General features: G+C 45.2%; 1 protein-coding gene across 1 annotated transcript; it reads left to right on the top strand.

Annotated features, from left to right (window-relative positions):
• The first annotated feature begins 418,707 nt into the window (after nt 1-418,707).
• Nucleotides 418,708-1,135,639, top strand: QRFPR (pyroglutamylated RFamide peptide receptor). Its single transcript, XM_069631167.1, has 6 exons — nt 418,708-420,053; nt 679,020-679,178; nt 841,387-841,448; nt 935,036-935,271; nt 1,059,935-1,060,032; nt 1,123,916-1,135,639. Exons 1-6 carry the CDS (start codon nt 419,714-419,716, stop codon nt 1,124,317-1,124,319), a joined length of 1,299 nt encoding a protein of 432 aa, XP_069487268.1. The 5' UTR covers nt 418,708-419,713; the 3' UTR covers nt 1,124,320-1,135,639.
• Nucleotides 1,135,640-1,153,433: the final 17,794 nt, after the last annotated feature.

Here is a 1,153,433-nt window from a genome sequence, read left to right as displayed (position 1 = left end):
GATGGTTACCAGACTGAGTGCACCTTTTCAAGGCAATGGGAATGAATATGGAGGTCCGAAGTGTTCTCTTAGGTTGCCATCTCTGATCACCTAAGCCTGGGAGAGTGCATTCAGTTAGCAGTTTGTGGGGAACACTTGTAACGTTTTACCTTCTGGTTCTACAGGAACAGTCCTCTTCGTCTACCTTGATTGAATGGGCATTTTTCTGTTCAGCTGGGTCACGTGTGTTGAGACCATGAAATTAAGTTTTCCTGCTTGTAATCATGAGTATTTTAGCCAGATTGTCCACAGGTGGCTCATTGCCTTGGTAACTGGAACTTTCTGTCTCCACTTGTCCTTGGCTGGGTGCCTTGTGTGACAATCATGTCAGCATGTCCATGTACTCAAAGCCTGTCTCTCCTTTGTCATCCATTTCAGAGACATATAGCTTCCATATAATTCCATATGGCTTCTCTACATTAATAGTAGTCAAGCATGTGCAAGCTAAATATATGAATACTTTGCATTTTGCTGTTTCGGCATTGGTGAACGAAGTGAATATAAAGGGATATGTATGTGTGTCCGTCCTCCACCGATGTCATGTGCTTCTTGCCTATATGCAATGAACTAGTGCATGTTCGTGCAATCTTCATGAATTGATGGGTATTTTGTGATGTTGGTGAAAACGTCATTGATTTCTGGCTTTGGAGTCAGTCGACTTGCTCGATCAATGTCATTTCCATATCATCCAAATCATTGATTGGGTATGGTCTAAATGGCTGTCTGAGAGGATAACGCTTCTCACAACTGATGATTGTGGTGATGGGCCTAGGAGTGAGGCACATCTGTCGTTTCTCTGCCTTCATGTTGAGAGTTGTGTGAGGGTATGTGGGTCAGATTTGGCCCCCATCTACACTGTGGTGTATGTAACTCTACATGTTCATTGTTTGATGCCATATTCTGTGTGATTGTTTGCACATTAAATCATATTTTGCACACAATGAACTGGTAGATTTAGATTCATAGATGTAATCATATGTACACAATATGCATTATTTATGATGTGAATCTTTGTATAGGATGTAGTATATATGTGTACATGAATGTATGTATTTTTAATTGGTTTTCAATACATTTCACTGTATCTTACTTCTCCCTTTCAGTTCAGTTTACATACAACTGTAAATGTACCTTAAAGTTGATTTGATTCAATTGCATTATATTGATTTTTCCTATGAGGAGAGTGGGTCTATATTTTTGTTATTTTCCCTTCTTTACATGACTTACCAGGCCCCCTAGATTTTGTTTTTGCGTATAGTGGGTGAGGCAGAATGGCTGAGTGGAGTGAGGAAGAGTTGGTGATGAGTAAAATGAGTCAGATACTGTAGAGTGGGTGAGGAAGTTTGTTTGGGTGGTAGGCCAGAAGAAACAGGATAAGTGGGTGAGTGGTGTGGCAAACAATTGGTGAGTGTGGTGGGATACCCTGAATGGGCAATGGTCTGTTGAGAGGGGTAAGAGTGATTGACTGGGGTGGGTAGAGTAGGTGAGGTAGAGTTAGGTTAGTGAGGTGAGGAAGAATGGGTTGGTGGGGTGATGAAGAGTGTGAGGTAGATTGGAATGAGGTAGATTGGATTGGAATGAGTAGGGAAAGGTTGATTGTTAGAATGGTGAGTATGACTGCATGCATTTGGTATGGTTGAGTGGGGAGATGAGCATTGTGAGGAAGCGTTGGTGGCTGGATTGGGGTAGCATATGTGAAGTCGATTGGGTGAGGTAGAGTGAAAGGTGAAAGGTGTGGAGTGAAGAAGAGTGGTGAGGTATAACGGGCAGAAAACATTTTGTGAGTGCAATAATCATGACTGGGAGGTTGAATTTTTGAATGTTTTGTGGAGCATGGTTGAGGCAGAGAAGGTGAGTTTGGTGAGGAATAGTGGGTTAAGAAGAGTTGGTGAGATGGATGAGGAATAGTGGGAGAGGTAGAGAGAGTGAGTGGTGTAGGCAAGCGTGGCATGGGTGTGAATGTGCAGTATGGTGTTGTGAGTCAGATGCGGGAGGTTTTGTGTGGCTGAATCAAATGGGTAGGTAGAAAGGGGAGTTTGAGGAGGAGGGATTGAGTTGGGTAAGGAGGTGTGGGAGAGTAGAGATAATTGAGTGGCTGAGGGGGAGGAAGATTGGGTATGGTTGTGTGAGTGAGTGAGTCAGTTGAGTAAGGAAGACTGGGGTATGGTAGAATCTGTGAGTTATATTGGGCAAGGTAAAGTAGGAAGACTGGGGTGATTGTGTGTGGGTGAAGTCAAGAAGTGTTAGTGGATTTCAGTAGAGTGATTAAAGTACACTTAATTGGCTGCGATAAGGAGGTACGAGTGGGATGTTTTGGGTAGAGAGGGTGGGCCAGGGAGGGTTACTGAAATGAGGATTAGTGGGTGAGTGGGGTAAGGAGGTGTGTGAGTGGGGTGGGTCAGAGTGGTCGAGTGGTGTGAGAAAGAGTTGGTAAGTTAGATTAGGTAGTGGGTGAGTGGGATGAGGAAGACTGTTGGTGATGTAGAGTTTGTTCAGAGTTGTTAGGAGGCACGCATTAGTTTGCTTTAGGTTAGAGTGGGTGGGATAGAGAGGGCACAATAGAGTAGGGAGAGGCAAGTGATTAAGAGTTTGTTGATGATGAAGAGGGAGCGAATGGGGTGAGCAAGATTAGCTAATGTGGAATAGGTGGGGGTTTTGCAGAAGGTAGGTGGAGTACAGTGGGTGAGTGGGGTGCACAAGACTTCATGACTGGAGCAGAGTAGAGAGGTTGAGCTAGAATATGATCAGTGAGTTTAGGAAGAGTCAGTGAGAAGGTTTGGGTAAAATGAGTGAGGTACAGTGAGTAAGGTAGAGTAGCAAGAGAGGGTAGAGGATGAGTTGGTGACGTTGTGTGCATGTGGAAGAGTGGGTAAGTGGGGTAAGCAAGAATGGGTGAAGGCGAGTGGCTATGAAAGAGTGGGTGAGTCGGGTAAGCAAAAATGGCTGAGGAAGAATGGATGAGTTGGTCGAGGAAGAGTATGTGAGTTAGTGCGGGGTGAGTGGCTTGGAGTAGATTGAGTGTGACACAGTGGGGTGATTCAGATGTGTTGGGGTGGGGATCATGGGCAAGGTAGAGTAGGTAAGTGGAGTGGGGAAGAGTGGGTAGACTTGGTGAGGTGTTTAAGAGTAGGTGAGGTAGAGTGGTTTGTCTACAGTGGGTGGTATAGTATTGTAAGTAGTCGACTTAGGGTGGGTGAGTAGTGTGAGGAGGAGTAGGTGAGGGGTCGAATGGCTGAGATTCTTTACTGTGGGATTTTAGGGGTAAGGAAAGGTTGGTGAGAAGGGTGAGGTAGAGTTGTTAAGATAGAGTGGGTGAGTGGTGGGAAGAAGAGTAGATGAGGCATAGTGAGGTGAGTTAGGTGGAGTTGAGTGAACAAAGTACAGTGGTTTGAATGTGATGAGCAGATGTTGGTAAGTGGGGAGGCGGGGACAGAGTGAGGTAGAGAGGGTATGTGGGTGAGAAAGAGTGGGGGGTAGAGTATGGTGAATGAGTGTTGTAGAATGGGTGAATAGCCTGAGGAGGAGTGAGTGGGTGGGGTACAGTGGGTGAGGGACATCACAATAAAGAAAAGCACAATTCCATTTCAGGACAGAGTAAACATCTTAGGTACTGTCCTGGACTCTTCCTTGAATGCAGATGCATATGTAAGTCAGATCAGCAAGAACTGCAATTATTTTCTCTGGCTGTTGAAAAATATATGGTCTTATCTTTCGGAAAATAATAGCGCCACAATTGTCCATGCAACTTTCTTATCACGTCTGGTCTATTGCAATGCTCTGCTGATTGGGACAAAGGCCACCTGTCTTGGGCGATGTCAAGTCATCCAGGACGACGCTGTACGGATTATCAAAAATATCCAGATGAAAGAACACAACTCCAAGTATAGGAAGTATAGGAGGGTCCCCCATTGGTTTCTGTGCTGGGCCGGATCAATTTCAAAGTAGACACTCTTATTCACTGCTGCCTTTCTGGGACGAACCTTTTATACCTCAAGGCCTTAATCTCTGGTTGCTCTACTGACTACATTGCTGCACTCCCCTAATCTTGCACTGATTTGTTGCCCATGCTTCAAACGTGCCAAGAGTCTTGGGCGATCTTTTCCAGTTCATGCAGCACACTTTTGGAATGTCTTTCAGCTTAATCTCGAAGACTTGAAGAAAATGTGAGAGCTTTTTGTAGGGCACTAAAACACCTCTTGTTTCAGTTAAACGCCCAAACTAGTTATTGGCTCAGCTAAGCTCTCTGGAACTGTCCTGTATTGTATATGTTTGTCCACGAATGTATCTGCGCACCCTGATGCCTGTGAGTTGCCGGCATGTTACAGATACACAAATAAATAAATAACATAAGAGTGTGGTGAGTGTGGTAAAGAAGAGTTGTTGAGTGGGGTAAAGAAGCAGTGGTTCAGTGGCGTATAATGGAAAAGTGGGATGGGTGGGGTAGGATAGAGCGGATGCAGTAGATTGGGAGGTACAGGGAGGGTGAGGAAGAGTGAGCGAGGTAGATTCAGGTGAGTGTGGAGAAGTTGAGCAAGTGAATTATATTTGGTGGGGAAGAGTGAGTGAATGGATTGATGTAGAGAGGTTGAAGGGGGTGGGGTAGAGTGGTGAGGTACAGGGGTTTGAGTCGGGTGAGGAAGAGTGGTTAAACTAGATTGAGATGCTGTACTGTACAGTACAATAGTCCTCTTTTTCTGCCCCCGGACCCCCACTCATAGAGCGTGGTAGGTGACACCTATCCTGTGTTCATGCAACGGGATTGTCTTTGGCTGCCAAGCAGTCGTCTCATCGTTTTATTGCAGTATCTCAGCTATGATCATGCACAGATGCCTAAAGTGAAGGTTAGACAAAGGGAATACTAATGTACAGTACCGTAGCCTAGGGTTCACATACATTTTTGTCAAGCAAATCTGGCACACATTTTATCACTGCTGGGCATGCATATACTGTAGAGTCCTGTAAGGTTAGTCACTATCTCTTTTCCATGTGTACCATAAGTATGGATGCATATGATAAACATTTGTCACAGATGCCTAGTCATCATAGAGTTCCTTTACCCTAGAGCTTGACACAAGGGAAATGAAAAACACATACACTGACATAATAGCACAGCTCCCGTTGACACAGCAGAATTCTCGTTGCTTTTATTGTTATTCCTCTGAACTGGGGTGGATGGTAGGCATTTTGTATGTAGTTTATCAGCAAATGGTTGACCATGTATATACACTGTACTTTCAAGCACAGAGCATACATTAGGTAATGTTTCATCTATTAAGACAAATGCATTGCAAGGTAAACATATAGTTCGACCTCTGACCGTGGCACAATTGTGGTGATACGCCACTTACTTGTCTTGATTCTTAATGTTCTCTTTTGCGGATGTGATTTCCAACTCCTATTGTAAAAAATCACCCCACTGTGTCAGGGGCAGACCAAAAGAAAAACAAACATGCAGACAAAGCGCATGACCAATGCGGTGGATGTGTGGGTGTTTTGCGCCATGTTTCATGTAAAGACTTTGAGAACACTGTAAAATCAGCCAAGAAGGGTGTACTGCCTTACAGAAGACTGCTTTGTCCTCTCTGTAGGCTAAAAGCACATCAAAACTACATTGCCCAGCATGATTTGAGCATGGGCAGCCAATCAGAAGGCAGATACGGGCGTGGCGCGTGTCACCGCGCATGCGCAAGCGCCAAAGCATGGGGCTTGTGCTTGAGGATCCCAAGGAGGAGGATGTGCATGGAGCAGCTCCGGCGAAGACCACGCACGACTGGTGACATCAAGGACCACGTTACCAGACTAGGACAATTAAAAGAGCTAAGTGTTGCATGCATTGCTAATCAGTGTCAGTGAGCTACCAACTGACATATTGTGATTGTATACTTTGTTTGGTTCTATGTGATTTTAACATAGTGGTTATGTTTGCTTGAGGGTACACTTAATAACAGTGCATCCACCTTCAAGCAGTGCAGAAGCTACCTCGTTTGGCACAAGGTACGGGTGTGCAACAGTCAAGCCTTCCCCAATCTCCCAAGTCCTGTCCACAACCTCTACCTAGTCCTTTTTCCTGTTACCCTAACTTCCCTTACCCATCCAACCAACGAGACCCTAACCCTCTTTCCCTGCTCTGGTCGTGAATGCCTGTGTAAGCTTCGACTTACAGGTATCAAGACCAGTGTGGGGTGGTTGGTTGATTCCACTCCTGCGCCAGGAATCAGTGTGCCCTTGACACACTGCATGAGGAACATGATGAGCCGTTGCTGTTTTTTTAGAAATGGGATCCTCAGCGCCTTAAAGGTTCATTAGATAGGTCAAAAACAACACATGTTGCCCCCACAGGGAAATGGTCTATAGGTTATGCAGTACAAAAATATTGCTGCAACCTCACTCACTCCAGAAAAGAAAAGATACAGGAAAAGGATCACTACTGCCTGAATGCTCTAGTCATGTCTTGGGTAGTGTCCTAACTTCAGCTAATTAGTTACTCAACACGGTGTCACATACATGTTAACTACAATCATGCATTTGAGATAGCCATTCTTGTTATTTTATCAAATTCATTAAACATAGAACCTGATAATAGAAAAATAAATTCACAGTTTATTGCAAAAGATATCATTTTTTTTACAAACACAAATGTACATATATTTCATACAAAAACCTCATAATTATACAAAATGCAACAATGATTATTAGTATCAGTAGACAACTAAAGAAAAATATAATGTAGAAAGAACAAGGAGAGGTAGCAACCCACATGAAGGCTTCCTACGAATCATCAAAAAATGCATATATAGGGATTGCTTCTGACTGTCTTCTACAAGTCTCTTTGTGACCAAGCGAAGCCTGAAATTCTATCAAGGTGATAGTTCATTCATTTGAGAACAATGTCTCACTGGTATTGTGGCTCTACTTCAATCTAAGAGCCAATTTGGTCCCACAGCAATGTTAATATACAATTGTTTTTGTGGAACTAATCATTTCATACGTGGACAGTATCCCACAATTCTTACAATTCTACTAAGGGTCATGGGTATCAGTGACAAATAAAGACAAATATAAGGAAGAAAGAACAAGGAAAGGTAGCAACCCACATGACATTCATACATAGGGATTGCTTCCCACTGGCTTCTACAAGTCACTTTGTAGATAGGTCATCATCTATGGGTTGATCCATTTAGGCATTCCTGGAATCATGAGCTCAGGCATTGCTGGAAAAGAAGACGCACGAACTGCAGGTACAGCTGGTGCAGGAACTCACTGGTTTCACTGTAATATAATGCTGTCCTTTAAATCATGTCGAACAGTTGGAGGTAGAGTAATGTACTATATTAGGTCCAACCACCAAGCTATGTCACCTTTTAAATAAAATTCAGCCTGTCGAGACAGAAATTGCCTCAGTTTGCCACCGCCAAAAGGAATGAATATGTTGCAAGTGGTCAGAGACAAAGGTGGTTATGCTGCTGGAGATTGGCTTCTCCATAAGAAAAGGGCACCCTTATCCCATTGTGATGAGAACAAAGCTGCTATCAGATTTACTGGATAAAGTGCACTGCACATTTTAATGAAGACATCAGACTTGACCCTAAGAAGTAAAATTTAAATCCCAGCTGGACCATGGAAACTGATAGTGAGTATCAGCAAAGAAAACAAATCAAGTAGCACCATTGTATTGCAGGGTTCGAAATTGGGATTCGATGAGCAGGAGCTAAAACCAGTTCTTGGGTGTGGGGCATCACCGTGTAGGCAGGAGCTACCACTGGGGAACCAGGAGCTACCACAGATGCTCCTATAATCGTTTGTCCATTTTGTATGAACCATTATGTTTAAATGTGAATAAAATGTGTTCTAATTCTTGTTTATTAAAATTCGCAATACTCAAAATTAATGTCACATTTACATGTTTGGAAGGCACCAGTTGGCATTAGGAGCCAAAAGTAGCTCCTGGTTGCTGTTGGTTTCAAGCTAACCAGGCTCAAATTTCGAACCCTGATATTATATAATAATGACTTTTGTCTGTTTTAGGTTTATTGTAATGGTGAAGCTAGCAACCAAAATGAAAAAATAAGATTATTCCAATTCCAAATAGTTTGACCCAGCTCCCATGACTAAATCAACCAGACATCCAGATCAACTCCACCTTGTCAATGTAATGCAGTGCGAGTGAAGCATACAGAAACATAGCTATCAGGGAGTGCATTGTGATCTAAGGGACTAGGTTGATTTTCTCATATGTTTCTCATGGCAAAATCGTTTCTGCGTTGGCTGTGCAGAAATGAAATCTTTTGTCTCCGACAGACCGCCTTTGTATTGTGTTGACAATGACGCAATAACAATATCAAGAAGTGGAGTGCATAGCTGTTTGGTGTCTACTGTTTGCTGCTTCAGAAGTGACTTTACAAAGGCAAATACAATTTAAGAAACTACAATTAAAACAGCGTTGAATGGCAAGGGGCTTTGAAACATGTCAGACACATTAGAAAACAATGCAAGCTGTGAACAGAATGCATATTTTACATCACACTGCATTCAGCTCAGGCAAACACATGCACAAGGGCATCATGGTTTCTATCTCGTGCTACACCATGCAGAGAATGGAGCGGTGCAGTTATTTTCTCTTCAGGCATAAAAGTGATGGAAAGAAAATCAAGAGGCGGTCACTCGACGAGACATAAGGTATCACATTTAGCATTGTTATGCTGCCAAAATGAAAGTGCACGAGGACGGGCACTGTATATAAATGCAAACGTTATATTTGGTCATATGAAAAGTCGTATCAACGTCTGTCATGAAAAGATTGGCATATTGAGGGAAAATGCTTGTGGTAATTGCAGCTTGCATCTTCTTTATAAGATGCTTTTTTGCAGGAGTTAACATTCTGCAAATCAATATATGGTGCTTCCCTATGCCGTTATCACTCTATGGTCCTATGCAATTACCTAGTGGTATGTCAATGAGCAATTATCTTTTTGAAATTATATTTCAAGCTATCGATGTAAATACTTATTAAATTGGGCATATATAATTTGTAAACATTGATCGTATGATACTGCAAAACCAAAAAAGAAGTTTCAAGTCTCCTTCAATGTTTGTCACTTTCACAACCTTCAATTACTGTAGTTTCATTCTAACTATAAATGTATTGAAATTGCTTTCTTTCAGTGATACTATTCTATGGTACTATCTCATGTACGAATGAATGAGCCCTATTGAAAGGAACCTCCATTACAAATGACATATTCCTTTAAGATTGAAATGCCAATCATGTCCAGAAATGTAGGAATTGTTTTCTCAGCACCTTCATAAATGTACTTGAAACTTGTGGTCTTTTTTTCCTCAAATTAAAATTGTTTGTTTTGCATTTTTCAATACTGATACAAACAATAAAGAAACACGACCATGTTTGAAGTTATAGAAGCCTGTGTATCTTATTGTAAAGCATCCTAATAAATGTGCAACACATCACTTTATAATCAGCGTCAAACAACAAAGGTAAAATGATGCCATTGAGTACTATTTGGTCAATTAGATAGAGGAAAGTATTACACTGTATTTCTTGTTTACTTAAAATTAATACATTCTTCAATTGAGACTATTTTAAAAAAATATCCCTGAATACCTTTTGGCAAAGAAAACCACAAGCCCTCAAGTACCCAATCCAATTTGTGTATTAGTAAAGAGAAAAGATCCCAAGTTGAGACTGCGCCCAGTTTTTTCAACAATTGTTTTATTATATTGATGCCCTTTGTGATGATACATGTTTCGGTCCCTCTTGGACCTTTCTCAAATCAGGGCTAATTTTATATATCAATCAAAAGAGAGGTTCACAAAATTATACAGATATTTACAAAATAATATGAAAGCCAAATTAAAAGATCAAAAATAAAAAATAATAGAAGTGTTCATTCACATGTTTAACCAATTATTACAGTATTTGATGGATTAAAGCAAACCATAATAAATAACAACAATTATTAAATCAAAGTAAACCAAAATGCCAGAAAAAAAATGGAGTGGGGAATAGGGAGGAATGTCGGGGGTCAAGAGGTAGACAAAACCACATTTTTGTTAGTCAATGCTACATGTAGTGTCACATCGAAAATCAAGGAAAGTTGGATTAAAGTTGTCTCTTTTACCTTATTTTCATCTACTGCCCCTTGTGGGTTAAAGCAAATAGTAGTCTCTTTCGAGTCTCGGGTTAGATCCCTTCGAAAAAATACAATTGTGTGTGCTGGCTCACCATAGTTATCACCTAATATTGCAAGATAGTAATTCTGTAACTCCCCAAGATAAATGTGTTTCTTTTAACTCTTAAGCGTTAAAATATTGTGAATCCTGTGTGTTATCCATCAATTTCATACATACATTTTCGAGAAAATAATGCCCTTTCATTGCCTTTCCATATCTTTATTAGATATTAGTTAAGGTTTACAAATCATTCTTAACTGACTATGTATTCTGGCTTTTATAAATGCTGTGATAGTAAAACCTGTGCGCGCGATAGCGCCGCGCACGGCAAGACAATGGTAGTGCTGCCATACGTTTATAACTTAGTCCCGAAGGGACGGCAGGCATTTCTATCAAGCGCGTGTGCTGAACTTGCAGGACGGTCTCTTACCTGACAGACTTATTCTCGCGTCTAATTGCGTGCCGTAGATTCTCCTGAGGGGGCAGCAACCGGCGCCTAATCCCTCATTATTGTGTTCGTGTTGTCATGGAAACGGATCCTAGCCCTGGTCCGTTTTCTAATTGATTGACAATACTTTTCCTATGTTCTCGTGGCGGCCATTTTAAGCTAAATGGCATTATATTCTCGAAAATGTATGTATGAAATTGATGGATAACACACAGGATTCACAATATTTTAACGCTTAAGAGTTAAAAGAAACACATTTACCTTGGGGAGTTATAGAATTACTATTTTGCAATATTAGGTGATAACTATGGTGAGCCAGCACACACAATTGGAGGTGACATCTTTGATTTGTATTTTTTCGAAGGGATCTAACCCTAGACTCGAAGAGAGACTATTATTTGCTTTAACCCATAAGGGGCAGTAGATGAAAATAAGGTAAAAGAGACAACTTGAATCCAACTTTCCTTGATTTTCGATGTGACACTACATGTAGCATTGACTAACAGAAATGTGGTTTTGTCTACCTCTTGACCCCCGACATTCCTCCTTATTCCCCATTCCATTTTTTTTTCTGGCATTTTGGTTTACTTTGATTTAATAATTGTTGTTATTTATTATGGTTTGCTTTAATCCATCAAATACTGTAATAATTGGTTAAACATGTGAATGAACACTTCTATTATTTTTTATTTTTGATCTTTTAATTTGGCTTTCATATTATTTTGTAAATATATGTATAATTTTGTGACCTTCTCTTTTGATTGATATATAAAATTAGCCCTGATTTGAGAAAGGTCCAAGAGGGACCGAAACACGTGTCATCACAAAGGGCATCAATATAATAAAACACTTGTTGAAAAAACTGGGCGCAGTCTCAACTTGGGATCTTTTCTCTTTACTTAACCATTTATATGTGGTTTTCACTTGGCTAAACCACCACCCAAGAGGACGCGACCGCAGGGAATCTGTTGCAGAGAAAAGAGCATTTTTTACTCATTAAAGATGTTGCCATGTTAGACCTGACCAACATAACCAAGCTCTTATAAAACAATTTGTGTATGAAACCTATGTCCACATGAATCCTCTTTCTTAAAAGCACCTTGGACCGACATTTTGATCCAGTCATTCAAGTGCATTCACTTTTTCTTGGACAATCAAAATACATTCTATTCCTACTCATTCTGTGTCTATTTGCCTTTTATGCCGGCAGAAGGATAAGTGCAAGTGAACATTATTAGTGCAGCAGAATCACCATATTCCACCAGACCCTATCATGCTTCCTAAAAATAAGACACTTAACCTCAGATTGTCCAAGAACTATACAACCTCAACAGTATGTGTTATGATGTGGCTTAAGGGACATTGTGATGTCAGGTGGAGTCTTGGGTCATGAGTGTTCTGCCAATTCAATATGATGCGTGTTTACTTTTGGAAAGATTCCATTTGAGTTCTGTTGATGGGCTCTTGAGGGAGATCAGGCTATGTATGGGCAGCTGGGGGTATTTCATGTTATTAGCTTTACAATTAAAGCATAACTACTACTGCCGTGTCACCGTCTTTATTCACCTTAACATTGGTGACGAGGCTCTGCAAAGGACCAAAGAGAAAAGACACCTGCAGTGACAAGCAGATGCCGGGCCGCTCAACGGACAGTCAGCTCCTCTGTCTATGAGCAGCGGCCCATTCCGCTCCACTTACAACATTGCAGCGGCCATCGTGGAATCATGTATTCGTGGTGACACTCCCACGACCAAGTAACTGAGCGCTGGTCCGAAACTCACCTGCAGCGCCGACGCTGTCCTGTAATACGTTCTGCAGTCGAGAGACATAGGGAGAGGTGGTGAGCTCTGCCCCAAAGACGCGTTCCTTCGGCAGTGACGTGTCACGTCCCTCCAGCAAGCAGCTGCGTAAAGAGGAAAGGAAAGGAGGGAGGCTCCCTGTAATACAGCATTACCGTATTGCCCATAAGAGAGCAGCAGCCCAATGTTGCTGTATTGCCCATACGAAAGGAAGGAGCCAAATGAAGAGTGTTACCGTATTACCAATAAGAGAAAAGCCTTCACTGCTTTCCAGGGGCCCCACTGCAATATAAGAGTGGCGCAATGTTATTTGCTGAGAGACAGTTCATTTAACAACGGTGTTATGCATCATTCGTCAAACCCACGGTGCAAAGTGCAGCAATAATAAAGGAGAATAAGGAAGGCTGGCCTAAAAGACGGTCCACTTCAAGACACAAGCAGAATTACCTGCGAGTAATTACCTGTAATCAAGTGGGAAAGGTGGGGTAGAGAGACAGGAGGTGCAAAGACCAGAAAATGGTCCAACACACATCGATCTCGAGATGGCAATGTCAGGAATAAATGGGCCACCAACGTTCATGCCTACTCCAGGAAACCCCAATATTGCGTGGTCACAATGGAAGAAGGGCTACCTACACTACCTGAAAGTAGCTTGCGGAAACTCATACCCCAATGACATGAAAATGGCATTATTCATGCATTTTCTTGGATATGAGGGACAGAGAATTTTTGAAACATTACCCCAGATCCAGGAGGATGGAACGGGTGATGCTCCAAATGAACTAGAAGGGACTCTCTTGAGACTTGATCGACACTTCAATCCCAAAACAAGTACAATACTAGAACGCTTCAATTTTCGTATGCGCATGCAAATGCCAAATTAATCTGTGGAGGACTTTGGGCCTCATTATGAGTTGGGCGCAAAGGGATACCGGGCACCTTTAAGGACATTGGTGCCGGTAATCCCTTTGCGCCCTACTACGAGTTCCCTTAGCGGGTCCCTTCCTCAACGCCTGGATTTACTTTCACTAAAAGTCATTTTTGAGAACAAGGCATTGGACAAGGTATCAAGGAGGGTTGCAGGATGGGTTACCAGGATTCAATGCCATCGGTTTCAGATGGAGGTAATATCCGGCACGGAAAATGTTTTAGCGGATAGTCTGTCTCGACTAAAGGTGGCAACCAGTGCAAGGGATGGTGAAGATGTAGATGGTTTTTGTCAATACTGAAGGCATAGTACCTTGAGAGATGTGGTTAGAAGAAAGAAGGAAAAACAAAGTATTATCACATATTATGACATATGTATTGACGTTGGTGTGGCCCAGCAGGACGGAATTATCAGAGGGAGAGAAGCCATTTGGGAGGTAAGGGATGAACTATGTGTAAGAGATGAGGTGTTGTTCCGATTGGAGCGTGCAGTGGTTCCAATTGGATTACGGACCAAGGTCATTGATTAGGCCCATGTAGGGCATATTGGTATTACTAAAACCAAAGGAGTTCTTAGGTCGGATTATTGGTGGCCAGGTTTTGAAAGGGATATTGAGAAGAGAGTGGGTGACTGTCATGTCAGGAAAAGGACTGGTCGCGACGAGACACCCAGTGGTGGAGTTTAACATTCCTACGGCAGTATGGAGATAATTGGCCATGGACATTTTGGGTCCGGCTGACATGGGATATGGAGAGGTAAATATGTGGTACTTCTCATGGTATGGTTATGTTTTCTCGGTGGTGCGAGTTTGCCGTTTTTACGGATATTTCAAGTGAGAGTATGGTTGATGTTTTGCAAGAGGTGTTCGCGAAAGAAGGTGTCCAGAAAGTATTTTAACAGAGTATTCAGTGAAGTGCGGGGTCAAGCATAAAAAGTTGTCTCTTTACTCCCAGAGACGAATGTAATGGATGAGGATGAATAGATGTGTGATGGAAAGTGTTTGCATGGCCCAGGAAAGTGGATGTAATAAGAGAGTAGCTATTCAGGAAGGGACATGGGCTTTATGAATGATTCCGCAGGCGGAGACAGGTTTAAGTCCTTTTGAGCTGATGCGAGGTCGGAAACCGAACTCAGCAGTGAGTCCACCATGGCTAGGCATTGTAAAGAATCTGATGTGGTGGTTAAGGATGTGAGAAAGTTGTTGGAGAGGAGGAATGGGTCATGAGAGAGAATGTGAGGAGAGGCAAAGAGGAGCTGAGAGTAAAATGTGGTGACATGGTACGAATAAGAAAGGCTGTGATAAAAAGGTAAGGGGATCTGTTGTATTCTGACCCTGTGAGGGTAGTTGCGGTGATGAAGGGGGCCATCCGTGTTGCGGGTGGTCAGGTATTGAACAACAATAGAGTTGCGGTGGTCAGGACAGGTGTTGTGTGAGTGAATGGAGGAGAGATGGAGTTCAGGGATGTTTTATTAATGTGTGATTTATTTATATATGATATATAAAAGGAGGGAGATGTGTTATGATGTGGCTTAAGGGATACTTGTGATGTCAGGCGGAGTCTTGGGTCATGAGTGTTCTGCCAATCCAATATGATGCGTGTTTGCTTTTCGAAAGATTCCATTTGAGTTCAGTTGATGGGCTCTTGAGGGAGATCAGGCTGCATATGAGCAGCTGGGGTTCTTTCATGTTATTAGCTTCAAAATAAAAGCATGACTACTACTATCGTGTCACCCTCTTTATGTACCTTAACAGTAACCAATTACAAATGTTATTTTGTATGAACACCCCCTTTCTTAGAAAACAAACCTCAATGGCTAAAGCTCACTTCTGTGTTGTTAACACAGCAGAACATGTCCAATAGCACTATGTGGAAAATCTTTATTCTATGCCAAAAATGATGTGACAATATATGTTATTTTTGTCATAGAATATTTTTTCAGCTGACTAATCTGCCATCATCAGTATGTCCTCTGCCATAGCAGCAATGCTAAGGGCCGGGATATTATTACATCTGTTTCTAAATGAATCCCAAAAATGGACACTTCAACCCCTGCTTTTTATTTTACCCTACTTAACTTCATAGCCAGGATTTAGACAAGCATGTCACCAAGTGGATACCTTACATCATTAGAAATGTTTTATGATTGCCACACATGCTTTAAGATGTAAACGAAGATGTAAACAATTGTTGATGGAAAACAAGAAACACTAGTGATGCGTTTCTTTGTTTGTCTCATCATTTTAAATGTAATATCTTCTGGAGATACACATCTGCCAGCATTGTATAGTAATTATGCATTTGCGCATCTTCCATGAAGGAAGGAATAAATGCATTGTAATCTTTGATCAGAGGAACTTGCTGTTTGGGAGCATAGTGTATACCTGTGTCTTGATTACATGGCAGAACTGTAGTTGTTTTATGTGCCTTTATACTTTCTCCTGTTTAGTGAAGATTTAGAGACCGGGTCATTACGAGTTTGGAGGTAGCCCTGGTGCTATTAGCACCATAGCTGCCTCCAAACTTGTATCCGGGTTGTCGGAATGGGGACTTACCGGGTCATTCCAACCTTGGAGGACCCGGTAAGTCCCCATTCTGAAAACCATTCCCCATTCCCATTCGAGCCCCCATAGGGCTCAATGGGAATGGGGAAGGAGCTAATAACGGGCCCACAAATAGCAGGAAAGACTCCATCGAATGTTCAACACAGCACAAGACAGATGCTGGAGGGGATGCGATGCAGTGGGCAATTAGAGACACATCTGGTGGGACTGCCCGGAACTACAAAACCTCTGGTCAGAAGTAAAGACCCAAATGCAAGGAATGTTTAAAGGCGCAGAAATACTAGGAGAAGAGGTATGGATGTGTGGCATGTGGAACTCCCGAGACAGGACATTAACAAAGATACAGAAGAGAAACTTCATGGGATTCCTCACAGCTGCATGGCTAGCTATAGCACAAAAATGGAAACAGAAGATACCCCCATCCAACCAGGAATGGTTACAGAGAATTTGGGCATTTGTGGCGATGGAGAGAATTACAAACAACATTCAAGGAGCCCGACAAAAATGTATAACGGACTGGGGAGAGGTGATAGACACCATAGAAAGTGACTATATGATGCAGTGGTGCCCGCACAAAATCCACATCTTGGACATGTTTACAGTATAAGACACAACACAAAGAGTGGTAGCAGAAGAAACTGAAGGACAGTACACCGGTGAGGGAGGAGAAGGGAGGGAGAGGGGGGGGAAGGGATGATGTTGAAATCCTGATGTTCACGTTTAAAGAAAATGGCAATAAAAATATCTTTTAAAAAAAAAAGGACATGCTATGCAGGGGATGAGGAAATCATGGTGACAGGAAGATGAGAGCATCCATATTATATTGTCCAGCACAAGCAGAGGTATGGTATTCAGTTCAAGGGCCACACCTTTCCTTTGTCAAATAGTGGTTATATAATTTTGCTGAAAGCATAAGAATAGCTTTAACTGTTATCACTACAAAATCCAGAGAGTGTATTCATTAATTTCTACTAATCTCAGTTTCCTCAAAGTTAATTATAAAATCCAGATCTTTCAGAAAATCTATTGTTGTTTACCTGCAAGCTTGCGTATCCTGCCTTATTTATATTGTGTTACGTAGCTATTTCATTACTCACTCCCCTTGCCCATCGTGTTTGATGGCTAGGGCCTAAAACTCAATGGTAGCATAGCTCTGCTCCTTAGAAACAACGTCTTATTAGTGTACAAGGTAGGGTGTTCTAGTCCATCATGTTCCTGGGAAAGGACGACTTCCAGCCCTACTTTAAAGGCATCTGTTTGAAGTATAAATGCCTTGTTGAAATTGGGAATTTTCAATATGGGTTTTTGACATAGAATATGTTTGAACTCATCAAAGCTCCTCTAGTTTGGTTCTCCCCAGATACGTTTTTGAGGTTGTGCATTCTTTAACTTATCCATGAGACTGGCGGCTAAGGTGGGAAAACTGGTTATGAACTGTCTATAATATCCAGTTAAGCCCAAGAAAGCTTGTAAATCTCGTTTGGCTTCGGGAACTGATGTTGAGTTTATGGCCTTGAAATTTTCATTTTGGGGCTGGGTATCATAGATACTTCACCACAGACTGTGCTAAATGGCATTTTTTGTGTTTGCACATAGACCTACTTGCCATAAGGCACGAGTGATCTTATATAGATGGTACATGTGCTCGAGCCAGGTCTTACTATGAATAACTATATAATCCAAGTAGGCCCCTATGAATTCAGAGTACTGTCTAAGTACCCTATCCATTAGTTCATGTAAGGTTGCGTGGGGCCCATGTAGACCAAAAGAGAGAACTTAAAATTGGAAGCGTCCCTGGGTGTAGAGAAGTCTGTCTTTTTTCGGTCATCAGGGTTCAAGGAGACTTGCCAGTATCCCTTTGTTAAATTGATGGTAGATATATGGCAAACTGATCTTAACTTCTCAGTAAATTCACTTTTCCTAGGCATGGGATAGTTGTTAAAACTCGAGATTGAGTTGACTTTTTGGAAATCAATACAAAAGCTCCAGCTTTTATCAGGTTTTTCTACCAAAACTAGCAGGAAGGACCAGGGACTCTGGGATGGTTCAACTATATCTACCTCCAACATGAATTTAAGCTCCTCCTCACTAATCTTTCTGCAAGCTTCTGGAATTTGATATGGCTTGAGTTTCACCATTTGTCCTGGTGGGGTATGAATAAAATGAAAAACAACTTGTACCTAACCAGGTTCCTCGGCGAAGACTTCTGGTAATTGCGCTAGTAGATCATGAAGATCTTCCTGTTGTTGAAGGAGTAGGTTCTGGGAAATTAGTTGGACTTCCCTTTCTAGGTCAGTTAAGAGACTAGCCATTGTGACATGAGTACAAGCTAAAGGATCGACTTTACATTGTTTTAAGTGGTTAGCATTATAGATTTTAGTCTTTTGTTTGTGGTCTGATTGGGCAACTACAAAGTTTTGCTGGCCTTTTTTTCTAAGATTTTATAGGGTCCATACCATTTGGAAAACATTTTATTTTCTTGAGTTGGTAACAACACTAAAACTAAGTCCCTATACAAAAATACTGACTGATAGCTTGTTCATCATGTAGCGTCTTTTGGTGTTCCTGGGTCCTACCTTAATGGTGTTTAACGATTTCTCTGACTCCGGCCATGTGGGTCTTAGGTTTCTGGGCAGTATGAGATACAGGTAAGGTAACCACTTCTCTCTCGTCCCAAGTTTCCTTGAGGATGCCTAAAACATCTCTCAGTTCCCTTCCTTATAATAATTCAAAGGGGAAGTATCCCAAGGATCCCTGAGGTAGTGTTCTAATGGCAAAAAGAGACCACAGAATCATAATATCTCAACTATCGGTTTCTACTAGATTGTGGAGGATCCTCTTGAGAGTTTGATTAAATCTCTCCACAAGACTGTCGGTCCAACAGCTGGTATACCTAAGTTTGCAATGTTTTTATTTTACAACATTTCTTTTACCTCCTTAATTATTTTAGACATAAAGGTGGTCTCTTGATCCGTAAGGATCTCTTCAGGGAATCTTACTTAAGAGAAAAGGGGAGTAAATGTTTTAAAATGTGTTGGCTGGAGTTATTCCTTAGGGGGAACACTTTGGGGTACAGAGTAGCATAATCCACTATGACCATGATTGATCTATTTCCTAATGTAGATGTCTCTGATGGCCCCACAATGTCCATAGCTATACATGCAAAATGTACTTCGATAATAGAAGAGTGGTTGTAATGGGGCATGGGGAATTGGAGTAGCTGCCGTCATTGGACATATATCACATGCAGCAGCATATCTTTTTGCACCACACAAATACCCCCCGGCCCATAGAGTCGAGGGACCACTTGGCTCTGGGTTTACCCTATCCCATGGTAAGCAGCTGTTAGATGGGAGTGGCCCAGCTCTAATGCTATTCTCCAATGGCTTCTGAGGATTACCAGTTGGGCCCTGGAAAGGTGTCTTTCTCGGTATCCCCTCAAGATTGTAGACCCTTTTTAATGAAAATTAAAGGCCCTGCCTCACTGCAACCCTGCTGAAACAACTTGCCCAAAGGCTTCTGTATGCTTTCGGTCATTCCTTCGGGTAAAAGCTAGGTCAGGAAAGGGGGAAGATCTTCAGATTTCGGTCTGATGGGACTAATCAAGGGGTTAATAGCCTCATTGAATCCTAAGGACCCTCTTAGGGTCTCAATTAACTTGCCAAACTCTTTGGGAACAGGAATTAAGGCTTGTTCTAAAATACCTTGGGCCACTGCATCCCCAACTTTGACCACATTGGGATCAGCTGCATAGTTATGCAGGATGGATTTGACCTCCTCTCTATAGTCAGGGTCCACCACCCCCACTACTACATCTAGGGAATGTTGCCCTGCAAGTCTGTATTTGATGGCCAGACGGATATATGTTCCAGTGGGCAGAGAAATACTAATGTTATGGGTACTATGAACCATCCTGTTGGGGTATACGTACCTCCTCGGTGCCGTGTAAGTCAAAACCCATAGACTGGGGGGTAGCTAGACTAGGCATTTTAGTGTTCGACCATAAGCATCAAACTAACATAGGTCCAATCCTTGTATTAGGTGGTACCGATCCCACTTATGAAACCACATTTGGCAAGCCAGAAGAAGAACTCATAGCAAAAAACATGTTTTTACAGGATTTATTTCACTTAAAAAGAAAACGTCTTTCTAGCCCTACTGCTAAAAGGGGAGATCTCTTCCTATCAAACTTTGCTACAGTGCTTGTCAGGAGTCAAAATCATGTTAAGCAATGCTTGTCACTTTTCCAAGGCTGGATGTGATAAAGCTACCTGAAGATTAACCTGACAAAACTGTATTAATCCACCTAGCAGTCCCACCCGATATCTACAACGTTGAGGGAGCACGACATTGAGGAAATCTTGAAGGGACCTCAGAAGGAAGTACAGAAAACTGAAGAGGGCTTTATACTAACTTTTGAAAGGTATGTTGGAGTGCCTCGTACAATTTCTGGCTTATCATGGAAGAGGCTCAATGTCTCTAGAGCTCTGGTTCTCTCAAGGTTAGACTACTGCAATATCCTCTTCTTTAATCTACCCCCTTTGTCGCTACAACCCCTCCAGCTAATCCAGAATAGTACTTCAAGACTTATCCTTGGCCTCAAGCCCAGGGAATGCTTCACTCCAGCCCTAAAAACTCTCCACTTGCTGCCGGTTGCTGCAAGGATTACATTCAAATCCCTCTGCATCATCCACAAGGCTGTCTTGGGCTGGAGACCAGGCTATCTACAAATTGCACTCACTAAATACTCTCCCTCCAGATCTTTACATTCCTCCGCACCAACTCTCTGGGGGTTAAGCGATTTGCTAAACAGCGAACTGGTGGCCGATCTCTTTGCTCAGCAGGCTCCCTCCTTCTTGAGTCAGATCTCCTCAAATTACAGAAGTTCCTCAAGACTCTCCTTTTCACCTCCTCCTTCCATTCCTCCCTCCTCTGCTAATCCCACAGTTGCTGAGATTGTTGACCAGGGCCCTTATGTGTCCCCCCGGGTCCTGGCCTCCCACACCCAATCAATCAGCTACAGGCTCCACCCCTCCAAGCACTTTGCCTTGGCACCCACTTGCCTATGTCACCACAGGCCTGCACTTATTTATTGACGGCTGACCACTCCACCTATGCAATTACAGTTGCTCACTCCATAGCACCTCCCTTTTGATACACCTAGTAAGTACCCCCCTCACTCCCTCTTCCCTCTCTCTCTCTGCACTTGCACATTCTGAATGCTCACAAGGCGTAGTATGTCCACCTCTATCTTATATTGTTCTATTTGTTTCATTCCCATATCCCCTACCTGTTGCACTGTGGGCGCTTTCAAACACAATTTACTTGATGTATAAGTACCTTATAAATGTACAATAAAATTAAAAAATAAAAAATAAAAAAGGACTCCTATAAGAATATGAGTATCAGCCAGGGACATGCCTTTATTGGAACCTGGGGACTGGAACCATAGGAGTTGATTTAGGTTCGGGCCAGAATGACCTTGAAGGAGAACCAGACTGTTGTCTTGTGTAGAACAGCGCTGGATTGACCTACCTGTCCCAAACTAGAACAAGCTAGTGAAACATTGGCCTAATGACCAGCAGAAGGTGGGAATACTTGCTGGTAATTGACAAGCGAGCAGTACGCCTGATGCTATATTCATGGAAATGCTGTTAGTAAACTCAAGCAAGAGGCAAAATGGTTACTATTTCCCTGGAATGTCTGTTAGTTTAGTTTATTAAATTTATAAAGCACTTTTGCCAAAGTTCTATACATATTCAAAAGTGGTACAATTCATCATATATTATCTTACAATGAAAAGAAATTACAGTTCTGTATAGATTTAAGAGGAGGAGGCCAAATACGAAGAAGATGCTCCTTGAGAAAAGAGAGAAAGAGGGCAAGGTAGCAGGGAAGACAGACATGAGAGATAGAAAATTAAATTTTTAGGTGCAAGCAAATTGAAGGGACGCACGTGAGATTATGCACAGTGAGGTGTTTAACAGCAAAAATAAATTGAGACACATAATGAAGAAAGCAAGGAGGAGAGTATAGGTGTGACAAATTGGATTCTGCCTCGCAGGAGCACAAAGATGAGTAGGGGTAAATGGCCCACTCAGCCCTCACACTTCTACAGACCAAAACACAGCGTAATCATAAAGGTAAAACAGGGACAATCAAGAGTTATACCTGCTTAACCTTTTGTGGTAATGTGGGCCGAAAGAAGGCTCTATTCTAAAGAGGAGTGTGAAGGTGTACCAATAGTAACCCAAACAACACAGTATCACAATCCAAAATAAAGTGAATATCCAATCAAGGTTCTATAAATATATAAACACTTCAATAAAACACACCATCTGCACATATAATGAAAAGAGATTACTATACAACCTCTCCCCCAAAGGAAAGACAGAGAAGATGCAATAGACTTGAGAATGTAGCAAAAATGGTGTAGTTCCAGTGGTGGTAGGTAAGGTACTACCATAAAAAGGATATTGGGTTGAAAACAGGAGCGATGGTGACCTAGTCAGTCTCTAGGGTCCAAGTGGACCACGGGGGCAGTTCAGCGACACAGTACCTGGTTTCAGTTCTTGGTAGGCTGACGCATCAGACCCTGTTTCGAACATTGATGCAAGCTGACCAGGCCCAGTCTTGCATGTAGGCAGCAAGTGGGTGTAGAGAAGGGTCGAATGTGGGTGCTCTGCATGGTCAAATGGTGGTGGTTCAAGTGATGCAGGTTGGGGCAGTCAAAAGAAAGCTTCAACATTGGCCAGGCTGAGTCAGGCTTTAGCCGCTGGAAGAGATTGGTGATTGACTCTCCAGCAGTGCGAGTTGGCGGGCGATGGTCGTGAAGTGGTGATCACGGGTGCATCTGCCAATGAGGCGCCAGTTCTCAGGCTAGCAGGCCTGAACCATGGTTGTGACTCCCAGTTAGAGTCAATTGGGCCTCATTACGAGTTTGCCGGTCAGGATTCAATGCAGCCGTTAAAACCATACCGGCACCGTTTACAGACAGGCGAATTCCGACCTTCAATCACAGAAACACCACCACACCGAAACCGCCACTGCGGAGACAATGCACCAGATAACTCCGCCACAAAATTGGCAGTAAAACAGTGAACACTGTGGCGGTACCGCCGCCACTGCGGAGATCGCGTTAAACAGTGTCAGGTAAGCTGAAACAGGCCACAGGTGCACCAAATGAGCCCAGCTGGACCCAGCAGGCCACTGGGAGCCTACAAAAGGGCCACACCCACTCCCAGGTCAACTCTAAACACAACTATGCAGGCAGCCGCTGTAGCAGCATTGGGTCTGGGGCTATTGAACCTACAGGCTGCAGCGCAAATGGTGGCAGCAATGGTGCAGAGGAGTAGGAGTCGGAGATGGAGGAGGCACAGGCGGCAAATAGCAAACCCTGCACGCATACCAAACCCAAATGTGCAGCTGGCATGACCCCACAGGCAGCCTGGAATCCTCTGCATCAGGGCCTCACCCTGGAACCTGCCCCAGCGCAGATCCACACATTATGCCGGCTGGACCGTCCAACAATCATGTCCATCGTCACCATGATGGAGGACGACATCAGCACCCGCATTGGCATACGGACGGCAATTCCACCCCTGCTGAAGGTGGTCTCGTTACTGCGTTTCCTTGGGATTGGAACATATCAGCACACTGTCGGTGAGCTACACGAGCTGTCACAACCCTGCTTCTCAAGAATACTGGACGAGGTGCTGGATGCCCTGCTGTGCCATTTGTCAGAACATATCGCCCTCCCCCGTACCTTGCCCAGGTCATTGCCACCAAGTTGGCCTTCCATGCCATTGCCGGCATGCCAAATTGCATTGGTGTCCACATACAGCTGACCGTACCACATGCAATGGAGATGGTGTACCGCAATAGGAAACTATACCATAACTGAATGTACAGATGGTATGTGACGCTGGACAAGTGATAACACATTGCTGCACACGTTTTCCGGGGTCAACACAGGACTAAATGGTCCTGCGAAATTTGACATTGCCACGGTACATGGAATGCTATCCGTGACAAAGCACATGGATATTGGGTGAGTACAACTGTGAAAGAGGGGGGGTGTCCAGGGCAATGACCTGTGTGTTGGGGCTCCTACAACTGGCAATGCATCACCCTCTGGCCAATGTAATGGACAGTCACCACAACCCACACATTTCAAAGCTACACATTAGAGGTGGGCACAGTGTGCCGTACACACCCTGCCAAAGGAGATGCACAACCAAGACATGTACTGGTAGCACAAGCCAATACAACATGAGGCAGTGAATCCACCCACTCACCCAATGCACCAGTGCCCCAATGCACATTATGAATGCACATCCGAAATTGTGCATCGACCACATCATCACAGTGTCCATTGACTGTCTCCTCCATGTATGTACACCACTGCACAATGCCAAACTTACCAACCGCAAATGAGCACAAGGGCAACTACATATGCACAGCAAGTCGTTGGACAATGTCCAAGTGCCAATGTGGACAACAATGAACCAGGAATGGCATTCACACACTGGTCAGACCATTGCTTGCCCCATATGGATGATTGACTAATGACACATGATTGCACTGCATCTGATCAAGACATGGATACCACAAACACTGACATGTCCCCTCCATTTACATCCCACATAGGGGTATGCAGGATTTGCACTCACGCCATGGCTGAGGATGCCCATACGGATGCCAATGAACAGGCATGAGGAGGCCTACAACACGGCACACGTCCGCACACGTGGCATGATCGAGAGGACATTTGGCCTACTGAAGGCCCGGTTCCGCTGCTTGAGCAGATCTGGCAGATCACTGCTGTACAACCCAGTGAAGAGGGGTAAAATAGTGCTTGTGTGTGCCATGCTGCACAATCTGTGCATACGCAGGAACGTCCCTCTGCCCCCAGACACAGAGGATGATGGTGAAGAGGATGCTTGCCGGGCTTGGTAGTTTTCCGGTTCTTTCCCATCATCTTCTTTTTCTGTAGCGCCTACTACCTTTCTTAATGGTTTCACTGGGCAGTCCTTGAGGAAGTGTCCTGATTTACCGCAGTACAGGCACAACTGTAGCTGCCTTCTCTTGTCTCTTTCAACCTTGGTTGAAAGGAGGTCGTACTCCTCCGATCTGCATGGGTTCTGTGGTATTTCCTGGTGGACATTGACCATAGTCTTTTGAACGTACGTACATGGCCCGGTTCTCGAGTCTACCTCGATCTGTTCTTCGATCCTGTAATCTGTGATCCAATTGCACTACAAGGTTTATAAATTCTGCAGAGTCTTTAGGTGGGTCTACCACTTGAGCAAGGACATCTTTTAGGTCTCCTCGTAGGCCCTGATGAAACAACATGGTTCTTTTATCTTCAGGCTATCCTGCTTCCACGACCAGTCTATTGAAGGCGGCAATATAAGTCAGTAAATCTTGGTTTCCTTGGCGGAGAGACAGGAGTTTGTTGTCTAAAGCTTGTCCATGCAAATGTCGAGCAAATAGATTTTCCATCTCAAGTAGGAAACCCCAGAAATCCTGCAATAATGGGTCCTCCTGGCTCACTAAAGGTACCAACCAATCTGAGACACTTCCACTCAAGTATAATAAAACGAAGCTGGCCTTGACTGGTCGTTTGGGAAGGCCCCAGGTCTACAAAGAAAATGGAGACGGCACTGGTTCATGAATGTTGCATCTCCATTAAATCGTTCTGGTGGTGCCAGAGGTACTGCTCCCGGCAACGTTTTCTGTACTGGGTTGACTGAAGATGGTGTAGCAACGGATGGAGTGAATCCGGGCAATGGAGTTTGCCCAGCCTGTGATTGTAGTAGCTGTTTACTTAGTTCATCAGTACAGTCTTTCGTGACTATTAATTCTCGTCTTAAGGCATTGGTTTCTTGTCGGGCTGCATGTACCTCGGCATGTAATTGTCCCAAAAGCTGAGCTAAGTAGTCAGTTTCAGATGTCTCCATGACGCCCAGATGGATAAGGTTTAGAGTCTTCACGTTCTGTAACGCTCACCTGATATCCCCAGGGGCGTCTGGAGGATTTGTGATAACTGTCTCTAATGGGTGAATCTCTCACCTTCCTCTGATCGATCCCTCTCCCACTGAGTCTTTCTCACCCTAATTGTTTGCAGGATGAGCTATCCGTCCGGCGTCTGGTGCAGGGGCGCTTGGCATTTGTTGGTGATCTGCCCGAGTTGCTTCACTGGTGCAGTACGCCTTTCTTGGGGTCCAGGCCTGCTGTGACCCCGACTCTGCTGATAGGCAGGTAGGTTTGTTAATTGTAAGTCTTAGTTCTGTTTAATGGTGGAAACCCCCTTAATGTCTGTTAGGGAAAATTCTCTTAAAAAGCTAATTACCATTACCTATAGAGTCCCTCAGCAGCTTCGCTGGATTTGAAGGGTTAATTCTTTCTCCTGCTAAGAGTGAGACTCTTTTACCCACTCTTAGACAGATTGCTGATGTGTGTTTTAGGCTTTTTTTGTGCTTATGGTCTATGGGGTTTTTCTCACCCTCATAGGTATCATCATTTTACATGTGTGTTACACAGCACCCTCAGTGTCATAGTGACCCCCAAACAGAGACTCCATACCCTGGGACTGACTTATGTCTCCGAGAGCATGTAAAGTTACCATTGACTTTACTAGTCAATAGTTATGAACAAAACCAGTACAAACCATCTTACTATGGAGGTACTGGAAAGGGTTAATAGTTTTTCCCTGGTGTTCATTTTCGAGAGGGTACTGTCCAGTCCCTCTCTCCAAAGTTTCTGGCTGGTGGCAGTGGTTACTACCATTAATATTCGACCGCAAATATTTTCCAATGGGATTTTCCCGTTGTTCTAGGCTACCACTTTTACTGACAGCCTCTAACATACCGAAGGTTTATTTTATTATTAACTTTAATCCAGTGTTTTTATTTTTGCCAGATCTTTGATAATATTTCTTTCTTGTTTCTTTCTCTCAAATCCTAACCCAGGCCGGGGATCCTTTGTTCTATCCTTTTGGAGGGCTTCTGCACAGAAAGCCTCCTTTCGGCGTCACTGAGTCTTGGGTAGACAGGATTTGTGGGAGGGGGAATAGGCACCCTGGACAGGGTTACCTAGACAACCCAAGTCGCACTCTGCCCTGATAGGCTTGGGGGTTATCCTGCCAGGATAGCCATTCCACTGCGTGAGTTACAGCTAGGCTGTATGAATGGGGGTCTTTCTGCATAAAACCAGGGATCTGAGGACTGGTGGACAAGACGTCGCCACTGGACCAAAGAAATCCGAAGGGGAGAGAAGCCGAAGACATCTGCAATGACTGAACCACCCGTGAAGCCATGCTGCAGATCCCCACCACTTTTCTCCAACGACCCGAGAAGATCTTCGCCTGCAAGAGTCTTCTTCCCTTGAGCTGGTGCGGCCAACTAGTTCGCTAATCGCCTTCCAGGACCTGGCTTGGTCGAATCGCCAGTGCCAAGCACTCGGACACCGGATAGCCAGGCACCTGTCCACCACGACCGCGATTTAAAGGAGCGTACCTTTTATTCTGTGTTGGCATCACCGCGGCTGGCTTCATCCCTGGGCAGTGCAGTGACTCGAACCTTCCTCCATCACAAGAGCCTCTCTTCCTCTGCTGGATCTCCCGAAATGCAGGAACTGCCAGGAACTACCACCACCGCAGGAGCCTCTTCCAGTTTTAAGGTACATTGTTCCGCCAGGCCTCCCGTTTCGTTGGGTATTGCTAAAGGTGTTTTAAATCCTTTACTTACCTTCTGGGCTGGCCACCCCTTTCGTCTAACATTGTCTTTTACCTTCTGCATCCACCTTTTCAAACGTTAAACAAAGAATTGACTGCAGCTACTAGAACAGTTTGATCCTGGGCACTTTGCCGTGTTCCGTTACTCTGGCTAAATCTGTTACAACTGCCTTCTCTAGATTGTTTTTCATCAAGAAATGTGTTGGTGCACCTAAACTCTTATAACCACCTTTTCCTTCCCCTTTATAAATTGTTAGAGTGCCATTTTTGCTCAGTTTTCACTCTTGCTTAAACTTCTCTACAATGTAATTGGGGAGTTGTGTATACTTTTCTTGACTGTTTTAACTTGCTTTAATGATAGTGATTTGTTTGTAGAATTGAGAGTGTGTAAAATAAATATATATTATTTTTGATACAAAGCTTTGGTCAGTGTTTCCTTGCTCCATAGTATTGTAGTCCTATTGTGTAAACCCTGATTACTGCTCATCTCCCTCTTCAGATAAGTCTGGCTGCTCAGCCACAGCTACCAACTAAATCTTTGTGGTACAGACTGATACCAAAGGGGATTTATTGCATATACCTGTAGTCCTAATCTTCTGTAGTGCTCCCTAAGGGAACTGCATAGGATTCTGCCTAACAATGTCTTTATCGTCTTCTTTTCAGGTGCGAAGGTATGATGCTGTCGTGCTGGATGAAGAGGCACATTCTAAGGTAAGGGAAAGTGCGAAGCGTGGTGTTCTATATTGTCTTTTTGGAGCTAACCTGTGTTCTCTTCTCCTTCTCCTCACAGGCTGCTGCAGTGCTACGAGTGGAAGTGAGCACAATGAAAACTGACCCCAGGGATCCGTTAAGGTAAGTTAAGCGCTCTGCTGGCATTAAATATTGAAAGCGAACCTGAATATTTCTCCTTTTCTCTTGCAGGGTGTTGCTGTGGAGTTCCGGATGGAAGCGCTGTGTAGCGCGATGGAATTCAGGTAAGAATGATGGAATTCGATGTTTTGGATGCACGCACGTTCTAATATTGTTTTTTCCCTCTCTTGCTTTGCAGGTCGCAATGTTCGGCCGGGAGCTGTGGCCGCAGGATGCTGGAATTCTTCAAGCTAGTACTCACAGGTGATGTTTCTTCTTCTGTTGGTTTCCACAGGTTGCGGCCCTGTTAAAATGCTGAGCGCAGGATGGTGTATTCTCAGGTAAGACAAGTAATCTTGTTCTTGTTCTTGCAGGATTACAGGAAGATGCTGAAAACCGGGAGCTGGACACGATGAGCGTCACTCTGCTAGTTGCAGAATAACGCGAAGCGTGTTCTGCAGTCTGGGTGTGGTTTATATAGCCAGTGTAAAGTAGTTCTAGGCTCAGCCACACCCAAAACACTAGACCGCATGGCTTGGTTCATAAGAACTGAGCTATGCGGTTGCTTCCATGTTGGACTCAAAGACCCATGCACATAAATGAAAGCAAGCCTGATAAGTCTCTCCTTACCGCATATGAGCCTGGTGCAGAAGTTTTAAGGCCCTTAGGCCCTTAGGGTTCTGGTGGGAGCCTGATTGTGGCACAGCTTGTGACCCTGAACAGTGGTCATGACAGCTTGTTGGGGTGGTGCTGGTGGATGGCAGTGGTGGCGCGACTGGTGGCACATGTCCAAGAAACGCCTGCTGGGCCACATACATCCACTCGGCGATGGAGGACATAACATTGTTGCCCTCCCGGACATGGCGTGCCAAGTTGACATTGGTAGTGGCGAAATGCCCGATGGCCCTGGAAAGCCGACGCACCGATGTTGCATTACTTTCTCGCTGCAGCCTCGCCTCCTACCGCTGCTGCATCGCCTCCTCCCATTGCAGCCTCAACTCCTCCCACTGCAGCCTGGCCTCCTCCTGCTGCTGCATTGCCTCCTCCCGCTGCAGCTTCGACTCCTCCAGCTGCCTTTCGACAAGCTGGGATAGGGTGGCCTGCTGTTCCTCTATCCGCTGCATGTGTGCACTTATCTCTGCCATGGAGGGTGTTGGTGACCTCATGGGACTGTGTAGTGAGGGCGGCTGAACTGCAGGGTGTGGAAGGATGACAGGTCATCCATGTTGTCCTCCTCCTCCTGTCCTCGATCTTCAGACTGCATGCCTGGGGCACTGTTGCCACTGGATGCAGCGTCCACCACAGTGCAGACAGCCTGCAGGATGGTTTCTGTGGCCATGGTGGGAGTGTGTGCCACTTGTGTGGCGGCAGCCTGTACAGGGATGGACACGTGGGCTGGTGCATCCATACCATTTGCAGCTGGTGCTGGTGCCTGTGTCCCGGAGGTGCTTGCATCCTCATCCCCGGCAGGATGGCTGGGCCGGACACGTGCAGATGGACGTTGCGTCGCCTGTTGGGCATTGTCGCTGTCACTTGTCGTGCCTGTGGGGAGACAGAGGGCATGCTGTCAGTCGTGTGGTGATATTTGATGGATCCATCACATGCATCAGACTGAACGATTTGTGACCACTTGCATGTACACACTTTTGCCTGTTGATGCACTCAGGTGTGTGTGTCTCAGCTTGTACTCAGTCACGCACTGTGTGCATGTCCAGGGGGCATGTACTGAGTGCGTGTTGCTTGTCATCTGGGTGATTGGCGGGTGCATTGGGTCACTCCTGCTCTGGCTGGGGGGGGTTCATCAGTGGGTGCATTGGGTCACTCCTGCCCTGGCTTGGGGGGATGGGGGTTCCTCAGTGGATTCATTGGGTCACTCCTGCCCTGGCTGGGGGAGGGGTTTCATCAGTGGGTGCATTGGGTTACTCCTGCCCTGGCTGGGGGGGTTCATCAGTGGGTGCATTGGGTCACTCCTGGGGTCCATTCACACTCATGGCTTTGTACATTGTGCACTTACCGGCATCTGCAGGTGGGCTCACCCTGCCTCTGCGTCGCCAATGCCCTGTATGCCCTCAAGGTGCAGGACACTGCTGCACCGTTCCTCCCACGACTGCAGTTTCAATGGGGATGCTGGGCCTCCACCGGTGCCAGTGCTGTACTGGCGGTGTGCAGCAATGAGATTACGCACTATCAGCCGGAGGTCATCCCACCTCTTGTGGCAGTCCTTTACGGTGCGTACGATCACCCCTACTGCAGTGCACTTGCGTGCTGCTTCGGCCCAGACCTCCTTACGGTGTTGCTTGGTGTTGCGCCGCTGGTCTTCACTGAATAGCATTTCAGCATGGTCTACTATGTGCTCCACAAGCACTGTCAGCTCTGCCTCACTAAACCTCTGCTTGCGCTGTCTTCTTGCAGGAACCCGGGATGCCATTGCGGTGGATGTTTTGCACAGCTGAGGGAGGTGATGTGGCCTGTGGTCTGTGAGGATGGCAGTGGATTGTGGTTAAATAATGGCCGCCTCTCTCTTTCCGGTTTTCGCGATGATGGTGTTTCCGCATCTGGTTATTCCGTGTCCATGCTGGTGGGGGTGGTGACGGTTATTCCACTGATTTTTGGGGTGATATGTCCGTGGGTGTTTACGTGCCGGCAGTGACACCGTTTCCACGTTGACCTGGTGCGCACGACCGACAAGCCGTAATCGGCTGTTGATTCCATGACTTTGCGGTCGCGGAAACGGTGTCACTGTTATCACGGAATCAACGGATTCCGGGATGGCAAACTCGAAATGAGGCCCAATGAGTGACCATCCAGAAATCTGGTTCGGGTTGCAGTGCTCAGCAGACGCTTCGGGCCTGGCAAGTGGCGTGCATTGTGAGGACACAATTCCGTGAGAAGCTGATGGAGAGCTGTGCAATAGTTTGGCTGGTTGGAAGAATGCAGACTCCAGCACCAGCACCTTCCCTATCATTCAGGATGCAGGGAACATGGTGCAACCAGTTTGGCCCCGGGGAAAAGAAAGTAGTGTCTGGTCTGACCCTCTGGGTTGCTGTAAGGCCTTCGCAAAGGACTCGAGGACAGGATGCTCCAGTTTGGGGTCTGCTTTTCTGGCACAGAAGATCCGTAGATGAATGTGGGTCCTGGTCCACAGCACTAGTCACTCCCAATGTCCCATGGGAGTGCTTAGGGGACAAAACTTCCTTCTGTCTCGGACTGCTCCTTCTACACTTCCAGCAGAGGACTTTGGATAGTGCAACTGGTCCCAACATAAATGCAGGTTGGAATCTTCAGAACGTCTTTGCGGCCTTAAAATATCCATGAGAAACGGAGGAAATTCTGCTTTAGGGGTGCAAGACTCCTTCTTTAAAAGGCACAAGTCCTCAGTTGATTAGTCTAAAGCTAGCCTGCTTTAGGGGGCCAATCCTTGCTTCTTGCTGCAGTGGACTTTGCCCTGTTGATCTTGCATCCAAAGTGCTTTGCTGCAGAGGAGGTGGAGGAGATAGGAGAGGGAAAGAGAGACAGTGAGAAACAAAATGGTGGAAGGCTTCTTCCAGTGTCCAGAGCACTCCTGCCTGTCCTACACCTCCTTCCCCCCTACTGACAAAAAGGACCTTTGGTTATGCAGCACCTTGGTGTGGGGCTACTCCTCCTGAATGGATGTGCTTCTCTGATAACTAGTTCCAGGACAGCTGTCTGCTGTGCAGTTGTCTATGGCAGAGGAGGTTACCGGCCTTCCCAAATAGAATCGGCCCATCTGACCTGAATACACATTCCCTTCCACAGCAAAGCCAACTCACAAGAGCGGACACATGTGCAATATCAATTGGGATCACCATGCACTATGCCTAAACTCAGGCATAGCTTATCTTTATAGATGACCCTGCCACCAGCATGGAGGTACTCATGATCATCCTAGTTTTAGGTACAGAGGGGTATATATTAAATGCTGCCTCGACCTGGATGTCTTTGCAGCTGTCAAGTGGGCATTTGTGAACTCTATACCTGATTAGTGAAACAGGTAGAGCCGACTCGGGATACTGAAGCAGCAGGTCACAGATACATACTATGCTTTTTGGCATGGAGCTTATAAAAGGGGAATCTAATCAGCAGATTACCCTTCAAAATTACCTGCATCATTTTATTATTTAATAAAAAATCAAAAAATCTTGGGCTTCCACACCCTTGCCAAATGGCAATCCGTCACGTTAGGATGATCAACAAAGAAAGATGAAGAGGAGCCATACCTTTTTCTCATTTAAAAACTCTGCAGAGAAAGTGCAAGAACAGAATGGACTGAAACTTGAGCTAATGATGTGAGGTAAGTGAGGAAGATACAGAGGAGCATGGTGATAGACGAAAACGCAGATAAATGGATGTGTTAAGAATTGAATGAATTTCAGCAAGGGCATAGGAATGAACATGAACAAGGCTGGGTGAAAAGTAGTGAAGTCATGAAAATATATATTTTTTTTGTGGCCTGATAAGAAAGAATGGGTTGTATTTTGGAAATGTTTTAAAGATAAAAGTGGCCAGTACAAGTAGTGAGAGATATTAAGTGAAAAAGCTAGAGAGGGAGTTCAAAGTTGACCCCAATATTATGAGATGACATGGACAAAGGAAGATGAGAGGGAGGAAAGAAACAGAAGGGGTGTACTAGAAGAGGAAGTGAGGGGGTGATAAAATAAAAAAAATTCAGTTTTAGAAGGATTAAGAAAAAGAGAATAAACAGTCATACACAACTGAATGGCAGAGAGGCACGATGAAAAGGTAGAGTGAAGGGAATCCAAAACATGATTTCATGCAGAAAAAGATATCAGAATCATCAGCATAAAAACAGCAGGACAGATTGAAAGAGCAGATAGATCAGACAGAAATATATGTGAAAGGGAGGAAAGTGAAGAACAGGGAACAGAACCTTCAAAAACAACCTAGTGAAGATGAAGAAAAGTCGGAGATCCAGTCGGAAAGAAAAGCAAAACAGAAAAACAGTGCCAAACAGTCTCAAAGAAGAAAGCGTATGGATTGATCCACCATTTAGAAAGCAGGAGACAAATCAAAAATAATGTGTTATGATGAGTGCTTAGAGTGGCCTGGTAGAGAAGAGAGCATTTGTGGCATGAAAGGGAAATTTTAGTTAGAAAAGGTAAAAGACAGAAATTGGACAGGATAGAAGAATCAATCGTTTTTTTTTAAGAATGTGAATGATAGTAGCATGCAGGAGGCAAAATGTCAGAAGAAAGAGAAAGGTTCCAAAGGATAGCTGGGTTGGGAATGAGAAGGGGATATACATTATTTGTATTAGTATTTGAATTTGTAGTTATTCGAAAAACAGGGTTGCCAATTTCAGTCAGAAATTACTTCCAATAACACATTTACAGATGGTGGAAGCATTCCTATGAAGGATGCCTGTAGAATAACATAAAGATTAGAACACGTAGTGAGCCAGTTTATGACAGTGTAAACATTGAAGATATGTCCCAGCGAAAACAACAAAACAAACAGAAACAACATGCATATAAGTAAACATGTGACTTACATAGGTAACATGAACCTTATTAGCATTAAGGGTACAGGTGCTTCAAACTAAAGAGGAGTACTTGTTAAATATACAAAATTACATTATTAAGCATACCTTGACACGGTGCTGGAATTAGGCAGGGAGGGTAAGAGTGCATGGCGCTCTCTTTAGTAAGTAATTGAAGTTTAAATGAGCTTTAAAGGGAGCCACAGTTGGACTGTCTATGATTGCTATGGTCAGCAGTTTCCAGTTGAGCGGGGTGAGTAGGAAGAAAGAGCACAAGTGAGAGGAAGCTCAGGAAGGGTTTGCAACTATAAGGTTGAGTGCAGAGGAGGATCAGAGGGAACGACATAGTGAGTAAAATGAGTTACAATCAGACAGGTACTGAGAGGCATAAATAGTAATAGCTTTGTAGACTAGTTGAAGGACCTTGAAAAGATAGCAGTTGTGCATGGAGAGCGAACACGCATGTTTTTGGTATGTAAAAGTAGGGGACAGACATAGTGGGTTGCAGAGAGTGGGAGTAGCAAAGGTAAGGACTTTTAGATAGAGAAAGGAGTAGGTTTGAGTAGCCCAGATTGCTTAGCACAAGAGTGGAGATTAGAGATTTTGTAGAGTGGTTAGTAAGAAAAGGACACATTGGGCCTCATTACACGGTAGGCGGTAGGGACATACTGTTACCGGTAAGGGATTACCGGTATCGGTAAATCCCCTCCCCAATCACGACCCGGACATACCGCCATTAGCGGCACCGCAAAGTACGGTGGCACTATTAGCGGCAAGTCCGTGAGCGCGCGGCCCCTCAGACCGGAAATAGCGGCATAGCGCTAATATCACGGCATCACGAGCCATGCGTACATGGCAATACCGGCATGTAGTAGACCCAAAGAACCCTTACCGGCAAGGCGCTAATACCGGCATCGCGAACCACACGTTAAAAGAGCACAGCAGAGTTCCCACCTGCCACAGGTGGACAAAATCAGCACAGGTGGAGGTAATGGAGACTGGCAGCACAAAAGAGCACACCACACCCCTCCCCACACCCATTCCCACACCAAGATGGATGCAATACTAGCAGCATTACATGGGCTAGAGGACATGATTGCTGTGCAGCAGCTACAACAACAGGCAGCACAGAGGAGACGCAGGAGGAGGAGGAGGAGGGCAAGACAGGCGCAGCAAGCACCACCAGTGCACCTAGTGATACCACAGAGGCAGCCACCAATTCCCAGGATCAGAGCCAGTCCAGTCAACCTAACCCCTGAGCAGATACACACCCTGTACCGTCTGGACTGGGATACCATCACCACCATAGTAGACATGATATACAACGACATCGTGAGTCTCATTGACATCCGTACTGCCATCCCCCCTCTACTGAAGGTAGTAACAGTGCTCCACTTCTTGGCCACAGGCACCTACCAGCATACGGTAGGTCAGATGCATGGCATATCACAACCAGTATTCTCACGCACACTGAACCAGGTGCTCGATGCCCTCCTGCAGCACACAAGTCAACACATATACATGCCACGGACTGCCCAGGAGATCTCCAACACCAAAGTAGGCTTCCATACACTGGCAGGCATCCCAAGTTGCATTGGGGCCATCGACTGTACCCATGTAGAACTGGTGGTCCCACATGCCAATGAGGTAGTGTACCGTAACAGAAAGCAATACCACTCCATCAACGTCCAAATGGTATGTGACTCCAATAAGATCATCACACATTGCTGTGCCCGATATCCCGGTTCAACCCATGATGCAATGGTCCTGCGGAACTCGACAATACCACGATACATGGAGCGACATGCTGGACAACGTTCGTGGCTACTTGGTGAGTAGCAGGCCGACCACATGTCAGTGTGATGTGGATTGTGAGTGGGGGGGGGAGATGCATACTCCAACTGGCCGTGAATGGGGGGGGGGAGATGCATACTCCAACTGGCCGTGAATGGGGGGGGGGGAGATGCATACTCCAACTGGGCGTGAACTTGTGTCATGAGAAGAATGGACATACATATTTGCATCACTGTACAGTGAGGCAGCCCACAATGGACCAGAGACAAAACCACATGCCGGAAGTGAGTGCCACGGCAAACATATCAATCCATTACGCCAAACAGGCCATTCCAAACAACATGCACACCGCACAACACACCATTCCCCCATTACACAAATCAGCAACATGCATATCAAAATCACAACTGAAATGTACGCTGAACTACATCAGAAATGGTCCGCGCACATGAGTGCATACAAATGGATCCCCTGTAGTCATTGTGGTGAGGCACACCCGTACCCCACCACAGAATTGCCATCAAACAGCATGGGGACATCAACTAAGGAATGGCAGTGTACTAGCAGTGTGGCACTAACGTTGCCAGGGCCAGGAAACACAAATCACTTAAACTCTGGCGGGACATGGCAATCCCTGCTGTATGCATGCATGGTGCATGTCCACTTGCAAGGACCACCTCACCTTCCCACATTGCAGTTACCCTGATTGCCATGCGTGCTTGGATCAGTGGATGTCGTTGAATATGCAATGTTTGTTTGTGTGATATGTGCACGCTCCACATTATGTAGACACTTACACATACCCATTGTTGCACCCATGCAGGTGATGCAGGTTATCCCCTGAAGAGGTGGCTCCTTACCCCTGTGCGGAACCCACAGAACAGGCACGAAGAGGACTACAATCATGCACACACCCGTACCCGCGTGGTGATCGAGCAGACATTCGGCCTATTGAAGGAACGCTTCCGGTGCCTCAGCAGGTCGGGCGGGGCACTCCTGTACGGGCATGAGAAGGTGGCCAAGATCACCATGGCATGTGTCATGCTTCACAATATGTGTATCAGACGGAATGTGCCAATGCCCCCTGACATAGAACTGCGACCACCGTCTGAGGATGATGACGGGGATGAGGATGGAGGAGAGGGGGCTGCAGGTCATGCAGGTGGCGATGCCCATGAGGGACGTGCTGTGCGGCAGCACCTGATAGACCATTGTTTCTGATGCACATGGATTAGGAGGGTGCAATTGGTGTTCAGCTCAGGGCACGGGGTGTATGGAGGACATACTCACAGTGCACCCTTCAACAATAAAACACACATACACAATTATCAATGTCCAGTCATGTGATTATCCATGCCATTACGTCTGTATTGAGCATTATGACATTCAAACGTGCATGTACCCTCCACCCAAAACACCCTCACCCCCCTCCCCCCACAACTCCCCCAAACACCCTCACCCCCCTCCCCCCACAACTCCACCGAACATGGTGTGCACATCAGTGCTGCATTAGTTCCCAAGTGTCAACAGGGACAGGCTGGCCCTACTTCCCTCCTCCACTACCACCATTGGGGGGTTGTGAGTCTGACCGCCGCAAGGACCGGCTGGACCTGCGCAGGATGGTTGTCTGGTCGGAGCTAGTAGACGAGGGCGTGGCTGGTTGATCTGCTCCCTGTGAGTGACGCATGCTCTCCATCGCCTCAGCAATGCGCGTTAGGACCTGCCTCACAGCGGCCATCTCCTCACATAGGCGCGTCGTGTTGCTGTCCATGGCAGCTTTCATGTCCCTTGACAACACCCGGATCTCCTCCCTGGTCGAGGCAGCCTCGCTCACTTGCCAGGCAACCAGGGCATTGAGCTCCTCCTGGCGCTGGCGTATCAGGCTCATGGTGTCGTCTGCGGCCCTGCCCCTGTTACTCCTCGGCGCAGCTTGCTGCATGTGGCCGACATCAGGTGAGCTCGCCACGGGACTGAATGACCCATCCATTGCATCTCCGGCATGCACCTCATGGATGTTGCCATTGGATGTGTTGCATGGGCTGTGGAGTGGGGACAGCTGGGGGCTGGGTGTACGCTGCCCTTCCGGTGTCGGACATGGGTCGTCCACATCACTCATAGGTGCCGTGGCTGCTGCTTCCCCAACGGAGCTATTGGCTGCGGACGGCGTGCCTTCTGGCACTGGCTCCTGAGTGGTGGGGGTGGGTGGTGGGGGTGCTGCCACAGTGTCGGATGGCATTTCGACCCTTGGTGTGGTCGTTGCGTGGGTGGCTTTTGTACGCTGGGCCACTCCAGATATCCCAGTGCCCCTCGATGTACTGGGCCTGGTGCCTGCATCCTTTCCCTTGGCCTGCTTTTTGGGTGGTGGGGCCTGCGTTGCAGCGTCCAGCTCCTCACTGTCAGATTGTGACCCTGTGGGGGAGCAAGACAGGGATAACATCAGTGATGGGTCAACGTGCATCATGCATATGTTGTTGTTGCTGCAGTTCTTTGGATTTGGACATCTACTTTGGGCCTGCAGGTTGTTGGCCAGATGGGTGGGTCATCCGGACATGTGTCAGGGTGACACGTGTGTGAGGTGCTGCATGCATGTGGTTGTGTGGGGATGTGCAGGGCATATATGCAGGGTTGTGTACATGTGTGTGTGATGACCCCATCCATTAGCTGATTCCCAATTCACATTTAGGGGAGGGACTCATGCTTGGCATTGCTGTGTCTTGCGTGGTCACTCACCTCCGTCTGACGTTGTTGCCACACCACACTCCATTCGGCCCACTCCCTCGATGGATTCTATGCCAATGGTGCTGGCACATGTCTCCTCCCACTCCTGCATCTTCATCGGGGATCCACCTCCGCCTCCTGTGCCCATGGCCAGATTCCTGTTGGCCGATAAAATGCTGCGTACACGGAGGCGCAGATCATCCCACCGCTTGCGCACGTCCTTTACGGTGCGGGGGGTGGAGCCCACCGCACTGACTTTCTGCGCCACCTCAGCCCAGATTTCCTTTTTTCTCAGGAGTGCCGGGCGCCGCATGTCGCTAGCGAACACTACCTCTGCATTTGCAGCCATGGTGTCTGCCAGCATTTTCAATTCCTCGTTTGAGAAGCGTTCTTTGCGCTGGCGCGCATCGGCTTTCTTTAGGGCCTTGGGCATTGTTTGTTCTTCTGGGATGTGGTTTTGCCAGTCGTGGTGTTGCTGCAGGTCCTGAGTGCAGGGGATGGCAATGGATTGTGTTTTTAAAGATGGCCGCCGGGCTCTTTCCCGTTCCGGTGCGATGACGCTATTTCCGGTTCCGGTGTTTTACGGTGACCGCTAATAGCAGTGACCGCTAATAGCAGTGACCGCTAACAGCGGTGGCCGCTAATAGCGTGCAGCATGAGGGCGGAGGTGCTATCAGCACTTTGGTCGGAGCCGGTAAGGTGCTTTTCCGCCATGGCGGTGGGGTCATTTACCGTCATGGCCCTATGCGCGTGTCCGCTAACTCGTAATGTGACGCTATTAGCGGTCTCCTACGATGGCGGACACGCTAATGGCGCCATGACGGTAAATCACATTTTTTAGCGCCTACCGTGTAATGAGGCCCATTGTCTAAATTCTGAGGCAGTTAATCTGAGCAGCAGAGGCAGTGGTCGTGATGAATTGTTACAGCTAGAAGTCACTATCAAAGAGAGCCCGAGATTGTGAACTTTGGTGAGGAAGCAAGAAGTTCCAGAAAGAACGAGATAGGAAAGGGAGGGTAGGGATGGCATTGGAAACTCAGAGAGAGATGACCCCAGTTTTTGACGAGTTTAGCAAAAGGCAGCAGAGAGTCATCCAGTGATAAATTGCATTGAGGCCGTTTGTAATCTGTTCCGAAATGGCAGTGGAAAGGAGGGAAAGGAGAAACATATTTGATTGTCCTTAACAAAAGGGTCATACTGAAAGCCAAAGGGTGTGATAAGTGTTCCTAGTGCAGGGGTATACAGGGTGAAGGGTAGAGGTCCACAGACTGATCATTGAGGGATGCAGACAGGGAGAGGGGCGGGGTCCAAGGTTTGTAAGTTCCAAACATTTTTAGTAGATAATCCAGGCAAGAGCAGATTTGGAAAACCCAAGGTCCTGGAAATCAGGGAGCAGAGAGGAGTAGTTGACAGTGTACAAAGCGGCAGAATTATCCAAAAGGCTGAGTATGAAAGAGAGATTGGAGTGGTGAGCGTTAGAGAGAAAGTTGGAGAAATGCATAAATGCAGTCTCGGTGGAGGTTTTTCTACAGTAGCCAGATTGAAGTTGATCTCCGGGGCCTTTATCCTCAAGGTACTTTTTGATCCAGTCCAAGACCACTTGCTCCATGACATTCGAGCAAATGAGGAAAGAGATAAACTAGGCGATAGAATAAAAGTAGAGGCAAAGGGATCACAAGGTACCACAATAGAATGAGGACATTTAAAAAAAAAAACATTGACTTGTCAATATCAGATAGTGACAAAAAGAATGATAAAGAGGAAACAGAAAACAAAGAGCTAGAAATGTCATTAGAAAGGATGGCAAATAGGAAGAAACAAGCAAACTAATCTTAGTTGTGTGGTCGCAGTCAGATGCTGCAGAGAGGAAGAAAAAGGGAGCGGGAGGAGACCATAGTAGGGTGATGATGATAAATCACTGGTGAGAGTGATTGGAAGGAGTTGTGTTAATATTTTAATATAACTGTTTTTAGCTAGGAAAAAAGATTGAGAGTGGGAATTGTGTAGAGTGGAGAGAATTCATCGGAAGGTTGAGATTTCTTCCAAACTTGCTCAGCACAATGGAGGGAATATCGGAGAAATTGGAGAGCAGGCATGAGCAAACGTTGTGGGTGGACTTTTGAGAGGGAAAGAAAGGCATAGGTGAGTGGAAAGAGTGCACTGATTATTGGATAGAAGAACAAAAATGAGTAACAGCTGATTCAGAATCCAGAGGAACAAACACAGGAAAAAATGTGAGTGAGAAGTAGAGTAGAAAACAAATTACAAGAGTTTGACTGTCATGATGAAAATAGGAAGGGGAAGATAGTGAGTGGATCAAGGGGCTATGAGGGGAAGGGGGGAATAAAAAGGAAACTGAAAGTGAATGGCAGAAACAATAGGACAGACAGTGGGCCTCATTCCGGGTTTGGAGCTAACCATGGAGTAATTAGCTCCATGGTTGCCTCCGAAACCGTCCCAAATCCGGCATGGTGAATGGAGTAATTACCGGTCCATTCCAGGGTTGGAGGGACCGGTAATTCCCCATTCACCTTTTGCCCTTCCCCATTCCCATTTCTGCCCCATAGGGCTCAATGGGAATGGGGAAGGAGTTAATTACGGCACCGTAAATTATGGTACCGTAATTACCTCCAAGGTACCTTTGCGGGTCCCGTACTTAACTCCTGCTAAAAGCAGGAGGTAAGTAAGGACCCGCAAAGGGAACTCGGAATACGGAGGTAACGTATTACCGGCATCGGCACCCTTACCGGTGCCGGTAATCCCTTACCTCCAACCTCGTAATGACCCCCAGTAACATTAGGGATAGTAGACATAGTTGTAAAAATAATATCAAGGTATGAGCCAGAACAGTATGGAGGATAGTTATGGAAAAGAAAAATAAGGAAGGAATTACATAATGGAGGACAAGGTGAGGAAGAGTGAGTAGTATGAAGGTGGAGATTAGAATCCACAAGTAGGAAAATAGGAAATCTAATAAAAGTAAGAAGGAAAGAAGGAAAGAAGAAAATCTTGGTCATCACAAAAATTTGAATGAGGACTGGTTGTCCTGTAAATATTAAGAACAGCCAAAGAATACTGTTTTGAGAATGTTGTCTAGTGGAATTCAAAATAAGAAAAAGCAGTAAGAATAATAACCACGAGAACAAACATCTAAGAAGAATGGAAAAAAATGTCAATGACATCACCTTTGACAGAAGAATGAGAAGAATAAGAGGAAGTAATTAAAGTAGAAGAAACAACCACAGGAGTGGCTGTATTTACTGTGGAAATCTATGTTTACATAATGCATACTAATTCAAGATTGAGCCTTGGAAAACGATGCAGAATACAGTGAGATTTATTGTACAAAGGGCTTGCATTTCAAAGAGCAACAGAGACGGAACGGGTCATACAGAGAGAAATAGAAGAATAACAAAAATTAGAAGTGGTGCATGTGTGCAGAAAAGCAAGGACTGCAAAGAGTGCAGTGAACTGGAATCAATCCACTTATAATAGTAGTGGTTAGATAAATGGAAATGACAGAAAAAGAGAAAAGCTAAATACAGTTCTATTTCAGGAAACCACTATGTTCTCTGATCACATCTCTGTAGAGATTGCATATCCACACTAAACTATGGAGTAAATACAGTCTAGAATTTCCAGCACAATTAACTTGCTTGTCCCAAGACAGCTTAAATGACCAAATTGGTTGATAAGGATTCAATCAAAGGGAACAGAGTTGATCTGACCAAGAAAGACTGACAGGACATGTTTAAAGGCCGAAATGAGGTTGTTACAGGTGCTGCACAGAACAAAGAAGCTATGAATGTGTTGAACCAACTCTTCTAAATACTGCATCATGTGACAGACCCAGAAACAGCAATGATTGAAACAAATGAATCTATTCAAATTTGCAAAGGCATTAATATAATTAATGAAATAAAAACCATGAAAATATTCAATTTCATAAGCAATAAAAACCCTTGTGTGCCTATCACACACCCGAAAATCCAACCACTCTTGATCTCATTCTCAGGAGGGAGTACTCCTAAATGTTGAGTAGAAGTGTTTGGGCATGAGGGTTTTGAATCTCCTTGAGCTACTCTAGGGTACTTCCTGATGTCTTTATTTGAAAGCACTGATTTTGTATTTTTGCTGCAAAATCATGGGTTGTTGAGATGTTGCCCACACGTCTGCAAATGGTTAGTTTTTGTTTGTTCCCAGATATCTCGCCCATGGAAATAAGAAAGGAGGAATGCTTATTCCTTATATTATAATTTGTAATTCATTATGATTTTTATAATTGATGCGATGATCTAGGTGGTCCACTGCAATTCCTCATGGTTCTGAGACAAGTATTACCCCAATGAGGATGCGTGTGGCTATGTGGTATCAAGCTCTTTGTGTAAACGTCTGGGTGGTGCTACCAGAATTTGTGGCATCACACCACTCGGTCCATGGGCTTTAGCAAACCAACCTTGATAAAGACCCTGAGAGGTCAAAACATGTGTCGGCTGACCACCTATATCATTGCATCAATAATAAAAATCACAATGAATTACAAATTATATTATAAGGAATAAGCATTCCTCCTTTCTTATTTCCATGCACAAGATATCTGGGAACAAACAAATACTCTTACATGTTATATGCTGCTCAGAAGCATTTAAACTCTTGTCTGAGACTATTTTAGAATAATTCCTTATGCAACATACTGAGCCATTAGCTGTCAATGTGAGCAACCAGAACAATAAATCATATTAAATGGCTTAGTCTGCAGCATCCACAGCGTGCAATAATAAGTTCACCAATTAAAAAGCCCCACCAAATGCAATAGTTTTAGTCAATGTTCATCTATTTTAAACATCCCATTACTCCAGAGCAAGATCATGAAGGGCAAGGTTGCCTGCCAGCACCAATACTTGTCAAAGTAAACAACATCCATTTTGACCAGCAATCAAGTGTGAGACCTCTCAAATGGGACCATGTCCACTTTTAATGACATTACAAAGGATTTACATTCATCACTGCACTTGCTTCCCGGACGCTTTCATCCTTCTTGGTATATTTGACCCGTACGGTACTGTAGATCACAAAATACAACTCAAACAGCTAACACAGTTGTCTGTAACCTCTGCTGTGGCCTTAGTGCTGATTGGTTGTTTTCTGATAGACTGGAGCCAAAAACCACAATTGGTTCCTCATCACTATGAGCAAACTCATAAAATACAGTGGTCCTCCAGAATAATCACTCTAAGCACTTTTTTCATTATAGGCATGTTTCTGTCTGGGCCATTTATCAGTTTGTTCAATTGGAATTCCAAAAGTATGCAGATGATGCACAATTCCACATACCGCTGGAGAACTAGAAGATTGATATATAATTGATTCCTGTTTAAGTCACATCCACTGCTGAATAAAAGATCACTATCTGGGTCTAAATGGCTCAAAAACTGAAACTACATCAAGTTCACATGTTTGCCTCAATCCTTTTAGCATTGACTTAGAAGAGATGGCACATTTAATCTGTTGTGGTTTAAGTGATATTTGGCTCTGTATGCATATTTGCCTTCTATTTATTTTATTAGATTTTCACCGTGCACCACTGACCCGGAGGCTTTAGGGCACCAACAAAACAAACAACATGACAAGACAGACACAGAAAGGATCAGAGCAGACAGAGACCGAAGGAGTCTATTATAGCAGTAAAAGGTCATATTGCAGGGTTGGAGTGAAAGACCTATCTAAACAAAAACGTCTTAAGTCTCTTTTTGAATGAAGCTGTTGAGCTTTCATCTCAGAGGTCAAAGGGGATTGCTTTCCAGGCAGTGGGGGCTGCTACAAAGAACACCCTTTTTTTACTTGTGACATTCTACAAGTTGGAGATCTTAACTGAGTAGTATCATTCGATCTGAGGTTATTTGTATTAGATTTGAATTCTAGCACTTTCCTAAGATACAGTGGCGTCAGACTTTTCAGACACTTCTGAATAATCAAAGGAGGTGACAAGTAATTCTAGCTTGCATAGGTAACCAGTGCAGGCTCCTTCTGGCCTCAGAAATGTCACCTCTTCTATTGAGGTCCATGATGATTCTGATGGCATTATTCTGCACAACTTGAAGCCGGCCCTTATCAGATTTGGATAGGCCAACTAACAGAATGCTACAGTAGTCAAGCCTACAACCCATCATGGTTCAGGCTTATATCTCAGTTAGCTCTTGAGATAAAAGGCAGAGCATGCACCGCCATCAGTTTTATATAGTATGAGGCAGAGGAGACCACACTACTAACCTGTGTCTTCATATTGAGAATATGATCAAAATAGACCCATAGGGTCTTTACTTTGTTTTTTGTTTTATGATGCAGCCATCAATTTGAAACTGGGCATATTCAGTTCACATCTTGTGGGTTTTTGCCTCTGTACCAACCAGCATCACTTGGTTTTGCCGGTATTCAAGCAAGGCCATTATTACACATCCACCTCTGGATCAGTCATTATATCCTATTGATAGTGATCTCATTCTCAGAAAAATTGCCAGGGAGAGGGATGTCACATTGTGTGTCAGCTGCATAATTTGTGAAGTCTACCTTATTTTCTTCTAAGAAATTAAGAAAAGGGACAGTGAAGATATTATCAAATACAGGAGACAGGCAGTCCCCCTGTGGTACTCCTTGTATGATCTCAACCGGTTTTGCATCTGCCGTTGTGCTACTATCTTGACATTGTTGATTGCTGAGAAATGATTCGTCACAGCAGGCCGCTGACCTTGAGAACCCTGCCACCTCTTTTAGCCTGGAGATCAGTAGTACGAGATCTAACAGGTCGAAGGTGGCAGAGAGGTCAAGCAGCATAAGCATGGCCATCTGTTTATTGTCCATAAACCGAAGAAGTCTAGACTTTAGGTCCAAAAAAGCGGCCTCCGTACCATGGTTCTCCCTAAAACCTAACTGCCATGTATTCAAGTTTAAGATGAGCCATAACTTGAGTGTATGCTACACGATCAAGAATTGAGCAGGAATGGGAAGTTAGAGATGGGCTGCTAGTTCTATGGGTTCAATGGGCATAGAACAATATTTTTCAGGAGAGGTGTGATCCATGTAGTCTTAATACCAGTTGGAACACGACTTTCACTGAACGAGGCATTCACAAATTTGCACAGGGTGCTAATCAATACAGGGGAACACGTTTTTACAATCAAGGCAGGGCATGCATCCCCATTGCAATTGTTTGGCTTCAAATTTATTTTATATTATCAACGCCAGCTCAGATTCAGTCACTGATTTGAAGACAAACCGTTCTTCTGGTTTCCACAGCTTTTAGGTAATGTCCATGGTTTTCTCATCCCTGGGTACCATCGCTTTCTTTGCCTGTTCAATGTTATCTTTATTGATGTTTAGTTTACCAAACATGGCATCCTGAATCGAGGTGCACGATTCAGCTACCCTGATAACACCTTCTGTTGTAATCTGACTTGCGTGTTCCAGTTATTTCTGAATTTTAATTAGTTCCCTAGGTAGGGATTGTGCCTTATTAATTTTATCATCAAGACAAGAATTTTTTTCAGGGACAATGGCTACCTTGAATCATTTTGCTGCAGTTCTATATGACTCGTTGTTCCACTCCGTAAGAGAGTTTTTCCATCTATAAAGGCTTTTGATCTTCGCACTCTTGAGTATTTGTAGATCTGGAGGGAACCATAAGTTAGCCTGCCTTTGAAGAACATTTTTTGTTTTCCAAAGACTAAGGCATGTGCAGCCTTCTAGAGGATACACTGGTATTTCTCTGCAATGTCATCCACTGAAAGGGAGTCATTCACTTCCTGAGTCAAGGATGTTAACCATGAACATATGGCATTAGGGGTGAGATTCTTGATGTTTCTACATAACACAGCGGTTTTAAGTTCTTTCCTGAGCGTGATCACCCTATCCCATACAACCACATAGTGAATAAAGAAATGGTCTGACCATGGGCATGGGGCTTTCTCTTGACTTGCTTAGGATATATTTTAACCCGCTATCCATTATAGTATATTACCTTTATCATGGGTAGGCGTTTTTACAAATTGTTCAAACCTGAGGTCCACTAAGGCCTCCTCGAGAAACTTGGCTGCTCGTTTGTCACCCCTATCAGTCAATCAGTAATTAAAGTCTCCTAAAAGAAGAACTTTAGTGTTCAGTTTTACAAAGGAAAGCAGTGAGTTACATAATTGTTTGGTGAAATCATGCATAATAGATGGAGGTCTATACATGAGAGCCACATTAAAATTGGTTTCTGCGTCTGTCTTTATGTTTATGTGTAATATGTTGCATCCATCATCATTTAAGGACTCAGTTCTCCAAATGTCTAAAGTGGTTTTAGAGATAAAAGCGACTCCACCCCCTTTGCCATCTAGTCTATCCTGAAAAAGGATGTCATATCCCTGGGGAATAGCCAGTGTGAGTGAGGGGTTGGCTCCAGCGTGGCTCCAGGTCTCAGTAAGTGCACATACATCAATGTCATGAATGACTATGTATGGTTGCAACATCCATTGCATGCACTTAGCTTCAAAGCAAAGGAGTGCTGTACAAAAATGTGCAGTGTACACAAAGACAAGAGCAGAGAGAGTGCTGGAGAGTAGAAGGCAAAAGTGACACATGGTGTGATCACAAGGTCAATGAGTGATGAGGTGCTCCTTGAAGGGTAGGGTTGGGTAGGGTATTACGTTTATTCCTGAGGTAAGTGAGAAATGGGTTTGTTTTCTTGTGCTTCATTATGTTATTCCAGTGTCATTGTGAGTAACAAGAGAAGCTGTTTTTAGGTTGTTACCTTCCTGCATCCTTTGGATTCTAGGCTAATGATATTGCAGATTCTTGTGCTCCAGAAATCTCGCGGAGGGGTGAGGTTTCACCCATGCAGGATGGAGCTTCTTGTATGTAATTCAGACTTTTCTGAAGGTGATGAGGGTTTGGGGGTTTACCTTTGGTAGCTCTATGAGGGTTGCTTTGATGGGGTTGTTTTTCTTCAGTCTGGTGAAAGGACGGGCTGCATGTTGCTGACCGATGATAGTGTAACCAGTATGGAGGTTGGTACTCTGAGGAGAAGAAAATTGTGACGTCCAAGTGGGAAAGTACTAGGGTCTGGATGATGGTTCTGAAGTCCAAGTCAGGGATGAAAGGCTTCATTTTCCAAATAATAGACAGTTGATTCCCGGCAGTCTGCTTTATAGTTTGGGCAACTATGTGCCGCTTGTAACACCTATAATTCGAAACTATTACATTAGAGAACAGATAGGGAGATATGCTTGTTGTTTGGTTATTTGCCCACCCATTCGCTGTCCATGGCCATGCTAATCCATATGGTCATTCCCACCCAGTTCCTGCCCCTCCCCTCCCAAAACAAATCCTCATAGGAACTCTTTGAGCTCGCTTTATTCAATCCTTACCATCAAATTTTGCACTGGAAGTGCCTGCCAGTATTTTTTTTAAAGCAGTCTCCTGAGAGGTAATGGCTTAATTGGAGTTGTAAACCTGCTAATGCTGTAATACATATGTCCTAACCAGGTTGCCTTCAGTCATTCGATTCTTAACCACTCCTTCACTGAAGTCCTGTTAAAAACAAGCTTTGAAAAAGCCCACAGTTTTGGCTTGTGTATATGCATTAGGCATTTGTCAGGCACTGCTATAAAATGCTCAGGTACACACACCATGTTGCACCTGCTACCATCAATGGGCAGTTAATTTCACTAAGGCTGTGCCGGTAAAGTGACTTTACCATGCCTACACAAAAGCCCAAACTGTTGGCATTGCCAATGCTTGTTCTTCATGACGTGGAGTTGGAGGAAAACTGCGTTGTCATGGCGAAGCGGAGGGATTTAGTGCTGGATGAGAGCCAAAGAGAGAAACCATCAGTAGTTGTTTCCCTTTGCAAGATCATCATTGATTTGGCAAATAGCGCCATGACTACCACCATACTCGGAATGAGGCCCAATGTCCTTTAAACTTTTGACATTAGTGCGCACAGCCCTCTGTTGAGTCTGCTCTTTCTTATTCTGGAAATAAATCCCTTCACGCTACCTTTTTTCCGCAAGTTCGTGCATTCTTTGTATTCCCCATTGTCGATGTGGTTTTCTCCTGGGATGGGCTGATTTCTCCCATGTCATGAAGAAAATCTACTTCCTCAAGACATTAGCAACATTACCACTTTACTGATTTTTTGGAAAGGAATTAAAACCTGTCTGTTCTACTTCCATGTCCATTAGTTGTCTGCGAGTTGTAGCACCACATACTGATCTAAGAAATAAGAAAAATAAAAGCAAAATGTGCTATTCACAATTAACCTTAGTTGGGTTATTATTGAAAGACTAAAAAGTGTACCTACAACGTCTTGTCGTTATATGTGAGCTGCAGCTCCATGCTACCCAGCCTTTTTGCATTCTGTTTGCGTACATTTAAATCAGTAAACCCTATTTATTTGCTATAGCACTGTGTTCCTGTTCTTTACAAGACTACTGAGAACATAACATTTCCCAAGATGAAATGCCTCTTGGTGCTCTAGATGTAATGTTCTGTAAATTGTGTGATATCCGATGACGTAACATCTCGGTTTTTAAGGCATGTAAGGACGCCTGCAGGGTACAAGGACACGGGAGTTTCACTCGCTGCCCTGCCCTGCAGGGCCACCTTCGCTGCTGGAAAAAAAGAACCCCATACCCCAGCCTTTGAAAACTGTCCCCACTCCCACAGGACCAAAGCCCGCAGGGAACAAGGGCGTAGAAGCTTCACTCGCTGCCCTGGAGGGCCTCTGTCGCTGCCAGAAAGAGAGGTCACGCCCCTCGCCTTTAAAAAACTGTATCCCGCTCCTGCAGGGCCAAAGCGACTCAGGAACAAGGGCGTAGAGTTTTAAATCATTGCCCTGCCCTGTAGGGCCAAGGTGGCTTCCAGGAAGAGAGAACGCACCCCGCCTTTAATAACTGTATCCGGCCAAATCCTGCGGGGAACAACGACGCAGGACTTTCACTCGCGTTGGGAGTTCCACGAGTCTTGTCGCACCACCCAATTTTATCAGGGGAAGCGGGCACTGCAATGAGAAGGCAACGAGAAGGTGAGAAGTGACAGGTGCGGGGCCATGAGGAGGGCCCATCTCTGAACCTTTTGATCCATTGAATTATTTGATCTTGACTGATAGCTGCTGAAGAACATTCTATCCTGCCTCCCCCAATTTGTTTACTAAACTGCTTACTCACCTCGCCATTTCATCCTACTATGTCATCCACACCAATGGAGTGCATAGTTATCCCTCCTCTCCAATCCCCTTCTTTTTTTTAATTTGTTTATTGCATTTAAATTGTAAAACAATTGTTTAGCAATTCACTTAAGAAGAATGTAAAAGCAACATTTAAAATAGTGTAGTTTTAACTCGGGCTCAACATGTGTCAGATCAGGCCAAACTCGAATTTTGGTCCACTGGGCCTGTCTCAAGAGGAATTTCATCAAGAAATTGAACCGGTGCGATTATGTTTTTAATTCGCAGTCCTTGTGTCAGCTGGTGCCACCAAGCTAAAGGGTCAGAAATTAAAAATTCAGAAAACAAGTCTCTGAAATATTTAGTACGTAGGTCTCTTAACTCAGGGCACTCCATCACAATATGAACAAGGGTTTCGATCTCATTGATGTTTTTGTAAAAACGGCAGTGATTATTGTTTACAAAACCCCAGACTTCCTGAATCTCATTTGTGGGGTATAAGTTCAGGCGTGCTCTCAAAAATTGATCCCTTACTTTTTTGTCCTGGAATTGTTTCAGATACGGAGAAACAGTGTTAAATTTCCAACCTTCCAAGGGGAAATGCGTTACCAGTCTGTACCCACTAGCCGCATCCATGGTTTGAATCCAGTCGTAGGTTTTTAACTTTACATTAACTCGCGTTGGGTTAGTCACCAGTTGTTCAAAGGGACTGTCAATGTCACTTAAGCAAGTTGTCATACCCAAAAACCAACCCTTGAAGAGTTGATTGTCGTCCTGCGTTGATTCATTATAAATTAAATCCAGGATTTTTGGTCTCGATGTGGTGAAACATTTACTGAAGAAAGCCAACCTATTCCAGGTAATGGTGCATCTCAGCGATGATAGGCCCAGTTCTCAACGAAGAATGGCAATCGGGTTAGATTGCGGAACACCCAACACAAGTTTCCAAAAAAAAAACCTCGAGACAAGACCACAGGGGCTCAGAGATGGTAAGCATAGCGTTGGCTCCATAGGTTATTGATGGAATGACTTTTGCCTTATAAAATCGAATAACAGGAAGAACAGAGAATCTCCCAAATTTTATATTTATTGCACAGGCCCGGCTAATTAATGATTTCATTTTGTCAAAGAGGTGGCTTAAAATGGGAGCTTCAGATCTTAGGTTGCTTTACCAAACCCCCAAGTATTTCAAGGATTCCACATGTTCGATCTTCTCACCACCAATGTGCCATGAGGGGTGGTTCTTGAATTTGACGCCAGGGCCGAAACTCATTTATTTTGTCTTCCCTTTATTAATCTCGAGCCTGTTTTAAATGATGTAGTTTTGGAGGGCATCGAGTTGCCTCTGTAGGCCCACCGGAGTTTGGTCGATGAGCACTACGTCATCAACATAAAGGAGCTGAGGTAAATGAACACCACTCACTTTAGGCGGGAATGCTCTTATAGACTGGAAAGATACAGGCGTATCTTCCAGATAGAAGTTAAAAAGGGCGGGAGCCATTGGGCACCCCTGTCTCACACTTCTCAGTGTCTCGATTTCTTTAAACAATGCTTGGCTTAGTCTAGCCCTCTGAAAGGTATCTGAATGCATAGCTCTAATGGGGTTGAGGATGGCCAGGGGACAATTCTTCGTCTTCATTTTTGACCAGAGCAGACCTATGCCTACCTGGTCAAAGTCGTGGACCAGGTCCACAAACACCATGTAGATTTTGGTGTTGCATCTTTGTGATTTTTCCTTCCAGATTTGCAATAAGGAGATGTTGACAGCTGTGCCCACGCCCTTCATGAACCCAGATTGAAAAGGATCAATGTTTTCAGTGGACCAGCACAAGGCATGGAAATAATCCAGGAGAATCGAACCATACAATTGGCCAATGACGTTGATGAGAGCGATAGGGAAATAGTTCTAAGGATAATTCCGATCACCTTTTTTGTGAATCAGCACCACTATTGCTCTCCTCCATGAACTAGGCACTTGGTGACTTTTGGCAATTTGACCAAATAAGAAGGCAATAAATATAACCCAGTCTTCTGGATATTCCCTGAGCATCATGTTCCTAAGCCCATGTGGGCCGGGGGCACGGGAATCTGGAACTTCTTTATTCGATTAGCAATTTCATCAATGTTGGTAGTCGCAACCCATGGGCCCAAGTTTCTGGAATGATCTTCAACGGCCCCTTTAGCCATTGTCGAAGTATAGAGCTTTTCGAAGTGAACGATCCAGGGGGCCTCACTTACAGTGTTACACTGGTAGGCCTTTAAAGACGACACGTATGCTTTAATTAAAGTCCAAAACGCACAGGGATCTTTACCAGCCAAGATTTTCAACATAGCCTCTGCGTCATTCTGGTTTCTTTGGTATTTAGAGGTACAGAGCCAGTTTTTATAGCTAGAATGGGCCAGCCTAAGTTCGTTGAGATCCTTGGGTAAATTGGATTTCTTTGCGATGTGCCTCAATTTGCGAACTAGTCTTCTCTTTGCCACCAAAACTGGATCAAAAGCATGACTGCAGGCCTTAACTAGAGGGCCGCTTTCTTTGCCATTATAGTTGAACTCTACAGCGGGACAGCCAAGGGAAGCCCGACCGGCCCGTCAATTCGGACTCCATAGTCACAGCATCAGCTGGCTGCAGTGTCAACTCCACTGCTACATCCTACTGGAGTTCCTTACCCATACAGATCATGAAACCTGTTCCTGTTGTAAGAGGCAGCCAAAAGTCCAAACATTTAAGCGTTCCATCTTGGAGCTTTAGAGGTGGCACTTGGTTTGACTTACAGGCCGGGTTTAATGCCTCGAAGTTGAAGGGAATGGTCACAGTTGGCGCCACCACATTGCCTCCGACTAGATACTGAGGTTCTTTCGGAGGCCAGGCCCAAGATTCCACTCCCTCCAGTAGATCAGCTTCAGAAACATCCCCCCAGATGGACCAAGGATAGATTTGTTTGCGAACATAGATAACACAGTAATGGACGTTGGGGTACCCCGTTTGTACAGTCTGTGGTAAGTGTGAGGTTTGTAGGGCTTTTATGCAAGTCCAGGTAAGAGGGTTGCGCCTTACACCAATGAGGGCCTGATACGCTTAGGAGTATTTATTTGAAAGTTCTTAGGTGAATGAAAAGTAGAATCTTTTGTGGGTGTAAGTGCCGCCTACGGCTCAACCCCTACCCACGAAGCCTGAATGTCTTTAGGATCTGTGGGGTCGCCACCATGGAGGCCCACTCTCAAAGGATGTGGAATGTTGAGATTAACCTCTGAAAGTGCCGTGAGCGGCACTGGAACAGGAGGTTCAGCCACGTAGTTGAAGGTCTTTGTTGGTGAGTGAGAAGTCAAAGGGGAATCTTGGTCGACATCTGGAGGCGTGTGGACCTGTGCCTCGATCAGGAGGAGAGCAGCAGGCACCTGCATTAGTTCAGCATGCGATATGCCCACTAAGGTAGACCGTCTTCATGCTTCCACGGTTCATCCACTACTGCTACCTCTTCCGAGATGACGAGCGAGCTTGGAGTATCGTGTTGGCAGACAGATTTGCAGAGGAGTCATGCACTGCCAAAACATTAGTGTGCAAGATTCCTGCAACTGCGTCTTGCTCTAGTTCGTACCGCTTGGTAGCATTGGACACTATAGACGGAGTCGTTGAAGTCCGGGGGAAGGCCTTGTGTCCCACAGAGCATCGCAGGACTTCAGCTTTCGAAGTGAATTCATAGTTCTATTACTGGTCGGGCTAATCAAAACAGCTGCGGGCGGTGAGGAGCTAAAATGGGCATGCAAATTAGTGTCAGGATGTGGAAAGTCAGTGCTTTTACTCACCGCCTGTACTTCAGGTGCCACTTCCGATGGGTTGAGAGAAAATCTGTTGGAGGACGACTGTGTTGAAAGACAAGTTCTTAAGTTAGTTGGGGGTCGGTGCTTTGAGCTCCTGAGGAGCATGGCCTAATCCATCAGACACCTGTCACCAGACACTCAACCTCACTCCGCCACGCTCCGCTCCTCTGTGAGGTTATGAGGGCAAACGCAGGCAGGAGGGGGGAGTGTCTGACAATGAAACTGGAAAGCAGACTCTACAGATCAGCAGGTCAACAGGATCCTTGTACACGCAGTGATTTCAAAACAAAAGCAGCACACAAGTAGTCCAAAGTGCCGGCTGCAAAAGCAACAGTAGCTGGATACGCTGGATTCACTATGGCACAATAAGTTAAGAGGTCGGTCAGGGTCCGCAGCAAACCAGACACTCAACCTCACTCCGCCACGCTCCGCTCCTCTATGAGGTTCTGAGTGCGAGCACAGGCAGGAGGCGGGAGTGTCCGACAATGAAACTTGAAAGCAGACTCTACGGATCAGCAGGTCCACAGAATCCTTGTACACACAGTGATTTCAAAACAAAAGCAGCACACAAGTAGTCCAAAGTGGCGGCAGCAAAAGCAAAAGTAGCTGGATACGCTGGATTCACTATGGCACAATAAGTTAAGAGGTTGGCCAGGGTACGCAGCACACCAGACACTCAAACTCACTCCACCACACTCCGCTCCTCTGTGGGGTTATGAGGGTGAGCACAGGCAGGAGGGGGGGAGTGTCTGACAATGAAACTGGAAAGCAGACTCTACAGATCAGCAGGTCCACAGGATCCTTGCACACGCAGTGATTTAAAAACGAAAGCAGCACACAAGTAGTCCAAAGTGCCGGCTGCCAAAGCAACAGTAGCTCGATACGCTGGATTCACTATGGCACAATAAGTTAAGAGGTCGACCAGGGTCCGCAGCACACCAGACACTAAACCTCACTCCCTTCTCACTCTCCAAAAGAATTTCCCATGTTTAACCCTCCTAATCTCCCTAAGAGAAAAATCTTGACAGTCAAAAAGAAAATTCTGGCTCCATCACAAGGTGCCGATGTAAAAACACAACGCCTCAGCCTGGTCAAACTCACGGGAGATGCCTAACAATTGATAAAGGAAATTAATCATTTTTTGGGGGGCACCCTGGAAGTAATGGGCTGCAAAACAACTGCTACTTGTGAAGAGGAAGCTCCCCGTGCCGCACTTGGGATTTTCCCAAGTGGAGAAGATTTCGATCCACTGAAGGCCAACGCAGGGTCCCATGCTGCTACCATTTGTACCCCCATTGCTCCAGTACCTGGAGTAATCAAGGCTGTCCTGGATCGTCAGTCCTTTATATCCCATAACCCCAGTTCACCCAATGGTGTAATGGGGCCCCTGCAGCACCTGCGTTGTGGGGGGCCCACCACCACATGTCCTGGTAGGGGGCCCCTTTGGATTTTAAAAAAAAAATCTGTAAATGAAATAATTTCTTTATGAAGGCAGTGTGACTACAAAAATAAACTATTTATTGTTTAAGTCTGAGGGCTTCCCCCACCCCATGACATGGAAGCCTCTAGGCTGAAGGCCTCCATGTCATGGGATGGGGGGAGCTCTATGACTTCAAAAAGAAATTCTTTCTTTTCCAAGTCAATCTGCCTTCATAAATACATTATTTCCTTTATGGTTTGGTCCTTAACAGAAATAATTTCTTTATTATTAACATAATGAACTAATGACTTTATGAAGTCGGAGTGACTTAAAAAAGAAACCATTTCTTTTTGAAGTAATAGGACTCCCCTCAACCCCATGATGTGTGTGTGTGTATGGATGTATGGTGAAAGGGTGTACACTTAAATATATAAGTGGCTGCCTGTGTGAGTGTATGGTGAAAGGGTGCACAATTAAATGTATGGGTGGCTGGGTGTGCGTGTCCAGTTTATGGTGAAAGGGTGCACACTTAAATGTATGGGTGGCTGCATGTGTGAGCGTATGGTGAAAGGGTGCACACTTCAATGTATGGGTGGCTGCTTGTGTGAGTGTATGGTAAAAGGGTGCAAACTTAAATTTATTTGTGGCTGCCTGTGTGAGTGTATGGTTAAAGGGGGCACACTTAAATGTATAGGTGGCTGGGTGTGTGTGTGTCAAGTGTATGGTCAAAGGGTTCACAATTAAATGCATATGTGGCTGCCTGTGTGGGTGTATGGTGAAAGGATGCACACTTAAATGTATAGGTGTCTTGTGTGAGTGTATGGTGAAAGGGTGCACACTTAAATGTACAGGTGTGTGCCTGTATGGTGAAAGGGTGCACACTTAAATGTATGGGTGGCTGCCAGGGTGTGGCTGTATGGTGAAAGGGTGCACACTTAAATGTCTGGATGGCTGCCTTGGTGTGCCTGGATGGTGAAAGGGTGCACACTTAAATGTATGGGTGGCTGCCTGGGTGTGCCTGTATGGTGAAAGGGTGCACACTTAAATGTTTAGGTGGCTGCCTGTGTGTGCCTGTATGGTGAAAGGGTGCACACTTAAATGTCTGGATGGCTGCCTGGGTGTGCCTGTATGGTGAAAGGGTACACACTTAAATCTATGGGTGGTTGGGTGTGCATGTGTATGGTGAATGAAATTTGTGCTTGTGTTAAGGGGCACAACAAAACCTACATTTCGGGGAGGGGGTGCTAACTCTTCAAAGGTTGGGAGAGGTGCAAACTTTACGGGCGGTGGGGGAGGGGCATATTTATTTGTGTGAGGGAATCTAACTTCTTTATGCGTTCTAATGAGACTATTCTATTACAGCTGAAATGTTACAAGCAGTCAATTCTCTCCTTTAAGTCTGAAAGCACCCACTTATGTACTGCTGTGATAATGAGCAGTCTCTTCTCCCCACTCTACCCTTGCAATCACTTCCCTGGCATGCAAGTACTAAACCCACATCAAGATTTCAATTGCCTTAAAAATGATGCATTCGAATGCAGGTACTAACAGTGAAATGTATTACGTAAGTAATTGCCAGGCCTTTGTTAACCATGAAACCCAGGTGCTGTTTAACATCTGTGTTCTGTTCTGTACAGCAATGGCTCTCTAGGTCAGCCAGGTCGAGTCAACATAGCCCAAAATCTTAGGGGGAATGAGGGGAGGGCTGAAGCCCGGTAAGCTCAATGGTGTTTCACCACTACTGTTTAATCCCTTGGTTGCTTATTGGTAATCATCGTTACTCATAAACCTATTCTTCCTCGTCCCAGTACTTGTGTATGAGGCCCTTTGCCTCATACACAAGTACTGGGATGAGGTATAGGGACATGGATGTAATGCCTGGCTTAGTTACCTGTCATCTTCATTAATTCATTACTCCTAGTCCCACTGTTCCTTATCCCAGTACTTACCTATGAAGCAAGAAGACTCATACGTGAGCACTGGGACAAGGAAAAGAGACGTGGATGTAATTCTGGGCTTAGAAGCTGGTTATAGGGATTGGGAAAGGGGTGGGAGCGTGAGGAGATGTGTTTGGGGGTGGGGCAGGGATTGTGCAATAAATCGTAACGGTCATCCATGCCCAGGCTAATCAGGCATGATATGTGGTATTAGTGGCTAGGGAGGCATTTTGGTGCAGTCAGTCTAGTCATTTCTTAGTTTGGCTTGATTTTTTTTTAACTGGGCATCCCTGATAAAGCAGTCCTGCTAAGTGTAATTACCTGGCTAGACTGGCATTTGGGTGCTAGCACCCTAGCCATTTCTTACTGCAGCATTGCATGTTTTTCTGGGCATCTGTGACAAAATAATCATGTGTTATTGCTCTCACTAGCATTTTGGTGCAACCAATCTAGGTATGTCTAAATGTGGCCTCGCATGCTTTACTGTAACATGTTATTACGTGTCAAGACTGGTCTACATTGTGCAGCCAGTTGCAAATATTTTTATTGTGGAATGGCATTTTTAATAGCAAAGAATTATATTAAAGCATACAGTTCCTGTACACTGTTGGTGAATTGCATGTATTGCATTTTTGGATTGGTGTTACCCTACAAAACAATTGCAAACACTCTGGCCTTTTAGCAAAGTATTCTCAGAAAATGTGCTGTTTAATGCATTAAAATATATTTAAATCTTTCTCCTAGTTCAGTGTGCGGCGTAGTCCCTGCAGCAGCACATTTGTGTGTATTGTTCGTGGTAATCTAGGCTGGCCCAGAGAGTGGCGCGATCCATGATTTGTTGCTGAGTTGGGGGGCCCGAAATCATGGCTTGCAGGGGGGCCCCCAAATGTTGTGTTACGCCACTGACGTCTGTGGGCTACATTGACCCACTCAACAGAATTCTTCTCCATAACCCAGCTGCGCTTTTGAAGTCAACAGCAAAATGGCTGCGCTGGCTCCTTGGGGCACCATTGCATCAACACTGCACCTTGCAGCAACAAAAGGATGCCTACACCATCTTGCCAAACACAAAATGGGCAAGTTGGAACAGGGGGCACGCAGGGAAAGGTGCCAGGGTGTTATGGGGTGCACCCAAAAGAAGCGAATCAAAGCAGCGCTGCTCTGCTGCTTACAAAAACAAAAAGTTCTGATTGAAAAAGGGAATATTTCAAATTAAAAAGAATGCTGCTCTGATGCTATTTTCATCTATTTTTCATCAAACCACTGTTATTAATAAAGCTTTGCCATGCCCATCCATCCCCCATTCTGCTTCAGCAGAAGAAAGCATGATCCCTGAATGACAGGCTCTTTCAAGCCAAACCTGGGAAAATAAAAGAAACCTAATTTTCAGCCGCACAGGGAATGCTTTACTTTTTGAGTTACAAAGTGTCAACGATCTATAATTCAAAGAAACTCCAGCCCTCTGGGTCTATGTCAATTTCAGTGCATCTGTGTTCAAACAAATTGTTGCCTACAAGAAACTAACCATGGCTGCAAAACAATATTGGGAAGTCAGATGGAAAAACTGAATTTGAAAGAAAAATTCCAGCTTTCACCACATGTGTCAAAATGGGCTTTTGCAAACCAAAGAAGAAAATGCCAGTTTTAAAAGTACAAATGTTGAAAACCTATCCTTGCCTAGAAATGTGAAAGCGGATTGTGCTGTGAAATATATATATATGGGAGGACTTATTCAGCAGGCTTTCTTCTGATTCAGGCCAAAAATAAGTAAGATAAGGAATTATAAAGCAGTGGCAACATGGGTGGAAATCAGCCCAAAACAAGTTTCTGCTTGGGCGATGCTAGCAACAGAAAGCCCTTCACAGTAGATTGTTGGACACATAAGTGCTAAATGCTACCTTGGCAGACTTGAGTCTGGGCTGAGGCTTCTTACAATGGCAATCTGGGACACGAAGATGTGAAAAAAGAAATCATACCTCCCCGCAACTTCTGCTGGGAGTTTCAGAGCCAACTCAAGAGCAGCCTTGGAACCTATACCCATATATGGGGAACAATACTGAACATTTGCTTCCAAAGACTACGTTATTAATAAAACTTGTAAGACTTTTGTCTTTACAGCAGGACTTCACAAAAATGCAAAAAGTTAACAGTTTAAATGTGATTTTATGGGCTTTAATTTAAGATGTTGTGGCAAAGAAGTAGATACTCTGAGGAAAGTGTAAAGGATTCCACTGTAAAATGTAATACTGATATGCCTCATAATAATCTAGACACATGTGTTAAGTTATAGAATTTTAAGTAATATATTCTCACTGAAAAGTGCGAAAAACTGGTAGAACGCCGAAACAAGGTCCTACAACCGTGAGGATTGGACTGCTATGCTCTACATAAAATATGTAATCTGTCCCTGTGGTTTGTTAAAGTGCCACAACTGTACAAATGTGTAAAGTTTGCCATGACAGATTTCTGGCAAAAAGGACTGTGGGAAGGCTTTTCACCACATAAAATGCAACCTCATCAACTGAGGCTCCTCCTCGAGGAGGCGATTAACTTAGGCTGACCAATCCGAGTCTTGGAGGTAGGCCTAGCTCAGTTTTTCCCACCAATAATTCTGTGATGTCACCATGCTTTATATAAAGGGTGGGTGACAGAACTCTGAACACACTCTGTCCTGAATTTCCTGCACCTGCGTTCCTGATCTTCTACATTCATCCTGCCTGATTCCAAATTCCACTGCAAAGCAAAAGCATAGCTGATTCCAGATCCCACTGCAAGGCCAAAGCAGTGCTGATCCTATCCCCAGCAAAGCTTAGATTCAGAAAACCCTCTAAAATCTCAATAACCAAAGGGAAAATCTGTGGTACCCTTTTTGGGAAGTATCCTGTGAGCAGACCGGCTTGCTGCCCACTAACTGTATGCCCGCTGCAACCCTGCCATCAAGCTGTCCTTGTCATCCGGTGACCAGACCTTTGCCCAGCTGTCTTTTGCCAGGAGAGTCCGCTATCTGGTGACCAGAAACTCCCTATCCCAGAGAAATACATAGTCTCCCCATATTGACCCTTTTGTCTTGATTCCACTCTCTAAGCAATCCTATCCATACCATGGAAACTTGTTTAAACTGTTAGAATTCTCTGTGCACCCTGTCCTTGACTTTCTAAGTGCTAGCGCCATCTCTCTATTAATCCTGCCTTGTGTAGATCCTAAACCCGTAGTCATTTTGGTAATCAAACTAATTGCCACATAAAGTTGAACGCTAAGGTGGTGAGGTTGACATTGCAAATCAACCTTGGATCTGACCTTCTCCCTCTTTAACAAAATAGTCTAAATAATTTAGTTTAAGTAAAATTTGCCTATCAGTTTTAAAACCGATTTTCTCTTTTAACTGCTCTGTTTTCCTTAAAACAAACCTCATTCTACCGTTCAAATCCCTCTCAATTCACCAGCTATAGCCCTCCTTTCACTTCCATATTGTCCCTGTGCTGTGCATCTCTCACTCTGCCCAATAACCACATTCCGATTCAGTGTTTTTCACCCATTTTTCAAAGAAACTGTTTTGGCATTTCAAACTGCAAGCTAGAAAAAAATTCAACTTTTCCATGTGTGAATTCGGCTGCACTGGGTTTTCAATTTCAATCTGTTTTGTGAATTGTATGCTTTTGTGATACGTTACATTATGTTTGATAGTGATATAACATCCCTAATACTGTGATAAAACAGATGTATATCCTTATTTAAACACACATATAATTAATTATTTGTAAAAATCGGAATGTCATTTTAGGCCTTGCAAAAAGGTTTTTGCCTCTTATTTGCAAGGGGATTTTGTGTCTGTTTGCTGACTCTTATTCCTGACTACCTGCTACTTCTTCCTATCCACTCAGAATTTGATTATTTGTGGGTGGAGGGAACATTTCATGGGGAAACCTTACCTTTGGTGCTATCTATCTTAATTCAAAAAGTGCTCCTATTCTCTTGTGCTTTGGATATGTTCTACTAGAAGGTTAGCTAAGTACATTGCTTCCATTTCTATTGTAATTATCACCCCATTGGTGATTGCTGCCCAATATGTGTGTGATTTTTGTGAATTTAAAAAATAAATAAATATTGTAATTTCACCAACCGGCCTGGTTCATGATTCATTGTGACCCGGGATATTTGTAAAAGGGAGTTTGAGATGGGTCGGGTACCGGCTCAATTTGAATTCATTGAAATTAAAGAAAAAGCATTCCTATTGAGCACCACATCCCAGGCTAAGATCAAGGGCCTCATTACAAGTCCGGCGGTAACCGTGCCTGAAATTCCGGCAGGTTACCACTGGACTCGTATTACCATTCCGCCTCCATGATTCCCGGAATTAAAGGGCATTACGACCCCGGTGACCCGGGAATTCCGGAGGTGGAATTCGGTAAATCCCCATTCCCATTGAGTCCCATAGGGAATGGCGAAGTGGAAACACCGGCACCATCTTGTGATGGTGCCGGTGTTTCCACATCCACCTACGGGCGGGTGGTGTTAAACCCGCCAGGTCAGACCTGGCGGGAATGACACCTCCGCCTGCAGGACTCGAGATCACCCGGTATGGAAACAACGGTGGCGGCGGGTGTACCGCCACTGTTATTTCCATACCGGGTGACTCGTAATGAGGCCCCAAGTGTCCTGGTCCACTGTGTGACACCTGATTGGAATCCTTAACAGAAGGCAGAGTACACTTCCAAGGAAAAGAATTGGACCCCTTAAACAGTCTTGCTTTAGTCCAATCATCTGTAAATGTTTGACTTTAAAAGAAGGGGTCTCCCACTCCTTCACAGATTGCCTTTGGAAGAAACACCTTAGGAAGAATGAGTTGGACCTCTGTTGGGGGAGTTGACTTTCCATAGCCTTCCACCATTGAGCTGAAGACTGAGTGTCCAAGAAAGAGGTTGCTCTGTTCCCTACCCATCCCCAGAGAACATTGTGGGTGACCTACTAGTGGAACAAACCTGCATTAATGCCAGTCACATTTCTGCCCATGACCTCATCATATTGAAAAACCCTGGGATGTGTGTACCGGCTTTGCTTGCTTTGGAAGTCCGAGAACAATGAGTATACTTGTCCTAAGGACCCCTGAGCTGGACACACAGCACCTGAGAGCCAAAACATCTGGGATTCCCACATTCCCTGCCATAAAACTGCTAGGAACATATGATTCAAGTCCATTCGACCACATCAAACCACAAGGACCTTCCGAAGCTGCCTTTGGCACTCATTCGATCCTCACACAGCTGAACTGCATGTTTGAACCAGTTTTCTGATGCAACCATGCTAGTTGGGCATGGTGTAGCCTCCAATTTCCTTGTTGCATCTGATGCCTTGAAACTACTGTTCACCCTGATGATCTTCATTAGCAGATAAATCGGCCCTTGTGGCTCATCGAACCATGACCATTGGATGCTGCATTGAACAGCTCAACCAAAATTGTGCATCCAGTTACCAACATCTTTGTCACTGAACCGACCATCAAACTGACTATGGAGGCCCTCACAATCCACAATTCCTCAATTGTCTCATTGCACCGACCACATAGAGCAGTGCATCCAGCCACCAGCTTCTTCGCAGTCAAACTGATTATCAAAACCAAACCTGGTGGCCCACACGATCCGCCCTTCTTCAAGCATTGCTTTGAATCACAAAAAACTTCAGTTAGACCACTGCTTGACATCACTCCCCATCTAGAACTGCCTCATTCACGTCACTTTGAACTGCTCAAACAGCACCCAGAAGCATGATTCACTGACATTGAACCTCCAAGAGCAGTAAACGGAGCTATTGACTGGTAACTGCCGTATTCGTTCAATTTGAACCCTAGAGCCTAGCGATGTTACCATTCATCTATTTTTGCTCAAATACATATCCTTTTCACAATCATTCTTGTTATTATTACCATTTCTTCTCTGGCTTCATTACCCAGAGTCCTGCATCTTCTATCTCGGTATATACTATATTCTTTACACAGGGGTGAGCTTTTGTACAGTGTTTTTCTAATTCATTTTTTTTCTAATACAGAGACTAATGCACACAATACAAGGCACATCCAACGCAGAATAACACCAGATACAAGGAATAAAAACAAGACAAACTGGGGAGAGAGGGAGCAGAAAAAAATCACTTAAACAGATGAGAGTAAAACTATAAAACCATGGAATTACTAGACAATAAGAGCAAGGGACAGTATCTTAAACTACATCAAAAAGAAGGTTTTACATTTTTTCTTAAAACCATGTATTGTGGTCTCGAACAGTAAGGAGGTAGGAAGGGTGTATCACAGTTTGGGAGCAAGAAAATCAAAGGAGCATTTTCCTGCTTGCTCAAGATTGACACGAGGTATCAGAAGCAAATTGCTATTGTTCAAACTGAGTACCCGCATATTCTGTTCAGTATTAAATCTTTGTTTCAGATAGACAGGAGACTTGTCGCAAAGGCAATTGTAATCAATTGAGAGCTGCCTTAATTGCTTGTGCTCCTTGATTGGGAGCCAGTGTAGTGCTTGCCTTGCGGCAGTAACATTGTCCCTCCTATTAAGACCTGCTACTATCTGTGATGAATCAGAGGTGATCATCCCAAAGTGCCTGGTCTGAGACCCTTCTTATGTGGCCAGGGAAAGGCAGCCGCTACCTGATCCTAACCCTGTAGGTGGTGTTCTGCATGGAGGATAACATTGGAGGGGACTCAGGTCAGGAGAATTGGGAGAACCCTCTAACCAACGTCCCTAATGATCCCATCCCATGGTCTTAATGGCCTATTGTAAAACTGAAGACTTTTGGCTTAAAATGAATCATAACATTAGGAACTTCAAGTCCCATAATGCTCTAGATATTTAGACAGGGAAGAGGGGCTCAGAAGTGCAGAATTGTAGTGTGCTGTCTAGTGGTTCTAAAGACCCACACGTGAGCTGGACTTTTAAGTATTTAAAGCACCTTCAGGTGCAGGCCATTAGACAGCAGCAGTGGGAGCAGCAGAAACAGAAGATGGCAGAGCTGCCGCTGTGCTTTCAGCGGGTCCCGGTGCAGAGAGAGTTGTAGGACTCGGGAATCCAAAATGCAGAGGTCGCGCAGCAGGAAGTTGGGTTCAAACTAGCTGTCCCGTAGGAGAGTAAAGCTCTTCTAATTCTGTGTCCTACTCCAGTGGTTGGCGTTCACCGGAGTATTCAAGAAGCAAAGGCTGGGGCTGTCAGGAGCCCAGGTCCCTACAAGAGAAGACGTCAAAGCATTAACTGGTCAAAGAGAAGTGCAGGGAAAGACCAATGAGTTGGCTTTTGCTAGGTAACTACAGGGTGCTCTGCGATAGACCACCTACTCAAAGCAACCTTTTTGAATATCGAACTAATTAATTAAAGCATTTCTGGCATAAAGCTTACAATGCGAAAGACTGAGTGGAAATACATTGTAACCACCATTGTCAAAGGAAAAAGGGGACAATATTTGAACAAAACAAATTTAATTCACACTAACAGAGATAACTTAAAAGAGAAGATGATACCCAGCATTCCCTAAGCCAAAGAAAAGCAATTATAAATAAAAGGGGATACAGCTTTCCTAAAGAGGGAAACTTGAAAAAGAAACTTTACCAACAGCTAAGTGGAATTATAGAAGAAACCCAAAGGTGGTAGGGCAGAAGGCCTCCTTGTAGAAATCATCAAGGGGAGAGGAACATAACCTGCATTGCATGTGGCAAAGAAATCAGTGGAAGAAACAGTGTTATTGTGTATTGTAGCACAACGAAAAGAGGATCCGTAAATGGAACCCTCCCATCCCCTACACACCTTACAATCCCGTCAAAAAGCGGTGAAATCATTATTAACTAAAAGTTTTATTAGAGTTTTCTTTATAAGTCTGTACAATTTGAAAAAATGCAACTCTTCATATAACTATGAAAAAAGAAGTGTTTTAATAATCAGATAAACAAAACAAATAGGTCAAAAAGATCTACAGTTCAACTTAAAAATCAACTTAAAAGTGGCTGACGCGTTTCGAGAAAAACATTCTCTTCTTCCAGAGCCAGATGATTGTTCTGAACTGTAAATTAAGAATAGTGGAGAGAGGCAATAAGGTTCAGACCCGTGAATATACATACAGATGACTGTTGGCACGTAATTTTGATAACATGGCTTATTTTACATTTTTCATATAGTGCTCTAATAGATCCTATACAGTCTAAATCATTATCCAAAGTCACTGAATACCACATATGTCAATCATCCGTAATAAGGGTGCTGAGTAAATGTATTGAGGACTAGCCCAAGTCGTAGTTCTCAGAGCAACGGTATTTGTGGATGTTTAGTCTGATATACTCAATCATGTTTGCATTATGTGACATGAAAGAAAAACGGGGGTATATTCTGGTAAAGATGGGGCAGATACTCACCAATGTATAATGCAAAAAGTGAATCCAAGTTTCTTATTGGGTCGAAGGTTCCTATGGGTAGGGGACCATTTGTCTAAGTTAAAGTGTCCACAGAAAGAGCCTGAAACGAATAAGTGAGTATAAATGAAGAATGCACAGAGGATCCGTGAAATAACAAAAGTAAAAGATAAGAGATAAATCAAGAAGCAAAGCAGGCTCCCTTTACAGAATACGCAGGCAATGGTAGTGGGGCGGGGGCTGTCAGGAGCCCACGTCCCTACAAGAGAAGACGTCAAAGCAGCAGCTGGTCAAACACAAGTGCAGGGAAAGACCAATGAGTTGGCTTTTGCTAGGTAACCACAGGGCGCTCTGCAATAGGCCGTCGACTCAAAGCAACCTTTTTGAATGTCGAATATCGAACTAATTAATTAAAGCATTTTTGGCATAAAGATTACAATGCGAAAGACTGAGTGGAGATACATTGTAACCACCATTGTCAAAGGAAAAAGGGGACAATATTTGAACAAAACGAATGTAATCCACACAAACAGAGATTACTTGAAGGGAAGATGATACCCAGCATTGCCTAAGCCAAAGAAAGGCAATTATAAATAAAAGGGGATACAGCTTTCCCAAAGAGGGAAACTTGAAAAATAAACTTTACCAACAGTCAAGTGGTATTGTAGAAGAAACCCAAAGGTTGTAGGGCAGAAGGCCTCCTTGTAGAAATCATCACAGGGAGAGGAATATAACCTGCATTGCATGTGGCAAAGAAATCAGTGGAAGAAACAGTGTCAGTGGGCCTCATTACGAGTCCGGCGGTAACCGAGGCGGTAAAACTGCCTGGTTACCGCCGGACTCGAACTACCATTCCGCCTCCGTGACTCCCAGAATTACCGGGGAATTACAACCCTGGTGCTCCAGGAATTCCGGAGGCGGAATGGTGTTAATCCCCATTCCCATTGAGTCCGATATGGGGATGGGGATCATGGAAACACCATCTCGTGATGGTGCCGGTGTTTCCTTGCCCGCCTGCAGGCGGGCAGTGTTAAAGCCGCCAGGTCAGACCTGGCGGGTTTGACGCCTCCGCCTGCAGGAGTTGTGATCGCCTGGCATGGAAAAAACGGTGGCGGCAGGGTTTACCGCCAATATTGTTTCCATACCGGGCGAGTTATAATGAGGCCCAATGTGTATTGTATCCTTATTGAAGAAGAATGTTGTTGTTGAAAGTCAAACCCGTTTCTAAGAATTCGTTTTCTTTGATTAACTTTTCCACATTGAGGATCTAAGTGTGGAAAGTCTGAAGCAAACCTCACCACAGAGTACTTGTAGTAGTGGTGGGAGTTTTATCCTGACAGGAGAGTATTCCAGGAAAGGGACTATTAGTGGTTGGTTCTGGCAGTCTAGTGGACCAGGAGAAGATAATTGAAGTACTGTCGTGTGGTTGTGGTGGAAAGAATGATGAACTGTGATAACACCATCCTGACAAAAGTATATTGTTTATGAAGAATAAATGTGAATGAAGTTGTTCTTCAAAGAAGAGACATTATATTGGCTATTGAGTGGAAGTGTGAAGACAAAGTATTTTAGGTTCATCAAGCAAGAGTTTGTGGGAACTTTGACAAACAATTTGAAGAGTTATACCTCCCTTTTCACAATAAGAAAATCCAAGTGCCAAGTGGAAGACTTATGGAGTGCAAAGAACTTGTTATATTTGAAGCAGAACTTGGCTATTGAAAGGAACTTTCTTGATTAAAACTTTGGTTTCGAGAATCCTGAATAAATTAAGGGCAAGGGGATCCAACTCTGGCTATGAGGATACATGGTTATGTTTGAATATAACTGTTATTTTGTTGAATTTGAATTTCCATATGATGCCTGTATGATGTTGTATGTACAAGTGTGAGCTACAAATACCTTTTGAAAATAGAGTGCTTTCCTTTAGTCTTAGTTTGATGTGTAGGGAAATCCTCCTTTAGTTAGGGAAAATGAGGCATTCATCTCACCTGTCTCACCCCTGGAGTATCAGACAATTCCTTCTTAGACAAGGAAGCCAATTGTATTTGACCCCTCCCACCTTGGTTGGCACGGGCTCCTGATTTTAGCATATACAGGTAACCTCGAGGCAGCCATTCGGGGGAAGAGGGTTAGGGAGCGTTTGTGGCTAGGCAGGGGGTGTTAGGATTACTGGAAAGAGGGTTAGGGTTCTTGAATTGGATAGGTACGGGGAACATAGGGAAAGAAACCTGCTAAATAATCCATGAACTTGAACAGTGCAAAAACCTCCTAACCCTATTCCTGTTGCTAGGCAAACACCCTTCTTGATTAGGATATTGCTCTCAAACCCCCTGTCACTCACACCTGTTATCACCTAAGCCAGCAACAAACATAAGCACGTAATGAATGAAAAACAAGGCTCTTATCTTTAAGGCTGGTCTGCTTGGCAACACTTCTATAGTTGCTTATTTTTTGTATAGTTGGTGTATTTATGGTTCTATAATTCTCATTCCTGTCGCGTCTCAATAGAGTATAGCGGTGGAAAGCCAAAAAAAAACGCTCAAAATAATCGAAAGGACAAATACTCATAGAAACCTGCGCCAAGTCAATTTACCATCACCAAAGTTTAATGATACATTTTATTGTGCCCTTCCAATGAAACGTGTTTCAGCAGTTCGCCTTTATCAAATTGGGGCAAGTTTCTCATGGGTCATTTTGGGTTCATTGCTTTATTTGCAAGCAATTTATCATGTGGTCAGAGTATGTTGAACATCAACAAGAAGGAAAGACGGGTCGACCTGGTGGGTGAAGAGCAGTTTGCTGGTGCAGAGAGGAAACAGGGCCAGTCACGCAGCCTGTAAAATATCAGTTGGCAATCTACCACCTGTCAGAAGCTTTGATCATTGTTGAGACTTCAGCCCAGGCCCACCTCCAAAGCTGAGTCCACCTGCATAAGTCAACTATCTCTTAAGGCCTATGAACCTGACCTCCTCACCAAGGATAAGATGATGATGCATAAAGACCCCATTCAGGAGAACAAAGACATTTTGCACTGAGGCTGTGAGTGACTCCATGAAAAGATGCATGAACTCATACAGATCATTTCTTTGGGAGACGTTGTTCCAAGAGACTTTCTTTGACAGACATTTTTCAATATGAAGGAGGACTTCATTTCCACCTACTATTTGAATTTGAGGTCCTTTTGCCCCAATAATGACATATAAATATTTATAAAAGTGAAAATGTTTGGGTTTGTTACTTGGTGAAGCGTTGCTCCTTTTACAATTCCACACTGTTTCACCAATCTGCATAAAATTGTGCATAGTTAACTGTTAGGACCCTCCGGACATTATGGTTACATGATATTTGGATACCCCACCCCCGTTTCACGGATTTCAGCAAAAGTCAACATTTGTTTGTAGGTTTGTGGCTTAGTAAAGCCTTGTTCCTTATACAATTCCACACCATTTCATCAACCTGCACCAAAGTGTGCATAGTTACCTGTTAGAACCCTCCCGACATTACTGGCTACATGAAATTTGGGCACACCACCCCTTTCGCTGGATTTCAGCAAAACTCCAAATGTGGTTGTTGGTTTGAAGCTTGGTGGAGCATTGTGCATTAAATAATTCCACACCGTTTCACCAATCTGCACCTAATTCTGCATAGTTACCTGTTAGGACCCTCCGGGCATTACTGGGTACATGACATGTGGACACCCCACACCTTTCCCTGGATTCCAACAACACCGTAAATTTGTGTGTGGGTTTGTGGCTTGATGAAGCAGTGTTCCTTATACAATTCCACACAATTTCAAAAATCTGCACCAAATGTTGCATACGTACCTGTTAGGCCCCTCTGGACATTACTGGCTACATGACATTTGGACACCCTGCCCCTTTCCATGGATTTCAGCAAAACTCTAATTTTATTTGTAGGTTTGTGGCTTGGCAAAGCGTTGTTCCTTGAACAATTATTCACTGTTTCACCAATCTGCACCAGATTTTGCATAGTTATCTACTAGGACTCTCTAGACAATAATGGCCACATAACATTTGGATATCCCATCCTTTTCCCGGATTTCAGCACCTTCAAACATGAGACGGTTGCCTGAACTCAGCGAAATATCAGTGTGGTGGTCTTAGAAGGACTAGTCATCAACCCTAGAATGCACGGTTTTTGGGACATTTGCACCACAATGCACTACAAAGAACTGCAACACACCAGGGTGAGGCAACAGGCGGGGAGAGAGCACAATAAATCCCAGTATGCAGCAGTACACCAACTCTCGCCTTCCCGCAATGTCTTCTATGGGGTATGTCAGCCAACCACAGGCGCCCATTCTCAGTGCAGTTTACTTTAGAGTGCAAAGCACATCAAGCGAAAGGCGAATCGGAACAACAACCTAGAGGATCATTGATTTTCAACAATTGAAGAAAGTGTTGTAATATCTGTCCACAGAACCCATTAGGAGAATGAGTACTTTTGCTATTTCTGAATAAATATTGCTTAATCATATTTCTGGTGTGGCATCTATTATTGAGAATGCTTGACTTTATGACAAGATATCCTTGGTAGATCTTAGATCTGCAAAGATGAGATGCAAGAGGTTATGGCCTGGAATTATTTCATTCATATGCATTGTTCGTTTTGGATTAACAAACTTGTGTGCCTTCATTGTGCCTCTGTTAAAGTACCTCTTTGGACACCATATGCCCATGATTTACAGTGGAATTTCTTTCTCTTATATGGGAGGGTGTGGCTGCTGTTAGGCTGGTCTTGCTTCATTAATTAGGTGTCCTCAATGCAAAGGCGTGTATTGCACTGGAAGCTTCCTATGATCTATTTCAAGGAGAAAATTGCAGTTGGGGTGTGTTGTAGGTCAATGAAATGTATTGAGATTCAGATCAAAATGCCGATAAAGATGACAACATGGTCCCTTGCGTCGTTGACAATGCACAAAGGTGCACCGTTTCCAAAAAAAACGGAGAAAACCTCAAATTAGTAGTGGTTGGTGGTTGCTGAACTTTCTTAAGGGTTCTGAAAAGCAATGAAAGAGAAGTATGTATGAAATGATACATGTATCTATTTTGGTCTAATGCAACTTGTGTTTTTTTTATATTTCACATGCAGTTTCAGCTTTCATAGTGTATACCAACAGATCAATACAGCATCCACTAGTATCGAAAAAGTAAACTCTTAAACAAACAACCTACTCCTTGAAGGCAGGCAGGCGCAGATGGGTGGATGTCAGTATTCATTATTAACTCTCTAAAATGCCGAGAACTATGCTTCAGTAATGGGGTGCTGGAAATGTCAAGGACATGATACATTTAGTACCATGGCAACCTCAGTCAGCATGGGAGCTAGCATATATTGCTCTATGAATGCACGTGCACAAACACTTTCTACATGTAAAAAAGAAATGTTTGTTTCCATTGAACAAATGGTTAGTAATATATCTTATTCTGCTTGACCTAAACGTACAAAAGCCATTTGAGGGGACGTTATATTCTTGTTAATGGGGAACGCATTCTTCATTATGAATACTTGCATGGCCTGCTTTTGAGATTTCAGGATGACATTATAAACTGCATTGGTGAAACAATGTAAGTCTCGATTCACAACATTATTTCCTTAATTGAAGGAGCCAGCAGCTCAATCATGTGGGGAAAAGGAGCAGAGTGTACATGTCTTTCTAATTCATAAACGTGAAACACAACAAGCACAAAAAAGATTTTGCATGCCGGTTAGTTCTGGTGTAAAATGTGTGTTTGTGGTTTGATAATGGAAATGTGAGCTGCACCAGGACTGGCCATGCCCCCACAACTTCCCCAGCATAAAAGAAAATATAAGCTGAGAAGCAGTCTATACACAGTTAGTAAAAAACTAAAGGTCACGAAAATCGCTATGAAGAGTACAATTGGTTTGTACAACACAAGCAGGGCGATAAGTAGGTTGCATTCAAAGTAGAAGACTTCCCAAAAAGGCTTAAACAAATAGTATAGACATGGGTAGGTATGGAGAGGTTGCAACATACATGGGCAGGGAATCATGAGTGGCGGCAGAGAAAAAAAAACAAAGTACTGCCACTGCTCAGAACAAACCCTCCAAGGCCCTGAGGCTCAGAGAGCAGCCCCAAGCACCAAGGTCATTGCAGCGATAGGAGTTCTGCTTAGAAGGTGAAACCACACCAGATAACGTTTCCCAGGGCACACAGCATGCAACTATGAAAGTTGAGTTCAGTTGGTAGCAGTGAGAAATACACATATCCTTGAATTCCATGTGCAAGTAGATACCATGCCAATTGATCCCATAATGAATGAATACACAGCACCCTGAGTGGCCACCGAAGCACTGTCCACACATGTTAAAATAGCAGAAAACCTTCAATAGAAAAAATTGAACTCTGGACAGTGGTTCTCTACCACGTGATTGAAACAGTGATCTTTGCCACTTGCCACTTCCTTAGTACTTCCATACACAGAGACCGCATGCCAAGACCACAAACAGACTGACAGATAAGGCCACATTCCTCAGAATGAGAAGGGACTAACTTCTTTAAACTGGATTATAGCGGCTCACTCACTTCCATTTCCCCACCATGTACCCCTTTCCACTGCATTACAGAGCCAAGGTCGGATGAACACGTAATTGGCCCATCACATCCTTTTTCACCTTATCAACTAATGTAGTAGAGTGCCAACCAATGGCACGATAGATGAAATGTATAATTTGTAGAAGAATGTATTTTAGGGGAGTTGTCAGTTGTGAAAGACCCAATAGTAAAAAGTTCATCTGTAGGTAACTATATTTTCTATATTCCACTAGCCAATCCATTGCAACAGTAAAAGTAAGTTGATTACTATGACATCAGTTATGACGATAATTTGTTTAAAAGCTTGTTGTTAATCCCACTATTTTGAGATTGTCTTTTGTACACTCTCCCAGCAGCCGTTTGTATCCGAATAAAACTGGGTATTCTCATGCACCTGGAGTTACTTAGTTATTGAGTATTTTTCTCTTATTGGTGCATTTGGGCCTATCGTAACATTTGGAATCTCCACTGAGATACCCAGTGTCTGGAAGGAGGGTGGAGGACTTCTCGCCACAGCTCCCTTTGTCAGTGGAGACTGATGTCAGTTTCAGAGAAATCCTCCCCTAGGCTCTCCTCACCTGAGATTTTCGTGGCTCTGTATGGATGACCTGTCTTCTTTCTTCTTCTAATCTTTCTAGGGCCTTCCTCTTCCTCTTCTTCTTTCTTCTTAGTCTTCTTTTCCTTCTTCTTCTCATGCTGGTAGGGACGAGCCCCCCAGAGGTCACCTTGACTGTAACTGGAACACAGCCAAAGAAGGATCCAGAGGAGCCAGTCCCCAAACACTGAAAAAAGCCTTAATTGGCAGAAAAACCCTGTGCCACTGTATGGATGAATGAAGTACACCGTATCCTCCAGGAGACCATATGAATGTGGCAATATCCAGCTCAGTGTAAGTGGGATTAGAATAAGCCAGGGAATGGAATAATGGCAAGAGTATGGGATGCTGTAACTATTATCCGCCAGTATATGGTCAGAGAATGGGAAGAGAGTGACAAAGGGAACAATTAGGAATCAGAAGGACCGAAAGGGTGGAGAGAACAGTAACAATATCTGCTACATTAACCAAAAGGAATCCTAGGTGATAGGAAGGAATGCTGAAAAGAGAATGAGAGAGAAGGAGCGAGTGGGCGAGAGAAAGAGAGAGAGAGAGAGAGAAAAAGAGAGAGGGAGAGAGAGAGAGAGAGAGAGAGAGAGAGAGAGAAAGAGCGAACACTCTGTCTTACAAAATAAAAGAATAGCAATGAAGCTGAAAGGATTCAGAGGCATAGCACAGAGCGCCCTAAAGAGACATGGACAATAACACCGGAGAACACCTGCTGAGAGAGGCAGGGGCAGCGTCTGAGAGCGGGCACTGAAGCTCCCACAGAGGGAAAGGGGAAGGCTAGAAAGCGTCGGCTCTGCGGAACGGAAAACACAGGTACCAGAGTCGGCGTGTATCAAGCAGGGAAACGAACCAAAAGAAGGAAAGAGAAAACCAGGGAGGAAGGTATGCCTAAAAGGAGGGGTACCTGGGGATCACAAGGAGGAAAACATGGAGGACAACAGGGCAGTGGATAAACATCTTGAGCGTCTGTAACTGTGAAGTTGCAACATTAGGAGCAGGGGGCGTGGCAATCTTTTAAACAGCTGATCGCAGGAAGGCTGGCCCATCAACGGGAGGTTGTGAGGAGCTTACTACCGAGCCTCGACTGTTGCCACAGCTTCCAGGGTTGTGGTGTGCATGCAGGGAGCAGTTTGAGCGCGCACGTAAGAGAGGTTGGCAGGAGACCAGTTCCAGCTAAAGTCCTGCCGTTCTCGCAGATAGAGGAGACTCGACTCTGATGGACCTCGGGGATCATAGGATGTGAGTATATATGTGCACGAAAATACCTGCGGGGCACAGTATTGCTGTTGTTGTTTAAGTTGCAAAAAGTTCCAACAGTAGTTGGGGAAGGCTGTGCGGCAGGGCCTAGAGGAGATACCACATATAGAGTGAAGACAGCTGTGTAGGATACATTTTATTGATGTTGATTGTTGTTGATATTGTTCTGGTATATAATAGGACATTAGAGGTGTTATTGTGTGTCGGTAGAGTAGTAGATAGTAATGTTGGAGGTAAGTATGGAGTAGGTTGAAGATTGTGTATTGTTTGGGTGATTTAGAGAGGAACTGTATTGACATTTTAAAGAATTGTGTGTGAGGGGGTGAAAAAAGGGGAAAGCACGGCAAGAGTGTGTTGAAATGGCAATTGTTGAATATTATTGGTAAGTTGAGTTTTGTGTTATTATAATGGTAGACACCTCCATTGCTCATTTGTGTTTGTCACTTCCCCAATATAAGGAAAATATCCTTAGATATCATGTACCATGGGTCAAAGACACAGCTGGCTAAATGGTCCAGCCATGGCCCAAGAAGGGATACATTTGAAGCATCTGCTGCAACATATGCACACTTCTTACATGCCACTCACAAGAGAAACAAATTACAGAGAAGATGGAGCATACTCGACTTATAGATAGAAGGGATGATGAAGGGCATCCCCACTTCGCCTCCTCCCCCAAACCATTCAACCATGTCAAGATGCTATATGTTGCAAGCTGCTGCAGGTTACACTAATCCCCAATATGTGCCCCAAGAAGTGGGAGGTGCCACTAGGGATATAGAAATGAAATACAAGATTGCAGGAAGAGCACAATAGCAACACAAGTAGAAAATGATAACAGGTGCAATTTTTAATCACAGCTAAAGGAAGCGAAGAGTTGAAAAGTGTAAAAAGCATAAAGGGAGGAGGACAAGAAGTAGACATAACACCAGAAAAATGGGTTGGAGGACAGATATTATTCAAAATAGACAGACAAAAAACTGATTATGACAATGTGAAGGCATTGGAAAGAGTGGAGGAGCAGGAGAGAAGAAGAGAAGAGTACAGGAGAGAGATTAATGCAAGCATCCGTAGAAGGGTGAAAGAGGACAGAGAATGAAAGAGAGCATGAGGTAGGTTGCTGACAGCATCAGCAGAAACATAACAGAGGAGATAGAAAGAGGGGTGTATGTGAGGTAAGGTCTTGGAGGTGTCTGCAACGAAATGCTGGAAGAGCAAGAGGAAGAAGAGTGGGAAGATGAAGGGAAGGAATAGGACGAGGTACAGACACAAGCTCCTCAAACAAGTGTGCCCAAAATACTAAAATATCCATGAATAGACGAGATGACAAGTTATTACGGAGCCGGGGCCCATCCCTCCCAGAGCTTCTCGCAATAAATCTAGGAATGAAAACAGCAAATGTGAAAAGATTAAGGATTTTCCTAGGCCATCGAACAAGCAGCGTGATGATAGCCTCCTCATTAGGGATGAAGGGTGTGGTTGGCCTGTACAAAAGGCAATGATGACACAGTTACCTTTACTCCAAAAGGGGACGGGCTGTCTATGTGTGTACTGTGGCCACAAACAGATGAAAACAATTTGATGACCAATTTACCATCGTTCACAGTAGGGGCAGAGAAGTGGATTCATGACCTGGAGAAAAGGACAGCAGGAATGACATCGGCGGTATGGGAAGTGAAGAGTTTACTTGCTTTAATATTGGGAGAACAATCAGATGGTGTTTGGAAAAGGGCAGTTTATCCCGATGTGATGGCACAAAATAATGCACATGATGGTTCGCAGTTTAACAATTGCAGAATGGACGTTTGGAGGGCACTGAGGGTGCAATACGCAGACATGTAAGAAATGAGCTTGATCATGACACACAAAATGAAGATGGAGGATCCAGCTGCATATATACAGAGAAGTGGTGTTTAGAGATAAAGCGGTGTTGGGACAAAATTATACCTGTTTTTTTCACATTTTATGCCAGGGTCCTCCCGATGCAGTGCAGAAACAGCTAACAAAAATGTTAGGGATTGAAATGAAAGAATGGCCAAAATACAGTCAGATTTTGTTCATTATTGTAGAATGAGACAAGAGAATGAGAGGAACAAGGTAGAAGAGAGGCAAAGATAGGTAGCTAAATGTGTGCAAAACAAATTGTCACAGATGACGTAGAATGAGCAATCATCACAAATATTGGGGGAGAAAATTATGAGCAGGAATATGAACAGCAGGGGGCAAGTAGAAATTTGGGAGGAAGAGGGGAAAGTAACTAATACCCCAGAGGGAGGGGGTACGCACCGAGAAGAAGAGAGTACAGGTTAGAAGGTGGTTATCAAGGAGGTTTTGGTGGAGTGGGACCATGATTTGGAGTTTTTTATTTGGAGGTTTCAGATGGTTTGGAGCACAGCATTGGATGTGTGGGAAGGCAGGGCATTATGCACCGACATGTAGGAGCAGAGGGGAAATAAACGAAGGGTGGTAGTAACCCGACCCAAGAGGAGTCCTGCATTTATCCCACAATATCCTACACATACTCAGCAGGAGAAGGCCACATACCAATATACACAACAGCAACAGTTTCCACAAAACAACACGCAGCCACAGATGCAACCACACACAGCTGCAGATGCACAAGACACTACAACATCACATGCCCCAGATACAAGAGCTGTAACAACCACAAGTACAACTGCAGTCATTGAATCCATTACAAAAGCAAACACAACAGTCCGGAGAGTGGGACAGGAACATAGTGCCACAAACTCCAGTACCAACAACCGGGGATGTGACAGCAGTGGGAGGGAACCCCTTTACAGGAACAGGGAGCAGCATTTACCCTCAATAGAACAACCCACAGAGAAACTTGATGTGTCCAGTGCTATCATTAACTCCCAACCTGGAAGAGGAACCTTGGGTGGGGGTGACGATAGGGGATAGATCATTCTCTTTCTTGGCTGACACCGGGGTGACAATATCTTGTGTCAGGGAAGGAGGGCTTTCACTCTCACAAATACCAATGGAGGCACAAATCTTCTCTCGGGCGAAGACAAATATTCCACTCACATTAGAGCTACCTACAACAGTAGGAGAGGATGTGATGACTGTGCCACTGCTGTATCGTCAAAATACACCAGCTAACATATTTGGGAGCAATTTAATGAGTAAGTAAAACATGCTGATTTCATTTACGGAAGAAGGGATAATATGCTTAACACCAGGCATTCATACTGCAAATGCAGGAGAGTTCCTACAAGCATTGCACAGATGGAAAGCATTACGAGGGATGCCCTTAAATTCAGAATCATTCCTTTATGGGGTACAGGTGTTGCTAGGATTGCTTCTGCGAATACGGGATAAATTGCTATGATTAACCACAGAGTTTTTGATCAGAGCAGAGGTTCCCACGGATATGCAGAAGGGGAGATAATAACAATGGATTTAGAAGCAGCAATGGTACGGGAAGACAGAGTAGTGTTACATGGGACAGACAAAGAAGGTGTTAACGACAAATCAGCAGAGCGGTTAAGTGAAATGATAGATGATGAGCTATTCGAAGACACAGAGGATAAAGTGATATTCCAAATTTCTATCCCATACCAATTGCAAATGCAGTACAGGGACATACCTCAGATAATAGTGTTGGCTAGAAAGGTACCATCTTTCTTGCAACAATATCTTGCAAAAGTACCAAGCGTGCAATGGACTAACAGCCCGTACGATGTAGGTCTGTTGAAAGGGATTGGAGCAGTACAACTAAAATTGAAGGGGGGGATCTTAAACAGTATCCCATGTCAAGGGAGGCAGACAAATGCATCTATGAAACAATTGCTGCCTTTTTGCCACAGGGTATTATTGTGTCACCTGAATCCCCATGCAACATGGCAGTGTACCAGTGAAACAAGTGAAGGGAGGATCTTGGAGATTCATACAAGATTTACGCCCTTTACAAAATATTGTGGAGCCAGAGTTTTCTGTTGTGCCCAACCCGGCTACAATAATATGTAACATACCACCTACCACTGCACAATATACAGTGATTGATCCAAAAAAACATGTTCCTTTCCATTCCATTGCACAAAGATTCTCAATATTTTACAGTGTTTACATATCACAGGATTAGACTCCAAAAAAAGAGATTGCCACAGGGGTACTATGAGTCCCCCAGTGCCTTCAAAAGAGTGCCACAGATGGACCTAGGAAATACACAGGCATCCAATGAAATTATACAATATGTTGATGATCTGCTAGTTTGCAGCACCACAGAGGAAGAGTGCAGAACAGATTTAGTGATGTTGTTAACAATATTGGTTGAGAAGGGATACGAAGTAGACAAGGAAACATTGCTGTACTGCCAAAAGGAGGTATTATATTTGGCCATATAATATACAAGGAAGGGAGAAGAGTGACACCTGAGAGAGCAGAGGCAATTGCAAACACACCCCACCCAGAGACAGTGAAAGAATTACAGCAATTCATGGGGCTATGCAACTATTGGAGCGGATGGGTTTTTGACTACAGCATGAACGTTTTGGGCCCTTTTAGAGGATTGAAAGAAACACAGAAAGAGGGGACCCCCGTAATGTGGACATACAAGATGATCAATGTATTTGAGGCACTGAAATGAGCAATAAGTACAGCCCCCATGCTAGGAACACCAGATTACAACGAAGAATTGTATTTATTCTGACATTGATATGGATACGTGATGATGGCTGTCCTCACACAAAAAGCTTTGATGGAACACACACCATTAGCATATTACAGTGGGATCTTAGATCCAGTGATGATAGGACATTTTCTATATGAACAAGCACTGGCTGCAGCAGCCATTGCAATAGAAAATGTGTCCGCAATAATGATGGGCTCTGCAGTAACATTATATGTAGAGCATGTCATGTTTGCCATTTTTGAAAAAACAAAATCCACACTCACTACACAGCGAGCATCTGGATACGAGATTATAATATCTAACCTATCAATAAATATTGTTAGATGCCAAATGGGGAATTCTGCAAGATTCATTGCCAAACCAGTTGAGGGAGGAGATTGGGTTCATGACTGTTCTACATACACTGACATACATGAAGACATACCCTCAGTGAAAGAAACAAAGTTAGAGGGGGGAGATGTGGTCTTCGTTGCCGGTTTATAGGCAATAGATCAGTGCACTGGATTGAGGCATTTAGGAGGAGCTGTGGTAAGGGGTAGGGATGATGATTTTGAGGCTGGGAGTTTCAGATTACGAGCACATTTTTCTGCGCAGGCAGAAGATTGAGTAGCAATTATATTAGCTATCAAAGAGTGACAGGACCAGATAGAGCATGAGGAACAGGTTGTGGTTCATTCTTTTTCTTTTATTAGCATTTGGTTTTACAAAAGAAAACCTTAAGCTTTTATCATAACCAAATAAAAAAAACTGAAAAAGTAAAACAAATTAAAAGATAACATTCTAACCATGGAAGCAAGTAAGAGTCATAAAAGTAACACAGTGAAAATCCTGTACATAGACAAAGTTATTTTCAGTTGATTTTTAACAGGCTATCCCTTCGCCTGTATTTTTAGAAATACAACTTTCAGAAAGGCCAGAAGTGTGAGGGATACCCAATCCCCTTTTACCCAATCCCCTAACCACCAATCCTCTGAGGTTCTTGTGGTATATTTTGCAATCTTGTTGAAGGCTAGAGCAATGCATAGTTAAATGAAGTATGGCCTCTTTCTGGCCTTCACATAGCCTGCAGTTATAGTCTCTTAGATTTGATGCTTCCCTTGCTTCCAACAGTTCTTTTGTTGGCATTAAATTCATACGAAATCTCATAAAATCCATTCTGTGCTTCGGACATGGGAATCATTTTAGATAACGTCTCAGATTGCCTCTAGGGCCGTGGGCAGGATCTTTTTGTGCATTTATTTTGAACGTTCTTACCTATTGTTAAGATCCAACCTAGATCCAAAAGTCTTTTTTTTTCAGGTTAGATAATTAGCATTTCTTCTGTTGTGCCCAGTTCTTCCAAAATGGCCCTACACAAAGTACTCCAGAGCATTAGCACTTTATTGGTCTGCTCTTGTAGGGCCTTCTTCAACACCTTGAAGCCTCCATCCAACTCTTAAAGGAGCATTTGCGAAAGAAGGACAATATTTTCCATTTGACAGAAGCATAGAGCAAAGTTAGTCCCATATCCTCTCGAATTAGTTCAATGGGAGTAGAGTTCGGAAGTGATAGCACCTGCCTCCAGTAAGCACCGTCCAGTTTAGGCCAGTAGTGGTTATATATTCTAACTCCACCTATTTGATGTCTAGAGTTCACTCAAGACTGTGACAGTGGAGATGGGGGCTTTCAGCGTGCAGATGGCAAACCAGTACAGCACCTCCTATTACTAGGAAGATTACTAGAAGCATTAGCAAATCCCACAGGGGCTCAGAAAATAGTGCTCAACCTGAAGGCTACAGGGACACACAGCACAGATGGAACAGGATCTGTGGATAAGACGGGGATCCTCTCACTTCCCCACTGATTTGGTATGGTGGCAGAACAGCACAGGGAAACCTGTAATGCCGCTAGAATCACTTGCAGTAGTATGAGAACAACACACTACCCAGCATACACCACGGGAATATGTGACATCAGATGTCTCAGAAATTCTGATTGAGCCAAACCTGCATGAACACATTGTGAATTTTATGGTTAATTGTGCCACGTGCCAACAACATACTGCTGGGCATACCTTGAGAACGATCAGAGGAGTAATACCCTGTCCTACAGGCCTACCGTCACAACCAGAACAACACTACTTGGCCGAAAATAACTCTATACCCAGAGGCAATCAAGCCACCAGAAGCCACAACATCAGCAGATTGTATACAAAGAACTGCAAGAGAGAATTAACTAGGAAACATTCCCTTTCCTGCTGCGCAACTTCTCTCAGGAACAGGTCATATTATTTTAATAGGATCCATATCACACACCACATTCAGTGGCATGGTCTCCATTTGCTCATGTGAATATGAAAGGAAATATGTAGAAGGTGGTTAGGGGAGACAAGGGAAAAGGCAAGGTGCTGTGCTTCAATGTTGGTGTGTGTAAAACTACAAACAAATAGCATCTGTTAGGGTGTTTTTTGTAGTTGAAAAGTGATTTGTACACCTGAGACATTTTGTTTTCAAAAAGGAGACATTGGGCCTCATTACAAGTATGCCGGTTCGTAAATAGCTGTGGGGGTCTATCCGTACCGGCACCATTTTCCGGACCAGCGTAGTCCGAGTTGCGATGCCGGTAAGACCGGCATCGCCAGTGACCCACCACATCTGACAACACCTTTGCCGATATCTGCGGAGACTTGCAGCAGCTATGCCTGAGATACCACCATGTTGTAAGTAAGTGCACATTCTGACGTGCAGGGACACACAATCACTGGCATGTACATGCTGGTAACAACGTGAAAATTATGCTGGAAACACTGGCATAGCGAACCAGGTGTTAAGAGGATTCTGGTGTGTAGAAACATGCCACAGGTGCACAAAATCAGCACAGGCAGACCCAATGGGCTGTGCCACAGCACAAAAGGACCACTTCCACACCCCACACCACTTCCAACACTACAATGCTAGCAGTAGATGTAGCAGTACTGGAGCCGGAGGCCATGCCTGCAGAGCTATTAATTGAAGATGCAGTGAGGCGGAGGATGCAGTGGAGGCGCTTGAGGAGAAGGAGGGCTATCATGGCCCAGCAAATCTCTGATGCCCAGCAGGTTACAACCCGCAAGAATCCACCCATTCCTCGTTTAAGGGCCACACCATTCAACCTCACCCCCACTCATATCCGCAAACCCTGTACCGGCTAGACAGCAACACCATCACCACAATAGTGGACCTGATCACCTGGTGAGACTCATTAATATCTGCACATCCATCCCCACTTGCTGAAGGTAGTGTCTGTGCAACACTACATTGCTACAGGCACATACCAGCACACAGTTGGGCAGCTGTATGAGATCTCACAACCCTGTTTCTCCTGTGTGCTCTTCGAGGTGCTTGATGTACTCCTCAGCCACCTATGAGACCACATCAGCTTACCCCGGACTGCTGACGAGGTGATGACAAAAATAGCCTTCCATGCCATTGCAGGCATGCCTAATGTCATTGGTGCAGTGGACTGTGTGCAGTTGGTGGCCAGGCATGCCGTGGAGGCAGTGTACCGCAACAGGAAGCTGTTCCATTCACTGAACATACAGATGGTGTGTAATGCCCGCCACCTCATCACCCATTGCTGTGCAAGATTTCCTGGCTCAACACGTGACTCCATGGTGCTGCGGAACTCCACACTGCCTCAGTACATGGCACAACCTGCTGGACAGCCTACATGGCTGCTGGTTGAGTCCAACTACTAGGCCATGTGCAGTGTTGAATTGGGGGGCAGTAACCAGCATAGCATACCTGGCTGCTGGGTGAGTCCAACTACTAGGCCATGCTCAATGTTGAATTGGGGCGGGGGGGCAGTAACCAGCATAGCATACCTGGCTGCTGGGTGAGTCCAACTACTAGGCCATGTGCAATGTTGAATTGGGGGGGTACAGTAACCAGCATAGCATACCTGGCTGCTGGGTGAGTCCAACTACTGGGCCATGTGCAGTGTTGAATCATGGCCCAGTATGACACCCATGACCAGTGGATGTGCACGCTGCATGTATTAATCCATCTTCACTTCTACTGCAATCTTCTGAATCAATTACCAAAATTCTGTGAACGTGCACAGAGGCCACACAGGGCATTAAATGGCAAAGGTATATGAAGAATAATAGTAAGGTACAATCTTACGCACAATTGTCAAATCAGTAGACCGCAAACATTGCAGTGGACATGACCCTACTCAGCGTTGTGAGTGCATGAAATGTGCAAGTGTGTAGTTGTAAGCCAAGGTGCAACCCAGTTGTACCATGCCCGAGTGCAAGGCCTTGATTGCCGTGCATCCATGTATGTTAAATATACAGTGCATTCATAACTACATCTATTCCGTACAGTTACATCCTAAAAACTACATGTACCAGAATGCACCACACCATTGTGACAACAACAAGCAAAAACACAGTCAAGCAAACACACAACTCATGATGCACAGCCACAGAATGCAGAGTCTACCACCCCCAAAACATATTTGTGCTGCACACACATGTGACAGGTTCAGTTTGCCTATTAGTACCTGTTACATGTCTTCATTACGGATACTTTTAAATGAAATGCTTTTATACTGAAACTTGCAAAATGTAAAAATACTGAAAGATTTATCCTCTCTAATTTATGATTTTCAGAGGGGTTCCCCCCAACCACCAGTTCCCACACCTAAAACCCCTCCCCCGCCCTTTTCTAGATAGTAACCCTTCACCACACACATATATTATCAATATGTGTTTTTGTCATATGAGTTACATTTAAGCATGTGTATATAGATGATTTGTCATGTAGACTGCATACCATTTTTACCACAAAATCACACTTGCATATCATTTAAATGCTAAGAGTACCATGGTACATGGACATACAGTTGAATTTCATTTTTGACACATAACTGACATACATCCATTTCATGTGTGTCATTTGTACAAGAAGTGATGAAGCTCATGTTGTGTATGAATGGTCCATGTGAATGCAACTGCATTACATACACCGTACATGCATACTGACAAAGTGCCCTTCTGGTACACGAAACTGAATAAGTGCTAGCTAAACTCAATTTTGCTTGTCCATGTTATTCTTCTCAAATGAACACTAAACCAACTGTGCCAACATTATATGACCAGGAAATTGACATGTACACTTTCTGTTGCTCCCGTGCAGGTGATGCTGGGTATCCCCTGATGCCATGGTTAATGACCCCCGTTAATGCCAAAACATCCATGAGCAGGCATTCAAGTGTGCACATGTACATACTCGCTGCACCATTGAGCAGACATTTAGCCTGTTGAAGGCCAGGTTCTACTGCCTCAGCAGATCGGGGGGCGGGGCGCTGATGTACAGCCCTGAAAAGATTGGTAAGATTGTGCTTGCATGTGCCATGTTGCACAACATGTGCATCAGGTGCAACCTCCACCTGTCCCCCCGACATGGGCATGCTGCCACCAGAGGCTGTGGAGAACACTGATGATGAGGAGGCTATTGCACATCGCCGCAATGGCAGGGATGGACGTGCCACACATGGGGACCTTATAGATCACTACTTTTGACCACCTGTTACACACACGGCACAGGACATACAGCACACTGGGCACTGGGCACTGTACATGAATACATGCACTCAGACTGAAAGATCAATGTCCAGTCATGATTTCTTTTTCAACACCAAATATATTGTGAGAAATACATATTTTCATTGGTGAAAGGCCTTAACTCCCTCTACTATCCAACCCAACTATCCCTCCCCAGAACCCTTTTCAACTATCCTCACACCCCCTCCACAACTATCCCCACACCCTCTCCACAACTATCCCCACACCCCCTCCCCTACTATCCCTCACAACACCGCCTCCATAACTATCCCCACACCCCCTCCCCAACTATCCTTCACCACACCCCCTCCACAACTATCCCCACACCCCCTCCCCAAATATCCCTCCACACACACACCCAATCTGTGTCCTATTTTCATCCCCTTTTAGGCCTAGGGTTGTGCCCTTCTGCTGGGCTAGTCAGCCACTCAGATCAACGCCTTGGGCTGCTTGGAAAGGAACTCCCTGTAGTCGAACTTGTGGAGGGAGCCAGTGGCATGGGCATGTGCATTTGGTCCACGAATGCCTGCACCAACACGGATATTGACCCCAACAGGGATGACATGACACCGTTCCCCTCCCTCACACGCAGTGCCATATGATAAATGCCCCATGTGGCTCTGCCCTGTTCCAGTGCAGACCTCCTGGAGGTGGCCTGAAGTGCCTCCTGCATGAGCTGGGCCTCATGCAGGTATTGTTGCACCATTGATGCAAGGAATTCCCATTGTGCCTTCATTCTGGACAGGTGCCACTCAATATCCCTGACATTGCGTAGGGGTGGTGGTTGTGTGGGTTGGGGGCTCATTGGGCCAACGGGACTGAAGCCCTCGGCCTCTGCATAGCTGTGGTTACTATAAACACTTTCAACTCCACCATTGTCCCCAATGTTGTCAAGTGGACACCCTTGCAGAAGGGGTGCAGGTGCCTCCTGGTTGGTTGGTGGCTGGTGGGCAGGTGCCACCTGGTCGGGTGGTGGCTGGGAGGCAGGTGCCACCTGGTCGGGTGGTGGCTGGGAGGCAGGTGCCACCTGGTTGGGTGGTGGCTGGGCGGCAGGTGCCTCCTGGATTGTGGGTGGCTGGGGTGCAGGAGTTGTTGCCCACTGTTATCTGCTGGGGGATGCAGTAGTGGACATTGTGGTGGTCCGGTGGTGGCATGGCCTGGTGGTCCTGGGTGTGGTAGGCTGTTCAGCCCTTTGGCAGATGATGTGGATGTGGGGGTCAAAGAGGCAGGGCTTCAGTGATGGGTGTGGATTCATCAGACAGACATAAATGCTAGTACTTTCCGATGTAAGTGCGTTGTCATAGACATGGTGGTGGCTATGGCATGGTGCACACATGCATGTGTCAGGGATGTTGTGTGGGTGCATGTGTGGAGTGCGGACATGGTGTGTGCAGTGGCTGTTGCTTCGGGTACTGGTGTTTCCCGGTTTGGGTGTTATGGGTATGACTCACAAGCTGTATAACATGGTGTTGTGGCTCGTTGTGACACAGATGTGTTACATATGTGACTGCTGCCTATGGCAGTTGCTACGTTGGTGAAGATTTAGTGGGATGGGCCATGGTGGATGGAACGAGTGGGTCACAAGTATCATTGATGTGTGCATCTTGTCATTTGCTGGTGGTGTAGGTGCTTGACACTGATGTGACTTTGGGCATGTGGTAGCACGACGGTGACTACATCAGTTGTGCTGTGTCAGGGGGATGTGTGTCTAGTGCCTGTAGGTACATCTAGTGAGGGTTATACAGGGGGCCTGTATGATGTGTGAGTGGTGTATGGATGTGGTTTGCGAGTACATTCTATGTGAATTTGTGCAACCAGGTTGAATGGGGGTGGGCCACCAGCAGGGCTGTACTGGCATTGGTTATGACATACTTGACATGTTGGCCTACTCAATTGCATACAGGGTACACGGTGTGTGATCTAACGTTGGACTTATTGGTACTCACCGGACTCATCAGATGTTACACCTCCAGCCTCCGCAGCTCCTCCCTCGATGGCCTCCAGGTGCATGACGCTGCTGCATGTTTCCTCCCAGGGCTGGAGTTGGATAGGAGATGCAGGTTGACCTCTTGTGGCCGTGTCCTGGGTGCGCTGTACAGACAGGAGGTTCTGCACCCTGAGATGTAGATTGTCCCACCTCTTGTATCGGTCCCAGATTGTTCTGGGGTTGTCCCAATTGCCGTGACCTTCTGGGCCACCTTCTCCCAGATGGCTTTTTGCGCAATTGTGGTTGCCACCGTAGGTCACTGCAGAACACTTCATCAACGGTGTCCACTAGCGTGTCCACCAGCATGTTTGGTTCAGCTTCGCTTAACCACGGCTTGCACCTGCTTGCTGCTGTGAACATTGAGGGCATGTCTGTGGTTGTTTGCCAGTGCTTTGGATGTAGCTGTGACTCGTGTGCACTGAGGATTGAAATGGATTGTTTTTTGTTAATGGCCGCTGGTACATTTCTTGTTCCGGTGATCACTTTATTTCTGGTCACGTTAATAATGGTACCAGTAACAGCGGTGCCGGTAGTTCCGGGAGCTTGGAGCCGGAATTGGAGTCAGCGGCAGCAAGGGGGCAGGTGTGGTTTTTTGGGGGGAGTTTGGTGGTATTACCGGCATGCCAGAATGCACATGCACGCTGACCCGGAATCAACAGTAGATTCTGGCAGCTGTGCCACATGGACACGGTAGCACTGGCATGCCGGTAATTATGATTTTATTCAGGCTAACTTGTAATTATGTGCCTCACTTGACAGGGTCCTTTGGCAGGTAAGCGAGCCTGCAAGTTGATAAGAGAGATGTCGAGATGTGAGTGTTTTGGTATGGGCAGGAGAGGTTTTTTCTGTCTTTTTTTGTTTTGCTGTAGATGGCGAACAAGTAGTAAATAAGGGTAGTTTAGCATGAAGTTGTCAGTGGGTTTCGTTCTTTCTTAGAAATTGCAAAGTTTATTTCGACATACTACAAGCTTCCTCACTACCATTGTTTGTGGAGAAGTTTGAGTGTGTGTTCTTTATTCTTATTCTGGTTGTGGGTGGTGCGAGGAGCCAGGAAAGAGAGACAGAGGAAAATCATGACTGTGGTCACAAACAGGTATTCAGAGTAAAAGGAGGTTGAACAATTCCTCACTATCCCTACCCTAGGAGGTATTTCTCTACCTCAACCAAAACTAAGGGTCTATCCTAAGTCCAAATGCCTTGTGTCCAAAATCCTGTTCTAGCCCTCACATTCTAAAATTAACTCTAAGGTGTTAAGGGTAATGTATTTGGCCTTAGAAGTGCCCTAACATTGTGCACAAATGTTCAAGTTTAAAAGAAAGGTGTAACTCCAACACAAACATACCCAACAGATAGTATTCACAATTCCAGGGAATAGCTCCCTTCCCCAGGTTTCTCTTCTCAAATATTATAGATCAACAAGACAATCAAAGTTCCTCATTACACAAGAGGATATCTCCTTCCACCTAGTGTTGCAATCCGCTGCTGGAAGAATTCCTCCCTTCCAGAGGTTTTTTTAAACATTCACAATCCTTCCTTGGGTCCTTGGGATTCTTTATTCAACAAAACAACTTGAAAGCAAAACAACTTGGATGCGGGCTCCTGCCTCGCAGGACACCTGGAATATTCTCCGGCCAGGATATTGACACACTTAATGCAATTTGACTCACAAAGGTATCTTTTCCTGGTAAACCTTTGCAACCAGGCCTTTTTCATGTGGTTCACTTTTAAAATTTGCAAACTTGACTTTGTCTGGCACACTATCCTGTTAGGGCTTTGTCATGTGATGCCCTTTACACACTTGCAAATTTGACTTTGCCTGGTTTACTCTCCTGCCAGAGCTTTCTCAAACAGATCACTTTCTACAGTTTCAGTCTTGACTTTGCCTGGTATACTCTCCAACCAGTACTTTCTCATGTAAATCACTTTACACACTTGAAAACTTGACTTTGCCTCGTATACTCTCCTGCCAGGGCATTTTCGCATATTTCACTTTATACAGTTGCAAACTTGGCTTTGCCTAGTGTACTCTCCTTTTCAAATATTGGATCTTAAATCCCTTTCATTCAAATTGCTTGCTCTTTATTTTTCCTTAATAGCATTGTTGAAGTGCTCTGGGGTCCCAGCTTATCTGCCTTGGACTCATCAGCTTTTCGTGGTTCTCTTCGGTCCTCTCGTGGTAAACGTGAAGCAGCTGTACGGTGTCCTGTCTCCACTTCACAGGCTCACAGGTTTGACATAGCAGCTTCCACATCCTTCATGGCTCCCGTTTTACTGTCAAGCCCCTCTCCATGTTCAAGCAGCACTGGAACTGCTTTCCGGTTCCCATGGCTGTCAGGAAGACTTCTCTCCAGCACGGCAAACTGTGTTCTGCAGTCCATCTGCCTCTGCCGACTTCCCGAGCAGTCCTTTTGACAGCATCTCTCGGCTTCACGCTGGTTTGGAGTTTTAAATGTCCTGGCACCTATCATAAAACTAAACGTTCCAGTGATCAAGGCTATTTATGTCACACCCAAATCATTCAAATATTCAATGGTATTTAGACTTTTCTGTCTGTTATAAAACACGTTTTTATTTATACCAGACAACATATATTTAAAAAAGAAATCATCTATACACATTCTGTGGCCATTAATAGGGCCTTCATAAGAATCTATATTCCAAACAATAACTAGTCATTTCAATTTCAGACACAAAAGGACAATAGCACCCATAGGGGGTCTTCCCCAAGGTCCCTGTAAAGTTTTTGACCCTCTAATGCAGTCTACTTACTTGTAACAGAAGGAACTTTGCCTTTTCTGCTGCTGTGCCTTATCCGCTTGACCTCCAATGACTTTGAAGAACTCATACATAAATTGGGATGGACTGCTAATGCCTTAAAGCCTCTGAAAAGTAGCACACATCGCTTAAATACTGACCTGCTATTATTGGTGTTGAGTAAACCTTTTTATTCTGACAACAGAGCATTGTCTGAGTGGCTATAATAAAGTGATTTTATGTACCTTGAACTGTGTTCATAACCTGTATAATTCCTAATTATTGATTTACTCACCTGAAATACTACATTGTTTTATTATATTGTGTTTATTTGAAATAGTACTTACTTACCTGAATAACTTTATCCTTGTGTATATAAGTGTGTAAGAGATTCTTTTGACCTATGCAATTATTGAGTTCTTTGTACTTACCTACACCTCACATCCTCCTCCTAAAATAGACCTGGCTGCTTTGCCATTCTACCAAATATTTGAGTAGTACAGACATACTAGAAGTTGGGGTCTGTATACCAAGGTATAGTTTTATAAAGTCTTCCCACAGGTGGACTTTCTGAAAACTCCACTAATGGTAACTCCTTTATCTTTTGTGTTAACATGGACTGAGGGATGGCTATCCTCTCAAGAGGGGTGTCAATGTTGTTCAGTAGCAACCCAAACAGTGAAGTTTAACAATCCCCAAATAATAGAATTTACAATTAAGATGCTATACAACTATACATACTTTAATTAAAAACTCTATGTAAAGTATGAACTGACTATAAAACACTACAAACACCCACCCCTGTAGAAAGAACACAGAATATGAAAAGATAGCAGATGCAAAACTCTGAGTAATGACACTGGGAGAGAAAGAGCAATAAAAGACCACAAGGTTCAAAGGATATGTTCTTGAGGTTTAAAAAAAAATCTATCCAGTCTCTATTGACCAAAGAATGACCATGCGGGCAGATACCAGTCAATAATAGCTCTATAAATTACTTGGTAGTTCGATGAAGTCAAGCCAGGTTTATCTGCATTGTTCAGGCATTCTCTTCCATTCGAGGATATAGCAGTCGCTATGGTCCAGTGGCAAGCTGGCATCGAGTAGGAGTCAAACTGAAGGTCTCTGCAGTCTCAAAGCATCTACACTAGATGTGAGGTTCGGGTGGTCACCAGATTTGGTCTGCACTCGAGGTTAGACAGCAGTTGAGCTGGTACCAGGATGTGGATGCAAGGTCACTCTTCTGGGGAAAAAGGGTCAGATTGATCAATTTAAATGAAGAAGCTCGGGCATCAAACTGTGATTCGAGCAATGTAAGAGGTTGGTACGTCATTTGTTCAAGCTGAGACAGCAATGCGCTTTGGATGCGCAGTGTGATGGCGGACAGAGATGAACGGCAAACAGTGGTTCAGAGGATGAGGAATGGCAAAGGCAGCGTCAAAGGGTCTTGGAGGGTCGCTCGTTGTCTTACATGTTCTAATCACGTCTCATAGGGGTTCAGCATCAAAAACACAGGGATCTTGGCTGTTTGAGTTTTTCAGGAGCTAACCTACTCAAGGGTCCAAGGTTAGTCCTTTTCTCTGGATCTCACACATAGGGTAGGCTGGCACACACCTTCAGGAATCCTGTAACACAGTGAGGTCATAGGAAACAGGGTGGCTCGCTGAGATGCAGGTCTTGGGTCTAGCAGGAGTGTTCACTCCAAATGGTCCCTGGGGATGGTTAGGGGACAGAACTCACCTCTGTCTTTGAACACCTGCCTTCACCTCATAACTGGAGGAGTTTAGAAAGGACTGCTCTCTCAGTATGGTACAGCAACATTGTCTTCCAGGGTTGGATTCCAGAGATGACTCAAAGAAGTGTGGTTGTCCCCTTCTTTTATAGGTGAAAAACCATGTGTAATTGGACTAAAGCTTGCCTGTCTTAGTGGTCCAATCCCTGTTCTTGAAAGAAGTGGATGTTGCACTTCTGGCATTAAACCCAAAGTGTTTTGCTCTAGAGGAAGTGGAGGGACAGGAAAGAGAGAGAGAGAGGCATAGAGAAACAAGATGGCAGAATCTTCCCCTACCTGTACAGATGTGTCCCTTGCTACACCAACCCCTTTCCCCTCTCAACTGAGTGAAGGGCCTTTTTTTTTAGAAATGTAGCACTCTGTTGTGAGGCCTAACCCTTTGTGAATGGCTATTCCCTTTGATTCCAATTCCCAGGCCACCTTCCTGTGGAGTGGCTGTCCCTGGCAAAAAGGTGTTATCTGGCATTACAAAAAGCAACAAAGAGCTACAGTGCAACCAGTGGGCACCTGGGGCCTTGTCTGGAACAAATGGACATAACCCTTCAACATCTGAACTGGGCCTACAGGGTAGACACATGTGTGATATAATTTGAATGTAGCTGGTATAACAATGAGAAGTGTTGCCCATCATACCCTAACTCAGGTTTGGCTTATATTTACAGTTTAATATGCCACAGGACAGAATTCTCAGAGTTATTCAGTTTTTGGAACAGGGGCGAATATCTTAAATGGAAGTCCTGTGCTGCAGAGACATGGAAGTCACTGCACCCGTCAAGGGGACACCAGTGACCTGAACCTGCTCTGTGTGACTGTAGGGCAGGTGCTGCCATCAGATAACTAAGGCAGCAATGCACAGGTGTACCCTATGATTTTGGGATGATGTTTTATGAAAGGGACATCCGATTAGCAGATTTCACTTCGTGAACAGGAATAGCCTGCATCATTTTATTTGCAAATAAAAATAAAAAATGTCAGGGCTCCTACACCGTTGCCAGATAGCAAGGCATCTCAATAGACATTGCCTCTAGTTAATATGTTTATTTTAATTTTATTTGTATTTATTATTTATTAATAAAGTGCAGAACAAAACTAAATTAAATGGTACAAAATAAAGAGCAAGATAAATAATCAAATACAAGGTGGCCTTAAGATGGTGAAGAGAGAAGAAAAGCTTTAAGCCTAGTAGAAAAATAGGAAGAGTAGGGGACAAATGAACAGGTACAGGCGGGGAGTTCCAGAACTTGGTAGCAAGCAAAGCAAATGATTGAAAGCATTAGGGGACACAGGGAAACTTGGGCTCAGCAAGAAAAAGAGAAACTGAGAGCTCCGGCTACCAGATCCAGTTGGCCAAGGTGTCCAGGTACATACATTTGTTTTCCTCAAATCTGGGACTCTGGAGGTAATGCAGACTCAACTTTGGCATCTCCTCAGCGGTCGAAGTTTTTCAAAATGAGATCGCCAGGTGCTGCAAGATCTACCCGGAGCCACGAACATCAGCAATGACATCCTGGTACACAGCCACACGAAGGAGGAATACAACACTGGTTCGGTGCAGTGCTAGCCCGACTAGCAGAATCAGGACTGACCTTGTATGTGTGTTTGGCAAACCAGAACTGTGGTTCTTGGATACGTCTTCACCGCAAAGGGTGTCTCGCCCGACCGGGGCAAAGTGGCAGATGTACAAAATGCCCACAGTAACAGAAGTACGGACGGAGCTTCATGGGCATGGCATCCTACTGCAGCAGGTTTATGCCTGACCTGGTGACAATCACAACCCCCTCCGAGACCTGACCAGGAAAGAAACACTGAACCCGGGGACAAGTACATGCACACACATTTCAGACGATTAAAGACTCTCACAACCAATACAGCGATGGCCTTACTTAACATGACCAGAAAGATGGAGCTGCTGGTATACACCAGCCTTGTGGGGATGGGTGTTGTACTTACCCAAACAGACTAGAGTGTGATAACATACCCCATTACATTTGTCAGTAGAGCAGTGACTAAGAAAACAGAATTATGCCCACATCAAGCAAGAGGCTCTCGCCATCCTTTGGGGATGTCGACAGTTCCAAGTGTACCTTCTAGATCACAATGCAATGGTATACACAGACCACGAGACACTTGTGCAAATATTCAAAGGATCTGCCCCACATCCACCGGCGAGGCTAGTGAGGTGGATGTTCCAACAGCAACCGTTCGACATCGAAGTAGTCTATCACACAGGTGGAGACAATCCTGCCGACTGTCTCTCATTGCACCCACGACCAGCCACCCTAGCAGAACAGGAGGAGGCCAAGGAGACAGATGAGCATGTGTGTCACGTAGTTGCATGCACCTGCCTGAATCGCCTAAAGGTGGAGGAAACCCAGAACAAAACGGAACTAGATCCATATTTACAATGAGTGATAGAGTCCATCATATCGGGGGACTGGAAAAATAGCAGCGGCAGCCCACCAGACACCAGCCGCCCAGGAACTGTTCCAAAACCTCTTTGGAATGCGTAATGAGCTACACATCTCCCCAGAGGAGATCATCTTGAAGGAACATTCGATTGTCCTAACAGCAGCCCTGGAAGAACAGGCACTCCAACTAGCCCATAAAAGCAACCAGGGCATTGTTAAAACACAAGCGTTCCTTAAGTCACGCATGTGGATACCAAACATTCAGCAAAAGTGATGGCTCTGGTGGGATCCTGTGCCGCGTGCCAAGCATCTCAAAGGCAAGGACCGCCAGAGCCCTTGAAAAAAAAACATGCAGCTGACTGAGATGGAATGCAATCAGCGTGTAGACATAACTGCTCGTAGCAGTTGACGTGTTCAGCAGATATCCGGAAGTGGAACCAGTCCCATCTACTGATGCAGTATCAGTAATCACAGAACTCGAGAAAATGTTTACACTACACGTGAACCCTAACAAACTTAAAAGTGACAACGTGTCACCATTCAAAGAGTGAGAGGTGCGCGGCTACCTGGACAATTTGAACATTCAACATCACAAAATCACCCACTACTGGCCCCAGGTGAATGGGGACGCAAAGCGCTTCATGGCCTCATTAAACAAAGTGATCTACATTACCAAAGACCAAAGACCAAAGAACACTGTGGCTTCCAAAGGTATATTGGTCCTGCCAACATATCGGCAGACGGCCCACTCATCAACTCACATATGCCCCGCAGCCCTAATGTTTGGGTCCCCCGTCCAGGAAGGGCTCCGCATACATCCCACCTGGACCATGTCAACCATAGACCATGAGCGTGTTGAGTTAGACAGGCAAGCACGGAACGAGCGAGAGAGCTGAGCCTGTTGAGCCACGCACAGCAACATAACCCCAGGGGATACAGTGTTAGTCAAGAACTAGTCTTACCCGGCAAAGCTGGTACTATTTTATGAACTGACCCTGTGGACAGTGGTTGACAAAGATCATGGGATGGTGATGGCAAGAAGAGCCCAAGAGACTGTGACCCGGAACGCCTCCCACTTCCGAGGAGTACTACCCACTATGTGAAGGGAACTGACCCCAGCGGGGGAAGCGACTACCAGTCAAGATCATCCTCACAAAACGCCAAGACAGCTGAGCAATGGCAATAAAACCGACACCAAAACTGCCTTTCAGCACCCTCACAAATCCAGCCTAGCGAGGCCAGAGATTCTGTGGAATGATGCAGAGAAAACCTGGGGAAGGCGATCCAAGTCCCCCCTGTGTGACAGGCCGCAACCCTCCACGAAGCTAAGGGAGTTTCTTCTGCATGTAGTGTATAAGCGAACTGTGAGATGATTTTACGTTGTTTACTTAACTACCTGTCTGTATGCACCAATGCTGCATGGGCCTGTTTGAAATGTGTTATGTAAGTTGGGGAGCAATGTGGTGTAGAGGAAAGAACGTGGAGGCGTGATGACAGGTAACGTCATCAGGCAAGAGAGTAAATAAATAGTATGGAAGTCCGCCAAAATGGGATTCCCCATTGAGCCTCACAGTTGGTGCCTGTTTTGTTAATTCGCTTGCAAAGCCCACCCACTCTCTCAGCGCCAGGCTCCACCACACATCGCAGAGAGGAGAGAGTGGAAAGATCAAAATCAAACTGCCGTTTTCTCTGCAAAGAGAGGAGTTAAGTAAATTTGAGAAGGTTTTTTAGTGGGGTTAAAGCAGCACAAAGGATGAAGAGAGTATAACGCAGATGTAAAGAGGAGGAGAAAAGAGATATATCTTTGTCAGAAAAGTAGAAAGAAAACTTATCAAAAGGTGGTAGCAAAGAGGTGATAGAAGGTAGAAGATAGAGGAGGTTAAAGTTCCTCAGATTACAGCGAGAAAAAGAAGTTTGATTTTTTGAGGGGGAGGAATAGATGGAAACACATTTAAATGATGGAAAAGATGGAACGGTGGTAACAGAAATAGAAAACATTTAATCAGAGGAATAAAACAAATCAAGTCATGGGTGGAACACAAGTTGTGAGATGGAGGGGAAGAAAGAAAAAACAGATCATAGGAAAAAAGCAAGAGAAGTAAAGGACAGAAGGCATCGGCAGAAGCAAGATGGAATTTAAATCTTCTAGCAGGAAAAAGCGAAAGGGGGAGGCAAGGATAGAAGAGAAAATGGTGTCCAGATCATCACAGAATGACAAAGGGCCTAGTAGGATGATACTGTGAGAGAGAGTTGAGCAGATAGGGCCTAGAGAAGGAGCGGAAATGATATTCAAAGGAATAAAATGATGGAAGAGCAGGAAGGGGTGTTAAGAAAGAATGAAAAAGATGCAATCGAAATTGAGGGGGTTGGAAAGGATGAAGAAAAAGTAAAAAAAGAGGCACAGTCAACAGTGTCCACAGTAGAAAAAATCCAGGTGTCAGTGATACCAAGAAATGGAAGATTAATGTGGAAAAAAATATTAAGAATGGAGTGAGTCGTGTTACACCCAGACCGAGCGTTAAGCAAGCCAATCAAAAGTGATGGAGCAACGTTACAAGAGGAAATACAAATAAGGTTATTAGAATTGTGTGTGTGTAGGTTACTATAGGAACCAGAGAAGCAAGAAGCAACAATTCCCATGAGTGATATGGGAGGCCAGAGATCCATAGAAAGAGAGGAGGAAACCAACATAGTAAAAGACTAGAGGGTAGGACATGTAAGTCCGAACAGGGCCACAGTTTGACAAAAGGGGGCAGCAGAGACCGAGACTTTGTGAATTGCTGTCCTTGGGAAGGTATGCCCAGAGCAGGGACACCCAACAGGGAGAGGAAAATAATAAGAAAGAATGATGAAGGACTCTTTGCAGGAGGGGCAGTAATCCATGTTCAGGCCGGTTGGTCATGGGAGGCAGCAGTGGCAGCTGGAGAACTGGCAAGGCAAGCGCCCAACCCCTGTAATATATGAAGCCCAGAAGGAGCAGTCCTGATAGTGAAGGCGGTTGGTGGGAGGGGTTGGAAGCGGTGTCCAGTCGTTCATTCGAAAACAAAAGGATCGAATGCAATGCATTCGAGTTAAAAGGACCGGAAAGAAAGACCGAATTCCTTTTTTTTAATGTATTTTTTTGGGGGTGTTTGGTATAGGTAAAATTAATGGTTTTTGGCCTAGAAAAGGGGTTGGGGGGAGCCCCCCAAACAAACCCCCCCCCCAAAAAAATGTGGTCTTTTTTTGTGGTCCTTTTGACTCGAATGTATTGCATTTCGATCCTTTGTATTCGATCCTTTCACCCATAACCGCTGGAAGCATGTTTCAGGCTCGTTGGTCCAGGGCATCAGCGGCTGGAAAACCAGGAAAGCAAACCAAACGCCCAAGCTGCGCACTACACAGAGCCCAGGAGTAGCAGTGTTGATGGTGAGAAGGACGGGTGGGACAGGCTGCAGGCCTGGTTCAGGGCCGTTGGTCATGGTTGGTGGCTGGAGCATCTCGGGAACCGGGAAAGCAAGCACCCAGCCTGTGCCGCACACAGAGCCCTGGTGGAAAAGTCTTGATGGTGATGAGGGTGAGTGGTAGGGGCTAAAGGCCTGGTTCAAGTCCATTGGTCCTGGGCAGCAGCAGTTGGTGAACCAACAAAGCAAGCGTCCAGCCTTTGCAGCACACAGAGCCCTGGCGGCGAGGTCGTGATGTTAAGGAGGGTGGGTGGTAGGGGCTGCAAGCCAGTTTCAGGTATGTTGGTTCAGAGTGGTGTCAGCAGCAGAAGCAGCTGGGGAAGCAGGAAAGCAAGCATCCAGTATGCAATAGACATAGAGCTCAGCTGGAGCAATTCTGATGGAGAGGAGGTTTCTCTTGCATTCTATAAAAATAAAGCATACTTGTTTGCTTGTCTTGTATATTTTCAGAGTACATTTGGAATGTGTTTTGGTGCTTTATATATCCGCATTATTATAAAGAAACAACAATGTCTGCTCATGAAATACACAGTGCAAAAATCTTAGTATGGTAGTGTAAAATTAAGGTCGGATTTTGGGAGTGGTTGTCTATTGGGAACATTAAAGACATTCACACAGGCACACGTTCCAGATTCTCCACTTGTCCAACGTGTGTGATCCTAAGCAAATCACTAAACTAAACTAAACTTTTCCTCCCATTGCCTAATTTTCCCTAACTTCCCAAACTGAGATCAATAAAAATAATTCAAGTAAGTCTGCACACTATAAAACAAGCTGACTCATGCTTTTCAGGCCATAACTGGTATAAAATCATAGTACGTGGAGACTGAATCTGCACTTGGCAATTATCACAAGTACTTTAGCTTGTGAGGGTGCAGCTTTTCAATGATGACTACACATTGATTGTGTGCCTTATTCTGGTAGAATATTTAGAAGAGATATATTATATTCAGAATTCTCCATTTTACATACAAAAATAAACAGCATTTAATGTCATCATTGATAAAGATTACTTAAAAAACACAATAAAAATACAGTTCGTTAGAAAGGTACACTCCACTTTAAGGAACGCCAATAAACTATATATAAAATGTAGATCTTCTCAATTTATCATATGCCCCATTGCTGATGGGCATGTCCTCAGGGCAGTAGGAGGCCCATGAAATCTGGGGGGGACAGATGTCCTGGTTTCAACCCTGAAAAAGTGTGTAAGCCAAAATTTGCAAAGAAAGGTGGAAAAATTAACCAAAAATACATCAAATCTTTTTCCTGCCCCATGTAACCTTTAATCTTTTTTCCATCCGAGATTTTTCAGGGGCAAAACATGTAGTCTAACAAGCAACAACCATCTTCTACAAACTGGCGATCTAATCCTTGTAATTTCACCTTGCTTGTATACCCGATATTCTGCATGCTATATAATAGGAGAAAGCTTATTTATTTTTTGCTTTCCCCATTTGTCCACTTTCATTTGAATTCCCTTTCTCAAACTGCTTTGATTATTAAAGCAGTTTATATTGTTTACCTTGTTCGACCAAGCCTTCCACAATCTAATGGCTGCACTACAGCACTTGTAATTTTACCCGACCTGGGCTGCCACCATTTCGGATAACCTGACATTCTCATTCATATTGGCGGAATGTCCCAGGTTGTTCTTTAAAAAATAGCCTAGAAATCTAGAATTTGCCTCTCTGGGTTATATTTGAGATTCCTAGTTCCAATCTTACATTTAAATTTATTTTTCACAATTTCGAGTTCAGGACATTACGTATGGCCCCAAATGTCACTGCTATGCAGGGTCATAGTACAGAGCTTTGCTTTGCATACCTCAAGGCATTTATCGAGCCTTAGGGCTCTGTAAATGTAATAAAATCTGAGGAGTCATTTGGCCATGAAGAAGGTTTTTGCTGCTATGTTTTTTATATGAGCAGACCACTCCCCATTACATGTGAACATTATGCCCATGTATGAATATTCATTCACTATTTTTACATTAGTGTTATAGTTTCTCTACTTAAGCAGCCCTCCAGCCTCTTTTCCTTTGCAGTTGGTGAGCAGGTTCAAGTGGTTCAAGGTCACCTGGCCTAACTACCATCCACCTTCTTAGCCCTACCTCTTCCTTTCTGCTCTTAACTATTAGATCAAGGGCAACTCTCGAACGGGCGTCCAAAGCAAAGATGCTCCATTGGCTGCTTCGGGCTCCGTGGGCGTGCTTTTAATGTTTGCACTGTTGGGTCCTCCACAGCAACCATTGCCGCGAGGAGTACAGCCGCATCCATTCCGCTCCGGTGAGTTTTTGTCCTGCGTTACTTCCGAATAGCCCTATCAGGTAGTTATTACTATTATAGGCACTTCACAGGCTCTCTCCATGCAGTGCTCCACCACTCGCTGGTATTACGTATCCCCGTCTCTGCAGCACGTCCAAAATGCACCGCATTTTAGTAATTTGTCTGCTGTTTCCATTAGATAATAACATGAGCCCGCACCTCGCGTCGCTTCAAAACACTGAGATGTCTCTCCAACACGTCCTCCACCAGTAGGTCTTACTTACACGATTGTCGTGCACTGTCTCCAACACGTCCGCCAGTTGCACCAACTTCCGTATTACTGCACACTGGCGGTATAAGTTTGTGATCTGTTGGCATTTGTACCACACTGGCCGTACACGCACGTTGCTCTGTGGCAATCCTACCGTTTGGCACCCCCACCACCGCAATATTCTTTAAACTTATCCACTGAGACTCGTACAAATCCCACTGTGGCTTTGCTATAGACCATGTTTACTAGCACCGTCTAGGTCTAGGGTTAGAATGACTTTTTTTGACGTTCCTTTCTACAGCTCCTAGATGCCCCAGCCATATCTTCCTGCCTGAAGGACCCGAAAAACTTCTGAGTCAGCCCATGCAACCTAGTGCCATGGGCTTTTCATTGTCCTGCATTTTTAAGGACTCTAAAGCACAGCGCCCCTGCTGGAAATATAGCAGATGGTAAGCTGTTCTTACAAATACACGACACTGTGTATTCAGGCACCAATCAGCCATTATTGAATAATGATTAAAATGACAATTACTCCCCCGAGATCCTTACAGCTATCACTTTCACCCACAGATCACCCACACGGACAGTACCACACTCAGCGTTCATCCTGATGAAGGCCACCACTACTTCGGGCTCTTACCCAGCCCCCCATGGCTGAAACACTCCAGTGTCGATGTTCTGTGACACAACCCCTTTGTATATGTGTTTGTAGATAGTGTTGTGTACACCGTGTTGTTCAGCACCCCCAAACCTACTACAGTCCTGGGCAGCACTTTGTCAAATCTTGTCCTCACTTATCTGTATTTTATACGTGTGCATCATTTTGGAAATTGTACCTCGATACTAGAGAGGTCGATACTCACCTGTATTTCCTGTGTTCAAACAACTTCTGTCCGTACCACTTTCGTGCTTATCGAAAGTCATGTAAACATTTAATTTTATCATCTGTGCAAAAAATTGTTTGGAGGCAAAATAAAATAGTGTCCAAACCAGATAGCTGTTTACGGTTCTCCCACCCTGATTTCTAGCATTTTGTATACAGACAAAGAAAAGGACAATTCCTGTTTTGGCCTGTTCGGACCAGGAGGACCCAGGAGTGAACCCCTGCTCAGACAACAGGTAAGCATGTGCCAACATGTGTTTTCTCCCTCTGTCCTCACGGGCCATGACCACCACCATCAGGCAATGCCAAAGTGAACTTCTCTGGTGTCTCTGGTGCTGGAGTGAGGACAGGTGCTCCGTGGCACAGTAAGTTGTGCATTTGTAAAAGTTATAGGGCCTCATTACACGGATGGCAGTAAGGGTTTACCGGTACCGGTAAGGGTACCAGTGCCGGTAAACCCTTACCGCCTTACTACGAGGGCCCTTTGTGTGACCCTACCTTAATGGCTGGTTTTACCCGCCGTTAAGGACGGAACCCGCAAAGGGACCTAGGAGGTAATTACAGTACCGCAATTTGCCGTACCATAATTACCGCCTTCCCCATTGAGCCCTATGGGGGCAAAAATGGGAAGGGGGAAGGGCTATGGTGAACGGGGAATTACCGCCCCCACACACCTTGGAATAGGGCAGTAATTCCGCCATTCATCATGGCGGACTCGGTAAAATACCGGCGGCAACCATGGCGCTAATAGCGCCATGGTTACCGCCGTCAGTGTAATGAGGCCCATAGTCTCGCACTACAGCATGTGTGTGCCAGCTCCTCCCTCCTTTTGTCCCAGTTGCTTTCTTGTTTGTTGGCGCTCCCCACTCCCTCCCTCATACCACGCTCCCATTGGTTGGTGGGCCCTATAAATTAGCCACCCAAAGCACCCCCTGCCGTGGTAGCCCCCTCGGCCAAGGACCAGAGGCTATGGACAGCTCCAGTGGTGTCTGCCGGTGTCCACCATGGTAGCACAAAGCCTGCAGCCATCGACCTGCTGCGATTTATTAGGTAAGTCGAATCTGGGTGTGTTATATTGTGCTGTGCTCAAAAACGTGCCTTTTTTCTCCCTTCTGGGAAAGTCAAATCTGGGTGTGTTGTATTGTGCTGCGCTAAAAAATGTAGCCTTTTTCCCCTTCTGGGAAAGTCGAATTGACTTTTTTTGCGCATTCCAGTAACTGTGGCTTTGTTGCTGGTTCTCTCTAGGCTCCCAACTAGATCCCCTTCCTCCCCTGCAAGGCGTGCCATTCATTGTTTTGAGTTACTTGTTACCTTCCCGTGTCTTCCTTTGTTGTGACCCCGGCCCCCTCCTCATTCTCCCCCTGCGCATTCTGAGTTGTGTGCCACAGGCTGTTCATCTCTCTCTCTCTCTCTGTCTTCTCTCACCCCCTTCTCCTCCACCTACCTCCTTTGCATCCTCTATGGTGCTCTCAGTCTATCCCATCTTCTCTAACTGCTACTCTATTTCTTACCCTATCCCTCTCACTAAATCTGGAAGGAAGAAGTTCATAAGGGACATCCTGGTCTCCAACCCAGGCCTCTCTATCGATGATACCTACACCAGTGTTTCTTTCAGACAGATTCTCACTGACATCCTCTTTGTTGTCACATTTCCAGGCCTATGGACCCTCCATTTAGTCTCTGTTCTCTCTCCTTTCTCCAGGTCTCCCATTAACAGTGGCACTAGGTGGGAAGACCATCATTAATGACTACCTGAACGCCACTGTCCTGGTTCAGGGCACTCATCCCAATCTCCTCCTTTTTGATAGGCGTTTCCTGCATCTTATCAACTTCCTCCCTTCTCTTGCTACTACTTTTTCCACCTCTCTGGCACCCTCATCTTCCTCCTCTGCTCACCCTCGTCCCCTCGATCACCTCTGCAGGGTGTACCTCATGCCTGTACCCCTCCACAGAAGTCTTTCAAATGTGGCAACCTGTTCCACGTCACTAATCTCAACTCTCGTTATGCTGTCAAAGACACCTCTGACATCTGTCACCTCCTCAAAGAACTCCACCAAGATGACCTTGCTCTCACTGAGACATCATTTACAGCCAGTTTTGTCATGGGTTTTGACACTCTCCTCCCTGTGGGCTACAAGATCCTCTCTGAAACCAGAACCAACCGTCCTGGAGGTGGAGTAGCCCTGATTGATCGTTCCAGAGTGGGTGTCGGCCTCTGTCATGCCTAGGCAGGCCTACTCCTCCTTTGAATGCCTAATCTGCAGGCTCTCTATCTCTCCTGACCTCTCCCTAACTGTGGCCACCATCTACAGGCCACCTGGCAAGGTCGCCCTCCTCCTCTCTGAATGGGCCGACCTCTCCTCTTCTCTCCCTGCCTCTACTTCTCAACTTCTCTGCAGAGATCTCAACATCCACCTGGATGCTTCTAATCCCTCCTCTGGGCTTTTCCTCAACCTCTGGGACACTCGCTCTCTTTCCAATCTGCCCTCTGGCCCGACACACTGCCGGACATATTTTGGATGTTCTTATAACCTCAGACAACCCCCATCTCTAACTATCTCAACACTCCTCTCTCTTGGACTGACCACTTTCTACTCTCCTCTGATCTGAAACTGCCTATCCCTCAGGCAAAGCCACCCCCCACCCCCAGCACTGCCCCCTACCTGCTCGGTTATTTGGCCCATGAAGCATGTGTCAGTGGATGCTTTTGCCTCTTCTTTCTCTGCTCCTCCTACTCCTGCGGCTGACTCACACCTTAATACAGCCCGTTCTAATCTGCATCTCTCTATTTCCAAAATCATGGTCATCTTTGCCCCTGTCATGAGAGTCTGGCTGAAGCCTACCTCCAAGTGCATCCCTTTGTATGATTCCGACCTCGCCATCCTTAAAGGCAAGTGCAGGGTGGCTGAAAGGAAGTGGAGGGCTTCGGGCGCATCCTCTGACAAACTGGCCTGCTGCCTGCTCCAAAGGCAATGCAGACTCTCTGTCTTGTCCAAGAAGAGCGCACACATTCAAGCCTGCGTCTCTGCACCCTCTAACAACAGGGCTGAACTCTTTAAAATCTGCAAGGAACTGGCCAATCCTCTTGCAGTCTCTACCTCTCCTATTACCCCCCAGGCCATCTGAATGGCTCTGGCCTCCCACTTCTCTGTTAAAATTCAGGGCATCCTGTCCTCTATCTCCTCTTCCTCTAAGTCTTCCTCTGTCGGCCCCCCTTTGGCCATCTCTCCTTTTACCTCCTCCTTTCTCCTCTTTCTCTCTGACAACACCTAACGAGGTTTCCAGACAAGTCCAATGTATGAAAGTGCCATCCAACAGGTGTTCCCCTTCTCCTCCAGAACCATCAAGGACCATATTGACACCTTCACTCCAGCCTTCGCCAATTTCTGTAATCACTCTTTCGCCACTGGAACTTTCCCCTCTCCCCTTAAGCACCCCCTTGTGAACCCCCTAAACAAGAAGCCGCCTGCTGATCCGACCTTCCCGGCAGACTATCACCTAGTCTCCATCAACCTTTTCCTCAGAAAACTCTTGGAAAAGCTGGCCATCTCCCAGCTTACTCTCCACACTGAATCTGTTGGTTGCTCCACGATCATCAGTCTGGCTTCAGAGCTACCAGAGGCACGGAAACTGCTCTACTGAACACCCGTGAAGATCTGCTCTCTAACCTTGATTTCAGCATTCCCTCTGTGCTCATCCTCCTTGATCTTCCCTCTGCTTTCAGCACAGTCAACCACGCATTCTAATCAATCGACTCAGTGAGAAACTGGGCATCACGGATCAGGCCGTATAGTGGCTGACCTCTTTCCTCTTGGACCATTCCTCCCAGGTCCAATTTGGTCCCTTTCTCTCTACCACCTCTCTCACTACCTGTGGTATTCCCAAGGGCTCTATGCTCTCACCCTGGTTTTTCAACCTCTACTTGGCACCTTTGGCCCACCTGATCTCTACCCGCTCCTTTAACTTTCAGCGTTATATGGATGACACTCAGCTTTTCTTCAGGCTCCCTCAACCGCCTCTCACTCATTCTTGACTGTCTATCCGTGATTCAGAATTGGTGCACCTCCAACGATCGCTGCCTTAATGCCAGTAAGACGGAGATGTTTCTCATTGGCATCCATGCCTGTGCTTTCCCTCTCTGGCCGCCAGCCTTGGGACCTCTACCTTCGCCTTCCTGCGAGGCAAAAACCCTTGGTATCATCTTCGACTCCGCCCTCTCTTTCTCTCATCACATCTTGGACATCGCCAAGAAGTCCCACAACCAGCTGCACCTCTTCAAAGGGACTCCTCCCTTTCTCACTTTCCCGCAGAAGCTCACTGTCTCCAGAGCCCTGATTCTCTCTAGGCTGGACTTCTGCAACAGCTTCTTTGTCAATCTGCCTTCCTCTCCTCTCCGCCCTCTTCAACTAATCCAGAACAGGACTTTGAGAGGTATCCCTGGCCTCAAGACCAAGGACAATATCTCTCCAGACCTGAAATCTCTCCACTGCCTCCCGGTGGCTGCAAGGCTTAAGCTCTTTGCATTGTCCGCAAAGCTTTCTGGAGCCGGGGCACACATTACATCCAACACTTTCTTCCCAAATACATTCCTTCCCAAATCCTTTGCTCAGATACCTCCAAATCCTGACGGGTTAGATGCTTCTCCAGGCAGAGAGCGGGGGTAGATCTCTCTCCTCTGCAGGTGCCTCCCTCTGGAATGGCCTCCCTGCCCCTCTCAAACATGGGCCGGTCCACCTGAAGTTCTGGAAGCAGCTCAAGACTTTCTCCTTCTCCTCTGCGTTCTCTCTCTCCCGCCACTGCTGACCTACCTGTCTGCTGTACCGACTGGTTGCTTGGATCCCCTCAGAGTCTCACTGGGTACCAGGCTTGTTCTTGATCAGTCACCTTGCACTGCCTCTGGGTCTACCACACACTTAGGGGCTCTAACTGTAACCCTACAGTCCCTTGTTCTCCTTGCACTACCCAGAGCCGTGCTGCCCTGGTTGCACTTACTCAGAGCATTGCTGTTCTGTTCTCCCCTCTCCTGTACTTACCGTCCTCACTTTCCCCTTGCACTTCTCGTTCTCGCACTTGCACAATCCGAATGACACAAGGCCTAGAAAGATTGTTTGTCTTGTCTTCCCTCCGTCTTCTCTCCCTTGTCTTGTCGCGCCTAGAAACACTTGTGTACAGGCGCGTTATAAATGACTTTTCATATCATTAAGTAGCCATTTGTATGGTTTACATTTTTTCATGAATACCATAATTTTGGTTTTCAGTTTTCTTATTTTCAATGCATGTGCACCCAAATATACTTCAGCATACCATAGTCCTAGCTGAAGACTGGCTGGTGTCAAATCCAAAATTACAGTATCAATGGCATAGAAGAGCACACTATATGGAACATATTTCAATTGGGGAGGACACTCTTTTCTCCCAGCTGCATTTGAGTTGAAATTGGTTAGAAACAGGATGAACAATAAGGGAGCCAATGGGCAGGCCTGTTTCAACCCACTGTTGGTAGGGAAGGAATTTGTACAGCTTCGATCTCTAGTTAAGTGGACTGATGGTGTGGTATCTTTGTAACATATTTGTACCATATTTAAGAGCCCATTTGGTATTCCTAAAGAATCTAATTTTCCCACCGAATATTATGGTCAAAAGTATCAAAAGCTTTTTCTAAATCGAGAAAAGCTGCATATACATGTCCTCCCCTCACCTCGTAGTACGTTTGTATTATAGTGTTTAGCATGAAACAGTGATCTATCATACTGTGCCCACTTTTGAAGCCAGCCTGATAGGAAGTCAGCAATGAGTTGTCATGGGCCCATTCTACTATTATGGATAACAAAGCTTTTGCAAAGATTTGATATGATACATTCAGAAGAGCAATGGTTCTATAGCACTGGTGGCCGTCAATTCAATCCTTTATTAATATCAGCATTATCAGTATGTGGTTGCATGATTCAGGGAACACTCCTGTCTTTCAATCTGACTCAAACAAATAGGGGCCTACATTGAGTTAGCCATGGGAGAATCTATGGTACATACCATCTGGTCCCATGGCTTTCCCTCCTATAGTAGAGTCCATTAACCATCATACCCCCTTGCTATACATTTCCAAAAGAATTTGCTGTTATTTGTATTCACGTCATCCTTTAGAAATTCCCACTGCCTTATAATAATCTCTTTTCTTTTTTTAGTTTGTAACAATTTCATGTATACATTTAGAATCATTCCTCTAGCATGTATTATAAATATAACTCTTGATAAGAGTGTTTAGGTTCTTTTTTTCTGCTCTGCAGTTCATGTCAAACCATGGGGCATCTGGGGCAAGTGGATGAATAGTTTGAGATGTGATGCTCCCCCCCACAAGCTAACTCAGAAAGTCCCATGTAACTGCTCAAGGGATCTGACACAGTCGTTAACCGTTGTTAAACTGTATTCGTATAATACCGCCTTGTTATGAATATTGGCCTAAGCCCATTTGCCTTGCACAGAAAACCGCGTTTGAAATGCTCCGATTTCTGATCAACTTCGCCACCATTTTAAGAACTATCCACCATTTTGATTTTAACTTGCTTTGTGTCCTAAAATGGTGGACTATGTTTTCAACTACATCTGAGCCAAACAAACCTTGAGTTGTGTGAACATTTAGCCTGACTGAGAGCAAACAGTTTGTTCTATGCAAAGAAACCTTGTGACTCGTATGAACTGCAATCCAAGTGTTGTCTGCGCTCACAAGCCTCATCCTCATATAAACAGCGGAACAATGTATGGCAAACTCAAACCATGTGCTTTGGTTGTAATATATTGTGTTCTCCCTTGAAACTAGGCTTACTATGAGCCGGGAACCCAATACTGTCATTGTATCTTCATGGACAAGCAAACTTGTTAAATCTGTTGAACAATATTGTAGTATTTGTCATGTGAACTGGGCACGAACCCTAGCATGTAAATTATTAGTTTGGAGAGGGCTGGACAATGATTGGAAAAATGTATAAAAGAACCTGCGTTAAGATGTCCAGCACTCTCACCCTCTCACTCTGCTGGTACACACTGCGAGGTGTTGGGAGCCAGATAGCTATCTGTTTTGCTTTGAATTCTGTACAGAAATAAAGATTTTTGTATCTTTCGACCCGTGATTGGCGTATTTCATTTTGTGGTACTAAGCCTCGATATTTCTTTGGTCTTTCAGATGGCGCCCAAATAGGGACCCTCAAGATTGATGTCTCCTCTCTGAAAAGAATACCCGGCTATTGGACCGGGATCAGAGAGTGAGAAAAAGGGGGCCCCTTTGTATGAGATGTGACACCTCGACAGTACTGCTCGATCCGATCCCTGAACAGTGAGCACGCGGTTTGAGAGGGCATCTTGACGAGGGTACCCATACCGAGGCGGGCTCTTTGCATAAATCGCCAACCATGAGGATCCTTTGTAATCCGATTGGACCTCCTTTGTCTTTGAAATCAGGTGAGTCGTGCCCTGATTCCTAAGAATCCTGATATTGGTTGCAGTTTTGCACTAGCGAGTACAAACAATGCCAGGTAACACCAGTAATCTGACATGCCTGGGAAATTGTCTGCCTTATTCAGGGGTTTATTCCTCAGAGACAGAAAATCTTTGGGACTAAGTCAACCGGTGCCACCTGTTGGCTAACCGGCTAGTTTAATGTACTGTAAGTACGGCCTCAATAGTATTGTATTTAACAATATTTGGCACAGACAAACTAGACATGCATCTGAATTTCAGTTGCCAGTTCATGGTAGTTTTGAAATTGCCCGTATAGAATATCTAGAGTCTATATTGTTGAAAAAAAAGGCTAGGCCTGTAACATTTGATGTGATTAAGGATTGGAGAAAGGAAGCTATGCAGCAATTTAAGAGTAAAGAGAAACACGCACGTTGACATATGTCTAACACAGAAAAAACATTATTGTATGATCAACAGAAACAGTTGGAATCTATTAGAAGTATGGACAGGGCTTTTCAACTTGGAGTACATAAAATATATCAGTCTCAGGATTTTCATACCTCAGATGAGCTAATCTATAAGCTATTGAATGAGCGTAGGACTGTTGCCACTGCACCACCTCCTTATTTGAGTCTCCCTGTTGTTTTACCTCTTCCTGTTGTTGCACCTCCTCCCGTTGTTCCTTTTCCTCCCGTTGTTGCTCCTCGTCCAGTTGTTGCTCCTCTTCCAGTTGTTGTTTCCCCTTCTGCATCCTCACCCTTACCGACAGTTGCTGTTCCCTTAATTCCGTCTTTACCGCCAGCGGTAGTGTCTCCACTACCTATTGTACAAGATCTGTCCGAACCTTCTCTTCCAAGCGGTTCTGCTCCACTTGTAGCGATTGAAGAGGTGAGCGCTGATTCAAGAATAATGACTCGTAGTACAGTATCTAAAGCAAGAAAAAGAGAATTGTATGCATGGGCTAAGAAATATATAGAAGAAGGTGAAACATCAGCTGTCTTAACTGCGATTTCTGACCAAGAAAGTATTCCCAAACAGAATATTTTGGTAGAGGGGATGGGAATGCATTTGGCTGATGCTTGGATTGATTGGATGGACATGAATGTCCCACAGGGGTTGAGAGATTTGAATGTCCTAGCTCGCTCAAGGGATACTGCCGAGAAAGTACATGAGCATGTTGAGAGGGTATTTGAGTTTAAGGGGGAGTTAGATTGGTTACAGAATGATGAAATAGATGGCAATAGAGTGGAAGCCTCATAGGTGCAGAAACAATTTCTTCCTTCTTGTAAACCTATGAGTGAAGAGACGCGTATTTGCCTAGGAGACACGCTTAGATGGATTGCAGAGGTTTCAATTTCTCCCATTGAAGTATATGACACGTTTATGCAGTATGCTCCGACAATGCAAAGGAAAGTGTTACAGGTAATGGTAGAGTACCTACAGGATGAGTTTATGAAGAAAAAGGTTTGTTGTTTGATGGTCATTTATTAGAGAGCATTTTCACACGATACTGCTTTGGCTACTTTGTCACTTGATTTAGCCTAGTTGTTTATTGAACGTTCATAATTGCCTACTTCTCAATTGCCAACGAGGGAGGCTCCTGCGACATTTGTTCCTAAAGTAGGTGCAGCAGCCACTACTATTGAAGCTCATTATGTCTCACAGTTTGTTCATGTCCCATTTTCTAGACAGGAAGTGAATACCATTATACAAATGATTCCAGATATCAGGAAAAATCCAACAGGATTTTATAAAGAAATAGAATCAGTCTTGCATTCGTTAGTTTTCACACTGGGTGATATAGACTTGTTGTTCCCTGTGATCCTACCTGCTGATTTATGGAAACAGATTAGAACTGTAGATGATCAGGCAGGGCTGGGTGACACATGGGCTAACTTGGTAAGATTAAATAGAGAAAGGAATGCTGGTGAGAAACCGCAACAAGTGATATTGACACTGCCAGACAGAATAGTAACTAAATTGAAAACATTGGTTCCAGAGAGAAGAATAGTTTGGGACAAGCTTACTGCTTGCATCCAAGGGAAATCTGAAGGTGCTACCAAATCTTTTAATATGTTCGAACAAGTGTTTTCAGATTTCAGCGGTCAGGACTTAAGTACTGAGTCTTGAAAAAGGCTGTTTGTAGACACATTTGTGCGTGGATTGTTGCCTGATATCCAATCACAAATTATGACTTCCGAAAGTGCCTGGCAAGCTAAATCTCAGTCTGAAGTATTGCATATGGCTCAGTATTATGAGAATAGGGTTAATACTGAAAAAGAGAAGATAGAAAAGAAGAAAGAAGACTTGAAGACAAAAGTATTGTTGCAGCAAATAGTAAGAGGAACCAGAGATGGGAATACACAGTTTAGAGGTCAATTTGCACCACAGAATAATGCACAAATGGGTCCTGTACACATGGACCAATGTGCTTATTGTAGACAAGAAGGTCATTGGCGAGCAGAATGCCCGATCCTTCAACAGCGATCGAATAACACGTATGGTACCATGGGTAGACAATCCAGAGGCCGTCCTGGGTAGGGCGTCCTGGTAGAAGTCAGTTGGCTCAGAATGGACAGTCACTTTCACACGATAGTCAGCAGCATGCTGTTAATAATGGGAACATTTTTGATAATCCTTCGACTGCCTATTTTTCTGAGGATCTTGCATTTGATGATGTACTGTTCCGTTAGGACAGCCCGAAGCAAAGTCTGGAACCAATACCTATTCCCGTCTATCAGAAAAGGCCCTACATTGAGATGAAGGTGGGGAATAGGAAGCATCTATTTTTGATAGATACAGGTTCCAGATATTCCACGGTTAGGGCAGAATAACATTTCTGTAGGGTTCTCTGGTAGGACAGTGGTTAGTCTGGTTTCCCATCCGGTACCGATTTCCTGGGGCCATTTATTGATTCATGTCCATTTCTTTTGATGATGAATTGTGGCGAAAATGTGTTGGGGTTGAATCTGTTGAAAGGATTGAATGCTGTTATTCACTGTTCTCCGGATGGAGTGCATTTGACGATTTCACCTCATCGAACTTATGTTTCACAATTCTTGACTAGGCCTTTGCTGACTGAACTGGATAAGGTTCTGGCATGTTTATGGGCGGTTGATGATAACGACGTTGGTATTTTACACATTGAGCTTGTTCAAATTGTGTTGAAACCAGGTGTTAAACTACGACGTATTTCACAGTGTGCAATTTCAGTTGACGGTGAACAAGCTTTAAAAAGTATAGGCTTTGATTTTGGACATCGAGGAGTGATTGAGGAAATTGCAGGAAGTTTGTGTAGTAGCCCGATTCTACCGGTGTATAAGAAAGGGGATAATGCAATTCCTTTTCGATTTATTATTGATTTACGTGCTATCAATAAGATAGTTGCTCCACAATTTCCGATTGTGCCTGATGTGGCAACTATATTGACCATGATTCCAGCTTCAGCTACTCATTTCAGTGTTGTGGGTCTAATGAATGCCTTCTTTAGTATTCCTTTACATGTTGACAGTGGGTATTTGTTCGCGTTCACCCTAGGGGGACGCTCGTTTACATTTACTTGTGTGCCACAAGGGTATACTGAGAGTCCAAGCATTTATAGTAGAGCTTTGAAGGAACAGTTTGATATACTTGAGTTGCCTTCCACCTGCACGTTGTTGCAGTATGTTGATGATCTCCTTTTAGCTGCAGATTCAGATGTTTCTTGCAAGGAGGGCACCATGTTGCTGCTTATCCATCTAGCGGAACATGGGCATAAGGCTTCATTAAAAAAGTTTCAATATTGTCGACAGGATGTCGCCTATTTAGGCTACCTCCTGTCAAAGGAGGGCAGAAGACTGACACCTGAACGGATACAAAGCATCTGTAGCATGTCTGTCCCAAATACACAGAAAGAGGTCAGAGAATTGATAGGCATGGCTTCATACTGTAGATAGTGGATCCCTAACTTTTCATTAATGATAAAACCAATGTTGGCATTGACAAAGAAGGGCATTTCTTTGCCTTTACTGTGGAACATGGATTGCCAGAAAGCTTTTGATCTGCTCAAGGCTGCTTTGTGTTCAGCACCAGTTTTGAGCACACTAAATTAGGACAAGGCCTTTATTTTGTATGTGCATGAATGTGATGGATGCGCTTTGGCTGTGTTAACGCAGGAACATGGAGGAAAGAATAGACCATGCGGTTAATTTTCCTCCACGCTTGACCCTGTTGCATGCGCTTTGCCGAGATGTATGAGAGCTGTTGCTGCTGCCACTGCATCTGTAAGACAAAGTGAGGGTATGGTTCTGGGTCACTCCTTAACCGTGATGGTACCTCACTCTGTACACTTCTATTAAACAGAAAGCAAACGCAACATCTCACATCAGCACAATTAACAAGATATGAGCTGATTCTATTTGCACCGCATATCCAAATTAAGATATGTTGCTCATTAAATCGGCCGAATTATTGCCTCTTCCGCAAGAAATTGCTTGCAGTGACAAGATGTCACATGACTGCCTCTATACCACAAAGCAAGAAACTAAAGGCAGAATTGATTTAAGTGATACACCGTTAAAAATCCACAAGGGGAGCTGTTTTGCGATGGCTCCTGCTTCAAACTTCCAGATGGTACATCCACTGCTGCTTAAGCAATAACTACATTAAGCACCATTGTGGAAATCAAAAGACTTCCGCATAACTCCGCGCAGACCACAGAGATTATTGCATTGACTCAAGCTTGTGAACTTTCCGAAGGGCTTAGCGTGAATATATTTACGGACAGTCAGTATGCCTTTGGGGTGGTTTACAACTTTGGTAGATTATGGGCAGAGAGAGGTTTCTTGACCTCGCATGGAACTAAGATACAACATGGTACTCTGATAGTCCGGCTACTTTCAGCACTTGCGCTTCCTACTCAGTTAGCAATAATGAAGTGCACAGCACACCAGAAGGTAACGGAAGATGTGGGAAAGGAAACGCTTATGCTGACAGAATAGCCAAACAGACTGTCACTGATTTTCATTCCAAAATGTCTATAACAAAAGAAGTCACCAACACTTGTGTGATAGATGTAGGAATTGGTTGTATAAAAGACATTGGCCCTCATTAGGACCCTGGCGGAGAGGGGTTTACGCCAGTGTAATGCATGGCGTACCTCTCCGCCAGACTACGACATTCCGTAGCGCCATGGAGATTTCTACGCCTGCTTTTTGCAGGCGGAAAAATCCATGGCGCTACGGGACTTGTTGTTAATTACGCCACCGTAATTTACGGTGGCGTGATTAACGCCTTCCCCACTCCCATTATACCCTATGGGGCAAAAATGGGAATGGGGAAGGGTAAATGGGGATTGGGGACTTACCGCCCCGCCAACCTCGGAATGGGGCGGTAAGTCCGCCAACCCCCATGGCGGTATTGGCAGCTCTGCGCCATGGTCCATGGTGCAAATTGCACCATGGACCTCCACCAGGGTCCTAATGAGGGCCATTGAGGCTGATGCCACTCCAGATGAACTTAAACAGTGGGCTGAGGGTTCAGCAAGTTTAGATAATGATGGTTGTTGGGTAGACAATGGAAAACAAAAATGGATGCTGCTTATGTAACCGCTATGGTTGTGATGGCTCATGGTCCAGCTCACATATGTGCTAAAAAGATTTGTAAATTGTTAGAACCTGTCTGGGTTAATGTGAATATTTCAAAAACTGCTGAGCGTTTTGTTCAAAATTACATGGTATGCTTACAACATAATGTTCGCAAAGGTACATTGACACAGAGCGGTAGTTTTGGTCCCCCCTCCATGCCGTTTGATGTTATACACCTTGATTTCATTGAAATGGAGCATTGTCAAAATTACAAATATGGTCTAGTAGTTATTTGCGCTTTCAGTAAATGGGCCAAAGCTTTTCCTCTAAAAGATGCCACAGCAATGACGACAGAGAAAACCATGGTGAAGGAATATTTTCCTAGGTTTGGTTTGCCGAGAGTCATTTGGTCGGACAATGGTCCACATTTTATCGCTGTTGTTATCCTGCAAGTATGCGCGGGATTGCAGATTGATAAATGCTTCCATTCGAACAGACACGCTCAGAGTGCCGAACTTGTAGAACGCCACAACAGTATATTAAAGAATAAAATGGCGAAGATCTGTGCGAATAGCAATTTGAGATGACCAGATGCCTTACCGATAGCTCTATTGTCCATGCGGACGACCGCACAGTCTAGGACAAGGCTCTCTCCCTATGAGACAATCATGGGGAGACCAGCCAATATTTGGAATGTACCCAAACCCAAGCGGCTAAAAGATGTAGAGCATTTGCTCCTTTCTGAGTACTGTGACCAGTTAACTCCGACCTGGCAACTGGGTGCTTGTTAAATCGTTTGAAAGCGCCTCCTGTCTCGCACCTCACTGGAGAAAACCGTACCAAGTCCTCTTGGCCACGGAGACCGCTGTACGAGTGGAAGGGAAACAACACTGGATCCACACAACGCACATCAAGAAGATACCTTTTCCTCTGCCCGATGGCAAAGGGAAAGAGAAGAAAATTGTTCACTTGGATACTCATCACAAGCCTGTTTTGCCTACGGAAATCCTTCCTAAGCCTGTGGGGCCTGGGCAGACTGCTGCTTTGCCTTCAAGTTCTTCTGTGTCTCTTTCTGCACCATTGAGCAATCTTGCTTCCACTTCATCACTTCCTTCAGGAAGCGATGACACTCTGTTCAGAGTTCACATCGTACCTGGAGTCTTGAGGTACGATCTGCATCCGAGACAACGGACATACAGCACGGCATAGGCTGTGCCCACAAGGAATCATCATTGAGCCAGTCCTTTGTCACTCTTTTTGCTGAAAAATAAATAAGAGGCAGGGACCGAGAAAGTTACCTTCAAGCAAGATAGGCCATGTGGTCAGGAGCCACCAATGGATGAACTAAAAGAGCCTAACACTAACAGAGGGGCTTCTAAACGGACAGTGAGAAACAATGTCCCTTCCTAAATCCACTTGTGCGGAGCAAGCTATTGGTCGTGTGACTCTGTTCATCAAAGTGAGGACCCACTGTTTTGCAATCATAGTACTGGTCTGTTTAATAGTTATATTTGCGCTTGGGTTCTGGTTCATAGAAGAAGTGCATCCTCTTGAGACTTTGTTACCCACTGAAATTATCTCCACTGTGTCTCCACCTTTCGCGCATCTGCACATTCTTCCTTCTGGAGACTCCCAACAGGGTTATCATAATAACACCCTCCTAATGATCATGAATGTGACCCATGCTATTTGGAACAGAACACATTTCTGAGTGTGTTCACACTTGCCACAACAGGGGGAAAAGGGACTGGGCTCGTATATTCATCCTCTTCCTTTAACTACTGCATGCTATGCCTCGCTTAGGGCATTATTCTTTGGTCGTTGGAATGATAGTATTTCTGGGAACTCCGATGGGACTAATCATCAGCATATCCTGCCCAATTTATTTTCATTTTTCCTATTTTGGGAGAGACCAAGGTATTCTTGTCCAACTCCTTTCCAACCCCAGAGAAATACAGGTTGTGTAAAGTGGGTCCCAGAATGCATCCTTGTCTAATTCCTTTGTCAATAACGCTCTCTTTTGTTAACATACCTTCTGAATTCAGTCTTATTTGGAACTTAGACTCATTATGTAGAAAGATTATCAGACTCAATAAACCTTTAGGTATTCCATAGTTGTGAAGTTTTTGCCAAAGAAAACTCCTGTTTACAGAATCAAACACTTTGCTAAGGTCCATTGATGCTAGATATATTGGAACATTATTTCTTTTCCAAACCTGGTTTTGTAAACAATTCAACAATAGTCCACCACAATCCGTTCCAATCCCCTTACGAAAACCTATCTGTCGAGAGCCCATTATATTATTTTTGTCACTCCATTCATTTACCTTATCCAGTATCAATGAGGCACAAATCTTAGAATCAGCATCCATTATGCTTATGGTTCTATAATTAGATGGTAGAAGACGTGAGCCTCTCTTAAAAATGGGGACCATGTATGATCTTTTCTATGACTCAGGAATGGTTTGTGTCTCAATTATATCTTTAAACTCCACATATAGGATCTTAGTCCAAATTAGGGGTGAGTGTTTCAATACTTCGTTTGTTAGTTTATTAGGTCCTGGGGCCCTTGATGGATTCACGTTTTTGATTTTTGCCTTGATTAGCTCTACCGATACTTTCAATTCCCATTCCCCCGGTACACTAATATATGTTTCCTTTTCTTTAGCTGTAAAATTCTCTTTGATACATTGCAACCAAGTCTCCTCGTTAATAGGGTTATTCATACTCATCATGTTATTTTCTTCCCTTTTATTTATAAGTTTCCAGAAAGACCTTGAGTTTTTCCCTTGAATACTCTCTAGCATGTTTTCAGCATCTTCCTGAAATATTCTATGATGCTCATTCTTTCACCAGTTTTTAGACATTTGCTTCTGTACCCTTATCACTTCTACTTTCCTAATAGTGGTACCAGAGGACTTCCACATTTTTCTTATCTCTCTTTTCATTTCATTTTTTTTATTTCTTATTTTTATGTTATATACATGTTTATTCCTTTCCAATGACTTGCTCTTACTTTCCACATTCTCAGCCAAACCTTTTACCCTAGAATCCAAATATTCTGGGAGCCCCTTCACTGAGTATCTCACTACTTTGTCCTCAAGCGTACATGGTTCAAATTCACTTAACATAAGCGTGTTAAAATTGTTCACCTTAGTATTAATACTCAAAATTGTTAAGTTACTTTCAGCTCTTGTTGTATCCTCTTGCTGACATTCTATTTCTAGCAGTAGCATTGCATGATCACTTGCTTCAGACTCTTTAACTTGGAAACTCCTTATACTTTTAAACACATTACTAGTGGTAAAAATAAAGTCAATTTCAGATTTCGAACCTCTGGCTGCCCATGTTGGGCTTTCATTCTCTAACCGTTAAAAACGCCAATTCGAGGCCCAGTTCAACCACATACCCCCCTCCACTTTCTTTTTTCTGGCCTTTGATACACACTCATAGTCATACAGAAAGCAATCCTTTCTTTGCAGTTTCTCTAAATTACAACTTGCATTAAGATCCCCGGCTAAAATTATTCTGCCGTTTGCGTTTTTTGAAAACCAATCGTCTAACTTCTGGTTTAACTTCTCAAGTATTTTTTCTAGGTTCATATCCATAGATCTATAAACATTTATCAACAAGATGGAACCCAATTCAGCACATCCTTTAACATTCCATCCTGTACCCAAAATGTTCCCATTTATACTCCAGTTCTCTCTTTTCTCTAGACCCTTTTCCATTGTCACCATTGTAGCTAAACCACCCTTGGGTCTTCACAATTTTCCCTGGGTTGCACTTATACAGGAGGACTCAAACCCATCCCATATCAATCTTTCTTTAGCCCAAGTTTCTTGTAAGAATAATACATCATTTTATTTTATTTCTGCACAAATCTTCCTGTTTTCATATAGATGTTTATTACCCCTCGAGTTCCAGCACAGGATTTTTAGCACCCTCGTTACTCTAAGGAGGTTGACTCAATGCTCTTAATTGCACAATGGATTCCTCCAGGACCTCTGACAATCGCCTCAATTTACAGTGATCCCTTACGTTAACTTTATTATCTCCACGATTTCTGCTGTAATATTCACTCCTTCTTTCTTCTCTTTCCATTACTATACCCTCTTTGCTTTTATTCTCCCAGATTGAAATATCATATCCATATTTATGAAGACTTTCCACTTCCTTCATTATAGTGTTTCTCACTAGAGTTGAGTATATTACTACTCTTACATAATCGTACCTCCAGCCATGGGTAAAATCCACTAATTGCATATTTGCGGAGGAAATTAACCTCAGTTCCGGTATAAGTTCAAACAATTCGAATATTCTCATTCTATTGAGTGAACTTGGGCTCCCTTCTTCAAACAAATACTGCATAAAGATACCTGGTGCATCAGGCAGCTTAGGTTTTCTAAGTTTCCCCACATTTGTCCCTTCTGTACCAACTGCATCTCAAAAAGAATTTATCTTTTCATCTTTACATTTTTCTTTCCACACATACTTCCCTTCCATAATTACCATATCTCTCCTTCTCCCCTGTTTTAACCCCTTTCTCAATTTCTTCCACTCCTTTCGTATATTAGGAATAATACATATTCTTTCCCTTTAGAATTCCCCTTACTATATTCCTTCCACCATGTGTTTATCTTCCACATTCTTACCCATACTGCTGTCATCATTAGTATTTACGTGTTTTTCCCTCATTCTTGTTTCTCTCTCCTTAAATCCCCAAACTTCATCCATTTTTTCTTCTTCCTCCATCTCGCAAACACTCTCACAACTTCCACTTTGAGAGGCCTGCTGTGACCTTTGAGGGTTTTTTGGTGTGTGCACTGGATGCTTAAATATATCAAACAGTTGTTTCCCTTCTCTCATATTCTTTTCAACTTTTTCTGATTTTTTCTGCTCCAGTACATCCTTCAATTATTTTTCTGAATTGGAATACTCCTTTTGAGTTCTATTTTCCATAATCTTTTCCTTGTTTTTTTGTACCTCCTCCTCGTTAATATTGTTATTTTCCGCCTCTGCCTCTTTGTCACTTATTACTTATTCAACCATAAGACCCTTTCCCAAATTGCACAGGAATTTTAATGATGATGCCTTACCCGTCTTTAGTTCAGCTGCTTTTAGAACGCTCATCTTTTTTTTTCTCTTTTTCTAGCGTTTTTGGAGATTACTACCTGTAACACTTCTTCCTCAACGTCAATTTTTCAGTTTTCTTCTAATCCGTCATCCGGAATCTCTATCACTTCCCCTTTCTCTTTCTCGCCTTCTTTAGTCGAATCACCCACCACTTTTTGCTTTTCTACTCCACAACCCTTTTTCCCTTCCACAACATCCCCCTCTTTCTCCTCTTGTAAGCCTTCCTTCTCCTTCACTACTTTTTTTCCATGGGCATCATTTACGACATTTGTTTTCCTTATTTTGAGCTGCGTTAATCTTTCTAGATTACCTTTTAGGCAGCCTGTTTGATTCCTCATTTCATTTTTTACCCATGCTCTTGTTTCAAGTAAGGTCAGTAGGATAAGTTTTCTGTCTGATTTCCCACTAATTTCATCTTCTTGTTCCTCTTCCACTTCTTCTTCCTCCACTCCCTGCCCGAAGTCTATCGGTTTGACCAGCCTTGCCATTTGTGTTATTACTCCCTTAGAGAATATTAATGGGGAAGCAGGCATAGGGCTACCTTGTTCATATTGATAACCCAAACCTCCCCCTTCTTGTTCCTGTGGTCTTAATAACTGTTGTTCCTCTTCCCCCTCATCTTCAAATAATGATTGTGACTGTGCAGGTTCCATCCCTGGACTTACCCCTTTACCTGCCTCCATTTCTTCGATTGCTTTAACCATTTCCTCATCTGTACCCTGCATTTTTTCTTCTTCTTCCATTTTTTCCCCATGAATAGATGTTTTTTGCCTTGGTGACTGTCTAGGTGATTGCGGGAGAGACATTGTTAAGGCCTTTGCAATTGTACTCCTTCTCGTGGAGAAGACCATAGGACCTAATCCTAATTCCTTCCTGGAGCAAATTATTTTTTTCCTCATGCCTTTAGTTCTTTGTATTGTTTACAGCCACTTCTTCATTATTTTCCAATTAATTTGTCAAAAACCTGTGCCTTTTATTACCATTATAGTTAGTATTTTTCCATACCTCCTTGAGTAATTCTAGTGGCTATACACTTATGTCCCTTGTGTTTTTGCAAGGCATCTTCATTCTTTATCATACCCAGAAACACAATTCACATGTAATAAACATCTCTATATGACTTTTTTCCATATTCACTCACTAATAACCATTCTTTCACCATGTGCACACATTACACTACCTTCCACAATACTGTGCCGGTTCTTTCGTATTCAATAATTAGCCATTTCGTGCTACGTCACCTTAATGATTATGTTTGTAAGCTCTTTCCAGAGAAATACACCATATAGAATTATTTTACAAACTTTACATGTACGCACCATAAATTGCCCAATTCAAAGCTAAGTTAAGCATTACTATTCGGTTTCTAACATATTATATGATTGAACATTTTAAAGTCCGCCAATTATGTGGCTACGCGTGTAAAACTTGTGAGATTTTAGTTCATTACGTTTTGTGGCATGCATGGCTTGTGTGTTGCTGTTCAAACGCCATACAAGTCATGTTTATCTCTTGTACAAAATCCCACCGCAGCTGCAGACTTCATATGCTGCAATACATCTGCAAATTTTATTTCCCTCGAACAGTCCGCAATGAAAAGTTTGAAGCCCGCCGCGTATGCAATGCATCTAAGCTATTTTGTTCATTGTGCTCCCAAAGCCATGGCGCGGCTATCCGCACACAATTTCTCACTAACTTTTTATTACTTATTTCCGCTATGACCTTCCCAGAGATGCAGGATCAAGGAATCCTTTCTGGTTCTACCTCGACCTCACATACCGTAATAATGCTTCTCGTCCACCCAGGCTAACAGGCACTTCTGGGCACTTCTTGGTGCGTGCGCCCAGGTGCGCGCAGCCATGCCTTCTTAAGGAATTCTGGAAGGCAGTGGGCGGGGGTTATCTAAGGGACAAAGATTAAAGTATTTAGGTGCTTTAAAATATATATGTAAGCATTTCTAATGCTTTAGTTTGCTTATAGTCCATGGTATTCTGTAGTAATGCTCACCATTGACACAAATAAAATATTTTTAAAGGCTTTTTCTTCCTCGACTCTTCAAAGAAGCAGCAGACATCCATCCAGGCTAACAGGCACTTCTGGGCACTTCTTGGGGCGTGCGCGCAGGTGCGCACGGCCGTGCCTTCTTAAGGAATTCTGGGAGGCAGTGGGCGGGGTTTATCATTGACACAAATAAAATGTCTTTAAAGGCTTTTTCTTCCTTGACTCTTCAAAGGAGCAGCAGACGTCTACCCAGGCTAACAGGCACTTCTGGGCACTTCTTGGTGTATCTTGTTACCAGGGGTATATGTGGCTACCACTACTAAAGTCTCTAGAGATCGTCCAAGGCGAGATAAGAATGGTGACACTCCTTCTCAAGTCATGGGTGATGTAGAAAAATCTTTTTTGCCATTTTGGGGACAGATAATGAACTCTGAGGATATCATAAAACTAGCATAGGTACTGGAAAAAACATCAATAGGACCACTGATATTCTGTACAACATGACATTGGAGCAAAAGGCAATTAGATCAGTGGCCTTCCAAAATAGGATGGTGTTAGACGTCATCCTAGCTGATCGTGGTGGGGTATGTAAATTGATGGGATCCGCATGCTGTGTTTTTGTATCTGACTCCTCCCCTACCATATTCAAGGCAATACAAAATCTGCATACATTGAGTACTGAAGTACATGTCCGAGAGGGAAACTGGAATCTAAGTGCCTGTTTCTGGGACTTGTTACGATTGTGGGGTTGGAAACTCTTTGCAGTCCTAATGATAGTTCTTGTATCATGACCCACAGAATGCGCCCCTTTTGGACTTCATGGTCCTTTTCACAATGGGGCTTGCACTCCTTGATACTTCCAACATGGCCATCTAACGTAGAACGCCTTCCTCTGTCATTACATCAGACGTAGTGTATTTTACAAATAGGCCACGCCCCGCGGCCCCGCGCGTCTCAATGCTATTGCAAGCAGCAACTAGACGTGTGTTCCGTAGTTCGCTACTCTGTTATCCTTGTTCCTGGACCTCCTAATTCCATTCCCATACCCCTCTTCCTTCTTCCTTGTTCCCTGGACTTGTGCGCCGTGTGTGCACCTTCTTTGATCCTGGATTACGGAGTATCTGAATCCCGGAACTCTGAACGCACGCTGGAGTCAGAAGAGGCTCGCGCAGGCTTATACAAGGCCAGGTCCGTGCGTAAGAAGACACTGCCCAAGAAATCCTGCAAGGATCGCTCCAAGGTGAGAAAGGGAGAATTCTGTGACAGTTTCAGGTGCCAAACGACCGAACTCGAGGTCGACATGGAAGCGGCTGTTCAGGATCTCATGCGTGGCATGCAAGAACTAACAACCAAGGTACAAAATTTTAAAGCGGAAAACGCCTCTCTCAAACAATTAGTTCTATCCAGAGATTCTGCCACAAAAGAAATTGTATTGCTGGGCGGTATTGTTGACAAATACGATGGGTTGGCAAAAATCCTTCGTGGATTCCTTGATTCTTGTTTGGTTCACTTTACTTTTAAGCCCTACTACTTTTCAACTCCCAGGGATAAGGTGGGCTTCATAATTTCACACCTTTCCGGAAATGCTCTAACCTGGGCGACGCCCTTAGTCAATTCCGGTGATGCCCTCCTGGATGACTACAACGGTTTCATACAAGCCCTTAAAGCCATGTTTGACCACCCAGAGCAGGTCTATAGTGCCCAGGAGAACCTGCTAGACTTTCATCAGGGATCCCAGGATATGCTTACGTATGTAACCCAATTCAAGCAATTGGCCAAGGAAGCTGACTGGTCTCCTGAAGCAAGTTTTACTCTGTTCAGAAGAGGACTGAATGATGAGATCAAAGATCAGTTGGCCAGAGTGGCTCGCCCAAGCTCATTCCAGGCTCTTATGGACCTTGCCATGCAAATAGATGTTCGTATTCAGGAAAGAAAGGTAGAGAAGAAGAAATCCAAAGTAACACGCCCGAAGGTATCCTTCGAGACTACCTCCAAAACTGACAATAATCCAGGGTCAGCTACTGAACCAGAACCTATGCAGATAGGAGCCTTCCGTGGACCCATATCCCCACAAGAGAGGATGAGAAGGATTTATACGGGGTTATGCATGTACTGTGCCTCGGATAAACACCTGGTTAGAGAATGTCTTCTAGCCCCTCCTCGGCATTCAGGAAATGCCAGCTCCCGATCCTAGATGGAGCAAGGCTTCGGGAGAGAGATGTTTGCTCCACGTCTATTCCATCCTTGAACTCTCCTGGACAAAACAGCCTAGTGATTTTACAGGCCCTCATATCGCCATCCAAGAATAAGACCTACTCAATTTTGGCCTTGGTTGACTGCAGAGGTATGGGAGTATTCATTGATCAAGATTGTGTTTTTAGTCACCACATTCCATTCAAGACTCGAAGTACCATACAACCGGTGGAAGCGATCGATGGAAGACCCCTCACTTCAGGACCCATAAGCTTGCAGACTAAAGAGATCCAGCTTTCAATAAACCATCACCAAGAGCTGATCAGATTTGACATCATTAAGTCTGCTCATTACCCCATGGTCCTGGGTATGCCCTGGTTACTGAAACATAATCCTTATATCAACTGGGCAGCAGGATCCTTATTTCTCGGATCTGAGTTTTGTATGTCTCACTGTCTATTCCTGGAATCCTCCTTGACACCTTCCAAAGAACCATCAATAGATCAGCAAGTACCACTCATGGTTTCTAATATCGTACAGGTTCCAAAGGCCTATCAGAGTTATTCTGATGTGTTTTCAACTGCCATAGTCCAAGCTCTACCCCCTCACAGACCTGAAGACTGCGCCATAGACACAGAACCTTCAGCGGTGATTCCCTTCGGGAGGATGTTCATCTTCTCCGAACCTGAAAACAGAGCCCTACGAGAATACTTGGATACCAACCTTGAAAATGGCACCATAAAACCATTGAAATCCCCAGCTGGAGCCTCGTTGTTCTTTGTTCCCAAAAAGGACACCAAGGAACTTAGACCTTGCCTCGATTATCGTGGATTAAAACAATGCACCCTCCAGGACCGCTACCCCTTACCCTTGATCTCGGATATCCTGGAAGCGGTGAGAGGAGCTATAATCTTCACAAAAGTGGATCTCAGGGGTGCCGATCATCTGATTCGTATCAGGGAAGGAGACGAATGGAAAACAGCTTTTAGAACACCCTTTGGACACTTCGAATATCTGGTCATGCCCTTTGGACTTGCTAATGCCCCTGCCGTCTTTCAACATTTCATGGATAGGGTGTTCTCTGATATGCTGTTCCTTTTCTTCATCATCTACCTGGACCATATCCTGATCTACTCCAAGGACCTTCTAAAGCATGAAGAGCATGTAAAAGCAGTATTACAATGACAGCGTGAACATGGACTCCTAGCCAAACCCGAGAAATGCCTGTTTCACGTCACCTCTGTTCATTACCTAGGATTTGTCCTTCGTCCAGAAGGAATTGGTATGGATCATTCGAAGGTAAAGGCCATACTATCTTGGCCGGCTCCCACTTCCGTGAAACAAGTTCAATCCTTCCTAGGGCTTGCCAATTTCTACCGGATGTTCATACCCACCTTTTCTGAGATTGTTCAAGCCGATCATTGCACTCTTGAAGAAAAACACTCCCTTTCTCGGGTCTACACCTCAAGACAAGGCATTCCAACGTTTAAAGCCAGAGTTTACTCAAGCCCCCATCCTAGCCCAACCCGACATTAATCGGCCATTCCAAGTGGAGACGGATGCCTCTAAATACACCATAGGAGCAGTTTTGAAGCAAGAATTCGAGGACAAGATGGAACACCCCATTGCTTACCTTTCACGAACCCTGACTCCCAGTGAGACACATTATTCCGTCCTGGAAAAGGAACTGTTAGCCATCCGCCAAGCCTTCACCGAATGGCGACACCTACTCCTGGGAGCGAGACATCCAGTCCAGGTCCACACGGACCATCGGAATCTTCAAGTTCTACAATCCTTGGAGTATAGGAACAGTCGTCAGGCCCGCTGGGCCTTCTTCTTTGCCCAGTACCAGTTCCAGATCAGTCATGTCCCTGGATCACAAAACATAATTGCTGATGCCTTATCTCAACGTCCTGACTACGAAACTATTGAAGATCGGACCTATCCCAAGATGTTTCCCCATACGATTTTTGTAGCTCAAGCAGTCAGTCTCCTGGAAGAAATTCGGATGCAAACCCAATCCTCTGAGCTTCTGGAAGGATATTTCAAGGAAGAATCAATGGAATCTGAGAACCAGGGATGGATATTTGTTCAAGGATAATGCTCTAGTCATCCCCACACAGAAATTACAACAAAGGATAATAAACCTCTGCCACGATACCCTTCACTCCGGACATCGTGGCATCACCAACACCCTCCGTCTTATAGAAAGACAATTTTGGTGGCCTAGAATGAAGACTGACATACAACTGTACATCCAAGCCTGTTCTATTTGTAGTCAGAACAAACACGATAACAAGAGACCGGCAGGTCTCCTACTGCAACCTACACTACTAACAAGACCATGGGAATTCATCACTACAGACTTCATTGTGGAATTGCCACCTTCCAGGGGATACACGATTATCATGGTTACCATTGACTTGTTCACTCATATGGCTCATTTTACACCCCTGTATAAACTGCCATCCTCATCAGAACTCACTGGAATCTTCCTGGAACACATTTTCCACCTTCATGGACTCCCTTCCAAGTTCATATCAGACCGAGGACCTCAATACGTCTCACAATTCTGGAAACATCTCTGTCGCATTCTTGGAATCCAACGCGCTCTCTCATCAGGTTATCATCCACAAACCAACGGAGCTTCGGAACGTGTAAACCAGACCCTGGAACAATACCTTTGTTGTTTCGCCACCAAGGTTCAGGATGACTGGTCGCTCCTAATACCTGTGGCTGAGTTTGCATACAACAATTCCGATCACTCAGCAATTAAGACCAGTCCCTTTTATTGCTGTCAAGGATTCCATCCATCAGTGTTACCATCTGTTCTTCCACATCCCACACCAGTTCCTACCGTTGACTCCTGGATGGAAACACTCATCAATGTACACAAGGAAGCCAAAGAACACTTAGAGAAGGCCAGAATACATACTAAGCAATATGTGGATTCTAAAAGAAGACCAGGGCCTTCTTATGCAGTTGGTGATCAAGTCTGGTTGTCTTCGAAGCTACTATCCTGACATTTACAACCAGTACTGTGGTCCATTTTCCATCAAGGAAATCATAAATCCAGTCTCATACCGGCTTAAGCTACCCGACTCCTGGAAGAAAATTCACCCAGTTTTTCACACTTCTTTATTAAAACCCTACATCCGGTACTCCCGGAAATCTTGCAGACCCCCTTCTGTGGTGATGGATGACCAAGTGGAATATGAAGTGTCCCGAATATGCGATTCCAGGTATAAACGGGGTCAGCTTCAATACCTGGTTGAGTGGAAAGGATATCCTCCAAGTGAAAGAACCTGGGAACCAACTTCTAATCTGAACACCCCTCGATTGCTCAGAAGATACCATCTCATACACCCGGGCAAACCCGGTGGAACGGGTCTCCGTAGGAGGCATGCTGTCATGACCCACAGAATGCACCCCTTTTGGACTTCATGGTCCTTATCACAATGGGGCTTGCACTCCTTGATACTTCCAACATGGCCGTCTAACGTGGAACGCCTTCCTCTGTCTTTACATCAGACGTAGCGTATTTTACAAATAGGTTGTGCCCCCGTGGCCCCGCGCGTCTCAATGCTATTGCAAGCAGCGACTAGACGTGTGTTCTGTAGTTCGCTACTCTGTTATCCTTGTTCCTGGACCTCCTAATTCCATTCCCATACCCCTCTTCCTTCTTCCTTGTTTCCTGGACTCGTGCACCGTGTGCGCACCTTCTTCGTTCCTGGATCCCGGAGTATCTGAATCCCGGAACTCTGAACGCACGCTGGAGTCAGAAGAGGCTCGCGCGGGCTTATACAAGACCAGGTCCGTGCGTAAGAAGACACCGCCCAAGAAATCCTGCAAGGATCGCACCCAGGTGAGAAAGGGGGAATTCCGTGACATCTTGGTGTTGTATTGTTTTGTTGTTATTGTGTACAATGTCTCCCTGCCATATGTTCGATGTTAGGAGGATGTTATGCACAAATGATAGGTACAATAGGACCAAAGGTACATATGCCCAAGAAAACTGCTAATGTTTTTGTAATTAAAGATATTACTATCCAGGAATTTATGGCGATTGACATTTCTGAAGGATGTGATTCAGGATGTACGGACATTAAGGCATGGGGTTTTGAATAAAGCAAATTTTTGAGTAATGCTCTTGTCTTAGGCCAAAAGGAGGGTTTGTTAAACTGTATTTGTATAACACCGCCTTGTTATGAATAATGGCCTAAACCCATTCGCGTTGCACAGAAAACTGCGTTTGAAATGCTCTGATTTCTGATAAACTTTGCCGCCATTCTAAGAACTATACGCCATTTTGATTTTAACTCTTACTTTGTGTCCTAAACTGGTGGACTATGTTTTCAACAACAGCCGAGCCGAACAACCTTTGAGTTGTGTCAACATTTAGGCTGACTGAGAGCAGACTGTTTGTTCTATGCAAAGAAACCTGGTGACTCGTATCAACTGCAATCGAAGTGTTGTCTGCACTCACAAGCCTCATCCTCATATAAACAGCGGAACAATGTAGAGCAAACTCAAACCGTGTGCTTTGGTTGTAATATATTGTGTTCTCTCTTGAAACTAGGCTTACTATGAGCCGGGAACCCAATACTGTCATTGTATCGTCATGGACAAGCAAACTTGTTAAATCTGTTGAACAATATTGGAATATTTGTCCTGTGAACTGGGTACGAACCCTAGCATGAAAATTATTACTTTGGAGAGGGGCTGGATAATGATTGGAAAAATGTATAAAAGAACCAGCGTTAATATGTCCAGCACTCTCACCCCTCACTGTGTCTGCTGGTACACACTGCGAGGTGTTGGGAGCCAGATAGCTATCTGTTTTGCTTAGAATTCTGTACAGAAATACAGATATTTGTATCTTTCGACCCGTGATTGGCGTATTTCATTTTGTGGTACTAAGCCTCTATATTTCTTTTGCCTTTCACAGTGTCTGAGGTGTAATAATAATAATTTATAATAATGTATTTCTTATATAGCACTACACCCCCATAGGTCTCAGAGCGCTAAAATAACAGAAGATATTATTATTATTATTATTATTATTATTATTATTATTATTATTATTATTATTATTATTATTATTATTATTATTATTATTATTTAGCACCTTCATACAAGATTGCACCATATGGCCTATGAGCTTGCACTTTGCATTTTATAGCAACACATGCCATACAAGCCTAGTGTGGCTAAACATGACGTGACAATTTAAGAGATATAAGATGCAGGTGGCCTCATGCCATATGAAGGTTTTGCTGGGTGTGCCCTTAGAATATCATGGCTGCACACATTACATGTTGGGACAGCACCATGGCTAATGGTTGAAAACTAAAAGAACCTTTTTCTAACTTACTAGTATTTGTGATGTTATTACTCCTACACTTTGTTTAGCTTTTAAAACATTTGTGAAGTCACTTCATGTGATGTCTTCAGAACAAAAGGCCATGTGATGTCACTTCCGCTACCCTTGGCATTTTGGTAAACTGACGTCCCTGATGCTTGTTCTGAGGGAACTGTTGTGGATATATTCTTTTTAGCTGTGATATTACGGGTGGTGGCATGAACTGTGCATGGTGCTGGCCTGGCGGCTGATGCTTTAGAAACGATAATTAATAATAATAATAATAACTATTATTATTATTATTACTGGCAAATTTCTGGAGTTCTGATGTGTGTACTGCAACAATTGCAACAATTCCGTCAGCTATTTTTTTTCTCCATGAAATTCTCTGTTTTTTGTATCAGTGACAGCTGTACTTGTATATAGGCTAACACCCCCACAGTGTGCCCAGTAGGTACTATGTCTGTGGAATGGACCCGGGAACCACATTGCATCGACAGTGCATAGGCTGCAGCTGTTCCAAGTGAACAATGTGCCAGGTATGGCCTTTGCCATATGCCGTTCTTCTCCAAAACAACTACTTTTCCCACTGGGTGTTGCCGACTTTGACTCAGGATTGTAATGTTAATGTTAATGTTAAAGGATATTTGTACCGCGCACTATCACCATCGAAGTGGTCCCCTAGCACTCTGGCGGCTCTGGAAAAGGGAAGGGGGTGTGAGTCGGTGGAAATAAGCTGGAAAAGTGCAAGATAGCAGTGATGTGCTTTTGGCAGCCTCAGACCGGCAGGTCAGTTTTTTATGGTCGGTAGACGTTGTGTGCTGTTGTGCGAGTCAATGTGTGGTTTGTTTTGTTGTTGCAGTGTAGTGTAGTTTGTGCAGATTTTTGTGTTGTAGGCTTATGGTTGTGTTTGGTTAGAGTTTGAGAGGTGTATGCAGAGGGGTGAAATTTTAGTGGATTGGTTAATTGGCATTGCTGTCCTTGCAGTTATGTCTAGGTGTGATTCTTGCTATCATTCACTATTCCATCTGAGTGTGGCACTTGCTAATCTTCAATATCCTATCTCGATGTGAGGCAGGCTAGTGATCACGATTCCCTCTAAGTGTGGCACTTGGTAACATTCACAGTTTCATTTAAGTGTGGCACATGGTAACATTCACAATCCTTTCTAGATGTGATGCAGGTTAAAGATAAGCATTCCATCTAATTTCCTCTAAGTGTGGCACATGCTAACATTCACAATCCTGTCTAGATGTGATGCAGGCTAAAGTTAAGAATTCCATCTAAGTGTGGCACATGCTAACATTCACAATCCAATCTAGACGCAATGCATGGCAATCTTCGCAGTTATCTCTAGGTGTGGCACTAGTTAAAATTGGCAAGTAAGTTAGTGTGTAATGCAATGCAACATTTACAGTCCAGCCATGAATAGATGTATGCTGGTGGTTACAAATCTCTCTAAGTATGCATGGTGTAAGTCTATGGCAGTCTATGTTATGGAAAGGTAAGGTAGAATGGCATGGGCTGGAGTAGAGTAATTGCTCTACACCCCACCCATGCCACACTTACAATTTGTGTTTGTGTCTGTTGACTGATGGCTTCACTGGCTTCCCCTGTGGACATCTACAGACACGTCTTGGAGCTGCCAAAGTAGGAGCCGCCCTTTGCCTTGGGGTGCTTAGCCGCAGGGGCTGCCGGGCACAGGGCTGCCCTGGGAAGGTCAGTTATGACCAGGTGGACGTACCAATCAGGGGAGGTGGGCGGGTTGGAGGGGGAGGGTGGAAGTAGAGACTGCTTTAAATCATTAGATTATTATGAATATCAATATAGTGTGCAGTTTGAAGGGTTACGATTTTTAAATTTAAATTCCAAACAAAGGTTGTCTAGAGTAGCAGAGCACAGGTCCTCAACCCCATACACAAAAACGAATGTGGTGCACAGCACTTAAATTTTATAGACAGAATGCATAGCACCTATTTCCATGGCAATATTGAACCACATCCGACTCAGAATCAAACCCTGTAAAAGTGTGCAGCGTGTTGTCTGAACACACTCATGGCAGCATCTTATCAACATCATGAATGATCGAAAGCCCTACTCTTTCATTTGAATACATGTCCTCAGAAAGCAAATGCAGCGGGCATTTTACACCCCCCATTCACAATGCAATAGCCAGCCACCTAAATAGAAATACAAAATGAACGCAAGGTTTCAACAGTGCAATTGTCTATATTGTGAAGGGTTACAATATGCTTTTCTCTTGTGCAAATAGCTTTTATGAATATTTGGTGCTATGTGGTTGTAAGGGGTCAGGTAAATAGTATTTGATGAGCTATTTTAAAGTGTTGATCCTAACGTTTGTATGAATAGTGATCAGGAACGTCACGAGGGAGGTGCAGGGGGGGCAAACTGCCCCGGGCCTCACACTTGCGGGGGGCCTCGCGGCCCCCTCTCCTAAGTGGAAGGCAGCACAGTCTCCCATGTCCTTTATTCACACGGGGGACTGTGCTGTCTCCTCTCTGCCCCTGCAATGATTTTGCTGTTTGTTGCGAAGCCGTTTGGCTCCGCAACAAACAGCGAAATAATGGGAGACAGCAGGGCTCAGAAGTGAACTCTGCTGCCTCCCATCATTCAGCTTACAATGTGGACATGCTGAATGACAAGAGAGAACTCCTCTCCTGTCAGTCAGTGTGTTCACGTTGCTCAGCGTGACCACGCTGACTGATGGGAGAGGAGTTCTCTCTTATCAGTCAATGTGTTCACTTTGCTCAGCGTGACCACGCTGACTGATGGGAGAGGATTTCTCTCTTGTCAGTCAGTGTGTTCACGTTGCTCAGCATGACCACGCTGACTGACATGAGAGGACTCCTCTCCTGTCAGTCAGTGTGTTCACGTTCCTCAGCGTGACCACGCTGACTGATGGGAGAGGAGTTCTCTCTTGTCAGTCAGTGTGTTCACGTTGCTCAGCATGACCACACTGACTGACAGGAGAGGAGTTCTCTCTTGTCAATCAGTGTGTTCATGTTGTCAGCGTGACCACGCTGAGTGACGGGAGAGGAGTTCTCTCTTGTCAATCAGTGTGTTCACGTTGCTCAGCATGACCACGCTGACTGATGGAAGAGGAGTTCTCTCTTGTCAGTCAGTTTGTTCACGTTGCTCAGCACGACCACGCTGACTGACAGGAGATGAATCCTCTCCTGTCAGTCAGTGTGTTCACGTTGCTCAGTGTGACCATGCTGACTGATGGGAGAGGAGTTCTCTCTTGTCAGTGTGTTCATGTTGTCAGCGTGATCACACTGACTGATGGGAGAGGAGTTCTCTCTTGTCAGTCAGTGTGTTCACGTTGCTCAGGGTGACCACGCTGACTGATGGGAGAGGAGTTCTCTCTTGTCAGTCAGTGTGTTCACGTTGCTCAGCATGACCACTCTGACTGATAGGAGAGGGCTCCTCTCTTGTCAGCCAGTGTGTACATGTCACCGTGATCACGCTGACTGATGGGAGAGGAGTTCTCTCTTGTCAGGCAGCATGTCTACGTGTCGACTGCATGGATGCTTTTTAAGGGTGCATGGAGGTAAGGTAAGTGCTTTTTATTTTAAATAATGCATGTATGGAGTTGTGTAACTGGTGGATGAATGCATGGGTGAAAGTGTTTTTGTGAGTGTGTGTTCAGCACCACCCTTAAATGTAGCCGCCCCAGGTGCCACTTCATTAAGGGGTGGGTTCATGGCATCAGAGGTGCACCTAGGCTAAAATGTGAGGGGGGAAAGGGGACTAACACTTCACATGCTGGGAGAGGCGCTAACGTCAGAGGCTGTGAGGAAGTGGCAAACTTCCTTGTGTGGTGGCACCTAACATCTTTCCACATTTCAAATGAGACTATTCTGGTGAAGCTTCAATGTTACAAGCAGCTACCTCTTGCCTTCATTTCTGAAACATCACACTTAAGGACTGCTGTGAGAATGAGATGTCTCATGTCACCACTTCCCTTCTAATCACTCCCCTATCATGCTAGTGCTAACCCACATCACGATTTCAATTACCTAAAAATGTATGGATATGAATGCAGGTGCTAACAGTGAAATGACTTCTCATGGCCATGCTAATCCCTATGGCAATTCTCACCCAGTTCCTGTCCTACCCACCCAAAACACCTCCTCACTGGAACTCTTTGAGCTAGCTTTAAACATGCCTTGCCATCAAACGTTGCCCTCAATGTGCCTGCAAGTGTTTCCTCAAAGGAGTCTTGTGAGAATTCATGACTTCACTGGAGTTGTAAACACGTAACTGGTGTAATAAAAATATCTTAATCAGGTCTGCCTTTGGCCACTCAATTTAAAAACACCTTGCGTGTCTTTCGCTAAAGTTCTTTTAAAAATAAGCATTGACAAAGCCAACAGTTTTGGCTTGTGTATAAGTATTATATTTATTCATATGATAGAAAAGTTAGTCTGGCAAGAACCTTTCTTCAGTAGAGAAATCTAACTTTGCTGTAATTGATTTGCAGTTGTAGTACTAAACCATATTTGGGATCCTGCACACAAACTCAAGGGTAGATTTCTCGAATCTCCTGTTTGCGGATGTGCAGCCGCTGGCCAAGTGCAAAAAATTGAGCCTCACCAAATGTTTTGCCCCGGGCCTCGCCACATCTTCTGACAGCCCTGATAGTGATTAGTTGTGCATTTTAGGTGTTAATGTGCAATACTTGGGTGATTAATGGATGACTGTTATTCTTGCAGAGTGTTTTGATGCGTAAGGTTTTGTAAACCGAATCACACAAAACATTTCTCTTATGTAAACACTCCACAAAGGTCTAGTGTTTTTGAGCAGTGTAAACCGTATTATACGTGACAATAGCAATGCGCTAGTCAATACTGTGTGGTTTCAATAATGTCAGATCAGGATCTGCGGGAATCGCAGTCGTGTAAAGTAGCTCAAGTGTTTCATGAACAACACTCTGCTATACTTCCTAACAGTCCAAAGCCCTGTTCATGAATGTCAATGTGATCCTTCAAATCCAATGGCAAACACACATGAGCAGTTCTTAGCAAAACAGGCGCTGGCACCAAATTAATACCTTCTGGCTAAACACGAGGAGATGGAAAGGGGGGCTATCTTGCTAACCTTGGAAATCCGAATCCGGCACGGCCTTTTCTCTCCACGACCTTGTGCTTCCCCCTCACACGACCGGAAGAAAACACATTCAAAAAAGCATTAAGCCCCTAATCCACAAGATGGGAAATAGCAAGATGAACAAACAAGTTGCAGCAATGAAAGCCAAATGATGAATGACCTTCATTTTCTCTCATGGTTCCCTGTCCCCTCTCCGCCACGGAATGGAAAGTCTTAGGGGAGGCTAATGAAGGATGGCCAGAGCGCGCACATCAGTCACGAGACTCAGCCCAACAGCACGAAACAGGGAAATGCTGATTTCGGTAAGTGGCTGGCCCCTTGCGGCGGTGTCTTTTCAAAACGTACTGGTCATGGCCCTGTTTTCTTACACAATGTCTCCTCAATATCCATTCACAATGATAGTATATGTATTAAAATAATTCGAAACGTGTTAGTGTATTTTTAGGATGAAACATTTTGCCATTCTAGGATTGTCTCAGATATCGTCGTTGCTTCGTGAACATTATTTATTTTTGATTTATACGGACGGCCCGCACTGCGATGCACTTCCTTCTGCTTTCCAAAGGGAGAGGGACAGACGCATTGGTGCAGGAAAGTATCTAGCTGGAAGTAGTCGGGGGAGTGAACTACGCAAAATGTCCTGCTTTTTTGGATGTGGGGATCAGGTTCTCCCAATTCATGGTAAAAAAAGGTAGCACATGGAAGACGTACCTAGCCATCTTCATGGGTGACAGAAACAATTGCAGAACAACTCAGTAACAATGGAGAATTTACGCTCACAGGAACATTTTGTAAAGGGCATTGATGTCTGCTGTCGGGAAAGAAAAACCAGGAGGCTGCTCTCAACATTACATGCCAACATTGCCCCAGTAAAACACGATTTCATGCTGGTAGTGCCCACAAAAAGGTCTGCCTTAACAATATTTGCCTACACTGTCCCCATTTGATGTTGGTATTGCTCACATCAAATACAAATACATGCCTACGCTTACTCATAGTTCTGTGCCACATTGCCCTATGTGCCCATAATAGGCTTCCTTGCCCCGGAACACACACTGCATAAACATATGTACACATAAACACATTCACGCAAACATGCAGGCAAATACATGTTTTTTTTTTAATGTACTGTTGTTCTCTGTCATGAGCCTAACAGCCAGGAATGGTTAATTATTTCACACCCAACATTGGAAAACTTGAGATCTCCTTAAAATGTATAACTGGTGTTAGACTTGGACATTCCCGAAGAACCTACAAGACATCTCGCCCCACAACTCCATCCCTGAAACAACATGTTACACAATGAACATACACCACTCGAAGGCACATGTCTAAACTAAACATCCCTATACACCACATAACTCACCATAGAAGAACACAACTCTCCACACTCCTTAAATGCCATGGTGACAGGCACTACGGACAACCACACAACTATTTACATTAGCAACCTGGAACAAATGTTAACCACTGTTTCAGACAACTCGCAAACTATCTACAATGTACACAATATGGAAAGACTCAACATTTCAGGTTTGCCCATGTCAACATTGCAGTTAATCAAACTTTAGCCCCTGTTTCTATGTCAGCCCCCTAGAATACACCCTGCAGAACATGCAACTCCAAGAACCTGTGAAAAAGCAGAACATGTGCAATGGGAGGTTAAATTAAATAACAGGGCATATCAAGAGTTGCACTTAGTTGCCTGTGAGGCAGAAGACTGGATGCAGTGATTGGCATACACAGGGAAGGAAATTAACACTGTCCCTGCATCAGTCAGTTTGCTACACTAGAATCTCTGGTGCACTGAATGCTTATGAGGCTATGTATCTGGCTGTGAAACAGGTGTTATGGGAAGGAGGGACAGCCATTACAAAAATAAAAGAATTCTAGGTGATTGTCTAAGGGGCCAAAAACAGAGGAGCACATGTAATGTTTCCCCAAAATCATTAACTCTGCCCGATTTTAAGGGTGTTATTTCAGACTAGTGTGAACATAATCACTTATGAGGACCCTATTGTTTGCAGTTAAGTCACAGTGATGTTACAAATATTGCGCCAGATCTCACAACCTTTGGTTAAGCATGTTAACCCACTGTGCAATTTAGATGCTTGTTGGTGCAGACCCCTAATTATCTCAACCTAAACCGGGTCCACCACCTGAGCAACGAGTGCACATTTTGTATGTAAAGCAAGTCTATTGTACAAACCTCCGGGGAATGGTTGGATGGTGCAGCAGAACCAAACTAATCCAAGTCTCAACGAACTACATCAGTTGATACATTTCATAGAATTCTGCAACTGTTAAAACACATCCAGATACTTTATACCAACCCACCCATCACACATGATTGGACAAAACATATACAAAGAAGTTCCATCTTTCTTCATTTCTTTCCTTCTCATTAGTCATCAACAATCCTTACTACCATCTTCAGATCAAATTCAGAGTTCACCCTTGCTTGGGATTCATCAATGGTTGGTTGTGACATCATGACATAAAACATTCACATACTAACCTAACTCATTATTAATAACAACTGTACTAAGGCCTTTTAACCTTATGTGTGATTGCACATGGGTCACACTGATATCTCAGCAACATGAGGAAAAGCTGAGCAAATAGGTTCTCTTTCATCTATCAATTGCTATCTTATCCACCCGGTTCACTGGCTCCACTTAAGTCATTCTAATTTATCCAACTACCACTTCAGCACATATGGCCCCTATTTCCACACTGAGAAAACAATTAAACACCGGACACCATGGCCTTGGGTTCCATTTTACCCCATCTTTATTGCAGGTCCAAGAAAATGGTCAAACCCCCCTGCACGACTTAAATGCAGTGAAAAAGATTACATCTTTGCAAAACTCTTAAGCTATAAACCACTGCATCCTGTTCAATGGCTGCCCTTCTACTGGATGACTTGTTCCTCTGTCAACCCCCAATCCCACATAAGCAGAACATCCCACTTACTTGAAATTCATTGTGCAACTAACTGGTAGTTGCAAAGTGAGAATAAATTCATGAAAACATGTTACATGCAGATTTATATGAACTTCTTATGAACTCCTTTTATTTGTTCCTACGTTGAATGTCTTATAAATATTATTCCTTCTTTACTGTGGGATTTCAGGACAGGCCCCACCTTTACATGTGTATTAAAATCCACTCCATCTCCCAGTTTCTACATAGTTCAAAACACCCCATGTGTGAATTGCGTTCATTTTACATTTGGCAGTTTTAACTTTTTGGGCCTAATCACAGGTTGGGCAGAGCGGTAAAAATGCGTGAGTAACACTATTAATGAGGCATTGCTGCCCTGTCCATTCCCAAGTTAGAATGGAAAGTAGCAGATTTACCTCCAGCTTTCTGCTGGAGGTAAATCTTGCCACTTTCCACCCATTTGCGGTGCTATTACTGCGGCACGATTAGCGCTGGTCTTAATATCGCTCAACATGCCCCATAGAGTCCTATGGACTCTTAAGAAAAAAATGGGGATGTACAGCCTTACCACAACTCGGGATCCTGCTCTAATTGCACTGAATGAGTTGTAGTAAAGCTATTTGCAGTGCGCAGTATCCCGGTGGATTTACCACTGGAATACCGCCCTACTTGTGATGAGGGCCTTTATCTTTCTATGCACATGCAAATCTAATATGTATCAGTTCTAAGCAAAAAGTAACACTAAAAGTAACATATCAAATCCATAATTAACTACACTGGATACATATGAAATTGCAACATCACTGCCATTTCGCAGCACCCCCACTCATCAATTTGTCGAGTGCAACATGAACCCCTTGGACTTTTGGAGACCCTTCCTGACCAGCCCAACATTCCCCCCTTTAGTTAATATTTTAACAAATCAGAATCATTCTCTTGGGGAACAACCCTAAAATCATTCCTCATACCAGACCCAATATGGGAATACTCCTCCGCCGAACATTGCCAACTTGTCCCCCACCATGTCCGCAATTTACCCACTGTTCCACACAATCATCACGACTTGGTGGAAGACACAAAACAACTTCAGTTAGTGGACCCATATGAGTTGAAATGTAGTGGCTCTAGCCTTGGACAGGGTCACAGTCATCATGGCAGCTGTTTTCGGTACCTGGGCAGAACAACATCATAAGAGCAATTAACAGGAACAGAATAGAATAAGAGAAAATACAAAAAATAGGCCACAGGATCTTAACAGCGAGGCTCATCCAGGATAGTACCCAAGAGAATAGAGACTCAATCCATGAATCATTGGTAATTTCTGCCTCATTTTCTATGATCACTCTAAGCTTATGCAAGGCAGCAATAGTTTGTGTTAGGTTACCATTCTCTGTGTATTTGGGAGGCACAAATGTGCAGCAAGTACTCCCATTTCTTTGACACACCCCTCCGTCCATTGCTATCAAGAGTTCAAGTATGTAAAATCATTAGCCTCAGTGCCCGTAAATTTTCCTTGATGGCACTAAACACTGACTGGGATGCGTTGACAAATAGTAAAAATGAATATCTGGTCACCTGGAGCCATTTGGCATCTGCCACTGTTTGGCTGCCATGTGCCAGAAGAGAGGAAAAGAAGGTCTCAGTATGACTAAACAGGCCATATTGATCAGGAATATCTATTAAAGCTATTGATGATGCTGCTGAAAGATAATTGGACCTTCTACTATGTTACAAATGTCCCCGATTTTCATCAAACATAGTCATTGGTTTTCCATATAATTTGATGAAGGGGACACAAGGGGCACAAGGGACAAAAGGGGGCACATATGAAACCTTTGGCATTGGATGGGTAAGGACCATGTGGTCCTCAGGGATGATGAGGACTGGCACATGGTGAGTAGAGAAGCTGCACACACCTCACAGGCTGGAGGCAATTGCCTTTATGGATTTGATCCACAGGTCCACAAATTGTCCAGAAGGGCAGCCTTACTTCCAGCCAGATCAGTGAGGTGAAAAGTGCAACTGCAGTTCCCATTTGTGGCAACGGGCACCATGACATCACCATTAAAACACAGAAAAATGGGTAACTGTCCGTATCTTAACATGTTTGTCTGGCTCTTTGAGCCACATCAGATGCTGCAAGTAATTTTGCCACACAGTGCCTCATTCTTTGTTTATGCGTGACACCCCTTATTCTGAGAATTCTCCCATTACTCTAGCTCTGCAACTCTTCACCCCTCGATCCCATCGATTTTTAGAAAACGTAGCCCCTTTTTAGACTTGATTTGTCTCTCTGGATACACTGTATGTTTTTTCTGCTCTTTACGATGAGCAAAGGAAAAGTCTTTGTTGTTAGGAAGGATTGATGCTGTGACTGATTGTCCTTTAAACTGCCCTCAGACCCTGCATAAGGCTAGGTGCACTAGGCAGAGTGCATCTGCTAGCTCTACATCAGTCGGGATAAATACCATAGGGACACCAGAAGCATGGGTGATGAGAGAGCAGGTGTAGCAATCACCTACTTATCTCCATCTCCATACCTTCCTCATCATCTCTGAACCTTCTTCATATGACTATACAATGTATTATCCACTGCAAAATCATGTGCATTTTTTGTGGGATCTAGTTCACCATCCCAATTATTCAAATAATCAATAATAACATTACATTTTTTTCTCAACATTATTTATTTGAATTACACAAAACTAGATACATTTAAATCTTCTGTATTTACATGATTGCCATCTTCAGTCATGATGACAAGAGGATCATAAAAACCATAGAAAATGAGTTTTTACACATTTAAACATATCTTCCTCCCCTATTCAAGTTCTGGGTCTTCATTAACACACCCCTTGTCCACCAGAATGAGCGGCGAGTCCTTATGGCCTACTTAACTTTGTGCCTGATCCTGCTCTTGTGCGGGTGTGCCAGTATCCCTTTGGGTATCACTAAGGTAAATCCAGTTCTTGTTGCCCTGCACCTTCACAACAGTCAGAGTTGTGTAAATCACACAATGGGGCCTCTGGAAATGCTGCTCATTCCAACGGCACACAAAGATACGAATAAAGATGTGGTCTCTCAGGAGCAGCTGTGTCTTGCGTTGATCGTCGGTTTCCTTGCTGTCTTCTCCTACAGTGTCGGTGGGAAGACAAAACCTGTGACAATATAATCTTAACACTTTTACTTATAGCCGTAAGATACTACCTAAACTCCTCTCCTAAAACCTCTGCATCTAATGCCATGCGTGCAGATGACAGAGGTATGTGTAGCCTACGCCGATCACAATTTTGTGGGGGTGCAAATGGTGGTCTTTTCCTGGCTGATTTCTCAAATAAAATAGTGCAAAGGGAAGACAGTGGTACCAGGACTTTCTCAAATCATTACACAACTTTGCTATCCTGGATTAAAGATCCCATTGAGCCTCTCCGTGATTACGTTGGCCTGAGGTGGTAAACCTGCCGGATCGACTGTGACAGTTGGTAGCATGGGAACTCAGACTTCACCCATGCATCAAAACCACTCGACAATGTACGTATGCTTAGATTCTTCTGGCCAGAGAAAATAGTAAAATTGGAAAATGGAATAAAAAACCAGAGATGCCTCAAGTGATAAAGACATAGAGCTCTCGGAGAGCAGAGTAAAAGCCAAGATCACCGAGGCAGTTATAAAGGACCAAGATCTGAAAAGGGGTGAACATGAAGTGAAAACTAGACTGTCCAAAGAAACTAGTCATGTGGCCCAAAATCTAAGGGAGAAAGCAAACGCAGAGTGTGATGCAAGACTAGAGGCGAGATTAAAGAAATATCTAGCCGATATAAGAGAACAGATTTGTGAACAATCTTTAAGCTTGTCGTTTGAAGGAAGACACCGGTTCAACTATGACAACCAGTTTGTATCAACACCAACCATTGAGGTACCACAGTTGAAAAATATAAACTACTGAAACAACATGAGGAGCACTTGGAGCAAATTGCTCTCGATTGTGAGGTGGAAATTGCATGACCTAGGTTGCATAAGGTTAACGCTCCCCAACAGGAGTCTTATACCTTGAATGCGCAGTGCTCTCCCAGTTCCTCATTATCCTCTCACCTACTACATGATTTACCCGCTTTACCATTTGAAAATAGGGAAACTCAACAAAGTGAATGCCTTGCATCGGATATGGGAATGCAGGTTGCCAGACATTTGGTCAAAAAAAATTGGTCGACCAGACAAATGGTCGAACCAATTTGGTCGAAAACCAAATGGTCGAAATTTTTTTTATTTTTATTTTAACCCTTTTTTTTTTTTTTTGGGGGGGGGTCCCCCCCAACCCCCTTTTTTTCTCTAAAAACCCCTTTTTTTACTAAACGAAAACCCGAAAAATAAATATATAAATAAAAAAAAAAATCGACCATTTGGTTTTCGACCAAATTGCGTCGACCAAATTGCAGTCGACCAGTTTTTTTTCGACCAATTGACTGGACACCGGGAATGCAAATACATAATAACATGATGGCCGCCTTAAGGATAGCATTGCAACCCTTCCTCAAAATGTACGAAAACATTCACTCTAGCATGAAAGATCACAAAACCTTATTAGCAATGTTAAAAAGTTTATTCCGATAGAAGCATTGGTGGTAAATTTGCAAAACAAGACTAAATTGTGAGCCATAAACATCAGCCATTTGGCAAGCCCGACTAAGCTATCTAGCCCAGGGAACATGCCCACAGAACAAATATGATGTACGCTTTATTGGAAGGATTGAATTGGATGAGAAAAAATACAAATGGTAAGAACTCCCCAGCGACACCAGAACGAAATGTGTACAACATGGTATGGAAGTAACAGGTGACTATGAGGAATAAAGGGACAAACATGGTCAGTGGTAATAACCTGCCACAAGTGATTATACAACCTACAGAGAAAATAACTCAGCAAAACAAAAAAAATAAAACAAGCAATATCCAAAAGAGTGAAATGGGAACACAATATTATATAAAGAGAATATGCAATTTTTGATCCAAGACAAGGCAGATGAGAGAAGTGTGGAAAACGACATACCACGATCACGTGAAACCATTGATGATGAGAGTGTACTTGACCAAATTGAAATAGAGCGTGCAGAAGGTTGTACACCAGGCAAGGCAAATAGAAACAAAAATGGAACCCTTGACGTAATCATTAGTCGGGTCACAGATGCACCAAACATGCCTGTATAGGAAGAACACCAAACAATGAAAGATTTAAAAAAAGGAAAGCAAAAGACACAGATGGGTAAGATATTTAAGCACAAAGGAAATGAAGCTATTAGACCCACAACAAAGACAAAAAATTCCGGAAAATTACATGACCAAAATCAAATGGGTCAAGAGCATTCTTGCAGAATCTATCCATGCCGCTAGTAGATCATAATTCATGTGAAAACAGAAAGAGTACTGGGCATAAAAACACTGATGAAGCAATACCCCAGATGGTTGACTTAGTAATAAACCAAAACCAGATCACCATGAACCTAAATGACCTTGAAAAAGATGCATTCCCCAAGTCTAAAGGAAAAGCCAATAGCATGATTGATCAGGATCTCTTGGAAGACCTTTCCAAATATTTGGAAGATAACAAAGTGTCAGGTCTAAGTTGTTGTGAAAACTCATATGCTTCACAGAGCAAAGAAGTTGCAGCTGCCACAATAAGTACCCCTGTTAAAAAACAGAATAACATTGAAAGGATGGAGTCAGACACCAAAGACACACAGTACATAATAACACATAATTAGTATATCATTTGTCTCTGGTGGATAGCTCAGGGTTATCGTGCTTGTCTTGGGAGCAAGATGATGTGGAGCAATGCAGGTTTGATCCCTGGGTCCGTGCTTAGAAACCTCTGGGTAGTAAGTGCGTTATGAATAACCCATCACATCACAATAGGAGGAGTTTAACAAATTTCATGATACTCTCTGAAAAAACAACAACGTCTACAAAAGTTATTCAGAAACAATGAACGAGAAAATAGGAAGAACATCAAACAAAGAAGTGCAGAGGCTAGGAATCCAACTAAACCAAAGACGCTTATCCTGCAAAGAAGCCCTGACTCTCATATGAGAGGAATAGAGGAAGAAACAACAAAGAGGATGAGAAGGAAATGGATAAGGTACTACTAGAAAATATTCTAACAGAAAAAAATTAAGTAAACTTGAATCGAAGGAATGTGGTGCAGTTTCTCCAGTGTGTACCAGGATTAAGCTCCATTTCCTCAGATGGCATAGCAATAATTGAATACATGCGAGAATCACGGTTGGATTGGGTCTGCTTACATCTAAAGTCACATTTAGTGAAAAGATTGCTACTGAATGCCAGAGCCACCCTATTGCCTTTTGGCTTTGATGTAAAAGAATATGACACTTATACCAACGAAAATCCTAACAGCAGACAAAAAGAGAAAAAGAGAAAAAGAGCAAAGAGAAGTAAGCAAGACCACAAGAAAGCCGATGGCGAGAGACCAATAACTGTCACTTTTAAGAACTCAACTATTGACCTGCCTAAAGAAAATGGGAAATCTGCCCAGAACACAATGGATATTAAAGGTGACACCTGGAGTTGGTTACCAGGAGCATTGAATGCAGCGAAAAACAACTAGCAAGAGGATAAGGAAAGGGAACACAGAGAATCACTACTGTCATGGAACACCATTGGCTTAAGACATTTGTTTGGTCCAAATGCTTTAGATCTGAAAGATCTCACAGTGATATGCTTACAAGAGACATGGCTCTGTGAAGCACCAGAGAGGGATGGATATGTGACCTTGCTAAATTCCGCAAGAAAGGGGCCAAGAGAAAGACCATTTTCTGGTCTCATAACATTAATAAAAATAATTGCCGGTCTGAAAATTGTCAAAACTAAAAATCCAAATCCGTTCATGCAAATAAACATCTCACAACATGAAGAAAGAAGCACGGAATTCCCAGAGACAACAGTGATTATGAATATCTACTGGAACCCAAAAATGATACCAACTAATGAATGTATTCTAGAAATGAATAACGCTCTAGATAATTGCTACACTGCAGTAAAAAAAACACGTGTTAATTTGTGGTGACATGAACATGAATTGCTTGCATAAGAAGGGACGTCCACTTAACCTAGCTGCATGTCGAACAACAACTAAACAAGAAAGAAGGGAGAGATGGTGTAGTGAACTCACAGAACAAAATTGTTACATGTTAAACTGACAGACACTAGGAGACATCCCTGGTAAGCCAACATGGACCAGTGGACACTCTATCTCAACGATAAATTACATCTGGAGCTCCCGTAATTGTATGCATCTGATTGGACGGTTAGACATAACAGCGACGAAAGAGAGTGATCATAGTGTCTTGATCATGACATGGAAACTGTGGAACCTACCAAAGAAAGTCCAAACATTAGGTACAAGTTTGATAAACCATTGGAAAAATAGGCTGAAAATCAATGAAAAAAACATTGAGGATTTAACTACCAACTACAAGGAGATGACTCAGGATAATGAAGTAGGAGTGAGTTATTTACCAAACAGGGTTTAAAAATCCTAATCAGCAACATAAGTATCCACATAGTAACACTGAGGCTAAAGAAAAAAACACTAAGAGCCAACTTAAAATGAATAAAGAAGGCATATATCCAAACAATAAAGGTGGATATTAAGAGAAGGAAACAACGCTACAGAAATTGGCAAAGAGGCTTTCAAATACTACGTGAGAAAGAACAAAAGAGGAAATGGTCAAATTAATTGTGCAAGGAACATCAAGTGCGATAGGGGCACTCTTGAACAAAACAACTTTCAACCAAGAGGCTTGTCTTAGCAGTGGAGTCTCGGAAGAGAAATGGGATAGAATATTTCAAGTATTTAAAGACAGAAATAAAAAGGAAACAACAAACGACAATGAAATTTCTACCGCTTGGTCAATGCAATTTACTAAGAGTTAGATATGCGTTGCAATTAAAAAATTGAAAGCCTCGAATGGTGCAGCAGGTCCAGATGGCCTAACAAAAAACATTCTCAAGAAAAATCCAGAGATATGGAGTGAATTTATAGTATTATTTTTCCAACAAAGAATAAAATTGAAAAAGGTCCACAGCAATAATTTTCCCGATTTTCAAACAGGGGCAAAAGGATGACCAAAGGAATTATAGGCCCATAGCTTTACGAGACGTGATAGGGAAAGTATTTGCATCTAACTTACAGAAACGCCTAGTAAAGTGGGCTAAAGAAGCTAACATCCAAGACCCAACGCAGACCGGTTTCACCAAGGGTGTGGTGACAGAATAAAATCTATTCATTCTGAATATACTTAAATTGCTTATGATTAAAGTGAAAGGAAAGTTACCCCTTGCCTTTATTGATCTCCAACAAGCTTTCGATACCATCAAGAGAAACATATTATGGAAGAAATTAGCGGACTGGAAATGTCTGTGCGACTTGATCGAAGCAATGAAAACCCTACATTCCAATACGACAATTCAAGTAAGACTTAACAACCAAGGAATGCTGTCCTCCAAGATATGCACAGAGAGTGGAGTTAAACAAGGCAACATTTGCTTTTGCATGTCTTCTTTATTTATATATTATAGGGCAGAATTTTACACACTATAGTTAAGGTGAAACCTACCACCCATAGGAAATGCAATAATCTGATGGCTAATAACTTTTGAGCCATAGGATGGATCAGCACAACATTTGACATTTGTAATCTGGGGCTCACGACCCCCAGAACTGGAAATTTTGTGCAAATCCATGTTATCTTTAAAAAGTTGTACAGGGTCATACAAAGTGAGGAGGAGCAGCTAATTGGCTCTAGAGGAAGTCCTGCCCCCCGTCCAGCCGTATGTTGGAAGCCTGAGATCGTGCCATGTTTAACGCCAGCACGTGCGACTATTCAACGACGAATATTGGAGAAAAGGTATCCGTTGAGAAAACCCTATCAAATGTATCCTCGAAGAGATGATAATTTAATGCAGGAGCTCCCAGAAGGAATATGAAAATGAGAGAAAGAGGAAATGGTGACGTCATGAAAGACTGGATGAAGAAGAGAATGTATGCACCTTATAGAAACTAATGACGAATTTCAGAATTGAGTAAAATTTCATAAGCAGAAAGAAGATTGCACATGTGAAGAGCACAGCAGAAAATGCAAACCGTTCAATAAATGTACAAATGCTTTAACACAAGTAGATCAAGTAATCTTAGAAGCTGGCTAGATTAGTGAACAGACTGCAGGCGGAGCCACCATTATATAGACACTGGACATTGGTGTTACATATTTAGTAAGTTCAAGCCTATTAAGAAGAGCTGGGAGCTTTGTTGCAGCAAAGAATTAACCGAGATCATGGATGAGTCTGGAAGGGCTGTCTGGTCTGGTGTCAAGGCTTAAGCAGCCAACACTGGTTATCTATTCTTGAAGGCATTAACCCTGAGATGCTGACTCATCCCTTGTTAAGGTGCAAAGAAAGAACACCATGCATACCAAGTTTTATTCACTTAAGACAGATACATTAAGAAAAATTGACCAGATCATGGTCTCCTGTCACATGAGCTAAGGATGGAAATAGAGGTGGGCAAGGAGTTCTAGAATAGCGATTGGGCATGCTCACGCTCCCTTATATTCCCAGGAACAAGGATACTTTCCAAAGCCAAGTTCAAAGACAATGTCAGAAGGCATGAGTGATGCGAGATGATGGGCTAATTGGGTAGGGAGGTACAGTCAAGTCCACCTCCTGGCACCTGGGGTATGAGCTTATGTGCTGCTAGTGAGCTGAATGATCCAGAAGGGCACGAGCATGCCAACTAATAGTAGACGGGTATATAACAAAGGGACTTATAGTTTGAAAGCCAATGATACATTGTGTACTTAATAAATGTTGAAGATGAATTGCACTAGGGGTGGGCATGAGTTGTCCAACTGACAGTAGAGATCCAATCACAACCCAATCCCTTATATAAAGTATACTTAGATGTTCCCCTTGAATGAATCACAACCCCTCATAGGTTTCTCTTATTTGCCACGTAGTATGACGTCATGCATGATGAATGTTTACTATATAAATGTATTTTTTTATATGATGCGCCGAGAGTTTGTGCAACATCCATTGATGTCCATTGTAACTCCCTGTTTTAGACAATTGATATTAAAACAGAACTATTTTCTGAGTTGGTTTGATTATTTGGTGTAAGAGTTACTCTGCTTTCCACCCAATGCATGACACGGTACCCGAAAAAGGACCTTATGTTCACATGGTAGCAGTATCAGATGGTTTCAGACCCATCGATCCGTTAACTCCAGAGTTTCAGACAATCGGGTATACTCTGCCATTAAGCTGGAAGATTGAAGGGGTTCCTGGAGAGCAGCCAAAGAGAAATCTTGCAAGAAGAACCAAGATGGTGGGCAGCTCCCCCTTTGATGAAATCCCTGCCTCGTTTCCATGTGTGCTCTGCAGACGGAATGCGATGTGGTAGGTTGCAGGAGGACACCATAACGTAGGCCTCGAGTGGATTAACGATCGAATGGTGAGTAGACTAAGGGCAATGGCAAATTAAGGGGATGGGGTTGTGGTAATTTTAAGTAATGGGAAATATTGTGTAAAGAGAGAGATAGCGCATATAATCCTAACTCAAGAGAGTTCAGAAGTAATAGTCTCACACTCCAATAGGAGTAAAATAGGCAACATGCAAACAGGTTTGCACAAGGAGGCGTGTTAAACCCTGTTACAGCGTATTTAAAAATAGAGGCAAGAGGAAAACAGGTGATCACAGGGTGTTTTTATTAATGTGCAAAGTCGACTAGTCTGTTTATATATTATGTAATGAGTAAAGGTGTCGAAGAGTGACACAAAACTTTGAAGAAATTGATACAAAGTCTAGAGCTAGTGAAGTGGTTGGTACCAATCCAGAGGTAGACATAGTGAAATGAGAAAGTAAAGGATTGAGCGGCGATTGTTGGTGCATGCTCATATTTGTTTTATTAAAAGTGTTGAAAAAGTGGTGAGAGTATTCTATAAAAGCTGGTAAGTATTAACAGTCGAGGCTTGTCATAATAGGAGACACTCCTCTGATGAATTTATGTAAGACATTGTCAAAGCACATCATGCCCAAGCTCAAACAGTATAGTGCCTAATCGGTGAAAGTCACGGCAGATGAAATCTTCACACAAGGGGGATTGTTGTCAACATCGGTATTACAACACATTACCACATACTTGCACATTGCACACATGGGGAAACGACTAGCTATCCTAGAGCTCTGGAAAATGTATCAGGAAGAGAGGGAAGATCTGCCACCTGAGGAGTAGATGCTTAGCCAGTGTAACAAGGAAGGTGTTGAGCTTTCAGCTCCACTTACCTCGCCGGATGTGAAAGGCGTTAGTGCGGAAGAAGTAGGGTTGTATACTTTAAAGGAACTAAAAGCAGCAACGGTGTATAGTAATCCGATATATGAACCGCCCGCTTATAGCAGGGACGATAGTCCAGAGGAGATCAAGAGAAAAGAGAAGATCTTTAAGATCATACAAAATGAAGAAGAGAAGAGTGAGCGATTGAAAGTATTGACAGAAATAGAAAGGAAGATTAAGAGATGGAAAGGGGAGAAGGATCTAGCTGATGAGGCAACGCCTGTGCAGAACGAATGGATGGGTGGAGAGATATTACTCAAGCTAGATGGGAAAAGCATCGAGGAGTTTAGGCAAAGAGAAGATCAGGACAAACAGGATAGAAAATACAGGGAACGAGAGAAGAGATTGAAGGAAGATGAGCAGAAAATAGCAGGGAGAGACAAGAGCAGATGTATCTGGAGGAGCAAGAGAAAAAAGAAGAGCAGGCAGAAGAGAAAAGAAAGTATGATAAAAGGCAGGGAGCAATAGAAGATAGGGATAAGTGAGAAATGAAGTGAGAGGAGGCGGAAGCACAGAAATTAAGGGACAAAAGGATACAAAGACAAAGGGATCAATTGGAAAGAAGGGAAGAAGTGAGGAGAGAAGAAGGAAGACAAGAGAATTAGAATGGAGGCGAGAACGTGTTGAGAACTAGATGAAAAATTAGAACAAAGGAGGAGAGAGCAGGATCTTGATGTTATCCTTATTCGCAAGGAACCAGTGGGGCCAAGCCCAGCAAAACGATGGGATAGAATAGAAGAGTTCCTTCCGATAAAGGAAACAACATCAGGGGCACCTAGAATAATATTAGTAGAATAAAAATGTTATGTGGGAGGCATTGGAGACAGAATTGATAAGGACTATCATAAAATAAAGGAAGGTAGCAAATATGGAACTTGAGGGACGGGGGATCCATCCCTAGCATTTCAGTCATGAAGCGAAAATAAAATCTGTTCAGTCTCAGCATAGAGCTTTGTCCTTAAGCAGACTCAACCTAGACAAGGGTGAGCGGGATGATAGTCACACCAGTTGGGGACTAGACATGTCAAATAAAGAAAGTGAATCAGAAACAGATCTAGAGCAACCTAAGGATAGGATGCTAGATTCTATAGCATATGCGGCACGTCCCCGAGGATGATGATATAATGAGAAAGGAGAATCACCAACATATGTGAGCAGGTTAAGATCACTGCCAGCAAGGAGGTGGACAGGGACGATGGTCCCTGCCATGGATTGGCTAACAATGGGAGCTGACTGCGGGATATGGTTTACGCATTTTCCCTTATTGGAAGAAAGGGGAGCAAGACCACAGTGTATTCCATGGCCGCAGATGGACAAGGATAATTTAAGGTGCAAGCTCCCGAGTTTGACTTCAGGCACTGGAAAATGGACATACGAGTTAGAGAAAATACAGGAGGAATCACATTGGCTATAGGGGACATAAAGAGTCTCTTGCCAGCTATTCTTGGGGAGAGGGCTGATGACATATGGAGGGGAGCAGGATATGCAAGTGTGACAGCGCAGAATAAAGCACACGATGGAGCACCGTTCAATAATTGCAGAGCAGATGGGTGGAGGGAACTCAGGGGACAGTATCCCTATGCATCAGGAATGGGTGCAATTATGACACGTAAGATGAATTAAGATGAAGACCCTATTGCATACATTCAGGATATTCAAGAGAGAGGGCAACTTGAAACGGGGGAGCCATGGGGAAAAACAGTAGGATTACTTTACCATATTTTTTGTCAAGGGTTACCTGACCCAGTGCAGAGACAAATGAAGAAACAAGTGGGAATGAAAGCAAAACCATGGGCTGAGATAAAAGCTAATGATAAAATTGTTAAAATGTGCCATGGAAGGGGTAGTATTGGCAAGTGGAGAAGGACTGGGGATGCAGGAAGCAGTGGGTACATCACAGGTGAGTAATCAGCGCCTGATAGACAAAGGTGGTTATGTGTTTGCACCACGAGGCAGAGGTATGGGCTACAGAGGAAGAGGTGGATTTCAAAATAATCAAGGTGAGTTTCAGAATGCACAGAATCAGAATCAGAACACACAGGGATGATTTAACCAAAGGGGACTGGTTAGGCAGGCTCCCCTGTATGGTGTATTTGTAGGATGACAGGGCACATTGCACACGTATGTGGGAGCCAAGGGAATGTACAAGAGGGGGGCAGCTTATCCTCCACGATATAGTACACAGAGTAGAGAAGGGTTGGCCCAAGATCAGACATTGATTCAGACACAAGCGCTGCAAGTGCAGTAGGTACAGCAACCACAACAAGTGCAAATGAATACACCATAGGGGCAGCCACAACAAGACCTCATGCAGACACAACAGTATACAACCACAGGACAAGCATTGACACGAGAAGAGGAGGTGTCACTGTGGTGGGAGGAAATCCTTTCACAGGGACGAGTATGTACCGACAATAGGACAGCTCACATGGTGACTTCATTTGTTCAGTACTATCTGTGACACCGGACCCTCAAGAGGAACCAATGGTCTATGTGACAATAGGAGGTCAATCTTTTTCTTTTCTAGTAGACAGTAGAGGAGATACTCGCTCATGTATACGAGAGGGAAAATATCCAATGTCAGGAATTGCTATGAATGCTCAAGTGTTCTCTGGAGCTACAAGTTGAGTTCCTTTTACTGATGAATTGCTAGTCTCTGTAGGAGAGTGTGACATGTTTGTTCCTTTGTTATATTCACGAAAGACACCAGATAACATTTTGGGAAGAGATTTTATGACAAAACTTAACGATTTCATTCACTGATCAAGGAATAGCGTGTTCCACTCCAGGGATACACTAATTAAACATGGACGAATGTACACTGGTGTTCACAGGGCAAGTCGCTCTGCGAGGCGTTCCAGTAGATCCAGAGGTTTTTCTATATAGGGTAAGCATTCTGTTGACATGGCTACATGGCCTAGTGGGAAACATTGTAAGAATACCTGATGAGTTTTTGTTTAGATCACAGATACCTATGGCCGAAGAGGGGGGACAGACTATCCATATAGAACTTGATGCCACCATAGTACGAAGGGAAATGGAAATGCACGAAGAAACAGATGATGAGGGTAGACCATGGAGAACAGTAATAGCTCTCGGAGGGGGTGCAGATTGACTGACGTAACTGATGATGATATGTTTAGGGTAGACCAAGAAGACGATGAAGGGGTGTTCTTTATGAGCATCACATACTGGATTAGAATAGTGAAATCCCACAACAAATGGCAATAATGCGGCAGTGTCCAGCATTTTTTCAGGAAGATTTGGAGAAGATGCCCAGTGTCCTTTGGCCTATAGGCCCTTATGATGTGGGTTTATTGAAGGGGATAGAGGAAGTTAAATTAAAGCTGAAGCCAGGGGCGATTTTACCTCATGCAAGATAGTACCCCATGTCTCGAGAGGCTGAGAAGGTATATTTCAGACTATTTCAACACTGATGAAACAAGGGATTTTGGTGCCATCAGAATCATCATTTTATACCGCGGTGTAGCATATCAAAAAAATCAAAGGGAAGGTCGTGGAGATTTATACAAGATATGAGACCGATTAAACAGATTGTAGAAGCAGAGTTTCCTCTAGTTCCTAATCCGGCGACGATACTATGCAGCATCCCAGTGGAAGCTCAATATTTCACAGTGATCAATTTGAAGAATGCGTTTCTCTCAATCCCATTGCACAAAGACTACACAGGACTTGACTTCCTTTACGTTTTGCCAAACTTGACTAAAACATACTTGTTTGCCCCGGGGTTACTGTTAGTTTCCATCGATCTTTAACAGAGTCCTACAGATGGACTTAGGGAATATTAATTTGAAGAGTGCCATGATACTGTACATAGATGACATTTGAATTTGCAGCATGATAGAAGATGAGTGTAGACAAGATTCAATTCAGTTAATGACTATCAAAGCAGATAAAGGATATAAGGTAGACAAGGAGAAATGAAAATACTGTCAAGAAGAGGTGCTATACATACAGCATTTGATTTCACATGAAGGAAAGAAGGTGACACCTGAAAGGGCTGAGGCGATTATGAAAACTACAAAGCCAAACACAGTGAAACAGATGCAACAGTTCTTGGGGCTATGCAATTATGTTAGAGCTTGGGTGTTTGTTTACAGTATGTTCATGAGACTTATTTTGCAGGCTTTGAAGAAAGCTCAGATGAACAAGGTAGTAATAGAATTTACTGAGGAGATGGAGGAAGAGTTTGAGCAATCGAAAAAAGCTATATGTACAGCTCCTGTTTTGCGAATTCCCAATTATGCTGAGGAGTTTTATTTATTTTTGCACACAAATGGGGCAGTCATGACAGCAGTACCTACACAGAGGACTACATTGGAGTATAAACCTCTAGTGTATTACAGTGGGATTAAGACACAGTTATGGGAGGACACTTTCCGTGTGAACAGTCATTGGAAGCTGCCGCATTTGCAATTGATAAGTCTACTAGTATTGTCATGGGCTGCTCTATGATACTTTTTGTGGAGCATGCTCTGTTTGCCATTTTAGAGAAGTCCACAGGAACATTGACATCCCAGAGAGCTTCTGCCTATGAAGTAAGGACTTCAAACCCAGCAATTCAAATTGTCAGATGTAAAATAGTGAATCCTGACACATTTGTAGATGAGCCAATAGCAGAAGGCGATCATGTGAATTAATGTGCTAATTATGTCAGATTTTATGATGATATAGCCCATGTAAAGGAACATGCTTTTTCAGGGGGGTGGGGGGGGGGGGAGATTCTCTTTATTGATGGTTCTTCAAAAATTGACCAGAATAGTGGGGAGAGACATTCAGGTGCAGTGGTAATAAGACACAGACTAAACAATAATTTGAAGTTGTAGCAAGTGTAAGGCTACTGTCTTATTTCTCAGCACAGGCAGCAGAATTAGTGGTGCTTATTGCCGTACTCGAGAACAATGAAGGGCAGGAAGTGACAGTGTACAGTGACTCTGCCTATGTGATATCAACCGTACATGCAGGGCTAGCGCATTGAAAAAGGAGGACTAGCACCGAGTGGACAGCACTCCAGTGCAGCACGCATCCTTATTGGACTGGCTTATTAAGGCACTACAAATCCCAGTATCCATAGCGGTTATTGCACAGCTCACACTAAGGAACCAGGTTTAATCTCTTGTGGAAATGAAGCCACAGATGTAGAAGCCAAAAGGGTTGCATATTCTCCAGATATTTTGAGTTTCGATACTCCTAGTGTAAACGAGAAGGTAGTTATAGCTGTACAAATACAGGAAGGCTTCAATAAATTATAGATAGCTCAGTTAGTGGATATTCAAGGATGTGCACCACATGATGAGCAGAAATTATGCAAGTGAAGGGGCTGTTCTTTATCCCCCACAGAAGCATTATGGCAACAGGATAGCACTGGAAAGCCAGTGATACCAGAGCATTATTGAAGGTTGCACTTGAGCAGCTGCATTACCCAGCACATGTAACTAGGGAAAGTCTTACTGCAACTATTGCAGAAGACTGTTTTATTCTGAATTTGTTAGAATAGGTTGCACTGTGTATAGTGAACTGCATTGTGTGTCAAAGGTTTACTGCTGGGCATACACTGAGAACAATTAGAGGAGTAATACCTCGACCGAATGGTCCATTTCAGAATTTACATATTGACTATGTCGATATGCTGCAAGTGTGTAATGGATATAGGTATCTATTAGTGGTGGTGTGTCCCTTCTCTAGGTGAATTGAGGCATATCCATGCACACACCCTGATGCCACTTGCACAGCAAAGTTTTTAGTACGAGAAGGTTTCCCAAGGTGGGGTGTGAAGCTGAGATCCAACAATGCGCCACATTTTGTTAATGAGGAGTTTCAACAGAGAGGGCTTCTAATGAATATTATCACAAGTTTTCTTCTGCTTATCACCCGCAAGCGAACAGGATACGTGGGAGACTCAATGGCCTCCTTAAGGAAAGGATCGCCAATATTAAATTGACATTGAAGAACAGGATGGCTATTCTGCCTGCCCTTAGCTTTATACCCCCTTTGAAATCACCCTGGTTCAAAGCATAACCTCACCCCCCATAATCTAGTGACAGGGAGGCAGATGAGAACACCTCTCACACCTCCGATTAGGAGTAGAAGTGATGCCCAGAGTGTAGCTAAAGCGTTAGGTGATGAATTGCATGAATATTTGACATATTTGACCTCTAGCATCTCTCTCATTTCAGATCAAGTGAAGCGACAAGGGGGTCGGTCTCAGAACACAGATGAAGACCATTCAGCAACTGAATCACCAAAACTATTATTGGCATCCAAGTTATATATTGGTGATGCTGTCCTTGCAAGAAATTTCACGTGAAAGTGGCATGACCCTGATTTATTGGCCCTTTTAGTATTGAAGACATAGCCCTCTCAGCAGTAAAAATCCAAGAAAGGTGACCTTGGCTTCACTTGAATGACGTTAAAGCCTATAAAGGTGAGACCTACCCTCCCATTGGTGCCAATCCAAAAGCAAGACAAGAATAAGAATTTCAGCATGTGTAGACACGATCGATGACAAAGAAGAAGGATGACAAAACAACCATCTGTTAATGCAGATTTGCATTTGGACTGTGACTCAAACGGACACTCCTTATAGATAGGGAGTCATGGAAATCTTTTAAAAATCAGCTTTATAAATTCTTTGACATATTAAAGTTACGCCCAACGTCAGTTCTTGATAAGAAATTGGAAACAAGAGCGATATCCAGATTCATTTCTCAATGAATATATGTGCATAGGTTTGTGTTTGCTTTTTTGTATTTATCCTTCAAGCTTATCCTGCTCTTGTCAGAAGAGTTGTTGATATTCAAATTTTTGTTACAGGGTCCTAAAAATGGTCCTGTGATTAAAAGGCTTCTCATAGGAATAATAGAGCAAGTATTGCAATTGCAGCAGTAAAGGCTTTTTTCCTTATATTATTATAGTGAAAACGAGAAATGTTGAAACTAGCACAATTTTAGGGAGTCAACAAGACCAGCCAGTCCCAAGATGGTGCAAGAGATGGGTATTGATGTAGTTGTGCATAGTATATGCCTGTAAAATTACTCTGTTTGTCTTTTTGTTTCTCCTGTTTCATACTCTCTATCACATTGACCCTGAAAAAGCATATGTCCCTTTGGTTCTTCCTACTATGAAAACGGCTTTCGATTGACTCCGTAGGCTGTATACAAACTTTGCATATGGGAGATGTAGAAAAAGTGCAGAGGAAGATATTGAGGGGATAAACACATATCTAGACAATCCAGCACATTTGGGTAATATGTAGTGTCAGCACATGAGAAAGGTGGGAGAGAGAACATCTAAGGAGAGTGGCTATGTCTCTGCTCTCATAGCTTACACCATGAATACAGTGCAAACTTTCATTTCAAGAGAGGTTCCAGAACACGATGCCAGATGCTTCATACACCTTGCAGCATTTATGACTAGAGGACAATTTCAGGAAAGCTGGGCCACTTTGCAATCGAGATCGAAATGGTTGTTTCCAAACCTGGATGACTACATTAAGACTTACAAATGGAGAAGCAATCCAGATGGGAAGGCAAAATGCTTGTGTATCCTGCAGACGTGCATGAAGAGGTAGTAATGAAAGACATGAAGGGAATGGAATGGGCTGACATAACAGAAATAGCTGGATCACATGGGTGTTGGAAACAAACTCAAGTCTTAGTCTATGGACGAGAGAAGTCCAAAAAGGGATGGGAAGATGGAGTGATATCCTGTGCGCTCATCTACTAAAGTCAGAATATGTACAAGTGGTACAAAAGGTGAATGGTGGATGTTTGAAGTCATGCGCCAAGCACGCCAAGCTGCTGACATGAGTAGAAGATTAATCAGGTCCAATGGTTGTGGTTCCATTGGCAAATGCAACACTATGCTTTCGAAGAGGAGGAAGAAATCGTGTGGGAGATAACATTGGCTGCAGAACTACAGTTGACGTTTCCATGATGGGAGCAGGGAACATTCATCATGATGGATCGATATTGGGCTTGTGGGCTTAGAGCCTACATGAAACTGCCCAAGGTTTGGGGAGGGACGTATGCCTTGGTGCTCATTCATGTTCCAGCATTATTGATTCCTCAGAGTGACTTGAAAATTGGATAATTTCCAATAGTAGATGCTCCTTTGAGACAGAGAAGATCATTTAAATTTCTTAATTGAGCCATGAGAGAGAATTACTTTTCAGCAAAGCCAATAGAGGCATATGAGGCTATTCTGCATAAGCACAGGTTGTTCACCAAGACTGCATCAATATTTGTGACTATCTTCATGCCTGAGATCCAGACGATGGCTAATGCTAAATGATTGCATATTACCAGATGGGAGTTTTTGCAGACAATGAACACCACCATAAAGGGATTCAATGTTATCAAAGAAGAGTTGAGGTCCATATGGTTGATGACCGAGCAGAACAGATATTTCCTTGACATGATCACTGTGATGGAAGGAGGAGTTTGAGCCAAAATTGGGCCATGATGTTGCACATTCATACCTTCTCACTCTGCTGACAAACCTGCATAACAAGATAGCAGACAAGGCCGAAGACATCACAGATGATAGTTGGTTTGTGCCTATATGCTCATGGGTTCCACAGTGGATGGCGAACATCTTCAAGTTTCTTGGAGCAGTATTAGTGATGCTGATGTTTGTATTCTGTGTGATTAGGATAATAATTACGCAGTGTAAGAAGACAGCAAAGAAGGCAGTAGGGATGAAGATAATGATTGATGACCGTAAGGGTTCAAACCCAAGGAGGTGACAGATGAAGATATCAAGATATACATAGAGGCCGGCATTGCAGCACCTGAGGGGATGAAATGCCTGCATTCAAGAAATCACAAGAAATCACAAGACGTACATAGGACAATGGGTCTATTGTAATCCAAGTGGACAGTGCAGCTGCATGACCTGGAGTGTGGATGAACATGTAAAATCAGCAGGTTCCCTGAAGGGGGTGATGAAAATCTGGAATCTGAAGAAGCACTTCTTCAAGAGGAGATATCAAAATGGGGAGACCGGTGAAGGTGTGGCCGATGACTCGACCACAGGGGAGAGTGTAGAGGAGCAGCTAATTGCTTCTATAAGAATTCCTGCCCCTGTCCAGCCATATATTGGAAGCCTGAGATTGTGCTATGTTTAACACCAGTGGTTGCGACTATTCCATGATGAATATTCGAAAAAAGGTATTCACTGAGAAAACCCTATCAAATGTATTCTCGAAGAGATGATAATCTAATGGAGGAGCTCTCCGAAGAAATATGAAAATGAGATGGTGACATCATAAAAGACAAGTGAGACAAGCGTGATGCACAGAAAAGGCTGGCTGAACAAGAGAATGTATGGACCTTTATAGAAACTAAGACGAAGTTGAGAATTGAGTAAACGTTCATATGTGGAAAGAAGATTGCACGTGTGAAGAGCACTGCAGAAAATGCAAACCATTCAATAAATGTACAGATGCTGTAACGCAAGTAGATCAAGTAATCTTAGAAGCTGGCTATAGTAGTGAATTGACAGCAGGTGGAGGCGCCATTATATATAAATTGAACATTGGTGTCACATATTTTGTAAGCTCAAGCCCATATGGAAGAGCTAGGAGCTTTGTCGGAGCAACAAATCAATAGCCAAGACCATGGATGAGTCTGGAAGGGCTGTCTGGCCTGGTGTCAAAGCTGAATTAGCCAAGACTGGTTATCTATTCTTGAAGGCAGTAACCGTGAGATGCTGAATCATCCCTTGTTAAGGTGCAAAGAAAGAACACCATGATTGCCAAGTTTTATTCATTTAGGACAATTAAATGCTGAAAAATGGACCAGATCATGGTCTCCTGTCACGTGACCCAAGGATGGAAATAAAGGTGGGCAAGGATTTCCAGAATAATGATAGTGTGTGCTCGCACTCCCTTATATTCCCAGAGACAAGGATACTTTGCAAGGCCAAGACAAATTCGCCCCACCCTATGCCAACCTGTATATGGAAGCATTAGAACTTCAACATGCATGTGTGCATAGTGCTTTTTTCTGACAGTCATCAAATAATATATTGGAGCAGGTACATAGACGATATTCTGGTGATCTGGAAAGGGTGCAAAAAATCATTGAAAGAATTTCATAAGCATCTCAACATACGGGTGCAAAAAATCATTGAAAGAATTTCATAAGCATCTCAACATTAACACATTCAACTTTAAGTTGACAATGGAAGAAAGCAAGGAAAGAATTCATTTTTGGGATTTGGAATTGTACATTAAAGACAATAAAATCCATCAACGTTATATGTAAAACCATCTTCAGGAAACAGCATATTACATGCCAAAAGTAATCATCCTTCACACATAATCAATAATATTCCATATGGTGAATATTTGAGAATCAAACGTAACTGCACAGAACAATCAGAATTTGAGAAACAGAAGCAACAATCAAATTCAAACATAGAGGCTATTCGAACAATGTCTGATAACTGATGAAAGACCAAGAACAGATCTACTCAAAAACAAAACCAAGAACATAAACAACAATAAAGATCAGAAATTAAGATTTCTAGAGACCTACAGGTCGGAAGCCAAACATCTCAAACATATATTGCAGAAACATTGGCATCTGTTAAATATGGATCCGGATCTTAAACCCTTTCTGGAGGATCACCCCAAAATCACCTTTTGAAAGGTGAACAACCTGAAACAAATGTTCACATTTCGTACACCGCAATGTATCCAAAGGCATAATACAACTATGGAATACTTCCAAACTAACAGGAAATTTCAGATGTGGCACTTGCACCATGTGTCAATATTCAGAAAATGGACTAACCACAATAAAAATGCCCAACGGCAAAGATTATAAGTTAAAAGACTTCATCAATTGCAAATCAAAATACATTGTGTATGTGTTGAAATGTCAATGTTCAAAAATATATGTAGGAAGTACAATACAGACTTTAAAAACAAGAATGGCAGAACATATCAGTACCATTAAAAATAAGACTTCAGATACCCTCTGGGACAAGATTTCTTAACTGAACACACTGAAACACATTTGTTTACAATTCAATGTTATGGAGTGGAAAAAATAGAGACTCCCTCCAGAGGAGGAAATACTGAAAAAATATTGAGACAGAGAGAAGTCTATTGGATATGCTTGTTGGACTGCTGCCACACAGGACTTAATTCCAACACAGAATTGAGTCACTTTCTTTAAATAACTTGAGGATTACAAGATATTAACTCGCATCAACCATTAGATGCATGATACGGCTGGACACAATCAGGTGGTATAGTCACTTGCATGTTGATTCGTTTCAACACAGAGACAATCAAGATTGACCTTTTCATGATGCCATAGGGGCTTATGTGATGGACAAGGTAACAATTTCATACAGTTTTGTCATTTATGTTATGTATTATAAACCATGTGTTTTCATCATACTACATTGTTTTGCATGAGAGCATCCAGATCAACATAATAGATGGAATATTCACTCTCTAACACCCATTAATAATAAGATCATTATAATAAGATGATTTACTATCATATTCTAAATTGTTAATGGCACACATAAGCACATAATAGGGTATTAGCATACCACATCAAAATCGATCTAAAATGGCGAACCAAACGTGGCGACGTCACATGCACATTAATACGTGCTGACGTCATACCTCTCTATTTAAACGCGCCCATTTAGCCTGAGTTCTCCACAAACAAAAGACAATGCTGCCGAAAGGAATTGCCAATTCAGTCCCAGGTAAGAGATCAGATCCTAGCCACTAGTTAGAATATTCAATCTTATCTACACCAAATCCATTTGTATAACATAAGCTGAAATTCATAATGAAGCTAATGGGTGCAACACATTTAATTCAATTCATAGAAACAGACCCTGCACCTGGTAACTCTAACCTAGAGGGAGAGTCCTAAGAATCATCATAGTGATAGCACTACATGAACCACATGAATACAACATAATCTCATGCAAGAAAAGTAAGTCGATGAATAGCACAAAAATCTGTCTGTTTTCGCATATCTGCCATATCCGCATAGATTGAAAGTATGTTTGATGAATTAATTCTGGACATTAAGAATCAGATACAGGAATAGTATAAATATTAGAAATATTCTTGGTAATGTTCTAAATTGTTGAAATTGGTATTAGCAGATTGAGAGATATGATTTTTGAATCCATAACCTAAGACTAGTAGATGGGACAATAATGAACTAAGAGACTGCCTCTTATTTTCTTTTCTTTTCTTTCATTCTTTTTTTTGTTTTCATCATCCTTTGATGTTCTCAATTGAATAGATTCATACACCTATAAGGAATGCCATTTAACTATTAAACCCTCCCGAGGAACCGCATAAATTGTGGGGGAACACGTGTCGAGGGAATTGCAATCAAAGAAAGTACATTGCAAAGCAATCAAGAAAATATTATTTTTAAAATATTGTTCATAAAAGAACTACAGCTAAAAACAATTTTGGAGCACTAGAATTGAGTGACTGGACCTTTTTTTCATGTTACAATTTTTGACGCATTCAGAAGTCCAAATGCAACCGGCCACTTCTATTGCAGCCCCAACATATCATTAACCAAATCTAATATCTCCACCGCAACAGCCAGTTCACCATCAGCTGTTTAAGACTGCACACATTATTCATTAAGTTCAAAGGCAATCTTCATGACAGAAGGCATGGGTGATGAGAGATGATGGGCTAATTGGCTGGGGAGGTACAGGCAAGTCCACCTCCTGGCACCTGGTGTATGAGCTTACATGCTGCCATTGAGCTGAATGTCCCAGAAGGGCACGAGCGTGCCAAAAAAATAGTAGAGGGCCATATAACAAAGGGCCTTATAGTTTGAAACCCAATAATATATTGGCCCTCATTCCGAGTAGGGTGGTAAGGGATACCGGGCACCGGTAAGGAGACCCATGCCGGTAATCCCTTACCGCCCTACTACGAGGTCTCTTAGTGGGTCCCTTCCTTAACGCCTGGTCTGATCAGGTGTTAAGGACAGGACCCTTTAAGGGACCTGGGCACAAATAACGGGCTTCGCATACGCCGGCCCGTTATTTGCACCCTCCCCATTCCCATTGAGCCCTATGGGGGGCTCAAATGGGAATGGGGAATGGTTTGGTAAATGGGGATTTACCGGTCCCTCCAAGGTCGGAATGGACCGGTAAGCCACATTGAACCAAACTGGATTCAGTACCGGTATGGGAGGCAGTCATGGTGCAAATAGCGCCATGACTACCACCATACTCGGAATGAGGGCCATTGTGTACTTAATAAATGTTGGAGATGACTTGCACTAGGGTTGGGCATGAGTTGTCCACCTGACAGTTGAGATCCAATCACAACCCAACCCTATATAGAAAGTATACTTAGATGTCCACCTTGAAAGAATAACAACCCCTCGTACATTTCTCTTATTTGCCACATAGTATGACATCATGCATGATGATTTTTTACTATATAAATGTAATTTTTTATATGATGTGTTGAGAGCTCGTGCAACGTCCGTTGATGTCCGTTTTAACTCCATGTTTTAGACAATTCAAATTAAAACAAACTCTTTGCCATCTTCATGAGGTGGCTTGATTATTTGGTGTAAGAGTTACTCTGCTTCCCATCCACTGCATGACATGCTACCCGAAAAAGTTTTTGCACCCGCGTACAGCCCTAACCAATGCACGGATTTACATCAAATAAGCAACAAGTAATGCACAAGGATTCAAGGAAATCCTTTGCTGTTTTGGCATAAAGCAGTCACATCATTTTTTAATTTTTTTTAATTTACCATACCACAGGGTGCCCTTGTAACAGCAAAGTTAGTCATACCGCTATTTTTTTTTATTTGCCATACCACAGGGTACCCTTGTAATGACAAAGTTAGTCATACCGCAATGGTGCATTAATAATGCCAAGCTTTTTCATTACGGAAAATCAGCTATTATCCGATTTGAGAATCAAGTTCTAGAATCGATTTTGGAAAGTTCCCTAAAATTATGTAATAGAGTGTAAAGCAGTTTTAATTCCAGGGACCACGAGAACAGTGTAGAAAAGGATTATTTGTGAAGGTTCGAGGCTTTGAGATGGTGTAGATTTGTTTATTGTTTTCTAGCCTTTTCTGAGTTTGAGTATCGGCACGAACTGGAAACATAGTAGTAAATACTTCAAAACTTTTATATATTGAGATGTGGCAATCACTGTGATTGCTAGTAAGGGGAAGAGGAGTATTTTAATTTTATTTTGGAAGCAATTCGTTTTCTTATAAAAATAATGACAGGGATTTTCTAGGGTTTTAAATGTTTTAAAAATGCTTATAATTACCACCAACTCACTCATCACAGTTCTCACTACCACTAGCTCTGCCTCCCTGTCACAGTCCCCAACTACCAAAAAACTTTAGAAGGACTGTTTTTTTTTTGTAAATAGAGGACAGGACCGTGCCCCTCACACAAAACTACAATTTACGAAAAAGTTCCTGTCACCTCTCATAACCTCCCCTTCAAAATGAGACAATTTCTCAAAACACCACCATGAGGACTGCTCCACCTGGTCAGAATTAAAAATACCACAATATGTTCATTATTTAGAAAAAATATATATATTTTATTTTATTACAAAAAATCACATAACACCCTAAAAAAGCGTATTACATATGCAATCTTCTTTTAAAAAGTGAATGCAAAAAGAAAAAGGGAAGAAAAAGAGGAAAAAAGAGGAAAAACAACAAGTAGACCTCAAAATTAAGTCAAATTACCAACTAAAAAACACAATATTGAACAGCTTATTACAACATGGCCAATAGATGTGGGGAGTAGAAACGCCATCATGATGCCATAGGTCTAATCCAAAATGGCGTCGATCGCCGTAACGCGTGACGTCATCACGCTTAAACGCATGATGTCATCACGCTGAAACGCGTGACATCATCATGCTGCTTTACAAAAACGTATAAAAAGCGGGCAACTCTTCACAGACAGAAGCAGCCCGGGATCCAGATCAGAACCACATACAAAGCAAGAGCCAAAAAAAAGGAGGTAAGACCAGGAAGCTTTGAGTCTATGATAGTAGATTCTTATCTTTTTAAAAAATCAGCCACTTTTGTAACTTTGTAATCTAATTGAAAGTTACCTCTATGTAACTTTCTAAACAAAATAATTATGTCCTTATTTGTAGGGACTGCATTTAAAAAAAGGAATATTAGAAGTAAAGACTTCAGCACCCTTTCTGAAACATTAGAACCTCAGCAAATCAGCACAGAAAACCGATTTTCTGACAAAAACGAAGCATTCTAAAAACAAGATTTACGTAAAGTAAGCTCTCTTCTTTTGTATTTAATCTATTTGGATCATAACATTTTTCAAATGAAACTTTTTAAAATAACATTTGAGACCATTTATATCTTGTATAAATGATAGGACTTTTGCAATATATATAAGAGGCTTAAATAACTATATAACAAATGTATGAACATATGAGATGAATCAAAATCTCCAACACATGACTGAAATGTATTTCTTTGTTTCTTTTTCTTTTATTTCTTGTTCGCTCAATTGTACTCAGAATATGAAGCTTACCTCCTGATGAGCCACTGTATAAGCAAGTGGTGAAACACATGTAGAGGTCATTAAACAAAGCACAATGAACAAAATCTACATTGGAGTGCCAGTCACCACATTGTTTTGAAATTTCTTTTAATTCTCTAGGTGAGGCTTGCCACACTGCAATCTTAATTATTGGCAGATGTAGTAGAAGGCGCTTCTTTTTAGTAGAACGCTTATTCCCTAGGGGGTAAAAGAAAATCACACATTTTCAGTGTCCATTTCGAACAAACGACTGACTTTAAAAAGGGTTTGGTTTTTATTATGTATTCTGTCCAATTTCACTGACAGAAAATCAATTTTAAAAAAGGGAGGGGTTGCTCGATGGTATAGCCTAAAAATCAATCCTTTCTAGGTTATCAAACTAAAACAAAAGTGATCACGTCTGATTATCTGCAACAACTGGTAGCCATACTACTGTTGATCTCACACACAATGATCTGGTCTATCACAACTCATCCCGCATGTGACATCAAACACCTGAACTACTGGATGTTGTATTCAGAAAGACAGGATTCTTACCATTCCGTGCGCGGAAATCATCTAACTCATGGGTATGCAGAGCCCACAGAAGTATTAGACTTTTACTTTCTGTGCTATCGCCGGAAAAATGTTCGAGCTCTTTTCAGTTTCTGTGTGACAAAACAACAACACGGACACGAGTCTAAGTTGTTTTTTCTTTTTTTGTGTCTAAAGTAATGCCTCATATGGCCACTTTGACTGGCACAACACCGACTTTAATATCTTAGTACTTAGAAGTCAATCTTTTGGACACTAAGGGCCTCATTACACGGTAGACATTAAGGGTTTACCGGTACCGGTATTTTACCAGTACCGGTAAATCCTTCCCGCCTTACTACGAGGTCCCTTTGCGGGTTGGAGAATTTAACGCCTGCTTTTTGCAGGCGTTAAAAACCAACCCACAAAGGGACCAGGGAGCTAATTACGGTACCGCAATTTGCGGTACCGTAATTAGCACCTTCCCCATTCCAATTATGCCCTATGGGGCAAAAATGGGAATGGGGAAGGGCAATGGGGGAAGGGGGAATTACTGCCCCACCAACCTTGGAATAGGGCGGTAATTCCCCTTTCCACCAAGGCAGTGCCGGTATTTTACCGGCATGGACCAAGGTGCTAATAGCAGGATTTACCGTCCGTGTAATGAGGCCCTAAGTGTCAGAAAATGTTCTCTTCCGAATATTACATTGTCATTTCCTCGTACATATTATGCAGACATTCAGATGAACTCTTCTGAAACCTCACAGGCATTTGAACTTATTTTTGAATTTCACCTCCCGATTACTTACAGATCCGTCAGGAAACAGTTGTTTCAGGCTGCCGTGCTTGCAGCCATTTCTTTCGGTAACCTCACGGGTGTGGATGGAGTCGCGTCTGTCACAGCATTTAGGAAGTTTGAAACTGCCGGCAACCATTTGCACTTTGGTCCACAATGTGGTTACCTTGCTCCGCCATGATAGACATGGTGGACATCTCAGTACTGGAACAATCTTACCTCGATCTCAATTGTCCCGAACTGAAGTACCAAAAGTTGGAAATATTCCTCCGTGGTATGATTTAAGCTTAGATTATATTCTTCTTCCTGGATTATTCAACTTTTACGATGTTAGCGATCTTGCCTAACAATAATGATAGACGGCTCAGCTGTGCTCAGATCTACATGCAATTGGAGTATGGGACCGAAACCTTCGGGTTAAATTTACTTAAGCAGTAACACTTAAAAAATCATTAGTATACCTCTGCTGATGGCATAACTTCGTTTTAGATGTCTCTATATAAACGCCATTTTCTGATGGTTCAATAAGTAGATGTAAAACATATCCATTCCTCCTTAAAGTAATTTCCAATCAATCGATTCATTCTGACATATCTGTACCGAGTTGCAAAGATAAATTAATCATTGTTCTTGGTTGAATAATTTTTTCTTGTTGGCTTCTATGTCTTCCGTTGTATTCAACTGTATGAGTGCACTCCACGTGAGTGACTCTGGTGTGTGGTTCATTGCCAGAAAATGACCTACCATTGGAGTAGTTGTGTTGCAATTCCTTATACAACTCTTGTGCTCTGTAATTCTCTGCTTAACTTTTCTTTCTGTCATGCCAATATATATTTTACGGCAAGGGCACCAGATGACATATATGGCCATTTTTTAATTACAATTAGTAAATTGGCGTTGCTGCCAGGGTTTTTTTAAGTCCCAAGTCTACCTCTCTTGTGTGTTTGGTACTAGAGCAACAGCTACGTTTGCCACAGGGTGTATGGCCCACAGGCTTACTCAAACCCCAAGATTCTTTAAGTGTCTTTTGAGATTGTTTTAAAGAAATGTCATTTCTGGTCACCAAATCTTTATTGTTGGGACCTTTTTTGAATGATGCACATAGCGTCCCCAACTACACCCCTCACTCTTAATCACAGTTTCCAAATGCACAACTTCAGTCGTCTTCATCACAGTTCCCCTTTAACCCTACCTTGCTGTTCCTCGTCAGAGTACACCAATACTAATCCCTTCTAATTTAATAGACACACAAAAGATGAAATACTTGATAACCCACATGTTGCACAGCTCAAGAACAGATATTTATAACAGGGTTTGCAATTGAAGGAAGCTGGGAGATATGTAGCTCCTGCATGTGGCCTAGAAGAGCCTAGTTAGCTTGACACCAACAGCTACCAGGAGCAACTTGGTTCCCCAGACCAATGGATGCTAAACAAACATATTTACGTGAATTTAAGTGTGTGCATTTGGAATATCTAAAATTAAACATTAGGAAACATCAACACAACGTTTAAAGCATAAGGGGCCACAAATTATGGACACAATGGAGGTTACATGTCTTTATAACAAGGTATTATATAATGAATCACTTATATATCGAAACATATACCTTGAAAACCTGAACATTGATTTTGTTTTAATTTTTTTCTCCATTTTGTTTTTAGGGGGTTCACCCTGCAAACCCCCGTTTCTGACTCCTAAAAACCCATCCCAACCATTTCCCCAAAAAATTAAACCCTAACCCACCATACATATATTCTATATAAGGGTTTTTAAGGTATATATTTAGATGTATACGTGATTCGGTATATCATTTTTGATATAAAGACTGTATACCAAAATTATATGTTTGTGCCTTATGCGGGGGTTTGATTTGAAGAATGCATGTACCCAGTGCTAGCTTCTGGTCACTGGTTAATGCTGGATACTCAGGAGCTCCTCTTAGCTTCTGCTTATCCAGTCTTAATTATGAGCCTTGGATAACAAATTATATAACATCTGTTATGTTATCAGAACAAAAGAACGAATTACAGGTGGTGGGAACTATAGCAAAACAGCACCCTTGAAATTCAGTGAACATTTTTTATTTGAAGCACAGTTAAGGTGCCGATTCAATGCATTAAAACCTCAAATATTCGGCAGGTGCCATCTTAAATATGAGGCCCACATTGCACAGCCCGTAAGCACCCTGATGACATCACAAATGGCCTCACTGATGATATCACATATGTGATCACTTATGGCATCAGGAGTGACATCACTGGTTCAGCAGAACATGCATGCAAGAAAGAAAGATGCATGTTTGTGCATATAATGGTAGATTCAGGTTCATTTAAAAACAATGGGCCTCATCACGACTTTGGCGGTAACCCTTAAATCCGGCGGTAGTGCTATTACCGCCGGCTTTAAGGGTCCGCTAAATCAGGACTTCGGCGGATTTCACCCCAGCTCTTAGCTGGGGGGAAATCCGCTGAAAATTTGCGCTGATACCGCCGGCGGGAAATCCGCCGGCGGTATTAGCGCAAAATTTCCCCATTGAGCCCAATGGGGAATGGGGCATTCCTGAATGAGCTCAATAGGGAATGGGGATTAACATTACCGCGGAACTCGTGATCCGGCGCTATTAGCGCCGGGGAGTTCAGCAGTAGGGCTAATACCGCCGGCGGTAATACAGCCGGCGTTACTGCCCAAGTCGTGATGAGGCCCAATCTCTCTTATTTGATGAAGTTTCTGGGAAAGCAGCCCACACATATACATTCCCAAATATTTAGCATGTGTGCATTAACATTGCACTGTGTCTGTCATGTGGCTTTAACTTAATGGCCACATTTCCATGAACACTCATTGTGACATCTACATGTGCAGTGATTCCAACCAAAGACTGAATGAAGGACAAGGTGTGACCACAATTGACAATGGACTACTGTAACTGTCTAAATCTACCTACCTCCACTCTCCGCCGTTTACAACTAATCCAGAACAGGACTGCAAGACTTGTCTTTGGCCTCAAGCCCTGGGATCGTATCTCTCCAGCTCCGAAATCCCTTCATTGGCTCCCATTGGATGCAAGGATTATATTTAAAACCCTCTGCATTGTTCACAAGGCTTTCTGGGGCCTGGGTACAAAATACCTTCAACTATCCCTCCGTAAATACCTCCCCTCTAGAGCCCTTCGCTCCTCTACCTCTAACTCCCTTAGGATCAGTTGTTTTTCAAAGAAACAAGCTGGGGCAAGATCTCTGTCTTCAGCTGGGGGCTCCCTTTGGAACAGCCTCCCAGCCACCTTGAAACTTGAGGACAATCATCTTCCAGAAGCACCTCAACACCTTCCTCTTCGCTTCTACCTTTGCTCCTCTTCTTCCCTGCGTTTCTGTTTTCCCTCATGCCACCGTACACCTGGCCACCCTCTGTCCTTCAGGCCCAGGTACCTGCTCACCTTGCCCCTCCTGCACTGCCTGCAGGCCACTCCTTGCACTGGGATCTGTATTTGTACCCATACAGTCCACCACTTATCAGATATACCCTATCTGACTAATTCATGCACTTGCCACTTGCTGGCTGCACTACCACTTTTTTATTGTCTGTATTTATTTATTTTCCTTATTATTATTTTTTTCTCTCCTCTGCTCCACACTTTCCACTTCTCCCCCTTCCACGCACTTCACCCCTTTTCCCTTTTCCATGCACTTGCACGTTCTTAATGTCACTGGGCTTAGTTATATCGTTGTTTTTGCTCTCCCTTGTTCCCCTCCCTTTGCTTGGTCATGCTCTGAAACACTTGTGTACAAGCGCAATATAAATAAAATATCAATACTTTCAAGATGTACAGCCCTTCTACCTAACCATACTCCATGGCAACATTTCAGAGGCCATCACAGATGACATCATATGACAAATCAGCTAGGATACCACATGCGATCACCTCAAGGATCCTACTGGTAAGTACCATCCATGCAGAAATATTTTGGCTTTATTTGAATATATAGCACAGATGCAATATACCCTGTATTTTATGAAGGTTTGAAAACCTTTGCCAAGCATTGTAAATAATGTTTGGGGAACTACAGAAAGTTGCTCTTGCACATAGCAATTGACAATTTATATGTAATGTAGGAGAAGACTGCAAGCTTTGAATCTCCAGAGGTTTAACATGACAACTTCCATTGGCCCTACCCAACATAAGCAATGGTGAGGATGAAGGAGGGTCGTAAAACATGTAGTGGAATGTCGGCTTCAAACCCCGGCACTAAATCCATTAAAACCTTTGTCCAACCAGTACATTAGCTAGTCTAGTCCTGATTACTATGTGTCCTCACAGCATCGAATTGTTGCAGGCCACCTGCCCTGGCCTTTACTATGTCACATGGTCATGGCATAGCATTTGATTTTTGTTTTGTTATAATGCAAGTACGTTGTCTGCCATATGTAGATACGTTGACTTTGGAAACTGCCCCTTATTATGTATGTTGTATTCTTTTGTGGACATGTGTAAAGTCCTGATTGGAGTAGTCTAATATCTTCTGTGCTTGGGGAAATGTTTTTAAAACAGACCGATAAGGTAGAGGAGTCATAAAAGCGAATGCTCAATCAATACAGAGTATCTCTGATGTATAAGAATACCATGGTTGTAAATGGACAGTATTTCTAACTATGAGGAGAGCGAACAAAGGAGGTGGTAACCCCATCTCTTCCAGCCACACTCAGGTAAGTGATGTGCCAGTTAATAGAAGGCAAAGCCACTGCAACACTTAATAAAAATATGTGAGTGTAATCATGATACTCATTTAATCGAAAACAGGAAGGTACAAATGGGAAAACATTTAACAAAAGCACCTTAGAAAAACCAACCGCTAGATAATAACAAAACTAATTGTATTTATCTTTATAATAAACCGATTTAAAAAATCAACTTAAGCAGATAGAAAAAATATTGTTTGCAATACATGTAAAGCTGAAAGTGTGGTGGGGTTAGTACATGAAGAATAGTACTGTACAGGCACTAAAAGTGCAACAACAAGTATTTAGAGATAGAGCCCTGTTTAATTGAATCGGCTCTATGAAGAGGAAAAAACCTATCAGATGTCTTAGGTTTCTATTTGTGAGAGTCGACATATGTTTCGGCTAGAAGCATCCTACAAAATCAGGCAATGCACAAAACAATTGTCTGTTGATGCAGTATTTCTAACTGCAAACTCCAACCAAGCTTTGCACCTGGATCTACCTATATATACAGAAACATGCTTTTAAATATTGCATCTCTCTTTCTTGCAAGTGTGATTTGCTGTGCCAGTGTTGTTACTCATGATGCCATAAGTGATGTCATATATATCATCAGTGATGTCATATCTATATATAAAAGGGAAATCTGTGACTATGTGTGTGTGTCTGTTCAAAATGTTCAGCATACTTCGCAACATGCTACAAATCTGAATTGTGGCATGTGGATAGGTTCCATGGTGTGGAAAATGTAAAAAGTATCAAATATACATTTTTCTAAAAAGAAATGTAAGCGATTTTTAAGGGGTTTGTAATGCATGGATATGTGTGTGTGTCTTTTCGAAATGTTCTCCATATGTCTACATATGCTACAAACCTGACATTTGGCATGTGAGTAGGTTCCATGGTGTAGACAATGTAACAAGTATAAACAAGATTTTTTTTTATTAAGCATTCTGCAATACTTACCCCTGCCATATAGCTCTTTGCACTGTAGTTCTGCAATAGTTCTACGTTCATTGTTCCTAAAGTTCAGTCGTTCATGTCAACTTCAGCGGTCATTGTTCCTAAACTTTCCACACTATCAAATAATCAATATCTATTCTATCTGACATTAGCAGCCATCACTTTTAAAGTCATGCAGGTGACATGACACAAAACGGTGCATGTCTCTTCAGTAGTGTCTGCAATGATGTTGTCTGTCACATTGTGGTAAATCTCTCATGATAATTACAGAAACTTCATTTCCCATGGAAGTTGATGAATGTATGCCATCTCAACAGCACGAAGCTTACATGCGTCAGCCGTACACATAGGGGTACAGCACTTCAAGCTCATATGCTTCAGCCCTACACATACAGCACTTATGTTGAGGTCGCTGCTACCTTTTCTGTAGATCGGGACACCGATAATGTTGTTGCACAATCTCAATGTTCCAACTCAAAGTAGCTGGAATCCAGGACCGGTCTTACAACAGATTGCACCCCAGGCGGGAAGCATCGTTGGCGCCCCCCGTCCCCCAACCTGTGATTTCATGCATGTCATGGCCTGAGCAGCGAGAGTGGGGACTTTGAGTTAACAAAATTTTCAATGCTGGCATCTGCTGAATTTCATGAACCTCAGAAAACAGCAATAAGAGGGTCAAACCCGAACAGGCCTGGTTATGTTAGTCTGCTTTTGCTCTTCATTTTTAGTAACAATGACCAGTTTGCTGCTGTGACTCAGGTTAGAGAATCGACATTTTCAGATCTACACTAATGTCATTCGTATGACCTCAAACATTTAGCCACTCTTAAAAGGTGATGAACTTGTCTTGAACAGTGTTAGAAAAAACCTCCAAGAACAAGCACCAGCAACATACCCACCGATAGCTGTACAAGCCTGTCTATCTCAGCATAAAAATACATGCATTTATGCAATATGTATTGCATCAAATATTTCACAGGAAGTTAAATATATTTAGGAGGGACACACGTAAACAATAAGACTACTCCATGTGAGTGGCAAAGTCTACTTTAAACATATGCAGAGAGTTACTTACCATGCATGTACAATTCAACATAGCTCCCAATGTTAATGTTGGAGAGGTGTCGTTCTATAATTATGACATTACAGTGTGGACTTTACATTGAAACACACTGCAGTGCATTACTGTGGAAGTGAAATGGCAGTTCGAGTATTGGGGTTTGTTTCGCTAATGCGTGTGAACTCTCCAAATTCTTAAATGTTTCCTTTGTGATCACTCATTTTAGCTCCCGACAGCACCATCAAACTGTAAGATTGCAAAGAAAAACGATGTCTACCATCCCAACATAAAAACAAAAACAATCAAATTCTTAAACGGTGGGAGATGACCTTTTCTTGGGACTCGTTAAGTTTACTTTTTGCAAATTACTAGTCGCGTGCTGCTTGAATAACAGCAGCCCTTGCACATTGTGCAGTGTATAGACGAATTTCATTTCAAGGGACTTGGAGTACTGCGGGTATCAGGGGAATCATCTCCAGTGTACCCCAAGCGTAGTGCGATCTGCCCTCCACCCTCACCCACCAGCCTTGCAGCCCTGTGCTTTTTCACATTCTCCATTATGGTAAAGAATATTGTCTCGAGCTTGGGAGAGAAATGGACTATGCAGAAGGAGCTGCCTCCCCAGGGTGTGTTCAGCTGCTGGTGTATCAAATGCAGAAATTGGTGGCATCAAGAGCCCCACGTGCTCTGAAACATCTTTTGCGTACTGGTTGGTCACACGACAGAAAGTGTGAGCAGGTGATTCCTCAACACTTGATCTATTCTTTAGAGACCTGGCTTTGATTAATGTGGCGTTAGCTAGTCATGGCCATATCCTAGCGTTTGTGTTAAAGGAGATCGGAAGCTGCACCGTGCAGGGTATTTTAAAGGACATGAATTGATGCTACAGCATGTCGCCCCCAATATTACAAAGAAAGTGAAGCATGCATCCTACAAGTCTGGGTATTTGCATTATACGGAAGACGGGCCAACCGTCCACAGAGACGGTTTCTACTGTAGTTGCTGAGTCGCATTCCCAGGCCAGCTGCTGTGCAGACTTCGCTCAGCTTTTGGTCCAGCGCCTGCATCCATCCTTCACACCATCATTCACAAGGCGCGTTCGTGTAGGTGTTTGTTTATCTCGTTAGATTAGCGTGATTGCTATTCCAAACAAAAGAAGCACAACGACAAAGAAGAGTATAAGACAAGTCTGAGCGAACAGTGAAATGTATGAAACTCTTGCACTAAAATAAAGTCAGCAGTGCATGCTCAGGAAAGGGGGAACAACAAACAATATGCTTGGAAGCGGGAACTAGGGGGGCGTAGTAACCCCAAAATGGCCCAAGCGTGGTACCGGCCCCCAGGGCCTCGCCCTCGAAGTGATTTTGGCCCGGCCAACGGACCGACCAATCCAACCCTGCTGGAATGTGCAACTGTCTAAGATCTGCTGACGGTGACACTCTGCCCAGGTCTTCTGAGAACGGCCTTTTGATCTCCTGAGGAGAGTCCACCACCAGTGCTTGCTTCCTTTTTCATGACTACTTGAGCCTTGACAAAAGTGTCTAGCTTTGTGGCCTCCAGAGGCTGTTCTTGGATGGCCCAGTCATCTCATCAATACCATTTTAAAATAAATAAAACGCCTATGCAGCAATAGGACTCACCTGCGAGGACGGGAGCAGGAGGAAAGAAGTGTGCTTTCCTCGGCAGGCTGTAGTTACTGCCGGGTTTCCTGAAACAAGGCCAATCAGTGAGGGCAGGATGCAGAAACTGTTTGTATTTGCTGATTCTGCTGCTGCTTGGCAGTGTGTGCTTGTGATGGGAGCAACTTCAGGATTTAGTGACCCACTCGTTGCTCTTTTCTGTAATGGCTGGGGCCGACAACACCAGCCAGCCCCAATCGATCCACACTTAAGTGTCAGTGCGCGCCCACAGCCTGGAGGAGGGCACACCGCACGTGCGCCCATGGGCCTGGCTGGTGCCAGCAGCGCTGGCGCCACTCGGGGCTGGGGGAAGGTAATAAAGCAACAAATGTTGCTAATTTATTTGCCAATTGCCCTGCGCTGCCTGAGGGCCGAGGCCAGGCCTGTATCTTGGCCCGAATGAGGCGGGCAACTGCCCGGGGCGCAATAGCCCCGGGGGTCGCAATTGCCCCGGTCCTTGGAGCCTCTGGAGGGCATGGAATTCCCCATGGAAGTACAAAAGTACTACGTGACATTACAGAAGTCAGAGGCTCCCTCTGACCACTTTTGTGCCACTTGGAGTGGGGGCATAAGCACACCAATAAAAACACTTTAGGTCCCCCTGCAGCTAAGACCAGCCCCTTCCATCACAATACCGGCAGGAAACTGCTAATGGTGGCCCATTAGTCACTAAATGGTTTTGTGCTGGCATTGAGATGGGAGGGGAGGTGCATTGGGCTGTGGGGAGTGTGCGTGCCTTGCAGGGATGCACCGTGGGCCCCGACCCGTTTGGGCCCATGGTGCGTCCCTGCAAGCCCAGAAAATGGCCAAAATAATAGTTTAAAACAACGCTATTTCTTTCATGCTGCTTCATTTCCAAACTATATATCAATTACACTTTAAACCACTTCCATGGCACTGGTGATGAGTTACTTCACTATGCGGATAATAGTTTTGACCAGTGTTGCTGAGTAAATATTCTTTAAGCTACGAATCGGTTTATTTATTTATTTATTTATGCAATGTTTGTCGGGTACATGGAGATGGATAATTTATTTATGTATGCAATGTTTGTTGGATACCTGTATCCGACACACATTGCATAAATAAATAAATATGCGGGTACCCGACAAACATTGCATGAATAAATAAATAATTCTGGTCCATGTATCCTTCCAACAGTGAAGACTTTACTGTATCAAAGCATAACCCTTGATTCCCATTCAAAGAATGTTAAAGTGATTGTTTATTGGGTTCAGGTGTCTCCTTGTCATTGCCCTTTTGGCTTAGCTTGCCTCCAAACCCCCTTCAGCATCTTGTGTTCTTTGTTGGTTGTATATACTGCATCCTGTGGCATATTCATGGTCTCTTGGTTGGTGTGCCCAGTCCTCATTATCTGTAGCATAAGTGGGACTGGGGCATAAAATTGTCTAGAGCGCCAGTGAAAAGTGGCCCACCATTGTAAATGTCAATTCATTCCTTGTGTGACAGACTGTTTGACTTTCGGTAGGAGTTCCTTAACGGTGTAGTTTGGGAATGGCGCGCAGGGTGCGGTGGGAGTGGTGTGCGGGGTGCGGTGGGAGTGGTGCGCGGGGTGCAGCGGGAGTGGAGCGCGGGGTGCGGCGGGAGTGGCGCATGGGATGAGGTGCGGGGGCGCATTCCTAGTGTTTTGCCCTGGGGACCAAATGGACTAGAAACTGCCATGGCCGAGGCCACAGCCTGCAGCAGTTCCAGTGGTAGAATACATGTGTAACACGTTCGTTTCCCAACATTATAAAAATGAACAGGCACATTCATTTTTATAATGTTAGGAAACAAACGTGTTACACGTGTATTCTAGCACTGGGGACTGCTGGTGCAGCGCCCCCTAGAGGCTGACTGACATCAGGCAGCCGCCTGGGCTGCCTGACGTAAAGACCGGCCCTGCTGGAATCGATTTACGGGATTTATGCTTTTCTCATGTTCAGCTTTATGTGGCTTGCTCCACAGTTAGAAACAAAGACAATTTGTTTACACTATAGGAAAGACTGGCAATATGGTCTACAAAGAAGCATTGATTTAGTTCATTAAATAAAATTCAAACTAGAACTAAAGTAGGGGGTACCATGCGAAGCACGGGTACACCTGTTAGTCTGTTATATAATCTAGGTGCTTACGGGCTGTGCAATGCGGTTCTCATAATTAAGGAGGCATAGCTTCCAGCACCTGCCAAATTTCAGGGGTTTTGTTGCCTTAAATTGGCACCTTAATGTCACTTCGTCTAAAGTTTTTCATTGAATATCAAGAGTTTTGTTACATCAGATATTTTCACCTTAACAATGGTTCAACTAAAGTTTTTTGCACTGAATATGTATATAGTCGCCGGTCTACAGTTAAGGTGAAACCCGTTATCATAGTCGTTTCCCAAAATTCTAATGCTAATAACCTTTGACTAGATGGACGAATGCGGATGACATTTTACCAAAAATATGTTTATTGGGCTCCTCCAAACTGGACATTTTGGTGAAAATGTTTTAAAAAAAGAAAAAGTTTTGTCTGTTTCTGTAAATTAAACTGCCTCTAATTGAGGGAAAGTCAAATCAAACAAGGTCCTACCACGTCTTGATTTGTCTTCCTTGCAAAGGGCACATGCAGTGTCCTCCACCTCTGTTCTATCAAAACAAAACCTACATGAAAATGCATGCCTGCACAAATGCTAGAGTATTTGTATGGCAGAGAGGAAGGGAGGCGACAAAAACATGTCACGTTCTGTCCCTCTTCTATGCCATACAAATGCCGGAAAATGGGCCATGGGGGGAATCTTCAATATAAAGCCTTACGTAAGGCTTTCATATTGAGATTCCCGCCACGCCCTTTTACACAGGGCTCAAAATGAGCCCCAACATGGATAGATGCACTTGAAATCATAGATGCAATATCAGTTTTAAAGGCACGTATGTGTAAGCTTTGGAGCCCAACTTAAAGGTTACGGTCAGATGATATTTGCATTTGAAATAAAATATTTAAGTACATTGTATTGTGACAGAATGATGTGTTTTCAGGAGCTGATCGGTCTCTTCTAAACATATATAAATGCTATAAATTAGCGGACTCACAAGACTTGTTGGTAAGGTTATGAATTTAGTCGTGACTCCTCATTTTAACCTGTCTATTTGCCACAAATTAACAAACTAACAAAGTCTTGGACTCACTCAGTCAACACATTGATAAATTGATAAATGCTGTACCTTTTGTTGATCTCCATCACAAGAATGGGGTAACGGGAGCAAAATTGCACACACAAATAGATTACTGCAACTTCTTAAAAACTGGATTGGCCACACAAGTGATGCATAATTCCCATTGCCCCCCATTCAGCAAAAAATATGAGTCACTGCTAAGCGAACTTTAATCCTGAAAAGCATCTTTCCTTCGATAACTCAAACCCAAAAACAAATTTGGTGAAATAAAATTGGTCATTACGCAGGACTTAGAACTTTGAAATAATTTGGCACTTATCATTTAACAAAAACAACCTCAAATGTCAGAAAGCATTGAAGACATTCCTCTTCCATAAAGCATTACCAATGTAATTGATGCGGCTCGGAGTGCCTAAAGATATTAACTACAACTAAGTAGTCTTTGATTTGAGATAAATGGAAGGTAGCAGTAGTAAATTAGAATGTTACCCCTTCTTCGGTCTCCTTTGCACTTGACTGTTGTAGATGTTCCAATCATCCATTCCCCACCATCTGTCTGACCCTTCCGCACTCCCTTTCCCTTCAGGTGCCCACTGAAATGATGCTATTGCATTGGTAAACCCTTGAACAAATCATTCAAAAATTGCACTACTAAAATCTAATTGAATGTATATCTTGTTATCTATTGAATGTTTAAAAACTTATATGCTGAAAAGAAAATACACTATTCTCAAAACGGCCTCAAACCACAGTTGGGGATTCGCAAACTTCTTACTCCGTGGAGCAATGCCTGTTTTCTACAAAAAGAAGTTCAATACCTAAAAGGTGCCACAACTCACATGGGTATCCTATCTAGCAGGTAAGCAGCACTATGAAGTTCAACAATACAAATTTTATTAGTTATACACAATTCATTGCTAAAAAAATCATCATAAAAAATGGTCATATAAAATAAAACAAAGAACCAATTTTAAAACCACACAAGTAAATCAGCTTTAGTCGATTCAATTTGATCTCTGGTCGAACCCGTGTGACCTAATCACACTGAGTGCCCTAGCCTAAAATGTTGTTTTGGCTATTTCGTATTTTAGTTTTTCAAATTCCCAACTTGTACAAGTTTCTGTCCCATTGTCACAAAAATGTGGAACATTCTTCAGGGGTGTGTAGTGTCTTGTGTAGATCTTATCCAAACTGAAATCATGTATTCTAATTTCTGTCTTCTTGTAAAGACGATGTACCCTTTTAATATAAAGGAGGCACTATATTACTCTCTCTTATGACAGTACTAGTCCATCAATTAAACTGACTGCATGACCCTTATCCCCATAAAGGTGAAAAGTATGTGATTAGTTACATACCTCTCTGACTCTAGAGTTCTCTACCCCGGAGTCTTCTTTAACCTTAAGTGGTTAATTTAAAGGCAGAATTTCCAATTATTCTAGAGTTTACTGCCTGGATTCCTCTGTCTTCTGTCCTAGTATATAACACATATTGTCATTAGATTAATGTAGGCCCTGGATGGTAAATTATCATCTCTTGCTTATATAACAGAGGCATCTTACCATGTTCTTATAAACGTATGGCCCCAACATCACTTCATCCGCTCATAATGTATTTCAAAAGCTTTCTTAAACCCCCAGGACTGTCTGTTCCCTGAAAGATACAATAACAGGAACAAAAGACCTGTAAGGTTTGTCCGCTTCTTATACTCTAAATGCATATACTAATCGAGTAAAAAAACTTTTCCACTTACTCATATACCAATATAGGTGATGAGTATCTCCAAGGTATCCAGCCCAAATGTTCAATTCACGCTTAGGAAAAGGGGGATTAGCCTCTTCTCTGTGGTGGCTATAGGGTAACAAAGACTCATGAAGACCCACAGTTCTTAAGCCATGTGTAAAAGGCTGAGATTCCAAAAGTTACTCACTTGGGTAATCTCAAGAAGAGCCGGTAACGGGGGCCACGGTAGACACTCAGTAGGATCCAGTATATGAATCTACCTCCCGCGATCGCTCTCGCAGGAGGCGTAATGACATCATCACGCCGGACGTCAGCGTGACCGTGACGCCGCGCGATGACGTCATCACACCACGCACGTATGGCCATAGACGACCGCTACTGAAGTGAAATGTAGTCCCTACGCTCCCTATGCCACCCCGCATCAGCCACCAAATGGGCTAGACATGCAAAAGTTTGGAATCAGATCCCTATTGTTTCTCCATCCGCCAGCAATAGAACAACACTAGTTCCACCTGACCAAATGTGTGTGTTAGCGCCAATCAGGATGGTCACATCATTATCTGGTCATAATAACTACAAATTCGAGCTGGCCACATTAGATCGCATTATAACAAAGTCCAGTGTATACAAACAGAGTCACAGACCAGTATTCAGCGAGGGAGCTGCAAAGAGTTAGCAAATAAATTGGTGTTTTTCACGTCCCCCAGACATATGCTTCCATATATTTGTTTATAGAGAAGTTTTTGTCACACTGCTGTGTACAGGTCTTTCCCACCACATATATCTGATCTAGCAATATGTACAATGTAGACAAATCAAGAGCGATTTTGGCAATAACATGATTACATCTATCCAAAATCCATTTCAAACAATAATGATCAAGTCAGAACAAGTTGCCTAGGCATTGTGCCATTCCACACCTTCGTTTAACCCATGGAGATGGCTTTTTGACAGAAAAATCAATTTCTGTTCTAATTGAAGCAACTTTTTATTAATCAATTCCTGTGACTCCCCTTTGATTTGCTTAAGAATAACCCATTCAAATTCATTACTAGTATGTTTCTTTTCCATAAAATGTTTCACCATGGGTGCCTGATCAATACCATTCCTAATGCAGCTTCTATGCTCGATCATCCTTGTTTTACACTTTCTGTTCGTTTTCCCTATATAAATCAATTGACAGGGACATTTAATTAAATAGATGACATTGCTCGTTTCACAATTGGTGTGTTCTGCCATTTTCCACATTTTTCCAAAGCCCAAATCCACAGTCATAGTTTTCTTGGTTTGCATACACATTGTACAATTACCACATGGATGATGCCCCAGTACTGGCGGGAGTCCCCACAGTTTAGTCTGTTGACATACTCTCTTTCTATTCTTTACATCATTCCTTATGACTAAGTCACGTACAGTAGTACCCTTTTTGAAGGCAATAATCGAATTCCCCATTTCCTTTGTCATAATTTTCTTCCAATTTTTATGAATTATACTCTTAATCTTATACAAGAGATTACTAAAGGTGTTTACAAAAACTAGTGGCGTCTCTTTGGTTTCTCCATCTCTACGTATTTGTTGGTCCAAGAGTGCTTCTCGATTGTTATTAAAGGCTCTCACTTATGTGCATTTAATTCTTAGAGTACTATGCCCTTATAAAGGAACTCAGCCTTTGGTCACCTTCCTCTACTGGGTCACAGCGTCTCAATGACTTGCAACATCCTTCTAATGCGCAGTAGGGGGTACCTGTCTCCTTATATTATGTCACCATTCATATATGATGTTGCTAGGAAGCCGAATATTTGAAATAGCATAGCAGTAAGTATAATTCATTTGAAATTTGCGTCCTGGGTAATTGTGCTTCCATGTTTGCACAGTGATGCCCTAAGCAAGTACAATTATGAACTTTCTTCATCTATTTAATGTCCTGTTTCCCCCTCAGGATTTAGGATATTGGATATTGCAGTAAAGCTGTGGAAGGCATTGTATCTATTTTACATTAAGTTATCAAATTCACTTTTGCAATCTGTTTAACAATCATGCCCTTAATGAATACAATAAATAGGTAGTTAAAACTTAAAGTATAGATAAGTATTTTAGATGTGGAACACTAAACACTTTGCTATTACAAAAAAGAAAAAGGTTTGGAGCCTGCCAGTTACCTCATGCTAGAACCTGGCTGCCTCGACCCTCTAGTGTCCACTCACGCGTGTCCCTCTTGCATCATCCTCTACATGCACACATGGAACATTGAACACACAGGTCACTGGGCATCGATTTCACTCGACAAAAGGTCAAGTGGCATAGTGTCCATCTGTCGCTCTGTGTTCGATTATGTGCTTTTCACTTACGCTGGCTACTGTCACTCAAGAGGAGTCAATACATTCGGAACTATTAAACTATTAACATTACACCCTTGCAATACAATGTGGAGCAATTTAAACAGGACAAGGCTCACATAATGCAATGGTAAATGGAGTCAAATTATGAAAGTCAGATGATGCGTGCACCCTGATGAAAATAGCCTCTGAGTGTTGTTGTGCATGTTCCTTTAAATCAAACAGTAGAAGGCATGCTGAGTGAGCAAGTGTAAGAAATTGAATCGGAAGTGATCTGGGAAATTAACAGGAGATGTCAGTGTAACTCCTTCAAGGAGACAACCATGACCTTCATTGACATTTCGATGGACATGTTATGAATCGAAAGGGAATGCAACGAAGGCGCTTCTGTGAAACCTTCCTCTCTTTGCTTATGTGAAATACGACTTGACGAACATATTTCATTAATTTGCAAGACTGATTGCACACAGATGTCCAAATACACAAACGATCCACTAACTTGTGAGGAAATTAATTCAGATCCATTTTTAAAACACTTAATCAGTCAGAGCCTTGACACGCCTTTCACGAACGCCCCCAAAGGCTGATCAATCAACAATCTATGTTTGAATGCATATGGCCTTCATTGGATTTATATGATTTATTTGAATAAACAGCAAGTGGACAAAAGCAGAACAAGCTGGCATGCGCATACCTGCCAACCCTCTCACTAATATATGGTAATGGGAAGTGGGGTATGGGGTGGGGGTACAAGGGTTGCTTGCCATTCACTCCGATTCAGGCTGTCTGCGAGGGGGGTCTGCAGGTCGCGGGACCCACCCTGTCGTTTTGGCCTTTCAGTGCTCACACCTTCTTGTGTAAATTCGAGCTGCAGACAGCAGAGGGCTCTCCCAGGGACATGGCACGTTCTTCTGTATCAACAGAGCGTTACAATGGGAGCCATAGACATTATTGGGAGTGTGGGGGTCTGTTAGCAGGGACTTTTGACCCTTAAGGACTGTGAATTGGGTGATCAGAAGTGAGAAAGGTGCGTGCATAATGCTGCATGCTGTGGCTTCAAAAGGCCACGGGTACGTGTTACGCTCACATTAATGTGCATGATGCTATTGTGACTCTGCATGCAGGATGGGAAGAATACACCTAAAGCCATACTCTAATTGCTCAAGATATTTCTATGGCAATGTATATGGTTTAAGATTGGTTTATTATGAAAGGCCTGTTTATGTAATGTGGTTTGCTTCCAAGGCATTGCTATAAAGTATTATTGAAGCATATTAAATGCAAAGGAAAACCTTAATAAATATCTCTATGAACTAAACCTGGGAAGATGTGTTCAGTTGTTTAAATTGTCCTGGGTGAGCACCCTTTAAATGTACCCATGCAAGCAAGAGCCACACTGGAACCACCTCACCATCCCAGGCATTGAACAACCTTTGATTTAAATATGAAAGTACAGGAGATGGGCCACAAGCCTGGGTTCCTGATATTAAATAAGGCACAATACACTGGAGGGAGACATGTATGATCCTAGCGGGCAATTATATTATAAATACATAACACATGCTTAAACATTCTTCCCATCTCTGTTTGCCCCTTTCATGGTTTCCATTCACTGTTTGTTTTTCTGTATGTAGGATAAATGCTAACCATCTTGAGCAGGTCCCCCAATCCCAAAAATATTGGCTTTCCATTCATTAAATCCCACTAAGTGTGAGACAATAACATTACGAGTCCAAACACTTGGGCTGCCTTCTAAACATCGTAACACTCTCAATTTGCATTCCAATGTTTATGCAAATGTATGAGAACAATATTGGCCATATAGTCGCCTGTTTGGACTATACATAGGGCCTGATTCATGGAAGTGTTTTATAATGGCACAATCCCATAGGAAAAGGTTCCACAAATCCGGCCCTTAATCAGAGAAATAGTCACCAGCCCTGTTCAACTAAAAAGAGATGCACATTTACTGCATGTTATTTATGTGCATAACATCAGAGATGCAGGTGGGAGTATGGACCATCGTTGTCACATCCACTCATGTTATAACATGTCAGTTAACAATGGTGGTTTTGAACACGCGTCATCTGTGACAATTTAGACATGCGCAAATGCAACATGACATACCATTAGAAGTTAAGAACTATGCCCTGTACATTTGACAGACACACAATTACTGGCTATTTGCAATGGACTTGGTGAGCAAAGTATATGAATATATATTACGGCTCTCATACGCATAAAAAAGATTTCGACAGTGTCAGTGAAGGTTCACGTTCAATGTATTTGTATGTGGTAACTAGGGCTGTACCGAATAGCATATTTAGTATTCGGCCGAATACCGAATAGTTTGTCAAATATCCGGCCAAAGCCGAATATGAAGCCGAATAGTTGCTTTATTTAATAAATCATGTTCCAAACTTCAAAAAACATACTTTTTAAAAATACAAATAAAGCACCATTTTAAATGCATTCTATGCTTTTAGTTTTCTTTTAAAAATAAAGCAGATTTAACCAAAATGAAGGACCAAATGTACAGAAGATTGTTGCATATTCAGTGCCAGTTAAAGAAGGAGGCTTCAGAAATGCAAAAGGACTGCCTTTGTGAATCAGATGCATCGCATTCTCTATCCAGTTGCAAAGTCGATGCGGTCGAGTTTTGAAACTTCTTTGCAGCTCGCATAGAAAAGTATAAAATGGTTCATGTCGGCTCATGCAGGACACAAGTCAAGAAGAAATCTGAAATGCATGAACTCCATCTCAAAACTATTCACCCCACCCAAACAAATTTCACTTATCTTAGCCACTCCTTCTCGCCAATACACGAACATATGCAACTTATCATTCTTGATAAAATATCATATAAGGTTAAACTCAGGACTCAAGTACTTAAAAAAAGAAAGGGGGGACTATGACGTACCCAATGGGAAGTGGCATGACAGGAACGGAAAGTTTCTATGCACATTTCTTTCAGTTTGTTTTTTCTAACTGAAAAAAGTGTACATTGCATATAAACATTCGCCAAAAGAAAAGATGTTCCTGTATTGTTGCAGGCTAAGTATAAAAGATGAGCACCTTTTTTGTCTAAGAATCTGTAACAAAACATGCCCTAAAGAGCAGTTTACAATATAAGATATTTGTCAGCTGTGTGATAGCAATTTGTCTGGCCTAATTCTATTCCATTTTGCAAACTGAAGTCTATATTTCTGAGTTCATGTTGCATTGTATTCAAATGAGAATGTAAAAGTATTCGGCAAGTGCCGAAAAGCAAGGAACTATTCGGCCGGAGCCGAATAGCTTTTTTCAGCCAGTATTCAGCCGAATACTTACTCGAAGCCGAAGTTCGGTACACCCCTAGTGGTAACCCCCGTCACACACACTGTTTGTGTTTTGGGCAGACAAACAACTGATGATTGTTAATCACGTATTACAATCCTGCACTATGGTTGCTTTCACAAGATGGCAGATGTCTTCTACTGCCTCCATGATTAGTATTTACTACTGGCAGAACTAAGAAAATGGCTACAATTGCAAGCACTAAATGGCATGCTGACACTGTGTATCTAGTCAGTCGATGCAGCACGATACAGGAGGCATTGGCAGTCTATATTAGGTAAGCAACGTTTTATATGTAGGTACGTTTTCTCTTAAAATGAATATTATTAAATTGCTAAAATACTCACAGGGGGGCCTGCGAGAACCACAAGCTTTCATTTTTCCCTGTCGAAGGGCTTAGGGCAGTTCTTTAAAAAAATGTCCACCACTGTTACAATAATTGTATACTCAATTTCATATGTTCACAGAGACAACTTTGCTACCACTTGTAGACACAGTTATTTATTTTATATCAAAATCAAAGTAAAAAGCAATGAGGCAATGTTGTGCTAATATGGGTTAGTTTGGTGCCTATGCATTTTGGATTGCATCCATCCTGAGGGCCAAACCCTGTATAGGTCATACAGAAACGACACATACAGATAATAATCAATCACAATATCGCATGTGGTAAACATAAATATGGCATGACATCAAAGAAATATGGAGAAAATGACATTTCATCAAACACAATGAAAAGATTATAAAGAAAAATTTACATTTCGCCAAACACATTGGGAAAAACGAGAATAAGCACAAACGTAAGTTAGAGATGTCACAAATATAAACACATCTGAAATGCATTTCATAATTCGAAGTCACTTTTACCTTAGCCACCACTGCTGTGTTAAACTGAAAAGGAAAAAAAAGTAAACCACAATGGTATCACTATCTATTGATGTTTCACAACCCACGATTTCCTATAGATCTATGCCTTCTCACCTGTGTCTTTCATCAATCCCTGCATACAGGGATACATGTCGAGCATTTAACTGAATCTAGAAAAATATATAACACCAAACATGTACGCTCAAGTTAGGCTCACGGCACATACTCAGACTCTGGCTCTTAATGAAATAGTGCTATGCTTAGAAGTTGTATGGCTCACCAAAGATGCTGGTCATTCACTCCACAGAGATGTAAAACGGTGTGCCCGATACATGCTCATTAGTAAATGAGCTTCGGGTCCCCGGTAGTCACACACAGCATAGCACAAAGACGTCACGAGGACTAGAATCGAAATGCTGTGTGCAAGGTAAACAATGTGTATTGAGATCAAGTCATCGTGTGACGGGATGGTTACTTGATGTAACGGATAATGAAAGCAACAGAGAACAAGAACCCGCACCTGATTGAGGGAGGTCCATAGTTAACAAATACACTAGTAGTCATTCAGGACCAGCTCCCTACAGGCATCGTGAAAGTGCAAAGGTCTCTTCACGGTTGCACATGGGCAACCTAAATCTAGCAAATCAGGAGGATGCTCGGTCTAAAAGCCGGGAAACCCCCTTTAAGACACTAGAACAGAAAAGTCGACACCTAAATAAACAAACTTCTTGGGGGAATAAAGGTAGCCCATTAGACAACATAAAAAAGACATCAGGCCCCTGGGCCACGAGAAGAAAACAATACTAAGGCCTCCACAATAAAGGTGGAATTGGAGAGAATATTGCACATGAAGGATGATTTAATCCTCAGTAGAGTGAATATTTTGAGACTTTTCCACAGTGTTCCTACGTTGAGTTTGATCCATTCCAAGGATCTCGACTTGGTTGCCTTTCCAGATGCAGGACTCAAAGACAAGGCTGTTATCCACATTTGCTCAAAAGAAAAAAACAGTTACTGGTTAGAGAAACTTTACAACTGACTAGGATGGGGTTCTAACTAAAAGTAATAAATCCACATACATTTGAAGAAATGTAGTTAATAGAGGGACTTGGGAGGTCCTTCTCGAAAGGCCCGAAGGCATTAAGGAGGAGATCCTGTACTCCTTGGGGCAACAATCATAGGAGATCGACTATGGTGGGCCCAAAACAAAACAACAAACCATCCAACATTGCCAAGGAACCTTAGGATAGTCATGGACAACTCACATCCTAAGAAATACAGGTCTTGGTACCAAGACAAATATGCAGAGACTAAAGAAGGAGGATAGGAGTGGTTATCAGGGGCCCTAGCATCTAACTCCAAATACCAAAAGGAGTGGGGGGAAGATACTCTGAATGGTTTCACTCTGAGTCGCTGGAACGCTAGAGGTTTTAAACACCTTTTTACCAAGGGGGAATTTCCTTATGAGATGGTCATATAGCTTGCTTTCAGGAAACTTGGCTAAGAGGTACTCCTATTCTCAAAGGCTTTGCTTCCTACTTGAATCCGGCCATTAAAGGACAAAAGGAGTGACCTATGGCAGGCTTGCTCTGCTTAGTAAACCTCCACAGCTGCTTTGAGGTACCCTGGGTGAAAAACGTGTCCCCTTTAATCCAGTTGTCTTGCTCGAGATTAAATTTCACATGATAACAATACAGGAAGTTGGCTAATTTGCAATCTCTACTGGAACTCAAATCTGAGCTGGCCAAGAACTTTATCGATCAAGTTCTGAATTAGATTGACAATGTCAGAGTTGCAACAAAAGACTTATAGATAATCATATGTGGAGATCTAAACATTCATTGCTTCAGTCCCGATTTGACCTTGATATAAAATCCATCCCCAAATTCAGATGTAGCAGTCCTTCATGGACTGAAGTGGAGAAAAGCTCTAAGCCTAAGAAATATCAAGATTTTTAACGGCCCTACGGTGGTAGATTCACCACTAAGCGTGACTTGGAAGAGGGCCAATGAAGGTCAGATTGTGGACTACATCTTTGCCTCTAATAACCTTAGGCCGCACTTAAGGGATCTAGTAGTAACAACCACAATAATGAGTGATCACAACATTTTACAAGTACGGATCACAGGACCTTATCATAAAGTCCAACAACCAAACTCCGGAAACCTCGCTGTACACCCAGGCAGAAATATGTTTAGACTATCAAGAGGAAACATAACGACCCTGAGAAAGGCTCTCAATATGTCTCCAATGAAAACGGACATGGACTACCCAAATCAGCTGTGTTTATATACAGAGAAAAGTAATACAGGCAAGAGGAAAATCTTTCACCACCAGCATAAATTTGATATAGCAGTATCTACAAGAAAATGGATGCTGAATAGACTGAAAAGAGCCCATAGAAAAACTCCTTCTTCAAAAACCATAGGCAAACTTAAAAAAGGTAAACAAGACTATAAAACCTGATGAAGCCTTCACATGTTTACTATGACTCAGAAGGATGCTGAATACATGTTACAACTAACCGCTACCAAAAATTCTAGCGAAATTTGGAGTATCTTCAATTCCATGGATGCTCCTCAACAATCTCTGCTAACAAATCCAATTCCTGCAGGAGAATGGAAAATTCACTTCAGCAATCTTTGTTGCAAACCGATAGAGTCTCACACGGACAAACAAGAGCTGCCACTGAGTCCATGGGCCTTTGAAACAACAAGGGGAGATATTCTGGATCTAATCAAACACTCCAGCAATTCGAGAGCCGCAGGACCCGATGGTCTAACCAATGCGATCTTGAAGAGGAATTCGGCTGAATGGGCATTCTTTATGTTTGACTTGTTCACCCAAATAAAACTCAGGAGGAAAATACCAGCTTCATGGACTACCTCTATTGTAGTCCCAATCTTCAAAAAGGGTGATTGGTCTCTACCAGCGAACTACAAACCTATCACCCTTTTGGACGTAATCAGGACAATATTTTCAGCCCTCATTTTGTAGCACCTGACTGCTTGGAGCAAGGAAACAAACCATTGTGATGCCTGGCAATTTGGCTTTGACAAGGGCACTGGTACATCGCTGAATCTGTTCTTGATAAATTTGTTGAAAATAAGATCTTCACTAAAGAACAGTAGGAACATATATTTGGCTTCTGTAGGTTTATCAAAGGCGTTTGACTCTGCTAACCACAAAACTCTGTGATCTAAATTAAGCAAGTAGTGGGTGTCCACGAGACATACTGGAAGCAATAAAAAACCTTCATAGATTCGTATTGAGAATAAGATTAAACAATGCTAGAGAACTGACTGAAGGAATTACCACTACAATTGGTTTAAGACAAGGTTGCCGCTTGGGACCAGCAACCTTTAACCTGTATACCGCAGACATGGAAGAGGCATTCACAGGTGTCGGGTGTTTTCCTCTAAGTATATCCGGAATACCGGTCAAAAGATTGCTATATGCCGATGATGTGATAATTATGGACGAGACTCCAATTGGACTTCAGAGCCAACTTGACGCACTCGCAACATATTTAGCAGCAAATGATTTGAAGAAAATCCACTTAAGTCATGTGTCTTAATTCTCGGGAGGAAACCCGGGGGAAGTTAAAAGGTCGTAGTTGGTCTATCGAAGGAACAAAAATACCCTTGACAACTCAAATGACTTACTTGGGCATTTCAATAAATGAGCTAAAAAGGAAAATGAAATGCCTGGCTGTACAAGCAAAGATAATAAAAAAACTGTATTGTAAACTTTCGCTCATCCCAGTACTCACTTTTTACAGGATGAAAGTATGTCCCATATCAACATACGGGTTACAAGGATTGTTCTCGTTGCCTTGGAAAATGTGGTCATTAATTGAGGGCACCTTTTGGCCATATGTTCTATCCTTACCAAACTCAACGCCTGTGGTGATCATTAGGAAAGAACTTGGTTTAACATCTCTATAGTCTCTAACTCTTTGGAAAGCCCTTTCTCTAAACAGAAAGTGCCTTATAACACCATCTGAAGGAGGGTTCAAGCTATTAAATCAGGCTCTCCAAGCAAAAAGTGAACATGCACTGGAAGAATGGAGTAGCAAAAGCACAGGAATTCTAAACAGTATTGGCTGGAGCGACAAAACATTAAAAGACAATTCTGAAAATGTAAAAAAATCTCTTTACGACCAAGGCTGGATTGAAACTATGGAGTAAGTCACTGACTACAAACTGTGTGGGAAGCACTGCAGGGAAGTCAGAAGCTGAGGAAAAATCCTTCCAATACTTGATGAAATTTCCATCAGATAAAGCGCACACTCCATTTGTCAGGCTATGACTGAACCTTTCACCGAAAAGGGAAGTGCTGGAGGCCAGGACACCTAAGGAACACATATACTATCATTGTAGACTCTGTAAGCACTCATTGGAATACCTTTACCACCTAATTATAAACTGCTGGGCAGTTGGGGATGTAAGAGCCAACTTGTTGGGAACATTTTTCTTGGACTACCTCACTTTAACAGAAAAAAACTATTGGTCCCATTTAATGCTAGGGACTAGGATTCCTGCAACATTTGCTTTATTGGATTTGTTGCGATAATCTTTGACAACATCAACAAAATTGATATTGGGGGTCATTACGACCCTGGCGCTAAGGGGTTAACGGCACCGTAAAAGGCTGCGGTGCCGTTAACCCCTTAGCGCCTAATTACGAGGTCCCTTTGCAGGACCCAACCTTAACGGCTGGTCTGGACCAGCCGTTAAAGTAGGGACCCGCAAAGGGACCTTCGAGGTAATTACGGTACCGCAATTTGCGGTACCATAATTACCGCCTTCCCCAGTCCCTTTGAGCCCTATGGGGCAAAAATAGGAATGAGGAAGGGCCAATGTTCAATGGGGAATTACCGCCCCCCCCAACCTTGGAATGGGGTGGTAATTCCCCATTGAACATTGGCGGACTCGTTACAACACCGCCAGCAACCATGGTGCTAATAGCGCCATGGGTTACCACCAGTGTTGTAATGAGGGCCATAGTCATAGACGTAGTAATTGTTCAACGGATCAGGTGTCTTTATCAGATTTGTGATGGTATCTTTGATGTCATGGGTTTTAGTCCTTGTAGTGCACACTGGTGGCACGAGTTATGGTTGCTTAGTTTAACATAACTTGCAAATTTCTGGATTTTTTCAGTTTTACCTGTAACCATAACATCCATGTAACAACGTATGTCCATTGAATTGCATAGTGGTGGCAATCACCAAGCGCAAAAAATATTTTTTATTTATTTTTTATTTATATGTTGTTTTGGCTAAAATAAATTCCAATCTTGCAACATTAAATTACAAACTAAACATACAAATACTTTGAAAATGTATACATCTTCTGTTACTTCCTTTTACATGAATATAAAACGATGTTTCATAAAAATAAAAAGTGAAAACTAAGGCATAAAACAGAACTAAATAATACTAATTCACATAACCTTGCACCTACATTATCTATTGATTTACATTATATACAATTCATTAATTAATGAAAAAAATAAGAAAGGGAGAAGGAAAAATGATACAACTAAGTTACAGTTTTGCCCACATGATTGTGATAATGGCTGCTAATGTGTGTCTTCCTTTGAATGTAATGTCTGAAGATAATTAATGATTGCATATCTAACACATTTTCGATTTGTGTGAAATAAAGCATGCCACCGCTGATAATGGGTTACACTCACATATTCCACAAAGTGACATTTAAAATGAATACATCTCTGTGTTAAAAATTTCTCTCAATCTATCATCCAAATTCTTAAAGTTTCAGTCTCTTCATGACAAAAGCGACACATTATTTCTGCCTGGGATATAGTTATTTCCTTATATAATATTGCATTTTCACAAAAATATATGAAAACAGCAGAATGGCAAGAGGAAATGGAGTAGGTGTAGAAATTGTGTACGTACAAAACAAACAGAAGAAAGTCATTGGGAGGACACCATAAGGGAATGCATCAACAAAAGAATTACCGTCTGCCTTCACCAATCATACTGCACTGCTACTGTACATGGGAACAAAGAAGTAACGGGTAGAGTAACGGCTGATAAGAGCTTATAGCAAAACGTTGGCACAATCTAGTAAGGAAGCAGAACAGTCTGTAAGGATTACACAGGTGTTGAAGTATGCAGTAGCACATATGTATAACGTCTCTTTTTGTAACGCCACAATGCCAAGCACCTTCGAGTTGCAGGAAAGAAATGTCCCTCATAACAGAATGACTTTCTACAGTAACCTAACTGGTATGCACTGTAGTGTGAAGCATACAATATGTACGCTTTATTCCTGCATGTCCAGCAAACACATTCTGTTTTCTGTAAGAAAACATATTGGAAAGGAAAGCAAGTCAATAGAAGCTGCAATCCTTGCACAACACCATTTGCGCATAGCAAAGGAAATAAACTGTGCAAATAGCAAAAAGGACAGGCTGGAAGGCAAAGTGAAAGCAGTGGGGAACAATTGTGCCCCCTTACAAGTTGCGTACAAACAAATATTGTGGACAAAATGAAATGGCTGTGGCACACCTGCACGTATACTCCTTCCCCATCTCGCAGGCCGTCATCCCCTCAAAAACCGTGCCATGGGAGACGTGACAGTGACACAGCAATGTCTTCCTTCCCTTACAACCAAGTTCTGCAAATCCGCATTTCCACACAGTAAGTATGGACATGTGCTACCCCTCCCTTCCCTAATGGGTTGTAGCAATGTGCAGAAGTGAACATTAATAATAATAGCGTTGCTAAGTGTTTGGATGGTATGTTTTTTTTCTTCCTGAAATGGCATTCAAACTCAGCGGCACACAGTCCGCCTTGAAATACTTGCAATTAAGCAAAAGAGAAGTGTCCTACAGAATACTCACAATCACAATGTATGCATCTGTATGACGGCAGCAGGCTTTGCATGGCCGCATGTTGTCCACCACCTAGCAACGCGTGTGGGAACAGACGTTTGTCCGTACTGCAAGTAAAGGCATATGGTAACATAAGCACTCTGCAGCATATGCGAAGGAACCTTAATGTGATGGGAGCGTGCAACCATGTCCTACAGATATGCAAGCAAATAGGCATCCCACCTGGTGCACCCTAAAAGTAAACAGCATCTCCCCAAATTGGTCGGCGCACTTGTTGCGCACTATTACTCCATAGAAAATTGGCAACAGTGTGCATAGTACACCCACTCACATGCGCTCAAGGCAGTGCGTACAAAACGTGTCCAGCGGACAGTCATTCAAAAGCATAGATGCCAACATTCTGTGCCCAAAAATGTGTAGGCATGTTAACGTGTCACACATCGTACCTACCATACTGATGACGTAACGGGAAATGATGCCACCTCAACTTCACCCAATGAAATGACAGGACATAACATCAGATGATATTATTTCACATTATCTTTGACCTTATGACATCACAGGAAATGAACTCAGCTGACATATTGCCTTCAAGAGATCATAGGAGCGTAGTGCCTGGGGTGCTCCATCCCATATCCTCTGACCCATCATGATAAAGAGAAGTACCAAATGAGTGACGTGTACATAGTGTCACCACTTTCTTCCTCAGCACAATACAATTTCCTCTTGAAACATATCAATAACAACAATGTGATACACCATTCACTTTGGATTTTTAGATTTGGATGAAACCTAGTGAGCAATGTATGAGATCACGACACATGTATTACTTCTGTACGAATGAACCATTTTAATAGGTCTTGGTAAAACAACCGACATGTCAGTGAGTAAAGACGAGCAAGTAAAGAATGTAATAATAGTGCACCCAGTAGGTACGTGCCGTAACTTTTTAAATAGCAAAGAGTACCTTGACATCAAACAGATTTAGTTTTGTAGAGGCCTAACAAAGCCTACACTTTTTAACAATAGAAAAGTGTACTTGGTGTTACCAACCATAATTTTACATTAAAATAAATAAGCATCAGAAAAATAGGCCAAAATATGAGCAAACATACCATACAAGGTTCCAAAATCAGGGTAGCTAGGAGCAATTTAGATGCTACTTGTAGCAGCGAAATGCCTGCCTAGCTTAACACTCAACAGTTAGCGCCAACTACTGCCAAACAAGTAAAACTATGTCAATTTGGGACAATCTGTAATTAAACATCATGACACATCTACAGCAAAATCATTCCAGAAAAGAATCCTTAGTTATTCAAGAAAAGTGCTCTACATGTGTTTCACCACAAAGTGTGGATCTTCAGGAGGCGAAAAGTACTCTTATGTTGATTTATCCTATTTGTAATTTGCCAGTTTGTTTCATAATTTAACCAAACAATTTGTCAATGCTTTTTGTATTACTTGAATGGAAAGGGTTTCATAATCCCATGTTTCTTGAATGGAGATGAAGAAGGAGATACTTCTTTATTGGTGGCAGTGAGCAGGAGTTTCTTTGTTAGGACAGGGTATGCTTTAAATTTGCTTTTCTTTTGTACATTGTTTGTATTCTTGTGTGTTTGGATTTGGTAAAGCATTGGATTATGTATAAGGTCTTTATAACATTATATCACTGTAACAAAGGCCCCAGTATCCCTATGTTACTACGACAAGTTCATGTAAGTAAGACAATGGGCCTCATTACGAGTCCGGCGTTAACCGAGGCGGTAAAACCACCTGGTTAACGCCGGACTCGTATTACCATTCCGCCTCCGTGATTCCCGGAATTACCGGGGCATCACAACCCCGGCTTTCCGGGAATCACGGAGGCGGAATGGTGTAAATCCCCATTCCCATTGAGTCCTATGGGACTCAATGGGAATCGGGATCATGGAAACACCGGCAGCATCTTGTAATGCTGCCGGTGTTTCCTCGTCCGCCTGCAGGCGGGCGGTGTTAAACCCGCCAGGACAGACCTGGCGGGAACATCACCTCCCGCCTGCAGGGGTCGTGATCAGGCGGTCCGGAAACAACGGTGGCGGCGGGTTTACCGCCACCGTTATTTCCGGACCGCAAGGGTCGTCATGAGGCCCAATGTCATGCAAGAGTGCCTTCATGCCCTTGGGCTGCGAGTGCGCTTTACAAATCCAAATAAGTGACAAAAAAAACCCATAATATATCACTCAGTTTCCTATACAGGCAATGTGATATCACAAGGAACAGATACAGTAGTGGGGGTTTGTGAAACGTGGATAGAGACTCAAAGAACACATCACTGACTTTCCTACACAGTCACTCAGACCTCACAAGGTACACATACAATGGTGGGGGTCTGTGCAAAGTGCATTACCGACCATCATAAGATATCACTCAGTTTCCTACACAATCAGTGAGACCACACACAAACACGTTGGTGGGCCTCTGAATGTTCTTGAGCAGTATTTCACAAATGCATATGACAGGCTTGGGTAGGCTGGGGTAAAACAGTCTTTCTTAATGGTGTGTTGCAAAGAACAAACTGGAAATGGAAGAAGGAATGTTTGTGCTTCATTTGGACAAGGCAGTCACGTGCATATACTCCCTTTTTCTGGAAGTTACCAATGAAATTGCGAAAATGGGGACTATCGCTGCTGCGTGTGTGGGTGCCACCAAGGCCCGTTCATAATTTTCATCACTAGGATGCATACCTCGGCAGAGTGACATGGCTGGTACTGGTTGCAGACGCACTGTAGGTGAGCAGATATTTGCTTACACTTTTTTTTGTTTTTTATGTCTTTCAATGCGTTTCTGTTCCCTTCTCCTCCTCACTCTTGCACCTACTGAACGTCAACGCTTCTCTTACAGTTCTACAGATTTGTATGCAATGCTGCATGCAGACTGGCAAATAAAACAGCATTGCCAATGGTGGTCAAAGAAATTCCACTTCCTTGAACCCACTGGAAATCTTGCTCCTTAATGCTGCCATAGTCGGTGCTGAAAATCCCAGCACTGCACATAAAAGCACACATGCTTCGGTTTATAAAACACCTCCCGCCCTTTATCTGTGGGTAAATTACAGCCTAATGAGCAACACGTACAATTACCTATACCATGTGCTTGAAAACGCATAGCACCTCACTTTGGTTGTTCCACCAAGTGTAAAATGCTCTCTGCACCCATTTTTCAAAGGTCACCTTCCTCGCACAGAAACAGAGGCAAATATACATGGCTGACGTATGGTATGTTCGCTGTCGTCAAGGGATAGGCTCTTGGGTGCATAATCAATGGCCTACGGCCCTTGGCCATGTGCCCAATACTGTAGGCCTTTCCTACACCAAGCATAACTTAATGGCCTCATGAAAGAGAACATTTCCCACATACCACAATCCAGAAACGTAACATATGATGGGTGGTGCGAAGGCCAACTCAAGTCAACCACAAGTAGCGCAATGTGGCTCCCTAATAGTCGGTGCTGAACATCCCAGCACTGCACATAAAAGCACACATGCTTCTGTTTATAAAACACCTCCCGACCTCTAGTGGGGGCAAATTACAGCCTAATGTGCAACATGTACAATTACCTACGCCATGTGCTTGCGAACGCATAGCACCTCACTTTGATTGTTCCACCAAGTGTAAAATGCTCTCTGCATCCATTATTCAAAGGTCACCATCCTCGGACAAAAACAGAGGCAAATCTACATGGTTGCAGTATGGTATGTTGGCTGTCATCAAGGGATAGGCTCTTGGGTGCATAACCAACGGCCTACGGCCCTTGGCCATGTGCCCAATACTTTAGGCCTTACCTACACCCAGCACAACATAATGGCCTCATGGAAGAGAACATTTCCCACATACCACAAACCAAAAATGTAACATATGATAGGTTGTGCAAAGGGCACCTCAAGTCAACCAGAAGTAGAGCCATGTGGCTCCCTAATGTCGAAGGTGGTGGCAAGGTCCTGCATAACCATTTCTTCAACGTCACCACCAGCGGAGACCTGCATACTTAAAAGTGCATGTCTGAATTATGGTGACGTGCTATTGAGCAGGCCTAGCCTCTTCAGGGACTGGCCTACAGCCTACATACTTTTTGCCACGCATCCATCAGTGTAGCACCTGGCCACACCCAGCTCAACATAACAAACTTATGCAGGTGAAGAAGTGGCTAGGTACGGTCATCCCTAGCCACTTCTAAGCATCCACTACTTCATCTCTTCTCCCACAGGAGACACTGGAGGAGTCGTCACTCTGTCAGGCCCAAGCAGAATTGCAATCAATCCCCACAACCATACGAACAACATTATATGCAATAATCTCAAACCGCACATCGAAGGCAACATAATAAAACCTACTGCACCCCACAGACCTTTTGTGGCAATGCAAGGTGGGCACCCATTCATGGAAGAGGCTACAGGCTTAGCACACACAACACACTGTACTGCAGTGTACGTTGCAAGTTTCATGTGTTCTCCATTGTTCTCCGCTTCTGCCATTCCTCTACCATCACTGACCGCTGCACCTCACCACACACTTCACACCCTAGTGAAACCTATGTTTTACTTCTCATATCATGTTTAATGCAGGCCCCATCTGCAAATGTGCCTGCCAACTTTCACCCAGGCCACATTACAATGCGTTGTCTGTGCATACCAGTTTGTGAGTGGATGGGTCCATTGTCCATATTTAAAGTTTCTGATTCTAATGACTTCCTTTCATGGTGCAATGTGGTAAAACACTTCCTCAAGCAAGGGTCGTATAAGGGCCTATCCATAGCAAACACAGATGGTGACATGTAGCTCCCTTTTGTGCAGGAGGGGCAATGATGTACACCATATGGTAATGGACGCATAGCAGCTCACTTCTGCTGTTCCAACAAGTGCACATTGTCTTCCGCAACCATTGTGTGCTACTCACCAACTGCAAATGCATGCACAGTAACAACTGCATTGCTGCATTATATGTGGAGGTTGTGATCAAGGCCTAGGCTGTTGGGCGCATGGCCTTTGGCCTATGCCACACTCACCACAACATAACAGAGCCATGCTGGTGACCAGGTACGCATGTGCCAGAAATCACAAAGGCAACATACACACCAGCACTTCTACCCAAGTGCCACACCATAAAGCAGGGACACAAGGACATGTGTTCCACTTACAGTATTGCAGAAACAAACCACTGTGTTTGGGACTGCTAACCACTTCGAATCAGAAAGCATTATAAGCATGCCAACCAAGCAAGACAATCTTTGCAACTTGCAGCCTGCTCCCACCACTTTAGTACGTGCATAGAACCAATGTTGCATACTGCACAGCAACACTTACTAATCTGTGCAATGGACACTGCGCAAGCACATACAAGAAACATTTGCACCGGACCCTCTTCCATATTTACACTATTCCATGAATAGACCCAGTGGACACACTGCACAGCTGGTCACTGCACCATCTCCACTCATACACCGACAACTGTTGGTTGTTGCACCAATCACCAAAACCATGCAACAAACAGTGTGTGCACTGCAGCCAAATCACACACAATAAGTAACAATATGGCAGATACTTTCAACCAGTGCACATACCTTCTCAACCAGTGGGCATATTTTTCTGTGCTAGGGCTGCAGCCATGCATGCAAGGGGCCACAGACTTACCTCACACAGCAAACCATACTACACGCTATGTTGACATCCTCATGTGTCGTGCAATGCACTTCCCTTCTGCAAATGTGCCTACCACCACTCAAGAATGAAATATATTGTCGCTGTAGTCTCATACCATAACTAAGGCTGCCTACAATGACCACACAAGATAGTTGCCTGTTGAGGTGTGCGCGCATTGGCGGAGCATGCACGGATAGCACTATCACACCACTGTCTTCTTTTACAAGGATATATATCACATGAAGCTCTTGTCAGACCCGCACCTTACCGCCAGCATTGAACACTTTTCAAACATCTCGTCACCACACACTTCAGTGCTATGAAAGTCTTGACCGCGCTGTGAATAGGGAAATAGGACGGTGGAGCGGAGCCAGAAATGACTAATTTTAGTACGCACACTGCTACGTCTGTTAGGGAGAATTCTAAAAATGTGCCAATTTCCCTTACCTTTTGAGAACCCCAGAAAGTCCCACTCTTCCATTTATTTTGTTGTGTGTTTTACTTTTGTGTTCTTTGGTTATGGGGTTTTTAAACAAACTCCATAGGCATCATCTTTTTCTTATGTGTAACACAGCACCTTCAGTGCAGTGGCACAGGGGTGTCTTTTAAAACCCCCCAAGGTTTAAATAGCTTCTCTGGGACTGACTACTGTCTCGCAGAGCATGTAAAGTTAAATTGACTTTACTAGTCTTTTTAAATTGACAGACCCAGCACACCCTATCTTACTATAGAGTGCTGGAGTGGTTGCCCAGCATCCCCTGAGTCTGAACACTCATGTAACATTTGGATGTTCCCTTTCTTACTTTAAATGGCTGGTGGCAGTGGTTTTAAACAAACTACCATGATTTTTTCCAACCGCGAACACCGGTAGCTAAAAATTGGGTCAGCCATGTTTTCCAATATGGCACCCAAGACCTATCTGTAAAAATATACTCCAGTCGACTTTTTTTGCCATTTCTTTTAGGAAAGATCCTTCTAGTGTCCAACTCTGCACACCAAGCTTTAGTGCTGAAGCCCTCCTCTGGCGCCTGAGTGTCTGGGGTGGACAGGATGTGAGGGAGGTGCCCGAAACTCCCTGTGCTTAGTCTCCTAGGAGGTGTCATTGGCCGGCTGGCTGTCCTGCAAGGACAGCCACCCTGCTGTGTGAGTGACAGCCAGGCTGGAATAAATTGGGGAAAACTGTTTAAAAGCAGGCTTCTTGGACTTGGAAACCAGAGTCGACCACTGGAACAAAAGAACCGAAGAAGAGCTGAAGGAAGATGACTGCTGCAACTGCTGGTCCACCAGTGAAGCCCTGCTGCAGGTCTGAATTGCCTGAAACTCCATCGACCGAGAAGCCCTTCTAGTTTAACTTCTTCTCTTGAGTTTGGTGGGAACAACCAAATCGTAAGCCGCCTGGACACCGTCCTCATACTGGTCAAATTTTCTGGAGAGTGCTGTGGGAAACCGGATAGCCAGTGGGAAGGATACCAGTTTGTGGTCTTTAAGGCACTCACACCTTAAACCAACGTTTTGCCAAGCTTGTGGCCTCTGCCCTGGGCAATGCAGGAACCTCCCAACGTCCTCCTTCTTGTCCCCACGACTGAAGCTCAGGAACAGCGAGATCTGCAGGAATTGCCAGGAACAACTGCCTCAGCTACAGCTCTTCTTCACTTTAAAGGTACTGTGCAAATGCGGTCAGGAAATCTTTTTTTAAAGGTTTGTCTTTCCCTAAACCAACATCAAACTTTTCATCTGACCACATTCTTCTAAGATCAGTGGCAAAGACTTAACCGTTTTCTACCAGAACAGTGCTATCCTATACAAGACTCTGAACCATTGAGTTTAGACCAGGGGTATTGAATTGAATTTCTGGTTGAAGTGAACTGAAACCCTTTGCCCTGCCTATGAAAGTATTTGTGCCTTGATTTCTTTTAACCTTGTCCTTTTACACCTTTTAAAAGTAATTGAAGTGCCATTTTGCTCCCACTTCAGGGGAGCTGAACTTGTTCAATAACTTGTGGTTGTGTATTTGTAATATATTGGTGTATGATATTGAGCTGCTCTTGCTAGCATAATGTTTTCCAAATTACTGTGTAAATACATGTATATTCTTTTACCAAGAAACCTTGAGTAACTGGTTATTTGAATTACTGTAATTGTTGGTCCCTTGTGTAACCCCTTGTACTGCTCACTTTACTCTTGAGATAAGTCTGGCTGCTCATCCACTGCTACCACAATACTGTGTAGTACAGGCTTGTACCAAAGGTGAAATTGTACTGACACTTGTAGTCTTAATTGCACGTAGTGATCCCAAAGGGTACTGCATGTGATTCTGCCTAACACTGGTGTACAGTGGTGAGGATAAAGTATAGTTGTTACATTCGGAGTGTGACTCTTTCCTTTGCTCAAATAATCTTCACAAGGCTAAACAACACTAGAGAAGCAATTGTTTTATCATGCCTGATATGTAAAGCTACAGACAGTAGATCCTAATCACTTTAACAGTTGATCAATTGAGAGAAATGTGTAAAGCTAGAAATTTCACTGTAAAAGCAAAAACGGTTGAACTGATTGTAAAGTTGTTGGAATACCAAAGTCTGAGGAGTGGGTCTGAAAGCCCTACCCCTGCAGCAAATGTGAAAAATGGTGATGAGGATGATAATATGTCTGAGCCCAACTGTAATGTTATTAATGAATTAGATGAAACAGAAGAGTCTCACAACATAGGCCCTGTTTTATCTCTACCTGCTCATCGGCCTCAACCTTTGACCACAGGGACCCCATCAGGTCCAACACTAAGTCCTGAATTTGTCTCACTGGAAAGAATGAGATTTGAATTGGAATTTAAAAGAATCCAAGCCCAAACTGAAAGCAAACATCAAGAACTTAAGCTCAGAGAAATGGATTTGAATCATGAAATTGAAAAGAAAAAGTTGTCTCTTGAGAATGGTTCTCTCCCATAGTTGTCTAGGTCTTCCAGTCCTAAAAGGCCTTGCATGGCTAAAGAAGCCGTGGGTATGTATGAGGTTAAGCATGATATTTTGGATTGGCTGGCTACTTTTGAGTATAACCATGGGATTCCGAATATTTCAGGGAATCAGCTGATTCCTTGGCTCTTTTCTAGGATCCCCCCTGTTGCATCTGCTGTTGTAATGGAATTGGGTGAAGTGGAAAGAATGGAGTATGAAAGTGTGAAACTAGCTTTGATAGCTAGTATTTTAAGAGGTTTAGAACCATCAAAAAGCATGATCGTACCCCTTGGGCTACCTGGGTGTGTGACTGCTTGAAGAACTTAGATGGTTGGGTTAAGGGTTACAAAGTTGACACTTATGAAGGTATGAGAAATCTGTTTATGTTAGAAACTATCTATGATGCCTGCTCTCCTGAGTTGAGGCAGCATGTGGCTGACTCTACGGAATTAGATCCAAAGAAGTTTTCAGGGGCTGCTGACTTGTGGGTTGCCTTCAGGGCTACTCCCAAGGATTCTGGGGTAACTGAGAAGAAGGATGAGGGAAAGCAGCACAAGAAAGATAACAAGGAGAATTCTAATACCTCCAATCCAAAAGAGGGCCCCAAACATAACCATAAACCACAAGGGAAACCAAATCAGGCTATTGTACCTGCTGGTGCCATACCAGAAGGAGGTCAGAACAAACCCCCATTCTTAAAGACATTTAGAAAATGTTATGTTTGTGGGTCAACTGACCATATGAAAGGGGATCCCAGATGTAAGGGTAAACCTTCAGGGGTCCACGCTGTCTCCTTAGCCTTCTCCCCAGAGGATTAAGGACCAATGGCAAGTGGAAACCTTCACTTACTGGCTGAGGAACCCATGAAGTCTCAGCCACTGTTTCTTTAGTATCCTTGGGTCTGTGGGAACAACAGAACTTAGATGTCTACAATTCTATTCCAGACAATACTAAATAGTATTACAAAGACAGTGTTCTTGTGAATGGTCAGGAGACCCCTGCCATCAGAGACACTGGGGCCAGCATTACTGTAATTGATGCATCTTTTTTCAAGGTAGAGGATGTTGCTAAGACACCCAAATACCTAACTGAGCTTGCTGGAGGCCCTGTCCAAATGCTTCCACAGGTACCCCCTCTCATCCGGTGCAATGACATGACTGTCAATATACCTGTAAGTGTGCAGAGTGAAGTACCTGGGAGAGTCTTGTTGGGGAATGACTTAAACACTCTTGTAGTTGTATCAAGCACCCCTAGGCCTCCCAGCAAAAGTAAACAGGAGCAGACTAGGAAGGCCAGAGAATGTACCTTAAAGGGCTCTCAAGAGGAGATTATAGAGGAAACTATAACTCCCAGTCAACAGGACTTACTGACTGCAATCTCAGAGAAGAAGGAAGAAAGGGTGAAACCTAAAACCTCCAGAAAAAAGCCAGCCAGCACTCCTGTGCTACCAACAAGGACATTACCTAGGGGAATGTCCAAAATCACACCTGTGACTCCTCCACCAGCTGAGGATGAGTGTGTGGAACAACCTAGTGTGGTTGAATCAGCTGCAGAGGAATCAGAGCTGGAAGAGGACATTGCTCCTGTTGGACAGTCTTTACTGGCAGAAGGTGGACCCTGTAGGGCAGACTTCAGCAGCAATCAAAGAGAGTGTCCCACTCTTGAAGGTCTTCGCCAACAGGCAGCTTCCCAGCTGGACGGGCAAGAGCCAGGGAAGCATAGGTTGTACTGGGACTGTGGCCTCTTCTACAGTGAACTGATTGAGTCTATCCCAGGGGACTACAGAAGACTTATAGTGCCTCTAGAAAGCAGACTCCCGTTCCTACAGTTAGCCCATGAGATACCTTTGGCTGGTCACTTGAGTTTCAAGAAGACCAAGAAAAGGCTCTCATTATATTTCTACTGGCCTAAGTTGGGGTCTGATGTAGATAAGTTCTGTAGGAGCTGTCACACTTGCCAAACCTCTGGCAAGAGTGTAGCCAAGAATGTGGCACCCTTGGTGTCTCTCCCAGTGGTGGGAGTCCCTTTTCAGAGGGTAGGAATCGACATTGTTGGTCCCTTAGACCCTCCAACATCTTCAGGAAACAGGTTTATCATGGTTGTAGAAGACCATGCTACTAGGTATCCTGAAGCAATACCTATGAGAACTATTACAGCTCAAGCTGTTGCTAAGGCCCTACTTGGTATTTTTTTACCATGGTAGGTTTTCCTAAGGAAGTTATCTCTGACGGGGGATCTTATTTTGTGTCCCACTACATGCAGGCCATGTGAAAAACTGTAAAATAATGTACAAGTTCTCAACTGCCTATCATCCTCAGAAAAATGGATTGGTACAGAGGTTTAATCATACAATGAAGAGCATGATAGGTGCTTTAGAGGAACCCCTTAGAAGAAAGTGGCACCTTCTACTGCCATGCCAACTCTTTGCTTATAGGGAAGTCCCCCAGGAGGGAGTTGGATTTAGTCCCTTTGAACTTCTTTATGGCCATCCAGTTAGAGGCTTCTTGGCCCTAACAAAGGAGGGGTTGGGGAGTGCGCCTTCCCCCAAGCCAATGAGAGTCACTCACTATGTGATAGGTCTCCGAAGGAGAATGTCACACATGATGGCAGAAGCATCAGATAACTTGAAAGCAGGTCAGGCTCTGGTGAAGTATTGGCATGACCAGAAGGCCAACATGGTTGAGTTTAATCAAGACCAGCTAGTTCTAGTTATGGTACCTACAATGCAGAGGGCCTTTCAGGACAAATGGTTAGGACCCTTCAAGGTTGTGGGTAAACTTGGAGGGGTCAACTATCTGCTGGTTTTAGGAAATCCTAAGGAGGCTCACAGAGTCTTTCACAACAACCGTCTAAAAGCGTATGTCTCGAAATCAGAAATAGGAGCTTTGCTTCTAGCTTCCGCTAAAGAGGAGGAGGAGAGTGAACCTCTGCCTGACCTACTCAGAGGACAGCCTTTAGATGAAAAAATAGAAGGAGTTAAACTCTCTTCTAATTTGACACCCAAACAACAGTGGGAGTGCAAGTTTCTGTTAAATCAGTTTGCCTCCCTGTTTTCACTATCACCAGGCTTAACCCATTGGGGCCATCATGATATTCTCACTGGTGACTGTTTGCCTGTTAAAAGCAGAGGTTACAGGATGTCAGATCATGTCAGATCCCACACAAAGGAGGAGGTCAACAAGATGCTTGATCTCTGGGTAATAGAGCCATCTACCAATCCATGGTCTAGTACAGTTGTACTAGTGCCAAAGGCAGGATCCAAGGAATTGAGATTCTGTGTGGACTATAGAGCTCTTAATGCCGTCGCCAAGACTGATGCCCACCCTTTACCCAGGACAGATGAACTGGTTGACAACTTGTTTCAGCCAAGTACCTCAGTACATTTGGTCTCACTTCAGGCTATTGGCAAATAGCACTGACAGGCCATGCCAAGGAGAAAACTGCATTCTCAACCCCAGCAGGCCTCTAAAGTTTAAGGCTATGCCTTGTGGACTAAAGAATGCACCTGCAACATTCCAAAGGATGATTAACCAGGTTCTAAATGGGATGGAGGACTTCTGCATGGCATACTTGGATGACATTGCAGTGTTCAGCCCTACTTGGAAAGAAGATGTTGACCACTTAGGATATGTTTTGCAGGTTCTTGAGCAGGCATATCTCACCATAAAGGCGAGTAAGTGTCAAATTGCTCAGAGTAAAGTGGTCTACCTTGGACATGAGGTAGGAGGAGGTGAAATCAGGCCATTGCCTAGCAAGGTACAAGCTGTACAAAACTGGGCCACCCCTACTACTCAAACCCAGGTGAGAGCCTTCCTAGGCCTCATTGGTTACTATAGGACCTTCATAGAGAACTATGGGACCATAGCTTCTCCCTTGAATGTAATCTCCTCACCCAAATTTCCTAAGAAGGTCAGGTGGAATGAGGAGTGCACTCAAGCATTTGAAGGCCTAAAGAAAGCCCTTTGTCAAGCTCCAGTCCTAAGAGCTCCTGACTACAACCAAACTTTTATTGTGCAAACAGATGCTTCAAATACAGTTATACATGCAGTTCTGAGTCAGCTGGATGAGAAAGGGTGGGAGCACCCCCTTTGCTTCATCAGCAGGAAGCTGAAGGAACCAGAAACAAGGTGGGCAACCATTAAGCATAAGTGCTTTGCTATTGTGTGGTCACTGAAGAAGTTTAGACCATACTTGTATGGATCTACTTTTGTGATTCAGACTGACCACCAACCCTTGAGATAGTTGATGCAAATGAAAGGGGAAAACCCTAAACTACTAAGATGGTCAATCAGCCCGCAAGGGTTTGATTTTACCAATGAACACAGGTCTGGGTGTCACCACCAAAACGCTGGTGGTCTCTCCAGGATATTTGACCGACTGGAGTAAGGAGATTCATCCAGGAGTGGATAAAATCCTCCTGTCCCTTAGTCTGAGCGGGATCAGTATTAGGGAGAATGCTCAAAATGTGCTAATTTTCCTTACCTTTTGAGACCCCCAGCAACGTTGCTGGATTTCTAGGATTTTATTTCTTACTTCGGAAGAGTGTGAGCCGTTTTTTCCCACTCTTCCATGTATTTTGATGTGTGTTTACTTTTGTGTTCTTTGGTTATGGGGTTTTTAAACAAACTCCATAGGCATCATCTTTCTCTTATGTGTCACACAGCACCTTAAGTGCAGTGGCCCAGGAGTGTCTTTTAAAACTCCCCAAGGTTTAAATACCTTCTCTGGGACTGACTACTGTCTCCCAGAGCATGTAAAGTTAAATTGACTTTACTAGTCTTTTTAAATTGACAGACCCAGCACACACTATCTTACTATAGAGTGCTGGAGGGGTTGTCTAGCAGCCCCTGAGTCTGAACACTCATGCAACAGTCAGATGTTAACCTTTCCTACTTTAAATGGCTGGTGGCAGTGGTTTTAAACAAACTACCATGATTTTTTCTGACCACGAACACCGGTAGCTAAAAATCGGGTCAGTCATGTTTTCTAATATGGCACCCAAGACCTATCTGTAAAAACAGACTCCGTTCGACTTTTTTCGCCATTTCTTTTAGGATCCTTCTACAGTCTAACTCTGCATGCCAAGCCTTGTTTAGTCCCTTTGTTCATTGGCCTTTGGCAGGCTTCAGTGCTGAAGCACTCATCTGGTGCCTGAGTGTCTGGGGTGGACAGGATGTGAGGGAGGTGCCCAAAACTCCCTGTGCTTAGTTTCCTTGGAGACCTGAATGCACTCTGGCATGATTGGCCGGCTGGCTGTCCAGCAAGGACAGCCAACTTGCTGTGTGAGTGACAGCCAGGCAGGAATGAATGGGGAATAACTGTTTAAATGCAGGCTTCTGGGACTTGGAAAACAGAGTCGACCACTGGAACGAAAGAACCAAAGACGAGATGAAGGAAGACAACTGCTGCAACTCGTAGTCCACCGGTGAAGCCCTGCTGCAGGTCCGAATTGCCTGAAACTCTTTCGACAGAGAAGCCCTTCAAGGTTAACTTGTTCCCTTGAGTTTGGTGGGAACAACCCACTCGTAATCCGCCTGGACACCGTCCCCATACTGGTCGAATTTTCTGCAGTGTGCTGTGGAAAATACTGGATAGCCAGTGTGAAGGATACCAGTTTGTGGTCTTTAAGGCACTCACATCTTAAAGCCACATTTTGCCAAGCTTGTCAACTCTTCCCTGCCTCAGCTACAGATCTTCTTCACTTTAAAGGTACTGTGCAAATGCGGTCAGGAAATCTTTTCGACCGCGGTGAAAGTTTGGGAAACTTTCCCGACTTTGAATGCTTGTACATCCCTAAACTAACATCTAACTTTTCGTCTGACCAAATGCTTCTAAGATCCGTGGCAAAGACTTAACCGTTTACTACCAGAACCGTGCTATCCTATATAAGACTCTGAACCATTGACTTTGTCCAAGGCCTATTGAATTGAATTTCTGGTTGTAGTGAACTGAAACCCTTTGCCCTGCCTATGAAAGTATTTGTGTCTTGATTTCTTTTAACCTTGTATTTTTACCCATTTTAAAAGTAATTGATGTGCCATTTTGCTCCCACTTCAGGGAACTGAACTTGTTCAATAACTTATTGGTTGTGTATTTGTAGTATATTGGTATATGATATTGAGCTGCTCTTGCTAGTGTAATGTTTTCCAAATAACTGTGTAAATAACTGTATATTCTTTTAACCAAGAAACCTTAGGTAACTGGTTATTTGAATCAATGTAATTGTTGGTCCCTTGTATAACCCCTTATACTGCTCACCTTACTCTTGAGATAAGTCTGGCTGCTCATCCACTGCTATATATAAACAATAGGTGTATCCTACCCTTTGTTGGACTAAATCTAAGTTTAAATGGGTACTGTGGGAGCAACTACTCGACTATTTCTTTGCGAGACTGCTACAAGTATTATCAAACCACTAGTGCTGGTATTTGTCCACTTTCTAGTGAGGATGATCTGGTTGAAGGGAGAAAAAACAAACAATCATGTATTTGCCACTAATCATTAGCAGGTTGGAGACGGTAAATCAACGATTCCTTTTGGAAAAATAATTTAGTCCAAATCATTTGTGCATTTTCTTACAAAATTGTATTGATATTTGCAATATGTGTAACATACATTCTGTGCATAAAATAAATTCAAAAGCACACACAATCATTCGACTTCATGATTCATTAGCTAGAAGAAGATGAGTGGGGAAATCATAGACATTTTTGAAACATATTAAACAACATGACAAACTGAAACAAAATGTCAGCAAAAGTTCTTCTACATATGATAAAGAAAAACTTTATCAAGTTAATTCCCTTTGAGACAGTTCATTTTGTCTTGATCTAAATTCAGGGCTTCAGTGTTGCCCAATCTACGGGTCTTTGTATAGTAAAAGAATTCTTTGCCAACGTGATGCTTGGCAAACGTCTCAAGCAGTTCACGTTTCGGCGGTCTTTTCAGCATGCGCCTACATCCGCCTTCATCAGGGCATGTTAGTTCGAGACTCTGTGAGTGTGTAAGGAACACAAAAGAAAAAGAAAAGAAAGGCTTTTTAAGAAAAGGGAGGTTGTAATTATCCCTCACTTAGCCAGTCAGAAAACATTTTCTGATGTCGTAATATAACTTATGTATCTCTGCTCCAACGGCTGGGGTGTTGCCTGCCGTGGCGTTGATCCCAAGGTCTGGGTTCGAGTGTGTTTCGGAAGGTAGAGACACCCCTTCTCCTACTGTGGGACTGCTACTGTGTCAGGTACTGGCACTTCACGGCTGGACAAAGTTGTCCGGGTTCTCTTCTTGGGTCCTGGTCTGTGCTAGGAATCCTGCGTAGTACCAGGACGGGAACATGAAATAGAAGAGAAAGAAAGAAAAAGAAGAAAAGAGGGATGTGTATGAGTGCCTCATGGTGCGCTGGTGAGCTAGTGGGTGGAGGCCACCAGTATAGGCAAACATCCTGTCCTACCTGAAACATGGTCAGGAATGGAGCCTGAGTAGAAAGGTAGGCTGGAAGAACTGGAGGGATGAAGCTGTGGCAGAACCCTCTTGGGCTGGGAGTCGAGTTGTCCCAATCTTGTCCTTAAAGGTCTGACTAGGAGCCGTGGTGAAATTTCACATGTACATCGGCCTGTAGGGAAACATAATAAGCCAATGTTTATTGTGGCTCAAAATGAGAATGATGCAGCAGCATGATACGAAGCCTGCGTGCAGAGGGGATCAACGCAGCCAGCTGTTAATTGACTCGCCGTGAGCGTGAGTCTATTGATCCAATCTATGTGCGCGGGCCCCGTAGACATATCCCATATCTTGGGTATGTGGATCGGGGCTCACATCGTATGGGCCGCTTGCAGGCACTTACTTGTGGGCTTCTAATCTGCACAAAGATGACGAGCGGGACCGGCAAACTCGTTGCTTTCTCTGGTTCCCGAGGTCGCACTGTGAAGCGCGGTGTTTTTTGCTATGGCAATGAAAGCCACGCTCCCGATTGGGGCCTGTGGGCGGAAAGGCCCGGATCACAGAAGGACTACTTGCACTGCTGGGAAATGTAGTCCAAATTCCGGACCTATGCCGTAATGATTGGTGTCGTAAGGGCCAAACGTGCCCTATTGCCTGGAAGGGTGCTGGGTGTAAGGAAGGGGATTTTGGTGGTGGTAAGTCATGCATAGACCTACCATGGATGCCGCTTGCTGTAATGGCTGAAACCGGGCCAGAACGTTACAGCAACTGAGAATATTCATCCTATGAGTGAGGACTAGAGAGATGCAAGGGTGCTGGATGTTAGATTGATTGTGATGGTGGTAGGTGATGCTAAAGCCTACCCTTTACACCTATGTGCTGTAATGGCTGAAATACGGCCAAAAGGTTGCAGCAACGGGGTGTGTTCATCCTGTATGTGGGGGCATGGGTGATATAACCTCCATGTTGTCCGAAAACTACAATCTGGTAACTGAAATGAACACCTTTGCTCCTGCCTGTGACACAGATAGTGTTCGCAGAGGTGTATGCGGAGTTAAACTGTATGCAAAGAGTGGTATGATCAGGGGCTCTGGCTCTTCTAGTCACATGCATGGTGCTTAATGTGTGACCGGATGGAAGGCTTCATTGAGTCCCTGATGGTACATATCTAAACGATGTATCCATCGTGATTCCTTGTGCAATAGACTGTTCTGGAGATTAGGACCTCCTTTTACTTTTTCTAAGACCCACCATTTGATATCATTGGGGGTATGTCTTGCCTCCAGGATGTGTGGTATTAGTGGTGCTTGCAAAGTCTTGCACCTAATCTTGGATCTATGCTCAGAAATCCTTAGGTGAACGGATCTCATAGTCTGTCCGACATATTTCAGCCCGCATGGGCACTCAATGCAATAGCCAACTTGAGCGCTCTTGCAGTTCGTGAAGTCCTTCAAAATCCAGTCTCTTTGTCCAATTTTGAAGGATTTTGTTTTCATCATGAAGTGACATGCCACACAATTTCCGCATGGATAGTGTCCTTGTATAGGGCGGAGTGTTCTCTGGCCTGTGCGGGAAGGTTCAGCTTGGAAAAGTGAGTGTATTAGGTGTTCTTTCAAGTTTTTAGGTGCGTCCTCTGGAAGGTTCAGTTTAGCAATGTGCCAATATTTCTGGATAATTCTCTTGACTGTTGCTGTGTGTTTGCCATGTGTGATGGCGCAGGTGAGCCGATCTTCTCGCATGGTGATTTCTTCTTCTCCTGTTTGCAGGAATTGGTCTCTGTTCATATTGAGGGCTCTCTTCATGGATTGATTAAGAAGTCTTTTGGGGTACCCTTTTGCTCATCCACTGCTACCACAATACTCTGTAGTACATGCTTGTACTAAAGGTGAAATTGTACTGACACTTGTAGTCTTAATTGCATGTAGTGGTCCCAAAGGGTACTGCATGTGATTCTGCCTAACAACGTCCAAAAAGGCTCAGTCATGCACACAGTAGCGTAGATCCTTGCCACACACCCCGCAGCACTGTCCTCCGATACACCATGGCAGCATTTCCCAAAGCCTTTCACGCAGTGCACGCTTCCCTCCAGCCAACCAACGGCCGCATCGACTGTTCACCGACAGCCCGGCATACCGCAGGCCAATGGCACTTTGGTCCAAGGAGTGGACCCAGATATCACTAATTTTTTGGGATGTACATTTCAGTATTTTGCAACAAAATGACATGTCTGATTTCCACCAAACACACAAAAGCACGCTCTCTGGCACAAGCCCCCACTCCTGCCACAAATTTGATGAAAATCCATCCAGCCGTTCGGGCTGTAACAGTATGCAAAAATGTTCCCCATTCAGTCTATGGAAAAAGAATGTTTGGGACCCCCTGTAACTCCCCCCCTCACAAAACCTCCTCCAACTTGGCAAAACATTCAGAGCCGGCCATATACTTTTTTTGCAATGTTTGGTGAGTATTCGTCCAGGGGGAGCGAAGTTATAAGTCACAGAAAAAGTGTTCTTCCTATGATATGGCAACTTAACCATATCTACAGGGCCGCTACCACGGGCCATGTAATATAAATTACAGTCCCTGCGGTAGCAGCACTGTAGATATGATTAAGTAGCTCAACCCAGAGGAGGAGCACTTTTTCACCAGTGGACGAATCCTCATGCAAACAAAGTATATGGCCCGCCAGATTAATTATGCAAGGTTTGGTGACGTTTTGCGCAGAAGGGGCCAAGTTACAGGGGGGTCCAAACATTTTTGTTTTTTCATTTTGACGAAATGGAAAAATAGCCCAAACCGCTGGACCGATTTTCACCAAATTTGCAAAAGGAGAGGGACTTGGACCTGGAAGCGTGCTTTTGTAAATTTGATGTAAATCCATCCAGTATTTTATTTTTAAAACAGCCAAAAAGTAGCTAAAATAAATTAGTGATATTTGGGTTTGGTCCACGGACTTACTTACCTCTTCAGTCCGCGGACAGGCCTCCGATTGGTCCAGAGGGTGGCGTGAGGTCCGCAGACATCGGATGTACCCGCTGATTCGATGTTGAAAATGGTGAGGTGCATCATATTTTCTGAAACACCCGCCATGTCGTATCAGCAGTCAGTCATGGCTGACTGCGGAAATCGCGATGGGGAAAAAGTCTGGAAAACACATTTTGGGTTATTTGCTGGTGGAAAGAGGGGCTGGCTGGGAATGGTTGTGGAGTGGAAAAAAGATGATATGGGGCTTATTTTGTAGATGGAAAAAAGTCTGGCAGGTGTCATAACGGTCGTAGCAGATACCGCTGTAGTTCGCGGACAGCATTGTGAATGGACGGCTTGGGAAAGTGGGTTTGGAAAGGGTAGGGGAGTGGAACAAAGGTTATGAGCTGTTTCTATATGTGGAAAAAAGGGTTTAAAGATGCTGCCAAATCCACGGTCAATTTTGGCGTCCGCAAACATCATTTCGATTGCAGATGGTTCAGGGTGAGTTTTATTATTTGACGGTGTATGGTATGTACTTGTTATATGTTTAATTGTATTGTGGTGGTTGCGGCAAGTGGCCAGATTCTGGGAGACATGGCCATAGGCCATGGCCCCAAGAATCTGCCCACTGGCCACAACCACCACAGTAGCAATATGTGTATAGTAATTATAGGTGTAGTAGGAGTATAAAGTGTTTGTAATATGGTGGAATTATATAATTGAACAGTATATGGTATTTATGGTACTTATGATTGTCAAACGATTGAGGATAATGTGTTAAGCAGGATAGTTTAAAAGCTTTATTTGTATACAATGTAACATATACATTTACATTTTTATACCCTCATAAACAGTACATTCTAAGTTCTCTGTTTGGTACAAAATGTGTGCATGACACACTACTGTTCTTTGACATTAAATAATAATGGGGAAACATAATTCATATTGGATTAAACAAAACAATTACAATGATGTCAATGTAAGTGTGATAGTATTTTATTATTAAGGGAATGTTTAAAATAGTTAGATATCTGTTGGAGTATTCTAACTACATTAGAGTTTAGAAGATGTTTTGTCGTATAAGAATTCTGATGGCATTTATGAAGTGTTTTGTAATAGAGGTTATTTATTAAGTAGTTAGATACCTGTTTGCGTATTCTAAATATATTGACTTTTCAATGTACTATTGTAGTATTATGGATGTAGTTAGATTCCTTTTGTCATATTCTAAAGGTTAATTGTGGTACAGTTTAGTGACTACATTTGGTTTGAAGGAATATTAAGTCGGCATTTGTTAGCTTTGCTTGTAACCTATGTCTTGGAGTAACGGCGGTGTTGGTAAATTCAAACCAACGACCAGATACCCCTGGGTGAGGCACGCAATATACATGAATAAACTAAACTAAACTAAACTAAACTAAACCGCTTGTTTTTTTGGCATATGCAGCATAGTGTCCTGAAGTGGTTGTGGCACTGGTATGGTATATTATGCCTACTTTTGTAAAGGATTTCTTTCCAATCGATACTTGGCCGTGTGTGAAGCCTGTAAATTTACAGTTATTTTTGGTGCTATCTGCATTGTACCTTAGAAGTATTAGTATGACATATTGGCTATGTGAGTTCATTTGTATGCTTAAACGATTGTCTGAATTGCAAAGAGGTCATAATATGCCATGATTTGCATTCTGCAAAAGTTGGTGAAATACAATGGATTCAGAATTTGGTATGGATTCATATACAAATTGTTCAGAAAAGATGGTTGCACAGGGTGCATGTATGGTTCCACGTATATAAAATCTGGAAGAATTCATTTATGGGGATGTTTTTTTGTTTCCAGTATTTAGGTAAGTACATTAGGAATTCTTGTGGATCTTCCTGTGTGTTTATGGTCAATTTTACCATTCCTGGAGATTAGTCCAATGTTTTCCACTGCAAGTGTTGTCCGAATTATTTGTGACATTTCTATGAAGGACGAGAATTTGCAAACACAACTGGTCAGAGCCGTTCAAGTAAATGTTTTATACAATTTGTGGCAATTGAAAAAGAAGATTGTTTGTTACATTACCCTAACAATTTACTCCAGTTGTGTTGCTGAATTTAAATGGACTAGAGAGTTCTGTCTTTGGATAGTTTGATGGGCTTGAAGATTTTTCTGGAGAAGAGACATGTGTGTCTGTGTTTTCTGATGGATGTTCAGTTGACTTTGTACTGGACAGTTTTGTGGTTGTATTCTTTGATATAAAAGGAGTTGGTTTAGTTCTCTTTTTAAAGGTTGCCTTTTTAGAGGTACAGGGTACATATCTAGATGGGGTGATTAGTGCACATAGCCTGTTGTATTCCAGGATGCAAGGTATGTCAGAGTTGACTTTGTTTGCATCATAGTTAACTAGTAATAGACCATTGAGTGTATGCAGACGTGAAAGTGCTATATAACTAATACCTTCTTTAAAGACAGTGCTGCCAATGTCAATCAATGCTTGATCTAGGGTTAGGCCTTGTGATTTGTGAATAGTGACAGCATATGCAAGAGATTGAGAAAAAACTTTATGCGTAGGTACATGCCTTTGAAAAGAAGGAAACGTGCTATTGTGCGGGAAATGTTTGTAACTTCTGCAAGCTTGTCCAAATGGATGTTGACAAGCTGAATGTTGTTGTCATGTGGATATGTTTGGAAGCCAACAACTGTACAAATTGCTCCATTGACTAAACCTTGTTCTACGTCGAGTTTTAGAATTACTCTGCAGTTTAGACAAAAAGTTATATTTTCTCTGATCCAGCTGTGTTGGAGATACACTTTTCTAAGATATTTAGTTGTGCTGTGGTTTGTTGACACATAAGAATTGTCATGCTGTGCACTTCTAGTTTGTCTGTGGAGCTGATATGAAGTATGGGTTGCATTTCTTTTTTCAACATTGTCTCGTTGAATTGACTACAAGGTATGGTTTGAGGACATGCATTTTAGATTTTGTTGAGTTCATTGTTCCATGACATCAGGAACAGATGTGCTTTGTCCATATAGCTCCTGGATTTGTCTACTATTTAAGATGCATTTTGCATCTTTAGTTAGCAGGTCAGTTCTAATGCTTTTTAAAATATTAGCATAGGTGAGGTCTACATACTGACACATCTTTTGAGTTAGTTCTTTGTAGTGAAAATGGTGCCAAAGATGTATATTTCCAATGCTGCTGGGCGTATTGCAGCATTGTTTGTGTCCTAATGTTTTGAAAATAGGTTGACCTTTTACCGGTGTTAACTGTAGGAGGTCTCCAAAAAAAAAACAATAACATGTTTTCCTCCAACCAGTTATTCGCAATTGGATTTTAGGACTTCTTGCATTCAGAGATGAATTAAAGCCCACATGAGGTTAGAAACCATGCTTTCTTCATCTGTGTATGAGCGCTTTAATTTATTTCAGAATTCTGTAACTGTAGCAGCTTCTGCTGATAAATTGTAATATTCTAATTTGTTTTGGTGTTCTACCGGGAAGGGCAGTAGTCAGTTTAAAGTTGCACCTTCTATGTTGAAGGCACCTAAACCTGAGAGGGCTGTTACAACAGTTGTTGTTTGTTAAGATTTGTAGAAATGTGCTGATTATTTTAATAATGTTTTACCAGAGCCAGCTTCACCACTTGCATACAGGAGCAGAGACTTATACATTTTACAGCTACATGTTTCAGTTTCATGTTTAAAACTATGTTCAATTTCATGAGTCACTTCTAGATAAATGGTGAGTTGTTGATCATTTAGCTGTGATTCGAGCACTGACAAGTCTTCCTCAGATTGTTTATACTGATACATGTTATTTTCTAGATCAATCATGGCTATTTCTGCTTCATTTAGAATGAGTGATCTCCAAGTGGATCTTGGTTTCATGTAAAGGAAGGTTGACTGCCCTCAGGAGTGTCCTTGTCTATTTGAGCTTCAATGACTTCCTCTTGTTGGTGTTCATTGTACAACATTTCTTTGTATTGTTTGAAATTGCCATTTGTTATACTGATTTCATTTGCTTCGAATGCAGCTTCAAATGAGTCATAGTCACCTAATAATTCTTCTTCTTTTCTCCAAGGTTTAAAACGTTGGAATAGTGCCATGTAATACAGTTCTCTATGTTGTGGAGATTTAAATGATAACTTTATATGATTAATTAGACTAGGTTTCGTGAGTTTCACTAGTCCTCCTTCATAATTTGAGACTTTATATTTGCCAGTTGTGTCATTTGGCGTGACATTGTTTTTGTAGGTATAGTTCTGGGCAATGTCATACAGACATGTGATTTCCAAAGCAGGACTTCAGTTTGGGTAGTATGTGTCAATTAAATTGTTTTTTAAAATGTCCTGGCTGTTGGGATTATTTGTGGCTATGTTTTCTTTCTTTTGGTAGGATTTTAGTACGCACAGGGGACACGCCGTCCCACATCGTGTGGATTTGTAGTCCACAAATGCGGATGGACGTGTTGTAAATCTTTGTCAAGAAACAGAGGTGGAGTTAGTACTGCCATCAGAGGGCTTTGCACCCTTCGGTATTGCACCATTATATCACAGGGAATAGAAATATCTAATATTATTTCCCCATCTTTGTCATTGTTTTCAAACAGCTCATCATCTGTCACTTCCTTTAATTGTACTGTTGGAGGTATACAGAGCACTGTGCGCCAACCACACTCATCCCTGTCAATTCCTAGTAGGAAAACCCTCTTTTCAGAAACCAACCATCCCTGTAAATCCAGTGGCAATATTGTTCCTGCCACCACCTCAGGTGACACAACTGGGCAGAAAATGAATTCTGTGGGTACCCACCAACACTGCTTGGCAATCTGAGGCACGGCCTCCACAAGCACAGTAATACCATAAATGAACAGGTCCATGGTCCATGGGAATCCCGCAAACCTCCACCTCCCTTGTCATTGTGTGTATTATCAGTACTGCCCTTATTGTGCACATGCCAGGTGTGAAGCAAACTATACCGCAATCTGTAAATGATATTGGGCCTCATTACAAGTCCGGCGGTAACCCTGCCGGTACTGCCGGTGGGTTACCGCTGGACTTGAAATATGTACTGGTGCCTGGCTTGCTGGAATCACCAGGGTATTACGACCTCATCGATCTGGGAAGTCAGACACTGGTAAATTGGTAATCCCCATTCCCATTTGAGTCATATAGGACTCAAATGGGAAATTCCCATTAGCAGTACCATAGGACTCAAATGGGAATGTGGATGATGGAAACATTGGCACCGTTAAAAACGGTGCCGGTGCTTCTGTGAAATTCTGCAGCAGGGGGGCGTTCTGGTCAACAGGTCTGACCCTGGCGGGTGGGACAGCACCCGCCAGCAGGCTCGTATTGTGCCAGTCCGGTAACAACAGTGCCAGTAGGCTTACTGGCACCGTTAATACCGGACCGGTACACTTGTAATGAGGCCCATTGTCATGTCAGGTCCCTGCTCAGCAAATTGACAGGGTACCTTTTGGAATATAGCAAGGGAGCCTGCACCACCTTTGCTCCCACTTTTATGTCCAGCTCCTCAGTATATGGAACCTTGGAAATACCCCCAGAGAATTCCTGCGTGTCAAGATATTTGCCTGATAATGGAAAATTCCCCTCCATGATGTATGATTTTGTTGCACTGGAGTTCACCATAAAGATGAACTGCTTGTTTCCTATCACCACCCCCACCAAGGGTTCCTCCTCAGGGTGCATGGTCATTGACCGGACATGCTAGTGCTCTCTATGGGCTGTCCTAATCAGGGTATATGTTTGTTCCAGGGAACGAGAAGGGGTTGCACCCCTAACCACTACTCCACCGAAGGGAGCATTGGTCCCACTTGGTACCCTATTGACCAGTGTAGCACTGCCCTGCTGCTGCTGTGGTGGGTGCCGCACCTGTATATCAGATACTTGAGGCTGCTGATTATATGTCTGGGGCTGCCTCTGTAGATACCCTTGATATTAATACCCTTGACCCTGTTGTGCACACCATAGTCCTTGGAGCCCTTGTAGGGCCCTGGGCCCTGCTGCAGTGGCCTGTAATTGTAGCCGAATGCCCCCATCTTAAACAATTCCAACATTGTGACGGTCCAGACCACCTCCTCTGGATCTAAATCCTCTTCCTCTTGCTCCTCAGAATCCCCCTCTTCCTTGCTGCATTCCTCCCTGCTGCCACTGTGGTCTGGGGTACTGTTGACCCCGCCCCACTGTCCTTGCCCCCCTTCTGCCCATAGCACAGCGATGGTGGTACACACAACTTGTTGGGTACTCTCTGTCCCCTCCACCTCTACAGGCATCGCCGCAGGTACCTGAACAACAACATTTGCCAATTTCTTTTCTACCAATTTTGCTTCCTCTGCCTGACGCTTTTGAGATGTTTCCCTCTCCCGTACCTTAATCGTTTTGCAATGATGCACTATTATACTCTGTATCTCCGGCCACCCCTTTGCCTCAATACCTACAATCTCATCTAACACCTTCTGCACTTACTTTGGCAATCCTCTCTTTACAATAAAATGGAAAGATTATATTCAACGATCCCACGGTCACCCCGTTTGAGCTCTCCACATCTCTTGTAATTTAAGAATGCATTTAGCGGGATCCTCATCTTCACCCATTGTACACTGCATCGGGAATGTAAATCGGGGGCATCCCAGAAGGCTCTCTGTAACGCATCCCATACCTGTGCCCTAATTAAGTTAAACAATGCTGAATCATGTTCATTGTCCCCCAGGGTTATACCCGGATACCCAGCTTTGACCCACACATCCCCAGCCTGGCCCCAATTATAGCAACCATCACGCTCTTAATTTCATCTACCGCCAGGGGCACCCCTGCTGTGTGCTTCTCAAACTCATATATCCACTTGCTCCCCACTGCTGTGAGCTGTGGGAGAGCGTTCATCAAATTATTCTTATCCATATGGGGACAGGGCACATACTGTGTTCTCCCCACCTCCTTACATATCAGGGGCGTCTGCATCTTTGTCCCACTTCCCACACCCTTCTTCACAATTCCCCTTTTTCTTGCTAACACCATCCGGATGGCCCTACTCCTCAACCTACCCCCTCCCAACGTGCCTGCTGCTTGGGGGTATTCTCTGCTGCCTCTACACGCCTCCCTTCTCCTTCAACCCATTCCGCAGCAAACAAGTCAATATTGTCCTCCCTCACGACATTTCCCTCCACCGTATCCTCTTGTCCAAAGAGTGTCCACTTACCCCAGCCTCCTTTCTTTGCAATGCATACATAGCTTATTCCTCCCTTATCCATTCTGAGCAAAAAACCTCCTGATCTCCATTCCCCTGATCCATTTATCAGTGCCCCTGCACCCCCTACCACTCTTTGAGGATGCTTGTATCCTGTTTGGTTCTGCTAACAACGCTGACAACCTGTCTTTGAACTCTCTTGACCTAACACCTGCGGATGCCAATGTTTCAGGCGGGTTTGCATATGGGGTTCAGGGAGCTGTAACCTGCAGTGATACTGGTGTTGAAGGGGTTCCTATCACAGCTGAGGGGGTCCCTATCACAGCGGGTGCATATTTTGGATTTGTGTACCCCTCTGTGGGTCATGCTTTCAAGGGATATAATCCCCTGTGCTCCGCTGGTGCAGCACCCTCTCCTTCTCCCTACCAGCACTTTCCATCTCTGTCTTTGTGCCCCTCTTCCATCCGCTTGATCCTCTGTGTCCTCGAACATGCGCCGGAGGTCCAGGATTTATTTTCTCTTCTGTAGATGTTTCCCCTTATACTTAGCTACTAAAAATGTGTACATATGTTCTTGGATGCTCTTACTGTGGGAGCTCTGCTCTGGCCACGGGCAGGGCATCCCCCTCTTCTCGTCTCAGCGATCCACTGCTTATGGTATTTCTCCACCGTGTCACGATACAGTGGCAGGGCCTTCTACATACACTCTAATGGTGTTCCTTCTCCCATGCTAGATTTGTCTATTGTCTTATTAACACTGCAAAGCCCTATTAATGCACCATGCATGCTGCCATTGCTTGTAACAAGAAAAAGGAAAATCAACCTCCATACTTTTCTGTTCCCCTCCCCCTACACCCACACACTTCTTCACACAACCATTCAATGAAACAATAAACACCACTCCATGACACACACAATTAATGACCCTGCGGGTTCTTCATCCAATGAAACACAAATACAATAAACTGAAATAAACTGAAATAAAAAGCTAAAATAACAACGACTGCTGGCTCCAGGCCTATTACATATATGAGACCACTACTTGTATTTCTGTAGTCCTCCTTCTATATAAATAAAAATGTAAATCTCCTAAAGTTCTTCATCAATTGCTTTGAAATTGTGACACAACGTTGCATTTCAATCGTCGCATGTTTTTATGTACCCACTATACATAGATGTCACACCTGTGACAGGTAAAACCATGCTTTTTCTGAAAAACAGTGCCATCTGTTGGATGTAAAAGCAACACACGCTATACTGAACATTTTACTGCAAAACAGCGCCATCTGTTGCACGCAAAGCAACACACGCTGCTTTACGATTCCATTTCAATGTTTTCGATTTAGAATGGCTCAAATACGTGCTGAGGAAGCAGCAGAGTGACGTGCAGCCAGACTTTAGGATGCACGCTGTGAGCACAGCAATCGTGTTCTGCAACTTCAGATCTTCTTCGTTCTCAACAGAATGAACGCGACAGGCTGAGAGTGGCTGAAAGACGTCAACGAGAAGCAGCAGATCAGTGTCAAAAACGACTCTGTGCTCATCAATCACACGATTACAATCACCTTGCATTCCGGTACAACCCAGCTCATGATTATAGTTTGAGCGGCATGTTCTCATAGGCACCATGACTGAAGTGTGTCCTTATTGCAAGGTTCTGAAATTTAATGTAGAAACGAAAGGAATGTGTTGCGCCAATGGGAAAATTAAACTCCCTCAACTTGGAGAACCGCCAGAGCCATTAAAAACTACCCACAAGCATTGTCAAATTAAACATATTAGAAATGTGCGCTTTCTCTTTTCTTTCCCATTTAACCAGACTGAGACACAGCAACCCGTGGCTAGGGACAGCTAGTTAAATAATATATTTTATCATGGTAACACCTTCCCTCCCCTTCCGAGGAGGGGCACCCTGCCTTACCCGTGCCTTACCTTTGCCTTACCATATAATGCCTTACCGAAATAATCTCTTCACAGTACAAACACCAACAAGAAATAACACAAACCTCACCCATACCACATTAACAACCTTGCTCTCCACATGCTCACACCTCTCACATTTCCTCATGCAGCTGTCCCTACTTGTAATCGCTTACAGGAGTCTACTCACATGTGCATGCTCACCCGAACTCCTCCGCCACGGTGTTCCAAACCGCTCGGAACACACTTTTTTTCGGGACTAATCTCTGTAGGAGGGCGCTACTCCTTCTTGGGAAGTGGCCTGGATGCCTTCAGAAATACAGGGAGGTGCTGGAATCACATCGCAGTCACCAATTGAAGGCAAGTCCCTAAATGCTCACACCAGGGAGAATACACCCGCTAGGGAAGAAAGACCCAAGTCGATCTTGTAAGGATAACAAGCTTTAATCTCATACACATATGAGCGCAACAGCAAAGGACTCTGCTGCCAAGAATGTTCTGCCAAAAAGTAGTACTAGCAGAATCGTGTACGCAACATATGCAGTATAAACCCATGTGGCTGGTTGCAGTGTGCCTATACACGAGTCGACTGTTCCCTAAGAGATGCCAGGTCATTGATTTCAGTACGGTCCATCCATCTTCCATCATGTGGGTGCTGCAGCAGTGAGCCTCTTCTTCTCACGTCAGAGATCAAACAACAAATTAACTACACTCCTATCACAATGCTACTTTGTCATTATACTGTGTACGTGATAGATTTTAGGGCTGGCTGAAAGGAGGCCTTGGGGCATTCTGACCTTCACCTTCCGGCTCCACCCTCCCTTTGAACTATAATTTATCCCTTCCAACACCTCGCAATACAAATCACATGATTGTATTTCAAAGACATACAATGTCTGTACTCTTTGAACATCCAGGACATTTTACTTTTAGGGATGGTGGTCAGCGAGCACCTGGTGCCATGGAATTCTGGGGTCTCAAGGCTCAGTCAGTTATATGGGCTGTAACTCGTGGTTGCCTGCGGATGGCAGGGTCATACCTTGAACAATGTGGGATAACATGCACATGCACAACAGGCGCCAGGCTCTGATCGCGGCCTTGTAGGGCACACTCCTCTTGAGGCTTTGCAACACTGATGGAAAAATTAATAGATGTTGTGGCAGTTGGGGGTGTGGGCATGGCAGGAGATTTCCCATGTCTCACAATTTGGGCCCAATGCATGCAATGCTGCATTTTCCGGGCAGCCCTTGCCTCTTAACTATGATTACTAACAGCTATGCAAAAATAGTAATGTTGCTTGCGCCCTGCTTCCAATGCATCTCGGCTCACTCTAAAGCGCGTAGCAGGTGTGACAGGGCTGCCCCCTTCCCAACACAAGGATGCTCTTTAGTAACTCGGATGGAGGTAATTTGGCTGATTTCGGTTGAAGGCGTATTATAGCTTGAAATTGGTGTAGTTTTTGGATTATTATGCTCTCATACAAGTTAAGTTGTTGAAGAGATTTTGGAAGTGGGAATATTTCAAAGTTATTAATGATAGCACGTGATGGCATTTGGTTATTGTCAAGCTTTGTGTTGCAGTGCCTGCAAACTATTGAGGGATCAGTTATTGTGTATTTAGTTTCTGCTGTTAGATATAAAGCTAAATGGAACCATATATTTATATATGGTACCAGGCTATATGTATTATTTTTGTGCTGTTTTTATAAAAGTTCCTGCGATAACAGACACAAACTTGGTCTGGTATTTCAGCAAATGTGTTTTGAAACTTAGCTATTTCTTTTTTGAATGTCTTTGTTAGCACATCTTGAAATTGTTCTTTGGCTGCTCCATGTAGGAGAATGTTATTTAAATGTTGCAGTTCTAGAGCAGGACATTTTGCACAGTAAAGTCTATGCAGAAGATTCCGAATAGCAGAATGGTGTATTGCTAACATTTTGATGTGGAGGAAGGTGCTTTTGCAAGCCGTTCCTGAAATGCGGGGAATGTCCTTGCAGAGCAGTGTGGCTGCGTACTGGACAGGAGTCCATGGGTTGTAAAGTTCTCATTTTACTTTTGTCTTTTAGTTTGATATAGTGATTGAGGAGTTGTCATAAAGATTTAAAGGATTGTTGGTGTATGTTGGTGTATGTGACACATTGAGCTGCATGTCCATTTGTACACTGGACGGTTTGTTTGGGGGAAAGGAGCATTTGGTTGAGGGTTTGTTGGGGACGTTTTTTCTAGAAGGATTTATTTCGCCATAATGGTGTCTTCTTCAATTCATACCCTCAACCATTATTGTCTACAGCTATTTTTTTTGTTCTCGTTCATAAGCTTCTTCATTTAAATATGGTTCTGTGCTGCTTGTCCATTCACCATCACAGAGAATTTTGAAAAAACCTCTATATTGACACTGCATGTTTAGAAATAGTTTTTGCAATGTATTGATTAATTTAGTTGGTCTTATTCTGTTTAAAGTCAATATAAACAATGTTCTCTTTAGTAGAAAAGCGCTGTCAATCAGACCTCTGAGGATTAGTCTCCTGCGGTAGTTTTTAAGGGTAGATCGTGACTTTTCAGCTGTTTTTATAAGATTGTAAAGAACTGTACGGTGGTAGATACAGTGTTTGGTTTGTTAGTAGGTCTGCTTTACTTTGTACATTCTCTTTTACTTTTGTTTTAATGTTTTCTAGAAATTGTTTTAGAGGTGGATGACTATATGGTTTGGTTTTATTCGTATCTGCTCTATTTTCCTTTCTTTTCTACGCAGTTACTTTTTAGTAGGCATTTTGTTGTGTCTGTTGGGAAAAGAGAAATTGAATGTTGTGCAATGTATATGCATGTATTGGGAATGGGTGTGTGGGTGTGATTGGAGAGCTTAATACAATGCTATTTGATTGTGAGGTGGCATATGAGTTGTGGCTGGGAAGGTTGTGAGAGTAAGAGTCTGTGAAGATGTGATGGCTTTGGGTGATAGAGTGATGGTGTGATTGAATCAGTAGGGACATTGTTGCAATGGTGGTCTTTAGATGGGAATAGGAAGAGTGTGAATTGTGCAGTATATTGAGTTAGAGTGAAATAAATGTTGGTTCGAAAAGAGTAGTCTGGGGTAATATATAGTGGAACTGTACTGTTGTAATTACATACATATACATGGTACATTAATGTACTTATTTTGTAGAATGTGAAGGGTATTCTTTTTTCGGTTCTTGTCTTCGGCAATGTACTTCTTTCCTCTAATTGTAAAAGAATGTTAGTGGGGGTATGTGGTAATGATGAAGTACTTTTAGTAAACAAGGTTGTTATTCATTAAGGTAGGAGGAGTCGTTGGGAAAAGCAGTTAATGAAATTGCTGGACGTTTAAAAAATGTGTTTTTAGGAACATTTTCATGAACGTTAAGAAATGCGTATGTGCATTTATAGACGCTCTGTGTGTAATATTTTGTAAAAGAGAAGAACAGTTGATGGACAAGATTTGCAGTCCAATTTTAAATTACAGTTGGTGTTTGGAAGTTTGCTATGTGAGGAGTACATGCATACTTGCCAATATGTTGCATTCTAATCTGTAGGTGTTTATGTAGTCCTAGATGTTTAGGTTATTATCTGTGATTTTTAGTTCCACTTTTTGACATTATAAAAGTTGTAGTACAAGTCCCATATTGTAGAGAAATAAATCAGGACAGGATAAGCACTTGGAATGGGTGCTGTTGGGATGTATGCATGTACTGCCAACATATTAAAGTGTCATGCACTAGCTTCCACTTAAAAATGGTCTACAAATCTATTCTATTTGCTCTTCCTTTCTTTTATGAAAAAGTGACATAGTGCTGCTATGAATGCACATATGCATTTTGTTTTACTTTTATCAAAATACTTTTAAAAAGAAACATTTTGAAATGCATGGCATTTTATATATTTGTTTTAATATAAATGTCACAGTTCCGAATCTTGAAGTCCAGTCCTGTTTTTTTCTTTGCATTCTGTGACTTGTAGTTTGAGTTTTATAATCAGTGATGTCGAATTGGAGGTCACAGAATGCAAAGGAAAAAATGAAGACTTAATAAGCACCTATAGATTGGAATGGGTGATGTTGCGATGTATGCATGCGCTGCCAACATATTAAACTGGCACTTGCTAAGTGTCACTTAAAAATGGTCTACAAATCTATTCTATATGCTTTTCTTTTATGGAAAAGTGACACAGTGCTGCTGTAAATACACATATGCATTTTTTTACTTTCATGAAATTGCTCTTAAAAAGAAATATTTTTAAACAGAGAGCATTGCATTATTATTTGCTGCTTCATCTGAGCAGGTGCTGAATGCTGAAATGCATGGCATTTGATAGAGTGGTTACAAAACAGAATATGCTTATTGAGAAGGTTATTATAGAGTAAATAGGAAGAACAGTATATATTACAGGGCCTGCTGTAGTGGCCCTGTAGTTATGGTTAAATTGCTCAACTCATAGGGAGAGCACTTTTTGAGCGGCTTATAACTCTGCACCCCCTGGACGAATCCTCACCAAACTTTGCAAAAAAAGTATATGGCCCGCTCTGAATTGTTTGGGCAAGTTTGGTGAGGTTTCATCAAGGGGGGACAAAGTTGTAGGGGGGGTCCCAACATTTTTTTCCATTGTGTGATGGGCAAACATTTTTGCTCACGCCTACAGGCCAAACTGCTGGATGGACTTTCACCAAATTTGCGGCAGGAGCAGTGCCTTGGTCCCGAAAGCGGTCGTCGTAAATTTGGTGTAACTCCGTCCAGTAGTTTTCTTTAAAACCGGAAAATGTAGGTCAAAAAAAGTTAGTGATAACTGGGTCCGCTTCGCAGACTCATTTCCCTGTTCGCTTTGTGGACAGGACTCTGATTGGTCCGGAGGGCTTTGTGATGTCCGCGGAAACTCAGCGCACACATTGATGTGTTGGTGAAAAGCTTGATGTGCGTCATATTTTTCCGAAACGCCCGCCATGTTCTATCTGTGGATATCTGTGGCTGTCCGCAGATAGTGCGGTGGGTAACAGGTGTGGGAAACATGTTTTGATTAATTTGATGTTAGGAAGTGGGCTGAGAAGATTTCGGGAGTGAAAGATGGTTGATATGATGCTATTTGTTTAGCTGGAAGTAGAGCATGTGTGGTGTGGCAGTAGGCGGACACCGCGGTAGTCCGCGGACGGGGTCTTGGGCGGGCAGCTTATCTGGGGAATGCAGACAGGATTTATTAGGGTAGGGGAGTTTAATGTAAATGATATGAGGATGTTTGCATAGGTTAAAAATAGGCCATGCACCCAAGAATCTATGCACTGACACAACTACCACAGTATCATATGGCCATGAAACCAAGAATTTTGCCACAACCATTGCAGTAGTCAGTGTTTGGTGGGCTGTTGGAAACACATGTTTGGGGTTATTTGGTGACTACAAGAGGGCTTGTTAGAGTAGGGGAGTGGAAGTTAGATGATATGGTGATATTGGCATTGATGAAAATAGGGTTGGCGGTCTAATTTGATGTCTGCAGATGGTGTTTGAATTGGGAAGTTAAGGGCAGGTCGTGCTGTTTTCGTTGTGGCAAGTGGCCAGATACTTGGGTGCGTGGCCGTATTATGCTGTGGTGGTTGTGGCAGTCCCTAGATTCTTGGGTGCATGGCCGCAGGAGTTATTAGTAGGAGCATGCTAATGGGAGAAGTGGTTTTAAAAGTGAAAGAATGAGTGGGAGAAGTGGTTTTACAAGTGACAGAATGAAAAAAGAAAATAACAGTTTGCACAGTAGAATGGGTGACATGGGCAAGCATCCATGTTGTGGTTATATATTGAAGTTTCACATAGGATCTGGCACCTAAACATTCTGTGGAAATGTTTCAAATGTGGTATTCTTTTCACCCAACATTGTAAGTAACTGCCACTTGATGTCAGGAGATGGGACACATAAGAGTATGATTATTGAGTAGGTTCTGCAGGGTAAGTGGCAGGAACTCTGTTTACATGCTTTTGTAAAAGAGTTGGAAATTTACTTTACAAAATATATGCATACCTCTACTTTGGTTTGAAGGATACAAATCGAAAGCATGCAGATTTATCTAGTAGTTTCTGATGCAGGTGCTTTGGACTAACAGGAGACCTGTACTCTGATTGTTGAACAGTACATCTGAAGTGTTGAACTGAGATGACAGAGTTAGATGTAGAGTTCTTGGATGTGATTAGTGAATGGGTGTTACTGCTTAACAGTAGCCAATGAGGAGGTACTGCAAAGAGTGAAGTTGAAAGGGAAGAAGGGCTTTTCCTGTGTTTCGGGGTCCGCAAACACCACAGTGGTCCACGGACATGGCATGCCACATCTGGGTCTTTTCGGGATGTCTGTCTTGGAAAGGGGACTCTGGGGATTAGCCAAGGGTAATCAGTTACTTCATTGCTGTGTGTAGTGAAGGTGGCTGTGGTTGCAGAGATGGAGAGAGTCAGTGTGTATATGGTGGGAGATTGCTTTTTCAGTGATCTGCAAAGGTATGCAGAGAGAAGTGGCATTTCTGCCAACCTTGGATTTGAGGGAGCTGAGGCTTTGTGGTGTGGTGTGCCTGGCCACAATTTGCAATGTGTGCTTGCACTTTGTGGATATATGGCCACTTTTAATACTCCAGATGTTCTTGTGGTGCACTGTGGAGGACTGCATTTGGGGTACATCAGTGCATTAAGTTTGCAGAGTTCACTGAAGGACTTGCTGAGCACACTAATGCAGCTTTTTTCATGTGCAAAGGTGCTATTTTCACACATACCACCTAGAGCACTATGGAACTGCACCAATGTCTTCTGTCCTCAGCAAGATGCAGGAAGGTGTCTTTTGAAAAGAGGCATATCTTCTTTTTTGTGTAGTGCTGGGATGTTCTCTTTTGAGAATTATAACATTCATTCTCTGAGTGTGAATTATTTTACTGCAGATGGCATTTATTTGTCAAACATTGTAAATGCCTTTTTCCTTTGTAATGTAAGGAATGATTTGAAGAGGTTCATCCAAGACTGTAAGGAAGAAAACAAGAGAAAAGACACAAACACATTTTAAAAAGGTTTTTGTTTACAAGCCCCTTATGAATAAAATACAAAAAGGCTATTTTCAGAGCCATCACTAAAAAGTATATAACATACATTTATCTCCCCACTCCTGCAAACTGGATGATCTGTCCGCGGACACTGTGGAGATCCACAGACAGCACGTGCCACATGTGGGGCTTTTGCGGATGGCAGGCATGGAAACAGGACTGTGGAGTCCGGGGCATTGGCCAATAAGGTTTCCTAGGTGTGGTATGCAAGGAGACAGTGTGAGAGAAGGTCTCTTTTGCTGAGAGGAGTGCAGATGGCTATGGGTATCAGGAGGCAGAGTGTGTGGATTTTGGGGGACTCTGGGATCCATTGGTTGCAGGTGTATGCAGAATAGCTTGGAGTGGCTGAAAACCTTGGATTTCATGATGTTCATATGCAATGGTATGGAGTGCGCGACATGAAGTGGGTGGACTTCCATTTTGTGTCAATTTGGTCACGCTCCAACAGCCAGACATTATAATTGTTTATTGTGATGGGAACAGTTTAGGCCATGTAACTGGAATTTCACTGCAGTTTACAATGAAGGAGACATTTGGGAAAATATTGGACATGTTCCCGAACGCCCGACAAATTTTTTCTCGCATTGCGGAGAGGCAGATGTGGCTGCCCTCCACTTAATTTGGTCCACAAATGGAAAAAGCGAGGCACAATGTCAACGAGGCTGTTTGTGCATTTTTTTAGATATGTTGGCATGACGTCTTTTGATAATGAAAATATTACATTTCACAGCATCAATATTTTCTGCAGTGATTGAGTACATCTTACTCATGCTGGTAATCAGCTTTTTTTGCAAAATATCCTGAATGCTTTGCAGACCTTTCTGCAAATATAGCAATCATTTTGCAGTAGGTGTTGCCTACTTTACTTTACAACTTGGAAAACAATTTTTAAAACAAAAAATACAAAAAAGGCTTTTTTTCAGAGCCACCACTTTTTCGCACAAAATAGTGCAATGGTTTAGATGATGCCACCACCTATATTTTTTTGATGTCTGCAGAGTACAGCACTATCCGTAGACTTCGCAGGTTGCACAGTGGCCTGCACCTTTTTTTGGTATTTCTATTTTTGAACTGTGAAAGGTGGCTCTGAAAAGAACCATTTATTTTTTGTTTTTTGTGTTTTATGATTTATTTGGCTTTTTTAAACAGGACACACAAGGAAGTGAAGGGAGGGTAGGGAAGGGGCACCAACCACAGGGACGAAGGGGCAGGTGGAGAGAGGAAGATTTTGGGTGGGCCTTACTTAGATAGGGGGCACTGTTTCTTGTGCTCCTGGAGTGCAGCCTCGAAAGCACTTTGGCAACTGCTCCGCCCTGCAGAGTGGTGTGTCACAGTGCATAAAGAGCACAGTGATCTTTGAAAGGTAAGGGTCGACTGCGTCATGTATGGCCTGGAAGGCATCCGCAGAGATCCACTGCCCCACAGGTGTGTCTCTTGTGGTGGCAGGAGCGGATGATGAGGATGTGACAGTGGATGTCAACCTGCTCACCCCTTCGAAAGGGAGGGCACGCCGAACTGTTGCCTTGTGGTTTGACCTTAGTTGTCGCCGCATGGAGGTGGTCCCATCTCTTTACATCCCATGCTTTCCGCGACTGAGTATAACATTGCACTCAGTGCATCAAACCTTGGCAGCACGTGCCTTGGGGACACCCCAACGGTGGTAAATAGCCTCCACACCCAAGACTCACATTTGCAGCTGGTGGCAGGGATTTCCACTACCCCATCCTCTTCAAACTCTAGATCCCCCTCTGCATCACCACACCTGTTCCCCCCTCTAGGCTCTCCAGATGGTGTTGGTGGTGGTGGTGGTGATGAGACAGCTGCAGCAGCCATGGATGCCAATTTATAGCAAAAGCACAAAACCAGAAAGAGCAATGTGCAGGAAGTGTCAGTCCTGGTCAGCCACACAATGAGGAGCAGCAGTGGGGTGTGCCCTTTTATAGGGGTGCTGTCCGCAGACCACACGACTGTCCGTGGACACTTCGAGCCTCAGGTTGGGCTCAAAAAGTTACACAAAGTGGCTAGCTCGACCATGACATGGTCTGGGACATCTGCAATGGTGGAGTTTCACCTTAAAACACCCTGGAGTGGCCACAAATTAACTTGTTATGTGTCTGGGCGTAAGGACAGTACCCGCGGATACTTCCAATGCTCAGCACGGGTCCGGTCAAATGGTGACGTCCCCAGGATGGTCGTCTGCTGGATGAAGTGTGCGCATGCAAAAGTACATCACGACTTTACGGACATCTGGGGACAGATGTGGTGTTTGGAGGGAACAAGGGATTGGATGCGCATGTGCCCAGGTATCCGCAGGACAGGGTCTGGGCCCCCGAACCATATGACGGTGCATCATGGATTTGCAGACATGCCCGGACAGGCGCGCTGTTCGGGGGTACCCCCATTTTGGTTGCAGACACCTCCAGACAGGTGCGCTGTTCGGGGTCACCTCCATTTTGGTTGCGGACAGCCCGGACTGTCATGCTGTCCGCAGACTCCAAACGGGGCTTTTAAAAAAAACACACACACACACCAAGAGTACATACATAGATATGTATTAAGACACAGAAATACACTCAATTAGGAAAGGGAAGGGGTAGCTGAATCTGAAACATATGTGAGGGAATTGGGGTTTTCTACCGATTGTTCATGAGCGGAGGAAGGGATTGAGGTTTCATCATAGCATCGTTGATTGCAGGAATTTGGTGGGGATGATTGGCTAGGGCAGGGGGAAGGGGCACAGGTACAAAAGGGGCATATGTATCTAATATTGTCTGTAATATGCCTTTTGACAAATGTCATTAACTCTTCATAATTAGTGTTCCGTTCATCCATGTTTGCTGACAGACGTAATAGCTAATTTGCAGTATTTTGCGTTTGGGGCTGGCTGTGGTCATCTGTTTCCACATTTAGTGGTAATTCTGGGCCACTTTCTTCATTTGCACTATGTACTGTTAAATAGAAAACCATGTTTTAGTGACATGCGAAATAATGTACATTAATTTTTCAAGTTTAAAAAATGTATTCTGTATGATATAATATAAGATATGATATTGCATTTGTAATGCGCCTATACACAAGTGTTTCAAGGCATGACGAGGTAAGGAAGGGAGGACAGAGACAACGATCTTACTAGGCCAAGTGAAATTTTGATTCCGCAAGTGCAGGGTGGGAGGGGAAAAGTGCCAGGGGAAAGGGGAGGGGGCAGTGCTGTACATGGGATCAAAACAATAACAAGAAGTGCGGCTAGCAGGTGGTAGGTGCAAGGTTAAGTGCAGACAGTAGGTGTCCAAAAGTGCAGGTAGTGGGACTGTAGGGTTACACACACATACCCAAGTGCTAGGGTTGCCGGGAGGCAGTGCAGGTGTGCAACTGGGCAGGTAGGGACCTGGGACCATAATCAGAGGGTACCAAGGTGACCAGTTCAGCATCAGACAGGAAATCAGCAGGGGAGAGGAAGAGAGAAGGCAGAAGCAAAGAGGATGGTCTTGAGGTGCTTCCGGAACCAGGGATGGTTCTCCTCGAGTTTCAGAGAGGCAGAGAAGCTGTTCCAGAGGGAGGACCCAGCCGAAGAAAGAGATCTACCACCAACTCATTGCTTGGAGAAGCATTAGAGCTATGTCCTTCACTCATTTCATCATGGGGAAAGTTTTCTTCTAACCACTCCAGGGTGCTTGCCATTTCTATACGAAGAAAACAATACTGATATTGCTTCCAAGTCATGTAGATACAGCAAACTCTAATGTTACAGGAAGAAATATAATGTACTTACTACTTTTTGAATGGGTTTCTTCTAATTAGGTTGGACTTGCTTCCGAGAGTTGCTTCTGAGTGTGTACGCAAGGCTGCACTGAGGTAATATTGTTTGATGCACAGTTCACCTTTGTGCTCGGTGCATGCCATTATGTTGCACAACCTATGAAATTGTACTTCTGGTTTCATAAGAACAAATTTTGTATACAAATTAAATTTTTGAATGTGTTAAATATATCTGTTGTACTTTAAACATCTTCTCTTTGTTTGCTGCAGGATATAATAATGTGCTTTTGGGCAGCGTGAATGTTGCCTGAAGTCCGCGGACAGTAGCGCTGTCCGCACACTCTGCGGCTACCATCTTGGGGGCAGGGGCATCAGTAGGATGTAAGAGACATGTAGAAAAATTAAGGGTACCCTGGTAAAAACCCATGGAATTCAGTGAAAACACTTTGTTAAAGGGATGTTATGATTAAGTTGCACTAATAAAAACCTATCAAATGCAGTGAACAAACTTTGTTAAAGGGACATTATGGTTATGTGCCCTAATAAAAACCTATTAAATATAGTGGATAAACTTTGTTAAAGGGATATTATGGTTACAAGTAAAATCAAAAAAGCCCAGAAAGTCACCAGTTATGGTAAGCTAAGCAACCATAACACGCGCTAACACCTTGCACTGCTAAGACTAACACCCAGGACATCAAAGATGACATCACAAATGTCATTGATGACATCACTGACAGGCACAGTTTCTTATTTGTTGGATACATTGTGTTTGATGTTCAGGGTGAGAAGAGACAATACACTGGTGGTTGCTTTCTTTAGTCTTCAAATTGGTAAAATATTATTGGGGAATTAACTCAACAGCCCAATAGAATGTATTGTTTATCCCCGTCTTTCCTTGATTATAGCTCTCTCCTTGATAGCCAGATTGAGAATGATGAAAAGTAATGGGTGGGTTCCTTCTGAGAAACCGTCCGTGGACAATCGTGCTGTCCGTGGACTACCATGTCAAAAATAGGACTTGAAAACTTGTAAAAAGTTGCCTGATGAATCAAGACTGGGTCTGGGAGCTGTAAAAAGGTAAAGTTTCAGCTTGATACACCGTAGATTGGTGTAAAATGCAATTTTAAAGTGTCCACGGTCACGAACACCGGTCACACACACCCCAGGCACGCCGCACATATGTGGTCACATGATGACGTCTGCGGCCCTGATGGCCATCCGTGGAAACCCATTTGGCAGGAATTTCAGGATGCATGCCCTGGATGTCTATAGAACAGGCGCGGTGTCCACAGACCAATTAAAAGTGTGTCATATAAAACCAGACATTGTGCCTGTCCGGGGGCAGCTCCATTTTGAGTGATGACACTCCGGACAGTTGTGGTGTCCATGGACTCATTATGGGGCTTTTTAAAAATATATATATATCACACAAAAATATACAACACATTTGTAGTTTAGAAAAATACATGTATTTGTGAAAGGGATGGGAAACATAAATAGGAGAATTAGGAAGTTTATGGGGATGTTTTCTGGGGGGAAGGGGACAGGTGCAAGAAGGGCAGTGATAAGGAAACATTTTAATGACATGATTTTTCACATAATGTAAACGTTCTTTACAATCATTACTTAGTTCATCCATTTTTGTAGACAAGTTCATGATTTTATTATGTAGAGTTGGGGATAGGGCTTCTCTTTGTGATTCTTGGGAGTGTGTATAATTAAACTGGGGGGTGTTTTCTTAATGAAAACTATGTACTGTAAGAAAAACAGAAAATATTATTTTAGTAAGGTATGTACAAATTACATTATTTGTTTACATTAAAAAATGTTTGTGTACCATTAGATATGTTATCATCACTAATTTCTTATTTTGGGAAGTTCTCCTTTAACCACTCTAGTGTGTTTGCTATTTCTGTGAGAAATTAAACTGTGTCTGTCTTATAACACATGTTCATACAATGAAAGCAAATAATAGAGACAGAAATACAATGCACTTACTATTTGGTGAAAATGTATTCTGGTGTTTGTCATCTGTATACGGAGTTCTACTGAGGAGATTAAATGAAGTGTACAGTTATGGTTTTTGATTGGGGCATTCCATTGTAATGCGTACTAATTGAAAAAATAGTTTGTATTTTTTGAAGCGTTTGTACAAAAAGGTATATTTGCGTGTCATAAACATTAGTAATGATTTTATGTACATGTGTTTGTAGGTTGATGGGTACAACTTTTTTAGGTCTTCCCTATGATTCTGGGCTTTGTGAATGCCGTCTGATGTCTGCGGACTACCGCACTGTCCGTGGACTCACATTGGGGGTGAGTATAATGTAAGGAACTTTTAGCAGATTAAGGGTGCACTAGTAAAAACCTATGAAAATCACTGAAAAAACATTCTCATAGGGACGTTATAGATAAGTAGCACTAATAAAAACATAAGAAATTCACTGAAAACAGTTTGTTAAAGGGGCTTTGTGGTTATGTTTGTGACATTTGTGATGTCATCTTTGATCTCCTGGGTGTTAGTCTTAGCAGTGCGCAAGGTGGCGCGAGTTATGGTTGTTTGGCGTACCATAACAGGCACATTTCAAGGGTTTTTTGGTTTTACCTGTAACCATAACGTCCCTTTAACTACGTTTTTTCACTGACTTTCATAGGTTTTTGTTAGTTTTTTCAGTGAATATATATACATCATATACATATATATATATATATATATATATATATATATATATATATATATATATATATATATTCAGTACAATTTGTGATGTCATCTTTGATGTCCTGGGTGTTAGTCTTAGCAATGCACGGTGGTGGCGCAAGTTATGGTTGCTTAGCTTACCATAACTGGCGAATTTCAGGGGTTTTTCAGTTTTACTTGGAACCATAACATCCCTTTAACAAGGATCTTTTACTGAATTTCATAGGTTTTCAGTAATGCAACTTAACCATAACGTCCCTTTATCAAAGCTTTTTTACTAAATATACATATACATACTATAAATTTGATAGATGTTTACTAGGATTCCCTTACTTTATATACATATAACATGCTGAACCCCCTGCTAGTGATTTTGATGTCCGTGGACTGTGCGTATGTCTGCGGATGGACAACATCAACAGTACCGAAAAACTCAGGGGGTATCTTAGATTGTTCTATCATGCCATATGAACACTGAACAAGTTCAAAAAGCAGCACATAAACACATTATATGTAACAATAAATAAGAAGTGCAACCTATATATGTAACACATCAACCGTCCATTTAAATACCATGTGTACTAAAATGGAATATACCAAACCAAAAAAGATATGCTTCCAACATAATTACCTCACAGAAACTGGACAGCTAGGAGAAAGAGCAGACCTACACAACAGTAAGAACACAACTTACCAGAAACTAGTAAGTACATTTCATTTTTCTTATATATTTCTAAACTTTCTATATTTGGTACACTAAAAGTAATATTTTATTTTACACACAAATGCCCTGTACTTTGGAATGGCTTGAAAATGTTCCACGTGAGGAAATGTCTGAAGACAGTGTTACTAATGGTAGGCACTTCTCTATATAAGAACATTAATAATCATTACTTTATGTGTACTTAACATATATATTTTTTTTAACAGACCATACAAACATTGAAAATAATACAGCAAAAGAGGCATTAGAAAATAATCTACAGCGCATGGAACAAAAAATGAATATGCTTATGGAAAATTTCAATCCTTTGAAACATTTTGTAGAGGACCACATAAAAAAAATGAAATATCATTGTCCCACATGCACCTGTTCCCCCTCTCCATGTCCCAAGTCAACTATCCCCAAACCCTCACCACCAAGAAAAACGTTATGAGACTTCCATCCCTTCATCCCCTCACATCGATCCTATCCAAACCCCTAATTCCCCTGGATTTGTGTCAGTTTTTGCTTCCCCCTCTCATTCATAAATGTTATATTTGTATATAATAATAAAACATGATATGTGTTGTTACTTCATTCATTTGTGTCTTATTTTTTTTAAAAAGGCAGTTGGGGTGTCCGCGGACAGCGCGGGTGTCCGGAATGTCCACAATTATCCAGAATGGGGGTGTCCTGAGGACACTATACCTGTCCGTACTGTCGGCAAACAAGATGGAACTGTCCTTAGAACACACTCGGTGTCTGGAATGCCCATAATTAACCAAAATGGAGGTGTTCTAAGGACACTATACCTGTCCGTACTGTCCGTAAACAAGATGTAACCTGTCTTAGAACATACTTGGTGTCCGGGATGTCTGTAATTAACCAAAATGGAAGTGTCCTAAGGACACTATGCCTGTCTGCACTGTTCGCAAGCAAGATAAAACATACCAAATGCGACAAACCAAAGGAGTGAAAAAAGTATAGAAGCATGTGCTTTTCCCCTATTCTTTCGTAATGGGAAAGGAGGAAGGTACGATGATAGACCCATTCAGATAACAGCATCAGAATACCGCTAGTTACGAAATGTATTCTGAAGATCCCAGATTTAGAAAAAATGTGGAAAACATACTCCACCTACTCTTTGAAAGTGAACTAGCAGCTCTATGCTACGGAGTTGCACACACATTGAAATCAGGTGCACACTTTCAAAATATGTCAGCTACACTTGTTTTGTTACATTAAGTTGTACAGAATATGCATGGAAAGCTTTACATGATTTCCTACGCATATCAAACAAAAACAAAACAAACATAGATATACTAATACCTGGAGAACTTTGCTCTCTAGATCCTGTTAATGTTTCAAGATATTTCCATTATAGCTTCATTGCTATGCTACACTTTATTTGTAATAAAACTGTTCCTCCCCTCGGAGAAGTGCAACACTTCTTTTGGAGAAAAGAATACCAAGCCAGAGGAGCACCACATATCCACATGCTTTTATGGATTAAAGATGCTCCTAAATTTGGTCAAGACAGTGATGCCACTGTTTTACAGTTTATTGAAAAATATGTCACTTGTGAAATTCTATCAGAAGCAACAAATAGTGATCTTCATGCACAAATTGTTCAATTTCAAAGACACAAATGTGGGAAATATTGTCATCGCAAATACAAAATCAAAAGGAAATACTACACCAAATGCCACTTTGGTTTCCCTAGACCAGTTACAGAAACAAGTGAAGTGAACAACTTCGTTCTTCAGTTAGACATAGAGTTAAAGGTAAATTACCAAAGAACACATATTACATAAAAGAACAGAAGAAGCAAAATATATCAGTGATTTCAATGCAATCATTGCCCTCTTATGGAATGCAAACATAGAGGTGCAGTACATTGCAGAAAATTCAACTGCAGTTGCATGATATGTTACAGCCTACTTAACAAAAGCAGAAAAAACAGAGCTGCAAGACCTCTGGGATGACCTATAATCAGACAAAACACTGTCTCAGAAATTGTACATCTTAGCATAAAAATGTTCTGTTATAGAGAATGTGGCTGCTATGAAACTGCAGATCATTTAACCGGTACTGCTTTGTATGGAAAATCTGAAAATATAGTATGGCTAAGTCTTGGTCCTGCTAAATCTAGAAAAAGAGTTCTCAAATCATACGACAACATAGAAACAATAGCCACAAATGATCAGCCAGTACATTTTGAAAAATAATTTACTAGACATATACTACCCAAACAGGAGTACCACTTTGGAAACCATGTGTCTATACCACATAGCCCAAAACCTCACATAGAAAAATAATATAAAACCAATGAAAATAAAAGTAGATACAGAGTAACAAATTGTGAAGGCAGCTTAGTAAAACTTACCAAACAAAACTTAATTAATCATATCAAATTGTCATTAAAAGCTCCTCAACATAAATAACTATATACATGTCCCTGCTACAACTTTTTAAACCAGGGAGAAAAGAAGAAGAGTTACTAAATATCTATGACTCCTATGAAGACGCTTTCAAAGCAAATGAAAGCACTATAAACGATGTAAACTTTACACAGTACAAAACAATGTTGCACAATGAACAGCAACACTAAGAAGAACTCAAGGCCCAACTAGATAAGGACACTCCCACAGTAATCAACCTTCTGTAACAGGAAGCCAAGAACCACTGGGACAGCCACTAATAGCAAATGAGGCAGAATTAGCTATGACAGAAGTAGACAACACCATGTCTCACTATGAAGAAGATACAGAAGACTTAACTGTACTGCAATCAAAACTGAACAATGAGCAGCGTAGCATTTTTCAAGAAGTAACAAAAGAAATTGCACATGGTGTACAACATGAAAATAAAGAATGTAACTGCCAGAATTCCAAACCTATACTACTATACGTCTGTGGTCAAGCTGGTTCAGGCAAAACATTCTTAATCAAAATCATCAGCAAGTTCCTTCAACAATTGACAAACAACAAACTGTCAGCTGTTGTAACTGCCCCCACAGGTTTAGCTGCATACAACATAGGCGGTGTCACTTTACACCGATTACTACTCCCTCCAGTAGAACACCAAAACAAATTAGAATATTACAACCTTTCTACAGAAGCTGCAATCGAAATATGCAGAGTGTTAAAATAAATGAAAATGCTACTAATAGATGAAGTGAGCATGGTCTCCAACCTGTTGGCTTTGATTCACCTCAGATTACAATAAATACTCAAAATAAACTACGAAGAGCACTTTGGAGGAAAACAGATTATTGTTTTCGGAGATCTTCAATTAACACCAGTGAAAGGTTAACCTATTTTTAAAACCTTAGGACACAAACACTGCCGTAAAACTGTTGGCAGCATAGGAAATGTTAACCTTTGGCAACATTTCCAATACAGAGAATTAACTGAAAACATGTGCCAGTCTGCAGACCTCACCTACGTCAACATTTTAAAAAGTATTAGAGTTGGTGTACTATCTCAAGAAGCACAAGCAATGTTAAAAACCCGGCACATCCATGCACTTTATGGCGATAACTCATGTGCTACTGATGTCATGGAACAATTAGCACACAAAAATGTCAATTGTATGTCCTTGATGCCAACTCTTGCAAGCTGTTCCAAATTCAATGAAACAATGTTGAAAAAAGAAATGCAACCAATAATTGAAATTTGCTCCACAGACAAACTGGATGTACATGGAATGACACTACCCACGTGTCAACAAGCCACAACAAGACTAAGTACCTTAGAAAACTCTATCTCCAACACAGCTGGTTTGGAGAAAATATTAAAGTTATCTTTGAACTGTTGAGTAATGCTTAAACGTAACCTTGACATGGAGCAAGGACTAGTTAATGGAGCACTTGGTACAGTTGTTGGCTTTCAAACATACCCACGTGACAGCAACATTCAGTTTGTCAATATTCTCTTTGACAAACTATCAGAAGTAAAAAGGATAGGACACTCAACAGCTCGATTCCTTCTTTTCAAAGACATGTATGTACGCAGAGAACAATTTTCTCTAACTCTAGCATACGCAGTCACCATTCACAAATCACAAGGTCTTACCCTAGATAAAGCATTGATAGATATTGGGAACACAGTCTTTAAATAAGGCATGAGCTATGCAGCACTATCACGCTTACGTACACTTGACAGTCTATTTCTAATCAACTTTGATGCAAGTAAAGTAAACACTGATATCCCTTGCATTTTAGAATACAATAGACTACGTTCACTATACACCCCTATCTAAAAACCTATCCTGTTCCACAAAAAGCAAAACGTTGTAAAAGACAACTACTTCAAACAGAAATGCAACAGGATCTCACTGCAAATCCTCCTAAGAGATTAAAAGAAGCTAATACTTCATCAATTACTACAACCAAAGAAGAATCTACTACTCAAAGTAACTCAGGTACTTCCTCAAAGAAGCAACACTCACTCTGAAGAAATGACTTGGATATAGAACTATCTGGTCCATTCAAATTTTCTAATATAACTGGTGTAAATTGCTATGCAAATGTAGCAATAAACATTCTATTTCAATTGCCACCAATTGTTGACAATATTTACTTACACAATACAGACCAATTGTGTTTGCAAATGTTAGTCCTTCATAGAAATACAAGCAACAATCCTGACAACACATATAATGCTCATGGAATAAGACAAGAATTGGACTGCTGTGTTGGAATGGTCAAATTCACTATAAACTCACAAGAAGATCCACAAGAATTTCTAATGTACGTACTACAAGTACTGGAAAACATACATGTGGAAACATACATGCACTCTGTGCAACAATATGGCACAGGAACAAATCCCTAATGAAAGCTTCCTGTATGTATCATTCCTAACTGTGAATCCGTTCCATTTCAGCAACTTGTACAAAAAGCAAACCATGGGAGTTTATGTACTACCTGCAATTCAGATAATCGCTCAACCTTACAAATACAAACACATAGTAAATACATAATATTAATGCTTCTACGTTACAATGCAGATGGTACCAAAAACAACTGCAAGCTGACTGGATTCACACATGGTCAAGTATCACTTGGTAAGAAAACCTTCACAACAATAGGTATAATCTACCACGCAGGAGCCACAACCAATGCAGGTCACTACACTGCATATATAAAAAAGAATTGTTCATGGTTCGAATGTAATGATAGTACCATTACTCTAAAGCAGAGATTACCAGAAAATCTTATGAACGCTTATTTAATCTTCTTAAAACCAAAATTTAATAACTAATCTGAACTTAAACATTAACAAAACTTCAATTAGAAAACTATAAACAATTCTACAACAACCAAACAGATAAATCAATACTACTAAAATATAACAAGAAATAAACAGTTAGAATATGCCAACATGTATCTAACTGCCCCAAGAATCTGCAACAACCCAAAAAATAGATTAGCAACTTGAGAATATAAATAAAAGATATTAACCAGTTACAATTTAGCAACAGGTGTCTAACAATCTGCAACATGCCAACAGATAGAACATTAGCCAGAAACAACAAGTAAACACTGAAAACAAAGAAAGAAATGTACTATACCATAACAACATTTTTTTTTTTAATCCAACATGGATTTTCTTCCCACAGACCCAATGCTTTAAGCAACAAAGACAGAAACTGAGCAAATTGCACAGTACACTGGCTTGTAAACTACTAAATATGAGGTTTGAAATAAAGCAGAAATGTCTATTATGCAATATAGTAAGTCTTTATAAACTGCCTACACTTACATTATCTTTTCTTTTATCACAGAAATTGAAAAAGAATATCTGCTCCAGTTACCCAAGTCATGAAAAAATATATCCAATCACAAAAAATCAAACAGTAAGTATATTATAATAAATACAACTCATAAATACTGCTCCATAACACAACCATTGAAGCAAACATCTAACCATACACCACAATACAAAATGTTTACTTCCATGGATATGTTATACTGCAGTGCTTGTTACCAAACTCTATAATCTTAATGACATCACGTAGCCAAAACTTCTCATACAAATTATACAAATCAAACTGTACACAAACTGTACATTTGCAAATATTTGATAGATGTTTGATTCTATGGGTGTGATCTATGGGTGTGATATGCTGTGGTGGTTGTGGCCAGGGGCTAGAGTCTTGGGTGCATGGCCTACAGCCTACGGCCTTTGGCCATGCACCCAAGACCCTAGGCCCTGGCCACAACCACCGCAACATATCACACCCATAGATCACACCTATAGAATCAAACATTTTAACTGGCTATATGGGCCACTGCATTGCATTATTTTATGTCCGCGGATAGCCACGCTGACCGTGGACATGACGAACACATCAGGGGTGCCTGCCACCTAAACAAATACAGCATTTCACCCATCTCTTACTCCCCCACCTTCCCCAAGCACTCTTACACACCAACACACTTGCCAAATTTTTATTTCTCCCCGTTTGTCGCCACGCTGTCCCCGGATGTCCATGGATCCAAGAGGGCGGGCACATCAAAACAATACGAAGCACTGCACGCTTCAGTCCCGCCAATCAGCGAACACGTTGCATGTCCGCGGACATGATGCAAGCACATTAGCCAATGGGTGTCCTGTCTGTGGAGCAACAGGGAAGTGTGTCCGTGGAGCGGACATAGATATCACTAACTTTTTGTGACCTACTTTTTGGTTGTTTTAAAAGAAACTACTGGACGGATGTTCAGCAAAATTTACAAAAGCACGCTTTTAGGACCAAGATGCTACTCCTACCGCAGATTTGGTGAAAATCCATCCAGCGGTTTGGGCTGTAGGCATGAGCAAAGTTTTTTCCCCATTCAGTCTAGGGGAATAAAAGACATTTTGGGACCCCCCTATTACTTTTCCCCCCTGGATCAAACCTCACCAAACTCTGCAGAAAAATCCAGGGACATATACTTTTTCTACAAAGTTTGGTGAGGATTCATCCAGGAAGAGCGAAGTTATAAGACGCCCAAAAAGTGTTCTTCCTATGGGATTAGCAATTTAACCATAACTACACAGCCACTACTATATATATGCATTAAAGGATAAAACTTTACTTGCAGTGACGTTATGGTGAGAACATAATGCAAAAAGAACCTGAAATTCAGTTAAAGCTACCTTAACTTCGCGCCACCTGTTGCGCAGCCTATGACCACAATGATGCCATCACAGATGCCTGTTAAGATTACATAGTCCAGAATACAGAATATACTTATTTTGTTTTTAAAGTCTTGAAACCTGATCTGCCAGAGTTCTAGGACCAGCATTCAACCACTACGCCACAATTGCTTAGTGTTTCATGGTGCATACATTTCAGACTTAGCCTACAAGTTAATATGTCCAGTTGTAAAAGGCTAAGTATGAAACTTGTGAGAATCCAAACAATAATATCATTGTAGCATATTGGTTAAGTACTGCTTCTTGAACTCCTGCAGGTCAGATTTCTCGAAGGCACAAAAGTGTTTTTATTTTGTTTTTTTCAGTTTTATAATGTTGCTCAGGGATGGTGTAATGCATGTTCCATTCTGTTTTATAATGTTGCAGTAAATAAATGTGTTTCATGATCAATATGTGGTCAATTCTGCAACAACGGTGTAATACATGTCCCATCCTGTTTTGTAATGTTGCAGTAAATAAATGTTTTTCACGTTTAATCCATATTACAATGTGCAAAGTGCCTGTAGGGTCACGCCGTGCCAATTGCGGCCTCTCGCGTCAAAACCTCCTTGCGGCGAGAGGTCCCTGTGCCTAGCTAGCTGCATCTTACTGGGAGTGTCCAAACGGGACCTGCTGTGAAATGTTGTGCCATAAAAGCATGCGCCTAACTGGCCATGCCGAAATGTCCTGTCCCATGCTCCAAGCCCCTTGTTTTCTGGCCGCTCTCTTGTTGGCTGTTGTGATACATCACACAACCCAACTAACCACATTTAAGCAGCACGAAAATGGGAAAAAAATGACCACCTGCAAGAATAACATATGCCCTGGTACTTACTTTACCCATAGCGAAAATCAAAAGCTGGCCCCAATGAAAATACGCACATTACTGCTTAGCTGCAAAGTAAGGGGCTGACCTCCTCAGGCCACGTTTCTCTAAATGGTCTTGTAACTTTCTTTCACTTATTAGGCACCATGGCCTGAGGGGGCTGGACTTTTTCTCATTATGAAGCTAAGGAGGGTCGGTCTTGGTTACTGCATGTATGGGAGACCTAGGTCAACAGTGATTTTCCACCCTTGATGTCACTGTAATTGTAAATAATATATCTCCTTTTTATGATTTGTGAAAGATTGCAGCCTTTGAGAACTCCCAATGTTTTTAGTTAATGATCTGTGCGATTAAATTATTTGCAGAGGATCACACACTTTGGTTAAGCAGCATTCTACAAGCCCCTTGTTTTATGGCCAGTCTCTTGGTGACTGATGTCATACATCGCACAACCCCAACTAACCACATTTAAGCAGCACATAAAGGGGAAAAAATTACCAGCTGCAAAAATAACATATGCCCAGGCACTTTTGCTCCATAGTGAAAATCAAATGTTGGCACCCATGAATATATGAACAGTAGGTGACCATATATCTTAAAGTGAAATATACATATGTATTTCAATAGACCTACTCCGTAGATGAAAGTGCGAAAGACAAAATATCATTGGACTTTCAAAAAAAGTAATGGACACCAGAAAAATAACCTGACAGAGAAAATGTTCCAATATATATGCTGGCAAAGTATCAAAGTTTCTCACCTTCTAAACCCAGCAATCTGTTGTGAAAAACTAAATCCCAATACGTAACAAGTGCTTGTGGTCTTGTAAGTAAGCTACTGCACTGGGAAATTGACAACCTGATTAAAATCGTAGCAGCCAAATAGAAGCTTGCCAACCTAAAAAAAAACCAAGCAGTCGCGCCCACCCTCTAAAAAAATGTTACGCTGTATACCTACATGTGTCCTTTACTGGTTCCATGAAAAGCAGCCAGACTCAGGGAAAAATAACTCCACCAGTGTCCAGGATTGCAAACTCTCTTGCCACATTGTGGGCAAATACTGATGACTTACTTACCCTCTCATCATTTCCCCTCCTAGTCTCGGCTTTATAAAGCTAACTTGAAAAGTACACATAGCATAGTGTCACTCAAATATATAAATCCTTATAGAACTATGTTAGGCAAAAAGTGTACAATTGTGGCCTTATTCCACCCATCTTGACTGTGAGATTTCAACTACCAGAATGCAATTCAGCAAAAGGCAAAAAATGGTCTCTGAGCGCAAAACTTTCAATGTATGACAGAAGCACGGTTTAAAAATAAATAATGTTGATGATGTTTGTTATTAGATATTTACAACTAAGAAAACACATGGCATTCAGGACTGTGGATTGTCTCCCATCCATGCAGTAACCGGGACCGATCCTGCCCACTTTCAAAGCGAGGAAGAATCCAACTCCCTTACGCCATGTTTCTCTAAGTGGTCTTGTAAGGTGGACTCATTTATTAGGCAACATGGCCTAAGGGGTCTGACACCTTCCTCGCTTTGAAGATAGGCACGGTTCATCGTCTGTTCCTGCCGGGATGGGAAACCCACTGTTGCTGTAAAAATATATATATTTTGTATTATTGTCTGGGAGACTAAACCTACTAGAATGCAATTCAGCAAAAGGAAAAAATGGTCTCTGATTTCGAAACTTTCAAGGAATGACTGTGGCACAGTTTAAAAAAATAAAATAATTTGATGCCCATTTGGTCACCCATCCGTGCAGTAAACTGGACTGGCCCTGCTTAGCTTTAAAGCAAGAAAGAATCCAGCCCCCTTATGCCATGTTTCTCTAAGTGGTCTTGTTTGCCTCATTTATTGGGCAACATAGCCTGAGGAGGATGGCCCCTTCCTCACTTTAAAGCTAAGCAGGGTCTGTCCTGATTACTGCATGGATTGAAGAGCTGGATGTTTTTTTAATAAAATATGGGGTTAGGAGCCCTCTTTTTTTGTTCTCGGGGGGCCTGTCTCATGAGGGACAATATTATTAGAGTGCATATATAGGTGAGATACAGGCTACCCCTCCCTTTCACACTGGTTAGGTATGCGTAATGCACCACACTGTAACAGACGTATTAATTAGTCTGTCTTTATATAGCAGATCATTAACTCATATCGGTAAAAAACAACAATTGATTCGTCAACTGATACAGTATGAAGGACAAGGTATCTCATCCTTGGGATTACCTCCCCAGTGCCAAAGACGAGATAGCTTTCATATGAATTGCTTCTCTCATGCTTTCCTCAGGACTGGTAGACAAAAGTTTGCACTGTCTAGTTCGGTGTAGCAATAAATATCTGGACCTCGCTGGCTGTATTTATGATGGGCACCGTTGGTGTGTTGGGCTATTTTGAGTATCAGTTGATGAATAAATTGTTATTTTTTACCGATATGAGTTAATGATCTGCTATATAAAGGCAGACTAATTAATACATCTGTTACAGTGTGATGAATTACACATACCTAACCGGAGTGAAAGGGAGGGGTAGCCTATATCTCACCCATTTATGCGCTCTAATGGGAGAGCTGGATGGCAATCATATCACTGGCCATGGCCCATGGCCAGTGATTTTTCACCCCCAATGTCACATGTTTTTTGACCTGCAATTAGCTTTTTTCCTAGGTTTCATTTTCCCATATCCTCAGCTATAGCCGCGGATATCTCTTGCATCGGAAAAAAAACAATATGGCTGTTGTTTCATTTACATAGAAAATCTGTGCAAATATGCACCTCTGTTGACAGGACAGAGAATGGAGAAAAGTCTGAATTCAGCACTCTGGATGAAGTACATGGGTGAAAGGCAATTTCAATGACCATAAAGTTCTTTTAAAATGATACATCTTGGGGAGAAAGGTGCACAAGTGACCTAACAAGTCTCTAAGGCCAGAAATGAACAAGTGGGCAGTAATATGCCAATAGTAGCTTTGTGGGGTTTTGACTATGGCTAACCAGACTTTTTGGAGCTGTTCATGCATTTTGAGGTTGTACAAGTATGACAGTTGCAGTGTTCTCGATGGGAGCCCTGTGGAGCTGTATCGAACAGGAGCTTGTTGCGTTTTGAAGGCGATGCCTTAATAAGAGTGGATCATGAGGGCCACCAGCATCAGTCAATGGATAGTTCAAAGAGGCTGGAGACTAGATCCGCTGGTCTGTGGGATCAGTTCAATGAAGTGCTTGAGGAGCTGTGGATCATGATGGCCACAAGGGTTGGTTTGAAGATCAAGTAGACAGCGAAGACACTAGTGACTAGATGTGCAGGTTTGGTTCAAGTGGTTTGATGCAGCGTCCAATGGTCTGGGAGTCAAAGACCCACCAGGGCCAGTTTGACTGGTGATGACGATCTACAGGGAAGATTCTGGCGGGGTGAGTGGCGATTCGCAGTGGGCAAATGTAGCAAAGGGCTTGTATTATGAACTGAGGACCATGATACACTCAGCTAGCATGTTGCAGCAGCAAACAGGTTCAAACCTGCAGTTTGAGTTCAAAGAGCTTAGCGAGTGACAAATACAGCTCCGGCGGGTCCTGCTTGGATAAGATAAAGTGAACTTGGTTTGGCGACAGTTTGATTGGTTTGATGCAATGAAACACAGGGATCCCAGCTGTCTTGACTCTCAGGATGCTGTGAGTCTCACTATGTGCTCTCACTGACAGTATCAGTCCTTGTCCCAGCAAGGGAGACTGGTCACTCTGTCAGGGGTCCTTCAACACAATGTGCTCCTGGGCAGCAGTTTGACTGTTAAGAGATCAGGTCTTGTTTCATCAGCAGGTTCACACCCAATGTGGCCTAGTGGTGTTTAGGGAACAGAGCTCACTTCTGCCATGGAAGCTCGGTCATCAGCTAGCTGGAGGAGGGCTCCGGAAATTCAACTCTCCAAAAGGAGGTCCAATAAGATTCTTCTTAGGTGTTTGTTCCAAAGTCAATCTTAGAAAGCATGGCAGACCCCCTGTTTTATCAGCAAATACCCCCAGGTGATTGTTCTACAACCACCCTCCTATAGGGGTCCAATCCCTGTTTTTGGAGCAAGTGAACTTTGCCTTCTGACTTCACACACAAAGTGCTTCGACGTTCTTGGCAGATGGAAATCTTTTACAGTGAGAAACAGTGTGATTCATGCAAGAAGCTCAATGTAATTTCCTGTAGACAAGCTGCCTGTTATATTATAACATTGTATTGACTTCCTCTGCAAAATGTTTGGGGACTAAATAGATTTATTCTATTTAAATACATTTCATTTTTGTGCATACCACCTGTTTCTTGCCCAGAAATGTGGGGTAGGACTGTATATTAGTGAGCATACCTCAACAGGACACACTGGAGGTACTGGAGAATGTATTGCTCGCCAAAAGAATCTCAGGAGTGACACCTAGTAGCTTCATTCTGTGGTGATTATTTCATGTTTAACGATGAATTATACCATCAGATTCATGGTACGGCCATGGGTTCACCAGTGGCACCAACGGCAGCGAACCTTTATGTTGAGAATTTCGAGTTACAGTTTATTTATCAGACTACTAATCCGTACTTTTCGAAAATTGCCTTATGGCATAGATTTATTGACGACATCCTGATAATATGGGATGGCAGAGTGGACTCATTTTTAGAGTTTTTTGAATGGATTAACCAACAGAATCGATATTTAAAGTTTACTTGTAACCACAGCTCAGAAAAGATTGATTTTCTAGATATAACAATTTGGGTTGATAAAGATCAAAGGATATTACAAGTCAAACCTTTCCATAAAAAACAGACAAGAATGCCTTGTTGAGTTTTAATAGTTTCCATCCTAGGCATACTCGCGAAAATGTACCATTCGGACAGTTCCTTAGGTTGAAAAGAAATAGCACTTTGAATTCCACTTTCCACACAGAAGCTGACTAACTGAAAGGGAAGTTGATCAATAGGCATTATCCTAAGAAAATCGTCAAAAGAGCATATTAAAGATCGATTAACAACCACCGTGAAGCACTGCTTGAATACCGTCCAAAAAATCAGAACAGTAATAACATTGTGTTTGTAAGCACTTATAATGAAAGAACTAATGAGGTCATCAAAATCATTAAGAACAACTGGCACATATTGGCAGGGGGTGAAAGCCTGTTAGACAGTCCAATGTGTGCCTACAAAAGAGCATCCAACTTGAAAGAACTACTGACCAAAAATGATATCGCTTTGAAAGGGAAAGAACAAATTAGCATTACACAAGCGTGGGGTTTACCCTCAGCAGTAGGACACACACCTTGCGGTAAGTGTGTTTATTGTAAATATACTAGTAGAACAAGAGAGGTTGACTTGGGACTCACAAGGTTGTGGCAACAAACTGGTCTTACTAATTGCAATTCAACACATGTTGTATATGCAGTGTGGTGTCCTCGCCATAAAATGTATATCGGCATGACAGAGCGAAAAGTAACCATACGCATAGGGGAGCACAGGAGTTGCATCCGCAACCAGAAGGTGCAGGCCCCGATGGTAAGTCATTTTCTGGCGATGGACAATGATGCAGACCAATTGAGATGGACTATCTTGTGGCGATTGGACAGAACGAGTAACGCGGATGCTGACCTAAGAACTGCAGTACAAAGAACAGTGGTTGATTTTCTTAACAGGGTCAACAGTCAAAGGACTCAATGAAGAGGTTAACTGGAGACATTGATTATGTGGTCCCTGAGGTTCTCAAGCGTAGGTGTTCCGATTGAGAATTGACTATGAGTGTCATCTGGTGTTAATAAGATACGTAATTCTTAACCCCCTAGCTGTTTTCACGGCGGTGGGTCGCCTATAGATTAATGTGGATGTCATTGAAACTGCGAGTGACACCATAGTGCTTGAGATGTGCTTACCGAAGTGGAGTGTGGTTGTAACACTGTGTTGTTGCTCAGACAGCTGGAGAGAGTTGTGCGTTTGGAGCACGTTTCGCGTGCGAACAGTCTGTGTTTTTACGTTAAACATGTGATGTGTATAACGTTACACTGGATGAAGTCACGTGACGTGCCCACGTGACAGGAGCTGGGTTCACATGACAGAGACGTACGGTGAAATAGAACACTCCGATAGCAATGAGGTATCTAGCGGTTTCGCAGAGAGAGAGTAATGAAAGACGGAGAGTGAGCGCACCGGCCACAAAAGCGGTAAGTCCATCATTTCGTCTGATTGTGAATGGTCTTGATCGGCCAGTGACAGTGTTGGAAACTGCTGGCACGGGTACATTTGAAAACCGCAAGCGTGATGTTTTGTTTTTTCATTGACACAGGTTTCCTTGGTGGAAGTAATTCGTAGCGGTTGATTTTATAACGCTACCAAGTATACAGAGAACCACTCCATACGAATATAGCGGCAAAAGAATTGGGTCAGTGGTTGCCTAAATTTCTACTTTAAGAAGAATGTGACCCCCCAGTAGCAGGTAATGATTACACCTGTGAGTTGAGACTGGAGAATGACTGGACTAAGAGTAAAGGCACCCGATCTGGAATGGTCGTAACAATACAGTGGCAGAGCCAGTAAACATTTGAGTTGACCTGAATCATAGATAAAGAAACCTAAAGAGATGGTATTATCTATTGGTGACCCATGTTAAAGGAGGTAGAAGTAAAGAGAATATTGATCTAATTTAATTAGATCTTTACATTAGGACTATGTGGTGCGCTAGCAAATTGTGAACGTGTGGTATATTGTCCTATTTGGAGTCTGTACACTGGTTTTAGTCGTTTGGTATGTCTTGTGTTTTTCAGGAATTGAGCGGTCTGACATATATGTTTGGATACTCCCCTACAGAAACCGTTGTTGGAATAATTATTGAAAAGAGTGACACGGTAAACCTTGGTTCAGCAAACTTAGGTGCTGGCTAAGTAGGATGACAGTGAATTTGAAGAGACTGACTGTTGTTTCTTGTTATTTTCCCTCATTGTGTTTCCCCAGGTCTTGAATTGTGTGGCACAGAGTTAATCGTGCACAGTAAAGAGTTTTTTAAAAAAAAGATTGGATCTACCTCAGGCAAAGAGATATTGTTTAAGGATACAGATGGTCCCCCTGATGAAGTTATTTAGCACTTGGTCGAACAAAATGGTGTTGAACGAAACATGTTGGGCAATGAAGGGTATTGTGATTGAGTGACAATATAGGAATTACTCCGATATTTTGGATTGGAATCCACCCCAGGGTAGCACTGAAGGGGGTAGGAATATACTTAATAGATAGATTTGGAGGCCGATTCATGGAATAATTAGCGCGGCGCAAGTGGCCAAAAACGTGCGAATCGCAGTGGAATAGCGAAAATCGCAGTGCAAGTGCGAAAATCGCACGAAAAGCAGCGCACATCGATTCATGGAAGGCCGTGCGCGAGAAAACCATCGGATGTGCGATAATAAAGTGCGCGGCGCACGTTAGCGCACAGGCCATCTAACTGCGTGCGCCAGGTCACAGCGAAAATCGCACAGGCCACAGCGAAAATTGCACATAGCGCGGCGCACGCAACAAAAGTAGGCGGAACACAGGGCGTAACACTCGGAATGGGGAACAACTTGCCAAAATGTGGGCGTCACGGGGGAAGTACAGGGTACAAGTGCGCGGAACGCCCACACGCTCGCCTACAACACGTATTCATGGAATAGAATAGGGCAAAAAAGCGCACGCTCAAACCAGCACACAGGCACAAACACGACCGCCACAAGAAAGCAGGCGGTAGCGTCTCTGCGCCTGTAAGAAATGTGCGCCAAAAGGTGCGGCAAAAAATAGCACCTATATACTGCCATGATGAATGTCCCATACTGTGGCCCTCCAGGACAAATGACGTGCAAAGGGGTACCCACAAACACGGACACCCGCTGACAAAAAATACGTGTGCGTGTATACCGGGGTGCGCAGGAAGTTCCACACGCGATTTGGCTGTGTACGTGGATTTCAGGGGTGCGCGGGAAGTACCAGACGCGATTTGGCCATGTATGTGGATTCCAGGGGTGCGCAGGAAGTTCCACACGCGATTTGGCCGGGTACGTGGATTTCAGGGGTGCACGGGAAGTTCCACACGCGATTTGTCAGGGTACGTGGATTTCAGTGGTGCGCGGGAAGTTCCACACGTGATTTGGCCGTGTACGTGGATTTCAGGGGTGCGCGGGAAGTACCACACGCGATTTGGCCGGGTACGTGGATTTCAGGGGTGCACGGGAAGTTCCACACGCAATTTGTCAGGGTACGTGGATTTCAGGGGTGCGCGGGAAGTTCCACACGCGATTTGGCCGTGTACGTGGATTTCAGGGGTGCGCGGGAAGTCCCACACGCGATTTGGCCGGGTACGTGGATTTCAGGGGTGCGCGGGAAGTTCCACACGCGATATGTCAGGGTACGTGGATTTCAGTTGTGCGCGGGAAATTCTACACACGATTTGGCTGTGTGCTCCCAGGTATTCCCTGTACACCCTCCACGTCCCCTGCAGGCAGCACACACCACAGGGGACTACCCTGCACACCTGCTCATGTCACCCAGCACCCCCACCCCCCAGCATCCAGGGGCACCCTCCACCAGGCCCCCACTCATGTCTCCCACCACCCCCACCCCCCAGCCACCAGGGGCACCCTCCACCTCCACCAGGCCCCCACTCATGTCTACCACCACCCCCACCCCCCAGCAGTGCAGGGGCAGCCTCCACCAGGCCCCCACTCATGTCTACCACTCCCCCACCCCCCAGCCACCAGGGGCACCCTCCACCAGGCCCCCACTCATGTCTCCCACCACCCCCACCCCCCAGCCACCAGGGGCACCCTCCACCAGGCCCCCACTCATGTCTACCACCACCCCCACCCCCCAGCCACCAGGGGCAGCCACCACCAGGCCCCCACTCATGTCTCCCACCCACCCCCATCCCCCAGCCACCATGGGCAGCCCCCACCAGGCCCCCACTCATGTCCCCTATCACCCCCACCCCCCAGCATCCAGGGGCACCCTCCACCAGGCCCCCACTCATGGCCCCTATCACCCCCACCCCCCCGCCACCAGGGGCAGCCTCCACCAGGCCCCCACTCATGTCTCCCACCACCCCCACCCCCCAGCAGTGCAGGGGCACCCTCCACCAGGCCCCCACTCATGTCTCCCACCACCCTCACCCCCCAGCAGTGCAGGGGCAGCCTCCACCAGGCCCCCACACATGTCTACCACCACCCCCACCCCCCAGCCACCAGGGGCACCCTCTACCAGGCCCCCACTCATGTCTCCCACCACCCCCACCCCCCAGCAGTGCAGGGGCAACCTCCACCAGGCCCCCACTCATGTCTACCACCACCCCCACCCCCTAGCCACCAGGGGCACCCTCCACCAGGCCCCCACTCATGTCTCCCACCACCCCCACCCCCCCAGCAGTGCAGGGGCAGCCTCCACCAGACCCCCACTCATGTCTCCCACCACCCCCAACCCCAGCCACCAGGGGCACCCTCCACCAGGCCCCCACTCATGTCTCACACCACCCCCACCCCCCAGCATCCAGGGGCACCCTCCACCAGGCCCCCACTCATGGCCCCTATCACCCCCACCCCCCCGCCACCAGGGGCAGCCTCCACCAGGCCCCCACTCATATCTCCCACCACCCCCACCCCCCAGCAGTGCAGGGGCAGCCTCCACCAGGCCCCCACTCATGTCTCCCACCACCCCCACCCCCCAGCAGTGCAGGGGCACCCTCCACCAGGCCCACACTCATGTCTCCCACCACCCAGCCACCAGGGGCACCCTCCACCAGGCCCCCACTCATGTCTCCCACCACCCCCACCCTCCCGCCACCATGGGCAGCCCCCACCAGGCCCCCACTCATTTCCCCTATCACCCCCACCCCCCAGCCACCAGGGGCACCCTCCACCAGGCCCCCACTCATGTCTCCCACCACCCCCACCCCCCAGCAGTGCAGGGACAGCCTCCACCAGGCCCCCACTCATGTCTACCACCACCCCCACCCCCCAGCCACCAGGGGCATTCCCCACCAGTCCCCCACTCATGTCCCCCTGCACCCAGGTCCTCACAATCACCAACCATGTGCGTAATGGTCAGCCTCCACAGCCAAAAGGCCCTACCAAGTAACCCATTCACCCACATGGAAATGAAAATTACATGTTACACCCCCAACGTACATAAAGCAAATGAACCCATGTCTGTCACACACAATGGTTGCAAATGAATTTGAAAACACCCAACATGACATGCATGAAACCAATGAGATGATACCACACAGTGAAGTATGAAAACAAAAATGTATTAAAAAATATGAATGCAAATGAAATGAAACAAACTACAATGCCAATGAAAAAAAGAAAAGGTGCATGTCCGTCCCAAAAAATGAAAAACAACAAATCCAAAAAAAATGTACTTCAAAGTCACATTAAAAATGAAATCAATCCGACAGAAAAAAAATAAAATCCAAACATCATTGCTCCATGGAGAAGAAAAAATAAAATTAAAAAATAAAACAATCCAATGAAGAACTATGTACAAAATATCCAAGGGTCCATGAGCCCAACTGAACAAAGGAAACCTACTAAAAACCCTAACAAAAAAGCAACTATATACAAAAAGTGGAGCTGTGTCCGTCGACTCCAAATCATAAGAATAAACAAAGGAAACCTAAAACTAAAGAACTATATACAAAGGCGGCGGGCAAGTCCAGCGGCTCACTCCGTAGTGTTCCGGGCGAGGGCATCATCAAACTCCTCGACTATGTCCCGGAGGCGGTCCTGTTCCATGGCCCGGAGGGTCCGCAGGGACGACGCCATCTGCTCCTCCAACCCCCTGCGGATTGCCTCGAGGCACTCGGCCCGCCTCAGGGCCCTCCGCATTGAGTTCTCTGCCCTGACCATTGTGAGCCGCTCCTCTTCTGGCCGCCGCCGCTCCGCACCTATCTGCTGGCCCAACCGCAGCCACACGGAAGACACTTCCTGTCCTGGGTCCTCCTGCCCTCTGGCCGATGCCTGCCCCTCCGATGTTGATGGCCCCGAGCCATGACGCCTCCCACGTTGACTCTGCTGCTGCCTCCGACGCAACTGCCTCTGCCAGCACAACGGCATCCAGGCTGATGGAATCCACCGACGCCGTCGTGCACGTGCCCTGCCTGATGATGCCGGCACATCCTCCATCTGCTGGGGTACAGTTGCTGTGGTGTCCACCCCTGCTTGACCTCCGACTCCCGACTGTGGCAGGGATGGGATCCCCACCGAGCTGGCTGCATAGGTCAGGGCAGGTCCACAGGGGGCCCTGGTGGCATCTGGGCCGGAAGACGGCAAGGAGAACGACTGGCGTATAGCCTCCACAGAGGAGGAGAGGGCCGCCAGATTGGCCGACACATGCAGGAAACCCCCGAACATGGAAGATCCCAATTGGGCCACGTCGGCACGGTGCTCTTCGTGATGATGTGCGTGCTCCTCCCGGGAAGCACGCACGTCATCACGAATTGCACCCGCGCGCATCTCAACCCCAATCAGGTCCTTCTCCATACCGACACGGGTCCCCTCGTCCGCAGGTGGAGGGGAGTCAGGTGACATGGACATCCCCTCTACCTGCGGACGGGCCTGGGACGGGGCAACCCTGCTGGTGCATGGTGGTGCACTCACAGGGTCAGGGACAGCGACATACATAGGTCCCTCCACGGTGACCTGTGCTGCCTCCTGCCCCTGGCCCTGGACTGCACCACTTGCACCAGCAGGGATGCCCCCACCAGGCCCCATGTGTGCCCCTGTGGCGGCCTCCTCCTCCTCTGTGGAAACCACCAACCTGGATGGCTCCTCACCGTCTTCCACCGTAGCAGGCCCCTGTGGGGGCTCACCCACCCCTTCCGCTGCAGCCGTGGGGGCATCCCCGCCGCCTTGCTCCACAGCGCCGTCTCCGCCCTCTTCTTCACTAGCCGCTGCGTAGAGGGAGACAAAGAACACAAGCATCAGGGTACTGTACAATGGTCCCCTAGACAGGAAGCAATAGCAGATGAGTACCACTGTCAAAGTACACTTCCATCATGTCCCTCCACAACACATGGGTCAGTCCAGGCAAAACACACACAGTAACAGGCATGGTGCATGCCATGGACATTTCCATACATGTCCAATGGACTCTTGAAACATACAATGATATGGAACTCACATGCATCATGGGTCATGCCTATCACATGCACACACTTCACCTCAGTCACATCCATCTGGCCCCATACACCCCAAACACAGCGGATACAAGGGTAACTAGGCTGCATCAGTGAATCTGTGCATTGTCACACACATGTGTCATGCATCCATGGCATGCACAAGACACAGACACGCAGGTCAGGCACACAGACATGACTACCATATATGTACCTGCCATCAGCACCCATCCCTCATCCCCACCCATTTCCAGGAACAGGGACTGGCATGCTCTCATGTCTAAAATCTGCATAGGGCTCCCCATGTGGCATTTAAACACATGCAACAAACACATGCAACAACCATGTGGTTCACACATCACTGGCCGCACATGCATTACCATGATGTCCCTGCACACATACATGCATACATGGCCTATGTCACACATACAGGCAAGTATCAGAGAACCAGCACACCGCAACATGCCCTGTCTCACACAGCAATGCTTGGACACTGACCGCTCAACTCCAGACGGGTCTCCCTCTCAAGGATCTGGGCGTGGAGTGCTGGGCGTACGCGTTCCAGGACCCTCATCTGGATGGAACTCATGCGGCCCCGGCCCCCCTCCACGAGGCGCCGGGCCTTCACGAGGGTCCTGGACCTCAAGTCCTCCCAGCGCTTCTTGATCTTCTGGACGTCGCGGGTTGCCACCCCCTCCGCGTTGATGGCAACCACACAGTCGGGCCAGATCCTCTCCCGTCCTTCCTTGCTGGCGTGGGACGATCCAAAGAGGGCATCATACTGCCCCAGGACATGCTCCACCAGGACACCAACTTCGGTGGCAGTGAAGCTGGTGCCCCTCTGCCCCTCTGGCCTGGGGTTGCCACTGGTGCCAGATGTGGAAGTGCCCGACATGGCAACCCCAGAGGCAGGTGTGGGTGGGCAACTGGGTCCTGGGGCTGGGCTGTGGAGCGATGTAATCCCAGTCGGGAGTCTTCAGTTCCAGCAGGGGTGGACACAGCAACTGGACCCCTGCAGATGGCTGATGTGCAGGCACCAAATGGTAGGGCACGGTGGCAGCAGGCAGGCAGGCAGGCAGGCAGCAGCAGATGGCACGTGGGAGGCTGCTCGGGGCACTGGGGGGCAGTAATTCGGCCTTCTGGGCAGGAGCGTGGTCTTCCGTGTGTTTTCGCATGGCCAGCTTGATACGGAGTGATTTGGCACGTGAAAATCCTGCACGTCAGCGTGAAATTCGAGGAAAGGCCCTTAGCGCGTAAGCGCGTCAGCACGCATACGCGATTGTATTGGACCAAAGGCCCTCAGCGCGTAAGCACGTCTGTGACGTGACCCGCACGGGTGTTTCCCACACAAACCGTGATGACAGAGCACACGTGGAAAGACTGCACGTCAGAGTGTCATCGCGTGTAATTGGACAGCACGTCAGAGTGTCATCGCGTGTAATTGGACAAAAGTGTGCGTACACGCGATTGGCCTATGTATGTGTATATCAGGGGTGCGCGGGCACTTACACACGCAAGTACGTCAGCGCACCTGTATCCCGGGGTGCGCGGGAATTTCCACACGCTATTGGACTGGGTACTGGATTTCAGGGGTGCGCGGGTCACACGCTCGCCTACAACACGCGCAACGCATACATTTGCGTGCTAACAAAATAACAAGCTCAGACCCAGGATGAACATACCGTTCCTAGCAGCAGTGGGCGTGGGCTACCAAAGGAGGAGGAGGAGGATAGTCAGGGCCAGAAAATTCACACCCAGAACCAGCCTTTTCGGGATGCCTGATGACCAGGTGTATGGGAGGTACAGGTTTCCACCACACATAATACTGGACCTGGTGAGTGAGTGGGAGGATGACCTCACATCACCCACCCTGTGCTCCCAAGCACTCAGCCCCCTGGAGAAGGTCCTCAATGTACTGCACTTCTTAGCCACTGGATCATTTCAGCGGACAAGTGCCATAGTGGGTGGGGTATCACAGGCCACCCAGTCACGCTGCCTACACCAGGTCTTGAACATCATCACTGCACGCCCATCAGTCTGCAGGCACATATACCTGCCCAGAACACCTGCAGAAAGGCATGCTGGTGTGCCCTGGATTTTTACGGTGTGGCACGATTCCCCAAAGTGCTGGGTGCCATCGACTGCACCCATGTGGCTCTACGTCCCCCCAGGGCATCAGAGCACATCTATAGGAACCGAAAGCACTGGCATTCCATCAACATGCAGGTAGTATGTAATGCCAAGGGAATCATCACCTCAGTATATGCCAACTATCCCGGGTCCACCCACGACAGCTTCATTTACCGAATGTCCACCCTAAGCCGGGACGTAGAAGCTGGGCGGCATGGCGATACATGGCTGCTTGGTGAGTATGAATGCCACTGCACATGCATGCATGTCAGATACTGAGCAAGGTCACAACCCCACCAATGATACCAATCACCACCTCCACAGGGGACAGTGCCTACCCTCTCAGCCCCCACATGATGACGCCAATTCGGAACCCCACCACGCCACCCCAGGTAAGATATAACAGAGCCCACATTACAAACCAGTGCATAGTGGAGCGCACATTCGGAGTGCTAAAGTCACGCTTTCGCTCCCTTGACCGTTCTGGCGGGCAGCTGTTGTACGCTCCCCCAGTAGTATGCAGGATCATAGTGGCAGCATGTGTCCTGCACAACGTTGCAACACGCCGGGGCCTGGCCGTGGACATGGTGGTGGCCCCACATCCCCAACCACATGCACAGCCGCTGCGCATGGGAGGGGAAAGGGCACGGGGGAGGCAGCCCGTACACAGCTAGTGGCTAATTACTTCACATAGAAATCACACCCCTGTGGAGTGCACACTGCCCTGGCACATTCCATCTGACAATCAATGATGACTCAACCTGACACTGATCCTGAATGTCTGGAGAATCAACCGTGAAAACCATATCAGCCTGAGATTGTTCACCTGGAAGTGTTACAATGTGTGCATCCCTACCCTCACAGACACCACCAATGCAGTTTTGTGAAGAAACACATTCAAGCAGCTAAAATGTATACCCACTTGCAAAATGCAACAAGAGGACAGTGCCATGTCAGCCAACCCATCCCCAGCACCGCCACACGACACACCGTGCCATGTCATGCTATTTGCAGGTAAACAAAGTAATCCCCACAACATGACACTAGTGTCACAATGTACAGTGTCCCTAATTGAAACTTGCAACACCTGAAATGCTCACAGTAATGCAGGACCAACAACAAACTTGAGCAGGTACTACCATTAACATGACATCACAAATGTAATAAATTAGTAGTCTCACCACCTGGAAATGCCTGCACTCCCACCACTACCAACTGTGCAGTGTTGGCGCCATGTAGAGTTGTAGGTGCGCTGCTGCCAACATGGACCCCATCTCCAAACTAGAGGGCCTTGTGTAGACATGAGAAAGGGACCTGCAAATCGGGAGGTAGACACAGATGATGAGTTACACATCAATGCAACATGCAGTGTACAACACAACAGCAATATGCACTAGGAATGTATACACAGTATTGACTAGACTACCCACACATGTAGTGGGAGTCCAATGTCACCATGTACGTCAATGTCACTTGGACACACCCTTTGCAAGCCCATGGAAACGGGAAGCAGGAGGGGTGTGTGTGACTCAAACCCAAGCATCTGAACCAAATACATGACAAGCCTGCATGTGCCCAGCCACAATGCAGCGTATGCCCACAGGAACCACAGAAGGCAACAAATTGTCCCAAAAAAATTGAGAAAAAAATAATTAAAAATAAAAATAAAAATAAAAATAAAAATAAAAATAAAAATAAAAATAAAATAAAAATAAAAATAAAAATAAAAAAAAAAAAATGGCCATTGATGGGCCCGGGGGTGTTGGGGAGGCCACCCAGGAGGTCCGAGGACAGGGTGCACACCAAAACCCACCTGTGTGGATCCTGGGAAAAAAAAAACACCTCCATGGGCTCATGGCCCACACGGCTACTATTGTGGGAGTATCATTGCTGTCGCTATTATCACCCTGTGCAGCTGCATCCGGAGGTGGTTGCACTATCGGAGGCAGCCCACGCAAGGCCCTAGTCTGCTCCTCCATGGCTGCAAGCATGCGGGTGTGGTAGGTCTCGTTCTGGAGGATGAGTGTGCGGAGGTCCCCATGCAACAACTCACGGGATGCCCGGACCTCCGCCCTCGTTGCCTGCATCTCAGCTGTACGGGTGAGACGCTCCAGCTGCTGTTCTGTCCTTTGGTGGGTTGAAGCCTCAAGCTCAACAAGAGTCGTCCTGAGGTGAAGGAGCTCCTGCCTCAGGGCTTCCCTGTGGCCCTGGGACTCTATGGAGATGGCCTCCTGCAGAGTCGCCAGTGCCGCCCGCCTGTCCCTGTTGGACGCCAACATGTCCTCCCTGTGTGACTGGCAAATGGAGTCGGTTGCCTGCTGTAGTCGCTCCATCAGCCTTTCAGGGGGGACAATGGAAGTGGCCACCCTATCCATGGCCTGAGCCATCATCTCGGATGATGCTGCCTGTTGGGTTGCCATACCGTAAATGGATTACTCCCATGCGGTATTGCCAGGTGGCGTACGGCTACCACGTCGGCGGGCACCACACCTGTCTGGGGCAAGGCGAACTGCGCCTTGCTGTGCCGGCACTGCCTGAGGCTGCAGGACTGCATTCCCCCTCTGATCTGCTGGCCCAGGAACAGGATCAGATGTCGCGGAGTGTGACCCTGCATCCGTAACCACCAAAGGCGTAGCTGCCAACACTGACATCCCCATTGAGGGTTCTGACCCTGGTGCAGGTGGGTGGGACAGAACAGAATCTCTCCCTGGAACACTCACCTGCGACGGCACGTAGGTCTCATCATCCGAATCAACACCTGAGTACAGCTCGGGGGAGGTGCAGCCAGAGACACCCCTTGAGAGCACGACCTGCAGCACTTGTGGGTTCTCACCCACCACCACACCACGTCCCTCACTGGTGGTTGGTCAGCCCTCGGACCCCTCCTGGGTCTGCACCATCCCCACAACCCCAGCAGTATCAGGTGCGTCTTCCCCTGCAAAGACATAAAAACAAAGAAATGGAAACAGGCATTAGCACCATGGCACACAATGAGGGCTGAGAAGCAAGAGAACCAGTACTTGATTGACACATGTCCCACATGACTAAAACCCTCCCATGCATGCACCCTCACTGCGTATGAAGGGGAGGCAAATGGCACACATTGATGACACCAAGATGGAAGATGAACACATTTTCTGCATGCTGCCTGGCAGTGGCATCACACATTGGCCTGTGATTGCCAGGTGAAACACACATGCCATCACACAGATGGCATGTACCATTGCTATTGAGTGAAGATGGAGAGGAGGGCAGCACCTATTCATTCAGTCCAGTTCCCGCATGTAATAGCGTTTCTAATTCAAACAGGTCAGATTTTTCACCTGGAGCTGCCAGTCCAAAATGGTCCAATTGCACAGGGACATGTGTGAACAAATGATATCCAGGTAACAAAGTCACTCCACTTTACCATAGCCATGTCAGACATGTGACTAGAGGACTGCGAAATGCCTAGTGAAAGTGGTGGAATGCAAACAATCTGACTGAATGAACAGTGAAAAATAAGCAACAATGTTGTGGCAAGGTGACACTTCAAGGGCAACTGGCGTGCAGTTGGGCTAGATGTCTACTGTTGGCAGAAGGGATACTGCTATGGCCAAATGCAGCTGCGCAGGATGTATTGCATGAAGCACATGGCTGACCCATACGACTCAGGCGCACACACTCTCACCTGGCAGACAAACATAAGCCCTCACACACACACCATGCACATGGATGACACACACATGCATGTGCACTCACCGGACAATGCCTCGTAATCAGGCAGATCTCCCACGCCTTGGATCTGTTCCTCCGTGACGTAGGTCCCAGCGACTGACTCATGTGGAGTGAGTTCCATGTCTACTACTGGAGACCCACCTCCAGTCACTAGAGTTGCGGCATGACTTGAGGCCAGCTTACTCTTTGCCCTGCGCTTTAGGTCATTCCAGCACTTATAGCAATCATTGGCTGTGCGCCTCACGATTCCAAGGGCACTTACGATGTCCGCAACGGTCTGCCAGTGTGCCTGGCGTTGTGCAGGTGTGGTCTTGGATCCTGCAACAATGACCATCTCGTTATCATGTGCGGACACATACTCGACAAGTGCATTCAGTTCGTCATCCGTGAAGCTGGGCTTCCTCGACGGGCCGGACTGTGTAGCCATGTCTGGGGCATCAGCCTGTGCCGGACGAGCACTCTTCCTCTTCCGCTTGGAAGGTGGTGGTGATCCTGAGTGCCCTGCGCCGCTCTGGACACTAGGGGCAGGAGCCCTGGTGGACTCTGTATCAGGAGTGTGGGATTGCACACTCAGCATGGGAGTTGGTGCAGGCATTGGCTCAAGTGTAATGGTGTCAGGGGGAATATCAGCAGGATGGACTAGGACCGACACTGTCCTGGCTGGGTGTGTGAGAGCTGGGGTGGATGGAGCCGCAGCTGCCCCTGCAGCCTCTCCGCCCTGCCTACTTGGGGCAGCAGATGACCTTGCTGCCCCAGATGCCCGTGGCATGATGACATCAACGTGCACCAGCGCACGTGTCATAGGCCTGCTGACCTGGAAGTCAGCCATGAAGTCAGCCAGGTCTGGTGCCACAATGGGTTGGTCCAAGAAGGGCTGAGCATGGATGGTGTCAGCCACATCAGCCTCAACGGGAGGGGGGTTGGGGGGGGATTATGGGTGCCCTTGACTGGTCCTCCACACATGGGGGGACAGGCTCACCCTGCAAGTAACGACCATGTCCCCTACTGGATCCACCACGGCCACCACTTGTGGCTCTTCCACCTTTGCCACCCTTACGGAATCCTCGCCTCCCAGCCATGGCACTGATGTTAATGTGCGTATGGGAGTGGCTGTAAACTATTGTCCTGGGCAATTGGGGGTCAAAGGGGTTGGGTACCAGATGGTAATTGTACCTTAGTGCTCTAGCAAGGCTGAATGTAACCCCTGGGGAAAGATGACGGGTCACGCTACGCACAGGAGCCCCAAAAAAGGGAGATGACGTGCACGCAACCCCCCCTAGACCACGTGTGCAGAAAGAAAAACCTGCACTACGCTGTGGCACCCAGTAACACAAGAATGAACGTATGGTGTTACACGCAGCCTAGAATGACCTCTGAAGGGGTAGGCTACACACGGGGCAAGCACAGATGTTAGATACGTGCGTGACTCACCGTCTGCCAGGTAAAAGAGCGTGAAAAAGGAGCGCGTTTGGTTGGCAACACCCCCGCCAAAAGAAGATTTGTACGCTGTCTGAGGAGACAGGACAACAGTAGAAGGGAACACTGTTTGAGGGAACAGGCCCAGGTAAACCAGTAAAAGAGAAAAAAGAGAAAAAGCTGTCAGAGGTAACAGGGAATACGAACTTGAAACGCTGTGAAGTAAATCGCGTGTGAAACGACAAGAAGTACAGAATTCACCCACTCGCTCTCCACGAAAAGCACGTACAAGGAAATGGTGTTCTACACGTACCTTTTATACAGGCCCACACGTCCAGCGTCACTTACGCGGCGTGTACGCGCTAGGGCCATTTCCACCAATTACACGCTTTGTCACTGCCGCGTGTACGCGCTAGGCCCATTCCCACCAATTACACGCTTTGACACTCGGACGTGTCTTTCATTTTTTTAACACGCAACATTTTCAAACGTGTGCCCAATTCAACGTGCACGTGACTACATAGACGCGCATACGCTGGCAACGCCTTTACGCGCTAAGGGCCTTTGGTCCAATGACATCGCATATGCGTGCTGCCGTGCATACGCGCATGGCCCTTTCCTCGTATTACACGCGGACGTGCAGTTTTTCACGTGCGCTGAAATGCGCATGCACGTCTGTACGCGTCACGTCACAGGGGCGCTTGCGCTTGAGGGGCCTTCTGTCCAATGAAAATGCGTATGCGTGCAGACGCGCTTACGCGCTAAGGGCCTTTCCTCGAATTACACGCTGACGTGCAGATTTTTCACGTGCCAAATCACTCCTTATTAAGCTGGCCACGCGTATGCACACGGAAGACCACGCTCCTGTCCAGAAGGCCGAACTACTGCCCCCCAGAGCCCCGAGCACGCTCCCACCTGCCATCTGCTGCTGCCTGACTGCCTGCTGCCCAAATGCACTGCCATTTGCTGCCTGCACATCAGCCAGGGGTGCTGTTGCTGTGACCACCCCTGCTGGAACCGAAGACTCCCAACTGGGATTCCATCGCTCCACAACCCAGCCCCAGGACCAGTTGCCCACCCACTCCTGCCTCTGGGGTTGTCATGTCGGGGCAAACACCATCTGTGACCACTGACAACCCCCGGCCAGAGAGGCAGAGGGGCACCAGCTTCAGTGCCACCGAAGTTGGTGTCCTGGTGGAGGAAGTCCTGGGGCAGTATGATGCCCTCTTCGGAAGTTCCCGCGCCGACAAGGAAGGACGGACTCGGATCTGGACTGACATCGTGACTGCCATCAACGCGGAGGGGGTGGCAGTCCGCGACTTACAACATGTCAGGAAGCGGTGGGAGGACTTCAGGTCCAGGACCCTGAACAAGGCCCGGCACCTCTTGAAGGCAGCGGATGCCAAGGGGCGCCGGGGCCACTTGTCGGAAGAACAGATGAGGGTCCTGGAACGCATATCCCCAGCGCTCCACGTCCAGGTCCTAGAGAAGCAGACCCGTCTGGAGTCGAGCGGTGAGTGTACATGCATCCTGATTGTGAGCAGTGCGTGTGGTGATTATTCGGTAGTGTGCAGGTTGCACATCTGTTTGTATGGGGTCGAGTATGGGTGGGGGTGTACAGGGCCGTGGGGCTGACACATGCGAGGGCTGTAATGTGTGAGACATGGATGGTGCTTGTGTGTGTAGGCTTGCATGCCAAATGCAGTTGTGTGGGCACACATGTTTGGATGAATGTGTATGTAAGTAGACATGTCCGTGATGTCACGCATGTATGTTGTTTTCGGCTGCATGTATCAGCACTGTGTACATGTGCATGTGTGTGTATTTGACAAGGGTGCAACAGTGATGCAACATGGATGCATGTGACAGTGGTATGTGGAAGCCTGATTGGCAGATGTGACATGGATGCCCGTCTGAACAGTGCGACACTTGGCAGAGGTGTACACATGCATGCAAGTGTGGTGGTGTGTGTACATGTGTGGTGCACTTCCTGTGTTGCATGTGATGTCGGGCTCACCTTTAGCTGCTCATGCTGTTGTATGTGTAGGGATGGTGGTGGCAGTTGCGATATGGCTGTGGTATGGCTCATGTGTGCGAGTTGTAATGACATGTGTGTTGGGGATTGTGATGACATGTCTGATGTTTGCCTATGCCACTCATGTGCAACTGTCATGTGTGTATGTGTCCATTGTACAGTGCCCTGATGCCTGTGTTTTGTTTCTCCATGTCTGCAGCGTCAACTGATGAAGAGGGCGGAGAAGGTGCTGTGGAGCACAGCGGCGGGGATCCCACTGCCAGCCGGAGACGCAAGGCCCGGCTCCCCTCCCGTGTTGTCATCTCGTCGGGGAGTGAGGAGTCTGGTGCCGCGTCCCAGGCTGCAGCTGCCGGGGGGAGGTCCAAGAGGCGGAGGTTGGAGTTGGACTCCTCGGCAGCAGACGGGGCAGCTGGGACCCCACAGGGCCCAACAGGGGAAGATGGCACGGAGTCATCCAGGTTGGTGGGGGGTTTGGTGGAGGAGGAGGCCGTGCAAGCACCAGAGACGGGGTCTGGAGGTAGAGATCCCACTGGTGCTAGTGGTGCAGTGCAGGACCAGGGACAGGAGGCAGCACAGACGCCGCGGAGGTGCCTGTGTGCAATCCTGTCCCCGATCCTGTCCCTGCATCATCTTGCACCAGCAGGGATGCCTACGTCCAGACCCGTTTTCAGGCAGGGGATGAGCTGACGTCAACTGGGCTTCCTCTGCCTGCGGACGTGGCTATCCAGGTCCGGGTTGACCCTGTCCTGGCTGGTGTGGCGTTGCGTCAACGGGCCATGCGAGGTGACCTGCAGTCTTTTCATGGAGAGACTGCACGTCATCTCGAATGGCTCGTTGACCACGTCAGCCTGCTGGGACAGGTCACCCAGGCCGGATTCCTCCGTCTGATGGGGCTTGCTCCGACCCCCTCCTCAACTGGAGCCCCTACGCGCCAGTCGTCCTCTGTGCCATCTTCCCACCCATCAGTCACCTGGGTGCCCTGTGGAGCTGCCTCTGACGGTGCGGCCAGGCTGGTGGAGGAGACATCCCTGCCACAGTCGGGAGTCGGACGTCCAGCAGGGGTGGCCACATCTACGACTGCACCCCAGCCGGTGGAGGATGTGCAGGCAGCAGGAGGCAGTGCACGGGCAGAGGCAGAGCAGCAGCATCAACATGGTGGGAGCCACGAAGGCTCGGGGCCTTCGACATCGGAGGGGCAGGCATCGGCCGGAGGGCAGGAGGACCCAGGACAGAGAGTGTCTTCCGTGTGGCACCGGTTGGGCCACGCCATAGATGCGGAGCGGCGGTGGGCGGAAGAGGCGTGGCTCACAATGGTCAGGGCGGAGAACTCCATGCGGAGGGCCCTGAGGCGGGCCGAGTGCCTCGAGGCAATCCGCAGGGGGTTGGAGGAGGACACGGCGTCGTCCCTGCGGACCCTCGGGCCATGGAACAGGACCGCCTCCGGGACATCGAACAGGAGTTCGATGATGCCCTGGCCCGGAACACCACAGAGTGAGCCGCTGGACTTGCCCGCCGCCTTTGTATATAGTTCTTTAGTTTTAGGTTTCCTTTGTTTGTTCTTATGATTTGGAGTCGACGGACACTGCTCCACTTTTTGTATATAGTTGCATTTTAGTTAGGGTTTTTTGTAGGTTTCCTTTGTTCAGTTGGGCTCATGGACCCTTGGAAGTTTTGTACATAGTTCTTCATTGGATTGATTTTATTTTTCATTTGACTTTGGACAACATTTTTTTGGATTAGGATTTGGTGTTTTTATTTTTTTAAACGGACATGCAGCTTATCTTTTTTTCTTTGCCATTGTAGTTTGTTTCACTTCTTTTGCATTCTTATTTTTTTTAATACAATTTTGTTTTCATACTTCACTGTGTGGTATCATCTCATTGGTTTCATGCATGTCATGTTGGGTGTTTTCCCATTCAATTGCAACCATTGTGTGTGACGGACATGGGTTCATTAGCTTTATGAACATTGGGGGTGTAACATGTAATTTCCATTTCCATGTGGGTGAATGGGTTACTTGGTAGGGCTTTTTGGCTGTGGAGGCTGACCATAACGCACATGATTGGGGATTGTGAGGACCTGGTGGAGGCTGCCCATGGTGGCTGGGGGTGCAGTGGGACATGAGTGGGGGCCTGGTGGAGGGTGCCCCTGGTGGCTGGGGGGTGGGGGTGGTGGGAGACATGAGTGGGGGCCTGGTGGAGGGTGCCCCTGCACTGCTGGGGGTGGGGGTGATAGGGGACATGGGTGGGGGCCTGGTGGAGGGTGCCCCTGGTGGCTGGGGGGTGGGGGTGGTGGGAGACATGAGCGGGGGCCTGGTGGAGGGTGCCCCTGGTGGCTGGGGGGTGGGGGTGGTGGGAGACATGGGTGGGGGCCTGGTGGAGGGTGCCCCTGGTGGCTGGGGGGTGGGGGTGATAGGGGCCATGAGTGGGGGCCTGGTGGAGGGTGCCCCTGGATGCTGGGGGGTGGGGTGCAGGGGGACATGAGTGGGGGCCTGGTGGAGGCTGCCCCTGCACTGCTGGGGGGTGGGGGTGGTGGGAGACATGGGTGGGGGCCTGGTGGAGGGTGCCCCTGGTGGCTGGGTGGTGGGGGTGGTGGGAGACATGAGTGGGGCCTGGTGGAGGGTGCCCCTGGTGGCTTGGGGGTGGGGGTGGTGGTCGACATGAGTGGGGGCCTGGTGGAGGGTGCCCCTGGTGGCTGGGTGGTGGGGGTGGTGGGAGAAATGAGTGTGGGCCTGGTGGAGGGTGCCCCTGCACTGCTGGGGGGTGGGGGTGGTGGGAGACATGAGTGGGGGCCTGGTGGAGGGTGCCCCTGCACTGCTGGGGGGTGGGGGTGGTGGGAGACATGAGTGGGGGCCTGGTGGAGGGTGCCCCTGGTGGCTGGGGGGTGGGGGTGATAGGGGCCATGAGTGGGGGCCTGGTGGAGGGTGCCCCTGGATGCTGGGGGGTGGGGGTGCAGGGGGACATGAGTGGGGGCCTGGTGGAGGCTGCCCCTGCACTGCTGGGGGGTGGGGGTGGTGGGAGACATGGGTGGGGGCCTGGTGGAGGGTGCCCCTGGTGGCTGGGTGGTGTGGGTGGTGGGAGACATGAGTGGGGGCCTGGTGGAGGCTGCCCCTGGTGGCTGGGGGGTGGGGGTGGTGGGAGACATGAGTGGGGGCCTGGTGGAGGGTGCCCCTGCACTGCTGGGGGGTGGTGGTGGTGGGAGCCATGAGTGGGGGCCTGGTGGAGGGTGCCCCTGCACTGCTGGGGGGTGGGGGTGGTGGGAGACATGAGTGGGGGCCTGGTGGAGGGTGCCCCTGCACTGCTGGGGGGTGGGGGTGATAGGGGACATGGGTGGGGGCCTGGTGGAGGCTGCCCCTGGTGGCTGGGGCGTGGGGGTGGTGGGAGACATGAGTGGGGGCCTGGTGGAGGGTGCCCCTGCACTGCTGGGGGGTGGGGGTGGTGGGAGACATGAGTGGGGGCCTGGTGGAGGGTGCCCCTGCACTGCTGGGGGGTGGGGGTGGTGGGAGACATGAGTGGGGGCCTGGTGGAGGGTGCCCCTGCACTGCTGGTGGGTGGGGGTGATAGGGGACATGGGTGGGGCCTGGTGGAGGGTGCCCCTGGTGGCTGGGGGTGGGGGTGGTGGGAGACATGAGTGGGGGCCTGGTGGAGGGTGCCCCTGGTGGCTGGGGGGTGGGGGTGATAGGGGACATGGGTGGGGGCCTGGTGGAGGGTGCCCCTGGTGGCTGGGGGGTGGGGGTGGTGGGAGACATGAGTGGGGGCCTGGTGGAGGCTGCCCCTGCACTGCTGGGGGGTGGGGGTGGTGGGAGACATGAGTGGGGGCCTGGTGGAGGGTGCCCCTGCACTGCTGGGGGGTGGGGGTGGTGGGAGACATGAGTGGGGGCCTGGTGGAGGGTGCCCCTGGTGGCTGGGGGGTGGGGGTGGTGGGAGACATGAGTGGGGGCCTGGTGGAGGCTGCCCCTGCACTGCTGGGGGGTATGGGTGGTGGGAGACATGCATTGTTGATCAGTAGTGGAAGGTGACATGTGGGTTGGCTGGGGGGCATGCCCATGGTGGATGGGCTTCCTGCGGGACATGAGCAGGGGTGCAGGGTAGTCCCCCGTGGTGTGGGCTGCCTGCAGGGGCCGTGGAGGTTGTGGAGCATACACCTGGGAGGACCCACACGGCCAATTCACGTGTAGTACTCCCCAGAACCCCTGACATACACATACCCTGCTGAAATCGCGTGTGGAACTTCCAGCGCACCCCTGAAATACACGTACCCTGCTGAAATCGCGTGTGGAACTTCCCGCGCACCCATGGAATACACGTACCCTGCTCGCACTGGGCCAATCACGTGTGGAACTTCCCGCGCACTCCTGAAATACACGTACCCTGCTGAAATCACGTGTGGAACTTCCCGCGCACCCCTGAAATACACGTACCCTGCTGGAATCGCGTGTGGAACTTCCCGCGCACCCCTGGAATACACGTACCCTGCTGAAATCGCGTGTGGTACTTCCCGCGCACCCATGGAATACACGTACCCTGCTCGCACTGGCCCAATCGCGTGTGGAACTTCCCGCGCACCCCTGAAATACACGTACCCTGCTGAAATCGCGTGTGGAACTTCCCGCGCAACCCTGGAATACACGTACCATGCTGAAATCCCGTGTGGAACTTCCCGCGCACCCATGGAATACACGTACCCTGCTCGCACTGGGCCAATCGCGTGTGGAACTTCCCGCGCACCCCTGAAATACACGTACCCTGCTGGAATCGCGTGTGGAACTTCCCGCGCACCCCTGGAATACACGTACCCTGCTGAAATCGCGTGTGGTACTTCCCGCGCACCCATGGAATACACGTACTCTGCTCGCACTGGCCCAATCGCGTGTGGAACTTCCCGCACACCCCTGAAATACACGTACCCTGCTGAAATCGCGTGTGGAACTACCCGCGCACTCCTGGAATACACGTACCCTGCTGAAATCGTGTGTGGAACTTCCCGCGCACCCATGGAATACACGTACCCTGCTCGCACTGGGCCAATCGCGTGTGGAACTTCCCGCGCACCCCTGGAATACACGTACCCTGCTGGAAGCGCGTGTGGAACTTCCCGCGCACCCCTGGAATACACGTACCCTGCTGAAATCGCGTGTGGTACTTCCCGCGCACCCATGGAATACACGTACCCTGCTCGCACTGGCCCAATCGCGTGTGGAACTTCCCGCGCCCCCCTGAAATACACGTACCCTGCTGAAATCGCATGTGGAACTTCCCGCGCACCCCTGGAATATACGTACCCTGCTGAAATCGCGTGTGGAACTTCCCACGCACCCATGGAATACACGTACCCTGCTTGCACGGGGCCAAACGTGTGTGGAACTTCCCGCGCACCCCTGAAATACACGTTCCCCGCTTGGCGTTTGCTGTTTGCCAGCCCGGTGAACTGGTCCAGGGTTAGCGCAGCCCTTTGCGATGATTTAGTGATTTTGATGGCTTTTCCTTGCGCGAGGGCGTTCTTGGGGGCGTTACTGGCGCTGCTGCAGGGTCGCTGCGATTCTCTGCGCCACGGCTGGTTTGGGAGCCTAAAATCCATGAATACGCTGTGCGCGGAAATCGGTTTTAGCGCACGTGCCTGGCGCAGACAATCGCACGCGGACACTCTGCGCCAGCCGCTTGCGACACTTTTCTGCGAAATTCTATGAATTACCCTGTAAGTGTATAGCAGTATCCTTGAGTGATAGAGAACCAATTAGCTACCGACCATTTGGTCTCTTTAGGTAGAGTGGTCACCCTAACACTGCACATTATTGAGTTTTGTATAGGCAGGTGATACATGGGTGAGCACGACACATGTTGTTTTATACATGTGAATTGTTTTATTAGAAATTTTGTAAAAGGTTTTTAGGAATTTTTGCAATTTTAAAACAATGTTTTACAGAGTTGAACTATGTTTTGTGATATATATGAAAAATAAAAATGTGATGTATAAATTGTGATTTTGACTGAGTACCTGTTTGTTAAATGTACTTAGTTGTGTTTTGACTTGGGAGATACAAGAGTGAGTAACAGGTTGACGTGGTGTGACCTTTTAGTGGTAGGATTGTCCCGAACCTGCTTAGGAGCCTGGTCACCACGTCATTAAAATGGCTCCATGTCTCTAGATGGTGGTTGTATTATTAGTGAGCATTGTACTGATTGCCCATTTAACAAGAAACTCAAATATTAACATATTAGTTAAAAAATATCTTACAAATGCCAATTCACCATTTGTAGTTTTTGGATTGTCTCTCTTTCAGATTTTGCTGCTAAGAGTACCGGATCGGGGATAATGGTTTATCATGTATATGTCAGGCTGCTCATGCTGCTCATGTTGTGGTTCTCAAACTCAGAGCAACCCTTCAAATCATCTTTCTTCAGCCTGCATGCCATTACAGAAAAAGGAAATACCATTTACAAACCAGGCTTGGTGCCCCCATGAGGGACATTGCACCCCAACCTGCTTGGTCACATCACTTTTGCTTGAGACCACAAGCAACCTCAGACATGTTTCTGCCTCATTAGACATCATCAGTGAGGTGTAGTTTGGGTCTCTGGGCCCAACAGTCTCAGGACCCACATCTGGGCATACCTGGCCCATTTGGGGTGACTATAGAAAAACAAAAGAGATAATCACTGGAAGGTTTAGAATTCGTGTTATCCTCTGGCATTGTTCTAGGAAACCCCCAGATCATCATTCTTCAGTTATTATAGAAAGGGAAACAACCATGTGAACATCCTGCTTGGACCCACCCCAAAGGTTGATGCCTCAAAACATATGATGTGATAAGATAGATAGTTTGTTTTCTATGCTAATTTGTTGGCCCTTGAGGCTGTCTACATGTGTGAGTATACATCTACCTCCCCAGATGCAAATGTTCCTTGTTACCCATTGTTACTTTTCTCTGTACCTATGGAAATGTCAAATGTCTCACAGCTACTAGTAATGTATAAATGAATGTTGGCACATGGTTCAATGGCTGCAAACTGCTCTCCTGAACACCTGTGAAGACTTGCTCTCTAATCTTGACTCTAAAATTGTCGCATGGACGGCGTCTCCACCTGGTGCACGTGCAATCGGTGCGAGCTAATGCCAACTGAGGAGGAGAACTGCTGCTGCCGTGAAAATTCCGGGTGCTTGGCCTACATTTCGGAAGGTGAGCCAAGTCCGCAATGCATCACCGAGCTGCCAGAGTTCAGGGAAGCCTGCCTCTCACGGACCGTGTTGAGGATGATGATGGTGCTTATGCACGAACTTCGCGGCACTGTTCGTCCGCGTAATCCGAGTAACGAGTAAGTATACTCTGGTTGTGATGTCAGTGATGCCACTACTATTTCATGGTCGTCTCCCACATATAAAATTACATCTACATATCATTCGAATGCATGTAAATTGGTTCCATATTGTGCATTTTCTAGATAGAATTTTTTTCAAAGCAGAATGACATTTTTTACCTGAATCGACAGTGATAGGAAAGTTTTGTCATTTTAATACAGTTTGCATCTTTCATTTTCACAGGTGGTACAGGCTGGTGGCCTATCGTTGCTTCACTTGGTGGCTTCACGGGAGGCTCGGACACCGCGTTCGGAGAGTAATACCTGCCTGTGCGGTACTTGCCATTAGACAACATTTCCCCAGCGACAGTGGACAATACCGCGGATTTTCCCTGGATGTGCTGCAACCGGAACTTTACAATGTGTAATGTTTATTATTTATGTTCAATTGAAATTAAGATCTAAAATAAAACCCAACATATATTTTAACAATGGTTGTTTTGATTTTTTAAATGAATCTAGTGTGTCTCCATTGAATAGTCTTCCTGTGCCTTGTCTTGTCACACCAGATGTCTCCGGCCAGCATCCTCCCTCACGCTGGCCGCCCACCTTCAATCCACATAACCGTTGAACCCATATGCAGCAGACATACATATGTTATTTTGCGGGTTGGCATCAAGCCTCCCGGCCTTGCCTCCTCACCCAAAAATACTTACCACACCACTTTGTTCAAGCGTTGGCAATAAAAGGCCGTTGGATTTTATTGATACAAAACATGGTTATAGGTAAATAATCAATATGGGTGATCATAATAAATCATCCTTTTGGGCACCGGGTACAGAGATGACCCCCTCTGGCCCGTGCCGCCTTGCCACCACAGGCCAGCCTGCTGCTGACTAACTGCCTAGGCATCCAGGGTCTCCAGGGTGAACTGCACCCATATATTCTCCTGGGAGGCTGAGGTATTTATAAACTCACCCCCCTGCCTTCCATGTACTAGATCCTGTAGCATGCCTCTTACATGCAGTTAGATGGCCTCTCCTTGGTGAGGCCCTGCGGCAAACGAGTCTTGTCTGCACGACCACCGCCCCAATCCACCCCCCCGCCCTATCAAAGGCAGTTTGCACCGGGGTACTTGTGCTGGCAAGTGGAGCTGTCAGGGAGCGATAAAGGCCAAGAGGTGCCAAATAGCATGTACACTTCAAAGTGGTCTATAGAGCATGGCTTGTTGTTCCCATGTCTACCTCCAGACCCCGTGTCTCCTGCCAAGCATCCCCCCTCACGCTGAACGCCCCCCTGCAATCCACATAAGTGTGTCTCCATTCACGAGTCTTCCTGTGTCTTGTCTGCACGACCACCGCCCCAATATACCCCCCACCCTATCAAAGGCAGTTCGCACCGGGGTACTTGTGCTGGCAAGTGGAGCTGTCAGGGAGCGATAAAGGCCAAGAGGTGCCAAATACCATGTACACTTCAAAGTGGTCTATAGAGCATGGGTTGTTGTTCCCATGTCTACCTCAAGACCCCGTGTCTCCTGCCAAGCATCCCCCCTCACGCTGGACGCCCCCCTGCGAACCGCATAATGCCACGACATATACACGTCATTCACAAACACACCCCTGTTTCGAATTCTTTATAACCCACTTCATATTTCTAATGAGAACTTCTTTGCGCTTTGCTAGTCAACCCGTGAAGGTGCTGGTTATCTTCTCTTCGTCTCTGTGAACTTCCGTGACCACTTCGAGGAAACTCGTCAGTTTGCAACCTGTGAATTGCTCCCTGTTCTACGACAAGAAACTACTCTGATCCCTGCATCTAACTGTTTGTTCGTCAAGGTAAGGCCATGTACCATAATCATTTTGCGTCCAATTTCTTTTCGTTCAAGACAGTACATGCAAGGAACTAGTCACATGTTCTGAGTTTAGTGAAATTATTTTTCTATGTTTTTAAAGTTATTCAAATACTTATCCGCATGTGAATAACGTGTATAGTTCCAAGAACCAAAACAAACCTTGCATTGAACCTTTTAGGTGTCATTTTATTTTTTAACACATTGGTATTCATAGAGAATTGTTGATCTTTACTTTTCAGAACTTTCTACAATGCCTGCCTGTTCCATTGGCGGTTGCCCTTCGAAGACTCATAGTAAATCTGAAGGTACTATAATGCATGTTTTCCCTAAGACAATAGATCAGATAAGAGAATGGGTCCGATATTGCGGATATCCACCGTCTGAGCTTGAAAGTAGAGTCCTAGAAGTCTTTGCGGACAAGAGGGGTGATCGATACCGCATCTGCAGCAGGCACTTTACCTCTGACATGTACTCCACATCATTGCTAATAAAGAAGAACACACCGCGAGCGAAGCGAAAATTGCTCTCAACCACTATTCCCACTCTATTCGTCCACATCCCTCCACTGGTGAGTCAAGTTTACGTATTTATCTCTCGGCCTTGCGGTAGTGTGTAGCATTAGCTAACAATAATTTCCCCATTTATGTATCCACTCAATATGAAGGCGGAAGATTCTCCATCCGTGTCGTTATTGCAGTCATCAGCCACTTCAAGCGCCTATCAGGTAATCTTACTTAGCTATTCTGCCACTGACTTGTTTTAGGCATGTAAATCAATAGTTTTAATTTATCGTGTGATTATTTTACCTAATGGTACACCCTTGTACTCGTCCTCTAGTCTTTGTTTTCAGTTATTATTATTGTTATCCAAAATAATGCAAGTTCTGTCTTTCAGGGAGATGCTGAGGAGTCCAACGCATTGACGACAACCGTTGATGTCACTCAGATGCTCGAGGTACGTTTCCGGACAGTTCCATCGATGGAGATCATCAGATCTTGCATTCTTGTAGCGTGATTGTTACACACAATGTTTCTTTCGTTTCTAGCCATTGATATGTCCTTCTGTCGTCGCCCTCCTATGTGTCTTCTTTTTTCAATATTGTGTTCATTACTAATGAAAGTCCTATGTTTCAGGGAGTCGATGGAGCATTAGTCCAAGAAGAAGGGGGAGCATGCAGTTACGGGTCGGCGCAACAGCTTGCAGAAGTGTGCACCGCAGTTACATCGTCCCTTGATGTTCTTATGCATTTCGAGGTATGGATACTGACAGTTCGATCAAGCAAAATCATATGACGTGATTACATCCGCTATACTTCCCTCTTTATTAACGCAAGTACTATGTTTCAGGGAGATGACGGAGCTTCTTCTAGAAGAACATCACCCCTAGTAGTTGATGCAGATCTCTGGGTGGTGACACTTCCAACGATCGAGCAAATCGAATCATATTTAGATATCCATTATTTATTTTAGACAACTGATCATTTGTGCAGGTCTATTTAGATGAGCCGTTGACGCCTGCACAAAGTGTATGTTCTTTTTAACAAAATAGAAAACCATACTAATGCAATTACTGTGTTTCAGGGAGTTACTGAAGCATCATCTTCAATAATATCATCAATGAAAGTCTATGACGAGCCCGAGGTATGGATCTTGACAGTTCCATCTAACTAGATCAACAATGCGTGAATAATTGTCGTTTGAATGTTCTACACAAAGCGTTCATTCGTGTTTTGCTATTGAGATGTACGTGGGTATTGGTCCCCAAGTACATTTTGTGTTTTCAATATTATTATACATACTAATGAAAGTTCTATGTTTCAGGGAGTCGATGGAGCGTCTGTGTGTGATGGATGTGCTTATGAAAATATAGTCGTTGCAGCGCAAGAGGAAGTGGAGACTTGCACACACGAGTCGGAGCAACAGCGTCCCGATGTTGAAGTTCGAGGCAAGAAAGTTTCAAAGAAAAGAAAGCAAAAGAAGGTTAGTGTCCTAGTCACTATATTATGTTGTTTTTCACTGTTAATAGTTCAATACTGTAAGTTGTGTTTAAACTGAACATCCCGTTTCCAATCTGTCCTCTAGTTGCGAGTGGGTGTACGAACTAGATCTACACAGACAGTGAAGCGAACGAGAGATGTTGCTTGTCAAACCTTTTGGCAGGGACTTGAGACTGGAGATGCATCGTGCCAATGGGAAGAATATGAAGTGATTGACAACGGAGCTATACCACATCCAGCCATTGATAGTGAATGTCCTCCTGGTAGTTCGGATGCAGTCGGAGATCAATTCACAGAATCCACACCCGCAAAAACTAAGACCGCGAGAAAGTTGAAGAAATTGTTTTATTCACCCATCGCCGGAGAAGGAACAGATGTTGCAATGGAAGAGAATGAAGTGGACGACAATGAAACACCATCAATATCACTGAACATAGCGGAAGACGATATCAGAGATTCTACCTTTCATGTGAGTGACATGTCCTCAACGTTACAGGCCGAACCAGCTGGGATGCAGAGTGACAGTATAAGGAAAGAGGCCAAATTCATTGTATTCGATAGTTGTTTGATTGATATTATTATTCGGATGAAATGTGGGCATTCGGTTGGTGGGGAAGTATGTGGGGAGCCATTGATTAATGTGACTCGTGCAATTCGAGGCACTAACCTTAAAATACATGCCACCTGTACAAAATATCATCCTTTCTCATGGTCTGCACAACCCATGCTGGGGCAACTGTCAGCAGGCAATCTACTTTGTGCAGCGGCTGCACTTTTTAGTGGTTCAAGTTTTAAAAAGTTAGAGTCTTTCTTTCAGTTTGTGGGAATCCATTTCATTGCGAAAACTCAGTTCTACAAATACCAAACCGATTATCTATTTCCAGCCATTAGCGAAGCTTGGAGAATGGAAAAAATGTCTATTGATAGTACATTCGCGGGCAAACGGTTCAGGCTAGCCGGTGATGGACAGTGCGACAGCCCAGGATTTTCAGCCAAGTACTGCACCTACCACTTTCAGGACATGGAAAGTAAGAAAATTGTGAGTTCGGTGGTCGTGCAGGTGTCACAAAGTACATCCTCAGTGGCTATGGAGAAAGTTGGCTTTGTAGCATCATTGCAAGAACTACAATCGCGGGGAATGGTGATCGACCTGATAGCCACGGACAGACACATTTCAATTGCCAAGACAATGAGAGAAGAGTACAAAAATATAAATCACCAATTTGACGTTTGGCATCTTGCAAAAACAATCAATAAAAAAATGTCGGCTGCAGGTAAAAAAAAAGATATGCAAGGTATTTCACAGTGGTCCAAGTCAATCAGCAACCATCTTTGGTGGAGCTCAAAAACATGTGGAGGGTCGTTGGAAATTCTACTGGAAAAATGGCGGTCAGTAATGCTACACTGTAGCAACGTTCACCGCTGGACCACAAACCAACATTTCCACAATTGTGAACATGGCTATTTGTCCACAGAGGAGGCACGGAAGAAGAAGTGGTTGATTCCTTCATCACCCTCTCACAAAGCCATTGAAAAGATTGTATTTGATAAAACTATAACAAGAGATTTGAGGGGACTCACTGAATTCTGCCACACAGGAGATTTGGAGGTGTTCCACAATATGTGCCTAAAGTACAGGCCAAAACGATTGCATTTTGGCATGGAGGGCATGGTAAATCGGACTCTTCTAGCGGTCTTGGCACATAACCATAATGTTGGCCGTCAACAAAGTAGGACGACCGGAACTTTAGGGACGCTTCCCTACAATAAGGCCTTCACTAAAAGAAGTAAACAATGGGTGATCAAACCAGTGTTTCAGGATATGCAATATGAGTTTATTGAGAGACTTATTGTTGATGTCCTAGATAGGCACATACATGGAGTTGTGAATGAACCTGTGCAGGGGACAACTGCATTGCCACCCAACATTGCCTCTGTTCCATGTCCACCTAAAGAAGAGCTCATTGAGAAATACACATCACGGTTTAAATGATTGTAATTTGATTGTCTGTTCTCTCGAGTCTCCTCATGTCGCAGGCCCATTGAATATGTGTATCTATGTAAGGTATAAATAAAAGTGATTGCTCAGTGTACATGCAATGTGTCTCTCCACCATTGCCCCTCCCTTCACCGTGCAGTTGTGCGAACCACCCGGGTGTCACCTGTGACTTTGCTCTGGAGTCTCCTCATGTTGCAGGCCCATTGAATATGTGTAGCTATGTATTGTGTAAATAAAAGTGATTGCTCAATGTACATGCAATGTGTCTATCCAACCTTGTTCATTTGTGCATTAAATTAAACCAAACAGTAATATAAATCATTTTTCAAAAAATATAGAATGTCTCTGTATTTATGGTTCTCTGGGGCTGCAAATGCACGCAGACAAAATGCAAAGATGGAGTGTAAATTTCAAGTCCTGTGAGATGGCCTTACACTGAATGTAGCTAACTAGGAATGTGTGCTCATTCAAAGTGAAGGTCAGCTGCTTTGATTTTTTGCTCGGGTGCCGGAATGGCCCACGACTCAGTATAAGGTTCTATTGTTATTTGACCTTGACAGGCCGGGACCATCCCGAAAGACTTCTTTTTGGGGGTGTGGGGCAATAACGTAAGAAACGATAATGAATATAATTTCAGAAACGAAAGCCATTTAATGTTCGTTCATTAGAAGAAATAACGTCGGCATAGAAGGAGTGGTATTTCGGGGCTGCCCTACGCACAGACACAATGGAAAATGCAAATATAATGTAAGTAACTCTTTAGATGAGTTTATACCGCAATTTAATTACTATACAGTAGCTTTAAAGACGGGTTAAGTTGTACTTGTTCGTTCTATGTGGCATATTGTTTTGTACCGCGCACTATCTTGAGGAGAACCATCTCCTTTTACGGAAGCACCTCAAAACCTTCCTCTTTGCTTCTGCTTTCTCTCTCCCTCTCCCCTGCTACAACTGGTCCACTGTCTGCGACCTCGGTCCTGGGCCCTTCCACTCTCCACCTGCATTGCCTCACTGTCAACCCCTGCACTGAGGGACTGTCTCAGTATCCTACATCCCCCCCTTGACGTATAATACCCAGTTGCACTGTCCTAGCTATGAAATAATTTCCCGACCTAATATATAAAATGAATAATTTTAATAAAGATCTGATGGTGAGACTACTTTCATTTTTTATGTTTTTAAAACAGGTACATCCTTCATTATTGTATGTGTCACGAGTACCAAACACCGGCGGATGGCTTTTATAACCGCCAGTTGCTTCTCCGCATGAGCAACGTTACCACCCTGACCATTTTATGGGACGATCGCCAAGTACAAGTATGCCCTTACGCGGTACTAACTGCTAGATGCAACATACAGACCGTTGTGGTGGCCTAGTGCCTCGTTGTTGGAACAACCATGCGATTATCAGTGCGACCGAAGAGCTTATTTTATCGTAAACCAACACCCTGTGTACTGCACACGAACATCGCTTGCCTCAAGACGAACTATTTTGGATCGAGAGCAAAGAAAAATGCAAATCGCAGAATATTCTCTAAACATTTGATGTCCAATAAATGTACTTTGCCAAATGGACAATCTTGCCGTTTGCTTTTAAACCACAGTTTCATATTCCGAATTGTGGCGCTGTATTGTGAGATGATCTAAGACCCTGTGTACAGCAAAGGAACATCGCGTGCCTCAAAACAAACTTTTTGGAACGTGAGCAAATAAAAATGCAAATCGCTGAATATTCTCTAAACATTTGATGTCAAATAAATGTACTTTACCAAATTTACAATCTTGCGGTTTGATTTAAAAGTACAGTTTCATATTCCGAATTGTGGCGCGCTGTGTTGTGAGCTAATCTGTGTTGGTTTCCGGGTTCTGTGTGTAGTCGCGTAGAAGACGCCTGGGCGCGTTTGCCTACGCAGCACAGTCACGTCACGGATAGAGGCGGGGAATATGAATGTTTTGATAAAGTCTGTTTCAGGGGCGGGGGATTTGATTTAGTGCCGCAAAAGCAGGTGAGCCAGGGCGATGGGGGGAAATGATAGGATTATCAGAAAATGGCGGCTGATTTCGAGTGCGTTAATGGACGAAAAGTCGGGTAAGGTCCATAGGAAAGTTTTCTACGATCTACCGATTTATGCTTAAAAACACATGGCCGAACCGTAGGGACAATAAAAAAAAAGTCCCGGAACTATCCTTTAATTATAAAGGCCACATCACACACTCCTTAGGTTATGCTCACAAATATTGCGTGTGACTCATTAGGCCCCTAGTATGTCACAGGAGGGGGGGGTCCCAAAACTTTTGTTTTTTCCCATAGAATGAATGGGAAAAAACTTTGCGCATGGCTACAACTCGAACCGCTGGACGGATTTACACCAAATTTGCGGCAGGAGTGGCGGCCTGGTCACAAAAAAGTGCTTTTGTAAATTTGGTGTAAATCCGTCCAGTAGTTTTTTAGAAAATGACCAAAATGTAAGGTAAAAAAATTAGTGATATCTGCGTTCGCTTCGCGGACGGACTTCCCTGTTCGCTCCGGGGACAGCACCCCGATTGGCCCATGGCCTTGCGTCATGTCCGCGGACATGCGACGTGTTCGCTGATTGGACGGCAAAGGGCCGTGGAGCGCGTCAGATTTTCTGTGGCACCCGCCATCTTGTATTCGCAGTCTACCGCGTACAGCGCAGTGAAACGTGGATAAAAAATTGTATTTAGTGCCGTGTGTTGGTGTGTAAGAGTGTTTGGGGAGGGTGGGGGAGTACGAGATAGGTTCAATGTTTTGTTTTTTTATGTGCTAGACCTTTTTGTTGTGTTCGATTTGTCCGCAGAGAACACGGCTGTTCTGACATTTTGTAAATAAACTAAATGGTGGGGTGTTTAGAGGACGGAGTATGTGTTATTTTTGTTCGCAAGGAAGGTAAAAATGAGCTATGAACACTCGCGGTTTACTTAATTGTTCGTAAATACACAAACTGGGGGTGTCCTCAGGACGCTGTCCGTATTGTAATCTGTCTAGTTGAATGTGTTCTAAGAACACTCGGAGTGTCCCGAAATGGTTGCAATTACACAAAATGGGGGTGTTCTGAGAACGTTGTTTGTATTGTTCGTTGTCAGGGAGAAAGTGTTTCAAGAGCACTCCTTTTGTCCGCTAATAGTACAATTTCCTAGGGGCGTCAACCGACTTTTTGTCCACTAAAGAAACGATAAATTCGGCTGGTGTGCGCCAACATTATGTGATAATCCTATGACTGGCGCTATTGACCTGGCTGACTTGCTTTTGCGACACTAAATCATATCTCCCGCCCCTAAGCCTGATATTATCAAAGCATTCATATTCCTCGCCTCTCTCCATGACTTTACAGGGTGCGTAATGAAACGCGCCCAGTCGTCTCCAGTACTACGCGACTTTACACAGAACCCGGAAGACAACACACATTATGTCACAACACAGCGCGCCACAATTCGGAATATGAAACTGTGATTTAAAAGCAAAGAGCAAGATTGTAAATGTTGTAAAGTACATTTATTTGACATCAAATGTTTAGAGAATATTCAGCAATTTGCATTTGTCTTTGTTGTCGATCCGCAAAAGTTCATGTTGAGACACGCGATGTTCCTTTGCGGTACAGAGAGTGTTAGATCAGCTTACAACTCAGTGCGCCACAATTCAGATTATGAAACTGTGGTTTAAAAGTAAACAGCAGGATTGTACATTTGGTAAAGTACATTTATTTAACATTAAATGTTTAGTGAATATTCAGCGATTTGCTATTGTCTCTGCTGTCGATCAGCAAAAGTTTATTTGGAGCCACGCGTTGTTCCTTGCGGCAGATAGGATGTTGGTTTATGATAAAAGCAGTAAATGGTCGCTCTGATAATCGGAAGGTTGCTCCAACAACGAGCCATTAGACCACCCTATTGGTTGGTATGTTGTTTGTAGCCGCTAGTACTGCGTAAGGGCATATTGGTCCTTGGCAATTGTCCAATAAAATGTTGAGGGTCATGAAGTTGCATATTTGGACCTGCACCTGGCAGTTGAAGACCCCATCCGCTGGAGTCTGTAAATCGAGACATAGGCAAAATGGGGCCACGTACCTGTTTTAAAAAACATAAATTAGTCTCACCAGCCGATCTTCATTAAAAATCATCATTTTATTTATTAGGGCGTGAAAATATTTGCTATCGAAGATAGTGCAACAGAGTATGTTAATAATAAAATAATAATATTTTCCCATTCATATAGCGCTAAGAACCGTGAGGTATGTAAGCGGTGCTTATTATTACCCACGGTGTGTGGTGCTCATTTATCGACCACGGAAGGATGAAAGGCTGAGTTTGGCCTTGCCGGGATTCAAACTTGTGTTAGCAAGCTGTGCACGGATGTCAAAGTGAGCGCTGTACTCGCTGTACCACTTGACAGGCTACAGTGAAGTGGCACAGCGAGTAGAGCGCTTGACCGCCTATCGACCGGTTAAATTATTTCTATTAACCCACCCTGTGTCGTCTGCCTTTTTCAGAGCCCTCTAAACGCCAGGGGATCAATTCGGCAGTGATAGTGCGCGGTAGAAAACATTATGCCACTTTCAACGAACAAGTTCAACTTGAGCGGTCTTTAATGCTACGCTATTGTAATTATATTTGGTATAAAGTAATTTAAAGGGTTACTTACAGTACAATTGCAATTTCCATTGTCTACGAGTGTGCAGTCCCAAAATACGACTCCGCGTGTGCCAACGATCTTTCGCATAGTGATATAATATATAAAAGTGGTTTCGTTTCAGAAATTTCATCTTTATCTTCTCTTACGTTTTAGCAACACTCCTTCAAGAGAAGTCTTTCATCACAATCTCTGTCTGTCAAGGTCAAAACACAATACAACCTTATAGTCCGCTTCGTGAGCCTCTTCGGGGCCCGAGAAAAAAATGGAAGCAGCTGACCTTCACTGTGAACGAGCATAAATTCTTACTTTGCAACATTCTGTGTAAAGCCATCTGTAGAAGTTGTGGAAGCAGATGACCTTCACTGTGAACGAGCATAAATTCTTACTTTGCAACATTCTGTGTAAAGCCATCTGTAGAAGTTGGTTTTTGCACGCCATGTTTGCATATTGTTTGCGTGATATTAAAAAAAGTTTGTTTAAAGGACGTTATGGTTCTAAGTACAGCCGAAAGACCCCTGAAAATCGCAAGTTATGGTAAGCTTTGAAAAATAACTGGCGCCATCACTGTGCACTGCTAAGACTAACACCCAGGACATCAAAGATGACATCACAAATGTCATTGATGAAATCACTGATGACATCACGTGTGCATGTACTTTTCATGGAATTTGTGTACTAGGGATTTTTATTATAATGTTTCGAAAAAAGTGTCAAGGATATTGCAATAAATATCATACCGATATTAGTGCTTTGAACGATGCATTGCTATAAATAGCATTGTATTATGGGATTCTATCTAGTATACTGAGCTACTAATGGAGAAACATAGCATTGTGTGCAGAGTACAAGATGAAAGTATAATATGTGTAATGTTAATATGTTGAATAATGAAATAATAAGTGTCCTGAAATGTTTGAAAAATCACAAAATGGGGTTGTTCTGAGGACGTTATTCGTATTGTGTGATTGCTTAGCTGTATGCAATGAGGGAATGGCACAGAGAGTAAAGTGGACGCCGTCCGCGGACACCGCGGCTGTTCACGGACAGGGCATGCTATCCAGGAAATCCAACATGGAAAGAAGACTGTACGGATCAGCCAATCAGATGTCGAGGTTGTGGATTTGTGTTGAAAGAGACTGTGTGTGGTGAAGATGGCTGAAGTGGAGAAAGTCAGGGTGTTGGTGCTCGGAGATATGTTTGTGCATGGTTTACAGCAGTACGCTGAATGCAGGCATGTTGTAAAGAACTTTGATGTGAAAGGAGTGGAGGTGGTGTGGAGCAGTGTGCCTGATTGCAATGTACAGGGAATTGTACAAGTTTGTGGGGATATGGCCACGATGAACAGTCCGCATGTGGTAGTTTTGCACTATGGTGATTTCCATTTGGGCAATGTCAGTGCCCCTACTTTGTTGGCTGATTTGGAATGCTTGGTTCAAGCAGTAATGAAGATCCTTCCAAATGCAAAAGTAATTTTTTCTGGATTACTAACTAGGGCAATATGGGACAATAGTTCCGTTTTTTGTCCTCAGCAAAATATTGCTGGGTGTGTCATCAACCGACACATGTGTGCCTTCATGCTTAGAGCTGGTATGTTCTTCTGTAACAATGAGAATATTGATGCCAGTAATGCAGTTAATTTTAAAGAAGATGGCATTTCTTTACCTTTTACGGGAAATGCCTTTCTATTTTGGAATGTAAGGGTTGCTTTGGAGAAGGTTATGTGAAGATTTTAGGAGTAAAGTAAGAAAAAAAACAAGAAAAAAAATACAAAATAACGTGTCTGTCAAGCATCTGTAAAAAAAAAAAAAAAACACGGCTCTTTTCAGAGCCAACTTCAAAGGGGAAATGTGGCACACTATTTACATTTACATTCACCACGCTCAGATTTTCGATGTGTCCTCGGACATGGCGGTAGTCCGCGGACATTAAAATCACTATGAGGGGGTTAGTATGTTCTATGTTACATGTATATGAAGTCAGGGATATTATGGTTAAGTTGTGCTACTAAAAATCTATGAAATTCAGTGAAAAAACTGTGTTAAAGGGACGTTATGGTTAAGTTGCGCTACTAAAAACCTATGAAATTCAGTGAAAAAAACTTTGTTGAAGGGACGTTAAGGTTAAGTTGCGCTACTAAAAACCTATGAAATTCAGTGAAAAAACTTTGTTAAAGGGACGTTATGGTTCCAAGTAAAACCAAAAAACTCTTGAAATTCGCCAGTTATGGTAAGCTAAGCAACCATAACTCGCGCCACCACCGTGCACTGCTAAGACTAACACCCAGGACATCAAAGATGACATCACAAATGTCATTGATGACATCACTGATGACATCACATGTGTATGTACTTCTCATGAAATATGTGTAGAAGGGATTCTTATTATGTTGCGAAAAAAGTTTCAAGAATCATTGCAAGAAATATACCCTAATAAGTGCATTGAACGATGCAATGATATAAATAGCATCCTATTATGGGGTTCTATCTAGTATACTAAGCTACTCATACAGAAACATAACATTGTGTGCAGCGTACAAGATGAAGGTATGATATTCGTAATGTTCATATGTTGAATAATGAAATGATAATTGTTTTCTTAATAGATTTTTGTGTACTGTGAAATATGTAATAAGTAGCTAATACAACCCATGTATTACATAATTGCATTACTATAGACAAAACACAAAGACACAAGAACACATACCAATATGGGTATATACAGGGAAAGTGAAGTTAGCAAAAAAGCACAAGTAGTAGCAGAAACAATTCATAACTTAACTGATTAGTTTCATGCAAATAAATGATTGCTCTGTTTCAAAGCTGCTATTTACCCTATGTATATGTATCACTTGATGTGATTGGACCCTAAGGAAAGTAGTGTGAGTACAATGTATACAAATATGACCATATACAGGGAAAGTACAGCCATAACCATAAAAAAAAACACCAGAACTATCAGAAAGTGCTCATAAGTCTAGTGATTATCTTTATGCACAAAGAGGATTGCTGTCTTTCAAGCTTGTGTTTTCCCATATGTATATGTTTCATATGATGTGACTGTACTCTAAGGGAATTACTGTAAGAACCTACTAGAAGGATATGTCTACAAATAAAATAAAATTCTTAGCTTTTGACTGTTACTGAAGAAAACCATGTGGCCTAGATATGTCAGCAAAAGAAAAAATAGTGAGCCAGACATGTGATGTCATCAGTGATGTCATCAATGACATTTGTGATGTCATCTTTGATGTCCTGGGTGTTAGTCTTAGCAGTGCACGGTGGTGGCGCGAGTTATGGTTGCTTAGCTTACCATAACTGGCGAATTTCAAGGGTTTTTTCGGTTTTACTTGGAACCATAACGTCCCTTTAACAAAGTTTTTTCACTGAATTTCATAGGTTTTTAGTAGCGCAACTTAACCATAACATCCCTTCAACAAAGTTTTTTTCACTGAATATATATATATATATATATTACATGTAGTTATGGTTAAGTTGGTGTTTCCATACGAAGAGCACTTTTTGGGCGGCTTATAACTTCGCTCCCCCTGGACGAATCCTCACCAAACTTTGCAAAAAAAGTATATGGCCAACTCTGAATGTTTTTGCAAAGGTTGGTGAGGATTTGTCCAGGGGTGGAAAAGTTATAGGGGGGGGCCCAAAACGTTTGTTTTTACCCATAGACATAATGGGAAAAAACTTTGCTCACGCCTACAGCCCAAACCGTTGGATGGATTTACACCAAATTTGCGGCAGGAGCGGCGGCTTGGTCCCGAAAGCGTGCTTTGCTTTATTTGGTGTAAATCCGTCCAGTAGTTATTAACAAAATGAGAACAATGTAAGTGAAAAAAATTAGTGATATCTGTGTTCGCTTCGCGGACACACTCCCTGTTCGCTCCGTGGACAGGACAGTGATTGGGCAAGCAGCTTGCGTGATGTCCGTGGACATCTGACATGCTCTCTCATTGGATGCGATGAAACCGTGCAGTGCTTCTGGCTTCAGAGACGCCCGCCATCTTTGTTCCTCGCATGAGAGGCTTTGTCAGCAGGAGTGGGATCTGCCGCCTGCACAGTAAGTCCGCCCGTGTCTGTCTCCTGTTCCTCCCACCCCAGCTCATGCCCCGTGTGTCCTTCTTGTTCCCCCCACCCCCACTCATGCTCACGCCATCGGCACACGGTGGCCAGCGGAGGGCTGAGGAGCTGGATCTGCTGCCTGCACACGAACGCCGTGTGTCTCTCTCCCCCCAGCCCCTGCTCATGCCCCGTGTGTCTCTCTCCCTCCCCCCGCCCCCCGCTCATGTCCCATGTTTCTCTCTCCCTCCCCCCACCCCCGCTCATGCCCCGTGTGACTCTTCCCCTCCCGGCCACCCCTGCTCATGCCCCGTGTGTCTCTCCCCCTCCCGCCCACCCCCGCTCATGCCCCGTGTGTCTCTCCCCCTCCCGCCCACCCCCACTCATGCCCCGTGTGTTTCTCCCCCTCTCGCCCACCCCACGCGCATGCCCCGTGTGTCTCTCCCCCTCCCGCCCACCCCCGCTCATGCCCCGTGTGTCTCTCTCCCTCCCTCCCGCTCATGCCCCGTGTGTCTATCCCTCCCACCCGCCTACCCCCGGCTCATTCCCCGTGTGTCTATCCCTCCTGCCGCCCACCCCACAGGCTCATGTCCCATGTGTCTATCCCTCCCACCGCCAACCCCCCGTTCATGCCCCGTGTGTCTATCCCTCCCGCCGCCCACCCCCGCTCACGCCCCGTGTCTCTATCCCTCCCCCCGCTCATGCCCTGTGTCTCAATCCCTTCCGCCACCCACCCCCCGCTCATGCCCCATGTCTCTATCCCTCCCGCTGCCCACCCCCCGTTCATGCCCCGTGTCTCTATCCTCTATCCCTCCCGCCACCCACCCCACGCTCATGCCCCGTGTCTCTATCCCTCCCGCCGCCTACCCCGCGCTCATGCCCCGTCTCTCTATCCCTCCCGCCGCCCACCCCCGCTCATGCCCCGTGTCTCCATCCCTCCCGCCGCCCACCCCCCGCTCATGCCCCGTGTGTCTCTCTCCCTCCCCTCACCCCCGCTCATGCCCCGTGTGTCTCTTCCCCTCCCGCCCACCCCTGCTCATGCCCCGTGTGTCTCTCCCCCTCCCGCCCACCACCCGCTCATGCCCCGTGTGTCTCTCTCCCTCCCCCCCACCACCGCGCTCATGCCCCATGTGTCTCTCCCCCTCCCGCCCACCCCACCGCTCATGCCCCATGTGTCTCTCCCTCTCCCGCCCACCCCCGCTCATGCCCCGCTCATGCATATAAATAGGATCCTATTATGGGGTTCTATCTAGTATACTAAGCTACTCATACAGAAACATAACATTGTGTGCAGCGTACAAGATGAAGGTATGATATTCGTAATGTTCATATTTTGAATAATGAAAAGATAATTGTTTTCTTAATAGATTTTTGTGTACTGTGAAATATGTAATAAGTAGCTAATAAAACCCATGTATTACATAATTGCATTACTATAGACAAAACACAAAGACACAAGAACACATACCAATATGGGTATATACAGGGAAAGTGAAGTTAGCAAAAAAGCACAAGTAGTAGCAGAAACAATTCATAACTTAACTGATTAGTTTCATGCAAATAAATGATTGCTCTGTTTCAAAGCTCCTATTTACCCTATGTATATGTATCACTTGATGTGATTGGACCCTAAGGAAAGTAGTGTGAGTACAATGTATACAAATATGACCATATACAGGGAAAGTACAGCCATAACCATAAAAAAAAACAACAGAACTATCAGAAAGTGCTCATAAGTCTAGTGATTATCTTTATGCACAAAGAGGATTGCTGTCTTTCAAGCTTGTGTTTTCCCATATGTATATGTTTCATATGATGTGACTGTACTCTAAGGGAATTACTGTAAGAACCTACTAGAAGGATATGTCTACAAATAAAATAAAATTCTTAGTTTCTGACTGTTACTGAAGAAAACCATGTGGCCTAGATATGTCAGCAAAAGAAAAAATAGTGAGCCAGACATGTGATGTCATCAGTGATGTCATCAATGACATTTGTGATGTCATCTTTGATGTCCTGGGTGTTAGTCTTAGCAGTGCACGGTGGTGGCGCGAGTTATGGTTGCTTAGCTTACCATAACTGGCGAATTTCAAGGGTTTTTCGGTTTTACTTGGAACCATAACGTCCCTTTAACAAAGTTTTTTGACTGAATTTCATAGGTTTTTAGTAGTGCAACTTAACCATAACGTCCCTTCAACAAAGTTTTTTTCACTGAATATATATATATATATATATATATATTACATGTAGTTATGGTTAAGTTGGTGTTTCCATAGGAAGAGCACTTTTTGGGCGGCTTATAACTTCGCTCCCCCTGGACGAATCCTCACCAGACTTTACAAAAAAAGTATATGGCCAACTCTGAATTTTTTTGCAAAGGTTGGTGAGGATTCTTCCGGTGTTGGAAAAGTTATAGGGGGGGGCCCAAAATGTTTGTTTTTTCCAATAGACATAATGGGAAAAAACTTCAGCCCAAACCGCTGGATGGATTTTCACCAAATTTGCGGCAGGAACGGCGGCTTGGTCCCGAAAGCGTGCTTTGCTTTATTTGGTGTAAATCCGTCCAGTAGTTTTTAACAAAATGACAAAAATGTAAGTGAAAAAAATTAGTGATATCTGTGTCCGCTTCGCGGACACACTCCCTGTTTCGCTCCGTGGACAGGACAGTGATTGGGCAAGCAGCTTGCGTGATGTCTGCGGACATCTGACATGCTCTCTCATTGGATGCGGTGAAAGCATGCAGTGCGTCTGGCTTCAGAGACGCCCGCCATCTTTGTTCCTCGCATGAGAGGCTTTGTCAGCAGGAGTGGGATCTGCTGCCTGCACAGTACGTCCGCCCGTGTCTGTCTCCTGTTCCTCCCACCCCCGCTCATGCCCCGTGTGTCCGTGAATGTTCTACACAAAGCGTTCATTCGTGTTTTGCTATTGAGATGTACGTGGGTATTGGTCCCCAAGTACATTTTGTGTTTTCAATATTATTATACATACTAATGAAAGTTCTATGTTTCAGGGAGTCGATGGAGCGTCTGTGTGTGATGGATGTGCTTATGAAAATATAGTCGTTGCAGCGCAAGAGGAAGTGGAGACTTGCACACACGAGTCGGAGCAACAGCGTCCCGATGTTGAAGTTCGAGGCAAGAAAGTTTCAAAGAAAAGAAAGCAAAAGAAGGTTAGTGTCCTAGTCACTATATTATGTTGTTTTTCACTGTTAATAGTTCAATACTGTAAGTTGTGTTTAAACTGAACATCCCGTTTCCAATCTGTCCTCTAGTTGCGAGTGGGTGTACGAACTAGATCTACACAGACAGTGAAGCGAACGAGAGATGTTGCTTGTCAAACCTTTTGGCAGGGACTTGAGACTGGAGATGCATCGTGCCAATGGGAAGAATATGAAGTGATTGACAACGGAGCTATACCACATCCAGCCATTGATAGTGAATGTCCTCCTGGTAGTTCGGATGCAGTCGGAGATCAATTCACAGAATCCACACCCGCAAAAACTAAGACCGCGAGAAAGTTGAAGAAATTGTTTTATTCACCCATCGCCGGAGAAGGAACAGATGTTGCAATGGAAGAGAATGAAGTGGACGACAATGAAACACCATCAATATCACTGAACATAGCGGAAGACGATATCAGAGATTCTACCTTTCATGTGAGTGACATGTCCTCAACGTTACAGGCCGAACCAGCTGGGATGCAGAGTGACAGTATAAGGAAAGAGGCCAAATTCATTGTATTCGATAGTTGTTTGATTGATATTATTATTCGGATGAAATGTGGGCATTCGGTTGGTGGGGAAGTATGTGGGGAGCCATTGATTAATGTGACTCGTGCAATTCGAGGCACTAACCTTAAAATACATGCCACCTGTACAAAATATCATCCTTTCTCATGGTCTGCACAACCCATGCTGGGGCAACTGTCAGCAGGCAATCTACTTTGTGCAGCGGCTGCACTTTTTAGTGGTTCAAGTTTTAAAAAGTTAGAGTCTTTCTTTCAGTTTGTGGGAATCCATTTCATTGCGAAAACTCAGTTCTACAAATACCAAACCGATTATCTATTTCCAGCCATTAGCGAAGCTTGGAGAATGGAAAAAATGTCTATTGATAGTACATTCGCGGGCAAACGGTTCAGGCTAGCCGGTGATGGACAGTGCGACAGCCCAGGATTTTCAGCCAAGTACTGCACCTACCACTTTCAGGACATGGAAAGTAAGAAAATTGTGAGTTCGGTGGTCGTGCAGGTGTCACAAAGTACATCCTCAGTGGCTATGGAGAAAGTTGGCTTTGTAGCATCATTGCAAGAACTACAATCGCGGGGAATGGTGATCGACCTGATAGCCACGGACAGACACATTTCAATTGCCAAGACAATGAGAGAAGAGTACAAAAATATAAATCACCAATTTGACGTTTGGCATCTTGCAAAAACAATCAATAAAAAAATGTCGGCTGCAGGTAAAAAAAAAGATATGCAAGGTATTTCACAGTGGTCCAAGTCAATCAGCAACCATCTTTGGTGGAGCTCAAAAACATGTGGAGGGTCGTTGGAAATTCTACTGGAAAAATGGCGGTCAGTAATGCTACACTGTAGCAACGTTCACCGCTGGACCACAAACCAACATTTCCACAATTGTGAACATGGCTATTTGTCCACAGAGGAGGCACGGAAGAAGAAGTGGTTGATTCCTTCATCACCCTCTCACAAAGCCATTGAAAAGATTGTATTTGATAAAACTATAACAAGAGATTTGAGGGGACTCACTGAATTCTGCCACACAGGAGATTTGGAGGTGTTCCACAATATGTGCCTAAAGTACAGGCCAAAACGATTGCATTTTGGCATGGAGGGCATGGTAAATCGGACTCTTCTAGCGGTCTTGGCACATAACCATAATGTTGGCCGTCAACAAAGTAGGACGACCGGAACTTTAGGGACGCTTCCCTACAATAAGGCCTTCACTAAAAGAAGTAAACAATGGGTGATCAAACCAGTGTTTCAGGATATGCAATATGAGTTTATTGAGAGACTTATTGTTGATGTCCTAGATAGGCACATACATGGAGTTGTGAATGAACCTGTGCAGGGGACAACTGCATTGCCACCCAACATTGCCTCTGTTCCATGTCCACCTAAAGAAGAGCTCATTGAGAAATACACATCACGGTTTAAATGATTGTAATTTGATTGTCTGTTCTCTCGAGTCTCCTCATGTCGCAGGCCCATTGAATATGTGTATCTATGTAATGTATAAATAAAAGTGATTGCTCAGTGTACATGCAATGTGTCTCTCCACCATTGCCCCTCCCTTCACCGTGCAGTTGTGCGAACCACCCGGGTGTCACCTGTGACTTTGCTCTGGAGTCTCCTCATGTTGCAGGCCCATTGAATATGTGTAGCTATGTATTGTGTAAATAAAAGTGATTGCTCAATGTACATGCAATGTGTCTATCCAACCTTGTTCATTTGTGCATTAAATTAAACCAAACAGTAATATAAATCATTTTTCAAAAAATATAGAATGTCTCTGTATTTATGGTTCTCTGGGGCTGCAAATGCACGCAGACAAAATGCAAAGATGGAGTGTAAATTTCAAGTCCTGTGAGATGGCCTTACACTGAATGTAGCTAACTAGGAATGTGTGCTCATTCAAAGTGAAGGTCAGCTGCTTTGATTTTTTGCTCGGGTGCCGGAATGGCCCACGACTCAGTATAAGGTTCTATTGTTATTTGACCTTGACAGGCCGGGACCATCCCGAAAGACTTCTTTTTGGGGGTGTGGGGCAATAACGTAAGAAACGATAATGAATATAATTTCAGAAACGAAAGCCATTTAATGTTCGTTCATTAGAAGAAATAACGTCGGCATAGAAGGAGTGGTATTTCGGGGCTGCCCTACGCACAGACACAATGGAAAATGCAAATATAATGTAAGTAACTCTTTAGATGAGTTTATACCGCAATTTAATTACTATACAGTAGCTTTAAAGACGGGTTAAGTTGTACTTGTTCGTTCTATGTGGCATATTGTTTTGTACCGCGCACTATCTTGAGGAGAACCATCTCCTTTTACGGAAGCACCTCAAAACCTTCCTCTTTGCTTCTGCTTTCTCTCTCCCTCTCCCCTGCTACAACTGGTCCACTGTCTGCGACCTCGGTCCTGGGCCCTTCCACTCTCCACCTGCATTGCCTCACTGTCAACCCCTGCACTGAGGGACTGTCTCAGTATCCTACATCCCCCCCTTGACGTATAATACCCAGTTGCACTGTCCTAGCTATGAAATAATTTCCCGACCTAATATATAAAATAAATAATTTTAATAAAGATCTGATGGTGAGACTACTTTCATTTTTTATGTTTTTAAAACAGGTACATCCTTCATTATTGTATGTGTCACGAGTACCAAACACCGGCGGATGGCTTTTATAACCGCCAGTTGCTTCTCCGCATGAGCAACGTTACCACCCTGACCATTTTATGGGACGATCGCCAAGTACAAGTATGCCCTTACGCGGTACTAACGGCTAGATGCAACATACAGACCGTTGTGGTGGCCTAGTGCCTCGTTGTTGGAACAACCATGCGATTATCAGTGCGACCGAAGAGCTTATTTTATCGTAAACCAACACCCTGTGTACTGCACACGAACATCGCTTGCCTCAAGACGAACTATTTTGGATCGAGAGCAAAGAAAAATGCAAATCGCAGAATATTCTCTAAACATTTGATGTCCAATAAATGTACTTTGCCAAATGGACAATCTTGCCGTTTGCTTTTAAACCACAGTTTCATATTCCGAATTGTGGCGCTGTATTGTGAGATGATCTAAGACCCTGTGTACAGCAAAGGAACATCGCGTGCCTCAAAACAAACTTTTTGGAACGTGAGCAAATAAAAATGCAAATCGCTGAATATTCTCTAAACATTTGATGTCAAATAAATGTACTTTACCAAATTTACAATCTTGCGGTTTGATTTAAAAGTACAGTTTCATATTCCGAATTGTGGCGCGCTGTGTTGTGAGCTAATCTGTGTTGGTTTCCGGGTTCTGTGTGTAGTCGCGTAGAAGACGCCTGGGCGCGTTTGCCTACGCAGCACAGTCACGTCACGGATAGAGGCGGGGAATATGAATGTTTTGATAAAGTCTGTTTCAGGGGCGGGGGATTTGATTTAGTGCCGCAAAAGCAGGTGAGCCAGGGCGATGGGGGGAAATGATAGGATTATCAGAAAATGGCGGCTGATTTCGAGTGCGTTAATGGACGAAAAGTCGGGTAAGGTCCATAGGAAAGTTTTCTACGATCTACCGATTTATGCTTAAAAACACATGGCCGAACCGTAGGGACAATAAAAAAAAAGTCCCGGAACTATCCTTTAATTATAAAGGCCACATCACACACTCCTTAGGTTATGCTCACAAATATTGCGTGTGACTCATTAGGCCCCTAGTATGTCACAGGAGGGGGGGGTCCCAAAACTTTTGTTTTTTCCCATAGAATGAATGGGAAAAAACTTTGCGCACGGCTACAACTCGAACCGCTGGACGGATTTACACCAAATTTGCGGCAGGAGTGGCGGCCTGGTCACAAAAAAGTGCTTTTGTAAATTTGGTGTAAATCCGTCCAGTAGTTTTTTAGAAAATGACCAAAATGTAAGGTAAAATAATTAGTGATATCTGCGTTCGCTTCGCGGACGGACTTCCCTGTTCGCTCCGGGGACAGCACCCCGATTGGCCCATGGCCTTGCGTCATGTCCGCGGACATGCGACGTGTTCGCTGATTGGACGGCAAAGGGCCGTGGAGCGCGTCAGATTTTCTGTGGCACCCGCCATCTTGTATTCGCAGTCTACCGCGTACAGCGCAGTGAAACGTGGATAAAAAATTGTATTTAGTGCCGTGTGTTGGTGTGTAAGAGTGTTTGGGGAGGGTGGGGGAGTACGAGATAGGTTCAATGTTTTGTTTTTTTATGTGCTAGACCTTTTTGTTGTGTTCGATTTGTCCGCAGAGAACACGGCTGTTCTGACATTTTGTAAATAAACTAAATGGTGGGGTGTTTAGAGGACGGAGTATGTGTTATTTTTGTTCACAAGGAAGGTAAAAATGAGCTATGAACACTCGCGGTTTACTTAATTGTTCGTAAATACACAAACTGGGGGTGTCCTCAGGACGCTGTCCGTATTGTAATCTGTCTAGTTGAATGTGTTCTAAGAACACTCGGAGTGTCCCGAAATGGTTGCAATTACACAAAATGGGGGTGTTCTGAGAACGTTGTTTGTATTGTTCGTTGTCAGGGAGAAAGTGTTTCAAGAGCACTCCTTTTGTCCGCTAATAGTACAATTTCCTAGGGGCGTCAACCGACTTTTTGTCCACTAAAGAAACGATAAATTCGGCTGGTGTGCGCCAACATTATGTGATAATCCTATGACTGGCGCTATTGACCTGGCTGACTTGCTTTTGCGACACTAAATCATATCTCCCGCCCCTAAGCCTGATATTATCAAAGCATTCATATTCCTCGCCTCTCTCCATGACTTTACAGGGTGCGTAATGAAACGCGCCCAGTCGTCTCCAGTACTACGCGACTTTACACAGAACCCGGAAGACAACACACATTATGTCACAACACAGCGCGCCACAATTCGGAATATGAAACTGTGATTTAAAAGCAAAGAGCAAGATTGTAAATGTTGTAAAGTACATTTATTTGACATCAAATGTTTAGAGAATATTCAGCAATTTGCATTTGTCTTTGTTGTCGATCCGCAAAAGTTCATGTTGAGACACGCGATGTTCCTTTGCGGTACAGAGAGTGTTAGATCAGCTTACAACTCAGTGCGCCACAATTCAGATTATGAAACTGTGGTTTAAAAGTAAACAGCAGGATTGTACATTTGGTAAAGTACATTTATTTAACATTAAATGTTTAGTGAATATTCAGCGATTTGCTATTGTCTCTGCTGTCGATCAGCAAAAGTTTATTTGGAGCCACGCGTTGTTCCTTGCGGCAGATAGGATGTTGGTTTATGATAAAAGCAGTAAATGGTCGCTCTGATAATCGGAAGGTTGCTCCAACAACGAGCCATTAGACCACCCTATTGGTTGGTATGTTGTTTGTAGCCGCTAGTACTGCGTAAGGGCATATTGGTCCTTGGCAATTGTCCAATAAAATGTTGAGGGTCATGAAGTTGCATATTTGGACCTGCACCTGGCAGTTGAAGACCCCATCCGCTGGAGTCTGTAAATCGAGACATAGGCAAAATGGGGCCACGTACCTGTTTTAAAAAACATAAATTAGTCTCACCAGCCGATCTTCATTAAAAATCATCATTTTATTTATTAGGGCGTGAAAATATTTGCTATCGAAGATAGTGCAACAGAGTATGTTAATAATAAAATAATAATATTTTCCCATTCATATAGCGCTAAGAACCGTGAGGTATGTAAGCGGTGCTTATTATTACCCACGGTGTGTGGTGCTCATTTATCGACCACGGAAGGATGAAAGGCTGAGTTTGGCCTTGCCGGGATTCAAACTTGTGTTAGCAAGCTGTGCACGGATGTCAAAGCGAGCGCTGTACTCGCTGTACCACTTGACAGGCTACAGTGAAGTGGCACAGCGAGTAGAGCGCTTGACCGCCTATCGACCGGTTAAATTATTTCTATTAACCCACCCTGTGTCGTCTGCCTTTTTCAGAGCCCTCTAAACGCCAGGGGATCAATTCGGCAGTGATAGTGCGCGGTAGAAAACATTATGCCACTTTCAACGAACAAGTTCAACTTGAGCGGTCTTTAATGCTACGCTATTGTAATTATATTTGGTATAAAGTAATTTAAAGGGTTACTTACAGTACAATTGCAATTTCCATTGTCTACGAGTGTGCAGTCCCAAAATACGACTCCGCGTGTGCCAACGATCTTTCGCATAGTGATATAATATATAAAAGTGGTTTCGTTTCAGAAATTTCATCTTTATCTTCTCTTACGTTTTAGCAACACTCCTTCAAGAGAAGTCTTTCATCACAATCTCTGTCTGTCAAGGTCAAAACACAATACAACCTTATAGTCCGCTTCGTGAGCCTCTTCGGGGCCCGAGAAAAAAATGGAAGCAGCTGACCTTCACTGTGAACGAGCATAAATTCTTACTTTGCAACATTCTGTGTAAAGCCATCTGTAGAAGTTGTGGAAGCAGATGACCTTCACTGTGAACGAGCATAAATTCTTACTTTGCAACATTCTGTGTAAAGCCATCTGTAGAAGTTGGTTTTTGCACGCCATGTTTGCATATTGTTTGCGTGATATTAAAAAAAGTTTGTTTAAAGGACGTTATGGTTCTAAGTACAGCCGAAAGACCCCTGAAAATCGCAAGTTATGGTAAGCTTTGAAAAATAACTGGCGCCACCACTGTGCACTGCTAAGACTAACACCCAGGACATCAAAGATGACATCACAAATGTCATTGATGAAATCACTGATGACATCACGTGTGCATGTACTTTTCATGGAATTTGTGTACTAGGGATTTTTATTATAATGTTTCGAAAAAAGTGTCAAGGATATTGCAATAAATATCATACCGATATTAGTGCTTTGAACGATGCATTGCTATAAATAGCATTGTATTATGGGATTCTATCTAGTATACTGAGCTACTAATGGAGAAACATAGCATTGTGTGCAGAGTACAAGATGAAAGTATAATATGTGTAATGTTAATATGTTGAATAATGAAATAATAAGTGTCCTGAAATGTTTGAAAAATCACAAAATGGGGTTGTTCTGAGGACGTTATTCGTATTGTGTGATTGCTTAGCTGTATGCAATGAGGGAATGGCACAGAGAGTAAAGTGGACGCCGTCCGCGGACACCGCGGCTGTTCACGGACAGGGCATGCTATCCAGGAAATCCAACATGGAAAGAAGACTGTACGGATCAGCCAATCAGATGTCGAGGTTGTGGATTTGTGTTGAAAGAGACTGTGTGTGGTGAAGATGGCTGAAGTGGAGAAAGTCAGGGTGTTGGTGCTCGGAGATATGTTTGTGCATGGTTTACAGCAGTACGCTGAATGCAGGCATGTTGTAAAGAACTTTGATGTGAAAGGAGTGGAGGTGGTGTGGAGCAGTGTGCCTGATTGCAATGTACAGGGAATTGTACAAGTTTGTGAGGATATGGCCACGATGAACAGTCCGCATGTGGTAGTTTTGCACTATGGTGATTTCCATTTGGGCAATGTCAGTGCCCCTACTTTGTTGGCTGATTTGGAATGCTTGGTTCAAGCAGTAATGAAGATCCTTCCAAATGCAAAAGTAATTTTTTCTGGATTACTAACTAGGGCAATATGGGACAATAGTTCCGTTTTTTGTCCTCAGCAAAATATTGCTGGGTGTGTCATCAACCGACACATGTGTGCCTTCATGCTTAGAGCTGGTATGTTCTTCTGTAACAATGAGAATATTGATGCCAGTAATGCAGTTAATTTTAAAGAAGATGGCATTTCTTTACCTTTTACGGGAAATGCCTTTCTATTTTGGAATGTAAGGGTTGCTTTGGAGAAGGTTATGTGAAGATTTTAGGAGTAAAGTAAGAAAAAAAACAAGAAAAAAAATACAAAATAACGTGTCTGTCAAGCATCTGTAAAAAAAAAAAAAAAAACACGGCTCTTTTCAGAGCCAACTTCAAAGGGGAAATGTGGCACACTATTTACATTTACATTCACCACGCTCAGATTTTCGATGTGTCCTCGGACATGGCGGTAGTCCGCGGACATTAAAATCACTATGAGGGGGTTAGTATGTTCTATGTTACATGTATATGAAGTCAGGGATATTATGGTTAAGTTGTGCTACTAAAAATCTATGAAATTCAGTGAAAAAACTGTGTTAAAGGGACGTTATGGTTAAGTTGCGCTACTAAAAACCTATGAAATTCAGTGAAAAAAACTTTGTTGAAGGGACGTTAAGGTTAAGTTGCGCTACTAAAAACCTATGAAATTCAGTGAAAAAACTTTGTTAAAGGGACGTTATGGTTCCAAGTAAAACCAAAAAACTCTTGAAATTCGCCAGTTATGGTAAGCTAAGCAACCATAACTCGCGCCACCACCGTGCACTGCTAAGACTAACACCCAGGACATCAAAGATGACATCACAAATGTCATTGATGACATCACTGATGACATCACATGTGTATGTACTTCTCATGAAATATGTGTAGAAGGGATTCTTATTATGTTGCGAAAAAAGTTTCAAGAATCATTGCAAGAAATATACCCTAATAAGTGCATTGAACGATGCAATGATATAAATAGCATCCTATTATGGGGTTCTATCTAGTATACTAAGCTACTCATACAGAAACATAACATTGTGTGCAGCGTACAAGATGAAGGTATGATATTCGTAATGTTCATATGTTGAATAATGAAATGATAATTGTTTTCTTAATAGATTTTTGTGTACTGTGAAATAGTTAATAAGTAGCTAATACAACCCATGTATTACATAATTGCATTACTATAGACAAAACACAAAGACACAAGAACACATACCAATATGGGTATATACAGGGAAAGTGAAGTTAGCAAAAAAGCACAAGTAGTAGCAGAAACAATTCATAACTTAACTGATTAGTTTCATGCAAATAAATGATTGCTCTGTTTCAAAGCTGCTATTTACCCTATGTATATGTATCACTTGATGTGATTGGACCCTAAGGAAAGTAGTGTGAGTACAATGTATACAAATATGACCATATACAGGGAAAGTACAGCCATAACCATAAAAAAAAACACCAGAACTATCAGAAAGTGCTCATAAGTCTAGTGATTATCTTTATGCACAAAGAGGATTGCTGTCTTTCAAGCTTGTGTTTTCCCATATGTATATGTTTCATATGATGTGACTGTACTCTAAGGGAATTACTGTAAGAACCTACTAGAAGGATATGTCTACAAATAAAATAAAATTCTTAGCTTTTGACTGTTACTGAAGAAAACCATGTGGCCTAGATATGTCAGCAAAAGAAAAAATAGTGAGCCAGACATGTGATGTCATCAGTGATGTCATCAATGACATTTGTGATGTCATCTTTGATGTCCTGGGTGTTAGTCTTAGCAGTGCACGGTGGTGGCGCGAGTTATGGTTGCTTAGCTTACCATAACTGGCGAATTTCAAGGGTTTTTTCGGTTTTACTTGGAACCATAACGTCCCTTTAACAAAGTTTTTTCACTGAATTTCATAGGTTTTTAGTAGCGCAACTTAACCATAACATCCCTTCAACAAAGTTTTTTTCACTGAATATATATATATATATATATTACATGTAGTTATGGTTAAGTTGGTGTTTCCATACGAAGAGCACTTTTTGGGCGGCTTATAACTTCGCTCCCCCTGGACGAATCCTCACCAAACTTTGCAAAAAAAGTATATGGCCAACTCTGAATGTTTTTGCAAAGGTTGGTGAGGATTTGTCCAGGGGTGGAAAAGTTATAGGGGGGGGCCCAAAACGTTTGTTTTTACCCATAGACATAATGGGAAAAAACTTTGCTCACGCCTACAGCCCAAACCGTTGGATGGATTTACACCAAATTTGCGGCAGGAGCGGCGGCTTGGTCCCGAAAGCGTGCTTTGCTTTATTTGGTGTAAATCCGTCCAGTAGTTATTAACAAAATGAGAACAATGTAAGTGAAAAAAATTAGTGATATCTGTGTTCGCTTCGCGGACACACTCCCTGTTCGCTCCGTGGACAGGACAGTGATTGGGCAAGCAGCTTGCGTGATGTCCGTGGACATCTGACATGCTCTCTCATTGGATGCGATGAAACCGTGCAGTGCTTCTGGCTTCAGAGACGCCCGCCATCTTTGTTCCTCGCATGAGAGGCTTTGTCAGCAGGAGTGGGATCTGCCGCCTGCACAGTAAGTCCGCCCGTGTCTGTCTCCTGTTCCTCCCACCCCAGCTCATGCCCCGTGTGTCCTTCTTGTTCCCCCCACCCCCACTCATGCTCACGCCATCGGCACACGGTGGCCAGCGGAGGGCTGAGGAGCTGGATCTGCTGCCTGCACACGAACGCCGTGTGTCTCTCTCCCCCCAGCCCCTGCTCATGCCCCGTGTGTCTCTCTCCCTCCCCCCGCCCCCCGCTCATGTCCCATGTTTCTCTCTCCCTCCCCCCACCCCCGCTCATGCCCCGTGTGACTCTCCCCCTCCCGCCCACCCCCACTCATGCCCCGTGTGTTTCTCCCCCTCTCGCCCACCCCATGCGCATGCCCCGTGTGTCTCTCCCCCTCCCGCCCACCCCCGCTCATGCCCCGTGTGTCTCTCTCCCTCCCTCCCGCTCATGCCCCGTGTGTCTATCCCTCCCACCCGCCTACCCCCGGCTCATTCCCCGTGTGTCTATCCCTCCTGCCGCCCACCCCACAGGCTCATGTCCCATGTGTCTATCCCTCCCACCGCCAACCCCCCGTTCATGCCCCGTGTGTCTATCCCTCCCGCCGCCCACCCCCGCTCACGCCCCGTGTCTCTATCCCTCCCCCCGCTCATGCCCTGTGTCTCAATCCCTTCCGCCACCCACCCCCCGCTCATGCCCCATGTCTCTATCCCTCCCGCTGCCCACCCCCCGTTCATGCCCCGTGTCTCTATCCTCTATCCCTCCCGCCACCCACCCCACGCTCATGCCCCGTGTCTCTATCCCTCCCGCCGCCTACCCCGCGCTCATGTCCCGTCTCTCTATCCCTCCCGCCGCCCACCCCCGCTCATGCCCCGTGTCTCCATCCCTCCCGCCGCCCACCCCCCGCTCATGCCCCGTGTGTCTCTCTCCCTCCCCTCACCCCCGCTCATGCCCCGTGTGTCTCTTCCCCTCCCGCCCACCCCTGCTCATGCCCCGTGTGTCTCTCCCCCTCCCGCCCACCACCCGCTCATGCCCCGTGTGTCTCTCTCCCTCCCCCCCACCACCGCGCTCATGCCCCATGTGTCTCTCCCCCTCCCGCCCACCCCGCCGCTCATGCCCCATGTGTCTCTCCCTCTCCCGCCCACCCCCGCTCATGCCCCGCTCATGCATATAAATAGGATCCTATTATGGGGTTCTATCTAGTATACTAAGCTACTCATACAGAAACATAACATTGTGTGCAGCGTACAAGATGAAGGTATGATATTCGTAATGTTCATATTTTGAATAATGAAAAGATAATTGTTTTCTTAATAGATTTTTGTGTACTGTGAAATATGTAATAAGTAGCTAATAAAACCCATGTATTACATAATTGCATTACTATAGACAAAACACAAAGACACAAGAACACATACCAATATGGGTATATACAGGGAAAGTGAAGTTAGCAAAAAAGCACAAGTAGTAGCAGAAACAATTCATAACTTAACTGATTAGTTTCATGCAAATAAATGATTGCTCTGTTTCAAAGCTCCTATTTACCCTATGTATATGTATCACTTGATGTGATTGGACCCTAAGGAAAGTAGTGTGAGTACAATGTATACAAATATGACCATATACAGGGAAAGTACAGCCATAACCATAAAAAAAAACAACAGAACTATCAGAAAGTGCTCATAAGTCTAGTGATTATCTTTATGCACAAAGAGGATTGCTGTCTTTCAAGCTTGTGTTTTCCCATATGTATATGTTTCATATGATGTGACTGTACTCTAAGGGAATTACTGTAAGAACCTACTAGAAGGATATGTCTACAAATAAAATAAAATTCTTAGTTTCTGACTGTTACTGAAGAAAACCATGTGGCCTAGATATGTCAGCAAAAGAAAAAATAGTGAGCCAGACATGTGATGTCATCAGTGATGTCATCAATGACATTTGTGATGTCATCTTTGATGTCCTGGGTGTTAGTCTTAGCAGTGCACGGTGGTGGCGCGAGTTATGGTTGCTTAGCTTACCATAACTGGCGAATTTCAAGGGTTTTTCGGTTTTACTTGGAACCATAACGTCCCTTTAACAAAGTTTTTTGACTGAATTTCATAGGTTTTTAGTAGTGCAACTTAACCATAACGTCCCTTCAACAAAGTTTTTTTCACTGAATATATATATATATATATATATATATATTACATGTAGTTATAAGTTGGTGTTTCCATAGGAAGAGCACTTTTTGGGCGGCTTATAACTTCGCTCCCCCTGGACGAATCCTCACCAGACTTTGCAAAAAAAGTATATGGCCAACTCTGAATTTTTTTGCAAAGGTTGGTGAGGATTCTTCCGGTGTTGGAAAAGTTATAGGGGGGGGCCCAAAATGTTTGTTTTTTCCAATAGACATAATGGGAAAAAACTTCAGCCCAAACCGCTGGATGGATTTTCACCAAATTTGCGGCAGGAACGGCGGCTTGGTCCCGAAAGCGTGCTTTGCTTTATTTGGTGTAAATCCGTCCAGTAGTTTTTAACAAAATGACAAAAATGTAAGTGAAAAAAATTAGTGATATCTGTGTCCGCTTCGCGGACACACTCCCTGTTTCGCTCCGTGGACAGGACAGTGATTGGGCAAGCAGCTTGCGTGATGTCTGCGGACATCTGACATGCTCTCTCATTGGATGCGGTGAAAGCATGCAGTGCGTCTGGCTTCAGAGACGCCCGCCATCTTTGTTCCTCGCATGAGAGGCTTTGTCAGCAGGAGTGGGATCTGCTGCCTGCACAGTACGTCCGCCCGTGTCTGTCTCCTGTTCCTCCCACCCCCGCTCATGCCCCGTGTGTCCTTCTTGTCCCCCCCACCCCCACTCATGCTCACGCCATCGGCACACGGTGGCCAGCGGAGGGCTGAGGAGCGGGATCTGCCGCCTGCACGCTAATGCCATGTATCTCTCTCCCCCCCACCCCCGCTCATGCCCCGTGTGGCTCTCTCCCTCCCCCCCAACCCCCGCTCATGCCCCGTGTGTCTCTCTCCCTCCCCCCACCCCCGCTCATGCCCCGTGTGTCTCTTCCCCTCCCGCCCACCCCTGCTCATGCCCCGTGTGTCTCTCCCCCTCCCGCCCACCCCCCAATCATGCCCTGTGTGTCTCTCTCCCTCCCCCCCACCCCCGCTCATGCCCCGTGTGTCTCTCCCCCTCCCGCCCACCCCCCGCTCATGCCCCATGTGTCTCTCCCCCTCCCGCCCACCCCCGCTCATGCCCCGTGTGTCTCTCCCCCTCCCGCCCACCCCCCGCTCATGCCCCATGTGCCTCTCCCCCTCCCGCCCACCCCCGCTCATGCCCCGTGTGTCTCTCCCCCTCCCGCCCACCCCCACTCATGCCCCGTGTGTTTCTCCCCCTCCCGCCCACCCCCGCTCATGCCCCATGTGCCTCTCCCCCTCCCGCCCACCCCCGCTCATGCCCCGTGTGTCTCTCTCCCTCCCGCTCATGCCCTGTGTGTCTATCCCTCCAACCCGCCCACCCCCGGCTCATTCCCCGTGTGTCTATCCCTCCCGCCGCCCACCCCCTGCTCATGCCCCGTGTGTCTATCCCTCCCGCCGCCCACCCCCGCTCATGCCCCTTGTCTCTATCCCTCCCCCGCTCATGCCCTATGTCTCAATCCCTCCCGCCGCCCACCCCCCACTCGTGCCCCGTGTCTCTATCCCTTCCCCCGCTCATGCTCCATGTCTCTATCCGCTCGCTGCCCACCCCCCGCTCATGCCCCGTGTCTCTATCCCTCCCGCCGCCCACCCCACGCTCATGCCCCGTGTCTCTATCCCTCCAGCCGCCCACCCCGCGCTCATGCCCCGTGTCTCTATCCCTCCCGCCGCCCACCCCGCTCATGCCACGTGTCTCTATCCCTTCCGCTGCCCACCCCCACTCATGCCCAGTGTGTCTCTCTCCCTCCCCCCACCCCCGCTCATGCCCGGTGTGTCTCTTCACCTCCCGCCCACCCCTGCTCATGCCCCGTGTGTCTCTCCCCCTCCCGCCCACCCCCCGCTCATGCCCCGTGTGTCTCTCTCCCCCCCACCCCCGCTCATGCCCCGTGTGTCTCTCCCCCACCCGCCCGCCCCCCCGCTCATGCCCCGTGTGTCTCTCCCCCTCCCGCCCACCCCCGCTTATGCCCCGTGTGTCTCTCTCCGGCCCGCACATGCCCCGTGTGTCTATCCCTAAAGGCTCATTCCCCGGCTCATTCCCCGTGTGTCTATCCCTCCTGCCGCCCACCACCCCGCTCATGCCCCGTGTGTCTATCCCTCCCGCCGCCCACCCCCTGCTCATGCCCCGTGTGTCTATCCCTCCCGCCGCCCATCCCCCGCTCACGCCCCGTGTCTCTATCCCTCCCCCCGCTCATGCCCTGTGTCTCAATCCCTCCCGGCGCCCACCCCCCGCTCATGCCCCGTGTCTCTATCCCTTTCCCCGCTCATGCCCCATGTCTCTATCCCTCCCGCTGCCCACCCCCCGCTCATGCCCCATGTCTCTATCCCTCCCGCCGCCCACCCCACGCTCATGCCCTGTGTCTCTATCCCTCCTGCCGCCCAGCCCGCGCTCATGCCCCGTGTCTCTATCCCTCCCGCCGCCCAACCCCGCTCATGCCCCGTGTCTCTATCCCTCCAGCCGCCCACCCCCGCTCAGGCCCCGTGCGTCTCTCTCCCTCCCCCCACCCCCGCTCATGCCCCGTGTGTCTCTTCCCCTCCCGCCCACCCCTGCTCATGCCCCGTGTGTCTCTTCCCCTCCTGCCCACCCCCCGCTCATGCCCCGTGTGTCTCTCTCCCTCCCGCCCATCCCCGCTCATGCCCCGTGTGTCTCTCTCCCTCCCGCTCATGCCCCGTGTGTCTATCCCTAACACCCACTCACCCCCGGCTCATTCCCCGTGTGTCTATCCCTCCTGCCGCCCACCCCCCCGCTCATGCCCCGTGTGTCTATCCCTCCCGCCGCCCACCCCCCGCTCATGCCCCGTGTATCTATCCCTCCCGCCGCCCACCCCACGCCCCGTGTCTCTATCCCTCCCCCCGCTCATGCCCTGTGTCTCAATCCCTCCCGCCGCCCATCCCGCGCTCATGCCCCGTGTCTCTATCCCTCCCGCCGCCAACCCCCGCTCATGCCCCGTGTCTCTATCCCTCCCGCTGCCCACCCCCTGCTCATGCCCCGTGTCTCTATCCCTCCCGCCGCCCACACCCCGCTCATACCCGTGTGTCTATCCCTCCCGCCGCCCACCCCCTGCTCATACCCTGTGTCTCTATCCCTCCCACCGCCCACCCCCGCTCATAACCCGTGTGTCTATCCCTCCCGCCGCCCACCCCCCGCTCATGCCCCGTGTGTCTATCCCTCCTGCCACCCACCCCCCGCTCATGCCCTGTGTCTCTATCCAACCCGCCGCCCACCCCTGCTCATGCCCTGTGTGTCTCTCCCTCCCCCTACCCCCGCTCATGACCCGTGTGTCTCTCCCCCTCCCGCCCACCACCCGCTCATGCCGCGTGTGCCTCTCCCCCTCCCGTCCACCCCCCGCTCATGCCCCGTGTGTCTCTCTCCCCCCAACCCCCGCTCATGCCCCTTGTGTCTCTCCCCCTCCCACCCCCGCTCATGCCCCGTGTGTCTCTACCCCTCCCACCCACCTCCCCGCTCATGCCCCGTGTGTCTCTCCCCCTAACGCCCTCCCCCCGCTCATGCCCCGTTTGTCTATCCCTCCCGCCGCCCACCCCCCGCTCATGCCCGGTGTCTCTATCCCTCCCCCGCTCATGCCCTGTGTCTCTATCCCTCCCGCCGCCCACCCCCCGCTCATGCCCCATGTCTCTATCCCTCCCCCCGCTCATGCCCCATGTCTCTATCCCTCCCGCCGCCCACCCCCTGCTCATACCCCGTGTCTCTATCCCTCCCACCGCCCACCCCGCGCTCATGCCCCGTGTGTCTATCCCTCCCGCCGCCCACCCCCCGCTCATGCCCCGTGTCTCTATCCCTCCCCCCGCTCATGCCCTGTGTCTCTATCCCTCCCGCCGCCCACCCCCCGCTCATGCCCCGTGTCTCTATCCCTCCCCAAGCTCATGCCCTGTGTCTCAATCCCTCCCGCCGCCCACCCCCTGCTCATGCCCCGTGTCTCTATCCCTTTCCCCCGCTCATGCCCCATGTCTCTATCCCTCCCGCTGCCCACCCCCCGCTCATGCCCCGTGTCTCTATCCCTCCCGCCGCCCACCCCACGCACATGCACTGTGTCTCTATCCCTACCGCCGCCCACCCCGCGCTCATGCCCCGTGTCTCTATCCCTCCCGCCGCCCACCCCCGCTCATGCCCCGTGTCTCTATCCCTCCCGCCGCCCATCCCCCGCTCATGCCCCGTGTGTCTCTCTCCCTCCCCCCACCCCCGCTCATGCCCCGTGTGTCTCTCCCCCTCCCGCCCACCCCCGCTCATGCCCCGTGTGTCTCTCTCCCTCCCCTCACCCCCGCTCATGCCCCGTGTGTCTCTCTCCCTCCCCCCACCCCCGCTCATGCCCCGTGTGTCTCTCCCCCTCCAGCCCACCCCCCCGCTCATGCCCCATGTGTCTCTCCCCCTCCCGCCCACCCCCGCTCATGCCCCGTGTGTCTCTCCCCCTCCCGCCCACCCCCACTCATGCCTCCTGTGTTTCTCCCCCTCCCGCCCACCCCCCGCTCATGCCCCGTGTGTCTCTCCCCCTCCCGCCCTCCCCCCCTCATGCCCCGTGTGTCTCTCTCCCTCCCGCTCATGCCCCGTGTGTCTATCCCTCCCACCCGTCCACTCCCGGCTCATTCCCCGTGTGTCTATCCCTCCTGACGCCCAACCCCCCGCTCATGCCCCGTGTGTCTATCCCTCCCGCCGCCCACCCCCTGCTCATGCCCCGTGTGTCTATCCCTCCTGCCGCCCACTCCCCGCTCACGCCCCGTGTCTCTATCCCTCCCCCGCTCATGCCCTGTGTCTCAATCCCTCCCGCTGCCCACCCCCCGCTCATGCCCCGTGTCTCTATCCCTTCCCCCGCTCATGCCCCATGTCTATATCCCTCCCGCCACCCACCCCCCGCTCATACCCCGTGTCTCTCTCCCTCCCGCCGCCCATCCCGCGCTCATGCCCCGTGTCTCTATCCCTCCCGCCGCCCATCCCCGCTCATGCCCCATGTCTCTATCCCTCCCGCCGCCCACCCCCCGCTCATGCCCCGTGTCTCTATCCCTCCGTCCACCCACACCCGGCTCATGCCCGTGTGTCTATCCCTCCCGCCGGCCACCCCCTGCTCATACCCTGTGTCTCTATCCCTCCCACCACCCACCCCCGCTCATAAACCGTGTGTCTATCCCTCCCGCCGCCCACCCCCGCTCATGCCCCGTGTGTCTATCCCTCCTGCCACCCACCCCCCGCTCATACCCCGTGTCTCTATCCAACCTGCCGCCCACCCCCGCTCATGCCCTGTGTGTCTCTCCCTCCCCCTACCCCCGCTCATGCCCCGTGTGCCTCTCCCCCTCCCGCCCACCCCCCGCTCATGCCACATGTGCCTCTCCCACTCCCGTCCACCCCCCGCTCATACCCCGTGTGTCTCTCTCTCCCCCACCCCCGCTCATGCCCCTTGTGTCTCTCCCCCTCCCACCCCCGCTCATGCCCAGTCTGTCTCTCACCCTCCCACCCACCTCGCCGCTCATGCCCCGTGTGTCTCTCCCCCTCCCGCCCACCCCCTGTTCATGCCCCGTGTGTCTCTCGCCCTCCCACCCACCCCCCGCTCATGCCCCGTTTGTCTATCCCTCCCGCCGCCCACCCCCCGCTCCTGCCCCGTGTGTCTATCCCGACCGCCGCCCACTCCCAGCTCATGCCCCGTGTCTCTATCCCTCCCCCGCTCATGCCCTGTGTCTCTATCCCTCCCGCCGCCCACCTCCCGCTCATGCCCCGTGTCTCTATCCCACCCCCCGCTCATGCCCCATGTCTCTATCCCTCCTGCCGCCCACCCCCCGCTCATGCCCCGTGTCTCTATCCCTCCCACCGCCCACCCCGTGCTCATGCCCCGTGTCTCTATCCCTCCCGCCGCCCACCCCCCGCTCATGCCCCGTGTCTCTATCCCTCTCGCCGCCCACCCCCGCTCATGCCCGTGTGTCTATCCCTCCCGCCGCTCACCCCCTGCCATTACCCGGTGTCTCTATCCCTCCCGCCGCCCACCCCCGCCCATAACCCGTGTGTCTATCCCTCCCGCTGCCCACCCCCGCTCATGCCCCGTGTGTCTATCCCTCCTGCCGCTCATGCCCTGTGTGTCTATCCCTCTCGCCACCCACCCCCCGCTCATGCCCCGTGTCTCTATCCAACCCGCCGCCCACCCCAGCTCATGCCCGGTGTGTCTCTCCCTCCCTCCACCCCCGCTGTTCATGCCCCGTGTGTCTCTCCCCCTCATGCCCACCCCCCGCTCATGCCCCGTGTGTCTCTCTCCCCCACCCCCGCTCATGCCCCGTGTGTCTCTCCCCCTCCCACCCACCTCCCCGCTCATGCCCCGTGTGTCTCTCCCCCTGTCGACCACCCACCCCCCGCTCATGCCCCGTGTGTCTCTCCCCCTCCCGCCCACCACCCGCTCATGCCCTGTGTGTCTCTCCCCCTCCCGCCCACCCCTCGCTCATGCCTCGTGTGTCTCTCTCCCTCCCGCTCATGCCCCGTGTGTCTATCCCTCCCACCCGCCCACCCCCCGCTCATTCCCCGTGTGTCTATCCCTCCCGCCGCCCACCCCCCCGCTCATGCCCCGTGTGTCTTTCCCTCCCGCCACCCACCCCCCCGCTCATGCCCCGTGTGTCTATCCCTCCCGCCGCCCACCCCCCGCTCATGCCCGTGTCTCTATCCCTCCCCCCGCTCATGCCCCGTGTCTCTATTCCTCCCGCCGCCTACCCCCCGCTCATGCCTGTGTCTCTATCCCTCCCCCCGCTCATGCCCCATGTCTCTATCCCTCCCACTGCCCACCCCCCGCTCATGCCCCGTGTCTCAATCCCTCCTGCCGCCCACCCCCCCACTCATGCCCCGTGTCTCTATCCCTCCCGCCGCCCACCGCGCGCTCATGCCCCATGTCTCTATCCCTCCCACCGCCCACCCCCTGCTCATGCCCCGTGTCTCTATCCCTCCCTCCGCCCACCCCCCGCTCATGCCCCATGTCTCTATCCCTCCCGCCGCCCAACCCCCGCACAAGCCCGTGTGCCTATCCCTCCCGCCGCCCATCCCCCGCTCATGCCCCGTGTTTCTATCCCTCCCCCCGCTCATGCCCCATGTCTCTATCCCTCCCGCCGCCCAGCCCCCCTCATGCCCCGTGTCTCTCTCCCTCCCCCCGCTCATGCCCCATGTCTCTATCCCTCCCACTGACCACCCCCGCTCATGCCCCGTGTCTCAATCCCTCCTGCCGCCCACCCCCCGCTCATGCCCCATGTCTCTATCCCTCCCGCCCCCCACCCTGCGTTCATGCCCCGTGTCTCTATCCCTCCCGCCGCCCACCCCCCACTCATGCCCCGTGTCTCTATCCCTCCCGCCGCCCAGCCCCCGCTCATGCCCGTGTGTCTATCCCTCCCGCCGCCCACCCCTCGCTCATACCCCATGTCTCTATCCCTCCCGCCGCCCACCCCCACTCATGCCCCGTGTGTCTATCCCTCCCGCCACCCACCCCCCGCTCATGCCCCGTGTCTCTATCCCTCCCGCCGCCCACCCCCGCTCATGCCCCGTGTGTCAATCCCTCCCGCCGCCCACCCCCTGCTCATGCCCCATGTGTCTCTCCTCCCACCACCCACCCCCGCTCATGCCCCGTGTGTGTCTCTCCCTCCCGCTCATGCACTGTGTCTCTATCCCTCCCGCCGCCCACCCCCGCTCATGCCCCGTGTGTCTCTCCCGTCCCCCCCACCACCGCTCATGCCCCGTGTGTCTCCCCCTTCCCCCACCCGCCCGACCCCGCGCTCATGCCCCGTGTGTCTATCCCTCAAGCCGCCCCCCCCCCGCTCTTGCCCTGTGGCTCTATCCCTCCCGCAGCCCACCCCCCGCTCATGCCCTGTGTCTCTATCCTTCCTGCCGCCCACCCCCCGCTCATGCCCCGTGTGTCATTCCCCTTCCCCTCACCCCTGCTCATGCCCCGTGTGTCTCTCCCCTCCCCCCACCCGCCGACCCCCCACTCATGCCCCGTGTGTCTATCCCTCCCGCCGCCCACACCCGCTCATGCCCCATGTGTCTTTCCCTCCCGCCGCCCACCCCCCGCTCATGCCCCGTGTGTCTATCCCTCCCGCCGCCCACCCCCCGCTCATGCCCCGTGTGTCTATCCCTCCCACCGCCCACCCCCCCGCTCATGCCCCGTGTCTCTATCCCTCCCCCCGCAAATGCCCTGTGTCTCTATCTCTCCCCTGCTCATGCCCCGTGTCTCTATCCCTCCCGCCGCCCACCCCCCGCTCATGCCCCATGTGTCTATCCCTCCTGCCGCCCACCCCCCGCTCATGCCCCGTGTCTCTATCCCACCTGCCGCCCACCCCCCATGTCTCTATCCCTCCCGCCGCCCACCCCTGTAACTCTATCCCTCCCGCCGCCCACCCCCCACTCATGCCCCGTGTGTCTATCCCTCCCCCGTTCATGCCCCATGTCTCTATCCCTCCCGCCGCCCACCCCCCGCTCATGCCCTGTGTCTCTTCGCTCCCCCAAGCCCCCCACCCCCAGATCCCCCGCTCATGCCCTGTGTGACTATTCCTCCCACCCCCCACTCATGCCCTGTGTGTCTCTCCCCTCCCCCCAACCCCCGCTCATGCCCCGTGTGTCTATCCCTCCCGCCGCCCACCCCCCGCTCATGCCCCGTGTGTCAATCCCTCCCGCCGCCCACCCCCCGCTCATGCCCTGTGTGTCTATCCCTCCCACTGCCCACCCCCCTTTCATGCCCCGTGCATCTACAGCTCCTGCCCACCCCCCGCTCATACTCAGTGTGTCTATCCCTCCCGTCGCCCACCCCCCTCCCGCTCATGCCCCGTGTGTCTATCCCTCCCGCCGCCCACCCACCGCTCATGCCCCGTGTGTCTATCCCTCCTGCCGCCCATCCCGCGCTCATGCCTTGTGTGTCTATCCCTCCCGCCGCCCGCCCCCCGCTCATGCCCTGTGTGTCTATCCCTCCGGCCGCCCACCCGCCGCTCTTGCCCCGTGCGTCTATCCCTCCCGCAGCCCACCCCGGCTCATGCCCTGTGTGTCTATCCCTCCCGCCGCCCACCCCCCGCTCATGCCCTTTGTGTCTATCCCTCCCGCCGCCCACCCCCCGCTCATGCCCCGTGTGTCTATCCCTCCCGCCGCCCACCCCCGCTCATGCCCCGTGTGTCTATCCCTCCCGCCGCCCACCCCCCGCTCATGCCCTGTGTTTCTATCCCTCCCACCGCCCACCCCCCACTCATGCCCCGTGTGTCTATCCCTCCCGCTGCCCACCCCCCGCTCATGCCCCATGTGTCTATCCCTCCCCCCGCTCATGCCCTGTGTCTCTATCCCGCCCCCCGCTCATGCCCTGTGTCTCTATCCCTCCCGCCGCCCACACTCGACCCGTGTCTCTATCCCTCCCTCCCGCCACCCACCCCCCGCTCATGCCCCATGTCTCTATCCATCCCGCCGCCCACCCCCCGCTCATGCCCCGTGTGTCTCTACCCTCCCCCCACCCCCGCTCATGCCCCGTGTGTCTCTCCCCTCCCCTCACCCCATGAGCCCCCACTCATGCCCTGTGTGCCTATCCCTTCTGCTGCCCACCCCCCGCTCATGCCCCGTGTGTCTATCCCTCCCGCCCACCCCCCGCTCATGCCCCGTGTATCTATCTCTCCTGCCCACCCCCCGCTCATGCCCTGCGTGTTTATCCCTCCCGCCGCCCACCCTGCGCTCATGCCCCGTGTCTCTATCCCTCCCGCCGCCCACCCCCCACTCATGCCCCGTGTCTCTATCCCTCCCGCCGCCCAGCCCCCGCTCATGCCTGTGTGTCTATCCCTCCCGCCGCCCACCCCTCGCTCATACCCCATGTCTCTATCCCTCCCGCCGCCCACCCCCACTCATGCCCCGTGTGTCTATCCCTCCCGCCACCCACCCCCCGCTCATGCCCCGTGTCTCTATCCCTCCCGCCGCCCACCCCCGCTCATGCACCGTGTGTCAATCCCTCCCGCCGCCCACCCCCTGCTCATGCCCCATGTGTCTCTCCTCCCACCACCCACCCCCGCTCATGCCCCGTGTGTGTCTCTCCCTCCCGCTCATGCACTGTGTCTCTATCCCTCCCGCCGCCCACCCCCGCTCATGCCCCGTGTGTCTCTCCCGTCCCCCCCACCACCGCTCATGCCCCGTGTGTCTCCCTCCTCCCCCCACCCGCCCGACCCCCCCGCTCATGCCCTGTGTGTCTATCCCTCAAGCCAACCACCCCCCGCTCATGCCCTGTGGCTCTATCCCTCCCGCAGCCCACCCCCCGCTCATGCCCTGTGTCTCTATCCTTCCTGCCGCCCACCCCCCGCTCATGCCCCGTGTGTCATTCCCCTTCCCCTCACCCCCGCTCATGCCCCGTGTGTCTATCCCTCCCACCGCCCACCCCCCGCTCATGCCCCGTGTCTCTATCCCTCCCCCCGCAAATGCCCTGTGTCTCTATCTCTCCCCTGCTCATGCCCCGTGTCTCTATCCCTCCCGCCGCCCACCCCCCGCTCATGCCCCATGTGTCTATCCCTCCTGCCGCCCACCCCCCGCTCATGCCCCGTGTCTCTATCCCACCTGCCGCCCACCCCCCATGTCTCTATCCCTCCCGCCGCCCACCCCTGTAACTCTATCCCTCCCGCCGCCCACCCCCCGCTCATGCCCCGTGTGTCTATCCCTCCCCCGTTCATGCTCCATGTCTCTATCCCTCCCGCCGCCCACCCCCCGCTCATGCCCTGTGTCTCTCCGCTCCCCCAAGCCCCCCACCCCCAGACCCCCCGCTCATGCCCTGTGTGACTATCCCTCCCACCCCCCACTCATGCCCTGTGTGTCTCGCCCCTCCCCCAACCCCCGCTCATGCCCCGTGTGTCTATCCCTCCCGCCGCCCACCCCCCGCTCATGCCCCGTGTGTCAATCCCTCCCGCCGCCCACCCCCCGCTCATGCCCTGTGTGTCTATCCCTCCCACTGCCCACCCCCCTTTCATGCCCCGTGCATCTACAGCTCCTGCCCACCCCCCGCTCATGCTCAGTGTGTCTATCCCTCCCGTCGCCCACCCCCCTCCCGCTCATGCCCCGTGTGTCTATCCCTCCCGCCGCCCACCCCCCGCTCATGCCCCGTGTGTCTATCCCTCCTGCCGCCCATCCCGCGCTCATGCCTTGTGTGTCTATCCCTCCCGCCGCCCGCCCCCCGCTCATGCCCTGTGTGTCTATCCCTCCGGCCGCCCACCCGCCGCTCTTGCCCCGTGCGTCTATCCCTCCCGCAGCCCACCCCGGCTCATGCCCTGTGTGTCTATCCCTCCCGCCGCCCACCCCCCGCTCATGCCCCGTGTGTCTATCCCTCCCGCCGCCCACCCCCGCTCATGCCCCGTGTGTCTATCCCTCCCGCCGCCCACCCCCCGCTCATGCCCTGTGTTTCTATCCCTCCCACCGCCCACCCCCCACTCATGCCCCGTGTGTCTATCCCTCCCGCTGCCCACCCCCCGCTCATGCCCCATGTGTCTATCCCTCCCCCCGCTCATGCCCTGTGTCTCTATCCCGCCCCCCGCTCATGCCCTGTGTCTCTATCCCTCCCGCCGCCCACACTCGACCCGTGTCTCTATCCCTCCCTCCCGCCACCCACCCCCCGCTCATGCCCCATGTCTCTATCCATATCGCCGCCCACCCCCCGCTCATGCCCCGTGTGTCTCTACCCTCCCCCCACCCCCGCTCATGCCCCGTGTGTCTCTCCCCTCCCCTCACCCCATGAGCCCCCGCTCATGCCCTGTGTGCCTATCCCTTCTGCTGCCCACCCCCCGCTCATGCCCCGTGTGTCTATCCCTCCCGCCCACCCCCCGCTCATGCCCCGTGTATCTATCTCTCCTGCCCACCCCCCGCTCATGTCCTGCGTGTCTATCCCTCCCGCCGCCCACCCCCCCGCTCATGCCCCGTGTCTCTATCCCTCCCCCGCTCATGCCCCGTGTGTCTATCCCTCCTGCCGCTCCCACGACCCCGGTCATGCCCCGTGTCTCTATCCCTCCCGCCGGCCACCCCCCACTCATGCCCCGTGTCTCTATCCCTCCCACCGCCCACCCCCCGCTCATGCCCCGTGTGTCTATCCCTTCTGCCACCCACCCCGCTCATGCCCCGTGTGTCTATCCCTCCCGCCGCCCATCCCCGTTCATGCCCCGTGTCTCTATCCCTCCCCCTGCTCATGCCCCGTGTCTCTATCCCTCCCGCGGCCCACCCCCGTGTCTCTATCCCTCCCACCGCCCACCACCTGCTCATGCCCCGTGTCTCTATCCCTCCCGCCGCCCACCCCACGCTCATGCCCCGTATCACTCTCCCTCCCGCCGCCCACCCCCGCTCATGCCCCATGTCTCTATCCCTCCCGCCGCCCACCCCCCGCTCATGACCCGTGTGTCTATCCCTCCCACCGCCCACCCCCCGCTCATGCCCCGTGTCTCTATCCCTCCCCCCGCTCATGCCCTGTGTCTCTATCCCTCCCGCCGCCCACCCCCCGCTCATGCCCCGTGTCTCTATCCCTCCCCAAGCTCATGCCCTGTGTCTCAATCCCTCCCGCCGCCCACCCCCTGCTCATGCCCCGTGTCTCTATCCCTTCCCCCGCTCATGCCCCATGTCTCTATCCCTCCCGCTGCCCACCCCCCGCTCATGCCCCGTGTCTCTATCCCTCCCGCGCCCACCCCACGCACATGCACTGTGTCTCTATCCCTCCCGCCGCCCACCCCGCGCTCATGCCCCGTGTCTCTATCCCTCCCGCCGCCCACCCCCGCTCATGCCCCGTGTCTCTATCCCTCCCGCCGCCCATCCCCCGCTCATGCCCCGTGTGTCTCTCTCCCTCCCCCCACCCCCGCTCATGCCCCGTGTGTCTCTCCCCCTCCCGCCCACCCCCCGCTCATGCCCCGTGTGTCTCTCTCCCTCCCCCCAACCCCGCTCATGCCCCGTGTGTCTCTCTCCCTCCCCCCACCCCCGCTCATGCCCTGTGTGTCTCTCCCCCTCCCGCCCACCCCCCCGCTCATGCCCCATGTGTCTCTCCCCCTCCCGCCCACCCCCGCTCATGCCCCGTGTGTCTCTTCCCCTCCCGCCCACCCCCACTTATGCCTCCTGTGTTTCTCCCCCTCCCGCCCACCCCCCGCTCATGCCCCGTGTGTCTCTCCCCCTCCCGCCCTCCCCCGCTCATGCCCCGTGTGTCTCTCTCCCTCCCGCTCATGCCCCGTGTGTCTATCCCTCCCACCCGTCCACTCCCGGCTCATTCCCCGTGTGTCTATCCCTCCTGACGCCCAACCCCCCGCTCATGCCCCGTGTGTCTATCCCTCCCGCCGCCCACCCCCTGCTCATGCCCCGTGTGTCTATCCCTCCTGCCGCCCACTCCCCACTCACGCCCCGTGTCTCTATCCCTCCCCCGCTCATGCCCTGTGTCTCAATCCCTCCCGCCGCCCACCCCCCGCTCATGCCCCGTGTCTCTATCCCTTCCCCCGCTCATCCCGCGCTCATGCCCCGTGTCTCTATCCCTCCCGCCGCCCACCCCCGCTCATGCCCCATGTCTCTATCCCTCCCGCCGCCCACCCCCCGCTCATGCCCCGTGTCTCTATCCCTCCCGCCACCCACACCCCGCTCATGCCCGTGTGTCTATCCCTCCCGCCGCCCACCCCCTGCTCATACCCTATGTCTCTATCCCTCCCACCGCCCACCCCCGCTCATAAACCGTGTGTCTATCCCTCCCGCCGCCCACCCCCGCTCATGCCCCGTGTGTCTATCCCTCCTGCCACCCACCCCCCGCTCATACCCCGTGTCTCTATCCAACCTGCCGCCCACCCCCGCTGATGCCCTGTGTGTCTCTCCCTCCCCCTACCCCCGCTCATGCCCCGTGTGCCTCTCCCCCTCCCGCCCACCCCCCGCTCATGCCCCGTGTGCCTCTCCCACTCCCGTCCACCCCCTGCTCATGCCCCGTGTGTCTCTCTCTCCCCCACCCCCGCTCATGCCCTGTGTGTCTCTCCCCCTCCCACCCCCGCTCATGCCCCGTCTGTCTCTCACCCTCCCACCCACCTCCCCGCTCATGCCCCGTGTGTCTCTCCCCCTCCCGCCCACCCCATGTTCATGCCCCGTGTGTCTCTCCCCCTCCCACCCACCCCCCGCTCATGCCCCGTTTGTCTATCCCTCTCGCCGCCCACCCCCCGCTCATGCCCCGTGTGTCTATCCCGACCGCCGCCCACCCCCAGCTCATGCCCCGTGTCTCTATCCCTCCCCCCGCTCATGCCCTGTGTCTCTATCCCTCCCGCCGCCCACCCCCCGCTCATGCCCCGTGTCTCTATCCCTCCCCCCGCTCATGCCCCATGTCTCTATCCCTCCCGCCGCCCACCCCCCGCTCATGCCCCGTGTCTCTATCCCTCCCACCGCCCACCCCGTGCTCATGCCCTGTGTCTCTATCCCTCCCGCCGCCCACCCCCCGCTCATGCCCCGTGTCTCTATCCCTCCCGCCGCCCAACCCCGCTCATGCCCGTGTGTCTATCCCTCCCGCCGCTCACCCCCTGCCATTACCCGGTGTCTCTATCCCTCCCGCCGCCCACCCCCGCCCATAACCTGTGTGTCTATCCCTCCCGCTGCCCACCCCCGCTCATGCCCCGTGTGTCTATCCCTCCTGCCGCTCATGCCCTGTGTGTCTATCCCTCTCGCCACCCACCCCCCGCTCATGCCCCGTGTCTCTATCCAACCTGCCGCCCACCCCAGCTCATGCCCCGTGTGTCTCTCCCTCCCTCCACCCCCGCCGCTCATGCCCCGTGTGTCTCTCCCCCTCATGCCCACCCCCCGCTCATGCCCCGTGTGTCTCTCTCCCCCACCCCCGCTCATACATGCCCCGTGTGTCTCTCCCTCCCGCCACCCACCCCCCCGCTCATGCCCCGTGTGTCTATCCCTCCTGCCGCCCACCCCCCGCTCATGCCCGTGTCTCTATCCCTCCCCCCGCTCATGCCCCGTGTCTCTATTCCTCCCGCCGCCTACCCCCCGCTCATGCCTGTGTCTCTATCCCTCCCCCCGCTCATGCCCCATGTGTCTATCCCTCCCACTGCCCACCCCCCGCTCATGCCCCGTGTCTCAATCCCTCCTGCCGCCCACCCCCCCACTCATGCCCCGTGTCTCTATCCCTCCCGCCGCCCTACCGCGCGCTCATGCCCCATGTCTCTATCCCTCCCACCGCCCACCCCCTGCTCATGCCCCGTGTCTCTATCCCTCCCTCCGCCCACCCCCCGCTCATGCCCCATGTCTCTATCCCTCCCGCCGCCCAACCCCCGCACAAGCCGGTGTGCCTATCCCTCCCGCCGCCCACCCCCCGCTCATGCCCCGTGTTTCTATCCCTCCCCCCGCTCATGCCCCATGTCTCTATCCCTCCCGCCGCCCACCCCCCCTCATGCCCCGTGTCTCTCTCCCTCCCCCCGCTCATGCCCCATGTCTCTATCCCTCCCACTGACCACCCCCCGCTCATGCCCCGTGTCTCAACCCCTCCTGCCGCCCACCCCCCGCTCATGCCCCATGTCTCTATCCCTCCCGCCGCCCACCCTGCGCTCATGCCCCGTGTCTCTATCCCTCCCGCCACCCACCCCCCACTCATGCCCCGTGTCTCTATCCCTCCCGCCGCCCAGCCCCCGCTCATGCCCGTGTGTCTATCCCTCCCGCCGCCCACCCCTCGCTCATACCCCATGTCTCTATCCCTCCCGCCGCCCACCCCCACTCATGCCCCGTGTGTCTATCCCTCCCGCCACCCACCCCCCGCTCATGCCCCGTGTCTCTATCCCTCCCGCCGCCCACCCCCGCTCATGCCCCGTGTGTCAATCCCTCCCGCCGCCCACCCCCTGCTCATGCCCCAGGTGTCTCTCCTCCCACCACCCACCCCCGCTCATGCCCCGTGTGTGTCTCTCCCTCCCGCTCATGCACTGTGTCTCTATCCCTCCCGCCGCCCACTCCCGCTCATGCCCCGTGTGTCTCTCCCGTCCCCCCAACCACCGCTCATGCCCCGTGTGTCTCCCCCCTCCCCCCACCCGCCCGACCCCCCGCTCATGCCCCGTGTGTCTATCCCTCAAGCCGCCCACCCCCCGCTCATGCCCTGTGGCTCTATCCCTCCCGCAGCCCACCCCCCGCTCATGCCCCGTGTGTCATTCCCCTTCCCCTCACCCCCGCTCAAGCCCCGTGTGTCTCTCCCCTCCCCCCACCCGCCGACCCCCCACTCATGCCCCGTGTGTCTATCCCTCCCGCCGCCCACCCCCGCTCATGCCCCGTGTGTCTATCCCTCCCGCCGCCCACCCCCCGCTCATGCCCCGTGTGTCTATCCCTCCCGCCGCCCACCCCCCGCTCATGCCCCGTGTGTCTATCCCTCCCACCGCCCACCCCCCGCTCATGCCCCGTGTCTCTATCCCTCCCCCCGCAAATGCCCTGTGTCTCTATCTCTCCCCTGCTCATGCCCCGTGTCTCTATCCCTCCCGCCGCCCACCCCCCGCTCATGCCCCATGTGTCTATCCCTCCTGCCACCCACCCCCCGCTCATGCCCCGTGTCTCTATCCCACCTGCCGCCCACCCCCCATGTCTCTATCCCTCCCGCCGCCCACCCCTGTAACTGTTTTCCCTCCCGCCGCCCACCCCCCGCTCATGCCGCGTGTGTCTATCCCTCCCCCGTTCATGCCCCATGTCTCTATCCCTCCCGCCGCCCACCCCCCGCTCATGCCCTGTGTCTCTCCGCTCCCCCAAGCCCACCACCCCCAGACCCCAAGCTCATGCCCTGTGTGACTATCCCTCCCACCCCCCACTCATGCCCTGTGTGTCTCTCCCCTCCCCCCAACCCCCGCTCATGCCCCATGTGTCTATCCCTCCCGCCGCCCACCCCCCTGCTCATGCCCCGTGTGTCAATCCCTCCCGCCGCCCACCCCCCGCTCATGCCCTGTGTGTCTATCCCTTCCACTGCCCACCCCCCTTTCATGCCCCGTGCATCTACAGCTCCTGCCCACCCCCCGCTCATGCTCAGTGTGTCTATCCCTCCCATCGCCCACCCCCCTCCCGCTCATGCCCCGTGTGTCTATCCCTCCCGCCGCCCATCCCCTGCTCATGCCCCGTGTGTCTATCCCTCCTGCCGCCCATCCCGCGCTCATGCCTTGTGTGTCTATCCCTCCCGCCGCCCGCCCCCCGCTCATGCCCTGTGTGTCTATCCCTCCGGCCGCCCACCCGCCGCTCTTGCCCCGTGCGTCTATCCCTCCCGCAGCCCACCCCGGCTCATGCCCTGTGTGTCTATCCCTCCCGCCGCCCACCCCCCGCTCATGCCCTTTGTGTCTATCCCTCCCGCCGCCCACACCCCGCTCATGCCCCGTGTGTCTATCCCTCCCGCCGCCCACCCCCGCTCATGCCCCGTGTGTCTATCCCTCCCGCCGCCCACCCCCCGCTCATGCCCTGTGTTTCTATCCCTCCCACCGCCCACCCCCCACTCATGCCCCGTGTGTCTATCCCTCCCGCTGCCCACCCCCCCGCTCATGCCCCATGTGTCTATCCCTCCCGCCGCCCACCCCCCACTCATGCCCCGTGTCTCTATCCCGCCCCCCGCTCATGCCCTGTGTCTCTATCCCTCCCGCCGCCCACACTCGACCCGTGTCTCTATCCCTCCCTCCCGCCACCCACCCCCCGCTCATGCCCCATGTCTTTATCCATCCCGCCGCCCACCCCCCGCTCATGCCCCGTGTGTCTCTACCCTCCCCCCACCCCCGCTCATGCCCCGTGTGTCTCTCCCCTCCCCTCACCCCATGAGCCCCCGCTCATGCCCTGTGTGCCTATCCCTTCTGCTGCCCACCCCCCGCTCATGCCCCGTGTGTCTATCCCTCCCGCCCACCCCCCGCTCATGCCCCGTGTATCTATCTCTCCTGCCCACCCCCCGCTCATGCCCTGCGTGTCTATCCCTCCCGCCGCCCACCCCCCGCTCATGCCCCGTGTCTCTATCCCTCCCCCGCTCATGCCCCGTGTGTCTATCCCTCCTGCCGCTCCCACGACCCCGGTCATGCCCCGTGTCTCTATCCCTCCCGCCGGCCACCCCCCACTCATGCCCCGTGTCTCTATCCCTCCCACCGCCCACCCCCCGCTCATGCCCCGTGTGTCTATCCCTTCTGCCACCCACCCCCGCTCATGCCCCATGTGTCTATCCCTCCCGCCGCCCATCCCCGTTCATGCCCCGTGTCTCTATCCCTCCCCCTGCTCATGCCCCGTGTCTCTATCCCTCCCGCGGCCCACCCCCATGTCTCTATCCCTCCCACCGCCCACCACCCGCTCATGCCCCGTGTCTCTATCCCTCCCGCCGCCCACCCCCCGCTCATGCCCCGTATCACTCTCCCTCCCGCCGCCCACCCCCGCTCATGCCCCATGTCTCTATCCCTCCCGCCGCCCACCCCCCGCTCATGCCCCGTGTGTCTCTCCACTCCCCCCACCCCCGCTCATGCCCTGTGTGTCTCTCCACTCCCCCCACCCTCTGCCCCCCCGCTCATGCCCCGTGTGTCTATCCTTGCTCATGCCCCATGTCTCTATCCTTCCCCCGCTCATGCTCCGTGTGTCTGTCCCTCCCACCGCCCACCCCCGCTCATGCCCCGTGTCTCTATCCCTCCCGCTGTCCATCCCCCGCTCATGCCCCGTGTGTCTATCCCTCCCACCGCCCACCCCCCGCTCATGCCCCGTGTGTCTATCACTCCCGCCGCCCACCCCCCGCTCATGCCCCATGTCTCTATCACTCCCGCCGCCCACCCCCCGCTCATGCCCCGTGTCTCTATCCTGCTTCCCCCCACCCACTCATGACCCGTGTCTGTCTCCTGTTTCCCCCCACCCACTCATGCCCCGTGCCTGTCTCCTGTTCCCCCCATTCGTTCATGCCCCATCGGTACACCCCGTTTCGCCGTCGCCGGTTCGGCGACGGGATGTTTTGGCACGCCGCACACCAGTGCACATCGCCTGCTGTTTAGGGAAACGTTCAGTGCCATGCACTGAAAATGCGAGTTTCAACTTCACCCCACACTATTTTAAAATGAAACTGTTCTAGAGCGGTTTCATTTTAAAATAGTGTGGGATGAAGTTGAAACTCGCACTTTCAGTGCACTGCACTGAACGTTTCCCTAAACAGCAGGCAATGTGCACTGGGGTGCGGCGCACAGAGCAGAATTGATCTGCCGGGCTCACAAGGGTGGGGGCTGTGTACTCTGCGTGGCTGTGGTGCCTGCATGAAGAACTCGCAGGACACTTATGTGCGGCCAGTTTGGCGCGAGCTGCCACGCCTTGCCACGCCGAACCGGCTCCTGCGCTGAACCGGCCGCGCGAAATTGTCCCGCGCCGAACCGGCCGCCCCGAAATGTCCTGCTCCGTGCCCCGTGTCTCTCTCCTGTTGCCCCACCCCCCGCTCATGCCCCGTGTCTGTCTCCTGTACCCCCCCACCCCAAGCTCATGCCCCGTGTCTGTCTCCTGTACCCCCCACCCCCTGCTCATGCCCCATGTCTCTCTCCTGTTGCCCCCCGCTCCCCCACTCATGCCCAGTGTCTGTCTCCTGTTCCCCCCACCCCCCAACCATCCCCGTGTCTGTCTCCTGTTCTCCCCACCCATGCCCCGTGTCTCTCTCCTGTTGCTCCCCACCCCCTGGTCATGCCCCGTGTCTGTCTCCTGTACCCCCCACCCCCGCTCATGCCCCGTGTCTCCCTTCTTCCCCCCCACACCCGCTCATGCCCTGTCTTCCTTTCCCCCCCACTACCCGCTCATGCCCCGTGTCTCCCTTCTTTCTCCCCCGCCCCCCGCTCATGCCCCGTGTCTGCACTGTTGGAACAGGGCAGACATGGGGCATGAGCGGGGGTGGGGGCCCCACCTTGCCCTACCCCCGCTCATGCCCCGTGTCTCTCCTGTTCACCCCCGCTCATGCTCCATGTCTGTCTCCCTCCTTTTCCCCCCGCACATGGCCCGTGTCTCTCCTGTTCACCCCCACCCCCAGCTCATGCCCCGTGTCTCCCTTCTTTCCCGCTCATGCTCCGTGTCTCCCTTCTTTCCACCCCCTGCTCATGCCCCATGTCTCCCTCGTGTTACCCCCCACTCATGCCCCTTGTCTCTCTCGTCTTCCCGACCCCCTGCCGATGCCCTGTTGTGTTCTCTTTATACACCCTGCCTTCCCTTTCCCAGGTGTCCATCTTGGTAAAAGATTTTCCTTCCTACACCGGGATGCCTGCCTGCGGTGTCCAGATTTGGGAAGAAAAATCTTTTTTTTACCACCCCGGGTTCCCACTTTGAGAACCTAGGATGCTAGTGGTCTTCCTCCATTGAAAAGGATGTTATGGTTACGTTGCACTAATAAAAAACTATGAAATTCAGTATAAAAAAAATGTGTTAAAGTGACTTTATGGTTAAGTTGCACTAATAAAAACCTATGAAATTCAGTAAAAAAAACTGTGTCAAAGGGACATTATGGTTAAGTTGCGCTACTAAAAACCTATGAAATTCAGTAAAAAAACTTTGTTAAAGGGACGTTATGGTTCAAAGTAAAACCGAAAAACCCCTGAAATTCGGCAGTTATGGTAAGATAAGCAACCATAACTCGCGCCACTGTGCACTGTTAACACTAACACCCAGGACATCAAAGATGACATCACAAATGTCATTGATGACATCACTGATGACATCACATGTGCATTTACTTTTCATGAAAACTATGTACAAGGGATTCTTATAATGCTGACCAAAAACTGTCAAGGATCATTGGGATAAATATCATGAGCTAATTAGTGCATTAAGCAATGCATTGATATAAATAGCATTCTATTATGAAGTTCTATCCAGTATACTAAGCTACTCATGCAGAAACATAGGCAGTGTGTGCAGCATACATGATGAAGGTGCAATATTCATAATCTTGCCATGTTGAATAGTGAAATGATAACTGCTTTCTTATTAGAGTTTTGCGTACTGTGAAACATGTAATAAGTAGATAATAAAACCCATTTAATACATAATTATTACAGACAAAACACAAAGAGACAACAACACATACAAATATGAGTATATACAGGGACAGTGAAGTAAACAAAAAAGCAGAAGTAGTAGCAGATAGAGTTCATAACCTAAATGATTGTCTTTATGCAGAGAAATGATTGCTCTGTTTCAAAGCTGCTTCTTACCATATGTATGTGTATCACATGATGTGACTGCACCCTAAGGAAAGGAGAGTGAGTACAATGTATACAAATATGAGCATATACAGGGAAGGTAGAGTAATAAAAATAAAACTATGAGAAAGTGCTGATAACCCTAATGATTATCTTCATGCACAGAAAGGATTGCTCTCTTTCAAGCCTGTGTCTTCCGCTATGCATATGTTTCATATGATGTGTCTTGACCCTAAGTCTACAAATATAGTACCTTTTCAATTTTTACTTCCTGACTGTTACTGAAGAAAACTATGTGGCCTAGATATGTCAGTAAACAGAAAAAAGGGAGAGCCAGACATGTGATGTCATCGGTGATGTCATCAATGACATTTGCGATGTCATCTTTGATGTCCTGGGTGCTAGTGTTAACAGTGCACGGTGGCGCGAGTTATGGTTGCTTATCTTACCATAACTGCCGAATTTCAGGGGTTTTTCGGTTTTACTTTGAACCATAACATCCCTTTAACAAAGTTTTTTCACTGAATTTCATAGGTTTTTAGTAGCACAACTTAACCATAACGTCCCTTTAACAAAGTTTTTTTACTGAGTATATATATATATGTACATATACTTGTACATGCTGGGGCCTAGGACAGAGCTAACGTTCATCCTCATTATTATTGCCTTTAACAGTTTAGCACAGTTAAATAGCAAGCCGTTGAAAGAAATTGTTGGGAAACATCTACTTCAACATCAAAGTTTGGGACTGTGGAAAATGAACTTAAGATGTGTGACATTGTATAGCTTTTGCTCACAATATCAAGCATCTTTACTGCGCGCAGCATACACATTTTTGGTAAGGAGAAACTTAAGGGATTTCATGACAGCAGCCGCACCCCTGCTGGGAAGTCCACCATTGGCCATTACAGAAGCACAGGGATCCCAGGTGGAGGTTCCCTCGGGCTGTGAAGATGCTCCAGGCAGGAAATTGCACCACTTATACCAGTGCCGTAAATAATATAGGTGGTATCCCTTTAGCATGAGGCAGGGGAAAGTCATGGGGATGAACAGGGCACGTTTCCCACCACAGCAGGGGCTCCACATGACCTCCCTCTCCTGGCAGACTTATTTCCACTGGCTGACCACTAGACCAACCAGCAGAATTGGCCAGGCATGCGGCAAAATCTTTTCTGCAATTATCGCTACAGTACTATACCTGGCTCGATAACACAGGCGAACCAAATCCGGGATTCAGCAAACATTGTTAATAAAGATGCATGCAAAGTGTATTGGGCCACGTTTAATGAACCAAGTATTCATATTCATTTTAGTGCTGTCTATGAAGTCTGTTGCATTAAAATGTCGTCCTTTTTAGGATGAAGTGTTTCTCCTTGTGAGCTTTCGCTGAATCGACCCTTTGGTACAGAGAGAATGGTCAGGTTCCCCTTCATTTTTATTTGTCCCTGGAGAATGTCCAACTGAACGGACAGAAACATGTGGGCAGGGCCATGCTAGGAGAACATTTTTACATGTTGTCGATTTTGTGCAATGTTTAGGAGTTTTCTATGCATAAATGTGTAATTGTAATGTTTGTGCTTTTCGATATATGCTGTGATTGTTAATGGCTTTCTATGTGAAAAAGCACTGTTGACTCAAAGTTTAAATAGAACAATGATTGAAATGTCTCAATTAAACACATGATTTTGCATTTATATCAATTATGTGATTGGTATACTGGGCCCTTATGCATCCTCGGGGGCAGTACCTCCCACACCCAATCGCCCCAGCTTCTCTCTTCTCTCAGCACTTGCCTTGGCACTGCCTACGCCTCGAGGCTCGAACTTACACCCAACACTGTTCCTGGCCGTGTAGCAGTTACCTCTCCATGCACTTCATCTGTTGCTCACCTACGAGCACAGACGCTCCAGCACCTCCACCCTCTGCCCTTTCCTTGCTGCACTTGCACATTCTGAATTACTCACAAGGCATAGTAGGATCGTCCTTCATATTTCCCCTCTTCTGTTGTGTATTCAACATGTATCCCTCCCTTGTTCTCTCCCTTACCATGTGGGTGCTTTGAAACAGTATGTACTTGCTTCATAAGCCCCTAACAAGCAAACAATAAATACAATTACTATATTGTGGTTGTACCCCAGTTTGTGATACTACGAATTGATGCACAGTTCTTCTCCTAATATGCAAAATCCGGGGCCCTCATATTTGTGTTACGTGAGCAAAGCATGCCACTGCCACTTATCAATGTCAATCACCCACTCCCGTGGAGTGAATTAATTAGGTGCTAATTTTAAAACAATCTTAAATGTATGAGGTCACCACCAACATTTGAACTTATGTGCTGTTATGTGACTTGCATGCAATTTTGTACTTTTGAAAAATGGAGTGCAAAAATAAAAAGTAAAGGGAGGTGTGTCCAGTGGCTCATGATAGGTGCCTTCTGGGCGAACTACGACTGCTTTGGTGGTTCTGGCTGTCCCCATCGTGTGGTAACAAACATGTCTTGTTAACATGAATGGGAATCGGATGAGAAAACTTCAAGTGATGCTCAATGCCCGCTCTTACAGTTTAGACGGCAGAAGGGTGGATGATCCATAATTCTCATCCGGCCTCGGTCTAGCCTCGTCAAAGATGGCAGTCATGTTTCGGAGCAGGTAGACCGCGTCTACGCTTCACCAAAATCCACATAAAGACATGCAGTGAGTTGAAGCACAAAATAGAAGTGTGCCTCTGGAGCTCTGGGTGGCAAGGGTTGGTGGGGCTATCTGTGAGGAAGCAGAAGACCGGGCCACTCCCTGCTCTCATATGGGGAGGCATGCAGCTGAAATCCTAATGGCCCTGAGGAAGACTGGTGTGGGGCTCGCTGGATATCCCACAGAAGACCTGCTAAATGTCAATGCAACAGGGTGAGCACTTTTGATGGTAGAAGAGCCGCCGAGGGTTAATACAGTGGAGGAAATACTATTGATGACTTAACTGTGGGAGGCTCTCTCGGATGGCAGTGAGCAACTGCTTATAGAGGAGACCAATTGAACAACCTAATCTGGAGATGGGCTCATGACCAACTGGGACTGACAGCTTATATGACTGAACCATAGTTCTCCTACTCTAAGATGGAACAAGATACTGACTGAGCTCCGATCTGGTTTTATTTCTTGTCTCTCTGAAAGGAGGCTGATGGAAGAAGTAAAGCTTGGAAAGGCTTACCATGGAGATGTTTTCCATATTGCGCTTAACTTCAAATTATTCATGGTTGATTCTCACCCCAAAATCCTGATTTAAGGGGTCTACAATTACCTCTTTGTTGGTATCCAGTTTAGACAGCTTGCGAACCATAGAATGCCTGGGGCAAAAAAGAATCGCTTGCAGCAACATTCACCCTTGGTTACTGAGGAATCATCTTTGCCTCCCTTTCCTAGCAAAACCTTTTAGAGTGGCTAACCAAATGGAAAGAAGAAATCACCCACACTGTTAAAACTGACATACAAGCAGCATTGCTAGACCTTCATTAAGAGTTAACCAAGGTGAAAAAAGAGATCCTATAGTTGAACACACAGCAAATGACTTGGAGCTAAATGTCTGGTAAGAGTGGCACAACAATTCAGTGGTGGGTGTACCATTTTAGAGGGTAGGGATTGGCATTGTTGGTCTCCTTGAACCTCCAACATCCTCTGGGAGCAGGTTTATTCTGGTGCTAGTTGGCCATGCCAGCAGATATCCTGAAGCCATCCCACTTAAGATAGCAACTGCCAATTCCGTTGCTAAAGCATTGCTTTGCATTTTCACTAGAGTTGGCTTCATTTAAGATGTGTCTGACAGAGGCAGCAGCTTCATGTCCAAGTACATGCAAACCATGTGGAAGGAATGTGGGGTCTCCTATAGGTTCTCATCAGCTTATCATCCACAAACAAAGGACTTAGATGAGTGATTTTACAGGACTCTGAAATGCATGATTGGAGCTTTCGAGGAGCCCCATATATTTAATGGGGATCTCCTTTCACCATGCTTGCTCTTGGCCTACAGAGCAGTCCCTCAGTAAAGGGTTGGATATAGTCCTTTTTAACTGCTCTTGTGTCGCCCTATCAGGGTTCCCCTAGACATAGTCCAGGAAGGATGGGAGCTACCCACTCCTCCTGTAACTACACACACATGTAGTGCACTATATGTTAGGACTGAGAAAGGGAAGGCTTTACTGATGGCTCAGGCCAGGGACAAGCTGAAGGCTGGTCAAGCTTTGGTCAAACCTTGGTATGACAAGAAAGCTTGACTTGTACACTTTCCTCCAGGCTAGTAAGTGCTGGTTATGACTGCAATAAGGCCTAGTGACCTACAGGATAAATGGTAAGGCCCTTACAGAGTTGTGGAGCAACTTGGTGAGGTGTACTATTTAGTGGGCCTTGGATGTCCTGCTCAAGCCCCAAAAGTGTTCCATATAAATAGACTGAAGGCATGCATCCCTAGGGTTGAAATGGTTGCTCTGCCCTTGGCATCAGACAGAGAGGAAGAGGAATCTGAACCCCTCCCTGACCTGTTGTTCAAAGGCAATCTTTCAGATGGCTCCATTGAGGGTGTCAAATTGCCCCTTGGCTGTCTTCTCAGCAAGGTGAGGGGACAACTTTGGTGAAGCAATTCTCTCCCTTGTTTTCACTCACTCCAGTTTTGGCACCTTGGTGCAAGCATGATATTAACACTAGAGATAGTGCACTTACCAAAAGTAGGAGCTATAGAATGTCAGACAAAGTTAGGTCCCACATCAAGACTGAGGTCAACAAGATGTTGGCGCTTGGGGTGATTGAACCCTCCAGTAGTCCATGGTCCAGTCCTGTGGTTCTGGTGCCAAAGGCAGGTACCCCTGAGTTGAGGTTCTGTGTGGATTACAAGACTCTGAATGCTGTCACCAAGACAGATGTTCATGCTCTACTAAGAACAGACAAATTGGTAGACAAACTAGGTGCTGCAAAGTATGTCAGCAACTTTGATCTTACTGCAGGGTATTGGAAAATATTCCTGACAGAGAATGCCAATGAAAAGACAGCATTTTCAACTCCAGAAGGGCTTTACCAGTTCAGGGTAATGCCAATTGCTTTGAAGAATGTACCTGCCACATTCCAGAGGTTTGTTAACCATGTTCTGAATGGGTTGGATGCATTCTGCATTGCATATCTGGATGATGTAGTGCTTTTCACTTGCACTTGGGAAGAACAGGTAAAACACCTAGGGATTGTTTTGCAGGCCCTTCAGAAGGCCCACCTGACCATAAAGGCAAGCAAATGTCAAATTGGTCAGGGTTCAGTGGCATGAGGATGGTGAACGTAAAATTCAGCCTCTTCACAGTAAGGTACACACAGTACAAGACTGGTCTACACCCACAACCCACATCCAAGTGAGAGCTTTCCTGGGCCTCACTGGGTACTGCAGGAATTTCATGTTAGACTATGGTACCATAGCTGCCCCTCTGACTGCCCTCACTGCTCCAAAAAGTCTCTTGGTCCAAGGAGTGTGTAAAGGCCTTTCAGTGCTTAAAGCACTCCTTGTGCCAGGCCCCTGTTCTCAGGGCCCCTGAGTATCAGAAATATTTTATCTTGCAGACAGTTGCCTCTGGCACTGGGATGGATGCAGTTCTATCACTACTAGGCGAGAAAGGCAGGGAACACCCTATTGATTCTATCAGTGTCCAGCTTTAGGACAGAGAGTTCAGGTGGTCTACTGTAGTAAAATAAACATATTCTATTGTGTTGGCCCTAAGGAAGCAGAGGCCCGATCTCTATGGGACCCACTTCACTGTGCAGACTGATCATAGGCCCTTAAATTGGCTGATGAACATGTAGGGTGAAAATCCTAAATTGCTCAGGGGTTACATTAGTCTTCAAGGCTTTGACTTCACTATTGAGCATAGGCCAGGTGTCCAACATAGAAATGCGTATGGGTTGTCCAAAATGTTTGACTGACCTGAACATGAGACTCATCCAGGGGTAGATTATGTCCTCCTCTCCTTAGTCTGGGAGGGGCGAGTGTTAGGTAAAATGTCACTTACTGCTATTTCGCCTTTATATTTGTGGACCACCTTAACATTTTGCTTTTGTTTCAGACTTCTGTTCTGACTTTCTGCCATTGGAGAACAGCCTTCAGTTGCACTCCAGTGGCTTTCACTCATCATTATGGGGAAACTGAGATGTCCTTCAGGCAGTCAACACTGATAAACTTTGTTTCTCTTAGTCTTATGATGTTGTTGCCACTTTTGGCAACTGTATTTCAGTACATTACTGTACCGCACACTGGGGCCCTTGCATTTTTGGGTCCTAGTCATTCACTAAGGGTTTTTTGGTAGCTAGACAATGTGGCTTGGAATAGAATGCCAACAGCAGAAGCTTTTTCATGCGTTTTTACATTTCTTTCCCAAGCCATACAGCGCTTACCGCGTTTGTCTCATGACAGTGGCTAGTGTTCATCATGGCCGTGCCATGAGTTCTTTTGTCTTCTCCTTTGACCATTTTGTGTGTTGGCCATCCTCCAGGTGTTTGAGATTCTGGGAGTCTTTATTTGGGCATGCATTCACCCGCGAAAGCCGGCGCTTTTTGCAGGCTAATGCGTGTCATGTGTGTAGGTACCCAGGAAGTGGGCTGGGACTGTCTGGTCCCAATGCACACTACTGGTGCCAGGATGCCTGGTGTACATGAGAGCATGAGAGCTGAAGTGGCTCCTGATTGGACCACTGCTGGTGTGCGTGAGTGGGACAGATCTCCTCATTGGCCAGCTGGATGTGAGCACTCACTGGACTTTGGGATATGAGGAGGGGGCCTGAGTGCCCACCCGCCGATCACCAATAGGTCTGAATCAACCTATAAACTGAGCCAAGTATCCAGAGAAGTGAAGCAGATCTGAAACCACACAGAGAAGGTTTGGCACCCTTAGCCCGCTGCTGTCCCGGTAAGGCCCCGCTTTGTGCTCAATCTCTGGAAACCTGCAAAGGTGCTTCAGCCCCTTGGAGTGGTCAGACCAATCATTCTCGATTCCTCCTTGTTACCCTGCAGATGAGCCTTCTCGGAAGTGTCCCTGGGCTCTCATTGGACTGACCAGCTTGCACCTTGGCACCTGCGTTGGACCGTTGCTGTATGGCGTTTTGTCTCGAGCTTTGGGGAAATCCTACTTGGCACTTCAAAGCATCTTCTTTTTCAATTCTATTGATCCAGCTGCTTTGGGCCGCGAGAGAGAAGCGCAGGTCAGACCACAAGACTTTGGTGACCCTATGTCACTGTGCGACAGTGGCAGTAGCTGCTGGTGACTATTCTGCCTTTCTTCAAGTGTCCTTAGACCAGCTGCATTGGTGATTTCTTTGTCCTGCTTTCGTAACGAGAGATCCAGCTCCAGTTGTAAACCGACACGCATCTGCGCCCGCAGCGCTTGTGCACATTGAATCTTAACCAAGGTGGGAATTTCATACTCCAAGCGACCATCTCTAAGCCTGCCAAGTTTGGACCTGAAGTGAGGTAAGGGCAGTGAGTAATCATACTACTTACCGATGGCCCCTAGATCATCCAACCCGTTTTTACACACAAACAATCGATTGTGGTCCTTGCCTTGGCTTGAGTGGCTCCTGCTTCCTAAAGCCACCCGAAAGTTGGGGACAGCTTTGTTCTCCGCAACAGATCCTTCCTCCTCTGACTCTCAGAACCACATTTCCACCCTCCAGAATCCTCCCTCTAACTTTTAATTCCCTTTGAATGTTGTACTTTGTAGCATTATGCATCACTGAGTGCTTTAATGCACGAACTTGACACTAAGCACAAGGCTCCAATCGGCTGGACTTAGTGAATTAGGGTTATCCAACTCTAGAGTTGGCCAATGTATTCAAGTTTGTCTGCTTTCCCTCCTGACAGGATTTGGTGGGAAACTGCACTTTACTGCATTGACTGAAAAGTGACTGTACATATATTTTACATAGAGGGTGCATAAGTAATGATATCACTGTGTTTGCCATTATTCACCTATGTTTGTTCTGGACCTAACAAATTGTGTATTTATGATATACTACTGTCTAAGTGTCATTTTTGTTTTCCTATGTGTGTGCTCATCCAAGACCTCAAATCACCCCCACTAATCCCACTCCCAAAATATCACAGCACAAGACTTGGAGAAGGTGGAAAAAGAGTATTCAAAAGAAGTAACGGTAGGTAAAGACTGGGAAGTAGTATGAATCATGGAAGATGGCGATAAAGAATGCTGGTTCCTCCTCCACAATCCATAGAACAAGTAGTTGTGTGAAGACAGTATCAGATGTGAACAGAGAAGCAGGTATAGCAGAGTTGTAAGATGAAAGCCAGGTCTCAGTAATGCATAAAAAGTGCAAGTTGAGTTGTAAGAACATATCAATGATAGAAAGAGGTTTTTTAAAGATAGACCGGCATTCCAAAGTGCAACATTAATGCAAGAATCACCAGAATCATAGGGTGGATAAACGGGATTAGAGATATTGCATGAGACTAAAGGATGAGGAGAGGTGCGGTAGGACCAGTGGGTAGGTATAGCACTAGACATAGATAGAGATGTAGACTTGCTGCACATATCGGAAATTAGATGTAATGGTGGTAGCAGCACTAAGATGAAATAAATGACAGTACTAACTAAGGGGCAAGTTTGGCATGCTGCATTCTGGAAAACCAACTGTTCTGGGCTTTAGGAACAGAGGCCAGTAAACAGCATTGTAGAATATAGAGGACAGTAGAGAAGTAGAGTGAGGACCCTCCAACATCAGACAGCTGCACCCATACTTTGCTTTGGGCTAAGGATAGTATCCACTACTCGGGAGTTAGCATCACCTCCAATGCCATGTATCTTTCTCTTGCAAATTATCCTGTGCTGTTCACCTCTATTACAGCTAAATGTGGGTCTTTGTCACTTTAAGGTATTTCTTGTTTGGCAGGGTAGCTTCCATTTTTCCAGGCTATTATACTTATTCCAAATGTTAGAACTATCCAGCGCATACCAAAAATTATACAAATGCAGCAAGATCTAAAGTTATTATGGCAACAGCTATGTCATACAGTCTCTAATTCAACCCTATAAAGAATTAAATTGAAAGCTGGCTTAGTTTGTCCAATCTCTTGAAATAATACCAGGCCACACCTTAGATGTATAGGTACTTGCCATGTCTGCCTAAGAAGTACAGGCGTAAAGCTATGTATGAATTGCCCACATTGAACGTGACGATGATCATTTGCGATGGTGTCTAAAGTAGATTACACCTCACCACGTACTGGCGTCAGGTAACTCCATTATAATCCTGACCTTTCTCCAATTTATGGAGTCAAAACGTTTGTAGCCTGGGAAAGATGGGGTTTGTGATATTTTGATTCACCAGTAAAAGAAGGGGAGAATAAGATGCTTTGTATCTTGTCAAAATACATTTGGAATCAGTGAGCGGAAATGCCAGCCACATGTCCCCACAGGTCTTTTGAATAAATAATTTTTCCTTTATCTCCAATCAAAGGGGTTGTGCCAAATCGATACACATGTCTTCTTTCCTAGATTGAGAGGATTTGCCATTTTACGCTGCACTATGACCTTGACAAATCACTCACAGTAGAAATTTGGGATTAGAGTGAGTCGGGCCAAAGGGATGAATAGAGAGAGTCGCAGAGGTTGCCAAAGGGCCTCAAAGATGGGCTAGCAGCATCCTGGTGGATGTTCAGGTCTCTGAGGAGGAGAAATGGAGAGGTAGAGGCAAGGAGGGAGCAGGAGTGGTCACCCCACTCAGAGAGGACGAGGGTGACGTGGCCAGGTGGCCAGTAGATAGTGACCACAGTGAGAGAGGCCAGGAGATACATAGAGCCTGAAGACCAGGTATTCAAAGGAGGAGTAGTCCTGCGTTGGAATGATAGAAGCAGGGATCTACTTCAGGAAATCAAGGCTACACCCCCACAGGGACGGTTGGTTCTGGGTTCGGAAAGGACCTTGCAGCCATAAGGCAGGAGAGTGTCAAAACATGTGACAGAGCTGGCCGTGAGCCAAGTCTTGGTGAGACCGAGTACATCCAAATCAAGCTCTTCCAGGAGACTGCAGATGTCCGAGGAGTGTTTGACAGTGGAGCGAGAGTTAAGAGTAGCAATGTGGAACATGTTGCCACGTTTGAAGGACTTCCTTGGTTGGGTACAGGCCAGGGGTATGCCCTGCGGAAAGGTTGGAGGTGTCCGAGGATGGGCAGAGGAAGAAAGAAGAGAAGACAGGTTAGTCAAAGATGAAGAGTGCCAGGGAGGTGGCAGCGGAAGGAGGCAGCAGGCTGGCCAAAGAAGCAGCATAGGGTGCTGGAGAGGTGGCAGACGGAGGTGGTGGCAGAGGAGCCAGAGAGAGAGGAAAGTAGGGATTGCAGGAGAAGAAAGGAAGTTGATATGGTGCAGAAAGTGTCTATCAAAAAGGAGGAGGCTGGCCTGAGGGCCCTGCACCAAGATGGTGCCATTTAAGTAGATATTAATGATTGTCTTAGAAGAATGGAAGGGGAACAGGAGGGCTTCCCACCGGGTGCCACCATTAATGGGAGAAGAGGAAAAAAGAGAGAGAAAAGAGACCATATGGGGGGGTCCATAGGCCTCGAGAGGGAACGACAAAAAGTATGTTGGTAAGGGTCTGTCTGGAGGAAGCACTGGTGAAGGTATCAGTGATAGGGAGGCCTGGGTTGGAGACCCAGAAATTCCTTTTGTGCTTCTTCCTACCAGACCTAATGAGAGAGATACGATAGTCGATAGAGTAGCAGTTAGAGAAGATAGGTGAGACAGAGAACACCATAGAGGGTCTGCAGCAAAAAAAGGGAGGGGAGGAACAAGGGGGTTGTCAGGGTGATTTCCCAGAGGGTCGGCAGGGCCGTCCGTGGACCTCTGGGGGTAGGGAGGCCCCAACTCCTCCCGCGGCCCCCAATGAGTATGAGACACATGCAAGAGCAAGGCGTTACTGCTGTTTATTGGACAAAATGGCAGGGATAGGCTCTGGAATCACAAGTCACCTGGGAACACTTCTCCCCAGAATGGGCTCGCAGGCTCTTTTTCATGATGTGTGACGCCTCATCGTGCATCACCTGGGAAACTTCCCCCAAAACCTAACGCCATCTCGGGTTGGTTCCCCGAGTAGTAGGGTTAGTATAGGAACATGTAGGTGGGTTAGTGGTTGGCGGAGAAGGGGTCAGGTGGTACACTTGTGATATCCCTAGAAATGGCTACATTAAAAATGTTACATGAGAGATGTTAGTGATTGGCTGGGTTGTGATGCCGTCAGTAGTTAGCCCCCCATGTCCTCATTGGTTCATCCACGAGCCTCCAAGCCTGGGACCATCGCCGTGCCCAGCACACGGTGTACCTGGTTCTAGAAACAATATATGACTATGCGTCAGTGATGGACAATGGCCAGGTCTGCTATTCGCTGTGGAAGTGCTGCTTTGTCACCGATGTTAGTGTCCAATGTGTCACTTCATTGTTGCAGTCTGTGTCCCAAACGTGAGACCCCAGAGTTTCACTGGTCACGGAACTTGGCATCGCATCAGGTCAGCTTGGTCACATGAGGTAAGACCATAGCTAAAGCAGAATTATGAGCATTTATATTGTGTTTCGGCTCTGAGGTGTGGTTGGCCGCAGCAGGTGTAACCTTGGCTCGGGGCATGCGGCGTGTAAGTTGCAACTTCGTGGCCTTGGCTGTGAGGCTCACGCTGGGATTCGGTTCTGCATGATCAGCACCTTGCAGCCTGGCTCTGAGCAGCCCTTGGCCTGTGGTTTCTGGTTTTTGCGGCCTACTCTGGTCTGGTTCATGGGTGGCGGCATATGGTTCACAACACGGGGGTCGCGTGGCAACATGGGTCCTTATACATAAGCGTCGTATGTGGTCATGGTTATAATGGCGATGAAGTGTTTGCAAGCATGTACATGAGTTCTTCTTGCGTCTTGTGTTTCTGCGGTGCCGTAGCTTGGCCTATGTGAAAAAGAACAATGATGCATCAGTGTATGTGAGCAGTCCGCTACGTTATGGCATTGAGTATGTTCTTCGTGTATAATGAAGGTGGGTCTGACCAGCGTGCATAGTGGCACGTGAGTTACCGTCCGTTGGCTAAGTCGTCATGACATCTCTAACGATGGTTGTTTTCATTGTTGCTGTGTTAATCATCGAGTTGATCCATATGGTCTATGTCAGCTTCACCAGAGGTTCCAGCTGGGGGTTTGATTGACGGGCAGTTTCCCATGCCATGTGGGATGTGGCTGCGATAGATGTGGACGTCTGGAGTATCTGTGAGTGGGTAGAATTCCTCTCATGGTGGGTGCCTAGGCCGTGATGATCTAGGACATGTTCTGGCTGAGAATTGGGGGAAGGGAGCCTCCCATTTCCCCTCTTCAGTCCCCCCTCTGGTTGACTTATCGACCACAAAATTATCCACTCTCTTGTCTCCTCGCACTTGCCATACCTTCGTTATTCCTGCCAAGTGTCCATATCGGTCCACATGATCTTCGAAGGACCAGTACGGGGTTCCTTGGATTTTCAACTTTAATTGATGGAGGGTACAAGTCTGCTTCCACTATTTGTTGGCGCAGTCCTTCACGTTCCTTTATGATAATGTCCGCATTCTTGTTGTCTTCAGCTGGCATGAGGACGTGCATCCCTATCATTTCTTCAGACGTGTGTTTGAATCTTGTCTTCCATGCCTTCAGCCCCATAATAACAGTCAATCCTATAATCACAAATCCTGCTATTACCTTGAGGCCATCTGAAAGCCATGATGCCATCCAGGACCATATGTATGAGAACCAGCTGCCGTCTTTCTTCACTCCTTTCGCATCTTCTTCCATTTTGGTATATATCTGGCCGAGCTGTGATACAGCTTCCAATAGTGTACCGTTTTCTTCATCATTTGCAGGGATAAATGTGCAACACGAACTTCCAATCTTTGCGCAAACACCTCATTCCATCGCCATTAGGAGGTCCAGTACATATCTGTTTTGTAGGGCTACCATACATATTGCTCTTAATTCTTCTTTTATTGCGTTGAATCTGTTCACTGTGAAGTTGATTGTCATCATGAGATCCCACCGGGTGATCTGCAACCACTTGGCATTGCTATAGGCTTGCACTCCTGGGTGTATTATGGAAGAGAAGAACATTGCAGCTCTGCTGAATAGCCTGTGTGCTGGTGGAGTGTCGCTCAAGGCCATCTCTGACCTCCCCAGAGGTAGTTACCTGACAGTGGTTCTCCTTGTCTCTTTACTCTTGACAGATGAGTAGTGTCGTTTCCTTTCTTTCCTCTTGTTGTCTTCAACAATCTTTTCTTCCTCTTATTCCCTTCGTCCATCTTTGGGAAATTTTTCAAGTTGACGTGCTTCTGTGGCACCACTAGCGATGGTACGTTGATATGTACCAGTGTACACGCTCCATCCTACATAGGTGGTAAACTGTGTTATGCCTTTGCACCACAGGCCAAGTAGTGGTCCATCAGTACAGCTGTTCCTGCACCCCCTTCAGGAAGCTTCACTGTTCTTTTGCATCCTTCGTTTGTTCTAACATCTATTTCCCCGACATGTTGATAACATAGTGTAGGTGTTGTTAGTGGTAATATTTTTATGGGTTCTTCATCCTTATCTAACCACGTCACCAGTGCTGCGCTTTTCGTCCATTCTTTGTAGCACCGGTTGTTTTCTTCTTGTACCTTCATTACAGGTGACTTTGCCAATGTCAGCATCTTACTTCTCACAACTCCGTCCACACATCCGTCTTTCGTGAACACCTTCCCATCTATCAGAATCAGTGGTCTCTCCCAACAACCTGATCTTGCGTTTCTACTTTCTCTGGTCCTTCTGCTATTTACTTGAGTCCTTTTGTCTGCTGCCATGAGGCATCGTTCATGGGGAGTGCTTTAATGAAGTTATTTTCATAGGGGTACGTTGATCTTGATTTCCACCGAAGCTCTTTTCCCCTGGAACCTTCTTCTTGTTTGGAATAATGCTAGATAAAGCAAACATTCAGCAGTCGGTGCCGGTACTTCAGTTGCAACAAATGTTCTTGACGCGCTCATGGCGTATGGGATCAGCGAACAGACGTAGCAGTTGTCCTTTATCACATCCTTACCAATTTTCGACATGAGTTTATACCACGTGTTATTAGAGACGTGTGCAAATTCTGTGAGATATGTGTCCACCCCATTTACTTCATTCGGTACACCACATATATCCTCTTATTTATTGCCCCATGCTAATTGTATCACCTGGCGCAGTGCTCCTTGCAGGCATGGCAGAGTATAGGTTAGTAGTGGAAACTGCAGCCACATGGAAAGCATAGAATACCTGCCAGACAGCGGCAGTAATCAGACCGGTGGTAAAAAATATACCTCATAATTGTATTACAGTTGCTAGTACCACCGGCATTGTCACTCTTACCTTTGCTGCAGTCCTGCAGCTACTTTACTTTCAGACGATATAGGTGCTCGCCTGAAAATCTCTAAAAGTATGCGTTATTGGTGTCAGTCATTTTATATTAAGCCCTGCGTATTAGATAGTCATTCAATGCCCAGGCAAAAAGCTCTTCCCACGCTTTCCTTACAGTCCTATCTCGTGAGGCCAGTAGCACTTCGTGGAGGTGTGGAAACGATTGCGTAATTATAATAAGAAACGTCTTATAATATACCTGTATTCTTCTTCTTTTTAAGTATTTTGGCCTTTTTATAACATAAACAAATTGGTGTGACAAGGCCTCTGGGATATTATCATCTGCGGGCAGCATTTACCCCTGGGCAATGACGTCTGTTATAACTGCGTATTTACTTTGTTCTTAACTGCAAATAGTATACCAATTCAACAATCCGCAATACCTGCATGTGCGAGACAAATAGGAAAGAAAGCATGCACGTGTTTACACAGTGTGGTGTATATTTACAGCTAATTTTGCCAATGTCCTTTATTAGCTAGTGTTTGGGGAGGTAAAATCAGTATACTTTTGCTGGGACCTCGTAATCATGGGGTGGCCTATAGGGTGTTTATCAGTTGTCTCGTTTGGGACTTTATTGTCTTGTGCTGTATCTATTTCCTGTGTTGTTGCCGTCGCCTTGGCCCCTTCGTTGAGAAGAGGGTGGGTCTGTGCTTTGTAGGGCTTGATGTCATGTAGCTACGTCCAGGCTTCCCTGCACCTGAGCTTTACCACCCTCGGGGCTACTTTTTCTACTACATATGGTCCTAAGAATCGCGGACTGCTCCAAGTCCGCCGAAAGTTCTTTAGAAGGACTTCATCTCCCTCTTTCACTGTCCGCTTAGTAGTCTGTTCTGGTTCCTCGTTGGTTACTTCTCTTTGTTGGTTGTTCTTCGACCCCCCTTGCGCCCGTTGGATCTTTGGAGAGATAAAAGCGGCACTAGTAACCAAGAAAGAGACATATTCGTGCATTTCATCACCAAAAACAATACTTGTTGGTTCATACTCAGTTGTAGCCCTGGATGGTGGTGTGAGTGGAAGGTGCATTTGGCGACTAGTCACCACTTTGTGGGATGTGAGGTGGTGATCTAACCCTGGCCTGTTTCTTAATTCAAACAACGCCGAGGGAAGGCAGTACAGCCAACTCATTTTTGTTGTTTGTTCGATTTTTCCTATTTCTTCTTTTAGGAGACCATTAAGATGTTCGCAGAGCCATTTGCCTGAGGGTGGTATGCACATGCACATTTGTCCTGGATCCATAAGAGGGTGGTGATGTGTTTGAACAATTCATTAGCGAAGTGGGGGCCATTATCTGACCGCAGTACCTCACATAACCCCCACGTGGGGAAAACCTCCCTCACTAGGAACTTTGCCACCATAAATGCATCTGCATGGGAGCATGGGCCTGCCTCGATCCAGCGTGAGAATGGGCACACTACTACAATAATGTATCTGTACCCTTGACATACATTGATCATGTCAACGTAATCAATGTGGAGGTGTAAGAAGGGTCCTTCAGGCCGAGGTATGGTACCTTTGATCACTTGCAGCCTGTGACCGGCTGTAAATTGTTGACATGTAAGGCAGTTACTAATGAAATTTGTGACATGTGAGTTTAACTCAGGGCAGAACCAGTGTTCCTTTATTTGTGCTGCAATTACCTCTTTTTCTGTGTGCATGGGGTGGTGTAATTAGGTCAAAACTATCTTTAGTAGTGCTAGGGCATCACCACTTTCCCTCCATTGTTCTGGTGCCATGCATCTGTGGGGGACATAGTATACCCTCTTTTTACCCACAGTTCCTTTTCTGACATTGGTGCTGCTGACTATAGTTCCATGATCTGTGTCTCTGGGATGTGTGTATACCCATCCTTCATTAACATTTCTCTTTACCCCCTTTTGTTTTTGTTTTTCTGGGAGTGACCATATTTCACCAAAATATGCCGCAAATTTAGCATGAGCATCAGCTGTGTCGTTACCTTTTGATATTGGGTCGTCATCATTGGTGTGGGCCTGACACTTCATAAGTGCTACTTCTGGGTAATTAATCACTTCAATTAATTTGGCTAGTAGGAGAACATGCTGTACTGGGGTACCGTCAGCCCTCTAAAATCCTCTACTTTCCCATTTTATTAATCCTGAGTGTACTGTAGATGTTACATATGCACTATCCGAATATATTGTAACTCTCTTGTCACTCCCCTCTTCTAGGGACAAGATGAGTGCTTCCAGCTCCGCTGCTTGTGCTGAAAAATGTTGGGGGAGTTTTACACATATAACTGGAATGAAGGTCCAGTCTTCTCTGAGCCTCACCACAGCTGCTCCTGTCTTGCATATTCCATCACTTTGGTCAATAGTTGACGATCCATCTATGTACATAACCTCACCCCCTCTAATACATTTTCCTCTACTTTCCTTGTTCCTGAGTAATTTTCAATAGCCTCTGGGCAGTCATGTGAGTATTGTTCATTCACTGCTTGTTGTGCTATAAATCGGGCTGGATTCGCATTAGCGCATCTCACTACTTTTAGTTCTGGTTTAGATAATATTATTTCATAACCTGTTGCTCTTTGAGTAGTCAGTGTATACTTTGGCTTGTTTAATATTGCAAATAGTGCATGCTCAACGTATAGTGTAGTGGAGCACCCCATGGTAATGGAAGATGCCTTTTCCACTGCGAAAGCGGCAGCTGCAAGGCTTTTTTCGCACGGAAAGTGTCCCATCATTACAGGGGCTAAGTGGTCACTATAAAACGCCACTGGCTTGTGTCCCATACTGGTCTTTTGTGTCAATACTGCTTTCATCACCGCAGTGTCACAGTGTGAAAATATGTAAAACTCCTCTTGATAATTGGGGGTGGCTAGTAGTGGTGCTGTTGAGATGCCATTTTTCAGTTCATTAAATGCATCTGCCATTTCTCGTGTCCATTCCAATTTGCTCTGCCCCCTCTGTGCCTCTCCGAGTGCCTCAAGCAGTGGTCCTATGTATGAGCTGTAATCAAATACCCATGCCCTGCAGTAGTTGCATAAGCCAAGGAACTGCTGTAGTTCTCTCACTGTTTGTGGTTGTGGTGTGCTTTGTATTGCTAATGTTCTTTGTGGTGCAATGTTCCGCCCTTTTTGTGAAATGATCTGTCTAATGTAAAGAACTTGCTCTTGGCAATACTTTAGTCTATCCTTGTCTACCTCTCATCGTTTTTCGCCTAGTACTGTGAGCATTTTAACTGAGTCTCTCCTACACTTTTCCTCAGTGGTGCTGCATATTCTAACATCGTCAACATACTGCAGCACTGTGCTTTCCATTTCTATGTTGCCCAAATCCATTTGGATCGCTCTGTTAAAGATTGTTGGTGGCAAGCAGTACCCCTGGGGCAGCCTAGTGTGTTTCCACGTTGTGTTGCGGTATGTGAAATTGTCAGATCTTGTGAATCAGGGTGTAACAGAATGGAGAAAGAGGCGTTCTTGAGGTCGATCACTGTGAATCATGACGCCTCCGCCGGGATCCCGCACAGTATCGTTGCTGGGTTGGCGACAACAGGGTACTCTTCCACCATATGATTGAGAGGCCTTAAATCTTGGCTAAAACGACACAACCCCCCTTTTGCCTTACGTACTGGGTACACTGCCGTGTTGCATGGTGACTCTGATGGTACTAATATGCCTCTCTCTATCAGGGCGGATATTTTCTCACATATCCCCTCATCAGTTTCTTTTTATAGTGGGTACTGTTTCACCCTGGGCAGCATTGCCCCTTTCTTTAGCTTTATTTGCACCCCTCCAATGCTCTTGATGCAGCCCATGTCGTAGGTACTGGTTGTCCATATTGCTGCGGGTACTGCAGCTAAGTCTTCCTCATAAAACATTGCCTTGGTAGGGCAGGGCACCTCCAATGCCATTGCCATTTTTTGAACTACATCTTTAAGTGTTACCTTCAGCCAGATATAAACACTCCTGTCGAATACCATTTCCCCATCCCTTTGTCATTAGAAAATAGTTCCTCATCTGATACCTGTGTACGCCTGGATCCTTCTGCCAATGCTATTACTGCTCTCCATACCTTTCCTTCGCCATCCTGTGCGTGTACTGCAATGTAGTCTGGTTTTGCAACAATACCCTCCACATCTATTGATATCACTGCCCCTTCCTTTTCTTCAGTGGGTGTCTCTGGCCTGAAGAGGCATGCAGCAGGTCTTCTCCATATTTTGCCCTCTATTCCTGGTAACCACACAATTGCCATGTCTGTCCCATATTGGAAAAGGTCCCTGTCCACTGGCTCTGCCCGTACCACTTTCTTGCAACAGTAAGCCTGTAGTATGTGTCGAGCTGTAAACATGTTTATTCTAGGTGTGCAGCACACTATTCCCTTGTCAGTAAAAGTGATTGTCATGTTCAATCTGCTCATGATATCTCTTTCAAGAATATTTACTGGTGATTGCTTTGAATATAACAATGGTACAGATACGTCGTGCTCCCCAACAGATAAGGAGATGTTATCAGTAAAAGGAACCAATCCTTTAGCCCCAGAGAATCCTTGAGTGTGCATGGCATCGGCTGACAATGTAAACCTTTCTTCCCTGATGCATGATCTAGTTGCACCCGTGTCTACTAAAAAGGAAAATGTTTTGTCACCTATCGCCACCTGTATGCGTGGTTCCTCCGCAGGGTTAGGTGTTACTGACAGGATGGGACACAACAAGGACATCTGTGGGCTGTGCTATTGCCAGTATAGTGACTGTCCGTTCCCTGTGTATGGGTTGTGACCCAGTATTGTCACTTTCCCCAAATGTGTCTGTTGTACTGGTGCCTCTACGGGTGATTGGGTACTATTGTGTACCTGTGTCAGTTGTTGTACTGTTTGGATGTGTTGTTGTTGCGCTGTCATTTGTTGCTGTGCTTGTTGTAGTGCTGGTTGATGTTGTATCTGTTGTATAGGGGACAGTGAATATTCAAGTTGTGGTGTCATCGGTTGTTGTTGTGTTTGTGCCTGTGTCATTTGTTGTTGTGGTAACTGTTGATAATACTGTTGTCCCCCATTGTAGTTTTGCAGTCGGTGCTCCCCCCAGCCTGCTTGTGCTGGTCTTGCCCTGCAAGTGCATGACATGTGCCCTATCAATCCACACGTCCAACACGTTGGTGGTTCCCTTGCTTGCCATGAGTATCCCCCTGTACCATCTAAGTACCCTTGATTTTCATATGTATTGTACCCTCGGAACCCTCAACCTTGCTGTGGTGCTGCTGGTTCATATACCCATCCTCTTCCTACTCCTCCTCTTCCTCTAAAGCTGTTCACTTGTCCATTCCCCATCTGATAGTATCCATCCCCCACCTGATGAGCATAGGAGTGTTGTGCTGTGTACATTGGCGGTGGTGGCATTAATTGCGTTGTTACGTGTGTTAGATGTATTTGTGCTACTGCATGCTGTTGTGTTATCTCTGATTATTGTGTTACTTGCGTGTTATTTGTTGTGGGTCCTGTTATCAGTGCACCTTCCATTGCATATTTTGACAGCTTTTTCTGCACCAATTTTGCTTCCTCTGCCTTCCTATCCTCCTCCTTTTGTTTCATCTTCTCCTGCCATAGCCTACAATGGTGTACTATCGTTAACTGTATTTCTGCCCACCCCTTCGCTTCCATACCCACTAATTTCTTTAGCTGTTTTTGTACCGGTTCTGGGAGGCCCTGAATCAGTATGTGGTAGAAAATTGCTAACTTTTTGTCCCATGGTTCCCATGTTTCCAGACGCCACTTTTCTTGAATCTCCTGGATGTAATTAACAGGATCTTCATTTTCACGCATTTTGCGTGATGTTATTGCTCCTATGTCTGATGTGTCTGGGTATTGTATTCTCAGTGCCTGCCATAATGCATGTCTGAAATTTGTAAATGGCGCTCCGTCATGTGATGTGTCATTAATAGTCAACCCTGGGAATCCCGCCCTTTTCCAAATGTCATCTGCTGCGTCACCCAATATGGAAATTAACAGCCCATTCACATCGCCCACTGCTAGTTTTAATCCAGCAGTTTGTTTTTCCATTTCATATGTCCATTTCCCAGCTCCTCCGCTCAGTGATGGTAGCCTAAATTTTATGTTCTGCTTGTCTGCATGCTTCTAAGGTACATACTGTAGTCTAGCTCCCCGTCTTTCTAAGTGTGGCATCTGTGTGTACTCCTTCACCTCCCCCGGTGTGCATTTGTGTGGTGTCATGTGGGCATATTCAGTATCCTCTTCCTTGTCCGATAGTTCTTCAATAAAGTCAGTGAGGTGTTGTGTAAGTCTGCTCTTTTCTCTGGTCGCCTGTCCCCTTCGCTTACCTACCTGGTCCTTGTTGTGTGGTGTTGTCAGGTCCTCTACTCTACGCCGTGGAAGGTCCCTCAGTCTATTAACATATGGCGTGTGTTGCGCTGGGGGTGGTGTTACTGGTTGCTGTGCCCGTCCTCCCTGTTTGTTTTTATTTTCCCTTCCTACCTCCCCTTCTTCCTGCGCCCTGCATGTCCATGGCAACCCGCAGCCTGTGCGCGTTATGTATAGTTTACTCAGCCCCTCCCCGCTTCTATCGCTTTTCCCTGCACACGATCCTTCCTCTTCCTCACTGCAGAATCCATCCGAAAATTTTAATCTTATGGTTATGTTTTTTCCCTTTATTGTTACTGTATCTAAGTCTATATCATCGTACTCACCTGTCATTCATACGTCTCCCTGTGCTGGTGCTGTCGGTGCTCCTTCTGTGTTTTTTGCAGGTGTTCTACACCCGTGTGCTGTGCTTGATTCTCTTATTTCTGCATTCCCCTAGTTGTTTCCCGCAATCTTTACCTCATCTCTTGCCCTGCAAAGTTTGTTCATTATCGCGTCACTTACCTCTTTAAGCGCCCTGACATCTCTATCCTTTTCGCACCATGTTCCATTCCCCTTTTCCAATAAGCTCTCTAGTATACTCCCTTCCTCATACTTACGTGCACTTTCTGCAATGATTTTCTTTTTCCATAACGTCATCTCCCTATCGTCTTCCTCTCGCTCCTCTTCTTTCCCCCTAAATTCTCGCTGCTCTATGCGTGCTAACCTGTCTGAAATCCCTTTAGGCACTCTTCCTCCTTTTTCCTTCTTTCTATCTCTTGTTGTGTTACCCTCACTTTATCCCCCTTGCTACCCGTCCTTTTCCCCTGCTTCTCATGCTCCTCCTGCTCCAGTTGCCTGATCAACATGCTTCGTGCCTCCCTTAGTTCTGCCAGCTTTCCCTCTAACGCCGCTTCCTTAGCCCTTGTCAACTTCCCTTCTTCAGGTGTACCTACCTCGCTCCTTCCATGTTGTCCTCCCTTTTCTTCTTTCTCTATCTTGCTGACCACCTCTTCCTTTTCTTTTGTGATTTTCCCCCGTAGTTTCAGTAACACTTGCGCAGCAATCCATTCATCTGGTTCAATATTTGCAAAAGTCCCGCGTGCTGCTTGTGTACTCCCCGTATTCACCTGTGTCTGTTGTGCGCTTGCGACACTCCCCGTACCCTACCATCTTTGGTAACTGTCTGGAGGTGCATATGGCGGCGGGCTAAATGTGGGGTTTGAATACCCTTCTGCTGCTGTCAATTGTAACGCGCCGAGCTCGATTACTGGGTACAGTCCTTCTGTTTCCTTCTTTACCTCCTTAGTTATTGGCACCTCACCTTCTCCTTCCTTTTTAACCTCTGCTACTGGGTATGATCCTTCCGACTCTTCTTCGCTCTCCTCTGCGCTGGGGGGTGCCGGAGGTGCGCTACATCTGCCCTCTTCTTTCACCTTCTCCTCCTTCACCCCCTGTACTGTCAGCATCCCTATCACCCCTGGTATGCATCCCTGGAACAATTTCCAGAGATCAAGAACTTATAGGCGGTTCGCTAACTTCCTTCCCTTGTAAGTGTTATGAAGATATGCTAGCAGTGAATGCTGTGTGTACATATCAAAGCTGCCATTGGGCGGCCACAGTATTCTTATTTTGACGTGTGTCCCTTGTGTCCACTCGATACTGTACTTTACTAATTTGTCTCTGTGTTATGGTAGTGTAGCGCATATGTGTTGAAGTGGGGTCGCTAGAGGGTTCCTATACCCTTGCCCCATTCCCTGATACAGAGACATTCTTAAATCCTCTACTTCCTCAGTACCACAGTTACCTGGCCCTGTAAACTGGGGTCCTTCAGTACCACCGTTACCTGGCCCCGTAAACTGGGGTCCTTCAGTACCACCATTACCTGGCCCTGTAAACTGGGGTCTTCTGACTTTCTGCTCCAAAGGAAGTAATTAAGTTACAATACTGATATGCTGTATGCCACTACTCTTTCCTACTCTTATTGTCTCTTCCCTTATGTTTTTCTTCCCACTGCTAGGACCCCCTACGGCACATGGCACGTGAAGCCCCCTACGGCTCCATGTCCTGAACTGCGTTCTGTAGTGCTGCCCCTTTTCATACGCCGCCGTTACTCGGTGCACCTTCAATCATAATTTTCAGCTCCTCCACCCTTCCCTCTTCGTTCCACCGCCAACAACTTCCCTGTCTCTTTTCCCCTCTCCCAACGTTTTCCACCACCTCCCAATCTATCCCTTTATCAAGGCTGCCTATCCCCTTCACTTCTCCCTTCACCACGTGCCCTTGCTCTGCCCGCTATTCAGAGAACACCACGCAGTCCTATGCAACTCTATGGGTGAAATCACCAGATCTAAGACAGTTGATCCAGAGGTACGTACAACACAATATAGGAAATGATATGCGTGCTATTTTTACAATGTTATTCCCCACAATCCCCAGAGCTGTCTTCCCACCACACCTGGAGTGGAGAATATGTTAATCACTTCGTTATTATAACAGACTGCATACACTGTGTCGCCTCGCATGCGATACGCTACCGCACTGGGGAACATAACCAGTCTACTATCTTCCGCACCGAGAAACAATGAAGTCACCTCAGCCAAGGATACATCATCTTTTCACCGAGCTATAACGCTCAACCAATAGGGATTCTCATATACTCATCGATCAAAAATGCCAATTCATAGGAATACCACACCCCCTTTCCCACAGGTGCCCATGATTAAGACCAATCAGGCACGATTCTGCAGTCACATGCTATACAGGGCGGCCCTCGTGTCTTACCCCGCTGTGTTTCACACCTCAACCGCCGCTCAATTGACAAAATCTTTACACACACTGTAAAGCCACCCGCCACACTTGTTACAATTCCTCCCACCACCCACACAACTTTGCATTGCCGGTTGCGTGTGCCATACTCCCATCGGCTTTCGCCTGCCGGTGCCGCTCGGCTGTGGGTGTCCCTCCCAAATCTGCTTGCCACCTCTCCTCATCCGGAAGAAGTCTGGAAACGCGCCAAACGCGGACAGGATACTTCTCAAGTCGGCTCCCGATGGCCACCCTCCAGATTGCGCAGTCCGGTCGTCTCACAGTTCCACGATGGTCCTGTAGTCCTTCAGAGGGGGCAATGGCGGAGGGGGCCGCTGTGCTGGGCCACCTTGGCGCAGGCCACACTTCCCTCTTGCCTCGCCCTCACAATCTCAGCAGTGCCGCCAACTTGTCGGGTGGTTTCCCGGAGGGTCGGCAGGGCCGTCCGCAGACCCCCGGGGGTAGGGAGGCCCCAACTCCTCCCGCGGACCCCAATGAGTATGAGACACACTCAAGAGCAAGTCATTACTGCTGTTTATTGGACAAAACGGCAGGGATAGGCTCTGGGATCACAAGTCACCCGGGAACACTTCTCCCCAGAATGGGCTCACAGGCCCTTTTTATGATGTGTGACACCTCATTGTGCGTCACCTGGGACACTTCCCCCAAAAACGAACGCCATCTCGGGTTGGTTCCCCAAGTAGTACAGTTAGTATAGGAACATATAGGTGGGTTAGTGGTTGGCGGAGAAGGGGTCAGGTGGTATGCTTGGGTCGTCCCTAGAAATGGCTACACTAAAAATGTTACATGAGAGAGGTTAGTGATTGGCTGAGTTGTGATGCCGTCAATAGTTAGCCCCCTGTGCCCTAATTGGTTCATCTGCGAGACCCCAAGCCTGGGACCATTGCCGTTCCCAGCTCACGGTGTACCTGGTACTAGAAACAATATATGACTGTGTGTCAGTGATGGACAATGGACAGGTCTGCTATTCGCCGTGGAAGTGCTGGTTTCTCACCTCTGTTAGTGTCTAATGTGTCACTTCATTGTTGCAGTCTGTGTCCCAAAACTGAGACCCCAGACTTTCACTGGTCGCGAGCCTTGGCATTGCATCAGGTCGGCTTGGTCATGTGTGGTAAGATTGTAACTGAAGCAGAATTATGAGCATTTAATTTGTGTTTCGGCTCTGAGGGGTGATTGGCCGCAGCAGGTGTAACCTTGGCTCGCGGCTCGCGGCGCGCGGCGTGTAAGTTGCAACTGTCTGGCCTTGGCCGTGAGGCTCTCGCTGGGATTCGGTTCTGCATGATCAGCACATGGCAGCCCTGGATCTGAGCAACTCTGGGCCTGTGTTTTCTGGGTTTTGCGGCCTACTCTGATCTGGTTCGTGGGCGGAGGCAAATGGTTCACAACACGGGGGTCGCGTGGCAACATGGGTCCTTATACATAAGCGTTGTATGTCATCGTGGTTATAATGGCGATGAAGCGTTTGCAAGCATGTACATGAGTTCTTCTTGCATCTTGCGTTTCTGCTGTGCGGTAGCTTGGCCTATGTGAAAAATAACAACGATGCATCAGTGTATGTGAGCATTCCGCTACGTTATGACATTGAGTATGTTCTTCGTGTATAATTGATGTGGGTCTGGCCGGCGTGCATGGTGGCACGTGAGTTACCGTCCATTGGCTAAGTCGTCATGGCATCTCTAATGATGGATGCTTTCATTGTTGCTGTGTTAGTCGAGTTGATCCATATGGTCTATGTCAGCTTCGCCAGAGTTTCCAGCGGGAATGTTTGATTGACAGGCAGTTTCCCTGGCCATGTGGGTTGTGGCCGCGATAGATAGTCTGGAGCAACTGTGAGTGGGTCGAATTGCTCTCGTGGTGGGTGCTTAGGCCGTGATGATCTAGGCCATGGTCTGGCTGAGAATCGGGGGAAGGGAGCATCCCATTTTTCCTCTTCAGGGCCGACAATGTAATAAAGATATGGATAAAAAAAGTAGAGTAAAAGCACGTGAAATTGCCTTTACTGCTACACTTTTTTTAAAGTGTAGCATTCCCCCTCCACATTCAATTTAGCAAGTGCTAAATGAAGGTAGATTACATAAGAAGCCATTAGTTTTACTCTTGCTTGAAAATTGATTGGTGTTATTGAAGACCCTCCTCTCACTCCTTCCCTATCCGTTTGCTCTGTGTTAGGCATAGGCAACATGCTGCTCTCCAGATATTTTGGCCTACACCTATCATCAGCCCTAGCCGGTATATAATCAATGGTGTGTAGTTATAGGAGTCGTTTGTTGAAAGATCTGGGTAGCCAGAGGTTGCATACACCTGCAGGGTAAGACCATGCTCCTCCATACACCCTCAGCCCTTATAAACCTTAAATGCATCAGAATTTTCGGATTGCACATTTCTGAATGTTGTAACAACTAGGGGTTGGACTGGATGGAGTGTTAGGCCTTCATTTAGTTTTTTAGATGTTGTAAGCATGTTATTTCATACCGAGGTACAGCGCAGCTAACACCAAAAAGGTAACCTGGCACTACAGGACTGTGAAGGTACCTACAAAGGCCAGACACGGGAAATCAAACAAGCAACATTTTTAATGCACGTCTAAATTGCAGATGAGCCACCGTGAACCACAATGCAATAGGGAGAGCATTCCACAACTTGGCAGCCGTCACAGAAAATGAGCTGCCACCAATTTGGACAAAACTAAATCTAGGCAAAGAAATGAGAAACCTGTCCCCAGAACGCAGAGGGCAGCCTGGAAGATAAAGCCTAAACTTATGCTGCAGGAACTCAGGCCCCACAGCATGGAAGGCCCTGAGTATGAGACACAGAGATTTGAAATGCACACGCTTGGCCACAGGGAGCCAATGAAGACCACGAATAAAAGGGGAGATGTGATCCTTGAAAGGGGTGCCAGTTGTTAGACGGGCAGCAGAATTAAGTGTTAATTTTGCAAGCATTGTACCAGACATGACGGTTGTGCCAGGTGCAGGGAGTTACAGTAGTCAATGCACTAAAGAACTAAGGCTGCAGCCACTGAGGCGCGAAGATGACAGGGAATAAACTGCAACACCTATCTCAGAATCATCAGTTGAAAATTACCCAGTTGGCTGACTGAGCTGATCTGGGAAGTCATGGAGGGGGATGCAGAACATATAACACTAAGATGTTTAACAACCGCAGCAGGGGCAGGAATAGAACCAATAGACGAAGGCAGAAAGGAGGGAGTCCAAATAGACGTGGCGGAACCAGACCCCACCACCAGAACCTCAGATTTGCCCCCATTCCATTTAAGCCAACTGTCGCTCATCCAGCTCCCAACGGCCTGCAGGCATTCCCTCTGCTGAGTGGCATGCAAAGGGCGGAGAAGATCCAGCCATACTATGATCTGAGTATCATCAGCATAAGAGTAGCATCTGAAGCCATGGGAGCAGATGAGAGTGAAGAGGCTTGATGTAAATATTGAACAGGGTGGGCGAAAGGGCAGAACCCTGGGGACCCCACAAACCAAAGAAGATAGAGCAGAGAAAAAAGACTGAAGAGATAGCGACAGAGAATGATTAGTGAGGAAGGAATGAAACCAAGAGGGAACCGATGTGTTAGCGGTTCCAATTGTATATCCTCAAATTATTTCCATTCTCAATATTTTGGTAGAAAACAACTTTTGAAATACATAAGTGAATTCTCAGTCATAAGGATTGTTATATTTGGTATTATTAAACACAGCATTTTTCATAGGCATACATGCTCCCCTTATTGATGAACTGTTGCCAGTATCTGTCATTTATGCATTCAGTCAATATTCATACATATAAATACTTGTATGTTGGTGGGCCTCATCATACTTTTTTGGCTATTGGGTGGCATTTCAGAGTCACCTATACCCCAAATCTATTGTTGTAGTACAGCTAGGAAGGAGATGGCATGTAAAGAGGGACACACAGCGTGTAGGTGGTCTTTGGTTATTTACCCATTCAATGATTGCCCATGGCCATACTAATTCCTATGGCTGTTTCTGCCCAGTACCTGCTCCTTCCTAACGAGAACACTTCCTCCTAGGATCTCATCATCATGACTTTATTTCAGCCACAAGGCCATAAATGTACATCATATCAACTACAAATCATTAACAACTACAAATTAATCATTCAGTCTTTGATATATGCAATTCATATATCGAACCCCTGTGGTCCATCAGTTTCTGCATGGAAACCCACATCCCATTGCCTCTCTTGCACCAGTGGAAGACGAAACAACTAACTGGCCACTTGGCATGCTGGGTTAGCCCATGAGAATTAGGATCTGCTCTAACTTCAATCGTTGTTTTAGCAGGTGAGTGGCATCTCTTAACGAAGCCCAGTACACTTGTTCCCATGCCTGGCTACTTGAAATCAATTTGAACAAGGTCATAGGCACTTTCCCCCAGATGGCACAACCTACTTTACCTTAGTATTTTTTCCTGTGTGACAAATAGACAACCCCTTACATTCCGGATCCAGTGGGTACACTTGTTCACTACGGCCTACCTGGCATCGTGAGGATTTAGGGGCAGCTTGGGAACCCTATGAAGAAAAATTGACCCTTCCCCTAACTAGAACTGTCATCTTGTTATGATTCCTTGGCTCACAGGCTGCTCCATAGTGAGATTTACCAATAAGGGTTTTGAGGCCTAAAGCACTGTCTTCCCTGATTACATGATGCGGCACACTTGGGTTGGGGACAAAATGATGTGTACAAGTAGTGTAATCAGGCCCCCTTAAAGCTCTAGGCTATGAAAGTATAGTAGCACTCAGAGGGCTTTCGGTTGTCAGGCTCTCACAGCTTCCACCAGAGCACCCTGACCCAGCAGAATCTCAAGTTACGTTGTTATGGCGAGAAACCATGTTAGCTGCTGGGACAGGGGACAGAGAATTTGGGACTCTTTTTTGAATTATCATGGATGGCATTTGCCTCCTCCTAGGTATTTCCTTTGATGTGTTGGAACAACAACAATAAAATTAGATCCTTTATGGATGCTAGTTCAGAAAGATCTAAATTACATTTACACACATGAGCCCCCGGTGCATCCACCCCGTCCAAAACAGTAATAGATGATGATGCAAGGCCATAATGAGGGAGTGCGTCACAGGGTGAGATACGATTGGTGGGGTTAAGACCCAAAGGAAATACAGCATTAACCCCCTCAATCCTTCAATCTTTTCAGCTGGTATCAGCACGATTACAGGTCCCATATTAGTCCCTTCACAAAAACACCCCTCCTCCCCCTCCTGCACGCAGCTTCCTGTGCTGCGATATTTCCAGGGAACTTTTAATCCCAGCATCTACCATGCAGGTAAACAGCCCCCCACAATTTCATGGGGTCCAGTGATGTCCGGACTGTTCAGCAGAGATTGGTTGAAGATTTGCCATAAGGTGATAATGCCGTTGTGGGCAGAAAAGTTACTGAGGTATATTCTGAGGTATCAACGACATGCGTCTTTAAACTATCCATGTCCATGGCCATATCCATATCTGTGTCCTTGACCATATCCGGGGTTTAGCAGTGATCCCAGCTGAAAATGAAAGGTTATCCACAGCCTTAACCACATCCTCTATAACTGGGTACTCAAAACTGCCTGGTGCACCCACACCCCATTTAGTAGTGCCTTATGTCCAACTCGTTTGCCCTTATGTCTTGCACAGGTGTCAGGCCTCCCCAGGGATCCAGACTTACAGGGCCGTTGGAAGGACCTAAGAACGGATACATTTCACTAATAAGGGAATGGAACTCCCCCAACGTTGTTGCTCCTGGTTGTGTGGGTAATGAGGTGGGCGGTAAGGGTGGGGGGGGTTTACAAATGTTCTGCTTGAGAGTCAGAAAGTTCCGTTTTGTTGAAAGCAAGGGCAAATAAGGAAGCAGACTGGGTGTATTAGCTGGCAAAGATGCAGTATGTTGGGCGTATGGAATAGACTGAGGTGCACTGCTATACACATTCTGCCAGGCACTGGAAGTCATTTTAAATCAAGTTTTAAGTATGCATCACTACCCCAGTTCATACCGTGGGCACAATAATGCGGCATTAAAAAGCTCTCCAGGGCTAGGAGCACACCTCCTTCTCCTCCTCTCCACACTTTGAAGCAATGAACCTACGCAGGTATTCTTTGTGAGGCAGGAGAGTCAAGGTGTCCTCCTGCCTCCACTCTCCTAGCTGACTGACTGACTGGCAGAGGTCCAGACAAAGTACCACAGGAGCTGCACCTTTGTGTGCCTTCATTTACCAACGGAATTACAGCAAAGCCCCCATGTGCCGAACACCCTTCAGGTGCAAAACACCCGCACCCTTGACCCCCGCGGGCTTCGCCCACACGATAGTCTGTCAAAGTGTTTGTAGTGCTCGGGGGCGGGGCCTGGGCACAGCAGCAGAGATGGCAGCAGCATTCCTCCCTCAGGTGCAAAACACCTGCACCCTTGACCACTGCGTCCTTCCTCCTAGGATCTCTTTCAACTATCTTTAACAAGCAGCCATGTCAAACTTTGCCCTTCCAGTTTTATTCCTAAATTGTCTAGCTCAGAGTTGGTGGCTTAATTGCAGCTGTAAAATGTGCTACTGGTGTAATAAACATATCTTAACCAAGTATGTCCTCCAGTGATTTGTATCTATCCCTTGTACTGTAGTCCTGGTCAAAACAAGCATTGAAAAGCCAACAGTTGTAGCTGACTTTCTCAGACTACTCACTTCCGGTCCGGGAGCTATAAAGTAATGTATATTCCACAGATTAATTGCCTTAAAATCTGCTGTTCAAGAAATGTTTTCACGGTACAAGAGCATGTTTTGATTTATGATTACCTATGAGCAGCTTTAAACCTCTGGTGCCCATTGCTCACTATAATTACATTTTATTGAGGGAATGTATGTTTGACATATAACCATTTAGTAAATGGCCATCACTGTGTTTCTGAATACATACGCTGTATCCCATGAAATATCAGTCTTATTCACACATGATCTTACATGAACATCTTTGGAAATTATTGTTACAAACTTTTCGTGGATGATTTACAAGAAAAGCGACAACATTGATTTCTGAAAAAAATGATTTATTACATTTTAACCAGGGTTTGTTGCAGTGCTAACCGGGACAGTTGTAAAATGGCAACTTGCAGGAAGTTAGTATTTGGTTAGGGAATGTGCACATCCTTGCTTATTTCATAGTTTAATGCCCATGTGTTTCCTTTACTTTATGCTCTCCATTCCCAGACATTTCAGTCCGAGCTCAAATGTCTGACATGGCAGGGAGGAAGGAATGACAGCGGTCGTAAATTTCCTGTGGCCATGCATGAGTCAGTCTTATTTTTGCCTGGAATTCTGGGACTTGTAATTTTTCCCAAATTTCAAATGTGAAAGAAAAATGTAAAAAGTCCAGGATTCAAAAGGAAAAAAGAGTACTGGGTGGCCTTTCCACTCAAGGTCACTTGGAACTTAAGTGTTTCTATATACTGAAGGGAATGCCCTAAAGTCAGGAACTGTGGGCACAGACTAAGTATAACACATGGGGTGTTCCTGACATATATATATTTCATAGCATGTTCACATGCTCAAATAGTATTAAATGCTGCATCTATTTAGGAGGCAGTCAGATTCAAATCAGTCTTATTTATTTTTCTTGCATCTGTATTGTATTGCTATGTCATTTTCATATTTCTTTAATTTGACTGTTCCTTGCACTGGATTCCTATTAATAAAAAGCATTGGCAAAGCCAAACGTTTTGGTTCTTGCATAGGTATTAGATAGACATTTTCCTGGCACTGGAATAATATACAGAGATGCTAATACCAAATAACCAATACCAAATAACAAAGTAGGGGCACTGACGTTGCCCAAATGGAAAGCACCATAGTGCAAAACTACCACATGCGGACTGTTCATCGTGGCCATATCCTCACAAACTTGTACAATTCCCTGTACATTGCAATCAGGCACAGTGTTCCACACCACCTCCACTCCTTTCACATCAAAGTCCTTTGCAACATGCCTGCATTGAGCGTACTGTTGTAAACCATGCACAAACATATCTCCAAGCACCAACACCCTGACTTTCTCTACTTCTGCCATCTTCACCACACACAGTCTCTTTCAACACAAATCCACAACCTCGACATCTGATTGGCTGATCCGTACAGTCTTCTTTCCATGTTGGATTTCCTGGAAAAACCCGGATGTAGCATGCCCTGTCCACGAACATCCGCGGTGTCTGCGGATGGCGTCCACTTTACTCTCTGTGCCATTCCCTCATTGCATACAGCTAAGCAATCACACAATACGAATAACGTCCTCAGAACACCCCCATTTTGTGAATTTTCGAACATTTCAGGACAATTATCATTTCATTATTCAACATATTAACATTACAAATATTATACTTTCATCTTGTACTCTGCACACAATGCTATGTTTCTCGATTAGTAGCTCAGTATACTAGATAGAATCCCATAATACAATGCTATTTATATCAGTGCATGGTTCAAAGCACTAATAACGGTATGATATTTATTGCAATATCCTTGACACTTTTTTCGCAACATTATAATAAAAATCCCTAGTATACAAATTCCATGAAAAGTACATACACATGTGATGTCATCAGTGATTTCATCAATGACATTTGCGATGTCATCTTTGATGTCCTGGGTGTTAGTCTTAGCAGTGCACGGTGGTGGCGCGAGTTATTTTTCATAGCTTACCATGACTTGCGATTTTCAGGGGTCTTTCGGCTGTACTTAGAACCATAACGTCCCTTAAACACACTTTTTTTAATATCACGCAAACAATATACAAACATGGCGTGCAAAAACCAACTTCTCACAGATGGCTTTACACAGAATGTTGCAAAGTAAGAATTTATGCTCGTTCACAGTGAAGGTCAGATGCTTCCATTTTTTTCTCGGGCCCGGAGAGGCTCACAAAGCGGACTGTAAGGTTGTATTGTGTTTTGACCTCTACAGACAGAGATTGTGATGAAAGACTTCTCTTGAAGGAGTGTTGCTAAAACGTAAGAGAAGATAAGGATGAAATTTCTGAAACTAAACCACTTTTATATATTATATCACTATGCGAAAGATCGTTCGCACACGCAGAGTCGTATTTTGGGACTGCACTACTCGTAGACAATGGAAATTGCAATTGTACTGTAAGTAACCCTTTAGATTATTTTATACCAAATATAATTACAATAGCGTAGCATTAAAGACCGCTCAAGTTGAACTTGTTCGTTCAAAGTGGCATAATGTTTTCTACCGCGCACTATCACTGCCGAATTGATCCCCTGTCGTTAAGAGGGCTCTGAAAAAGGCAGACGACACAGGGTGGGTTAATAGAAATAATTTAACCGGTCTATAGGCGGTCAAGCGCTCTACTCACTGTGCCACTTCACTGTAGCCTGTCAAGTGGCACAGCAAGTACAACGCTCGCTTTGACATCCGTGCACTGCTTGCTAACGCAAGTTCGAATCCCGGCAAGGCCAAACTCAGCCTTTTATCCTTCCGTGGTCGACAAATGAGCACCACACACCGTGGGTAATAATAAGCACCGCTTAGATACCTCACGGTTCTTAGCGCTATATGAATGGGAAAATATTATTATTTTATTATTAACATACTCCGTTGCACTATCTTCGATAGCAAATAGTTTCACGCCCTGATAAATAAAATGATGATTTTTAATGAAGATCGGCTGGTGAGACTAATTTATGTTTTTTTAAACAGGTATGTCGCCCCATTTTGCCTATGTCACGATTTACAGACTCCAGCGGATGGGGTCTTCAACTGCCAGGTGCAGGTCCAAATATGCAACTTCATGACCCTCACCATTTTATGGGACAATCGCCAAGGACCAATATGCCCTTACGCAGTACTAGCGGCTACAATACAAACAACATACCAACCAATAGGGTGGTCTAATGGCTCGTTGTTGGAGCAACCTTCCGATTATCAGAGCGACCATTTACTGCTTTTATCATAAACCAACAGCCTATCTACCGCCAGGAACAATGCTCAAAATAAACTTTTGCTGATCAACAGCAGAGACAATAGAAAATCGCTGAATATTCACTAAACATTTCATGTGAAATAAATGTACTTTACCAAATGTACAATCCTGCTGTTTACTTTTAAACCACAGTTTCATATTCCGAATTGTGGCGCGCTGTGTTGTGACATAATATGTGTTGTCTTCCGGGTTCTGTGTAAAGTCACTTAGGACTGGAGAGGACCGGGCGCGTTTGATGACGCACCCTGTAACGTCACAGAGAGAGGCAGGGAATATGAATGCTTTGATAATATCAGGCTTAGGGGCGGGAGATATGATTTAGTGTCGCAAAAGCAAGTCAGCCAGGTCAATAGCGCCAGTCATAGGATTATCACATAATGTCGGCGCACACCAGCCGGATTTATCGTTTCTTTAGTGGACAAAAAGTCGGTTGACGCCCATAGGAAATTGTACTATTAGCGGACAAAAGGAGTGGTCTTAAAACAATTTCACCCTGACAACGAACAATACAAACAACGTTCTCAGAACACCCCCATTTGGTGTAATTGCAACCTTTTCGGGACACCGCGCGTGTTCTTAGAACACATTCAACTAGACAGATTACAATACGGACAGTGTCCTGAGGACACCCCCAGTTTGTGTATTTACGAACAATTAAGTACACCGCGAGTGTTGATAGCTCATTTCTACCTTCCTTGCGAACAAAAATGACACATACTCCGTCCTCTAAACACCCCACCATTTAGTTTATTTACAAAATGTCCGAACAGCCCTGTTCTCCGCGGACAAATGGAACACAACAAAAACGTCTAGCACATAAAAAAAACAAAACATTGAACCTATCTCATACTCCCCCAACCTCCCCAAACACTCTTACACACCAACACACGGCACTAAATACAATTTTTTATCCACGTTTCACCGCGCTATCCGCGGTCGTCCGTGAATGCAAGATGGCGGGTGCCACAGAAAATCTGACGTGCTCCACGCCCCTCGCCGTCCAATCAGCGAACACGTCGCATGTCCGCGGACATGACGCAAGGCCATGGGCCAATTGGGGTGCTGTCCGCGGAGCGAACAGGGAAGTCCGTCCGCGAAGCGAACACAGATATCACAAATTTTTTTGCCTTACGTTTTGGTCATTTTATAAAAAACTACTGGACGGATTTACACCAAATTTGCAAAAGCATGCTTTCGGGACCAAGCCCCCGCTCCTGCCACAAATTTGGTGTATATCCGTCCAGCGGTTTGGCCTGTGGCCGTGCGCAAAGTTTTTTCCCATTAAGTCTATAGGAAAAAACACAAGATTTGGTACCCCCCCTATGACTTTTCCGCCCCTGGACGAATCCTCACCAAACTTTGCAAAATAATTCAGAGTGGGCCATATACATTTTTTTGCAAAGTTTGGTGGGGATTCGTCCAGAGGGAGCGAAGTTATAAGCAACCCAAAAAATGCTCTTCCTATGGAAACACCAACTTAACCATAACTACATGGACGCTAGCGTGTCCATGTAATATATGTGTGTGTGCCATATTACTGCTGGCAACAACAACAAAAAAATGCCAACACATTTAGTAAAGCGCTATATATTCTTATAAAGCGCTATATATATTATTACAACCAATCCTATTTTTGGGTCATATCCCTGCATGACATTAACACTTTTAAAAAACAAACATTCATAAAAAATAATACAAACAGTAACATTTCCTTAGTGTTCTCTCTTTATCTATAAGCATCAATACAGACTTCAGAACATTGCAAAATCGTAAAATGGCAGCTCACTTAAGGTTAGGAAGAACATTTCATTTTGCAACTGTTCCTCCATAGGTTTTATGAAACTCCATTCTTTGTGCTCTGTTTTTAATTCGACCTTACACTTCACTACGTTGGCCTTTTGATCACTTGTTGTGGGGAAACTGATCAGACCTTCAGACTATGACTACTGGGAGCTATGTTTCCCTGTTGAATTCTTGTATTTTTATATTGCACACAACATCTTGCAATGCAGTGCATTTGGGATTGTTTTGTATCACCCAATCTTTTTACACAGAGGATTTCTGGTTACATTCATTTGTGCCTAAAGCCAAACTGGTAGCAGCAGTTAAATTTTTCCCATTTTTGCATAATTTGTGGTGTAAACATTCGCGTTTTCGGTATGTGGCAACTAATTGGCTAGTGCCCTCAAATGATGTGTGCTTTCTCTTTGGTCATTTTGTAATTTGTCCTTCTTCCTGCCCTCTCAAGTCAGGAAATTCTTTAAAGGTCATACGCTTGCCCAGGAAAGCTGCTGCTTTCATAGACTAGTGAGCCTTTATGTGAATATGGTCCAGGAAGGAGGCTGGAAATGTCACTTCCCACCCCATATCCTTGGTGCCAGAAAGTCTACGTGTGGGGCAAATATGAAACCAGTGTTTGTCACTGATTGGACAACTACTGGCTGTTTGAATGATGCAGATCCTTACCATTGGTGGGCTTCGATTTGCTTTCAGCTTGGATTTTGGGTAAGAAGAGTACCTCTGCAGCCATTTCTTCATCTCATCGTTACAAACATCAGCACGCTGGAAGGGGGCAATGGCCAATCAGGATGATCAGAATGCGGGTTGTATTGTTTGATACAAGCCCGCGTTCAGAGCAGCCTGGGTGCTGCTGGACAGTGCCCTCTTCCTTTCTGCGCATCCCCTGCCCTGCCCCTCACTTCTTAGCACCCATGTTGTTACCTACGCTGGTGACTTTTTAAAGAAAAAGAAACTTAGCTTTTTTGTGCGGCATGGTGCCGCACCATGGTTCACAGAGTCCTTTTTCAATGTTGATGACATCACGGTAATCAACACTGAAAATAGACTGTGAACTAGCATGTGACATCCGCGGTGCAATATATACATTTATTCTTTCAATACACACCATTAGTATCTGTGTAGGTAACTACATAGTTATTAATGGCAATATTACCCTCAGCAGCGGGCCAACCAACAGGGTCAGCCCACTGCTGAAGGTAATATTGTCTCATTACAGCACGTACTCCCAGCTTTGCGTCAAAAAAGACACTGATACGTAAGGCATTAGAGGAGAACTGGCCTTATAAAAAAAAACAGGACTGGCTTTATTGGGTGACCAAACGTCTCATGGCTAATTGTTGGCCATTGCAGGACACTTAAATCCATATCAGTAAGCAGCCCTTCAGCTATAGGATACAATACAGTTGACATGTGGTGTTCCACAGGCATGTGACCAAGATCTGCAGTTGAGTTGGGATTAACCTTTTGATCAACATACATCATTGAATATAACTCTGAACCTTTCTCGTCAAAATGTCTGTAGTCTGGCAGGGCAAGTATGTCTCTTGGTTATGACTCTTTTGGCCAAACCATAATAATATTGTGCAAAGAGATGTACTTTAAATTGGTGAGAAACGATATACAACAGATCCAGCAACTTCCACATTAGAAAAATGACTTGTTGTTTGTTAATAGATGATTTATGTTTCTTAATGGCACCTATGCACGCTCATGATTCACCCTGACTTCTTGTGTGAAGTAAAAATACTTGAAATAATGCAATTAAGAATGAGCAGAATGTTGACAATTCGACCATGGTACAGTTCACAGTTGGTTTAATTACGAAATGTAAAACAAAAGTGTGGAGTCTCTTTTGTAATTCTCATGCCAGAATACATATTTAAGGTCTCCAGTTAACCAGTCAAAAGTCTGAGAAAAATATAAAAATATAAGCGCAATTACATATTTATTTCAATCGTTATTGAAACATTTCTTAAGCTAACTTTGTAAAGGTTTAAAAATAAACCAAAACAAATAAACAAAAAAATTACATTTCTTTTTTTTTCATCCCAGAATAGAGCAGCATGCGACGCTCTGAACCTGGATATTTATGACCACACTTCTAATGCCTTACAAAATCTTCACTGCGACCGTGCCAAACAATGTATAGACTTTCACATTTGCCTAATAGCTTTCTGGCAAACTGTTCTAAAGTATCTGATTAACAGGTCATTCCACACCACCCAGAACTATCTGCTCTTCATCGACAAAAGGATTTACCCAACCAAGCCTTCAGAAGAAAAGAATGTATTTGAGGTAAGATGATCTCTATCAGAGACTCACAACTTTGGAGCAAGTGTCCCCAAGCTCTTAGACTTGACCCTGATGACTTCAAATTAAGGAAGTCCTGAAAATGTTTTGATGTGCTTTCGAATAATTGCTGAGGCAAGTACACTGCGGGTTGGTGGTGGATTTTGCTCGTGGAAAACTGCCATGCTTTGAGTAGCTGATTGCCCTGAAGGGAGTGCTGTGCCTGCTGCCCCCGCTCACTTTTGTGAGAAGGTACTAAAGTCGTCATCACGTGCCTCAGCCCGTCCGCCTCAAGCAAGTGTTGAGGCAAGTGTAATGCGGTTTGGCAGTGGATTTTGCTTGTGGAAAACTGCTGTGCTTTGGATAGCTGATTGCCCAGAAGGGAGTTCCATGCCTGCTTGCTGCCCCCGCTCACTTTTGTGAGAAGGTACTAAAGTCGTCATCACGTGCCTCAGCCCGTCCGCCTCAAGCAAGTGTTGAGGCAAGTGTAATGCGGTTTGGCAGTGGATTTTGCTTGTGGAAAACTGCTGTGCTTTGGATAGCTGATTGCCCAGAAGGGAGTTCCATGCCTGCTTGCTGCCCACACCCACTGTTTGTGAGAAGGTGCTAAAGTCATCATCATGTGCCTCAGCGTGCGTGTCTCGAGCAAAGTGCTGAGGCAAGTGTACTATGGTTTTGTAATTCGGCAGTGAGCCCGTCCCAGCTTGGCAGAGAAAACTCCAGTAAATTCCAGTAAGTGTAATCTTGAAAGAAATTGTATGTTAAACTTTACTGTACAAAACTTGTGAGAAAGGCTCTGACTGCCCCTAAACACAAATGCCAGCTTGACAAAAAAGAAAAAACAATACTGCTACCTATCACCTTCGCTCCAGGGTAAAGGGAACGAGACAGTTGAAGATAAAGCGGCGTGACTCGGAAGGAGGCTGTAGTTTAGAGACAGTGCTATTACAGGCCATGGAGGATGGTTCGACAAACAGCCACAGGGGAAAGATTACCAACTACTTTGAAGCAGAAGTCTATCCCAGACCGATACTTCAATCATTGCCTATTGTTATGATGGCAAAAGATGATAATCAACTTAATCTGTTCGAACCAATGTCAATTGATAATAACAGCTCGTTATTACAACAATGTTATTCACTTCAGAGAAGTGCAAGTATCTTCCCTGCTGGGTACAACGATACTGCTGAGGTCAGCAATTTGAATAGGGAAGCACTGGCGATTGTGGAGCCAAGGGTCCAGCCCTCTCCCCTCCTGTCCTCCCCGTTGCCGTTTTTGGATGATCATAACATAGGAAGCAGTGAAACCTCATGTGTGGAGGAAGTCTATCCAGAAGCCATGCAATTTGCAATCAAGATTCTACTGAAATTATGCGGGGAAAATGCATGAAGATATTATGGCACAAAGCGCTGTGCTCATGCAAATGGAATCATGGCAAAAAACAGCGGGATCAGGGTCCCACAACAATATGGAAATCAGAGAAATATTGCAGGGAGAATGGACTGAGGAGGTGAGAGCTGAAATAGTGGTTGCCTCAGCCACAGATTATGACAAACTTATCGAACATGACATATCAAGTAATGACCTAGAAAATATGGACGTAAGTGATGGCAGCATCTACCTAACATAGAAGGAAAGAAGAAGGTTAAAGAGAATGGCAGCTTCTTAAACAACACACTGGAAAATTGAACCACCTGCTAAAGTGGCCAATAGCAAAGCTTATCTAACTGAAGCAAGCAGCCTAACAAAAGTAAAATAAAGCAAGAAAAAGTGCAAACAGGAGACAGAAAACATTGGAAGTCCCAACCACTTTGCTACTTAAATGCTTTAAAGCATTAAAGGCCCAACAAATAATATTGAGAAGAAAGAAGACACCTCAGACTTAGATAATGCAAGCAACGCCTTCTTCTTGGTAGAGGCCGGGTCGCCCCCAAGGGCAAAGAGAAGAGTTCAGATTACCCAGAAGTAAAGCGGGTGATCCAGCCCTACAAATCCCTTTGTGCAAGGAGGACCTACGGGCTGGGAAAGCAAAACTATTAATAAGCAGGTTTTTTCTAAATAATGCTGAGAAATGGTTGAATAGGCAAGCCGCTCTGGCGATACTTAATGTAATCCCTCAGTTAAGGGTATTACTTTCCAAAGATGTGGCGTATGTTGAACTGATGCAAGATAAAATGTTCTGACCTCAGCCGTCCACTGTTATGCACAGGACAATGTCGAATTGATTAAACTCTTTACTGAGCGTATACTTAAAATAGAATATGATGGTCTATTCTGGGGACAAAGGCACAGAGCGTGACCAAATGCAATCTAAGTGACATCCTAAGAGAGAAACAAACTGCCAGAACAGATTTGTGTGCTCATACAGAACCCCAGTTATCTAGTAAAAGAGCAAATGCTGGAGCCAGGGACGGTTGACCAGGTCTGACTATTACCACAACAGGACAAGGCAGGAAGGTTGTGATGGACGAAACAAATGATTCATCTGAATTTCCAGAGCAGGAATGGACCTCATTGACCAGTTTTCTTCCAATAAATTGGCAACATAGACCATGATGTGTCAATATTTTCACTTGCAACACTTGTGGACTTATGGATTTTGACATGTTTCTCTTGCAGGAAACATGCCTCACCCAAGAAATAATGGTTGATGGCTAAACAGTTTCCCAATCACTAATAAATAAGGGAAGAAAAGGCCGACCTAGGGAAGGCCTGATAATTGGGAGGAACAAGAAGTATTCTGTGAGGAAAATTGAAATAATGGGTAGTGAACATAATGTTTTGGCTGTAGATATTTCAATTGGAGAACATGAGGATAAAAGAAAGGTGATACTGTTCAATGTCTATGTGCCCCAGGTGGAACACCTACCTCAGAGGGTCATGGCAAAATGGCTTATTAACCCATTCAACTCACTGGTACCTATTGGAGGGACCATAATGTCCTCTGCCTAATGCCATTGAATGAAGGTAGTAGGAAATCATCGACTCACAGTAAGACCCACAACAAGCGCCCTTAAGCGCCCCTATACTCCCGGGTCTGCAGCGCTATAGAAATAAAACAAACAAACAAACAAACAAACAAACAAACAAACAAGCAGTGTAAACATTGGGTAAAATTTGCCTAAGAGTGGAGGACTGACCATACTGAATGGAAACACCAATGGGGCTATCCCAGGACAGAAAACCTGGAAAGGAAATGGAGGGATAGCAACACTCGATTACTTTTTTTTACAAACGACAGGGAGGTAGAGTATGTCAAGGATTTTAGCCCTAGATTCAATAGTTATATTGATCATGCCATGGTATCCCTCTCACTGGGCCTAAATAGCAGTGTCATTTCAGAAAGGAGTATCAGAGACATGGAGTTAAGTGCTGGTGATAATCGTGTCATTTGGTCTGACGAGAATATCAAGGCCACTAACGGCAATATGGCTATTAACCTTGAGCAGAAATATTTGCCTGGTAGGAGCTGCAAGACAGCAGATTTAATTCAGTGATACAAACAAAATGATAAAAGACGCAATTCCACTGGACATGAGATATATATTCAGAGCAGGTACACCCAAAAGTAAAACCTATAACCCCATTATGAGAGGCTAAATCCAGGTTCAGATAAAACATCAGGCACATCCTGAGTCATGTGATAGTGTACAAGCGAAAGCACAAATAAAAACAGAAAATAATGCTTGTAGGAATTAGGTGAAAAGATGGCCCATGAGCAATAAGAACGCCGCAAAAATGCTAAATCTCATCACTAGAACAGACACGCAAACATTTAGAGAATATTTAATGGCTTTCGGGGCAATAAAACGAGCAAACATAGATTGACCACATTCAAAAGGTGCAGTGTACTGGAAACTCTGATACGGACACTACATAGGTTATAAGACAGAAACCATATAAAATTAAGTTTGACAGACTAGGTATACTATTACAAATCAAGTATCTGAAGGGATCACAGGCCCCTGGACAAGACACTTTGCCAAACTTGGTAATGAAGGATCCTGAGAACTAGGGACAAGTTCTGCTATCCTTATTTGGTAAGGTCTGCAATGAAGGGAAATTGCCTGCCACTTGGAAAAAAGCAATTATTATACCAGTTTATAGAAAATTACAGAGAAACGATACATCCAACTATGGACTTTTATCTATGTTGGACTTAACTGGCAAAGGTAAATTACCGCCTGGGCCGTGACTTTACCACCATGGCGTAAACTACGTTTACGCCATGGTGGTTGGCGGACTTACCGCCCCATTCCGACCTTGGCGGGGCGGTAAGTCCCCAATCCCCATTTACCCTTCCCCATTCCCATTTTTGCCCCATAGGGCATAATGGGAGTGGGGAAGGCGTTAATTACGCCACCGTAAATTACGGTGGCGTAATTAACTCCATGGTCCCTTAGCGCCATGGATTTTAACACCTGCTAAAAGCAGGTGTTAAAAGCGCCATGGCGCTAAGGGACCTCGTACTCAGGCGGTAAGGGTCGGCGCTGTTAACGCTGCCATAAACCCCTTACCGCCTGGGTCGTAATGAGGCCCAAACTATTTGGCTCCCTGATTCTAGACAGACTAAAAACATGGGCAAGCAGGAATAGGGTACTCAGACCTTTTCAGAGAGGTTTCAGAGTTGATCCAGTACTGCACATAGTTTGCTCTTGCTTAATACACTGATGCATACTCCACGGAAAGCGGTAAACCCCCCTCTGCACTCACTCTTTGTTGACTTTAAGTCAACATTTTACACAGTAAATCGCGAAATGTTGTGGAGGAAGTAAGTGGTCTGGGGAATAGCGGTAGATTTACTGCAGATACAACAAGATTTCCCCTCTGATACTTCGGTGCGGATAACGTTGGACAGCATGGGCACATGCACAGGGGTTATCAGTACTACGAAAGGTCTGGAGCATGGTATTAGGACAGTTTCTCTGAAGTCCAACAAAAGGCTTAGTAAAACCATACATCTGAGACAGTACAAAACCCCACTCTTAGTATAAGGCTGTACCACCTGAGTATTTGGTAGTGTAGACAGAGCAGCCAGAATTATTTTAGGAGGGAGAGAGAGCTGTAGCTTAGTATAAAGAAATTGTAGCATACATATGGTCCAAAGAAACACTGAAACACTATGGGCCTCATTACGAGATTGGTGGTAGTCATGGCGCTATTTGCACCATGACTGCCATCAATAACGTGTCCGGCACTGGTCTCATTCAGTGGGGAACTTACCGGTGTAGTCCAACCTTTGCGGGACCGCTAAGTCCCCATTGAAAAAGCCATTCCCCATTCCCATTTGAGCCCCCATAGGGCTCATTGGGAATGGGGAAGGTGCTAATAACGGTACCTCAAATTGCAGTACCGTTATTGGCTCTGAATTACCTTAACGGGTCCCGTCCATAATGCCTGGTCAGACCAGGCGTTAAAGGAGGGACCCGCTAAGGGAACTCATAGTAGGGCGGTGAGGGATTACTGGCACTGGTCTCCTTACCGGTGCCCGGTACCCCTTACCGCCCTACTCGTAATGAGGCCCTATGTATTGTAAAAATGTATGGTTTATTTAAATACAAGTATGGCCAGGCAAATCTTGTGGAAATAAGTACTATCACAATTATAAAAACCAACTCAATACTTAAGGGACACAACCTGAAGTAAAACCCTATTAAGAATACAATAAGTAGTCAAGGTAAGTCAAACCTATTATGCATTCAGAATGCAATCAGCTATTCTTGAGGAGTAAAACCAGGATACATATACTTCAGTCAGTAATTCAAGGGTAATAGACCCTGTCAGTCATGCAGTTACACTCAGTTATGAAAACACATAACAAACCAACCCTGTTACAAGTATTCCTTGCAACCTTACTTTTTAGAACTCAGTTCAGAGTTAGTAAATTAACTCATATACTTTCTGGAGGGGCCTTACGCTACTCAGTGACAAATATTAACACACATCAACTATTTAGAATGCACTCAGAAAATCAGGGAAAGTAAAACCCTATCACATTTTTGAGAAAGTTAGAAGAGTATTTCAAGGTAAGTAATGGACCCTGTAACTATTTTGGAAATGCTCTAAGCAGATTCAGGAGAGACACAACACAGGGTTTAAGTATACTTTTCTGAATAGCGGAACACAAATTCATGGGGCAGTATGAACCTACAACTACATTTAGGATATCCTTCAGTTATACAAGGTGAGTAAGACTTAGGGGCTGATTCATGGAATTATTTGCGCCAAAACAAATGGGGATTTGCGGGCAGAATGGTGCACAAATCTGTGTTTTTCGGCGCAAATAATTCCATGAATCAGCCCCTATATGTTGTAATAAACTACCACAGTTGCTTTTTCAGATCTAAGGTAAGCAATAACGCTCTACCTTATTTTAGGACGGCATAAGGGAGACAGAGTTTAGTAAAAGACACAATACACTTATTAAGAATTGCACACTGCTATTCAAGGTAAGTAAGGCCTAAGGCATTCTTATTCTAGACAGGCTATACTGCAGGTCAGGGGAAGCAAGACCCAGTTGATAAACGTAAACACTTATTCTCTGAAAGAAATAGTTAGGTTAAGCCAACAGTATTACTTTTGGGAAGAGAAGGATCATATTCACAGGCAAATAAAACAAACCTACATATACTTATGAGAATGGCAGAACACATTCAAAGGAATGTAAGAACTCTTATAACTGCTCCTATTTCAGATGGACAATTACCAACCCGCTCCTTTACATGTAACTTTTCAACACTTGTTATACTTTTCAAGACAGAATCATTTTCTTATCCAATCCTTCCCTAGTTTATTACAAGAGTTCTCTCAGAGGTAGAAGATGGACACTAGTGGTCTAGGTATCAGCTGTGGGGAGGTTTAGATAGGGTTAAGTTGCAGGGAAAGTCAGAGATCCTGAGGAAGTCTTTTTAAAACAAGTAGGTGTTCCACTTTAGAGTTAGTTAGGGTCTATAGAAGACACTCTAGAGGGACTCCAGCACTGGGCCTTGGCGAACTGGATGAGAGGATTCCCAATCACATGAACTACCCACAAAGCTCCACAGCAATCACACAAGGCTTAAGGTAAGTAATACCCCAGCCAACACAGTACCTCAGCACAGAAGAAGAGTTTGCAGCAGGACATTTTCAGGATCATCAGCCAAAAACCTGGTCGATTAATTCCTTGTAATGAAGACTGAAGACAGGACACTGAAAGGGAGTTTGCAGCAGGAGTCCATGGGGAAGGCTCCAAGCTAGAGTTTCTTCATGGCTGGATGCAGCTCTGTGGTTTTGGCATCCTCTTCAGGAGCCAGGAGAAGGCTGAATATCGCTGGTCGGATTCTTGTCGCTAATCTGGTCCAGCACTCTGCTGAGAGGACTTCAAGTACTCAAATTGTGTCCATGGAGAGCCAGGAGAATGGCACCAAAGTGTCAGACGTATTTGGACTTCAGAAGATCATGCACCGCACAATGGCTTGGGGTCCCAGGGTATTGGGGTACCACAATGTCACAGCATGAATGGGATGGCTTGACATGCAGGTATTTTTGAGTCTGGTAGATCTCACCAGGCTCTGGGTCATCGTTTTTGAGACCCCCAGATCAATTGGAAGGAAGGGTAAGAGCAGGCTCGCCCTACTACTCTGTTACACAGCAGGCTCTCCGGTCACTGGAAATTGCTACAACTGTCTTTTCTTCATCTTCCTCTTCAGTTTCAGCTCCAGTGGTCGACTTGTCAGCAGCTTCCATGTTCAGAGTATTTAACAGGAACTACAGCACAACTTCTGCAATCCTCCCTACAATGTTGCATTGTACAGAAAGGGGCAGTCTGGCTTTCCAAACATGACATCCAGCCCCCCATTGAGAGTTGGAAGATAGAGGGCTGTTGAGTTCCGAACTCCTCCCTCGCTTCCTGCCTTCTCAGAAACTCTGGAGTTTGGGTGGGGAATCTAAAGAATTCCAGCTGAAGACAAAATGTCCACCGAGGTCATTTCTGGCTAGACTGGCAGTGGAAGACCTTTGAAACAGCAAGCATACATGAAATGTTGAAAATGAAGGAGCCCACCATTTTGGCAAAATGGTGGCGGTTCTGTAAATTACAGAGACTGACTTAACAGCCTGCGAGTAATAAAACTAAAAGTCATAAAGGTAAAAGCACTCTGTGACCAGCCATTAATGTAAACTCACAATTGTAACAAACACTTTACCAGGTAAGGAAGAAGGGGGATACAGTGTATCCCCAAGCACTCCACATAAGGTCAGGTGTGCTGGCTCACTTATACAAAATGTAAAGGGGATGGAATCCCTCTTTACTACTTGGGAACAGTAGTCCACTCAAGTAGAAGAAAGAGAAATTAACAGGGGAGCCCAAAGGGGCAGCCCAGCGTAAGCCCAAAACTTGTAGGAAACTATAACTTTAACCATACAATATGGAGAGCCATAAACAGGTCACCCATAAAAAAGACTAGGTCAGAGGGGAAAAAGATTCCCCTTCACCTCGGGACAAGGTAAAATAGTTACAAAGTCCAAGCAAAACATTCTGGGTTTGACACAGGTCAGGAAGATTTATCACACATGTGAAAATCTTACCAACACAAAACGGTGTGCTCACGCCCATGCTCTTCAATTTGTATATGGTGTTACTGCAACAGTACTTGTGTGCGATAAACAACTTTCCTCCTAAGATTGGGACTAGCCTAGTAAATTGGATTTCCTACACCGACGACGTGGTCCTGCTTGACCACACTATGGTGGGACCAAATTGTTCAGTGCAGGAACTATATGGTTATGATCTAAAGAAACAACCTTTTTCTGTACCAAGAGAAAACTAAATGTAACACAATTGGTGGGCAAAAAAGGTGAGAAAAGCAAAAGAGCTGCATCGAGAGAGTAAACAAGTATACATATCTGAGTCTGACACTTAGTGAATATTATAGTCTAAAGGGATTATAGTCTAAAGATTATGGTCTAAAGGGTATACTTACCAGCTATAGGAAATGTACAGTGCCACCAAAAATAAGTGGTCTTGAAGCTTTGAGTTAGTTGAAGATTGTTTAAAATTCCTGGAGGGTGGGATATGGAGAAGAATATTGGGCCAGGCTCAGTGCGTCTCAGTCCAGGAAATCCACTTGGAACTAGGAAATACAGCACATTGGTGCTTATTCGGCACAGTATATTGTATAGTAGCGCCGGAAAGGAGTCCATCTGCCATCTTTTGGCAATTATGGGCAATAATTATAAATAAAGAGTGTGGATAAAAGAGAATTACAGGTTTTTGTACAACTAGTGGGGGACATGTTTGCACAAGTGGGGTGGACTCCGGACTGGGAACAAGATAAAGCACAAGCTAATTAAAGTATTTACCAAAAAGCCAAAATTATGGGATTGGGGCAGAAGTATGCCCAACTAGCCAAGCTGAAGACTTATGGGGAATTTATAGTAATACATACTAGTTATTTATCCACCCCCAAAAAATATTTGAACAAATCCCCTGGCCCTGCATTGAGGAGATTCCTCATGCTCCTACAAATGAATCAGTTATCGATAATGGAGCTTTGGGGGTCGGGAAAGAGGAAGTCACAATATGAAAGGGGATGTAGGCTGTGCCAACTGACACATATTCCAGAGTCCACGCAACATGTGTTGATGAGCTGTAGCAAGATGGGCAACTTACACATGATGTATTTGGGCGCTTATGTACACATGCCGGTCCATATTAAAGGTAACAACTTCTGGAGGAGATGTTTAATGGTCAATGATCTTAAATGAAACATGTCTCTTTTTTAAACTATGGCAATGAATTAAGGCCCTGCTACAAATGGTGTGAATAGATTTTAACAAATTATATTGAATAATCATTTTAGGAATTTGCGTATGAATTGTTTGTAATTGGTGCAGTTGGGTTATAGTTATTTTTAATGTGTTCATTAAGCAATATTCCCGGAGTGATGGGGGCATTGTCGAGTCAGGTAATGCCCTCGGGCCCAAAGTTATAGGCCCTTCACGAAGGCCCCAGGGCATTAACTGACTTGGTAATGCCCACCTGGGCCAAGGGGCATATTGTTATTAGTACCCCGGCCCGCAAGATCTGCATGACCGGGGTACTAAAAGCAGTTTTTTCAGTCCCGAAACGCTGCAGCGTTTCGGGACTGAAAAAAAGAAGAAAAAAAATTACCAAGAAAATGCCCGCTGGGAAAGGGAAAACGGAGTCCATTTTCCCTTTCCCTGGTGGCCATTGGGAGCGGACGCGCTGGCAACAGAACAGTTACCAGCGCGTTCTCTCCCGAAAGACGACAGAGAAGAAGGTAAATGAGGTTGGGAGGGCGGGGGAGAGGGAAAAGAAAAATCAATGTACCTGAATCCCTGGAGGGGGACGGAGGCAGCCTCCAGCCGTGTGGAGGCTCAGAGCGGGAATGCCTCCGCTCCGAGCCTCACCATGGCTGGAGTCTGCCACTCCTCCCGCCATGGACAAAGGAGGCAGAAGGTAAGTGGGGTGGGGTGGGGAGGGCGGGGAGGTGGGTTGAAAGGGAGAGGGAAAAAAACTACATACCCGAGTCCCCGGAGGGGGGGGAGGACCAAGGCATCTTCTCAGCCGTGTGGAGGCTCGGAGCAGGGATAGCCACGCTTTGATCCTTCTAATTGGCTGAGGGGCAGCTATGCCCCCCGCCGGGAACAATGGACGTGGAATCCCAGCCCAGAGATTCCTAGCCGAGTAATGCCCTGGCGAGGGCCAATCAGAATGCTTGTTTCATTCTGATTGAGCCCTCGCCGGGTACTAATTTATTTTATTAATTACTTGTAAAATGTCCTTTGAACTGAATAGCAAATAAAGAAAAAAAGAAAAAAAGGAAATGCTCCATGTGTTCATAGACAGTTTCGACTTGTTTTTTACCTGTTACACTACTATTTTACTCCCACGCCAAAACGGAGTAATGTTTGAGTTCAGGAACATTGGTTGCTCTGATTGAGCTTTGCCTGTTCACTTATTATATCCCGGGCAAATTCCCTCGGCCACCCAATCTGCTAGCCCTCCTCCTCCTTCTCTCTTGGCACGGAGAGGCAATCTTGTATGCATGAAGTCCAATATAAAACTGCAAGGAAATAAATCCACACATTCTAAACCAGCTCATTATGTGGAATATCAGGCACACAATGCCAGCTTCCAGGTTTCAGATATGGCATCTATCAATAGAATGACCTACATTAAGACAGGTTCCAGCGGAAATGGCAAAGAATCTGCAATCAATTAATGGATGGATTGTTTTTTAAAGTCTCCCTAGGAAGTATTTAGTAACTGACATAGATGAAAAGGTTGACTTTTATTGTTGGCTCACGCACCCTCATGAGTGCAAGAAGTCTGTTTTCTTTCTGCATTTGCAATCTGTTCAGGCGTTCTGTACTCCCTCTGACCAGAAAAATGTGCACACGCAAACTCCAGTTTATATGAAGGCATGGACTGCCTATGATAGCAGAAGCAAGATTCCTTCTGATGATTTATACTGGCAATGGATCTGCTCTTCAATCAAGGAACCCCAGAATGCTGATGTGGTTCTCCCGCACCATAATGCATAATGCAACATGCTGCATTTTCCAAAGGGTGACATGTGGCCCTCTGTGACATGTTAATTCTGCTCTTTGCAGCTTTCCTGAGGGGGTGTTGCTACTTGAGGTTTACAAATGAGCCCATCCCGCATAATATTGTTTGAGTAAAATGTGAGTATCTATATCATCTGTTGGAACGGTGGGTTTGCTCTACATGGCGTTATGGAGATCATTTTAAACATGTGCCTATCAGTGGAAGGATTTGCTAGTCACCATCTATCTCTGTTATTGTGTTGCTCTTCCAGAAAAATGCATAAAATCTGCCACTCTTTAAAACCCAGCAATGGACTTGATTTCCATTAATGACTCTTTTATAACTTGTAACGGGGGCCAGTCTCGATGCGCGGGATTCGAACCTGTGTTACTATGCATTACCTTGCTTCCCTTGTTCCCTCTTCCCACACTATCCTTCTCTATTACCATTATCGCTCTCTTCTCCTTCTCTCCCACTCTCTTTCTCCACCCTTTCTCTCATCTCGCACTCTCTTTCTGTTAACGTAAGTTTTATTTCATGAATTTATAGGTCAGTTGTGACAAAGCCGATTGCCAGAAGTACAGTAATTCAATTGGTCACTCTGCTTAATAGTACATTCCTTTTGTAGTAAATGTATTCTATTTTGCTTGATAAGTGCCCTTATTTACATGAATAGTTTCAGGTATTCACCCTTTTTCAAGTGCTCAGCCACATAAAGCTTCTATTTATCTCAAAGGATTAAGGTTGTGAGAATATTGATCCCCAAACAGGATCGACATGTCATGTGATCTTCACGAAGTGATCTCCATTGTACGCTGCTCGATATGTGTAAAAGACACGTTCAGTAATTGCCACCTGGTGGATATTACAGCAAAATGTTCGACTCAACACGTACAATAAGTTTAAACTTGCAGAAATGCATTAATTAATTACAAGCACTATTCTGTAGGTGAATGTGTTTTGTCCTTCACGTTGTGGGGGTAGTTGCCGCCTAAATCCCGCTAGTGCACTACCATGTTTCCCCACGCCTTCCCCACTCCTCACCATTAAGCCTCCCGCTTCTCCTAGGGTACCCAATCGATGATGATCAGATCTGCACGTAGAATAGTTGGTAATGTCGACCAAAGTGAGGTAATGATAAGAATTTGGCAAACATCTTAAGAGGTTGAGCGGATTGAATTCAATAAGTAGACAATGCAAAGGAATCCAAGTGCCCAGCTGTTGGGTGGAGCATGGATGCTAAATGACTCACCAGATCACCCATGTATACCTTTCAAATAAATGGAATGCACCGTTAATTAGAGTGACAGTTTGCATTACTCTCAGTGACTGCAGCGGGGAAAAAACGTTGTGAGCTCTCATTACAATATTGTGCACAGCCGCGCATGCTTTAATGGGGCACACAGCATCATGCTTATTACAAAAATGTGGGTCACAAAAAACACGGATTTACAAACGGCACCTAGGGCTCTATCAGAACCTTCTAGAACAGAATGTGGGTATGTGTGGTTGTGTGTGTGTGTGTGCATGAATGTTACTGGAGGAATATGTGGAAAGGCATGATTCACTAGCACTCCCTCACAGTCTGTAAATGCGGTGGTCACATGCAGGGGTGTTGCTAGGTCTGGAAAAGATCCAGGGCTACTCTAATTTTGGGACTGTCGGGACCGGGGGCTAGCTACCTTTTTGGTTATAACCCCATAGCTTCTATCCGGGTCTAAAACCAAAAGACCCGGGACGATAGCCCCCTTAGCCCCCCTGGCAATGCCTCTGGTCACATAGACACAGTCACAACGTTCTGTATCTATATTGTGTTGTGTGATCGAAAAGACTGCATGCCACATTTCGAGTTTGTAGATTTTGAAGGTGCTAATATCTCAAAGTAAATCAGTTACCATCAAAGAAACCTTTGTGCCTCTGACTAAGAAATTGTTTCCCTTATTCACTATACTGAAGTCCAGGGGTGTTGCTAGGTCTGGAAAAGATCAGGGGCTAAGCTAATGTCGGGAGTGGTGGAACTCCGGACCAAGCTATAGCCTTTTGGTTGTAGTCCCTGAGCTTCTATCCGGGGCTACAACTAAAAGACCTGGGGTTATAGCCCCTTTAGCCCTCCCCTAGCAACACCTCTGCTGAAGTACCCTTACTGGTTTTGATAATGCCAGCGACATTACCAAGATCATTTGGGTTTAATAACACCAGACACTGGCAGGCAGCTTTAGAACCTACAGACACTCAAACCCTTCATCAAGTGAAGTGAAATTATAGACGGTAATGCCATTACAGACTGCTTTTTCGGTTATCTCCAAACTCGGAAAGACCCATTTTATCTATGAACAGGCGGAGATATGTTTCTCAAGCAGAGGTAACTCAATAGCAAAGACTAGACACAAAGGGCCTCATCACGAGTTGGGCGGTAACGCCGGCGCTAATAGCGCTGGCGCTATCTGCTCTACCGCCAAACCCACCGGCACTATTAGCGCCGGATCACGTGTTTGGCAGATTTGGAAATCCCCATTCCCCATTGAGCCCATTCGGGAATGCCCCATTGTAGGTGAGGCAGTTGTTCCTGGCAGTTCCTGCAGGCTCACGGTTCCTAAAGCGACTGTCGTGGTGACAAGAAGGAGGAAGAATATGAGCGCGAAGTTTCGGCGGCTTTCCACCCAGCTCAGAGCTGGGGAAAAAAAACGCAGAAACCCTGATTTGGTGGACCCTTAAATCCAGTGGTAACAGCGCTACCGCTGGATTTAAGGGTTACCGCCAAACTCGTGATGAGGCCCAAAGACAGCACACGCTCCAGTTCATCTTCTCTGTCCTACATTGTTTAAAAGGCCGAATTATAAAATATTTGGTTTAAGTAGGGACCAGCCCCTTGCCACCAGAGGTGAACGCTCCTGCCATTTCACAACTAGAACCATGACTATGAAGCCTGCAGAAGTGCAAATGAGCTTTAACCCATCCCCCTATACCCAAATGCACTCAGCAACACACTGACAATACTCTCACCTATAAACTGGCAATTCACCCAGCTACAAAGAGACAATCACTTTGCAGCTCTCCATTTTATGGTGCAGTATAGTGTACACTACCCATGTCCCACTGCTACCAACACATTCACCACCTTTCTTGTGCATCACGCCTAATTGCAACATGGCTCAGGAGGTGACACACATAGTTTGCCTCTACCTTCTTGCTATCCTGCCCCACCCACCCAACATCACACTTGAATTCTCTCACTTATCTTCATCTGATTGCTCTCACAGCAGAGCAGCAGATTCATAATTGCTTTAAAGTTGCTCCTCTGTCATCAGTTTTCGTAACAGACCCTTAACAGGAAACTAATTAGTGAGTGACTGTGCACTAGCTGCCAGAGATATTTCCCCTCCCCTCTGGAATTCGCTGATATCATATTTTGATGTTGCATGGAAACGACCAATGGCACCACTGCGTCCCTTCCCTGACAGAGAGTGGATTGGCTGCAACCCTCAAATTGGTGTTTAAACGGAGTGGGTTGGTGAGGGTCTGCCCAAGACATTTCCCAGTACGTGTGACAAATGAAAAATAAAAATTGAAATAAACAGCATATTTTTCTGAATGAATCTTTATAACAGAACAAAGCAACATTAAAGGATAAAAACAATTGGGGTCATTACGACCCAGGCGGTAAGTACACCAACTTTACCACCATGGTGTAAACTATGTTTACACCATGGTGGATGGCGGATTTACCACCCCATTCCAAGGTGAGTGGGGCGGTAAATCCCCATTTCCCATTTGCGCTTCCGCATTCCCATTTTTGCCCCATAGGGCATAATGGGAGTGGGGAAGGCGCTAATTGCGGCACCGTAAATTACGGCGCCGTAATTAGCCCCAAGGCGGTTTAGCGCCATGGATTTTAACGCCTGCTAAAAGCAGCCGTTAAAATTCGAATCAGGCGTTAAGGGTTAACGACGGCGTTAACCCTTAACGCCTGAGTTGTAATGATAACTAATGAGTTGGTGATTAGAGTTCCATTGAAGTATAAGATCAACATGATGGTTCATAATGGCAGACTTATGCCCACCACATAGAGGAATACGCATTGACACATGGCATACTTACAATCATCAAAAACATACTGCAGCGTAAGGGAGGGACTTTCTTGTGACTACAATGTTAGGGAGAGTTCTCCAGAATGGCTAATTTCTCTTACCTACTGAGTCCCTCAGCAGCTTTGCTGGATTTCCAGGATTTATTTTTTTCACCTGGTAAGAGTGTGAGCCTTTATTTCCCACTCTTACATGGGTTTTGCTGTCTGTTGTACATTTTGTGCTCCTGGACTATGGAGTCTCTCCTACTCCATAGGCATCATCTTTTTACTTTGTGTCACACAACACCTTTAGTGCAGTGACACAAGGTTGTCTTTTTAGACTTTCCAATATTAAACTCCATTTTCTGGGACTGACTACTGTCTACCAGAACATGTAAAGTTGCCATTGACTGTACTAGTCTTGTTAAACTTACAGACCCAGTACAAACTATCTTCCCATAGAGTACTGGAAGGGTTAATAGTTATCCCTTAGTGTCTGTTTCTCATGGAACATTATTACGTTCCCCTTACTCTAAGATTTGTCTGGTGGCAGTGGTATCTACCATTTTTATTCTACCGCGAGCTATGAAAATAGCCTCGGTACTGTTAGAAGCTGTGGTGGTAGCCTCAAACTTTAACTCATTGGACCCCATTTAATTTTATTTGGTGCCGGTCAGGTTTATTCACCATTTCTTTTTGTAAAGGTCTTTCTCATGTTTTACTCTGCGCACCAAACCACGTTTGGTTCCTTTGTTCGCCGTCCTTTGGCGGGCTTCTGCACAGAAGCCCTCCTTAGGTGCCTGAGTGTCTGGGTGGACAGGATGTGAGAGAGGGGTTTGAGGCCCCCTGCACAGGGTCTCCTTGGAGACCCAAGTTGCACTCTAGTTTGATTGGCTAGGTGGCTGTCCTTTCAGGACAGCCACCCTGCTGTGTGATTGACAGCCAGGCTGTGTGAATGGGGGAAAACTGCTTAAAAGCAGGTCTCTGGGACTTGGAAGGCAGAGTCGCCACTGGAACAAGAGAACCAATGAGGGAAGGAAGACTACTGCTGCAACTACTGGACATCCCGGTGAAGCCCTGCTACAGGTCCGAATCACCCATAACTCTGATGACAGAGAAGATCTGCAAGGAATCTTCTTCCCTTGATCTTGGTGGGACCAACCAGCTCACCAAACACCAAGCACTGGCCTTCCTCTCCTGGTCAAATTTGCTGTGCCTTGCTGCAGTGAACCGGATAGCCAGGAGGAACGGAACCTGTTTAGGTTTTAAGGAGCGCAACTTTTATTCAACGCTTTGCTCTACCGCTGGCTTCTTCCCTGGGCAGTGTAGGACCTTCCAGTCTTCCTCCTTCTTGTCACCACGACAGTCACTTTAGGAACCGTGAGCCTGCAGGAACTGCCAGGAACAACTGCCTCACCTACAGCATTCTTCTTCATTTAAGGTTCTGTGCAAACTCAATTGTTCGTTCCGTCAGACCGCAGTGAAAGTGTTTGAAATCTTTCACCTCTCTGAAGGCTTGTCCTTCTCTTCTCCTTTGAATAACGTTTCTTCCGACCAATTTCGTTTTGAACTCTTGGCAAAAACTTAACCGTGAACTACTCTGAACTGTGTGATCCTCTGAAAAGACTGTGCACCATTAACATTGGCCCAGTCCTATTGACTTGAATCCTAGTTGTAGTAAGCCTTTTCTAGATTGCCCTGCCTATCACTTTTTGGTGTTGTTGATTTTGGATAACCTTGTCTTTTCCTCCCTTTTAAATTGCTGGAGTGACATTTTGTTCACACTTCATTTTGAGCCTAACTTGTCCAGAATTGATTGGGGGTCATTGTAGTGTGTTTTTGGGATGTTCTGCTGCTTTATATTAGTGAACTGTTTTATAACTGATGGTGTAAATAAATGTATATTCTTTCACTCAGAAACCTTGAATCAGTGTTTGTTTGAACCATAGTAATTGTTGTCCTTTGTGTAACTTCTGATACTGCTCACTTTACTCTTGAGATAAGTCTGGCTGCTCAGCCATCGCTACCACTTTACTGTGTAGTACAGGCTTATACCAAAGGTGAATTTCTACTTACACTTGTAGTCTTAATTGTGTGTGGTGTTCCCAAAGAGTACTGCATATGATTCTGCCTAACATACATGAATGATGGATTTACAAATGTTGCCTCGCCAGATGTTTTAAACTGCAGGTTCCATCTGCCCCAATATAACACAGTCAATCATGAAGGATTATGGGAGTAATGAAAAACATCAGGGAAATTCCAGACATCAACTTTTATCACTAGGGTAATGTATGTGCTTACTGTATAGTCCAGATATCACGTACAGGGTTTGCACCTCTGGTTCAGCGATGCTATGTTCACAGCATGTTTATACTGATCAGTGTGAAGAATGCAGAAACATATCTTGACTCATACACTGTACGTATGTCTAAACTAAAATCTATCACCTATCTGCATGTACAAATTGCACAAATTGCAAACTTGCTTAACTACAAGCACCTATACATCTACTGGCACATGCCTTTTGGCACTGTACACATGATGTGAAAAATAATACACAAATGTGACTGCCAGCCAGAGTGTGTTTCAAATTGCGGACAATATTAAAGTTGATCAACATTGCTCTTGCTATTCGACCACTCCATGACCATGGAAGCAAAGATCTTCTGCAAAGTCTATGCCATGCCACGCAAACTCCATTTTTATCAGCATGAGGTTTGAAGACCACTCCAGCCTCAGAGAGGCAAATGCGCTCCAGCACAAAAGGGCACCGAAAAGCTGCCCGCCAAACCTGCTAAGGTGGCATGGAAGAACAAGGTGCTTGATATTCAACTGAGTACTGTACCATCTTTCTCGCTCTTTTTCTCTGTATTGATGTGGTGCATTTTTTGTCATATTGTGTTTTACTATTGTATGTGTTGAGTCCATAATGGCTCTAATATACATTACCAGAATATTATAATATGATTTTCTTAACCTCTTAAGTGCCATTGAGGTTCCCCCCCAGTGCCAATGGTTTTTTTTTAAAATCGCGGTATTCACCGCCCAAACCCGCCAGCTTTTCCCCCTCATTAACCCCTTAAGTGCCACCGACGAGCCGGCTCGTCGGTGGCAACCTGGAGCGGTTTTTCCCGACGTGCCGGCTCGTCGCTGGCATTTAAAATACAGCATTCACCCATCTGTAGAAACTAGAGATTGGCTGTGCCATTCCTCTTGGAGGCCCTACAAATAGTTCAAACCATCATGTCTTTATTTTCTATTACTGTAGAGTACATTAATGCATGTCTCTCTCTCTCTCGCTCTCTCTCTCTCTCTCTCTCTCTCTCTCTCTCCTCTCTTCATACAGTATGTCTCTGCCTCTCCCTATATCCCCCTCTTTCTATCTATCTTTTTCGTGCTCCCTTTCTTCTCCCACTTACAGCAATGCAATGATTACCTGCATGCATCCTAGGTTTGTTTTGTAATTTGTATGCCAGTTGCCCGTCTCTCGCCCTCTCTTGCTCTCTTTCTTAATATGGCATGATCTATGTCAGAATGTGTTTTGCTAGTGTGTGTGTAGATGTGCTAAAATATTGTTACCGAATATTTTTCTTAACAGGAGCTCCCCAAGTACACTGCAGTTGAAGAAGGAGGCAGAGGAGCAGGTGCTGAACTGTAACATGGAGATGGGGAATGGACTAAAGTCACAACCTCTCTGCCTGCTCTCACAACATGCAGCTCCCAATGTATGGCAGTTGTTCACTGAGCTGGAAGGTCACAGGAGGCTTTTGCAGCCTCATCTCCGTAGATTACACCGAATCAGTGACAATTTGAACATGCCAGATGAAAGCAAAGGGGAACCTGCTCCCAGTATTGAAATAGAAATTGTAGAGAGTCAAAAACATTTTATTGGAACCTTCTCACGCACCACTACCTTTGCACCCGGGCCTTCTCCTCACTGCCCCCACCCTTGTACCCTCAACATCTCTGCATCTGCCCCCACCCTTCCACCCCTAACTTCACAACACCCTCGCAAAACCGGGAACCCCCTACCTTCTTCTCACCTGTCACTACCCCTGGCCCCCTGCCTTCTCCCCTCACCTTTCCCCACCCTTTTTTCTGGCCTTCTTCACACTTATACCCACACCCGCCTGCTGGTTAATTTTTCACAACTAGCTTTCACCCCTTCCCTGTTAGATGCTCACCAAACTTATAAATGCTGTCAAACCTTTTCTCACTAACCAAAACTGCCTGTCCATCGCTCGAGCCACCATTGGTGCTAAGCTATATTATTGTAACGCCCTACTAGCAGGCACCTCTGCAAAAAACCTAAACAGGTTACAGACAGTACAAAATAATGCGCTCAGAGCGGCCCTCAACATCTCCAAGAAAGACCACATCACCCAAGCAAGGAGAGATCCCCACTGGCTTCCGGTTAAGGAAAGAATAACTTTCAAAACTCTTACCTTAACCCACAAATGCCACAGCCTTTCCATCCCCTTCTACCTCTCCGAAACCATTAACTGAGATACCTCCACAGGACCCAGAAGGACACATCACTCCAACCAACTAAGCATAGCCCCCATAAAAAGAGCCAAAGCGGGAGGTATTAACTTCACTTTTCTAGCCCCTAAACTATGAAATGCATTGGCCAACGCCCTGCGAGCTGAAACCTCCCTTACCAGATTCAGCAAGGGCCTCAAAACCACTCTGTTCAACTGACCCACCCATCCTTCTACTGCAGTCCCTTGATTCTCACAAATGTAACTAAGTATGCATGAATAACTATTACTGTACCTGCAATTCCTTAGACGTGAAGCATTGCTCCACCGTAACTAGACATGACTGTCTTCTGTTCTTATCACCTGCAACATACTTTCTCCTGTAACAGTGCACGATGCCTCTGGGCTGCAGTGCGCTTTAAAAATGTTAATAAATAAAAATAAATAAATATGTTATGCACCCCCTATCCATACCGTATCAGAAAAAAACAGGGTACTGTTTCCCTGTTGCCTGATTAAGCACTGAAAACCATTTCAGCAAAGGATGAGAAAGCGATCATTCAACACCTACTGCGCTGCAGTACATCTGCCAGTGTGTGCCAGCCTCCCCTGTGTTGGGAGACAGGGAACATGGACGTATCTTGATCCTGAGTGCCTGGATTGGGAGTCAAAGCATCCTGAGAGCCAAGACTGGCAGGATTCCCGTTTTCACTACCCTGGACTGATCAAACAGCCTTTTAACCAAGTTTGTCACATTTCATTCACTGGACACACCAGTGCTGCCTTTGGCACTCAACCAAGCTTCAAAATTAACAATCTTGCATCTTCGAACCAGATTGAAGCTGCATCGTACCTTGCAATGGCCATCACCTGTTCAGCTTGCACCAACTGGTCATTGCTGGACCACGACTCAATCGGCTGGAGTGTCACTCGGCAAACCAAACCAGCAGTTACAAAACAGCTCGACCAAGGTCGAAATCTAATGACAATTTGGTAAACTGCACACCAGACCGTCAGGATCACCGCTTCGAACCACTGTGACTTTTGACTCGAACAGCTGAAGTATCACTCATGGACCTATCCATCAGTTATCAGGCAGCTTGAACCGGCTCAACTCAGAACCTGGGCTGGTGAGCGTTCTGACCTTCTTTGCATAAATGCCACCTTCAAACTCTTCTGAGCCACCACATTCAAACTCACTGAATGCCAGATTGCTTCAACATGACTTGCCGTAACCAAACTTGTCTTGAACCGCTCTCCCTACATCTCAAACCCTGATTCAGCGCAGTTGAACAACAAAGAACCGCAACATGTTATTGTTGATTGTTAATGGAACACATTTTTGGGCCCTAGAGATTGGTTAGGCCTGTTTTATCTGCTTTGCTCCACAAACACATACGTATTAAACAACATTGACTTATCTCCCCCGTCTTATTACCCAGAGGGGTGCATCTTGCTAGCTTGCATAATATTCTTTGTTCGACAGGCTTGGGGTTTTGTAGTTATGATTCCGTATGCTGTGCTTAATTAAAAATATATATTATTTCAATGAAAAAATGTTGTTAAAGGGACGTTATGGTTAAGTTGCACTAATAAAAAGCTATGAAATTCAATGAAAAAACTCTGTTAAAGGGACATTATGGTTACAAGTAAAACCGAAACCCCACAGAAATTCAAACGTAATAGTAAGCTAAGCAATGATAACTTGGGCCACCACCATGCACTACTAAAATTAACACCCAGGACATCAAAGATGACATGACAAATGTCATTATGACATCACTGATGACATCACATATCTCGGCCAATTGTTTTTGTTCATTGACATATGTAGGCTAGTTATTTTTGTTCACTGACCGTAAGAATTAGAAAAATTGAAAAGGTGCTATATATGTAGATATTAACCTTCTCATTTGTTCTTAAAGTACATTTCTTACACTTTGATCTCAGCTCATGGTGCACATACATGGGGCAATAAGCAGGTCTCAAACACACATTTAATTTGTATACATGAAGATTAACATTAATGTTATTGAAATGTTCTGGTGATGTTGTTTCTTTCTTCCTTACTTTAGTTTCCCTGTATGTGCCACTCATTTGTATGCATTGTGGGTTTACCTGTGTATTGTTGGTACTAACACAAGTGTGTAGTAAGTTTTGAATTGTTAGCTATTTATGCCATGATAAACATTACTCAAAGCTCTGATAAGGTAGCATTCATTCATTTACTATCCCAAATTACCAAATTAAAAATATTGTACTTATATAGTGCATAATGCAACCATTGCCTATGTGTATGTATGAATAGGTTCCTCTATCAACAGCAACACTCAATATAATGTTTTATTTAGGAACTACATTCTTTAATACATTCATTAGTTCATGAGAGATCTCTCGATCACCCCTAATATGTTGCTACCAACATTGTAAACACAATGCCTTATAGGGACTTTTCATCAGAATTAATTTGATATGTGATGTCATGTCATGAATGACATTTGTGATGTTATCTTTGAAGTCCTGGGTGTTAGTCTTAGCATTGTGTGGTGGTGGCATGAGTTATAGTTGCTTAACTTACCATAACTGGTGAATTTCTGGGGGTTTTCGGCTTTACTTGTTAACATGATGTCTCTTTAACAAAGATTTTTTATTACATTTCATGGGTTTTTATTAGTGCAACTTAACAATAACGTCCCTTTTAACAAAGTTTTTTCAGTGAATTTCATGGGATTTTACCAGTGCACCCTAATTTGCTACTACTTACGAACATCATACCCCAATATAGCAACATTTGTGTCCAATTTAGAAAATTTCACCTTAAAACTCTGCCATTCCCTACCCGCTTGCATCATTATTAACACTTCTATAACATTTTAGCAACTTGTTCCACTAATTTTGTGTTCGCCGATGTTTGTGAATGTCTGATATCATCGCAAAGTTTCCGAACAGATTCACACGATCACGGGCACGGCATGATGATGTGTTCTCAAATGTGTCTGCACTTTGCGAACGGGTTTGTGCTTTGCAAACAGTTTGGAACTGCATTTTCAGCTGAACTAGGAATTTTGAAGCTCACAATTTACCCTTGCACAGCTCCAACACCTATTCTTACTCAGTATCCATTCAAAATCTTGAACACACCACATACTTGGAAGGGAAGAATATTAGGAATACTGCTATTTATCTTAAAAATGGCATCAGCTATTGCCATCTCTCCTCCCCAAGAGCCACTACCACCACCAGCCAGAGGACCTAGACAACCAAAGAAGTGCACTACTTCAAAAGACAATGACGAAGACCAGGAAGATGCCATAGAAGTGCCTATCTCTAACACCCAGGGAGAATCATGGGTGTGGCTGTTCTTTAACACTGTTGGGAATGTACAAAAGGCTAAAGCTACTAAAGTAAAATGCAGTGAGTGCAACGTTGTACTCAGTCGTGGACAACCTGGGCAGTACTCCTACGGGATCACCTCCATGCGGCACCACACCAAATCCAACCACTGCAATGCTCTCAGAAAGGCTGTTCCTTTCTTGGGAAGTAGTAGGCTATCTTCCTCTACCTCATCTTCCTCCACCAACGCTGTAACCACACAGCCTACTTCTGTGGGACACAAAATCCCACCAGCTACCTTGCAAGCAATAAAATAGGCTGTTGATCCATATCTTTAGAAAACAACAGTACTCTCAGTAAACTGCAACACACCACTCTGCAGGGGGGAGCAATTTCGAAGATCTTTTGAAGCTGTAATCAAGGAGCATGAGAAACACTGCCATCTACCTTTGATTAAACACATGTTCCCCTGTCCACCTGTCCCTCCATATGTGTGGTTGGTGCTCCTTCCCTCATTTCCTTCCCCACCTTACTTTCTGGCCTCTCCTGCAATCATAAACAATTTTTAAAAAATCAAAAACTTTAAAAAGAGGTTCCTTTAGGAACCATCTTTCACAGTTAAAAAATATAACTAAAAAAATAAGCTACTCCATCTACTTTACATTTTTCAGTGAAGTAGTTAGATTCAATACGATTTTCCAACATTCTCATTAGCAATTACTACTATGCAAATGGAAAAATGGACACTGGTCTACTAGAGAAAAAGAAAAGAGCACAGAAACACATTTTTCTCCAAAATTCTTCTCTCAAGTATACAATAAACACCATAATCTATTGCAGTTTTTACTTTCCACAGTCTCTGTATTCCCGTCTAGCCCATGCACACCATCACACAAAACAGCCCTTTTACTCTTTTTACTGTTAAGTTTGTAAGACTCCTTCATTGACTGCTTTAAACCATTTACACATGTATCGGCTAATCACTTAAAACATCTCTACATATAGCCTATCAACATATTAAACTTCCACCCACCAACTGCCACTTAAAAATGTTCTACAAATTATGTGCAGCTACATTTCCCATTCGTATACCAACAAATTGTACATAGTCCTCCTATAAGTGCACTTTTTGCAGTGACAGAAGTTCATTAATAAAAGTGGCAGTACGGATGGACAAGTGCTCATGGGAGCCCAGGAGGGAAGTGCAAAAGGATCCCAAGATGGGAGTCCACTAGCTAACTGCTGGGGAGGAGGAGTCCGAAGGGTGAGCTACATCTTAACCGTAAAGTCCCTTTAACAAAATATTTTCTGTCGATTGAAGGTTTTTATAAGTGAAAATGTTTCATAATGTTACATCACTTTATATAAGTTATTAATAATTCCTCTTTTAAAATATATGAAAGAACTATAAACCTCATTTAACAAACATACTTTTTGCAATGCATACTTTTGTGAGCCGTTATCAGCAGAGCATAATCCAATAGGCAAATCAGAGAAGACATTTTTCCTTACCGAAGGCCAGGCCCTCTGCCCACGCCAGAAATGTTCTATCACTATTTTGTGTACTTACATTTCAACAATTTCAAAAAAGTAAAACACAGGACAGATTTCCAAAAGCATCCTTTCAAGTCTTGCTGATGCTCCTCGCACAACTTTGCTGCAATCCGTCCACCACCCCGGGCTTCAGCCGCAAGCAGATTTTTTTCTTCCCATCTAAACCTACAGCTCCGCCCATGCCGCATGCCCACAAATTTGCTGCAATCCCATCCAGCACTCTGGGCTGCAGTCACAAGACATGTTTTTTTCCCCATTTAAACCTACAGCTTTGGCCATGCCGCATGCCCCAATAAGTAAATCAAAGTAGGCAATGGTCCTTGTCGAGGGCCTGGCCATTGTCCATGCACCAAACTTATATCACTATTTGTTGTGCCACTGCCCATGGCAGAAAAGTTATATCACTATTTTTGTACTTGTGTTTCCACAATTTCCAAAAAATGAAACACAAGACAGATTTGCAAAAGTATCCTTTTAGGTCCTTGCTGATGCTCCTCATGCAAATTTGCTGCAATCCCGTCCAGCACTCCCATCTGCAGCAGCAATCCAATTTTTTCCCATTTCAACCTAGAGCTTATGATATGCTGCATGCCCCAATAAATAACTCAGAGTAGGCATTTGTCCTTGCCGAGGGATCTGTTAATGCAATCCTGTGCCACAGAATTTTAGCCAGAAGCATAATATCTTTTCCAATTCAAATCTATCCCAATTTTCAAAAACATCACCACATAGCCAGTACCAGGTAGGCATGCACCCTTTAACCCCATTGCCAGTCTCTCATGGTCATGGCTAGTAGTCAGATTATCTGGCTAGTAGTAGTCATGGCCATAGATTGACTCAGACAATCTGGCCGCTGCCCATGGCCAGAGGCCATGACTTGGACAATCTGGCCACTGCCCAATGGAATTGGCTATGCCTCAGTCACCAATGGTATATCACTATTGTTTGTACCTACATTATGACACTTTCCAAAATATAAGAAACAGGTACATTTGCAAAACCATGCTTTGAAGTCCTTGCCAATGCTCCTCGTACAACTTTCCTGCAAATCCTTCTATGTTTTATTTTTTTAAATGTCAAAATGTACATACATAAAATAGTCAACAGCCTCTTTCTAAATCTGCCTGCCTCTACTCTCCGCCCTCTGCAACTCATCCAAAACAGGACTGTTAGATTTGTCCATGGCTTCAAACACAGGGATCGTATCTTTCCAGGACTGACATTTCTTCACTGGCTCCCAGTGGCAGCGAGGGTTACGTTCAAAACCCTCTGCATTGTCCACAAGGCCCTCTGGGGCCTGGGGCCTCAATATCTTCAACTCTCTCTTCCTAAATATCTGCCCTCTCGAACTCTTTGCTCATCGGCCTCCAACTCCCCCACGGTCAGGTGCTGCTCCAAGCAGCGAGTTTATGGTAGATCTCTTTCTTCTGTTGGGGCCTCCCTCTGGAACAGCCTCCCTGCCTCTCTGAAACTTGAGGAGAACCATCTCCGGTTCCGGAAGCATCTCAAGACCTTCCTCTTTGCTTCTGCTTTCTCTCGTTCTTTCCCATGCTGATCTACTGGCTGAATCTGAATCTGCACTGGTTACCTGGCTACCCTCTGATCTTGGGACCAGGTCCCCTCGACGCCAGTTGCACACCTGCACTGCCCCATGGCAACCCTTGCACTTGGGGACTGTTTCTGTATCCCTGCAGCCCTTTCTAGCACTTAACCCCTGATGTTTGCTCTAACTCTTGCATTTGCCACCTGGTGGCCGCACTATTAATTATTGTCTTTATTTATTTTACTGTTATCCTATGTACTGCACTGCCCACTCCCCTTTCCCCCCGCTTTTTCCCCTTCCCCTCGCCCCTGCACTTGTGTGATCTCAATGTCACCTGGCCTAATATGATCGCTGTCTGTCTTCCCTCTGTTTCTCCTTCCTTACCTTGTTGCGCCTTGAAACACTTGTGTATAGGCGCGTTATAAATGCCATATCATATCATATAACTTTGATCCCAGTTGGAAAAATCCATTCAGACTTTACGGAAAAATTCAAGGTTGGGTCTATAATCTTTCTAAAATCTTTTGTGCACATTCGTCAAACGGCAACACACTTATAACCCATCTAAAAATGTTAAACCCCCCCCTCTAATTTTGCCTCCTCTTCACACAACTGCGCCAAACTTTGCAAAAGCATTCAAATCTGGGTCTTAAATCTTTGTGCAAACCTTTGAGCAGAATTGTGAAATGGCACCAAATGTATAAGCCTTACAAATACTTTTGTACCCTCCCCCTCTAATTTTGTTCCCTCTTTGCAAAACAGCACCTCACTTTGTAGAACCATTCAGGGACACCTGTAGAATATTATCACAAAACTTCATACAGTTTCATTGAGTGGTGACAAAGTTATACGGCATCCAAAAACTGCTTTTCGCCAACACTGTATTGCAAAAATATGTATGGATGACCCCGAACATCACAGACCTGCATCCGGACTGTTTGGGGACATCAGAGATGAAAACCCGCCGGTTTTGTGGATTTTCACAGCATATCCCATCCCATTCTCATCACCCCTAACCTCCCTTCACTCCCCCAAAGATTGTTTCATTAGTTTGACAAGTCCAATGTTGTGTTTTTTTTACTATGTTTTTACAGCAATGTTCGCGCACAATGGGTACTGGCTACTTTTTGTCTGTTTAAAAAAAAAAGCGACTGGATGGATTTACACTAAATTTACAAAAGCACGCCTTGGGGACCAAACTGCTGCTCCTGGTGCAAATGTGGTGAAAATCCATCAAGCGGTTTGGGCTGTAGATGTGAGCAACATTTGTTCCCATTGCATCAATGGGAAAAAACACACATTTTGGGTCCCCCATCTATAACTTTGCTCTCCCTGCACGAAACCTCACCAGCCTTTGCAGAATCAATGTGACATGGCCATATGTTTTTTTTGCAAAGTTTCATGAGGATTCATCCTGGGGATGGGGGGAAAAGTTATAAGCTGCCCAAAAAGTGCTCTTCCAATGAGTTGAGCAAATTGACCATGACTACAGGCGCAACAAAACCCCTGAAATTCAGCAATAGCCATCTTAACTTTGCGCCCCCTGTTGCACAGCCTATAACCACAATGATGAAATCACAGATCACATCACTGATGACATCACTAATTTCATTACAACAGTAACTGGCATGAAGCATAGCCTTCAGCTATGGTCAGTGTGCATAGCCAACTATATTTTAACACATGAATGGGTACTAGTGATGGCCTTCAGTTATGGACAGTGGTCAGAACCTTCACACTTGTGCACTGAATATTTTAAAACACTAACGGGCTACCAACCATAAATGTTGGCCTTTGCCAGTGGATACAGCTTTCAACCATGTCCACTGTATATTATATACACTGATCAGGCACTAGTCATTGACTTTAGCACAATACTGTCCAGTGGCCACAATCTTTGGCTATGCCAACTATATATTCTAACATATAAATGAGCCACTAGACATGGCCGTTGACCTTGAACAGTTTGTACATCTTTTAGCCATGTTAGCTGTATATTTTTAAATGATAAAATGTGCCCACTCTGTATTATACAACACTAAACAGCCAGTAGCTGTGGCCTTTGGGCATGCCCACTGTATATTATATATACTAACCAGCCACTAGCCATGATCTTCAACACAATACTAGCCAGTGGCCACAGCATTGTGCTGTGCCGCCTGTGTATCCTAACATATTAATGGGCACTAGCTATGGCCTTTAGCTGTGGCCACTGACTACAGCTTTCAACATTGTCCACTGTATTTTTGAAAACAGTGATGGGCTTACTAGGCATGGCTTTTAATCATGCGCATTGGTATTTTTGTACACTAATCAACCACTAGTTATGGTCTTTGTCATGGCCAGGTCCATGGCCTAAATTGTTATTAAGGTAATCAAAGTTTTCATGAGCTAACTTATAAATGATGTTATGTCTAATTCCATTATTGATGTAATCAGTTACATACAATGAAATTTGTGTTGTCACCAGGGATGGCATCAGTGATGTGATTTGTAATGCCATCAGTGTTCTCATACAACATGTAATTAGTGATGTCATCAGTGATGGGATCTGTGATGTCATCATTGTGGTCACAGGCTGCACATCAGGGAGTGCTAACTTAAGGTGGCTCTAGCTGAATTTCAGTTGCTTTGTTGCATTACGTTCTCACCTTAACACCCCTGCAATTAAAGTTTGTTCCTTGAATTCAAAGTCTTTGTTACAATGTTTTGCTCACCTTAACATCCCTGCATCTAAAGATTTTCCCTTGAAGTTCAAGAGTTTTGTTATTCCATATATTTTTAGAACGCTTCCAGACCACTAGCATGGTCTTTGGCCATGGCGGGTGGGCACGGCCACTCTATATTTTAAAACATTTGCAACCCATCACTCAAAGACGTGCATCAATCACAAACTCATTTTGTCCTGTTTTGACAGTGGTATTGTTGTGTATGAAAGACTGCAGGCTTTGAGAACTCACAATGTTTTAGGCATATTCCATATATTTTTAAAACGCTTCCAGACCACTAGCATGGTCTTTGGCCATGGCGGTGGGCACGGCCACTCTATATTTTAAAACATTTGCAACCCATCACTCAAAGACGTGCATCAATCACAAACTCATTGTGTCCTGTTTTGACAGTGGTATTGTTGTGTATGAAAGACTGCAGGCTTTGAGAACGCACAATGTTTTAGGCAATGCACAGTGAGGTTTGTTTGTTTGTTTGTTTATTTATTTGGTAATGCGCTCCGAGCCCGTGGGCATCTGGGCGCAGCAGTACAAGAGGGCTCGAAACTTAGTTACAAAGCCTGACACAGGCTGTTACAGAAAAACAGTGGTTGGTTACAGTAGGTGATACAATGCATATAGAATATCAAGTTTAAACGCAAAGAGAGCAGCATTATAACAGGTTGTGCCGTTACCACTAGGGTGAGGGACGTTGCATGTCATAGTTGTGCAGCCATTTGAGAGCGTAGGATCTGAATCTTGTGTAGGGTAAAGGGCATCTAAGGTCGGGTGGGAGTGTGTTCCATGATTGTGCAGCTCTAACTGGGAAACTTGCACCGCCCGCTGTGGTAAGTTTGATTCTGGGGTCTTCCAGTAGGAAGGTATTGGCAGATCTCGTCAGTCGGTTAGAGGGTCTCCAGTTGATTCTTTCCGCTAGGTAGGGGGGTGCTTGATTGTTGAGGCATTTAGAAGTGAGGGTGATAGTTTTAAGAAGGATTCTGTCCTTTATCTTTAGCCAATGGGCTTCAATCCGATGTTTGGAGATATGTTCTACGTGGGATGTTCAGAGCTGCTCTAAGAGCGTTATTTTGCAATCTCTGGAGTTAAATTATTTGCCATGGACCACACACTTTGGTTAAGCAGTGTGCTCCAAGCCCCTTGTTTTATGGCCAGTCTCTTGGTGACTGTTGTGATACATTGCACAACCCGAACTAACCACATTTAAGCAGCACTGATACAGAACAAAAATGACCTGCTGCAAGAATAACATATGCCCAGGTACTTTGCCCCCATAGTGAAAATCAAAGGCTGGCACCCTTCATCTATGCACAGTAGGTGAACATATACCTTAAAGTGAAATATACAAGTGTAGTTCAATTGACCTTCCCCTTAGAAGAAAGTGTGCAAGACAAAATATCATTGGACGTTTACAAAAGTAATGAAGAACAGAAAATGTACCTGGGAGAGGAAATGTTCCAATAAATATGCTGGCAAAGTATAAAAGGTGCTCACCTTTGAAACAAACCCAGCAATCTGTCGTGAAATATTTCCTGGAAAACTAAATCCCAATACCAAACAAGTGCTTGTGGTCTTGTGAGTAAGTGCCTGCACTGGGACATGACAACCCAAGTAAAATCCTGATAGCCAAATACTTGAGCAAGCTGGCCAACCTCAAAAAATCCCATGGGGTTGCGTCTGCCCTCTGAAGAAAAGTTACGCTGTCCGTCCACGTGTCCTTCACTTGTGCCCTGAAAATCAGCCACAATTAGGGGAAAATAACTGCACCAGTGCCCAGGATTGAAAACTCTCTTGCCACCTTGTGGGCAAACACTCATGACTTACTTGACCTCTCATTATATCCCCTCCTTACCCCTATGTCCCGCTTTCAACAATACTCTGCTTTATAAAGATAACTTGAAAATTACACATACCATAGTGTCACTCAAATATATGAATCCATATAGAACTATGTTAGGCATAAAGTGTACAATTATGGCATTAATCCCCCCATCTAGAGTGGGAGACTACAAATACCAGAATGCAATTCAGCAAATGGAAAAAAAATCATCTCTGAGTGCAAAACTTTCAAGGACTGACAGCACGGTTAAAAAAAAAAAGAATTTGGATGCCTATTTGCGCAGTAACCAGGACGGACACTGCTTACTTCAAAGCGGGACTGACGCTGATTAGCTTAAAACCAAGGAAAGGGCTGGCCCATTTCTCTAAGTGGTATTGTAGGTTGGGCTCATTTATCAGGCAACATGGCCTGAGGAGAATGGCCCCTTCCTCTTTTTGAAGCTGAGCAGGTTCTGTCCTGGTTACTGAATGAATGGAAGACCTGGATGTCAATTATGTGAAGGCCATGGCCAGTGATTTTTCACCCAGATGTCACTGTAGCTGTAAAAATATCTTTATAAAAAATGTATAACCGTGGGTACTGAACTACACAAACCCTCGGCTATCCGTAGTCCTTTATACCTGTGAATATCGGAAAAAACATCTGAAAAATAAACTGCTTTCCGGCCCCCCAGGCCCTCATCAAGTGCCCTCCTTATCTATGCCAGCTCCCCCCACTACCCAGATGGCCTCCTCTTCTCACAATGCCATCAGGCTTGAGGTGGGGGGTGGCTTTGTAACAAAAAGATTTCTGTAGCTGCGGCTTTACCCTTGAATAGCCGACATCTCAAAGCAAACTGCGTCACAGAAAGTATAAAAGACATCACTCTCCTTGTTTGTGTCCAACCCATTCTTTACCTGTTTTTTACCCTTATCCACCCTATCTAAACCCAATCTTATACATTATCATCATCCACTTTAAATAACTCTATGAGCAGTCATTTATTGTATTGACATCTTTTAAGTACCATTGTATGATTACTGTCTCTTTTGTCATTTATATTCAATACTCAGATTTCTTTTTTTTTAAGGAATTCTTGTAGCTGCGGCTATGCATTAAAAGGCTGGTGATTGGTGTATTGAGGATCGCGCCTAGCAACAGAAATGGCTGGGGGGGGGGTGTTTAACTGTGGCTAACCCACACCTTCCCAGTACGCGGCATTGCTACCCGTGGGTATAAGTTGCACCCTGTGCATCCGCGGCTGTATACTGACAAATGGCATGTTGTGTGTTTGTGGACATGTGGTAGCCACGCATATCTGACATTTTGGGTAGAGTAGCATAGTAGATGCATTGAGCGTTTTGCAGAATTGCAAGAGACCAGGGGAGAGAATGAGGACCATGGGGAGCAGAGGGGGACTGGTAGACATATTAGGGTCACTTATTTGGAGTTTGGGGGAGTGGAAATACTTTTTTCATTCTTAGTTTTTTGTATTGCCCTGGCTCCCAGCAAACGGCCATGAAGGGATTTTCTATAACTGGGTCTATAAAAAAAGCATGGCGTAGGCGCGCCAACGCTTTGCAGCATTTTATTAATTGTCCCTGTAGGCGCAGCTATGCTTCTATCCGCATCTATAAACCATACATTTTCTGTGCAATAATCGTTTTGTTATGTGGATGATACAGCACAGTATTTCATTTCTGTGTGTAATGTTATCTGCATAGGTGTTCCCTTGTTTCATTTGAAGTTTTGAAGGTGACTTAGTTTGATTTTGAGCTTGCAAAAAATTAGGGGTAGTAGTGGTTATAAAGGAATATCTGTAGCCACGGATATGGAAGATGCTGGGTGGGAGAAAAAGATTTTTGTGAGTTTGATTGTTTGTGTTTGGTTGTTGTTACTTTTCTATTTGTGTAGCTCTCTGTGATTGGTTGTGGTGAAAATTTGTAATCCATTTTAGTAATGTTGTTAGTATGTAGTCCTCTTTTTTTGGTATTCATTTTGGAAAGTATTAAAGCTACCATTTTCTGCAGTTTTATCCTTTTAATTCCAGAACTCTCACTGTGCACCTGGCTAGAGTGTGGTTGATGTGAATGTCGGCATTTAGTTTTTGTATTTATGTTAGTGAGGTTGCAGTTTTATTTGATTTTATTAGCTGTTTTGAGTTTTCTGTGAGGTAGTACAATTGATGGTGTTTTGCAAGTTCATTTTTGGCATTTTTCTTATTTATTATTTTCGTATGGCTGCTTTTTTAGTATCTCTTGAAAGAAAGTTGGATTATTTGCATTTATTTTCAGATGGGGTCTTTATTGGTGGGGCAGGTGCTGATAGGATTCAAGTGGAAAGGAGAAGTGGAGAGGAAAAGTGTTTCACCAGTGTCCGTGTCTGGAAACTGCCGATTGACTGACTGGAACGCTGCTCCTTCAAGGTGCCTACCCAGTGTGCAACAGTGTGCAACGAGAGCAACGAGAGACTGCTACTAATTTCTCCTAGCCCACGGAAGTGAAGCGAAAAGGAGAAGTGGAGAAGAAAAGTGTTTCACCGGTGTTCCACGGTGGAACGCGGCCATGTTCTTCCTGTCCTTTTAGCTGGGAGACCGGAGGACAATCTACACCCTGCTTGAGCGGAGGAGCCGGATGAGCCGAGCAGAAAAGAAGACGGCTTTGGCTGCAGCAAAACTGAAAGTAAGGAGTTGGTAGGCTGTGTATGCTCTGGGGTGCGGCCGACGCATCTAAATTCAAGGCACCCAGCTCTGCTCGCTGGGAAATACACACAGTGATTGGCTGTGAAAACACACAGCCTCACCTTATTTGCATGTACACAAGTACCACAGAGACTGCGGGTTTGGCAACCCTTTGATCTGCGTACTGGTGGGATCACCGATTTGGTGTTACTCGGTGAGACCGACACCCTTATCCTCCCACTTCGAGTCCCCAAGTCCCACACCCACATGGAGGGCGATCTGGTTTTAGAGATGGCCACGGAGGGAACGATCTTACTTGAGCGCACATCTCGATCGGAGAACTGAGGAGGGTGCAGCAAATTTCACATAGTTATTGAAGGCTGTTCACCTAATGCTCATCAAGGACAGACCACAGTTTTATCACAACAAGGAGGGCCACTGAACCCTACAGTGGAAATCACAAACAAAACAATGTCACACGAAAATGTCTTCCAGAATGAACTGGGGTCTGTGGTATTAAATTCAACAAGGGAAGTAACTGCAGTACTCTATATTGTCACTGATCACTGCTAAGAAAGACAATGTAAGCGATCCTTTGGGAGAAGGGAATGGGACCAAATTGGGGGAGACTATAAGCCTCGAAACATCCCCTATTCTGACCACTCTTACAACCAAAATATCAGATGCCCCTCCTGAAGGGACGCTGGGTAACAACACACTAGAGACAGCAATATCACAACATGATACATTGGAGGCAAATCAGGGGGACACTCTTCCCTCTACTTATATATTTGGAATGAACACCAAAAGACTACCAAACAACAACCATGCAAGTACCTGGAGGCCCAGGGGCATCACGCCTTTCCTACTGAAAGGGAACCAGCGTTTCCACTACAACAGGAAAGATGGCGCTCAAGGGGGTGAATGGGGATCTACTAAGAGAAACATGAATATCAAGAATAATGCCCCTAGCATCACATACATTGGAGCAAAGGGCAGAGGTGTTGTTGCTCCTTTAGGGGCCAGCAGCAAAGCAGTTGAACTGGGAACTCACTGTAATGTCATCTCACTGGAGGGGCTCACTGACTCAGGAAACTATCGGTGTCTAAATGCGACACAAGTAAATGGATGTAGCGGAGACAAGTCAGTCGATGAAGTAAAGCTGAAGGGTCTTGCTGGTGTTAAACAATTGGCCCCCGGAGGCCCATCAGTGGGAAATAAACAGCAGTCATTTGACCACACTAAACCATCAAAGGCAACTTCTCCAAATAGACGACAAAAGACTGATTCTTCCGAAGTTATGTCTTACTCACTGGATGAGGACCGGCTAATATACTTAATAGCTTTCCTGGTGGAACAATGTATGGAGGAATCGAACAACCACAGTACAATTAACCCCAAATTAATTATGGCTTTCTCCTTAACAATGGTGCCTTTCATGAAGCTGATAGAGTCTCAAAATGAACAGATAAGGGATCAAACAACAGTGATTGAAATGCTGCATAGCAAAATGATCTACGTAGAAGGATTCATTACGGCCATACAAGCTAACATGGACAAAAACAAGAAACAATCCACTAACATCTTGAAGAGTATACTTGAGCCTGTATTTCAAGATAAAGAGAGAAGAAGATCTGAAAGATTTTTCTAGTCTACTTTCCCAGAACACCCACTTGCAGGCGAGAACTTGAACAAAGAAGACTTCAACGAAAAAGAGACTCTTACGGGGGCTAATGTGGACATTACTAAATCACAGAATACTCACATGAGTGTCTCAACAATCACGGAACCCACGACCCCCGCAACAACAGATGTAGCTGGAACAGAGGTGGAGGGAACTGGAGCGTCTTCGAGTTCTCTTACGCTCGAAGCCACCCAAACAACTAACAAACCAGCATTTTTGGCAGACAAGAAAAAAGAACCAAAATGTGACTTTACCTCGTCACCAAAGATCTTTAACATTTTTGATAAATTAAGCAAGGGCGACAAAGGATTAACGAAGAAGACGGACTCTCCAGAGACTAGCTTTCAGGAAAAAACTGTGACAGGGAAAGAGTAAGTGGCTAAGACACAGTCAGTTAAATCTTAACCCGAAGTAGGAAAAACAGGGGTAAGTGCAGCATCCAGCAAGAAGGTGACGAAAACAAATTCCGGGGCTATTATTCGAAACATTAAAAGACCCGACGTTTCAGAGATCTTTGACAGAGCACCAAGTAACTCTGTGGCAAATGCAAGTGCGAAAGATGCTTAAATTGTGACAGTTCAAAAAACTGTGACACATCAACCTGAAGCCCAAGGTATGGCCCGGGAAGATGACATTGACACCGCCCTACTTAATCTATCAACCTACTCCGATGACACAGACTTCATATGCTTAATTGCTTCGGATAACAACTCACAGAGCGGAGAGTCTGAAGGAAAATTTTCTGGCGATGAGGTTGGAGACCAGTCCTTGGAATCAGACGGGGAGCAGGAGCTAGTTAATAAGCAAGAGCCGACTCCCAAAAAACTCTAAAGGTCAGATTCTCCAACAACTGATGGACTGTTGACTCAGTTGACTCTGTAAGAGAAGGGAAATTGAGAACTAGTCGCCAGACAAATGATAACCCAAATGCAATGAAAAAGGATAACATCGATTTGGATCAATTGGCAATAGAAGAATATAAAACATGGAACCAGAAAAGCCAAGGCGACTTGGAAAGGAAGTGGCCCAAAGACCGGGCAGGAGACATGTAACACAAGAAAAAGATAATATCGGAATCATTAGGATGGTTGAAAACACTGGCAATAGGCTGCCGTTCTGTCTCCTCCTACAAAGGGTTTTAAACATCAGATATAACCTGATCCTCAACAGAACCAACATCATGAGGTTCATTGAAACAGTGGAGGAACTCGGGAACATACCTTGTAGGGACCTGGAGCTAATCGAATTCCCTGAGGAAAAGCACCTAGACAGAGTTCTAATCTATGTATCGGATTGCAGAACTAATTACACTCTAAACAAAGAAGGTTACAGACTCCTCACCATGGGATTCTGGTAAAAAGAACGGGAAACAACAGACTCAGCATTGAAAATTTCCCATGGAGAGGACTGCCATCGCTCTGCTCAACAGTTGCAGGCAAAGAAACTTATCACTAGAGGCAAGGACCGCCGCCAAGAGGAATACTCGGGTGAACAGCTGACAGGAGGAGTCAGCCAAGCCTTAAGGTGGGAAGCGAAAAATGATTCGGAAGATGAGCCGCCTCCCCACAAACAATTAGGGGGGACATGACAAGGCAGCCTAAGGGAAGACTGGAGTTGGCTAGCACGCACATTCGCCAGGAAATAATAATGTCCACAGTACACAGAAGCCTCCCTTTTCCAGACCTGGGCCATCTGTTCTTGGAGCACAAGGGGCTTTGCGCATCTCTTTGGCAAGGGGGAATTGGCATTCGAGAAATATGATGTATTGTGTCTCCAGGAGACCTGGCTGAGTGAAGAACCTTCACTGGAGGGCTACGAAGTATACCTGAACCCAGCCACTAAAGGGGACCTGGGAAGACCAATGGCAGGATTAATCATAGGCTGTAAAAGAACTAACGGATGGACAAAGGTTTCTGTACAGAACCCATCGCCACTCATACAGTTTGTGCTGTTGGAAAAAAAGTACAATCTTCACAAATGGCACTTACAGGTATGTAACCTTTACTGGAACTTTGCGTCTCCATCAGCAGTACATTTCTCAGAGATTGTCATGAGCTACATCGATGAAAGTAGAACCACTTATAATAATATCGATGATCTGGTGTGCTCTGGTGTGTGGGGACCTGAACACAGAATGTTTCAACTCCAGGCAGGAACTGATAACTAATCCATCAACTGGTGCTACCTCGAAGATTTCAAGGGGTATCTGTTGGAGAGATGACCTACAAAAAAGAAATATCAATTTGATGAACGGTAATAAAAGGGGAGACATTCCACCAAAAGCATCCTGGAAAAGAGGAAATCACACCAAAATCTTCGACTACATATTTGCTACAGAGACCCTCCAAGTGATTACGTGCACAATAGTGATTATACCTTGTTAGAGATGGTGGGAAGTGACAATAAACGAACTATCAAGCTCGCCCAGAACTTACACAATATAACAAGTATTGAGGTTACGCCAGGACTCAATCAGTTAAGAATCCCCCCGACTGCTATCGAGAAGCTGACTAGGTCATTGACTAATGGCAAAAACAAGGATGCCTCTGGGGAAGCCGTGTCACTGTTTCAATATCCACTGGCTTTGAAGATCTTCCAAGTTAAAGAAGGAAAAGGCATGAAAAAAGTGTTTATAAGGAAACACATCTATAATCAGGACATACATGAAAAGAAAAAGGCTATAAAAAATTACTAAACCAATTCAATAAAGGAAAGTCTCCTGATATAGGAGAAAAAATAAGAAAAGAGAAACAATCACTTAAAAACTGGCTAAAAATTCATCAACACCATCTTCTGCAAACTGACGGGGAGAGAATGCTCGGCTTAATGGCCAACAAAAACACGGTCGAGATCTGGAAATTATTGAATTATTCCACAGTTCCTCAATAAGCGGTCCTTGAGAACTCAGTTCCATCCTCTACATAGGAGAAACACGTTGCAGACTTATTCTCTAACGAGATAAGGGAAGGACACGAGAATGTCATATTCTAGCATGGACTTTTGAATTTGACAGGGAGGAGATACTATCTCTGATAAATAAAGCCAGTTCATTTAGGGCAGCTGGCCCTGACAGCCTTACAAATGCCATGCTAAAGAAACATCCAGAGCACTGGGCAGACTTTATGGTAATTCTGTTCAAGGAAATTAAAATGACAAAGAAAATACCAATTTCATGGACCAAGTCAATTGTTGGCCCGATCTATAAAAGGGGCGATAGCTCTAACCCCTCCAACTATAGACCTATCACTCTTTAAGATGTGGTTGGAAAATTGTTTTCAGCAATACTCCTCATGCACCTCAATGCATGGTCACTGTTAACTAACCATCAAGATCGCTGGCAGTCAGGATTTAAAAAGGGGATAAGCATCTACTCCTGATAAAACTTGTTTAAATGCAGGGCCAAAGTCACTAAGCAAAATAAGATATACATTGCATCAATAGACTTGGCCCATGTATTTTACGCAATAAACAGAAAAACTGTCTGGAAAAAGCTCTCATCGTGGGGCTGCCCGACAGACCTGAGAGAAGCCATGGAACTCTTGCATTCTGGAACTATGATAGGAATACGGCGGGACAGGGCAGGAACCCTGTCAAGAGAAATTAGACCAATGAAAGGGATAAAACAAGGCTGCAGATGAACTCCAGCCATATTAAACCTATACATGTCTGATATTGAGGAGGCCTTTGAGGATGTGAAATGCTTCTGTTCGAGTATCGCTGGTTTACCAGTGGGAAGACTTCTCTACGCAGACGATCTCCTGATTTTTGATCAAACTGAGATAGGGTTGAAGAGACAACGGAACGCTCTGTCCAAATATGTGGAGTCTAATTCACTTTCCATTAACCCTAAGAAATCAAAAATTTTGGTCATCTGCAATGCAAGGGGAAACTGTAAAAATAATAGAAGCTGGAGCCCTTAAGGGGAAAAAGTTCCTGAGGTTCCCTCGATGCAGTATTTAGGGCTAACAGTAAATACTAGTCTGGTAGACTCTTATGGGGAAATGACAGTGAAATCAAAAGCTAGAAACCTGGCAACTCAGGCTAGAATAATTAATCACAAATACGGCAAATTTTACCTATCACCGGTTATTAGTTTTTACAAATTGAAGGTGATGCCCATACTGTTTTATGGCTCCGAAACCCAATTACAACTTGCACGCAGTGTTTGGCATCAGGCAGAGGGGGCCTTCTGGCGACGCGTCCTGAATATGCCTAACTCCCTCCCGGTAGAAGTAATCAGAAGAGAATTGGGCACAGTCTCACTGTATTCCATTATGGTGTGGAAATCACTCTCATTCTCGAGGAAATGCTTAAAGTCGCCGGGGGAAGGTAGCTTTGACGTTCTACAGAAGGCTTTGAACACGGAAAGTGAGAAGTCCCTAAATGAATGGAGGAGCTCATGTGTGGTGATCTTAGAAAGCTTAGCATTGAGTGAAGAGTTGCTACTAGTGAACCCCAACCATGTCAAGAAGAAATTATTTGATCAGGACTCAGTGGCTAAAGGAGAACGGATTCAAACCATGAAAAGTGGTGGAATCATAATCAGAGACAACAAGAAATGAGGAGAAACCCCCAGATACTTGATCACGTTTCCCTCCCCTACCATGAGGCAAGACTTCATGAGATACTCTTTCAACCTATATACAAGAAGAAAGGTTTTGGAGAGATGCAAAACAGCAGCACTAAGAAACTACACATGTCGGCTCTTTCAGGGCACGCCTGAAACTCTTGAACATTTTGCAACAGAGTGTGGAGCGCTCAAAGACTTAAGAACGATGTAGTTGGGGCCCTTTTGTCACACTTCATCGTCATTATCCCCCAATAAGCTTTGGGCCAATTTGTGCCAAGGGAAGAGAACTACTGAAATTTTAGCTTTGTTGGCTTTCGTAAAAAAAAAAAAAGATAAAATATCAGTGGCAGAAGAGGAAACTTAAGATAAACACTGAAACCTTGAACACCTTTTTCTTGTGCTCCACTTCCTGCTCTCTCTTGACTTTCCACCCCTCCCTTTAATTTTTATTGTTTTTTGTTTTTTTTTAAATTAAATTTGCTTTTTAATCTAAGTTTGTAATAACTGTTTTAGCTTGTCATTTGGGGGATTTGTTACCTTATTTTATTTTCTACTTTTTTTTTAACAGCATAAAAAAGGTTTAAATGTAAACTAATAATATATTTATAAAATAAATGTTTAAAAAAAAAGATAGGATACAAGTACTTGAAGTGATCTGTGGCTGTTGAAGAAGTTGTTAGGTTAACTCCAGTGAAAGGTCACCCTATATTCAAAATATAGGAGTTAATGAAGAAAAACTGAAGAAACAATTTATCAAGGGAGAAGAGGGTTAGGTAAAAAGTAGAAATATGTCTGTGCAAATCTTATAATGTTGCATCTTTCATGGAAATCAAATTGTTGCTTATGGAACACTTTAATTTTTTAACATATAAATTGGTTGCCAGTAGATTAGAAAGAGGTTGAATTGAAGCAGTACCTGCAGAAGTTGAGATATGAGTGTGTGTTGAAGATTTTCCACTGGTAGATGGACCTGCTAGATGAGGTACTAATTGTATGTGATGTAATGGATGAGGCACATGCATTTACATTTTTTGGTGCTCTTGGGATTTTTGATATGCGTCGTTCTCATCATTCCAGTCGACTAGCACCAGATGTTGTACAGTTAACTCCGGTGAAAGGCTAACCCATATCAAAAACATAAAAGTGGGTCGGGGTGGCAGAGGAGGAGGTATTGCTTTTCTAAAATGTATTGTGCTAGTGGACCTGCAACAGAGGGTTGATTAGTATTGATGTTCCTAAGCTTTGGGATGGAACATTGATGACTAAAAAGAACTGTTTGCAATGATCGATATAAAGTTATTTTTTTGGGTGGGATAGATGTCTCATCTATGGAATTTTGGGTGTCCTGAGTGGTCATGTGTACTGTTTCAAATAAGACCATGGTAACATAATTTCTATTTTCTGTAGAGGAGCTCTGTGTGTCCAAGAACTTGGTTGGAACTGAACACACACAAGACACCCCTTTAACAATGTATTCCGATCATGGCCCATGTCTGGACAATAAGCAACTTCCTGCATTATCTCTAGAATCTTTGAAATACCATATGGTCAGCAGTAGCCACGTTATGAGCATGGTTTAATATCAGAATTCAGAATGAGGTAGATACCACCCACTATTCGTACCGAAATTGGGGTTTCCTCACCAACAGTCCATCTTGAATCATAACACCTTCTGAAATTTCATCAGAATTCAGAGGTCTTCTTTTGGTTGATGATCCTATTCTGTCAGAGGAAAAATGATTGGGTCTTCTAAATAGCTATCAAATTTCCCAATGATGGAATCTGCTTTTTGAGCAGTGATCACGTCTGCATCAGGAGCATGTTTTCTCCACTGAGTAGCTGAAAGTTCACTGTCAGTATGAGTTTGTGATCTGGCCACAGTCGTGACATGGATTTCTCCCAGTAGGTGTTCCATATCCCTTGTAGTGCTCCTGATTTGGCCAAGTGATCAGTCAAATCATTTCCAGGTTTATCAAGACACTATCTTGGAATGACCTTTGATCTTTTTCCAATAAATGGTCATTTCATTGGATGTCACCAGATCATCAATAGTCTGGACCAATCTTTAATGGTTTAATATTGGCATAAAGCAAGTCTCTGTTTTTCCATTTAATCGGGTGATCCACAAATCCATTTCACACATAATCACAATCATTGATAATAATCAGTTTTGTGAGATGGTGGTTTGTAGCAGTGAGGAGAACTTAATAAATTAATAGTTGCCCACGCCACTAACATTGCAGACCTTATCTCTGAAAACAACCTTGATTTTTTGTCCATCACCGAAACCTGGCTCCACCAGGTGGCAGGCCCCGCCCTCTCCTTAGCCCTACCAGAAGGATACACGATTATCAGATCAGACAGAACCTCTGGCAGAGGAGGAGGCCTCACCATTATAGCTAGAACTTCATTGGGCCTTAGAGATACCACCAGCGTTAGCTTACCTTCAGCTGAACTTCTCTCTGCTAAAATCCCACTAACAGCCACTCAAACAATCCTACTTCATCTAGCCTACCGACCACCAGGCCCCATCTATTCCTTTGAGGAAGATATCACAAGCCTCCTTTCCTCCAACACAAAACCAGGCTCCTGCATCATTTTCCTCAGAGACCTCAACCTGGGGTTCCAAGATCCAAGCGATGCCAATGCACTCACCCTTGAAAAATCCTTATCCCAACTCGACTTCAAGCATCACATTTTTGAGCCTACCCATGCCAAGGGTCTCACCCTAGACTGGCTATCCAACTTGAACTGCTCCATAAACATTCTTCAGAATGAACCCATTGCCTGGACAGACCACCACTACATATCCTTTACTATTCAGGGTTCTGCACCTCCTACACCTGCTATTGCCACCCCTTGACTTTCCAGGAACACTGGTGATATTACAACACCCAATCTAACCCCATTAATCAACAACATTCTGGACAATACCAACTACAAAAATCTAGATCCCACTGAAATGGTTGATCTTTATAATACAACACTGAATTCCGCCTTGGACATTATCGCCCCTGTTAAACTGAAAAAAGCCAAAGCTGCTGCCCACCTCAACAATTGGTTTACCCCAGAACTTAAATCATTGAGAAACCTAAAAAGAACTGCAGAAACTAACTGGTGCAAAGATCCCTCCATTCATAACAAGGCTCTTTTCTCCAATGGAGCTACCATCTACAAATCAGCCATTATCTCTACCAAAAAGGAAATCTATAACACCAGAATACTCAACGCCAAATCCAAGACTAAGGAGCTTTTCAATATTCTAAAGAAACTAGAATCCCCAGCACCACCCTCTTCAGACTGCACTAAAGATGCTGCCTGGTGCTCAAAAATTCAACAAGCCCTAGCAGACAAAATAGCCTCCCTCTGAACTAAAATGGAAGTGAAAAAGAACAGCCTTGCAAACAGCTCATCAGACAATGCCCCTCCTAAACTTCTATTTTACAAAAAAGGGGAAGCCCCCTGCGTGTTCAGTGAGAGTTCGGGGCAACACAAAAAATAAACACGGGGTTGTAACTCTCACTATCATAAGACCAAACAATTTATGGTCTAGGTTAATATATTAATTTTCCCAAACAATGAATGTTCTGCTTCGTGAGAAGTCAGAAAAAAATACGAAACTTCCAGAGTGAACAATTAGGGCAAACTACATGTATATATTTAGTCATACATATTGTTTATTAATGTAAACAAAAAAAGGGAAGTTTAAAATGTTTTCATTATACATTGAATTTAAGTAAAGAGTAATGGTTCTGAACAGTGCCATGAAAGTGTACACATAAAATATTCAGACAAAAACTTAAAGTGAAAACAAAAGAGTGACCACTTGAATGGTTAATGTTTACAAACAGGATAATTCAAGATATAAATGCAGTAAAGGGTAAAGAAACAAAGGAAAAAAATACTTTCATATTAAAGCAAACAAAATGCACAATTAAAATCAATGTTTGAAATACTGAATCAAACTTTCTTGTGGACAAAGGTACCTATCCTTTGTATGTACTCATGATCAGCATTTGATCATGTTTTGAATAAAGCTGCCTAAACTTCAACACCCTCAGTGCCCATCATTGTAATTTGCTATGATCACACCCAGCAAAGTGGAAAACATCATCAAGCCTTAAGCCATCAAGATGACAAGGCAACACTTATCCAGTCCCCGTTATCAAGGACTGCGCCAAGGAATTATATCCTTTCATCACCACTATGATAAACGCCTCATTTAAGACTAATCTTTTTCCAAAAAACCTCAAGGAGGCTTGGGTCATGCCTCTCTTAAAAAATCCAAATCTAGACCCGAACACATCAACAAACTACAGACCAATCACCACAGTCCCCTTCCTCCTAAAGGTTCTGAACTGAATTGCCTACTTACAAATCCAGAAACATCTGGAGGACAACAACATACTTGGTCTACACCAATCAGGCTTTCGGCCCAGGCACGGCACTGAGACCACCCTCCAGGATCTGAAAATACAGATGGACAAGATGAGAGACAAAGGAAAGCTGGCCATGCTCCTCTTGCTAGACCTTTCCACCGCATTTGATCTGGTCGACCACCAGATCCTCACCGACCACTTAACCTCTGCTGCAGCCTTTTCCACCAATGCTTCCTCCTGGATCAAATCTTTCCTTTCCAACCGTACCATTAGAGTCTTCTCTCCCTCTGCTTTGGAAGATCCCATCCCCATCCTCTGTGGGGTTCCCCAGGGATCCTGTACATCCCTAACGCTATATAACATCTTTCCCAAGCTCCTTTTCGACTGCCTTGATGACATGGGTGTCATCGACACAAACTACGCAGATGACACCAAGGTCCTCATCACACTGTCAGGTCACTACGCCAATGACACTAAACTAATTAATAACATCTATTTGGAAAACCAGTCGTGGATGGCATTACAAAGCCTGTGCCTTAATGAAGAGAAAACCGAGCTCATAATCGTAGGCACCCAAGCTCATCTGAACCAACTTGACCCTCAGTACTCGTCCTTCATCATTGATGGTAATATAATCAAAGCTTCAAAAGAAATAAAGACGCTCGGCGTCTAACTCGACTCCACCTTATCTCTAAAAAAACAAGTGAGCCCCTTGCACTGCCATTAGTGCCTGACAAGTGTTTTCATCCTATACTTTGTGTGGAGAACCCAGGTAGGCCTCCATATTATAAGTGTTTATTAGACCCTCATCCTCGAGACAGTGCTTGTTAGCACAGTCGATTAAGTCGGCCAATCCTTGAGCTATCAGGCTCTTCTTATTTTGGCCGTTTCTGACCTCCTTGGGAAAGCCACACCATGACAGAATACAAGGAGTAATTCTTGAATTGTAGACATTCATATTCTGTATTCTATCATTTTGTGTAATCATTACTTTCCCTGTGGCACAGGGACAGCAGACGCTACCTGATCCTGACCCTGGGGAAGGCAATATGAGGGAGGACCACCTGGGGGGAAGTACACCTCAGCAAAATGATGGGACGTGGTTGATAGGAAACCACATACCCCCCAAATAGGGACCACATACAAACTAATGAGACGAGGAAGATACCAGGAGTAATAAAGTTTACTCCTATCGAAGTTCAGCATTTACTCCTGCAATGTCATTCAAAAGACGCCACCATGTCCACTGACATGAGGAAGAACAGATGAGTGATGATCATTTCTAAGACCGAGTATGAAGCGCAACTGTCTAGTTGCTGGGAAAGTGGTAATTGAACCAGGATGTTTAAATACAAGCCAAACCCAGCTGACAGTGTGGTGGGAAAGAGAGTCAAGAGAAGGAAAGTTGAGAATAGGGCAGTCAGGAGAAAGAATGGAGAAATCTGCACATGCCGGTCTGCATGCCAGTCAGGAACGCAGCTAAAAAACACAAGGTAGGAAGATGCACTGCCACAGACAGCAGAGAGACCGACTCGACTTCGGAGAGAAGAGAAGGAGGTACCCGTGGTTCACTGCAAGGAAGGGAAACACTGAGGGAACCACACTCCGAGGTAACAGGAACAGCAGCAAGATGGCGCTTAGCCGGGCACACACCAAGCCAATAGAGCAAAGCAGACAAAGTTGGAGCAATGGTAAAGGCAAAGGTAAACCCAGGAAAAGTAAAAGGGTTTCTGTGTTGCCGGTGCACTGATGCCGTTATTCAGAACAAAGTAGTGATAGCGAGGGGAAGCTTGTAACTAATGAGGAATTCAATAAATATACATGGAAGCCAGTTGGAATAAATTATACTGCTTCATGAAAACACAAAGAAAAAGAAAATGGGAAGCCTTTACACAAATGAAAGTATTTGATAAACAAGCAGTAAATGGAGCAATACAATCCTACCTGAAGGAGCAGGTATAGGTGAAGGCAAGTTAAGTGTTTCATAAAGAAAGTCCTGGCATTTCAGCATACCATGTAAAGATAAGTTAAGTCTTTCATATAGAAAGTCCTGGCAGCAGAGTTTAAGTGTTTCATATAGACGGTCCTAACAGGAGAGTATACAAAGTGAAGGCAAGTTAAGTGTTTCATATACAAAGTCCTAGCAGGAAGGTATACCAGGTGAAAGAAGTGTTTGTGAGATATTGTGTGAACTGTTAAAAGGGAAGCAATACAAAAGAACTGCGGTGTATTAAGGGAGGAGGAAGTTAAAGAAAGACAATGACATTGTGAATTGTGATATGTGAACTGTTAACAAAGTGCTTAAAGGAAAGCAAACATCCTTGGGAAGAAAGGTAGCTTTGGATCTGGGAGTGAAGAGAAACCTTGGCGAAGGGAACCACTTCCGCAAACAACTTGAATGTTCTGAGGGGAGACAGAGATCCTCTTGGAAACTTGGTGATTATTTTTTTAACTGGTTGTTTAAGGCAAAGAGTCTAGATAAGGAGGCTGTACCTAGAACTGTCAACTTTGTCTGCAATGAAACCCTTTTGTTGTACTTTGAACATTTTGAAAACTTTAAGAAGGCAAGAAACATTACCCTTTACACCTTATCGTTATTTTAGAGTGTGGGCGTCAGAATAGGATTACGGACACAGGACATACTTTTATTTGGACATCTTGACATTGACAGACTCCTTACTTTTGGTTGAGGTAGGGGAATTGCCACTAGATTAGGGATAGTGAGGCATTTTCCATCCCACTTTTTCATTTAAATAAAGGTATATAGCCATAAAAATATCTCCTGTGTCCCTGTCTCTTTCCTGGCTCCTTACTGAGGTCTCTCCTCTGAAGTGCTGCCTCTAGATAAATGGGTAACAATTTGTTTATGCTCGCACCATTGCTACAAGTGGTTTCTGGCAATCAGCATTTGTCCTCTCACGTAGAAGATTACTTTGTTGATTTTGTCATGTATTTGGTATAACACTGCCATTAAGCTGGTGTCTGAGAAACCAGTGTGTTAGAAAAACTCCTTATTCTTTATGGGGTAAGCCAAACTACGAGTTTTTGATAGACTTCTCTTTAATTGCATAAAGGTCTGAGAGCCAATCTACCTAAAGCAAAAACGGCCATATAAACTATTCTGTGGAAAGATACCCACTCAGGAGGATCTACAACCATGTTTTAACTCCCTGTACCTTTTACAGAGGAGAAATATCCATTTTCTTATCAGTCTGGTCCCACCTACGTATGCAGTCCAGCACCAAAATGCTAGGCAATTCCTCTCTGAACTACAGTACCAACAGCAACCCGAGACACGTGTTTCAGCCTAGTCGGGACTCTTCAGTGAGCTCAATATGTGCCTCTATAAGCACAGTGAGCAAGGTGCCCACGTCTAGATTACACTGGGTAATTTAGGGTGAAACCAAGTTCCTAAAATTGTACAAAAGGTATGGGAGCCCCTCTATCAAGAACAAACACAGCCAAATAACCTGTTCTGTGGGAAGGTGCCCACTCGGGAGGGTCTACAACCACATTTTTGCTCACTTTACCTTTCACAGAGAAGAAATATCGATTTGCATATCAGTATGGTCCCACCCACGTGGGCAGTCCATCACCAAAATGCTAGGCAAATCTCCTCTGAACAAGAGTACGAACACTAACCACAGACATGTATATTGGCCAAGTTGGGACTTATCAGTGAGATGAATCTGTGCCTTGATAAGCACAGTGAGCAAAGGGCCCATGTCTAGATTACACTGGGTAACTTAATAATAATAAATAATAATAATTTGGCACTTATATAGCGCTACAAACCCTCAGGTATCTGAGCACTGCTTATTATTACCCACAGTGTGTGGTGCTCATTTATTGACCTCGGAAGGATGAAAGGCCGAGTTTGGCCCTGCCGGGATTCGACCCTGTGTTAGCAGGCTCTGCACGGATGTCAAAGCGAGCGCTCTACTCGCTGTGCCACTTGACTGGCTAGGGTGAAACCCCAAGTTCCTAAAAATGCACAAAAAGGTATGAGAGCCCCTCTACCAAGAAAAAACACAGCCACATAACCAGTTTTGTGGGAAGGTGCCCACTCGGAAAGGTCTACAACCACATGGTAGCTCACTGTACCTTTGACAGAAGAGAAATATGTTTTTGGTATAACACTGCCATGAAGCAGGTGTCTGAGAATCCAGGGTGTAAGAAAAACTCATTATCCTTTATGGGGTAAACCAAACAAGGAACATGTGAAAGGCTTCTCTGTAATTGCTTTACTGTGAATAATTGTGCTTAACCCCACTCCCACTTTACCCTTGCCTTTGATAAATGGACCAAAGATCAAAGTACTCTGCATATTTCTCAATGCATTTAATTCCTCTCCCTTTACCCTGTCTCTCCCTTCCTTCTACACTTTTTCAATCCTTCTCCTGGTCCCCTCAACTCTCCAACTCCCACTCCAAATAAATAAATAAATCAAATCCAATCAACTATAATTGGTCATACCAAGGAGGCTTCACAGTTCATGCATAGTTGGGGGGTTCATTAATTTGAGTCATTCTGCAACCTTCTTTTTATGAGGATTGAGACCTTCAGCAGACATTTCATGTTCCAGAAAGTTCACTCTGGTTGTGCACCATTGTGCTTTCTGGAAAGTGTGATGGATTGCCACTTGGCAAAGGTGTAGAAGACCTGGATTTTTTTATTTGTATTCAATAATACAATTATGCTGGTAGTTCCATCTCTGAAGGGTAATCTGCTGATCAGATTCCCCTTTCATAAGCTCTATGCCAAATGAATAGTGGCATCTGTGTCAACCTGCATCAATATCCTGATTAGCAGCACCTGATCGACCATTGGCACAGAGCAGGTTCAGATGCTACAGTTGTCCATTCGACAGCTGCAGTGACATCCACATCTCTGTAGTGCAGCAGCTGCAGTGAATATATGCACCCCTGTACCAAAGCTATGGTGAGCATAAGGAATGCAGGGTAAAATCTAAATATAAGCTGTGCCTGAGTTAAGGCATGGTGCATGACACTACTTATGATCATTGCAGACATGTCTAATTTGACTTCATACATGTTTCAGCTCCTGTGAGTCAGATCAGCTGTGGAAGGAAATATGTATTCTGGCCAGATGGGCTGACCCTGCCAAATGACAGAACAGTAACATGAATGGCAATGCCTCTTCTTTGATCTCATTGTGAGGGCAGGTAACACCCTGTGCCAGAGACAACCACACAACAGGAGGGTGGCATGGGCCCGGCATCAGATCACTTGTGCAATACCCAGAAGTCTGGTTTTGGGCTGCTGAACCACAAAGAACTGCAAAAGGGTACTATTGACTGCCCCCTTGGTCCAGTTCTGGGCTCTAGAGACAGGCTATGTCACCAATTCTCTTTTTTCATCCGAGAAACATATAATTTTTAAAGAACAATGTGGTTTCTACTTACCTTACACCCCTGGTGCATTTCTGTTCTGCATTGTGCTATCTTTGCTTATTCTCTGTTATTTTCTGTTCGTTCCTCAGGGGTGGGTTTTGTGTAGTGCTTTTCTATTTAGTTATTTTTAAGATGGTATATTTTATTAAAGAATACCTATGTGTATAGAAACTTGATTGGACATTCCTTTCATTTTAGACTGTTATGCTTTGCTGTTTGGGTCACTACTGAATCACATTCTCGCCCCTCTTGAGAACATAGCCTTCTCCCTGACTACTTTCCCACAAAAGACAGAGGAGGTATATCTTTTAACTGTGCCAGTTTTACCTTTGTTATTTACTTTACTTTATTTTATTAATTTATCAACGTGCAGCCAAGTGGCCTGGAGGCATACGGGCGGTCAGAACTGGAGTCCCAAAAGCGATGATAAAACAGGACAAACACAAAGTCCACTACCTGCACCATCTAAACTACTTGCATAAACCTTTCTAAACAAGAAGGTTTCAATGCTTTCTTAAAACTCTCCAAAGAATCACATCTTTTAAGGTCAAGTAGAATTGCATTCCACCTTTCAGGTGCCACCACCCAAAATGCACTTTTTTAACCAAGTCCAAATTTGCCCTTGGAACCTCTAGAAACTTGCAATTTTTTGATCTGATGTTCTTGACTTCTTTTTTCTTAGTAAGCGTATCTGACAAGTTAGCTGGAAAAAATCCTTTCAGGCATTTATAGGTGATGGAGAGTAGATAAAACTCAATTCTTGCCTCCATAGGGACCTAATGGCGGCTTCTGCTGACATCGGACACGTGATCAGATTTCTTCAATCCCATTATGGCTCTAATCATACTATTTTGAACCACATGCAATCTCGCCACTTCTCCCTTCCCAATCTGCATCAATAGGCTGCTGCAATAGTCGATCCTTGAACCAATAATAGCTCTTGCCACTGTCTCCCGAATTTTTGGAGATAAATGATTGTGCTGGCTCCTGCTTTGTAGCAGCATGAGGATTATGTGGGCATTTTAGCAAAATGTTGAACTAATTTGAAGAATCTGTTCAGTCTCCCTGTTTAAAAGAGACCTTTAAAATGCCCTTCCTATGCTGAAGATTTCGATTTTCTATTTCAGATAAGTGCGATAGATGATTTCTCTGCAGAATAATTTTCTGCAGTTCTAGGTCTCTCAATCATTCTTGAGGTTTTTTCTCTGGTCCATATGTATTCTTATTTCATTCATGTTCCCTCCTGACTTGCTGAATGTGCCATCTTCAACCCATTTCACTGGTAAGGGCAAGCAATATGCTTGATAAGGATTGCTCTCCTTCCTAATCAGAAAAATGTTTGGGAAAAGGGATGTTAGAAATCTCGCAGCTTCTTGTACTCAAAAGGTTTCAAGAATATTACATTCCTCTGCATGCACATGGGACTTTTTAGATAGGTGGAATGAGGCCTTTGACAGAAGGGACAAATCCCCCCGGTCAAAAGCATCTGTCTCTTGTGGTTGTCTGCTGTATGGCCATTTTATATTCCCTCACTTCTTGGCATATTTTCTTTAGCTTTTTTTCCAGCTCATCATACATTTTCTGCTTACAATGGACTAATTATTTTCTCAAATCATTCCTACTGATTTGATTAGCTTCCAGTGTTTTGCTATGGGAAGTTAACAATTCCTTTTTAGCTTGCAGTTCCCGTTGTAAAAATTCATTCTCACTCTGGCAAATTTGAAATACGCTAGACTGTTCATGATTTTTCTCTTGTCATTGCATAATTTCTTTTTAATAGGACCTTTTAGGACTACCTGTTCCAGGTCAGTCCATATCTTCTCTAAATGGTCTTGCAGGCACGCATTTTAAACTTTCATGTTGACTAGTTCTTGGGAAGAGACTATGCTCACACCCTCATTTGAATGTGCCTAATTTATTCTGTTCCTGTTTATCATAAATGTGTGCATGACATGCTTGTGTGAGCTGATCTCTTTCATTTCATGGCACTAAAAGTATGATTAATTTGATCGAATCAGGTTTGGGACTCAACTTTTTGGAGAATTGGTTTGTTATTTCCTTGTTTCAATCCCACAGTGTTTTGTTTCAGAGTCATAATATTGACTAACAGCCATTATCATTATATTTGCTCTTAAGTTTATTTTGGGCCTGTATACTTTGATTAAATGTGTCCTGGAGACTCGAAAACCATGTATCTAAGTTCTGCAATGCATTACAATATGTTATTATTTCAGCTTGCATTTCATCAATGCCATTTTGCTGTTGCTGTACGGAAACCTGAATTTCGTTCAGTGTTTCTTAAAAACCAAAAATGTCTTCTAGTTTGTCATTACATAATTGTTTGGCGCACTGCAGCTCCTGTGAATTTTCTGGGTTGCTTCTTGGCATTGTTTAACCTGAGCATCGTTGTCGGCTCACCTGCCCCCCATTAATTGAAGGTAGAAATACAGGTCTACAGAGAGGCATTCAATTTACAACATGCATTTGTATTGTTGTAGTCATATACAGCCTCTGTAGGGACTGATTTAAAGAGACCTTTTCTTCCCATATATCTGAACCCACAGATGCCACTCTCCATCATTTCTGTCTTACATATTCAATACCTGATGCTGCCCAACCCTCCTCAAATAAAAGAGCATGGGCTTTAACCGCAGGCATGTCTATGTCAGATATCTCTCTGTTTAAAATGAAGCAATCTACCTCCAAAATTCTCAATCCACAGAAAAATGAAAATATTTTGGGCTCCTATGTTTTCAGTCGCTCAGCCACTTCTAACTCCAAATTTGAACTGCAATACTTTTCTATTGAACTCTATACTTCTGTGCACATCTTCTATCCCCTTGTGAGGCAGTGGAATCAACAGTATGTAATTCCTAGGCAAAACCAAGCTTTCACTTGCACTTGAGTTCGAAAGGTTTCTGTTGCAATGACACTATCAATACCAGAAAACAAACCCTGATGAGCCCCCAAATATGCAGGATATTTAATTGTGCAACATCTCGTAAGGGGAATTTTCCACCCCAAATCGGGCACCCACAATTTGTATTTATTTAACAAGGTTCTTTGTATGAACCTGGGACATGTCTCTTTGACAGTGCTGATTGCCTACGGTGCCCCTTCCCTTTCGGGACAATAAATATTCAGGCTGCACAGAAGGCCCATTTATCTACAAAAAAGAAATATTCAAATGAGTGTCTAATGTAACCACATTATACATCTTTGCCATTCTCTATGAAATCTTGATATGAATGGTTACTACAAAAATAAATGAACAATACACTGTTCAATTCAGTTGCCAATGCTGCATGTAACTTAGATACAGACTTTTGTAAAAGCACATAGTTCACCATATGTACTATTGACTTACCCTGAGCATATGTTCACAATTGGTTAAAAAGTGAATGAGAATTCAGGACAAGCTTTCATTTTATAAAAAATAAATACATAATCAGAAAATCCAGAAATCCTGACCGCTCTAAATCTGTGTGCATTGCATTTGCTGAAATAAGCACCCCCTTTTTACTCAATGGATATCTCAGTATTTGAGACAGCATTTTAGAAAACACAATTTAAGGACAGGTCACTTGATATTCCTGCATGCATTGTATTGTATTGTATTTGGTTATTTGTATAGCACTCTTTCCCCACTTGTGTGGCCTCAATGCGCTTTAAAATAAAGTCACTTGCAAAAAGAAAAATGTCTATTCAGCGTGTGTATTTGTTAGGTGTCCTTTAATGGTATTTCCATTTCAATAAAGTGTATGAAGTGCACATTTGCCATTTTTCAATTAGCATTTTAAGTGGGAGCAGTGGGTGGTGGTTTTTCTTTGAGTGGTTTAGAGCCAATAACAGTACTCTGCTCTGTGATACTCTGTGATGTGACCAGGGAGTAACTTCAATTATATTATTTTTCTAGGCATATAGAGAGTGTGGTGTTATTTGGCTCCCAGTCTGTACTTGGCCATTGAAAATAGAGGGAGTCACGGATCTCCCAACATAAACACTATTTGGGTCTATTTTGTCAAATCCAAAGTTTTCAGAAGCATTTACAATTCTGAAATGTTTACTTATGTCCTATGATGTACAGTCGATGTACAGACCCCCTGAGTACTTTCACCAATGAAAAGAGCTGGGATTTAATTAATTCCTTTTTAGAGTATATCTTCCCTCATCATCCCCTTAATATTATGTTTACACAGAATGTATTTGATCTGTTTTTTTCTCGCAGACAGGAGGGTGCCCTCTTAATGACTGGTTCAATTCTCCCCCTCTTATGAAAGGTGGTCATAAGTTAGGAAGACATGTCAGCTTTCCTCCACAGCTTCAATGCTCCCCTTCTGTATTGGGCCTATCTGCTTCCTTTTTCACTGTGGAAGGACTGGGGCTAGATTTCAGGTGAGCGTCTCTCGCAGTGCTCTGCCAGCAAGCAAAATATCTAAAAGGGAAAGAAAACGATTATATTGTTCTTTCTATTCTTGTCAATTCTTCTTTTCATCTCTACCTTATAGTCATTAATTCATCAAAACTAGGGGTTTGGACTTTTTTGAGGTTTGCATATTTTTTAATTGGATAGTCTGTGCGATTGAGCAGTGCTCCAAAAGTGACATCACGCTAACCCACCCCCTTCATACTCATTGGACATATTAATGAAGAGGGCAAACTAATGGAAGTAACATTCTAAACCCAGTTTCCTTCCCATTGATGTGACTTGGTACATTTTACAATAAACAATTGTGATGCCCTAAAACAATATGTTCCACACATCTGATTGTTACTGATTTGTCAGATTGCTCTGACTATATAAAGTGTTCTTTAAACAGGGTCATCAGGCTTTTCTAGATAATGATGTACATGTTAAGTCTCTGTATGTTTCATTGTATAAGGGTAATTCTAAGTCCTGTGAAGAAGAAATTAGAAACAATGCAGACCCTAATTTGATGTTCACTTTTTTATAAATGCTGATTTACTGTTCTCCATTTAATCAAGATTACTGTATACTTTCAAGTCACTGTAAAAAGTGTCTTTTTGACATGTTTTGTTGTTGATGGTCTGCTGCCATTAGAACATGTCATTGCATGTGTTTCTTTCAATTCCTTTCCACAGAATATAGTTAATATATTTATTTTTAAGTGTGAAATTTTGATTTGCATTTTATTCTTTTGTTTAGTTTTCCCTACACAGCCACCCACTAATTATCTGAAATTCTCCCACAGAGCATTTCTTACATTTCTCCAGCTCTCCCACAGGCTGTTGCCACTCTTGCATTTGAGGAATTCTCCAATGCGGCCAGTTCCCCCTCCTTGACTGCAGTATTAATTATTCCATGCAGAATACCCTACAGCATGGAAGGATGGTAGAGCTCAAAACGCCATATCTAGTTCTCCCAACCACTGCATGGACCACCTCCCCAGTGCTCACATACAGCATGCAATAATTAACTACCACTAGAGAACCTCCATGCAGATTTAATGTCACCAAATACTTAGAGCCTTTTTCCTTTGCATGCAGCAGTAAACTTAAGGGAAACAAATAGTATGAGTTTACAGCTCTTGTAATGCCTACCCAAATCAAATACAAAAGAGGGACATGTTTGTTTCTTTAGATTCGGCAAAGTACCATTGTCAAGTGCATCCAGTATGAATCGGTTGTTCTGACTTTTTTCTGCTGTCTCCGAACATTTGTGCTGACATCAATACATAGAAGTTGTCTTTATTCCTGGGTAGCATATCTCACCTATATCATTATTACTTACGCTGCATGTGGTTTCGTGGATGGGGGAACTTCCTCCTTCATCCTCCTAGGATTGTTACTGTCCTACTATATCTATGTACATTTTCTTTTGCCAGTGAAGCTACTGGAAGATATACATTCTTCCTTAAACAGTATATCACTGCATGTTGTCTATTGTGTTTGTGTTTCTTTATAACATTTGCAGATTCGCAAGGTACAGTGTAGCTACACATGCTCGGTGCATACTGAAATATGTGAGAGGTTATATTGTACATTAGTACCCAGCACGCGCGGCGCAACGGGAATACAGTGTGGTGATTGGCTCATTTGCGAGCCATACTACACGGTATTCCCTTTTACGCCGTGCGTGCCGGCTACTCTGTTCCCGGCGAGGGGCGTGGCAGCCCCTCAGCCAATGAGGAGGCCCAAAACGGGTCAATCCCCGCTCCGAGCCTCCCCATGGCTGGAGGCTTCCCTCGTCCCCCGCCGGTGACTCAGGTAAGACATTTTTTTTTGTTTCCCCTTTCCTCCTCCCTCCTCCCACCCCACCCCACTTACCTTCTATCTCACAGTCTTCGGTGAGGGACGATGGAAACCTCCAGCCACGTGGAGACTCTGAGCGGGGCCATCCCTGCTCCAAGCCTCCACATGGCTGGAGGTTTCCATCGTCCCCCGGCGGAGACCGCGGTCCTTTTTTTTTTTTTTTCTTCCCCAACCCACTTACCTTCTTTTTTCTTCTTTTCTCGGGAGCGGACGCGCTGGGAACAGAGTGTTCCCAGCGCGCCCGCTCCCGATGGCCACCATGGAAAGGGAAACAGACTACGTTCTCCCTTTCCCGGCGGCCATTTTTTTTTACATATTTTTTGTTTTTGTTCCGAAACGTGTTTCGTAACAGAAAAAAAAGCAATTAGTCCCCCGGTCTAACGGGCCGGGGTACTAATGGCAATAAGCCCCTCAACTGCGGGCCAATACCGGCTGCGGTAATGCCCCCGTGGCTTCATTAAGGCCCTCGCTATGCTTCGGCCTGTAACTATGGCCCCGGGGCATTACCTGGGGCGGTATTGGCCCGCAGTCTCGTGGCTTATTGCCACAGTAATTCTTAAATTACAGTGGTTAAAGGAGTTAACTGTTTTTCTTTGCTCAAAACTTGTCTATTAATTGGAAAAACCTGGAGCAGGGTAGACCCCCCAGATGCTCATTTGCCTATATGCACATCAAGACAACTTTCATGGACCGGATACCCATGATTAGAATTTCCTAAAATGTGGTCTTTGTATTGACTTCAAACACGGTTTCCTGGTTTTTGGTTGCAGCCAACCCATATCGCACTGCTGCGGACTTTGCTGGACACCACAAAATGGGATCTTCATGGTAAGGTATGATTAACTCGAAATGTGCCTTGAAGATGTACTCTAAAATCCTAAATGATGTTGTTTGGGAAATAGCCTATTTTTTAAGTGACATGGTCAGAATGTGGCCTAGATTGAGAGGGCATGACCAGGAGTGTGGCTTTAGCCAGAAAGTATGGTGGTGGTAGGATTGAGCCAGGTGGCAAGAGGCATGGCCAGTTTTAACTTTTCAACTCAGTAGGGTGTTCGCTCTACTCAAACACCCCGAAACTTAGCTCCTAGTGTTTCTAAAGCAGTGAGTTTTCCTTGAAAGCACTCTTCATGTTAGCATGGGATCTCACTCTAGCCTTGGAGTTGCTTGGAGAGGTGTTGTAAACATGCCGGCATATTCATCTCTAAAATAGTTTGCATACTCACTGTCCACTTAATAATTTTTACCTCAAGGGAATACCTTTTCCCTTACTTTAATAGTGTACGTCTAATAAAGCGATGATATGATATGATCATTTATTTATATCGAGCTCGTACACAAGTGTTTCAGAGCACGACAAGGCAAGGAAGGGGAACAGGGGAGAACAAAAAGATCTTACTAGGCCCAGTGACATTGAGAACGCGCAAGTGCATGGGAGAGGGGGAGGGGAAAAGTGCATGGAAGATGGAGAGTAGAAAGGGCGGACAGAGAAGAACATATAAATAATAATAAATAAAAATAAATAGATAATAGAGGCAATAAACAGTGGTTGTGCAGCCAGAAAGTGCTGTGTTTAAGGCAGCAGACTGGGTAAGTCTGATGAGTGGAGGAAAAAAAAGAAAATGGGGGTGTGGGGAACTGTATGGGTACAGATACGGTCCTCAGTTCAAGGGGTGGCCGGGAGGCAGTGCAGAAGGGTGGCATGGTGAGCAGGTACCTGGGCCCAGGGGACAGAGGGTGGACAGGTGCACGGTGCCAAGAGAGCAGTTCAGCAGGGGAGAGGGAGAGCAAAGGCAGAAGCGAAGAGGAAGGTCTTGAGGAGCTTTCGGAACCGGAGATGGTTCTCCTCAAGTTTTAGAGTGGCAGGGAAGCTGTTCCAGAGGGAGGTACCAGCCGAAGACAGAGATCTACCCCCAGCTCGTTTCTTTGAAAACGACTGACCCTGAGGGAGTTAGAGGTAGAGGAGCAAAGAGCTCGAGAGGGGAGGTATTTACGGAGGGATAGTTGAAGGTATTTTGGACCCAGACCCAGAAAGCCTTCTGGACAATGAATGGAATCCTAGCGTCCACTGGGAGCCAGTGGAGAGATTTCAGAGCTGTAGAGATACAATCCCAGGACTTGAGACCAAGGACAAGTCTCGCAGTCCTGTTCTGGATTAGTTGCAGAGGGTGGAGAGTAGAGGCAGGTAGATTTAGAAAGAGGCTGTTACAATAGTCCAGCCTAGAGAGAACCAGAGCTTGGGAGACAGTGAGCTTCTGGGGGAAGCAGAGGAAAGGCAGAGTACCTCTAAGGTGGTGCAGTAGGAAATGTGACTTTTTAGAGACCTCAGAGATGTGGGCGGAGAAGGAAAGTGTGGAGTCAAAATTGACCCTGAGGTTCTTAGCCACGCAGGTGGAGGTACGAGGCGAGCCAAGGGAGGCTGGCCAAAGAGTGAGGGGAAAGGATGGTGAAGGTGTGCAGATAAGGACGAGCTGCCATTGATACTGCTGCTTAATAGGTCTTTATAAATCACAGTACGTCATGTTTCGAGTATGAAAAGGACATCACAAAATGCCATAAACAAAAAATTCATGAGTGTTTGAAACAATCGCAGTGATAAAAACAATGTAAAATAGTAAAATTTGACAACTTCGCCAACTTATTCCTTCTGAGATACACTTAAAAATGTGACAAATCACAGAATTTCTTTTTTTATACTTATTATTTAGTTTACATCAAAGCTTCCATATCAAAAAATGTTCACATGGCCATACTTTCCACATTCTTAATTGAAATATGCAATAAAATATCCGTGCACACAAAATATCCAGTCACATACACTGACGAAGAATCACACGGACCTTTGTCAGGCGAACTGCTGAGCTGCGCTGGATAGTGTACGTTTCTGACTTCTCTGAAACAGTTATAACAGCGTTAATTACAGTGAGTTCCCGGAGCCGGATAGAAGATGCACGTACAATATTAGGACTACATTAAACAGAACCTAACTGCAGCCTGCCTATGCAATAATAGAGCCGTGGAGAGAGCTATTGTGCAAATGCCAGTTAGACTCACTCTACGATTAACGGAGGTCATGTGAGATAGGTATGTGATAGGTCTTTGAGAGCTCCAAAATGGTCTCTGCCCATACCTAATAATTGCTGCTGGTGCGATACATATTTAGACAACCTTTATTTTATAATTCAGAGAAAAAGAACACAAAACACGTTAAGGAGTAGAATTGCATTAAAAAACATGCATGCCACATATAAGTCTCACAGTAAACGTATGCAATTTCAAAAGTGTACGTGTATGCACCGAACTTTTCTTGATTCCATTAAATGCGTAAAGGTTAAAGTGCCGCTAATACACAGGTGTCAGCAAATATCAAACTGACGAAACAGCGCCACCTGCTGCTCTTCCGGATGAGCGCTGCAAAGAAAAGCAAGTCCGTCAGGACCGTGACTCCGTTGATTATGACTTCTAGGAAACACGAAGGCGGGCTATTATTAATTACTGTAGAACAGCCGGTGAGTGTTCACTGCTGCAATCGCAAATATCCAACACGACTGATTGCTTTGTCTTTTGTTATCGAAGATGCCCGTTTAAATTTAGAATCAATGCAGAATACGCACTATTAAATAATCGGACCGTTCAGACTTGCCAGCCATTGTGCTGGCCAGTCCACAACCTAACAGGTAACTGTGGTCTGGGCTCTTCTTTCAGGGCGAGTTTTCGGCTTAATGTGAGAGAGCCAGAGTGCGTCACTGCCCGAAGACGCGTTCAGTGCTCAGAAGGTTTCTCGTTCTGGCAGCGGTGCGTGTGGAAGCGAAGCCCTCTCGGGGGCTGACAGGATCAGCTGTTTTACAGCTGCGCCCACCCGGGTGAAGGTGGGGAGGCGGGGCGGGGGGAGCAGGTTAAGCAGCGAGCGCTGACTGGATGCCTCAGGACGCCCCCTGAGCCCTCGTGTGCGGCTGGAGCGCAGTGTTAAACCTGCGGTTCCACTAATAAAGACTGAACAACGGTGACATTGAGCTCCGTGGACAAGCTCGCAAAGTTTTTTGTATTTTTTTTTATACCTTTCAGGTACTTGGATTACATCGCCAATTTCTTGGCAGCACATTTCCGGACTGTATTGGGTCTGCAGAAATGCGTCCTTTGAGGCTTTTAATATAAGGCAGGACACAGCGATGCTTTTTAACTTTAGCTCAGCATGGAATGGTCACTTGGGATGGAAAGTTGCGTGAACTAGCCATTACATTGTATTTTAGCTGAGTAAAAGTTTATTGGGAGAACTTCGGGGAACATACCAGGCAACCCAGGCTCAATCCATCACGTGCGCACCCAGTGGAATAATGGGGCACCATGCCTTGTGCTCTGGGCAGGGCACAGAAGGGGTTCTCGGCCATCAGGGCACTCAAGACCGCCGCTGAGTCCATAGCTGCCCTCACATCCTCACTCCCCGATGCAGTCCCTGAACATCACCCCGGAGCAATTCGCCCGCCTCCTGCGGGACAACAACGTGACACGGCGAGAGTTCATCGAGCGCTTCCAGCTGGAGCCGCTGGTCTACATCACCGAGCTGCCGCCGCGCACCAAGCTGGCCTTCGTGCTGCTCTGCGCGCTCATCTTCGCGCTGGCGCTCTTCGGCAACACGCTGGTGCTCTACGTGGTCACCCGCAGCAAGGCCATGCGCACCGTCACCAACATCTTCATCTGCTCGCTGGCGCTCAGCGACCTGCTCATCGCTTTCTTCTGCGTGCCCTTCACCCTGCTGCAGAACATCTCCTCCAACTGGCTGGGCGGTGAGTAGCAACCCCCACCGTAGAACAAGACTTTGCGACTTCCTCTTTAAACAAAAAGTGCATGGTGTTTTGCGTTATCCCTCCAAATATGTCATTTAGTCCATTACGTTTTACCAGACAGCATCAGCTGCATAATACATTTGCACAAAGTCCTCAGTAGAAATGTACCACAGGTTCAGTCCGTCAGTGCACTGCATACAATCAATTTGAGCCAAATCTCACATTGGAGAATCCACGGGAAAACAGCTTTTTAGTTCCTTGCGTGACCAGCACTCTGCTGTGCCTTCGGCAGGGGAACGTTTGGTTGTTTCCCCTCAAATCACTATGTTGTTCCCCGCACTGATGTCTTTTCTTTAGGTATAGGACCAGCACCGTTGTTATTCAGCGCACAGCCCTGGTGTTTGCTTAATCCTTTTACCCACCCGCTCATGTGTTGCAGAAGCGGGATAATGTTAAGCACAAACTACATGGCATTCATTTCCTCCCTTCATGTTTCTGTCCCCGAAAGGTGAACACTAGTTGCAATTAGATAGAGTGTCAGTTCTCCCAGGCTCGACAGAACTCGGGTTTGCTCACGTTTTTTATTTGCCTGAAGTGTGTGTGTGTGTGTGTGTGATTTTTCATTACCTGTACTTTACTGTTATCTTTTGATGCAGCATTGAAAGAAAAGTGGGAAGGAGTCTGTAATGTCATTAGATAACTATTCAAGGTTGCCTGTAGTGCCTGTTGGTGGACGGGTTTTCTTACCAGGTATTTTATCTATGAACAGTAACTGCTTTAAAAAAGCGTAATTATTAATTTTATCTTATCATGGGGACTATACTAAGCTTATGAGAGGACCATTGGGGGCATTTCAGGACGCATTTGATATATGTGCCCAGCACCTGAACATGTGAGTTTCTGCATTACATATTGAGACTAAAACGGCCACATTGGGATGTTTGAGGCTGCATGCATTTAACCTGTGATGGCATATTCCAGCAATGACTTCTGATGTGGGGTTGTATTTTATCATATAGTGACGATAACAGGCATATGGTGGCATTATTGGGGCATTTGAGGCTGCATGTGTCACAGAACGCCCAAACACATGGCTTTGGCAAAGCTTGTTTACTTGTTGCTGAATTAACGGTGATGATCCCCCCACCATCCCGCCTGCCTCCTGCTATGGACTGTTCAGATTTACACTAGGTTGTTATGCCAACTTTGGCGGGCTGCTGACCATTGCTGGTCTGCTTGTTGCTCTGGATTGTTAGGTATTAAGGAGCCATACGTTTTAGTATGCACAACATCAGTATTTTTTTTTTAAAGCCTTTCTTGGTTAGTGGATCTGTGCACTCTAAGGCATAAGAGTACCCGAGCTGTATGAAGCTGCTCCTTTGGAAGGGGCTACCCCGATTGAGGGAATTTAAAAGCAATATTTACAAAAATAACGCTCAGACAATGAAGAGGGTGCCAGTCCAATACGATAAGTGCCAGCTCCAAGGTCCATGGCCCCATGGACATCAGCAAGATTTACGTAAAACAATCCTTTCGGGATTTGGGCCAATTGGATGTAGTCAGAGTGGAGATGTGGAAACGAGCATGGCACGAGGTTTCATTTAAATAATGATGACTCTCAGGTAGTCCGAATGCAGCTAGTCAGAAACCCACTCAAGTTCCGGCTCCCGGACCCCAGGACCCACTGTCCCCAGCAAACGCTAATCAGATAAACAACTCGGTTCTTGTGCCAGACTTAGATAGTCTGATAAAGTGCTTTTCAAATCTGCACGAGCATTGCCCTATCTGCTCACAGTACTCTGTCAGCGTGGCAGGAGTGTATGTGTGTGTGGGGTGTGTGTGTTGGGGATGGCAAAATATGGAAAGTGTCCTTTTTTTGATCGGGGAAGTCAGGTTTTCCCAATTTCTTTTCATAGGAAGTAGCAACAGCTAATGTGCCATTATAGTGGACTTGCATGCCCCACTCCTGCAAAACCACCATTGTCTAGTGCACTACATTCACTGATCAAAATTGCTTCCTAGATCTTTGTAGGGGTCTAGAGAAAGAAGATGTCACTCTCACAACTGCTCCCAACACAGGGCATCATTTTCTGTAAATCTCAATCTGTTCTCCACCTCTACTAATATGAGCAACGAGAAATTGTTTATACAAGGTGTAGGACATGCGTCTAATGTATTCCCCCCTCCCCCTCAGAGAATTGAGGTTGCAAATCTCCAGAAAAAACGTAATTGGGTACTAACTGAACTCTTGCCTTGACCTGATGCTTTAATCTCTGTCTGTTTATATAATAATGATATAGCACAAGGTCAAATCACATTCCACCTTCCTAAATAAAATTATACACCGTCTTGATCAAATAGCACTGAGAAAGGAAGGTAGTCACTTGGGTAGTCCTCGTGTCATGACCAGATGAAATGTGTTCCCTTGTCATCGGGCAAAGGGACTCAAGGGGAAGACTTTATGAGTCACTCCTCCCTCCTAGACAATTCGGATACGGGTGGAATAAATAGCGTTGGGGATCATGACATCATGGAATTTGGGAATATATAAGTTACTAGAGAATGAGGTCCATGCTCCAATGACCTCTGTTACTCTGACCTTCCTTAACACCAGCAGAGTGGAACACGTGGACCTCACCATTCCACCTTTTGTAAAGTGCCCATATTGGCAAAAAAAGAAAGTAGGAAAAAAATCCACCAACATTTTCCTTTAAGCAACCACTGAATTATCGGCAGGCTAAGCCAAGCAGTGTAGGGACATTTCTGAGAGGTGTAAATATAGAATAACATGACATCATGGTTATTCTCGGGCAAGACTCCACTAGACCATTACAATCATCTGACAAGTCCACACAAAAATAAAAAAGGACACAAAAAAACAAAACAAATGACTATAAAGAATTCCAAGGGAACATTACCTCTTTCTGTTGGTCTTGAAGGCAACCTGGATCACTCCAAAAAACAAAATCCATCTAAGAGGGGCACGTGTTGGAGGATGTTTTGGAAAGGAAGTTTCGTTCATAGGCACAGATTCTTTCTTTGTCACGCTTGCCGTAATCAGAGTGAGCTGATTTTCCTCATCTTGGTCAGACACTAGGGCCGGTGGTATGGGGGGGACTGGATAAGTAGTTTTTGTTTTTGTGTCTTTAGCGGTCTGTCTCGCTTCAGTAGGTTGTGTGGCATCTCTCTGTTGAAGAAGGTGGCAGTCTGCCCCTTCACAAATCAGTACGGATGGTGGCTCCGCCATGACATCAGACAGACCCTTTTTCTTGTTTTGCATCAGAGGCTTTAGGTGTAGTAGATCGAGTACCGAGTAGTGCAAATATTTCTTGTCTGCCCTCTCTAGATCTTGGCCGTCTTGTAGCTGTCTACGTACCACATTGGCACACTTCGATTCTTGCTCTACTCTTGTTTGTAGTGACGCGATAAAGGATTCAATATACACTATTTTGAAATTGATCATCGCTAAACGAGTTGCTGGGTCTTTGGCATTTTCATTCATTGCCTCATACATTTTGAGAAATGGAGCCAGCAAGATGGTCAGAGCTGACATCATATTGCAGTGGGCGTTAAATGTAGTGGAATTCCCATCAAGTCTTCTCTCTGCGGGAGGTAACAGTGTGAATGTTGGCTTGTCAAGTAAGGAGGCCACAGGAGACTTCTGTTGGGCTTTTATGCTGGTAGGAGAAACCCTTCTGGCTCAGGTGAAAGAGAGATCACGTGCTGTTGGTTTTTCTACGAAATCCTTAAGTCTGTCTTCACCAAGTTGCCCGAGGTGTTACAGTACATTTTCTGTGTCCCTTTTATCAATGTGTGTTCATCATGGTCATCCTGAGGTACTGCCCCCTTTTTGAGACTGAGAGTCGCAATGGAGGCCCATGAAGGGAAGTCCGCTTTAGGTTGATCGCTGGGCTCCAGTGAGCCTTTCATGGGCGAAGGAAAGTAATTCGGTTGCCCCGGAGTAGGGGCGTCCACGAGTTGGTTGCTTATCTCTGTACCTGTCAACCTCTCCTCTGCTGTAAGGGGAAGGGCCGAGCCGTTAGGAGGCTTCTAAGGACTGGTGCATGAGACATGAGATAGAGGGGGGAACCTCCTCCCTCATTGGTAAGAGGGCGATCTTGCCACCAAACTTGCCACCGGCATACACGCCGCCTTTCAAAGGTTGTCCTGCTATGGTCGGATCTTGGGGCAACCCTGAGTCGGTCAGGACCCCAAAGTCCTGGTCCAGATCCAAAAAGGCTACCTCAGAGTGTGCCAGCTCCACATCTGTGAGATAACCGGCTGGGTTTCCCCAACGGTTTGCCCATGGGTCACAGGAGCCATAGAAGTCAAGCACGATGGAGAGTTAGTGAATGTAGATTCATATAGATCAGGTCCCATCAGCAGTAGCAGGGCTTTCTTTTTTTAAGTACGTTTGCCAACCCCATACATTCCACTCGCCCCGTCAGAGTCATGTAGCCAAGTCGCAATAGATCTAGGAGCAGCCTCGTTTGCATTTGCATGTTTCTGTGAGGATTTGGGCTGGCTTAGGGAGGCAGGCAGGGATTTTGAAGGTTTGGCAGGTTTTGGCGCTACATTAGCTGAGGAGCTCGCCTGTCATTTAAATTGCTGTCAAGTCCTCGGCATCGGGAAGAAGTGGAGTGAACCGTTCGCTGGATCCATGGAAAAGGAGCCCAACATCAGTGTTCAAGTCCTCATGGCCACCCGGTCTCACAGTCAACACAGAACGCAAACCCAACACTCCTTCCCCTTAGCGAAAGACCCACACAGATTGTGAATAGCCGCTGGGAGGGCTGCTGTGAAGGAGAGGAGAGGGGAGTGGCGGCAAGACTGCCTCGCACCATGGGCTAGGCGGGGTGTAGTCTACACTCACTGGCTAATTACCCGGGTTAACCGGGCTCACCCCTAACTCCTCATGCTTCGTTTTTTGTTTAAAACAAATGTTTTATCTGAATTCCCGAGTTCCGCTGGAGGTGCATGCCAGACCAGCCTCTCACTGCAGCCTCTCACCGGCCGCTCACCTGTGTCCTCTAACCTCACTGGCCTTGCCCAGCTCATGGGGGTTGCAGAGCTCCTTCTCCAGCGACAGGCAGGAGAGCAGGAGAGCTTGAAGAAAGAACCTAGTAACGTGCAACGACCTGTCAAGCCGCACTGCTTCCGAGCACTCAATCGAGCTCAATCTAAGAGGAATGCTTAAACTATTTGAACTACACGACCTAGCAGCGAAAAGGCAGAAAACGATTGCTCATACTCAACTTAATAAGCCACAAGGTAGCGACAGCCTGCAGAATACAGAGTATGTGTCCCTCTTAGAGATACCAGGGCGATCGTACAACACCCTCAGGCCGCTCCATACCCCCTCAAAATCTAAGAAGCTGGACGATCGGAAAACCTCTAAAGACCCCAACAAAGATGCCTACCTGGTTAACTTAGAACGACTGCTGACAATGAACAACAGTCTTATTTTGAACCAGACCAACATCTTCGGGCTACTCCACAATGTTCTGCTGTTAGAATTCTTTGCAGAAAGAGGATATTATGATTGTGGACTTTCCACAGGAGCACATCACAGACAGGGTGGTAGTCCAACTGCGTCACGTCCTCACTCTTGGAAGTGGTGCACCTCCTGTTACCGATGGGATCTGAATGTACAGATTTGCTTTCCAGAAAGTCACGATCATTGGTGCTACACCACGGCAGGCCCGCCCCTTATGAGACTCAGAACAAGATAGCTGACTTAAAATACAACAAACAACAACCAAGCTTGGATAGCCTCTCTGGGAGATGTTAGGCAGAATTACATGCAGTACCCTTTGGGAACACTACACACAATTAAGACTACAGGTGTAAGCACAATCTCACCTTTGGTACACGCCTGTATTACACAGTTGTGTGGTAGCAGTGGCTGAGCAGACAGAAAAGTTCTCGTGTATGGGAACTCCCATCCTCTGCACACTGTCAAAAGGCTCAATAATGAATCCTGTTTATTAAAGAAATATTTAGTGAATCATTTTTACTTTCATTAATGGAAAGAGGTTTTATATATATCCTTGTGTTTTAGGCAAAATTAGACCTGAACATACATATACACATATAAATTGTAATGCGCATCCCAATAATTTAGGGTACGAAAGTAATTTCATAAAACTTGATTCTTTTATTGTAAGCCCAACGCGTTTTGTGAACAATCACTTCTTCAGGGCAGATCACAGTTAATTTTCATAAAAATATCAGTAGTCCTACTATGGATCAGAAAGGAATTTGTCATCATGTGCAACTTAACCGAAGTTATTCAATGGTGGCCCATGAAGCTCAGGTAAGTTAAAAGGATAGAGGATCCCCTGAACCGCTTCCTCAACTGTGAACATACAGATCCGTTCTCAAGTTATCCTTTGGGGAACCTTTGTATTTTTGCAAAACTGCTACTAAAACTACCTGTTCTGATTCATACTTCCGAGGACTGAATGGGTTGCGCAACAGGTTTCCAATATTGACTCAGGGGATCCTCTATCCTTTTAACTTACCTGAGCTTTATGGGCTTCCATTGAATAACTTCGGTTAAACTGCACATGATGACAAATTCCTTTCTGATCCGTAGTCGGACTTCTGATTTTTATATGAAAATTAACTGTGATCTGCCCCTGAAGAAGTGATTGTTCACGAAACGCATTGGGCTTGCAATAAAAGAATCAAGTTTTATGAAATAACTTTCGTACCCTGAATTATTGTGATGTGCATTACAATTTATATGTGTATATATATGTTCAGGTCTAATTTTGCCTAAAACACAAGGATATATATAAAACCTCTTTCCATTGATGAAAGTAAAAATGATTCACTAAATATTTCTTTAATAAACAGGACTCATTATTGAGCCTTTTGACAGTGTGCAGAAGGCGGGAGTTCCCATACACGGGAACTTTTCTGTCTGTCTCATATGTCACAACCCATATGCCAGGGTTGTTTGTTATCTCCTCCGCACCTAGAATCACATTAAATATACTTAACAATATTTCAGATAAAATTACTTAAAGGTATATTTAACATGGTGTGCAAATCAATGATTTCTCGTTTGTTCTCTAGCAGTTGCTGAGCAGCCGGACTTATCTCAAGAGGGATGTGAGCAGTACAAGGTGTTACACAAAGGACCTGCAATCACAGTGGTTCAAACAAACACTTATTCAAGGTTTCTTGGTAAAACAGTAGACATTTATTTTCACATTTATTTAGAAAACATTCCACTAGGAATAAACAGCTCAATATTACACACCAATACACTACAGTACTAAACCAATACGTTTCTGAACAAGTTAGGCTCCCCTGAAGTGGGAGCCAAATGGCCCTTCAGTAACTTTCAAAAGCGTTAGAAAGACAAAGGTTATAAGAATCAAAACACAGTTACTTTCATAGGCAGGGCAAATAGTTCCATTCACTACAAAAGGCAATTCAATTCAATAGGCCTGGGCCAAAGTTAATGGTTCAGTGTCTTGGATAGGATAGCACAGTTCTGCTAGTAAACAGTTAAGTCTTTGCCAATGTTCTTGGAAGTCGTTTGCACGAAAAAGAGTTGTACTCAGTTTATGAGCAAACAAAACTCCAAAGTTGGGAAAGCTTCACAAACTTTCACCGCGGCATAGAGGATTTCTCTACTGCATTTGCACAGTACTTTTTGGATGAAGAAAAGCTGTAGCTGAGGCAGTTGTTCCTGTAGATCCCGCTGTTCCTGAACCTGAGTCGTGGGGACAAGAGGGAGGACGTCAGGAGGTTCCTGCACTGCACAAGCAAGAAGCCACAACATTGGCAAAACATCGGTTTAAGGTGTGAGTGTCTTAAACTCCACAATCTGGTATCCTTCTCACTGACTATCTGGTTTTCAACAGCACTCTGAAGAAAATTCGACCAGGATGGAGATGGTTTCCAGGTGGCTTGCGAAGTTGGTTGTTCCCACCAGCTCAAGGGAAGAAGTTGTCCTGGAAGGGCTTCTCTGTCAAGGGAGTTTCAGGCAATTTGGACCAGCAGCAGGGCTTCACCGGGCAAACCAACAGTCCAGGAGTTGCAGCAGTCGTCTTCCTTCAGCTCGTCTTCGGTTCTTTCGTTCCAGTGGTTGACTCTGCTTCCCAAGTCCCATAGACCTGCTTTTAAACAGTTTTCTCCCGTTCATTCCAGCCTAGCTGTCACTCACCCATCAGGGTGGCTTTCCTTGCCGGAAAGTCAGCCAGCCCATCATGTCAGAGTGCTTTCAGGTCTCTTAGGAGACTAAGGACAGGAGTTTCGGGCAACTCCCTCACATCCTGCCCACAACCGACACTCAGGCGCCAAAGGGGGGCTTCAGCACTGAAGCCCACCAAAGGCCAACGAGCAAAGGGACCAAACCTGGTTTGGCACACAGAGACAAACACTAGAAGGACCTTTCCGAAATGAAATGTCGAAAAAAGTCAATCAGAACCTGATTTTACAGAGGGGGCTCAGATGCCATCTTGAAAAACATGACTCTGGTGGATTTCAGCTACCGGAGCGTTTAAACGGGTCACAGTCGGGGAAATCATGGTAATACCACTGCCACCAGCCATTCTGAGAGGAAAGGGTAGCTTTTGAGGGCTACATGAGTTTTCTAGGTAAAGGGAACACTAGGTATTCTCTCCAGCACTCTGCTGTAAGGCAGAGTGTGCTGGGTCTAGCAATTTAACAAGACTAGTAAAGTCAATGTAACCTTACATTCACTGGGAGGCAGAAGTCAGTCCCAGGGAAGGTGTTTAAACCTTGAGAAGTCTAAAAGACATCCCTGTGCCACTGCACTGAGGGTGCTGTGTGACACACAAGAAAAAGATGATGCCTATGGGGTTGTCTAAAACTCCATATCCAAGGAACACAAAAGTAAAACCCACATCAAAATACATGAAAATAGGCTCACACTGTTTCCAGGTGAAAATTAAAGTCCTAGAAATCCAGCAAAGTTGCTGGGGGTCTCAAAAGGTAAGGGAAATTAGCACATTTATGAGAATTCTCCCTAACAGGGGAGGACCTAAAATGCACCTGAAACAGGATAGACAGACGCTTGTTCACGCAAGCCATACCAACTTGTTTGAGCTTCTCAACATCATATGCAATAATGGCAAGATGTCAACTAGGGTCATCACGGTAGGCCTAGAACCTGATAAAGGCTCTAGGCACGCAAACAATTGAACAATTAACAACAAATGGCCCCACAGACAATGGCCTTCTTGAACACCAGGGGTCATTCACATTTGTCTGGAGATACTTGTCTATCGTCAGGATACTGGGACATAATCTGCCTCCAGGAAACTTGGTTTTTATGTCCTCCAGCTTTAGGCAGATACACCTCGCTCCTTAACCCTGAATACAGAGGTCTAAAGGTTGCCCTGCCTCTCGTTTACTAACAATGACCAAAAATGGAACATTTTTGAGGGTAGAGGAATTTGTCAATCCAAAACCTTTCATACAGGTTATTGACTTAGTTTTCAAGGCATCGAAAAGTGGTGACACTCAGTTCTGCCTCCTTCTGAATGTATATTGGAACTCCACAGCCTTCTCCACTGATGACTTTATAAATTCAGCAAATGCCTCAATTGATAAATGGGTTTTAAAATCTGCACCCCATTTTATCATAATTGGGGGTGATTTGAACTGCCTGTGTATTGCTAAAGGACCGACTGCCCATCATTCAAAAGGATAAGAGAGAGCGTTGGTATGGATGGACATGAAGCAAGATAAAGATCTTCATATTTTAAACAGCCAAACTTTGGGTCACTGTCCTCCAAGACCCACCTGGTCTAATGGCACCTCCTCTAGTATCCTAGATTATGTGTTTGTTTCTAGCTCATTAATACAGGATACAACATCACTGGAAGACTTTAAAAAAACAGCGAGTGATCGTGCTCTACTCAAGTTCACCTGGTCCGCTGAATCCAACATGGAGCAGTACAAATGGCCTCCGGACATTGATCTAACTCAAGGACAAAGCCAAGGTCACTCCGGATTTATCGTATAGTGCGAAAGGGTTCCCTTATAATCCCTGGGAAATGTAGCCCTCACCGGAAGGGAGCTTCTGGAGGAAAATTCTCAGGCTTCCTAATAAAATTTGATCTCCATTATTAGATACGAATGAAGCCTGATCTCGCTAACCGCGAGGTCAATATGGAAATCACTGACATTGTACAGGAAATACATGCTGCCCCCTCTGGCTAAGTCATATCAGGCTTTGGGAGAAAGTCTGAAGAATGATAGCAACCCGATACTTGTGCAATGGAGGAGCTCTTGTCAAAGCCACTTAAAACATCTGAAAGCCCAACTAGAAGAATTGATTAACAACCCTGCAAAGGTAAAATGGAAGCTCTTGCAAGAGGACTGGATTAAGACCCAACACGATATGACCTCCTACAAGCTTCCGACGGCAATGAGGGCCGAAAGCAAATGCTGGGGTGCCCTGCCAAAATACCTGATAAAATTACCTAACAACTGGTGCAGGAATACATTTCTATGCTTCAGGTTAAATCGTTTCCCAATTAACCAGATCAGACAGATCCTCAAGCTAGTAAATTCCTCTGACTACTGTTTCTGCAAGATTCCGGGATAAAGGAAACCTTGAAACATATTTTGTTGTTCTGTACTGGTCTGAGAGATCCAAGAATGTCCTACTTGGGGAAAATGGGTGGAGGCAGCACAGCTAAGAGACTCGGAAGTCCCGTGGACATGCCTCATACAAGGCCAAAACTACACTAAAATCTTTGTCCTAATACAATATTTGAAGGAGGTCTTTGAGGGGAATGAGTGCGACTCAGGTTCTTTGACTGATTCTTAAGAACCTATCCCTGCTAAGACCTTTGAAGGACTATGTGTTTGATGAGCTGTGCAGTACTCTGTGGTGCTGGATGCACCTTTTCCTTGCTCTCTATGCTTTTCTTTCTCCTTGACGCTTGACAAAGTTTTGTAATAAACCATGAGCTATAATAAATAAATACATTTAATCCATCTATTGTCCCCTATTTCAAGAAATTACCTCTACCTGAGATGAATGAACAGTTGTCATCCCCCAACAAGCCAATTTAGGTGATAGCCTCTTTGGTTATCCAACATCTAAAAGAATAGGCAAACTAATCTGAGAGACTATCAGTTTCAAAGAGGTTTCAGATGGGGGTTGAGAAGTTTCCTCAATGGCCTCATAGTGCCGTTACTACAAGTCTAAGCTTGGTCAAAAAGCAACCCTCAGCCCCCTTTGCGGCAGATGGTGATGTGACTTGCTCTTTTGATTGAGGTAATTTAGTCCGTTTGTGGAATAAACTCTGGAAATGAAATATTCCAGAAGGCTTGTTGAAATGTTTATTATCTCACATCAAATTTATGAAAATATGTGTGTACAATAACTTTTCTGGACTATATTTTAATCCAATTTAAACCTGGGTAGGTTAGAGGCAGCGTTGCATGCTCGCTCCCTGCTTCTTCAACCTATACATGTGGACCTATTTGATCATTTAAGCAAGACCAAATGTTATCCCGCTAAGTTAGGTTGTTATCTTTGGGGATCTTGCACTTGTGGATTGCATAATGCTTTTTTGATACTACTACAATAGGATTACAATGAGTGTGGAGAGATCTGGAGGACTATGTGCATGAGGATAACTTCTTAATTGGTGATTATGATATATAAACGTGACAAGAAAGCAGTGTTCTTTAAATGGTTCCTGGATGGGAAGCCTTTAAGCATATTAGCCACTCTCATGACCCAGTCTATCCCTTATTTGGTAAATTAAAAGCTAAACACTCACACGGTAATTCATAGAAATTAGCGCACAAGTGGCGCACGCGGCTGGCGCACACTGTGCGTGTGCGAATCTCTGCGCTAGCCGCGTGCGCTAAAATCCATTTCCGCACACAGCGTATTCATGGATTTTAACTACCAAAACCAGCCGTGGCGCACAGTGGCGCAGCGACCCTACAGCAGCGCCAGTTACGCCCCCAAGAACGCCCCTAGCGCAAGGAAAAGCCATCAAAATCCCCAATCCAGCGCAAAGGGCTGCGCTAACCCTGTACCAGTATACAGGGCTGCCACACAGCACACGGCAAGCGGGGAACGTGTATTACTGGGGTTCGCGGGAAGTCTCACACGCGATTTAAGCAGGGTACGTGTATTTCAGGGGTGCGCAGGAAGTTTCCCACACGATAGGCACTGTGTGAGTGGGGTAATTGTATTTCGGGGGTGCGCGGGACGTCTCACACGCGAAAGGCCTGTGCGGGTGGGGTATGTGTATTTCAGGGGTGCGCGGGAAGTTTCACATGCGATAGGCCCTGTGCGAGCGGGGTATGTGTATTTCAGGGGTGCGCGGGAAGTTTCACACGTGATAGGCCCTGTGCGAGTGGGGTACATGTATTTCAGGGGTGCGCGGGAAGTTTCACACGCGATTGGTCCTGTGCGAGTGGGGTACGTGTATAACTGGGGTTCGCGTGAAGTCTCACACGCGATTTGAGCAGGGTACGTGTATTTCGGGGTGCACGGAAGTCTCACATGCGATAGGCCCTGTGCGAGTGGGGTACGTGTATTTCAGGGGTGCGTGGGAAGTTTCACACGCGATAGGCCCTGTGTGAGTGGGGTATGTGTATTTCAGGGGTGCGCGGGAAGTTTCACAGGCGATTGGCCCAGTGCGAGTGGGGTACGTGTATAACTGGGGTTCGCGTGAAGTCTCACACGCGATTTGAGCAGGGTACGTGTATTTCAGGGGTGCACGGTAAGTCTCACACGCGATTTGAGCAGGGTACGTGTATTTCGGGGGTGCGCCGGAAGTCTCACATGCGATTTGAGCAGGGTATGTGTATTTCGGGGGTGCACGGGAAGTCTCACACATGATAGGCCCTGTGCGAGTGGGGTACATGTATTTCAGGGGTGCACGGGAAGTTTCACATGCGATTGGCCCTGTGCGAGTGGGGTACGTGTATAACTGGGGTTCGCGTGAAGTCTCACACGCGATTTGAGCAGGGTACGTGTATAACTGGGGTTCACTTGAAGTCTCACACGCGATTTGAGCAGGGTATGTGTATAACTGGGGTTTGCGTGAAGTCTCACACGCAATTTGAGCAGGGTAAGTGTATTTCAGGGGTGCGCGGGAAGTTTCACATGCGATTTGAGCAGGGTACGTGTATTTTGGGGGTGCGCGGGAAGTCTCACACGCAATAGGCCCTGTGCGAGTGGGGTACGTGTATTTCAGGGGTGCGCGGGGAGTCCTACACGTGAATTGGCAGTGTGGGTCCTCCCAGGTGTTCCCTCTACACCCTCCACGGCCCCTGCAGGCATCCCACTCCACAAGGGACTACCCCGCACCCCTGGTCATGTCCCGCAGGCAGCCCATCCACCATGGGCATGCCCCCCAGCCAAGTCACATGTCAGCTTGCACCACTGATCACCAACTCATGTCCCCTTGCGCCCCCACCCCCCAGCAGTCATGGGCACCTGCCAGCAGGCCCCCACACATGTCCCACACATGTCCCCCTGCACCCCCGCCCCCCAGCAGTGTGGGGCACCTGCCAGCAGGCCCCCACACATGTGCCCCTGCACCCCCACCCCCCAGCAGTCAGGGGCACCTGCCAGCAGGCTCCCACCCATGTCCCCCTTCACCCCCACCCCCAGCAGTCAGGGGCACCTGCCAGCAGGCCCCCACCCATGTCCCCCTCCAACCCCCCCATGCAGTCAGGGGCACCTGCCAGCAGGCCCCCCACCCATGTCCCCCTACACAAAATAATGATGCACAATCATGGCCTACTTCTACACCAAAAAAACCACTTCAAGCCACCCCATTCTTGAGACGCAATGATTTCCCAATCCACCCCACACTGACATGCCTATCTCAAGACACAAACCAAAAGTCAACTATGTACATCAACACATGTCCGTCAAACACATACACTGGTTGGCATTGATTGTGTAAACCCATATTTTCACATGCATCAACCCAATGAGGGAATACCACACATCGAACTAAAATTTGAAAATGTATTCTGTACATAAATAAATCAATGAAAAGAAAGCATAGCAATATAGCAAAAATGAAATGAAAAGCATATGCAAAAGAGTGAATGAAAATCATAACCAATCCAAAAAAATGTGCAAGAAAAACAGTCCAAACTCTCTCTCCACCAACCCAAATCCAAAGCAAAGGAAAAGAAAATCCATTGCTTCATGTCCATGATGAAAAAAAAAAAAATCAAATGAATCCATAGTCCAACTATTTACAATCCAATGTGGAAAAAAAAAAAAAACATGAATCCATGTGCAAACTCCCAAAAAATATTTCAAATAAATCCATTGTTGGAGTATGAAAAGGGTCCATGAGCCCAACCAAACAAATGAAACCTATCTAACAAACTACCTAAAAATACAACTATATACAAATTTGTGTGGCATTGTCCATTCACCACAAATAAAAGGAAAACGAAAAGGAAACCTAACTCTAAAAACTATTTACAATGGCAGCGGGCTAGTCCGACGGCTCACTTCCCGATTTCCCGGGCCAGGGCATCATCGAACTCCTGCTCGATGTCCCGGAGGCGGTCCGCTTCCATGGCCCCGAGGGTTCGCAGGGGCGACGACATCTGGACCTCGAGGTCCCTGCGAATTGCCTCGAGGCACTCAGACCGCCTCAGAGCCCTACGCATGGAGTTCTCCGCCCTGACCATTGTGAGCCGTGCCTCTTCCACCCGCTGCCGCTCTGCATCTATAGCATGGCCTAACCGCTGCCACACGAAAGACACTTCCAGACCTGGATACTCCTGCCCTCTGGCCGATGCCTGCCCCTCCGATGTTGAAGGCCCCGAGCCATCATGGCTCCCACCTTGTTGCTGCTGCTGTGCCTGTGCCTGTGCCCTGGCTCTTGCTGCCTGCACGTCCTCCTCCGGCTGGGGTGCAGTTGTCGAGGTGGCCACCCCTGCTGGACGTCCGACTCCCGACTGTGGTAGGGATCTTTCCTCCACCAGCCTGGCCGCAGGGTCAGAGGCAGCTCCACAGGGTACCCAGGTGATACATGGGTGGGAAGATGGCATGGAGGATGACTGGCGCATAGGGGGTTCAGGTGAGGAGGGGGTCGGAACAAGGTCCAGCAAATGGAGGAATCCGGCCCTGGTGACCTGTCCCAGTAGGTCAACGCGGCCAACGAGACGTTCGAGATGACGTGCAGTGTCCTCACGAAAACACTGCAGGTCACCTTGCATGCCCCGTTGACGCAACGCCATCCCACTCAGGACAGGCTCAACCCGGTCCCGGATAGCCACGTCCACAGGGAGAGGAAGGCCAGTTGTTGTAAGCAGATCCCCTCCCTGAAAACGGGTCTGGACGTAGGCATCCCTGCTGGTGCAGGATGATTCAGTCACAGGATCGGGGACAGGATTACACACAGGCACCTCCGCTGCGGCCTGTGCTGCCTCCTGTCCCAGCCCCTGCACTGCACCACTAGCACCAGTGGAATCCTCACCTCCAGACCCCATGTCTGTCCCTTCCATGGCCTCCTCCTCCACCAAACCCCCCACCAACCTGGATGACTCCGTGCCATCTTCCTCCGTCGGACCCTGTGGGGTCTCAGCTGCCCCTTCTGCTGCCGAGGAGTCCAACTCCGACCTCCGCCTCTTGGACCTACCCTCGGCAGCTGCGGCCTGGGACGCGGCACCAGACTCCTCACTCCCTGATGAGATGACAACTTGGGAGGGGAGCCGGGCCTTGCGTCTCCGGATGGCGTTGCAATCCCTGCCTCCGCCCTCTTCATCAGTTGATGCTGCAGACAAGGAGAGAAATAACACAGGCATCAGGGCACTGTACAATGGACTGATACACACATGACACGCACAGTGGCAGTGTCAAACTTCAGACATGGCATCACAATCCCCAACACACCAGCCAGCACCATCCATACACATACGACAGCATGAGCATCCGAAGGTGAGCCTGACGTCACATGAAACACGGGGAGTGCACAACACATGCACACATGCCACCACACTTACATGCATGTGTACATGTCCACAAACTGTCACAGTGATGAGATTGCCATCCATGTCACATCTGGCATTCGGCCTTCTACATGTCAGTGTCACATGCATCCAAGTTGCATCACAGTTGCACACTTGTCAAATACACACACATGCACATGTACACAGTGCAGATACATGCAGCAGGAACCACCATCCATGTGTGACACCACAACCATGCCAACGTAAATACACAGAATTTCAAACATGTGTGCTCCCACATCTGCATTTGTCCTGTATGCTTACCCACACATACACCATCCATTTGTCTCACACATGAGAGGACTCGCATGTGTCAGCATCACCCCCCTGTACATACACATCCATACATGGCCATACAAAAACACATGTGCAACCTGCCCACTACAGGCACACCACGACACGCACAGCGTACAATCAGTATGCATGTACACTTACCGCTCGACTCCAGACGGGTCTGCCTCTCAAGGACCTGGACGTGGAGCGCTGGGCATATGCGTTCCAGGACCCTCATTTGGTGTTCCGACAGGTGGCCCCATCCGCTGCCTTCAAGAGGTGCCGGGCCTTGTTGAGGGTCCTGGACCTGAAGTCCTCCCAGCGCTTCTTGACATGTTGTAAGTCACGGACTGCCACCCCCTCCGCGTTGATGGCAGTCACGATGTCCATCCAGATCCTGATCTGTCCTTCCTTGTCGGCGTGCAAACTTCCGAAGAGGGCATCATACTGCCCCAGGACTTGCTCCACCAGGACACCAACTTCGGCGGCAGTGAAGCTGGTGGCCCTCTGCCTCTCTGGCTGGGGGTGCCAGTGGTGCCAGATGATGTTGTGCCCGACATGGCAACCCCAGAGGCAGGAGTGGGTGGGCAACTGGGTCCTGGGGCTGGGCTGTGGAGCAATGGTATACCAGTCGGGAGTCTTTGATTCCAGCAGGGGTGGTCACAGTAGCTGCACCTCTGGCTGATGTGCAGGCATCAAATAGCAGGGCAGGTGGGCAGCAGGCAGTCAGGCTGCAGCAGATGGCAGGTGGGAGCGTGCTCAGGGCTCTGGGGGGCAGTAATTCAGCCTTCTGGGGAGGAGCGTGGTCTTCCGTGTGTTGTTGTGTGGCCAGTTTGATACGGAGTGATTTGGCACGTGAAAATCTTGCACGTCTGCGTGTAATTCGAGGAAAGGCCCTTAGCGCGTAAGCGTGTCAGCACACGTATGCGGTTTTATTGGACCAAAGGCCCTTAGCGCGTAAGTGCGTCTGTGACGTGACGTGCGTGGGTGTTTCCCTCATAGCACGTGATGACAGAGCCCATGTGGAAAAACTGCACGTCCGAGTGTCATCGTGTGTAATTGGAGGAAAGGGCCCACGTACACGTGTATGTGACGTGTACGTGTGGGCCGGTTTAAAAGCTACGTGTAGGACACCATTTCCTTGTACGCGCTTTTCGTGGAGAGCGAGTGGGTGAAATCTGTACTTCTTGTTGGTTCACACGCGATTACTTCACAATGTTTCTAGTTCGTACTACCTGTTACCTCTGACAGCTTTCATTTTTCTTTATTTTATGGGCCTTTTTCCTCAAACAGCGTTCACTTCTCCTTTTGTCCTGTCTCCTCAGACAGCGTACAATTCTTTTTTTGGCGGGGGTGTTGCAACGCGTACACGTGCTTCTTTTTCACTTTCTTTTTCCAGGCAGACGGTGAGTCGCGCACGTATTTACCAACTGTGCTTGCCCCGTGTGTCGTGTTCCCCTTCAGAGGTCATTGTAGGCTGCATGTATTACGCGTATGCTTATTTTTGTGTTTCTGGGTGCCACAGCATAGTGCGGGTTCATTTTTCCACGCACTTGGTCTACGAGGGGTTGCGTGCACGTTAGTTTTTGTTTTTGGGCTTCCTGTGCGTTGTGTGACCCGTCATCTTCCCCCAGGGGTCACAGACAGCCTTGTTAGAGCACTAGGGTACGAATTCCATCTAGTGCCCTACCCCTTTGACCCCCAATTGCCCAGGACAATAGTTTACTGCTCCTCCCATACGCACAACAACATCAGTGCCATGGTTGGGAGGCAACCAAGCGGTAAGGGAGGCAAAGGTGGCCGACCTTCAAAAGGTGGACGTGGTGGGCGCGGTAGGGGACGTGGCCGGGATTTGCAGGGTGCCCCTATACCCCCATGTGTGGAGGACCTATCAGGAAACCCATGCCCCCCTCATGGTTGAGGGAAACGTGGCTGAGACCAGCCCAGCTCAGCCCTTGTTGGACCATCCCATTGTGGCACCTGACCTGGCACAGGATGACTCCCAGGCTGACTTCCAGGTCAGCAAGTCTAGGCCACGTGTGGCGGTGCAAGTTGTCACCAAGCCACGTGGATCTGGGGCAGCTATGTCATCAGCTGCCCCGAGTAGGCAGGGTGGGGAGGCTGCAGGGGCAGCTGCAGCTCCATCCGCCCCAGCTCTGACTCTCCCAGCCAGGACAGTGTCGGTCCAGGTCCATCAAACTGACGTTCCCCCTGCCAACAACACCTTGCAACCAATGCCTGCACCAAGACCTATGGTCATTGTGCATTCCCACACTCCTACTACCCAGTCCACCGGTGGTTCTGCCCCTACGGACCAGAGCGGCGTAAGCCACTCTGGCTCTGCTCCACCTTCAAAAAAGAGGAAGAAGGGTGCTCTGGCACAACAGGCTGAGACCCCAGACACGGCTACACACTCCGGCACGTCAAGGAAGCCTAGCTTTAATGACCCGGAACTTGATGCACTTGTGACCTATGTGTCAGCACATAGACGCGAAATGTTGGTGACTCCAGGGTGCAAGACCACACCTGGTCAACGTAGGGCACACTGGCAGACCATTGCGGACCGCATAAGTGCCTTTGGATTTGTGAGGCGCACAGCTGATGATTGCTACAAGCGGTGGAATGACCTGAAACGCAGAGCAAAGAACAAGCTGGCCTCAAATCATGGCACTACTCTGTTGACTGGCGGTGGGTCTCCACCAGAGGACAACAAACTCAATGAACATGAGTCTGTTGCTGGGGCCTTCATCACAGAGGAACAGATCCAAGGTGTGGGAGAACTACCTGATTACGCCGCATTGTCCGGTGAGTGCCCATGCATGTGTGTGTAATCCATGTGTATGTTGTTTGGGTGACGGGTTCTGATTGAGTGCCAGGCAAGGGTGTGTGTGCCTGAGTGGTATGGGTCACCCATGTGCTTCATCCAAAACATTCAGCGGCCTTGGATTTGGGTGTGACAGTATCCCTTCTGCCCACAGTAGTAATTTAGCGCAACATTACGGCAGTTGCCCTTGAAGTGGCATCTTGCAACAACATTGTTTGTATTTTTCAGTGTTCGTTCAGGCTGATTGTTTTAATTCTCCCACTTTTGCTACGCTTTCCTCAGCCCTATTGTCACATATGTGACATGCTTCTGTCATTGATGAACCCCACATTGGCCAACATGTGTTACCTTGTTAGGTGAATGATTTGACCATTCCGGCTGATTGAGTATTGGCCTGATCACATACATTTCTGGGCCTGTTTGAATGTGGAACATGATAGTTGTTTCCTGTCATGTTGAAGTGCCCAACCATTGATGTGTACATCGGCATGCAATCACTGTATTTTTGTACACTGGATGTGTTGCAGTGTGTGGCACATGCATATTTTGTCACACTATGTAGCATTTTTCATCTCATCATGTCCATCTCACATGGATGGCTGACAGTACTCATTCACTGACATATGGATGTACTTGTGGAATGTACCATGGCTATGGTATATGTCATCTGTGTGATGCCATGTGTCATGTATGTGTATTGGACATGCCACTCACAGGCCAATGTGTGATGGCAGTGCTACCCAGCATGCAGCAAATGTGTTGCTCTTCCATCTTGGTGTCATCAGTGTCTGCCTTTTGCCTCCCCTTCAAATTCAGTGACAGTGCATGCATGGGAAGGTTATAGTCATGTGGGACATGTGTAAATCATGTACTGGTTCTGTAGCTTGTCAGGCCTATTTGTGTGCTATGGTGCTAATGCCTGTTTCCATTTTTTGTCTTTTATGTTTTTGCAGGGGATGACACACTTGATGCTGTTGAGGTTGAGGAGATGGTGCAGACCCAGGAGGATTCTCAGGCACGACCGGGCACCAGTGGGGGACATGGTGTGGTGGTGGGTGAGAACCCAATCTTGCAGCAGACCATTCTGTCCAGGGGTGTCTCTGGGTGCACCTCCCCAGACCTCTATTCAGGTGCTGATTCGGATGATGAGACCTATGTGCCGTCGCAGGTAAGTGTTTCTGGCAGGGATTCTGTTCTGTCCAACCCACCTGCACCAGGGGTAGTACCCTCTATGGGGATGTCAGTGTTGGTAAGTCCGCCTTTGGCGGTTATGGATTCAGGGTCACACTCCACAACATCTGATCCTGTTCCTGGGCCAGCAGATCAGAGGGGGAATGCAGTCCTGCAGCCTCAGGCAGTGCCGGCACAGCAAGGCGCAGATCGCCTTGCCCCAAACAGGTGTGGTGCCCGCCGACGCGGTGGCCGTACGCCACCAGGCAATACCGTATGGGAACAATCCATGTACGGTATGGCAACCCAACAGGCAACATCAGTTGAGATGATGGCTCAAGCAATGGAGAGGGTGGCCACTTCCATTGTCCCCCCCTGAAAGGCAGATGGAGCTACTACAGCAGGCAACAGACTCCATTTGCCAATCACACAGGGAAGACATGTTGGCGTCCAACAGAGACCGACGGGTGGCACTGGAGACTCTGCGCCTATCCATCTCAATAGAGTCCCAGGCCCACAGGGAAGCCCTAAGGGAAGAACTCCATAACCTCAGAGAGACTCTTCTTGACCTTGAGGCTTCCACTAATTTCAGAACAGAACAGCAGCTGGAGCGGCTCACACGTTCGCTCTCAGCTGAGATGCAGGCAACACATGAGGAGATCCGGACATCACGGGAGGCCATGCGTGCAGAAATGCATGCAACCCGTGAGGTGGTGCATGGGGATCTCCGCACTTTAATCCTCCAGAATCAGACCTTCAACACCCGCATGCTTGCTGCCATGGAGGACCATACCAGGGCTTTGCATGGGCTGCCTCCCATAGCACCACCACCTCCTGATGCAGCAGCAGAGGGTGATGAGAGCGACAGCAGCAATTCTCCCACAATAGCGTAGCCGTGCAGCCATGAGCACATGGAGGTGTTTTTTTTCTCACAACATCCACCTCAGACCTCCTGGGTTGTCCCCCCCCCCCGAACCCCACATGGCCATTTTTGATTTTTGATTTTTGATTTTTGATTTTTTAATTTTTTTACAGTGTGTTGCCTTATGTGGCTCCCGTGGGCATCCACTGTATTCCAGCTGGGCACATGCAGGCTTGTCCTGAGTTTGGGTTAGATGCTTGGGTTCGTGAGACACACACCCCTCCTGCTTCCTGTTTCCATGGGCTTGCAAAGGGTGTGCCCAAGTGACAGTGAATTACACAGTGACGTTGGACTCCCATGAGCTGTGTGGGCAGTCTGTAGTCAATACTGTGTATACATTCCTAGTGGATATTGTTGTTGTATTGTACACTGCATGGTGTATTGATATGTGCTTGTGCTTCCATGTCTCCCTCCAAATTTACAGGTTCATTCCTCATGTCTTCACAAGGCCATCTACTTTGGAGTTCATGTTCTATGCAGTACACTGACAAATTTGGAAGGCTGCAACACTACAGTTGGAAGGGGTAGATGTGGTAGCATATTCAGGTTGTAAGACTACGACTACTTTAACTACTGTCATGTTTTTCCTATGTTTGAGGTTGTGTTGCTGCATTGTATTGTGGTAAGTATTTGGTCATGTGTGTTGTTAGTTCAACATTACTAGGAGCATATTGTGTGTGGCCAGATTCCATTAGGGACAGTGTACTTTGTGACACTTGTGTCAGGTTTTGGGGATTGCTTTGTTTGCTTTTACATAGCATAACATGCCGTGGTGTGTTGGGTGGCGGAGCTGGGGAGGGGTTGGGTGACATGGCGCTGTTTTCATGTTGTATTTTGCAAGGGGGTCATGAATTTAGCAGCATAGAAGTGTCTTTTGATGACACAGCATTGGTGGTGTTTGTGTAGGTAGAGATGCACACAATGTAACACTTCCAGGTGACCAATCTCAGGCTGGTATGGTTGTGACAGTTGACTGTCCCTTATGTCATCATCATTGATTGTCAGCTGGTATGTGCCAGGGCTGTGTGCACTCCACAGGGGTGTGATTTTAGGTGAAGTAATTAGCCACCAGCTGCGTACGGGCTGCCTCACCCCGTGCCCTTTCCCCTCCCATGAGCAGCGAGCGTGCATGTGGTTGGGGATGTGGGGGCACCACCATGTCCACCGGCAGGCCTCGGCGTGTTGCAACGTTGTGCAGGACACATGGTGCCACTATGATCCTGCACACTACTGGGGGAGCGTATACCAGCTGCCCGCCAGAACGGTCAAGAGAGCGAAAGCGTGACTTGAGCACTCCGAATGTGCGCTCCACTATGCCCCGGGTGGCAATATGGGCTGTGTTGTATCTTACTTCGGGTGGCGTGGTGGGGTTCCGAATTTGTGTCATCATGTGGGTGCTCAGAGGGTAGGCACTGTCCCCTGGAGAGGAGGTGATGGGTATCATTAGTGGAGTTGTGACATTACTCAGTATCTGACATGCATGCATGTGCTGTGGCATTTATACTCACCAAGCAGCCATGTATCGCCATGCCGCCCAGATTTTAGGTCCCGGTTTAGGGTTGACATTCTGTAAATGAAACTGTCGTGGGTGGACCCTGGATAGTTGGCATATACTGAGGTGATGATTCCCTTGGCATCACATACTACATGGACGTTGATGGAATGCCAGTGCTTGCCGTTTCTATAGATGTGCTCAGATGCCCTGGGAGGACGTAGAGCCACATGGGTGCAGTCAATGGTACCTAGCACTTTGGGGAAGTGTGCCACCCCGTAAAAATCCTGGATGACAGCCTGCCTTTCGGCAGGTGTTCTGGGCAGGTATCTGTGCCTGCGGACTGATGGGCGTACAGTCATAATGCCCAACACCTGGTGCAGGCAGCGTGACTGCATGGCCTGTGACCCCCCCCTACTATGGCACTTGTCCGCTGAAATGATCCAGTGGCCAAGAAGTGCAGTACATTGAGGACCTTCTCCAGGGGGCTGAGTGCTTGGGAGCAGAGGGTGGGTGATGTGAGGTCATCCTCCCAATCACTCACCAGGTCGAGTATTATGTGAGGTGGAAACCTGTACCTCCCATACACCTGGTTATCAGGCATCCCAAAAAGGCTGGTTCTGGGTGTGAAAATTCTGGGCCTGACTATCCTCTTCCTCCTCCTGCGGTATCCCACGACCACTGCTGCTAGGAACGGTATATTCATCCTGGCGTCTGCGCTTGTTTGTTGTTTGCGCGCACTTTTATGCTGCGCGGTTCCACGTACGCCCGCTTCCTGCTGGCGTACGTGTTTCCGGATTAGCGCGTCTTTTTTGGTGCACGCGTTAGCCCCGTTTGATTCCATGAATACGTGTTGTAGGCGAGCGTGTGGGCGTTCCGCGCACTTGCCTCCTGTACTTCCCCCGTGACGCCCACATTTTCACGCATTGTTCCCCATTCCGCGTCTCACGCCCCGTGTTACGCCTACTTTTGTTGTGTGCACCGCTCTATGTGCGCTTTCGCTGTGCGCTTAGCGCACGCTGTTTGAAGGCGTGTGCGCCAGCATGCGCCGAACAGGATTTTGGCACAGATCCATGGATTTCCACGCACACAGACTTCCATGAATCGCTGTGCGCGGGTTTCGCTGCGATTTTCGCACTGGCACTGCGATTCGCATGCTTTCGCACGCCTGCGCTGAAATTTTCGGCGCACATTAATTCCATGAATCGGCCTGTCAATATACAGGCTGAGGGCGAAGTCCTCCACATTTGTAGTCCAGATGAAAAAGGTACTACTTAAATACTCTGCCTTTTCTATGGCTCCTCTAATCAAGTGTTACAAGGTGAAGGTACTTTCATCACAGTTATATGGGTTGGAAGTACTCACCCTAAAATGGAGCTCGATTGCTTAGAGGGGATAAGTTGGGGACACATTTTAAGACTCCTTCAGTCCCTTCCTATAACTATCATTCGTCTCAAACTGGGGCTTCAATCAATGCATTCCATCATCGGCTGCAAGGCATTATTGTTATTTCGTAAGATAATTAGCCCTATTCAAAATGACTTAATTTGAATCATTTATTTGTTGAAGGTTTTCAATCCCCCTTAGCTATATTCACAACTGAATGTTTACAACTTCTTGAAGAAAGTAGAGTCAAACAGGGAAACCATAATGAACAATCCAAATAACATAAAATAAAAGCAAGACCGCAAGATTGGTGTTTTTAACTAAATTCTATATTCAGGTATAAACTACATAAAGACAATGCATGTATGCCCAGGAGATATGATGATTTGCCATCTTACACACCTCAGTTTCCTGATCGTGGACACTGGACCATCTTCATGCCCCTAAGACTCAACATGTTGTACTCATTGAAACATTGGGGCCATGAAGGGATAGTAATTACTGGTAGGTGCTTTCATCTTTGTAAATCATCAGATACTTGGGGCCTGATTTACAAAAATGTTTTCAATGGGACTTTCCCATGTTAAAACATGTTTGTAAATGAGGCCTTTGGTGTCACTTTATACGAGTTTGTAAATCAACTCACAAGCATAGATCTGAGTTATTAACAATATTTTTGCAGAACAGGGATGAAAACTATCCAATAGCCCTTTGGTTACGTTTTTTGGCAGTCCACCAAACCTCCGTAATTATTGCATCTGTTAGCATGATACGAATCACACATGAACTTTTGGTAAAACGTTTTCTTTTTAATGTGTTTTAACAATGTCAGCTTTCACACAATGATTAATGTCAATTCAACTGCTTTGTGTGTATGTTTGATGCATTTAAGGCTTTCTTTTAATTTCTTCCTAGGGTTTTCTATTTCTTTACACGTATATTTCTGAAATTGTTTGTGATCCGTGATGTATTTTAATAAAATGAAAGGTTTTATTCAACTAATGTGCACAAAAAAAGGCAGGAGTCCTCGCTCTACAATATATGCCAGCCTTGCCTAACTTTCAAACAAGTTATTCACAAACCAGGTGTGTCCACTTTCATGCCTTTTATGTTCATGCTGCTAGGGCCCAAACAAAAGGGTCTGTGTCAACAATATGTGTTTGTGCTGTCCCCCTTTCATGCTGATAGTGTGCAAATACAATCATGCAGTCTGTCTTAATCTATGCCCATGATGACCCCAATCCTGCATAATGTTACTCCCAGAACCTTCAAAAGGAACCTTTGGCCCAGACACGCACATGCACACACATATGTTCACAGAAACATTTACACAAACACAAAGATGTAAGCCTACCTTTTTTCTTTGTTATGAGTCTAAACTCCAGGAATCGTTCATTATTTCACACGTGACATTGGAAAAATGTATGTCTCCTCGAACCGTTGAATATGTCTAATTAGGTTCAAGACATAGGTACACCCTGAAGAGCATTTGTGATAAACCAATCTACTACACTGAAGTGGTCCCTTGCATGTTAACACATTATAAAACTCAAATGTGCCCTCTAAGGAATTTGGGAAGACCTATGTCATACTCAGAGTCTCCTACTTTAGCATTGCTAACATTACTCTATAAGTGGAGAGCAACATTGCAATATCATTTACTTGGCCTGCAAAGGATAATGGGCATGGGCTATTCCAGGTATTACTTGTCTATAGTATTAGGTCAATGGATATTCAGACAGTAGAATGCTTTTCACACAATCTGCATCCTTTCTAAGTGTTCAGAGTTTCATTGGGCATACACCTTAACACATTTTACTGTAACTCAATGCTATACAACAATGATTTCACTTATTAGTTGTATAATCCTACCCAACATTATAAGGGTGGAATAAATTGCAAACGATCTTGTGTTCACTGAAAAATAATTGTTTACCTGCGGATTCATGCCATTTTCTTAAAATGCATATAATGTCATGGAGGGGCACACAATGTTTTGCTTGCAAAGTATTATGAGTATGCAAATAGCCCAATGATTGTTTCACTGCTACAATCTCTGACATTTTACAGTGCCCTGTCAACTAGCATTGGAGGAGAACACACAAGCTGGGGAAGGGTACGGGTCAAAGGGCAGAGGAGAACACTTCTTGTGGGTAATGAACAAATCAGTAACATTCAACAACCAAGTCAGTTGTTCTGGCAGTACAGTACAGTGTAGAAAATGTGTTTGTTTGTTGAAGGACAGGAAACTCTAGTAGCAGTCTACAGAACTACACTTTCTGTTTTTTCTATGCTCAGCTGCTGAGGGCATTTCAATATAAACATGTGTTCTGTGTTTACTGACTGTAACATCCCCTGCATCTTGTTTAACTGATAACAATGAATTACAGAGGGAACCCTAGTTACAGAAGAAGTCTCTGAAGCTGTTGTACTACTGAGCATTGATGCTGTTAATCTAAAAGGCATACATTATATGATTCACTTCAAAAGGGCTCTATAAGAAACCCCAGTAAATCTCTGGTTGGATTTTGTCTAGGCTGTGGTGAGGAGAGGTGGGCAAAACTATAGGCTGTATTATGTGCCCCGTCATTTTACTTCCTATATCAAGTTTACAAGCAAGGCTTTGGTAAGAATGTGCTTCCTACTTAGAGTGAAATGATTATTTACAGAGTACAAAAGGTGAACATAGATACATCATGCTTATTAAAAGATGTTCTTTGCCCTTAAAATTCATCTTGAGATCGGTCAGAAATATTATTAGAGCGCCTTCCTATGCCACTACTCTGCTGGTCACTGATTAGAAAAAATATCAATGAAGCTCTTAGGGCAGAAGCCAGGGGTTGGTTCCTATGTATTCATTGTTTCCAATTTGTATTGGGCACGTTTATCTGTTTTTAGGGATTATAAATGGATGGTGTATATGTCTCTTAGCTGTAAGGCTGGTTTTGAGTAACTCACAGGACAACATAATGTGCATAGTAAGCAGAAGCCAGGGAATTTTGATCATCATATTCTGTGGTGCAGTTATTCTGATGCAATTATCATCCTTACACAAATTATGAGAGGCGTGTTCTCATGGCCCTTGAATTACTTCATTAAAGTTGCACATGAACTCCTATTGGCATGTTTTCTGACACATTCCTTTTAGTTGCCTTTATTCCATCTGGAAATATTGTATCCAGTCTGATTTTTGATAGCCACGTCAGTTATGAAAAGCAATATTTGTTTTTTTTGTAATACACATGAGTGTTTTTCCAGTGGCATAAAGCACACTTTTTTCTCTGCACAGGAGTACTTTTGCTAGCTACTGTGGCACATCTTGAGGTCTTCAGCTGGTATAATCACATATAAAATATTTATGTTTTTAACCTATGTGTTTGTAAAATGTGTTTTAAGATTCACCTTTTATGCCGATTAGTAAAGAATTGCAGTGGTTTGGAAGTGGCAATTCCTTTCCAAATTCTCTTTGGAGATGGTAGCTCACTAACTAAGCATGCTCACAAAATGGCTTATCTTGTGAGTCAGTTACGCACATGAAAAATAAAGTGCGCACGAAAGGCAACCAGTTCCACACTTAGAGAAATATAATTCGAGGGAACATTGGCACAGACCAACAACAAGGGCAAGGACACTGCGAGAGCAGTTCCATTAACACTACAGGCATTGATAATCCTTACTTAACCTTTGCCTTTCGTTACAGAAGGAGATTGGAGGTAACATGCAGAGTTTGGCATGTCCTGTGATAGACACAGAGGCATCAACTAGTAGGCCTGTTTGTTTAGAAAAGTCCAGAAAGGAGATCAGTGAGAGGGAAATTAGAAGGCATTTGGCTTCGCCTGCATTATTTGCTGCTAATACCAGTGTGAGTGAGGCTGGGGTCGGCACTGCACGTATAGCAACAGACAGCATTAGTATGGGATCTATGCTTTTCGCGCTCAAGATTTTGTTAAAAATGTGCGGAAAGATGAATGAAGTTGAAAGACCATGGTGATATGTTTTATATGCTTGTCAAACACTGGCTCACAGGAAATTGATACCTGTCCTGCACTGACTATTAATACCAACGAATGGCCTGATGGAGTGAATAATACTGTAAGATCAATTGAGCCTGACGGACAAGGCTGGAGTGTAATCAGAGAACAATGTTACAGCACGGTTATTGAAATTGCTGAGGCCGAAGGAATATGTACGAACCCCAAGGAACAGCAGCTATTAAAAAGTGCGAATATTTTTAAAGCCAAGATGGTAACGAAGATGTCGAAGAGTCGGCTACCAAACTGACATCTGAAGATCTAATGTGTAGTCACACTAAAAAGCAAAGGAAAACAGATAACCGGACACGGGGTACAATTGCAGCAAGCAATGCGAAGCTAACAAGTTAGGTTATTAAAGAGCCAAAACCTGAGTCATTAGAAGAGTCAGCTTTAGAAGCTGGCAAACCCAGATTTAAGGATGCCATTACGCAATTCACTGAAGATGATACAGTGTTGAACAAAGGAACCACCTGTTGACTCTCCCAGATGTTGAAGTTGAGAATACTGGGATTAATGATGGTGGGATGGAGGATCCCCATTTTACTGTAAAAGACTATGGGGCTTCATTACACGGACGGCGGTTGACCAAGGTGCTATTAGCACCTTGGTCCATGCCGGTAAAATATTGGCACCGCCTTGGTGGAAAGGGGAATTACCGCCCTATTCCAAGGTTGGTGGGGCGGTAATTCCCCCTTCCCCCATTGCCCTTCCCCATTCCCATTTTTGCCCCATAGGGCTCTATGGGAATGGGGAAGGGGCTAATTACGGCACCGCAAATTGCGGTACCGTAATTAGCTCCCTGGTCCCTTTGCAGGTTGCTTTTTAACGCCTGCAAAAAGCAGGCGTTAAATTCTCCAACCTGCAAAGGGACCTCGTAGTAAGGCGGTAAGGGTTTACCGGTACCGGTAAAATACTGGTACCGGTAAACCCTTACCGCCTACCGTGTAATGAGGCCTATGGGTCTGTAGGTGGTGTTAGGTCCTTTAGTATAACCAATCTTTTTCCTAAGAAAGATGACCCATGGTTAAATCGTTTGCATATCCTCAACATGTTTGGTTTTTTACCATTTCTTAGCCTCCTACAATCCACGGCATAGATTATGTTGAAATGCTTGAGGCTGAAGGGAAACTTTGATGGGCTGAGGTGTTATTCAAGCGAAAGTGTTGACTTGGTAATGAGTCACACGAGCAGCATGCTGAGAATGGGCTATGACTTGCAAGTGGATGGTTGTAGAAAACATGAGCAAAGGCCAGAGATTTCCCAGACTCCGATGGCAGTGGCATCGCATGTGGGAACGGTTGGCATAGAGATAACTAAAGATACTGATGTGGGTAAATGGGCTTAGCTAGCCTTCTTATTTTCATCCAACTATGAATCTAGAAGATCTGATAATGCTGCGTGATTGTGTAAGATTCTTGTCTGGTACACACGTGGGCAGTCTCACTTTAAATGTGCAGTAAGGGGGGAATACACACTTCAAAGGCTTTGATCTGTTTGTGTTGCGGCAGTGTTGGATAACTATCCATTGCTATATTGATGGATACGTGACATTCCAGAAGCATGCTAGGAAAGGCCTGCTTGGAAGACCAGCTGGTGGCCTAATGATAGGAGTGTGCCATCACATTAAGGCGTATGGGGTGCCCACAAATATTACAACTTTAAATCTTTTGGCAGTAGAAGTTGATTATATGGTTCCCTTACAGTGCAATCTATTGTTAAACTGCGTGTATAACCCCCCAGGTGTGGGTCACACAGAGAATATACGGGAGGCATTATGCAACTTTATGCTGGCATAAAGTATGAATCACCCAGAGGGGATGATGATTGTGGGTGGTGATTTGAATGCAGGGTGTAAGGACAATTATTGGGTCACGGAGAAACCATTTGTTAGTACTAAGAGTTGTCTAGAATAACCTAAGCACAAATCGAAGGGCAGGCGTTTGGTGGAGTTCTTTGAAGACTGGAGCCTAGTAATGCTCAATGGCCACACGAAGGAGGACATTTGGGGAAATGCACTTGGTTCAATGGAGCACAGAGTGCCAATCTTAACTATATACATTACCCACATTAGGCCTGGTTAGGCAAATGGATGTCATTAATACAATGTATAGCAGCCATGCAATGTTGCATCTCAGTTTGGACATAGGTATAACTTGGAAGGTGCAGGATAGGATTGGTGATGTAGAGGTAAAAAATGAAGAGAAATGTCTAATATTGTCGGAAAAACCATAGAGCGTTTTAGTAAGTGCATTATAGATGAGCAAACGAGATTGAATGTAATATTTCGAGAAATGAGTATGGGAGAATGGTGGCATGGATCACCAGCTTGGTGCAGTTGATCCCAGTGATGGGTGGTAATTGTAAAGTCCTTGGTAATAGTAGACATACATATACATATGACATATAAATACGACCAAGAGATAAGGATGGAAAAAGTAACTTACGACAGAAAGTAAGATGTATTAAATTAAGGTACCCTGTGGACAACCTCGCTGCTAGAGCAATTCAAGCTTGTAAAAGCAAATATAACTGGGTAAAGGGAACGATGTGGTCCACTTGTAATGCTAAAGAAGTTTATAGGGTATTATGCACGGGTAGAACAAAAATACGATCTGGAGCATATTACAGCCGGTAAAGGTAATAATGATTGCCTCATGACTAATTCCATAGGTAAAACCAAGTGGGAAGAATTTATAGTAGAGAAATGTGGTGCACACGTGATGGAAGCTGATTCTGTTGTGCATAGACCCTGCATTGTTGCTGGAGAACAGCTGGTCATTAGCCAGGAGATGGTTTTATGTCAGTATAAGCGTCTTAAGAAATCTAAAGTACCGGGGCCTGAAGGGCTTGCTAACATTACACGTTTGCACAACCCAAAAAATTGGTCAGAAATACTTACTGTACTGTATAACAGAGTCATTATAAAAGGGGTTATACCAGACTCATGACAGAAAGCTATCATAATACCAATATATATATATATATATATATATATATATATATATATATATATATATGAAATTGAAAGGTAAACACAGACCGCGAGGTCGAGTTCCTTTGAAAGCTGCACTCCCTTTAATTAACGAAATCCATCAGTGTTCAGCAACAAATCCCCGCCGAAAAATAAACCACTGCACAGCCAAAAATGAGCTTTTAAAAAGTTCCAAGTTTTAATTAAAAAAATTATTTGCAGTAGAAAAACGGCTTGCCAGTAGCAAAGAGAGGCTACCTGACGCATTACGTCACACTCCTGTGGCTTGTTCACAGTAGCTCCACCCTGTTGTGGGAGCTCTTTTAACCCATGGCATGCCACATGAACAGAGAAAAGGTGACTAACAGAGATGACGTTTTTACATTCGGCCATCTTATACAGTGCAAAATGCAATTCTAGCACCATGTCTGCATGTAGACAATATTGTTCAAAAACCTAATAAATTATAGATTCTACCTGATAGTACATATATGAATATACATTCCATTTTAATTTTAAAATAATTTGGAGAATCTTTTCAAGATTTTGTGCACCTAGTCAAATTCGAGCAATCGACATTAAATAAGCATCATAGTGACGCTGTTAGTAAAACACATATAGGTGTAATATAGTGTTTCAAGCTGTTTTACAAAAGCCGCATAACTAAAATATTTGTTATACAAGATGATGGTGTGGCATTATGTAGTTTCATATACATAAAAAACAATTTGTAGTTAAAGTACAAGTGCATGGCAGCTTTTTAGTAGTAAAGTGCTAGTGCATAGTGCAATCTTTTAGAAGCATACTTCGATGACCAGACATTGTCTTGTAACCATCAATTAAAGTGCAAGTGCTTTGCTTAAAATCAATACTCCTACATAGCACAACATTACTCTTGATTCATAAATGCTCGAAAAATTTTATTTCATTAATGTAGAAAAAACATTAATGAAATTAGAATTAAAAAATCTACCCACAAAAAACCTAAGGGGAAGAAAGGCAAAAAAAACAGGAACATCGTCAGGAAACTAAATCATGAACACAATATTCAATAGAGGGACAACAATTTAGCCTTTGCCAAGAGAGATACACAAAATAAAGCGGCCAACAAATGTATGGCCTGTTGGAGTCAGACTATTTGAGCAATATTATATACGTCCAGAAGGGAAGTAGTTTAATGGCTACTAGAACATTTTAAGTTCCCAAAAAAGTGTACAGTTCTTCATCCACATTGTGACCCATCGGGGTTTTGCTCTCAAAGTCTATAATGTGTCTGGTCTCCTCTTGTCGTAACAATTTCTCATTATCACCCCCTCTTGGGCCGCAAATAACTTTATGGACACCAAAAAACCTCAGAGTGCTTGGATCTCCATTATGGCACTCTGTAAAATGTTTGGCCATGGGATATGCGTGATCTTTGTTGACAATAGCTCGGATATGTTGCAAAACACGTATTTTTAATTTGCACTTAGTGCTGCCAACATAACATTTAGAGCATGGACACTTCAGAACATATACTACCAGTTCCGACTCACAGGTAATTCTACTGGCTATTTGTATTTCAGTCTGGAGGATTGGATGAATATAGCTTCTACAATTGAACGCATATTTGCATGCTTTGCATTTGCAACACTTAAAGAAGCCTTTTTGTCCCTCTGTAAGCCAATTAGTTCCTGAGGATACATCTTCGGAGGCCATATAACTTTGAACTACCAAATCTTTGATGGCCAGACTTTTCCGGAAATTAATATCTGGCCGTGCATTTAGCATACTTCCTAGATCTTTATCCACCTTAAAAACTTTCCAATACTTGGTGATTATGTTTCTTATGATAGTAGAGTGGCTCCCGAAGGTCAGTATTAACCTGGTAGTGTCTTTGTCTGTAGAGTTCCGAAGATCAGTTTGTGATGTTGTCAAAAGAGTTTGTCGATTCATATCTCTGACCTTTAGGTAGGATCTTTCAATTACCTGTTTGGGATATCGCTGTTTAAGGAAATTATGAGCTGTGATTTTACTTGCTGAATCATAGTCTTTCACATCACTGCAGTTCCTTCTAATTCGAATGAACTCTCCATATGGAATGCTCCATAAAAGACTTTTAGGGTGTGCGCTATTGGTGTGCAATGGGATGTTAGCTCCAGTTGTCTTCCGATGCAATTCACACCCAATTTTCTGATCATTAATTTTTACCTTCACATCCAAAAAGACGATAGATTGTTCACTATGTTGTTCAGTGAATTGTAAATTCCGTTCATTAACATTGAGGAATTCAACAAACGCTTTCCAAGTTTGAGCTGTACCATTCCATACAATGAATAAGTCGTCTATGTGGCGTAGCCACAAAATGATTTTATTGGTGAAGGGCTCATTTCCTTCGGCCCATACCACGGTTTTCTCCCATTTCCCCATCAAAAGATTTACATAGGATGGTGCAAATGTGGTGCCCATTGCGGTTCCTTGAATTTCACGGAATAATTCATCATTGAAGAGAAAGATATTGTTCTCTAAGCAAAGTCTTATAATTTCTAGGATCATTGTAGAATGGTTGAGGTAGTTGAGAGAGCGAGTTTTCAAAAAAGTTTCACATGCTTTAATGCCATATTAGTGTTGTATGGATGTGTATAGAGATACCACATCCATAGTGGCTACCAGATATGATGGTTCCCACGGCAAGTCATCAATTTTGCAAAGGAAATCAGTAGTGTCCTTTATATACGAGGGCAGAGTTGAAACAAATGGACACAACGTCTCATCCACAAATTTGGACATGTTTTCAAGTAGCAAGCTGCATAATGTAACTATTGGCCTACCGGGTGGTTAAGATGGATTTTTATGAATTTTAGGCAAGAAGTATATCGTAGGGGTAGTGGAGTGTTGAGTGAACAAAAATTTCACCATGTCCTCATCCAAAATACCAGCATTCTCCCATTTTGCTAGGAATTCCCAGACTATTGTTTCCATCTGATTGATGTTTTTTTTTCAAGTTTTTCATAGCATCTGGAATTGTTGAGCTGTCTGTAAGCCTCTTTAATGTAGTCCACCTTATTCATCAGGACGATGTTGCACCCTTTATCCGCAGGTTTAACTATACATCCGTCCATTTTGCATATGTTTGACAGGGCATTCTGTTGTTTCCAGGACAGATTGCTTTTGATATGTTTGTTATTTTTTCTCCTTTCTAGTTTGAGATCATCTATCACTACATTGGAAAAAGCTTCAATGTGTACATTTTGTGCACTCAAAGGATTAAACCTGGATTTACATTTCAGTTTACTCTTTGATGGTCAGTCAGTGCTAATACCTTGTTGTTCCATGACCGATCTATCCAGATTAACAGAGTTTGTGGTTGATATCTGTTCGCTTTCATTTTGAAGAGTAGCCAGTGTAGTGAGAGTATCCATATCTAAAATAGTTATATCTGTTTGTCCTTCCAATGGCGGTTTAGGTCTCTTTATATATGTGCTGGAAGCAAAAAACATTTTTAGTCGCAGCTTGCGAACAAAGCTATCCAGATCTAACCTTGTTTGCACATAGTCAAAACCTGCCAGAGGGCAGAAATTAAGTCCCAGTTTAAATAGTTTATTTTCCTCTATTGTCAAAACATGATTAGACAAGTTTATAATCTGTTGTTGGGGTGGGCTTAGCTCATCATCTTGATTTAGTTTCCAGAGCGCAGTGATCTTGGAGGAAGATTGCTGTTTGTGTTTATTGCCCCTCTGCCCCCTCCTCGTGGCTTTCTGCCTCCTCTGCCTCTTCCTTTTTGGCCAGTCCTGCTTCCACGTGTTTTTTTGTTGTTGCTGGTGTTTGCGCTGCCATCTTGGCATAGTAGCCTCATTTCTTCTAAGAAATTGAGGCGTACTATAGGTTCTTCGTCTTCATTCTCATTCACATCAGACTCGAAATTAGATGCTGCAGATTCTGGATTGAATTAATTTGTTGATCCTGCAGGGGCCGCCACTGCTTTCACCTTTTGCTTCATTTGATCGAAGCGATGTGCAAAAGTGTACATTCTGCCCTGTTCGTAGTCTCCTTTGTCACGTAGGAACTTGCGCTGTTTTCTCATTTTTATATCCTCTTCATATATTTTTAATCCATTCTCAACATTAATTTTGAGTTTCTTCCCTTCCTCACTTTCTTTTGTGCTTTTAAGTTTTTCTTCAAGCTCTTTTATTTGTACCAATGTTTTTATTCGGTCACTCCCAGCATATTTAACTAGGATGCGCAGAAAGGTCTTGGAGCAGTGGTCGGAAGCATCGCCCCATTCTCTAAGCATCACGGGGTCCTGTTCCTCAAAGGAACGTATGGTCAAAATTCTGAGTCCTCGGGGAATTCGACCCACATCCAAATAATTTTGGAGGGAGTGTTCTTCCCACCATTTGCTTATTTCCTTTTTCTTTAGCTTTTCTAAATCTTTCAACAATGTAATTTCCATGTTATCCTTTACTTTTTCCGTTCTTGCCATATCCTTCCCCATGGCTGTGGGAAGAGTTTCATTAAACAGGGTGGTTGCCTGTTGTTTTCTTGTAGCCTCAATGCTGGTCTGGGAAGCCATAAGTGTCTATGGTCGTATCACTGTTGTAAATCCTAAGCACTCTCAGTGCAAGAAATTCAACTGGATTTCGTAGAATGTAAAAGTCTCATACACGTGCATGTCAAGGTCAATTAACTTAGAACCATGTTCGTGCTGTGAGGTGTAAGAAACGATGAAAACAATGCACACCCCACTCCCAATCTTGTATAAGTCTGAAACACTCAGTTAGCCAAGTGAAAGCACTTACCCCCACGGTGTTCACTGGCCGCGCCCTCCGACGCTTTCAGTTTCCACCGTGTCGAGCGGCAGGCTTTCACTGGCAAGGCACGAGTGTTGGGTGAGGTCCAAGGAAATCCTCCAAAGCACGTTTCTCCGCCGCTTCCAGGGAGTCTTTATTAACACACCGAGGTGTCATTGACATCGGCAAGGCTGCCAAGCGCAAAAAGTTCCAATTTATCACCGGTGCAGCTAAACGCTGTGATGTCCCCAGAGTGAGATAAATGAAATTGAAAGGTAAACACAGACCGCGAGGTCGAGTTCCTTTGAAAGCTGCACTCCCTTTAATTAACGAAATCCATCAGTGTTCAGCAACAAGTGCTCACCGAAAAATAAACCACTGCACAACCAAAAATTAGCTTTTGAAAAGTTCCACGTTTTAATTCAGAAAATTATTTGCAGTAGAAAAACGGCTTCCCAGTAGCAAAGAGAGGCTACCTGACGCGTTTCGCCACACTCCTGTGGCTTGTTCACAGTAGCTCCATCCTGTTGTGGGAGCTCTTTTAACCCATGGCATACCACATGAACAGAGAAAAGGTGACTAACAGAGATGACTTTTTACATTTGGCCATCTTATACAGTGCAAAATGCAATTCTAGCACCATGTCTGCATGTAGACAATATTGTTCAAAACCTAATAAATTATAGATTCTACCTGATAGTACATATATGAATATACATTCCATCTTATCTTAATTTTAAAATAATTCGGAGAATCTTTTCAATGTTTTGTGCACCTAGTCAAATTCGAGCATATATTAAAGGGACGTTATGGTTAAGTTGCGCTACTAAAAACCTATGACATTCAGTAAAAAAACGTTGTTAAAGCGACGTTGTGGTTCCAAGTAAAACTGAAAAACCCTTGAAATTCGCCAGTTATGGTATGCTAAGCAACCATAACTCGCGCCACCACCGTGCACTGCTAAGACTAACACCCACGACATTGTACTCACACTACTTTCCTTAGGGTCCAGTCACATCATGTGATACATATACATAGGGTAAATAGCAGCTTTCAAACAGAGCAATCATTTATTTGCATAAAGATAATCAGCTAGGTTATGAATTGTTTCTGCTACTACTTCTGCTTTTTTGCTTACTTCACTTTCCCTGTATATACCCATATTTGTATGTGTTCTTGTCTCTTTGTGTTTTGTTTGTAGTAATGCAATTATGTAATACATGGGTTTTATTAGCTACTTATTACATATTTCACAGTACGCAAAACTCTAATAAGAAAACAGTTATCATTTCATTATTCAGCATATCAACCTTATGAATATTGTACCTTCATAGTATATGCTGCACACAATGCCTATGTTTCTGCATGAGTAGCTTAGTATACTGGATAGAACTTCATAACAGAATGCTATTTATATCAATGCATTGCTTAATGCACTAATTAGCTCATGATATTTATTCCAATGATCCTTGACAATTTTTTCTCAACATTATAATAAGAATCCCTTGTGCACACATTTCATGAAAAGTAAATACACATGTGATGTCATCAGTGATGTCATCAATGACATTTGTGATGTCATCTTTGATGTTGTGGGTGTTAGTCTTAGCAGTGCACGGTGGTGGCGCGAGTTATGGTTGCTTAGCTTACCATAACTGGCGAATTTCAAGGGTTTTTCGGTTTTACTTGGAACCACAACGTCGCTTTAACAACGTTTTTTTACTGAATTTCATAGGTTTTTAGTAGTGCAACTTAACCATAACGTCCCTTTAACTATGTTTTTTTACTGAATTTCATAGGTTTTTAGTAGCGCAACTTAACCATAATGTCCCTTTAACAAAGTTTTTTTACTGAATTTCAAAGGTTTTTAGTAGCGCAACTTAACCATAACGTCCCTTTAACAACGTTTCTTTACTGAATTTCATAGGTTTTTAGTAGCACAACTTAACAATAATATCTCTGACTTTATTTACAAGTAACATAGAATATAATGAACCCCCTCTACTGAATTTGATGTCCGCGAACTCTTCTAATGTCCGCGGACATATGCGGACAACAGCACCACTACCCAAAAAGTCTGGGGGGTACGTTTAATTGTTATATCATAACATATGAACATTTTATAAATTCACAAACCAGCACACATTCACATTATATGTAGTAATAAATAAGAAGTGTAACCCATATATATAACACATTAACCATTCATTTAAATACAATGTGTTCTAAAATGGAATATACCAAAAGAAGAAAGGTAGTCTTCCAACATGATTACCTCACAGAAACTCCACAACTAAGAGCAACAGCCGATCTACAGACCAGTAAGAACACACCTTACCAGAAGCTAGTAAGTGTACTGCATTTTACTTATATATTTGTAAACTTTCTGTATTAGATACAAAAAAAGTGATATTATGTTTTTTTTCTCACAGAAATGTCTATTACTCTGGAGTGGCTAGAGGAGCATTTCCCACGTGAGGAAATGTCTGGAGATAGTGAACTTAATGGTAGACACTTTACTATATAAACCAATTAATAAATATTATTTTATATACATTTAACATATACATTTTTCTTTGTACAGACCATACAAAAATTGAAAATACTAAAGAAAAAGAAGTATTGGATAAGACACTTCAGCACATAGAAGAAAAAATGGACCTACTCATGGCAAATTTTAACAATTTAAAAAACTTTGTGGAGGATCACTTGAAACAAACAACTACATACCATTGTCCCACATGTACCTGTCCCGTCTCACCATATCCCAGTCAATTATCCCCAAACCCTCTCCATGAGCCAAAACGTTTTGATGAGACTTCCATCCCTTCTTCACCTCATATAAATCCTATTGAAACCCCCAATTCCCCTGTTTTTGTTTCAGTTTCCACCTCACCTTCTCTATCATAAATTTAACACCCATATAAAATAAGTAAAATTATTATATTCTGTCCTAATTCATTTCTTGTCTTTTTTTAAAAAGCAGTTCAGGTGTCCGCGGACAGCACGCGTGTCTGGAATGTCCGTAAAGAATTGAAAATGGGAGCGTCCTAAGGACACTATATCTGTCGTAATGTTCGCATGCAAGTTGAAACTGTTCTAAGAACAGAGCTGGTGTTTGGAATGTCCGCAATCAAACTACCACATGCGATGTCCTGAAATGTACGTCAATAAACAAAATGGAGGTGTCCTGAGGACGCAAGACCTGTCCGTATTGATCGCAGGCGAGTTGAAACTGTTCTAAGAACACAAGCGGTGTCCTGAAATGTTTGTAAATCACCAAAATGGGTGTGTCTTGAGGACGCTATGCCTGTCCGTATTGTTCAGAGGCAAACAGAAACTGTCCTAAGAACAAACGCTGTGTCCTGAAATGTTCGTAAATAAACAAAATGGGGTGTCCTGAGGACGCTAGATCTGTCTGTATTCTTCACAGGCGAGTTGAAACTGTTCTAAGAACACAGACAGTATCCTGAAATGTTCGTAAATAAACAAAATGGGGGTGTCCTAAGGACGCTATACCTGTCCGTATTGTTCGGAGGCAAGCTGAAACTGTCCTAAGAACACACACGGTGTCCTAAAATATTCGTTATTAAACAAAATCTGGGTGTCCTGAGGACGCTAGACCAATTTGTGCTGTTCGTAAGCATGTTCAAACTGTTCTAAGAACACATCAAGTGTCCCAGGATGTTCGCAAATAAACAAAATGGGGTGTCCTGAGGATTCTATGCCTGTCCGTATTGTTCACAAGCGAGTTAAAACTGTTCTAAGAACAAACGCCTGTCCGTAATTGTTCATTTCACTTGTGACGCACTTTTAATTAGTTTCAGGACCCAAACAGTGTCCGTAGAACACCAACTTGCATGCGAAAAACAGTTTCAGTGGATTTGATGTCCTGCGGACACCCGCTCCCTTCGCGGGCATGTTCGCAAAGCTATCATATGACCACACCCACGCTGAGCGTGTATTCTGACTGCGAACACTGTTCGTGTCCCCAAGCAATTTAAAACTACCTTTTCAAGCAATCCACAATATTTGTCAATAATAGCTCACCATAGCACAAGTCCCACATAGTAATCCTGAGTTTCTACATACTTTTTGGGACTTTTGAAACCTTTTTTTGGTGTTCGATCTGTCCGCGGACAGCGCGCATGTCCGCGAACCGTGCACAAGCACCCCTATAAAAGGCCACACCCTAGAGCTCATTCTCATTGTGTTTCTGGCTATTTTACAGAACACAGTGCGTTTTCCAGCCAACTTTCCAGATTTTAATCTGAAACCTGATGGCATCCATGGCTGCAGTACTGCCACCTGGTGCTACATCTGCCTCAGCACCACCCCCATCTCCTCCACCACCACCACCTCCCCAAGGGCCTGAAGAGGGGAACAGGAGTGAGGATGCAGAGGAGAATGAAGAGGATGATGAGAATGAGGTAGAGGAACTCCCTACCAGCACTCGGCGTGAGTCTTGGGTGTGGCAGTTATTTACCATTCATGGTAATGTTCCTAAGGCACATGTGAACCAAGTCACCTGCAAAGAGTACAAAATGGTACCCAGTCGCGGGAGGCCTGGTTCATACAGCTTTGAGACAACTACCATGAAGCGACACCTAAAGACCTAAAGTCATTCCACACTGGGGCCATTTGCAAGGTTGTACCTTGCGAGGAGCGTAGTAGGTTGACTTCCTCTACTTCATCCTCTGTTTCCGATCCTGTTACCAAAAGGAACACTCCTGTGGGACAGCATATTCCTCAAACTGCCTCACAGGCCATACACAATACTGATGACCCTTACCTTTCGAGGGTCACAGTTGTGTGTATGTACTGCGACGCAGTACTCTGCGGGGGGGGAGAGACTTCGAAGTGCTTTTGAGGCTCTGGTCTCAGAGCACGAGAAGATCTGCTCACTACCCAAGTAAAACCCACTCTACATCTTCCTCTCTCCACCCGCCCTTTTGTATCCCCATGGTTGGTGTCCCCCCTTACCCTCCTTTTCCCTCCTCTCCTAGTGTGTTGTGTATAAAAAAACAAAAAAAATATAAAACAACAAAAATAAAAAAGGCTCTTTTCAGAGGCGCCTTTTACAGTTCAAAAATAGAAGTGAAAATAAATGAAGCAGGGCCCTGTGTATTTTTTAGAAGTCCGCGAACATCTAAAATTTTGGGGTGCTGGCCTATCATAACCATTGCAGTTTTGTCTGAGAGGAAGTGGTGACTCTGAAAAGAGCCTTTTGGTGGTGTTTGTTTGTGTTTAAAAAATTTGAAATGCTCAACACCTACTACAAAATGGATAATGTAATTCCAAAAAAGGTTGCAATGCATTTTGTACATTTCTCAGAAAAATCTGATTGCCAGCATAAGTAAGATGGACTCCATCTCTGCGAAAAATGTATGTGCTACGAAACATAATATTTTCATTGTGAAAAGAGGACATCCCAAAATCTCCTAGAAAGGCACAAACAGCCTTATTGACATTGCGCCTTGCTTTCTCCATTTGTGGACCAAATGAAGAAGAGCGAAGCCACATTTGTCTCTGCGCCATCCGTGAAAAAATTACTTGAGAATTTGGAAACATGTCCATGACCTTCCCAAGTACTTCTTTCATTGCAAATTGCAAAAAAATTCCAGACATGTCCTAAACTGTTCCCTCCACAATGAATTACAATTATGTCTGGATGTTGCTCTGTCTCCAAAGTAGCACAGAGAGGTAGCAAGTCCAACCACTTCATTCCACGTACTCCATGCCAGTGCACTTCCACATGTGGAAATCCAAGATCTACAGCTACTCCACAGCTTTCTGCATGCACCTTCAACCAATGTATCCACGAGTCTCCCAAAATCCAAACAATCTGTTTACTGAAACACACAGCCATAGCTATCTGTTCGTCTCTCAGTAAAAAGAGTATCTGAGAAACTCTCTCCTGGCACAACACACCCACTAAACTTTACTGACCAATCCCTTGGTCTGCTCATTCTCATTTGCATGCCTACCCACCCCAAAATCCCTGGATGTAACACGCGATGTCCGCAGATTACCGCCATGTCCTCAGACATATCGTAACATGGACAGTCCTTCTACCATTTTCACTTCACTTTCTGTGCTATTCCCTCATTGGATATAGCTAAGAAGTCACACGACCATCCACCATTCACATCCAAGACATCTACATCTAACTGCGTCATCATAGATCAGCACTTCAAATGTACTGTTAATCTCTCTGAGTACAAGTGTCATATCATTGGAAAGCACCTTCTACAAGAAATACTGTACAAGTCTCCAAGATTTCTACTTGCAGCTGCATGCATATCCATATGCATGAACAGAAACTACAGGTATGCATATTTTCTGTATAGTACATATATTGTTATAGATTCATATAAACAGATTAACTGACTTTTAGCGTGTACAATCTATAAAATGAACTTACTGTCATTTTTTTCCATCTCCTATAATCAACTGTCACTTCCAAACCTATCTGCTATTTAATTTCTTTTTACACACACATTTGCAAAGCATGTTGAACTAACATATTTAAAGTACAATATAAAGAGTTAACATACTCTAACAAAATTGCATGCACACAGTATGTTCAAATATCAAACAACAATACTTGTACAAAAACATGAACAATTATTTATTTATTTATTTATTTATATTTATATAGCGCGCAAGCAGCCCATGGGCACTGAAGCGCTGTTACTTGCAAGAGCTTAGTTACAAGCATAGTGGCATTCAGTGGTACATTATGAATTCCACAAGGCATAGAACTGATATTTTGGTTGGTACAGTTAGTCATTACAATACAGCCTATTCATTAAGAACATATGATATGTATTCAACTGGTGCGACGCATCTTATGTGAATAAGATAGTTTTCATGGTTTTGCAGAAGGCGCTGAGGGTCAAAGTCAAAAAATTCAATGTCTAAATTAAAAACAGTGCTATATACAAACAAAATTACTAATTTGTTTCCTTTACAATTGCAGTGAAGACCATTCTCCTGAAAAGAAGCAGCCGAATTTGAAGTACAAAGAACAACTAAGAAGAAAGCTGCTCATTCCAGAAAAAAGTAAGTTGAATATCACCATAATATTTGTACTCAAACACACTGTAATGTTAATTCATGCTATTTCTGCCCCTAAAAATAGAGATTGTGCACCATTCTGTCCACAAGTCCCCATTTCTTAAACAGAGATTTACAAGCAGAATGGCGCTCAAATTCCTATTTTTCGGCACACAAATGACCCAACTCAGCCCCTAGAATTTTGATATTATAGAACAAACAACTGTTTTAATTGTATACCATTAGATTTACTATTTGTACTTCTCCATACCACTACCTTACTTTCTACTGTCATCTGAACCCCATTTTAGTAGCACATAAATTCAAGAATAAACATCCCTACTAGTTGTAGTTGCCCAATGCACAATCACACACCATCACATACATCTTTATCATCTTACTCAGACACTCATGCACACAGCACACATACATTGCAGAACAACCCAACCCATACCTTCTTTATTTTTTTCAACGGACCCTAAAGAATGCCTACTAAAAATCAAGTCCGTAGAAAGCAACGCAGAAGCAGAGCAAATGAAAATAGAAGTGTCCAAAATAAGCATCCATCTCTAGCAGAATTTGTAAAAAAAGTTCAAACAAAACAGCTAATACAGTCATTTAGCGAAACAAAACCAGCTTCAAGTACAGAAACCTTGCCTCCTCTATCAAAATGTAAAACGAACCAGAAAGCAATTAACAAAAATTCAGCTACCACTACGGATGAAACTGCTCCTATAAATCTTGATATAGTCCAAAGTAAGCATACCAAAAAAAGTATTTCATCAAAAATGTTCCGTCACAGAGTCCTTCAAAATCTTATAAAAACAGACGAGAAATCAGGCACAACCCTTAAAACCTATTGTAGGAAATTAATCTTAGAAGCGTTGATAGACAGTGCAATCCTTCTCAAAAGAAAATTATTTATTTTAGTGTTAAACAAAATGAAACCACTAACAAAACTAATGACTAAATTACAAAAAAGACTTCTCAATAAACTAAATGTCAACAGAAATAACTTCTTAAGTATCTGTGGAGGTGAGTGGAGTCACACTACAAGCACAGAACCATATTTTAATGAAGAAGCATACAAACAAAAGCAAACAAACACAATTGCCATACATAGCAGTGGACGAGGTTATGAAAAGGTTAATAATACCATAATGGAACAAGAAATACTGCTTACAAAAATATCCCCAGAAAACTTAGAATTACCTCTCCATTCAACTGAATCAGAACGTTTAGTATACAAATGGCCATGCACGTCAATGTGTAACATTTCCCAAAAATCTTTCAAGTCTTTACGCCAATTCCTCAATCAATATGTGAAAGGCAAAGACAAAATCAAAATTAAACTACTGCAAAATATGGATACCTGTCCAGTGCGCAAGTACACAGGACTACAAGGACATTCATTGGCCTGCATTTCAGGACCTACTTGCAAAACCACCTTCCATCATATCAAAATGATATCAACACATCATTCAACTATAAGAAATCTAATCTATAAACGGTATTATGCTAAAAGTCCTGCTTTAGCACTAGCCAATTTAAATAACATTCTTCTACATGGTACAGCAAAAGACCTACTTGAAGAAATCGACTATATCCAGAAAAATATTTTGGAAGTGAAAGCCACTTACAGAATGAAATAGCTTTAAAGCAAATTAGTAACAATTCTATGCATGGCAACCTTCTACTACACACATACAAAAAAGAAATACTGAAATTTAAAAGTACATCTGCTGAAGTACCAAACCATGTGTGTGTATGTTGCCTTAGAACTTTTTATAAAAGTAACACAAAAACTGTAGACCTAACATACAAAATAGAAGACAATGAAGATTCTAAATGGTTTGAATTAGCTCTCTACCTTATAGCAGAAAACAAATACGAAATAACTGACCCCTTAATACTTTGCAGTTACTGCACTATAAAACTTGACAACAACCAAACTCCTTCACGTGCTATCACACATATTTAGGAATTATTTCCACTACCAAAACCCCAACAACAACTCAATTTATATGAGCGCATCATAATTCAAACAGTGCACCCCTTTCAAGCAATAATATGCCTTCAACCAAAACAGCAAAATTACCTTCTTCTGAATTATTGAAAGGTATTCGTGGAAAAGTAGTGTATTTACCATTAGATCTAAAACAAAATGTGCACACTCTAGGAGTGCAACGTCCCATGGAGCAATCTTTAATTATCTTAGTAAATGGTGTACCTACAAAAGACAAAATAAATTGGCAACTGGTAGATTTACATAAAGTTATACAAGCCTTGCAATATCTAAAGACAATAATGAATACTACAAAGAAATTAATATTGAGGAAAACTTGAAGGATACCACTGAAATAATTCAAGAGACACAACAAGCTGGTCAATTTGAGCTCCTAGATCCTGCTACAATATCCAATACTTTAGACCATTATACAATTCATCCATTGCACTCTAATGACACTGTAGAAGATGCACTAGAAACGTACCAAATGTGTCAAACAAAAGGATCACCAATCAGCATATGTGAAAAAAGTATAAAGCACATGCTTTTCCTCTACTCTTTCCTACTGGCAAAGGAGGAAGGTACGATGATAGACCTATTCAAATACCAGCATCAGAATACCGCTCGTTACGGATGTATTCTGAAGATCCCAGATGTAGACAAAATGTGAAATACATATTCCACCTACTCTTTGAAAGTGAACTAGCAACTTTATGTTACAGAGTTGCACACACATTAAAATCAGGATCCCACTTTCAAAATATGTCAGCTACACAATTATTACAAAAAGTGCAACAAAAAGATGAGGTTTTACAATCAAATATTACAAATCTATTAGCAAACATGCATGGTACAAAAGAGTACTGGTTTCAACGTCATGGAGATGTACGCAGTGCTTAATTTGTAAAATAATAAGTGCCAGGGCCCAAAAATTCTTGGCTCACTAATGCCAGCCCCGGCGGCGCTACGGCACCAGCGGCCCAGCTCAGTGCTAGATCGGCCCACCACGAGCCCATCACACTGCTGCTGCTGCTCCTTGTCACATCTTTGGCGCTGCAGGCTGGCACGGGATAGTGGGAAGGAGCACACAGATCTATCTTTGTTTATTACACAACTTCTTTTATTTCATGACTTAAATCACCGAAAGTACTGTGGGGTTACTAGATTTTTCAGTTTGGAATTATCTTGCATTCTGGGAGTTATAGTTTACCATTAAATCCACAATCATATTCTTTTGGCTTAACATGTTGCTATACATATTTACATGCGGTCATGTGGCTTTATTATGCAATTTGTATTTTTTGTAAGTAAACTCTATCAGACATTATTACTCTACAGTGTAGTCCTTCAAATACAACTATTTGAGCCAATCTTTGTGATCTTGGTCAGACCCCTTCTCCCATCGACATCCCCCCCACCATCCTGGCAATCTCTCCGACTAGCCCATCTCCAGCCCTGCCAGCTCTCCAGTATGCTCACCTCTTTCTATAGACATGACCCCTGAACCTGTTTAATCGTCCAGCAGCCGACACACTTGCAGGCTCTAGAAGTTGAATATTAAGTGTGTTTTTTTTTTATCTAAACACTCAGCGTTGAATATAAATTAGCAACTGGAAGATCGGTCACAATACACATTAAGCGAGAGGCCAGGCATTAAAGGGGCTGGCAGTGCATGGCCAGCTGTTATAAGGAATCAAATAACCCTTGCCTAACATAAAAGGAATATTGAAAGCCACATTTAGAAAATATCAGGTTACATGTATCTGTGACCAAACAAGGTGTATCAACATTATGCCAAGGAACCACTGAGCAGTTCCCGTGTATGCCCTTGTGATGAAGTGTGCAAACAATGACATCTAAAGCTACTAGCGTGTATGTACTCTTGGCTTTAGTACACATTGTTTTGAAAAAAGTTCACAACAGACGAGCACCACCACAGTAAATGATGAACAAAGAAAGTGTTAGTTATTAACAGTAATTAGCGATGGCCAATGATTCCATGTATCTGTATTCATCTAACATTTTTCGAGGTGTCACATTAAATATTCTGAAACATGCTCTACATGTAAGTTGCACAAAAAGTAAAATTTTCAAAACACATACAAGTTAAGATGCACACACAAACCCGTTGCTCGCAAACGTTGTAGGACAGTTAAAGTGCGCCATAAACTGAGAAAGGCTCATCTGTACTTACCATCAAAAGCCGTGGGAAAAATAAAGCTGTCCTTTGGATGGTGGGCTTATTTTACGAACTTGAAAGCGAAGTGTTCCTTCTCCAGGTGGCAGAGGCAGGAAGCTTTTTGGGCGGGCTGGTGAAAGGATTGTAACACGAACCTTCAGGCTGGGTGCAAAACAATTTTTTTTCTCCAGATAAACTGTTCTTTTAAAGAGTAATTATCATTCTGTGAAGCAGACCAGGGCTTGGCTTTCAGCTGATAGGAGCTCTAGGGGGGTTTCCTGTTTAAAAAGCCAGACACCAACGGTGAGGTGCTGTCTGTGCGTTTGTGCCCTCGGCTGCTTCCCTTTTACGAGGCGGGAAATGTAAACAGGCCCATCAGTGCCTTTAACGTTCACTGATGCACGGGTGAAAGTGCACTCTCAAGATGTGAGCACGCTGCTGTGTGGCTATGATAAATATCTCTGAGTCAGAATATCCGTTCTGAAGAGAACTGCCGAGAACAGGGTGCGCATTCCATTCCATTAGTCGTAATGCCTGACGCTGCTGCAGCTCGGCACTCGTCTTTACTGCTGTTTACTGATTACTGTGCAAAGGCCCATTCCCGGGATATCAAGGAACACAAAGAAACACAAGGCATCGCGCTATTTCAAATGACTGTGAGGACCAGAAACAAGGCTTTAGCTATTGGAACATTCAGGGCAGGGCTGCTCACTCACAGTTCATGCGACCCTCCCCGACCCACAACAATTTGTTTCCGAGAGAGAGAGAGAGAGAGAGAGAAAGCGCACCCTGAGCTGGGCTGCCTCCTGACTGGCGCCATGCAGGCCCGGCGGGTGGCTGGAACACTGACAGCAGAGCTCCATTCATCACAGAAAGTTAACACTTAATTGTTAACTTTCTTTGATGAATGCCTCTATCTCCACAGCAAGCAGTGATTAAGGGCAGCTGCAGAGGGGAGTGCCGGTGCTGAAAAAACACTTCCGGTGTTGGGGACCGGCAACCACCAGCACAAATTAAGCACTGGATGTACGTTGTATGATAAGAAACCTTGGCCCACCCACTTGGTTTGTTACATTAAATTGTGCAGAATATACATGGGAAGATTTACATGATTTCCTACGCATATCAAACAAAAACAAAAAAAACATGAATATACTAACACCTGGAGAACTTTGTTCTCTAGATCCTGTTAATGTTTCAAGATATTTTCACCATCGCTTCATTGCTATGCTACACTTTATTTGTAATAAAACTGTTCCTCCCCTCGGAGAAGTGCAACACTTCTTTTGGAGAAAAGAATACCAAGCCAGAGGAGCACCATTATCCACATGCTTTTATGGATTAAAGATGCTTCTAAATTTGGTCAAGACAATGGCGCCACTGTGTTACAGTTTCTTGAAAAATATCTCACTTGTGAAATTCCATCAGAAGCAACAAATAGTGATCTTCATGCACACATTTTACAATTTCAAAGACACAAATGTGGCAAATATTGTCGTCGCAAATACAAAAACAAAGGGAAATACTACACCAAATGCCGCTTTGGTTTTCCTAGACCGGTTACAAAAACAAGTCAAGTGAACAACTTCATGTCTTCAGTTAGACATAGTGTTAAAGGTAAATCACCTAAAAATACATATTACATAAAAAGAACAGAAGAAGAAAAATATATCAATGATTACAATGAAATCATTGCCCACTTATGGAATGCAAACATAGATGTGCAGTACATTGCAGACAATTCCACTGCAGTTGCACGATATGTTACAGCATACTTAACCAAAGCAGGAAAAACAGAGCTCCAAGACCTCTGGAATGACCTGTCATCAGACAAAACACTGTCTCAGAAATTATACAGCTTGGGCATAAAAATGCTCTCCCATAGAGAATGTGGCTCCTATGAAGCAGCAGATCGTTTAACTGGTACTGCTTTGTATTGAAAATCTGAAAATATAGTATGGCTAAGTCTTGGTCCTACTAAATCTAGAAAAAGAGTTCTAAAATCATACGAAGATAGCCAAACATGATCCCAACAGCCAAGACATTTTAAAAAACAATTTACTGGACAGATACAACCCAAACAGAAGTACCACTTTGGAAACCATGTATCTATACCACATAGCCCAAAACTTCACATACAAAAATAATATAAAACCTAATGAAAAAAAGGTAAATACAGAGTGACAAATTGTGAAGGCAGCTTAGTAAAACTCACCAAACCAAATGTAATTAATCATATCAAATTGTCATTATAGACTCCTCAACATAAAGAACTATATTACATGTCCCTGCTCCAACTCTTTAAACCATGGAGAAAAGAAGAAGAAATACTAGATAACTATGACTCCTATGAAGACGCTTTCAAAGCAAATGAAAGCACTATAACTGATGTAAACTTTACACAGTACAAAACAATGTTGCACAATGAACAGCAACACGAAGAAGAACTCCAGGCCCAACTAGATAAGGCCACTCCTGACAGTAGTCAACCTTGTGTAACAGGAAGCCAAGAACCACTGGGAGAGCCACTAATAACAAATGAGGCAGAATTAGCTATGGCAGATGTAGAAAACACCATGTGTCAATTGGAAGATAAAGAAGACTTAACTATACAACAATCAAAACTAAACAATGAGCAACGTAGCATTTTTGAAGAAGTAACAAAAGAAATTGCACATGGTGTACACATGAAAAAGAAAGACTGCACCTGCCAAAATTACAAACCTATACTACTGTAGGTCAGTGGTGAAGCTGGTTCTGGCAAACCATTCTTAATCAAAATCATCAGTAAATTCCTTCAACAATGGACAAACAACAAACTGTCAGCTGTTGTCACTGCCCCCACAGGTTTAACTGCCTACAACATAGGCGGTGTCACATTACACCGATTACTGCTCCTGCCAGTAGAACACCAAAACAAATTAGACTATTACAAACTTTCTACAGAAGCTGCAATGGAACTACGCAGAGTATTAAAACAAATGAAAATGCTACAAATAGATGAAGTGAGCATGGTCTTCAACCTAATGTTGGCTTTGAATCACCTCAGATTACAAGAAGTACTCAAAACAAACTACGAAGAGCTCTTTGGAGGAAAACACATTATTGTTTTCGGAGATCTTCTTCAATTGACACCAGTGATATGTGAGCCTATTTTTAAAACCTTAGGACACAAACTCTGCCGTAAAACTGTTGGCAGCATTGGAAATGTCAACCTTTGGCAACATTTCCAATACAGAGAATTAACAGAAAACATGCAGCAATCTGCAGATCTCACTTATGCCAACATCTTAAAAAGTATTAGAATTGGTATATTATCTCAAGAAGCACAAGCAATATTGCAAACCCAGCACATTCATGCACTTTATGGCGATAATGCATGTGCTACGGATGTTATGGAACAATTAGCCCACAAAAATGTCAATTGTATGGCCTTAATGCCAACTCTTGCAAGCTGTTTCAAATTCAATGAAACAATGTTAAAAAAAGAAATGCAACCAATAATTGAAATTAGCGCCACAGACAAACTAGACATACATGGTATGACACTACCCATGTGTGAACAAGCCACAACGAGACTAAATAGTTTAGACAATTCAATCTCCAACACAGCTGGATTGGAAAAAACATTAAAATTATCCTTAAATTGCAGAGTAATGCTTAAACGTAACCTTGACGTGGATCAAGGACTAGTTAATGGAGCACTGGGTACAATTGTTGGCTTTCAAACATACGCACGTGACAACAACATTCACTTTGTCAATATTCTCTTTGAAAAACTTTCAGAAGTGAAAAGGATAGGACTCTCACAAGCTCGATTCCTTCTCTTCAAAGACATGTATGTACGCAGAGAACAATTTTCTCTAATTCTTGCATACGCAGTCACCATTCATAAATCACAAGGTCTTACCCTAAACAAAGCATTGATAGACATTGTTAACACAGTCTTTAAAGAAGGCATGAGCTACGTAGCACTATCACGCTCACGTACACTTGACAGTCTATTTCTAATCAACTTTGATGCAAGTAAAGTAAACGCTGATATTCCTTGCATTTTAGAATACAATAGACTTCATTCACTATACACCCCCGTCTAAAAACATATCTTGTTCCACAAAAAGTAAAATGTTCTAAAAGAAAACTAAATCAAACGGAAATGCAACAGGATGTCACTGCAAATCCTCCAAAGAGATTAAAAGAAACTAATACTTCATCAAGTACCACAATCAAAAAAGATTCTATTAGGGAAAGTAAACCAGGTACTTCTTCAAAGAAGGAAGACAAACTAAAAAATAATCACTCAGATACAGAACTATCTGGTCCATTTAAACTATCAAATGTAATTGGTGTAAGTTGCTACGCAAATGTAGCAATGAATATTCTATTTCAATTACCACCAATTGTTGACAACATTTACTTACACAGTACAGACCAATTGTGTTTGCAAATGTTAGTACTTCATAGAAACGCAACAAACAATCCTGACAACACGTATAGTGTTTATGGAATAAGACAACAATTGGACTACTGTGCTGGAATGGTGAAATTTACTATAAACTCACAGGAAAATGCACAAGAATTTCTAATGTACTTACTACAAGTACTGGAAAACAAAAACATACTTATAAATGAAATCTTCCAGATTTCATACATGTGGAAACATACATGCACTCTCTGCAACAATGTGACACAAGAACAAATCCCCAATGAGTGTTTTTTGTATGTATCAATACCTAATTGTGAATCCGTTCCATTTCAGCAACTTGTACAAAATGCAAACCATGGTAGATTATGTACTACCTGCAATTTGGATAATTGCTCCACCTTACTAATGCAAACACATAGTAAATATGTTATACTAATGCTTGTACTTTACAATGCAGATGGTACCAAAAACAACTGCAAGCTGACTGGATTCACACATGGTCAAGTATCACTTGGTAAGAAAACCTTCACAACAATAGGTATAATCTACCACACCGGAGCCACAACCAATGCAGGTCACTATACTGCATATATAAAAAAAAATGTGGATGGTTTGAATGTAATGATGGTACCATTACTCTAAAGCAGAGATTACCTGCAAATCTTACAAACGCTTATTTAATGTTCTTAAAACCAAAATGTATTAACTAAACTGTACTTAAACATTAACTAAACTTCTATTCAAAAACTATAAACTGTTACAATATGCCAACAGATATATAACTGCCCCAGGATTCTACAACAACTAAACAGATAAATGAATACTACAAAGTTATATCTAAAAGTAGATAATTAGAATACGCCAACTGGTATCTAACTGCCCCAAGATTTTACAATATCCAAACAGATAAATCAATACCACTTCATTATAACAAAAAATAGACTGTTAGAAAATGCCAGCAGGTATCTAACTGCCCCAAGATTCTACAACTGCTAAACAGATAAATGAATACCACTAAATTATATCAAACAATAAACAGAATACACCAACTGGTATCTAACTACCCCAAGATTTTCAATAACCAAACAGATAAATCAATGCCACTAAATTATATCAAAATATAGACAGTTACAATACGCCAACTGGTATCTAACTACCCTAACATTTTACAATATCCAAACAGATAAATCAATACCACTTCATTATAACAAAAAATAGACTGTTAGAATATGTCAACAGGTATCTAACGGCTCCAAAATCTGCAACAAGACAATATATAGAGCATTAGCCAGAAACAACAAGTGAACACTGAAAACAAAAACACAAATAGACTGTAGCATAACAAAAAAAGTTTTTTTTTAATCCAACATGGATTTTTTTTTCCCACAGACCCAATGATTTTAGCAACAAACACAGAAACTGAGCAAATTGCACAGTACACTGGTTTGTAATTTACTAAATATGAGGCTCAACAAAAAAAAATGTTGATTATTCATTGTTATAAATCGTTACAAAATACCAATACTAACATGATCTTTTCTTTTATCACAGAAATAAACAAGAAATACCTGTACTCCAGTTACTAAACCAAACAGTAAGCGTATTATAATAAGTACAACCATCACAGCAAATCACACCCATAGTGACTTATAAATTTGGTGCTTATAAATTTGGTCTTGTCCATGCACCCAAGACTATAGACCCTGCCCACAACCACCACAGCATATCACACCCATAGTGGCTTATAACTTTGTTGCTTATAAATTTGTTCTTGGATCCCAACGTTATAAGCCACTATGGGTGTGATATGTTGCGGTGGTTGTGACCAGGGCATAGAGTCTTGGGTGCATGGCCATATGGCCATATGGCCATGCTCCCAAGACTCTATGCCCTGGCCACAACCACCGCAGCATATCACACCCATAGAGTCAAACATTTTAACTATGCCATGTTGGCACTTTTAATGTCCGCGGACATGATGAGTGTTCTTAGAACAGTTTCAACTTACCTACGAACAGTACGGACAGGCATAGCGTCCTCAGGACACCCCCATTTTGTTTATTTACGAACATCCCAGGACACATAATGTATTCTAAGAACACTTTCATCTTGCCAGCGAACAATACGGATAGCGTCCTCAGGACACCCCCATTTCGTCCATTGACGAACATTTCAGCTACTGCATGTGTTATTAGAACAGTTTCAACTTGCCTGCGAACAAAACGGACAGTCATACCGTCCTCAGGACACACCCATTTCATTTATTTCCGAACATTTCAGGACACCGCAACAGTTTCAACTTGCTTGCGAACGATACGTACAGGCGTAGTGTCCTCAGAACACCCCCATTTCGTTTATTTACAAACATCCCAGGACACTTCATGTGTTCTTAGAACAATTTGAACTTGCTTGCGATAGTACGGACAGGCATACCGTCCTCAGGACACCCCCATTTTGTTTATTGATGGACATCCCAGGACACATGATGTGTTCTTAGACCAGATTCAACTTGCCTGTGAACAAAATGGACAGGCTTACCGTCCTGAGAACACACCCATTTCGTTTAATTTCGAATATTTCAGGACACTGCAAGTGTTCTTAGAACACTTTCAGCTTGCTTGCGAACAATACCTACAGGCGTAGTGTCCTCAGAACACCCCCATTTCGTTTATTTAGAACATTTCAGAACATCTGCGTTGTCCGCGGACAAAGCGAACACAACAGGGGGGTCTACCACCTAAATAAATACAACATTTAACCCATCTCTTACTCACCCACCCTTCCCAAACACTTTTACACACCAACACACTCTACTAAATAGTATTTTTTCCACCAAGTTTCACCGCGCTGTCCGTGGACGTCCGTGAATCCAAGATGGCGGGCGTTCCCGAAAATCTGACACACTTCACGCTCTTCACCGTCCAATCAGCAAACACGTTGCATGTCCGCGGACATGACACAAGCCGCTTGGCCAATCAGGACACTGTCCGCGGAGCGAACAGGGAAGTGTGTCCGTGGACCGAACATAGATATCACACATTTTTTGTGACCTACTTTTTGGTCATTTAAAAAAAAACTACTGGACGTATTTTCACCAAATTTGCAAAAGCACTCTTTCATTACCAAGCCGCTGCTCCTGGTCCAAATTTGGTGAAAATACGTCCAGTGATTTGGCCTGTAGGCGTGAGCAAAGTTTTTTCCCCATTCAGTCTATGGGAAAAAAAGAAGTTTTGGGACCCCCCTTATAACTTTGCTCCCCCTGGACCAAGCATCACCAATCTTTGCAAAATAATTCAGAGTGACCCATATACTTCTTTTGCAAAGTTTGGCGAGGATTCGTCCAGGGAGAGCGAAGTTATAAGCCGCCCAAAAAGTGCTCTTCCTATGGAAACAGCAACTAAACCAATAACTACACAGCCACTACTGTGGCTGTGTAACATATATATATATATATATATATTCAGTAAAAAAACTTTGTTAAAGGGACATTATGGTTCAAAGTAAAACCGAAAAACCCCTGAAATTAGGCAGTTATGGTAAGATAAGCAACCATAACTCGCGCCACCGTGCACTGCTAACACTAACACCCAGGACATCAAAGATGACATCACAAATGTCATTGATGACATCACTGATGACATCACATGTCTGGCTCTCCTTTTTTTCCCTTTACTGACATATCTAGGCCACATAGTTTTCTTCAGTAACAGTCAGGAAGTAAAAATTGAAAAGGTACTATATTTGTAGATTTAGGGTCAAGTCACATCATATGAAACATATACATAGCGGAAGACACAGGCTTGAAAGAGAGCAATCCTTTCTGTGCATGAAGATAATCATTAGGGTTATCAGCGCTTTCTCATAGTTTTATTTTTATTACTCTACCTTCCCTGTATATGCTCATATTTGTATACATTATACTCACTCTCCTTTCCTTTGGGTGCAGTCACATCATGTGATACACATACATATGGTAAGTAGCAGCTTTGAAACAGAACAATAGTTTCTCTGCATAAAGACAATGAGTTAGGTTATGAACTGTTTCTGCTACTACTTCTTACTTCACTGTCCCTGTATATACTCATATTTGTATGTGTTGTTGTCTCTTTGTGTTTTGCCTGTAATAATTATGTATTAAGTGGGTTTTATTATCACAGTACGCAAAACTCTAATAAGAAAGCAGTTATCATTTCACTATTCAACATGGCAAGATTATGAATATGGCACCTTCATCATGTATGCTGCACACACTGCCTATGTTTCTGCATGAGTAGCTTAGTATACTGGATAGAACTTCATAATAGAATGCTATTTATATCAATGCATTGCTTAATGCACTAATTAGCTCATGATATTTATCCCAATGATCCTTGACAGTTTTTGGTCAGCATTATAAAAATCCCTTGTACAGAGTTTTTATGAAAAGTAAATGCACATGTGATGTCATCAGTGATGTCATCAATGACATTTGTGATGTCATCTTTGATGTCCTGTGTGTTAGTGTTAACAGTGCACGGTGGCGCGAGTTATGGTTGCTTATCTTACCATAACTGCCGAATTTCAGACACTTTTTTCGCAACATTATAATAAGAATCCCTTGTACACATATTTCATGAAAAGTACATACACATGTGATGTCATCAGTGATGTCATCAATGACATTTGTGATGTCATCTTTGATGTCCTGGGTGTTAGTCTTAGCAGTGCACGGTGGTGGCGCGAGTTATGGTTGCTTAGCTTACCATAACTGGCGAATTTCAGGGGGTTTTCGGTTTTACTTGGAACCATAACGTCCCTTTAACAAAGTTTTTTATTAGCACGCAAACAATATACAAAGATGGAGTGTAAAAAGCAATTTCTCAGAGATGGCTGTACACAGAATGTTGAAAACTAAGAATATATGGTCATTTACAGTGAAGGTCAACTGCTTCCATTTTTTGCTCGCGTGCCGGAGAGGCCCACGACTCGTACTATAAGGTTCTATTGTTTTTTGACCTTGACAGACAGGGATCGTGCTAAAAGACTTCTTTTGAAGGAGTGTTGCAAAAAAACGTAAGACACGATAAGGATGAAATTTCTGAAACGAAACCACTTTTATATATTTTTTTTAATTTTTTTTTTTATTTGTTTTGGCTCAACTAGCCTTTACAAAACAGGAAGCGAAATAAAACATATATTACAGTTTATACAGAACATAAAATAAGCAACAAAAGCTGCACTTCTTATTCCCTCTTTTTCATCAACCCTGCCAAATTTTCTATTTCCTGTATGTGCGCTGTTTAGGTGCATTTATCTTTAACCTTTATATATTAGATGATTATTTCACTTTTAGTTAGCACCTGGGTTGCTGCAAATGACAATGCAGCATTGGTACCTAATATAATTCTATCCCACAGGAAATCTGATACTATATCTTCCTCTCTGCGCACAAAATTTCTGAAGAATCTTAAGCGATATGTCCATGTGCCTTCACAGTCCATTAGTAAGTGTCTTAATGTTTGTTTGGCAGGGTTTAAACAAATTGAGCACAATTTCTTTGTTGTGTCCCCTTGGTTGCGTTTTTCCAAGACCGCCCCACAATGAACGAGGTTTAGTCTCATTCTAAGGAAGTTTGAGCGCAACTTCCTATTGGGGAATTTCAATAAGTAACGAGAGAGACACCCGAGTTCCTTTTCTCCCTTCAAGAAAGCACTTTGGTTTGGGTCTGCTCTTGCTTTTTTTATTGTTTCGATCCAGTCCCGAAGTTCTAATTTTCTTTTTACTTTGAGAGGGTTAAGGACCAGAGTCTCTTCATCCAGATCTATTCTCATCAGTGCTTTCATTGTCTTTTCCTCTAGTGATGTGAGAAGAGATGATTTGTTTTGCAGGTTTTGATGTCTTAAGTCTCCATAAAGCGTTGAGTCTTTACTTATAGTTATTTCTTGAAACAGGGAAATAAGCTTCCATTCTGCCATTCATTTCAACGACTTGAGACCTAACTCAAATCTCAAGCTTTTTAGGGAAGCACAGTTTGGAAGCCCCAAGACTCTTTTCCATAAACGGCCCTCGAAGCTTTCCCAGTTTGTAGACAGGAGTTCTGGTTTAGCTTCCAGGCTGTACAGTAATACTGGGACCACTTTTGCTAGGTAGAACTTCACCAACGGAAGGATAGAGAATTTACAAAATTTGTAATTCAGTTTGATCATTTGTGACGTGGCCTGTGTTATTTTAGCCATAACCTCGGATTCTACCTTATATAGTGCCGGGTGAGCATGGATGTTATATCCCAGGTATTTTATGGTTTCTACAGTTCTTATACATTCTCCTCCCAGGTTCCAGTTTTTGTATTTTGTTTTGACAGGGGATGTTTAAAGATCAGGATGTTTGACTTAGCAGGGTTGACTGTTAGCTTGTTTAACCCAACATACTCGTTCAGTTTTTCGAGTAGGTGTTGTAGGCCGATCGGTGTTCTATCAAGAAGTACTATATCGTCTGCATACGCAAGCCAACAGATTTTTCTCCCATTTATGGTTGGGCTTGCCATTGCAGACGGTTCTAGGAAAGGGCCCATATCTGCTAAAAACAGATTAAAGAATAGAGGAGCTCCCAGGCACCCTTGTCTGAAACCCCTGTTTACCCCAATTAGCTTTGAGAGATGTCCCATTACATCAAGCCGAACTCTCAGATTTGTTTCCCTATGCAGTTCCACTAAGATGGATAATAGCGTTTCTGGCATTCCCCACTTTCGGAGTTTCTCCCAGCGAAGAGCTCGTTCTACTTGAACGAACGCTTTTGACAGATCTATCCAGGCTCCATACAGTGGTTGCGTTTTTCCCTCTTCTTTTCGTTCGTTCAATATGTTTAGGATCAGACCGTTTATAGATGTCGAGTGGAATCCTGTTTGAAAGCGTGATAAGATGTTAGAGTCCTCTACCCATTTCGAGATGTGATTTAATAACAATTTCATGAATATTTTGCTTTCAATATCCAGCAGCGCTATTGGTCTATAATTCGCTGCTGATCGGCGATCCCCATTTTTAAAGAAGGGTATGATGAGAGCCGTTTTCCAGGATGTTGGAAATGTCTGCTTTTTGAGAATTTCCTCGAACAGGGCGGATAATAGTTTTGTCCAAAGTGCTGGTTCACTTTTCAGTGCCTGGTAGGTCAATCCGTTCAGTCCCGAGGCTTTAGAAGTAGAGGAGTTGACTATGATTTCATAGATTTCCTCCTCATTAAAATTAAGTTGCCATGCTGGTTTGATCCTAAATTGACAGTTACTATCGCTCTTATAGATCTCTGTCAAATACTTGATCCAACCATCTTCTGGCACTAGATTGCACAGAGAGTATCCTACTTCCCCCTCAAATTGATTCATTGCTTCCCAAAAGTTCTTACTATTATTTTCTCTTAGTGTGTTAAGTATATGCTCGCCATCTGTTTGCATCCGGAGTTCCTTCTGCGAGATTGACCAAGATTTATAGTTACTTTTTTCACTTTTTATTTCAGTTTTAATTTTTTCAATCGAATATTCTGCTTTTTTGATGTTTCACAGAGCTTTTCTGTGCTCTCTATTTCTCCTTTGCGTTGGTTCATCAAAGGCATGTAGATGTTTTTGTTTGACTTTTCCTGTTAAATCTCCGGGCGCTAAAGTTGCCCAGAGAAATTTGGTGAATCGTTGTGGATCGCATTGCACTTTACAAATCTGTTCGGGGATCTCCTTTAGTCTTCTGTTTAGCTTAGCTCCCCCATCTTTGTATTTCACAACTCTGATTTTCCATTTTTTTCCCTCCAGGATCTGTGTTTCTCTTTCCATTTTTGTTACTCAAAGATTTTCAAATGACAGTTCAAGTCTGCTATGATCACTACCTCCTTCCTGTTTTAATGTGAGGATGGAGGGTAAAGCGAGCAGGGCTTTTGAAACAAAAATGAAGTCCAGTGCAGAGGATGATTTCCCTCTACGCCATGTTGTATATGGTCCTTGTTCTCCCTCTTGTATGCCATTGACCATATGAAGGTCCCATTGTTCCATTAACTCCTGCCACAATCTTCCCCTGCTTGCTTTACCATTTTTTGCTTGATATCTCTCTCCTTTCTGTGGATGTAAACAGTTCGAGTTAAAGTCTCCTGCCACCACGATCTTACTGGAGGCCGAAATTACTTTTACTGCTTCAAATAGTAAGGCCAGGTCTTCTAAAAAACTATTCAGTTTAGAGTTGCAGGGTTCTAGTATATATTTACAAAGACCCAGGTTGTGGGAATTTCTTGTAGATTTATTTCTGCTTTACATGCATGAATACCTAAAGGGTTTTTCCATATTTCTACTGCATTTTTAAACGTTTGGTTCTTCAATGCTATCAGCAAACCTCCTGAGGGACGACCTAATGATTTTTGTGCAGCTGGTAAGCAAAAATCTGTATATCCTTCGATGTTTAAAGGGTTTACCAGCCAAGTTTCTTGTAATAGGACCACATCTCCCTGATTGAATAGGTGTGTTTGTGTTTCTTTTGTTCTGATAACGCTGGATCCCCTTGTATTCCAGCTAAACGCATTTAAGTCATTCCTTCTAAAGTTGCTGAGTTCCCAATCCCAGCTTCCGCAGTACTTGTGTCAATATTTCTGGAAGAAGCATGAGGGTGTTATCTTTTATCGTTGAATCGTTCTCTAAGCTTCCCTTTTCCTTATGGTTTGATTCATTTGCAGTTACCCTTTCCTTGTTTTTTGAGCACAAGAGGTTCTGGTGATTATCTATGATACTACTTTCTGTATCATTACATGAGACCTCTAACCCGTAGGGTTCCATTCCAGCTCTATGGATTCTTGTAACATAGCATTTTTTGCATTTGCAGATGTTAGAGTTAGTTCTACCATGAAAGGGTCGTTGGACATTGGGAATTTAACACTTTCTATGTCTTCAGATGCGAAGGATTGAAGATTTTTTATTTTTTTCGTTATGCCCAGTATTACTCCACGACTGAAAGATTTGTGATACCCTAGGTTTGAGCGCAATCTCAACCAGACTCTTTGAGTAGTATTTTTTTTTTTATGTACTTTGATTCGGATGATCACCAATTCTGAGTGAGGTCTGTGTTGCTGAGAGGGCATCATCTCGATATCCAAAAGTGATTAGCTTTACATACTTCCCTTCACCATTTTGAGCTTTGTCTTCATTTGCTTTACTTGGCTTTTTTTCCGTCGTGATCATAGAGATGGTTGGGTTTGAGAGAAGTGTATTTGGATCCTTGACAACCAGTTGTTTCTTGGTTAAAAAGATGGGAGCAATTTTCATGTTGTCACACTGTGCTGTAGCAATGTTTTTTACATTATTTTTCTTCTTTTCCAGGTGAGGATTTTTTTTCAAAAAAATCGGGGCCCATTTTAATGTTTTCATTATGGGAGCCTTTTGAGGTAGACCATCTAGTTCATTCCTTGTTTGTGGTTTCTCAAATTTTGATTGTCCTTTCAGAGCATTTTCTGCCATTTTTGTTTTTGGGCTATTACTTCGCTCTGTCTCCTCCACAGTTTGCAGACCGATACTTGCTTTTGTGACCACAGCGGTTCCTTCCGTTTTATTGCTGTTGCCTATTTTGACCTTTTCAGGCTTTTCCTTATTGAGCTTCTGACTTTCCTTTCCTGCCGCAGTCTTGCTTTTTTCTGTGAGGTTTTGTGGGTCTTTGATGTTACATACTATGCTGTCCTGTTCCTCACTATTGCCCGAGGTTATTTGGTTTGTCTTGTGGTTTGCTTTTCCTTTTGCATTTCCAGTTTTATTATTTTTCGACCCTTTTTTTTGGTTTCTTTTCACTTTGGAGTATGTTGATTTTGACCTCTCTATTTTTGTAAGACGTTTCCTCATTTTCCTTCTGCCCTTGAGGTCTGTTCACCTGGTTTTTGCCAGTCTTGAATGTTCTCCATTTGATTCCCTTTTCCCTTTTTTGGTTCCATTTTTTGTATGTCCTCTACAGGTTCTATGTCTTCTTCTAATACATTGGCAAGCCTTCAGAATTCTTCCAGTATCGAGTCTGATAGTGGTGTGTGATCTAGCGAGTAATCTTGGATTTTTTCTGTAGTTCTCTCTACTTGGTTTGTATTTGGGTTTCCTTTCAGTACTGATAAGACCTCTTGCAATAGTTTGTTGTTTTGGTTTCCAATCTCACTCTTTTTCTTCAATGATTGCTGAATAGAGGATATATCTAGTCCTTGTTTTACCATTTCCAGGTTCAGGGCATGGATTGGGAGGTTCAAGTTTGTATTAGTTGCAGTCAGCAAACCTACTAAAGAAGAGTCACAGAGTGCTATTTCTTTTGCCATCTCTATAAGTGTCCCACTTTGTGCTTGCACCAACATTTTTAACATCTCAAAGACTGAGACCAATGAGTTAAGGACAAAGTTCAAAGCTTTCAATGTGTCTGTGCTTAGATCTGCTTTTGTTTTCTCATTTTCAGAGTGGGTTAAGTCTCTTTGGTCATTTAAAGGTTGTATCGCACTTTTTGGTGATTGTGGATTTTGCGGCATTGTTGATACCACCTTGTCCCCCTCGTTTGGAGTGGAGGCTTCTTCCCCCAACATTGCTGGCGATATATGGATTTCTGTGCTAGAGGATGGGGTTTGGGGTTGCCTCGGGTTTTCCCAGAGGATGAGTGATTCTCCTTCAATATCACTGTGACTTTTGTGTCGTTTTCTCCCAAAATGTTTTTCAATTTTCCGTTGAATTCTTTTCGTTGTTGTAGTATACTCCAAACCCTGCTTCCAATTGTTTACTATTGCGACACTTGGGTTCTTTTTCTTGAGGCTGTCTGCTGGAGTGCTATAAAGTTCTTCTGCATGTACCAGAACTTAAATTTGTTGGGGGTGTTTGGGTTTGCATTCCCCTGGTTGTGTTATTCCATGGGTAAATTTACTTCATGGCTTTCACTTAAGTGTGATCCATCCCCTTCACCCCCCATGTCTTTAGTGCTGCGGAGTTTCATTGGACCCTTTTCTTGAACGTGAGCACTTAGCAGTGGCAGTATCCAGCAGTCACTGAAGCGCTGTCTCATACAACACAGCACCTCAGTTAGATATTCAAGGCGATGAAGCTCTGGTAAATTAGCCCCCCAGCCAACGGGGGACAATATACAAAAAGCACACTCACGTCTGATGATCGTGGCGTTTCCAAGAAAGTTGTAGTTTTTTGCTTGTCTCCTGTGGAGACTATTATAGCCACATATAACCCAGCCGGGTAAGGCAGGGACCGCAGGATCAAAGGAGCAAGCTCCAACTGTCTCTCGCGGTTCCCGATCAAGTTAGAGTCTGTGTAAAGAAATAAATATAAACCTTACCGTGTTTTTTTGGGGAATTAATGGCAAGGTGTTCCGCAATCTCTGCTGTTCCGGAGCTTTCAGTCGAGTGACTTTATATCAGCACCCCCTCCTCGACGCACTCCCAGCACAGCAGCAGAAACAGTGTAGCCAGACGTGTTGCCCTTGTCTCCGCGTTCGGGCTTAACGCCGCAAGGGTGACGAGGCCGTGCTTATAACAGCTGACTTCCTGGTGGGCGTGGCCAGCAGCTCCAGTTCCCTTGAAAGCGAAAGTGGTGAGCTTAAGGGTAACATTATAAACGTTATTTGCAGTCCGTTCTTTCAAGGAGTTCGTTCTATATAAGGCACAGTCCTGCACTCCTGTGCTCCGCTTTCGCACACTTCAGCCGACTCCCCAGCACAGTAGCAGAAACAGTGTAGCCAGACGTGTTGCCCTTGTCTCCGCGTTCGGGCTTAAGTAAGGAATCCTTGGGGGTTTCGACCCGCTGCTCTCTTTTATATATTATATCACTATGAGAAAGATTGTTGGCACAGACAGAGTCGTATTTTAGGACTGCACTACGCTTAGACAATGGAAAATGCCAATATAATGTAAGTTACTCTTTAGATTATTTTATACCGGAATATAATAACAATAGCGTGGCGTTAAAGCCCGGTTAAGTTGTACTTGTTCGTTCAATGTGGCATAGTGTTTTCTACCGCGCACTATCACCGCCGAATTGGTCCCCTGTCGCTTAGAGGGCTCTGAAAAAGGCAGAGGACAGAGGGTGGGTTAATGGGAATAAGTTAACATACTCCGTTGCACTATCCTCACTAGCAAATAGTTTCACGCCCTAATAAATAAAATGAATATTTTTAATGAAGATCGGCTGGTGAGACTAATTTATGTTTTTTAAAACAGGTATGTCCTTCCGTACTGTCAATGCCACAATTTTCAGACCCCGGCCGACGGATTTTTTAACTGCCAGGTGCAGCTACTTCTAAACAACTTCCTGACCCTCACCATTTTATGGGACAATCACCAAGGACCAATATGCCCTTACGCGGTACTAACGGCTAGAAGCAACATACCAACCATTATGGTGGTCTAATGCCTCGTTGTTGGAACAGCCTTCCGATTATCAGTGCGACCATAGTACTTCTTTTATCATAAACCAACACCCTGTGTACTGCAAAGGAACAGCATGTGACTCAAGATGAACTTTTGCGGATCGACAGCAAAGACAAATTCAAATCGCTGAATATTCTCTAAACATTTGATGTCAAATAAAAGTACTTTATGAAATGTGCAATCTTGCTGTTTGCTTTTAAATCACAGTTTCATATTCCGAATTGTGGCACGCTGTGTTGTGAGATGATCTGTGTTGTTTTCCGGGTTCTGTGTAAAGTCGCGTAGGACTGGAGACGACTGGGCCTTACGCGGTACTAGCGGCTAGAAACAACATACCAACCATGATGGTGGTCTAATGCCTCGTTGTTGGAACAGCCTTCCGATTATTAGTGCGACCATAGTGCTTCTTTTATCATAAACCAACACCCTGTGTACCGCAAAGGAACAGCGCGTGACTCAAGATGAACTTCTGCGGATTGACAGCAAAGACAAATGCAAATCGCTGAATATTCTCTAAACATTTGATGTCAAATAAAAGTACTTTACGAAATGTACAATCTTGCTGTTTGCTTTTAAATCACAGTTTCATATTCCGAATTGTTGCGCCCTGTGTTGTGAGATGATCTGTGTTGTTTTCCGGGTTCTGTGTAAAGTTGCGTAGGACTGGAGACGACTGGGCGCGTTTGGCTACGCACCCTGTACCGTCACGCATTGATACGGGGAATATGAATGTTTTGATAATGTCAGGCTTAGGGGCGGGAGAAATTATTTAGTGTCGCAAAAGCAGGTCAGCCAGGTCGATGGGGCAAGTGATAGGATTATCACATAATGTCGACGCACATCAGCCTGATTTATCGTTTGTTTAGTGGACAAAAAGTCGGGTAAGGGCCATAGGAAATTGTAATGTCAACAGACATAAGGAGGGTTCTTAGAACACTTTCAACCTGACAACGAACAATATGAACAGCGTTCTCAGAACACCCCCATTTTGTTTAATTGCAAACATTACCTCCACGTCCACTCTTCCTCGTCCCAGTACTTACTTCATGAGGCCCCTGCCTCCGACACAGGACCTTCTTCTATTTCTTTAAATTCCTATAACTCCTCCCCCACATCCACATCACTCAGTTTCATATTACCAAGCCGGAGCATGGGACCTTCCCCGCAGGGAGGGTGAGGAGGGTCGTCAGTACTGTGATGAGTAAGAGTAGGACTAGGAGTAATGAAGATTACCAGTAAGTAATCAGAGCATTTCAGGACAGCGCGAGTGTTCTTAGAACACATTCAACTTGCCAGAGTACAATATGGACAGCGTCCTCAAGACACCCCCATTTTGTTTATGTACGAACATTTAAGGACACTGCGAGTGTTCTTAGCTCAATTTTAGCTTGCTTGCGAACAAAACGGACACATACTCCGTCCTCAGAACACCCCACCATTTAGTTTATATAGAACATTTCAGAACAGCCGTGTTGTCCGCAGACAAATCAAACACAAGAAAAGTGTCTAGCATATAAAAAAAACAGAACATTGAACCTATCTCATACTCCCCCACCCTCCCCAAACACTCTTACACACCAACACACTCCACTAAATACAATTTTTAATCCAAGTTTCACCGCGCTGTCCGCGGTCGTCTGCGAATGCAAGATGGCGGCCGCCACAAAAAATCTGACATGCTTCACGCACCATGCTGTCCAATCAGCGAACACGTTGCATGTCCGCGGACATCACGCAAGCTGCTTGGCCAATCAGGGCACTGTCCGCGGAGCAAACCGGAAAGTCCGTCCGCGGAGCGAACAGAGATATCACTAATTTTTTTTGCCTTACATTTTGGTCATTTTAAAAAAAACTACTGGACGGATTTACACCAAATTTGAAAAAGCGCGCTTTCGGGACCAAGTCCCCGCTCCTGACACAAATTTGGTGTAAATCCGTCGAGCGGTTTGGGCTGTAGGCGTGCGCAAAGTTTTTTCCCATTATGTCTATGGGAAAAACAAAAGTTTTGGGTCCCCCCCTATAACTTTGCCCCCCCTGGACGAATCCTCGCCAAACAAATTCAGAGTGGGCCATATACTTTTTCTGCATATATATATATATATATATAGCCGGGCGATCCTAAGAATGATTGTCTCCTGTCTATGCTAGATGTTACGAGTAAGGTTGGTTTTCAAACTGGCCTTCTCAAATTTTCTTCCACAACTCACAATTTGCTCACTTTGAACTCCTTTATAGGTGCTGATGCCAAATCTGGCAATCCACTGTTATGTCTACTATTTGTTGACTTTCGGTCTGCATTTGATACTGTGAGGAGACAGGCACTCTGTAATAAATTAATTCATTGTGGACACAGAACTTTTATACCATAGTAGCAAAAGTACTCATTTCCGGAATGGGTTCTGTAGACAGACATTATAACACTCTCATTAATTGTTGAAAATGAATGTTCCTGTGGGTTGCTGTTCAGGCATTACCCTGGCGTGCTGCAGTCTGTTGCGGTTCCTTGGTGTGCAAAAATCTTGGAAATCGTGCATCCTTGGACCTTGAAATGTGGTACCTCGAGCTTTGTTCTGCGTGTCAGGACCGGTTGAGAAACAACCTTTTTTCTTTCCCTTTTGATCATGGTTTACGGTTTTGTCGGCAGGCACGATCTCGCAAAAATACTCTGGAAAAGTAATTTCACCTGATGCAGCAACATTTTTTGTTTCCCTTCCCAGTGAACATTGTTTACGGCATTGTAAAGCTTGTTTCGATACATTCTTTATTTCCCTTACTGGTGAACACGGTTTACGGAATCGTCAGCAGGCCACAAACCCACAAACAAATGTAAAATTTTGCTGAAATATGAGGAAAGGGGTGGGTGTACAAATGTCATGCAGCCAGTAATATCCGGAGGGTCCTAATGGGTAGCTATGCAAAATGGGGTGCAGATAGGTGAAACGTTGTGGAATTGTATAAGGAACAATGCTTTGTGCTACAAACCCACAAACCCGCATAAAACCTTTGACTTTTATATATGTAGATTAGGCGGCTGCATGAGAATGCCAGTGTTAGCGTACAGTTGAGTAGCACGGGTGAAATTGCCCAGTGAGATTGTTATCATATCTAAATGGCATAGTGCTGATAGATCATACTCCAGTCGGTCTTAAGACAGCTGCAAGGGAGTTATTTGCATATGCGGAATAGAATGGTCTGGACATTAACTTTGAGATAACGAAGTATGTGTTTCTTGGCAAGACTAGAGACACAAGCAGGAACATAAGCTTTGATGCTGGTGTTGTCGAGCGAGTGACCTCTTATAAATAGCTTAGTTATGTTATAGAAGAGCTTAACACTAAAAATAACAGATAACAGACAGTTATTTTGACTGTTCAAGCAGCTTGGGTGATTGGCAGCAACAAGGGAAGCAATTAACGTTGATTCTGCCACAGTCCGTTTGCTATACTAGAATATCTGGCACACGGACTGGCTGGTGAAACTACGTACCTGCCTGTCAAATGCAGTGTATGCGACAGAAGGGGAACCAGGGCAATAATGACAACATACCAGGTGACATTCTCAGGACCACAGATAAAGGAGTACAAGGGTTTTTCCACTGCAATCATTAAATCATTAAATCTGCTCCTTTGTAAGGGATCTTTTCCCAGTATTGTGTACTGTATCACTTCTAAGGACTCCAATGTTTGAAGTTAATTCACAATGATTTTGAATAATTTGCACCAGATCACTGGAAAATAATTTGTCAGGTATCTCCGGGTATTGATACACCCGTGGATTTGTTCAAACTGCAGGTCACACGTTTGAATCCATGATAATCTAGACTTGCATGTTATCCTCCTGAGGCTAATACAATAAGTAGCATAGAATAGGCTCCTGCCCCTTACCCCCTGTCTTGATGGGGTGGTAAATCAAAGCTACTAGTGGGGAAAAGTCCTAGATATGCCCTCTTCTCTCCCTAGCAGACATACATTAGAGCAGAAAGTAGCACACTCACGTCTTAGTGGATGGAGGGGGGGCAACCTAAACTAAGGCAATGTGCAGGAGATGGATGGAACCATATTTCAGGTCTAGACACACAAACCTACTGGCCAAGATTAGTGTGAGTCCCATCGCAAAAGGCGCAAATAGGGTAGCAGGTGCAGAGTCCATGCCCAAAGCACCCGGGCCTGTGTGGAGGGGAAAACGCAATTGCATAGATGGACTTCTTATCCATTTAGCTTAATTGTGTAAGGTGGCTATATTTTTCATTTAGCCTAATTGTGTAAAATAGCCATTTTCCTCATTTAGTCCATTTGAGTTATTTAGCCATATTTTGCATTCAGCTTAATTGTGTAAGGTAGCCAGATTGTTCATTCAGCCCAATTGAGTTTGTTAGCCATATTCTGATTTTTGTATAATTTGGTATGATAGTCATTTTTCTTCATTTGGCCCATTTGAGTTAGTTAGCCATACTTCGCATTCAGCCCAAATTGCGTAAGGTAGACATATTTTGTTTTTATCCCAATTGTGTAAGATAGCCCTCTCCTGCCTTTACCCCTCTTAAGATAGTTAGCCATATTTTGCATTTAACCTAATTGTGTAAGTTAGCCATATTTTGCTTTTGCCTATTTGGGTAAGGTAGCCTTCTTCTACATGTAGCCCAACTGAGTTAGTCAGCCTTTTTCTGCTCTGAGCCCTTTTGTGTTAGTCATCTATTTTTCTTGCATTCAGCTTAATGATGGAAGGTAGCAATATCTTGCCTTCAGGCTAATGGTGTAGGGTAACTCTATCTTACCCTTTTGACCCATCCACATCATTCAGCCACATCTTGCATCCATCCTATTGGTGTAAGGTAACCATATTTTGCTTTCAATCTAAGTGTATTATCCATCTATATTTTCACGTAGACCAATCTTGTAGGGTAGCCATTTTTGCCTAATTGTTGTAGTATAGCCTCTTTTCATAAGGTGTTTTCTAAATGGTGCACTCTACAATCTACATCTGTCTACATATTCTAGGCTCTGCTCTCTGTCTGAACCTAGTCGGCCCTTCCGTTCCTAACCCAGTCCTCCACCAGCTCAAACAATTCCATGGCCACAGGAGCCCTCTGAAGCATCAGAAACAAGAAGCACACCCCTCCACCGAGCCTCCTTCTCGCCTTCCAGTGCTCCTCAACCTTCACACCTCAGATTTCCCCTTCTCTTCTCCCACTGAAAGACATCTGCCACTCTCCCCCTCCTCCTTTATCCCCTTTCCACACCTCCTTCTCTCAGCACTATCCCAACCCTGTCCAACCCCTCCTCTGTCCCTTGGCAACCCATCCTGCAAAACCCCCTCACTCCATTATGTTCTCCTGCACCTCCCTCCCTCCTTTCTCGCCCTGCCCAAACCACTGCTGACCAACACTCAACCTGCACTTGACTAGGCAGAGCCTGCACAGCCTTGGCCAATTCTCCCCCATCAGCTGACCCTCCCTCACCCACACACTCCTTGCACCCGCCCGCCATCCCAGGATCATAAGACCTTCCTTCTAGAGCCCCCACAACCCCCATCTGAGATATACTAACACCCTTACCCCTCGACTCTACCCCCCAACCTCCTTCCTCCTCTACCCAACCCTGTCCACACTCTTTCCCTCTCCCTTGATAACTCCCTTTCCCCTTTTTCACTCTCCACTGTCCGCCCCTGCTCCCTCCACCCCCACCGCTTCTCCCAGCCCAATCCCCTCCTCCTAGGCACTCAACCTTTGCTTCATTAAGCACAGTCTGCACCGCCTTGGCCAAAATTTCAGACTCTCTGCAGACCATCCCACCCTCACTCATGACTCTACCATTGGCTCAGGCACAGAAGACCTTCTCATAGCTGCCACCTGCCGCACTCCTCTCCCCCCTCTGCCACTGTGACCCTTTTCCTTAACACTCTGCTACATTCCAACCCCTTCCCCACATGCCCAACTTTGTCCATCCTCTCATCATCTCCCCTCTTTCACCCTCTTTCTTCTCACCCCACCCATGCCCCTCATCCCTACCTGCAACATCTCCCTCCATAAACCCCCACCCAATTTCAGGACATTGCCCCCCAAACACTGCTCTTGCATCATCATCAATGCCAGATCACTCACCAGACACAAACACATGATTTTTGACCTTATCTCCAATGAAAACCCAGACCTTTCATCACTGAAACCTAGTTCTCTAACAACTTCCTCCCCTCTGCACATGAGGCTTTCCCCCAGGCTACTCTCTGATCACACACAACAAAGTCAGCAGAGCAGGTGGAATAGCCATCCTCCACTAACCAAACCTCACCTCACACCCTTAGTTGTCGAGAAACAACCCTGCAACGATGACTATGAATCCCGGCAAATCAAGTTTGAATTCTCTCCCTCAGCTTCCTCCTCCTTTACAGACCCCTGGACTATAACATAACCTTCCCAGACTCTCTGAGTTATTCTGTATCGGCCATCTTGATCTCTCATCTGACACTCTGGTTCGACACCCACTCCAGCCCCATGACCCATCATCCCCTTGACAGTATAGAAACCCTCAATTTGATCCACTCATATCAGGCCCCACAAACATTTCAGGTCACACCCTAGATGTAGTGTTCAGCTGGTCCCACTTGATCTCTTCCCCCCCTCACACACCCCCTCGTCTAGACAGATCACTCTGCTATCCTTTTCTCATCCCTGACTCCCACCCCCATACACCCCATGTCCCGCCCCCTGCTTCCTCCCCCAGGATCCCACTATTGAATAAGGTAAACATCTGTCTGGATCTATCCTCGTCCATACTCTCCTCCCTTTCCAATTGCCCTCTCCAAGGAGGAACCCCTTCCCCAGACATTTTCGACCAATGGCCCTCTGCCGCTCTGTCCCCCTTAACCCCTACAAAACCCCCTTCCCACTGAACAGGTAAAATTCCTCAAAACCTTCAACCATTGCCTGGAATGAAACTGGCAGCCCAATCGTCTGCTCAAACCAAAGCCACTCTGACTGGACAGACGAGAGCCTACACCACCTGCATCGCCAATGCAAACAACCCATGCAAAGAACACAACAAGATTATAGCTGCGTTCAAGACCTCTTCCTCTCTGTCCCATCTCCTGAGCCCTACTTTCTGACCCCTACTTCAACATAGCCAATGAAAGGAACATCGCTATCCACACTAAACTATCTCACTTGTGCAGACACTGTCTCCAGATCTATAATCAACCACTCACTAACAACTGGAATCCTCCCATCAGCATTCAAAACCTCTTATGTCAAACCACTACTAAAAAAGTCCTCTCTTGACCTCCTCTTCCCCTCCAATTACTGCCCCATTTCCAACAATCGCTTCATAGCCAAAGTACTAGCTCACACGGCATACTCCCAGCTCAGTATTTTCATCAAAACCCACAGCCTTTTTGTCCCTGTCCAGTCTGGCTTCAGACCCCTCCATGGAACTGAATCCTCCCTGGTCTCTATCTGGGATGACCTAAAAAGAACAGCAGACTCTGAGGGCTGTGCTGCTTTAATCCTCCCTGACCTCTCAGCAGCCTTCAACATGGTCAACCACTCCATCCTCACGAATAGACTCTGACCTAGGCATAAGGGACTCTTCCCTCAGATGGATCTCCTCTTTTTCTCTCCAACTGCTCCCAAATTGCCTTTCTTCATCCTTTCTTCTCTTCCCCTGACTCAGTCCTCTACCAAGTCCCCCAGGGTCCCTCTCTCTCTCCCCTACTCTTCAACCCCTACCTTTCACCCATCACCACACTCATCGGTTCCCACAATCTCACCTGTTACGACTATGCTGATGACACTCAGATCATCCTTAAGATTCCCAACTCCTCTTCTCACCCTCATCCCACCCAGTCCTGGCATCCTGCCTCTCGGACATTGGCCTCTGGATGATGAACAACCACCTGCTCCTCAACCCGGGAAAAAACAAAATCCTAATCTGCAGCAACACAAATCTCCTACTGCAAGCTCTCCCTTGGCTGAATACATCAGGACCCACCTAGGATGCACTTTTAGCTCGGAACTGACCTTCTCCCATCACATCAATCCAGTCTCCAGGTCATGCATCTTCCGTCTCTGCATCTGTCATGATGCCTACCTCCAAGGAGCCAGGCCCGACCCAGCGACCCCAGAGGCAGGCATCATTTCCCCCAGGGGAGTGCCAGCGGGCCCAAGCTGGGGCCCTTTGGACGCAATCCTGGTGCCTTAGGCGCCAGGCTCATGTTGGACCTCTGTCCTGGCGCCTTAGGCGCCAGGCTCATAAAGCTAGACATGTGTTCAAATGTTTTAATGTGCACTTACCTGATGCAGACCATGCTGCCACATCCAGGCCCTCTTGAGGCCTGAATGGAACTACTTTACCTGTGGGACTACTTTCCACCCGGGTGTGGTCGGGGAAGGATACATACCTGATTGGAGGAAGGATACATACTTGGGACTTCTTCCAAAGCTATTTAAACCACACCCGATCAGCAACTCACGCTTCGCGTTGTTCTGCTCCTCGCAGCTGGACGCTCACCATGTCAGCTCCTGCATCTGGACTTCAGCCACGCCTGTCAGCATCCTGGGTCACCTGCAAAGGGAGACAAGAGACCTACCAGCTAATCTGCACCACGGAGACATCACCGACGATCCTGAAAGGGAAGACATCATTTTTAAAAGCATTTTGTTACGATCGCTGCAGCGCTGCATTTCACTCACCTTTCCTGGGTTCCTCCATCTTCAGCAGCGATCATCCGGATACACAGCCACTTCCCAGAGCCTAGAGAAAAAGACAAGAGTAAGAGGTGAGAGAAGGAAGGGAATAGGAAAAGCTCCGTTTCCTTCTAAGACTTACCTGTTGGGTCATTCCCATTTCATTTCGGGTCTTGCTGCTTCCAAGCAGGACCCCGGCCCCTATGGGGAAAAAAGACAAAGAAATTAGATGAGCGAATGCAAAAACATTACCAGAGCGCTCATCTATGACTTACCAGATCTTTACTGGAACTGCACGTTTCACTTCGGGTCGGCGCCATATCTCCAGCATTCCGAACCCCGGCCCCTAGGGGGAAAAGATATCAACATCAGCGCTTTATTGCAAGGAGTTTCCAAAGGAATCTTCATTCATCACCTGAAAAAAGACAATGAACATTATTATTTAAAGCTTGAACTTTTGAACTTGCAACAGAACTTTTACAGCGCCTTACCAGTATAATCAAGCTTACCTGAACTCCCATCCAACCTCAATCCAGTGAAGTAACTGGGTTCAACGCGCCCCTGCGTCAGAAGCAGGATGGAGAGCTCGTCCTTTCAGACCCTAAGGTGAGACTTCACGGGGAATCGTGGAAGGGTATCGTGGAGGGTTGGAAGAGAGTGGGAGGCTTGAGCATAACTCAGTCAGTAGGTAATACTCCCTTTTCACGCACAGGGGAATATTCATGCGAGCCGGAGAAGCCATAGTAGAGGGCCCTTCCTGTCCATCTTCAGAGTCCCGAAGCCAGACCTGCGCCTCCGTGGGAATCAGGTGAGCATTACAGAACGCGAAGCCTACCCACAATTTCCCACCCGGGCGCTATGGAGACTTCCGAGACTGAGCAGCTGGCCCAGCTTTTGGGGGAATTACAGGCAGAGGTGCACTCAGCCCGCCAGGAGACTAACGCTCTCAAAAGAGAACTGATCTTATCTAAGGAAAGAACTGATGACCTAGCCAAAAGGTTATTACAGACCCAGGCAGGGCACACTCCTTTACCTAATTCCGGAGACATTTCCACATCAATGGGTTTGAGTAACCCGGTACAAATTAATCTACCTGGACACATGCCTTTGGCCCCGCCTGAACGTTTTGCGGGGGATCCCAAGAAATATGCCGTCTTTTACACTTTCTATGCAGACCCGGAGCCTTCCCTAACGACCAGACCAAGGTAGCCTTTATACTATCTTACCTCAGTGGCAGTGCTGTCGATTGGTCTATTCCATTGGTAAATCAGGATGATCCCATTCTCCAGAATTTTCAGGGCTTCCAGGCCAGCATGGAAAGATTGTTCGCTCGACACTCTCAAGGACAGGCCCTTGATAACGAACTGCTATCCTTACGACAAGGTAATCAGGATCTTCTGTCCTACATAGCCACCTTTAACAGACTGGTTGTGGAAACTGGATGGCCAGAAAGCAAAAGTATCACATTGTTTCATCGAGGCCTGCGCGGAGAGCTTAAGGATGTTCTAGCTCAGATAGTAAACCCACCCCAGGTCTGCGCAGACTACATTGACTTGGTGGTTCAACTTGATCACAGACTTCAAAATAGAAAAGCAGATTGGTTCAAGTATGAAAACCGAGCACCGATCCAAACCCACGCTACCTCCAAGAGTACCGACGTATCTGAACCTATGCAAATCGGTGGTGTTAAAGGACCATTAACGCAGAAAGAACGAGAGAGAAGGCGGCAAATGCAACTTTGTCTGTATTGCGGGACTTCCGGTCACTTTCTTCGAAAATGTCCAGTTAAACCACTTAAGAAGGTGGTTGGAGCTACTGATAACGAATTAGTGACACCTGATTCGGGAAACGACCTAGCCCGGCAAGCGTAGGGGTCAGCTTGTCGAGCTTGAAAACTAACTCTTTGACCTCGCATTTCGTCATGCCAGTGGTTCTCGTGGACCCAAAACAGCCTCAGCAGTTGCATGCTATAAAAGCATACATCGACAGTGGAGCTATTGGAAATTACATAGACCGTGACTTGGCTTCCAGGATTAAGCTTCCTCTCCGCCCGAAAGTAACCCAAGATGTCATTACTACAGTAGATGGAACCGAAATAGCCTCAGGGCCTGTAACGCATTCCACTGTTGAAGTGACACTGGTGGGTCAGGATGGACATCGGGAAGCAATCGTGTTTAATGTGATCAAGGCCCCACAATTTCAAGTAATTCTTGGAATTCCTTGGTTAGAAACACATAATCCCAGAATTTACTGGCGAGCAAAGAAGATAAGTTTTCCTGATTGTGAACCAACTTGTTATCCAAGAAATCCAGCTATGGGTCTAGCCACAGCAACTTCCACCCCTGTACAGCTACCGTCAGAATACCAAGAATTCCAAGATGTTTTTCAGAAAGAACAGGCTAACACGTTACCTCCCCATCGGTCTTATGATTGCCAGATCGATCTGGTACCCAATTCTCAACTACCTTGTAGTAGGATTTATGCTCTTACGGAACCTGAGAACCTGCATTTGCGTCAGTATTTAGATCAGTACCTAGCCAATGGTTTTATTCGCCCGTCCAAGTCTCCTGTCTCTTCAGCTCTGTTCTTCGTGCCAAAAAAAGAAGGCGACCTTAGAACGTGTATAGACTATCGCGCCCTAAATCAAATAACGATTAAGAATCGTTATCCTCTGCCCTTGATCCCTGAGCTTATCGACCAGGTGAAAGACGCTTGTGTGTACACCAAGTTAGATATCCGAGGAGCTTATCACCTGGTGCGCATAAAAGAAGGCGACGAATGGAAGACTGCATTCCGCACCAAATTTGGGCTCTTCGAATATCAGGTGATGCCCTTCGGTTTGTGCAATGCACCTGCCGCCTTTCAGTACTTTATGAATGATGTTCTTCGGGAACGTATTGATGTCTGCGTCATTGTTTACATTGACGACATCCTGGTGTACTCTTCTTCAGAATCTGATCACAGAAAACATGTTAGGGCAGTTCTTGAGAAACTGTGCCAGCACAGACTATTTGCAAAACTCGAAAAATGCGTTTTTCATACCACAGAAGTTGAGTTTCTCGGATTCATCCTGACACCTCAAAGAGTCCGAATGGACTCGCGAAAGGTGGACGCCATCCTCAAATGGCCATCTCCAAGCTCGGTGAAGGGAGTTTAGAGCATGCTTGGCTTTGCCAATTTCTATCGAAGATTCATCCCGGAATTTTCCCGAACAGTCCAACCCATCACCGCTCTCCTAAAGAAAAACAAACGCTTCGAATGGACTCTTGAGGCCGAACAAGCCTTCCAGGACCTGAAAACCACATTCACCTCTGCACCTGTATTGATGCACCCGCACCCAGATCTCCCGTACATAGTGGAAACCGATGCTTCCAGTTCGGCCATGGGAGCTGTCCTGTCGCAAAGAGACCCAAAAACTAACCAACTACACCCAGTGGCCTTTTGGTCCAGAAAATGTTCTCCTCCTGAAATCAACTACGCAATTACCGATAAAGAGTTACTGGCCATCAAATCTGCTTTCAAGGCTTGGCGTCACTACCTTCTCGGGGCAAGACACACCATCACCGTAATTACGGACCACAGAAACTTACAGTATTTAAAGACGACCAAAGCTCAATCTTCACGACAACTCCGATGGGCTCTATTCTTTGCGGAATTTGATTTTGTAATTACCTATTGCCCTGGCTGAAAGAATGGAAAAGCAGACGCCATATCCCGGATTGGCATGGAAGAACCTAATTCGAGCTTAGAACTTGTGCCCATCATACCTGAGCAAAGAATCTTAGGCTTAACTTCATTGCAATCTATTGAGGATATTCAAACGCAAGTAAAACAACTTCTAGACTCTTCAACCTTACTGGAATGGAGTCAAAAGGGTCCTCATTACACCGTTAAGGATGACTTACCCTACTTCCAGGAGCGGTTGTTTCTGCCAAGTAAAGAATTGCAAGAACTTGTTATTGCCATCATCATGAATCTTTAATGGAAGGACACCCTGGTATCGCTAAAACGGAGGAAAAAATCAAACGCCACTTCTGGTGGCCTTCTTGGAGAAAAGACATAAAGTCTTTTGTACTGTCTTGTGGAATTTGCGCCCAAAACAAGGCTCAAAAGAAAAGGCCAGCCGGCCTACTTCAACCCTTGGATATTCCTCCGGCGCCATGGCACACCCTGTCAATGGACTTTATAACAGATCTGCCTCCTTGTGCTGGTTACAACACAATCCTTGTAATTGTGGACCTATTCTCCAAAATGGCCCACTTTATCCCTTTAAAGGGTTTGCCTTCAGCTTCCACCTTGGCCAAGGAATTCCTGGAGAATATAGTTCGCATACATGGTTTCCCTTCCATATTAGTCTCGGATCGTGGAAGTCAATTTATCTCACATTTTTGGAAAAAGTGTTGCCAACTAGCACAAATAGATGTGCGGTTATCCACCAGCCACCACCCCCAGACCGACGGACAAACCGAGAGAACCAATCAGACTCTCGAGCAATATCTTCGGTGCATGTTACACCAATCCGAGTTAAATTGGAAAGACATCCTTTGGATCGCAGAATATGCATACAACAATTCAGTGCATTCAGGAACCGGACAAACCCCCTTTTATACTTTGTATGGTCACCATCCTCGGACCTCTGACCTAGATCCACCTCTGACCCTGGAAATGCCCGCAGTAAATCATCTGCATTCCACAATAACCCGAGCCTTCAAAGAAGCTGCAACTCATTTACAGCAAGCCAAGAAAAAGTACAAAGAAAACGCTGATTTGCACCGAAGTAAAACTCCTCTTTACCAAGTAGGAGACCAGGTATGGCTAGCAACTAAACATTTACCCCTCAAGGGCCCGCGAACCTTCAATCCCAGATTCATAGGACCTTATCCCATCAAAGCTATAATCAACCCAGTGGCCTTTAAACTGGATCTACCGTCCAACATGCGTATTCATCCAGTTTTTCATGCATCACTTTTGAAGCCAGTACAACCAGGAACCCGATTGTCCAAGCCTCCAGATCCAGTTCAAATTGAAGGGGAATTAGAATTCGAAGTTAAAGACATTTTAGACTCCAAGGTGGTTAAGTCGAAACTCTTCTATCTTGTTGACTGGAAGGGATATGGACCTCAAGAGAGATCGTGGGAGCCTAGTGACCATGTCCACGCACCTCGATTAATACAAAGGTTTCACCAGAGATTTCCGAACAAGCCCAAACCCCCAGAGGGAAGAACCTTGGGAGGGGCTTTGAGGGGGGGTACTGTCATGATGCCTACCTCCAAGGAGCCAGGTCCGACCCAGCGACCCCAGAGGCAGGCATCATTTCCCCCAGGGGAGTGCCAGCGGGCCCAAGCTGGGGTCCTCTGGACGCAATCCTGGCGCCTTAGGCTCCAGGCTCATAAAGCTAGACATGTGTTCAAATGTTTTAATGTGCACTTACCTGATGCAGACCATGCTGCCACATCCAGGCCCTCTTGAGGCCTGAATGGAACTACTTTACCTGTGGGACTACTTTCCACCCGGGTGTGGTCGGGGAAGGATACATACCTGATTGGAGGAAGGATACATACTTGGGACTTCTTCCAAAGCTATTTAAACCACACCCGATCAGCAACTCACGCTTCGCGTTGTTCTGCTCCTCGCAGCTGGACGCTCACCGTGTCAGCTCCTGCATCTGGACTTCAGCCACGCCTGTCAGCATCCTGGGTCACCTGCAAAGGGAGACAAGAGACCTACCAGCTAATCTGCACCACGGAGACATCACCGACGATCCTGAAAGGGAAGACATCATTTTTAAAAGCATTTTGTTACGATCGCTGCAGCGCTGCATTTCACTCACCTTTCCTGGGTTCCTCCATCTTCAGCAGCGATCATCCGGATACACAGCCACTTCCCAGAGCCTAGAGAAAAAGACAAGAATAAGAGGTGAGAGAAGGAAGGGAATAGGAAAAGCTCAGTTTCCTTCTAAGACTTACCTGTTGGGTCATTCCCATTTCATTTCGGGTCTTGCTGCTTCCAAGCAGGACCCCGGCCCCTATGGGGAAAAAAGACAAAGACATTAGATGAGCGAATGTAAAAACATTACCTGAGCGCTCATCTATGACTTACCAGATCTTTACTGGAACTGCACGTTTCACTTCGGGTCGGCGCCATATCTCCGGCATTCCGAACCCCGGCCCCTATGGGGAAAAGATATCAACATCAGCGCTTTATTGCAAGGAGTTTCCAAAGGAATCTTCATTCATCACCTGAAAAAAGACAATGAACATTATTATTTAAAGCTTGAACTTTTGAACTTGCAACAGAACTTTTACAGCGCCTTACCAGTATAATCAAGCCTACCTGAACTCCCATCCAACCTCAATCCAGTGAAGTAACTGGGTTCAACGCGCCCCTGCGTCAGAAGCAGGATGGAGAGCTTGTCCTTTCAGACCCTAAGGTGAGACTTCACGGGGAATCGTGGAAGGGTATCGTGGAGGGTTGGAAGAGAGTGGGAGGCTTGAGCATAACTCAGTCAGTAGGTAATACTCCCTTTTAACGCACAGGGGAATATTCCTGCGAGCCGGAGAAGCCAGAGTAGAGGGCCCTTCCTGTCCATCTTCAGAGTCCCAAAGTCAGACCTGCGCCTCTGTGGGAATCAGGTGAGCGTTACAGCATCCTCAAGCAGATCTTTCCTTATCCCTCCTACCCCCATAGAGTTGCCACAATCGTGGTCTTCATCCCCTCGCACCTAAACTGCTCCAACTCCCTCTACCTAGGCACATCCACATACCAATGCAGAAAGCTCCAATGGATTCAAAACATTGCAGCAAGGCTCCTCCTCGCACTCTACCCCAGAGAACACAAACCCCCCCCCCACACTCAAGACACTTCACTGGCTGCCCATAAGCCGACCGGCCCCCTTCAAAGTCATGTGCATCACCCACTGTGCCATTCACAAAAAAGGCCAGGAATTCCTCCAAACCAAGCTCACCCACTACTGCATCACCAGAATCCTCAGATCAGGCTCTGCGCACCTCCTTGTAAACCTCCCTTTTCAGTTCTCCATATTAAGAGGTGCCTCTTTCTCTGTCCTCGCACCCACTATCTGGAACTCCCTCAACCTTGTTCTCTGCCTCGCAGAGGCAGAGAACAAGGGGGCCTTCAGGAATGCCCTCAAATTCTGGCTGTTCCCCCGACTTCATGATCCCCCATGCTTTTCCCTGTGCCCACTCCTGACCACTCTCACACAGGTTTCACCTAGCCTGGTGTCATTTGGATCTTGCAAGTGCGACAGCACAGAAGTGTAGGGGGATGGGAGAGGGGGAATTGGCAGGGTGAGGGAAAGGGGAAGTGCAATCAGGGCAGGAATGCTCTGAGTGAGTGCAGCAGGGCAGCGTGGCTCTGGGTAAGTGCAGGGAAGGCATGGGGATGTAGAGGTTACAGTTACAGCCCCTAGGTGCACCGTAGGGCCAGAGGAAGTGCATGGGAGACTGCTATTGGAGGACAATGGTACCCAGTGAGATTCTGGGGGTAGCCAGGCAATCGGTTGGAGCAGCAGGAAGGTCGGCCAGCAGGAGAGAGAGAGAGAGACAGAGAGAGAGAGAGAGAGAGAGAGAAAGCAGAGGATAAGAGGAAAGTCTTGAGTAGTTTCCAGAGCTTCAAGTGGTCCGACTCAAATTTGAGAGAGGTGGGGAGGCCATTCCAGAAGGAGGCACCTGCGGAAGAGAGAGATCTACCCCCACTCTATTGCTCAGAGAATTGGAGGTAGCTGAGGGAAGGGCTTGAGAAGGAAGGTATTTTGGAAGAGAGAGTTGGATATAGTGCAGGCCCTAGGCCCAGAAAGGCTTGTGGTGATACAGAGGGTCTTAAACTTGATCCTTGCAGCCACCGGCAGCCAGTGGAAAGATTCTATGGCTGGAGATACGGTCCATGGGCTTGAAGCCATGGATAAGTCTTGAAGTCCTGTTCTGGATTAGTTGCAGAGGGAGGAGAGTGGCGGAAGGTAGTTTGAGAAAGAGGCTGTTGCAGTAGTCAAGCCTAGAGAGAACCAGGGCTCTTGAGACAATGAGCTTCTGGGGGAAGGTAAGAAAAGGAAGAATATCTTTGAGGTGATGCAGCTGATAGTGGGCCTTCTTGGCAAGGTCAGTAACGTGAGGCGAGAAGGAGAGGGTGGAGTTGAAGATGACACAAAGGTTTGTTGGCTCATAGGAAGGTGAATGAAGAGGGCCCAAGGAGAGTAGCCAGCATTATAGAGAGAAAAAGTGGGAGCAAGGGTCCCAATGAGAAGAATCTCCATCTTCCTAGCATTAAGGCAGAGATCCTTGGAGGCACACCAATCCGGAATAGCGGATAGACAGTCAGGAATGAGCGAGAGAGGAGAGGAGGCTGAGGGGAGCATGAAAGAGAGCTGAGTATCATCCACATAGCACTGAAAGTGAAAGGAGACGGTAGAGATCAGGTGCGGCTAGCGGGTCCAAGTAGACATTAAAGAGCCATGGTGAAAGGGTATAGCCCTGGGGAACACCACACGTGGAGACAGTGTGGTGGAGAGAAATGGACTAAGTTGTAGCTGGGAGGGTTAGTCCAGGAGGAAGGAGGTTAACCACCCCAGGACCTGATCTGTGATGCCTAGGTACTTGTTGAGTCGATTGATCAGTATGCCATGAATGACCATGTCAAAAGCAGAAAAAATGTTGCAAATGATTAGAAAAGAAGGAAGGCTGGAGTCAATATTAGAGAGCAGATCTTCACGGGTGTTCAGGAAAGTAGTTTCCTTGCTTCTCGTTTCGCTGAAGCCAAACTGATGGTCATGGAGACAACCAACAGATTCAGTGTGGAGAGTAAGCTGGGAGATGGACAGCTTTTCCAGAAGTTTGCCTAGGAAAGGGGTGATAGAGATCAATGATAGTTTTCCAGACCGGGAAGTTTGGTGGAAGGCTTTTTTAGGAGGGGGTACACAAGGCAGTGCCTGAGGAGAGAGGGGAAGGGTCCAGTTGTGAATGAGTGATGGCAGAAATCAGCCAAGGCCAGAGCAAGGGTGTCAATGTGGTCCTCAATGGTTCTGAGTGAGCGGGGGAGCACCTTTTTGGACAACACCTTTATAGATCGGACTAGTATAGAAACATCCTCAGGTGTTGTCAGAGAGAAAGAGGAGAAATTAGGACCAGAGGGTGAAGCGGCCAGATGGGGGCCGATAGAGGTAGAGGGAGTGGAAGAGGAGAGTGAGGACAGGATATCCTCGGTTTTAGTGGTGAAGTGAGAAGCTAATGGCATACGTAGGGCCTGGGAGGGAACAGGAAAGGTAGAACCTGCAGAAGGATTGGCGTGCTCCTTGCATTATTTAAAGATTTTGGCCCTGTTGTTAGAGGCCGCAGAGGCTGCAATTGGGACCTTTTTCCCACTAGAAGGAACTAGGCATGGCAATTTTACACTCTAAGATGCTCTCTGAGGGTGAGTATTATGCATTCATCTAGCACTTAGATCATCTGTGAAACATAGCACTGCTCCATGAACATAGATGGAATCCAGGATGTAAACATTGTTTGTACAGCTAACCCATTTTCTCCTCTCGAACACTGCACATTCACAATATAGCTTCTCACATAACTCTCTATCTCCTTAAGCACAATACTCCCCCTTAAGTTCATAGTATAACTCTTCAGTGTCCATATACACTCCATTCAGACATGGGTGACTGGCGGGGTCTTGGCCGGTCTCACATAACCTTAATGGCTGAAATGAACACTTGCATAATAGCACTTCCCAATTCTCCCAAGTATTTGGACTCCGGTCCCTCCAAGGGCGTTTAACTAACAGCGCGTTGGGACCATAATTATGGTGAAAGGTGCTTTACAAATGACAAAATTAATGAATGTATGAATTAGAGGCCAATGGCCCAGGAAACACAACTAATCCACTTAACATTGTACAATGTAATTTATTTAACTTTTCTGCTAAATGCGCATAAAATGTCTCTCAGGTGAGGGTACCATGGGTGTGCTAAGTGAGCTCAAGTACCAGAAACTGCTCTGTATGGCTTTGCATTATGAGGTATGTCCTGTATTGACAGGTTATAACAGAAGGACAATTGCTTTTAGTAACTTCTTGGGGTACTCTATTAAAAGCAGTCATATTATATTCAAGAAGAAAAAGGTGTTTCCGATGTCTCGGATGTCTTGGTGTGTTGGGGGTCCTCCAAAGCAAGTAATGACTGGAACACCCAAGTAATCCAAGAGGGACCATACAGCAAGCAAGATGTAACAAAATTTACTTAGGCTCAGATAACAGCTGGGAAAACACGATTCATATAGCCCTGTGGAACTGAACTGAATGAAGGAAGCTGTCAACAGTGGGCAAAGTTTTTATAGATAAACAATGTAATTTGCATGCACCACATTTGAAACATTTCATAATACCTTAGAAACATTGATTGGTGGGACTTTGTCAGTCCCTTATATCCAGACATACATTGAATGATCATAATTGGTTCATGCCTTCCTTTTCCCCAGTCCCCACAGCACACCACCTTCCCTCGTGATGTCACAAACCTTCCCACACCGACCAACAATTATGCTACAAAGCATGACATGATTGTGCTGACCGCTGAAACTTTATTCATCTGCCATTGGTCAGTTTCGATTAAACACACACACAAGCTTGGCAAAGGGGGACACTCACAAAGAATCCGACCAATAGGGTGCCCCTCGGACATCAGCAAGGAGACAAAACACTGTTGCACCCTAGGGACACCAAAACTCTTTTGTTGATTGCTTCCCCATTGCTCGTTCCCTCGCCCCTCAGCCCTCTTCCCATGCTCATCTACCAAGGGCGATTTGAATCCTCCTACCCCACCAGGGTTTACATTTTATTTTCCTGTATTTCATTTTTAATTCCCTATGAAATCCCAGCGAGCACCTAGGTGCCTGCCTCACTGGCCTCGAATCAACTTGCAACATTTCTCCAGCACACTGCCTTAGATTCAGTATTCGAGAAATCCATGTTCTGCCAGTACATGGGGCCTGTAGCTGCGAGAAGAAAAATAGTTTTACTTACATGTGGCCTATACTAGAAAATGGCTGTTATATTTTTCACATTGTGCTAAACTATCATTTCTACCCATTAGCCCTGCCCCTTATCCCTATCTCCCATGTGCCCCTCAACCACATGCCTCACTCTGTACTTCCGATGCCCAATTCCCTGTGGACTTCTGCTGCACCTGCGCATAGGTTACACAACACAGCGTTCAATGATGTTCTCACCCCCAGGAGTGACCCTGCCTTTTCCCCATTGTGTACCCCCATCACTTACATAATTGATAGGTGTGCCCCCCCTTAGCAGTGCTGAATTCCACTTTTACTGCATTCCCCCTTTGATCAATCCATCGATCAACACCTTCTTGTCAAGTTTTTACTTGCCTCTTTGGGGATCTAGAACCTTGTTTCCCTACCCATACTCCCCCCTTGGTCCTCTTACTCCCCCAGTGAAGATTCTGTAATCACACACCCTTTCTGATCATCTAAACATGCTACCCAAAATTCATCATACACTTCCACGTTTGCAGGTGGCATTGTAACCACCCCTTGTAAATCGTATTCATTTGCTCCAGACTGCGTTAAGTCAACATTTTTATTGCATACCTTATCCCTCATCTCATCAACATTCAGGTACATCATATATCTCATCCTCCTGCCTTTACCTTTGCAGTGCCGTAATACTAGCTAACCCGCACAGAAGGTGATGAGCACCAGAATGAGCACTGAGACAGTTACATTGAAAATGTTTGCCTGCCATGATTGGATCCAAGCAAAACGAGAGTCAAACCAGCTGTCTGATACTGCATTTATTTCCTTTGTCATACTCTCAGGGGGTGTACAAATGTCCTTTATGGACTCTGTCAAAGTTCCATTATCTCCGTTGTTGGCTGGTACAATTGTGCAACAGCTGCTCCCTATCTTCTGGCAAACGTCACCCTCCATTGCGGTGAGCATGTCCAACATATATCTGTTCTGTAGTGCCACCAGTCTGACTACTCAAAGTTCTTCATTCACTGCATTTAGTCCTTTTTCATTTGAGTTTGCCAGTTTCAACACCTCATAACTGGTCACAAACAGCCATTTAACATTAGTTGCCACTTGGACTCCTGGATGAAAAAGAGATGTGGAAACATAAATCCCTTCAAGAACAGGCTGTGGTGGGATTGCAGTCACATTTTCTGATGATTTGCTGAGCCAGTGTTACTGCTACACATGTTTCTTGTCAGTGTTTGATCTCGAGCCCCTTACATTCTTTCTTTCACTGCTGTCTTCCCCTTTAGCACCGCAGGATGGTCACTGAAGGGCACCAATTCTGTTCGAGGCACTACCAGGACAGGGCTGTGCAGTGTGATGAGGCAGCAAATCCCCCCCAGTTGGGAGGGAGCTGGTTGTACGACTTGGACCCACACTCCAACCAGTGGTCCATAACCGCTGCTGTCCCGCTCTGTATTGCTGGAATGCTCATCACCTTGGTTCAGCCGACATTAGACCCCAGATGGGTTGACCCATTGGATCTGAAACATGAGGAAAATAGCATAAGAGGTTTTATGTGTATTAGTTGGTGTCTCTCATCTATCCAAGTTAAATCAATCATGTATGTATTCCATAATGCCTTACAGCTGTCATTAAGTTTTGCCACTACACCCTCTTCAAACCCAACTAACACGTCTGCTCGACACTGTACCATTCCCCCTTCCCATTGCCCATCATGAAAGACATATCCTTCAATTCTCATCATGCTGTGTTGCATTTTGGCAGGGCCCTCTGCTATGCATCGTGAACAATGGCTCCCCCCTCCTTGCATCCTCTGTGACATATTCAAATATGTGTTTGGCAGCTTTATATGTTTGCCACTCTCCCCAGCTGCATACATTATCTGCATACACCTGTTGCCCTCATCAAATCAATGACCCTGAAAAAGGCTCCTCATTCTGCACACTGACAGGTGCATTAGGCGACCCCTTCCTCCACTGTTACCTCTTGGGGTAGGAAAAGAGTGGGTGTCCCTATGACATGTGGGATGAGAGATCACACAAGTGTCATTTGCCCCCTCCCATCCCACTTCTCATGTCATCATACCACACATTGCCAGGTGCCGTGTCCTGCCTATCCCCATGCCATTGTAAAACATGCCTACTTGAAATAAGCTTTGTTTGCTTCTAATTCATTCATCATTACTCCTCATAGTACTGTCTAATCCCTATAAACTAAAAGCCAAAGGAAGAACAAAGGAACACACAAAAATGCTACACTACACCAAAATACATTATGCTTCTGGTTTCTACCATTGCTGATATTAACGTGAGGCATATTGCCCTCTTCCTCCACAGGCCTCCTGTATAACCTAATAGCAGAGAAAAAAGTCAATGACAACAGAGCAGTACTCCCCATCAAGTGGTTCTGCTCTCTTCTCCTTTGAAGGAGCCAATGCTATTGTCTTTGCGAAAGGCGGTATGATGGATCCATGCACGGCAATCGGCTACCTTGACAGCCTTTGGTACGAAGTAGACAATGTGTGCGGGCCTGTAAAGCAGGGGACCTTCCACGATCTGGTGCAATTTTGGACCAACACTCAGCCCTCAGGGTAGAGGGGCAGGGCCACTGGTGCAAAAGTCTCTCCTCCTGCATTGCTGGTTGGTACGTTGCCATTGGCTGGCTGGCTTGAACGTGGGTGCACCTGATTAGATATGTTTTTGAGAGATTTGGTGAGTTCCCTCAAGTATGCAGTGAATTCATCTCCAGGTATCTGAGCAGAGCTGTCGGCATCACACCTTTTGTTTTGCCATCCACAATTGTACATGCAGGAGTAAGAGGCCTATGTATTTTTCTGCCAGTAACAATGCTGTACAAAGTTAAGTGGTGATCCACGCTAGGTTAATTGCATAAGGCAAATAAAGCCATAGGCAAGCAATATAGCCAACTTTGGCAAGTGTCGCTGACAGCCTGTCCAGGGCTCTTTAATCAAACTGTTTAACCGTTCAACCAATCCGTTGGCTTGAGTGTGGTACACTGTGGATAGCTAGTGCTTTTTCCTCAAGAGGGCTGTAACCTCCTTAAATAAATCATTGTCAAAGTGCTGCCCATTGTCCGACCTCAATTCATCACATGTTCCCCACCTCAGGAATACCTCTTGAACTAAAAATTTGACTGCTGATTTTGCAACATTATGGGCACATGATCCCGCCTCAAGCCATCGTGAAAAGGGGCATGCCACAACTATCATGTACCTATAAGAGTCTCATCTATCTTGCATAGTCAATATGCAAGTGCCGGAAGGGCTCCTCTGGGCGCGGCAATGTTGCCTTGACCATTTTTAAGGTGTGTCCTGCCAGGAACTTGTGAAAGGTCATTCAATTATTTGTGAATTCAGCAACTAACTCATAGAGATTGGGCACAAACCATTCCTCATTAATGTTTGCCACCACATGTTCTTTCGAAAACATGCGCTGGATAATGGAGCAGCTCTAATGCTACAATAAGTAATATTTGAGGAATTACAGGCTTGCCTGTGCCGTTCTGTCTCTTTCTCTTTCTCCTCTTGGGGCACCTCACCTTGCAACTCTATTATCTGAACATCACCATGCAACTTTTATTATCTGAACAATGGACAGTGCATTAAAGGGATCTACAGTGTTAGTGCTCTTGGGTTGCTTAGATCCATCATGGGTACCTTTGCTTTTTTACCTGGGAAAACTTAGTGGTGTCTTCAGGCATACAAGCCACTTCTTTAGCTGCTTTGTCGGCCACCTCGTTGCCATGTGAAATTAAATCCATGCTGCCTGTTAGGCCAACACATTTTATTATGGCCACCTCCACTGGGATGGTTAACACCACAAGTAACCAAGCTAGTAATTCTGCGTGTTGAACAGGGGACCCATCACTCCTCCTGAAACCCCACCTCTCCCATCGTGCTAGTCCTGAGTGCACCCTGGATGTGACGTATGGTGTGTCAGATAAACTATTGACCATGTACTCTTCTGAAATGTTTAGTGCTGTTATTATAGCCACCAACTCGGCTGCCAGTGCCTAATAATGAGCCGGCATCCACATTTGAGACCAAATGCAAAATTCTCCCTCATGATGTTATGCTACTGCTACACCTGTGTGTCAGCCCCCCCATTTTCGAATCTATCATAGAAGACCCATCAACAAAGAGCATTTCTCCCCCAATCTATAGGTTTTTCCTGCACCTGGGTGTTCCCTTCCATTCTGTCCATGTAAGATGCACAATCAAGAACATTGTTCTCTAGGTGCAGCTGGCTGTGCTAGGAATGTTGTTGGGTTCACTGCACGACATCTAACAACCTTAATTGCTGGGTTTGCCAGTATTACCTCTCCAAAGGTCCTCTGAGTCATTAACTTGGATTTTTCAATGATCGCACAGAGCGAGTGCTCCACCTACAAAACCACTTGGCACCCCATTGTTATGATGGCTGCCTTCTCTACAGTGAACGCAGCTGCAAGCGCTTGTTTGCATGGAAACTGACCTAGCATCACTGGGTCTAGCAGACTGCTGTAATCCACCAGGGACTTGTGTGCCTGTGGTTTTCTCTGGGTGGTGATGGCCATCATCACCATGTCATTGGAATGTGAAAACAAGTACAATTTCTTGTTATAGTTTGGTGTTGCCAACACTGGGCATGAGCCAGTGCCTCTTTGAGTTTGACACCATTTTTGCTCATCTCTGAGGTCAATTGGATGGGGCTCTTAGACTTTTGCTCTTCTTTAAGTGCCTGGAGAAGGGTCTTTGTAAATGTTGAATAGTCGAACACCCAAGCCCTACGGTAATTGCACAATCCCAAGAATTGCTTTTACTGTGTCGGGCAGTGGTTTTCTGTGAATGGCTTCCACTCTTTCCGGAGTTATCTTCCTCACCTCTGCCAATATTATCTGCCCCATGTACGCCACCTCTGTCTGACAGTACTGTAGTGTATCCTAGTCTACCTTGTACCCTTTTTCTGCTAGCATGGTCAAAAGAATGATTGAATCCTTGCATTGCTCCTCCATCATGCTACACACTGGGAGGTTGTCTACGTACTGTTACTGTACTGGGTATTTGCAAGATGCTTAAATCCATCTCAATTACTCTGTTAAATGCACTTTTGGGCTCACAATACCCCTGTTGTAATTGTGTGTGCTAAACCCGAACACTGCGCTATGTAAACGTAGTGAGGTATTGGGAGTCGGGATGCAATGGGATGGAGAAAAAAGCATTTTCAGCTCAATTACTGTGAAATTGTTTGCATTTGTTGGGGTTGCATAATATCATAGCCGGGTTCGGCACAACTAGGAACTCAGCCTCTACCACATTGTTCAGGGGGCTGATATCCTGTATATGGGTCCATGCGCCTCCTTTTGCCTTTTTAATTGGATATATATCCGTATTGCATGGGGATGTCGATGTCTTTATTATGCCCTGCTAACACATGTGTCATATATTCCCTTATCTACTTTTTGGGAAAACAGGCATTGTTTCACCCGGGGCAGCAATGGCCCTTCTTTTAATTTGATGCAAACTGCCCCTGCTCCTTTGCACATTCCTACATCATGGGGCCCTTTATTCCACACATTCTCCAGGACCTTCTTCAAGTCTACCTGAGTGAGGGCGGTCTGTTTCTTCACTACCTGTGTCAGTTGCGCACTAGTCTTCCTACTACTCATATTGGGCATGAGATGTGGAGCTGGAACACCATTTCTCCCTCCTCTTTGCCCTTTGTGAACACCTGCTCATCTCTGACATTGGTCAAACTCAATGTGGGCTCAATACAAAGAATTGTGCACCAATTTTGTCCTCATTGTCTGACATAATATCACCATGCCTGTTCGTATGACCGCTCCATTTAACCGCAACATCATCTGCGTGCCTGAGGCAACTTCCTTGTGCACAGAGGGTCCGAATAGGAATTCTGCGGCCAGTTAGAATGTTTTTCCATTCATCCCGGGCACCAAACCCAATAATATTTGGACCCTGTACAAGAACACCTTGGGTGTGTTGGATGTACCCTCACGGTGCTGTGTGAAATGTAGGCCTGTATGATAACTTCTTCCCTTTCTGTGTACACGCCAGATGTGGAGCATACCATACCCTTTTCTGAGAATAAAATAATTGCGTTCAATTTACTCAGCAAATCCTTCCCCAATATATTTATGGGAGTATCTTTTGAATACAATAGGGGCACCACAAGCTGTTGTGTGCCTATCATTAGTGGTAAATCCTGTGTTATTGGAACCATGCCAATAGCCCCAGAGAAGCCCTGTGTGTCCATAACTTTGTTTGACAGTGGGAACCCACCCTCCTTTATACAGGCCCCTGTATCTATAAAAAAGGATAAATATTTCTGCCTTATCACAACTGCTACCTCGGGTTCCTCTTCGGGGTCTTCAGTTGTTGCAAGGATTGGACATCCACACACTCTCTGAGGGCAATTCTATTGGGGCATCGTGCCCTGTGCAAATGGGAAAAAGATCCCTCTCAGAATTGTTACTTTGGTGTAGTTGTGTACTATGCTCTGGCCCAGCAATGTACTGTCCCCTTGTGGGTGGGTCTGCATGGGTGCTTGCAGTGCATTCGCTGGTGGCCTTGGGATCCCTACAGGCCCCGCTTGGGTGGGCATCTGTTACTGATGTGGTAGTAGTTGTTGGGCCTGTGGGTGTGCCTGTGCCTGTGGGTATATGGGCTGCACATGATGCTGAATCGGCCCCCCAGGATTGCGATACAGTTGCTACCACATGGGCACATCCATGCAAAATGGCCCTGTTGCCCACAAAGGAAACATGGTCCTGACATCATGGGCCCTGCTCTTCCATACCCATATCCCTTGCCCCTTTGTGTGTACCCTGTGAGTACCCTATGCCCTGCTGGTAGTATCCCACTGATGGGCCCCCCAATGCTCTGCATACTGTGTCTGGGGGTACCCCCCTTGTGGTGGCTCTCCTCCCACTGGAAACCCCCTTTGTTGGGCAGGGGCAACTTCATTGGGGCCTGGGGTGAACATAGCCTCTTCCATAGAAAGTACCAACTTTGTTTCTGGCTTTGTGACATTATCTGCAACATCTTTCTCGCTTTCTTGCTTCCATTTGCAAAAATGAATGATGGCCAATTGTATCTCTTGGCTACTCCTTACCTTCTATCCCTACTACTGTATCAGAGGATGTCTCCACATCTGGAGGGAGCCCACAAAACCAAGTTACAATAAAATAAGGGTATGTGTACATCCCACGTCTCTAGCATCCACCTCTATATTATTTGTTGGTTGTATTCTGTATGGTCCTCATCCAATTTTATCTTGCGGGCCAATATAGCCCCCCTGTCTGAGGTATAGGGTACATACATCTTAGCACTTTCCACACGTGGGCGTGACAATTATTAAAGGCCGCCTTATCGTGTATATAACTACTCAGTTTTACCCTGTTGTATCCCACCTGTTCCCATATTCTGTCTCCAAGCTCTCCCAATATTGCTGTGATCAAGCTTTTCATATCCGCTGCTGTCTCTTTCTCGAGGGCGTATATCCACTTTCCCACTCCTGCCATAAGGGAAGGCAAGCTGTATATTATGTTTTCCAGCTTAAACATTATCTTCCCAGATATCCACCCATCACTACCCCTGGCTGCCCCTTGTCCTGTCTCTGCACCTCCTTTTCTATCACTCTCTCTGCCACCTTGAACATGGTGTCCGGCTGTTGCCACGTGTTCTCTTCTATGTCAGCCAAATATTACCTGATGTTCAGTGTGCATGCAACCACAATATCGCACATTCAGGCGAGGGTACACTCACATGTCCTAGAGATCCTCGAGTCCTCCAAAGCCAGTAACGACTGGAACACCAAAGTAGTACAAGAAGGAGCGTACACCAAGCAAGAAGAAACTCAATTTATCTAGGCCCAGACAACAGCGGGGAAAGTACAGTTCACGGAGCCCTGTTGAACTGAACTAATTAAAGGGAGCTGCCTATGCCTCCCCCAGCGGGCACAGTTTGTATATGTAAACAACTTAATTTGCAAACACCACATTTGAAACATATTAGAACACCTTACAACTGCTAATTGGTGGGACTGTGTTAGTCTCCTATATCCAGACATACATTGAAAGATCATAATTGCTTAGTGCCTTCCGTGCCCCCATTGCACAACACCACCCTTCATGACATCACAAACCTTCCCACACCAACCCACAACTGCACTACAAGGCATTACATGATTGTGCTGACCACTGGAACTTTGTTCATCTGCCATTGGTCAGTTCCCATCAAACACACACAACAACCTAAGCTTGGCAAAGAGGGGACATTCACATGGAATCCGACCAACGGGGTGGCCCGCGAACATCACAGGAACACAAAAAACCGTTGCACCTTAAGGACACTGGAACTCCCCTGTTTATTGGTTCCCGCTGCTCGTTCCCGACCCATCAACCCTCTTCTCATGCTCATCTGCCAAGGGCGATTTGAAACATCATACCCCATTGTGGTTTGAATTTGATTTGTTTGTATTTAATTTCTCATTCACTACAAATTTCCAGTGAGTACCCAGGTGCCTGGCTTGCTGGCCTCAAACGAATCTACTGGTCCCATTCCACTGCAGCCATGTTCTCCTGGCAACTGCCAACTTGCAACATTTCTCCAGCACACTTCCTAAGGCTAGGTGTATGAGAAATTCATGTCCCGTCAGGAAATGGGGCCTGTAGCTGCGAGAAGCAAACATGTTTTACTTACCTGATGCCTATACCAGAAAATGGCTGTTATATTGATCCCATCATGCTAAAGTACCCTTTCTACCTGCTAACCATACCCCTTATCCCTATTCCCTGTGTGCCTGTCACCCGCATACCTCACTTTGCACGCCTGATTCCCCTCTTCCCTCTGGACATATTTGGCTGCACCTGCGCATAGGTTACACAGTGCAGCAGTCAATGAAGTCCTCACCCCCATGAGTGAACCCTCCTTTTCCCCATTGTGTCACCCCGTCACTTACGCAATTGATAGGTGCGCCCACATTGGCAGTGCTGAATTTACACCTTTACCACATTGGGATGGCATTCCCTTTTTTTCTGGATTTTTATGGCAGAATTGCAAATCTGACATTGTCTGAATCTTCTACTTTAAGATACAGTGACCACATTACAAAGTGGAGTTCCATTCAGGAGAAACTGTTAGATTTGGGGCTTGAATCATTATTTAATACCTCAAGTTTATTTCCTCTTCATTGCAAATATCTATATATTTCTATAAAAGGCACAAATATGTTTCCGTACTCAGCTGCTGTCCAAATAGCAAAGTGCACCTCTTTGGGCCCTTCCATTTCAACAATAGCTATCATTTTAACAAACAGAATGAGCACGGTTCTATGCACTTTCACATTCCACTATAGCAAATATTCGAAATACTTTAAAGTTACTTCTTTACACCTCCACTTCTCTGCACACAGGGCACGTCAATGAACGGTTAATTAGCAGCTCAACATTTCAGTCTCTAAAGAGCGAAACGCTGTAGGATGAATGCCTCCTCATGAGCAAAACTGAAAGTAGGTGCTGTAATTATGCTACTCTGCAATCTTATGCATCACAAGACTATGCAATGGAACAAGGTTGACAGTTATGCATCTACAAAGACACAACATAGAGCCCCATGTAATCGATGATACTCTTCTCATACTGCACATACCTATCATTCCATCTGATACAAATATGCCTTTCAAATTCAAAAGAAGACAGTTTCCTATACATTTAGCCTTTTCAGTGAACATTAATAAGTCACAAGGATCTACGTCCCCTTCCTGGAAGCAATCAGTGGTAAATCCAATATTTAAGAAGAGGGTCAGAAGTGACTCTATGAATCACTGACCGATATTGACTTAAAGATATGCTAGAACTGCGTATATCATGCCGGGAGCAGCTAGTGGGAAGAAATTGGTCTGTGTCAATTAATTCATAAACTGATGTCTTTCTATAGTCACGAGGTTAGAATAAGCCAATAGGTCTTGGTATTGTATAGATTCACCTATAGTGTGAATGAAGATACCTAATCACAGGCTGGGAATTTGTGAATAACCTGTAACATTTGTTTTTATTTCACCTCGGATAATTACTTTAAATGCAGCCATTTTCGGTGGCCATGTTGATTGTCTTTTTGATAATTTGCCAGCATAGGCTATGTTTGTGTAATAAACCTTTTCTTTTTCTCATATCTCGTGCATTATTTGTGGATCATTGGGTTGATTTTTATTATTCAATTTTGGGACTTGCCTTACAATGCGTTCTTTTAAAAACAAATGAGTTTGCCAGACATTAAGAGAACTAGTGCCCGATTATATAGTGAGATCTGGTTTTGTTCTTGCTTTTTCGCTGTACATAGCCTCCTGAAGATGATCTTGATTGATCGAAATGTGTACATGTTGTGGCAGTGAATGTTGAAAACAAGTCGCCATAAAACAAATGAAGAATGCTGAATTAATAAAATAACTGATCAAGTTCTGTAAATAAAAATAAAACCAAACGAACAAACATTTTGTAACATCATATGAAATGTGCACAATTTTTACCAAAGTTTAATACCGAAAGAGAAAGAAAAGTTCCCTATTGATTGGTGGGTTTATCCTGCCTTGCAACATTGTTAAAGTTATGCAGTAAACCGTACATGTATTAATGGTTGATTATCTCCTTTGACTGTGTTAGAGCATTTAAGTATACTGGAGTATGTTTGAGAGCACTGCACTGTTTCCTTATATGTGGTTTGCCATGCTCTACTACTAATCCTTCTGTAGAGGCTTGGCAATTATTGCTGCTGGGACAGGAAGATAGGGGATAAAACCCTATTGCTTATCTTTTTTAAAAGCAAATCTGTGTGGCAACCATATGACAAACGTAAGTGTTCTTGTTGGTAACTAGAAACACTTGTGTATAGGCGCGTTACAAATGCCTTATCATATCTTATCATAACTAACCTGAGTGTTCTAGGTTCCCATTCCTGTAAACGCACAACCACAAATTATCTCATCTCAGAGCAGAAAGTGCATATTAATATGGGTCTGTGTCTACTGAGATACTACTACACTGTAGATATACAAGTCTACAATAATGACTTTATTTTTCAAAATAAATACTACATTTTATTTGTCTTCTTTAAAGTTATTTCTCTTTAATATAAAACATATAAATAATGACCTAACCAATCCATATAATCTATTTGGGAGGACTAGTTTTATTGAAAAAACCTACATTTCAAAAAGATAGTGATGTTCAAGAGACACCTGACTTGAAGAAATAGTCCCCTAGAAGATATATGCTGCAGAAAGCAAACAACTTGGGTGAGGAATACGCATGTCAGCTCCTCATTAACTCTGCTGCTCTGATGTTCCCAAATTATGCTATTTAGCACAGACACAACTCGGCATCTATTTAGCTCAACAGCAAAGTAGCTTTGTGCCAACATTTAAAATTGATAACCAAATAAGTGGCGTGGACAGAAACAGGAACCTGTAGTATTTTCTGTAATTGTTTAACTATTATGATGATGTAAGTCACCGATACCTGACACCAGTTCTCCATTATACCAGAGAGCTGTGATTGCTCTAGACCATTTCTGACATGTACAATACAATTTAGAAGCAAAATGGTAAATTTGACTTATCACGATTAGTATCCAACGGAGTTTTTCTGTCAAGAATTACTTGATCTTTGTACCAAAATAGAGCTGATTGCCATGGACACCATATGCCCATATTTGTAGCCAGCGCTAATTAGATCAAGATTGATTTTCCTTAACTGTTGTTTTTTTTTTGTTTACTGATGTTTGCAATGAGTATTAATTGCACGACGTACTTCTTGCTAAATGAGAACCATTTTACATATAGACTAAGGGCCCGATTCATGGATCTGGGTGCAGAAATCACGCAAGGTCAGCGTGACGAGAAGGACCCTACGCAAGTTGTAGTGCAGAAAAATAAATGGGCGCCTGGCGTATTCACGGACCCAAATGCACATTTATAGCTGTCGTGCAAGTAAAAACAAGCTGCGCGGGGAACGCCCTCAACACGCCCCCATGCACCCCAAAAAACAAGCAAAATCCCAAACCAGGCGCAACCCTCCACATCCACCCCTGACCCACCATCCAGTACCTGTGCGTGAAGGTGTGCCCTCCCTCTCAAGCCGAGGCTGCACCCCTGCAAAAATGCCAGCCTCCCTCGTAAGTTAAGGCAGCACCCCAGTGAAATAGCATGCCTCACCTCGCAAGCCCAGGCTGCACGCCTACAAGAATGCGCGCCCACCCTCGTAAGTGGAAGCAAGCACCAGCAAAATCGAGCACCCTCCCTCGCAAGCCCAGGCTGCATCCTGCAAAAGTATGTGCCTTCTCTTTAAGTGGCGGCAGCACCCCAGCAAAATCTCCCGTCTCACCTCGCAGGCCCATGCTGCACCCCTGCAAAATCGTGTGCCTCACCTTGCAAGCCTAGGCTACACCCCAGCTACTCTGCACGAGTATCCACATTTGTTACGGCTGCACCCCAGCTTCTCTGCGCAAGGACACACCAAGGAATGTTTGCACCCCTGCGAACCATCCCCCCCTACTTCCAACACACACAAAGTGCCAGCCCACACCCTGACTACAGACCAGGCAGTCCCCATACCACCCCACTGCCCCTTAACTCTGACATCACCCCAGACAGCCCCCTCAAGTACTGACACCACGCCCAGCCGCCTCACCTTCAACACCACCCCCAGGAAGTCCCTTTAAGTACTGCACTACGCCTCAGCCCCCTCACCTCCAAAACCAGCCACAGGCAGCCCTCACACCACTCCAGCCCCTTCACCCCCAACACCACCCCAAGGCAGCCCTCTCAAGTACTGATGCCGCCCCAGACCCCTCACCTCCCACACCACCCACAGGAATCCCTGACACCACCCCCAACCCCTTCACCTCCACAGGCAGCCTCCTCGGGTACCGACACCACCCCCAGACAATCCCCTCAATTACTGACACCAATCCCACAGCTCCCTTCCCTCTGACACCACACACAGGCAGCCCCCTCAAGTACTGACACTACCACCAGCCCCTCACCTCTGACACCACCCCAGGCAACCCCCTCATGTACTGACACCACCCTTAGCCCCCTCATCTCCAACACCACCCCCAGGCAGCCCCTCAAGTACTGACACCACCCCCAGCAAGCTCCCTCATCTCCGACACCACCCACATGCAGCCTCCTCAATTACTGACCCCACAGCCCACTCATCTCTGACACCACCCACAGGCAGCCCCCAGACCACTCCCAGCCCTCTCACCTCCAACACCACCCACGGGCAGCCCCCACACCACCCATCAGCCCCATCACCTCTGACACCACCCACAGGCAGCCCCCTCATACTACTGACACTACCCCAGCCCCTCACCTCTGTCACCACCGACACGCAGTCCCCACACCACCACCCAACTCACCTCCGACACCACCCACAGGCAGCCCCCTTAAGTACTGACACCACCCACCAGCCACTCAGCAACTCAGCCTGGCACTGCCCCATCTCCCCTACCAGTTCAAAATGTAATGACAACTTGCCACAACTTAACTGCCCTGCCACCAACATCAAACACACTGGCCAAATACCCACCTATATATCCACAAACTGTGTGTACTTATGCAGATCCATGTTGGATGCACATACCAGTAGTCTGTGGCACATCACAACCAGTGCCACAGCAAGAGGACCGCTGAATATAGCAGCAGCTCCACCATTGAAACACCATGCACAAGTAACACTGCAAAACAATGCCATGCAATGTGAAGCACCACAGTGGCTGATGAGTAGCATGACACGAAAGCACAGACAGTATGGAGAGTGTAGTGTGTTGGTGGTCGTCCATGCACCAGGAAGCAGCCTACCATGCATGACTGATCAGCACTCCCACATCTCCACAGTCAAACCCATGACCCACCTGACAGTCACATAACAAAGACATTGCAAAATGAATGCAAACCACTTGCTGCCCATGAACAAAGAGGCTACAAAACAGCATGTGCAACAAAGAAAACTGTATTACCAACAAGCACACAAAATCAAGCATGGATTTTGGAAGGGGGAAATGTCCAAGGGCAAAACAGAAAATACAGAGACACATATGAACTATTTACATTGTAAGCGGGCTCATTGTTAGTCCCTTAGGTTATCCAGGGCAGACTCACATTCCTCCTCTTCCTCTTGGTAGCAGTGATTTGCCTGGTCCTGGATGGCTTGCAGGCTGCCGCTCATCCTCCTCTCCAGCACCCCTGCATCCCTGCGAGCCTCTTCCAGGACCTGGACGCACCTCTGTACCCTCCTTTCTGTACCCTCCTTTCTACCGCCTCTGCCCTGGCTCTGGCAACTTGCGCCTCCCAAGGCCGTTCTCTCTTTGCCACCAGCAGCATCATCAGTTCCACCTGGACGCGCACCATGTCCCTTGAGCAGCAGTGCTCCTCCTACTTGGTCACTGCTGACCTCTGTGATCTAAATTGGCTCTGGGAAGAGTCCATAGTGCAGCTGCCTGTTCCAGTGTGTCCTGCTCATGCACCCCCGTCATCTTGATGTTGGTTGATGCGGGGGTACCGTGCCAGCCCTGTCCTGCTGTGCCAGGTGCCCCACTAATGCCCGGTCCTGTGTAGGAGCTTGGTCAGGCACAGCAACTACCTCCACTGTACTCCCTTGGATATTCACCTCAGGCAGGGACGTTGCAACCATCAGACAGGACGCAGTGGGCATGACAGGAGTGACAGGAGTAGAGTGGGCTCTGGTGGGAACCTGCAAGGAAGGCCCCCAGAGGACGACTGGGGCACAGAGGAGGGAGTGGAGGAGTGGGCAGCTGAATGAGCCAGCACACAAAGACCACCCAAGAGCAGTGCACTTGCAAGCCGGGACAGGGAGTTGCTCATTGATCCTTGATGATCTGAGAGTCCCTCACAAATCACCCTCACATCATCATGGATCATGCCCACCCACCTCGCAATCACAGGCATGCAAAAGCTCTGGGGTGACCATCATGGCCCCAAAGGGAGACCCGGCCTGTATGGAGGCATCCACGAGATTGATCCCTGCTACATCAGGGACAGGAGGTTGGTCAGTGCCCTCCACGGTGCACTGCACATCCGTCCATCCCTGTTCCAGGGGTGCAGCCTTAATCGCTTCCTGGAAGTGTCCACCCAACCCTGTGCGCTGGTCTTCATCTTCCTCCTCCTCCGCCACCACCTCCATCTCCCTGGATGACTCTAGAGAGCCTTCCTCCCTGGATGGTCCCTCCGTCCCTGCACCTTGGTCGAAATCCAATGAGGAGTCCCCCTCCATGCGAACCTACTGTGATGTACCCCCAGCAGCTGCACTCGATGGACAATGCGCACCCCCAGCCATCTCACCCTCAGATGAGGTGGACTCAAGTCGGCCTGTCTGGGGAGTGCGCCTAGGCCTGGCGGTCTTGTCCCTGCCATGATGCTCCACAACGACGCCTCTGTCCTCTCGATGAGCCACAGCAACTGTACAAACATAGGAGTCAAAACATTGACATCAGTCATGGTTGCCAATGGATGTCTGGCAAACACAAAGTAAACATGGCAAGTCAGGCATCATGTCACATCCATGAACTGAGTCACACACAATGCACACACGCAGGCATTTGAGCACCTGTGTCACATCCAACACATGTGACTGCATGCATGCACTGCCAGTACTACCACACATAGACTTGAACACCATGCATGTCACTCACATGCCCACAACCCACCCAGTCCACATCTGCCATGTACAAGCAACTATACCATGCACACACCCTGCATGTGGCCAATAACAAGCCATGGATGCTCCATACAACAATGGACACACACTTGCTACTATGCAATGTCATGCACAACAAATGTCTAGCATTGGCATGATACGCAATCAGCTACAACTCTCAACACACTCAAGACACAAACAGGATGTGGCACCTGCAAACATGTATGCTGCACATACTCTGTAGGGCATAATCCCACCTGGGTACTAACCAGCGTCATCCAGACGTCTCTTCCAGTCCAAGAAATCGGAGTGGAGGTCCGGGTAGAACCTCTAAAGTATCTGCAGCTGTGTCCATTGGAAGCAGTGGCAGCCTGCACGGTGCACCTCCACAGTGCGTTCCGTCTCGAGGGTTGCCAACAACTTGATATGGCTGCAGGTCTTGTGATTGTCCCAATGTTACCCGGTCCCTGGTGCAGACTGCCACCCCCTTCACGTAGATGGCAGTCGTGATCTCAACCCAGATCCTCAGCTTTGCGTTGGAGCCCAGCTGTGTCACCAGGTTGTAGAGGGTATCATAGGCATCCAGGACCCAATCAACCAGTATCCCAACGTTGATGTCGGAGAGGTTGGGTGCCCTCTGCTTCGATGTGGGGGTGCTGCCCTCACCAGATGACGCAGATGGTGCAGACATGGCACCCCCAAGGCAGGTATGGGCTTCCTGGGTCCTGAATGAGTTTCGTGGAGCAACGGTAGTCTTTGCAGAGGTAGAAGTTCCTGGAAGTACAGTGGGGGTGGTTGCAGGACCATCGCAGGATTCCAGGCAAAAGTGTGGCAGCTGCCACAAGAAGACTGTGCAGGCTGCAGGTAGGCACTCACACTTGAGAATTCAGCAGCAGTAAAGGGGTGGATGGGGCAAAGCAGGGCTAGAGGAGGCAAGACAAGTAGCAGTGTGAGCAGGAGGTACTGTGGTGTGCTTCACGCAGCTGCAGTTTCCAGCAGCAGAGTAAAAGCCCTTGTCTTGTGATGGGATGAGCGTAGGTTGCGTTCTTCAAGCATAGGCTCTGCATGCCTACGTGAAACGCCTACGTGTTCACGTCACTGACAAATCCATATATGTCATGCGACACGCATCACAAGTCATGGGCGTGAAGGTCAAGGTTACGATCCACATTCATATGTTTTTATTTTTTATACAGAATCATTCCATTCAGGTATCGCGTACCCATTTTCTTTTGGGAGAACTTTGCTTCTGCGCATACACGCATTTACTTTACATTTTTGTGAGGCTAACGGTGAGTCGCATACACATTTCTTTCATCTCTGGGTACCCCTGTGTATTGTGTACCACAATTTTAAAGTTTCTTGGAGCTATCCGGGTTCGAGTACTCATCTTTTGTGTTGCTGGGAGCCACTTCTGAGTGTGTACCCCTTTTTTCTTATTTCGGAATCTATCCTGGTATTGCGTACGCATTTATTTATTTTTATGACGTGCCTGTGCATTACGCGTACCGTACTATCCACACCTAGGCCACATTTGAGCCTTGCTGCACCACAGAACTATGGGCCTCATTACGATCCTGGCACTAAGGGATTACTGGTACCGGTAAGGGTACCCATACCGGTAATCCCTTAGCGCCTGATTACGAGGTCCCTTTGCGGGTTCCCACCTTAACGGCTGGTTTTACCAGCCGTTAAGGAATGGACCCGCAAAGGGACCATGGTGCTAATTACGGTACCGCAATTTGTGGTACCGTAATTAACGCCTTCCCCATTCCCATTGTGCCCTATGGGGCAAAAATGGGAATGGGGAAGGGCCATTGAGGAAGGGGGAATTACCGCCCCGCCAACTTTGAAATGGGGTGGTAATTCCCCCTTTCTCCATGGTGGAGTCGGTAAGTTACCGGCATGGACCATGGTGCTATTAGCACCATGGTTTTCCGCCTGGGTCGTAATGAGGCCCAATGTCTTCCATTCCGTAGACTGCCCCCTCACTCAAGTTGCCCAGGACAATTACTTGGTGTGCCTTCCATATTTCCCTTACACCTTGAAAATGAGTCTAAAGGCCCCAAGAGGTAAAGGGGCAGACAGGCCGGGGTCAGGGGCGTGCTCTGTAAGCAGCTGTCCCAGCCCCAGTGGGTCAGGGGCATGCTGTGGAAGCAGCTGTCCCATCCCCAAGGGGTCCGGGACATGCTGTGGAAGCAGCTGTCCCAGACGTAAGAGGCCCGGGACGTGTTGTGGAAGCAGCTGTCCCAGCCCAAAAGGGTAATGGGCATGGTCTGGAAGCAGCTGTCCCATCCCCAAGGGGTCCAGGATGTGCTGTGGAAGCAGCTGCCCCAGCCCGTAAAGGTGAGGGACGTGCTGTGGAAGCAGCTTTCCAAGCCCCAGGGGATCATGCCATGCCCCAGGCCACTTGTGGTCTGGCATCTGAACCCCAAAGTGATGTGTTTTTAACTTGTCCTTCCCTCTCACTGTCACTCTCTCTCTCTGTTGTGCTATGTTGCAGTCATGGGCAGATCACAATCTATCTCCTGCCACCCTCTTGCACCCTGTGGTCCTTCTGCAGTGGGTGGTCTGAGCATATTTTTATGCTCCATTCATATGTTCTCATGTATGTGTGCAGGTTCTTTCTGTTGTTAATATGCATTTCATTGCATTTAGGGGATGTGGGTGGGTTGCATCATATGCACGGCAGGTGGGTACCCTGTGCAGGTAAGTGAAGGTCATTTGCAGACACATGTGTGGTGTTTTGCTGGGGGTTTTCCACTGTGTGTGATCACTTCGGATTGACTTGTCTTGTGGGGCACAGGTAGTATTTCATGGGTACATGTATCACATGGTGTGGTTCTGATTATAGGTCTAGGCGGGGTGTTGTTTCCATGGATTGGTGAGGCCACAGGTTTCAGATTCCAAATTGAGGGAGTTCAAACTGTGTGGGCCTTTCTTGGGTGGGTGGGAGTGGGTGGCAGGGTCAGCTGTTTGTGTCTTGTGACAGGTGTTGAGGGTTGTGCTGGTGTGTGTCTCATTGCACTTTGCATATATCTCCTGAGTGACACGATATCCCTTGAAATGTTTGTGGGGTAATGGTTCGGGCAACACAATTGCCCTCTCTTGCTCAGGGTTCCCCAATTATGGTGTGCAGCCCCAGTTACGATCCACAATTATGGAACCATTAATGCACATTTTTCGGATGCTGTGTTGTGAGCTGGCACTCTACGTTGTGCGGTGTTGGTGTTTTCACATGCATGTCCCATGCATGTTGCACCATGGTGTTTGCAGCTTCAAGTTGACCACAGCTGGGTGCATGGTACAGATGTATTCAATGGAATGCACAATTGGATCACTTGTATGCTGTCACAATGAAGTCTGCATTGACCTTGCACTTTTCCATTGCATCCTACCTTTTGCTTGCATTATCATTGCTTGCAGTATCACATTGCTTCGTCATGTCAGCTTATGTCTTCCATGGCGTTGCCTCAGTGGCCAGACTTCCATTCTGACATCGGCCTCTGTGAATTTCTGCATCAACCATGATCCTTCCTGGAGTGCAAGAGATGAGTATTTGTGTATTGGCCTTCTACTGCTTTGCATCATGGGCTCCCATGACTGTGTTCACTGCACTGTCCCAAAACAACACTGGTGGTGGCATGCCTCTTCATGTCATTGCTTGCCTTCCAGGGATATCCTGCTTTGTTGGAGGCTCAATCACCTGCATATCTGATGTCTTCTCATTTTCATGCAGCATGTTGACTGATGCGTGTGTTGTGTATGTGCCATCGGCTTGGGAATGGGTATATGTGACATGCACATTTCCTGCATGTTATGCAGGGGGTCAGGCAGTGTGGGGGTTGTTGTTTCTCAGTGTGTGTGTTTTTTGTGTTTGAATAGCGTGCATAGCTGTTGCTGCATGTGTGCTGGGACTCATGTTGATGGTTGTCTTGTGAGTTGTTCTTTGCATGTGTTGTATGTCACTGAGGGGGGCACGTGGGTCTTGTGTTTTTGGGTGCATGGATGTGTTGGCTGCACCCTGTTTCATTTTTTTCATTGTCTGCAGAGCCTTCCATCAGGGAATGATGGGTATTTCTTGGGAATATTTTTTACTGTCAACTGCATGCCCAGGAGACAGGTAAGATATGCATTTTTCTTGATCCTTATGGAATGGCTACATTAGTTGGTGCATGTCTGGATGTGGCCATTCTGGTGTTTCTGGTGTGTCATTCTGGTGTGTCTCTTTGTCACAGTTGTCAATTTACTCTTTGTCATTAGTGCTTTTGGGATGGGGGTTATTGTGTTCAGATTTGCCAGATTATGTCATATGTGGATTGTTACTGCCCTGTTTTTCAACACCACACAACAGGGACATTTTTGTGCACATCATGCACATTCTAGGACATGTGTGCAGCAATATGCCATTGTGCTTCTTGTATTCTGCAGACATGTTACTTTTGGAGGCCATGGATGGCTTGCAGCTCAGGTATTACATTTGATGAGTTTCAGGATTTATTGCTGCATTTGACAGGTATGTTAGTCATATGGGATTTATTTGTTGTCAAAGGGGTGATTTCATTCAATGGTAGGCATGGTGGTAGTGGTGTCCTCCCTCTTCAATGTGTTTCTTTTGGAAACACAAAATGGAATGTCTTTTTAGTTCTAAAGGATGCACACAAAATTGCACTTCCATGGGCACTTTCTCAGGGTGGTCTTGTGGGTAAAGTGGATTGGCCCATTTTCATCATTGAATGGCACCTGGAATTTTGTGGGATCGTATGCACTCCACAGGGGAAGGATTTTAGGTGAAAGAAGATTGCACAAGCTGAATACATGCAGACTCTCCACATGCCCTTTGCACAGCCATACGCAGGTATTGTGCCTCTGGGTGTGGATGGTGTGCCACCACCAGGTCCACCGGGATGCCATGCCGTGTTGCAACATTGTGCAGGACACATGCTGCAAGAATGATCCTGCACACTACTGGTGATGCATATAGCAACACACCACCAGAGTGGTCACGGGAGCGGAAATGTGACTTGGGCACTCTGAATGTGCGCTCCACTATGCCCTGAGTCGAAATATGGGCAGTGTTGTACCTTACCTCGGCAGGTGTGTTGGGGCTGCGTATGGGCATCATCATATATGTGCTCAGAGCGTAGGCACTGTCCTCTGTAGATGGGAGAATGGTTGTCATTGTCATTTGTTGACAGTGTCTATTGGTCTGTGAGCAACATGCATGCATGTGCATGGACATTCATACTCACCAATAAGCCATGTGTTTCCATGCTTCTCAGCTTCCAGGGCCCAGTGTAGCGGGGACATCGTAAAGATGTAACTATGTTGTGTTCTACCAGGATAGTTGCCATACACTTCAGTAATGATGACCTTGGCATCACACCCAACCTGAATATTGATGGAGTGCCAATGTTTCTGGTTGCGGTAGATGTGCTCTGTTGCTCTAGGTGGATGTAGAGCAACATGGGTGCAAACAATAGCACCTAGCACTTTTGGAAAGTGCATCACCCCATACAAATCCTGGACCACTGCTTTCCTTTCTGCCTGTGTTCTGGGCATATAGATATGACGGTGCACAGAAGGATGAGCGGTTATGATTGCCAACACCTGGTGTAAGCAGCAAGACTGCATGGCCTGGGAGATGCCACATACAATGGCAGTGGTCTGCTGGAATGACCCAGTGGCCAAAAAATGCACAGCAGGAACCACCTTTTGCAAGGGGCTCAGTGCTTATGAGCATATGGTGGGTGATGTGAGGTCATCTTCCCACTCCCTGACCAGGTGTAGGATGATATGGGGGGAACCTATACCTGCAATAGACCTGGTCATCAGGCATCCCAAAAAGGCTGGCCCGTGGGTGGAAGATTCGGGCCCTGGCCATCCTCCTCCTCCTGCGGTGTCCCTGGATGATTGCTACAACAAATGGTGCATTCATCGTGGCTTTATCAGTGTGTTTGTTGTGCGCGCATGATTTTTATGCATTTGTTAGTGTGTGTTCGTTGACGTGTATACCTGCAATCACGTGGCGTAGGTGTTTCAGGATTTGCATGTGCTTTTTCGCAATCCAGCGTTCCCTTTTGAATTCCATGAACAGGGGCGTTGCGATTGTTTGACGGTGGAACGTCCCTCGTAATGCCCACATTTTCGCTTGTTCTTCCTCATTCCGTATGTTCTGCCCACTTTTTAGTTGGCTGCGCAGGCCCGGCCCACCCTCTTCTTGGAGTCTCGTGCAAGTCATTTGTCGAGTCGCAGTGACGTGGTGGACCAGCACATGGATTCCTTGCAAGTCCAGGGTAAGCCCGGCACATTGCTTTCCATGAATCAACGAACGGGGATTTGCACGTGATTTTGTGCGCAAGTCTCTTTTATTCCCAGCAGAATATTCTATGAATCGGGCCCTCGAAGTTTTGTTAACTCAAAACTTCTTAACCAGAGCGTTCTATTAACCGGCACCTCTATTGCTTATTTATGTATTTATTTTTCACATTTGTATAGTGCACACAAATCCTGAGGCATCAGAACGCTGAGTAACAGTAGCGGTTCCAGTTCCGGTTAAGGAAATTTGGGATAACAAACTGTTGGAGCTGGATAACAGAGCAAACAGCCCAGGAAGCATGGTTACCTAGCCGTTTTTCTGTTTACGAGCTCTGACAATCAATATTCAATGAACTTTCATTTTTGATTTTTCGGCACCCTTGACTTTCCACTGTAGACCTGTATTGCACTGCTTACCTAGAAATTGTGCTGTTCCTAATGACGTAGTAATCTGTGAAATTATGATTTCATGGAACATAGACCTTTTCTTTGAAATAAATCAATATTTGAATTCGAATTTTGGCTAAGGAATCCTTTATCCTGTCAGCTGCACTGTAAACATTGTCATTATTATATTCTATTTCATAAACCGATAACTTAATAAACCATGTACAAGTGAGGCATTCTGTGTAGTGCACATGGAACAGAAATCCTTGTAAGTTATGTAATGTTGTCAACCAACGAAAATAAGATCCATTTAGGCAGAGGGCTTTGCCCAGTATCGCACAAGTTGGTCAAGTAGGTAAACAGCTTTGAACGTGGTTTTTCTAGTTGCATAGTTTTGTGTCCTTTGCACTACATATTTTCCTGCCCCATCTTTAATGACCTCCTTTCTGTGTAGTTGCTACCTTTCAAGAGATACACTTCCCAACTAGTGGATTTGTGCCAACTTCTCAAATTGTACATGTCTGTGTGTGTGCGTGTGGCAAGGGAGGTCCAAAGATGTCTATCGAACTTCGGGCATCGACATGATGTCATCTATAGTAGTAAAATCAGACTAATACCATTAAGACCTGTTTTATCACTTTCCTTGACTATTGTTTTGGAAATTCACATAGGCAAGAAAGTTACCTGCTTGTGAGTGGAGATATGCACCAATCTGTGCACCCATATCATGTTGCATCTTACCAATTTGTACCTGTACACTTGAGGTAGCCCCCTCTACCAGGAGATGAGGCTTTCCTAATCTGTGCACACATATTATGTTGTATCTTACCTATTTGTACCTGCACACTTGATGTAGCCCCCTGCAACATGAGGTGGGGCTTCGCTAGTATGTATACACTCCCCCATTCTGTCTGTAACCAATATGCGTACTCTTGCACTTCTCTGATGTACAATGCACTTTCTGTAACTAGCGCCTAGATGCCCCTGGGTTTTGTACGCTGAAATAAATGCAAAAATATAAATAATAAATAAATTAAACAAATATAACCTCCAAGGAAAATGGCTACAATGGTAATGGAGGTGGTGGTTTTACTATGTGTTAATACTGCAACTCATCAAGTCCATTGGGAGTAATTTACACCCATAATCAAGGAGAGATTTACCACACTAATTCAATTTGGTGGTTTTAGCCCAACTTATAATTCACACGTTGTAATGAGGCACTTTGTAACTGTAGGTGAGATCACAGGAAACAGGCCATCTGTTATGAACATGTCAGGATGGTGAGGACACGCTAGGGGGGCTATCTGCTTGGGATTCAAATGTGTCTCTTTTTAGACTAGATGAAAACAATGCTCTCTGATTCCCCATCTTATCTCTTACAAGAACTCGAGTAGTCTGCAGGAAGAGGGATTGGGGGCAAAGATGATCTCAATAAAAGAGCTGCTTATTCACACACCATTTTCCCAAATATCCAGAAACAATGATTTCAAAATATCCCCTGTAACAACTGAGATGTTTTGCAAGTTCTGCCTTTATAGTTCACATCTTTATCTATTCTTGTACCATATTCGTATTTTCATTTTCAAACTGTAAACTTAGGTATGTAAGTAGCAGAATACAAAATGATGGAAGCCTAAAAGCATCTCGCACCAGACATTGGCCACATCAAGATGTATGGAATCTCTTTTCGCTCTTTCATACCTGTGTGATAAAGTCACATGTACACAGACATTGTCATCTGCATGCATTATTCGTGGGGTGAATACAAGTCCCATCCCCATAAAATATGGCAACAATTACGGAAAACAAATGAAGGTTTCACATTTAGGGAAATTGAGTTACCTTGTAAATGTGTCTATTTTGTAAGCAGTCCTAATTTGCATTTGTTAGTTTTAGGTTACATAATGCTTTGAAGTGAAACATTCATCAAGAAAAACAGTAAGTGGAGGAATACTGATCCCAGGTGCCTTACAACAGTAGATTAGTGGATGTTAGATCTAACATCAGTGCTGCAATTGGGAACATGAGCAGGAAACAAGACATCTAAAGATCAAGGATATTTAAAGCATGTTCACTTAGGAAGATTTTGTATGAATTTGCTTATCCACAGATTATGAGAGGGCCAATTATGAAAGGATGTTTTAAATTCTGCTATAATTGTCGCGAGATCCTTTGCGAGATATGACATGCTTCTTCAGGCCATTCGCAAAGCATTGCACAACGGTCACGTTATTAATATCAGAGCGAATTCCATTCCAACGAAGGGAAGAAGGGGAGAATGGTGTGAGAGCTAGACAGTGACAAGGTGGCGCGTTCAGGGAGTTCCAGGAGGGCTTTAGTCTACAGGGTTTGAGCGAGCAAGGATGCAGCAGGGTGTTGATTTAGCTAGTTTTGAGTGGTGCAATACGCATACATATTTGAACTCCAGAAGAAGCATCTTGGGGATGGACTGGTGCATCTGAGCATACCCATCCCACCATGGGTGACATATGCAAGACAACACAGAAGATTGCTGGAAGAAAGGTCTTGAATAAATGTGAAGCTCCGGCCTTTCTCTGGGCAAACTTTCAAACCAGAGAACTTGTGCGTACTTGAGCCTGCAACATTGACTTGATCTGAGACCAGAACCTTGCCATCCTTTCCTTTCTTTGAATCTTAATTTTGTTTCCCTTCATTGCATTATTAATTCTTTTGACCTCATTTCCTTTTGCATCCATCTCTCCCCTTTTCTTCTTTCTTTCTCTCTTTCTTTCTCCCTTTCTTTATTTGAGATTGAATGATGGAAAGAGAACATCAAGACAGTGGTGGCTCATCCATAATGGGTGAGGGGGCATCGACCCACCGGGTCTTGGCCCCCTCTCGCCCATTATGGAGGAGCAGACAGTCCAGGAACCAGCCCATGAGCGCTCCCTCAACTGCTTTTTACAGGTGAGGGAGCGCTCCTGGGCCTGCTGAACTGTCAAAGGGAAACATTGACAGTTTAGTTCCCCAGCTGCGTAAGCTCAATGAGCCATGCAAGGCTGCGGTGTTTTGCTTTCCCGACCTTGCATATCTCATTGGAAATGCTGGCTGGGGAACTGCATGTCTGTAGTAGCAAGGTGGCGCTCATGCACCTCCTCACACATATAGACAGAGCAGGCTAGAGCGGGCGTCTCATCACCCACGCTCAGGCCCCTGCAACCATATGCGGGATCCAGGACGTTTCCTGATTCAGATTCCTGTTCATGCTATCAGGGGCTGGCACGCTGGGAAGGAAACTTCAGGACCGGCGGCAGAAGGTACGTTTACGCTCATGTATTTATTATTTAAATAAGTGTATGGATGCGTGCATGATTGTGTTGTTAAGAGTGAGTGTATGATGATGGATGCTCGTGTGAATGAGAGAGTGCTTGCTGTGTGTGTATTATGTAAATGTGTGTGTTTGTATGTTCATCATTTATTTATTATTTAAATATGTGTATGCTTGTGTCGTGTAAAAGAGTGTTTGCTGTTTGAATGTTGTGTGCATATTTGTTTGTGCTGGTCTGTGGAGCTTGGGTGGAGTGGGGTGGACGGTTGTACAACAAAGGCATTTAAAAAATGCCTTTGTTGCACAATCCACCTCCCCAATGGCCAAAATCAGCTGTCTTTGCGCTGTGGGGGCCCAGGAGACAGGGATGGTTATTTTTTTACTGGACATCTGTCATAGATGTCCATTACAGAAATACTATGCCTGCACCCTGGGCGCCTCAGCACCTTGCATCACACATAATCACTTTGATTGTGTGTGTGTGTTAGGTGCTGTGGGGCCCAGGAGACAGGGGTGGCATTTGATTACTGAACATCAGATGTCAAATAAAGAAATACCATGCCTGCCCCCTGGGTGCCCCAGTGTCTTGCATTCACAAATAATCACTTTTATTGTGTTCGTGTGTTAGGCGCAGTGGGGCCCAGGGCACAGGGGTGGTATTTTTCTACTGGACATCTATGATAAATGTCTATTACAAGTATACCATGCCTGACGCCTATGCTCCCCAGCGTCTCGCATACACACAATTGCATTCATCTTGTGTGTGTGAGGCACTGCGACCCAGGGCACAGGCATGGCATGTTTTACTGGGTATGGTTGATAAAGCAAGAATCATAAGTGTTATTATGTAGCTAGATTGGCATTCTAATACAGCCGATATAGCCATTTCTTACTATGGCATGACATTTTGTATTGGGCAGCTTTGGTAAACAAGAATGATAAGTGTTATTACGGAGCTAGACTGACATTTTTATGTAACCAGCCTAGCCAGTTCTTTCTGTGGTGTGACATTTTGTATTGGTAAGCTTTAATAAAGCAAACATGATCATGGTATTATTATTTCTGTGGCCTGGCATTTTGCAATGGGCATCTTTGAAAGAGCAAGCATGAAAGGTGTTAATAGTTAGCTAGAATGGCATTTCAATGCTGCCAGTCTAGTCATTTCATATTGTGGTATGACATTTTGTTATGGGATCTTTGGTAAAGCAAGCATGATCAGTGTTATTATTCTTTCTGCTCCATGACATTTTGTATTGGACACCTTTGGTAAAGCAACCATGATACGTGTTATTACGAAGCAAGACTGGCATTTTAATGCAACCAGTCTAGCCATTTCTTATTGTGGTTTGACATTTTGTATTGGGCATTTTTTATAAAACAAGCAAGGTAAGCATTATTATGTAGCTTGAATGGCATTTTAGTGCAGCAAGTTTGGACATGTTTTCATACTCTTGCATGCATGTTTAATGGTAAAGCCAACTGGAGTATGTTCTTACGTGGGGATACTGTCATATATTGGCAGAACAAATATGGACAGTATCATTACTGGCAATATTGCCAAAGTAAACATGAGTATGCTCTTATTTGGGAATACTAGGGTATAATGGAGCAGTCAGCATGGCCATATACGGGCACAGCTAGTGTGAACATGTTCTGTAGTGGCACATTTTGTGGGCCAAGGCATCATGAAAATGTGTTGAAGAAATGCTCCTGTGTACTGTTGGTGACTTGCATCTATTGGAATTTTTCATGAATTACCATACAAAACCAATTGCACGCTGTTTGACTTTTTACCCAATTTTTCTAAAGGATATGCTCTAGAATGCACCATTTTAACCCATTATTTTAAAATATTTTGCAGGGGAAGTGCCCCTTCCCAAACACCCATTGATTGATTCGGGCTCCGCTGCTAAGCTTGCTCATAATGGCATATCTGGGCGAAATATTTACGCCCCTCCAGTTTAAATCAATCCAAAAGAACTCTTCTTATTGGTGCGCTGCCTGTCCACTAACAGCGATTCTAGCGACATTATCATTCCCCGTCACAACCAATGTGTGACACCTTAGATTACTTTTTTATTACTAAAGTCAACAATATACGAGCATCTATGGCCACCACCGGCTGCCACATATTGAGAGAGACCAACATCCCACTATCGTTACTAGTATAGAGAAATGGTCTGTCTTTCCGGTATTTACACAACCAATGATCATCAGGGCTACAAAGGGCCTCACATCCACTTCTCCACCTGACGTGATGCCTCTAGCTATCTTGCAGGGGGTTATCAACCACATTGGCCCCTGGCTATGTACTGTGGTCAATCGATATTGCTCGACTGGTAATATACCAGCTGATCTCAAGCAAACCCGCGTTATACCATTGCTGAAAAAAACCCTATCTTGACCCAGCCATCCTGGCCAATTTCCGCAAGATCTCATTGCTTCCTTTCCTGATGAAACTTCTGGAATCCCTAATCTCTCCACTTCTCACAGTGTTCTTAGAGAAATTACATTTCCTAGACCCGTTTCAATCTGGATTCCGGCGTACTGGTCTCGGTTATGGATGACCTGACCAGACTGGCTGCCCAGTGGGGGATGGGGGATCTAATCCTGTTGGACCTCTCCACAGTTTTTGATACTGTGGATCATCCCACTTTGCTGCTTCGCCTCGCTCAGGCCAGCCTTTCTGGCCAAGTGCTTGCCTGGTTCTCCTAATTTTTGACAGACAGGTCCCAGGTTCTGTCCTAGGGGTGCTTTCTCTCCTGTGATCATAAACGTTCTTGTGTCGTCCCCCAGGTCTCTGTCCTGTCGCCCGCACTTTTCAATGTCTACATTCGGCCATTTTTGCTTCTCATCCATTCGTACGGCTTCCCGTCCTACTCCTCTGCTGATGACACCAAAATCATCGTCTGGCTGGATCTGGCCAAGCCAGACACAGCATCTCAGCTATGGGTGTGGCTTGTGGCAGTGAGCGACGGGATGGGGAGCAACTGACTGAAGCCTAACAGGGACAAAACAGAAGTTTTGGTGGTGGACCCTTCCACCTCCCTGCGGAGTCTCCCTTCTTCAGTTTCCTCCCCTCTATCACTCTGGTCTCCTGCCTTCTGGCCCTTTGAGTCTGGTTCCTGCCCTACACCTGTCCGGTAATTTGGAACCTGGGGTTTCGATTTGCTGAGTCTCTGTCTGCCACAGCACAAGTCAGCTCGATATGCAAATCTGGCTACTTCCATCTCAGAGTACCGAAGAATTATTTGCCTTTTCTTCCGATGAACCTCACCACTTGGTGGTTTCCTCAATAGTACTAAGCAAACTCCACTATTGCATCTCACTGTTTTAGCAAACTCCACTATTGCATCTCACTGTTTTTGGCCTAGCCATCTTATATCATCCATCGGCTCCAGCTGCTACAGAATTCAGCATTCAGCAGCTTGTGTGGACACTAACACTGCTTCTGGGATGCACATATCCCCAGTCTTAGAGTCACTTCACTAGCTACCAATTCAGAAGCGGATTATGTTTAAATCCCTCTGTATTGTTCAGCGTGCCTTCTATGGTGTGGGACCAGAATCTCTCCAGGAGAAGTTTCAACAGTACCTAATATGCCACTCACTGAGATCAGAAAAAGCCTGACTGCTGATTAACCCTTGGTTCTGCCGTGCCCGTGTGGGTGGCCGCTCCTGCTTGGTCACAGCGCCAAGCTGTGGAACACTCTACCCTTCGTGATTTGGGACACTCTCGACCATTTCAGTTTTCGTCAGCTGCTGAAAACATACTTGTTCTAAGTCCTCTATGCCCTGATACCCTCCAGGGCCATGATGCTTAATGCGAATGAGCACTTTAGAAAATCCATTAGCATAACATGGTTATGAACTATTCTAAAATGCTAAAATCACATATTTAGAAACATAAGGGTGGTCTAAATATCTGCAAATACCTAGAGTTACATTATGCTTAAATAAGTATTGTTGTCATATATGATGTTATTGGTGATGTCATCAGTGAAGTCATACATGATATTAGTGATGTCATCCGTTAAGTCATCTGTGATATCATTGTGATGCGCAACAGGGGACACAAAGATAAGTTGGCTTTAGCTGAGTTTCCAGGGTTTTGTTGCAATACGTTTTTACCTTAAATGATCATTAACTAAAGTTTTTTTTTTAATTGAATATAGATAGATGGAAACCTGCTGCTCATGTGAACGTTTTTGCCCAAAACATGCACATTGTGATGTTTGGGGATGTGTAAATGCTCAGCTAGGCTTTCCCTAGCTTCTACTTCATATCATTGGTTGGAAAATAATGGGGGTCATTGTGAAGAATTGACCTCTGCCCTTTAGGAGTACAAGGATGAGCAGAGGCTAAAACGTCCCCTCATCTCTCCCACTTCTACAAACCAAGAGCCAACACAATCATAAAGTTAAAATAGGCAAAGTCAAACTATATACCTTCTTCACATTTAGTGGTGTGTGAATGTGGTTCAGTTGCAACCAAAACAGCTTGGAATGTCAAATCAAAATTCTGCAAAAATATATTCTTCAATTAGACACACCATGCACAATAGTAACAAACTAGAAAACACTGTAAAAACCCACACTTGAAGAAGAAACACAGAGTATGCACAGAAAGAATACATGCAGCATTCTGCGTGATGAGACAAGGATGATAAAGTTCTTCAAAAGAACACAATGTTCAAAAGGATATTTCTTCAAGCTGCGAGAAGGGATACAAATAACCCAGCCAGACACTAGGGCCCAAGATAGACCAGGGAGGCAGGTATCAGTCAAATTCCTTCTGCAAAGATTTGGTGGTTCTACAGCATCAACCCAGACTTCTCCCCATCGACTGTGATGTCAGCTTGGGTCGCAGGTATGTCAGTCGCAGTGGGCTGGCGGCAAGCTGTCATCAAGGCAGGCTCGACCGGAAAGGGAGCTGCAGTCTCAAAGTGTCTACTTGAGTGCTGCAGATCGGCTGGTTGCCAGGTCTGGTTCGGTGGTCAAAGATCGACGGTAGTAGAGGTGGTACCAGGATGCGCAGGCGAGTAGGTTCGATGCAAAGGCTCTGAGGTCTCAAGGGCCATTGTCAGTCCGTTCATGGGCTCCTGAACATGGGGGAGGCTGGCACACACCTTCAGGAGACCTGCAGCACAGTGAGGCCATAGGCACAGGGTGGCTGGCAGAGAGGCAGACTTCTGGTCCAGCAGCAGTGTTCATCCCCAATGGTCCCTCTTATGGTTGGGGAGCATATCTTGCTTCTGCCTTTGGAACCTCTGCCTTCACTCCACAACTGGAGGACTTTAGAAATGTAGCCCCCTGGCATGAGGCCTGGATCTCTGTGCCTGCATGGCTATCCCTCTTGGTTTCTGTGTTCCTGCCACTGTCCTGTGGAGTGGCTGTCCTGGGGGAAAGGGTGTTGCATGCCCTCTTCAAAGGAATAAAGAGAAGCAATCCCCCAAGGCTAGTCCTGTCAGCGAACAGGGGTGGGCCTTATCTGGAAGAAAAACACATAATATGTCCACAGCTGAACTGAGCCCAGGGCAGACACTTGTGTGAAATCAATTTAATGTGGCTGGGATAACTCTGAAAGGGAGGCACCTGCAGAGGAGAGAGATCTACCCCCACTCTCTGTCTAGAGAAGCGTCTGACCTTCAGAGAGTTTGAGGTAGCAGAAGGAAGGGCTCTAGAAGGAAGATATTTCAGCAGAGATAGTTGTATGTAGTGCGGGCCTCGGCCCCAGAAAGTCTTGTGGATGATGCAGAGGGTCTATAACTTTATCCTTGCAGCCAATGGGAGCCAGTGGAGAGATTTCTGGGCTGGAGAGATATGGTCTCTGGGCTTGAGGCCAAGAATAAGTCTCACAGTCCTGGTTTTCCTGGATTCGTTGCAGAGGGCAGATAGTAGAGGCTTGAGAAAGAGAATGTTGCAGTAGTCCAGGGGTGCACAACTGATTTTGACAGAGGGCCGAAAGTACCCTACATGATGGCTATAGTGGGCCGAAAAGTAAATGTGGGTGGGGCGGTAGGTGTGGCGTGGTGTGGCAGGAGGCTTTTTCAACCCCTAATTTTTATTAAACACTATGCCCCATAGCCCCCACCCCTCAAGCAAACACTATGCCTCATGACTCCCACCCCTCATGCAAACACTATGCCCCAAGGCCCCCACCCCTCAAGCAAACACTATGCCCCATGGACCCCACTCCCCAACCAAACACTATGCCCCATGGCCCCCACCCCTCATGCAAACACTATGCCCCAAGACACCCCCCCTCAAGCAAACACTATAACCCATGACACCCCCCCTCATGCAAACACTATGCCCCAAGGCCCCCAACCCTCAAGCAAACACTATGCCCCATGGCCCCCACTCCCCAACCAAACACTATGCCCCATGGCCCCCACCCCTCATGCAAACACTATGCCCCAAGACACCCCCCTCAAGCAAACACTATGCCCCATGACACCCCCCTCATGCAAACACTATGCCCTAAGGCCCCCACCCCTCAAGCAAACACTATGCCCCATGGCCTCCACTCCCCAACCAAACACTATGCCCCATGGCCCCCACCCCTCATGCAAACACTAGGCCCCAAGACACCCACCCCTCATGCAAACACTATGTCCCATGGCCCCCACTCCCCAACCAAACATTATGCCCCATGACACCCACCCCTCATGCACACACTATGCCCCAAGACACCCACCCCTCAAGCAAACACTATGCCCCATAGCCCCCACTCCTCGACCAAACACTATGCCCCATGACACCCACCCCTCATGGAAACACTATGCCCCAAGACACCCACCCCTCATGCAAACACTATGCCCCAAGACACCCACCCCTCAAGCAAACACTATGCCCCATGCCACCAAGCATGCACCATGCATACATACTCATACAGACCCCAACCCCCCACCCCTGCATACAAACTAACAAGCATACACCATGCACCCATGCAGACCCGAACCCTCTACCCCCAACTCAGCACACAAACCCACAAGCATACACCATGCACCCATACAGACCCGAACCCCCGCCCCCAACTGAGCACACAAACCCACAAACATGCACCCATACAGACCCGAACCCCCCACCCCCAATTCACCATACAAACTCACAAGTATACACCATGCACCCATACAGACCCGAACCCCCCACCCCCAACTCAGCATACAAACTCACAAGCATACACCATGCACCCATACAGACCCCACCCCAACTCACCATACAAACTCACAAGTATACACCATGCACCCATACAGACCCAAACTCCCCACCCCCAACTCAGCACACAAACCCACAAGCATACACCATGCACCCATACAGACCCGAACCCCCACCCCCAACTCAGCACACAAACCCACAAGCATACACCATGCACCCATACAGACCCAAACCCCCCACCCCGAACTCAGCACACAAACCCACAAGCATACACCATGCACCCATACAGACCCGAACCCCCCTCCCCCAACTCAGCACACAAACTCACAAGCATACACCATGCACCCATACAGACCCCACCCCCAACTCACCATACAAACTCACAAGTATACACCATGCACCCATACAGACCTGAACCCCCCACCCCCAACTCAGCACACAAACTCACAAGCATACACCATGCACCCATACAGACCCCACCCCCAACTCACCATACAAACTCACAAGTATTCACCATGCACCCATACAGACCCGAACCCCCCACCCCCAACTCAGCACACAAACCCACAAGCATACACCATGCACCCATACAGACCCGAACCCCCCACCCCAACTCAGCACACAAACCCACAAGCATACACCATGCACCCATACAGACCCGAATCCCCCACCCCCAACTCAGCACACAAACCCACAAGCATACACCATGCACCCATACAGACCCGAACCTCCACCCCCAACTCAGCACAAAAACTCACAAGCATACACCATGCACCCATACAGACCCCACCCCAACTCACCATACAAACTCACATGCATACACCATGCATCCATACAGACCTGAACCCCCCACCCCCGAACTCACCAAACAAACTCACAAGCATGCACGCATACAGACCCGGACCCCCCACCCCCACATCTCAACATACACTTCACTTGCACACAAACACATTCAGGTAGACCCGACACACACCCCACCCCTGCATCTCAACACACACTGCACTTGCACACCAACACATTCAAGCAGACCCGACACACACCCCACCCCCGCATCTCAACATACACTGACCTTGCACACAAATACTTTCAGGCAGACCCCACCCCCACACCCCTCCGCATCTCAACACACACTGCACTTGCACACAAACACATTCAAGCAGACCCGACACACACCCCACCCCGCATCTCAACATACACTGAACTTGCACACAAACACATTCAGGCAGACCCGACCCCCCCCCCGCATCTCAACATACAATCCACTTGCACACAAACACATTCAGGCAGACCCGACACACACCCCACCCCCGCATCTCAACATACACTGAACTTGCACACAAACACATTCAGGCAGACCCGACCCCCACACCCCCTCCAATCTCAACACACACTGCACTTGCACACAAACACATTCAAGCTTCAAGCAGACCCGACACACACCCCACCCCCGCATCTCAACATACACTGAACTTGCACACAAACACATTCAAGCAGACCCGACACCACCCCCACCGAGGCATCTCAATATACACTGCAGACATACAAATACAAACACACCCGTACACACCCGAAACACCCCCCAACCTCCGCATCTCAACATACCTACAAAAACAAAAACACAGTCAGGACGGACCCGAGACAGACACACACACACAAACATACAGCCCCCCCCCCCCACCATGTACTTACCCAGACGTGCTGGAACGCTGGCGAGGCTTCTGGCACTACGGGTGGCGTGGCAAGCAAGGCTGAAATGCATTCCGGCATCAAGCCTTACTGGCCACGCCAGCCGTAGTGCTGGCTCTCCATTGGTGCAGCACACACGCACTACATGGCTCGTAGGAGCTGCGTGATTCGTGTGCACTGAACCAATGAGGGCCAGTGTTTTGTCCAGCCCGAAAGACAACAAATACTTTCCTAATGGAGGGCGGCCGATGCTGCTTGCGGGCCGCCCTCCATTAGGAAAGTCTTTGTGCCTCGCGGGCTGGACAAAACGGCATGGTGGGCCGCAACTGGCCCGCGGGCCGTATGTTGTGCACCCATGCAGTAGTCCATCCTGGAGAGAACCAGGGCTATGGAGACAAAGAGCTTCTGGGGAAAAGTAAGAAAAGGTTGAATACCTCTGAGGAGGTGCAGCTGGAAGTGGGCCTTTTTGGCAAGGTCTGTGATGTGAGGAGATAAGCAGAGAGTGGAATCGAAGATGGCCCTAAGGTTTTTTGCCTCACAGGAAGGCCATGGTTGAGGGCCCAAAGAGGGCTGCCAGATTGAGAGAGGGAAAGTGGAAGCATGGGTCCCAAAGACCATGATCTCTATCTTACTGGCATTAAGGCAGAGATCATTGAAGGCACACCAATCCTGGATCGTGGATAGACAGGAATGAGCGAGGGAGATGAGGTGGCTGAAGGTAGCCTGAAAGAAAGCTGAGTGTTATCCACATAACACTGAAAGTTAGAAGAGAAGGTGGAGATTAAGTGGGCCAACGGAGCCAGATAGACATTGAAGAACTAGGGTGAGAGTGTTGAGCCCTGAGTGACACCACATGTGGGGAGGGATTTGGGGGAGAGAAAGGACCCAAGTTGGTCCTGGGAAGGTCGGTCCAGGAGGAAGGAGTTCAGGCACGCCAGGGCCTGATCAATGATTCCCAGCTTATCAGGAACCAATTGGCATGATTGACTGTGTCAAAAGCAGAGGAAAGGTCAAGGAGGATGAGGACGAGGACACACACAGGGAGAGCTGGAAGCAAGATTAGAGACTTTTCAGGAGAACAGTTTCCATTCTTCTGGCTGTCCTGAAGCCAGACTGATGGTCATGGAGCCAGCCAACAGATTCAGTGTGGAGAGTAAGCTGGGAGATGGCTAGATTTTCCAGGAATTTGGCCAGGAAAGGAGTAATGGAGATAGGGCGTTAGTTTGCCCGACAGGTAGGATTGGCAGAAGGCTTTTTAAGGAGGGGGTTGCACAAGGGAGTGCTTGAGGAGAGAGGGGATAGATCCAGTGACAAAAGAGTGATTGCAGAAATTGGCCACGGCTGAGTCAAGGGTGGAAAGTGGTCCTTGATAGTTCTGAACAAGCAGGGAAGCACCTGTTTGAATGACAATTTCATAGATAGAACTTGTCTAGAAACACCATCAGGCATTGTCAGAGAGAAGGAGGAAAAAGGAAAGAGAAGAGGGAGAGGTGGCCAGAGGGTGCCAGAGAGAGCTGGAGGAGGGGGAAGAGGAAAGTGAGGACAGTATGCACTGAGTTGTTGTGGTGAAATGCACCATGCAGAGCCCCTGGGAGGGAACAGGAGAGGTGGAGACTGCAGTAGTATTGACCAATTCCTTGCAGATTTTAAAGAGTTTGCCCATGTTGTTAGATGCTGCAGAGATGTGGCTTGGATAGGGACCCTCTTCTTGAAGAGGACAGAGAGTCTGTATTGCCTTTGGAGCAGGCGACAGCCCAGTTTGTCAGATGATGCACCCTTCGCCCTACACTTCCTCTCAGCCACCCTGCACATGTTTTTCATGGTGGCAAGGTCGAATTCATATTCATACAAACACTGTACAGGCACAGTTAACTGCTAGTTACTTAGTCATGTAATCATATGCAACCTAAATGACCAGCCAACCAAACTAACTGTTCCATCATGATCAGACAAATGATCATGCTGATTGTTGATGAGGCCCTTTTGGATGGTTAAATCAGCAACAAAGAACATGAATTTCTACTTCTTGACACCTCCAAATGCCCTGCATTTTATGCATTGCCCAGGAGGCACTAGGGTATTAATACACCATCAGGCAGGCCATCGTCACAGGGATATGATCCATCTTGGAGCACTTGTCACAGTTTGTGGATTACTTCCTTAATACAGAAGTGACCAAGAAGAAATCTTACCTGAAGGACACAACAGCAATTTTGTGCTGAACAAAAGATCTTCTCTTTGACCCTACCAAATAAATTCTGGTCACCCTTCACATAGAATCTTTATACACCAGAATTCATTAGTATCGATAGAATACTCAGAGAGAGGCAACTACCAATAGAGGTCCCTGTTACCTTCATCATGCCGGCGGCGGAAATCGCACTGACTTAGAACTACGTAATCTACAAAAAATACTTTTTTGAGCAAATATCGAGTACAGCGACGGGAGCCAATTCTTTACGCCAAGTCTCGCCAACTTAGATGTACCCGATTTTGAAATCACTACCATTAATGACATTGATAACAATTTTCTTGGAAAAATCAAAGGGTGGACAATATACAGCAATGACACTCTCATTATCTTTGAAGGCTGTTAAGATATTCTTCACACGCATTTATAGTTTACTGAGATTTATTGGTATAATCATACGCGACAGCAGACTCTGTCGAGGGACAGACACCAACTGACTTTAATCAACAGTTCCAGAATAATACAAAGAAGGAATACATTCTATGTTGGAACTTTATGAGTTCACAATGCCTATAGCATCCTATGAAATTAAGAACACACTTACTTAACTAATTAGACATCACATGTCAACAACTTTTATATGAAAAGTGAAATGACTAAAGCATATGGCCAATTATGAATAATCCGTATTTAGATACTTTGAACTAGAAATGTAATTAAACATCAAACATAACTAAGGCACCAATGGGGAGCTTGATGAATTTATGGTTTGACTGAATACAAGGAATGCCTTTCGAAAATTCACAGACGCTAGTAGCCATTTGATGGTGAACTTCCTAGACTTAGTCCTCAGTGCACAAGACGGAAGAATTAAGAGTACCGTTTTTTCATAAACCAACGGACAGGAACTCTCTACTACATTTCCAAAGCTATCACCCACAAAGCTTATGAGAAAACCTGACTTTTCTCTCTTCTACAGAATGAACTGTATTGTAAGTTAAAAGGATACACTTGCTCTGTAGGATAGTTCATGTAGTTTCTTGCTCATCAGGTTACATCAGGTAATCATCAGATAATCAGCATAAGTAATCAAGGAGCTAGGAAGATTGTATGGAGAGCCCACTGGCTCCCACCGCCCAGGCTCCATCTTCATCAATTGCCTGGTTCAGAACCCCAACCACACAACATTCTTCTCAGACACTCAGGGTTCCATGCTGACATTCCACACTGACATCACCACTCACCTTGGACATGCATACAGGGACAGGACCAGACATAACACTATGACCATCAATCAACCAATTTAGCCAATAAACTGAGGAGTCGCGGATACCCAAGACGCACATTGAGACATGCCAAAAAACAAGCCAGGAATATCCCTTGAGATGTTACCATAGAACAACCTGGAAAAATAACTGATCAACCAGATACCATCTCTGTGGTCTTCAGCTTCTCCCCCTTGGCCATACAAATTAAAAAGCTAGTGATAAAATGATGGCCAATTCTGAACATAAGCACATCAAACATTGGACCACCTAGATTTGCTATGAAGCGAACACGGAACCTTCAAGACTCATTTGTAGACACATACAAGGAAGTAGAGGATAGAGCCGCTGGAAAACTGTGGAATCAACCTGGCCCAGTAGGATTGATAGGAAAGATTTCATATTTGAATGTAATTTTCCCTCAATGTGGCAACCCCCAAACTTTTTGCTGCTATTTTACACCCTGATCTAAACTTTGCCAGAGAAGCACCGCCCTCCGCCGCACTCCTCTGGGCTTTCGCTCAATTCTCATGGGGAAACTGACATCCCCTTAAAACAGTCAGTACTGGGAGACTTTGTTTCACTTAGTCCTTTCCTCATGTTGCAGCTGTTGTGCAACATGTAACAAGAGTGCAAGGTAACTTACTTTACCGCACTCTTGGGTCTCTAGTCATTCAAAAGGCCCTAGAAACTCTCGCTGGACTTATCATGAACTGTGCAGGTGTGTCACGGACAGGACTGGTGGCAGCTATCATTTATCTTATGTTTTGAACCCTTTTTTGGCATGTAATCTGCGCTTACCGCGTTTGGCACGAATAGGTGGCCTGGCTCCAAAATGGCCATGCCACAAGGTTCTTTGTCCTGTCCTTTGGCCATCTTGCTCCTTCACCTTCCCCAGGTCGAGCCGACCCAGGACAGTCCTTATTTGGTCATGCACTTTCCCACAAAACCCAACAATTTTGCGGGCTTCTGCATGCCTTGTGTGTGTGCCTCCAGGATGTGGGCTGGGATGTCTGTTCCCAATACACATCCTGGGTGCCAGAGAGTCTGGATTGTCCTCAATGCCTGGGACCACCATGGTCCGTGATTGGTCCATGTATGGAGTGAGTGTTTGTGAGCAGATCTCCCATTGGGTCCTCTCCGTTTTGGCGCAAAGGGAACTTTGGATAAGAGGAGATCAAAAACACCACTACCATGTCAATCATCTGAGTTCACACTGAATAAGGGCTAAGGAGCCAAGTATCCTGCAACAAGAAGCCGAGTCGAGGAACCGCTTGTGACCCGCTGGAAGGTTTGGCACCCTGAGCCCGCTTTCGTCCTGCGAGACCCCTCTGCATCTGATCGTCCTAGAAGGTCTGTGAAGGTGCTACGACCCATTGGAACAGTTGGAACAACTATTCTCGGCACCTTCATCAAACCCTGCAAGTAAGCCTCTTTGGAAGTGTCCCTGGGCCAACTAGTGGGCTGACCAGCTTACCCAAGACGTTTGCTCTGTCACCGCCGCCATTTCGGGGAAGCCCTCGAAACTTGGCCTAATGCTAGCTCTGTGTCCACGGCACCCTCACACCGAATTTCGTACACATGGCATTCCCAGGTCTGAAGTGAGATGAGTGCGCCCGGACCAGAGTAAACACGGTTGCTGTGTTGCCCTGCTGCGGTAACGACTTGTGCACGTTCGCTGCATTTGTGACCCCCCTCGGCCCTGAATCCTGCTACTGCGGAATCTACACGGTGTCGAGACGTCCTGCTTGTCGCATCCGAACCTGCCAGCAACGTGAACTGAACTGGCGAAGTCTGGGTCTGCCTGCGTCAGGGACCGGTGTGTAGTCCATACCCCAACCGGTGGCCCCTAGCGCAGGAACCCATTTCTTTTCTACCGCTGTTGCGAAATAGCGGACCCATCCCGCACTCTAACCCTGCCTCTGCCCGCAAGTGGAGGTCTTGCTTGAGTAGTGGGGACTTGTTCTTCATCGCTTCATCCACCTTCCTGAACTGTCAGAGACCCCTGAAGAGACCCTATTTTGTCCATTGGCACAAGCGCGTGCATGTACTATTGAGCACAAGGCTCCTCTCTTCGTAGGGCTTGGACAGCCTCCTAGTTAGGTGTATTTCTGATGTCAAACTGGGTCTAACGATTACTTGCAGTACCTGTTTTCCTTCCCATCTAGGGGGTCTACATATTTTGTGCTTCTAACTCCTTAGACCCCTCGGTCTTGTATATATATTGTATGGATTGTGATATGTTGGTTTACTTTAGTATTATTGTGATTCTTTGCTATGGTCGATGTTACAAAGGCCTTGTAATAAATGTGTCTATATTTTTAATATAACACCAGTTTGGAGTAATTTGTAAGTGTCCTTGCTTTGTGTGCTCATTGAGGTCTTTCAGTCACCCTCACCCCTCTTGAGACTTAGTCTTGACCTTCCGCCATCGCTACCCTGATTGGTGTGGCTTGTCCAGAGGTTACCCTGTTCCAAGAAACTAAGCTGGCCTTCTGAACCTCTGCCACTCCAGGTCAGAGTTCAGAAATCCATCTTAACAAATTGGTGTACAGCGGTGGGATAGGACTTGTTGACGAGGAGAGGAAATTACTGACGGGCCCATTGGTCAGTACTCACTCTCGAAAACTAGAAATACAAGATAGCTGAACCATGCGAGGACAGAGTGCAGGATTCACATACTCCGGCAAGGATCAATAATCAGGACTCAGTAAATTGGCAAAGGGAAGTCTGTTTAATGATACATACATCAGTTTATGAAAATCAACAGCATCACGAACACCTGCCTCACCCCGACTTCCTCAAACATTAGTCCAACAGCTTCTTTTATGGACAAAATCCGTCTTCATTGACGTCTAATTCTACAAAAAATCATCATGCAATACAATTGGTTGGGAAAGGTAACTTAAGTGTAGGTGCTATATCTGTAGATGGAAATAGCGCAAGTGGATTTGATAACTCTTATCGGGTGGGCGTCTACGCTCTTCCCTCTACACCACACATGATTGACGTCACTAAAAGTACAACGTCTCATTGGTTACAGTGTCTATAGGACCCTAGATTACATGGCCCCTTGTGATTGGGCAAGTTACACCCCTAAACATAAATCTCCTTTTTAATTAGCCGCTTTAGAGTAGAAACCCAGGTGCCTAGTGTCCCAAGATTAACCCTTCCTCCCTTCCATCAATCAGTGTTTTAGGGCTGTGTGTCAATTTGTTGGCTGGGTATGGCCTCGGATCTGTAGTCTCTTATCAGGAAAAGTTATGGCACCCTCTGGTTCTGGATGACTCAGGCAGTGGTACATCTTCGCGCCTGTCTGGTCACGTGTTGGTTCACCCTGAATCTGCTTCAGTTTCCAACCTTTTGTGCATTTAATTCTGTGTGCGCTTGGCCACCTGCATGGGCCTCTCTTATCTTGACCTTCACGGGTGGGCTGGTATTCTCTGTAGTTAGAGTCTTGTGAGCTCATGCTCACCTCCCCTTCTCTGGTTGACCTCGATCTCCCCGGCATAAGCCTCTCTTTGTTGAGTTTCGATTCCGCTCCTTCTCTAGTCTTTGCTGGGTTTCTAAACTTGGCCTGTCAGGCCTTTGGCCGCCTGGGTACATTTCTGCTTTCACAAAATGGAGTTGCACGTGTATATTGTGCAGTATTGAGGTAGATATATGGTTGGTGCTTGCCGCTCTACTCTTCTACTAAGCATTGCAAGCAGTATCGATTTCTAAGCATCTTGTATTTCAAGCTTATTTACACACATTCAACAGGGCGGTTGCTTCCATCTTGCCTTGTGGCACCATTCTCTTATGTTTTAACAGTGTCTCTCCCCTGCGTCCATTATCATTATCCTTGCAGTTACTAGTACTGGCATTCGTGCTTTCAGTAGCCAAGTCTGTTTGTTCTCTGGGCTGCTCGGGCCCTTTGTTTATTTTCATTGGCTTCCATTAAGGCTTTAGGGGTCTCCTCGTGAACCGTGTTCAGGTATTCCTCATTCCGTATCAGTGGCTGTTATGGCTGTCTGATAGGGTACCGTGCTGCCCAGGGTTGTCGCGTTATGGCTGCTTCAACCGGTATTGATCTCCTTACGTACAAGGGGTAGAGTCCCAGTGCGGCTCTCTGTTGGTTCATTTGCTCCTCATACGTCACGTACCACGGCAAGTACCTTACTGGCAACTCGCAATGGGGGGCAGGGGTGCGGGTCATATCTGGGACCTCCTCTACCCTCCCCCCTCTGGTCGGTTCATCGACCACTCCTACTTCCTCCTTTATATTCAGTTTCTTTGATTCCTCAGCTTCTTGCTCATCGTCTCCTGGGTTTACACAAGAAGGCGTGAAGGTATGCAATGTTGGTGTCCATATCTTTATCACCCCTTTCAAGCTTCCTGCTGTTCTCACATGCCCATCTTTGTTCCAGGTCATCAACTGGCATTGTCCATTTGGACTGCAGTAAATCCATTAGCCTTCGTACCTTCTTTGTTTCTTGGGATAAGTGAATTTTGTTCCTTCTGGTGCAAATTCACTGGCCTTCATAAAGTTTTTTATCTCCTCATCTGTCAGGTCTCTGGGCTTCCAGCCTGGCTCAACATCGACCATAATTTTCACACCAATGGCCTTCTTTGCTGTTTTCTGGCACTGTGTGATGATTATCTTGATAACACAGACTCCTAGCAGCACCATTGCTAGCAAAGCTCCCAGGAACTTGAATATATCTGCCATCCATTGCAGGACCCATGAGAATAGGTTCCCAAACCAGCTGTCGTCGTCCACTTCATCTTTCTCATCAGTAATCTGGTGTTTCAGGCTTGTTAACATGTCTATGGCCTCTGTGAGGGTTCAATTTTCTTCATCGTGTGATGGTATAAATGTGCATCATGATTCTCCAATTTTTGCGCAAACACCTCCATCCATTGCAGTGATCATGTCAAGCACATATCTGTTCTGGAGGGTCATCAGTCTGACTGCTCTCAGCTCTTCTTTGATCGCATTGAATCCTTTTATTGTGGTGTTGATGGTCTGCAGTAACTCCCATCTCGTTATCTGCAACCACTCGGTGTTTACACCAACTTGGATATGCGGCAAGAGTATTGTTGTAAATACTGATGAAGTTAGGCTGAACAGCCTGTGTTCGTAGGGAATGGCAGAAAATGCGTCCTCTGATTTGGCGGAGAAGTAATTCTCTCTCTTCATCCTTGACATTAGTTACACAGACCTCCTTTTCCTCAGGTGAGCATCTGCTTTCGGGAAACTGTCCAAATTCAGTTCATTTTTTGGAATCACTAGTGCTGGAACGTTCACCAGTGTGCATATGCCTCCCCAGTTCTTTGGTAGCCTTATGTATGCCTTGGATCCACATGCCCAATAGTGGTCCATCAGGACTGCAGTCCCTTGCGACATCCCTGGGGCTTCGTATATTCGCTCGCAGTTTTGATTCTCCCCCATTTTCCTCGTGCCATTACTTCTAAAGCACAGTTTCAGGTTTTCCAGCGGTACTAACTGCAAGGGTCCTACCCTGTCTTCGACCCATGTCAACAGCTTTACCAATTTTGGCCACGATAGTCTGCATAGTCTCTGTGAGTTCTCTATTGTTTCTTTGCAGGCTCCAAGGACCATCCAAGCTCGGCAGATTACTACTCCTTCTTCCCATCCGTCTGGGGAGACTACTGATCCCCAGATCTGCATTTGTCCTCGGTTCTTCCATATTTGGGCTTCTTGTGCCGTTTTCCCTTGGACGTTCAGTCTTGAGTTTATTTCCCACCTTATTCCTGATCCCTTGACGTCAGGGTTTTCATATCTAATCACATGATTCTTGGTGTGCGCCCTGTTTCTTGTTTTGATGTCCTGGACATATACGTCTTCATCAGGGTATTCCTTTTCGTTGGCCCATATCAACGAGGCGTCTCTCCCCATGAATTGTCCTCTGGTGTTACACATTGCCACATGTGACATGCAGTGTGCATGGGGACATCTATTTCGACAGCCACAAAGATTTTGGACTTGCCCATGCTGTACGGCAGGAGTGCACAGATGAAACATTCTCCTTCTGATTGTCTTCGTCCAACTTCCTTCATGTGCTGGTACCATATGTTGTTTCCAAGATGGGCCATGCTGTCCAAGTAATCGTTTAACTTGTTATCGGTTTCATATGGACTTCTCTTGATTCTTAGCGTTTTTCTGTGGTTGGCTATCACTATGTCTCTGAATGCGTCTGTACTGCTCTTTCGTTCAGGCAGACTCTCGGGCGTTATCCTTGGAGGGGCAGGTTTCATTTCCTGCCCTGCAGTAATATGGGGAGGTTTTGCGCTTTTTTTCCTTCCCTCCTGCATTCTTTTGTAGACCTACTTGCACCGCATGTGTTTTATCATCCTTCCAACACGTGGCTGTGTCGTAGGCTCGGTAGTTACTTCTGGCATTGGAGCTGGCGTGCTCGCTATCACAGTTGTGGTGGTTGTCTTGCTCAGCTCCTCATGTAGCTTCTTTGCTCTAAGCATGAGTGGAAACACATACTCAACTACCGCATGTGTTTTCTCAGTGAGTTCTTCCGTTGCTTCCTCTGTTCTATTGAGTGATTTTGCTATTTCACTTCGGTTCGGTTTCGCATGTTGCTCCCTGCTTTCTGGAGCTGTTTGTTCCACAGGTGATTTCTCTCTTTCAGTTGGTTTGGCCTGCGGTTTCGTAGCCATTGACACTTGCCCTTGTTTGTGTGCACTCAGTGTATGGGTGCATGCCGTGGACAGTGCTATGTTATCATTCATTCCGTGATGACCCTGTCTCCATCCTTTCTCACCATTCATTTCTTCAAGTGTATGCGTGTTACTCCTAATTACATTCAACTGTAAATCGTTTGCTTTATCATCAGTTTTTCTTGGAACAGGGATGACAATGTAAGGTCTGGGTGCTTTTGTGGGCCCCAGATGTTCATTACATGGTGGAAGCACAGACATTGGGACGCTTCGTGCACCAATAAAAAATGCAGTTCTAATAGTTAATGATAAAAATATTACAATAGTCACAATGCATATACATATGACAGCCTTAAAAGACAGTTTACAGCATCTCCTTCCGGGAAACCGGGGGCACCCTTCCGCTGGTGGCACGACTAAGTTACTGGTTTGGGCCCCCATTTCAAATACGTCCACAGTCAATAGTTTATTTTTCTTCTTATTCTGTTTTCGTCATTCAAAGTTCAATAAACACTAAAGTGACAAGTGCAGTTCAATGTCCCCCCTCTTACGAGTGATGATGATGATAGTCTCTGAGTATGGAGTACAGTTCCTTTGCTAAACTATGGAAAAAGGTTAGACTATCGTTTTCATTACATCATAATTATCCTGTATTTGTATGGCCAGCGTATTCCCAGGGCACTCTTCCAACTCGTCTTGGCCCTGGGGACATACAGGACCTTGTTTGCTGTGACACCATGAAAGGATGGATTCGCTACAAATCACGCAAAATAAAATTTTGAAAAAATAGAAAAATTTTAAAAAATAAAAGTGAACATATGAGAAGGTAGGAAAAAATAAGAAAAAGGTTGAAAAAGGTAAACACGGCAGTGAAGTTCATGTCTCTGTTCCTTTCACCTGGTCGTTCAAAGTCGAGTTGGTGAACAAATAGAAAACACAAAACAAGAAAAATAAGAACGGATGTCGTTATCCTTGATTCTGCTCTTTTCGATCTGTCCTGTGTTGGAAGCATGAAGAACTGTGTCTTTTGTTTTCTTGCCTTGTCCCCGGTTGGGGATGATGAAAAGGGTTATTTTGGAACGCCCCCTTCTAAGGCTCTTCTTAGATGTGGATGTCCATAGTTGCTTCTGAGTTGTGATGCAATAGCTCTTAGGAGCCTTTTCAGTTGGGCATTCTTTGCTGGATCATTAAGAAAGGCAGGCACATCAATGTTTCGGGGCCTGCCCACTAGTTCTGGAAAGTTTTCAATGAGATGAAAGAAAACTCGAAAAGCATAACGACTGTCTTCAGGTGTTAATGACATTTGTCTGGTTCTTTGGCTCTAAAGTCACAGGCCTTCTCTTGCAGTGTGATCAGTTGTGTTTTTTTTTCTCTTCGATCTGTCCCCCGTCGGTTAGTCTCACTGAAATCTCCTCAGGAATTCTCGCTGGAAATTGGACAGCTCCACCTGGAGCATGATGCCTTGGAGGAGTGCGCCATTGTGTGGGGTGTTGGCCAGATTCCTAAGAAAGGTGATGACGTCAACATCTGCAGGTCTCCCCACCATTTCCGGATAGTCTGTGACTAATCGAAATAAAACATTGGGTGCCAGCCGTGTATCCTCAGGTGATAGGGATATTTGCCTCGTCTGCTTGGTCCTTATCACAGTCCCTTCTTTTGATGCAAACAAGTTTTGCACTTTCCTGCTGCGTGAGTTGCAACCACGTGGTTCAGCTTGTACCACACTTGGTTGAGAAAGTCATTGTTTTTTGGATCTCTACTAAATGTCAATGTATCTGTACTTCTCCCGATAAGTCCTGGACATTCTTCGATGATGCGGAAGAACAAAGTATATGTGATCTCGTCAATGATTACTTGTGGTGGAAGCATCTCTGTCTTTTCGACTGTGTTCCAGAAGTGTAATGAAAGTTTCCGCTTTGACAGTCAGTAGTTGTCAGATTATTTTCTTGTTTGCAGGGTCTTAAATGAATTCAGTAAACGCTGGCTTCTCTGCCTATAAGTGAAGGGTAGGACAGTACTACCAGCTGAAAATATGTGAGCACATCCCACTTGAGACTTCTGCTGGGATGAACCATATGTCCATAAATAAAGTCTTGATCTTACTTTTACTTCTTATCAGAGTCTTAGGCTTCAAATGCTTTGTGTGGCTTTCAATGTTCATGAGATTAGCGCTTCTGTTGATATGAGTACGCAATTTTCTTCTTTTACCCTGCACCTTTGGCTGCACAGGGTGTCTGCGTGCTTCTTATTGTCTTTTGTATGCCTAAAGTAAAGGTTCAGCGTGGACAAGATTTTCACAAAAGTTCTTTTGTTGGCTACATTGAATGTTCATTTAATTGTCCTTTTGTCACCTTTCACTTGGTTTGAAGAACTGTCTTGTTTTGAAAGTCTCACTTTTGTATTTTTTTTTCTTCGTTCTTGTAACTTGTCTGCTCATGCATCCTTCTTCCTTGCCATAGATCTTGTCTGCACATGCTGCGGTCCTTCCCCGTTGTCTGTGGATTCCTCGGCAGTAGATGTAGTAGCAGTGCTCTCTCCTATAAAGAATTTTATATCATTCGTGAAGATCCAGGCTCTTCTGCCTTTGAGCTTGACAGCTGACGGGGTGCAGTCCTCTACGATGAATGGGCCATTAAACCTCGGCTCGTCCCACCTTTTTCTGGTGAAATTCTTCACGAGGACGCGATCTCCAGGGAAGACAAGAGGCACGCATAGGCTATGAGCTGCGTCAGTATCAGCACTGTCTTTTGTGGTTTGTGCTGTGTCGTCTCTTTTCTGCCGTTGCTGCAGATAGCCTGAAATGAGAGTGGAACTGGATGTGAGACAATCCAGATAGGCCTTCATCTCCTCTCCCAGAACCTCCCTAGTTGACTGGGCATCACATCTAGCTCTGTCTCGGGGGGTAAGAGGGGTCCTCATCCTTCTCCCGTGACTATTTCGTGCAGCGTTAGATGATGGTCGGAGCCTGGCTGGTTCCGAAGAGCATACAATGCCAATGGTAGGCAGTGCATCCATCCCTTTCTTAATGTGAGCTTCAACTTGGCTATCCTTTCCTTAAGCAAGCCGTTGATCCGTTCACATATCCCGTTTCCCTCTGGGTGATACGCCGATGAGAATTTGTGCTTTATACCAAGCAACAAGCTAATCTGCTCAAATACTGCATTTACAAATGTGCCCCATTATCAGATCTCATTACCTCGCACACCCCCCATCTAGGGAAAACCTCCCTCACCAGGAATTTAGCAGTACAGGCAGTGTCAGGGTGTGTACAGGGGCCTGCTTCTACCCATCTGGAAAAGGGACACGCCGCCACAAGTAGATACCTGTACCCATTACACACCTGAATCATATTGACATAATCAATATGTAGGTGCTGGAAAGGTCCATTTGGTCTGGGGATGACTCCTCTCACTACTTTTAATGTGTGCCCAGAAGTGAATTGGTGGCAGATAATGCAGTTTACCATAAAGAATGCAACATGCTCGGCTAAATTCGGTATAAACAAGTCTTCTGTGAGCGTTGCAGCAAGATTTTCTTTTGACATATGAATGGGGTAGTGAAGCTGTTCTAGCTCTACTTTTAGAAGGGCGACAGGCATTACTGGTTTACCAGTGTTGTCTTGCCTCCATAATCCATCAGAGGGGTTTAAAGAACACCCTCGATGCTTCCATACATTTTTCTCCTCTTGAGGTGCCTCCCCCTGGAGCTCCATCAATTGAGACTGCCCCATATTGCTACAGGCTTCTGGAGTGGCTCGTGCTACCATCATTCATTCATGGGTACGAGCCACCTCCACGTCCATGATTGTTTCAGTTTTGGATGCCATCCGTTTAGTTTCCGTGTCCGCTTCATGATTTCCACGCGACACAAAATCTGTCCCTTTGGTATGAGCGCCACATTTTACGACCGCTATGCCCACTGGGAGCTGTAGTGCTTTTATCAGCCTGTCCAACAATGCTGCGTGTTGCACTGGCGTGCCGTCTGCTCGGAGGTAGCCCCTCCACATCCAGCGCGCTAATCCTGCGTGCACTGTTGATGTCACATAGGTGGAGTCGCTGTACACTGTTACTTCCTGGTCTGCATGGTTCTCGATGGCGAGTATCAATGTCACTAGTTCTGCAGCCTGTGCCGAATAGTGAGATGGTATTCGCCCACTGACAAGTACTCGGAACTCTCCATTCGCCATGTGTTTGATTACGGTCACGCCTATATACCTCTGCCCGTTATCTTGGTCAATTCTTGATGACCCGTCAATAAAGACGATCTCTCCACTTGGCAGGGCATTTTCCTTGACCCTGGAGATCTCATCATAGTATTCTTCATAGTTTGCATAGTGATGCACAGGTTCTCCCTCTGCGACTGGCTCGGCTATAAACCTAGCAGGGTTCACCATTTTGCATCGCACTATTTGGATCGATGGGTTAGAGATAATCACCTCGTAGGCTGATGCTCTTGCGAAGTCAGCGTGCCCTTTGGCTTCTCTAGTATGGCGAATAGTGAGTGCTCAACATATAATGTCATGGAGCACCCCATCACAATGGATGACGCCTTTTCAATGGCGAACACGGTGGCAGCTAAATTTTGTTTGCACGGGAAGTGGCCCTTCATGACCGGGTCCCGACTCCCGCTGTAATATGCTAGGGGTTTATATCCCAATGAGGTTTGCTGCGCGAGCACTGCTGTCATAAAACTGCCATCGGTATGAGAGAACAGATAGAATTTACTCAGCATAATTAGGAATCCCGAGGACTGGGGCCTTACAAATTGCCCCCTTTAGTTCTGTAAACCCCTTCTCCATTTCTTCATTCCATTCAATGTTTTCTCTTGTTGCCTGGGCCTTTTTAAGGGCCTGTAACAAGGGCTTGGTATATGAGCTGTAGTCAAAGACCCATGCTCTGACAAAATTCCACACGCCTTAGAAGCTTTGCATTTGCTTTATTGTGCACGGCTTGGCCGTGTGCATGATAGCCTCGGCCCTTTCTGGGGTTACCTTTTTCCCCTCATGTGAGATTAGTTGCCCTATGTACAACACCTCCTGTTGGCAGTACTGCAGCTTGTCTTTGTCTACTTTGTATCCTTTTTAAGCCAGTATAGTCAATAGCTGGACGGAGTCCTGTCGGCATTGCTCTTCAGTGATGCTGCAGATTAGAATGTCATCTACATACTGTAAAACAACACTGTCCACCGCAATATTGCTTAGGTCCATTTGCCGGACTCTGTTGAAAATGGATGGAGACTCGCAATACCCCTGTGGCAGCCTCATACTTTTCAGGCACATTAATCTGAAAGTAAATGACGTCAGGTCTTGTGAGTCACGGTGCAATGGAATCGAGAAAAATGCATTTTTCAAATCGATCACCGTGAAGTATTTTGCCTCAGTGGGTATGTTGCACAATATTGTGGATGGATTCGGGACTAGAGGGAACTCGGCTTCGACTATGTTGTTCAATGCTCGTAAATCCTGGATTAAACGCCAAGACCCTCCCTTTGATTTCTTGACAAGATAAATCACTGTGTTGCAAGGCGATTCTGACGTCACAAGGATGCCCTGCTCCATCATGGCAGAGATTGTCTTTGCAATCCCTTCATCCACTTCTCTGGACATGGGATAATGTTATGCCCATGTCAGAATTGTTCCTTGTTTCAATTTAATTTTTACTTCGCCGGCCCCTTTCAGGAGACCTGCGTCATAGGGCCCTGTAGTCCATACCTTGGCCGGCACCAGTGCCATGTCGTTATCAAAGTATTCTGGACGTACTAATGCTAACATCATCCTCTGCGGTACCTACCGCCTGATCATTTTGACCCAAAATATGAGACTCACTTCCACCTGCGTCTCTTCTAGGTCATGGTGTTCTTCGAACAGATCGTCATCGGTGACGTCAGTCACTCGATACCCTTCTTCGATGGCGACAATCACACACCAAGGTCTGCCCTCATCGTCACATCCCTCAACCAATACCATTTTTTCTCGCACTGCGGCAGAGTATATCATTAAGGGAAATACTTGTCCCTCCTCTTCGTGCATGGGTATTCTTGGTCTGAATAGAAGGCCTCGCAGACATAGTTTTGTCTGCGAGGCCTGACAACCCCGCCATAAGCACTCGTACGCCATATACAAATACTTCTGGCTCCAGCGGTACAGCCCTCATAGCTGCACGTCCAGAGTATGCTCTGATCATTTCGCACACGTTTGAATAATGCATTCCTGGAGTGGAGCACACTATGCCATCCTCAGTGAATGAGATGGTCATATTCAACTTTGTCATCAAGTCCCGACCCATGATATTTACTGGGGACTGTCGAGAATACAATAAAGGTACATTCATGTCACACTCTCCCACGGAAACTGGGAGTCTATCAGCAAAGGGAACTCTGCTGTGAGCTCCAGTAAAACTCTGTGTATCTATTGGCTCGCCGGACAAGGAGAACTTGCCTTCTCGTATGCACGAGCGCGTTGCACCCGTGTCAACTAAGAAGGAATATTCTTTTCCCCCTATGATGACATTTACCCTTGGTTCCCTGTTAGGGTCTGGTGTCACTGATAGGATAGAACACATCAGAGTTCCCTGTGAGCCGTCCTATTTCATATATAGGTTCAGTCCATTGTACACCTGTGCGTTTCCTCCACCTGAATTAGTGTCCTGAACCACTTGTGGCAGTGTCTGCTGGGGTTGTCCCTGCAGTACTTTCCCCATGTTCAGTGGTTGGACCATTTGCTGTGCACCTTGCTAAAGGCCAGCTGCCTGCTGCTGCAAAGTATAGTTTTGTGCATTGCCCTGTTGTGGGGTAGCAGGTTGATTCACCATGCCTGTCCCCATCCCTTGGTTGTTCTGCTACATTCCTTGGCTTCTGCACATGCACGCCACATGTCCTGTCACTCCTGATAGCCAACACACTGGCGGTGGTCGGGCCATCTGTCCATCTGGCATAGCTGAACTGCCCATTGGTGCGCTCTGGATACCACCCTGAACATTTTGAAAACCTCCTTGGTTACTTCTGAAGCCTCCCTGATTGCTCTGCCATCCTCTTCCTCCAAATCCCCTTCCTCTCGGATAATATCCCACATTACCCTGATTACTCTGGGGCGGGTTAGCTGCACGCTGTGCACTCGATTCGGCTGGGCTTGTTAGCATGGCTCCCTCGAGAGCATATTTTGAGAGCTTCCTTTGCACTAGCTTTGCCTCTTCTCCCTTACGCGTTGCCTCTTTCTTTCGATTCTTTTCTTGCAACAGCCTACAGTAATGTGCATTTGTCAACTGGATCTCAGCCCACGGTTTAGCTTCTGTTCCTACCAATTTTTTTTAGCTGTTTTTGCACCGGTTCTGGTAATCCTTGGCACAATATATAGTAGAATACAGGGATCGATTTCGTCCAAGACTCATGCGTTTAGAGCACCCACGCATCTTGAAAATTCTAGATATAAAGTAACGGATCCTGTGACTCCTTCATTTTTCGAGTCATTATAGCTCCCATATAAGACGTTACTGGATTTAGCGTATGCAGCGCTTTCCATACTGCTGCTCTACAGTTATTATATGGCGCTCCGTCATGAGTGGTGTTAGTTATGGTTACCCTAGGGTAGCCTGCCCTTATGGCTAGGGTGACGCCCCCGTCATCTTTTCTAGCTCATGTATCCACTTCCCGTCTCCCGATGTCAACATTGGAAGCTTATTTTTGAGATTCTCTCGGTCCATGTGTGGCCATGGAATATATTGCGGTCTTCCTCCCGCTTTTCTAACAGCGGGAATTGGAATGCACAATCTTCCTTTCCCTTCTCTACACCTCCTCGGTCTCTCGCCGGGGTGGCGTTCCCTCTTTGCCGTCTACCTGGCAATGCCCTTAATCTATCAGTATAGGCAGGTGCCGACGCCCCCTCTGACCGGGGCACGCGTCTTCATCTTAACTGGACTGTCTAGCGAACTTAAGTGTGCTACTTATGGACTCGCCCACGTCTGACCACCGTACTTCTCGACTCCCTGGGAGCCGCGTTTCGCACAGCCTCCCTTCATCATACATCACTTTCTCCGCTTCTCCATCGGAGTCTAACTCAAAATACTCCCAGTTTGCACAACTTCTTGCATCATCTTCATTCTGTCCATCTTCTAGTCTATCTAGGGAACGTCCCCTACTCTTACTACTTCGGGTGACATCCTCAGTGTCATATAACTGAGTGCTCTCTAAGCGCTCTCTAAGCGCTCATCTTCCCTTCCTTCTTGGGAGATTCGTTCCAATCCCATCTCATCATATATTTTATCAATCGCTTCCCCAATGATTCGGGTGTCGAAGTCATCAACAATAATTGTCCCGCTTGTACTTGGTACCGCATCGTTTGCAGGAAAGAATTCTTCTATGTCTTCCCAGCCTACAACAGGATTGGGTTTTTTAACTTCCTGTTGCAAATATTCTAAATCTCGTGCCCTTTGCCTCCGTTTACGCTGTGCTTCCTCATCCATTTCTCTCCGCTTCTTCGCTTCCTCTCTAGCCTTATCTAGTTCCCTCATCCATTCATTTCTATGTTCTTTTGCCCTTCTACTTTCCTCGTCTTCTTGGTTTTTTTACCTTTCTTTCGTGCACTCTCTTTCTTCCTCTAACCTAAGCATGTTCTGCCTGTACTTTTCATAGGCTGCATATTGCGTGCGACTGAGCGGTATACCTTGCTCTTCACGATATAGTTGTTCTCGCCTCAACCTATCCTTCTTTCTTGCCCTCTCGTTTCTAATTTCCACTTCTTTTTCTCTTTCCTTTCTTTGCCCCTCATCTGACCGTTCCCTCGGCCTTCCACCATCACTTCCTTTTCCATCTAATTTCAATAGTATCTGCCCTCCCATCCATTCGTCCTTTGTACATGTTAACTCATCGGTTCCTTTCTGCTTCTTTCCCTCTCTCTCCCTATCTAGAGGTGTACTCGTTTGTGCCTGGTCCTTCCTTTCCTCACCTCGCCTCTCTTATCCCCATGGGACTGTGGAGGCCGAGTCAATTTCCTGTTCCTTCTCTTTCGTCTTGTTTCTGCTAGACGCAGGTGACTCATATGCATGGTTGCTATAACCTGTGGCTGCCTTAAGCTCTCTTAGTGGGTAAAGACCCTCTGACTTACTTCCCTCAACAACTGGTTCCGGCGGGGCAGGTGGCGCGGTAGGCGTCTCACACTCCTCTGTACATACATTTAATATCCAGTCTGCGGGGGGTTCTTCTTCTTTTGTTTGTTCAAACATTTTCCAAAGCTCGAGAACAGCAAGGCGTTTTTTGAGCTTCTTCCCACTATATGTGGAATGTAGGAAGGTGGTCATGTGCTGTAAAACAGCCTTTGACAATGACCCATTTTGGGGACACGGCATAAACATTTTATTTGCGGTGCCCTTAACCCACTCCTGGCTATATTTCTTCAATTTTGTTGCGGGCTTTGGCAACTGCTTGCATAAGTGTGCAAGGGGGCTAAATTCTTCCATCCTTACTGTTGTCATTAACAAAGTTCATACAGTTTTTCAACTTTACGCTATTATGAGCAAGCACCACATACGCGAGCTCCAATCCAATTTTGTCCGCAAAATTTTATACCAACAGTTTTACTCAAAACACATCAATTCAGTGGCGATTCCCTCTCATTTACAGAATCGCGTAAAGCAAAAATACATTGCCATCAATTAATAACACAATAATTCCACATTCAACATACACAGAACATATAGGACAGACGCTTGACAGACTAGACGGACACCAGCTGGTCATACGTGTACCTGCCTTCTAATTGTTACCCCGTCATGGGATTTGAACTAACCCCTTTATGACGTTTTTAAACGTCATCATAGCCTAAAGTCCCCCCTCTGTGGGCTCTGGGTTCAAGTTCCTTCTGACCACTCTTTAAAGCGCAGGAACAAGGCGAATTTTACAGTTTTCTCTCGGGTGCCCCCCGGTATCCCTTACAGTTTTTTTCTTGGGTGCCCCCCGGTATTCCTTACAGTTATTTTCTCGGGTGCCCCCCCGGTATTCCTCCCAATTACTTCAGGTGCCCGGGTTTTTACCCTTTATATCGCTACAGTCTTTCCTACTTTTAACTGTATTAATCTTTCCACCACCCTCCGTTACCTTTCCCCTTCTTACTCCTATAAGACATTTGCCAAGGTAACGAGTTTCGTTTTTCACTCACCAATTGCCTCTTTTCCTCTCTGGAACTTCAGGATCACCGCCCCTTCCTCTTCCTGCTTTTATGGTTTTCGTCCGATCCGCTGCCCGTGGGATTGAGAAGGGTTATGCTTGGAAAGGCGGGTTCCTTCAGACCTACTACAGATTTTTTACACTATCATTGTCCACGGGGAGCTTCTCAGCCTACTCAGCCGGAATAGTGAAAGGACTCGTGATGTAACTGAAGGCCCAGAGATACTTCGTGCCGTCGGTCTTAAGGTGTCTTATACTATATCAATCGATAATCTACAATCGATGGCCGAAACGATCCTCACGCTACCAAGTGTTGACGAGGAGAGGAAATTACTGACGGGCCCATTGGTCAGTACTCACCCTCGAAAACTAGTAATACAAGATAGCTGCACCATGCGAGGACAGAGTGAGGATTCACATACTCCGGCAAGGATCAATAATCAGGACTCAGTAAATTGGCAAAGGGAAGTCCGTTTAATGATACATACATCAGCTTATGGAAATCAGCAGCATCACAAACACCTGCCTCACCCCGACTTCCTCGAACATTAGTCCAACCACTCTTTTATGGGCAAAATCCATCATCATTTACGTCAAATTCTACAAAAAATCATCATGCAATACAATTGGTTGGGAAAGGTAACTTAAGTATAGGTGCTATATCTGTATATGGAAATAACGCAAGTGGATTGGATAACTCTTATCGGGTGGGCGTCTACGCCCTTCCCTCTACACCACACGTGATTGACGTCACTACAAATACGACGTCTCATTGGTTTATAGGACCCTAGATTACATGGTCCCTTGTGATTGGGCAAGGTACACCCCTAACCATAAATCTCCATTTTAATTAGCAGCTTTAGAGTCGACACCCAGGTACCCAGTGTCCCAAGATTCACCCTTCCTCCCTTCCATCAATCAGTGTTTTAGGGGTGTGTGTCAATTAGCTGGCTGGGTATGGCCTCGGATCTGTAGTCTCTTATCAGGAAAAGTTATGGCACCCTCTGGTTCTGGATGACATCAGGCGGTGGTACATCTTCGCGCCTGTCTGGTCACGTGTTGGTTCACCGTGAATCTACTTCAGTTTCCAACCTTTTGTGCATTTAATTCTGTGTGCGCTTGGCCACCTGCTTAGGCCTCTCTTATCTTGACCTACACGGGCGAGCTGGTATTCTCTGTAGCTAGAGTCTCGTAAGCTCATGCTCACCTCCCCTTCTCTGGATGACCTCGATCTCCCCGACATAAGCCTCTCTTTGTTGAGTTTCGATTCCGCTCCTTCTCTGGTCTTTGCTGGGCTTCTAAACTTGGCCTGTCAGGCCTTTGGCCACCTGGGTACATTTCTGCTTCCACAAAATGGAGTTGCACGTGTATATTGTGCAGTATTGAGGTAGATATATGGTTGGCGCTTGCCGCTCTATTCTTCTACTAAGCATTGCCACAAGTATCGATTTCTTAGCATCTTGCATTTCAAGCTTATTTACACACATTCAACAGGGCGGTCGCTTCCATCTTGCCTTGTGGCCCCATTCTCTTATGTTTTAACAGTGTCTCTCCCCTGCGTCCATTATCATTATCCTTGCAGTTACTAGTACTGGCATTCGTGCTTTCAGTAGCCAAGTCTGTTTGTTCTCGGGGCTGCTTGGGCCCTTGGTTTATTTTCATTGGCCTTCCATTAAGACTTTAGGGGTCTCCTCGTGGACCGTGTGCAGGTATTCCTCATTCCGTATCAGTGGCTGGTATGGCTGTCTGATAGGGTACCGTGCTGCCCAGGGTTGTCACGTTATGGCTGCTTCAACCGGTATTGATCTCCTTACATACAAGGAGCAGAGTCCCAGTGCGGCTCTCTGTTGGTTCATTTGCTCCTCATACATCACATACCACGGTGAGTACCTTACTGGCAACTCGCAATGGGGGGCAGGGGTGCGGGTCATATCTGGGACCTCCTCTACAGACTGAAGGAATCCAGTGTTGCGCACGAGCGAAGGCATTTCGAGTTAGTTCTACCAGGATACATAGTGAATTGTCGTAGTATAACTTTTTAAAGGCCATAGTCCTATCTAACAGTATGGAATCAAGTACCTTGTCAACTTTAAATGCTTCTAAATACGAAACATTGAAAAAGATGTGTGCTGAGAGAAGTGTCTCCTCTCAAGGTACAAAAATGGAAATGATCCAAAGAATCATAGCCTGGCAAGAAGCTCAGCTTAGTGCTATAGCTTCAGAGGACAGTGCAGAAGGAGGTGGGGCTACTCTCACTGGTAGAACTGATAGTTCTGCCGCTGCACTGGTCCACGGTAACCATGAAGGCATGGAGGATGTAATGCCTAACATTTCCTCTGCCAGTGCTGATGGTGAGGCCACACTCGAATTCAAGACGCAAGAGCTGTTGTTTAGGCAGAAGGAGCTTGAGTTCAGTATGGCCAAACTAAAGATAGAGCAGGCAGAAAAACAGAAAGACAGGGATCACCAGTTGGAACTGGCCAAGCTTCAAGTTGCCAATGGATCCAAGGGTCCTGGACATGGGTCTGGGGCCTCCTCTCATTCAAGGTTTCCAAAAGATCTGCTTAGTGTGTATGAGGAAAAGAATGACACTATGGACTGGCTGAATACATTTGAGTATGCATGTGAAGTTCAACAAGTTGACAATGCTGATAAAATTTCCTGGTTACTTAGCAGACTGCCCCATTCTGGCTGCAGTGCAATTATGGAAATGTCAAAATCTGAGAGAGCAGATTTTGCAATGTTGAAGCAAACTCTAATCTTAAAGTTTGGAAGGACTCCTGCCCAATACTTAAAAAGATTCAGAGAGTATAAGAAAAAAGAAGGTGGTACTTGGGTATCTTATGTAACTGACTCCTTAAAAAACTTGACTGGCTGTGTCGAAGGTTATAAGGTTTCTAAATTTGAAGGTATGATAAGTCTTGTCATGCTCGAACATATTTTTGCATCTTCTTCCCCCGAGCCTAAGCAGCACTTGGGAGATTCAAATGAGATAGATCCTAAGAAGCTAGCCATTGCAGCAGATTTATGGGTGTCACATTGAGTGTCCCATAAGGACAAGACTCATCCTGGTAAGCAGGAGGAAGGGAAAAAGTCCAAAGATAAGGAGGGTGGGTAAACTGATAAATCTTCTTACCAACAAGGCCACAAAAAGAAAAATAAGGGTAAGACGCAAGAGAAGTCATAGGGTAGTGGAGGTCAGCTTCCGAAACAGAACTCTGGTTATAAGAAGACTGCCTATGTGAACAGGCCCAATGGATCTTGTTTCCCTTGTGGAGCAACTGACCACATGAAGGAGGATCCCAGATGTAAGGTCAAATCCTTGGGGGTCCACTCTGCTAATCTGGCCTTCTCCTCCTACGAGGAAGAAGAGATTACCGGAGCATCCTTCTCCTCAGACTCCTTCCCCAGTGGGATAGAAGCTGAGGTAGTTTTAGTTTCCCTGGGTTTCTGGGAGCCTAAAGTCTCAGAGGCTTATGCTAGGATTCCAGATAACACCAAGCATTACTTTAAAGACAGTGTGCTGATCAATGGAGTAGATACTCCAGCTGTTAGGGATAGTGGGTGCAGTCGGACTGTAGTGGATTCTACCTTGGTAGACCCAGAGGAAGTTGCCAGAGCTACTCTGATGCCCACTAAATTGGCTGACGGCCCACCTCTCATGTTCCCAGTAATACCTGTAAATCTTACTATCAATGGTACAGCAGTCAGGATTCCAGTGAGCATTCAGAGGAGTGACCCAGGAAAGGTCTTGTTGGGCAACGATGTCAGAGGTTTAGGGCTTGTGGGAGATACTGCTGACAGACCCTGCACAAGGTCTCAAACGAGGGCAGCACTGGCCAAGACCAATGCCCTGCCCCAGCCAAAGGGGAAACCCAAGGCTAAAGGAGTCAAAAAACCAAAAAGAGGGAAAGAGAATATTCCCCCTAACTCGCCTACCACTGAGGTGGAGGTAGTTGGTCAATCACGGGACCTGAGGAGGAGGTGGCGATGCCTGAAGTATTTGACCCCAATGACCATCCCAAACTAACCGATTTGTTAGTAGAAGGTGGTCCTGACAGGGAAGAATTCAGTAAAGGCCAACGTCAGTGCCCATCTCTGGAAGGCCTATGGAGACAGGCCTGCTCCCAGCTTGAGGGTGAACCTCCTGGGAAGCATCAGATTTATTGGGAAGGTGGGCTCCTGTATAGTGAGCCTACAGAGTCTACAGAAGCAGACCATAGGAGGTTGGTGGTTCCCCTTGCTGTAAGACCCTTCCTCCTGCAGCTGGCGCATGAAGTGCTCCTTTCTGGTAACCTTGGTATTAAGAGGACCAAGCAAAGGTTATCCATGCACTTCTACTGGCCCAAGATGGGGGTGCAAGTAGAAAGTCACTGCAGGAGTTGTGCCTCCTGCCAGTTATCTGGTAAGTGTGGCTCAACAATCCAAGCTCCATTGGTACCACTCCCAGTTGTGGGGGTACAATTTGAGAGGGTAGGGATCAACATTGTTGGTCCCCTTGACCCCCGAACATCCTCAGGCAATAGGTTTATCCTGGTGCTGGTCGACCACGCCTCCAGGTATCCTGAGGCCATCCCATTGAAAACTGTGACTGCCAAGTCAGTTGCAAAAGCTTTACTTGGCATCTTTACCAGGGTTGGCTTCCCTAAAGAAGTTGTGTCTGACAGAGGCAGCAACTTTATGTCTAAGTATATGCAGGCTATGTGGAAGGAATGTGGGGTCACCTATACGTTTTCTTTTGCATACCACCCCCAGACCAATGGTCTGATGGAACGGTTTAACAGGACCTTAAAAAGTATGATTGGGGCTCTGGAAGAACCTCAAAGAAGAAAATGGGATCTTCTTTTACCATGCTTACTGTTTGCCCACAGAGAGGTACCATAAGAGGGTTTTGGCTTCAGCCCCTTTGAACTTCTGTTTGGTCACCCTTCTGTTTGGTCCTTCTGTTTGGTCCTTTAGTCAAGGAGGGATGGGAGATGCCCACTCCCCCTATTACTGCCAACGTAGTAGACTATGTGTTAGGGCTCAGAAAAAGGATGGTACTCCTCATGGGTCTGGCTAGTGACAAGTTGAAGGCAGGACAAGCTCTGGAGAAACATTGGTGTGACCAGAAAGCTTCCCTCATCAACTTCACACCTGGTCAGCAAGTCCTGATCATGAATCCCATAAGGCCTAGAGCTTTACAGGATAAGTGGTCAGGCCCTTACACAGTGGTGGAACCCCTGGGTGAGGTCAACTATTTAGTGGACCTTGGAAGGCCTGGAAAGGCTCCAAAAGCGTTCCATGTAAATAGGCTGAAGGCTTTCATCCCAAGAGTTGAAATCGTAGCACTGCTATTGGCTTCAGATGTTCAGGAAGAGCAGTCTGAAACTTTCCCCGACCCTTTTCAAAGCAGTCCTTCAGATAGCTCCTTTGATGGTGTCCGAGTGGCCCCTCACCTGACTTCTGATCAGCAGTCTGAGGTGAACAGTTTGCTTAGGCATTTTTCCCCCCTGTTTTCACAGTCCCCTGGTTTGACACCTTGGTGCAAACATAACATAGACACAGGAGACACTGTACCTACCAAAAGTAGGGGATACAGAATGTCAGACAAAGTATGGTCGTACATTAAGACAGAGGTCAACAAAATGTTGGATATTGGGGTGATTGAACCCTCTAGTAGTCCTTGGTCCAGCCCTGTGGTTTTGGTTCCAAAAGCAGATACTTCTGAATTGAGGTTCTGTGTGGATTACAGCCTCTGAATGCTGTCACCAAGACAGATGCACACCCCTTGCCTCGAACAGATGAGCTGGTGGATACCTTGGGTGCCTCCAAGTACCTCAGCACGTTTGACCTCACTGCAGGCTATTGGCAAATAGCCCTTGCAGAACATGCCAAGGAGAAGACAGCGTTCTCAACTCCAGAGGGTCTTTACCAGTTCAGGGTAATGCCTTTTGGGTTGAAGAATGCACCTGCCACTTTCCAGAGGCTGGTGAATCATGTGTTGAATGGGTTGGATGAATTCTGTCTTTCATATCTGGATGATATAGCAGTTTTCAGTGCCACCTGGGAAGACCATGTGAAACACCTTGGGATTGTGTTACAGGCTCTTCAGAAGGCCCACTTGACCATAAAGGCCAGTAAATGCCAGATTGGACAAGGCACAGTGGTTTACCTTGGACATGAAGTAGGTGGATGGAGGATACAGCCTCTACCCAGTAAAGTACAAGCAGTACAAGACTGGCCTACCCCCACTACAGAGACCCAAGTGAGAGCCTTCTTAGGACTCACTTGCTATTACAGAAATTTCATGGCAGACTATGGCACCATAGCTGCCCCTCTGACTGCTCTAACCACTCTGAAGAAACCCAAGAAGGTAACTTGGACTGAAGAGTGTGAGAAGGCCTTCAATGGCTTAAAAGACTCCTTGTGCCAGGCCCCTGTTCTCGGGGCCCCTGATTACCAAAGACCTCTTATTGTGCAGACAGATGCCTCTGACACTGGGATAGGAGCTGTACTATCACAAGTAGATGAGAAGGGTAAGGAACACCCTATTGGCTTCATTAGCCGCCAGTTTAAGGACAGAGAGCTCAGATGGTCCACAGTAGAGAAAGAATGTTTCTCTGTTGTGTGGGCCCTACGGAAGCTGAGACCCTACCTATATTTTCCAAGTAGGACACAACATCTTGTACCACCTGGGACATCTTTCCAGCAACCTCCCCCGACATCTCTGGGATTTTTGAAGTCAGGACCCACTGCCAGGTAACTCACCAGGGCCCACAATTTCCAAAATGGCACCACCTTCTTTCCTAAAACTCTTTGGTTATCCTTAACCCGAGCCCCCTCTGTCCCTTTTTTGTCCCACCATCATAGGGATAGGAGTCACAAGAATTAGGACAAGGGACTCCGCATTACCCATTTGAGAACTTTGGGAGCACATAAGTGTAACGGCAGCCGCTTACCAGGCTGAGGGACGGCCCGGGACGCCAGACCAGATACGACCCAAGACTTGGGATTAAGCTATCGGTAGGTAAAAAAAGACACCACCGACAAATTAGAGGTACTTTATTCTTAATTTTACATCATGGAGTCAGACACACACTGACTTATATTGAGAGAGGGAATCTCAAAATTTTCCTATTTTGTTCTTTTTTCTCTTTTTCTTTCATATCTATACAGGGTCTTCAAATAAAATGCCCTGATGAAGGCGGACGAACAATGAAATAGATTGACCGCCGAAACATGGAAAGTTTGGTGGAAAACCAAGCCCCACGTAGGCAAAGAATTCTTTTACCAGATAAGACCCAGACACGTGGCTAAAATCAAAGCCTCAGAACAATTCTTAGAACTCTCATTAACCCCTGCTTCGTCTTCCACAACAGAATAATTATAAGGAAACAAAATAGATTATTTCCAAGATATCCACTACAGGGGGCCAAATCAGGGAACTCAATTCAAGTTTTTCCTTTTCTCAACGCACTTTGAATGTCACACTTTGAAATTTTTAATTTTGTTTGTCAGATTGTGTAATGTTTTTTCGTGATGAATCATGAAGATAAATGTTTGTTTTTCTCTTGTTGATTAAGATATGTCCACTACAGAATTCCTCAAGGATATCTATGTTGAGCACTAAGTACTTTTGTATTTCCATTTACACGAATCAAAAGCACATTATTTAAAATGTTTTCTCTCTCCAACCAGCTCAATTATTCTAAAATGTTTATAAACAATTCTACTAGATGATTGATGCAATTTTAAGGTCACCAGCAAAGCAATAATTGAGTCATCACCCCAAATGGGCCTTTTCTACTGAGACTATAGGGTGGGTTACATCTTTACGTATATACCTACCTATATGGGACCCACTTCACTGTGCAAACCGACCATAAGCCCTTAAAGTGGCTAATGAACATGAAGGGAGAAAATCCAAAGTTGCTTAGGTGGTCCATAAATCTGCAAGGATTTGACTTCACTTTAGAACATAGGCCAGGTGTCCAACATAGCAATGCTGATGGGTTGTCCAGAATGTTTAACCGACCTGAACAAGAAACTCATCCAGGGGTGGATTAGTTCCCCCTGTCCTTAGTCTGGGAGGGGCGAGTGTTATGAAAGATTTCCCTCCATGTGGCAACCCCCAAACTTTTTGCTGCTGTTTTACACCCTGATCTAAACTTTGCCAGAGAAGCGCAGCCCTCCGCCGCACTCCTCTGGGCTTTCGCTCAATTCTTATGGGGAAACTGACATGCACTTAAGACAGTCAGTACTGGGAGACTTTGTTTCCCTTAGTCCTTTCCTCATGTTGCAGCTGTTGTGCAACATGTAGCAAGAGTGCAAGGTAACTTACTTTACCGCACTCTTGGGTCTCTAGTCATTCAAAAGGCCTTAGAAACTATCACTGGACTTATCATGAACTGTGCAGGTGTGTCACGGACAGGAGTGGTGGCAGCTATCATTTATCTTATGTTTTGAACCCTTTTTTGCCACGTAATCCGCGCTTACAGCGTTAGGCATGAATAGGTGGCCTGGCTCCAAAATGGCCATGCCACAAGGTTCTTTGTCCTGTCCTTTGGCCATCTTGCCCCTTCACCTTCCCCAGGTCGAGCCGACCCTGGTCAGTCCTTATTTGGTCATGCACTTTCCTGCGAAACCCAACGCTTTTGCGGGCTTCTGCATGCCTTGTGTGTGTGCCTCCAGGATGTGGGCTGGGATGTCTGTTCATAATACACATCCTGGGTGCTAGAGAGTCTGGAGTGTCCTGAATGCCTGGGACCAGCGTGGTCCGTGATTGGTCACGTATGGAGTGAGTGTTTGTGAGCAGATCTCCCATTGGATCCTCTCTGTTTTGGTGCGAAGGGAACTTTGGATAAGAGGAGGCCGGAAACACCACTACCATGTCGATCTCCTGAGTTCACACCGAACAAGGGATAAGGAGCCAAGTATCCTGCAACAAGAAGCTGAGTGGAGAAACCACTGGTGACCCGCTGGAAGGTTTGGCACCCTGAGCCCACTGTCGTCCTGCGAGACCCCTCTGCATCTGATCGTCCTAGAAGGTCTACGAAAGGCGCTTCGACCCATTGGAATAGTGGGACCAACTATTCTCGGCACCTTCATCAAACCCTGCAAGTAAGCCTCTTCGGAAGTGTCCCTGGGCCAACCAGTGGGCTGACCAGCTTACCCAGGATATTTGCTCTGTCACCGCCGCCATTTTGTGGAAGCCCTCGAAACTTGGCCTACTGCTAGCTCTTTTTCCACAGCACCCTCACACCGAATTTCGTACACTTGGCATTCCCAGGTCTGAAGTGGGACGAGTGCGCCCGGACCAGAGTAAATGCGGTTGCCGTGTTGCCCTGCTGTGGTAACGGCCTGTGCACGTTCGCTGCATTTGTGACCCCCTCGACCCAGAATCCTGCTACCACGGAATCTACACGGTGTCGAGACATCCTGCTTGTCGCATCCGAACCTGCCAGCAACGTGAACTGAACTGGCGAAGTCTGGGTCTGCCTGCGTCAGGGACCGGTGAGTGGTCCATAGCCCAACCGGATGCCCCTAGCACAGGAACCCATTTCTTTTCTACCGCTGTTGCGAAATAGCAGATTCATCCCGCACTCTCACCCTGCCTCTTGCCGCAAGTGGAGGTCTTGCTTGAGTAGTGGGGACTTGTTCTTCATCGCTTCATCCACCTTACTGAACTGTCAGAGACCCTTGAAGAGACCCTATTTTGTCCACTGGCACAAGAGCATGCATGTACTATTGAGCACAAGGCTCCTCTCTTCGTTGGGCTTGGACTACCTCCTAGTTAGGTGCATTTCTGATGTTGAACTGGGTCTAACGATTACTTGCACTGCCTGTTTTCCTCCCCATCTAGGTGGTCTACATATTCCGTGCTTCTAACTCCTTAGACCCCTCGGTCTTGTATATATATTGTATGGATTGTGATGTGTTGGTTTACTTTAGTATTATTGTGATTCTTTGCTATGGTCGATGTTACAAAGGTCTTGTAATAAATGTGTCTATATTTTTAATACACCTTTCCGGAGTAATTTGTAAGTGTCCCTGCTTTGTGTGCTCATTGAGGTCTTTCAGTCACCCTCACCCCTCTTGAGACTTAGTCTTGACCGCCGCCATCGCTACCCTGATCGGTCTGGCTTATCCAGAGGTTACCCTGTTCCAAGAAACAAGGCTGGCCTTCTGAACCTCTGCCCCTCCAGGTCAGAGTTCAGAAATCCATCTTAACAGACATGCCCCATGCGGCCTATGCAGTGTGTGTCCACAAACCAGAAGGAGCACTTCCATCAACATAGCATGGCATTACCCCTGGAATCAAAAATCCTTTACTAATTGCAGCAGTAGCAATGTCATTTACATCATAACGTGCTCTTGCAATTTAAGGAATGTGGGGATGATGATCTCTCGGCCTGTAAAAACACATATTGGGGACCATCGGTCCTGCATTAGGACAAAAAAAGGATCATTGCACATCTAGTCGAGCATTTCCTTCGTAAGGGGCATGTCCCCTCTGATTTCACATGGACCATTTTGGAATAAATTGTGGTCCCCCACAAAGGAGGCAACCTACATGCATCATTATACAGAAGAGAACTGTGGTTCTTCGGCTCTGCTCAGATAACACTGGCCTCAATGACCATACCAGTTGGCAAACACTGGGAACTCTGTAGGTTGGCAACATCAATATGCAAAAATAACCCCTTACTATCTAACAAAATTGTTAATCACCACAGAGCCATACAGATCTCGCTTCACTTGGGAGGTAGGGCACATGTGTCGCAGTTAGACATAGTTTCCATCCAACCATTGCCAAATCTGCATATATGGAATAGCACCACCGTATAAACTATGAGGGGCCATACAACCAGAGATTAGTACCTCGCCGCTGCTCAAATTCACATAGCGAGCAGACAGCCATGGAGTGTCCAAGGCAAAAGACACGCTGATCACGGAACATCCAGCAGGTTGGCTCACTACTGGGGATACGGCCAAGATTTGTTGTTCACAAGGCTCGAGCAAAGACAAACTACATATTAGGTCGGTCTGTGTATATAGCAGACATATAACCTGGATTTTAACATCAATTTCCGGATTTATCTTTCACTTTGCCCTTATGTTTTTTTTTTCCAACCACTTTAGCTCTGAGGAGCGATGTACATTTACAATAACAGGCTTGTTGCCTTTTGCTAAATGTGCTGCCAGTTGCAATAACATTTACCGACAGCTCAGGTTGATTCAGAACCCCTTCCACGAGGAGAGAGAAACGAATGAGACAAGTGGCTTCCTCGCGCACATGCGCATGGTGCACAGTGTGTTTATCCAGCAAACCAGGGGAGCGACGCGCACATCATTTCGAACTGCACGCTTCCATACAGAGCATTTATTAGGTAAGGACACTGATGCCTGGCAGAACACACAGGGGAGTCTTTCATTTGGGCCCTCCTGTGGTACCCACAGAACGAATACATTTGCAGTAGTAAATGATAGAAAGCAATGCTTAGTATCACTCTCTGCCAGACCTAATACAGTGTTACAATTGCTTATAGGTCATCTGGATCAATAAGGAGTCCAGTCTCTAAGAGGCACTACCCCCTGTGGGCAGGGATACCGCACAGGGCTACATGTTGGGGTAAGGACCCTTATACTTCATTCATGGCTGTGACACACCTATTGATAGGATGCACAATGAGGACATTAACAAGCACAACATATGTCTGTCCTTCCCTTTCCCGCTTCCCTGTTTTCCTAAGAGTTATAGCCCCTGCCTCCTATCAAGCAGTTCCACCAGGTGCAAACTAAAGCACCACAGGCCCTGAAGAAAGTGGTTGTACTAAAACACACCACTGAAACCGGTCAACCAATGTTTTTTCTGGAGTTTTCCGTTAATTTAAGTATCCCCTAGAAGTGTTTATGTATATACGAATAAGCACACACGTTTTTGAACTGTGTTTTATTTGTTTTAATTGAATCCGAGTTCAAGAAGCAGGGAAATGAAAGTAATCAGGTTTCTTGCTAGAACGTTTGCACTCTGGGGAACAGTGCGAAGTGTTGTGGGGTGTTTGTAGTTTTTTGCTTCTATTAGTGATATGGCAAGCTTCTTTCTGTCCCATCACTCTAGGTAGGCAGCCCATCACCAACATCTAGGGATACTTATCATCATGTGGGAACAGTTAATTTGATTGAAGTGTCGTTTAGGTTGCATATGATTATATGACTAACTAACTAGCAGTAACTGTACCTGTACAGTAGAGAACATGTTTTTGGGGCTAACCCTGAAAGGTAAACGTGCGCTTTCTACTACTTAAATCAATTTAAACATATGTGAGTTGTGAAGAGTTGTAATCGAGGGCACAATGAGGCTTTGCCCCCACCTCATAAGAATTAGAGAGTCTGTACCCAATTAATTGCGATTCTTCTGTATGTTATCAAATGCAAATAATTCTCAAGGATTTGATCACAAGTTAAATCTTTGGGACCCACTCCATAAAGATCAGGGCCACTCCTCCTCCCGACCGGTTGGTTCTGGGCTAGGAGAGGATCTTGTAGCCTTCAGGGAGGAGAGTGTCAAAATTTGTGACAGAGCTGGCTGTGAACCATGCCTCTGTGAGTGAGAGGACATCCAGGTCAAGGTCTATGAGGAGGTTGCAGATGTCAGAGGAATGTTTGACAGCAGAGAGAGAGTTTAGAGTAGCGATGTGGAGCAAGTTGCCACATTTGAAGGACTTACGGGGTGGGGTACAGGAGTGTAGGACACCCAGCAGCAGTGACTGAGAGGCCCGAGAGTGGGCAGAGGCAGTAGTTGGTGGTGGCCTGAGGTTCAGTGAGGAGGAGGAGGTGGGTGCCAGAGACGCGGCGGAGGAAGGAGGAGGCAGAGGACTCAGGGAAGTGTTAGAGGGAATACCACAAGAAGGGAGAAAGTTGATAAGTCTTGGGAAATGCCTATCGAAAAGCAGGAGATTGGGCTGAGAGCCCTGGTCCAAGATGGTATGTAGTCAAAGCTTAAATATGAGTGGCGCTGCAATTACTGTCACAGCTTAAATGGCTGAGGCTGAGGGGATAGATGAGTGCACTCATATGCCCCTGTAAGATACTTTACAAACAGCTCGTCTCTCTGAACACCTTGACATTAATGAGGTTCTTGCTTTTTACAAGATACTGCTGTTTAGCTTCTGATGGCCCATTTTGTGTCACGTTTCTTTTAACATTTTATTTTCAAAGCATATTCCCCATACAGTTTGAACAGAAACAGACACACTTTGACTTCCGCACTCAAGCCTTTTGTCTATGCTGTGTAGTGGAATATGCCACTGCTCTTTGTTATCAGGTGGCATCATTCGCAAACTGGTACATCATATCTAAAAACATCAAAACATAACCTAGCACTAGTTAATCCAGCATAGCACAAACATTGTTACACTCAGGGATCTGCCACCTTTTTCTCCCCAGACACTTTAGACTGCAAATATCAACATACCTAGTTAGCATTGTCAGTGGCAAAGTATAACTGCAATTGTATGAAAGAATTCCCCATTGAGCACGCGCTCTGTTCTCAGTGGTGAAGCACAACATATGGGGATCCCCCAGCAAGTCTTGCTGAGGGGAACCCACATCCCCAGGAACAAATCACGGGTTGCATCACACTCTGGGCTGGCCTAGACCACCACCACAACCGCTGAAATCGGCTCCTTGGCCCGGAATGACCTCCACATCACTCTGCCTCTTCCCAGTACTTACCTATGAGGCACATTGCACTGGGATGGGGAAAAGTGGGATTAGGAGTAATAAAGACTACAATTAATTTATCAGAGCATTCACCATGCACTCACACACACCGCCACCCATACATTAACATGTGCATCCTTTCACCATACACTCACTCACACATACAAACAGGCAGCCACCCATACATTATGCACTCACTCATTCAAACACATTACATTATTTACATACACAATTACACGCACGCACACACATTTAGAAAAAAGACATTTTCTTACATTTCAATCCATTGATCCAGAACAGATAACGAGACCTCCAACGCCATGCAGCAGGAGCGCTTGTTCCCGTCATGGAACTGGAGGCGTCCATGTCACGGTATGTGGGGGATCCCAGTGATTTCAAAAAGAAATCGTTTCTTTTTGAAGTCACTCTGCATGCATAAAGATTCTTGTTTTTTATGAACACAGAAAGACTTCAAAAAGAAACTGGTCCCCGTAACATGGAGGCCACCAACCCTGAAGCCTCCATGTCATGAGATGGCGTGTGGGGGTGGGCGGGCACCTATGGCTTAAAAAAGAAATAGTTTTTTTAAGTCCTTATGACTTCATAAAGACATTTTTTTCTGTTAGAAGGGCTTCAAAAAGAAACTATTTATTTTTTAAGTAACTCTGACTTCATAAAGAAGTCAGTGACCCCTCCCCCCACCTCCAGGACACCTGGCAGTGGGGCCCCGCACCGCAGGGGTTATGGGGGCCTCTGCTATGCTACTGTCTGTACTATTAATTATGCTTCCTTTATACAATTAACTAGATTCATTGAAACCATAGTAAAACAAAGAACACTAAAGTGCATGTAGTCTTGATAATTTTGAAGTGATAATGTTAGTAGGTGAATTTACATAAATATTAACACAAGCTACCATAGGTGTTTTGTCATAATTAACAAAAAACTGCCAACTAAATGGCCACGAGTTTCGCCCACCTTGGGCTTTTTCATGGCAAAAACTATAATTACAATGTCTTAGAACTTCTACAATAATATTGTAAATTAGAAAAAATTTGGAAAGAGAAAAATGCAGAGGTCAATTGAGGAGAGAGGGAGAAAAAGTATAACAAGACAAAGTCAATTCACGCTCAACCACAATCCAGTAGTTTGCAACAGAGAATATGTATAAGTGGCAAGATACACTAACTGTTCAAATCACAATAAAATAACCCAACACTTACTATTTTCTGTTTCCCGAACCCTTGTAAACTGAAGTTCAATGTGGACATTGTTGCCATGCGAGAAAGACAAATCTATTTAGTCCTGTCCATAACCAATTTAGAGTCACGTAAGAATCAGTATTGTATAATTTAGTCATTAGTACCTGCCAATAAACACATGTAATGAGCTACTTGTTTTTTGGAAGTGTTGTTCTAAAGGTACTGCAAGGAACTCATGGTGGCAACAAGTAAGGCAGACATAAGTGATCACAGTTCAAGAGTGTTTATTGAACAATGAATCCTCTATGCAGGTTGGAAAAACACCTAATCTAAACCTACATCTAAGATGGGAGCAAGCTTTAACCATCAAATGAAAAATAAGGCAGTCCTAGTTGTGTTGTGTCAAAATATAAGGGCCCATACTAAGAAACCTATTGCCAAACTTTACAACTAATACAAAAAAGGCATGGGATAGTTTTTTCAAGAAAAGAAATAAGTGTTCTCAAATAATATATCAGGATGCGGTAGCCTGGGCTCCCTTCCACACATTTTGAGCACGTGGCAAGGTAGGATCGGGATGCACAGCACACTCTCGAGCTTTCCCAGCATGAGATGACAGTTCAGCTTTCAGCTATCAGGCCCGTCAATGGCCAAGTCTCATTTCCCTTGAAAGTCTCATGCCTTCGAAGACCTGATTTCTTCAAAATAATAAGTTCCTTCAACAAATTAAAGTTCTTTAGGATGATACTGGTTGACCCCTGGATCCCCCTCTTCCTGGCGCTGACCCCTGACTTATCGTATTCCAGAATTATATATATCAGTTCTTTTCTCTATAAACTTTGGATGATAGCTTCACACCTGGATCTCCCTCGGTCGGGCTCGAACCCCTTTTGACTGCCAAAACTTGAGTGATGGCTTCACCTCTGGATCTCCCTCGGTCGGGCTCGGACCCTTCTCTTCTCTTTAGCGGGCTTTCACTGCTCTCAGTTTCTCAATGTATTTTCAAACAATTCATAGTGGACATCCCTCAGCCGGGTTCACATCTGTTGACACACTGTTTCCTGGGACTTTAGACTTTGCCCCTTCTCACTGACATCCCTCAGTCAGGTTTATTCTTGCTGTATCTTTAACTCACTGGCATCCCTCGGTCAGGTTCACTCTTGCTGTTTCTTTTACACAGTTCAATGTTGGTGGGATTCACTTCCCTTGTTTGCTCTCACTGCGGGATTCACTTTCCTTTCTTTCACACAGTTTGTAGATCAAAGTCTTTCGATTGTATGGGGATTTTGCTTGACCCTCAGTAGGACCACTTTGACCTATTTCAGTGGCTCTTCTACAGCCTTTTGGTATTTGTCGTTTTGCTCAGATGAGGATCGACCAGAGTCTTTGGAGTTAGCACCCACGTGGTGCCTGTTTCCCTCTGCAGCTAGTCTCTCCTTAATACTTTTTACAGTTCTTTCACAGTTCATTGAACTTGGTTCAAACTTGCCACTTTGCGATCCTCCTTCAGCACAGCCCGGTTCTTATGAGTTCTACCCTCGACTCACCGGCTGTGATGAACTGCTTGGGTTTCCTCTTCATTGGAGTCCAGGCCGGTACCACGGGCGCAGGTGCTTCCCTCACTCCTGTTTATTGGCATAGGCTTGTGGTGTTTACTGTTGACATCTGTTGCAAGAGACTTGTGCTATTGTTCGCGGTTTTAGGCTCTCTTCCATGAAGGTTCCGTGGGCCTGGGATGAAAAGGGCAAGGTCACTTCTTAGCCGTCGTGTTGTACCGTCTGCTGAGATTGTACTGTGCTCTCTTGCTCCACCTTTTTATCCCTGTGGGCAAAAGGAAGGGCTGTCCGGTGTGAGTGATTTAAGTCAATTGCCTGACTTTGCCTTACCCTTGTGTCGGGACATGTCAGGTAAACAGTTTTATTACAAGTCTGTTGTGTAAAGGTGTTTGTGTCAGAAAGAAGGGAGTTCGAGATTTCGAGTATTCTACAGGGTATACCGAGGAAGAGGTGTATGAGATTTTAGTTCTACTAGTGATTTGTGTAAATTCGGAAGGGTGAGATTTGTGGGGTGTGGAACAAACTGGAATGACCAGGAATATTGTCAAAAGACACCCAGCGGGGTTTGTGGGAACTCTAGTGATTGGTCTGAGCAGGTTGGGATTTCAGGAAAAGATAGTCAGAAGGATGGGATTGGTAGGGTTTTTTCAAGGTGGATTTGGTATTCAGGAAAGAATAACCAGAGGTTGGAAGAGAAGAGTGGTCGGGAGTATTTGAAAAGCAACCAGGAAAAGCAGGATTCTGGGAGTTGTGGTTCGTAATTTGTTGGCTTTACCTTTGGGTAAGGGAGATTCAATGAGTGGAAGAGATGACGAGCGGGATTAGCTTATGAAAGCTTCAGAGACTTCATTCTCCTCACCATCCTCTCAATGATGGTATTGCATCTCACCTGCGGTATTCCCTTGAGCATAACCTTGGGTCCCCCTCCCCAGGTGATCCTCCCCCACTGGTCCACCCCCAGGAACTGGATCCAACAGCAATGGCCTTGTCTGGCCACTGGAATAAGGGATTCTCCAGGTTTCTTGGGGAGAATATCCTCAGCTTTCTCACAATACTAACTTTATTAGGGAATGTTCCTGTCATTTAAGTTGCTGTTGTGTTGTTAGGTCCATCATATGGATTCTGCGTGAAGAAAATTATGATAATAGCTTGTTAGCTTATTGTGATATATACCTCTAGTGCAATGTAAGATTCTGGCTTATTCAGGACAATACTTATGTAGGAGTAGAGTTTCCTCTTGCATCCTACTTCCAGCCTTGTATGGTGTTCCATGTGGCATTTCAGCACCATTTTTTAAAATATCTTATTAAGTATGTCCAGTAATGCCATTGCATATACACATATGACATTACTGTGTTAATGTTAACATTCCATGTGGTATTTAATGCAAAATTGTGTTAGAAAAGATAACTGCTGTTTACATTCTCTGACCCTGACATTTCGAATATAAACATATAATCCTCCTTTATTTTAGCGAATGAGCATTTGATTGATCTAATTATGTGTAAACCTTACTGTTTGCTAATATGCATTAGGATAACATTATGGAACTGAAATCCATTTGCCAGCACTTATGCCTGAAAAACAAATGTGTTTGTTCGGGAAAGACTATTTTTGGACAAATATGTGTGCAATTTTTTTATCGTGATGCGATACCCATAATATTTTACAAATTAAAAACGTAGTTATAAGGAAAGTTGCTGTTATGTGTTGATAACGTGGCTAGAATACGTAGCCACATACATGGAGCAGATTTCAAGGTCATGCTGTTTATTTCTTGGGACAAACCAACATGGAGAACCCCCTGGATAGGAGGATTTACTACCATTATCAACAAATTACACCAACTTTTCCTTATAATTACGTGTTTAATTTGTAAAATATTACTGGGTATTGCACCATGATACAAATACGCACAAGTATTTTTCCAAAACTAGTCTTTCCCAAACAAAGAGATACAGTTGTATATGTGGCTACCTAATGTGAAAATAAAAGTTTGCTCCATTCTGTATCGACAATAAATGAAAACGTTCGATCACCTACCTGCACACCTATCCGGGGTTCCTCTTCTGGATCAGTGGTAATGGACAGGACTGGACACATCAGAGATCCCTGTGGGCTGTCCTACTCTTGGTAAATTGAAGCACAAGGTAGCAGAAAAGGATTCCCTACAAAAACACTTGTTCCAGTGTAATGAGTAACCGTTCTTTGGGGTAAAGGATTTTGCTCTCATGTCTGTACCGATGCCTGTACTGGCATATTCGGCAGAATCTCATAGGTCTGTGCAGCCCCAGTCGCTGGTTTCTGTTCAACCCGTACCTCCTGTGATTGCACAGAACCTGGGGCATATGGCATGTCGGGGATTGCATTTGCTTAGCTCCCACGTTAAAATACGGTTGCCTGTCTCGACAATCTTGTGACGCGAGTCCCATCCTTCTACATGACCAACACTGAATCCCATACAACCCTCCATAGTTATTTCCCATTGGCCTGTTAAATCGAGGACCTATTCCTACGGACCTGACAAATGATCCACTTCCTCATTAATTCCTCCACTACCCCTCAGAAACCCTCTTCTTTGCCTTGGACCTGGAGCATACCCTTCCATTGCGCCTAGAAACACTTGTGTACAGGCACGTTTTAAATGATTTATCATATCATATCCAGCCCTGTGTCAGCCCCGATTCACAATGTCCCTGCTGTCCCAATTGCCCCTGCTGTCCTTCCATGGAGTTGGTAATCACTGCCCCTTCCAAACAGATTTTTGCTAGTTTTGTTGCAAGCTTGGTCTCTGCCTTGTGTGCTTGTTCTATACTCTCCCTTTCCTTTTCTTGCCTCCTTTTACAAAAATGGGCCTGATATGTGCCTGAATTTTAGCCAACTCTTGGCCTCCATCCCTACCACTTTATCTAGATCGTGCTGGAATTCCTTGGGGAGTCCCTTTAGCATGTGGTAAAACATTGGAACATTCCTATACCATGTTTATCCCATCTCTGCCATCTGCAGCTCCTGAATTAACTGGATATGTGCCGCAGGATCATCCTCTAACTTAATCTTTCTACCTAAAATAGAATTTATGCCCGGTTTATCAGGATACATAATCCATAGGGGCCCCCATACCTTTGCCCTGACATTATTAAAAGCTGCTACATCATGGGCATTTGTATCCAACTGAACTACCAGATACAGTGATCTTCTGCAAAGCTCGTCTGACCGTTCCACCATTAGAGCCATGAATAAGATTTTCATATCCCCTATGGTCAACATGTCACTGGCAGTGTGTTTCTCTAATGCATAAATCCACTTCCCCACCCCTGCAGTGAGTGAAGGGAGTGTTTTCATCAAATTATTCTAGTCCATGTGTTACCATGGGACATAATACGTCTTTCCCAAACCCTTCCGAGCAATGGAAAATTAGTTACACCCGATTTTCCTGGGGCCTCTCCCATCTCTCCTCTGCCTTACTACGGCCATTCAAGTACCACGGTGTGTGCTAAGACCTCATGGTGTACTCTCTGTTACTGCTGCTGGAGTGGGGGGAGGGACTGCTACCCCCTTCTCTGCTTGCCCGACATCCGTTTCCCATTCCTCTTTGTCTCCTACTCCTGTTATCACTTCCACTGACACTTCTATGGGCGCAAAAGCATGCTGAGCACTGCCATAGGTTGCCGGCTCTCATCCTCCCTGCCTGAATCCAGTACTCATAGCAATATTTCTGTTCTCCTGGTCCACATTGACCTCTTTGATAATTGATTTATCCAACCTAACAAGAACTTGTCCGTGCTTCCACCTTCTTTCCTCTACATCCTTTGCCTGTCTATTCACTTCTTCCCTCTTTTCATTTCTCTACTCCCGTAACAGCAATACCTCTTCCTCCGCTGGTCGCAGTGCTTCTTCCAATTTTTCCCACTCATGTATCTCTACTGCCATTCACAATGTATCCTCTATCCTAGTTGTAAATGGCATAATCTCCTCTTTCTGGCTATTCTCAACCCTTCATCTGCTCTTCTAGCTGATGGTCTCTCTCTCTCTCTCTCTTGTTCCTCCACCCTTAATCTTGGTTCTAACCTAGCAGACATGGGAGGTATTCCCTTTCTCTTCTCATTCTCAACATTTCTTCAGCCCTAACCATGATAGAAGTTACCCTTCCACTTTCCTCGCTATCCCACTCCCTAGTCATTGTAGCTAATGGAGGCATTACCTGCATCTGTCTTGCAACCACTGGAGTGGCCGCTGGAGAAAATGGAGGTTTGAACTCGGCGTCTGTATACCCCTCTGAAAGCGATAAAAGATAGCACTCATAAGGGTGTGGTGCAGAAGAAATTCCTGCATCCTCCTTTTTTGTCCCTTCCTCTGAGACTTTAACATTATGGGCCTTCCCACCTTTTTAATACATCTTCCATAGTTCTAAGAGGTTTAACCGCTACTCTAACTTTGAACCTTTGTGTCTAGTAGTTAAAAAAGTATGCAAGTTCTCCAATATCCTCTTATTGTAGCTGGTCCGAGGCTGTAACGCTTACCTGGTCTTCACAGGATCGTAATGATCCAAGAGCCCTGTTGATCTGGCAAATCTGTTTATTAAAGGGTTGTCCTGTCATGAAAAAGAGATACCAATGACGGAGGTACTGTAATTGATAAAAATGATAATTTCGTCTAGGACTCTCTTCTTTCTTCCACCCTGAATAAACTCCCCTTTTAATTCTAAGACCCACACTCTCCTCACCTGTGTGTTTTGTGTTTTTGGGGCTCTCCATCCTGCTATTACACAGGGGCACGTAGATGTTGACGTTATGAAGACTAAGATGCTTTTGAACTCTGGTAAGCCTCTGAAGGTAAGTGTCTTAAAATATAATAATAGTCTCTGACAGAACCAAGGGAAAAGGCAAATGTCACTGAGGTAAAAAGTTCTAAAGTTGGAGAGATCTCTCTTGATAACTATTCATTCTGCTTTCCTTTTGCAGGTTCTCTGAAGAAATAAGCTTTAACTGAAGTATTCAGAGTTATAAAGGAAGAAACATGAAGACCTTTTCTTGAGGTAAGTAAACACGCTTGTTGGGTTGAAGCGTGTAAAAAACGGAGTATTTTCACTAACCTGACAGGGTTTTTTGATTGTGGTAAGTATGTGTGTGTATAAGGGAAAAGAACATTGAACAGCAAAAGTTTATTTTCTAAACTGTAGCCTTCTTCTGTGAAGCACAGCTTTTAACTGTGAGGAAAACCTCATGGGAGCTTCAGGTACGTATGCACGTAGGAATGATCTTTTACTTTTAATTCTGTAATGTTCATTCTATAACTATGGTACCTTGTATTGCAGGTCTTCGGAAGATGGAAAAACCTCAGAATGTTGCTGCGGCTGCGAACGAAGGCTGATGACTGACTGGAACTATGACGGAAGAAATTCTTTGTTTTGAAGACTGCAGCAGGAAACTTTAGTCAGGTAATTATAATCTGTGCTCTGTTAAATATTCTGTGAGCTTTTCAGATAATTAAGATGACTTTCCTTTCATTCTGCAGGTTCTTTGAGCCAAGCGCCGGTAGCGTTACACCGCTGTCAGCGGACCTAACGTGAAGTGTGCATCACTGAGGAGGTGGGGCTTAAGTAGCCTTCAATACCCAATGCCTAGTTCTCTGCTATAACTTATCAGTGACCCACAGGGTGGCCATTTTAGGGGTACTGGTATGCTATTGAATCCCTATGGAAGTCTAGGGTTAACTTAATACTGCGAACTCTGAAAATGCAAAGTTTGCCAAGCAAACACCAACCTAAAGCCTACAGATCTATACAAAGAATCCAGCCTTGTCTGAACTCCTGAATCTAAACCAGAAACCCTGTATGTGATCATGACAGAGACCTCTTATTCCTAAATGTGATTTTTACATGGTTTGCACGGATACTTCAAACTACATGTGCGAGAGCATAATAGACAGGTTCCCTTTGAACTGTCCATAAATATCTCGACCACCCCTGCTTACTGGAGCATTGGAAAATTTGAATCTAATGACTACCAATTTAGCACTCATGGCACATCCTGAAAACAATTGAAACACAGGGAGCATCGGTCAACACTGGCCCCAGGCGTCCTTCACTCCATATTTATTGTTGATCAAAAGCAAATGTTCAGATCCCTCTGCAAGTGCCCATGCACTTAAAAAAAGATTACATCGGCCTTTGCGATACTATCAGGCCGTAAAAACCCTGCCCGGTTTGTTAGCTGAGCTGACCATCTGCTAAGGTCGTAGTTACTCATTTACCCTTCCCCTGGCCTCTGAAACTCTGCACAATCAGTTTCTCCAAGACACTTAATATTTATCTTGCAAAACCCTGATTGCCGAGTTTAATCCATTTATAAAAAAGCTCACTAAATGTAGATTTATAATTCCCTGTGTATGTATATCAGTGTGCCTGCATGTTTAAAAACTGTCCTGTTTTCTTCACAGTGGGTTCTGCATGACCAGTCCCCTTCCGTGCATGTGTATTATGAAACTCCCCGCCGCCCAGCCTCTAGGCACTGCATAGCACACCATATCTGGATCGTGTTTTAGATCTCATTTGACATTGTTGGCATTTATCTTTCTACTTGTGTGCTAATCTAATATGTATTAACTTGTACACAAAATAACACTAACCTAGCATATCCCATTCACATTTAACTACACTGGATACAAATGAAATTGTAACATCGTGCCCATTTCACTGCACCCCAGTCACAAATATGCCACGTGCAACATAAACCCCTCGTCATCATTGGGACCTTTCCTGACGGCTCCAACAGATGCCATAGTATTTATTTTGTATTTTGACTTCTGGTCTTCGTACAGAGTAGGGCTCACCAACACTGGGTGGGGAACACTTTTATTGTTTTCAGTTGCTGTCTTTGCAGGAGAGTGGTGTAACATATTTATTTTCTTCGTATTTTTTTTAAACCTCGCTGTTGTGTTGGGGATGTTATTGGAATAGGAAGTGCATAGTGGGGCGTGTCCTATTGAGATGCTCTTTGTATGTTATGTTATGTTATGTTATGTTATTGGGCATTTTTATAGCACCTTTCACCATTGGTATGATCTCAACTCGCTGTGGGTTGAACACCCTTGGGGACCACAGTCCAGGTCAGTGGAAAAATAGGGTGGTAAGTAGCGCATGTGTTCTTTAAGTATGTGTGCAGCTAGGCTGAGACTGTGTGGTGGGTAACTGTATTCTAATGCTACGAGTGGTGTGGAGGTTGTATGAGACCAATAGTATGTGGACTGCTAGGGCAAATTGTCTTGGGTAGCTGCAATTTAGCAGAGGTGGTGTTTGTATATTAGATTATGCGTGCATCTAAGCTGATTTGTTTCATGGGGTAAATCTGCATCCTAAAGATAATCAAGGGTGCATGGTAGTGTATAATTATGTGTTCAGCTAGGCTGAAGGAAAGCATGGGGACTCACTACATTTAAATTGTTTTCTGGTTCAGAGGAAAGAGTCAGCATATCGGTAGGTATGTGTATCTGTGCAGTTGGAAGAGGTTTCCTGTATCTGATTACCTTCCTGTGCCTGCCGAGTTAACTTTTACTCCCTTTCATAGATGTTTGGTGCTTCCAAAAAGCCCCTCCTCATCGTAAAGTAAGATCAATTAAGCACAAATTTGTAATGAAGCGTCTTAGCCCTGTTAATACTAAAACATTGCTCCATTCTCTATTTAAACCAGAACTAATGTCTATTTCAGAGGTGGGTGTGAACACTCTTGTTACTGCATTGAAACCTAACTTGGTGGATTCAATTGTCCAAACTGGCATGGCCTCCTCCAGCCCTGCTCAGGACCCATGTGCTGTGCAATTGTGCGACTCAGAGATGGCTTTGGGGACACTTAAGGTCCCTAAACCTGACGGCTCTCAGCAGCCATTGGTTCATGCCCCGCTCCTTTGTCTCCTCGATGGGGCTGTGGCTCTGGGAAAACCAAAGTGCTTGACCTAGTGGCTTTACCAATTGATCTACCCCTGTCACAGAGGTTACGCCCTTTGATCACAAGAGATGATTCACTAGCCCTTGATCAGCAGTCCAAATGCGCTGCGAATGCTCAAAGGGCCTTTTGCAGCGAATAATGTGGGCTGCAAATTCCATCTTCTATATGGGGCCCTCTACAGGGTGATGTAATTCCTAAGGAGAAACCTAGCCACTCTGACATTATTCTGCCTCCTCTAGATATCGGGGCTGGGTGGGGGAAGTTTCAGGACGAAAATGTCCTGCCAGAAACTCTTTATCCACATATTTCCTCAGGTATAAGAGATTTGGTGCAACGACTTCATAAACCATTGATCAGGATTCCCCAGAATAATATACCTAACATAGAAGGAATGGGACAAAGAGGCCCACTGAAACAACATTTGTGCACCCCACAGGGTTACACACGCAACACCAGTTCCACTGGAAGCCTTTGAATCTAGTCAGAATAAAGGGTCTGTTGGATCTGGAAGTAACAATCTTAAATAGATCTAATGTCCTGACTATCATCACAGAAATCCCTGCTCTTACCCTTATTTCCTCTAAGGATAATGCTAGGGTGGCTTTCCCGGACAGAGAGAGTTGGGATATAAGTCTGCTATTCCTCTCTTCTCCTCTGGTTAAGGAACTTATCCTTACCCAGATTGGCTCCCTGAAGAACCTGGGCTTTGAATTTGACTCCAGAATATCCTTGGAAGCAGAGTAGTTGGAGTTACCTAATGACCAGTTAAAGGGTAAATTCTTCTTTGGTCCCCTCTGGGGCCCCCAGGGGTCGATTGAATTGACTAAACCAGTAAAGAAACAGGATTCAGATGTTGATTGGGCCACCATCATCTCGACCCTGTGGCAGAAACTTGTGCCCTAGTCAATCAGTTTGTCCGACAGATCTTAGTGGAAGTTGTGATCTATGTGTTAAGTCTTGGAATTCAAGAAGCAACTCCCACTTACTTAATAACCCTGACTGCTTGTTGCAACTGAGAGGGACCAACATTGTATGCTTACAAGAGATCTGGATGACCTCTACTCCCCACCTGAATGTTTACCATATCTTTGACCAGTTGTCCAGACAGAGCTTGCGCAGCAGACCGGCCAGGGGTATTGCTTTTTTGGGTCGTTCCTTTGGGGCATTGGGAGTGGATCTTTCAACCAGGAATGGTGCTCTGAAGCTCTTAATTATAAACATCTATTGGCATAGTGGCATGTTACCGATTGATGTTTTTGTTACATCTGTCTACCATGTAATATCGGATTGGTCCTCTGCTAATGAGAATGGTCACGTCCTGATTGCGGGCGATCTAAACTGTGAATGTAAATTTGAATTTCCCACCTGGGAAACCTATAAGATGAATATGGAGTCTTTGGGCCCCTTTAGGAAAAAACTATTGGGCTTTGTCTGATATGTGGGGTTGGGAAATGTGGGGCTTCAGGCTTTGGTCGGGTATTCTAAAGTGCAAATTGGAGATACCACTTGGCATACTTGGTGACGTGGAGATTCTTCTTCCATGCTTGAATCTATCTTTCTGGACGATTTCCTGAGTAAAAGATGTACACTGTTTAAAATCAATATGAACAACTGGAGTGATCATGGGATTTTAACAGTATTTTTTAAGTCGAATCTCTCTAACGGGAAATTACAGACACATTTACAGGTTGTACCTAGCCCATCTGGACATGCCGTTAGATGGTCCCGTAAAAATATTACTATCTTAAATCAAAACCTGAGCGCCCAGCTCAACCAAACCACTTTGGATTGGTGTCATGGTATGCCCACTAAATCAAATGCCAACAGACATGCAACTAGACCAAAAAAGGATACAAGTTGTTTGCAACCATAAAAGGATACAGGTAGTCTGTAGTTTTGGAACTTGCAGAGGTATTCCTTCACCTTGTATTATAGAGTTAATTAACGTGGTAGAAAACCTTTCTAATGATGACACTCTCTATCTGATAGATAATCACAGTCAAAGAGAGGAATCAATTAAAAGGGCATGAAACGAAATCACTCTCCAATCTGTGCAAAAGAAACAACAAGATAAGTATGTGTCTACTAATGATTCTTGCATATACCTTTCACTATGTCTCCACTAACCTTATTAGGAGTCTTGAATACAGAAGAGTTCCAGTGTAGGTAATCCACAAAATAAAACAAAAAACAATGGCCAGGGAGAGGAATGTTAGTAGGAAACTACTCCCGCACAGAACAAGGGTCTAACTAGAGCCGGGTTGGTGCACCGAGGAAAGCGTCCACAAGTTCAGTGCACAAAAGGAAAAGAAAACAGAAATCCAAAACGGAATCCTCACTTGGATGTGTAGAACTTTGGAACTGATATGTTCAAAATGGAGATCAGAAATAAATCCTCTTCTTGGAAAATAGAACAAATGCCCTTGAATAGTCTTAACAAAAATATGGAAAAATACTGGCTGGAGTATCTTCTACCAGTGCATGAAGAGTTGTAACAATCCCCTCTGTGTCATATGCTTCCCACGGAACGTCAGTGAGAACCGAAGCATGTGTCGGATTCATTCGTTCAAAATAGAATTCTTGGGAGACCTGATGCACACGTTCCTCAGAATGGCAGAAGACAGCCGTATGAAGTAAAGCAGTTGAGTTGTATTCCGACTCGAGAGCCAAGTCGGAAAAAGTCACTCGTGTTCCTCGGAACCGTGAGACACAGGTTGTAGCAGGAGGCAGTTGTATAAGTAATCAGCTGAAATGAACTCCGCCTCGCGAGTCGAGTCGGAAGGATCTTGAGAGTAACAGAAATAATAACTGCTAGGAAGATGAGGCAAGGTTGCTAAGAAATGCCGGTAACGTGGAAATGGCAGATTTACACGATCATGGCAGCTTCAGGAAACATGGAAATACATCAATCAAAAGCAGCATTCTGTTAGAGGAAGGAACCTAATATAATTCCTGTAGTCACGTGATTAACGTAACCACGCTACGTTTAACAATGTTATTGAAACTAATGTCGCTTTCCCGGGAAAGCATCAAAAAAGCGTCCACTTTATATAGAACGGCTTTGCTGCGGTTCTAAAAGCATATTGATTGTGCTGAACTTATGCTGCAGATCCTAATCCAGTCTAATGTGGGGGCCTTTTGGTCTATTGTGAATGGTCAAGACACTAATTTGGCCGTATCCCAATTAAACCCGATCTCGAAACAAGCATGGTTGGATTTCTATGGCAATAGATTTGCCCCTAAATCATCACTGGGGGCAGAGAAGCCTAAAGATATTATACTAACTGGCCCTATTGTTAAATGGGAGCCCCCTCTTGAGATCGATACTGTTCTGGGGCTAATCTTAAAATGTAAAAGATCTCACGCACCCGGACCCAATGGGTTAATGTGTTAATTAAGAACACCTTCAAGTCAGATCCAAATGTATGGGCCAATCTATTGTACTATAAATTCAAGGATATCCTTAAATCTGGGGTCTGTCCAATCTTGGTCATTAGCACATGTTATACCAATCTTCAAGTGTGGCAGTAGGTCATATCCTAACAACTATCAGCCTTTTGCATTGATTGATGCAGACTGTAAAATCTTCTCTGCCCTAATTCTTTCACATCTTGAAGATTAGGAAAAAAGATGCCACCTTTCAGACAGGCTTTCACAAAGCCCACTCTATTAACATCAATGGCATTGTGGTCAAATGTGTCCAGGATGCGGCTTGGAGTAGGGACAAGGGCCATATTTTTATGGTCAGGCCTCAGTCGACCTCTCTGTAGCCTTTGATTGTGTCGATCGCCAAAGGCTGTGGCGTAAGATTGCATTATGGGGTCTACCAAGGGGCTTACTGAGTTTGCTGGAAGGGGCCTATAAAAATGGTGGCATAAGAATCCGCCTCAATCAAAAGGGAGATATGTCAAATATCGTTCAGACATTTTGTGGGGTCAGACAGGGGTGTGTTCTGGCCCCTTGGGTTTTCAAACAATACGTGTCTGATGCAGCTGAACATCTGTATAAAGAGGGATTACCAGCTCCAAGAGACGGCCTATGCGGGCAACTTTCTTTTGTTTGACTCTGCTAAAGTGGGGCTCCAGCGCCTCCTGGACTCTTTTGCCAACTATGCCAAGATCAATGGTTTGATTATCAACCCCAGCAAGACAAAAATTCTTGCATTTGCCAAAGCAGCCCATAAGAACTCGAGTCATTCTTGGAACTTGGAGGGGGTGAAGGTGGGCATTTCTAGCAGCCTTGTCCATTTAGGCTATCATGTTGGTGTGTATAGGGGTTCCAGAGGGCAGCTTGATGTGCTTTCTAATAAAGCAAAATTATTGAAAAATCAGATCCTAAAAATCGATCGCAAATATGGGAGATTCTCCATAAAACCAGCTCTCCTTTTCTTTGAAGGGAAATTAGCTCCCAAATTGACTTATGGCCTGGAACTATGTACGGAGCAAATTGTGTCTAAATTGAATGTAATTGAGGGTGGAATTTGGAGACAGATCCTCTGCCTCCCGAATGCGGTTCCCCTCAATGCAATCCAATATGAATCAGGATATGCCTCTTTAGTGGCACGTGTGCATTGGAGGATGCTTACGTTATATGCAAAAATTAAGGCCCTATCTGTAAACACCTTATATGAGTTTGTAGGAAGCAACATTGATATCTCTGGCTTTCTATTAAAATGTTGTAACACTTGTGAAAAGAGTCTCCAAAGTGTTGACTCTGATTTGGGGCAACTAAACACTAACCCGATGAAAACTAAAAAGAAGTAGCTGAACTATGATAGGTCCCTTACTGGAGATAGCTTTCACTCATATAAATCGACGAGTCACTTATCACACGAACATAAGAAAAGAGGCTCCCTCTCCAAGATTCTCAATATGTTCCCAAATAGAATATATCAGGCTTTTATGCTAAGATTACATTGGAATATTCTCTCCACTTTGGATATTATGTTGAGAAGAAATCAAATTAAGGTGGAGGACAGCGTATGTAGATTTTGTCATCTAGTACCTGAAACAGCTAAACATCTCATCCTTCACTGCACTCAAATAAATGCCCTAAGAGATTCCTGTTTAGGCTTATTGAAGGACCTGTACTCTGGCCAACCTACTGACCCTTCTCTGGCAACGCTGTCTATGTGTACAAAACACACAAGAAGGATTGGCTCTTTCTGGATTTATTTGGAATCTCCATTTAGATCGTCCCAGATAATTTTGGAGAAATTGTTTGTTGTTGCCTGAATCTATTTGATTGCTTGTTCACTCTGTTTTTTTTAACATACGTTGACATTTTAAGGATGTAAATCTTTTGGTAATCTTTTAGAATTTAAATTTTTATTTTGTGAATGTTTTGTTGATATACTTCTGTTATGTTGATTATTTTATTGTGAATTTCCATTTAGAATTTGTTTGTAAAGATCTTCCTTTACTTCTGTACATTTCTTTGTAAAGGTTTAATAAAAAAAAAGATGTTTGGTGCTTTAGTTCTCCATGAACCTCTCGATCTAGTGTGAAGTCAATTCTGTTTCACCAAGCATGGCTGTATCTCTCCCTGGCTGAACAATATCATCAATGTTGAGTCAGGAGTTTCTCAAACTTCCTATACCACGTTATTAGTTTCCCTGTGCTTTGGAATGTTGAGTGTTTAGGTCTAGGCATGATGGGGCAGAGAATGATAGTGGCTGTTCTGTTGGTAAAAGTCATGGTACTTTTGTGGGCTATGCAATTACAGATCTACAGTCAGCCATCCAAGTCTACTTGAGCGGACAATTGCTTGTCGGTTAACACCTTCCTGGTGACCAGTTATATACAGTTCTTTTTTGTCGGAATTATGAGTATTTCCTAGATACATGTTTGGGTACTCAATGAACTCGAAAGGTCCAGCATCAAAACCAGGCTGTGCTGTTAGTGCTTGCCTGTCTGACATTTTTAGGTGCAGGTGTAGTGTATGGTGTGAGAATTAGGTGACAGCTCATCATTGTCACTTACAAGAGCCTGCCTCGCCAGATTCCTCACCTCATTTAAGAGCATAGTACATTGCCAGTGAAACAAATCCAGTGCAATCATAACGTTAGAACTTAAGTCCTAATAGGCCCAGGGTTCTGAGACCCGGGTATTCCTTTTCAGGGGATGGTTCAGTGTTCCTGTACTAGTTTATGGTTTGAACAGTGAACGACACTGCATCATTGTCCCTTATGAGAACTTGGCCTGCCAGAGACTTCACCTGATCTGAGAGCATAGTGGATTCCAGGTAGAAGACCAGAGCAAGCCCAATCAAATCATTAGAACATAATCACAGCTTCCCTGTGAAAGCAGCCAAATTGTGGAACTCCCTGCCTCCCGCACTGAGATTAGACCAATCTTACCAAAACTTCAGATCCAACATCATTATGTGTCTGAAATCTAATGACCAATAAATGAGAACTCCTGCTCAGCAAGCAGCCAGGACTCACTGCTACGATACTTTATGCCTGTATCCTTCCTGCTTCTCTCAACCTGCTACCCTTGAGGTAACTACAACTGCCCTACTCAACTCACTGCCTGTATACTTGTATTTATCTCTGCCCATCCGGTTATATCCATAAACACTTTAAACCTTACATTTACTGCTTCTGTAAGATGTTTGTATCACTTGTATATACCCTCTTGTACCCCATGCCTCTAAATAGGTACCATCTGTATATACCTTCCTCTAATTAATTACCTGTATGTAGATTTTATACCTTTTCTGTTGTAACTAAGCCTTGCATATACTTGTAACTGCTGCACCCTGTTACCCCCGGGTATGATGTGCATTTTAAATAATAAAACAAACAATTGCTACCAGGCCTAGTGTGTTGAGTTCTGGGCATTTGTTTCCAGACAAATAAAGTGTAAACACAAACATGTTAGTGCATAAGTCCTACTGGGCATTCATAGCCAAGTATGTAAGGAGCCACCATGATCATAACGTTCACCACAATTGTTACTCACAACCAGGTTCCATGTTCTGGTTATTGTTACCTGCACGTAGGCCATTTAATAACTGCCAGGGGGTTGGTCAGGAAGCATGGTTTCATGGTGGATCGAAGGCCAAATTGGTCCTTTGCACTATTTAGGGGAAGAGCCAAGATTTGAGTGCTTTCCAGGAATTCCATGTAGTCTTGGATGTGTCGAATGATGGGGGCAGTGAGTTCCAGATTGTTGGCACCAAGGTTGAATAGGTAGACCCACCAATCCTGACTGAATTGGAGGCTGGATCACTAGGAGGAGGGTAGTGTTTGACCTTAGATTGTGGGTAAGGTGTAATATTTTTTTGGAATTATTTGGGGCTGGCTTTGTGCACAGCTTGGTGAGTAATGCACATGATTTTGAAGGTGCCCTGTCACCCGATCACGAACCAGTAAAAGGTGCAGACAGCAAGTGAGATATGATCCCTTCGCCCGAGGGCAAGGAGGAGTCTGGCTGCTGTGTTTTGGACTCTTTCGAGTTTGTTTAGTTGGTAGGTTGGTGCACACAGGTAAAGGGAGTTTGCATAGCCCAGCCTGGACATGACAATGGTCATATTTGCTGCCAGCCTATTAGGGTAGGTGAGGTAAGGGAAGATGTGTTTCAGAAGCCTAAGGTGGAAGCTGAAGGATGTGGATACATTGCTAATGTGGTGTGACAGAGTTAGGTCAGAATACATTGTGCAGCCACGGTTTTTGACATAGGTGTAGGTGGGGTTTGGGGGGGAAAGGGATGGTGGACAGGGAGAGGGTTGTGAGAATAGAGCTGTTTTACCACACACCATGATCACTGTTTTCCCACTGTTGAGAAGGAGATGGTTACTCGTCATCCAAAGGTCAATGTCTGTAAGGCATGCAGCTAGGTCAGGGCGAGGGTGGGAGGTTGATTTGGGAATCCTCTGGATGATTTGTGTGCCATCTGCATAGTTGTAGCAGGTGAGAATGTGAGAGCAGATGAGCCCAGGCAGAGGGTTCATGTAAAGGTTGAAGAGAAGGGGTGAGAGGCAGGCGCGCTGCTGTACTCCAGTGTTCACTGGGTGTGAAGTGCAGAAGAAATGGGGGAGATAGGTGATTTGCTATCTGTAAGAGAGGAAGTGAATCTAGATATCCTAGGTAATTTAATCTGTCAAGGATGATGGTGTGTTTAACAGTGTCAAAAGCTGCTGAGAGTTCATGAATAACAAGGGTTGCACATCCTTCTGATGACTTTGAGGTTATCCCGGATAGAGATTCCTGTTCCATTGTGAAGACGTAAACCTGACTACTTGGGGTCTAGGAGGTTATTGGTTTCCATGAAACAGTTGAACTGAGAGTATGCAGTGCGGTCAATAAGCTTTGACAGGAATCGGGTGTTGGAAATCGGCCTGTAATTGATTGGTTGGAGATGGTCGAGGGGTTGTTTCTTTAGAAGGGGTTTGACATGTGTGATTTTGAAGGGTTCTGGGAAGAAGCTGGAGGTAAGGGAGTCATTAAGATTTGACCTTGCTAGTGCCCTTGCACATGTATTGGAAAATTTCTTTGATGAGTGAGGCTCGACAATGGTCGAGGAGGGAGCTAGAAGGTCGGCTGTCGGACAGCAGTTTGATGAGCTCCTCGCTTGAGATGGGGCTGAAGAAGCAGAATGGAGGGGTCTCTGCAGGCATGTGGGATGATTCTTGAGGAGCGGGTGTTCGGCAGGCAGTGAGGTTGGAAAGTTTGGCTTCGAGGGTTGCCGTCCTGTCTAGTGCTGTTTTGTGGAGGTGTTCAGAGAGGGAGTTGCAGAGTGTTTGGGAGGAAGTGATCGGGGCAGAGGTGAAAGAAGTGTTCAGTAATTCAGTGATGCTATTGTGGAGCTCTTTATTGCTGCTTTGACAGCTCAGGATTCTGTTATTGTAATAGGCTTTTATTGCCTTGCGGATCTCTGATTTATAATTGCGGTGATGGCTGGCGTACAAAGATTTGTTTTGAGGAGTTCACGATGCTCGACATTTTCTCTCGACAGAATGGTTTTGAGTTTTGAATACATTTAGGTGGAGAGTGAACCACTTGCGGGTTGGTCCTTGGTGGATAGGAGCAGAGCTGGAGCCAGTGAGAGGAAGGAGTTGTGAGCCAAGAGTCGAAGGGGTCGACCATTTGACACCTATCTGTGGCAGGGAGTGAGGGTAAGGCGAGGAGCAGGGCTTCTGCCAGGTCTGTTATTATTTTGACCTTGTTCCAGCACATAAACTGTGAGTGAAGAATAGAGCGAGCCTTTAGAGTTGGAGGGTGTATGCAGAGACAAAGAGTTGGCTGAGTGGTCTGTCCAGATGAGGGATCTGGGGGTGGATGTGGAAATTAGGTAATTTGAGCTGAAAATGGCATCAAGTGTGCGGCCTGCAGTGTGGCTGGGTCCTGTAATCTGCTGAGTAAGGTTGATTGCCTCCAGCCTTTCTACCAGGGGTTGAGTCATGGGGTTGTTGGGCATTTCAAACCAGATGTTGAAGTCACCCATTAGGGTGAGTGCTGGTTGGGTAACTAAAGTGGCTGCTAGCGAATCAATAGAATGTTGGTGAAATGAGTAGGAAGCTGTGGGAGAAAGTGGGCGGGTGAGAGAGTTTGACTAGTATGGATTCACAGTTAGCTGTACAAGGCTGAGTTTCGGAGAAGCTGATGATTATATGTGGTTTGTGAAGGAGGGATGTTCTGCCTGCTCTAAAGGGTCTGTTCTGGGTGAAAAGTGAGTAGTCGAGTGGGAATGCTTCTTGTGCAATCAGTTTGTAGTCATCTGAGAACCACGTTTCAGTGATAAATATGAGATTTTGATTATCGGAGGTTAGGGGAGCAAAGATGCTGTGTCTGTTCTTGATAACAGAGCGTGCATTCATTAAGGAGGCTAGTGAGCTTGTGCGATGTGGCAGGGTGGTGCTTCCCCGGGTGTCAGGGGCTGGCAGGACTGGGGTGGTCGGTGTAATGAGAGGGAGGATATTGGTCACTGGGGAGGACAGTGTGACTGCTTGTACTGGGTTGGTTGGTGTGACTGGAGGGATGGTGATCATCAGAGGGGGATTCTGTTGGTAGGAGGGAGGTGTCGGTGGTGTGTCAGGTGTGGGTAGAGGCAGCAGGCAGTGACAGGCCTTCGAGAGAGGACAAGCATGGGTTGACAGGTTAAGTTGGTAGTGATTGGCTTGGTTGGGGAGTGTGGTGAGTGGAGAGGGGGTATTCAGTGGTGGCTGGCTTGGTGCTGTTTGGGTTTGGTGTCCAGAGAATGGGTTGGGTGGTGTTGATGTTGGTGTTTGGTGATGGAGGGGGAGTGGTTGTGTTCAAAGAGGGAAATAGAAGGCAAGGGAATCAGGACATTTCATTATGCATAACCATAGCTGCGATGAGTTGAAATGGACTATCCTTAAGAAGATACTTGTAACGAATAACAACTCTTTGGACAAACAAACCCTAGCCACATAAGAGATGAAACTTATTTTCTTGAGTAAGAGTCACCAGTCTGGCCTTAACAAACAAGTAGATTGGAATATATAAAATACTGTTTAAATGGCGTTATTCTGAGAATTACTGTATGTACATGTACTAATTGTTCATAGGATAACAAAGTCTTTTCTTACCCAACGTTTGCAAATTTCGTGCGCACATCACGTTTGATATAATGTTATGAATCTGTATAACATATTAAATAGGAAGAGACTTATAAATATAACATCATAATAGTGCTTTGCAAACCCAGTATTTAACCCGTTTCAAGATGCCGACCGGGAAGTAATTCAGACAAACAGGAATGACCCGCGATACGGCCGATAACACAGATGGTAAGCATTAAGATAATGTGTAAAGGACAGAAAACGAGACTCGATATGAATGAGGGCAGCCATGGGAACCTTTAGTGGTCCCTATAAAACCACATGTAAGATAGTAGATTCTGTTGAAATTGAGCTATGAATCTATCTTAAACAGCGATTATTCAAAGATAGAGCGACATACCGATACCAATAACATCCTTGTTTGTCACGTTCTAGATACAGCAATGTTTCATGGAACTAGAACTACAAGACGACATTAATGTTCCTATACTAGACGAGTGAGAACCAGAAAGATTGCAAAACTGTGATGATTCAAACCGTACGCTGTTAAAATCGGAAACCAGGTTATCAATAGTCTGGTTATTGAGTAAATATGTTGTCTAGTCCAAACTTCTTTAGAACACAGTAATGGGCAATATAATAAGGAGTATCCTGTATGTCGCTTTATTCCTTGATGACAGTGAAACACGGTTGATGTGAAATGAAATAAGGATACTAATATACTGTCATGATGCCTAGCTCCAAGGAGCCAGGTCCGACCCAGCAACCCCAGAGGCAGGCATCATTTCCCCCAGGGAAGTGCCAGCGGGCCCAAGCTGGGGCCCTTTGGACACAGTCCTGGCGCCTTAGGCGCCAGACTCATGTTGGACCCCTGTCCTGGCGCCTTAGGCGCCAGGCTCATAAAGCTAGACATGTGTTCAAGTGTTTTAAGGTGCACTTACCTGATGCAGACCATGCTGCTACATCCAGGCCCTCTTGAGGCCTGAATGGAACTACTTTACCTGTGGAACTACTTTCCCCTGGGTGTGGTCGGGGAAGGATACATACCTGATCGGTGGAAGGATACATACCTGGAACTTCTTCCAAAGCTATTTAAACCATGCCCGATCAGCAACTCACGCTTCGCGTTGTTCTGCTCCTCGCAGCTGGACGCTCACCGTGTCAGATCCTGCATCTGGACTTCAGCCACGCCTGTCAGCACCCTGGGTCACCTGCTAAGAGAGAATTGGAGAGAAAGAAAACCTTACCTGCTAAAGCTGCATCACAGAGACTTCACACCGACGATCCTGAAAGGGAAGACATCATTTTAAAAGCATTTCGTTTCGATCACTGCAGCGCTGCATTTCACTCACCTTTCCTGGGCACCTCCATCTTCAGCAGCGATCATCCGGATCCGCAGCCACTTCCCAGAGCATAGAGAGAAAAAGACAAGAACACAAGGTGAGAGAAGGAAGGGAATAGGAAAAGCTCAGTTTCCTTCTAAGACTTACCTGTTGGGTTATTCCCATTTCATTTCGGGTCCTGCCGCTTCCTGGCATTCCGGACCCAGGCCCCTATGGGGAAAAAAGACAAAGACATTGAATGAGCAAATGCAAAGACATTACCCGAACGCTCATCCAGAACTTACCTGTCATTTACTGGAACTGCACGTTTCACTTCGGGTCGGCGTCATATCTCCGGCATTCCGAACCCCGGCCCCTAAGGGGAAAAAGACATAAGCGTTAGCGCTTGCAGCAATAAGACAATGAACAATATTATTAAGCTTGAACTTTTGAACTTGCTACAGAACTCTTACAGCGCCTTACCTGAATAGTCAAGCTTATTTGAACTCCCACCAGACCTCAATCCAGTGAAGTAACTGGGTTTCAACGCGCCCCTGCATCAGAAGCAGGATGGAGAACTCATCCTTCCAGACCCTAAGGTGAGACTTCACGGGGAATCGAGGAAGGGTATCGTGGAGGTTTGGAAGGGAGTGGGAGGCTTGAGCATTATTCCGTCAGTAGGTAATGCTCCCTTTTCACGCACAGGGGAATATTCCTGCGAGCCAGTGAGTCCATCTTCAGAGTCCTGCGCTTCACCATAGAAGAAGCATCAGCACTCGAAGCCAGACCTGCGCCTCCGTGGGAATCAGGTGAGCGTGACAGAACGCGAAGCCTACCCACAATTTCCCACCCGGGCGCTATGGAGACTTCCGAGACAGATCAGCTGGCCCAGCTTTTGGGGGAATTATGGGCAGAAGTGCACTCAGCCCGCCAGGAGACTAACGCTTTCAAAAGAGAGCGTTAGTCTCATCCAAGGAAAGAACAGATGACCTGGCCAAAAGGTTATTGCAGGCCCAGGCAGGGCACACTCCTTTACCTAATTCCGGAGATATTTCCCCATCAATGGGTTTGAATAACCCGGTACAAATCAATCTACCTGGACTCATGTCTTTGGCCCCGCCTGTACGTTTTTCGGGGGATCCCAAGAAATGTCTTTATGAACCAATGTCGTTTACACTTTCTATGCAGACCCGGGGCCTTCCCTAACGACCAGACCAAGGTAGCCTTTATACTATCTTACCTCAGTGGCAGTGCTGCCGATTGGTCTATTCCATTGGTAAATTAGGATGATCCCATTCTCCAGAATTTTCAGGGTTTCCAGGCCAGCATGGAAAGATTGTTTGCTTGACACTCTCAAGGACAGGCCCTTGATAACGAACTGCTATCCTTACGACAAGGTAATCAGGATCTTCTGTCCTACGTTGCCACCTTTAATAGACTGGTTGTGGAAACTGGATGGCCAGAAAACAAAAGGATCACATTGTTTCATCGAAGCCTGCGCGGAGAGCTTAAGGATGTTCTAGCTCAGATAGCAGATCCACCCCAGGTCTGCGCAGACTACATAGACTTGGTGGTTCAACTTGATCACAGACTTCAAAATAGAAAAGCAGATCGGTTCAAGTATGAAACCTGAGTACCGATCAAAACCCACGCTAACTCCAAGAGTACCGACGTATCCGAACCTATGCAAATCGGCGGTGTTAAAGGACCATTAACACAGAAGGAACGAGAGAGAAGGCGGCAAATGCAACTTTGCCTGTATTGCGGGACTTCCGGTCACTTTCTTCCAAATTGTCTGGTTAAACCACCTAAGAAGGTGGTTGGAACCACTGATAACGATTTATTGACACCTGATTCGGGAAACGACCTAGCCCGACAAGCGTAGGGGTCCGCTTGCCGAGCTTGAATGCAAACAAATTGACCTCGCATTTTTTTCATGCCAATGGTGCTCGTGGACCCAAAACAGCCTCAGCTGTTGCATGCTATAAAAGCATACATTGACAGTGGGGCTATTGGAAATTACATAGACCGTGAATTGGCTTCCAGGATTAAGCTCCCTCTCCCCCTGAAAGTAACCCAAGATGTCATTACTACAGTAGATGGAACCGAAATAGCCTCAGGGCCTGTAACGCATTCCACTCTTGAAATTACACTGGTGGGTCAGGATGGACATCGGGAAGCAATCGTGTTTGATGTGATCAAGGCCCCACAATTTCAAGTAATTCTTGGAATTCCTTGGTTAGAAACACATAATCCCAGAATTGACTGGCGAGCAAAGAAGATACGTTTTCCTGATTGTGAACCAACTTGATACCCAAGAAATCCAGTTATGGGTCTAGCCTCAGCAACTTCCACCCCTGTACAGCTACCGTCAGAATACCAAGAATTCCAAGACGTTTTTCAGAAGGAACAGGCTAACACGTTACCTCCCCATCGGTCTTATGATTGCCAAATCGATCTGGTACCCAATGCTCAACTACCTTGTAGTAGGATTTATGCTCTTACGGAACCTGAGAACCTACATTTGTGTCAGTATTTAGATCAGTACCTAGCCAATGGTTTTATTCGCCCGTCCAAGTCTCCTGTCTCCTCAGCTCTGTTCTTCATGCCGAAAAAAGAGGGCGACCTTAGAACATGTATAGACTATCGCGCTCTAAATCAAATAACAATTAAGAATCGTTATCCTCTGCCCCTGATCCCTGAGTTTATCGACCGGGTGAAAGACGCTTGTGTGTACACCAAGTTAGATCTCCGAGGAGCTTATCACCTGGTGCGTATAAAAGAAGGCGACGAATGCAAGACTGCATTCCCACCAAATTTGGGCTCTTCGAATATCAGGTGATGCCCTTCGGTTTGTGCAATGCACCTGCCGCCTTTCAGTACTTTATGAATGATGTTCTTCGGGAACTTATCGACATCTGTGTCATTGTTTATATTGACGACATCCTGGTGTACTCCTCTTCAGAATCCGATCACAGAAAACATGTTAGGGCAGTTCTTGAGAAATTGCACCAGCACAGTCTATTTGCAAAGCTCGAAAAATGCGTTTTTCATACCACAGAAGTGGAGTTTCTCGGATTCATCCTGACACCTCAAGGAGTCCGAATGGACTCGCGAAAGGTGGACGCCATCCTCAAATGGCCATCTCCTAGCTCGGTGAAGGGAGTTCAGAGCATGCCCGGCTTTGCCAATTTCTATTGAAGATTCATCCCGGAATTTTCCCGAACAGTCCAACCCATCACAGCTCTCCTAAAGAAAAACAAACGCTTTGAATGGACTCTTGAGGCCGAACAAGCCTTTCAGGACCTGAAAACCAAATTCACCTCTGCACCTATATTGAAGCACCCGCACCCAGATCTCCCTTACATTGTGGAAACCGACGCATCCAGTTCGGCCATGGGAGCTGTCCTGTCGCAAAGAGACCCAGAAACTAACCAACTACACCCTGTGGCCTTTTGGTCCAGGAAATGTTCTCCTCCTGAAATCAGCTACGCAATTACCGACAAAGAGTTACTGGCTATTAAATCTGCTTTCAAGGCTTGGCGCCACTACCTTCTCGGGGCAAGACACACCATCACCGTAATTACGGACCACAGAAATTTACAGTATTTAAAGACGGCCAAGGCTCAATCTTCACGACAACTCCGATGGGCTCTATTCTTTGCAGAATTTGATTTTGTAATTACCTATCGCCCTGGCTGCAAGAATAGTAAAGCGGACGCCTTATCCCGGATTGGCATGGAAGAACCCAATTCGAGTTTAGAACCTGTGCCAATCATACCTGAACAAAGAATCTTAGGCCTAACTTCATTGCAAACTATTGAGGACATCCAAACGCAAGTAAAACAACTTCTAGACTCTTCAGCCTTACTGGAATGGAGTCAAAAGGGTCCTCATTACACCGTTAAGGATGACTTACCCTACTTCCAGGAGCGGTTGTTTCTGCCTAGTAAAGAATTGCAAGAACTTGTTATTGCCCATCATCATGAATCATTAATGGAAGGACACCCTGGTATCGCTAGAACGGAGGAAAAAATCAAACGCCACTTCTGGTGGCCTTCTTGGAGAAAAGACATAAAGTCTTTTGTATTGTCTTGCGGAATTTGCGCCCAAAACAAGGGTAAAAAAAAAAGGCCAGCCGGCCTACTTCAACCCTTGGATATTCCACCGGCACCATGGCACACCTTGTCAATGGACTTTATTACTGACCTGCCTCCTTGTGCTCGTTACAACACTATCCTTGTAATTGTGGATCTATTCTCCAAAATGGCCCACTTTATCCCTTTAAAAGGTTTGCCTTCAGCTTCCACCTTGGCCAAGGAATTTCTGGAGAATATAGTTTGCATACATGGTTTCCCTTCCATACTAGTCTTGGATCGTGGAAGTCAATTTATCTCCCATTTTTAGAAGGAGTGTTGCCAACTAGCACAAATAGATGTGCGGCTATCCACCAGCCACCACCCCCAGACCGATGGACAAACCGAGAGAACCAATCAGACTCTCGAGCAATATCTTCGGTGCATGTTACACCAATCCGAGTTAAATTGGAAAGACATCCTTTGGATCACAGAATATGCATACAAGAATTCAGTGCATTCTGGAACCGGACAAACTCCTTTTTATACTTTGTATTGTCACCATCCTCGGACCTCTGATCTAGATCCACCTCTGGCCCTGGAAATGCCCGCAGTAAATCATCTGCATTCCACAATAACCCGAGCCTTCAAAGAAGCTGCAACTCATTTACAGCAAGCCAAGAAAAAGTATAAAGAAAACGCTGATTTGCACCGAAGTAAAACTCCTCCTTACCAAGTAGGAGATCAGGTATGGCTAGCAACGAAACATTTACCCCTCAAGGGCCCGCAAACCTTCAATCCCAGGTTCATAGGACCTTATCCCATCAAGGCTATAATCAATCCCGTGGCCTTTAAACTGGATTTACCGTCTAACATGCGTATTCATCCAGTTTTTCATGCATCATTTTTGAAGCCAGTACAACCAGTGACCCGACTGTCCAAGCCTCCAGACCCAGTTCAAATTGAAGGGGAATTAGAATTCGAAGTTAAAGACATTTTAGACTCCAAGGTGTTAAAGTCCAAACTCTTCTATCTTGTTGACTGGAAGGGATATGGACCTCAGGAGAGATCGTGGGAGCCTAGTAACCATGTTCATGCACCTCGATTAATACAAAGGTTCCACCAGAGATTTCCGAACAAGCCAAAACCCCCGGAGGGAACAACCTTGGGAGGGGCCTTGAGGGGGGGGGGTACTGTCATGATGCCTACCTCCAAGGAGCCAGGTCCGACCCAGCAACCCCAGAGGCAGGCATCATTTCCCCCAGGGAAGTGCCAGTGGGCCCAAGCTGGGGCCCTTTGGACACAGTCCTGGCGCCTTAGGCGCCAGGCTCATGTTGGACCCCTGTCCTGGCGCCTTAGGCGCCAGGCTCATAAAGCTAGACATGTGTTCATGTGTTTTAAGGTGCACTTACCTGATGCAGACCATGCTGCTACATCCAGGCTCTCTTGAGGCCTGAATGGAACTACTTTACCTGTGGAACTACTTTCCCCTGGGTGTGGTCGGGGAAGGATACATACCTGATCGGTGGAAGGATACATACCTGGAACTTCTTCCAAAGCTATTTAAACCATGCCAGATCAGAAACTCACGCTTCGCGTTGTTCTGCTCCTCGCAGCTGGACGCTCACCGTGTCAGCTCCTGCATCTGGACTTCAGCCATGCCTGTCAGCACCCTGGGTCACCTGCTAAGAGAGAATTGGAGAGAAAGAAGACCTTACCTGCTAAAGCTGCATCACGGAGACTTCACACCGACGATCCTGAAAGGAAAGACATCATTTTAAAAGCATTTCGTTTCGATCGCTGCAGCGCTGCATTTCACTCACCTTTCCTGGGCACCTCCATCTTCAGCAGCGATCATCCGGATCCGCAGCCACTTCCCAGAGCCTAGAGAGAAAAAGACAAGAACACAAGGTGAGAGAAGGAAGGGAATAGGAAAAGCTCAGTTTCCTTCTAAGACTTACCTGTTGGGTCATTCCCATTTCATTTCGGGTCCTGCCGCTTCCTGGCATTCGGGACCCCGGCCCCTATGGGGAAAAAAGACAAAGACATTGAATGAGCGAATGCAAAGACATTACCCGAACGCTCATCCAGAACTTACCTGTCATTTACTGGAACTGCACGTTTCACTTCGGGTCGGCGCCATATCTCCGGCATTCCGAACCCCGGCCCCTAAGGGGAAAAAGACATAAGCGTTAGCGCTTGCAGCAATAAGACAATGAACATTATTATTAAGCTTGAACTTTTGAACTTGCTACAGAACTCATACAGCGCCTTACCTGAATAGTCAAGCTTATTTGAACTCCCATCAAACCCCAATCCAGTGAAGTAACTGGGTTTCAACGCGCCCCTGCATCAGAAGCAGGATGGAGAACTCATCCTTCCAGACCCTGAGGTGAGACTTCACGGGGAATCGAGGAAGAGTATCGTGGAGGGTTGGAAGGGAGTGGGAGGCTTGAGCATTATTCCATCAGTAGGTAATGCTCCCTTTTCACGTACAGGGGAATATTCCTGCGAGCCAGTGAGTCCATCTTCAGAGTCCTGCGCTTCACCATAGAAGAAGCATCAGCACTCGAAGCCAGACCTGCGCCTCCGTGGGAATCAGTTGAGCGTGACATATACACCGCGTCAACTTAAAAATAGTAGATGGATTCCTCTTCAAATCTACATGTTATCGACGACGATCTTCATTGAAGTATTAATGATGGTACGATTAAATTCTAGTGAACACACTGGATTGAACTTCTCAGAAATTAGACTGTTTAATATAAACGATGGCAATAAGAAGCCTAGTTAACACATTATAACAATATGTCAAATAAAGGGTTATAAGGTCTTAAATGGCAAATGTCTCTAGTGCCAACACAGTGTCATAATTTGGTGGTGGTTGATCAAACAGGTTGAACCAATTAAGATGGTTTTTCTATTACATCTAGTGCCAATCACACTAGATGTACTTATTTGATTTGGATAAGAAAGGGTGCATGGTGCCCCTTGGTGTACTCCACTTATTTATTTTGTGGTTTGTATAGATTCAGTTGGTATAACTAGACAATATGAATTAATAATAACTTTTTTTATGAATTATAATTTGGAGTGATTCAAATTTAATTGTTTCACATGCATTGTCATGTATCTTGGTTTGTTAACTGATGAAGTTCTATAGTAAGTAGACAAGAGATGTTGGCCATACAGATGTGTACATACATCTAGAGCTTGCCAATAGAAACACTAATGTTGTGATCTTTATGCTCAAAGATATATAATTCGTTACAGTCCAGGATAGACCACAACATAGAGATATACCTAGTATCCCCTGTCACTTTTGTTTTTCACAGTTCTTGTACGGTTGATAACCGTGGGATTATATATCCATTTCTATGAGTGCACCACTATCTTTGATTTTGATTTTTTGTTGTGAACTAGAGACTGTCTGACCATTTACTGTGAAGGTAAATGGTCAGACAGTATATGACAGTATATACAAGTAGTACATATACAAGACTGCTTGTATATGTCTGTCATGAGATACAAAGTGCCATATTTCCATTTTAGGGCCTTAGATGGCTGCATTAGCAGCTATAAAACAAATAGCTTATTCAAAGTATGTGCTAAATGCTGAAAATAATGTGTTGTAGCGCATCCATTACGCAGTAGTAAGCTACAAGGAATATGCAGGCCTAGTAGGGGTGGAAGGTTACATTATGCCTTGTGCATAGACAGGCAGGGCAGAGACCCCAGTTTGATAGCTAATAGAGACTTGTATTGGAGTGTTTGGAGTATTATAGCACCTATATAGCGCTTAGATATCCAATCTTTGAAGTGCTATAGACACAGCTATGAGTGCAGGCCTGGTAGAGCTTGCTCACTAGGGGTTAATTGATTTCAGCTTCTCCTAGAATATTCTGTCTTTGCCATTGTAGCCCTGCATGGCTTTGTAAACAAATCCTCTTTCCCTGAGAAGGCCTGGTATGGCCTTGCCCACACGCTGATAAGACATTCCAGTGCTTTCACGGAGAGGGCTCCAAGGGAGGGGTAGGAGCAGGGAGCATCTCAGAGAGAGTTGGGTTTTTCCATCGGCAAATATATTTTGCTCAGGGAAGGTTCTGGCACTGTGCATCACATTGACTGACAGCATGAGGTTACAAAAATGCATGCCCACGTGACCCAGGTGGGAGATCCATCCGCAGACTGACTTCGAGCAAGAGTGAGGGCCCTGAACATGACGAGGCTCCTTGCAGCACCTTGCAGCGCTGTTATCTGTGAGCGGGGCTGGCAGCAGTTAGCTTAAGATGACCCTGGGTCTCCTAGCTCTGATTAATGATACCATCTCAAGGAACGTAAGACTGTGTTTCTCTAAGTTTTGTGATTTCTCTAATGAGTTTTGTACTCTTCTTTAGCTTTTTGTCTAATAAATGCTACATTTATACTGACGGTGTCATTTCACTAGCAGGAGTTCACTGCTTGGCACGATAGGACCTGTAATTTGGGCTGAATTGGGTAATTTATGCTCTCAAGGGCTGGACCCTGGAAAGAAACACCCCTTTTCAAGACAATGGCCCTCATTACGACCCTGGCGGTAAGTAACGTACATTACCACCATGGCGTAATTAACGTTTCCGTGCTGGGTCGAAGCCGTAAAAAGCAGGACATTACGACCCATCGGGCACGAGCATTGCGCCATGGGGGTAATGTAAACAGCGCCATGGCGTAACTGCCCACAAAACGGCACCTACCGGCATCGCATGCCGCGTAAGGTGCACTACCGCAATCCCGGCCACCGATCTTAGCACTGACCGTAATTAGCGGTGACCGCCATTAAGCGGAACCGGAAGTAGCGTCATCGCGGCGGAACGGGAAAGAGCACGGCGGCCATCTTTAAAAACACAATCCATTGTAATCCTCCACTACCACTGCACATCTGACCCCGAGACCTTGCAGAAAGCTACAGCCACATCCACGCATCCCCACAATGCCAAAAGTTGTTAAAAAAGCCTGCGATCGGCAGCGGCAGGACCGCTTCAGCAGGGAGGAAATAACAATGTTGGCTGAAACGCTACAGGAAAAGGCAGACATCGTCTTCTCTGCAGAAATGACAAGACCAGCCATAACCTGCAAAAAGGCCATATGGGAACTTGTAGCACAACGGGTCAGTGCTGTAAGAACCACCCATGCACCTCAAAACAGTGCTGCAAAAGGTGGGATGACCTCCGACTCCGAGTAAGGAGCATACTGTCGGCCAACCTCAACATGGCCATGGCAACTGGCGGAGGAGCAGACTCCCCAATTAAGATGCAGCCATGGGAGGAGATATGTGCCTCAACAATCGGCATGGAGAGCATCGAGGGGGTCGGTGGAATGGAGAGAGGAGCCCCGACATCAGGAGACACCGGTAGGTGCCTCTAATTTAGCCATGCAAAACCCCCTGAATTCCACTTACTTGTGCATCACAATGTTGCCCTATAGGGTTAACGCAACACATCAGCAGAAGACCTACACCCTGCACACATGCAGCATGCACACTCCACAGCAGGCACCCACATTCCTGCATGTTCAACCCACCCAAAAGGGAGACAACTTGTATGTCACAGCCTACAAAGTGCACCATCTATCCATCAAATTCATGGCAGTCATCACAATGCCTGCTCAATGTCCGCTGACCCATCAATAACACTTTCCTTCCTCTGCTCCACCACAGGCTCCCAATCGGACACCGGCAGGGATGAGAGTGGCACCACACCTGCCAAGAAGGCCAGGCCAGAGGCAAGAGCCCACCAACCCTCCACCTCTGCTGGACCCAAAGACCAACCACAGCAGCCAAAATTGCCTGTCGCAAAACAGCCCAGGGTAGCAATGATCCCCGAGGCAAGCAGCATGGCACCACCCACAGGAGACACACAACAACTGCTGCCCACTGAGGGGAATGTGTCTGCGGGGAGCAGTACAATTGGGGAGACTGCTGCCATCGCAGCCTGCTCTGACAGCGATGTGGGGAATGAGGAGGATGACACAGAAGGTCCCCCCACTGCCCACCTTCATTCCCCCCACCTGTCCCTAAGTAGCCTGCACGGAGGCGGCACACAGGGGCTATCCCCTGAAGAGTCATGGCCAGCCACGCCCAGCCCAGTGGGAGGAGGGGAGGAGGGGAGTAGCCCAATTACCCCGGCAATTGCAACATCCAATGCCCCAGATTTCCAACAGTTGCTGAACCAAATAATGACGAGGCAACAACAACTGTCCTCACTACTCACGCAGCATGTGGCTGATTGTGGAGGGGCCAGTGCAGACATGGAAAGATGTGCTGAGACTGTCAAGGCAGCCATCCAATCCGCAAGCAAAGACATATGTGCGGAACTAGCCGCGGTGCGGAATGTGCTCGGTGAGCTTGTACAGACAATAAGGGACACGCGGCGTACCGTGCAGCCCAGTACCTCCTCCGCTGCCAGTTCTGCCGCAACCAGCCCCGTCCGCAGGTCAGCCAGGAACCTGCGGAATACAGGCAGGGGGGCCCCAGGGGCCGGGAGAGGGGGCTGCCAATAGTGGCCACCCAGTGGACGAATGGAACATTACCCACTTCATCACGGGCACCGTCACACCTTTGCAGGGAGTTCAGGGGTGAGGGGGGATTGGGTGTGTTGGGGAGTTCAGGGGGGAGAGGGTAGGGGGGATTGGGTGTGTTGGGGAGTTCAGGGGGGGTTGGGTGTGTTGGGGAGTACAGGGGGGAGGGGGGATTGTGTGTGTTGGGGAGTTCGGGGGGGGAGGATTGGGTGTGTCAAACCTATTGACATTCATAATACACTTTTTCCTTTTGCACAAATCAAATGTGTGGATATTGCTCATTTCGTATGTGTGCTTTATTGGTGTACAGTCCACAGTGTGCATGTCCCAGACACACAAGGTGCCTCAAGTGCCGTCTCCATGTTACACACACCAGCCGTGTGTGCTAGAAGCACTGGTCAATGATATTTTGACGCATTTCACGCCCCTCCTGTGCATCGTAGCCTCCATGAGGTGCTGCACCATCCACACCCTCCTCATCCTCATTGTCAGGTGGTTGCAGTTCAGCGTCAGGGGGAAGGGCCGCATTTCTTCTGTCGCACATATTGTGTGGCATGACACATGCCATGACGATATTTGCCACCTTCTCATGGCGGAACAGGAGGGCCCAACAAGACCTGCTGAGGCAGCGAAACCGTGCCTTCAATAGGCCAAATGCCTGCTCAATCACCACACGGGTACGTATATGTGCACGGTTGAAGTCCTCCTCGTGCTGGTTCTGTGGGTTCCGGACTGGTGTAAGTAGCCACCTCTTCAGGGGATAGCCTGCATCACCTGTATGTGGGCGAGAATGTATGTGTCAGTCATGACGTCAAACTCAAAACTTGACGTGCCACCATGGCTTGCATCCAACTGTTACTTCGGACCACTTTGAAATGCACTAATTGATTCACACTATGCGACAGGAATATGCTCATGGCTCTTATGGACTGTTGTGCATGCCATCAACCAATGTATGCAGGGGGGTCATGTGCCTCCTTCGTGCGCAGTTATGGGGGACAGGCCTTTTTGATGGTGTTTGGTGACGTGCATGTAGGTGCATTTTGTTGAAGTCATTGTGGTCTGAATTGGTTCAATGCACTTGCAGATGGTTGTGTTATGGTTGGGACACACCTTCATTCACATGGTAGGGCTGCATACATCAGGCCTTAGGTTTACTGGTGTCAGCTGAGGTTTGTGATGCATTAGGGTATGATCTGGCTCCATTGTCTTTGCTACTCACAGCCAGGTGGAGCATGCATTGGTGCGTCGTTCGCCTACCCACTTCGCAATTCCATGGTCATGACATTAGACTCATCGAGTAGCCAGGATTTTGGGCCTGCATGTCGCTCCATGTGGCAAGCTATTGTGGAGTTCCTCAGGACCATTGAATCATGGGTTGCTCCGGGGAATCGGGTACAACAATGTGTGAAGATCCTGTTGGAGTCACAGACCATTTGCACGTTGATTGAGTGAAATAGTTTACGGTTGAGGTACGGTGCCTCCATGGCATGTGGGACCACCAATTCCACATGGGTGCAGTCGATGGCACCAATGCAACCAGGTATGCCGGCTAGTGCATGGAAACCCACTTTGGTGTTTGCAATCTCCTGGGCAGTCCGTGGTAATGAGATGTGGTCGTCTGTGTGCTTGAGGAGGGCATCGAGCACTTAGATCAGTGTACGAGAGAATAATGGTTGTGAAATGCCATGCAAGTGCCCCACTGTGTGCTGGTAGGTGCCTGTGGCCAGGAAGTGGAGTACAGACACTACCTTCAGTAGGGGTGGGATGGCGGTTGGTGTTTCTATCATGCTGACGATGTCGTTGTGTGTCATGTCTACGATGGCGGTGATGGTGTCCCGGTCCAAACGGTACAGGGTGTGGATCTGCTCAGCGGTGAGGTTGAATGGACTGGCTCTGATGCGTGGGATTGTGGGCTGCCTGTGTTGTGCCACTGGCTGTGCTGGTGGGGCTTGCTGGCCCTGCCTTGCCCTCCTTCTCCTCCTGCGTCTCCTCTGTGCAGCCTGTTGTTGTTGTTGTTGTTGTTGTTGTTGTTGTGGTTGTTGTTGTTGTTGTAGCACTTGCATTGCTATCAGGTCCTCCAGCCCCAACATTGCTAGTCCTATTGGTATCATTGTGGAGTGTGACTGGGTGTGGGAAGGGGTGGGGTGTGCTATTTTTGTACTTCCTGAGTCTGTATTGCCTCCACCTGTGCTGATTCTGTGCACCTGTGGCAGCTGGATTCACTGCACATGGCCATTTATGGTTGGTTCGCGATGGCGTAATTAGCACCATGGCGGTAAGGTACTTAACGGGCTTTGTGATGGCGTTAGATGCATGTCCGCTTGGGTCGTGATCTGCGCAACTTTGCGCCATGCCGGTATTTACGGCGTGGCGGGTCGCATGCGCGTGACCTTGTTGCAGTTAACGGTCACGGGTCATGATCGGACCTAGCGGAAAACGATGCCGGTAATCATTTACCGCCATCGTTTTTCGCTTACCGCCAGGGTCGTAATGAGGGCCAATGTCTAACTACATATACAAGCAGTGTGGAATATCTTGCATTAAACATGGCAGCAGATAAAACTTGTAGCTACGACGAGAAATATGTAGCAGATTTATTGGCTAGGTCGTCTTTGTTCTCTGATGATGGAGATGGCTCTCCGTTAACTAATATCAGCAACTGGGACGAGTTATTCCAACTTAAACAAAGATCGACCCGCACAGAACTCCACGGTACTATTATGTTACAGTACCTACGGAACAGGGTTTTACCCCAAGGTCTTGTGGTCCGTAATGAGCCCAGACTATTTCTTTATAATAAGGAATTTGTCATCAGGTGGAGCTATATTGCAAATAAATGCTGGAGGGATTGGCTCATCCTTATAATCGATACAGCCAAAGAAATGTCTGTCAAACAAGTAGAAGAACTAACTAAGTTGGAAGATTCTATTAAAAAACTCGTCCCAATAGAGGTCTATACCAAGAGACTAGATGAAATAATTAAAGAGATGAATGAGTTCAAAGAATCAAATGTCCGTGACAGGATCAGACGTCTGAAAAATGATATTACTGAGTTCTCTCATGAGAAAGCCTTCCGGTACACACAGGACAGCTATGTACCTGACCAACAATATGACAGAGCCCAGAGACAACAGAAAAATAATGTAAGATTCACTAACACGTCATATAATTCCCATAGTTCAGATGAAGATATCTCGATTAAATGAACTAAATACCAGACCTCAAAGACGAGGTTATGGTCGTGGCCTTGGTAACTCGAATAGATGGAGAGCACAAAATTCTCATCCGTTCCAACGTGGTAGAGGCCCGTCGACTGGCTTTTTAGATCAGGACCAACAAATTTGGGATTACGAACCCCGAATAATGAGGAGCAGCAGAGCCTACTGATCAATTTGTCTGTTTACAAACCATCAGAGATCGAAAAATCTGTGTTGGAAAAAGGATTTGGATATGTTCCAACCATTCCTTATGATCGGTTTAATTCAAGGATGGAAATAGAAGGGCTCTTTAGTTAGATCCATCTTAAACAATTCTTAGTAGATAATCCTTTTGACATTGAACAGTCTAATAGTGGCTTGCATAATCGATCAAGCTTCTTCCCTCCGGTCAGTAGTCACAGTCCTGAATCAATCGTGTTCGAAAGGAGAGTACTGTCAGACTTAGAATACCTCGAGCAAACTCATCAGAAGAAACACTTTCAAAACTGTTCAAAGGCACAGAAGATAGCCTTCGACAAGTTGAAAAACAACAAATCCCTAGTGATTCGTAGAGCGAACAAGGGCGGTGCAATCGTCTTGCTAAACCGCTCCGATTACATCAATGAATGCCAAAGACAGTTATCAGACAACATGTTTTACAAACTTGTTGAACATGATCCGACGTCACGATTAAAAACGCTAATAATAAACAAAGTTGAAAAAGCAAGAGAGAGATGCTGGATCACTCAAAAGGAAACTGAATATTTGGTTAAACAGGATCTGAGCATCCCCTTGTTTTATATATTGCCAAAGGTTCACAAGACACTAGTGAATCCACCGGGAAGACCGATAGTGTCTGGTACCAACTCTTTATTAGAACCTTTGGCAAAATTTGCAGACTCCTTTTTTAAAGGGTTTGTGAGTAAGATGCCTTCTTTTATCCAAGACTCAATGGCAGCGATCAACTTAGTTGAACATTTTCAGTTTGACCCAGACCAAGATATATTAGTGACGATGGATATTTTCTGACTATATACTAAGATTCCCCAAAACGCAATCTTGGAAGTAATAGAAGAATTACTTATGACCAAACGTAATCCAGGGATGACACCTAATTCATTTATTTTGTGGTGTACCATGCTTGCCCTTACTGAGAACTATTTCAAGGTTAAAGGGCAATTTTTCCAACAGATTCACAGTACGGCAACAGGGTCAGCAGTGGCCCCTTCCCTGGCCAATTTGTATGTTGACTTTTTTTAACATATAAACATTTACAGTGAGAACAACAACTTTAAGTCACATATTACTGTGTGGAAAAGATACATTGATGATGTGCATTTAGTTTGGCACAGAGATGAACCCACACTGTTGGCATTTTTTGTATGGTTGAATGCGATTAATCCATTCTTAAAATTTACTCTGAACTATCATAAAGAACAGATAGACTTTCTCGATCTTACAATTATTGTGAATCATTCCACCAAGAGGCTAGAGTTAAAATCCTTTCACAAAGCCACTGATCGCAATTCTTTATCAAGGTATTATAGCTTCCATCCAAAATCTTTAAGAGATAATTTGCCCTTTGGCCAAATTTTGACGCTAAAGTGCAATAGTAGCAACAAAGAAGTATTTCTATCTGAAGCTGACATACTGAGTAAACATTTTATTGAATGTGGTTATCCCAAAAAGATAGTGAAACGATCACTAAAAAGAGCCTCAAATAACCACTGTGAAGCTCTGTTAGAGTAGAGGCCAAAACCAATACCTGCAGGTCCAGACATGTTAGTGTTTCTGAGTACTTTCAACCACTTGTCTAATCAAGTGGTGAAAACTGTCAAAAAACATTGGCACATTTTGGCACATGCAAACATTCCTATTGATGCACCACATAGTGCTTTTAAACCAGGACATAACATAAAAGAATAAGTAGGAATGATGTGAAAGAAAGAAGAAATACACAGGTGACTATCACAGAAAAATGGGGGTTAGCCAAATTGAGAGGCCATGCCCCATGTGGTATGTGTGTTTGTTGCCAATTTACACAAAGGACTATTGAAGTAGATATTGGGTTACCAAGATTGTGGGAACAGAGAATGTTTTAAAATTGTAATTCTATGAATGTAGTTTACGCCATATTGTGTCCATGCCCAAAATTGTACATAGGGAACACTGAACGTAAGATTAAAACCCTTGTGAGTGAACATAGGAGTTGTATCAGGAACAGAACCCTAACGGCTCCTATGGTACGACATTTCATTATGCATAACCATAGCTACGATGAGTTGAAATGTACTATCCTTAAGAAGATACCTGTAATGAATAACAACTCTTTGGAGAAACAAACCCTAGCAAGAGAAGAGATTAAACGTAGACTGGAATGTATAAAATACTGTTTAAATGGCGTTATTCTGAGAATTACTTTACGTTCATGTACTAATTGTTCATAGGATAACAAAGTATTTTCTTACCCCACGTTGCAAATTTCATGCGCACATCACCTTAGATATAATGTTATGAATCTGTATAACATATTAAATAGGAAGAGACGTATAAATATAACATCATACTAGTGCTTTGCAAGCCCAGTATTTAACCCATTTCAAGATGGCGACGGCACATTGCCATGTGATCACGTTGTGACATTGGCCACACGTGACTCATGTTTAAGAACAATTAATTATTCACTGTCCCTACCCTTTCCTGGAAGTAATTCAGACAAACAGGAATAACCCACGATACGGCTGATAACACAGACGGTAAGCATTAAGATAATGTGTAAAAGACAGAAAACGGGACTCGATACGAACGAGGGCCGCCGTGGGAACCTTTAATGGTCCCTATAAGACCACATGTTATATAGTAGATTCCGTTGAAATTGAGATATGAATCTATCTTAAACAGAGATTATTCAAAGATAGAGAGACATACTGATACCAATAATATCCTTGTTTGTCACGTTCTAGATACGGCAATGTTTCATGCAACTAGAACTACAAGACGCCATTAAGGTTCCTATACTGGACGAATGAGAACCAGAAAGATTGCAAAACTGTGACGATTCAAACTGTACACTGTTAAAATTGGAAACCAGGACAGTAATAGTCTGGTTATTGAGTGAATATGTTGTCGAGTCCAAACTTCTTTAGAACACAGTAATGGGCAACATAATAAGGAGTATCCTGTATGTCGCTTTATTCCTTGATGACAGTGAAACACGGTTGATGTGAAATGAAGTAAGGATACTAATATACACCGCGTCAATTTAAAAATAGTAGATGGATGCCTCTTCAAATCTACGTGTTATCGACGACGATCTTCATTGAAGTATTAATGATGGTACGATTAAATTCTAGTGAACAGACTGGATTGAACTTCTCATAAATTAGAGTGTTTAATATAAACGGTGGCAATAAGAAGCCTAGTTTTCACATTATAACAATATGTCAAATAAAGGGTTATAAGGTCTTAAATGGCAAACGTCTCTACTGACAACACAGGGTCATAATTTGGTGGTGGTTGTTCAAACAGGTTGAACCAATTAAGATGGTTTTCCTATTACATCTAGTGCTAATCACACTAGATGTACTTATTTGATTTGGATAAGAAAGGGTGCATGGTGCCCCTTAGTGTACTCCACTTATTTATTTTGTGGTTTGCATAGATTCAGTTGGTATAACTAGACAATGTTCCGACTGAATGTGTTTCTATTTCTAATTATAGGCAAGCTATTAATGTCATCTACGCATCTGTACTTCAGCATAACATTACCTGAAGGTTCCAGACAGACTTACCCCTGAAGAATTTCCACTTAATAAAAGACACATGGAAAGAAACATGTTGGGTGGGGATTATGAATATGTTGTGTAATAAGCAATGCAACAAACAGTTAGATACTTTGACCTGACTGTCAAAATTGTTTCTGCAAAGTCGCAGATTTATGTTTACTATTTCAGAAACAATAAGACAACTGCTGGTATTTTTTAGTATTGTCTTTTGTCCTCTTTTTAAATTGTGATGGTAATAGTGAGGTTTTTGAATGATGAAATAAGAATGCTGAGTTGAATGTGTATGATAGAGGTATGTTTGGATTTTGCTTCTAGGGTATGTAAGAAGGTTGTGTGTATGTATTGATGGGATCTTGATCCATTCAAGCACTTTACAATATTTGTGTAGTATCCCACAATATTGCAATATTTAAATATTTTTAGAATTGGTTCAATGATTTATCAAATAATGTATGAACAAATAATAAAACATGTTTTTACGAATTATAACTTGGAGTGATGTGAATTTAATTGTCATGTACCTTGGTTTGTTAACTGATGAAGTTCTATAGTATGTAGCCAAGAGATGTTGGCCATACAGAGGTGTACATACATCTAGAGCTTGCCAATAGAAACACTAATGTTGTGATAGTTATGCTTAAGGATATATAATTCGGTACGGTCCAGGATAGACCACAACACAGAGATATACCTGGTATCCCAAGTCACTTTTGTTTTTCACATGGGAATCAGGGTGGCATGATGGAGTGGGTAGGAAAGGTGTGGTATGTAGATTATGCAGGGCTGAAAAGGCATGTAGTTCTGAGGGAAGGGCCAGTCCCTGCCTCTGTGTTTTGTGCATTTGGGTGCTACAGTGGGGTGCAAGAGGGTGGGTGCATCAGCAAGGAAGGGGGTTGAAGCAATATTTTTGGAAAGGGGTAGGTGATGATGATGGGTGTAGGTGAGGTTAGTGGGGCTTGGGTGTGTTTGAAGGGGTTTAGTGGTGAGTAGCCATGCTTAACAAGTGGGAGGTGGGCGGGGCGAGGAAAGCGGAGCTTCGGCCGGTCATGCTAGCACGGGCGGCAATAGAGGACAGTGGGATGGCGCTGTGGCTATTAGAGTGCTGCCAGATTTCCATGTTAGGGGGGTTGGAGAGGGTGAGGGACGGGACAGGAGTGATCAGGATAGAGGGTGCAAATTCAGTGGATGGAGGAGGTGGTTGTGTTCTTTGGAATGCTGAGAAGCTCCCCTGGTATGAGAGTTGGACAATGTGTGATGTTTTGAGGTCCTTGGGGTTCTGGCTAGGGAGGAAAGAGGTGTGAAACAGGGTATGGAAGAGGAAAACCAGTTTGTGAAAGTTGGCGCGAGGATTAAGCTAGTGGTGGGGGAGTCCTGTTTTTTGGAGTGCGAGTGGGCTCCTCTGGCCTGAGATTTGGAAGCTGTGTGGTGTGTGGCTGTGGGTGGGTATAAATCTCCGGTATGGTAGGTGGGTTTGGGGCATGGAGATGAAGAGGGTATGCAAGAGAGCTCCTCTGGTCTGAGAGTTGGATAGTGTGCAGTGAGAGGAGGTGGTGGGTCGGTACATGGGAAGGGTTAAGATGGGTTGGGGATGAAGAAGGTTTGCAAATCATCAGGAGGGTTCCTGAATGAGGGTGCAAGGGTTAAGCAGGTGGAGTGGAATAGGTTTGTTTTCCAATGCCACAGAGCTCCTCTTATTTGTGAGTTGGTGGGTGTGTGATGTGCTGCCATGTGTGGCGTGTGACTCTGGGCGAGTGTGGCTCTGAGGAATGTGAATTGTGTGAGGGGAATGGTGGTCTAGGTTGTTGCTGTTCCCAGCTTGATTGTGTGTTGGCTGTCATGCTGTTCAGAGTCTGGCTTGGTTTAATGGCCGGGTTTGAGGGAGGTTAGGACAGGGGTGATAGGTCAACTTGCTTGAGAACAGCAGTAAAGGGAAGAGTACCTAAATTCCAAATAAAGCAGTATTGGGGAAACACCTAGAATTGACAAACCACAGTAGTCGGAAAACACCTAGATCTGAGACACAGCAGTAATGGGAGAAACACCCAGATTTCAGACACAGCAGTAATCGGTGAAACACCTAGATTTGATAAACAGCAGTATTTGGAGAAATCCCTAGAGTTGAAACACAACGTTATGGGGCAGACCACCCAGATTTGAAATACACCAGTAGTGGGAAAGCACCCCAATATGAAATACAGCAGTAATGGGAGGAACACCTAGATTTGAAACACAGCAGTAATGGGAGAAACACCTAGATTTGAAACACAGCAGTAATGGGAGAAACACCTAGTATTGAAACACATCAATAATGGGAGTAACACTTAGAATTGAAACACAACAGTAATGGGAGAAACTACTCGAATTGAAACACACAAGTAATGGGAGAAACACCTAAATTTGTAACGCTGCAGTAATGGAAGAAACACCTAGGGCCTCATTACGAGTCAGGCGAAATGGGTTAACGGGGTCCGCTAATGGATGCAGACCTGTTATTCCCATTCCGCCTGATTACGAGGTCCCTTCGCGGGACCCCGTAAGGACGCCTGGTTAAACGGGCCCATTGTTAGCTCCCTGCACCCATTCCCATTGAGCCCTATGGGGGCTCGAAAGGGAATTGGGAAGGTCCGGGCCCGGGTTACCTGAGGGAGAAATTACCGGGCCCTCCTAACTCGGAATGGGCCGGTAATTCCCAATTCAGGGAACCCGGACCCGGTTTTGGAGGCAGTCATGATGCCAATAGCGGCATGGCCATCCCCAAAGCTGTAATGAGGCCCCTAGAATTCAAACACAGCAGTAATGAAAGAAACACATTGATTCAAAACACTCTAGTAATGTGAGAAATGCCTAGAATTGAAACACAGAAGTAATGGGAGAAACACCTAGAATTGAAACACTGCAGTAATGAGAAACACGCTTAGAGCATTATTGGGAGAACCACCTAGAGTAGCTACACAGCGGTAATGGTAAAGACAACCTAGAATTGAAATACACAAGTAGTGTCAAAATAAAATAGCTAGATTAGAAACACAGCTGTAATGGGGAAACTAATTACTAGCTGACTAACATTGATGGGCTGTGTTACGGTAGGTAGTAAGACTGGTGGCGCTTTACTGGAGTACAGTAACGGTTGTACTCACTGCCCAGCCCACACTTACCTTGACAGTCACTGCTGGTTGACTGCAGCAGGCTTTCCAAGTGAACATGAGCAAACACGGAGTGGAGCTGCTTCTTCGGGAGCCACCCTGTCTTTTGGCTGTTAGTCAGTGGGTGCCTGGTCCGAGACTGCCATGATGGGTTGACTTTAGTGGGGCTTCAGGCCCAATCAAGGGTTGGGGCGGGGTGGGAGGTATGAGGGGGAGAGTGAATCATGAAGAGGGCTATGGGAGGAGGGAGAGTGCAGAGACATTCTGCAAAGCAGCAAAATCCAGAAATGACACTAAAATTAAAACAAACATAGAGCTAAAATGAGCAGTAGCTCAAATCACACAGTTTGCACCTGCAGGGACACTCACCAGGTCAGAGCGGCAACTGGAAAAGATTCTAGGGGCCTCATTACGACCCAGGCGGTAAGTTACGGCCTGGGCCGTGACTTTACCACCATGGCGTAAACTATGTTTACGCCATGGTGGTTGGCGGACTTACCGCCCCATTCCGCGGTTGGCGGGGCGGTAAGTCCCCAATCCCCATTTACCCTTCCCCATTCCCATTTTTGCCCCATAGGGCATAATGGGAGTGGGGAAGGCGTTAATTACGCCACCGTAAATTACGGTGGCGTAATTAACTCCATGGTCCCTTAGCGCCATGGATTTTAACACTTGCTAAAAGCAGGTGTTAAATCCGCCATGGCGCTAAGGGACCTAGTACTCAGGCGGTAAGGGTCGGCGCTGTTTACGCCGCCGTAAAACCCTTACCGCCTGAGTCGTAATGAGGCCCAAGGACTGCAAACGAGGGGACTAGACACTCTAGGTGTTACTATCAGGGCACCAGGCCCAATCAGGGGTTGGGGGTGGGGGTGGCAGTGGGAGGGGGAGAGTGAATAAGGAAGAGGGCTATTGGAGGTGGGGGAGTGCAGAGACACACTGCAAAGGGGCAAAATCCAGCAATTACACTAACATTAAAAGTAAATATGGGCTAAAATGAGCAGTAGCTCAAATCACACAGGGGGTACTTACAGGTGCACTCACCAGATCAGAGTGGCTTTAATGAAAATGTTGTAGTGTCGTTGCAGACATGCATGAGCATACACAACGTATCTAGGCTGTACTCATGAGTATTTTCTACTCCAAATGGACCCAACATAAATAGCAAATGACGGCTGTGGCCATGATTACATCTTCTTGATGCAGAACCTTAAGATATTCCTACATACAAGAGCACAACTTGTCGATACGTACGGCCCAGGTGAGACAGGTCAGTCTGTGGGGGAGGCATGTGTAATGTGTTTTTTGTAGTGATAGTGGATGTTTAACTACTCTGATTGTGTGTTGTTATTGAGAGTGGGGTAGGAGGGAGGGTTGAGTAGTCTTGTGATGTGGAGTGAAAGTGAGTTAGGGTTGTTTTTCAGTGAGAGTTTTCTTTGGTGCATAACGGTTGGTGTATTTTCTGTAGTTGAGCTGAGAATAGTGTTGGTAGTCCGAGTGTCCACAGTGGGTGTTGTGTCAGTAGGTGTGTATGTGTGGTGGAGTTTGTGTTTTCTGTGGGAGTGAGCCACATCAAACACATCAATATAGGACAGCAATCACCAGTGCGGTGATAATTGCACAAATAAAGGATAGAATACCCTTAGTTTAGCCTTCTAGCATAAGGTACACAATGCACAATGAATGAAAACAAGATTACTTTTTGGGTATTATTTTCTGATTGCACTAATGTTATGCATTTCCCCTGCAGCACTCCCTCAAACCCCTGCTAACCAAACTTTGTGTGGATGGAGAGGTGTAGCAAGGAGTCAGAAATACTATGTAAACATTGGAATGAAGATCCGACTTACCCTCACTGAAAGGGAGGCGAAAATCGGATTGAGCTCCCTTGACAATTGCAAAATGGCACTCAGAATTACTAAACTGTCATTTTACATGTGAGGTTGAATGGAGAATGTTAATGGCTGAATCAGAAAGGCAAGAAAACTCGCAAGCTACAAGGCAATGTACTGAGCACAGGCATACAATGTGGAAAATCGGGTTTGGAAGGACAGACAGTGCAGCGAGAATCACACGTGACAAAATTCACAATTGCTTTGTTTCACGGGTTTAAAATGACAAAACAGCTTGGAAATTGAGCTAATCAAACATAATCGAAAATCGTTTTTTAGGCTAAGATACAAAGGCACATAACAAGGATGAGACGACAGTGAAAGGGTGACTTTTGATGTGTGACAGGATAGGATTCTTGAGAGGGAGAGAAAATCGGATTTAATAATAAAAGCAGTACACAGGGAAAATCGATTTCAAAAGGAAAGTGACCAGTTCTACTAAAACTATATTTTTGTGACTAGATTATCAAAAAGAGAAACGCTGCCTGTGAAAAGGGTTAAGCTGCAGTTTTAACCCCCTCATGCCGTGTGTCTCTTTAGGTGGGAATTCATTAATTCATTCCAAATAGTACTAGGGACTTATACATCAATAAAATTATTGGAAAGAATGGTTCTAAAACATGGAGATTAAAGGACAGAATACACAGAGGATTCTGACAATTTTAAGAAGTTACGGGGATACTTATAGGATTTCTTATAGGGTTGAACCAATGGCAAGGTAACAGAATGGGATAAGCTGTGTTTTGATATTGGGGAGGGGTGATACTTAAAACAATACTTGCATAGGGTAGTTTGGACAGCCAACCGGGTCTAGGACAGCGGGACAAGGATCTGGTCACGGTGCAGCGGTGGCTCTCCTGGAGTGGAACAACTGGGCCTAGTCTGGTCTCTGTAGACAGCGGAGCATCAGCTGGGCAAAACAGGTAGTGGTGCAAAAGTCATCTGGTCACTGGATTATCCCCAAAAAGGGTTCCACAGCCTTTCTCCCTTTCTCCCTGAATTACTGGGATTTTTGTAGGGTGAATATGGAATGTCTAGATCTCTGGATGTGCTGGAGCTGGAAAAGTCAGAAGAGTCCACAGCTCCCTATGCCTCCCCCTTATATAAGGAGCATGACATCAGAGGATTTTTACTATGGGGGCAGACTCAAGCTGGGCCTACCTCTTAAAATCGAATAGGTCAGCTGTGGATGTCACTGCAATCCAGTCAGTCGGTTGACTCAGGGACATTATATCAGTTTTATGGTGTATGCTTTATGATGTACATGGCCATCCCACAGTTGCTTTTGCCGTAATCAGTTATGACACAAAAATGTACCTTTTTACAATTGTTACACTTTTGAAACTCACATATGCAGATTCCATATTTTACACAGAACATGCCATTCCAACTCCAAGTTTGTATGATGTTGTTTAGTCCCCTAAAAATCTACAAATAGTTACACTAAAGCTTATCAATGTGGGACATATTTGCATCTAACATTCATAACCGTGTCATGTACAATTTTCCAAGAAATGACACTTTTCTGGTGCTTGCATCCCCCCATGCTAGAGAGGTCCACATCGTCTTGTTTTAAAGGGGCAAAAATTACATACGAACTGTCAAAATTTCACATTGCTGCGTTTTCAGGTTGCAGAAATAGGCCTTAATAAGAAAAGTCTTTTGACCTAAGTGGGCTATCTTTGTCCCCAAAGATGGGAAGTCTTTCCAACCCCTGCAAGCCAAATGTCTTTCTCTGGGCCACTGGCAGAGATTGTCATGACTACTTCTTTGATCCAAGGCAGTTGCAGCTGAGGAGAAGTGTCAACAGGAATTCCCACCTCACTGACAGGGCTGCCCATTGCCCTTTGACTGCAGAATGCCAGGCAGTCTGACGAGATTGTGCAATCCCCCACTTTGGCCTTTTTCAGAGTTTATGGATAAAATGCCTTTCTTGAAAGACTGGTTTAACAGCAATTCCTGGGCCTAGCTAGGAGGATTTGTCTTTGGGGGGAAAAATACAACATAGTACAATGTACACATTTTTTGAAGCTTTTCCCCCCATAATGTACAATTGTGTTCCTGCGCAAGATACAGTATTATTGTCACAATGCCTGCCCCCAGACATCAGGAGCAGACCCATCTGCCCAGAGTACAGGAACCCATGAGAACTCAGGGAGGCTCAAGGGATCACCTAGGGGCTTGCCTTTTTTAAAACTAAGCAGGACATCCTGTAGAGAAATCATGTACAGGCCACCGTGAGGCCTTGAAGGGATTACTTTCTTCCAGGGACTATTTTTCTTGAGTGTGGTACTGGAACTATTTTACCTGGGAACTACTTTATGGTGGCTATTTAAACCACACCCAGAGAGCAGCACACGCTTCGCGTTATTCTGCATCTCTGCAGCGTAACGCTCACCGTGCCTGCAGCTCAGCATCCATTCTACAGCTACATCCGTCTTGTTTTCCGTGAAGCCAAAATCAAGAGACATTTTTGGTGGCCTATTTGGCGAAAAGACATTAAGTTATTTATATTATCTTGTGGCATTTGCGCCCAAAACAAGACCCAGAAGAGAAGACCAGCGGGGCTATTATAACCTTTGGACATTCCACCTACACCTTGGCATACCTTATCTCTTGACTTTATCACAGATCTTCCCCCATGTAATGGGTGCAACACTATTTTAGTAATAGTGGATCTTTTTTCCAAAATGGCCCACTACATCCCATTAAAAGGCTTACCTTCAGCCTCGACTCTGGCCAAAGAGTTTCTTGAACACATCGTCCGAATAGATGGATTTCCCTCTGTGCTAGTTTCAGATCGGGGCAGTCAGTTTATTTCCCAATTTTGGAAAAAATGCTGTCAATTGGCCCAAATTGATGTAAGACTTTCAACCAGCCACCATCCACAAACCGATGGTCAAACCGAGAGGACCAACCAAACGTTAGAGCAATACCTACGGTGCATGTTACACCAAACTGAAAGTAACTGGAAGGATATTTTATTGATGACCGAGTACGCCTACAACAATTCTTTGTACTCTGGGGCAGGACAAAGTCCATTTTTCACCATATATGGACGGCATCCTCGAATCTCTGAACTCGACCCACCTCAACACTTGGAGATGCCCGCCGTAAGTAATTTATACACCACTATAACACAGGCCTTCAAAAGGCAACTGAACCTGTAAAACAAGCAAAGAGAGGTGCGAGAAAACCGCTGATCAACATCGGAGCGAGGCTCCAAAATACCAGATTGGAGACCAAGTTTTGCTAGCCTCAAGACATATACCATTAAAGGGGACTCACACATTTAACCCCAGGTATTTGGGACCTTATGCCATTAAGGCCATTATCAACCCCGTGGCTGTAAAATTGGAGTTACCGCTGAATATGGGAGTCCATCCGGTTTTTCATGTTTCACTTTTAAAACCAGTATATCCAGGAACAAGACTAACAAAACCACCAAGCCCCATCCTAGTAGACGGAGAACCAGAATTTGAAGTAAAAAACATTTTGGACTCAAAATTAGTGAAATCAAAACTTTTTTTATCTAGTTGATTGGAAAGGCTATGGGCCACAAGAGAGATTATGGGAACCAATTGACTATATTCATGCACCTCGACTAGTAAAACGGTTCCACCAGAACTTCCCAAACAAACCGGGACCAGCGAGAAAGACCACCTTGGGGGGGAGTGCTGTCACAATGCTTGCCCCCAGACATCAGGAGCAGACCCATCTGCCCAGAGTACAGGCACCCATGAGAACTTAGGGAGGCTCAAGGGATCGCCTAGGGGCTTTATGGACCCAGTCCTGGCGCCGTTGGTGCCAGGCTCATATTGCCTTTTTTTAAACTAAGCAGGACATCCTGTAGAGAAATCATGCACAGGCCACCGTGAGGTCTTGAAGGGATTACTTTCTTCCAGGGACTATTTTTCTTGGATGTGCTGCTGGAACTATTTTACCTGGGAACTACTTTATGGTGGCTATTTAAACCATGCACGGAGAGCAGCACACGCTTCGTGGTATTCTGCATCTCTGCAGCGTAACGCTCACCGTGCCTGCAGCTCAGCATCCAGTCTACAGCTACATCTGTCTTGTTCTCCGTGAACCGAACCTGAAAAAGAGAAGAGGAAAAGCAGATTAGAACAGGAGCCACACCATTAGTCGTCGCTTTCATCGGGGAGTCGCCGCACCTGTGAGGAAAAGAAAACATCTGTTACAGCGCTGCACTGTCATCCTACGTCCCTCATTCCGGAGAAGTGCCACACCTGCAAAATATAGAGAGGACAATTGGTTAAATCTCTTAATAAACAATATTGCTTGCTAAGATTAGTGCTTGGTGCAAAACTGACTCTTAGCTTGGCGCTACCTCAATCCTTTCGCAGACAGAACATACACCTTGGGCCATTCTGCAAGGGAAGAAATATATAAAAGGAGCAAGAGTGAACTATAAGACAATCGATCTCTAAGAATTGCATTATACTTTCGATTGGCATAAAACTTACCTCGAAGTCATCGTTGTCTGAAAACTCTGCCATAAACTTACGGACCAGTGAAGTTAACTGGTTTCTATGCACCCCTGCACACCGACGCAGGATGGAGAGCCCATCCTTCTTACAATAAGGTGAGACATGATGAGGGGAACACAAGCTGGTTTCGGAAAAGACAAAGTTAACCCCTTTTACCACGGTCAGCTAATTACCATTTTACTACTTTAGGAAAAACCTCCTACGTGCCAGACAGATGAAACTGAGTGAACAAGTTCAGTCGCTCATTGGTGGAGATCGCTGCAGTCCAGCTTCGTTCGGCGCCCTTGTGGAACCCAGGTGACCGTAACAATTATTTACCTTTTTAACTTTCAAAGAGCAGTTTTCTTATTTTCCAAAAGCAGATTTCACACGTTTATTTCAGTTCATGTTGAGATTCCCAATGAGGTGCTGCAGTGCACATATTTTCTTTGGGCATTTACTTTCTAACAAGCTTTTCATAGCTCTGGTCAATACCTTCTATACAGGAATATGCGTGGCAAAGGAGTTATGTGAAACTGACACATAGCAAACAAGACTTGACCAGATGAAAACAATGCTGTTCCACAGGGTTTATCTGATCTCATGGCATTCAGATGCAAGACACAGGCACTGCTATGTTGCATGAAACAAGTTTTGTGATGTTTAAAACATCACCAGGGCAAAGTCATCCGGAATGCATGTCATTTTTCAAAGCAGCACATAACTTTTTCATTCAGGGGACTGAGGTCATGCAGGCCCGTTTTTGTTTGCAGTGTTGAAAATGCCTGCCCCACAAGTGCCAGGGTAGGTTTCCATGAAGGGCACAGCTTTGGGATGTTTTAAAATGAAAGGAGGACAATTGCAGTGCAGAGCCATTCTTCATTTACTTTCTTTTCTTTGAATGAAGAAACAAAGTGCAGCCATTATTTCGGAAGCTGCTAAATGCAGTTTTGTGGTGCCAGGGAATAGGTGCTCAGCAAACACAGCGCTGCCATGGTTTCTTGGTAACTTCTAAATGCAGTTTTGTTGTAGGGGGGTCTGCCTTAGAACTTAAAATACCCCACAGTCCCCCCACTCCCTGCTTTCCCGGAACTTCTTGTTGAGGGAGAATAGGGCAAAGTGGGGTTCATCGAGTGTAGTCCTTCTTTCATCGGGGAGCGGTGTGCCCAGATCTCCTTCCATCTTTTGGTTGGAGAATATGGAGCTACACGCCCAGATCTTTATTGTGTATTTCATTGGCGAGTGGGAGCGACACCCCCTTTCCTTCTTTCCCTTCGCGGGTCCCGGGAGTTCCTCATCTGTCTATGAAGGAATGGAATTAGTACTAAATAGGAGATAGATAAAGACAGGTTTTAGAATTTTTTCACTGACTATCTTCCCAGAAGGTTGTCATCAGTGGAACAAGACACACATTTACAATTAGCAGTAGACAAATGACTTAACAAGGCAATGATAGTTATTGAACTTTTACACCATGGTTTTTTGATACATTTTTGTAAGGATAATGAAGAAAAGTACTCTCCGTTCGATAGATATACCTATGGACCCACCTATTCCCGTCTGCTTTTTCTTTTTCTTACTTCTTATTCTCCAGGTGTCTCTTCTATTTGACTTTCCTTGGGCTCCTCAATCAGCTGCAAAGTGTGCCTGGGGTGACAACTCTTTAACTGATTCATGTGGACCCATTTCTCTTCTGACAGCTCTCCTTTGGGGATGCGGATTCTGTAGGCGACATGTGTAATTTTATCTACAATTTCAAAAGAACCGCGCAAGGAAGGGAGAAATTTCCGCTCCTTAGCCTGGTTCCTTTGAAAATTGTACAAGTAGACCATGACTCCTACTTGGTATTCCTTTTTGGTTGTTTTTGAAATAATATTGAGTTTTCATACCCTCTGTCGACTTCTCCAGATTCTGCAGAGCATACACAAAAGCATGCTGAAGGTGTCTTCTTACATTCTTAACATATTCATGTGTTGTGGGGGCGTTTTCAGTGTCTGCTCTTGTGTTCTGTAGAGCAGATGCTGAGGTAGCACCATTTTTCGTCTAGTCATTAGCTCAAATGGAGACATTTTGGTCACAGAAGATGGCGTAGATCTGATGGCCATCAGGACAAGCGGTAATCAGATGTCCCAACTAAGCCCAGAATCTGCCATAAACTCTTTAAGTATGCTCACAATGGTTTTATTGTACCTCTTAATTCCGCCACTAGAGGTAGGTGGTATGCAATATGAAGTTTCCTTTTTACCCCAAGTATCTTGCACATCTTTGTCATCTCTTCGCTGGTGAAGTGACTTCCTTGGTCTGATTCAATCCTTTGGGGAAGGCCAAAATGCGAAAAGATGTGGTCGATCATCAGGGCAGCTGCTGTTTCTGCCTTGCAATTTGGGGCCTGGAGACATTCCACCCATTTGGTGAACAAGCATGTTACTGTTAACATGTAGTTGTTCCCCCTAGAGGAACAAATCAGGGGCCCGATGAAATCTATTTGTAAATCTGACCAAGGCACTGTCATCCCCCTCTTCTGGGGGAGAGCTCGATGTGTGAATGAACTTGGCTGAAATTGTGCACACACAAGACAGCCCTTCAAATATTGGTTGAGATCCTACAACATGTGTGGCCAGTATGCAACCTCCCGCAAGATATCTAGAATACTATGAAACCCCTGATGACCAGCTGTGGCTGCGTCATGGGCGTGACTTAGCATCAGGCTTCAGAATGAGGTAGGAACCACCCACTGGTCGCATCCAGAGATGGATCTCCTTACCAACAAACCGTCTTGAATTCGGAACATTTTGGGACTCTTCATCAACACCCTGAGGTCCTCTTTCCCAATGTAATCAGTTTCCATCAGAGGAAAGTTCTCAGGGTCCTCAAGGTGTTGGTAACATTTCCCAATAATCAGATCCCCTTTTTGTGCCATGATTAAATCAGCATCTGGGGTCTCCTTATTCCACTGGGCAGTTGAGAGTTCATTCTGAGCATTTGTCTGGGACCTGGTGACAGCAGTGACCTGGATTTCCCCCAACAGGGACTCGATCTCGAGGAGATCCCCCTGGATGGCTCTGGTTTTAGCCAACTGATCAGCCAGGTCGTTTCCAGTTTTGTCTGGTCCCTCTATCCTGGAATGACCCTTAGTCTTTTTCCAATAGATAGTCATCCCATTAGAGGTGACCAGATTATCAATATTTTGTATTAGCTTGCCATGTTTGAGTGATTTGTTACTAGCACACAGCATGCCTCTGGATCTCCAATTGATCAAATGCTCCATGAACTTGTTCCGGATATAATCTGAATCGGTGATTATGACCAGTTCGTGGAGTCGGTGCTGTACGGCAGTGAGGATGGCCTGGTGAACTGCCATCAACTCCACCACCTGACTACTGCGGGGACCAATTTTGTACCCAGCGGAGGGCTCCGGGTCATCATTATCCCAGGCATTCCCAAAGCTGACCACCAGTTCTTTTTCCCCGTTGTTGTCAACATGGTAGGAGCACCCATCCATGTGAACTGTGGGCATCCCCTCACACTTGTCTTCTTCATAGACCTTGTGTGGGGATTTTAGGTATGCCTCCATGTTGGCCTGGCTTTTGAGGAGTTTGTCCTCGAGACAGCTTTGTCTACCACAATCATGCAAGTCAGCCAGACCTTGCTTGAGGGGACTCTTCTTGTTTTGGCCATATCTGACCTCCACAGGAAAGCCTTGCATGGACAGAATTCAGGCCCTTCCGTGTATGTCACCTTTGTAGATTTTAAATCTGCATTTGATAGTGTTGATCATGGCAAATTGTGGGAAATATTGATGAAGCTGAAATGTCCTAGTTGGATTGTAGATATTCTGGTTAATTTACACGATAACAACAGTGTACAAATTCGCCTCGTTCATGAAGGCAACTTAACACAGTCCATTAGAGTGAATAGAGGTGTGAAACAAGGATGTCCTTTGGCTGCCCTTCTTTTTAATCTCTACTTAGCATATATGATCAGACGATTGGCTGCTAAAGCCAGTTGCACAGCTAAATTTGAGAACATGATAATATCTGCCATGTTATATGCAGATGATCTAGTAATGATAGACCATTCATTTAGAGGGATGAAAGCGATGCTTGAAGAACTTGGCAGCTTTGCGGAAGAACACAGTTTGTCCATCATCCTAAAGAAAACACAGGTTATGTTATTTTCTTGTAAGAGAGTTAATAAAGTAAAAAAGGAACTATCATGGGGTATTGTTGAATATACCGAGGAGTCCAAATATTTGGGAGCTCCTTTTAATTGTAAAGTTGGCTAGCGTTGCTTAATTGAGAATAAAGTTAGATGAGCCAAACAAATCACCATAATGGTGAATAAATTTGTAAAAAATTATGCAGGATATTCTCTACAACGGATTTTGACATTATACCGAAAATGGTTTACTACGGTTTTGGTATACAGACTTGAAGCCATTACCATCACCGATCTATCTTTTCTTGATAGGATTGAAGGTCAATTTTGGTATACTATTTTGGGTGTACCTCGCTCTTGCCCCATCCAATATATTAGAGTGGAACTTGGCATCCAGTCATTGTGTTCTATTGTTAGACAACAGCAAGGATTTTTAGCTTTGAAAGCAGTGTGCCACCTCGAAAGTGAACTATTACAAATTATAAGTACACATATTACTAAAATTGATGGCACTAAACCCAGGTGTAAATATGTGACTAGCTGCTGTGAATATTTTCAAGAGTTGCAGTGGGTAACTAAAGTTAACCAGTGTGAATGTTTCCCTGCAATTAAAAGAGCGTTTAAAACTAAAGCCAAGAGAAATGATTGGGAGAGGAATTTCATTTGTATGTATGAATTTAAAAACTTTAAATACATTGAATGGATTTCACATACATACTTTAAACCCCAGAGGTACCTAATACGATTCCCAGATCCATGGGTTCGTAGATTTAGGTTACTAATGAGAACCAATCAACTCCCAGTGAAATCCATCTTTGGACACCAATGGAAGATCATGAAAAAGGACCGATACTGTCGCATGTGCCAAAATGCTGACACGTTAGAGGCTGTGAGACATGTGCTTACATGCAGCCCTGAAAGACGAAAACACTACATGGTGAATTACAGCCGTTTTGTCCATAACATGGAATATGTACAATCTGAGGATTTCTGGACATGGTGTTTGAATGTGCAATCAGAAGCTGTGTACATCGTACTTTACAGGGTATGGCAAACTGTTCCTCCTATAGCTGAAATTCCTTAAGCAGTTGTAATGGTTTTGGAAAATGGTTTTAGATAACTGGACAGTATGACTCCCTTTTTTTTAAAGTAATCAAAGTTGATGGATATTTAAAGAATATGTATTTCTGAGTATTTATAGTAATTAATTAATTGTAAGATAGTATGATTGTATGTAAACGTTGTATAGTTTTATGAACTGAAAAACAACTAAATAAAAAAATAAAAAAAGAATCCAGGAAGTCATTCTGGAATTACTCAAATTTCCTGCCACGATTCTGTCACTTTGGAGATATTGCAAAGGCTGGTGTGGAGTCTCCACTATGATGTGCTCCCCCGAACGAACGGGCTTTACTTTTTCAATGCCCACACCGTTGCCAGGAGTGCCTTCTCAAAATCGTTGAATTTTCTTCTGCAGAGGATAAAGACTTGCTTGCATATGCTTTTGGTATAATACTGCTGTCAAGCATGTATTCTAGAACCCCCTATCCAAGAAGAACTCCTTGTTTTTGACAGGGTAAGCTAGACAAGGCGCTTGTGAGAGACTTCTTTTCAGTTGCTTTACTGCCTCAGCTTGTTCTGGACCCCACTCCCACTTGACCCCCCCCCTTCAACAGATGGACCAGGGGTCTTGTGACCTCTCCATAATCCTCAATGAACTTCCTGCTGTAATTAGTCAGTCCAAGGAGGTTTCTTAGCTCACGCAGAGTTCTGTTTTTTTTTAGATTTAGTATTGCTTCTACTTTCTTCAAATGGGGACAGAGACCCTCAGGGGTTATTTCATGTCCCACGAAGTTGACACAGGTCCTGCACCACTATACCTTCTGGAAGAACAGTTTTTCTCCAGCAACCAACCCTCAACTGGGTCAGAACATAGCAGATTTACGCTATGTGTTCCTCCACAATTGAGCTTTTAATCAAGACATCATCCACATAGGCCAGGTAACCCCTTTCACCCAAGTCGGGCATGGCCTTGTGCAGGAAGATGTTGAATTAATTGTCAGAGTTTATGTATCCAAAGGGAGTCCGTGTCCATGTGTACTGCTGCCCCCTGAAGGTAGTGGCCAGCTTGTACTGGTCCTCCCTACTAATGGGCACGGTCCAGTATCCATTTGTCAGGTCAATGGCAGTGTACACCTTTGACCCCTGGACCTGGACCAGCCCCTGGTCAATGTAGGGAAGAGGCAATCGGGACATGTGGACCTATTTGTGCAGCTACCTAAGGTCTGCGCAAAGTCTCCATTGGACATTTGGTTTTAAAATCCCCAGCACTGAATTATTAAAGGTGCTGTGAACTGGACAAATTATCCCACAGGACTCTGGGTTTTTGATAATTTCAGTCAGGGACTCCATAGATGTGAGAGGCAAGCAATATTCCTTCACAAACAAAGGAGTCATCCAAGGGTCTATGGGAATAGAGGTATTATGTATCTCGGTGCGACCACAGTCATACTAGTCCACAGCAAAGATATCTTGGAAATCTAAGAACACCTGTTTCAACTTTTGCTTTTGTTCCTCAGTCTCACAGACATCAGTGAGGTTGACCCGCTCTTTCAACTATTTGCCTGAAGCCTGGAAAGACTTCAGGTTTTGCTATCTCATCGGCCTCCTCAAGTTGTGTGGAGAGGTCTCTGGTTAGGGTGTGGACCTGGACAGGGGGTTTCAGGTAGGAGAGGCTGTCATTGTGGACCTGGAAGATCACCTCATCCTTCATGATGTCAAAGGTCACTTCTTCCCTCTGTAAGTGCAGGTGTAATACACCAGGAAATCCTTTCTGGCAGTATGTCATAGCAGTCATTGGGGATTGGTCCTATCAGTTCATTTCCTATATCCATGGAAAAACGCTGGTCATCAACCACCATTCCAATAATGGTGCCTGCACCCAGAGTGATACTCCTGAGGTCGCTGTTATCCACCACTATTGGAAAGGTGTTGTGTTCTACATTAACTAATGGTGTTGGGTTTAACCCCAACCTCTGCTGTTGGAGAGGGGCATTGAGGTGTACATAGGCATCAGGATTTTGTAGTTTCTGTCCTCTTTTAATTTTTAAGTAAATTGGGAATTGTCGCGTCCATCCTGTGATTGTGACTGCCTCTCCAATTTGAACGTCAACCGCATACGACAGCAATTGAGCTGACCGAAATGCTTTTTCAGAATCATCAAAGCCCATGGGATTGCCCCCTAGTCGGGACGAGGCCATGTCATTTTTAAGGTCCAAATTAATTGCAAACTGATTGAGAATGTCCCTGCCTAAATAGAATGCAGCAGGGACATCTCGCATGACCCAACAATTATGTTCTGTGCTTTTGTCGCCTGCTAGACAGGAAATGTTTGGAATCGGGAGTTTGCTTGCCCGTTTCCCACTTATCAATCAATTAAATGTGAGAATGGTTGTATCTTTTGGGAGTTTTCTGAACATGGCTTTGCTGATGAAGCTCTTTCTGTTGTTCAGGCACACTTTGGCGAGAACAGACTCCTTCCCCTCATTTAACTGAATAGGGAGGAACAGCTTTTCTCTAATTTTCTGAATGTCAGCTAAACCTTGAGCTGATTTATCATCACTTTTCACTATAGAGTTTGGATTTTCCGATTGTGAATTGAATGTCACTTGAAAATGGAAGGTAGGTTGATGTTCCGGAATGGACAGGAGTTCCCATCACCAGTTTGTTGTCCTACAGCAATTACTGTAATGTCAGGTAATTGATTATTTTGGAAAGGAAACTCAATTTGATCAGATTGTTGTTCAACCATGTGGTATGTGTTATTTAAAATTACATGGTTGACACTTTGTTTTAATTTTTTTGGCTGGTTAGTCTGAATCCAGAGGACCTTATTGACATTGTCTATTGGGGGGACAACCTCCAGAGGATGTCATTACCTAATAGACATGGGGTCCCCTCTGGAGTCACGACTATGTCAGGATGCTTCACCTTATGTCGCCCAATTTTAATTTCCAGACCTGCAGTCCCCTCAACAGGAATTTCATTCCCGTCAAAGTTCTGGAGTTGTCCAGGAAGAGGGATGAGAGGCATCTGGTATCTCTCCCCCTTTCCTGAATTTAGCTGCTCAAAGGCCCATTTTGACAGATAAGTGGCTTGGGATCCAGTGTACACCAGTGCTGAAAAAGCACATTGCCCTTGCACTCGGACGGGGCGTAGAATCTACCTACTTTCGCCTCCAAGGGGCAAAGGTAATGGGCATTTTGGGCAAGATGGGTGGTTAATTTCTTTATTTTGGACTCCGACACGGTGGAGTTTTGAACAATTTTCTGTGGCGGAGTCAGGGAATCTGTAACAAAAATGTGGCATCATGAAATATGTGGGGTTTTGAAATCCCCTTTTTCCCTTAGCTATGTGTCTCCGCCTCTTACCTGGTGGCCGTCACTAGAACCAGTTTGTGGGGAGGATCCCTCCATTAATATATTGTCTCCGGATGACAATGCTGGGGTTCAGGGATGGGTGACTCTGAATCAGTCCCCACAACCACCCAGTCTTCATTCAGGTCTCTTGGGACCCATTTCTTTTCTTTGGGAGGAATTCCCCCGTCCCTGAAGGAGAAGATTTTCTTCCCAGAATCCTCCAAGGATTCTTCCCCTTCAAACTGGAGGGCAGTGACTTCCTCCACAAAATGGGTCTTTTTGATTGCTTTATTTCTCTTACACACCCTCTGTTCCCTGGGTTGCTGGTTTTCAGGGGCAAGAGATTTTAGTTCCGGTTCTGGGGTGTCCAGGGGCTTTTCATGGGTGAGGAAGGAAGCTTCCTCTAGGGCTTTGCAGCCCCCCCGTGCCTCCTCCTCTGAAACCAGTGGGTTTTCGGGGTCCTCTCCCCATCATTGTTCCGGGGTGCCAGACCATTGGTTTGAGGGTTCTGAGCCGCCATGTTCATCTGAGGATTCTGCTGAGCCCTCAACATGCGACTCAGATCCTGGGTGAGGTTCTGGACCTGGCGCTCCAGCTGGGACACCCTCTCCGGCTGGTACGGTGGTCTTTGTTCAAACCTAGGTTGTTCTCGGGAAAGGTAACTATCCCTTCTCCAGGAGTAACCTGGGTATTGGGGATTCCCTTTGTAACCCTCCACCCTTGGCCTCCCCTCTGCTGGATTGGCTAGTCTGGCCTCCTGAAAGTGGGGAAAGAAAGGAGGGTTGTCCTGCAGGTTGGGGTTGGGAAGGTACCGGGAAATAAACCGGGAAATAAACTTAACTCAGGATTTGGGGGATTACTGCCCTCCTGAGGGAAGTTAGGAGGGAAGTTTCCGGTGGCAGTACTCACCTGGTTGGATCCCCCTCTTGGGCCGGGGGAGTCCAAACGTACCCCAAGATTGGTCTGTTGCCCTTATATTTGGGACTGATGTAATCAGCAGAGTTAGCATTCACATTGGTGGGATTACCTACCTGACTACCACCTGCTGCTGATTGACCAGAAGGCCTTCTTTGCCTCTGATTTGGCTGGTTTGGGGAAGATGTGTTTTTTGCCCCCCCCATTTCTAGATCCAAAAGGGGGGCAACCTTCACCTCCGCCACCTTAGCAGTAGCAGGTTTGTTGGTTGGTTTGGGGTTTTCTGCAGGTTTTTGAACTTCGTAGATCCAGATAGCCTACTCTATTAACCAGTCCAGGGTCCTGTTGTCATGAAAATCCCTTACCAACTGGGTCATTATATATTTTGGGAGCTCATGAAAATATATGGTTATGAATTCTCTACTATTCGTGTGCATCCACCTGGTAGTGTGTTCAAAGGCGCGTTTTAGCTCCTGCACAAATTCTCTTGGGGCCTGATCCTCCCTGCATTGCAGATTGCAGGCCACTTTGCAAGCCTCTTGGGTGTTCCTGTGGGCAGAAAAGTGCTTCAAGATGGCCGCCCTATAGGTGGACCACTTTGAATGGTTCTGGTCTTGCAGCCCTGAAAAGAATCTGGAGTACTCTGGAGAGAATGTCCATTTGGCATAGTCTATGCAGTTCTGGCTATTTTTGATGTGAAAGGAGTCCATCATTTGTTCATATAGTTCCAGATGCTCCCAGACAAAATGTTTTGCATTTTTGTGATACAGGGTTCTAAAATTCATAATAGCCTTAATATGCTTAATGGGGTAATTCAGCAGAGCTCTCTTTTGTTTATTGGCCTTCTTTTGCTGTGTCACCTGAGTTCACTCGCCCTCAGACTCAGAGCTGCTACTGTTTGAGGTCCATTCATTATCTTTTAGGTGCTCCCTGATTCTTTGAGCCTGTGAGTGGCTCGCAGAATGGTGGGGCCTAGTTTCATCTCCCCTGTTGTACCTTGAGCTCTCTGGGTCACTCCCCTTGGACTCCCTCTTTCGAAAAGGAGAGTGGTCTTCTGGCGCCTCTCTGCTTACAGGGTCGGTGGATAATGGAGAATTCCTCCCAGTGCCCTGTTTGGAAGGAGGTTTTTCGAATGCTCTTTTGGGGCCTCAATTCATGCTGTTTTTCTACAAAGTGAACCAAATGGTTCCTTTGTAAGTGATGCTTCTGCAGGTTTAGCTCTCTGAGTTTCTCCTCATAGGAGTCTTCCTGATCAGATATTTCAGCCATAACATTTCGGAATCTATACAGGGACGCCCATCCATCAATCTCTGATGGGCGGTGGCCTGGCTGTTCAGTCATGCTTGACCTACTTGAGTCTGGCTACTTCATGCTTGCCGGTTCTTGTGAACCAGTGGACCTTAAGTCACAAAGTGTCTTGTGCATACAAGGCAGTAAATGGGTTTGAAGCCCTTAGTACAGAGTGCACCACACTGTGATCAGGGGTTGCCCTGTCCCTCTCTACTTGTTTGGGATCCCTCAAGTTTTGGTTCAGCCTTGCACACTCTTTTTCTAACTGCTCAAGTTTCTCCTTCTCAGCCCCTATTTCCTGATGGTAGGCAAATGCATGAGCCTTTTGCTCTGCTATCATGGATTGAATTACTTCTATGACTTTTTCTTGAGCTGGTACCTGACTCTGGAGTCCACTGTTCTCCTCACAGAGGGCCTCATTGTCCTTTTGTGTTGCCTGTATGGTCTGGGAATACTGAGACATTTTCTGTTGAAGGAGATTCATCTCCTGATTTTGCAAATTTTTTAGCTTGGGGGTTCTCTACGAGAGCACCTTCTACTCGTCTGGTGTGCCCCAATAACATTTCATATTCTACTTTTAGTTAATTTAGTTTCTAGAGGTCTAACTCTCTTTTCTGTAGATCTGTTTTTAGGTTCCTCATTTCCTGACTTAGGGCATCTTTTTCCTGATGCAGGGCACCCCTCTGTTCAGCCAGGTCACCCCGCTGTTGTTTGATTGTACTTAATGTCTGGGGCTCTTGGTTAAATTCTGACTGGGGGTGGAGTTCTTTGCTGATTAATTTCTTATTCTCCTCTTCCAACTCTTTGATCTGATTTTGTAAAATGACTATTTCTTCTGAGCAGGCCCTATTATATTTTAGTTGTTGATTCAGATTCTGTTGACTCTCTCCCAGAGAATCAACCTTTTCCTGACACTCCACTTTTAATGCATCTAATTGGGCCTCTTGGTCTGAATTATTTTGTTGATGTAGAGCCAAGTCCTCTTTTAGCCATTGGATGTAGTTTTCAAATTCTACTTTAGAATCTCGGCTCTTTTCCAATTTCTCTTCTACTAGTTTTAGTTCACTCTGGCTTTGGTTTAAGCGCTCAGACTGGTTTTGCGCAAGGGCTCTATTTTCTTCATGTTTTTCCTCCATAATTCCCATGTGGAGATATATGTAGGCTCTGAATCGGACCATTTTAATCTGTTCCTCTTTAATGCTTGGAGTCATATACAGTTAGTTCAAGGCTTGATGTAAAAGGCCCCCGTCTTGCCACACATCCATGTTCATGGCAGTGACCTGTTGCATAATTTCTCCTAGCCAGGCCTCCTCATCTTGCTGTGCCCATTCCCCTCTGACAAATAATTTGAGAAGGTGCTGCCTAGCCGTGTTTATCTCCACTGTTGTCATTATGAAGAGTTTTCTTCCTTTATTAAATTATTTATGTAAGTGTAACCTGTATTCTGTTGCTTTTTGTCTAGTTCAGGGTAGTTCTTACTTTATTCTTACACACAGACCAGATACTTGGGGTCTATGATTTGGGAAGGTGCTTTTACAGTGTAACACAGCTTTCTAACCACTAAAGTATCACTGCCTCTACGGTTAGCCTGCTGTGTTAAGCTGTCATGGGTGGAAACACTTATCTCAATTCCGGATAATGAGCCCCCACTTTGTAAAGGATTTGCAAAGATGCGGTACACTCCAGACCAAGACCCTTTCTGTTGGACAGGGTTGTAGCGCACAATTAAAAGGCTTTCATTTTTATGACGTACATGTTCAATTTCTTTGAGAAGGCAGCCGACCCGTCTGACACCCCTCTTAAAGTTCTCCCCGTGTCGCAATGGACCATGAACCAGGCCGTTGTGTAAAAGGTAATATTTATTTATTTTAATTTTGAATACAAATCAATATAGGCCAGAAATCACCAGTATGGTGATAATTACACACAGAAAGGATAGAATATACTTAGCTTGACCTTCTAGCATAAGGTACACAATGCGCAATTAATGAAAACAAGATTACTTTTTTAGTATTATTTTGTGATTGCACACCAGTTATGCATTCCCCCTGCAACACTCCTCCAAAACCCTGTTAACTAAAATTGGATGGAGAGGTGTAGCAAGGAGTCAGGAATACTATGCAAAAATCGGCATGAAGATCCGATTTACCCTCACTGAATGGGAGGCAAAAATCTGATTGAGCTTCCTTGAAAATAGCAAAACAGCACTCAGAATTATTAAACAGTCATTTTACATGTACAGTTGAATGGAGAAAGCACAAATGTGTGTGGCTGGATCACTAAAGCAAGAAAACTCGCAAACTACCATACAATGTACTGAGCACAGGCATACAATTTAGAAAATCGAGTTTGGAAGGACAGACAGTGCAGCGAGAATCACACGTGGCAAAATTTGCAATTGCTTAGTTTCACAGGTTTAAAATGACAAAACAGATTATAAATTTAGCTAATCAAACATAAACAAAAATGGTTTTTAGGCTAAAATACAAAGGCACATAGCAGGGATGAGACTACAGTGAAGGGTGACTTTTGATGGGTGACAGGATAGGATTCTTGAGAGGGAGAGAAAATCGGATTTTATAATAAAAGCAGTACACTGGGAAACTCAATTTCAAAAGGAAAGTGACCAGCTCTACTAAAACTATATTTTCGTGACTAGATTATAAAAAAGAGAAACACTGCCCATGAAAATGGTTGAGATGCAGTTTTAACCCCCTCACGCCATGTTTCTCTTCAGTTGGCAATTCATTAATTTATTCCAAATAGTACTAAGGATTTATACATCGGACTAAAATGATTGGAAAGAATGGCGCTAACACATGGAGATTAAAGCACAGGATACACAGGAAATTCTGACAATTTTAAGAAGGTACTAGGATACTTATAGGATTTCTTATAGTGCTGAATCAATGGCAAGGTAACAGAACGGGATATGCTGCATTTTGTTGTTTGTTTGTTTGTTTATTTATTTGGTATAGCGCACCAAACCCCCAGGTAGCTAGGTGCAACATTAGGTATACTTAGAGCTTAGTTACACAGTAAGTTACAAATATACATACAGGGTATACACAGAATTAATGCCACATAATTGTTTTGATATTGAGGAGAGGTGATACTTACAACAATACTTGAATAGGGTAGTTTGGACAGCCAACCAGGTCTAGGACAGCGGGACAAGAATCTGGTCATGGTGCAACAGCGGATCTCGTGGGGGAACAACTGAGCCTGGTCTGGTCTCTGTAGACAGTGGGGCATCAGCTGGGCAAAAGAGGTAGCGGGGCAAAAGTCGTCTGGTCACTGGATCATCCCCAAAAAGGGTTCCACAGCCTTTGCCCCTTTCTCCCTGAATTGAAGGGATTTTTGTAGGGTTTAATTCTGGATGGTGGTTCTGTAGTTTCAGGAGGTACTGCAAGGATCAGGATTAGCTCCCCCTGGCCTGGCAGTGGAATCTGGAATCTTGCAGGGTGAACATGGAACGTCTGGATCTCTGGAAATGCTGCAGCTGGAAAAGTCAGAAGAGTCCATAGCTCCCTATGCCTCCCCCTTATATAAGGAGCATGACATCAGAGGATTTTACTACGGGGACCGACTCAAGCTGGACATACCTCTTCAAATCAGATAGGTTAGTTGTGGATGTCTGCTGCTAGCTGTCAGTCGGTGGGACATAACATCAGTTTTATGCTTTATGCTTTATGATGTACATGGCCACCCCACAATTACTTTTGCCAAAATCAGTTATGACACAAAAATGCACCTTTTTACAATTGTTACGCTTTTGAAAATTACATAGGCAGATTCCATATTTTACAGAGAACATGCCATTGCATCTCACAAGTTTGAACGGTGTTGTTTTCTTCTAATAATCTTTTGGAATTTTTGGTGGGAACTGTTTCCTCTAAAAATCTACAAATAGGTACACTGAAGCATATCGATTTGGGACATATTTGCATCTAACTTTCAAAAGCGTGTCATGTACAATTTTACCAGAAATCTGGCATTTGCGTCCTCCTCATGCTAGAAAGGACACATTGTCTTGTTTTAAAGGCGCACAAATTACATTCAAACTGTTAACATTTTACATTACTGCGTTTTCAGGTTGCAGAAATAAAAGTCTTAATAAGAGAAGTCTTTTGACCCAGGTGGGCTGGCTTTGTCCCAAAAGATGGGCAGTCTTTCCAACCCACCAAGCCAAATGTCTTTCTCTGGCCCACTGGCATAGAGGTTGTCATGACTACTTCTTTGATCCGAGGCAGTTGCAGCTGAGGAGAGGTGTTAACAGGAATTTGCACCTCAGTGACAGGGCTGCCCATTGTCGTTTGGCTGCAGAATGCCAGGCAGTCTGACGAGTTTGTGAAATCCCCCACCTTGGCCTTTTCAGAGTTTGTGGAGAAAATGCCTTTCTTGCAAGACTGGTTTAACAGCAATTCCTGGGCCTAGCTAGGAGGATTTGTCTTTGGGGGGAAATACAACATAGCATAATGTACACATTTTAGCAGCTTTTCTCCTCATAATGTACAATTGTGTTCCTGTGCAAGCTACAGTATTATTTCCCTTTTTAACTTTCAAAGAGCAGTTTTCTTATTTTACAAAAGCAGATTTCACGCATGTGTTTATTTCAGTTCATATTGAGATTCCCAATGCGGTGCTGCAGCTCAAATTTTCTTTGGGCATTTACTTTCTAACCAGCTTTTCATAGCTCTTGTCAATATATTTTATACAGGAATAGGCATGGCATATGAGTTCTGTGAAACTGACACATAACAAATGAGAGAGAATGCTTCTTTGAAAAATTTTGGGTGTTACTTTGTTTTCAAAGCAAAATGCTAGCCGTGCAAACGGAAATGTAATTCATGTTTTTCATAGACTTGACCAAATGAAATCAATGCTGTTCTACAGGGTTTATCTTATTTCATGGCATTCAGATGCAAGACACATTTTTTGCATAAAACAAATTTTGTGCTGTTTAAATCGAAAAAGTCACCAGGGCAAAGTCATCCGCAATGCATGTCATTTTTCAAAGCTGCACATAACTTTGTCATTCAAGGGACTGAGGCCATGCAGGCCTGTTTTTGTTTGCAGTGTTGAAAATGCCTACGCCACAAGTGCCAGGGTAGGTTTCCATGAAGGGCACAGCTTTGGGATGTTTTAAAACGAAAGGAGGACAATTGAAGTGCAGAGCCATTCTTCATTTACTTTCTTTTCTTTGAATGAAGAAACAAATTATTGAAGAAAGCCATTATTTAGGCAGCTGCTAAATGCAGTTTGTGATGCCAGGGAATAGGTGCTTAGCAAACACAGCGCCGCTATGTTTCTTGGTAACTGCTAAATGCAGTTTTGTTTCAAGGGGGTCTGCCTTAGGCCTTAAAATACCCCACACGGTGCCACATTGTGTACATGGGTTGTATGTGATTACATTGACCATAATTGGTTTGTGGCCTTCTAGTGCGAATCTTGTAATTCAGCGTTTTTTCTTAAATGGGAGTTCCTCATTGTTCCCCTGCCCCTACTCTTCCTCCTACCCATGCTACCCCTACACACACGCACGCACACAAGCACACATGATATATATATATAAAAAAAAGAAATGAAAGGTTGACTTGCAAGAGTCGAACTAGAAGACCTCAAACAAACTGTGGTCAATGTAATAACTGTGTAGGGTGTACATGTTGTTATTGGAAAGAGATGTGCACATTTTGCTATTGAAACCTTTCACATGTTGCTATTTAGCTGTATAATTGTAAAATAGAAACACTTTGTTGTAAACAGCTACCATTGAAAGCCACTAGATATTACTTCACTTTCTATATGTGTTATCCTTCTGCTGAAAAATCGTGCCAGGGCAGTATGGAATTATAATTGCCTGTTATAATATCATATATCTGACTGTTTATTCTAATATTTGGGTTGATGAGGGGTAGGAGTCTGCAACCTGCCACACTCCAGATGTTTTGAAATTTGGCTCTCATGATATCTCACAATAGACTATGCTGGCTACCGTTGATGGCACTTATAGTGCAAAGCAACTGGAGAGCAGACAGTTGCAGACCACTGCTATAATGTCTGGCAATGTCACATAGTATTGTTCATGTTTAAAATAGTTCCTCTGCCTCCCTACTGTTCAACAATGGTCTATGGGTATATCATAGGCGGTGCAAAAGTTGTGCAAAAGGTCTATTTTGGTAACTTTTACGACTGGAATGCATTCAACCTTGGTGGTCCAAATTACTACATAATCCAGAATACTTTTAGATTTGCTGTAAACCAATGGCTGTCTTGTTGTATGTCTGAGGTTCTTACATTAGGATTTATCTCATGGTTTAATCACTTTTATACCACATATTCTCACTCATATCAAACTGCAAAGGCCCAAATTCATACCCATGAGAGAGAAATCTCTGAAGAAATGAAACCCTCTCTGTATTCTTTTTTTTTTAATTAAAGACAATTAACGTCCCTGAAACATGCATAATGTACATTAGGAATATGTATAAACATTCTCTTTGAACATGAATTAGATGAAATCAGCTGCTCCTAACTACATTCAGTATTAGTAAAATGGTACAATCCTCAACATTTTAAATACTGTACGTGTCATCTTGACATGAAGGAGAACCTGCTACACTATGCTTTTATGCGTGCGCTCCCTATGCTGCTTTACTATCCAGAACTCTTTCTAGTGCTTAAATGGGAACAATGTTGTCCTGCTTTGATTTTCGTACAAATAATTGTTGATTCTTTTGTATTGTTTGACATAGAGACATTCATATATGGTGCTTTGAGAATCGGGACAATGCTTTAGTATTTATGCTTTTATGAACAAAGTTATTTTATCCAAACTAATATTAATTTTACTTTGACATAAACAAATCAAGGTTCTCCCTCACTGTTTATCTAATAACACTCTGAAATTCTCACTGAAATATAGCTACCCATCCAGAATACTACATTATCTTTTCTTACAACCCCTATTTTTACTTGCAAAACGTTGTAGTTTTGCTTAACTGTAGTGGGTGGGTTGCTAACATTTTTTATTGTAGGTATTGATACTTTTTGAGTAGCTAGAGTATAATAGTTTGTAGGTGCACCGACCATATTATTTCTTGCTGATACCTTTTCCTATGTATCCCTACGAGTGACATTTCTGTATTGGTGATTGTGGTGCCTATTGACATAGTTCTTTGACAGTGGCACTTGGTAAGCAGATGCTGGATGTAGATGTGCATATATACTTATAGATGAAAATCTACCCACTGGACATACTTTGGGCCCAATAGGGTGGTAAGCACATGGTTCAAAGACCAGTGGTTTAGTAAATCCAAGTACCCTCCTCCATTAAAAGCGTCTTGAAAATAACGCCTGCACATCTTCTACGCTGATCGAACGGGACAGTACCTGCGTTTGAACAACCCTGCTTTGGTTGCACATGAAAAGTACCACATGATTTACAACATCTTGCAGTGATTATGTTTTTGAATTTAGGAATGATGATGATGCTGCTTCTTGAGCATCTTCATTTTTTTGTGCTTCCTATCATGGTCAGTTGTTCTGCCCCTTTTGTTCTTATTTTGTGTTTCTGTAAACATGGCAATGTATATTAAAACAATTGCATTAATTGCTAATTCTTTTAATGTGGTATTTGTAATTAGGCTCTTTACCAAATGTTTTGTAACATGATGGGTTGCAGGCCTTTTGAGTTGTGTGCTGTGGTACAGGGCCTGCTAATTCTGTTTCTTTTTGGTTGGAGAGAGGGTTGTTTTTCGAGAGGCATGGCATATGTTGTCTCTCGAAAGACACATATGTAAATTAATCCATATGTTCTTGCTTACATTGTTCTGTCCTTGTTTTCTTAGACCTCCTTGTTTAGTACTTGTGTGTGTTGCAAATCAATTATTTTAACTGTGCTGTTTTTGTAGGGAGCATGTCTGCTAGTCTTTGTTAGCAATAGTTCACATGAATCCTTTATCCAGATTTGAGGGTTTTCTAATAAGCATAACTCGCTAGTGTGCAAGAAGAGGAGGACACAACCATTTCAGATATAATTGTATGTTGTTGAAGAGTACTACCAGTGTTATTGTTGACTGTGTTTTCTTAGTCTTTCAGTGTGTGGGTGAGTAATTTCAGATTATATCACATTTATTTCATAGATATTCTTATTCTGTAAAAGCAATGAAGAAGCTCCTTAGCCTCCAATGAACTGCACTTTGGGGGCAATGCGAAACACATGCAGGCTGTATTTGAATACACTCACATTCGGAACAAGTGGATGAACTAAAGTAAAGACAAGAGAATATCATCTCCAATGATGTTTTTGGTGCTGTTTTGTGTTGTTGGAATGGACATTCACCAAGTATTTGAGCAATCCTAACTGAATTGCTTTGAAGATTAACTGTATATGAAGTCAGACATCATGGTGTGTGGCGCAAGAGAGGTGCGAGTAAAAGTGTAACAATACACAATGTGTTTTAATGTCTGTGTCATTTGCTTTTTACTTTACAGTATTATACAATTCGTCCACTTCCCTGCACTTGATTTTCGGGAAATTGAAGTTGTCACTGAATCCCATTGTGCAACATCAGCTATCGTTCTGTGTGGAAAATCAAATCAAATGACATCAAAGATAGAGTGGCATGAGGTTGTAGCTAATGCCAATCACATTGCTCAAAACATTTTGCAAATAGGTGTATGGCTATCTATGACATAATCTGAAAGAGTAAACTACTTATCAGGTGATACTCAGTGTATTTGTCATGACCATTGTAGTGTGGGAGGAGGTGATAGGTGCTTTCATTAACTAGACAATCAGTGGTATTGTCGTGGTGGTAGCCCCTGCTGTTCTGCACCCACCTGAAGCTCACTTGCTTCCAGATACCAGGGTTGAAGTCTTCCATTTTCTATTCATCCCAACCAAGAAAGTGAGAAATGCACATCAGTCAATTAAACAAAAATAGGTAGAATTGTTGCATAATAACATGTTGCTTCGTCCATATTATGTTTCCATTGTCAAACTGTTAATCACTAGGGCTATTAGTCGTAGCTCCAATTTGCGGCAATTTACGGAATATAGCAATGCTCTGTATCCTAAATAGGGGACTCATTAGACATGTGGCTGGTCAATAATGGACATCATGCAATTAACTGCCATGGAAAGCAGAAGGAAGAATCAAGCTTAATTAAAAATGAAATGCATCGAAAGTGGTGTTAGTGGAAAGGAGGTTGCTTTGACATAATTTCATAGTTGCAGAAATAGCTCCAGATCAAAGTACCAAAGGCATGTTTTTCATATATCTGCCTGAACAAAAAAATATTAATGATTGTCTGAATACGTGTACGCATGTAAAAATAAGACAAAAGAGTAGAGCCATGTAAATCTGCTAAATCCCTTAGTTCTAGGGTTAGCAATGAATGCATGATTCAATACAGGCTTTTGAGTGATGTGCTATTAAAGAGTAGGACCCTTCCAGAAAATGTTTATGATTCAGTTGTCTCATGTCCAACATGTTCTAGGCAGTCACCTGAGGTGATATATTTGCATTTATAGGGTGCGCCCGCTGGTGAGGTAGTTGGGAGTGATTGTAACAGGAAATCAGAGTCAGTCAAAGAGTATTAAAGTTTTTTGTCGTGTGAGAAGCACATGCAGAGACGTCATAATAAAGGTTAGGACTTAATATATATGTAAAATCCAAATACTTATTTACCTTTAACAGTACAACAAAATAACCAGAATCTGACAAAAATGAGAAACAAAAATGATCATACCGTTTTTGTGATAGTCAAATTTTGTATGCTGTCTCTGTGAAGTCAATCAGAAGTGAAACTATGTGTACACATCTCATTTCTCTTAAGCTCTAGAAAAGAGCCTTGACAAAAACCTGTGAAATAATGGACACACTAATATCACCTAATTGTAGCACACAGGGTTTTCTGAGGCTGTTTGTTGGGGTAAAATGACTACATTTTTTTTATTATTTCATTTTTATAATGCTTTACACGCCCATGGGTCTCTGAGAGCACCACAACACAAAACAAACACACAATATAGCAAATAATATAGGGAAGTGTACAAGAAAAAAATCTGTGATTCGCAGAGTCAAATATAATATAAGGCTGCAAATTCAACTACTTACTTTAGGTCTGATGAAGCTCTCAAAAGATAATTGCAAGTGGACAGATATGATGGCAGATTACTTCTACAATACACCACCAACTTACAATCCCTGCCATTCTGAGTACACCACTAGTCAATCTTGATCCTTCCAATAATCTTGCGATCCGATACTCTTACAACACCAGGCCCAGTCTACTGATGGAACCACGCCAGCTCCTTGTTTCACAGAGCATCCCTAGGTCTATATCCTGCTGGTGTCTCCACATTTGTGATAATAACATGTCTATGATCCATCACAGTCGTCCACACGAGATCTTCACCTGGGGCATACAAGTTTCGCCAATATGCAAACCTTTAGGGAAGCAATTTTTAGGGTTGGTGATGCACTGTTGGGTATGATGTATAGAGTCAACTCCCCTGATTCAACCCACAGAGTTGACATAGGTGCTTGTGCTTGCTGTCCAATTATGATGAATGTATTAGAGGACATGGCTTATGGATTGGGTCAAATTTTCCTCAGTTTCATGGATTTGTCATCAGGAAGTGTACAGTGTTCCTTAACTCAGGAGTCGTCTAAGAAGTGTCCCTAATATTCACGATTTTTATTCCCTTCCCATCCACTAATGGCTGGTTTATACCTGTAGGGGCCAAGTGACTCAAGTTCATTGAGTTTTATGGAATGTCAGAATTATTAAACTTTGGTAACTTTGATTTTTTTTATCAGTAAGCTGATCCCATTGGCAGGATTTATCTTCTTCATCTGGCTGGAATTGCACTCCAATCTTATACATCACGTCTATCGAAGCGCAAAAATCTGTAACATTTTTGCATATATTCATATCCCCAATTATCTTTTCCTTGATTTGCAACCATTGCATTGGGCTAATCTGGTCCCATTGAAGAGCTTCTACATCACTTTGCTCCAGCAATTCTAGTGAAGACTGCAGGGAGGGCTCCACAGTAACTGTCTCAACACTCTCCATTGTCAATTGTTCAAGGATTGTTTTGTTGCTTATAGGTTGTAGGCACATTAAGAGCGTGTTGTAAGTGTTTGTGTCATAAGAGTGTGTGTGCTTGGAACATGTGTTATAAGAGCACATGCAAGTTCAAATTTTATGTGTAGTAGACACATGTAGTAGGTGTTTGTGTCATAGGTATATGTATTATACTAGTGTATCTAGTGTGAATGCATGTTCTATCAACTTGTGTTATAGCAGCATGTGTTGCAGGAGTGTGTCGGAGTATGCAGTCATTATGTGTCGTAGAAGCACCTGTTGTAGAATCACGTTTCGTAGGAGCACGTGCCATAGGAGCATGCATCATATGAGCGAGAACATGTCATAGGAACATATGTCCGATGTGTATGTGAGAGCATGTGTTGTACATCCACATGTTATGTATAGGAGGCACATTTGTAGTAGGCGTGTATGTCATAGGAACATGCATTATAGGAGTGTGTATTGTAGGAGTGCATGTTCTAGCAGCGAGTGTCATAGGAACTTGTGTCATAGGAGTGTGTGTCAGAGTGTGTGGTAAGTATGTGTTGTAGGAGTACGTGTTGTAGGAGCAGAGCACATGCCGTAGGTGCATGTGCCCTAGATGCATGTAAGAGCATGTGCCATAAATCCAAACGTTATGTGTAGTAGGTGCATGTGTACTAGATGCACATGTCCCAGGAACATGTATCATAGAGGTGTGAGTGTAGGATCACTTGTCACAACTACACATGTCATGGGAGCATCTGTCATAGGAGCATGTGTCATAGGAGTGTGTGTCATTAAAGTGTATCGTAGAAGTGTGCAGTAAGTGTTTGTTGTAAAAGAGTGTGTAGTATCAGCATGTATCATTGAAGCATGTGTTATTATAGCATGTGTTGCAGGAGCATGTGCCATAGGTGCATGTGAGAGCATTTGTTGTATGTACACATGTTATGTGTAGTGAGCACATGTGCAAAATCAGCCCTGACTTTGATGATGTGTTTTCAGATGTAAACTGCATAATGTCTAAACTGTTAAACTCATACTCCTCTTGCTACGGTTTATGTGAAAAGTGTACATTTATTCCATCACCTGAAAAGTGACATGAGTCAGCTGTGACTTGCCTTCAATGTGAGTTTTTCAGAGATGTTAATGGTGTAATGTGTTATCTGTGTGTATTAGGTGTGCATGTCGTACACATGTGTGCTGTAGGAGTGCATGTTATTTCAGCACATGCCATAGGAACACATGTAGTAGGAGTGTGTGTGGTAGGAGTGTGTGTGGTAGGAGCATGGTGTGGTAGGAGCACATGTGGCAGGGGTATGTGTCAGAGGTTCATGTGTCATATGTCCATGTGTCATAGGTGCATGTGTCCTAGGTGCATGTGCCATAGGTGCATGTGAGAGCACTGATTGTACGTCTAAATGTTATGCTTATTAAGTATGTTTGTATTAGGTCCACGTGTCAGAAGAGTGTGTGGCATTAGAGTGTGTGTTGTAAGAGTGTGCATTAAATGTGTGTTTTAAGAGTGTGTATGGTAGGAGAAGGCATCCTAGGATCATGTGTCGTAGGAGCATGAGTTTTAGGAAAATGTGTGATAGGTGCATGTGTCATAGGTTCATGTCAGAGCACCTATTGTATGTTCACATCTTCTGTGTAGCAAGCACATATGTATTAGGTGTGCATGTCATAGGAACATGTATCATAGGATTCAGTGATGTAGGAGCGCTTGTCATAGGGTATGGCATAGTAGCAGGTGTTGGAGATGAATGTGTCATAGTAGCATGTGCCGTGGGTGCATGTGTCATAGGTGCATGTATCATAGTGTCAGGAATTATGGGGGACGTGTGGGAGTATTCTGCCCCAGTGTTAATGTGAGCTGGGGAAGTCTGGCGCACAACTACATTTCCCACAGATCCTGGAAGCTAAGGTAGCAAAGGGAGGGGAACAGGGGAGAACAAAATACGATCTTACTAGGCCCAGTTATATTAAGAACATGCAAGTGCATGGAAAAGGGAGGATGGGGAAAGTGCGTGGAGGAGGAGAAGTGGAAAGTGCGGACAGAGGAGAGAACAAAATAAATAGTAAGTGGGATAAATAAATAAGTGCAGACAAAAAGGTAGTGCAGCCAGACATGTGGCAAGTGCATGATTAGTCAGATATATCCGATAAGTGCAGAGGAAGAGTGGGGGACTGTATGGGTACAGATACAGACCCCAGTGCAACGGTGGCCAGAGGCAGTGCAGGAGGGAGGCAGGGTGCGTAGGTACCTGGGCCCAAAGGACATAGTGTGGTCAGGTGCACGGTGCCGAGAGAAACAGGTTAGCAGGGGAGAAGGGGCAAAGGCAGAAGCGAAGAGGAAGGTCTGAGGTGCTTCCGGAACCGGAGATGGATCTCCTCTTATCATCACTATCCCAGAAGACAGGAGTGCTACTTGACACACACCCTTCCGTGGAACCAAGAGATAGAGCCACTGGAGCTGCAGCTGCATGGGAACACAAGTATCAATATGGCATTTCACACAATTATAAAAGACGTTTAACACATACCCAATGCACTGGGCAGCGACTTACCTGTTGCTGTGCAGTACCTTGCTGGTATCCTTAGGCTTTTTGGAATCCTTATAAGAAAGAAAAGAAGGAATTCACTGGTGTGACAAATCATTAACAAGGAAAACCCTAACTAAGACAACTAACCTAATTACCTATAAAAAGGAAGGAAACTTGATTCTCAATCTGGAGCAGTATTCCTGCAGGGAACAAGGATCAGGAACGTAAGTACCAAAGTAGACCATTGAGAGAACAATGGCTCGTGTCGCGTTTCAAGTTTTTTGGGCTTTGCCTCCGGATACAGCGCAACGCGCACTGAGCAATCAGAGGAAAGGATCCTGATATGAGGTGTGCATCATGCCGCATCCGGAAGTAGCCTTGCTTCAATCTCAGGAATGCGTGGAGTTCAGCCAACAACCCTCACCCTACTGAGTCCCCAATCTCCAGGGCACCCGGTAGGTACATGCGGCGACCAGAAACACTGTTTGTCCTAACACCCACAATACCAGCTCCAAGAAGAACAGCTACACTGCCTGTTGTATGCTGTTGCTTCCATCTCAAAAATGGATGCTGGCTGTAGCTGTGAACTCGCTGATGTTGTTGTTATTAGACAGGCACACTTCTTTTGTTAGAGTTTATTGATATACAGCTTAACTTTCTGTAAGAGTAGGATGCTCTGGGCAAGCTTACAAACGAAGTTCCGTCTCTCTATTATGTTATGTCATATTAGTGGGAATTATACAGTACACTGCTGCCATTTTTATGGTATCCAGGTACTCTGGTGGATCTTAAAATAAAAGAGGAGCTGGTTTGTTAGTGGGTGGAGATAGAGAGCCCAGAAGTTATTTTGCTATGGTGTTGGTAGTTGCATTTCAGAAAACCAGTCACTGTGAATGGGTTTGCTTCTAGGTGGTTTGGGGTGATGGGTATGCCATGGTGTAAGAATGCATTAGCCGTGTTGAGGTTGTGAGTTATTGTAGGAGGTGTGGGGATCTGTTGTTCGGTTTCAGTGTGGGGTTGGGTGTTTTAGGTGTTTATGTGTGTGGCACAGCTGGTTTGTATGGAGTATGCAAGCTTTGGTATGAACTAGTGGGGAAGGAGATCATCATAGCATCTGGATACCTGGTTAAATTGTTCTAGTAGCTTGGTGTGTAACTGGAAACCAGTGTGCCCAGGTCAGCTATGTGTAAGGGTGCGGAGGTAGGAGACAGACACCATATTAGTAATTTGTTTGGTATACACTTTTATTGAAAGTAAAAGTAAGGGGGATTGGGAACATTTCTATCTATCCCTAATTCTAAGAAGGTCTTCCCTGACTCAACAAAACTAACTAGTGTCTGCCAGAATGTCCAAAATAAAGTTCTCTGTCCTGTGTCCAAAACCTAATCTGACCCTCACAATCCAAACTCAACAAAAAGGTGCAGAAAAGGGGAAATCATGTCTTTTGGCTGATCCTAAAATATTGAAGTTCCAAAATGAAAATCCAAGGTGCTCCAAAAGAAGAGTTCCACACAGCTCAAACAGGGTTATTTCCCTTTCCTCTGACCGTCTCTGTGGGTTTAAGAATGTCCTCCTAACGTTGGATACTTTAGGTTGCATCACAGCCTTCGTATACTCTTCTGCCAAGGCCTGCTTGAGCCTCCTGTGTGTGATGGCTCTTTTGGCAGACAGGGTTTTTTCTGGGCTTCAATTTGATTCACAGTCTTGGTGTACTTTCCTGTCAAGATCTATATGCACGACTCACCAAGTACGGCCTGTGTTTTCCTCATACACTGAGACGAGGAAGAGCAGGGTTTATTCAATCGACACAAACATGACATTTATGTCAGTTTATTCTTTGTATTATATTCCATAGTAGTTTGGGTTTACTCTCCTGCCCAAACCACTATTGGCTTCTTATACAGTCTTTGTTGATCTCTCGTACAAGATTTCCTCTGCGTTTCACTTACCACCCCACATGTGTTGTAATGACCTCTTTTGAGTTCCCAGATCTCTTCCGACACACAACTCGTATAGTTATCATCCGATTCTGTCTGCTGTACTTTTTAGGATGCCGCTGCACCTCTCTGACACTGCAGCAGCACCATTCGTAAAGACAAATGTTTTTCTCACTGAAAACTCTCCAGGTGCTTGGTTCGTTTGTGTGTCACTTGCCGCTGTCCCCACAGAACTCCTAGGTCTCTTCCCCTCCCCACGCTCAACACGGCAGCAGCCCCATTCACATACACAAACCCTTTCCGGGTTCCTTCTCCATTCTCCCACTCAAGTAGGAGATCCCTGGACCAGAATGACATTTTCTATGGTGTCTTCCGACGTTCTGTAGTCCAACTCTTTTCCCCTTATCTATCCACAAACAGGTGCCTGATTTCCCTGTCCACTGTCGGGTGGTCATTTGATTACTGCTTCTCTGCTTCTTTCTGCCACTACTGCTTTGACACGGAGGGCTGCTGCTGCCACTATTCAATCACCCGTTATTTCCTCCTCCTTCCCTTTTTATTTGTTGAATATTTTCCTTGAAGGGATAATGAATAGAGCGCTGACTAGGACTCCCATTTTTTATCTATCCATCCCCATGGGGCCTCCTTGTGTCAGTACTATTTCTCCATGTTCCTGGTGTCATGTTGCATAAGTATATGCAGCTACATGGCATTTGACGGTTTAGAGTAGGGGAAGTTGTAGAAACCTTTTGATAATGTCGAGGTCTGGCTAAAGGAGCACTGTTTGCTTGCTTATGAAAAGCGACGTTATCCTTGGATTCATCACATATGTTTGTTCTCTCTTTGACAATAGCTTATGGGCTGTAAATTAGCTCGGCATATTAAACAGCCCGTTGGCTGCAAGGATAACCTTCAAGACCCTCTGCATCATCCACAAGGCTTTCCGGGGCCAGAGCCCTCGCTATATACAACTCTCCCTGCCTAAATACTTTCCGCCTAGTGCCCTTCGCTCCTCTAACTCTATGAGGGTCAGGCGCTTCTCCAAGGAGAGAGTGGGGGTAGATCTCTCTCCTCTGCAGGTGCCTTCTTCTGGAATGCATCCCTGTCCCTCTCAGACTTGAGCCAGACCACCTACATTTCCAGAAGCGGCTCAAAGTCTTCCTTTTTTCCTCTACCTTCTCTCTCTCGCTTCCTTGCTAACTTACCTGTCTGCTGCGCCGACTGGTTGCTTGGTAACCTCAGAGTCTCACTTGGTACCAGGCTCCACCATGACCAGGCTTCTCTGCACAGCCTCCTGGCCTACCATGCAACCCGTCCAGCCCCCCTGCCTCTTTACACTTAACAAGAGCCTTGCTGCCCTGACTGCACTTACTCAGAGCCATACTGCTCTGATTACACTTACACGATCCGAATGTCACAAGGTTTAGTAGGATCATTTGTATTGTCTTCACTCTCTCTCCCCTCCCTTGTCTTGTGGCGCCTAGAAACACATGCGTGTTATAACTATCTTATCATATCATAGCCATGCTTTTACTGCTTTCTTGAATGTCTGGTGTTCCTCTCTTTTACATATTCCCTTGGTGAGGGAGTTCCAGAGTTTTGCTCAGATGCTTGAAAATACTGCTCCACCATAGCTAATTTTCAAAGAACATTTGAGTTCAAGGCACATGTCATTGCTAGACATCAGGATTTTCTTTGGTCTGTAGCTGGAGCTTTTTTCTTGCAGGAATTCTGCAATTGTCCTGTAAATTGCTCTATGGAGAAAGCAGAGTGTTTTGAAAATGATAGCCAGTGCATCAATCCTATTGCTATTGTGATGTATTCTCTCTTGTGAGGCTTTGAAAGTAGTCTTGCTGGTGTGCTCTGTATTTGTTGTAGTTTTTTTGGTGAGGCAGTCAGGCATGCCAGTGTAGTTTATTTATTTGTTATTTATTTATTTACCATTTGTAGTGCGCGCCAAACCTGTGGGCATCTGGACGCTGGAGAACATGTTATTCACATTACAGGAGTTACTACAGGCAACAAAAGATAACATAGGCTGGACATATTTCACATTCAACATATTTACAGGTTCAGGATATTTACAGATGCATTGGTCCCATAGGTAGAAACACGTAACATAATAATCAATGGTATTTGCGAGTGCAAACTTAATCACAGGAGAAGTTTTAGAAAAAATAGAACAGATGTATGTACAAAAGCATATTGTATAGTGTAGATAATGTAAGCATTGAGGCAGAGAGGGCTACAAATCAGACATGAGGAACCATGCCTTAAGTTTTCTACGAAATGAGGCCTGGGAAGGGTCGACTCTGATGGTTAGAGGTAGGGCATTCCAGCCTGTGGCTGCCACAACTGGGAAGCTGCGTCCCCCAGCCTTGGTTCTTTTGAATTTAGGGACAGTGAGAAGGAAGGCTGAGGCAGAGCACATGGGCTTGGTGGTTTAGGTAGGAGTGAGCAGTTTAGTAAGGTATTTAGGAGCTAGATTAGTGAGGCATTTGTGGGCTATTGCCATTGTTTTGAATTTGATCCGGTACTGAACCGGTAGCCAGCGCACTTTGCGTCTGATTTCAGAGAATTGTTCTATTCTTGGTATGTTTAGTGCTGCCCGTAAGGCTTTGTTTTGAGTGACTTGTAATTTTTTTTATACTACTAGTCGGTGTGCCAGCCAGGAGGATATTACAATAGTCGAATTTTGACAGAATGAGGGCTCTTGCTAAGGTTAGGCAACTGTCTGTTGATAAGTAGGGCCTGCAAGCTTTGATGAGTTTGGCAGTGTAGGCTGCTGATGAGATTATGGAATAAACTTGTCTAGAGAAGGTTAACGAGGAGCCCAAATACACGCCCAGCGTTTTAATTTCTTTAGAGACGGTGACAGTATTTCCATCAATTATGTTACTGTTACTGTTACTGTTGGCATAGTCTATTCATGACATGACACACAAGATGATGGTGAGTGTTCTGTGTAGAAAAGTTAGAAAGGGTAATATCCATCTGTGGAAGAAGCATTTCTTTAGTACTGTGTTAATTTGAGGCTCCAATGTTTGCTCATTGTCCATCAGGAATTGTAACCACTTTGAAGGCTTCTGGTCTGGTTTCAATTCTTGTAGGCCACGGTTGTATCAAAGGGTTGTTGGGCCTGATTGTGATTTCTGTTTTATCAGGGAAGACAGTAGTTTATTTTCTTGTTTGATGCTATCTTGACAAGTTTTAAAACCACAAGAAGGAGGTTACTCCACACCATATATCACATAAACCTGTTGTCTGAGTTGGCTTTGATGGTCAATGAATGCAGAGCCCGGTAGTAGTCTTAACAGAACAGAGTAGCCAGGACGGACACAGTCCAAATGATCTGACAACCGCCTTCCCGGCTGGAATCTTCTTTGTTCTTAGTCATCTGAATCAAGCTCTATGATGAGATTGGAACCCCAATGGGTAGGACACATTCAAATTCCAATAGAATAAAAATATGTTTTTATGACTTCACCTGCATGCCTCCCATGCAACTTGTGCCTACAGCATCCATCAGGAGTTAGAAATGCCATATTTGTGTGACATTTTATAATCCTCCCAACCTTGACATGTGTGGGTTTCTGATGGATGAAAAAACATGCGTCATCCATCATTGAATATGTGGTACACTGTTGCCAGTAAATGCAATCCTTTGGTTGTGATATATTTAGAGTAACTTGAATAACTTGAGATACAACCATGGGTGTAATGATCCAAAGTGTATCACACCAAATGGCAAGACAAAAGAAACAGTTTTTTAGATAATCTATTTGAATTTAGCGACAGAACCCTGCTAGTTAAAGCTACAGTACATATTTAACAATGGTCTGCATTAGTTGATCAGAGGAATATTCTAATATGTTCCATGATATAACACATCACAAGATCCTTACCCATTTTACGATGGGTTTGTTTCTCTTTGTAACCCTAACTGGCATGTGATATGATGTTCCTCTGCAGAACAGGAGATTTACAGGCAACTCTCTTAGTCTAGTTGTGTCTATAATATGCAAAGGAAATGTGGCACTATATTAGACCTCTATTGAAGGCAAATGGCTTTAAATATTTATGCATAAGGATGTCAACACATGTCATGCGATGGAGAACTAAACAACTAAGTGAATCGAGGGGGCACGATGTACCATAGCTGGAAATATGAGGTTTATACTGTTATATGGCCCTATCGGTTGTGATATATTTATGATATAGTATTTTTGGAAAATAATTTGTAAATGTTTTATTTCATTTTTATGTATGGATTAAATAGAAATAATGCACTTTTATTGATTGGCTGCCATTCCTTTTAAACAAAAGTTAAATATTGAACTAGAACCTTTATTTGAAGGTTTGTTTTGTATTTGAATGCTTTTACAGAGATGCAAACTCCAAATTAAACTATGTTGACTAAAAAGGGAAATGGGGAGCTTGTGAGGTAAATCGGCTTCCAATCACTGTGTTGTATCAATTCATATATTTTGTGAAAACCCAGTCATTGGGAAGCTTCCACATTCACCTTTTCAGGGTCATCCAGGACACTCATTCTCATAAGGCTTCCAGCTTGATTTCAGACACCATTGAAAACAGAACATATATGGTTCAGCAACTTATGCTCTTGCTCTCCAAGGCAGACACCTGCCCCATACACATTTCATATAATACAACACGATATACAATTCAGTCTCTCGTAGGAGAAATGTTTTGTCATTGCAAAGAATGATTGTTTAATTTTCACCTCATTCTTTCTTTTTGTGCAGCATTTGTTCTCCTTTAAATCCTTTAACTTGCTGCTTCTGTTTTCTGATCACTGTCACTTATTGTCATTCTTGTTTTGTTGATATAAATGCTCTGCCACACCCTTTTTCCCAAATGTTTTCTTTCAATTCATCTCCTATTAGGTTCTACCTTTTACTGTACTATCTTCTTATTCCTGCATTTTGTTTCTCTTTTCTTGATGCTTTTCCCCTTTCAGGAATTGTCTTTTTTTTGTCATTCATTTGCATTCTCTTTTTCTGTCATCATTTTTTAAATGTGCATCTCTCCTGTAGCTCCAAATTTCTCATATAATTTCATCTCTGTTTTTCATTAGAAAAATCCATAGGTATGCAAGGATGATGCTATGCCACAAACACAGTATTTTCTTGCTGCCCATTAGGTAGTAAGAAAGGCCTCCAGAGTTAATGTCTGTAGGAAATTGAAGCACAGGGTGCCTGAACCATTTACTCCTTTGTTAATAGTGGAATCTATGAGAGACCACAAGCAGGGGAGATATGCAATGCAGCAGGGGAAACATATGTATTCTTCTGCCTCCACAATGCCCTTGCCCCACCTGTGTCCCCGATCACACTTTCTAAGGAATCAGGCTGTGTAAGAGGGTGGGGCAGGAAATACATACTCAGCTTCAGCGCACCCCACAATCCAAGCATACCTCCTACCCAGTCTGTGAAAGGTATGAAGGTCTCCTGCTTGGTGCATCTGCTTCGGATTTGAGAGTCAACCTGCACATCTTGTAGGATATAGTTTGCTTAATGTATGGCTTCTTCACCAAGTGGGCACCCCTCATCTAATTCCCCATAGTATACAGCCCACCCAAGAATTCTGGGTAAGAAACAGCCGATTTGATCAAAGCTCATATGTTTTTAATTAAATGGATTAAAGGTGGTCGCCAAGCTTTCTGTAAAGGGAAGTCACGACAATATTACACAACCACAGACTGCTTGTCCACAAAAATGAAAATAACCTGCCTGCTTGAATCTCACTATTTCTCAAACACAAACATCCTTTTACATAATCAAATTACTATATGTTTAATCCTGAATAGCAATAAGCATTCTAAACATAATTCTGCCACTTTGTGGTCAAAACATCTCCACACAAGTACACACAATTTTACATTTACAAATAAATCAAATAACTTTGTGCCCAATACACCAGCAATTTATGGAATCGAAGAACTGATGAATGTCTCACTTTTCCCAGATGCATATAGTGCTGTGGATTATGATGTATGTGCAGTTTAAAATAAACTTATTTTGAATTCCATCACAGTTCTGCAGGTTTTGATTAGGGAAGCAATATTATCAGTTCAGAAAGAATAAGTAGAATCCTCTTTCACCTCACAAATAGAGTCCCACTGTGTAGTTTCAAGAATAAGAAGTATATAGGAGTTACATTCACATCATTTTCTATGGAGGAATGGCACAGTTAATCTCGCTCTCATTTCCCAATCCTTATTAAATAGCTATGGTGTTCACAGAACACACATTATCAAACAGATCATCATTAGACTAGAGTGCAGACATCTTCATATCACAGGTTAATGTAAACTCTTTCTGTGAAACTACTTTGGGTACAATTTAACAATATTCTAAATGGCAAAGAATCGTGCACTGACTGCTTAAATGCATATTTATCACTGTGTAAACAGCTCAAACATTTCTTTTGGGCTGAATTAAATTGACAGCTTACTTAATTTCACATGCAGTGAGAATGCACTGTTCATTTCCCATTTAAAATCAAAGGATGTTGATATTACCTTCCCAAACCATACCCCTTCTGGGACTCAGCATGAAAATGAAAATGGTGTCTAGAGACCGTTTCATTTGGGGAATTATCTTACTCACTTTGGATTAGTCTTTAATGGTGCAGAACCAGCAAACACCCTCGAATGTTCCCAGGGAATACTCAATCAGCAGGCCGCTCCTGGTCCCTTCCTTGCTTTTTCAGAAATTAGCAGATCTGCCTCAAGTTAAGTTGGTTGACAATCCCTCATGGACAAAGCCTGGTTATCCTCAGAATTCATTCAAAAGGAGCAGGTGCTACTCTTTCCTGCATCTTTTCCCAGAGTCAGAATCCCATGCCCCACTTTTTAAAGTGTAAAGTATATCCATGATTATGTCATGAGTATGTCTGACTATGTGATTTGGCCCTATTGGCCTGCCTCATGGGTCGGACACACCTGTAGAATACACCCCCCAATCTCCATTGGTTGAATATCATTTCTATATCTGTGACCAGAAAGAAAAGGTAGGGGCCCAATCTGCTCTTTATACTTTAAATGCTAAATTATTTTTATTCCATAATTCAAAGTAGCAACCTGCCACCCCATGGAAAGAATGATTTATGTAATCTGTGCTAGCAGATGCACATTTGGGCATGCAACATATATACATTAGCATAAACCTTAGCAAATGTGTTCACAATTTTCATGAATATTAATCATTTTAATAATTTGTCAAATAAGGGACGCGACCCTCCACTTCAAAATGTATACAGTCACATATTTGTAACTGGTATGGTTTCAAAGTTATGAGCCAAATTTGTTTCTATGTATAATGCAATGTTTGAATCATTACCTTAATTTCCCTATGGATAATATTGTGTGTTTCAGCACATTAATCATATAACCATAAATGTATGTAATGGGTTCAGTGAATGAGTGCTTCAAAATGAGATGCCAGGTCTCCTTTGTTCTGCTTCATTAGCTTGACAGAGTCTGGCTTTATTGTTAGTCGGAATTCAAAGAGGTCCATATTAGTTGGATGAAATTCCCTTTGAGGCTCGATATTAAAACAAACTGGTTCAGACCAACAGATGATAATAGCTATGTGGGGGAGGAGGGAACCCCCATAAAAGCAAAGAGAAGGAATACGTTTAAACAAATGAAATGTGTTCAAAGATTTTGCATGCATGCATGTTTTTTTAATAGTGTCTCATATGCTTTTAAACTAAATTGATGGTATACAATAATGCATTATAGGGTGGCACACTCTTACAGCATTGAAGATGGGTCCATCCTATGTCATATCAATCACATGTCACACTAAATTGATTTGTTGCAATTTGGCAAATATTAAGCAGTTTTGATTATCCTCCCTTTCATTATATTGGCTGTCTTTGATGTTACACTCATCTGCCTATGTCATCTGTAATGTAATGGATGCATTTCAGCAATGCAACTGAACATTATTTAGATTCATGCAACATTTAATTGATTTAAAATAGCCATTTCTTTATGCAAAGTGACTGTCTGAACAGTGATGGACCAATTGCAACTATTAGGCAGCTTCTGCTCTAATGCAACTTTTTAACAAGTGTACATTCAGCCACTTGATTTCTAAGCAATACAGCATAAGAGCAGAGAGCGCAAAATGTTTTCTATTGTCTATATCACGTGGAAACTAGAAAAAACGCAATATCTCCTTTTTTGTGTAAAGAGAAGTTAAAGACCAGTGTTGGCATGTTACTAATTATACATCAGACTCCAGGAACTGCCTCGGCTAAATGCAAGGCTGGATGGCAAACACATCCCTGAAGTTCAATCCCACAAAGATGAAACACGTCCTACTCAATCACCCATCAAATCAGGATACCATTCACAAGTAGACAGCCAGCATGCACCTTGATGGCTTTACACCATGGTGCCGTCTGGCAAATTAATTGTGTTGAATATAGGCAGCATTACTCTTTACTTCTTACAACATATAAACAACCTAACCCTCCTTTTGGAAGCTAAAACACTCCCTTTCACCTGAGGACTTCAGAACCACAGTATCTCCCACATCAATAGGGGTGTCATCCTCTCCTGTGTTCGACAATGCACTTGGACCTAGTTAGAGCAGACCAACATGCTGTGGCATGACCAAATGGGAATCAATACATTCAATCACATTTCTTCCATTCTATGGGAGATGCACTGACTTACCGTTAAAGCGAGAATATTATTTTAGACTGTGGGCCTCATTACAAATTTGCCAGTATTCTATTGATAAATCCACCAGAATGCTTGCAAACAAACCTACTGATAGACCACACGGTCCAGTGGTTTCCACCGGATTACGAGTTGTGGTAGACAGTGTTAGTCACCATTACCTGGAGTCCCAATTTTTGCCAGTAACATGGCGGAATTACGTCCAACTCTTAGCTGGAGGTCAATATGCTGACTTACCGGGAAACTCGAAAATGGCCATTGCGGTAATGTGCCGGTATACATTAATACCGGGATGTTATTACTGCACTGGCCCACTAGTAATGAGCTCATGTCTGCCTTAAAGCCTCTTTAAGGATTACCTTGAAGCAACTAGAGTGTTCACAGCAATTGCATTCCTAGCTGCAAAACCCATAGCTGAGTGAGGTCCTGTCCCTCAGGGAGCCAGGACACTGCTAAGCTCAAGAATAAAACAGGTGCACTACAGGAAAAAACACAGGAATGAAGTCTTCTCTTACCCCTGCCTACTGGAACACCACCCAAGTGGCAATCCAAACCACACCAATGCTCTTAAAGTAACAAAAGGAACTCAACACTTTACTCTTCAGTCAATACCTAAGTGTCCTCCTTTTCCCACATAACATTCTTCCCCCAAGCCTTGGACATTCCATGACACATACTGAAACTCCCATCCTTACCTCATATGTTACCCTCAGTGACTTGTACAACCCTCTGTTGCTTCCTAGCTAGGTTTTCACTATATTAAACACCAAATAAAAGAATCCCAAAAATGCACTGGGGTAATTTACACATGTGTGATATGTAAAATGATTAATATAAAAAATATCTGAATGGAGGAACATGACTACCTATACAAACGCCAAAATGTTTAGCTTTGCCAATGCTTGTTTCACATATGGTTCCATTCCTTTTACTCTCTCCTTTTCTCGTTTACTGCAAAGTAGAAACCCAGTCTCTGCATCTGCAAACACAGAGAGCCCAAACACAATGCCTCACATTATATCATTGAAACAAGACCTGCAAGGTTAATGTTGGGCTGCACAGTGTGCTTTGAGAGGTCACAGCGTGTTTGTTTTAAGTTATGACAATCAGATTCTGGTGGTACTTTTGGATTGCGGGATATTTATCATGTCAGAAGTTGACTATGCTAGTTAATCTTTCTCAATACATCCAATCGCAATCTGCCTTTCCTGGTTGCAATTGTGCTTTCACCGCCTGCTCCACCACCATTAAAGTAGAAAAGGGACTAGGTCCCTTTCGGATGACGGCGGCCATGGGGGAACATGTTTTTCATGGCTGCTGTCATCCAAAAGGGACATAGGGCCTCATTACTGGTCATGCAGTAACTGTGCTGGTGCTACCGGTGGGTTGCCGCTGGACCCGTAAAAAATGACTGGCGCCTGACTTTCCGGTGCCACCGGGCTATTCCATGTGTGGCGGCCGGGAAGTCAGTCACCGGCAATTTCATTATTCCCCATTGCCATAGAGTCTCAGAGGACTCAATGGGAATGGGGACACAGAAGCACCGGCACCGTTCTTAACGGTGCCGGTGCTTCCATGATGGCTTTGCCTGCCGTGACCACTGTGCCCGACAGGGTCAGACCCGTCAGGCACAGAGGCATCGGCAGGCAAACCCATAGTTTGCCGGTCCAGAAACAACAGTGCCAGTAATCTTACCGGCATGGTTGTTTCTGGACCGGTAAATTTAGAATGAGGCCCACAGTGCCTTTTCCATTTTAATGGTGGCAGACATTTGTGTTACATTCTTTTCTGTCTGACAGGAGATGGGCTTGCGCTGAGCTGATCTCCTGCACCCTGGTAAATCCCAGGGTGTGAATAGGTTTCAAGCCCTGAATCCCGCAGCTCGAGTTGAAGCCCGAGTGGGCTGTTAAAGCCTATGTCCTCCCCCCTGCTGGGGCGTGAAAGCTATAGTATCTACTTTGTTGTTTGCAAATTGTTCCATTGCCTTTTGGCTAACCCAGCACTCCATACATACTTTTAAAATATATAATAATTATATTGTGTGAAACAAAGCTTAATTAAAGTTGCAGCATACGGAGCCAAGTAAGCAATACGTCGTCCTTCTTTATTCAAAGTCAAAATTCAAGTTGATTTCGGGCAAAGTCCATAAACATATTATAATATGACCTTCATTAGAATAATGAATGTCTTTATAAACCAACATTAAAAGTCAATAAAGATATATGTATTAATATACACACTTATTTGGCAAAAAATGAAAGAATGAAATGTATAGGATGTGTCCTAAACGAAATTACCTATTTCAATATACTTTCAAATGAAAATATTGTTAAGCCACTTTTCAAAACTTCCTCCAATTAGTCAAGAAAAGAACGGCACATTATACTGCCTCAGCCTTCCTCTCAGCCGATATAGAATATCCTGAACACATTTTTCAAGCTGTTGCTAACATAGTAGATATCTCTGTTTACTCTGGTAACCAATTGTAGATCACTACATTGTATTCTTGTACTTTTTCCTTAATTGAGATTGTGTAAGTATGTTATGCACTAGGAAGAATAAGAAGAAATGCTGGATTTTGTAGTTGACATTCTCACAAAGTCTACACATATTCCTTTAATTTGTTTGTACTTGCAAGCAAAGGTGTCTTAGGAAAATTGCCCCATCAGAATTTCAGGGAAAGCTCTTTACAATGGACATTTTTGATTAAATCCAAGTAGGGCTCACAACCCAACGTATGTTTCTTTGCTAAGTAGTAATCCACCAAACTGTCCTTTCAGCAATCAGACAAAATACCTAGAAAAATATTGTCTAAGCAAATATCAACACTTTAATGTGATAGCATTGATCCCAGTCGCATCAGAGATTGGCTAAAGTCAGGTTTAAGTACATCTGACATATAGATTAGAACCATGGCAGTGATTTGTTTCCGGCTTCAGGGAGCACTTATTCAAGGGCCCTGCAATACACCATTAATGAAGACTTGCTGCATACATGGAGCGAAAAAGCAGTTTTAACTTTGCTTCACAGGCAACTTTCTACATTGCTATCTTGACCTGGAAGGGTCATTCTGTGTACTGACTGGGAAACCAAATAATGGATTTAAGAACACATTTTCTCTCTTCATCAAAATATCCTGTCTCCCAGGCCCCACCCCCATAATCTAGCTCCTTAACTTGAAGCAGCGAATTCTTGACTTTGTAGACATCTAGGGTCAGGCTAACAGCCTATCCATCATCACTGTGAGAAATGCTTCATAACCCCTGCTTCTGTCTTGTCAGATTAATGACCGTCTATGACTCATTCTCAGTGAAAAGTATGTACTTTTGTATAGTTGTACCTCTTACATTTACCATTGATCTTGTCCCTCTTTTAGGATGGCACCTGCATGTTTCAGTAGAATTGAGCGTGCTCCAAATAGTAATAGACAGACAATCAAATATATCCCCTGGGTGGCTTGATTATCAGCACTGCATTGTCCATGAGGAACAGAACACCAACTGTCTCTTCATCATGTTTTGGGGCATAAGTATTTACATTCTGTATTTTCTCAGAAATCCCATTGATGTATGACAAGAGCAACAATGAGACCAAGACCCACCTTTGCCATACACCCACATAGACTCTATTAAACTTGCATATCAACATTCATTTTATCAATAACAGAAATGGATCCATCAATTTCCAGCAACACCTAAGTTTGTAGATCCCTACTCCGTCTGCCACTGTGACATTTGTTTGGGTCGATATAAAAAAGCTTGTGAAGCCCTGTTTGTAAATAATATGCAAAGACCATGAGTCTCATTATACGTTAGGTGGCTGCGGAATGAACGGTGGCGGTAAGGGACCGGCACCGTTCATTCCGGGCCACCACATTACGAGGTCTGCTCGCGGGTGCCGCTTAGGACGTCTGGTCAGACGAAACGTCCTTAGTGGCACCCGCGAGCAGACCAGGATGCTAACAACGGGCCCATCATTAACGGACCCGTTGTTAGCATCCTCCCCATTCCCATTGGGCACGATGGGGGCTCAAATGGGAATGGCGATGTACCGGGTCCCGGTCCTGAGAATGGGAATTACCGGGCCGGCCAAAGTTGGAATGGCCCGATAATTCCCTATTTTCGGTACCCGGACCCGGTACCCGGTTTGGGGGTAGACATGCTGCTAAAAGCAGCATGGCTACCTCCAAACTTGTAATGAGGCCCCATGTTTTAAAAGGCAAACAATCTTTTGGTTCACTACAAAATCTTGACATTCGGGATTGGACATTTTACCTGAGAACCCTACAATTCTGCATGATATAATTGAGACATGGTCAATGCCTGGTGTTATCGATTTGGTCACTTAGAATTATTTAGGAGTCAAAAGCAGCAGGCCTGGGAGAGTTGGAGAGGTCAATCTAGAGCTATACGATGTTCAGGGCTGTCAAACTATTTATTTTACATGACATTATCTCCATGTCTTGGGCTACCCTGAGAGTGGAAACTCATTTTTTTCTTCAGATTTATTTTAGGCATGACTGCCCGCAGCTGAATATTGGACTGTCTATGTAGGGTGCTTATGAATTGTATAGTAAGGAGCCTTTCTGCCAGATTTCTCTTGATCAGTTTTAGTTTGCTGTTGTCCAGATCATAAGTGCTTTCATAGAAAATATCTATGGGCCTTGAGATGCCTACACATCTTATAAATGTACCCCACCTTACATATCTATGCCAGTGACACTTAATGTATTATTTAATATGTCTATGTCTCCTCTCTCAGCTTTACCTCCTGCCATACACTGGACCACTTTGCTATAAAGACACTTAGTTAATTAGTGCCTTGGTTCCATATCTCTAAGGGTCACAGTCCTCACATAACCATTTCAATTCTGCAGTGATAATGCCTTTCCCTTGATTTTGAGGTCTGATCATTTCATGTTTGCTTTCAAAGCTTGAAATAACTCCAGCAAAGATCAGGCAAAGATTAGAATCCTGAGGATGGTACTTATGGGACTTCCCCTATAATGCACCCAGATGCGGTTGAGTATTAATAACGTCCACATTGGTAGGTATCCATAAACATTCAATTCAAGGAGGTGATAGTGTTGTTGTTGAACACCCATCATCCAAATGTGTGACAAACACAGTCAGTATTTTTCAAGAAACATAACACAACTTATTTCTTAGTGGTCAATTTGCCTTGCACTAATTCCAGAGTCAAGTTCAATTAGGCAAATTTCTCCACAATTTGAATAGTTTACGGCACAAGTGTAATCATTCCATGGAAACATTATTCCAGAATTATTTTTTTACTCTCTTTGGACACATTCTCTGTTCCTTAGTTACATCTTTGACCTTAGCCTGCGATGGACATATACATTTGATAGGTTTGGTCAAATTTACATTATGAGTAGGAATTCTGGTCTCATGCCAAACACTATTATCGCTATCCATTAAAGGGGCAAGCCCATTTGAGATGGTAATTCTATCAGAGCATGCTACCAGTTTTGTAGTGAAGCAAGCAGCTTCTTCTACAACCCTCTCTTTACACTCTTTCTTCGATAATACATAGAAGGACTTTTTTCTTAAGAGGATGTGTTATTAATTAATGTGACATGAATTCAAGCTACTGTTTTGGGACATGCAAATGTGATATTATATGCTTGTGACACTCCACACTACCAATATCAGTATGGGCATAAACTTTACCTAAGACTCTATCATTTTCCTCCTTCTTTGATCTGGGTTCTGAGAAACGTCCCCATATGGAGGGGCATTAAATGGTATACTAACCCCGCAGATCCACTATTATTAATCACATTTGTAGTGGGACAGGCACATTTAAGGATTTACATGCACCAGGGATTGCTTCTATTGGGTCCATCTCCAGGTCTACTCAATCCTGGTTTGGGTTTGTCCCCTTTCTGACTCTCGTTCATTGGTAACATTGTGGATTTCCCTGCCCAAATCCTCCAGTAGTAATTTGATTTAATGTATCAAGATATTTGCTTTGGTAATCAATGTAGGTATTGTAGCAGATTTCTTTTTCCACATGAATTGGGAATGTGATATTTGGGGCTTTTCTCTTACTAATGTCCTTATAATATGAATCGTCTAAAATAAAAAACAATTGTTATTGAAATGTAGAAATTGATATGATAACCATATAATCATGCCACAAATATTAATTTAAGAAACAATAGCAAATAATGTGTCTATTTTACTCATTACACTCTTACGGATTAGAATTTGCAGTCCTCTCAGTTATGAGTGACTAACAGGCAGATTCATGGAATTCCTCACAAAAGTGTTGCACGCGGCTGGCGCACAGCGTGCCCATGCGAATGTATGCACCAGCCGCGTGCGATAAAATCAATTTCCACGCACAGCGTATTCATGGATTCTCGCCTCCAAAAGCAGACGTGGCGCAGAGTGGCGCAGCGACCCTGCAGCAGCGCCAGTTACGCCCCCAAGAACGCCCTCGCGCAAGGAAAAGCCATCAAGATCGCAAAACCATTGCAAAGGGCTGCGCCAACCCTGTACCAGTTTACCGGACTGGCAAACAGCAAACGCAAAGCGGGGAACGTGTATTACGGGTTTCGGGAACACGTCTGTGTGAGAAGTCTCACACGCGATCTGGCCTGGGGGAGTGTGTGCGTGTATTTCAGAGGTGCGCGAGAAGTTTCACATGCGAACGGGCTGGGTGCGTGTATTTCAGGGGTGCGCGAGAAGTTCCACACGCGATTGGCCTGGGCGCGTGTATTCCAGAGGTGCGCGAGAAGTTCCACATGCGATCGGGCCTGGGGGAGCGTGTGCGTGTATTTCAGGGGTGCGCGAGAAGTTCCACACGCGATTGGCCTGGGCGCGTGTATTTCAGAGGTGCGCGAGAAGTTCCACATGCAATCGGGCCTGGGGGAGCGTGTGCGTGTATTTCAGGGGTGCGCGAGAAGTTCCACACGCAATTGGCCTGGGCGCGTGTATTTCAGAGGTGCGCGAGAAGTTCCACATGCGATTGGCCTGGGCGCGTGTATTTCAGAGGTGCGCGAGAAGTTCCACACGTGATTGGCCTGGGCGCGTGCATTTCAGAGGTGTGCGAGAAGTTCCACACGCGATCGGGCCTGGGGGAGCATGTGCGTGTATTTCAGGGGTGCGCGAGAAGTTCCACACGCGATTGGCCTGGGCGCGTGTATTTCAGAGGTGCGCGAGAAGTTCCACACGCGATTTCAGCAGGGTGCGTGTATTTCAGGGGTGCGCGAGAATTCTCACACGCAATTTCAGCAGGGTACGTGTATTTCAGGGGTGCCGCGGAGTCCTACATGTGATTTGGCAGTGTGGGTCCTCCCAGGTGTCCCCTGTACACCCTCCACGGCCCCTGCAGGCAGCCCACACCACAGGGGACTACCCTGCATCCCTGGTCATGTCCCGCAGGCAGCCCACCCAACATGGGCATGCCCCCCAGCAAAGGCACATGTCTCCTTGCACTACTGATCACCAACTCATGTCCCCTTGCACCCCCACCCCCAGCATTGCGGGGCACCTGCCAGCAGGCCCCCACTCATGTCCCACTCATATCCCTCTGCACCCCCACCCCCCAGCATTGCGGGGCATCTGCCAGCAGGCCCCCACTCATGTCCCGCTCATGTCCCCCTGCACCCCCACCCCCCAGCATTGCGGGGCACCTGCCAGCAGGCCCCCACTCATGTCCCACTCATGTCCCCTTGCACCCCCACCCCCCAGCATTGCGGGGCACCTGCCAGCAGGCCCCCACTCATGTCCCGCTCATGTCCCCCTGCACCCCCACCCCCCAGCATTGCGGGGCACCTGCCAGCAGGCCCCCACTCATGTCCCACTCATGTCCCCCTGCACCCCCACCCCCCAGCATTGCGGGGCACCTGCCAGCAGGCTCCCACTCATGTCCCACTCATGTCCCCCTGCACCCCCACCCCCCAGCATTGCGGGGCACCTGGGTGTCAGTGAATCTCAAAACCCATATCATGATATGCATGATACCAATGAGATGATACTACACATTGAAGTTTGATGAAAAAAATGTATTAAAAACAGCATAAATGGAATTAAAAATAAACAAATGACAATGGGAATCAAAAACCAAAAGCAGCATGTCCGTAAAATAATGAAAAACGACAAATCATAATCCAAAGGAAAGGTGTCCAAAGTCACAGTTCAAGAAAGTAAATCCAAGGTAAAAACAAAACCGAAAACCATTGCTCCATGGGTAAATCCAAAAAACAAAAAAAAAATCCAACAGTCAACTATATACAGATAAACAAACCAGGGTCCATGATCCCAACTGAACAAATGAAACCTACATAAAAATACTACCTAATAAAATAAAACTATATACAAAAATTGTGGCCCATTGTCCAAAAAGTCCAAAATAAATAAAAAAGCAAAGGAAACCTAACACTAACTACATAACTATTTACAAGGGCAGTGGGCTAATCCGACGGCTCACTGGTTGTTGTCATGGGCCAGGGCATCATCAAACTCCTGTTCAATGGCTTGGAGGCGGGCATGTTCCCTGGCCCCGAGGTCCCGCAGGGATAATGCAGTGTCCAGCTCCAACTCCCTGCGAAGACCCTCGAGGCACTCAGCCCGCCTCAGTGCCCTCCGCATGGAGTCCTCCGCCCTGACCATTGTGAGCCGTTCCTCCTCTGCCCGCTGCCGCTCCCCACCTATCTGCTGGCCCAACCGCTCCCACACGGAAGCCACTCCCATTCCAGGGTTCTCCTGCCCTCCGGCCGATGCCTGCACCCCTGATGTTGATGGCCCCGAGCCATGATGCCTCCCACGTCGAGCCTGCCGCTGCCTCCGATGCAACTGCCTGTGTCAGCACGACGGCATCCAGGCTGATGGAAACCACTGACGCTGTCGTGCACGTGCCCTGCCCGATGATGCCGTCACATCCTCCATCTGCTGTGGTCCAGTTGCTGGTGTGTCCACCCCTGCTGGACCTCCGACTCCCGACTGTGGCAGGGATGGGATCCCCACCGAGGTGGCTGCATTGGTCGGGGCAGGTCCACAGGGGGCCCTGGTGGCATCTGGGCCAGAAGACGGCATGGAGTACGACTGGCGCATAGCCTCCACAGAGGAGGAGAGGGTCGCCAGAGTGCCTGACACATGTACGAGACCCCCGACCATGACCGCTCCCAACTGGGCCACGTTGGCACGGTGCTCTTCGTGATGACGTGCGTGCTCCCCCCGGGAAGCACGCACCTCATCACGAATGACAGCCGTGCGCAACGCGACACCAATCAGGACCTTCTCCATACGGCCAGGGGTCCCCTCGTCCGCAGGTGGAGGGGAGTCAGATGACATGGACATCCCCCCTACCTGCGGACGGGCCTGGGATAGGACATCCCTGCTGGTGCATGGTGGTGCAGTCACAGTGTCAGGGACAGTGACATTCACAGGCACCTCCACGGCGACCTGTGCTGCCTCCTGCCCCTGGACTGCACCACTTGCACCAGCAGGGAAGCCCCCACCATGTGCGGCTCAGTAGCGGCCTCCTCCTCCTCTGTGGAAACCACCAACCTGGATGGCTCCACACCGTCTTCTGCCGTTGCAAGCCCCTCTGGGGGCTCACCCACCCCTTCCGCTGCAGCCGTGGGGGCATCCCCACCGCTTAGCTCCACAGCGCCGTCTCCGCCCTCTTCTTCACTTTGCTCTGTGTAGAGGGAGACACAGAACACAAGCATCACGGTACTGTACAATGGTCCCCTAGACAGGAAGCAATAGCAGATGAGTGGCACTGTCAAAGATCACTTCCATCATGTCCCTCCACAACACATGGGTCAGTGCAGGCAAAACACATGCGGTAACAGGCATGGCGCATGCTATGGACATAAGCAAACATGTCCAAGGGACTCTTGAAGCATACAATGTTGTTTTTGGACTCACATGCATCATGGGTCATGCCTATCACATGCACACACTTCAACGTACTTTCATCCATCTGGACTCGTACACCCCAGACACAGTGGATGCAAGGATAACTAGGCTGCATCAGTGAATCTGAACATTGTCACAGACATGTGTCATGCATCCATGGCATCCACAAGTCACAGACACGCAGGTCAGAAACACAGACATGGACACCATACATGTACATGGCATCAGCACCCATCCCTCACCCACACCCATGTCCAGGAACAGAGACTGGCATGCTCTCATGTGTCCATTCCGCATAGGGCTCCCCATGTTACATTTAAACACATACACCAACCGTGTGCTTCACACATTACTGGTCTCACATGCATGACCATGATGTCCCTGCACACACACACGCGAACATGGCCTATGTCACACATACAGGCAAGTATCAGACAACCAGCACGCTGCAACATGCCCTGTCTCACACAGCAATGCTTGGCCACTTACCGCTCGACTCCAGACGGGTCTGCCTCTCAAGGATCTGGGCATGGAGCGCTGGGCGTACGCGTTCCAGGACCTCAGCGGGATGGTACTCATGCTGCCCCGGCCCCCCTCCACGAGGCGCCGGGCCTTTATGAGGGTCCTGGACCTGAAGTCCTCCCAGCGCTTCTTGACTTGCTTGATGTTGCAGGTTGCCACCCCCTCCGCGTTGATGGCAACCACAAAGTCGTCCCAGATCCTGTCCCGTCCTTCCTTGTTGGCGCGTGCTGATCCGAAGAGGGCATCATAATGCCCCAGGACAAGCTCCACCAGGACACCAACTTCCTTCTGACTGAAGCTGGTGGCCCTCTGCCCCTCTGGCTGGGGGTCGCCAGTGGTCTCGGATGGTGTTTGCCCCGACATGGCGACCCCCGAGGCAGGCGTGGGTGGGCAACTGGGTCCTGGGGCTGGGCTGTGGAGCGATGGTATCCCAGTCGGGAGTGTTCTGTTCCAGCAGGGGTGGACACAGCAACTGGACCCCTGCAGATGGCTGATGTGCAGGCACCAAATGGCAGGGCACGGTGGCAGCAGGCAGGCAGACAGCAGCAGATGGCTCGTGGGAGGCTGCTCAGGGCTCTGGGGGGCAGTAATTTGGCCTTTTGGGCAGGAGCGTGGTCTTCCGTGTGCTTACGCGTGGCCAGCTTGATAGAAGAGCGTCAGCACGCATACGCGATTCCATTGGACCAAGGCCCTTAGCGCGTATGCGTGTCTGTGACGTATCGCACACGGGCGTTGCTTTTCGTGGGGTGCGGTGTGTGTGTTTTGCAGGCGTTGGGGTTCACACGCTATTACTTCACAGTGGGTGGGTGTTGGCTACGCGTTCTTCTACACGCAAGGCAGACGGTGAGTGGTACCCTGCTCCCCCAGGCCCGATCGAGTGTAAAACCACCCGCGATGTAACGCTCACCTGATTCCCGCAGAGGCGCCGGTCTTGACTGGGTGAATGCCGTATCTTCAAAGGTGATGTGTAACACACGGTTGGCTCTTTGGGCTGGACCTCTGTGCACTGTATGTCTGACTCGAAGAGTAAGATGTCTTAGGTAAGTGAACGCCGAGCTCTCCATCTGCCTCGGGGCAGGGGGCCGTAACCAGTTTCTTCACTGGATAAGGGTGTAGGCCTCTTGACCTCAGAGGACTGCTGTCCGTCGTTAACTGCACGAACGGTAAGTTCTGGGCACTTCAAATGTCTTAAAAGTCTTTTGTAATGATATCTCTTGTTTTGCAGGGTTCCGGCGATGGCGGATGGCGGGCTGATGAGAGTTGAGGATCGAACCCGCGTGAGGAATAGAAGCGCCTGGAAGCACGTAAGTAAGCGCTTGTAGCCTGCTTCACGATGCGCACTCACTGTCCCTTTTATCTTGCAGGTACAAGTTCGGAGCTTTAGAGAAGCTGAAGGGTGATGGAATACCCACTGGATTCGGCGTGGGAAGGAGTAATGGCACGTGAGTAATAAAGTTGCCCAATGTCTTTAAACGCACCTTCTTTTGTCTTTCAGATGCGGGATGCAGCGCCGAAGGCCTCCGGAGCGTGCGAAGAGCTGGTAAGCTTTTGTCTTTCAGATGCCGGAATGCAGTGCGAAGACCTCCGGAGCATACGAAGAGTAGGTAAGCCTTTGTCTTTCAGATGCCGGAATGCAGCGCGAGGCGTTGGTGACAGCCGATGGACCAGGTAAGAGATGCGCTGCCACTGAAGACCGTAGTGCTAACCTGTTCTTTCTTTGTCTTTACAGGTGCTGCTGAAGACTGGATTCCAGGATGGTAAGCCTTTGTTCCCTCAGGCCCAGGATCAGAAGCAGAAGACACGATGAGCGTTCTGCTGCAGAGAATGCAGAATAATGCAAAGCAAGATTCATCCATCGGGTGTGGTTTAAATAGCCTCCTGTAGTGCTTAGGTGTCTCCTTCCACAGCCTCGCCTAGGTGAGAAAAGAGTTCCTGCTTTCCAGAAGAGTTCCAGTGTTCTGAACCTAGGGAGTGGCTCCTGCCCCACCCAACAGGAAAAGTAGTCCCAAACAGAAGAGGATCAGGGGCTCAACTGGCAGGTAAGTAAGCAGCATGGTCTGCTGCAGGTAAGTCCACCCAAGCATTATGAGCCCGGCGCTTCCAGCGCTGGGACTGGGCATTTTTATGAGCCTGGTGCCACTGGCGCCAGGACAGGGTCCAAAAGGTCCCAATTGGGACTGGCTGGCACTCGGAACCGGGGTTATGGGTCTGCTTCCAAGGGAGTCGGGCAAGTCCTGATCTTTTGGAAGCAGAGATCATGACAGCACCCCCCCTCAAGGCTCCTCCCAAACCGGGCTTCTCCGGGGGTTTGGGCTTGTTAGGAAATGTTTGATGAAATCTTTTGATTAGACGAGGGGCGTGGACATATTCTGCAGGTTCCCAGGATCTTTCTTGGGGACCGTAGCCTTTCCAGTCAATCAGGTAAAATAGTTTAGATTTGGAGATCTTGGAATCCAGGATGCTTTTGACTTCAAACTCGAGTTCTCCATCAACTAGAATAGGTTTTGGAGATTTAGTTAGTCGGGTTTGAGGTTGCACAGGTCTTAATAGAGAGACGTGGAAGACCTGATGTATCTTCATGTGAGGGGGCAAGTCCAACTTGACCGCTACTGGATTTACTATGGTAGTGATGGAATAGGGACCAAGGTATCTTGGGCTGAATGTGCGTGGTCCTTTTAGAGGTAGATATTTGGTGGATAACCAGACTTGATCTCCTACTTGATATTGGGGGGCTTCCTTCCGATTTTGGTCTGCTCCTTTCTTGTATTGTTCTTTAGCCCTTTGAAGGTGAGAAACGGCTTCCTTAAAGGCTTGGGTGATTGTAGAATGCAGGTGGTCTACTCCTGGTGTTCCAAGATCTTGGAGTGGATCCAACTCCGAGGTTCGAGGGTGACTACCATATAAAAGAAAAAACGGGGTCTTCCCAGTTCCCGAGTGGACAGAGTTATTGTAGGCATATTCGGCTATCCAAAGGATATCTTTCCAAGTTTTTTCAGTTTGTTGTAGCATGCAGCGCAAATACTGTTCCAGAGTTTGATTGGTCCTCTCGGTTTGTCCGTCGGTTTGAGGGTGGTGGCTGGTCGAAAGTCTCACATCAATTTGAGCCGACCGACAGCAACTTCGCCAAAAATGAGAAATAAATTGACTACCTCGATCCGAAATGAGAACTGAAGGAAAACCGTGCAGTCGGACAATGTTTTCGAGAAATTCTCGGGCCAGAGTTGCTGCTGTTGGTAAGCCTTTGAGTGGAATGAAATGCGCCATCTTGGAGAATAGATCCACGATTACTAGGATCGTATTGTATCCGGAGCATGGAGGTAGATCGGTGATGAAGTCCATAAAAAGCGTATGCCAAGGGCGAGGTGGGATGTCAATAGGGCGTAAGAGGCCGGCTGGTTTTTCCTTTTGACTCTTGTTTTGGGCGCATACTCCACAGGACATTATAAAGTCTCTGATATCTTTTTTCCAAGACGGCCACCAGAAGTAGCGCTTGATCTTTTCCGAGGTCTTGGTCATACCGGGATGTCCTTCCATTAAAGAATCGTGATAACAAGAGATTACCTTTTTCTGTAAATCTGTGCTGGGCAGGTATAACCGTTCTTGGAAATATAATAGGTTGTCCTTCACCGTAAAGTCCTTTCCCTGCAGATGCCAATTCTGTATGTCTGCTGGAGTTACCAGTAGCCTGGCTTTATCCTTAACTTCCTCTATGGATTGTGTGGCGATTACACCTAGAATTCTTTGTTCGGGAATGATAGGTACAGGTTTAGGATTGATCAAATGTTCTTCCACTCCAATCCGAGAAAGGGCATCAGCTTTACCGTTTTTTGTACCAGGTCGATAGGTAATTATGAAGTCAAACTCGGCAAAGAATAGTGCCAAACGGAGTTGCCTAGAGGATCGAGCTTTTGCGGTTTTCAAATATTGCAGGTTTCGGTGATCTGTAATCACAGTAACGGTGTGTCGGGCCCCTAGAAGATAATGCCGCCAAGCCTTAAAGGCGGACTTGATAGCTAGAAGTTCCTTATCAGTAATAGTGTAATTGATTTCAGGAGGCGAGAATTTGCGGGACCAAAATGCCACGGGATGCAACTGATTGGTTACTGGGTCCTTTTGTGATATAACTGCCCCCATGGCAAGGCTCGAAGCATCAGTTTCAACGATGTAGGGGAGTTCTGGGCGAGGATGTATTAAGATCGGTGCAGAGATAAATCTAGTCTTCAAATTCTGCAAAGCTTGTTCCGCCTCGGTAGACCATTCAAAACGTTTGTTTTTCTTTAACAAGGCGGTGATGGGCTGGACTATTCGAGAGAATTCAGGGATAAACCTGCGGTAAAAGTTAGCAAAGCCTAACATGCTTTGAACAGCTTTTACGGAGGATGGCGATGGCCATTTGAGAATTGCATCGACCATCTTTGAATCCATACGCACTCCGCTAGGTGATAATATGAATCCCAAGAATTCAACTTCAGTCACGTTGAAAACACATTTTTCCAACTTAGCGAAAAGTTTGTGTTGACGCAATCTCTCGAGGACCATTTTCACATGTTTCCGATGTTCAGTTTCCGATGAAGAATAAACGAGGATGTCATCAATGTAAACAACAACACACACATCTATGAGCTCTCTGAGGACATCGTTCATAAAATATTGAAAGGCGGCCGGGGCATTGCAAAGTCCGAAGGGCATGACCTGATATTCAAATAGCCCATACTTGGTGCGGAAGGCCGTCTTCCATTCATCGCCCTCTTTTACTCGTACCAAGTGGTAGGCTCCTCTAAGATCCAGCTTTGTATATATGCATGCTTTTCTGACTTGGTCCAGGAGTTCAGGGATCAAAGGTAACGGATATCTATTCTTAACGGTGATCTGGTTCAGGGCGCGATAATCTATACAAGTTCTAAGGTCCCCTTCTTTTTTTGGAACGAAGAACAAAGCTGAGGAAGCAGGGGACTTGGAAGGACGAATAAACCCATTCGCTAGGTATTGATCCAGGTATTGTCGGAGGTGAAGATTCTCAGGCTCGGTGAGGGCATAAATTCTACTACAAGGAGGATTAGATCCAGGTATCAGGTCTATCTGGCAGTCATAAGACCTATGAGGAGGTAGAGAGTTAGCCTGATCCTTCCGGAAAACATCTTGGAATTCTAGGTATTCAGGAGGTAACTGGGGAGCCTCCGAGGAAATTGCTGCCAGTGCAACACCAGGTCGAGGGTGACAAGTAGAGACACATTCTGGAAACTGAACCGTTCTTGCCCGCCAATCGATCTGAGGATTGTGCTTCTCTAACCAAGGAATTCCTAGAATAATCTGGAACTGAGGGGCCTTGATCACATCGAACACGATCTTCTCATGGTGTCCATCTTGACTTACTAGCGTCACTTCTTGGGTGGTATGCGTTACTGGTCCGGAGGCTATCTCCGTACCATCCACCGTAGTAATGACGTCCTTTACAGCCTTTGGACAAAGAGTCAGATTCATCCTCAAAACCATTTCATGATCCACATAATTGCCGATGGCACCGCTGTCGACGTGAGCTTCAATCGCATGTAATCGATCCGGATGTTCAGGGCTAATGAGGACCATAGGTATCACGAAATGCGAGGTCACGGAACTGGTTTTAACGCTCGGCAAGAGGACCTCTATTCTTGTCGGGCGAGGTCGTTTCCCTGCTCAGAGTTTGTGACCCTGGTAACTGCAGCTCCTACTGCCTTCTTGGCTGGTTTCACCGGACAGTCTCGAAGAAAGTGCCCCGAGTTTCCGCAATAGAGGCATAATTGCAGCTGTTTTCTCCTTTCCCGCTCCTTTTGTGTTAGTGGTCCTTTCAGGCCCCCTATTTGCATGGGTTCCCCGGAGTCTACTCCTTTGGTAGGAGTTGGTGGTTTGGAAAATACTCGAGCATCAAACTTGGAACGATCGGCCTTCCTGTTCTGCAGTCTGTGGTCAATTTGAACGACTAAGTCAATATAGTCCGAACAGTCTTGCGGGGGATTCACTACTTGGGCTAACACATCTTTGAGCTCTCCACGTAGACCTCTATAAAACAGCGTAATCCTTTTGTCCTCAGGCCATCGAGTTTCCACTATCAGTCTGTTGAAAGACGCAATAAAAGCCAAAAGGTCTTGATTACCCTGTCGCAATGAAAGGAGCTCATTGTCCAAGGCCTGCCCCTGTGAATGTCTTGCAAACAGTTTTTCCATACTGAGCTGAAAAGCTTGAAAATCATGGAGAACCGGATCATCTTGATTAACTAGAGGGATCGACCAGTCTGCCGCATTGCCACTAAGGTACGAAAGCACGAAAGCTACCTTAGCTTGATCAGTTGGAAAGGCTGCTGGCCGGCATAAGAAGTGCAACCGGCACTGATTAATAAATACTGCAAACCTCTTTGGGTCACCAGAAAATCGTTCGGGCGGAGCCAGAGGTACATTCCCAGGTAGGTTGATCTGCACTGGGTTCGTAGAGGATGTTGAAGGAAGATTTGCCCCTGATGCGGGTAACGGAGTTTGTCTGGCTTGTGACTGTAGCAATTGTCTAGCGAGATCGTCTGTTCGCTCCTTGGAAATAATCAGTTCCCTTCTTAGAGCATTCGTTTCCTGCTCTTAGTTCCCCAAGTAACTGGGCTAGCTGGTCGGTATCCGAGGTTTCCATGCGCCTGGGTGGGAGTTTTGCGGTCGGCTTTGCGTTCTGTAACGCTCACCTGATTCCCGCAGAGGCGCCGGTCTTGACTGGGTGAATGCCGTATCTTCAAAGGTGATGTGTAACACACGGTTGGCTCTTTGGGCTGGACCTCTGTGCACTGTATGTCTGACTCGAAGAGTAAGATGTCTTAGGTAAGTGAACGCCGAGCTCGCCATCTGCCTCGGGGCAGGGTGCCGTAACCAGTTTCTTCACTGGATAAGGGTGTAGGCCTCTTGACCTCAGAGGACTGCTGTCCGTCGTTAACTGCACGAACAGTAAGTTCTGGGCACTTCAAATGTCTTAAAAGTCTTTTGTAATGATATCTCTTGTTTTGCAGGGTTCCGGCGATGGCGGATGGCGGGCTGATGAGAGTTGAGGATCGAACCCGCGTGAGGAATAGAAGCGCCTGGAAGCACGTAAGTAAGCGCTTGTAGCCTGCTTCACGATGCGCACTAACTGACCCTTTTATCTTGCAGATACAAGTTCGGAGCTTTAGAGAAGCTGAAGGGTACTGGAATACCCACTGGATTCGGCGTGGGAAGGAGTAATGGCACGTGAGTAATAAAGTTGCCCAATGTCTTTAAACGCACCTTCTTTTGTCTTTCAGATGCGGGATGCAGCGCCGAAGGCCTCCGGAGCGTGCGAAGAGCTGGTAAGCTTTTCTTTCAGATGCCGGAATGCAGTGCGAAGACCTCCGGAGCATGCGAAGAGTAGGTAAGCCTTTGTCTTTCAGATGCCGGAATGCAGCGCAAAGACCTCCGGAGCATGCGAATAGTAGGTAAGCCTTTTTCTTTCAGATGCCGGAATGCAGCGCGAGGCGTTGGTGACAGCCGATGGACCAGGTAAGAGATGCGCTGCCACTGAAGACCGTAGTGCTAACCTGTTCTTTCTTTGTCTTTACAGGTGCTGCTGAAGACTGGATTCCAGGATGGTAAGCCTTTGTTCCCTCAGGCCCAGGATCAGAAGCAGAAGACACGATGAGCGTTCTGCTGCAGAGAATGCAGAATAACGCAAAGCAAGATTCATCCATCGGGTGTGGTTTAAATAGCCTCCTGTAGTGCTTAGAGTCTCCTTCCACGGCCTCGCCTAGGTGAGAAAAGAGTTCCTGCTTTCCAGAAGAGTTTCAGTGTTCTGAACCTAGGGAGTGGCTCCTGCCCCACCCAACAGGAAAAGTAGTCCCAAACAGAAGAGGATCAGGGGCTCAACTGGCAGGTAAGTAAGCAGCATGGTCTGCTGCAGGTAAGTCCACCCAAGCATTATGAGCCCGGCGCTTCCAGCGCTGGGACTGGGCATTTTTATGAGCCTGGTGCCACTGGCGCCAGGACAGGGTCCAAAAGGTCCCAATTGGGACTGGCTGGCACTCGGAACCAGGGTTATGGGTCTGCTTCCAAGGGAGTCGGGCAAGTCCTGATCTTTTGGAAACAGAGATCATGACACGCGAGCCCCTGAAATACACGTACCCCGCTCCCCCAGGCCCGATCGCGTGTAAATACACCCGCGAGCCCCTGAAATACACGTACCCCGCTCCCCCAGGCCCGATCGCGTGTGAAAACACCCGCGAGCCCCTGAAATACACATACCCCGCTCCCCCAGGCCCGATCGCGTGTAAAACACTCGCGAGCCCCTGAAATACACATACCCCGTTCACCCCAGTCCCGATCGCGTGTGAAAACACCCGCGAGCCCCTGAAATACACGCACCCAGGCCAATCGCGTGTGAAACTTCTCGCGAACCCCTGAAAGACACGCGCCAAGGCCAATCGCGTGTGGAACTTCTCACGCACCCCTGAAATACACGCGCCCAGGCCAATCGCGTGTGAAACTTCTCGCGCACCTCTGAAATACACGCACCCAGGCCAATCGCGTGTGGAACTTCTCGCGCACCCCTGAAATACACGCACCCAGGCCAATCGCGTGTGAGAAACTTCTCGCGCACCTCTGGAATACACGCACACGCTCCCCCAGGCCCGATCGCGTGTGAAACTTCTTGCGCACCTCTGAAATACACGCACACGCTCCCCCAGGCCCGATCGCGTGTGAAACTTCTCGCGCACCTCTGAGATACACGCACACGCCTCCCCAGGCCCGATCGCGTGTGGGCCTTCTCTGACGCACATTTTTTTCCTGCGCAGGGACGCTACCGCCTGCTTTCGTGTGGGGGACATGTATGGGCCTAGGCGCGTCTTTGGCCGTGCGCTGTTTTTCCCTATTCGATTCCATGAATACGTGTTGCAGGCGAGCGTGTGGGCGTTCTGCGCACTTGCCTCCTGTACTTCCCCCATGACGCCCACATTTTCACGAGTTGTTCCCGATTCTGCGTGTGATGCCCCGTGTTACGCCTACTTTTGTTATGTGCGCCGCGCTATGTGCGAATTCGCTGTGGCCTTATCGCACGGCGTTCGATGACCTGTGCGCCAGCGTGAGCCGCCCACTTTTTCAGCGCACATCCCACATTTTGCGCGTGCACGGACTTCCATGAATTGATGTGCAATGTTTTCTGTGCGATAATCGCACTTGCACTACGATTTTCGCTATTTCACTGCGAATCGCACGTTTTCGCACACGTGCGCCGTTTTTTCGGCGCACATTGATTCCATGAATCTGCCTGTAAATTGGGTGATCGACCATTCAAGTCCTGGATAATTAATATAGTAGTCTAGCACCAACTTGCAACTCTGATATGACTGTCCAAGGAATTCTAAAAGACAAACTCAGTTCACTGTTGCTCAAGTTTACTTTTCCTTTAAGGCGACAGATGGAAAAAACAAAACTGTCAACCACACCTTTGATGAAGTGACTTTGATTAGCTCAGCTTCTGTAGTTTGACTTATTTTCAATTATCACATGCAGCAATGAAAAATAAAAATAGGTGTTTGAACAGTACCCTTCCACTATGGATGTATTTATTAACACTGGTCTCTGTGTTCAGGGGGTGGGAACTAACATTTTAAAGGGCCGGGATATCCAGGATTGTCAAAGTGCTGAATCAAGCAAACCCACATCACTTTCCCTTACAACTGGGCCTGCAGGAATTGCACTTAAAGTGTCCTTCATATGTGCTTCATGCCCTACATTAATTTTTTAATGTTCGTTTCTGTGTTCCGGTTACAGATGCTAGCATTTTAAAGGGACCGGATTACCTGGATTGCTTTGGTGCTGAATCAAACTAAATCGCACATATTTCCTTACCACTTGTCCTGAAGCAACTTCACTTAAATTAAAGTTGGTGGGGGCATCACAGCCTAGATGCGTCTTTGCATGATGGAGTCTACGTCCGGGGTCAGTGGTAGCAGTTTAATAGAGCAGGATTAATAGGTTGTTGAATCAAATGATCCTGCCTTCTCTTCCCACAACGCTGGCAATGCAGCGACTGAAGTTATTCAGATTGTTGAATTTTTAAATTAGATGTAGAAGAATAGTAATCAATCAAATCGGCTTTATAAAAGCAGAACAGACAATTATGCATTCACATCGATAAAATCACACAACACACGTTTACACAATTCCTTCCAGTTAGGGTAGATATTGATTTTTCCAGAAATATCAAAGCTTAGATTTTCAGCATCAGATTACATCAATTCTTGAACACAACTGTCTGCAAACAGACAAATAAACCAAACCACCCTTTATGCGAACACGATCGACTTCTATTAAAAGAATTATTAACTAAACATTCTTTAGAAAGCTATCTCTGTTTTTAACTGCAGTAAATAATAACATAGAGACTGCGTTAAAAGACAGGGGTGTCAAACCTAATTTCATAATTACAAGACACATGAGCTTAATAATGGCTCCAGTCACGTTTGTCTAAAAAGTTTTATAGAATGGACAAGAGGGCATAAAGCGCAATTCATCTTCCACTAGGATAGAACATAGAGACCAAATCGCAGACAATCCCTTTCACCAATCTCGCATACATTTTGCAAGGGGAAAATACCTAAAATGTCCTCTTCATTCCCAATGTAATCTAGGTATGGTTCCATGGCCGAGTCAGATTTCAATACCAAATAGCTTGCTGACTATCAACCAATATAGCAAATATATAGTCTGGTCCCCAGGACAGAATCAGAGAATCTCCTCTTCAGAACTGCTTTGTATTGTGAATTAATGTTGTTACGATCAGACTACAAAAGATCAAGGACCAACACTGTAAGCAGATGTTTGACCTGTTTCAGCCAGGGCATTGCCTTTGCACCATTCATGGCTAAACTATCTACCGAACTGTCTCTATATGTGGCAAGGTCATCCGAAGCCCAAAATCGGAGCCAGTACAACAAGGGCTTGATCATCACCTTGTATTTGATTTCGACATCCCCTACTTCACAGGCCAATGGTGCAGAGGCAGTACTGCCAGGGAGACCAAGAAGATGTTTCAGAAATGTGTTTTCTATTATCAGAAGAGAGACAGGTGACGTGTGGCCCCCCAATTCTGCTCCATGGATTATAGCTGGAATAGATTTAGTCCTGTGTACCGTCTTAGTCGCGGAAATTTAAAACGACTAAATAGAACATCAACATGTATAATGTGTACAGTTGGAACTTATCCAGAAAATGTCTGCACCATAAATATTATTTTCTTCTCAGATGAATTGCATTTACATTTGAGTATTTTGTCAAGAGCATAGTCTACAGTTTCAGAACTAAATGCTTAGTCTTTTAAATATGCAGATCTCGGGTTTTAATTTCAGTGCACCTGCTCATCTGATCCTTTTGATAGCAATAAAACAAGTTCCCTGCATTTGGTTATTGATGAAACTTACAATCGGAGAGCAAAGAGACAATTCAATATTGGGTCTGTTGGTTTTAAATTTCAGTAGCATTGTAATTAATGTGTCTTACACTGAAAAAGAATGTTCTACAATTATATTCCGAAAACGTCAGAGTATTCTCCTGTGCATCATGTACATTTTGGATGCTCATTTGTACATGTTTGTCTTTCGTGATCATTTTTGTTCTACTTTTGTAGGTGCCTTCGCTTGTAAGATGGTTCCTTTTGTCCAGTCCACAGCCATTGTGACAGAAATCCTCACCATGACCTGCATTGCAGTAGAAAGACACCAGGGAATTGTGCATCCATTGAAAATGAAATGGCAGTACACCAACAGAAGGGCTTTCACAATGCTTGGTGAGTTAATAGTGTTCATTATCGATTTAAGAATCCCAATCATTTGGCTAAATGCATCCTGTGGTATGCCTTTTTATGGTGTTCAATGTTATCATTCGTGCATGCAAGTTGCAACCGGTCATTTAGTTAAATGGTTCGTGATTTTTTTTTCTCAATGTTCATTAAGGAATAAAGACAGGTAGCTAACTAGAAGCTACCTGAGTCAGAACTATCACCTGAATCAGGCTTTAATAGAATACAGCGAATAATGGTTTCTTAAAATCGGGAAGGTTGAATACTCTGGTATCTGGTGGAGCACACAGTATACCTTCTGAAGTGATACAGGAAGAGAGGGGTCCAAGTTAAGCAAACTGTATAATTCAAACAGGAAATAGAATAAGGGTGTATTAAACAAAAATGTAGAAAGCAAGAATACTTTATACCTTTTGAATAAATAAACCATTCCTATGATGTATAAACAGGACATCAGACTGGATGGGATGCAGATGGTTTTGAAAATGAATAAAATTAATGAATTAAAACAGGAATTGTAAGATTTTTTTTTTAATGAATGGTAAACGGTGACAGAGGCTACCTACTATGTTGATCCATCCAGTCAGGGCAGTGGACTCCTGGCCACACTGGTTTCATGCCACTTGGAGTTTTATTTCTGACACAGGTGAAAAAAGAATTGTCAGAAAAATAATGAATCGTGTCCTGATTTACATTTTCTGTACCACTTTGCAGGCTTTGTCTGCAAAAGATGCTTTCAAAGAAACATGGATCACATCATAAAAATTCCACTTGGCCAGGACATTTTGTAAATGTGCTTGGCAAGTTTCACAGCAGTGGTATTTTTTTTTCCTTCACTGACGTTTGGAACAACTGACAAATGCCAGTGCAAAATTGCCCGAGATGCATCCAGACCCTAGACATTACACAAAGACATTGTTGTGGATGATGACTAGGGTCTCAAACAATCTGTAGATCACTTTGCTCATGATAACATGCTATAATGAATGACACATATACCCATAATGATGAACACACACACACACACGTGCACACACAGATATGGTGACTTATTTTTTGCAAGAACTTCAGTATGCAGAATGTTTGGGGTACACTTTTAGGACTTGGCTTTTTGGTGCAGTTTTGCTTCTATACACAACTGAGTCACATTAGGTTCTGACATAGGCTGATTTGGGTGCAAACTGGCCTGTTATTGTATGCAATCAGTTCCACCAAAGTTGCAGATCCCTTCAAACCTTTTTTTACAGTAAAATGCCCTTTTAAGTGCCATTTGTTCTTATTATGCAGAACATGCTACTGTTGGATCAACTGGACAATGTACAGTAGCAACCCGAATCCATGTCGGCTAGCACATAATTCAGAGTCAACGCAGGGTCAGCCTGGATTCTGAACATTTCAGATATTCATCTGGAGGCTATCAGGGTAATTCATAGAATTTCGCACAAAAGTGGCACACACGCCAGCCGCGTGCGATAAAATCCATTTCATCGCACAGCGTATTCATGGATTTTAGCCTCCAAAACCAGCCGTGGCGGAGAGTGACAGTGCCAGTTACGCCCCCAAGAACGCCCTCGCGCAAGGAAAAGCCATCAAAATCCCCAATTCATCGCAAATGTCTGCGCTAACCCTGGACCAGTTCACAGGGCTGCCAAACAGCAAACACCAAGCGGGGAACGTGTATTTCAGGGGTTCGCGGGAAGTTTCACACGCGATTGTCCTGGGTACGTGTATTTCAGGGGTGCGCATGAAGTTTCACACGTGATTACAGCAGGGCACGTGTATTTCAGGGGTGCGCGGGAAGTTTCACACGCGAATACAGCAGGGTACGTGTATTACAGGGGTGCGTGGGAAGTTCCACACGCGATTGTCCTGGGTATGTGTATTCCAGGGGTGCGCGGGAGGTTTCACACGCAAATTCAGCAGGGTACATGTATTTCAGGGGTGCGCAGGAAGTTCCACACGCGATTGTCCTAGGTACGTGTGTTCCAGGGGTGCGCGTGAAGTTTCACATGCAAATTCAGCAGGGTACGTATATTTCAGGGGTGCCCATGAAGTTTCAGATGCGATTCCATCAGGGCACGTGTATTTCAGGGGTGCGCAGGAAGTTTCACACGCAAATTCAGCAGGGTACGTGTATTTCAGGGGTGCACAGGAAGTTCCACACGCGATTGTCCTGGGTACGTGTATTCCAGGGGTGCGCGGGAAGTTTCATACGCGAATTCAGCAGGGTACGTTTATTTCAGGGGTGCGTGGGAAGTTCCACACATGATTGTCCTGGGTACGTGTGTTCCAGGGGTGCGCGTGAAGTTTCACACGCAAATTCAGCAGGGTACGTGTATTTCAGGGGTGCACGTGAAGTTTCACACGCGATTCCATCAGGGCACGTGTGTTCCAGGGGTGCGCGTGAAGTTTCACACGCGAATTCAGCAGGGTACGTGTATTTCAGGGGTGCGCATGAAGTTTCACATGCGATTCCATCAGGGCAAGTGTATTTCAGGGGTGCACGGGAAGTTTCACATGCAAATTCAGCAGGGTATGTGTATTTCAGGGGTGCGCAGGAAGTTCCACACGCAATTGTCCTGGGTACTTGTATTCCAGGGGTGCACGGGAAGTTTCACACGCGAATACAGCAGGGTACGTGTATTTCAGCGGTGCGCGGGAAGTTCCACACGCGATTGTCCTGGGTACGTGTATTCCAGGGGTGCGCGGGAGGTTTCACACGCAAATTCAGCAGGGTACATGTATTTCAGGGGTGCGCAGGAAGTTCCACACACGATTGTCCTAGGTACGTGTGTTCCAGGGGTGCGCGTGAAGCTTCACATGCAAATTCAGCAGGGTACGTATATTTCAGGGGTGCCCATGAAGTTTCAGATGCGATTCCATCAGGGCACGTGTATTTCAGGGGTGCGCAGGAAGTTTCACATGCAAATTCAGCAGGGTACGTGTATTTCAGGGGTGCACAGGAAGTTCCACACGCGATTGTCCTGGGTACGTGTATTCCAGGGGTGCGCGGGAAGTTTCATACGCGAATTCAGCAGGGTACGTTTATTTCAGGGGTGCGTGGGAAGTTCCACACATGATTGTCCTGGGTACGTGTGTTCCAGGGGTGCGCGTGAAGTTTCACACGCAAATTCAGCAGGGTACGTGTATTTCAGGGGTGCACGTGAAGTTTCACACGCGATTCCATCAGGGCACGTGTGTTCCAGGGGTGCGCGTGAAGTTTCACACGCGAATTCAGCAGGGTACGTGTATTTCAGGGGTGCGCATGAAGTTTCACATGCGATTCCATCAGGGCAAGTGTATTTCAGGGGAAGTTTCACATGCAAATTCAGCAGGGTATGTGTATTTCAGGGGTGCGCAGGAAGTTCCACACGCAATTGTCCTGGGTACTTGTATTCCAGGGGTGCACGGGAAGTTTCACACGTGAATTCAGCAAGGTACGTGTATTTCAGCGGGGCGCGGGAAGTTCCACACGCGATTGTCCTGGGTACGTGTATTCCAGGGGTGCGCGGGAAGTTCCATACGCGATTGTCCTGGGTACGTGTGTTCCAGGGGTGCGCGGGAAGTCTCACACGCGAATTCAGCAGGGTACGTGTATTTCAGGGGTGCGCGGGGAGTACTACAAGTGAATTGGCCGTGTGGGTCCTCCCAGGTGTTCCCTCTACACCCTCCACAGCCCCTGCAGGCAGCCCACACCACATGGTACTACCCTGCACCCCTGCTCATGTCCCGCAGGCAGCCCATCCACCATGGGCATGCCCCCCAGCCAAGCCACATGTCACCTTGCACTACTGATCAACAACGCATGTCTCCCAGCACCCCCACCCCCCAGCACTGTGGGGCACCTGCCAGCAGGCCCCCACTCATGTCCAACTCATGTCCCCCTGCACCCGCACCGCCCAGCATCCAGGGGCACCCTCCACCAGGTCCCCACTCATGTCCAACTCATGTCCCCCCACACCCCAGCAGTCAGGGGCACCCTCCACCAGGCCCCAATCATGTCCAACTCATGTCCCCCTGCACCCCAACCCCCCAGCAGTCAGGGGCACCTGCCAGCAGGCCCCCACTCATGTCTCCCAGCACCCCCACACCCCAGCAGTCAGGGACACCCTCCACCAGGCCCCCACACATGTCTCCCAGCACCCCCACCCCCCAGCAGTGCAGGGCACCCTCCACCATGCCCCCACACAGGTCTCCCAGCACCCCCACCCCCCAGCATCCAGGGGCACCCTCCACCAGGCCCCCACTCATGTCTCCCATCACCCCCACCCCCCAGCAGTGCAGGGCACCTTCCACCAGGCCCCCACACATGTCCCCCTGCACCACCCCAGCATCCAGAGGAACCCTCCACCAGGCCCCCACTCATGTCTCTCAGTAGCCCCACCCCCCAGCATCCAGGGGCACCCTCCACCAGGCCCCCACTCATGTCCAACTCATGTCCCCATGCACCCCCACCCCCCATCATCCAGGGGCACCCTCCACCAGGCCCCCACTCATGTCCAACTCGTGTCTCCCTGCACCCCCACCCCCCAGCAGTCAGGGGCACCCTCCACCAGGCCCCCACTCATGTCCAACTCATGTCCCCCTGCACCTCCACCCCCCAGCAGTGCAGGACAGCTGCCAGAAGGCCCCCATACATGTCCCCCCAACACCTCATGACGATCCATAATCAGGGACGGCATGCCCCCTCAATACACTGCCCACGCCACCCCAGTCCGAACACACCACCAGGTATGACATCCACCCTACAAAGGAATCACCAGCACATGATGCATCCCAAATGGCTAGTCTACACATCAACATATATCCGTCAAACCCACACAATGACAGCATGTGAATGAAAAAAACACACATTGCGACATGCATGAAACCAAAGAGAGAATACGACACATTGAAGTACCAATTGATAATGTATTAAACAGAAAAGCAAGGCAATGAAATGGAACAGAAGAAAATGGAAATAAAAAAAGAAATTCAGCATGTCCAATAAATGAAAAAGACGCATGAAATCCAAATGAAAAGCAATCCAAAAGCAAGTCTCCAAAGTGTCAGTCTGAGAAAATATATCCAAGGTGCAAAAATAATCAAAAACCATTGACCCATGGGAAAAAAAAAATCAACAATCCAAATCCATTGTCAAACTATGTACAAAGTGAACATCCAGGGTCCATGTGCCCAATCCTTTAAATGAAATGTATGAAATAAAATCCTACCTAATGAAGAAACATATACAAGAAGTTGGGGCATTGTCCAAGCGCCCCAAAACAATACAAAACTGAAAGGAAACTTAACACAAAGAACTATTTACAAGGGCAGTGGGCCAGTCCGACGGCTCACTTCTGGATGTTCCGGGCCAGGGCATCATCGAACTCCTGCTCAATGTCCCGGAGGCGGTCCTCTTCCATGGCCCCGAGGGTCCGCAGGGATGATGACATGTTCTCCTCCATCTCCCAGCGGATTGCCTCGAGGCACTTGGCCCGCCTCAGGGCCCTCCGCATGGAGTTCTCCGCCCTGACCATCGTGAGCTGTGCCTCTTCCGCCCGCTGCCGCTCCGCATCTATGGCATGGCCCAACCGCTGCCACACAGAAGAAAATTCCCGTCCTGGGTCCTCCTGCCCTCCGGCCGATGCCTGCCCCTCCGATGTCGAAGGCCCCAAGCCATCATGGCTCCCACCTCGTTGCTGCTGCTGCTGTGCCTGTGCCCGTGCCCTGGCTCCTGCTGCCTGCACATTCTCCACTGGCCGGGGTGCAGTCGTTGATGTGGCCACCCCTGCTGGTCGTCCGACTCCTGACTGTGGCAGGGGTGTATCCTCCACCAGCCTGGCCGCACCGTCAGAGGAAGCTCCACAGGGCACCCAGGTGACAAATGGGTGGAAAGATGGCACGGAGGACGACTGGCGCATAGGGTGTTCAGTTGAGGAGGGGGTCGGAACAAGCTCCAGCAAACGGAGGAATCCGGCCTGGGTGACCTGTCCCAGTAGGCGGACGCGGTCAACGAGCCATTCGAGATGACGTGCAGTCTCCCCAAGAAAAGACTGCAGGTCACCTTGCATGGCCCGTTGACGCAACGCCACACCAGTCAGGACAGGCTCAACCCGTACCTGGATAGCCAAGTCCGCAGGCAGAGGAAGGCCAGTTGTTGTAAACTCATCCCCTGCCTGAAAACGGGTCTGGACGTAGGCATCCCTGCTGGTGCAAGATGATGCAGTGACAGGATCAGGGACAGGATTGCACACAGGCACCTCTGCGGCGGCCTGTGCTGCCTCCTGTCCCTGGTCCTGCACTGCACCACTAGCACCAGTGGAATCCCCACCTCCAGACCCCGTCTCAGTCGCTTGCACGGCCTCCTCCTCCACCAAACCCCCCACCAACCTGGATGACTCCGTGCCATCTTCCCCCATTGGGCCCTGTGGGGTCCCAGCTGCCCCTTCTGCAGCCGAGGAGTCCAACTCCGACCTCTGCCTCTTGGACCTCCCCCCGGCAGCTGCCGCCTGGGACGCGGCACTGGACTCCTCACTCCCCGACGAGATGACAACCTGGGAGGGGAGCCGGGCCTTGCGTCTCCGGCTGGCGGTGCAATCCCTGCCGCTGTGCTCCACAGCACCTTCTCCGCCCTCTTCATCAGTTGACGCTGCAGACAGGGAGAAATAAAACACAGGCATAAGGGCACTGTACAATGGACACATAGACACATGACAGTTGTACATGAGTGGCATTGGCAAACCTCAGACATGGCATCACAATCGCCAACACACATGTCATTTCAACTCGCACACATGAGCCATACCACAGCCATATCGCAACAGCAAGCACCATCCATACACATACAACGGAATGAGCAGGCAAAGGTGAGCCAGACATCACATGCAACACAGGGAGTGCACTACACATGCACACACACCACCACACTTGCATGCATGTGTACACCTCTGCCAACTGTTGCAGTGTTGAGATCGGCATCCATGTCACATCTGCCAATCAGTCTTCCACATCCAAGTGTCACATGCATCCATGTTGCATCACTGTTGCCCCCTTGTCAAATACACACACATGCACATGTACACAATGCAGATACATGTAGCTGAAACCAACATCCATGTGTGACATCAAGAACATGCCTACTTACATACACATTCATTCAAACGTGTGCCCACACATCTGCATTTGGCATGGAAGCCTACACACACAAGCACCATCCATGTCTCACACATGAGAGCCCTCGCATGTGTTAGCCTCACGGCCCTGTACACCCCCCCCCCTACTTGGCCCCATTAAAACACATGTGCAACCTGCACACTACTGGCACACCACCACACACACAGCTTACAATCAGGATGCATGTACACTTACCGCTCGACTCCAGACGGGTCTGCCTCTCAAGGACCTGGATGTGGAGCACTGGGGATATGCATTCCAGGACCCTCATCTGATCTTCCGACAAAGTGGCCCCGGCGCCCCTTAGCATCCGCTGCCTTCAAGAGGCGCCGGGCCTTGTTGAGGGTCCCGGACCTGAAGTCCTCCCAGCGCTTCTTGACATGATGGAATAGTCGGACTGCCACCCCCTCCGCGTTGATGGCAGTCACGATGTCCATCCAGATCTGAGTCCATCCTTCCTTGTCGGCGCGCAAACCTCCGAAGAGGGCATCATACTGCCCCAGGACTTGCTTCACCAGGACACCAACTTCGGTGGCAGTGAAACTGGTGCCCCTCTGCCTCTCTGGCCGGCAGTTGCCAGTGGTGCCAGATATTGCAGTGCCCGACATGACAACCCCAGAGGCAGGAGTGGGTGGGCAACTGGGTCCTGGGGTTGGTCTGTGGAGCGATGGAATCCCAGTCGGAGTCTTCGGTTCCAGCAGGGGTGGTCACAGCAACAGCACAGCACCCCTGGCTTATGTGCAGGCAGCAAATGGCAGGGCACGTGGGCAGTAGGCAATCAGGCAGCAGCAGATGGCAGGTGGGAGCCTGCTCGGGGCTCTGGGGGGGCAGTAATTAGGCCTTCTGGGCAGGAGCGTGGTCTTCCGTGTGCTTATGCGTGGCTAGCTTGATACGGAGTGATTTGGCGTGAAAATCTAGCATGTCTGCGTGTAATTCGAGGAAAGGGCCTTAGCGCGTAAGCTCGTCAGCACACATATGCGAATTCATTGGCCCAAAGGCCCCCAGCGTGTAGGCACGTCTATGAGGTTACGCGCACGTGCGTTTTCCATGGCGCGTAGAAAAAATAAGCACATCAGAGTGTCATAGCATGTAATTGGTGGAAAGGGCCTCAGCGCGTATGCGCGTCTGTGATGTGCGTGTGCTGGCGTTTCCCTGTACACGGGTGCATGTTACACGTCCAATGACTGCACGTCAGAGTGCCAGCTCGTGTAATTGGAGGATAGGGCCTTAGCGCGTACATGCGGAAGTGACGCTGGACGTGTGGGCATGTTTAAAAGGTACGTGTAGAACGCCATTTCCTTGTACGTGCTTTTCGTGGAGAGCGAGTGGGGGAAATCTGTACTTCTTGTCGGTTCACACGCGATTTACTTCACAGCGTTCCAAGTTCGTACTCCCTGTTACCTCTGACAGCTTTTTCTCTTTTTGTCTTTTTCCTGGGCCTGTTTCCTCAGACAGCATACAATTCTTCTTTTGGCGGGGGTGTTGCCAATGTGCACATGCGCGTCTTTTTCACACATTTTTTCCAGGCAGACGGTGAGTCGCGCACGTATTTAACATCTGTGCTTGCCCCGTGTGTCGCATACTCGTTCAGAGGTCATTCTAGGCTGCGTGTAACACGCATACGTTCATTTTTGTGTTTCTGGGTCCCACAGCATAGTGCAGGTTTATTTTTCCACGCACGTGGTCTAGGAGGGGTTGCGTGCACATTATCTCCCTTTTTTGGGGGTGCCTGTGCGTTGCGTGACCCGTCATCTTCCCCCAGGGGTCACATACAGCCTTGCTAGAGCACTAGGGTACGAATTCCATCTAGTACCCTACCCCTTTGACCCCCAATTGCCCAGGACAATAGTTTACTGCAACTCCCATACACACAACAACATCAGTGCCATGGTTGGGAGGCGAGCACGCGGTAAGGGTGGCAAAGGTGGCCGAGCCTCACAAGGTGGCCGTGATGGATACGGTAGGGGACGTGGCCGGGACTTGCAGGGTGCCCCTAGCACCCCATGTGTGGGTGACCATTCAGGGACACCCATGCCCCCCCTGGTTGAGGGTAACGTGGCTGACACCATCCCTGCTCAGCCCTTGTTGGACCAGCCCATTGTGGCACCAGCCCGGCACAGAGTGACTCCATGGCTGACTTCCAGGTCAGCAGGTCTAGGCCATGTGTGGCGGTGCACGTTGGTGTCACCAGGCCACGTGGATCAGGGGCAGCTATGTCATCTGCTGCCCCGAGTAGGCAGGGTGGGGAGGCTGCAGGGGCAGCTGCAGCTCCATCCACCCCAGCTCTGAGTCTCCCAGCCTGGATGTGTCGGTCCCAGTCCATCCTGCTGACGTTCCCCCTGACTACATCACACTTCAGCTAATGCCTGCACCAAGTCCCATGGTGAGTGTTCATTCCCACACTCCTAGTCCACAGTCCACCGGGGCTCCTGCCCCTAGTGTCCAGAGCAGCGTAGGACACTCAGGATCCCCACCACCTTCCAAGCGGAAGAGGAAGAGTGCTCGTCCAGTACAGGCTGATGCCCCAGACACGGCTACACAGTCCGGCCCACCAAGGAAGCCCAGCTTCAATCAGGCCGAACTTGATGCACTTGTGGAGTATGTGTCCACACATGACAGCGAAATGGTGATTACTGCAGGATGCAGGACCACACCTGCACAACGTCTGGCACACTGGCAGACCATCGCGGACATCATAAGTGCCCTTGGATTCGTGAGGCGCACAGCTAATGATTGCTACAAGCGCTGGAATGACCTGAAGCGCAGGGCAAAGAAAAAGCTGGCCTCAAGTCATGCCGCTAGTCTAGTGACTGGAGGTGGGTCTCCAGCAGAGGACATTGAACTCACTCCACATGAGTATGTTGCTGGGACCTATGTCATGGAGGGACAGATCCAAGGCGTGGGAGACCTGCCAGATTACGAGGCATTGTCCAGTGAGTGCACATGCATGTGTGTGTCATCCATGTGCATGGTGTGTGTGAGGGCTTCTGATTGTGTGCCAGGTGAGGGTGTGTGTGCCTGAGTGGTTTGGGTCACCCATGTGCTTCATCTAATACATTCTGCGCACCATGATTTGGGTATTGCAGTATCCCTTCTGGCAACAGTAGACAATTAGCCCAACCTCACGCCAGTTGCCCTTGAAGTGTCTTCTTGCCACAACATTGTTGCGTATTATTCTGTGTTCATTCAGGCTGATTGTTTGCATTCCACCACTTTCACTAGGCATTTCTCAGTCCTATTGTCACATGTGTGACATGGCTATGGTACATGCCATCTGTGTGATGGCATGTGTCATGTATGTGTATTGGACATGCCAAACACAGGCCAATGTGTGATGGCACTGCTAGCCAGTATGCAGCAAATGTGTTGCGCTTCCATCTTGGTGTCATCAATGTGTGCCATTTGCCTCCCCTTCATACGCAGTGACGGTGCATGCATGGGAGGGTTATAGTCATGTGGGACATGTGTCAATGAAGTACTGGTTCTGTTGCTTCTCAGCCCTAATTGTGTGCCATGGTGCTAATGCCTGTTCCCATTTCTTTGCTCTCATGTCTTTGCAGGGGATGACACACTTGATACTGCTGGGGTCGTGGAGATGGTGCAGACCCAGGAGGGGTCTCAGGCCCGACCGGGCACCAGTGAGTGACGTAGTGTGGTGGTGGGTGAGAACCCACACTTGCTGCAGACCATTATCTCAAGGGGTGTCTCTGGGTGCACCTCCCCCGAGCTCTATTCAGGTGTCGATTCGGATGATGAGACCTATGTGCGGCCGCAGGTAAGTGTTTCTGGGAGGGATTCTGTACTGTCCAACCCACCTGCACCAGGGGTAGAACTCTGAATGGGGATGTCATTGTTGGTAGGTCCGCCATTGGTAGTTACGGATGCAGGGTCACACTCCGCAACATCTGATCCTGTTCCTGGGCCAGCAGATCAGAGGGAGAATGCAGTCCTGCAGCCTCAGGCAGTGCCGGCACAGAAAGGCGCAGTTCGCCTTGCCCCAGACAGGTGTGGTGCCCGCCGACGCAGTGGCCATACGCCACCTGGCAATACCGCATGGGAGCAATCCATATACGGTATGGCAAACCAACAGGCAGCATCATCTGAGATGATGGCTCAGGCCATGGATAGGGTGACTTCCATTGTCCCCCAAGAAAGGCTGATGGAACAACTACAGCAGGCAACAGACTCCATTTGCCAGTCACACAGGGAGGACATGTTGGCGTCCAACAGGGACAGACGGGCGGCACTGGAGACTCTGCAGGAAGCCATTTCTATTGAATCCCAGGGCCACAGGGAAGCCCTGAGGGTGGAAGTCCGTCAGCTCAGGGTGACTCTTGTTGAGCTTGAGGCTTCAACTGACACAAGGACAGAACAGCAGCTGGAGCGGCTCACACGTACGCTCTCAGCTGAGATGCAGGCAACTAGGGAGGAGGTCCGGGCATCCCGTGAGTTGTTGCATGGGGACATTCGCACGATTATCCTCCAGAACCAGAACTTCCACACCCGCATGCTTGCTGCCATGGAGGATCAGACTAGGGCTTTGCGTGGGCTGCCTCCCATAGTGGCACCACCTCCTGATGCAGCTGCAGAGGATGAGGAGAGCGACAGCAGCGATTCTCTCACAATAGGGTAGCCGTGCAGCGTGCAGGCCATGAGCCCATGGAGGTGTTTTTTTTCGCAAAATCCACACAGGTGTGGCTCCCGTGGGCATACGCTGTATTGTGGCTGGGCACATGCAGGCTTGTCCTGAATTTGGGATAGATGCTTGGGTTTGTGTGACACACACCCCTTCTGCTTCCCGTTTCCATGGGCTTGCAAAGGGTGTGCCCAAGTGACATTGACTTACACAGTGACGTTGGACTCCCATTTGATGTGTGGGCAGTCTGTAGTCAATACAGTGTATACATTCCTAGTGCATATTGTTGTTGTATTGTACACTGCATGGTGTATTGATATGTGCCTCTGCATCCATCTCATCCTCCTAATTTGCAGGTCCATTCCTCATGTCTTCACAAGGCGGTCTACTTTGGAAATGGAGTCCATGTTGTAAGCAGTGCACCTACACTTTTGCGTGGCGCTAACACTGTACAGTTGGAAGTAGTAGAAGTGCTGGCATTATCAGGTAGTGAGACTACCAATTTTTTAAATCCGTACTGTCATGTTTATGGTAGGTTGGAGGTTGTGTAGGTGAACAGTATTATTGGTAAATATTTCGTAATGTGTGTTGTTGGTCCTGCATTACTGTGAACATTTCATGTGTGGCCAGTTTGCATTAGGGACACTGTACTTTGTGACACTTGTGTCATGTTATGGGGATTAATTTGTTTGCTCTCACATAGCATGACATGCCATGGTGTGTTGTGTGGCGGTGCCGAGGAGGGGTTGGGTGACATGGCACTGTTCTCATGTTGTATTTTGCAAGTGGGTATTCATTTTTGCTGCATAGAAGTGTGTCTTTTGATGACACTGCATTGGTGGTGTTTGTGTAGGTAGGGATGCACACATTGTGACACTTCCAGGTGAACAATCTCAGGCTGCTATAGTTCTGACAGTTGACTGTCCCTTAATTAATCAGAATTGTCAGATTGAGTCATCATTGATTGTCAGATGGTATGTGCCAGGGCTGTGTGCACTCCACAGGGGTGTGATTTCTATGTGAAGTAATTAGCCACCAGCTGCGTACGGGCTGCCTCACCCCGTGCCCTTTCTCCTCCCATGCACAGTGGGCATGCATGTGGTTGAGGATGTGGGGGCACCACCATGTCCACAGCCAGGCCCCAGCGTGTTGCAACATTGTGCAGGACACATGCTGCCACTATGATCCTGCACACTACTGGGGGAGCGTATAACAGCTGCCCGCCAGAACGGTCAAGGGAGCGAAAGCGTGACTTGAGCACTCGGAATGTGCGCTCCACTATGCCCCGGGTTGCAATATGGGCTGTGTTGTATCTTACCTCGGGAGGCGTGATGGGGTTCCGAATTGGCGTCATCATGTGGGTGCTCAGAGGGTAGGCACTGTCCCCTGGGGAGGTGGTGATGGGGATCATTAGTGGGGTAGTGACATTACTCTGTATCTGTCATGCATGCGTGTGCTGTGGCATTTATACTCACCAAGCAGCCATGCATCGCCATGCCGTCCAGCTTCCATGTCCCGGTTTAGGGTTGACATCCTGTAAATGAAGCTGTCGTGGGAGGACCCTGGATAGTTGGCATATACTGAGGTGATGATTCCCTTGGCATCACATACTACCTGGACGTTGATGGAATGCCAGTGCTTGCGGTTTCTATAGATGTGCTCAGATGCCCTGGGGGGACGTAGAGCCACATGGGTGCAATCAATGGCACCTAGCACTTTGGGGAAATGTGCCACCCTGTAGAAATCCTGGCTGACAGCCTGCCTTTCTGCAGGTGTTCTGGGCAGGTATATGTGCCTGTGGACTGATGGACATGCAGTGATGATGGCCAACACCTGGTGTAGGCACCGTGACTGCGTGGCCTGTGACACCCCCCCCCCACTATGGCACTTGTCCGCTGAAATGATCCGGCAGCCAAGAAGTGCAGTACATTGAGGACCTTCTCCAGGGGGCTGAGTGCTTGGGAGCACAGGGTGGGTGATGTGAGGTCATCCTCCCACTCACTGACCAGGTCGAGTATTATGTGAGGTGGAAACCTGTACCTCCCATACACCTGGTCATCAGGCATACCAAAAAGGCTGGTTCTGGGTGTAAAGATTCTGGCCCTGACTATCTTCCTCCTCCTCCTGCGGTATCCCACGGCCACTGCTGCTAGGAACGGTATATTCATCCTGGCGTCTGAGCTTGTTTGTTGTTTGCGCACACTTTTATGCTGCGCGGGAAGTGCGCCTGCTTCATGCTGGCGTACGTGTTTCCGGATTGGACCTTTTTTTTTGGCGCGTTGTAGGCGACTGTGTAAATCTTCCCGCCCACCCCAGGAATACATGTACCCCACTCTCCCAGGCCCAGTTGCGTGTGGAAGTTCAAGCAAACCCCGTAATACACGTAACCTGCTGATATCGCGTGTGGAAGTTCACGCGGACCCGTAATACACGTACCCTGATGAAATTGCGTGTAAGACTACCCGCGCACCCCTGAAATACACGTATCCAGGCCAATCGCACTGATGGGGCGTGGGGGTGCAGGGAGACATGAGTGGGGGCCTGGTGGAGGGTGCCCCTGGATGCTGGGGGGTGGGGGTGCAGGGAGACATGAGTGGGGGCCTGGTGGATGGTGCCCCTGGATGCTGGGGGGTGGGGGTGCAGGGAGACATGAGTGGGGGCCCGGTGGAGGGTGCCCATGACTGCTGGGGGGTGGCGGTGCTAGGAGACATGAGTGGGGGCCTGGTGGAGGGTGCTCCTGGATGCTGGGGGGTGGGGGTGCAGGGAGACATGAGTGGGGGCCTGGTGGAGTGTGCCCCACAGTGCTGGGGGGTGGGGGTGCAGGGGGACATGAGTTGGACATGAGTGGGGGCCTGGTGGAGGGTGCCCCACAGTGCTGTGGGGTGGGGGTGCAGGGGGACATGAGTTGGACATGAGTGGGGGCCTGGTGGAGGGTGCCCCTGACTGCTGGGGGTGGGGGGGTGGGAGACATGAGTTGGGGCCTGGTGGAGGGTGCCCCTGACTGCTGGGGGGTGGGGAGGTGGGAGACATGAGTGGGGGCCTGGTGGAGGGTGCCCAAGACTGCTGGGGGGTGGGGTGCTGGGAGACATGAGTGGGGGCCTGGTGGAGGGTGCCCCTGGATGCTGGGGGGTGGGGATGCAGGGAGACATGAGTGGGGGCCTGGTGGAAGGTGCCCCTGACTGCTGTTGGGTGGGGGGTGGGAGACATGAGTGGGGCCTGGTGGAGGGTGCCCCTGACTGCTGGGGGGTGGGGGTGCTGGGAGACATGAGTGGGGGCCTGGTGGAGGGTGTCCCTGGATGCTGGGGGTGGGGGTGCAGGGAGACATGAGTGGTTGGCTGGTGGAGGGTGCCCCTGACTGCTGGGGGCTGGGGGTGGGAGACATGAGTGGGGGCCTGGTGGAGGGTGCCCCACAGTGCTGGAGGGTGGGGGTGCAGGGGGACATGAGTTGGACATGAGTGGGAGCCTGGTGGAGGGTGCCCCTGACTGCTGGGGGGTGTGGGGTGGGAGACATGAGTGGGGGCCTGGTGGAGGGTGCCCCACAGTGCTAGGGGGCGGGGGTGCAGGGAGACATGAGTTGGGGCCTGGTGGAGGGTGCCTCTGGATGCTGGGGGTGGGGGTGCAGGGAGACATGAGTGGGGGCCTGGTGGAGGGTGCCCCTGACTGCTGGGGGGTGGGGGGGTGGGAGACATGAGTGGGGGCCTGGTGGAGGGTGCCCCTGACTGCTGACTGCTGGGGGGTGGGGGTGCTGGGAGACATAAGTGGGGGCCTGGTGGAGGGTGCCCCTGACAGCTGGGGGGTGGGGGGTGGGAGACATGAGTGGGGGCCTGGTGGAGGGTGCCCCTGGATGCTGGGGGGTGGGGGTGCAGGGAGACTTGAGTGGGGGCCTGGTGGAGGGTGCCCCACAGTGCTGGGGAGTGGGGGTGCAGGGGGACATGAGTTGGACATGAGTGGGGGCCTGGTGGAGGGTGCCCCTGACTGCTGGGGGTGGGGGGGCGTGGCCTGTGACACCCCCCCCACTATGGCACTTGTCCGCTGAAATGATCCGGTAGCCAAGAAGTGCAGTACATTGAGGACCTTCTCCAGGGGGCTGAATGCTTGGGAGCACAGGGTGGGTGATGTGAGGTCATCCTCCCACTCACTGACCAGGTCGAGTATTATGTGAGGTGGAAACCTGTACCTCCCATACACCTGGTCATCAGGCATACCAAAAAGGCTGGTTCTGGGTGTAAAGATTCTGGCCCTGACTATCCTCTTCCTCCTCCTGCGGTATCCCACGGCCACTGCTGCTAGGAACGGTATATTCATCCTGGCGTCTGAGCTTGTTTGTTGTTTGCGCACACTTTTATGCTGCGCGGGACGTGCGCCTGCTTCATGCTGGCGTACGTGTTTCCGGATTGGACCTTTTTTTTTGGCGCGTTGTAGGCGACCGTGTAAATCTTCCCGCTTACCCCAGGAATACATGTAGCACGCTCTCCCAGGCCCAGTTGCGTGTGGAAGTTCACGCAAACCCCGTAATACACGTAACCTGCTGATATCGCGTGTGGAAGTTCACGCGGACCCGTAATACACGTACCCTGCTGATATCATGTGTGGAAGTTCACGCAGACCCGTAATACACGTACCCTGATGAAATTGCGTGTAAGACTACCCGCGCACCCCTGAAATACACGTACCCAGGCCAATCGCACTGCTGAGGGGTGGGGGTGCCGGGAGACATGAGTGGGGGCCTGGTGGAGGGTGCCCCTGGATGCTGGGGGGTGGGGCTGCAGGGAGACATGAGTGGGGGCCTAGTGGAGGGTGCCCCACAGTGCTGGGGGGTGGGGGTGCAGGGGGACATGAGTTGGACATGAGTGGGTGGAGGGTGCCCCTCACTGCTGGGGGTGGGGGGGTGTGGCCTGTGACACCCCCCCACTATGGCACTTGTCCACTGAAATGATCCGGTAGCCAAGAAGTGCAGTACATTGAGGACCTTCTCCAGGGGGCTGAGAGCTTGGGAGCACAGGGTGGGTGATGTGAGGTCATCCTCCCACTCACTGACCAGGTCGAGTATTATGTGAGGTGGAAACCTGTACCTCCCATACACCTGGTCATCAGGCATACCAAAAAGGCTGGTTCTGGGTGTAAAGATTCTGGCCCTGACTATCCTCCTCCTCCTCCTGCGGTATCCCACGGCCACTGCTGCTAGGAACGGTATATTCATCCTGGCGTCTGAGCTGGTTTGTTGTTTGCGCACACTTTTATGCTGCGCGGGACGTGCGCCTGCTTCATGCTGGCATACGTGTTTCCGGATTGGACCTTTTTTTTGGCGCGTTGTAAGCGACCGTGTAAATCTTCCCGCCCACCCCAGGAATACATGTAACACGCTCTCCCAGGCCCAGTCGCGTGTAAATATTCCCGCCCACCCCAGGAATACATGTACCCACTCTCCCAGGCCCAGTTGCGTGTGGAAGTTCACGCAAACCCCGTAATACACACAACCTGCTGATTTCGCGTGTGGAAGTTCACGCGGACCCGTAATACACGTACCCTGCTGATATCGCGTGTGGAAGTTCACGCGGACCCGTAATACACGTACCCTGATGAAATTGCGTGTAAGACTACCTGCGCACCCCTGAAATACACGTACCCAGGCCAATCGCACTGCTGGGGGGTGGGGGTGCAGGGAGACATGAGTGGGGGCCTGGTGGAGGGTGCCCCTGACTGCTGTTGGGTGGGGGGTGGGAGACATGAGTGGGGGCCTGGTGGAGGGTGCCCCACAGTGCTGGAGGGTGGGGGTGCAGGGGGACATGCGTTGGACATGAGTGGGGGCCTGGTGGAGGGTGCCCCTGACTGCTGGGGTTTGGGGGGTGGGAGACATGAGTGGGGGCCTGGTGGAGGGTGCCCCACAGTGCTGGGGGGCGGGGGTGCAGGGAGACATGAGTTGGACATGAGTGGGGGCCTGGTGGAGGGTGCCCCTGGATGCTGGGGGTGGGGGTGCAGGGAGACATGAGTGGGGGCCTGGTGGAGGGTGCCCCTGACTGCTGGGGGGTGGGGGGGTGGGAGACATGAGTGGGGGCCTGGTGGAGGGTGCCCCTGACTGCTGGGGGGTGGGGGTGCTGGGAGACATGAGTGGGGGCCTGGTGGAGGGTGCCCTGACTGCTGGGGGGTGGGGGGTGGGAGACATGAGTGGGGGCCTGGTGGAGGGTGCCTCTGACTGCTGACTGCTGGGGGTTGGGGTGCTGGGAGACATGAGTGGGGGCCTGGTGGAGGGTGCCCCTGGATGCTGGAGGGTGGAGGTGCAGGGAGACATAAGTGGGGGCCTGGTGGAGGGTGCCCCTGACAGCTGGGGGGTGAGGGGGTTGGAGACATGAGTGGGGGCCTGGTTGAGGGTGCCCCTGGATGCTGGGGGGTGGGGGTGCAGGGAGACATGAGTGGGGGCCTGGTGGAGGGTGCCCCACAGTGCTGGGGGGTGGGGGTGCAGGGGGACATGAGTTGTACATGAGTGGGGGCCTGGTGGAGGGTGCCCCTGACTGCTGGCTGAGACATGAGTGGGGGCCTGGTGGAGGGTGCCCCACAGTGCTGGGGGGTGGGGTGCAGGGAGACATGAGTTGGACATGAGTGGGGGCCTGGTGGAGGGTGCCTCTGGATGCTGGGGGGTGGGGGTGCAGGGAGACATGAGTGGGGGCCTGTTGGAGGGTGCCCCTGACAGTTGGGGGTCGGGGAGGAGGAAGACATGAGTGGGGGCCTGGTGGAGGGTGCCCCTGGATGCTGGGGGGTGGGGGTGCAGGGAGACATGAGTGGGGACCTGGTGGGGGGTGCCCCTGACAGTTGGGGGGTTGGGAGGTGGAAGACATGAGTGGGGGCCTGGTGGAGGGTGCCCCTGGATGCTGGGGGGGTGGGGGTGCAGGGAGACATGAGTGGGGGCCTGGTGGAGAGTGCCCCTGGCTGCTGGAGGGTGGGGGGGGGTGGGAGACATGAGTGGGGGCCTGGTGGAGGGTGCCCCTCACTGCTGGGGGGTGGAGGTGCTGGGAGACATGAGTGGGGGCCTGGTGGAGGGTGCCCCTGACTGCTGGGGGTGGGGGGGTGGGAGACATGAGTGGGGGCCTGGTGGAGGGTGCCCCTGACTGCTGACTGCTGGGGGGTGGGGGTGCTGGGAGACATGAGTGGGGGCCTGGTGGAGGGTGTCCCTGAATGCTGGGGGGTGGGGGTGCAGGGAGACATAAGTGGGGTCCTGGTGGAGGGTGCCCCTGACAGCTGGGGGGTGGGGGGGAGGCGTGAGTGGGGGCCTGGTGGAGGGTGCCCCTGGATGCTGGGGGGTGGGGGTGTAGGGAGACATGAGTGGGGCCTGGTGGAGGGTGCCCCACAGTGCTGAGGGGTGGGGGTGCAGGGAGACATGAGTTGGACATGAGTCGGGGCCTGGTGGAGGGTGCCCCTTGATGCTGGGGGTTGGGGGTGCTGGGAGACATGAGTGGGGGCCTGGTGGAGGGTGCCCCTGGGTGCTGGGGGGTGGGGGTGCAGGGAGACATGAGTGGGGGCCTGGTGGAGGGTGCCCCTGACTGCTGGGGGGTGGGGGTGCAGGGAGACATGAGTTGGACATGAGTGGGGGCCTGGTGGAGGGTGCCCCTTGATGCTGGGGGTTGGGGGTGCTGGGAGACATGAGTGGGGGCCTGGTGGAGGGTGCCCCTGGATGCTGGGGGGTGGGGGTGCAGGGAGACATGAGTGGGGGCCTGGTGGAGGGTGCCCCTGACTGCTGGGGGGTGGGGAGGTGGGAGAACTGAGTGGGGGCCTGGTGAAGGGTGCCCCTGACTGCTGGGGGGGTGGGGGTGCTGGGAGACATGAGTGGGGGCCTGGTGGAGGGTGCCCCTGACTGATGGGGGGTGGGGAGGGGGGTGGGAGACATGAGTGGTTGCCTGGTGGAGGGTGCCCCTGACTGCTGGGGGCTGGGGGGTGGGAGAAAGGAGTTTGGGCCTGGTGGAGGGTGCCCCACAGTGCTGGGGGGTGCGGGTGCAGGGGGACATGAGTTGGACATGTGTGGGGGCCTGGTGGAGGGCACTCCTGACTACTGGGGGTTGGGGGGGTGGGAGACATGAGTGGGGGCCTGGTGGAGGGTGCCCCACAGTGCTGGGGGGTGGGGGTGCAGGGGGACATGAGTTGGACATGTGTGGGGGCCTGGTGGAGGGCGCTCCTGACTACTGGGGGTTGGGGGGGTGGGAGACATAAGTGGGGGCCTGGTGGAGGGTGCCCCGGGATGCTGGGGGGTGGGGGTGCTGGGAGGCATGAGTGGGGCCCTGCTGGAGGGTGCCCCTGGATGCTGGGGGTTGTCGGTGCAGGGAGACATGAGTGGGGGCCTGGTGGAGGGTGTCCATGACTGCTGGGGGGTGCGGGTGCTGGGAGACATGAGTGGGGGCCTGGTGGAGGGTGCCCCTGACTGCTGGGGGGTGGCGGGGGGTGGGAGACATGAGTGGGGGCCTGGTGGAGGGCGATCCTGACTGCTGGGGGGTGGGGGTGCTGGGAGATATGAGTGGGGGCCTGGTGGAGGGTGCCCCTGGATGCTGGGGGGTGGGGGTGCAGGGAGACATGAGTGGGGGCCTGGTGGAGGGTGCCCCTGACAGTTGGGGGGTGGGGAGGTGGAAGACATGAGTGGGGGCCTGGTGGAGGGTGCCCCTGGATGCTGGGGGGTGGGGGTGCAGCGGGACATGAGTTGGACATGAGTGAGTGCCTGGTTGAGGATGTCCCTGACTGCTGGGGGGTTGGGTGGGTGCTAGACATGAGTGGGGGTCTGGTGGAGGGTGCCCCACAGTGCTGGGGGGTGGGGGTGCAGGGAGACATGAGTTGGACATGAGTGGGGGCCTGGTGGAGGGTGCCCCTGGATGCTGGGGGGTGGGGGGTGCAGGGAGACATGAGTGGGGGCCTGGTGGAGGGTGCCCCTGGATGCTGGGGGGTGGGGGTGCAGGGAGATATGTTTGGGGGCCTGGCGGAGGGTACTCCTGACTGCTGTTGGGTGGGGGTGGGAGACATGAGTGGGGGCCTGGTGGAGGGTGCCCTTGGATGCTGGGGGGTGGGGGTGCTGGGAGACATGAGTGGGGGCCTGGTGGAGGGTGCCCCTGGATGCTGGGGGGTGGGGGTGCAGGGAGACATGAGTGGGGGTCTGGCGGAGGGTGCCCCTGACTGCTGTTGGGTGGGGGGTGGGAGACATGAGTGGGGGCCTGGTGGAGGGTGCCCTTGGATGCTGGGGGGTGGGGGTGCTGGGAGACATGAGTGGGGGCCTGGTGGAGGGTGCCTCTGGATTCTGGGGGGTGGGGGTGCAGGGAGACATGAGTGGGGGTCTGGCGGAGGGTGCCCCTGACTTCTGTTGGGTGGGGGGTGGGAGACATGAGTGGGGGCCTGGTGGGGGGTGCCCCTGGATGCTGGGGGGTGGGGGTGCAGGGAGACATGAGTGGTTGCCTGGTGGAGGGTGCCCCTGACTGCTGGGGGCTGGGGGGTGGGAGACATGAGTGGGGGCCTGGTGGAGGGTGCCCCACAGTGCTGGAGGGTGGGGGTGCAGGGGGACATGAGTTGGAGATGAGTGGGGGCCTGGTGGAGGGTGCCCCTGACTGCTGGGGGGTGGGGAGGTGGGAGACATGAGTGGGGGCCTGGTGGAGGGTGCCCCACAGTGCTGGGGGGTGGGGGTGCAGGGAGACATGAGTTGGACATGAGTGGGGGTCTGTTGGACGGTGCCCCTGGATGCTGGGGGTGGGGGTGCAGGGAGACATGAGTGGGGGCCTGGTGGAGGGTGCCCCTGACTGCTGGGGGGTGGGGGGTGGGCGACATGAGTGGTGGCCTGGTGGAGGGTGCCCCTGACTGCTGGGGGGTGGGGGTGCTGGGAGACATGAGTGGGGGCCTGGTGGAGGGTGCCCCTGACTGCTGTGGGGTGGGGGGTGGGAGACATGAGTGGGGGCCTGGTGGAGGGTGCCCCTGACTGCTGACTGCTGGGGGGTGGGGGTGCTGGGAGACATGAGTGGGGGCCTGGTGGAGGGTGCCCCTGGATGCTGGGGGGTGGGGGTGCTGGGAGACATAAGTGGGGGCCTGGCAGAGGGTGCCCCTGACAGCTGGGGGGTGGGGGGTTGGGAGACATGGTTGGGGGCCTGGTGGAGGGTGCCCCACAGTGCTGGGGGTGGGGGTGCAGGGGGACATGAGTTGGACATGAGTGGGGGCCTGGTGGAGGGTGCCCCTGACTGCAGGGGGGGTGGGGGGGTGGGAGACATGAGTGGGGGCCTGGTGGAGGGTGCTCCTGGATGCTGGGGGTTGGGGGTGCTGGGAGACATGAGTGGGGGCCTGGTGGAGGGTGCCCCTGGATGCTGGGGGTGGGGGTGCAGGGAGACATGAGTGCAGGCCTGGTGGAGGGTGCCCCTGACTGCTGGGGGGTGGGGAGGTGGGAGACATGAGTGGGGGCCTGGTGAAGGTTGCCCCTCACTGCTGGGGGGTGGGGAGGTGGGAGACATGAGTGGGGACCTGGTGAAGGGTGCCCCTCACAGCTGGGGGTGGGGGTGCCGGGAGACATGAGTGGGGGCCTGGTGGAGGGTGCCCCTGACTGTGGGGGGTGGGGAGGGGGGTGGGAGACATGAGTGGTTGCCTGGTGGAGGGTGCCCCTGACTGCTGGGGGCTGGGTGGGGGGTGGGAGACATGAGTGGTGGCCTGGTGGAGGGTGCCCCACAGTGCTGGGGGGTGGGGGTGCAGGGGGACATGAGTTGGACATGAGTGGGGGCCTGGTGGAGGGTGCCCCTGACTACTGGGGGGCGCGGGGGGGGGGTGGGAGACATGAGTGGGGGCCTGGTGGAGGGTGCCCCACAGTGCTGGGGGGTGGGGGTGCAGGGAGACATGAGTTGGACATAAGTGGGGGCCTGGTGGAGGGTTCCCCAGGAATGCTGGGGGTGGGGGTGCTGGGAGACATGAGTGGGGGCCTGGTGGTGGGTGCCCCTGGATGCTGGGGGATGGAGATGCAGGGAGACATGAGTGGAGGCCTGGTGGAGGTTGCCCCTGACTGCTGGGGGGTGGGGGTGTGGGAGACATGAGTGGGGGCCTGGTGGAGGGTGCCCCTGACTGCTGGGGGTGGGGGTGCTGGGAGACATGAGTGGGGGCCTGGTGGAGGGTGCCCCTGACTGCTGGGGGGTGGGGGGGTGAGAGACATGAGTGGGGGCCTGGTGGAGGGTGCCCCTGACTGCTGGGGGGTGGGGGTGCTGGGAGATATGAGTGGGGGCCTGGTGGAGGGTGCCCCTGAATGCTGGAGGGTGGGGGTGCGGGGAGACATGAGTGGGGGCCTGGTGGAGGGTGCCCCTGTCAGTTGGGGGGTGGGGAGGAGGAAGACATGAGTGGGGGCCTGGTGGAGGGTGCCCCTGGATGCTGGGGGGTGGGGGTGCAGGGAGACATGAGTGGGGGCCTGGTGGAGGGTGCCCCACAGTGCTGGGGGGTAGGGGTTGAGGGGGACATGAGTTAGACATGAGCGGGGGCCTGGTGGAGGGTGCCCCTGAATTCTGGGGGGTGGGGTGGGTAGGAGACAGGAGTGGGGGTCTGGTGGAGGGTGCCCCTGACAGTTGGGGGGTGGGGAGGTGGAAGACATGAGTGGGGGCCTGGTGGAGGGTGCCCCTGGATGCTGGGGGGTGGGGGTGCAGGGAGACATGAGTGGGGGCCTGGTGGAGGGTGCCCCACAGTGCTGGGGGGGTGGGGGTGCATTGGGACATGAGTTGGACATGAGCGAGGGCCTGGTGGAGGGTGCCCCTGACTGCTGGGGGGTGGGGTGGGTGGGAGACATGAGTGGGGGTCTGGTGGAGGGTGCCCCACAGTGCTGGGGGGTGGGGGTGCAGGGAGACATGAGTTGGACATGAGTGAGGGCCTGGTGGAGGGTGCCCCAGGATGCTGGGGGGTGGGGGTGCTGGGAGACATGAGTGGGGGCCTGGTGGAGGGTGCCCCTGGATGCTGGGGGGTGGGGGTGCAGGGAGACATGAGTGGGGGCCTGGCGGAGGGTGCCCTGACTGCTGTTGGGTGGGGGTGGGAGACATGAGTGGGGGCCTGGTGGAGGGTGCCCCTGACTGCTGGGGGGTGGGGGGGTGAGAGACATGAGTGGGGGCCTGGTGGAGGGTGCCCCTGACTGCTGGGGGGTGGGGGTGCTGGGAGATATGAGTGGGGGCCTTTTGGAGGGTGCCCCTGGATGCTGGGGGGTGGGGGTGCAGGGAGACATGAGTGGGGGCCTGGTGGAGGGTACCCCTGTCAGTTGGGGGGTGGGGAGGAGGAAGACATGAGTGGGGGCCTGGTGGAGGGTGCCCCTGGATGCTGGGGGGTGGGGGTGCAGGGAGACATGAGTGGGGGCCTGGTGGAGGGTGCCCCACAGTGCTGGAGGGTGGGGGTGCAGGGGGACATGAGTTGGAGATGAGTGGGGGCCTGGTGGAGGGTGCCCCTGACTGCTGGGGGGGTGGGGGGGGTGGGAGACATGAGTGGGGGCCTGGTGGAGGGTGCCCAACAGTGCTGGGGGGTGGGGGTGCAGGGAGACATGAGTTGGACATGAGTGGGGGTCTGGTGGACGGTGCCCCTGGATGCTGGGGGGTGGGGGTGCTGGGAGACATGAGTGGGGGCCTGGTGGAGGGTGCCCCTGGATGCTGGGGGTGTGGGTGCAGGGAGACATGAGTGGGGGCCTGGTGGAGGGTTCCCCTGACTGCTGGGGGGCGGGGGGGTGGGAGACATGAGTGGGGGCCTGATGGAGGGTGCCCCTGACTGCTGGGGCGTGGGGGTGCTGGGAGACATGAGTGGGGGCCTGGTGGAGGGTGCCCCTGACTGCTGGTGGGTGGGGGGTGGGAGACATGAGTGGGGGCCTGGTGGACGGTGCCCCTGACTGCTGACTGCTGGGAGGTGGGGGTGCTGGGTGACATGAGTGGGGGCCTGGTGGAGGGTGCCCCTGGATGCTGGGGGGTGGGGGTGCAGGGAGACATAAGTGGGGGCCTTGTCGAGGGCACCCCTTACAGCTGGGGGGTGGGGGGTTGGGAGACATGAGTGGGGGCCTGGTGGAGGGTGCCCCACAGTGCTGGGGGTGGGGGTGCAGGGGGACATGAGTTGGACATGAGTGGGGGCCTGGTGGAGGGTGCCCCTGGATGCTGGGGGTGGGGGTGCAGGGAGACATGAGTGGGGGCCTGGTGGAGGCTGCCCCACAGTGCTGGGGGGTGGGGGTGCAGGGAGACATGAGTTGGAAATGAGCGGGGGCCTGGTGGAGGGTGCCCCTGGATGCTGGGGGGTGGGGGTGCTGGGAGACATGAGTGGGGGCCTGGTGGAGGGTGCCCCTGGATGCTGGGGGGTGGGGGTGCAGGGAGACATGAGTGGGGGCCTGGTGGAGGGTGCCCCACAGTGCTGGCGGGTGGGGATGCAGGGGAACATGAGTTGGACATGAGTGGGGGCCTGGTGGAGGGTGCCCCTGGATGCTGGGGGGTGGGGGTGCAGGGAGACATGAGTGGGGGCCTGGTGGAGGGTGCCCCTGGATGCTGGGGGGTGTGGGTGCTGGGAGACATGAGTGGGGGACTGGTGGAGGGTGCCCCACAGTGCTGGGGGGTGGGGGTGCAGGGAGACATGAGTTGGACATGACTGGGGGCCTGGTGGAGGGTGCCCCTGACTGCTGGGGGGTGGGGGGGTAGGAGACATGAGTGGGGGCCTGGTGGAGGGTGCCCCTGACAGTTGGGGGGTGGGGAGGTGGAAGACATGAGTGGGGGCCTGGTGGAGGGTGCCCCTGGATGCTGGGGGGTGGGGGTGCAGGGAGACATGAGTGGGGGCCTGGTGGAGGGTGCCCCACAGTGCTGGGGGGGTGGGGGTGCATTGGGACATGAGTTGGACATGAGCGAGGGCCTGGTGGAGGGTGCCCCTGACTGCTGGGGGGTGGGGTGGGTGGGAGACATGAGTGGGGGTCTGGTGGAGGGGCCCCACAGTGCTGGGGGGTGGGGGTGCAGGGAGACATGAGTTGGACATGAGTGGGGGCCTGGTGGAGGGTGCCCCAGGATGCTGGGGGGTGGGGGTGCTGGGAGACATGAGTGGGGGCCTGGTGGAGGGTGCCCCTGGATGCTGGGGGGTGGGGGTGCAGGGAGACATGAGTGGGGGCCTGGCGGAGGGTGCCCTGACTGCTGTTGGGTGGGGGTGGGAGACATGAGTGGGGGCCTGGTGGAGGGTGCCCCTGGATGCTGGGGGGTGGGGGCGCAGGGAGACATGAGTGGGGGCCTGGTGGAGGGTGCCCCTGGATGCTGGGGGGTGGGGGTGCAGGGAGACATGAGTGGGGGCCTAGCGGAGGGTACTCCTGACTGCTGTTGGGTGGGGGGTGGGAGACATGAGTGGGGGCCTGGTGGAGGGTGCCCCTGGATGCTGGGGGGGTGGGGGTGCAGGGAGACATGAGTGGTTGCCTGGTGGAGGGTGCCCCTGACTCCTGGGGACTGGGGGGTGGGAGACATGAGTGGGGCCCTGGTGGAGGGTGCCCCACAGTGCTGGAGGGTGGGGGCGCAGGGGGACATGAGTTGGAGATGAGTGGGGGCCTGGTGGAGGGTGCCCCTGACTGCTGGGGGGTGGGGGGTGGGAGACATGAGTGGGGGCCTGGTGGAGGGTGCCCCACAGTGCTGGGGGGTGAGGGTGCAGGGAGACATGAGTTGGACATGAGTGGGGGTCTGGTGGACGGTGCCCCTGGATGCTGGGGGGTGGGGGTGCTGGGAGACATGAGTGGGGGCCTGGTGGAGGGTGCCCCTGGATGCTGGGGGTGTGGGTGCAGGGAGACATGAGTGGGGGCCTGGTGGAGGGTTCCCCTGACTGCTGGGGGGCGGGGGGTGGGAGCCATGAGTGGGGGCCTGGTGGAGGGTGCCCCTGACTGCTGGGGCGGGGGGGTGCTGGGAGACATGAGTGGGGGCCTGGTGGAGGGTGCCCCTGACTGCTGGTGGGTGGGGGGTGGGAGACATGAGTGGGGGCCTGGTGGAGGGTGCCCCTGGATGCTGGGGGGTGGGGGTGCAGGGAGACATAAGTGGGTGCCTTCTCGAGGGCACCCCTTACAGCTGGGGGGTGGGGGGTTGGGAGACATGAGTGGGGGCCTGGTGGAGGGTGCCCCACAGTGCTGGGGGTGGGGGTGCAGGGGGACATGAGTTGGACATGAGTGGGGGCCTGGTGGAGGGTGCCCCTGACTGCTGATGGGGTGGGGGGGTGGGAGACATGAGTGGGGGCCTGGTGGAGGGTGCCCCTGGATGCTGGGGGTTGGGGGTGCAGGGAGACATGAGTGGGGGCCTGGTGGAGGCTGCCCCACAGTGCTGGGGGGTGGGGGTGCAGGGAGACATGAGTTGGAAATGAGCGGGGGCCTGGTGGAGGGTGCCCCTGGATGCTGGGGGGTGGGGGTGCTGGGAGACATGAGTGGGGGCCTGGTGGAGGGTGCCCCTGGATGCTGGGGGGTGGGGGTGCAGGGAGACATGAGTGGGGGCCTGGTGGAGGGTGCCCCACAGTGCTGGGAGGTGGGGATGCAGGGGAACATGAGTTGGACATGAGTGGGGGCCTGGCGGAGGGTGCCCCTGGATGCTGGGGGTTGGGGGTGCAGGGAGACATGAGTGGGGGCCTGGTGGAGGGTGCCCCTGGATGCTGGGGGGTGTGGGTGCTGGGAGACATGAGTGGGGGACTGGTGGAGGGTGCCCCACAGTGCTGGGGGGTGGGGGTGCAGGGAGACATGAGTTGGACATGACTGGGGGCCTGGTGGAGGGTGCCCCTGACTGCTGGGGGGTGGGGGGGTAGGAGACATGAGTGGGGGCCTGGTGGAGGGTGCCCCTGACAGTTGGGGGGTGGGGAGGTGGAAGACATGAGTGGGGTCCTGGTGGAGGGTGCCCCTGGATGCTGGGGGGTGGGGGTGCAGGGAGACATGAGTGGGGGCCTGGTGGAGGGTGCCCCACAGTGCTGGGGGGGTGGGGGTGCATTGGGACATGAGTTGGACATGAGCGAGGGCCTGGTGGAGGGTGCCCCTGACTGCTGGGGGGTGGGGTGGGTGGGAGACATGAGTGGGGGTCTGGTGGAGGGTGCCCCACAGTGCTGGGGGGTGGGGGTGCAGGGAGACATGAGTTGGACATGAGTGGGGGCCTGGTGGAGGGTGCCCCAGGATGCTGGGGGGTGGGGGTGCTGGGAGACATGAGTGGGGCCCTGGTGGAGGGTGCCCCTGGATGCTGGGGGGTGGGGGTGCAGGGAGACATGAGTGGGGGCCTGGCGGAGGGTGCCCTGACTGCTGTTGGGTGGGGGTGGGAGACATGAGTGGGGGCCTTGTGGGGGGTGCCCCTGGATGCTGGGGGGTGGGGGTGCAGGGAGACATGAGTGGGGGCCTGGAGGAGGGTGCCCCTGGATGCTGGGGGGTGGGGGTGCAGGGAGACATGAGTGGGGGCCTGGCGGAGGGTACTCCTGACTGCTGTTGGGTGGGGGGTGGGAGACATGAGTGGGGGCCTGGTGGAGGGTGCCCCTGGATGCTGGGGGGTGGGGGTGCAGGGAGACATGAGTGGTTGCCTGGTGGAGGGTGCCCCTGACTCCTGGGGACTGGGGGGTGGGAGATATGAGTGGGGCCCTGGTGGAGGGTGCTGGAGGGTGGGGGTGCAGGGGGACATGAGTTGGAGATGAGTGGGGGCCTGGTGGAGGGTGCCCCTGACTGCTGGGGGGTGGGGGGGTGGGAGACATGAGTGGGGGCCTGGTGGAGGGTGCCCCACAGTGCTGGGGGGTGGGGGTGCAGGGAGACATGAGTTGGACATGAGTGGGGGTCTGGTGGACGGTGCCCCTGGATGCTGGGGGGTGGGGGTGCTGGGAGACATGAGTGGGGGCCTGGTGGAGGGTGCATCTGGATGCTGGGGGTGTGGGTGCAGGGAGACATGAGTGGGGGCCTGGTGGAGGGTTCCCCTGACTGCTGGGGGGCGGGGGGGTGGGAGCCATGAGTGGGGGCCTGGTGGAGGGTGCCCCTGACTGCTGGGGCGTGGGGGTGCTGGGAGACATGAGTGGGGGCCTGGTGGAGGGTGCCCCTGACTGCTGGTGGGTGGGGGGTGGGAGACATGAGTGGGGGCCTGGTGGACGGTGCCCCTGACTGCTGACTGCTGGGAGGTGGGGGTGCTGGGTGACATGAGTGGGGGCCTGGTGGAGGGTGCCCCTGGATGCTGGGGGGTGGGGGTGCAGGGAGACATAAGTGGGGGCCTTGTCGAGGGCACCCCTTACAGCTGGGGGGTGGGGGGTTGGGAGACATGAGTGGGGGCCTGCTGGAGGGTGCCCCACAGTGCTGGGGGTGGGGGTGCAGGGGGACATGAGTTGGACATGAGTGGGGGCCTGGTGGAGGGTGCCCCTGACTGCTGATGGGGTGGGGGGGTGGGAGACATGAGTGGGGGCCTGGTGGAGGGTGCCCCTGGATGCTGGGGGTTGGGGGTGCAGGGAGACATGAGTGGGGGCCTGGTGGAGGCTGCCCCACAGTGCTGGGGGGTGGGGGTGCAGGGAGACATGAGTTGGAAATGAGCGGGGGCCTGGTGGAGGGTGCCCCTGGATGCTGGGGGGTGGGGGTGCTGGGAGACATGAGTGGGGGCCTGGTGGAGGGTGCCCCACAGTGCTGGGGGGTGGGGATGCAGGGGAACATGAGTTGGACATGAGTGGGGGCCTGGTGGAGGGTGGCCCTGGATGCTGGGGGGTGGGGGTGCAGGGAGACATGAGTGGGGGCCTGGTGGAGGGTGCCCCTGGATGCTGGAGGGTGTGGGTGCTGGGAGACATGAGTGGGGGACTGGTGGAGGGTGCCCCACAGTGCTGGGGGGTGGGGGTGCAGGGCGACATGAGTTGGACATGACTGGGGGCCTGGTGGAGGGTGCCCCTGACTGCTGGGGGCTGTGGGGGGTGGGAGACATGAGTGGGGGCCTGGTGGAGGGAGCCCCTGGATGCTGGGGGGTGGGGGTGCTGGGAGTCATGCGTTGGTGGGCAGTAGTGCAAGGTGACATGTGGGTTGGCTGGGGGGCATGGCCATGGTGGATGGGCTGCCTGCGGGACATGTGCAGGGGTGCAGGGTAGTCTCCTCTGGTGTGGGCCGCCTGCAGGGGCCGTGGAGGGTGTAGAGGGAACACCTGGGAGGACCCACACGGCCAATTCATGTGTAGTACTCCCCGGCACCCCCGAAATACACGTAGGCTGCTGGATTCGCGTGTGGAATTTCCTGCGCACCTTGGAATACACGTACCCTGCTGAAATCACGAGTGAAACTTCACGCGCACCCCGAAATACACGTACCAAGGACAATCGCGTGTGGAACTTCCCGCGCGCCCCGAAATACACGCACACGCTATTTTTCACACAGCGGGTGTCCGTGTTTGTGGCTACCCCATTGCACCTCATTTGTCCTAGAGGGCCACAGTATGGATCATTCATCATAGCTGTATATAGGTGCTTTTTGTTAGCGCACATTTTGGCGCACATTTATTTCAGGCGCAGGGACGTTACCGCCTGCTTTCTTGTGGCGGACTTGTTTGACCCTGTGCGCGTCTTTGCCTGTGCGCTGGTTTGCCCTATTCGATTCCATGAATAGGAGTTGTAGGCGAGCGTGTGGGCGTTCCGCGCACTTGCCTCCTGTACTTCCCCCGTGACGCCCATGTTTTCATGCGTTGTTCCCCATTCCGAGTGCTACGCCCCGTGTTCCGCCTACTTTTGTTTTGTGCCCCGCGCTATGTGCGATTTCGCTGTGCCTGTAGCACACGCCGTTGGATGATCTGTGCGCCGGCATCCGTCGCGCACTTTTTCAGCGCACATCCAATATTTTTCTCGCGCACGGACTTCCATGAATCGATGTGCGCTGGCTTCCCTGCGATTTTCGCACTTGCACTGCGATTCCCACGTTTTGGCACCTCTTCGCCGGAATTTTTGGCACACATTAATTCCATTAATCGGCCTTTAAATCACACATTTAAAAGGCCCCTCAACCAAAAGGTGACGGGGGAAAAAGTGGCCCTGTACATTTGTTATGTAGTCTCAAGAGCTCTGGTGCTCTCATACATGTTCAAAGGAGCTGCAATGTTTGCTTACACAGTTTTACAGATACTGCATTGATCGCATCTTGCCAAAACTCGAATTCAGTAATACTGAACAAAACCGTGATTGAATTAAAAACAAAAACAAAAACGTTTCACATGGGTTGGAGAAATTCACAAAGATTGAAGAGAGTTATTGGGCCTCATTACGAGTCAGGCGTTAAGGGGTTAACGGCGCCGTAAACGGCATTGACCCTTAACGCCTGATTACAAGGTCCCTTAGCGCCATGGTGATTTTAACGCCTGCTTTTTGCAGGCGTTAAAATCCATGGCGCTAAGGGACCATGGTGCTAATTACGCCACCGTAATTTACGGTGGCGTAATTAGCGCCTTCCCCACTCCCATTATGCCCTATGGGGCAAAAATGGGAATGGGGAAGGGTAAAATGGGAAATGGGGATTCACCGCCCCACTCACCTTGGAATGGGGCGGTAAATCCGCCATCCACCATGGTGCAAACATAGTTTACACCATGTTGGTAAGGGTACGACCCAGGCGGTAACTTACCGCCTGGGTCGTAATGAGGCCCATTGTCCAATCTTGCGTGTTTGTTCAAACAAACTGCCATTGGGTAGTGTTACTGTGGCACTTAATTGTGTTTGGCATATGGCATGTGACCAAGTTCTCAGGTTGTGCCAAGAGACAGGGTATATATAGAGTGTTCCTTTGGGTTCAAGTAGCGCATTCCCTATGTAGAGATTGGCCCTGCGGTGGAACACTTAGGGTAACCAAGATCGCCTCTCCTGTTCAGCATCAAAGTGGGAACTTGTCAATTGGAGTCACTCCCAACGATAAACTCAGTGTTGTAATTCAAACATTGTCCAATCCCGTGAAGATCAGGAAGGAGGCAACTGCATACTATAGAGAAATGTATCACTACCTTGTTGTCTTCAATGAGATCGCTCAGCTTTTGATTCATTTGGCCCTCATGTCCCTCTCCTAGTTCGAATTGCATTTGATTGCCCTACATAGTTTGGAAATGTACCAACGGGGATACACAAAATCACAATCAGACTATGTGGGCAGCACACCAGCTTTAGAAATTGGCAAATGCAGTCATAGCAGCCTGACCTGTTGTTAGCTGCACCCCCAGCACTGTATGCCCACACCGACTACCTCGCTCGTTTCTCCGGTGGCACCATAGCCTAACGCATGCCCCACAGGATTCTAAACTGCGTGAAACCGTTTACTTACTGTTGGGTCACTAGAAAAGTGTAACTTTAATTTGTCTTGACCCATTGCTAACTGAATCAAAATATTTCTGCCTTACCCGACTAGTGTGTCTCTATACTTGATGCTATACTTGGATGCTCCACCTCACGCATATCTCTGTTAGAACCTTAGCCTAACGTGTGCCCTATAGGATCTTACAGTGCCTGAAGTCATTTACTTATTGCCATGTCAACAGAAATATGCAATGGTAAACTATCTTGACCCACTGCCAACCTTATCTAAACATTTGTGCCTGACCTGAGTAGTCTGAATCTAGATTTGGCTGCACCCGGTCCATTGTGTGCCTTACTGGACTTTCAACAGCCTAATTTCTCCATGCTATGTACACCGACAAATACTACGCTTGTACACATCAATTTACAGCATTCTGCTGGTTATTCAAGAACAACTAATGCCTGCAATCTGCATTAATTTACTGTGACTGTGATAATATGCATGCCTTTAGTAAATACCATAAGACCCTACCCTGGGTGAGCCTGCATACCCTTGTCTTCTTTATAAGCGCCATCACTACTCTATCCAAATCTCCTCTTGCCAGCGTTAGCTCTTTTTCCCACAAGCCTAGAAACCCCATTACTATGTCTAAGCTTTCTCATATGGATGCCTATGTCAAACCCACCATCTTCCTCCCACCACTGATGCTCACGAGCAGGATGAAACCTACACCATTCCTACCACCATTGAAACTATCACACACTAACCTAACCATTAAAGCCTTGCCACAACCATGAGGCACGAATGCTGTCAATGATCAAATCTTGCCATTAGGTACCATCCAACTTCCTAGGCGGCCCAGCATTCCCGTTGCTAATCCTGTACTCCCCTACTCCTTATCCACCCCTAATCGTCCTTACCCAACCACAGTAAGAAATGCAAAGGCTTGGCTCCAGACTAGGCAAATCATATAAAATACCTCCAGACACCTTACTCATAAATAGCCCCCCACAATGTCCAAAAAGAAAACCACTAAAAAATCATAAAGCTCCTAAGAGATCCTGATTGACACTAACCACACCCAACCCACTTGACCATAGTAACAGCCCTACTGCCATCTTCAGGGCACTGATCAATACCAGATCCCTAGTAGCCCATGCAGCTGACATTGCTGACCTGATTATAGATCAAAATCTGGATTTCCTTGCAGTTACTAAGACCTGGCTACATGTAGCAGCAGGCCCATCTCTCCTCATCGCCACCCCTGATAACTACACGATCCTCAGATCAGACAGAGTCATCCAGAGGCGGTAGTATTGCCTTTGTCGCTAGAGCCACGCTGGGACTCACAATTGTCCCACACAACCCCACCACTTCATGTGAACTATTGACAGTGAAACTCCCCCTCACCTTTTCTCACTTAGTCTGTAAACCCCCAGGACCCATAGGCTCCTTTGAAGAAGAAATTATCTCCTTGCTTTCCAGCAACACAAAACTTTCCTTGCAAATCCTATTGCTAGGTGACTTTAACTTAGGATTCAATGGCCGCTCAGACCAATCTGCAGTGCTACTGGTCAATTCCTTATCCGATCTAGGCTTCACTCAAAGATCCCTCCTAGCTACACATGGAAAAGGAAGAATCCTAGACTGGGTAGCAGACCTCAATTGTGCAACTAATATAACCTCTATTGAACCACAACCTTGGACAGACCACTTCCTACTGGCATTCACTCTGCAAGATTGCATACATCCTATTAGGAATAACTATATTGCTCCGCCTATTCCAACAAGTAATGAGAAAAAAATCACGGTAGATAACCTTACGCCTTTTCTCCAACCTCTGCTTAAACCATTACCTACTATTTCTGAACCAGTGGATTTAGTGGAGCTTTATAACAAAACCATCACCACAGCGTTAGACTTCATTGCACCTCTCAAAATTCTCAAAAGTAAACCTACAGCTCACCTGAACATATGGTTCACCCCTAAACTTAAAGACTTAAGAAAAGGAAAAAAGGAAATGTGAAACCATTTTGATAAACATCCCCTCTACAGCTAATAAAGACACCCTGCTAAAAATCACAGAAATCTACAAAGAAGAAATTCTCCTAGTAAAAAGTCAAATCTATAACCATAGGATTGATAAAGCTAGCTCCAGTACCAGAGAACCTTTCACCATCCTAAGAGAACTTGAATCTCCTACTCCCCTTACAGACAACTGCATCAAGGACCATAGCTGGTGCACTAAAATCCTAGAGGCCCTTGCCAATAAAATCACGCTACTTCAAAACAACATAGCTGACAAAAAACACAACCTACCTCCTCAAAGGAACATCGGGATTCAGAACCCCACTCTCCCTAAACCAACTCAACCTTTCAAATTCCCTACAGTATCTACCCAAGAAGTGCAAAAAATCATAGCCTCTCTCAAACCGTCTAATTGTCAAGGTGATTACTGCCAAGCTACTATCATAAAGGAAACAGCAAGTGTACTCACTCCCTTCATCGCCACGCTAATCAATGCCTCCTTCCACACATCCACTATCCCTTTGAACCTGAAAAACTCATGGGTGCTCCCACTTTTAAAAAACCCAACACTGGACCCTAGCATAACTACACATTTTAGACCAATTACGACAGTCCCTTTCTTATTAAAGATCCTACATAAAGCAGCCTATAACCAAATACAACATTATCTAGAGACTATTAAGCTATTAGGTCTGCGTCAATCAGGCTTTAAGCCCCAACATGGCACATAAACAGCCCTGATTGACCTAAAGATCCAGATCGATGATCTGAAAGACAAAGGGAAATCAGCCTTCTTGCTTCTGTTAGATTTCTCTGTTGCCTTTAACTTGGTTGATCACTAAGGTCTCTGTAATCAACTATCTACAGCAGCTCATTTCTCAACAGAAGCAACAGCATGGATTAACTCCTTCTTAAACAATAGATCCATGAGAGTCTTTTCAGCGTCTGCTGCAGCTGACCCTATCCCTATTACCTGTGGAGTTCCACAAGTATTGTGTGTATCGCCTACCATGTGTAATGCGTTCACCATCTGGGTGTCACCTACACTAATTATGCAGATGACACCCAGATCCTCTTACCTCTTTCTGGGGACTATGACAAAGACTCAGCTCTCATAAACAGAATTTATCTCATCATTCAGGCCTGGATGGCCACACATGTCCTGTGCCTGAATGATGAGAAAACTGAGCTACTCCTCTTAGCCACCCCTACCAACATTACAAAACTAGGCGATCAATACCGGTCCTTTAACATTGATGGTAACAATATCATGGTTGCCAGCGAGGTAAAAACATTGGGTTTCTATCTAGATTCCTCCTTGAATGTGCGCAAACAGGGTAGTGCTACAGCTTCTGCAACAGCATATACTTCTAAGCTCATCCACACCTGCAAACCTATTCTCTCCATAAAAAGTTGCATCACACTGTCTAGACCTTTAGTATTATCCAAAATTGACTATTGTAATACATTGTATCTCGGTGCCAATAAACTAATTATTAAGAAACTACAGACCATGCAGAATAATGCACTCAGAACTGCCCTGAGTATACCTCGTAGACAACACATCTCCGCAATTAGATGTGGCAACAGCTGGCTCTCCATCAAGGAAATAATACAACTTAAAACAGCATCTGTGACCTATAAATGTCTCAACAAATCAGCCCCTCAATATCTCACTGATAAATTCACCAAACACCACTCTGCCCGACCTACCAGATCATATAACTCAGGCTGCTTACAAGTGCCAAGGTATAAACTTAAAAAAGCTGGCGGTAGTAGCTTCCCAGTTATGGCTGCCCAACTCTGGAACTCGCTACCCACCACTTATCGATAATGATGCACCTTACTAGTCTATGCTGACCTTCTGCACCTTGAACCATGTATAGCATATTTGTTTATGTACACTGACCGTAATAACTGTAAATACTCTGTATATTTTGACACTGTCTGCCTAATTTGTATGGCCCATTTGGTAAATAACTTTAACTTCATCTTCACTGTAAAATGTTTACCTTTTCTGTATTGCCTATTGTATATTTACTGTGTGTAACTATAAACCTGCATATTCTTGTAATGCACCAAGATACCTCTGGGTTTGGTGCGCACAATAAATAAATAAACAAACAAACATCAATGCTAATGTGAATAAAATACAAGCTTTCAATACAATCATTGTATATTGTATTTGCATTTCCTGAATGTAATATTACGGACTTTCAGCAAAGCATGGTAATGTGAAGAATAATATTAAACTAATTTAACAAGGACAAGAAATAAACATTAAACATTTTTAAAACTGTTCAACAAAATATTTGACAACAGAACATGTGTTACCTTGCAACACTTACAAATATAAAAAGATGGAACGGCTATTAAGGTAAAACAATTAAGATTAATTTCTGTTTAGGGAGGGAAACATAATTACTTTATTTCTCTAATTTTCAGTATATTAGAAAATTTGAATAAAGGTCATTTATCTAATGGAAAGCCAAACCATATTTGTTTCACTTTATAGAAAGAACACTTTCTTTTAAACTAAATTGAGTAAACATGATGAAATTCACCATAGAGGTACCAACTGTATAACAAATTACCACGTTGGTCTGTCAAAATATAACATATCACCAATCACATAGGGTGCTGAGACATTTTAGTAATTGTGAAAAATGACTCAATTTAGCTCATGTTGTTTATCTTTCAATAGTTCTGGATCAGGAATCAGTCATTCGTTTTCTGCCAAGTGGCTGGAACCCCACCAGGGACATGAGGAAATGATCTTCAGTGTGCATGCTGAACCCAGTCAGCAGCCTTCACTCCCAGCAAACAAATTAAATAGCCAGAAAGCAGGAAAACAGAAGGTCCACAATCAGAGGCAAAACCTCTGAAAGCCAAAAGACCATACTACCCTATTTATTTTATTTTATTGGTAATTTATTATGTGCATATACACATGTGTCTCAAGGCGCAACAAAGCAAGCTGGAGGGAGGAACCATCCTACTAGGTCTTGTGAATTCAGATTGTGCAAGTTCAGGTTATTTATAACGCGCTTAATCCCAAAATCGTTTTCAAGCACGGATCCAGGATTCAAACCTGTGTTGCTGAGAATGGTCTTGCTTCCAAGACCTGCACGTTGCCACAGAGCTATTCTCCCTTCAGATCTTCTCTCCTTGCCACAGAGCGATCCTACTCCAAAGGACCAAAAATGACAAATCGCAAAGAAAGATAAACCTAAAGGAAAAATCCCCAACAAGATGGAGCCTGGTGCCTGTTTGCAGCTGCATTTATTTCCTTTGTTCTTGTCTCACCTCCCAACACAGGTTTCATACCATATCAGCCTTCTCTCTCATGTGACACTTCTGTAGTTTTCTTATTGCTCAACGTATTCTGTTTTCACTCATCATTGCACTCATCATTGCAACAATGAAAGATTTGTATTTCCCTCATTTATGGAAAGGCTTAGATATATTTTTATTACCTCCTTTCCACAAACACACATTTCATTGTGTGTCTTGTGTGGAACAATGCAACTTGGTTTATTCACAGAAATGTTTTTCTCTCCTTCAAGATTCAAATTTCTTATGCATAATGGTATCAGAACACACGTGGTAGCAGTTTCAGAATGCCTGGTTCATGTTTGCCTTATCCTGTTTCATAGTTTGTGTATGTGCTTCAAGAATTAACAATGTTTTTGTTCTTCCCAAGACCTCTACCCACATCCTAAATTATTTTCACAAATTTGCAAATACAAACTTGAAGTATATCACAGTTCTCTGTTTAGTGCTATCAGTAGCCTAACCAACAGGCATAAACTAATGCATGTAAAACTAGTTTTAGATCACACATTTTGATGTAGGGTTAATGCACCTGCATTGTGCAATCTAGTTTTAAATATAATTCTCCAACAATACGTATAGGAAGACTTTACTACACGTTAAGCAAATTACAGTGACAACTTAAGCCTTTTCACTCACCTCAGTCCCCAACTGACACAGCACACAGAAAACGCATTCACAGCACCTACACAGCATTCCAACTATCTGTGAGCTGACAGGCACCCATCATTCACCAACATTCCATCTCTCATTCACTGTAGCTAGCAAAACATGCAGATGAAGCAGAACACGCAGGGCTTTTCATAAGAGACTATCAGAAAAACATCCCTCCTGGAGTAAAGTGGGTAATGGAAAATAAACACAGTGCTACTGTATAAGTGCCACCAAAATCAATCAAAATACACAAAATGATTGTGCGCAGATGCAAGGAAAAAACTGCTTTATTTAATCTCTTTTGGAAAAGTACCAGCCTGGGAAAAAAATAAAATAACTCTCTCAACCCACCCACATCCTGTTAAGGAATATAAGCCAGAAAACCACAGAATTTTCATAATTACGAAAAATCATGTCATAAAAATCTAACATAGTCATTGGCTACTCGAATCAAGACCCTATATACCTCTGTACATTGGAATCTACCATGGGCTAATCCACTATCTTCAGAACTACCCAAGTCCAACCCATCAGTTACAACATCATCACTCTGAGCATCCTTAACTCACTGTTTGATTGGCTGGTAGGTTCCATGCTGCGAGTGATCAAAATGTCTGTATACCATTGGTTGGTACTTCTTACGATGGCCTTCGATGTTGTATTCTTCTGAGGCAACCCAATTAGCAATTCATGTGAACAGAGATTGAAACTTGGCTTCACAAAAACAACAGATACTCCAATCTCACCTTCCATGGTTGTCCCTGATGATCCCAGACCATTCTTTAACCTTGAATAGCTCATTCTGCATCTCTCATCTCGATAAATCTGGCCAACACTGGTGCACTGTCTTCTAATCAGGTCATGGGATGAATAGCTGTTTTAGAAAAACATGGTGAATGCCCTGTGTGCAGAAAATCATTTCTTGTATTTATTGGTCACACCAATAGATTCTACCATGGGTGTGATGGCACTAACTTGTCATTGGGGGCACTGTGTCTGCAACTAAGCTTTGCATTTTTGGCAATGTTACTACATGGATCCTCGTGCACCTGTCGATCAAAGCTTTGTGTATTCATCTAGCTATCGTCTGTGATAAAAGTAATTGTTGCATATCTAGTTTTGAGTCCTTGAAAGAGCTGATTCTCACAGCCTCAGCTACACCATTCTATCCTTCCCTTTTATCCTGCTCTTTTCTGCCCAGTGCTCTTCAACCAGAAGTGAAAAGAAAATCTTTTAATAAACAAATAGATCTTTAACAACAGTCTAAAATAACAATTTTACAGCTTCGAATGGGATCTTGTCTCAAAATTCTGATGCCCTTGCTACGTGTTACAAACAATACTCCTCAAAGCTAATGCTCTCATATATATTTATACACCCTGTTCAGCTAAACATGCCACACATCATTGTTTCTTTGTGATGTCTGTATATTCAGCAACCCAAGGCTCCCTGAAGTGCAGCAGAACTAGTTCCCTAAATTGTGGCAAAATTAACTCTACACTACTTGTGTCCACAATCTACAAAGCAACATGGCAGCTATACAAGCAACAAAGGCCTAAAAACCTCTACTAAAAGAGTTTTCTTATTTTATATTTCCGTACTTGCTTAGGAGGTCTGGGAGGCAGTGTGTGATGTTGCATCTGCCCTATCTGCAATATCACACTACCATGACTGAGAGGAGTACAGTTCAAGGAAATTAGGTTGTGAAGAGCAACAATCCTGAACACTGAGTGAAGGTGGATGTTCAGACCCCCAAGAGAGCGATCTGATGCAGTGGCTTTTTGGCATTCTCCATCGGCGTTCAATGATGTGCAGATGCCATTAAAAAAAAGATAGTGGCCCACATTCAAGAAGGCACAGTTTGCCTCTCAGAGACAGAGGAGTAAAGGTTCCCTTCATTAACCTTCAAATGCACAAATGGTGCCAAGCCAAGAGTACCCAGCCCAGCTGGACATAGTTGAGTACAGGGGAACCCAGGGGTATACCCTCCCCATTATATAAACCGCTAAAGACTTGACAGGGGTGTGAGGAATCACGCCACAAGATGGGGATGTGGCGGATGGAAAGAAGAAGGCAGAAGGTGAGATAGAAGTAAAGGAGAAGGAATTGTAAACTCTCCAAAACACTTTTAGCCAACACAGCTTTCATACCTCTTGAAATCTGTATACTAAGCCCTCTAGCGCTATGTACATCGAGCAAACTCTTGGTAACATCAAATTCGAATTTTCATGTCTTTATACCACGTTCTCCAAACCTGAAATCTCAAGTCAACGTAGAACCCTTCATAATGTAATCTCTCTGGATGAATTTCCTTTCCAAGTGGGTGGCTACCCCCGTTTTGCTTCTGTGTCTTATATTTGCTGTAAACTAAACTGTAACTGCAACCCACATGCCACCAAGGGCTCCAACTGGCTATCCTCTGGCACTATGGGGTGCGGTATCTGCCATATCAGGGCATGTATGTTAAATTATAATTTCCATATTTTGTGTTGCCGATCATTACATTCCCGTAAAGGTGGTTTCCATACTTTGCCTAATCTTTGCTATTATGTTCCAGGCCTGATTGAAGTTGTTTATACTGATTCAAAATGAAAATAGATTTTTCCCAATCCCCATTAGGTACTCTCTCCTTTGCTGTTCTAATGCAGGGAAACACATCCTTACCCAGAACCCCTCTGCACCCTGTGTCACTTAGTTGAATTTCCTTCAAGTATTACTTTGTAGGAGCAATTCAGAAGTTGTCCATGTATGTACGCCCATTTGTAATGTCTTAATATGGTTGCACTCTCCAAGACCAGTTCACCTCAAATGCTGGTAATGCCCGCCCCTTGCCCTCTACTCTCATCAATGTCTACAAGCTCTACTTGCTGTGTCTTGTTTATTAAGTGCATAGTATACGTTTTTTCTAAACTACCAGTTCACCCAATTTATTAACTTTCTGTTCAGGAATTTTCAGTAGAGCTTTGTTTTCCAGTGAAAACTCGGTTTTCTGTAATCTCTCTTTCTTGTTTCACTTTTGTTTACTTGAACTCTGAAAAACAGCAGCAGCATGCCAACCATCTCTGTTCGGAATTGGTCTGCCTGGTACTTCAGTTCTATGCCCCAGAAACCCTCAGGGGTCCCTTAAGTCAGGGAGGGTGGTGCCTCTGCCAGCTCAGAACTTGAGTAGCACAGTTGTTGGCACCGCCAAACAATTATAGTCATCAATGCACGTAATACTACAGGGGAAGATGTTCCACCATACTTACTAATGTCCCTGGACTGCCATTGGCTACCTGTTTCTTAAAAGACCTGGTGGAAAGCTCTTATATTAAGGTGTCATGTGACACAGTAAGTCTTTAGAGCTCTGTGTTTGTTGTAGTTCACTCTACCGTCTGCTGAGTGTACAGTGTTTAGGGTACATGGACACTACAAAGAGTGCATTGTGGTTATGAGTGTGTGTAGTGACCATATGTGCTTGTGTGTATGTGTGTTTGTGTTATTATGCATGCTTTATTTGCAGGAAGTGTTAATGTGTATACTCTCTGATGTGTGTTGGTGAGGAATGTTTTTAGATGCATCCCTGTCATTGGGCTTGTGTATTCTCTAGACGTATGCCAAGACTACTGTATGAAATTCTGGGACTGATTCATGGCAGTGTTTTATAATGGCTCAATGCCATAGGTAAACGTTCTGTGAATCAGGCCCTTGGTATCTATTGTTAGTGTGCTATAGTTCAAAAGTACTTTTTACATCTCTATTTTATAAAGCATTGCACAATTACTTAAAATTTCATTTGAAACTATATCATATGCACATTTCTTCCACATAGCAATAATAATTATTAAATTAAAACAAATATTCCATTACTATACATAATATTCCTATACATAATATATGACATGCTGAAAGATAAAAAAACATAATCAATTCAATTAAATAAGATTTTATTTTGGCCTCCTCGTAGTAAGTTCACACATAGCACATTTAGACACTCAATAAAATATACATATTGAGTTAAAACCTTACATGTCGGTCATGGAAAAATCAATAACTCTTCATGACATAAAAATAGAAGAGACTACAATTTCATATAATAAAGCCACTTTAAAAAGCTAAAAACTTTACAAGTATATACACATCATAAAGTGCCAGAGAATCCTAATACAAATACACTTAGTCATACCTATACAACATCTTAAAACGTATGCAAGGTGTTGTGTTGCGAAGTAAGCACGCTTGAAAAAGAACTAATAGACTACAAAAACCAGAATGCAACAACATCGGAGTGGTCCGGCATAGGATTGAGTAAAGCCATGCCATTTCAAAAGCCTTTGACATAAAGCATGTAAAGAAAGCAAGCAGACTGGGGAAGGAAATCCTGTGTGTCAAGAAAGAGGAAATAATGTGAATCGAATTACTGACAGTTAAAGGTACTATATTCAGGAATTGTTAAAACAGGGCTGTGTTACAATAGACATTTCTTGAACTACCTTTTCTTGGAACTGTTTGAAACAAACAGAAATGTGAATATCGCAAGCAACTTGAGCTTGAGGAAGGGAGTTGAGAAGAAGCTCCTTGGTCACCCCGATATTTTTTTTAGACACTTATATACTTTGCCCAAGACCCTATGTTAAGTTAGAAAGTGAGGGCAAGCATATGTTTGACTGTTTGACACAGACAGACTCTTTTATTTTGACTAACAGACTTTTCTTTTACTTTTCTGGTGGAGACTACTCCCATTTAGAAATAGGGCAGGATTAGGCACTCCCCAAACCCCGCTTTTTATAAAAAAAAGTTTTGAATCTTGCTAACTTGTGTCTGTGTTTATCTCGGAGCACCAATCATTTTGCACACTACAGGCTCATAGTTGTTATTCCATTCCCACATTTTTTTTATTGCTTTTCAAATGTTTTTTTTTTATCTGGAAATAATCCAACTCCCAGTTGGGGGCCCATCCAATTGACTGAAATAAATAACTCTTTCAAATTAATTTAATGCTGTCTGAAGGCATTTCTCCATAGATTTAGCAGGAATTTTAAGAAAAGGGCATGCCACATTTTGTAATCCTTTGAAATAAATGTTCCATGCTTGAGTAGGATTAGTCTCACCAGTGAGGTTAAGCACAACTGCAGCATAATTGCTTCTAGCGACATACACAGTGGTAAACCGATTACTCCTCACCAGATTTTACCTTCTAGATCATTCAGCCAGGCATGCGTGTTTACATAGGTCGCCTCCAGCCCATATAGAATAGCAGAATAATACTCTGTTTGTATGCCAGAATTACACCTTTCAAGCTGTATCCAGGTGTCCGTTCTGCACATTTCTTATTACTTTGCTGCGTGCTGATTACGTACCCCAAATAATTATATGATGACACTTGCTCAATTGAACCTTCAGAAATATGGAGAGGGTGAAGCGGACATCTAGCGCGGCCAAAATACATGCATTAATTCTTATCTATGTTGAGCACAAGCCCGTTCTCAATTGCTTATGCACTCAATTCCTTTGCAGATCTTGTAAAACCATCAATGTGAGGTCAGCCAGAATCACGTAATCAGCATAGGACAACCAGGTGATGTGGGCCTGGGGGTATGTTTTTAACACTGGGCAGCCATCCAGGGAAATCAGCAAGGTACAGCCTGAACAGTAAGGACACACGCAGAAACCCCTGGTTAAGTCCTTTGTGTAGAGGGATGTCCTTGGTGCAAGCGCCCACACTGCTCAGCCTTACCTGAACACTTGTGTTGTCATGCAGCTGTACTAGAAAGTTAAGCAGATTGGAAGGTATATTCCAGCTCTATAACTTTGAACAGTAGTCGCTGCCCACTGAGTCAAAGGCAACCTGGTAATCCACATACAAGATGGATGATGGGGGGATTTTGATGTCTTTGAGCAGTGTGTCTCATTGTATTTAAGGCCAATATAAAGTGGGCCGAGGCTGAACCTATATGGAACCCTGTTTGAAAAGCACTCAATAGATTGGCCTCCTCGGACCATTTCTGAAGGTCCTTTAACATAAAGGTTGCAAATACCTTACTCATCACATTTAGCAGGGATAAAATCCTGTAATTAGAGTGGTCAGCCCTGGAGTTTTTCCTAAATACTAGAATAAGTGCTGCCTTTTTCCAAGACTTCAGCATTATTCCTTCATCAAATACCTTGTTGAAAAGCAAGGCTAGGCTGGGGGCCCAGATCCCAGGATCCCTACACAGGACTACATCAGCCAGTCCTTCAGGCCTCAGAGCCCTGGATTTGTTTCCTTTTGGCTGTTAGAACCTTTTCAGTGTTGAACCTCTGGCTAGATGTATAAAAGCTGCAGTGTGATATTACATAAGGAAGTGTGTCACAAGTCCCTTGAGACTCATCCAATACTTAGTACATACTCCTTCACTGATGCGGTTGGTGATTATGGCTGCTTTATTGCCCTTGACTGATTTTAAGGTATGTCAGAATTTAAGTGAAAAGCTCCACCTTCTCACCCAATCATTGCATTGATTCTTAGTTTTCTTTATCATAAACTCCCTTCTCAGTGTCACCCATATACGTCCTGGTGATACATGGAATATCCTGCCTTAGGGGGCATTTGGCATCCCGGATTTCTGTTCCATAAATATTAGGGTGCACCGGTCCCTGTTATATGGAGTAAGCACCCCCAACTACAGCTATAGTGGTGGTCCAGTGTTTGTTCCATTGCATCTGATTAGCCGTCTTGTCCCTCAGGGCGGATACAGAAGCCGCATTAGGTGATGGAAGCTGACAACTAAATGCTATTACATTTGTATCTGTCCAGGTTATCTTATTCCCCACACTATTTATATTTGTATCTCCTACAATAATGTTATGCGTTGTTTCCCAGTCCATTCTAATATGTAAGGTTGGGGGTGTATTGACACTCAAGTCCTTATTTTATACATGTAGGTGGTCAGCACAAGCCAATACCCCAAAATGTCCATAGAAATAATCTAGGGTTGCCTTCTTGTTACCACACCACCATGTGTAATTGCAGGGAATGTCTCCCATGAGGTGCCCGTTCAATATTGTAAAATCCCACTCCCCCATAAATCGAGACCAATAACTCCCTTGTCTATTAGAACACTTCTGGGACAAGGTGCTAATGGCCCTGACATAAACAGTCTCTCCAGCTCCCTGAGTGTCTAGGCAATATGCGTTTTGGTCTCCACCCAGTAACACCTCACCTCACTAACAAGGCCAATATAGACTCATAGATGGATTCAGTTTGGGAGCCACCCGGGGCGAGGGAGGGGGGGTAATATATGTTGAGAAGCAACAGTTTCTCCCTGAACTTGGACTCATTAGGAAAGATCTCAATGCCTAGTACGTTTTACATGATATTACAGTCTTTAATAAGAGAATTGGTTACAGGGCTGGGACAAAAATAATAATGAGGAAGAGAAATACAAACTAACAAGTGCTCATGTCCTCTACTCCTGTCTGCACCCCTGTTCAGTGTGCTGAGCCCCACAAGGTCCCACTGAATATTCTGGCTCGGGCTTCTTGAGCTTGTCTTGTTCCTTTCATGTTCTCCCAATTTGGTCTGTCTCAAATGGTAGTCACCTCATCCTCCTTCAGCTCTCTGGGAATTGTGAATTGGTTTCTATATGGCTCTAACCTTTGCTCAATGTACAAACACCTGTTGTTGCTGCCACTTAATTCTTAAGGTTACCACCTCTTCCTTGTACTACCACCCCTTTTATGCAGGACTCCCCATACTCTTCCTCTTCTAGTAGTGTTTTGCTGAAATCTGCTTCCCTTCTCTCTATCGCTTATCTCTACTGACTGACTCTAACCAGACTGAGTCTTCTGGATCCCTCATTACCTCTGTTCCCAGAGTCCTCTGTACGACTGCCTCCTCACTACTACCACCTACTCCCACTGCAGCCACCTCTGCCAGACTCCAACCACATCTTTTTGATTCAATCACTTCTTAATGGTGTACATCATCTACCTCCTTGGTACTGCCACTACCACACTCTGCGGTATCTACCTCCTCAATCAACTCACCAAAATTCACATATATTACCAATACCGCCCTCCGAGGTAACCACACCCTCACTACTGGCCTTATCACCCCCTCCTCAATACTGGCACTTTCACCTGTTAAACTACCTATCACCTTCCTGTTACCCTCTGCTCAACACCCATATTTCTCCAGCCAACTCCATACTCCAGATTCTTGCTCCAACATCACACTTTCATTAACAAAACCAGGAAAGTATTTAAGGCATTCCTAACACTATTCCAGTTCTCTCCAGAGTGTTTGCACATGTGTGATGTGTTCCTGTTTTTTTTGGCTACATGTCTGTGTATTTATAGAGTTTTCAGGCAGTTACACGAATCTGGACAAGTCCTTGAGCTTCACAGACCTCACAGGGAATATGTTTATAGATACACAAAGTTTCACCCATCTCGTGAACTTTGTAAATCGGTAATTTGGTAAATGCTAAGTGCAGACGCATGCAACAGTGTCTTTGCTTATTTTAAATGTATCCTTGAATTCTGGAAATTTTAATTGGTAACCTTGTAATATTTCATTTTTCTCGTCACAGGTTGTGATATGCTGGCCAAGAGGCGAATATATTTTCACTCTTTTCACACCTGCCCTACATATGTCAGTGCACAGAAAAAAGGGAACCAGAACTGTGATGTCATCAGTGATGTCATCAATGCAATTATTTGTGATGTCATCTTTGATGTCCTGGGTGTTAGTCTTAGCAGTGCGCAGTAGTGGCGTGAGTTATGGTTGCTTAGCTTATTATAACTGGCAAATTTCAGGGGTTTTTCGGATTTACTTGGAACCATAACATCCATTTGACACATTTTTTTCACTGACTTCCCTAGGTTTTTAGTAGTGCAACTTAACCATAATGTCCCTTTAACAAAGTTTTTTCACTGAATATTGACATAGATAATGTAAATGTTATAAATGTTTACTAAGGCTCCCTTAGCTTACATACATACAACATAGAAAATACTAAACCCCCTTCCCCGCTAGTGATTTTGAGGCCCACGGACCATGCGCATGTCCACATACGGACGCGGTCACCATCAAGAATGCAAAAACTCAGGGGGTATCTTACATTATTGTATCATACAATAATAACACCAAACATGTTCAAAAAGCACCACATAAATACATTACATTCAATAATAAATAAGAAGTGGAAACTGTATATGTATCACACCAACCTTCCAATTACATAACATATGCAACATAATGCCATATACCAAAACAAAATAATTATGCCTCCAACAGAATTACCTCACACAAACTGCACAGTAAAAATCAGCAGCACACGTACGCAGCAGTAACACCAAAACAAACTAGTGAGTAGGCAACATTTATTTTATATATTTATAAACTTTCTGTATTAGGTACAGTAAAACTAATATATATATTTCTTTTTATACAGAAATGTCTACTACTTTGGAATGGCTGGAAGAAAATGTTCCTCATAATGAAATAAGTGAAAACATTGATATTAATGGAAGACACTACACTTCTCTATATAAACGTATTACCCATTACTTTATGTGTACTCACCATTGTTTTTTTAAACACCCCATACAGACATTAAAAATAATACAGAAACAGACCTTAGAAAATCATCTGCAGCGAATGCAGCAAAAAATAGATCTATTAAAAAATAGTGCACTCATAAATATTATTTTCCCAATTGTTCGGGTATGTGCTTCTAAGCATATGTTGATTGATCATACAAACATTTCCTATGCACCTTACCGTAATTTTCCTCTTATTTACACATGCAAAATCAGGCACCAGAGCGTGGCCATCTTGTGATAATCTTATCCGTTGCCACATCGCCCAAGGTGGACTGCCCTTGCAGCACTAATTCATATGCCCCGCCCCAGACGCTGACATCACCAAACCTAGTGATATTCTCCACCTATCTCCAGGACATTTCTATACAGCGTAGTAAAACACATTCTATCATCACCTACGTGATAACGTTACTTGATGCAGAACCCGGAATATCAATGCACATCATCTCACAACACAGCGCGTCCCAATTATGAATATAAAACCATACTTTTAAAGGAAATAGCAAAACTGCACAATTTGTAAAGTACTTTTATTTCACAATAAACTCTCAGAGAACATCCAGCGATTGCCATATTCATCCAAATAGGTAATTTTTGTCTTCGTTCTCCATCCACAAATGTTATCGTGGCTCACGCAGTGTTCCTTTTGGGTATAAGAAGCGCATTGGACGCACTGTGAATCGCAAGGCTTTGGCATGAACTTGGCGCTAGGCCACCGTAAACGATGTGAAGTTGCTCCTTATCGCTGGTACGGTGTAAGGGCATATGGGCCCGTGGCGATCGTCCCAAAAAATCATCACTGTGATCCACCCATTCACGTGTATCTGTAGCTGACGGTTAAAAAAACATCAGTAGTATCTGAATCCATGACAATCGCAGAAAGCCAAGATGTAGCTGTTTAAAAAAAGATAACAGAAATGTGTCTCAGTACCCGATCTTCATTACAGTTTCGCATTTTAACCATTAATTTGGCCCCCTGTTACAACTATTGATAAACACGGACGTGAAACAATGGGAACTCAGACAAAACAATGTGCAAAGTACTCTTCAATTTGCTTTACACGTTACTGCTATGGAGTATGGTCAGCTCGAAATGGGATGTGGAGGATTACGCTGCAATCAGGGAGCAAGATAAAGCCAAAAAGAACACATAGATGGAATTTTAATTAAATATTAGCATTGAATTACGCGTTTGTAGATCCTGGGGGAACCCACCACTGACTACACGCATCTCGATGCTGCACTGCCCATGTGCCCAAGACAAAACAAACTACACACAAAAGTTGTAATTGCATGTCATTGCAATATACCACACACAACAAACAATACAATGTAACCCACCAATAATGGTCACCGAATGATAATTTAACTAGTTTGTGTATAAAATCGTCCAAAGTAAAACTTACATAATATTCAGCATTTCCATTCTATCGGCATAACGCAGACACTCCGTTCAGGTCAATGAATTTTTATAAAATTAAATTACATGTTCCTTTGTCCAATTTTTGAATGGTGAACATTATCATATTTGAAAGGCTTACATCCCTCCCTTCATGCATTCCTTTCGGAATCCTCCCTTCAAGGTCAAAAAAACAATTGAGCCTTATACTGTGTACCATGCGTAGGTTTGCTCAGCTAGGAAACAAAAATTGAACCGCGCTGACCTTCACTCAGAATGGGAGCCGATAGCCCTTCAGACCACAGTGGCATTACAAATATTTTTGAAAAACATATGAATTGTTTGCTACCATTCACCAATGTGGGTGACATTTCTACGGATTTATTTTGTTACTCTGGAGAATTTCGTACTCTCCCAGCGACTCCCACAGTCAGGCCACACCACCTGTCACCTCATCCCATCTCCTCTTCACACGGCAAATCACGTAAACATTTTTGAAAGGAACAAGTCTCGATCCCTGACAAAATGTGCTTGTATGAGAATGTCTGAGCAAACCCTGCTGCAAACTCCTCTGGCCACGCCACGTACCCTGGCCCCAATGACCGCAGTTATATATTAGAGGCCTATAATTTGCACACATGTGTTTGTACTATCGCACTTTCGGTCACTAGCGAGATGAATGGTGTGGGCGTCTTGCCACCTTACAAAACATAGTAAATACATAATAGTAATACTTCCACGTTAGAATGCAGATGGTACAAAAAACAACTACAAGCTAACTGGATTTACACATGGTAAACTATCACTTGGTAAAAAACCTTCACAACAGTAGGTATAATCCCACACGCAGGAGCCACAACCAATGCACATCACTACACTGCATATATAGAAAAGATGTGTGGATGGGTCGAATATGATGATACCAACATTACTGTAAAACAGAGAATGAGAAGGTCAGCGACCTACTTAAATAAACCGAACCTTACATCTTCTTCTTTCCACCTGCTGAGGACAAAAAACAAAACTATTGTCCCATATTGCCCTAGCTACCAAACCAGAAAAAATAACCTTGACATTTGCAAGTATTTTCATTACTGCCTGAACCAAATTTTCCAAATCTGCCAACAAAGTAGGAGCACTGACATACCCCAAATACAAAGCACCACAGTGCAAAACAACTACATGTGGAATGTTTACCCTGCCCATATCTCCACAAACTTGAACAATACCCTGCACATTGAAACCAGGCACAGTGCTCCACACCACCTCCACTCCTTTAACATCAAAATTGTTTGCCACATTCCTACATTTAGCATACTACACCAATCCATGCACAAACATACAACCACCAACACCCTGATTTTCTCCACCTCTACCATCTTCACTACACACAGCCTCTTTCAACACAAACCACAACCTCAACATCTGATTGGCTGATCCCTACAGTCCCCTTTCCATGCTGCATTTGCTGAGAAACCCTGGATGTGGCACGCCCTGCCCGCGGACCCCTGCAGTGTCTGAGGAGTGCGTAACACTGGGCAGCCCTACCACCCTTTCCACTTCACTCTCTGCACCATTTCCTCATTGGCTACTGTTAAACAGCCACACAATCATCCACCAATCACATCCAAGAACTCTACATCTAACTCTATCATCACACATCAGCACTTTAGATGTGCTATTGATCACTCTCAGTACAATTCGGCTGTCACTGCAGCAGACCTACAGCAACAACTACTATAAAACTGCCCAATATTTCTACTTGCAGATTCATGTCCATCCACATGTATGAACACAGACTACAGGTATGAATATTTTCTACACAGTACATGTACAGCTCTTCTAGGAATACATAGAAAAAGAGTAACTGCCACTTACGCTGTATAAACTGTAAAATGAACTTACTGTCATTTCTCCCTTCTGCTATGATGAAGTGTCAATTGCAAACCTGTCTCCTTTCCAAATTTTTGTTTACTGACACAGCTATCTACATATTTTTTATTTCATATTAAAAGATGGGAGAAATAACAGTATAATTATGAAAAAGACTGTCCAGTGTATTATAAAATTACACGCAGCCAGGATGAGTACATGCATCTTTATTCAAGCACACATAGACAATATCATTACAAAGGCTCCCAGCTCAAACACCACCAGTGCCTCTATATGAAATCCTACTCCTTTATTTCCCACACCTTCACAAATGCATACATTGAATGTTTATCTGTACAATCGTTGCCATTTACCCTGTAAAAATAGCAAAAAAATGCATATGATTATTTCTTCTACCTCTTACCATCCAATAACATAATATTAAAAAAAAACAAGTGTGCTCTATGCATTTACTATTATACTCATTTGTAAAACGTATTCAACTAACAGATTCTAAATAAAATATACAGGATGCACATAGGCAAAGGAAAGTGCATATGCATACTATGCTCAGTTGTAAGAAAACAATACAACTACAAAAACAAAACAAAAAACAATGGGCCTCATTACGACCCTGGCGGTCTGGAAATAACGGTGGCGGTAAACCCGCCGCCACCGTTGTTTCCGGACCGCCTGATCCCGACCCCTGCAGGCGGGAGGTGATGTTCCCGCCAGGTCTGACCTGGCGGGTTTAACACCTCCCGCATGCAGGCGGACGAGGAAACACCGGCAGCATTACGAGATGCTGCCGGTGTTTCCATGATCCCGATTCCCATTGAGTCCCATAGGACTCAATGGGAATGGGGATTTACACCATTCCGCCTCCGTGATTCCCGGAAAACCGGGGTTGTAATGCCCCGGTAATTCCGGGAATCACGGAGGCGGAATGGTAATACGAGTCCGGCGGTAACCAGGCGGTTTTACCGCCGTGGTTACCGCCGGACTCGTAATGAGGCCCAATGTCTACATTAACAAAAGTGCTATAAACACACATATTCACTAACTTCTTTATTTTACAATTGCATTGAAGAACACTCTCCGGAAAAGTAGCAGCGTCTGAAGTACGAATAATGACTTCGAAGAAACCTACTCTTTCCATACAAAAAAGTAAGTACAATACTAACATAATGTTCTAACTATTACTCAAACACACTAGCATTTTAGTATTGTAGAACAAAGAAGTGTATTGACCCTTTCCCATTATATGTATTATTAGCGCTTCCCCTTGCATACTTTATATTGTCATCTCAACCCCTCTATAGTAACACAAAAATACAAGAATAACCTTCCCAACTTGATATAGCTGCCCACTGTACAATCACACACATCCACAATCATCATTTCTATCATACTCAGACACTCATGCACAAAAGCATGCATACACTGCACAACAGCCCAAACCACACTTTCTTTTTTTCTCCAAAGAACCCCAAAGAATGCCTACCAAAAAGCAACTCTGTAGAAAGCAACACAGAAGAAGAACAAATCAAAATAAAAGTGTCCAAAATAATCATCCATCTCTAGCAGATTTTGTACAAAAAGTTCAAAGAAAGCAGCTAATACAGTCATTAAGCAAAACAAAACAAGCTTCGAGTACAGAAACTTTCCCTCCTCTATCAAAATGTAAAATGAAACAAAAAGTGATTAACAAGACTTCAGCTACCACTACTGCTAATGCTGCACCTATAAATCTTGATATAGTAGCAACTAACCATACCCAAAAAAATATTTTACAAAAAATGTTCAGCAACAGAGTTCTTCAGAACCTTATAAAAACAGGAGAGAAATCATGGACAACCCTTAAAACATACCGTAGAAAAGTAATCCTAAAAGCTCTGATAGACAGTGCAATCCTTCTCAAAAGGAAGTCATTTATTTTTTTCTTTTTAAACAGAATGAAACCACTAACAAAACTAACAACTAAATTACAAAAAACAATTCTCAATAAACTGAATATCAACAAAAATAGGTATCAGGTAATATTATCCCCATATATATGGTCGCCGTAAATAATATTGCGGGAACGGGTCGCGGCGATATTATATGGGTGACCATATATATATGGGGACAGGGGCAAAAAAAAATTAAAAAAGAAAAAAACAAGTTTGGGGGTTGCGGGGTTGTCCCCCGCATGTTCCATGCAATAATGTCGCCACAAAAAACAGCAATTTTTCGGCAATATTTTTGCATGGCGAGATTTTTGTGGCGACATTATTACATGGAACCCAAAAATAGCTCCTTAAACATCTGTGGAAGTGAATTGAGTCACACCACGAGCACAGAACCATATTTTAATGAAGAAGCATATAAACAAAAGCAAACAAACCCAATTGCATTACATAGCAGTGGACGAGGGTATGAAAAACTGAATAACACCATTATGGAACAAGAAACTCTGCTCACAAAAATATCCCCAGAAATCTCAGTATCACCTCTCCATTCTAATAAACCAAAACATCCAGTCTACAAATGGATGTGCACATCAATGTGTAACATTGCCAAAAAATCTTTCAGATCTGTGCGCCACTTCCTCAATCAGTATGTAAAGAGCAAAGACAAAATCAGAATGAAACTACTACAAAATATGGATGCCTGTCCAGTGCGCAAATACACAGGACTACAAGGACATTCATTAGCCTGCATTTCAGGACCTATTGCAAAAGCACCTTCCATCATATCAAAATGATGTCAACACATCATTGAACTATAACAATCTGGTCCATAAACTCTAGTATGCTAAAAGTCCTGCTTTAGCACTAGTCAATTTAAATAACAATCTTCTACATGGTATAGTTAAACAACTACTGGAAGAAATAGAGCATATACAGAGAAAATATTTTGTAAGTAAAAGCCACTAACAAAATGCATTAGCTTTACAACAAACTACAACTACTGTACAAATAGTAACCTTCTATAAAACCCATACAAAAAAGAAATACTAAAGTTTAAAAGTACCTCTGCTGAAGTACCAAACCATGAGTGTGTGTTGCCGCAGGACTTTTTTTAATAAAAGTAGCACAAAAACTGTAGACATAACTTACAAAATAGAAGACAATGAAGATTCCAAATGCTTCCAATTAGCTCTCTACCTTATAGCAGAAAGCAAATACAAAATTACTGACCCCTTATACTTTGCAATTACTGCACTGCAAAACTTGACAGCAACCAAACACCTTCACGTGCTATCACAAATGACTTGGAATTATTCCCACTACCAAAATGCCTGCAACAACTAAATTTATATGAGAGCATCATAATTCAAACAGTGCACCCATTTCAAGTAATAATACACCTTCAACAAAAACAGCAAAATTACCAAAATTACAAAATGAATGAAAGGCATTCATGGCAAAGTAGTTTGTTTACCATTAGATCTCCAAGAATATGTACACACTCATATACCACAATCCAAAATATTTACTTCCAATGGTATCTTATAATGCAGTCCTATTACAAACTCTACAATCTTAACTGCATAGCCTAGGCAAAACTTCACATACAAACTCTACAAATGAAACAGTACACAAACTTGTGGGTTCTGGATATTTGATGGGTGTTTGATTCTATGGGTGTGTTATGCTACAGAGGTTGGGCCAGGGCCTAGACTCTTGGGTGCATGGCCTACCACCTACGGCCTTCGTCCATGCACCCAAGACTTTAGGCCCTGGCCACAACCACCGCAGCATAACACACTTATGCTACCAAACACTTTGACAGTGGTATGTTGGCTGCTTATAGGGGATATTAATTACAATCAATCCTCTACCAACAACCCAAAACCAACATCATACTAAAGTAAAATAGCCAGTAGTGCATTTATTATGTCCTCGGACAGCCGTGAAGACTGCGGACATGGCGATCACATCAGGGGCACCTGCCACCTAAACAAATACAGTATTTGACCAATCTCTTACTCACCAACCCTCCTGAAGCACTTCTGCACACAACACACTCCACAAAATTGCACTTTGCCTCTGTTTGCCGCCGCGCTGTTGGCGGATGCAAAATGGCGGGTTCATCGAAACAATGTGACGCACCTCATGCCTCACCCCAGCCAATTAGCGAACACGTTGCGTGTCCGTGGACATGACGAAAGCTGCTCAGCCAATCGGTATTCTGTCCGCGGAGTGAACAGGGAAGCACATCCGCGGAGCGGACATAGACATCACTAATTTTTTTGCCTTGCGTTTTGGTCATAAAAAAAAAACTACTGGACATATTTACACCAAATTAACAAAAGCACACTTTGAGGACTAAGCCACCACGGCTGCCGCAAATGTGGAGGAAATCCACCCAGCGGTTTGAGCTGTAGGCGTGCGCAAGGTTTTTTCCCATTATGTCCATGGTCAAAAATACATTTTGGGACCCCCTATAACTTTGCCCCCCCTGGACCAAACCTCACCACAATTTGCAAATAAATACAGAGTGGGCCATATACTTATTTTTGCAATGTTTGCTGAGAATTCGTCCAGGTGGAGCGAAGTTATAAGCCGCCCAAAAAGTACTCTTCCTATGGGATTAGCAACTTAACCATAACTACACAGCCACTACCGTGGGCTGTGTAATACACATTGGCGCTTGCCACAATCTAATCACTACTTAGCTAGCATCAAGAATACTTTGTCTGCTTACGTTTCTTTGCATCTGTACATGTGTAAAATAACTTGATATCTTTATCGCATCTGTAGCATAAGCCTCTTCATTTCGATCCTGAAATGTTACTTCTCTTCGATGTTTATAGACTATCTTCATTTTCTTATCTCTGCTTCTCTTCTGGGTGCATCATTCTCACTTCTTGTGACATCACCAATTTGCTATTTTGCTCATTTCTGACTCTTCTTCTGGGATTTCATTCAAATGACCATCATACTGTCTTGTATGCAGGTATGGCTTTCTCAATGGGAACCTTGCTTCCAGTACCCTCGTTGGTATTGGCATTTTCACTGGTACTGCATGTATTTCAAACTCTGGTTCCCAACATATAGGTAATATGGGCAAGATGCTTGAGGTGGGGGTACTTGGCTCCTTCTCTACACTCCCCCCTCTGGGCGATTCATCGACCGCTCTCCCATTATTTTTCACCTCTAGACATCCTTGTCTGAAGAAATGCTTTTTTGGGACCCATATCTTGATTACTCCTTTCAGACATCCAGCTGATTTCACATGCTCATCCTTATTCCAAGTCATGAGCATGCACTGTCCACTTGGACTGCAATAAATCAATTTTCCCACATACCTCTTATGGTTCTTTGGATACAGGAACTACGTTCCCTCAGGTGCATGGATAGTGGCTTTCATGAAATCTCTGATTTCTTCATCTGTCAGCTCTTTGGTTTTCTATCCTGATTCAACATTGATCATGATCTTTAGCCGTATGGCTTTCTTTGCAGTCTTCTTGCATTGTGAGATAGCCAATCTGATTACACAGAATCCAAGTATGATCATCACCAACAGGGCTCCAAGGAACTTGAACATATCTTCCATCCATTGTGGAACCCACAACAAGAGTGATCCATCCCAACTATCATCAGCAATATCTTCCACTTCGTCTATCATTTGAATTTGTAGCTTTGTCAGCGTCTCTATGGCCTCTGTCAAGGTACCATTCTCATCATCATGAGAAGGTATGAACGTGCAGCACGATTCTCCAATTTTGGCACAAACACCTCCATCCATAGCTGTGATCATATCTAGGATGTATCTATTCTGAAGAGTCATCAGTCGAATGCCTCTCAGATCTTCCTTGATAGCATTGAATCCCTTTATGGTAGTGTTGATTGTCTACAACAACTCCCATTTGGTTATCTGTAACCATTTGGTGTTTGCATCTGTCTGGATCCTGGGCATAAAGATTATTATGAATATCGAAGAAGTCTTGCCGAACAGTCTGTGCTCATAAGGAATAGAGTCAAAAGTTTCCATTGATTTTGCTGAGACAAAGTTCTCTCTCTTCATTTGATTTATCAGCTCTACATCTTCTCTGCCTCAGGTGTGCATCTGATTTTGGAAAGTTACCAATGTTCAAATCACTTTTCGGAATCACCAACGCTGGAACATGAACATTTACTATGGAACATCGTCCTCCCCAATCCTTGGGCAGCTTCATGTAAGCTCTAGGTCCACAAGCCCATTAATTATCCATTATCACTGCTGTTCCAACACTCATTACAGGTGCATCAAAAATTCCACCACAATTCTGATTCTCTCCAACTTTTCTTGTGCCATTACTTCTAAAGCACAGCTTTGCACTTTCCAAGGGCACTATCTGCAAGGGTCCTCCTTTGTCTTCGACCCATGTCAATAGTTTTGCAAGCCATAAAGGTTTTCACAGTTTTTCTGTATTTTCATCAGTTGGTTGGAAATAACAAACTATTGCCCATTCTCTGCAGATTACCACACCTTTTTCCCATCTGTCTGGAGAGAGTACTGACCCCCAGATCTGCATTCGGCCTCTTTCTTTCCATCTTCAGATCTCCTCTTTAGTGTTTCCTCGGCTCTGCAGTTTTCTGTTTACTTCCCATCTGATTTCAGGTTCTTTTTACTTCAGGTTTTTCGTATCTGATTACGTGATTCTTGATATGAGTCTTGTCTTTGTGACCTGGACATCATTATTTTCTTCTGGATCTGTCCATTCAGTTGACCATTTCAGATAGGCTGTTCGGCTCATGAACTGATCCCTTGTACAGCAGAACGCAATGTGAGATAGACAATGTGCTGTCTGGACGTCTATTTCAATAGCTATGAAGATTTTAGACTTCCCCATACTATAAGGCAGGAGTGCATATACAAAGCATTCCTCCTTTGAGGAATTTCCCACTTCTTTCACATGCTGATACCATATGTTGGTTCCCAAATGTGCTGCACTATCCAGGTAATCATTCAACTCATGATCATGCTCCCTAGCACTTATTTAAGGTTGCATTATTTTCTTTTGAGCCTCTATAATCATCTCATGAAGTATGTCAGCTTAATTCCTCTTTACTGGACCAACTATAGAAATATTTGTCATCAAACTTGTTATTTTTACATGAGCTACTTGTGTAGGACCAGTCACATAAGGTCTTGGATGCCTTGTAGTTGCCATATCTGTACCCTCCTTCTGAATAGGAAGATACACAGGTATCCCCGCTTTATTTGGATCTACATAGTACATAGTGCGTACTGTAAGTGAGAGAAGAATTACAATAAAGATGCAGGTATAAATAATATACCAGTAGGCCCACTTGATGCAGCAGTAGCTCCTTGATCATTGTGGTGACCTCTTTTTGTTATCAACATTATTATTGCTGTCAATGTTACCTATTCTCTATCATTTTTAAGGCCGGAAAAAGCAAAATTTATTCGGGTAACATTGTGAAATACTCTGCAATATCTGGATCTGCTTCACAAGTTCTTCAAGCAACTGGCTGATCGTAAGACTATTAACAGGATTCCTTATGTATAAAAAGGAGCTATCCTTCTGCTAGACAAAGTAAGGGTGTGTTTCCAGCAAGAAATAAAAGACTACAGACAGTAAGTTCTAGATCTCTTCCCCCGAATGCCTCATTCAGGATGTTCTCAATGTTATCTCAGAATATCGATTGACTTGTTCAATGATGTCATGTAGTAATTCATTAAGTGCCACTGTATTTCTTCCTTCTCTCAGGAAGGAATGAACATCAGTTTGTCTTCCAACAATATGCGGACATTCCTCAATCAAATAATAGAAGAACATTCCAACCAGTATATGAGCATTATCATCAGATAGGGGCATTTGTGTTTTCCCCACTGTACTCAGGAAGGTGGAGAACTTGCACTATTATGGCTGTGAGCAATCTCCTCATGATTGGACAATTCTTAGGATTTTACAGGAACAGATGAACACTTGTCGTTCTCCCCACAAGTGCAGGATATGCATGAAGAATAAAGAAAAAACCTGTAAGAACGATCCGACAAATGTGGCCATTAGACACTACCATGGGTGCCTCCGAAAAGAAACTCAGTGAGAAAGGTATCAGGGAACTGTTCCATCTTCAAGTTGTCGAAAAGGAACTCCAGATCTGGCATCTTTCCTTCTCGATCAAGACTTAAATGTGTCCCAGTCCAATGTTAACAGGCTCCTGTGGCACAAGAACAAAACCCCTTCTTTCCCTCAATTTTTAGCAATTTAAAATAGTGTCCTGAAAAGAACCACAGTCCAATGTATTCTTTGTCTGTCTATTTGACAGTCCCTGCATCCTTCTTCCTTGCCATGGATCTAGTCTATATGTGCTGAGGTTCTTCCCTGATGCTTGCTTCCGACTGGGGTGGGGATGAAGGGGATTCTCCAGTGTAGATCTTTGCGTCTCTGAGAAATATCCATGCGCCTCTTCCTAGCACCTTCACAGCTGATGGCGTTACGTCCTCCACGACAAACGGGCCCATAAATTGTGGCTCGTACCACAAGCCATAAAGGTTTTCACAGTTTTTCTGTATTTTCATCAGTTGGTTGGAAATAACAAACTATTGCCCATTCTCTGCAGATTACCACACCTTTTTCCCATCTGTCTGGAGAGAGTACTGACCCCCAGATCTGCATTCGGCCTCTTTCTTTCCATCTTCAGATCTCCTCTTTAGTTTTTCCTCGGCTCTGCAGTTTTCTGTTTACTTCCCATCTGATTTCAGGTTCTTTTTACTTCAGGTTTTTCGTATCTGATTACGTGATTCTTGATATGAGTCTTGTCTTTGTGACCTGGACATCATTATTTTCTTCTGGATCTGTCCATTCAGTTGACCATTTCAGATAGGCTGTTCGGCTCATGAACTGATCCCTTGTACAGCAGAACGCAATGTGAGATAGACAATGTGCTGTCTGGACGTCTATTTCAATAGCTATGAAGATTTTTCGACTTCCCCATACTATAAGGCAGGAGTGCATATACAAAGCATTCCTCCTTTGAGGAATTTCCCACTTCTTTCACATGCTGATACCATATGTTGGTTCCCAAATGTGCTGCACTATCCAGGTAATCATTCAACTCATGATCATGCTCCCTAGCACTTATTTAAGGTTGCATTATTTTCTTTTGAGCCTCTATAATCATCTCATGAAGTATGTCAGCTTAATTCCTCTTTACTGGACCAACTATAGAAATATTTGTCATCAAACTTGTTATTTTTACATGAGCTACTTGTGTAGGACCAGTCACATAAGGTCTTGGATGCCTTGTAGTTGCCATATCTGTACCCTCCTTCTGAATAGGAAGATACACAGGTATCCCCGCTTTATTTGGATCTACATAGTACATAGTGCGTACTGTAAGTGAGAGAAGAATTACAATAAATAAGATGCAGGTATAAATAATATACCAGTAGGCCCACTTGATGCAGCAGTAGCTCCTTGATCATTGTGGTGACCTCTTGTTGTTATCAACATTATTATTGCTGTCAATGTTACCTATTCTCTATCATTTTTAAGGCCGGAAAAAGCAAAATTTATTTGGGTAACATTGTGAAATACTCTGCAATATCTGGATCTGCTTCACAAGTTCTTCAAGCAACTGGCTGATCGTAAGACTATTAACAGGATTCCTTATGTATAAAAAGGAGCTATCCTTCTGCTAGACAAAGTAAGGGTGTGTTTCCAGCAAGAAATAAAAGACTACAGACAGTAAGTTCTAGATCTCTTCCCCCGAATGCCTCATTCAGGATGTTCTCAATGTTATCTCAGAATATCGATTGACTTGTTCAATGATGTCATGTAGTAATTCATTAAGTGCCACTGTATTTCTTGCTTCTCTCAGGAAGGAATGAACATCAGTTTGTCTTCCAACAATATGCGGACATTCCTCAATCAAATAATAGAAGAACATTCCAACCAGTATATGAGCATTATCATCAGATAGGGGCATTTGTGTTTTCCCCACTGTACTCAGGAAGGTGGAGAACTTGCACTATTATGGCTGTGAGCAATCTTCTCATGATTGGACAATTCTTAGGATTTTACAGGAACAGATGAACACTTGTCGTTCTCCCCACAAGTGCAGGATATGCATGAAGAATAAAGAAAAAACCTGTAAGAACGATCTGACAAATGTGGCCATTAGACACTACCATGGGTGCCTCCGAAAAGAAACTCAGTGAGAAAGGTATCAGGGAACTGTTCCATCTTCAAGTTGTCGAAAAGGAACTCCAGATCTGGCATCTTTCCTTCTCGATCAAGACTTAAATGTGTCCCAGTCCAATGTTAACAGGCTCCTGTGGCACAAGAACAAAACCCCTTCTTTCCCTCAATTTTTAGCAATTTAAAATAGTGTCCTGAAAAGAACCACAGTCCAATGTATTCTTTGTCTGTCTATTTGACAGTCCCTGCATCCTTCTTCCTTGCCATGGATCTAGTCTATATGTGCTGAGGTTCTTCCCTGATGCTTGCTTCCGACTGGGGTGGGGATGAAGGGGATTCTCCAGTGTAGATCTTTACGTCTCTGAGAAATATCCATGCGCCTCTTCCTAGCACCTTCACAGCTGATGGCGTTACGTCCTCCACGACAAACGGGCCCATAAATTGTGGCTCGTACCACTTTCGAGTAAAATTCCGAATTAGGATCTCATCTCCAGGGAAATGTTTGGGAAGACGTAGTTCTTCATATCTGGTTGTTGTATGGTCTACATCTTTGTTCTGAGCCTCACACCCCTTCCTCTTGAGCTGACCTGCAATGAGAGGGATACTTGTAGTCATACATGTTAAGTAGGCATGTAACTCCTTTCCTAACAATTCTGTTGTCATATGAGCATCACTTCTAGTTCTAGATGGAGGTATGAGGGGTGCCCTCATCCCTGTCACTATTTCATGGGCGTAAAATGATGGTCAGAGCCTGGTTGATATCTCAACGTATATAGTGCAAGTGGCAGGTAACATAACCATCCTTTCTTCAAGGTAAGTTTCAATTTTTGGCTATTCTTTCTTTAAGCAGGCCGTTGAGTCTCTCACATATTCCGTTCACTTGCAGGTGATAAGCTGATGAAAACTTGTGCTTTTTGTTAAGCAACAAGCTTATTTGCTCAAAGACGTCATTGACAAAATGAGGGCCATTATCAGATCTTAATACATCACATATTCCCCATCTAGGAAACACTTCTCATACTAAAACTTTCACTGTGCAGGTGGAATCTGGATGTGTGCATGGACCAGCTTCAATCCACCTTGAAAAGGGACATATTACCACTATCATATATCTGTATCCAATACAGACCTGCATCATATCGACATAGTTAACGAGTAAATGCTGCAAAGGACCATTAGGTCTTGGGATAACTCCTCTAACTGTACTCAGTGTGTGCCCAGCAGTAAACTTTTGACATATGATGCAGTTTACTACATTAAGTGCAACGTGTTCTAACAGGTTCAGAACGAACCAGTCCTCAGCAATAGCTGTTGCAAGGCTTTCTCTATTGACACGCGCAGGGTAGTGCAGCGGTTCCAATGCCACCCTCAATAAGGTTACAGGCATCACCTGTTTACCAGTGCTTTCCTTGATGCCATAATATTTCGTAAGGGGTTAAAGAACATCCCCTCCACGTCCACAAGTCTTTCTCATCCTGCAGCACTTCCCCTTGTATCACCATTAGTTGCACCTTATACAAGCTGTTAAAGCTATCAGGCAAACTCATCATCACCAACATGCTTTCATTCACATCAGGCGTATTAAAATTCATTATTATTTCTGAATATGCAATGTGTTTTTCTTCCCCGTCTGCAAGTTGATTTCTGTGCGAGATAAAGTCTGCTTTCTTGGTGTGAGCTGTGCACTTAACGACTGCAATGGCTACTGGTAGTTGTAGTGCTCTAATGAGTCTATCCAATAAGGTGGCATGTTGCACTGCAGTGCCATCAGCTCGGAGGTAGCCCCTCCTTTTCCAACATGCTAACCCTGCGTGTACTGTCTGTTAGGCAGAATCCTGTGCAGTGCCCTTAGGGATCATTACACACAATTAATACTACAGGTGGTAATACAAGTTTTACCTTTGGTACAAGCCTGTACTACTATGTTAAAGTGGTAGCAGTAGCGGAGCAGCCAGGCTTATCTCAAGAGTATATGAGCAGTAGCAGAGATTACACAAAGGGACCACAATTACTGTGACTCAAGCAAACACTGACTCAAGGTTTCAGGTAGAAAAATATAAGTGCATTTATTTAAACCATTTGTTATAACACACTTCCATTAAATTCAAAACCACACATAAAATATACTACAACTAACCAATTCACTTTGTACTCTATGACTCAAGGTAAGTACCCTGTGTTTGAATGGGCCGGTATTATGAAACAAGACACATTAACGTGAATACGATTGCGATCACTTTTTGACAGTTTGGTCTACTAAATAAACGCATATCCGTGACAAGAAATGCTACCAGGGCAAAAACACACTTAGCACCTGAGATACTGAGAGAGAGTTGGAGGCAAAAATCATAGGCAATATTATAGTTAGGCAGACAGAATCGAAGAACACTCATAGACAGGAATTCAAGAGTCAAAGAACCGGAGCCAGGGTGCCTGTTGTTGAGGATCACACAGTCGGACAGTTCACGATTCAACTTAGCCAAGAGTACTTTGATATTGTCAATGTTCGGAAGCAAAAGTTATAAGAAGGAGGGAAGACAAGGGCAAGCCTTGGAGATGAAGTAAAAGGGATTCACCCTAATTCCTCAAGCAGGACACAGTACCTTATTCAATGGAGAAGCTGGTGCCCTGGCAGTTGTTCCTTTTGGTTTCCCCCAGACCCACAGTTCCTGGAGCTTCGATGTGAAGGAGGACGTCTGGAGGGGTGCAGCACACAGGGATGAAGCCGGCACCAGCGACGGTGAATAAAAGGTGTGCTCCTTAAAAACAGGAGAGGCTCTTCAGATGGCTATCCGGACCACTACAGCAGTGTGCAGCGATTTCGACCAAGAAGAGGATCCTGTGGCTGTGGAAGATGAGCTGGTTATCCCCACCAAGCTCAAGGGAAGAAGACTCCGGACTGGATCTTCTCTGGTTGTCGAAGGGTAGATAGCTCAGGACTGCAGCAGGGCTTCACCGGGACGGGGTAGTTGCAGCAGCCGACTTCTTCTCTGCTTCTCTTCGGTTCCTTGTAGTTCCAGTGGCGACTCTCTGACTTCTAGCCCAATAGACCTGCCTTTTATGCGAAAAACCACCATTCACACAGCCTGACTGTCAATCAAGCAGCAGGGGGGTTGTCCGGCCCGGAGAACCACCTCAGCCAATCATGGCAAAGTGTGACTTGGGTTTCCTAGGATACCCTGTGCAGGGGGTGACTACACCTCTCCCTCACATTGAGCCCATCTAGACACACAGGTGCCTGGAGGAGGGCTTCTGAGCAGAAGCCTGCCAAAAGACGGTGAACAAAGGAGGCAAACCTGGTTTGCCGCGTAAAGTAAGACACAGAAGGACTTTACCAAAAAGAAATGGCGAACAAACCCGACCGGAACCAAAAGAAAAAGTATTTGGTCAAGTGGGTTTAAGTTCGAGGCTAATATAATAGCCTAAAACAATACCATGTTTATCTAATATAATCGCGGTAGAAAAGGTAGTTTAGATACCACTGCCACCAGCCAAGTTTAATAAGGGGGTAATTCATAGAAATTCGCACAAAAGTGGCACACGCGGCTGGTGCACAGTGTTTCTGTACGAATGTCTGCGCCAGCCACGTGCGCTAAAATCGATTTCCGCGAACAGCGTATTCATGGATTTTAGCCTCCAAAAGCAGCCGTGGCGCAGAGTGGCGCAGCGACCCTGCAGCAGTGCCAGTTACATCCCCAAGAACGCCCTCGCGCAAGGAAAAGCCATCAAAATACCCAATCCAGCGCAAAGGGCTGCGCCAACCCTGGACCAGTTTACCGGACTGCCAAACAGCAAACGCCAAGCGGGGAACGTGTATTACGGGTTTCGCGGTAACTTCCACACGCAAAAGGGCCTGTGCGAGTGGGGTACGTGTATAACTGTTGTTCGCGTGAATTTATACATGCGATTGGCCTGGGTACGTGTATTTCAGGGGTGCGAGGGAAGTTTTACACGCGAATGGCCTGGGTATGTGTATTCCAGGGGTGTGCGGGAAGTTTCAAACACGAAAGGGCCCTGTGCGAGTGGGGCACTGTTTTCCTGGGGTGCGCGGGAAGTCTCACACTCGATTGGCCTGGGTACGTGTATTTCCAGGGTGCGCGGGAAGTATTACACGCAATTGGCCTGGGTACGTGTATTTCAGGGGTGCGCGGGAAGTTATACACGCGAATGGCCTGAGTACGTGTATTTCAGGGGTGTGCGGGAAGTTTCACACACGATTGGCCTGGGTACGTGTATTTCCGGGGTGCATGGGAAGTATTACATGCGATATGCCTGGGTACGTGTATTTCAGGGGTGCGAGGGAAGTTTTACACGCAAATGGCCTGGGTATGTGTATTCCAGGGGTGCGCGGGAAGTTTCAAACACGAAAGGGCCCTGTGCGAGTGGGGCACTGTTTTCCTGGGGTGCGCGGGAAGTCTCACACTCGATTGGCCTGGGTACGTGTATTTCCAGGGTGCGCGGGAAGTATTACACGCAATTGGCCTGGGTACGTGTATTTCAGGGGTGCGCGGGAAGTTATACACGCGAATGGCCTGAGTACGTGTATTTCAGGGGTGTGCGGGAAGTTTCACACACGATTGGCCTGGGTACGTGTATTTCCAGGGTGCGCGGGGGAGTATTACACGTGATAGGCCTGGGTACGTGTATTTCAGGGGTGTGCAGGAAGTTTCACACGCAATTGGCCTGGGTACGTGTATTTCCGGGGTGCATGGGAAGTATTACATGCGATATGCCTGGGTACGTGTATTTCAAGCGTGCACAGGAAGTTTTACACACAAATGGCCTGGTACGTGTATTCCAGGGGTGCGTGGAAAGTTTCACACGTGATTGGCCTGGATATGTGTATTTCAGGGGTGCGTGGGAAGTTATACACGCGTATGGCCTGGGTACGTGTATTCCAGGGGTGCGCGGGAAGTTTCACACGCGATTGGCCTGGGTACGTGTATTTCCGGGGTGCGCGGGAAGTATTACACGCGATAGGCCTGGGTACGTGTATTTCAGGGGTGCACGGGAAGTTTTACACGCGAATGGCCTGGGTAAGTGTATTCCAGGGGTGCGCGGGAAGTTTCACACGCGATTGGCCTGGGTACGTGTATTTCAGGGGTGCGAGGGAAGTTACACACGCGAATGGCCTGGCTACATGTATTTCAAGGGTGCGCGGGAAGTTTTACATGCGATTGGCAGTGTGGGTCCTCCCAGGTGTTCCCTCTACCCCCTCCACGGCCCCTGCAGGCAGCCCACACCACAGGGGACTACCCTGCACCCCTGGTCATGTCCCGCAGGCAGCCCATCCACCATGGGCATGCCCCCCAGCCAAGCCACATGTCACGTTGCAATATGATCACCAACCCATGTCTCCCAGCACCCCCACCCCCCTGCAGTCAGGGGCACCTGCCAGCAGGCCCCCACACATGTCTCCCAGCACCCCCACCCCTCAGCAGTCAGGGGCACTGTTATGCAGAAACCTGTGCAGTTCCCTCTGGGACCACTGCAAAAAGTTTAACTCTACAGGAGTTAGCGGTAAACCCAATTGGTAGCAGTCTGCACCACCCAGATTTACCTGGTAGCTGTGGCTGAGCAGTCAGACTTCTCTCAAGACGAGATAGGCAGTATTTGGAGTATACAAGATAGGGCAATTTACACAGTAGAACAAGCAGACACTGATCAGAGCTTGGGTGTAAAGATATATAATTATTTATTTAAAAACACATCTATGAAAAACACACTGGCACTAATATGGCAAACAACTTCAATCACAGTTACTATAAGTATATATCAATCCCATAACAATATTTCGACAAGTCTAGGTTCAAAGACACCACTTATTTGCAGACAGAGGTGAGTGCTTTAGCCTAGATGGCACTCTAATATTCGTTAGAACGGGAGAAAAAAACAGGGTATGAAACCAACTCAGTACCAACACTTTTACGAAGCAAATGCAAGGCAAGCAAGGCAGGGTCTACTGTAAATCACAAAGTTCAGAGGCCAGGCCCACTCGGAGAGAGGCAAGGCGGTATGTCCCAAAAGTATCACAGTGGAAATGCACTTCAAGTCTTTGTAGCAAAATGTCACAGAAAGGTTGGACCAGTTTAGAACACAAGTTAAGAAGGTCTGGAGGCAACCCAGTGGAAAGGTAAGGATTTAAGACACCTCACGCTAACCGTCACAAGGGAAGCCAGGCGGACACAGTACCTTGTAAGTGAAGAGACAGCTCCGGCGGGGGCAGTTGTTCCTGGTGGTGGATGCAAGTCATGGCTTTGCCAGAAGATGAGGTGATCTCGTCGTCGAGGAAAGTTGAAGATCGTTGCACCACCAGGGAAGAGACCAGCCGCGGAGTGCTCCGTCACAAGGCACCACCTTTTGGTCACGGTACAGGGGTTAGTGGCTATCCAGTTGCCGGGGTGCTCAGCACAGGCAATTCAACCCCTAGTCATCCTGGAAGCGAAGAAAAAGCAAGGGACTGGTTGTTCCCATCAGTCAGGGGAAGAAGACTCTCCAGCAGGGAGATCTCCTCTGTCATTGGGAAGTGGTGTGTCGGTTCAGCAGGGCTCCACCAGAGGTATCGTCATTGCAGGACGACTCAGCTTTACCCTCGTCGGATTCTTAGGTCCTGTGGCGACTTCTGAAGTTCCAGTATCAAAAGCCCTGCTTTTATGCAGAAAACCCCCATTCATTCAGCCTAGCTGTCAATCAAACATGCTAAGTGGTGAGCGGGGCGGCTCACCAATTGGGCCAATCACACCAGAGTGCGACTTGAGTTGGCAAGGCAACTCAGTCTAGGGTGCCTAGACCCCTTCCGACACCCCCTGTGGTACCCATACAGAATGGCACCACTCTGGAGGGCTTCTGTGCAGAAGCCCGCCAAAAGTGGAACAAAGGGATCAACCTTTGGTTCGGAGTTACAGAGGAGAACACATACGCCATTTTAAAAATCGAGTTCTGGCAGAAAATACCAACCGGTGGATTTATTTAAGACAAATAAACCGGCGGTATGTTAGAGACTAATGTGAAAAAGTATTAGCCTCGAACAATGGGAAGAATCCCATAGGAATATATTCACGGTCGAATATAAGAAGTAGTATCCACTGCCACCAGCCAAAACTCGACGAGGGGGGACGGGATAGTGCCCCCTCGAACAACAGACCCAGGGGTAATCGAAATACCCCTACCAGTACGTCCACAATAGGATGGTTTGTACTGGTTCTGTTAGTAAATTTAGGTCTAGTAAAGCCAATGGTGACTTTACATGGCCTGGGAGACAGTAGTCAGTCCCAGGGTATGGAGTCTATGGTGGGGATCCCCTAGGACAACCCAGTGTTACGGCACGGAGAGTGCGGTGTAACACACATAGCAAAACACATGAGACCCTATGGAGTAAAAGACCCCATAGCCCATAGAACAAATTGACATTCAAAGCAATCAACCACAAATCATGTCCAAGAGTGGGAGAAAAGAGACTCACTCTTGGCAGGATGAAAAAAACAAACTCCAGAAATCCAGCAAAGCTGCTGGGGGACTCACTAGGTTAGGAAATTCAGCCTAAACAGAGAATTCTCCCTAACAGGCACCTGCCAGCAGGCCCCACACATGTCTCCCAGCACCCCCACCCCCCAGCAGTCAGGGGCACCTGCCAGAAGGCCCCACACATGTCTCCTAGCACCCCCACCCCCCAGCAGTCAGGGGCACCTGCCAGCAGGCCCCCACACATGTCTCCCAGCACCCCCACCCCCTAGCAGTCAGGGGCACCTGCCAGCAGGCCCCCACTCATGTCCCACTCATGTCCCCCTGCACCCCCATCCCCCAGAAGTCAGGGGCACCTGCCAGCAGGCCCCCACACATGTCTCCCAGCACCCCCACACCCCAGCAGTCAGGGGCACCTGCCAGCAGTCCCCCACACATGTCTCCCAGCACCCCCACCCCCCAGCAGTCAGGGGCACCTGCCAGCAGGCCCCCACTCATGTCCCACTCATGTCCCCCTGCCCCCCCACCCCCCAGCAGTCAGGGGCACCTGCCAGAAGGCCCCCACACATGTCTCCCAGCGCCCCCACCCCCCAGCAGTCAGGGGCACCTGCCAGCAGGCCCCCACACATGTCTCCCAGTACCCCCACCCCCCAGCAGTCAGGGGCACCTGCCAGCAGGCCCCCACACATGTTTCCCAGCACCCCCACCCCCCAGCAGTGTGGGGTACCTACCAGCAGGCCCCCACACATGTCTCCCAGCACCCCCACCCCCCAGCAGACAGGGACACCTGCCAGCAGGCCCCCACACATGTCTCCCAGCACCCCCACCCCCCAGCAGTGCGGGACACCTGCCAGCAGGCCCCCACACATGTCTCCCAGCACCCCCTCCCCCCAGCAGTCAGGGGCACCTGCCAGCAGGCTCCCACACATGTCTCCCAGCACCCCCACCCCACAGCAGTGCGGGGCACCTGCCAGCAGGCCCCCACACATGTCTGCCAGCATCCCCACCCCCCAGCAGTCAGGGGCACCTGCCAGCAGGGCCCCACACATGTCTCCAGCACTGTTAGGCGGAAACCTATGCAGTTCCCTCTGGGACCACTGCAAAAGATTTAGGACTACAGGTATTTGGCAGTAAGCCCACTTGGTAGCAGTCTGTACCACACAGATTCACTTGGTAGCTGTGGCTGAGCAGTCAGACTTCCCTCAAGAAGAGTTAAGCAGTATGTGGAGTATACAAGATAGGGCAATTCTTCACAGTAAGACAAGCAAACACGCAACGAGACTCAGTGTAAAGATATTAAGGTATTTATTTATAACGGAACATCTATGAAAAACACTATGCCACTATCACGGCAAACACTTCAATCACAATTACTTTACGAAAAAGAAACGATCGATCCCCCTAACAATATGTCGACAAGTCTAGGTTCTACCGGCATCACTTATTTGCAGACAGAGGTGTATGCCTCAACCTAGATGGCACTCTAATATTAGTTAGGACGGGAGAGAAAAATAGGCAGGTTACGAAATCAACCAGGTTCAATACTTCACGGGAAAAATGCAAGGCAAGAAGGCAAGAACCACAATAGATCATAAAGTTCAGAGGCCAGGCCCACTCGGAGAGAGGCAAGGCGATATGTCCCAAAAAGTCTCTAGTGGAAATGCGTTAGAGTCTTTGTAGCAAATTGTTATCGGCAGATTGAACCAGTTCAGAACAATACGTGAGAAAGCTTGGAGGCGACCCAACGGAAAGGAGAGGATTAAGACACCTCACTCGAACCGATCGAAAGGGAAGCCAGGCGGACATGGTACCTTGTTTGTGGGGAGACAGCTCCGGCGGGGGCAATTGTTCCTGGTGGTGGATGGACGTCGGGTCTTTGCCAAGAGTAGAGATGATCTCGTCGTCGAAGAAAAGTGAAGTCCGGTGCACCACCAGGGAAGAGACCAGCCGCGGAGTGCTCCGTCACAAGGCACCACCTTTGGTCGCGGTACAGGGGTAGTGGCTATCCGGTTGCCGAGGTGCTCTGCACGGGCAATTTGACCACTGCGTCCTGAGGCGAAGAAAAAGCAAAGGGGACTGGTTGTTCCCACCAGTCAGGGGAAGAGACTCTCCGGCAGGGAGATCTCCACTGTCGTCGGGAAGTGGTGAGTCGGTTCCTCAGGGCTCCACCGGAGGTGTCGTAGTGCAGGTCGGCTCAGCGTTACCCTCAACGGATTCTTAGGTCCTGTGGCGACTTCCGAAGATCCAGTCCCAAAAGCCCTGCTTTTATGCAGAAAACCCACATTCATTCAGCCTAGCTGTCAATCAACAGATGCTAAGTGGTGAGCGGGGAGGCTCACCACTGGCGCCAATCACACCAGAGTGCGACCCGAGTTGGCAAGGCAACTCGGTCCAGGGTGCCTAAACCCCCTCCCACACCCCTGTGGTAACCCAGACAGAATGGCACCACTTTGGAGGGTCACTGTACAGAGGCCCGCCAAAAGTTGAACAAAGGGCTCAACCTTTGGTTTAGGAGTCACAGAGACAAACACAGACGCCATTTTAAAAACCGAGTTCTGGCAGAAAATACCATCCGATAAACTTATTTAAGATAAGTGGACCGTTAGAGATTAACGAGGAAAAGTATCAATCTCTAACAATGGGACAAATCCCATAGGGTTATGTTCGGGGTCGAACATAACAAGTAGTTTCCACTGCCACCAGCCAAAACTCGACGAGGGGGGACGGGACAGTGCCTCCTCGAATAACAGATCCAGGAGTAATCGAATTACCCCTACTAGTACGTCCACAATAAGATGGTTGTACTAGTTCTGTTAGTAAATTTAGGTCTAGTAAAGCCAATGACATGCCCGGGGAGACAGTAGTCAGTCTCCGGGTATGGAGTCTATGGTGGAGGTCCGCTAGGACGCTCCAGTGTTACGTCACGTAGGTGCGGTGTAACACACATAGAAAAACATATGAGACCCTATGGAGTAAAAGACCCCATAGCCCATAGAACACATTGACATTCAAAGGAATCACACACATTCATGTCCAAGAGTGGGAGGAAAAGAGTCTCACTCGTGGCAGGATGGAAAAAAACAGACTCCAGAAATCTGGCAAAGCTGCTGGGGGACTCACTAGGTTAGGAAATTCAGCCTAAACAGAGAATTCTCCCTAACACTCGCCCCCCCCCCCAGACTAAGGGACAGGAGGATTTACCTCTAGGGACAGAATCTCATACCTCTAGTCTATATCCTAGAGAGACCATCAGCATTTTGGTGGTGACACCCTGACTTATGTTCAATGGGGTCCAATGTTTTCCTTTGTAAGCTATATGACCTACAAACCTTCCTAGGAACATCAGTCTTTTTAAGTTTATAGGGGATCTGGTTGGTCAGTCCCTCAGAAGTTGATACAACTACTGAACCTATGATAGGCTTTTTCAAGGAGTTCTTATAAAGAAACTCCTTAGATTGAGAGGGCCCTCCAGAGGTTTTCCCGACCTCTCTGTTGAGAGAAGGTTGAGTTTTTGGCCTCTTGTTTGGAGGGGATGGAGATAAGCCAGGTACATGCTTCTCCTCCTTCTTAGATCTACCTTTACCTACTTTAGGAGTTTCCCCCTTAAGTCTAGGAATTGGGTTGGAGTCTTCTGTGGAAGGTCCAACAGTCTGAAGGTTTTTGGACTTAGAGTTTTCTTTTCTGGTTTTCCACCAGCACTGAGAATTACCAGTTCTCTTAGGCCTAGTTAGGACTCCAGTAGGTCTATCCACCTCTTCCTCAGAAGCAGGGGGAGTCACAGACTCTATAACTGGGGGAACAATGATGGGGCTTGGTTGGGGCTCCCATTTTCCTAACATGTTAGCCTGAAATTTGCCTGGGTCAGAGGTCAACTTACCAACACCAGGGCTTGTAGTGGGGTTCTCAGTAGAGGTTCCCACAGGCATAGAGTGGTTCCTTAAGGTGGCCTCTCTAGCCAATTTGGTTTGGTTCTGGGTCTCCATACTGGGAGGCCTGGGGGTACTGGATACTACTCCTAGAGTTTTTAGATCATTCCCCAACAGGACTCTCCCAGACACCTCAGTCTGAATCAACACTGTCATATCATTACACTGGATGAGGGCTGGTAGAATTGGAACCATTTGGACAGGGCCTCCAGACATCTTAGCTGGACCTTTGGGTGCCTTAGCAACATCCTCAGGTCTGAAAAAGCTTTCGTCCACTACTGTTCTGCTGGCCCCAGAGTCTCGCCTGGCAGGAGTATCTGGCCATTGACAAGAACACTGTCCACATAATAACATTTAGAGTTTTCTGGTATAGAGTCATACACACTCCTATTCTGATTACTAACCAGGTCCATCGACTCTACTGATACACTTGCTTGAAGAACCCAAGGTTCTTCAGCAACGACTTCAAAGTGAGCACTAGTCATTTGGACTTCTTCCTCAGGAGTGAAGGCTAAGGAGACTGTGCTGATCCCAGTAGGTTTAGCCTTACATTTTGGATCTCCTTTGATATGGTCAGTTGCCCCACAGAGATAGCATGTTCCAAATGCTCTCTGGAATGGTGGCTTGTTCTGACCTCCTTCTGGTTTGTGGCCAGAAGGTACACTAGTCGGTTGTGGTTTTCCCTGGGGTTTACCCTGGTTATTTTGTTTAGGGCCCTCTGTGGAATTTGAGTTATTCGAATTCTCTTTTGAGTCTTTTTTAGGCTGTTTTCCCTCATCCTTTTTCTGAGTTGCCCCAGAATCCTTATGAGTAGCCCTGTTGGCAACCCAAAAGTCAGCAGCCTTAGCTAGCTTCCGGGAATCCAATTCTTTCAAATCAGCCAAGTGCTGTCTGAGCTCAGGAGAACAGGCATCATAAATAGACTCCAACATAAAAAGATTCCTCATACCCTCGTAAGTGTTCACTTTGTAACCCTTAATCCATCCCTCTAAGTTTTTCAACCCTTCACTCACCCAGGTAGCCCAAGGGGTACCATCATGCTTTTTGAGGGTTCTAAACCTCTTAAGATACTGGGAAGGGGTCTTCCCGAATCTAGCTATCAAAGCTAGTTTCACACTTTCGTAATCCGTTTTATCCGCCTCCCCCAATTCCATTACCACATCAGTCACAACAGGAGGGAGCCTAGAGAACAACCAGGGAAGTAAATCATTCCTGGTGATGTCCTGGAGCCCATGATTGTACTCAAACAGTTTTAACCAATCCAACACATCCAATCTTGGTTCATACATACCCACTAATTCCTTCGGGATCCGGGTTCTTTTGGGACTGGAGCTCCTAGAGGAACCAGAGGAGAGAGAAGCATTTTGATAGACAACTTTTTCATCTCTAACTCGTGATTAAGTTCTATTTCCCTGAGTCTTAACTCAGTTTGCTTCTGCTCAGCCTGGGCATTTATCCATCTGAACTCGAGCTCTTGGTTTCGTTCAGATTGAGCCAAGAACCGTTTGTATTCTATTTCGAGTTTCTTTCTTTCAACTTCAAAATAAGCAGGGTTACTTGTGGGACCTGGTATGGGCCCCGTAGGCACAGCTGGTAAGGCAGGTAGAGGAGCAGGGGAGACACATTTCGTTAGCCTCTCCGTCCTCGTCAGCCTCTTCATCGCTATCATCAGAATTACGATTCAGATCAACACCATCGCTGTTATCTACATTTGCTGGAGAATTTGGTTCCTCTGAACCAGTACCCAGACTTTGGTTCGCCAGCAATCTCTCTATTAATTCTAACTTCTTGCCTCTTACAGAAAGATTCTCTTGCCTACAGAGAGCTCGCAAACTCTCAGTATTTTCACCTGACAAGGATTCTTGACTGTAAGTTTCCATCGTAGACATGTTTTTGAAAGTTGCTTTTTAGTGGTAAGTTTTGTGTTTAGTTATCCTAAGTGTCAAAAAGCACTCTAAACTGTATACTCGATACAAATCCCACCGCTGTACACCAGTGTTAGGCGGAAACCTGTGTAGTTCCCTCTGGGACCACTGCAAAAGATTTAGGACTACAGGTGTTTGGCAGTAAACCCACTTGGTAGCAATCTGTACCACACAGATTCACTTGGTAGCTGTGACTGAGCAGTCAGACTTCCCTCAAGAAGAGTTAAGCAGTATGTGGAGTATACAAGATAGGGCAATTCTTCACAGTAAGACAAGCAAACACGCAACGAGACTCAGTGTAAAGATATTAAGGTATTTATTTATAACGGAACATCTATGAAAAACACTATGGCACTATCACGGCAAACACTTCAATCACAATTACTCTACAAAGAAGAAACGATCGATCCCCCTAACAATATGTCGACAAGTCTAGGTTCTACCGGCATCACTTATTTGCAGACAGAGGTGTATGCCTCAACCTAGATGGCACTCTAATATTAGTTAGGACGGGAGAGAAAAATAGGCAGGTTATGAAATCAACACAGTTCAATACTTCACGGGAAAAATGCAAGGCAAGAAGGCAAGAACCACAATAGATCATAAAGTTCAGAGGCCAGGCCCACTCGGAGAGAGGCAAGGCGATTTGTCCCAAAAAGTCTCTAGTGGAAATGCGTTCGAGTCTTTGTAGCAAATTGTTATCGGCAGATTGAACCAGTTCAGAACAATACGTGAGAAAGCTTGGCGGCGACCCAACGGAAAGGAAAGGATTAAGACACCTCACTCGAACCGATCGAAAGGGAAGCCAGGCGGACACGGTACCTTGTTTGTGGAGAGACAGCTCCGGCAGGGGCAGTTGTTCCTGGTGGTGGATGCACGTCGGGTCTTTGCCAAGAGTAGAGATGATCTCATCGTCGAAGAAAAGTGAAGTCCGGTGCACCACCAGGGAAGAGACCAGCCGCGGAGTGCTCCGTCACAAGGCACCACCTTGTCAGGGGAAGAGACTCTCCGGCAGGGAGATCTCCTCTGTCGTGAGTTGGTTCCGCAGGGCTCCACCGGAGGTGTCGTCGTGCAGGTCGGCTCAGCGTTACCCTCGTCGGATTCTTAGGTCCTGTGGCGACTTCCGAAGATCCAGTCCTAAAAGCCCTGTTTTATGCAGAAAACCCACATTCATTCAGCCTAGCTGTCAATCAACAGATGCTAAGTGGTGAGCGGGGAGGCTCACCACTGGCGCCAATCACACCAGAGTGCGACCGGAGTTGGCAAGGCAACTCGGTCCAGGGTGCCTAAACCCCCTCCCGCACCCCTGTGGTAACCCAGACAGAATGGCACCACTTTGGAGGGTCTCTGTACAGAGGCCTGCCAAAAGTGGAACAAAGGGCTCAACCTTTGGTTTAGGAGTCACAGAGACGAACACAGACGCCATTTTAAAAACCGAGTTCTGGCAGAAAATACCATCCGATAAACTTATTTAAGATAAGTGGACCGGTGGTGGTACGTTAGAGATTAACGAGGAAAAGTATCAATCTCTAACAATGGGACAAATCCCATAGGGTTATGTTCGGGGTCGAACATAACAAGTAGTTTCCACTGCCACCAGCCAAAACTCGACGAGGGGGGACGGGACAGTGCCCCCTCGAATAACAGATCCAGGAGTAATCGAATTACCCCTACTAGTACGTCCACAATAAGATGGTTTGTACTAGTTCTGTTAGTAAATTTAGGTCTAGTAAAGCCAATGGTGACTTTACATGCCCGGGGAGACAGTAGTCAGTCTCTGGGTATGGCGTCTATGGTGGAGGTCCGCCAGGACGCCCCAGTGTTACGGCACGTAGGGTGCGGTGTAACACATATAGAAAAACATATGAGACCCTATGGAGTAAAAGACCCCATAGCCCATAGAACACATTGACATTCAAAGGAATCACACACATTCATGTCCAAGAGTGGGAGGAAAAGAGTCTCACTCTTGGCAGGATGGAAAAAAACAAACTCCAGAAATCCAACAAAGCTGCTGGGGGACTCACTAGGTTAGGAAATTCAGCCTAAACAGAGAATTCTCCCTAACAAGCACCCCCAGCAGTCAGGGGCACCTGCCAGCAGGCCCCCACATGTCTCCCGCACCCCCAACCCCCAGCAGAAGGGGCACCTGCTAGCAGGCCCCCACTCATGTCCCCCTGCCCCCAGCTCATGACGATCCCAATAATGGCCCTTATGGCACTCCTACCCAGCACAAAGACCCAAACAAGTATTGCATCCACCCACATAGAAAAGGCAATTACACAATACAACCCCAATGGCAAGTATGTAAATGAACACATGTCCGTCACACACACACAATGGTTGCAAGTGAATGTGAAAACCCATATCTTGACCTGCATGAAACCAATGAGATAATACCACACATCGAAGTATGAAGAAAAAAATGTATTAAACACAACATGAATGTAATTAAAATCAAACAAACAACAATGGGAATAAAAAAAGAGTAGCTGGATGTCAGTGAAAGAATGAAAAACAAGAAATCATAATCCAAAGAAATCCAAAAGAAATGGTGTCCAAAGTCACAGTCCAACAAAGCAAATCCAAGTGAAAAAACAAAGTGAAAACCATTGCTCCATGGTGAAATTTAAAAAAAAGAAAGAGGAATCCAATGGTGAACTATATACAACAATCCAGGGTCCATGAGCCCAACTGAAGAAACGAAACCTATCAAAAATACTACCTATTAAAAAAATATATACAGAAACGTGGTGCATTGTCCAAGCGCAACCAAAATAAAGAAAAAATGAAAGGAAACTTAACACTAAAGAACTATTTACAAGGGCAGTGGGCTAGTCCAATGGCTCACTTCTGGATGTTCCGGGCCAGGGCATCATCAACCTCCTGCTCAATGTCCTGGAGGCGGTCCTCTTCCATGGCCCCGAGGGTTCACAGGGATGACGACATGTTCTCCTCCAACTCCCTGCGAATCACCTCGAGGCACTCGGCCCGTCTCAGGGCCCTCCGCATGGAGTTCTCCGCCCTGACCATCGTGAGCCGTGCCTCTTCCGCCCGCTGCCGCTCTGCATCTATGGCGTGGCCCAACCGCTGCCACACGGAAGACACTTCCCTTCCTGGGTCCTCCTGCCCTCCGGCCAATGCCTGCCCCTCCGATGTCAAAGGCCCTGAGCCATCATGGCTCCCACCTTGTTACCGCTGCTGCTCTGCCTGTGCCCATGCCCTGGCTCCTGCTTCCTGCACATCCTCCTCCGGCTGGGGTACAGTTGTTGAGGTGGCCACCCCTGCTGGACGTCCGACTCCCGACTGTGGCAGGGATCTTTCCTCCACCAGCCTGGCCGCACGTTCAGAGGCAGCTCCACAGGGCACCCAGGTGATACATGGGTGGGAACATGGCACGGAGGACGACTGGCGCATGGGAGGTTCAGGTGAGGAGGGGGTCGAAACAAGTTCCAGTAAATGGAGGAATCCGGCCTGGCTGACCTGTCCCAGTAGACTGACGTGGTCAGCGAGACATTCGAGATGACGTGCAGTCTCCTCATGAAAAGACTGCAGGTCACCTCGCATGGCCCTTTGACGCAACGCCACACCACCCAGGACAGGCTCAACCCGGTCCCGGATAGCCACGTCTGCAGGCAGAGGAAGGCCAGTTGTCGTAAGCTCATCCCCTGCCTGAAAATGGTTCTGGACGTAGGCATCCCTGCTGGTGCAGGATGATGCAGTCACAGGATCGGGGACAGGATTACACAGAGGCACCTCCACGGCGGCCTGTGCTGCCTCCTGTCCCTGCCCCTGCACTGCACCATTAGCACCAGTGGAATCCCCACCTCCGGACCCCGTCTCTGTCCCTTGCACGGCCTCCTCCTCCACCAAACCCCCCACCAACCTGGATGACTCCGTGCCATCTTCCTCCGTCGGGCCCTGTGGTGTCTCAGCTGCCCCTTCTGCTGCCGAAGAGTCCAACTCCGACCTCCGCCTCTTGGACCTCCCCTCGGCAGCTGCGACATGGGACGCGGCACCGGACTCCTCACTCCCTGACGAGATGACAACCTGGGAGGGGAGCCAGGCCTTGCGTCTCCGGCTGGCGGTGCGATCCCCGCCGCTGTGCTCCACAGCACCCTCTCCGCCCTCTTCATCAGTTGACGCTGCAGACAGGGAGAGATAGGAGACAGGCATCAGGGCACTGTACAATGGACTCATACACACATGACAGTGGCACACGAGTGTCATTGTCAAACTTCAGACATGCCATCACAATCCCCAACACACATGTCATTTCAACTCACACACATGAGCTATTCCACAGCTGTATCGCAACAGCCAGCACCATCCATACACATACAACAGCATGAGCAGGCAAAGATGAGCCAGACATCACATGAGACACAGGGAGTGCACTAGACATGCACACACGCCACCACACTTACATGCATGTGTACACCTCCAACAAGTGTCACAGTGATGAGATTGGCATCCATGTCACATCTGGCCATCAGTCTTCTACATATCAGTGTCCCAAGCATCCATGTTGCATTACTGTTGCACCCTTGTCAAATACACACACATGCACATGTACACGGTGCAGATACATGCAGCTGGAACCGACATCCATGTGTGACACCACGACCATGCCTACTTACATACACAGTCATTCAAACATGTGTGCTCACACATCTGCATTTGGCATGCAAGCTTACACACACATGCACCATCCATGTGTCACACATGAGAGGCCTCGCATGTGTTAGCTTCACGGCCCTGTACACACACATCCATACATGGCCCTACAAAACCACATGTGCAACCTGCACACTACTGGCACACCACCACATGCACATCTTACAATCAGTATGCATGTACACTTACCACACAACTCCAGACGGGTCTGCCTCTCAAGGACTTGGACGTGGAGCGCTGGGGATATGCTTTCCAGGACCCTCATTTGATCTTCCGACAGGTGGCCCCGGCGCCCCTTAGCATCCGCTGCCTTCAAGAGGCGCTGGGCCTTCTTGAGGGTCCTGGACCTGAAGTCCTCCCAGTGCTTCTTGACAAGATGGAATTGGCGGACTGCCACCCCCTCCGCGTTGATGGCAGTCACGATGTCCGTCCAGATCCTGGTCCGTCCTTCCTTGTCGGCGCGCAAACTTCCGAAGAGGGCATCATACTGCCCCAGGACTTGCTCCACCAGGACACAAACTTCGGTGGCAGTGAAGCTGGTGGCCCGCTGCCTCTCTGGCTGGGGGTTGCCAGTGGTGCCAGATGGAGATGTGCCCGACATGGCAACCCCAGAGGCAGGAGTGGGTGGGCAACTGGGTCCTGGGGCTGGGCTGTGGAGCGATGGAATCCCAGTCGGGAGTCTTCGGTTCCAGCAGGGGTGGTCACAGCAACTGCACCCCTGGCTGATTTGCAGGCAGCAAATAGCAGGGCACGTGGGCAGCAGGCAGGCAGGCAGCAGCAGATGGCAGGTGGGAGCGTGCTCGGGGCTCTGGGGGGCAGTAATTCGGCCTTCTGGGCAGGAGCGTGGTGTTCCGTATGCTTACGTGCGGCCATCTTGATACGGAGTGATTTGGCACGTGAAAATCCAGCACATCTGCGTGTAATTCGAGGAAAGGCCCGCGCGCGTAAGCGAATCAGCACACGTATGCGATTTCATTGGATCAAAGGCCTTTAGCACATAAGCGCGTCTGTGACGTGCGCGCGGGCGTTTCCCTGAACACGGGGGGTGCATGTTACACGTCCAAAAACTGCACGTCCGTGTGTCAGCTCATGTAATTGGAGGATAGGCCCTTAGCGCGTACACGCGGAAGTGACGTTGGGCGTGTGGGCTGGTTTAAAAGGTACGTGTATGACGCCATTTCCTTGTATGTGCTTTTCGTGGAGAGCGAGTGGGTGAATTCTGTACTTCTTGTCGGTTCACACGCGATTTACTTCAAAGCGTTTCTAGTTCGTACTCCCTGTTACCTCTGACAGTTTTTTCTGATTTTCTGTTGGGCCTGTTTCCTCAAACAGCATTCACTTCTTCTTTTGCCCTGTCTCCTCAGACAGCGTACAATTCTTCTTTTGGCGGGGGTGTTGCCAACGCGCACACGCACATATTTTTCACGCTCTTTTTCCAGGCAGACGGTGAGTCGCGCACGTATTTACCAACTGTGCCTGCCCCGTTTGTTGCGTACCCCTTCAGAGGTCATTGTAGACTGCATGTCACACGCGTACGTTCATTTTTTGTGTTTCTGGGTGCCACAGCGTAGTGCGGGTTCATTTTTCCACGCACGTTGTCTACGAGGGGTTGCGTGCACGTTATTTTCTGTTTTTGGGGGTGCCTGTGCATTGCGTGACCCGTCATCTTTCCCCAGGGGTCACATACAGCCTTGCTAGAGCACTAGGGTATGAATTCCATCTAGTACCCTACCCCTTTGACCCCCAATTGCCCAGGACAATAGTTTACTGCAACTCCCATATGCACAACAACACCACTGCCATGGTTGGGAGGCGACCAAGTGGTAAGGGTGGCAAAGGTGGCCGAGCCTCAAGAGGTGGGCGTGGTGGGCATGGTAGGAGACGTGGCTGGGATTTGCAGGGTACCCCTAGCCCCCCATGTGTGGAGGACCAGTCAGGGCCACCCATGTCCCCCCCCATGGTTGAGGGAAACGTGGCTGACACCATCCCTGCTCAGCCCTTGTTGGACTGGCCCATTGTGGCACCTGACCTGGCACAGGGTGACTCCCTGGCTGACTTCCAGGTTGGCAAGTCTAGGCCACGTGTGGCGGTGCAAGTTGGTGTCACCAGGCCACGTGGATCAGGGGCAGCTATGTCATCTACTGCCCCGAGTAGGCAGGGTGGGGAGGCTGCAGGGGCAGCTGCAGCTCCATCCACCCCAGCCCTGACTCTCCCAGTCAGGACAGTGTTGGTCCCAGTCCATCTTGCTAACGTTCCCCTGTCTACATCACACTTCAGCCAATGCCTGCACCAAGTCCCATGGTCAGTGTGCATTCCCACACTCCAACTACCCAGTCCACCGGTGCTCCTGCCCCTAGTGGCCAGAGTGGCGTAGGCCACTCAGGATCCCCACCACCTTCAAAGAGAAAGAGGAAGAGTGCACGTCCAGTACAGGCTGATGCCCCAGACACGGCTACACAGTCCGGCACGCCAAGGAAGCCTAGCTTCACTGATGCCGAACGTGATGCACTTGTGCAGTATGTGTCCGCACATGACCGCGAAATGTTGATAACTGCAGGGTGCAAGACCACACCTGCTCAACGTCAGGCACACTGGCAGACCGTCGCGGACATCATAAGTGCCCTTGGAATTGTGAGGCACACAGCTAGTGATTGCTACAAGCGCTGGAATGACCTTAAACGCAGGGCAAAGAAAAAGCTGGCCTCAAGTCATGCCGCTACTCTGGTGACTGGAGGTGGGTCTCCAGCAGAGGACATTGAACTCTACATGAGTTTGTTGCTGGGACCTACGTCACAGAGGAACAGATCCAAGGTGAGGGAGAACTGCCAGATTACGAGGCATTGTCCGGTGAGTGCACATGCATGTGTGTGTGATCCATGTGTATGTTGTGTGTGTGAGGGGTTCTGATTGAGTGCCAGGTCAGGGTGTGTGTGCCTGAGTGATTTGGGTCACCCATGTGCTTCATACAAAACATTCTGTGCCCCTGGATTTGGGTATTACAGTATCCCTTCTGCCCACAGTAGACATTTTGTGCTACATCACGCCAGTTGCCCTTGAAGTGGCATCTTGCAACAACATTGTTCCGTATTTTTAAGTGTTCATTCAGGCTGATTGTTTCAATTCCCCCACTTTTACTACACAGTTCTCAGCCCTATTGTCACATATGTGACATGCCTATGGTACATGCCATCTGTGTGATGGCATGTGTCATGTATGTGGATTGGACATGCCACTCACAGGCCAATGTGTGATGGCACTGCTAGCCAGCATGCAGCTCATGTGTTGCTCTTCCACCTTGGTGTCATCAGTGTCTGCCATTTGCCTCCCCTTCAAACTCAGTGACAGTGCATGCATGGGAGGGTTATAGTCGTGTTGGACATGTGTCAATCAAGTACTGGTTCTGTAGCTTGTCAGGCCTAATTGTGTGCCATGGTGCTAATGCCTGTTTCCATTTTTTGTCTTTCATGTTTTTGCAGGGGATGACGCATTTAATGCTGTTGAGGCTGAGGAGATGGTGCAGATCCAGGAGGGATATCAGGCATGACTGGGCACCAGTGGGGGACGTGGTGTGGTGGTGGGGGAGAACCCTCTCTTGCTACAGACCATTCTCTCCAGGGGTGTCTCTGGGTGCACCTCCCCAGACCTCTATTCAGGTGTTGATTCGGATGATGAGACCTATGTGCTGTTGCAGGTAAGTGTTTCTGGAAGGGATTCTGTTCTGTCCTACCCACCTGCACCAGGGGTAGAGACCACTATGGGGATGTCAGTGTTGGTAGGTCTGCCTTTGGTGGTTACGGATGCAGGGCCACACTCCACAACATCTGATACTGTTCCTGGGCCAGCAGATCAGAGGGGAAATGCAGTTCTGCAGCCTCAGGCAGTGCCGACACAGCAGGGTGCAGTTCACCTTGCCCCAGACAGGTGTGGTGCCCGCCAACGTGGTGGTCGTACGCCACCAGGCAATACCGCATGGGAGCAATCCATATACGGTATGACAAACCAACAGGCAGCATCATCTGAGATGATGGCTCAAGCAATGGAGAGGGTGGCCACTTCCATTGTCCCCCCAGAAAGGCAGATGGAGCAACTACAGCATGCAACAGACTCCATTTGCCAATCACTCAGGGAGGACATGTTGGCGTCCAACAAGGACAGACAGGCGGCCCTGGACACTCTGCGGGAAGCCATTTCTATGGAGTCCCAGGGCCACAGGGAAGCCCTGAGGGTAGAAGTCCATCACCTCAGGCAGACTCTTGTTGACCTTGAGGCTTCCACTCACACGAGGACAGAACAGCAGCTGGAGCGGCTCACACGTACGCTCTCAGCTGAGATGCAGGCAACTCGGGAGGAGGTCCGGGCATCACGTCAGGTGGTGCATGGGGATCTCCGCACTATAATTCTCCAGAACGAGACCTTCCACACCCGCATGCTTGCTGCCATGGAGGACCAGACTAGGGCTTTGCGTGGGCTGCATCCCATAGCACCACCACCTCCTGTGGTGGCAGCAGCACAGGTTGAGGAGAGCGACCACAGCGAATCTGAATCTCCCACAATAGCGTAGCCGTGCAGGCCATGAGCCCATGGAGGTGCTTTTTTCCCAGCATCCACACAGGTGGCTGTTGGTGTGCACCCTGTCCTTGGACCTCCTGGGTGGCCTCCACCACCCCTCCTGGCCCCCACATGGCCATTTTTGAATTTTGATTTTTGATTTTTGATTTTTTGTTACAGTGTTTTGCCTTGTGTGGCTCCCGTGGGCATCCACTGTATTCCGGCTGGGCACATGCAGGCTTGTCTACATTGATGGGAGCATATTGTGTGTGGCCAGTTTCCATTAGGGACACTGTACTTTGTGACACTTGTGTCATGTTTTGGGGATTACTTTGTTTTCTCTTACATAGCATGACATGCCATGGTGTGTTGGGTGGCGGTGCTGGGGAGGGGTTGGGTGACATGGCACTGTTGTCATGTTGTATCTTGCAAGGGGGTAATGATTTTAGCAGCAGACAAGTGTGTCTTTTGATAACACAGCATTGGTGGTGTTTGTGTAGGTAGGGATGCACACAATGGAACACTTCCAGGTGAACAATCTCAGGCTGGTATGGTTGTGACAGTTGACTGTCACTTGACTCATCAACATTGATTGTCAGCTGGTATGTGCCAGGGCTGTGTGCACTCCACAGGGGTGTGATTTTAGGTGAAGTAATTAGCCACCAGCTGCGTACGGGCTGCCTCACCCTGTGCCCTTTCCCCTCCCATGCGCAGCAGGCGTGCATGTGGTTGGGGATGTGGGGGCACCACCATGTCCACGGCCAGGCCCCGGCGTGTTGCAACGTTGTGCAGGACACATGCTGCCACTATGATCCTGCACACTACTGGGGGAGTGTATAACAGCTGCCCGCCAGAACGGTCAAGGGAGCGAAAGCGTGACTTGAGCACTCCGAATGTGCACTCCACTATGCCCCGGGTTGCAATGTGGGCTGTGTTGTATCTTACCTGGGGTGGTGTGGTGGGGTTCCGAATTGGCGTCATCATGTGGGTGCGCAGAGGGTAGGCACTGTCCCCTGGTGAGCTGGTGATGGGTATCATTAGTGGGGTTGTGACATTACTCAGTATCTGACATTCATGCATGTGCAGTGGCATTTATACTCACCAAGCAGCCATGTATTGCCATGCCGCCCAGCTTCTAGGTCCCGGTTTAGGGTTGACATTCTGTAAATGAAACTGTCGTGGGTGGAGCCTGGATAGTTGGCATATACTGAGGTGATGATTCCCTTGGCATCGCATACTACCTGGACGTTGATGGAATGCCAGTGCTTGCGGTTTCTATAGATCAGGCTCAGATGCCCTGGGGGGACGTAGAGCCACATGGGTGCAATCAATGGCACCTAGCACTTTGGGGAATTGTGCCACCCCATAGAAATCCTGGTCAGCAGCCTGCCTTTCTGAAGGTGTTCTGGGCAGGTATATGTGCCTGCGGCCTGATCGGCGTGCATTGATGATGGCCAAGACCTGGTGTAGGCAGCGTGACTGCGTGGCCTGTGAAACCCCCCCCACTATGGCACTTGTCCGCTGAAATGATCCAGTGGCCAAGAAGTGCAGTACATTAAGGACCTTCTCCAGGGGGCTGAGTGCTTCGGAGCAGAGGGTGGGTGATGTGAGGTCATCCTCCCACTCACTGACCAGGTCGAGTATTATGTGAGGTGGAAACCTGTACCTTCCATACACCTGGTCATCAGGCATCCCAAAAAGGCTGGTTCTGGGTGTAAAAATTCTGGCCCGGACTATCCTCCTCCTCCTCCTGCGGTATCCCACGGCCACTGCTGCTAGGAACGGTATATTCAACCTGGCGTCTGAGCTTGTTTGTTGTTTGCGCGCACTTTTATGCTGCGCGGGTCGACGTACGCCTGCTTCCCGCTGGCGTACGTGTTTCTGGATTGGCGCGTCTTTTTTGGCGCATGCCTTAGGCCCGTTCAATTCCATGAATACGTGTTGTAGGCGAGTGTGTAAGACTTCCTGCGCACCCCAGTAATACACGTACCCCGGTCACGCAGGCCCACTCGCGTGTGAAACTTCACGCGCACCCCAGTAATACACGTACCCCGCTCGCCCAGGGCCAATCTGTTAGGCGGAAACCTGTGCAGTTCCGTCTGGGACCACTGCAAAAGATTTAGGACTACAGGTGTTTGGCAGTAAACCCACTTGGTAGCAGTCTGTACCACACAGATTCACTTGGTAGCTGTGGCTGAGCAGTCAGACTTCCCTCAAGAAGAGTTAGGCAGTATGTGGAGTATACAAAATAGGGCAATTTACACAGTAGAACAAGCAAACATGGAACAGAGCTTCGGTGTAAAGATATATAGTTATTTATTTATAAAAACACATCTATGGAAAACACACTGGCACTAATACGGCAAACAACTTCAATCACAATTACTATAAGTAAATCAATCCCCCTAACAATAGTTCGACAAGTCTAGGTTCAACGGCACCATTTATTTGCAGACAGAGGTGAATGCTTTAACCTAGATGGCACTCTAGTATTCGTTAGGATGGGAGAGAAAAGGCAGGGTATGAAATCAACTCTGTACCAACACTTTAATGAACAAATGCAAGGCAAGTAAGGCAGGGTCTACTGTAGATCGCAAAGTTCAGAGGCCAGGCCCACTTGGAGAGAGGCAAGGCGATATGTCCCAAAAAGTATCACAGTGGAAATGCACTTCGAGTCTTTGTCGCAAATTGTTATAGAAAGTTTGGACCAGTTCAGAACAGAAAGTTAAGAAGGCTTGGAGGCGACCCAATGGATAGGCGAGGATGAAGACACCTCACGCTAACCGACACAAGGGAAGCCAGGCAGACACGGTACCTTGTATGTGGAGAGAAAGCTCCGGCGGGGGCAGTTGTTCCTGGCGGTGGATGCAAGTCGGGGCTTTGCCAAGAGAAGAGATGCTCTCGTCGTCGAAGGAAAGTTGAAGATCGTTGCACCACCAGGGAAGAGACCAGCCGCGGAGTGCTCTGGCACAAGGCACCACCTTTTGGTCGTGGTACGGGTTAGTGGCTATCCGGTTGCCGGGATGCTCAGCACGGGCAATTTGACCACTACGCCCTGGAAGCGAAGAAAAAGCAAAGGGGACTGGTTGTTCCCACCAGTCAGGGGAAGAATACTCTCCAGCCGGGAGATCTCCTCTGTCGTTGGGAAGTGGTGAGTTGGTTCAGCAGGGCTCCACCGGAGGTGTCGTCGTTGCAGGTCGGCTCAGCTTTACCCTCGTCGGATTATTAGGTCCTGTGGCGACTTCTGAAGATCCAGTCCCAAAAGCCCTGCTTTTATGCAGAAAACCCCCATTCATTCAGCCTAGCTGTCAATCAAAACACGCTAAGTGGTGAGCGGGGTGGCTCACCACTTGGGCCAATCACACCAGAGTGCGACTTGAGTTGGCAAGGCAACTCAGTCCAGGGTGCCTAAACCCCCTCCCACACCCCTGTGGTACCCAGACAGAATGGCACCACTTTGGAGGGCCTCTGTGCAGAAGCCCGCCAAAAGTGGAACAAAGGGCTCAACCTTTGGTTTAGGAGTGACAGAGACGAACACAGACGCCATTTTAAAAACCTAGTTCTGGCAGAAAATACCAACCGATGGATTTATTTAAGATAAATAAACCGATGGTATGTTAGAGGTTAACGAGAAAGAGTATTAACCTCCAACAATGGGAAGGATCCCATAGAGTTATATTCGGGGTCGAATATAACGAGTAGTTTCCACTGCCACCAGCCAAAACTTGACGAGGGGGGACAGGACAGTGCCCCCTCGAATAACAGACCCAGGAGTAATCAAATTACCCCTACTAGTACGTCCACAATAGGATGGTTTGTACTAGTTCTGTTAGTAAATTTAGGTCTAGTAAAGCCAATGGTGACTTTACATGCCCTGGGAGACAGTAGTCAGTCCCAGGGTATGGAGTCTATGGTGGGGATCCTCTAGGACGCCCCAGTGTTATGGCACGGAGGGTGCGGTGTAACACACATAGTAAAACATATGAGACCCTATGGAGTAAAATACCCCATAGCCCATAGAACACATTGACATTCAAAGGAATTAACCACATTCATGTCCAAGAGTGGAAGAAAAAGTGTCTCTTGGCAGGATGGAAAAAACAAACTCCAGAAATCCAGCAAAGCTGCTGAGGGACTCACTAGGTTAGTAAATTCAGCCTAAACAGAGAATTTTCCCTAACACTCGCCCCCCCAGACTAAGGGACAGGAGGATTTAATCCACTCCTGATGAATCTCATACCTCTAGTCGATGACATACATCCTGGAGAGACCATCAGCATTTTGGTGGTGACACCCTGACCTGTGCTCAATGGTGAAATCAAACCCTTGCAGGCAGATCGACCATCTCAGTAGTTTTGGGTTTTCTCCTTTCATTTGCATTAACCATCTCAAGGGTTGGTGGTCAGTTTGAATGACAAAAGTAGAACCATACAAGTATGGCCTAAACTTCTTCAGAGCCCACACAATAGCAAAGCATTCTCTTTCGATTGTTGCCCACCTTGTTTCAGGATCCTTCAGTTTGCGGCTGATGAAGCAAACGGGGTGCTCCCTACCTTTCCCATCCAGTTGACTGAGTATCGCACCTATTCCTACATTTGAAGCATCTGTCTGCACAATGAAAGTTTGGTTTTAATCAGGAGTTCTGAGTACTGGGGCTTGGCAAAGAGCCTTTTTCAGGTTTTCAAAAGCCTGATTGCACTCCTCGTTCCATCTAACCTTTTTAGGAAATTTGGGAGAGGAGATGACATTCAGAGGAGAAGCTATGGTCCCATAGTTCTCAATGAAATTCCTGTAATACACAGCGAGGCCTAGGAAGGCTCTCACTTGGGTCTGAGTAGTAGGTGTTGTCCAATTTTGCACAGCTTCAATCTTACTGAGCAAAGGACTTATTTCTCCACCTCCTACCTCATGTCCAAGATAGACTACCTTACTCTGTCCAATTTCGCATTTACTCGCCTTTATGGTCAGATTGGTTCATCCAAGAGCCTGCAAAACATCTCTCAGGTGGGTTACATATCCTTCCCAGGAATTGCTGAACACTGCTATGTCATCCAAGTATGCCATGCAGAAGTCCTCCATCCCATTCAGAACCTGGTTTACCATCCGTTGAAATGTAGCAGGTGCATTTTTCAATCCGAAAGGCATTACCTTAAACTGGTATAAGCCAACGGGGGTAGAAAATGCAGTTTTCTCCTTGGCATGGTCTGTCAGGGCTATGTCATGATGCCCGCTCCCGGGGAGCCAGTTCAATCCCTGCGTCCCCGAAAGCGGACATCCAGTCCCCAAGGAAGGAACCAGCAATCCCATATAGGGGCCCTTTGGACAGTGTCCTGGCGCCTATGGCGCCAGGCTCATAAAAGACATCAGTCCTGGCGCCATAGGCGCCAGGCTCATTATGGATGTGCTTGGGTGCACTTACCTGATGCAGACCATGCTGCAGGATCCCGGCCTCCTTGAGGCCTGAAAGGAACTACTTTACCTGTGGGACTAATTTACCATCCGGGCGTGGTCGGGGAAGGATACATACCTGATTGGAGGAAGGATACATACCTGGAACTTCTTCCAAGGCTATTTAAACCCCACCCGAACAGCCACACGTGCTTCGCGCTGTTCTGCATCTAGCAGCTGGACGCTCACCGTGTCTGCTCCTGCATCCTGACTTCTGCCACGCCTGCCAGCATCCTGGATCACCTGCAAAGGAAGAGAAGAAGAGAACAGAAGAAGGAAAAGTCCTTACCTGCTAAAATCCGCATCCCAGAGACATCTCGCCGACAATCCTGAAAAGGAAGACTTTTATTTAAAAGCTCATCGCGTCGATCGCTGCAGCGCCGCATTCCACTCACCTTTACTGGGCGCCTCCATTTTCAGCAGCGATCATCCGGATTCGCAGTCACGCCCCAGCGCCTAGGGAGAAAAAGACCAGAACAAAAGGTGAGAGAGAGAAGGGAATAAGGAAAGCTAAATCTCCATGTTAAGACTTACCTGTTGATTCATTCCCTCTTCATTTCGGGTCCGCGCCGCATCCTGGCATTTCCGGACCCCAGCCCCTAAGGGGAAAAAGAGACATCAGCGTTAATGAGCGAATGAAAAGACATTACCAAAAAACGCTCATTAAAGACTTACCTGATGTCTACAAGGATTTCACCTCTCATCTCGGGTCAGTGCCTGTTCCCCGGCATTCCGTACCCCGGCCCCTATGGGGAAAAAGACACTAGCATTAGTACATTAATGCATGGACACAAGGGGAACCTCTTATCAAAAAACTTACCTGGAAGCCAAGCAAGTTTGGTTCTCACCAATCTGAAAATCCAGTGAAGTAACTGGATACCAACGCGCCCCTGCATCAGAAGCAGGATGGAGAGCTCGTCCTTCCAGACCCTAAGGTGAGACGCTACGAGGAATCACAGAAGGGTTTCGAGGAGGGTGAGAGGGGAAAGTGGGAGGCTGATTGCATTACCCTGCAGACAGTTAATCCCCTATTTTCGCCTACACAAGGATACTTCTGCGAGCCAGACAAGCCAGATTTGGGGGCCCGGTCCAGTCCGTCTTCCGAACCCTGCGCATCACCTTAGAAGAGGTCACAGCAGTGCGAACCAGGCCAGCGCCTCCATGGGAGTCAGGTGAGCGTTACAGAACGTGAAGCCTTCCTACAAATTCCCACCCAGGCGCTATGGAAAGTTCTGAGACTGATCAGTTGGCCCAATTACTGGGGGAATTACGGGCCGAAGTACATGCCGCTCGTCAAGAGACTAATGCCCTCAGGAGGGAATTAATAATATCAAAGGAAAGAACTGATGACCTGGCCAGACAGCTTTTGCAAGGTCAAGCTGGGCAAACTCCTCTACCCGGTTCCGGAGGGAACCCCGCTCCTGTGGTTTCCAGTAACCCTGTGCAGATTAATCTACCTGGAAACATGCCGCTGGCCCTACCCGAACGCTTTGCTGAGGACCCCAAGCGATTTGCCGTATTCATGAATCAGTGTCGTTTGCACTTCCTATGCAGACCTGGGGCCTTCCCTAATTATCAGACCAAGGTAGCCTTTGTATTGTCATATCTCAGCGGCTGCGCTGCCAATTGGTCAGTTCCACTGGTTACTCAAGATGACCCGATTCTCCGTGATTTTCAAAGGTTTCAAGCAAGCATGGAAAGGTTATTTGCTCGACACTCTCAGGGGCAGGCTCTGGATGACGAACTTCTATCCCTGCGACAGGGCAATCAGGACCTCCTATCCTATATTGCAACCTTTAATAGACTAATTGTGGAAACGGGATGGCCAGAGGATAAAAGAGTCACGTTGTTTTATCGAGGCCTACGCGGAGAACTTAAAGATGTCTTGGCCCAAGTTGTAAATCCGCCCCAAGAATGCACAGAGTATATAGACTTAGTGGTCCAATTGGATCACAGACTTCAAAACAGAAAAGCAGATCGGTCCAGGTTTGAGACCCGGGTTTTGGTCAAGACCCATGCTAATCCCAAGGGAGTTGATGTCTCTGAGCCTATGCAAATTGGAGGGGTTAAAGGACCCTTAACTGAAAAGGAACGTGAAAGGAGGCGGCAGTTAAAATTATGTCTTTATTGTGGGAATTCTGGACACTTTCTACGAGATTGCCCGGCAAAACCGCCCCGAAAGGCGGTAGGAGCCGCTGATAAAAACCATGAAGACTCTGTTTCGGGAAACGACTCCGCCCGACAAGTGTAGGGGTCTGCTTGTCGTGCTTGAAAACTAACTCTCAGACCTCACATTTCATTGTGCCAATGGTTCTCGTAGATCCGGAACAGCCTAAGCGGTTGCATGCAATAAAGGCATACATCGATAGTGGGGCTATTGGAAACTATGTGGATCGTGAATTGGTCTTTAGGATTAACCTCCCTCTCTGTCCTAAAACCAGCAAAGATGTCATCACCACAGTCGATGGAACTGAAATTGCCTCTGGACCGGTAACACATTCCACTACTGAGGTGACTCTTATTGATCCCGACAGCCATCGGGAGGGTGTTGTGTTTGATGTAATCAAGGCTCCACAGTTTCAGGTTATTCTTGGAATCCCTTGGTTAGAGACACATAATCCGCGAATTGATTGGCGAGCTAAGAGAATAACCTTCCCGGATTGTACACAAACCTGCTACCCAGAAAACCTGAAGATTAATCTAGCATCTGTAACCTCTGCCTCCATGCTACTACCTCCGGAATACCAAGACTTTCAGGACGTCTTCCAAAAGGAACAGGCCAACACGTTACCTCCTCACAGATCGTACGATTGCCAAATCGATCTGGTGCCCGGTGCACAACCCCCTTGTAGCAGGATTTATGCCCTTACCGAACCTGAGAATCTGCATTTGAGACAATATTTGGATCAATACCTAGCTAATGGTTCTATTCGCCCGTCAAAGTCCCCGGCATCCTCGGCTTTGTTCTTCGTGCCCAAAAAAGAAGGCGACCTTAGAACTTGTATCGATTACCGCGCATTGAACCAGATAACGGTTAAAAAACGTTATCCTCTGCCTCTGATCCCTGAACTGCTTGACCAGGTGAAGGACGCTTGCATATACACCAAGTTAGATCTCCGGGGGGCTTATCATCTGGTACGGGTTAAAGAAGGCGACGAATGGAAAACTGCCTTCCGTACTAAATACGGATTATTCGAGTACCAGGTGATGCCTTTCGGATTGTGTAACGCGCCGGCTGCCTTCCAATACTTCATGAATGATGTCCTTCGGGAACTCATCGATGTTTGTGTTGTCGTATATATCGATGACATTCTGGTGTACTCCTCTTCGGAATCTGATCACAGAAAACACGTCAGGGCAGTACTTGAAAAACTGCGCCAACACAAACTATTTGCTAAATTGGAGAAATGTGTTTTCCATACCACAGAAGTCGAGTTTCTAGGTTTCATCCTGACAGCCAAAGGAGTCCGAATGGACTCAAGAAAAGTGGATGCCATCCTCAAATGGCCATCACCTAGCTCTGTAAAAGGGGTTCAAAGCATGCTCGGCTTTGCCAATTTCTATCGCAGGTTTATCCCAGAATTTTCACGCGTGGTACAACCCATTACTGCACTCTCGAGGAAAAATAAACGTTTTGAATGGTCTGAAGAAGCCGAGCAGGCCTTTCAGGATTTAAAAGCTAAGTTTACCTCCGCACCTATATTGAAACACCCATGTCCAGATCTCCCTTATGTCGTCGAGACTGACGCATCCAGCCTAGCCATGGGAGCTGTCCTGTCCCAAAGAGATCCCGAAACCAACCAACTGCATCCCGTAGCATTTTGGTCCAGAAAATTCTCGACACCCGAGGTTAATTATGCAATCACGGACAAAGAACTGTTAGCCATTAAGTCCGCTTTTAAAGCCTGGCGGCATTATCTGCTTGGCGCTCGACATACCATCACAGTGATCACTGATCACCGGAATTTACAGTATTTGAAAACCGCCAAGGCTCAGTCATCACGGCAGCTCCGATGGGCTTTGTTTTTCACTGAATTTGATTTCGTGATTACATATCGACCTGGCTGCAAGAATGGCAAAGCAGACGCCTTATCCCGAATTGGAATGGGAGAATCTGATACAAACTCAGAACCAGTACCAATAATTCCCGAACAGAGGATTCTAGGCATGACTTTGTTACAGACGCTTGAAGACATTCAAGCCAGAGTGAAACAACTCCTGGACCCTACAACCTTACAGGATTGGATACAAAAGGGATCAGACTTTACCATAGATAATGGTTTACCTTATTTTCAAGGACGCTTATTCCTACCACATAAGGAATTACACGAACTAGTTATTTCCGGTTATCATGATGCATTAATAGAGGGACACCCCGGTATTGCCAAGACAGAGGAAAAGGTGAAACGACAATTATGGTGGCCCTCTTGGCGAAAAGATGTTAAATCTTTTGTGATGTCCTGTGGTGTTTGCGCCCAAAATAAAAGTCAAAAGAAAAGACCAGCCGTTCTCCTTCAACCTCTAGACATACCGCCAGCACCTTGGCACACCCTATCAATGGATTTTATTACGGACCTGCCTCCTTGTTCGGGGTACAATACTATTCTGGTAATTGTGGATTTGTTTTCCAAAATGGCCCACTTTATTCCTTTGAAAGGTTTACCTTCAGCTTCTGTCCTAGCCAAAGAATTCCTCGAAAATATTGTTCGGCTACATGGATTCCCATCTATACTAATCTCTGACCGGAGAAGCCAATTCATTTCCCACTTCTGGCGCAAATATTGTCAAATGGCGCAGATCGACTTAAGATTATCGACCAGTCACCACCCTCAGACCGATGGTCAGACCGAGAGGACAAATCAGACCCCTGAGCAATACTTACGGTGTATGTTACAGCAATCTGAAAGCAACTGGAAAGACATTCTTTGGATAGCCGAATACGCATATAATAATTTGGTACACTCTGGAACTGGCCACAGTCCTTTTTATACTTTGTTTGGGCATCACCCTCAAACCTCAAACCTTGACTCACCTCAGAACCTCAGAATGCCTGCAGTAGAACATCTGCATTCTACAATTACCCAAGCCTTCAAAGAGGCAACTACGCATTTACAACAAGCCAAGAGAAAATACAAGGAGAATGCTGATCTACATCGGAGTGAAGCACCTCCGTATCAGATTGGGGATCAAGTGTGGTTAGCTACCAGACATTTACCACTCAAAGGGCCTCGAACTTTTAACCCAAAATATCTGGGACCTTATTCTATTACGGCAATAATTAACCCAGTGGCTGTTAAACTAGATTTACCAGCTAGTGTGCGAATTCACCCTGTTTTTCATGTGTCACTTCTGAAACCAGTGGTACCTAGACCCGACTACTCAATAGATGGGGAGTCCAAATTCGAAGTGAAGAACATTTTAGACTCAAAAATGTTTAGGTCAAAACTGTTCTACCTAATTGATTGGAAGGGGTACAGACCTCAGGAGAGGTCGTGGGAACCCAGCGACCATGTGCATGCACCTCGATTAGTCAGGAAATTCCACCGACTCTTCCCATACAAACCAAAACCCCTGGAGGGAACAACCTTGGGAGGGGCCTTGGGGGGGGAGCGCTGTCATGATGCTCACTCCCGGGGAGCCGGTTCAAGCCCTGCGTCCCCGAAAGCGGACATCCAGTCCCCAAGGAAGGACCCAGCAACCCCATATAGGGGCCCTTTGGACAGTGTCCTGGTGCCTATGGCGCCAGGCTCATTATGGATGTGCTTGGGTGCACTTACCTGATGCAGACCATGCTGCAGGATCCTGGCCTCCTTGATGCCTGAAAGGAACTACTTTACCTGTGGGACTAATTTACCATCCGGGCGTGGTCGGGGAAGGATACATACCTGATTGGAGGAAGGATACATACCTGGAACTTCTTCCAAGGCTATTTAAACCCCACCCGAACAGCCACACGTGCTTCACGCTGTTCTGCATCTAGCAGCTGGACGCTCACCGTGTCTGCTCCTGCATCCTGACTTCTGCCACGCCTGCCAGCATCCTGGATCACCTGCAAAGGAAGAGAAGAAGAGAACAGAAGAAGGAAAAGTCCTTACCTGCTAAATCCGCATCCCGGAGACATCTCGCCGACAATCCTGAAAAGGAAGACTTTTATTTAAAAGCTCATCGCGTCGATCGCTGCAGCGCCGCATTCCACTCACCTTTACTAGGCGCCTCCATGTTCAGCAGCGATCATCCGGATTCGCAGTCACGCCCCAGCGCCTAGGGAGAAAAAGACCAGAACAAAAGGTGAGAGAGAGAAGGGAATAAGGAAAGCTAAATCTCCATGGTAAGACTTATCTGTTGATTCATTCCATCTTCATTTCGGGTCAACGCCGCATCCTGGCATTTCCGGACCCCGGCCCCTAAAGGGAAAAAGAGACATCAGCGTTAATGAGCGAATGAAAAGACATTACCAAAAAACGCTCATTAAAGACTTACCTGATTTCTACAAGGATTTCACCTCTCATCTCGGGTCGGTGCCTGTTCCCCGGCATTCCGTACCCTGGCCCCTATGGGGAAAAAGACACTAGCATTAGTACAATAATGCATGGACACAAGGGGAACCTCTTATCAAAAAACTTACCTGGAAGCCAAGCAAGTTTGGTTCTCACCAATCCGAAAAATCCAGTGAAGTAACTGGATACCAACGCGCCCCTGCATCAGAAGCAGGATGGAGAGCTCGTCCTTCCAGACCCTAAGGTGAGACGCTACGAGGAATCACAGAAGGGTTTCGAGGAGGGTGAGAGGGGAAAGTGGGAGGCTGATTGCATTACCCCGCAGACAGTTAATCCCCTATTTTCGCATACAGAAGGATACTTCTGCGAGCCAGACAAGCCAGATTTGGGGGCCCGGTCCAGTCCGTCTTCCGAACCCTGCGCATCACCTTAGAAGAGGTCACAGCAGCGCGAACCAGGCCAGCGCCTCCGTGGGAGTCAGGTGAGCGTTACAGGCTATTTGCCAATAGCCTGACATCAAGTCAAATGTGCTGAGGAACTTGGCTGCGCCAAGTTTATCCACCAACTCATCTGTTCTTGGCAAAGGGTGGGCATCAGTCTTGGTGACTGCATTAAGAGCTCTATGATCCACGCAGAATCTAAGTTCTTTAAATCCGGCCTTTGGTACTAACGCAACTGGGCTAGACCATGGACTAGTAGAGGGCTCTATTACCCCGAGATCAAGCATCTTGCTGACCTCACCTTTGATGTGGGTTCGTACGTTTGCTGACATTCGGTATCCTCTGCTTTTGACTGGCAGACAGTCACCAGTGAGTATGTCATGCTGGCCCCAAGGGGTCAAGCCTGGTGAAAGGGAGAACAGAGAGGCAAATTGATTCAACATAGATTTGCACTCTTCTTGTTGCTCGGGTGTCAGATTTGAAGGGAGGTTTACTCCTTCAATTTTTTCATCTAGAGGTAAGCCTCTGAGGAGATCCGGAAGAGCTTCACTCTCTTCTTCTTCCTCTGATGATGCTAGAAGCAACGCTCCTACATCCAGTCTTGAGACATACGCTTTGAGTCGGTTGGTGTGGAAGACTGTCAGAGCCTCCTTGGGATTGCCCAAGTCCACCAGCTAGTTGACCTCTCCGAGTTTACCCATAACTCTGAAGGGTCCCATCCATTTGTCTTGCAAGGCCCTCTGCCTTGTTGGGATCATAACGAGAATGAGCTGGTCTTGAGTGAACTCAACCATGTTAGCCTTTTGATCATGCCAGTGCTTGACCAATGCTTCTCCAGCTTTCAAGTTATCACTTGCTTCCGCCATCATGTGTGACATTCTCCTCCAGAGACCTATCACACAGTCAGTCACTCTGACTGGCTTGGGGGAAGGAGCACTCTCCAACCCCTCCTTAATCAGGGCCAAACGACCTCTGACGGGATGACCATAGAGAAGTTCAAAGGGAGAATAACCTACTCCCTCCTGAGGGACTTCTCTATAAGCAAATAGAAGGCATGGCAGTAGAAGATCCCACTTTCATTTAAGGGGGTCCTCTAAAGCACCTATCATGCTCTTCATGGTTCGGTTGAACCTTTCTACCAACCCATTGGTTTGTGGGTGGTAAGCTGTTGAGAACTTGTAAGTAACTCCACAGGTTTTCCCCATGGCTTTCATGTAGTGGGACATAAAGTTTGACCCCCTGTCAGAGATTACTTCCTTAGGAAACCCGACCCTGGTAAAAATACTAAGGAGGGCCTTAGCCACAGCCGGAGCTGTAACAGTCCTCATAGGAATTGCCTCAGGATACCTAGTAGCATGGTCTACTACAACAACTATAAACCTGTTGCCGGAGGAGGTTGGAGGATCAAGGGGACCAAAAATGTCAATCCCTACTCTCTCAAATGGGACTCCCACAACTTGGAGAGGCACTAAAGGTGCCACATTCTTGGAGCCAACCTTACCAGAGGTCTGGCAGGTGTGGCAGCTTCTGCAGTGTCTTTCTACTTCGGCCCCCTTCTTTGGCCAATAAAAGTAGAGAGAGAGCCTTTCCTTAGTCTTCTTGAAACTCAAGTGACCAGCCAAAGGAATCTCGTGGGCTAACTGCAAGAACTGTGGTCTGTTCTCTTGGGGTATTACAAGCCGTTTGTAGTCTCCAGGTTCAGACTCAGTCGGTTCACTGTAGAAGAGGCCATCTTCCCAGTGCAACCTGTATTTCCCAGGCTCTTGCCCTTCAGCCTGAGCTTCTGTCGGGTGGCGAAGACCTTCCAGAGTTGGACATTCTCTCTGTCCCTTACTGAAGTCTGCCCTGTTGGGTCCACCTTCTGCCAGTAACGACTGCAGCTCAGGATGGTCAACAGGATCCAGATCTCCAATGAGTTCCTGGCCTTCCATTAGCTCTTCCTCAGAGTCTAATTCTACCACAAAGGGTTGTACCACCCTCTCAGCCTCAGCTGGAGGGGGAGTTACGGGTGTAACTTTGGAAAACCGAGGGGAAGTCCTTGTTGGCTGCACAGAATTGCTGGCTGCTGGTTTCGGTATAGAAGTTTTAGGTTTCCCTTTCGCTTCTGATTTCTTTGAGACAGCAGCTGACAATTCCAGTGGAGCAGGAGTGATATCCTTCTTCATCATCTCCTGGGGAGTACCTCCCATGGTTCTCTCCCTTGCAGGTCTGGTTAGCTCCTGTAACCGTTTACTAGGAGGTTTGTGGGTATGAGACACAACTCCGATAGTTTTTAAATCGTTACCCAACAGAACTCGTCCTGGTACCTCACTTTGTATGCTGACAGGTATCTTCACAGTCATGTCATTACACTGGATGAGAACTGGTAATTGGGGAAGCATCTGCACAGGCCCTCCAGCTAACTTGGTGAGGCGTTTGGGTGCCTTAGCAACATCCTCAGCCTGAAAAAAAGATTTATCCACCACAGTTATGCTGGCCCCAGTGTCCCTAATGGCAAGAGTCTCCTGACCATTCACCTGGACACTGTCCTTATAATACTCTTTAGTATTATCTGGGATAGAATTATAGACATCTAAATTCTGTTGTTCCCACAAACCCAGAGACACTAAAGAAACACTGGCTGGACTCCAATGGGTTCATCAGCCAGCAGTAGAAAGTTTCCACTTGCCATTTGGACTTCCTCCTTTGGAGCGAAGGATAAGGAGACAAGCTGGACCCCTGAAGGTTTACCCTTGCATCTGGGACCTCCTTTCACATGGTCAGTAGAGCCACAAACAAAGCATTTTCCGATTGCTTTCTGGAATGGTGGCTTGTTCTGGCCTCCCTCTGGTTTGGCACCAGAAGGTACACTATTCTGCTGTGGTTTTCCTTGTGGCTTACCCTTCTGGTTTTGTTTGGGGCACTCTTTGGAATTTGAGTTATTAGAATTCTCTTTTGAGTCTTTTTTAGGCTGTTTTCCTTCATCTTTTTTCTGAGTTGCCCCAGAATCCTTATGAGTAGCCCTGTTGGCAACCCACAAGTCAGCAGCCTTAGCTAGCTTCCTGGAATCCAATTCCTTTGAATCAGCCAAGTGCTGTCTGAGCTCAGGAGAACAGGCATCATAAATAGACTCCAACATACAAAGATTCTTCATACCCTCATAAGTGTTCACCTTGTAACCCTTAATCCATCCCTCTAAGCTTTTCAACCCTTCACTCACCCAGGTAGCCCAAGGGCTACCATCATGCTTTTTGAGGGATCTAAACCTCTTAAGATACTGGGAAGGGGTCTTCCCAAATCTAGCTATCAGAGCTAGTTTCACACTTTCATACTCTTTCCTATCCTCCTCCCCAACTCCATTACCACATCAGTTGCAACAGGGGGGAGCCTAGAGAACAACCAGGTAAGTAGCTCATTACCTGTGATGTTCTGGAGCCTATGATTGTACTCAAGCAAACTCAGCCAATCCAACACATCCAAATTTGGTTCATACATAGCAATTAATTCCTTAGGCATGCGGGGTCTTTTTGGACTGGAACTTCTAGAGGAGCCAGGGACAGAAGCAGTTTCAACAGACAACTTTTTCATTTCTAACTCATGCTTGAGCTCCATTTCTCTGAGCCTAAGAATGTGTTGCATGTCTTGGTCTTTCTGTTCAGTTTGAGCAGTAAGCCTTCTGAATTCCAAGTCTATTTTCATTTTTTCTAGTTCAAGGACTTGAGGACTTAGTGTGGGACCTGCTATAGGTCCAGTAGATACAGCTGGTAAGGCAGACAGAGGGGTAGGGGAGACAGTTTCATTAGCCTCTCTTTCCTCTTCAGCCTCTTCATCACTATCATCAGAACTTTGATTTAGATCAACACCATTACTGTTATCTACATGTTCTGGAGAAGTTGGTTCCTCTGAACCATTACCCAGACTTTGGTTTTCCAGCAATCTCGCTATCAGTTCTACTTTCTTGCCTCTTACAGAAATATTCTCTTGTCTACAGAGAGCTCTCAAACTCTCAGTATTGTTACCTGACACGGACTCTTGACTGTAAACTTCCATAGTAGACATGTTTTTGAAAGTTGCTTTTTAGTGCTAAGCTTTGTGGTTAGTTATCCTAAAGTGTTGAAAAGCACTCTAAACTGTATACTCGATACAAATCCCACCTCTGTACACCAGTGTTAGGCAGAAACCGTCCCTCTGGGACGACTGCAACAAGTTTAAGTCTACAGGAGTTAGCGGTAAACCCAATTGGTAGCAGTCTGCACCACGCAGATTTACCTTGTAGCTGTGGCTGAGCAGTCAGACTTCTCTCAAGACGAGATAGGCAGTATTTGGAGTATACAAGATAGGGCAATTTACACAGTAGAACAAGCAGACACTGATCAGAGCTTGGGTGTAAAGATATATAATTATTTATTTAAAAACACATCTATGAAAAACACACTGGCACTAATATGGCAAACAACTTCAATCACAGTTACTATAAGTATATATCAATCCCATAACAATATTTCGACAAGTCTAGGTTCAAAGACACCACTTATTTGCAGACAGAGGTGAGTGCTTTAGCCTAGATGGCACTCTAATATTTGTTAGAACGGGAGAGAAAAAGACAGGGTATGAAACCAACTCAGTACCAACACTTTTACGAAGCAAATGCAAGGCAAGCAAGGCAGGGTCTACTGTAGATCACAAAGTTCAGAGGCCAGGCCCACTCGGAGAGAGGCAAGGTGGTATGTCCCAAAAGTATCACAGTGGAAATGCACTTCAAGTCTTTGTAGCAAAATGTCACAGAAAGGTTGGACCACTTTAGAACACAAGTTAAGAAGGTCTGGAGGCAACCAAGTGGAAAGGTAAGGATTTAAGACACCTCACGCTAACCGTCACAAGGGAAGCCAGGCGGACACAGTACCTTGTAAGTGAAGAGACAGCTCCGGCGGGGGCAGTTGTTCCTGGTGGTGGATGCAAGTCGTGGCTTTGCCAGAAGATGAGGTGATCTCGTCGTCGAGGAAAGTTGAAGATCGTTGCACCACCAGGGAAGAGACCAGCCGCGGAGTGCTCCGTCACAAGGCACCACCTTTTGGTTGCGGTACAGGGGTTAGTGGCTATCCGATTGCCGGGGTGCTCAGCATGGGCAATTCGACCCCTAGTCATCCTGGAAGCGAAGAAAAAGCAAGGGACTGGTTGTTCCCACCAGTCAGGAGAAGAAGACTCTCCAGCAGGGAGATCTCCTCTGTCGTTGGGAAGTGGTGTGTCAGTTCAGCAGGGCTCCACCGGAGGTGTCGTCATTGCAGGACGGCTCAGCTTTACCCTCGTCGGATTCTTAGGTCCTGTGGCGACTTCTGAAGTTCCAGTCCCAAAAGCCCTGCTTTTATGCAGAAAACCCCCATTCATTCAGCCTAGCTGTCAATCAAACATGCTAAGTGGTGAGCGGGGCGGCTCACCAATTGGGCCAATCACACCAGAGTGCGACTTGAGTTGGCAAGGCAACTCAGTCTAGGGTGCCTAAACCCCCTCCCACACCCCCTGTGGTACCCATACAGAATGGCACCACTCTGGAGGGCTTCTGTGCAGAAGCCCGCCAAAAGTGGAACAAAAGGCTCAACCTTTGGTTCGGAGTTACAGAGGCGAACACATACGCCATTTTAAAAATTGAGTTCTGGCAGAAAATACCAACCGGTGGATTTATTTAAGACAAATAAACCGCCGGTATGTTAGAGACTAATGTGAAAAAGTATTAGCCTCGAACAATGGGAAGAATCCCATAGGAATATATTCGCGGTCGAATATAAGAAGTAGTATCCACTGCCAACAGCCAAAACTCGACGAGGGGGGACGGGATAGTGCCCCCTCGAACAACAGACCCAGGGGTAATCGAAATACCCCTACCAGTACGTCCACAATAGGATGGCTTGTACTGGTTCTGTTAGTAAATTTAGGTCTAGTAAAGCCAATGGTGACTTTACATGGCCTGGGAGACAGTAGTCAGTCCCAGGGTATGGAGTCTATGGTGGGGATCACCTAGGACACCCCAGTGTTACGGCACGGAGAGTGCGGTGTAACACACATAGCAAAACACATGAGACCCTATGGAGTAAAAGACCCCATAGCCCATAGAACACATTGACATTCAAAGCAATCAACCACAAATCATGTCCAAGAGTGGGAGAAAAGAGTCTCACTCTTGGCAGGATGAAAAAAACAAACTCCAGAAATTCAGCAAAGCTGCTGGGGGACTCACTAGGTTAGGAAATTCAGCCTAAACAGAGAATTCTCCCTAACAGGCACCTTCCAGCAGGCCCCCCACATGTCTCCCAGCACCCCCACCTCCCAGCAGTCAGGGGCACCTGCCAGAAGGCCCCACACATGTCTCCCAGCACCCCCACCCCCCAGCAGTCAGGGGCACCTGCCAGCAGGCCCCCACTCATGTCCCCCTGCACCCCCATCCCCCAGCAGTCAGGGGCACCTGCCAGCAGGCCCCCACACATGTCTCCCAGCACCCCCACGCCCCAGCAGTCAGGGGCACCTGCCAGCAGGCCCCCACACATGTCTCCCAGCACCCCCACCGCCAAGCAGTCAGGGGCACCTGCCAGCAGGCCCCCACTCATGTCCCACTCATGCCCCCCCCACCCCCCAGCAGTCAGGGGCACCTGCCAGCAGGCCCCCACTCATGTCCCACTCATGTCCCCCTGCCCCCCCACCCCCCTGCAGTCAGGGGCACCTGCCAGCAGGCCCCCACACATGTCTCCCAGCACCCCCACCCCCAGCAGTCAGGGGCACCTGCCAGCAGGCCCCCACAAATGTCTCCCAGCGCCCCCACCCCCCAGCAGTCAGGGGCACCTGCCAGCAGGCCCCCACACATGTCTCCCAGTACCCCCACCCCCCAGCAGTCAGGGGCACCTGCCAGCAGGCCCCCACACATGTTTCCCAGCACCCCTAACCCCCAGCAGTGTGGGGCACCTGCCAGCAGGCCCCCACAAATGTCTCCCAGCACCCCCACCCCCCAGCAGTCAGGGAAACCTGCCAGGAGGCCCCCACACATGTGTCCCAGCACCCCCACCCCCCAGCAGTCAGGGGCACCTGCCAGCAGGCTCCCACACATGTCTCCCAGCACCCCCACCCCACATCAGTGCGGGGCACCTGCCAGCAGGCCGCCACACATGTCTCCCAGCACCCCCACCCCCCAGCAGTCAGGGGCACCTGCCAACAGGCCCCCACACATGTCTCTAGCACTGTTAGGCGGAAACCTGTGCAGTTCCCTCTGGGACCACTGCAAAAGATTTAGGACTACGGGTGTTTAGCAGTAAAACCACTTGGTAGCAGTCTGTACCACACAGATTCAGTTGGTAGCTGTGGCTGAGCAGTCAGACTTCCCTCAAGAAGAGTTAAGCAGTATGTGGAGTATACAAGATAGGGCAATTCTTCACAGTAAGACAAGCAATCACGAAACGAGACTCAGTGTAAAGATATTAAGGTATTTATTTATAACGGAACATCTATGAACAACACTATGGCACTATCACGGCAAACACTTCAATCACAATTACTCTACGACGAAGAAACGATCGATCCCCCTAACAATATGTCGACAAGTCTAGGTTCTACCGGCATCACTTATTTGCAGACAGGGGTGTATGCCTCAACCTAGATGGCACTCTAATATTAGTTAGGACGGGAGAGAAAAATAGGCAGGTTAAAAAATCAACACAGTTCAATACTTCACGGGAAAAATGCAAGGCAAGAAGGCAAGAACCACAATAGATCATAAAGTTCAGAGGCCAGGCCCACTCGGAGACAGGCAAGGCGATATGTCCCAAAAAGTCTCTAGTGGAAATGCGTTCGAGTCTTTGTAGCAAATTGTTATCGGCAGATTGAAACTTTTCAGAACAATACGTGAGAAAGCTTGGAGGCGACCCAACGGAAAGGAGAGGATTAAGACACCTCACTCGAACCGATCGAAAGGGAAGCCAGGCGGACACGGTACCTTGTTTGTGGAGAGACAGCTCCGGCGGGGGCAGCTGTTCTTGGTGGTGGATGCACGTCGGGTCTTTGCCAAGAGTAGATATGATCTCGTCGTTGAAGAAAAGTGAAGTCCGGTGCACCACCAGGGAAGAGACCAGCCGCGGAGTGCTCCGTCACAAGGCACCACCTTTTGGTCGCGGTACAGGGGTAGTGGCTATCCGGTTGCCGAGGTGCTCTGCACGGGCAATTCGACCACTGCGTCCTGAGGCGAAGAAAAAGCAAAGGGGACTCGTTGTTCCCACCAGTCAGGGGAAGAGACTCTCCGGCAGGGAGATCTCCTCTGTCGTCGGGAAGTGGTGAGTCGGTTCCGCAGGGCTCCACCGGAGGTGTCGTCGTGCAGGTCGGCTCAGCGTTACCCTCGTCGGATTCTTAGGTCCTGTGGCGACTTCCGAAGATCCAGTCCCAAAAGCCCTGCTTTTATGCAGAAAACCCACATTCATTCAGCCTAGCTGTCAATCAACACATGCTAAGTGGTGAGCGGGGAGGCTCACCACTTGAGCCAATCACACCAGAGTGCGACCGGAGTTGGCAAGGCAACTCGGTCCAGGGTGCCTAAACCCCCTCCCACACCCCTGTGGTAACCCAGACAGAATGGCACCACTTTGGAGGGTCTCTGTACAGAGGCCCGCCAAAAGTGGAACAAAGGGCTCAACCTTTGGTTTAGGAGTCACAGAGACGAACACAGACGCCATTTTAAAAACCGAGTTCTGGCAGAAAATACCATCCGATAAACTTATTTAAGATAAGTGGACCGGTGGTACGTTAGAGATTAACGAGGAAAAGTATCAATCTCTAACAATGGGACGAATCCCATAGGGTTATGTTCGGGGTCGAACATAACAAGTAGTTTCCACTGCCACCAGCCAAAACTCGATGCGGGGGGACGGGACAGTGCCCCCTCGAATAACAGATCCAGGAGTAATCGAATTACCCCTACTAGTACGTCCACAATAAGATGGTTTGTACTAGTTCTGTTAGTAAATTTAGGTCTAGTAAAGCCAATGGTGACTTTACATGCCCGGGGAGACAGTAGTCAGTCTCCGGGTATGGAGTCTATGGTGGAGGTCCGCTAGGACGCCCCAGTGTTACGACACGTAGGTGCGGTGTAACACACATAGAAAAACATATGAGACTCTATGGAGTAAAAGACCCCATAGCCCATAGAACACATTGACATTCAAAGGAATCACACACATTCATGTCCAAGAGTGGGAGGAAAAGAGTCTCACTCTTGGCAGGATGGAAAAAAACAAACTCCAGAAATCCGGCAAAGCTGCTGGGGGACTCACTAGGTTAGGAAATTCAGCCTAAACAGAGAATTCTCCCTAACACTCGCCCCCCCAGACTAAGGGACAGGAGGATTTAATCCACTCCTGGATGAATCTCATACCTCTAGTCGATGACATACATCCTAAGAGACCATCAGCATTTTGGTGGTGACACCCTGACCTGTGCTCAATGGTGAAATCAAACCCTTGCAGGCAGATCGACCATCTCAGTAGTTTTGGGTTTTCTCCTTTCATTTGCATTAACCATCTCAAGGGTTGGTGGTCAGTCTGAATGACAAAAGTAGAACCATACAAGTATGGCCTGAACTTCTTCAGAGCCCACACAATAGCAAAGCATTCTCTTTCGATTGTTGCCCACCTTGTTTCAGGATCCTTCACCTTGCGGCTGATGAAGCAAACGGGGTGCTCCCTACGTTTCCCTTACAGATGACTGAGTACCGCACCTATTCCTACATTTGAAGCATCTGTCTGCACAATGAAAGTTTGGTTTTAATCAGGAGTTCTGAGTACTGGGGCTTGGCAAAGAGCCTTTTTCAGGTTTTCAAAAGCCTGATTGCACTCCTCGTTCCATCTAACCTTTTAGCCTTTTCAAGCCCTGCGTCCCCGAAAGCAGACATCCAGTCCCCAAGGAAGGACCCAGCAACCCCATATAGGGGCCCTTTGGACAGTGTCCTGGAGCCTATGGCGCCAGGCTCATAAAAGACATCAGTCCTGGCGCCATAGGCGCCAGGCTCATTATGGATGTGCTTGGGTGCACTTACCTGATGCAGACCATGCTGCAGGATCCCGGCCTCCTTGATGCCTGAAAGGAACTACTTTACCTGTGGGACTAATTTACCATCCGGGCGTGGTCAGGGAAGGATACATACCTGATTGGAGGAAGGATACATACCTGGAACTTCTTCCAAGGCTATTTAAACCCCACCCGAACAGCCACACGTGCTTCGCGTTGTTCTGCATCTAGCAGCTGGATGCTCACCGTGTCTGCTCCTGCATCCTGACTTCTGCCATGCCTGCCAGCATCCTGGATCACCTGCAAAGGAAGAGAAGAAGAGAACAGAAGAAGGAAAAGTCCTTACCTGCTAAATCCGCATCCCGGAGACATCTCGCCGACAATCCTGAAAAGGAAGACTTTTATTTAAAAGCTCATTGCGTCGATCGCTGCAGCGCCGCATTCCACTCACCTTTACTGGGCGCCTCCATGTTCAGCAGCGATCATCCGGATTCGCAGTCACGCCCCAGCGGCTAGGGAGAAAAAGACCAGAACAAAAGGTGAGAGAGAGAAGGGAATAAGGAAAGCTAAATCTCCATGTTAAGACTTACCTGTTGATTCATTCCCTCTTCATTTCGGGTCCGCGCCGCATCCTGGCATTTCCGGACCCCGGCCCCTAAGGGGAAAAAGAGACATCAGCGTTAATGAGCGAATGAAAAGACATTACCAAAAAACGCTCATTAAAGACTTACCTGATTTCTACAAGGATTTCACCTCTCATTTCGGGTCGGTGCCTGTTCCCCGGCATTCGTACCCCGGCCCCTATGGGGAAAAAGACACTAGCATTAGTACATTAATGCATGGACACAAGGGGAACCTCTTATCAAAAAACTTACCTGGAAGCCAAGCAAGTTTGGTTCTCACCAATCCGAAAATCCAGTGAAGTAACTGGATACCAACGCGCCCCTGCATCAGAAGCAGGATGGAGAGCTCGTCCTTCCAGACCCTAAGGTGAGACGCTATGAGGAATCACAGAAGGGTTTCGAGGAGGGTGAGAGGGGAAAGTGGGAGGCTGATTGCATTACCCTGCAGACAGTTAATCCCCTATTTTCGCCTACAGAAGGAAACTTCTGCGAGCCAGACAAGCCAGATTTGGGGGCCCGGTCCAGTCCGTCTTCCGAACCCTGCACATCACCTTAGAAGAGGTCACAGCAGTGCGAACCAGGCCAGCGCCTCCGTGGGAGTCAGGGGAGCGTTACAGGCTATTTGCCAATAGCCTGACGTCAAGTCAAATGTGCTGAGGAACTTGGCTGCGCCAAGTTTATCCACCAACTCATCTGTTCTTGGCAAAGAGTGGGCATCAGTCTTGGTGACTGCATTAAGAGCTCTATAATCCACGCAGAATCTAAGTTCTTTAGATCCAGCCTTTGGTACTAACACAACTGGGCTAGACCATGGACTAGTAGAGGGCTCTATTACCTCGAGATCAAGCATCTTGCTGACCTCACCTTTGATGTGGGTTCGTACGTTTGCTGACATTCGGTATCCTCTGCTTTTGACTGGCAGACAGTCACCAGTGAGTATGTCATGCTGGCCCCAAGGGGTCAAGCCTGGTGAAAGCGAGAACAGAGAGGCAAACTGATTCAACATAGATTTGCACTCTTCTTGTTGCTCGGGTGTCAGATTTGAAGAGAGGTTTACTCCTTCAATTTTATCATCTTGAGGTAAGCCTCTGAGGAGATCCGGAAGAGCTTCACTCTCTTCTTCTTCCTCTGATGATGCTAGAAGCAACGCTCCTACATCCAGTCTTGAGACATACGCTTTGAGTCGGTTGGTGTGGAAGGCTGTCAGAGCCTCCTTGGGATTGCCCAAGTCCACCAGCTAGTTGACCTCTCCGAGTTTACCCACAACTCTGAAGGGTCCCATCCATTTGTCTTGCAAGGCCCTCTGCCTTGTTGGGATCATAACGAGAATGAGCTGGTCTTGAGCGAACTCAACCATGTTAGCCTTTTGATCATGCCAGTGCTTGACCAATGCTTGTCCAGCTTTCAAGTTATCGCTTGCTTCTGTCATCATGTGCGACATTCTCCTCCAGAGACCTATCACGTAGTCAGTCACTCTGACTGGCTTGGGGGAAGGAGCACTCTCCAACCCCTCCTTAATCAGGGCCAATGGACCTCTGACGGGATGACCATAGAGAAGTTCGAAGGGAGAATAACCTGCTCCCTCCTGAGGGACTTCTCTATAAGCAAAGAGAAGGCATGGCAGTAGAAGGTCCCACTTACGCTTAAGGGGTTCCTCTAAAGCACCTATCATGCTCTTCATGGTTCGGTTGAACCGTTCTACCAGCCCATTGGTTTGGGGGTGGTAGGCTGTTGAGAACTTGTAAGTAACTCCACAGGTTTTCCACATGGCTTTCATATAGTGGGACATAAAGTTTGGCCCCCTGTCAGAGATTACTTTCTTAGGAAACACGAACCTGGTAAAAATACCAAGGAGGGCCTTAGCCACAGACGGAGCTGTAACAATCCTCATAAGAATTGCCTCAGGATACCTAGTAGCATGGTCTACTACAACAAGTATAAACCTGTTGCCTGAGGAGGTTGGAGGATCAAGGGGACCAACAATGTCAATCCCTACACTCTCAAATGGGACTCCCACAACTGGGAGAGGCACTAAAGGTGCCACATTCTTGGAGCCAACCTTACCAGAGGTCTGGCAGGTGTGGCAGCTCCTGCAGTGTTTTTCTACTTCGGCCCCCATCTTCGGCCAATAAAAGTAGAGAGAGAGCCTTTCTTTAGTCCTCTTGAAACTCAAGTGACCAGCCAAAGGAATCTCGTGGGCTAACTGCAAGAACTGTGGTCTGTTCTCTTGGGGTGCTACAAGTCGTTTGTAGTCTCCAGGTGCAGACTCGGTCAGTTCACTGTAGAAGAGGCCATCTTCCCAGTGCAACCGGTATTTCCCAGGCTCTTGGCCTTCAGCCTGAGCTTCTGCCTGGTGGCGAAGACCTTCCAGAGTTGGACATTCTCTCTGTCCCTTACTGAAGTCTGCCCTGCTGGGTCCACCTTCTGCCAGTAAAGACTGCAGCTCAGGATGGTCAACAGGATCCAGATCTCCAATGAGTTCCTGGCCTTCCGTTAGCTCTTCCTCAGAGTCTAATTCTACCACACAGGGTTGTACCTCCCTCTCAGCCTCAGCTGGAGGTGGAGTTACGGGTGTAACTTTGGACAACCGCGGGGAAGTCCTTGTGGGCTGCACTGAAATGGTGGCTGCTGGTTTCGGTATAGAAGTCTTAGGTTTCCCCTTCGCTTCTGATTTCTTGGAGACAGCAGCTGACAATTCCAGTGGAGCAGGAGTGATATCTTTCTTCATCATCTCCTGGAGAGTACCTCGCATGGTTCTCTCCCTTGCAGGTCTGGTTAGCTCCTGTAACCGTTTACTAGGAGGTCTGGGGGTATGCGACACAACTCCGAGAGTTTTCGAATCGTTACCCAACAGAACGCGTCCTGGTACCTCACTCTGTATGCTGACAGGTATCTTCACAGTCATGTCGTTACACTGGTTGAGAACTGGTAATTGGGGAAGCATCTGCACAGGCCCTCCAGCTAACTTGGTGAGGTGTTTGGGTGCCTTAGCAACATCCTCAGCCTGACAAAAAGATTTATCCACCACAGTTATGCTGGCGCCAGTGTCCCTAATGGCAGGAGTCTCCTGACCATTCACCTGGACACTGTCCTTATAATACTCTTTAGTATTATCAGGGATAGAATTATAGACATCTAAATTCTGTTGATCCCACAACCCCAGAGATACTAAAGAAACACTGGCTGAGACTCCAATGGGTTCATCAGCCAGCAGTAGAAAGTTTCCACTTGCCATTTGGACTTCCTCCTCTGGAGCGAAGGCTAAGGAGACAAGCTGGACCCCTGAAGGTTTACTCTTACATCTGGGATCTCCTTTCATGTGGTCAGTCGAGCCACAAACATAGCATTTTCTGAATGCTTTCTGGAATGGTGGCTTGTTCTGGCCTCCTTCCGGTTTGACACCAGAAGACACACTATTCTGCTGTGGTTTTCCTTTTGGCTTACCCTTCTGGTTTTGTTTGGGGCCCTCTTTGGACTTTGAGTTATTCGAATTCTCTTTTGAGTCTTTTTTAGGCTGTTTTCCCTCATCCTTTTTCTGAGTTGCCCCAGAATCCTTATGAGTAGCACTGTTGGCAACCCACAAGTCAGCAGCCTTAGCTAATTTCCTGGAATCCAATTCCTTCGAATCAGCCAAGTGCTGTCTGAGCTCAGGAGAACAGGCATCATAAGTAGACTCCAACATAAAAAGATTCTTCACTTTGTAACCCTTAATCGATCCCTCTAAGTTTTTCAACCCTTCAATCACCCAGGTAGCCCAAGGGGTACCATCATGCTTTTTGAGGGGTCTAAACCTCTTAAGATACTGGGAAGGGGTCTTCCCAAATCTAGCTATCAAAGCTAGTTTCTCACTTTCGTAATCCTTCTTATACACCTCCCCCAACTCCATTACCACATCAGTCGCAACAGGGGGAAGCCTAGAGAACAACCAGGGCAGTAACTCATTCCCTGTGATGTCCTGGAGCCCATGATTATATTCAAACAGTTTTAACCAATCCAACACATCCAATCTCGGTTCATACATACCCACTAATTCCTTCGGCATCCGGGGTCTTTTGGGACTGGAGCTTCTGGAGGAACCAGAGGAGAGAGAAGCATTTTCCACAGACAACTTTTTCATCTCTAACTCGTGATTAAGTTCTATTTCTCTGAGCTTTAACTCAGCTTGCTTCTGCTCGGCCTGGGCATTCATCCGTCTGACCTCTAGCTCTTGGTTTCTTTCAGACTGGGCCAAAAACCGTTTGTATTCTAATTCGAGCTTCATTTTTTCAAGTTCAAAATAAGCAGGGTTACATGTGGGACCTGGTATGGGCCCCGTAGGTACAGCTGGTAAGGCAGACAGAGGAGCAGGGGAGACAGTTTCGTTAGCCTCTCCTTCCTCTCAGCCTCTTCATCACTATCATCAGAACTTTGATTTAGATCAACACCATTACTGTTATCTACATTTGCTGGAGAAGTTGGTTCCTCTCAACCAGTACCCAGACTTTGGTTTCCCAGCAATCTCGCTATCAGTTCTACTTTCTTGCCTCTTACAGAAAGATTCTCTTGTCTACAGAGGGCTCGTAAACTCTCAGTATTTTCACCTGACAAGGATTCTTGACTGTAAACTTCCATAGTAGACATGTTTTTGAAAGTTGCTTTTAGTGCTAAGCTTTGTGGTTAGTTATCCTAAAGTGTTGAAAAGCACTGTAAACTGTATGCTCGATACAAATCCCACCGCTGTACACCAGTGTTAGGCGGAAACCTGTGCAGTTCCCTCTGCGACCACTGCAAAAGATTTAGGACTACAGGTGTTTGGCAGTAAACCCACTTGGTAGCAGTCTTTACCACACAGATTCACTTGGTAGCTGTGGCTGAGCAGTCAGACTTCCCTCAAGAAGAGTTAGGCAGTATACAAAATAGGGCAATTTACACAGTAGAACAAGCAAACACGGAACAGAGCTTCGGTGTAAAGATATACAGTTATTTATTTATAAAAACACATCTATGGAAAACACACTGGCACTAATACAGCAAACAACTTCAATCACAATTACTATAAGTAAAGCAATCCCCCTAACAATAGTTTGACAAGTCTAGGTTCAACGGCACCACTTATTTGCAGACAGAGGTGAATGCTTTAAACTAGATGGCACTGTAGTATTCGTTAGGATGGGAGAGAAAAGGCAGGGTATGAAATCAACTCGGTACCAACTCTTTTACGAACAAATGCAAGGCAAGTAAGGCAGGGTCTACTGTAGATCGCAAAGTTCAGAGCCCAGGCCTACTCGGAGAGAGGCAAGGCGATATGTCCCAGAAAGTATCACAGTGGAAATGCACTTCGAGTCTTTGTCGCAAATTGTTATAGAAAGTTTGGACCAGTTCAGAACAGAAAGTTAAGAAGGCTTGGAGGCGACCCAATGGATAGGCGAGGATTAGGACACCTCACGCTAACCGACACAAGGGAAGCCAGGCGGACACGGTACCTTGTATGTGGAGAGACAGCTCCGGCGGGGGCAGTTGTTCCTGGTGGTGGATGCAAGTCGGGGCTTTGCCAAGAGAAGAGATGCTCTCGTCGTCGAAGGAAAGTTGAAGATCGTTGCACCACCAGGGAAGAGACCAGCCGCAGAGTGCTCTGACACAAGGCACCAGCTTTTGGTCACGGTACGGGTTAGTGGCTATCCGGTTGCCGGGGTGCTCAGCACGGGCAATTTGACCACTACGCCCTGGAAGCGAAGAAAAAGCAAAGGGGACTGGTTGTTCCCACCAGTCAGGGGAAGAAGACTCTCCAGCCGGTAGATCTCCTCTGTCGTTGGGAAGTGGTAAGTCGCTTCAGCAGGGCTCCACCGGAGGTGTCGTCGTTGCAGGTCGGCTCAGCTTTACCCTCGTCGGATTCTTAGGTCCTGTGGCGACTTCTGAAGATCCAGTCCCAAAAGCCCTGCATTTATGCAGAAAACCCCCATTCATTCAGCCTAGCTGTCAATCAAAACACGCTAAGTGGTGAGCGGGGTGGCTCACCACTTAGGCCAATCACACCAGAATGTGACTTGAGTTGGCAAGGCAACTCAGTCCAGGGTGCCTAAACCCCCTCCCACACCCCCTGTGGTACCCAGACAGAATGGCACCACTTTGGAGGGCCTCTGTGCAGAAGCCCGCCAAAAGTGGAACAAAGGGCTCAACCTTTGGTTTAGGAGTCACAGAGACGAACACAGACCTCATTTTAAAAACCGAGTTCTGGTAGAAAATACCAACCGATAGATTTATTTAAGATAAATAAACCGGTGGTATGTTAGAGGTTAACGAGAAAGAGTATTAACCTCCAACAATGGGAAGGATTCCATAGAGTTATATTCGGGGTCGAATATAATGAGTAGTTTCCTCTGCCACCAGCCAAAACTCGACGAGGGGGGACGGGACAGTGCCCTCTCGAATAACAGACCCAGGAGTAATCGAATTACCCCTACTAGTACGTCCACAATAGCATGGTTTGTACTAGTTCTGTTAGTAAATTTAGGTCTAGTAAAGCCAATGGTGTCTTTACATGCCCTGGGAGACAGTAGTCAGTCCCAGGGTATGGAGTCTATGGTGGGGATCCTCTAGGACGCCCCAGTGTTACGGCACGGAGGGTGCGGTGTAACACACATAGTAAAATATATGAGACCCTATGGAGTAAAAGACCCCATAGCCCATAGAACACATTGACATTCAAAGGAATTAACCACATTCATGTCCAAGAGTGGGAGAAAAAGAGTCTCACTCTTGGCAGGATGGAAAAAACAAACTCCAGAAATCCAGCAAAGCTGCTGGGGGACTCACTAGGTTAGGAAATTCAGCCTAAACAGAGAATTCTTCCTAACACAATCGCGTGTGAAACTTCCCGCACACCCCTGAAATACACGTACCCAGGCCAATCGCGTGTTAAACTTCCCACGCACCCCTTGAATACACGTACCCAGGCCAATCGCGTGTAGAACTTCCCACGCACCCCTGAAATACACGTACCCCACTCGCCCAGGGCCAATCACGTGTGAAACTTCCCACGCACCCCTGAAATACACGTACCCAGGCCAATCGCGTGTTAAACTTCCCGCGCACCCCTTGAATACACGTACCCAGTCCAATCGCGTGTAGAAGTTCCCACGCACCCCTGAAATACATGTACCCCACTCGCCCAGGGCCAATCGCGTGTGAAACTTCCCACGCACCCCTGAAATGCACATACCCAGGCCAATCGCGTGTTAAACTTCCCGCGCACCCCTTGAATACACGTACCCAGGCCAATAACGTGTAGAACTTCCCACGCACCCCTGAAATACACGTACCCCGCTCGCCCAGGGCCAATCGCGTGTGAAACTTCCCACGCACCCCTGAAATACACGTACCCAGGCCAATCGCGTGTTAAACTTCCCACGCACCCCTTGAATACACGTACCCAGGCCAATCGCGTGTAAAACTTCCCACGCACCCCTGAAATACACATACCCCGCTCACCCAGGCCCAATCGCGTGTGATACTTCCCGCAAACCACAGATTTACACGTACCCCGCTCGCCCAAGGCCTATCGCGTGTGATACTTCCAGCGCACCCCTGAAATACAAGTACCCCTCTTGCCCAAGGACTATCGCATGTGAAACTTCACGCGAACCCCTGAAATACACGTACCCCGCTCCCCCAGGGCCAATCGCGTGTCGTACTTCGCGCGCACCCCCGAAATACACGCACACGCTATTTTTCACGCAGCGGTTGTCCGTGTTTGTTGCGCACCCTTTTGCACGTCCTAGGGGGCCACAGTATGGGACATTCATCAGAGTTGTATATACCTGCTTTTTGTGGGCGCACATTTTGGCGCACATTTTTTTCATGCACAGGGATGCGACCGCCTACCTTCGTGTGGCGGACGTGTTTAGGCCTGTGCGCATCTTTGCCCGTGCGCTGTTTTGCCCTATTCGATTCCATGAATACCTGTTGTAGGTGAGCGTGTGGGCGTTACGCGCACTTGCCTCCTGTACTTCCCCCGTGACGCCCACATTTTCACGAGTTGTTCCCCATTCCGTGTGTCACGCCCCGTGTTCCGCCTACTTTTGTTATGTGTGCCGCGCTATGTGCGCTTTCGCTGTGGCCTTAGCGCACGCCGTTAGATGACATGTGCGCCGTGCACTTTTTCAGCGCACATCCCAGATTTTACTCGCGCACGGACTTCCATGAATAGATGTGTGCTGGTTTCCCTGCGATATTCGCACTTGCACTGCGATTTTCGCTCTTTCACTGTGAATCGCACGTTTTCACACGCTTGCGCTGATATTTTCAGCGCACATTAATTCCATGAATCGGCCTGTAGATGTTAAAAGAGCGAAAAAATGCTCTAGGATGTACAGTAACAAAGGGATACGAAGTAAACCTTTTCCAGTACTCCATGGAAGATGGGGTGTACTGGATCTGTGGTAAATTGACTAAGTAAAGTTAATGACAACTTTACCCTTTTCTGGGGGACTGTAGTCAGCCCCAGAAATGAAGTTGGTGTGAAGTCTAAAAGACAACCCTGTGTCACTGCATTGAAGGTGCTGTGTAACACACAAAAGAAGGGGGCTACTGAAGTGGTGTATTCCAGAGTCCACAATCATAAAAACAGGTAAACGACACATGGCAAAACATGGGTAAGAGTGGGGGAAAAGCTCACACTCTTACCAAGTGAAAGAAATAAACTCCAGAAGTCCAGCAAAGCTGCTGGGGGACTAACTAGGTGAGGGAAATTAGCCATAAATGAGAATTCTCCCTAACACTGTCGAAGTCAAATAGGCAGAGTCACTGTACACCGTTACCTCCTGGTCTGCATTTTTCTCGAGTGCGACAATCCGCACCACTAATTCTGCAGCCTGTGCTGAAAAGTAAGACGGTAGTCATGCACTTATCAATACTTCAAACTCCACATTGGCCCAGTGCTTCACCATAGGGGCACCTGTATATCTTTGTCCATCATTCTGATCGATTCTAGAAGAACCGTCAATGAAGAGAATTTCCCGTGTTGGCAAAGCATTTTCTTTCACCCTCGGGATCTCATCATAGAATTCGTCATAATTCAAGCAATCATGTGCATGCTCGTCTTCTGCCAGTGCTTCTTCTACAAACATGGCAGGGTTCACTATTCTGCATCTGACTATTTTTAATCACTGAAATCAATATGACCACCTCATCAGCAGAAGCCCTTTGAGAAGTCAACGTACCCTTAGGTTTTTCCAAATTGGCAAACAAAGCATGTTCAACAAATAAAGTCATAGAACACCCCATCACTATGCTGGTAGCCTTCTCAATAGCAAACATGGCGGCTGCCAAAGATTGTTCGCATGAAAAGTGACCCCTCATTACTGGGTCCAGAATCCCACTGTAATATGCAAGGGGCTTGTACCCCAACATAGTTCTCTGCATGAGAACTGCTATGATATGATATGATAGTTTATTTATATAGCGCCTATACACAATGTGTTTCAAAGCGCTTCAAGGCAAGGGAGGGAACTACGGAAAATACAGTGACATTCTTACAAGACATGAACAGTAAGGATGTGAAATTAACTATCATACTCGGCCTGAAGACATTTCTGATAGTGCAAGAGCTAAGACATAGATAAGGCAGGGAGGAGGAGAGTGAGAAGGAAATGGAAACAGACAGGTGACTACTGTACTTGGTCTAACGACATTTCTGGTAGAGCCAGAGAAAAACAAAAGGTGAGGGAGAGGGGTGCAGAAAGGGAGAGGAGGGACAAAACAAGCGACTATCGTACTAGGCCTGACGACATTTCAGATAGTTCTGGAGGGGGGGACAACTACGGGGGGGACAGACAAGGTTGCTATCAGACTAGGTCCTTGGACAATTCTGATAGAGCAAGTGCACAGAAGGAAGTAAGTGGAGGAGGGGAGGAGATAGGAAAAGGGAGAAAGTGAGAGGAGGAGAGAACAGAGAGTAAGCAGTTAAAAAGAGGGGAGAAGCAAGAGGGGAGAGTGGATACAATTTCAGAAGTCAGTAGTAACACATAATGTTGCAAGCCAGGATACAAGATGAAGATGGGAACAGCATGATTCAGGGCCACCATGAGTACAAGATGCAAAGGAAGTTCAGCATGAGAGTTGAGAAAGGGTGACACACCATGAATGAGACCATCCGTCAGATAATTATCCATTTGTGGCCATGGTATATACTGTGGTCTGGCTCCACCTTTGTCTAACAAAGGAAACTGTGTGATCCCAAACTCACATGCCTTTTACTGCTGGTGCGGCGGGGGGGAGCAGAAGGCTCCTCACCCCCCTCTTTGCATATGTTAAGTATCCAGTCTTCAGGAGGTTGCTCTTCCCTTTCCTCCTGGTACATTTTCCAGAGAGCCAAGCTCGCTAGCCCTTTGTCTAACTTTTTTCCCGTATATGCTGTGTGCAAATATGTGGTCATGTGTTGCAAAACTGCCTTTGATAGTGATCCACCTTGTGGCCATGGCATGAACATCTTATCTGCCATGCCTTTTACCCAATCCACACTGTACTGCTTAAGCTTCAGCGCGTGTTTTGGCAACTGCTCGCATAGATGTATAAGCAGAATAATATCCTCCATTTTTACTCGTCACACTTGACTGTCCATATTCACCTTTACACTTTTCACTTTTCAAAAATATGTTTCGGAAAAATAACACAATATGAGTGTGCACCAATCATCACAGCTCCAAGCCTTTTATATCACGTTTTACCTTAAGTTACTTATTCACTAAGCATCATCAGTACAATGAAATAAACAAATAATCAAATTTCAAATCTCCATTCTTTCCTTTTTACATCTCTTAAATTATTCACTATTTCTTCACCACATATATATTACAATAAATAAAACAAACGGACAAACTTGACAGGCTTGACCGGCCCACATATATCACTGTTTACGCTCCTCAAGGCTATTCCTTTATTCATGCGCTTCATGACGCCCCTAAAAATACTCCTACGGAGTTTGAGTCATTCACTTTAGACATTCTTTAAACACGTCCGTAGTCTACCTCATCCACTATTGGACTCCTTCTGATACGTGCTATGACGCAGGGTACTGAGATTAATTTACTGTGACTTTCTTTGTCTCACAGTTTCTCAATTGCTTGGTAATTGTTTCCTCAAGTCAATTACTTAATAGCTCCTCGATGCTCATCATCTCGAGTTGTTTTACCCAAGCTTTCCTCCGTGACTTATTTCCCCTTATCACTCTCTCCATTCACTGCCCATTCATAGTTTGCCAGCTCACTCAGTTCTACTACACCATTCGCTTTTTCAACTTCTGACTCTCGGGGTCGTCGCCTCCTTAACCAGCCTTTTCAACCTTCCATCCGTTCAGCTTCCTGTAGAAATCGGGAGGGGATTCTGCCTGAAAATAAGGGACCTGTCTCACAAACGCTTGCAAGCTTTGTTTTTAAATTAGTTTCTGCTATCTACGGGGAGCTTCACGTCCTTTCAGCAGAATGGCAGAGGACATTCGATATTGCCGGGACCCCAAAGCTTACTTAGGTTGATGGACTTTTAACCATCATCTCTCTGCTACCACGTGAACCGGGACAGCTGTCCCAGCCCTTTGAGATGAGGTAGCAATACTTTGAGATGAATGGGGAGGCTGAAGATACTCAAACATCAGTAATCATACTAAATCAGAAAGTAGGCAAAGTTTGACTGTTAAAATCGCGGCAAACTTTTCATCGCACGATATTCGCGATAACTGGAGAATCGCACGGTTTTGGGTTCTGTGGATAGCTATGGATGTTGGGTACAAGTAGGAGTTTCTATCACAAAAGCTGAGAGAGTTATAGAGGTTTTAGTAAAGGTTGTTTTTGTAAAATAGGCACGAGAATGGAAAACAGAAAGACACTTTTGAAAAAGACAAATGGGTTTGCTTACACTAGGGGATGACTCTGAAGAAGCGAATACCACACAGGGATCTTACAGTCACTGGATCTAGGTGACCCACCTGCTAAGGAAACTCGACTTGTCCAGATGAGAAAAGGGTCAGCGCAAAGATAGTTCTAGCAATACTCGTTCTGAACGAAAGATGGATGGGTTGGAAATAGGGATAAGACAATGCAATTATACTAAGGGCCACAGTTCTTCCTATGAATACTCACAGGATACGTTTTTAAATGGGACCATCAGCTCTGGTCAGGGATTGGGTCTGGTCTAGGAAAGACAGCACATCAGGCATGGTACTGGATCATCTAGGCCGGTCACTGGATTGGCACAGGATCTGCTCTCCTAGTCTGTGGGTATTTGGATCAGCTGGATGGCGAGTTCCTCAGGCAAGCCGAGTGGTGGCAAGCTAGAGAATTTCAGGCTACTGGTTCTAAAGGCCTTCTCACACCACACAGTGCTTTACTGAGTGGCGAGAATACATTTGAGGATTGGGGCCTTGATGGAAATCAATAGTCTCTATTGCTGGCAAGAGATTTGGCATCTGGATCTGGAAGAATATTTAAAGCTGGATGTAGGATGCTGGATCAGAATGCTTCACCGGAATCAGGAAAGTGGCTGGATCAGTGAGTATCTTATGTGTTGCCAGCTGCCTCTATTTATGCCTTAAAATGACATCACAAAGGGGGTGTATGGGCCGGCTTAGCTAAGCTAGCCCCTGTGAGCTGGGATAGGACCACAGTGATTGGATCAAGGCTGGGTTATGTCACGTTTTCTGATTTGCTTTACAATCCTCAGAGACCTCCCTTTAGCCACTGGTCTCAAAATCGGATTTGATACTAAATGTACATTTCTACATTGGTCACCTTTATACAAATCACACTTAAAGATGCCATATTGCACATAGCAGCTATTCCTCAAAACCCCGCAGTGGTGGGATCTTGTCTCCACTTTCTACAGAATTCTGCCCTTTTCGCTATGAACACAATTTCCAAATTGTTATGCAAATTTCCACAAATGTGCGTGTTTAACATGGGGACATGCGTGTACATTTTCACAATTCTAACAGTAATACATTTTGCATAAAACCACATATCTTGCCATTCCTGTCCAGAACATGTCACACAGTTCTACCACCTCTCCACACATGCAGCCAGAAATTAAATTAACAACTCTGTCCTTTTTATATTTTTCACCATTTTTAATAGCAAGTTATGAGTCTTTTAAAATGTGTTCTTTGTTCATGTTTAGCAACAGATGGTCGCATGGCTCTGCCTCTTTTTGTCTCCCTGTATTCCAGGGCATCCCCCTCAATGTTTGTTCCTTCCAGAGGCCATTTACGACCCCTGTCACACTTCTAGTTTCCTGGGCTGCAGCTTTGTCATTGTTCCTTTGCTTTCTGTAGACAAGATTCTGTTCTAACCTGAAATTAACACCTCCCAGTGAGTTCCTACTGAGGGGAAGGCCCTCCTTCTGGGAGAAAAACCTGCTTTTCCAGTTCTTGCCCCTTCAGCCAAGCTGATTCATTTCTTAAACCTAGCAGAAAAACATTTGTTGCATCACATATAAATACATTTCTTTCTTGGCCTTAAAATCTGTGGGATCACAAACACAACTACAATCTGTATTCCTTTTTGGCAACAATCCTGTTTATGTTTCCTAATTCAGCAGACTTTTTAGTTTTAGGTCAAATTAAAGTTTCTTCAGTACTCCTCTGACAGCTGTCATTCAGGTAGCCCTAGGTACTGCACCCAGATTTTGGCCTAGGCTGTCAGTTATCAGACTTTGTATGTTTCACAATGTTTCATTTGATACATGAATTTTACCACCAGGCAAGATTGTGAATGTTGAAAAGTGTTGTGTTATAGGCATTTTGGAGTTCTAAGCAACAAAGCAAATGTAATTTGTTGGCATATTTTGGGGTTTCACTTGCAAAGTGCTGCTTTTCTCTCTGCGCTCTGTTTGCTGGTCATGGGACCCACTGGCACATTTCTGCAGGGTGTGCTCTATTCCACCGTGCCTGTACCATGGGTGGGCGGTTGTCCATCCCTCTTTTTGTGTGCTGAAGCACACGGTTTTTGTAGATTTTTGGCATGCACAAGAGTTTTGCTGGTATTGTTGCTGTTTCTTTCACCACAACTGGCAGAGTGATGCCGCATAGCATAGCGGCGTGGATCAATACATCCCACAGAGCTCCCCCTCCCGACTTGATTTTGACCGTCCGTCAAGGGGAAGTCGGGAGATTGGGATGTTCTTTTTCTGTCAGTGTGGAGAACTTCAGTGGCTTCTGCCGTCAGTGATGAAGCGACACGCTCTCCTTGCCAGTTCTGGTCAGGAATCTTGCTGGTTCTGGTTGGGAGAATGGAGCGGCACTCCGGGCTCCTTGGGTCTTTCCTCCTAGTCCCCGAGTGGTCCCCCTTGGTAGTCCTTTGGATGATTCTTAGTCCAGATGCTCGAAGATAGAACATAGCATGGTTATGGATATATTCCCACTACTGTGTCCACATGTCATCTGGGGATGTCAGCAGTGGGAAAGACAATTACATTGGTTATAATTGGACCTATTCCCCCTCTGAGTTTCCGGTTGGTTCCTCTATTTACTGCAAGGTATACCTCGGATGGCAACTCTTCAGCTGGTTTATGTCGACCCACTTATCTGCCCTTGGGGATGCGGATTCTGTAGGCGACTGGTGAGATTCTGTCCACAATTTCAAAGGGGCCCGCCAACTTGGGAGGAATTTGCGCTGTTTGGCTTGATTCCTTTGGAAATTGTACAAGTAGACCCGGTCTCCTACTTGCTATTCCTTTTTAGTTGTCTTGAGATCATAGTGGGTCTTCATACAGTCTGCAGATCTCTCTAGATTCCACTGAGCATAGGCAAAAGCATGTTGAAGGTATTTTCTCAGATTCTCAACATACTCATGAGTTGTGGAGGCATTTATCAAGGTCTGCTCTTGGGTTCTGTAGAGCAGATGCTGTATTAGCACTATCCTTCATCCAGTCATCAGCTCAAATGGAGACATTTTTGTTGCAGAAGAAGGGGTATATCTGATAGCCATCAGGACAAGGGGTAATTGAATGTCCTAACTTGGCACAGAATCTGCCACCTACTTTTTTAATATGCTCATAATAGTTTTATTGTACCTCTCAACTCCACCACTAGAGGACTTCCGGTAGGCAATGTGTAGTTTCCTTTTGACCCCAAGTATCTCCCACATCTTTGTCATCACTTCGCTAGTGAAGTGGCTACCTCGTTCTGACTCAATCCTTTAGGGTAGTCCAAAATGCGAGAAGATGTGATTGATCATCAGGGCAGCTGCTTTTTCTACCTTGCAATTTGGGGCCAGGAGACATTCCACCCATTTAGTGAACAAGCATGTTACATTCAACATGTACTTGTTCCCCCTAGAGGAGCGAATCACGGGCCCGATAAAATTGACTTGGAAATCTGACCAAGGCAGTATCATCCCCCTCTTTTGGAGGGGAGCACCGTGTATGAGTGATGTTGGCTGAAATTGTGCACACATAAGACACTTCTTCAAGTATTGGTTGAGTTCCTGCCCCATGTGGGCCAGTATGCAACCTCTCGCAAGATTTCTAATGTCGTATGAAACCCCTGATGACCGGCTGTGGCCGCATCATTGGCGTGACTTAGCATTAGGCTTCGGAATGAGATAGGGACCACCCACTGGTCATGGTCAGATATGGATCTCATTACCAGCAAACCGTCTTGGATTCAGAATATTTTTGGACATTTCATCAACACCCTGAGTTCCTCTTTCCCAATGTAATCGGTATCCGTCAGGGGAAAGTTCTCAGGGTCCTCAATTTGTTATTGGATCCCCTTTTTGAGCCGTAATGAAATCAGCATCTGGGGTCTCCTTACTCCATTGTGCAGTTGAGAGTTCATTGTGAGCATTTGTCTGGGACCTAGTGATAGTAGTGACCTGGATTTCCCCCAACAGGGACTCAATCGCAAGTAAATCCCTGTGGATGGCTCCAGATTTGGCCAGCTGGTCAGCTAGATCATTTCCAGTTCCCTCTACCTTGAAATGACCCTTAATCATTTTCCAGTAGATGGTCATCCCATTCGAGAAGACCAAACATCGCAAACAACGTCTCACTGAGAGCTACATTAGCTACATATTGTTCCCTAATATAATCTCTGGCTGCGCTGTGACTCTCGCATCTAGGTGAAACACTGCCCTGGTTTTTACTATGCTTTTAATGTGATTTCTGCTGCACTGTGACTCTCGCATCTAGGTGAAACACTGCCCTGGTTTTTACTATGCTTTTAATGTGATTTCTGCTGCACTGTGACTCTCGCATCTAGGTGAAACACTGCCCTGGTTTTTACTATGCTTTTAATGTGATTTCTGGCTGCGCTGTGACTCTCGCATCTAGGTGAAACACTGCCCTGGTTTTTACTATGCTTTTAATATGATTTCTGCTGCACTATGACTCTCGCATCTAGGTGAAACACTGCCCTGGTTTTTACTATGCTTTTAATGTGATTTCTGGCTGCGCTGTGACTCTCGCATCTAGGTGAAACACTGCCCTGGTTTTTGCTACGCTTTTAATATGATTTCTGGCTGCACTGTGACTCTCGCATCTAGGTGAAACACTGCCCTGGTTTTTACTATGCTTTTAATATGATTTCTGGCTGCACTGTGACTCTCGCATCTAGGTGAAACACTGCCCTGGTTTTTACTATGCTTTTAATGTGATTTCTGGCTGCACTGTGACTCTCGCATTTAGGCGAAATACTGCCTTGCCAACTAACTTGCACTGCCAGCCTGCCACCACTTCTGCCTGCCCAGCTCACCGGCCCACATAGGTCTTAGCACCCCTGCTCCCGCCTAGACTAACACACTAGATTGCACACGCCACCTGCCTACACCCATTAGCCCAAACTGGAGTTGCCTCACCAACTCCTCCCTGCCTATGACCATTATGAAAACTACCCCACAGCAAACACTTCACCTTATACTGAGCCTCCTCACCACTATGGCACTTGCACTTGCCGCCTCACACCCTCCTAAAGACAGAAACATGAGGCTGAGGGCAAGATTGCCCAGCCTACACGAACCATCATCCTACCATAACCATAGAGGTTACATTGATCTAGCAAACAAACGCTCGCAACATACCAAATCTGCCCCTTGCACTACATCTAACCAGACACCGTCACAAAGAGACACCCTAACTAAAAATAGACAACCTCCTACTACTACACCAGCCAAAACCTTATCACTTACTGGTTCACTAGTCAATGCCAGATCCATGGTAGCCCACGCTACAGAGATCTCTGACACCTTAACTAATGAGAACCTAGACCTACTAGTCATAACCGAAACATGGCTCCATGAGGCGGCTGGCCCAGCCATCATGCTAGCAATACCTGATGGCTACCAACTACTAAGAGTTGACAGACCTCACACTAAAGGAGGTGGCTTAACCATTATCCACAAATCCTCTCTACCTATCAAACTAGCTACTAAAGTACTATGTCAATCATGTGAACTCCTTACCGCTAAACTCCACCTCTCGCGCAGCCGTACCCTCACCATGCACGTCATCTACAGACCCCCTGGACCACTAGGATCCTTCGAAGATGACCTAACCAGTATCCTAACCAATAACACTAAAGACCATGCCCAAATCCTACTACTGGGAGACTTTAACTTGGGCTTCAATGACTGTAATGACAAACACGCCCTATCCGTTGCTACACTCTTGAACGACTATGCCTTAACTCAAAAAGTCCCCTCCCCCACTCACGTCAAAGGTAGGACCTTAGACTGGGTCGCTGATCGGAACTGCAACATTAGCATCACCAACATTCTGCCACAATCGTGGACCGACCACTACTTAATTGTTTTCAACGCCTCACTTGACCTCATCCGACCCAAACCAATATTCATGGCCCCGCCTCTCCCCACCAGAAATAAAAAAGATATCACAGTAGAAAGACTCCTACCTCACCTTCTCCCTACACTCGACAATCTAGACATTACTACAGACCCTACTCTGCTTGTGGAAGTATACAACAACACGATGACTAAGGCACTAGATCTGATTGCTCCCACCAAAACTCGCAAAAGTAAACAACTCTGTCACCTGAACAACTGGTTCACACCACAGCTGAAAGACCTCAGAATCCAAAAAAGAAAGCTACAATCAATTTGGCAACACTCACCCACGCTGGAGAACAAAATCAAATTAGCCACATTTGCCAAACAGTATAAAAAGGAAATTATAACCACCAAAAGGAACACCTTTAACAACAGAATATCTAAGGCCAAATCAGATACCAAGGAGCTATTCTCTATCCTCAGGGAAATGGAATCACCCATACCCCCGACTGATAACATCCCCAAAAATAAACTCTGGTGCACCAATATACAAAATGCCCTCGCGGGCAAAATTAGTCTGCTCCAAACCAAAATCGCAAATAAAAAAGCCGCCCTGCTCCTGCAAACTGAACCCATACCTCACTCAGTGCCGCCCTTAAACCAGCCTAACATTCCTCACCCATTCAGCTTCAGACAAGTATCCATACTAGAGACAGAAAAAATCATACTAACTCTAAAACCTTCCAACTGCAAAGGAGACAACTGCCCTCCCCAAATCATAAAAGATGCAGCAAGAGACCTAGCCCCCTTCATCTCTAAACTCATCAATGCATCCTTTAAGTCAAACCTGGTGCCTAATAACCTAAAACACTCCTGGGTGCTCCCCCTCCTAAAAAAACAAACACTTGACCCTGCTATACCGACTAACTACAGACCCATCACCACCGTCCCATTCTTGCTTAAAATCATTGACAGAGTAGCGTATCTGCAAATACAGGATTACTTAGAAGCTAACAACTTACTAGGCTCTCGGCAATCAGGCTTCCGTCCCCTTCATGGAACCGAGACAGCCCTGATTGACCTCAAGACCCAAATTGACGAGTTGAAGGACAATGGCAAATCAGCTATGCTACTCCTCCTTGACCTTTCTGCGGCCTTCGACTTAGTAGATCATGCAGTTTTATGCAATCACCTCAGTTCTGCCGCTCATTTTTCAAGTGATGCCATAGCCTGGGTACAATCCTTCCTGGCAAACCGGACAATGAGAGTATTCTCCACCCTAGCAGCTGCTGATCCCACACAAGTTTCATGCGGTGTCCCCCAAGGATCATGTGTATCTCCAACGATGTATAACATCTTCACTAAGCCTCTGTTCGACAAGCTGGATAGACTGGGTGTCATCTACACTAATTACGCTGATGACACGCAGATCCTCATTCCTCTCTCAGGCAACTTCTTGGCGGACACAGCCTTAGTGAATAAGATATATCTCCTCATTCAGGCATGGATGGCATCTCACGGCCTCTGCCTGAACGACGACAAAACTGAGCTACTGATCCTCGGCTCAGAGTTGGCCATCAAAAAACTGGACCCTAATTATGCCTCATTTAACATAGACAATAATATCATCAAAGTGATGCCTGCAGTTAAAACTCTTGGGGTCTATCTCGACTCAGCGCTCAACTTCAAGAAACAAACTAACTCACTAGCATCCTCCACTGCATACACCTGCAAACTAATCCGAGCATGCAGACCATTCCTAACGGAAGCTAGTTGCATCACCCTAGCGAACGCACTTATCATATCCAAGCTGGATTATTGCAATGCCCTATATGCTGGCTCTAACAAATACATCCATGACAAGCTCCAAACGCTCCAAAACAACGCTATCAGAGTAGCCTTAAACATTCCTAACAGAGCTCATATCTCCACCGCTAGGAAGAATATTCAATGGCTAAAAATCAAAGACAGGATTGCGCTTAAGACCTTATCCCTTACCTCCAAATGCCTTAACAACATAGCGCCCCCCTACCTGGCACACAGAGTCAACAAGAGAATCTCAAACCGACCCACCAGAATGACGAATGCCTACACATTAGTGGTGCCCAGATATAAAAAGAGCACAGCGGGCGGCTCCAGCTTCCCGGTCATAGCTGCTCAAACCTGGAACAGACTCCCCCTTGACCTCAGAATGGACCAACCCTACACTAGCTTCAGGCGGAAAGTCCTCACCTGGATTCGCTCCTCTGACACTTAGCCTGACCACCTTACCGCCACTTATCTAGAGACTGCGGATGAGCATAACTAGATTACTGGTCGCTAGACAACATACTCTATCTACATTTCTGTATTTCTGTACTGCCTGTATATGCTTTCCTCTCATCTGTACAACCGTTTCTTGTATTGTAACTATGTTCTCAAGTATCCTTGTACTGCCTGCGCCCAGTTACCCTTGCGGGTTTGGTCCTCTGCGCTATACCAAATAAACAAAACAAACAAACAAACAGATCATCAATATTTTGTATTAACTTTCCGTGTTTTAAAGGTTTATTATAGCACATAGCATGCCTCTGGTTTTCCAGTTAACCAGGTGCTCCACAAACCCGTTTCGTACATAATCTGAATCAGTGATTATGACTAGTTCGTGGAGTTGGTGGTGGACAGTATTGAGGATGGCTTGATGCACAGCCATCAGCTCGGCCACTTGACTACTTCAGTGACCAATTTTGTATCCAGTTCTGGTTCTGGGGCATCATTCACCCATGCATTCCTCACACCGGTCACAAGATCCTTTTCCCCATTGTTGTCAACATGGTAGGAGCACCCATCCACATAGACAGTGGGCATTCCCTCACACTTGTCTTCTTCATATACTTTGTGTGGGGAATTAAGGTAGGCCTCCATGTTGTCCTTGATTTTAAGACTTTCATCCTCGAGACAGCTTTCTCTGGCACAATCATGCAAGTCAGCCAGACCTTGCGCGAGGGGACTCTTCTTGTTTTGGCCATATCTGACCCCCACAGGAAAGCCTTGCATTGACTGAATCCAGGAAGTAATTCGGGAATTACTCACATTTTCAGCCCAGATTCTGGCATTTTGAAGAAATTGCAAAGGTTGGTGTGGAGGCTCCACTATGATGTGTTCCCCCTGGATAAACCGTTGCCAGGAGTGGCTTCTCACAATCGTTGAATTTTTCCTCCACAGAAGATAATGTCTTACTCGCATAGGAGATAACATTATTAACCCTGTCATGCTTTTGATATAATACTGCAGTCAAGCATGTATTTGAGAACCCTGTCTCCAAGAAGAACTCCTTGTTTTGACAGGATAAGCTAGGCAAGGCGCTTGTGAGAGTCTTCTTTTGAGTTGTCTTACTTCCTTGGCTTGTTCTGGACCCCACTCCCACTTGACCCCCCCTTCAACAGATGGATCAGGGGTCTTGTGATCTCTGCGTAATCCTCAATGAACCTTCTGCTGTAATTAGTCAGTTCAACGAGGCTCCTTAGTTCCCGCAGAGTTGTGGGGTCTTTTATTTTCTGGAGTGCTCTGCTTTCTTTTCCTGCGGACAGAGACCTTCAGGAGTTATCTCATGCCCCAAGAAATTGACACGGATCCTGCACCACAGTGCCTTTTGGAAAGAGAGTTTTGCTTCTGCAGCCCTCAACTGTGTCAGAACATAATGGATCTCCGCTATGTGTTCCTCCACAGTTGAGCTTTTATTTAGAACATCATCTACATAGACCAGGTTACCCCTTTCACCCAAGTCGGGCATTGCCTTATGCAGAAAGATGTTAAATTCATGGCCGGAGTTGATGTATCCGAAGGGAGTCCAGGTCCAAGTGTACTTCTGCCCCCCCGATGGTAAAGGCCATCTTGTATTGGTCCTCCCTACTGACAGCTACAGCCAGTACCCATTGGTCAGGTCAATGGCAGTGTATACCTTTGACCCCTGGATCTGGGCCAGCCCTTGGTCAATGTAGGGAAGAGGCAATCGGGAAGTATAGATCCGTTTGTTGAGCTCCCTTAGGTCAGCACAGAGTCTCCACTGGCCGTTTGATTTCAAAATCCCCAGCACCAGATTATTGAAGGTGCTGTGGACTGAACGAATTATCCCACTGGACTCAAGGTTCTTTATTATTTCAGTAAGGGACTGCATTGATACGAGAGGCAAGCGATATTGCTTCACAAACACTGGAGTCATGTCAGGGTCCGTGGGAATTGTTGTTGTGTGGATGTCGGTGCGACCACAGTCATATGAGTCCACTGCAAAGAAATCTTGAAAGTCTAAGAAAACTTGTTTCAATTTTTGCTTTTGCTCCAGAGTCTCACAGGCATCAGCTAGGTTGACTCTCTCTTCAACCATCTGCCTGAAGCCCGGAAAGACTTCTGGTTTGGCTATCCCAGCGGCCTCCTCCAGCTGGGTGGAGAAGTCCCTGGTCAGAGTGTTGACTTGGTCTGATGGCTTCAGATGGGGAACGCAGTCCTGGTGGACTTGAAAGATCACCTTATCCCTCCTGAAGTCACAGGTCACATCTTCGTTACCATAAGGGCAGGAAGAGTACACCAGGAAGTTCCCCCCATGCCGGGTGAAGATCCGGTCTGGTGTTGTGTCATCATCGCTATTACTGTCAAAACAGTCCTTGGGGATTGGTCCTAACAGTTTGTTACCTAAATCTATGGAAAAATGTTGGTCATCAACCGCCATTCCAATAATGGTGCCTCCGGCCAGAGTGATACTCTTTAGGTCGCTGTTATCCACCTCTATTGGAATGGTGTCATGTTCTACATTGACTAGTGGTGTTGGGTTTACCCCAACCCTTGCTGTTGGAAATAAGCATTGAGATGAACATAGGCATCAGGATTTTTCAGTTTCTGTCCTCTTAATTTTTACTTCCAGTGAGAATTGTCGGGTCCGTTCTGGGATGGTGACTTTCTCTCCAATCTGAATTTCAACTGCATATGGCAGCAGTTGGGCTGACCGAAATGCTTTCTCTGGGTTATCAAAGTCCATGAGATTACCCGCTAATCGGGACCAGGCTTTGAAGTTTATTAGGTCCAAACTAATGGCAAAGCGATTGAGAATGTCACTGCCTCAATAAAATGCAGCAGGGACATCTCGCACGACCCAACAATTATGGACTATGCTCTTGTTACCTATGGACATTTTGAGCATACACCTGCTAAGCAGGAGATGTTTGGAATTGGGTGTTTCCAGGTCCATTTCCCATTTGTCTAACAGTTTAAAGGTGGGAATGGATGGATCTTTTGGGTGTTTTCGGAACATGGCCTCGCTGATGAAGCTCTTACCGTTGTTCACGCATACTCGGGCGAGAACAGAGTCCTTCCCTTCATTTAACTGAACAGGGATGAACAACTGCTCTCCAATTTTCTGAATGCCAGCCAAGCTTTGAGCTGATTTCTCATCATTATGGACTATGCAAGTAGGATTTTCGGATTGTGAATTTGTATAGAATTTCAGAGTGTATTCCTTCCAGTGTGGAATGCCACCTTAGACTGGAAGGTTGATTTTCAGAAATAGAGAGGACTCCCCATCACCAGTTTGTTGTCCTACTGTAATTACTGTCACATCAGGGATTCAGTTATTCTGGAAATGGAATTCAATTTGGTCAGGATCAGGGATTCAGTTATTCTGGAAATGGAATTCAATTTGGTCAGGTTTTTGTTCAACCATGTGGCATGTGCCATTTGAACTTACATGGTTGTCACTGTGTTTTAATTGTATTGGTCGGTTAGTCTGGGTCCAGAGGACCTTGTTTACACAATCTATGAGGGGGGCCAATTTACACAGAATGTCATTCTCTAGTGAACATGGTGTGCCCTCTGGAGTCACAACTATGACCGGGTGCTTCACCTTGTGTCATCCAATTTTAATGTCTAAATCTGCAGTCCCCTCAACAGGAATTTCCTTCCCATCGAAGTTCTGAAGTTGTCCATGAAGAGGGGTGAGAGGAATTTGGTATTTCTCCCCCATTCCCGAATTCAGCTGATCAAAGGTCCTTTTTGACAGAAGGGTGGCTTGGGATCCAGTGTACACCAGTGCCAAAAATGTACATTGCCCCTGTATTTTGACCTGGGGATAAAATCATCCCTCCTTCTCCTCAAGGGGGCAAAGATAATGCACGTTTTTTGCCAATTGATGGGTTAATTTCTTTGCTTTGGATTCTGAAAAAGGGATGATTTGGGAAGGATATTGTGTGGGCTCTTGGGAACCTGTAAGAAAAAGGTGGCAATTGGATATGGGGGAAGTTTTGGGAACCCCTGGTTCTGATTCTGGGCTGCCCCCCCTCCTTTTGGAGGCAGTTACCAGAACTGGTTTGAACAAGGGTTTTTCTTGCTGGTCATTTGGGGGTTTGATGATGGGCGGTTTTGACTCGGTCTCCACATCTACCCAGTCTTGATCCGGATCTCTTGGGACCCATTTCTCTTTGGGAGGAGTTCCCCCATCCCTGAAGGAGAAGATTCCTTTCCCAGAATCCTCTGAGGACCCCTCTCCTTCAAATTTGAAGATTTGTATCTCCTCAACAAAATGGGCCTTTTTAGGCTCTTTATTTCACCTAACCACCCTCTGTTCCTTAGGTTGCAGACATTCGGGGGCAGGAGATTCTGGTTCCGTTTTCTGGGTTTCCAGGGGCTTTCCACAAGTGGGGAAGGAAGCTTCCTCTAAAGCTTTACACCCCCCTTCCCCCACGTGCCTCCTCCCTGGGAACCGGTGGGTTGTTGGGGTTCTTCCCCCGTCATTGTTCTGGCGCACAAGAACCTTGATTTGAGAAGTTCTGTTCCATGTTTATTGGAGGATTTTGCTGTTCCCTCAACATGTGACCCAGATCCTGTGCCAAGTTCTGGACCTGGCGCTCCAGTTGGGACACCCGCTCTGGCTAGTACGGGGTACTCTGATCTACCCTTGGTTGATCACGCGAAGGGTAACTGTCCCTTCTCCCATAATACCCCCGGTTAGGGTGGTTTTGGTACCCCTCCACCCTTGGCCTCCCCCCTTGGCCTCCCCTCTTGAGCTGTCTGGGCTCAGGAAAGTGGGAAAGAAAGAAGGGTTGTTTTGGGAGTTGAGGTTTGGCGAGTACCGGGGAAAGAAATTCAACCTAGCACTTGGGGGATTACTGCGCTCCTAGGGAAAGTGAGGATGGAAGTTTCCTGGGTTGGCAGCCGCCTGGTTGGACCCCCGCCTTGGGCTGGAGGAGTCCACACATAGCCCAGGATGGGTCTGTTGCCCTTGTAACGGGGCTAATTCACTTAAACCTAGGAAAAACCACATTTGTTGCATCACATATAAATACATTTCTTTCTTGGCCTTAAAATCTGTGGGATCACAAACACAACTAAAATCTGTATTCCTGTTTGGCAATCATCCTGTTTATGTTTGCTAATTCAGCAGATATTTTAGTTTTAGGTCAAATTAAAGTTTCATCAGTACTCCTGTGACAGCTCTCATTCAGGTAGCCCCGGGTACTTCACCCAGATTTTGGCCTAGGCTGTCAGTTTTCAGACTTTGTATGCCCGCACTCATGTCCCCCAGCACCCCCACCCCCCCACAGTCAGGGGTACCTGCCAGCAGGTCCCCACTCATGTCCCACTCATGTCCCCTAGCACCCCCACCCCCCAACAGTCAGGGGCACCTGCCAGCAGGCCCCCACTCATGTCCCCCAGAACCCCCACCCCCCAGCAGTCAGGGGCACCTGCCAGCAGGCCCCCACTCATGTCCCACTCATGTCCCCCAGAACCCCCACCCCCCAGCAGTCAGGGGCACCTGCCAGCAGGCCCCCACTCATGTCCCACTCATGTCCCCCTGCACCCCCACCCCCCTGCAGACAGGGGCAGCTGCCAGCAGGCCTCCGCTCATGTCCCACTCATGTCCCCCTGCACTCCCTCCCCCCAGCAGTCAGGGGCACCTGCCAGCAGGCCCCCTGTTAGGGAGAATTCTCTGTTTAGGCTGAATTTCCTAACCTAGTGAGTCCCCCAGCAGCTTTGCTGGATTTCTGGAGTTTGTTTTTGTCCATCCTGCCAAGAGTGAGACTCTTTTCTCCCACTCTTGGACATGAATGTGGTTGATTCCTGTGAATGTCAATGTGTTCTATGGGCTATAGGGTATTTTACTCCATAGGGTCTCATGTGTTTTACTATGTGTGTTACACCGCACCCTCCGTGCCGTAACACTGGGGCGTCCTAGAGGATCCCCACCATAGACTCCATACCCTGGGACTGACTGCTGTCTCCCAGGGCATGTAAAGTCACCATTGGCTTTACTAGACCTACATTTACTAACAGAACTAGTACAAACCATCCTATTGTGGACGTACTAGTAGGGGTAATTCGATTACCCCTGGGTCTGTTTTTCGAGGGGGCACTGTCCCGTCCCTCCTTGTCGAGTTTTGGCTGGTGGCAATGGAAACTACTTGTTATATTCGACCCCGAATATAACTCTATGGGATTCTTCCCATTGTTGGAGGCTAATACTTTTTGCCGTTAGTCTCTAACATACCGCCGGTTTATTTGTCTTAAATAAATCTACCGGTCGGTACTTTCTGCCAGAACTCGGTTTTTAAAATGGCGTCTGTGTTCACCTCTGTAACTCCGAACCAAAGGTTGAGCCCTTTGTTCCACTTTTGGCAGGCTTCTACACAGAAGCCCTCCAGAGTGGTGCCATTCTGTCTGGGTACCACAGGGGGAGTGGGAGGGGGTTTAGGCACCCTGGACTGAGTTGCCTTGCCAACTCAAGTCACACTCTGGTGTGATTGGCCCAAGTGGTGAGCCACCCCGCTCACCACTTAGCGTGTTTTGATTGACAGCTAGGCTGAATGAATGGCGGTTTGCTGCATAAAAGCAGGGCTTTTGGGACTGGATCTTCAGAAGTCGCCACAGGACCTAAGAATCCGACGAGGGTAAAGCTGAGCTGACCTGCAACGACGACACCTCCGGTGGAGCCCTGCTGAACCGACTCACCACTTCCCAACGACAGAGGAGATCTCCCTGTTGGAGAGTCTTCTCCCCCTGACTGGTGGGAACAACCAGTCCCTTTGCTTTTTCTTCTCTTCCAGGGCATAGTGGTCGAATTGCCGTGCTGAGCACCCCGGCAACCGGATAGCCACTAGCCCATACCGTGACCAAAAGGTGGTGCCTTGTGACGGAGCACTCCACGGCTGGTCTCTTCCCTGGTGGTGCAACGATCTTCAACTTTCCTTCGACGACGAGATCATCTCATCTCTTGGCAAAGCCCCGACTTGCATCCACCACCAGGAACAACTGCCCCCGCCGGAGCTGTCTCTTCACTTAAAAGGTACCGTGTCCACCTGGCTTCCTTTGTGATGGTTAGCATGAGGTGTCTTAAATCCTTACCTTTCCATTGGGTCGCCTCCAGACCTTCTTAACTTTTTGTTCTAAACTGGTCCAACCTTCCTTTGACAATTTGCTACAAAGACTCGAAGTGCGTTTCCACTTTGATACTTGTTGGGACATATCGCCTTGCCTCTCTCCGAGTGGGCCTGGCCTCTGAACCTTGTGATCCACAGTAGACCCTGCCGTGCGGGCCTTACATTTGCTTCGTAAAAGTGTTGGTACCGAGTTGGTTTCATACCCTGCCTTTTCTCTCCTGTTCTAACGAATATTAGAGTGCCATCTAGGTTAAAGCATTCACCTCTGTCTGCAAATAAGTGGTGCCGTTGAACCTAGACTTGTCAAAATATTGTTAGGGGATTGATATACTTATAGTAATTGTAATTGAAGTTATTTGCCGAATTAGTGCCAGTGTGTTTTCATAGATGTGTCCTTAAAATAAATAATTATATATCTTTACACCCAAGCTCTGTTCCATTTCTGCTTGTTCTACTGTGTAAATTGCCCTATCTTGTATACTCCCCACACTGCCTAACTCTTCTTGAGGGAAGTCTGACTGCTCAGCCACAGCTACCAGGTGAACCTGTGTGGTACAGAATGCTACCAAGTGGGTTTACTGCCAAACACCTGTAAGACTAAATCTTTTGCAGTGGTCCCAGAAGGAACTGCACAGGTTTCTGCTTAACACCCCCACTCATGTGCCCTTGCACCCCCACCCCCAGCAGTGCAGGGCACCTGCCAGCAGGCCCCCACTCATCTCCCCCAGCACCCCCACCCCCCAGCAGTCAGGGGCACCTGCCAGCAGGCCCCCAGTCATGCCCCACTCATGTCCCCCTGCACCCCCACCCCCCAGTTGTGCAGAGCACCTGCCAGCAGGCCCCCACTCATGTCCCACACATGTCTCCTAGCACCCCCACTCGCCAGCAGTGAGGGGAACCTGCCAGCAGGCCCCCACTCATGTCCCCCAGAACCCCCACCCCACAGCAGTCAGGGGCACCTGCCAGCAGGCCCCCACTCATGTCCCACTCATGTCCCCCTGCACCCCCACCCCCAGCAGTGCAGAGCACCTGCCAGCAGGCCCCCACTCATGTCCCCCTGCACCCCCACCCCCCAGCAGTCAGGGGCACCTACCAGCAGGCCCCCACTCATGTCCCACTCATGTCCCCCTGCACCCCACCCCTCAGCAGTCAGAGGCACCTGCCAGCAGGCCCCCACTCATGTCCCACTCATGTCCCCCTGCACCCCCACCCCCCAGCAGTGCAGGGCACCTGCCAGCAGGCCCCCACTCATGTCCCCCAGCACCCCACTCCCCAGCAGTGCAGGGCACCTGCAAGCAGGCCCCCACTCATGTCCCCTTGCACCCCCACCCTCCAGCAGTCAGGGGCACCTGCCAGCAGGCCCCCACTCATGTCCCCCTGCACCCCCACCCCCCAGCAGTCAGGGGCACCTGCCAGCAGGCCCCCACTCATGTCCCCTTGCACCCCCACCCCCCAGCAGTCAGGGGCACCTGCCAGCAGGCCCCCACTCATGCCCCACTCATGTCCCCCTGCACCCCCACCCCCCAGCAGTGCAGGGCACCTGCCAGCAGGCCCCCACTCATGTCCTACTCATGTCCCCCAGCACCCCCACCCCCCAGCAGTGAAATGGTGATTCCATGACACAAACCAAAAGTCAACGATGTACATCAACACATGTCCGCCACACGAAGGCAGGCGGTAGCGTCCCTGCGCATTAAAAAATGTGCGCTATCAAAAAGCACATATATACAGCTCTGATGAATTTCCCATACTGTGGCCCTCCAGGACAAATGACGTGCAAAGGGGTACGCAACAAACACGGACACCCGCTGTGTCAACAATAGCGTGTATTTCGTGGGTGCGCAGGAAGTTTCACACGCGATTTTGCCTGGGCGAGCGGGGTACGTGTACTTCAGGGGCTCACGGGAAGTCGGGCTCGCGGGAAGTTGGGCTCACTTGAAGTTTTACACGTGACTGGGCCTGTGCGAGCGGGGTACGTGTAAATCTGGGGTGGGCGGGGAAGTACAGGAGGCAAATGCGTGGAAGGCCCACAAGCACGCGCCAAAAAAGAAGCACTAATCCGGAAACACGTACGCCAGCAGGAAGCAGGCGTACGTGGACCCGCGCAGCATAAAAGTGCGCGCAAACAACAAACAAGCACAGACGCCAGGATGAATATACCGTTCCTAGCAGCAGTGGTCGTGGGATACCGCAGGAGGAGGAGGAGGATAGTCAGGCCCAGAATTTTCACACCCAGAACCAGCCTTTTTGGCATGCCTGATGACCAGGTGTATGGGAGGTACAGGTTTCCACCTGACATAATACTCGACTTGGTCAGTGAGTGGGTTGATGACCTCACATCACCCACCCTCTGCTCCCAAGCACTCAACCCCCAGGAGAAAGTCCTCAATGTACTGCACTTTTTGGCCACCGGATCATTTCAGCGGACAAATGCCATAGTGGGGGGGGGTTGTCACAGGCCACACAGTCACGCTGCCTACACCAGGTCTTAGCCATCATGACTGCACGCCCATCAGTGCGCATGCACATATACCTGCCCAGAACACCTGCAGAAAGGCAGGCTGTCGTCCAGGATTTCTACGGGGTGGCACAATTCCCCAAAGTCCTAGGAGCCATTGATTGCACCCATGTGGCCCTACGTCCCCCCAGGGCATCACAGCACATCTATAGAAACCACAAGCACTGGCATTCCATCAACGTGCAGGTATTATGTGATGCCAAGGGAATCATCACCTCAGTATATGCCAACTATCCAGGGTCCACCCACGACAGTTTCATTTACAGAATGTCAACCCTAAACCGGGACCTAGAAGCTGGGCGGCATGGCGATACATGGCTGCTTGGTAAGTATAAATGCCACAGCACATGCATGCATGCCAGATACTGAGTAATGTCACAACCCCACTAATGATACCCATCACCACCTCCCCAGGGGACAGTGCCTACGCTCTGAGCACCCACATGATGACGCCAATTCAGAATCCCACCACACCACCCGAGGTAAGATACTACACAGCCCATATTGCAACCCGGGGCATAGTGGAGCGCACATTCGGAGTGCTCAAGTCACGCTTTCGCTCCCTTGACCGTCCTGGTGGGCAGCTGTTATACGCTCCCCAAGTAGTGTGCAGGATCATAGTGGCAGCATGTGTCCTGCACAACGTTGCAACACGCCGGGGCCTGCCGGTGGACATGGTAGTGCCCCCACATCCCTAACCACATGCACCCCCGCTGTGCATGGGAGGGGAAAGGGCACTGGGTGAGGCAGCCCGAACACAGCTGGTGGCTAATTACTTCACTTAGAATCACACCCCTGTGGAGTGCACACAGCCCTGCCACATACCAGCTGACAATCAATGATGATGACATGAGGGACAGTTAACTGTCACAACCATACCATCCTGAGATTGGTCACCTGGAAGTGTCACAATGTGTGCATCCCTACCTACAGAAACACCACCAATGCTCTGTCATCAAAAGACACATATGCTGCTAAATGCATGACCCCCTTGCAAAATACAACATGAGAACAGTGCCATGTCACCCAACCCCTCCCCAGCACCGCCACCCAACACACCATGGCATGTCATTCTATGTGAGAGCAAACAAAGCAATCCCAAAAACCTGACACAAGTGTCACCAAGTAAAGTGTCCCTAATGGAAACTGGCCACACACAATATGCTCCTAGTAATGTTGAACTAACAACACACATGACCAAATACTTACCAACTAAACAATGCATCTAGACAAGTTCAAACATTTCTAAAACATGACAGTACTAAGTTAAAGTAGTCGTAGTCATACAACCTGAATATGCCACCACATCGCCCCCTTCAAACTGTGGTCTTGCAGCTTTCAAAACTGGTCTGTGTACTGCATAAAACATGAACTCCATCTCCAAAGTAGACGGCTTTGTGAAGACATGAGGCATGAACCTGCAAATTCAGAGGGAGACATGGAAGCAAAATCATACATTAATACACCATGCAGTGTACAACACAACAACAATATACACAAGGAATGTCTACACAGTATTGACTACAGACTGCCCACACAGCTCATGGGAGCCCAACGTCACTGTGTACATCACTGTCACTTGGTCACACCCTTTACAAGCCCATGGAAACGGGAAGCAGGAGGGGTGTGTGTCTCATGAACCCAAGCATCTAACCCAAACTCAGGACAAGCCTGCATGTGCCCAGCCGGAATACAGTGGATGCCCACGGGAGCCACACAAGGCAACACACTCTCAAATTATTTTTTTTTTAAATCAAAAATCAAAAATGGCCATGTGGCGGCCGGGGGGGGGAAGCCACCCAGGAGGTCCGAGGACAGGGTGCGCACCAACAGCCACCTGTGTGGATGTTGAGAACAAATACATCTCCATGGGCTCATGGCCTGCACGGCTATGCCAATGTGGAAGAATTGCTGCCGTCGCTCTCATGACCCTCTGCTGCTGCATCAGGAGGTGGTGGTGCTATGGGAGGCAGCCCACGCAAAGCCCTGGTATGGTCATCCATGGCAGCAAGCATCCGGGTGTGGAAGGTCTCGTTCTGGAGGATTATAGTGCGGAGATCCCCATGCAACACCTGACGTGATGCCCGGATCTCCTCCCGAGTTGCCCGCATCTCAGCTGAGAGCGTACTTGTGAGGTGCTCCAGCCGCTGTTCTGCCCTAAAATTAGCAGAAGTCTCAAGCTCAAGAAGAGTCTGCCTGAGGTTATGGAGTTCTTCATTCAGGGCTTCCCTGTGGACCTGGGACTCTATTGAGATGGATTGGCGCAGAGTCTCCAGTGCCGCCCGTCGGTCCCTGTTGGACGCCAACATGTCTTCCCTGTGTGATTGGCAAATGGAGTCTGTTGCCTGCTGTAGTTGCTCCATCTGCCTTTCAGGGGGGATAATGGAAGTGGCCATCCTCTTCATTGCCTGAGCCATCATTTCTACTGATGCTGATGTTAGGGAGAATTCTCTGTTTAGGCTGAATTTCCTAACCTAGTGAGTCCCCCAGCAGCTTTGCTGGATTTCTGGAGTTTGTTTTTTTCCATCCTGCCAAGAGTGAGACTCTTTTTCTCCCACTCTTGGACATGAATGTGGTTAATTCCTTTGAATGTAAATGTGTTCTATGGGCTATGGGGTCTTTTACTCCATAGGGTCTCATATGTTTTTCTATGTGTGTTACACCGCACCCTCCGTGCCGTAACACTGGGGCGTCCTAGATCCTAGAGGATCCCCACCATAGACTCCATACCCTGGGACTGACTACTGTCTCCCAGGGCATGTAAAGTCACCATTGGCTTTACTAGACCTAAATTTACTAACAGAACTAGTACAAACCATCCTATTGTGGACGTACTAGTAGGGGTAATTCGATTACCCCTGGGTCTGTTATTCGAGGGGGCACTGTCCCGTCCCCCCTCGTTGAGTTTTGGCTGGTGGCAGTGGAAACTACTCGTTATATTCGACCCCGAATATAACCCTATGGGATTCTTCCCATTGTTGGAGGTTAATACTTTTTCTCGTTAATCTCTAACATACCACCGGTTTATTTATCTTAAATAAATCTATCGGTTGGTATTTTCTGCCAGATCTCGGTTTTTAAAATGGCCTCTGTGTTCGTCTCTGTGACCCCTAAACCAAAGGTTGAGCCCTTTGTTCCACTTTTGGCGGGCTTCTGCACAGAGGCCCTCCAAAGTGTTGCCATTCTGTCTGAGTACCACAGGGGGTGTGGGAGGGGGTTTAGGCACCCTGGACTGAGTTGCCTTGCCAACTCAAGTCGCACTCTGGTGTGATTGGCCCAAGTGGTGAGCCACCCCGCTCACCACTTAGCGTGTTTTGAGTGACAGCTAGGCTGAATGAATGGGGGTTTTCTGCATTAAAGCAGGGCTTTTGGGACTGGATCTTCAGAAGTCGCCACAGGAACTAAGAATCCGACGAGGGTAAAGCTGAGTCGACCTGCAATGACGACACCTCCGGTGGAGCCCTGCTGTACCGACTCACCACTTCCCAACGACAGAGGAGATCTCGCGGCTGGAGAGTCTCTTCCCCTGATTGGTGGGAACAACCAGTCCCCTTTGCTTTTTCTTCGCTTCCAGGGAGTAGTGGTTGAATTGCCCGTGCTGAGCACCCCGGCAACCGGATAGCCACTAACCCGTACCGCGACCAAAAGGTGGTGCCTTGTGACGGAGCACTCCGTGGCTGGTCTCTTCCCTGGTGGTGCAACGATCTTCAACTTTCCTTCGACGACGAGAGCATCTCTTCTCTTAGCAAAGCCCCGACTTGCATCCACCACCAGGAACAACTGCCCCCGCCGGAGCTGTCTCTCCACATACAAGGTACGAATCCCATAGGGTTATGTTCGAACATAACAAGTAATTTCCATTGCCACCAGCCAAAACTCGACGAGGGGGGACGGGACAGTGCCCCCTCGAGTAACAGATCCAGGAGTAATCGAATTACCCCTACTAATACATCCACAATAAGATGGTTTGTACTAGTTCTGTTAGTAAATTTAGGTCTAGTAAAGCCAATGGTGACTTTACATGCCCGGGGAGACAGTAGTCAGTCCCCGGGTATGGAGTCTATGGTGGAGGTCTGCTGGGATGCCCCAGTGTTACGGCACGTAGGGTGCGGTGTAACACACATAGAAAAACATATGAGACCCTATGGAGTAAAAGTCCCCATAGAACACATTGCTATTCAAAGGAATTACACACATTCATGTCCAAGAGTGGGAGGAATAGAGTCTCACTCTTGGCAGGATGGAAAAAACAAACTCCTGAAATCCAGCAAAGCTGCTGGGGGACTCACTAGGTTAGGAAATTCAGCCTAAACAGAGAATTCTCCCTAACAGTCATCCCCTGCAAAAACATGAAAGAGAAAAAATTGAAACAGGCATTAGCACCATAGCACACAAATAGGCCTGTCAAGCTATAGAACCAGTACATGATTCACACATGTCCAACATGACTATAACCCTCCCATGCCTGCACTGAGTAGTAAGGGGAGGCAAAAGGCAGACACTGATGACACCAATATGTGAGAGCAACACATTTGCTGCATGCTGCATAGCACTTCCATCACACATTGGCCTGTGAGTGGCATGTCCAATACACATACATGACACATAGCAGCACACAGATGGCATTTAGCATAGCCATGGTACATTTGACAAGTACAGCCATATGGCAGTGATTGAGTACTTTCACCCATCCATGTGAGATGGACATGATGACATGAAAAATGCTGCATACAGTACACATGTGCCACTCACTGCAACACATGCAAGGTACAAGAATACAGTAATAGTTGGCTGATCTATTTTTTGTCACATTTACATCGCAGGAAACATCTGCCATTTTCCACATGCAAACAGGCACTCATCTAAACATTTGTGCTGGCCAATACTCCATCAGCCTGAATGGTCTCATTGGTCTCATTGTGTACATAGCCAGGTAAAGCATTGCCCCAGTGTGGCCAGTAAACAAAGACCGAAGTATATCACATATGTCACAATATGGTTGATAAATGTCTAGCAAAAAAGGGGAGAGTGGAAAATATTATCCTGAAGGCACACTTACAAATTCTGACCAATGTAGTTGCAAGATGGCAGTACAAGGTCAACTGCACAATTGTGGACCTAATAGGATACTGTGGGCAGAAGGGATGCAGTCATAGCCAAATACAAGGCACGTGATCCCATGTGAGGAAGCACATGGGTGACCCATAACACTCTGGAGTACACACCCTCACCTGGCACTCAATCAGAACCCGTCACCCAAAATACATACACATGCACTACACACACACACACGTGGGCACTCACCGGACAATGCTTCGTAATCAGGTAGTTCTCCCACACCTCGGATCTGTTCCTCTGTGACGAAGGTCCCAGCAACAGACTCATGTTCAGTGAGTTCGTTGTCCTCTTGTGGAGACCCACCGCCAGTCACCAGAGTAGCGGCATGATTTGAGGCCAGCTTGTCCTTTGCTCTGCGTTTCAGGTCGTTCCACCGCTTGTAGCAATCATCAGCTGAGCACCTCACAAATCCAAGGGCATGTCATGATCTCTGCTTCCAAAAGATCAGGACTTGCCCAACTCCCTTGGAAGCAGACCCATAACCCCGGTTCCGAGTGCCAGCCAGTCCCAATTGGGACCTTTTGGACCCTGTCCTGGTGCCAGTGGCACCAGGCTCATAAAGATGCCCAGTCCCAGCGCTGGAAGCGCCGGGCTCATAATGCTTGGGTGGACTTACCTGCAGCAGACCATGCTGCTTACTTACCTGCCAGTTGAACCCCTGATCCTCTTCTGTTTGGGACTACTTTTCCTGTTGGGTGGGGCAGGAGCCACTCCCTAGGTTCAGAACACTGGAACTCTTCTGGAAAGCAGGAACTCTTTTCTTACCTAGGCGTGGCTGTGGAAGGAGACACCTAAGCACTACAGGAGGCTATTTAAACCACACCCGATGGATGAATCTTGCTTTGCGTTATTCTGCATTCTCTGCAGCAGAACGCTCATCGTGTCTTCTGCTTCTGATCCTGGGCCTAAGGGAACAAAGGCTTACCATCCTGGAATCCAGTCTTCAGCAGCACCTGTAAAGACAAAGAAAGAACAGGTTAGCACTACGGTCTTCAGTGGCAGCGCATCTCTTACCTGGTCCATCGGCTGTCACCAACGCCTCGCGCTGCATTCCGGCATCTGAAAGACAAAGGCTTACCTACTCTTTGCATGCTCCGGAGGTCTTCGCACTGCATTCCGGCATCTGAAAGACAAAAGCTTACCAGCTCTTCCCACGCTCCGGAGGCCTTCGGCGCTGCATCCCGCATCTGAAAGACAAAAGAAGGTGCGTTTAAAGACATTGGGCAACTTTATTACTCACGTGCCATTACTCCTTCCCACGCCGAATCCAGTGGGTATTCCAGCACCCTTCAGCTTCTCTAAAGCTCCGAACTTGTACCTGCAAGATAAAAGGGACAGTTAGTACGCATCGTGAAGCAGGCTACAAGCGCTTACTTACGTGCTTCCAGGCGCTTCTATTCCTCACGCGGGTTCGATCCTCAACTCTCATCAGCCCGCCATCCGCCATCGCCGGAACCCTGCAAAACAAGAGATATCATTACAAAAGACTTTTAAGACATTTGAAGTGCCCAGAACTTACCGTTCGTGCAGTTAACGACGGACAGCAGTCCTCTGAGGTCAAGAGGCCTGCACCCTTATCCAGTGAAGAAACTGGTTACGGCACCCTGCCCCGAGGCAGATGGAGAGCTCGGCGTTCACTTACCTAAGGTGAGGGTGTTAACATTTGGGGTTCTACAGGAGAAGAGAAAGGGAAGAGGAGAGAGGCACCCAATAACCCCAGTTCATTAATCCCATATTTTCTATCTGCAGACATCTTACTCTTCGAGTCAGACATACAGTGCACAGAGGTCCAGCCCAAAGAGACAACCGTGTGTTACACATCACCTTTGAAGATACGGCATTCACCCAGTCAAGACCGGCGCCTCTGCGGGAATCAGGTGAGCGTTACAGAGCGCAAAGCCTATCGCAAAACTCCCATCCAGGCGCTATGGAAACCTCGGATACCGACCAGCTAGCCCAGTTACTTGGGGAACTAAGAGCAGAAGTGCATGCAGCCCGTCAGGAAACGAATGCTCTAAGAAGGGAACTGATTATTTCCAAGGAGCGAACAGACGATCTCGCTAGACAATTGCTACAGTCACAAGCCGGACAAACTCTGTTACCCGCATCAGGGGCAAATCTTCCTTCAACATCCTCTACGAACCCAGTGCAGATCAACCTACCTGGGAATGTACCTCTGGCTCCGCCCGAACGATTTTCTGGTGACCCAAAGAGGTTTGCAGTATTTATTAATCAGTGCCGGTTCCACTTCTTATGCCGGCCAGCAGCCTTTCCAACTGATCAAGCTAAGGTAGCTTTCGTGCTTTCGTACCTTAGTGGCAATGCGGCAGACTGGTCGATCCCTCTAGTTAATCAAGATGATCCGGTTCTCCATGATTTTCAAGCTTTTCAGCTCAGTATGGAAAAACTGTTTGCAAGACATTCACTGGGGCAGGCCTTGGACAATGAGCTCCTTTCATTGCGACAGGGTAATCAAGACCTTTTGGCTTATATTGCGTCTTTCAACAGACTGATAGTGGAAACTCGATGGCCTGAGGACAAAAGGATTACGCTGTTTTATAGAGGTCTACGTGGAGAGCTCAAAGATGTGTTAGCCCAAGTAGTGAATCCCCCGCAAGACTGTTCGGACTATATTGACTTAGTCGTTCAAATTGACCACAGACTGCAGAACAGGAAGGCCGATCGTTCCAAGTTTGATGCTCGAGTATTTTCCAAACCACCAACTCCTACCAAAGGAGTAGACTCCGGGTAACCCATGCAAATAGGGGGCCTGAAAGGACCACTAACACAAAAGGAGCGGGAAAGGAGAAAACAGCTGCAATTATGCTTCTATTGCGGAAACTCGGGGCACTTTCTTCGAGACTGTCCGGCGAAACCAGCCAAGAAGGCAGTAGGAGCTGCAGTTACCAGGGTCACAAACTCTGAGCAGGGAAACAACCTCGTCCGACAAGAATAGAGGTTCTCTTGCCGAGCGTTAAAACCAGTTCCGTGACATCGCATTTCGTGATACCTATGGTCCTCATTAGCCCTGAACATCCGGATCGATTACATGCGATTGAAGCTTACGTCGACAGCGGTGCCATCGGCAATTATGTGGATCATGAAATGGTTTTGAGGATGAATCTGACTCTTTGTCCAAAGGCTGTAAAGGACGTCATTACTACGGTGGATGGTACGGAGATAGCCTCCGGACCAGTAACGCATACCACCCAAGAAGTGACGCTAGTAAGTCAAGATGGACACCATGAGAAGATCGTGTTCGATGTGATCAAGGCCCCTCAGTTCCAGATTATTCTAGGAATTCCTTGGTTAGAGAAGCACAATCCTCAGATCGATTGGCGAGCAAGAACGGTTCAGTTTCCCGAATGTGTCTCTACTTGTCACCCTCGACCTGGTGTTGCACTGGCAGCAATTTCCTCGGAGGCTCCCCAGTTACCTCCTGAATACCTAGAATTCCAAGATGTTTTCCGGAAGGATCAGGCTAACTCTCTACCTCCTCATAGGTCTTATGACTGCCAGATAGACCTGATACCTGGATCTACTCCTCCTTGTAGTAGAATTTATGCCCTCACCGAGCCTGAGAATCATACCTAGCGAATGGGTTTATTCGTCCTTCCAAGTCCCCTGCTTCCTCAGCTTTGTTCTTCGTTCCAAAAAAAGAAGGGGACCTTAGAACTTGTATAGATTATCGCGCCCTGAACCAGATCACCGTTAAGAATAGATATCCGTTACCTTTGATCCCTAAACTCCTGGACCAAGTCAGAAAAGCATGCATATATACAAAGCTGGATCTTAGAGGAGCCTACCACTTGGTACGAGTAAAAGAGGGTGATGAATGGAAGACGGCCTTCCGCACCAAGTATGGGCTATTTGAATATCAGGTCATGCCCTTCGGACTTTGCAATGCCCCGGCCGCCTTTCAATATTTTATGAACGATGTCCTCAGAGAGCTCATAGATGGGTGTGTCGTTGTTTACATTGACGACATCCTCGTTTATTCTTCATCGGAAACTGAACATCGGAAACACGTGAAAATGGTCCTCGAGAGATTGCGTCAACACAAACTTTTCACTAAGTTGGAAAAATGTGTTTTCAACGTGACTGAAGTTGAATTCTTGGGATTCATATTATCACCTAGCGGAGTGCGTATGGATTCAAAGAAGGTCGATGCAATTCTCAAATGGCCATCGCCATCCTCTGTAAAAGGTGTTCAAAGCATGTTAGGCTTCGCTAACTTTTACCGCAGGTTTATCCCCGAATTCTCTCGAATAGTCCAGCCCATCACCGCCTTGTTAAAGAAAAACAAACGTTTTGAATGGTCTACCGAGGCGGAACAAGCTTTCCAGAATTTGAAGACTAGATTTATCTCTGCACCGATCTTAAAGCATCCTCGTCCAGAACTGCCCTACATCGTTGAAACTGATGCTTCGAGCCTTGCCATGGGGGCAGTTCTATCACAAAAGGACCCAGTAACCAATCAGTTGCATCCCGTGGCATTTTGGTCCCGCAAATTCTCGCCTCCTGAAATCAATTACACTATTACTGATAAGGAACTTCTAGCTATCAAGTCCGCCTTTAAGGCTTGGCGGCATTATCTTCTGGGGGCCCGACACACCGTTACTGTGATTACAGATCACCGAAACCTGCAATATTTAAAAACCGCAAAAGCTCAATCCTCTAGGCAACTCCGTTGGGCACTATTCTTTGCCGAGTTTGACTTCATAATTACCTATCGACCTGGTACAAAAACGGTAAAGCTGATGCCCTTTCTCGGATGGGAGTGGAAGAACATTTGATCAATCCTAAACCTGTACCTATCATTCCCGAACAAAGAATTCTAGGTGTAATCACCACACAATCCATAGAGGAAGTTAAGGATAAAGCCAGGCTACTGGTAACTCCAGCAGACATACAGAATTGGCATCTGCAGGGAAAGGACTTCACGGTGAAGGACAACCTATTATATTTCCAAGAACGGTTATACCTGCCCAGCACAGATTTACAGAAAAAGGTAATCTCTTGTTATCACGATTCTTTAATGGAAGGACATCCCGGTATGACCAAGACCTCAGAAAAGATCAAGCGCTACTTCTGGTGGCCGTCTTGGAAAAAAGATATCAGAGACTTTATAATGTCCTGTGGAGTATGCGCCCAAAACAAGAGTCAAAAGGAAAAACCAGCCGGCCTCTTACGCCCTATTGACATCCCGCCTCGCCCTTGGCATACGCTTTCTATGGACTTCATCACCGATCTACCTCCATGCTCCGGATACAATACGATCCTAGTAATCGTGGACCTATTCTCCAAGATGGCGCATTTCATTCCACTCAAAGGCTTACCAACAGCAGCAACTCTGGCCCGAGAATTTCTTGAAAACATCGTCCGACTGAACGGTTTTCCTTCAGTTCTAATTTCGGATCGAGGTAGTCAATTTATTTCTCATTTTTGGCGAAGTTGCTGTCGGTCGGCTCAAATTGATGTGAGACTTTCGACCAGCCACCACCCTCAAACCGACGGAAAAACCGAGAGGACCAATCAAACTCTGGAACAGTATTTGCGCTGCATGCTACAACAAACTGAAAAAACTTGGAAAGATATCCTTTGGATAGCCGAATATGCCTACAATAACTCTGTCCACTTGGGAACTGGGAAGACCCCGTTTTTTCTTTTATACGGTAGTCACCCTCGAACCTCGGAGTTGGATCCACTCCAAGATCTTGGAACACCACCTGCATTCTACAATCACCCAAGCCTTTAAGGAAGCCGTTTCTCACCTTCAAAGGGCTAAAGAACAATACAAGAAAGGAGCAGACCAACATCGGAAGGAAGCCCCCCAATATCAAGTAGGAGATCAAGTCTGGTTATCCACCAAATATCTACCTCTAAAAGGACCACGCACATTCAACCCAAGATACCTTGGTCCCTATTCCATCACTACCATAGTAAATCCAGTAGCGGTCAAGTTGGACTTGCCCCCTCACATGAAGATACATCCGGTCTTCCACGTCTCTCTATTAAAACCTGTGCAACCTCAAACCCGACTAACTACATCTCCAAAACCTATTCTAGTTGATGGAGAACTCGAGTTTGAAGTCAAAAGCATCCTGGATTCCAAGATCTCCAAATCTAAACTATTTTACCTGATTGACTGGAAAGGCTACGGTCCCCAAGAAAGATCCTGGGAACCTGCAGAATATGTCCACGCGCCTCGTCTAATCAAAAGATTTAATCGAACATTTCCTAACAAGCCCAAACCCCCGCAGAAGCCCGTTTTGGGAGGGGCCTTGAGGGGGGGTGCTGTCATGATCTCTGCTTCCAAAAGATCAGGACTTGCCCAACTCCCTTGGAAGCAGACCCATAACCCCGGTTCCGAGTGCCAGCCAGTCCCAATTGGGACCTTTTGGACCCTGTCCTGGCGCCAGTGGCACCAGGCTCATAAAGATGCCCAGTCCCAGCGCTGGAAGCGCCGGGCTCATAATGCTTGGGTGGACTTACCTGCAACAGACCATGCTGCTTACTTACCTGCCAGTTGAACCCCTGATCCTCTTCTGTTTGGGACTACTTTTCCTGTTGGGTGGGGCAGGAGCCACTCCCTAGGTTCAGAACACTGGAACTCTTCTGGAAAGCAGGAACTCTTTTCTTACCTAGGCGTGGCTGTGGAAGGAGACACCTAAGCACTACAGGAGGCTATTTAAACCACACCCGATGGATGAATCTTGCTTTGCGTTATTCTGCATTCTCTGCAGCAGAACGCTCATCGTGTCTTCTGCTTCTGATCCTGGGCCTAAGGGAACAAAGGCTTACCATCCTGGAATCCAGTCTTCAGCAGCACCTGTAAAGACAAAGAAAGAACAGGTTAGCACTACGGTCTTCAGTGGCAGCGCATCTCTTACCTGGTCCATCGGCTGTCACCAACGCCTCGCGCTGCATTCCGGCATCTGAAAGACAAAGGCTTACCTACTCTTCGCATGCTCCGGAGGTCTTCGCACTGCATTCCGGCATCTGAAAGACAAAAGCTTACCAGCTCTTCGCACGCTCCGGAGGCCTTCGGCGCTGCATCCCGCATCTGAAAGACAAAAGAAGGTGCGTTTAAAGACATTGGGCAACTTTATTACTCACGTGCCATTACTCCTTCCCACGCCGAATCCAGTGGGTATTCCAGCACCCTTCAGCTTCTCTAAAGCTCCGAACTTGTACCTGCAAGATAAAAGGGACAGTCAGTGCGCATCGTGAAGCAGGCTACAAGCGCTTACTTACGTGCTTCCAGGCGCTTCTATTCCTCACGCGGGTTCGATCCTCAACTCTCATCAGCCCGCCATCGCTGGAACCCTGCAAAACAAGAGATATCATTACAAAAGACTTTTAAGACATTTGAAGTGCCCAGAACTTACCGTTCGTGCAGTTAACGACGGACAGCAGTCCTCAGGTCAAGAGGCCTGCACCCTTATCCAGTGAAGAAACTGGTTACGGCACCCTGCCCCGAGGCAGATGGAGAGCTCGGCGTTCACTTACCTAAGGTGAGGGTGTTAACCTTTGGGGTTCTACAGGAGAAGAGAAAGGGAAGATGAGAGAGGCACCCAATAACCCCAGTTCATTAATCCCATATTTTCTATCTGCAGACATCTTACTCTTCGAGTCAGACATACAGTGCACAGAGGTCCAGCCCAAAGAGCCAACCGTGTGTTACACATCACCTTTGAAGATACGGCATTCACCCAGTCAAGACCGGCGCCTCTGCGGGAATCAGGTGAGCGTTACAGGGCACTTATGTGGTTGGCGATGGTCTGCCAGTGTGCCTTACGTTGACCAGGTGTGGTCTTGGACCCTGCAGTTACCAACAGTTTGTGGCTATGTTGCGACACATAGCTCACAAGTGCATTAAGCTCCGCGTCATTAAAGCAAGCCTTCCTTGACGTGCCGGAGTGTGTAGCCGTGCCTGGGGTCTCAGCCTGTCGTGCCAGAGCATCCGTCTTCCTCTTTTTAAAAGGTGGAGCGGAGCCAGAGTGGCTAACGCTGCTCTGGTCAGTAGGGGCAGAATCACCGGTGGACTCGGTTGTTGGAGTGTGCAAATGCACATTGACCATAGGACTTGGTGCAGGCATTGTCTAAAGTGTGATGTTGGCAGGGGGAACATCAGTATGTTGGACCAGGACCGACACTGTCCTGGCTGGGAGAGTCATAGCTGGGGTGGATGGAGCTGCAGCTGCCCCTGCAGCCTCACCACCCTGCATACTTGGGGCAGCATATGAGATAGCTTCCCCAGATCCACGTGCCTTGGTGACAACTTGCACCGCCACACGTGGCCTAGGCTTGCTGACCTGGAAGTCAGCCAGGGAGTCATCCTGTGCCAGGTCAGAGGCCACAATGGGCTGGTCCAACAGGGGCTGAGCTGGGATGGTCTCAGCCGCGTTTCCCTCAACCAGGGGGGGGCATGGGTGTCCCTGATTGGTCCTCCACACATGGGGGTCTAGGGGCACCCTGCAAATCCTGGCCACGTCCCCTACCGTGCCCACCACGTTCACCTTTTGAAGGTCGGCCACCTTTGCCTCTCTTACCGCTTGGTCGCCTCCCAACCATGGCACTGATGTTGTTGCGCGTATGGGAGGAGCAGTAAACTATTGTCCTGGGCAATTGGGGGTCAAAGGGGTAGGGTACTAGATGGAATTCGTACCCTAGTGCTCTAACAAGGCTGTCTGTGACCCCTGGGGAAAGATGACGGGTCACGCAACGCACAGGCAGCCCAAAAACAAAAATAAACGTGCATGCAACCCCTCGTTGACCACGTGCGTGGAAAAATGAACCCGCACTACGCTGTGGCACCCAGAAACACAAAAATAAGCATATGCGTAATACACGCAGCCTACAATGACCTCTGAAGGGGAGTGCGACACACGGGGCAAGCACAGTTGCTAAGTACGTGCGGAACTCACCATCTGCCTGGAATAAGAACGTGAATAATATGTGCGTGTGTGCGTTGGCAACACCCCCGCCAAAAGAAGAATTGTACGCTGTCTGAGGAGACAGGACAAAAGGAGAAGTGAACACCGTTTGAGGAAACAGGCCCAAAAAAAGTAGAAAAATTAAAGCTGTCAGAGGTAACAGCGAGTACGAACTTGAAACGCTGTGAAGTAATCGCGTGTGAACCGACAAGAAGTACAGAATTCACCCACTCGTTCTCCATGAAAAGCACATACAAGAAAATGGCGTTCTACACGTACCTTTTAAACCGGCCCACACGTACACGTCCTTTCCTCAAATTACACGCGCTGACACTCGGATGTGCAGCTTTTCCACGTGTGCTCTGTCATCACGTGCTATGAGGGAAACACCCATGTGTGTCACGTCACAGACACGCTTATGCGCTAAGGGCCTTTGGTCCAATGAAGTTGTGTACGTGCGCTGACGCGCTTACGCGCTAAAGGCCTTTCCTCGAATTACTCGCTGAAGTGCAAGATTTTCACGTGCCAAATCACTCCGTATCAAGCTGGCCACGCGTTCACACACGGAAGACACGCTCCTGCCCTTGTAAATAGTTAAATAGTGTTAGGTTTCCTTTGGTTTTTCCTTTATTTTGGTGCGCTTGGACAATGCACCACGTTTCTGTATATAGTTTTTCAATAGGTAGTATTTTTGATAGGTTTCATTTCTTCAGTTTGGACCATGGACCCTGGATTGTTCATCTGTATATAGTTCACTATTGGATTCATCTTTTATTTTTTGTTTTCCCCATGGAGCAATGGTTTTCACTTTTGTTTTTCCCTTGGATTTGCTTTGTTGGACTGTGACTTTGGACACCTTTCCTTTGGATTATGATTTCTTGTTTTTCATTATTTTACGGACATGAGGCTTTTCTTTTTTGATTCCCAATGTTGTTTGTTTGATTTTAATTCCATTCATGTTGCTTTTAATACATTTTTTTCTTCATACCTCGATGTGTGGTATTATCTCATTGGTTTCATGCATGTCATGATATGTGTTTTCACATTCACTTGCAACCATTGTGTGTGTGTGACGGACATGTGTTCATTTACATACTTGCCATTGGGGTTGTATCATGTAATTGCCTTTTCTATGTGGGTCGATGCAATACTTGGTTGGGTCTGGGGAGGCTGGCCATAAGACCCATGATTGAGGATCGTCATGACCTGGGGGCAGGAGGACATGAGTGGGGGCCTGCTGGCAGGTGCCCTGCACTGCTGGGGGGTGGGGGTGCAAGGGGACATGAGTGGGACATGAGTGGGGGCCTGCTGGCAGGGGCCCCTGACTGCTAGGGGGCAGGGGTGCAAGGGGACATGAGTGGGGGCCTACTGGCAGGTGCCCCGCACTGCTGGGGGGTGGGTGTGCAAGGAGACATGAGTGGGGGCTTGCTGGCAGGTGCCCCGCACTGCTGGGGGTTGGAGGTGCAAGGGGACATGAGTGGGACATGAGTGGGGGCCTGCTGGCAGGTGCCCCGCACTGCTGGGGGTGGGTGTGCAAGGGGACATGAGTGGGGGCCTGCTGGCAGGTGCCCTGCACTGCTGGGGGGTGGGTGTGCAAGGGGACATGAGTGGGGGCCTGCTAGCAGGGGCCCCACACTGCTGGGGGGTGGGTGTGCAAGGAGACATGAGTGGGGGCTTGCTGGCAGGTGCCCCGCACTGCTGGGGGTTGGAGGTGCAAGGGGACATGAGTGGGACATGAGTGGGGGCCTGCTGGCAGGTGCCCCGCACTGCTGGGGGTGGGTGTGCAAGGGGACATGAGTGGGGGCCTGCTGGCAGGTGCCCTGCACTGCTGGGGGGTGGGTGTGCAAGGGGACATGAGTGGGGGCCTGCTAGCAGGGGCCCCACACTGCTGGGGGGTGGGTGTGCAAGGGGACATGAGTGGGGGCCTGCTGGCAGGTGCCCCGCACTTTTGGGGGGTGGGGGTGCAAGGGAACATGAGTGGGACATGAGAGGAGGCCTGCTGGCAGGTGCCCCACACTGCTGGAGGGCGGGGGTGCAAGGGGACCTGAGTGGGGGCCTGCTGGCAGGTGCCCTGCACTGCTGGGGGTTGGGTGTGCAAGGGGACATGAGTGGGGGCCTGCTGGCAGGTGCCACGCACTGCTGGGTGGTGGGCGTGCAAGGGGACATGAGTGAGGGCCTGCTGTCAGGTGCCCTGCACTGCTGGGGGGGGTGCAAGGGGACATGAGTGGGGGCCTGCTGGCAGGTGCCCTGCACTGCTGGGGGTGGGGGTGCAAGGGGACATGAGTGGGGGCCTGCTGGCAGGTGCCCCGCACTGCTGGGGGGTGGGTGTGCAAGGGGACATGAGTGGGGGCCTGCTGGCAGGTGCCCCGCACTGCTGGGGGTGGGGGTGCAAGGGGACATGAGTGGGACATGAGTGGGGCATGCTGGCAGGTGTCCCGCACTGCTGGGGGGTGGGGGTGCAAGGGGAAATGAGTGGGGGCCTGATGGCAGGTGCCCTGCACTGCTGGGGGTGGGTTTGCAAGGGGACATGAGTGGGGGCCTGCTGGCAGGTGCCCTGCACTGCTGGGGGCTGGGTGTGCAAGGGGACATGAGTTGGGGCCTGCTGGCAGGTGCCCCGCACTGCTGTGGGGTGGGGGTGCAAGGGGACATGAGTGGGACATGAATGGGGGCCTGCTGGCAGGTGCCCTGCACTGCTGGGGGGCGGGGGTGCACGGGGACATGAGTGGGGGCCTGCTGGCAGGTGCCCTGCACTGCTGGGGGCTACGGGTGCAAGGGGACATGAGTGGGACATGAGTGGGGGCCTGCTGGCAGGGGCCCCTGACTGCTGGGGGCGGGGGTGCAAGGGGACATGAGTGGGGGCCTGCTGGCAGGTGCCCTGCAGTGCTTGGGGGGTGGGGGTGCAGGGGGACATGAGTTGGTGATCAGTGGTGCAAGCGGACAGGTGGCTTGGCTGGGGTGCATGGCCATGGTGGATGGGCTGCCTGTGGGACATGACCAGGGGTGTGGGGTAGTCCCCTGTTGTGTGGTCTGCCTGCAGGGGCCGTGGAGGGTGTAGAGGGAACACCTGGGAGGACCCACACTGCCAATTCACGTGTAGGACTCCCCGCACACCCCCAAAATTCACGTACCCCGATCTGACAGCTATATCGCGTGTGGAACTTCCCGCGAACCCCTGAAATACACGTACCCCACTCGCACAGGGCCTATCGCGGGTGAAACTTCCCACAAACCCCAGTAATACACGTACCCCACTCGCACAGGGCCTATCGCATATGAAACTTCAAGCAAACCCCAGGAATATTGGCCCTGTGCGAGCGAGTGGGGTACGTGTAGTTCTGGGGTACAGCGTGAAGTTTTACATGCGAAAGGGCCCTGTTGAGCGGAGTATGTGTATTCCTGGGGTTCGCGTGCAGTTTCACCCGCAATTTCAGCAGGGTACGTGTATTCCTGGGGTTCACGTGCAGTTTCACCCACGATTTCAGCAGGGTACATGTATTCCTGGGGTTCGCGTGCAGTTTGACCCGCGATTTCAGCAGGGTACGTGTATTCCTGGGGTTCGCGTGAAGTTTCATGCGTGATTTCAGCAGGGTACGTGTATTACAGGGTTCACATGCGAAAGGGCCCTGGTCGAGGTAGTTCGTGAATTTCAGGGGTGCGCAGCAAGTTTTACACGCGAAAGGGCAACGCCCGTGCACAATACGTCACAGACGCGCTTATGCGCTAAGGGCCTTTGGTCCAATGATATCGCGTACGTATGCTGACGCTAAGGGCCTTTCCTCGAATTACACGCTGACGTGCAAGATTTTCACGTGCCAAATCACTCCATTTCAAGCTGGCCACACGTACACACACGGAAGACCACGCTCCTGCCCAGAAGGCCATTTTCCTGCCCCCCAGAGATCCGAGCACGCTCCCACCAGCCATCTGCTGCTGCCTGTCTGCCTGCTGCCCACGTGCCCTGCTATTTGGTGCCTGCACGTCAGCCATCTGCAGGGGTCCAGTTGCTGTGTCCACCCCTGCTGGAAGAGAAGACTCCTGACTGGGATTCCATCGCTCCACAGCCCAGCCCCAGGACCCAGTTGCCCACCCACTCCTTCCTCTGGGGTTGCCATGTCGGGCACATCTCCATCTGGCACCACTGGCAACCCCCAGCCAGAGAGGCAGAGGGCCACCAGCTTCACTGCCACCAAAGTTGGTGTCCTGGTGGAGCATGTCCTGGGGCATTATGATGCCCTCTTCGGAACATCACATGCCAACAAGGAAGGACGCGAGAGGATCTGGGACGACGTAGTGATTGCCATCAACGCGGAGGTGGTGGCAACCCGCGACATCAAGCAAATCAAGAAGCGCTGGGAGGACTTCAGGTCCAGGACCCTCCACAAGGCCCGGCGCCTCGCGGAGGGGGGCCGGGCACACATGACTGCGTTGACCCACTGGGACAGCTCACCAGGGCCGGATTCCTCTGTTTTCTGGACCTTGTTCCGACCCCCTCTTCAACTGAACCCACTATGCGCCAGTCGTCCTCCGTGCCATCTTCCCACCCATGTGTCACCTGGGTGCCCTGTGGAGCTGCCTCTGACCCTGCGGCCAGGCTGGTGGAGGACACATCCCTGCCACAGTCGGGAGTTGGACGTCGAGCAGGAGTGGCCACCTCAACAACTGCACCCCAGCTGGAGGAGGATGTGCAGGCAGCAGAAGCCAGGGCACAGGCAGCGGCACAGCAGCAGCAGCAACAAGGTGGGAGCCATGATGGCTCGGGGCCATCAACATCGGAGGGGCAGGCATCGGCCGGAGGGCAGGAAGACCCTGGACGGGAAGTGTCTTCCGTGTGGCAGCGGTTGGACCATGCGATAGATGCGGAGCGGCAGCGGGCGGAAGAGGCATGGCTCACGATGGTCAGGTCGGAGAACTCCATGCGTAGGGCCCTGAGGCGGGCCGAGTGCCTCGAGGCCATTCGCAGGCACCTGGAGTTCCAGGTGTCATCGTCCATGCGAACCATCGGGGCCATGGAAGAGGACCGCCTCCGGGACATCGAGCAGGAGTTCGATGATGCCCTGGCCCGGAACATCAACATGTGAGCCGTTGGACTTGCCCGCTGCCCTTGTAAATAGTTAGTTAGTTAGTATTAGGTTTCCTTTGGTTTTTTCTTTATTTTGGACCGCTTGGAAAATGGACCACATTTTTGTATATAGTTCTTTTATTAGGTAGTAGTTTTTGGTAGGTTTCATTTCTTAAATTGGGCTCATGGACCCTGGATTCTTCAATTGTACATAGTTTTACATTGGATTCATCTTTTTTAATATTTTTTTTGTGTTCACCATGGAGCAATGGTTTTTACTTTTTATTTTCCCTTGGATTTGATTTTTTGAACTGTGACTTTGGACAACATTTCTTTTTGGATTTCTTTTGCTTATGTTTTCTTGATTTTCATAATTTATCGGACATGGACCATTTCTTTTGTTATTCCCATTGTTGTGTGTTTAATTTGATTTACGTTCATGTTATCTTTAATATATAATTTTTTATACTTCCATTTGTGGTTTCATCTTATTGGTTTCATGCATGTCATGATATGGGTTTTGACATTCACTTGCACCCATTGTGTGTGTATGACGGACATGTGTTCATTTACATACTTGCCATTGGGGCTGTATCATGTAATTGGCATTTCTATGTGGGTGGATGCAATACTTGGGTGGGTCTTTGGCATGTGGAGGCTGGCCATAAGGGCCAAGGATCTAGATTGTGATGACGTGTTGGCTGGGGGACATGTGTCGGGGCCTGCTGCCAGGTGCCCTGCACTGCTGGGGGGTGGGGGTGCAGGGGACATGTGTGGGGGGCCTGTTGGCAGGTGCCCTGCACTGCTGGGGGGTGGGGGTGCAAGGGGACATGAGTGGGGGCCTGCTGGCAGGTGCCCCGCACTGCTGGGGGGGGGGTTGCAAGGGGACATGAGTGGGACATGAGTGGGCGCCTGCTGGCAGTTGCCCTGCACTACTTGGGTGGTGGGGGTGCAAGGGGACATGAGTGGGGGCCTGCTGGCAGGAGCCCCGCACTGCTGCGGGGTGGGTGTGCAATGGGACATGAGTGGGGGCCTGCAGGCAGGTGCCCTGCACTGCTGTGGGGTGGGGGCGCAAGGGGGTAATGCTTTGGTGATCACTAGTGCAAGGTGACATGTGGCTTGGCTGGGGGGGCATGCCCATGGTGGATGGGCTGCCTGCGGGACATGACCAGGGGTGCAGGGTAGTCCCCTGTGGTGTGGTCTGCCTGCTGGGGCTGTGGAGGGTGTAGAGGGAACACCTGGGAGAACCCACAATGCCAATTCATATGTAGGACTCCCCTGCACCCCCGAAATACATGTACCCCACTTGCACTGGGCCTATCGCTTGTGAAACTTGCCCGCACCCCAGTAATACACGTACCCTGCTGAAATCGCGTGTGGAACTTCCCGCGCACCCCAGTAATACACGTTCCCTGCTGAAATTGCGTGTTAAACATCCCCGCACCCCAGAAATACACATACCCTTCTGAAATCGCGTGTGGAACTTCCCATGCACCCCTGTAATACATGTACCCTGCTAAAATCGCGTGTTAAACTTGCCCGCACCCCAGAAATACACGTACCCTGCTGAAATCACGTGTGGAACTTCCCGCGCACCCCTGTAATACACCTACCCTGTTGTAATCGCATGTTAAACTTCCCCGCACACCAGAAATACACGTACCCTGCTGAAATCACGTGTGGAACTTCCCGCGCACCCCTGTAATACACGTACCCTGCTGTAATCGTGTGTTAAACTTCCCCGCACCCCAGAAATACATGTACCCTGCTGAAATTGAGTGTAGAACTTCCTGCGCACCCCTGTAATACATGTACCCTGCTGTAATCGCGTGTTAAACTTCCCCGCACCCCAGAAATAAACGTACGCCGCTGAAATCGCGTGTGGAACTTCCCGCGCACCCCTGTAATACACGTTCCCCGCTCGGCGTTTGCTGTTTGCCAGCCCTGTATACTGGTCCAGGGTTGGCGCAGCCCTTTGCGCTGAATTGGGAATTTTGATGGCTTTTCCTTGCGCGAGGGCGTTCTTGGGGGCGTAACTGGCGCTGCTACAGGGTCGCTGCGCCACTCTGCGCAACAGCTGGTTTTGGAGGCTAAAATCCATGAATACGCTGTGCGCGGATATCGATTTTAGCGCACTTGGCTGGAGCAGACATTCGCACGTGCACACTGTGCACCAGCCGCATGCGCCACTTTTATGCGAAATTCTATGAATTACCCTGTAACTGTTAATGTGCTTTATAGTGTATTTAGTGTATTAGTAAAGTGAAATAGCATACAATGGATTCTGTAATCAATTATGCAGATATTCGTTCCAGAAAAACAAGAGTTTAGATGTGGCCCTGCACAAAACACATTTAATTTCAATTGGCTGACAAAAAGAGCCAGTAGATATTTAATGTGTGGATGACTGACAGCAGACCCTAGCTTCAGATTGGCACAGGTCTGCTGTCATTCACACAGGCCACAAAGTTGCATTGTTTGCACTTAACTAAAAAGAGATTGAGAGGTAGCAGGGCCGGATTTCCACCCACCCCTGCAGTTTTTAAATGCAAAGTCTTATTCTGTTAGGATAAAGCACAAAGGGCTTTGTCCATAAACTAGAGAAAGCCTTCCTGACATGGGCCATGCCCCGCACAGGCAGACAAATAACGTCACACAACACATCAGTACTGTACCAGTCAGCTTGGCCACACATGCCTGTTCGTGAAAATGAATAAATAACTACATACACTGGGACCGATTCATGGAAAAATGTGCATGTGATCCACAAGGGCCGTGCAACGGGAACAACACTGCACGAGCCTGCACACAGAATAAAAAATGTGCGCTCCACGTATTCATGGAATTATTAGTGAAAACTAACCGTATACACAATTCCCAGCCAGAACGTCCCTGACACACCCCCATGCAAATCAAAAACCGCTAGAAACAGCACCTTTGTGTGCTCCTCGAGCACGAATGCATGCAGCCTCAAAACAGTGCATGGGGTCCCCCACAAGTACCCTCTGATTGGTGAACGTTGAATTTTGGAGCATACATTTTACAAGTTTAAGATTATGGCAATTTACAGCATCCATTCCATACTTGTTTCAACAGACTCATCCTTACAAATCTGGAAATTCCGAATTTTCAAAGTAAGATCAAGTGTGATCAACTGACTTTCAGACTTCAAAATTGAGAATCACAGGGATTTGTATATGGACCTTGAGAACGACCTTTGGTCGAAACACGTGTCGGCTGTTTTTCTTGACAAATTAAAAACATACAAATTTGAGAAGCACCACGCAAATGGATTTTTTGGACTGACTTTGAGTGATTCAGAAGAATTAGTGATGTTGAACTTGAAATAATTTGAAACTTAGATCAAGTGTATGGTGTGAGCGCAAGATATCCTCCCGAACTAGGATTTTCTTTATTTACTTATTACAAACTTTGTGGGAAGTTTGAGGGAAGGATATCACTTGCTGCCGACCTATCTTTAAGGTTTCAATAGTGGTAAATAGCGCACACAGCCAAATAGCGATCCCACAACTTTTGGAAGTTTGTTTACTAAATTACCTTCAACAATTACATGGGAGAGTGATGCAAAACACACTTATAATGTGACACAAGAAGCAGCTTCTGGATTTGGAAATTTGGGCAGACCCGACATTCAAAGTTGCAGGGTTCTCACTTAGCTGTACCATCATCATGCATTATTTTCTTTTTGTTTTTAATTTGGAGGTTCTTCTCTGAGGGCAGGTAAGATGTTCAAGAAAGCTATGGCTGCCCATGCAGTGCAACATTTGAGTTCCACACTCACTTTTATCGTGTGTGCATGTTCTGGGCTCTTTGGGGGACTCACTTGAAGGCGGCAGCAGCTGCTAATTCTCCAATCATTATGCAGTCGCCTAGGCAGTAACTCAAGTGACCATGGACATCTTGAATTTGTTTTTGCTACCGCCAAGCAATTCCATCTGCTTTAAAAGCAGGCGGATTCCATAGGAAGTCATTGGTTTTATATCAGCATGAAAATCTCATGCTGGCGTAAAACCAAGTTGTTTTAGAAGGCGGAGGGCAAAAGGGAGGCGGAAACGCAGTTCCTTTTCCACCCCTCCTCCCCCACCTTCATAAGCAATGAAAAACATATTCCCTGGTGCACGAATGGAGGTGTGAAAGCAGGAGTAACACTGTTACGCCATTCTTTCCCACTTCCATTTACGCTCCTTGGGACTCGGAAATGAACCCCATTGTCTTGATTGAGACAGTGCTTGTGTGTATAGTGCTCTAGCTAATGCTGGTGGAATCGTTCATGTCGGAAAAGCTGATTTTGGGGCTCCTAGTGTCCGTCCGCAGATGAGGAAGATCACTAATTTTATACATTGCAGTTTAGTAATGTGTGTTCTTGCCTACGAATTGGCAATATTTCCACTAGTGAAGTGAAATTGGTGTATTTCCCCTTTTATTTCACATTTTTCATTTCACGGAACAAAACCCCAGACTTCATTTTGGCTGTGTAAACCCCCAAATTGCAAAATTTCAAAATTGCAAATTATTTGTGTGGGAAGTGCGAAATTCCGGATATGGAAAATGGGCTAATTTTCGGCTAATGTCCTGGAAAATTCCGCAGAATGGGTCAGCAGAATTTCCTGCACACCAATCTTGCCAAATTGACAAGTCTGAGGTCCATTTTTGTTTTGTTCTGTGAAGGCGATTATTGTATAAAGATATGTTATGAAGTTGTTCCAATAAACTGTCTAAGATTGGTTAAACAAGCCATTATCATGACCACTTATCTCATGTGTAGTCCGTCTATTGAACGGTTCCTTGGAAGTCATTCTAATACTCCATGTTTCTTTGTGGTTAAGGTCAACTTTTTCTGTGTTTTGTAAGTTTCGAAAAGCTGATTTATTTGCTAAATAAAAAACAGTCCACTAGTAGTTTTACATAAATGGAGGCAGTCGTACACCTCATCAACTAGATGTTCACGGGGGTTCGTGCAGTGTGTTGATTTGTGATCTTTTTTATTAGCACTCTTGCTAGACATTGTACATGTGTAAACTGTCCCTAGACATAATGGACTCAGTGATGGAGTTCTTAACCAACACATGGTGCTGTAGGGAGTGATCGTAAAGGGCAAAGCGTAGCAGCCGTCTGCCCCCTTCTTGTTTGCTTGGGCATTACTGTTCACTGCAGAAACCCAAGACACCTGCCTGATCTCTTGGAGCCTTCCTGTGCCATGGCATTGGCGCCTTCTCCACAGGCAAAGCTTTTACTCCAGTACAAGGATTAAACTTTGAATGTATCCTTTCCACCAAAGACCAACCTTGTCCATCAATCTGAGTGTGCATTCTCACCCATCAGCTCCATGTTTTCCTAGCCTTAGGTCAAGAGAAACAGCTGAACATGTAGGATTTTCTTATCCATGTTAATTTGTGATTGTATTGAACTTCCTCACAACGGTTCTTTTTCAATTTTCTATTAATGTTTATTATAATGAAATGAATAAAATTCACATTTTTATTTACTTGGTTAGAATGTTAACATCATTTAAAAGTTTACTGTATTTTCTTGTTTCGTTTTATAGTCTATTTGCACCACTCACACCTTCTTCTTCATACATCTTGGGATTGGCCCACGTGACCCAAAGTGAACCTAGATATTACCAGTGGACTGTGTTGGATTACCTTTCAAGCGCTGCTCCACATATTAAGGGGTTTGTTGGCACCCATATTCTTCTAAAACCATGCACTTTTGTTTCCGAATAAGACACCCATTTCAGAATTAACTTTAAATAATGCTTGAAATGTCTTCTAATGGGAAAAATGTAAATATGCCTAGGAATACTCATCGTTTATGTTTGTTTTGACAAATATTTTTCCTACGATGTCACCGAAACCTTCAGAGTTTACAAAACTATCCCTACCAGCTGCACTGCTGTTTATTTCTGTACTGCTTTCATGTACAGAACAGAACATCTGGTGCACTGCTACGTCCCATGCGTAGTGGGCGGGCTCAGTGAATGCACTCTTAATAGCTCAGATAATATTTTATTTATTTATTTAACATTTATAAAGCGCTCACACAGCCCACAGGCATCTAGGCACTGTTACAGGAATTGTTTGTTTTTCTTAGTTGCGTAATTGTGTTACCTGTTGTTGCTTCGTGTCGTCTTGCTTCCAAGACGCGCATGCTGCCGCTGAGCTATCCTCCCGGGACAAGGAGGCAGCAAATACGTAATTAGTCTCAACACAGTCCTCTGCACGAAATACTGTTTGTGGTCAGTAGAAATACAGGCTATGCACATTGCATACCATTGTGGAATTAGCCCACATGCCTATCTGTATAACTTGACATGCATATATCAAGGGTAACATCAACACAACATGCAGGACTATTTATAGAATTCAGGTAGAGACTCTCCGCCAGGGCATAAACGCAAATGCTGGCGGGTGTTGCAACTATGGGGGCTTGACAGAGGCATGATCTTAGGCTTTGTCTTTCCACACAGGGATTCCAGGTCATGATAGCAGGGCATGCCATGTGGGCAGTGCAGTCAGTGGCAATGTTGGTAAGGACACTTTGGCCGAAAACGGTCACACTGCAGCCATCTATATTGAATATTGGGAATGGCCATGTGATACGCCTATGCAATGTGGCCACACTTTAGCAGGAACAATGAATACTATGCCTGAGGCACAGTGCCTGCATACCATCACTATAATGTAGCACATGGTACATGCGTGTTGGATGGAGAAGATGAAATAGATACATGTTCTTTTAGATTTTGCGTTACATATCCAATTGTCAACCTTGAACCATAATACTTAACCATTCAGTGCTCATGTTACGTTGGCCTATGAATTGTCAAAACAACATGTTTTCTTTTTTTTGCAGGCTTAGTCTGGTTGATAGCCACAATAGTTGGTTCACCAATGTGGCATGTCCAGCGACTAGAGGTATGTGCATGCATTTATACACATTTCTCTTGCGTTATTGCTGTATGAACTATCTTGCAGGTAGGAAGTGAATGCCGATGTACTCCACGCATTGCATGAACCAAATTATGTACATGGTCCAATTTGTATTTTCAGTTTGGAGAAAAGTAATCCTATGAGAAAAAACAAACGGAATCGTGCAAATGCATTTGATGAAATAGACAGCATGGATTTTTCTCTTAGCATGAAATTAACATGTGTTCCCGTAAATAGCACTGGGCTAGATTTCACTTAATAATATTTTTTTTGTGCAAGCCAACCAGTTTTCCAACCATCATATTGTAAGTGGGCGTGGACATGATTTTACCAAGAGTTTAAGAGAGTAGATTAATGTGGGCGATATTTATTTTCTTTGCAGGAAATGAAATTCAAATAGTTGCTTACAGCTACGGATACAGTACCACTCACTGGTCAACTTGCACCTAGACTTGCAGCACAACACTACCACCAGCACTACCACTAGCACTACCACTACATACAGCTATAATCTCAGGCTCACATAACTCTTGAATCAGATGTCCACCTTTATGCACACTCAAAATGTCACTCACAAATTTACTCCCATGTCCACTCAGTGAGCTTCACATGTCCACCTATGGATCCACTAACAGCTGCCCTCATTGCTTCACTTCTTTCTTGCCAATAAAGATGACCTCTGCTAGCTGCGCAGGGAGTATTCATTCTATTAAAGACTAGGAAGCGGGCATTATGCTTCAATTTAATTTATTACTACTCATCAGCAGTTTCAATAAACTACAACCAAAAACAACAACATTGAAATGTCCCAAATGACTTTCCCACTCTTGAACTAAAAACCCCATAGTCTCTGTAGTCCTTCACTCTCCAGCTCAGGTATGACCACTTCCTGCCCCTAAGCTCCTCCTCTCTTTTTTACATGCACTGAATGTCACTGAATCAATAAAACTTCTCGTCCCGCCAACAGAGCGATGACTTTCTCACATCAACTGGTTGCCAACTCCTCCGACTGTTCTCTCGCCTTTTCCTTACTAGTCACCTCACTCAACTATTCTTCTGCTCTTCCCCTAAGGAAAGATACAAAATAGAGTATCAGTGTGGTGTCCGGCTTTGTTATCATATCATCACTCAAAATGCATACAGAACATATGATTAACAAATAACATTGGGTGGGAACTAATGCTCGCCTCCTAGTCTTTAATAGAATTAATACTCCCTGCGCAGCTAGCAGGGGTAATCTTTATTCTATGGCAAGTCTGGAGGCGAGCATTATGCTTGTTCAAAGCTGCCCCAATACTGTAACCGCTATATTATCAGAAGGCTTAAAATAAAATTCTCTAAGTGTACGATCATTAGCCCAGTCTGTTGCTGCCATGATTTCTTGTAAAGGTACTCCTGTTGTGTATGCTTAGATACCATTGCTCCTCTTACTGAGTGAGCCCCATACTTCTGTAAATCAATCCCTGCTGCTTGCATTACTTCTCTGACCCATCTCGCGATGGTAGCTGTCTTTATAGCATGGAAAGCCTCCCTACGCGCTATTAGCAATTGGGTAGTGCTTGCCGCTCTATTCTCTGCTGTCCTAACTTCGTACTCTCTGATGCAACTTGCTACACACCATTTGATATTATTTGGGAAATACGGATAGTGCACTGTTGAGGTGTCTGTCTTAGTCCTTCACACTGCCGCTAAGGTCACTCCTTCTGGCCCAAATGTCCTCCTGTTGACCTCTAATGCTTTGATATCAGACACGCATTTGCAAGACATGAGACACAGCAACATTGCTAATTTGCCTGAGAGTTTTTTGAGAGATAAGTATCTGTTTACTGGCCAACTCTCTAATAGCCGCAGCACTACTGAGACGTCCCATAAGACCTTATATTTAGGTTCCGGGTGTACTTTAAACTTAGCTCCTCTGATGAGCCTGCATACTGCTGGATGCTCTCCCGCTGGCACTCCCTCAATCGGTAGGTGCCCAGCTGAGACGGCTGACCTGTACACCCCTATGGTGCGGAAATCATTCCTGTTCCGCAGGAAGTGTGCTAGAAAATTCAGAATAGCTACTACAGGTGCTGAAATGGAATGAAAATCTCTCCTACACCAGCTAGTCCACTTGGCCCAAGCCTTGTCGTAGCTCCTCCTAGCCGATGGAGCCCAGGATTCTGCGATGAGTTCTGCAGCTTGCATCGAAATGCCTGGCAGCTCCCATCGTTTCCTGATATCCTGCACGTGATGAGCGGGAGTGTCCCTCTCACTCTCAGAGGATGATACTGTCCAGCTGGCTCCGTGAGTAGTCGCTCTCCTTCGGGGAGGACTCTCTGCAGGTCTATCGAATGTTCCACCAACGTCGGGAACCACACTTGCGATTTCCACAATGGTGCTACTATCACAAGCTCCGCTTTCTCTCTCCGACATTTCGCTAGCACTTTGCTCAGAATCATGAAGGGAGGGAATGCATAATGGTGTCCGCCTGTCCAGTCTTGTAGGAATGCGTCTGTTCCGCTTGCGCCTGGGACTAACCTCCAGCTGAAGTAGCTGGTTGTCTGTGCGTTGAGGCGAGACGCAAACAGATCCATGTGTATCGGACCCCACCTCTGATCCAGTATCTGAAATACTGCGGGATCCAGCCTCCAGTCACTGGAGTCTGTGAGATATCGGGAGTTCCAATCCGCTATTACATTCAGTTCTCCGGGCAAGTATTCTGCTCTCACGGACGTTCCTGTCCACAGACAATAGTGCCAGAAGTCCTTCGCTAGCTCTGCTAGCATCCTGGATTTCGTACCGCCTAAGTGGTTTATGTAACGCACTGCCGAGATGTTGTACATTTTCAGCAATATGCATGACTTCACCTTGTCTCTCGTGAAGGTCTTCGTCACGAAGGAGCCTGCTAGGAGCTCTACGCAGTTTATGTGTAAGTTTAACTCCTCTTCGCTCCACTTGCCCTTGTTTGTAACTCTCCGCATCATGCCCCCATCCTAGACGGCTGGTGTCTGACTCTATGATCAGGTCTGGATGGTCCCTGAAAATGGCACACCCATTCCAGGCGTCCATATTCTGCAACAACCATTCCAGCTCTGTGACGGCTTCCTGATCCAACGGTATCATTTGATGGTACATCAGTCCCTGTTGAAGGTGCTTTTTCTTCAATCTTTGTAAGGCTCAATAGTGTAAGGGACCTGGAAATATGACTTGTATGGAGGCTGCTAGAAGGCCCACTATCCTTGTGGGGACTCTCAATTAAATCACTTTCTTCCTCAGACACATCCTGATCTCTCTTTTGATATCCCGAATCTTCCTTGCTGGAAAATCTAGTGTAGCTTTCCTTGTGTCTACCAAGAAGCCTAGGAAATCTAGCCTCTGTGTGGGCTTGGCATCCGATTTTTCTATGTTCACTAGAAAACCTAGTGATTGCAGTAGGTCTAGAACCCACTTAATCTGATACTCTAGCACTCCCTGATCATCCACTAGAAGCAACAGGTCATCTAGATATATTATCAGTCTTATACCTTTCTCACGGATTGCTGCCGCTACTGGTTTCATCAACTTGGTGAGAGCCCAAGGAGCTGATGCAAGCCCAAAGTGCATCGTTTTGAATTACCAGAGCTGCTTCTTCCAGTGAAAAGATAGGAATTTCATGAACTGCTTATGCACTGCGATCGTCAGGTAAGCATCTTTTAGGTGTAGTCTCGTCAACCAGGCTCCCTCTCTCATGGAATCTCTGAGCTGGTTAATCCCTTCCATTTTGAAATGATGGTAGATGACCCATCCATTCAACTCTTTCAGATTTATTACTGGTCGTACTTTCTCCTTCCTGTGCACTAGAACATGTTGCTTATGAAACTCGGGGCTAGTGGGCATCTCTCTATGGCTCTTTTCTTTACTAGTAACTCTAGCTCGATATTTAGTGATTCCTGCTCTGCTACTGCTAGGCACGGGTGCTGGGGTACACGGGTCTGAACTGGTGTCTGCATAAATTCTACCCGCAGACCTCTAACGGTTTGCAAAATCCAGGCATTGCTGGAAAGCACGCGCCAGTTTTCCCAGAACATACTGGTCCTCCCTCCTACAGGGGGGTAGGCTATCGCCCTTACCCGGTGTAAAACCTTGTCCTCGACTGAAACCTCTGCCTCTGCGCCCTCTTGTGTTGCGGCTTCTGGCTGGGAAGAATGCATCTGTTGCCTGCTCTCCCAGTTTTGGGCTCTATGATCTGGGGGTTTTCTCCCTCCTTGCTGGCGACCGGTTGTGCAACCCCTGTAACGACCGGTCCCGGCAAAAACTCTATGCAGGAAGATCTTCCGAATGGATGCCTGGGCTTTCTCTAGCGATGTGTAGGTGCCCACGAAGCAGCCTATCTCTTTTCCGAAAGTCTCTCCGAATTGGAGACCTTGAGCTGCTTCTCCAGCTTCATAGGACGCTAGGTCACTGAGCTTCGAGTCGACCTTTAGCAAGAGCCCTCTCCTTCTCTCCGATGCTATGGCGCAGTTCGCATTCCCTAGAAGGCAAACAGCTCTTTGCGCCCAACCTGCCAGGGCTTCCGGATCTACTTCCTCTTTACTTGAGGAGAACCATCTCCGGTTCCGGAAGCACCTCAAAACCTTCCTCTTTGCTTCTGCTTTCTCTCTCCCTCTCCCCTGCTGAACAGCTAATAGTCCTCACTGAAACTGCACTGATTCTGCAACTGGACCACTCTTAACGGCCTCGGTCCTGGGCCCAGCCACTCTCCACTTGCACTGATGCCTTGGAACCCCTCTGCACTGCGGGACTGTCTCTGTATCCCTACAGCCCCCCCCCTTTCCTAGCACTTGTTCTGCACCTACCTTGCTCTTGCCACCAGCTGGCCCTATTTATTTATTACTTTACGCCACTTACCTTGTACTGCACTTCCCCCACTCCCCTTCCCCTTGCACTTTTTCCCCCTCCCCCACCCCTGCACTTGCGCGATCTGAATGACACCTGGCCTAGTAGGATCGTTGTCTGTCTCCCCTTGTTCCTCCCCTCCCTGCCTCGTCGCGCCTTGAAACACCTGTGTATAGGCGTGTTACAAATGCCATATCATATCATATCATATCATATCCTCGCCCGTGTCTGTGGCTCTTTCCGCTAAGTCCATGATCTTAGCAAGGGGCCACGCCAGGTCTAGCACTTTCTCCTGGCAACTTTTCCATGATCTGTCTGTACCTTTCCGAGGGTCCTTGTTGGTCTTGGACACAAAGGTAAGCATCTTGGGGTCCAATTCGGGGGTCTGTGCCGCTTTCTCCGGCAGATCTGGACGTGGGCGTCTGCCCTGAGACGCTGTCTAACCTCCTTGTCTAAGGCCTTTCTCAGCCTCGCAGTCATGTATTGTGCCACCCTCGGGGACGGCTGCCAGTCGGATGATCTCGGATTTGAATGCTCTCCAGATCAAACATATCATTTTGCTCCTCTTCGAAGTGCTTCTCCTTTTGGGCTCCTTTACCTCTGCTGGGCTTTGCCCATTCTTCCTCGACTGGCTCTTCAGACTCTTGAGGGGAGAGATCCCCTTCTGCTGGCTCCTCTTCCGAGCCTAGGTCTTCTTCTCCTTCATGGTCTTCCCCAGGAGTAGGGGTTGTGAGGTCTGGCACTGCCTGACGCTGCAAATATGCCTCCTTAAGCTTTGTGAAGGCGTCAGTGACCTCCGGGGCCATATCTTTCACCCCTTCCATAGGGCCCTGGGGGTCTGCAGAGGCTTTTCTCTTGTGGGCCTGAATACTCCCCTTAGACCCTGCTCCAGAGGGCTCGGTGGGCGTGGGGTGCATCCAGGAGAATCAGCAGTGTTTTTAAGGTCATCCCAGATTGAGGTTAGGGTGGTTTCGGTTCCGTGTCGGGCTATGAAACCTGACTGAGTGGGGTCTAGGAGATTGTTGGCTTCGACAAAGGCATTTAGTTGGGAGTAGATGGTTCGGTCAGTGAGTTTGGCAAGGAACCTGGTGTTTGAGATGGGGCGGTAGTTTTGGGGCTTGAGAGGGTCGAGGGAAGGTTTTTTTAAAAGAGGTTTGACATGAGCAGTTTTGAACGCGTCTGGAAAAATTCCAGAGGAAAGGGAATCGTTTATGATGGTTCTTGCGTGTTCTACTGCGCAGGTAGATGGGAACATTTCTTTGAGGGTTGTGGCTGGGCAGGGGTCAAGCGGGGAGTCAGATGGTTTGCGGGCAGAGAGAATTTTGAGAAATTGGTCAGTTGATATTGGAGTGAAGGAGTTGAAAGTTGGTAGGGTAGCGGTCGCAGGCGGTGGGATGGCAGGTAGGGTGGGTGGATTGCGTGGTGGGTGTAAGAGAGCTAGTTTGTTAGTTAGCGAGTTTGTTCTTTCGATAGCTGTGGTGTAAAAGTGTGGAGAGAGTGAGTCGCACAGTGATTGTGAGGGGGTGTGAAGGATGATGGTACATGATGGTTTGGTGAGTTTGGCGATGATTTTGTGAAGTTCTTTGCTGGGGTTTTACAGTTTAGGATTCGGGAGTTGTAATTGGCTTTTTAGCTTTCCGGATTTCGGTCTTGTAGTGGCGATGGTGCCGGCCCAAGGTGGATCTGCTCAGGGCTGTTTTGTCTTTCCGCCATTTGCGTTCTAGGGAATTATATAGCTGTTTAGTGGTCTTCAGTTCTGGTGTGAACCATCTAGGAAAAAGGCCCTGGCAAGCTGATGGTTTGCAAGAGGGTGTGACCGGGATTAGAGAGGTGTTGAGCAAAGAGTCAAGGGCGTCGGAGTTTAGTTGTTCATTGGGTAGGTGGGTAGGGGGAGGAGACTGAAGGAGTGCATCGGCTAGGTCAGGAAGGATTTTTAGTTTCTTCCAGCATTTGCGTAGATTCTGAGGTTCTGGTTGGGGCAAGGGGAGCGGGTTGGGTGAGCGAATGGCGAAAGAAATAATGAAGTGATCGGACCAGTTGATAGGGGTGGGAGGGTTTAGATGTATCAGGTTGTGGGAGCTGAAGATGGCATCAAGTGTGTATCCTTTATAGCGCTTCAGCCCGTAGGGTGATATTCACACTTTCTAAATTCAACTATACCATAGGGTGAGATTAATCACAATTTTATTATTCAACTATACCATAGGGTGAGATTATTCACAGTTTCTAAATTCAACTATACCATAGGGGTGGGAGGGTTTAGATGTATCAGGTTGTGGGAGCTGAAGATGGCATCAAGTGTGTATCCTTTATAGCGCTTCAGCCCATAGGGTGATATTCACACTTTCTAAATTCAACTATACCATAGGGTGAGATTAATCACAATTTTATTATTCAACTATACCATAGGGTGAGATTATTCACAGTTTCTAAATTCAACTATACCATAGGGTAATGTTATTCACACTTTCCAAGTTCAACTATACCATAGGGTGATGTTAATCACAGTTTTAATATTCAACTATACATAGGGTGATATTATTCACACTTTCTAAATTCAACTATACCATAGGGTGAGATTAATCACAATTTTAATATTCAACTATATCATAGGGTGAGATTATTCAGCGTTTCTAAATTCAAGTATGCCACAGGTCAGATTATTCACAGCTTCTAAATTCAACTATACCACAGGGTGAGATTATTCAGTTTCTAAATTCAACTATATCACAGGGTTATATTATTCACCGTTTTCATGTTCACTATACGCAGGGTGAGATTATTCACAGTTTCTATATCCAACTATATCACAGTTTCTATTTAGACTTCCAGAATGCAACTAGACTGCAGAAATGCTAGTAGGCTGACTTTCTAAATGGAACTAAACCATGGACTTTCTAGATGCAACTAAACCATTGATGTGCTATTAGGCAGACTTTCTAAATGCAGCTAAACCACTGATAGGCTATTAGGCAGACTTTCTAAATGTAACTAGACCACATATATGCTATTCAGCAGACCTTCTAAATGCAATTATACCACAGATATGCTATTAGGCTGACTTTCTAAATGCAACTGCACCACAGATATGCTGTTAGGTAGACTTTCTAAATGCAACTGCACCACAGGTATCCTATTAGGCAATTATACCACAGGTATGCTATTAGGTGGACTTTCTAAATGCAATTATACCACAGGTATGCTAATAGGTGGACTTTCTCAAAGCAACTACACCACAGATATGCTATTAGGCAGACTTTCTAAATGCAGCTGCACCAAAGCTATGCTATTCGGCACACTTTCTAAATGCAACTATACCACAAGTATGCTATTAGGTGGACTTTCTAAAAGCAACTACACCACAGATATGCTATTAGGTGAACTTTCTAAATGCGACTAGAACACAGATGTGCTATTAGGCAGACTTTCTAAATGCAATTATACTACAGATATGCTATTAGGTGGATTTTCTAAATGCAATTATACCACAGATATGCTGTTAGGCAGACTTTCTAAATGCAATTATACCACAGATATGCTATTAGGCACACTTTCTAAATGCAATTATACCACAGATATGCTATTAGGCGGACTTTCAAAAATGCAACTATACCACAGATATGCTATTAGGCACACTTTCTAAATGCTATTATACTACAGATATGCTATTAGGCGGACTTTCAAAAATGGAATTATACCACAGATATGCTGTTAGGCAGACTTTCTAAGTGGAATTATACCACAGATATGCTATTAGGCACACTTTCTAAATGCAACTACACCACAGATATGCTATTAGGCACCCATTCTAAATGCCACTATACCACAGATATGCTATTAGGCGTACTTTCAAAAATGCAACTACACCACAGATATGCTATTAGGCACACTTTCTAAATGCAATTATATCACAGATATGCTATTAGGCGGACTTTCAGAAATGCAGCTACACCACAGATATGCTATTAGGCACACTTTCTAAATGCAATTATACCACAGATATGCTATTAGGTGGACTTTCTAAATGCAACTACACCACAGATATGCTATTAGGCAGACTTTCTAAATGCAATTATACCACAGGTATGCTATTAGGCGGACTTTCTAAATGCAATTATACCACAGATATGCTATTAGGTGGACTTTCTAAATGCAACTACACCACAGATATGCTATTAGGCAGACTTTCTAAATGCAATTATACCACAGGTATGCTATTAGGTGGACTTTCTAAAAGCAACTGCACCACAGATATGCTATTAGGCAGACTTTCTAAATGTAGCTGCACCACAGCTATGCTATTCGGCACACTTTCTAAATGCAATTATACCACAGATATGCTATTAGGTGGACTTTCTAAATGCAGCTACACCACAGATATGCTACTAGGCACACTTTCTAAATGCAACTACACCACAGACATGCTATTAGGCACACTATCTAAATACAATTATACCACAGATATGCTATTAGGTGGACTTTCTAAATGCAATTATACCACAGATATGCTATTAGGCACATTTTCAAAATGAAATTATACCAGAAATGCTATTAGGCAGACTTTCAAAAATGCAACTTCACCACAGATATGCTATTAGGCACACTTTCTAAATTAAATTATACCAGATATGCTATTAGGCGGACTTTCAAAAATGCAACTACACCACAGATATGCTATTAGGCACACTTTCTAAATTAAATTATACCAGATATGCTATTAGGCAGACTTTCTAAATGCAATTATACCATAGATATGCTATTAGGCGGACTTTCAAAATGCAACTACACCACAGATATGCTGTTAGGCAGACTTTCTAAATGCAATTATACCACATGTATGCTATTAGGTGGACTTTCTAAAAGCAACTAAACCACAGATATGCTATTAGGCAGACTTTCTAAATGCAACTACACCACAGATATGCTGTTAGGCAGACTTTCTAAATGCAATTATACCACAGTATGAAGAGTTTACAACAGTTTAGCTTCTGGGGTTGAGTTGTAGGGTAGTATGGCGTGAAGTAATTGCGTCTGTCCCCGTCCTTGCTACACTTACTTATTGTTGGCCTCTTGCTTCTCCTGCGGATACCTGCAGATACGACCTGGAGCCGTCTCTGTAGGAGCCGTCCTTTGCCTCGGGTCCTTAGCCGATGGGCTGCACGGGCAGAGGGCTGCCCTGGGAAAGGCAGTTATGGCCCGTGTAACACAGACAAATGCACCAATCAGGGCCTGGTGGGCGGGTCAGGAGGCGGGAAGGGGAAGGCAACCAGGAAGAGGGATTGGGGAGCAATGGGCAGACAAAGGGGCTCAAATTTTGCCAAGAAAATTAAACATTGGCAAGGCCCAGAAGTGTCTATTCGAAAGATGCACTCACCTCACCAGCTTCAGTGAAAGATGCAAACAGGAGGAAGTGCGGGCCAGTAGGCCTTGAAGTAAACAGACAATACACCAATCAGGGCACAGTGGGTGGGTCGGGAGGCGGGAAGGGGAAGGCAACCAGGAAGAGGGATCGGGGAGCAATGGGCAGACAAAGGGGCTGGGGGCTCAAATTGTACCAATAACATTAAACAGTGGCAAGACCCAGAAGGGTCTATTTGAAAGATGCACTCACCTCACCAGCTTCAGTGAAAGATGCGAACGGGAGGCAGTGTGGGCCAGTAGGCCTTGAAGCACATGGACAATGCACCAATCAGAGCACAGTGGGCGGGTCGGGAGGCGGGAAGGGGAAGGTAAAAAGGAAGAGGGATCGGGGAGCAATGGGTGGGCAAAGGGGCTGGGGTCTCAAATTTTACTAATAAAATTAAACAGTGGCAAGGCCCAGAAGGGTCTATTCGAAAGATGCACTCACCTCACGAGCTTCAGTGAAAGATGATATTTATCACTTCTTGCCAGGTGGGTGCCACCCCCTTTGAGGCTAAGGATGTGAGCCCACTTGAAAGAGTGTACCTAGGGGTATCGGCAAGTGGGGCCTCACAGGGAATGACTCCCGTCTAGGGGACAAGGACTCACATTCCCACAAGAAATTCCCTATGCAAACAATGTTATCTGTTTACATGGGACTGTCTGTCACACCCAGTTCCATGTTTTCCTTCCAATTGGCTTCAGGTAATGCTGGACAGAACACATCAAAAGAGAAATGAAATGCCCCCTTGAACATAAACCAGTGTGTGTAAGGGACAAACAGATTGTGTATGGGAGGAGAGAGCTGTATGCAGGGGAAGCCCTCTGACATAGGTACGTCTTCGAGGGGCAGAGCGTGTGGAGCCACGGAGACTGTGACAGACTGTGAAAAAGCAAACACCAGACAAGGAGACTGGAGGCTCGGTGTAGAGAACAGTGGGGAAGCTGCTGTAAGGATGGAGTCCCATAAACCATCCAGCTTGGTAGTGTGGCCACGATAACATTGTTGTGGGGCAGGGACCCAGTCAAGAATATCGAAAACTACAGTATGGCGAGGAATGAAACCGCCTGCCGCTAGACCTATGCTGAGTGAACAGGAATCAAGAGACGCAAGTGACTCTGCAATAGAGACGAGAAACCAGAGGCAGAGAACCGATGAAGCAGGCATGTCCTGACGTCAAGCCTGATGACTTCCACTCACGTTAAGAGACGGTACCAGGGTGGATCATGAAAGGGGGACTCAACAGGCACTATATGAACTGTGTGAAAGAAACTGCCATTTTCATTTTGGGACACTGAGAAAGCACAAACATATGTCTGGGGAGACACCAAGAGGGGTTTCACATCTAATCATTAATGAGCACCGGCTTTCCTTTGTAAAAGACTTTGAGAAACAATTTGAATTAAGACTGAACACCAGTTGCAGGAATCTAATATATATATAGGGGTAACCTGTGGAGGGACCATGGTATCAAATCATTGAAAAGGGTATAGAATGCCCCAGAAAAGACATAGGGCTTCATCACAAGTTGGGCCTTAATCCTTAAATGCAGCTTTAACATTATTATTGCTGCACTTAAGGGTTGGCCCAAGAGTTGGGCATTAAATGGCAGTGTTTCCTCCAGCTTTTCACTCGAGGTAAAAATCTCAGTCCTAATAGTGGCAGTCCGAGTAGCAGTAACGCTATCTGCACTGGGTGGCATCCCAGTGCAATATGCAAAGGGATATCACCCAATTTATGAGGAGGCCCATAGTAAGATATAAAGAATCTGTAGGATTCAAATTGAAAGGAATAAGATGAAAAGATCACAGCCGAAAGGAGTATAAGGAGGATGTTGACAGGTCTCACCAATCCTTGGAGACCAAAACTCTATCATTAAACAGATGGCGCTAAGGGAATACCGGCAACGGTAAGGGCACCGGTGCCGGTATTCCCTTAGCGCCATACTACGAGGTCCCTCAGCGGGTCCCGTCCTTAACGTGTGGTCAGACCACACGTTAAGGCAGGGAACCGCTGAGGGACTTCAGGGCAAATAACGGTACCGCCAATAGCGGTACCGTTATTTGCTCCTTCCCCATTCCCATTGAGCCCTATGGGGGCTCAAATGGGAATGGGGAAGTGCCTTTGTGAATGGGGAATTAACACCCTGCCAACCTCGGAATGGGGTGGTAATTCCCACATTCACCAAGGTGGACACGGTAAAATACCGGCGGCAACCTTGGGGCTACTAGCGCCATGGTTACCGCCGTCCGTGTAATGAGGCCCTATGTATGTATCACAACCCACAAAAGCTCATAAGAGAACATAAGAAAATCCAGAAACATATCATGTAGTGACTTTTTCCCATTGATTGGAGCTAACAGAACATTATATGAGTGGTAAATTCTTGAGACAAAGCCGAACAAATACAGATAAAGGTAAGGTGCCTGAAGTTGTAGATTCTGGTAGTGTTCAGTGGTAGCACCAGGTAAGAGTAGGTTTTTGGACAGAGGACATGTTTGTTGAGACTTTTGACGAGGGAGGAGTTCCCTTAGTTAGTTTGTAAGGTAGGGAATATCCCTGTAGTAATATGGCAAGTTCAGAAATTGGTTGTATTATTTGAATAAAAACCTTGAAAGGTCCACTGTGTGTCTGACTCCTTCTGGTGTGCCACACTACGCAGTTTCAAGATATATGTGTTGTAGATTTGTAACAAGAAGTTGGACTTAGACATTTGGATTCTTTCTATCGATAGTTTTTCCATGAAGGGGGAGGCCCCTGTCAAGTTTAACTCAAAAGTATTGGGGGCCCCATTGGATTTAAGATGGGAGAAACTTGTACATTCTGCACCTTGGTAGAATATATTGCTTAGCGAAGAATACATTCATGTATGAAGCAACTATGGCCATCACCATCAAATACAATGCCATTTTACTGATTCAGGAGAAAAGGCAATGCAATTAAAATGTGGTGAACATATATTCTGAAAGCAAGGATATGAATTAAGACACAGAGACTTGATCAACAAAAAAATATAAAGACAAGTTAATAAACAGGAAACATGAGTGGTTTCCTTTTAAGAGCATGTACATGAATAAGTAATACTCCATGTTAACAGGCTTTCATGGTTAAGGCCACCACTTTGAGCATGCATGGATTGTTGTTGGTGAATGTAGAAAGCTAAAGAGCTGAACTGGCCTGATCCTAATCTGACACTCCTTCATCCACTGTGAGGATGACTAGCAGAGTCTAGAACAGGGGGGGTGTAATTTCTAATCTACTAGATGGCCATACGCAAGTCTAATTTTGAACCCTGGTCGAGAAAACTACCTGCCCAAGAGGAAAATAATCAAATGCAATTCTAGGACCCACCACTTGAATACAGTTAGTAGATGACTTCCGCAGTATGGTCCTGGTCATAGCGTGGCCACAAAATCACCTTCAATCATGTTCAAATGCTGGTTCATATATCAATATATTTGTTGTACACCACTTGATGTCTGTAATGAAGGGAGCTCCTGCAAGACATTTTTTAATTTTTGTGAAACCGAGAGGCACGTGGAACCCAGTTTTGGTTGGTATCAGTCATGGGAAAGATGGGTAAGAAGATGTCATTATGATGAACAGTGCAGTAAGCAGTGCCTATGGGGTGAGTGTAGATTCTGGATTGAACTCATCTCACCTTCCAACATGTTGAGGAAATGTCCAGAAATGGATCAAGTACTGTAAATCATTAATTGGCAGTCTAGTAAGAATGAGGTCAGGGGTACATTTCAAGGTGGGCCCACTTCATTTTCCGTGGAGGGTCCCTATTTCGAGGAGGACCTAAGGTAACTACCCGGAGGTGCAACAGAGCAGACAGAGTGAAAATCCAAGTGTGGAGTGTTAAGGAGAGGTTTAAAAATGGCATGAGAAGGGGTTTCTCCCAAGGCCTGCAGCCCCAACCCATGGATAATGAACAGGGTACCTGGGTATTCATGGATAACAAAGGGTGCACACCTAAGCAACTCATTCCTGTCACTGGTAATCTGACCACTGGCTGAGAAGAAACCAAATGGGAGATCTCAAGCAGCACCTGAGAGACTTAGGAGAAATGACACATTTTAATTACCAGCCTCTGTGATGGCGAGAGTGCAGCATAGAGTGGGCATTTTTCCTGCAGAAGATAATGTAATTCAAGAAATCATGAACGCTGAAGGCTATAGGAAGTTAATTCATTTTAAATTGCAGTTGATTACAAGGGCACCAAAGGAGAGCATGCATATATTTAAATATATAAACGAGAAAACAAATATATGAGATGCCACATCTGAAAATCATCTACTACCACCATGTTGCATATATTCCTTCAAGGCATTTCAAAACGTTGCTAGTTTATAGCAAAATGCATTTGACAGAACAGTATATAAATGAAAAATTGTCTCTTGTATTCTTTGAATTTACTATTTTAAAAAAGTGTTTGCAGATACAGTCGTCTTTCAAATGGAATAGTTGGACAAATGCATAGAGCCTGATTAATTGGGAACTGTCCTAATATGAAAGTGTTTCTAATTTAGACAGTTCCATCACGTATTATGATTTCAGCCGTACCAATCACTCTTTCCAGATTTACAATGAATTACAAAATAAAACATAAGAGGGCTCTGATATCTGACTAGATCTCCTAACTTACATTTTAGCTGCATGTTGGATGCAGTAGCCTATGGGCAGGAGGAGGTATGGGTTTAATGACAGCCTCAGAAAAATGATCAGAAAGGCCAAGTTGGGCCTCTAATGCAAAATGCATGCATCTTATGGAAAGGCACACTGGCAGAGTGACAAGCCAGCCTTAAAACCTCAACACTATGAATGTGTCTAGCAAATTCAAATACTTGTACTTTTGCATTTGAAACACGGTGAAGCTTGATTGCAGAGAGGAATTAAAAGGCACATTGTGGATTCTAAAATGAACAGCAGGATTTAACTTGCATTTTCCATATGAAAAAAAGGCTGTCTGTAAAGAGAAATAAATATACGTTCTGCTAGGGCAATAAACACATGGAGGTAAGAATGTTACTAAGAATGAACAAATCATGATGATAAAGGGAAAATTATGAGGAGATGCAAACATGTTAAAAATAATATGAAGGTCTTTTGTCTAAAGAAAGATAATGTGACATGCAAAGTACAGAATTCTGGTCATTGGCGCTGACTTCAACACTAAAATTCAAAGCCATCCTCCCCATTACATGCTATGCTCTGCCATCTATCTGAAAAACAATTCTTTTGAAGTGTAGCATCAGAGCGAAGAGCTGCATTCAGGCATGACAGGGCCATACATTTTGCTAACTGAGTCAACAGAGGTACAGCCCTTACATGGGGTGAACTCTGAACAACTCTTAAAAATACAAACATTTTGTTCATCTCAGAGATACCGATTGCAGGCATGTTCCCAGGGGAATTTTCCCTGAGCAGGATGGTGTGACATCTGTGCTGCTTTTTCAGATAAGCTAAACTATGGCCTGATCTTTCACCTTGTAAGAATGCCAATGGACTTTATGGCAGGAACACTATCCTGTTGGCCAGACCACTAATTAAAGCTTGAAGAGATGTAAAGTGAAAATTGAAATATGTCTGGGATTACTTTGCCATAAAGTTGTATTGTGTAACCGTATTTTATCAATTTTCTTAAGAATCATCATTCACACCATAATGATTCAGGTGCCATGAAAAAAATTGAACTGGTCCACCTATTTATGTCATTCTAATTCAAATGTGATTTGGGGAATTTCAATTACAAGCTAAATGTGTTTCAGGCTTCCCTGAAAATGTTCTGAATCAGAAAGGTGGGGAGCTGGTGTCACATTCATATCTATTATAATTTGTGGATAAACTGCCAAAAAGTGCTGTTCGCACATAAAATATCATTTCAAAATGGAAATATGTGGAATAGGTCTGCCATGAGTAGAGGAATGTTTATTTGTAAATTGCAACGTTTTGTCATTTAATAACTTTTTAGGTAAAAAATCTGAAAGTTGTAAGTGGTAAATGCTAGTAGGTGTGTACCTCTATCCCATCAATTCAGTTTCAAAACTCCAAGGGACTATCATTAGAGATGGTTGAACCGTGGAGGAGAGGACTGTAAAGGTCCAATGAAAATTCAAGGCTAATAAGTTAACACCTCCTGATCTCAATATTTGGGGGTGGGACTTTGGGTTTAAAAAGTGGCTGAAGCAGCCAAAGAGAAGAAAATATGCCTAAAAACCATCTGGGGGGCTACTTAAAAATCTAGAAGGAGACGTGCCTCAAGACCATCTGGGTAAATCCTGAGATGACTGCCTAAATAGTATCTGGGTGCAACTAGTGAAAATTGCTGCAGGACTCATTTTACCTGGGAAGACAGGAATTGAGAAAGACAAAAGAAGCTGGGATTTTGGCAAGGAGAGCAGTAATAGAGGGATGTATGCTGGTGGCTAGCTTTAACTGAAGTCCCTGACCAGATCTCTATGCTTCTCCACGTGATGGTCCTGTAATGCTGGTGTTTTTCCTGAGTTGCTAAAACCGCAAATTCCAGTTGCCAATGGCCGTGGCCACTGGCTATGGCGTGATGTGATGTGGAACAAATTTGTGGCATAACAAAACCCTTGAAATTCAAGGAAAACACTTTCGTTGCAGGGACGTTAATGTGTGAACTTAATGCAACAAAACCCCTGAAATTCAACTAAAGCCACCCTTTTATGTAGCTTATAACCCCAATAATGACATCACAGTTCACATCCCTGATGATATCACTGATGGCATCATTGATGACATCACTAATTACATCATCTATCTGATGGCATCAGACATTTGATATGATTTGTGAATTTGTATAGTGCATACCCCACAGGGACCTGGCATAAACCTGCAAATAACAATTAGAAATATGTTTGCAGAAATTGAAGAGCACTAAGAAAGTTATTCTACACAAACAGATAGGTCTTCAATTGTTTCCTGAATATGCTCAGGGACTCAAATCGTCATAAATTATCTGGAAGTTAATTCCAGGTTTGCAGACCTGTAAAGGAAACATGTCTGTTACCCCATATAGAAGTTCTGAAAGCAGGAACCACCAACAGACCTTGTCCCACAGATTGTTATATATATGATTAGGGTGATAAGTAGTAATCTTGGATGACAGATAAACTGGAGCCAAACCATGAAAACACTTAAAGACAATACACAAATCTTGAACATGATCCTCTTTTGCACCGGGAGCCAATAAAGGAAAAAAAGCAGTTTTACTGGATAGATTGAGTTGAACTGCTGAGTTTTGAGTTTCCTGTAACCTCTGAAGCTGGTATTTAGGAATGTCCATCAAAAGGTCATTACAATAATCTATCCTGGCATTGATTAATGTTCCAACCATTATTGGTCGATCTTTCACCAGAATAAGAGGCAGCCATGGTTTTAATAGTTTGCGCTGAAAGTTTTGATCTGATTAACATGAAGATTGCAGTTCAAATTAGACTGTCAAATGCAGCCTAGATATTTTACTTTCTCAGTGTATTTGGGTGGAGCCCCAAATAACCTCGGACACAGGACAATATTTAAAACATTTGCCACTTTGTTCTCTGAACCAAAAACAATGATCTCAGTTTTTAATGCATTCAATTGGAGTTTATACTCCAGCATCCAATGTTCGATGTTATCAGCACAGGACATAATTCGCTCCAAAGCCTCTAAAGGATGTTGTTGTCTGTAATCAGCATAAGAATGATAAAACAGATCAAATTGGGAGAAAATATTAAGCAGTGGGTGAATGTACATGTTAAATAACAACAGTGACAAAGAAGAGCCCTGGGGCACTACATAGGTGACAGGCAAGGGGTCAGATAGATGTGGATCAATTTTCACCTGTTGAACACGGTCGGTTATAAAAGTGGTAAACCAGTTAATGCCTCATCAGATATTCAGGCTACTGATAACCATCGGCAGCCTCAAATAGATCATCCCAGATGGCAATTAGCGCTGTCTCAGTACCATGGCCTGGCCTAAATCCTGACTGAAGGGAATCAAGGATATTGTTCTCCTCAAGAGACTTGTGATATCGAGACCAGCAATAGGAAGATAATTGGTCAATATTGTATAATGCAGAGTTGTTTTTTGTAACAAAGGGGTGAGATATGATCTCTTTATTCTGGTGGTACACAACCTTGGATTAATGCGGCTTTAATCAAAACCTGGACAGTCTCGCTGAGAGCCAGTGCGTGTCGCTTTGCAAGATAAGCAGGAACTGGATCATATGCTTAGTTGGTGCATTTTAAACTGCTTATCAAGTTAGTCAGAGTATCCGGAATAACTGGTGAGAAAATAGATTTGGGTAATGACTCCAGATTTCCTATGGATGCGCCCTTGATAGTTGTATTAGGATGTAAGTTTACACATTGAGCATCTATATTCATCCTAATCAACTCCATTTGTTCCAGAAAAAACCATATTAAAATCATTAACCACTTTTTGAGACGCTTGAAGACTAGTATTGATGCACGGAGGGTTAATAGCATTTTTAATTACACTGAACAGAGTTTTAGGTCTGTTAACAGCTTTTTAAGACATATACATATGACTTTAAGAATCTTGTCTTTGTATGTCTTCAAGTCAGATTTCACCTTAATGTGGTCAGTTATATTTCTGGTATTGAACCACCTTTTTTTAATTTTTCAAATAAATTCCCTCGTGGATCTTCAATTCGTCATTGTATCGCTGATTTTTCCTCGTGAGAATTCTTTTACAGTCTTACAAGGAGCAATAGTTTCACAGTTAGCTTGCCGCTTTGTCGTCAATTTTGTATACAGGTGTGAGCAGGTCATATCAGTTTGAAATGCCATTATACCAGCCAACAACTCATCACTAGATTTGTGGTCTAGCTCTTTCTTTCTGTAGCTGAACTCTGGGTTAGTCTTTTTATTCCTTTCAGGTTGGGTTTGACTAATAGCCATTGTGAAAAACACCATATAGTGATCAGACCAACTTACATATATATTTTCCCCATGTGCTAGATTTAAACCTCTATATAATATAGGATCCAAACAATGGCCTCCTATGTGCGTTGGCAGGTTAAAAAAAAAGCTGAAGATTGTGTGATTATTGAATATGATTTAGATGTTTGCAATCTGTCCCTTTGGATTCATCTCACCAGATATTCAAGTCACCTAAAATAATCAGCTTTTTAAGATATATTGCCTCAGAGCCCAGGTAGGTGTCCAAGCCATCCAAAAAAGATGTTGCAGATCCTGAGGATCTGTAGCACAGGGCGTCCTTGGGTAGGAACTGGCAAGTGCAGGCCAAGATTTGGGAAACAGTGTCCAATTTAAGAGAATGGAAATCAAGCAATTCCATGGTGTTTTTAGCCAATATGGCTACACAACCTCCTTCCTGGGACGGACTTCCTGTTAATCCATTTAATCTGAAAATATTGTGTAACCAATAGATGAAAATAAGTTATACAAATAAAGGTAACCGATGTTCAGTTATTAAAAGAATATCCACATTATTTCCACATATAAAATAATTAATGGCAACTGCATTTGTTATTGCAGACCTAGCTTTAATAAGTGCCAAAGATAGTGGGGGGGAGGGGGGGCAGGGAAGGGCGATAATCGCTTCCTCACTCAGACCTGGAGCATTGCACTCAATATAAGAGTGTCAGATTTTATTTAATGAATTCAGGGTTTAGGTCGCCCTGTGATGTATTCTGGAAAGTAAGCAGCATTTCCCTTGAGTATGCAATCACCATGTTCACACACCCAAGAGCACGTTACACTCATATACAGTCGGCTAATGTAATGCAAATTAGATGTATGCTCACCAATTCACAATCGGTAAAAATATTAAATCAGTTGGCCGTACACACGTACTCCATGGACCGGCAGAGACGGGCTGGTCCCTCTCGCGCCAGCACTCTCGCACCTGGTATGTAAGTTAATAGTACCCAAGAACTACAATGCAAGTTGTAGTTTATCTCCTGTATCAGTGTATACAGATATAACATCATTTATGACTTGGCTAATGAAAGCTTTTATTAACTAACTAACAATTTAGGCTGTGGCCTTTGCAATGGCCAAGGCTGTGGCCACTGATCATTGCCAGTGGCCATGACTAGTGGCTGGTTAGTGCTGTACAATATACAGTGGGCTTGGTCAAAGGCGGTGGCCACTGGCCATAGCCGAAAGTCATAGTTAGTTGTCCTTTAATTTGTTGAAATATAAAGTGGGCATGGCCAAAGGCTGTGACCACTGGCTATGGCTGAAAGCCATGGCTAGTGGCCGGTTAGTGTTGTAAAATATAAATAGCGGGCATGGCCAAATGCTGTGGCCACCGACAATGGCTGAAAGTCATTGTTAGGCATTGGTTAGTGTTTGAAAATATACAGTGAGCAGGGCCGAAGGCCATGACCACTGGCCATGGCTGAAGGCAGTGCTCTAGATAAGATTTTGAGGTGGGAGTATTTTACTGCCTATGATATGATATGATAGGTTATTTATAACGCGCTTAATACCCAGAGGTTTCTAAGCGCGGACCCGGGGATCCAACCTGTGTTGCTCCGTGTCGTCTTGCTTCCAAGGCGAGCACATTGGCACTGAGCTATCCTCCCGAGACAATGCATTAACTTTGATAGTAAATGGAATTTCAATGGAGTAAAAACGAGTTGTCTCCTTTGTAAAAGAGAGTAAAAAGTATGCCTCATACAGACGGTGTGCGCAAAAAGGTAACTGTATGGAAAAATTCTTGCGCAATAGCGGTCCACAATGTGACAGAAAAGCAGATTTCACTCACAATTAATTGATGAAGCACAGAGTACAGTAGCACTAGCTATACCGTCTCACCAGTGGAAAAGATGGGAACTAACACACTGAGCTTCCCTTGCATGAAAGGAATGTCATGGTCGAATGCTGGCTCGGCAGTTAGCATTGCACCCATCAGAGGTTGTTTAGTTACTGACTGTGAATTTCTCTAATTTTCAGGGATTTGGTTGCATTAAGTTCTCACCTTAACATCCCTGCAACTAATGTTTTTCCTTGAAAAAAAGATATATAAATTCCTAGGTAACCCCATAATTCTTGGAGGAATATATTCTTGACAGTTTTTAGAATTAGAGATTTTTCTCTTTTACATTATTATTTTTTCTATTATGTTCTATTAGGAGCGCTCGACAGATGAGCGTATTTAGACATTCACAGCAGCTTTTTCTTTTAGAATTTCTCTTGATGATTCATCAAGATTGGCGGGCTGCTTTCATGCATCATCCATAAGCTTTAAATGCTGCAGCCTAGCACACTACACTACCCATATTCTTCTATAGGACTTTGCACATGGCAATTTATAAATGGGATTTTACATGCATGAGATATTTTAGTATATTGGTGGTTTTTAATAGAAGACCCCTTTATTTGGCACCTTATCCCTGATTAATAGTTGCTTATGTTTGCATCTATATATTGTAGTCAATCGCTGCTCTGCTAATTTGCACAAGTCGAAATGTTTACAGTAAGTACGTTTACAGGAACTTAGCACTTTATCTATTCGGAATCATTGTGTTGGAATTAATATATTCCAGCTAATTGCTGCTTTGCTTATTTGCACATGTTGACTTGTTTACAGTGAAGAAGTTCACATGCACTACGCACTTTATTAATTGATGCATAAGTGGGTCCTTGCCCATTTTCCGCACATCCAAGTCTTGTAACTTTGCATTTTGCACATTACAAATAGTCTTACAATGGGTTAGTGCAGTGACTAGGGCAGTGTCTAACTTCAACAAAGGCAGCTATTTTGCAAGTGGCAATCGTACTTATATTCTTGGGTAAGCATTATTGAGAGTTTTCTTTCATCAAAAATTAGCCCGAGCATAAATATATTGGGATATGCAACCGTGTTTGTGTTTATATATGTTTATATACACCTATGACTGTGTTACATTTCGATTGCTAACAGACGCTGCCAATATAGAGGTTATCCATTGCGGCCTATTTTGAATTAAATGCACTCTATGTGAAGAAAAATGACATCTTTTTCTTTCACTATTTTGCATGAGAAGAAAGCTTCAAATGCATTGTTGTGTGAACCTTATATTTTAACAGACCATTGAAACCGTTCTTGCCTTCATACATTGTAAGATTTCTGCCCTTCTTGCTAAGAAAAGTACTACGTTTCAAAATGTGACACTGTATCAGGAGGTGGAATCATAGAGAGTGCTGTGTTATTTTAAGTCACCTTTACAATGTGTATACTCCTAATGTGACTAAGCCGTGTGAGCACCGCGAAACACGTCGGTCTTTTGCTTTTCCTTGTTTTATGACGAACTAATAATAAAGGGATTTTTCTGTCTGCAACATTTTCGGTGTCCCTGCCTCTTTGCAGAAAGCTATCACAGCGTTTTCTTGCAGTTTTTTGTGAGTGCATCCCGTTATTTTTTCCTTTTTCTTGACTGGAAAAGGATTCTTTCCTTCTAAAATATATATATATATATATATATATATATATATATATATATATATATATATATATATATATATATATGGTAGGGCGGCAGTAGCGGCCCTATTGTTAAGGTGAGTCGGACTCCCATAGGAACCCCTCAAAATTCTATTGTTAATAACTTTTCATTCGAGTAACGAATTTGACCAACATTTCAGAATTGATTAACCCCAGACCACAAAGTGCCATAATGATTTGGTAAGAAATTATTAAGAAGGCCTGCTTCCCATTAATTTTCCCAAAGACAAACCAGATCAATCAATGCTAAAGCACAGCACACAGCCCAAACCACTGTACAGATTTGGACCTGGTGCAAAACAACTTAGGCATGAAGCATTAACTCATGATCCATGCATAGTTTGGGGTTATTCCGTGCAGTAGTTATTTAAATATTTGAAGGAGAAGGGGGTGCCCCTTTTCAAAAATAGCTACGTCTTGGGGATTTACGTGAAACCAGGGATATTTGCAGGTCAAAAACATGCAAATGCCATCAAGCTGGAGGAGGGGGTGGGGGTGGTTAGAGGGCACCAATTGACATTTGGGAGTTGGAGGGGGTCTAGGGACTGAGTTTGCAGCACAAATCCTTCTGTAGCCTTGGCTATAGCCTTAAATAGCCAACATCTCAAAGCAATCTGTGTTGCAAACTGTGGCACAGAAACAGCGTTTGTTTGGGGAGAAAGTGAGAGAGCAAGGGAGGTGAGGAGTCCATCTAGGAAGTGGGGGAGCTGGCACAGATGAGGGGGCTGCTTTTTGAGGTCTTGGTGGGCAGGTAAGCTTTTTATTTCTGGCTGTGTTGCCGATATTCGTGGATATATTCGAAGCTAGGAAGGACTACCGATAACCGTGGTTAAGAGTAGTTCCATGCCCACGGCTATACATTTTGTGGTGTCAGTGTTTTATTCCTTTTAGAAACTTATTTTCATAGGTATAGTGATGTTGGAGGTGAAAAATCACAGGCCATGGCCAAGGGCCATGGTCATTGACACGTTTGGTGTTTGGGAGTCTTATCTATTTTGGCTGTGTGTTTTCAGACCTTTGTATATGTGGAGAAAAACAGAAGAAACTAGTTAAAAAAAATTAATACAAAAAGGAGCCACCCTAATCTAGTTTTAGATGCTCCATACACTGTATTTTGCTCTGTGTATTGTCACTCATGCTGTTATATCTTGTGCCTGTTAAATGTTTCCCTACCTAGTTTAATGTCATGTATTATTCTCTGCTTTCTTTATCTTGAGCTACCTTACATAATTATATGAAGAGTGTTTTACTATATTGATCTTTTAAGTTCTAATGTATTCTAAAACCTGAAGTGAGCCCCCCTTGGCTAACCATTTGTAACCACGGTTAGAATGAAAGTAAATGAACTGTCGCTGCGGGAATAATATGATATGATATGGCATTTATAACGCGCCTATACACAAGTGTTTTTGGGGGAGTTATTATTTTATTGTATTTTTGTATTTATATGTGATAAGTGGTCCTTAAAAGGATTGTTTTGCGGTACACTGAGTGTAATATTTTAGCACATTTGGAGTACTGTTTTGATGTTATTAAGGAACATCGCATTTGCTTAAATGGTTAGGTGTTCTCCATCATGTCTATAGAAATTGGCTATGTAGAACTGTATGTTGTTTGAAATCCACAATTGGTTGTGGTCTCGTATGAATTCTGAAACTACTTTATTAACATTTCTCACATATTTCTCAATGTTATTATTAATTCTGGCGGTCCATTTCCATTTTTGCCTTTGAGTCAAATTAGAAAAGATAAAGATTGTGTGAGGAAATGGTTCCTTTAGGTATCCCATTTCTTGTTTGATCAGTAAAGTAAGGGACACACCTCGTACATTCCCTAAATCACTGTCTCCACAATTAATTAGTACGACGTGTGGCTGCCTTGTGCTTCTCAGACTTAACAATTTTGGAAAAACTTGGAACCAATGCACTCCTCGTAATGCAAACCATTTAATTATAACTTCTCTCAAACCTAGGTCCATGTCAATATTTAGTTTCTAACCAAAACAGCCAACTGTCTCCGATCAGCCACACAGTTTTAAAACGAGCTATGATATCTGCAGTCTTTATCTGTTTCCAGGAAATGAGTGTTAGTTTGAATTTCTAGTAGTTTGTATGAGCAGGGTATGTATAATGGGTGTTTTCGAGATTGTAATTGGTTGATAGTACTGTTGTAATTATCTACGGTTAAAGCCCCTCAGTGCATGGCATTGCTACCCGCGGGTAGATTTGGTACCCTGTGCAGCTGCGGCTATATTGTGGCAAATGGCATGTTGTGTGTTTGTGGACTTGTGGTAGCCGCAGCTATCCAACATTTTGGGTGTAGTAGCATCAGAGATACATTCCGTGTTTTGGGGGATTGGAAGAGACCAGGGGAGTGGGGGAGGACCATGGGGAGTGGAAGGGGGATCTTAGGCATGTTAGAGACACTTGTTTGGAGGAGTGGAAATACACATTTCTATTTGTAATTTTTTTTAGAATAGCAGTGGCTAACAGCAAATGGACATGAGGGGTGTTTCTATAACCGCGTCTATTGAAAAGCATGCGCGTAGGCGCGTCAATGCTTTTCATCATTTTGTTGGTTGTACCCATAGGTGCGGGCATATTTAAAACTGCGTCTATAAACTATAAATTGTCTGTGCAATAACCATATTTGTATATGGATGATACAGTTCACAATTCTATTTGTCTGTGTTCATTTATCTGCTTAGGTGTTCTCTTATATCATTTGAAGGTTTGAAGGCCGATTTAGTTTGGTTTTGGGCTTGCAGAAAAATGTAAGTGTAGTCGTGGATTCATAACAAGATCTGTACATGTATAGAAAAGTCGAAGCTATGAAAGATGTTGGTTGGGGAAAGAGGGATTTTGTGAATTTCATTGCTTGTTATTGGTTGTTGTTACTTTTCTATTTGTGTAACTCTCAGTGATGGTTTGTGGTAAACGTGTTATCCATTTTAGTGGTTTGATTGGTATATAGTCCTTTTTTGGTATACGTTTTGGAACGTATAAAAGGCACCATTTTATGCAGTTTTATCCTTTTGATTGCACAAATTTCACTGTGCACATGAGAGAAGTGTGGCTCATGTGAACGTAAGTGTTAATAAATATTTATAGATTTGAAGGTTTATTTGTATTGTGTGTGCTAGTTATATTAACCACTGCTATCAGGTGGTCATTATGATTTTTTTCATCTGCTCTGATTGCATGGCAAGTATTTAACATATTTTGTATGTTTTACAAATAGGGACCTATAAAATTAGATTTGTCAATAAATGGCATTTATATGCAGGCATTTCGTTTTTGTATTTATGTTAGTGAGGCTTAAGGTTTACTTGATTGCATTTCTTGTAGTCTTAATGCACTTATAGGTATGCATTACTTTTAGGTCTTTTGACTGTGTTGTGAGGTAGTTGAACTGGTGGTGGTTTGTAAGTTAATTTTAGTCATGTTTTTATTTTTTATTTTATTGTAGCTGTATCATTCTCATCATCCCAGTGGACTTTCATTAAATGTTAACAGTTACGCCTGTGAAAGGCCAACCCATATTCAGAACCCAGTGGTACTGCTGGAGATGGGAGCAGCACATTGCTGTAGGTGTTTTAAGACTCTGGCTGTTGGTAGCAACACCTTCAATGTGTGGTGGTTGATTTTGTACAACCACCAATCACAGCTGCAGTAAAGAGCGAAGACGACATGTAAGTTAAAAAAGGCTGCAGTCCAGTATGGGCCAGACCATCTTCAAATATTTGAAGGCCTATGTCTTAGTGTCTTTATGGAAAAGGTGCACTGGACTTTCTCCATTTCTTTTTTGCCACAAAATATGTTAAATGATTTGTTTTAAAGTACTAATGAGTCTACCAGTTTTATTGTTTTCTATTGCAGGTTCTCCAAGTTTAATGATCCCAACCTATTCTGTCTTATTCTCCAAGTTTACTTAACCTACCCCATATTTTCCTTTTCTGCATGTTTACTTATTGTACCCCATTCTCTCTTGTTTTTGAAGTTGTCTTAACTTACCCCCTTAACTCTAGTAAAATTCCTCAGCATGATTTCCTTTGTTTTTTATTACCCAGTTTATATATATATGTTGATTGATTGTAGTAACAGTTTTTATACTTTTATTGCATCTCTGATGTGTTAGTGTATTAGTGATGGCAATATACATTATGTTTGGAAAGAGTCATTTCTCAAGTGGCATGTCCCGGGAGAAGCAATTGTGGCATAGGCAACACATTACTCTGATAACTGAAACATTGGGAGCAGTAAAGTTGGAGCAGGTGGAATTGACAATGCTGTAGAAGTTGAGGGTTAATTCACTGTTGATGGCCTTGCACAGAAACTGGATGTTACCAAGCTTTGAAATGGAACATTTGAAGGTCCACATCTTTGTGTCTTTTTGAACAAGGTGCATAGAAATTTCTCAATTTCTGTAACAACAGTCTTCTTTATCTTAAAATATCGGCAGTGGTCTTGTTGGAGGTGGGACTTTGTTTCATATGAACCTTTCTGTATGATTGTTTACTTCATTGAAATGTATGCAGACAAGATGTTGAATGAATGTTGAAGTTCACTAACTGTGTGACGGTTTGTTTGAAGGACCCCTCTGTAAAACATTTCCACAGAATCTGCATGTCACTTTTTCAATATTCTTTTTGCAATGTTAGTCCTTCACCTGGTAGTATTATCAACTGTCATCAATGTATTTGCATAACTTGCCTTTTTTATGCAAGTGAATCTGAAGCCACTCATAGCAGCTTAATCTCTAAATTGAATTAACCCACCCTATATCCTTTTGCTGTGCTGGTTTACTTACCGTACCTCTTTTGTTCTATAGAAACTACACAGTATCATTTCCCCTGTTTATTCTTACTCAGTTTATATAAGGCTGTTCTTTTCCTTGCTCTCCAGGTTTATTTCTACCACACCATTCTCTCTTGTTCTCTTACTTTAAGTAACCTTCTTCATCATCTGTCTTGCAACAACCCAGAATAACATTGTGTGTTTATTCTCACTCAGTTTACATATCCCTGTTTGTTTCTTGTAGTGGTATTTTCTTATAATTTCTTTATATTATTGTATATTTTTTTCATCCAAGTTGGTTTTTTTCCCAATGATAGTATGTGCAAAGAGAACAACAGTATTGTATGCACAAATGTAATATATTATATAGTGTATGCATTGCACAGGGTTTGATTGTGTTTGACCAATTTTTATTTTGTTTGATCGCGGCAAACTGACCGCAATTTATCTGCTCGGGGCCCAATTTAAATGCAGATGCATTGTTTTCCTTCATTTTTGTTGTTCCCCCGCCTCCAATTTTAAGGAAGCGGCGGACACCACCACTCTTCCAAATTTGCAAAATATGAAACATGGAGAGTGGGGGACACCCCCGCAACCCCTGCTCTCCAGGGTTGGTATTTTGAAATATATTCAACTAAATTGCCCCAAAGTCCAAATCACCCATGCAAAATTCGATGAAATTGGTCATTAGGTCAATTGTTTTAGGTCGAATAGGCTAATACCATGCTTAGCATACAAGATATGAGGTTCATAAAAAATTGTGCATTCAATTGTGTTAAAGTGTGTATGTTCCTTAACTGATTATGTTTTCATTTTTTTCAGAAATTATATTATAATTTTTTTTTTTATCATAGATGAATGATCGCGGCTAAGGTGTAGCCGAATTGGTTGTTCAATATTGGAGGCACGGTTAACTGTAGAAATGACTGGGCAGGGTCATACCCACAGTTTCATCGGTCCATACCCGTTGCTATAGGCCACAATGTGAAAAAGTATGCTGTTTGTACCCAAAAGAGTCTTTTCTAGGAATGATCTATTATGTATATATTTATTAAAATCTGTGGCTTACCCCCCAATGTTTTATAGTGTAACCGTGCCTAAAAAAAGACAATGAACTCTAACTTTGGCTATAACTGAGCTATTATGTACCTTACATAAATCTATTGATGTACTCTTTTTAATGTGTTTTTTGTTATTCATATTCTATACTCAGTTTCATTAAAAAAATTATTTCCTATAGCTGCAGCTACTGTAAATGCGGCGCAATTGGTATATCCATGATCACATCTAGGGGTATTAACAATGGGGGGGGTTTGTGGCTATCCCAAACCTACCACATGTGCTGGGTTGGTATACATTTTGTATCCGCGGCTTTGAAAAATCTTTGGGAAAAAGAATTACATGTGGGCAGTACTGAGTTTAGTGTTTGTAAACATTTGAAATACCTTTTATTCATTAATTATACATATAAGTGTACATACTTGAAAAAGGTAAATAAATATGCAAACAACTTTTGTTGAAAACAGGTTTATTTGGAGGATGTGGTTGTGGGTTTTCTTTTTCTTTTAGTTGGAACACATGATAGATTTTCTTCTTTAGCCCAATTATCTTTTACTATCCGTTATTTGTCTTACATTTTCAATGTCTTTTTCATTGATTGTACTTCTTTTAAAATATGAATTAATCATTATTTTTCTTCTGTTAATTAATCCATGATTAGTGTTGTGGGTGTTTCTTGTGGTGCTTCTTGTTTGATTCTTCATCATACTTGAATGTCTTCTTCATCTGTTTGAGAATATTTGAAATATTTGTAAACAATTGAAGATATAATATACTTTACACATATTTGTGTTGGTTGTATTGACATTTGATAGTAGGTAGATAAAGTATATTTGTTTGACTGATATTTGTTCCTTAAAATATTATCGTTAGTCTCATACATAAATATAATGAATAGACTTACAAAATCCTGAATGTGGTGTATTTTCTTCTGGTTCATATTCTTCAGCGTCTTCTTTTTTATATTCTTTCTATGTAGGATAATTGTCCTCCAGCCATTGCATGTAGTTTTCCATTTTAGTGTGGTAGAAATAAATACTGATTGTCACTTCAGATATTAGAATTAACAATGGAGGACAAGTACATGAGGAGAGAAGGTGGAATGTTTGTATTTACTTTCTGATTGGTTGTTCATTGTCTGTGCGGTGGGTGGCTGCCAATAGGTTTTCATGTACCTCAGATGCTGTTGAATTGTTGAACCTATCAGAGAATGCATTTTTTGAGTGATGTTTATATATATAAATAAAACTGTAGATTATACTGTATCCTTGTATTGAGTGTTGTAAATTGTTATTGCTTGAGAGTGAGGTGTAGTGCTAGGAGATTGTGCTATTTGTGGGGTATATCTATTATTTGATTAGATATTTCAAGCATGCAGCCAGGAGGGGCTTTTCATTGTTCAGAAGACTGTGGACATTTTGACAATTTTGAGAATGGGTTTCATAGTGATATTGAGAACATAGGTGATGTGTTGTCAAAGCATTGGCTTAGAACATGTTTTTGGTTCTATAATATTATTTTAGATGGGGTGTTTGAAATGAGAAGTTTATGCTGTAATTGTGGAGAAATATTTTTGACAGGGAGCACAGGTTCTTTTCTCTTTAGGAAAATAACATTCATTAATCTTCTAAAGAAAGAGCACAGTGAAATGCTCCCAGATTTTTTGAAGTGTGATAGAGGTGAAGAGTATTTCTCTAATTGAAAATATATGTGTTGGTTATATATTGGTAAAAGAACCCAAAGGCTCTTTTAAGAGCCACCCAGAGAACTTCTTAAGTATATTGGATAAGGAAAATATCTTTGATTGTTTTTGTTTAAAATAGCTGTGGTTATGAGAGCAGCCAGATGGATTATAGCCGCGGGCAATACTAAGCCAATGGGACATCGTGTAATTTTGGTAGGTGTAGCCGCATCTATGACTATCACCTTTGCCACGGGCCTGGCGATTTCAATTTCTCTGCATTGATCATGTTGTTTCATTGATTTTACACTACACCATTTTGCATGTGTTCCGGATTCTCTGCCCTCATGTGTACCTTTATGTTGTTTGAATTGTTACACCTTGTCAATATGCCTTTTTCAATCTGTAAATCTGTTACGGCTAGCCATGGCTACTGGTGGTTTACTTGATCTGAGGCTATGAACGCTCCAATCGTACATCGTACTTTATGGAGGCCTTTGGTAGCCGCGGGCATGAAACTGCTCATTGTATCCGTGGTTATAGCTGTTTGAATTTTGGTGCAATGATCATATTATTCTCAGGATGTTTCAGCAAAGATGTTTACATGTGTTTCTATTTGGATATTCTCACCTCAAGGCATACTGTAATTTAAATTTAAGACCTTTGCAATATGTGTTTTCCAGCGCCTTTAGAAAAAATTACATGTACCCGCATCCAAAGGAGGGTTCTCGCCATGTAACCCAGGGTTATAGCCGCGGCTATGTTATTTTTGGGAAATTAAGAAAAAATACATGTTTTATTTAATTGTGTTTGTACATGTTCTACAAAGTATTCTTTGGAAGGATTGTGTTGGGGTTTATTGACTGTTATTGGTTGTAATATAAATGAGTTGGGCATTTTACTTGTTTGATTTCTACAGTCCTCTTTTTGTGCTATTGATTTCTGAAAGCTGTGAATGTGACCTTTTTGTGAACTTTTGTCATTCTGATTGCAGAACTCAGAGTGTGAACATGTTCTGTGTTTGGCTATTTTGAACATCTATTCATTATTTAGAGCAGCTGAAGGTGAGTGATTGTGTGTTTTTCTATATTTTATTTATTGTATGAATTGTTGTATTTCTAAGATAAATTAAGACTACATTAGGTGTCTGATGTAGTCAAGTTTACAAGCATTGTTTGGAAAGTAGGGTTTTCCATATTGTACTACAGTGTTTAGGAGAGTGATGAAGCAGTATCACATGTTCTGTTATGGTTATGTGTGATAAAAAAATATATTTTCAATTAAAGGTTGTTTCTCACTGACATTGGAAGATGTGATATGAATGGGGGTGCATAAGAAACCCTAGTGTCAACCAAGCAGCATACCTCTACCCTTGACAAGAATTGCAGCTGTGTATGTGCTTTGTAGTTGGATATTAAAGGAATAGTTCACTCAAAAATGATATAGTCCTAATCGTTCGAGCATGTATTTTTAAGCATACTGTAATTGATCTTAACGTTTTTTCCTATGCATCTTATCTTAGTTTTCTTCCCTTTACACATACAAAAGGAACAGGTTGGGCGCCACCATCTTGTGCTAATCTTATTCATTGATGCATTGCCCTAAGTTCATTGCCCTTGGGGCAAGAATAAAGATCGCCCGAAACTCAAACTGACATCACTAGACGCTTACGCCCCTTTTCAAAATGCCAATACACATCTCATGTTAACCTTCTCTCTGCCCAAGCTATTGACGTGTCCCTATGGAAATTTCAAGACACTTTTTTCCTCAACAAGTATAAAAAGACCCTTTCTGAGCAGACAACATTGCTTTTTCAATTGTTTCACTGTATTTAGTTACGATCACCAATGACTCAATATGCCCTACCTATTTTCATGACATTTGTGGCCAGCATAGCCAAACGTGCCCCGTCATCACCCACGCCATAACATTTCTTAACGCAGAACCAGGAAGATAAACACACACATCCTCTCACAGCGTGTAACATTTCTTTCTTGTCTCAAATAGGAGAGCAAGACATTTATTTTTAAGAAAAGATCAATAGTCTGCAATGTAACAAGTGCTTTTATTTTTCAAAGAACACTCACAAGAGAATATTAAATCCACAAAATTAACTATATGTTTTTGCTATATACGTTATAGCTAGCAAACATTGCATGCTTCGAATGTTGTTTAGAACGTCCTCAAGAAACGGCGATTGCGATCAGTGAAAAATCCCTGTACTCTGATTCTTGTGTATCCATATGTTACACCAGCAAAACTTTGTAATGGTGCACATTTTGTTCTGTTCGTGAGAAGATATGGATTGTTTGCAAGTTCAAGCACAACGGTTTAGCATCATCACGATGACAGGTTGCTCCTTATTGCTCCTCATTGCTCCTTATTGCTGGTACTGCCTAAGGGCAGATTGGTCCCTGTAGGTCGTCCCACATAACAGTGATCAAATAAGCACTGTTGATGATTATCCACCAATGTTGGTTGAAGAACCTATCAGACGGTAGATGAAAACTATGGCATATGCAGAACTGTACAATATAGCTCTGTAGAAAACAGAATAAAATAATATATTTTAGCAGCCGTTCTGTAATCGAATATAACAAGTTACTGTATAATTCAGAACCGAATGAAAACTAATCATAAACACAAGCCACACAGAATGAACACGCACATGACAACATGGGGGACTATTTGAGACCACGACATGCATGAAAGTTTAGTGCTATGTAGCTCCCAATGGGATGGAGAACCAGATGCACCCACTTCACACAGTGGGCCCTACCAGAAAATAAGGACAGCGATAGTAACGTTTATTTTGAACCACAGACATATGGCATTGTAATGGAACTGGTAAGACTAGAGATCTAAAATAGAATCAAGTGCCCATGTAAAAGGTTCAGCCCCCGCCCCTCCAACCAAACCCCACTTTATGGTGCACAAGGATGCAATGGTGACAGCACACCAGGATATTCCATGGGACAAAGCGGTTATATATCATTAGCCTTCATACAGGTTGTGTTGCAGATCTTCGATGTATAATCATCACAATATGGTCCATCTAACAACCCATAACTCTGCACCGAATATATTGGGTTGCAAGGCCAGTAATCAATACATCCCAAGAAATCATACCTCTATTCACTCCCTTTTAAACTATACACAATTAACAATCAATACTGGACAGATAAACTGAAAGATACAGATTCAGTTTTTTATAGTGCATGGTATAAATATCATTCAACATAACATAACGTACTGTGTCAATTCTTTTGGTCAAATCACACTTTTGCATGTCACTGAATTAGTCATTATGCAAACAGCACACATTCCGTTTTTAATCGAAAAAAATATATTGTATAGTTGAGCTTACATAATTTCAAGAAGTTCCATTCTCTCAATGTCACGTTGACTAACCACTCTGATCAACAGATCGCAGAAATGGAAACTAAATTTTCATATGTCCAATTTCAATATCGTAAATGTTATCTTTTTTGTGGGTATTCCACACATTGTTTCCTTCAAACAGTTGCTGACTTTCGCACAAGGCCAAAAAACAATAGCATCCTGTTTTCACTGACTGCAGCCAGAGATGGGTAGGTTTCCATTTTGTGAAAGAATGCCACAAAAAAAACTGGACAAGATGCTGATTTGGGCAAGTGGTTCAGAAAACCAAGGACAGTTACAAACCGCTATGTAAAATATGTTTTGCCACAGGAATGTAAGAACAATCCAGAAAGGTACGTGTTGCTTCTACCTCCAGGGATATATCATCTCTGTAAGAAAATTCAATTGAAACCCCACCTCTCACTCGTACAGTACTGTTTCATGGCACAAAGTGCAGAATGTGTGGGTCAGTGTGACTGTATCTCTTCCTACATTCCCCCTGGCACCAGCCCCCAAGCCTCCCAGGTGAATGCCATAATGATATAGTAGTAGGCTTAGCATATTATCATAGTTTTCACAATGTAACTCATGAGACCTGACCTTCAATCCATGGACAGATGAGCCCAGCTGACCCACTTGGGTTCGACAGATGGCTGAGAAACAAACCAGTTGTAGCCTGGCATCCCCTATGGAGCAGGATCATGTGTACTGTCTTACCAATCAACTGTGCTGGTGCATACCCAATATGTGATGTCATTACTGATGCCATGGCCTCTCAAAAGGCAACAACATTAATTCTGGAGTCAGAAAATTCTGGAGCAGCAGAGTCCTTTGCTTGTAACGCTCACCTGATTCCCGTAGAGGCGCCGGTCTTGACTGGGCGTATACCGTATCTTCAAAGGTGATGTGTAACACACGGCTGGCTCTTTGGGCTGGACCTCTGTGCACTGTATGTCTGACTTGAAGGGTAAGATGTCTGCAGATAGAAAATATGGGATTAAGGAACTGGGTTATTGAATGTCTCTCTCTTCTCCCCTTTCTCTTCTCCTGTAGAACCCCAAAGGTTAACGCTCTCACCTTAGGTAAGTGAACGCTGTGCTCTCCATCTGCCTCGGGGCAGGGTGCTGTAACCAGTTTCTTCACTGGATAAGGGGAGCAGGCCTCTTGACTTCAGTGGACTGCTGTCCGTCGTTTACTGCACGAACGGTAAGTTTCAAGTAATTCTAATGTCTTTAAAGTCTTTAGTAATGATGTCTCTTGTTTTGCAGGGTTCCGGCGATGGCGGATGACGGGCTGAAGTGAGTTGAAGATGGAGCCCGTGTGATGAATAGAAGCGCCTGGAAGCACGTAAGTAAGCGCTTGTTGCCTGCTTCACGATGCGCTCTAACTGTCTTTTTATTTTGTAGGTACAAGTTCGGAGCGGCTGCAGGGTGCCGGAATACCCACTGGGTTAGATGTGGAAAGGAGTAATGGCACGTGAGTATTAAAGTTCCCCAATGTCTTTAAACCCACCTTGTTTTGTCTTTCAGATGCGGGATGCAGCGCCGAAGGCCTCCGGAGCGTGCGAAGAGTTGGTAAGCTTTTGTCTTTCAGATGCCGGAATGCAGTGTGAAGACCTCCGGAGCGCACGAAGAGTAGGTAAGCCTTTGTCTTTCAGATGCCGGAATGCAGCGCGAGGCGTTGGTGACAGCCGATGGACCAGGTAAGTGAAGAGCTGTCACTGAAGACTGTAATGCTAACCTGTTCTTTCTTGTCTTTATAGGTGTTGCTGAAGACTGGATTCAGGATGGTAAGCCTTTTTCCTTAGGCCCAGGATCAGATGCAGAAGACACGATGAGCGTTCTGCTGCAGAGGATGCAGAATAACGCAAAGCAAGATTCATCCATCGGGTGTGGTTTAAATAGCCTCCTGTAGTGCTTAGGTGTCTCCTTCCACAGCCACGCCTAGGTAAGTTCCTGCTTTCCAGAAGAGTTCCAGTGTTCTGAATCTAGGAAGTGGCTCCTGCCCCACCCAACAGGAAAAGTAGTTCCAAACAGAAGAGGATCAGAGGCTCAACTGGCAGGCAAGTAAGCAGCATGGTCTGCTGCAGGTAAGTCCACCCAAGCATTATGAGCCCGGCGCTTCCAGCGCTGGGACTGGGCATATTTATGAGCCTGGTGCCACTGGCGCCAGGACTGGGTCCAAAAGGTCCCAATTGGGACTGGTTGGCACTCGGAACCTGGGTTATGGATCTGCTTCCAAGGGAGTTGGGAAAACCCTGACCTTTTGGAAGCAAAGATCATGACAGTACCCCCCCCTCAAGGCCCCTCCCAAACCGGGCTTCTCCGGGGGTTTTGGCTTGTCAGGAAATGTTCGGTGAAATCTTTTGATTAGGCGAGGAGCGTGGACATATTCAGCAGGTTCCCAGGATCTCTCTTGGGGGCCGTAGCCTTTCCAGTCAATTAGGTAAAATAGTTTAGATTTGGAGATCTTGGAGTCCAGAATGCTTTTGACTTCAAACTCGAGTTCTCCATCAACTAGGATAGGTTTTGGAGATTTAGTTAGTCGGGTTTGAGGTTGCACGGGTTTTAATAGAGAGACGTGGAAGACCGGATGTATCTTCATGTGCGGGGGCAAGTCCAACTTGACCGCTACTGGGTTTACTATGGTAGTGATGGACTAGGGACCAAGGTATCTTGGGTTGAATGTGCGTGGCCCTTTTAGAGGTAGATATTTGGTGGATAACCAGACTTGATCCCCTACTTGATATTGAGGGGCTTCCTTCCGATGTTGATCTGCTCCTTTCTTGTATTGTTCTTTAGCCCTTTGAAGGTGAGAAACAGCTTCCTTAAAGGCTTGGGTGATTGTAGAATGCAGGTAGTCTACTGCTGGTGTTTCAAGATCTTGGAGGGGATCCAACTCCGAGGTTCGAGGGTGACTGCCGTACAAAAAAAAAAACGGGGTTTTCCCAGTTCCCGAATGGACAGAGTTATTGTAGGCATATTCGGCTATCCAAAGGATGTCTTTCCAAGTTTTTTCAGTTTGTTGCAGCATGCAGCGTAAATACTGTTCCAGAGTTTGATTGGTCCTCTCGGTTTGTCCGTCGGTCTGAGGGTGGTGACTGGTCGATAGTCTCACATCAATTTGAGCCGACCGACAGCAACTTCGCCAAAAATGAGAAATAAATGGACTACCTCGATCCGAAATTAGAACCGAAGGAAAACCGTGCAGTCGGACGATGTTTTCGAGAAATTCTCGGGCCAGAGTTGCTGCTGTTGGCAAGCCTTTGAGCGGAATGAAATGCGCCATCTTGGAGAATAAGTCCACGATTACTAGAATCGTATTGTATCCGGAGCATGGAGGTAGATCGGTGATGAAGTCCATAGAAAGCGTATGCCAAGGGCGAGGTGGGATGTCAATAGGGCGTAAGAGGCCTGCTGGTCTTTCCTTTTGACTCTTGTTTTGGGCGCATACTCCACAGGACATTATAAAGTCTCTGATATCTTTTTTCCAAGACGGCCACCAGAAGTAGCGCTTGATCTTTTCTGAGGTCTTGGCCATACCGGGATGTCCTTCCATTAAAGAATCGTGATAACAAGAGATTACTTTTTTCTGTAAATCTGTGCTGGGTAGGTATAATCGTTCTTGGAAATACAATAAGTTGTCCTTTACTGCAAAGTCCTTTCCCTGCAGATGCCAATTCTGTATGTCTGCTGGAGTTACAAGTTGCCTGGCTTTATCCTTAACTTCCTCTATGGATTCTGTGGCGATTACACCCAGAATTCTTTGTTTGGGAATGATTGGTACAGGTTTAGGGTTGATCAAGTGTTCTTCCACTCCCATCCGAGAAAGGGCATCAGCTTTACCGTTCTTTGTACCAGGTCGATAGGTAATTATGAAGTCAAACTCGGCAAAGAATAATGCCCAACGGAGTTGTCTAGAGGATTGGGCTTTTGCGGTTTTCAAATATTGCAGGTTTTGGTGATCCGTAATCACAGTAACGGTGTGTCGGGCCCCCAGCAGATAATGCCGCCAAGCCTTAAAGGCAGACTTGATAGCCAGAAGTTCCTTGTCAGTAATCGTGTAATTGATTTCAGGAGGCGAGAATTTGCGGGACCAAAATGCCACGGGATGCAACTGATTGGTTACCGGGTCCTTTTGTGATAGAACTGCCCCCATGGCAAGGCTTGAAGCATCAGTTTCCACGATGTAGGGGAGTTCGGGGCGAGGGTGTTTTAAGATTGGTGCAGAGATAAATTTAGTCTTCAAATCCTGGAAAGCTTGTTCCGCCTTGGTAGACCATTCAAAACGTTTGTTTTTCTTTAACAAGGCAGTGATGGGCTGGACTATTCGAGAGAATTCGGGGATAAACCTGCGGTAAAAGTTAGCGAAGCCTAACATGCTTTGCACACCTTTTACGGAGGATGGTGATGGCCATTTGAGAACTGCATCGACCTTCTTTGAATCCATACGCACTCCGCCAGGTGATAATATGAATCCCAAGAATTCAACTTCAGTCACGTTGAAAACACATTTTTCCAACTTAGCGAAAAGTTTGTGTTGACGCAATCTTTCGAGGACCATTTTCACGTGTTTCCGATGTTCAGATTCCGATGAAGAATAAACGAGGATGTCGTCAATGTAAACAACAACACACACATCTATGAGCTCTCTGAGGACATCGTTCATAAAATATTGAAAGGTGGCCGGGGCATTGCAAAGTCCGAAGGGCATGACCTGATATTCAAATAGCCCATACTTGGTGCGGAAGGCCGTCTTCCATTCATCGCCCTCTTTTACTCGTACCAAGTGGTAAGCTCCTCTAAGATCCAGCTTTGTATATATGCATGCTTTTCTGACTTGGTCCAGGGGTTCAGGGATCAAAGGTAACGGATATCTATTCTTAACGGTGATCTGGTTCAGGGAGCGATAATCTATACAAGTTCTAAGGTCTCCTTCCTTTTTTGGAACGAAGAACAAAGCTGAAGAAGCAGGGGACTTGGAAGGACGAATAAACCCATTTGCCAGGTATTGATCCAGGTATTGTCGAAGGTGAAGGTTCTCAGGCTCGGTGAGGGCATAAATTCTACTACAAGGAGGAGTAGATCCAGGTATCAGGTCTATCTGGCAGTCATAAGACCTATGAGGAGGTAGAGAGTTAGCCTGATCCTTCCGGAAAACATCTTGGTATTCTAGGTATTCGGGAGGTAACTCGGGAGTCTCTGAAGAAATTGCTGCCAGTGCAACACCAGGTGGAGGGTGACAAGTAGAGACACATTCTGGAAACTGGACCGTTCTTGCTCGCCAATCGATCAGAGGATTGTGTTTCTCTAACCAAGGTATTCCTAGAATAATTTGAAACTGAGGGGCCTTGATCACATCGAACACGATCTTCTCATGGTGTCCCTCTTGACTTACTAGCGTCACCTCTTGAGTGGTATGCGTTACTGGCCCGGAGGCTATCTCCGTACCATCCACCGTAGTAATGACGTCCTTTACAGCCTTGGGACAAAGTTAGATTCATCCTCAAAACCATTTCATGATCCACATAATTGCCGATGGCACCGCTGTCGACGTAAGCTTCAATTGCATGTAATCGATCCGGATTATCAGGGCTAATGAGGACCATAGGTATCACGAAATGCGAGGTCACGGAACTGGTTTTCACGCTCGGCAAGAGGACCTCTATTCTTGTCGGGCGAGGTCGTTTCCCTGCTCAGAGTTTGTAACTTTGGTAACTGCAGCTCCTACTGCCTTCTTGGCAGGTTTCACCGGACAGTCTCGAAGAAAGTGCCCTGAGTTTCCGCAATAGAGGCATAATTGCAACTGTTTTCTCCTTTCCCGCTCCTTTTGTCTTAGAGGACCTTTCAGACCCCCTATTTGGATGGGTTCCCGGAGTCTACTCCTTTGGAAGGAGTTGGCGGTTTGGAAAATACTCGACCATCAAACTTGGAACGATCGGCCTTCCTGTTCTGCAGTCTGTGATCTATTTGAACGACTAAGTCTATATAGTCCGAACAATCTTGTGGGGGATTCACTACTTGGGCTAACACATCTTTGAGCTCTCCACGTAGACCTCTATAAAACAGCGTAATCCTTTTGTCCTCAGGCCATTGACTTTCCACTATCAGTCTGTTGAAAGACGCAATATAAGCCAAAAGGTCTTGATTACCTTGTTGCAACGAAAGAAGCTCATTGTCCAAGGCCTGCCCCTGTGAATGTCTTGCGAACAGTTTTTCCATACTGAGCTGAAAAGCTTGAAAATCATGGAGGACCGGATCATCTTGATTTACTAGAGGGATCGACCAGTCTGCCGCATTGCCACTAAGGTACAAAAGCACGAAAGCTACTTTAGCTTGATCAGTTGGAAAGGCTGCTGGCCGGCATAAGAAATGCAACCGGCACTGATTGATAAATACTGCAAACCTCTTTGGGTCACCAGAAAATCGTTCGGGCGGAGCCAGAGGTACATTCCCAGGTAGGTTGATCTGCACTGGATTCATAGAGGATGTAGAAGGAAGATTTCCCCCAGATGCGGGTAACGGGGTCTGTCCGGCTTGTGACTGTAGCAATTGTCTAGCGAGATCATCTGTTCGCTCCTTGGAAATAATCAGTTCCCTTCTTAGAGCGTTCGTTTCCTGACGGGCTGCATGCACTTCTGCCCTTAGTTCCCCAAGTAACTGGGCTAGCTGGTCGGTATCCGAGGTTTCCATAGCGCCTGGACGGGAGTTTTGTGGTAGGCTTTGCGTTCTGTAACGCTCACCTGATTCCCATAGAGGCGCAGGTCTTGACTGGGCGTATACCGTATCTTCAAAGGTGATGTGTAACACACGGTTGGCTCTTTGGGCTAGACCTCTGTGCACTGTATGTCTGACTCGAAGGGTAAGATGTCTGCAGATAGAAAATATGGGATTAAGGAACTGGGTTATTGAATGTCTCTCTCTTCTTCCCTTTCTCTTCTCCTGTAGAACCCCAAAGGTTAACGCTCTCACCTTAGGTAAGTGAACGCTGTGCTCTCCATCTGCCTCGGGGCAGGGTGCTGTAACCAGTTTCTTCACTGGATAAGGGGAGCAGGCCTCTTGACTTCAGAGGACTGCTGTCTGTCGTTTACTGCACGAACGGTAAGTTTCGAGTAATTCTAATGTCTTTAAAGTCTTTAGTAATGATGTCTCTTGTTTTGCAGGGTTCCGGCGATGGCGGATGACGGGCTGAAGTGAGTTGAAGATGGAGCCCGTGTGATGAATAGAAGCGCCTGGAAACACGTAAGTAAGCGCTTGTTGCCTGCTTCACGATGCGCTCTAACTGTCTTTTTATTTTGTAGGTACAAGTTCGGAGCGGCTGCAGGGTGCCGGAATACCCACTGGGTTAGATGTGGAAAGGAGTAATGGCACGTGAGTATTAAAGTTCCCCAATGTCTTTAAACGCACCTTGTTTTGTCTTTCAGATGCGGGATGCAGCGCCGAAGGCCTCCAGAGCGTGCGAAGAGTTGGTAAGCTTTTGTCTTTCAGATGCCGGAATGCAGTGTGAAGACCTCCGGAGCGCACGAAGAGTAGGTAAGCCTTTGTCTGTCAGATGCCGGAATGCAGCGCGAGGCGTTGGTGACAGCCGATGGACCAGGTAAGTGAAGAGCTGTCACTGAAGACCGTAATGCTAACCTGTTCTTTCTTGTCTTTATAGGTGTTGCTGAAGACTGGATTCAGGACGGTAAGCCTTTTTCCTTAGGCCCAGGATCAGATGCAGAAGACACGATGAGCGTTCTGCTGCAGAGGATGCAGAATAACGCAAAGCAAGATTCATCCATCGGGTGTGGTTTAAATAGCCTCCTGTAGTGCTTAGGTCTCTCCTTCCACAGCCACGCCTAGGTAAGAAAAGAGTTCCTGCTTTCCAGAAGAGTTCCAGTGTTCTGAATCTAGGGAGTGGCTCCTGCCCCACCCAACAGGAAAAGTAGTTCCAAACAGAAGAGGATCAGAGGCTCAACTGGCAGGCAAGTAAGCAGCATGGTCTGCTGCAGGTAAGTCCACCCAAGCATTGTGAGCCCGGCGCTTCCAGCGCTGGGACTGGGCATATTTATGAGCCTGGTGCCACTGGCGCCAGGACTGGGTCCAAAAGGTCCCAATTGGGACTGGTTGGCACTCGGAACCTGGGTTATGGATCTGGTTCCAAGGGAGTTGGGAAAACCCTGACCTTTTGGAAGCAGAGATCATGACATTGCTTCTACTGTTTGTATTCCTTACAATTAAAGCTTGTTTCCTTGCAAGCTATCTCTTAGCTTCTTCCCCTAGAGGGTTGTATTCATTCTGGCATGAGCTAACAGGGGACCGCCTTCAATTGCATGGTGCTTACTATAATTCATGCATGTCCATTCATACTCCCTTGCGCACCTTATGCAGCCCTCTCTTCAATCATGCGAGACAGTTTACATTGTGTGCCCATTCTAGATAAGTTACATTCATGCTCTGACTAGGCCTTGTGCCAATCGATAGTGCTAGTACATAGGGGATGGAAGGAGGAGCTTATGGGTGTACAAGTGCTGGAGGAGGGTATTGAATGGATTTCTAAACTCTTACCTATTGTGCCGAAGTTTGGGACGCCACCCTCGGTGTAGTGAAACAGGTGAACATTCTCGACAAGCCAGACCAATCTACTTATCTTGGCAGATGGTCAAGACTAAGTCTCAGGAGGGGTGATAGTGATAAGAAGCCCACAATAAGCACACACAGCAACGTACCACAAATTACTCTTAGACAAGTGTATATGAAAGATGGCTATACATTTATTGTCGACAGGACCAATAGATAAAAGTAAACTTTAGTTATGCAAAAACAATTACCACACACAATACTGTACTATACAGCATGTATACAATACATTTAATAATGCGAGAAATTAGGAAAAAACATCCACAACCTGTAAAGAAAAGGGTTGGTTAACACACAAGCAGCTTTAGACTAATTTTCGGAGTCGCTCCCTAACTTTCTAGTCCAGCCCTAAGAAGTGGGTAGCCTTGGGCTCAACAGTGTAGTAGTGCGTCAAAGCGCATGATCGCAACGGTGAATCAAAAAGTGGGTCTTCTTAGGAAGTCTGTAGAAAGTCAGGAAGGGGCCTGAGGCGATGAACAATGGTTCCCACTATTCGAGTTGGATGTGCCCTTGGTGGCAGAACAGTTTTCAAAATGAGAGAATAGCTGTGGAGCCAACATCGAATACCTTTATGGGATGTTCATGCGTAAAAGGTATTGGTTGTGCTGGTGGGAAACCGTCAAGTGATGTAAGGGCTTGATCCATGTAGCCAACTGGAGCCATGGGATACATTTTATGTCTGCGATGACATCCTTTTTACTCCTTTCCATTGCCCTTTCAAAAAACAAATTGTCAATGGGACACACCTCAACTTCATCCATATTAAAAACATATACCTTATTGGAACAACTTATTGCATCTGATAAGGTGTGGCTGTTAGTACAGTTTTTCTGAAGTCCAACTAAGGGCTTACTATAAGCATTCAACTGAGGCAGTCCAAGACTCCACTCTTAGCATAAGGCTGTACCACCTGAGTTCAGGCTAGTGTAGACCGAGCAGCCAGGCTTATTTTAGGAGGGAGAGAGGGCATTAGAATCAATACAAATTACATTTGAATAGAAACGGTCCAATGAAACACTGAAACACTATTGATTTGTAAAAATAAATGGTTTATTTAAATATGAGTATGCCCAGTTAAATCTTGGGGAAAATGAGTACTATCACATTATATGTGTTAGGTTATGTTACATGGCATTTGTATAGCGCTTTATGTATCATTGGTATGATCTCAAAGTGCTGGTAGGTTGAACGCCCTCTGGAACCGCAGTTCCAGTCAGTCGAGAGAGAGAGAGAGTCGGAAAGTGCGTGGGCGCACCGGGTATGTGTGCAGCTGATGTGGTTGTTGCATGATATCTGCTTCTTAGTGGTAGGTATAGTGCTGAGGAGATCAGTTGAATGTGTTCAGTCTGGAGGGTGGACACCCAGACTGAGTTCTGGCTACATTAGGCCTGAGGAGATGCCTAAGCTAGCCGGTATGTGCTCTGCTAGCTGTGTTTTATTATGATGATGGGTAGTTTGATGAGTCGTGTTAGTATGAGAACAGCTATACCGAATGTGTCATAGTACAGCTGTGTTCTAGTTGAATGTTGGTGTATAGGAGAGAGTAAGCGTAGTAGTGTGATATTGTGGTAATCAGTAAAGTGCATGCGAACAGGCACACTCAATGATGTTGGGAAAACCTTCTAAATTCAATTTTAACACAGTGACGCTATTGGGGCACGCTCAATGATGTAGAGAATACCTTCTTAATTTGTTTGACACAGTGACGCTATTAGGCATACTTTCTAAAATCAACTTTAACAGTAACGCTATTAGGGCACACTCAATGATGTTGGGAGTACTTTCTGGTTTAAACATTAACACAGTGATGCTATTAGGGCACACTCAATGATGTTGGGAATACCATCTTAATTCAACTCTAACACAGTGACACTATTAGGGCACACTCAATGATGTTGGGAATACCTTCTCGATTGAACATTAACACAGTGATGATATTAGGGCACACTTTCTAAATTCAACTTTACCACAGTGACGCTATTAGGCATACTTTCTAAATTCAACTTTAACACAGTGATGCTATTAGGCACACTTTCTAAATTCAACTTTGGCACAGTGACGCTATTAGGGACACGTTCTAAATTCAACTTTACCACTGTGACGCTATTAGTGCACACTTTCTAAATTCAACTTTAACACAGTGATGCTATTAGGACATACTCAATGCTGTTGGGGATACCTTCCAATTTCAACTTTAACACAGTGATGCTATTAGGCACACTTTCTAAATTCAACTTTACCACAGTGACGCAATTGGGCACACTTTCTAAATTCAAATTTACCACAGTGACGCTATTAGGCACACTATCTAAATTCAACTTTAACACAGTGATGCTATTAGGGACACTTTCTAAATTCAACTTTACCACAGTGACGCTATTAGTGCACACTTTCTAAATTCAACTTTAACACAGTGATGCTATTAGGGCATACTCAATGCTGTTGGGGATACTGTCTAATTTGAACCTTAACACAGTGACGCTATTAGGGCACACTCAATGATGTTGGGAATACCATCTTAATTCAACTCTAACACAGTGACGCTATTAGTGCACACTCAATGATGTGGGGAATACGTTCTAGATTCAACATTAACACAGTGACGCTATTAGGGCACACTTTCTAAATTCAACTTTACCACATTGACGCTATTAGGCACACTTTCTAAATTAAACTTTAACACAGTGATGCTATTAGGCACACTTTATAAATTCAACTTTAACACAGTGATGCTATTAGGGCATACTCAATGCTGTTGGGGATACCTTCTAATTTCAACCTTAACACAGTGAAGCTATTAGGCACACTTTCTAAATTCAACTTTAACACAGTGACGTGATTAGGCACACTTTCTAAATTCAACTTTACCACAGTGATGCTATTAGGCACACTTTCTAAATTCAACTTTACCACAGTGACGCTACTAGGCACACTTTCTAAATTCAACTTTAACAGAGTGGGCCTCATTACGAGTGCAGTGGTAATGGGTTAACGGCACCGGTAAGGATGCCGGTGCTGTTAACCCCTTACCGCCGCATTCTGAGGTCCCTTAGCGGGTCCCACTAAGGCCAGCTGGTTTTACCAGCCGCCCTTAGCGGGAGCCGCTAAGAGACCAGGGAGCTAATAACGGGCCCGCTATTTGCTGGCCCGTTATTAGCTCCTTCCCCATTCCCATTGAGTCATATGGGGGCTCAAATGGGAATGGGGAATGGTTTTCAGAATGGGGACTTACCGGGTCCTCCAAGGTTGGAATGACTCCATAAATCCGTATTCCGAAAACCCAGACCCGGTATGCAGTATAGGGGTAGCCATGGCGCTAATAGCACCATAGCTACCTCCATACTCGTAATGAGGCCCAGTGATGCTATTGGGCACACTTTCTAAGTTCAACTTTAACACAGTGATGCTATTAGGACATACTCAATGCTGTTGGGGATACTGTCTAATTTCAACCCTAACACAGTGACGCTATTAGGCACACTTTCTAAGTTCAACTTTAACAGTGATGCTATTAGGGCACACTCAATGATGTTGGGAGTACTTTCTGGATTCAACATTAACATAGTGACACTATTAGGGCACACTTTCTAATTCAACTTTAACACAGTGACGCTTTTAGGGTACACTCAATGATGTTGGGAAAACCTTCTAGATTCAACATTAACACAGTGACGCTACTAGGGAACACTTTCTAAATTCAACTTTAACACAGTGATACTATTAGGGCCTACTCAATGCTGTTGGGGATACCTTCTAATTTCAACTTTAACACAGTGACACTATTAGGCACACTTTCTAAATTCAACTTTAACACAGTGACGCTATTAGGCACACTTTCTCAATTCAACTTTAACACAGTGACGCTATTTGGCACACTTTTTAAATTCAACCTTAACACAGTGACGCTATTAGGCACACTTTCTAAATTCAACTTTAAACACTAATAGGTACGCTCAATGATGTTGGTAGCACAGTCTAGATGTAAGGTTCAACACAGTGATGCTTTTAGGGTAGGAATAATCGTTTGGCCTTACTATGTCGATGTATGATGTATCACAGTAAAACTTTATATGAGTAAGAGTGGTAGGGCTTTTTGGCATGAAGTAATTGCTTCAGTCCCCACCCTTGCCTCATTTATAAAAACACAACACTATGCTTGAAGGTGCACAGACCAAAGCATATAACGTTATTTGGAACACCTCACAGGAGTTCTTGGGAAGTAAACACCAATAGCTGCTTTTAGATTACTCTCAGTAATACCACAGTAGTAAAACCTATCACTTGTACCATGACGCTCAGCAAGAAATCACATAGTCATTTCAACTGGACAGTATACTTTTCTGATCTAGTGAAACACAGATACTAGGCACAGTATAAACCTATAACGCTGATTCAGGATAACAGTTATTCTAGGGGAGTTGGACCTTAGGGTGTAATATTCAATTCAGCTTCTTTTCAGTTCACAGACTAAGGGAATCAATAACTATAATTTATTTCAGGATAACATAGTGACAGTCAAGATAGGTAAAACATGTACACTTTTTACAGGAGCTATAAGCAACTTTAAGGCAAGTGTAACCTAAGACACTTTTTGTGGACCTCTAAAATAGACCAGGGAAAGCAAAACCCAGAGTTACACTATATGAATGACCCAAAGTTATTCTAGGTAGGTAAAACCTATGGTAGACCTATTCCAGACAAGCTAACAGTAAGTCAGGAGAAGCACAACCCAGTTGGGGGACACTTATACAATTTTCCTAACAGGAATAATAAAGTGAAACCAATAGCATTACTTGTGTGGAAGATGAACTACCAATTCACAGGTGAGTAAGAGAACCGTTCCAGAATGGCACAACATTTCTAAGTTAAGTAAACTAACCTTTTATATGCTGCAGAAAGGTTAGAACGAAATTCCTTATAATGTGAAGACAGTTTGAATCCTCTAATGAAATCTAGGAAAGCCTTTCGCATCAGAGAAAGTGTTCAGCAAATTACTGCCACCAGCCATCAATGGTACGTTTGTCCTTGTACTATAAATGTTACATTTATTTAAAATGAGAAAGGGGATACTCAGTATCTCCCCAGTACTCCACATAAGGTGGGGTGCTGGTCTCACTTAATAAAATGTAAACGGGATCCAAAGATTATTTATTTCTACCCTTGGCAACTGTAGTTCTCTCAAGGTTAGCCCGAGAAAGTTATAAGTGGAGCCCCTAGGGAAACCAAACAACAACAGGCACTTATTGCAAAAAAGTTGTCAAAGAGGATACATTTTAAAAGACACAATGGAAAGCCCATAAAATCACACCCATAAAAAAAGTAAAATATTCTGTGAGTGTGGAAAAAGGTTCCCACTCAGAGGTATAAGAAAAAAGAATCAACCAGTAAATCTAAAAGTACTGGGGTTGACATGGGCCAGGAAGATTTATCATTACTATGACAATCTTACCTAACGAAGGCCATCAGCGCAAGTGCCATGGATTGCAGTTGGGCCTGGGGGTTGGGTCTAGCAGAGGGCTTGACAGACACCAAGTCTCAGTGTACCTTTCAAAGATGGGAAATATACATTTGCATTTCAGTCTTTCCCCAACCCAAATGGACAGTTCAGCACCGAAGTGCTAGGGCAATTCTCTTCTGAAGAATAGTACCAATAGCAACCCCAGACACTTTTCCTCTAGACAGAGGATAAGCAATATAGATGAAGGAAAGGTAAAAGATATACATTAATGCATCATAAACCTGATTATAACGGCGTTAATAAATACTTCATAATACATTAGCTATGTTGGAATTGCAAGTGTAATCGCATTAGATTGTTTCTGTACAATGTCCAAACATTGGGGAACATATCTAAAATGTTATTGTGAGCAGATTTTGCAGACAGCTACAAATCATTTAAATCTGGAAGTCAACCTTTCTACAAGTTCTGATTTTGGAGGACAAGTTTTGTTTGCAATGTTTTGTGGCAATGTATGTGTCCTGGGAACAAAATCAGGATCCATTCCATGAGTATACATGGGCAACGCAGTTAATGTCAGATCTTCACAAATTCAATATCCATTTCCTGTTAGATTGGCTTGGCCACCCATTGTTTGCCTCAATTTGTCCATAAACTAATGAAGCATCCTGAATGTTCCTGCATTTTCTGCTTGTTCCCACCAATGTTCTCATTGTGCGCCTGTACAGCTTTTCTTGTTCTGGTCTTCATACTGTCTATGCTGAAATGCAACCTTTTGAGCCTGTACTTTAGGCACATATTATAGAACATCTCCAAATCTCCAGTATGACAGAAGTACCTTCAGGTCTCTTGAAAGCGTTTTATTATATATGATCTTCTCAAGTGATTTGTGTGGAGGGGAACATGGCACCAACCACTTCATCTTGCATTTCTGCTTCTTCAATAAAGGTCCATGTGCACATTTGTGTAAATGTTGGTTTTCTGTCCACGAGTGTACGTTGGAATACTCATGGACAGAAACATTTTTCATGTAGAATTTCTAAAGATACATCACAAGTTGTGGAGCTCCACCAAAGATGGTTGCTGATAGACTGAGACCACTTTAAAAGGTTTTTCAAACCCTTTCTTTTATGAGCAGCTGTAATTGTTTATTGACTGATTTCGCAATGTGCCATACATCAAATTGATGCTGAATGTGTGGAAACCGCTCTCGCATGGCCCTGGCTACATTCCTGTCAGTGGCTGTCAGGTCTATTTGCATTCCTCTGGATTTCAGATGTTCAATGGATTTAATGAAATCATGTTTCTACATGGCCACAGACGATGTACATTCAGACATCTGCACGATGACCGAACTCACAATTTTGTTTACTTTCCATGTCTTGAAAGAGGAATGTGCAGTACTTAGCAGAAAATCCTGGACTGTCCCACTGTCCCTCACCAGCTAGCCAGAAGCATTTGCCAGAGAATGTACTGCCCATTGACATCTGTTTGAGTTTCCGGCCATGACTAATCGCGGGGAATGAGAATTCCATCCGATATTTGTAGTGCTGGGTTTTAGCAAGGAACTCAAGTCCCACAAATTGGCAGAAACTGGACATCTTACTGAAAGTCAATCCGCTGAACAGTAAAGCTGCTGAACAAAGTACATTTCCAGCAGGCACTTTGCAGAGCATCGGTTGAGCAGACCATGAAAATGTATTATGGAGGTGGACAGAGCAGGCCTGGCTTTTAAGTTTGGTGCCTTGTAATACGCAAGACACATTCACCAATGGCTCCCTGCATATGTTTCCTCTTAATTTATGATCACATTTCAGCATTTGTAAATCTCTAGCAGGCAGCTGTCTAATACAATGTATTTTTGCTCCTTTAATAGTCAATCGTCCTGCAGTACTGTGTTGGCGACTAAACAGTGGTGGACAATTCCCCCAAACTAAGCAAACTGAAGTCGAGATCTCGAGCAAATTCCTCAGTCAATTGCATTGAAGCTTCAGCTTCTGTTAATTCAGCCTGTGATATTTCTGCATGAATTGGAGAAACAGATAACATTGAATGTTTGTTGGGTGGAACATTTTTAGAGAGTGTAGATTGTGTCAAAGGGTATGCAAGCAATTGCAATGCATCTTCATTGTCTTCTGGTCGAGTAGCAATGGTCCATATTAACCTTTTATGGTTCGCAGGTGAGATTCCATTAATTTTGCGGCCACTAGACCTGTGCATCACAAGTATGAATATTGACTGGACCACGCTGTGCCTAAAATAGTAGTTGCTCCATTGTGAAATCCGTTTGGTAAGCAACTTTTTTGGTTTCAGTTGTTGTCTGAGTCTTTATACTCCTCCTCCTTCTGGGCCTCTAACAGATTTATAGAAAAACATGCTCAATGTATAGCACAACTACAGAAGATCCGATTTTCCAACTAAAAACATAACATGACTGAAACATTTGCTTAAAAACCTCTCCAAAACAAACTGGTTTGTTCTTTACACTTGTTTTCTTAATTTTCTTTGACGGCCACAACATCAAGCTGAAAAAAGAGTGTATTTATATGGTTTAAATCAAGCAAATTTCATGTTCACTCAAACATATGTACATATATACAAACAGAACCAACATGACAGACTTCAAAACATTATGACAATATAAAAATACATTCCCAGTCCAATGTGATGCCCAATTGTATTTCATGTTAGGTTATGTATACCTCTGGTCCATGTGCCTCTTATATTCCACCTCTTGAGTATGTTCCTTGGAGACAATAATCACTAAAAATAATGAAATGTCAATCGTACTGAATTATAAAATGTTGAATCGCACAGAGCACTTAGGCACACAGTAGTTTAAAATAATTACGAACCATATACTATAAGGTTTTTGTTGTTGCAAACAAATAGAACATTTGTATGAAAATACCCTCAAAAACAGTGTACGTGATTTGGTAATAATATACATTTCAGGTTTCACCTGATAACCTTCCGAGATGGCACATGGACTTGATCTGAGATCCCCCCGCAAAATATAGTGATTATAATTTCGCCTTCAAATGTAGTTTGCTTTGTAATGTTTCCTTTGTAATTTATTCTGCATAAGGGAGGAGGTGTATCGTTAGAACCAAAATCAGAAACGCTTGAAGCAGTGCAAGGTTACATGCATTTCAGTCTCAAAGTATATCATTTGTAGGATTTACTTTCATTCAAGCCAGGAAACTGTAAGTACGTATACCAGATACTCTGCACCTGCTGCAAAGGAGGACGTGATTGTAGTTGAAGTCCCAGCATCCCCCTATAACTTAGTACTTGTTTCAATACAGATGAAAAAGCAAAACAAAACTGAAAAAATTAGATGCAGAAGATGGTACATATAGCAAGACACCCATACATAACACTTTGTGTACGTAACCAATACTATACTTAATCATTTTCAATATGTTGAAATTCCAAGCATAACACATGCACGTATTGTTCATTAGCAAATAAAGGACTAGTACAATATATTTACTTGATAGGTGAGTAAGGTTGATGTTGACTCTGGAAAAGTAATTGATGCAGAATCCTGCTCCTTCATTTTCAGTACATGGTAAATTAGTATTAGAAATGTGGCCAGATCCAAAGCTTTAAAATATCGCTTTGTGAAGTCAGTAGGGCTCACCATTGGGATACAAAACGTGTCAGTGGTTTTGTCACTGGTGAGGGTCTGTGCTTCTTCCATCAGTGTGCTTTACATAAAGAAGGACATGTCAACCAACACATTTAGAAAATATTATGTGACTTTTAAAGGGCACTATGGAAGTCTTTATTGAGGTTCACATTTCACTGATTTATTAGAGGTTTCTGAAAGTGGGGACAGATAAAGGGGGTAATTCATAGAAATCAGCGCACAAATGGCTCACGCGGCTTGTGCACAGTGTGCGCATGTGGCAGTCTGCGCCAGCCGTGTGCGCCAAAATCCATTTCCGCGCACAGTGTATTCATGGATTTCAACATCCATAACCAGCCGTGGCGCAGAGTAGCGCAGCGACCCTGCAGCAGCGCCAGTTACGCCCCCAACCCCTCCCCATGCGCCATGAATAACGCACAAATCCGGTACATGGGGCACAGCCCGGTGGACCAGCATACAGCCCCCCCAAACACAAAAACGTCCGTAAAAATCCCTGCGCACCCCTCCGAATACACATACCCCGCTGCATGGGAAGTGTTACACGCGATTGGCCCTGTGCGAGCGGGGTACGTATATTTCTGGGGTGCGCGGGAAGTTTCACATGCGATTGGCCCTGTGCGAGCAGGGTACGTGTATGTCTGGTGTGCGCGGGAACTTTCACACACGATTGGCCCTGTGCGAGCAGGGTACGTGTATTTCAGGGGTGCACGGGAAGTTGCACACGCGATTGTGCCTGTGCGAGCGGGGTATGTGTATTTCAGGGGTGCGCGGGATGTTTCACATGCGATTGGCCCTGTGCGAGCGGGTACGTGTATTTTTGGGGTGCGTGGGAAGTTTTACACGCGATTGGCCCTGTGCGAGCAGGGTACGTGTATTTCAGGGGTGCGCAGGAAGTTTCATATGCGATTGGCCCTGTGCGAGCGGGGTACGTGTATTTCGGGGGTGCGCGGGCTGTCTTACACGCGATTGGGCCTGTGCGAGCGGGGTACGTGTATTTTGGGGGTGCCCCAGCGAATTGGCAGTGTGCGTCCTCCCAGTTCTGCCCTCTCCCCCTCCCCAGGACCTGCAGGCAGACCCCAACACAGGGGTACACACTGCACCCCTGGCCATGCCCCACAGGCAGCCAATCCACACCGGCGAAGCCCCCCAGCCAGCCCACATGTCACCATGCACAAGTGAGCACTGATTCATATCCCCCAGCACCCCCATCCACCCAGCATTGAGGGGCACCTGCCAGCAGGCCCGACTCATGTCCCCCAGCACCCCATCCACCCAGCAGTAAGGGGCACCTGCCAGCAGGCCCCGACTCATGTCCCTCAGCACCCCCATCCACCCAGCAGTGAGGTGCACCTGCCAGCAGGCCCTGACTCATGTCCCCCAGCACCCCCATCCACCCAGCAGCGAGGGGCACCTGTCAGCAGGCCCCGACTCATGTCCCCCAGCACCCCCGTCCACCCAGCAGTGAGGGGCACCTGCCTGCAGGCCCTGACTCATGTCCCCCAGCACCCTCATCCACCCAGCAGTGAGGGGCACCCGCCAGCAGGCCCCGACTCATGTCCTCCAGCACCCCCATCCACCCAGCAGTGAGGTGCACCTGCCAGCAGGCCCTGACTCATGTCCCCCAGCACCCCCATCCACCCAGCAGCGAGGGGCACCTGTCAGCAGGCCCCGACTCATGTCCCCCAGCACCCCCGTCCACCCAGCAGTGAGGGGCACCTGCCTGCAGGCCCTGACTCATGTCCCCCAGCACCCTCATCCACCCAGCAGTGAGGGGCACCCGCCAGCAGGCCCCGACTCATGTCCTCCAGCACCCCCATCCACCCAGCAGTGAGGGGCACCTGCCAGCAGGCCCCGACTCATGTCCCCCAGCACCCTCATCCACCCAGCAGTGAGGGGCACCTGCCAGCAGGCCCCGACTCATGTCCCCCTGCAACACGAAAGGAAGCTGCACAATCATGGGCCTCATGTGCACCAAAATACCACAGCACGCCACCCCAGTCTTGACATGCAATGATTTCACCAATCCACCCCACACCGACATGCCTATGTCAGGACACAAATCAAAAGTCAACCATGTACATCAACACATGTCTGTCACACACACACACTGTTTGCCATAGATTGTGTAAAACCACATTTTGACATGCATGAACCCAATGAACGAATCCCACACATGGAATTAAAATATCAAAATGTATTATTAACAAAATCAATGTAATGAAATGAAACCCAAAAAAAATACAAACATGAAATGAAATGCACGTCCAAAAATATGAAAAATGAAATTTAGATGCAATCCAAATAAATCCTAAAGAAAAATGGTCCAAATTCTCTGTCCACCAAAACAAATCCAAAGGAAATGTAAAAATCAAATTCCATTGCTCCATGTTGAAATCCAAAGAAAATGTACACATAAATCCAATGTCCAACTATGTACAAGCAATTCTGAGAGGGTCCATGAGCCCAACAAAATAACTGAAACCTATCTAAGAAACTACCTAAGAAATAACTATATACAAAAGTGTGGGGCATAGTCCAATGACCCCAAAAGAAAAGAAAACGAAAATGAAACCTAACACTAAAAACTATTTACAATGGCGGCAGGCTAGTCCGACAGCTCACTTTCCGATGTCCTAGGCCAGGGCATCATCGAACTTCTGCTCAATGTCCTGAAGGCGGTCCTCTTCAATGGCCCCGAGGGTTCGCTGGGATGATGCCATGTTGGACTCCAACTCCCTGCGAATAGCCTCGAAGCACTCGGCCCGCCTCAGTGCCCTCCGCATGGAGTTCTCCGCCCTGACCATTGTGAGCCTTGCCTCTTCCGCCCGCCGCCACTCCTCATCTATACACTGGCCCAACCGAAGCCACACGGAAGACACACCCATTCCAGGGTCCTCCTGCCCTCTAGCCGATGCCTGCCCCACTGATGTTGATGGCCCTGAGCCATCATTGCTCCCACCTGGAGCCTGCTGCTGCTGTCCATGTGCCCTGTCCGATGATGCCTGCACATCCTCCATCTGCTGGTCCCCAGTTGTTGGGGTGTCCACCCCTATTGGTCCGCCGACTCCCGGCTGTGGCAGGGATGGGATCTCCACCAAGCTGGCTGTGTTGGTCAGGCCAGGTCCACAGGGGGCCCTGGTGGAATCTGGGCCAGAAGATGGCAGGGAGAACGACTGGCGCATAGTCTCCACAGAGGAGGAGAGGTCCGCCAGAGAGTGCGACGCATGTAGGAACCCACCAACCAGGGCCCCTCCCAACTGTGCCACGTCGTGGCGCTGCTCTTCCCCCCAGGAAGCACATACGTCATCACAAATGACACGCGTGCACAACAGAACACCAATCAGGACGGAGCCCATACGGTCATGGGACTCCTCGTCCGCAGGTAGTGGAGAGGCAGATGACGTGGGCCTCCCCCCTACCTGGGGACGGGCCTGGGACGGTGCATCCCTGCTGGTGCATGGTGGTGCAGTCACAGGGTCAGGGACAGCGACATGCACAGGCCCCTCCATGGTGACCTGTGCTGCCTCCTGACCCTGGCCCTGGACTGCACCACTCGCACCAGTGGTACTACCCCCACCAGGCCCCATGTGCGGCTCAGTAGCGGGCTCCTCCTCCTCTGTGGAGACCACCAACCTGGATGTCTCCGCACCGTCTTCCGCAATTGCAAGCCCCTGTGGGGGCTCACCCGGCCCTTCCGCTACAGCCGTCGTGGCAGACGTGGCACCAGTCCCCTCTCTCCTGAATGATGGCAATTCCTGGGAGGGTGGCTAGGCCTTGCATCGCCGCCCGGTGGATGCATCCCTGCCGCTTAGCTCTACAGCCCCGTCTCCGCCCTCTTCTTCACTGGACGCTGCATAGAGGAAGACATAGAACACAAGCATAGGGGTACTGTACAATAGTCCCCTAGACAGGAAGCAATAATACATGAGTGGCACTGTCAAACGTCACTTCCATCCTGTCCCTCCAGAACACATGGGTCAATGCACGCAACACACATGCAGAAACAGTCACGGCGCATGCAATCAACATCAGCATCCATGTACAAGGGCCTCTCTTAACCAAAATGTTGTCTTGAAACTTGCATGCATCATGGCTCATACTGATTCCATGCACACACATCACCGGAGGGTCATGCATCATGGCTCGTACACCACAGACACAGTGGCTAAAACGGTGACCGCACTGCATGAGTGAATCTACACATCGTCACGGACATGTGTCATACATCCATGGCGTTTCAAAGTCACACACACACTTCTCAGACAAACACACATGTGCACCATACATGTACATGAGAGCAGCACCCATCCCTCACCCCCCCTCCATGTCCAAGAACAGAGACTGGCATGTATTCATCTGTGCATTCCGCATGCAGCTCCCCATGTTGCATTGGAACACATGCGCCATCCATGTGGTTCACACATTACTGGTCTCACATGCATGATCATGATGTCCGTGCACACTCACACATCCATACATGGTCTATGTCACACATACAGGCAAGTATCAGACTACCAGCACACTGCAACATGTCCTGTCTCACACATCAATGCTTGGCCACTTACCGCTCAACTCCAGACGGGTCTGCCTCTGAAGGATCTGAGCGTGGAGCGCTGGCCCTATGCGTTCCAGGACCCTCATCTGGATGTTGCTCATGCTGACCCGGCACCCCTATGCATCCTCTGCCTTCACGAGGCGCCGGGCCTTGTAGAGGGTCCTGGACCTGAAGTCCTCCCAGCGCTTCTGGACATGCTTGATGTCGCGGGTTGCCACCCCCTCCGCGTTGATGGCAACCACTACGTCCTCCCAGATCCTCTCCCGTCCTTCCTTGTTGGCGCGTAATGTTCCGAAGAGGGCATCATAATGCCCCAGGACATGCTCCAACAGGACACCAACTTCCTTCTCACTGAAGCTGGTGGCCCTCTGCCTCTCTGGCTGGGGGTCGCCAGTGGTCTCAGATGGTGTTTGCCCCGACATGGTGACTCCCGAGGCAGGCGTGGGTGGGCAACTGGGTCCTGGGGCTGGGCTGTGGAGCGATGGTATCCCAGTCGGGAGTCTTCTGTTCCAGCAGGGGTGGACACAGCAACTGGATCCCTGCAGATGGCTGACATGCAGGCACCAAATAGCAGGGCACGTGGGCAGCAGGCAGGCAGCAGCAGATGGCTGGTGGGAGCGTGCTTGGGGCTCTTGGGTGCAAGAAAATGGGCTTTTGGGCAGGAACGTGGTCTTCCGTGTGTTTTTGCGTGGCCAGCTTGATAAGGAGTGATTTGGCACGTGAAAAAAGTGCACGTCGGCGTGTAATTCGAGGAAAGGCCCTTAGTGCGTAAGCGCGTAAGTGACGTTACGCGCGCGGGCGTTCCCCACAAAACGGGTGCATAGTGAAACAGCACGTGAGATAACTGCACGTCACTGTGCTATTGGAGGAAAGGGCCTTAGTGCCTAAGCGCGTAAGTGACGTTGCACGTGTGCGCTGGCTTAAAAGATACGAGTATGATGCTATTTTCTGTATGTGCTTTTTGTGGAGGGTGAGCGGGTGATTCTTGTACTTCTTGTCGGTTACCACACAATTACTTAACAACGTTTCCAGTTCCTACTCCCTGTTTCCTCAGACTGCGTTCTTTTCTTCTTTTGGCAGGGGTGTTGCCAACGCGCACACGTGCGTCTTTTTCACATTCTTTTTCAAGGCAGACGGCTAGTCGCGCATGTATTTTCCAACTGTGGTTGCCCCCGTGTGTCACGTACCCCTTCAGATCTCATTGTAGGCTGCGTGTAACACACATACGCTTATTTTTGTGTTTCTGGGTGCCACAGTGTAGTGCGGGTTCATTTTTCCACACACGTGGTATACCAGGGGTTGCGTGCATGTGTACTTTTGTTTTTGGGGTGCCTGTGCATTGCGTGACCCGTCATCTTCCCCCAGGGGTCACAGACAGCCTTGCTAGAGCACTAGGCTACGAATTCCATCTAGCACCCTATCCCTTTCACCCCAATTGCCCAGGACAATTGTTTACTGCAACTCCCATACACACAACAACATCAGTGCCATGGTTGGGAGGTGACCAAGCTGTAAGGGAGGCAAAGGTGGCCGATCTCAAAGAGGTGGGCGTGGTGGGTGCGGTAGGGGACGTGGCCAGGATTTGCAAGGTGCCCCTAGAGCTCAGTGTGTGGAGGACCAATCGGGGCCACCTATGCCCCCCCCTAATGGTTGTGGGAAACGTAGCTGACACCATCCAAGCTCAGCCCTTGTTGGACCGGCCCATTTTGTCAATTGAACCGACACAGGATGACTCCCAGGCTGACTTCCAGGTCACCAAGTCTAAGCCACGTGTGGCGGTGAAAGTTGCTGTCACCAGGCCACGTGGATCTGGGGCAGCAATGTAATCTGCTGCCCCAAGTAGCCAGGGTGGGGAGGCTGCAGGGGCAGCTGCAGCTCAATCCACCCCAGCTCTGAGTCTCCCAGCCAGGACAGTGTTGGTCCAGGTCCATCACACCGACGTTGGCCCTGCCACCATCACCCTGCAGCCAATGCATGCACCAAGACCTTTGGTCATTGTGCCTTTACAGGCTTCAAGTACCCAGTCCACCTGCGCTTCTGCCCCTACTGAACAGAGCGGCGTAAGCCACACAGGATCCGCACCACCTTACAAGAAGAAGAAGAAGGGTGCTCTTGCACTACAGGCTGAGACCCCAGACACGGCTACACACTCTGGCACGTCAAGGAAGCCTAACTTCAAAGACGCCGAACTTGATGCACTTGTGGCCTATGTGTTGGCACATAGCCGCAAAATGGTGGTGACTGCAGGCTGCAAGACTACGCCTGCTCAACGTAGGGCCCACTGCAGACCATTGCGGACCACATTAGTGCCATTGGATTTTTGAGGCGCACAGCTGATGATTGCTACAAGCGGTGGAATGACCTGAAACACAGAGCAAAGAACAAGCTGGCTTCCAATCATGCCTCTACACTGGTGACTGGCGGTGGGTCTCCACCAGCGGATGACAAACTCACTGAACATGAGTCTGTTGCTGGAACCTTCGTCACAGAGGAACAGATCCAAGGCGTGGGAGACCTACCAGATTATGAAGCATTGTCCGGTGGTTGCCCATGCATGTGTGTGTAATCCATGTGTATGTTGCTTGGGTGATGTGTTATGATTGAGTGCCAGGTGAGGGTGTGTACTCATGAGTGGTATGGGTCACCCATGTGCTTCCTCCAAACCATTCACCGGCCTTGGATTTGGGTATGACAGTATCCCTTCTGACCACAGTAGCCAATTAGCACCATATTACTGCAGTTGCCCTTGAACTGTCATCTTGCAACAAAATTGTTCTGAATTTTCAGTGTTCATTCAGCCTGATTGTTTCAATCCTCCCATTTTTGCTACACATTTTTCTGCCCTAATGTGTCATGATGCCTACTCCCGGGAAGCCAGTTCAGGGCCAGCGTCCCCGAAAGTAGACATCATGTCCCCAGGGACGGACCCAGCAACCCCTAATAGGGGCTCTTTGGACATTGTCCTGGCGCCTTTGGGGCCAGGCTCATAGAAGGCATCAGTCCTGGCACCATAGGCGCCAGGCTCATTATGGGAGTGCTTGGATGGACTTACCTGATGCAGACCATGCTGCCGGATCCAGACCTCCTTGAGGTCTGAAAGGGACTATTTTACCTTTGGGACTATTTTACCACTCGGGCGTGGCTGAGGAAGAATACTTACCTGGAACTACTTTGGGGGCTATTTAAACCACGCCCAGACAGCAGCTCACGCTTCGCGTTGTTCTGCATCTAGCAGCTGGACGCTCACTGTGTCTGCTCCTGCATCCTGGCTCCAGCCACGCCCGCCTGCAACCTGCAACACCTGAAAAGGAAGGAAAGGAGAGAAAGGTGAATAACTGAACTTTACCTACCTCCATCCGGAGTCCGGAACCATCATTCCGACGATCCTGAGAAAAGACATTATTTTTACAAGCGCATCGCATCGCTCGCTGCAGCGCCGCGTTCCACTCACCTTCACGAGGCGCTCTCGGGCTCTTCAGCCACCATTGGCACCATCCGTCGCCTTTCAGCGCCTAAGGAGAAAAAGAGACAAAACAAAGGTGAGCGAAAGCACAGATTGAGGAAGGCCTGATTCTTCCACCTTAAGACTTACCTGATTTTTGTTGGGACAATCTTTCCACACCTCGGGTCGGCGCCGCTTATTTGGCACTGCCGTACCCCGGCCCCTAATGGGAAAAAGAGACAAAACAAAGGTGAGCGAAGGAACAGATCGAGGAAGGCCTGATTCTTCCACCTTAAGACTTACCTGATTATTGTTGGGACAATCTTTCCTCACCTCGGGTCGGCGCCGCTTCTTTGGCACTTCCGTACCCCGGCCCCTAAGGGGAAAAAGACACGCGCATTAGTGGGTGAAAGCAAGATCACTAAGGGAACCATCCATCAAAAAGACTCACCAGAGTTACCTTCGGCGAATCCATTCATCTACGCGGATTCTTCATCCTACATCTGAAATAGAGAAAAGGACAACGGACAATTAAGGCTTGAACTTTTGCAACTGAATACTTACGGCCTCATATCGGAAAAGTCAAGCAGAGTTGAATACTCACCAAACCCGAGATCCTGTGAAGTAACTGGAAATCAACGCGCTCCTGCATCGGAAGCAGGATGGAGAGCTCGTCCTTTCAGACTCTAAGGTGAGACTCTATGGGGAATCGCGGAGGGGGTTCGAGGAGTGTGAGAGGGGGAAGGGGGGAATCCGACACATTATCCAGCAGACAGTTGATCCCCTTTTCCATCTACAGAAGGATTCTTCTACGGGCCAGACAGGCGAGGTTTGGGGATCCGGTCCTGTCCGTCTTCCGAGTCCTGCGCATCACATTAGAAGAGGTCATAGCAGTCCAGAACAGATCGGCGCCTCTGTGGGAATCAGGTGAGCGTCACAGAACGCGAAGCCTACCTACAATTTCTCACCCGGGCGCTATGGAGACTTCTGAGACAGACCAGCTGGCCCAGCTATTGGGGGAATTACGGGCTGAAGTTCATTCCGCTCGCCAGGAGACGAATGCCCTCAGGAGAGAGTTAATTGTATCTAAAGAACGAACTGATGATCTTGCCAGACAGCTATTACAAGGTCAGGCTGGTCAAACTCCTTTACCAGGTTCTGGGGGTAATTCCGCCCCAGTGGTTTCAAATAACCCTGTGCAAGTTAATCTACCTGGAAATATGCCACTGGCCCCACCGGAACGTTTTGCCGGGGACCCCAAAAGGTTTGCCGTATTCAAGAATCAATGCCGATTGCACTTCCTCTGCAGACCTGGGGCCTTCCCTAACGACCAAACCAAGGTCGCTTTTGTACTATCATATCTCAGCGGCTGTGCTGCGGATTGGTCAGTTCCACTGGTTACTCAAGATGACCCAATTCTTCAGAACTTTCAAGCCTTCCAGACAAGCATGGAAAGACTTTTTGCGCGGCATTCTCAGGGACAGGCCCTGGACAACGAGCTTCTATCCCTGCGACAGGGTAACCAGGACCTCTTAGCCTATATCGCGACCTTCAATAGGTTAATTGTGGAGACTGGATGGCCGGACGATAAAAGAATCACGTTATTCCATCGAGGTCTACGTGGAGAACTTAAGGATGTCCTGGCCCAGGTCGTAAATCCACCCCAAGACTGCTCTGAATATATAGACTTGGTGGTCCAATTAGATCACAGGCTTCAAAACAGAAAGGAAGATTGGTCCAAGTTTGAGACCCGGGTTTTGGTCAAAACCCATGTTAACCCCAAGGGTGCCGATGTTACTGAACCTATGCAAATTGGAGGGGTTGAAGGACCTTTAACTCAAAAGGAGCGTGAACGAAGACGGCAAATGCAATTATGCCTTTATTGTGGGGCTTCTGGACACTTTTTACGAGATTGCCCTATAAAACCGTCTAAGAAGGCGGAAGGAGTCGCTGATAAGAACCTGATGGAATCTGAGTCGGGAAACGACCACGCCCGACAAGCGTAGGGTCCGCTTGCCGAGCTTAAATACTAACTCTCTGACCTCGCATTTCATCATGCCAATGGTCCTCGTAAATCCGAAGCAGCCTGGGCGGTTACATGCCATTAAGGCATATATCGATAGTGGGGCTATAGGAAACTATGTGGATCGTGAATTGGCTTCCAGGATCAACCTCCCTCTTTGCCCTAAAACCAGTAAGGATGTCATCACCACAGTGGATGGAACCAAAATCTCCTCATGCCGGTAACTCACTCCACTACTGAAGTGACATTGTTGGGTCAAGACTGACATCGGGAGGCAATTGTGTTTGATGTAATCAAGGCTCCGCAATTTCAAGTAATTCTAGGAATCCCTTGGTTGGAAACACATAATCCTCGAATTGACTGGCGAGCAAAGAGGATAACCTTTCCAGATTGTGCACAAACCTGTTATCCAAGAAATCCAAATATTGGCCTAGCTACAGTAACCCGTGTCATTTTGCAAATACCGCCAGAATACCAAGAATTTCAAGACGTCTTCCAAAAGGAACATGCCAACACTCTACCGCCTCACAGGTCGTACGATTGCCAGATCGATCTATTGCCCGGTGCACAACCCCCTTGCAGCAGGATCTATGCCCTTACCGAACCCGAGAATCTTCATTTACGACAATATCTAGATCAGTACCTAGCCAATGGTTTTATTCGCCCGTCTAAGTCTCCTGCATCCTCGGTTTTATTCTTCGTGCCTAAAAAAGAAGGCGACCTCAGAACTTGTATTGACTACCGCGCATTGAACCAGATAACTGTTAAAAACCGATACCCTTTGCCTCTGATCCCTGAACTCCTTGACCAGGTGAAGGATGCCTGCATATACACCAAGTTAGATCTCCGGTGGGCCTACCATCTGGTGCGAATAAAGGAAGGCGATGAATGGAAAACTGCCTTCCGCACCAAATATGGGCTATTTGAGTACCAGGTGATGCCTTTCGAATTGTGCAATGCACCGGCTGCCTTCCAATACTTCATGAACGATGTCTTTTGGGAACTCATCGACGTTTGTGTTGTCGTATATATCGATGACATTCTTGTGTACTCCTCTTCGGAATCTGATCATAGAAAACATGTCAGGGCAGTTCTCGAGAAATTGCGCCAACACAAACTATTTGCTAAACTTGAAAAATGTGTTTTCCATGCCACGGAAGTCGAGTTTCTTGGTTTCATCCTGACACCTAAAGGAGTCCGCATGGACTCACGAAAAGTGGATGCTATCCTCAAATGGCCATCGCCTAGCTCCGTGAAAGGTGTCCAAAGCATGCTTGGCTTTTTGCCAATTTTTATCGCAGGTTTATCCCGGAATTTTCTCGTGTTGTTCAACCCATCACTACGCTCTTAAGGAAAAATAAACGTTTTGAATGGTCTGAAGAAGCCGAGCAGGCCTTTCAGGAACTAAAAGCTAAATTTACCTCTGCACCTGTATTGAAGCACCCGCGCCCAGATCTCCCTTATGTCGTCGAAACTGACGCATCCAGCCTAGCCATGGGAGCTGTCCTGTCTCAAAGAGATCCCAAAACTAACCAACTGCATCCCGTTGCATTTTGGTCCAGAAAATTCTCGGCACCCGAGGTTAACTACACAATCACTGACAAAGAACTGTTAGCCATTAAATCTGCCTTTAAAGCCTGGCGGCATTATCTACTTGGCGCTAGACATACCATCACGGTGATCACCGACCACCGGAACTTACAGTATTTAAAGACCGCCAAGGCTCAGTCATCTCGACAGCTCCGTTGGGCTTTGTTTTTTGAGGAGTTCGATTTTGTAATCACCTACCGTCCTGGCTGTAAGAATGGCAAAGCGGACGCTCTATCCCGAATAGGAATGGAAGAAACTGATACTAACTCAGAACCTGTACCGATAAGTCCCGAACAGAGAATTTTGGGCATGACTTCTTTACAAACGCTTGAAGACATTCAAGCTAGAGTTAAACAAGTCCTGGACCCTACAGACGTACAGGATTGGGTACAAACGGGATCTGACTTTACTATAAATAATGATTTACCTTATTTCCAAGGGCGCTTATTTCTGCCACACAAGGAATTACAAGAGCTCGTTATTTCTCGTTATCATGATACACTAATAGAGGGGCACCCCAGTATTGCCAAGACAGAAGAAAAGGTGAAACGACAATTCTGGTGGCCTGCTTGGCGAAAAGATATTAAATCATTTGTGATGTCCTGTGGTGTTTGCGCCCAAAATGAAGGCCAAAAGAAAAGACCAGCCAGTCTCCTTCAACTTTTAGACATTCCGCCAGCACCTGGGCACAGCCTGTCATTGGATTTTATTACGCACTTACCTCCTTGTTCAGGATATAACACTATTCTTGTTATTGTGGATTTATTTTCCAAAATGGCCCACTTCATTCCATTGAAAGGTTTACCTTCAGCTTCAGTTCTAGCCAAAGAATTCCTTGAAAATATTGTTCGTTTACATGGATTCCCGTCTGTACTAATCTCAGACCGGGGAAGCCAATTCAATTCCCACTTTTGGCGTAGATGTTGTCAATTGGCACAAATCGATGTAAGATTATCGACTAGTCACCACCCTCAGACCGATGGTCAAACAGAGAGGACGAATCAGACCCTTGAGCAATATTTACGGTGTATGTGCAACAATCTGAAAGTAACTGGAAAGACATTCTTTGGATAGCTGAATATACATATAATAATTCGGTACACTCTGGAACTGGGCAAAGTCCTTTTTATACTTTATATGGGCATCACCCTCGAACCTCAGACCTCGACTCGCCTCAAGGCCTTGGAATGCCCGCAGTGGACCATCTGCATTCTACAATTACCCAAGCCTTCAAAGAAGCAACTACACATTTACAACAAGCCAAGAGAATATACAAGAAGAATGCTGACCTGCATCGGAGTGAAGCACCTCAGTACCAGATCGGGGACCAAGTATGGCTGGCTACCAGGCACTTATCGCTCAAGGGACCTCGAACTTTTAATCCAAAATATCTGAGGCCTTACTCCATTATGGCCATAATCATTCCAGCAGCCGTTAAACTTGATTTACCAGCTAACATGCGAATTCACCCTGTTTTTCATGTGTCACTTTTGAAACCAGTGCAACCTGGAACCAGACTAATCAAGCCTCCAGAACCCATTCAAATAGATGGAGAACCTGAATTCGAGGTGAAGAACATTTTAGATTCAAAGATGTTAAGGTCAAAACGTTTCTATCTAATCTATTGGAAGGGATACGGGCCTCAGGAGAGGTCATGGGAACCCAGTGGCCATGTACATGCACCTCGATTAATTAAGAAATTCCACCGGATCTTCCCAAACAAACCAAAACCCCCGGAGGGAACAATCTTGGGAGGGGCCTTGGGGGAGAGTGCTGTCATGATGCCTACTCCCGGGAAGCCAGTACAGGGCCAGCGTCCCCGAAAGCAGACATCATGTCCCCAGGGAGGGACCCAGCAACCCCTTATAGGGGCTCTTTGGACATTGTCCTGGCGCCTTTGGCGCCAGGCTCATAGAAGGCATCAGTCCTGGCACCATAGGCGCCAGGCTCATTATGGGAGTGCTTGGATGGACTTACCTGATGCAGACCATGCTGCCGGATCCAGACCTCCTTGAGGTCTGAAAGGGACTATTTTACCTTTGGGACTATTTTACCACTCGGGCGTGGCTGAGGAAGAATACTTACCTGGAACTAATTTGGGGGCTATTTAAACCACGCCCAGACAGCAGCTCACGCTTCGCGTTGTTCTGCATCTAGCAGCTGGACGCTCACCGTGTCTGCTCCTGCATCCTGGCTCCAGCCACGCCCGCCTGCAACCTGGAACACCTGAAAAGGAAGGAAAGGAGAGAAAGGTGAATAATTGAACTTTACCTACCTCCATCTGGAGTCCGGAACCATCACTCCGACGATCCTGAGAAAAGACATTATTTTTACAAGCGCATCGCATCGCTCGCTGCAGCGCCGCGTTCCACTCACCTTCACAAGGCGCCCTCGGGCTCTTCAGCCACCATTGGCACCATCCGTCGCCTTTCAGCGCCTAAGGAGAAAAAGAGACAAAACAATGGTGAGCGAAGGAACAGATTGAGGAAGGCCTGATTCTTCCACCTTAAGACTTACCTGATTTTTGTTGGGACAATATTTCCACACCTCGGGTCGGCGCCGCTTCTTTGGCACTGCCGTACCCCGGCCCCTAAGGGGAAAAAGAGACAAAACAAAGTTGAGCGAAGGAACAGATCGAGGAATGCCTGATTCGTCCACCTTAAGACTTACCTGATTATTGTTGGGACAATCTTTCCTCACCTCGGGTCGGCGCCGCTTCTTTGGCACTTCCGTACCCCGGCCCCTAAGGGGAAAAAGACACACGCATTAGTGGGTGAAAGCAAGATCACTAAGGGAACCATCCATCAAAAAGACTCACCAGAGTTACCTTCGGCGAATCCATTCATCTACGTGGATTCTTCATCCTACATCTGAAATAGAGAAAAGTACAACGGACAATTAAGGCTTGAACTTTTGCAACTGAATACTTACGGCCTCGTATCAGAAAAGTCAAGCGGAGTTGAATACTCACCAAACCCGAGATCTAGTGAAGTAACTGGAAATCAACGCGCCCCTGCATCGGAAGCAGGATGGAGAGCTTGTCCTTTCAGACTCTAAGGTGAGACTCTACGGGGAATCGCGGAGGGGGTTCGATGAGTGTGAGAGGGGGAAAGGGGGCAATCCGACACATTATCCAGCAGACAGTTAATCTCCTTTTCCATCTACAGAAGGATTCTTCTACGGGCCAGACAGGCGAGGTTTGGGGGTCCGGTCCTGTCCGTCTTCCGAGTCCTGCGCATCACCTTAGAAGAGGTCATAGCAGTCCAGAACAGATCGGCGCCTCCGTGGGAATCAGGTGAGCGTCACATAATGCCAGATATGTGACATGCTTCTGTCATAGATTACACCCCACAATGTCCCACATTTATTACCATGTTATGGGAATGATTTGACCATTCAGGCTGATTGAATAATTGCCTGCTCACATTCATTTTTGCGGCCTGTTTGAATGTGGAACATGATTGATGTTTCCTGTCATGTTGAAGTGACCAAACATTGATGTATCCATCTGCCTGCCATCACTGTATAATTGTACACTGGATGTGTTGCAGTGTGTGGCACATGCATATTTTGTCACACTATTTTGCATTTTTCATCTCATCATGTCCATCTCACATGGATGGGTGATAGTACTCATTCACTAACATATGGCTGTACTTGTCAAATGTACCATGGCTATGCTATGTGCCATTTGTGTGCTGGCATGTGTCATGTATGTGTATTGGACATGCCACTCACAGGCTAATGTGTGATGCCAGTGCTATCCAGCATGCAGCAAATGTGTTGCTTTTCCATCTTGGAGTCCTCAGTGTCTGCTTTTTGCCTCCCCTTCCAACTCATTGACAGTGCATGCATGCCAGTGTTATAGTCATGTGGGACATGTGTAATTCATGTACTGGATCTCTGGGTTGTCAGGCCTATGTGTGTGCTATGGTGCTCATGGCTGTTTCCATTTGTTGTCTTTCATGTTTATGCAGGTGATGACACACTTGATGCTGTTGAGGTGGAGTAGATGGTGCAGACCCAGGAGGAATCTCAGCCACAACCGGCACCAGTGGAGGACATGGGGTGGTGGTGGGTGAAAACCCAATCCTCCTGCAGACCGTACTGTCCACGGGTGTCTCTGGGTGCACCTCCGCAGACCTCTATGATTCAGGTGCTGAATCGGACAGTGAGACATATGTGGCGTTGCAGGTGAGTGTTACTGGGAGGGATGCTGTTCTGTCCAACCCACCTGCACCGAGGGGAGACTCCTCTATGGGGATGTCAGTGTTGGTAACTCTGCCTTTGGCGGTTACGGATGCAGGGTCACACTCCACAACATCTGATCCTGTTCCTGGGCCAGCAGATCAGAGGGGGAATGCAGTCCTGCAGCCTCAGGCAGTGCCAGCACAGCAAGGTGCAGATCGCCTTGCCCCAAACAGGTGTGGTGCCCGCCGACATGTTGGCCGTACACCACCAAGCAATACTGTATGGGAAAACTCCATGTACAGTATAGCAGCACAACAGGGAGCATCGGTTGAAATGATGGCTCAGGCAATGGATAGGGTGGCCACTTCCATTCTTCCCCCCCTGAAAGGCAGATGGAGCTCCAACAGCAGGCAACAGACTCCATTTGCCAATCACACAGGGAAGACATGTTGGCGTCCAACAGGGACTGACGGGTGGCACTGGAGACTATGCGCAAAGCCATATCTGTAGAGTCACAGGGCCACAGGGAAGCCCTGAGGTTAGAACTCCATTTCCTCAGGGAGACTCTGGGTGAACTTGAGGCTTCCCGAAATTTTAGGTCGGAACAGCAGCTGGAGGAGCTCACACGTTCACTCTCAGCAGAGCTCCCGGCAACCCGTGCAGAGATCCGGGCATCACGCGAAGCCATGCGGGTAGAAATGCGGGCTACCCGCATGGGGATCTCTGCACCATCATCCTCCAGAACAAAACCTTCCACGCCCGTAGCAGCAGAGGGTGAAGAGAGCGACAGCAATTCTCCCACAATAGCGTAGCCGTGCAGGCCATGAGCCCATGGAGGTATTTTTTTCCCACAACATCCACGCATCTGGGTGTTGGTGTGCACCCTGTCCTCGAACCTCCTGGGTGGACACCTGCCCCCCGGTCCACACATTGCCATTTTTGAGGCATGGGGATACAAGTAGTCAACAAGATAGGAGGTTGGAAATCACATTGTTTCACAAGATGTTTAAGACCACAGTTAACATAAGAAATATCTTTTAACAGTACATTGGGGCCAGACAAGTGGGGAAAGAGCACTATATAAATAACCAAATAAAATACAAATAAGACAAACCCTACAAATCGGCATGTATAGTGGGACATTCCTTTGTGGGTAGGACAGGAAAGTGGACCTTAGAGTCAAGAAGCAAACTATCATTTAAAAACATGATCACATCCTGGTGGGAGCAGTCTATTCTGACCCAGAGCGTTTCCACCAAAATGGAACACACCTATCAGAAAATCGGATGGAATTAATCCATACTCGGATTTTACACATACTAGCAACAAGGGTGTGCAAATAGAGCTTTAGGAGAGCAAGGGTCTTTTGGGTGAACCCGAGAGGCTCTGCACCCACTCAGGTGTGGTGGCATGGGACTGGAAGGAAGCTGCCAGCAAGTGCAAGTGCTCACTAGACATGATCTAGGCCCCCAAAATACAGACCTGAGAACCCACAATGGGGTCAGTTTGTGAGCCAAGGAGGGCCAGTTCCTGTTTCACGGTCCAAGTGCCCTAAAAGTTCAAAACTATGATGATGCTGAACACCTGGTCACTTGTGACAAACACAGTAGTCTTGTTTGGTTTATTATTGATATGTTTAATAGAAGCCACAGACTTGCATTGCCAACATAAAAACAAAGAGTCTGGATAATTTTGTATGAGGAGTAATGTCTATTTTCAAAGCTACACAGAGGCTAGCGATTCCACAGCTTGTGGCACATTGAGCTTCCACACCCACCAAGCTGCCTTGCAAGTGCATGTTCTTAGTTGCCAACTGCCATCGATACTGGGGAAGGAGGGGAATGGATGGACATGTACAGGGGAGTCTGGAGACACTGGGTCTGGGGAGGCCATGTGAACAATGGTCACGGTGTGGAAGATCCCTTTGAGGTGCACATGGTGTTTGGCTACTTAAGTGTTCCCACGCACCACCCTTGGGAGCGCACGGTCATAGGTGTGAACTGCATAAATACTGGAGGGGGGATGGATGGGCATGAGGCGAGCGCAAAAGGCACCAAACACTGCTGAAGGGACACAAACGTATGTTGATTGCTGGGGTGGGGTCTTGAAGAGGGCACTCTGAAGGATCCCTTTGAGTTTTACATGGTGTTTGGCACCTTGAGTGTTCCCACCCACCCACTACTGGAGGGGGGATGGATGGGGGTGAGGCGAGCGCCAAAGGGCACCGACCATTCTTTCATAACCCTCATAGACGATTGTGCATGTTCTGGACTTAAATATTCAAACAACTATTCGTATATGCTCCTTTGTATTTTAATTAGTTTAGTGATGTTGATAGCACAAACAAACTACAAAATATATACTTGCAGTTGCAGCATAGTGTGTGAAAATCCCCTGTACTGTCTGCTGTCACTGGGAAATTAGTCATGGGTGATCGAAACCAAATACAGTGAAACGATTGAAAAAGCAATGTTGTCTGCTAAGAAAGGTCTGTTTATACTTGTTGAGGAAAGAAGTGTCCTGGCATTTCCATGGATACATTATCAATAGCTTGCGCACAGAGAAGGTTAACACGAGACGTGCATTGGAATTGTGAAAACGGGTGTAAGCATCCAGTGATGTCAGTTTGAGGGGGGCGACCTGTATTCTTGCAGCGAGTGCACTTGAACCATGGGCGATGCATCAATGGATAAGATTAGCACAAGATGGTGGCGCCCAACCTGTTGTTTTCGCATGTGTAAAAGTGAGGAAAACTAGGGTAAGATGCATAGGAAATTTTTGTAAGATCGATTACAGTATACTTAAAAATACATGCCCGAACGATCGTGACGATACCATTTTTGAGCAAACTATTCCTTTAAGGGGTTTTCTGTGACCCTATATTGATGATTTTCGAATGTGTTAGAATTGTGAAAGTGTTTGAATGTTCCTTTAAATTTGAGAAGTTTTATGAGGCAGTGCACCTGACGAATGCCTACTTGGTTATGATGTTTGACAAAGTTCTTTTGCTTATTTGTGGAGATTTCTGGATTCTGCTAGCTTACTGGGAAAGTTAATTTGAATTGGTTAGTTTGGAGTGAACATTTATTCTCTCGAGACGCGGTTTGGAAATTGTGCTGTGAAGTTATGGCTAGAGTATGCTAGATATTGGCTTTTCAGTCAAAAAACACCAGGTCAGTGGCTTCGGAGAAATTATGAAGCAAAGTGAAGAAGGTAAATTCATAGTGGCTAAATGGGTAGGGTCTTATAGTTTCCATTTCAGCTTTAATGTGTTTTACTCTTTCTGTATAGGTATGAGCTTGTAAACCACATGGTTAATACATATATTTCTCTTAATATCTGCCAGCACTATCATGAAGTGTTAGGTTATCAAAGACATGGGTACTGTGGCATAAAAGATCAACTCACTTTTCATTTAGACTTATCATTCAAAAAATGTACTGTGCTAGCCACAGATATATCACCAACAAACGTAATGCCCACCTAGTGAAACTCTACTTTTCTCATCTTATTTATGCTATATGAGCTGCTGAATAGCATCCCACATTACTCAAGCAATTAAAGGAGAGGTCTAGATGAGGCATTCTTTTATACAGCAGCTTTTCCACTCCCATCTAATTGTTGGTAGTAATTTAGCAATAATAATCAGCATCCATATTTGGCAGTTTCAAAATTTGCTTGGAAAGGGAAGGGCAGAAACCTATTTGGGGTTCATGCTATGTAATCTCATATGTTGTAATATAATGCATTGACATAGGGAGATGTAAAATATATAGTGGTGCATAGTAATTGGTATCATTAAACAGGCAGCATTCCTCTACCCTTGAAAAATATTGCTGCTGAATTTGTGCTTTGAAGTTGGATAGAAAACTCTTCACTATGATCCCATGTATTTAACTGTTTGTTTTAGATGTGTTTTTAGATTTGTGGACGATTTTGAATGTGGCCTTAAATATGACTAATCTCATGATGGAGTGCAGCTGGAAAATGCTACCTTGGTTTTAATGTTAGCAAACATTTTTTTTTATTTCTGGTAATTCATGGATTCTGCCATATTACAGGCACAGTTAATTTCAATTGGTACATTTCCAGTGAATAGAACTTTTCTCTAGAAGTGGTTTGGGAATTGTACTCCAAATTTATGGTTACAGTATGTCAGGTATTACTAAAGAAATGTTCAGCGTGATATGGGCAAGGAAGGGCATTATTGATAAGGTTTGCTAGGGTAACTTTCTACAGCTGCCCAGGGCACTTGGCCATTCAAACTCCATTGAGAGCGGGGATGGACAGTGGAGGGATGCATGCTGATATATTTTGTTGAGTAGCAATAGTAGTGATTAGTTAGCAGGTGAAATGCAGGATAGCGGGTCAGTCCATTGGCCCTATGATGTTTGAATAGTTGGCAACAGGTGAGCTGCTTGACTTTGCATGTTCTTTGATTAGGATGCCTAATGAGGACTGATTAAATGGGTGGTTTGAGATGCAAGGATGAGGCAGGGCCCAGTTATGTGAACAGCAGTATACTGAATGCGGTGTGCCTGGAGAGGGCCTACAGTTCTTAAGTAGAGGCTTGTCAGGCATGGAAACTGGAGGTGGATGGAGCAAGTAGGTGGAAGTGCAATAACTTGCAGCTCTTCTCTTATCAACTTCATCATGAATTGAGGACAAATCAACTTCATCATGAATTGAGGACAAACCAGAGATGCATGAATGGTAGGTTGTACATCAAAGCAAAGTTGTGTAACAGATTATCGTGTAACACCATTATGAATGTGAATTAAGAAAGTATGCTCTTTTATGACATATTTACTGTGCTCAGGACTAAGATGCCCACTTTGGACCTTTAGTTTATAATGCTCACTTAATGTAGAGGGAGATGAGCCCATACCCTTCTTTAAATTGCTGGTGAAGGAATGTCTTTTGTCTAGTAGGCTGACATATCTTTTGAAGATCATGATATGATATGATAAGTCATTTATATCGCGCCTATACACAATGGTTTCTAGGTGCAACAAGACAAGAAAGGGGAAGACAAAGGGGGACAAAACAAACAATCTTACTAGGCCTTGTGTTATTCAGATTGTGTCTTTTAGGCTCATATGATTGGAGAAAGTGTGTGAAGGATTGCATGTAGTGTAAATAAGATGAGCACATTATAGTTTGAATGTGTGGCAATTGAATTTCTCAGTTTGTGATGCATTTGTGTTTTGTATAGTACATTTTCAAGATGTTAGGCCTGAATGAAAACTGAGCTAATTGTATAGATAATAGTGATTATTTGTTTTACAGCCTGAGACATGATAATAAGGAATGTATATGAAGTGAAAGATATGCACCACCTAGTGAAACTTTTCTCATCTTACTTAAGCAATATGAGCTGCTCAATAGTATCCCAAATTACTGGGGCATTATTTTATACTGCAGTATTTCCACTCTCATGTAATTGTTGGGAGTAATTTAGCAATAATAATCAGAAAGCTTATTTGGCAGTTTCACAATTTGCTTGGAAATGGTGTGCTTTGGAGGGGCATGAACCTATATGGGTTTCATGCTATGTAATCTCATATTTTGTTACACAATGCACTGACATAGGGAGATGAATAGGGGTGTATAGTAATTTGTATCATTAAACATGCAGCATTCCTCTACCCTTGAAACTTATTGCTGCTGTGTTTGTGCTTTGAAGTTGGAGAGCAAGCTCTTCACTATCATTCTATATTTGTATTTACTTTTGTGTTCGATTTGTGAACCATCTTGAATATGACCTTAATATATGACAAGTCTTATGATGGAGTGCAGCTGATAAATGTTAACTTGATTTTGATGTTGGCAGTAAACATTGATTTTCTTTAGAAGTGGTTTGGGAATAATATTAATTGAAATGGGGGCAAGAGCATTATTGGTGAGGTTCGCTAGGGTAGCATTCTGGGGCTGCCAGTGCACTTGGCCATTCAAACCCTAGTGAGAGTGGAGATGGGCACTGGAGGGAGGATGCAAATGGTGATGTATTTTGTTGAGTAGCAGTAGTAGCGATTCGTTTGTAGGTGAAATGCAGGGTAGTGGGTAAGGCAATTGGCCTTATCAGTCCTGAAAAGGTACAAATAGGTGGGACCCTTGTCTTTGCATGTCCTTTGATGAAACAGCTTAAGGAGGACTGATTAAATAATTGGTGGGAGAAGTAAGTGAATGTCAGGCTCTGGTCATGTCACCAGCAGCCTACTTAATGCTGTGTGCATGGAGTTGAGCTACAGTCTTTAAGTAGAGGTTTGTAAATTGTCAAAACTGAAGCTGGGTGGAGCTACCTCATCACCTTCATCATGAATTGAAGACACACCAGAGATTAATGAATGGCAGGTTGCTACATCAAACAAAAGATATGTAGCAGTTTATCTTGCCACACCTATATGTATGTACATTAACAAGTTATGCTAATTTATATAATGTGTATTGTGTTTAGGACTAAGATACGCACTTTAAATGTTCAGTTTTATGTAATGAATGAATGTAAAGGGAGAAGACCATGTGCCCTTCTTTCAAATTTCTGGTGAAGGAATGCCTTTTTCCCTGTAGGCAGGTATCACTCTTATAGATTAGCCTTACCTGATTGGAGAAAGTGTGTGAAGGAATACATGTAGTGTAAATAGGATGAACAAAGTATAGTTTGAATGGATGGTATTTGAGTTTCTCAGTTTGTGATGCATTTGTGGTTGGAACAGTACATTTTCAAGAAGGTAAAACTGCATGAAACATGAGGTAATTGTCTAGATGATAGTGACCATTTGTTTTACAGCCGTGGAAATCATGATAAGGGATGCGCATATGAAATGAAAGATATGCACCAACTAAGGGAATTGCCAGGTCATACATACAGAGAATGAAGGAAGGATATTTGATAATGGAAATGTATTTTGTTTTCTTACTTATCCATAGCATAACATGTGCTACTGCTTGAACTCTCTACAGAAAACACTGAAATTAAATATGGAAAACCTTACTTTCCAAGTAATACCTAAAAAGGGTCTGATTCACAGAATTTTTTCTTATGGGATTGCGCCATTATAAAATGCTTCTGTGAATCAGGCCCAAAGAGTATTCAATTACAAACCGAAATATACTGAATACATTTTATATAAAGAACAATTCATGTTATATATTGAAAATATAAAAAATCATAATGACTGACAAAATTGTGTGCAGGGAAGTCAAGTTTTGAAATATATTTTTAAAAGTAGTGTTCTTAAATCTGCAGTTACAAATACTGTAGATGATACAACAATACATGTTATCGATAATACTTTAAAAAATCAGCTATTTCATATAGGAGAAGTTCCAACATAACACATTGATGGAACCGAGAATGTTTTTAGTGAAAGTAAGAAAAGAAGAAATGTATCAAATCTTTTAGTAGCTACTAAAAAAACACAGATTTTTAGAAGAAAAGATAACAAATGTGCTATCAATTTGAAACAGAGGAACAATATATATATATATATATATATATATATATATATATATATATATATATATATATATATATATATGAAAATGTGCCACTCTCGTGTTTTTACAAATCTTTTCGAGAAGTGTGAAACCAAAATCTAGATATGTGGTAAAGCGTTTTTTTGTAAAAGAAAAATGTAGAAGTAATAATTCAAGCTTTTCATATGAAAAGGAAAATTGTTAATTTTTTTTTTAATGAGAAGAGTTACTTTCAAGGAAAGAATGCTCTCCTAGCTTTTGATGAGAGTGGACGTAGCTATGAAGTACAAAATGATGTGATTTATAAAAAAGAAGAAATCCTAAATTCAGATAATACAGAAATAGAAAGTTTAGGTCAGTCTAGAATAAAACCTAATAAGAATTGTGAGGATTGGATGTGCCATTTTTTTTGCAATATTGATAGGTATTCTTGTAAAGTATTAAAGAGATGTGTGCAAGTTTTTCCCAAAAATAATAATGTTCAAAGACAGATCAAGATGCTACGTAGAATAGATGACTGAAGTTCATGAAAAAACAGGACTTCTGGGTCAATCTCTAGCTTGTCTTGATAAAATTAAATGTAGGAGTCAGTTCCATGGCTGCACATCATACTAAAATGAGATACCTTCTAGTTGAACTGTATGAGTGTAAAACACCAAATATGTCTCTTGCACTTTTAAATCAAGCACTTCTGACTGGAACTGTAGAAAGTGTAGTTTCTACAAAGCAAATGATAAAATATCATGTCTATAAAAGAGTAACTGTATGTAGATGAAACACTTACAGGAAATAGAAATTATGATCCTGTGCTTTCAAAGGATCTGATTTATCAACAGTATAAAAAAAAGTATTGCATTGTTTGAGTTTTCTTCTACTGAAAGACCTGACATTGTTTGCGTAACTTGTTGATGCACTTTTTAGAAGTCTTGAGTGCAACTAGAGTACATTGAAGAGAAAATTAAACACAGTGTAAAAAATGTTTGGAAAGAACTTCATCTGTATTTGTTTGTAGAAGAATGATTTGACACAAGTGAGGCACTTTATGTTTGTAGACACTGTGTTGGATTTTATAATCAGTTTTCCTCCTAGAAGTGCCTTGAGCGACATGGTAGTGCCTGATATTCCTGGTGTGCTTCAAAATTTTAACATGTTTGAAGTGATTGCATTGCAAACTGTTCATCCTTTCCAAGTTATTGTTAGATTGCAACAAAGATGTCAAATCTACCTAAACAATTATTAGTGCAAGGTGTGAGAGGTAAGGTTGTGTATTTATCCACAATGTGGAAGAACATTTGAACATTCTGGGAGTGAAGCGTGATGTTGCTGGTCCTTTGTTTGCTTTAGTAAACAATCTTGCCAATAAAGAGCATTTGGCAACAGCTTATAAATATTGGAAAGGTGAAAAATGCATTAGCATTTCTATTGGAGCACAATGATTTATACAAAGGCAGTCTGTCTGTACCAGACGTGTCTATGCTTGATGTTGATTGAACAAATAAAAGCAGTGAAGGTCAGTTCCAACATCTATCTGTTGCGGAAAGGAATAGTTTGTATGAACATTACACTATTCATCCTCTAAACTCACGTGGAGTCATGGGTGACTGTTTAGATTTGTAGATTTGTATTTAGATTTGTTTAGATTTGTATCAAATGAAATCAACGAAAGGTGCACAAATCAGTCTATGGGAAAAGACGTTAGAAGCTCGGTGTTTCCCTATATTTTTTTCTACTGGTACAGGAAGTAGATTTGACGATTCAAGGGTTCAGATCTCTTCTTCAGAATATCCTTGTACAAGAATGTATTCTGAAGATTCCGGATTCCGCACCAATGTTGAATATATTTTTCACTTATTGTATGAAAGTAAATTATGAACATTATGTTATGCTGTTGCTCATATACTTCAGAACGGAATTAGATTTCAGAATCTTTTTGCTTGTGAGAAGCTGCAACAGGTGAAAGAAAAAAATGAAGTTTGAGAGGGTAAACTTACAAATATTCTTGCTACAATGAGACGAACCTAGGAATATTGGTATAGGAGACATTCCGAGGTTAGATGCATGATCAGAGGCCCTCCAACTTGGTTTGCGACTTTAAGTTGTGCTGAGTATGGTCGGGTTGATCTCACAGAGTGGAATTGTGAAAGTAATCCACATAAGAGGACATAGAACACATGACACCAGGAGAATTGTGTTTCGTGGACCCTGTAAGTGTCTTGTGGTTCTTCCATCACCGATTTTTAGCCATGTTACACTTTATATGTAATACAGAAGATTGACAATTAGCCATTTTGGAACATTCCTTTTAGAGGGAAGAGTACAATGCACATATACATATGCTGTTGTGGATTAAAGATGCTCCTCAGTTTGGTAAAGAAAGTGATGGCTGTGTGATGGAATTCATAGAAAAATATGTTCCTTGTTGCGTTCCTGCTCAGCATGTGTATGCTGATCTACAGAACAAGGTGGAAAGGTTTCAAAGGCACGCATGTGGAAAGTACTGTCAGAGAAAATAAAAAAGTAAGACAAGTACTACACTCAGATCAGATTTGGCTTTCCAATGCCTTTGATACCAGTTAGTCGAGTGAATAGACACCATGTTATGGGTAAGTCACCAAGAAATACATATCATTTAAAAAGAAAAAAGGAATGCCAATTCATTAATGATTGCAATCCTCTCATTGCTCAGCTTTGGAATGCAAATACTGATGTACAGTATATTACAGTATATTGCTGATGATCCAACAGCTGTTGCTTGTTATGTTACAGCATACATGCCAAAAGCTGATAAGAGCAATGCAGCTGATGTATGGGCAGATTAATTAACAGATAAAAGTCTTAGTCAAACACATCTAAGCTTTGGTCTGAGGATGCTCTCACATAGAGAGTGCGATAGCTACAAAGCTGCAGATTAGATAACTAGTTTGCCTGTATGGGCATAGCATTAATGTACTTTGGTTAAGTCTTGGCCCAGCTAGTTCTACAAATTGGCTACTGAAGCTTTTGAGAGAAATGTATAAGTTAGCTGAAGCAGTACCTGACAGTACAGACATTCTGAAAAACAACTTGAATGATACATACTATCCAAATCAATCTGTAGTATTGGAGGATCTTTGTTTATATGAAGTAGCAGAACGCTGATAATATCAAAATGTGAAAGCAACCAGTGATGGAGGATGGGTTAAAGTACATGGATGTACTGGTTGTCTAGTGAGCCATCAGAAAGCAAGTCTCATCAACCATGTGAAACTGTCTTGCCAAACTGCAGATAAAAAGGAATTATTTAATTTGTCTTTTGCAGTTGTTCTTCCCATGGCGTGCTGAGAGTGATTTGCTTGGAAGTTTTGAAACTTTTGAAAAATACTTTTTTGCTAATAAAAGCTTTATTACATTTCCAAAATGTGAGCAGTACTTGGAGTTCCTGCAGAAAGAACTATGTCAAGAAAAACATTTGGTAGCTGAATTGGCAAAATAGGCTCCTGGGCAAAGTCAAGATTCTGCAGCAAGAAGGCAAAAGGTGCTTGGTGAGCCAATTATTCAAACTGATGTTGAGTTTTCCATTGAAGAAGTAGAAAGTTGTAGTTGTGAATTGTGATGAAATAGTAAACTTAATGCAGAGCAAAAAGAAATGTATTATAAAATTAAAGATAGGTTCTTACATAGTTTACAGCATGACAAGCATAAATGTTCTTGTGTGCAATAGAAACCTCTATTGTTGTATGTTAGTGGACAAGCAGGAACAGGTAAATCCTTTTTAATTTATACTATCAGAGCTATGATCCAAAATTTCACAGATTGACCATTGTCATGTATTGTAACTGCTCCAACAGGTTAAACAGCAAAGTAGTAGGTGCTACTTTACATTGACTGTTGATGCTACCAGTGGAGTATGACAACATAGTAGAGTATTGAAAACTTGTGTCAAGTGCAGCACAGGAAGTAGGAAAAAATCTCCGTAAATTAAATACCTTGATTGTAGATGAAGTAAGTAATGATGTTTAACTTGATGCACACTTTCATTCACTTGCGAATGCAAGAGGTTTTGAAGATGGACTACTGCATTTTCTTTGTAGGTAAACATGTACTTGTTTAGGAGAATTGTTACAATTAACTCCCGTGAAAGGTAGACCAGTTTTCAAAATGCTACAATGTAAGGATAGTCAAAAAGGTATAGGAAGCATTGGTCATTTTAAGCTTTGGAATTTTTTTGAATTCCAGCAACATACTATTATATGAGGCAATCTGCATACTTAGAGTCTGCAGAAATGGTTAATGATATGCGCATGGGTGTTCTTGAAGAGAATGTGAAAGCAATCTTAAACGGAAGACTGATTTCTAACATGTTTCATGCAGATTGCAGTCTGTTTGATGACTGTTAAGAAAAGAAAAATGTCTTGTGTTCTTTGATGTGCACACTTGCAGAGTGTAACAAGTTCAAGTCTACAATGCTGCTGTCAAAGAAGCAAAATATTTTGGACATAAAATCATGTGATGTTTTAGATCAGCATCGTATGCCATTTATTTGTATTTATTTTACATTTTCTTATGCGCTGACTCACCCGGAGGCCTTGCGGTGCACAAATGACAGACAAGACGGTAACAGGAGAGATATACAACAGACAATTAAGCCAGGTTAGGGGTGCATTGAAGAGGAGCGGTTTCAGCTTTTTCTTGAGTTCCTTGAGGGAAGCAATCTTTTTCTGTTCAAGTGGGATAGCGTTCTACCTGGTAGGGAACAGTACATGGAATTTTGCCTTCCAATAATTAGCCAGGTGGAATTGGGGCTGGCTAAGTTTGGCCTGGTCTAGTGACCTGAGAGAATGAGAGAATGCAAGGGTACAAAGTGGGTACAAAGTGTATAAGGTGCCCGATAATGTAGGAAGGGGCAGTAAGGGCCGGGCACTTGAAGGTAAGGGGAAGAATCTTAAGTGAGATGCGTTGCTTCACAGGTAACCAATGACATTTATTTCTGATTTGGGCAATGGACTTTCGCCTGGGGATACCCAGCAATGCTCTGACAGCACCATTTTGTGTTACCTGGAGGGCAGCGGAGTTGGACTGGGTTGTGCTGGCCAGTATACTATTGCAATAGTCGAGGCAGAGGTTAACCAGGGCAGCTGCTATCATGGACATATTTTTTGTAGTAAGAAAATGGCACATGTGGCCAAGAAATGTATTGATAAGGCCACATGAGGCACAGGTCTTGGCAACATGTTGTCTCCTAGAAAGTTCAGCATTCAGGTGGCAACTAGCATTTTGACGTTCTTCGCCAGTGGGATGATGGTATTGGCGATAGTAAACCTGCCATATTCCGGGGCCAAGGTTTTCAGCATATGGCTGGAGGCGGTGATAAGAATCTCTGTCCTCTCTGCATTGAGAGCCATGGATTTTTCTACCATCCAATCATGGATGGTTGAGTATACTGAATTGATAAATAAAGAATCCCGGGCATAGATGCCTGAAAGCTGAAAGACGACGTGGGTGTCACTTGCATAATTCATATACCTGACACCCAGATTGTCAAGAAGATGGAGAATGTAGATATTAAACAGTGTGGGAGAAAGTGAAGAACTCTGGTGAACACCCCGTGTGAGCAAGAAAGGGGAGGAACGGGCATTGTCAATGGCAACCTTGGCAGTGCGGGGACCTAGGAAAGAGGCGAGCCATTGTGTGGCTGTGCTGGAGCCTGAAAGCCTGAAAGACAGATTGGTGTTGACCCAAGATGGCGTTTTCATCAATGAATCTCTGCAACTGTAGGTACGCCATAAGAGTTGGATAAGAGAGCAAAAGTTGAATTCGGTCAACTAGAGAATTCAATCTCTAAAACAGCATGTCTAGAAGCAGTTTTAAAACTGTGCATCAATGCACAAGTAATGTTAAAGAGGAACTTGAATGTAGCAATTGGTCTAGTCAGTGGACAGATGAGAAGGGTGATTGCGTTTCACAATTTTACTCACAGTACAAATATTGAACATTTTGAAGTAAAGTTTGATCGTGTGGAAGAAATTAATTTATTTTATCAGACCACTTTACGTTTCATGCTTTTTAAGGATACCTTTGTGAAAAGAGAGCATTTTCCATTGTGCTCTTCATTTGCAATAACTATTCATAAATCACAAGGGTTTACTTTAGAAGCAGCACTTATTGACATTGGTCATACTGTGTTTAAAGAAGGAATGTCATATGTAGCTTTGTCATGTGTGAAAAATATAAAAGTTTTATTTTTAATCAACTTTGATGAAAGAAAGGTGACAGATGACCTTTCTTGCATTGAAGAATAAAATAGATCACATGCAATGTATGCACCTCACCTGAACCTTATGCATGTACCTGTTAAACAGTTTGCCAGGAAACATAAGGAGTCAGTGAAAGTATGTTCAAATAAAATCAGTCCTTTTAAGACTAATAAACAATGGAATCTATGGGAGTTGGTGAGTTGTTCAACAGTAACATACTCTTGTTGTAAATTTAGCAATGAAAAGGGAGTTGAATGCTATTGTGATGCAGCTTTGTGTATGTTGTTTCAAATTACTGCATTGATGCAAGAAGTACCTTCCACAGCAGAGAAGCAGCGATGTGTGGAACTTGCATTTTTTTAAATATCTGTAGATGAAAAACCACACACTACACATTCTGCAAAGTCAAACCAAAATGTAGTAGCTGTTACAGGTAAAATCAACAATGTTCTCAAAATACATAGGAAGATATTCTAGAATGTTTAATGGCTGTCTTCAATTCATTAGTGCAGGAAATTGTTAGTGTAGGTAGGTATCTAGGAATTAGTTATGAGTGGAATCATATGTGTCCACAGTGTAAGAAAGATTACACTACTTGGGATCTTTCTGAAAGAGTGTTATATGTGCCTATCCCTGATCAGAAAAGTGTACATTTTTCTGATCTTCTAACTAAATCATTCCATGACATGCAATGCAGTTATTGTGGTTGTAATTTACAATCAACACTGCAAAATCTTGTTTTTAATAAGTATGTATTGATTATGTTTCAAAGATAAAGTGTTGATGGTAGGCAAATTAATACATCTGTAATGAATATTGTAAATAGTCAAGTTTCTATTAGTAATAACACATTTAAGATGTGTGCAATTATTTTTCTTGAGGAGGCATATATTCTCTGTTGACATTTCACAACATTAGTGCATACAGAAGTAGATTGGCTTGTTTGTAATGACTCTATATTCACACACCAAGCTAGATTGCTAAAGGGTTGAAAGAATGCTTACTTAATTGTGTTGGAACTACATTTTTAAAATGTATGTTTTGTATTCTTTTTGGATATATACATGCAAAATAAAAGTTTGAAATGGAAGAATGGGGTAATAAGTGTTTTAAGTAAAGTAAAAGATGGAGTGTTACTACAAAGTATTTTAAAAACAGTACGAAATAATTATAGAGGTAAGATTCTGACTATTACATGAACTACAAGAGAAAACAGCATTCTGCAATCTTCTATTTCTGATTTATTGTGTAAAACAGTGTATATATTAATATGAACAAGTGTTCCCTATAAGTGCTAGCTTGCATAAATGGTTCCATGTGCATTATTTTGAAAGTGAGGGTGTGTAGAAGTTCATGACTGTTTACATATGACACACGTAAACAGTAGGGTGTAGATACAAAAACAATAAAGTACAATGTTTGTAAAATAAATGAGATATAACTACTAATAAGAGTTTTACAGAAGAATTTAGATATACTGTGTGAAGTCATTATTTGTGTAGGTGGTGGAAATATGTACGCACACAATATTTTAAAAAAGTATTCCAATTCAATTAAAAAATTAAAACAGCTTACTTGTATTGTTACTTTGTTCAATGTTTAAATATGATCTATGTGCAGTGTGGAGGCTTTCAGAAACGTTGTACAATGTATTGAGTTATTACACCGTGGACATTTTTTCATTTTTTAGTAGGTTTTAGAAAATTGACATTAGCTTCCTAGGTGTGTAGGTGGGCGAAAAAAGGATGCACACCAAATTATAAAACAAGTATCGTAATGGCAATGTAGATATCATTTTTATATTTTAGAATGAATGGGAATATCATAAACAAGTATTCCACACTGCACACAACTATCTGTGCCAATAGAAGTTTAAATAACAATTCCTAGTTTTTCAAATTTTTAAATATGATGGGTACATTTTAAAATGTCATTATGAACTTCTCATTTGTGTAGGAGGCCAAAAAAAGGACACACACAGATTTTACAAGAAGTATGGAAATGGCATTTAATTTGTGCTAATGTAATATTAAATATTGTTTGTACATTATTTTAACATATATTCATTTTAGTGAAATGCCTATGTAGGTGCACAAACTAGTGAGATTGTGGGTCATTCTTTTTAGAATTTGCTGATGCAAAACCAACTTCGTAGCTACCTAAATCCGAAATGGTTAGTATAGTTGAGGTAATCATACTGCATTTTCTTCCTATACCACACTCTAGCAGCCCTTTCTTTTTTAAAGTGTTATTTTTGTAAGGGTGATTTTTTGATACGTATTGTATATATATTCTTATTGATAAATATTTTAAAAAACTGAAAAGAGGTCTTTTCTCTCCAATGAGAAGTTATTTTCCTCTATTGCATGATTAATTAATACAATATTTAATTGCTTGTGAACTAGGAATACAAACATTATAGAAAAAACCCACAAACATTCTTGTTTTTATTTTCTTATGAAATACATTTCATTCTGTTTAGTTAGTTAGTTATATTGAAGAAAAAAGACAACACATATAAAGGTATTGACTAAGACATTTGATAAATATGATATATATATGTGTAATGCACATATTTAAAAGACAAATATTTGAATATTTTTTTATATTATTTCTAGCCATTCTACAGCCTCAGCCAATGAGTCGCAGGATTATGCTTCTTTGGCTAAGGCGTGCAACGACTGGAGTAGTTCTAACCGCAGCTAAATGGCTCCCTTTTTAACATTGTAACCAGGGTTACAAACAAACATTTTGGGAGATTTTAGGCACTCAAACTGCATAAAATAAATTACAATAGATATTGTGATATATTTATGCAGTCTGTGTTCAATTTGATCTATTTTTACAATTTAAAGGGTGACCCTTAAATAGGACGTTTGGGGGAAGGAAAGAGGGGAGTGGAACAGGGGAAGGAAACACATAAGGATGAAACATGTAACAAAGGGAACTAAAATAAAAAGAAACATGTTTTGTTGGTATTTTCTTTCTTTTTACTATCTCTTTTTCTCAAAAAGGGTGAAAAATATTGTATGACAGTTCAATTGATATTCAGAGATGATCTTTTCCCATATCTTAGTTGCGGCATCTCCCACAGCTACCCATGCAGGGGAATCATCCACACATGACTCTCATCACTGAGAGATCGGGAGTTGGTAACAATGTAGCTTGTGCAGTAAACACTGCTGCAGAAGTTGAGGTTCCTTTAGTTTTGGCGATGCGTCACTGGTGGATGCACGTGCTGTAGGTGGTGCTGATGTCCATGAATGTGATGCATGAGGCCCATGCATTTTTGTTTTGTGGTGCTCGTGCCATTTCCAATAGGTATCATCCACATCATCCCAGTGGACTTGCACCAGATGGTTTATCATTATTGATGTTCCTAGGCTTTGTGACGGAATATTAGAAGGGTCCCATTGTAGAGTTTTCTTGGACAATGTGCATAGTACGTCGTCCTCCTCTTTTTTTGAACAGTGTTCTTTCACCTGGAACTATTGCGAACTGTCTGCAACGATCTTCATTCCAGTTGCTTTCTTCCTGGGTGGCGATGGATTGGGGACCCAAGTGACATCAGCATCACTGCTGCTACTATCATGGCTGGACATGTTTGAATGTCCAACTGTGGAGGAATAGGTAAAACAATAAAAATGACAACACTGAAAAGACATTGCCTCAAAAAATGAAAACGTTTTAACAATAAAAAAGAAACAAACAATAGAAAAAAGAAAAGAGGATAAGGTGAAAAGTGAGTAAACAGGAAGAAGGATTAAAGAGTTAAAGTACCAAATGTTCTTGTAGTTACTTGGATAACATTTCACTAACAAGCACTGATAGCAATGATCAATAGAAACTTTTTTTGTGGGTGGGTGATTTTTCATGGCTACACGCCGCCACACGCACTGATTGGGCATCTCCACACACACAGATGTCCTCATAGGGCGTGGCCGTTGCTGTGTCAATACATCGCAACGTGTGATTGGACTTTTTGTTGATATGGATACAAGTCACATGTAGGCATTGAGCCGCAGCACGTGATATGATTGGCTGACACATCAGACATGAAGATGCGTGGCCACGTTGAAGGATGTCAACGTCCTATTGTCTCATTTCACACAAGCTGTTTTTTTCAAACGGCATGAGCATAGCCGCGTCAATACATTGCATCGTGTCATTTGCTTGTTCGTTGATGCTGCTATAAGGGTACTGCAGCCTATAGTGTGATTGGTTTTTAAAAACAGGTGTCAAGCCACATAGCCGCATCACCGTAACTTTCAAAGTGATTGTCCTTAGATTGACATGGCTACTAAAACGTGCAGGTGTGACTCCCCCTTTGGCGATGTGATTGGTCAATCAATTAGGCACAAACACATTATTGCACTTGGGCATACATGCGCGTATGGAAAACACATTTCAGTCGGCTATATCTCCCAACCACCCTTTTCATGTTTTCTATCATTGCTTTTTGTCTCTTGGTGGGTGAAATTCATTGTGAGCCTTCAGGAACTTTTAAAAGCAGTTTTTTAATGTATCCTTTGTGTTTTTACCTTTCTTGTTTCTATACCTGTGTCCTTTGTCTTTTTCTTTTAGTTTGTTAGTGTTTGTTATTTTAGCTTGATATATCAAATACTTTTTGGGTGGATATTTTGTGTTGTGTATTTTTAAAGATTTGATTTTTCCTCCATGGTCATGCATTTCAATATGAATATGACCAGCAGTGATGATGAGGTGGCATGGATGGCTTCAGGTTTACCACTGCTGAAGAAGCAATGTGTACAACAACCGCAGCTGGCAGTTTGCAATATTTCTGTGTAAAGAACCAACACAGCAAAAAGGAGATTGAGGAGGTCTTGTGTAATTTTTGCAGTAAGGTTTTGCGGAGGGGACCCTCACAGAAACCATCCCAAAGCTTGGGGACATCAATGTTAATCCAACATCTTGTTTGTTTTCATTGGGATGAAGTGGATGAATCCTATAGGAAGGCTCATGTAAAAATAAGGTAAAAGTACATGGAGCAAGATCATGTTTCAACGTGATATATGCCTGATGTTAGTTTAGACTGCTGTGCTTAACCCTGTAACTGTGTTCTTAATGCGCTTTAGAGCTCAAAGAGTGTGCTAAGGGCCTACATTGCATCAGAAAGCAGCTTCTATACAGATAGATGAGGCATTTTGGTGTAATGTCTCAGACACTAATAAATGTGTTTGTGAGTTAGCATTCCTTTAAAGATGTAGCTCATTGAAGGTAGTAAGATAGCAAGACACTAAGCAGATTCGGGCAGCAAAATACATGCATGGATGCATGCATGCATACATGCATATATATTTTAGCTAGGATAAGAGTGTGTATTTCAGATATTCGTGTGCAAGTACAACCATTTTTTAGTAGGCCAGTGCAAGCAAGCTTCACTCCATTTTCTATTAGCTAGACATAGATTGCTAAGTTACCCAGTGGCAAGAATGCCTGGGGCTAAAGGGTATCCTGATAACAAATCAACATAACATAAGCCAAGAAGCACCTTATTCCTGAGGTTGACACATATGCCTGAAGGTTTGCTGATATATTCCCTTGAGGAATATGAAGTCACACCAAACACTTATTATTATAGAATCTCGAGGAATATAGGAAGGTATTCAAATCAATGCTGTTTGAAGCTGAGGTGATTCATCCAACAGTGGATGACCTAATGGCCAATTAGGTAAGAAAAGGGATTTCCAAGAGAGAATACCTTATAAAAATCCCTTCCCCATCTTGGAGCAAGTTTCATGAGAGATAATAGCTGCCTTATAGTGAAGGTGATAGACTTGAGTCATAGGAAATCTGAAAATTCTATTGCTATTAACATTTGACTTGCAGGACGGATAAGAGGGTGAAACATGTTTGGGGATGCTTGTGGTCTTGTGCAGAAGGGATGAGAACAAGCATTTTAGGGTGCACTGCCTCTTTTGGGGTTGGACCAAGCCTGATTGGCATATGGTCTTTCCCCTTTTGTAATGTTTTGACAGTTGAAGAACAATGGTCTGGAAGGTTGCTCACAGCAATGCAAGAGGTTAAGATTAATTCTAAATCTTCCAGCCATCATTTCTTTTGTTTTGCTTTAGTCACCCCAAGTGGGACAGTATGCCCAGACGTGGGACGCATGCCTGCTGGGCTCGAGACCCAAGCTACTCCTCACTGATGAGGCCCCACAAGGCTGAAACATGTTTGGGTATTCATTCTAAACCTTCCAGCAATCACCAGTTTTGTTGCAGGACGGATGTGGCTGAGATTTTCCAAACAAAAATGTTGCCACTGGCACCCCTAGACTAGAAATATTTGGAAGTATTTGTTAAAAAATGAAGAGGTTATTAAGGAAGCAAAACAACACTGTTTTTGGCCTGCTCCCCTACATTTTCTAATACAGAAAAAGTACAAATTTGGTCACGTGCAAGCACAAAAAACGCTGGACAGATTTGGACCAAATAAACAACTTGGGTACGAAGCGTAAACTTAATTTCTGGGACAGATTCTTGCAAGATTCCCACAACTACAATGGAAGAATCAATTGAAAAAGAAAATGTGTCACATGAACATAAGGGTGAAAGGGAATAATGGGAGACGGCAGGGAGGGATAAAGCAGGTGAGGGGAATGTGGGGCCCATGGAAATAAGAGGAGGCACTTGGTGAGTGCCAAAGAGGACTGGGAAGAGTTTTGCTTTTCAATCGTTTTCAGGTTATTGGGGGAATACTGCAGGCATTGTAGTTTATTGCAGCTGTATGCGTATTTCATTGCCACTAGTGGGGCAATTCCCTGGGAATTGGGAGAGAGTGAAATAAAAGGAAATTTTACTCCTACAGTGATCACATCTAGTAGTCAGGGGACAATGGGTGTTTGTGCCACTGGTCATGGCCAAAGGCCATGGCTAGTGGGCCACAAAGAAACAAATTGCTGCAACATGTGCAGTGGCCACAGTTGAAGACAAAGAAACTATAGTATAACAAAACCAATGCCCATTGAAATTCCATGAAAAACCTTTAGTTAAGAGAGTGTTAAGGTACACAGATTTAACGCAACAAAACCCTTGAAATTCAGCACTCGCATTTGAAGCAAGTCCACAGTATGACCACAATGATTGCATCACAGATGACATCAATGAGGACATCACTGATAAAGGCCATGGCTAGTGGGCCCAAAGAAACCTATTGGTGTAACATGTAAATTGGGCTTCGCCAAAGGCCTGGGCTAGTGGGCCCCAAAGAAACATATTGATGCAACATGTACACTGGCCATGGCCAAAGGCCATGACTAGTGGGTTTGAAAGAAACCTAGTTTTTTTTTTAAATATACAATGGGCACTGCCTAAGGCTGTGCGTATTGGCTAGGGCCGAAGGGCATGTCTAGTGGGTCCTAAAGAAACCTATTGGTGCAACATGCACAAGTGGGCTACTGTACCTGCTGCACTAACAGGTTTCTTTAGGGTCCATTGTCAAGGGCCATTGTCATAAAGACTCATTTCCCACTGTCTAGTAGATGTGATCTCAACGGATGCCCCCTCATTTATTTTATTCCCCTACTATCCATTGCCCCCAATAACTAATGTGGGAATATCGCAGTAATTATGTGGCATTTACCACAATAAAGCTCTTGTGAAGCATTTGTGTTTCTTAGCGCGTCTTCCGTTATTACAGTGTAAGTCTCACAAGATTCCCCCAAAATTCCCCTTATAAAGGGAAAACTTCCGAACTGTAACTGGCTCTGGGACAAACTGTTTGTTTGCGAGATATCAGCCAAATCCATCCTACATTTATAGTTAAGGTGAGTTGGAGAAACACAGAAACCCCTCAAAATTCTATTGTTAATAACTTTTGATTCAAGTAATAGATTTGACGAGAATTTTGAAAGTTATTGAATGTCTGCGTTCCCTCGAGACTGCAGCTTCGTAAAGATTTGCTAAAAAATAAGAAAGTTATTAAGCGTCAAAAAAATGTTTTACCCAAAAGTGCGGCCTACTTCCCATTCATTTTCCCATACACAAAAAAGGTACTTTTTTACCAAAGCGCACAGCCCAAACCGCTGGACCAAATGAGCCAAACTTACAAGACCACTAAGAGGAACGGGCTCGCCCTTTCTCCTTGCTTTGAAGCTAAGCAGAGTCAGCCCTGCTTTGAAGCTAAGCGGGGTCAGGCTTGGTTACTGCATGCATGGGCGAACGAATGGGCATCTGAATTATTATTTTTTAAAACCATGTTACTGTCAATCCTTGGAAGTTTGACACTCAGAGACCCATGTTTGCATTATGCTGAATTGCATTCTTGTATTTGTAGTCTCCCAGTCAATACACATTTTGTAAAAAAATATATAGACAAACCCGGCTTATCTTCAAAGTGAGGAAGGGGTTATCCCCCTAAGGCCACGTGCCTAATATATGAGCCTACCTTACAAGACCAGTTAGAGAAACATAGCTTAAGGGTGCTGGATGCTTCCTTTCTTTGAAACTAAGCAGGGTCAGTTCCGGTTACTGCATGGATGACAGACAGTCCACAGTCCTGAATTCTGTGTGTTTTCTCAGTAATATCTCATAAAATGGCATCCACATTACATTTTTAATATCCGGCTTCCACATGTCATCATTATGTTCATAGGCTGCGCAACAGGGGGCACAAAGTTAAGGTGGCTTTAGCTGAATTTCAGGGGTTTTGTTTCCTTCGGTTCTTACCTTAACGTCCCTGCAACTAAAGTTTTTTCCTTGAATTTAAAAGGTTTTGTTACAATGTATTGCTCACCTTAACATCCCTGCAAATAAATGTTTTGCCTTGCATTTCAAGGGTTTTGTTATTCCATAAACAATTGACATTAATACTACAGACAAATGGGCTAATGAAAACAATGTATTTATTATACATGGGTAGAAAGGAAAATAAATAACAAATTTGTGCAACCACATTCCCCCCAAATAAAGCTGCTCTTACAAAACTTAATTTGTATATTTACTTAACTTTTTGAATTGTTTACATTTAAATGTACTGTTGATGAATAGAAAGTAATTAATGTGTTACATTAACTGTGTACAAAGACTAAACTCAATTTATCTTGAAATAAATCTCTACTGCCCATATATATATGTACATATATATATTTGATAAACAGTTTTCTAGCCACGCCTACGAAGATACAGGTGCAGCTAAGTGCGGCAATAACTGGGGGAGTTTACTCACTGCTTCCACACGTGTTAGGTCACCCTTTAGCCTGGCTACATACAACCAACTGTGATACCATCTATTGTTGTCTATTTAGTTGGAGTTTGTATTATGTACCTGTACTATCACTTGTCACTATAGGTGGTGGTTACACATTGTTTTTCAAAGCACTACATTGTTTTAAGCTTTGTATCAATGCAACTTAATTGTTTACTCAGTTACATCAAGGATCTGTGAAATGAACTACCCTTAATGTACTGAATCCTTTTTTATTTATTTCTTTTAAAAAAAATTGCAAAATGAGAACAAATGCATGGCTTTGAAATGCATTAACAGCAAAGTAAATAAAAAAGCTGTACCCTTCACATCTAATGTTGTCTGTATTGCTCAAATCTAATGAGTATTACTACATCCAGAATGTCTCTGCTAGTTTGTGACATGATAGAATAAATCTAGGGCTGCTAAATTTAATATTAATAAGTAGACCTCAATACTAAAGACATCAGGGCAGACCCCTCTTTGTACCATGATGTTGTGAAAGAAGGCAACATAATTCCATTTACGGAACTGGCAATCCGCTTCAACCTCCCGCAAACCGAACAATACCACTACACCTAGCTGCATCACGCACTACAGGTCAGCCTCCCCGATATGAACTCCCTGCCGGAATACACCCCAATAGAACAAAACCCAGAACAAATCACCCACAAATTAACATTGGTTTTGTACAGTGCCATAACCTCCTTCGGCACAACAGAACTGTCAGGGCTACAAGCCAAATGGGAAACTCACATAGGTACTATACTACCAGAGGAATGGGTCTCTGCACTGATGTTTCCCAGGGAATTGGCTATATCGTGAAGACTTAGGCTGATTCAACTAAAGATACTGCATAGGGTATATTACCCTAGGGTCGCCCTCTATAAATGGGGAAGGATAAATGATCCAGCCTGCCTGCGGTGCAGAACTAAAGAGGGTACCTTCTTCCATATCCTGTGGGATTGCGCCCATATTCAACAATTCTGGGAGGCATGTTGCAATGAATTATCGACAGTCATGGGCAAATCTATTCCTAGAGACCCAAAACTACTACTGCTTGGAATGTAGGATGAACTTGAGCTGTCAAGATACGAAAAGCTGTTTCTGTTTACCACCACCGCACAAATTAAAAGGAACATTGCACAAAAATGGGAGTCGGAAGTGACACCGAGTTATGATCAAGGGGTGACAGGTCAGCGCAGGGTGTATACGGCCAGAGGATGCCCGGCAAAGGCGCAAAAAGTAGGGCAAAGATGGGAAGACGCCCACTGAGCTACAACTCAGAATAGTTGATTGAAGGGACATGTTGGGCCACATCGTAGTGTTTCTTGTGTGCTCATAACAGGAGAATGGGGTATGATTTTTTTGTAACATGTAGACTCATTCTCAATTATTTGCATGTACTGGGGGGAAAAAGACGATGACCTTTTTATTAGTAGTGTGTTTGTACTTGTTTATTTATTTTAAAAATCAATAAAATGTGTTATCAAAAAAAAAATCAGGAGGAAAGGTACAGTTGTGATAGGGCGGTAGTTGGTGGGGAGGGTGGGGTCAAGCAAAGGTTATTTGAGGAGGGGTGTGACGCACGCCTCTTTGATGCTTTTTAGGTACTGTGCAAGTGTCAAAGGAGGCATTTATGAATTTGGTAATGATGGGTTCAAGGGGGTTTGCACACATTTTAAGGATGTGGGAAGGACAGGTGTCTAAAGCACTAATAAAATTAATGCGTGGAGGATGAGTAGACTGGTGTGAATGATTAAGGAAATCAATCCTCATTGTTTATTGATACAATTTGCTGCTAGAACAAGGATCACATGTAAGATATTAACTATCTGTCTGTGGAAACCATGTTCTAAAATGTAATATTAAAGATGTTGCAACAATTAAGCCATTTCTAGTCTCACCTAAGTAAAGTGCAATGTTCTACTATGTAACATTATGGCATTATGGCATAATATTACTACATAGCATTGTGGCATTATCTACCTATGGCTAGTCGCTCACCTACTGCCTCTTTGGTTTCTTAATATCCTGGAACTCTTCAAATTACTCAAGGTCTTCAGTGGAGGAATCATGGTAGACATTGCTTGCAGGGTACACCTGTTTAGTAAATTGCTTCAAGGAGAAGTAAATAATGAAGATATTGTGCAGTTCACTGAATTCATTCACACAGAAATCAAAGCCACTGAATATACAAATCAATGAAGTAAGACGATATATGAAATCCATTGCACACTGGAGAAAAATTGCAAATAGGGCACATAACTCTAAGCCCGCATATCCAGAAGCTGTTGTGTTACATATGTTCTAGATTTGTCAAACAATAGCTAACATTTGGGAATTAATCTTATTACATCTACACTCTAGACCTAATACTTTAGGATGTTCTCTATATGGGTCACCAAGGTCAATTGTTCTAGAAGCTGATGAATATTCTTGCATCCTTGATGAAGGAATGATTTGCGTAGCTTTATTAATAGCATGCCTTATGCTGGTGAGATTATAGAAGCCCGACGTTTTCCACCTTGAAAGCATGGCTTATAGAATACCATTATTTTGAACCTCTGTTGGATGAAGTAAAATGTACTCCTTCCTCACGAAATGGCCAGATGTAGATCTACATGGGAATGCCAGCATATTGACCAGCAGAATTCTTTAATGGGATGATGATCCTCTCTGTACCTTCTGGGGAGAAAAGCTATTTTTTTAGTAATTTTTGTTTTTCATGATTGTTTAATATGTATGCATGAAATATTTTAGCTTGCAAACTATATCCAGTGCTCTTTGTTATGCCATCTACTGCTAGAAATTATACATCTTAAAAAATGTATATTGGACTGAATGTATAGTCTATAGGTGAAGTGCAAGTAAAACTGATGAATTGCCAGGATATGCGATCTGAAATGCTTGTTTCTATAGTCTATATGCACATTTACTCTTTAGTGCAACTATACTTCTGTAATGCTGTGAATGCACTCACTTTCTGGCTGTTCTACTATTCGTATTGATAACTTGGATTGCATTTTCATATGTTTTCGTTTAATGTGCTTCTTTCTTTATTTAGCCACATGGCATCTGTAGGGGTCAGTGAAAATCAGGCATAACCTAAGTGTTCAAATATCCACGCTAAAAGGCGTTCAGAGCTGACTTCACACAAGTAGAGACCATTCAAGATTTTAACTTGTTAGTCCTTGGGGGAAGAATTCCTCATACATCATAATAATCCTCTGATCTTTGCTGAGAGATGCAGTGGATCTGAGAGCTCTGAACGCCATAATGGTTGTTTTTACATAATTCATATGTATGCTCATCATGCCTGAGTAAAATGTATACCCTAAACCTTATAGCAAGTTTGTCATAAGCACTGATGACTGCTTTATTTTGCAACATGTACTATAGATGTCCCGACCATTGATGATTAACAATATTATTCATACTTCTTTTTTAGGTTAAATATGACTTTTTATATGAAAAACATTATGTGTGCTGCTTAGAAGAATGGACCACTCCCGTCCATCAAAAAATATATTCAACCTTCATTCTAGTTATTCTTTTCCTTCTGCCTCTCACTCTGATGATGCTGCTCTACAGTAAAATTGGGTTTGAACTTTGGATCAAGAAACGAGTAGGCGATGCTTCTGTGCTTCAAACTATTCATGGGAAGGAAATGTCCAAAATCTCAAGGTTGGTCAAATGTGATGCCTGCAGGGCATTATTATTACTATTGGTATCATTGATAGTGTTATTATTTTATGTCTTCAACCTGTATTCTGCATTTATGACTAGCATTTAACCACGCTCCAGTAACGGTAAGACTGCTATTATGTTTCAGATTTGAACAAAGTCTCTTAGTTTGATTGCCAAATTAGAATTCCTCTACTCCAGTTTCATTGTGGTCGAGCCAGTGGAGATCCCCACTCTTTCCTCGTGGAGTGGACTTGAATGCCCCATTCCCTTTTATTTGTTCCCTATCCTCCCAAACCCTACCCCTTAGATGTCTTTACCCAACACACACACCCCTATTTTTTAAAGGTTTTTTTTTTTTTTGCCAGACATTGTTCAGTAAAAACGCAGCCAAAAAACAGCCGATGAATGAACGTCGTACCCTAATGCACTGTAATGCCTTCTGACATCTAGAGGCACAAATGCTTTTCCATTTAGATTTTTAAATTTGTGTGCCAGAGTGTCAGCTGTTGAATATTTTGTTTGTAGTCTAATTTTTGTATTTTCTTCCATATAGCCTGTGCCAAGTGAAAATAGTAACCTACAGTGGAAGTGCTTCTAAATACTCCTTAGCTCCCATCTCAAAGTCTCACATGAATCGTTTTGCTCCTGCTCATTGCCAAAATCTTTTACATTTGAAATAACTCCTAGTGTACAAATGATACTATGGTTTCGGCAACTTTTGAATGTCCCATTCATTTGCCTGTTTTTTGCTTTGCTTTAGTTGCTGTTGATTTATTTAGACAATATTCAAATCCTAATATCTTTGTCAATGTTGTCACACTGCAAAAATTCCTTTTTTTTAAATGTACACCCCAAATGTGATTGTAATTCAATTTCCGCAAAGGTGCTAAGTGGCGCTTGAAGGTTAACTCAGTTTCCCCTTGGAACTTGGATAATACGTCCTAATCTGTGATGGATGGGAAATACACTTCAGCTTGGATGGTCCTTCTAATTAATGCCCGCTCTGCCGTGGCACACCAGGACAACATTCATGACATTTTATCTGATTACCAGCCGGACATCCTATGTCTCAATGAGACTTGGTTTAAATCTTCCTCCAGCCCTGACTTTGCCCAATTCCAACCACCAGGCTACATGCTAAAGCATCTTTAGTTGGAGGTGGCGTGGCATTAATATACTCTGCCCTCTTGGAATTTACCACCATTCCCCTTACTCACACCTTACCCTGTGTACTTTTACTTCCACAAATTCAGGTGTCTCCCAATTACACTGTTCACTTACTACTCGCCTATGGCCCCCCCCCTTTCTGTCCCAGGATTTTCTAAGTAGGTTTCAGCAGTTGGTAGCAGGCAACAATCTGTTGCAAACAAACCTTGTTTTAATGGGGGATTTCAATGTGCATGTGAATGACATTGATGATGCTCAGGCTTTCAAGTTTACATCTGGTCAGAGCAACTTTAATCTATACGCACATAACTACTTGCCCACGCATAAGAGACAAAGGGGGTCATTACGACCCAGGTGTTAAACATGGCGCTATTAGCGCCATTGTTGATGCTGGTATTTTACCAATTTTACCAATTGCGCCATGGATGGGGCTCAATGGGAATTGGGAAGGCAGTAATTACGGTACCGCAAATTGCGGTACCGGAATTACCTCAAAAGTCCCTTTGCGGGTTCCTTCCTTAACGGCTGCTAAAACCAGCAATTAAGGTGGGGACCCGCAAAGGGACATCGTAATTAGGTGGTAAGGGGTTAACGGCGCCGCCACCTTTTACGGCACTGTTAACCCCTTACCGCCTGGGTCGTAATAAGGCCCAAAGTACGTTGGACCTCATCTTCTCTGCAGAGTAGCTTCTGACCACCTTTGAAATTATACTGGTCATTTGGTTAGATGACCTCCTCTTCCTCTTCCTCTTCACCTCCCTTTTCTAAATTTAAACCGGAAACACACGTTTGTGGGCATGTCTGGGCTAAAACCACCTCATATTAAGTTGCTGGTTTTCTTAAAAGTAACATACTGAAGCTTACTACCTCCAGTGAAGGATCTCTTGACCCTTGTACAGCTCTTATTACAGCATTTATCACCACTTCTGATACATTGGCCCCGGTAAAGCTGGGTATCTGTCATCCAAAACCATCCACCCCCTGGTTTTCCCCTCAAATGAGACTGTTGAATCAAGTGTCTTGGCGGGCCAAATGCAAATGCACCTTGCTCCTGACCTGGAATCTAAAGCAAATTTTAAGCAAGCTTTTCTCGTCTATTAGAAAGACATAAAACTGCCAAATCTCATCATTATGCTCATCGTATTATCTCTGCTACCTTTTCCACACGTGAACCTTTTTACGGTGGTGAAAGAACTTTCTGTACCACCCCCGCCTTTCATTGAACCTGCTCCTTCAAGGATAGTTTGTGATCAGAACACCTCCTATTCCCAGGATAAAATTGGCAGGATTAGGAGTATGATTGTGGAGGCCGAGCCCAGTGTCCTGTCCGTAACACGCCTACTAGAAAAACATCTTGGGGACTTGACCTCTGCCTTTCTCTTTGATCCTGTTACTAATGAGATCGCTGTTAAAGACATTTGAAAATTTAAGTCAGCATCACACTTGATTCAATCTCTTCCTTTGGATTGTGTTTCTTTCTTCACTTCAGTTCTTAGGTATTCGTTCAATAATGGGGGCATCATAGCTCCTCCTAAATTTGCCATTGCTTCTACTCTTTAAAAAAAATAACATAACTTAATCCACCACTACCTGACAGTTATCACCCTCTTTCGTTGCTTCCGGCTCTTATGAAACTCATGGAAACCATTGTCACCCCGCAGCTCTCCAGAATTCTGGAGACGAAATGCCAGTTACATTCTTTCCAAGCAGGTTTTAGACCACTCATGGGAACGGAGTCGATCATGATTTCCATCCTTGATGACCTGGCACTATTGTAGGATTGAAGAGAGGTCAAATTATGATTCTCCTTGACCTCTCTGCAGCATTTGATACCATTGACCATACAATTCTTCTCAAGCATTTGAAGCCGACTGGGATGTCAGGTGATCCTTTGGCCTGGTTTACCTCTTTCCTCTTAGCGCGCCAACACACAGTTTCTTTATTTCTGTTCTCTTCTGCTCCTTCTTCTAATTCCTGCAGGGTCCCTCAGTGGTCCTCTCTGTTGCCTCTCCTTTTTTATCTTTATCTGTGCCTTCTTGCAGACCCCGTCTCCTCCCAGGGCATCTGTTTTTGCACATATGTCGAAGATACTCAGTTGATTTTATGCCTCAGGTCCCTGGCTTTGGATCCTTGCTTGAAACTCAGGGAGTGTCTTACTGGGGTCGGGCCCTGGATGGTGGGAAACTGACGGAAATTAAACAGGGAGAAGACTGAGATCCTGGTGGCTCCATAAATCCCCTGTCCATTTGGAACTCTGATCTTTTTGCCTGATTCTCTTAACCCCTATCTGGACCCTAACGCTTGCGTGAAAAGCCTAGGAATAAAGCTACCACTTCTGCCTCCTAACGGTTGTCACTGCCTCTATCATGGGCTCTCTGGACTATTGTAACATCATTTATCTGGGGCAGCCTGATTGTCTGGTCCAGAGACTCCAGATCCCTCAAAACTCAGCAGCTCGCCTGGCCCTAAGTATCCCCAGGCTATCACACTCTGCTACGCTGCTGGCCACTCTTTACTGGCTTCTGGTCAGAAGTCAGATCATATTCAAGACCCTGTGTAGTGTACACCATTCTGTCTAGTCCGTAGGCCCAGTTTTTCTTTGGTCAAGCTCACAGGTTATGTCTCAGCACACAGGCTCCAATCCACTACTCAGAGCTGCTTAGCTGCACGCTTCCGCAGGCTACCCAGATTGCAATGCCAAAAGGTTATAAAATTCACCACATTGATCATGTAGGCGCAAGAGGGGGTGGAGTGGCTCTGATTTTTAGACCGCATCTTAATACTTTTAAATCTGATATACTAGATTTTGATCATTGTGAGTCTATGCTTATTAAGCTACATTTTAACTGAGTCAGCACACTTAGTATTTTATTACTGTACAGACCACCTACTTTGATGCTGTTTTTTGGGGAACAATTGCTAGCATGCCTGGGGGGCATATCTAAACACTCTTCAGCTCATTTGATACTCAGAGACTTTACCTTACGGGCAAATTATCCTTAAGATCAAGTTGCCTTATCATTGTTAGATATTCTTGAGAATCTTGTATATAAACAACATGTTAATACTCCTACAAACTGCAGAGGAAACGCAGATTGGATCATGGCCAAAAATCAGGTTGAATCACTTCTTTCTTCAGTTTGTCCTTTCTCTTCCTTCTCCTAATAAAAATATTCCTCTGGCTATGAACCATGTCCTTTCTAGGAACACCCGGAAGGTCACACATGGGGCTTTTGCTATATTAGCCACTCCTTTATCACCTTCTTTACAGGAGGATACACCTCTTTCAGACTTCACTAGTCAATTTAGAAAGTCTACAAATTTAGTTTTTTTACATTTTAGCACCACTTAGGCTAACCACTCAGAAGAAAACAACACAACAAAATCATTGGATGGCCTGTCATGGTCTATGCCTGAATGATGACAAAACGGAACTCATCATACTGGGGAATAAACAAAATATCAAAAGACTGAACGATGACTATTCATCATTTGTTATAGATGGCATCATCATTAAGGTAGCAAAAGAGGTAAAAACATTAGGTTTTTACCTTGACTCTTGCCTCTCTCTAACAAAGCAGGTGAGTATGATGGCCTCTAGTACCGCATACACCTGTAAGTTGATTAGAGCAGCAAAACCATACCTGTCCACTACCAGCTGCCTCACCCTCTCAAGAGCTCTGGTATTATCCAAATTGGACTACTGTAACGCATTATACATAGGGTCTAACAAACACACACTGCAAAAAATCCAAACCTTGTAGAATAACACCCTCTGAGCTGCCTTAGGAATCCCAAGAAGAGAGCATATCTCAGATATCAGAAGACAATCTAACTGGCTCTCCACAGCGGACAAAATTAAACTTAAAACAGTATCACTAACATTCAAAAGTATTAATGATTTAGCCCCCAAATACTTAATAGAAAGGTTCAATAGAAGAACTTCCAATAGACCTACCAGAGAAGCATATACCAACCAGCTAGTTGTACCCTCATTTAAACTGAGCACTGCCGGAAGCAACAGCTTCCCTGTCAAAGCAGCCCAGTTGTGGAACTCCCTCCCATCCTCTTTAAGGTCTTACCAACCCGATCCACACTTCAGACTTAACTGTATTAAACGGCTCAAAGAAAACGACCTATAACTATCCGACATCAAGACTACTTACGTCTTACCCATCTGTTAAACTGCAGCTGAACGTATACTTACTTGTTCATCTCTCTCGCTTACTCCACCTTGTTCTTTGACTGTCATTGTATACTGTGTATACACCTCTGTGTACAAATACTTGTGTATATAACGCTGTATATAACTTTGTCTACAAACTTGTAGGGTAATCATTACCCTGTTGTCAATGTATCCTGTATCTACTTGGAATGTGTATATGTAACCTGTAAGCTTAAAGTATTCTTGCACACAAGCTCGGATATCTTCGGGTCTGGCGCGCGCTATAAATAAATAAACAAACAAACAAACAAACATTGGTTCACACTGACGTTCTATCTGCTAGAAAGGTGAAACGCAGAACTGAATGCAGCTGGAGGAGACATCCCTCCGACCTTACTCTCTCTGCCTATAAGGCTTCACCAGAAAAACGTTAGGGTTGCCGTGTTTATGGCAAAAGAAATTAAATTAAATGCCTGGATTGAAGCAGCAAAATCTAAACAAGGGAACTGTTTTCTGTTCTGCATGAATTAAAAGGGACATCAGCTAAAATGTATATTGTTACTGACAACAAATGGTGCCAAAGAATTCATGATGGGTTTTTACAGAAAACATTGCAACATCCACTTTGTATTAACAAACAAGTTAAACTCATGAAGAATAAAGGAGCTCTTATGCCTCTTCTATGTACAGCGGATATTACTGATATACTAACAGCTTTTAAATGTTTTTCTTTTAAGGAGGTGTCGGGAAGTGAAGTTCTTGAATTCATTTCTGTGATGAAACCTACACTGTGCAAAGGGGAAATCTTTCCAGCATCCTTCTTTAAGGAGTTTCTGAATTCCCTTGGCCCCATGGGTCGCAAGGTTTATCAACCAGTCTTTTTTAGAGCCAATGATCCTGAATGCATTAAGGAAGCCTGGATTATGCCTGTCCTAAAATAAAAACGGAACCTGGATGCCAGCGACCTGGGAAATTTTAGGCCTATAACAAACGTGCCATTCTTTCTAAAAGTACTCGATAAAGTGGCATGTTGCCAATACCAAGCCTTTGTGGAACAACAAAATCCTTGCTCTCAGACAATCTGGTTTTCGTGTAAATCATGGGACCGAGACAGCCCTCCTAGATTTGAAATCTAATATAGCGGAAATGATTGACAAAGTTGGCATAGCATTATTGTTAGATCTTTCTGCCGCCTTTGATTTAGTGGATCATGATCTCCTGGAAGACAGACTGGTCAAGAATGGCAGATGCTCTAGTAACGACGTCAGTTGGTTCAAACCTTTCTTTGGCCCTAGGATGGTGAAAGTATGATGCGCAATCACAAACAGCGTCCCTTACCTGCGCCGTCCCGCAGGGCTCGTGCCTCTCGCCTCTACTGCTAAATGTATATTCTAGGCCTCTGTGTGATCTCCTGGCTCAAATTATGCAGACGACACCCAGATTATCTTGGAGTTTTCTGGATCCTATACTCAAGATTCAGAGAGGGTAAATTACGTTTTTACTACTGTACAATTCTCGATGGCTGTGAACTCATGGGTTTGAATAATAGAAAAACTGAGCTGCTTATTCTTGGAAATGGTCCTAAATTAAAAAAACAGGATCCTCAATACAGTAGTTTTACGATCTCTGACAATTCTATTCAAGTCTCTGTATCTGTAAAAACATTGGTGGTCTATTTCGACTCCCAATTATCTTTTAAAAAGCACGATTCTTACCTAAACTCTCTGCTCCTCTCTGATTCACTTGCTTTGGCAAATGTGTCCCTATCTCTCAGAGACTAAAGGGGCTTTGATAGCAGCTGCTATCATGAATACAAAACTGGACTATTGTAACAGTCTTCTTGTTGTCGCCCAAGCCAACATAAAAAGAATGCAGTTCATTCAAAACGGGCAGTCCAAGCAGTCTGCGGGATTGGACGCCGGTCTCAGGTGTCTGATGCTTATTTGAAGATGCATTGGCTCCCAGTTAACAAAATACTTCAATTCAGAGCAGTTGTCTTAGTGTACAAATGCCTGGCTGGCAATTCCCCAGCTTGTCTTTGCTCGCGCATTAAGAAACTGTCGAAGAGAGGTACTTTACGTTCCAACAAAGATGTCTTACTGTCCCATACACGTGTTTCCCTTAAGAAAATAGGTGGCTCTAACTTTTATGCATGGGCTCCTAGCCCTCAGGAAGGCCCTCCCTCTCACACTCAGACTAAGTGCCTCAATAACCCGATATAAAAAAAGTGTTAAAACAATTTTATTTGACAAAGAAGCTGACTGACTCTACACTATCTGACTGATGCACCATGTTTTTCAGTTCTCTGTTGTTTGGTCCAGTGAGTGCCCTGAGGCCTTTGGGATTTATGGTGCAATATAGGAAATCTATAAGTCAAGGTCCGGAGGACACACCCTTTCCGTCCTCGCACAAACATTGTGGAACTCTCTTCCTCAGGGTTTGCGAGAAATCCCTGAGCATCTGCGCTTTCAGAAAGCCTCAAACCCCTTTTTATTGTAGAACTGCTGATCCTGTTGCCTCCAGTTTATTTTCTAGCACGCAGATGTCTCTGGGCCTTGTTTTCTTCTGCGCTTTACAAATATGAATGCATACATATATAAATGGTAGTCTTCCTGAAATATGACATTTGCTAGATGTTCTTTCGATATTGCACTGTACTTGCTTCACTAGCACATGCTTGAAGCTTTATGTCATGTCATTCTCTCTTAATTTTACCTCTATCAGGTTTATGGTTTTGCTGTTAGTTTTATCAAAATGCTATCCTTCAGTGTTGCACGTCCTGTGCGTTCCATTTTACATATTCACAGCACTTCCAAAACGATTTATTTCCATTACATTTTTTCATGAAAATGTAGATATCCCTGACATTCCAGAATATTTTGCCCTCGTTGAGATTTCCCCATTTCATAAGTTATGTTGCCTGGGTTTTCCATTTTTAGACACCTAAAAACAAAATGTTCCTCTGCTACATTTGTCTCTCACTTCTATGTGAAAATGTCGTCTGGGAAAAAGTCGCCAGGTGGGCGATAATTATTTCTTTTTCCCTGCAGCCCTAAAAGTCTTCCCCCACATATTCTAGGATGGGTATTAATTACTATTATATAGGTCGGTCCTAAAATATATGGGGAAAGTGCTTGATTTTCCTGGGAGTGCAAATTTGCAGAAATGTCGCCCCCTGGCGACCTTTTTCCTGGCAACTTTATCATGGATACCCTCAAAATATTAGAACCACTAAGACAGAATGGCAAGGGAGGTAATTGAGTGAAAGCCGGGTAGACAGATGGAGAAAGTGAGTATGTCTGTGTTGTGACAGAATATTTAGAGGCCTTTGTGGGACGTATGTTTCTGACCATTATGCCCACATTCGAAGGTGAGTGGTTACTGTAGAATGAAGATGAAAAACAGTGGAACAAAGCAGATAAAGTTAGGGGGAAGGTGTGACTAGACCTGGCAGAAATAAGAGCATTAGTAGTACAGAAACAAGATGGGTGCGTGCAGAAAGGACAGCGGCTAGCCATCCATCTGTGCCGGTCAGAAACATGAAAAACGATAAGCAGGAGTATGCATGTGTACGTTTCAGAGGGTGTGGAGGGTGGCAGCTGTTAACAGGGAGTGTTTGAGTGTAAGGGCGTGTGAGGCAAGATAGGGTGGCAGAGGAGGTAGTATAGATACTTTACTATGTGTGTAGGGTCCTCTGACAAATCTATGCAGCTCTTTTTCATTATATATGTATTTTTGGTCAATAATGCAAATTGACCCGTAGGAGCGATAACAAACTGCCACGTTTTGTAGTATGTGCTTTGTGTGCCATGCTCAACATTAGACTTTAATACTGCATTTAACTATACAGAGCACTTAAAATAGCTGTTTAGCCAGATTTCCAATTTTGGGGAATTCTCGGACCATTTTGTAGGTTACCTCAACTTTTTTCCATGTGTTCGGTTAATTGTTAATTTTTTAAGCCGTCTTTAAGATAACATTTGGCTATTGATCAATGAAGCATAGGTCCTACAAAACAGAGTCCCCTGCATAAGCATATGCCGTATTAACATGTTGGCCTATAAGAACAAGCAGGGGTGATCTGAGCACCAAACGTGGCTAAGGAAATGTTTTTCACGTGGCTTTAGCGAACACTGAGCCAGAAAGCCCAACCCCATTAATCAGAACTTTGGTGTTTTCTGATCAAGAAAGCTTGGGATAAATGGGTCCAAAAATTCAGTTTTAAAGCACTTTTTCACCCTATGCCTTAAAAAGTAGTAAAACATAAATAAGATATAAACCATTTCTTAAAATTGAGTTACTGGAAGATTAGTAATCAATTATTTGCTTCAAAGGGTTGTGGGGAATGAAGAGAGATGGAAGAAAAGGGGTTTGGTGACTGAGAGAGGGTCAGAGGAGTACAGAACTTGGCTACCCACGCAATAGGGTATGTGGATTCTCTGCATGTATGCGGATCCAGACCAGAGAACAAGTCTGAAATGTACAGGTGATGCATGGGCGCGACCAGGGACTTAAGTAAATCAAGGCTTGATTGGCAGGGGATACCTTAAGTCACAAGGAAAATTCATTTGAATACACTTAAAATAGGCTTAGGCCTGATTTCGGAAGAAAGAAAGAAAATGTGTATTTAAACCAGCACAAGTCTAAAACCAAGAAATCATGTCTAGATCAAATACAAAAACCATGACATTTGGAATCATGGTTTTTATTGATCGCATGCATGGGACACATCCGGCCTTTTCTATCTTTCCTCTACCCCTGAAGCCAAGAAATAGAGACAGGCTTCCGTGAAAGACTGGATGCAGCTCTGGGACGGCAGGATCTTCCCTCCCTTTCCCCCTTTCAGCTTTCTAAGAACGAGAAGCTAAGAGAAAGATTGAATTCACTGTTCTGTTTTGTGCCGACCCTCATTTGTTTGGGTGCCGTAACCCTGGCTAAGACTTGTGAGTAACATACTTGAAATAACAAGCATTGGCAATGCCAACAGTTTGGGCTTAAAAAGTGGCGGCTGGTGAGTTTGAAAGCTGGTGGGGCGTACATTTCGAAGGGTGAATTTGGGAGCGAGCGCATGCAGCAGGCGAGCCCACACCATCCAAGGGGGGTGCATGGAGTGCTCCCCCCGCAAAATATTTTGAAAAATGGCTGCCAAAATGTGCAATTTACTGTCCACACCCACCGAAATATGACATAAAAAGCATTAGGTTTTACATATTAATGGTGGTACATTATTCTTACATGTGCAAGTTTGATGGTGTAACTTTCAGAAGCTTGTATTGAGAAAAGCTGGTACTATGGTGTATGCATAAAGAAATTCATTACGTAGCTAGCCAGTAATGATGGAAAAATATATTTTAGGCATTTTCTGAAAGGGGAGAAACTAAGATAAAATATTACTTGTTAACCACTTAATTAATGCAACATTTGTCCCACCTCTAATGGCTGTCAAAAAATATTTACTTGAATGAAGGTTATGGTTGCAATGCAAACCCTAAAAACTACAGATATTCTCTGCTAGTTATGGTTTGCATGTCAACCACAACTCACCTCTGTCGGGCACTTCTCATGACTTCACACATGATATTGCGGATGCTAATCACAGATGCAGTGATATTACAGGACATAAGCAAAAAACACCTAATGAAAAATAGGAGCACTGCCTTTATTATGAAGAGCCTATTTTCCTTGTGACTGAGCTCGAAGTATAGAAACTTCATATTGTTGTTCGGCCAGCAGTAACTGGATACTATTGCCATAGCATTCACAAGTGTCATTCACAAGTTCAGTTGCTTTAATGGCATCTTTTATAACGCATTTAATACCCGAAAACAGTCTCTTAGTGGGACTGCGATTTGATTGAACCTGTGTTACTCTGCGTTATCTTGCTTCCAAGACAAACGTGTTGACCCTGAGCTATCTTCCCGGCCCAAGGTAGCATTTAATTTGGCTTAGTATACCATGAAAGGATTTTTGTTTTTAAGAGGAAAATAATGTTTGAAAGAAGTTGGATTTTGAAAACTGTTGTATACTATTCAGTAGACTGGTAAAAAAAAACTGGTTAAAAAAACATGTTTATCCTTCCTTTATATTATTCAGTAAGTTAGGTTTTAATGAGAATGTTTCTTCATTTTTAAAGAGCACACTATGAAAGCATTATGTTCCACAGAGGTTTTGTGGCTTTATGGATTTTGTCAAACCACTCCATCGAGACAAATTGCACAAAATTGTCCATGACAAATGTCCAAATTGTTGGCGTGCACCTAGGCGGGGAAGTACTGAAGGCCTACAAATAATAAAGAGAATCGTTCATTTTTAAGAAGCTCACACCGAAACTCAATTTCTTTCATCTTCTTTGTCCCAACTCTCCAGAAAGGATTGGAAGCACAGACAGTGACACTCAAACACATGTAAATAAGGACTTTCTGTCCGTGTGTCTGCTCTGACAGCGTCAAGAAATCTACAAATACACACACTCATAGTTAAGCTCTACCTCGTAATGTCACTGCCTGTTATGGTACACACCATTGTTGCTATTGTTTCCCTCTCTTATTGAAAATAGTACTAAGCGTTGATGGGTAGAAAACAAAAGAAATCTTTAATGAGTACATGCCCAAATTAATTCGTTTCACAAGAGGACCGAAGGAAAAATCCAACACATTTTGCGATCGTGAATCCTTAATCAATGAATTATCTGTCAATGGGCGTGTTGCTTCAAAACCATGGTGTGTAACCTTGATGTGGCTGGATGACAATAAGACTGTTGTGTGTAGCATATCTTCTATAGCAGGAACTCTGTGACCCAACCATGCTAAAACCCTCAAAAAGCTAATACAGCACAGTGTGCACACCTTTTCCTTTTTATTTGTGCACAATTGGGAAATCATTGCCACGATATTGTGGGAGTAGATGGTAATGGTATGATTAGCACAAGTCTCCCTATTGTGTTTTTGAGCAGCAAACACAGGAGAATACAATCGGAAACACAGGCAGAGTTGCTCACTCTCGTCCAGCCACATAGGAAGGTCACAAATATCCCAAAACGTCTCAAGTGTAGTGGGACGACACCGGCCTCATCCAACAATGCGCATCATACAGCAGGATATGGCCGGTCAGGCAGGTGTAGGCTTAATTTATTCATGGCATGATGGCAGATTTAGTGCCCTTGAGTTGTGAAATACTAGGCTTGAGTCGTTCCATGGAACGAGTTTACACCGTTTTTAACAATTAGTACAATATTTGCATGCGACAATAAAAGCCTTACCATACTTTTTTCCACAACGTTTTCTCGCTAAACATGCAACATGCTACTTTGGACAGGTGGTGTTAAAAAAAAAAATGAAGAACACACATAGCACAATCACAAGTATCATACAGTCGTATCGAGGAGCTGTGCGGTTTGAGCCCTGTAACCTTTTGCATGCTATTCGCACCTCGATTTCAAATGCTATATGATATAGTACCTCGATTTTAAATGCTTTATGATATAGTATTTAAAATCGAGGTGCTCTGCGGTTTGAGGCCCGTAACCTTTTGCATGCGAGTCGCATGCAAAAGGTTACAGGGCTCAAACCGCACCGCTCTATAGCATATATGACTTACAGGAATGGCACTGAAAGGGGATGAGGGAGCTCAAATCTCTGTTTTAGCCGCAGACTTGAGCACACCCCCTCCTTCCTCCCGTCTTATACTACAGGGCCAGGGAGGGAGACGCAATCAGGAGGACCAACAGCCCAGAGTGTGGGGTGGGGGGAAGCATCCCGGAGCACTGTCCTCCTGGGCGTGAATGAAGGCCAGGCAGCTGCCACAGGGACAAAAAGTGAAGTCCTCGTCGGCGACACATCAGCACCCTTATTAAAGATTGACTATTAAGTAATCAATCTTCAATAAGCAGTAAGCATGCCGACGCGGCTCCGTTAGCCAACTAAAGTGCAAGGTTACATGTAGGCCGAGAAAGGGCCCTAAGACTCTTAATGCCTCTTGGTCTCGGCCAGGGCCTACAAGTAACCTCACACTTTAGTTGGCTTGTGTGCTTCAAGTTAGTTAGAAGAACTTAAGTTAGACCGATTGCACTTACCAGGTAGGTTGCATCCTGCACCGTCATCCGTCCGTCAAGGGAAGCAGGTAGGCTCTGCTGAGGAGGTTCCCTTGGGCAGCTCAGACACAGCAAAGTGATTGAAGAAGGGAGAGAACTCTCGAGAAGACGCCATCCAACCCTGCCCACACCACACTCTGTCATTGGCTGGCCACCAGCCAATGACGAATATTCCTTTAACTTGTTGCTACCCACGCAGGTCAATCAGCCTGGTGGTGCGCTGTTTGCGCACAGATTATAATGCTGGCAGGGCCACCCCTCTAGCGCCCTGCCAGCCTCCTAGATTGAGGATGTGTACGTAGAGTGTGTGGAGCTACGAGCTCCACGCACTTTACCATTACAAAAGCTCAGTAAAATGGGACGCGCCCCTCTGATGACACTGTGGCAGGCCCAGCCACATGAAGATTCAATTGCAGAGCGGCAGAGTAATTATTTATTCATACTTAAACAATTAACTGGCTGCTCTGAAACACTGATATTCTCACTTGAACTTCTCTGCATGCAGTCTACTGCACACTCCTGGGGGGCCTGGCTGGGGGGGCGGCGCCCCCCCCCCACCCGATGTAAGCAGCCGCCACTGGGCTGAAACGTGGACGGAGGCCAATGTACCAGTGCTTGGAGTGCAACGACGATCACAAATGCCATCGTAGATATGCTGGGTTCAAACAAGACCCAACTCACAACTCACTGATGAGGTCCAATGAGGCTAAAACTTCTCTATTCGCATGCATTCTCACGTAGAAGCAATTTGACCTAGCATTTTGTAGCAGGTACCAATGGGAACTTAACACATCAAAATGGTGGATTCTTCACAAAGGGCTTAATCATGCATTAACAAATATGTTCCTATCACACTCCCAACCTATTATCAAAGCGATAAGATTCTTTAAGATGCCGATTATGGGAAACGTGCAGGTCATCTCATTGAGAAAGGTGACACTATTCCCAGGAGTTTGTACCGCAGCGCACATGAGGCAGTGGCTAAGCCCCATGCAAACGTTAGTGTCAGCAGCCCGTTCCAGGCACTGATGTATCACATGCTCACCGCGCCCACGAGGAGGGGTTACATTTCACAGTGAACAGTGCCTTAATGGGACGTCATTTCAAAATGTAAAAAAGAAACACACCATGTCTATCCCCTGCTGAGAAATAGAAGTGCAAGTGAGTGCACAGAGCTGATTTGCCACTTTAAATAAATGCAGAACTTGGTCAGAAATTACCGGCACACCCCCAAGCCTTTTGCACATCCCCTGCGCTTGCTCCAACAGTCACAGGTGAATGGGTTTGCTGTGAATTTGGGATGTGCTTTAAAGTGCGCAAAAAAGGCATTCATTTTCCACAATTTGATTTTTAAAAAAAGGGTGAAAACGGACATCTTTGCACATTCAGATGCCCTTTGTGAAAACTGCAACAGTGTTTGCAACCTTTTTTGGCGCAAGTAAAGGAGCACGCACTCAACGCTCGCGCCAACAAATATTTTGAGAGTTGGGCACAAGGCCATGGCAGCCCGCCACATAACTATGGTGACCATACGTCCCGGTTTTTCGTCTTGAAAATCTGGTCTTCCTGCACATAACACTTTGAATGTTTAAGAGCAGTCAGCAAATATTAACTGCATTCTATGCAAACGATGGTGGCGCATTTTGTCATTAAAAAGGAGTCTGACTATCGCTTACTATTTGGAAAGAGAGATTGTTTTTCTTTGTAAAGCTGACAAATATTCATACGTCACTGACAATGTATGTGAACGAGGAACATGAAAAGTTGTCACATAAATTAGTCGGTCAGACCCATTTTAGCAGGCTAACCTCTACCAGACGTGCCATCTACACATGTCGGCTGCGTGCAAACATAAAGACATTGAACTCTCTGAGGAAAAGGTTAAACACACGCTTTTCTGTAATTAAGGAGTGTTTAGTTTGTTGCTCCTACCTGCGACTCTGCTTGCATCACACACAGAATCTCCTCACTTTCAGACGCTGGCATGTGTGTTGTCCCACTCACTATCTTGTGAAGTTCTTTTGGGTATTCCACTGACTTGTTGGCACAAATGGCTCGAACATACACGGGGATCTGCCAGTCACTCATTGCACATTCATAAAACGTCCCATTCCGCAGCGCAATAGAAAGCCAGAGAAGCGGAGCAAAGAATGCCATCATGGGAATCTGGACAAACACATGAGGACCACGGCAGCAGTCGCCCTTTGGGAACATTTTTCTCGTGTTCACACAGCAGCCTGTAAACAATTTCCAAGTTACGCTGTTGAGGAAGTACCCCATTACGAGGAGCACCAACACTATAAGCATACAAAATTCAAAATATTTTTAAAAACTTCAATGTCTGAAGCTGGAGAAACCCACAAAGAACTCTTAAACAGGGTATACCTTCCTTGATAAAACCGCTGCATTAGCTTGCCAGTTCCCTTGGCCCATGCACTGTTTGTCTTCTTTGTCTCTATGACATGCTCTGTTCTGTCAAGGTTGCACGTTGCATAAAGTGGCAACCTGTGGCTTCTGTCGGTCAGCTGTTACAGTTTGATGTCGGGCCAAATAGTATACATTAGATTCGAATGTGACCACTTACTGTTACCTTCTTTTGCATGCTATAACGGTTCAGGCTTGGAGCTTTTCGGAGTTGCTGCCAGGGTTCCTATGTGGTTAATGTGATGTTCAACAATGTATAATACTCTAGGGAATTACATTTTTTTGACTTTAGGATTAGCACAATCTGGCCTGTATCAATGTCAATCCTATTTCCTTCATACTTTAACGTGATTGTATTAAACCTTGACTTTCAAGATGGCCACTAGTTTTGGCTGGTATCCAGAGAGCTTCCTTAGAGAAAGTCATCAAGATGGCTGCCACCATGGAAGAGCTCAGAGCTCAAAGAGTTCCTGAGATGGGCAGGAATGGGTGGGATTAGCCATAGAGATTAGCATGACTAGGGGCAGGGAATGGGAGGTATAAATAACCAAATAACACCTAATAGACTGTGTGTCCCTCATTAAATATCATTTGTTTGTGCCCCTTATCAGAAGCCCTTCTCCTTTTGTGCACATGAATCACTATTTGAATGCAATAGTTTGGGCTATTATAGGTATCCCGAGTGGCACCCAATAGCCCAAACTAAAACAGGATTGGATCACCCTGGACCTGCAGCCTGCAGGGTAACCATGAGGGTGAGGCATTGGTGCAGTGTCTTTCTGTGGCCCAGAGCAATTTTGGAAGAGGTTAAATAGTCTGATTTAGACCTCTTCCTTTAAGTTTGCAGCAAGTAGAATTGGAGCTCTGTGTCCAACTAGAGTGTCTTAAAGCCTTATGCCTGCCAGTGTCCACATGGTGCTGTCTTCTTAAAGGTAAATCACACTTCTGACTGTGGAAAGATACGGAGCATAACATAATTTTCAAGATACTTGTCTAAGTACTAGCATCAATGATAACATTTCCTGATCACTTCAGTCCCCTGATGCTATGAAATCTTACTGCACTTTGATGCTCCTAAAATAATAAATATGATATGATGCCATTTCAAATACCCAGTGTGATGAAAGATATGAACCCTGTAGCTATGCTATCTGCCATAAATCCTGCAGTATCAGTCTTGCAAAACTGACGAGCGATGAGTGAAAGATGTTGAATGAATCATAACCACTGGCCTTGCTTATGGCAATCCCCACAAATGATTTGTCAGCCGGTCATGCCGTTACTGATAAAGAAAGACCATATGCAAATGAGACTGCTGGGTTACATCCCTTCTGCAGAAGACCACAAACAACCACAGACATGTTTCAGCATCATTGACATCATCACTAAGTTGTAGTGTAAGTCTCTGGCAACAGCAGGCTTGAGCGGCCGCATTGGGCATACCGGTCCAACTTGCAGTAACATTTCAAAAGCTGAAGATCACTATAACCACTGCAATTGCTCTGAGCAACCCTCAGGACTATCAGTTTTCAGCCTACCGTGTCATTACACATGGAGAAAACCGATATGCAAATCAGTACTGCAAGGTCACTTCCTTTATGAATGAGACCACAAGCAACAAGACACAGTTCAGTGTCATCGTGCATCATCAATGAGGTGCATCTTGAGTACCAAGGCACATCAGGCTCAGGTCAGGACCCACATCTGGGCATACACTTCCTACTCGGGTAGACCATCATGCCAGCATCAGTTTACCGCCATGTATTCCTTCAATACACTTTACCCCTCCTTCTTCTGCTCCACAGTCCACTAGAGAATATTGCCCATCGCCACCCATCTTGTGCAAAGATTTGGATCCACCTAGGACATATAATATGCAGGTTTATTATTTTATTGCAGGTTTTACCTTTTCTCAAAGGTTAACCTTGCCTCAGTGTGATGCGTGGTTAGCACTTCCTATGCTTAACATCAGTCAACTTCCATCTGAGCTTTGTTGTAGATGTAACAATCTAACAAAACAGATGAAATTCAATTACACGAATAAGGACAGTAAAATATATGCCATCAATGTGCAACATAACTCCAAATCACAGGAGTCTTTCTCTAAAATCCTTTTTTCTATTTTTATTTAATCGTTAATCATCCATCCAAGTTAATGGTGGTAGATCAACACAGCGATCAGAATTGTAAAAGAGAGAAAATAACATATGCTTTTGTGCCTTGACTGTTAGTATTACATTTTAATTGCGCAAGAAATTGCAAATGAATGCTTTGTTGTGGTAAAACAAGTGCACCCACGTGAGATGAATTTGTGTAATCAATCAGTAGCCTTCATTTGTAATTATTTTGCCTATTCATTCCTCCTTATAGGCCTCTTACATTATCAGCGTACGCATATCAAATCACAAATGATTGTGGGTACCTATATCGCTGAATTTAGTTTATACTTCTATGCACACGACTGAATGATACCTGATAAACCAGTACGAGTGGTATCCATGAGATTGTCTTAAGAAACGTTTTCAGCTCACAAAGATGGCTCCAGCTGTAGCAACAAATGTTGGTAATAACGAATTATGTTCATTAATAATACCACTCATAAAAACCTACCTATAGGCACCTGTGTACAAATATCCACCGGTACTATCGAACCTTGGCATATTCCTATCCCAATCAGACGCCATGTGCCGACCTAACAAGTGAATAATTGGTTGTGAATTGTTACCTACATATCTTCAAAGAAAATCTGGTAACTGGCTCAGAACAATTCCCATTTCTCATTGTTTTATTTCTCAGCTTCAATATTTGAAACAGAAACCAATGATATTAAAGGTTATGGATTACACCCACACCTCTGGGCTTTATATCAGGAGGATTACTATCTTTACATGGGGTTAGCATATATTTCTGGCGAGGTATGCACTTGATTTCCAAAGCTTCTTTTGCATTAGCCACTCCCATATTTTGGAATTGCATGCATAAACCACACGTGCATAAGTAGTGATTATGCTGTGGGCTGTTGGTTTATCATGAACATTTTTCTAGTGGGTTGCCGCCTTTTGATGCACATGAATTTATTCTGAATATCTTTACTGAATTTAAACTGATTGGTTATTTGTTCTTTGTGTGTCAGTAAGAGGTTCAATCCTAGGCTGTACATCTATTCTGCCCTGAGGCCAAAGCTCTAGAAACAGATGTAACCCCTTACAGTATGATTCAATGGGTGCAGAAATCGCACGAAATAGTACATTTTGTTTGAATACCATTGTCTGTCTTACTACTGATGTTTCAAAACACCTGAATGTAGGACACAGGGACGTCATTTCACTAAAATGGCAGGATTCGCGGAAGTGACATCACACGACCCTTGACCTCTGATGACATAACAGGAAGTGATGTAATTTGACCCAACCCCAAAGTGATATCATGGTAAGCAATGAACACGACCTTCCACCTCTTGGCAAAACAGGTAGTGGCATCACATAGCGTTGTTCCTAAGTACACTATGAAAAAATATGGTTACAATTTCACTATAATGTGATATACATTTCATAAAACAATTGATCGCCATATGTATCGTTAAAATGAGTGTATATAAGCCCATATTACCAAATTACTGTGAATGCAAGCAGACTTCCATGGCCAAATGATAATGATGTGTTATCATATAGCACTTAAGCTTAAGTGCTTTATATAGATCAAATGTACATACAATATCACCCAACCTGTGTTGGTACTCATTTATCAACCTCAGAAGGATTAAAAGCTGAGTTGAGGTGTTTAAGAACAGACTAAATCCGTGGCTCACCCCCTGAAATAAACCTTTAATGAGTCTAGCAATTATTGTATAGAATTCCAGAAAGACAAATTATTTGGTATTCCTATTCTTTCTTATTTAGGGTCACTGCTGAACGTGTTAGACTTGTGGAACCCCTGTATTTTTTTAAGAGGCCTGATCAAGAAAGCCAGCCACTCGAGAAGCAAAGAACCACATGGTGCTGTCCATAGCCATGACCTTGCATAAAAAAACGAAAAAAAAACATTTTTGTTTCTTTTTCTATTTTTTTAGGGGTAGCAAGGGAAACCACAGGGGTAGCAGGGGAGACCTCAGTGGTCGCAGTGGCGACCCCTAGATGATATCCCTGGTAGGACATGGGGATGTGAAATTAGTGCTGGAGCATGCTTATAATGATTGTTGTGGGACATTTTTGATTTTAACAGTGTGATGAGGTAGAAAGGGGAGGAAGTGAAGGTGGGTAAGGAATGGGTTAAAGAGAACCTATGTCTAAGTGGACAGAGAGATTGGAATCATACATGTGCACATGATGGCACTGTGGCATGAGTGAAGATGAGCAATCTCTCAGAATGTGAAGGATTAGATCAGATGAGGTTGTGTGCTACTTTCTTGCCATTTTAGCCATTGCACACATATAGTATTATTGCAATTCCTATTGTATGTTGCTTAAGGAATGGGCAATCCAGAAATGGGCAACTTCTAGGACAGAACTACCAAATGCGATAGCTCTGTCAACAGCACAGAGAATATATGGGGTGGTAGTGACTGACATTAGGGAAGACTGCAACAATGAATGCAGTGTAAGTGGGGGAAACAGGATGAGGGAGAGTGGGAGTGTGCCTCAGAAAATGTACTTGATTGGGAACGATGTGGTGGTGAGGGATGCAGGCACAGCTTTACAGGGTTTGGAAGAGGCAGGTGTGGTTAAACATGTGTTTAAGTAGGCAAAGATTGATATTTTGATTAATACAGCAAGCTGTGTTTAATCTTGCAAAACGTGTTTTTAAATTGGGAGGAGCCTTACAGTGCATTCCTCTAACAACTCACTGTAAGTTGTATAACTTGCATATTTTAATTAGCATGTTGGCAACTGATCGACAAAACATAGGGCTCGAAATCAGAAATAACATTATGGGTAATTGTGTGGCACAGCGTAAAGTAAACGATGAGCGATGTAACCTCAAACATGCTGCATCCGACCAGCGTGTGCATTTTATACTGCAGCTTTTCTGGTTGAATCCCCAGTGGTGGAGAAGTCAATGATTTACGCATCTCTGCAATCATTGAAGATGACTGATAGTTCTCTTTGTAAAAGCAAAACCCCTTGCTTTCAATAGCCACTAAAACATATGCACATTATGAAAACGAAAACCTTTTTCTCAGTGACAGTGCTTTGGTGTTTCGAGCTTTATGTAGATGAAACAATTGTATATTGCAAAACAGAACACTTAGTTGCACCCATGCTCGCAGGCGCAGCCAATCAGGTTCCACGGATCGTGGGCTGAAACCTGTAATCTTAGCCTACGGTCCACGGAACCCATATGCTGCCTCCCCCACAGTCCACCATACTCTATATCCATGGTGGCCATTTTGGATCATTGTTTTCATTCATTGAATGGGAAGCGCGTGGTGTCCTATTCATTCAATGAATGAAAATACTTTTTTTTTCACAGTAATCAGGGCAGCAGTTTCTACATAAGAGACATGGAACAGGCACGAATTGTGCACCGCACTAAACAGCAGGCTAAACCTATTATACCCTTTCTTTGATTTACAGAAGATGTGTGCACAGTTCTGCCGAGATTCCGAGAAATCCTTCAAATGAATTATCAGCAGTGAAGTGCGCCTGGTTTATTTTGAGAGGTAGCTTTCTGACAGAAGGGGCACTATTTAAAGTCAAGCGTCATGCAGCACCTTCTACCCAAGGCTTTCACATTTCCATCAATGGTGTCTCAAGAATGCAATAGTAGGGTCGGCCTAAACTGTATACACGTCAGCCTAGGTTGTTGCCAGTCAAAGTTTGAGCCTGTTTAGGCTATCTGCATTGCACTGTAAATAAGAGATCTTGCAATTTCCCAACAAAGAACTCCCGAGAGCAAACCTGTTCCAATGTGATGAGCTCTCTCAAATGCCCCCCCCCCCTTCCCTCTCCAGCATGATCACTCTGTATTCTCGCTGATTACTTGGTAGCTACGGTTACTCTGAATAAATCCATCGACTACATGCATATATAATTTGGTAATTATTGTCTGTTCTGCCACACAACAGTATCTGCATGCAAAGTAATTTATGGGTGTAACATTTATGAAGCTAAACATTTAGACAAATCACTACCAACATTTCTACCTCCCATGCTTCATCAAAACTTATTTTATAAAATATAATATCCTAAAAACAGCCACAAGTCATGTTTTGCAAGTCCTTTTATTGTTTGCTCATGCAATTTCCCAATCCGGACCAAATTATAAATACAGCAGTACACGTTCAGATTGAAATATATTGTGAACCCTCGAGCCAAGGTTGGCTGTTTATTTCACAGTTTGCATGGAGCAACTTGACATGGTTCCCAATGTATTGTATTACTTTCAAGACGAATGCTCAAGCCTGACCCTCTCTAATAGTTACACACTTGTACTGATTTTTGACACAGGCATGTAGAGTATTTTGATGCATAGTGTGTTTTATTTTTTTTGCACACGCAAATCTGAACCTTTCTTAGCTGTAGCAACTACTTTGAACACGGCTGAGATGTGGCAAGAATGGCAGGCTGGGTTCTGGAGCAATCACGCCAGGCAATGCCCCTCATGCCACACCTTGTCTACACTAATTGGTCCCCATCTCCATTAAAGAAAAGCATCCTCACATCCTTGTAACTTGCAAAACTAACCAAAGAAATCCTAAGCAGTCCTACTGGCCTGACAGGAACATTCTTTGGGGAGCGTGTTGTGGTTCTTGACACCGAACCTTCATCCACTCCTCAATTGGGGATTTTATTCAGAAAACTAGATGATATCTCTAGCAGCTCTTTCTTAACAATAGTGTTATATATAGCATCTCACCTCCATTTATTGCCCTCCTACTACAATATAAAACCACTCAAACATATCAATGTTTGTATATTTTCTTAATCACTCGCATGTCACCTCAAAGCCACTTTGTAGCACTAATCTCTAACTGCCTGAAGCAGTCACTCAAACCTAGACTCCTCCATCTGACGCCACTCTCTCTTGCACATATTAATTAGCATTTACCTTTCTGGCTGACATAATGCAACAAGTGTGCACACGTACCTTTTGGAACCTGGAGAAAAATTCACACCACTGTGTCTCTGATTGCATACTAACAGGTTCATTCTGTAGATTCTGGAGGATCCAGCAAAACGAGCCTAATTGCTATCATGCCTGATGGTCACATGCTTTCCTTGTTATCTCATGGTTTATAACAGGCAGTGAATAAATGCACAAGAAAACACTGGATGTGGGGTACCAGTGCATGTCACCACTGCACAGAGTAAACTCACAGTGATCACCAGCATGCACTTGTGTGCATGGCAGAGATTGGCAATGGCAGCTGCCTTGACAAAAATGGCAGTCTTCCTTTAACATGCAGAATCAGCGTCCCAAGCATGTGTGCAAATATATGTTGAGAAAGCCCCAACCAGCTAGATATTGGGGCTTCAATGGTGAGGTGGTTGCCACGTGGTGAACACATGTAAGTTTAATGACAGGGGCGTCATAAGTATTTATTAGCCTCATTATACTGGAGCTTTATGATGATAAATATATATGTAGCAACATGCACTTAGCAGAAAAAAAGAAAATGCATATGCAGCAAGGTATTGAAACACATAGATAGTGAAGCCTTCAAATATATATGTAGAAGGGTGTTTTTTTCTTTTTTCAAGCACATTTCTTTTATGCAATTCTTTTCTTTTATATTTTTCTTTTACAAGCATAGTTTACATTAGGTTGTAGAATGGAGGCATGCCCCCATGACAGAGTTTGTGTTTGATCAGTGTGAACTGTCGGTGGTCATTGTGAGCAAGAGAACGGCCATTTTTGGTATAAGATCAGGGTTGCAGTCCTCAAACTTCATTATGTTATTCTGTTAGGGTGCTTTTTCAGAACTAAGGCCATTTTAATTGAATTTAATTGTGTGATTAATTGTTGCAAGGAAGCATCCCCATAACTTCAAACCCAATTCCAGACAAACCGGTGCTGTCCAAGGCAAAAGTTACTGAAACACGGTCCGCCAAGCAAGGAGGGGAAACCAAGGCCTACAAAGACTCAAAAGCATCCTTAGCTGGCACCGAACCAGATGCACAGACAGACTGCCAAATCATACAAACCTAAGAACCACAACCTGCAGGTCACTACTCTCACCAACAGACCAACACAAACACAAGGGAGCCCACAGGTCACCCACCCGTCACTTATCAGACAGCCAAGAGAGGGGAACCAGCAGGTCACCCCCCCAACCCTCCCGGAAAACCGGCAGCAGAGAACCCGCAGGCCACCAAGATGCTAACCACACTGCAACATTACACAAGAACAATTCTAAATAAACACGTCCAAGAAGGTCATAACACTAGTGTCAAAGCCCGTAGCAACAAAGGCTGTTATTGACCCTGCCCTGTGTCACTTCTCAAAAAGTAAAATGGGAGCCAACACTCGCATAACCCCACAGAGATCTGTGCTCCTCCTAGCCACAGACCACAATTCTAAAACGGCATGCCTCACAGGCAACCTCTATCTGTGCTATAACCCAGTCACAGAGAACACGTTTAAAACTATGCGCCACAAAGGCAACACCCCATCTGTGCTATAAACAAGTCACAGACAACATAGCTAAACAACATGCCACACTGGCAACTCCCCATCTGTGCTATAGACCAGTCACAGACCACAATTGTAAAACTACAAACTTCACAGGCAACTCCCCATCTGTGCTATAAACTTGTGACACATGACACTACTAAAACAACCTGCCACACTGGCAACACCCCATATATGCTATAAACCAGTCGCAGATGACAATACTAAGGCAGCATGCCAGAAGACCACTCCCTATCTGCCCTATAAACCAGTCACCTACAGATGGTGCACCCACACCGAGAGACATCACAACACAGTATATGCCACTAAGGGCCACCCCTAATGCCACACTCTGATACAATATAGTACTCCTAAATCACAGATAAAACACTTTGTCAGCAAGGCACAACTTTGCGCCCTCAAGTGCCACAAAGACTCGTGCAATGGCCCTCGTGCAATCTCTTTCTCACTCCTCCCCGACGTTATGGTTAATTTGCGCTACTAAAAACCTATGAAATTCAGAAACTTTGTTAAAGGGAGGTTATGGTTCCAAGTAAAATCGAAAAACCCCTGAAATTTGCCAGTTATGTCTTGGGTGTTAGTCTTACCAGTGCACAGTGGTGGCGCGAGTTATGGTTGCTTAGCTTACCATAACTGGCGAATTTCAGGGGTTTTTCGGTTTTACTTGGAACCATAACGTCCCTTTAACCAAGTTTTTTTTCTGAATTTCATAGGTTTTTTGTAGCGCAACTTAACCATAAAATCCCTTTAACAAAGTTTTTTTACAGAATTTCATAGGTTTTTAGTAGCGCAACTTAACCATAATATCCCTGACTTTATATGTATGTAACATAAAACATGCTGAACCCCCAGCTAGTGATTTTGCTGTCCGCGGACTGTGCGTATGTCCACGGACGGACACGGACAACAGCAACACTACCCAAAAACTCAGGGGGTATCCTAAATTGTTATATCATGCCATATGAACACTGCACAAATTCAAAAACCAGCACACAAACATTATATGTAGTAATAAATAAGAAGTGGAACCTATATATCTAACACATCAACCATCCATTTAAATACCATATGTACTAAAATTGAATGTACCAAAAGAAGAAAGATAGGCTTCCAACATAATTACCTCACAGAAACTGCACAACTAGGAGCAACAGCAGATCTACAGACCAGTAAGAACACAACTTAACAGAAGCTAGTAAGTGCACTTCATTTTTCTTATATATTTCTAAAATTTCTGTATTAGATACAATAAAAGTAATATATATATATTTTTTTTCACAGAAATGTCCAGTACTTTAGAATGGCTTGAGGAGAATTTCCCCTTGTGAGGAAATGTCTGAAGATAGTGATATTAATGGTAGACACTTCTCTATATAATCAAATTAATAAGCATTACTTTATGTACACTTAACATATATATTTATTTTTTTAACAGACCATACAAACATTGAAAATAGTACACCAAAAGATACATTGAAAAAGACTCTCTAGCGCATGGAAGAAAAAATGGACATTCTCATGGCAAATTTCAACTATTTGAAAAATGTTGTGGAGGACCACATAAAAGAAAAAAATAAATACCATTGTCCCACATGTACCTGTCCCCCCTCTCCATATCCCAGTCAATTATCCCCAAACCCTCTCCACGAAGAAAAACATTTTGATGAGACTTCCATCCCTTCATCTCCTCCTATCCATCCTCTTGAAACCCCTAATTCCCCTGTGTCAGTTTCTGCTTCCCCTTCTCTTTCATAAATTGAACATCTATATAAAATAAAACAAAAATATTATATGTGTTTTAATTCAGTTCTTTTTGTGTTTTTGTTTTAAAAAGGCAGTTGGGGTGACAGCGCGGGTGTCCGGGATGTCCGTAATTAACCAAAATGCGGGTGTCCTAAGGACACTATACCTGTCTGTACTGTCCGCAAGCAAAATGGACCTGTTCTTAGAACACACTCGGTGTCCGGGATGTCCGTAATCAAACCAAAATTGAGGTGTCCTAAAGACACCTCAATTTTGCCTGTTTGTACTGTTCGCAGGCAAGTTGAAACTGTTCTAAAAACACACGCGGCGTCCGGGATGTCTGTAATACAACGAAAATGGAGGTGTCTTAAGAACACTATACCTGTCTGCACTGTTCGCAGGCAAGTTGAAACTGTTCTAAGAACACACACGGTATCCGGGATGTCCGTAATTAAACGAAAATGGAGGTGTCCTAAGGACATTATGCCTGTCTGTACTGTTCGCAGGCAAGTTGAAACTGTTCTAAGAGCACACGCGGTGTCCAGGATGTCCACAATTAACCAAAACAGAGGTGTCCTAAGGACACTATGCCTGTCCGTACTGTTCGCAGGCAAGTTGAAACTGTTCTAAGAACACACGCGGTGTCCGGGATGTCCGTAATGAAACGAAATGGAGGTGTTCTAAGAACACTGTACCTGTCCGCACTGTTTGCAGGCAAGTTGAAACTGTTCTAAGAACACACACAGTGTCCGGGATGTCCGTTATTAAACGAAAATGGAGGTGTCCTAAGGACATTATGCCTGTCCGTACTGTTCGCAGGCAAGTTGAAACTGTTCTAAGAACACAAGCGGTGTCCGGGATATCCATAAATAAACAAATGGGGGTGTCCTGAGGACACCATACCTGTCCGTACTGCCTGAAGAACATCTACGCACATGCGCACCACACTCGTAAGTTCTCCGAAGATCGCGCCTGTCCGTAACTGTTCTTCTCACTTGTGTTGCAATTTCAATTAGTTTCAGGACCCGAACACTGTCCGTAGAACACCCGTGCGCATGCGCACGACCGTTCCTGTGCATTTGGTGTCCTGCAGAGACCCGTTCACTTCGCGGACATGTTCGCGACGCCATCATGTGACCGCACGCACACTGAGCGTGTGTCGTGAACTGCGGACACTGTGCGGGTCCCTGAACATTTTAAAAGTACTTTTTCAGGCAATCCACAGTATTTTATAGTACAAATTCACTATAGCACATGTCCCAGACAATGACCCTGACTTTTGACATACTTTTTGGAACTTTTTGAGCCTTTTTGGGGTGTTCGATCTGTCCGCGGACAGCACGGTTGTCCGCGAAGCGCACACCCACACCCCTATAAAAGGCCACACCCCAGAGCTCATCCTCATTGTGTTTCTGGCTATCTGACAGAACACTGTGTACCTTGGCTGCCAATCTTCCAGATTTTGTTGAAACCTGATGGCATCCATGGCTCCTCTACTTTCACCTGGTGCAGCACCACTCCCACCCCCTCCACCACCACAACCTCCCCAGGGGCCTGAAGAGGGGAACAGGTGTGAGGATGTAGAGGAGGAAGAAGAAGATGACGAGGATGAGGTAGTGGAAGTCCCTACTACCAGCACTCGCTGTGAGTCTTGGGTGTGGCGGTTATTTACCATTCATGGTAACGTACCCAAGGTGCGTGTGAACAAGGTCACCTGCAACCAGTGCAATATGGTACTGAGTCGCAGGAGGCCTGGTTCGTACAGCTTTGGTACGACAACTATGAAGCGACACCTAAGGTCGTTCCACGGTGGGGCCGTTCACAAGGTTGTACCTTGTGAGGAGCATAGTAGGTTGAGTTCCTCTACTACATCCTCCATTTCTGCTCCTCTCACCACAAGAGACACTCCTGTGGTACAGCGCATCCCTCCAGCTGCCTCACAGGCCATTCACAATGCTGATGACCCTTACCTTTCAAGGGTCACAGTTTTGTGTATGTACTGCGACGCAGTACTCTGCAGGGGGGAGAAACTTCAAAGTGCTTTCGAGACAACGGTCTCAGAGCACGAGAACACCTGCCACTACCTTAGTAAGGCCCACCCTACATCTTCCTCTCTCCATCCACCCTTTCTTATCTCCATGGTTGGTGTCCCCCCTTACCCTCCTTTCCCCTCCTCTCCTAGTGTGTCGTGTGTAAAAAAACAAAAGAAATATAAAACAACAAAAATCCAAAAAAAAGTCTCTTTCCAGAGCTGCCTTTCACAGTCGAAAAATAGAAGTGACAAATAAATGGAGCAGGGCCCTGTGCATTTTTTAGAAGTCCTCGGACAGTTCACAAACATCTAAAATTTTGGGGTGCTGTCCTATCAAAATCATTGCACTTTTCTCTGGTAAGAAGTGGTGGCTCTGAAAAGAGCCTTTTGGTGGTGTTTTCTTGTGTTTGAAAAACTTGAAATAGTCAACACCTACTGCAAAATGGATGGCTGTAATTCCACAAGAGGACGCAATGCATTTTGTACATTTCTCAGAAAAATCTGATTACCAGCATAAGTAAGATGAACTCCATCTCTGCGAAAAATGTATGTGCTACGAAATATAATATTTTCATTGTGGAAAGAGGACATGCCAACATCTCCTAGAAAGGCACAAACAGCCTTATTAACATTCCGCCTTGCTTTCTCCATTTGTGGACCAAATGAAGAAGAACACAGCCACATTTGCCTCTGCGCAATACGAGAAAATATTACTTGGGAATTTGGAAACATGTCCATGACCTTCCCAAGTCCTTCTTTCATCGCAAATTGCAAAGAAATTCCTGACACATGTCCTAAACTGTTCCCTCCACAATGAATTATAATTATGTCTGGATGAAGCTCAGTCTGCAAACTAGCACAGAGAGGTACCAAGTCCAGCCACTTCATTCCATGCACTCCATGCCAGTGCACTTCCACATGAGGGAATCCAAGATCTGCAGCTACTCCACAGCATTGTGCATGCACCTCCAACCAATGTATCCATGAGTCTCCCAAAATCCAGACAATCTGTTTTCTGAAACACACAGCCAAAGCTAACTAGTCTTCTCTTAGGAAAAAGACTTTCTGACAAACTCTCTCCTTACACAACACACCCACTAAACTTTACTGACCAATCAATTGCTCTACTCATTCTCTTTTGCATGCCTCTCCACCCCATAATCCCCGTATAAAATACGCAATGTCCGCGGACTACCGCCATGTCCGCGGACATATCGTAACTTGGACAGCCCTTCTATAATTTCCACTTCACTCTCTGTGCCATTCCCTCATTGGATACAGCTACCCAGTCACACAACCATCCACCAATCACATCCAAGACCTCTTCATCTAACTCCATCATCAGGGTTCAGCACTTCAAATGTACTGTAGATCACTCTGAGTACAAGTCTCATACCATTGGAAAGCACCTACTACAAAAACTACTGTACAAGTCTCCAAGATTTCTACTTGGAGCTGCATTCATATCCACATGCATGAATACAAACTACAGGTATGCATATTTTCTGCACAGTACATGTACAATGTTTGTAATGAATATAAACAGAATAACTGCCACTTAACCTGTATAGCCTATAAAGTGAACTTGTTGTCATTTTTTCCATCTGCTATAATCACTGTCACTTCCAAAACTGTCTGCTATCTAATTTTTGTTTTTACACACATACCTATCTAAAAAATTATAATATTAGAAGATGGAAGAAATAACAATATAATTGTGGAAAAACACTTAGTAGTGTATGATAAAATTACACACAGCCAGTAAAATGTCATGCATCTTCATACACTCACACACATAGACACTTTCATTGAAATGCTCCCACCTGCTGTAAAACCACTACCTGTAAATCACATCCTTCTACTTTATTACCCACAGCTTCAGAAATACATATATTCGATGCTTTTCTATACAGTTTCTGCCATTTGCCTAATAAAAATTGCTAAAGAAATATAACATTATTTCTTCTTTCTCCTAACATTCTATAACACAGCTTTAAAAAACAAGTGCATTTCATACACTTAATATTCCACTCATTTACAAAGCATGTTGAACTAACATGATATAAATAAAATATAAAAGCAGCACATAGTCAAATGAAACTGTATGCATACACTATGTTCAGAAATCAAACAAGGATACTACTACAAAGACATAAAAATGAATCTCTCAAATAAAATCACTGCTATAAACACACAAAATTACTGACTTCTTTCTTTTACAATTGCAGTGAAGACCACTCTCCTTGAAAACAGCAACACCTGAACTACAAACACCAACTACAAAGAAACCTGCTCATTCCACAAAAAAAGATTAAGTACAATACTACCTTAGTTTCTCTGCCTAGTGTTTAAATCTCTCCACAATCTTGCTCCCCCTTATCTCTCCTCTCTCCTCTCTTTCTACACTCCCTCCCACTCCCTTCACTCTGCTGACCACTTTCTTCTCACTGTTCCTCCTTCCCCTCTGCCACATCCCATTTCCGCTCCTTCCATCTCCTAGCCCCCCTGCATTGGAAATCCTTACCTCTCTCACTCTGCTCTATTTCTACCTTTTCCTCATTCTACACTTTCCTCAAGTCTCTCCTTCTCCATTCCCCACCATGAAACCCCTCCCACCTTCTTGCCCTCTACCCCCTTCCCTTATCTCCTTAATCATCTCCCTCCCCTTCCCTCTCCCCCATTCTCACCTTTAACCCCATCCGTTTCCCTCCTCCTCCTCTTCCCCACCCTTCCCTCTCTCTCACTTCTACTGCACTACTCTCCTTCTTCCCTTCAGTTTATCTGCTCTATTTACTGTTTTCTTGGTCTGATTCTCAATTTTAAATTGCTTCCACCGTTACTGTTATAATGTTAAAATGTTATACGTATCCTCTTGTTATTAAATTGTATTACTCAAACACACTGTGCGGGTGATTCATGTAATTTGTGCACCAAAAAAACGAAGATTTGTGTACCATTCTGCCCACAAATCCCCATTTATTAAAAAGGGATTAGCACGCAGAATGGCACACAAATCCCTGTTTTTCAGAGCACAAATAACATAACTCAGCCCCTAGAATATTAGTATTAGAAAACAAAGAATTGTTTTAATTTTATACCATTTGATTTACTATTAGTGCTTACTAGCTCACTTTCTACTGTCATCTGAACCGGAGTATATTAACACTCAAATAGAAGAATAGCCTTCCCAACTAATTGTAACTGCCTAATGCACAATCACACACCGCCAGATACACCTTTACAATCATAATCAAACACTCATGCATACAGCACACATACATTGCACAACAGCCCAACCCATACCTTCTATTTTTTTGTTTCAACAGACCCCACAGAATGCCTACCAGAAAGCAAGTCCGTAAAAAGCAACGCAGAAATAGAGCAAATGAAAATAAAAATGTCCAAAATAAGCATCCATCTCTAGCAGAGTTTGTACAAAAAGTTAAAAAAAAACAGCTAATGCAGTCATTTAGCAAAACTAAACAATCTTCCAGTACAGAATCGTTGCCTCCTCTATCAAAATGTAAAAGAAAACAGAAATTGATTAACAGAAATGCAGCTACCACTACTGGTAAAACTGCTCCTATAAATCCTGATATAGTATGAAGTAACCCTACCAAAAAAAGTATATTAGCAAAAATGTTCCGCCACAGAGTCCTTCAGGATCTTATAAAAAAGGAGACAAATCATGCACAACCCTTAAAAACTACCATAGAAAATTAATCTTAGAAGCTTTGAAGAAAGTTATTTATTTTAGTGTTAAACAAAATGAAACCACTAACAAAACTAAGTACTAAATTACAAAAAAGGCTTCTCAATAAACAGAATGTCAATAAAAATAACTTCTTAAATATCTGTGTAGGTGAATGGAGTCACACCACAAGCACAGAACCATATTTCAATGAAGAAGCATACAAACAAAATCAAACAAACACAATTGCCATCCATAGCAGTGGATGAGGTTATGAAAAACTTAATAATACCATAATGGAACAAGAAATACTGCTTGCAAAAATATCCCCAGAAAACTCAGAATCAATTCTCCATCCGACTGAACCAGAATGTCCAGTATACAAATGGCCATGCACGTCAATGTGTAACATTGCCAAAAAAAAATTCAAATCTTTACGACAGTTCCTCAATCAATATGTAAAAGGAAAAGACTAAATCAAAATAAAACTGCTGCAAAATATGGATAACTGTCCAGTGTGCACATACCCAGGACTGCAAGGACATTCATTGGCCTGCATTTCAGAACCTATTTGCAAAAGTAGCTTCCATCATATCAAAATGATGTCAACACATCATTCAACTATAAGAAATCTAGTCTATAAACTTTACTATGATAAAATTCCTGCTTTAGCACTAGCCAATTTAAACAACATTCTTCTACATGGTACAGCAAAAGACCTACTAGAAGAAATCAACCATATCCAGAGTAAATATTTTGGAAGTGAAAACCACTTCCAAAATGCAATAGCTTTACAATAGACTAGCAACAATTCTGCACATGGCAACCTTCTACTACACATGTGCAAAAAAGGAATACTAAAATTCAAAAGTACATCCGTTGAAGTACCAAACCATGTGTGTGTGTGTTGCCGCAGAACGTTTTATAAAAGTAACACAAAAACTATAGACATAAGATACAAAATAGAAGACAATGAAGATTCCAAATGGTTTGAATTAGCTCTCTACCTTATAGCAGAAAACAAATACGAAATAACTGACCCATTAACACTTTGCAGTTACTGCACTACAAAACTTGACAACAATCAAACTCCTTCACGTGCTATCACAAATAATTTGGAATTATTCCCTCTACCAAAACCCCTGCAACAACTCAATTTATATGACAGCATCATAATTCAAACAGTGCACCCATTTCAAGCAATAATACGCCTTCAACCAAAACCAGAAAAATTACCTCCCTCTGAATCGGTGAAGGAGTACCACTTTGGAAACCATGTGTCTATACTACATAACCCAAAACTTCACATACAAAAAAAGAAAGGTAGATACAGAGTGGTAAATTGTGAAGGCAGCTTAGTGAAACTTACCAAACTAAGTTTAATTAATCACATCAAATTGTCATTAAAAACTCCTCAACATAAAGAACTATATTACATGTCCCTGCTACAACTTTTAAACCAGGGAGAAAAGAAGAAGAGTCACGGGATACATATGACTCCTATGAAGACACTTTCAAAGCAAATGAAAGCACTATAACAAATGTAAACTTTACAAAGTACCAAACAATGTTGCACAATGAACAGCAACACGAAGAAGAACTCCAGGCCCAACTAGATAAGGGCACTCCTGACAGTAGTCAACCTTCTGTAACAGGAAGTCAAGAACCACTGGGACAGCCACAAATAGCAAATGAGGCAGAACTAGCTATGACAGAAGTAGAAAACATCATGTGTCAGTATGAAGATACAGAATACTTAATTGCACTACAATCAGAACTAAACAAGGAGCAGCGTAGCATTTTTCAAGAAGTAACAAAATAAATTGCACATGGTGTGCACCATGAAAATAAAGAATGTACCTGCCAAAATTACAAACCTATACTATTATACGTCAGTGGTGATGCTGGTTCAGGCAAAACATTCTTAATCAAAATCATCAGCAAGTTCCTTCAACAATTGACAAACAAGAAACTGTCAGCTGTTGTAACTGCCCCCACAGGTTTAGCTGCCTACAACATAGGCAGTGCCACTTTGCACCGATTACTACTCCTGCCAGTAGAACACCAAAACAAATTAGAATATTACAAACTTTCTACAGAAGCTGCAATGGAACTATGCAGAGTGTTAAAATAAATGAAAATGCTACTAATAGATGAAGTGTGCATGGTCTCCAACCTAATGTTGGCTTTGATTCACCTCAGATTATAAGAAGTACTTAAAACAAACTATGAAGTGCTCTTTGGTGGAAAACACATTATTGTTTTCGGAGATCATCTGCAATTGACACCAGTGAAAGGTGAACCAATTTTTAAAACCTTAGGACACAAACTCTGCTGGAAAACTGTTGGCAGTATAGGAAATGTAAACCTTTGGCAACATTAACAGAAAACATGTGACAGTCTGCAGACCTGACCTACGCCAACATTTTAAAAAGTATTAGAGTTGGTGTTCTATCTCAAGAAGTACAAGCAATATTAAAAACCTGGCTCTTCCATGCACTTTATGGCCATAACTCATGTGCTACAGATGTTATGGAACAATTAGCGCACAAAAATGGCAATTGTATGTCCTTAATGCCAACTCTTGCAAGCTGTTCCAAATTCAATGAAACAATGTTGAAAAAAGAAATGCAACCACTAATTGAAATGTGCTCCACAGACAAACTGGACGTACATGGTATGACACTACCCATGGGTCAACAAGCCACAACAAGACTAGGGACCTCATTACACGGATGGCGGTAAGGATTTACCGGTACTGGTAAAATACCGGTACCGGTAAATCCTTACCGCCTTACTACGAGGTCCCTTTGCGGGTTGGGGGATTTAACGCCTGCTTTTTGCAGGCGTTAAAATCCAACCCGCTAAGGGACCTCGGAGCTAATTACGGCACCGCAAAATTGCGGTGCCGTAATTAGCGCCTTCCCCATTCCCATAGAGCCCTATGGGGCAGAAATGGGAATGGGGAAGGGCAATGGCGGAAAGGGGATTTACCGCCCCTCCAACCTTGGAATGGGGCGGTAAATCCCCTTTCCGCCAAGGCGGTGCCGGTATTTTACCGGCATGAGCCATGGCGCGAATAGCGCCATGGCTCACCGCCTACCATGTAATGAGGCCCTAAATACCTTAGAAATTCTAACTCCAACATATCTGGATTGGAATTAATATTGAAATTATCCTTAAACTGTAGAGTAATGCTTAAATGTAACCTTGACGTAGAGCAAGGAATAGTTAATGGAGCACTGGGTACAGTTGTTGGCTTTCAAACATACCCACGTGACAAGAACATTCAGTTTTTCAATATTCTCTTTGACAAACTTTCAGAAGTACAAAGGATAGGGCACTCAACAGCTCGATTCCTTCTCTTCAAAGACATGTATGTATGCAGAGAACAATTTTCTCAACTCTAGCATATGCAGTCACCATTCATAAATCACAAGGTCTTACCCTAGACAAAGCATTGCTAGATATTGGTAACACAGTCTTGAAAGAAGACATGAGCTACGTAGCACTATCACGCTTACGTACACTTGACGGTCTATTTCTAATCAACTTTGATGCAAGTAAAGTAAACGCTGATATTCCTTGCATTTTAGAATACAATAGACTAGGTTCATTATACACCCCCATCTAAAACATATCCTGTCCCACAAAAAAGAAAACTTTGTAAAAGAAAAATAATTCAAACAGAAATGCAACAGGATCTCACTGCAAATCCTCCAAAGAGACAATAATAAAGTAAACTTCATCAATTACCACAACCAAAGAAGAACCTATTACTCAAAGTAACTCAGGAACTTCTTCAAAGAAGCAACAAACACTGTGAAAAAATGACTTGGGCACAGACCTATCTGGTCCATTCAAATGTTCAAATATAACTGGTGTAAGTTGCTATGCAAATGTAGCAATGAATATTCTATTTCAATTACCACCAATTGTTGACAACATTTACTTACACAGTACAGACCAATTGTGTCAGCAAATATTAGTACTTCATAGAAACGCAACAAACAATCCTGACAACACGTATAGTGTTCATGGAATAAGCCAATATTTGGACTACTGTGCTGGAATAGTGAAATTCACTATAAGCTCACAAGAAGATCTACAAGAATGTCTAATGTACTTACTACAAGTACTTTAAAACAAAAACATACCTATAAATGACATTTTCCAGATTTCATACATGTGGAAACATTCATGCACTCTTTGCAACAATATGACACAGGAACAAATCCCTAATGAGCGCTTTGTGCATGTATCCATACCTAATTGTGAATCCGTTCCATTTCAGCAACTTGTACAAAATGCAAACCATGGTAGATTATGTACTACCTGCAATTCAAATAATCGCTCCACCTTACTAATACAAACACATAATAAATACATAATACTAATGCTTCTATGTTACAATGCAGATGGTACCAAAAACAACTGCGAGCTGACTGGATTCAAACATGGTCAAGTATCACTTGGTAAGAAAACCTTCACAACAATAGGTATAATCTACCACGCAGGAGCCACAACCAATGCAGGTCACTACACTGCATATATTAAAAAGAAATGTGGATGGTTCGAATGTAATAATAGTACCATTACTCTAAAGCAGAGATTACCAGCAAATCTTTCAAACGCTTATTTAATCTTCTTAAAACCAAAATTTAATAACTAATCTGTACTTAAACATTAACAAAACTTCAATTAAAAAACTATAAACTGTTAGAATACGCCAACAGGTACCTAACTGCCCCAAGATTCTATAACAACCAAACAGATGAATGAATACCACTAAATTATAACAAGAAATAAACAGTTAGAATACGCCAACAGGTATGTAACTACCCCAAAATTTTGCAACAACCAAACAGATAAATCAATACCACTAAATTATAACAAAAAATAGACAGTTGGAATACGCCAACAGGTATCTAACTGCTCCAAAAATGTGCAACAAGCCAACAGGTAGAACATTAGCCAAAAACAACAAGCGAACACTAAAAACAAACAAAGAAATAGACTGTAGCATAACAAGAAAAGGGTTTTTTATCTACCACGCAGGAGCCACAACCAATGCAGTTCGCTAAACTGCATATATTAAAAAGAAATGTGGATGGTTCAAATGTAATGATAGTACCATTACTCTAAAGCAGAGATAACTAACAAATCTTACAAACGCTTATTTAATCTTCTTAAAACCAGAATTTAATAACTAATCTGTACTTAAACATTAACAAAACTTCAATTAAAAAACTATAAATCAATACCACTAAATTATAACAAAAAATAGACAGTTAGACTGTGCCAACAGGTATCTAACTACTCCAAAAATATGCAACAAGCCAACAGATAGAACAATAGCCAGAAACAACAAATGAACTCTGAAAACAAACAAACAAACAAATAGACTGTAGCAAAATAAAAAAGGTTTTTTTTAATCTGACATGGATTTCTTTTTTCCCACAGACCCAATGATTTGAAAAACAAACACAGAAACTGAGCAAATAGCACAGTACACTAGTTTGTAATCTACAAAATATGAGGGTTGAAATGAATAAAGAATGTCTATTATTCAATGCTATAAGTCCTTATAAACTACCAATACAAACATGATCTTTTCTTTTATCACAGAAATTGACAAAGAATATATGTACTCCAGTTACCAAACCAAACAGTAAGTATATCACAATAAGTACAACTCATAAATACTGCTCCATCACACAATCATTGAAGCAAACAGTGCATATAACTTCGGTCTTGAGTGCATGGCCCATGCACCCAAGACTCTAGGACCTGGCCACAACCACCACAGCATATCACACCCATGGTAGCTTATAACTTCGGTACTTATAACTTCGGTCTTGGGTAGGCCCGGGCCACAACCACTGCAACATTTCACACCCATGGTAGCTTATAACTTTGGTACTTATAACTTCGGTCTTGGGTAGGCCTGGGCCACAACCACTGCAACATATCACACCCATGCTAGCTTATAACTTTGGTACTTATAACTTTGGTCTTGAACTTAAGTCTTGGGTGCATGCACCCAAGACTCTAGGCCCTGACCACAACCACCACATGCACCCAAGACTCTAGCCTTGCCACAACCACTGCAGCATATCACACCCATAGATCACACCCATATTTGATTCTCTGGGTGTGATCTATGGGTGTGATATGCTGCGATGGTTGTCGCCAGGGCCTAGAGTCTTGAGTGCATGGCCTACGGCCTACGACCTTCAGCCATGCACCCAAGACTCTAGGCCCTGACCACAACCACCACATGCACCCAAGACTCTAGGCCCTGGCCACAACCACCACAGCATATCACACCCATAGATCACACCCATATTTGATTCTATCGGTGTGACCTATGGGTGTGATATGCTACGGCCTACGGCCTTCAGCCATACACCCAAGACTCTAGGCCCTGACCACAACAACCACATACACCCAAGACTCTAGACCCTTGCCACAACCACCACAGCATATCACACCCATAGATCACACCCATAGAATCAAACATTTTAACTATGTCATATGGGCAATTTGTATGTCCACGGACACCTTGTGTGTTCTTAGAACAGTTTCATCTTGCCTGTGAACAGTACGGACAGGTATAGTATCCTTAGGACACCTCCATTTTCGTTTAATTAAGGACATCCCGGACACCATGTGTGTTCTTAGACAGTTTCAACTTGCCTGCGAATAGTACGGACAGGTATAGTGTCCTTAGGACACCTCCATTTTCGTTTGATTACGGACATCCCGGACATCGTGTGTGTTCTTAGAACAGTTTCAACTTGCCTGCGAAAAGTACGGACAGGTATAGTGTCCTTAGGACACCTCCATTTTCATTTGATTACGGACATCCCGGACACTGTGTGTGTTCTTAGAACAGTCTCAACTTGCCTGCGAACAATACGGACAGGTATAGTGTCCTTAGGACACCCCCATTTTGGTTGATTACGGACATCAAGGACAGTGCGGCTGTCCGCGGACACAACAAACACAACAGGGGTGCCTGCCACCTAAATAGATACAATATTTGACCCATCTCTTACTCCCCCACTGTCCCCAAACAATCTTACACTCCAACACACTTGCCAAAATTGTATTTCCCCACCATTTGTCACCCCGCTGTCTGCGGATGTCCACGGATACAAGATGGCGGTGTCCCCAAAAATCCGACGCACTCCACGCTTTTCACCATCCAATCAGTGAACACGTCACATGTCCGCGAACATGACGCAAGCCGATTAGCCAATCAGGACACTGTCTGCGAAACGAACAGGGAAATGTGTCCACGGAGCGGACATAGATATCACTCATTTTTTGTGACCTACTTTTTTGTTGGATTTTCCTTGACGGATTTTCACCAAATTTACAAAAGCACGGATTCGGGACCAAGCCGCTGCTCCTGCCGCAAATCTGGTGAAAATCCGTCCAGCGGTTTGGGGCTGTGGGCGTGAGCAAAGTTTTTTCCCCATTTAGTCTATGGGAAAAAAAGAAGTTTTGGGACCCCCCCTATAACTGTGCCCCCCCCGGACCAAACCTCACCAAACTTTGCAAACAAATTCAAAGTGGGCCATATACTTTTTATGCAAAGTTTGGTGTGGATTCGTCCCGGGGGAGCGAAGTTATAAGCCACACGAAAAGTGCTTTGTAATATATATATATATATATATTTGTATATATATATATATATATTACATATATTACATATATATATATCGATAAGAAAAAGAGGAGAGGGGGGACCACACTCTCCGCGGGCCAAATGGAAGAACCAATGTGGAAAAAATAGCACAGCTCACAGAAAAGGAGTGGTCATGAATTTAATAATTAATACAAAAAAATAACAGATAAAACACGGCCGGAAAGGCAGCAGCAACAACAGAGGCAGGACGCCCGTGGGCACAACCTGCACACAACGCGTTTCACGCTCAACTGAGTGCTTGGTCACGTAAAGGAAAGAAGGACCAGAGCACACTAATAACTGAAAAATGTAGTCCTTTTGCTATGTCAGTGGAACTGGTTGAGTGCATGTGGGATATGGAATAAGTGGCAGCCATGTTGAAATAGGAAGGCATTAATGGCCAGCAATGGGAGCCAAAGTGAATCCCAGAGAAAATAATATAAGGGGGGGATTTATTTGAATATCTATGCAGTGCGTAGTGCACAAAATAAAACCAAAGGCCAAATAGATAGTTCAAGACCAGAAATTGTATGATCTAAATCACATGGTCCATGCCAGGCACACCTTCAGTTCTACTGTAAAATCCAGTTTGGTTTGCAAATCCAAAAAGAAAAAGCCATAATCATAATATACATGCAATTGATTGAATTAAGATTGCACATACAATTGAAAAGATAAAATTACATGTATGGCAACAAATTAGAGCTAAAGACCACCATTTCCCTGCCCCACGATAGGATTGAAACAGCTCCTGCATGTGACTAATAACTAGACATCAAAGTGATATTATGACACATGCAATAGATAGAGTAAAGTGCAAGTGTGTGCAAAAATAGCAGCATGATCATAATATACATACAATTGGTTGAGTTAAGATTGCATATACAATTGAAAGAATACAAATGCATGTATGACAACGAATTAGAGCTGAAGACCAACATATCCCAGCCCCGTGATAGGATTGAAACAGCTCCTGCATGTAACTAATAACTGAACATCAGTATGACATTATGGTGCGGGCAATGGATACAATAAAGTGCAAATATGAGCAAAAATAGCAGCATCAACATGTGCAAATATGCAAGGCCTAGGTAGTAGCATCTGCGTGTGCAAAATTGCAAAAGACAACTCTAAATAGAAAGGTGCATAGCAGCATTTAGATGTGCAAATATGCAAAGCCAAAATAGCAGTATATACATGTGCAAAAATGCAAAATACATCTCTAGCCATAAAATACATGCATAGTAGCTGGTAATAGCAATGATCATAATCCTAACACAAGCTGGGGGAAGATGAAGTACAAATATAAAGAGAAATGGCAGCCTCTATATATACAAATATACACAACACGAATGGCGGAACTGGATAGCAGCAAACGAAGAAAACTAAAATTAAGAAAGCAAAGGACTACAGAGACATAATCAAAAAGAAATAATGAAGAGCTCATTTCCCACAGAATCGTGACTACAGCAGCTCAAGAATTAGACCAAATAAGTCTAAAAGAGAAAGAAAGGACCACCAATAAAATAAGGTGGAAAATAATGATACAAAGAAGCCAAGGATTAAGTGAACAAAGATAAATGCCAAAAGGAAGACACCTAAACCAACAAAGGAATCAAAAAGCATCAGAGAAAAGAAAACAGCATATGTATATATATATCAAGTTTAAGTGCCCAAGAACGTATATAGCTCCTCATCCAGGTTGTGTCAATTAGGAAACTTGGTGTCAAAATCGAGAATAAACCATGTTTCCAATTTTCTTAGCTTTAAAACTCGGTCTCCACCCCTGGGATGAATAGGAATGTGTGCCACTGCAAAAAATGTAAGTAAATTCAAGTCATTCTCATGTTCTTGCCAGAAGTGCTTGGCCATGGGGTACGCGGGATCTGAGTTTTTAATAGCCCTAAGATGCTGCAAGATCCTGAATTTGAGCTTGCATGTGGTGCTCCCAACATACCACTTCATGCAGGGACACGAGAGGATGTAAACAACAAAAGCGGTGTCACAATTCATAGAGTACTTAATAGTCTGGTTACATTTAGTGACCGGGTGTATAAAAGATTTGCAGACAGTGGCATGAGCACAGGCTTTACATTTAGAGCATTTGGTAAAGCCAATGGGGGAGACCACCAGCCAATTAGTAAAGGAAAGACTTCTGTCAATTGGTGGCAGAAAACTGGAAACTAGCTTGTCTCTGAGCGATGGTACTCTTTTATACGTAATGGTGGGACATTTAGAAAGCAAGGGGCATAGGTCTTTATCCAAGATCAAAACACGCCAATGTCGTTCAATGATCCTGCGAACATGGTTGGAGGCATTATCAAAAGAGACAATGAGTCTGGGTTCATCATCAATAGCGATCTTATCGGACTTGATGCCATACAATAGTTTATCCCTGCAAAGTCCACGAGCCTTCGTATAGGCCATTTTTATAGTTCTTTTTTCATAGCCTTGTTTCAAAAAATCGATAGCTGCTTGGGCACAGTGATGATCAAACGATGCCAGGTCAGTACAATTCCTACGGTAGCGAATAAATTCGCCGTAGGGAATACTTCTTTTGCATGACATGGGATGAAAACTAGTGGAATGCAGAGGTAGACCGGTATTGGAGGTTTTTTTTATGCAATGCTGTGTGAAAACCAGATCTTTCAAGGGACACAACCGCATCGAGATAGATCATTTCGGTGGTACTGTAGCATTCTGTGAAACGTAGATTGGCCATGTTGGTATTAATGCTTTTAACAAACAATTGCCAGTCAATTTCAGTACCCTTCCAGATTACAAACACATCGTCGATATATCGCCACCGGGCGACAATTTGTGTAGAAAAACTGGATGCGAGCAAGTCACATAGAAAAGTAGCCTCCCACCATCCCATCATCAGATTTGCGTACGATGGGGTAAAAGTACTGCCCGTAGCAGTACCTCTTTCTTGTCAATAAAAGGCACCCTCAAACAAAAAAACTTTGTTAGTCAAACAGAAAAACAACATCTCCAAAATCATAGAGCTATGGCCATGGTAATTGAGTGAACGAGTATCCAAAAAATATTTGCAGGTTCCCATTCCCACCTGGTGATCAATAGAGGTGTAGAGGGAAACAACATCGAGGGTGGCCAAAAGAAGCCCATCCTCCCAGGGAGTATTGGTAATATGTTGCAAAAAGTCCTTAGTGTCCCGCAAATAAGAGGGCAAAACTGAAACAAAAGGAAACAATGTCTCATCAATTAACTGTGCCAAGTGCTCAAGAAGCGAACCACATAACGTAACAATAGGTCTACCAGGTGGGTAAGTGAGAGATTTATGCGTCTTAGGTAGAAAATAAATGGTGGGTACGGTATGGCAGGAGGGAACAAGGAATTTGACTAAATCATCTTCAATGAGTCCAATATCAGCCCACTTGGTGCAAAGGCTATTGAGTTCCGACTGTATATCTGGAAATGGATTTTTTGATTATTTGGCATAGCACAGTCAGTCCCTTAGTTGACGATTGGCCTCGGTAACATAGTGGACTCTATTTTGGAGCACTATTTAGACCCCTTATCGGCCTGCTTGATGACAATGTTTGATAGATTTTGTAGTTCGCCAATGGCCCGAAGTTGTAAGGCTGTAAGGTTGTGTTTGTTACTGACAGTACTTCTCCGTAATTTTCTAAGATCGCTGACATATAAATCATGAAACGCTTCAATACATCCACCCACGGGAAACTGTGGATTAAATTTAGATTTGTCTTTGAGCCTGGTATGTGTATCCCAGTTAGGATTAATGTCAAAATCAGTGAAGTCGACATTTACAGGATCAAACAGTGTATCTTCAAGACAAGCTAGATCCATAAGTGATGGAATATCTGAAATGAGGAGGTCAGTACGACCAGTACAGAGGGCTTGATAGCTGTAGGATTTATGCAGAAGAATTTCTTGAGTTTGATCTTGCGAAAGAATTTGTCTAAATCTAGACATGCTTGAATGTAGTCAAAAGCCTTGGTGCGACAAAAATTAAGGCCCAGGGAAAGGATCGAAGTTTGAGGCTTAGTGAGGACATGAGAGGACAGATTAATGATTTGGCAGAGCTTCATGGTGTCAATGGTTATTTTTTGACTCCAGAGCACATTGATCTGCTCTCCTGATATGCCCCTCAGCCGTTTCCCACGCCGGCCTCGGCGAGTTGTTTTCCTGTTCGTGATTTCTGTCCTTTTCCTCTTCCTCTTCCCTTGCCTCGACCTTTGCCACGTTTTTGATTTTTCCCATCTTGGCATAGTAGCCGCATCTCGTCTAAAAAAATCAGCTTGGCAACAGGCTCCTCATTTTCAGAAGCTGAAACATCTGATTCAGACGAAATGGTGCCAAGATCACCAGATGCAGTAGATACAGGCTGGATGACAGGATTTTTCCGTAAAGAGTCAACTCGTTTGGCAAAGGTAAATATCCTTCCTGTCTCGTAATTCAATTTGTCCCTTATAAACTTTCGATAATTTCGCTGTTTAATATCTAATTCATATGCAATCAAAGCCTCATTGATTTTTATACGCAGTTGTTTGTCTTCTTCAGTAGTGGACTCCTTATTGAGTTCAGTTTCTTTCTTTTCAAGTTCTTCAAGGGCCATAGCTCGATCAGATTTGGCATATTTAACCAAAATGGTGAGGAAATGGGCAGAGCAACCTTTGCTGGCTTCTCCCCACTCTTGGAGCATGAGAGGATCTTGGTCCTCAAAGGATGGCATTGTCATAATGTGCAATCCTCGAGGTACACGTCCGATGTCCAAATAATTCTGCAACAAATGCTCTTCCCACCATTTTGAGATCTCTTTTTTTCGCAGCTTCTCAATGTCTTTAAGCAAGGTTATTTCCGTACTGAAATTCAGATTAGTCTTTTTTGCCCCAATAATGGTCAGAGAGATAGGCATCTCATGCTGTTCGCTGAACAGATCCTTGGCCTGAATGAGCCGAGCTGCTGCCCAGGCGTTCTGCATGTTAAGCCACTGCAAACCGAGCCGTGTGTATACAAAATATAAAATGAGACCACAAGGTAGAATAGAAACCTAAAACATGTGAGCAAGGGAGCGTTGGATTAGGGAGTAAAGCCGCGGCATGCCAGACTTTTGACGAAGGCAGTATAGAGTGGCAACAGAGAAGGCTGGTGTGGAATAGGCGAGAGGCACAATACCATCCAAATGGGAAACAGGGGAGAAAAACAAGCACGAGAGGCATACACCTACCGTACGGCCAGGATCTGCACGTCCTCCGGCACGCTTCACACGAGCCAGCAAGCAGGGGTCCTCGGGCTCAACTCCGCTGTGGGTGTGGCTCACATCCAGTAGACAGAACAATCTGCCACCAGCGGCAGCAGGTCTGCTCGAAAACTCTGAGCAGATGCGCGCCACAGTAGAGGTCACGGTGCTGGTCGAACACGAAACGCTCTGTATAAAAATATCGATAAGAAAAAGAGGAGAGGGGGGACCGCACTCTCCGTGGGCCAAATGGAAGAACCAATGTGGAAAAAATAGCGCAGCTCACAGAAAAGGAGTGGTCATGAATTTAATAATTAATACAAAAAAATAACATAAAACACGGCCGGAAAGGCAGCAGCAACAACAGAGGCAGGACGCCCGTGGGCACGACCTGCACACAACGCGTTTCATGCTCAACTGAGTGCTTGGTCATGTAAAGGAAAGAAGGACCAGAGCACACTAATAACTGAAAATATTATATATATATATGTATATATATATATATATATATATTCAGTAAAAAAAACTTTGTTAAAGGGACGTTATGGTTAAGTTGTGCTACTAAAAACCTAAGAACCATAACGTCCTGTTAACAAAGTTTTTTTTTGTGAATTTCATAGGTTTTTAGTAGTGCAACTTAACCATAACGTCCCTGTAACAAAGTTTGTTTTACTGAATTTCATTGGTTTTTAGTAGCACAACTTAACCATAATGTCCCTTTAACAAAGTTTTTTTTACTGAATTTGATAGGTTTTTAGTAGCACAACTTAACCATAACGTCCCTTTAACAAAGTTTTTTTCCTGGAGTTCATAGGTTTCTAGTAGTGGCACGTATCCATAATGTAAACGAACATCTGACTTCATTGCACACCTTCCGGAGAATGCCACATGACCATATGCTGGTGCACAGCATGGTGACGTGTCCGAGAACCCGTACACACTTAAGAATAAGATCTATGCCTCGTGGACAGTGTGGAACTACATTTTTTACTGATATAGGAACTTGCAACTTCAACATTTCCCTTGCCCAGCTCCAACACCTATTCGTACTCAGCCATTAACAATCTAGTACACAGTACATACTTTTAGCAAAAGTACTATTTATCTGAAAACGACATGAGCTAAAGCCATCCCTCCTCCCCAAGAAACAGCACCACTGCTGTAATGAAGGAGCATGAGAAACACTGCCCCTACCTTACAAATAACACACGCATCAACATTTTCCACCATCCACCTACCCCTCCATATTACTGTTTGGTGCCTCTTTGCTCATTTGCGTCTGCAACTTTCGTTCTTAGCTGCCCTCTCAAAAAAAAGCCATCCATAACAAAATAAATGTTCCTTTAAGAACCACCTTTCACAGTTAAAAATATAACAAAAAAGAATCGCACAGACTCCATCTACTTTATATTTCTCAGTAAAGTAAATAGACGCAATAAGATTTTCCAACATTTCCATTTTCAGTTTGTGTTATGCTAATGGGAATATTGTAGCGTTCATCCTCTGTTCCAGGGACTGGAACGGTGAATAAAGGGCCAGCAGGCCAAGTTATCAGCCCAATCGAAGCGAGAGTGCATAACGAGATCTCTGGATCACTACCCCCCCTTCAACCCCTAAAATGGGGGATGAATGCCATTAACAATCTAGATTTCCAAAGCAGTAACCCATGCTACTAAAAAAGCGGATTTTTCGTCCTAAACGAGGACGCCTCTGGCGTCCCGGTTTATGAAACTAGATCCTTTTCCAAGATGGCCACCATAGGAAGGGAAGGCGGGTGTTCCATACAGGGCCCGTCTTTGCTTTCCATGGCAGCCTGCAAAAAGCAAAAAGAAAACCCTGTTAACATATTACCACAAGCATTTTTTTCTTCCCTTTCAAATGTATCCTAATGTCGAACAACTGTACCACAAAGCCAGTCCCAGATGGACATGGCCACTTTAATCCTATCTTTTCTCCCTTCTGGTCATGCCCAGTAGCCACATTGTGCAGATCATGACCTTATACCTTGACCCCGACATTCTGCCCACTCCCCATGTCTACAGCCTACCCCTCAGTCAGTAAAGGTATACCGCTATTTTTTTTGTTAACTGTCAAATACGAAAACACTCCTACACCTCCAACACCATGCTTTTCGGTCATTGCCAAACAGCCTTACACAAATTTACTGTAAATCCACCCGCGTTTTTCAAAACTGTCAAAAGAATACACAAATAATTTGTCATATTAGGTGTGCACAAAATTCCTACAAACTTAGTAAAATCATTCGCAATCACTAGTTTTGTCCATTGCTGCATCTGCCTAACATAAATTGTCCTGACATCACTAAATCATATGGGCCGCCCCTGACCGTCACATAACCAACCCTAATGATATTCTACACATTTTGGATGGCGTTCCTCTCCAGCGTAGCCAAATGCGCCCATAAGCACCTACGTGCCGTGACGCAGAACCTGAAAATGAACATACAGCGACTTGCAACGTAGCACGTCACATTTTGAAATATTAAACTGTTTTTTAAAAGAAAACATTAACACTTTACAATTTGTAAAGTACTTTTATTTCCCAATAAACTTGCGAGACCATCGGACTATTCCCATGTTCAATCAAATTGTAACTTTGTTTCTTCGGTCATCATCGAAAATGTTAATCATGAGGCACACGTTATTCTTTTCCCAAACACAAAGTATTTGTTTTCGATAAAGCAACCGCTTCGGTCACGCAGTGAATTCCAGGATGTCAGCATGAACTTGGGCTAGACCACCATAAAAGATGTTATGTTACTCCTAATGGCCACTGCAGCGTACGGACAAATGGGTCCTGCGTGATCGTCCCACAAAACAGTCACGGTTAAGCAGCCAGTCACGAGTATGTGCATCTGGCGTGCAAAAAATCCATCACTTGGCATCTGGAATCTATGGCAATCCCAGTAAGGCAGTATGTAGCTATTTGGAAAACATAACAGAAAATATGTATCAATACCCAACCTTTAGCAAACAATTTAAAAAAAGACAAAAAGAACGTGGAAACTGATACAAAACGACCCAAAAATATGTCTAAAGAAAGTAGTGATATCTATGTCTGCTCCGTGGTCACACTTCCCTGTTTGCTCCGCGGACAAGATACCGATTGGCTAATCCGTAGCGTCATGTCCACGGACATATGATGCATTCACTGATTGGATGTTGAAGAGCGTGAAGTGCATCAGATTGTTTCGATGCGTCCGCCATCTTTCATTCATGTTTTGCTGTACGTGGCCATCGCCGCTAAAACATATAATACAACACAACATTGCACTTGTTAAACTTATGAAATACTGTCTCGGAAGGTGAGGGTTAATCAATCTGGGATGGGATGTGGCAGCAGGAAGTCAAAAAGTCGTGTTTTTTTGTCACCAAAGTCATACAGTAAATTGGAAGTTGTTTCTCAATATAATGTCCGTAAAGTACAGGCGAAGAATTACTGTGTTTGTGTTACAATGGGGGTCATTACAACCCTGGCGTTAAGGGTTTAACAGCGCCGTAAAAGGTGTCGGCGCCGTTAAACCCTTAACGCCTGATTACGAGGTCCCTTTGCGGGACCCGACCTTAACGGCTGGTTTTACCAGCCGTTAAAGTAGGGTGCCGCAAAGGGACCTCGGTGCTAATTACGTGACCACAATTTGCGGTACCGTACTTAGCGCCTTCCCCAGTCCCATTGAGCCCTATGGGGCGAAAATGGGAATGGGGAAGGGCCATGGTGAAAAGGGGAAATACCGCCCCGCCAACCTTGGAATGGGGCGGTATTTCCCCATTCCACCATGGCGGACTCGTTACAATACCTGCACCAACCATGGTGCTAATAGCACCACGGTTTAGCGCCGGGGTTGTAATGAGGGCCAATGTATTTAAAATAATATTGCAGTCAGACTGGAGCCCTAGAGTTTGAAATCTGAGGCAGCCACCTGCAGTGTTTGATATCACTAATTTTTTTAGACATATTTTTTGGTCGTTTTAAAGAAAACTACTGGACGGATTCTCACCAAATTTACAAAAGCACGCTGCTGCAATTTTGGTGAAAATCCGTCCAGCGGTTTGGGCTGTAGGCGTGCGCAAGCCTTTCCCCCCATTCAGTCTATGGGAAAAAAAGACGTTTTGGGACACCCTTTTAACTTCCCCCCTCTGAACCAAACCTCACCAAACTTTGCAGAGTGGGCCATATACTTTTTTTGCAAAGGTTGGTGAGGATTCGTGCAGGGGGAGTGGAGTTATAAACCGCCCAAAAAGTGTTCTTCTTATGGAAACAGCAACTTAACCATAACGACAAAAAAAAAAGGCGCTCCTCTCCAGAAGGAAATATGGCATGATAACCTGTTCTGAGATGAGAGTTTGCAGCACACGCTTTTTGCTCACTGTACCTTTCACAGATGGGAAATATCCATTTGCATATCAGTCTTTGTCCCACCCACATGGCCAGTCCAGCACCGAAATGCTATGGCAATTCCTCTCTGAACTACCGTGGCTGTGTAATATCACGTTCCTCAATGCACACATAAAGCGCTCGTGTTCTACAGAGCTTCTCAATAACACAGAAACAAATGCACAACCACCATCTCTGCCCAATGCATCCACATAATGGGCCTCATTACGACCCTGGCGCTAATGGGTTAACGGCGCCATAAAAGGCTGCAGCGTCGTTAACCCATTAGCGCCTGATTACAAGGTCCCTTTGCGGGACCCGACCTTAACGGCTGGTCTACACCAGCCGTTAAAGTAGGGACCCGCAAAAGGACCTTGGTGCTAAGTACGGTACCGCAATTTGCGGTACCGTACTTAGCGCTTTCCCCATTCCCATTGAGCCCTATGGGGCAAAAATGGGAATGGGGAAGGGCCATGGAGGAAGGGGGAATTACCGCCCCGCCAACCTTGTAATGGGGTGGTAATTCCCCCTTTCTCCATGGCGGAGTCGGTAAGTTACCGGCATGGACCATGGTGCTATTAGCACCATGGTTTTCCGCCTGGGTCGTAATGAGGCCCAATGAATGCACATGAAATAAATAAATAAATCAATCAATAAATAAGGGAGCGATGCAACTCTGAGTTGCCGATTCTTGTTCACACACGTTAGCGCCCAGACATAACACCTAGTAATTTCATATGCAATTCTTGCCAGCATATGATCATTACACACTCTAATGTTTGCTTCAACAATAACCATTACAACAAGGCACGTTAAAACACAGCTGAATCCAAGGTGATTAATTTGCTTGAAGAACTCTAGGAGGTCTGGATCAAGATCTCGTCCATTTCAAGGTACTCAATCCCTTTCATGGGGACCACGTCTCCGCAGATCAGGCAAGCTCAGCAGCTAAGCGTTTATGATCAAGCTCTCACAGCGGAAACACTTCTGACAGGTGGAACATAGCCCAAAAAGCGGCAGTCTCCCTCGTGTAACCCGTCTGACTGACGGCTACAGCCAACCCAACAGCTGTAGCAGAGCCTGCGGCTGCTTCGGCATCGAACGGACTCTCAGACAGTGCAGCAGTACCCCCCAACCCCCTCCTAGCTCTGCTGCGTTTGATGTAGTACTTCGCAACCTCAAAAGGCATAGTTCCCCTCTTCCCCAAACGGGCAGCTTGTGGCTCGTGAAATTCGGTGTGCTTCTCTCCATCAGCGCTTGCGCTGGATGCAGGCAATGGGCCCATTCGCTTCGCACATCCTTGCTCTACCACTGAGCTTGAACCCCAAAAGGACAACTGCTCATCCTCCCGACCTGACGGAAAACAATGCCATGCTAGTCTGTAGAGGCAGTCAGCGCCAGACACTCAAGCACGGAAAGTGCCCTTACAGGGAACCGGGGACGACGTCATTTCACCAAAATGCCAGGGGTAGCAGAAGTGACCTCACGCGATCCTTGACTTCTGATGACATCACCCCACTCTGAGTGACATCATGGGAAGTGATGGAACACGACCTTTCACCCCTTGAAAAAACAGGAAGTGGCATATCAACCTGATAAGGATGAAAGGCTGAGTGGTCTTGCCAGGATTTTAACCTGCAACCTACAGATCTCACACACATTGCAGCAGCACACGCTCAAACCCACTCAGCTTCCTTACCGCCTATAGCTATCTTACTGGCTATAGTAAAATGAACAATTGCCTGTCTGAATGTTCTAAGAGTCAGAAAGCAAATGACACTTTTTAGGGGATACCATTAAACTAGTAACTGAGATTTAACAGCAGGCCAGTTCATCTGCAAGTGTAATGCAAAGTTGGGCACATGTCAAGCCTGCGTGGATCTACTTTTCAGTCTTCAGAGGTTGGCAAAATACATACCATTGGTAGGGTTCATAACTGTTTATTAAAGAATTTAGAGTAGCACAGGGCAATCAGCGCACTCACAAAGCATCCCGTACTCTGGCCACTCGTTACCTCATACATGCAAACAAACATCCTGATCAGCATGCCAGAGAGATAGGAGACCCATTACAACAAAGCATTCACTGTGGCAAAAAGAAATCAAGGGCCACTTTATGTGCTATGATCAAACATTTCTACACTGTACACAAGATTTTAGGCTCAAGGGAGTGTCAAGTGACCAAGGACCCCGAGATGGAATATCTTGTGATTATCATAACAGAGAAAACGGCAGAAAAAAACATACTATAACTGCAATTTGCAAAAAACAAAATACATAGTCCGAAATGGATGCTTATTCTACTCTAAATGCTTTTTGGAAGTTTTTGTCTGCATTGTGAATTTGAAGTGTTTAAGAACAGAATAAATTAGTGACTCACCCCCTGAAGTGTGCCTGACATAAACCTTCAGTGAGTCTAGCAATTATTGTATAAAATTCCAGAAAGACACATTATTTGTTATTCCTATGCTTTCTTATTTAGGGTCACTGCTCAAAGTGTTACACTTGAGGAACCTGCTGTTATTTTCTTAAAGGCCTGCACAAGAAAGCCAGCCACCCCAGAAACAAAGAGCCACATGGCGTTGGCCATAGCCCCGTAGCTTCAATATAAAAAAGAATGTTAAAATAGAAAATGTATATTTTTAGGGGCAGCAAGGGAGACCACAGGGGTAGCAATGGGGTGCAACCCCTGGCAATCCCCAAATGACATCCATATAGGGAACCTTCACTCAATGCCCTGGGTGGCAGAACCTTGGAGCTGTTACTGGGCACCACTGAACCCCCCGCAGGGTTTTAAACTTGTTGCCAATATGTTATGTCTACCCCCTTCTAGATGAGGGATCCAAGGATGACAGGTAGCCAGGTAAGTGTTGACTTCCCTTTATTCCTGTACCTCACAGGGTACCACTCAGATGACAAGCCCCAGTAGGCGGCAACCACCACCCAGACAAGTCCCATCTCTAACTGAGAACTGTCAACCCTAGATCTCTGGTACACCATGCACCACATTCCAACACTCCTGACATTGCAGGGAATCACACGTCACCACAGCTCTTCACAGCTGACGACCTAAAGCTACGCATGCACCGGGCCACGAAGCACAAAACAAACAGGTGGCCACCACATAAGGCTTTGGCATCTTTAATGGAAGAGCACCAGTGTTTGTCTGCAGTGCTTCCATACTTCCATGAATTCGGTCATTCTCATTAGGGCTCTAATTCTTTAAAAAGCCATGACTGGCTCTTCTGAGCAAGTCTATTATACTTCAAATGGTACCTACTAGCAGTTCCCAGCAGGGTGGATACACTTCAGATGACACGTACAAGCGCTTCCTCCTCTATTGACAGCACAGTAAATGCTCATCTGACTATTGGTGTTTTTTTTTTTTTAATTTGACAGCACCAGCACATTTCAGCAGAACAGCCAATATGTTGGGGGACAATAGCTGTACTTCTCAACAAGGCTAATGTAGTGTTGATGGGCCACTAGCTGCAATTCTCACCATGCCTGCTACATCTTGTAAATGGCAAGTATGATGTCTCAGTGACTGCTGTAATTTGAATGGGGCAGTACCAGCAGTTTTCTGTAGCACTACTATACAATTAGTGGAGCAGTGGCAAGCCCTCTCAGTAGAGCTGTTATAATTTTAATGATACAGTAGCATCACTTCTCAACAGATCTCTAGTGACTCTAAGACACAGTAGCCGAACCATGTATGGACTGTAATGCTTTCCATGTGTTAATACCTGTACTGAATACATTTAATTGGCCAGTACCAGCATTTCTCAGAAGGGCTGTTATACTTATGATATGATATGGCATTTATAGCGTGCCTATACACAAGGGTTTCAATGCGTGATGAGGCAAGGGAGGGGGAACAGAAGGAAGACAGACAGCGATCCTACTAGACCAAGTGTCATTCGGATCACGTAAGTGCATGGGATGGGAAAAGTGTGAGAGAGCAGGGGGAAGGGTGAGGGGACAGTGCAGTACATGGGATAAAAGAATAAATAACAATGAGTAAAAGTACGGCCAACAGGTGGCAAGTGCTGGTAGTGGGGCTGTAGGGAAACAGAAAACAGTGCCCAAGTGCAGGGGTTGCCCGGAAGGCAGTGCAGGTGTGCGACTGGCGGGGGTGGAGACCCGGGATCAAGTTTCAGGGTGGCAGGGAAGTTGTTCCAGAGGGAGGTCCCAGCCAAAGAAAGAGACCTACCACCAACTCGTTGCTTGGAGAAGTGACTGACCCTGAGGGAGTTGGAGGCGGATGAGCGAAGAAAGATACTTAGGAAGAGAGAGTTGAAGGTATTGAGGACCCGGGCCCCAGAAGGCCTTGTGGACAATGCAGAGGGTTCGGAACTTAATCCTCGCAGCCACTGGGAGTCAGTGCAGAGATTTCAGTCATGGAGAGATACGATCCCTGCGTTTGAGGCCAAGGACAAGTCTTGCAGTCCTGTTCTGGATAAGTTGCAGAGAGTAGAAGCTGGCAGATTTAGAAAGAGGCTGTTGCAATAGTCCAGCCTAGAGAGAACCAGAGCTCTGGAGACAGTGAGCTTCTGGGGGAAGGAGAGGAAAGGAAGAATACCGCTGAGGAGGTGCAGCTGGTAGTGTGACTTCTTAGAGATGTCAGAGATGTGAGGAGAGAAGGAGAGTGTGGAGTTGAAGATGACCCTGAAGTACTTCAACTATCATAGTATTAAAACATATCAGTAGGCCTACTTTTAATGACACAGTATTAGCCCTTCAGCAGGGATGGTGTATTTGTATTGATAGACATCATCTATCCTTCTGAAAAAACATGGTTCCACCAAACGGTAGACCAAACTCTCTTACTTGTATAGATGGCAGGGCAGTCAGGCATCAATTAATGGATGTGAGATGGCTGGTTTTGAGGTACAATTAGCCCCAATAGACACCCTAAGAGAATACACTGCACTTATACACTGACGAATATCTTTTCATTATTATAGGTTAACACAAAGAAATGCAGGCGGTTATTTTGCATTGGCTCAAGGCAGTACCCTGGCCTTGTCAAGCAGGGATGGTGACCCCTCTCAGCCTGCAGTGGGAGGCCAACCAGGGGGTAATCGACAGCAAGGTGGACAGTGGCAGTTGAGATGGCCCCAATTACTGCCCCCTCCACTCCCAAGTGCTGCCATGTATCTCAGCAGTGCACCCCTCCTCAAGCAAGGCCTACAGTACAGGATGCTTGCCAGAGTTTCTCTGTTTATTTATAGAGGCCCATCATCAGAGCAAGAAACCCAGAAAAAGCATTGAAATTATAATTATGATCCCACAACCTTAATTTGCAAATAGAACGCTGAAACCTGATCAAAAACCCCCTCTACAACATTCCATGACCAGCGATGGGAAGAGGGAAACCCACAGAGAAAGAGTGAAGCTAGTACACCCATACAATCCAACAGTGCTGGAATCAGTAATCCCCAGAAGAGAGAAGCTGCAGCATTCATGCCCAGCTGACTGAAGTATTGCACAGTGCGGATGCACAATGGCAAGCATGCACAAGGACTAACAAGCTTTCTAGACCACTAGAGACTTAGGTGGAGGAGCATCAATCCCTCCCCCATGAACCTTACCTTGGGGGCACCCGAAACCCCTCTCCAGAACAAGAACACAAGCAATTATGCACCTGGGCTGCCATTTTTGTTCCACGGTGGACCTGTGCACGGCTTAATTCACTACATATGTCTTTTAGTTTTTTCAACATCCCACCCTGAGTGGGGAGACAGGGAAAGATTGGCCAGGGACAGAGAGCCAATGCAAGCAGAGGGAGGGGTATAAAAGGTGGCCAACATGAAGCAGGAAGGGTGGGTTATTCAGGTTTGGCCATTGGAAGAAAGGAGCTGCAGAGTGTGGAGGTATTTTCAGGAGAAGATGATGTATTGGCTATTGAGTGGAAGTGGTACTGTAGTGTAAGTGTTCATGTTAGTGTGGCAAGTGTGGAAAGAACGGTTGTGTAAGGAGTGAATGTGAAGTGTATGATACCGGGTGAAAGATGGGTAGTTGAGGAGTCATTGGAGGAGTAGGAGATGGGAGTAGTAGTGTGGTGGTGGGAGTAGTAGTGTGGAGCTGGGAGCTTTAGTGTGGAGGAGAGAGTACTGTGGTTGAGCAAGAGGAAATGTAGAGGGGAGATTATTAGTGTGGAGGAGGGAATAGTAGAGTGGAGTAGGGAGTGGTAGTATAGTTGAGGGAGTAGTAACATCAAAGGATGGTGGCAATGCCTAGAAGGAGGGGAAGCTGTCGGTGGGAAAGAAGATTGAAGGGAGGAATGAGAAGAAGTGGATAGAGAAAAGGAAGAGTAGTAGAGGAACAGTTAGCATCATAGAATGGGGACTGCATCCAACAGCGTGTGATCAAGGCCCAATTCCCAAAACCAAGTAAAACAAAAACAACTGGATAGTATAGTGAAAGTTAAGAAGTCCCTGTGGATGTTTAGCTAGAGAAGTCAAATCTGCCTTTACGTCCTCATCTCTAATATAAGAAAGAAATGGGGCAATCAAGGTCAAACTTCTGTATATACTAACCTGGGATCAGGTGAGATGAGATACCTGTAAATACTGATCTGACCTCCCAGGCAACCGTCAATCATACGTGATCAAGATCATTGGAAGATACACAGTTATTAGCTTAAGAGACAGTTAGGTTGTCTCTTTTTTTGTTATTATCTTGAGTGAATCTTGTGAGTAATCATCATATCTAATCACACCCTTTTTATTGATACATCACAATTAGAATTAAAAAGCACGGGAAGGAAACAAAACCTTAATTTTCACCTGTGAAAGTACAAAAGTGCAAAATACATTTCAAAAGTTACAAATCACAACCACAACACATTTTTTGTGGTCCATCTTTTTGTACGTTGAACAATGTTTTGGTTCAGTTTGTATATCTACAATTTATATAAAGAGATAAAAATGTCAACACATTGTGTTTCGACCTTATCAAGGTCATTATTATGTGTTGCTCTCTTTGTGCACTATGGACTTCATCAGGGCAAAAGATGTTAAAAAACTCTCAGCTGCAGGTTTCCTTGGCATCTGGATTCCTTTCTTGGAATCTACAATTCATACAATCACAAAACATGTGTTACGTGACCCTCACTTTTCTTTACAAAACCATTTTGTTATCATCCATCTTTTATAAACACTAAATATTTAGTGTTGAAATGAATTCAGTCATTGGTGTTACATATTTTTAGGACCTAATGAATCACAAACTGCCTTCCTACCCGCTCTTTGGAATCTTTGTATATTTGAAATCACATATATCTTTTCTGTTCTGGCTCCTCCCAAAGTAAGATTTCTAATGGTGAGAGAACCCCTATATTTATAATGAGGGAATAAATAGGAGTGAGTTGCATTAATGTGAAATGTGTTCACCGTAAAGCAATAGCTGAAATACCTGTTTGCGCAATCTTTTTTTTTTTTATTTCTGTCTCCTGAGTTTAACCGCACGAGAAAATTAATGTATACATTTGTGTTGGCCTAAATTCTTGTTTATTTTACATTATCAAACCGATTGATATTTAATAGTAAATCTTACTGTCCAGCCAGTACAGGGTGTGGATCTGCTCAGGGGTTAGATTGAAGGGACTGGGTCTGATACGAGGGATTGGTGGCTGCCTACGAGGTACTACTGGCTGCCCTGGTGGTAATTGCTGGCTGTCTCAACCTCCTTCTCCTCCTGTGTATCCTCTGTGCTGCCTGTTGCTGTGGCTGTAGTTGTTGTTGTAGTTGCTGTTGTTGCTGTAGTTGTAGCAGTATAGCCATGTCCTCCAGCCCCTTGATTGCAACAGCTAGTGGTATCATTTTGGTGTAGGAAGGGGTGTGGTGTGTGGGTGTACTCCTTTTATACTGGGACAGGCTCCATTGACTCCACCTGTGGTGATTGTGTGCACCTGTGGCAGTTGCCTTGACTGCAGATTGCTGTTTACGGGTGGTCCGCGATGCCTGTATGGCCGCCATCATGCAGGCCCTAATTACCGTCTTCGGGATGCCGGTAATTGCATGCCCGCGTGAGTTGTGATGTCCTCCTATTACCGGCATCCGGGTATTTACTCTGCGAAGGGGCTCGTGTACGCGCGCGTGCCAGTATGAAGGGACACGGTACGGCCGGTGGCAGTATTGGCGGGTTGTCGGGTCATAATGCCCCAGACCCATTAACGATGCCGGTATCACCATCCCGCCTTCCTTTTTTCATTACCTCCATTCTCGTAATGAGGCCCCAAGTGATTCAAAATATTGCAGTCAGACCAGTGACTGGACTGGGGAACAGATGTGTCACAAGTTAGAAAAGCACTACATTGGCTACCAGTAAAGGAGAGAGTAGTCTTTTGGTTGTTAACACTGGCATTTAAATGCCTCGTTAAGAAAGGGCTGGTGTAGTCTGTCGAAAGGCTTCTATGGTTACCTAAACTATGTCCCTAGACTATGGAATGCCCTGCCTCTCGATCTGCAACAATGTGAGTTGTTAGGATGGTTCAAGTAATTATTGAAGACACATTTGTTCACTTAATCTGCTTCTGTCCTAGAATGTACCCCACAAACTGGCATTGATGGGTTGATTCTGGAATTAGGTGCTCTCTATATTTCATGGAAGGCTTTTGGTAAATTGTAGGCTGTTCTGTCTCCGCCCACTCCCACACAGGAGAGGTTTGGGAGTAACAGTTTGAGTGCCAATCGTCTTGCGGTATAAATTCCATATGGGGATTTGGAAGTTCCTGCAAGAGAGTGGAGAATGCAGGGAAGTCCCTTACCACAATTACTTCTTCAGGGAGCCCAGGAATGATAGCTGATGATTCCCCTGATGTTAAGGTACACAGGTATCTTGGGGTATATTCCGTTATCCTTGTGTACACATGTAACTCTAACTAGGGTTGCATTCTTGAGGTCTTGTGTTGTAACCAAATTGGCCCTTATGGCGTTCTGTTTTCTACCTGAGTCAACTAATGCCTTTACTTGTTTTCCATTTACCATGGCCATTTCAGACATAAAGGGCCTCATTACGCGTTAGGCGGTAAGGGAATAACGGTACCGGTAAGGGATTACCAGTATCACTAAATCCCCTAGCTAATCACGACCCGGACTGGCTGCTATTAGCGGCACCGCTAAGAACTGTGCCACTAATAGCGGCCAGTCCGTGGGCGCGCGACCCCTCAGGTTGGAAATAGCGGCATGGCGCTAATAGCACGGACATGCAAATATCGCATGGTATTGGCCGAAGAAGCCCATACCGGCACAGGTTAAGAGAGCTGAGTAGTGTCCCCACCTGCCACAGGTGGCCACAACAGCACAGGTGGAGGCAATGGAGACTGGGGCAGCACAAAAGGAGCACACCACACCCCTTCCCACACCCCTTCCCACACCGAGATGGTTCCAATACTTGCAGCATTACATGGGCTGGAGGACATGATTGCATTGCAGCACCAACAACAACAGGCAGAAAAGAGGAGACGCAAGGGGAGGAGTATGGCAATACTGGCCCCGCAAGCCACACCAGTGCATACGGTAGGGCATACGGTAGGGCAGATGCATGGCATTTCACAACCAGTATTCACATGCACGCTGACCCAGGTGCTCAATGCCCCCCTGAAGCGCACAAGTGAACACATATCCCTGCAACGGACAGCCCAGGAGATCTGCAACGACAAAGTTGGCATCTATTCACTGGCATGCATCCCAAGTAGCATCGGGGCAATCGACTGTACCCATGTGGAAATGGTGCCCCCACATCACAATGAGGCTGTCTACCGAAACAGAAAGCATTACCACTCCATCAATGTCCAAATGGTATGTGATTCAAAAAAGAGAATAACACATTGTCGTGACCGATACCCCTGATCAACCCATGAATCAATGGTCCTGCAGAACTCAATGATACCACGCAACATGGAGCGCCATGCTGGACAAAGTTTGTGGCTACTTGGTGAGTAGCAGGGCAGGCACATGGCAGTGTGATGTGGGGTGTGTTTGGGGGGAGGGGGGATGCATACTCCAACTGGTTGTGGACTGTCGTCCGTACAATAAAGGGACATACAGATGTACGCCAATGTCCACCAACACAGCCCACAATGGAGAGGACACGAAACCACATGCAAGTAGTAAACTGCACAACAAAGACATCAACCATAATGCAATACATGACACATCTATCGACATGCACATTGCACATCATACCATACCCTACATGACACAAAGCTGCTACATGCAGCCAATATGCATAATGTAAATGTGCGTTGAACAACATCACAACAGATACGCGCCCTTGAGTGCATGCAAATGGATCACCTGTAGCCATTGTACAGAACCACACCAGTACACCACTACTGATGTGCTGCTTCAAAGCATGGGGACATTGGAATCATAATAGCAGTACACTAGCAGTGTCGTACAAAGGTTGTCTGGGCCCAGGACCACCTAGGACCTATCCACACCCAGGACATGAGAAATACTGCCGGAGGCATGCATGGTGCATGTACACTTGCAGGGATTAGCTTAACTTCTCACATTACAGTTACACTGATCGTCTCCATGCATGCTGGGATTCGTGGATGCCAATCAGAATGCTAACAGAATTAGTGTGAATGTCCAGGTTGCAATTGAGGTGACCAGTAACAAGGCCCCATTGTTCCAGCCATGATGGTGATGCTGGCTATCCCCTGAAGAGTTGGCTCCTTACCACTATACGGAACCCACAGAACAGGCACAAAGAGGAATAGAACCTTGCACAGAACCGTACCCGCGTCGTGATTGAGCAGGCATTTGGCCTTCTGAAGACACGGCTCTGGTGCCTAAGCTGGCCGGGTGAGGCTCTCCTGTACGGCCATGACAAAGTGCCGAAGATAACCATGGCATGTGACATGCAGCACAATATGTGTGTCAGACGGAATGTGCCTATGCCCCCTGACATGGACATGCAACCACCTGATGAAGATGATGTTGATGGGGATGAGGATGGGGGAAATGGGCTGGCAGGACATGCAAGAGGCGATGGCCAGGAGGGACACGATTTGCGTCAGCATCTGATATATCAAATATTCTGAGAGACAAGGGTCAACTCTTTTGGATGGAGATGGGTATTGTTGCCCTGCTTTATGTGGTGAGGCGCACAATGGGCCCTGTCCCCAATAAAGTACACATACACAATGATGAAGACCAAGCCTGTGTTTCAACTTGTCAACAGTGTATCATGACTAATTCGTGAACAAAAAGTGCATGGCCCCAACTGTGTAAACACCCTTTCCCCCCTCCCCCACAACACTCCCAAAAACACCCTTTCCCCCCTCCCCCCACAGCACTCCCAAAAACACCCTTTCCCCCCTCCCCCCACAACACTCCCAAAAACACCCTTTCCCCCTCCCCCCACAACACTCCCAAAAACACCCTTCCCCCCTCCCCCCACAACACTCCCAAAAACACCCTTTCCCCCCTCCCCCACAACACTCCCATGTGTGGCTTGTTGTGCGTAGGTGTCCTGTTGCACATGTGCCAGCTAGTTCTTTCTGGCCCTACTTCTCATGGCCTCCAACGTCATTGGGAGGTTGGGATGGCGTGCGCCTCATGGTGCGCAAGGAGCGGTGGCAGGGGCTTGTCTGACGTGAAATCGCAGAGGAGGAGGTGCCCGGTTGATCCTGTGGTGGGGGGGATATTGTCGCTCCATAGCGTCCGCTATGCGGGTGAGGACCTGTCTCAGTTGGGCCATCTCCTCGCACAGCCTGTTTGTGCAGGCCTCCATGCCCTCTCTTGTCTGGCTTGCATTCGGCCTAACCTCCTCCCTCAGACGGGCTGTCTCTTCCACATGCTGGCCAACCAGCATTGTAATTTCCACCTGCCTCTGGTTGATGGTTGACAGGTCATGGCGACTGCGTCCAGCTCTTGGGGTGGCTGCTGCGCCCTGGTCCATGCCTCGGCCATCAGGTGAGGACACCTGAGGGCTCCAGCGCCCTTCCACGGTGTTGTTGCCAGATTGTCCATGGCTACTTGATTGCGATGGTGGCTGTGGGCTTGGCTCAATGGATTGCGGGGGCTGGGGGTCTGCCTTTGCGTTTCAAGGTCAATGTGCTCCTCCACGTCCGACAGCGGCATGGTGGCTGCTGCCTCACCAGTCAAACTGGTGGCAGCAGAGAGCGGGCCCTCCGTGCTTGTTTCCAATGACGGGGGGAACACTGCCGTGGGTGCAGCAATTGTAGCAGCTGTGGCTTCAGGCTGTATTGAACTGGCGCTCTTGCTGCCTTTACCCCTCTGCTGGTGCTCACTCCTCCCTGTACCCCTTGAGGTGGTGGCGGTGTCCCCTGTCTCCTGTGTCCTGGCCTTTTTCTTGGCTGGGGGAGCATGTGTCACAGTGCCCTGTTCATCACTGTCTGTCTGTGATCCTGTGGGGGACAAAAATAGGGAATATCATCGGTGATGGTTCTACGTGCCTTATGCAGAATGATTACGTCATGCCGCTCTATGCATTGGGACCACTTTAGTTGTGAATCCGGTAATGGGGATGTCGGGTGGGTGATGCCTGAATGGGTCTGTGTTGCACGTGTATGTGGTGATGCGTGCATGTGTGTGTGTTGGGGTGCGACACTCACATTGGCAGGGTTGTGTGCATGTATATTTGTGGCTGGATCCATGGGCTTATTCTGGACTCAGATTTGGGGGGCCCCTCACCCTTCACAGTGCATTGTTTGATGTGTACACTCAACTCTATCTGATGAAGTGGGTGCACCACGCTCCATGTCTCCAACTCCCTCGATGTATTCCACGCCAATTGTGCTGGCGCAGGTCTCCTCCCACTCCCGGAGTTTGATTGGTGAATCAGCGCCACCTCCTGTGGCCATGGCAAAGTTTCGATTTGCAGCCAGTATGCTGCGGACCCGGAGCCGTAGATCGTCCCACCGCTTTCTGCAGTCCTTGACAGTGCGGGTGGTGGTGCATGTCATTGGCGAATACAACATTGGCATTTGCGGCAAGGGTCTCGGTTAACATGATCAGCTCCTCGCTGGTGAATTTTTCTTTGCGCTGCCGATCCGTGCCTTTCTTGATGGCCTTTGGCATCGTCAGGGTATCGGGGATGATTTGGTGTTGGAGTCGTGTGGAAACAGGTCCTGGGTGCTGAGGATGGCAATGGATTGTGTTTTTAAAGATGGCCGCCGTGCTCTTTCCCGTTCCTGCGCGATGACGCTATTTCCGGTTCCGCAATTTTACGGTCACCGCTAATAGCGGTGATCGCTAATAGCGGTTGCCGCTATTAGCGGTGACCGCTATTTGCATGTAGCAGGAGGTCGGAAGTGCTATCAGCGCTTTCGTCGATGCCGGTAGGGGACTTTTTGGGGTCTTTTGCGGCATGGCGGTAGGGTCATTACCGGCATTGCGCTGTGCTCGTGTTCGCGTACACATAATGCCACGCAATTAGCGGCATCATGCCAGGCCGGACACGTTAATAGCGCCATGCCGGTAATGGCCGGATTTTACCGGATAAAGTGTAATGAGGCCCAAAGTCAGCGGAAGACTGACATAAACATGTACTAAAGGTTTTCAGATCTTCTTTGGGTTCTTCCCACTCTTCCCCTTGTAGACAGTCTATTTCCATGCGTTCTTCCTTTAGATTTTTAGGACCGTTTCTGGCCAGATGGCAAGTTTCTCTACATGAAAAGAAGATAGGAGGAGATGGTTTGATTCCTTTAGGTCCTTCACCTTTTTTTCCTCTCTACCCCTTGGGTCAGTTCTTTTAACTTCCATTCTTTCTTTCGGTGTTGGATTTATGGCAGCCTCCCCCTCTGTCTAGTACGTGGGGTTGAGAGTGGTGAGTAGGTTTGTGATATTTCCATTCCTCACTTCGATGTACCAAGTGGAAGTCTTTGACTGCATCCAAATGGTTTTGGGCAGTCTCAATAGCCATGATTAGGGTGGGTTGATTCTGCTGTAGTACTGCCTTTTGTAAAAAGGGTGATAAAGAATTGGTGAATTGCTCCTGAGTAATCATTTCTACCAATTCTTTCATTGTTTTGTTGTTAATCTAGAGAGCAACTGTGTTTTTAATTCGTTCTCCTAATTCAAGGGGAGTTCCCGGGGTTGAGTCTAATGGCCCTTAATTTTTGCCAATAGAAGTTACAAGTTTGGCTTCCCTTTTTAGAAGCCCCTCTTTCATGGATATAAAGGTAGCCGCCTGGGCAAGGTTAAGTAACATGTAGGGGGTCTGTAGCTCACCTTTCAGCAAAGGCCCTAAATAACATTAAGGGTTCCTTCTGTAGTATTTTCTGAATCAGAAAAGAAACAGGTCTCAATTCCTTCTAATAGGGTTTCAAAGTTGTCGGATTCCTCTGAGTCTGATTCCGACGGAGGGGAAGATCTGCATAGGTTGATTGCTAAACCTGATGGACCAGGAACCAAAGCTGATTTGGTATCAAAAAGAAAAGGTTTGGTAATAGGTGGATTCAGAGCGCTAGACCTAATGAAGATGTGGGTAGGTCATATTTTTAAGATTATTCGATCCCGTTGTTGGATGTTATTGTGGAAAAGTTGAAGGGTATCTAATAACAGCTGAGTTTTGAAAAATAAGTCTTGTTGACCAGTTGGGACGTGGAGCTTGGAAAACAAAACCTCTTCAGGAGTGGATACACAATAAGAATCGAGGAGTTCACCAATTCTATTTCCCCTTCTGGTGGTACAACGATTATCAGCGTGGAGTCTCAATTTTTGTCAATTGAATCATGTCCCGCTTCTGACACCACATGTAAGGAAGGCATGGTATCAAACAGTAAACACAGACACAAGTGATCACAGTTCAAGGGTGTTTATTGAACTTCAATTGGGTTTGCAAAACACCTATCTAATCCTAAATCTAAAGATGGGAGCAAGTTACAACCATCAAATAAGAATAGCACTGTCCTAGTAGTCTGTTCAAAATAAAAGGCCTATACTAATAAACCTATTGCCAACCCTCACATCTAAATAAAAATGGTGTGGGAAACAATGTTATACAAAATAAAAGTGTTCAAGAAATGATATGTCAGGATAGTTGAGCTGTTAGCTTCTCTTCCCCACATTTTCAGCACGGGCAAGGCGGCACGCTCGAGCTTAGCACTTACTCTGGATTTTCTAGCTTGAGGATGCAGTTCAAAATCTCAGTATCAGGACCTTCTGTGCCAAAGTCTCTTTGCCATTCAAAGTCTCTTATTTCAGAGGGCCTGATGTGACAAACAAATATTCAAAGTTCCTTTCTCCTCAGGATTCTTATATGGGCAACTTCTCTGGTGATTCACTGTTATTCCCAGGTCCCCCTCTGCCACACTTAGACCCACTTTAACACAAAACCTTTAATTGGTCTCCCTCCTCCTTGCTCGTACCAAATGTATCTCATTTTCCATACTTTCATTAATATATCAAAATCGAAGACATTCAACTGTGCGCAGGGTTTTGCTTGACCCATCGCAGGACCACTTTGATTCACAATTCTTTGTTCTCTTCTTAATATAACCCTTTAACTTTGACTTCTGTAACTTCTCAGATTGATATCTTACAGAGACCTACGATTGAGCACCCACGTGGTGCTGGACCACCCTGTCATGGGTGTCATATCAAAGTCTCTTCAAAGTTCAAAAACTCATTAGCAGTTCAACTTTTACTTATGTATTTTCTCACACGCGTTTTAACAATGTTCGTTCAAGCGCTCACCATACAATGTTGCCACTTACTACCATGGCTTCAACACAGACCAGTCTTGTATCGGTCTCCCCAACTCACTGGCTGTGTTGATTCCACTGATGCTGCTTTGTTCTTGGAGCCAAGGACAGTACCACAGCGGCTGCTGCTTCTTCCCGCCTTGATTAATGACGCAGGAGGGCCCCAGGTATCTCTGACACACAATACAAGATTCTTCTGCCTCGTTTCCTGGTCTTATGCTTTCTAATCTCAAGGGCTCATAAAAGTAACGGTCTCATGTCGGAAACGTCAATGGAATTTTCCTCCTTGCGGTCCTCTTCTGTCTTGCTGTCTTTCTGCTCTGGTTGAACTTCCATCTCGAAACTGCTGTTTCCTCATGTGTGTTGCCTCGCTCAGAGTTTGCCTATGTGCTCCGCCTGTTATCCATGTGGGGAAGCTTCATGGAAGTCAGGTGTGTGTGATGGTCAGTAATCGCCTGATCTCGCCTGACCATTATATTGGGACATGTCAGGTTTACTGCTCTGGTTTGTTCCAGAGCGGGCTGTTCGTGTGAAAGTGTTTGTGTAGAAAAGGTGGGGTTAGAGTTCCTAAGTATCCTATCTGATAAGATGGGTTAAAGGTGTTATGATATAGGGAAGGGGATACCACATCTCACCATCCAATGTCCAAGACCTCTCACCCAGGTTATCCTCCCACACTGGTACACCCCAGGGACTGTATCCAAAAGCAATGGTGTGTCCTGACCACCTGGATGACAGACCCCCGGGGACTAGTGGGTGAGACACCTTCTGGTTTCTCACACTGGTCTGACCTCATCTCCTTCTTTTTGACTTTGCCCCCTTCTTCCTGTGCACTGAGGTCTACAGGCGTGTTTTGCACTGCAAATATTAAATAATAATCATAATAATAATAATATAAGGAGGAGCACACAACCTGTGGCTGTTTTCTGGTTATTTTCCAACGCATTGACTGCCCAAAATATTTTAAAGTCTTGTGGCCTTCCCCGCCCAATATATGCCCATTCTCACTTAAAATGCAGCCTCCAGGGATCACTTTGAGCTTCTCTAACATGCAGTAACATCAGATGTTGTACTGTATAGGGCTGCCAGTGTTACTTCCAAGTAGTGTGACAAAACCAGGGAATGTGTTCCCTATGCCCAAATGGGAGCCAATTCCTTAGGGACTAGGGAGGTGACCCTTCAGCTTAACACCCACTGGGGACAGGGCCAGCGGGATCCCACTGTGGTTGAACCCCCCCGTCTGGGGACAGTCAATTACTAAATAGGAATATGTGTTACCCTCCCTTATCCCAGGACTCATTGTTTTGTTGATTACATGGAAATTAATGTATGTAAAGACTTTCCCATTTTTTACACCAATGGCTGGTATGATTGCTGATCCCTTGCATGCACCATCTTCTAGGTGAGAAAGAGAATGGGAGAAAACCACGCCTCCTCATTGCCAAGGGAGATAAGAGACCCAATAGTGGTGGAACAGAGTGAGAGAGAAGTTTGTGGGGCTGCAGAGTAGGAAGATACTCAGCCAGGAGGTCTGAAGATGAGACCTACTCCTGGGAGTGTGCATGCTCAGCATGGTGGGCGGAGCTGTGGATAAGCATAGAGAACACCCAAATCCCCTTCCGAGTTCCGCCCTGGAGAAACCCGGTCCCAAAGGATCTCCAGAGATACAGGGTGATCCAGCTGCCACAGAGCAAAACTGAGACAAGCAGACACCTAAATCCTGCAGAGCTGCAATGGGACTGGATCCTGCTGGACAGACATGATTCTTTTGAGCTACACCTAACAGAGCCTTTCCTCCAATCCTCACGGAGTGTTCTAGACCCCCCCACCCACCTTGGGAACAGTGGTAGCAATAGAGGTAGATAAAAGCAGATACCTGTCACTGTGCATCAGAAGAGAAAGTAGGAAGCAAACTCCTTTAGCGGGTAGCTTTTCTTGATTAATCTATACAGGACTGATTTACTAATGTCATATTTTTAATTGATGGTCCACTGCTCAAACCTCATACTAACCCTGTTCTTACCAAAACATGCACCATATACAGTATGTCAAAATACAATACTTCAAATAGATGCCCCACACTTCATATATGTGCTCTAATGGTTCTGACTTGATTCTTGATAATGAACACTCAAGGAATGATCTTGCACTCTCCTGAATATTGTGATTAATTTTATTATGAGATATGAATAAAAAAACATTGCTACTAATATTGTAGTTACACATAACACACTTAATATGCACAATGTTATAAATGAACATGCAGCTATCACTGCCACAGTAAAGCACTGAGTGGAGAATACTCAGCTAGTCAGTTGCTCACTTGCTGTGCCCCATGAGGGGTTACTGTTAAATTCTACAAAAATATATCAGTGTTAGCACTGTTTCCAGCTATGTTGGGTTTGCTAATGTACTTTGAAGTAAATGCTGAATCCTTGGTGTTTTTCAAACAAATTGGTAATTTATTTTTTAGTACAAGGGGAGGCTCATTGTAGCCTCTGTTTATCACAGGCTCATGTGCCAATGCATTTCGGAGTCAATGGCTCCTTCGTCAGGGCTGAGCTTTATTAGTAAATACATTAGGTTATAAGCAAATGAAGTACAGTAACATAAATAGACATTGTTCAATGAGAGAAATAAATACAATGTGAAATATAGTAAACATCATGTACATAACCCATTTTCAATGCATAGCAGAACCAAAGTAATGAGTCAAAATGAAAAGAGAAAAAAGAAAAAAACAGCACAATAATGTAATTGCGTGCAGCTATTAATTCATTATCCATTTCATATAAGTCAAACGAGGTACCTTAATCTCTTGACCAACTGATCACAGATGAAACTCTACTCAATTGCGTAAAGTTTCCTTGCTCCAACTGTCTGCAAAAGTATTGCGATATGTATGCATAAGTGAACGTTGTTAGAAAAAAAGATACAGCATTGTCCATATGTGAATGGATGCCGCTTACCTGGATAATGTGTGTGGGCAGGTGAAATCAAACACGCAAGTCATCTCATTGTATAGTATATCTGTCTCTATCCAAACATAAAGTGGACGTGCTGAAAGAAAAATGATTCAATAAATGTGGGTTCTATTATGGGATTGAACACTAAAGGGAGTGTGTTATCCTCCCCGTGGGATAGTAATCTGCATGACAGCTGTTTACCTGATGCCTGTATGTGACTTGTCGAGGAAAAGGAACACGCGTGCGGGCACGTTTACAATAGGTTATGTATGGTTGTCATGGCGCCTATGGAGACGCCCAGAGCTGATTACACCAATGGGTGTGTCCCTGTTCCATACATCTTGCGTCCCAACCTCCCCAATGCAGGAGAGGTTGAGTCGTACAGAGCACCAGTAATTAATTACAATTAGAAATCTGGAAGGCTGAAGGATGATGTTTGTGATGTTCTGGTGAAAGAATAAAGGAAAAAACCTTTGTATTGCGAGTCAGCGGGCTGCGCGCAGCCAGGTGAGCCTCATGCAGCTATCACTGTCATTGTGTCTATTTTTACTCACGAGCAGCCAATCATTTCAGAAGCATACAAGTCACTTCAAACTGCATGAGAAACTCTGTAATTGTTACTACATTCTCACTTCCAGAATATATTTAACCCATTAACACATTTCACTATGTACTTGCCTAAAGCCTATACTAAGATATTGCTCAGTCATCATGCCCTAAGCATGGCTAAAACTAGAAATGACATAACACTCCCCATGACCCCTAGAAGAAGCCATGAAGGCATTTTAGCAGTCAAGGAAATAAGAGTGAAGAGACAAATTAAAATAAAAAACACATAATACTACATAATACCAGTCACTGAAAATATTCACTCAGGATCTTCACCGGTTCTTCTTGAGAAGAGCTGGCAGTGGCATATACTGCAAAAACAATGTAAAATACTGCAAATTGTTGAATTAGAGATGCGTACATTTTCATCACACGAAAGATTCCAAACAGTTCTCATCTGTCAGTTGGGTTACAGCTTTGGTGCATTATGTTTGGTTATTCATCTTGACAAAAAAACGAGGATGATCAGGATGAACCCAGCTGCTAAAATATAGAAAATAGGCATAATCTCTGAACCTTTTTTCGACACAGAAGTCCATATGCTTGCCGATAGATTGAAGGAGAACACTGAATCCATCAGCCAGTCTGTGATGGATCCCAGGATGGAACTCCCATTTGATGGAGAGGAACTTTCCCGTAGGGCTTGAATCTCATTTTGAGCAATCTGGTGTTTTCTACAGCAGGGCTTTGGCAATGTGCAGCACTCTGTTTGATAATTCTACAAAGGTTTCTGTGGTGCTGGTGATGTATATAGTCCTGTTCAGGAGATATGCCAGTTTCAATGAAAGCTCCGGGAAGTGCAAAGGCATAAGTCTGCACCAGTGAATGAAGTATGACGTTTCCACATTTTAACATTTTATCACCTTTGAGACAGTAATCAGGCTGTCGACTCCCACTGGCACACCACAGCATGAAGCTTTAAACTGCATGATGTACGATCCATTAGGTAGTAGTAGTAGAGTCTTGCTACTAAACATTTCCATTTGAATTTTCACTTAGCATACATTTGGTGGAGTTTTAATTCTGCTCACATGATATGATATTATAATTGTCCTGGCATCTTACATGGAGTGTTCCCACATAATGTTTCAGGGAATACTGATGAAGAGTAGAGTTCCCATGCACCACACAAGCATGGGTGTAGGGCACCTCATAGCTGGTTTGTATCTATTGATCTTGTGCTTGATGCACGGTGCCCCAGGACTGCAATTTCTCACACAACAGAGGTGACCTTGCCTGCATGGAAATGTTCAGGATCCCATGAAGCGTTCATTGCATAAGGTCTTTATCCCATGTCTATATTCTACAGAAAGCCTTTTTGAAGAGATTCATTAGACTATAGCTGGACTCTGCAATGGCCTGTCACTGTGCTTGATTTGAAGTTCATTTCTGTCGGCTGTACTGACCATTTTATGGTAGACCAACCAGGAATTCCCATAGACAGAATGTCCAGGAAGTGTGTGAGTCAGAAGCTTGACAACTACTTGTTTCCAAGTCCTTCTGCTTTACACATTGGAGCACTTTAGACGGTCAAAAATGTTCATCTTCAGGATGAACCGTACTCTTGGCTCTACTTCTAGCCTGGTTTCTGGATCTTCTGTTCCTGGAAAATCAAAAACGTTGTCAGAGGTTCAAGAGGTTTCTGGATTGTTAACATCATGTGTTCATCTGCTCTTGCCTGCTTGTCATGTTGTTGAAGATAGAGAGTATCCTCTGTCAGTAAAAGGGGTGTAACCATCTGGAGCTGGTACAAGATGGTCTACTCACACTTGACGCATCCCTTTTTTTAGGAGGCAGGGCTGGCAGGATGGCTTCTCTTGAGCCAATGAGTTTTTAGTACCTTCACTGGAGGTCCGTAGAATGGGCTAGGTTTTTCTTTGTCACGTATCCTTTCCAAGACGTAGTCCCCAGACTTCAAGGTGCTTGGTGACCTGTCTCTATCTTTGTGCTGTGGAAATGCTTCTTCGCCATGACTGGTATGGCCTGGTAAGAGAATAACATTGATTTCGATAAATCAGGAATATACATGGGAGCGCCAAAAAGCAACTCTTAAGGTGTTTTGCCCTCACATTGAGAAAGGCTAAGTTGTGTGTTGCACTGCACTAAAGGCACTTGATTTACCCAATTACCTCCAGAAGATAGGATACACTTAGTCAAGACTTGCTTTATTATTCCATTGGCTCTTCAAACAGCCCCATTTGACTGCGGTTGAAATGGGTGTGAAACGTGCAGAGTACAACCCCAGTTTGGCAGCGCCTCTCTTAAGCAGAAAAAACGGGCACATTGTCAGCTTGGAGTCATTTTGAGGATATCATAGCTATTAAAGAGAGCAATCGTTTTGGAACCTCATTTCAATCAGCTATCTTCTGGAGAATTAGCCAGGTAAATCTTGTGCATGATTCTACCATGAGCAAAAATATTTGGACTTGTTGACTGGTATCAGATGACCTACGTGGTCCATATAGATGTATGCAAATGGCACTGGTACCCTTATTAGTGTGCTCTCTGGTGGTTTGTATGAATTGTCCACTGTTGTTTGCAAACATATGGATCAATTCACGATGTACTGTCGTACTTCTTTACTAAGCCCTGGCCACCAAAAACTGTCTTGCAAGAGTCATGTAGTAGCCAACACCCCTAAGTGGTTTGTGGATGCACATGCATGTGCTGCAGAGATTTGTTTCAATGTATCCTACTTATTTGGTAGTACCCTGTCAACAGGGCCTCCCTTTGACCTAGGGATTGTGACCATCACTGTATTCTCTTTAACAGCGTAGGCATAAGTAGTTGGGAACCCTAGCGGGTTAGGATTATTTGCATCCAAGCATGCTTTTATGTCCGCATCTATGTATGTAGCAGAGCATGTTAATGCTGCCACTACCATTCGTACAGTCCACTGTCTTGCAGACTGATCGGCAAGCGTATTGCCTGCACTGTGCAGAGAATTCCTCTTGTGTGCTTTTGTATGCAAATCCCAGATGAGAGCTCTAGCCTTCTTGATGTCCCATACTTCTTGCCAGAGTTGTTTGACAATATTTGTTTGCCTTTGGAATCTCTGAATTAGTTGGCTTGGCACCATTTTAGGTCATAATTATAACCTCTTACCTCATAGTCTGAATCAGACACAATTAAAGTGGGCTTATCTGGTCCGACTTGTTGCAGTGCAAGGAGGAGGCCTTGTAACTCCTCAAACTGAGCTCATGCATCCCTAAATGTTTTGTTTGGCTATCCTGGTCTTCAAACTCATTCTTATGTTTGACTTGCCCTTTTACAGCAGCTCAGGCAGCAGAATACGTAGAGCATGTGCCAACTGCTGGGACAGCACTTCCATCACGGTATATAACATTTCTAAACATCCAAAGTGGATTGTCTGGTGCTGCTGCATCTGCTTCTGTTTTTAAAGTACATTCCACTTTAAACATTTGTGAAAGTTCTGGTTTGTAATGATAGTTTATATTTGGTGCTTTCTAGGTCCATTGTATCTATCTAGAGTTTAGTGCCTTCACATTCACAATACTAGAGCGTGTAGCTCCTTCTAATGGCACTAATGGTGTGTTTGTGTGCATTATTTTGTTTGCAGTTTGTTTGTGTTCCTTCTGCACTATTATTTGAGCTGCAGCCAGAATTGTCTCCTCTGGAGCAAATCTTGTCTGGAATTGTATAGACATGTGAGTGGTATGCTATATGGATTTTGTCTCTCCATGGTTACGTACTACATTTGTAAAAGCATTCAGACCAGGAAAAAAATTCACTCTAAGTCCTTATCTATGTTTCTGTCCTGGAGAGGACTACTTTGAGTCATATGCTGGTATTTGTGGAACGAAATGCGTGTGTGCTCCGCTTCTCAGTTGATGGATGCAAGTTGGGCATCAACAAGTAATTTAGTGGTTTCACTACTGCTGTATAGTCTGCAACATATTAACGTTAAAAATGTAAAAGGCCAAGTATGGCCTATAACTGTTTAAGTATTTGTGCTCTTTGCAAGTGTGCACATTTTTCTCGGAAATGAGGTGCAAGCCCCTCCCTCAAAACCCCAGAAATATGATTTTTCTATGGGCTATTTTAGATGTCTTAAAATTGAAAATTAAGCCTTTACCTGCTAGTGCCTTATGATCAAATCCACTGTCTCTAGGTGTTCATTCAAATCATCATCTGTACAGTATATGTCATCAACATAGGTCCAGCAACTCTGTATTCCTTCTAAGAGGGATTGTATTCTACTTTAGAATATCCCTGAACTATTTGTGTAGCCCTGTGGGAGTATGTTTCAGTCGGAATGGTATTGCTGTGTAGGTATATCTATCTGGTTCCAAAGGTTGTTAGAAGAATCCATTTCCCCGATCCAACACAGTCTTATATTTATATATCTGTATGGTACTCGGAAGGCCTCAACTATGCATGCTCTGAATATCCTGTGTGCATATGTTGGCATTTAGAATCCTAAAGTCAATTACCTGTCGATATGAACCATCGGGTTTGTACACTGGAAGTAGTGCTGTGTTGTGCGGTATTGCCTGTTGTATCAGAAACCCTTGGTCTAATTATTGATCCACTATTTGAACTGAACAAAACTTCAAGATGCATTGCTGTTATGTGCCTCCATGAATTTGAGTTAAACCCGCTGCAAGGAAGGGCGCTTCTGTCTCTCATTGTCTTGAGTCTGCTGGGGGGTGCTAGGATCTAGTGCTCATGGAGTCCATTGAAGCTGCACCAACCATATTGCCAAGCACATTACAAGTAAGTGGTCTTGCCGGTCCACCCACCCCCTTTATGTTATTCTTATTGTTCTTTCCACCCCCCATACTCAGCATACTGTGAATTGTGCGCTATGCCCCTGCTGTCGCACTCCCCAGGGACACTGCGCAAGCCATTACCTATTCTTCCTTGACAATTAGCATTGGTATTGCTGATAGGCAGTTGAAGGTCATGAGGTCTGAAACCTTGTTGAGCTTTGAAAAGACTGTTGGTTTCTGGACATAGCTTGACGTAATAATTAAGCAGTTATGGTCAACACAAAAGTCGAGGGTGCAGTTCATGTCTGGGATATCCAGCGTAAAATTTCTATACTATTCAAACCAATCAAGGATGTTAATATTCTGATAAATGAGATACAGGGACTACTTTCCGATATCAATGGAATTGAAGCCCCAGCTGGAATCACCCCAGGCAAAACCACTGAATTGTGCGATCTACAGGTTAATGGGCCTCATTCCGAGTATGGCGGTAAGGGATAGGGGCCACCGGTAACGAGACCGGTGGCGGTGATCCCTTACCGCCATACTCCGAGTTCCCTTTGCGCCCTCGCCCTTAACGCCTGCTTTGAGCAGGTGTTAAAGTCGAGGGCGCAAAGGGGCCTCCAAGCCAATAACGGTGACCGTAATGAACGGTCACCGTTATTTGCATCTTCCCCATTCCCATTGAGCCCTATGGGGGCTCATTTGGGAATGGGGAAGAGCCTTGGTGAATGGGGAATTACCGCCCCGCCAACCTTGGAATGGGGCGGTAATTCCGCCATCCACCAAGGCGCTGCCGGTCCGGGTACCGCGTCAACCAAGGCGTTAATAGCGCCATTGGTTAGCGCTGTACTCGGAATGAGGCCCAATGTCTCTTCCAACGCTGCACAGTGCTAAAACAAGGATTTGAACAGAGGCCGATGCAATTAGCTCCTACCAACTTATCAAGTGCGACTAAAGACTTTTCAATGACCTCTAAGGCCACAGGTTCCAACTGTGCAGCTTTGACTAATAGTCCAGACCTAATATCTTTCTGCACCAATGATGATGTATATTTGAATACCAACAGTTTACGTAAGGGGCCAGCCATACAAATCACCAAAGAAGATATTCTGGTCCATTTGAAACTGCCCTTAAATCTGACCAGACCGGAGGAAGACATTTTAAATTTGATATTTCCAGCGGTACCTCTAGTGCTCATTCAGAGAAGTGTCCCTGTGGCCATATTACTATCGAACTTCATCCACAGAACAAGGGACCTCCAATAACTACTATTCTCTCTTCTCTCCCATATATAACCTCTGTGTTGACTAATACAATCACAACAATTTCACCTCAATCCCCTTTTTTGTCCCCTTTCATGTTCGCCTATATCCTGTTTAGGCGAAAAGACATCTCCGCCTTCTGTTCATCTCCTTCACATGTTATACTTGCTCCCTTTAAGACATCACTTTGAGCCTCTTTCTACTGTGGCCTGAGCAGCCGGCTCACCCCTACCAACTGTCCGGGCCAATCGTCAATGGAAATCAGTGATCCGGAAAAAAAGAACAAAACAGCTGGACTATTGTCAACAATGCGGGTGGGGATCAACTTAGTGTTTTCAAGTTATTGGGAGGGTCGCAATCTGGTACTGCTAATGTCTACAATGAGGTTGGCTCAGAGACTTGTTTCTTGGCATATGGGGTTAACATATTGATGTCAATGAAAACAATGTGGGTAATCAATCAACTTCGACAGCAGAAGTAACCCTTGCTGATCTGAAGGAATCTATTACTGCAAGCATTGACAGATGGGGAGGGGACTGATGGGAGAAATCAAGAAAATATGGGAAAAGATTGAACCTATAATCCCTTGTGTGTTGATCCAACCTACTCTAGACCTTACTATTAACTCCGGTCCTGGATATGGTTTAGGTGTAGTCAATTCCTGCACTGATAATGTCTCCTGTGCTCAGAGTTTACTTTTGCCTAGACTGCCTGGACATTTAGAGCATGTGCAGAGTGGGGTCCTCTAAATCAGCAGCATAATCTGATCCCCCCCACCACGTAGTCTTATGGAGGAGACCCGTAACCGGTGGGCATACCACCCCGGTGTACGCACCTCGGGCTTAACAGGCTGTAACACTCTACCCCTTGGCAGCCATATAGCATCTAACCACAAAGGAATCAGAAATAATTCTGAAACTAAGGTGAGTGACTATAGACCCTCAGTGATCATGATTTATGTGCCCAAAGTTCGCCCCCATTCTTTTCAAGATTCTGAATCCCTAAAGAATAAGTGCACCCATTGGTTCCGTGATACAAAGTGTTGTCTATCCATCACTGGGGATGATATCACACATTGTGTTAGGAGTCCATGCCCAGGTACTAAATTTAATTATATACAGGGTTTATTTTTGTCATGGTTGCTGGTCGAGGGTCTCTGCTGTATTGACCGCAGGACCTACTCGACTGACACAGTTATGATTCAACTAAAGTCTGCCAAATCATTTTTCGGCTCATTGGTTCCCCCTGCTTCCCAGATGTATAACCAACAGCAAGTAGCTTTTTCTTCTGCCCCATGGAGTATGGCATGGTTGAGGGGTCCCACTCATAACAACAGGGTTCTGGTATCAGCGGCCCTTGAGGACATGGATTGACTGATTTGCACAGAAGATAGTACCATAAAATCCTCGGGTGCTATTAAATTATTGTCATGGAATATTGCAGTAGTCAACAGATGTTATACACACACGATTGGTGTGATTATGTGTGCAGTTTCAACATAATAATCCTGCAGGAGACATGAGCAGTTCACCCACCGTTACTACAAGGGTACCAGACATTCACAATTCCTGCAGTCAAAGGTCCTAGGGGGCACCCTTGTGGTGGCCTCTTAATATGGGTTGATATCTCATTCACCTGGAAGATCAAACAGAGTATATCTGGCTCACCAGATCTCCAAGCATTAGTTACTTGGCTTGGCTAAAAGGAAGTGCTGTGATTGCATAACATCTATGAAAGACCTGCTGCACCCGGGTTAATAGCTACCATAGTTGCCTTCACGGATCATGTGTCCATGAGTGCCAACCATTTGTAGGGTATAGGGAAACTATTTTGTAAAGTTATTCCAAAACATCTTCAAGACTGGGCGAATAGGGGAAACATAATCCATGATTTACAGGCAGGTTTTAGAGAGAATCAAGACACAATCGACCAATGTTTTATGTTTTTTTATTCATCCAGAAATATACTGTTTTAAAAAAGATGAATATAGATGTGGCCTTTTTAGATCTAAGGTCGGGGTGTGACTCAATTTGTAGAACAACCTTATGGCAAATACTTACTGCACGTAAAGCACCCCCAATCTGATTTATATCATTAGCCAGGTCTATTGTGAAAATGAGGCTAGCGTTCGATTTGGGGTGGACGGTGAGCTAACACGCCCATTTGCTGTAGAGAGAGGGGTCAGACAAGGATGTGTCTTGGCCCCCTTCTTATTCAATTTCTATATCTAAGAAATTATAGAAGGGTTGCTCACAGATTGCCAAGACTGTCCGAAAATGGGCCAAGAGAAGTACCCAGCTGTCTTTTTTGCAGTTGAGAGCATCCACATATCTACAACTCCCCTAGGTCTAAAGCAATCAATTTCTATTTTTAAAAAAATGTTTAAGGAAATTAACACTGAGCTAAATATCGATAAATCCAAGACCATGGTGTTCAAACCCACTAACTCAAAATCTTCTCAATTAAAATTAGAAGCAAATGGTCAGGTGTTAGAGCAGGTTACGTATTATGACTACTCAGAGCTGAGAGTCAAAGACTCTGGTGGTTGGTCTGAATCAAATTTGAAAAAATCCTCCATCGTCCTGGAAAAGGTCAGTGGTGCCATACTTTCCTTCCATGTGAAACATGGTAGTGGGGCCTTTCCGGCAGCACTAGAATGTTTACTTAAACAGGCCCTCCCTGTTGCCACCTATGGCTCAGAGCTCTGGGGCTACTCTGATAGCTCTAAAATTAGGTCTTATGAGCACAAGTTCTTAAAGAAGCTTTTAATGTTACCTCTCAGTGCTCCCTCAGCTTTGATGTATTTAGTACTTGACATCGTCCCGGCCGCTCCACTGATTTTTGCAATGCCAGCCTTCTTCTGGGCCATATTATGGAATAAACATGGCTTGGAACCCTATAAAGTGGCATTGTTGCAGTTCCTCTCTTTGGAGGTTGGAAAACGTGTAAAATGGATCTCTAACATAAAGACTGTTCTCAAGGATCTGGATGCCACAGTTCTATGGCTAACCTTGATGGCCTCCACAACGTCTTCTATATTGAACTTGAAGCGTACCCTAAAAACCAGGAGCAGCGAATATCTTATGATAGATGCCACCCGTCTAAAGACAGGTTTGGATTATGTAGAGCACAGATGGTCCCAGGCTTCAAATTTTATCTTGATGTTCTCTCTCCGCCATTCCAAATATCTTTATATTTAAGATATAGATTGGGCATTCTTCCTATCACTGCTTTCACCAAAAACTGGTGGGCATCCAACACAATTGTATACCGCCTTTGCAGGGCTGCAAATGATACAATTATTCACTTCCTGTTGATTTGTAACTGTCCTACTAATTTGAGAAAAATAGTATTTAAAGCCAATACCGAGATAGGCAGGGGTTCGTCAGACAGAAGTAGCAGAAAGATTTCTGAGCCAGTGTGCCTACCTACCTGTCATTTTTGCAACTACATGTTTTATACTCAGGGCCTGGTTACTAAGAAGGAGGGGTCTGGGCTAGACTGGAAGAAAGCGGATGGGGGCGAGGCTGTGAGATTCTGTCTCCTCGACCCACACTGCTACTTTTCACTTTTTGAGTGACGCTCCCCCTGAGTTTTTTTCTATAGGTCCACATATTTCATTATGATGTAGCGGTTCATAGGAATTCCATTTACTTTTAAAATGTTCTGATTTTAGCTTGATTGTTTCTTAACAGATCCCTGTGCTGCTCTATATTTTCCTCCTCTTTCTAGGTCACCCAAAGTGCAATTCTGACTGGACTATGTCCGTCGGGACAATGTTTTACTATATGTTGTTGAATTTATATGTACTTTTATGCCACCTTTTCTAAAATAAAGTTTCAGTGATGATCATGATGATGATCCACTATTACCTTCAAACATGGTATAGCCTGTGCTTTGATTGGATATTGTCTCTGGGGCTTCACAGTTGCAAACACTGGCCTTCTATGTGGAGGGCAATCTATGTCATGTCATGCATTATTCTTGAATAATTGTTCTGCACCTAAAACCGCTCATGAGGCTTCATAAGGATTCACTATGTGTTCTTCAACTTCTTCTGAAAAAGCTGGTTTAATTACTTCTTTGCCCCTTGGGCTTTCCCTAACATATAGCCTGGTGCAGTCTTGTTCTGCTAAACGGCCACCTTGTCTTATGTGCAAATTAGACCAAAATAGTGCATCTATTGTAAACATGTTCACTTCATTTTCTTCAACCACTTCTCCTGTGGGACTAATAACCTCTACCTTCTGATGAGTAGGAATGTGATGTAAAAGCTTCTGGTGTCTTTCTATGAATATGGATACTTGTGTACCAGAATCTTATTAGCCAATCACTTGGTGTTTAGTACCTGTTAATATCCTGTGAATCTGATTTAGTGCTTTTGCCATTGCCCACTCGCAAAGCTTCAGCTTGCTTTCATTCTCAATTTTTCTCCTTCTTCTTAGCGGCTTCTGCTCTCCCTTGGGTGCTGAGCCACGTTTCGTCTCTTTCTACAAAGAAGAGGAAGGATATTCTTCATCTACATATCTTTGTGGTTACCTAAGCTGTGCACTATCCCTTAACCGATTGGTACTTTTCTTGCCACTTCTGGCTTGTAGGATATTCTACAGAACTAGCTTCAAGTGAGGGGCTCATACTGTCTCTCTCTACAGAGACTGTTCTACCATGAAAGATATCCTTTAAATTAAATTAAATCATTTCCCATAAATGTAATGGTGTGCAAATAAGCATATCAGTCTTCATTTGTGAATACAATGGTAAGTCTGGTTAATAGTTGGTAACAGTGAACACTGTGGCTTACATGGTTTTTTGTTTGGGATATGCTCTGTTAATTAAATTAGAGAGCTAGCTTGAGTATTTCTTCACACTTGAGTATTTATATCTGTCTCACCAGAGGCTTAATATAAAAGTTAGCTAGCTCTCTAATTAACAGAGCATATCCCAAACAAAAGACCATGTAAGTCACAGTGTTCACTGTTACCAACTATTAACCAGACTTACCATTGTATTTACAAATGAAGACTGATATGTTTATTTGCACACCTTTTAATTTATGGGACATATGTTTTTTTTTTTTTTAAATTGAATTTTTATTAAGGTTTTGTGATTATAACATAGGCAATTCAATAGTACAATCGGCAGAATAAATGAACATGAACAATCACAACTTTTATGTCCCCCCTTTCCCTCCCACCCCCTCCCCACCACCCACTGCCTCCCCCCTCCCTCTCCCACACCACACCATGGCATGATAATAAATAATAATAACCACGGGGTTCAACACGTTATCTTCACAAAGACATATCACCGGTACAAGGTAAATTCAGAATAGGGGGAGGTCGCTCGAAAGGCAAGGGCCATGGCCTGGCAACAACATCTCCCGCACCCGTCTGTCCCTTCACACTCAGGGAGGTTTAATTTAAACAGAAACATTCGAGTCCAAGCAGGCCATTCCAGGTGTTGCTCGAGTCTTATGCCGATCTTCCATATTTATCAAAGAAGGGAAGCCACAGGCCCTCAATATTGGACCTAGATTTGTCTATCATACGAGTTAAGAATTCCATGTGGTAGATTGCTCGTACCTTAGAGACCCACTCTCTCTCTCCTGGGGGTTGAGGCTATTCCAGGCTTTTTCTGGGCCCAACAATACCTTGCCGCTACGAGCATCAAATGCAGCATGTGGTCATGTTTCACCTTTGGTCCCCCTTCCACTTCAATACCGAACAACACCAACCAGGGGGACAGGGTCCTTTCCATCCCGTCTACCGCTTTGATCCAAGAAAGGGCCTCATTCCAAAATGTTTGTACCACACGGCACTTCCACCACATATGTATGTAGTGCCCTTTTTCGGTGTGACATTTCCAGCAATGTGGATCGTAGCCCCTTCTCATCTTGGCTATCCTCTTTGGGGATAGTGCCACCTGTGGATCAGCTTAAGGGCCTGATGGAGGTATTGGGGTGCAGCCGTGGAACGATTGGCCTATCTACATATCTTGGTCCATCTCTTTTCGGTGATGGGAGTGCCCAGATCTTTCTCCCATTGTACTTGGGAGGATGGGGGTTCCCGTGGGGTGGTGAACAATAAAAGCTGTACAGCCGTGATATTACCCCTTTGGTCCCTTTGTGTGTGAATAGAAACTTCTCAAAGTCTGTTAGATCACGCCTAAGGGTATCTCCCCACCTGCTTTCAGTGAGGGCCCCTTTGAGTTGTAGGTAACGAAAGGAGGAGAGATTGGGGAGACCCAAGGCCTCTTGCAGATCCCCTAATGATATAAACACCCCTTCCAACCATAGCTGTCCAGCTCTACAAAGGCCCGCCTCGTACCATTGTTGGAAGGCTAGGGGCTCATTGATTCCCTCCCAGAGTGGGGGATCCCAAATGCAGCTCAGGGGCGAAGGCCACGTTGTGAGCCACCGAAGGTAGCCCCCTTCCCTCCATATTGTCCATAACACTCCCAGTACTGGATGGTTCAAAACTCTCCTCGGGATACTCGCCCTGGGAACCCACAACCATTCATCTAGTGTGGCCGGGGAACAAAGCAAGTTATCCAGGCCCACCCACTGCTTCTTTGGGCCCATCAGCAAGTGATCCACCAGGATTCGCAGCTATGATGCCTTATAGTAGGTGTCTAAGTCTGGGTAGTTAACTCCGCCCTCGGCCTTGGGTCTTACTAAGGTTTCATAGGCAATTCTATGGGATTTTCCCGCCCAAAGGTAGCGGAGAAGGGTCCGCTTGATCTCTAGGAGGAAGGGCTTTGGTATCTGGGTTGGGAGCATTTGGAATAAGAATAGAAATTTGGGGAGGACCACCATCTTTATGGAATTAAGGCGTGCCATCCATGAGAGGCTGGATTTTGCCCAACGCTCAAGGTCTCGTCTGACCGCTGACCAAAGAGGGGGGTAATTCACCTTGAAGAGGTCTGCCAGGTATGTTGGTATTTGAATCCCTAGGTGACAAAATCCCCCGGGTTGTTTACGAAATGGGAGATCTTCAACATATCGCTTCTCTGAGTCCTTGAGTTGGCCTGCTGGGAACGCGACTGATTTGCCCAGGTTTACTCTATAACCTGTGAGGGCCCCATATTGCTCTAGGCTATGTAGCACCTCGGGGAATGACTGGGACGGGTTAGGAAGATATAACAGGACATCATCGGCAAAGAGGGTAACTTTATGGTTGGTACCTCCCATTTTAATGCCCTGGATTTGATTGTTTCCTCTGATGGCTACGGCCCAGGGTTCCATCACTAGCGCGTATATGAGGGGGGATAGCGGGCACCCCTGCCTTGTACCCCTGCCCAGTGGAAGGGCTTCAGACTCACTTCCATTAACTACCACTTTTGCAGAGGAGTGAGAGTACAGAGCCAAAATCCATCCTCGCCATTTAGGTCCCATCCCCAGGGATGACATGACCCCCTCCATAAAGGCCGAGCTCACCCTATCGAACGCCTTCTCCGCGTCTAGGGACAGGAGAAGAGCACCTTCCATTTTGACTCCTCTTGAGCTCAATATATGCAGGGTTTTATGCATGCTATTGGCCCCCTGTCTGTCCAACACAAAGCCGACCTAGTCGGGGTGGATTAGTCTGGGAAGGCATTTTTCTAGGCGTGTTGCCAGGATCCTAGTAAAGATCTTTGCGTCCGTGTTCAAAAGTGAGATGGGTCTGTACGAACCGCACTCCACCGGATCTTTGCCTGGCTTAGGAATTACTGTGATCATGGCCTGCAGGAATATCGGTGGGATGGTTTCCGAGGTTCTGATTTGATTAAAGAGTTTGGTCAGCGGTTTTATTAGTACCGATTGGTATTGTTTGTAAAAGTCGGCTGTGTAGTCGTCTCCCCCCGGTGTCTTGCCTACCTTTAGTTTTTTGATAGCCCCCTCCACCTCTTCCTCCGTTATGTCCGTCTCCAGGGCTTCCCTCTTGGGGTCTGTAAGCCTGGGCAGGGGATGGTCTTCAAGATATCTCGGAATATCTTCTGATGATTCGTCCTTTTGTTTGGCGTAAAGCTCTTTGTAAAAACTTGCAAAAGATTCAGCTATATATTTATTTGATGTCTGGATGTTGCCTGTCCCATCTTTGACCCGCTCTATCTGCCTAGCAGCTCTGCTTCCCCTCAGCCTATGGGCCAAGAGAGTTCCCACCCTATCCCCCCTCTCGTAATATCGCTATTTTGTGTATCTCATTTTCTTTACCACTTCACCCATTAGGAGTGCGTGCAGGGCCTGTCTCTTGTCTCTCATTTCGCCCAGGAGTTTTTCTCGGTCTACGTTGCTACTAGTGAGCTGTGCCCTCATGTCCCGTAGTTCTCTGCAGAGTTTAGATTCTATTAGCGCCCTCTCCCTTTTCTTACTGGCACCTTCTGCGATAAGGAGACCCCTGAACGTGGCCTTTGCCGCCTCCCAGACAGTGGCCATTGGGACCTCCCCTGTGTCATTAATTTCAAAAAAGGCTTCCATTTCCTTCTGTAGGAATTCCCTAAACACGTAGTCCCTCATTAGAGTGTCGTTGCAGCGCCACCTGTATGACTTTTGGGCGTCCTGCAGTCGCCAGTCCATGGTTAGAAGTTCATGGTCTGACCAAGTCACTGATTCAACCGTGGGGCTACAGACCTCTCCACCTCCCTCTTCCGATATCAAAAGTAGATCAATTCTGGTATATGTTTGATGAGGAGGGGAGAAGAACGTGTAGCCCCCGGGGTCTGCCAGCATTTCCGCCATACATCCACCCAGTAGTATTCCCGTAACAGGTCCCTCATAGCTAGGTTACCTTTTGTGGGGGCTTTCGGCCCTACTCCCCTGGCAGACCACTAGTCCAGTCGGGGGTCGGCGAAAAGATTGAAATCCCCACTCAAACTCTTAGCGCCTTCTGCCCATTCATCCATGACTCTAAGGACCTTACGAATAAACTTAATTTGACCAACATTGGGCGTGTACAAGGTAGCAAATGTGACACGCATACCCTGGGACCAGCCCTTGATCCCCAGAAATCTGCCCCCAAGGCCCCTTTTGGTTTCAATGTCGGTAAGATGCAATGATTTGCCCAGGATGATACCCGCCCCCTCCTTCTTTGAGGATTTGTGTGAGTCCCAGAAATTTCTACCTATTTCTTTTCCCTTTATCTTTGATTATGCCCCCCTCCTGTAGTGAGTTTCTTGTAGAAAAAGGACTGTTAATTTGTATTTACGGAACATGTTGCTAGTAAGGGACCGCTTGCTTTGTGAGTTTAGGCCCTTAACATTGTGCGAACCAATCCGTCCCTCAGCCATAATCATTATTGTCTTTGCCCCTTAAAGTTTCCCTAGGTTCCCCCCGCGTCATTCGCGTGTTTGAGCCCCAGTCCCATGGTGTGGTGTCCCTGTTTCCCTTGACCCTCCCCCCTCTCTTCCCCTGATCCCCATTTCCCTTACCCATTTCGTGAGGCGTTCGTCTCCGTCGCCCAACATACATCAGGGTTGGTAAGATGAACCACCAGGGCCGCTACCCTGCCCCGGGATGATGAACAATATGGAACACATCCTCCGTTACTTTTACTAAAGGACTTTTTCCCCCCAAAACTTCAGTTAGGATTCAGGCCTCCATCTAGGGTCCCCAATTTGGTTCTCCCCCCCTCGTCATCAGCAGACTGGGTTGCATCCCATATATTGCAAGCCCCGTCATACATTAACTTTTGGAACAAGGCCGGGGGGTGCACCACAACCTCAGGGGCCATGCCCATAGAGCCTCCAGAGAGGGCAATCCCTCTCCGATGAACCCCGCTCCGGGCTTCCGGCTTTCTGTAACAAAACCCAAACTTAAACCTAGCCAACAGTGGCTGCTTCAACAGTTAACATACAGTTGCCCCCAGCCCCTGAGGGCCATGCAAACAATTGTGCTGTGAAAATGGTCATCGACCATTTTCTTCACCATTTCCCCACCCCCTCCTCACGATCCTGCTGGCCCACCATGGCCTGCAGAGGGGTGTCTGGTTTTCTGAAATTTTCGTGTGCCTTTCACTTTATGTTTTCCCTGGTCTGTGCTGGGGCCCCGCGGAGTCCGGGTTGGGTCCCTGTCTGTCCCAGATTGTGTCCCGGAGGTTTCTGGTGGGGTTCCAACCAGCTCATCGGTAGCCCTCAAGATATCTTCTTCTGTCACCAGTTGGTGACGCTCCCCTTGCCCTTCGAACACCAGATAGAATGGGTGGCCCCAGCGATATCTGATTCCCTTTTCCTGCAGCCATCTGGTGATTGCTCCACACTTTTTCCGCATTTGCAGCATGAGAGCGGACAGGTCCTGATAAATTGCCACCCTGGAGTTGTCATATTGTATGTCCCTTAGAGTCCTTGCCCTTTCCAGTATTCTCGCCTTGTCCCTATAATAGTGGAACCATGCCAGGACCGAGCCTGGGCCCCTACCACCTCCACCAGCTCCATGGACCCTGTCGATCAGGACGGTCTCCCCAGAGTCAGTCCCCAGTACAATCCTGAAAATGTCCTGTACCTTACTCTCAAGGCCGGCCTGGGTTTCGCCTTCCGTCTCGGTCAAGCCAAAAATCTGCAAGTTGCTTCTCCGTTCCCGATTTTCCATATCGTCCACCTTAAGACGAAGTTCATTCTCCCGTTTCTGTATCTCCCTGAACTTCATCTCCATCTGCGTCTCCAGAAGGTCCGTGGATGCCTGATTGTTCTCCACCCCCTCCATTCGGTCCTCAAGTGTGGAGACTTTGGCGGTGAGGTCAGCTAACTTGGCCCCCATATCCGTTCTCATGCCCCTGATTTCGTCCAAGATCGTTTGGATGTTGTTCTGCATAGTGTTCATATCAGGGGGCGATGTGGAAGAGGTGCTGGTATCCATTGTTGACTCCTCCGGTGCATGTTGGAATTTTGCTAGGGCTGTTTTCCAACTCATGGGGTGTTATCGGCCTCTCTTGTAGTGTGCTGGAGGGGGCCCGGGAGCGCTCCCGTGTCGGCCCAGGCCTAAACGACAGTCAGTCCTGCAGTAGTGCCCCGGTAGGATGGGGGGCCCCAGGCACGCTCCCACAACGGCCCAGGTCTGTAAGGGGGGGGGAGGGCCAAGAGGATGTGTCCTACGGAGAGTCAAGAGAGTCCGATAATCCCCTGTTGGCTTGGGGGGGACTTACAGTGTGCTGGAGGGGGCCCGGGCGCACTCCCGCGTCGGCCCAGGCCTACACGAAGTCTTTTGCCAGCTCTGTGATGCAGAGGGGCTCGTGAGGATCTGGCGTCGGGCCAGAAGGGAGGGGGGACACAGCGACACTCCGTTGGTGCCTGAATGTTCGATGCCCGGGTCCATCACCGGCTGTCCCGCGATGTGGTCACCGCTCACTCCTATGGACCCACCTCTGAGGCCACGCGGATTGCGGGGATCAGGGTGTCCGCCGTCTAAGTCCTCGAGGAGCTCCCTGGATCCCCGCTGAGGCCACCGGAAGCTCCCCGGAGTGCGAGGTCAAAACGCTGGCTGCGGCTTGGGGATCACCCGCTGTAAGGCAGTGCACCGTGTCCTCGATTTGTTCGTGGCGTCGGCCTGGTAGAGGGGGGAGGGGCGGGGCCGCTCCGAGTCCAATATCTCCAGTTCTGGTGCACCCTCAGAGTTCGGGAGGGTGTCGCTAGGATCCTTAAAAGTTCCTGTGGCTATTTTTCCAGGTTTGAGGAGGATAGTGTTCCTTTTTCTTTTGTTACCACGCTGTTATCCCGGGGCCATGCGGGGAGCAGATAGTTCAGACAGCCATCTTGCCCACGCCCCCTGGTGGCCTCCCATTGGGACATAATTTAATTGACATATATGTCTGAATTTCTTTTTTGTATTTATAGATTTTGAAAGTTGAATGAATGAACAACCCTGTTGAAGAGAATTTATCTCAAAACGCGTTGGGCATACGTGTATGGAATAATAAATTGTTTTGAGAAAAATTGAAAATCTTTTGTGAAGTCTGAACTAATGTTTTTTCCTTAATATAATTGTTATTCAACAGTGTATTCTCATATATAGAATGCTATGTGACGACTATACTTTCATTGAACATTTTTTTGAGATTCTTAAACTACTGGGCTTTTCTAGCCAAAGATAGTGTGCAGGGGACGGGAGTTCCCAAATAGAGAACTTATTCTGGTTCTACTGTCTTCTTGTATGTTAACAGGATTTCACCTAGCAATCCTCTTGGCATAGCCACAGTAAAGTTGTTGTGAACATCTTGAACGTTCCTTTTGTTTAACCATCTGGTTACTGCTTCGTCTACAGGTATAGGGACATTAACATGTGGGTTAGCAATTCTAGCATCTCTTAGCTCGATAGCAATTAAGAGTACCAGCTTAAAAAGACACCCTGTTATTCACTAGAATGTGTTTTTAAGGTCTTTATATTTTTTATTTGTATCGCCAGGCCTGTATTAAGCCCCTTAGCCTCTCTTCAGTAGCTAAGGAGGGATATAGGATGGTTTAAGCTGTCATATCCCATCTGGGTCGCTAAAATTATGTGATCTTTATCAGCTCTACCTTACAGATCCTTTCCACCCCCCTCAGGGAGTGTCCTAGACCCCCCAGTAAGAACTGGGATAGCACTAGAGGTAGAGAAAGGAAAATACCTGTCACTGTGCATCAGAAGAGAAAGTAGGAAACACATAATTGCAGTGGGTAGCTACTCTGACTCCTGTACTCAGGACTGATTTACTAATGTTACAGATATGTTATTGATGGACGACTGCTCAAACCTTCTACTAACCCTTTTCTTATCAAAACATGCACCACATACAGTGTGTCAACATATAGTACTTCAAATAGATGCCACACACTTCATGTATGTGCTCTATTTCTTACTTGATTCTCAATAATGAACACTCAAGGAATGCTTTTACATTCTCCTGTATAGTGTAATTCATTTTGTTATGAGAAATAAATAATAAAGAAATATTGCTACTATTATTGTAACTACACATAGCACACTCACTATGGAAAATGTTAGAAATAAATATGCAGCTATCATTGTCATTGCCTCTATGTCTACTCAAGCCATGTCAACCATTTCAAAAGCATACAAGCCACTTCAAAAGCAAATGACTACCTCATTTGTTCTCACTAGACCTCTCTTCTTTCACAATGTGATATTAGAGATGGGGCAAACCGGCTCTCATACTCACTACTGTCCTCAGAGGGTAGGGAGATGAGAGCTGCGGCTGGATGCATGGAGCCTGGAGGAATGTGGTCTGCGCAATCCAAGAACAATCATTCAAAAAATAACCAATGCAACTGGAAAAAACTTCTATCAAAAGCACCATGGTATCTTAGCCAAAAGCAGGCAAAATTGATAAACTGTCTCAAAAAGATGTATTTTCATTTGGCATTGACCATGGTGCATACAACATCCAAATATAAATACAATATGTTGATAGGTGGCCAACTATTTGCAGGTAGGAATGTTTCTCTATGCAGCTCAGGCCAAAATAGTAGTTCTGCTAAATAATAGTAGTTCTGCTAAAAAAAAAAAAAAAAAAAAAAGTTACGTTTTTCTAAGACTCCAATACAATTTCGGAGGTTTCAAAATCCAGGCAGAAAAAAAGAGGAATTACCCCCTTCCATTGGCTTGCATGGAGAGTGGTTCCAGTCTGCTTTTTGGGTCCTTCCAGCCTCATCTGCCTCCTGTCTTGCTCAGTCAGCTCCACAAACAGCTCTCTTTGGGCGTCTGACCCCACAAGAAGTTAGCTTTTTATAGCATCAGAGCGTTGTTTACTAAACCAGTCTCCTCCCCTTAGCAAGTTTGCGAATAATCTCTTACTCAAGGCCTTAGCAAGATGCTGAATAATCTCCTTCTCAAGGTCTATGCAAGTTGCTACATTATTTCCAAACTCCATCATTCAACGTTCTCCCTCATGTTCTGCTTAGCCCGGAAACATTGTAGTCCGTTGTAGTCTTTTAGAATATTGCGTTTATTAATGGGAACATTCAGAGCTAGTTGTCAAAACAAACGGGACAATTAGAACTCATCCCAGGCCGTTGGAGTGCAGCCCAGAAGTATTGTTATTGAAATGTACATGTTTGTTCCAACACAATAGATAAGTCTGACATGAATCCCAGACATTCACACTGAATCAGATACTCTATTAATAATTTTTAATATATGCTCGTTGCCTGAATAAACCAACAGTTAGATAACAAGATGAGGTGGAGGCAGAGAAGCCATGCCTGCCAATGAGAACGCCTACCTCGAGGACCACTGCATGAAGAGCAGAGGTATGCGGTTGGCCTGGGAGCCAGGATTGGTGGAAACAAACAGATCCCAAGAAAGTGTATGAAACCCAGGATTCAGGTCGGGGTAGAAGAAACCAGAGCCCAAAGAGGGCTAGAAGAGCTGTGACCCCAAAAAGGGGTGTGACAGCCAAGACACTATGGAGGAGTAATAACCAAATGGGGTACTGAGAAGGGCCCTTGGATTTCCAGGGGGAAGGAAAGACATTTGTCGAACACTTTACTTTAACTGTGCATTGGGCATCAGCCTCTGAAGACATTTGTGGAGAACTATAATGGAGTTGTGTTTCAGACAAGAATCCATAGAGATATTTATGTTTAGACTTCCTTTCAAGTGTGCTCCATGTGAGAATCCCTGTGTAAAAAAGACATATTCAGGTGGGGCCAGAGACCAGCCAACCCTCTGGCATTTGGCTAAAAGATCTGTATGATACCTTTTTTTTGGTTTAAATTCAGTTATTTTGGTTCATAGTGGTAGGGACAGGAATCCTGCTAGGAAAGGTTTCTAGATGACATTTCAACTCTTTCCTTTTGGTGTAGTGTGTTGAAAATAGGGATAGAATAGGGTTTTTGTTGTGCTCAAATAGACCACAATTCCAACAAATATCATCTTGTCCATCTCCTGATTCTGACTTAGTACAGTCTTTGCAAAGTTAATGGCTTAATTTCGGCTGTAAATTAACTAGGGTAGTAAAAATGCCTTAACCAAGTGCCTTGAGCCAAATGACTTATAAGCAATCTTTGCATGTGTTCTTTGCTCTAAGGTTCTGTTCAAAACAAACATTGGCAACGTCAACAGTTTGGGTGTGCATATAGGTATTAGGCACTGACACATCATCGAGCTGTTATGTCATCTTATGGGCAAGTGGTACCATTATAGCAATTCCTAGCAAAAACCCATTGGATGCCTACAAAAAGAATAAAACTGTTTGCTTTGTAAATGCGTGTGTTACTTTGGCAGTGCCTCTGACTTCCTATGCCAAGACATTGTTTTGCATTTCATTGTAATGTACACATGTTGGGATTCCTGGTATTGTATTGGAGATGGTAAGATGGTAAGCCAAGTCTTTTCATAATAATGTAAAGAGTTGTAATTCCTGTAGGGGTTGTGAAAATGTGCGCCCTGCCTTTTTGAATTAAGTATGAAAGGAGGCTATTTCCTCCTTTTAAAATGTTAAAATACAGGAAAGCATAGGTTGCTACTGAAGTGTTTTATGCTACTCTCTAGTATCCCCTTTATCCCACAATCACACCACACTGTTATTTTTCTTTTAGAGACCTACCCCTTTTAAAGGTTTATATTTATATATCCCTTACTCACACAGCTGTGCAGCTTTCATTTGCTTTATATAAGTTTTAGTACCATTATAACTTGCTCATGCATTGACTATAGGAGGGTAAAAGGTGGAGTGAACCCTATAATGAATCCAGGGAATAAGCCCCTTCTACCTAAGGGGGCACCTCCACCTTTAGGACTTGGGAGGTGAGCCTGTGACGCTTTTAAAAAATATATATATAGTTTATAAATTTTACAACAAACAACATACAAAAACAAACTTAGCGATGCATTTTATACATTATTGCTTCTCGGTATGCAGTTGCCCCTTCCCACTCTCCCCCCTCACTCCCTAACTCGAGCCTACTCCGTTTTGCCTTCTGCTATTACCTCTTCTAGTGATGTTCCCTCTTACATCCCCTGGGAGGCGTCGTCCTCGCTTAAACATACCTGGGTGGACCCGACCAATGTAGCCACTAAGTGCTTCCAATCCATCAGCGTGTCTGTTTCCTCTTCCCCCCCTCTACTGGCTGCTTCGGTCCATACCACTGTTTCGGTTTTAGCCCACTTCTTGAGGTAATTCCACCACACCTCTATCTTTGGCCTACCACATGCTTTCCAGCCCATAGCAATTCTACGCATGGCCAGTATGTAAGCCAGATATTTGAGCTTGCTCACAATTTTTAACTTGCGTGGACTGGAGAACCCCCCCAAAATGCATGCACACACCGAATCCACATCCAGCATGATCCCCTTTTCTGTCAAGTGGTGAGCTACTTCTTGCCAGAATTTGCTAATTTCCGGGCATGCCCAGATCATATGGGTCATTTCCTCATTCACTTCTCCACATTTGGGGCATGATTGTGTTCCTGTGTTTTTAAATCGGGCTATCCTGTGGGGTGTCATGTATGCTTTATGAGTTACGTATAGCTGGATTTGTTGCAGCCTTGCATTTCTGGACACCTTCTTATGTTATCGTTGATCCCTTTCTCACCGCCCATTGTTCATACATTCTCCCACTTCCTCTTCCCACTCCCGTCTTAACTGTGTTACCTCTTTCCCCACCCTGCTTATCGGTAGTTCATAAATTCGGGAGACCTCGTGTCCTCCCTCTGTGATGTCATAGATTGTGTCAATGGTTGCATCTGGTTGGTCTTCCAGCACTATTTCAGACCATGTTTCTTTGACTCGTCGCACCAGTCTAGTATATGTGAATTATTGCCCTTGATGTAAGCCTGTTTCATCTACCAATGCGTCAAACTCCAGTATTTTCCCATCTTGCCATATGTCTCCCATTGTTACAATGCCCACCACTTCCCAATGCGTGCGTATTGTTTTCCTCAGTTGCACATCCCCTTTAGTTAGTGCTACTAGTGGTGTCTGCGGGGAACACAGGGTCGGTTTCTCCATGGCCTGGCAGGCTTTCTGCCACATCTGCCATCCCAGTTCTAACATTCTTGGGCCCCCCTTTATCTCCAATTTGGGCAACCATATCCATTCTCTCAAAAAGAATGGGGAGCACTCTGACCTCAGTAATCTGGACTCTGCTGTTGAGTCTTCCGCTAGCCAGTTAGCCACATATTGTAACTGGCTGGCCCAATAATATACCTCAAAATTGGGGAGTTTTATGCCCCCTTTGTCTTATGTGTTTTGTAATTTCCACAGGGCTATCCTATTTCTGGTGGTGTGCCAGATAAAACCTCTGCATATGCTCTGGAGTTTGGCAAAAAATCATTTCGGTGTCATACATGGTATGTTTCCAAAAAAGTGTATCAGCCTTGGTAATACAACCATTTTCAACAGGGCCGCCCTTCACACCATGGCCAGAGGGAGCTTATACCAGAATCTCATACTGTTTTCAATCTTTGTTATAGCCTTTTCTGTGTTATATTTATGTTCATCATTCACCGTGTGGTAGATATCTATCCCCAGGCATCGGAAGGTTGTGGTCTCCAACGGTATTTGTAAAATGGGTAATTGCTCCTGCGGGATCCCTTTATAACTTCCCAGGGGGAATATACATGATTGTTTAGGGTTGACTGCAATGCCCGAGAGCAACGCAAATCGCTCCATCACTTCTAGGATATATTGCAAGTTTTCCTCCGGGTAGCTCAAATACAACAGCATATCATCCACGCATAACGATATTGTATGTGGCCCTCCGTTCATTTGGATCCCCACCTCTTCATACTGTTGTCTGAGGTATGTCACCAGGGGCACTAATGCGTGGATATATAACATCAGGGACCAAGGGCACCCCTGTCTATTACCTCTACTAAGTTGCCATCACTCTGTGATAACCGTTCCAGTCTTTACTCTGGCTAGTGGTGAGCTATATGGCAGTTTAACCCATTTTAGATACACAGGCCCTATACCATATTCCTGCAAGGCTGCCATCAACCATGACCATTTCACAGAATCAAAAGCCTTCACTGCGTCTAATGAGACTATAGCGACTTCTTGCACTTCCCCTTCTGTCTGTTCTATGACCCATTGGAGCCTTCGTCTGATATATTTCTATGTGGAACATATCCAATTTGATCAGGATGTATAAGTTTGCTTATAACCCGTCTCAGTCTACCGGCCAGCACAGCCGTAAGTATTTTACTGTGCTGGTTCAGCATGGATAGCGGTCTGTACGATCCGCGTTCTATGCTCGGCTTACTGGGTTTAAGAATCGGAATGATTATCGCTTCTCTTAGGGATTCTGGTAACGTTCCAACCTCAAGGGCTCCATTTAACATGGCCAGTAGTGGGGGAAGCACTTCTGTCTTATATGTCTTGTAGAACTTGCTAGAGAGTCCATATGAGCCTGGGGCTTTGCAAGTGGGCAATTCTTTGACCACTGCTTCTAGTTCCTCCAGCATGACAGGGGGGTCTAAGTTCTCTCTCTCTTCTGCACTCAATTGTGTTAGCTAATGTCTTCCAGTATTTCTGCTATCTCGCTATCCTCCCTTTCATCCGTATCTTCATACAATAGTCTATAGAACTCAAGAACCCCTCATTCACTCCCTCTTGAGTATCAAGGACCTGTCCTCCCTCTCCTTGTATGGCTCTAATCGTTAGTCTTGGTGTTTCACTCTTATACAACCATGCTAGCAGCTGCCACAGCTTGTCACCGCCGGCGTGTTGTCTCTCAATATATTTATTATAATTTAAATTGCATAGCCTTTCCTAGTGTCTCTCGCATGATTGCCGTAAATGGTTTATGGTATTCGCCTTATCTAACGAGTCATCTTGTGGGATGTATTAACCCACTTATGCTGTGCCCTGTGACATCCCTGTATCGTGGTGGTGCCAGAAATATCACAATGTCTGCAAAACCCTTGTGCATGCCAAAACCTATGAAAATGACACTCTACAAAGCACAAAAAGATGGCAGTCAAATCTACCATGCATGTTGTCAGTGGTGGAACTGAGATCTCACTCCTGAATCATGTCACTGGGCTTCACAACAAGCAAAAATGGAGTACAGAGGGAAAAGCAGTGCTTGCTGAAAGAAATCCAAAATCTTGCATTTAAATCCTTTTTCTTGGTTGCTGAAACTGCAGAATGCCAGTACAAAACACCCACAAACATCCAATATTCTTGCTGGGTGCCGCAATTCACTGAGTTCAAGAAATAATTGTTAAATTGCAGTATCCTGAAAAGCTGAATTTGTCATAAAAACATCCACAGGCAAAGTGCCTGCCTGTGGGATCTGTCAAAATCTGAGCACAGTACTCTCAGCTGCCTGAATGACTGTTTTCAAAAGCCTGCATTAACACTGTAAATTTGTACAACTGAAATCTAATGTCTGAATTTTAAGTGACCTGTTATTGAGAGTAACCTAGGTTGTAACTATTTAAATCTCATGGTTTAGAATCTGAAATAAGTGTTGTAGAAAGTATATTTTAAACCAAAAAAAAAAAAATTGCAACAAATTGACATTTTTATTTAAGCCTCACTCAAAGCCAAACCAGTATAACAACTCCCCCCCGCAAAGGCCAGGCCTCTCTCTCCACCAGGAACTCACACCCATGTGAAGATTCAGGGGTGGGAGGAGAATTTGGGCTGATGTGGGAAGGGGACAATGGACCTCCTCCGGCTCAAGGAGATGCTAATTAGGAAGGATCGTAAATGGCCTCTGCCTGAAGGATCTGGGAAGAGATTGCTCCTGAGCTGCAAGAAGAGGAAGGAGGCAGGGACAGACAACCATTTGTTGATTCACAAGGACAAAAAGCACATTTTTAAAAGGCTGATAATTTACTGTGTAAAATTGTGAAAAATATGTAAACCCCAGACTTGGGAATCTAATTTTTGGCTGCACGTTTTAAGAGGCACCGGAACTCTGTGTTATGTTCTGGGAAGTAACAGTGGAAAGTATGGTTTTATACCAAAGGTATTTATGTCAAAAGCATGAAACTTCACACGCTTATGCCCATATACAATGTGCACATTTGTGGAAATTTTCTCCGAAATTGGACCATGTGTTCCGGACAAAAAGGGCAACATTCTGTCAAAAGCAGATCTAAGATCCTACAGCGACGGGGCTTGGAAGAGTATCTGCTCCACAAAATATGTAATATATGTAAGTTATTGTTATAGAGCGTGCACATTTGTAAATATGTATTGTACTAAAAGTAGATTTTATGTTCAAAAGGCAAGGGGAGGATTCTCTGACTCATAAACCCACATCATCATGGTGACACCCTGTTTTCTCCTCCAATCAAGGGAGAGAGGAGACTCTAGCCAATAGCCTGGCTGGGGGGCACACTTAGGATAAGCATAAATAGAGACAGCTGAGGACTTAGAAAGATAGTCACCGATTCAACCACTAACCGATTTCTGGCAGAGTACCCTGTTAGAGAACTTGCCATCTTCCTTGCTCCAGACTCCAGAAACTTGGCAAGCAGAAAAGCCCATTCTATAGCTGAACCATTTTCAGCTAGGCCTTCAAATTCCAGAAACCAGAATTCACCCCAGAAACCTAAGGGGAACAAAAGAAACAACTGGGCTGTGCTGTAACTGCTTTCCTGCTAAAAGAATTATTACCAGAATCAAAAGATCCAATCCAGTTGTGCCGTGCCGTGACCAGATAGCTGTGCCCAGAGCCATTGCAGACCCAGTCCAGTCCGTTGTGCCCAGCAGCCTGTCCAGTCCGATGTACCCAGCAGAGTCCCTGATCTAGATGGGCTAGAATTCCTGACGGTTCCGTTCAAACATATATAGTGAATATCCACAGAATAGGACTGTGTCACTAGCATATGCACTATCCATAGTCAATCTTTATCTAAACCCATCCTATCTTGTCTTCAGAACCTGATATTGTTAGGACTACTGTTAAACTGTCAGAACTTGCGTTAAGTCTCTCATTTGTATTTAATTTCATAAATCATAGAGTTGTGAATAAATAATTTGAATCCCAGAAAGAAATTGATTATCCACCACATGAAAGGTCCCTGGCCAGGATTGATGCATATTCATGTGTGGCATTCGCTTTTTCTTTAATCTAGTGTAAAGAAATTCCATTTGTTTTTTTAAAGTGTATTCCCGTTTTACATTTTGTGCCTATTTGAAAAAAAACTAAAACGTCCATAACTTCTTCAATTTTTATGCATTCTAAATCCATATAGTTTTCCTGCAATGGCGATTACCGCGCATGGAAAAGTTTGCGTAAATTTTGTTTTAAGTAAAATTCTGTCACGTGTAAAACAGCTTTCAATTGCACCCGTCCTCAGTATTAAGTTTTCACATTGCTTCTTACTATAAAATCATTGCTAGTGTTTGTCTGCAACCATATAAAGCGGCTCCCATTAGAATTTAAACAATTTCAGTGATTTAAACCACATTTAGGGGGTCATTACGAGGTTGGAGGTAGCCATGGCTACCCCCTTACCGCATTCTGGGTCCGTGTTCCCGGAATAGGGACTTACCAGGTCATTCCGACCTTGGAGGACCCGGTAACTCCCCATTTCGGGAACCATTCCCCATTCCCATTTGAGCCCCCATAGCTCTGAAGTCCCTTAACGGGTCCCTTCCATTAAGGAAGGGAACCGTTAAGGGACCTCGTAGTAGGGTGGTACGGGTGCCGGTAATCCCTTACCGCCCACCTCGTAATGACCCCCTTAGTGTTTTACCCAATGCATTCTTTAGATAACTTTAAAACCATTTTTGACAGCTTGCCAATCAATTCTGTTTATCTCTTGTGTTGCTCGGGGGAAATTGGGATTGACATTTTGTTTGAATTCTGCATTCCTGAATACCTGCTCTCTCTCCTTCTTTCTCTTTTTATTGCATATTGGGGGGTTCAGGGATGTGCAGGGGGAAATAGTAACCGCATTGCCATTTGATTGAACACACACACCCAAAAGTATCAATTCTGTGCTGCATTGTTTTTGCTCATTATTACTCCTTGTGATTAAAGAGATTGCTTAGTGTTGCATCACCCCATTGGTGATTATTGTATACTCATTAAACATAGTGTGATTATATTATGAACTATATAAATAAATATTTTAACTTTGCTAACCAGACTGATTCCTAGTTCAGTGTGACCGGGGGAGTTCCAAGAGAGGGGTGTGATATAAGTGGTACATCGTTCAGAATAAAAGAACTTTTAGACACAAATAAATAAATAAGGATTTCAGTTGTACATTACACGCTAGGCGTTGATTGAGGTGAAGTGCCAGATTGAAATCACTTACAATCTCCACTGCGTGTGAATACCTCAAGTTTTTCCTCTGCCTCCTGCAGTTCTTGCAGTATTCCCACCTGCAGTCCTTTGGATTGTAGCTATCGCTGCTCCCCTTACCACCACTTTAAAGGCCTCCCATAGGGTGCCTACCGATTTCACGCTACCAGTATTGTTTTCAAAATATTCAACAATCTCCTTTCTTAGGTCTTCTTTAAACCCTGTGTCTTTTAATGCTTTGGCTCTCAGCCGCCTCATAGGGATTCTGGCTCTGGGGCTTGATGTTGTCATGTTAAGACCAATGGTGAGTGGTCTGAAAGGATTTTCACTCTATATTCCGTCTGTACTATCTCTCCTACCACATCCGGGGAGGCAAACATGTAATCTAGCCGTGTATACAGTTTATGTCGGGCAGAGTAGTGTGAGTATTGTCTATCGCCTGGGTGGTGTAACCTCCACATTTCTTCTAGCTTAAAGTCTTTCAGCAGGGTCTGCAAGGCTTCTGGCTGCCGGGGTGGGTGTAACCAATTTTTCGTCTGACCTATCCATTGTGGGATTTAGCACACAGTTAAAATTGCCTCCCCATATGACCGTGCCCCATAAGTATGAGGTTATTTTGTTGTATAGGGTCATAAAGTAGGCTACGGTATCTTGGTTCGGGGCGCATGTGTTAATGATGCACACTTTCCTGTTTTCTATTAGTCCTCGTATCATCACCATCCTCCCATCTGGCTCCACTGTAGATTGTAACAACTGAAAGGGGACATGCAGTGCCACCCAGGTGTTTACCCTTCTGGCATATGCAGAGTATGCTGCTCCCACTGTGATTCCCTTCCATTTTTCCCCAACACCTCTTGTTTTTCTTTCGTGAGATGGGTTTCTTGTAATAAGGCAAAATCTATCTACATCATGATTTTGTTTCTTTTAAGATAACTATTTAGTCCCATGATGTTCCAGGTGACTATCTTGAGGTCCGCCATCATTATCGGTACCCAGTTCCACTTTTCTCACTTTTCTTCCTCTATGTCTTGCACTTCGGCACGTGGATGTAAGCTTGTTCATTTATTAACACCACAGCCTCCAACTCCCTCCCTGCCCCCGCCCTTCCCATTCCCAGCTGTTGCCCAGCTCCATCCCTGGATCTCAGGCCTACCCGCATTTAGTACCTATTCAGTGGTGCCAATGCTAGGGACAGAGCGGCAACCCAACTATCCTATATATTGGGGTATAAGAGTGAGTCCATCGCGTCTCCTGTTGTATGCCACATTATGTTACGCACATTCAATACTACATGCTCAGCTCGTAGCCTATTACTTCCAACACCATCCTACCCTATCTTATATTCAAGTCCCAATCTCACAGTGTATACAGCACCTCGGCTTCAGGATCAGGCTTCACTTATCCGTACCGTCCTCTTTCCAGCTGTTTGCTCCTACCCGGCAATTTTGGGCATCCAACCACTCTGTTGCATCTTCCGGCGTCTCAAAGAAGAAAGCCTTGTTTTTATGAAACACTTTCAGTTTTGCCGGGTACATCAGCATATATCTGAGACCTGCTTTACTCAGTCTCTTCTTCACAGACCCATAGTTCAATCGCCGTCCCTGCACTAGAAGTGTATAGTCTGGGTATGCCGTGATGGTCGCGGATGCTCTTTGTATTGTGTCTCCTTTCCGGAAGTGTTCCAGGATCTTCTCTATGTCTCGGCAATTCAGTATCTTGGTAATTATTGGCCTCAGGAGGGTTGCTGGGGGGGTCTCCTTGTGAGCGCTCTATGTGCTCTCTCCACCGCAAATCCTAGGGTGAGCGCCCCTCCTCCTATTTCCTGAAGCAACATGGTTTTGACGTAGTCTGTTGGGTTAGGGCCTTACTCTCCCTTCAGAAGGCCCACTATGCGTACATTGTTCCTCCAGGCGTACCCTTCGGCTTCCTCTGCTCTGTTTTCTAGATTGCTTACTTGCTGCTTCAGTATATGGATCTCCAAAGCGTGGGATGCACGATCGACCGTGTTTTTGGTCACTTCTTTCTCCAGCTCGTCCGTACGTTCCTCTATTGTTCGTATGTCTTGTCTGAGTAAGTTGACTTCCTCCTGTACTGCACCCACTTTGAGCTCCAGCGCTGCCTTGAGTTCGGCTGTGGCTCCCTCCAGCTTGGTTTCCCACGTCACTTTCAGGTCCACGATTGTGTCTAGGATCTGCTGATCATTGCGCGTTGGAGTTGTGTCCACTGGTGGGTTCTTAGCTTTACTCCTGGCCCCCTCTGTCGGCTGCAGGGTTTTTGTAAATTCCTCCAGTGTGGGTTGCTTCCCTTTGGACTTGGGAAGTTTAGATGTCATCTTGGTACCTCGGCCTGTTCCGATTCTAGATGACTGGAGTTCAATGTCCACTAAATTCACAGAGGAGCTCCACCAGTCCCCTGTACCATGGTCTCAGGCCGGGAGGGTTAGTCTACACTCTGCCGAGTTGTGGGCGCTCTGATGTTTTGATGAAGCCAGGTCTCTTCTTTTCTTGAGCTGGGGCACTTCTCTGCCTTTTCCCGGAGAGGCAAGGGATCACTTGTTTCCTGTAGTCCAATCCCAGGGCAGCCCCACACCCTCGCAGTAGTATCTTGTGCTTTGCAGGTTTGGTTTCTGCCTGCTAAGTCCTTAGCAATAGCTGTGTTGCTTTCCCAGTCTGCTTCCCTATAAGTGCAAGCGCCGTCTGCCTCGTCTCACTGTGTTACTGCTGCTTTCCTCTCTATCGGTTCAATATGCTTTGCCCCGTGTAATATCCAATCCAGCTCCCTGGACAGATCTTGTTACCTTTATTGTCCACTGCTTGTCAATGCTGCTATCTCGGCCCACTGTATGCCACCAGGTCTCAGGGATATGCGTTTTGGTCTCTCTTCTGTGTGTCTGCCGGTATCGTACTTCAGTGCTCCAATGTCCGTGTTTCCCGTCCTATGGCAGGCGGTCACTTTGTTTGCCTTATTCACAGTCCACCTTGTTCGCCCTCTCCATAGCCCATGCAAATGCACGTTATATTCGGTGCCTGTGCTCACCTCGAAGCAGGATCTTCTGCCTGTGACTTAGGCTTGTGCATGCGGCGTCGACATCGCTTGCGCTTCTGCCCCTTTAGTGCCTCTATGGTGCATGCCCCTCTTGTTGTTAGTTATAATATTTTTTGGGGCGCGCTCCTCTGCCCCACTTTTCCATGCACAAGCTTTGGGGCGCACAGTTAGTTTTATCTGGCGCCAGTATTGTCTCCGCTGCTCCAATGTCCACTTCTCCGCTGAGTAGACAACACCCAGCTCCAGCCACGGCCCGACGATGGTTGCACACTTTTTTTTGTTGGCTTTTCGCTTCAGTGTTAGACCTGTTTCACTCTCCTCTGTTGTTGTATCAGTGCTTTGATGTGTCGCCACTGTTTGGGTTTGCATGGTCAAACGAAGCCAACAGCAGCAGTGATCCTTGTCCACACAGCACGGGTGATACGGGTCATACGGCTGTTATGCCTCAGGCCACCTGGTTTTGTCATGCGACTGTGTGTATCCCTGCAGCCATGTGGAGTTTATTATTTGGGCCTACAGTTCGCCCTTCTTCACAGTTTGTGGTTCGTTTGGGATGAACTGTCCGCTCTCAGTCACAGGGTTAACATCTGGGCTCGCTGGCTAGCATTGGTAGCAGTTGCTAGGGATTATACTGTGGTGCACGTGTCTTTGAAGACGCGCTACTGTTATATTAAATGCAAGCCCCCGGGTGGAGCTACTCGCGACTGAGCTAACACCCGCTGGTGTAGCAATCCTCTTCATGCGCCCAGGCATGCTCTATTCGGCACCTTCAGGGACGAACGTTAAGCATATGAACCTAACAGCAAACTTAGATATGTATTTGCGCTTACCGCCAGGGTCGCGCTGATGCATCTACAATGTGCCTTTGTACGCTCCAAGCTTCTGCTGTATTGTCAGTTTCACTGTCATTCGCATCATCCTCCCGCTCCCAATGTTGTGTGGCTTAGATGTTCTGCTCATGCCACCCTGCCCATGCCGAACTTGGAGGCTGGCACAACGGAGGTACAAGCGCCGTGTGCCCAGCACATCTCGCCAAGCCGCGCAGCATCAACAGCACCCATTTCCAATGGTGCGATCCGTTGCAGGGGAGCCTCTCATGTCTCGTTCAGCATACGGCTCAGCTGGGTTCCACCGGCTCGGGCTGCCGTTGATGTCCAAACAACTTTGCGACACACTGGGAGAGTCGGTCTTCCCCCACACTGCGTCTGCCTTTGTAATAGGCAATCCTACTGTGCATTCTTTGTCGGAAGTTTGCATAGGCTACAGCGTCTTCCGGGCTTGGGTATTCTTATATGTTGCAGTTATGAGTCGTTTCTAGTCATCCGCTGCAATGGGTTGGCCCGATCCTGTGTCGGTGCCACTTCGTGTCTCAGGCATCCACCATTATTCTTTGTTCGTGACGGGGCCATCTTGAGAACTTTTCCTCTGGATATGCGGGGAACGATTTCTATCAAATCCGCAGTTTCTTTCTATGAATCTTCATCGGGACACAGTCCTTGTGTGCCGCACGCATTCCCATAGCATTAGTTTTGTTTATAGCCTCAGCACGCCAGTTTAAACGTCCATGTACAACAGGATAATGAAGGATCCTCAGGAGACACTCGGAAACACGACTTATCCCATGGCTCTCCAGCTACGCCTCCGAGCCTGTGATGCTTAGCACTTCCTAGGGGAAAGGGCAAGCAGGATCTCAAAGGGGGCGAGCCCCCTCTAGGGAACAAGGAATCCCAGGTGAAGATTGTATTACACTTTCCTTTAAATCAGACTCCAAAGTGTTTGTTGGTATTATGGAGATTCAACAGTACAATAATGTGCAGGACCCTTTAAAAGTAAATGGCTTTGCTTCTGACCCCACTCTGTTAACATACATACCTGAAGAATGGAGCCAATGGTGTCTCTTCCAGAGAGCAACATAAAGGAGTCAAGGCCCAGAGAGAGAGCTAGCCTGAGGGAACAAACCGAAAGCCTGATTGGGAGGGCAGAGGGGAGGACTGAGCATGGTGGCAGTGCCACGCAGATGGTGTGCTGGGCAGAGGAAAACCCAAAGCCCGCAGTTCACTTCAGCGTTCAGAGTGCCCAAAAAGACTCAGGACCACCAGAGAAAGCAAGATACCTAGCTGCCACAGACATTGCATACTGGATTTCAGCAGCTCCAAAGTTGAAGTCCTGTCAGTCATAGACAGGAGGAACCGAAGCAGATCTGGCATGAAGATGTCGGCATTGTGGTTCTGCAGCAAATGGAAAAGCTGCCTCCCCCAACTAGCACTGCTTCTGAGAACCAGGTAAGCGAATGACAGAGAGGAGCGGGAGGAGGGCAGTGAGGCACTGAAATACCCCACGAGGGGGTACAAACAATAAGAGATCCAGACAGCATGAAGAACAAACTCTTTGAATGGGTAAGGACATTTGTGTGAGAGTCTTGATTCACCTTTTTTATAAAGAGAGAAAAGATAAAGGACTTACCATCGATTTTGTAAAAAGCCCTAATTGGGTTAATAAACAAAAAAGAGAAAAAAAATAAATAAAGGACTTATTTGAACTTTACCAACAGGCCAAGGTCGGAAATAGAAAGCAAGAACCAAAGACACAATTGGGCTGGGGTTAGGAACCATCCACCATAAGCCAGGAAAAGGGGGAAGTAATGATTTCCTAGGATAAGTTTGTTTCCTTTTATTAATGGCAGGGTTAAATACTGCAGAAGATTAGGTTCAGAGAGATGACTGAGTTTTTCTAAGACATCCTGCCTAGCACCAGTTTATTTATTTTCTGTTGATATGTAAGGGAAACCAGCATCAAAGTTGTAATTGTAATTGTTTATTTGTACATCACTACAAGTGAAGCGCTTTAAAGTGCTTCAAGGCAGGAAGGGAGCAAGGGAATACAGTAGTCATTCATAGAAGTTTCTGAATGATCTAACAAAGAAGTAACTAGCGTACTAGGCCTGAAGGCATTTCTCCTAGTGAAAGTGTAGGGATAGTTGAGCCATTTTTTCCTTTAATAAAACATCTAAGTTTGCACCATGTCTTCTTGTCCGTCTCCTATGTCTGACTCTCCACAAGCGAATAACCAGATACAAGGTTGGGACCCATATTCGTTGAACACCTGAATGCTACAGCCAAATTCCCTAAAAAGCCACTCCATAATTTATTGGTTTTGATTTCTTTAGCACCAAAGAAATCAAGATACCTAGCCAAGAAAGACAGCTGATCCCCACTTGGATTAGAGTCTCCCCTCCCTGAGGGAGCTATTTTAAATTAGCAGTCCAATCTGGTTTAGCTAAGTGATATTCTCTTGATTTGGCAGGAGGTGCCATAGACCCACACTACCATGTGGATATTTAAGTAGTGGTGCACAACTTAGTAATTCACAGTCACTGTGAAAGAAGAGGGACCTGTTGCCCAAGGAATACTTGAAAAAGCAGTAACCATAGTACTACCATTGGTAGACACTCTCTCCCAAATATCTGAAGGCTCCCTAGGGTTTGGGGAAGCTGATGAAAACGTGACCACCCCCTTTCCTGAATGAGAGTGTTGATACCACTCTGTTATCGATCTAGCCTTTGCCCAACAGAATGATCCGAATCTGGCAGAGTCATTTGAAAGGGCTATCCCAGAAGAGCAGGGCTTTAGTCAATATTGACCTTCTTTCCTTTAATGAGAAAAAACCTGATTTATCAAGGATGTAATGAACGAGATGGGGCCATAAAAGCCCAACTGGTAATTCCCAGGCACCATAGGAGGGTGGTTATGAAATAGGAGCATTCTCACTTAATGGCTGGTTACCAGGATTTGGCAAGAACTCAAAACCTGGTCCTTGATATGATATGATAGGTTATTTATAACGCGCTTAATACCCAGAGGTTTCTAAGCACGGACCCAGGGATCGAACCTGTGTGGCTCCGTGTTGTCTTGTTTCCAAGTCGAGCACGCTGCCGCTGAGCTATCCTCCTGGGACAGGAGGATAGGTTCTACTGGCCAGGCATATACACCAATGTAAAGACCCATGTGGCCAGATGTCATATATGCCAAAATACCTCTGCTACCCCGGTACCACGGGCTCCATTGCAGACATTGCCTATTATTGAAATACCATCTCCCACATAGCAATGGATATAATGGGTCCCCTGAACCATCTAAGTTGGATAATAAGTATATGCTTGTAATTCTTGATTATGGTGCTTCTTATTCCGAGGCCTTTTCCTTAAGGAAAAACACAAGACAACAGATCCTAATGCATCATATTGCCTTCCTTTTTTGGGTGGGCTTCCTAAAGGAGATCCTGACTGACCAGGCCACCACTTGTATGTCCTGCCTCATGCAGGAGATCAAAGAGACTTTGAACATAACAACCTTAAGAATCTTTGTTTAACACCCTAGACTGACGGGCTGTTAGAACGATTCATTCAGACACTAAGGGTATCGTACATAATCTGGTGGAAATGGATGGACATGATTGGGATGGCCTGAGAGGTGGATTAGCCCAAGCCACGCTGAGAACCAAGATGCTCCACAAGGGAGTGATAGTTATACAAACTCCAGGCGGCCTGAAAGCCTGAATAACACAAGCAAGGCTTAACCACAAGATACCCCTGTGAGGCGGTGAGAGTGATGCAATTTCAGATGAACTGATAGGCCAAATAGCCCACAATTGGCCGAGCCACAAGCTACCCTACAAGGAGGTGAGAGTGATATGAAACCCAGATGGCCTGAGAGGCTGGATAGACCATGCCAGGCTGAGACACAAGATACCCCACAAAAGGGTAAAAGCTAAAAGAAACCCAGACAGTCTGAGAAATACGATAGCTCACTCAGGAAAGAGAAACTAGGTACCCCATGGAAGGGTGAGAACAGCGCCAACCTGAGACAGCCTGAAGAGGCAGAAGGTCCACTACGGGCTCAGAGATACAATATCCACGAGAGAGAGATGAAAACACCATGGAAGGGTGAACAATGAACAGATTCTAAACATAAGTCCAGAGCCTGTTGTACTAAACAAGCAGCGGGTTTACAGGACCAGTTATTCCAATTGAGGATCAACCTCTTTGAACAGACAAGATAATTTGTGTGAGGGTCCGGAGTCACCTTTTTTAGAAAGAGAGACAGGATAAAGGACTTATTTGAACTGTTCAAACAGGCCGAGGCCTGAAACAGAAAGTGCAAAACAAAGAAACAATTGGGCGAGGTCAGGAACCTACCATCATAAGCCAAGAAAAGGGGGAAATTAATGATTTCCTAGGCTAAGTTTATGTTTTCTTTGTTATTAGTGTTCGGATTAGATATTAGGGTAGATTTGGTTCAGACAGAGGACTGAGTTTTTGTAAGACATCCTGATGAACACTAGTTTATTTTCTCTTGAATCTTAGAGAAAATCATCATCAAGTTGCAGAGATAGATGAGACATTTTTCCTTTAATAAAACCTCTACGTTTGAACCATTTCTTCTTGACTGTCTCCAATGTCTGATTAGCCACAACCCCCGCAAGATTCTTGTATGTCGGTTATGCTGGTTGTTGCCACAGGCTCTTAAAGCGCTTAGTTGTCATCCCAACTCTAAGCGCTGACAGCTGTGCCTGCCACAACATCTTTACAGGTGGACTGTATGCTGTTGTGGCAGAATCTCTTTAGTAGTGGGAATCTTAAATGGCAGCATCTCTGGATGAAATATTCTGGGGCTAGCACACCGACGCAAAGCCTCCCCATCTCTAGTCTATTATCTCCCTTTTACCACACCTCTGTATAAAGGGATTAATGTTGAGGTCCCACTAAAAGGAAATGTTGGGTGGAGGGCTGGAAAAAATAGAAATTGTCTTGCTTTCACCTGACCTTCCTTTGACCACCCACTGTCACTTTCTTGCATACTCATATTCAAATCTGTCTGTGGCTGGTGATCTATTGATATCCAGAATCTGTAAGCTCTCCAGCTTTGCCACTGCTTACTAAGACATGCTGGGGTAGGCAGATGAGCAGTAGTGCTGTTACTCATTGACTGTTTTGTCAAGTTGGAGATTGCTCATTACTCCTGCACCTACCCCACACAACTGGATGCTTTGTGTCACTACTAACATCTAACAGTGGTCTTTAATTGAACCATGCAGCTTCTTGTAAGGAAGCAATTCAGTGCTAAGATGTCTCTCTCAGTTGGAGGTGTCCTATGTTGAAAAGTGATTACAGAAACATACAAGTTAATCCCTGCTTCACCACATGAACACACTAAGTGCTCCTCAGAAAATGGCTTTATCTCCCTGAGACTTAGGCCCTCATTACAAGGTTTCTGGTAACCTGCTGTTGCTATCGGCAGGTTGCCGGCAACCTAGTATCACTGTTACTGCCACCTGACATCCCAGGGCTACCAAGATATCATAGGCAGCGGCGGTACGGTAAGTTCCGATTCCCATAGGACTCCATGGGAATGGAAACCCTGAAGCACTGGCACCGTTAGTAATGGTGCCAGTGTTTCAGTGAAAAACCTGCCGGTAGGAGCCTAAAAGACAGGCAGATTAGGCCTGCCGGTAGTTCAGTGCCCCTACCGGCAGACTTGCAGTGACCCAGTCTGGAAAAGCTGCTGGTAACTTGTTACTGGCACCTTCAGTTCCGGACCGAGTCACTTATAATGAGGCTCTTAGTGTCCATTTCTGGCAGCATTAATAGAGTGGATAAACATCATTACAAAGCACTATATAAACATCAACGATTGTACATGACATGCCATCCTCCTCCCACTCCAATAATTTGCATACATGTTCAACACGTGAGCCCCTCCTTATAAGGCACGTAGCTTATCCTATGTAGCATGTTACTCACCTGTCTCTAATTTCTCAATACCCCCCTCTCTCAATATGAAGGATATAACTCCCTACCCTCCATAGGAGTTGGGCTGACCTAGGTTTCACTCTGTCAGATTTTCCCAACCACCAGCACGCTCCCCCTCAAGGGTAGCACAGCCTGCAATCTCTCCAAAATTGGGTGAGCTTGGAACTTCACTACTTGAATCAGGTGAGGGAAGAGCCAGCAGGATCATAGCCTGTGGCATCAGGATATAGTGGCAGGCCCTCAGTCCATGGGCACTCCACCCCACTCCCAACTCTCAGGTGAACATGAAGTGGGGGGGGTGTTTTGCAAAGAAGATTTAATGGGTGGGTGTGAAACCTGTTTTTTTTCAGTTGTTTTGTACATCTCCAAGCATGTCAGTTGCAGCACCTTCAATACAAGTTGAAAGGTTTCCATAATGCTAGGAGGTGTTTTGTTTTTATAGCACCAATCAAAATTGCAATTATCCATGGATAAGTGCACCCCCTCCATTCATTTATGAGACAGTTAATGCGTAAAGACGCTGACAGTCATCCTTTCCAAAGGGATAGCCCTACTCAAAGGGCCTGTATTCTAGACAAATCACAGTAGGTATGTTTGAGATTAATTTATTGCATTTATTGCTTAAAAATCATTGAAAAGCACATTTAGGGAGAATAGCCACACATAACACATTAACATTTCATATATTAAAAACCAATTTTAAAGATAATACACATATCACATCTAGAAAAACACATATCATATCTCACCCATCCTTACATCCACTTTCATCCACATTCATACCATCCACCATTCGTACTGTGCAAAAAACCGCAATTGTAATCACTTTGTTCTAGAAATAGAACATCCATCTATTAGGGTTCAAATGTTGTTACATAATTGCAAAAACCTATTTAACATTGAATATTTCTTTTCACAGAGTTGTACCAGGCATATGTTCAAAAGGACTTATTTATGAACATGTGTCAATTGCCTGTATATTTTATAGAAACTCAAAGAGGCCCAACTCAACAAAGTGGGCTCTATGGTGTTGTCTACTCGAGTTTCGGGCACCACAATAGACATATAATGTTTCTATCTGGTGCACCTCATCAGGACATATACATTATTAGATACAAAACAGCCCGTTCATATTGGCATAATTCAGCTCGATATGTAATGCTTGTCATCTAGGTTTTCAGAATATAACTTCTTGCCAATTTCAAAAAGAGTTTCATACTTCTGTAGATCAAACTGTGTTTCTGTGAGGGCTTCTTCAGCCAAAGAAGAAAGACAGACAAAGAGAAAACAGAGAGAAAGAAAAGCAACAATAATTTTAATACAAATCACTCTCGTTCATGTTTCTAGAGTTTTAACATCTTGACATCACTACTTGTGTGCTTAATGTCTAACAACATCATACCGCAATTTGCCTAGACCATGCCCCTCCATTGTTGTGGGCCTGGCTGAATATGGGTAATAATACCCTTGTTTGAACAAGGGAGACTAAATCTTCTAAAGTTCCTGAAAAGGTGGTGTCGCTACCAAACATGTTCAGCAACACCCCCACCACCCTGCGGAAGGCAACACACACAAAATTGGGAAACTCCAGGTCACCTAGGTGCACTAAGAGAACCCTAACTGTCTCAAATCCCACTGGACAAATGGATGTTTTCAATAGAGTGTATTTCATATAATAGACCTGTGCTGGCTGTCAATGTTTGCTGAGACTTCCCTCCTGGGCAGTTTGTTACGTCTGTTGATGTCAAAAGATAAACACCATATTATATTTCATCTTTGTGAATCCCTTGTGTTCATATTACACTATAATGCTTCCCATTGCCTAAATTAACAAGAATGTCTCCCTATATGTTCGTCAGTGCCAATTTCCACTTAGTACGTATGTTTGTTATCGTAATTTACCTTGTGGCTGTTTTTATAGCACCAGCATCATCCGACCAGGATGACTTGAAGTCTTATAAATACGTGTTTCACTCAAACATGGTGGTGGGTGTCACACGGCATGAATACGGATGGGGTTCCTAGTTACACTGTTGAAGTCATATTTGATACCTGTGTAGTGACGTGCAGTTCAATTTAAAACATGCTGATTATGTGGGCAATTTGATGCACTGCTTTTTGCATAGCCATTGTGTTGCACTGTTGTACATCCATGCTGTGTGATGTGGCATTAAAGGTGGTGTTGTGGTCTTTGTGGGATGTATTTACCCATGCATCCGAGCCCTACCTCAAAACTGTGCAGTACTGACATGAAAACATCATGATGGCCAGAGCTTCCCAGAAAATGCACAGGAAAATTCCATTTCGCCTATATTGTGAGCTCAGAGAGGCAATGCTGATTGCCAAAAGCAAACCCATACTGTTGGGAATTCATTTTTGCACAGTAGTCTGAAACCATTGGGAATGGCAATGCTGATTGCCAAATGCAACCTAGAATTGTGAGGAATTCATTTGTTAAATCCCAAAAATGGGTGTAGTACCAGTACTCACCACTATCCAAAAGCCGGCAATTTAAAACAACACCAGATTTTACTTTTTTGTAGAAAACTGAATAAATGAACCCAAAACATGCCAAAGAAAGACTTACTGAGAGGTGGATACAATGTAAAGTGATATTCTGAAGTGACTTGAAGGTTTATAACAAGACTGGCTGAGCTGTGGATTGCAGCAGTTTAAGTTGCACTGGATTAAAGACACTAAAATCGAAAATGTTTAGATTAAATGAGTGACCTATGTTTGGTGTCACATGCCTTTGTAACTGTTGAAATGCCATAGTTTTGCACTTAGAATCAGCATTCTAGCTGCATATGTAAAAATGTTTAGTTTTATTTGAATGCAGGAACTGGGGAACAAAAAGTGACATTTTATCTGAAACTGGCTTAAAGAGATTCCAATTCTGCCTGGCAACTACCCCCATCAGGAGTGAAACTTGAGTCACAGCTGTGTTCCCAGGCTTAGCTGCCCTTTTGCTGCTCACACTAAGGATATGCCATCTATCTGATAATTGAATTACCTGTGCTCTGCAGCAAAGTGAACAAAGCCCTGTCCTGGCTCAGGCAAAGGTTTTATTGGCAGGAGTCGTAAATGGTCGTAAAAAGTGGCTTCCTCCTGAGGAAAGGGGAGGAGCACTGCCTGTGAGAGCAAGCTGGCTTGGCAGAACTGGATAAACCAGTATTTCTACCTTGTGCTGAGAGGAAACCACACCCCTTTGGAGCCAGAACATAACTTTAAAAAGATGGATAACTCATAGAGCGGACATGTGAAAATTTTATAAATGATACCATAATTCTTGTGATTTTTCTGCCCACATTTTAAGAGGTTTTTAGAACCGGTGGCGTGTTCAGAGGGGTTTTAGCGGAAAAGTGGATATTACTCTAAATGTATGCATGTTAAAAGTCTGAAACTTCATCAGTTAATGTCCATACTCCCTGCGCACATGTATGTAAAGCTGGGTCAATGTCAGAAATTGAAAAATCAGTTAAAAAGTCAATTATGTGCCATTTCTGAATGCAAGCTCTTAGAAACAGCGGATTTGGACAGAGACATGGCTAAATTCAGCCACACCATGTATATGTAATTTCAAGCAACTGTGTAACTGTGAAATATGTCTTTTATTATCAAATATAGAATGTGTGCAATCTGACAGAGGAGTGTCCTATCTGCAAGCCATAAAATGACATCCCTCTGACTCACAGTTCATTCCCCAATCAAATGATAAATGGAAGTTTGACCAATTAGAAGCTGAGAGAGAGGTAGGGTCAGTGATGCTAGAACACACCCACATTCTAAACACATAAAAGCAGACAGACAGGACAGATAGGGACCTTCAATTCCATCTGCCGCTGGAAGCTCTGCCGGAAAAATCCATACTTACCTCCATCAAACCTCCAGAAAGCCAAACTAGAGACTTCAATCTATCCAGAACTAAGAGACCAGACCAGAGAGAAAGCAGTGCTGTATCCAGAGAGACCCAGACCAGCAGAGAGAGCTGACCCAGATCACTGTGAAGTGCAGAGGCCAGACCAGACCAGACCAGAGTCTAAAATCTGACCAGATCCGTGGCGTGGCCCATTTCACTCAAGAATATAGTGTGAGTACCTAGAAAACTGTGCAGATCCAATCTCCTAGTTAAAATAATATAATTCAATCTATTAACCTAAGTAGAACTGCCTGATAGATCCAAATCTGTCACCTGTCATTCATTTGCAAAGCTGTCACTTGTCATTTTCTAGTTGCAAGCTGCACGTGTCTTTTTGAACTTTAAAATTTCAAATCTGAAAAACGACCTTTATTCAATCGCTCATATCTCCGCAACCGTTTGTGCTAGAGACTTGCAGTAACTTTTATCTGAAAGCTTAGAATCGTGGCTTTCCTATGAACCTAGAACCGAAGCGAATTTTACCGCGATTTGCAAATTTCTCCACATGTAAAATCAGCTGCTGCTTGCCTTCCATTTGCCAGAAATTCGTTTAACCTGCTAACTATCCCTGCATCATTGCTAGTGTGAGCCTGGACTAATATTAACTAGATACCACTCACCCTGAACCTCTGAAAGGGAATTAAAAGCATTTCCAGCATATTTCTCATCCATTGCTAGCACATATCAAAGCATTTTGCCTGTGTTTTCAAAACTCCTATCTGTTTTCTGTAGTGTAAGCTTGCTGGGGTGAATTGCTTTACATTGATTGCATTTCTGAGAACTGTGTGTTTTCCTTCCATTTCCTTGCCTTGCATCAAGGGGGGGAGGGGATTGCCAGAGAAAAGTGATTACATTGTTTGGTTGAAATCATATTGAGTATTTTCTGTACTGCATTCATTGAATATTGCATCCACCTGAGCTTACATAAAGCATCCTCTACCACATTATACTTTTGTTCCTATTTACCAGTGTGCTACCTTATCCATTTCATGTCAACTCATTAGTGATTATAAGAAGTGTGCTAGTGCCAGATTCTCCGTTGTTGATCTTTATCATATCAGATTAAGTGTGCTATTCAATTATTAATTTATTATAAAGTGTGATATATATATTTTAAATTATCAAATAAACCTTTTAAACTTGCAAAACAGAACTACTTCTTGGCTCAGTGGGGTCAGGGGGATTCCAAGAGAGGGGTGTTATATAGGGGTAGTCATCCAGAACGCATGAACTGGACATAAAGATATATCAATAAGGGTTTTCATTCAGTATTATAGACTAGGCGTTGACTTAGCTGTAGTGTTGAATTGAATCCTCTTACAAATTGGGGGCTCGAGCCGGACGTTTGGGTTAGAATACCACTTGTGCAGCTTAATACAGTGTGCTAACTGACGGGATACATACATCCGGTCGGATCACCACGCTGCATTACGCTGTGAAGCATTCCTCAAAAGGGACACTCCAAGAAAAGTTCTGTTCTGCAAAAATAAAATACTAACTTCTGTAAGTCAGGACAGAGACCAATCTCTAGAATGACGACCTTAGTAGACATGAAAATAGCCAGAGAGCACCTCTTGCATAAGCTATTTGTGAGAGGTGAATGGACTGAACAGGGCCAGGATGCCTGGTTGCAGGCCATCACGCGACAGGTCACTGAAACAGGGTCAGATATATATAGAGATCAGGGTCCCTTACATGTGGCCCTGAGTGAACTATATATGGCTCCTAAAGCCAAAGAGGAACACAATAAGATTGCCAGGATAGCAGCATACCTGTACCTATATATGGGAGACATGCAGGATAGATGTGCTGAAAGCCAAAATCTGGCAAATAGGCAACAGATGGTGTTAGAGAAGGCCCAATCTGACCTGGTCTCTTCTGAGCAGAGGCTGCAGAGGAGCCAGGAGTCAGAAGATGATAGTAGGCAGCACATCATTAAAATAAAGAAGGATATGGATGTGCTGCAACAGGAAAAGGTAGAACAGGATACTAGATTTCTGGCCCTGCAGAAGGAGCACCAAGACAGTTTGGACTCCTTACTGCAGAGCCAGAAAAAGCTGGAGCAACAATTAGACTTTAACAGGGCATGCACGGAGCAGGTAGCCACCCTGCAAAGTCATCTAGACAGAGTGAAGGTAGAGAGCAACAAGCTGATCTTGAAAGACCTGGATACCCAGGCAGAGTTTGATGAAGAATGCCAGAAAGCTGGTGCCTTTCAAAGGCAGAGGGACGACCTGGCGGCACAAATGCAGGCTCTTAGTCAGGAAAGAGACGCCTTAGGCCAGGAAGTCTGCCATTTAAAAAGGAAAATGGAAGAAAATCACCTGGCCCACCAGGGACTGGGTGACCTCCAAAAAGAACACCAGAACTTGTTAGAGCAAACCAGGAGGGTGGAGGATGCTCTAGCAAGAAAGGAGCAGGCCAATAGGGACACAGCTCAGGAGGTAACCCTCCTGCAGCAAAGACTGGCCCAGTTCTCCAGGACCAACCAGGAAGCACAGAGGGAAAATGAGGCTCTCTGCCAGCACAATGAGAGGCTCCAGCAACAGGTAGCGATGCAGGAGAAACTGATAGAGTCGAGTAAGGCCTTAACAGAGGAACTGAAGGCACAAATGCAGGCTCTTGCATTGCAACAGGGAGCAGGGGCGGATAGAGATGAGGTTCGCTGGGAAATGGAAACTCCGGAGCATAACCTCAGGAGCCCTAGTACCAGAGGCCCTCATACCTCTCAGTCCCTGGACTCTGCCACCCCCATGTCCCCTGGCGCACACGAGCACAGGGCCACAGGGATGGCAGATTACTATCCAACCAGAAGCATGGGGCTCATAGGCCAGTACCACTCAGGAATGGAGGGGTGGGCATCCGGGTATGGGCACCCAAGTACAGTACAGTTCGATGGGGAACCCCAGGAGAGTAGGCCCATTAAGGGCATCCTGAAAACCTCTGCCCAGTTAGGTCAGTGGAGGGGGTACCCATCAAATCCTGGCAGCAAGGAGGAATCTGAAGACTCCTCTGAACTGCGCAGGACACAGGAGACCAGGTCCCCACATTCTGCCAGCCATTCCCAGGCTCGCAGAATCCGGGAAAACCTGGAAGATCAGACGGGAACCTCTGGGAGCAGTGCCTCTGAGTCCGAGGATGAATGGACAAGGGTTACCCGAACCAAAAAGGCCAATAAGGCAAAAAGGGCCTTGCTTAAGGACCCCTTAAAGCAGATTAAGGCGATCAGGAGCGTCATCACGCCTTACCATAAGAACGCTAAGTATTATGTTTGGGAGCACTTAGAGTTGTTTGAACAAATGATGGAGACTTTCCATTTGAAGGACAGCCAAAGCTGTATTCAATATGTAAAGTGGACCTTCTCCCCGGAATACTCCAGTTTCTTTGCGGGGCTGGAGGACCAAAATCATTTAAGATGGTCCACCTATAAGGCGGCCATCTTGAAACATTTTTCTGTTCACAGAAATCCTCAAGAGGCTCGCAAGGCAGCCTACAATTTGCAATGTGGGGAGGATCAGGCCCCACAAGAATTTGTGCAGGAGTTAAAGCGTGCTTTTGCACAGACCACAAGAAGGGTGCGCACGGATAGCAGGGAATTTATTAATACGTTTTTCCATGCCTTGCCCAAATATATCATGACCCAGCTCGTGAGGGATTTTCACGAGAAAAGATCTTTAGACTGGGTCATTGAACAGGCTACCCAGATCTATGAGGTGCAGAAACCGGTAGATAGCAAAAGTAATGCCCAGAAAAACCCCAAAGCCAACACCACCCCTGCTGCTGCCAAGGTGGCAGAGGTAAAGGTCACCCCCGTTTTAGATTTGGAGATGGGGGGGCCTAAAAACCTACCTGCACCTAATAATGCTAGGCCCAGAAGGTCCTCGGGCCAGTCACAGACAGGGAGCCAGGGAGGCAGCCCCACAAATGGGGTCCCTCGCTCTCCTGATTATGTAAGTCCCCGTTACAAGGGAAACAGACCCATCCTGGGTTATGTGTGGACTCCTCCAGCCCAAGGGGGGGGATCCAGCCAAGCACCTAACCCAGGGAACTTCCCTCCTAACTTCCCACCGGAGGGCAGAAACTCTCCAAATCCTGGGCAGAACTTTTTCCCCAGGTATCCACCCAACTTTCAGCCCCAAAACCATCCATCCTTCTTTCCCCAATTCCCTGAGCCCAGACCACTGAATCCGGGAGAGGGGAGGCCAAGGGTGGAGGGGTACCCAAATCTTCCCAACCCGGGGTATTACCAGAGGAGGGATAGCTACCCTTCCCGGGATCAGCCCAGGGGAGAAAACAGGGCCCCGTATCAGCCTGAGCGGGTTTCCCAGTTAGAGCGCCAGGTTCAAAACATGGCGTGGGATATGGGTCATATACTGAGGGCGCAGCAGAACCCTCAGATCAGCATGCTGGCGCAGAACGCACCCAACTCTGGACCTGGTGCTCCAGAACAATGACGGGGGCAGCACCCCGATAACTCACCGGTTCCCAGGGAGGAGGCACAAGGGGAAGGGGGGTGTAAAGCCTTGGAGGAAGCTTCCTTCCTTACTTGTAAACAGCCCCTGGAAACCCAGGAACCGGAAACAAAATCTCTTGCCCCTGAAAGTCTGCCTCCTAAGGAGCAGAGGGGGGGTAGGAGAAACAAAAGACCCAAACAGACTCAGTTTGAGGAGGAGGTACAGATCTTCCAATTTGAGGGAGAGGGATCCCCAGAGGATCCTGGGAAAAGGATCTTCTCCTTCAGAGAGGGGGGAACTCCTCCCAAAGAAAAATGGGTCCCTAGGGATGCAAATCCAGACTGGGGAGATGTGGAGAATGAGCTACCGCCGCCCACCATCTCATCCCAGAACCAACATCAAGAAAATCCCCTGGTTCAAACCCATCCTGGTGACTGCCTCCAAAAAGGGGGGGGCGGCCCAGAACCGGAGCCAGGGGAACCCACAATGGCTCTGATCTCCAGTTGTCAACTTTTTCTTTCAGATTCCCAAGGCTCTCCACAGAATTCTGCCCAAAACTCTTCTCTCGCCATGTCCAAAACCAGAAAATTAGCCCACCAGTTGTCCAAAAATGTACATTATCTGTGCCCCCTTGAGGAGAAGGAGGGAAGATATTATGCCCCGGTACAAGTACAGGGGCAGGGTACAATCTCGGCACTGGTGGACACTGGATCTCAAGCTACCCTTCTGTCCAGAAGGGCCTTTGACGAACTGAATGCAGGAAGGGGAGGGAATTACCAAATTCCTCTCACCTCTCTTCCTGGACAACTCCAGAACTTTGACGGGAAGGAAATTCCCGTTGAGGGGACTGCAGACTTGGACATTAAGATCGGGCGACATAAGTTGAAACACCCGGTCATAGTAGTGACCCCAGAGGGCACCCCTTGTTTACTAGGGAATGACCTCCTGAGAAGGTTGTCACCCCTAATAGATTGCGTAAACAAGGTCCTCTGGACCCAGACTAGCCGACCAATCAAATTAAAACAGAGTGTCAACCATGTTAGTTTAAACGGCACATGCCACATGGTTGAACAAAAATCTGACCAAGTAGAATTTCACTTCCAGAACAGCCAGATTCCAGACGTGACAGTAATAGCAGTAGGACAACAGACTGGTGATGGGGGGTCCTCTCTATTTCTGAAAATCAACCTTCCTTCCAGTCTAAAGTGGTACTCCACGCTGGAAGGAAACACTCTGAGATTCTATACTAATCCACAATCAGAAACTCCCACTCCAATAGTCCAGAAAGATGTGAAATCAGCTCAGAGCCTGGCTGATATTCAGCAAATTGGAGAGCAGTTGTTCATCCCTGTTCAGTTAAATGATGGGAAGGACTCTGTTCTCGCTCGAGTGTGTGTGAACAACGGTAAGAGCTTCATCAGCGAAGCCATGTTCCGCCAACTCCCAAAAGATCCAGCCATTCCCACCTTCAAACTGATAGACAAATGGGAAATGGACCTGGAAGCACCTAATTCCAAACATCTCCTGCCAAGCAGGTGTATGCTCAAAATCTCCATTGGCAACAAGAGCATAGTCCACAATTGTTGGGTCGTGCGAGACGTCCCTGCCGCCTTTTACTTAGGCAGTGACATTCTCAATCGCTTTGCCATTAGTTTGGACCTAATAAACTTCAAAGCTTGGTCCCGATTAGCGGATAATCCCATGGGCTTTGATGATCCAGAAAAAGCATTTAGGTCAGCTCAATTGCTACCTTATGCAGTTGAAATTCAGGTTAAAGAGGAAGTCACCATCCCAGAAAGGACCCGACAATTCTCCCTGGAAGTGAAAGTTAAAAGGGGACAAGAGTTGAAAAACCCTGATGCTTACATACATCTAAATGCTTCTCTCCAACAGCAAGGGTTGGGGGTAAACCCAACTCCATTAGTCAACATAGAACATGACACCATTCTAATAGAGGTGGATAACAGCGACTTAAAGAGTATTACTCTAGCCGCAGGCACCATTATTGGAATGGCGGTTGATGACCGACATTTCTCCATTGATCTTGTAAATGAACTGTTAGGACCAATCCCCAAGGACTGTTTTGACAGTGACAGTGAGGACAATACAACACCAGACAGGATTTTTACCCGGCATGGGGGGAACTTCCTGGTGTACACTTCCTGCCCTTATGGTAAGGAAGATGTGACTTGTGACTTCAGGAGGGATGAGGTGATTTTCCAGGTTCATGAAGGCTGCCTTTCCCACCTGAAGCCTCCGGTCCAAATCAGCACTCTGACCAGGGACTTCTCCACCCAGCTGGAGGAGGCCGCGGAGATAGCCAAACCAGAAGTCTTTCCAGGCTTCAGGCAGATGGTGGAAGAGAGAGTCAACCTAGCTGATGCCTGTGTGACTCTGGAACAAAAGCAAAAGTTGAAACAAGTTTTCTTGGATTTCCAAGATCTCTTTGCGGTAGACTCATATGACTGTGGTCGCACTGACATCCACACAACAACAATCCCCACGGACCCTGGCATGACTCCTGTGTTTGTGAAGCAATATCGCTTGCCTCTCGCATCAATGGAGTCCCTTACTGAAATAATTAAGAACCTTGAGTCCCGGGGAATAATCCGTCCAGTCCACAGCACCTTCAATAATCCGGTGCTGGGAATATTGAAGCCAAACGGCCAGTGGAGACTCTGTGCCGACCTTAGGGAGCTCAACAAACGGGTCCATACTTCCCGATGGCCTCTGCCCTACATTGACCAAGGTCTGGCCCAGATTCAGGGGTCACAGGTATTCACTGCAATAGACCTGACCAATGGATACTGGACCGTGCCTGTCAGTAGGGAGGACCAATACAAGCTGGCTTTTACCTTTGGGGGCCAGCAGTACACCTGGACCCGGACTCCCTTCGGATACCTCAACTCCGGCAATGAATTCAACATTTTTCTACACAAGGCCATGCCTGACTTGGGTGCAAGGGGTAACCTGGCTTATGTAGATGATGTCCTCATCAAAAGTTCATCTGTGGAGGAACACATAGCGGAGATCCGTTATGTTCTGACACAGTTGAGGGCTGCCGGAGCAAAACTTTCCTTTCAGAAAGCACAATGGTGTAGAACCCGTGTTAATTTCTTGGGGCATGAGATTACTCCTCAGGGTCTCTGTCCCCAGGAAAAGAAAGTGGAAGCACTTCAGAAACTTAAAGACCCCACAACTCTGCGGGAACTAAGGAGCCTCCTTGGACTGACTAATTACAGCAGAAAGTTCATTGAGGGCTACGCAGAGATCACCAGACCCCTGATTCATCTCCTGAAGGGGGGGGTCAAGTGGGAATGGGGTCCAGAACAAGCCGAGGCGGTAAAACAACTCAAAAGAAGCCTCTCACAAGCGCCTTGCCTAGCTTACCCTGTCAGAAACAAGGAGTTCTTCCTGGAGACGGGGTTCTCTAATACGTGCTTGACGGCAGTATTATATCAAAAGCATGACAAGGTCAATAAAGTAATCTCCTATGCGAGCAAAACTTTATCCTCTGTGGAGGAAAAATTCAACGATTGTGAGAAGGCACTCCTGGCAACGGTGTGGGCATTGAAGAATTACCGCCCGTTTATCCAGGGGGAACACATCATAGTGGAGACTCCTCACCAGCCTCTGCAATATCTCCAAAGTGACCGAATCCGGGCCGGAAATGTGAGTAATTCCCGAATTACTTCCTGGATTCTGTCAATGCAAGGCTTTCCTGTGGAGGTCAGATATGGCCAAAACAAGAAGAGTCCCCTCGCGCAAGGTCTGGCTGACTTGCATGATTGTGCCAGAGAAAACTGTCTCGAGGACGAAAGTCTAAAAATAAAGGACAACATGGAGGCATACCTTAATTCCCCCCACAAAGTCTTTGAAGAAGACAAGTGTGAGGGAATGCCCACTGTGTATGTGGATGGATGCTCTTACCATGTTGACAACAACGGGGAGAAAGAACTGGTGGCCGGCGTAGGGAATGCATGGGTGAAGGAGTCCCCAGAACCCTCCGCTGGATACAAAATTGGTCCCCGAAGTAGTCAGGTGGCAGAATTGATGGCTGTGCATCAGGCCATCCTCACTGCTGTCCAGCATCAACTCCACGAACTGGTCATAATCACAGATTCGGATTATGTACGGAACGGGTTCGTGGAGCACCTGGTTAATTGGAAAACCAGAGGCATGTTATGTGCTAACAACAAACCCTTGAAACATGGGAAGTTGATCCAAAACATTGATGATCTGGTCACCTCGAATGAGATGACCATCTTCTGGAAAAAGATCAAGGGTCATTCCAAAGTAGAGGGACCAGACAAAACTGGAAATGACTTAGCTGATCAGCTGGCCAAAACCGGGGCCATCTAAGGGGATCTAATTGAGATTGAGTCCCTGTTGGGGGAAATCCAGGTCACTGCTATCACTAGGTCCCAGACAAATGCTCACAACGACCTTTCAATTGCACAATGGAGTAAGGAGACCCCTGATGATGATTTGATTACTGCTCAGAAGGGGGATCCAATTATTGGTAAATTTTACCAGCACCTTGAGGACCCTGAGAACTTTCCCCTGACGGATACCGATTACATTGGGAAAGAGGACCTAAGAGTGTTGATGAAATGTCCAAAAATGTTCCGGATTCAAGACGGTTTGCTGGTAAGGAAATCCAAAGATGGCCACGATCAGTGGGTGGTTCCTACCTCATTCCGAAGCCTGATGTTAAGTCACGCCCATGATGCGGCCACCGCCGGTCATAGGGGGTTTCACACAACATTGGAAATCTTAAGAGAGGTTGCATACTGGCCACACATGGGGCAGGACCTCGACCAATACTTGAAGGGGTGTCTTGTGTGTGCACAATTTCAGCCATCATCCCTCACGCACCGCGCGCCTCTCCAAAAGAGGGGAATGACACTGCCATGGTCAGATTTACAAATCGACTTTGTAGGCCCTGTGATTCGCTCGGCTAGGGGGAATAAGTACATGTTGACTGTGACATGCTTGTTTACCAAGTGGGTGGAATGTCTCCCAGCCCCAAATTGCAAGGCAGAAACTGCAGCTGCCTTGATGATTAACCACATCTTTTCCCGTTTTGGTCTACCTCAAAGGATTGAGTCAGACAGAGGTAGCCACTTCACCAGTGAAGTAATGACAAAGATGTGGGAGATACTGGGGGTCAAGAGAAAGCTGCATATTGCTTATAGACCAGCTTCTTCTGGGGCAGTAGAGAGATATAACCGGACAATTGTGAGCATATTAAAGAAGTTTGTGGCAGATTCTGGGCCAAGTTGGGATATCCGATTACCTCTGGTCCTAATGGCCATCAGATCTACCCCTTCATCTGCAACCAAAATGTCACCATTTGAGTTGATGACTGGGCGCAAGATGGTGCTTCCCCAGCATTTGCTCTACAGGACCCAAGAGCAGACACTGATAAATGCCTCCACTACTCATGAGTATGTAGAGAATTTAAGGAAACACCTTCAACATGCTTTTGCTTATGCTCAGCGGAATCTAGAAAGATCAGCTGATAGCATGAAGACCCATTATGACCTGAAAACTTCCAGGAAGGAATATCAGGTGGGAGACCGGGTCTATCTATACAACTTCCAAAGGAACCAGGCCAAGCAGCGCAAATTTTTGCCTACATGGAAGGGACCCTTTGAGGTCATCGACAAGATCTCCCCTGTGGCCTACAAAATCCACATCCCCAAAGGTCCTTTGGCAGCGGGGTAAGACAAGTGGGTCCACATAAACCAGTTGAAATATTGCCATCCCAGGCACACTCTGCAACAACTGGAGGAATCCTCTGGAATCCTAGCGGGTACTGTCTCAGACTAATTCTGTTCCAATCATAAAACATACCACATCTAGTCTGTAAAATATTGTGATTTGCATGAAACTGTCTCTTAGTTATACTGTTTTTTTTTCAAAATAAGAATGTAATGTTTCGTAATGATGAAATGCATATGCTGCCCCACTATCTCAACGGTGGTGGAAAAACGTCTATGAATAGGTATTGCCGCTCTTCCTTTGTCGTCCTAGGAGAAAGAAAACCTTGAGACGGGCCAAGGAGGACGATCCGGAGACCGGGAGCTGAGACGCAACGGGCTCGGGGTACCGCCCAATATTCCCATCAGGACCGGCGAGGAGAACCGATCGATCCGACCGGATGGAGGAAAAGATGCTGAACTGGGCCATCTATTGGAAGAAGATGAGGAAACATCCCAGATCTTGCGAGTCCCATCAGTGAAACCGAATGGCCATCGCAAGAGGGGGGCTTGTGGGATGTATTTACCCATGCATCCGAGCCCTACCTCAAAACTGTGCAGTACTGACATGAAAACATCATGATGGCCAGAGCTTCCCAGAAAATGCACAGGAAAATTCCATTTCGCCTATATTGTGAGCTCAGAGAGGCAATGCTGATTGCCAAAAGCAAACCCATACTGTTGGGAATTCATTTTTGCACAGTAGTCTGAAACCATTGGGAATGGCAATGCTGATTGCCAAATGCAACCTAGAATTGTGAGGAATTCATTTGTTAAATCCCAAAAATGGGTGTAGTACCAGTACTCACCACTATCCAAAAGCCGGCAATTTAAAACAACACCAGATTTTACTTTTTTGTAGAAAACTGAATAAATGAACCCAAAACATGCCAAAGAAAGACTTACTGAGAGGTGGATACAATGTAAAGTGATATTCTGAAGTGACTTGAAGGTTTATAACAAGACTGGCTGAGCTGTGGATTGCAGCAGTTTAAGTTGCACTGGATTAAAGACACTAAAATCGAAAATGTTTAGATTAAATGAGTGACCTATGTTTGGTGTCACATGCCTTTGTAACTGTTGAAATGCCATAGTTTTGCACTTAGAATCAGCATTCTAGCTGCATATGTAAAAATGTTTAGTTTTATTTGAATGCAGGAACTGGGGAACAAAAAGTGACATTTTATCTGAAACTGGCTTAAAGAGATTCCAATTCTGCCTGGCAACTACCCCCATCAGGAGTGAAACTTGAGTCACAGCTGTGTTCCCAGGCTTAGCTGCCCTTTTGCTGCTCACACTAAGGATATGCCATCTATCTGATAATTGAATTACCTGTGCTCTGCAGCAAAGTGAACAAAGCCCTGTCCTGGCTCAGGCAAAGGTTTTATTGGCAGGAGTCGTAAATGGTCGTAAAAAGTGGCTTCCTCCTGAGGAAAGGGGAGGAGCACTGCCTGTGAGAGCAAGCTGGCTTGGCAGAACTGGATAAACCAGTATTTCTACCTTGTGCTGAGAGGAAACCACACCCCTTTGGAGCCAGAACATAACTTTAAAAAGATGGATAACTCATAGAGCGGATATGTGAAAATTTTATAAATGATACCATAATTCTTGTGATTTTTCTGCCCACATTTTAAGAGGTTTTTAGAACCGGTGGCGTGTTCAGAGGGGTTTTAGCGGAAAAGTGGATATTACTCTAAATGTATGCATGTTAAAAGTCTGAAACTTCATCAGTTAATGTCCATACTCCCTGCGCACATGTATGTAAAGCTGGGTCAATGTCAGAAATTGAAAAATCAGTTAAAAAGTCAATTATGTGCCATTTCTGAATGCAAGCTCTTAGAAACAGCAGATTTGGACAGAGACATGGCTAAATTCAGCCACACCATGTATATGTAATTTCAAGCAACTGTGTAACTGTGAAATATGTCTTTTATTATCAAATATAGAATGTGTGCAATCTGACAGAGGAGTGTCCTATCTGCAAGCCATAAAATGACATCCCTCTGACTCACAGTTCATTCCCCAATCAAATGATAAATGGAAGTTTGACCAATTAGAAGCTGAGAGAGAGGTAGGGTCAGTGATGCTAGAACACACCCACATTCTAAACACATAAAAGCAGACAGACAGGACAGATAGGGACCTTCAATTCCATCTGCCGCTGGAAGCTCTGCCGGAAAAATCCATACTTACCTCCATCAAACCTCCAGAAAGCCAAACTAGAGACTTCAATCTATCCAGAACTAAGAGACCAGACCAGAGAGAAAGCAGTGCTGTATCCAGAGAGACCCAGACCAGCAGAGAGAGCTGACCCAGATCACTGTGAAGTGCAGAGGCCAGACCAGACCAGACCAGAGTCTAAAATCTGACCAGATCCGTGGCGTGGCCCATTTCACTCAAGAATATAGTGTGAGTACCTAGAAAACTGTGCAGATCAAATCTCCTAGTTAAAATAATATAATTCAATCTATTAACCTAAGTAGAACTGCCTGATAGATCCAAATCTGTCACCTGTCATTCATTTGCAAAGCTGTCACTTGTCATTTTCTAGTTGCAAGCTGCACGTGTCTTTTTGAACTTTAAAATTTCAAATCTGAAAAACGACCTTTATTCAATCGCTCATATCTCCGCAACCGTTTGTGCTAGAGACTTGCAGTAACTTTTATCTGAAAGCTTAGAATCGTGGCTTTCCTATGAACCTAGAACCTACCCCTTATAGTTTTACCGCAATCACGGAACACGCATCCGCAAATTTTACAGCGATTTGCAAATTTCTCCACATGTAAAATCAGCTGCTGCTTGCCTTCCATTTGCCAGAAATTCGTTTAACCTGCTAACTATCCCTGCATCATTGCTAGTGTGAGCCTGGACTAATATTAACTAGATACCACTCACCCTGAACCTCTGAAAGGGAATTAAAAGCATTTCCAGCATATTTCTCATCCATTGCTAGCACATATCAAAGCATTTTGCCTGTGTTTTCAAAACTCCTATCTGTTTTCTGTAGTGTAAGCTTGCTGGGGTGAATTGATTTACATTGATTGCATTTCTGAGAACTGTGTGTTTTCCTTCCATTTCCTTGCCTTGCATCAAGGGGGGGAGGGCATTGCCAGAGAAAAGTGATTACATTGTTTGGTTGAAATCATATTGAGTATTTTCTGTACTGCATTCATTGAATATTGCATCCACCTGAGCTTACATAAAGCATCCTCTACCACATTATACTTTTGTTCCTATTTACCAGTGTGCTACCTTATCCATTTCATGTCAACTCATTAGTGATTATAAGAAGTGTGCTAGTGCCAGATTCTCCGTTGTTGATCTTTATCATATCAGATTAAGTGTGCTATTCAATTATTAATTTATTATAAAGTGTGATATATATATTTTAAATTATCAAATAAACCTTTTAAACTTGCAAAACAGAACTACTTCTTGGCTCAGTGGGGTCAGGGGGATTCCAAGAGAGGGGTGTTATATAGGGGTAGTCATCCAGAACGCATGAACTGGACATAAAGATATATCAATAAGGGTTTTCATTCAGTATTATAGACTAGGCGTTGACTTAGCTGTAGTGTTGAATTGAATCCTCTTACATCTTTGCACTGTAACACTATATAAGCGAGCATTCGCTACGCCAAAGTTCTGGCTTTGGTGTAGACATGCGATAGGCATTACCCAGACACTTCCATAACAGTACTACCTATAACAGCTTGTAAATGATGTGAGTACATGGGCATATGATGTCAGGGACTTGCATTCGCAATCTAATACCCAAACGTAAGTCAACACGTCTAGCTTTGGCAAACATTGTTTAAAACATGTTGTTCAAGTGTTCACCCGTCATTACTTTGAAAAGAATCTCTCATACTAACTTAAGAATTGTATTAATGTAGTATGCTGCCCCATTACAGTGTTCTCGACAATTTCTGCCACTAGTGTGTTCTTTAACAATGGTGTCACTGTTTATTTAGGAGAAAGAAGCGAGCAATCATCATGATAGTGACAGTGGTTGTCCTCTTTGTGGTTTGCTGGGCTCCATTCCATGTGGTACACATGATGATTGAATACAGTAAGTACTGCATTCTCTTAGCTGGTGTTGTTGCACGTGTAATCTATCAACTAAGAATGCAATGGATATACAGTTTGAATTTACAGAATTGCATTTACTTTTTCATTCCCTAAAATGTTGCCTCTGACACACACACGTACACACATGTTTAATCGGCTTGATGATATATTTTTCACATCGCCTTGTATGTGTTTGCAACTTTTATGTTTCAGCTTGGGGTGTTGGGATTTGTAGGCTTTTTGCACTCATTATAAAACTGCTGTTTGTCTGATAATTTGTGGATTGACGTTTTGGTTTGGAATTGGTGATGTTCAAACCAACTTGAACCTAGTTACATCTTATCAAAACAATTATAATTCAAATAACTTAATTTGGAGATTATACACACACTTGTTCATGGAGGAATTACCCCTAAGTTACAGACCAATGATGGTGGACCATGACATTAAAACCTCTTTGAGCTACACAATTTTGTGGCTCACTGAAGGGTGGTCAAAGCTTCACAAACAGCACTCTCCTTGGAGCCACTAGCATCTTCCTTGACTCCCAACCGCACACTTTACATGTGTTTGTTCTTTGGGAAACTGTTGCCTCTTCAAGCTGCCCCAGAGTTTTCCCCCCTTTCTAAAGGGGGCCATTTCATTCATGCTAGAAATTGTGAAAAGAGATATGTCTTTGTTGGATGAGCCCAAATGGGATACTCTTTTTCTGGCACGAGAAAGCCAAACCTGTTCACGCTATGTCTATTTCTAACTAGGGTGCGGCCAGGATGGCATTTGCAGGTCACTAGCGGTCATAACTATAACCCCTGGCAACTCCTGTGTGATCCCTGGCTCTGCCTATGTGACCCCTGGTTAAGGGTTGCAGAGGCAGAGAGAAAACGAAAGTAAAGAGGGCTCTCAGACGAGAGGCCCCTTTACATTAATTTCTTTTTGAAATTAACGGCAATATTTTCTTTTATAAGTCAGCACATGGAAGGTTCCGGATCCTATGTGCATAACAGGGACCAGAGCTGGTTCCTTGCATGTGTCGAGCATGGGAGCCAGAGCAGCCTCCCTGCAGAGGAGGTCCTCAGAGCAACCATGAATTCAGGAGAAGGTAATACAATGTTTATGTGTGCGTGTATCTGTGTATGTATATATATATTATGTAATGTGTCTGTGAGTGAGTGCATGAGGTATGGGTGGCTGGGTTTGCATGTGTGCGTGCATGAGTGGGTGCATGTGTAAAAGAGCACGTTAATGTGTGTGCTTGTGTTCAATGCCTGGATTACTTTCCAGTAATCTTTATTACTACTAGTCCTACTCTTGCTCATCCCAGTACTTGCCTATGAAGCACCTTGCCTCATAAGAACTGGAACGAGGAAGAGGGACGTGGAGGTAATGCTGGGCCAAGAAGCTGAATTTGGGGGTTGGAGGAGGAGAGTGGAAGGGAGAGGGGATGTGTCGGGAGTGTGGGGCAGGAGGGGGTTGTGCTAAAACAAAATGGCCATACATGATAAAGCAGGTATGATATGTGTTATTAGTGGCTAGACTGGCATTTTGGTGCAGCTAGACTAGGTATTTCTTACTGTGGCTTGACATTTTGTAAAGGGCCTCTCTGATGAAGCAATCAGCATAAGCGTTATTACCTGGCTAGACAGGAATTTGGGTGCAGCCAGTCCTTACTGTGGCATTGTATATGTTTCTGGGCATCTATGATAAAGTAGCATGGTGTCATTATGTGGTTAGATTGGCATTTTGGTGCAGCTAGTGTAGGTATGTCTTACTGCGGCATAGCATTTTTTATTGTGCATCATCAAGGGTATAGCAGACAGAAGTGTTATTAAGTGTCTGGCCTATATTGTGCAGTACGGTTTTACATATTTTCTTATGTTGGCATTGCATTTTTAATAGGTAAGCGGTAAGGTAGCTCAGTGGGTTCAATGCTTGCTGTTGTGTGTGATCTGCAGGTCGCAGGTTCAAATCCTAGCAAGGCCAACTCAGCCTTTCATTCTTCCGAGGTTGACAATGAGTGCCAACTTCGGTTGGGCTGATAATTGTATGTAAGTATGTGCTATGCACTGCGCTTTGGCGAAGCCCTATATAAAGAACACGTCAGTATTATGTATTAAAGTATTAATGCTCCTGTGCACTGTAGTGACTTGCATCTACTTGATTTTTGGATACGGAATTATCACAGCTACTGGTAATGGAGGGGTTCTTCTTTATGTATAATGACTTTACCTGACATGCAACTATAATTGGCAAAATGTGGAAGTAACTGGTCATACAATGCTGAAGCGCCAATACTATGGCAGTGCCTCAGCCTATGTTGTTCTATTGGGTCTAATCCTGTCATATCGTGACCCCATCCATGGCATATGAAGGCAGCACCCTTCTTGAAATTTGGTTGGAACATAGTTGTGGAATATTGTTGAAAAATCTACTTGACAAGCGACAATATGTTGGACAAATGTACTTGTCCGATTGACTTTTCACTCTGTGCCCTCAATTTATTAAATATTGCACACAGACAAAACATGCTATTTTATATTTGATAACTGTCAAATACCAGACAGATACATACTTACAATTGAATGCAAAATGGCATGTTCCGCTTGCTAGAACTTGGTCTATCGAAGTGTGTGGCTTCATACTTCAAAATAGAAAAAGTTGGGGATAGGGCATGCAAGGCATCTCCTGACTACTCCCCTCCTCCCTAGAAGTACAACATTCGACACCTTGCTTCCACTCTTCCTCCATGCTACTTAGGCGTTGTCGCTACTCTCTCTCTTCCTTTCCATGACTTTCAATGTTCTGGTTCACCCTTCTTCCCATTCCGCCTCACCTTCCTACACCCCTCGATCTCAAAACCCTGATAATCATATTTGGATCTCCCCCACCTCTTTTTTTCACTCTCTGTTCTCTGGGTTGCGCAGTGCCAGCTCTGTATGTAACTAAACACATTCTCTCCTGGACACCTTTGTCCAACTTACCCTTCACTTTCTCTACCTGACTGAAACCTGTATCTTACCATCAGACACAATCATCCCTGCCTTCTTTTTCTCTCCATCTGCTCACATCTCTCTTTCCTCTGCCTCCCTAGGACTAGTGGCAGCACTGGCATTCTCTTCCACTACTCATTTATCCCTCTCACTCTCTTATTCTCTCCTCCCTCCTTTCTCTTATTTGAATATCACTTTGAGGTATTCTGCAAACCCTAACCATTCTCACCTTTCTCATTATCTATAACCCACCTGGCTCCCTGTCCTTTCTGCGATGACCTTGACTCCCTTCTTTCCTCATTACTTCACCTCTCGTTTCCTTACTTTCTGCTTGCCGATTTCAATCTCTGTCTATCGACTATTCACATTTTCTGTGCTTTTCCATCCTCTCCTCCAGTCATATTCAGTACTCATCTCCTCCTTCTCACATCTTGGTGCCCTCCTTACATCTTATTATCTCTTCCACTCTGTCTCTTTCTCTTATTATGGTACCTCCTTCTTATTCTTCTGAGCACTCTCTCCTTACATTCCCCTTCTTCTCCTTCCTCTCAGTCCCCCTTTTTCTACGTCCCAGACTCTGCTGTTTATACCTATCATAATCCCAAGTCTGTTGATACTCCTTCCTTTATCCCTTCATTAACCTGCTCCTTACCTTCTCTCTCATCCTTTACCTCAATGCCCTCCAATTCCGATCTTGCTCTTATCAATTCTACCATCAATTCCACCCTTGAGTCCCTTTAATCTACCCACCCCTTCTCCCTATCTCGCAAACTTTCCTAAACTCTGGCTTATACTTCCGATCCTGTCTCTGTATGCCACTCCCCATTGTGTAGAGTGTCAATGGTACAAACTCTTGTTCTACTTATGAGTACCTTTTACTCTCATCTCCTTACCCCTTCTATGGCTCTGCCCTCTATGCTGCTTAGCTCTTTTATCTTGTCTTCTTCCCTCATCATCTTGTTTAATTTGTAGATCCCCTTATCTCCCTATCATGATCCTGCTGTGCCCTTCCCTCTTTCCTCAGCTGACCTTGCTACTAATTTAACAGTAATGATCTCCAATTATGCTTCCCTCTCCCGTCTCCTTCTGTACCCTACACCCTGATACCTTTTCCCTTCTCCTTCCTGGCTGTCATCTATTTTCTTGCCCCATCTCATTTTGATTCTGTGCATTTTCCTGCGCGTGCCCATCCCACTGCCTTCCCCTGCTGACCCTTTGCCTACTCTTATTCCCAAAGTCTCTGCTCTTATCATCTCTGTCCTGCCTGCACTCTAACTCTTCCCTTTGTTCTTCTACCTTCCGTTAAGACTTTAAACACCCTAATATTCTACATACTCTGAAAATAACTTTACTTGATCATTCTCTTCCTTCCAATCTTTGGCGTATCTCTCTTCACCCCTTTCTATCAGAACCCCTTGTAATGTGTGGTCTATTCTCAGTTCTCTGCATATCTGCATATCTGGAACATATCTGGAACAGCACTCTTCCCTCCTCTGCATCGGCGGTTTCTGTCCTATGGACTCGACTGAAACTGCCTTGCTCTATATCACCAACTCTCTAATAATTGTCCAGCCATGACAAACTCTTTTCCATTCAGATCCTGTCTGACCTCACAGTCACCTTTGATACTATTGATCACTCTTCTTAACACATTCTCATTCATGGGCCTTTCAAACTCTGTTTTTCAATGGTTCCCTTCTTACTGATCTGGCCACACTTCAACAGTTGCTTGGGTTGGCACCCGCTCTTCTTATCCCCTTCAGTTTGGTGCCCATAAAGGCTCTGAACTTGATCCCCTTCAATTCTGTCTCTACACCTCTCCCTTTTCTGCAATTACAACTAGGTTTGGCTTTATTGCCACTTTTATGCCAATTGCACAAATCTGAGTCTCCTCTGATTTCTCTGCCAATCTTCTCTCATCTCTGACCACCTGTCTTCTTAAACTACAAGCTTGGATGCACTCTGAATTACCTCTAGCTAAATCCTTCCGAGAATGAAGCTCTGGTTTCCCCTCTTCCTCAATTTACCCCTCACTTCCACCAACCTGTTCTTCTCCCCTTTTCTCTCAATGCTCGTATTCGATTCAACCCTTAACTTCTCCTCCCATATCACCAATATATATCATATGACATTTCCATTTGTTTAACATTTGCAAAGTATGCAGCTCTACTTTCCTTCACTGCAACCAAAACAATTATCTTTGCTTTTGTTTTCTAGTCATTCTTCTACTTTGTATATAGCCATCCATGACTACCAACTCTTCACTACCTATAATTTCTCAATTCATATCCTCTTCTGCCTCCTTCCTTACACTTCTATTTTTGCTTCCTTAGACTCGCTATCCTGGCTCTTCTGAATCTTGCCTTCTCTTTCACTTTCGTTCCATGGTCTACACATTTCTCAATTGTCTCGCTCCTCCTTATCTTTCCTCCCTTATTTTCCATTACTCTTCATCCGTCTCCTGCACGCCCAATCGCACTTCCTACTTACTGTTCCAAAGCTGTCCTGTGCCCAGTCCCCTTTTGCTTTTTCTCCTAAACATTAGAAGGCTCTTCCTCTATCTATTTGCTTCTGATTTTCAGTTCTCAACTGAAGTCATTGCTTTACTCTACTGCCTAATGTAAACTCATTGTTCAAATTGTTTTGAGTAAAGCGCGCTTTGTGTAAAGTGTTCTATAAATAAAATAAATACATACACAAGATAAAGGTATAGTTGTCTTGGGCAGCACAATCACGTACTTCCGCAATGCTAAAGTACATTTTAAAAAGCTTTTTTTTTAACCAAACCGATAGAAATTATGTTTCCAGATCACAATTTCGAACACATGCATACAATTGTCTGCATTATATTAGGCAGTTTCATCATTCAAGATCATTTTGGTGAGGGCGGGAGGAGTGAGGAAGAGGGGCAATATTTATTTATTTATGTATTTATTATTCATTTGGTAGGCACTTATACAGTAAGTCAATTCTGTTTCAAAGCGCCCAAAGGGCAACAGGGACGGAACATGGGATTGTGAAAGTGCAGCAAGAAAAGAGGGACCTGGGGGGTGGGTGCAAGTGCTGGAATGTACGTGCTTGTGCGTGAGCAGCATATGAAATGCCTAGTATGGTAAGTGCTATTGGGTAGAAAGTGCAAGCCTACAGAAATTAGGCTGGTGGGTGCCAAGGCAAGTGCTAAGAGGTAGGCATAGGCTGGGGTGATTGGGTGGGGGAGGCCAGGTCCCCAGGGGATACAAAAGGGCCTTGGCCACCAATCACGGTGACTGTGATATCAGTAGGGGAGGGACGAAGGGAAGGAGGAGGTGAATGTTAAGATGGATTTCTGAACTCTGACCTGGTGGGCAGAGGTTCAGAAGGCCAGCCTAGTTTATTGGAACAGGTTAACCTTCTGGACAAGCCAGACCAATCAAGGTAGCATTGGTGGCGGTCAAGACTAGGTCTCAGGAGGGGTCAGAGTGACTGAAAGACCTCAATGAGCATACAGAGTAAAGGACACTACAAATCACCGCCCAGGCAGATGTATCCATATTAAAAATATAAGTACATTTATTCAAGGCCTTTGAAGTTCAACACACAGTAATAATCAACAGTAACACTTTTAAACCAACACAATCCTCCTAAAATACATATATACAAGACCAAGTGTCGTAAAGGGTTAAACACATAGAATGGGACCACAACCTTCAAGGGAATGAAACAGGCATAGCAAATTATCTTTAGGCAGTTCTGCAGTAATCGCAATACTAACTGAATGGCAGTCCAGTGCCTAAGAAGAGGGGAGCCTATTGCTCAAATATGCTTGCAATGCTGGTGCAGGCGGTAGAGCTGATGGATGAAAACGGGGTCTCTTGTAGGGTCTGTAGCAGCTCAGGAAGGTGCATGAGGTGATGCAGATATAGTTCCCACTATTCCTAGAGAGTCACCTTGAGAGGGCAGAGCAGGTAGTTCAATAGCTCAGGCTATCTGTGGAAAGGAGAGAGGCCCTCAGGGGCCACTAGTGCATAAAAAGGGATAGATGCGCTAGGGGCCACCATTTAGGGTTGCATTTACTCACCAACCCCAGGCGCACTCTGGACCAAACTTCAGCAGTCGAGTTCACTTTGGTTGCAGGTGCAAATGCAGCAATTGTGCGGCTCTACGGCTTTCAGCGGCAAAGTTAGAGCGGCGATTCCCAAATGGGCCAGTGGTGATTTATCCACTCCTGGTGGATGGATCAGGCCAGTTCCACTGCAGCAGGCTTCAGGAACCAGAGGGGCACAGCAGCAAGGCAGCTGCGAAGTTCGTCACCACGGCTGGGCGACACAGTATCCTTGTGTACTCTGGTTCGGGCGCTCTCTCTTTACTCCAGTCCTGGGAATGCAATGTGTACGAAATTTGGCGTTAGAGTGTCGTGAATACAGAGGTTGGGATGTACCATGTTTCAAGAGTCTCCTCGAAACGGCGGTGGTGTCAGAGCAAAGGACCTGCACAAGCTGGTCAGCCCACTGGTTGGCCCATGGATACTTCCGAGAAGGCTTACTTGCAGGGTTTGATGAAGGTGCCGAGCATGGTTAGTCCCACTATTCCAATGTGTCGAAACGCCTTTGCAGACCTTTTAGTTTGATCAGATGCAGAGGGGTCCAGCAGGACAACATCAGGCTCAGGGTTCCAAACCTTCCAGTGGGTCACCAGTAGTTCTTTGACTCAGCTTCTTGGTTTCAGGATACTTGGATCCTATCCTTTGTTCAGTGGGAACTCAGGAGATCGACATGGTATTGGTGTTTGGAGCCTTCACTTATCCAGAATCTCCTTCTGCCAAAACAAAGAGGACCCAATGGGAGATCTGCTCACATACAGGCATACCATACGTGGACCAATCATAGGCCATGGTGGTCCCAGTCATTCAAAGCACACCAGACTCTCTGGCACCCAGGATGTGGATTGCAACTAGACAGTCCAGCCCACATCCTGGGAGCACACACACAAGACATGCAGAATCCCACGAACGCCTGGCGTTTCGAGGGAGAATGCATGCCCAAATAAGGACTGACCTGGGTCGGCTCGACCTGGGGAAGGTGAAGGGGCAAGCTGGCCAAAGGACAGAACAAAGAACCTTGTGGCATGGCCATTTTGGAGCCAGGCCACCTTTCTGTGCCAAATGCGATAAATGCCAATTGCATGGCAGGAAAGAGTTAAAAATATATGAAAAGATAAGCTGCGACCAGCCCTGTTCAAGGCACATCAACACTTCTCCTACAAAATCCCTTGAGGGTGTCTAGGGCCTTTAGAAATGAAAGGAAGACCCAAGGGCACTTGTAACGCTTACATGGACTCCTCTGGAGCGTAATACCTTCCCAGCCTGTGGACCTGATACCTTGGAACCTTTAGGATTCTTTTTCTGTATGAACAAACAAATGACAACAATATCAATGCTATAAAATCTATTAACTGAGATAATACTACATGAGATGTCTATTCCCTTAAATCACTCCTTTCTAACTCTAGGGCTGAATTCCCTTCTCACATTTGTTTTATTATTGTGGAGCTCTCCATCCTTCTTTTCTACAGGGGCGCGTTGAGATGGAGGAACAACGGTAAGTTGGGTTGCTGATGAACTCTATAACTTCTTGCCTTGAAATATCTATTCTTTTAAGAATGAGTCTTTAGGTAAGTAAGCAGGTGAATTTTCTGTAATCTCTAAGGGCTTGAATTGATTTCTCCGTTGGAGAGATCTCTTTCTAATTACTTTTGTTCATTTTCTCTTTTTCGCAGGTTCTAGGAATTCTGGAAAGAATTATGGCTGCGGATGGTTGCGGGGTTACTCAGGATGAGAAAACGTTTGAAAGAGTAAGTTTGCCAATACGGAGTAACTGCAGCCTTCAGAGTGGAGCGCGGTAAAAACTGTGAGGTGAAAACTTGAAGAACCGTCAGGTATGTAAACGCTTAAAAAAAGTCTTCTCTGTTAAACTGTGAAGTTCATTTTTTAAATAAATACCTCTTGTGTTGTCTGCAGGTTTTCGGAAAGCTGATGAAAAAACCTTTGGAAGATGCGATGGCTGTGGAAAAAACTGCTGACTGAAGATGCTGCGGCTGTGAGTGAAACTTCTGACTGAAGATGCTGCAACTGCGAGCGAATAAATGTTCTTAACTGAAGATAACAGCATCGAAGATAACTTCTGTCGGGTAACTCTCTCCACTTTGAACTATGGTACTTGAAGTATCGTTAACACAGAGGCGTATTAGGTAAGTATATATATTTATTGTACATTATATATATATGTTATAGAGATCGGTAGATATATAGTATCAGGCTCCACCAGCTGACGACCGCTACCGTTAGCAATTCAAATCTCTTCCCTCGCTCCTACTCGAAGCGTCCTCCGCACTGTGACGCGCCTCAATGGATCACCTCTCGTGCTTGCCTGATGACGAGCTCTGCTGTCATTAGCAGAGATGCTAATACTACACATCTCCCCTTCTTAATATACGAAAACATAACAAGACTGTCTCTTTACAAATTGCATTTGGGCTCATTGTCCACACACAAAGTCTTTCAATCTGTATGGATGATGAATGACTCTCCCTCTTCTTGATGTATGTGAGATATCTGTTCTTGGTTTTGGCAAGGAAATCATTGATGGATCTTTCTCCTGTGTTACATCTCTCTGACATCTCTCAACATCACTAGTACTATTAGCATTCATACCTTCTCTTAACTTCCCTCGACTACTATGCATTGGTGCATTCTCTACAGGAGTATCCCACACATACACTCTCTTCATATTCCAGACTCTTCCATCTTCAACCCTCACTGCATGTTTAAAAACTTCAATGACTCCAACTGGCTTGGACCATTTACATGGACCATTTCTCAATACAGGCGGAAGTTTGATTCTCACTCGTCCTCCAACCACCAACGTTGGACTCCCTTTTTTTTTAGTGCTAACAGACACATCATGATTTCTTTTGTTTCTTAACTGCATAGTTCTGATGTTCTGACATGCATCTCCGAAATCCTTCCTTATCACAGTCATTCTTTTTAACCAGGATGGTGTTAACTTAGTGTTAGCTTTCCTACCTCTACTCATTTGCCCAAGCCCATCTCACAGCATCTTTAAGCACTCTGTTAAAACGCTCAACTACCCCATTAGTCTGTGGGTGATATATGGCACTTCTTTTATGTACAATGGAATTTTCCACACAAAATGTCTCCATTTCTTTTGAACGGAATTGAACTCCATTGTCTGTTAGTATGCTTTTGGGTAACCCTTCCCTTCCACATACTTCTTTTAAGAAATCAACCACCATTTTTGCAGTCATGCATGGTTTAATCATGACTTCAACCCATCTAGTCAAAAGATCAATAATCACTATACAATACTGTTGTTTTCCCTCACTGTGAATCGGACCTATTATGTCCATACCCAAATCTTCCCATATGTTACCTGGAAGATCAGTAATTACCATGGGGTATTTCTCACTCACACATCCTCTATCACTCTCTTTGCAAAGGATACAGTCACGTATGACTCTCTCAGCCTGTAGATCATATCCTGGCCACCAGAATTCATCTCTTATTCTTCTTTTCGTCTTTACAGTTCCTTGGTGACCTTCATGACCTAACTCAATGATCTTCTGACGTAGGCTTACAGGTGGAACAATTCTGTCACTCCTCATAATTCTGTTATTTTCCACCTTCAGTTCATTCGCAACTTTCCAGAATCCCAATAGTCAATTTTCTTCATATTTGGTCTTGGTCAATGCATCACCACTTATAATGATGTGTTTCAACTTGTTGAATGTATCATCCAACTCTTCTGCTTCGTTCCATTCCTTTTCCGATATGGACAGTTCTTCAACATTTAACACAACTTCAGACTCCATATCTTCAACGTCATCTACTTCCAAGACATTAGTGAGTCTCGATAAACAATCAGCAGCACGATTTTTTTTTCCTGGTACATATTTCACTGTGCTATTGTACTCTTGCAGAAGTATGACCCATCTTTTCATACGATTTGAGACATTATCCAAACCCTTACTCATTATGACATGAATTAATGGCTTGTGATCTGTGCGAAACTCTACTTCTGTTCCCCATATGAAATTTCGAAATTTCTCTGCCGCCCATTTAATGGCCAACATCTCCTTTTCAATGGCTGCATATGTCTTTTCAGCTCCCTTCAGCAATCTGGATGCGAAGGCTATCAATCTCTCTTTACCATCACTTCCTTGAGTGATAACTGCACCAAGACCTACATTGCTGGCATCTGTCGTGATAATGGTTTTCACACCACTCTTTAAATTTCGCAATGACGGTGCTTTATTTAGTTCATGTTTTATCCACTTAAATTCTTCTTCACATTCTGTATCCCATGCAAATGTCTTCTTTTTCAATAATTCACGCAGGGGAACAGTATGTGTAGCAAAATCACGCATGAATTTTGAATAGTATTCAGCCATGCCGACGAATGTACGTACTTCCTCTTTAGATTTGGGCCTTGGCATATTTTCTATTGCTTCTACTAGCTGTCTCTTGGGTCTTACTCCCTCTGCCGATATAGTATGTCCTAAATATTCAATTTCACCACAATTTATCCTGCATTTTTCCTTACTAAGGGTCATTCCAGCTTCGTACAATTTCTTGAATACTTGTCGTATTTTCTCGTCATGCGTTTCCTGGTCGGTGGCATGTATCAAAATATCATCCTGGAAGCATATAACACCGCGATCTCCTGCAAACAATTTTTGCATGACCTTCTGGAAAACAGATGCAGCTGATATCAGCCCAAACGGTAGTCTCTTGTACTGATATAGACCATCTGGCGTAATAAATGCTGTCATGCATCTGGATTCTTTGTGTAGATTTACCTGATGGTATGCCGAAGTCAAATCAAGGGTGGAGAAATGCTTCGATGGACCAATGGTGGAAACTATTTCATGAATATTTGGAAGTGGGTGTCTGTCAGGAATTACACATTTGTTCAGCTCACGCATGTCAACACATATTCTCAATTTTCCAGATTTCTTCCTTAAGACAACCAACGGGGATACCCATTCGCTGGCGTCAATACTTTCTATGACTCCTTGGTCAACCAAATCATTCAGTTCCTTCTTGACTTCTTCTCTCATAGAAAGGGGAATATTCCGTAATTTCTGCGCCACTGGAATACATCCTGGTTTCATTCTGATTTTATGAGAATACCCACGTAAACACCCAATTTCGTTCTTGAACACATTCTTCATTATTTCTTCCATTTTCTCACGTGTTAAACGTTTTCTTGTTTCATCATTTTCAATATTCATCACTGACTCATCAGCATTGGCATCCAATCTCACTCTGAGTTTGCTCTGATGGGTCCAGCTTAATAAAGGAATTCTCCCAGATTTCGTAATGTAAACTTTCCCATTCGCCTTTCTGTTTTTAAATTTGAGTGAAGCCCAAAACCATCCAATGATATCTATTTTAATGCCACCATAGGCTCTGGGTCGAATGTCAGGTTCATGCAAATATTCATGTTTCTTTCTGTCCCACATCTCTTGTGGTATTAATGTATATTTGGCACCAGAATCAACCATCATGTGCATACTCACTCCATCAACACACACCATGGCTTTAGGGCTTTCTATTTCTTCTTCTTGTTCTTCATCAGATATGGCAAAAACACATTCATCATCATCGATATTACTGTCATTGTCACTACCAATCCAATTCATGGACGTAGTTGATGCTTTGCAACATCTGGCATAGTGGCCCTTTCCCTTGCATTTGCCACATATAATTTTCAAAGCAGGGCATTCAGGACAATCGGCCCAATGGTCAGTACTGTCACACCTAAAGCATCTTCCTTCATTTCTTCTTCTTGGGTTGCCTCCTTGTCTGCGTGGACTTCTTCTTTTCTCATTTGCTCTGGTTGCACCTCTGCCCCTTCTATTTCCATTCCACAATGAATTACGAGGTCTTCCTGATTTGTCTCTGTTGCTAGTTGCATCCATCACTTGGGTTATTGATTCAGTGCTTTTATTTGTGTTTGTAGTGTTATTACTCTTTGGAGCTTCCTGTCTAATTTCCATAGACTGCATCCTGTTTTCTAGTTCCTGAACACATTTTTCCGTATGTTCAACTTCTTTGGCTATCCTCAGAACCGTGTCGAGGGGTGGGTCATCTTCAGCCCACAATTTTTCCCTCACCTTGCCGCTTCTGCACTCTAACATGAACTGGTCACGTAGCCTCTCATCCAATTGTGCATTGAATTTACAGGTTCTGGCTAATTTCCTTAAATTAGTTATGTATTGTTCAACACTTTCGCCTTCTTCTTGAATTTTCTTCCCGAATTTGTACCGTTCTAGTATAGTGCTTAATTTTTTTTCATAATGTTTACTCATCTTCTTCACAGAACATTCATAGTCGTTTAAATCTGCACTTTCTTCTGGCAATAGTTCTGGCAGATCTTCAAATTTTTCTTGTCCAGCCGGTCCTAAGCAGTGTAACAGAAGAGATTTTCTTTTCTCTATACTACAATTTGGACCACACACTAGTCCTGCATAGTGTTCAAAAGCCTTGATCCATCTCTTCCACGGTATTGAAGGTTCCCCTACATCTGTCAAAAAGAACATGGGAGGTGGAACACCACTGAATGCCATTTTGAATGTCTTACTAAAAATTTGGCCTAATTATTAGTAGTGCGCACAATATTGGCAGTGTACTTCTGTGGTAACACAAAATCCAGTTCTCATTCACTTTTCAACATTAGCGTTTCTCATTACAATGCATTTCACACCGTTAAAAATGTCACACTTTGTCCTGCAATTGAGTTCACTTCCTCATCTATAACGTGGTGTGCAGTATAAATTTTACTTTTACCTTTCCCTGCTATTAAAGGTAGTTTGTCAGTTAGAGTTTACATGCGCATCTATAACGTGGTGTACGGTAACAATTTCCGTGTACACACTGTGATCAGGTCGAGCGGGCGTGGTATTCTCCTGGACTGTTTCCAATGAGAAAACAAAGGCACTTACTTGATGATGTGTTCTTCACAGATAGAAAGGTTCAAAGGTGGCTGCTGCAACGTTCACATGAACGGAGCGGCCATACACATCGTTGGGCCACTGCCATGCTCGGGGAAACAGAGCGGAGCGGCCTTGGAAATGTTCTCCGGCGATTGAACACAACGGCGAAAGGAGGCGGTGGAGCCCGAATCCTCGTCGCCACTTGAAGTATCGTTAACACGGAGGCGTATTAGGTAAGTATATATATTTATTGTACATTATATATATATGTTATAGAGATCGGTAGATATATAGTATCAGGCTCCACCAGCTGATGACCGCTACCGTTAGCAATTCAAATCTCTTCCCTCGCTCCTACTCGAAGCGTCCTCCGCACTGTGACGCGCCTCAATGGATCACCTCTCGTGCTTGCCTGATGACGAGCTCTGCTGTCATTAGCAGAGATGCTAATACTACAGTACTCTATAGCTTTTTGTAAAATTAATGTCTCTATTATTTCCTTTTTTCACAGGTTCTGTGAGGAGAAACGCTGGTAGCGTTACCCACTGTCAGCAGAGCCGATGCGAAGCCTGCGTTCCAGCGGTGGCAGGGCTTAAGTAGCTCCTCTGCAAATAAGAATAGAACCATGCTGCTACTTGTAAATGGGTTTTACGGTGGCCATGTTGAGTGTATGATTTTACTGATGAATATCACAGGAGTCTATGGAAGTAGATGGTGTGTATGGTATAAATGCCATATGTGCCAGGCTAACACCCACCTTTGACCTGCTGATTGATATAATGTTCCCTGCCTAGCCAGAATGCCTGAATGAGGACTATACTCACTGACTGGGATCATGACAGTCCCCCTCCCCCAAGACCCCTCCCAAGGATGGACCCTCCGTCCCTGGCTTAGTGGGGTGATTCTGATGACACATCTGAAGCAATTTGGGAGCATGAATATTGGAACTAGGTTCCCAAGTTCTGTCCTGTGGACGAAACCCTTTCCAATCCACAAAATGTGTTTGTTTGTTTGTTTGTTTATTTATAGTATCTGGGCACATTACAAAAATATGCATATTCATGTACAGAAAGAGTAGCAGACACAATAATTCCAAAAGAGGCATGTGGCAAATATATCGAAATAGAGGCATGGAGTGTTCATACAAAGTAGAGTGTTGCTGACAAAAGATAAATACAGTTAGACCTAAGTAGGGGGTAAAGACTGGGAGTAGGAAGTGGGAGGGAGATAAGGGTGTAGACATCCCTCATTATCTGACACAGGGGGGAGGAGTTCTCCGACAATCCTCACATGCGAGGATGAGGGAGATGGTGAAACTAAACATGGTGAGAATATGTGGTCTATTGCGGTGTGTCTTTGGAGAGCACCCATTGTTTGGTGTCTTTTCTGAATTTGTAGAAGGATTGGTCAGTTTGTAGTGTAGGCAGAAGTGAGTTCCATAGTTGGGCAGTCATAACTGGGAAGATGCTTCCCCCAGCTCTTTTTGATTTGAAACTCGGCACTCTGAGGCAGCCGATGTTAGTCATCCTGGTTGGTCTAATGGGGTTGTTCTAAACACATTTTTCTGCCAAGTGTTGAGGGGCAGCATTGTTAAGGCAGGGAGGCTGTTTTGAGGTGGATTCTTTCTTGGATGGAAAGCCAGTTGTTATTCCGTCTAGTAGTAGAAATGTGTTGCCGTCTGGAGATGCCCAGGGCAGTTCTTAGGGCATTCTTCTGCAATATCTGGAGCTTGTTAATAATGTATTTACTAGTCCCATGGTAAAGAGCATTGCAGTAGTCCATTTTAGATAAAACAAGCGCTCTCGCTATGGTAATGCAGCTTTCTGATGAGAGAAAGGGTTTGCAAGAATGAATAAGCTTGCAAGTGTATGCTGTCGGCGAGGCTGTTGCACTAACCTGTTTGTGCAGGCTCAGGAAGGAGTCTAGGTAAAAACCCAAGGTTTTAACATCATTGGCCACCTTTATATCATTACCATCAATGTTAAAGGACAGGTATTGGTTTCTAAGTTTCTTCATGTTGGCAGGAGAAGCTAAAAGAAGGGGCTCCGTCTTCTCATCTTTCAGACACAGACCGTAAGTAGCCATCCAGGCCTGAATGATGAGATAGATTTTGTTGATGAGAGCAAGGTCCTTATCATAATCTCCTGTCAGGGGTAGGAGGATCTGGGTGTCATCTACATAATTAGTGTAGGTGACACCCAGATGGTCCAGATCATCCAACAAATGTTTGGTGAACACATTGTACATGGTCAGTGATACGCATGAATCTTGTGGGACACCACAGGTGATGAGAATAGGGTCAGCTACTGCCGACCCCTAGAAGACTCTCATGGATCCATTATTAAGGAAAGATTGGATCCAGGTGTTGCTTCTATTGAAAAGTGGGCCACAGTGGATAAATGTCTACAAAGTACCTTGTGATGGACCCGATCAAAGCCGGCTGACAAATCCAACAGAAGCAAGAGAGCAGGTTTCCCTGTGTCCTTGAGTTCATCAATCTGGATCTTCAGATTGATCAGGGCAGTTTCTGTCCCATGTTGGGGTCTGAATCCAGATTGGCGGAGTACAAGTAGCTTGTGCGTCTCAAGGTACCTTTGAATTTGGTTGTAGGCAGCCTTGTCAATGATTTTAAGAAGAAAAGGGACGGTGGTGATGCGTCGGAAATTAGTGGGGATGCTATGGTCAAGTGTGTTTTTTTTTTTAGGAGTGTGAGTACCCAAGTGTTTTTCAAGTTAGTTGGAAAAATACCTGTGTGAAAGGAGGCGTTGATGAAAGTGGTGATACAGGGGGCAAGTTCTTTAGCCGTTTAATGATGGATGCTGGGCAGGAATCACCTTGGCAAATGGAAGGTTTGAGTGAGGCAATAATGTTGATTACTTCTTCGGTGGATACTGGTATGAATTTGAATTGCTGATGTGGTTTCGGCAGGATAGGGGTGGGTATGGGAATAGTGTGCTGAGGAGTCAGACTTTGTTTTTTGGCTGCTATTTTCTTGTGAACCATAGTGATGTTGTCAGTTAGAGCTTCTTGAATTTTGGTGCACCAGGTTGTGTCTTTGATGCAGTTTTCAGTCGTGGGGATAGGGGATTCAAGTTCTCTTAGAATAGTAAATAGTTTGCTAGAACATGAACTGGCCTTCTCAATCCTGTTGTTGTAGGTTTCTCTTTTAGCTAACATAATTTCTACTTTATAGCTTGCTGTAATTTTGATCAAGATGTCCTTATTAGCTAAGGAGGAGTTGTTTCTCCAGGATGTTTTGCATTGTCTTTTTTTATTTCAAAGAACTTTTAGTTTAGGGGTAAAACAAGAGTTTAGGTGTGCTTTTGGTTTACTTTTACACACTTTTAAGGGGGCAATGTTATCTAGCGCTGTAGTTAAGGTTTTTTTGTACAGGTCCACCAAGTCTGATGGGTCAGAAGAGGTGAAGGAAGGCTTAAGTAAGGGTTGGAAGAAAGGCATAAGTGTATCCGCTGTAATGTTTTTTTTGTTCCTGGTAGGCATGGAGGGGGCAATAACATTTTCTTTATTAAGAGTGGTACAATCTTGAAGATTGAAGGATAGAAGGGAGTGGTCGGTCCAGTGTTGTGGCTCAATAGAAGTGATGGTAGTGATACAGTTAAGTTCCACTATCTAATCAAGGACGCTTCCTTTGTCATGAGTAGGGGGTAGGACTTTTTGAGTGAGGCCAAATTCAGCTACAGAATTGGCTACGGATGTTGCAAGTTGGTTAGTAGGGTCATTGAAGCCTAAATTGAAGTCGCCTAGTAGGAGGATTTGTGAAGTGGGTTTTGTGTTGGTGGAAAGAAGTGTATTGATTTCCTCTTCGAAGGAGCCCAGTGTCCGGTTGGTCTATACTTAGTTATTGTTCTAGAGTTTGTGAGGGGAAGTTTTACAGTCAATAGTTTGCAAGATTTAGTGGGGGTGTGTGGGGCAATTCTAAGTCCCAAGGTGGCTTTAGCTATGAAAGCCATCCCACCTCCTCTAGAGGATTCTTTATCCGCTCTGAGTACTGTATAGTTGTAGGGGGTAGCTAAAAGGAGGGACGGTCCAGCCGCTGCATGTAACCAAGTCCAATCATTTCCTTTTGACAATCTTCGAGTCTAAGATTTCTTTCACTAAGATCTGGTTCACCTTGTATAATCATGGGTTTGGGTGATGGTTGTGGTCTGGTCCCCGGATTCATTGGTTTTAACAAGGAAACATGGAATACAGGATGAATTTGCATGTGAGATGATAGGTTTAACCATACTGCTACAGGGTTGACAATAGCTTCCACAGAGAAGGGGACCAGAAACCTAGGCTGGAATGTACTTGGGCCCTTAAGAGCAATGTGTTTAGAATACAACCATACCTATTCTCCCACCTTATAATCTGGAGATGTTCTTCAAAGTTTATCTGCAAATTTCTTTTGACTTTCTTTGGCTACAGTTAAATGTCTCAGAACCTGGGTAATGTTCTCATGAATATTCTGTACTGCTGGCATCTCTAAGGATTCTGCTGGATCGAAGGTTGAGGTCCGAGGATGTGAACCATTAAGGATGTAAAAAGTGGTATAACCTGTGGAGGTGTGTTCAGAGTTATTGTAAGCATATTCTGCTACCCGGAGGAAATCCACCCAAGAACAATCTATTTGGCGTAGAAGACATCAAAGGTATTCTAAGGTTGATTGGTTCTCTTAGTTTGACCGTCAGTTTGTGGGTGGTGGCCAGTAGGTAAACGTACTTCAACTTTAGCCAGCTCACAACATTTCCTCCAGAATTGGGAGACAAATTGACTCCCTCTATCAGAGATCACTGCTGATGGAAATCCATGAAGAAGTACAATTTGATCTAAGAACACCTTTTCTAAAACTGATGACGTGGGAAGTCCTTTGAGGGCAATGAAATGAGCCATTTTGGAAAAGAAGTCCACCACTACAAGGATTGTATGATAACCCAAACAAGGGCGTAACTCAGTAACAAAGTCCATAGAAATGGTATGCCATGGTGCTGATGGAACAGGTTACGGTTGAAGAAGTCCTGCTTTGAGCTTTTGCTTTGAACACAAATACCACAAGTTTGGATGAAATCTATGATATCCTTGTGCCATATTGGCCACCAGAAATGTCTTTTGATCTTGGCTATTGTCTTAGCGATTCCAGGGTGGCCTTCTATTGTTGCTCCATTGTAATCTGCCATGACCTTCTGTTGTAGCTCCTGATTTGGTTGGGAAAGACGTCTCTGGAAATAAGGTAAGCCTTCTTGAATGCAACACTTTGGTCCTTTTGACTTCCAGACCTCTAACTCTGAAGTAGTCATGCTAAGTAGAATCTGTGATGTCAGGTCTTCTTCTGAAGATCCAGTGACTCCCAGCACCTTCTCTTCAGAAATTATGCTTACTAAATTCGAAATACTTTGGACCTCTTCTTTCTCTCCAATACGTGACAAGGCATCCACTTTACCATTACGTACTCCTGGGCGGTAAATTATAACAAAATCGTATTCCACAAAAAATAATGCAGAGCAGAGTTGTCGGGATGATTGAGCCTTTACATTGCATAAGTATTGCAGGTTTCAGTGGTCTGTGAGAACTGTGACGGTATGCAGGCCCCCAAAAAATGGTGTCTCCATTCATTTGAAAGCGTGTTTAATTGCTAGTAATTCCTTATCTGTGATACTGTAATTTAATTCTGCTGTTGAAAACTTCTTTGACCAGAAGGCCACTGGATGCAGTTGTCTGGTTTCTGTATCTTTTTGAGATAATACTGTCCCATTGCAGCACTGGACACGTCGGTTTCTACTACAAATGGTAGCTCAGGTTGTGGGTGTCTCAAAATGGGAGCGGTGCTAAAATGTTTTTTCAATGTCTGGAAAGCCTCTTCCGCTTCCTTGGCCCAGGAGAATGTCTTGTGCTTTTGCAATAACAAAGTTATTGGATGGACTAGTTGGAAAAATCCTGCAACAAAGCATCTATAAAAATTGGCGAATCCTAAAAAACTTTGGACTCCTTTCACTGACGTTGGGGAAGACCAATTTAAAACTGCTTCAACTTTTCGATTATCCATTTGAATTCCCATTGGTGACAGGATGAATACCAAAAATTGCAATGAGGTTGCATGAAATTAGCATTTCTACAGCTTGACAAATAACTGCTGTTGCTGTAGTTTCATAAGTACAGCCCTTACTTGAGTTATATGCTGTTCGGCTGAACTTGAATAAATTACAATGTCATTGAGGTACACTACAGCACATATATCTCATTCATAAAGTTCTGAAAAGCTGCTGGAGTGTTGCATAAGCCGAAAGGCATAACTTGATACTCGTATAAGCTGTATTTGTGCGGAAGGCAGTTTTCCATTCATCCCCTTCTTTGATTCTCACTAAGTGGTAAGCTCCTCGAAGGTCCAGTTTGTTTAAAACTTTGGCATCCTTAACTTGGTGCATAAACACTGGAATAAGTGGAAGGGGGTATCTGTTCTTAACTGTGATCTGGTTTAAGGCAAGACAGTCTATGCAAGTACGAAGGTCCCCTTCCTTCTTGGGCACAAAGAACAGAGGAGATGCCATTGGGGACTTAGAAGGCCGAATAAAACCATTGGCTACGTAGTTATCCAAATATGTCTTCAAATGAATATTTTCTTGTTCAGTTAAAGCATACATTTCTACTACATGGGGGTTTGGAACCAGGGATTAAATCAATTTGCAATCACATGGCCGGTGTGGAGTCAACACGTTGGCCTGTTCTTCTTCAAAAACCTCTTGAAAATCTTGATACTCTGGTGGAAGGGTTCCTGTTAATCCTAAGGTGGGTTCTTCTCTTGAAATCGCTTAAACTTCTTTTCCAAAGGTTCTGCCTTGAACATAGCAAGAGTGTATTCATTCCTGTGCAAATACTAAGGTTCTGGCACACCAATCAATCTGTGGATTATGTTTCTCTAACAATGGAATACCTAAGATTATTTTAAACTGTGGAGCACTGATTAGGTCAAATTAGATCTTTTCTCAATGTCCCTCCTGGCAAAGCAAGGTACAAACGTCAGTACACAAAGAAAGAGGTGATGGCTGGAAGGTTTAGAATGAATCTTAACCACTGGCATTGCTCCGGGCATCCCTCCAGACCATCGTTCTTTGCCTGCCATGCCATTACAGAAGGGGAAAGACCGTATGCAAATCAGGCTTTGTCCCACCTCAAAAGGGGCAGTCCAACCCGAACTGCTAGATCACATACCTTCTGCACGAGACGAGACAACAAGCACCCCCAAACATGTTTTGGCCTTGTTGGGCCTCATCAGTGAGGATTAGCATGGTCTCTAGGCCCAGCAGGCACAGGACCCACATCTGGGCAGACCTGTCCCACTCGGGGTGACAAAGCAAAAACAAAGAAGTAATGGCGGGAGGATTTAGAATGAATCTTAACCACTGGCATTGCTCTGAGCAACCCTCCAGACCATTGTTCTTCACCTGCCAAGACATTACAGAAGAGTAAAGACCATATGCAACTCAGGCCTGGTCCCACACCAAAAGGGGCAGTCCAACAGAAACTGCTAGGTCACATCCCTTCTGCACGAGACCACAGGCATCCCCAAACATGTTTCGGCCTTGTTGGGTCTCATCAGTGAGAAGTAGCTTGGGTCTCTTCATCACTGGTATGGCTATCAGTTGAGTACCATCCACTGTGGTGACATTTTCCACCATAGCCTTTGGGTATATACCAATACCCATCTTGCCTGCTAGTTCGTAATCCATGTAGTTTCCAATTGCACCACTGTCCACATATGCTTCCAGAGCATATATCTTGGAAGGTTGAAGGTCACTACTTAAGATAGCAGGAACAACGAAATGAGAGATCTGAATTTCCATCTTCTGGCTCGACGAGCCGCCCTCTACACTTGTTGGGCGTTGGAGTTTTCTAACAGTCCATTGTTTATTCTATTTCTGTCCGCCTTGTCTACTGTTCTCCACGGCAATTTCACTGGATAATTACGAAGGTGATGACCGCCAGAACCACAATAGGGGCAAAAATTCAGATGTCTTCTTTTGTCTCTTTTTTTCTTTAGAAATTGGCGCCCCGAAGACCTCCTAACTGCATTGGCTCAGAGTGACTTTCAGTCACTTGACGAGTTCCACTGTCCCTTGAACGAACATAGAGTGATCTAGTCTCTAATCTGTCCCAATCTGTGCACCGGTCCTGCAACCGGTGATCCAGTTGTATAGTTAGGTCAATGAATTCGGCACAACCTGTAGGAGGGTTCGCTATTTGCGCCAATATGTCCTTGAGTTCTCCTCGTAATCCTTGATAAAAGAGTGTTGTTCTCTTCTCCTCAGGCCAATTAGTCTCTGCTACTAGCAGATTAAGGGAAGCTATGTAAACTAATAATTCTTGGATACCTTGGCGTAACAAGAGCAGCTCATTATCTAAGGCCTGTCCCTGAGCATGATGGGCAAAGAGTTTCTCTAATGCCTGCCAAAAACCAGGGAAGTTTCTTAATAATGGGTCACCTCAATTGACTAAGGGAATGGACCAGTCAGAAGCATGTCCACCCAAACATGATAACAAAAACGCCACCTTAGACTGATCTGAAGGAAAGACGCCAGGTCTACACAGGAAGGTTAAATTACATTGGTTCATGAAAACTGCAAAATGCTTTAGATCCCCCATAAACCTTTCTGGGTCTTCTAGTGGAATTTTCCCTGATAAAACCACCTGTAGAGGAGGATTCGGAGCGGAAACATGACTCTGTGGCACACCACCTGGAAGTGGCGTTTGTCCAGCTTGGGACTGTAATAATTGGCTACCTAATTCATCAGTGTGTTCTCTGTTAACCACCAACTCTCTCCTGAGAGAATTGGTTTCTGACCTAGCTGCAGGGACTTCTGCCCTTAATTCCCCCAAAATCTGGCATAAATTGTCTATTTCTGTGTTTTCCATTAGGCTCAGGTGGAGTATTTTAAGTATGGCTTTGCGCTCTGTAATGCTTACCTGGACTCCTCAGGAGCGTAATACCTTCCCAGCCTGTGAACCTGATACCTTTGAGCCTTTAGAATTATTGTTCTGTTTGAACAAATGACAACAATAGCTATGCTATAACATCTATTAACTTAGATAATACTAGATGAGATGTGTATTCCCTTAAATCACTCCCTTCTAACTCTGGGGCTGAATTCCCTTCTCACCTGTGTTTTATTATTGAGGAGCTCTCCATCCTGTTTTTCTACAGGGGTGTGTTGAGATGGAGAAACAATGGTAACTTTGGTTGCTAATGAACTCTATAACTTCCTATTTACATTTGCATAGGATGAAAATGCACCAAAGAGCCACTGTAGGACCACCCAAGAATTGCCAAACAGCAGGAACTCATCGGCATAGGCTTGCCAGGAAATTATCAGGTTGCCCAATTTGGAGGAATAAGAGCTGTAGATAACTAAAATTCATTAATATTTGAAACATATAGGTTAAAAAGGCAGGGCGCCAAACACATCCCTGTCTTAGACCCACATTTTATTCTATTCTTCTTGTTAAAAGGCCTGCATTATTCAATCGCATCCTGATGCCCAAATTTGCATGGAGATGGCAGTCCCCACTGCTGAGATTCTGCCAAAGTCTTCTGCGGTCAACTCTGTCATAGGCCGCCAACATGTCTATTAAAGCCAAATATGTATGACGTGGCGAATCGGCCCACACTGATTTCTGAATTGATCTCAGATTAAGACCATTAATATTAGTTGAGTGGCCCTTTCTGAACCCCATCTGATTTTTTTGTCACTTACGGACAGAAAAAGTCCTGCCTCCAAATGTTGAAGGAAGAGAGACGCAACAATCTTACTGTTTAGATCAATTGGGGAGATGGATGATCATTTTTTGGTTCGATCCTCGCGTCCCTCTTAAAAATTGGCAAAAAATGGGCATACTCCCAAGATTTCAGGAGGTTGCTTAAGGCAACAATGCTCCTAAATAAGACAGTCAGAATATTTGCCCTCTTAACTGGTTCTGTTTTTAGTGTATTATTTGCTAGTCCGTTCAGGCCAGGAGCCCTTGATATTTGACAGCTTTTAATACTTTTCAAGATCTCTTCAAGTTCAATTGGTATAAGCCAGTGTGAGTCACCCAACACAATCAGATGAGCCAAGTCGTCCATCCTCAGTGTATTCAGCTCTTCGAAAAACTTACAGGTTCAGGGACTGCATTCTATGGTTGATAGTATTAATTGTATCCTGAGAGTTCATCAGAGTCCAGAATGCTCTCATATCCTTTTTAATAAGAACTTGTAACATGGACTCAGCTTCTTTTTGCAACAGTGCTGCACTTATCATGTTTCAAAAATTCTTGGGGCCCGACCCAGTCACACATTAATTAAAACCTTAAAGTAAGTCTTTAGCATACTATGGTCACGCTACACATTTTTTATTATATGAAAATCTGAACAGAGGTCGAGAAGCAAAGGATCCACAAAAATGGAATCCAAAATGGACTCATGTCTCCCTCTATGCCAAGTTGGTTGGAGGCCTGTAGATTGCCCAATCCTCTCATTCAACAGAATTAACTCAATTGAATCCCAACCTAGGACCACTTCCTACCCGCTTGGGATTTAAAATCACTATCAATCATATCAGGAGTCATTTCCTAAGATTCACCATCAATTTCTGGAATGGAGCAATTGACATGTAAGTCACCTTCAAAAATAACGTACCCTTTGGGGACCCTTTTCTGCCAATTAGCTATGGTTTCCAAAACCTCTCATAAAAAGTCCTCCAGAATTCCCACCCCTTTGTGCCAATAAATATTAATCAGTAAGCAGTGAAACCAGATATACTTACATGAGATTACAACTGTTAGGGCACTATAAGGCAGATTGAAGGGGTTCCTCTGCGATTAGCTCTTGTCCTGAACCAACTGCTACTATTAAGCCACCTGCCGATCTGCCACCCTTACTAGGCCTGGTAGGCTATAAAAACACTTGGAATCCATCCAGCCCCAGGGGGGGAAGTAATCCATGTTTCTCGGAGGAACATGCAGTTGGAGTCTCTAATAATGGTTAGAGCATCAGGATTTGACATCAAATACATGCTACCCATTGAGTTTCAAGATAGTAGCTTTAACTCTCCAATATAGCTTGATAAATCTTGTTCCTCTGCTCCAGTATCACTAATTAATAATATGTCAGAAGTAGGATCTGATTGCATGCTCCTGCTTAACTTCCCCTCTATTGGCCTTGGCTCTTCATAATGAGACGTTGGGACCCTTTCATCAACACCATCATCGTCCAGGCCTATTCCACCGAGTGGACGGTATTTATGACCAGTTTGTCCGGCTGGGATGATAGTGATGCAACCCTTCATTCACTTGACTATTTCTGCTTCCATCATTGTTGGATATAACTATTAAGCTTCCCTCACTAGGCTGGTGCCCCGCAAACTCACTTGGATCATACCAGTTTTCAACAGAGAAACTATACTATATCCTTTTAGACGTTCAGAATATACCAAATCACTTACTAATTTGAACCAGAACATAACATACACTGATCTATTTGACTCATATCAGAAAATTTAATTCTCTCAATATCCACTAAAGATAATGCCCTTAAATTAGGAATCTCAGAAAAGATTGACCGAACATTGCTTCGGTTCAAGCAACACGGATAGTTATTGCCCAATAAGCTTGTCACCAGAAATGTATTGAGCTTCATTTATGTTGGATTTTGGGTGCTCTTAGTCCCAACTTGTTGTTTTGCAGTTAAAAAAGTCCCCCCCACCCATCATTACATCTGAACCTCTTGCATACTTCAAAATACTATGGGGCTGATACCACTCCTTGCTGTTATAAGTACAGAGGGCATCATTCATCACAGACCTTCTATTGGCGCATTACGAGTTAAGTAGGGGAGTTTACTCCCATTTGCTTCCATAAAGGAACCAACTCCCATATTTTCTGTGATGTACAGATTTGTCAGAAAGCCTGCTCCAAGGACCCAAGCACTAGGTTACCCAGATGGACAAAATCCAATAGTGGTTGACTACTACGGACCTCTGTCAATCAGCTCACCAACAGCACTGGGTGTTAAGCCTGTTTGAGATGTCGTGGTAAAGGAGGTGGGCTTCATATTTGGATAATTACTGATCTGGTTTCCCAAACCCCTATCCTCCACACCGGGCCAAAGTTTTACTTCTGATTGTACCCCCATATCGTTGTTTGTTCCTATTTTTAATGGTGGCATTATATTTGAATACGGGGGGTTTGTATTCCTGAACCACGGCTCGCCATACAGACCGCTTGTTTCTCTTCGGCTTGGATCCCTTTATCACAAGTTGAATGGTGAATTAATTGATAACCCTAGGGACCGACATCCCTCTAGCAGTAGTTCCGGGATTAGGTTTAAGATCACATTGTACCGCAAAGTTTGTGCTTGAGTCACATAGACTTTCCTGCAACACCTGAGTCGTAATTTGGGGCACCTGTTTCGCTTAATCTGAGCCCTTTTCATGGATTCAGTTATTGTAAGGTTTCTCAAATATTTGCGAGAGGACAAGTTTCTTCTTTTGTTTTCTTTTTTTTTCTGTCTTGGGACTAAATTTAAGGGAGGATCATCAGATCCCTGCTTCCTCCCCCCTTGTTTCCAGTACCTTTTGATCTGCTTCAACAGAACCAGATTCTGCTCCTGCAATATTTTCATCATCAGTTACTGCTTTTAACAGTGTATCATTATTAGACACTTTGGAGGCAGTGAGATTGAATACATTTTCTCTTAAATCGTTGACAGTAATAATTGGTGTAGTATTAAGAATACTAAATACAGACTCTTTGGGTTTATTTGAGGGCGATCAGTCAGACAAAGTAGCTTGTCGACATTAATGGCACTTAACATAATGGTGTGGGCTTTTACCTCATTCCAAATGTCGTCATAAAGGTTAACGAAATAACTGAGTACCATATTAAGAGAAGACGAGAGAGTGGGGGAAGTAAGCCTGATTGGATCATTAGTCTCCTTTAAAGTATGGTGATTTGCTCCTTCTTCCTGCTGGTCCTCATCCTCCTGGAGGATCACTGATGATAAGTTACTTGAGCCAAGACCGAATAAGTTAATCAAATCAGTTGGAGAGCCAGCTTATGAATCTTCGCAGGTTTGTTGAACCACACGCTCTGCTGCATATTGATCATTACCCACACTATTGCTCAGGTCGGTCAACATGTGTATTTGGGAGTGGTCAAATGTGGCCAACCCCCGAATTGGGACCAACAATTTGATTTCCGTGCTTCTACCAATAGATCTTGGAAAAAAGTCAGTGATTTGTTGACCAGCAATTGAAGACAAGATTGCCGAGCTGCTGTTTTGGTTTGGAAACATTCTTTTTAAGGGGGGCTCTCTGCTTCTCTTTAAAGGATGGGCGCTCAACCGACCAAATATTTCCTTTTGTTCAGAAAAATGTTCTGCAGTTGGTCATTCGTCACCGAAATGATCCAACAGTGCAGCTACAATTTTGGCTTCTCATGGGCGGAGCCTTTGTCCGGTAATATTGTGCACCTAATCTCTGCATTCTGTATATTAGCAGTAAATACTGCATGTTCTTCAGAGATGACGCTGGATTGGCTCCTCAAGCCTGCTCGTGAAGTCATAGCAGAATCCCAACCACAATAACCAAATGGTCATATAGGGTGGCAGATTTAAAGTACAAGATACAGATGGGTTGTTGGCTCCAAGGGTATACACCCCATAGTCACCAACGTCCATTCAAGTAATAAAGAGAAATGGCAACGGCAGTAAGAACATCGAGCAGAACAAAACAAATTTAACAGTTTTCTGGATTATTGGCTCAAAGGGGACACCCTGCAGTCACCAAAGTCTGTTCAAGCTGTTCATACTGTTACAGTCCCTGGGCACGGGCGGTGTGATGTGTTCGCTGAGTTCGCTGAGTGCTGACAGATTAGGCAAAAGATAAAATTGAAAATGCTTATAAAACACTTATGCCGTTCTGTCTCCTTACTTTGCATGGTTGAGTTTAAGCTGTGTCACCTCAATATACCCTCCAAATAAATTCCGGATACCAGGCAGATTGATTACAGTCCTACCTCGTGTGGTGTTAACATGGTATGTTGTAGTCAGAATCCTCGAACCAACACACAGTGCAAGGCAGAGGAGAGGTAGAGGCGAAGGCCGACGATCACAGAACACAAAACCCTCAGCAGGCCCTGTGCTGTGCTCTTCTGAAGTTTGCAGTATTTGTTGAAAAGCACCTCCTTCACTATAGACATAGATAAAAGACTGCCAGGCTTGAACCAATGTAGCTCCAAAGCGAAAACAAAATACTCAGCAGGCACTCTGCTCATTCATGGGTGGAGTTGTATATCATTTCTCAATGGGGTCTTGTAACACACGTTTATTATAATGGCCCTTTAAAAGCTTGAAATGCTAAAATAAAAGTCTACAAAATGTGGTAGCTTCCTGTCTGAGTGCCTAAAAAATCTTATATTTGGATTTCAAAAAATGTGTTGACCTCACGCCACACTAGCAAGGGCTGGTCCATATATCACCCAAGTGTGTTCCAAATACCAAAGCCTCGTATTGGTTACATGGTAAACCTCTGTGAAGTAGTCACAATGGGACAAAAATGTACTGCCTGTTAATTGGAAGACAGACATGCTGTCAACAGTGAGCCCTTTGAACAAGAATGAGCTTGCCATTTGCTCAGGGTGAAAAACGTTCTAGCTGGTACAAATTTCCTGGTCATGTGCTTTATGAGACTGAAGATGATCATGGTCTGTGGGCCAGCATTGAACTGTCTCTTGGTTGATTCATTGTCAGTGCTCAGAGACAATCGGAGCAGGTGGCTGCAGGAGGTATTGAAGAATGAGTAAACACACAATCAAGATTATTCCAGTTCACTTCTACAGCTGGCTATCATATGCAGTATGCCTGAGACAAGTGTATACCAGAATGTCGGGCTAGCCTAGCTCTGTTGCAGGTAACTGCAATGAGTCAATATAATACATACACGTGCAATGATATGCACAAACATAGACAACTTGAAGATAATATTCAGATAGACCGGTGTTCAGCAGTGTTCATAAAACAGAAAGTGTGTCTTGGGGATTCAAGAACACCAGTCTGTTTATGATTTGATAGTACACTGACACTTCGTCTTCAGTTAACCATCTCCTTCAGCATTGGAAGCCACTGCAAATTATCGTTCTCTATTACAAAACAAGTTGTACCAAAATGCCAGTGATAGAGGATTAGTATCACGTGTGCCCTGCTACTATCCATCATCTACATATTACTTTCTGATACATTTCCTAGCACAGCAATACTTCCAACGCTAGTACACACATCAAAAGTGTAGCTCTTCATCAAGCGGCCTGTCAAAAAATGAAAAACGCAAATTCGCTGGCACTGCTCTAGCTCTTTGCCGGATTACTCACTGAAACATGTATGATGTTGCTCAGGGTCTGGTGGAGATTAAATGTGCTCTAGCATCTTGGTATGGATTGCCACTTAAAATGGTGGGACCAGTACTCTTTTCTATATGGTTTTCCCCCTCTGCAATGGCTCAGGAAGCAACAAGTGTAATGGAAGACTCCTAAGATAATTTATTATGGACATGATTAATGTAACATGTTTATCCTTCATTATTAGTTTGGGCTTGTAGGTGGTACTTTTGGCCCAACTATAAATCAAAACGATTGCAATTGGGTACAAATAATGAGAAATGGCATATGAGGTGGGACACAAAGTTTGTAGGAGTTGTTTGGTTATTTGCCCACCCATTGGCTGACCATGGACATGATAATCCATACGGCCAATCCCACTCAGTTCCTTCTCCTCCCCACCCAAAACACCTCTTCGTAGAAACACTTTGAGCTTGCTTTACTCAAGCCTTACCATCAAACTTTGCACTGGAAGTGCCTGCCAGCGGTTATTCTAAGCAGTCTTAAGGACTTAATTAGTGTTCTTAATGCTCAACTGGTGTAATAAAAATGTCTTCACCAGATCTGCTGTCAGCCACACAATTTATAGGCACTATGTGTGTCCTTCACTGTAATCCTTTTAAAACAAAGCATTGGCATAGCCACACGTTTTGACTTGTGTTTAAATATTAGGCATTTGCCAGGCCTTGTTATTCGATGCACAGGCACTCCCACCATTTTGCATCTGCTTCCATCAATAGCCTCTTAATACCACTACTGCAGTGCCTGGCAAGTGACTTTCCGCAGCCTACACACAAGTCCAAACTCTTGGCATCGCCTGTGCTTGTTTAGTGTTGCAGAGTCAGAGTAAGTGGCACAGGAAAGATCGGATATTGCTGCTGAGCTCGCAGTGACTTGGATTGTAGCTACAACTCACGGATGACACCAAAAAGATGTGATCTGGAAGTTTAAGAATGACGGACTGTACATCGTCGGGTTGCAACAATAATTATTTGGTCAACTGTAATTGCAGAGTTAGCTAAAGAAAAACAAAAAACGAATGAAATGTTGCTCAAAGCCATTGTCAAGTGTCAAATGCTTTTGCCAAAAGCCATTGTCAAATGATTTCCTCTGCTTAAACGGAAAGGTCCTGCTAATGCTCTGCTGCTTGAGTGCTTTATATATTTTAATTGCATCTTCAACTGAGCCGACGCTCGAGGAACACTGCCCACGCGCACCCCGGAAGTGAAGCTTTAAATTCCTGCGTGGTCACCCTTGTGGCGTTAAGCCCAGTTGGAGTAAAGGGCGGGTGATTGCTGTTAGGCTGTTGGGCGTGTTTGCTGTGACCTATTCTGATACAGACCCTTGTTGTGTTTAGCAACTCCTGGTGGATTTATTATTGCAAGTCAATGGATTGGAAGTAAGATCTCTATTCACTTTTATATAAAGGATCGCCTGGTTGGGGGGGAGAGTCGGACTAAGGCAACTCCTCAAGCTGTCGGGCGTACCCAATTCAGGCGGTCACTCTGTACTTAATTTTCGGTTACACTTGGCCCTGCTTACTTTCACTAACCTGACAATTTCAGTCCATTTGTCATGAGGTTTGCAACTCTAACTATATGATCAATTGAAATTTTATTTCATCTTTTTGATTATGATGGCTTTTTAAGATAACACCCCTTGTATACAGTGCTTCCTATCCTCCTTTTTATATGGTGATACTGTTTGAAATTTTGTATATTTGTATCCTAAAATAGTTTGGGGCTGTGAAGATTTCTTCTCCTCAATAAGTTTAGGTATAGTTTATTTAATTCTTTTTTTTTAACTCAGTCTTTGGCACCTTCGTTAATCTTTATTGCTATTTTTTGTGGTTTACAGCACTTAGCACTTTAACCCTCAGCTTCGCTCTGGTTTGTAGGGAGCTTTCTTATGCTTACTAGTTGTGTAAACACTCTAATCCCTAATCATTGGAGGCTGCGAGGTGGCCTCTCTCCTCTGGTGATTTTAGGAATTTTCCCTTCTCCTGCACTCAATTCTGAACATTTGGTATTTGGACTGTCTAGTGATCAGTATTATGGGCCCTAGTTTGTGCTCACATAATCTCAGATCCAAGAAGGGTAAGAAAAATACACTTATCCCAAATTTAAAACAAGGGACTTTGGTGTTGGGTAAAGTAATAAGTAAGAAGAAAAGAGGTAATAAAGATGCTAGTCATATAAGTTCTGATGAATGTGTATTAGAGCAACCTAAGATACTGAGCTTCCTAACTATAAAAGAAAAGGTGAAAGTACCTGAGATAGTGGAGTCCCAACCCCACCTTTTAATAGCTCGACGATTGACAACAACCTCATTGTTGAAATTACTACAGCATCTCAGACGGCAATCTATGGGAACACGCATGGATTTGGATATTTCTGCGGTGGATGAAACCAATATGAATAACGTCATTGGAATGAATTTGTCATTCACACCCGATATGGTAAAATGTGCACAGTCTGAATTTAATGAGGGCGATGGGTCCTGGAATGAAACAGGGAATCCTACTGAAAATACACCTAATCGGGAATGAACAGTAGAAGTGAAAATTCCCATAAAGTTCAGGAGAAATTTGATGCCCTGACTACCATTATGGATATCGTTCTGACCATTTGCACCAAAGTGCTAAAGTAACAGAATGACATCAAATCATTGGTCCAACAGACTATTGATAACACCAAAGCTCTTGGTACTGTGATAAAGGAAAATAGGGGCATTGACCTAAATAGCAATAATAATGTCTACAAAGAATCAAATGTAGTTTTAGGTGAGTTGAGTGAATTGTGCTTGGCTGCTGAGAAAGAGAACAATAAAAGTGAGTTTCAGATAAACAAACACACTAGTGAGACAACTTCCTCAAAGGATAACTTAGAAGAAGTAATTAATGCATCTGATAGTGTTACTGAAATAACTTTGTCCTATGGTTCAAATAGACGTACCAGACGTAAAAGTAAAAGTAAAAGTAAAAGAACTACCCGAAATAGGGTGGCCATGGCTAAGGTCAAAACACATAAGTGTGCTAAAAGGAATACCTTGGCTCTAGCCACCACCGCTCCACTAGGCTCTGAATGTGTAGAAGTTGGTAAATGCTTTCAAAATTATTGCATGTCAGAGGAAAATGGACGAGGGCAAAATGGCAGTGGTCAAATGGAGGGTTTTGGATAAGTGGTTGAGGGGCAAAGAACAGACCTTAGATGTAATGGAACCTGATGGAGAAGTACCACTGGGAAATGAAATTAAATATGTAAATATCCCTATTAATGATATGGCTTTGTCTCTTACCAGTAAGGAAAGGGAGATGTATATTAAGGAGATGGAACGAATGGCAATGAATGGTAATTCTAAAATCAGAATGAACAACTATTCTGGCAAGAAAGAGGAAATCAAATTCACTGTGGGGAAAAGTATAAAGATCATTGAAAAAGTTACCACTGATGAAAGCCCTTTCTTAAATAGGGCTTGGATATTGAACAAATTGTCACATATCCCACAGTTACACAATATTAATTCAGGAGACATTGACTAAATTATTTGGCCTAAAATTGGGAGCTGGGAAGATTGGGTAATAGTTCAGCTTAGATCCGCAATTCTAGTAGATCTGATTTGTGAACATTCTAATGGGGAGTGGGGTAACAATTATGAAATTTTGATTTTCCACACCTCAACAAATCAAGATCTGAATGATAAAAGCATCGAATTGGGGGAGTATCCAAAAACAAGTATGGATACAGGGTGTAATCAAAAGGAAGCGTGATTCTTGGAGGGTAATTCACTTATTGAAAATTGAGATGAGGCATGCAAAAAATAAATTACCCTACTATCTTGAGGTTTTCATTCTCTCCTCCATATGGATGGAATACAACTGTTGTTGGATAGCAATATATTCTACCTTCAAGAAACCTGGGTGTGTGGGGAAATGTTACTGGAAGGATATATATGGATATAATATATGGAATAAAGCTTCTATTAAAGGTGAAAAAGGCCGACCGATTGGAGGCCTATGCATTGGGGTGAAAATCACATCTCATACAGACCATATGATGAGTATGGGAACTCCCCATTTGTTATGTGTGCAGTTATTAATAATGGAAGCCTATTTGGTAAATTGCTTCTCATTAACATCTTTTCACATCCGGGGGGGGAAAATATGTCGGAGTCAGGAGAAACTATAAATAATACCATTGAGGAATGGTTATCAGAATCCCCTGATTCAGAAATATGCATAGTACAGGGTTTTAATGCCTACTTTGATACTGCTAAAAAGAGATGGATAATTGTCAAGAATTGTGGGATGAATCTCTCATCATTGTGGCAGTGTAAATAAAGAATTATGGTTTGGATGGTGGGAAAAATCAACAAATTATATATGGAGCTCGATGGTTGAAATTGTTGTCTAACTGGGGGATGAACTATCTGGAACCTAATAAATGGATATGCACTGGCGAAACCTGGTCAGATGGCAAGGTTGAGTATCGACTCGACTACATGTTTGTTAATGAAAGACTAAGCAAGTCTAGTATCTCCTTTGAAAATGTATTTACTCCATTGAGTGACCACAAAGCTCTGAAGGGAAAATGTATTAAAGGTCAAACACAGAGCTGGGAGGTAGGAAAGGTGGCAAATATACAATTCACGGTGGGAGGGATCAGGATTACATGGTCTGATAAAAACTAGATACATTTAACATACTGTTTGACCAGATCACTATTGATGGCCAGGAACTTGCCCCCAATGGCTTCAATATGATTACACATTTGTTGGGGTTGATACCGAAAATAAGTGGCAAGATGGTTTTGAAAAATAAACAAGGTAAAAATCATACACACAAATTTGACCAACTGATTCAGGAGAGGAAATGTGAAATGAAGTGGGATATCAAGAAGCTCATGGTGTCATGTGATTTGGATGAAGAAGAAAGGCGAATTAGATCTAGTAATATCATGACGCATTATAAAAACTGGCTCAAAGATTATAAATATAACATGAAAAATGCTAACTGGAGATGCATATATAAATTATGCAAAACCAAAAAAAAAATGTTGGTATTTATGTTGCCAATTCCTGATGGAGGACGGAAATAGAGGAAATAATGACATGGGACAGGATGTATGGATGCACTATATTGCGACTCTCCTCTTCAAGCTAAATCATATTACTGAACCTCTCAGTAGTGGGTCTTAGGGATCACAACATTTCCCTTATGACATTTAAGATATCCTTCAAGTTATCTCTAAGATGAAATCATCATGAAATATGCATTGGCCAATATTGTAATCAAACAAAACCCAAAAAATGGGAAGTGTTTTTTCTACAACTATTCTCCAGAATATGGGAAAAGGGTATTATTCCTGACAGTTGGAGGAAAGCTACAGTTATCCCTATCTTCAAGAATGGGGACAGGAAAATACCCGATAATTACCGACTGCTAGCTATGGCTGATAGCAGCTGCAAGGTTTTCTGCTCTCTGTTGGTAGGCACTTAGAATAATTGGATTAAGGAGAAGGGGTTGTTATCTGTCCAACAAACGGGTTTTGAAAAGATCATAGCACCTTGGACAATTTGACTATTTGACTATGCTGACCCATATCATTGCTGACACAAAAGATAAAAGATAAAAAAGGGGAGAAATTATATGATTTATTGATTACTCAAAAGCATTCGACTGTGTCAATAGGGATTTACTGTGGGAAATATTAAGCGGGAAAAAATATGTCCTAGAATCCTTCCCTTCCTGAAAGAAATGTATAGGGACACAATGCTTTCTATCTGCCTGGGTAAAGGGGGGATGTTATCGCCAGCGATTAGAACTAACACTCGCCTTAAGCAGGGATGTGTGACATCACCGATATTATATAATCTCTATGTACCATATGTCTGGGACAGATTCATCACTATAAACAGCTTTCCTCCCAAAGTGGGGGGTAAAGCTATATCTGGCCTTATGTATGCAGACAATACCATCTTGATGGATACAACCCCAGTGGGATAACAAAGGTTGCTGGATGAACTGTACCTCTATTCAGAGTAAAAAATGTAAATATCAACATTAACAAGACTAAGATTATGATATTTGGAGCAACCTAGAAAGAGAAAAAGAAAATTGGCCTCTAGATGGCATATAAACTCTGTAACTTTGGGGGTTCTTGAGGCTTACCCTTATTTGGGGATACCTATTCTAAGTAATTCCAGTATAAACTTTTTCCAGGAAATGGTAGATACTAAAATATTAAAAAAGTGGAATGTTATCCGTAAATACATGTCTAGCAAAGCAGGACACTCTCTAGAAGGTTTCCTAGAGGTATACAAGAGTTGTATTATACCTGCTATATTGTATGCCTTTGAAACTGTGGAGGGTAAATATTTGAGTAAACTAGGCAAATTGGAAGGGAAACTTTGGAGACCTGTTTTAGGACTACCTAGTGCTGTGCCAATAGAGGCAATACGATGTGAGCTGGGGCTTACCTCCTTGTCGACCTTGTGGAAAATAGGATGTTGCAAACTGTACTGCAGAATGATGATGGGGAGGGGGAGGATGGAAACCTACTAAATCTTATTGAACAATATAGAAGTGAGGGTAGGATAAAGAACACTTATAGAATAAGCTTGCAAAATACTGTATTGTCCTTCCTCGAAGATTTAGGTTTGAAGGCACCTACGGAGAAAGATGATGTTATTAGAATATTAAAAAATCTAAAGAAAAAAGCAATTACTTGGGACTTATGTGAAAACCAGTCCTACCTTTATACTAAGTCACGCTACATGGATTATGCTCTTCAGGGACTTAAACCGGCCACTCCAAGAGAATATTTATTGAAAACAGGTAATAGGGCACTGAGAAGATTCATTATGCAATTACGTATGAATACCCTCCCGTGCAATGAATTTATTGCTCTTTGGTCTAACATCCCCCGAACAGAAAGATTATGTAGGCACTGCAAAATAGAGGTGGAGACTGCAAGGCACATCCTTACCATGTGTACCAAATTAAAGGAATAGTTATATGCAGGATATGGAAATCTGGTTGGGGACTTCCGAATGATTGAAGCAGATCAATTTTGGGCAGTCATCTATGAAGGGGAGATCAAGGTTTACATTGGGGCAGCTTTTTACATTTGGAAAATGACCATCTGTTAGGGAATCATTATGAATCTCTTTTAAAGGTTTTTAGGATACAATTTACATTGTTGATCGGCTTTTCATAATTAGAACTTAACTGAAAATTGACTTGTAATGAGGTGATGAAATGTTAATCAAATGTATTCTTGGTTTATGTATGATTGCATTATTAAGGATTTTTATGTTTCTGTGTTTTTCTTACAGTGTATAAGGTTTTAATTAACCAAATTGCACTTTAAACTAATTTTAAAAAAAGTCAAATATTGCGATTAGTACACAACTTTTCATCCATCACCTTTAAAGTCACTTTAACGGTGCCAGTAGGCACAGTGGGTGTGCGCGCTGCACCCACTGTGCCTAGGAAGCCAAGCTAGACTTCACTAGTGATGAAATGGGAGAACTGGGATTGCTTGTCATTCTGTGCAGATGGGCAGAAGGGTTGTGACCTACCTGTTCAGAGTGGACTTCTCATTTTTGGCTGGGATGACAACTAGTTTGCATGTGCCTTTTCTCTTTCACTAACAGCAAAACAGAAACTAAATGGGGAGGCACTTTAGAGCAGTCGTCAGTGGCTATGATTATTTCAAACGTTTTCATTCATCACATTTTAGTGTTGCATTCTCCAAATCTCCCAAAGCCTTTTTCCCTGTAAGCAGTCTCAGTCTGGGGTCTTTACTGACTCTGGTGTATGTGTCCCAGATAGAGGTGAGGCCAGACCACATCCTGGGCTGTATCAGTATTCTAGATGCTCTGGTGTTACCCTTTGAGAGGTAAAGTAGACAAAACACAGAGGCACTTGTAGCACCCAGGTTGCCCTACAGGATCTCTAGATAATTCTTGTTTTGATTTGTTCCTGCCTTTGCCCATTTTCTTGAAATCGAACCCCAGTAGTTAAAGGCAAAGACTCTTTCTATTTTCGTCTCAACGTCTTAGAGGTTTGCATTCATGTGTTGCTTGTGAGAGGTGGCCAGTAAGAGGTGGGGTTCCTGATGCGGGAGGATGGGAACCAGCCGCAGACACTTCCTGTTAATTATTTGCACGTGCTGATTTATTGGGCTGTCAGTTCAGAAGTGACTAAGGCTGAGTGTAAACGAGAACCCTGCCGAATATGCGCAAGCACATGAGATACACGCACAGGTGGCCAGGGTTCACGAGGGACCTCTACAAAAACAGCCAGCAACAGGCCTGAAAATGTTCTTATTTATGTTCTGCGCAACTTTGAAAGAATTGTGTGTGCCAAGTGTACACGCACACACACACACACACATATGCATTCACCTGTACATCACTCGGTTAATATTTGTTTTGCTGGTGTCCTGTGCAGTCAGCACACACTCTGCAAGGTTTATCACCATGCTTGGGCGGAAGCACGTGCAAGAAACGTTCTCTCACTTTGAGACAGTCTACCTCACCAATAAATATAGTAACACATACTTGCTAACATGCCACTTATCCTTGAGCATAAGCTTACCTAGGCGTTTCTTCTTTTCATTTTAGGACATGTAGCCCCAGATGTATAATGGAAAAAGCAGAAATGCAAGTCCCAGACTGCATGAGCAGCTCCTGAATGATAAGGACGCTTTGACATGCATGATATATGGTTCAACAGGTGACCAGTTTAAAAAGGAATCAGCCATCTAATTGGTCCTAGATTGTATTAACTGTCTATGCTAATCCAATGTTTAATACATATTTTATATAGCATTTTAGGTGTAACGGCATCTTTCAATAATAAGGACTTTGTTTCATGTCAGGTCCGAGTATTATCCTCTTTTTCACCTGCGCCATGAATTAGGAGCATCAGAATTGGCCTCTCGGTGGTATACAGAAGCACAGAAATCGTCATAAATAGATAAAGGCATCAGCAAGTCTGGACTTAGCCTGTACACACCTTTCCTAGTGAGCAATTTCACGAGTGCAGCGTCGAGTGTTTGTTCACCCTGCAGCTTTCCTTACTGTGTGTAGCAATGTTTGACATTTTGATTATAGTATATAGTGCTATGTAATTTGACAGTGTGGCATTAGCACTGCTTCCTCACAAAATATAGAGTAGCTGACACGTTCATGTCATTAGCGCCAACTAGCAGTTGTTTCGTGTTCACTTTCTTTATCTGTGATATTTGCTTTGCATTTCATTTTCAGCAGTGTAGCACACTTCGATTATTTAATCAAAAATAAGTTCTTTGAAAGCAGACTTTCAAAAGAAAAATGAAAATGTGATTTGTGAGTAAAAATAGGTTTTCAAAAATGCACTAATTCTATTTTAATCCCTTGACACTCTTTATTAACTGTAGTTTGGATGAACAGTTTTTTCTTAGAGATATTGATTGCCTTCTATTATTAGAATTTTTAATACCAGATATTTTGGTTCTGCGCATGAGTTTTGTAGCTGATTCTTTTATACGAGTCCTTTTTTACACTGCAAACAAGTCTTGCAGCGTATACCAGAGAAGTATTTTAGGGCCAGGGTAAGATACAATGGCCCAAATTTACAAAATGTTTAGCACAGCGCAAAGCAGATTTGTGCTGCAAAAGTACAATTTGCGCCACGCTAATTGCCTTATTCCGATTCACATATCAAGACGTTGCGCTGGCCCTTCCGGCTTAGTGACCTGCAGGGGATAAAACGCAAGCACGCGGGAAGGCCAGCACAAAGAAGAAAAAAAGGAGCGTAACATGCAAAATCCTCATTAAAGGAGGAAGATGAGGAATGGGCCTGAGGAGGGAGGCACTATGCCAACAACAAACATGCCCCATCAAGCGCTAAGAAAACCCTAATTACAGAAAAAACGCTTTGACTATAAAGGAGAACGGTTTTACCGCCACCCGTCGCAATGAAAAGTCACTCATTAAAAGGACAATGGAATCCCAAGGAATATTCGATTGCCACAGTGCCGGATCCTGCATTACAAGCACTGATATTACTACATGGAGGGATGAGGAATAGAAGCAGGAGGGCCAGAATCTTCCATACACAAACAACACAATTTGTGATGCCAGATGAGGTGGTGCATGGAATATACAGCTTCCCTCCCCATGTCATCCTAGACCTGGTTAGGGAGTGGGAAAATGACCTGGCATCCCCCACCATATGCTCACGTGACACTTCTGCTCATAGTGCTATCAGCCCTACACTTCCAGGCCACTAGATCATTCCAGCGTCCCATAGCCATTGCTGGCGGTATATCAGAGCCCACACTATCAAGGTGCCTAGACCAGGTCTAGCACTTCATCGTAACACATGTGTATATGCACATTGACATGACACACACACTGCACGCAAGGCAGAGAGTGTGCCAGGAAATCAATGCAGATGCACACTTTCCACAGGTCATGGGAGCTATCGACTGCACTCTTATAGTGCTGGCACCCCCCCACGAGACACTGAGCAGATATGTCACAAAAGGAAACATTGGAATTCCATAAATGTGCAGGGTATCTGTGATGCCAAAGGACACATCATGCCTGTGAATGCCAATTACCCAGGATGCACGCCAGATAGCTACATCTTGCAGCATTCTCCTATACACCAGTGCCTGGCATCTGGAAACATTGGCAACAGCTGGCTCAGTCGGTGAATATCAACTATCACCTACACACAATCAGTCACATGACACACAGAAACACAAGAAATGACACTACATGTAATCAGTCAATATTATAATAATTGTCATAAGGGTATCAATTGAGCATGGACCTAGGTTTGGGAAGCAACGCAGTGCTTCACAATCATACAGGGAAGAACACAGTGAGAGAAGCAGTGAAAAAGGGAGCAGAGAGCAAACACGGTGTGCAAGGATGGGCAATTGTCAGCAAGGGATCCACAAGCAACTAGGGAGGAGACAGTGGGGAGAAGATCAGAGTCATAAGTAGGACAGGGAGTGCAGCGGTTGTGGACCTACATTTTGGGGAGGAGGCATTCCTTGAAGAGGAAGGTCTTGAGCTCTATCCTGAACTCTTGAGTTGAAGTGGCAAGCCTGATGTTGATGGGGAGGAGGATCCAGATTCTTGGAGTGTAGACAGATAAGGCGTGTCCACTGGTTCTTTACCTCCATCACCATCAGAGTTCTAATCTGCACATTTCCTTCATTCTGGTGAGTTGCAAGCCTCTGAAGATCGCGTGTTTCTCAGTAAAGGAGCTTGGGGACTTCAGGGTGACAGCCATGTAAATGATGCAACAGGATGTGAACATGATATGGGCCTGCATCGGGAGGCACTGCAGCATGATGAGGGTAGGGATGATGCAGACAAATGTGCAGTGTCTGTTGATGAGTGTTGCTGCAGCATGTAGGACACCTCTTAGGCACACCAGTATAGTTGCTGGAAGCCCTTCCAAAAGGGCATTGCCAACAGCCATGTGGGAGAGGACCAAGTCTTGAACAGCGGATCTGAAGTTGTTTTTTGTTCTTCATTTTACACATGAGAGAAAGTAGCTACCTAGACATTTTAGTCTTCCTTGCTATGCACTGTATGAATGTAAGTTGTCTGTTGATGTTTCACCCAAGATACTTGCCACATGTGGCGACTGCGGTGTGAAGCCCTCAAGGTTCACAGCAGAGAGTCAGGTCTGGATGTTTGGATGTTTGGTGTTGTTGGTCAGAATTAGGAATTCAGTCTTTGAGGGGTTGAATATCAGGTAAGCCCTGGACATCTAGAAATTGATCAATGTGAGACAGGCCTTGCATGTCTGGATGTCTTTTATGGCAGATAGCCTCAGGTATGTCTCCATGTCATATGCTTATTGATGGATGTGGATGTTGTGTGGAGTTAGGAGGGTTCTGAGCAGTTCTATGTAAAGATTAAAGATCACAGGAAACAGGATGGATCCTTGTGGGACTCCACATGTGATGGGTAGAGTTGGTGATGCTGAAGAATCCATTAGTATGAACTGTTGTGACTATGTAGATTGTCAGTGAGTGTATTGTGGTCTACTGTGTCAAAGGCTGCTTACTGGTCAAAGAGAACTAGGATGCAACGATGGCCATCAAGTGCAGCGTCAATCATCTTGTTGGTAGCCATTTCTGTGTTGCATCTGGACATAAATACAGATTGGTAGGACTGAAGGAGGTTATTGGCTTTGATGTGTTGGAGCAGTTGGGTGGGTACTGCTTTCTCAAGGATTTTACCTTGGAAGGAAAGATGGGGGATGGGGCAGTAGTTTCTGTGATTGCCAATATTGTCAGGGTCCAGTGTTTGTTTCTCTAAGATGTGGGAGTATTTGCCTAGTCTTGATAGGTCGAGGGGAAGGTATCTTGAGTTAGGGAGAAGTAGATGATTGTCAGGGAAGGATGGAGTGCTTCAGTCAGAAGGCTTTTGAGTACGGAGGCAGGGAGGATGTTGTCTGCATACAATGTGGCCTTGACGGAGTTTAAGGTGTCAGTGAGGTCTTCCATAGTTAGCATCTTGAAAGTTGTTGTCCATGTAGTTGTGGTTTTGCAAGATCGGATGTGTAGTGTGCTGTCGGTTCTGGCATTGGTGTGTATGTGTTGGCATATCATGTTGATCTTGTTGATGAAGAAATAGTTGATTGTGGATTTTAGATGGAGTGTGCTATTGTTGGGTTGAGCACAGGGTGGATGCAGTGCGTTATGGCTTTCAAGAAGGCTCTGCTTACTGTGGGATGTATTGACCCATTCCGCTATGCTATGCGGCATCACTCTGATAGTTATGATGCAAGGAACTGCAACAATGGCGGTAGAACTCTTGTGCACACCGAAAACCTACAAAAAACGCGTTCTCAAGCACACAAAAAGATGGATGCACAACCTGCCACCCATGGTGCATGTCGGGTGGAATCGAGCACACTCTGCAGAAAAGGTGCCAGTGGGCTCCATGACCAGCAAACAGAGTGCAGAGAGAGAAGCAGCACTTTGGAAGTGAAACCCCAAAAGGCGCCTATAAATGACATTCGCTTTGTCGCTAAAAACTCCTAAATGCCTATAACACAACATTCTCAACATTCAAAATCTTGCTTGGCGCTAAAATTCATGTAATCTAATGAAGCATTGCGAACATACAAAGTCCTAATTTGAAGAGCAAACATTCATCAGACAAACTGGATTGTCTGTAAACTGACAGCCCCTGTCAAAATCTGGGTGCAGTACCTTGGGCTACCTGAATGACAGCTGTCAGATGAGTTACTGATGAAACTTCAAAGTGATCTAAAGTAAAAATCCTGCCGGATTAGCAAACATAAAAAGGATTGTGGCTAAAAAGAATACAGATCTCAGTTGCTTTTTATCCCACAGAGTTAAAGATAAGAAAGTAATGTATTTATGTTTGATTCAACAGGTTTGATTTTTCCTGGGTCTTTAATTAAGAATAAATTAGCTTGGATGAGCGGCAACCCTTTGGAAGTGGACAAACAGTTTTCTCCCAGGGGGAGGGATATCCTCTCAGCTGAAACTCACGGGGAAATTATAATTGTGGGTTAACCTAGACTCTTGTCTACAGAAAGAGAATGAACAATAGCAGGCCCTTCAGCCCAGGAAACAGGGTGTGAGAGAGCCATAAATGGCTCCTGGAAGGAGGGGGATGCTCTTGGACTCCAGGGAGAGAAAAAGGGGCATACCATTTGCTGTTAAGAATAAACAAAGAACAATTTTTAAAGACTCATAACTTGTGATTCAAAGTGGTGAAAAATATACCAAGGACATATCTGTTAGTCTAATTTCTGGCTGCACGTTTTAAGAGGCGGCAGAACTGTGTGACATGTTCTGGACAGGAATGGCAATATATGTGGTTTTATGTGAACTGTATTAATAATAGAATTGTGAAAATGTACACACACATCCCTATGTTAAACACACACACATAGCAAAAAGGACAACATTCTGTAGAAAGTTGAAACAAGATCCTACAGCTGCAGGATTTTGAGGAGCATATGCTACATAAAATATGGAATCTTTGTGTGTGACTTGTGTAAAAGTGACCAATGTAGAAATGTGTATTTAGTATAAAATCTGATTTTGAGACCAGTGGCTAAAGGGAGGTTTCTAAGAACTGTAAAGCAAACAAATAAAATGTGATATCATCCGGCCTTGACCCAATCCCTCAAATGGAAGGTGGAGATGAAGTTTCGCTCCAATCCCAGCTCACAGGGGCAGGCTTAGCTAAGCCGGTCCATACACCCACTTTGTGATGTCATTTGAAAGGATAAATAGAGACAGCTGACAATACATAGGGACTGACTGATTCACTCACTCTCTGGATTCTGGCGAAGCACTCTGATCCAGCATTCTACATCCAGCTTTAACATCCTTTCAGATCCAGATGCCAAGACTCTTGCCAGCAGTAGAAAACTATTGATTTCAGCAAGGTCCAAATCCTCAAAATTATTCTCACCACCCAGTGAAGCGCTGTAGGGTGTGGAAAGGCCTTTTGAACTAGTATCCTGAAATTCTCTGGCTTGCCACCACAAGGCTTGCCTGAGGAGCTCGCTATCCAGCTGATTGAAATATCCACAAATAAGAAGGACAGATCCTGTGGAAATCCGGGACCGGCCTAGCTGATCCAATCCCGTGCCTGATGTGCTGTTCTTCCTAGACCAGATCCAATCCATGACCAGAACAGACGGTCCAAATTAATAGCTTATTCTGTGAGTATAAATAGGAAGTAAAGTGACCCTAATATATCTGCATTGTAGGATCCCAATCTCAAACCCATCCCATTTTCAATTCAGAACCATTGTATTGCTAGAACTATCTTTGCGCTGACTCTTTTCTCATCTGAAGAAGTAGAGTATCCACAACAGGCGGGTTACGCTGATCATGTGACTGTAAGATCCATCTGTGGCATTCACTTTTTCATAGTCATAATCTATCGTAATCAAACCCATCTTTTAGTTTCAAAGTACATTCCTGTTTTCCATTCTCGCACCTATTTTTCAAAAACACCTCTCACTAAAACCTCTATAACTCCCTCAGTTGTTACGATAGAAATGAAATTCCAACTCCTACTTGTACCTAACATCCTTAGCTATCCATACAACCCAGATTCTCCTGTTATAGTGAATATTGTGCAATGCAAAGTTTGCCACGATTTTACATTCAGAGAAATGATACACGTGTGAAACAGCTTTAACTTATTTCCTGCATGGACTTTAAAATTTCAAATGTTTTCTTTGGACTAAATCATTGCTTGTGATTGTTTGCAACTGTTCAAAGGGGCTCCCATAGGAATTTCTAATAATTTAAGTATTTCTGACCACATTTGGTGTTTTGCTCAGTCATTTCCAAAGACAATTTCAAAGCCATTCTGACAGCTGAAAAGTCAATTCCGTTTTTCTCTTGTGTTTGAAGGAGGAAGGTGGGACTGATATTCTGTTTCATTTGTGCTATTCCTGAATACCTGTTCTCTTCTCGCATCTTTTTACATTGCCTATTGGGGGGTTGAGGGGTGTTGCAGGGGGAACCTCTAACCATAGTCCTATATGTTCCAAACCAAACCAAAAGTACTCTTTTCTGTGCTGCATTTGTTTTTGTGCTCATTTCTGATCCCTACTGCATTAAAGAGATTATTCAGTGTTCTTTCACCCTATTGGTGATTGTTTTTTACCTATTAAAATATATTGTGATTACATTCTAAATACATAAATACATATTTACCTTTGCAAACTAGCCTGATTCCTGGTTCAGTGTGACCGGTGTGCGGGGGGGTTTTCCAGGAGAAGGGTGTGATATGAGTGGTATATCGTTCAGAATATTGAACTTATAGATAAAATAAGTAAGGGTTTCAATTGTGCACTACAGGTTGGGCGAGACTTGGGTGGGTGCCGGATTGAAATCACTTACATTACTTAAATTACTTTGTTGACCTTAGCAGGGTTAATCGAATCGTCTGCGTAGCCTGGCATTCCTTGAGCAGGGTAAGTTTGAATGCGCTGCAGGATGTTTTGGCATGTTTCTTGTTTACTGATGGTTTGATGCTGATGTTGAATTCTTTGGTGTACCATGGTGCAGAAGGTGGCATGGTTGTTGATGTTGTTTGTGAGGGTGGTGTTGAGTTCTTGAAGGAGTAGTAGTCATTGTTCATTGAAGGTTGATCAGCCCATGTGAGGTGGAGCTTTGTGAGAGCCTGAACTGGGAAGTTCTTGAAGCATAAGAAGGCCTGTTTTCCTGGTTCCCAATGGGTTTGCTTGAGAGGTGTGGTGTGACTAATCTCAAACGAGATTGTCTGATGGTCTAGACAGTTGACTGAAATAGGAGAGCTGTGATGGAAAGTGGGCTGGATGGTCATGATGAGGTTGAAAATATTACCCTTCCAGTGAGTTTGGACTTTCGTGTGCTGTCTGAAGTTCAATTTGTTGAGTAGGCAGGGGAGATATTCCTTTATCGACTTGGTTGCTGGCTTACCATGAATGTTGAAGTAGTCAAGGAAGATGTTGTTGGTATGTGTGAGAGACATGGTGGTGACCAAGTCTTTGAAGTCTTCGATGAAGGGGGCATTGGGCTTGGTGGTCTGTAGATGAGGTGAAAAATGACTGTGTCTGCTGCATGGCCATATTGACTTTTGAATGATGGCGTGGCCTGCACAGACCTTATTTGGAAGGTTTTGTTGTACAAATCTGTAGCAGTTGTGGGTGAACGTAAATCTTGTATGTGGGTGGAGGTGGATGTCTTCCATGTATCAGTAATGAAGATGTCATCCAAGTCATGTGTGTTGATGAGGTAGGTGATGTCAGGTGCATCGTTGATTGCTGAGTGGACATTGGCTAACATCAGTTTCTGTGTAGTGGTGGTTGCTGGAGTGGAGATGTGGTGTATGTTAACATGGCTGAGGCTGCTGTGATATGGTATCCATGATGTTACTGGTGAGTGCTGTGGTTGACGTTGAATGGCGATGGTAGGGATGGGCTGTTGGAAAAGAGTGCTGAAACACATATTCAATAGACAATATATCAATAACCATTTATTCTTTGAAGAGGACAGTGCCTAGCCTCTGTCACAATTCCCGTTGACACCGATCAGTAATCCAGCCACCAGGCACTCCAGCAATCCAGCTACAACGTAACACACATAGCCAGTAGGGGCATAGTGAAACAGACATTCAGAGTGCTCAAGTCAGGCTTCCGCTCTCTTGACAACTCAGGTGGTGTAATGCTATATGCACCCCTTGTACTATGCACATTCATTGTGGCATCAGGGTAGTTAGTAGACTAGTAGCCACCCAGGTAGGTGAAATCAAATCATGTTTGTGGATTTCAGCCCACCTTTGTGAGATGTGGGGGAGACAGTAGAGGTTTGGCGGGTGCAATGTACAGGGTGGTACATGAGTCATGAGGGGGCATTGACGGATTTATAGGAAGGGCATGCTGATGACTGGAGGGAGGACCAGATCATTAAAGAAATTTAAATGGTGGGGATGGGGTAAGTATATGTAAGGCACTGGGCTAGGATGGATTGAGGGGAACTGGGAGAGGTAAATAAAGGTAAAAAGATGCAGTGGCTGGGCAGCTATTCATTTTTTCCATTGCAGGAGAACATATTTGTCATTGGTGAGTGGAGGTGAGCAGGACCAGCAGCAATGGTGCAGAGGTATTTAACATCAAGGTGCCAGTCAGGTGAGAAATGTTTTTTGCACTTAACGCATGCGACTCAGGGGAACACATGTGACGAAGCCATGATGCCAGGGGCTGGCTTTGCAATATTAGACCTTTTGGCCGTGTGACACAGACACTTTTCTTCTGACATAATATTGCCATGTGTCGTGGCATAGCAGTAGAGGTGCAGGTGTCCTTCTGCCCTCATCCACAGACACCACCGATTGCCTTAGCAGACCAAAGGGCACAGTGACTGGAAACACACAACCAGGTAGTGCAAACCTACTTCACATCAATTATAATCCATGTGCAACATAAACAGTAAAAACACATCCCTGATGTCCTTCAATGATGCAATCACGTTAATCCAGCATGCTCATAACAGCAACCTGAGACTGTGTCTTTTGGATTGGCAAACAGTGTGTGCCCCATAAAGTGCACAAACCACATCCACACTCATGTCAAGTTGGAAGATAATTGTCCATGTCACACGGCCAAAAATCCCAGTATTGCTACCTCCCTGCTGTTGTACCGTAACTGCCACCCAATGAATACATTCAGAATTACCTGCTGCAGGACTCACCTGTGTGCATGAAGTCACACATTTTCCATATGACAATCATACACCGGCCATCCATAGTGAAAATCAACCCATAATAACCACTTCAATTACCTGTGGATGTCAAGGTCTCCAACACATGTCATCTGTGTACCAGAACCTGCTACAGACATAAATCTGACACAGTCACAACATAAGCAGCACAGAACTCAAAATTGTCCATGCAAAAGTCTATGGAGAGTCCCACTGGTCTCCCCATCTCATAAGAAACAAATGTCAACCCAAAGGCAGCATGCACGATCACTCCTTCATCCACCTGCAAGTACTCCGTACAGAGGATTCTACCCTCACTGTCGGATGCTGGCTTTGCCACATTGCTCACCTTCAATGCCTACAGGCAGGTCTCTATGAATAGTCTCACAATTAGGTGCATGTGGCATGTAACACTTAAGTCAGAAAGGACAACTGTCTAGCAGGTTGCAATTTCTATGTGTTCTTCCTGTAAATGGCATGTATCACCCAGATGTACAGTACTTATCCAAAAGTGTCTAGTAACATATCATTTGAACCCTCACACTAGGTTGGCATGCTACACACTCAGTTGTTCGTGAATGGGAAGAGGGCACAGTTGGTAAAGTGCCAGTAACCGACAGTGAAATCTGATTTCAAAGAGTGGTAACTTCACCTTGCCGAGTGCAGTTTCCTAGGCTGCACTTCAACCTGAGTGTGGGCCACAACCCTATGTAATCCCTTCTGTCTAACAACCCCTGATATGTGTCCTGCATGCAGTTGCACCAACCATCAATGTACTCTGCAAATGAGGGCCACATGAATCGTACAACCATATATCTGCACTCTGACCCATTTCCAGTCTACTACACGTTGACTTCCTGCAGCATCTTCTACAAGGCGCTCAGCCTGTAGTTAATTAGATTTCTCAACCACATATTCAGCATCTATGCAGGCCAATGTCACAAATGAAGTGAGGCCGACTACGGTGTTTATGCATTAATGTGGGAACCAGCAGACAAACCTACTCAGCCCATTTAAGAAACTACTTATACTACCTCACCAAAGCAGTGTACTCTGCACTCACTGTCACAGTTCCTGGAAGAGTATTTGACCCTACTCTGCAAGGTAAACACATGTCATAACACCTACCTCCACACATTTTCTATCCACCACCCTACCTGAGACAGTGTGAACTGTATCCCCATGTGACCTCCCCTAGTTTGTATGTACCACTCCATGGCCATACACTGGGGACACTCCCCCCCCTCATGCATGCTTGCCTGTGATACCTTCAAGACACCCCTTGTCCAACCCTGAAGATGTTTTTAAAATCTCACAGAAATCAATGTAGCCACTCACAGAATACACAAATTAATATACATGGTGTAAGGTTACACACCCCTCACCATCAACCGTTCATGGTCCCATTAATGGGAGCACAGCAGCAACATTGCAGATGAGAAATAGATGTAGGCCTCTGACATCCTCACCTCACCAGCAATTCAAAGCATGCTTCATGCATTATCCACATGCATACTTGTCATCTGGATCATCCTCTTACATGGATTGGGAAAGTCAGGTGTGTTCCATGCTCATGCATCATGGAGTGGCTACTTGACATGGCATATGTCAGAAGGTGGCATGCAAAGCTGACATGACAGGAGTGTACATTTTATGTTGCATAAATAAGAAGCAGCTGCATCACCTCTCAACACAAACATGTGCACAGGAACATCTTGAGGAGAATGACTCACAGCAGTATGCTGTGGAGGCGCAAGCAGTAACACAAACCACATGCATCGCTGATTAAGGAGACGTGCACACACTCAATGAAGGAGCACATTACACATTTTAGTGACAATAACCCAATTAGCACCATATTTAATTATACATGCTCAAACCTACGTGTGATACATCATTTCACTGTTGGGATGCATATTTCTCCAGGCATGTTAATACATGAAACATACACAACCTTACCTGGTGGTGGTACTGCTGTTGGACTTTGAATCCCTCATCACCTCCACCTAACACTAGGCCTCCATATTGGTGCTAGGGTAGGAGGGTCAGTGTCCAGCAGAGGGAATGGGGACTTGGGTTGAAATAGGGTGCTTGGGATGTTCTCTCGGGGTGTTTCGGTACTGGCTCAGCCAAGAAATCTGAAATGCCATTGGACATTTGTTTGGACTAGCTAAAGGAGTCTGCCTGACAGACTGCACATGTGAACATCAATGTTGAATGGAATGCTGACCTGCATGTTGGAGGCTTCAGAAATCCACAGGACCATGCCAGTTGACTTCACTGAGCATGTTCGCATGAACAGTCCCTCAGCTGAATAATGTGCCCAGTACCATCAACAGTTTTGTCACTGCCCTCTAGCGCACTATGACCCTCTCAAGAGGAAACACAGTCCACCATGGACAGGGAAAACGATGAGAAAAATCCATGCTCTGTCCACGTGCTTCTGGACACCAAGGGGCATGAAGACGGGGTGGTAGTGCCAATAGGATGGGGTGTGTGGGGACATGGCCATTGGCATCACCTGCTTGGTTCAGTTAGAATACCCATCCTATGCTGGATCTATGGATGGTGTACTTTAAACAGGCATGGCCAAAGTCTGGTCCTCATTGGTCAGGGCCACTCATGAAAGGGATGCTTGCATTATGGCCCCAATTGCAATTGTGAGTGTCCAAAGAGTCAGAATGCATGCCTACCCTTGAAATCTCTAACTGCGTGTTGACAGTTTGCAGCAAGACAGCTATCATTTGCCAGTGGAGGTCCCTTGAGGCCACCATTACCACATGCAGAGATTGACTCAAGGAATCCATGTCTTGATGACAGAATTCCTTTGAAGCTAACATCACCTCATGCAGGGATTGTCTCAAGTAATCTATGTCTTGATGTTGGAATTCCCTGGAGGCCAACAGCTCTCTAGGCAGGGTTTGCTTTGAGGTGGCCATCTTTTGCTGCAGGGTGTCCCTTGATGCCAAAGCATATCTTGCAGGGATTGCCTTAAGGGAGAAAACTTTCGTGAGTCACCTGGCTCTTGTGTTGCATGTACACTCTCCTCTCCTGCCACAAGTTCGGCAGTGAGTGCAGCAGTGGAGGAGATGACATTTTCCACCAGGTAATGAATGTCCCTGGCCATATCCGGCAGGACCTCCCCTGTGGGGCACTTGCACGCAGCAACTCATCCTCCCACTCCAAATATCTGGCAGGCACACATCCACCCTGTATGCATGGCCTAACAAGCAGGGATGCCGGGCCCCAGGTCTGTTGCAGTGTGTGCACTGTTCTAGTTTGTCAATCTACAACCCTCCACTGACATCAGCCGCCACTGCTGCTTCCATGATGGTAGGAGGAAAAGTTGCAGACAGAGCATTCACCATTGAAGCAGGCATTTCCGCTGCCAGTCTCAGGGACTCCTGCCTTTTCTTCTCATACTCAGCAGCCTGTAGGAAATCGAGGATCTAGCATCCAGACTGCTAATTACTGACCCCTCCACCATGTCACTCAATATGCCTTTCACACCTGATTCATCAGCATGATCGGAAGATGAGTCAGCTTGAGATTCTCACCAGACACAGCACCCTAGACTACATTGGTGTATGGCTGTGCCTCATCCTCCACCTCATCCTCCATTTTCTCCTCCATATCTGTTGCCTCATCACCAGCACAATGTCAGACAGCAATATTCAGAAGCCCTCCTATCCCCTTGAACATGCTTATTCAAAATCAAATGCATACAGACCCAAAAGAGCCTGGCACACATACATCAGACATTGAAATTGGGCAATCTGTAATGTGCAAAGCATTGGTGGCTAACAATCAATGATCTGTTTAATCATGTTAGGACACATTGGCTCATGCAGCAAGCCATGGATTGGAGGAGTAGGTGACCCTTCATACCGGCAGACAAGTATGAGGGTGGAAGATGTAACGGTAGACAGATGGAGTTCCCCTCATCATTGCTGAGCCTGATCTCAACTTCATACATGCATACACATGTGCAAGTATCAACTTTTCTCCTGCTGACATTACAGCTCAAATGCATCCTGTGTGAGTAGACTACAACATGGACATGTCCAGTGTGCACTTGCAAGACCACTGAATAATTGATAGTGCAAATGTGGTATGAATATCACTTATCAAACACTTTTTGGACAAGCACTGCAACTTCTGTCTGGAACACACACTCATGCAACTTCTCACTGACATTGTTGCTCATCCATGTCCACTGCCGCTAAGGCCAGTGAATGGATGACTCTGACATCATCCACTGCTCAGTTTTATTCCATGTGAGTCAATATTTGTGTTTACAATGCACTATCGACGAGCATAACACTGTGAGTGTGTCCAATGACGTGTCTTGCAGGTCCTTGGAACATATAGGTTTATTGGTGTCGCTAAAGCATTCAGTATACAGTAATGTGTACTGTAAGATCAATGCCAACCGCAAACATAGATGCACAACATGTAATGGAAGTGACCATGGATGCATTACTGTAGTACTCGTGGATAAGTGAGAAGGACCCCGACCAAATGTACTACAACATTTGATAGCATATCATGTGTTGAGGAAAGCATGACATGTCATGAACACATGGCACTCACCTAGTGTGGCTGCATAGGTGTCCATGCCTCCCACACCAAGCACCTGCTCACTGGTGATGAGGGCACTGGTGAAATTTCAGTGGAGTTAGCTCCTCAACATATGGTTATCCACCTACAATAGCCAGGGCAGAGGCCACATTGCTACCAAGCTAATCCCTGGTCTGCCTATTGAGGTCTGGCATCCTCTTGTGGACATATTCCACAAGAGGATGCCAGACCACAATATGCAAACCAGGGATTAGCTTGGCAGCAATGGGGCCTCTGCCTCTCCACCCCTCAGGAATGTATGAGATATGTGACCTCCAGCCACATCTTTCACCTCTGGGTCAAAGGAAGTGTATTTCTAGCCCAAGGGTACAAGTCAACATGGTGTTTGTCCATGTAATTTGTGAGGAGTGTTAGCTTCTCATCAGTGAAGTGCTTCTTCCTTGGTGTCCCCTTCTCCTTAAAATGTGGCTCTTTGTGGTTTGCTGCCTATAAATGCTCTGCAGGCTCGCCCTTCTTAGCCTTAGTGGCCCTATGTGGTACTGGGGAACCTGCAGCCTCAACACCACATTTTGCAAGTGAACCCTTCTACTGCCCTCGTCCCCATCCACGTCCTCTCCAAGGAGCCCTCTCACTCATGGTGTATTGGGATGCTTGAGTGAAAAAGTTCTTCAAAGCAATATATAAGCTGCTACCACAAGGTAGCCACAAATATCGCCACCTCTGCACACGCCAAGAATTCCACTTGGTACCCCCAAATATCGCTGCTTCTGCACACGCTAGGTATTCCACTTGGTACCCCAAAACATCACTGTCTCTGTGCACACCAGGAAAAGTACATGCAGGTTAGAGGCGCATGTGAGCACATTTTGTACAGTGTTAAGCATGTGGATCAAGTGGAGACACCTGTGCCTTGCTGTCCCTTGTGCATTGTGCCATTTTGTTGCCTAAATGAGCCATATTTAGCCTCCAAGCCTCTACATCTCCTGCTGCCTGGTAGTGTGTCACTGGCTGTTAACCAATTGCACTGCCTTGAAGTGCCTCATATTCTTCCATATCCTGTTCCTCTGTGGGTCTCATGTCAGTCGCTGTTACCACCTCATCTGCCATATATGGACTTCCAAACCTCAATATCACCACCACAGTCCACAGTACATGTACAGTCAGGGCCCAGGTTCACCACACCAGCCTCCGGTACACCATGTCAGCTGCATCGACCAGCACCCTAAAAGTGGTGAGGCTGAGGGCTGTTAACTTCTCTGCTGGAGATAGTGGCATCCTTGGTAAACAGGTTCTGGCCCATTATGATCGCCTTGTCGATCCGCTGAAGCAGCTTACAACAAATGGTTGCCAGCAGATCTGGATGTACATCACGGCTGCAATCAATGCAGAGGGGGTGGCAGTCCATACAGTGCACAACGTGAAGAAACGCTGGGATAACCTGAGGAACCTGAGCCAGGTGAAGGTGGCTCTTGAGGCAAGTTCTAACGCGGAGGTGCAATCTGCAGGTTGGCATCAAGTGATGCTGCTTCACCTCCGGATCCCGAGTATGCATGAATTGAGAAAGTTAGTTATTTTCACAGCATGTGTGTTGCACAATTCTTAGCTGGCATGCAGCCTCATGCAGACACTGGAAGTATGTTATTGCACACATATGCAAAGCCGGCAGGTGTAGGAATGAGCTCTGGTGGCTTTGGGTGAAAAAGGATACTTGTGTGCATACAATGTGAAATGCTTACAGCAGGGCCTCAGATAGGAACACAACCCAGATTGAGAGTGTGAGGCCATATATGGTAGATTCATGCACACCTATGGGTTGCTCAATTGGGAATGATTGCATCATATCCACTCAGGACTGAGACTGACACATGTGTTTGGATGTATGTTCATGGCAATTTAGCGCATTTGACTATCTGGATCAACATTGGGACCTGTCAGGCCACTGATTTGTGGGGCATTCATGGTATGTCACCATAACAGATTTTCGTGTTGGGACAGGCTGCATTGCTGCTTGATTCTCAGCAATGGGTGCATGTATGTTTTTCACATGCTTTCAAGTTGGACTGTCAGGGGTGCATGTTGCAAGATGTGTTTGGATGGAGATGTGACTACAGTGGCACAGACATGGTCAGGTGCCCTTTCGGTGGCCCAACCTGCAGGATACACTTGGGTTACTGCTTCATTGCTATTGTGATGTGAAATGAGTTGTTATGTGTATGTGGGCAGACATCAATGTGCTATGTTCACATGTGCATGTCTCATCATTGTGACTTGTTATTTTGCTTTAACTTGTGCAGCATGATTCATTCAGATTTCCAGAGATGGGCCTGTGTATGTGAGGCAGTTGCTTGTTGACTAATTATGCTTGCTTGCTACTGATGTCCCACAGGACTCTATGGGAGTGGGGAACATGGAAGCACCGGCAGCACCGGCACCGTTAGTAACGGTGCCAGTGCTTCATGTAACTATGCGGGCTGGTGCCGTTCCGTCCGCCAGGTCTGACCCTGGCGGGCGGGATGGCACCCGCCCGCAGACTCGTAGTGTGTCGGTCCAGTAACAACGAGGTGCTGGTTGGCTTACCGGCACCATTGTTACCGGACCGGCAAACTTGTAATGAGGCCCATTGTCAGAGATTGCAATGGACTTGCTCACTGACTCTTGTAAATAGTTCTGTAGTTGTAGGTTTCCTTTTATTAACTTAATTTTTTTCCATCAGGATTAATTTGTATCCATATTTGTATATAGATTTTCATTAATGCATAGATATTTTAATATTCAATACCACTGTTTGCCGTCTCTTTGTGCCATGTGCTGCATGTCTTGGCTTGCTGGTGTGTTTGTGTGTGTGTGTTTTTGTGCTTCTTTGTCCATGTGCACCTTTTGTTTGAACATGATCTCCAACTGAGTACGTCCTTTGGCTATGTGGGTTTAGGGCACAATCTGTGGCTCATAGAGGTACTGGGATATTTGCTGGGGGACATGCGTGCATCCTTCAGGTGAGTTTGATGTTTAGTATGATGCCTTCATGGCCAATGTATGTAATGTATCTATGTGGACTATGGTAGATGTAGGGAGATGACAAGTCTGGAGTTGCATGTGTTTCACATATTGATCATACACATCTGTTGCTGAGCTACTTCAGTGTTTTGCAGTAGGAGGCATGATGTTCATTATTGTAAATGGTGTCCATGGGTGTGTGAATCATGTATGCTTTGGGTGGCATGGCACTTCCTTTGTAAATGTTTTAATGGGTGTTGAATCATATTGGGGGATGCTTGAGGTAGCCATGGTAGAATTACTTTGATTGATTTGCCAATATGGCCTTGTAGATCTGTGTTTCCCAAGTAGGGAAGGCACCATCACAAGGGTGGGGCTACCAAGGTATGGTTTCCTGATTCCATTTATGGTGGTGGGGCATTGCATGATTGCTTTAGGTGTATCAGTGTTGATTATATTTTAGATTGTGTATCTACTGGTGATGATGTGGAGAGACATTTAGAGATGAGAGTTTATTTTATAATTATGTGTTGCATCTCTTATTCAGGATGGGTACTCATTTGCTTAGGTGTCTGGCCAGATGTTCTCCAGTGTATATTTGAGGTATCCGGAGACAGCTCATTCATCTGCCTATTCACTTCTCCAGATTTCAGATTCTTCTGCGTAGTGTTTCTTTATGCTGCCTCATAAGTTTAGGTGACCCTTTGGCACTTGCTTGTCCATGTGGATGTTCTCAAACTTCCATGACGGGGATAGGGGATGCTGAGAAGAGATGTGGTATCACTTAGATTCACTGCGCTACCCACCTCACATGAGGACTATGTCACCTGAACAACATGGGACCAAAGTGTAGCTGCGCAAACAATATGGCTGGCTGTTGTTGTGCAGTGTGATTCAAGGGGAAGTCATGGAAGAGGTGACTGTGCTGAATTCAACAGCACTGCTTCCAAGTTATCATATTGGAGGAGGATGTCTGCCAGGTGTAGGTCATGAAAGCCACAGGCCAGAGGAATTGAGGAAGGTAAGTGTTCCACAGTAAACTGGGCCTGGGTTGTTCACAATGCATAGCTAGCAAGTGTTGCACTTACAATTGTAAGGATAACACCACCATCGTACTGAACAAGGCCTGCAAGCCTGTTAATCACCTTGTAGGGAAAGTGAATAGGTGTGCGTATCCATTACTGTTAGTTATGTGACGGTACCCTTTTCACAACAGGTCATGAGTGGGTGCCAGCATACAGTTCTGTTCAGCAGCCAACAAAATGTGTACACTGTGGGAGACTGATTGGTGTGTTCCTAAGTGCAAGGGGTATTGAGGGGACATCCAGTGAGCTGTTGTCAAGAGAGTATTGTTGCCAAATTACATGGGAGTGGATGTGCTCTACTAAGGTGGACTGAGGATTCATCATGGAGCTCTGCAGGCAAGCAGATTCAATGGGAATTCACTCAGACATCTAACATTTCATCCAACTCCTGGTGTCAGTACTGTGCCCTAAAAGAGTAAGAGTGGGCATTTGGGTGATGTGTATCTGGAGTGCATTACTGTGATGTTGCACCTTGTTGGGGCAAGTACTGTGTGGAAGAGGAGTGGGTGTAGAGCGATGCAGATTTTGGGACGCCGATTACTGGAGGTATTTGTCGGTCGAAGAAGTGGAGTGGAAGCAATGGTGAATGCTGGTAAGTAATCCTTGATTAGTTCTTTCCCATGGGTCTGGTGCAAAACTTGTTCGACAGCTCTATGTTCATTTTGCCCTGGGGGCGTGTTTTAGGCGTGGCTGGTGCTACTCATTTTTCTTTGCGCTGCAGTTTTCTGCGCAAATTTAGTTCCATGAATCAGCTCCCAGCGCTGTACATGTGGTCCGCGCAATGTTTAAACTTGCGCTAACTACTTTGGGCGCTCTTAGTGCTTGTTTGTAAATTAGGCCCAATGGCTATCATAGCAAGCTTGCAGTATTAGCAGTGCTTACCGGTACCATTGCTAGTGAGTGCTGTAATATCACATCATTTACAAATATCTGTTGTTGCCCATTCTGGAGTACCATTGGACTCCATTGACAATGTGTGGAATTTCCCCTTGTTATAATTCTGCTTACACCATCATCGCAATATTTTATTGCCAGTGATACCCCCATGTCCAAGAAGGCAGTTTATTTGGGCATGGATTTCTTAACCTAGAATCCAGCAAAGTGGTATAATAAGGGGTATTCGGATTAACCATTATTGCCATCCCCAGAATGCGCGCCACTGTCTCTTGAATCATAAAAGTAAGTTCTGTCCCTTTCTCACAGGAAGTGGAACTACTGTACTAATTGTTGTTGTGCTTGTTCTATAATCATTAAAGATTTACTTGCAAAATAACTAAAATGTCAGTTGTATGCCTGAAATAAAGTATACTAAGAACTAGAACCGTTGGAAATAAAAACAATCTTAAATGATGTAATGAGTTGATATGAGAAAAAAACAACCTGCATGCATAATTGAGAGGCTGTTGTAAACCTCTCTTATGTAACTGTGTTGATGGTAGTAATGGTTGTATTTAAATAATCACATCTTCTCATTTGAAATATTTTGATTAGGGTGTGTATTCATAAAGTAGAATAATTCAACGTGCCATGCTGTAATGTAGAGGCACATGGGTTCTTTAGCATCTATTGTTAGCAACAGAACTCAATTCTTGTGCCTGTTACCCATGAGGTGGTACTTTGCACAGGAATAGTGTTCTTGTACGCTATCCGAACATGTTGTGTACAGACTGCAGAAAGGGGACGTATGGAGCTTAATGTTTGGTTCATGTTGGAGTTATTCTACAGGGTATGTGCGTGTGTGTGTGTGTGTGCGTGAATGTGTGTGTTCCAACTTGTGTGTGGCGGGGGAGTGGGCAGTCTGCTTGTGCTGTGCGTGTGTGCTGTGGGGAGGGGAAAATGCAAAACAGGTGCTCGCAAGCCTGTGATGTTGGTGCAGTGATGGTGAAAACAAGGAAAGCTGTTGTCTATGGCATATGTACTTACTCTCTACTACACAAATTTGAAATGTACACAAGGATTTTTTTTATTGCAGGTAGTCACTTTATGTGCCCTCGTGTATGCCTTGTTGTTTGTGCTGCACTGCAGGACCGGTAACAGTATATACACACTATGATGATACCAAAGTAGCACCGCCAAACTATAGCACTACAGTGCTGTATTGTTTCAGAAAATAAGGACATGTTATGGTTTATGTTAGACCGCATTTATAAAGCACAACGATTGCCACTTGTATGGCTTCTTGGATCTAAAGGTTGTTTCCATGGGCAAAAAGACATTCTGCTCTGAAGCAAGACCGTGGTGGTGGGTAGAGTTGGGAGCTCTACTGCTCCATCTCCAAAAACGTAGTGTGGATATGGCTTGTTCTCTGAGGTTGGCCAGGGTTCCAATCCTTCCGAGACAAACTTAGTGTGACATTGTTAATCAGTCTGGTAGGTGAAAGTGTTTACTTGACTCAGGAGGGACATTCTCCAGAGCACGGTGATCGGTATAAATAGTGGTAAAAGTAGCGATATACATTTGCATGTATTTTTACCAAGCTGCAGGATTTTTGTGTGTGTCAGTAGTAGGGTTGGGCAAAATTGTGAAATTCCGTTCTACCAGCTGCAGAAGCCAAATCTGTAAGATTTCGATCTGTTTCACTGCAATCCACTGTTCTGCCACCCCTGCATGTGGAAAAGAGCAGCACAAAGTTTCTCGTGCCGCTGCGCGTACCTAGCACACATTGAATAGAGCGGCATGAAGTTTCTTGTGCCACTGCGAAAACCTAGCACAAATTGAAAAAAGCAGCAGGAGGTTTCTCGTGCAGCTGTGCGGACCTACCATGAATCGGACAAAAAACTGTGCAAAGCTTCTCGTGCCTCAGTGTGAACTCAGCACAGATTTTTAAAAAGTGCAACGTTTTTCAACTGCAACGCACAGATCTAAAATAAGCCTGCGTGAAGTTTCTTGTGGCGCTACACAAAACTTGCACGGATCATGGAAAACCACGCAAAGTTTCAAAGTACTGCTGCATGAAACTATTCTGGATCAAAAAAGACCTGCACAAAGTTTCTTGTATTGCTAACCTAGCACAGATCAAAAAAGACCTGCACAAACTTTCTTGTGTCGTGAGACTATCACGATTTTAAAAACTGTGCAAGGTTTCTCATGTCACTGTGCAAAACTCCCACAGTTCGGAAAAACCTGCACAAAGTTTCTTATGCCGCTGCACGAAATTACCATGGATTAAAAAATAGAAAAAGACCTATGCGAATGTTCCCATCGCACTACATGAGACTAGAATGGGAATGAAGCACCAGGCTCTGCACGAAACCACACAAAACCGGACAATGTTTCAGTGGTGGCGGTTGCCTAATGCTGATTTCGCAGAAAGGGTGGAAGCTGATTCCAGTGCGGAGTCTGTACTTTTCGCTTTGCAGGTAAAGATATTGCCCACCTCTAGTCAGGAGTTGGGGAGCAAGACAGAATGTGCATGTCCACCTGCTCTCCCCACTGCTCCTGAAAAACGTGTCTGCATTACCGGCAATGCTGGTGGTAATGCATCCGTCACCTAAGGAATCCACCGTCAATACCACATATTAAAAGCAGGATGTGTTAGGGGTCCACTTTAAATGCCACCTGTAATTGTTAAAATCGGGAAGCATTTACACTCGTCCACAACCGTAGTGGAAAAGTACATGTTAAAGGCAATTTCGTCTTTGTTTTATAGCTTACTTTCCCCTGTCTGGTAGAAAGCTGTAAACCTGCATGAAGCGGATCTTTTTAATGCAAGTGGAAACAGATGCCTTTATTTGGACAACCTATGAACCAACATCTTGCAGTATCTCTCAACACACGCATACCTCAATGCTCTTAGCAATGATGCTGAGCAATACACCCAACTATGTGTTTGTTTTTGTTTGCTTGCATATTTGTCCAGGTCAAGGAAACGTTTTCAATACAAACCAATAAACTGGAGGTCCTCATTGAGGCCCTCATTGAGCCCCAGTAACTTGGAAGGAAGTGGCAATCACAAGTCATTTAATTGCATTGTTAGACATTTGTAAACATATGAGTGTGGATATGCATTTAGATTGTGCCAAGCCATTTTCTTTCCGCTATGTAGATGCTTTGAAGTGTCTTGTTTCCCCTAAAAATGATTCATTGGGGTATCTTTTCTGTTCAATAAAACCCAGTGCATTGCTGAATTTGAGAGGCGTGTATTCCATCACTTTCATGAGTGCACTCCATGATGCTTTGATTCTCCTTTGAACATGGATGTATATCCTGTCCCTGAATTGTTCCACCCTAAGCAGTGATTTGTTCAGTGAGGTCGGGGATGTCATTTGGGGGTTGACTGTGGCACCAGCTGCTAGCGCTGGTGACTCCATTGGTGGTCCTAGAACTGTCATTCTGACACATATGTTGTGGGTGACCTCGTGGGCACATAGCGTCCCAGAATATTGCTGCGGTCACACAGCGGTACAGTTGCCGGGATCTCCCGGCCTTGGCATACTGATCCGTGGTCACACGGATCAGACAGACACACAGCGCTGCACACAGTAAATGAGTCAGACACAGAGTTGCCAATCGTGGAGCCTTTTCATAACAACAACTTAGCAACAACACACAAAAACCACATTTATTTAACCTGTTAACCAACATCACAGTGGTGGGTGCATTCCATTCCTTTGCCCCCAACTTGCCAGCTATATAGGACCATAGACTTGCAACTCAAATGGGGGTCCTCAACACTTCTTCCCTGGACGTTGTTTGGCTCTTTCCTGGACCAGGACTGGGTTCTCTATTCCTGGGTCAAATTCATTGCCCAGTTCATCTCATGGGGTCTTTAACCAGCCTCCCAACGGGATTCCCATCCCAGAATGTTTCATATGTCCATCACGCAGGCCGCAGTAGCTTTTCATCTGCATGTTTTGGATGGTAGGCTCGTTCCGTAGCCAGTGCATTGCTGGATGTTTCACCACAGGTGGTCATTTGTAGGAGCTGAAGTAATCAGGCACTTGCTGTTCAAACTCGTTCTCGTCCCCTTGTACGCCAAAAAGGAAAAAGACATCTTCATCGTCTTCCTCTTCCTACTTAGGCTCTTCACTTGCTTTTGGCGCTATTTGAGCAATAGACTGGTTGTGCGCTGGTCCCCCAGCTCTTGTTCTGGCATACACCCTTGATGGGGTGATTGGTGACGGGGCTCGAAAAACCCTTGTGAAATGATCAGCCATTCACACCTCTCTGTCAGGACATTCATGCACATGTGGAAGGTCCCAGCCACACTGTGGGCAGGATGAGGCGCGTGCTGCGCCAGCATCTTTCCTGGGTCATTCACTGTTCCTGAAGGTCTCACCTCTTTCTGTTTTCTTTATCGCAAAGACCTCTTCCAGCTTTAGAGTCTTCTTTGACACGTCCATGGCAGATGCTCTCACCACCGCAAGCTCATGGGATTGCCCCATCTCCAGGATTCTTGCCAGCATAATGCTTGGCTCCCTAAAGATCTATCTCCCTATTTTGATGGAGTTGCCTGCAAAGATGATCTGTTGCCAGATTTCTTCCTCCTCATTTCCTATTGCACACGACAACGCATGACGTCTCATTCTCCCGTTAAACGCATCTAGACTCTCACTCTCATTCTGTCTTAACGGCCTCAGCCTGAAGCACTCGTAGTCGAGATAGACCATAGTAGTGAAATAGTTATTGAGCACATTGGCGGCTGCAGTATAGGAGTTGTCTCTGGGCCGGAGTGTTTTAAACAGCTTTTGGACCGCTGGGCCTGCAGAGTACAGCATGGTAGGTCGTTTGGCGCGTTCATTGATCTCAACAGCCTCAAAGTATATCTTCAGTCTTTTGACCCATGAGTTCCACTGAGGCCCAAGGCTGGAAGGGTCCCCAGATATATCAAACTCAACTAACAGGGCAAGAGATCCCTGTTGGCGGAGTATCCTGCCAGCACTGGAACTCCTCATTTTCATCAGCCTTGGGGGTGATGTGGGAGGCTCTGATGTGGCCCCTTGATTCGGAAACGCCTTGCAGTGAACGTATGGCCTATGCTGGGGCAGCTATGGTAAGGCTGTTGCATCCTTGCAGGCTTACTCCTGCACGTTACCCTGCATTAAGCTCCTGACAAGATCAGGGAATTGCACATGTGTGGGCAAGGTGCAGGGAACAGTCTGAACCCAGTATTTTCTATGTGCATCAAATAAAATTCTTCCTTTATCTCCATTTGCCTTTGTTTATTTTCTTCTGATGGGTGCACTGCCACTGGCCAGGGCGCACAAGCACTCCACCATGTAGCGACAACCCTTACAGGCCTTCTAGTACCTGTATCAGCAGACAAGGCCACGTCTGGCAGGCTTAAACAGTCTGAAGTTCCCCTCTCTTGTCCCCTTTCCAGGATTGGCATGTGGGGCTTTAGCTGCTGTGCATCTGCAGCTCTGTTCTTTCTTTTCTATTAGCTCTGATTACAGAGTGCACAGCATGGCACCTTTTTCTTTTTCATCTCTCTGAGCACAGCAAATCCCTCCCCCTTTACCTTTCCTCAGCTTCTTTAGCAGAGCACTCAGCAAGCACCTTTTGGTTATACAGCTCCGATCACGGAGCACACAGCCCTGCACCTTTATTTTAGTTGTTCTTGCCCCAGTCACGGAGAGCGCGGCAGGCACCTTTATTTTGTTCTGCTCCGATCATTGAATGCATCTAAACAAACTGTTTCCTTCTTTCCTTCTTTTTTTGTGTGGTTTTATTTTTGGGCTCCTGTCACGGAGCGCACCAAACTCGCCACTCTCTGCCCCACGAGTGAAGCAGCATGCAGGAACTCCGAGCGAGGCGCAATGCTGGCAGTTTAGGGCACTTGACGCTACCGGACAACCGCACCAGCAGCGCAGGGCATGGAACCCTTCGTCCCCATTGCTGTGGATGAACACACAGGCTAGCCAGATCTGGACTGTGGGCACACAGCCTGACAGGATGTGGCTGTGGTCACACAGTGAGACAGCTGCCAGGATCACCCAAGATTGGCATTCGGATCCGTGGTCACAAGGATCAAACAGACATATGGTGCTGCACAAAATAAATGAGTCGGACACAGAGTTGTCACTCATGGAGTCTCCCGTTGTACTGCCGCACGTACCAGCAGGACGCTCTCTTTATTGGGAGCACGCCCCGACGTGGTCATGGCTCACATCCTTAAAGGGGACATCACCACAACCTGGATCAGGGATTGCAGGGACAGCACTAGGGAGTCAAAAGAGAAGTGTTGCATCACAATTGAGGAATGCTCTTCAGAGCCCTCTTTACTGTGCTATCTCCCAACCCTTGTCCCTCTACAAGACCCACAGCATCTTCCCAATGAATGCTAAAGGGTTAGGCAAATGACACAGGGCAGGTCCTATTTGCACCCTCACCAGATCAGCAGAGCAATGCGGATTCATTGGGCCTGGGAAGAGGTACAGCCGCGGAAGAAGTAGGTCATGATTCTGTGTTGATCCTGATAGCCAGATGTGCATATGTGAAAAACGAATTGTAGTCATTGACGCATCTTGCACTACAACTCTGTCTTGTATTTTTTATATATGTAAAAAGTGAATTGTTCTCCTGGTGTGAATTTGTTGTATGACAGAATGGGCTAAGGTGTCATTCTTTATTTTTTTCTACAGGCAATTTTGAAAAGGACTATGATGACGTCACAATCAAAATGGCCTTTGCAATAGTGCAAATCATTGGATTCTCCAACTCAATCTGTAACCCGATCGTGTATGCCTTTATGAACGAGAACTTCAAGAAGAATTTCCTCTCTGCGATATGCTTTTGCATTGTAAAGGAAACGCCATCCCCTTCACGGCGACTTGGGAACTCTGGCATTACACTCATACATCAAAAAGCAAGTTTTTCTCGAAGAGATCACAGTAGCACAGAGGAGCCCAGGAGGGAGGCCTTCAGTGACGGCAACATCGAAGTCAAGTTTTGCGAACAGCCCGTTGCCAAAAGGAACACAAAAAGACACCTTCATTTATTCTCGTCGGAACTTACCGTTCACTCTGCACTTGGAAGTGGCCACTAGATGTTCATTCAGTTAGTCTTCTGAAACGATTCTGATAATGCACTCATGTGCGGAGTGGCCTGGCAGCTTCCCACCGCTTCCCCATGTGGAGAACCACTAGAGGAAGACGAGGGAATTCAGTGTGAGAGGATGAAAGGTATTGATTCTCTTTGTGTTGGAGCCTTTACGAGATCAGGGCCTCTTCGTGTGCTCTTTTTCTGACATTCTCCTACAAGAAATCACACAAAACGCAAGATGCTGTGCCCATGCTTGAAATGTCAATAGCTCTTGACAAAAAAGGTGATTGCGGAGCCTGTCTGCAATTAAGGCTTCTTTTACTGCTGGATGTCAAATACCAGAGTCAAAACCTGCTCTGCAGGCAGCATATTTGATGGCGTTCAAAGACCTGTCTTCTGACAAGCATCATTCTGAATGAGCACCTCACACAAGGAATGGACATCTTTACAAAGGAGGAAATTGTCTGCATCACCTTGCAGATGGTGCATCGTGTCCTCAAGGTCTGACAGTGTGGTCACTTGTGTATTTAAGGAACACAGACAATTGCAGCCTTCAGTGACCTTAACATTGTAATGACAATTGTTTACATGTTTTTCACAGGCTCCCCATTGTGTGCAGGCAGCATGGTCTTTGAGTATGAATGTCACCAGCCATGGAACCGAGTTCGGTTTAGACTTAAGCGGAAGAAAGCCATTCCTAAACCAGGGCTTTTTTCTCTCAAAGTAAATACTTGTTAATCTTGTATATTTGTGGTCTTCTGGCTCGTGGCCGGAAGTAGATGGAGGCACAACTTGAGGGTGGGTGGGGATTAAGGAACGGCATGTGTTCATAACCTTGGCCTATCATTTGTTCACCAAATATCTATTATTAGATTTTAAGCAACATTAACAAGTCAGATAAATGAAAGGGCTAGCACATGCAAACTCAGTAAGCGTCATCGTTTCATCTTTCTGTTTTGTGAAATTATTTTTGTTTCTATAGAAATTGAAATGGGCTGTACGTTTGGATGAAATTACTGTTATCTGGGATCTTATCTGAAGCCAACCTGCAGTTCTTTGAAACATTACGAATACGCTGGACACTTGTAAAATACCAAACACATGATCTGGTCATCTGATGTCGCATCTGATGTCGCAGTATACAGCAGATCATTACTTTAATACATATGTATATTCATACATTTATGATCTGTGCCAATAAATAGGATGCTGAAACCAAGATGTATTTAGCCATATATATTTTGTGGCCATGTGTATTGCATTTATCCACATGTATTATTTGTCACGTAAAAAGAACATTTGCAACCAGTATTTTCTGCACATGGAAGACATGCATTCATTAAAATAAACACACGGCCAAACAGGACAGCAATGGAGCTAGATTAGTCCTCATCAATGTCGGCTAAACTTTACCATAACAACAAATGGTTGCGGCTGACCTAAGCCCAGATATGTTGTCAGCAATTTGAAGAAGTTTAATGCTATTTTTCATACAAAGTGTGCACCCTCCACGGAGCCAATCTGCAACCTGATTGGCCTGCAATGCATGACTGTCATTACTGTGAACCAAGCAGAAATACCTGCTTTTCAATTTTTCCCCATTTTTATGTATACATACAGAATTAAAGCAGATGGATTGCTGCCTGTGTGTATGTGTTAAAATGTGCAAATACCTAAAAAAGGGAGCCTTATTTATATTTTAAATCAGAAATGCCGACGACGGACTGCTGCATAATTAATCACATTCTACAAGACGGGCTGTGGATGTACATCATTAAAGAATTCATCTTAACCTTTGTACATATTCAACGTTAATGTATATATGGTTGGATTAGCTTAGTTTAAATATCACTTCATTAGAATGAATTCTAGACAGAAGTAAAAAAGTCCATTGCATCAACCTTCCTTTTACAAAAAACATGGTTTTCAAACTGAAATACACATTCTGCTTGAAACCCATCCCATGTGTTCTTCTGCACATTCGCAGTTTTGTCTGATGTCATTGGTGGAATGATTCTCCCCAATTATTTACCTGCACTTGAATGTAACCGGCTGCTGCAGGGATTGCAATTCACAGAGCAGTTTGAAAAAACATATGATCGGAAAGTATGAATGAATGGGTTTCCAAACCCACACAGGTGCATTTAAACTGTCCTAGTCCCAACCCAACCAGCAGCTTATTAAACATATTTGAATTTGAAAGACTAAAGAGGGGCTGGTTCTACTCATCACATCCCAAAAAGAGATACAGAGTTGGGGTCGTCAAAAGAGGGCCCCACAGTTCATTGCCACCCTGTGTTTCTGTTGAGTTATCACATTTATTTTACGACTTCATCTTCACACTTCCTAATTGTCTTAGGAAACATTTGACTGCCATCAGTCCAGTAGTTGACCATTGTAAACTGTCTCCTCTTTTCTCAGGCTTCACGCACGCATCATTAGCATGTAGCTTTATTGGTAATGATAGCTGGAAAGTATGGTTATGCCAGTTTCCATTTTGAAAGTGTGGTGCAAAGATCCGACCCATTAACATTTCCCATTGTAACTGTCTAAAAAAAAAGCCAGATAAGGAGAAATAGGCCCTTTCCCATAGTATGTTCAATATGATGACTATGAAAGACTTCTTGCACTGTGTAAGATAAACATTTGCTGAAAAATATATTTCACCCTTGATTTGCATTACAAAGTCCTATCTTTATGTTCCTGGTTGAGTAAAATAATGATTGCATGTGTGTGTGTTTTAGTGAGGTCATGCCAGATAGAACAAGTAAGAATCCATGAACTGTCCGAGTAGTAAGGGTATATGTCAGTATGTTGGGGAGATAGACTTTGAGAACCTATAATGTGGCATGTGGTAGTAAAGTCCATTGTATTGATCTTTTGACATCTGACTTTGTAATGTGGCCTTCATAACACGACCATAGTAGTATCACAGATAGTTAAATGAGTAGGACAGCAAAATGTGCACACTAGTAAAAATGTTTCCATATGATATTCAGGTGCTAAATGGGTTTATGGTACACAGACAATATTGGCATGACATCAAAAAGACATTTGATTTTCTAAATGCAGATTTGTAGTAAAGACGTTTCAATAATTATTCACTATTGTATTTGCTAGATTTACTCTCAGATGGAGCCAAGTAAACAAAGATCATTTTATTCTCACTCTTCTTTTCGAGTTTTCCTCTTCTTTACATTATGAATTGTTAAAAAATACAAGATTCACTGAATGAATTTAATGATGAAATCCAATAAATTGGTAATTGTTTTTCTAAGTCATTGACCACTAAACAGTTATATTCCTATGAAAGAGTATCCAAAAGCTGAGTCACACATCATAAGGGCAGGCATGTTCCTTCGACTCCCTACCTCACAGCTACAAACCCATAATCGGGTTCAGAAGGATAAATGTCACTAAGTATGAATAATGGTGAATGTTTCTGTAAATGGGACTTCTTAGACATTCTTTTAGTACAAAACGTTAATAATTTGTTTACATCACACTTTTATATAGCCCTTTACAAGCCAGATCCCTCCCATTCATAAGCGCTTTTATGATTTGTGTTATCATTTTTAAAAGTGGGATAGCTTCAAGGGATGATATATATGAAAAATAAAATATTCTGTAAGTTAATTCTGCTTGCTAAATTTGTGACTGATTTCATTTTTAACTGTAACTCAAAATGAGAATGCTAACTGTTATGTTTTTTTTCATTTTCTTGTGTAGAATATTACGTGTGGTATCAGCATCTCCCAACCCCCAATATTTTTTTGACTAATTCTAAACCATCGTTTTGGACCATATCTTGGATTCCAGCACCATGCATCTGCATGTAGAACCATAAATGTGCTGTTTATAAAAGTGTCACTGTGCTGCAAATCAGCACAGTGGATGATTAAACTCTATCTTTGTTAGACACTAACCACCGTTTAACATACCATTAAAAGTTCTGGGTTGCAACCTACTACTGTATCAGCATTGATGCAACATTTTCAATTCGTTATTTTATTTAATTATTATTCTTTTTTTTCTCCAAAAACCTATACAACATTTTTGTTAAGAGCGGTTTCACATTTTGAGCACAATTTCCTATACACTTCAAAATGAAAAAAAAGAATAAAATACAAATCATTTCCATACAGAGAAGAAGATAAAACACAACACTTACATTGCTGATTAAATAAAATCTTCAAGCGTCAAAAGCAGTAAAACTCTGGGGACAGGTCCCGCTCTTCAAACCCAAATTCAAATACTTAAATTAATTTTTAGAATCAGATGCAAAGTTACAAATGATATGAAAACTCTGGAAAAAACAAAAATAACCCCATTGCTTAGGGAAGCTGGAGTTACTTCGGGGAAGTAAGAGATTTCAGTTGGATTAAACCACAAAAATCGGAGGCAAACCTAACAACAGTGATTTTGAGGGACACCGAAGTTCCATGCAACATATCCCACCGTATAGAGACTAAGTTTGTATTTGTATTTATTGATTTATAGAGCGCCTTACACCAAAGCGCTGGACTCTCTCTGTATCAGTGACACATTTTCTAAAACTAGACAGACGATTTGCACTAATTGTGACACATTCTAAGAGAAGATGTCTAAGAGTTTGTTTAACTTTTTCACTTTTACATCTGCAGAGGACTAATCCTCTAGACAAGTGATCACGGATCTCCATAATTTCCCCCATTAGTAAAAAGTTAAATCTAAATCTCATGTAAGCGTGTCACCATACCATATCCGGAAAGCGTACCAAATAAGATTCAGCTGTGCCCAAACATTTATAGTTTGAAACCAGTTGGTAATAGAGTTAGTCACGGTGTCCACAGTATCGGCCCAGTCTGCATATTGCAAAAGACGTTTAACACGCATTGGGTTCTGTAAGAGGATATCCCTGGTCAGGCCAACCTTTTCTAACGAGATTTGGCACACAACACACAAATGGGACATAACTTGGGATTCCTGAGTCCCATATCATAACCTAGTTACCAAATCAAAATATAGACTGTTACCCGTCTCCATGATAAGTTTCCTATACAGAGAAAGATGGCTACATTCAACTAGGCTGACAACGGATACGAGGCCCAATTCCTATCTCAAGGTGGCCAGAGGAATGCACTTTGGTAGACAGAACATTATGGCTTTTCAAATTCTAGACTCTATTTTAGACAGATCTATCTTCAGCTTAGCGGGAGACAACTCCAAGCCATAACACAGTTTAGGAATGACTTTAAGCTTATAGAAACGTAAGAGAGGAAACAGAGAATATTTACAATATTTACAATATTTACGTTCAACTCTCCTCATTTGTTCTATGACAAAAACTGTATTCTCCAGTAGATAATTCTGAAAATTAATTTTCTTGGGATGATCAAATAATGGAAAACCCAAATATTGCATTGTAGCCCTTAATGCCAGCTTTTCTTTATTCAGAAACCGACTATGAGCAGTCAGCTTTTTCCGATTACTTAAAAGCATGATCACTGTTTTTTTAGCTTTTATAACAAGGCCATTGGAGAAGGTATAATTGGAAAAAGTTGTTGTTAGATGCTGTAGTCCTATAGTTGTACAATCAATAAGCAAGAAATCATCAGTGTAGGCACACCAATGTAACCTGAGCCCCTCAATTTTAGGAAAAATAAAAGAAGAATTATCCAAATTTAGTCCAACATCAAATACATACAGATTGAAAAGTCTGGGTCAAAAATGCATCCCTGATGTAATCCATTCATGGTTTTAATTGGGGAGGAGAGGAGACCTTCACTGTTTAGACGGACCTGTACTAAAGAGCCTTCATGCAAATGAATGAAAGTTGCTAAAATTCCTGCAGGTATCCCTAAAGACAATAATTTAGACCATAGGATGGATCAATCTACAATTAGTCCACCCACTTCTGTCCCCACCCCCTTTCTAAAGCCAAAATGATTGTTTGATAGAATAGAATTGCGTTCGGTCCATTCCTCTAGTTTTTTTCAATACAAGCCCAGCGAAGATTTTCAAATCTACATCGAGCAAGGCGATGGTTCGATAATTTGGAGATAAACTCCTATCCCCTTTTTGTATACTGGCACGATGAATGACAAGTGCCAAGTAGATGGAATGAGTCTAAATTTAACAATGTCAGAGTATAATAATGCTAGTGCTTTAGCCCATATTTGAGGGTTAGCCTTCAATATGACATGCTCTAGATGATTCCGTCCAGCAGCGCTTGACAAACTAAAGTTTTGAATTTGATCTCAAAGATTGAAACATTCCAATTCCAATTATGGTTCCTAATAGAATCACTAATGTCAGACGACAGGTTTCTAGCTTCATATAGGATGCCAAAGTGACCTGGCCACGCTTCTTCAGAGATACTGTTGGATTGGGCCGAGACTTGGGAGGACTCTTTGGCATTTATCAAACGCCAAAACTGGCGAGTCGATCCATCTTTTAATGCTGCTAACATAGATTCATTATCCACCTGAAGGATGTGTGCCCTATGGCCCTTGAGCCAATTTTTCAGTTTTTGTTTCCGGATTCCTGCTCTCTTACGTTCCCAGGGGAGGCTGCTGTTTAGAAGCCTACTCACCTCCTTATTGCATTAATTTTTGTGTAGCTTAACTAAATCATCATAAACATGAAGATGTATGGCTCTAAATGGATGCCTACCCCAGCCTTCAATAGCTTTAGAAATCAACATATCTAGATACAGAGGGAATTTAGAGTGAGTAAAGATGGAACGCCTCAATTTGAGTGAGTTACTAGAAATCAGGGGAAAAAAAACATGTTGAGTTTGTTCACATTCCCGTTAAGCCAGGTGATTCTGGTTTAAGAGCAATTTAACTCAAAATTCAAAGGCAGTAAGCTGCAAGATGAGCTATCCAAGTCGATACGTTGAGTGACTTCCAGAATGCAGTGATCACTCAGGGGAGAGCCCTTGATAGTAAATGAGTGACACATGTCGAAAAGACGTTGGGGCATAAAAATATGGTAAGTTATCGAGACCCGACACCCATCTGTCCATGTGTGGGGGTCCATGTCAGGCCCCAGGGTATAATTTACGGAGGATAGGCCCCAGTTTAAAAAGTGAGTATGACAAATATGACCCTATAATCTCTTCCTAATAATTCCTGGGGGTCCCCCTATTATCTGATTTTTTCCTCCCTCGTGTATAGATGTCAAAAGCCCCAAATCCAGCTCTTGCTGCATGTCCAATGAGGATACAAATGGAATATCAGTGTTTAAGTCTCCCATTACCACAATTTGGAGCCCTCTATATTTTACCATTGATTTCTTGATCAGACCATTAATCTTTTCAATGGTTTCCAGAAGATTTTAGGCAGGATTCCAATAGATGTTTAGGATGACGATAAAGAGGGGGGAGCTGAGAGACCTAACCTCCACAACAACTGCCAAAACACAAGGGGGAAGGCAGTAGCTATCCAATACATGGAGGCCCTCACTGTTCTTAATGGCAGTCGATAGGCCACCCGACGGACGGCCCCTAACCCCTTTATTAACCAATTCGCAGCGTAAATCAAATCCATATAAATGTAACAAGGAGGTAATCCAAGTTTCCTGGATGCAAACAATGTTACATTTAATTAATCTAGCGCTTAATTCTGAGGAGGAAGTCAAATGGGCATGTCCACAGGAATTCCAGGGCAATAACAAGAGATTGGTGTTATAGTTAAAGATTTTGCTTTAAGGATTTCAGCTGTGAGATGGATTCATGCAATGATAATGCCAGCCATCTCCAACTGGAATCCTCCTATACCTTTAATTTATGATGAGAGCTAAACGTAGATCCTCTCTGCCTCTCTGTGTCATTAAAAGTTCCTCTAACTTCCATGCCCTGAATGGGCAGCTTCAAACCCGGGCTAAAGATCAGAATATTGTTCCCTAGGCGATTAGATTGGTGGGTTTCTAATAGAATAGCTTCATAAACAGAGTCAGAGTGAAATGCCAAACATACATGGTCGTATCGCTCCGGGTGAATAAAGTCCACCAATTTTATATCAGCAGAGGATAGAAGCCTCAGGGAAGGAATCTCATTTATTAAGGCCAAAACTCACCCTCCTTTTAGGGAGCAGGGGACCCCACAGTAAAACAAATAGTGTAGGATGACACTAGGATTATCTGGATAACAAGGTTGCCTCCACTGGATAGATTTTAGATCACTAAAGAATAGGGAGTTAGGAACCTTCCCATGCAGATCTGTTGGGATTAGTAGTCCTGTCATTCCCTTGTTATGGTTAGTGTCAAGGTACTTGTTGTCAGTGGTAGCTACCATGGATTTTCAATTACAGCCAGACATACAAATTCAACTGAAACATTTAACAAACTTTCTGTAATAGCAAGTTATGCTGTTATGATTAATCTTGTAAAATTCATTGTCTGGCAATTTCACCAGTGATGGTTGGGTCAACAACATTTCTTTATGGATGCACTATCATGTGTACCCGTGTTTTGCACAATATTCCCTACTTCAGTCTGTGGGATGTATTAGCCAACTTTTGCACTGCTATGCTGCATAACTCTGTTATGATGGTACCAGAAACACCAAAATGGCTGCAAAACCCTTGTGCGTGCCAAAACCGCCTGAAAATCGCACTTTTCCACGCACAAAAAGATGGCTGCCCAATCTGCTACGTATGTTGTCATTGGTGGAACAGAGCTCTCACTACTGAAATGTGTCACCGGGCTCCACAACAATTAAAAGTGGAGTGCAGAAGGAAAAAGCAGTGCTTTGCTAAATGAAACTCCAAGATTGCTTTAAATCTCTTTTTCTTTGCTGCTGAAACTTCAGAATGCCGGTAAAAAACACCTTTCAAAAACATTCAAAATTCTTATTGGGTGCTACAATTCACTTAGTTTAAGAAATCATTGTGAACTTACAAGGTTCTGAAAGACTGAGAGCATAAAGAGATTTCCACAGCAAAAATGGCCTGCCTGTGGATCTGTCAAAAATCTCTGTGCAGCAGAGGGCTGCTGTGATGACAGCTGTCAGAGGCCTGCCTGATTAAACTTTAACATGTATAAACTGAAATTCAATTGTCTGCAAGAGGCCTGTTACTGATGGTAACCCATATTGTAATTGTTTTGATCCCATGGTTTAAAATCTTGAATGAGAATTCTAGCTGTTATTTGATATAACAAGTTTGTTTTGTGCTAAGGAAAAGGCCACAGAATTTAACAATTAATTTAAACCTGGCTGAAGCTGCAGAGGTGTTAATTAATGGGTAGGAAAGAACCTGGTCTACAGAGGCAAAAGGAACAATGACAAGCTGCAGCTCAGGAAATTTGAAGTGTGAAGACAGTCGTAAATGGCCTCTGCAAGGGACAAACTTGGGGGATGGCACCTGGGCTTCCAGGGAGAGACCAAGGGGTGGAGCCAAACAACTATTTGTTGCTTAACAAGGACAAAGAACACATTTTAAAAAGACTGATAACTTTCTATTTAAAATTGTGAAAAATATAAAAATAACAGAGTGTTAATGTAATTTATGGCTGCATGGGTGAAGAGGCGCCAGAACTGTGTGACATGTTCTGGACAGCAAAGGCAAGAAATGTGATTTTACGCAAAATGTATTTCGGCTAGAATTGTGAAACTTTATACACTTATTCCCATGTTAAAGACGCACACATGTAGAAATTTGCTTAAAAATTGGACATTGTGTTCATAATGAAAAGGGCAACATTCTGTGAAAAGCGGAGACAAGATCCCACAGCTACAGTGTTTTGAGGAATAGCTGCTAGATAAAATATTTGCTCTGTACATGTGATTTTTATAGAGGTTGCACATGTGGAAATATGTATTTTGCCAAAAGTAGATTTTGTGTTACAGGGGCTAGGGGTGGATTTTCAGCCTCCTAAAATCACACCATAAGGATGACACTCTGTTTCTCTCCTCCTATCAAGGCAGAGAGTAGACTCTGACCCAATCACCTTTCAAAGGGGCAAGCTTAGGCTAAACCGGCCCACACACTTTCTTTATGATGTAATTTCATAGCATAAATAGAGACAGCTCACCACACATAAGGACAGACAGATTCACTCACTATCCTGATGCTGGCGGAGCACTCTGCTGTTGAACTCTACATCTTCTTTGCTCCATACTCCAGAAACTTGGCAAAGCAAAAGGCCTATTGCATAGCTGAACCATTCTGAGCTAGGCCTCAAATTCCAGAACAGAACCCCACGAGCCTAAGTGGAAGCAACATAATAAAGCTGTGCTGTGCTGTTACTGCTTGCCTGCTGAAAAGAAATAACCTCAGAACCAAGAAGGGCAGATCCGATCCAGTCCTGTGCCATGCTGTGACCAGAGCGCCTTGCTGACCGTGTCCAGTCCTGTGCCGTGCGGTGACCAGAGTGCCTTGCAGACCCTGCCCAGTCCAATGTGCCAAGCTGTCTTTCCTAAACCAGATCCAATTCCCTGGCCAGAACTGACGGTTCCATTGAGTATAAATAGGAAGAATTGTGTGACTAGCAAATGTACCTTGCATAGACTTATCCCTATCTTAAACCCATCCTATCTTGTATTCAGAACCTGTATTGTTAGGAGTATCTTTGCATTGTCTTGAACCCTAGCTCCAACCCATCCTATCTTCCTCCATAACCAGTATTGTTAAAACTATCTTTGTGCTGATCCTTTTCTCATCTGAAGAAGGCGAGTTTCCTTAGCAGGCAGTCACCCTGATCCAGTGACTATGTTCCTGTGTGGTATTCGTTTTGTTCATGGTCATCCTCTAGTGTAAGAAAGCCTTTTGTCAATTTTAAAAGCACATCCCTGTTTTCCCTTTGTGCGCCTATCTCGAAAAATGTCCTCTACTAAAACATCTGCAACTCCCTCAGTTTTTGTGATAGAAACAAAATTCATGCGATTCTCCCGTTATCGTCAATATAGCACAGTGAAAAGATTGCCGCAAATTTTCGTTTTGGGAAATTTTACACATGTAAAACAGCTTTTAATTGCTTCTGACTTAAATTTTAAGATTTCAAATGTTTTCGTGGGATTAAATAATTGCTTGTGTTTGTGTGCAACTATCCAAAGCGGCTCCCATAAGACTTTATAAAAATTTCAGCAATTTTGACCATATTTGGTGTTTTTGCCCAGTCCATCCTAAAGATAACTTTAAAAGCCATGCTGACAGCTTGACAGTCAATTCTGTTTTCTCTTGTGTTTGAAAGGGGGAAAGTGGGATTGATATTCTGTTTGAATTCTGCCAATTCTGAATACCTGCTCTCTCTCCTCCTATCTCTTTACGCTGCCTATTGGGGGTTGAGGGGTGTGCAGGGAGAACATTGTTGATTGTTGTGTACCTCTTAAGACATATGGTGATTACATTTAAATACATAAATAAATATTTACCTTTGCAAACCAGCCTGATTCCTGGTTCAGTGTGACTGGTGGAGGGGGGGGGGGGTTTCCAGGAGAAGGGTGTGATATGAGTGGTATATCGTTCAGAATAAAGAACTTTTAGACAAAAATAAATAAGGATTTCAGTTGTGCACTACATGCTAGGCGTTGACTTGGGTGTGTGCCGGATTGAAATCACTTATAAATCCTAGCTTGGAATTTTATTTATTGAACTAAACCAATGCTTTGTTGTAGTCAATTCTGCTAGTTTTTACTGTTGGAGCTAGTTTGAAAAAATTGTCTTTGTTTCTGACTCTGGAGCAAGCCACATAAAGTGGACCATGAGAAAAGCATGAATCCTGTGAATTGATTCCAGCTACTTTGGGTTGAAGCTTTGAGATTGCACAGCAACATTATTGATGTCCCGATCTACAGCCGAGGCAGCAGCGACCTTAACATAAGTGCGATATATGTACAGCTGAAGCATGTAACCTTCATACTGTTGAGGTGGCATACATTCATCAACTTCTGTGGGAAAGGAAGTTTCTGTAATTATCATGAGAGATTTGCCATGATGTGACCGACAACGTCATTGTGGACACTATTGAAGAGCCACCCACATTACTATAAAAGCATTGCTTTGTGTCACCAGCATGACTTCAAAAGTGAGTGCCGCAAATGTCAGCTAGAATTCTGACAGTGTGGATAGTTTAGGAACAATGAATTGCTTAAGTTTTCATGAACTACAGAACTTTAGGAACAATGCACATGCACAACTATGGCAGAACTACGGTGCAAAGAGCCATATGGCAGGGCTAAGCATTGCAGACCGCTAAAAACAATACAATCTGAATCAAGAAGAGTGATGTCCCTTGACTAGCAGGCTGTCCCATCATACACATTTAATTCAGAGCTCAGAGAAGTAATTTGCCCCTTTGACATAAAGATGTCAACAATCTTTTATTTCAGGACATGGCAAATATTTGATGGATATTGTTCTGGTATGCTTTGTACAGAAACATTATGTTTTTCATACAATAAAATGGACATTGAATTTCAGAAGTTGGAAAAGCTATCCTTGTGGGATTTTCAGATTTTTTTTTTTAGTAAAAGTATTTTTAACTTTTAGTAAGAAATAGTTCAAGGTTGATACATTACAGGGATATTTACATTGGCTACTTTAAGAATTAGATATTAAAAAATCATGCTGCTTAGACTTTCACATATGAAATGCTAAACTGTTGCTCAATTTCCATGAACGATCTTTGTGGTACAGAACTCCTTTCCTGCAAAATAGCTTTAACTTACAGGAGGTTGTGTCAAGGACTAAAAATAGCTTTCCGTAGCAGGTTTCGGTACTGCCTGACCAGTCAACTGGGTGGATTTGGCCCTGAATCAAAGGACAGTATGTGTTCTAGGAACTCCTAGTACCCAGAAGCCATCATCACTGATTGGTATCGGTGTGGCCTAACATTGTCTCCTGCCTTAGCGGTGAGACAATATTGAATTTTGAATTTGAATTTTGAAACATTTATAACGCGCACACTGCAAACTAAATCGTATGCTGGCGCAGATGACACATGTAATAGGAAGACAATATGAACCTAATTGATACCGATGTCACAGAAATTCAAATGAATGCCACAGTCACCAGACTTACTTGAATAAGTGGGTCTCTAAAGTTCCACAAGGAATTGGCCTGTTTTTGGCTCAACGGGAGACTATTCCATAATCTGGGTCCCGCAAACGAAAAGCAACAATCTCCTCTCAAGCTCCAATTTGTCCAAGGAACAACTAGAAGGACTTGAGCTTCAGACAGGAGGGCTCGAGTTGGTTGGTAGTACTTCAGTTTATTTGGTTGTATACTAATTGACCTTTTCACAATTGACCTCTGAGGAATTGACCTCGAGAGAATTGACCTAATTTAGAAGGTCATTTAGGACATATATGTGGGGGAAAGCCCCTGCATCCCCCCACCCAATCCAAAACCCCCTGCAACCCCCCCCACCCAATCCCTTTATATTATTTATAATCCAAAACCAACCCAATAATATATAAAATAACTAAAATAATATAAAGGTCAATTGTGCAAAAGGTCAATTGTAAAAGGTCAATTTGGGTAATACCGTTTATTTATCAGGTAGGCTGGTGCCAGTCCGTTCAGACACTTCTAGACCAAACACCCGATTTTAAATTTAATCCAGTCTTCTACTGCTAGCCAATGTAATGACTGCCGTAGACCAGAGACATGGGTGTTCTTGGCTACATCAAAAACCAGTCTAACACTCACATTCTGCGCCTTTTGAAGGCGATGAATCTGTTTGGCCGGAGCTCCAGCCAAGAGTCCATTACAGTAGTCTAAATTGGAATTGACTAGTGCCCCGACCACCACAGCATGATCGTAGTAGGAACATAGGGTAGTGCCTGATGCATAAGGTGGATGTTGAAGAAGACCGACTGGATCTTGGCTGAGACCTGGGCATTACATCCCAGGTCACTCTGCCAAATGCAGCCGAGATTCTTTACTTTGGTGGCATGCTTAAGACTAGTGCCAGAAAACTGGGGTGGAGGGGGGCATCTATTTCCTTCAAGGAGATGCTTTGGGCCAAACAAAATTACCTCTGTTTTCTTTGGATTAAGTTGTAGCCAATTTTTTTCCATCCATGTTCCAATTTCTTCTAAGCATTTACTAACAAGAGCAAAACCTTCCTCCACATCATCGAGCCTAATGAATAACTGAGTATCATCAGCATATGAATGAAAACTGAGATGGTATTTCTCTAAGATACCCAAAAGGGCGCGAAGATAAATAATAAAAGGAAGTGGAGAAAGTGCAGATCCCTGTGGCACACCATAGCACTGGAGGAGGATCTCTGAGAGAAAACCTCGAACCTGGACACGTTGTTGACGATCTGTAAGAAATGATGTGAACCACTGTAACGCACAGGGGTCCACATGCACAAGATTTTTCAAACGTTCCAAGAGGATGCCATGGTCAATCATGTCGAACGCGGCATACAGGTCGAGCATTACAAGCAGGGAGAGTTTACCTGCATCCCCGCCTGTAGCGTCTCGTCCCAAACCACTGTCAATGTTGTCTCTGTCCCATTTAAGGGATGAAAACTGGATTGCAAGGGGTGAAGGAGGCTGTGATCCTTAACATAGTCGTGCAACTGTTTGGTGACCACCGTTTCCAGAATTTTACGCAGTCAGGGATCAAAGCTAAATTTATTTAGTAGCAGTGAAACAACCAATAGTTTCAGGGCATCAAGAACAAATCCCTGGGTAAGTGAAAGATTAACAAATTTGTCATGAACGGGGCGAATTCCACTGAAATTCGTTTAGCAACTGCAGCAGGAATTGAAAAGAGGGCATTGTTTGTTGGTTTCAATTGCGACAAAAGTGCAGTAATATCGTCCTCTGAAACTTGTTTAAAGCTAAACTGAGTAATCACAATCGGTGTCATCTCCAGACCACTAGGTTTTTCTTCAACTGGACTGACATCCTCTGATTGAGGTGCTAGATCTAGATTTCTATGGAACCTGATATTGTTTTGAATATTCTGGATTTTATCTCTAAAAGAATTGTTGAGGCCATTAGCCTGAGTTAAAGAGAACGTTTTTGCTGGTGCATATTTGTTGGGCTTGACAAAATCAGCAATTGTTTTGAATAATTATTGGGAACGTTTTATTGCTGTTGAGATTTTAGTTGATAGAAATATTGATTTAGCTGCAAACACTGCTTTCTTATACTTAGTCAGTGCTGTACTTGCAGCCATGGAATGTTCAATCAACTTAAATCGATACCATCAATTTTCATGGTATTTATGTACTCTTTTTAGCTGCAGAAGGTCTTTGGTATACCAGGTTTTAGAGAGTTTTTTAGTGGCAATGTTTCTCAAAGGTGCATATTTTATGCAGATATTGCTCATAATTTTAGTGCCTTCTTGGAATAGTGCATCACAATCATTAAGCTGAGTACAGTTACTCAATGCTATGCTGAGATCCTTCCCAGGTATAGTGTCCAAATCTTTTTTTTTTCGCACAAGCTTAGTGCCAACAGAGGTTAGAGTAGGATCCTCACATTGTTCTGCCTTGATATGAAAAACACCCTAAAATAATGGTCTGTCTAGTGAATAGGGAATGTATCGACCATACTAATCCCTTGAAGTGTCAGCACCTTCTGCGCCCATAACAGTTAGGATGTTAGACTCTGCACGTGGGAGGGTTAGATTACACTCTCTTGGCTACTTCGTTTTATTGGGGTCGATGTTGTGGACTCATCAGAGTTATTCAATAAATAAGTAAGCAGTGGACCCCAAATATCCAGGGGGCGAGCGTGTTGAGGGAGCGTTCTGATGAATTCTGTCTCAATGTTCTGGCAGTAGAGAATGTTTTTCCGCCAGTTTGCCACCGTCGGGACCGGCCCTCGTCCCCAGGCCATGGCAATTCTCCCATGTGCTAGTGTCATTAGGACTCCCGCCAGTTTCCAAGTTGCTGGTGATAATTGTTTGGTCAACCCGAGTAGCACCACCAAAGGGATGGGTTGAAGCTCTTCCCCCACCATTGCCGATGCTGTCTGCAGGACCTGCGTCCAGAAAGGTGTCAGCACGGGGCAGTACCAGGCAAGGTGGAAAAAGTCGGCTGCTGTGGCACCACATCTTTCACATGCCGCATTCGATTCTGGTGGATGAAGGCACTTTTTTCGCAGGGGTGTAGTACGTTTGATGCAGAAAGTTGAAGTGAATTTGCTTAAAATGGGAGTTCAGTGCTATTTTCTTCATTTGCCTCAGGATATATGACCAGTTATCGTCCAGGATTGAAATGTGGAGGGACCTTTCCCATCTCATTTGTGTTCGTATGTTGACGGGTACGGTGTCTACTAGCAGTGATTTGTATGTTGTCGAAACCAGTCTGCCCTCTCCCTGTGCTTGGATCACATTGTAAAGTAGTTGGCATGTTGGAGGTTGTTGTGGGAACCTGGGGAAGAGTGCTTGCAAAGTGTAGCAGAGTCTGAAGTATAGGAAGGTATCTAGGGAGGAATCGCTCCCTTTCTCAATTGCTTGTTGGGGTGTTATGAAGGTTCCTTCACTGTACAGGTCTCCCAGAGTGCTCATCTGCAGTTTCTCGACCCATTGTTGGAAGACCTTTTCGGATATAATGGAATCCCTGCTTGTTGGGGTGTTATGAAGGTTCCTTCACTGTACAGGTCTCCCAGAGTGCTCATCTGCAGTTTCTCGACCCATTGATGGAAGACCTTTTCGGATATAATGGAATCCCTGGAATGAATTTGATTGGGAGAAGAGGGGAGAATCTAACCTGCACTTTGAGCCAACCTTTTCCAGATCTCGAAAGTCGTGAGAACTATGTTCAGAGTAGTGTGGGGGACTGGGAGTTGGCTGATAATGAGAGCTCTCAGTAAGTTAGGAGTCACTAGAGCTCGTTCAATTTGGACATGCGGTCTGACCAAGTATGTGGCATACCAGAAAATGAGGAATTGTGCCTGGAATGCCCAGTAATAACGTTCAAAATCGGGGAGCGCAAGGCCACCCCTGGACACCGGCAGTATTAAAGTTAAGTGGGCCAACCTCGCTGGCTTGCCCGCCCATAGTAGTTCGAGAACCAGACTTTTAACCCTCTTCAGGAAGGATTATGGTACTAGAATAGGTATGTTTGCAAATAAGTACAGGAGTTTGTGTAGGATCACCATCTTAACTAGTGAAGCCCTCCCACATAGGGTCAGTGGAAGCGTCTTCCATTGGTTTACTTTCTCAAGCGGCAACCTCAACACTTTTTTGTAGTTGTCCCAAAATATGTCCTGGTAATTCAGCGGCAACATTACCCCCAGATATCGTACGTGGGAGTTCTCCCAAGTGAATTGGTAGTCGTCCCTGAATACCCTTGTGACTGGGGTCAATGGGAAAATGATTGATTTAGTGTGGTTGATTTTCAGGCCTGAAACGGCACCAAATTGGATCACCTCACTCATGATCGGGTTTAGGTTTTCAGTGGGGTTGTGTATGAATAGCGCTACATCATCCGTGTAGAGGGAAATTATTAGTTTATGTGGGCCTATAGTAAGTCCCCTATGTAGATGATTGGACTGAAGATTTGCAGCCAAGGGTTGCATTATTAGTGCAAATATTAATGTCTGGTCCCACGCTGTAGCTGAAAGGGGGCGGATCTCATTGTCAAGGTTGATTAATGAGATCGGTCTATAGGATGCACATTCTTCGGGGGGTTTACCAGCTTTGTGCAACAGGATTACATTGGCTTCACGGAGAGACTGTGGCAGGGACTCGGTTTTTAATGCCTTATCATATACTGCGGCGAGGGGCAGAGCTAATGTGTTTGCAAAGGATTCATAAAATTCCCCTGTCAGGCCATCAGGACCAGGGGCTTTGGAGTTTGGAAGTGTTTTAATGACTTGCACTATCTCTTCCACCATAATGGGTTTGTTAAGCAGCTCACAGAGTTCCCTCTCTACCCAATAGAGTTCAGTGTCATTCAGGTACATACGTAGCAATTCAGAGTTGGAGGTAAGTCTAGAAGTGTATAGTTCTTGATAGAAGGCTCTACATTCCTCTACAATTTCCTCTTCCGTGTGTACAATCGTGCCTAGTTTGGTGCTCACTCTTTCAACCAGAGTTGGCTTCCGGTCCGCCGATGTCAGTACGGCGAGAAGGGCCCCTGGTTTTTGGCCTTCCCCATATTGGCGGATCTGATGCCTTCGACCTAGGAATTTTAGTTCCTGTTCAGCCGTGGCTCTGGATTTCAGGAGTTCGTCTTTGAGTGTAGCTTGGCCGAGGGAATTGTGTGTGGTGGAGCACGGGAGCTCTAGACTTTTCAAACCCTCTTACTGGTGGCCAGTTAACGTCTGATTAGTTTAAGAATGCCGTTCTCCTTGGCCAGACATACCCCCCTGACGAAGCATTTCAGTGCTTCCCAGAGCGTGCCCAGTGAGGAAACTGACCCCTGGTTTGACTCTAAGAACATCATTATTTCCTCTCGCAGCTCAGATGCAAACACCTGGTCCTGAAGTGATCCTGTCTTAAAACGCCATTGGGATGTGTTCCGTTTGGCGACGGGCGGATTGCAGTCGAGGATGACAGTGGCGTGGTCTGAGAAAGTTTTAGGGAGAATTCGGCAGGTCCCCCAATGGAACAGACTTCTGGAGGAGACTAGTAGGTAGTCGATCCGGGGGCTCATATTGTGGACTGCCGAGTGGAAGGTGTAGTCCCGCTCCTCCCAGTTATTAAGTCTCCACACATCCACCAGATCATATGCACTGCAAAGTTCATGTACCTAAAGGCTAGCTTTGGATGTCGGGCTGGATGTGTTCCGTGATCTATCCTTTTGAGGGTCTAAGGTAGTATTCAAGTCGCCCCCCCAGATGATTTTTGCCGGGCCTGCCTGTGCGAAGCGTGTGAGGACCCAATCAAAGTTATTCGCACCATCCACGTTGGGACCATAGGAGTTCACAAATACAATTTCCCTGCCCGCGAGGATTCCCTTTACCATAAGAGCTCTACCCTTGTTGTCCCTTTCAGTCATTATCAGGTAAAAACAGGCTCTCTGGCTGATCAGGATAGCCGCTCCCATGGTGTATGATGAGTACGAAGAGAAATACCTGTGGCAGCCCCAGTTACGGGCCGACTGGTGTTTGTTTCTTGGGAGAAGATGTGTTTCTTGAATCAATGCCACATCCACCTCATGTCTTTTTAGGAATTGTAGGATTTTCCTTGTTTTGAATGGGAGACTGCCTCCTCTAATGTTCCAGGTGGGGCCTTTGAATTGTGCGTCTGGGTTTTCTGATTAAGCCCATTTTATTTGATTCGTCCTGTGGTATTGTAGGGTATTGTGAAGGGTGTTCATGGAGGACTGCTAGCTTTTTTTGCATTAGCGTGCAGAGGAGGGCTAATAAGTTGTGACCACACCTAGGATCGGAGGGGGGAAGAGTGTCGGGCGGTGCTTTTACCCCACTCTTTTCCCTTGAACATCTTCCCACGGGCAACCCCCAACTCGCCTGTTTGGTTACCCATTGTGAGTGCGAACCGCATTGCTGCGTGTTCATCCCACTTTTCCCCTTCCCTTTAACAGTTAACTATTGAGGTAAACTTTTTGCTGTGCAAGGGGCACTAGGGTACTCCCAAGCTGCGCAGCCCTGGAGTACTGACCTCCAATGCTTGTCCCGGTTGGATCGCCGTTTTTTTTTATTCATTTTAGGTGTTGGCTTTGGTTGGCTATGTTGGGTTTCTTTGGTTTCTTTCTCTCTGTGCGCGAGCCTGGCCGGAGTTTGACGTGCCCGAGCCCGCCTGATCCACATACGCGCCTTCTTCTTCGGGTGATTGAAAGAAGTGAACTTTCCCACCATGTTGTATTCTGAGCCAAGCTGGAAAGAGCTTTGAGTAGGAGATCTGGTTATCTCTGAGCCTTTGTCTGATGCCTACGAAGGATCTTCTCTGAGCCTGAACTGCCGGCGAGAAGTCTGGATAAAAGTCAATCCTTTCGCCATCATGGTGCAGTTCTCCTTTTTCCCTGGCGAGCCTGAGGATTGTATCTCGGTTTTTGTAATTAAGTAATTTTCTGATTATTTGGACGAGGGGGGCTCCCGAAATGGGTATGGATGATGGGATTCTATGAGCTCTCTCTACGAAGAACAGGGGCGATAGGGCCTCTCGTTTTCGTTTGCAGCTGGTGTTCCCTCACTCCGACAATCCTGATATTGTTTCTCCACGAGCGACCTTCCAAATCCTCACTCCGAGCATTAGCCGCTTTCATTTGAGTTTCCAGTTGTGTCACTCTGGTCATCAGGCTGGCCGCACCGTCATCGAGATCAGACACGCGGTGTTCCACCTCGTTCAGGCGTTCCATGTGGGTTTCTAGACAATGTTGTAGCAAGTCTACCTTAGAAGATAGGCCATCCATCTTGTTGTTCAGACTTCCTATGCCAGCCTTCAGGTCGAGGAGGAGCTACTTAATGCCTGTAGAGCACACTCCCTCGTCCCCTTGGGCTGCGCTGTCTGACCAGGGCTCTGGTTCCTCCAGCAGTCTGGGAGTCTTGGGGGCCGATCCAGCTTCAAAGTTTAGTTTTCTCTGTGATTTATCAGCTTTCCCCATTTTTATTTGTGTCGGGGAAGGTGTCTCCACAGGGGGTTCGGCGTTTGTGCAAAGCTGTTATAACCGCTGCTGATATGTAGGGGCAAGTGTTATTCGCTCTGTGCGGCAACTGTTCCTGGGTGCAATATTCTGTGAGAGTGGACTTTGCTCTGGTTTTTGGTGAAAGTTTGGTTTACCGAACAGCTCCCTCTGTCAAGTTATGGGAAACCTCCAGAGGGGTGAGGGGAAGACCACTGCCTCCATAGTCTTGTTGTTGGGTGGTTTATCTTTCGCGCTGAAACTGCGTGTCCTTTGTGCTGATGAATCCTCTTTCCCTCCCCTCACCTATGCTGCGGGTTGATAGACAGCCGTGCCGTTACTCTGGTGGTGGTTTAGTTCATGGGGACTGTGGCTCCAGTTTTGATGTAGCCCCCCACGGCTGTGCAGCGCCTCTGAATGGCGAGCGAGGCCCTTCACACGTGCTTGCAGTAGCAGTATATATCACTTGTCTGCTAACTGCTTTCCCAGCACGCGCTGTACCTGCTTATGTGTGCTTCTCGAAGCGGCACTGGGTATTTGGGGCTGCCACCTCTGGGTCGCCACAGGGGCAGATCCGCCCCTGATCTCCGGCTCGCCGCGATGTGTCCGGTCTTCCTCGTCGGATTCAGGCGGGGAGCCCTCACCACCTCCTCCGCTGGGTCCGGCCAGGCGAGGACGCTCCTTATACAACTTCAAGAGGGGTATCTCTCCCAGGCCCAGTCTGGTTGCTCCTGCTGGCGACAATCCCGCCCGACGATTCCGGACACAGCTGTCAATGGTTCGTGGTGCAGCTCCACCGCGTGGGAGGCCCCCGCTCTCTGCTGAGGGGCCGCTCGAAGGCGGGTCTGCAGGCTTCTTACTCTTCTGTCTGGCTGGGCCGCCGCTGGAGCACCACCTCCTCAGCGCCTCAGCCCAAGGCGGATCAGACTTCTTCTCACTGCTTGGCCGCAGCACGGCCCTGGGAGAGCCACCAGGCACCCGGCGGTCCACAGGGCCTCACTGGCTGAATCGGCTCACTAGATCAGATGGTGTTATTCAAGAGGTCTGGTCCAAAAATTACGCTTCCAGACACACCCTTGTCAACGCAGAATTTTACAGGATTCGGACGGCAATCCACCTGTATGCTTAGGATTGATCAGGATTCATAACGGGCCGCCTGAGAGCTCACGGTGATGTGGCCATCTTGGGTGGCTTTCTAGCACCCTCTCCAATAAAGGACTGTTAATGAAGGTGCTTGTTTGAGAAAGGGTGAGGTGGGGTCTTGTTCTGTATTTTTTATTTCTTGTATCCAGGGCAGAGTGGTGTTTCGATAGTGAAGCTGTACTGTTGAGGGTCGGAGTTTGGTCAAGAGGTACATGGTGAAGGCAAGCTCTTAGCCTAAGGTTTCTGTTGTGAGTAGGGCAGGGTTGATTAGGTGTAGGTTTGGTTGCAAAGTGTTGTAGCCAAAGGGCCGGCGCATTTAAGTAGGGGTTGAGGCTTGTTTTGGGGAGGGGGTGCAGCATTGTTATGCCGGAGATGGAGTGGTGGTACTGAAAAGTGGTGGTAGTGGCTGTGTGCAAGGTGAGAGGTGACCAGGTATGGTCTGAGAGGGTGAGCAATATGTATGTAGTGAGAAGTAGTGTGGGTAGGTGTGTGAGCTTTGGTAACGAGCTAACGATGAAGGAGAAGCAGTGTGGGTGAATATCCAAGGTATTGTGCATTTTAACAGTCAAGTCAATTGCTAATTAGGTGAGAGGCAGACAGAATGCTACCAGACCTACAACAGATCGTTATAATTGACATGTGGTGGCTCATAGAGCAGAGTAAGGGTGGGCTATCGTGTAGTCGCTAGACCTAACATGCAGTGGCAACAATAAGGCTTAAGGAACATTTAGTCAGATCAACGAAATCGGATGCATACAAAACGAGCATGAGTACCGCAATGAGGGGGAACAACAAGCAACAAGATGTACTATGCTAGCTGGCATTTACAAAACATATGTGCAGGCAATGAGAGGCAACAAGGATGAGTACCACAATGTGAGGGAACAACAAACAATAAGCTGTGCTATGCTAGCAGGCATTTATAAAACATATGTGCAAGCAATGAGAGGCAACGAGCATGAGTACAGCAATGAGAGCGATCAACAAAACGTACTATGCTAGAAGGCGTTTAGAGAGCATATGCAAGCAGAATCATGGCATAACTTGGTGACCACTATGAAAAACAACATGCGATGGACTTGACTCAGTGACACTAGTGCGGAATAGCGTTATACGCAGCAGACAGTGGCCTTGAGGGTACACAGTTTAGAATGCCATGGAAGAAAGGATCGTCAGTGCAGTTAACATCAGGACACAGACGTGGTTACAGGCCGTGGTGGGGTGAAACACAGGGAGTGTTCGCCATAGTCAATTTAGCAAACGGCACTACTAATATGCAAGTGGTCGGCTACACACGGCTGGATGTGCGTAACAACAGCAGGGAACAGACACAAGGAATATATTAAGGCTATGCGTGTACTACATATAGGAAAGTATGCAGCCGAAAATGGTATAGAGTACCTTATGAACGCTGCTGATAGAGGTGGGGGTTGTCCCACAGCAAATGGGCTGGGGTCCTGGCTGACGGCTGGGAAGGCAGGACAGGCTAAGGACAAGAAGCGTTGTTGGGTGGCCTTAGTGGGAGGGCCGGCGTTTGCCTACCCATGATCTGATTGGCTGAAATAGGGACTCAGCACCAATCACAGCAGAAACACCCAGATGGAGTCAGAGGCTGTATTTCCAATAATTCAAACGGCCATGTTGGAATGGCGATTTCCTCGTGGAGCCTAATGGAGGCTTTACCATGAGATACAAATATCTCAGCATTTACTGGAATTTAAAAGAAAAGCTGATTTATGGCTTCAGTATTCGGAATGATGGTCGCTCTGCAGATTTCTAATCTGCTCGTGTTGAGGAGAATGTGGGTGGGATAGGTGGCCTGGTAGAAGAGTATCCCTGGCCTCACCTGAGGTAGAGGGGCACTGCTCCAGCAGTGGCAGGGGGATCCTGCTCCTCCAAGTATCCGGATGCATGCAGAACAGTTGTTCCACATTCATAACACAGATCTGGCTGTCCTCTACTTCACTCCTGCTGTCACTCAAACCTGGCTACTTTGGCCAGTGTGCTAGCTTGGCATCGAATGAAAAGAAAAGAAGCCACTGTCCATGCTCCTAGATTGACCATTGTGGGTCTGTTGTGTGCGTGGATACAGGTCCCTCATTATAAATGTGTTGCCACTGGTGCTAGGAAAACAGCGGAACAGAGTTTCTGATAACACCTTGTATTGTGGGGAGCGAGAGAAAGCCTGCCTGATCCCCCTCCCATTCAGAGTTCTGTTCCCTGTCCCAGGCACTAGGGGGATTAAGAAAAACAAAACAAAAATCATCAAAGCAAAAGAACCATGGAATGCTTCTTCCTCGTCTAACGGTGTCCCACCTTGCCAGTCTGCCATCTCAGAAGGATGCTACCAGTAAGGGTCCACTCCACTGCCTGCTGGGTGTGCCCTTTCATCTGTGACAGTTGAAAGAGGGGTAGAGGCAAAACGGAGCGAGTCTTCTTTCACATTCTGATATTCAGGAGAAAATAAATAGTGGTCACCAGGTCATCTTTCATTGAAGTATGCCACCTGTACGTTGTATTTTTGGCTTTGGGGATCCATGCAGTTTTTATTTTACCACTAAAGTAGTCTGTGGTTGTGATTGCTCGTTTTTCTTTTAAACTTTTGTGGGAGTGTAGACATTGTAAACAAAAAACAGAATATATACCTTTCTTAGTGTCAACGAGGAGTAAGATACTACTCCTCAGACTGTTTGGACTATTATATCTTATCATCATCGGATACTTTATTTCTACATAGATCAATCATAAAATTACAACATAAGATATTTCATAAACCTACATCAAACTCAGAAACATCACTATGAAAAAATATATACATATTTATATTCTATATAAATTCATAAAGTAATTTAAAAAATCAACAATATCTTCATGGCTCAAATTTCAATTTTCTTAGACGGTTCAGAAAACAACAGAGAACATAACATTTGGAGGACACAATGAGTAATAAAACTGGCAAATTCAAATATTCCAACTGTCATGAACCATCGGACGTGTCCTTTCTGGACTTCCTGGTCCCTGACCCATAGGGGCTTGCACTCAGCAGTACTCCCAACATGGCTGCCTAACGCGGAATACTGTTTACCAGTTTCCGCACCGTACGCATTACGTTCTATAAAGCGGACACGACCCGTGGCCCTGCGCCTCTCAACGCTACCGCTTGCCGTGGCTAGACGTGTGCTGCCGTAGTTCGCTTGTGTTTTACCTTTGATTCCTGGTTCCCGGTTCCCCTAAATTCCTCCTCCTTCATTCCCCCTCCTTTTTGTCCTCCTTGCATCCCGGATCTCCGTGCACTCGTCTTCCGTGTGCACTCTTCGCTATTTTCCTGGATTTCCACAGACTTCCGGGACATCTGAACATTCCCAGGACTCGGAATGCTGAACGCACGCTGGAACCCGAGGACCTGCACACAGGGTTATACAAGACCCGAACTCTACGAAAGAAGACTCCATCGAAGAACTCCAACAAACAACAACGACAGGTGAGAAGGGGGAAACCTGTGACAGATTGAGACGCCGACAAACTGATACAGATACGGACATGGAGGCTGCAGTTAAAGACCTCATGCGCGGCATGCAAGAGTTAACCACAGAAGTTCAGAATCTCAAAGCTGAGAATGACGCATTAAAACAACTAGTCCTGTCACATGATTCCGCAACCAAGGAAAGTGTATTGCTGGGCGGAGTAGTGGATAAATATGATGGCTCCTCAAAGAACCTTCGTGGCTTCCTTGATTCGTGTTTAGTGCACTTTACCTTTAAGCCCTACTACTTTTCCACCCCCAGGGCAAAGGTGGGCTTTATGATTTTGCATCTCTCTGGGAATGCATTAACCTGGGCTACGTCCTTAGTTAATTCTGGAGATGCCTTCCTGGATGATTATGATGGGTTCGTATGGGCTCTAAAGACCATGTTTGACCGCCCAGAACAGGTTTACAGTGCCCAAGAACGTCTATTGGATTTCCAACAAGGGTCCCAGGATATGCTTACCTATGTAACACGCTTTAAGCAACTGGCCAAGGAAGCAGATTGGTCCCCGGAGGCCTGTTTTACCCTATTCCGGAGAGGACTAAACGAAGAAATAAAAGACGAGCTAGCCAGGGTAACTCGCCCAGGTTCCTTCCAGGCCCTTATGGACCTCAATAGACTTTCGAATCCAGGAAAGGAAGGCAGAAAAGAAGACAACAAAGATACCTTACCAAAAGATCTCTATAGAATCTCCCTCTAAACCCAAGCCCACTCCTGCCCTGACCACAGACCCTGAAACCATGCAACTGGGGGCCTTCCGCGGACCCATATCCCAGCAAGAAAGATTGCGACGGATTCACACCGGGCTGTGTATGTACTGTGCCTCAGATAAACATCTTGTGAGAGAATGTCATTTGGCCCCTCCACGGCGTTCGGGAAACGCCAGCTCCCGATCCTAGATGGAGCACAGCTTCTGTAGAGAGATGTTTGCTCCACATCTATTCAATCCTTGAACTCTCCTGGACAAAACAAACTTGTGATCTTGCAGGCCTTTCTATCGCCGTCCAAGAAAGAAACTTACCCCATTCTGGCATTAGTGGATTGTGGAGCCATGGGGATTTTGATAGATCAGGATTGGGTCACTACCCACCACATTGCATATGCAACTCGAGACATCATGCAACCTGTAGAGGTCATACATGGACAACCTCTCTCTCTTCAGGACCAATCACCCTGCAAACCAAAGAGATCCAGCTCTCGATAAACCATCATCAAGAGATGATCAAGTTTGACATCATAAAGTCTGCCCATTATCCAATTGTACTGGGTATGCCCTAGTTACAGAAGCACAACCCATACATCAACTGGGCAGCAGGATCCTTGTTTCCTGGCTCCGAACATTGCATGTCTCACTGCCTATCCCTGGATTCCTCGTCAAGATCCTCTGAAGGTATGCTGACAGACCAGCAAGGCCCACTCACGGTCTCAAATATTATCCAGGTCCCCAGAGCCTATCAGGACTACACTGATGTGTTTTCAACTGCTATAGTTCAAGCCCTACCCCCTCACAGACCTGAAGACTGCGCTATCGATACTGAACCCTCGGCAGTGATTTCCTTTGGAAGGATGTTCATCCTATCAGAACCAGAGAAAAGGGCCATCAGAGAATACTTGGATGCCAACCTAGAAAAAGGCACCATATGACCATCCAAATCCCTAGCGGGAGCTTCATTGTTTTTCGTTCCCAAGAAAGATACTAAGGAGCTTAGTCCTTGTCTTGATTATCATGGTCTTAATCAATGCACCCTCAAGGACCGCTACCCATTGCCCTTAATCTCGGATATCCTGGAAGTGGTGAGAGGACCCGTAATCTTCACGAAACTGGACCTCACAGGTGCCTACCATCTGATCCATATAAAGGAAGGTGACGAATGGCAAACAGCCTTTAGAACACCCTTTGGTCACTTTGAATACCTGGTCATGCCTTTCGGACTCGCCAAAGCCCCAGCGGTCTTCCAACGTTTTATGGCCCGGGTGTTCTCCGATATGCTGTTCCTCTTCATCATATTTTACCTGGACAACATACTGATATACTCCATTGACCATCTTAAGCATGAAGAGCATGTCAAGGCAGTCTTACAATGGCTACGTGAACATAACCCCTGGCTAAACCCGAGAAATGCCTTTTTCATGTCTCTACTGTTCACTATCTCGGATTTGTCCTTAGTCCAGAAGGAATTGGAATGGACCACTCAAAATAAATTCCATACTATCCTGGCCTGTTCCAACTACTGTGAAACAGATTCAATCCTTTCTGGGGCTTGCCAACTTCTACCAGAAATTCATACCTTCCTTTTCGGAGATAGTTCAACCGATCATTACATTGTTGAAGAAGGATACTCCCTTCCTCTGGAGCGCAGCCCAAGATGAAGCGTTCCAACGTTTCAAGTCGGAATTTACACAAGCCCACATCTTGGCTCAACCTGACATTGATCGACCTTTCCTAGTGGAGACTGATGCCTCTAACTATGCAATCGGAGCAGTCTTAAAGGAGGAATTTGAGGGCAAGTTAGAACACCCCATCGCTTATCTCTCGCGAACCCTAACTCCTAGCGAGACCCATTATTCTGTTCTGGAAAAGGAATTGTTGGCCATTTGTCAAGCCTTCACAGAGTGGCGTCATCTATTACTGGGAGCTAAACATCCTGTTCAGGTCCGTACGGATCATCGGAATCTCCAAGTCCTACAATCCATGGAATGTAGGAATAGTCGTCAAGCCCGTTGGGCTTTCTTCTTTGCCCAGTACCAGTTTCAAATCCATCATGTACCTGGAACACACAACATAATTGCTGACACCTTACCCCGACGTCCCGACTACGAAACTCTTGAAGATCGATCCTTCCCAATGATGTTTCCCCATACAATTTTCGGAGCTCAAGCAATCACTCTCCTGGAAGGCATTCGGATTCAAACCCAGTCCTCTGAGATCTGGAAGGAATTTACTGGAAAGAATCGATGGAATCTTAAAGCCAAGGACGGGTATTTGTTCAAGGACAATGGCATGGTCATTCCCACTCAGAGCCTGCAACAAAGGATTACAAGCCTCTGTCATGATACTCTTCAATCAGGACATTGTGGCATTACCAATACTCTCTGTTTAATACAAAGACAGTTTTGGTGGCCAAAAATGAAACTTGACGTCCAGCAGTACATCCAAGCCTGTGCAGTCTGCAATCAAAACAAGCATGATAACAAGAGGCCGGCGGTGTCCTACGCCAACCAACGCTACCAACAAGGGCCTGGGAATTTATTGCTACATACTTTATTGTGGAACTACCACCTTCCAGGGGATACACAACTATCATGGTTACCATTGATTTATTCACTCACATGGCTCATTTTACACCCTTGTATAAATTACCATCTTCCTCAGAACTCGCTGGAATCTTCCTGGAACACATATTCCGACTTCATGGACTCCCTTCCAAGATCATATCAGACAGAGGTCTTCAATACATATCTCAATTCTGGAAACACTTATGCCGTATACTAGGAATCCAACATGCCCTCTCCTCAGGTTATTATCCACAGACCAACGGAGCTTCAGAACGTTCGAACCAAACCCTAGAGCAGTATCTTCGTTGTTTCACCACCAAGGTCCAGGACGATTGGTCTCTTTTAATACCTGTGGCTGAATTCGCCTACAACAATTCGGATCACTCGGCTTTCAAGACCAGCCCCTTCTTCTGCAGCCAAGGATTCCACCCTTCGGTTCTACCATTCCTTCTCCCACTTCCTACACCAGTTCCTACAGTCGACTCCTTGATTGAAACCCTCATCAACGTACACAAGGAAGCCAAAGAACACCTCGAAAGGGCCCGAGCTAACACCAAGCACTATGCAGACTCCAAATGAAGACCAGGACCTTCCTATGCAGTGGGTGATAAGGTCTGGCTATCCTCGAAACTACTGCCTCGACACTTACCTAATAAATTGGCTCATCGGTACTATGGCCCTTTTCCATAAA

This window comes from Ambystoma mexicanum, chromosome 6q (assembly GCF_040938575.1).
Source record: "Ambystoma mexicanum isolate Mex_15411 chromosome 6q, UKY_AmexF1_1, whole genome shotgun sequence".
Lineage (NCBI taxonomy): Eukaryota > Metazoa > Chordata > Amphibia > Caudata > Ambystomatidae > Ambystoma > Ambystoma mexicanum.
The sequence above is the reverse complement of the archived record's forward strand: the minus strand, read 5'-3'. Positions and strand labels throughout refer to the sequence as shown.

Bases quoted from the DNA above. Each gene is read 5' to 3' on its own strand.
- QRFPR (XM_069631167.1), top strand. From the start codon at position 419,714: ATGCAGTCCCTGAACATCACCCCGGAGCAATTCGCCCGCCTCCTGCGG. The intron at 935,272-1,059,934 runs GTTGGTCAAATG...CTGTTTATTTAG, and splicing joins GAAATGTCCAAAATCTCAAG to GAGAAAGAAGCGAGCAATCA. The intron at 1,060,033-1,123,915 runs GTAAGTACTGCA...TTTTTTCTACAG, and splicing joins ACACATGATGATTGAATACA to GCAATTTTGAAAAGGACTAT.